General features: G+C 40.5%; 5 protein-coding genes, 7 non-coding genes and 1 pseudogene across 21 annotated transcripts; 2 read left to right on the forward strand and 11 right to left on the reverse strand.

Annotated features, from left to right (window-relative positions):
* Positions 1-3,439: 3,439 nt before the first annotated feature.
* LOC136871687 (uncharacterized) lies at positions 3,440-73,359 on the reverse strand. 3 transcript variants are annotated; one of them, XR_011018039.1, is made up of 6 exons: positions 73,113-73,359; positions 47,770-47,842; positions 34,414-34,565; positions 22,621-22,767; positions 19,539-19,699; positions 3,440-3,911 (listed from the first exon to the last, which is right to left on the reverse strand). XR_011018039.1 is itself a non-coding variant. In XM_067145190.2 (5 exons), the coding sequence occupies exons 1-5, from the start codon at positions 73,207-73,209 to the stop codon at positions 3,874-3,876; spliced, it is 507 nt and encodes a 168-aa protein (XP_067001291.1). In that variant the 5' UTR covers positions 73,210-73,343; the 3' UTR covers positions 3,440-3,873. The 3 variants fall into 3 exon arrangements, 1 of the variants encoding a protein (XP_067001291.1); XR_010859791.2 differs by lacking the exon at positions 3,440-3,911 and adding an exon at positions 17,331-19,339; XM_067145190.2 differs by lacking the exon at positions 19,539-19,699 and having other exon boundaries at positions 73,113-73,343.
* Positions 61,373-61,491, forward strand: LOC136872994 (5S ribosomal RNA; annotated as a pseudogene).
* Positions 73,360-106,054: 32,695 nt separating the features above from the next.
* LOC136871690 (uncharacterized) lies at positions 106,055-147,599 on the reverse strand. The gene is made up of 5 exons (XM_067145199.2): positions 147,482-147,599; positions 138,020-138,092; positions 132,309-132,454; positions 112,545-112,760; positions 106,055-106,502 (listed from the first exon to the last, which is right to left on the reverse strand). The coding sequence occupies exons 1-5, from the start codon at positions 147,558-147,560 to the stop codon at positions 106,432-106,434; spliced, it is 585 nt and encodes a 194-aa protein (XP_067001300.2). The 5' UTR covers positions 147,561-147,599; the 3' UTR covers positions 106,055-106,431.
* Positions 147,600-164,261: 16,662 nt separating this feature from the next.
* Positions 164,262-164,344, reverse strand: TRNAL-CAG (transfer RNA leucine (anticodon CAG)). The gene has a single exon. It is a non-coding gene; the product is annotated as a tRNA-Leu (tRNA).
* Positions 164,345-165,059: 715 nt separating this feature from the next.
* On the reverse strand, positions 165,060-165,142 carry TRNAL-CAG (transfer RNA leucine (anticodon CAG)). Its single transcript has one exon. It is a non-coding gene; the product is annotated as a tRNA-Leu (tRNA).
* A 1,037-nt stretch (positions 165,143-166,179) lies between these two features.
* TRNAL-CAG (transfer RNA leucine (anticodon CAG)) lies at positions 166,180-166,262 on the reverse strand. The gene has a single exon. It is a non-coding gene; the product is annotated as a tRNA-Leu (tRNA).
* A 1,205-nt stretch (positions 166,263-167,467) lies between these two features.
* TRNAL-CAG (transfer RNA leucine (anticodon CAG)) lies at positions 167,468-167,551 on the reverse strand. Its single transcript has one exon. It is a non-coding gene; the product is annotated as a tRNA-Leu (tRNA).
* A 3,119-nt stretch (positions 167,552-170,670) lies between these two features.
* Positions 170,671-170,753, reverse strand: TRNAL-CAG (transfer RNA leucine (anticodon CAG)). Its single transcript has one exon. It is a non-coding gene; the product is annotated as a tRNA-Leu (tRNA).
* Positions 170,754-174,056: 3,303 nt separating this feature from the next.
* On the reverse strand, positions 174,057-174,139 carry TRNAL-CAG (transfer RNA leucine (anticodon CAG)). The gene has a single exon. It is a non-coding gene; the product is annotated as a tRNA-Leu (tRNA).
* Positions 174,140-176,507: 2,368 nt separating this feature from the next.
* TRNAL-CAG (transfer RNA leucine (anticodon CAG)) lies at positions 176,508-176,590 on the reverse strand. The gene has a single exon. It is a non-coding gene; the product is annotated as a tRNA-Leu (tRNA).
* Positions 176,591-215,406: 38,816 nt separating this feature from the next.
* Sf3b2 (splicing factor 3b subunit 2) lies at positions 215,407-322,676 on the reverse strand. Its single transcript, XM_067145197.2, has 14 exons — positions 322,637-322,676; positions 303,236-303,284; positions 300,348-300,437; positions 289,478-289,609; positions 277,247-277,399; positions 272,289-272,523; positions 270,952-271,267; positions 255,077-255,284; positions 254,037-254,243; positions 237,575-237,777; positions 227,791-228,145; positions 225,850-226,091; positions 223,940-224,249; positions 215,407-216,711 (listed from the first exon to the last, which is right to left on the reverse strand). Exons 2-14 carry the CDS (start codon positions 303,260-303,262, stop codon positions 216,640-216,642), a joined length of 2,550 nt encoding a protein of 849 aa, XP_067001298.1. The 5' UTR covers positions 303,263-303,284; positions 322,637-322,676; the 3' UTR covers positions 215,407-216,639.
* An 18,582-nt stretch (positions 322,677-341,258) lies between these two features.
* Positions 341,259-881,928, forward strand: LOC136871688 (centrosomin). 8 transcript variants are annotated; one of them, XM_067145194.2, is made up of 18 exons: positions 341,259-341,364; positions 564,820-564,881; positions 640,344-640,534; positions 658,676-658,849; positions 664,869-664,970; positions 684,617-684,880; positions 690,012-690,272; positions 716,399-717,043; positions 772,412-772,507; positions 777,920-779,933; positions 800,704-800,921; positions 816,776-817,099; positions 825,398-826,168; positions 831,988-832,248; positions 850,284-850,425; positions 863,348-863,652; positions 869,548-869,815; positions 881,034-881,928. In XM_067145194.2, the coding sequence occupies exons 1-18, from the start codon at positions 341,312-341,314 to the stop codon at positions 881,288-881,290; spliced, it is 6,408 nt and encodes a 2,135-aa protein (XP_067001295.2). In that variant the 5' UTR covers positions 341,259-341,311; the 3' UTR covers positions 881,291-881,928. The 8 variants fall into 8 exon arrangements, 5 of the variants coding, with proteins under 5 accessions (XP_067001295.2, XP_067001292.2, XP_067001294.2 ...); XM_067145191.2 differs by lacking the exon at positions 341,259-341,364 and adding an exon at positions 416,442-417,332; XM_067145193.2 differs by lacking the exon at positions 341,259-341,364 and adding an exon at positions 416,442-417,332 and having other exon boundaries at positions 816,779-817,099.
* Positions 881,929-931,692: 49,764 nt separating this feature from the next.
* On the reverse strand, positions 931,693-953,143 carry LOC136872491 (uncharacterized). Its single transcript, XM_067146299.2, has 2 exons — positions 952,337-953,143; positions 931,693-935,564 (listed from the first exon to the last, which is right to left on the reverse strand). The coding sequence occupies exons 1-2, from the start codon at positions 952,829-952,831 to the stop codon at positions 934,812-934,814; spliced, it is 1,248 nt and encodes a 415-aa protein (XP_067002400.1). The 5' UTR covers positions 952,832-953,143; the 3' UTR covers positions 931,693-934,811.
* Between the last annotated feature and the right edge of the window lie 200,290 nt (positions 953,144-1,153,433).

Raw genomic sequence — 1,153,433 nt, forward strand, 5'->3', positions numbered from 1 at the left:
TTTGATTTGGGAGAGGGTGGGTTTGAACCCCACTGTCGGCAGTCCTGAAAATGGTTTTCCGGTGGTTGCCCATTTTCACACCAAGCAAATGCTAGGTCTCTACCTTAAGGCCATGGCCACTTCCTTCCCACTCCTTGCCTTTTCCTATCCCATTATCGCCATAAGACCTGTGTCGGTGCAACATAAAACAATAGCTTCAAAAAGGCAAATTGGCAAAATTTTGCCACAATACCATACTTTCTCGCATAATTTATGCATATTAGGTACAATTTCTTGTTATTATATACAGCTATTCAGTACTTGAAATGTTTATTGTCTCTAAAAGTACATTTACCACAATACAAACATTAAATGGGACATGTTTCACTCGTTATGTCGCGCATCTTCAGGCATTTTTTACAATTATCTCAAGGTTGAGTCCTTATGTTAAACCTTATTTACAATTATTTGTTCATTAAAATGTTATACAATAAAATATCCTTATATAAAAAGTAAACATGAAATAACAATTAAAATTGATCTATAATAAACTAGACGTTAATCACAGGAAGTTGATATCCTGGTCATGGTAATGCATCAATGTGGCGTGTAAATTTTGGTTTTTTCTAACACTGCTTGTGTTAAGCTTATTTATCAAAGTATGAAAGTTCATATAAAGATCAATGAATTAAAAGATCAAACTTGCAATATATTCTCAAACATGAGAATTACACCACTATTAAAATTGGAAAATTGGAGGTTTGTAATCCATTGAATGCATCATACTTGTAGTCTTCACCAATCCCCAAATCAATGTTGAATCGGCTAATTTTTACTGGTCCGTTTGTTTTTAAGCGTAGTTAAAAGGGATACGAATGTTTGTTACATAGATGTTGGTGTGCCGTTTACTGCAACGTTATGGATGAATACGGTATGTCCCTTTTCATGTCACGCTTTAGTGCCTAGTTGTACTTGTTGCAGTACTGACATCACCCCTAAACGCACGGCGAACTTTGAAAAAGTGGGTGCGCCAAATACGGGAAGATGTCTTTTTCTCCACTTTGGACCCAAAAATATTGGGATGTGTAAATTATACAGAAAATACGGTATGTGACACTATGGAAAATATGCTGTATGTACACTGCAAAAAATGCAATATTAATCATACTATAATTGTACAATTTACTCTGAAAATATGGAACTAAGCAAGGAAAAATGAAAATTATTTTACACAAATAACTTGACTTTTTCCTCTAATATTAAAAACTATTCAAAAGTAATATTTCGAAAATAATATTTACACTACAGGCTTACGCTTTAAAAAAGATGTGAAAAATTTATTTTGTGTTAAATTCAAGGTAGGCCTAATTGATGTTCCTGTTCATAGAAGTACCCTACAAAACTAAGAATTAATATTGGAAGATATGTGACACTATGAAAAAGACCTACTGTATATACACGGTAAAAAAGCAATACAAATTATACAAAAATTATTCAGTTTAGAATATACTTTTGAAACCTTTGAGTTCTACTCCCTTGCAGCTCCTTTATTAGCAGACTGACCTCAAAATGAGCTTTCTGTTGATTGAGTTTGTTTACACACTACAGGAACACACTGTAAAAACAAAACTTGAAAAAATTGTAAGTAATTTTTGTGATAAATCGATAGTGTGTTATTTCATCAAAGGTACACAAGTCATACTACGATCTTCATATGACTAATCAAATTTCCTTGGAACCACCTAATTCAAGTGAATAAGCGTCAACTCGTACAGACAGCAGCATAGATTTCACTTAACTTGGACGTACACAGGCTGGACTGTACAACATCACATGAAACTTTACAACGGAATTGCTGGAATTTTAAGAATTTTATACCGCAGCATTTCAATTATACCATAATTTTAACTCGGCCATGTATCATTATAGATGCTAGTAATGTATTTTATAATGTGTTAAAATTTGTTTTAGGTATGTGTATGTAATTGTTCAATTTGCATCTAGGGCTGATGATGGCATATTACTGATGCTGAAACTAGTACTTTTATAACATGTGATTGAATCACAATAAAATGTTATTGAACTGAATAGGTGGACCTTTGAAAACCTTAATTTACTGTAATCCCACTTCAATACAGAACAAATGAAATTTATAAATGAAGAAGACAGCCAAAGGACTAAATCTCTTTATCCAAGAATGGTCCACATAACGTGCCTTGCCCTTACTTTGCATAGGGTGGCCGAAGAGGTTCGGATCTACTACCCTGAAGTAGATAAGTTAATTGCAAATGGCAAGAAAATATTCATGAAGGCTCCGCTTCGAGTTCAAAAGTTGAAAGAAACTGCTGCTACTGTGCCTCTTCCACCACAGCCTGTCCTTACTCGTTGGGGAACTTGGCTCGACGCTGTTCAATATTATTGCAGCAATTATGACTCCTTCAAGATGGTTGTTCTGGAATTTGATCCTTGTGATTCATCACCTGTCAGGATTGTGCAAAATTTGTTTACCTCTGCCAGCTTGGTCAGAAATTTGGCATTCATATCATCAAATTTCGGTTTGATACCAAGAGCAATCACTCTTCTTGAAACTGTGGGGCTTCCACTAAGTGACACATTGGATATTGTAAAGAACATTGTGGTTGAAAGAAAGGAAAGTGTGAAGTGACTGAAAACATTTCTGAAAAACTGCAAAGAGTGCTGTTCTCAAATGAAGTTTATTCTAAGCTTTGTAAGGTAATTGACATTCTTGGTGGACACCATACAATATTTGGGGATTTTCAGCAGCATTTTTCTCTGGAGGACATAACCTTGTTCAAATTTGCCCCCATAACATCGTAGGATGTCAAGCGGACTTTCTCCAGATACAGAAACATTCTGACTACCGAAGAGGGTTCGAGTTCGACAATTTGAAAATGCACGTGATCATCCAGACCAGTTTCACTGCCGGAAAGGAATACCGTACTAAGACCAGATATGGATATTTTCATGGTCATCCGTTGCTAATTATTTCTTGATTTTTCAGGATACGTGTGCTGCCATATCTGAAGATTAAAAAAAAGAACTTTGTGATTAACAGAAATTGAATGTAACAAACAAAACAGGCAGCGGACTGAGTGTGACTGAACATGGCAGAATGGGGGTTAAGTCTCAGCGACAGAGTATGTACAACTATTATTCTGTCGTCCCATTTCACACTTCAATTTACACCACACTCGAATCGCTGCTTTGGGAGACTGTGTGCCGCTACTTGTTTCCTTTTTTCTGTTCCTGCCTGGAGGAAGGCAGGCATAGCATGTAATCAAAAGGGATGGTGAAAAACCTTGGACTTCCCAAACACAACAGTATTTATAAGATTCTTGGATTGTCCAGTTTCTTAATGCAAGAAATGAGGAAAGAGATGTTTTTTAAATATCCTAAAAAAATTTGGAGGGGAAATTATGCAAGTAAATAAATATAGTCATTTGCCAGTGATAGAATGGTGATAGTTGACAGTTTAATGACAATTATTTGTAAAATATACAGTTTTCATTCTTGTAAAAATTATAAAATCCTCCTCCTCACTAATAAGTATTTATATACACACTCAAACAGTGATCAAATTATTTATTAAGATGTGAATACAAATTATATAATCTCTACTTGCAATTAGTTAAGTAGAAAAGATAATGCATTTTGCATTCAAATCCTGGCTATATTAACTTTACAATATTTTGAATTTCATACATTTATTGATTAATTTGTATAGCAAGAAACGTTTGAGATCAATCAGATTCATATTTCAACATTTGCTTCAATGGTACTTTGGCTCCAACTTCATTTTAAACTGGCAATATTGAAATATTTATTTTGATTTGGCGACTCTCCTTTTCTGGCTTCTGATATAAATGGCATCTTCTAGTTATAGTTTGGAGATGAATATGCTGGTGGTAGCTCTGTTAAAAAAGAAGGAAGGTATTAGTCAAAATTAGAAAGATTGAAAATAATCAATGTATTCATTCAGCAAAGTGACTATAGTTATAGATTTATTTTTTTACCATGAAATCCTTTGGGTCTTAAATTTGTAATGTTCACATCATACAAACACATTTGTTTCATCTTGAGATTACATTAATCTTGGAAATACCTATAATATTAAGAATAGTAATAGTGCATTAACGAAATCTTCAGAAAATCATTTTATGAATTGAGCTTGTATAAGAAAGGTCTTCAGAAAGAATTCATTTCATGAAGAACAACCAAGTAAAATTAGCATTTAAAAAAAAAATTGTCACTAATTCAATTTGCTACATTTATAACAGCCCACTTCTGGTGTTCAAAATTGGGTATTGAAGTTAAGCTACAAATAAATAATCTTCATCATCATCATCATCATCATCGTCTGTTTACCCTCCAGGTTCGGCTTTTCCCTCGGACTCAGCGAGGGATCCCACCTCTACCGCCTCAAGGGCAGTGTCCTGGAGCTTCAGACTCTTGGTCGGGGGATACAACTGGGGAGTATGACCAGTACCTCGCCCAGGCGGCCTCACCTGCTATGGTGAACAGGGGCCTTGTAGGGGGATGGGAAGATTGGAAGGGATAGGCAAGGATGAGGGAAGGAAGCGGCCGTGGCCTTAAGTTATGTACCATCCCGACATTCGCCTGGAGGTGAAGTGGGAAACCATGGAAAACCACTTCGAGGATGGCTGAGGTGGGAATCGAACCCACCTCTACTCAGTTGACCTCCCGAGGCTGAGTGGACCCCGTTCCAGCCCTCATACCACTTTTCAAATTTCGTGGCAGAGCCGGGAATCGAACCCGGACCTCCGGGGGTGGCAGCTAATCACGCTAACCACTACACCACAGAGGCAGCCTATAAATAATCTTTCTGAAGAATACATCATTATTTTTGATGCTCAATTCCCCGCATTGAACATGAACTTGTTTGGTTGTAACAATTAGAGCTTACTTCAGATCTGCATCACATAACAAAATTCTTAATACTCATCCTACAGTAAGTTGTATTACTGTATTAGAAAAAAATTCTGTAGAAATAGTTGATAGAATTTCTTTTAAGAAATCTGATATACTCAAAAAAGATATTTGGTCATGTCTTCAGATGTTCCTAACTACACTGTACAAATGCATACATGGAGGGATAGGGATTGGACTGTTATGGCAATAAGGTCCTGTTTACAAAACAGAGGACTCCACTGTCATCCAGATGTTTGGGATGTGTCAGTTGAAAGGTATGAGTATCTCTATTCAAAGTGTGTGTGTGCAGGGGTTTATGTGGAGTATAGTGTTGACGAGTCATGGCTGATCATGCAGACTAAGGTAGGCAGTTGGTTGCTCTTTCATCATTGATGATATGAGTATGAAGATCTTGCTTGCTAGTGTATGCAGTGTGTATACTGCAGAGCTTTACGCCATCTTAGAAGCTCTGCAGTTTGCACTGGGTGATGAAAGAAGCCACTTTCTTATATGTACCGATTCGTTAAACTCTCTGCAGTCTATTGAAACCTATTTCTCACCACACCAACTGGTGCAGCAGATTCGTGACATTCTAGCCAGGTTAAATGATAATAATAATAATAATTTCGTGTGGCTATTTCTAAACGAGTGCAGCCCTTGTAAGGCAAACCCTCTGATGAGGGTGGGCAGCATCTGCCATGTGTAGGTAACTGCGTGTTATTGTGGTGGAAGATAGTGTTATGTGTGGTGTGTGAGTTGCAGAGATGTTGGGGACAGCACAAAAACCCAGCCCCCAGGCCATTGGAATTAACCAATGAAGGTTAAAATCCCCGACCCGGCCGGGAATCAAACCCGGGACCCTCTGAACCGAAGGCCAGTACGCTGACCATTCAGCCAACGAGTCAGACAGGTTAAGTGATGCTGGCACCAGACTCACTTTCACGTGGCTTCCAAGCCATGTTGGGATTGTGGGAAACGAACTTGCGGATGAAGCTACAAGGGAAGCAGTACTTTTACCTTCAAGACCTGTCAATGTACCTGCTAAGGATATTTGTTCTCAGCTACGTCGAACCATCTTGGTGTCCTGGGAATTGGAGTGACTGGCTATCCGAACTCCCAACAAGCTGAGATCAATTAAGAAGGCAACTACCGTGTGGCGGTCCTCTTTCCGACCTTCACGGAGAGAGGCCATAGTTTTGTGTAGGCTGAGGATATGTCATTTACGATCTATGCACTCTTATCTCCTGAAGGGGGAAGACCCCCCCAGTGTGTTCTTGTGGTGCTAACTTCACCGTGGCCCACATCCACACAGAGTGCACCAATTTCTCTGGCCTAAGACGGAGCCTCAGCCTGCAGGAAACACTCAAGCGCACACTAGCCGATGATGCGACTACTGGTGATCTCGTCATCCGCTTTATGTGCGACAGTGCATTAATCAAGGGTATATAAATTACAAGTGTACTGTTACTTAGGGAACACAGATTCCCTTTTGATTTGTTAGTAATTTTTCGGCCTAATTCAATAATTTTTTGTTTTATTTTGTAGTGCATTTCCAAATTCCTTTGTTGAATAAATAATTTTGTTTTTTATTTAAAATTTCTTTTCCACTAATTTGTTCAAGTTTAAAAACTTCATTATATATCCGTATTGAACTGAGAATAAAATAGGAACAAAATAAAGGGTGCACCTATTGACTACAAAACAATGCTATAATATTAATTACAACATTTAATTATTAAATGGAACTGGTTTCAATGTTTATTATGTGTCATCTTTAGCCAAAAAACCTTGAAAACAGACATTGACATATTTAAAATAAACATACAAAACAATGCACAGTACACATGAATACCGGTATATAATAACCTTGTGAATGATTGGACGGGTTGAGATTGAAATGATTAAGCATGATGTGAGATCACTTCTTACAACACTAGTTTAAAATTAATAAAAGTATAACACCATTCCTTAAATCATTTAAAACACAAGACCAAAATGGCCATACTGAGTTGTTCAACGGCTTGAGTTTTAAAATAAGTATGGCCTAATATAATACTGAGTGAAAATAATCTTAAGGAAATTTCACTAAGTAAGAGTTAGGCTCAAAGGACACATGAATCCAGAATTCTTACAAGTTACAGTAAAATTAAAATTCATAGAAGAAAGCCAAATTCATCCAAAGTTTCGTCAATGTGAGTTTTCAATTAGAGAAGACATTTTTCTTACCTTTGAAAATTGACATGTCATCATCTCACACTTTAAAATTGTTAACGCAAAGCAGAACTTGGAATCTCTAAGTTCCTTTTAGGCTTAAAAGTGTTACGTCATGTTTTAAGAAGGAACATAATATATATTTTTAAACTGGTACATGCTCGGTATTTTGAAAGTGAATTTTGAATTTGGACTTAAGTTCCTTACAGTTTTAAAACTTTTACTCGGCTATTCAAGACTTGGTGAAATTTCCTTAAGATTATTTTCATTCAGTATTATATTAGGCCATACTTATTTTAAATCTCAAGCCATCTAACCACTAATGATGATGATGATGATGATGCTTGTTGTTTAAAGGGGCCTAACATCTAGGTCATCAGCCCCTCTAACTACTCAATACGGCCATTTTGGTCTTGTGTTTTGTTTTCATATGTCTCGTCCATAGAAGACGTTTACATGTTCTTTGAACATTAACACAAACTCTTTTTGTACATTGAACTTTGGTGACGCAAATTTGAACCCAGAACATGAAGTGACTCTCAAAATTAAGCAGTGATTTAAGGAATGGTGTTATACTTTTATTAATTTTAAACTAGTGTTGTAAGAAGTGATCTCCCATCACGCTTAATCATTTCAATTTCAACCCATTCAATCATTTACAAGGTTATTATATATTCATGTGTACTGTGCACTGTTTTGTACATTTATTTTAAGTATGTCAATGTCCATTTTCAAAGTTTTTTGGCTGAAGATGACGCGGAATAAGCGTTGAAACCAGTTCCATTTAATAATTAAATGTTGTAATTAATATTATAGCATTGTTTTGTATTGAATAGGTGCACCCATTATTTTATTCCTATTTTACTAATTTGTTCAGAAAATCACCACCACCACTATCAGACTACAAAAGGGCTGGCAGGATCAAATTTTCAGTATGCACCAGGTAACTGAAAAATGCTATGAGAGGAGTAGACAGTTATATTCATGTTTCGTAGATCTAGAGAAAATGGAAGACACTTCTAAAAATGAAGATATCGGCCAAAGGAAGGCAAGGGCCATGGAGGGGTGGGGTGTGAAATGAAAGACTCCCGAGGCCTCGCAACCTATTACCGTTTGGGTCGGAAAAGAACAAGAGCTGACCAAGGGATGTCAGATAAGATAGATGAGAGTGAGGAGCTGGCATAAGTAAGACTCTACAAAAGATCTGGAGAAATTGATAAATGGTACAATACAAGATGAAAATGAATAAGTCCAAAACAAAAGTAATGGAGTGCGGTCGAACAAGGTTGGCTGATGCAGGAAATATTAGATTAGGAAATGAAGTCTTTAAAGAAAGTAGATGCATATTGTTAGTAGTAAAATAACTAATGATGGTAGAAGTAAGGAGGACGTAAAATGCAGGCTTGCACAAGGAAAGAAGGCCTTTCTTAAGAAAAGAAATTTGTTCACCTCGAACATTGATATAGGAATTAGATGTTTTTGAAGACTTTCCTCTGGAGCGTGGCATTGTATGGAAGTGAAACATGGACGATAACTAGCTCAGAAAGAAAGAGAATAGAGGCTTTTATGTGTTACAGAAGAATGCTGAAGGTGAGATGGGTAGATAGAATCACGAATGAAGAGATACTGAATCGAATTGGTGTGAGGAGATCGATTTGGCTAAATTTGACCAGAAGAAGAGACAGAATGATAGGGCACATCTTAAGACACCCAGGACTTGTACAGTTGGTTTTTGAGGGGAGTGTAGGTGGTAAGAACGGTAGGGGTAGACCAAGGTATGAATATGACAAGCAGATTAGAGCAGATGTAGGACGTAGTAGTTATGTAGAAATGAAAAGGTTAGCACAGGATAGAAAGGCATGGACGGCTGTATCAAATCAGTCTATGGCCTGATGACTCAAATAACAACAGAGAAGGCATATGACAGAGTACCCAGGCAGATGTTCGCCGTACCGGGGGACTATAGGATTAATGGTAGATTATTAAAATCAAAGGTATTTATGTGGACAATTCAGCTGCAGTGAGAAATGATGGCAGAATGAGTTCTCGGTTCAAGGTTATTATAGGGGTTAGGCAAGGCTGTAATATTTCACCTCTGTTGTTCATAGTTTACATGGATCATCTGCTGAAGGTATTAAGTGGCAGGGAGGAATTCAGTTAGGTGGAAATGTAATAAGCAGTTTGGCCTATGCTGACGACTTGGTCTTAATGGCAGATTGTGCCGAAAGCCTGCAGTCTAATATCATGGAACTTGATAATAGGTGCAATGAGTTTGGTATGAAAATTAGCCTTTCCAAGACTAAATTGATGCCAATAGGTAAGAAATCCAAGAGAATTTAATATCATATTGGTGATACAAAGCTGGAACAGGTAGATAATTTCAAGTATTTAGGATGTGTGTTCTTCCAGGATGGTAGTATAGTAAGTTTGAATCATGGTGCAGTAAAGCTAATTATGTGATCTCGCAATTGCGATCAGCAGTATTCTGTAAGAAGGAAGTCAGCTCCTGGACAAAACTATCCTTACATTGGTCTGTTTTTAGACCAATTTTACTTTTTGGAAGCAGGGTGTACTCAGGATATCTTATTCGTAAGTTAGAAGTAACAGACATGAAAGTTACAGGTTATAAAATTCATTCCATAGTGACAGTTAAACGTTTACAATAATATAAACATTTATTATATCCTCCTATTCAATACATGTTTTTTTTAGTAGGAGGATGTAATAAATGTTTATATTATCATTGTTCCGGGGATTCTGTGGAATGTGGAGGTGAAAGAAGGCGTGGGCATGAGTGGGTGGATATAGAAGAGTCAGAAGATTAATTTAAAACTTTAAAATTTGAGCTATATTTCTTCCTTATATCTTTGTTTTTCTTTTCAAATTTTGAACTTTACACTTTGCCAAGCTTATAGTACATCAGGTACAAAATCTAGCTCATGAGCTAGGGTAACAATCAGAACAGTCAACTAATAACCAGTTAACAACTTTGAGCTTGAAGCTAGCTAATTACAAATTTTTACATGAGTGCTGTGGCTCCTTTCAACCAACAATCAAGGAGACAGATCTCCCAATTTTTTACATCAGTGAAAGAGCTTCTTTGCTCTGCAAATTTACACTTTCCGGGTCTATCAAAGGCCCAACCTACATTTAACAAAATTAGACAGTATTTACTGTCTTAACTGCTCAACAGTCTGATTTGCCTTAAGATGAAATGAATCAGGTTAACTGTATCAGAGGTAACAAGTACCCATTCTACCTGGCCTTATTTAAAAAACAAAAGGTTAAAGTTATTGGCCAAACCTCAAAATGTTAGGAGGCAAACACTTGCAATCCTTGAAATTTACATGAAAAACTTAAAACCCTATTTGGGCTTATGGCCCGACCTTACAGAGGCTAAGCCTGTATACTACAGAGGTGACTAGATGCAGAAAAATATTTAAATTCCAGAATTTACTAGATAGATTTTAAAGGTTACAAAATCATAGTCACCACAATATCAAGTTGAGAGGGAATACAAGAGGGTACCTTACTCTCTATTCCCTGATTTAAGTTCTTTCGACTAGTTTGAAATTTACATTTAAGGATTGAAATGTACTTTTGAGAAAATAAAACTTACATTACTAAAGATTTGAAACCTTCCTCTCTAGCTAGCTTTGAAAGACTATCACATGTTAATCAGAATCTGCCATTACCTTGAGCTGATGGACCTCCCGAAGATGGACGAGGCAGCCTCCATTACGAACACACTCTAGACTGGAGTGAGCATACAGACCACATGACTCACCAACCCTTGGCTTTTATAGCTGAGAGGAAAGTTCCAGAAAACTCTGGGCCAAGGCCCTGACACACTGAATATTGTATTAATTTTCCTTAGACTGCTCCCTTTGTAAATATGTTAATATTAAACTTAGTACAGTAATTATATTTCCTAACATTCCAAATAATGTAATATTTAAAAAAATTTAAATCTGACCACTGCTTCTAAGCACTGTATATGTTCCTTACACAACTAGTAATCAACAGCCATCGGCTGATATTGTTGTTATACACATTAATACCAAATATTGTATACTTTTCCTTAGACTGTTCCTATAGTAAAAATGTTAATATTAGATCTTAGTAATTATACTTTAATTTTAAATGAGGTGCCTGATTTAACCTTGAGAAAGTACAGTGACTGATGATGCCTTCTATAAAAGGCAAAACATGTCTCACATTCATAAAGTAACAATGATCAATTCCTAATTGTATTAAAATATTAATGTATTGAATAGGTGGTAAAATATAAATTAATTAGCATCCTAAAAGTATAGTATCTTCAGTACGGAACTATAATGATATTCATCACTTGCAAGAGACACTTATTCCGAAGATGTTCTGCAGATCCGCACACATACCGGTAACACTTGCGCGGAGGGAAGGTTCGGTGAGATGATGGCCGCGAACTGTTAGATGACAGAGGGGGCTCCCTACCGACTCTTAAGGTGTCAGCGTACATCACTACCTCGGCTGACATGGCCATTGCCTCGAGTTCAGAGAAGGTTTGAGATCGAGAGGCAAAACATAAGTACGACCTATAAGATGGAGAAATTCCTTCAACAATGGTTTGCACAATTTGATCTTCGGGAACATGGAGATCGAATACCCTCGTATAGAACTTTATGTCTTGGATGAAATCGGCCAAATTCTCGTCCAACATCTGGACTCAGAAGTAGTACTTCTGTATTAGAGATGGCATAAGTCTAGCTGGAATGAAGATAGCCAAAAGACGGGCATGGAAGTCTTCTGTAGAAGATCTGTCAGTTATTGCTTTCACAATTTTGTCTGCAAGTACACCTACAGAATAGGGCTAAATTATTTGGAGAATTTGCAAGCAAGAGAGAGCGAACACCAAAGAATGATCTTGAAATTCAACTAGGAATCTTAAAAAAATCACATCATTAATAGAATTTACCGAGTCCGACTCGTTGGCTGAATGGTCAACATACTGACCTTCGGTTCAGAGGGTCCCGGGTTCGATTCCCGGCCGGGTCGGGGATTTTAATCGCTTCAGATTAATTCCTCTGGCTCGGGGACTGGGTGTTTGTGTCCGTCCCAACACTCTCCTCTTCATATTCACACAACACACTACACTACCAACCACCACAGAAACACGCAATAGTGATTGCATCCCTCCATATAGGGTTGGCGTCAGGAAGGGCATCCGGCCGTAAAACAGGGCCAAATCCACATGTGCGACACAGATCGCACCCGCGACCCCACAGGTGTGGGAAAAGCGGTAGGAAAAGAAGAAGAAGATTAATAGAATTTACCGAGAATTTGGATATTCCCACAAGCAACATGGCTAAGCGGTGGGGCAAGCTGCTAAAACATGGCAAAATAATAGGGGATGGCATTGGAGGTTGAGAGGGTTCAAACACTGCATTACTGATAAAGAAGGGTGGAAGTTGTTTTAAATGATCAGACACTTGTTCCGATGGGGCAGATGTTTGTTATGGAACCACCGATTTCCTACTCTCAACAGACCTACTAGAGTCCTCTTCTGTAATCAAGTTTACAGTTGGAACATGGTCACTTCTAGCAGTAAGAACCACGCTCTGCTACCATTTATTGCACCAGCCATACCGTCCCTTGCTGGCACAAGTCAAACAAGGACAAAGGATACCAAATACAAAAAAACAAAATTTTAAATTTAAACAACAAGATACTCACCAATATGTGGAAGAGCTGGACACAGCCCAGAGAAAGTGAAGATCAAGTAAACATGTTTGGTATGGTAAGAAATATTTCAAAATAAAAGACAAGAGATTTTTCCTTTTGGTAAACAAAATAATTATTTAATTAGTGAAAGGAATAAATTACAATGCATAAATGTGAAGAATGTCCTCAAATAAAATGCTAGTCACAACTCAAAATAACCAATTTAATAATTTAAAAACTAAACGAGGACCAAAGTAGTAACTCAAGTGAAAAGGTACTTCAATTAAAATGCAGGAATAAATTAAAATCAGTAAATTAATGAATTAATAAATTAAATTTATTAAGTACAATAAAGGAAAAGACGTCCTCTAATTTAAAAAGCAAGAATGAATTAAAATCAGTAAATTAATGGATTAATAAGTTAAAGAGCCAATGAGAACTGCCTATAAGAATATAAGGTTTAACAGGACCATGGTCTCGATTCATAAAGCTTGCAGTAAATCTTTTTGGTAAAATTAATACATTTATCTCCCAGTTTAATTAATTGCTTTTGACATTACAATTAAATTCAAGAGTTCACCACTTGCTTCTTGTCATTTTGTTCACATCAGAACATAGTAAAGGAGGCCACAGAGATTTTCCCAAGAGATCGGATCTCAAACACACTTTTCAGAAGTGTAAATCACTTGTCACCAAGACAGCAATGGGTCACCAAGATAAGGAAGATTAATTAAACAGGTCACAATAAGGACGAGAATATTCACAAATCTTCACCAGGAAGCAAGAGCAAAAACAGCTCAAAATAATTAGGGGCACGCCCACTCTAATCAAAATCAATAATCATCACCAAGGTTGCAGTTGCCATGGGGATGACAACATGCACATTAAGCCCAGAAATGACCAATCACAAAACAGTGACAACAGTATGATAAACCCAAAGCAGAAACAAAGAATCACAAGAAAAGGAATGCACAAACAGCAATAAAAGAAAAGAAAAGAATAGCACACAATCCGAAACCAAAATAGAGATTCCGATTCCTGGACAAAATCTCACGTGGTCTTTATAACATAAATGAATTACGCCTAAAGTAGCTCAATACCACCAAAGTTTAAATAGATTTCATGAATACAGTTTTTGCAATATCCAAATTTATAAATAATAATAGTAATGACTAAACATTATTACCCAGTAGAATGTAGCAACTTTAACAGGATACGATTTACCATCAATCTTTAGGAGGTTTTAACAGTATAATTCATAATGAAATTATTACATGTTAGTTACAATTTATGTTTTAGATAATTTAATTAGACTGTAGGTCGAATGAAGGTTGCAATCATTTCCTTTAGATCCAAAAGACAAATCATTTCTAAAGAGAAAATAAAATTCAAAAGTCGTTTTTGACCAGCCCCAGGTGGAAGGATAAACTTGGTATTACAATGACTTACATGATGTGCTTAGATAGATACCAACGCCTTGGCGTTTGTAACACAGTTATCACACAGGCCCAGGAAATTCAGGAAGCATAAATAAAGATGAGGATGTCCTCCGCCAAAATAAAAATCGGTAAATATGAGGGTAGAAAACCCTCATGCCAAATGGATTATCCAGGCATGGTAGAGTAGGCCAAAGCCAGACACCTATGCGTCAACAAAACACAACTGACTCGCATGATGGTGAACAATCAACTCTGCTCGGCAGGCTAGCCCACACCAAGCAGGAGCCACTCCAGGCCCAGTCAAGAGATCTGATTGGCTGGAGAGAAAACGAGCCCCCAGTTAGACTCGCTCCAAAGGTGGCCCGACACGGGACTCCAGAATATAACTCATGGCAAGTAGTTAAATACACAAGACATTAAGGATAGAATATAGCTCCTAGGGTGGAGAGGATACAAATGAAACTTAGTGACATAGAGCCGCACAGAAAATAGTAACTTAGCGGAAAAAAAGTTGGAATTAAATTCCAAAAGACGCAAATTTCTACGGCGATATAGCCAGACCAAAATGTAGTGGGAGAGGCCTAACACACGTCACCTAGGTGACAGTAGCCCTGGATAACAATTGACTAACCCAATTAGACATTAGACATGTCAGAAAGATGTTCCAACAAATTACTAGCTTCCTTTGCATGATCATCCTTCAATTTCAGAGACAATAGGTACCTAGCCCTATTGTAAAAATGGACCAGTCTAGCTTGAATGTGCTTAAGTTGATTGGTAGAAGGGTCCCTTACTTCAAAGAAACTAACAACAGACACTAGCCTGGTGGTATTATCCATGATGGTGGACAGAACCTCATCAATATCTTTCTCTCCAAATACCACAATACAGATGGGAAATTCTAAAGATTCTCTAAGTTTGGCAATATCTGCCGCAACTGTGCCACCAGACTGGACTTTCCTAATTAGAAGTTCATAAATTAATTCCTCCTTGTGCAAGAACCCAGGTGCAAGTACTTCACGAGAACCAGACATTTTGAAAATTCCAGAAACTAAATAATTTTTAGAGTTTGGTTTCAAATTCTATGAGGTGCCGTCAAAAGGGGCTTTATCGAGACTTGTTCAACCACACTCTGCTACCACTTTTCCGGAGATTGTGTGGAACATCCTCAATCTGGTATAATCTGGAATAGGATGGAGGACACAAACCCACACCCAAGATAGCGAGAAGTAAAGTCTTGAATCCAGACAAGGATCGTGTTACAAGCCGCCCAATTATAAGGTCAATGGACATCATAACTTCTTAACATGTCCCAACATTGAGATGCAAGGGCATTCTAAGAATCTACCTTTGGCAATATGAAAAGCAAGTTGATCAGCTTTTTCCACAAGCCTTCAAGCACAAATATCAATGGAACTGAAAAAGAAGATTTTAACTATTCGACTGGAAGCTGACATATGTTTTTATTAATATTTTAGCTAAGAATATGTAATTATACTTTAATAACATCTTAAGTCGTTAGTTGGTGAAAAGTTAATCGGTGTTTTTCAAATACGTTTCCAAGAGGAAGCTAAAAAAGACACTTAAATGTTTTATCTTCTTATTGGAAGAAGAGAATTTAACAGTAATTTAGTTAAGGGCAAGTTATTAATCACTTTATAAACATTCTTCTCCACCCCTCCAACCTACCCCATCACCCCCATCCTCCCCCAATTGACAGAATTTGTTAAGTTTCCCGTGAGAAATTATCAAATCTAATATGAGAACATACAGTATATTGTGCATACTTTTACCTTATTTACACTTAAGCTTATGTGAATGTAGCTGATGATGACTGCAAAGCAGTAAAAACATGTACTATTAATGATTTTATAAAATTGCCAAAGGCAAATAAAAGTATCAATTAGGTGGCTAAATATTTCTTTGATTGCTCTAATACTGTCAGGGTCACAAAAGAACAAGTTGACCATGGGAAGTCAGAATGATAGATGAAACTGAGGAGCCTGGTACAATTAAGTGGAAGCAACACCAGGAATCAGCTAAGGGCCCTGTGGTTGCCAACCCACGCTTCAAAGTTCAGAGCCCTTGGATCCCCTTTTAGTCATCTCTTACGACAGGAAGGGGGTACTGTGTGTGTTATTCTACCGCCCCCACACATAGTGGGATGAACTGTTTCTGTTAGTTTTATATAATGTAAAAGTAAGTAGTTGATATGTGTGTACATTGTAAGTGTGTGTGCAAGTGTCTGTGTGAGATAGAAAAGAGGACTGAATTAATGAGTTGATATGCTAATAAGCTGCATATTGTGTGGGTGTGTAACTTAAGCTTAATTAGGGAATAGTATAAGTAGTATAATTAGTAATAGGCAGCCTTAATATTATTTGTTGTATTGTGGTTAAGTGTAACAGAGGGCCATATGCCCTAACTTTGCCACATGAAAGAAGCCATAATAAATAAAATAAATAAATAAATAAACTGCCTAATTAACAATATTTCATGTCGAAGCAATTTGAGTTGATGTTCATAACACAATGATCACAGTCAAAAGAGTGAAAAGAACACCACTATTTCGTGCCGAAACAAATCTAGTTGAAATTCATAAGCAGGTCTAGTACAATCCTGTTATGCTGCATTCACATATGAAGACGTTAATATTGTTAATTTTTTGTCTGTGAACATTGTGTTAGTTGTTTTTGGATCTTTATGTCTTAATTTTTGCGCTGCTTTACTAATTGGCTGATGATGACACTTCAAATGTGTTGAAACCGGTCCCAAATGAACAGGTTGTAACTTCTATTTGGTTCAACTTAACAACGGAGTATGGAAAAGTGGATCCTTCCTACTATATAATATTGTATAATGATTTTCTTCCATAAATGCTCTGGAAAAGTACTGTACTGTACATTGAAATGTTAAGAGGTCAAGGTTAGTTGAACTGTTAAAAAGTAACATACCGTATTTATAATGATAGCAAGTGAATTTAGACCCATGCTTAGTAAAAGATAGAGTACAAAGTAAGAAAATTTTGCTGTTTGTGCGTACTATATCCATATGGGCTTACATGGTAAGTCACGGATATATCTGTTTCCTATGGAAATACATTATTTTTGTATTCCTTAAAAAGTGCCTCAGATATGCCAAGACAACTATATTACTTGGCAACCATGATCAGGAATGAAAGCATTATCCCTAGAGGAAAAACAGAGAAAAGAAAAAGAGGACATAGAGAATTATGTACAGTATCCACAAAGATGCACATGAAATGCTCTCAGTTGGTACAGTTATTTATTCACATCTATTGACAAATTAACACACACATAACCTTAATCACAGTATCACAAACAAAACCCTTCACTCCGAGAACATTAACAAGGCCACCATTTTAAACTACTGCCTATTGCTTCAACATGGAGACTGCGACCACTGCATGTCACAAGTATATTCTTGCTACACCATAAGTCAACTAAACAATAACTCGTCGTTATCATCAAGATCACCTCCTTATTTATGTGCCTGGCCAGGCTTCTAGAAAGCTACATTACAAAAACATACCTTCTCAAAAATTCTAGAGTGCCTAATACATAGATTATAATGTACTGAATATTCTACCATCATCTAGTGCCTTTCTGGAAGTTACATTGTGTTTCAAAATACTGTAGTGGATTAAAAATTATATATAGAGGTAGGAATAAATTATATAATATTAATTTACAAGTATTGACATTAACTGAACTCATATAAATATTTATGTACAGGACATGTTTCATGACATAACCTCACACACAATATGAACATTCGACTATATAAATAATAATAATACTAATACTAAACTGATGTACATCACAAGTAGTAATAATAATAATAATAATAATAATAATAATAATAATAATAATAATAATAATAATAATAATAATAATAATAATAATAATAATAATAATAATAGAGGTGTACAAACTCCGCATTTAACTTGCCCATGCTTGCCTAGAGAGCAGGCAGGCAAGCTAGCCGCACGTAAACAACAGTACAGGCAGGCTGCTGCACTCCTGGCCAGGTCAAGCTCAGCCCAACTTGGGCAGGCCACAGTTTAGCTTGCTTGCTTGCTTGCTTGCTTTCTTCTTCCTGCTGCGTTAATCTATGTTTGCTCGTTCATTGTGCTGATGTGAGACTCGCGTGAATGCAGACAGGAAAGGGGTTGTTACATGCCAGAATTTATATAGGATTCGTCAACACAAATATTATTTTATATGGTTATTTAGTATTATATTAATCATTACAAAGTTTATTTCGTAATTCAGACATCTTATGTAACTAATTAACAAATAATATTTATTTCTGTCAAAAATAGTTACTTAATAAAACGTAGGTTCTCTGAACAAAAAAATTGAATATTTAAATAAACACAATGACAGTTGATGGAAATATGACCATAAATATAATGTATTATTTATTAATTCGAGAAAATTAGAAGCAAAGATATGCATAATGCAGGCACAGGTCATACATATCTTTAAAATATTAATTTTATAGATAACGTTTTGAAATACATTTAATAATTTAGAAACCCCTTCCCCACAAAACCAAAAGAAATAATTACAAAACTAATCAGTTTAGAAGTGTAATTTTACCACTTGCTCTCTTAGTTTGTGGTCACCTCATACTGTGCATACTGCATACCACTATTTAATACATGGACACATTATCATTTGTGTGTATTACTATGAGGTCATTAAGTCTTTGCGTATCAAGACGGGAACGTTTTTCGCTGATTAAATTTCCGGAGCAGCTGAAGACCCTCTCGCTGGAGGCACTCGTAGCGGGTATGTTAAGCACTCTTTTCGCTACACAAGCAAGTCGGGGCAGCCTGTGTGAATTACTCTTCCACCACCGCAGTATATTTTCATCACTAATAAACCCTTCTTACAAGTACCTACTGACCTCATCATGTATCATTGGCAAATTTTCTGCCCAATCGTCAAATTTCGATTTCTTACGTTGCACTGAATTTTCTTCATTTGAAGAAGATGGGACTTCTTGTCTATTTTGATTGGGTAGCTGCTCTGAAAATATATATGCCCAAGTTATTGATATTTAATGCTAATGTTAGAATATTAAAAAATATCCAATTTTCATAGGTATAATAATAATAATAATAATAATAATAATAATAATAATAATAATAATAATAATAATAATAATAATAATAATAATAATAATAATAATGATGATGATGATGAAGAAATAACCACAGAATCTTACCTTCAGCACACATTTGTCGAGCTGCCTCAAAAACAGACTGCATTTTGTTTCTTTAATGTGCGATATTTAGGCACCAAAAATGTTGCAATTTTGTGTAACATAGTGACTTCCATTTTCTGCTCCAGGACGACACCACCGGTTTGTTTCAAAAGCTTCAAGTACTGAAAATTCATTTAGTATGAAAACATTTTTACATTGATATATCAGGAGACACGTATTAAAATTTAAAAGAAAGGAAATATTACCTGTTCATCATCATCCTGTGGAGTACAATGGGCTTTTAAGGCATAAAACTACGGGAGGACCAGATGTAAAGTCGGCTCCTCATCACCCTCAAGATCAATTGTGGCTTCCTTAAATGGCTTAAGAAATGTTATAAGCAGGCCAGTAATGTCCTGATGATGATAATAATAATAATGTTATTTGCTTTACGTCCCACTAACTACTTTTACGGTCTTCGGAGACACCGAGGTGCCGGAATTGAGTCCCGCAGGAGTTCTTTTATGTGCCAGTAAATCTACCGACACGGGGCTGTCGTATTTGAGCACCTTCAAATACCACCGGACTGAGCCAGGATCGAACCTGCCAAGTTGGGGTTAGAAAGGCAGCGCCTTAACCGTCTGAGCCACTCAGCCTGGCAATGTCCTGATCATAACCGAGCATTTTATCAGAGGCGCCCTCCTTCTCTAAAACAGTTCTCACAGCATCTATCTGGGAGTGAACTGATTGCAGCATGTCAAAATAACTGTTCCACCGAGTAGATACGTACGGTTTCAACGATGATTGTAACCTCACACAAAGGCCTCTTCTCTTAAAGTACGAAACCAGAGATTTCACTGAATGGATAACAGCTGACACATTAGGAACACTTTCTTTCAAAAAGGGTTCGCTCAGATCATGCTTCAAGACCGTATTAATAATATGAGCCATGCATGGAAGATGTTTGTATATGCTGAGGGCCTTAACAATATTGCTTCCCTGGTCTGTTACAAATGTAAATTTGCAAATATCTTCATGAGAAACGCCATGTCCTTTCAAACGATCTTCCAATTCACTGCGAATATTTTCACCAGTTTTTGGACAGTCAGGGAAGGCTGAACACATTAATACATACTTATTGAGAGACCAATCTGCATTTTTATAGTGCATTGTGACAGACATATAGTGTACACCCTTGTAATTATCTGTCCACAGGTCAGTGGTACTCGCACAGATACCAGATTTAATAGCATGTACTGTCGGGAAGCATTTTACTGCGCACTTTGTCCGCAAAAGTTTGTACCTTCCTAGCAACTGTGACTCGAGAGGGTATAATATTTTTAATATCCACTGAGCCACACTTTTTGCCCATTTCTATCAGCGTTTGCCCTAAATTTAAAAATCCTTCACCCTCAATAGTTGGCGCACATTTCCACGCACTTGTCCTTGTCCTATTTCAAAATATTTTTAGACTATGGAACATTTGGGTCAAATTTGCAGACATGTCGCAACATACTTGAGGTCCCTGAATGGGTGCTGAGTAGCTTTTTGCAAAAATTGCATTGCGAGTAACCTACTGGCTAATTTGATACCTGTTCATAAAATGAAAATTTTTCCCATGCTATACTTGAGCCCTGTTTTGTTGCTAGAATAAATTCACCACTTTTTAATTTTTCTTCGATTTCCTTTACGGTTGACTTGTTCATTTTCCTGCTGGTTGCACCTCGAACTACAACAGAGCTGCACTAAACGGATACATAGCTACACTAACATATAACGGCACATTCACGTCACATCGATAGCAAACTTCACGTTCACTCTTCTCAAGTCCGGCTGTCCAAACGGGTCCCAGGCAACCTGTCAGGCTTAGGGAAACCTAGGTTTTGGTTTGCTATGACTAGCGCGCTCAGTACGCGTGCACTCTTGCTTCGCTGACTCTCAAGCTAAGCTGGTTTCCAGTTGCAGCAGAGCAGCTTGGGGCAGGCAAGCCTGAAGTACAATTTGTACACCTTTAAATAATAATTCAAGCTCGATACTTGTATTATTTACCCATGGATGAGAGAACATTGTTTTCAAGTTATATCTGTTTATCACACTTGCGTCAAGAATTCTATTTCAGGTAAATGTTTTGCATAGTTTAAACATGTACATTCCTTGCATGGGTATTGAAAATGAAAATCCACAGCTGTCACCAGTCATTTGACTGGGTCAGGAATGAAATGAATGAAGTTCCCATCTAGCGATGAGGATAGGAATTGTGCCGGCTGCCGAAGCCTGTCGCAACTTTCGAGGGGAATGATTAATGACTGACAGATGAAATGAAATGATATTGGAGAGTGTTGCTGGAATGAAAGATGACAGGGTAAAATGGAGTACCCAGGAGAAAAAACTGTCCTGCCTCTGCTTTGCCCAGCACAAATCTTACACGGAGTGACCGGGATTTGAACCATCGAACCCAGGGGTGAGAGGTTAGTGAGCTGCCATCTGAGCCACAGAGGCTTTTGCATGGGTATTGAAAACTTTTAATTGTATGAAGAATTTTCTCGAGACTAAGATGTACCGAGCAAGTGCCTGTGCAGTTTGGATCACACAGCTGTCAGCTTGCATTCAGGAGATAGTGGGTTCGAACCCCACTCTCGGCAGCCCTGAAGATAGTTTTCCATGGTTTCCCATTTTCACTCCAGGCAAATGCTAGGGCTTGTACCTTAATTTAGACCATGGTCACTTCCTTCCCACTCCTATCCAATCATCACTGTAAGTCCTATCTGTGTCAGTGCCACATAAAGTAAATTGAAAAAGACTAAGATTGTTAGAAACAAGTTACTGTATTTGTTGAAGTAAGAAAACACTTCTATTTTTAATTGGAATATTGCAAAAAAAAATTGGCATTTGTAATTTTTGTATCTAAATTAGAGGTTACATTTGACATTTTAGAACCATGCTATAAACATGGTTGCAAAATATTGTATTTCTGAGCATCGACAATTTTTTGTAATCTGTGTACTCTGTCCCCTGCAAAAATGCAGATAACCAAGTGTTTGCTGTACCATATTTCAAATATGCACACCTAGCTGAAATCATCATGGTGTTGCTCATGACTCACCTCGTAATTGTTGTGGTGGATATTGGTATCCAGAAGGCATCGTGTATGGCAGATGACCTGGTTGTTGACCTGGTGGGACTGTAAACTGCTGCTGATAGTCTGGATACACAACAGTTTGGTTTACTGTTGCCACGTGCGGTGCAGAAGCTGAAGAGACAAAAATATACCATAGTTTATAGTTCCAAATAGGAGAGAAAAACTCATGAAGAAAATTATAAATGTTTAAGAATTACTTTAGGAAAAGTGTCAAATTACACTGGGAAAGGCAAGTAGAAAGAATCTTTAAGGGATTATATTAACCTAACCTAACCCCATGGCACTACAGCCCTGAAGGGCCTTGGCCTACCAAGTGAGCACTGCTCGGCCCGAAGGCCTGCAGATTACGAGGTGTCATGTGGTCAGCACGAAAAATCCTCTCAGCCGTTAGTCTTGGCTTTCTAGGCTGGGGCCACTATCTCACCGTCAGATAGCTCCTCAATTTTAATCATGCAGGCTGAGTGGACTTTGAACCAGTCCTCAAATCCAGGTAAAAATTCCTGACCTGGCTAGGAATCGAACCCAGGGCCTCTGAGTAAGAGGCAGGCATGCTACTGCTACACCGCGAGGTCAGCTAAGGAATTATGTTACCGGTAGTTGTTGTAAATAATGTGCTGATTTCCCAACAAGAGTACTAGACATAATATAGCAAAAATATAAGAAAACTTTGGCATAGATGAGATATGGGATCCTATTTTAAGATTAGGATTTGATAGAGAATTAATATTTATAAGGTCTACTGAGCTGAGTGGTCACGCATGTTAACCCGCTATCATAGAGCTGAGCTCTGCATTCATGAGACGAGTGGGTTCGAAACCCACTGTCAGATGTCCTGAGAATGGTTGCCTGTAGTTTACCATTTTCACTTCCAGGCAAATGTCGGGACAGTTCCTGTTCATAGACTACAGCTGATTTCTTCCATCTACTAAAAATATTGATATGATGAAGATGAAAATTGGCTGCGGTTTCTTTTCTTGTTGATTTCTCAAGTGGATTTTATATTTTAGCATTGTTTATTATTGGGTAAGGCTGTACTGTCCTTCTTGAATTATTATTCTTGTGCTTTAAGATTGACAAATCTCTTGAAAGTCTCAAAGTTTAGTACTGTTGGTGTGGTCAGAAGTGTGGCTCTATGATTTTGCTAGCAGGTCAGTTGTTTAATTTCCAATCAGTTCCATATGAGAGGGTACCTTCTGGAAGACTTATCACCTCTCTTGCTTCATTTACAGTCTGAGTTATAGGTTGTTAACTTGGTGAAATAGCATGAAATGCAGGTTTGCAATCCTCAAGGAAGACAGCCTTCTTGTAAACCAGTGATCATAAAGAGAAGTTGTTTGAGTGTCATTGCTATAGCTTTGATTTTCCTGTCTTGTATAGGCTGACATGTTACAACTTAGTGTGAATTAACTTTCTACCTTTCAAAAATCTGATTGCCTCAGCTAGGTTTAATCCACGATCTGGGGATCTAGAAGTCAACATGCCACAACTGATCCACAGAGTATTGAGGAACAGGAAAGGCCTAGGAATAGGAAGGAAGCGGCCGTGGCCTTAATTAAGGTACAGCCCCAGCATTTGCCTGGTGTGAAAATGGGAAACCACGAAAACCATCTTCATGGCTGCCGACAGTGGGATTCGAACCCACTATCTCCCGGATGTGAGCTCACAGCTGTGCACCCCTAACCGCAGGCCAACTCATCCGGAAATATTGAGGAACTAAAGTAGGAATAATCTACTTGGAGTTAAGTATCTATATAAATAAAATCGTAACGACCGTGTGTCTGTACATTGATTATTTTGGCGTAATTTCCGTACAGTTATCCGTTTCAGGTGTAATAATGACCATCTGCATCATTTTTAGCTTTGGTGTCTGTTTGTCTGTTTGTTTGTTTGTCTGTTTGTCTGTCCCTCTATAACTTGAAAACTACTGGATATATAACCACCAAACTTCATATTTAGAATCCACCTACCCTTGGGTAGGTTTTAGCGCAAATGTCATTTCTAAATCCCTGAACTGAGTGGGGATTTTTATGAAACCGAAACCATGATTTTGCACTCCCTCAAAGTATACACAACCGAACTTAATGGAAATCTACCTGCCTTAATGAAAATTAATTTCTAAACCTTTTTTTCTCATGTGCATCATTTCGATAACAGGATTTAATAAGGGAGATATCATTAATGGACCATTTTTCGGTACAAATCCCGGCGGACTTGACGCAAAAGCGGGTGCGTGTAAAGCGTATTTCTTACAACTTGAAAACCACTGAAGATATTTGAACCAAACTTTATATATAGCATCCATCTGTCCAAGGGTATGTTTCCTAGTTAGTTAGTTAGTTAGTTAGTTAGTTAGTTAGTTAGTCAGTCAGTCGGTCGGTCGGTCGGTCGGTCGGTCGGTCGGTCGGTCGGTTGGTTGGTTGGTTTTTCTATAACTTGAAAACTACTGGATATATTTCCCCCAAACTTCATATTTAGAATCCACCTGTTCTTGGGTAGGTTTTAGGGCAAATATTGTTTCCAAATCCGTGAACTAATTGGGGGTTGATACGAAACCAAAACCGTGATTTTGCACTCCCTCAAAATATACACAACCAAACTTAATGGTAATCTACCTGCCTTAATGGAAATTAATTTCTAAACTTTTTTTTCTCATGTGCATCATTTCGATACCAGGATTAATAATGGAGATATCATTAACGGACCGTTTTTCGGTACAAGTACCACCGGACTTAACGCAAGAGCGGGTGCGCATAAAGCGTATTTCTTACAACTTGAAAACTACTGAGATATTTGAACCAAACTTTATATTTAGCATCCACCCCTCCAAGGGTAGCTTTTAAGGTTTATACCATTTCAAATTCCTGGAATGGACTGGGGTTTTATAGGGGACTGAAATGGTGATTTTTACTCTCCCACAATATATAAAGTACAAGACCAACCTGACTGGAAATCGATCAAACTGTTTGGAAATCCAATTCTAATTCCTTTTTCTCATGTGCATTTTTCAACGGGAGGATTAATATGGGAGATAACATGAAAGGTCGGTTTTCAGGTTAAGTCTAGCGGACATAGCCCAAAAGGTGTTATACGCGGAGCAGATTCCTTATTTATCTAGATAAATCATCGTAACAACCGTGTGTCTGTGCATTGACTATTTTGGCGAAATTTTCGTACAGCTTTCTGTTTAAGGGGTAATAATGACCACCTGCATATTTTTAGCTATAGTTCCCTGGAAGTCCTAAATTTTACCCCCCCCCCCCCCCCCCACGCCCAAAATCAAGATTGCCTCACAATCTGCCACATGAGCTGAAAAATTGAAATAAAGCAAATTTATACGTTTTAGCCGGTAACCTACGGAAAACTTCCAAGCTCTTTAAATATTTCACTTTTTATGCCGAATAATATCGAAATATAGGCAATTTAATGACAGTGCAGACCTTCATTTCGAGGTATTTTGCGGCTAAACGGCAAGTCCTATCACAAAACGGATGGCACGATCTGCGTTCAATTTCGAGTGATCTACAACTTTGGTCCTGTGATATTTTGTCGTATCTCTCTCTCTCCCTTATAGGGTAGATTTGGCTGTATTTTTCGATGGTTCATAAATTTTGTGCTTTTTACACGTATATTACTTAGTTGGACACACTTATAGGAAATGTAGAGTCATCGAATTTGGCACGCACATTGACACAACCAATGACTATATGCGAACCCAATTTCATTATTCTAGCTTCCACGTAAGTATGTGAAAAATAATGTAAAATGATGAAAATGTACCCAAATTTCACCCCATTCAAATATCGTAACTCAATCGAACCCATAAATATGTGAGATACGAGAAAATGTTTTAACACCAAACATGTAGAGTGATAAAAGGGATGTCTGAGGGTGCAAACCGTTTGTTGGTATGATGTACCGTTTAGGAGCAGTAAATCTCGAAATGAAGGTTTGCATATTCAAACGTGCCCATGCTTATCTGTCATCTATATAATTATAATCGCAACAACTGTCTGTCTATACATTGGCTATTTTGGCGGAATTTCCGTACAGTTATTCATTTCAGTTGTAATAATGACCATCTGCATATTTCTTAACTTTGGTGTCTGTTTGTCGGTTTGATTGTATGAGTTTTTATAACTTGAAAACTACTGAATATATTTCTACCAAACTTGATATTTAGAATCCACCTGTCCTTGTGTAGGTTTTAGGGCCAATATTATTTCTGAATACCTAAATTTACTGGGGGTTTATCCGAAACCAGAACGATGATTTTGCACTTCCTCAAAATATGCACATCCGAAATTAATCGAAATCTACAATCCTTAATAGAAATCCATTTCTAAAACTTTTGTTCTCATGTGAATTTTTCAACAGGAGGATTAATAAGTGAGATATCATAAACGGTTGGTTTTGCAGGTTAAGTCCAGCGGACGTAGCCAAAATGTGTTGTACGTGGAGCAGATTCCTTATCTATCTATATAAATAAAATCGTAACGACTGTGTGTGCCTGTACATTGACTATTTTGGTGAAATTTTCGTACAGATACCCGTTTGAGGGGTAATAATTATCTTCTGTATATTTTTTGGTTTAATTTCCTGAAAGTCATATTTTTTACCCCCTCACCCAAAATCCAGATTGCAGCATAATCTGCCAGACAAGCAAGAAAATTGAAATTTGGCAAAATTATACATTTCAGCCTGTAACGAACAAAAAACTTCACAGATCTTTAATTTTTTCATTTTTTATCCCCGAAGAATATCGAAATATGGAAGCAATTTTAATGATGGTGCAGACCTTCGTTTTGAGGTATTTCGTGGGATAAACGGGAAGTCCTATCACATAACGGATGGCACAATCTTCGTTGAATTAGGAGTGATCTTCAACCTTGGTCTTATGGCTTTTTGTCATATCTGTATTGCTTATACATTAGATTCATCTCTATTTCTTGATTTTAAGTAAATTTGGACTCTTTACCTATATAATTCATACTTTCAATCACTTACAGGAAAGATAGTATGATCAAACTCTACACGAACATTGGCCCACCCAGTACCCATATGTGAGCCAAATGCTATGTCACATAATTATCCAAAAAGTAATGCAATGTAAGATAATCTTACACAAATTTCGACCTATTCAACGTTTCTGACTCAATCTGACCCATGAATAGATGAGATGTGAGAAAATATCATAGGACCAGCCATTTAGATCGCTAAATACTGCACCTTACAGTACAATCCTTTGTCAACATGACATACCGTTTAGCAGCAGTTAATCTGTAAATGAAGATCTGCAATATTGTAAACATGCATATACTTTCGTATGTCCATCTATATATATTCATTGATGTTGATTTGTAGCGACTAAGAAAGGGTGTGTCTGCTATTGTAATCAGTACTCCCTACACCGACTTTGACTGCTGGCAGTAGGAATGGGGTCCCTCTCCAATTCCTGTGTAACTGGCATTAGTAAGGAGGGCCTACCATTTTAATGAATAATTCACTTCTCGATTTGTCTTGCAGAAGGCAAGGGATCATGCAGTTTTGTTCGAAAGTCCCCTACCTATTGTGTTTAGCTCTAGGTCAGGGTGCCTGCCATTATAAACAAATGTTCCAATCTAGAATTTGACTTGCATTAGGCATAGTGGCCTGCTATTTTCATGGAAACTCACTAATTCTGTGCGACTGGCAGTAAGCTGGCTGGCAGCAGTAAAAAGGGCCTGTCATTATAATGATAACTGTACAACTCAATTTTGACTGGTGGTAGGGAAGTTGCCTGCTATTATAATAAAAACTCCTCAACTGTAATCTGTCTGAAAGTAGGAAATGGGTCTGCCATTGTAACTAAAACTCCCCAAATTGATTGTGACCGCGCAGTAGGCAATGGGGCCTGCAATTATAATGTAAACTTGCCAACTCGATTGTGAATGGCAGTAGGCAAGTGAGCCTGCCGTTATCATCACAACTCCGCAACCCTCACTTTACATTGGAAACAACGTATGGGGACCTCCCCATGCTATTTCTCGGATAAGGCTAAGAGACATGCAATTTTAAAACAATCTTATTTACCGCATGCACACTATTTACGTCGATATCCGTATACAATGTAGAATACCGTAGCGAAGCACGGGTACATTTGCTAGTATATCCTCAAAATTACTGGCTGCCATGACAAAGCTTTTCCATTTAGAAAGTAAGATATATGAAACAGAAGGAGTTTTATCTGATTTTAAGAAGAAAGCAAATATTGACAAATGCATAAATTATTTACAGAAGAATGAGTAGACATGTTGAAGGTGAATTAGTAGAATATTTTGATTTTTGAATATTTAACCATCAACTTGTGGGGTGTGGTAATTCTGGGACGTACTTTGTGAGGTGAGATCTCAGAAACTGCCAATGTATCTTTGTTGCCTACAGCCGCATGTAATCAAAGCATTGATACTGGTATTCATCTAGCATGGGTTAAAAATACAAATACTGTATTTCCTAAAATCAAATAGTACATCTATTACGCTCATATTCAGTTCTAATAGAGAACTGTTGAATTTTTTTAATGATCATCACTTTTAATTAATTAAAAATCATTTACAATATATCAATATATAACCATTATTTAGGAAGAAAAATATGTGATTGATAAAGTGGAACAGTAAAACAAGACAAATTACATCATTTTGTCAAATATTACAGCTTGTAAATCAGAGATTCTTTTTGGGGCAAAATGTTTGATTTGTTCATTGTATGTTCTTTCACAAATTTTCATGTGCACAAGCATTACACACCTTTTTAGTACACCCAAGACAGACTGGTTTTTTGCATAGGTGGCACAAGTAATTCATCTTCCTCTTCTTCGGAGGATCACAAAGTGAACAGGTTTTCCTTTTCTTGAGTCTTTCATCTTCTGTGTAAGGTATTTCTTCTTTCACTCCAAGCACTCTCCCTATGCACGCTCTTACTTCCCGGTTTATCTGCGGATTTGTGACTCGTCTTTCAAGCTGTGGATTTACAAGTTTACGTACCAGGTTCTTCAGAAAATCCAGCCTGCTTATTTCTGGGTTGTTTTTGTAAGAACTGTACAAGATATATGCATTCACACCACTTATATCCAGTATTCTGTAAAAGACTGCGGCTGAGAATCTCCTTGTCTGGCACCACTGCTATAATTCGCACACTTCCCATCTAGTGAATCGACACCACCTTTGGTGAGATTGTAGTATTCGCTTATTTCTGTCTTACTGGTCTCTTCGTCAAAGAATTTTTCATGATGCTTTGAGAACACTAACAATACTGCTTTGCTCTTTTTTGGCACATGGGAGACTAAATTTAAATCTGTAGTGAAACCGAATAAGGAGGAACCTACTTCTCTTGATTTGTTTGGGAGGAACTCTTTCAGAATTTCTTTCTTAAACTTCCACATAGTTCCCACATACATCAGTTCTCTGTCTCTCTCCCTCTCTCTCTCCTAGTACCTGTACCAGTTTTATGGACATGAACCCGTTATCTCCGGTGGCATTCCAGTTCAATCCCTTAATGTGTCTTGTCAGGCATAAAACAGCTTGAGATGGTTTAGAGAACTTTCTGTCTTCAGCTGAAAGAGTATGTCTATCTGAATTTTTACCAATGTAAATGTAGCCATCAAAGAAATACCCATTCCTAGATCTGTGAGGCACATGAGTTTTATACCGTACTTCGCAGGTTTATTCGGCTTTTACACCTTGAACTTACATCGGCTGCAAAAACACACCAACATCTCATCCACACAGGCAGCAATTCCTATAGTGTATATCCCTCGACAGTTTACCACAAACTTTTCAATCAGTTATGGATAATTTCTTCTACGATCTTCCCTAGTAGCAGGGTTGCCAAATTGTAGCATAGAAAGCAGTATATTAAACATATGCTCACGCATGACACATCTAAATACACTGCTTGACAAAAAATGTTGAGCACCCAGAAGGAGTGGTCCAATATTATCCCATTTTGGTGAACATGCATACCATTGTATGAGTAAATGATTAGATTTACAAGGATCTCTAATGTGTAGAATGCTCATCAGAGTGCATTCTTGGTGGCACCATCCTGTTGTAGATAAGTTGTTACCAGTCAACTGCTGTGAGTGAGACGTGCAGAGAGGACTACGTACAGTATGAAGCACCCGTGATGCCTCACAGATGCGTTAGACAACCTATCCACCAATTGACAGAGGCCACATTGTGAGACTGCATGATTCTGGTTGGTCGTATCGTGCAATTGCCAGGCACGTGGGCCATTCAGATTTTACAGTGGCCCGATGTTGGACTCAATAGGTACATGAGGGCACCCAATCACATCATGCAGGTTCGGGTCGACCAAGAAACACCACCCCAAGGGAGGACGTCATATGGTACTCCAAGCATTGCAGGATCCCATAACTTTGGCACCCGCCATCTGCAAACATGTACTGGAGACTCTACAACATCCTGTGAGTTCCTGCACAGTGTCTCGACGACTCGCATCCACCGAATTGGGGTCCTACTGCCCCATGCGCTGGTTGCCATTGACACCAGAACACCAACGCCTGATAGCATACTGTGTTGTAGAATGGAAAATGTATTGTTGGTAGGTTTTGTGCCAGTAAAATAAGAATTTATATATATTGTTTCTGTGCTGTATGTAATACTTGTAATATTCTACTCTTTGAGCTTTTCTCGTTTATTTACAGAACAAATACGCTGAGTGGCCAAAAGTCATGGAAAGACACTGAACATGCTCCTCCACAAGCCCTCAAAATGGCAGCAATACGGCGAGGCATCGACTTCTACAAGGTGTTGGAATCATTCTGGAGGGATCTGGGCCCACACATCTTGCACTGCTATCCATAATTGGTCTTGTGTAGTTGGTGCGGGGTTAATAGAGCATACACCAGCATTGAAAGTATCCCATAAATACTCAATTGGGTTAAGATTGGGGGATCTGGAGGACCAATCCCTGGTCGTAACTTTACTGGAGTGCTCCTCCAACCACCTGTGTGCCACCACAGAATGGTGACATGGCGCATTGTACTGTTGAAATATGGCATCTCCATCAGGGTACTTTAGAGCCAGAAAGGGAAGCAGATGGTCTGAAAGAATGTCCACATAATGTTCACCTGTCAGCACTCCCTGCAGCCGGACAATGGGGCCTAATTGTGACCATGAGAATGCCGCCCAGACCAGAACTGAGCCACCTCCTGCCTGGTCACAACCTTGTCGACACGCAGGATCTACAGCTTCATGGGGCATACACCATGCTCTAGCGCGCCCATCAGCTCGCATGTAATCTCCCCAATGCTATGACCCATGCGCCGTGCTCTGATGATCATCCCATGCTCAAAGTCACTAACTTATGGTGTGTGGCCATCTTCACGACACTGGTACATGTGATAGACTGCTCAGCTATGCCGCAGTTAGCCGCAACGCTTGGGGGTCATCTATGGCACATTTTCTAATAGGACACCCCTTCCCATGACTTTTGGCCAATCAGTGTAGAATGATTGGCTAAATGTTTAGAGTCGCAATGAATCCTCTTAGTTGATATTCTTTGCTTTCTGAATGGGGGTTGCAATCTCACTGTCAGATAGCTTCTCAATTGTTCTCATGTAGGCTGGGAATACTTTGAACCAGACCTCAGATCCAGATAAAAAACCTGGACCTGGCTGGGAATCAAAAATCCAGTGTCTCCTGGTAAGAGGCATGCTTGCTAACCCTAGACCCCAGGTCTGGATACGATATTGCCAGTCATGGGAAATTACAATCTTGCTTGTCCGCCTTTGTAGCATTACGGTTAGTGTTATTATCTGCCATCCTCGGGGGCCCGGGTTCGATTCCCGGCACTGCCAGAAATTTGAAACTGGCAGGAGGGCTGGTATGTGGTTGAAATGGTACATGCAGCTCACCTCCAATGGGGATGTGACTGAAAAGAGCTGCACTACCTCAGGATGAGGACACGAGTTTACTTACTTACTATCTTGCTTTGTTTTAGGAGTTATTTCTCATTATGCATCCCATATTATTGGTAGCAGAAACAACCAATAGTCATGCTGTACACTTTGACTCCTCCTGGAACTGTTTGACAATAATTGAATTCCTCACTAAATCTGTTGAGAATGCAGAGAGATAGGAATTAAAATGAAACCATGATACCACCAGTCCCGGTGGTTTTTGTGAAAGTGTTAAACTCTACTACCCACCACCATGATAACATCGGAAAGTATATTTCATGTGCAACAACCAGATAATCAGCATTGGGAAGGAAGTAGTTTTGGCTTGTTTGCTACGTACAATTCTGGAATTTTCCTGGAGTCAAAAATGGAAAACTAGGGAAACCATTTCTAGATGGAAGATTATACCAGTCTTAAATTTGTGATAGAGCCATGATTCGAACACAGTTAAGCAGACCAAGAACTACTACCATTTGGTAATTGTTAAATAAGAAGCGCATCAGACAAAGCTTTGAAATAATCAACATACTGAACTCTTTTAGGACCCAGCATGTTTAGTACTTTCAACACTACCATATTTTAACATGGACCCTGGCAGTGAGCTGAGTCTTTTTCCTGAATTTTAATACATTATTGCACAACAGCAACACATAGTACATACCTGATTTTTGTATCATATGAAGGTGTCAGCCATCCAAAATGAAGATATTAATCAGGAAGTACATATCTAATGTAATTTAATAATACTAGTCTTATGAAAAACATTAAAAAATGTACAGAATAAACTTTTACATTTGAGTTATATCAATAAGTCTACTCAAACAATAAAAATTAATCATTTACTCTGGTTACTTAAACCACAAATAAACACAATTGCATTTGAAATACAAAATTTACCTATTTAGGAATAGTTTGTTCTGGTATAGTAGCCCTGAAAACATTGGGCTATTCACAGTCCAACCTTGCACTCCTTGTATCAACATCTGCTTTCTTTTTGTGGTACAGGTGAATCATCGGCCTACATCTCTTCATCTAAATGAAAAAATAAGCCCAAATTTTTGGAGAGGTGAAGTATTCCTATAGTTTGTATTCAGAATAAAATAATGCAGCTAAAAACTTGCATTTGAAAGCGACATAACAAATAAAAATCGTGCCTGAACTAACACTTGATATGCTATCTGGTTCGTAAGCAGTTTCTTCATCACTGAACCCACTTCTCCCAATAAAATATCCAAGATATCACTATCATGTTTGTACAGTAACACAGCTGAGAGTGCGACAGATTCGGTGCGTTCAACACCCGACTCATCGAATGCTTGAGTAGAGGACACAGCAAAGAGAAACTACCCATTTTATTATTTCAGTTTGAACTTCTTGATAACTGCTGCAATCTAGTGGACACTAGATAAAATACTACCCGCAAGCTAGGGACAGGAACTATGTGGGATACATGCAGCTCTCTATAAACACGCATGAAAATCACGTCTGTATGGCATACGGGCGCCGTCCATAACCAAGAAAGCAGTTTGCACATATCCCGTATGGGCATAGTGTTGAAGGTGTTAAGGTGATTGCATATAAACCATTTGGTGTGGTGAAAATGAGGCATGAGAAGTCTCCTTTGAATAAAGGGAATATTTTAAAACTAGTTTTAGATTTATTCTTTCGACAAATTCACCAGCATGTCATTTTAACTAGTGCAGCCACTGGCAATCTATCAACAGTCAGTCTTTTTCGCAAGGGCGGTCATTAGTAGGTTGGTCCTGTAAGGGTTAAACATATGATGTTGTACATACCAGCTGGTGGTGATGTGGCATAAACCTTTCCACCTCTTGATGCCTGTCTCTTCTTGTACAAAAGGCACACAGGCCAGAACATGCACAGTAGTATGATGATGAGAACAATGACAGCCACGACACACACGACTGTGATGATGATCTCACTAGTGCTAGAAATAAGAGAGAAGTAAACTGTAATACTCTTATCTGAATATTTTCTTTCTTGCTATTTGTTTTATGTCACACTAACACAGACAGGTCTTATGGCAACAATGGGATAGGCCTAGGATTGGGAAGGAAACGATTATGGTCTATATTAAGTTACAACCCCAGTACTTGAAAATGGGAAACCACAGAAAGTCATTTTCAGGGCTGCCGACATTGAAGTTCGAACACACCATCTACCCAGTGCAAGCTCACAACTACACGACCGAAACCGCATGGCCAACTTGCTCGGTAAATAAAATATAATTCCTTTATTTACAATCAGGTGAACTTAGGGTAGATTTTCTACAACTATAACACGAGTCTCTATTTCATTATTTTTTCTCATACATACTTACATCTTCATTATAGACTGAATGCCTTTCAACGATCAGTCTGCAAGCCTCTCTGAATTTACTAAATGCCTCCACAATCCTTTGTTTGTAACTAACTCTGTGGCCTCGTTTAGTTCTATACCTCTTATCTTTAAATCATTAGAAACTGAGTCTAACCATTGTCACCTTGGTCTCCCTCCAATTTTCTTAACCTCCATGGCTGAATCCGTTATTCTCCTAGGTGACCTATCCTCCTTCATTTGCCTCACATGATCCCACCACTGAAGTTGGTTAATGCTTACAACTTCATGCATCAAGTTCATTCCTAACTTAGCCTTTATCGCCTGATTCTGAGTACCTTCCTGTCATTGTCCCCAGCTGTTTGTACCAGCAATCATTCTTGCTACTTTAATGTCTGTTACTTCTAACTTATCAATAAGATATCCCAAGTCCACTCAGCTTTCACTCCTGTAAAGCAAAGATGGTCTGGAAAAAGATTGGTGTAAAGATGTTTTGTCTGAGAGCTGACTTTCTTGTTACAGAATACTGTTAATTGCAGCTGCAAACTCACTGCATTAGTTTTGCTGCTTCTTGATTCAGTCTCACTTATAGGGTTGATGCGTAAGTTTCTACGGTATTCTTTTGGGTTGGCAACAATGCAGCATGAAGGGATTGCTTATCGTTATTCCATTGTTTTAACTGAATGTGGAGTTTGTGTGTTGTGAAACACAGGTTTTCTTGATTGTGAACGAATTATTTGTGTATATTTCAAACGGATATGGAATGTCAAGTTGAGAAAAGTGAGCATTTCCGACACATTTTACTCTTTGAGTTTAACCAAGGATCCAGTGCAGCAGGAGCTGCAAGAACAATTTGTGAAGTGTACGGGAATGAAACAATTGCTGAAAGAACAGCACAAAAATTGTTTTCCCGCCTTCGAGCAGGATAGTTTGACTTGTCTGATGATCCACGTTCTGGAAGACCTTGAGATTTTGATGAAATCGCTTGAATGAGTTGCTTCATGAAATCCTTGTCAAACAATGCGGCAAATGGCGCAAGTTTTGAATGTGATCAGTCAACTATTGTACACCATTTGCATTTGATGGGTAAGGTACAGAAACTGGGTATGTGGGTACCACATGTGCTAAGTGACAGTAACAAAAAAATGAGTAAACATCTGTTCATCATTGCTTGCCCGGCACCAGTTGGCTTGTGATAGGCATGAAGCATTTCTTTCGAACATTGTCACCGGTGACGAGAAATGGTGTTTGTATGTCAATATGAAGAAGAGGAAAGAGTGACTCAGCCTATCCAAAAAAGCAACTCCCCATGCCAAGGATAGTGACCATCCACAGAAAACATGTTGTGTGTTTGGTGGAACAAAGATGGCATTCTTCACTATGAACTTCTTCTGAAAAATGCAACGATTATCTCTGATGTGTATAGTGACCAGCTAAGATGGCTTGCCATTGCTATTGACAACAAAAGCCAAAGACAACAACAAGTCTTATTGCTCCATGATAATGCTCGTCCACATACAGCGCAATTGTCTGGAGGTGTGATTGCTGAACTTATCTGGGAACCTCTTCCTCATCTTCCATATTCCCTGACCTTGCCCCCTCAGATTTCCATCTTTTCCACTCCCTTTCTAACCACATTCAGGGGAAAGTGTTTCCTGATGAAGCCTCTCTTGGCCAATGGCTAACAGATTTCTTCCAGTCAAAACCAAAAGAATTCTACAGGCAAGGCATTCAACTGCTACCTCAACGTTGACAGAAGGTTATAGAGAATGGAGGTGAATACATCACTGAGTGATTGTGATTTACAGTGCATGGCAGTGACAGTAAAATAAAATAAAATATAAAGTATAAGAACCACACAAACTTATGCATCGACCCAATACTATACTCCAATCTTTAAAAAACACACATCCTAAATATTTGAAATGATCTACCTGTTCCAGTTCTGTATTCCCAACCTGACATTCAATTCTCTTAGGTTTCTTACCTACTGATGTCATTTTAGTCTTGGAAAGGATGATTTTAATTTTTTTTCTACAATGTCCTTAAAAATGTGAAGTCCGGGCTGAATGGCTCAGATGGTTGAGGCGCTGGCCTTCTGACCGCAACTTGGCAGGTTCGATTCTGGCTCAGTCCGGTGGAATTTGAAGGTGCTAAAATACGTCAGTCTTGTGTCGGTTGATTTACTGGCACATTAAAGAATTCCTGGAGGACAAAATTCCGCACATCAGCATCTTCGAAAACGAAAAAAGTAGTTAGTGAGACGTAAAGCCAATAACATTATTATTATTATTATTATTATTATTATTATTATTATTATTATTATTATTATTATTATTATTATTATTATTATTATTATTATTATTATTATTATTAAAAATGTGAGGATTAAACGTCAGATAGGAAATACAAAACTGGAACAAGTGGATCTTTTCAAGTACTTAGAATGTGGATTCTCCCAGTATGGTAGTATAGCAAGTGAAATAGAATCAAGGAGTAACAAAGCTAATGTAGTGAGCTCGCAGTTGCAATCAACAGCATTCTGTAAGAAAGAAGTGAGTTCTCAGGTAAAATTATTTATATATCACTCCATTTTCAGACTGGCTTTCTTGTATGGGAGTGAAAGGTGGATGGACTTTTGGTATCTTATTCATAAAATGGAAGTAACAGACAGACATGAAAGTATGATGGTAATTGCTGATACAAACAGGTGGGAAAAATTGCAGGAGGGTACACAGAATGAGAAGATTAAGGCTAGGTTAGGAATGAAGCGATGGATAAAGCTGTGCATATCAATCGACTTTGGTGGTGGGGTTATGTGAGGCGAATGGTGAAGGATAGGTTACCTAGGAGAGGAATGGACTCGGCAATTGAGGGTAAGAGAAGTGAAAGGAGACCAAGCTGATGATGGTTAAACTCAGTTTTTAATGATTTAGGGATATGAGCAGTAGAACTAAATGAGGGCACAGAGCTACAAGGTTTTTTAAAACTAAGGTCCGATCAGCTGTAGCTTTGTTAAGTTGGTGCGTCTGTCAAAATGCACACACGCACAGTCTCCCTTGGGCATGAGATGACACCAGTTACAGTCGTAACAACATTGTGTATGGTTCAGTGTGGGCAGTTGAAATGTTTCAGATAACTGAGTACCCCGCCGAGTGTAAGTGAAGTGGCCTATTGTCATCTGGAGTTTTGTTGCTGCATGACAATGCACAACCTCATTCTGCTGCTCAAATTCAAGAGTTAATCCGATCTTTTGGATGGAAGCAAATGGACCACCCACCATGCAGCCCGGACCTTGCCCTGAGTGATCATAATCTGTTCCGTTACCTTAAGCAGCTCCTCACTGGTCAGCGGTTTGACACCGACAAAGAAGTGAGAACAGTAGTTGAAGATTGGCTTCAGTAACAGGCAGCAGAGTTCTATGATGAGGGGATACAAAAATTGTTGGAACGCTATGATAAATGTTTAAACAAACACGGTAACTATGTAGAATGTGGTTTTTTTTTTTTTTTTTTTTTTTTTTTGCTAGTTGCTTTACGTCGCACCGACACAGATAGGTCTTATGGCGACGATGGAATGGGAAAGGCCTAGGAGTTGGAAGGAAGCGGCCGTGGCCTTAATTAAGGTACAGCCCCAGCATTTGCCTGGTGTGAAAATGGAAAACCACGGAAAACCATCTTCAGGGCTGCCGATAGTGGGATTCGAACCTACTATCTCCCGGATGCAAGCTCACAGCCGCGCGCCTCTACGCGCACGGCCAACTCGCCCGGTGTAGAATGTGTAAAGAGGACATAATAAAAAGGTTTTGGCAACATCATTATTACTTTTGTTTCTATTGACAAACTTAAAGATAGCTTTTGTAGTTGCAAATAAATGATAGTGGAAGTGCATAGTTGATTCACTGAGAATTGGAGAAAACTGTAGGGCATGACAATCTGTAATGAAGATGTACGAGGAGATACCAAAAACAAAAATGGAATTATTTTTAAAAAATCTATATATTTTCAATTTTTTTTTTTTTTTTTTTTTTTTTTTTTTTTTTTTTTTTTTTTTTTTTTTTACAAAACAGCCTCATCCCCTTCAAAATACTCTCCATTACAACTACCTACATTTGTCCCACCAGTGTCTCCACTGTTTGAAACATTTTTTGTAGTCATCTTTAGAAATGGCTGACAGCTTCTCCCTCGTTTTTTCTTGACCTCTTCAATGTTGTCAAATCGGTGTCCTTTTATGCCCCATTTCATGTGTGGAAATAAGAAAAAATCGCACAGAGACAAGTCAGGTGAGTAAGGTGCGTGGGGCAGCGGAACCATGCCATTTTTAGCCAAAAACTGTCAAACAGAGATGGTGTGTGCAGGTGCGTTGTAGTAGTGGACGAACCAGTCTCCTGTCTGCCATAAATTGGGTCCTTTTTGGCAAATACTCTTGTGCAAGTTTTTTAACGTTTGGACGTTGTTCACTTAAACTTGCCATCATGAAAAACGAAACAAGAACAAAACAGCGCTAGCAAAAACAATCACTGCAGATGTACAGAACAAGCCTGGTCGACAACACAGGTGGCACTGAACTGTGGTGATTTACGCGAGAGACGCTTGGACTCGCGAGAATCGAGACTGGCGAGTCCGAGCCTCTCTGAGTAACCCATGCGAACTACTCGAGTCTCCATGATGACGACACGCCCCGTAACTGCAACCTATTGCCGAGCAGTTGGAATAAATACTCCAATCATTAAGTACTATTACAACAGCTAAGTAAATGATGACCATAACGTGAAACATGCGAGTGTAAGTCCGTAACATATTTGTTTCAAAATACCATTCGTTTAGTTTGTCACACAATGACAGTTTTCTTTTTCTCCTTCATCTACATTTAGTTGGGCTCTTTCATTACAGTGCCTCTGTAGCATAACGGTTAGTATTATTGCTGCCATCCTTGGTGACCTGAGTTTGATTCCCGGTACTGCCAGAAATTTTAGAATGTCAGGAAGGCTGGTATGTGGTTGAAATGGTACATGCAGCTCATCTGCAATGGGGACTTTCCTGAAAGGAGCTTCGCAACCTCGGGACAAGAACATGAGTTTGCATTTTTGCATTATATCGCCCATTAGGTTAGCCTTCGGTAACTTGAGATACTGAGTGAAGATTAGGAACATAATTTAACTATTCATTGTAGGTACTACATATTTCTTCCAGGGTGGTGGTGGTGGTGATGATTGTTTTAAGAGGAAGTACAACTAGGCAATCATCCTCTATATAACACTAATCAGGGGGAAAAAATGGAAGAGATCCGAAACGTTGAAAAATTAAGGTATTGGCCAAAGGAAGTCAAGAGCGTCTCTGTGGTGTAGTGGTTAGTGTGATTAGCTGCTACCCCTGGAGGCCCAGGTTCGATTCCCGGCTCTGCCACGAAATTTGAAAAGTGGTACGAGGGCTGGAACGGGGTCCACTCAGCCTCGGGAGGTCAAATGAGTAGAGGTGGGGGTGGGATCGATTCCCTCCTCAGCCATCCTCGAAGTGACTTTCCGTGGTTTCCCACGTCTCCTTTAGGCAAATGCCAGGATGGTACCCAACTTAATACCACGGCCGCTTCCTTCCCTCTTCCTTATCTATCCCTTCCAGTCTTCCCATCCCCTCACAAGGCCCCTGTTCAGCATAGCAGGTGAGGCCGCCTGGGCGAGGTACTGGTGCTCCTCATCAGTTGTATCCCCAACCCAAAGTCCCAAGCTCTAAGACACTGCCCTTGAGGCGGTAGAGGTGGGATCCCTCACCGAGTCCGAGGGAAAAACCAACCCTGGAGGGTAAGCAGATTAAGAAAGAATGAAAGAAATTATACTTTTATCTCTAAAATTTCACAATGAAATGGCGTATGGATTTTAGTGCCGGGAGTGTCCGAGGACATGTTCGGCTCACCAGATGCAGGTCTTTCGCTTTGACACCCGTAGGCGATCTGCACGTCGTAATGAGGATGAAATGATGATGAAGACAACACACACACCCAGCCCCCGTCCCAGCAAAATTAACAAATGATGATTAAAATTCGCGACCGTGCCATGTAACGAACCTGGGACCCCTGTGACCAAAGGCCAGCACGCTAATCATTTAGCCATGGAGCCAGACTGTGCCCCGGTGATACTGTGGTACATAAACACCTGTGTCCACATGTTTCTTAGTTTACATTACAATAAGGTTTTGTTGTGTAGGCCTATACATTCATCTAAATATGGCATAATGAACATGTTTGGCTGTATATCTTGTGCAGTAGAACAACGCATGCCCTAGTTTAAGGTCCACAATGTTCAATTGATTGAAAGAATGCTCTGGGCATTTGGTGAGGTATCCAAGAATAACATAATTATATTGTTTCCACCTCCGGTATTTTGTCCTTCCATATAATATCGTACTTACTTTTTTGGTAAGGTACTGTATGTATGCCTCGGGATTAATGACTGTTTCAAAGGGTGACTGTGTACACACTTCTTTAAAGTGATGTTCATTGCTGCATCACAACATTAGTTTGTACATTAGGCCTATATCAATGTACATTATTGGGAAACAGAAGCAATACTTGTCCTTGGCCTACCTACAATATTATGCATCGTGTTGTTTCCACACACAGCTCACAGATAACGCTGCCAGCGTCCTCGGCCTCGAGTCCAGACTCGAGTACTTCGAGTTTTACGGTCCCAGACTAGATTCTTCGCAAGTCCATTCGCAGCCCATCACTACTGAACTGGCAATGAGTTGCGCTATACATGCCTAGTGGCAGAAATGCGTACTACACAAGCCTCTCCCACAGCAATGTTATTCTGGTTATTTTTGGATATCTCTTCAGATGTTTGTCTTTAAAATGTTTTCTTGAATTAATTTCTTAGGCTGGTTCATTTTCATCCATCACATCAGGATTTTACACAGGGTGTGATTAGCTCAATGGCTTAGCTGTTGGCTTCCCACCCGAAAGACTGGGTTTCGAATCCTAGTCAATACTGGTTTGAGATTTTCAGCTTTGAGAATCACATGGTATCGTGAAGGGCATCCATTCTTAAACTCCCGACCAAAACCAAAATGAGCCTGGGTGGCTCCAACAACCCCAGAAATAATCATGATAAGCTGAAGAATGTAGTTTATTAGGCTTTTACACAAAATATATATTTTAAAGATTAATCAATTAAAGCACAAATATTCAAACACTACTTCACATAAGGGCAATTTTTTTAAAAAAATTACATGTTTAAAATTCTCTAAAGTATAATTTTGTGACTACTATGTAAGAAAGCTGAAAGCGTCCCAATAATTTTCGCTTTTTTTACTTCTCTAAAGATCTCCCTTCATCTTTACTGTCCCTCTTCAGTATCCAACAATAGCTGGTTATCATAGTTTCATTTCATCTCGCCTGGTACCTCTTCTCCATCTTCTTCATATCCCAGTGGGTGTGTTCATTTTGCTCTTCAATATAATACCCCAGATTTTCTGGAAACTGTACAGAGTGAACTTTTACACTCATTATTCAACTTAATTTCCCGAAATTGTGGAGGTAAGAGTTGGCAACGGTGCCTTGATAGAATAATTTCTTTGTTTTTAGTAAAAGATAAAGAAGATATTAAATAAGAGAAGAATTGTTGAGTCTTGAATTAAGTCAAGATCTTTTTCTTGTGTATATACGAGGGGCATTCAATATACAATGCAATACATTTTATTTCTCAGCCAGTTTCAGTTTTGCAAAATTGTAATTTTGTTTGGGACATCTTTGAATATTCCTGCTTTGTCTCATAGAGTTTTGTTAATTTCCGACAGGTGGCAGTGCTATAACTAGCCTTCAAAATGGTGTCTGTAACGGAGATGCGTACCCAACAGAGAGCCGTTAATGAGTTTCTTTTGGTGGAAAACAAGAGCATCACAGATATTCATAGGTGCTTGCAGAATGTCTATGGAGATGCAAGTGTGATAAAAAGATATAACTTGAAAACAATATTCTCTCGCCCATGGGTAAATAATGCAAGAGCAAGCTCAAATTATTATTATTATTATTATTACTTGTATGTTTGGCTATGAAGTATTACATCCAGTTAGTATTTGTATTATTATTATGATACAATCATGTTGTTTGTGAGGTTATGTCATGAAACATGTGCTGTACATAAATATTTATATGAGCTCAGTTAATGTAAATACCTGTAAATTAATATTATAATTTATTCTTACCTGTATATATAATTTGTAATCCATAATTATGAAACACACTGTAACTTCCAGAATGGTAACAGTTAAACGAGAATGATTGAGAATATTCTGAACACTATTTCTATGTATTGGGCACTCTAGAGTTTTCGAGAAGGTATTCCTTGTAACGTATCTTTCTGGAAGCCTGACCAGGGAATATATAAGGAGATGACCTTGACGGTGACAGAGAGTTATTAGTTGGAGAGTTATTATTTAGTAAAGTTATGGTGTAGCAAGAGTTTCACATGTGGTAACTGAGATGCCAAGGTAGGCAGTCGGTAGTCATCTGTTTCAACTGTGCTTCAAGGTTGTAATCTCCATGTGCAGCGATTGGCGGTTGTTTACAAAATGGCGGCTTTGTTGACATTCTTGGAGTGATGTGTGTTGTTTGTGATACTGTGATTAAGGTTATGGGTGTGTTCATTTGTAAATAGAAATAAATAATTGTACCAACTGACAGCATCTCGTGTGCGTCTTTGTGGATATGTTACTGGCAGTGGACAAAAGTATGGTGAATCATTGGGTGAGGAGAGTTTCATCTTCACAACAAGGTCAAGCAAACCTGTCTGATCTCCCGCATGCCAGCTGGCCACACACAACTGTGACACCTGCTAAGTTGGATTGTGCGTACACCCTTATTTGAGGTGATCGACAGATCACAGTCAAACACCTTGCTGCTGAACTTGATGTCTCTTTTGGTAGTGTTGACACACTTATCCACCAGTTGGAGTATTCCAAGATTTGTTTCCAGTGGGTTTCTTGGCACCTAATGGAAGACCATAAAGAGCAAAGAAGAAACATCTCTGCAGAATTGCTTGCTCGTTATGAGGCTGAAGGTGACAATTTCTTGTCAAACATTGTCAAGTCTGCCTCCATATCATAACAGTTAGCACTATTAGCTGCCGTCCTTGGGGATCCAGGTTTGATTCCTGGTACTGCCAGGAATTTAAGAATGGCAGGAGCGCTGGTATGTGGTTAAAAATGGTACATGCAGCTCACCTTCAATGGGGGTGTGCCTAAAAAGAGCTGCACCACCTCGGGATGAGGACACAAGTTTACTTTACAGACGATGAAACATGGATTCATCACTTTGAACTGGAAACAAAACAGCAATCCACGGAATGGCGCCACACCAACTCTCCCACAAAGAAAAAGTTCAAAACCGTACACTTAGCTGGTAAAATCATGGCTGCGGTCTTCTGGGACTCTGAAGGGGTTATTCTGTGTGATGTCCTCCCTCGTGGTGAAACGATCAACTCTGAAGTTTATTGTGCTACCCTAAGGAATGTAAAGAAACGACTTCAGCAAATTTGTAGCCGCATAAAATGGAAACAAACTTCTCCTTCTCCATGGCAGCGCAGGACCTCACACAAGTCTGCGCACCCGACAGGAGCTCACAAAACTTCAGTGGACAGTTCTTCCTCATTCACCCTACAGCCTGGATCTTGTGCCTAATGACTTCCATCCATTTGGCCCAATGAAGAATGCACTCTGCAGGAAGCACTACATGCATGATGGGGAAGTTATCGATAGAGCACGAGTTGGCTCTGACGTCAACCAGTCAAGTGGTACCATGCAGGCATACAGGCCCTCACATTACGGTGGCATACAGCCGTAGCATTGAATGGAGATTATGTTGAAAAATAGTGTAATGTAGCAAAAGGATTGGGGAATAACATGGTGTATTTGAATCCTCAATAAAATCAACTTGCTTTTAGAAAAGAAAAAGTATTGCGTTATATATTGAACTCCCTTCGTAGTAGTGGAAATAAATTACAACAATGAGACTAAAAGAGAAAATAAATAAACAAAATATTACATATTATTGTAATTTATTTCCACTACTATTTACCAAAGAAAAAATCTTGTCTTAATTCAAGACTCAACAACTCTCCTCTTATTTACTATCTTTTTTTTTTTTCCGAGGAGAAACTATGTCATATATTCTTTTACTAAAAACAAAGGCTCTGTTCTGTCAAGGCACCACTGTCAACTCTTACCTCTACATTATTCCCTTACCAGTAACTAAGTTATGTTTAGAGAACATTTATATGTAGGGTATGAACAGAAAAATAAACAAATATAAAAAGAAAATCATAATATTGCTTATTTTACATTAGAAAGCACAATGAACAGAACATCAATGACACTAGTTATTCCAATTAAATAAAAAGTACTCGGTGATTATATTTGACATGAAATTTGATCATTCAATCTCTTTGTGAGGTTTTGATTGGTCAATGTCCTTGAAACTCCTTTTCTGGTCTCTGATCAAAGTTTCCTAACATTGTTTCAACACACTTCTTGTGATTCGATCTCTTTTATTTGCTGGAAAGTTTTCAGTAAGTAATCTGAAGGCAGTCTATGCATATTTTTCTCTGACTTTCATTGTTTTCTCAAAATCTTTGTCATTCATCACTTTGTGGATTTGAGAACCAACAAAAATTCAATCTTTCAAATTTTTCTCTTACGATGATGAGAAATTCCATTGGAAGATACTTGAGGTAGGCCCTATCTTGCAGTAGAGCCTTTACAAACTGCCTTATCAAGTCTGATTTTAATGTTTTTGTGTTCTTTTTATTTTTTGCTAGTGTTTTAATGTTGGACTGACAAATTGGAGGTTTTCAATAATGCACCATCTCCTGAATGCATGCAGCCCTAACCACATGGCCAACTTGCTCTGTAGTTTGATGTGTGGTGGTGGAAGCAAGACTTTTTGAAGGTCTACAAGCAGTCCATGCTGGATACTTTTTCGAGAGGGGATCAAATATAAACGGGGTTTTATTTTTTAAATTTAAATTCATTTATTAAAAAACACAAGGCAATTACAATTTACTTTTCCACATACAGTACTTTCCTGCTTTGGAAATGCATTTGTCCCAGCGTATTGGCAGATTTTTATGCCCTCATCGTATAAAGAACAGGGTCGTGTCAGTAGCCAGTTGCGCAAGAAGTCTTCCACACTCTCGTCATCTTCAAACCATTGCCCTCCTAGAACTTCTTTAAGCAGTCCGAACAAATGGAAATCGCAGTGCGATAAGTCCGGGCTGTAAGGAGGATGATCCAGTGTAGTCCAGTGCATTTCCTGTAGCTTGGAGACAGTTAGAGCTGCAGTATGGGGCTGCGCATTGTTGAATTGGTTGGTCTCGTCTTCTGCGGCGATATGCAACTCTCAATTTGTTCAACAGTTTGCAGTAGTAAGCAGCATTGATTGTGCATCACCCATGCAAAAAATCAATCAGCAAAATGCCTCACCGATCAAAAAAGACGGTTGCAAGAACCTTGCCAGCTGACAGTCAAGTCTTGGCTTTTACTGGTGCTGCCTTCCCTTTCCTCCGCTCCTTACACACACGCATCCTTGACAATGTTTGATCACCGAACTGTGTAGTCAATCTCTGCCAAATTTCCGCTGCTGTAACTCCTTCACGAGCAAGAAATTTTATAATTATGCATTGTGCAGTGGAGGGGTATACCTGTTGCCCCAACATCAGGAGTGTTACTGAAGAAACGGCTGCAAATATCTAACAGCATGCTCTCCCCACTCCTAACAGTCCCGCCTAAGCATAGCAGAAGCACAGGCCAGTCCTACCAACTGTTGATGTTCAGGAACAAAAATCCTGTTTATATTTAATCCACCTTCGTATTCTCAGGCACAAAATGTCTCTGTTCCAGCCAAACCCTCACATTCCATTACCTAATGGTCACATTCATATTAAAAGCAAAGCATTTTCAGGTACCCAGTTTGCTGTCCTAATAATATTTCTAAAACTTTGAAGTCCCTACATATAAGCTATATGTATTCCTCATTGAATCCCGGATGCGCTGATGCAGTGGGGTGATACATATACCAGTGCTACGGAGGGCATTTTGAACATTTCATGTAAGAAAGAGTTTCATGTGGTATGTTGGTACATTCTGTGGTGTAGGGGTAGCGTACATGCCTCTTATCCGGAGGTCCCAGGTTCAATTACCAGCCAGGTCAGGAATTTTTACCTGGATCTGAGTGCTGGTTTGAGGTTCACTCAGCCTACGTGATTACAATTGAGGAGCCATCTGACGATGAAATGGCAGTTCCATTCTAGAAAGCCAAGAATAATGGCCGAGAGGATTCATCGTGCCGATCGCACGACACTTCGTCATCTGCAGGCCTTTGGGCTGAGCGGCGGTCGCTTGGTAGGCCATGGCAGTTCGGGGATATTGCATATGGGGTTTGGTTTTTGGTAGAGTTGTAGAAAAGGATAGTTGAGGAAAAGGTCTGTCATTGGCACTGGCTGTGTTAAGTTGTGGCCACATTCTGTCGAGTACAATTCTTTCAATTTGATGATATACATGGAAATAAAGACCTATGTACATATAACATATTTTCTTCTTCTATGTGTGAGGAATGTGTCCTGAAATTTTGGCCAGACCTTATAGTTACAACCTATGTACATAGCTCCATTTAACCTCATGAGACTGAGTTAAACCCTGCACCTCACCATTGTAGCAAGGATAGATCCTTGGTGAAAATAAAACTGGACAAACCAAAGTAAAATTACAAATTCTAACCACTAAATTAGGACGATGATCGAGAGAAAGTATCTATTTTATAACACTTACGTCATTCCTGTATCACAGCAGGGATGATGAGAGTCAAAGTTTTTGCATATATATTCAAAGTCATCACAGTCATCTGAAATAAATTTGATACAGAATAATGTTTAATATTATCACAAAATATTTTCTAATTGGTAGATTGTTATTCCAAATTAAAATAAGTGAGTTAAATCCACCTTTTCAATACAAATTAAATAGTTTTTATTAAATAAACATTTAATGGGTCTAGTTTTGACCTATTTAAAGGTCATCTACAGCCATATCGCGTGCAGAACAACGTATTTGAAATACAGTTGTTTTAAAGGTGGTCTTAAAACACAGAAGTTTGACACTATGAAAAAAATGTTTTTAGAATTTCCTTAAAACACTTTTGTTTACTTAGCTATGGGAATATATGAGAAGAAGAAGAAGTCTTTTAGTATTCTTCGTAGCAGTGGAGGTTCGTGCATGAAGGTCTTTTGGGCGCTGCCCCACCGCCTTTTTAAAAACATTTAACGTTATTTCACTCTGTAATTGATTACATAAAGAGATGGGCAAATGTAGCGAAGTCAAACTTATAGTGGTGTGCTGTTCAGTTATACAATGTTATCTTTATTATTTCGGCTGTAAACATTTTGCTTTTCTATTTTCAAGAAAATGGTTACGGCTTTCACACTGTGGCTGCTGTCCAGCACGCTCGATGTTTTCTCTTTAGGTGTGAGGCATTAATAGTGGCAGCAGAGCCCTGAGCAGGTCCCACACTTTGCAACTTTGCAGGGTGCAGGAGGAGCCTGGAAGAACGACGGAGGCTTGTCAGGGGAAGGAAGAGTGGAGGCGGGTATATGGTCTGTAAGGTTAGTATGGTCTGTCCGGCAGAGCCCTCAGTAGGTTCCTAGAGTTTAGCAAGGGTGCGGAAGCGGGAGGAGCCTGGAAGGATGATATCGGATTGTCAGGGAAAGGAAGAGCGCAGGCGGGTGTAAGTGCTGAATGGCAGAGCCCTTCAGAGATTAATTCCAAAACATTTTACAAAACAATTTATTCCATTATAGTGACTATTTAAACAATTCAGTTCTATAAAGTAAAGAAGCTAAAATAAAGATTCAAAATGTAATCATAAGTGACTCCACTGTTTGTAGTGTGATCAAATTGTTAAATACATTGTCATGCTTTGAAATTTGAGCAAGGAGAGAGAAATTCGGGGGTGCACTCTTTATTTGTTTTCATGAATGTTGTTATTATCACTTGTGATTGTGATCATTGAAACAGTGCAGTTCCATAATAGTCGGGATTGCATTAACTGTTAGCCTATTAATGTGTGTGCATAAATGCTATTGTAGTGTAGTTATTCATCAATTAATATTGTAATGATTATTATTATTATTATTATTATTATTATTATTATTATTATTATTATTATTATTATTATTATTATTATTATTATTATTAATATAAAAGTATCGTGGTGCTGATCAGTGAAAACTCAACCGATTGGGGAGGGGAAAGAGATGGCGGCACAGCCCTGCCAGAGTAAAATGTCACGAACCGCCACTGCTTCGTAGTATTCAAGAATGTTCTTGGCACTGGCTCTGTTAAGTTGTGACCACATTCTGTCTGGAGTACAATTCTTTCAATTTGATGATTTACATGGAAATAAAACAACATTCTTGAATACTATGAAGAATACTAAAAGAGTTCGTCTTCTTCTCATATATTCCCACAGCTAAGTGAACAAAAGTGTTTTAAGGAAATTCTAAAAACATTTTTTTCATAGTGCCAAACTTCAGTGTTTTAAGACCATCTTTAACACAACTGTATTTCAAATACGTTGTTCTACACACAATATGGCTGAAGTTGACCTTTAAATAGGTCGAAACTAGTCCCATTAAATGTTTATTTAATAAACACTACTTAATTTGTATTGAAAAGGTGGATTTAACTCATTTATTTTAATTTGGATTAATCAAAGTTCAATACAGACCCATAAAATGAAATTCATTTCTCTAGATTGTTATTCTCCTAAAATGGAACACCCGATATCTTATTCTTAAAGAACTTTATAATTTGTGTGTTATAAGAATACAAACCTCCGCTTTACCCTTACATAAAACAAACCAACAACACGCATATTTTCAACTGAGGAAAGGGCACGAAGATCGGAGCGTCTGGTGATAGGAGTGGAATCGTGGTTGAGAGAAGGGGTGGGTAATAGAGAAGTATTTGCAGAAGGGTACACAGTCTATCATAGAGACCAAAGAGATAAAATGGGAGGGGGTGTTTATTCTGGTGAAGGAAACTTATTGTTCACATGAATTGTGTACCGATGAAAGGGATGAAATATTAGGGATAAAATTAGTTTGTGATAATATGAAGGAGGTAGGAATTATAGGAACATAAAGGGCCTGGAAGAGAGGAAAGAGACATGAAAATATTTGAGAAAATAATAGATTATACTCATAAAAACAATAATAATGATATGGTAATAATTGGGGGAGATCTAAACTTACCTGAAGTTGAATGGAATGGAGCTGCAAGTGAAGCCCATGAACAGAAACTGGCAAATAAGTTAATTTGGGAGGGAGGATTTACACAAGCAGTACAAGAACCGACTCATCTCAATAACTTGCTAGATGTATTCTTGGTTAAACCATGGGAAATTGTTGATAAAACTGAGGTAATTGAAGGAATAGGTGACCATAAGGCTGTAATAATGGATGTAGGACTCGTACCAAATATACTTAATAAGAGGGTCACACAAGACAAGAAATTATACAGAAAAACTAAAGTTGATGAATTTGGGACTTACCTTAAATCACAATTCAGTTGTTGGATAAGTGAAGGTAGTAATGTGGATACACTTTGGGCTAAATTTAAAGGAATCATTTCGGAAGGAGAGAAGAGATTTGTACCTGTTAAGAAGGGTAAAATGACCTCAGACGCTGTTTATTGCACAAGGGAAATAAGAAAATTAAAAAGAAAATGTAGAATAGTAAACAGGAAAATCAAAGAGGGTAGGGAGAATAGAGAAACTAGAAAACAGCTAATGAGGGAAATGAATAGAGTGAAAAAGGAAGCAAAAGAGAATTATATGAATGGCATACTTCAAGAGGGTAATGACCACAAAGGGAAATGGAAAAAGCTGTATTCATATATCAGGAATCAAAAAGGAAAAGGAATCCAAATTCCTACAATGGTGGGAGAAGGGGGTGGACACTATTTAATAGATAGTGAGAAAGCAAATCTATTTAGTAGGGAATTCAGAGATTCAGTAGAAGATTGTCAGGAGTTGGAAACCATAACAGAAGGTAGAGAGGGAGAGACACATAGGGAAACAAGAAGCTTCTCATTCACAAATGAAGATATTTTCAGAGAAATCCAACTGCTTCAGCAAGGAAAAGCAGCAGGAAATGATCAAATTAGTGGGGAGGTATTAAAGACAATGGGGTGGTACATAGTGCCTTATTTAAAATTTCTCTTTGACTATGTCATAAATAATAGTGTAATACCAAAGGAATGGAAGGAATCTATAACACTACCAATTTATTAAGGAAAGGGTGATAAAAGGAAACCAGAGAACTACAGACCAATCAGCCTGACCAGTATAGTTTGTAAAATACTGGAGAGTTTAATAGCAAAGTACATCAGAGGGATATGTGATGATAAAAATTGGTTCATGAGGAGCCAGTATGGATTTAGAAAGAAATTTTCTTGTGAGGCACAACTGGTGGGATTTCAGCAAGACATATCAGATCAGTTGGATTCAGGAGGCCAGTTAGATTGCATAGCCATAGATCTTTCCAAAGCCTTTGATAGAGTGGAACATGGAATATTATTAAAGAAATTGGAGGGAATAGGATTGGACGTAAGGGTTATATGTTGGATAAAAACATTTCTAAATTCAAGGGTTCAAAAAGTCAAAGTAGGAAATAATATATAACAGGAAGAGAAAGTTTGGAAGGGAATTGCACAGGGTAGTATAATCGGTCCGTTACTTTTCTTAATATACACAAATGATTTAGGGAACAATATAACATCAAAAATAAGATTGTATGCAGATGACATAATTGTTTATCTATATATATAAAATAAGAGTTTTATCTGTACATTGCTCAGAATTTGAAAATAATGGTATTTCTGTATCGGTCATGTCCATAGTAACATGAAAATGCACTTTTTACTTTTCCATAATGTCTGTCTGTCTGTCTGTCCGTCCATCTGTCTGTCTGTCTGTCTGTCTGTCTGTCTGTCTGTCTGTCTGTCTGTCTGTCTGTCTGTCTGTCTGTCTGTCTGTACACGCATCACGAGAAAACGGTTGAAGAGAATTTAATGAAAATCGGTATGTGAAGTCGGGGGATGAGCCTCTACAATCTAGGCTATAAATAATTTTACTCACGTTGAGTGAAATGGTAGTTTAAGGGAAGGCCTAAAATTGAATTCTCAACTATTTATGTTAGTAGTGGTCTAATGAAAATCGGTATGTGAAGTCCGGGGATGAGCCTCTACAATCTAGGCTATAAATCATTTTACTCACGTTGAGTGAAATGGTAGTTTAGGGGAAGGCCTAAAATTGAATTCTCAACTATTTATGTTATTAGTGGTCGTATTTTAAAGAAAATGGGTATGCAAAGTTGGGGAATAAGTTGCTACAATCTAGGCTATCAATAATTGTATTCACGCTGAGAAAAATGGTAGTTCAGGGGAAGGCATAAAATTCAATTCTCAAATATTGTTGTTATTAGTAGTCCTATCTTGATGAAAATCGGTATGCAAAGTTAGGAAATAAGTCACTATAGTCTAGGCTGTAAATTATTTTATTCACGTTGAGTGAAATGGTAGTTTAGGGGAAGGCCTAAAATGTAATTCTCAAGTATTTCTTATTAGAGGTGTAATCGATGAATGCTACATAACTAAGGTTATATAGTATTAAATTTCCTATTATTCATGTCTTATACATTCTTACCGTACTGGCTATGATCACAAAGATATTCATGAATTTGGATTTTTGTTACTAAGTCCATATCAGCGCCAAGTAACGAGAAAATGGGTAAACAGTATTTAATGAAAATTGGTATGTAAAGTCGGAGAATAAGAAACTACAGTGTATGGTATAAAATATTTTACAAATCACAGGGTCGAAAGAAAACTAAATGTGAAGGCCTAGTATATAGAAAGCTCATAACATTGATCAACAATAACATTACATTGACCATTGTTTGTCGTGATGTGCTTTGTGTCTTCTGTTGCCCCTCATATCCGGTAGATAGGATTACTGCTGCGTACAGAGTATTTTTTATTTGATTTACGTTGCACCGACATAGATAGGTTTTATGGCGACGATGGGATAGGAAAGGGCTAGGAGTGCCTTAGGCCTTAATTAAGATCTGGTGTGAAAGTGGGAAACCACGGAATACCATCTTCAGCGCTGCCAACAATGGGGTTCGAATCCACTATCTCTCAGATGCAAGCTCACAGCTGCGCTCCGCTAACCACACGGTCAACTCGCCCAGTCGTACAGTGTGTAACAGCCTGTCTGAATATTGGTGGGAAGTAGCTGGGGAGTTAGATAACTTTCTTCTTTAGCATGCCATTCCCCTGGTTTATAAATTTTCTGATACTACTGGTACGTAACACACTGGATCATCATAACATTCGGGCTATTCAATCCCTACTCTGAGGCACTGATGGGAATGAACAGTGTGCATTTTTAGCGGAATAATGGCAGATTGGCAGATGAGTGTTCATGGCAATCTGCGGCCTGGTCATCCCAGCTCTGGAACTTTGGACTATTAGATTGGCACTGCAATCTAACCGCAGCACTTTTCGTTAAAAGTGATAAAACGTGCGGCTTTCCATTTGATCGAGTATTTTATATGATAGCATTGCTTTTAATCGCTACATTCATACTTATGTTTTTGTAATGATCTATGTTGATTTCAGGTTAGGAAAACCACAAATCAGTCTTTCTGAGAATCCCGTAGCGAAGCACGGGTACATCAACTAGTAGGGAAATAAATAACATTGAGGATTGTTCAGAATTACAAAGGGACCTTGAGAGTATCCAACAATGGGTTGAAGAAAATAATATGAAGGTTAATGGAGGCAAATCAACTGTTACAACATTTACAAACAGGAGCTTTAAAACTGAGTTTTAATATACTTTGGATGAGGTAGTTATCCCAAAAGAAGGCAAGTACAAATACTTAGGTGTGAGATTTGAAAGTAATTTGCACTGGCAGGGTCATGTTGATGACATTGTTGGGAAAGCATACAGATCGCTACCTGTCATAATGAGGCTACTTAAAGGATGCAATAAAGAATTAAAAGAAAAAAGTTACTTAAATATGGTTCGTCCATTATTGGAATATGCAAACAGTGTTTGGGATCCTCACCAAGAATACCTAATAAAAGAAATAGATAGTGTGCAGAGGAAGGCAGCAAAATTTGTAACAGGGGATTTCAGGAGGAAAAGTAGTGTATCAGAAATGTTAGAGGAACTTGGGTGGGAAACTTTAAGTAAGAGAAGGGAGAAAACTAGACTTATAGGATTATATAGAGCCTATACAGGAGAAGAAGCATGGGGAGAAATCCGTGAGAGGCTTCAGTTGGAAAATAATTATATCAGCAGAACTGACCACAAGTATAAAATTAAAAGGAATTTTACCAGAAGCGATTGGGGTAAGTTTTCATTCATTGGGAAGGGCGTGAAGGAGTGGAACAGTTTACCAGGGGTAGTGTTTGATCCTTTTCCAAAATCTGTACAGATGTTCAAGAAGAGAATAAACAGCAACTGAGAAAATAAATGAAATGTTAAGAGGGCATTCGACCAGTGCAGGTTATTGTAAATAAAAAATGTGTGTGAATAAATTAATTCCATCCCCTGGTCTATGGATTTTGGACAGCCGAAGTAGGGGACTGCCTGTAGGGGTGAAGTACAGTGGGGACTTCGAGGGCCCTGGAACTGCTACAGTAGCTGTGAAGGCCCTTCAGGAACTCTGAAAAGTGGTGGCAAAAGGGGCTCTGGTTAAGATGCAGCAGGTTGTTATGCTACTTAGGTTCCAAAATGGGTAAAAAAATAAATAAATAAATAAATGCAATGTAAATTTTAATCTTGTACCAGTTGTGTAGTATTATTTGAAGTAATTCCACATACTGTATATGAGTTGACTATGTTTGTAAGTACAGGAGATATTATAAGTAGAATTTTGTAAACAATATAAATTTATTAAGAATGAGCTGTGTGTTAATAGAAAAAATTGTTAGCATAAATTGTATAATATTGTATTCTAGGAAAATGTTCCTCTTCTCTTGTTAATTTAAAATTTCGTGCTTGACAATAATGTATTTTAGTGTACCATTTGCCACCGAGGTAGACACCTCATTTGCAAATAAAGAGATTTTGATTTGATTTTGATTCAAAGAAGTACTGGGAGGACCGCAAAGCCCGAACAATCCCTTCAAAGAGACCTGAACGATGGACTGACTAAAGTGATCCTATGTGGTCATAAAAGAAGAAGAAGAAGAAGAAGAAGGAGGAGGTTACAATAGACAGGTGAATGAAATCTTCTTACAAAATATTCATAATTAAGGTATTTGTACATGAGTGGTGTTTTACACTTCAAGGATATTATCACTAGGAACACATAATGGGTAGAGGCACCTGTTTTTGGCAAGGTGCAAAATCACAAAATTTTAGCAAAATTTTACATATTCAGCTCAGAACATGGAACTATTTACCTTTAAGTAAAATCGTGAAACAATTGACGAAATGATGTGAAATAACTTTGTAAACCAATGGGCTTTGCAAGGCAGTGTTGCTAAATCTGCACATGGCTTAATACCATCTTGAAGGCCATGCCCAGAAATCAGTGGGCTTCATCCGGTGTCATCGTAGTGTACTTGCTACGGTGCGATCCTGTCAGCTTGGAGGTGGGTGTTTAAATCCTTCCCTTGGAGAACTTTTTATCTTCCATCGGTGTACTCAAACCAGTCTTAAGCCAAGTAAAGATTTGGCAACACCGGGTTGCAAAGGCCATTTTTTCCGCCCGGAAAGTGATCTGATTGGCTAAGTTCAGCAGCTGATAAAGTGACAATGGCGAGAGATATTGAATTATTTCTTTCAAATTACTTGTCAGCATGACCAACCTTCTAATGCCCATATTGTATGTATTCCTCATTGAATCCTGGGTACCAACCTACCACATGAAACTCTTTCTTACATGAAATGTTCAAAATACCCTCCGTAGCACTGGTATATGTATCAACCCGCTGCATCAGCGCATCTAGGATTCAATGAGGAATACATACAATATGGGCGTTGTTGTACGTAACATGTGTTTTCAGCAGAAGCATAACTTTTATGTTTCTTGTACATATGGAAAAATGAAATATGATGTTTTACTGCAAATGTGCTATCAGATACCTTTTGGTTTAGCATTTATTGCTGAAATGTGGAAATTAAAATTTAGTAAAAATTATTGATGAAATAAAAAAATAGCAAAAAAAATGGAAAAACTTAAAAATGTCAAAATTAGGCAAAACTTTTCACCAAAATACAGGTGCCTCTAATAATGGGATAAACAAGATGACCGGACAGTGTTGAAAGAGGGATGAATAGAAAGAGGAGATGAGGGAAAAACTATCACCTTCGCTCTCTCATCATCAGTCCTCCCCCTGACAAGCTTGTTTCTGGTTCCCAGCGACACCAGGGCGGGCATCAACACTTGTTGAGGAACCACTTTGACAGATCTTCAGTCTTGTTGTGGGAAGTGTAAGATGCGGAGGATGCCAGATAAATACAGGAAAAGGAAAGAGGCAAACATAAAGGTGAATACAGGTGATAAAAGACTGCACAATACAAGACAAACACAGAAGGGGAAAAGGAGCCTTACAGGTCAAAGTGAGGAATGGAAAGGAACAAAGAAATGATATATCAAGTCATGTATTTTAGCACATTGACTGCCAGGACACATAGCGAGAAATGTCCCAGTGGCCAAAGCTTCCTTTCTACTGTGCATATGGTAAATTAGAAATAAAACAATACCATATTTACGCGAATAATACCTGCAAATTTTTTTTAAAAAAATTGGGGCACGAAATTGGAGTGTGGGTTTTATTTGCGTCAATGTTGGCATTATTTTTTCAAAATCAGCCTTCCTAAATTCAGGGTGCGGGATTATTCGGTGGCGGGTATTATTCGCGTAAATACGGTGGTGGTGATTATTCACGTAAATACCCGTATTTACGTGAATAATAGCCGCACATTTAAAAAAAAAAATTAAGGCACGAAATTGGGATGCGTTTTTTTGCGTCAAAGTTGGCATTTTTTTTTTTTTCAAAATAAGCCTACCTAAAGTTAGGGTGCGGGAATTATTTGGTGGCGGGTATTATTCGCGTAAGTACGGTATTCCAAGTGACATTTCACTTAAGTGCTCAATATACGTATTAAATACAATAAAAATTCCTAGTTCCCTGAGGTACCGCCACGACCCCACAGGGAAAGTCATATAACCACACCCATCAGTGGTACTTTGCACCCTCATGGACTCACGAGAAACTCCCTCAGCGGTACAATGTACCGCTCTGGTAGCCAGCGTGTTAAGATTATGTAAGATATAAACTCGCAGAAAAGTTCACTGTACGGTTTGGGCTAGATTGCCTGAGCAGTACAGTCTATCAGTACTAGAAGTTTGCGTTGCTTAATAGTACTCATTGTAGCCGACAGACTGTGCCACAATTTGTTTACTAGCGCTTAACACTACCATCCCAATTCACTCATACTTCTACAGTTGGGTGTGTGTGAAATACTCGCAAGATATTTCTATGTTATTATAGAAGTTATCGCCTCCCACAAGGCCAACCTCTCGTCCACGTCGTGGGAAGTGGGCAATGGCATGAAGTAGGGGATTGCCTGTAGGGGTGATGTACAGTAGGGACTGTGTGTGCCCCATGACCACTACGGTAGCTGTGAAGGCCCTACAGGAACCCTGAAAAGTGATGGCTAACAGGGCTCTGGTGAAGACCCCAGCGGTAGCAACGGCGAAGAAGGAGTCCTTTAGAACGGCGAAACTAGCGGTGGAGGCAGCCCTTCTTCTTGGGGATAAACAAAGAAGAATCCACTGCCTTGTAGTAAAGAGGGATCTTTAAAGGCTAAGGGAGATAACCCCTACAGAAAAATCCTGTGGTCTAGCGCAGACAGGAGGCAGCCCCTCCACTGGACTTAGGGTGCTGTGGACTAATAACTCGCACTCCTCAATTAAACTCATTACAGAAACCAGACGAAATTTATGCCGGCTGGATTTTATGGAGACGGCTTTTGCAATGAAATACAGGACACGAATCAGATTTTGGAATGTGAAAACTATGTATGAAACTGGCAGACTGAGAGAAGTAGTGGCAGAAATGAAAAGGCATAAAATGGAGATAATTGGGTTGAGTGAAACAAGATGGACAGGCTACGTAGAGGTGAGGACAGAAGAGGGTGGTGTCTTCGTTTTCTCTGGAAGAGAAGAAAATGATCAGCATTCAAGCGGAGTGGGTGTCTTACTCACAAGGAAAGTAAAAAATAGCATAATGAAATGGACTCCTTTACTGTACGAATAAGAACCAAAATTAGACCTGTGACCACAGTACAGTGCTACGCGCCTACAGAGGTAGCAGAAGAGGAAGAGAAGGAGGAGTTTTATGATAGACTGACATCATCACTGGCAGGGATAAGGAAGGAGGACATTGTGGTATTGATGGGAGATCTAAATACAAAAATTGGTAGTGAAAAAGAAAGGAAGAGAAATCATAGTGGGTAGACATGGAATAGGAGAAGAAAATAATAATGGCCAGATATCCATATACCTATGCAGTAATTTTGGATTGGTTATAGGTTGATCATTGTTTCTACATAAGAACTGCCACAAGATCTCGTGGGTGTCACCTGATCTCCAGACAGATAACCAAATTGATCACCTGGCAATAAGTAAAAGATGGAGACATTCACTCCTGGATGTGAGAAATAAACGTGGAGCAGATGTAGAGAGCGACCATCACCTTATGATTGCTGATATTAGATTGAAGGTGGCAGCATCAGTATAACAGGCAGCAGTACAAATGAAACGTTTCAACTCCGGAAAATTTGGGAAGCTTGAGGTGCAAAATGAATTTAAAATACATTTGAAGAACAGGTTTGAAGCCCTCACCGAACAACCAGATGAAGAGGTAAATACTAAATGGATCACAGCCAAGGAACTCTTTTGTGACACAGTGAAGAGATAGTGGGCTACAGAGAACCATGGAGGAAAGAATGGATATCAGATGACACTTGGGAATCAATCCAAAAGTGAAGAGAGTGCAAGGCACTCGTCAACTCCAGTAGAATAAGAAACCAGAAATCAGTAGCAATGGAAAAATACAGGGAGGCCAACAAGGAGGTTAAGAAGAAAGTGAGTAGAGATAAACAAGTGCTTACAGACCAACTGGCAACACAAGCAGAAGAAGCACCGAGAATCGGCAACAGCAAAGAAGTATATGCCGTTACAAGAAAGCTTTCTAGGAGGAGCTTATCAGGGGAGAAACCAGTCAGAGATGCAAACAGAGTAGCCTCGACATCTGAAACACAACATTGGAAAGATGGAGACATCACTCCATGGAAGTACTCAATAATCTTGGTGAGGAATCAACAACTGAAGAAGTTGAAACCATTTTGGAGGATCCAGACATCTCGGTAGAACCACCAATGCGACAAGAGATTGCACAAGCAGTGGAACAAATGAAGATGGGCAAACCACCAGGTGTAGATAACATTATCATGGAGCCACTTCCTTTTTTTTTTTTTTTTTTTTTTTTGCTAGTTGCTTTACGTCGCACCGACACAGATAGGTCTTATGGTGACGATGGGACAGGGAAGGGCTAGAAGTGGGAAGGAAGTGGCCGTGGCCATAATTAAGGTACAGCCCCAGCATTTGCCTGGTGTGAAAATGGGAAACCACGGAAAACCATTTTCAGGGCTGCCGACAGTGGGGTTCGAAGCTACTATCTCCCGAATACTGGATACTGGCCGCACTTAAGCGACTGCAGCTATCCAGCTCAGTAGGAGCCACTTCTAACACTAATACGAAACAAAGAACATCTTCGTAAGGAATGGAAGAAGGGTGTCCACATCAAGATACTGAAGAAGGGTGACCTATCAGATTGCAATAACTGGAGGGGAATAACATTGCTCTCATATGGGGGAAAAGTGATGTCAAGAGTCATACTGAACAGAATAAGCATAGCTATTAACAGAAGACTACATCAAGAACAGGCAGGTTTCAGAGAAGGTCGGTCTACTGTGGATCAGATTAACACGCTAAGGCTAATCAAACAATTTGCTGAATATCAGACATCTCTGTATCTACTTTTCATTGATTTTGAAAAGACCTTTGATTCTGTCAACCAGAGGAAAATGTGGAAGGCTGTGGAAAAGTTCGATATTCCACAAAAGATAGTCCGTCTTACACAGGCAATGTATAATGGATATACTTGTCAAGTAGAACAGAAAGGGAAGCTGTCTTTACCTTTTGCTGTAAAATCTGGAGTAAGACAAGGATGTCTACTGTTGCCAATCTTGTTTATCATGACACTGGATTGTATGCTGAGAGAGGTAATGAGCGTGGCATTCAGTGGGGATTAAATAACCGATTGGAAATACTGGATTATGCGGATGATCTCTGTCTTGAAGAATGTTTTCGGGACATGGTAATCAAACTGAATGACTTAAAAATAGAAGCTGAAGAAGTAGGCTTAAAGATTAATAACAAAAAGACTAAGGAAATGCACATAAACCATCGTAACAATTCTAGCTTGACTCTAGATGGAATGGATATAGAAAGGGTGGAGGAATTTTGCTCCTTAAGAAGCATGGTAAGCCAGGATGGAGGTGGTTTTGGAGAATGAAGCTAAAGATATTCAACTCAAATGTTAAATCTGTGTTACTGTATGGAAGTGAGACCTGAAAAGTGACCAAAGACATTACCACAAGGTTACAGACTTTTATAAATTGGTATTTGAGGTACATTATGAGAATATGGTGGCCAAAGACCATCTCAAACAAAGACCTTTGGGAGGCAGATGAAAAGAAATTCTATGGACTATAAAATGAGAATGAAAATTCTCAGCCTGTTTCCGGTCATTCAACCGGGTCAGGAATGAAATGGCTGAAGCCCCGATCTAGGGGCAAGGATAGAAATTGTGCCAGCTGTCAAAGTCTATCACACTCCTCTGGAGCAATGATTAATGATTAGGGCTCGGAAGTTGAAGACCTATAAATTACCTAAAAAGGACCTGGAAACTGGCAAAAAGGGCGTAAATATGCAATCCAAAATAATTCAAAATTTTAGTTTTAATTACAAATTAGTGAAGGAATATAATGTTTAAAATGCAAAAATCTGGTGGTATGCAACAAAGGGTGCAAAAATATATGAGTAAAATACTTCTTCTTTCAGACATTATTTATTTTTAGATTAACGTAATTTAAAAAAGGAATTCCGTTGTTGTCAAGAAAGTACTTGCAGAATTTAGAATGAAATATTTTTCCACTTAGAATGAATTCAGCAAACCCACAATAGACACCCTGGAGAAAGAAACTGAAATTAGCGTAATCTTTTCCAATGGCCATACCTTGTTGAACACACCGGTTCTCGTCCGATCACTGCAGTTAAGCAACATTGGGCGTGGTCAGTACTTGGATGGATGACCGCTTGGGAACGCTACGTGCCGTCGGCTCAATTCCCTATTTTGGACCCAGAAATACGTGCGCTTCTGGGAACTCTGGTGAATAAGGTCACCCTTCCCATGAAGGGAATCATAGAAGTGGCCTTAGCAGAAAATGGGGAAGCCAGGACATTGGAGACGAAACTAAACCTGTACATTGCTGGCGTAAAGGCAGGAGCACTTCGACCTCAAAAGAGACCACCAAAAAGAACAGGGTGGTAACAGGGCTAAGGACCCCAACTGAGAGGAAACGCGGAAGACAGGAGAAAATAGTTTTCGTAAGACTCAGAATCTATACTGGAAATCTCCTGGTGCAGTGGCTTCCAAAATACTGGACGACCAAGAAGAGATCACTGATGACATGGTGCCACCCATGGAAGAGTTCAAGAGTGAGTACCGCAAGATACTTGCGCCTGCAGCGAAATGGAGACCAGCGGAGAAGCAAACATCCATAAGCCTATCAAGTACGACTACATCAAGTACTTCCTGAATCAAATCAGGGATAGTGCAGCTGATACAGACGGTATTGAGAGGGAAGACATGTGAAGAGTCCGAATCTCCGATTTGGCAGGACTCTACAATGCCATTTGGGAATGTAAGCGCATTCCATCTACCATGCGTAAATACAGGACTACACTACTGCAGAAGGGGAGGAGAACTGTCTAAGATAGGTAACCGGCGCCCTTTTACCGTCTCGAGACATCTAAACAAGATCATAAATAGCAGACTGGAGAATGTGGTAAAACTGCACAACTCCCAGAAAGGGTTCGCCGGACTGGATGGTACGATGACTAATACCGCCATTCTGGAAACAATCATAAGGGAACATCGTGGGACTGGGACCCTATGATGCTCATCAGCGTAGACCTTGCCAAAGCATTTGGCAAGGTATATCTAGGCTCAATTTTGAACGTGCTCCACGCATTCGACATTGACAAGAACACCATCGAGCTCCGCTTTGTTCAGCACAAATCTCACATCGAGTGACCGGCATTTGAACCACGGAACCCAGCGGCGAGAGGCCGGCATGCTGCTGTGTGGACTGTAAAAACATTAATGTTAAATTCCTACACACCGTATATGTTAATAATTAGTTATGACTCCACGTCAATATTATTTTATTCTATATACATAGTAATAAAGCTTGTAATGTTGAGTTTTCACCCGGAAATATTTCGGTCAAACACTATTCTTCTTCTTCTTGACATTGTTTGCCGTCAGGAGATGGTCCGCATTTCTGTACCCCACTCTGTACTTGATGCGGCTTGCTGCGTCGATGGGTCGGGTCGGACGCCTACCGCTCACGCATAACCTCCCACACAGTTCGCCCGCTGCTTCCTGGGTCTTTCTTCGGGTCGCAGTCCGCCTGGGCTGAGCGCAAGTGTCCTCTTCGCGATCGAATCCAAGTCAAACTACCGACGTCTACTTTCTCTCAACTTGTACGGTGTTGGAGCTACTCGAAGAGTGTTCCGGACACCTTCGGTCTTAACATGGTCCAGCCACGTCACCTTCAGTGACCATCGTACTATACTCATTTCCATCGCGTACGGCGCTTGCTTCAGGCTCTTCGTCGCAGGCCAACATTCGGCTCCATAGAGCGCTACCGGCGGATTATTGTTCGATAGATCTTTGATTTGAAGTGCAGCGGGATCTTAATGATCACAGAGGACACAAATAATCTTACACCACTAATAATAATACTTCTATTGCAGCCAAATAGCCATAAAAAATAGAGGAAGGATACACTAATATTGCGCACTTGCACCTTGTTTTGCATAATCTTTAATTGGTTTTCTTCTTTTGCTGCAGAGTTCTAAGTGGTGCCGTTCACATGTATGTCCACATAATTTACATTCACACGTCTCTGTTGGTTCATGGTAAGATGTGTTTGTACAAATAATATGGTGAAAAACATGTAGATACTACCTTCTTGTAAACACGTGCCTCATCTCACAGTTAGATGTTGTCCACTACGGATCTATCATGGCCCCAGTTGCATAGAATTCTGGAGGTATATCATCTCCTTTTCTTTGTTGAGTGATCTTGGTTGTTTTTCTGAGGCTCAAGTGTTGGATAGAGGCAAAAGTGTCCTGAGGCCTTCAACGAGGAGTAGGTTGACGAGTCGTCACCCTGTAGTCTTTGATACTCCGATTGCTCTTTTGATGTATAGCGCTTTTACTCTTTCTAGTGCCAACAGGTTCTTTTCTATGAGGTATGGCCATATGATTTCTATCCCATACGTTAGTATATGCATCCACTAATAAAGCAGAGAGCATTGAAATGAAATGGCGTATGACTTTTAGTGCCGGGAGTGTCCGAGGATATGTTCGGCTCGCCAGGAGCAGGTCTTTCGATTTGACTCCCGTAGGTGACCTGCGCGTCGTGATGAGGATGAAATGATAATGAAGACGACACATACACCCATCCCCCGTGCCAGAGAAATTAACCAATGATGGTTAAAATTTCCGACCCTGCCGGGAATCGAACCCGGGACCCCTGTGACCAAAGGCCAGCACGCTAACCATTTAGCCATGGAGCCGGACAGCACAGAGCATTGACGTGTAATGATGTGTCACTATCAGCCTTTCTTTCTTTCTTTCTTTCTTTCTTTCTTTCTTTCTTTCTTTCTTTCTTTCTTTCTTTCTTTCTTTCGTTCTTTCTTTCTTTCTTCTTCCTCTTCTTTTCCATCACTTTTCCCGCACCCTGGTGGGATTATGGGTACAAACTGTGCCGCACATAGGGTCTTGGACATGTTTCACAACCGCATGCCCTTCCTGACGCCAACCCTTTATGAAGGGATGTATTATCGCGTGTTTCTGTGGTGGTCTGTTGGTTTGTTGTGTGGTGTGTTATGTGCATGTAAATTGATGTGTATTCAGACAAACAGTGTCTAAGTCAGAGGAATCAACCAAACCCCGACCTGGCAGGAAGTCATACCCAAGACCCCTCTGAATCGAAGACCTTATAACCGACCGTACAACGAAGTTGCCGAACATGTGTCACCATCAGTATTTTGATGGATTTAACTGCCAGAATATCCAAATGATCTTATTTTAATTTAAACTCAATTCATTCTCTCTCTCTCTCTCTCTATATATATATATATATATATATGGAGCCTCCGTGGATCGGACGGCAAGATTTGTGCTGGACAAAGCGCAGGCGGGACAGGTTTTTCTCCGGGTACTCCGGTTTTTCCTGTCATCTTTCATTCCAGCAACAATCTCCATTATCATTTCATAGCGTTTATCATTCATTAATAATCACCTTGGCAGTGGCGACCCCATTGTAATAATAGCCTATACATGGTTCATTCATTACATCCCTGACCCAGACTGGAAAACAGGCTGTTGGTTTTCAGTCATTTTCGTTCTCTACATACAGTACTGTATATTGTAAGTATTATTATCACACACAATTGATCAGAGACAAATGAGTTAGTCCGCCTCTGTGGTGTAGTGGTTAGTGTGATCAGCTGCCACCCCCCCAGAGGTCCGGGTTCTATTCCCGGCTCTGCCACGAAATTTGAAAAGTGGTACGAGGGCTGGAACGGGGTCCACTCAGCCTCGGGAGGTCAACTGAGTAGAGGGGGGTTCGATTCCCTCCTCAGCCATCCTGGAAGTGGTTTTCCGTGGTTTCGCACTTCTTCTTCAGGCAAATGCCTGTATGGTACCTAATTTAAGGTCACGGCCGCTTCCTTCCCTCTTCCTTGTCTATCCCTTCCAAACTTCGCCCCCCCCCCTCCCCCCGCAAGGCCCCTGTTCAGCATAGCAGGTGAGGCCTTCTGAGCGAGGTACTGGTCATCGTCCCCAGTTGTATCCCTCAACTCAGAGTCTGATACTCCAGGGCACTGCCCTTGAGGCGGTAGAGGTGCGATCCCTTGCTGAGTCCGAGGGAAAAACCGACCCTGGAGGGTAATCAGATTACGAACGAACGAACAAATGAGTTAAATTCATTCAGTTACTAATGTATTTCTTTATTCGGATGAACTATAACTTAGATTATAAACCAATTTATACTTGCACGTTTACAGATGTAGATGAGGAAATGCTTACCATCGCAATGGGATGGTCGAAACGACCTGAAATAATGACTTTAATTGTGTCTTAATTGTGTTTTTGAATGTATATTTAATTAATAATAATGCTATTGGCTTTATGTCCCACTAACTACTTTTGCAGTTTTTCGAAGGCGCCAAGGTGCCGGAATTTAGTCCCGCTGGAGTTCTTTTACGTGCCATTAAATCTACCAACACGAGGTTGATGTACTTGAGCACCTTCAAATATATTAGTTAGGAATTTACCAAGCGGAGTGGCCGAGCTCTGTATTCGAGAGGCGAGTGTGTTCGAACCCTACCGTCGGCAGTCCTGAAGATAGTTTTCTGTGGTTTCTCATTTTCACTTCCAGGCAAATGCTGGGACAGTTCCTGTTCATAGGTCACAGCCGATTCCTTCCACCTCCTTACCCAGTTTCATTCATTTCATCTTTATTAGCTCCTCAACCGATCAGGAAGGGTATTCTGCCGTAAAACATGCCATATAATTTCATCTCGCCTTATCTCCAACCAATCGGGCGAGTTGGCCGTGCGGTTAGGGGCGCGCAGCTGTGAGCTTGCATCCGCTAGATAGTAGATTCGAGCCCCACTGTCGGCAGCCCTGAAAACGGTTTTCCGTGGTTTCCCATTTTCGCACCTGGCAAATACTGGGGCAGTACCTTAATTAAGGCCACGGCCGCTTCTTTTCAGTTCCAAGGTCTTTGCTATCCCATCGTCACCATAGGACCTATCTGTGTCGGTTAAAAAGCACGGAAAACCACTTCTAGGATGGCTGAGGTTGGAATCGAACCCTCGTCTTCTCATTTGACCTCCCGAGGCTGAGTGGGCCTCTTCCAGCCTTCGTACCACTTTTCAAATTTTGTGGCAGAGCCGGGAATCGAGCTCGGCCCTCCAGGAGTGGCAGCTAATCACACAACTAATCACTACACCACAGAGGCGGACGGGTTTTTAAAGTTTGCTTTACGACGCAACCGACACATATAGGTTCTCACGGCGATGACGGGATAGGAAAGGGTTAGGAGTGGGAAGGAAGCATATGTGGCCTTAATTAAGGTACAGCCCCATTATTTTCCTGGTGTGGAAATGGGAAACCACAGAAAACCATCTTCAGGGCTTCCGACAGTGGGATTCGAACCCACTATCTCTCGGATGCAAGTTCACTATCCAACATCTTAATTGGAGGTTGGATGAATAGCGTAGTGTCATGTTTGCAGATGTAACACGGATATTGTTTAGGCCAGATACTCGACGTCAAATGGTTTGTAGACGTAAAGGACGCGGTGAAAGAAGGCAGCGTGTTCAAGACGTACATGCATTTGGAGGTGGTGGTGTAATGTAGTGGCGCTAAACTTAATTTGCGGGCGGGCCGAATGGCAGATTTCTAAACGAACCGCGTGGCACATTATCTCTGTAACACCTCCCCCTCCTTCCCTAGCACACAAATACATCTTCACACCCAGGTGCCGCCTTCTTAAATCACCAACCTATTAACCAACCTCTCACATGGCTATTCGACAATACAAACAATAAACTGACACGCAATACAAAAGAAATTGAGAAAAGTAAACAATACTCTGTAACTTTGGGTAAACCTACCAATTAATGAGAGGTCTGCACCTCACGTCATGGCACACTGTACACTTTACTACGTTTGGAAAGGGACATTTTCGTTCACAAATACATTATTAAAACGACTTTAAATACCAGTAGTTCGTAAGAGCGTTAGTTCACACTAAAGTAGTAAACCTCAATGAACCTTCCAAAGCACTTTCCGGCTGTAAACTAGTGATGTGACGAGTCGAATATTTTAACTCGTTTAACTCGAGTCAAGCATGTATTCGAGTCAACTCGAGTGACTTCCTGTTGTAACTCGAGTAAAGAAATCGACGGATGTCCACATGAACCATGGCCGACTGTGGTAAGACCTCACTCGTGACTCGTTGACTCGCTCCCGAGTCGCCCGAGTCAGAGACACGAACTCGCCCGAATCAACCCGAGTGAGATCGAGTGCTTTCTGTTCCTGACTGATCGATTTCTAATATATGCCGGGAAGAATACTCGAATTCAATTTCGAGTAATCATTCAATTATAATCGTAATGGTTGTTTACTTTTACTTGTTGATGTGTTGGTGTGTTTATACTAGTTGAATGTTTTTACGTCATGCCTCGAGAAAATAAGAAATCTGTTACAAAAAGACGGGGGATAATAGACTGAAGTGTGACTTGTGTTCGTGTTCCTATAAGCATTTCGGATACACAACTAACTTAATATCGCATTTGAAAAGGAAGCATCCAATCCAGTTTTTAGAAAGTTCAGATCCTGTAGTGTCTAATACTAACAGTACAAATAAAGCAGTGCAGCCTAGACTAGACGAACAATCCAGAATCGCAGTAAGTAGGCCTACTAGTACTTGTACTACGACTGGGATTCAATTAAATGAAGACTTATTTTCCACATCGCAAGAGTAAAATACATCGCGGCAAGTAATGCAGAACCTCGTCCAAAACGTCAGAGACAAATGCGATTAATTCCTCCTGCAAAAGTGAATCAAAAGGTTATTGACGAAGCGTTATTAGATATGATAGTTTTAGATTATCAGCCCCTACAAACTGTAGAAAATGTGGGTTTCAAAAGGTACACTCAGAAACTCAACCCTGACTATACGCTACCCACTCGAAAAGTATTGTCAGATAAAATGCTCGATGACAGATACAATATATGTTCAGGAGCTCCCAGGCAAAAACTACAAATGGTGGAAAATGTAGCAGTAACAACTGATATTTGGACGTCTGATAGCAACAAATGCTCTATATCCCTAACAGCTTATTTCATCCACGACTGTAAATTGAACTCGTCGGTTCTGTCCACTACGGAGTTGCCTTCACAACACACATCTCTTAACATAGCCGACACTATACGAACAATTGCAGGCGAGTGGCAAATATAGGGTAAAATTGTAGCTATTGTTACAGATAATACCAGCAGCATGAAAAAGGCAGTAAATGACTACTTGCGCAAACGTAACCACTATTGTGTTGCCCATACGTTGAATCTCGCTGTTAAAGATTACATAACAAAAGACAGTGACGAAAATAATCATTTAAAAAATGATCAGTTGATTGAACTTATCACCAAATGTCGGTCTATAGTTTCACATTTCAAGCACAGCAGTAAATCATCTTACAAATTAAAAGAGATTCAAAAGCAAATGGGCCTTGGGGTATGATGCGCAAAGGTATCACCCAAATATCACTATAAAATTTGTCACAAATGGAACATAATAATTGCTTTTACACATATCAAGTGAAAAATTCCTGGAAAATTAAGAAATACCGTCGTTATGTGAGAAATATGAAAACATACTTAAGGCTTGTAGACAGGACTGGTTTATGTCGTACTACGCTGCTGGTGCCGTCTTTTGTTACTTTCTTCAGGTCCAGGGCTAGCACCGTGGAATGGGAGGGCTATGTCTGTGGATTTTCATTATCTTTGTCCAGTTCCATTTGTGACAAATTTTATAGTGATATTTAGGTGATACCAATGCGCACTATACCCGGGCCTTGAAGAACTTAAACTGAAACAGGACGTGCCCACAAGATGGAACGCAACTTTATATATGTTGGAAAGATTGTTAAAAGTAAAGGTTCCTTTGTCAGCAACATTACCACTCATACAGTCACCAGTGTCCAACTTAGATTCTTCCGAATGGCTTATACTCGAAGACATAACTGCTCTCTTAAGTCCTGTGGAAAAGATGACTGTAATCCTAGCTGGAGAATCTTATCCGACTTTATCTTGTGTGATCCCACTAATAGGGGGACTGCAAAACACAGTAAACAAAAAGAAACCTCGAACAGATGCAGGAAGACATTTACAAAAATCGTTAGTTCAGGTGCTCGACAAACGGCTAAATGTCTACGAAAACAACAGAACGGCGTCGAAATCAACCTTCCTTGATCCTCGCTTCAAGAAAAAAGGCTTTGGCTTGGAGTCGAACGCAGATAATGCTCAGAAGTGGGTGATCGAAGAACTTGTGGTAGATAATCAACTCATAGTCTCGCACCCACAGCAGGTGCAATCTATATCAACAGAATCTACACCAACAGAAAACGACGAAGATGATCTTTGGGAAACATTGGACAAAAAGATTAAAGAAATGACAACTCAACAAACTACGGCTTCTTCAGCTACAATAATGGTGAAACAATACTTGGAATTACCATATTTAGACAGGAAAGATAATCCTTTACAGTTTTGGGAGGACAGAAAAAAAAAAACATTTTTCCTTCCCGTTACAAATTGGCCGAAACAGACTGTCACCAAAGAAGTTGGACAAAATTTTATTTCTCAATAGTTGGTGTGCTGCAGCCTACAAATCATAAGTAGGAGAACATATTGTGATTACAACAAAAATATTACGCTTGATTTTTTTAGAAAGTGTGCGTAATGATATTAAATTTCTTCATTTTTCTTAATTATTTATAGTTTTCCTGTAGTCTTAATATTATTAGTGTTATCAATTAGTTTTAAATCAGAGGGTTGAGACTATATTGTGTCTATATTTTAAGAATAATTCAGAGCTTTTCTCCTTGATTTTATCAAATTATTTTTATTCAGCTACTGACCAGTGTTAGTCTAACATGTATATTATCTGTGGTATAAAATACGTTATTACTATTTGAATAAGTTACTGCGAGTTCGATTACTTTAATTTTTCGTACTTCAATTGAGCATCCTATAGTCTATATTCAGAGTTATGACATGGACTCAAGTAAACTCTGTGAATACAAAAAGTATTCGTGTTCCCTTACACGCCTTGCCTAGTTGGAATATCTATGTATGTATGTATGTATGTATGTATGTTGGGTATTCAGCCCGAAGGCTGGTTTGATCCTCTGCAGCTCCGCCAAGAGCCTAGGCGTCACTGAAGAGGCGTACTAGGGAAATGAGGAGTGAGGTAGTTTCCCGTTGCTTTCCTCGTTGAGCCAGCCATTGCTATTACATATCGGTCTGCCAAGCCCACTGAAATGCAGCACCAACTGACCCTATGAGCAATATTTTCACACCATTCATAACAGGTACTGGCTGCATAAGGAATGGTATTACTATATAGCATCACTCATACCTCAGTCACTTTCATATTGTCAAAGCCAAGGATAAGACTGAGACAGATCAATGAAAGTAACAACTTTGATATAGCCCATACCAGAAGACATAGTGCACTGTAAACACTACATCTTGCCAGCAAAGGCATAGAATATCTATAGCACATCCCATCTCATTCACGAGACATGGCGATTGTCGCGAACTCGAGTTGGCAGTGTTTTCGAATAGGAGTTACTTCTGTCACGACCGACGTGCTTCTGTTGACGAGTATTCAACTCTTCATTTGCTACACGAGGTCAAAGATACAATATGTTCCGAATAGCCCCGAGTTCAGACGAGTGCTTTCTGTTCTTTGATCAATTCCTAACCTAAGCAAAAAACCAGATACAGTATTAACGTTATTTTTGCATATGATTAAGCATTTTTCCCTTTAGCGTTGGTATAATTTGTTATATAATTAGTTTTCCTCACAAAGGGTTGAGACTATTATTTGGTTTACGTTTGAGAAGAGCTCAGTATTTCTGTTTCCATATTTATTAAACATTATTTTCTTTAGCTGCCAGACAGTGTTAATTTAACAAGTATGTGCTTTCTGGTAGGAAATGCATTACTCGATTACTATACTATTACGAATACAATTGTCTTCGTTTTCATGCCTGAAATGTGCAACCTGTATATTCACAGTCATAACATAGACTCGAGTAAACTCAGCGCACACAGAAAGCACTCGAGTTTCATAACTCGCGATGGCCTCGGCGTCTTGACTTGTTCTTCCTGCCCGACTCGTCAACTCGAGCTCCCTACTCGCTTCTTTCAGGAGACATTGCGATTGTCTCGCTCTCCCTGTCCTACCCGGTCGACTCGTCAACTCGAGTGGCAGTGTTTCCGAATACGAGTGACTCGAGTTGACGAAGTATTCGACTCGTCACATCGCTACTGTAAACTGACTATTTCTTATGGATGTCCCAAGATAACTATATCTATATAATCCCCCTGTGGAATGCAGCAGGTCCTTCACTCTCTGGGGAAGTCTGCAGCTGTAATTCGAAGAAACGAAAGGATAAAGTCTAATCCTTACCTAATATTAAAGTGGGAATAATTATACATCTTAGAACTTTCCGACAGCCCAGTGTAAGAAACATCACGTCAAGAAGAAAACTACAAATAATTAAGAGATGTTTCTTATTGTTTATCTGCTTTCTCCTAAATTACAAAATAGTTTTTACCAACCATGTTTTTCGATATGCCCAAAAAACACACACAGAAACTTAAGCACGGTGGGCCACATAAAATGACTTCGCGGGCCGTATCTTGGGCACCCCTGGTGTAGTGGTTTCGGCTGGGATTATGCACGGCCGTCGAACAACTTTGATACCAATTAGGAGGACGTTAACTGCCCAGCGATACGCTGAAATAAACCAAACAGCATGTCCCTACGGTCACTGACCACATTAGCAACACACTCTATTACCATTACTTGTATGTGTATTAATAAATATTAGTAGTAAATATGAGAAACTTTTGCAAAGTGTATTACGTCCTCTGAACGAAATTTTACTGGGCAGAGAAACAAAAGGAAACCGATTATAGTCAAAACAGGCTAGTAATCACGAAGCAGTGGAAGTGAAGTTGTTTTACGCCGTAATGTAATCATTTGAGAATTAGATTTTACGAAAATCGGAAAAAAAATTCAGACATATAAAACGATTTTATCCGCACACTGTGGCAATATGACATATTTCTTACAGTTTATTTGGTTGGCACTAAATGTAACAAACCAGTGAGACAGACGTATATAAAGTGTAAAAGTGGAAACTTTATAATCCTGTACAGTATAGTGCACATTGTTTGATGGTACTTGATGTTTCTGTTATGTGCTGGCCACTTCCATTTTTAATATTTTTTTTCAATATGCCTTACGTCGCACTGACGCGGGTAGGTCTTATGACGACGATATGATAATACTAACAATAATATATAATAATAATAATAATAATAATAATATCCTGCGTAACAAAATATGTCCGTGGACATAACACAGTTTGCTCCGATCATTCCAGTGGATAAAATACGATTTGAAACGACAGACATTTTTCAAGCCTCATTTACACTAAGAAAACACATCTTTTGACAAAATTAAATTTCACAGCATGGAAAAGAAAATGAAAAGCTACGGTAAACAAAATCGCATCAAATTCAGTTTTCTCCACGGGTGGACATAATACGTTTTGCAACGATACTCGTCATGTATATATACACGAAACAGATCTTATTGAAGTCATTCTCTTAGATTCACATGTATTTATTTTGACAGCTGAGGGGACTACGATGAGAAACCCATGCTATAATAATAGAAAATGGAATGTGATTTTTTTCTTGACAAAATCAACCACTCACTTGTAACCTACATGTGTGTGGAGAACAGATAAGCAGATTGACCTAAAATGTACTATATAGCATGTATAACTTTACCTGGCCAATGCCTATGCTTGTCATCATGCGAGGCAGAAGTAGATCCCAGGAAGAAGAGAAGTAGACACAAGGAGATCATTATCCTAGCAGCGATCATGTTCAGAAATGACCGGGATGCTTGGCTCGATGGCAACTGTGGCTTGCTTGAGCTTAAATCCCTCTTATCTTATCATCACCTACATAATACGATGTGTGTTTTATACACTTTTCAGAAGTGACACCTCCAACATTCTCGCTAACAATATCTCTAATTAAGAGCAGCTTTTATACGGGACGTCAAACAAATATCGTCATCACCATGATACACTATTCCAACTCCGCCAAACATGACTGGGACTTTCGAAGTTCAGCGTCGTATATTCACTGTCCACATTTTCAAATTATCCACTGTGGGCGGGGGACGCAGACCAATACACCCACGGTATCCGCTGTGTCTCCTAAGAGGCGATTAAAAGGGGCGACCAACGGATGATGAATTTAGAACTATGAAAGTACTTGTGATCAGTACCATTACGTGAGGAACACCATGGGTCGACGTTACTTGCGATTAGTAACACCATGTGAAGAACACCATGGATCTACGTTCTAGAAGTAGTACCCTTATGTAGTCCGGCCCCGCGGACTGACACCCGGCGGCCCCGGGTTCGATTCCCGGCCGGGTCAGGGTTTTTCAATTGCAATGATTAATATCCCCGGCCTGGGGACTGGGTGTTTGTGACGTCCTTAATCCTCCTTTCCTCACACACAACATTCCACATTACCGCCATTCCAATTACACGCAGGTTCATACAATATGGTGCCAGCAGTGGTAAAAGATCCACATGGGTCGACGCCCCGAACAAATAGCATTTACAAAAAAGTACCCTTATGTGAGGAACACGACGGATCTTGGCGTTGCCTGTGGTTAGTACCATCGTGTGTATCCCACCATAGCGGAAAGATGGGGGGGGGGTGCACTCAGCTGCGCAGGTGCCGTACGCTGCGCTGGAATGTGTCGGTTTCCCTGTGTTCAGATTGGGTCCGCGTTACCTATGAGTAGTACCACTAGATATGAAGAACACCACGGGTCTACGTTACCTCTGATTAGTACCACTTTGTGAGGCACACTACGGGTTTGGTTGTTGCCCGTGATTAGTACCACTATGTGAGGAACACCATGGGTCTGCGTTGCCTGAGAGTAGTATCATAATGTGAGGAACACCATGGGCCTGTGTTGCGTGTGGGAGGTATCATAATGTGTGATACGTCGTGGGTTTGCATTACCTATGATTAGTACAACCAGGTGAGCGGCACCAAGGGTATATGTGGCCTGTGATTAGTTCCACTATGTGAGGAATACCGTGGGTTTGCGTTGCTTGCTAGTGGTACCCTTATGTGAGGAACGCCATGGGCCTGTGTTGCCTGCGAGTGGTGCCGTTATGTGTGACATACCATGAGTCTGCATTTTCTGTTAATAGTACCACCATGCGAGGAACACCATGAGTCTACGTTACCTGTGATTAGTGCCATTATAGGACGAACACCATGGTTCTACTTTACCAATGATTAGTACTATTATGAAGGGCCGGTGACCTGAATTTTGGCCCCTCTTTTTATAAGAAGCGTCATCTCAGAAAAGAAGGCATTGCTAATTGAATTCACTGATTGCTTTGGATTCATGGTCATTTTTTCATCATCATTCGTTTTCTATTTTAGTCAGTGGATACATTTTGAAGTTTGAATTATCGTTTCATTTCGTTAAACTTCGTATTTCTAGGGGCAGATTACCTAGCTGTCAGGTTCCTTTAAACAATAATCATCATCATCATGTCCGCCTCCGCAGCGTAACGGTTAGTGTAATTAGCTGCCGTTCTCGGGGGTCCGGGTTCGATTTCCGGTACTGCCAGAAATTTAAGAATGGTAGGAGGGCTGGTATGTGGTTGAAATGGTTCATGCAGCTCACCCCCATTGGGGATGTGCCTGAAAAGAGCTCGGGATGAGGAAACGAGTTTAATTTATCATCACCATCATAATTTTCAAATCACTAGAAATAGGACGACCGGACGGTTGGCCGTGCTGTTAGGAGCGTGCAGCTGTGAGCTCGCATCCGGGAGATAGTGGGTTCGAACCCCATTGTCGGCAGCCCTGAAGATGGTTTTTCGTGGTTTCCCATTTTCACACTAGGAAAATGCTGGGGCTGAGCCTTCATTAAAGCTACGGCCGCTTCCTTCCCATTCCTAGGCTTTTCCTGGCCCATCGTCGCCATGAGACCTATCTGTGTCGGTGCGACGTAAAGGAAATAGCAAGAAATAGGACTAGAATTTGATGTCTTGATATTGATATTTTTTAAAGGCAATACGTTCTTTATATCCATCATCATCATCATCATCCTCCTACCAACTGGTAGTGTCTGTTGTGTAGTTCCACTCTCTCCATTTCATTCGGCCGTGGGGCATGTCTTGGTATTGATTTACACTATTCATGTTTCTATGCAGTGTATCGACTAACGAGCACATGATGATGGAGTCGCCAATGTGGTGCTTGAGTTGAAGCCAGCGGAGGATAATGGATCAGTGTGACTTGAGAAGACGTGCAGGATACCTCGCAGACGTATGCAAGAACCGTACCGTCAAATAACTGAGTTTGAAAGAGGGGGCATTATTGGCATGAGAGAACGTCCGCGCAATAGGGTGCTAAACATTTCTTCAGAACATACTAATACACATGTCCTGTGAATATGAACTTTCTATCTCTAGTCTTTCAAGGTGTTCTGGTTTTTATGAACATGAGTGTATTATTAGTACAGGGAAATTTATCTACGCAGTTAGTGAAGGTGGAGTATCGTCAGAATACAAATTCTTATCAACAAGAACAAACTGAGTCTAGCCTAGGGGCCCAAATTGGATGCATCTCCTCTGCTAAGGATAGAAAATAAGGATTTTCCATACATATTATGCCATAGGAAATAAAAATGGCTCACAAAGTACGTTAGTGTGAAGACAGGCCGGAGGAAAGTATAGAGCCCTTGTTTAGGGTTATACCGAGCTCGATAGCTGCAATCGCTTAATTGCGGACAGTATCCAGTATTCGGGAGATAGTGGGTTCGAGCCCCACTGTCGGCAGCCCTGAAGATGGTTTTCCGTGGTTTCCCATTTTCACACCAGGCAAATGCTGGGGCTGTGCCTAATTAAGGCCACGGCCGCTTCCTTCCCACTCCTAGCTCCTTCCTGTCCCATCGTCGCCATAAGACCTGTCTGTGTCGGTGCGACGTAAAGCAAATAGCAAAAAAAAAGTTTAGGGTTATCACATTACCCGTTTCTAACTGGGACCACCCGTTTTAGAGACAATTCTGGCAACTCCCGTTCACTTTTATTTTATGTTTGTAATGTTAATTTATTTTGATCCCTGGCAGTCACTACATGGGAATACAGCTATCAACGGTCATATAGCCTTCTAGCTAATTCTTCACACATGATATTTCTATAGCCATAACGGTACCATTGCGAGGAAATTTGGATAATTAGAGCAAAATGTACGCAGTGTACAACATATCGTAAATGACCAAATGTTTTGAAACATTCCGTGTTTTGTATGGTTCGGGAAAGTAGTTCGAATACAATTGAACTGAGCTAGCATAACTCTTTTCAGACTTCTGCTTCATAAATGATTACCGCCTCGTTCACGACCGCTCAGTAGTGGGCTGCTATTTGGTACAGTAGCACTACATTTGCTGTCAACATATCGACATTGGTTGTTGTGTTCAACAACGACGAATACAACGACATAGTTTTAGTCAATGAAGAATCCGGTCGCAATGCAGCCGAAGCTCACAGACAGTATGCACAGGAGTTTCCAAATTCAGCTCTCATGTCTGCCCTCTAGCGAGTCTTTGCCGAATTCAGTTTAAAGTTGACAACACTGGAGGCTGCACTTAATTCTTGTTTGAAACAAATTCGAAGCTTTTCATAAAAATATGTCTTATGGTTGGGGGTTATCTGAAAATTTGCGTCACGAAATTAGCTGTACAAAATGTGTGACGCGATGTTACCTAGCAACTGCAGGCTGTGATGTGAAGTACAGATGGATGGCCGTGGTTGGGGGACATACTATCAAAGAGGGGAGTATGGTCGATATGATATTGCAGGCTGTGATGTGAAGTATCTGTTGATTATATTGAATTCTTAAGAGTGGTACAGTACTACTTTGCCATACCTGCACAGAACCCAGCAGTAGGGAGAATATTTTCAGTGAACGGAGGAGCGAAATAACCTCACATTTGTAAATGTAAAATTGTTGTTAATTGAACTGTACAACATGATAAATGTAACATGAATACAATACTACGACAGCATTGTCTCTAAAACGGATGTTCTTAAAAATATCCAAGCCAGTGAAAAAATATGTGAAATAAACTACTGGATATGAATTCCCCCAGTTTTTAAACCTTACAGTATGGTTACCCCTCGGTTTTATTCATTTTCAAGTATGGTAACCCTATGCTTGTGTAATGTATTATCCGCAAGATATCTGGCGGTAGCTCGCCACCTACCGTTTCTCCTTCGACATTTCGTCATGCACTCATAACAGCTAGCGACTGCATCCGGTGGTCTTTTTGAGCATGTCCTACCAGAGTACGAAACATCAGACGCGTTTGAGATTAGTATTGTATTGCGTCACTTGTCCTTGAAGAACGTGTATTTACCAGTAAGTTAAAAGTTATTTTGATATGACGATATCTATAAAATCAGGTTACATACTGTACATTTGAACCGTAATGTAAGAAAATCCTATCTTCACATTCGAGCTTATATCTCCGGAACTAAAGATCTGATCCTAATTGAATGGGAGTATGGGGCATAACAGAAAATATGACACCCGGTGGGCTTCAATTAAAAACGCGGGTCGGGGAGGACTAAAAAAAACTGACGATTTTGATATATATTGGTTTTCAATTAATAATTCCGAAACCAAAAGACATGCTAACGTCTTATATTCGTATAACAAAATGGTACGAATCCCGAATGGGTAATACGGCAAGTGAGGAGCCCAAAATATGAAGTTTGATTTTTTAAATCAGCGTTTTGACCGTCTGTATAACAATTCATACCCCTCATGTGGCACGTCGTTTGAAGGCTCTCTCCGAGTCCGTTATTTATTTATTTATTTATTTATTTATTTATTTATTTATTTATTTATTTAGTTAGTTAGTTAGTTAGTTAGTTAGTTAGTTATTGAACTGCCGGGAGTGTCAGAGGACATCATCGGCTCGCCTGATATAGGTCTTTCTATTTGACGTATATGGGCGACCTGCGCGTCTCAGTATGAGATAATGATGATGACTGAGGTAAACAGAGGGTGAAACCCGTTGTCGGCACGTAGCTTACTCCTGTCAAATGACACCAATGGGGTTGCTCAAGGCTTAACTTCGCCATCCGACGGACGAATCCATATGAATACGGATAGGTATGGAATTGAATCCAGGCTTTTGGCGCGCAATGTAGTGATTACAAATTGTTTACCACCACCTCTTCTACCCAGCCGGCCAGATTCTGATGGTAATTTTTTTGTCACCAACGACACTCAAATCAATGGTGTTAGACCATAAACACTTGACACCTTAACCACCTTGGCTATCAGGCGGGCTAGTCCGGTATGATGTTACCGTCCGACTCTTCAGGGTATAACGTCATGCGAGGTCGAAAATGTGAGAATTTCTCAATTTGTCTCATATTGACTTCTGAATGTAAATTTTGAGACATGACATGTGCACCACAGAATAGAGAATCTTATTCCCGACATAACGGTACCACTGCGAGGAAATTTGCTTAGCGAAAAACTTACATAGTGTACAAAATTTCGCAAATTTCGTAAATTACCAAATGTTTTGAAACATTCCGCGTTTTGTATCGTTCGGGAGAGGTGTTCGAATAGAATTGAACTGTGCTAACATAACTCTTCTCAGACTTCAGCTTCACAAATTATTACCGCACGCCATCATACAACTTACGTAAGCTCACGCGCTGGCTGGTACGAAATAATGCGATTCGCGAATGCTCAGGCTGTACCAGGTGGCCCTCAAGTCCCGTAATGTCTACTAAAAAGTGCCCCGCATGCACGAATGATGAATGGGGTGCCTGACTGCTGATTTACAAAGGAGGAGCGCTACAACGTGTTGTATTTCGGATGTGACACAAATAGTCATTTTAATACACACATTCTGTAACAGGGTGCATTTGTAAATATGCCATAGATACAGAAAAAATAATTTAATAACTAACAAGAGCACCCGTGTTGCTCCGTAGCAGTCGTTATAAATAGGTCAGATAACTCGTCTTGATACGCCTGTCATAGTCATATGAGGTGCCTAATATCAAACACGGACATGCGCCACCTATATCAAAATTGAGTTAAGAATATAAAGTTATAAAGTTATAGTATTTTTAATGCTCTCTCTGAATTAGTGGCCCATGTATTTCATAAACGAATATTTTTACTTTATTTTTAACAAAGAAATATGCCGTTTCTTTCATAATCGGACACCTCCAAACAAAGTTTCTATCAAACACGGACATGACCGTTTCAGCCAATCACATTGCTACAAGTGACATCAAACTGGCATGGCGACCATTTGTTTACATTCTCTTGTCGGTGCGTGCTTGGAAGTTTAGTGCTCATGTTTTTTCAGTGTTTTACTTATACCATAAGTATTTGGGAAAATATTTTCGTTTGATATAGAAGGCAATGTTTCGGAGTGGCCACCTGAAGTGAAATTGCAAGTAAAGGGAGCTTACTTTAGGCACATTTTTAATACCAGGTTAAATTTCGGGTTTTCTTCTCCAGGCACAGATGAGTGCACTACATGCTTGGAACTAGAGCAATGTATTAAGTTTGAAAAGTATGAAGAGGAAAGAACAACCTTAATTTTGAAGAGAACTATCCACAAAAAACAAGCAGGGAATTTTTATCGACAACTGAAGAAAAAAAGAGGAGGACTGTGTTTTAATGTCCTATGATTGCCAAAAGAACCTTGTTTTGCCAAAATTAACTGATCAGTCGGCTTATTATTCCAGACAACTTTACTGTTACAAACTGTCCGTTGTAACAGGCACATCTCAAAGCAAGCTGCGCCCTGACAATGTGTCTGTTTATAAGTGGCTGGCGAATGTGGCAAAGAAATGAGAACTGATATTTCCAATTATTGGAAACTCATATTTGCCGTCAGATAGAACTTTTAGACTCATTGAGAAAAATCTGAAGATGATGACGACCACAATAAGTTCAGATAAATATCATGTTAGTTGTTAACAAAGTATAAGATTAAACTTATTTCTTTCATATTTTCATTACATTTCTTTTAAAACAGAAGTTTACTATCATGCCATCCCGCAATTTTGTTTCAAAATATCGGAATAGTTTGTTTCAAAAGTGGACAATTACATGGATGTTTGTATCAAAATCGGACAAAAGTTAATCTTAGTTTCCAAAATGGACATCGTCATATTTGAACGTGTTTTACATTGCCTTAGAATGGAATTCTTAAGTGTCAACAATGGTTATCTTGCTCATGGGGCTGGCAATATGGCACACAAAAATTTTCACACTCGTATCGGGCTGTTAACATAGAGAAACAAAAATGTGGCTCTACTGAAAAATTAACAATATGGCTTTTGTCCATGTTTGATACTAGGCACCTCATATATGCTCGTTTGCGCTTTTCAATGGTTTTATGAACATTTAATAAGAAGCGCATTATGGTGTCCCGCAGTTCGTAATCAGAATTCATCCATTCTGACGTCATCATGCCATCTGTTTGGTAAAAATCTGTCCATATATTCGCTTTTTATCCTGTAGTTCTTGATGTAAAGCTTGGCATTGTGTCGTAGAAGGCAATGGTATTTCTGTATAGATTGGTTGACTTGCGAGCTCATAGGTTAGAATCGAAGGAGCGTTTTCTTGCCAGGCAGAGAACTTTTTTAAGATACATGGCCTTCACTCTTTCTAGTGTAGCTAAGTTATCCTTCTATAGGTGTTCCTAGATAATGTCTAAGGCGTATGTCGTGATGGGATCTATTTGTACGTAGACTTTTCCCTCGTAGCAATATGTAAGTTATTAGGAACACTCTGCCATCTGTTCAAGGGGGTGACACTTCATAGGGAGCGTCCGAAGCAGTTCCGAGATGGGCTCCTCAATCTCCGCCAACTAGTGAAAACTAAAATTCTCTTATAGAGGGTAAATTTAGAAGGCAGTGGTTGGCATTACACATTCAGTTGCGCGGTACAGCAAATTCAAAACACAATACTGTTATCGTTGCGCGTGAAGGGAACTTGGTCGTACGGTAAGTAATAGTGCTTGTTAGACGAAAATTTGTTGAGATTCTTTCGCATTGAACGAGATTTTTGATCCAGTTTTTTGAGAGTATGGAGTGAAATTACAATTATACGCGTTCTTAGTGTGAAGAAATAGTATTATGATCATGAACGTATTTCACATTGAACTACCTAGCTGTTGCAGGTAAACGTGTGTGTGATTGTGCTTCTTACCTGCTGTTTGCAATAAAATTCAAAATATAAACTGTGTGCATTATGCTGTGTTTTACTTCTTCCTTTCCTTCTCCTGTTTTCCATTCCCATACATAAAAGTCGTGGGAAGGGTTTAACGAACGAGCGAAAGAATGAGGTTACGTTAGATCGTGATTTAGGCAAATATGGGCGTTTTGGGGTTTTATGTGAATTGCATTAACATTTTCAGTAATCAGTGTTGCATTTATTATCTAATAGATGTAAATGTACATTACAATGCGAACGGCGAAACAACTATACAAGCTACCATTATAGCAGTATTGCCAACATACAAATACGGTAATTGCAATTTGCTTTTCAAGTAAAAGACACGAGAGAAGCTTTAGATACAACTTTCCTACCGAAATGCAATCATTATCTCTATCACAATTAAAATTTTAACAAAGTAACAACTGTTATTATCAAGTTTATTACGAGGTATTATCGTGGTATTTATTTCCTTATGTTGGCGGAGATACAGGGGCCACTATAGCTTCTATGACCTGTTTTCTTAGTGAACTATATTATACAGGAGTGACGGATCTATTTCTCTTATATGATCCTTGCATCTGTTTAATATATTTGGACGCTGGGAAAGGTTGGAGATTCAAAGAGTATCTAGCAAAGAATAGTATTCTTCCGTGATCGGAGGAAGTATATACTCTCTGGCTTGACAGGTAGTAATCAGGGTTAGGGTAAATCTTTGTCTGCAATTATAGGAATAATAATTTAATTATTGGATTTTATGATTACTCAAAGTTAGCCTCCGTAGCTCAGGTGGCAGCGCACCTGCCTCTCACCGCTGGGTACCGTGGTTCAAATCCCGGTCAATCCATGTGAGATTCGTGATGGACAAAGCGGAGGTTGGACAGGTTTTTCTCCGGGTACTCCGGTTTCCCCTGTCATATTTAATTCCAGAAACACTCTCCACTATCATTTCATTTCATCTGTCCTTCATTAATAATTGCCCCCAGAGGAGTGTGACAGGCTTCGGCAGCCTACACAATTCCTATCCCCGCCGCTAGATGGGGCATTCATTCATTCAATTCCTGACCCGGTCGGATGACTGGAAACAGGCTGTGGATTTTTATGATTATTCCAAGTTTGCTGAACTTCGAGACCTATCAATGTCTCATGATTCACCGGCAGGAAATTCCGGAGAGAAAAAAACAAAAATGAAGCAGATCGGACCAGTAGAACGGACGGACGGATTTGCCAAAACTGTTTTTGCTAAAGTCTCTTAATATATAGATTAATTTGTGCATGTTATTACAAACATTCCACTCTACCAAAAATTTTCATTATGTTGTATGTGTCTTGAACGATTCATGAGGTCTTAATTGCAACTCTCTTCGGGAAAATACATGTACAGAAGGCAGGGGCTATTTGGAAACTCCTGCGCATACCGTCTGCGAGCTTCGGCTGCATTCCGACTAGATTCTGCATAGATTAAATTATGTCTGTGTATTCGTCGTTGCTGAACACACCAGCCATTGTCGATATGTTGACAGCAACTGTAGTGCTAATCTATCAAATAGCAGCCTACTACTGAGCGTTCGAAAACGAACGCAAGAGGGCGCATTTGACGGGTAGCACTGAGGAACATGCAGCAAGCGGCCGTCCGGTTGTTATCTCTTCGTATTCTGACGTAACTAACCTGCAAGCTAAATGCGCCTGTGAAAATTAGTTATTAGGCAACCCACTTGTCTTTAGTACATGCGGGACACGTATAGGTTGAAATTAAGGCGCCGGCGGTCCACCTGGCATAATGAACGATCCGTGTCGCTAGGTGACTAGCCAGATAACTTAGCTCGCAATAAATGCAGCATAATCTCATTAATCCGGACTAATTGAGGCTCTAGGTTGTCCGGATTAAACAAAATAACTTATGAAATGAGCCAAGGTACATATTTAAACACTCGCTTCAGTAAAAAGAACGTGTACAGTATTTTAAATTTAAGAAATACAAAGGTTATTTAGTATATAAGTAATACAATACAGTATTACGACCTACAAAATACCGAATAACTAGTGCAGTACAGAAATAAAACATGGCAATCAAGGCACACCTTCATTGACCACACCTGACACGCTTACTGGTTTGAAGAAACTACCTGCTGGTGAATCATCAGACATTGACAGGTCTCTAAGTTCAGTCAATTTTGAGTAATCCTAACATCAACTCTTTAAATGATCACTCCAATAATTGCAGGTGAATGCGTACCCTAGCCCGCAATATATTCTATACTTAGCAAGTAGCACGCAGTTAAGGAGCAATATCTTTACCTAAAGACATAGACGAAGCTCTGTCATATAAAAATACTCTAAAGCGACCTATATTAGTGCTGAATCCATAGTTTTGAGGGTCACTGATATGAATAGTGACACTCCGGATGACATTTAAGCCCAAGTTCACCCACCATTGGCATGGGGGGGGGGGATGAAAAGGCCAAAACGACCGAGATCATGTATGTATGTTTCAATATAGATCTCAGCCAATCTTGACATTCTTACTATATGGAGCAAAATACTGTGTGGGTAAGACACCCCTGGCACACCTACGGTTAGGGGTTGGGAGGGATTAGCATTTAAAAACAATTGAAAACGACCAATGTTAGTGTGGAATCCATATTTATCGTGGTCACTGAAATGAACTGTGACACACTGGATGCTGGTTTAGTCCAAGTTCAGCCTCCATCGACATGCGTTCATACGGGGTGAGAATGAAAATGTCAAAAACGACCGACGAGTGCATCGAAAGTAGATGTATCGGCTTTTGTTCCGATGCTCCTCATTTCTAACAGCCAAGCAACGGCCATACTATCTAAAGAGGAGTACTGAACAAACACAGTGTCACAGTACTGATAATATAGTACATTTGAAACACTGGAGTTTGATATACATTGTTATCATTTTGAAGTGCATTGTAGATAAATGACATGGTGACAGTGTTACTAAACCAGTTGTAATAAAATAACTTGAAATTATTTTTATGCTTATTTGTGCGTACAAACTAAATCATATTGTTTGTACTGTCTCTCGTAAAATAGATGAAAATGATTACGCAATGATATACTCGACAGGTAAGTTATTAAATTGCTGCAGTACCTAGTTCTATCTAGTGACGATGAGTGGCGACAGAAGAGATAGATAGAACATATGTCACATAATGAGAGCCACTCGATTAAATGTTATTGTTAATTAGTTTCAGGGGCTTAGGATATTGTGGGCCGTGCACTTGAGTGTGTCGCAGATTATCTGATATAGTTGTCACACCAGTCATAGCTGGTTATTGTGCTGGGTGTTATGTGACAGTACGCCCCAAGTATTACGATTAGGATTTGGGTAGGTATCCCATGATTTGTAATAAGGTAATATTCCAGCATTTTCTTAGATAATGAGGGAATTCTCTGGAGAAACCCACAATCAGTATAGCCACATCATTAAAGATTATTATCAGCAGTTGGATAAGCACAAGATTAGCGAGCCACTGCCTGAAACGTGATAGAATCAGAGAACAGATTTAGTGGCGGTTTCGTTCTCACACTAAAATCTCATATTCTAAAGCTTATCCCTTAAAATATTATATTCAATTAACAGTTAATATATCAATATAAAAACTACCGCCGTCGTAAGAGTATTTTTTAAGAGTGGTAATTTTCTATAACTCAAATGGGGAAGCCTTTTCTCGGTCATTAATAGTTTTTTTTGGAGAGGATTGAGGCCAAGACAGAAGTTCAATTCTTCTATTAACTTTACTAAATTAAATCCATTAAATAAGTAAGGAAAACACAAAAACCTTTTTCAAATTCCAAACAAAAACAAACCGTAACTTTTGGAAAAGAATAGCGACAAAAGAAACCAGACAGAAAGGACACGAACACCATGATAACAATGTTATTATTTGTTTTACGTCCCACTAACTACTTTTACGGTTTTCGGAAACGCCGAGGTGCCAGAATTTTGTCCTGCGAGAGTTTACGTGCCGGTAAATCTAATAACAGAAGGCTGCCATATTTGAGCACCTTCAAATACCACCGGACTGAGCCAGGATCGAACCTGCCAACTTGGGCTCAAAAAGCCAGTGCCTTAACCGCCTGAGCCACTCTTCACGAACAGGGCAGAACGGACAGTCATACAGGTGTTGGGTAGTTTGTTGCTCCCCACAATCGCAGAAGTCTGACTGATCTTCCAAATAACCCCATTTTTTAGGTTATCCTTGGATTTACCTACTCCACTCCTCAAACGATTCAATGCTTTCCAGGTTGTCCTTTGCAAATGATGACCAGGGGGTGGAGATTCAGAAGACACCATCCAATCAGAAAGATGCTCCACTTTTCCTCGCCACATATCACGTTCTTGTTGGTTTATCCAGAGCCTTGGAGGCATTGAGGAAACTTTTCCTGGACTTCAGTCTTCTGGGTGGAGGTCGATGTCCAGATAACGGGTGGTTGCTTCTGAGATCCACTTCGACCTCTCTTGCCTTGCAAACACTTCTCGCCGAATATCAGGAGGAGAAATACCAGCCAAGCAGTAGAGTTTGTCAGTGGGAGTAGGTTTCAGACACCCAGTTACTATTCTACATGTTTCATTAAGGGCTGTATCCACCAGCTTCGTATGGGCTGACCTGAACCAGACAGGACATGCATACTCAGCTGCAGCTGCAGGGTTGGATAGGCTCCCCATTTGCTTGAGCCAAGTTTACGTAGGATGTTATTTCGGGCTGAGACTTTATGTCCAGAGTTAACACAGTGTTTCTTGTATGTTAAATAGTGCAGAACAATATGCATGCGATAGCTATCGAAAATAAAGTCCTTCCGGTTACCAAGACTATGTTTACAATGCCTTAATTAAGGTATAGCCCCAGCATTTGCCTGGTGTGAAAATGTGAAACCACGGGAAACCATTTTCAGGGCTGCCGACAGTGGGGTTCGAACCTACTATCTCCCGAATATTGGATACTGGCCGCGCTTAAGCGACTGCAGCTATCGAGCTCGGTAAGTTTAACGTCTCACCGACATAGATAGGTTTTATGGTGACTATCGGTTAGAATAGGGCTACGAGTGGGAAGAAAGGGACCGGGACCTTAATTAAGGTACAGTCTTTAACATTAGCCCAGTTTGAAAATGTTAAACTACGGAAAACTATCATCAGGGCTTCCCACCAACAATAGGGTTCAAACCCACTCTCTCCCAAATGCAAGCAGTCAGCTACATAACCCAAACCGTATAGTTAACTTGCTCGGTTTGTGATATATAGACTCTGTTGGAATCAAATTATAATTGTAATAAGCTTAAAATAAAGTTAAAGATATTAGACCAATCGTCCATTCCCCACAGAATTTAAAAATAACGCTTTCTCAGTGACTGCGTCTACAGAAGTGAAGAATACATGAAGAATTACTGGTAATGATACTCATACTAACTTTCAAAACGTATGTTGATGTTATCATTCGCTATTTGCTGATTTTTAGTGCCTCCTCCTTTAGAAATTTTCTGCTCTGATTCTTGTAAATTAAGTTAATATGTTCTGTTTTGATGTTAAATATTTGTTTATGAAGTGTTCATTATTGCGCACTGAATATTATATTTTACATTATTATTTGTATTAAGAAATCACTTGACATTTCCTATAGGCCTACTGTATGCATATGCGCTTGTATGTAATTTTACAGTCCATAAGAGCTAAGTGTATGAATGAATGAATGAATGAATGAATGAATGAATGAATGAAGCTAGGGAAAAGTGGCAGTTTTGCCTTGGTAATCGAGAAATGTAATGGAACTTTGAAATACGTTGTTATGTTTATTACACTGCGTCGTACATGTCTCTGGCAGACCTTGAACAGGTGTTATCTGCTTTTCTCTTAATTTGACGTCAACAACATTACTGTCACTGTGTTTTTCCTCGAGAGTGTAATCCTAATGCCAACGTATGGATGGAGCAATTTGTACTTGTGCAAGAAAGTGCACACAACAAATAATCGTCACACTTACCTGGCTAGGTACGAGTTCGGAAAAGTACAGGTCGTCACATCCGCTTCTACTTTAGCCGGGCTGAGTGGCTCAGACGGTTGAGGCGCTGACCTTCTGACCCCAGCTTGGCAGGTTCTATCGTGACTCAGTCTGGTCGTATTTGAAGGTACTCAAATACGTCAGCCTCGTGTCGGTAGATTTACTGGCACGTAAAAGAACTCCTGCGGGACAAATTTCCGGTACCTCGGCGTCTGCGAAAACCGTCAAGAAAGTAGTTAGTGGGACGTAAAGACATCAACATTATCATCATCTTCTATTTTATTATATTTAGAGACTTTTAAAACAATGGTAGTGCACTAACCGTTGGGGGACATTTTTCCCTTTTTCAACTAAGCTGATAACGATTAAAGGAACTACGAAGGTATGGAAGACGTTTCTCGGAGAGAAGCAATGGTATTATGTCGTCTTCGGATCAGCCATGGTATAGTTGGGGACAAATCATGACGACCTCGCCTCACACCACTACTTTCCAGCGGCAGCTCGGTGTCTATTAACGACTTATGGGATTTACTACATCTACTGCAGCCAGAGTTGCCAAATCGGCTACTGTACTCTACACGAAGAAAGGGTAAATACTACAGAGAGTCGGGAAGAAAGTGGTTTGGCAGCCTCTCCAGAACAAACAAGGATCACTTAGAACTCATTAACTCAGCAGGGTGCAGGGTGTGACTAACTACTGGCTTCCAGCTCGCTTCTAGGAACTGAGGCCGTCATGTTTTCTCCCCCACTATATACCGACGCACTCCTACTTGCTAAAGGGAGAAGGCACCCCTGTGTGTCATCTTACAGTGGTGTGCGTGGGTCTGGCCGATCTGCGCCGTAGTCTAAAACTTCCAAGTACCATCTACCTCATTCTACGAGATGACGAGCAGTCAGTAGAGCTCGTCATCCGTTGAGGGATAGTGACCTATTTTTTCGGGTTTAAAAGTGAATTTTCTATTTGCCTGTAATGTTTATTTTATTGTTAACTACCTTTTATTCTAATAAATAATCATAAGAAGAAGAATATTATTGCTTTACGTCCCACTAGCTACTTTTACGGTTTTCTATAAACGCCGAGGTGTCTGAATTTAGTCCCGCAGGAGTTTTTTACGTGCCAGTAAATCTACTGACGCGAGGCTGACGTATTTGAGCACCTTCAAATACCGGTACCATCGGACTGAGCCAGGATCGAACCTGCCAACTTGGGGTCACAAGGCCAGCACCTCAACCGTCCGAGCAACTCAGCCCGACAAGGTTTATTCTATGAACTCTATTTTAGTGTGTCTTTGTGTATTTTTAGTGTTTAATGCTCTGAAAATCGTAAAAGTAGTTAGTGGGACGTAAAGCAAGTAACATTATTCAAAGGCAATGCCTTATTTCATTTTATTACAATTGACTATGTTTAAACCAATTTTATAAAAATTATAAGGCGTTGCGCCTCCTCTGCGAACCATGTGACCTTGCCGCGGTGGGGAGGCTTGCGTGTCCCAATGATGCAGATAGCCGAGCCGCAGGTGCAACCATATCGGACGGGTATCTGTTGAGAGACCAGACTAACGAATGGTTCATCGAAAGGGGGGTAGCAGCCTTTCGGTAGTTGCAAGGGCGGCAGTCTAGATGATTGACTGATACGGCCTTGTAATAATACTCAACATGGCTTAGCTGTGTTGATACTGCTACACGGCTGAAAGCAACGGGAAACTACAGCCGTAACTACCTCCCGAGGACATGCAGCTCTCTCTGTATGACTGATGTACTGATAATGGCTTCCTCCCGGGTAAAATATTCCGGAGGTAAACTAGTCCCCCATTCGGATCTCCGGGTGGGGACTACACGAGAGGGGGCGATCATCAGGAAGATGGATACTGACATTCTGCGAGTCGGAGCGTGGAATGTTAGAAGTTTGAATCGTTGTGGTAAGTTAGAGAATCTGAAAAGGGAGATGGATAGGCTAAAGTTAGATCTAGTTGGTATAAATGAAGTACGTTGGCAGGAAGAACAAGATTTTTGGTCAGGCGACTACCGAATTATCAACACAAAATCAAACAGGGGAAATGCAGGAGTCGGTTTAATAATGAATAAGAAAATAGGACGGCGGCTAAGCTACTACGACCAGCATAGTGAAAGAATTATTGTCGTCAAGATAGACACCAAACCAATGCCCACCACAATAGTGCAGGTATATATGCCTACTAGTTCATCGGATGATGAAATCGAAAGAGTGTATGAGGAGATAGAAGATTTAATACAATATGTAAAAGGTGACGAGAATCTAATTGTGATGGGAGACTGGAATGCAGTGGTGGGCCAAGGAAGAGAAGGTAGTAGCCTACAGTAGGAGAATTTGGATTGGGACAAAGGAACGAAAGAGGAAGTCGGCTGGTTGAATTCTGCACTGATCATAATTTTGTCCTTGCCAATACTTGGTTCAAACACCACAAACGGCGGCTGTATACGTGGACGAGACCTGGAGACACTGGAAGGTATCAAATAGACTTCATTATGATTAGGCAGAGATTCAGAAACCAGGTGCTGGATTGCAAAACTTTCCCAGGAGCAGACGTGGACTCTGACCACAACTTGTTGGTCATGAAATGCCATCTAAAGTTGAAGAAATTGAACAAAGGAAAGAATGCAAAAAAAATGGGATCTAGACAAGTTGAAATAAAAGAGTGTGAGGGATTGTTTCAAAGGAACATGTTGCAGAAGGACTAAATGAAAAGGCTGAAGGAAACGCTATAGAGGAGGAGTGGAGAGTCATGAAAAATGAAGTCAGTAAGGCTGCTGAAGAAATGTTAGGAAGGAAGAAAAGTTCAACTAAGAATCAGTGGATAACTCAGGAGATACTAGACCTGATTGATGAACGACGAAAATACAAGAATGCTAGAAATGAAGAGGGCAGAAAAGAATACAGGCGATTAAAGAATCAAGTGGATAGAAAGTGCAAGGTAGCTAAGGAAGAATGGCTGAAGGAGATGTGCAAGGATGTCGAAGGCTGTATGGCCCTGGGAAAGGTAGGTGCTGCATACAGGAAAATCAAGGAAACCTTTGGAGAAAGGAAGTCTAGGTGTATGAATATTAAGAGCTCAGATGGAAAGCCACTTCTAGGGAAAGAAGACAAAGCAGAAAGATGGCAGGAGCATATCCAACAGTTGTATGAAGGTAAAGACGTAGATAATTTGGTTCTGGAACATGAAGAGGTTGTTGATGCTGATGAAATGGGACACCCAATTTTGAGGTCAGAGTTTGACAGAGCTGTGAGTGACCTAAATAGGAATAAGGCACCTGGAATTGATGACATTCCCTCTGAATTACTGACTGCCTTAGGAGAAACCAGCATGGCAAGGTTATTTCATTTAGTGTGCAAGATGTATGAGACAGGAGAAGTCCCATCCGATTTTCGGCAGAATGTTGTTATACCTATTCCCAAGAAAGCCGGTGCTGACAGGTGTGAAAACTACCGCACCATTAGTTTGGTATCTCATGCCTGCAAAATTTTAACACGTATTATTTACAGAAGAATGGAAAAACAAGTTGAAGCTGAGTTGGGAGAAGATCAATTTGGCTTCAGAAGAAACGTAGGAACACGTGAAGCAATCCTGACTTTACGTCTGATCTTAGAGGATCGAATCAAGAAGGACAAGCCCACGTACATGGCATTCGTAGATCTAGAAAAGGCATTCGATAATGTTGATTGGACCAAGCTATTTATGATTCTGAAGATGATAGGGATCAGATACCGAGAACGAAGAATTATCTACAATCTGTATAAAAATCAGTCTGCAGTGATAAGAATCGAGGGCTTTGAAAAAGAAGCAGCAATCCAGAAAGGCGTGAGGCAAGGCTGCAGTTTGTCTCCTCTCCTTTTCAATGTTTACATAGAACAGGCAGTAAAGGAAATCAAAGATAAATTTGGAAAGGAATCACAGTCCAAGGAGAGGAAATCAAAACCTTGAGATTTGCCGATGATATTGTTATTTTATCTGAGACTGCAGAAGATCTCGGGAAGTTGCTGAATGGTATGGGTGAAGTGTTGGGTAAGGAGTACAAGATGAAAATAAATAAGTCCAAAACAAAAGTAATGGAGTGCAGTCGAACGAAGGCAGGTGATGTAGGAAATATTAGATTAGGAAATGAAGTGTTAAAGGAAGTAGATGAATATTGTTACTTGGGCAGTAAAATAACTAACGATGGCAGAAGTAAGGAGGACATAAAATGCAGACTAGCACAAGCAAGGAAGAGCTTTCTTAAGAAAAGAAATTTGCTCACTTCAAACGTTGATATCGGAATTAGAAAGATGTTTTTGAAGACTTTCGTGTGGAGCGTGGCATTGTATGGAAGTGAAACATGGACGATAACTGGTTCAGAAAGAAAGAGAATAGAAGCTTTTGAAATGTGGTGTTACAGAAGAATGCTGAAGGTGAGATGGATAGATCGAATCACGAATGAAGAGATACTGAATCGAATTGGTGAGAGGAGATCGATTTGGCTAAATTTGACGAGAAGATGAGATAGAATGATAGGACACATCTTAAGACACCCAGGACTTGTTCAGTTGGTTTTTGAAGGAAGTGTAGGTGGTAAGAACGGTAGGGGTAGACCAAGGTATGAATATGACAAGCAGATTAGAGCAGATGTAGGATGCAATCGTTACGTAGAAAGGAAAAGGTTAGCACATGATAGGGTGGCATGGAGAGCTGCATCAAACCAGTCTGTGGACTGATGACTCAAACACACAAGGCGTTGCGAATTAGATCCACTGATTATTCTAAATTCATGATAATTTTTCATTATATTTGTTTTAAATTCAAGTCAATCGATAAATTTTAACATTTTAATTATTATTAATATTATTATATTTCGTTTCATCTCGTACCGTCAAGAGCCGATGACGTGGATGTTAGACCCCTTTAAAGAACAAGCATCAGCATCATCATCATCAACATCATCTTTATCGTTTCTCGTAATCATCATAGAGGTTTCTGCCCACGCCTAGGCAACGTAAGAAACCAATGGCATCATGAGTTGACATGTTCCTACGAAAGACGAACTGAGCGGCATCCAGATACTGCCCGATATTGTACTTCATTCGTTTTTTCACTATGTACAGCAGTATTTTAGATGCATGTGGGATAAGGCTAATGGGCCAGTAATCACTGCAATTAACTCGTACAGTTGTGGAGTAAAAATCTTGTGGCCATTTTCCTTCTTCAAAACATTTTGCTACTAATATGAATATCCATTCAAGTGAAATATCCCCACTAATCTTGATTAATTCACCAGGAACGTTGTGAATCACTGTGCTTTATATGCAGAAATTAACTTCAGCGTAGTTTCAGACTATTCTCTGAGTATTGTTTCTCCTTCAACGAGTGCTGACCAAACGAATTAAGCTGATACTGTGTAGATATCTTCAATATATTTTCTCCAAAGTTCATTCTGGTAATTCTAATGTAATGTTGGTTTCTGTAGAGTGCCTTGAATCAACCTGGTACGGAATCCTGTATATTTTTAGTCGTTTCTCTGACTTTTCTGTAGAAAAAATCTGCTCTTCCTTGGTTTTGTAGAACTATGTTATTATGGGCTAGTGTAAGGGGGCTTTTCGTCCACCCTGCAAAGTTTCTGAGTAAAGAAAACAGAAAAAACAAGTAAATTAACGTTCTCTGGGCACTGAGAGCTATACGAGTGATAAGATGTGTAACGGATAAGTGGATACCTGGGTCTCGCGTCAGCCCTAATACATACCTCTCCGACAGTTAATTCATTGTCCCGACAATGTTTTGTAATGCTTTCATGGCTAAACGCATTTCAATGAGCCATGACAATCCTTCTCATGCATCCCGCTCAGAATTCTGTAGCTGGAGTTTGGACTACAAATACACTCATGTTCATAAAAAACAGAACACTTGGAAAGACTAGAGACAGGAAGTTCATATTCACAGGACTTGTTCATTAGTATGTTCTACAGAAACGATTAGTATTTCAGTCATCTAGGTTCAGCATGTGTCCTGTTACCTAGTAGGCACTGAGTCCTCCATGGGCACTGATAAATTTTCCTGCTGAAATATGGCGTCTTGGGTGTCGTGCAGAAAGGGTATGGCTACGGGTCGCAGGATGTCATTCACTGGTCGCAGTATCCTAGTCATACACCAACTGTGATTTGTTGTTGTACCCAGTAGCAACCCACACCTTAAGGCCTAGAATTGGCGCTGTATGTCTTGTGCGAATGCAGTCAATGTGATGCCTCTGCCCCTGTCTGCGGCGAACCAAAATGCCGCCATCATTTTCAACAAACAGAACCTGGATTCGTCCGAAAACACTAGCTGTTTCCATTCCTGTCCTCAGTGACGTCGTTCCAAATTAATTTTGCTTTACCACAAACTGTTGCCTATGTCCCAAGGCCTGTATTGATTGAATACTTCAACAACCCTCGCTCAAAATACCGTCATGCGTTCACTCGCAGGCGAGTAATAACAATGTCGTGCTAGCGCATCAAGTTCGCCGATTATGGCATCCTAGAAGGCTTATAAGGTATTCCTCCATCATAACATGAACGAGAATCTATTCCAACCAAAACCATCTACAATAGTGTTAGAAAGAAGCTTATAAAGGTGGTTGCCATCAGTGGCATGCGCTGAACATATTCATTACCCCAGCTCCAAAAACGTTTTTTTAAATATAGACAATCGTAGCCTCACTACACTCTCTAAAAGCAACATTACCGTTTTATAAGGCTGCGTTTTTCGTGGAAAGGTCTACCCGAGAAAGATCTTTCAAAAATATTTTCAACCACACTCTCGCACATACTTCCAAATTGATATTCAGGGCAGTGACGACACCATCATAACTTAATCTATAGCAGATTTTAAACAGTGTACTTAGAGTTTCATCCGGTGAAGCTTCGTGATAGTACAATCATGGTTTTCACAAAAATACACTGGGACTGACTATTTGTTTTCTACTTAAAGAGCATAATCTAAACTAATCAACAAAATTGAACTGGTATTTTACCGTCCCTGAAGTTGTATAGTTTCACTCGCACACTGAGTGTACGTGCATCAACGACAAACGAGGGAAAATATTTGTCACGAAGTATAACACACGTTATATTCATGAAGAATGCCACAGAACTCGCGAAACCTTCACCAATAATACAAGAGGAACACTGTAAAAAATCACTATACACTACCATCACAGACAACCAAATACAAACTGTGTGCTCATGCTGGGCAACCTAAATATTTTTCTGCGGCTATCGGAACACATACTCTACCCGCGCCATCAATGAATTGCTCGAAAAAACTGTATACATGCCGAAACCCAAACCTAAAACATATTTCTTCTATATTACAATTGATTTCATATACTGGCTCTATTTCTATCAGCAAGACGATGTGCAAGTGGCTATACTGTTAAGAGGTTGATATTTTTCTTGCAGTCTCTAGTGTGTGGCTCTGAAGACTTCGAGTGTCAAGTATTCAAACTAACATGCCTCACCTAAGCTAACTGGCCTGTTGCCATAAATTGCTGTCGGAGGAGGGCCTACAGCTCCGCCCAGCTCCCAGAACAAGGAAGCTTCAAGTGCATGCGTCACCCAAGCGACCTTAAATTTCGCTGGGTTAGCCGTCTTATATTGCGCCGGCAAGGAAACCTAGCTCGCTGGAAAAGCTGAACTGCGGTAGTGCGAGCGGACTAAATATTAGCAATTTTTTAAACATTATAAAAAGCGTTCTAAAGAATAATTAGAAAATGTTAATACAAAGTTCTTTACCCTAGCAGCGCTGGGGTAATTGGAGTTCAGTGGTTGCCGTGGTTAAAATGGTGTCGGGAAGTTGATGACACTGATTCCGAATAGACCCCCAGTCCTAAACACATCCATGTTAATTTAGTAGATATTGAAACACGCTACCTCTTTGGTTAGTGATTTAAGTTTTAAATATCCTGGATAAACCGCCACAATATGATCTATTATGTGCCTGGTACCCCCACCCTTCTACGTGTAGCAGTGAATAGCCTTATGTTTGAAGAATGAATTCGTAACTACTAATCCCATACTAACAATGAAGTCCAGTAAACGCTTCCCATTCCCACCATCTTAACACCTTCCAAATATTTACCCATCACCTTCTTATAGCCTTCAGTTCTATTTCCAACTCTGGCATTGAAATTACACATTAACAATATCTTAACATTCTGCTGATCCTGACTATGACTCAGTGCTTCATAAAACGTGTCTTTTTCATTTGATTCCTCACATAGTGAATACACAGACGATTCTCGTCTTACAAGGGAACATCGGCAATGGGTTAGTCGCCGATCGCGATGAAACTTGGAAGACACATTGAGGTACACGTAAAAACGATGTCGGCATCAATTTTGGGTGCCAACATTCATTAGGGCGTTAACTACGGGGCCTAAAAGTTGCGACGTTTCAAATTCCGCGCGATCAGCGATGAATACCTGCTGGCCAATGCTAAGCTGGCACGCTGCGTACTTGGAGACACGCCTCTGCACCTCCTCCCCCCCCTCCAATTGGTTCGCCACCGCAGCCGGCAAGCGCGGGGAGAAGGGAAACGTGCGGTGGCGAACCAATTGGAGCGGGGAGGGGAGGAGGTGCAGAGGCGTGTTTCCAGGTGCGCAGTGTGCCAGCTTAGCATTGACCAGCAGGTATTCATCGCTGATCGCGCGGAATTTGAAATGTCGCAACTTTTAGGCCCCGTAGTTAACGCCCTAATGAATGTTGGCACCCAAAATTGATGCCGACATCGTTTTTACGTGTACCTCCATGTGTTTTCCAAGTTTCATCGCTATCGGCGACTTACCCATTGCCGATGTTCCCTTGTTAGTTCGTCCAACCGCTAAGCTGTCCACAGCATTCGTTAATGCATGTGCCTAACTATAACAGTTTTGTATACTACCGCTTTCCTAATGAACAATTTCACTCCACACTCGGCCCTTCCTCTTTTGACACCCGTTATGAATACCTTACTTTCTCCTCTTCCTCCTCATGTCCTCTTCCCCGAACATGACTAACTCCTAACAGATCCAGATGCATCCTATCTGCTGACTCAGCTAGTTCTGCCTTATTTCTTCCATGAGCTGCGTTATCATTGGTAGTTCCACGTCGATCGCCAAGTTGTTTGGAAGGAGTCACTGCCCTGTTCAATGATGGGACTCAGTCACTCTCGTAGGTCCGAGGCTTGTTTCAAACATTCTGAGAAGTAGATTCTACCCTACTTACCCATCGTCCCTGTGAGAAACTGTGATCGAACCCTTGGTGGATTGTATAGCCCTAGCAACCTGAGCACAAGCAGAACTCAGAATATGTCCCAGGTGCCCACTTCTATTGTATACCAACTATCAAGACCACTAACAAGGCCACTCGGCCGTTGCCCATGTTTCACAGACGACGGCTACTACTACTACTACTACTAGATGTTTTCATTCCTCCCCTAAAGGGGGAGGCGGACCTCCTAGACGGAGACGCCGTCTCTCAGGCGAGGAGATTTGTATCGGAGGAGGAGATGTGCGGAGAAGGTGAGAGGGTTGGCGGCCGTGCCCTATTCTAGGAACTGCCTCAGCACTCGCCTTAGTGCAGGAGAACGGAAAACCACAGAAAATCATTCTTAGGACAACCAGCCATCTGTGGGGACCAGTCCTTCTCCGTCTCCCGAATACAGAGGCGTCGAGTCATGGCCAGCCCTCCTCTACTCGGTTGGCCGGTCGGAGTGCAGAGCTATCAGATCACGGACCAGCCATGGCCACTTGTGGACCGACCCCCTCGTGTGTGCTTCTACAATTGTAGGGGGCTAACCCTGGTTACCCTCTTCAATTGAAGATCCTCTTCGTGGTGAGGGGGCTAGTAGCTCCTTTCTTGCTATGCCGAATGGAGCCCCTTTGGGTAACCGTTCGGTATACAAGGAGGAGGAAGCCAAAGCACCGCCCAACCCTAAGGTGTAAGGCGACCCGTGCCGATGGGGTGCATGGCACATGGGAGATATGTCTTGAGCGGAGCCTTCGAGATACTTGGCGCCCTCTCGAAGTAAGTAGCCTTACCCAGGTACGCGGGGCTCTGCCTGAGCGGACATATATTTCCCTAGCTACTCGTGGGATTTGAATGAATACGGTAGCCAGCCATAAACCGGAGAGCTCTTCTGGGGCCTCCGAGAGAAACATTACAACAACAACTGAAGGGGACTCTTCGGAGATACCTTCGGATAGTTCATCTTCGACAGTTAGAGGGCTCACTCAAGAGGTGGGCAATCTAAAGGTCCAGAAGAAGAAGAAGAAGAAGAAGAAACAGCGCTCTGGCGCTGAGAAGAGGAGATATAAGAAGGCCTTAAAGGCCCGGGAGCAGGCCAAAGAGGGCTTAACTCCGGGAGCTGAAGGGCCTTCTAATACCACGACAGTAACAACTGGGGGGAGGGGGGAATCCAATGGGCACAAGAGGCGGGACCCTGAAAAGGGCTCTGCTTCTAGGGCACAGAGGACCCCACCCACCAAGATGCCAGCGGGGAAACGACTTCTGTCGGGGGCAACCCCAGAAGAAGACTTGCAGACCCGCAAAAAACCTAAGGTAGAATATGCTAGGATAGCTAAAGCTGGGATCAGGAAGGCCATAGTACCTGTAGGATATCCTGACCAGCAGCTAACCGAGAAACAGGTGGAAGCTGTGGAAGAGGCTATCACCAATCTGATAGATGAGCTTCCGGAGCAGGGACCCATTAAGCCTCAGTTCCTGGATTGCTATCTGTCGAGAGGTTTGGCCGTCATTATAGCAGAAAACGACGAGACTAGCATGGCTTTCCAGTCTTGTTACAGGTATACAACCGTGGGAAGGAGGCAGGCTCACAATTGTGGGCATGGATAACCTACTTTCCTACAAGAGAGTCATGGTCTGGATACCAGGACAACCAAAGGACAATAATGTCCTTTTGGGAAGAATGGCACGCCAGAACCATGGCTTAAATCCCACCAGCTGGAGGGTCTACGACCGTAAGGAGGAGAAGAGAGGTGTCCGACTTGTGGTCAGCATGGACTCCAGAGACGTGGAGAAAGTGGTGGGGAAGAAGATCTTCTGCGGGGTGCATGTGGCTACCTTCACCTTGGTGGAGGGCAAGCGTGACAAGCAGAGGACCAACCCCACCACAGACAATACCGAGACTAACAGGGGCGAAGAGCGGGAGCCCGGACAGGAACCTGGGCCAGCCAAGCCTCAAGACACATCGCGGGAAACGGAGCAGCACGTTCCGGAGACCGCATAAGGTAAAGTATTGCATGAAGGTAAGAATGATTACTTTCATACAAGCAAATATACAACATTGTATAGCGGCCTCTAGGGTTCTTATTAGAAGTATCCAGAAGGGCAGGTTTTCGGTCGCCCTGATACAAGAACCCTGGCTCAGACAGGGGCATATCATGGGACTAAAATGTGCAGGTTTAACTTTATTCAGTGGAATAGCAGAGGAGAAGCCTAGAGCATGTATATTAGTTAAAGATCACAACGCCTGGGCTATACCAGGCTTCATTACTAGAGACCTGGTAGCAGTCCTAGTGAGATATGAAGAGGACGGACAGCCAAAAGACTTGGTTGTCTGCTCTGCATATTTCCCAGGAGACTCTGAATCTCCACCCCCGCCGGAGGAGTTCAAGAGACTGGTGATATACTGTAGGAAACAAGGATTAAACCTCATAGTAGGATGCGACGCCAATGCTCATCACAGCATTTGGGGAAGTAAATATACAAACCGAAGGGGAGAGCACCTCATAGAATTTCTATGTACAACTGATCTTGAGATCATGAATATTGGTGATACTCCTACCTTCATTAATAATAGGAGTGAGGGGATCATAGATCTTACCCTGGGTTCCATGGGAATCATACAAGAATTTAAAGACTGGAAGGTTTCTTTGGAGCCTTCCTTGTCAGATCATAGACACATTGTGTTTTATATAGAGGGCTCCCTCGAGGTCCCGTCTTATAGAAACCCTAGACGAACCGATTGAACGTCTTTTAGGGAGGATGTGAGGAGGGGACTGGAGGGAGGACCCTCAAATATAATTAAAAATAAAGAGGAGCTGGAGCTCAGTGTGAGTTTTCTCACACGGACACTGGTTATCTCTTATGAATTAAACTGCCCTATTGTTAAGGCAAAAAGAGTAACAGGAAGTTTCAAGTGGAATAGTTATCTTGAACACCTGAGGAGAAATACACGAAGGCTCTGGAATAAATACAGGGAACTTCAGGATCAAGAAAGCCTAGATTCTTAGAAAGAATCACAAAGAAGGTACAAGTCAGAAGTCAAAAAGGCTTCTAGGAAATCTTGGAGACAGTTTTGTGACTCCATTGAAAGTCAACATGAAGCGGCAAGGCTTCATAAATTTTTAACCTTTGATAGAAGGGCAAGGCTGGGCTCACTGGAGTCTCCTTCGGGTGGATATACATCCACAGAGAGGGAGACCCTGAACTTACTGCTTGATGCCCACTTTCCAGGTTCAGTAGTTACGAATAGTGAGGTAGAATCGAGCGGATCCTTCAGACCCAATAAAAGTGGCTGGAAGGAAGCCGCAGAGATTGTTACCCCAAGAAGGGTCAAGTGGGCATTAGAATTATTTGCCCCTTACAAAAGCCCAGGGGTGGATGGGATCTTCCCGGCACTTCTTCAAGAAGCGGGGGGGGGGGTCCTCATACCATACCTGGTCAGAATATGTATAGCCTGTCTCACTATGGGGCACGTGTACTCCTTGTGGCGTCAGGTGAAGGTGGTGTATATACTTAAACCCGGAAGGTCTTCATATACTAGACCTAAGGATTATAGACCCATTACTCTAACGTCTTTTCTACTTAAGACCTTGGAAAGACTGGTGGATAGACACATCAGGGAGAAAGTATTAAGAGACTTTCCCCTGCATTCTCATCAACATGCATATCAACCAGGGAAGTCGGTTGAGACGGCACTACACCAACTAGTTTCTAGGCTGGAGAGTGCCTTGGATCAGCAACAACTTGCTATGGTTGTATTCCTAGATATAGAAGGGGCCTTTAATTATACATCTTTGGGCTCCATAGAACGTAGTCTAGAGAGAAGAGGAGTGAGCAGTATGCTCATAAAATGGATTATGGCCTCACTGCAGGGCCGTCAAGTTCTGTTTACCCTCAACGCTGTAATGTTGAGAGCTAATATAGACAGGGGGTGTCCACAGGGAGGAGTATTATCACCAACATTATGGTGTCTGGTAGTGGATGAACTACTTACCAGGTTAAATGTTGGAGGAATATACGCCCAAGGCTATGCAGACGACATAAGCCTGATGGCGGTAGGAAATTTCCCCAGCACGGTTTCCGAGCTCGTACAGAGCTCTCTACGTAGGGTGGAAAGATGGTGCCACGAGACAGACTTGTCGGTTAACCCCGATAAGACGGAGCTCGTGGTATTTACCAAGAGGAGGAGGCTAGACGGAATATCAAAGCCTTTCCTATTTGGGAAAAAACTAGCTAAGACAACCTCAGTTAAGTACCTAGGGGTAATCCTTGAGGCAAGACTGAGCTGGAAGAAACATATAGATTATAAGGTGGATAAGGCTCGCAAGATTATGTGGGCCTGTCGCAGGGCCGTCGGGAAGACTTGGGTCCTAAAACCTAAGGTGGTCCAGTGGCTCTATATTTCTATTGTACGGCCCACGATCACCTATGCATCTTTAGTTTGGTGGCCAGGTTCGGAAAGTAAAACTGTGACCACCAAGTTAAACAGTGTCCAGAGACTTGCGTGTCTAGGAATAACAGGGGCACTGGATACTACACCATTATGTGCAATGGAGGCCATCCTAGGTTTTCCCCCCTTACATTTGTATGTTAAGGCAATAGCGGGAATGAGTGCCTATCGCCTCTGGTCACTCGGAGGATGGTCCTTCAAAAACCCGAATAGAGGTCATGCCTCTATTCTTACAAGGCTTCACCAGACTTGCCCTATGACAATGATGATCGGGGATCTGATGAAGCCTAGCTTTAATTTGGATTATAAATTTACAGTGGTGATACCCACAAGGGAGGAGTGGGCCGCGGATGCTGGGGCCCGTCTTAAGTCTGGGGGCTGTACATGGTACACAAATGGATCGCGGACGGAGACGGGCACAGGCGCCGGAGTCTGGGGGCCTAAGACAAGGCTCTCCCTTCCTATGGGTAAATATGCTACTGTTTTCCAGGCTGAAGTATACGCAATACTACAGAAGACACATCACTATTTGTAGTGATAGCCAGGCAGCACTAAAAGCACTTTGTGCAGTTAAAACAACATCAAAACTGGTATGGGAATGCCAAAGGATGTTAGATCAGCTGTGTGAATTTAGCTCAGTTACCCTATTATGGGTCCCTGGGCACACAGGTATCAGTGGAAATGAAGAAGCTGACAAACTAGCAAAACAAGGCTCAAAAGGTTCTTTCACAGGACCAGAGCCTTTCCTGGGAGTGTCACTCCGAAGCGTGAGACTGGTAATATCCCAATGGACAAACCAGTCTCACTTAGATATTTGGAAGAGGTTAACTATAGCAAGGCAGGCACGTGAACTTATCAAAGGGCCTAGCCAAAGTTATAAAAAGGTCCTAATGAATTTGAATAGGACCAGAATGAGAATGGTAGTTGGACTGCTAACAGGCCACAACACCTTACAGAGACACCTACACATCATGAAAATCACTCAGGATCCGATGTGTAGAAGATGCGGTAAGGAGGAAGAGACCTCCGCGCATGTGTTATGTCAGTGCGAGGCTCTTGCTAGCACTAGACATCGATACCTTGGCTCACATTTTGTGAGCCTGGAAGACATCAGGAATGCCAATATCCGGACACTGGTATCCTTTATAGGAGTACTAGGGCTGGACTAGGCAAACCTGTTTAAGGGGCACAAAGGGTCTTCATAGACCTACGTGTGGAGCTCTGCGAAGTTAGGGCTCACCCATTTCTTATCTATCTATCTATCTATCTATCTATCTATCTATCTTGTGGACCAAGACCTACTATGCATACGCGGTGGTGGGCGTGACTACAGTAATCCACTGCACAAACCATAACAGCGCAACTAATTCAGGACTAAGACAGTTATTAAATAAGTGTCGCAATTGAAGAAGGCTTTATCGAAGCGATAGACTATCATACCGATAAAGATAATAATAAATAATTGAAGATTAAAGCAGATATTAACAGTTGAACGATTTTTTGTCGAATCATTAATCTTTGAAATCGATCATCGCAATTAATTCAAGATTAAAACAGTTATCTAATTAGTGATGTATTTGAACGAGATGGTTATGGAACTGATTCAAGTCATTACCTCTCTTCCTACATAACCTCAGTGCGCGATTTGACTCCTCTCTAAGAGTCTGCAACCACTCTTCGTAGATTTGCGTTCTTGGAGAACAATTAAGGTGGACTGCCGAAATATCTTGCCGTCGGCAGATACAGAGTTGGTCTTGGTTCGTGGCCACGGCTGGTCCTACAGTTCTGCACTCCGTAGAACCACGGTAGAGCCGTGGCCACCCCACCTCTGCATTCGGGAGTCGGAACAGGGTTGATCTCACGGCTGGCCCCTACCGTCGGCTGTCCTGAGAATAGTTTTCCGTGGTTTTCCATTCTCCTGCACTAAGGCGAATGCCGGGACAATTCCTAGAATAGGCCACGGCCGCCAACCCCATCACCTTCTCCGTGCATTTCCTTCACCGTAACAAATCTCCTGGCCTGAGAGACGGCGTTACCGCCTAAGAGGCCCGCCTTCCCCTTCAGGGGAGGAATGAAAACATTTAGTAGTAGTGGTAATCTCTTGCTGAATGTAAGTGATTTATATGATGAGTGAATGAGTGAGTGAATTCACATATTTCTTAAAAATTAGAAGCATACGGTATTTGCAACCTAATGGTTTGCATTTGAATTTTTTGCTTTTATAATTGCCATTGTTATTTTTATAATTATTATTTTCATTTAACATAACCATGTTGTGGTCTAGAAAACCAAGAATAACAGCCGAGAGGATTCGTCGCACTGACCATGGGTCACCTCATAATCTGCAGGTCTTCGAACTAAGCAGCGGTCACTTGGTAGTTCAAGGCCCGTCAAAATTACCATAGCGTGCATCCTTTCTTTCTTTCTTTCTTTCTTTCTTTCTTTCTTTCTATTGGTTTAACGTCGCCCTAACACAAGGAAGGTTTTCGACGACGTAAGAATGGCAGAATACTAGGATGCAGAAGGGCGAGACCACAGCCTGAATTAAGATACAACTCCAATATTTTCCATGTGCGAGAATGAGAAACCACGGAAGGTCATCTTCGGGGCTACCGACGGTGGTTTCCAAACCCACAGCTACGTGTCCCAAACCGCGCGCACATCTCTCTCAGTATTATTGTTTTTGTTATCAATATCTCAACTTTTTGTGTCCGGCTCCATGGCTAAATGGTTAGCATGTTGACCTTTGGTCGCAGGGGTCCCGGGTTCGATTCCAGGCAGGGTCAGGAATTTTAACCAACATTGGTTAATTTCTCTGGCACGGGGGCTGGGTGTATGTTTCGTCTTCATCATCATTTTATCCCCATCACGACGCGCAGGTCGCCTACAGGAGTCAAATCAAAAGACCTGCACCTAGCAAGCCGAACATGTCTTCGGACACTCCCGACACTAAAAGGCATACGCCATTTCATTTTTTCTACTGTTTGCTATTAGTATTATTACATTATTTTAATTCTCACGTGATACGTTGCAGTTCTTCTTTGTTCCTATCGGCCTATCATTTCAGCTGTCTTCTCTGGGCTTTGATCTTTACCCAGTGCTCCATTCGTTAGCGGTGTTGCTCTTTTCTTTCCTCCATCCACGTCTTTCCTGTCTTCAACTTCTTGTAAACCCTGTTGGTCTTTCAGTTTCCTCCTGAGTGGGTTCCGTTCTGGTATATCTTAATTAGTGATCCCGATCTCCTGTAGGTTCCTTTCCACCTCCTTGAAGCAAGTTGGCTGGGTCTTCTTATCTTTAAAGTAGGTAAAGGTCTGGTTCGATAATAGTGTGGATTTCAGTCTTAGCAAGTGGCCATACAATGCAATTCACCTTCTCCGCATGACATCAGAGATCTTCTAGACATGAATATACAGCTCATATTTATGCCGACCTCTATATTCACGTTTCTCTTTAACTGGGCCAAGAATTTTCCTTAAGATCTTTCTTTCTTTCTTTCTTTCTTTCTTTTCTTTCTTTCTTTCTTTCTTTCTTTCTTTCTTTCTTTCTTTCTTTCTTTCTTTCCTTAATTTCCATCTTTTCTATCAAGCCTTTCTTGTTCATAGCAAGGCATTCCGCTGCATACAAAGCTTCTGGTCTTATGACAGCGCAATAATGTCTGAGTTTTGCGTTCAAGAATCTGGATTTTTTGTTGTAAACGTCTTTGATCAGTTGATAAGCCATTTCCATTTTATTCCTGTGCGACCCGAAAGCTTCTTTTTCCGAAATGTTTGGTTCTATCCACTCGCCAAGATATTTAAACATATCTGTACGTTTGATTGCCCCCTAGTTTACTTTATGCCGGCTTGATGTCAGTTATGAATTGAGTTTTCTCCAAAGAGATCTGGAGGCCTGCTTTATCCGCCTGTGTCTTGAGGTGATTAATTTGCTTCCTAGCCATGTCTAAAGAATCAGAGACAATCATTTTACTATTGCAGTTACTCTATTATTTTACAGTTTTAATGCTATGCACTCAGACGCACAAAAATTGGCCGACAGAGAAATATTTAAATTTTTACATTCTCTAAATGTGAGGAGATTCATAATCTGTGAATGTCCGGTGGCTGAAGAGATGATACGTGCAATCCTATCACTCGCACAATATATTCATCCTATTTCAAGCAAGTGCGTTTTGAAAGAAAGTTATCTTCAGCGATGGCGCTTAGTTACTTCACAGAGTCTTGCAGACTGAACGTTGAAAGGCATAACAGTCAGTAATGAAGATGGGTATTATTAATTGAGGAAGGTGATAAGATCACCGAGCAAGTGACCATGTGGTTAGTGTCGCGCAGCTGTGAGCTTGCGTTCGGGAGATAGTGGGTTCGACCTCCACTGCCAGCATCCCTGAAGATGGTTTTCCGTGGTTTGTAATTTACACACCAGGCAAATGGTGGAGCTGTACCTTAATTAAGGCCACGGCCGCTTCCTTCCCACTCCTACTAGCCCTTTACTATCCCATCGTCGCCATAAGACCTATCTGTGTCGGTGCAACGTGAAGCAAAGAAAGAAAATAAGATCATAAAATGAAGTTGGAATTAAAGAGGACAAATTAGGAAAATATTCGTTTATAGTAGGAAGAGGAGTTAGGGATTGGAATAATTTATCAAGAGAGATGTTTGATAAATTTCTAACTTTTTCGAAATCATTTAAGAACAGATTAGGTAAAAAAACTGTTAGGGAATCTGCCACCTGGGCGACAGTCCTAAATGTAGATCAATCGTGATTGATTGATTGATTGATTGATTGATTGATTGATTGATTGATTGATTGATTGATTGATTGATTGATTGATTGATTGATTGATTGATTGATTGATTGATTGATTGATTGATTGATTGATTGATTGATTGATTGATTGATTGATTGATTGATTGATTGAAAATTTAAATACGCGAAATTCTTTATTTAATTAATATAAGGGACTTTTGATGAGGTAAATGTCGCCATCCTGCTAAACGTCCAGGACTTTCGTATCGTTGAACAGTAAACAGAAGAACCATTCACGTCGTTCATTCATTTATGCGTAGTGTCCTTGTCTTGTCGTCCAAATGTTGTCTGCAACAGATGAATACGGTGGAGGAGGTGGAACTGCAACATACACAAAACAAAGTGAATGAATAACGATGGTTATACGAAAAACATAGAAGTTATAATAATATTTGTACCGGGAGGTACACCTCTACTCCGCTCATTCAAAATCAACGCCTTAAGAAACTTCTCTATCGAACAAAAGTGGACTGATACAACATGAAACTTAGATCTTTAATCAGAAGATGTCACAATTGAAACATTAAGTAATTTTGTTACTGTGTAGTTTCCTAAACTGATTGAATTTATCCTTGTTTTGTTCTGCTATATATCTAGAAGTTTGGACATTTTTTCACAGATGACGCTACCAAAAAACTCTGATCATGCACTCTGGTGCAAGGTGAAAGAACTTATAACTTAAAGAAGTTTTGTATTTCTAGGTTGTCCATAACTGACTCTATGTTCATTTATTTTTGGGTTGGCAATACTTCTCTTTCTTTCCGCCAGTTTTGAATCCAGCCAATCAGGAATTTCTGTAATTAATTTTCAACCTATCACAGGCTTCTTGTTCGACTCTGAGTGTAACTTTTGAGATTAACCAATTAAATTGAGAGGGTGTGGCCGGTTTAGTCTTGAATTCTCTCGAACCTTCCCTGAGGGTATATAAGTTGCGGCTTTTCGAGTTTCCTTGCCAATTGATCGTCGTCTTTCTAAGCGTGTGTGTTAAGGCAGGAGGCGGTGTGCCTCTTTCGTCAGCAACCAGAACATCAATAAGGTAATGGCTGTCTCCACAAATTTATCTAAGGGGAAGGTCCAATACTTTTCTAAAATGTAAATCTTCTTTCGGCTAATGTAAAGATTTCACAAAGTTTTAACTGTAAATCGGGGATAGAGAGTGAGTTACCCTCTCGAGCTCCCTTTCATCTTGGTTTGAGGAGGCTACGTTTTCGCAACCTTTCGTTTCCGTAATGTATTAAAGTTCCATCCGAGCCACCTCAGTAGTGTGGGAATAGCCCCAGTTTCATCGACCAAGAGCCCTGTAGGATTTTATATTTCATTATCTGGAGTGCAGGGTACGCCTCCATTCAGTTTGTGTTCGGGCCGTTTATTTAACCTGTTCTTTTTCGCAAAGGCCCTGTTGGTTGGGTACTAGATACCCCTGTGTAAAAACCAATTAAAATTGTAAATTGTGGCTTGAGAGGCCAGAGATTGTAAATTTTTGTGTAATGTCGCCTGGAATGGGCAGTAAGAAACTGGGAGCCTGTTAGCTCTTTTTCAAAATTTGGTAAGAGTAACGAGTGCCTCTGGAAGACTAGATATTGTATTTTGGGAGCAAGTGCTCTTGAATTAGGGGATTTCTGCCCTTGACTTAATGATTCCTTATTTTTAATTAAAGTTTTGTAAACTGGATCCGGTATATCTGGAATTGTAAAACTAGGGGCTTGAAGCCCAGAATCTGTAAAATTCACTGATCTTGGATTTTCCTAGTCTTGTTTCAAGATTGCTTTTGTACCTGCCATGCTGTTATGTTCACTAAGTAAAAAATTATTAAGTTGTTCTTTTCTGAAGAAATACAATCTTCAGTTCAAGTTTTAAATTAATTTTGACATTGTACATAGACCCATTCACCCCGGCACCTTCTTTAACCTCTTTCTGCTCCACGGGTATCCCCGTAACAATATTTATTGAACAAGCAAATTTATTTATTTATTTATTTATTTATTTATTTATTTATTTATTTATTTATTTATTTATTTATTTATTTATTTATTTATTTATTTATTTATTTATTTATTTATTTATTTATTAAGGCTTCGCATCGCAAACTTCATAGGAAGAGAAGAATAAATAAATAAATAAATAAATAAATAAATAAATAAATAAATAAATAAATAAATAAATAAATAAATAAATAAATAAATAATTTACTGTATTTACTGGCTGGTTCTTCGAATAAGGTTAATTTCAATAATTCATCGGTAACGTATTCATCAAGTTTTAACACATAGGACAGGTTAGTCATGATAGACGGCCTCCAAAATGCCGCCCCGCTCCCAGAAAAAAAAAAAAGAAGTTTTGGTGTTATTAGCTACATCAAATCTTCCTCGACAATGGGTACATGGAAAGAAAAATGTTAATAATAATGTTATTTACTTTACGTCCCACTAACTACTTTTACGGTTTTCGGAGACGTCCAGGTGCCGGAATTTAGTCCCGCAGGAGTTATTTTATGTGCCAGTAAATCTACCGACACGAGACTGACATATTTGAAAACCTTCAGATATCACTGGACTGAGCCAAGTTCGAACCTGCCAAGTTGGGGTCAGCAAGCCAGCGCCTCAACTGTCTGAGCCACTTAGCCCGGCAAGAACAATTTTAAAACGCTTTTCGTGTTTGGGTAGAACTTGTATATTACAGAGAAAATCTGAAATGCAGTTTTCATGAAACAGCGCTTCAAAGTAAGGCAAAATTTGTGCTAAATATGTGACGTCACACGCATACTCTGTCATAAGATGGCGCTGTGTTGACTCAATATCTAGCCTGGCCTGGGGACAGGCAGATACTACTGTAGTATCACTCGCCCAATCCTCCCTGCTATCTCTTTCTTCTTAGAACTAATAGCATGTTGGAGGCGGTGTAGATTAGATTCGATCACCACGCGGGGTTAGCGGGCTTCTGGCCCCCTTTCCCCCCGAAATAAAACTCGCGCGCTCAGTTGGAAGTTAACTGTCGTCGTGAATACATCGTGGTACAGAATAAAAAACTGAATAATGGATAAGAAAGATTTAATTACGATTCCGCAAAAACATGCAAAAGTAAGAGTTGAAACGTGAAAAATGAATGATGAAGGAATAACACAAATTAAACGAAAAGAGCATAACAGGCATTATATGAAAAATTCAAACAGCGAAAACAACTTAATAAGTAAATCTAGGAAACCTTGCGGCCGTTACAAAGTGACAAAAAAAAAGCAAAGCCGACTCCGTGCAGGCCATGAAGGCCCTTGAATGGGTGGAAGGTAAAGGCTTCCACTAAACGTAACCTCGGCACTTGATGGGGTTGAGTTGTTAGCTCTACGCCCGACCGCCTTTCCCCCCAGGAATTAACCTGGTACTCCATTTTGGTGTAGGCTGAGTGAACCTCAGGGCCATGTGTCCCACAATAGTGACAGCCTATTGACAATTGTTTTCATGTGTAACAAGTTTTAAATGAAGAGATGTTGAATCAAGCGTGTGAGGTGAGACCTTTCATCCACACCTGGGGTTTTGAAAGCTTTCAGAGTTATAATATGACTGAGCTTATAATCTATGTAATATGTATTCTGGACATAGTTGCAAGAGGAAGTCTAAGAGCAGAAAAAGATGTGAACGTACTCGTTTAAATAATGAGAAACGAGATGAGGCAGCTAACCTCATTAATCCTAATAGTGATTCAGAAATTAGTGTTATAATAATGGTCAATGGCCTCTGGAGAGGCCTGGTAGAGGACGTTCGAGTTGACGAGTTTGTAAGGACAGCGTTGAAGATGGCATACATACACGATTCTCGAGCCAGAGGGATTAATCAATGAAGGGAGTGGTAGTGGTGGTGATTATTGTTTTAAGAGGAAATACAACTACGCAAAGATACCTCTATATAACACTAATCACAGAGAGAAAATGGAAGGGATCCGACACTTCGAAAAATGAAGATGTCGGCCTTAGGAAGATAAGGGCCACGAAGGGCGTGAAAGCGAAAGACTCTCTAGCCCTCGAAAACATAATAGCGTCGGGGTCGGAAAAGAACAAGAGTTGACCAAGGGAGGTCGGATAGGATAGATGAAAGTGAGTAGCCTGGCAAAAGTAAGTAGAAGCAATGCCAGGACTCAGCTTAGGGCCCCATGTTAGTCAACCCATGCTCCAAAGTTCAGAGCCCCTCGGGCCCCAATGAAGGGATCCCTTGGATCAAAAGCCAGAACGCTAATTAGTTAGTCACGGAGCTGAACGAAGTTCCGACGTGGTGCAGCTCTTTTAAAGCTCAGCATATCAGGTGAGGCCGCCTGGGCGAGGTACTGGTCCTTCTCCCAGTTGTATCCCAGAACAAATGTCTCGCGCTCCGGGACACTGCCCCTGAAGCGGTAGAGGTGGAATCCCTCTCTGAGTCCGAGGAAAAACCAACCGTGGAGGGTAAACTATTAAATAAATAAATAAATAAATAAATAAATAAATAAATAAATAAATAAATAAATAAAGGTGAATCGTGTAGTGAGTAATGGACAGGTGAAGACACCCACATATTGCGAACTGATTCTGGATGATCCCAACAAATCACCAGGAGAATATACGGTTTGATTGTAACACAGAAATGAACAGATTCAATGTCTTCCTTGGCCATCTTACAGCGATATGTAGCAGCTTCGCCAGGAAACCGAATAGATCCTCAGAATATTGAAGATACAAAATGTAGGTCTCAGCTAAAGCAGACTTATCCTAGTGGTGGGCCGAAGCAGTGAGAACATATCCGTACCAACAAACAGCCCGAATATTTGTCACGTGACTTCCCGACTTCCCGCTCTCCTGCTAGCATCCGAGCACAAACAAACAAATCACATGTGGTTTAGGTAAAACCAAACATGTCCATTTTATTGACTTTTTAAAATCTATGTCAATTAACAGAGAGACTTCTTGTGTGGATTTAAAGTTTTTTGAAAAGTTGCATATTCGAACTCTGTTGTCTAGTTGCTAATTTACGTTTTTCTATCCTCCTGAAAGTATCGATCTGACGGACATGTTTGGTTTTGGCTGGACGCTTCTCAAATGATTGTCGCTATTGAGTAGTAGTGATATGAGAATCACTGATTACACAGCGGTTGCGTAACATTCACATCCTACCGCCGGGCAAGAGCCACATTCCAAAGAAGTTTCCAAGGCTCGTTTAAGCCTGCTGGTGAAAATTTTTTTTTTTTTTCAATTGGCTTTGCGTCGCACCGACACAGATAGGTTTTATGGCGACGATGGGACAGGAAAGTGCTAGGAGTGGGAAGGAAGCGGCCGTGGCCTTAATGAAGGCACAGCTCAAGCATTTGGTTGGTCTGAAAATTGGAAACCATGGAAAAACAGTGGGATTCGAACCCACTATCTCCCGAATGCAAGCTCACAGCTGCGCTCCCCTAACCGCACGGCCAACTCGCTCGGTGAAAATGCAATGCGAGGTGAGACATATAAAGACCAGTTTCTTAATCAATTTTAGCTGCCCGTGGAGATTGCTTACATCAGAGCGAGTAAGGATACACCAGTCATTGTGATAACCCTTTCAGAACCGAATGTTCAAATTTTACCAAAAAATGTTATATACTTTCTTTATGCTGGGAGAAAATAACAAATTTGAGGGAAAATATCAATTAACACAATTTTTAACACAAATTTACAACTTACACGTTTTGCTGATCTCGTCATAGGTGTTTATTTGTCTCAATTTCTTTGAAGTTATAATTGGTTATTAACTGTAAACACACAATATTCAATCAAATAATTGCAAATATTACCTAACTCCTTCAGTTTTAAGGTCAACTCAGTTATTTTACAAATGTATGGAGATACTAGTAGAAACAAACGAAAACTTAATCGAATCAATCCTATAAAGGTTACAGGAAATGATAATAAGACAGGAGGGCGGCTCCTTTTTTTTACCTCACCGTGGGGGATGGCACGGCCGGTCAGTAAGGTAGTTATGAGGGTGGCGCTCACATGTGGATTGGTTTCCCTCCCATATGAGCGTCCACATAGTAGATTTAGTTTATTTTTATGTTTTAAGGGTGGCGCTTGCTTGTGGCCCGGTTTTCCGCCCATGTGAGCGTCCACATTGTAGACTTAGTATATTTTTTTGTTTGTTTTGCGTCCACATGGTAGATTTAGTTAATATTTTTAAAATATTTTCTTTGTGTAACAGGAACATGTATTTGGGCCGAAAGCCTGTGATATTCTTCAATAAATACTATACTATATACTAAGTTGCCTGGGTGGAGGACGGGGGGATCAACCCTTTCGTTTAAATCCTTCCCCACAACTGCTCTATATAAGAGACCGATCAAGGGAAAATAATAAATATCTTTAAAATTCGATACCTGAGGGTGTCGTGATATGTGGATAAGGCGGTGGTACATCGTACTGCTGTTGTAGGTGCTGTCGGTGTAGTTCTAGTTGTTGCTGCTGTCGTTGAATTTCTTCTTGTTGTTGCTGCTGAAGTTCAAGTTCTTGCTGTTGCTGGAGTTGCTGCAGTATCCACTGGTCGCACCACTGCGTTTGTACAGATGCCGATGGTGTTATTCCTTCAGATATACCTGGGGAAGATTTACCGAGCAAGTAACAGTATTACAAATAAATATTCTGAGTACAATGATTTTATTTTATTTTATTACTTTTGCTGATGGTGTAAGTGCAAGGTCAATGACCCTTTACACAGTCGAGCTTAAAAAAAAGACACAGCACAACCTATTGAAGGTAACAGATGACATTAGATACGCAATAACAGAACATCAGGTAACATTACTTACTCTTCCTGATTTTAGCAGCGCATTTGACACGGTTAATATAGAAATATAGCTAGCCGAATTAAAATCCATTAATTTGAATCAGACTACTATAAAACTCTTACCTCATCAACCACAGACGAGTAGTTATAAATAAAAAGCCCTCTGATGGGCAATTAAACAAACGATAGTACCATAAGGATCTGTACTTGGACCATTACTGTTAATTTTATACATTAATGACCTAATCTTAATAGTAATATTGTAAATCACTTATTTATATGCTGATGACCATTAAATATGTTATCACAGAAAAATGGAAGATATTATCTTAGAACTGACAGAATAAATGCTGACTTACACAATATATTACCATTTACCTGTGAAAATTCTATAAATCTCTCCAAGACAAAAGCCATTTCCTAGACGGTCAATAAAAATTAATAAATTTGACGATGATTATCGGTATCCCTTCATCCACCATATCTGATACTAAAATACCGCATGAAAGATCAGTAAATATTCTAGGTGTCGTTATAAACGAGAGTCTAAATTAGAATGCATATATCACTCGCATCTGTAACAGAGTATATGTCTCACTCCATCTGCTGAAATATAATCAAAACCTATTAGCATTAAATATGAAAAACAGGCTTATGAAATACGAATTCTTTCAATATTATATTACTTTCATGCTGTAATCATTGATGTAACTAATGAACCAATTAGTAAGTTACAACAACGAATTCTGAAAAAAAATACATTGGCATTCTAATTTACTCTAGTTTTATTATGTTAGTATCAATAGGCATTGTTCCATTTGAAAAATGTACTTTCTAAAATAAACACACATTCTAATAATTATTAAAATCTGTGTAAGGACTACAATTATGAGTCCTGGCTTAATTTCTGTAAAAGCAGCACATCAAGACCGCCTTCCATTTCAGAAATATTTGGGGTGCAAGTTTTTGGTGATTCCCCCTGTATCATCAATTCTAGTTTATTGTTATTTTGACTAATACGTAATTATATGTTTAAAAATTCTAAAGTTGGTTATTTTATTATTCAAATGAGTTTTTACATTTCGGTTTTTATATTTTTTACTGCACAATAATGTGGTTGAGTCCGCCTCTGTGGTGTAGTGGTTAGCGTGATTAAGTGCAACCCTCCGGCGGCCTGAGTTCGATTACCGGCTCTGCCACGAAATTTGAAAAGTGGTATGAGGGCTGGAACGGGTTCCACTCAGCCTCGGGAGGTCAACTGAGTAGAAGAGAGTTCGATTCTTCTCTCAACCATCCAGGAAGTGGTTTTCCGTGGTTTCCCATTTCTCCCCCAAGCAAATGCTGGTATGTTACCAAACTTAAGTCCACGGCCGCTTCCTTCCCTCTTCCTTGTCTGTCCCTTCCAGTCTTCCCATTCCCCTACAGAGCCCCTGTTCAGCATAGCAGGTGAGGCCACCTGGGTGAGCTACTGGTCGTCCTCCCCAGTTGGATCCCCTCGACCCAACGTCTCACGCTCCGGGACACTGCCCTTGAGGCGGTAGAGGTGGAGTCCCTCGCTGAGTCCGAGGGGAAACCAACCCTGGAGGGTAAATGGATTAAGAAAGAAAGTAACGAGAGTACCCTGAGGCCTAACTTCGCCACTACTAAAGATAAATTACTCTCTAATTATTCAAAATGGTGGCTGTTTACTGTCGATATTCATCGTTTCATTCACAGCATTTTAGTCGTGTGTTTAAAGTCACAGATATAAACCTGACCACTTTCAGGTGATTTTAATTTTGCATTACGTTAATATAGGTAATGTGATAGTTTTTTTTTTTCGGATAATTTTTGTCAAAGGAACCTTCATACCCTAGATGCATACTATTCTGGCCAGTTTTTAATCATTGTGTCTAAGATACAAGGATGTAAATCAATCAATAGGGTATGCTACACAGTTTAGAAGACTTAATTTAATGTGACTGTTATTAGCCTGGTGCATCATTTCATTTTCCATACAAAGAGTGTACACGAACAAGGTATTACCTCGTGGAAAATGAAAATCCGCAGCCTTTTTCCAGTCACTCGACGGGTCAGGAATGGAATGAATGAAGCCTCCATCTAGCGGCAAGGCACTGGTCTAGGCAATGATTAATGACCTGTAGATGATATGAAATGATATTCGAGAGCGTTGCTGGAATGAGAAATGACAAAGAAAACCGGAGTACCCGGAGAAAGTTCTATCCGCTTTGTCCAGCACAAATCTCAAGTGGAGTGACCAGGATGTGAACCACGGAACTCAGCGGTGAGAAGCCGGTGCGCTGCCGCCCGAGCCAAGGAGGCTCATTACCTTGTAAACGTACAGCAACTTTCAAACAATAATTATACTGTGAAGGTCGTTAAATGTAAGTATTATCTGATTAAACCTCGTAGATTCTAATCTAATCTTAGGATTGTCATTGTCGTATTCCTCCACGAAAGGCTGCACCTTATCGCTTAAGTGACATTCATCTGTCAAATAAATGTCAGTATAGATTGTTTCAAAAGATGGTACATTCTCAGCCTTGCGTCTGTTTGAAAATTTTTAGGAACACATTTCATTTCGGCCCGGTTTCATGGCTGAGTGGTCAGCGTCTTGACCTTCAGTCCTCCGAGTTCGATTCCCGGCCGGAGATATTTTAAATGGTTCATTTCCTTAGCTCGACCACACTAACGCTTAAATTATTATACACGGCAGCGTTGCACTAAGCCAGAAATAGCCACTTGCAATTATCTCACTTCGAGTTCCAAACAATATCTAGTTCTCATGCGCTATATTAGATGCCAATGAAAAGCCCTTAAGTGTAAAGCCATACGCCTGTTTTCCAAACCTGGATATCCTGGAGCTATGATCACGGTATCCACAGTCATGTAATACTGCAAGTTTGCTTTCTTCCGCTTTGAAGAACGAATATTGAAACACTACGCTAAACAAATACGAGATCGGATCAAAAAGTTCCCAGGACTGACCTTGTTGACGAAAAAATACATTACGCACCTAAGAAGTCTGAACATCATCCCCTTCGAAATGGTTGCTTGTGCAGAAATACACCGGTCCAACCGTTTCCGCCACTGCTACAATGTGACCTCGAGATAATTTTGCGACAGCGAGTCCGGAACCTTCTGCTAGTCCTGCTGAATTTCGACGATAGTGTGAAAACGGTGACCTTTCAGCTGCATCTTCATCTTCGGGAAAAGGAAGACGTTGGCAGGAGATGAGGAGCTATTTCGTAGCGACGATTGTCGCTTTGTCTCAGCGGAGACGCAAGACTCACCACCGATGATGATCCTGGAGGTGAAGGACGGATCATCCACGTCACGCTCATGGAGATCTTAGCATACTGCGGCGCGATGTTCCTTCTCAGGTGTCAGTAATCAGTGGATAATCTCTTGAAAACGACCCGCTGTATATTCAATTCCGAAGTCACGATTGTCTACACCAGGGCCTCTCAAACGCCCAAAATCTCACGCGTGCAAATCGAGGCGCAAGAGCTCCATGCACTGTGCATCGTTCCCGCTCGCCTCGACTCGGACAAACGCTTCGCCTCTGGGCTACTCGGCTAAGCTCGCCTAAGCTCGGCTCTACTCGGCTCAACTTAGCTCGGATTTGGAGCGCGACGTAGGAAGTGTGGAAGAGGGAGACAGGGGGAGCGAGCGAAGTACGCGTGAGGAAAGAGAGAGTAAGCGCTATTGCTCCAAATCGAGGAGTGGGGGGTTTGCACTCTGGTCAACCAAGCCAAGTCGTCTTTTGCACCGTGCACAGTGCATGCACCAGGCGCATGCACTCTGAGAGGCCCTGGTCTACACTGACCCGTACATACATTAAAATTGTCTGCAGTATCGTTGATCGTCCTGCGACTATACTCGCGCACAAGATCCCGAATTTGTTCCACATTTTCGGGGGTGATGCTCGTGGAAAGTCTTCCAGATCACTTCCCGCCTCTAAGGAACATTTTTCCACCTATGACGCGCCTGTGCCACTCGGAACATTGCGTATCTTTCATCGCCTCATGCTTGCCGAAGTATTTTCAATGTCTCTGTGAACGATCTTCCCAGTTTAATGCAAACTTTCACATTGGCTCGTGGTTACGCCTTCCTATCTATCATACAATTGGAGACCGCCCCCCCCCCCCCCCACACACACATGCACACTCCTCTATAACAACTCGTAGGGTGTGATTTCTGAAGCTTTGTAAAGTAAGGCCTTGTGTGAACTTGAAGAGGTACGTACATGGAATCGCTGAAGATGTTAACACTAGACTAATCGAGATGATCGCCATTATTGGATTAGCTCTTCTAGTTTTGGGATCATTATACGATCCACAATGGATCTTAGGCCAACAACGTTCATGTCGATAAAAGTATCACCTGCGTTCCAACAATATCATTTTCTAAGGACAAGTACAAATTTAAAGACACCAGTGTTGTTAGACTGATGGTTGGTGCCAAATGTCCTCTCTGAGGATTGTGCAGGAATAGCCTAATCATAATATTGAACGTTTCTCAGAAATCGCTGCAACAGCAAAATAAATCCACTATACGGATCCTTGTAGGCATTTTCGTTCACTATGTATTCTTGCACCCTGACAAGTTAGGAGATACCTTCCTGCAAACTTGCAGTTTCTTAGGCCTTCTAGTCTTTCAGAAAGTGTTGCACGTTTGTTATCCCCAATTTCTTCCCATCCCCACCCCCATCCACATAGATAATTTGTTATTCCAATCTGCCCAAGTAGATTTTTTCCCATATAATTAACGAATGCTTGATAGGGAGAGAAGATATTCCATTCATTAAATCTCTTTTCTTTCTTTTCATCTTGACATTCCCTTCATTCAAGAAATAAGAGTTGGTTTTTTGCCAGTTGCTTTACGTCGCACCGACACAGATAGGTCTTATGGCGACGATGGAACAGGGAAGGGCTAGGAGTTGGAAGGAAGCGGCCGTGGCCTTAATTAAGGTACAGCCCCAGCATTTGTCTGGTGTGAAAATGGGAAACCACGGAAAACCATTTTCAGGGCTGCCGACAGTGGGGTTCGAACCTACTATCTCCCGAATACTGGATACTGGCCGCATTTAAGCGAATGCAGCTATCGAGCTCGGTATAAGAGTTGGTAATCACAGTCACTGAAATGATGTTCAACATTTAACAAACAATCACATACACTCAAGGATGTGTCATTACCAGGGTTGCAGTGGTAACAAAAATAGGTTTCCGACCCACTCGTGAAATGACAAATTTAAGATGAACGAGCGGGTAACGGTTTACTTAAAAGGACTTTTCACCAAATAAAACAGGAAAATAATTGAATCAAATTATTTGTATTTAAAAGTCTCAATATACCACTTGTGTTACCGTAACTCAAGGGTTGATCAGTTATTTAAATCAGATGGTTTCTGTATCTATATAAATAAAGTTGTAGGAGGTCCGTTGTGTGTAATGTCGTTTATTTTTCCAATATTTCAGATATTTAATCGTTTTAGGTCAACTCTGGACCGTATTCGTGGTTTTTAGCTTTCGTGTCTGTTTGTCCGTCTGTTCCACTATCACGGCTAAATGGCTTGATAGATCTCGCTCAAACTTCATATTTAGAGTATACTCATCCAGCAGCAGGTAGAGATATATATGTGATTTAAAAATCACAGAACAGACTGGGGGTTTATAGGAAGACCAGAACATTTGTTTTCAATTTTCTCTTATAACTTACTATTGATTTTCTGTAAAATCCGTAGACTATATGTGAAACGTACCATCATTTTAAACAACTTTTGTTATGTACATAATTTCGCTTACTCTTCAAATGACGAAGAAAATTACTATTTTCTGCCGGTTTCACGCTCTGCATTGAGTGACCGACAACGAACCTACCGGTCACCATGGCAACGTCTCCGATTGCTTGCCAGCCAGGAAGTGGTTTAATACCGTTTTCGTCGTCATTTCTGTAAACTCGTGCTTGTTCGTTGGGTAGAAGACAAGAGAGACGGCAAGCTGCCATTCTGCGGTGTATTTATCTCTTTATAATGAAAACTCATTACCTTCATTGTGAATGTAATTTGGCAAGTGAGCCTGCAGTTATAGTAGATATTCCCGAACTCGATTGTGAACAGCAATAGGAAACGTGGCCTGCCATTATCATCAAAACGTCCCAATGTGCGCCGTACATCGGAAGCCACGTATACGGTCGTCCCCGTGGTTTTTCTCGGATAACGCTAAGAGACATGCAATTTAATATAATAATCTTTCTCATGTAGAAATCCATATACATTATAGAATACCGGTACCGTAGCGAAAGCACGGGTATATTTGCTTCTCAATTATCTATTTTATGTGTGTGTTATGCTTTAGTTTATATCAATTTAAAATTTACAGTTCTACTACACTTATTCATTCTTATTTTACTGTTAGTTCTATGCAAATGAAATTTTTAGTTTCACGTTAATATTATATCTTTTGATGAATGAACTCATATTTTCTGTCTTTCTTGAGAACACTATAAAAAGCTCATTCAAAAATGTATAAACGCTAAAAAAATGCTAAATTTTAGACTTCAAAACGCAAAAATATTACCCTAGATATAATCTTTCCTGTAGATCTTGAATAGTTGTAGGTCTACCAGCAAAAGAATGGAATAAAAGGGTGAAGATATAAATTACTTTTACGTTCATGTGGTGGTGACTATATTTGTTAAGAGGAAGTACAACTAGGGAACCATCCACAATATAACACTAATCAGAGAGAAAAAATGGAAGGGATCCGACACGCCGAAAAATAAAGGTATCGGCCAAAGAAAGACGAAGGCCACGAAGGGTGTGAAAAATGAGAGACTCTATAGGTCTTGGGAACCTAATACCGTCGGGATCGGAAGTGACCAAGAGTTGCCCAATGGAGGTCGGATAGGATAGATGAAGAGCCTGGCACAAGTAACTGGAAACAATGCCAGAACACAATATGGCTACGAGGTCGCCAACCCACTCTCCCAAGTTATGAGCCCCTAGGGCTTTCATGTACTTGTATAACAATAAGATTCGCAGGTTCTTACCGAAAGGAATGGATTAATTTACGGCTACTGAATGATTATTGAAATTAATAAGCGAGAACTGAAGCATGTACATAATACGTTAAAATTGCGTAAAATTGAACATGTTATTTATGATTGCTTCTGATATAAGGTGAGAGTGGAACATTTTATGTACAGTAGCTATTTATTTATTTATTTTTTGCTAGGGGCTTTACGTCGCACCGACACAGATAGGTCTTATGGCGACGATGGGATAGGAAAGGCCTAGGAGTTGGAAGGAAGCGGCCGTGGCTTTAATTAAGGTACAGCCCCAGCATTTGCCTGGTGTGAAAATGGGAAACCACGGAAAACCATCTTCAGGGCTGCCGATAGTGGGATTCGAACCTACTATCTCCCGGATGCAAGCTCACAGCCGCGCGCCTCTACGCGCACGGCCAACTCGCCCGGTCAGTAGCTATTTAAGGGAGTATTTAGATTTTATGGGACACACATGTGAATGGCTAAATGCAGATAGGGAACATGTCCACTTTTTCACGAAACTCATTTTTAACTGGTAATGGCATCTTTGGACCTAGCTGGTTCGTTCTCTACAGAAAGGAAATCTCTTCCATAAGTAGACATGTATGAAATAAGCATGAGGAGTATGCATTTGATGCAGAAAGGAAACATGTCCTGTAGGGTACATGTTTCCTTTCTGCAGAGAACAGTTTCGTACGATTGGTAGACCTGTCATATATACAGCTCCTTGGCTCCTTCTGATAAAACAAAAGAAGGTTTATTTGATTTATGGAAAATGACTACTTCAAGTGATGATGGCATGTGTAGTCCTCCAGACAGAAAGAGAAAGAAAGGTGTAAGGAATCCCGATACTTATAAGATAAATGTAATTCGCGTTGCTAGGGTGGAGGGTGAGCCTTACGTGAACTGGGCAGGCAAAAAATGTTCCTGGAAGAAAGAAATATATTAGATGTGGGTACGTATAACCTAAAAGTGTTTCTTCACATTATTCCAAGTCCTGTTGTTGTTGGAAATATTGCTGTCGTATGTAAAAGCTGCCTCCTAAGTTACTGAATTCTTTCGACAGATGTCGACGCGGCTGTTTGGTTACGGACGAAGAAATGCTGCAAATCATGGAAACATTCAATGGAATGAACACAAAAGACGAGCATGATATACACCTACAACGACTCATAGAAATGGAAGATGTGAGACGGAAACGTTCTAGGGAAGATACTAAAATAAAAAACCAAGAGCTCTCTCTCTCTCTCTCTCTCTCTCTCTCTCTGCGAAGTATCACGTGCTTTGTGGATCACGCCGTGTTCGAATTTGCAAAACTGCATTTCAGCAAGCTCATAGTTTAACACCTAACAGGGTTTATAATTTTCTGACACTTCTAAAACAGGGAAAATCACCAAGTGATTTAAGTGGTAAATCATCAAGTGCAATGTGGACTCTCGGGTCGATGAAAGCCTCGAACCCCGGGGGTTCTGAACTTTGGACGTGGGTTGGCGACCACGGGGCCCTCAGCTGAGTCCTGGCATTGTTTCCACTTACTTGTGCCAGGCTCCTCACTTTCATCTATCCTATCCGACCTCCCTTGGTCAACACTTGTTCTTTTCCGACCCCTGCGCTATTAGGTTTGCGAGGGCTAGGGAGTCTTTCATTTTCACACCCTTCGTGGCCCTTGTCTTCGTTTGGCCGATACCTTCATTTTTCGAAGTGTCGGACCCCTTCCATACTTTCTCTCTGATTAGCGTTATATAGAGGATGGTTGCCTAGTTGTACTTCCTCTTAAAACAATAATCACCAACAATCACCACCTGAAAGCCTCGATACGGCCTGTATATCACGAAAGAAGTGCTCTGAATAACAGGAAATAATATTACGGTTCAGTTTTTGGAAGCTTGATATGTCGAACTTGTTTCTAAGGAAACGCACAAAATTATTGCCACAAAAACGTATTAATGTATGAGGAAATGGCAGCTTGTAATACATGCGATACATAGTACTCACTGTTCATTGAGTGTGATGCACCATCTACAGGATTGAGGTAGTAACACTACTGCAGTATCTGATATACAAAGAATAGAATGCGAGAGCAAGAGTTTCACAGCCCAATTCAACAATCCTCCGGCAGGAAACAATATAATATACGAGAGAAACTCAGATCTTTTTTTCTTACGACCTTATTCCTTAGTGTAACATAATTTTAAGATCTGGTAGGAAATAATGTGATTGGAAGAAGCCTTCATTCTGCTCTATAGTCACAACACATTCGGTGTAGAGTCAACACCAAGACACGAATGAAACATACTATTGTTGAACAGGTCGCTTACTGTGCAGTCCGTATTCAGTTAATATAAGAAGACTAAGAAAAGTTGTCGCTATTCCCCGTTCACCCAGCACGCGTCCGTAAGGATTCCGGGGGCGATCAAGCGTGCTGACTCTCTGGATGGTTGCCACGGGTGATGGCGGGGAGGGGCCATCACTACGGGGAAGCCTGCTGCGATCGCAGCTGGTACTCCCTCACTCTACTTGTTAATATCGTCGGGGTGACAGCCGAACTCGACACGAGGTCACTGCTCCTAAGAACAGGGTTTTTTTCTGTTTGGGGATTCAGTCCCGAGTGTCGGAAACGACTGAAACTTCGGGGATATTAGCAAACACGTGGGATGAGGTGCGCGTCCGAAAGGATTCCGGGGGCGACAAAGCGCATCGACTTACTGGATGGTCGCCACGGGTGATGGCGGGGAGTACCTCTACGAAAGCTTCCTGCGTTAGGTCAAGGAAGCAAGACACCCTCAACGCATTTGGTGGTGTCCTTGGGATGACAGCCGAACTTCAGACTAGGTCAGGGACTGTTGATCTGTTTTGAGGATCAGTCTGCGACCGAGTGGCGGGGACGACTCAAGCCTCGGAGGCATCAGCAAGTACGTGTTGAGTATGGTGCGCGTCCGAAAGGAGACAAAGAGCACCCGCCCTCCACTCTCTGAATGGTAGCCGCTATTGCTATTAGGTCAAGATTGAGTGAATTCTCCTTGGTTGATTGGTTATGTGTTCATAACCTACTGGCTGCCTCGTGGTGTAAGGGTAGCGTGCCTGCCTCTTACCCGGAGGCCCCGGGTTCGATTCCCGGCCAGGTTAGGGATTTTTACCTGGACTTGAGGACTGGTTCGAGGTCCACTAAGCCTACGTGATTAGAATTGAGCAGCTATCTGACAGTGAGATGGCGGCCCCGGTATAGAAAGCCAAGAATAACGGCCGGGAGGATTCGTCGTGCTGACCACACGACACCTCGTATTCTGCAGTCCTTCAGGATGAGCAGCGGTCGCTTGGTAGGTCAAGGCCCTTCAAGGGCTGTAGTACCATGGGGTTTGGTTTGGGTTTTTCATAACCTACTTCCTTTGGCTGCGAGACCGTTGGTGTCTTCCAGCTTCCTCCTAACTTCCAAATTGGCGTTCGAAAACATTCTGGGGGCAAAAAAGAAAATACAACTCTGAATTTCTAGATCATCTCTACGGATAAGGGCGTAAACCACCTTCACAATTAAGACAGATATCAAAATACCTTTCTTTGATAGCTTCCAGGCAGATCTGCTGAAAGGTGTTGTGTAAAATGTTTCTTCAATATTTTTCTCTACTCTAGTTGTTGTTGCTGCTGTTCTTCGTGGATTTATCATACACTACAGATGCGACAAATGGCCGTAGGAGAAGTTCTACTCACTATCTGACAAGAGAGAAGAAATGTGCGATGAATCGACAAAATGACGCATGCTCAGTTGCTGTGAAGAGCTTCAATTGTAAATTTTGGTATCAATGGATGGTCATAAAAGCTACGTATGGATAATTTTGTATATCCCTATGATATTCGCTAAATAAAATTCAACGTCACATTCATAACCGCAGTATTCTTTATTATTCACATATATAAGGCTATCTGTACTACCCGTTGCTGATGGGTTATAGAAAACTCACAATCATAGTGTTAGCAGGAGATTTAAGATAATACCCATCTCCCATAATCTCAGAAACCATAGATCCGGGAGAGGGTATTGATTATTTTAATCTTAATTCGATCTGCAGTTTATAAAACGGAATATAGCATAACCGAAAAACGTGCAGTAAAAACACAAATAAAGTATAAATTGTCCGTAAAACATCATGAATCACAATTTAACATTTGTACGTGATTTAGAAATTGAACAGAGAAAGAATAGCCTGAAAAGCGTGTTAGAAACATTGTTGTAAGAAATGAAACGTTTGTTCATCAGATACCCAGGAAACATGAGCCCCCAAAGAGGTTACCACAGTAGTCATCCTCAATCCCTCCATTCCATGTCCGACGCCTGAAATGAATATTAATATTGACTTATTCTTCTTTTTCTACCGCTTTTCCCACACCTGTGGGGTCGCGGGTGTGAACCGTGTCGCACATGTAGATTTGGCCCTGTTTTACAGCCCGATGCCCTTCCTGATGCCAACCCTATATGGAGGAATGAAATCACTATTGCGTGATCTGTGGTGGTTGGTAGTGTAGTGTGCTGTTTGAATATGAAGAGGAGATTGTTGGGACAAACACAAACACCCAGTCCCCGGGCCAGAATAATTAATCAGAGGTAATTAAAATCCTCGACCCGGCCAGGAATCGAACTCGGGACCCTCTGAACCGAAGGCCTCAACGCTGACCATTCAGCCAAAGAGTCAGACGAGTGTTAATATTGACTATCTAAAGAAAAACAAAACACATGCAGACTAAAGGTCGATTCACACATCTCCGGGACGTGACGGCGCTCTCCGTGTCCGTATCCGTCCTTTCCGACATGAATATTGTACGTCTGTTCTCACACTTAAGTTCCGTGCAGTTCCGTACAGTTATAAATCGGCAATCAAGTGTGAAGTGTTCCGTGATGAGTTTTTTTTAATTAGTGATGATGAACTGTTAATGATAGCTATAATTTTGAATGAAGAGGAGAAAGTGAGGAAGAAACAGTGGGTTCATCCTAAATTATATGGAAACGCAGGGGTAAGGAAGGAGACTTTTCTACTCTATATAAGTACTTGACGGACGACGAAGTAAAATTTCACGGATACACTACATTTGCTGTCAATTACTTGAAAAATTAAACAATAATCACTTGAAAAATTAAATAATAATTACTTGAAATATTAAATAAATGAAATTGTTTATTAATTTTTAATACCCCTGACTTTGTAGGTTGGGGGCAGAAAGTGCCTTGCCGCGCCAAAGTCGGTGCTTATGTACAGACAGTATGATTTTCTTTACCTTAAAAGCAAAAAAATGTTAGTTACCTACCTTCAGCTTCCATTTACATGCCAATTTCGTCCCATACACGCTTCTTCAAACCACTATCCATATATTTCGAATCAGCTAAATTATATTGAAAAGAGTGTGCCTTCACTAATTCAATCAGCAGTTCGTCCTTCATTTTGGGAGGTAAAGAACAGTTCAAACGTACACAGATAACCTCAGTACTCGAAGAAAGCAGAGAAGCAGGAAGGCGAGAAGAGAGAAATACGGACTGCCGGCACGGATCACGGAGAAGCACTGAAGGTCACGGCGAATAACGTCAACGGAAGTGATGGAACTCATCCCTTCGTTTACATGGCGACGATATTTTATTTTCACGGAAGATGCCGTCACATCACGGAAAGCGCCGTCACGTTCCGGAAATGTGTGAATCGACCTTAATAGAACTACGACGATAAATTAATTATATGCTATTACTATAATCTACGTGCCTAACTGACCTAGATTTCAACGGAGTTATTCGAGGGCGAATCAAAAAGTAAGTTACACTAGCTCGCCGCAAGAGCACTCTGTGTGTCGTGACCGTGGCCAATGCGGAGCAAGCTACAGTAACTGCTGACACGTCCGATAGGAAGGTTGGTGTGGTATCCCGTCGTGTTGTGTGTACAGAGCGGCCTAGGATCAATGGCGCGTCAACTGGATGTACACTCCAAATTGGAGGTGCGTGCAACGATCAGATCTCTATGGGCTAAACGGTTCAGTTGCACGGACATTCATCGTGAACTCACTGCTGTATATGGTGAGCGTGCAATTTCACGCATAGGTATTGTAAAGTGATGTAAGCAATTTGACGCCGGACGCACGGATCTCACGGACGAATATCGCGAAGGCAGGCTCGCAACGTCCAGTACCGTTGCAAATGTTGACTCTGTGGATCGGATCATTAGAGAGAATCGGCGCATAACACTGCAAAAAATTGCCAGCTTGCTGAACATTTTGTATGGCAGTGTGTTCTCAGTTGTTCATCAGCACTTTGAATTTCGTAAAATGTGTCAGAGATGGGTCCCACGTTTGCTCACCAATGTTCACAAGGGACAACGTCTTCAATCGTCACTGGCATTTTTGCAACGGTGTTCTGTGGAGGGCAACGAGTTTTTGCGGTGAATCATCACACAGGGGATGAAACGTGGGTCCACCGCTTCACCCCCAAAACAAAGAGAACATCGATGGAATGAGCGCACACCACATCACCACCATCACGAAAGAAGGCCAAGGTCCAACATTCAGCAGGAAAGGTAATGGCGGCAGTGTTCTTTGACATGGAGGGTGTGGTGCACGTGGAATTTATGCCGAAAAGAACGACAATCAACTCGGCTTTGTATTGCCAAACGTTGAACCGGTTGCGTAAGGCAATTAAAGAAGACGGGCGGGGAAAATTGATCGCCGGTGTGATTTTGTTGCACGACAACGCAACACCTCACACGGCCCGCCAAACGTCCGAACGGCTGCAGCGATTCAAGTGGGAGGTATAGCAACATCCTCCATACAGTCCAGACTTAGCGCCATGCGATTATCATGACTGTATTTGGTAAGCTGAAGAAAGGATCTAGGTGGACAACGATTCCGAAACGATGAGGAGGTGAAAGCAGCTGTCCCCAGGTAGTTGCATAGCGCTGGAGGTGATTTCTACGCATCCAGAATCGAAAATTTGGTTGACCGTTCCGAGAAATGTTTACAGTCTCTTGGGGACTATGTGGAAAAGTGAACTTACATTGTATATTTTAATAGCTGTGTTGCCTATGTGTAGGTGGTTTCAAAAATGGCCATAACTTGGATGTGTAACTTACTTTTTGATTCGCCCTCGTATTTTCTAGGTTGCCTTAGGCACACTTCTGTTTCTACCTAGCATGCATCAATTATTTTCCTTCCACTAATTTACTACTCCACAATTCACTAAAAAAGATTAATAATTTTGCAGTTCTTCCTGGGTCCATCCACTCTCTGTTCAATAAATTTACAATCGTATACAGCTGATTTTCGTTACCATTTTTTCTCTTATCTTCCTCATCTATAAATTTCTCTCTTGTTTCCCTTGTCTCTAAACAATCTTTTATAAAGTGTGCTCTCCCCATTTCTTCAGAACATAGTAAAAATTCATTTTCATCTCTATTTTGTCTGTTTTATTTTTGTGTACCCCCATTAACCACCATATTATGCCCCTCATTTCTTTGTTTGTATATTTATTCTCATTCTCCCAATTGTATTAAAATATTCCTCTAGTGACCTCTTATTTTTTCACTATGAAGCAATTTGTTGCTTTTCAACTTCATTAACGCTTAGAACTTTTTTTTTTTTTGCATATTCTTAGCTGCTCTATGCAATCCGTTTCCCAGTAGTATCCCACTCCTATCGTTTCCAAAATGTTCCGTACCCCATCCACCCAGGATCCTTGGTTTTCGTATTTCCTTTGGTGTTGGTAGGCTATCTGTAACACTTCATCACCTGATATCAACGTAAATCTCAGCCAATATTTGATTATCTTTTTAGCGATATATGCCTGCAGACTTATATCACTGCATATTATTCTCACTTCACAGTTAGCTGTACAACTGGGAAGTCCCATAATTATTTTAGCAAATCTACTCGTAATTTCATGCAGTGAATAAACTTTCCCTTCAACTCACCAGATTTCTGCTCCATACAACACCCTAGATTTAACTAAACCGGGTGAGTTGGCCGTGCGCGTAGAGGCGCGCGGCTGTGAGCTTGCATCCGGGAGATAGTAGGTTCGAATCCCACTATAGGCAGCACTGAAAATGGTTTTCCGTGGCTTCCCATTTTCACACCAGGCAAATGCTGGGGCTGTACCTTAATTAAGGCCACGGCCGCTTCCTTCCAACTCCTAGGCATTTCCTATCCCATCGTCGCCATAAGACCTACCTGTGTCGGCGCAACGTAAAGCCCCTAGCAAAAAAAAATTAACTAATGCATTAAAAACATTTTTATACACTCTGTAGTCAGCGTTGGGCATCTTTTTATCCGAAATATTAATAGCTGTCAGTGAACTCATACCCTTTAGTTTAGCTCTCTTTATTTGTTGTGACCATTTTCCATCTCCACTTAATACAGTATCATACCCAAATACTCTACTTTCTTGACAACTTCTAATCTAGTCCCACCCATCCACTATTTTTCATTCTTTGAAAATGTATACCCTTTCTTGGTATTCCGTACATTCATTTTTAATTCAACTCTTTACAGTAATTTACCACTTCATTTATACTTCCCTGCATGCTAGTGGGAGTCTATCTAAGCAGAAGGATGTCATCCGCAAAAATGAGACCTCGAATATCCTGATTCCTATGACTTGAGTAAACCCCCGACTCGAAGCCTACAAGAGCATCGACAGCATCCCATAAATGCTCGATTGGATTAAGATTGGGGGATCTGGAGGGCCAATCCGTGGTCGTAACTTCTCTGTAGTGTTCCTCCAACCACCTGCGTGATACCACAGAGCGGTGACATGGCGCATTGTCCTATTGAAACATGACATCAGCATCAGAGAACTCTAGGGCCAGGGATGCAGATGGTCTGAAAGAATGGCCACATAATGTGCACCTGTCAGCGCTCCCTGCAACCGGAAAATGGGTCTAATTGCGACCATGAGAACGCCACCCAGACCAGGGGCCTATTCCACAAAAGTATGGTCTTGTACATTACAAGTTACTAGTGTGGGTTCTTGTACTGTATGGAGTTGTACATTTCTGTTCCACAAAAGATTGATAGTCTCTTGTATATTACCAGTGAATTGTTACAAGTTTTACAAGTGACGACATATCAATAAACATACTACGTCATAGCATGAATCAGCTGTTTATCTTCGTATTCCATTCGTTGAATTAGGTTATGCTTGCCTCATTTATCGTAATATCGTATTTTACTGTAACTTATGCAGCAAAGATTGAAAGAACTAATATTCCTGTGATTTTTTTAATGCTACGATGTTATTTTTCAGTTTATTTCTTTGATGATAGGAAATTACTCCGTTATTATCACCCATTCTGTTCTTCCGCGATCCTCGCGTATGTTCTACGAGAGTCTAACATACCTACCTTGGTCTGTCATTAGGAATCAGATGCCGCTAATAACGATATTCGGCTGCCAAACTTAATTGTTACGAAATTGCAAACTCTGCATGAATTGTTAAAATGATGTCAAGAGAAACAAAGTTATTCATTTTGAAGGAAATAGAAGGTAGGAAAGATATTCCTTTCGGTGGATTCAGCGAGAGTCTGAAAAAACAAGACAAAATAAATGGTTGGATGGAAATATTTGACTTGGGAAAAGCTCATGGAGCTTTTGAGGGGAAAAGTTGGACGTACGTAAGAGATATTCTGCTCATTAATGATTCCAGGAATGTCCTTCTTGGAATATGTTTTTTTCAGTATTTTCAGGCCAACAAACAATTTGAGGAAATTTTATATCATTTATTGCAGCTACCACAGACCGAAGATTTTGCCCTCCCAAGCATATCTGCAGTACCATGGTACTGACCACCATTTCCTAGCCAATGTAATGTTGTTAGTAAATGTTGTTTAGCAGAGAGAGATTTATTTCTGTTCGTAGGATATTTTAAGCTATGGCTAATATCTATCAAAAGTTCTTCCACTATATTGTGCTTAACCTAAAACGTTCATTGTATTCAAATACAGTGTTAAACTGGAAGTTTATTCTTTCCCTGTACAGACGATAGTTTTCATTTTCATCACCATCACTATCACTACTGCTAGACCACATATTTATCAAAATGTATCCAAAATAAGCGTATTTAAATAGCACTAGTACATTTATATATTATTGTCCTTTCACTGGTAGAGAATTCTTCTCAGTTCGCTAGTAAGTTACAAGTACTAGTACTTTTGTGGAACACGCCTATAAAAATTCACTAGTAATTTGTAAGTATGGAGTAGTAAAGTACAACTGTAGAAAATTCTTTTGTGGAACAGAAACTTTGGTATTTGTACAAGTTACTAGAGAATTTACTTGTAATGTACAAGACCATACTTTTATGGAACAGGCCCCAGAACTGAGCCACCTCCCGCCTGGACACAACCTTGTTGACACACACAGAATCCATAACTTCATGGGGCATGCACCACACTTCCACCCGCCCATCAGCTCGATACAACTGGAATCGCGATTCATCGGACAATACCACACGCCGCCAATGTCCCATGGTCCATTGCCGATGTTCGTGGGCCCATGCACGTCGTTGAGCTCTGTGTCGAGGTGTCAGCAAAGGGACACGAGTTTGGTTATCGGCTGGTGAAGCCTATGCGGTGCAGTTGCCTCCTTACAGTCCTGGTAGAAATGGGTTCCTGACTCCCAACGTTTAACTGGGTGGTGACCTCACTCACAGTAGCCCGTCGAGCGCCCAGTATGGTTGTGTGAAGGCGACGTGATATCCGTTCTTTGAACAGCCATGCAGCGGTTTACGCGGGTGGTAACATTCTCTCTGCGATATTGAAGATCCACCCTCGACACTGTTGACCTCGGAAACCCGAATTCGCGTGTAATCTCCTCAATGCTATGACTCACGCGCCGTGCGCCGATGATCATCCCACGTTCAAAGTCGGTTAACTCGCGACCTGTTGCCACCTTCACGACACTGGCGTCTGTGACAGACTGCTCAGCTACACCGCAGCTAGCCACAACGCTCACGGGTCATACACGGCACATTTTCTAATGGGACACCCTTTCCTGTGACTTTCGGCCACTCAGTGTACATTACCTGTGATTAGTACCACTACAGGAGAAACACAATGGTTCTGCTTTACCTATGATTGCTATTGTGAAGGGCCGGTGATCTGGATTATGGACCCCTTTGGACAACAAGCATCATCTCTGAAAATAAGGAATTGTGAATCGGATCCACTGACAGATTCAGATTCATGGTTATTTTTTCATCATCACTCGTTTTAGATTCTAGTCACTGGATACATTTTGAAGTTTTAACTATTGTGTCATTTCGTTGCACCACGTACAATTAGATGCCAATGACCTAGCTGTTAGGTCCCTTTAAACAACAGCAACAACAATCATCATTATCATCATATTATAAAATTGGTGGAACGCTATGATAAATGTTGAAACAAACACGGTAACTATGTAGAGTAATAGTTTGATGTGTAAAGAGGACATAATAAAAAGGTTTTGGCAATATCATTATTACTTTTGTTTCTATTGACAAACGGGCCTTATTTAAAAAACAGGCTTCGTACACAAATAACCTGAAAAGAAATCTATTGTTTGTATATTTCGTTGTGTATTTCAAATTTTTAATTTTTTTTAGCCAACATAGAACTACTTAGTCAGGTTTATGGAGGTTTTTCTTCTTTTTGTCAGCCCAGTACTGTTTCATCCTTTCTGAACGTAATTTTCTTTCTGCTTCTGGAATCACTCTTCCTATTCTCTGCTTGTTGATTTTTGTCTGTAGTCTAGTGTGTTTTTCTTTTAATATTTTGAGTGTATTGGTTTTGTATTTTAAATCTTCTATTGTAATATGCAACTCTCTCATGTCTTCGTTAAGTTCTGTGATCCATCTAATATTATTCTTACACATACTCTTCCATAATTTTTCTGTTAATTTTCCTACTGATTCTATTTTCTGGTGACCGTATTAGATGGCGTAAGAATGATATTCGTTTCTTTTTCATTGTGCTAGTCACAGGTTCTATTTCTTTATAAACTGTCTCATTGGAAGCTAGTCTCCAGACTCCGTTTACTTGGTAATGTTTATTTAAACAGGTCCTCACTCTTCTCCTTTCTAACTTGACTACTCTATCTATTGCAACTGTGTTTGTTGGTTTGAATAATGTTTCATTTGCATATGTAATTTGTGGCTGGGTGACTGTTTTGTAGTGTTTATTTTAAATTTATTATTTATATTTCTATTTTAATTTCAAGTTTTAGACTATTTAGTGCGAAAGAAGGCCCCCGACCTGTGCTAATTATCTACACTTTTTCACGAAGTGATACTTATTAAGATTAAACTTACGGTCAGATCTGATGCGAATTTCATTTCGTTTTCGGATTTTGGAGCACTCCTGATAGAGACAGCACGAGGAGCAACAGCAGCAAATCAGTATGACCATCATGATAGCGACAGCCACACCGAAAACCAATCCAATTATGGTTCCAATACTGAAAAGTAAAGAATTAGAGTCTAAGTTACGTGAACTTCAGTAACATTTCCTCAGACTGTAGAAAATATGCCGATCAGTAATAACTGGCAGTGCTAATAATAATAATAATAATAATAATAATAATAATAATAATAATAATAATAATAATAATAATAATAAAAATAATAATAATAATAATAATAATAATAATAATAATAATAATAATAATAATAATAATAATAATAATAATTGTACCGTGAGGTACACCTCTACGCCGCACATTTAAATCTTGCGCCAATTAAAACTCCTCTACAGGAGAATCACTGAACTTGAAACTAGACCTATTTAAACGTTTCCTCTGAAGATGTCACTACCGTAATTTTGTGATTATGAAGTTGCCAGTACTGTGTGAATTTCAACTTGTTTTTGTTTTCCGTTCATCAAGAAATGTGGACATTCTCTCATAGATGCCTCTGCTAAAAAACTATGATCATGCACCCTGGTGCGAGGTGAAGGAACCTGTTTTGAAGAAATTTTGTATTCATAAGTTTGTTCTTTACTAAATTACGTTCATTAATTTTTGGGTTGGCAATATTGACCTTTTCTTTCCGCCAGTTTTGAATTCAGCCAATCCCTAATTTCTGTAATTAATTTTCAGCCTATCACAGGCTTCTTCTTCGTTTTTGAATGTTAACTTTGTATCCTCCAATAAAATTCTGTGGGTGTGTCTTGATTATTCATGAAAGGTCTCGAACTTTTCCCGAGGGTTTATGAACTGCGGATTTTCACGGCTCTTGGCCACTTGATCAACATTTAACTAAGTGTGTGGATGTGAAGCAGGAGGCGGGAAGTGCCTCTTTCATCAGGCAGCTGTTCTTCAGCAAGGTAATGGCCGTTTAACATCTTTAATTCTTGCTAGCTCCGCAGTTTAACCTGAGGGAAGGGTCCGAAACTTTAATATGTAACCAACTTCTCTAAAATGTAAGTTCTGCCGGCTAATGTGAAAATCTCATAAAATCTGTAATTCGGGTATAGAGAGTGATTTACCCCCTCGAGCTCTCCTTCATTTTGGTTTGAGGTGACTACGTTTTGTAACTAATTTTCTCCCTTCCGTAATGTTTTAAATTTCCTCATTATACGAGTCACCTCCATAGTTTTGGAATAGCCCCTGTTTCATCGGCCTAGTGCCCGTTAGGTTTTAAGAAGTCACATCGAGGAGTGCAGGTATTCGCCTCCTTTCATTTTGTGTTCGGGCCAGTTATTTAACTGTTATTTCTTTTACACGAAGGCCCTATAGGTTGGGTACAAGATACCCCTGTTTCAATTTTGTAAGCTGGGCCATGGAAGGCCGAGAAGTGTAAGATATTTTGGTGTTGCCTTGAATAGGCTTGGAAAAACTGAGAGCGTGTCCGCTCTTTTCAAGCGTAGTAAAAGTGCCTCTGGGAGGCTTTATGTTAAAAAATTGGGAGCAAGTGCTCCATGTATTAAGGGGTGTTCTGCCCTTGCATAATATGGTGATCTTTGTAAAGCTAATTGGGTAGCTCAGGAATTGTTAAGCGAGGAATTGAAACCCAAGTTCTGTTTATTCCACCAATCTTGTCTCAACTAGACTTGTCTTCTGCTACTGGTATCTGTGACTTTGTTACTTGTTTTTTAAAAGAGAAAAAAATAACCTTTGTTAAAATTTTAAATTAACTTTGTCTCTGTAGTTAGTCCCATTCATCCCGGCACCTTCCTTCACCTCTGCTGATCCACCAACCACGGTAACAATAATAATAATAATAACAACAATAATAATAATAATAATAATAATAATAATAATAATAATAATAATAATAATAATAATAATAATAATAATATATCCTTTACATAAGAAGGGTAACAAGCAAGATGTCAACAACTATGGAGGTATTTTCCTTTTGCCAGTGGCTTATAAGATATTATCAACAATATTACCGAACAGGGTAGAAGCAACTCTTGACAGTCATTTGGGTGAATATCAGAGTGGGTTTAGAAAGGGCACATCTAGCTCAGAACGGATATTCAACGTGAAGTCCATAATCCGCCACAGATTAATGAACTCCAAAGACATAGTAGTAACATTTATAGACTTTAAAAGCCTTCTTCTTGCTAGGGGCTTTACGTCGCACCGACACAGATAGGTCTTATGGCGACGATGGGATAGGAAAGGCCTAGGAGTTGGAAGGAAGCGGCCGTGGCCTTAATTAAGGTACAGCCCCAGCATTTGCCTTGTGTGAAAATGGGAAACCACGGAAAACCATCTTCAGGGCTGCCGATAGTGGGATTCGAACCTACTATCTCCCGGATGCAAGCTCACAGCCGCGCGCCTCTACGCGCTCGGCCAACTCGCCCGGTAGACTTTAAAAGGGCTTTCGACTCTGTTGATAGGGAAACTCTAGATAAAATAACCCGAGAGTTCGGAGTTAAAACCAAATCGGCATAAATAATCCGTGAAATCCTCACAGACACCATATCAAAAGTAAAAATTTATGGGTGAAGTATCTAAACTATTCAGAATAAATATAGGTGTAAGGTAAGGTGATGGTTTATCTCCACTCCTATTCAATTTCATCCTGGAGAAAGTAGTAAGAATTCGGAATTAAAGAACTGAAAGAACACAAGCTATCACTAATAAGACTGGTAAGAAAGAACAGAGGTATTGAAATAAATTGTCTAGCATACTTTTAGAAAACGTGAAAAATTCAGCAATCCAAGACAATCTCTTGAAAGAAATACCTAACAAAACAGGTTTAAGAATTTCTGAAGAGAAAAAAAATTTGTGACAAATATAAAAAATGCTCCAGGATTTCTAATAACAGAAATTGGTCGAATAAGGAAGGTAAAGAAATTCAATTATTTTGGAAAAACAATTCAAGAAAATGGTTAGGAAAAATACACAGTAGAAAAAAGGATACACAAGATGAAAAGAGCATACTGTATAACTAGGAATATCCATAAAAATAAAATAAAAAGGTTTAACTGAAAACCTCAAAATACAACACTCCAACACAGTAATCAAACCGGAATACCAATACGGGAGTGAATGTCTGTACTGACTTACAAGGTGAATTAATTAGAAGTTCTGGAAAGAAAAATTACCGGATACGAAAAATATTCGTTCCACTAAGAACTACAGAAATCTGGGAATCAGGAAGTAATGATGAAATATACCGGAACATAGAAAACATAACAGATACAATGTGGAAGAGGGATTTATATTTTTTGGAAGTATATACAGAATGGATGACAGCAGGTTAACCAAACAGATCTCTAAATATTTTTGGAACTAGAAGTCAACTACAACCTGGATTCATGAAGTCTAGAAAGATTTGGAAAGAAGCAACATAAGGGAAGAAGGAGCGACAGAGAGAGAGAGAGAGAGAGAGAGAGAGAGATTTAGATAGAAAGTGTTAAAAATGGAAGGATTCCAGGGTCAGGAGGGAAAGAAAACGGGCTCAAAATGGTCCGAGTTGAGGAAAAGGAGGCATAGTGAGCAGATGAAGGAGGAAGAAGAAGGAGCAACAAAGGATGAAGCATTGAAATTGTCACGTGGTCCATAGATGACCCTAACGAAGGAAGGGGGGTGTATACTGCCCGAAGGCAGGTCCGAACCTCCGCAGAGGTGTGCCTGAGCCGGAGTTTACGTACGGTAGGGTGGCCAGTTCCTTTCCACTCCTCCATTCCCTTACCCCTCACAAACAGCGCGTGGCAACCCATCCAAATCTTGACCACGCCCAATGTTGCTTAACTTCGGAGATCTCGCGGGATCCGGTGTTTCAACACGACTACGGCCGTTGGAAACGAAGGAAGAAATAAATAAGAATAATAACTAGTGAACCCGTGCTGTTCCGCAGCATTCCGTACAAATAGGTCAGATAACTCGTCTAGATATGCCTGTCACAATCATATTGTTTTGCATGCCCTTTTCGATGGTTTTATGAACATTTAATACCGGTAGAGTATCTAACAGGAAATAGTATTCTTCCATGATCAGAGGAAGTGTCTACTCTCTGGCTCCACAGTAATCAAGCATGGCTACATGCAATGACATTAGTAAGGATGAAAATCACATAACATTTCTTTCTTTCTTTCTTTCTTTCTTTCTTGACCTGCTTACCCTCCAGGGTTGGAGCGTGAGACATTGGGTCGGGGGATACAACTGGGGAGAATGACCAGTACCTCGCCCAGGCGGCCTCACTTGCTATGCTGAACAGGGGCCTTGGTGGGGGATGGGAATATTGGAAGGGACAGACAAGGAAGAGGGAAGGAAGCGGCCGTGGCCTTAAGTTAGGTACCATCCCGGCATCTGCCTGGAGAAGTGGGAAACCACGGAAAACCACTTTCAGGATAGCTGAGGTGGGAATCGAACCCACCTCTACTCAGTTGACCTCCCGAGGCTGAGTGGACCCCGTTCCAGCCCTCGTACCACTTTTCAAATTTCGTGGCAGAGCCGGGAATCGAACCCTGGCCTCCGGGGGTGGCAGCTAATCACTAAGCAATACACCGCAGAGGCGGACAATGACATTAGTAAGGATCAAAATCACATAACATTTCTTTCTATACAATATTCTCTGTGCTTCGACCATTCAGTCGTATCTGGATCTTCACATTTTCAAACGGTCTTGTCTGATATAATGCAACATACACAATGGGCCGTGGCTGAATAATGGTTTGGGTAAGTAGATACCCACTTTTTTCAAGAGCTTGTCCCTGCGCTTTATTAATGGTCATACAGAAGGCTGGTCAACTTGATACCTTCCCGTATGTACGTACGTAGACTGTTTTCTCTAAGCAACATGTAAGTTATTAGGAACTTCTGCCATCTGTTGAGAATATTTAGAAGATCGGGAAAGTCAGAGAATCAAAGAGTATCTAACAGAAAATAGTATTCTTCCATGATCAGAGGAAGTGTATACTCTCTGGCTTCACAGGTAGTATTCAAACATGGCTACATGCAATGACATTAGTAAAGATGAAAAGCACATGATATCAGAATAGTAATGAAAGTGTTAGTCGCTTAGCAACCTGCTTAATGGAGAATGTATTGCGGGATAGGGTAAGCTTTCGTCTGTAATTATTGGAGTGGTCATGCAATGATCCGATTTTATGATTACCCAAAGTTGGCTGATCTTAGAGACATATCAATGTCTCATGATTTACCGGCCTGCACAAGTAAGTGGATGTAATGTCGGGACCCAGCTAATGGCCCCGCGGTCGCCAACCCACGCTCCCAATTTAAGATTCCGTCGGGCCCCTTTTAGGCGACTCTTACGACAGGCAGAGGATAGTGTGGGTATTATCCTACCATCTCCACCCGCAGGAGAATAGATAGATAGATAGATAGATAGATAGATAGATAGATAGATAGATAGATAGATAGATAGATAGATACCGTACATGGTATGTATGTTTATTCCTAGTCCCCTTTTCTTGTGTGGAATATGAGATGAGATGAAATTATCTGCCAGATTTTTCAGCCCGATGTACTTCCTGACGCCAAGATACCGTACGGTATATGGTAATATTTAAAATATCTAATATTATGTACATATACAGTATATACCTCTGGTCTTCTCTGCAACATCCGATTTCACAGCAATAATACCCTGAAGAACATTTGGTGATTCCATGGCAGTCTGAAACAGAAGTGGCGAATGTCATTAAACACGAGCATGAGAATTATAAAGAAAGAAATGTAATTGTGTAGTATGCAGTAAGAATATTTACAGATCAAACTCAGTTGTAGATTATAAGAGACGCTGAAATGCCATAATGTTGCCCTGAAAATACTTGAAAGTGTGAATAAATCTACCGATACGAGTTTCTCTCATGTAAGCATTCTTTAAAGTCAAGGGAGTGCTCTGTTATTCGATTCCCAACTTTGAGCATAGAAAATGAACGCCTAACTACGTACTCTGTCGCTCTTCAGCTCTCCGGGAACATACCCAGCGACGTACAGATATCGTCAGCGATGGTAGGGCAACGGGAACAAAATATGACCATTGTTGCCAAGTAAGTGGTTTTGTGGCTAAATCTGGCGTTTACAGGACCATGGTGTGCACTCGTTGGCTGAATGGTCAGCGTACTGGCCTTCGGTTCAGAGGGTCCCGGGTTCGATTCCCGGCCGAGTCGGGGATTTTAACCTTCATTGGTTAATTCTGTTGGCCCGGGGGCTGGATGTTTGCGCTGTCCCCAACATCCCTGCAACTCACACCCCACACATAATACTATCCTCCACCACAATAACACGCAGTTACCTACACATACAGATGCCGCCCACCCTCATCGGAGGGTCTGCGTTAAAAGGGCTGCACAAGGCTAGAAATAGCCACACGAAATTAATTAAGGACCATGGTTAGCTACAATATTTTTACGTCAGCGGCTAGCTATTTAGTTGGCTTTTTTTTTCATTATTCTATCTGAGACGACGTCGATACATGAGATTTTAATGCTTGTTTATAACTTCAGTAAAGACGAATCATTATTTTTATATCATTTGTGGACAACGGAAAATTATAAAGCTAAGCTTAGTGCTTTTTTAGAGTGTGACATATGACAGGGGTGTAGCCATAGGGGAGGGACTGGCAGTTAGATACGCCCCACCCCCCAGTGGATTTTTTCTAAAAAATAAACAGAAACTGACAAATGAAAGTCGACTTTTTTGAATATTCATAGAGAGAGAATTGTGAAACCAACAGATCTTGAATCTATTTTCTAAGAAGCCTCGAAAGTTGGATTTTCGATTGTAATAATCTGAACATACCATTCGCCGTAAAACTATTTACTTTGATCATATTGTTCTTGTTCTGTATAGCAATGTAAGGATTTTGTAACGTACCGGTACTGCAATCTGAATATCAACATAATTTACTTGTAGATAGCAATGTCCTTATGGCACTCGTGTATTCGCGCACCTCACTCGCACAAGGACCTTAATTCTGTTCTATAGCTCAGTTTGTAACCATACCCCCACCCCCACACCAATCGGTTGATCCTGGCTACGCTACTGCAGGGTGAGTATTATAATCTGTACCTTTTATGTTAACTTGACTTGGCGCCACCACGTCACTATTCTTTCTGATCCATTCTTGTTTCAAATTCTGCTGCATTAGTAGTTAAAATTTTCTATTGTTTGTATTCATTGCCTTAATACACGCATTTATATATTTAATCATAATAATTAGGGCCCGGGTTATTTTTAAATGCATATGCGCATATGCAAATGAATATTTTGAACGTTAGTGCATATTTTGAGCGTTAGTGCATATACAGACATAATTTTCTCTTATGTGTGATCAATTATCTAAGATTTCTGAACGAAATTAAGAATCTAATGAACTCTGTATGTTGTATATCCCTTGGCAACATAAAAAGCATTCCCTGATCAAGGAAAAAAGTTTCATTCTCGCAATACAAGCAGGTAAGCAACAGCTATTTCCTTCTCTCTGACATTCCTTCCTCCTCCTTACAGTAGCTTCCCAAGGTTTGCTTAACAAGTGCGTTCATCTGTTAACTTGCTCTTCGTCTATTGCAGTGTTTCATCAGAGTAAACTGTAAAAATGCCTAAAGTCTTTGCCAGAATTATGTTGCGAACAGTCAATGCCAGTGTAGAAGTATTGCCCAGTTACGTCCGTCGACGCAGAACGACCAATTTTAGCGTATAAATTAATTCTGGCCAACAACAGAGTGCCATCAACTCCTGAAAACATTGAAAAACTGTTGAAACCTACTGCCATGCATCATTTTGCAAGGAATTGTTTCATGTTTATCAATTTAACAGTGAGTTAAAATTAAATAATACTTCTGGTGACTGCATTTTGTTTTATTTTAGTGCATTTTTGTGCATATTTACAACCTTTTTAGTGCATGCATATTTTCGGAGTTTTTAGTGCATATGAATCCAGGCCCTAATAATAATAAACAACAAGAGAACCTGCTCCGCAGCATTCGTCATAGATAGGTTGCTCCTTGTGCTGCCTGGGTACTTCTTTTGAACGCTTAATTTTAGGATTTGTATTACCTGTTAATTATGCGTGAAGTACATTTTTGTACATGTCTTTCTGGTGACGAACTTTTTGTTTTGTTTTACAATTTGTTTTAGGTCAGTGGCGACGATGGAATAGGAAACGACTAGCAGTGGGAACGAAGCGACCGTGGCCTTAATTAAGGTACAGCCCCAAGCATTTTTGCCTGGTCTGAAAATCGGACCACGGAAAGCCACCTTCAGAGCAGGTGACAGAGGTCCTAGAACCCACTCTCTCCCGAATGCAAGCTGACAATTACCTGACCCAAAGCACGCAGCCAGTCGCTCGGTTTTTACGAAATATTTTGTAGCTTTAGAGTTGTTGTTGTTTGTTTGTTTAAAATAAGTTTTGGATTAATTTGTTTCGCGTGGAACTTTGTCCTTTTGACAGCCCAGATTGTCTGGGAAGTAGTTGTTCCTCTCAAATAATAAAAGTGGTAACTTGTAACTTTTTGATGATAATAATAAATAAAATCATGAATAAAAATATATAAATAAAATTACTCAAAAACTTAATAAAATTAATAAGCATAATTAACCGAAATGTCCGTAGTATGGGCGCCAGAGTTCACCAGAATGGATCCCTCGAATTTAGATAAGAGCATGATAAACTTTATATCCCAGGGTGTGTACATAATGCTGCGTACTGGTACATCTGCTACAGGCCTTACCTAACCTCCTGAAAACGACTAATTAGGTAGGAACTGCACCTAGGTTCATCAATAACACTGATTCTAAAATAGCTAACTATATTCTTAACAAATTCCGTGCACGAGCACCTCATCAACATACAATATTATACATATAACACACACATAAAATATTGCTGGTAGACTCCATATTTACAACAACAATAATAATAATAATTCCACGAACCTGCTACGCAGGCGTAGCAGGGGGAGAGGTGACACTCCCACGTGGCGCGTCCCAGGTGGCGGATAGGGGGGTCCTAACCGGCTTGCCGGCGGACTTGAGGGAAATAAAATACCTCTCGCGGACCAAACACACACCCCCTGTGGGTGGGGGAGGCAGACGAATAATACACCCACGGTATCCCCTGCCTGTCGTGAGAGGCGACTAAAAGGGGCGACCAAGGGTTGATTGTATTAGAACCATGAAACTACTTGTGAATAGTACCACCACGCGGAGAACACCAAGGGTTGCTTTTACTTGTGCGTAGTACCACTACATTGGGTACGAAATTGGTTTGTGATTAGTAGCACACAGGAGCACCGCGCGGTCGGCTTTTGCAGTACCTGTGATTAGTACCACCATATGAGCAGGACCATGGGATGATAGCTACCATGGTTCTGCCTTGCCTATGATTAGTACCCACTATATGAGGAACGCCACGGGATAGGGAGAGGTCCCTGTGGTTAGTACTCTTATGTGATGAACACCATAGGTTTGCGTTGCCTGTAAATGGCGCCGCAAAGTGAGAAAACCATAGGTCTGTATTATATGTCGAATTTCATAAGCTCTGAGTAGTACAATAATGTGTGGAATGCCGCAAGTCTCTGCTACTTTTGATTAGTACCGCAACAGAACAAATACCATGGTTCTATTTTGATAGCAATCAGTACCGTTATGAGGGGCCGATAACTTCGATTTAGGACCCCCTTTTGACTGCACGCATAATCGATTCAGTGTCATGCTATAGCAGTAGTCCCTTGGTCAGTAATACGATATTGTCACGTCTGTTTATGTGAATGTGAGACATTGCGGGTCGCAACCACTGATTGTTTTAAATCCATATCCATCCATTCATTCATTCTTCATTCTCACGTTTTTGAATTCTGGTCAGTGGAGAATTTTAGACTTTTAATATGTAATTCCATTTCGTCTCATTTCGTACCATTAGGGGCCGATGACCTAGATGTTAGGCCCCTTTAAACAACAATCATCAATCATCAATAATAATAATGAAAACAGTGGGAAAACGAAAGCGAGAACTAAGCTACCATTTGTAGATAGTCCGATGAACAATGTACATGTATGAAGATAAATACCCTTCACTGTCTCTATATCAATTCGACTTACCGATTCTCATAATCGGCAGTGATCACATCACACAGATACTGTACCTTGTACTACTGTGTTCACATATTTTTAACACTTGTTGTCAAGATATATACACACGTCTGTCGATCCTCAACATAAATTTATGGAAAGTCTGAGATAGCTTTCACCAGCATATAATGCTAGGCCGCCACAAGTGCTACAATACATAATGCGCAAGCACTCTCCACAATCAGTCACTTTCCACGAACATAACAAGACTACGCTCCACGAACGTTTGAAGTCCAGTCCATTGCTGCCGTGTCACTCCAGTACCGTGTATCAGCACTACTTCCTTCCCGTACAGTGCGTCAGTTGTATTTCTCTTCCTTCTCGTTCCTTTACAATCACCTCTACAATCACCCTTACAATGTTTCTGGTTGCCGCCGTATGATCAACCTTTATAGACATCATCAATCCCCCTCCTCTCAGATGATACGTCTGGATTGGTGCTTGCCAGCCAATCATGAGTGAACCTCTTCTCAAGCCCAAGCCCTGAACTACTTCTTCCTCCCAAGACAATAACAAACTCTGGGGTATATTCCATGATTCACCAAATTTTCCTAATACCACAACAAGCTCATCTCATCAGGCTGGGATATATACATGACTCATGAATTTCCCGACACAAGTACATCACAACAAACACTGGGGTAGCCATATGACTCATTCAAATTACCAGAGTTATTAAAGCAATGTTTTCCCACTCGTGCAAAACAAATTACTCATACCTACATATGTGGATATCTTCCAGCTTACCAATATAAATGGCAAAATATACAAATGAAATAATAATAATAATAATAATAATAATAATAATAATAATAATAATAATAATAATAATAATAAATCGAATACTGACAATAATATCTATAACTTCTACATATAATTCGGGGGTGTGATATATGTACTATCACAAACTGTATGTATTTACACGTCGCGCTATAGATATGATGTACGCGATTCCATCTGCCACTGGGAATATCAACAACCAGCTAAGCGAACCCGAAAACTGTACGTGAAATACTCTCGACAAACCAGGAGTCCACAACTGACCGCTCAGTTATGTAAACCACAGCGAGGAGACGTCAAACCAGACGGCGCATAGAATTCCCGTCGCGCACATGGCCGGCAGTGGACCAAAAGGTGGCCTTGAAGTACTGGCGAGCGCTTTAGCCAATCAGAATGCTACATTTTTCTTTAATAATTTAAAAATATACGGCAAGAAATGTTTATGGTTTTAAACACACTCGGCAAATTTACCGGCTAAGAGCTTTCGTCAGAATGCTTTACGATGCCAATCGGTTCACCCGTTCTTTCAAACCCACGGTAACAAAAATCAGCCTAGTGTTTTAAATACATAGATATCAGACTAAAATACGATACGTTTACATTTTTAATTGTTATATATTATTTAATTATTTATCATTTTGAAATATGGGTCTACCGTTGTATGCTTCGCTTCAGCTGGATGGACAGAATACTCACTGAGGAGGTATTGATCAGGATGTGTAAAGAAAACGAACTGTGTAGAAGCTCTCCTACTTTGGTCATATCTTTAGGCACCCGGAAACTTACACTCACCTCCAAGGGAAGATTGAGGGGAAGAGAGTTCCTGGGAGACCCCGCACGTCTTGGCTGGAGAACCTGTGAAAGTGATTCGGACAAACAACTATTTCGCTATTCCGCGAAGCCACCAACAAAACTAAGATAATAGTGATCGCCAATATCCGATGACGGATACGGCACTACAAGTCGAAGAAAATCGTTTTGTATTATGTGTTTATGAAATCACGCAGACATACTTAAAAACAGACTCGTTGCAGGTAGGTAGACCTACGTGCTCCACTGGATTAGTCCTGTAATATTTCAGTATGCAGTCGGACTTCAAACCGGCTGATATGATATTTGCGAAATGCTCAGGAATGTGTTGAATCAAGTGTAGCGACGTCATTATTTTATTCAGTGTTCCAAAAATTGCAGGCGAGAAAAATCTCGGCGTTTGTTCATTCGAGTTTTTTAAAGTTTTGCAGCGGCAAATGGAATTTTGAGTTGGCAACACTGAGTAAGAGTGGAAAACCACAGAAAACAATCTTCATGGCTGTCGACAGTGGGGTTCGAATCCACTATCTCCCGAATGCAAGGTGATAGGTACGTGACCCAAGCCGCACAGACACTTGCTCGGTCATTATTATTATTATTATTATTATTATTATTATTATTGTCCCCCTCTGTGATGTAGTGGTTAGTATGATTAGCTGCCACCCCCGAAGGCCCGGGTTCCATTCCCGGCTCTGCCACAAAAATTTGAAAAGTGCTACGAGGGATGGAACGAAATCCACTCAGTCTCGGGAGGTCAACTGAGTAGAGGTGGGTTCGATTCCCACCTCAGCCGTCCTCAAAGTGTTTTTCCGTGGTTTCCCACTTCTCCTCCAGGCAAATCCCGGGATGGTACCTAACTTAAGGCCACGGCCCCTTCCTTCCCTCTTCCTTGTCTATCCCCCCACAAGGCCCCTGTTCAACATAGTAGATGAGGCCGCCTGGGCGAAGTACTGGTCATCCTCCCTAGTTGTATCCTCCGACCCAATGTCTCACGCTCCAGGACACTGTCCTTGGGCTGGTAGAGGTGGGATCCCTCGCTCCGTCCGCGGGTAAAACCAACCGTGGGAGGTAAACAGATTAAAAAAGAAATTATTATTATTATGATTATTATTATTATTGTTGTTATTATTATTATTATTATCTTAACTTATAGCCCATGCTGCAAAAATGTTTCAGATATAAAATATGGGGCATTGGATTTTATATCATTTTTATGTACAATCTTTTAGATAGAACTAATATTTGCAGATATATTTGGAAATTGGTGAAAGATGTAATAATCGCGAAAATCTCAATTATCATTTCTCATACATTAAAAACAATACATGAAACGTAAAAGATCGAAATATATTTCGTACATCATTTGGTGTTCTAAACACTGGTACTTCACAGAACGCTTTTCAAATAATATATAGCTTAGTGCACAGCCTGGCTATCCCTGAACTTAAATAATGAGTTTCCAGAAATAATGATCGTATATGACGGTGTTGTAATGTTAAACCAATAGTAAGCTCATCGTATAGGATTGTAAGTTGTGTGTGAATTTGTATATGATGATGTTGGATTTAGAATGTTAAACTAGTAGTATTTCTTGTAATATTTTCCTGGCGTGGAATTGCTTGTAGTAGTAGTAGTAGTAGTAGTAGTAGTAGTAGTAGTAGTAGTAGTAGTAGTAGTAGTAGTAGTAGTAGTAGTAGTTGTTGTTGTTAAACTTTATTATCACACGACTGTAAATGATCATTACCACCGGGATATTTTCCAGTTGCGAGGTGTTTGTTAATAAAAATAATTTTCCCGTGATGTTGCAACAAATAAACAAAAACACACAAGCAAACACAACAATTGAACTGAATCTAATTTCGACATATTTTTGTACCTAATTCGAAATGAAAACATAGTACGATGCAAGATTGTGAAGTGAACAGACAAAAGTATAATTTTATTTGTACAGATAACTAGCTGTAGTAGCCGTCGTTGACGTAATGTTCCTTCACGATTTTTTCTCATTTTGATAGTGAAAATGAAAAAACCTACCACCTGTTTTCCAGTCAGTGACCGGGTCAGGCATGGAATGAATGAAGGCTCCATCTTGCGGGAAGGCTAGAAATTGTGCCGGGTGCCGAAGCCAGTCGCACTCCTCTGGGGCAATGATTAATGACAGACAGATGAAATGAAATGTTAATGGAGAGTGCTAATAATGTTATTTGTTTTACGTCCCACTAACTACTCTTTTACGGTTTTCGGAGACGCCGAGGTGCCAGAATTTTGGCCCGCAGGAGTTCTTTTACGTGCCAGTAAATCTACCGACACGAGGCTGACGTATTTGAGCACCTTCAAATACCACCGGACTGAGCCAGGATCGAACCGCCAAGTTGGCGTCAGAAGGCCAGCGCCTCAACCGTCTGAGCCACTTAGCCTGGCAATGGCGAGTGTTGCTAGAATGAAAGATGGCAGGAAAAACCGGAGCATTCGGAGAAAAACCTGTCCCGTCTGCGATTTGTCCAGCACAAATCTCACATGGAGTGACCAGGATTTGAACCACGGAACCCAGAGATGAGAGGCCGACGCGCTGCCACCTGAGCCACGGGGGCTCTTCATTTTGATAGTAGTCTTTATAATTTTGCTTGCGGATATGGACTGATGAACACGCGGTTTTCACCTTAAGAAAATTACGCCAGTTAACCCAGCTGAACAATATGTCCATGTTAGGGATGCTCGGAGTTGGAATGGATTAAGAAACAAAAGTCGAATGTATGAATGTCTCTGTTATAACCGGTACGGTAAAACTGTATCAGGCATAAATGATCGAAAATGGTATTTTCTATAACTTTTGTTATGTAGTATTTATCACTAGGACCACTAATAACATAGATATTTGAGAATTAAATTTTAAGTCTTTCAATAAACTACCATTTCAATCAGTGTGAATAAAATTACTTATAGCCTAGAATGTACTGCCCTATTCCCCGACTTTACATACCGATTTTCAATACATTCTGTTCAGCCGTTTTGGAAAATTAAAAATTGTATTTCCTTCATACTGTAAACATGAACAATGTAGATATACCCTTCTTTTTCAATTCTGAGCAATGCACAGACAAAACTCTCATTTTGTATGTATATAGAAAAGATAAAGCTACTTCAAACTAACCGAGAATAGATCAGAAATTCTAACTCAAAAAGCAAAAATCTGAAACTTTAGAAACGAAAGTCTGGAATATTTAAATGTATATTTCAGGGAAAGAAATTTTTCTATTGTTGTTTGTTGTTTAAAGGGACCTATCACCTAGGTCATCGGCCCAGTGAAAGAATGATGAGGCTACAGCAAGTTAAGTAAAGTACCTCTGTACGCTGCTGATTGATGAGTCAGACAGACAAGAAGAAGAGCAGCTCCACTGCACACTACACCTATAATCCGCATGGGTACTCAGCACTCTTGTGAGACACTGACATTTCCTTGAAGAATCACCGTTCATCTGTTATCTTATCACAGATCTTCGCACGAGAACTAAATAGGAGAGTCCACTCAACTGACAGGTTAATGACAGCTCGAATCCAGGAAGAGGTAATTTGCAAAGAAAAGAAAAAAGGCAGAGTAATTCAGTGAACTCCTGGGTTGCGTTCACAAAATACTACTCTCCAACTCCGAGTAAACTCGGAGTTCACTCTATCCGTTCACAAAAGCAAAGAGTTAACTCTACAAAGTGTTCAGAAAATCCATTCGAGTTAACTCAGAGTATACTCTTTTTACTCTGTGTAAATAGGTAGGTAGATTTAACTCGACATGCGCAGTCATGCATTCATTGGTGGCGGTGAAAAACTTAAACTTTAAAACACAAGACGTACGAATACTGACTTGGAAATGAATTCCAATTCCAATTATTATCTAGTTGTTGATAAAGAAGGGCGTTATGTACTGAATGAAGAAGGAGATATTTGCGTCCAAAACAGGGAAAGTAGGTACCAATTTCATAATCGGTGGAAATAACATGATTGCATTTTTCATAAGAACACCCATGTTATGAATGATCAGCTGATTTATTAACCTCAAATTCCTAATGTTTATTTTGTAAAGGTATATGTAACTCTGTTTATTTTAGATGTCCTTCTGAATGAGAATTCGTCTGAAGCAACTGAAGACCTTAAAGGAGATCATAGTCGTTCGTCACACAATGCGATCTTATTACTGTTAGATGGATACAGCAATAACATTGAATCGTTCGCATCCTATGCTGTGCGAAATGATGTCTTGTGGAATAAAACTGCCACTCAGTTAATGTCAGAAGGGTTTAATTTCTCACCAAAACAGTGTGAATTTAAATTCAAAAAATTAAAGAAGAGGTACCATGCTAAAGTGGACAATATGAAATCCACGCAGTCTGGAGCTTGAAACTTTAAATTCTATTATTTTGATCAGTTCCACGAATTATTTGGGAAGAAACCCAATGTCGTTCCTGTGGCATTGGCTTCTTCAAGCAGGGGTGCTAACATAAATTTGTCTGGTGATCAAAATGTCGAAGTGTCAGATTCCAGTGGCGAAGATTAAAATATGGATAATAATGACTATCCAATACTCAATAAGGCGTCCAAGCAGCCTCCCAAAAAGAAGGCGAAATTAGATACAGTGCTTTCACACTTTTCACAATTAAGTGCTGAAAGGGAGAAAGAAAAGGAAAGAAGGCACAAGGAATTAATCGAGGTGCAGAAAGATGCCATACGGGTTTTCAGTGAAAAAATGGACAAATTAATCGAAAAGCTTTAATATTTTAATTTAATTTAATTTTAATTTTTGGAAAAAAGTTAATTTACAACAAATTATTTTCTTAGTTATTCATGTTTTTTTCGTGTGTGTGTTTATTTGGCGTCATTTATTAATTGAAGTTCATGTCCGTTAATAAGTAGAGAAGGAAGTAAACTAAAAATTGTAGTGTTCGAACTAGAGTTGAAATATCTTGCCAAATGAAATTCCTCAATTAAAATAAAGCTGCTGGGCTAAATCTCGTCTCTTTTCATTCCCATCTCGTACATCCTGAAGACAACGGTGAACATCTTCAATTTCAATCTCATCATTTCGTTCCTGTCCTTCACGTATGTACTCTTCTACCAAAGGGTCATGGTCAATACAGATGTTATGCAAGACGCAAGCGGCTAGAACTGTTGCAGGAATTAAATCTGTCCTATTCATGTCCAAATACTTTAACCTTCTGAATCTACCTTTCAGCAGGGCGAATGCTCTTTCTATCACTTGCCTAGTTTTGGAAAGTACCAGGTTGAAATTTCGTTCAGTTCTATTGAGGTTACCTCTATCAATATACGGTGGAATGAGCCAATTCAATACAGGGTACGCTTTGTCACCCAATAAGAATTCGCCATTTGGAAAGAATTGATTATTATTCGACACATTATCTGCGTAAATGTTAGAATTTCGAAGAATTCGTACATCACTGACTGAGCTCGGGTATCCCACAAAACAGTCGATGAACTTCAAACTTGAGTCACAGATTCCTTGTAGTTACTGTGTGAAAACATTTCCTATTCGCATAAACTTCAGGATCTTTCTTTGCGGCTTTAATGGGAATGTATGAGCCATCAATAACCCCTATGACATTAGGTATGTTTGATAATTCTTGGAAGGCTTCACATGATTCCTGAATCTCACTACCCTGCGGCCATTTAATTATATTATGTGAAATACTGCACAATGCATTTATAACTCTCACAAAACAGACGGAAAGAGTTGACTTGGCCATGTCAAACTTTTCCCCAACAGAGCTGTACTAAGCAGGCGTTACTAAGATCCAAATTACAGCCAGAAGTTGTTTTCGTGGATCTTGCAATGGTCTTCCTCGTTCCCCGATTTTGGATTTCGAAAGTTTAGGACCAATGACTCTCAGAAGATGTTCGAATGCTGATCTCGGCAATCGAAAATGTTGTTTAAATTCGATTTCATCGTAGCTGTTGACAACATATTCTACATATCCAGTTATTTTAATTGGCTTATCGTTCACTAATGCAGAGCAGATATATTGGTATTCGTCGTCATCATTATCAGATTCTTCCTGCAAGATAAAGAATAATGGATACTGCTTTAGGTCACATTTCGGTGAGGAAAGTAGTAACAACTCGTACAGCACACTGCTATTAATAAACTCACCTGAAAATTATTCATTAAATTCCTCGCAAACGAGGTTATGGTAAAACAAATAACCTTCCTTAATTGATCAGCCATATTCTGTTACTCTGTATTCACTCCAAAGCGTTCACGAAATACCGTTACTCAGAGTTAACCTTACTAGTTACTCCGCGATACTCTAACTCTACTCGGAGTAGTATTTTGTGAACGCAACCCTAACTGGCAGTCAAGGAGAACAAGGAAAAATATTGACCGAAAAGTTATACAATTTACATTTATCACTGGATTAATAATAATAATAATAATATTTTTTTACTATTTATTTTACGTCGCACCGACACAGATAGGTCTTATGGCGACGATGGGATTGGAAAGGCCGAGGAATGGGAAGGAAGTGGCCTTGGCCTTAATGAAGGTACAGCTCCAGCATTTGCCTGGTGTGAAAGTGGGAAACCATGGAAAGCCATCTTCAGGGCTGCAGACAGTGAGGTTCGAACACACTATCTCCCGGATGCAAGCTCACAGCTTCGCGCCCCTAACCGCATGGCCAACTCGCCCGGTGACATGTACTATTATTATTATTATTATTATTATTATTATTATTATTATTATTATTATTTATTATTATTATTATTATTATTGAGTTCGCCTGGAGGCCATGATCGTTAAGGCGTTGAAATCTAAACGGTCTGACACCGTGGTTAACGAGTTCGAGTCCCGTTGATCGAAAAAATTTTCACCGCCCAGAATGTTAGCCGGCAGGGTAGGAGAGGGGGTGGTATACAATTTCTAATAACTATATTGCTTGCCAAAAGCCTGTATTCAATTCCAAACCTCTCCGCAGTGTTCATATGAAGTGAGGGCATATGGCGCTGTTGATGGTGATTCGTCCGTCGGATGGGGACGTTAAGCCTTGAGCAGACCCCTTGGTGCTATTCGACAGGAGTAGGCTACGTGCCGGCTCCGGGTTTCACCCTCTCCCTTCCTAGTGCCATATATCACGTCATTCATTTCATCTCATTAACTCCTTTGATGAGGTTGACGTCAGGAAGGGCATCCGGTCATAAAAACTTGCCACGGCAGATTTATCTCACCTCATACCCGACCCCGTAGAGAAACGGGACAAGGGTTGGACAAACATTATTATTATCGTGTAGTCTTAGCTGCCGTATGTTTTTTTAATTTGCCTGCCTACACCAGATATCAGAAAACCAGAACTCTGTTGGGCGACCTATTGCTGAATTTTAACACTTGGGGTGCTAAATACGATATAATCATATCATTGACTGAACGAGTTGCATAAGCGGTTCGGTTCACGTAGCTTGCATTCGGGAAAGGGTGGGCTCGAACCCCAATATTGGTAACCCTGAAGATCACGGACATGAAAACACTGTTAAGTCGTCATGAGGTAGTGGTAGTTGTTATTGTGTTTGTTGTGACTGTCCTTGTAAGGTGCAGAACCGCGTGAACATCCGTCCCTTTTAAACGGGAAAACAGTGAAAATAACTCTCGAAATGCAAAGAAACGCGTAAATGAACAGTTTTCTAGGCCCCAGATGCTCTAATATCACCGAGCCGGAAACAAAATATGATGGCTTAACACGGGTGTCAAACCCTGCCCGCCGTAAGCGCAGTGCCCGTGCACGCGGATGCAAGTCTCTTCTCCTCAGTCGGCTTGTACTTCCCCACGTTGCTGACTCAGGGATGTGCACATGACGGCCTCTTGGTCTACAAGTAATGGCTGAAACATACAGCTACACAGGCTGTGGCCTAAGGATTGACACAGTCATTTGTTAGTGTGTGCTTGTATTTGTGTACTTTCGTATCAATATAGTTGCTTGAGGAGATGCTAATTTTAACGACGCCTATTTTCCTTTGTTTAAGTTTATACAAATATGACGTTTCGCAACAAAATCGATATAGAAGCAGGATAGTGTTCGTCATTATTCTGCTTCTTAATTGTTCGTAGGAGAGTTGAACCAGTTAAGTCAAAGAAAAAGTTTTATTTTGCACTTCATACCTCATACTTTATGGCAACCTCTAAAGTAAGTATTTATTTTCCTAGTACACAGTGATTACAAAGATTACAAAGGATGCTGTTTCTTTCATTTTGTGCAAATGCCATGTTGAGCACATTTAATTATATGAAAGAATATACAGGGTGGTCCAAAGAAAAAAAACACCCGACAACGCTTAGTATGTTGTGCGGGAAGGAAAACTGATTCGTTTTCAAGAAGGAAACCGTTTCCAGAAACGCACGGCTTGGACGCTGTAGCGCTGTGTGAGATGGGCATGCATTTCGCATGTCGTCCATAAGCCCAACATGAGTAGCATATCGGGCTCATTACAAACGGGGTTAGAACTGTGTACCTCCTACGTCATTGCAGAGCCTACATCGGCGGTGCTGAGTATCACGCACATGACCCGATACGTGCAGTTGCCTTTGAAGAATTTTAGTCGTTCCGTGGACTCGAGCAATAAGGTCCTCCGCTGACGTTGAAAGGGTATCATACACCATACTCTTTGTACTACCTACGTGGAACTGTCCGGCTTCTCTTATAGTCGTCTCTCGATGGCCGCGAACGTGGAATGATGTGGGGTACCTGTTGTATACAAGGAACTTGGTATACAAGGCACAACATAAAAGTTTATTGCTTCAACACATTTATACAATATGTACATAAAATGGAACGAAACTTTTCTTGAAGCTTGTTGAGTTGCACACGTTTAATGTTAATATAAGGTATTAGGCTGAGGGCCTGAGTATTATTTACATACGTAAGAATTGAGATTCCTATATACATTCAATCTTGTGTTGATGAGACAGTCTGTTCAAATGAGAGAATGTTCTTGATCGTCGAAAACTATCGGTCATGTATAATAACAAGTGGAACTTGTAGAGAGAGTTCGTATTAGCAGAATGCTAACAGGAGGCGTATAACTTGCAAGGAACTTGCGTCTAGTGATCATATATAGCAGAAAGCTATGATTGGAGTCGGAGCATTGTAGAGGACTTGAGTGAGTAGCAGAATGCTTGGATGGGTGCTCGACGTGGCTACGGGATGCAGAATGAATGAGGCAATGTCCAGAGGTGAAACCTCACGGCCAGGAATCAGTCCACCTATTCAGAACACATTTTTAAGAGGGTACCTCCGTGTCTGACTTGCGGTGTAGTTTGGTCGTTGGACACTGTAGGAGTCCTGGAGAGGCGAGAAACGTTGCTCCTTTTATAGTGCTGGCTGACGTCACAGACGATAACGTCAGCGCACTGCAGTCTGCCTCGTGGTCTCTGAAAACATCCATGTGTCGGGCGGGCTGCGGAGATTGTAGGCGCGGAGGACACACACACAACAGTACCATTGTGGTTCTACCATTGCAATCTGCTTTTCCGTATGCAAGCACCATGTCGGTCATTTCCGCAGCTGTGTCTGGTACATGTCGCACTGCTGTTAACAACTTTTTTTTTTTTTGCTATTTGTTCGGGGCTTCGACCTGTGAAGAACTTTTTCCTCTACTTGCACCATATGTGAGGAACCTGCGTGTATTATGTAAATGGCGGAAGTGTTCAGTGTTGAATGTGAGGAAAGGAACGTTAAGGACGACGCAAACACCCAGTCCCCAGGCCAGGGATATCAATCATTTACAATTAAAAACCCCTGACTCGGCCGGGAATCGAACCCGGGGTCGCGGGGCCGGACTGTTAACAACGATACTGCAATGGCAGACTACAGTACTCAAGTAATGCAGTAGAATGCGCATCAAGGATTGTGTGGAGGAATGTACCGCATGTACAGGAATGTTATCAGGCTGAAGTCGTCTATCCGCAGTACACAGATGGCTAAAGGTTTGCATACCTTCCGTATTAAGACACCAAATCGGAATAAATTGTCACAACCGTTCTCAGACTTCGACGCTCTCCAGCACTCAACCGGTGCATTTCCGGAAAACCCATCAGTCCGCCATCCAGCACAACATACGAAGCCTTGTCCGTGTTTTTTGTGGACACCCTGTATGTTCATGTGTTGCGGAAGTACCGTAGGTATGAACGTGAAATGTGCCCAGGCGTGCACAATCTAATAACGTCCTGGGATAGCGCTCGTAACAGCTGTTTCTCATGCAGGCAGAGCTGTCAGTCAGCTCGCGACCTTGACATGCCTGGCTTAAGGGCCTCGCACCTTCAGTTTATCGGAACGATTTTCACGTGTGACGTCACGTCTGAGCGGTAAACTGAGCAGATAATAACGCAGGTACTACAACTGAGCAAACGGGTCCTCTTTTCCTCCGAGAACTGCGCAGTTTACACAGATAATCTCACGGATCTGATGATGATGCTTATTATATAAAGTGGCCTAACATCTAGGTCATCGGCTCCTAATGGTACGAAATAAGACGAAATGCAATGGCAATTTGAAAGTCCAAAATTCATCCACTGACTAGAATTTAAAACGTGATGATGAAGAATGAAAGGATAAATATGAGTTTAAAATAATCAGCGGAGCCAACTCAGAATACTGAAAGTTAAAAATAATTCCAAAATCGATCCACTGGCTAGAATTCAAAATGATGACGATGAACAATGATTATGAACTTCAAACAATCAGTGGATTCGACCCGCAATGCCTTACCTGACCAGAAACTATATTAAAAATCAGTATCACTGACCAAGGGACTGCTTACAAAGCACAATTCTGAATCGATGATTCTTGTTGTCCAAAGGGGTCCACAATCCAGGTCAACGGCTCCTCATAAAGGTACTTATCGCTAGTAAAGTAGAACCATGGTATTGTTCATGTTGCGGTACTAATCAAGATTATCGTAGACTCACAGTGTTCCAGACGTTATGGTACTACTCACAAGTATTGCACGTCGTACCGGTACCGCAGACCTATGGTGTTTCTCACATAATGGCGCCACTCATAGGCAGCACAAACCCATGGTGTTCTTCACATAGGTGTACTAATCACAGGCAAAGAAAGCCCGTGGTGTTCCGTATATAGTGATACTCATCACGGGTACTGTAAACCCATAGTGAGCCACACACTATTGCTACTAATCACAAAGCTATTAAGTACCTAACATAGTGGTATTACTCGCAAGTAAAGACGACCTATGGTGTTCCCCGCGTAATGGTACTAATCACAAGTAGTGTCATGGTTTTGATTCAATCACTCCTTGGGCATCCCTTTTAGTCGCCTCTTACGACAAGCAGGGGATACCGTGGTGTATTTTACACCTGCGTCCCCCACAGGGGGTAGATAGAGAGAGAAAGATGAAAAAAGAAGGGATCCGTCAGTTCGAAAGAGGAAGTGCCAGACAAAGAAAGACAAGGGCCACGAAGGGCGTGAAAATTAAAGACTCCCTAGGCCTCGAATGCTATAATATCGTCGGGGCCGTAAAAGAATAAGAGTTGACGAAGAGAGGTCGGACAGGATAGATGAAAGTGAGGAGCCTGGCACAAGTAAGTGGAAGCAATGCCAAAACTCAGGTAAGGACCCCGTGGTCGCCAACTCACGCTCCCAATATGAGAGCCCCTTTGAGTCGCCTCTTATGACAGGCAGTGGATACCGTGGGTGTATTCTTCACCTCCGTTCCCCACTCATAGGGGGTCTCACGGATCTGCCGCTCAGTCAGTTATTGTCTATTCGCCACCATGGAAAGAACCGAACTTACAAAGAAAGAGGCAACTATAATTTTCATAGAGGCTTCGTTGCCCGAGCCGTGGGACACTAAAAATCCGTTTTACTCCTACAGAGTGAAGAAGGCCGAGACGTATGACAGGTATAAAATGGCAGGGAGGGATCCAGTTGTAGGTGGAAATCTTTAAGCAGTTTGGCCTATGCTGACGACTTGGTTTTAATGGCAGATTGTGCCGAAGGCCTGGAGTCTAATATCTTGGATCTGAAAAATAGGTGCAGTGAGTATGGTATGAAAATTAGCCTTTCGAATACTAAATTGATGTCAGTAGGTAAGAAATTCAACATAATTGAATGTCAGATTGGTGATACAAAGCTAGAACAGGTCGATAATTTCAAGTATTTAGGTCGTGTGTTCTCCCAGGATGGTAATATAGTAAGTGAGATTGAATCAAGGTGTAGTAAAGCTAATGCAGTGAGCTCGCAATTGCGAGCAACAGTATTCTGTAAGAAGGAAGTCAGCTCCCAGACGAAACTATCTTTACATCGGTCTGTTTTCAGACCAACTTTGCCTTACGGGAGCGAAAGCTGGGTGGACTCAGGATATCTTATTTATAAGTTAGAAGTAACAGACATGAAAGTAGCGAGAATGATTGCTGGTACAAACAGGTGGGAACAATCTCAGGAGGGTACTCGGAATGAAGAAATAAAGGCTAATTTAGGAATTAACTCGATGGATGAAGCTGGACGCATAAACCAGCTTCGGTGGTGGGGTCATGTGAGGCGAATGGATGAGGATAGGTAACCTAGGAGAATAATGGACTCTGTTATGGGGGGTAAGAGAAGAAGAGGTAGACCAAGACGACGATGGTTAGACTCAGTTTCTAACAATTTAAAGATAAGAGGTATAGAACTAAATGTGGCCACGGGACTAGTTGCAAATCGAGGATTGTGGCGACGTTTAGTATATTCACAGAGGCTTGCAGACTGATCGCTGAAAGGCATAACAGTCTATAATGATGATGTATGTAATGTATCTAGTGAAACATTAAATGCTTACATATTCTGTAAACAGGTGATTATTGACATGAATCTAATTTATTTATTCATTCAATTTACATATTTAAGTACTCATGATGACACAATCATGTTTGCCATTCCACTAGTCCTTCGTTGCTAAAATACGAATAGAAAGCCTCTCGAATTTGTTTAGCGTTGTTAGTAGAAGCAGCATTGCTGTTCCTTAACGGTAGAACAAAGCCCTTGCGTTCATCTCTCACATGCAATGTACCTTCTTGTGATTCTACAGGAACATAGCGTCCTAAATGTTTCTTAAAACATTATGCAAGTAGCAACATGCTAATATGATGATATCCACTTTCTACGGTTGGATCTTGATCGGTTTCTGAAACATCTCAAAGCGTGCTGTCTAAATTCCGAAAAAATTCTCGACCACTCTTCTAGCCCGTTAATGTCTATATTGTAGATCCGCCGCTCTGTATTTAACACAGACAATGAAAATGGCTTCATGAAGTTGTTTTGCAGTTGCAAAGATTCATCTCAAACAAAGACGTAAGGTACTATTTTATCTCTATTGGGAAGCAGCGATGAGGCAGGTATGTTCATCATATTGTTGTTAAAAAGTAGAAATTCGTAATTCGCGTTAACGATTGTCAGCAACACAACACTAAATGTTCCCTTGTAGTTGTAATATCGTGGCGCAGAACCATGCCGTTTTATAATTTGAATATGTTTCCCATCCACAGCTCCAAGACAGTTCGGAAATCGTCCTTTATTACTAGAGATCTGAAAACAAAAATTATGGACTTTATTAGGTTGATAGATGATACATACCAATCAATGAAAACTGACAAAAATAATATAAGGGAAGTCCGTGTAATTTGGGCCACTTAACTCTACACCTCCATAACTATTTTAGCTATTTGCTTTTACGTCGCACCGACACAGATGGGTCTTATGGCGACGATGGGATAGGAAAGGCCTAGGAGTTGGAAGGAAGCGGCCGTGGCCTTGATTAAGGTACAGCCCCAGCATTTGCCTGGTGTGAAAATAGGAAACCACGGAAAACCATCTTCAGGGCTGCTGACAGTGGGGTTCGAACCCACTATCTCCCGGATGCGAGCTCACAGCTGCGCGCCCCTAACCGCACGGCCAACTCTCCCGTTTTTTTTTTCAATATGAACAATAACACTTCACCTAACAAGACGTTAAATGTTGCCTCATCCATTCTCACGTAACTAATGAAATCCTTCACTTCTGATACCGATAATTCTTTCAACAGTAAAGCATTGCATGATCCATGAGCATTTCTCTCCAGATATCACTGCTTGCTCCATTCCTTACGTTTCTTCTTCTTCTCCTTCTCTTTTTCGGACAAAATTAAAGCCGAAGCAGCCAACATACAGCAACCTTCCACCGCATACTGGCTCATTTCCTTAATCACTAACTACAAAACACGTAGCAACCGCATTCACAACGAAATACGCCGAAACTGGCACAAAAACTGAATAAACTGATAGAAAGTATAAAGCTGGCCCACACACACCTTCAATTCAGTTTCTCGTTCAGTTTGTCGCTCAGTTCTTCGGACAGTTTTTCGTTCAGATAAACTGAAGGTGTGTGGGCCCTTTTCAATGTCCAAAGCCCCTGAAAAGATCATACAGCAGCGGCTGGTCCAAATGAGGCGGGAGGGGCTCATAGCAGGAGTTCACAATTATGTACCACTGAAGACGCACATTGCCTTGAGGAAACGCCAACCGATGTATTTAGTTTCACTATTCTCTGTTGCCTTTATTTGCGAGTATAATAATAATATGATAATAATTTCTTGTGGCTATTTCTAACAAGGTGCAGTCCTCTGCCATGTGTAGGTAACTGCGTGTTATTGTCGTGGAGGATAGTGCTGTATGTGGTGTGTGAGTTGCAGGGATGTTGGGGACAGCACAAACACCCAGCCCCCGAGCTAATGGAATTGACCAATGAAGGTTGAAATCCCCGACCCGCCCGGAAATCGAACCCGGGACCCTCTGAACCGAAGGCCAGTACGCCGGCCATTTTCAGCCAACGAGTCCGACATTTGCGAGTAGTACCACTATTTTAGGTACCTACACAATAGGTTTGTGATTAGTAGCAACAGAGGGTGAATCAGTATGTGTTTACAGCACCCGTGATTAGTACTACTATATGCGGAACACCACGGGCTTACGTTGCCTATGATTAGTACCATTGTGAGAAACACCACGGGTCTGCGCGTTGCCCGTGATTAGTACCACTACTGTATATGAGCGTCACCCTAGGTCTGTGTTAGCTGTGATTAGTACTCACTATGTGAGGAACACCACGGGACAGTACGAGTCCGAGCGATTAGTACACCTATGTGAGAAACACCATAGTCTGTGTTACCTGTGCGTATTACATTACCCGTGAATAGTACCACAATGTGTGGAACACCGTTAGTCTACGTTACTTATGATTAGTACCGCTACATGATAAATACCTACCATGGTCCTTACCTTCGTAGCGATAAGTACCATTTGCTAAATGACTTCCCAACTCTGAAAAGAACCAAAGGAAAGCAGCACGATTTGTTCTGAGTGATTTCCGACAAAAGAGTAGTGTTACGAAAAGGTTGCAATCTTTGAGCTGGGAAGACTTGGAAGTAAGGAAACGAGCTACTCGACTAAACGGTATGTTTCGGAGAGTCAGTGCAAAGATGGAATGGAATGGCAAATAAGTCTGAATAGAGTTTTTGAAAGTACGAAAGTTCATAGCATGAAGTTTAATTTGGAATTCAAGAGGACAAATGGGAGCAATTATGCGTTTACAGGAAGAGGAATTAGAGATTGGAAAAGTTAACCAAGGAAGATGGTCGATAAATTTCCAACTTCTTTGACATGATTTAAGACTAGGTAAACAGCTGATAGGGAATCGGCCTCCAGAGAGACAGACTTAAATGCAGATCAGTGGTTATTTATTTATTTATTTATTTATTTATTTATTTATTTATTTATTTATTTATTTATTTATTTATTTATTTATTTATTTATTTATTTATTTATTTATTGGTGTATCCTCTGTATCTTTTACTGCCATTCATCTCTGCGAGATGGCATTCATGTTGCAATTGTACAAAACCTATTTTACGGAAGAGCTAGTGAAATGCTTAGTTCCTTTTGAATTCTCTATTTCTGTATTTCTCGTTATCTGTTACCGTTGGTCAGTCTATTTAAGAATTTCTCATTATCTATAGATAGCTGGTAAAACAGCTCGTGCTTTGGACGATCCTCATATCTGGGAGCAATGCGTCATAATAATACTGAAGATGAGTTGGTGATAAGATTAACACGATCATTACTGCAATATACAGTAAGTGAGAAGTTTCCCTTAACATTACGGTAGGCTACTCAGTACACATAAAAGTGTGAACAAAATATTTAGATGTAATAATCGAGTCATATACCCCCTGTGGGTGGGGGCGGTAGAATAACACCCACGGTATCCCCTGCCTGTCGTAAGAGGCGACTAAAAGGGGCCCCAGGGGCTCTGAACTTTGGAGCGTGGGTTGCGACCACAGGTCCCTTAGCTGAGTCCTGGCATTGCTTCCACTTACTTGTGCCAGGCTCCTCACTTTCATCTGTCCTATTCGACCTCTCTTGGTCAACTCTTGTTCTTTTCCGACCCCAACGCTATTAGGTTTGTGAGGGCTAGGGAGTCTTTCATTTTCACGCCCTTCGTAGCCCTTGTCTTTCTTTGACCGATATCTTCATTTTTCGAAGTGTCGGATCCCTTCCACATTTCCCTCTGATTAGTGTTATGTAGAGGATGGTTGCCTACTTGTATTTCCTCTTAAAACAATAATCACCACCACCACCACCTAATCGAGTCATATGTTAACATTATAACTGTTTTGACCACTGCAAACATCCCCATGGCGTTCCGAATTCCTCTGCATCCGAGTGTGACGAGAAGAATGCCAGGCCAAATAATCTTTCTACCGAGCTCGATAGCTGCAGTCGCTTAAGGGCGACCAGTATCCAGTAATCGGGAGATAGTGGGTTCGAGTCCCACTGTCGGCAGCCCTGAAGATGGTTTTCCGTTGTTCCCCATTTTCACACCAGGCAAATGCCGGGGTTGTACCTTAATTAAGGCCACGGCCAATTCCTTCCACTTCCTAGGCCTTTCCTATCCCATCGTCGCCATAAGACCTATCTGTGTCGGTGCGACGTAAAGCAAATAGCACTTACCTTCAGTAGCAGCAGAGGTCGTGAACGATACCCAATGGCGATATGACGCTGGACATTGATTGCATGCTTGTAACATCGCTCACCACGATCGCCTAATGCAAAGCATATACAACCATCATTGCAGTCTAAGTTAAAGATTCGCATTTCACTAATTAATAAACGACGGTCAGTTCGTTACTATGTAATTAATGTATTTTAAAACCCATTCTCAATAAAAACAGACACACACACACATCAATCGTTAAGTACAGTATAATTATCAACGAATCACAACTGATCTGCGTTTAGATTTACCAGCTCCTTCCAATATATCTGCTTGATGAAATTTCGGCTCTCTCCTCGGATTATGCTTAATAATCCAAATTGCCACCGGTCCTTTCTTAGCTATAGACTATACTGTAAATGTAGATCTAGCTTTTTCTAGTGTAGCTCATATTTGTCGTGATGTCAACTACAGTTGATTATTACGCACCTTACATGCAAATGGAGTATCTTTCTTTTTTATCTACCTGTACCTTCATGTAGGTCGTGGGATATATTATGGTTCGTTCGTAATCTGTTTACCCTCCAGGGTCGGTTTTTCCGTCGGACTCAGCGAGGGATCCCACCTCTACCGCCTCAAGGGCAGTGTCATGGAGCTTCAGACTCTGGGTCTGAGGATACAACTGGGGAGGATTACCAGTACCTCGCCCATGTGGCCTCACCTGCTATGCTGAACAGGGGCCTTGCGGGAGGATGGGAAGATTGGAAAGGATAGACAAGGAAGAGGGAAGGAAGCGACCGTGGCCTTAAGTTAGGTACCATCCCGGCATTTGCCTGGAGGAGAAGTGGGAAACCACGGAAAACCACTGCCAGGATGGCTGAGGAGGGAATCGAACCCCTCTCCCTACTCAGTTGACCTCCCGAGGCTGAGTGGACTCCGTTCCAGCCCTCGTACCACTTTTCAAATTTCGTGGCAAAGCCGGGAATCGAACCCGGGCCTCTGGGGGTGGCAGCTAATCACACTAACCACTACACCACGGAGGCGGACATTATGGTTCGTACAACTACGTACACACTTGATCTACAGGTGTTACAGAATGAGGTTCGGCCTACAGGTGGCCACGGCTGGTCCGTGGTTCGACGGCTCTGCACTCCGATCGACCAACCGAGCAGAGGAGGGGTGGCCGCGGCTCTGCCGTGGATCTACGCCTCTGCATTCGGGAGACGGACAGTGATTGGTCCCACTGTCAGCTGTCCTAAGAATGGTTTTCCGTGGTTTTCCATTTTCCTGAACTATGGCGAAGGCGGGGACAATTTCTAGCATGGGCAACGGCCGGCAAATCCCTCAACTTCTCCAAACATCTCCTTCACCGTATACATCTCCCTGGCCTGAGAGCGTGGTGGTGGTGATTACTGTTTTAAGAGGAAGTACAACTAGGCAACCATCCTCTATACGACACTAATCAGAGAGATAAAATGGAAATGATCCGACACTTCGAAAAATGAAGGTATCAGCCAAAGAAAGACAAGCGCGTGAAAATGAAAGACTCCCTAGCCCTCGGAAACCTAATACCGTCGGGGTCGGAAAAGAACAAGAGCTGACCAAGCGAGGTCGGATAGGATAGATAAAAGTGAGAAGCCTGGCACAAGTAAATGGAAGCATTGCCAGGACTCAACTAAGGGCCCCGTGGTCGCCAAACCACGCTCCAAAGTTCAGAGCCCTTGGGGCCCTTTCAGTAGCCTCTTACGACAGGCAGGGGGTACCGTGTGTATTATTCTACCGCCCCCACCCACAGGGGGTGCCCTGAGAGACGGCGTTACCGTCTAGGTCTATGAGGCCCGTCGTCCCCTTCACGGAATGAAAAGGTTTCAATAGTAGTAGTAGTAGTAGTAGTAGTAGTAGTAGTAGTAGTAGTAGTAGTAGCTCAAGTGGCAGAATCCCTATCAGTTGTTTACCTAGTCTTTTCTTAAATAATGTCAAAGACGTTGGGAAATTTATCGAACATCTGTCTTGGTAGATCACGCCAATCCCGAAAATTCCTCTTCCTATTATTAGTATGCATTGCTTCTTCCTTTCTTTCTTTTTTCTTTCTTAATCTGTTTACACTTCAGGGTTGATTTTTACCTCGGGCTCAGCGAGGGATCCTACCTTTACCGCCTCAAGGGCAATGTCATGGAGCGTTAAACATTTGGTCGGTGATACAACTGGGGAACAGGACCACTACCTCGCCCAGGCGGCCGCACCTGCTATTTTGAACAGGGGCCTTGTGGGGGAGGGGGGAGGGGAGATTGGAAATAATAGACAAGAAAGAGGGAAGGAAGTGGCCGTGGCCTTAAGTTAGGTACCATCCCGGCATTTGCCTGGAGGAAAAGTGGGAAACGACGGAAAACCACTTCGAGGATGGATGAGGTAGGAATCGAACCCCCTCTACTCACTTGACCTCCCGAGGCTGAGTGGATCCCACTCCAGTCCTCGTACCACTTTCCAAATTTCGTGCCATAGCCGGGAATCGAACCCGGGTCTCCGGGATGACAGCTAATCACACAAATCACTACACCACAGAGGCGGACTAAACTATTTTTTAACTTCATAAAAACGACCGCAATGAAAGTAGCTTCTCATTTGACACAGACGCAAGATCTTCTATGTTACAACGCTAAGCATGGGTAGAGGGACTGGCTCCTTGGCCGAATGGTTAGCGGTCAGTTCAGAGGGCCCCGGGTTCGATTGTCGGCCGGGACGGAGGTTTTGTTCGCTCAGGGATTGAGTAGATGAGTTTGCCTTAATACACTTCTCTTCACTACCACTGCTTCACTGCTATTCTGAACAGGGGCCTTGTGAGGTGAGGGGGGGTTGGGGAGATTGGAAGGAATAGACAAGAAAGAGGGAAGGAAGCGGCCGTGGCCCTAAGTTAGGTACCATCGCGGCAGTTGCCTGGAGGAAAAAAGGAAAAGAGCGGAACCACTACCACACACCACAGAGACTCCCAATGGTGAATAAATCCGATCGCAGAGTGTTGGCGTCATTGGAAGCATCTTGATAACAGACGTTTGTTGTCACAAGAACTATTACTACCATTTCATTCAGCAATGCTCTGTAGGAAAATACTTTGTCAGAAGTGGGATTCGAACCCACGCCCACAGAGTGGACTGCGACCTGAACGCAGCGCCTTAGACCGCTCGGCCATCCTGACACGGTAGCTAGTGTTATCAGCACGGCTTAAGATCAGTACGTCGGCCCAGGATTTAATAATGCACCGTAAAACGGAGCCAAATCTGCATCAAGTGCCCACCCCAATAATGTAGGTAAATGAAACACTCCCTAAGCCTTGGAGTTTACAATACCGTCAGGGTCGGAAGATAACAAGAGTTGACCAAAAGAGGTCAGGTATGAAAGGTCACAGAGAGGAGGCGGCATAAGTAAGTGGAAACAATGCCACACTCAGCTAGGGGAGCCGCGGTTGCCAACCAACGCTCCCAATTTGGAAGCCCCTGGTCCCTCTTTTAGTCGTCTCTTCCGACGTGCACGGGATACCGTGGATGCATTCTACTGTTCCCAACCACAAGGGTTCCCCAGTGATAGAGGGAGAACTGTAGTTCCTTCATTCATTCATACTTATAAGATATGTTGTTAGCCAATGTATTTTGGCCACCACCGTGATGACCGGCTGCCGCAACTGAATAGCTCACGTCACACCAGTGGGCCTTTTATGGAAGGGAATCAAAACACGGCCTCGATTATTTCTGTACCTCTGTTCGCGACAGGAGGCGCAGCAAGCAGAGTCCTATTTTTGTTAAGAATGATATGACAGAACATATTCTCATTGGAAGCATCTTGATAACAGACGTTTGTTGTCACAAGAACTATTACTACTATTTCATTCCGCAATGCTCTGTAGGAAAATACTTTGTCAGAAGTGGGATTCGAACCCACGCCCACAGAGTGGACTGCGACCTGAACGCAGCGCCTTAGACCGCTCGGCCATCCTGACACGGTAGCTAGTGTTATCAGCATGGCTTAAGATCAGTACGTCGGCCCAGGATTTAATACTGTAATATTGATATGCGGCAGACGATTAATATCCTATTTAGTGCTTGTGACGAAGAGAACTTCCAGTACCAGCTCGATCTAAATACTACTTGAAATTTAAATAGGAAACATGCCTCGGGTGGTCACCTGAGTAGAGGTGGGTTCGATTCCCACCTCAGACATCCTCGAAGTGGTTTTCTGTGGTTAATCACTTCTCCTCCAAGCAAATGCCGGGATGGTACCTAACGTAAGGCCACGGCCGCTTAATTTCCTCTTCCTTACTATCCCTTCCAATCTTCCCAACCCCAACCTAGGCCCCTGTCAAGCAAAGCAGCTGAGGCCACCTGGGCGAGATACTGGTAATCCTCCCCAGTTGTATCCCACGACCCAATGTCTCACGCTCCAGGACACTGCCTTTGAGGCGGTACAGGTGGAATCCCTCGCTGAGTCCGAGGGAAAAGCCAACCGTGGAGGGTAAACAGATAAAGAAAGAAAGAAAGAAAGAAAGACAGAAAGAAAGAAAGAAAGAAAGAAAGAAAGAAAGAAGTATAGGAAAAATGCTCCATTATAATTCTTTCTTTCCTTCTTTCTTCCTTTCTTAATCCGTTTACCCTCCACGGTTGGTTTCTCTCTCGGACTCAGCGAGGGATCTCCCTCTACCGCCCGAAGGGCAATGTCCTGGAGCGTGAGACTTTGAGTCGGGGAGATGAAAACTACAGAGGATGACCTGTTCCTCGCTCAGGCGGCTTCACCTGCTATGCTGAAAAGGGATCTCATGTGAGGATGGGAAGTTTGAAAGGGATAGACAAGGTAGAAGGAAGGCGGCCGTGGCCTTAAGTTTGGTGTCGTCATGACATTTGCTTGGAGGAGAAGTGAGAAACCAGAGAACCATCGAGAATGGCTGAGGTGGGAATCGAACCCCTCCCTATTCATTTGACCTCCCGAGGTTGAGTTGACTCACTTACTAAGAAATGGAGAAATAAAGCAGATAAAAACTTTTGTCAGAAGTGGGATTCGAACCCACGCCCACAGAGTGGACTGCGACCTGAACGCAGCGCCTTAGACCTCTCGGCCATCCTGACACGGTGGCTAGTGTCGGCCCAGGATTTAATAATGTACTATTGATATGCGGCAGACGATTAATATCCTATGTAGTGCTTGTGACAAAGAGAACTTCCAGTACCAGCTCGATCTAAATCGTAAAGTAATCTGTTTACCCTCCAGGGTCGGTTTTTCCCTCGGACTCCCACCTCTACAGCCTCAAGGGCAGTGTCCTGGAGCGTGAGACTTTGAGTCGCAGAGATGAAAACTAAGGAGGAGGACCAGTTCCACGCTCAGGCGGCTTCACCTGCTATGCTGAACAGAGATCTCGTGTGAGAATAGTAAGTTTGGAAGGGATAGACAAGGAAGAGGAAGTCATAAAGTTACGTACCATCTTGGCATTTGCTTGGAGGAAAAGTGGGAAACCAGAGAAAACCACTTCGAGAATGGCTGAGGTGGGAATCGAACCCCTCTCTACTCATTTGACCTCCCGAGGCAGAGTGGACTCCGTTAACAAGAATTAGTCTTCTTCTTCCTCTTAATGTATTTACCTTCCAGGGTTGCTTTTTCCTCGGACTCAGCGAGGGATTCCACCTCTACCGCCTGAAGGGCAGTCTCCTAGAGCGTGTGACTTGAGTCGTGGAGGTGAAAACTGAGGAGGAGGACCAGTACCTCGCTCAGGCGGCTTCACCTGCTCTGCAGAACAAGGGGTATCGTTTGAGGATGGGAAGATTGCAAGGAATAGACAAGGAAGAGGGAAGGAAATTGTCTTGGTCTTTTTTTTTTTTTTTTGCTTTTGCTTTTGCTTTTCGTCGCACCGACCAATACGATGATGGAACAGGAAAGGGCTAGAAATGGGAAGGAAGCGGCCATGGTACAGCCAGCATTTGCCTGGTGTGAAAATGGGAAAGGACGGAAAACTACCTTCACGGCTGCCGAGAGTGGGGCTCAAACCCAGTATCTCCCGAATACTGGATACTGGCCGCACTTAAGCGACTGCAGCTATCGAGCTCGGAAAACCACTTCCAGGATGGCTGAGGTGGGAATCGAGTCCACCTCTACTCATTTGACCTCCCGAGGCCGAGTGGACCCCATTCCAGCTCTCATACCACTTTTCAAATTTCGTGACAGGGACGGGAATCGAACCCGGGCCTCCGGGACTGTTTCTAGAATCACACTAATATCTAACTGTTACTACTACTTACTTCGGGCAATGCTCTGTAGAAATCAGGCAGATAAAATGTCTTGTTAGAAGTGGGATTCGAACCCACGCCCACAGAGTGCACTGCGACCTGAACGCAGCGCCTTTAGACCGCTCGGCCATCCTGACACAACGAGCCATTCTATCAGTAGGGCTTAAGATGCTTACATAGGCCTAGGATTTATTGAAAATGGAAATCTACAATCTGTTTTCCAGTCTTTGACTGGGTCAGGGATGTAATTGTATGTAGGGTATTCAGCCCAAAGGCTGGTTTGATCCTCTACAACTCCACCAAACAGCTGTCATAGATAGCCTAGGTGTTACTGAAGAGGCATACAAGGGAAATGAGGAGTGATGTAGTTTCTCGTTGCTTTCCTCATTGAGTCAGAAGTTGCCATTACATAACAGTCTGCCATGCCCACTGAAATGCACGCACAAACCGACACTATGAGCGATAATTTCACACCATTCATAACAGAGACTGGCTGCGTAAGGAACGGTGTTTCTAGAATCGCGCATACCTCGGTCACTTTCATATTGTCAAAGACAAGGATGAGACTGAGATAGGGCAATGAAAGTAACAAATGCATTCTAGCCCATACCAGAAGACATAGCGTACTGTAAACACTACATCCTGCCAGCAAAGGCATAGATGTAATTAATGCACCATATACAGGCTATTACTATAATGGGGTCCGCCTCTTTGGTGTAGTGGTTAGTGTGATTAGCTACAACCCCCGGAGGCCCGGGTTCGATTCACGGCTCTGCCACGAAAATTGAACAGTGGTGCGAGGGCTGGAACGGGGTTCACTCAGCCTCGGGAGGTCAACTGAGTAGAAGTGGGTTCGATTCCCACCCTAGCCATCCTTGAAGTGGTTTTCTCTGGTTTCCCACTCCTCCTCCAGGCAAATGACGGGATGGTACCTAACCCAAGGCCGCGGGCGCTTCCTTCCCTCTTCCTTGTCTAGCCCTTCCAATCTTCCCATCCCCCACTAAGGCCCCTAGCAGTTGAGGCCGCCTGGGCGAGGTACTGGTCATTCTCCCCAGTTGTATCCAAAGACCCAATGTCTCACGCTCCAGGACACTGCCCTTGAGGCGGTAGAGGTGGGAACCCTCTCTGCGTCCGAGGGAAAAACCAACCCTGGAGGGTAAGCAGATAAAGAAAGAAAGAATGATGGTGGTTTTAAGAGAAAGTTCCACTAGGTAACCATCCTCTATATATCAGTAATCGGAGAGGAAAAACGGAAGGGTCCCGATACTTTGAAAAATGAAGGTATCGGCCAAAAGAAGACAAGGGCCACGAAGGGCGATAAAATGAAAGACTCGCTAGACCTCGACTGCTCTAATACAGTCGGGGTCGGAAAATAACAAGAGTTGACCAAGGGAGGTCGGATAGGATAGATGAAAGTGAGGCACAAGTAAGTGGAAGCAATGCCAGGACTCGGCTGAGGGCCCAATGGTTGCCAACCCATGCTTCCAAGTTAAGAGCCTTTAGGGCCCCTTTTAGTTGACTCCTATGACAGGCAGGGGATACCGTGAGTGTTATTGTACCGCCTCCACTTACAGGGGGATGATTGTTAACGCGGCAGACTATTCATATCTTATTTAGTGCTTGCGACAAAGAGAGCTTGCAGCACTCGCTCAATCCAGATACTATTAGTAATTTAAATTGGAAACATGCTCCATGTCCGCCTCTTTGGTGAAGTGGTTAGTGTGATTAGCTGCCACCCCCGGAGGCCTTGGATCGATTCCCGGCTCTGCCACGAAATTTGAAAAATGGTGCGAGGGCTGGAACGGGGTCCACTCACCTTCGGGAGGTCAAATGAGTAGAGATGGGTTCAATTAAAATCTCGGCCGTCTTGAAAGTGGTATTCCGTGGTTTCCCACTTCTCTTCCAGGCCACGGGCGCCTCCTTCCCTCTTCCTTTTCTATCCCTTTCAATTTTCCCATCCCCTCACAAGGCAGAGCATAGCAGGTGAGGCCGCCTGGGCGACGTACTTGGCATTCGCCCCAGTTGTATCCCCAGACCCAATGTCTCTCTCCAGGACGCTGCCCTTGAAGCGGTAGAGGTGGGATCCCTCACATATTAATGGAGCATTTCTCCTATACTTTCTTTCTTTCTTTTTTTCTTTCTTTCTTTCTTTCTTTCTTTCCTTCTTTCTTTCTTTCTTTTTTTCTTAATCCGTTTACACTCCATGGTTGGTTTCTCCCTCGGACTCAGCGAGGGATCCCCCTCTACCGCCCGAAGGGCAATGTCCTGGAGTGTGCGACTTGAGTCGGGGAGAAGAAAACTAAGGAGGAGGACCAGTTCCTCGCTCAGGCGGCTTCACCTGCTATGCTGAACAGGAATCTCGTGTGAGAATGGGAAGTTTGGAAGGGATAGACACGGAAGAGGAAGTCCTTAAGTTACGTACCATCTTGGCATTTGCTTGGAGGAAAAGTGGGAAACCAGAGAAAACCACTTCGAGAATGGCTGAGGTGGGAATCGAACCCCTCTCTACGCATTTGACCTCCTGAGGCTGAGTGGACTCCGTTAACAAGAATTAGTCTTCTTTTTCTTAATCTATTTACCTTCCAGGGTTGGTTTTTCCTCGGACTCAGCGAGGGATTCCACCTCTACCGCCTGAAGGGCAGTGTCCTGGAGCGTGAGACTTGAGTCGTGGAGGTGAAAACTGAGAAGAGGACCAGTACCTCTCTCAGGCGGCTTAACCTGCTCTGCAGAACAGGGGTATCGTGTGAGGATGGAAAGATTGGAAAGAATAGATAAGGAAAAGGGAAGGAAGTTGTCTTGGTCTTTTTTCTTTTTGCTTTGCGTCGCTCCGACCAATACGACGATGGGACAGGAGAGGGATAGAAATGGGACGGAAGCGGCCGTGGTACAGCCAGCATTTGCCTGGTATGAAAATGGGAAACCACGGAAAACCATTTTCACGGCTGCCGTGAGTGGAGCTCGAACCCACTATCTCCCGAATACTGGATACCGGTTGCACTTAAGCGACTGCAGCTATCGAGCTCGGAAAAACACTTCCAGGATGGCTGAGGTGGGAATCGAGTCCACCTCTACTCATTTGACCTCCCGAGGCCGAGTGGACCTCATTCCAGCTCTCATACCACTTTTCAAATTTCATGGCAGGACGGGGAATCGAACCCGGGCCCCCGGGGGTGTTTCTAGAATCACACTAATATCTAACCGTTACTGCTACTTACTTCGGGTAATGCTCTGTAGAAATAAGGCAGATAAAATGTCTTGTCAGAAGTGGGATTCGAACCCACGCCCACAGAGTGGACTGCGACCTGAACGCAGCGCCTTAGACCGCTCGGCCATCCTGACACAACGAGCCATTCTATCAGTAGGGATTAAGATGCTTACATCGGCCCAGGATTTATTGAAAATGGAAACCTATAATCTGTTTTCCAGTCTTTGACTGGGTAAGGGTTGTAATTGTATGTAGTGTATTCAGCCCAAAGGCTGCTTTGATCCTCTACAACTCCACCAAACAGCTGTCATAGATAGCTAGGTGTCACTGTAGAGGGGTAAGGTAAGGGTTATTCTGCCCGATGGCAGGTCCGAACCCCCGCAGAGGTGTTCCTGAGCCCGAGTTTACGTGCGGTAGGGTGGCCAGTTCCTTTCCGCTCCTCCATTCCCTTACCCCCCACCAACAGCGCGTGGCAACCCATCCAACTCCTGACCACGCCCAATGTTGCTTAACTTCGGAGATCTCACGGGATGCGGTGTTTCAACACGGCTACGGCCATTGGCTCACTGAAGAGGCATACTAGGGAAATGAGGACCGAACTCGATAGCTGCAGTCGCTTAAGTGCGGCCAGTATCCAGTATTCGCGAGATAGTAGGTTCGAACCCCACTGTCGGTAGCCCTGAAAATGGTTTTCCGTGGTTTCCCATTTTCACACCAGGCAAATGCTGGGGCTGTACCTTAACTAAGGCCACAGACGCTTCCTTCCCACTCCTAGCCCTTTCCTGTCCCATCGTCGCCGTAACACCTATCTGTGTCGGTGCGACGTAAAACAACTAGCAAAAAAAAAGGGAAATGAGGAGTGATGTAGTTTGCCGTTGCTTTCCTCACTGAGTCAGAAGTTGCCGTTACATAACAGTCTGCCATGCCCACTTTAATGCATGCACCAACCGACATTATGAGCGATATTTTAACACCATTCATAACAGGGACTGGCTGCATAAGGAACAGTGTTTCTAGAATCGCTCATACCACGGTCACTTTCATATTGTCAAAGACAAGGATGAGACTAAGATAGGGCAATGAAAGTAACAAATGCATTCTAGCCCATACCAGAAGACATAGTGCACTGTAAATACTACATCCTGCCAGCAAAAGCATAGATGTAATTAATGAACCATATACAGGCTATTATTATAATGGGGTCCGCCTCTGGGGTTTAGTGGTTAGTGTGATTAGCTGCCACTCCCGGAGGCCCGGGTTCGATTCTCGGCTCTGCCACGAAATTTGAAAAGTGGTACGAGGGCTGGAACGGGCTCCACTCAGCCTCAGGAGGTCAACTGAGTAGAGGTGGGTTCGATTCCCACCCCAGCCATCCTGGAAGCGGTTTTCCGTGGTTTCCCACTTCTCCTCCAGGCAAATGCCGGGATGGTACCTAACTTACGGCCACGGGCGCTTCCTTTCCCTCTTCCTTGTCCATCCCTTCCAATCTTCCCATCCCCCACTAAGGCCCCTAGCAGTTGAGGCCGCCTGGGCGAGGTACTGGTCATTCTCCCCAGTTGTATCCCCCGACCCAATGTCTCACGCTGCAGGACACTGTCCTTGAGGCGGTAGAGATGGGATCCCTCGCTGCGTCCGAGGGAAAAACCAACCCTGGAGGGTAAGCAGATTAAGAAAGAAAGAATGATGGAGGTTTTAAGAGAAAATTCAACTAGATAACCATCCTCTATATATCAGTAATGGGAGAGGAAAAAAGGAAGACAAGGGCCACGAAGGGCGATAAAATGAAAAGACACCCTAGACCTCGACTGCTCTAATACAGTCGGGGTCGGAAAAGAACAAGAGTTGACCAAGGGAGGTCGCATAGGGTAGATGAAAGTGAGGCACAAGTAATTGGAAGCAATGCTAGGACTCGGCTGAGGGCCCAGTGGTTGCCAACCCATGCTCCCAAGTTAAGAGCCTTTAGGGCCCCTTTTAGTTGACTCCTACGACAGGCAGGGGATACCGTGAATGTTATTGCACCGCCTCCACCTATAGGGGGATGATTGTTAACGCGGCAGACTATTCATATCTTATTTAGTGCTTGCGACAAAGAGAGCTTGCAGCACTCGCTCAATCCAGATACTATCAGTAATTTAAATTGGAAACATGCTCCATGTCCGCCTTTGTGGTGAAGTGGTTAGTGTGATTAGCTGCCACCCCCGGAGCCTGGGTTCAATTCCCGGCTCTGCCACGAAATTTGAAAAGTGGTACGAGGGCTGGAACGTGGTCCACTCACCCTCGGGAGGTCAAATGAGTAGAGATGGGTTCAATTCCAATCTCGGCCGTCTTGAAAGAGGTTTCACGTGGTTTCCCACTTCTCCTCCAGGCCACGGGCGCTTCCTTCCCTCTTCCTTGTCTATCCCTTTCAAATTCCCATCCCCTCACAAGGCATAGCATAGCATATGAGGCCGGTTGGGGGACTACTGGGCATTCTCCCCAGTTGTATCCCCCGGCCCAATGTCTCTCCCCAGGACACTGCCCTTGAGGCGGTAGGGGTGGAATCACTCGCTGAGTCCGAGGGACAAACCAACCCTGGAGGGTAAACTGATTAAGTAAGTAAGTAATATGCTGGATTATTATTATTATTATTTATTTATTTCTTCAGACTTTGGGGCGGGGATACTACTGGGGAGGTGACCAGTACATCGACCAGGCGGCCTCACCTGCTATGCTAAACAGGGGCCTTGCGAGGGTATGGAATGTTTGGAAAGGACAGACATGGAAGAGGGAAGGAAGCGGCCGTAGCCTTAAGTCAGGTACCATCCCGGCATTTGCCCGGAGGAGAAGTGGGAAATCACAAAAACCACTTCCAGGATGGCTGAGTTGGGAATCGAACACACCTCTACTCAGTTGACCTCCCGAGGCTGAGTGAACCCCGTTCCAGCCCTCATACCACTGTGCACATTTCGTGGCAGAGCCGGGAATCGAGCTTGGGCCTCCGGGGGTAGCGGCTAATCACACTAACCACTACACCACAGAGGCGGACATTAATTAATTATTAATTAATTAATTAATTAACACGTTTACACTCCATGGTTAGCTTTCCCTCGGATTCAACGAGGAATTCCACCCCTACCGCCTGAAGGACTATGTGCTGGAGCGTGAGAAGATGAAAACTGGGCTGGAGGAACAGTACCTCGCCCAGGTGTCCTCACTTGCTATGCTGAAATGGAATCTCTTCAGAGGATGGGAAGATTGGAAGGGGTAGACAAGGTAGAAGGAAGGCGGCCGTGGCCTTAAGTTTGGTGTCTTCTTGACATTTGCTTCGAGGAGAAGTGAGAAACCAGAGTACCACTTCGAGAATGGCTGAGGTGGGAATCGAAATCCCACCCCCACCCCTCGAGGTTGAGTTGACTTAGTTACTAAGAAATAGAGGAAAAAAGCAGATAAAAACTTGTTGTCAGAAGTGGGATTCGAACCCACGCCCACAGAGTGGACTGCGACCTGAACGCAGCGCCTTAGACCGCTCGGCCATCCTGACACTTTAGCTAAGGTTATCAGCACGGCTTAAGATCAGTACGTCGGCCCAGGATTTAATGATGTAATATTGATATGCGGAAGACGATTAATATCCTATTTAGTGCTTGGGACAATGAGAACTTCCAGTACCAGCTCGATCTAAATACTAATTGAAATTTAAATAGGAAACATGCCGCCGCCTCTGTAGTGTAGTGGTTAGCGTGATTAGCTGCCACCCCCGGAGGTCCGGGTTCGATTCCCGGCTCTGCCACGAAATTTGAAAAGTGGTACGAGGGCTGGAACGGGGTCCACTCAGCCTCGGGAGGTCAACTGAGTAGAGGTGGGTTCGATTCCCACCTCAGCCATCCTCGAAGTGGTTTTCCGTGGTTTCCCACTTCACCTCCAGGCGAATGCCGGGATGGTACCTAACTTAAGGCCACGGCCGCTTCCTTCCCTCATCCTTGCCTATCCCTTCCAATCTTCCCATCCCCCTACACGCCTGGGCGAGGTACTGGTCATACTCCCCAGCTGTATCCCCCGACCAAGAGTCTGAAGCTCCAGGACACTGCCCTTGAGGCGGTAGAGGTGGGATCCCTCGCTGAGTCCGAGGGAAAAAGCCGAACCTGGAGGGTAAACAGATGATGATGATGAACATGCCTCGGGAGGTCAACTGTGTAGAGGTGTGTTCGATTCCCACCTGAGGCATCCTCGAAGAGGTTTTCCGTGGTTTCCCACTTCTCCTCCATGCAAATGCCGGGATGATACCTAACTTAAGGCCACGGCCGCTTCCTTCCCTCTTCCTTGCTATCCTTTCCAATCTTCATTTTCCAATCTTCCCAACGTAGGCCCCTGTTCAGCATAGCTGGTGAGGCCACCTGAGCGAGATGCTGGTCATCCTTCCCAGTGTCTTCCCATTAATATTCTTTCTTTACCCTCCACGGTTGGTTTCTCCCTCGGACTCAGCGAGGGATCCCCCTGTGGGTGGCGGTGGTAGAATAACACCCACGGTATTCCCTGAATGTCGTAAGATGCGACTAAAAGGGGCCTCAGGGGCTCTGAACTTTGGAGCGTGGGTTGGCGACCACGGGGCCCTTAGCTGAGTCCTGACATTGATTCCACTTACTTGTGCCAGGCTCCTCGCTTTCATCTATCCTATCCGACCTCCCTTGGTCAACTCTTGTCCTTTTCCGACCCCGACGCTATTAGGTTTGCGAAGGCTAGGGAGTCTTTCATTTTCACGCCCTTCGTGGCCCTTTCTTCCTTTCGCCGATATCTTCATTTTTCGAATTGTTGGACCCCTTCCAATTTTTCTCTCTGATTAGTGTTATATAGAGGATGGTTGCCTAGTTGTACTTCCTTTTAAAACACTAATCACCACCACCACCACCACTCAGCGAGGGATCCCAATCTACCGCCTGAAGGGCAATGTCCTGGAGCGTGCGACTTGAGTCGGGGAGATGAAAACTAAGGAGGAGGACCAGTTCCTCGCTCAGGCGGCTTCACCTGCTATGCTGAACAGGAATCTCGTGTGAGAATGGGAAGTTTGGAAGGGATAGACACGGAAGAGGAAGTCCTTAAGTTACGTACCATCTTGGCATTTGCTTGGAGGAAAAGTGGGAAACCACGGAAAACCACTTCGGGAATGGCTGAGGTGGGAATCGAACACCTCTCTACTCAGTTGACCTCCCGAGGCTGAGTGGACTCCGTTAACAAGAATTAGTCTTCTTCTTCTTAATCTATTTACCTTCCAGGGTTGGTTTTTCCTCGGACTCAGCGAGGGATTCCACCTCTACCGCCTGAAGGGCAGTGTCCTGGAGCGTGTGACTTGAGTCGTGGAGGTGAAAACTGAGGAGGAGGACCAGTACCTCGCTCAGGCGGCTTCAGCTGCTCTGCAGAACAGGGATCTCGTGTGAGGATGGGAAGATTGGAAAGAATAGACAAGGAAGAGGGAAGGAAGTTGTCTTGGTCTTTTTTCTTTTTGCTTTGCGTCGCACCGACCAATACGACGATGGGACAGGAAAGGGCTAGAAATAGGACGGAAGCGGCCGTGGTACAACCAGCATTTGCCTGGTGTGAAAATGGGAAACCACGGAAAACTATCTTCACGGCTGCCGACAGTGGGGCTCGAACCCACTATCTCCCGAATACTGGATACTGGCCGCACTTAAGCAACTGCAGCTATCGAGCTCGAAAAACCACTTCCAGGATGGCTGAGTTGGGAATCGAGTCCACCTCTATACTCATTTGACCTCCCGAAGCTGAGTGGACCCCATTCCAGCTCTCATACCACTTTTCAAATTTCATGGCAGGACGGGGAATCGAACCCGGGCCCCCGTTACTACTACTTACTTCGGGCAATGCTCTGTAGAAATAAGGCAGATAAAATGTCTTGTCAGAAGTGGGATTCGAACCCACGCCCACAGGGTGGACTGCGACCTGAACGCAGCGCCTTAGACCGCTCGGCCATCCTGACACAACGAGCCATTCTATCAGTAGGGCTTAAGATGCTTACATCGGCCCATGATTTATTGAAAATGGAAACCTACAATCTGTTTTCCAGTCTTCGACTGGGTAAGGGATGTAATTGTAAGTTGGGTATTCAGCCCAAAGGCTGGTTTAATCCTCTACAACTCCACCAAACAGCTGTCATAGATAGTCTAGGTGTTACTGAATAGGCATACTAGGGAAATGAGGACCGAGCTCGATAGCTGCAGTTGCGTAAGTGCGGCCAGTATCCAGTATTCGGGAGATAGTAGGTTCGAACCCCACTGTCGGTAGCCCTGTTAATGGTTTTCCGTGGTTTCCCATTTTCACACCAGGCAAATGCTAGAGCTGTACCTTAATTAAGGCTACGGCCTCTTCCTTCCCACTCCTAGCCCTTTCCTGTCCCATCGTCACCGTAAGACCTATCTGTGTTGGTGCGACGTAAAACAACTAGCAAAAAAAAAAAAAAAAAAAGGGGGGAAACGAGAATTGATGTATTTTCCCGTTGCTTTCCTCACTGAGTCATAAGTTTTCATTACATAACAGTCTGCCATGCCCAATGAAATGCATGCATGAGCGATGTTTTCACACCATTCATAACAGAGACTGGCTGCGTAAGGAACGGTGTTTCTAGAATCGCTCATACCACGGTCACTTTCATATTGTCAAAGACAAGGATGAGACCGAGACAGTCAATGAAAGTAACAAATGCATTCTAGCCCATACCAAAAGACATAGTGCACTGTAAATACTACATCCTGCCAGCAATGGCATAGATGTAATTAATGAACCATATACAGGCTATTATTATAATGGGGTCCGCCTCTGGGGTGTAGTGGTTAGAGAGATTAGCTGCCACCCCCGGAGGCCCGAGTTCGATTCCAGGCTCTGCCACGAAATTTGAAAAGTGGTACGAGGGCTGGAACTGCGTCCACTCAGCCTCGGGAGGTCAACTGAGTAGAGGTAGGTTCGATTCAGACCCAAGCTATCCTGGAAGTGTTTTTCCGTGGTTTCCCACTTCTCCTCCAGGCAAATGCCGGGATTGTACCTAACTTAAGGCCACGGGCGCTTCCTTCCCTCTTCCTTGTCTATCCCTTCCAATCTTCCCATCCCCCCGCAAGGCCACTGTTCAGCATAACAGGTGAGGCAGCCTGGGTGAGGTACTGGTCATACTCCCCAGTTTTATCCCCCGGCCGAGATTCTGAAGCTCCAGGACACTGCCCTTGAGGCTGTAGAGGTTGGATCCCTCGCTGAGTCCGAAGGAAAAGCCAACCCTGGAGGCTAAACAAATTAAGAAAGGAAGAAAATTATAATGAGGTCGCCACTCCCACGTGATTTATTAATGACTGATAAATGCAATGAAATGATAATGGAGAGTGTTGCTGAAATGAAAGATGACAGGGAAAACCGGAGTACCCGGAGAAAAACCTGTCCCGCATCCGCGGGACTGTGATTTTAAGCTCGGTATCCAGCGGTGTGACGCCGACGCGCTGCCGCCTGAGCCACGGAGGCTCTTAATAACCTAATATTGATCGTTAATGATGGTGGTCGCCTCTTTGGTGTAGTGGTTAGTGTGAATAGCTGCCACGAAATTTGAAAAGTGGTACGAGGGCTGGAACGGGCTCCACTCAGCCTCGAGAGGTCAGCTGAGTAGAGGTGTATTCGATTCCCACTTCAGCCATCCTGGAAGAGGTTTTCCGTGTATTCCCACTTCTCCTCCAGGCAAATGCAGGGATGATACCTATCTTAAGGCCACGGGCGCTTCCTTCCCTCTTCCTTGTCTATCCCTTCCAATCTTCCCATCCCCCCGCAAGGCCACTGTTCAGCATAACAGGTGAGGCCGCCTGGGCGAGGTACTGGTCATTCTCCCCAGTTGTATCCCCCGACCCAATGTCTCACGCTCCAGGACACTGTCCTTGAGGCGGTAGAGATTAAGAAAGAAAGAATTATGGAGGTTTTAAGAGAAAATTCAACTAGGTAACCATCCTCTATATATCAGTAATGGGAGAGGAAAAAAGGAAGACAAGGGCCACGAAGGGCGATAAAATGAAAGACTCCCTAGACCTCGACTGCTCTAATACAGTCGGGGTCGGAAAAGAACAAGAGTTAACCAAGGGAGGTTGGATAGGATAGATGAAAGTGAGGCACAAGTAATTGGAAGCAATGCTAGGACTCGGCTGAGGGCCCAGTGGTTGCCAACCCATGCTCCCAAGTTAAGAGCCTTTAGGGCCCCTTTTAGTTGACTCCTACGACAGGCAGGGGATACCGTGAATGTTATTGTACCGCCTCCACTTACAGGGGGATGATTGTTAACGCAGCAGACTATTCATATCTTATTTAGTGCTTGCGACAAAGAGAGCTTGCAGCACTCGCTCAATCCAGATACTATCAGTAATTTAAATTGGAAACATGCTCCATGTCCGCCTTTGTGGTGAAGTGGTTAGTGTGATTAGCTGCCACCCCCGGAGCCTGGGTTCGATTCCCGGCTCTGCCACGAAGTTTGAGAAGTGATACGAGGGCTAGAACGGGGTCCACTCACCCTCGGGAGATCAAATAAGTAGAGATGGGTTCAATTCCAATCTCGGCCGTCTTGAAGGTGGTTTTCCGTGGTTTCCCACTTCTCCTCCAGGCCACGGGCGCTTCCTTGTCTATCCCTTTCACATTTCCTATCCCCGCACAAGGCATAGCATAGCAGGTGAGGCCGGCTGGGGGACGTACTGGGCATTCTCCCCAGTTGTATCCTCCGACCCAATGTCTCTCTCCAGGACACTGTCCTTGAGGCGATCGAGGTGGGATCCCTCGCTGAGTCCGAGGGACAAACCAACCCTGGAGGGTAAACTGATTAAGTAAGTAAGTAACATGCTGGATTGTCATTATTATTATTTATTTATTTATTCAGACTTTGGGGCGAGGATACAACTGGCGAGGAGGAACAGTACCTCGCCCAGGCGTCCTCACCTGCTATGCTGAAATGGGATCTCATGTGAGGATGGAAAGTTTGAAAGGGATAGACAAGGCAGAAGGAAGGCGGGCGTTGCCATATGTTTGGTGTCATCATGACATTTGCTTGGAGGAGAAGTGAGAAACCAGAGAACCACTTCGAGAATGGCTGAGGTGGGAATCGAACTCCCTACTCGTGTGACCTCCCGAGGTTGAGTGGAGTTACTAAGAAGTGGAGAAATAAAGCGGATAAAAACTTCTCGTCAGAAGTGGAATTCGAACTCACGCCCACAGAGTGGACTGCGACCTGAACGCAGCGCTTTAGACCGCTCGGCCATCCTGACATAACAGTCCGCTCTATGAGTACGGCTTTCAGATCATTATGTCGGCCCAGGATTTAAAAATGTGCTCGTTCGCACGTCCACGACAGATTACAAAATGGCGCCGACCTAAGGTATGGGCCTAGTAATCTAAAGCAAGCATGGAATAGTCGCCTGCTATGATGTCTCAGAGGGCCATATATTTCACGGAATGGTAGTGTTTTCGAGTAAGATGGACAGTGGACGGTGCACAGTATTGTTTTCAAAAAAATAGAAAAAGTTTATTATTGAAAATCTTCATCTTGAAATTTGCACGGCATCGAGAGCGGACGCAATTACCGTAATCGTAATATTTGATTTGGAGAAGCAAAGGACTGCGCATATAAAAGAAAGGAAAGAATACGGCGATTAAATAAGAATAAAGTATCAGTCTTCACCAAAATTCAAACGGTTAAGACGAAAATAAAAGTACTGAAGTCGATACGTAAGAAATTGCGAAGACGACGAGGAGCTACGAAATAAATTAAAATTTAAGGATAAACGACGTCAATAGTAAAATGGCAACATATCGTAATATTACTAGCTTCGATTTTGAGATTGTCAAGAAGATGATCAAGATGATGCACTGAATTCACATGATGGACCGACCTGGGAACAATTCATCTTACCATACGACCAGGAAATGACGAGGAAGGCGACGGGTAACCATCCGACCGAGCCATGACGAAAAGAAGGCGACGGGTAACCAGATAATACTACCAGAGCGGAGGAGCGGATGACGTTCCAGATGTCTTACCCGTGACCGAACCGAAGACCCATCTACATCCAATGGGAATGGAACAGCTGGACCAGGGACAACTATGAGCGAGCTAAGTCATTCATAACATTATATTGCATAATTTTTGGTTTGCTTACACATGTACCTTAGGTATGTGCTGATGGCTAATTGTAGGCCGATAAGAAGGCAATGCAAGTGATGATTATCATCTAAGTGTGAGATAATTAAGTCATAATTACGAGTTAATAACATAGCAGAAGTTATGCTATATCGACTAGAATACTTGTAGGAAGCGTGAGTTTTGAAGAGAAATATGAAACAGCTGATTGAATTGACATAATGAGAGATTATAGAGATTTCATTGATGTAATGAATTAAGTTGACGTCACGAATGGATGTGCGCGGTGTAGAAAGAAACATGGAATTACGCATTTGTTGGTTCATAGAAAGGGGCATTGAACTCGTCGATAGGTTATGAGGATCTGCGACTTGTGAATTTTATTAAGAAACAGTGTGGTAGTTTTACGTAGTCGTCAAGTTTGGAACGCGATATATTATTATGGAGGCTACGGTGCTGATATTAGATTGATGTTATAATGAGAATATGAATATGATAATTGAGGAAAGTTACGAGTTATGGATAGTGATTTGAGATGTTTGTTACGCGATGCAGGACCATCGTGTACCTGCAAGTTAAGTTGTGCCACACTACTAGTGAAGTATATGTTTTATTTGCGTAAGAGTGCCCACACCGCAGGAGCTACTTAAGCCAAGGTACGAACTGCATGTATTACTATAGATGTATGCTCGTGACGTAATTGCATTTCAGTGTAGATGTTTTATAATGAATATTAGAATACTTCGACTTTGAATAGCTGTAGATAACCAAAAGCATTACGACACCGATATATATATAAGATGATGTTTGCCAAACCTCACAGTTAAGCGCTTCCATGTTATTTGCAAGAGAGTAGTGTAGCTTGCATTGTGGTTAAATGTTATTGAAATATAACTATTTAATGGGACATAGAACCGACAAGGGCATGTGTGGGACAGCCAAAGATTATGCTGAAGTTAGATAGATAGCTAGATCAGTTAATATTCTCCGTTTGAACGTACATTTTTATTTACGAACTTCAACTAGGGAAAGGCAAGAGTAGGAGCCGAATTTAACAGGCACTAGGAAGGAATGCCTTAGTTCATATGTAGTTTCAACGCACAACGAGAGCAGTGCAACAAAATCATGACTTCGGATTTTATTAAGATTTAATTTAAAATATTCAGATTTATTTTCGATTTCCTAAAATTCCATTAGACCTACTTAAACGAATTCCAATTTATTTACACTTCACTTATCAGTGTATTAGAGATTCATTGCAGCTGGATATTGTATCCAGGTGAGAGTGCTTAAATAAGACTAAAGAAAGTGAACTTTCGGAACGAGTATATTGTGTCGATGTTTTACTTATATTTAAAATGCGAAGTGGAACTCGGATAAGGTCCAGTGATCTGTTGTAAATGTGTAATTTTTGAATTTCAACTTCACAAAGGAACTGATCATTTCATTAATTTAAATACTGAATATTATTTTTTATTTATCATACGAGCCAGCGCTGACTCATACATATTTTCATACATATTATCAGTCAATTTGAATACTGCGTTACATAATATGGAAATTAGTAATTTAGTATTTTATTAATAAATATTTGGTTGTTTTTCTACAATTGCTGGTGTCATGAGTTCTTTAATTAAGGTCTAGATTGTAAGTTAATGTATAGTGAAGTAAGGAATCGTATAATTAAGTATTCATTTTACCATGGCAAGTTTCTCGAGGTCAAAACTCTAATAAGGTAGTTGGCGGTGATTATTATAATGTCGTAAATAACGATGGGTGACATCCGTGGCTCGGATTTCTCATGGATCCACGTTAAGCGAATTCTACAGTAGGATTACAGGTCCTACTAGCCATAATTAAACCCTGAGGTATCCGCTGAGCGATTCCATTTCGCCAAACTAGGCTGCCAAGCGTCGAGTTAGAGAATGGAGGTATCGGGCAAAGAATGTTTAACCCGTTGGTTGCATTAATCGGTCGCCCATCGTGGCGCAGCAACATAGATTGAGGCATCGGGATAGGTTGCACTGACCGACGGGTTACATTTAATTGGCGCCCAACGTGGGGCCTAACTGAAGAGAAATACTCCGCGGCCACATTTAATTGCTGCCTAATCGTGAGGCTATTTAAAAGAAAAACACCGCGGGAAAGCACATTAAGTTGTCGCACCAACGTGAGTAGAAGAGAAAGACACCGTGGGAGTATAATGCATTAAATTGGAGTACCAACGGTGACCAGAAGTGAAAGACACCGCGGGATCGTCAAGAAAGAGATTGAATATTAGAATATTTCAGCTAGCTCCTATACTGTGACCGAGAAGAGAAGTCGCCGTGGGAACGTATTGTTATGGAATACAATAAGTTCAGATAATATTGATCAACATAGATAATAATATGTAGAGATATTGTATGGAAAGGATTTATTAGGTTTGTAATGTTTGCAAGATATATGACGAGAGTCTGTGATGGAGAAGGGGGCATAATATATATGAGTATAAAGTCATATTAAATGAAATGATCAATGTTGAGGAGTGAATGAGGTTTGTTAAGTGTTTATTTTCCTCTGGTCATATTAATAATATGAGTTAATTTTAACTGATTTTTATTTTAAAAAAATATTGCACATGTTAAAGGCTATGTAGGCTTGTGTATGTAGAAGGTAGGCTAAATGCCATATAGTAATAATTTATTTTCTTCTATTATGATCAGTTCCGGAGTGAATTCAAAATGACAAAATCCGAATTCATGGTCTAGTTGTTCATGGTCTACCTGGTAAGATGATGCTGTTTCCAGCAAGGTCCATCCATATCATAAGTGATTGGAAACAAGAAACTTTAACCTAGTGCACGATAGTGACATAAGAGACTATTTTAGTATAAGTAGTTTAAGGAGCTGTGAATTGTGTTATATATATGTATGTGTATTTATACCCTGTGAACTTAGAGGATTGCTAGGAAATTTAGAGTACCGTAGGAAAATTGAAGAATTGTTAGGAATTTAATGAAAGCATACTAAATAGAATTTTACTTGACGGAAACATGGCGATGCAAGGAAGAATACAGACCAGAAGGGGTCAGGAAGAAGAAATGAGAGAAATACAGGAAAGACATGAGGGAACCCCGATGTGGTTCTTAGAGTATTTGAAAAAGCAGGAAGAAGAAAAACAGAAGGAGAAAAAAGAACGCGAAGAGAGGGAGAAAAAGCAGGAAGAGGAAAAGGAAAGAAGACGAGCAGAAAAGGAACGAAGATTAATAGAATGGCAACAAAAACAAATTGAGGATAGAGGAAAGGAGATAAAGGAATTATATGAGAAGCAAGTTGAAGAAAGGAGAAAAGAACGCCACGAACTAATACAGGAGTTGGACAAGAAACAGGAAGAGTGGCAACTGAAGCAAAAGGAGACTATGGAGGAAATCGTCAGCAGAATAGAAAGCGAACATAAAGGGATGATCCAAGAATTAAAAGGGAAACAGGAAAAGATGACTGAAGAATTTTTTGGAGTCAGAAATGAAATACAAGGTTTGCGTGCCGAGTTGACCGAAACCATGGAAAATAAAAACCAAGAGATGCGAGAGGAGATAAACAGAATGAGGGCAGAAGTGGTACAGAATCCAAATATCATCACAGCACTGGTGGATGAGGAAATTGCCAAACTAACTGACAAGCTAGAGGAAATCAAAGGCAGTAATGAGAAGAAATGGGAAGAAGTAAATGAAATAAAGAAGAAGATAACTGAAGGACAGGAAACTATCAAGAGATGTGAAGATAAGTGAAATAGCGAAGGGCATGGAAGGACTAAGCCTGAAACAACAAGACTTAGTAGGAAAATTTAACCGAGCTTCAGATCAGGTAGCCGACAAAATAAATGAACTGAAGAAGAAAATGGAAACTGATAAGGCTAATTCAGAGCGGAAGATGGAGAAGACCGATGAGGAAATGAAACAAATAAGGAAAGAACTTCAGGAGATGAGGGTAGAAAACCAATCGGCGAAATCTGTGTTTTCGAACTCAAGTGAACGGCAAAGAGTTATGGAAACACAAGTACAAGAAAGAGAAAACACACCTTCAGTAACAATCGACTCGAACAGGCGAGACTTGGATATGATGAACGGAAGCAACCAGAGTGATAGTACTCCCATTATTAATATCATTAAAAATTATGATGATCGGCCCAAGCACTTCGACGGTTCAGCGAAGATCTCTCCCAAACAATTCCTTAGAGATATCAAAGAATATTTTAGAGGAAGGGAGAATACAGGAAGAAAAGAAATTACGCATAATCGAGAAGCACTTAGATGGGAACCCGAATATATGGTTTCGAGCATTTAAATACACTTTCCACACGTACGATGAATTTAAAGCTGCTTTCTTGAGAAAATTCTGGGACTCAGAAATACAACAGCAGTTGAGATTGGAGCTCTACTCTAGGAAATTTTCTAATGCAGGGCAAACACGGTATTCCGATTTCTTTTCCTACCAGTTTCACCGTTTCCAAGACTTAGATTGCGCACCGAGTGAGTTAGAAGCGATCAAGACTATACAGAGACAACTACCGTTAGAGGTACAGAGGTTGTTAGCGGCCACGGATATACAGACCGCAGTAGACATGGAAAAACGGCTGAGGCAGATTGATATGACATCATCATGCCTGGTGGAAAGAAATCCCAGAAATATTAGGCAAGTAGAAGCGATTAACACTATTAGGCATGAAAGCACAAGCGGTAGAGTGAGCGGATCTGAACAAGACAGGACCGAGAATCATTTTAACACTCAAGATAACACACGAAAAAGACATTGTTGTAGATGCAGCGGAGAACAACCTGCGAGATGGGAACCAAGAGATCATAGAAGTAACCCACAATACAGGAACAATATTCGATATAATAGAAATAGGAGCCAACCCTATCCAAGAAACAGAAGATGGTATAATGAAAAACGACGGCCTAATGAGTATGATAGAAATGAAGAAAATAGAAGGTATATTCAAGAGCTTAGAGAGCAAAGGCAGAATAAGACACGATGGGAGGATGCTATTAGAGACAAAGATATCAATGGAGACCTCGAAGGAGCAGAGAGTCTCGAGCTCCAAGATTATAAGAGGAAAAGAGGAGAGGAGAAATTTAGAGAAAACAATACGCAGAGAGGTACGCCTGATTCCGAACCATCGATTAGAAAAAAAAACGCCGATGGAATAATAACTCAGTTGGAAGAAGAAAATGATCAGGAAAATAGAAACATTGTCAAAATTCGTAGTTGAATAATAACACAATTTGATCACTGGGACATCCGACCAGAAGACTTGGTTCGAGAGGAAACATGCGACGTAAAGGAAGCCAGATCCACAGCAAATAGAGACTATGATAAAGGAAAAGCTACTGGAACAATCACGAAAAAGACTAAAGAGGATGCAAAATAAGAAATTCCATGCACCTTATAAACGAGGTGATCTTGTATTAATTAAGACGGTACCAATATCTAATGCACCGAACAGAGTATGTGCGAAGTTCCTACCATTATACAACGGTCCATATAAAGTAGAGCGTGCGCTAGGAAATAATGCATACGAATTAACAAGCATGAATGGAAAGTACAGAAATGTACACAATGCTTCTAACATCAAGCCTTATTACCAAGAAAATCAGACTAATGAAACCACAGAACTAGTAGAATAAAGGGCCAAGAATGTATAAATTACATACCAATTCAAGTTACCGTCTGCAAGTCATTTGAAATTACGATTTATTATGTTTATTGAAGGAAAGAATCAGCTGATTACATAAACACAGTCGAGGATAGCAATGAGCATCTCTAAATCTGGAGCGATAATCAACGGTCGATATATTAAAATCGATTAGCCAGTCGCAATAGGACAATGAATATATATAAGAAGCGAAGGCACATTTATGTGAGTTTAAGAAAGGAAAATATATTGTGACCAATATATTTTATCCGTGACGGGGGAGAAAATGTGCTCGTTCGCACGTCCACGACAGATTACAAAATGGCGCCGACCTAAGGTATGGGCCTAGTAATCTAAAGCAAGCATGGAATAGTCGCCTGCTATGATGTCTCAGAGGGCCATATATTTCACGGAATGGTAATGTTTTCGAGTAAGATGGACAGTGGACGGTGCACAGTATTGTTTTCAAAAAAATAGAAAAAGTTTATTATTGAAAATCTTCATCTTGAAATTTGCACGGCATCGAGAGCGGACGCAATTACCGTAATCGTAATATTTGATTTGGAGAAGCAAAGGACTGCGCATATAAAAGAAAGGAAAGAATACGGCGATTAAATAAGAATAAAGTATCAGTCTTCACCAAAATTCAAACGGTTAAGACGAAAATAAAAGTACTGAAGTCGATACGTAAGAAATTGCGAAGACGACGAGGAGCTACGAAATAAATTAAAATTTAAGGATAAACGACGTCAATAGTAAAATGGCAACATATCGTAATATTACTAGCTTCGATTTTGAGATTGTCAAAAAGATGATCAAGATGATGCACTGAATTCACATGATGGACCGACCTGGGAACAATTCATCTTACCATACGACCAGGAAATGACGAGGAAGGCGACGGGTAACCATCCGACCGAGCCATGACGAAAAGAAGGCGACGGGTAACCAGATAATACTACCAGAGCGGAGGAGCGGATGACGTTCCAGATGTCTTACCCGTGACCGAACCGAAGACCCATCTACATCCAATGGGAATGGAACAGCTGGACCAGGGACAACTATGAGCGAGCTAAGTCATTCATAACATTATATTGCATAATTTTTGGTTTGCTTACACATGTACCTTAGGTATGTGCTGATGGCTAATTGTAGGCCGATAAGAAGGCAATGCAAGTGATGATTATCATCTAAGTGTGAGATAATTAAGTCATAATTACGAGTTAATAACATAGCAGAAGTTATGCTATATCGACTAGAATACTTGTAGGAAGCGTGAGTTTTGAAGAGAAATATGAAACAGCTGATTGAATTGACATAATGAGAGATTATAGAGATTTCATTGATGTAATGAATTAAGTTGACGTCACGAATGGATGTGCGCGGTGTAGAAAGAAACATGGAATTACGCATTTGTTGGTTCATAGAAAGGGGCATTGAACTCGTCGATAGGTTATGAGGATCTGCGACTTGTGAATTTTATTAAGAAACAGTGTGGTAGTTTTACGTAGTCGTCAAGTTTGGAACGCGATATATTATTATGGAGGCTACGGTGCTGATATTAGATTGATGTTATAATGAGAATATGAATATGATAATTGAGGAAAGTTACGAGTTATGGATAGTGATTTGAGATGTTTGTTACGCGATGCAGGACCATCGTGTACCTGCAAGTTAAGTTGTGCCACACTACTAGTGAAGTATATGTTTTATTTGCGTAAGAGTGCCCACACCGCAGGAGCTACTTAAGCCAAGGTACGAACTGCATGTATTACTATAGATGTATGCTCGTGACGTAATTGCATTTCAGTGTAGATGTTTTATAATGAATATTAGAATACTTCGACTTTGAATAGCTGTAGATAACCAAAAGCATTACGACACCGATATATATATATATAAGATGATGTTTGCCAAACCTCGCAGTTAAGCGCTTCCATGTTATTTGCAAGAGAGTAGTGTAGCTTGCATTGTGGTTAAATGTTATTGAAATATAACTATTTAATGGGACATAGAACCGACAAGGGCATGTGTGGGACAGCCAAAGATTTTGCTGACGTTAGATAGATAGCTAGATCAGTTAATATTCTCCGTTTGAACGTACATTTTTATTTACGAACTTCAACTAGGGAAAGGCAAGAGTAGGAGCCGAATTTAACAGGCACTAGGAAGGAATGCCTTAGTTCATATGTAGTTTCAACGCACAACGAGAGCAGTGCAACAAAATCATGACTTCGGATTTTATTAAGATTTAATTTAAAATATTCAGATTTATTTTCGATTTCCTAAAATTCCATTAGACCTACTTAAACGAATTCCAATTTATTTACACTTCACTTATCAGTGTATTAGAGATTCATTGCAGCTGGATATTGTATCCAGGTGAGAGTGCTTAAATAAGACTAAAGAAAGTGAACTTTCGGAACGAGTATATTGTGTCGATGTTTTACTTATATTTAAAATGCGAAGTGGAACTCGGATAAGGTCCAGTGATCTGTTGTAAATGTGTAATTTTTGAATTTCAACTTCACAAAGGAACTGATCATTTCATTAATTTAAATACTGAATATTATTTTTTATTTATCATACGAGCCAGCGCTGACTCATACATATTTTCATACATATTATCAGTCAATTTGAATACTGCGTTACATAATATGGAAATTAGTAATTTAGTATTTTATTAATAAATATTTGGTTGTTTTTCTACAATTGCTGGTGTCATGAGTTCTTTAATTAAGGTCTAGATTGTAAGTTAATGTATAGTGAAGTAAGGAATCGTATAATTAAGTATTCATTTTACCATGGCAAGTTTCTCGAGGTCAAAACTCTAATAAGGTAGTTGGCGGTGATTATTATAATGTCGTAAATAACGATGGGTGACATCCGTGGCTCGGATTTCTCATGGATCCACGTTAAGCGAATTCTACAGTAGGATTACAGGTCCTACTAGCCATAATTAAACCCTGAGGTATCCGCTGAGCGATTCCATTTCGCCAAACTAGGCTGCCAAGCGTCGAGTTAGAGAATGGAGGTATCGGGCAAAGAATGTTTAACCCGTTGGTTGCATTAATCGGTCGCCCATCGTGGCGCAGCAACATAGATTGAGGCATCGGGATAGGTTGCACTGACCGACGGGTTACAATACTATAACATTCAGTGGCGTATTCTTGGATCAAGACGTGGGCTACCACTAGACTTGATGGTTGGTTTAGTGAACGTCAAACCTTTTAAGCGTTTTGAGCAGCAGTAAATAGCCTAGGATGAGTTTGGCAGGCACAGGGAGAGGACGTACGTACTACACGCGAACCTTTTCTTAATACCTGAGCTCCCTAGTGCTGACTCGGTAGACCTTGGTTATCTTCGAGATTCATACTGGCAACCTCTGAAACGCTTATGCATCGCCGTGAGGCATCTGGCGTACACTTCACGTACTAGTACTTGTGTTGTTTACACAGCAAAGCCAAACTATAGAATGCATGCTAGGAGCAAGATTCGCATCGAAAAATATTATATATATATATATATATATATATATATACTGGTATAATGTTACATAGTGTGTGTGTGACACAGTTGTTGGCTTCAGATAACAAAGGTTTAGAAAATTCCTATCGATCGATCATACTATTGATTCCATTCATATTTCATTTCCATTCAGTTGGCAGTATTACCGGAACCAGGCTAGCTCCCTTCTTACTCCTCACCCTTGTACAAAGAAGTATCACTAAAAGTTTCGCGAGTAACACTTGATAGTACATATTCCAAGAGAGCATTGCCTACTGTGTGTACTTTTAAGTACACACTACGAGCTTTGTCAGGAAGCGCTTTTCAGTGATAGCTCTCTTTCAGGCATGTATTTCAGGAAACAACATGAATGGTGGAGCTGCGAGACGACCTACCAGAGGACTACACGGAAACAGTAGCGGAGATTGTTCAGTGGGTCAACGCCAAGACCAACCCACTGAGACTGATCCTCCCTAAATTGTTAGTGTATTACCGACTGGAATGCGATGGCTCCTGGGAGGCCTACATGATCATGGAATTCCTCACCAGGCTAGAGGGGGCTGAAGGGAAGCACCTTTCAATAGGCGCCATCGAGGACATCCTAGACTGAGCAATAATCATTTGTCCCATGGACCCAGGCCTGATCGGCCACTATGAGAGGAGCTATTCTGCTTACTTTCGGGTGGCTACCAGGAAGGAGAAGCTGCCCAGCCGACACCAGCAGCCAGGAAGCGGCCACTCAGACGTCACAGGAGATGTCTACCACCGAGGCACAGACAGCCAGGAGGCTGAAACACAAGCAGGTGGGCTTCTTGGCTTCACCGGAGCCGAGGACCATGCAGGACGGTGATGCTCCCAAGTGTTGCGAAGACTCCAATCAGGTCGAACCGCTGCACTTCACGAAGTACACACAGACCAATGAGGCCACCAATCAGGATCATCCACCACCTGCCAGGGCCACCCAGGGAAGACCCACCACCCGGGCGCAGACCAGGAAGGCAGCATGGACAGCGGAATGGACACAGACGCCCCTGGGTGTTCAGAGGCTGCTACCCAGGCCTGGCCTGCTAGCACCTCATTCACGGTGCAAACATCGATGTGCACCCCACAGGACAGGGAATGCACAAAGACGCCAACAACAAGCGACGCCGCCGCCACCAGTCAAGAGGTAAAAGCGGGCACTGCAGCGGGGCCACTCGCTACACCACGGTCACCAGGCCGGAAGGAGGGACACCAGGACCAGGTCTCTTCCCCCGCCGAGAATAGACCGCCACCGCCAGGAAACAGACACCGCCCCCCGGACCAAGAGGAAGAAGACGACACCGGCCCACCATGAGAGGGCCAACCAACTGCAGCCCAGGACTGCTGTCAGGAAGTTAGTCGAGCGAGGAGCCAATCAGGAGAGGACCTCAGTGGGTAGCAGCAGTCAGATGAGATCAGAATGTCCCCCTCAGCAGCTCTTGCAGTGTTTCTGCTGTTTGAGGTGGGGCCACCATCAGGTTAGCTGTGGGTTCCAAGTGAGTTGCAACTGCTGTGGTGGTGATCACTATTACACTTAAAGGAGGCGCCGGTGTGCGCCAACTGCATGAGGAGCCACCCGGCCTCTCACCACGGTTACCCTGTATACCGGGCCATGCAGCAGGTCTCCGCCTTGGTGAGCTTGGCCTCATTCTCCGAGATCAGAGACGGGGAACAAGGGGCCCCAAGGGGGTCGAGTGGTGTAACAAGCCCTAATGGTTATTGCCGCATGACTCGGCAACCGGCCAGGCCCGCGGTAGTCACAGTAGTGCACTGAAAGACTCGTCCCCCGATTAACGGAACTGGAGAGGAATAGGCTAATGACTTGTGCATGATTTCTGTTCCCACTAATGCAATTACCTGGACCTCTTCAGGTTTTACATGTAGATATCTTTCTGTTTCCGCCTATGTGATTTTGTGCGGACCCCTCATTACCCAATTACACTGCTATTGATACCCATCACCACATCTGGCCTGCTAGCATGCTGTGCAGTATCACACTCCCAATCCTCCCTGCTATCTCTTTCTTCTTAGAATTAGTAGCATGTCGGAGGTGATGTAGATTAGAGTCGATAGCCGCGCATGGGAGGGGGCTTCGCCCTCCCCCCCCCCCCCCCCACCCTCCAGATAAAAAAGTCAGTAGCCTACAGAGTAGCCTGCTGTGTTGTCAAGACTGCTTCACAAGCTACTGTCCTGGCCTCTGCTACTGTCAATAATCAACACTTGATCAGTGGAGATGATAGCCTAAGGTTTAGCAAAATAAAGTCCTTAGCAAAAGTCCGGCTTTGTGGCTAAATGGATAGAATGCTTGCCTTTGGTCTGATGACCTCGGTTCAATTCTCAAAATCAACCCCCTCATACTTTTAATTCCCCTTGTTTGGGGACTGGGTGTTTATGACGTCTTTGTTATTCATTTCATCCTCATTAAGTCACCACCACCATTATTATTATTATTGTACCGTGTTTTGCTGGCAGCAATTTCGAAGGAAGGTGCGGGCCAGGGTCTGGACTCAAAAACACAGGGGTAAGGTTTAACACATCAATTTTATTTGTATAAGAGGACTCATTTGCTTTACTTCGGTTATTTATACTAAAGACTAGCAAACACTTTGGATTTGTACTAACATATTACATCTGAAGTAAAGGGGGCCTTTGACCCATGTACACACAACATTATTTATACTGATGGCTTAGCAAAACGGGAGTGAAATACCAGCACTCTGTTATTGACGAGTATGAGGTGAGGAAGTACAGTATATAGGATGAAGAACGCATGGCTGTTAGTTAGCAGTGGCGATCTGACGGACCTAAGCCTAGCACAGCTATCCCCCACACCGCTCCCCGCTCCTATCGGTAGCAAGACGCACGTGCTGAGTCGAGGGGAGAGGGATGCAGCACTTGGACTGCAATATCAGTCTCCGATGCCTTGCTCTCAGAAATATGAGCAACGTTATTGCCCATTGCTTTAAGTTTTGAAAATGGAATAAAGTGTCAGATACTTGCATTATAATGTGCTCTAGATTTCCATGTTCTCATTTGTGATTTGGGCTTCAACGATAGCCTTGGTAGCCCTCAATATACACCACTGGTAATACTGATTATTAATGGTGGTGGTGATTATTGTTTTAAGAGGAAGTACAACTAGGTAACCATCCTCTATATAACACTAATCAGAGAGAAAATATGGAAGGGACCCGATACTTCGAAAAATGAAGGTATTGGCCAAAGAAAGACAAGGGACACATGGGCATGAAAATTAAAGACTTCCTAGGATTCGCAAACCTAACGCCGCCAGGATTGGAAAAGAACAAGAGTTAACCAAGGGTGGTGGGATAGGATAGATGAAAGAGAGGAGCCTACCACAAGTAAGTCAAAGCAATGTCAGGACTCACCTAAGGGCTGCCAAGTTGAGAGCCACTGAAACTTCTTTTAGTCACCTCTTACGACAGGCAGGGGATACCGTGGGTGTTATTCTGCCGCCCCACCCACCCACCCACCCACAGGGGGCCGGTGGCATCAAAATCAGGTGTATAAGGCATGATGAGCAGTGTGAGGTTGTTTGTGTTTGCTTTCCTCACTTGACCAGAAAGTGTTATTGGAGCACTACCAGCCCTATGAGCAGCACCTTTCATAACATCCAGAGATCTAGTTGCACTCTGAATGCCACTATTCAGCTGTTTCCATATTGTCGCAGCAATAATTAACAGTGAAACTTCGGAGGAAGCTAAGTTTTGTTCTGGTATGTACCAAGAGACAGGGGCAAGAAAAGTAACAGCCAGAAGGATTGTATATGCCTTTTATATTATTCATGGAGTTTTTATGGCCCGTCGGTTTAGGCTACGCATGGTAGGAAATTTGGTAACAGATAGAAGGGAGGGCAGAGACCAATATGCTACAGTGCTAACCAGAGCCCGGACTTTGTACTATCGTCTGTGCAAGGAAATGTTGACGAAATTTGAAGAAAAAAATAGGTGTATCAAATTAACAGCAAAACTCCCAAAACATTCAAACTTTTTAAGTCTCAACTCGAAAGCATTTCCGAAAAGACTAGGTAAACAATTAATACAGAATCTACCACCTGGGCGACAACCCTAACTGCACATCATTGTTGGTTGATTGATTGACCCAAGTCAGCGATGGCATCTTTTCTTCAAAAATATTTCTAAAAAAATCTCTCTCCGATCAATTAATCAATCAATCAATCAATCAATCAATCAATCAATCAATCAATCAATCAATCAGTCAGTCAGTCAGTCAGTCAGTCATCCATGATCTGCATTTAGGGTGGTCGCCCAGGTGGCAGATTCCCTATCAATGGCTTACCTCATATTTGCATTTATTTATAATTGTCTATCTAGTTTTTATAATCTATCAGCTTCATTGTCGGTATTGATTCTTCATACTTGCATACCTAGTTTTTCCTTAAATATTTTCAACGAAATTTGACATTTATCAAATATTTCCCTTGATAATTTATTCCAATCCCTTACTCCCCATCCTATAAATGAATATTTGCCCAAATCTGTCCTCTTGAATTCCAACTTCATATATTGATCTTTCCTACATTTAAAAGCTCCACACAGTTTATTCTTCTAATTGTGTCATTCCACGCCAACTCACCACTGACAGTTCAAAACATACCACATAATACCAATATAAATAGTCCGTTGTTGGACATTATAAATTTTCCAGCTAACTCACTCCTGGTTGCCAGCATTTCACCCCAGTGTGCTAAGTCGGGCTCACCAGTTGGTAAATTGCACACCCACCGAGATGCATGGCTAGTGCAAACTGTGGAGGCCACTGCGCAGGCTATTTGGAGCCACCGGCAGTGCCAATGCACTATGAGAGACTTTGTCTCATTACCAAAAACTGATGCCTGCTCGGTCATCAAATGATATAGATGTTGATTCCCATAGGGAAGCTGAAATATTTGTCCCGAATGAGTACATTTATAATACCAATATAAATGGTCCGTTATTTAAACATTGTAAATTTTTCAGCTAACTCATTCCTGGTTGCCAACGTTTTGCCCCAGTGTGCTAAGTTGGGCTCACCAGTTGGTAAATAACACACCCACCAAGACACACGGCTAGTGCACACCGTTGAGGTCACTGTGCAGGCTATTTGAACCCACCAGCAGTGCCAATGCACTATGAGAGACTTTGTCTCATTACCGAAAATTGATGCCTGCTCGGCCATCAGATGATTCCTATAGGGAACCTGAAATATTTGTCCCCAATGATTAAATTTTTAACACCAATATAAATGGTCTGTTATTTGATATTATAAATTTTCCAACTAACTCATTCCTGATTGCCAGCGTTTTAACCCAGTGTGCTAAGTCAGGCTCATCATTTGGTAAATAGCACACCCACCAAAATGCTATTTACCAACTGATGAGCCTGACTCATTTGGAGAGTTGTTTAAAATATAATGTGTTTGTTTATACAAAGTGTTACAACAAAAAACACTTGTAGTGACCTGTATATTGTATGTTCAACCCTTGTCCGATTTCTCTACGGGGTTAGATATGAATCCGATTTCTCTACGGGGTTAGATATGAAGCAAGACGAATCTTTGTAGAGAATATTTATGACCGGGCGAGTTGGCCGTGCGCGTAGAGGCGCGCGGCTGTGAGCTTGCATCCGGGAGATAGTAGGTTCGAATCCCACTGTCGGCAGCCCTGAAAATGGTTTTTCCGTGGTTTCCCATTTTCACACCAGGCAACGCTTCCTTCCAACTCCTAAGTCTTTCCTATCCCATCGTTGCCATAAGACCTATCTGTGTCGGTGCGACGTAAACCCTCTAGCAAAAAAAAAAAGAATATTTATGACTGGATGCCCTTCCCGATGTAAATCTCATCAGAGGAGTTAATGAGATGAAATATACGACATGATATGATAGTAAGAAGGGAGAGGGTAAAACCCAGTGCCAGCACATAGCCTACTCCTGTTGAACAGCAAGGCTTTACATCTCCATCCAACAGACGAAACACCATCAACAGTGTCAAACTTCCTCACTCCAAATGAGCACTACGAAAAGGTTTAGAATCGTATCCAGGATTTTGGCAAACAATCTATTGATTATAAATTGTATACCACCACCTCACCTACCCTGCCGGCCAACATTCTGACGGTGAATTTTTTCTTGACCAATGTGACTCAAACTGGCTAATCACAATATCAGACCATATAGACTTCACGGCTTAACGATCATGGCCACCAGGCGGGCTATAGTGGGCTATATATTAAAGATAGACATATATTCTGTCACCAACTTTTTTGTAGAACTTTTTATGCTGAACAATTCTACCTTCAATATTATTTATCTTTAATGGTTTAGACAGCGTAAGCTAAAACGGCACACAGACGGTCGTTTATTCATCGACTTGCTCCACTTAAATTGTTAATGCTCAGCATCCTTTGCTCATAGATTAATTTTAATACATATAAACTTTTCTCGAGAAATGTTTTATAGAATGGTGAAAACCACATCAAAATCCATCCAGTGGTTCACCAAATTAGCCCAGAAAGACAGGATGGGGGGACTTTATTTTATATGATGTGCATTCAGGGTAGTTGGAAACAATGTGAACTGGGTGTATGAGCAGTAAGGGTTGATCATACTGATCAACAATCGGGAAAAAATAATTAAATATCTCATGCCACTGATCTGATTTGTTAACTTCAGCAGTTGATTAAATGACTATGGCATATTGAATTATTTTTTCCCAATTACTATAAGGCTATTCAACACAACAAATGGGACGCTAGGGGTATCAGATCCATATTAGACTACATCTTAACCGACTTCGAATTCAGGAAATCTGTTTGGAATGTACAAGTTTTCCGGAGATTTTTCGATGATACAGACCACTATCTAATCTGTAGTGAACTAAGTATCTCTAGGCCTAGGGTAGAGAAAGTGAAATCCGTCTGCAAACAAATAAGGGTAAAATATCTCCAGGACAAGGAAATTAGACAGAAGTACATGAATATGGTTAGTGAGAAGTTTTGAACAGTAGACAGTAAGCAGGTTCAGGATATAGAAAGAGAATGGGTGGCATACAGGGATGCTGTAGCAGAAACAGCAAGGGAATGCCTAGGAACAACTGTGTGTAAAGATGGGAAAAGGTGAACATCTTGGTGGAATGATGAAGTGAGAGCAGCTTGTAAACGTAAAAAGAAGGCTTATCAGAAATGGCTCCAAACAAGGGCTGAGGTAGACAGGGAATTGTACGTAGATGAAAGAAACATAATAAAATGAACAGTTGTTGAATCCAAAAAGAAGTCGTGGGAAGATTTTGGTAATAACCTGGAAAGGCTAGGTCAAGCAGCAGGGAAACCTTTCTGGACAGTAATAAGGAATCTTAGGAAGGGAGGGAAAAGGTAATGAACAGTGTTTTGAGTAATTCAGCTGAACTCATAATAGATCCCAGGGAATCACTGGAGAGGTGGAGGGAATATTTTGAACATCATCTAAACGTAGAAGGAAATCTTTCTGGTGGTATTGCGAACAGCCGAGCTTATGGGGAGGAGGAAAATGATGTTGGTGAAAAATCTTCCTGGTGGTATTGCGAACAGCCAAGCTCATGGGGAGGAGGAAAATGATGTTGGTGAAATTACGCTGGAGGAAGTGGAAAGGATGGTAAATAAATTTCATTGTCATAAAGCAGCTGGAATAGATGAAATTAGACCTGAAATGGTGAAGTATAGTGTGAAGGCAGGGATGAAATGGCTTCATAGAGTAGTAAGATTAGCATGGAGTGTTGGTAAGGTACCTTCAGATTGGACAAAAGCAGTAATTGCACCTATCTATAAGCAAGGGAACAGGAAGAATTGCAACAACTATCAAGGTATCTCATTGATTAGTATAGCAAGCAAAGTATTCACTGGCATCTTGGAAGGGAGGATGTGATCAGTCGTTGAGAGGAAGTTGGATGAAAACCAGTGTGGTTTCAGACCACAGAAAGGCTGTCAGGATCAGATTTTCAGTATGTGCCAGGTAATTGAAAAATGCTACGAGAGGAATAGGTAGTTGTGTTTATGTTTCGTAGATCTAGAAAAAGCATATGACAGGGTACTGAGGGAAAAGATGTTCGCCACACTGGGGAACTATGGAATTAAAGGTAGATTATTAAAATCAAATAAAGGCATTTATGTTGACAATTGGGTCTTAGTGAGAAATTATGGTAGAATGAGTTCTTGGTTCAGTGTACTTACAGGGGTTAGACAAGGCTGTAATCTTTCACCTTTGCTGTTCGTAGTTTACATGGATCATCTGCTGAAAGGTATAAAGTGGCAGGGAGGGATTCAGTTAGGTGCAAATGTAGTAAGCAGTCTAGCATATGCTGACGACTTGGTCTTAATGGCAGATTGTGCCGAAAGCCTGCAGTCTAATATCTTGGAACTTGAAAATAGGTGCAATGAGTATAGTATGAAAATTAGCCTTTTGAAGACTAAATTGATGTCAGTAAGTAAGAAATTCAACAGAATTGAATGTCAGATTGATGATACATAGCTAGAACAGGTCGATAATTTTAAGTATTTAAGTTGTGTGTTCCCCCAGGATGGTAATACACTAAGTGAGATAGAATCAAGGTGCTGAAAGGTATAAAGTGGCAGGGAGGGATTCATTTAGGTTGAAATGTAGTAAGCAGTCTGGCCTATGCTGACGACTTGGTCTTAATGGCAGATTGTACAGTATTCTGTACGAAGGAAGTCAGCTCTCAGACAAAACTATCTTTATATCGGTCTGTTTTCAGACCAACTTTGCTTTACGGGAGCGACAGCTGGGTGGAATCAGGATATCTTATTCATTAGTTAGAAGTAACAGACATGAAATTAGCGAGAATGATTGCTAGTATAAACAGGTGGGAACAATGACAGGAGGGTACTCAGAATGAGGAGATAAATGCTAATTTAGGAATGAACTTGATGGATGAAGCTGTACGCATAAACCGGCTTCGGTGGTGGGGGTCATGTGAAGCGAATGGAGGAGGATATGTGACCTCGGATAATAATGGACTCCATTATGGAGGGTAAGAAAAGTAGAGATAGACCAAGACGATGATGGTTAGACTCAGTTTCTAATGATTTAAAGATAAAAGGTATAGAACTAAATGAGGCCACAGCACTAGTTGCAAATAGAAGATTGTGGTGACGTTTAGTAAATTCATAGAGGCTTGCAGTCCGAACACTGAAAGGCTTAGCAGTCTATAATGATTATGTATGTATGCACGTATGTATGTACTTATCAATATGACCAATCCTTTATCACTCACATACCCTATTCACATTGTTTCTGACCACCCTACATATTATAATGAGATTAAGAAAACAAAATGATCCAAGCAACTGAACAGACAGATCTCAAGGTAGGGATATTCAGGAATAGTAAACTAAAATAAGCACAGCTTGAAATAACCGTAATCAATTTTTTAGAAATGAAAAAATGAAGGAGAAAGGAGTATAAAAGGCAGCAACTTCCTGTCAAGGTGAAAAAAATATGACACAAATAAGTTACTGTAGAAAATTAATATGTATCAGCCAAATTTTTGGAATAATTTATAAAGATGACAGACTCTCAAAGGCATGATTGGGTCACTGGTTTAGCTGCCGACTTTCCACCCAGATGGCTGAGGTTCAAATCCCAGTCAATTCTAGGTTGGAGTATTCACCTGAAGATTCACATGGCATCAGGAAGGGCATCTGGCCTTAAACCCTCAGCCAAAAACAAAAATGAGCCTGGGTGGATTCGGTGACCCCACAAATATTTGGGATAAGCTAAAGAAATTTAAGCAGATCCTGCCCCTAGGTGGGATAGTTGCTAGGAGGAAGAGGAAGAATGGCAGACTCTCCCTAGGAATGGGCTAAACAAAAACATCACATGGGAATACTGTTCGTGAAAGCAGTATCAGATTAATTTTTACATGTCTGGCTTTTCAGGCCATACCACAAAATATAATTTTCACATTAAATAGAACACAACCACAGTACACTGCAGCAAATGATGTGCTAAAATAAAAACTAGGCAATGAGTAACTAAGATGAATTAGGCCTAGATATTCTTGGGTTCATAATCTATATATTAAAAATTTTTATGAAAAATAAAGTCAGTCAGCGCGGCCATTCCATCCGGTCAATTTCCTTCATATTTTTTTAACGAAAGGTATTCATGCACAGATTTGTCATCAGGTACTATAAATCACTTAACTTCCGCCTTCCTCAAATTATTTGATTTTTCAATTTTTTGTCTCTTTGAAGCAATCATATCTTTGGTTCTAATTGAGGTAGGAGTTCATTTTGGCCTAAGAACACTCAGTGGGTCAAGCTCTTTCATTTCAGCTTTTAACTATTCATATTGGTTGATACTGAGGAAAGTTATGAGTACACATTCAATTTGACATCTCATTTCTTCAACATTTTTTCTCACTGAAGCAATCATATATTTTGTTCTAATTGAGGTACACAGTTCGTTTTGGTCTAAAAACATTCAGTGGATCAAGCGCTTTCTTTTTGAGGTAATAACTACTTAAATTGGTAGATTCTGAGAAAAGTTATGAATACATTTGTCTCCATGACGAAGATCTTTGAAGGACTTTTTAACAGTTCGGCGTGTAGTGTTGTTCCAAGGAACGTTTAATTCAATTTCTTTGTGTGATGTATTTTCAAGTGTTTTGTTGACATAATATTACATTATATTACCACAGCAGATCATGTGCTTTATTTCATTAACTTGAAACTTTGTAAATACATCCGTGAGGATAGTAACGAACAACACCATACTTTGTACATTGTGGGTGGAGCCAGTGGGAAACTGCTAGATCTTATTAAAGAATATTACATAAGCTAGCAGAATATGTGTCTTTTACAGGCAAGACACACCGATACTGTAATACTAGACTGAGAAAAGCATGTGAGGGATTGTAAAGATGTATTCAGGAAACAGAAGAGGACAGTGAACGTATACCTGATGCAGCAATACAGCAATACCTGTACCACAGAGTGAATTACATAAATGATTAGGGACTAGTTTTGACCTAGTACTAGGTCATCGTCAGCCTAAAGCAAAATTAAAACACGAATACTGAAGAAATTAAACAATGTAAAGACACGTAAGGTCTCGTAAAAGTGCATACCACGTGAGACGTCGTGCAGCACTATGTTAAAAAATAACTCTATGAAAAAGATTCATAAGAAGTCCAGTGAACATTAAAAAGATGTTATAGAAAGGACTTCTTGAGTTGCTGGATAAGGAGATTAAAATATGCTGGCACCTTTAAGATGCAGGTATCCAACTGAAGAACCACTGAGCCAAAGTTACGTCGTTTATTTATGAATAAAGTCCAGTGCGCCGTATAGCATGAAAAAGTCCAGTGCGCACTAAAAAGATGTTATAGAAAAGAATCCTTGAGTTGCTGGATAAGGAGATTAGAATATGCTGGCTCCTTTAAGATGCTGGTATCCAACTGAAGAACCACTGAGCCGAAATCACGTCGTTTATTTAAGATTAAAGTCCAGCGCACCGTATAGCATTAAAAAGTTGATAGGGGTGGACATTTTTCAGTTGTGGGTCAAGGAATTCAACATATGCTGGCTTCTTAAATATGCTGCTGTATATTCGAAGAACAAATGAGACGAAGTTACGTCGTTTTTTAAGATATTTGTTGATGTAAAAACACATGGATACTGGAAAGGCTCTTCAGTTTTTTGGAACTTGAAGGAAGGTAATTGTTGCGCGTGGAGGCTTAAGAATCCAGAGATGCGCTACATTATGTTAAAAAATAGAGATCCATAAAAAGGTCCAGTGCGCCGTATAAAAGCAACAAGTTGTAAAAGTAATCCTTAAGTTGTTGGTCATGGAAATCGAAAAAGGTTGGTTTTCAAGCGATGCTGCTGTTTATCCAGAGATCAATTGAAATTACAGTAACATTGTCTTCTCAAGATGTTTATAAACTTGAAATAAATGTTGATGCGAAGTAAGATGCTACAAGAAAGTTCTTCTGTTTCTAGAATCTTGAAGGACGATGGATGTTACGCGAGGAGGATTAACATATATGGAGTTAAATAAAGGTGGATAGAAATTCGCAGTTCAATGCGGACCATACACTTGACTCTGAATAAATTACAGCAAGAAAGAAAGAAAGAAAGAAAGAAAGAAAGAAAGAAAGAAAGAAATTTGGTCAGGTGGAAGAAAATATTTAAATAAAATATGTCATAAGGGAATTAATGCGTGCTGTAGTAGGGAAGAGAAATGGGGGTAGGTGAGGTTCAAAGGAAATCTTGAGGAGATGAAGGGAGAAAAAGAACGGAAGGAGAAAAGGGGGGAGGGGGAGAGGATATTAAGGCGGGGCTGAGGGATGTGGGAATATGGAAGATCGTTTAAGAAAAGTACTATAAATAGAATGAAAAATCGGACCTTTAATATTTGATTTTGACTGTCTGAAAAGCTGAATGAGCAGGTTAAAAAGAATGTTCGATTTTTTGGAAATGTCATTAAGATTAAGTTTGGATTAAAATGTTGGTCTAGATGTATAAAGCAATTCTCTGTTATGTTAAGGAGGGGTCCTTTATTCATAATTTTGAGAATTACCATATCATGTTTAATGTCTGTAAATGTATGGTTATAATCATTCATGTGTGGACCAACTGCTGAAAATTTATTGTGTATAAGGGCATTGACATGTTCCAAGTATCGTATTTTAAAGCTTCTTCCTGTTTGTCCAATATAAGAAAAATTGCAGCTGTTGCATTTTACTCTATATACACTGGACTTTGAAAAGTAATCAGTTCTATTAACAGGTGATGAGTTGTGTAAGACTGTAGCGTTATTATTGTTGGTTCTGAAGGAGATTTTAACATTGTGTTTTTTAAAAACGTTAGTGACCTTATAAATATCTTTATTGAATGTAATGGTAGAAAATAGAGAAACTTTTCTTTTTTCAGAGTGGTTATAGGACGATGTTTGTATTTATTGATAATACCTTCATTGAAAGAACTATTGTATCCATTGAGTTTAGCAATCATATGGATGTTGTTCAATTCTTTTTTAAGATCGCTTTCGGTCATTGGGACAGTATAGGCTCGATGAACCATACTATTACAAGCTGCTCTTTTATGGATTTGTGGACGAGAGGAATCTTGACGAATAGTGGAAGATGTTTGGGTAGGCTTTCTGAAGATGTTGAATTTTAAGGAATATGGTTGCCTAATGATGGTTAAGTCTAAAAAATTTATTTTTTGTTCAGATTCAGATTCGAGCGTAACTTTTATGTGTGGGTCAATATTATTAAGGTTGACAAGAGTGGAAGCAGCATCTGTTGTTGTGCTTTCATCTAGAATTACTAAAGTATCATCCGCATATCTAGCCCAAAAAACAATATTACTGAAATTATCATCAATTTTAGTATGTTCTAAAAAATCCAAGTAGATTTCAGCTAAGATGCCCGAAGCCGGCGATCCCATGGCCAAACCCTCCTGCTGATAGATAATACAGTCGAAAGTGAAATAGTTATTATTTAAAACCAATTTCAGGATAGACATAAAATCTTGTATTTCCAAAGCACTTAGGTGGCTGTATTTAAATTGTCTTTACATTGTTTAATTTCTTTGGTATTTCTGTTTTAATTTTGCTTTAGGCTGACAATGACCTAGTACTAGGTTGAAAATAGTCCCTAATCATTTATAAGTAATTTAAACTCTTTACATTTTGTATTGAAAAGGTGGACCCAAATAATACATTAATTTACTCTATTGTAATCCCAGTTCAAAACGGATCTATCATTATGAAACTTATTTCATTTAATTAAATACCTGTACCAGGAGAGATTTCCTCAAAGATGGTGAATAATGCAAATACCTTTTAAGAATTAATGTAACTTAAAAAGCTTTTTCAATCAGTCAAAAATACTATTTAAAACTATGAAACTGTCTCAATTTGTGAAAATTTAAATTTATAATTCCACCTTTACAATACTGTAATCGTCTTTATTAAAAAGACTACATTAAACTGTATTGATGATACATGTTTCGTTCAGTCACATATAAAATCATTGGAAATATGGTAAGGACACACATTAAAATTAAGAAAAGAATGTCCTTACCTATTTTTGCAATTTTCTGATCAGCACAAACAAAATAGGTGTGCAGATTTTAACACGTTCACGCCTGATGCCGACACACATGCGTCAAGACTCCACTTTCACTCAGTGCCGATGAGAACACACGTGCGTCACACTCCGCGCCAAATATTAAAGCTTGTATTTTTGCCAATTTGTATGTAAACAAACAGATCTCTTACCTGTGCACTGTTAAGGTGTTATTAAACATAGCACCATCAGGGCATCAGAACAATTGTTATTTACAATCTCTGTAGCCATTACAAGTTGGCATACATTTCTGCGATGTCAAGAGAGAACAGTGAAGTTTCAGAACAGGTGATTTGCAATTAATGATGATAGTCTGGAAGCTCTCCTGAACGTTAGTGGCAGTGACAGCACTGATAGTGATGACTAGGGCTCGGATTCGAGCATATTAGCATATTTTTTTTCCTAAATAGTACACACTGAAAGAAGCATTTCGGTGGTATTTTCATCTCTCTGGGACCAACAGAATTTAAATTTATCGAGCATATAAATGCATAAAATCGCGGTTTTCAGAATAGAAGCATATAAATGCATTTTCTTGTGGTTTTTGTCTAAATAGTTTGTTTTTCTTCGAATTCCCCCCTGAATACCAATATAAATGGTCCGTTATTGGACATTATAAATTTTCCAGCTAGCTCATTCTTGGTTGCCAGCGTTTCGCCCTCGTGTGCTAGGGTGGGCTCATCAGTTGGTACCTAGCACACCTACCAATACGCTGGCTAGTGCATACCGTGGAGGCCACTGCGTAGGCTAACTGGAGCCACCGGCAGTGCTAATGCACTAAGAGACTTTGTCTCATCACTAAAAATTGATGCCTGCTTGGCCATCAGATGATATAGATGTTGATTCCCATAGGGAATCTGAAATATTTGTCCTGAATGAGCAAATTTATAATACCAATATAAATGGTCCGTTATTGGACCGGTTTTCAGAATAGAAGCATATAAATGCATTTTCTTGTGGTTTTCGTCTAAATAGTTTGTTTTTCTTCGAATTCCCCCCTGAATACCAATATAAATGGTCCGTTATTGGACATTATAAATTTTCCAGCTAGCTCATTCTTGGTTGCCAGCGTTTCGTCCAATAACGGACCATTTATATTGGTATTATAAATTTGCTCATTCAGGACAAATATTTCAGATTCCCTATGGGAATCAACATCTATATCATCTGATGGCCAAGCAGGCATCAATTTTTAGTGATGAGACAAAGTCTCTTAGTGCATTGGCACTGCCGGTGGCTCCAGTTAGCCTACGCAGTGGCCTTCACGGTATGCACTAGCCAGCGTATTGGTAGGTGTGCTAGGTACCAACTGATGAGCCCACCCTAGCACACGAGGGCGAAACGCTGGCAACCAAGAATGAGCTAGCTGGAAAATTTATAATGTCCAATAACAGACCATTTATATTGGTATTATAAATTTGCTCATTCAGGACAAATATTTCAGATTCCCTATGGGAATCAACATCTATATCATTCCCCCCCTGAATTCGGACCCTGACCATCCTTACGGTTTGAAAACAGAAATAATTATTGAAAAGCCTATCTGATGCGAATAATAGAACCGCAGGTTTTTAACCTTTAGTGAGGTCATTCACACACCTTAATTGGCCTCTGCCGGATTAGAGTGCGACTCGTCAGATAAGCTCTGGAAGCCCCAAGAATCCTTTCACTTTGAAATGTGAGGTATTTTAGTGGTGTACCTGTTTTGGGAACCAGTATTGTTTAGGTGGCTTTTCCCATGAAGTGGTGGAAGATCCGACCCGGTCAAGTGAAGTTTCTGCATTCTACTCTCAGTTCTGAGTTCGTAATCGTATCCGTACGTACCTATCGAGTTCTTGTGATTTCTAAGTATGTGATGCCTAAAGTGTGTTTTACTCCGACGATGTGCAAAGGAAGACCCTGACTCATTTTCTACTGACGGGAAAATTCCTTTCTGCAAAATGTGCGAAAAAAGAGTTAAGTTCTTATTAACATTTTTACTTCTACGTTCTTAAAGATATTACTGGTTAAACAGTTGAAATTTCAAGTAAGCTGTATGTGCAGCATACGGTGCCTACTTACTAGGTAGGTAGAGAGAAGTCTAAGTATTCGGAGTGTAAACCCGTTAGATCGTCGGATTTTACATTTCCGAGGCGAAAATGGACATTTGGATTTGCTGGTTTTTCATGGGATCGCTGAGAGGGTGCTCGTACTTCTACTGCAATATTTGAAAATAATTTCATAGTCCACAATGCTTTATTTTTGTTCATTCAATGTATTTTTTTCTCACTTATGTGTACCTACCTATTTATTTTCAGATCAAGATTTTGAAGGGTTTTCAATTTTCCCAACATAAAGCCACAAGTGGGCACTCAGCAAAAGTTGAAGAATTAAAAAAAGGAAATAGAAGAGACAAGCGCTGATACAACCTTTGTTCAATCAGCAACAGCACTTGGACGAGTTCTCTTCCAGAGTTTGTTGGGCGTTTCTAAGCGCCAACATACCCCACTATGAGTCAACCCTACGTAAAAATTACGTTTCTTCAGAGTATGAAAAGGTATGAATTCATGCATGATTGCCGTATTTCGCATTCTCGTTTAAACAATTTAGAAGTAATTTTAAAATGGATCTGAGTGTGACAAACCATGGTACCATTGTGCGAGCAGTGCAAGCAGCTCTGCGTAAGTATATTTTTGTTAATTTATTTTTCGAGTGTTTTGGCAAAAAAGAATAAGTACAGTCTGACTATAATTTCAATGCATTCTACGTATGCTCAGTGAAGACTGATAGTTCTGATAGTTAAATATCTCTTACAGTCTTACGACATGTCAGAATCCTATTAACTGAATGGTTCACCCTTCATTTTATGCATTCCTGTTTCAGGCTTGCTGTGGCCAAACTTTTCAGATGAGGAGGTAAACAAAGTACTCGCATTGGTGACTGACGCTGCTCCCTCCATGATCGAGGCTGGAAAGAGCCTCAAGCTCCTCTACTCGAAGATGTTACATGTTACTTGTCTTGCCCATGCAATGCACAGAGTTGCTGAGGAGCTGCGCAAAAAATCATCCAGCGTCAACAGCGTCATTTCTTCAGTGAAGAGAATTTTTGTCAAGGCTTCTTCTCTCGTCCGTGCCTTCAAGATGATGCATCCAGAGCTCCCTTTACCTCCCAAGCCCATATTGACGCGATGGGGAACTTGGATCTTGGCTGCCTTGTATTACGCTGAAAATCATAGGGCATTTGAAGAGGTAAGACTATTTGAAATTTTTAAAATCCTCTCATTTTCGAGGTTTTCTCTATCGTTCTTTTCATACCTTTTATGTTTACTCCATCATACGGCGCCTTATTTTGTAATTTTCTCAGTTATTCTCCTCGGCTAATGTTTTTCAATTGTATTTTTTCCATGTGATCAATACATTTGATGAGGCGGACAGCAAGTACATCGCGAAAGCTATGGCTGCTTTTAAAATGAAGGGCTTGATGCCATCCTTGACTTTCATAAAAGCCTACACGAGCGTCATTCATGAGGCCATCCAAAAGTTAGAATCGCGAGGGATGGAGTTGGTTGAAGTGGTCGCTACAATACAAGGAGTCATCCAAGAAGCCGACTCGTGGCCTGGAGAGACTAGGAAAACCATGAAACAAAAGTTGGAGTTTGTGCTGGCTCGAAATCTCGGTTGGAGTGCAGCCTTGGACTTGGAGAGGAAGCTGTGTGGCGAGTCTGCACCGTCAGAGGATTTTCCGAACTACTCTGCACAATGACTCGCCTAATTCTGAACATTTTGTAAATGAACTTTTAAATTGTAACTTTTATAAGAAGACTTCTCATATATATACTTGAAACTTGAATGCGAGTATATCGCAGTGTATCATACATACAATTGGAAAATAAAGCTCATATATAAAGATATGTTATTGGTTTTTCATTTCACTTTCCTTTATATAGTTTTTAACGGTGTTTTTCGAGCATATTCTGCAAGTTTAACCGCATATAATGGTTTTTCGAGCATATCTATGGAGAATATAATGGGTTTTTTGAGCATATAATGCATCGTTTTCGAGCATATCTGGAGATTTTATCGAGCATATCGATCCGAGCCCTAGTGATGACAGTATGAAAAGTGACTGTAAACACCTGAGTGAGAATTTGAATCACGGATGTGTCGACTCCCAATTCTCACATTACAGAATATGAGGAAGATGTAAGTAATATTTCACTCCAAATTTCTCACCAAATAACATGGGCAATATTTCAGGGGTCATTTCTTGGAGTTCAGATTTGTCCTCAATGCAACATATAAACTTTATTGGTCAGCCGGGAATGAAGGCTCCACTGCCAAGTGACGCGAAACCTATTGATTATTTTCGCTTGCTTGCAGATGACAACTTGCTGAATAACATTGTCACTGTATTTGCAGAAGAGTTATTTTTGTGAGATAATGTCACTTAAAAGTCAAGGATTACGGACTGGTACAATGTCACCATGGATGAGTTCCGTGTATTTTTGGGACTTATGTTTCACATGGGTGTAGTGCAAGTGTCTCGTATTAGGGATTACTGGAAAACGCACAGGTTATTCAACATTCCATGTTTCAGGAACTACATGAATAGAAATAGATTTCTACTTCTACTGAAGTGCCTCTATTTTGCAAGAAACCCAACTGAGGGAGATCCAAAACCAACAGGTCGATTGTATAAAATACGACCAATGATCGAGTACTTCAACGATAAAATGAAAGAGGTTTATGAACCTGGTAGGGAGTTGTGTATTGACGAATCCATGATGTTGTGGCATGGTAGGCTGATGTTTCGTCAATACATAAAAAAAATAAGAGACATAAATACAGCACCAATCTCTATATGCTCACGGAACAGGATGGAACGGTTATAAATTTTACCATCTACACTGGGATAACAGACGACTTAGGTGGAAAAGGCCATGCTGCAAATGTAGTGCTCCATTTTATGCAAGGCCGGCTAAATTTGGGACATGCACTCTATATGGACAATTTCTATTTGAGAGCAAACTAAAAGTTGGCAAAGTTGTCTGCTCTTATGCTAACGGCATAGCCGTGGGAAAGTAGCGGGATAAGCGCAAGGTACGATTCATTTCCACAGAATATGAGCTTGACATGGTGGAGGTCAGCAACAAGAGAGGAGCCAAAAAACTGAAGCCTAAAGCAATAGTGGAGTATAATAGACATATATCAGGCACAAATCACCACGACAAAATGATTTTCTACTATCCTTTCATAAGAAAAACAAGAAAGTGGTATCGAAAACTAGGAAATCATGTGGTTGAAATGATATTATACAATTCCTACATGCTGAATAACAAGTTTTCTGTAAAGAAGGTATCACTCTAAGACTTTTGACTGGCAACAATTGACGAGTTATTACCAGCCGACTTCAGGCCACCGTTTCGTAGGCTCCCAAAATCTCTCACACCGCCTATAGGAACTAAGTTTGCCAGTAAATGTGTGGCTAAGGAGAATGGATGTAAACTGAGGAAATGGTGCAAACAGTGTTACGTAGAGGGGCAGCGCAGGGACAGCTTGTTCTACTGTAGCGAGTGTCCAGGTCAGCCAGGGTTGTGCCTTGAGAAATATTTCATGGAGTTCCACAAGAGACAGAAATAAATGACCACAAACAATGGCATGTCTCCCTGTGTTTGTTGCAGCACACTGTAGTTACATTGTACAGCTTATGGAGTAATGTAAGTATACAATGCTCACACAGCAATAATGAGATTCTACTGCATATTATTTTTGTGTGAAATGTTCAAAAACTTATTTTTCTGTTGTAAAGAATTTCTACAATCGAACAAAACATGATTTTCCACTCCATTACCAGTCATGACGCACATGCTGCGTCAAATGGCACCGAAGGCGAAAAGCTCATCGGTATTGACGCTGACGCAGCGTGTGCGTCATGGCTCGTATGCACATAAATAATATTGAAATAATTAAAATAAGAATCTAAAATGCATAAGGACACAGAAATGAACTCCTTTAAAAAATAAGTATTACGGTACCACGGTAATGGTTGCTGATATACGAGCGGCCGCAAACGTGTTAATGTATTGATTACATTTCTAATATTTCTATTCTTGGAGATGGCTTTCGTCCTTTCATTTTCCTTGTTTACCGATAAATAACAGAGACGGGATATGGGATAAAAGTTAATACAGGTGGTAGGAAACAAGAAACAAAGGAAAAAACACAGACGATGATAACAGTGGAGTAGAAAGCTCACATTCGAACAACTAATGCTAGCTGTACTCATCATGTACAGTTGATGAGAGTAAGATTCATACCTTTTTCACTAGTAAACTGCTAAAACTTCACAGAATTTCAAAAGTGTCAAAATATCAAGTTTTCGCAGTTTGGTAATTTTAGTACAAAGAATCACATTCTAACATGAAGAAATATAGTATAACACTTAGCATATCTAGGGACTGTCTAGACGAGACAAGTTTAGGTGGCTCAGTTCACCCAGAAGTATGTACGTTCAATTCCCTATTAAGAAGCCGAAAAATTTAGACATGAGATTTTCACTTCTAGAGAGGAACATCGACTTAGATTCACTCACCCTACACCAAAAATGAGTACCAGATTAATTCCTGGCGGTAAAAGTACCTGGGCATAAAGCTAACCAGTCAATTCCACTTAATGCTGGAGATAGAGATAGTGGAGGCTTTTAATTTCCATTCCTCCAAGGGTCTTTATGGCCTGCACAGAGATAGCACTTACCACATTTGCCAGTGTGTAATACACAAGAACCTCGTTTATCCGGATTAAGTGGGACTGGAACTGATCCAGATTATAAAAAATGCGGATAATCTGGGAAAACAAAAATACAGTACATGTTATATAATCTATTAACATTAGTTGTACAGTAATACCTTTCTTTAATTGTACAAAAAAAAAAAAACACCTTTCTTACATTTACGACTGTTTTATGCACTAAAATAATGTGAGAGTTTTTCTGTTGTATAGCTTTTGCGCGCAGCACAATCATGAAGACGTTTTATAACATCAGTTCTGCCGGTGTTGTTTCAGTCTGAGATTCTAAATAGGCCATCAGTTTGTCCAGCTGCATTGTTGCCTCTCCATGAGTCACTGCTTCTTCTGACGGAGCACCGGTTTCATTTTTGAATTCACCAACACTCTCGTCATTACGTGCTGACGAACAAGAGGCAATAATTTCTTCCTCTGTCATTATACCATAGCCTGAATTACAGCCATTTTACAATCAGTCATTTATGTCGTTCTTATCTAGGTCCGAGCATCCAGGAATGCGTGCAAATCTGTCAAGGAACTGAGAAGAGTCCACAACTTCACAAACCTCGGTGGTAGATGCACAGATAGAAGGCCACAGATGTTCCCAAGACTTTTTAATTAAACATAATCCCATGCAGATGCGTTCATATAAGTAATGTCTTTCATATTTATTGATTTCAATACTGAAATTACACCATATTTCCCCTCCTCTTCAATCAGTTTGCTGAGCAGCTGCCTCCTGTATAACTGCTTGATGTTTTCCAATACACACTGGTCCACTGGTTGCAACAAAGTGATTACATTAGGTGACAGAAATTTAACTCAGATATCACCACTGACTAACTCTTCTACTCCCAGATGTGACGGCACATTGTCAATGAATAAAATGACCGGGCGAGTTGGCCGTGCGCGTAGAGGCGCGCGGCTGTGAGCTTGCATCCGGGAGATAGTTGGTTCGAATCCCACTATCGACAGCCCTGAAAATGGTTTTCCGTGGTTTCCCATTTTCACACCAGGCAAATGCTGGGGCTGTACCTTAATTAAGGCCACGGCCGCTTCCTTCCATCTCCTAGGCCTTTCCTATCCCATCGTCGCCATAAGACCTATTTGTGTCGGTGCGACGTAAAGCCCCTAGCAAAAAAAAAAAAATGAATAAAATGGCCTTCAGTGGCAAACCTTGTTTCATTAAAAACCTTTTTACGTTTGACACAAAGTCTTTTTGGAACCAGTTTTTGAAAGTTCCACTGTCCATCCATGCATTCTTTTGGGATGTGTAAGAAACCACCAAGGCAGATCGATTCACACTTTTAAGAGCAGGGGGATTTTTTATTTCCCTATTAACAGCAGAGGAAATTTATGTCCTCCAGATGCATTGGCGCATGCCATAATTGTAATGTGATCCTTACTTCTTTTATAACTCCTTGCCAATTCATCTAATTTAGACGCTATTTGGTAGCATGCGATAAAACAGCCCAGAATCATCGGCGTTATAAATCTGATCTAGCGTTAAGTTTTCGGAGCAAATAATGTCCTGAAATTCCTTTATGAAACTGTCAGCAGCGACCTCATCCCCTGAAAAACTTTCACCAGTCACTGAGAGCTGGCGTATGCCATGCTGAGCTTTCAACCTTTCCAATCAACCCTGACTACTTGTAAAGTTAGGGTCTCCATTTGCTAGCTTGCTGTTTAAACCAAGCACCTTTTCTTGTAAAATCAGCCCTGAAATCAGAACACCATGCTCTCTTTTTTCATTAAACAACATGAATAATGTGTCATCTAGAGATTCATTTCTAGCTTTCTTTACTGTGGCACGATTCTCTAAACTATCTATCGTCGTCATTTTAAAGCAGAAGTCTTCAATTTATTTTCGATTTTTTCTTACAATCAGACACAGTTGAAGTTCCTACGCCATAGTCTACAGCAATATTTTTCAAAAGTTCTCTTTTGTCCAGCCTGTCCGGCTCCATGGCTAAATGGTTAGCATGCTGGCCTTTGGTCACAGGGGTCCCGGGTTCGATTCCCAGCAGGGTCGGAAATTTTAACCATCATTGGTTAATTTCTCTGACACAGGGGCTGGGTGTATGGGTCGTCTTCATCATCATTTCATCCTCGTCATGACACGCAGGTCGCCTACAGGAATCAAATTGAAAGACCTGCACCTGGCGAGCCAAATATGTCCCCGGGCACTCCCGGCGCTGAAAGCCATACGCCATTTCATTTTTTTGTCCAGCCTGTTTAACTTTATGTCCATGGAAACAAACACTTTCTTCCATTTTGAAGCCGTTTCATGCTCAAACAACACAATACTGCACAAGAAAATACTGTAACTGTACAACGTAGTGTTAACCTTCAGCTACTGATGTGGTCTCTCGCAGACTACTGGATATGATGACTAATTCTCATCCTCTTAAGCAATCACACAGCGGGTCATTATTGATTAACGATGTGAACCCAAGATAACAACGTCTGCAGTAGCGAATGAGTGTCATAGACTCCATGTCAGCAGGATTGTCATTAAAAAACTGATTGATGAAGTAACCAAACAATGTTACCGAGCGGTGTAGCTCTGCGTGCTGAGGCACGTTAGTAGCGCACTGTATTCAGAAGAGCGTGGGTTCGAATTCCACCTCGGCTGTCCTGGGAATGGTTTTCCATGGTTTCCCATTCTCAATTCCATGTGAATGCCAGGATGGTACCTTTGATAGATTGTTGCCGAATTACTTCCAATTCCTGTCCTTGGCGGAAAAGACATTCAAGAAGAGTCGACCCCGTAAAAGAAATACTGTACAAGTAAAAATAAATTTTTATTACTTTCAATCCTGAGAAACCAGAGATCTGGATTAATGAGGGCCGAATAAACGAGGTTCTTGTGTATATACATTTCTTCCTGTGAGCTTTCCTTGAAATTATGGGATTTGTTTTTATGTTGGTAATTCAAACAGTGAGTAATATTTTTTAAAAACCTCCCTACATAAGTTATCTCTCCTTTTTCAATAAATGACTTTATCCAAATGTATTCTTTTCATAAATTTTCAACATTCTGAGAAGTTATAAATTGTATGGTTTCTTGACTGATTCCTACTATACAGTAAATATTTAAACAGTGTGAGGATGTCAATTAAAAGGTACCAAACTCCAGAATTTCCTGGTATTATTACTGTTTTTTATACAAGCCCATGACAGAGAAGAAACAAGAGAAAGCAACAAAAAGAAGATGCAGATACACACCAGAAAATACAAAAGGGCACAGACAAACTTCATCTTTACATACATGGAGTTTGTTCATGTCCTTTATTGTTTTCATGTTGTGCTAGTCTCTAGTTTCCCACACTGCCCTGTCATTGTGTTTAGCCTTGTGTATGTTCCTACCCTCATTCCCAGTGTTCAATATGTACACGTAAATTACTTTCACAAAGGATATGCAGAGATTCTTTTTTTTTTTTCCTACCAAGAATGTTCACAAAATCAGGGAATGGAAGTTGAACGAAGTACAACATAATCTATTAACTTCATGTCCTGTATTGATAATTCCAATGATCACAAGCATAAAGATTCGACTTTCAACCTAATCAATACTATTATTTATTATAAGGCACTTAGAACTTTTTACAGTACACTACAGTAGAGTACAGTAGAAAAGGTTTTGGGTCCATACATGGGCCATCTTCAGCTGCTGAAGAACCTTGATCTTTTTTAAAATAGCATATAATGTTAAAACACTACATATTCTAATTTTAGATGACTAATTCTAAATTACATTAATACATTGTAGTGTTAAAAGGTGCTTGGATGAGAAGTCACTGATCTTGATGTGCGCCTCCCCCCCCCCCCCCCCCCTCTCTCTCTCCTTTGATTTCTGTATTACAATGTTAAATGCTCTTATTTTAAGCTTTAAAAACATCTTATTTTTAATTTAAATGGTACAATGTTTCTGTAAAACTTGCATCAGTATTAAGTCTTATGTTTTCTAAAGTTTAATAATCAAGTATCACATGTCTTGATGTTTTTAACATTAACTTCTACAACGAAACAGGTGCGAGTTGTATTTTGAAGGGGTGAATAAAATAAGCATGTAATTTTCTCGAGGTCAAGTTGTCTAAGTTTAATGCCTCATTATCTGAAGTGGGATGGTCAAAATGTTCCTTCCTTCATATCTGCGATCTATTGGAGAATTGTGCAACCGATCTTGAAAGAACCTCTTTTCATGTGAACAGTTTATGGATCAGTCATCAGTAGTCAACAAACATCTCGTTGCTATTTGCTTTACGTCGCACCGACACAGATACGTCGTATGGCAAAACATCTAGTTGAGAACCCTTCTAAACGTGTAGAAGGATTTGAATTTCCAAGGTGACAGTGGAGAATCATCAATCGGATCAGAACTGGACAAGGCAGATGTGGCTATCTATTGTGCAAATGGGGTTGGACTAGCTCTGCAGATTGTGATTGTGGTGCCCCTTCTCAGTCAATCCACCACATCGCTGCTGACTGCCCAATTCAAGCTTTCAAAGGAAAGCTAATGGACAGTCACCGCACATCGGATGAAGCAGTTGATTGGGTCAAAAAACCAGACCTGTTGTAGTATTGTATGGACTTGTGACTATGCACATTTATCATAAAAATATATATGTACATACATTCATCATATGGTAAAACAATAAAGTACCTTATAATAAATAATAGTATTGATTAGGTGGAAAGTCCAATCTTTATACTTTTGACCACTGAAGGACAACAGGTTTTGGCACATAAATACTTACCGTATACACACGAATAATCCCCAGCACCCTCATTTTAGGTAGGAAAATTTTGAAAATTTTCCTTTCGTACTGGTATTTGTAGAGCTTTGTTATCTATACTGAAAACTTTAATTACAAAATGATGACAACTTGTCGCATCGTAATCTTCAAGATACACGAGCGTCTGGTCTGCATTACCAGTTTTTGAGAGTAAATATGAATTTCTCCAGCACAAATCGACAACAAATCTGTGGAAATCCAAAATCCTTTTTCATAAATGGTTGGGAGATGTCATGCAAAGCTAGTTTTCCTATTAAAATGAAGTAATTTTGTTCAAAAATACACGTGAACCATCCATGGCTAGCATTAAAGCCCATAATTTTTTACTCTCGTGCTATTGGTATAACTTTCCACAGACACATTTCACTCATGACCACATATCATAACTGTCCTTTTCCCATTACATATTCCCATATCATCTTTTTGATTTCTAGAGACTTTGCATTTTTTCCACAAAATGTCCAGCAGTTTCAATTTGTATGTTCAAGACAAGCTTTATTTATCCTCCAATCACATATTGCAGCTTTTGTCCACATCACACTTCCTTCTTGCACTACAATTACTACCTCTTCAATAATTTGGAGCTTAGTTGTGAACAACTTATGATGAAAATTTATGACAGCCATCCAGAACACATGCTACGACTTAAACTGCCACCAAAAAGTGACATAATATGTGTGCTGCACATTTGTCGCTTGGGGCAGGAACAGAGTTGCCAACAGAGTGGACAGAAGAATACCAACTTCCAGATTTCTGTATCTTGGGGACACAGCACCAAACTTTCCGCTGCGAAATTTTGAAAAATAAAAGTATGTGGAGCTAATTTACATATATATGGTACTAAGAGCCCCTGAATCATTTCTCTCACACAAAACATAAAAACATTATTTTTATTGTACTTATATTCTAAATATGATGGTTCACATCAATTATTTGCTCAATTAAATAAAAATCATTAATTTACATATCTTAAAATTTGAACTCTTTGTATTTCTTTGCTTGTTTATTATCTTGATGTTGCTGACGTTGCTTTCGTTTGTTCTGAAACAAAAATTAAAAATTCCAAATTACAGTTAGTCATAATAATTTAAATCTCAACAGGTCACTGGAATGCATATCAGATAGGAGAGTAAATGCATATAACCAAGTTGGAAACAGAAAAACTCAAAGCCAAACAAGTAATACTGTCACTGCACTGTATTAATTTACAGGGTCAGTACAGCATGATCAATAGCCCTATGTACTAAATGAATATGTTTTTCTTTATGTGAGGGTGTTGTACTGGTGTGAGAATAATATTTGGGGCAGAGAGAGGGAAGTAAGCACCATGCTTTTTTTTTTTTTTTTTTTTTTTTTTTTTTTTTTTTTTTTTTTTTTTTTACAATTGGTTTGACACCATGCCGACACATATACAGTAGGTCATATGGCAACGACAGGATAGGAAGGCACTAGGAGTGGGAAGGAAGCGGGCATGGCCTTAATTAAGATATAGCCCCAGCATTTGCCTGATGTGAAAATGGGAAACCACAGAAAACCATCTTCAGGGCTGCCGACAGTGGGGTTCGAACCCATTTTCTCCCGAATGCAAGCTTATGGCTGTGTGCTTTTAACTGCAACCACGTGGCCAACTCGCTTGGTGGCCTGCATGTTAAGAACTATTTGCTTACACCTGAGGAGAGATACGAAGGTCGATCGAATATAAACAGGATTTTTGTTCCTAAACATGAACAACTGGTTGGACTGGCCCCGCGTTTCTGCTATGCTTAGGCGGACCGTTAGGAGTGGGAAAGCGTGCGGTTAGATATTTCCCGCCGTTTCGTCAGTAACGCTCACGATGTCGGAGCAAAAAGTGCACTCCTCTACTGTGCAATGCATAATTATACAAAGGCGTTTTTTTCAACCTCCGATCGCACAGGTAAAGAACCACACAAGCTGTGGGAACTGTTCGCGCATGGAAGGTGACTGCGCAAGTCCTCCCCTCTACCCATGGTTACACCCAATTTCCTAACACCAGTGTGAGCCAAGGTATTGGCACGGAAACACGGCCGCTACTATTGACGCTGATATAGATGTTGATTCCCATAGGGAATCACTATTGACGCTCCCGCCAAATGTGAGGTGTGTAGTGTGATACGTTTCCTTCAAGCAGAAGGGAATAGTGCAGCTGACATTCATGGATGAATGAGTCGAGTATATGGTCCAAACGTTATGAGTGATGGTGTTGTGCGTGAATGGTGCAGGAAGTTCAAAGAAGGCCGGACCAATGTTCACGATGAAGGGGGTCAAGGACGCAAGTCTGTCGCTACAGATGACATTGTTCACGAAATTGACCAAGAGGTTCGCAAGAACCGAAGGTTTACCGTAAGCGAGTTGTGTGAGAAATTTCCTGCAGTTTCAAGGTCATCTGTTTACAAGATCCTAACAGAACACCTGCGCTACAGGAAATTGTGTGCCCGATGGGTTCCGAAGATGTTGTCTGATGACCATAAAAGTCGCCGGATGGCAGCAGCGTTGACGTTTCTAACCCGTTATGAGGCTGAAGGTGGCGATTTGTTGAAGAAAATTGTGACTGGCGATGAGACTTGGGTTTTGTACGTCACCACCGAAACAAAACAACAATCACGTCAATGGATGCACATGCACTCACCAAACAAACCAAAGAAGTTTAAGCAAACTTTCAATGAAAGGAAGATGATGGCTACAGTCCTTTGGAACCAAACAGGTGTGTTGCTTGTTGAATTCATGGAATGGGGGTCTACAATCAGTGTAGCTGTTTATTGCCAGACTTTACGACAAATGCGGAGGACCATACAGAACAAACGATGAGGCATGCTGATGTCTGGAATCCTCTTCATTCATGACAACGCATGCCCTCACAGAGCTCGTGTCACCCAACAACTTCTGCAGGAGGAATTTCGGTGGGACGTTTTTGACCACCCACCGTACAGTCCCGATTTAGTGCCGAGTGACTTCCACCTCTTCCTGGGACTGAAAAAGTGGCTGGGAGGGCAGAGGTTCCAGGAGGATGAAGATCTTCAAACCAACGTTCTGAACTCACTGGCGGCAACATACTGTGCAGAGGGGATTGGAAAGCTTGTCCACAGGTATGACAAATGCCTCAATCTTTATGGTGATTATGTTGAAAAGTAACCACATTTGTACCTAACATTTGGTAATAAATTCATTTGGATACGTACACTTGTCTTTCATTTATGACCCTCCGGAGGTTGAAAAAAAATGCCCTCGTACAATTTCTTGCTCATGAAGGAGTTACAGCAGCGGAAATTTTCCAGAGATTGACTGCACTGTTCGGTGATCAAACACTGTCAAGGACGCATGTGTGTAAGAAGTGCAAGAGGAAAGGGGAGGCAGCACAAGTGAAAGGCAAGACTCAACTGTCAGCTGGCAAGGTTCCTGCAACAGTTTTTTTTTATCTGTGAGGCATTTTGCTGATTGATTTTTTGCATGAGCAACACACAATCAATGATGCTTACTACTGCAAGCTGTTGAACAAGGTGAGGGTTGTATATCGCCGCAAAAGACGAGACCAACCGACTCAAAAATGTGCGGCCCCATACTGCACCTCTAACTGTCTCCAAGCTACAGGAAATGCACTGGACTACACTGGATCATCCTCCTTACCGCCCGGACTTATCGCCCTGTGATTTCCATTTGTTCGGACTGCTTAAAGAAGCTCTAGGAGGGCAACGATTTGAAGATGACGAGAGTCTGGAAGACTTCATGCACAACTGGCTAGTGACACAACCCTGTTCTTTTTATGATGAGGGCATAAAAAAGCTGCCCATATGCTGGGACAAATGCATTTCCAAAGCAGGAAAGTATGTAGAAAAATAAATTGTAATTGCCTTGTGTTTTTCAATAAATGAATTCAAATAAAAAATAAAATCCCGTTTATATTTGATCCCCCCTCATATATCAGAAACACAATTCTATGTCGGCAAAGATGATGATGATGATGATGATGATAATGATGCTTGTTGTTTCAAGGGGCCTAACATCTAGGTCATTGGCCCCTAATGGTACAAAATGAGACAAAATGTAATGACAATTTAAAAGTCCCCAATCCTCCACTGACCAGAATTCAAAACGCGAGGACGAAGAATGAATGGATGCATATGAATTTAATCAGTGGTTCCAACCCGCAATGCCCCACATTCCCAGAAACTAGCGTTAAACAATAGTATTACTGACCAAGGGACAGCTTCTAAAGCACAATACTGAATCGATGATGCTTCTAGTCTTTCAACGTCAAGAATTTCATTATATGGTCCGTATTGAATCGAAATTCACAAAGTAATGAAATGAAATATAAGGATCAATCTATTCAATACTATTTAGTACGCTTATAGTCTAAAGGGGTCCAAAATCAAGGTCATCGGCCTCTCATAATGGTACTTGTCAAAAGTAGCGTAGACTCGCGGTATTCCATACATTATGGCACTACTCACAGGTAATGTAATGAGCACATGTATCACAGACCTATGGTGTTTCTCACACTGCGGCGCCATTTACAAGCAACGCAAACCTATAGTGTTCCCCATATAACTATACTAACCACAGGGACTCGTACTATCCCGAGGTGTTCCTCAATAGTCGGTACTAATCATAAGCAAGGCAGAACCATGGTGTCGCTCATATAGTGGTACTAATCACAGGTACTGTTAAACCCAGCTTGAAGCACACACTGTCGCTACTAATTACAAACCTATTGCGTACCGAACATAGTGGTACTAAGCACAAGTAAAAGCGACCCATGATGTTCCCTGTGTGATGGTACTAATTACAAGTAGTGTCATGGTTCTAATTCGATCATCAATTGGTCACCCCTTTTAGTCGCCACTTATAACGGGCAGGGGAAACCGTGGGAGTATTCTTCGTCTGTGTCCCCCACCCACAGGGGGTTGTTGACAAAGAGAAATCTTTTTTAACCTACTTTCTCCCCAGTCATTCTACAGGAACTGAATACCATGTCAACCAGGCAATTGCCGTCAGCTAACCCCTACATCACAGCAGGAAGGACGTTGCAAATACTTCACACCAGACTCTGAAAAATAAATTAAATATTGATCTTTCTTCTACCACATTACATTTTGATGCTTACTCAGTATGAACAGTGTCCTCGAACAAGTTTAATAATAATGTTACTCATTTTACGTCCCACTAACTATTTTTTGCAGTTTTCGGAGATGCCGAGGTGACTGAATTTCGTCCTGTAGCAGTTCTTTCCATGCCAGTAAATTTATAAACAAGAGGGTGGCATAACTGACTGCCTTCAAATACCGCTGGACTGAGCTGGTATAGAACCTAACAACTTGAACTCAGAAGGCCTGTGCTCTACTGTCAAAGATAGTCAGCCTGGCAAGATGAGGAAGACTCGATTTTATGTCTAATTACTTTTACAGTCTTCGGAGACTGTGAGGTGCCAGAATTGGGTCCCATAGAAGTTCTTTTATGTGTCAGTAAATACACCGTCACAAGGGTGGCATATCTGAACACCTTCAAATACCTGGAATTAGCCGGGATCGAACACAAGGATCGAACATAACAACTTGAGCTCGGGAGGCCAGCCTGAACTCTCAGCTTGGCTAACAAGTAAAGAAATTTGACAAAATCAGTTTGCTACTTGACAAGAATATACACCGAGCCCAGGACATTTAAGAATATGACAGGTATGTATAGATTCATCACTGACTTGACAGGAACCACAGCATGCGACAAAACAATCCTGATTATATGAACATTTATTCTGCAGTAGATGAAACAAATTGAGGCAAATATTCAGCTATGGGACAAGGAGTAAGGAAATGGAATAATTTATCAAACGAAATGTTTGATAAATTTCCAAGTTGTTTAAAAATGTTTAAGAAAAAGCTAGATAAACAATACTGATAAGGCATCTGTCAGCTGGGCGACAGCCTTAGGTAGTTATGATTATTGTATTAAGAGGAAGTACAACTAGGCAACCAATCTCTATATAACACTAATCAGAGAGAAAAATGGAAGGGATCCGACACTTCGAAAAATGAAGATATCGGCCAAAGAAAGATAAGGGCCACGAAGGGCGTGAAAATGAAAGACTCCCTAGCCCTCGCAAACCTAATAGCGTCGGGGTTGGAAAAGAACAAGAGTTGACCAAGGAAGGTCGGATAGGATAGATGAAAGGGATGAGCCTGGCACAAGTAAGTGGAAGCAATGCCAGGACTCAGCTTAGGGCCCCGTGGTCCAACAGCCTTAAATGCAAATCACTGATTGATTGATTGACTGATTGATTGATTGATTGATTGATTGATTGATTGATTGATTGATTGATTGATTGATTGATTAAAAGACTATAATGGCTACATCAGGATTTTCTTCAATATATACTGAAAAACTCCAACATGAATCAAAACAGGCCAATATGAAGATGGTACACCTTCTTCTCTCAGGGGGGGCCGATGACCTTCGATATTAGGCCCTTTTAAACAACAAGCATCATCATCATCATCATCATCTTCTCTCAGGGAGATTTCTGGAGAGCATGTAGAAGCTTTCAGCACTGTAGTAAGAATGAAGGGTGGTAACAATAACACAACTGTTGCACGAACAGAGTATTCATTAACAAAAGAACTATTAAATCAGGACTCATAATTAATTTCCAAGCCACAAATGTGAAGGAGAATGAGAATGATGAATGAACGGTGAAATCTTATTAAATAATGGTGCATTTTGCCACAGACAATGACAGTTACAAAATTGGTCTCCGGATCTTGTAATGGTTTTATTAAATTAACTGAAATTTCTGGATGGCAATTGCCGAAATTAATCTAGAACAGTTTTCCAAATACTCGTTTCTGGGTATTTAGTTCATGTAGTTGATGAGAGGATGAAGTGTGATAACTGTATTCAACGGCACTTATGGAAGCATAGTAATTGTACACGAGGACAGAGGAGGTCTTTGATATCTGACACCGTATTTCGTTACTAAAAAAAATAAGAGCATCTGCAGCAGTTCATTGAAGCCACTGTGTACTAATGCCACAAATCCTGCAAACTTATTAAAACAATTAGAAGTCTTGTAGCAAAATCTCAATCAAAATGTGTTTGGTTCAAGAGCAGCGTTAAAAACGGTCACCAAGCAGTTAGTGAGATTATAATAACAAAGTCTCTTAGACCATGACTCACTAATATTCAAATGAAGGAAACACAAAAAGTTGTTCACCTGACATACCACTCCAACCCTTCTTCCAGGAAAATATTAAAACTATGAGCTGAATGGACTGGTTTTGCCTGATTCAGGTAATATCAGATGTGTTTATAGAACCATTTGAACTCCTTTGTCAAACGAGACTCAAGATTGAAATATTAACTTTCTGCTTCGATGCCAAGTCCCATTCGACATGAACTCAGGTGATGTTTTCAGCACTCCTGTGTTGTTGTATTGTAGAGCCATGTAATATAACCTACGGCACACTTTTCCCGCTATATGGTATTTCATGGGAATTTTAGGGGCTTTGTAACTCTCGATTTTGAGTGCATATATAATTTGTTGTGACAGGATTTGTTCGTGAACATGGCTTCGCCTTCATCTTCTTATGCGTCTTCTCTCATGAATTTATATATAATATGGCAGGTAAAGGGGAGTGAAAGACATTTTGACAAACCAACTGGCGACTTCAATGATTCAACGATACATTAGTGCATAATATAAGTGAAAGTAATGATAGTGGTAACAAAATAGGAAGTGGTGATGCTCTCCAGTGCCCATGACACCAGTAGAAAAACGATGATCCTGATTTGCCTGAACATCCAATTGACAATTCAAACTGTGGATACAAAACAGCACGTAAAAATCATCCTTTTCCACTGCTAAGTTATTCAAACAAATTACAGAAACAGTTTACTACTGTAAAACATGTTCAAGACAAGCAGGCCTTCAATGTGAAAACTGTTTTGAAAAGTATCACATGATGAAAAATTACAAAAATTAACTTGTTGTGTGGTTGTAAATAGTTTTCATGTAATATAATCTGATTTTGTGTAAGACTGTTTGATGGTGTTCACATCCTACAGCTGACTGTCCTCTAGAAATAAAACAGGAAATGAGCATGAAGAATTGGGTAGGAATAATAGAGTTCAAAGGTTATTGTTGTTGTTATTATTATTATTATTATTATTATTATTATTATTATTATTATTATTATTATTATTATTATTATTATTATTATTATTTACAGGAACTCATTCAGAATTAAATAAAAATTCTCACCTTTTGTCTTGCTACATGATCTGCTAGCATGTCTGAGAGATCTTCCTTTTGTAACTGAGATTGTTGCTCTCGTATCTGCTGCTCGTACCGAACAGCCATTGCATCTGTGTCCACAAGATCCAATTCTGAAGGATCTAAAGCCAACTCCACAGTTCCCGGACCTTCAGGTCCACGACGAGGAGGAGCAACTCCCGGAGGGGGTGCTCCAGCACCTGTCATATCGTAAATATGAGTAGACGCCATCATGGCATTGCCAACTCGATCGACTCGTTTCTCAGGCAGTACCTGGTACAACATGGGAGTTTCATTCCTGCAAAAAGAAGATACAGAAAATGAAATTATATGAGAAATTAAGAAAAAAAACCATTAGTAACAAAACACATTTTTACAAGTTGCTTTACATCACATCGGCACCAATAGGTCTTATGGTGACGAGACAGGAAATGGCTAGGAGTGGGAAGGAAGCGGCCGTAGCTTTAATTAAGGTACAGCCCCAGCATTTGCCTGAGTGAAAATGAGAAACCACGGAAATCCATATTCAGGGCTGCCGAAACTGGGGTTCGAACCCACTATCTCCTGAACACTGGATACTGATACCAATATAAATGGTCTGTTATTGGACATTATAAACTCATTTCTGGTTGCCAGCGTTTCACCCCCGTGTGCTAGGCTGGGCTCATCAGCTGGTACCTAGCACACCTAGTGGCTGGTGCATACCGTGGAAGCCACTGCGTAGGCTAATTGTAGCCACTGACAGTGCCAGTGCACTATGAGAGACTTCGTCTCGTTATAAAAAATTGATGCCTGCTTGGCCATCAGATGATATAGATGTTGATATAACGGACCACTTATATTGGTATTATTAATTTACTCATTCGGAACAAATATTTCAGATTCCCTACGGGAATCACCTTCGAATTACGAACTACCCGTGTTTTGAATGAAACAATCTAAATAACATACAAAACCGTACCTCATGTTTCTGGGAAGAAGAGCTTCTTCGAATTAAGCGGGATTTTGAGTTAACAAATTTCAAATTATTGAGGTTCCACTGTAGTGATTTTAATCCAGTTAGCATTTATTTATTTTAAATTAATGTCATGTTTGTTTCATTTTTGATCTAGGAGAAGTTTCACTGTACTACTACGACTATTACTACTACTACACTATTTGTTTTGTATTACTCTATTAGGCATACTATTAAACTTAATGTTATTGTTCTTGGACTATAGCTGCGAATGTTCATACGGAAAATATGTTCCAATATTTATTTTAGATTTTCCTAATAGTGGACACTCCTTAATAATGAATATTTAGGAAAGCATTAATTTATCACCAGAATTTGCTGCCAAAGTAGACCCCAATTCCAATGACTCACAGAAAATTGCTAGAAAACATCACAGATCTATATAAATACTGAAGAAATCAATGTACTGAAGTTTTTTTTTTGCTAGTGGCTTTACGTCACACCGACACAGACAGGTCTTATGGCGACGATGGGATAGGAAAGGGCTAGGAGTGGGAAAGAAGTGGCCATGGCCGTAATTAAGGTACACCCCCCAGCATTTGCCAGGTGTGAAAACGGGGAAACCATGGAAAACCATCTTCAGGACTGCCGACAGTGGGATTCGAACCCACTATCTCCCGGATGCAAGCTCACAGCTATGCACCCCTAACCGCACGGCCAACTCACCAACTGAAGTACAATGAAACGTACTGCACACTTCTTCACAATGACTTGGTGTACTGCACCACACAGGAGAAGGGAATGATCAAAGAGTTGCATTATACGATTAAGCTAAAATGGTTATTCAAAATGGTAATGAATCTGAATGTGTACCTTGACTGAATACATACCACTCCCATTAATCAGTGTCATATTTCAAATGTACTGTAAATATAAACCTTACCCTTCCATTTCGCTTTCGATTTTCCGCTTCCTCAGTTCAATAATCTCGGGAGTTTCCATACCAGCAGGAATTGATGTGATGCCTGATGGGGTAATAAGACCTTCAGCAGGTGTTACAAGACCAGTTTCGTCTTCCTTCTCGCCTTCTTCTTCCTCCTCGTCTTCATCTTCACTCTCTTCTTCTGATTCAGATTCCAATTCTCCCCATGTTGTGCGATCCACTTCTTCTTCTTCGGGAACATTCTAGAGAGAAGGAAGAAAAGAGTTTCATACATACTGTAAATACAGTCAAAAAGCAGGTATGGCATTGTACTTCTTGGACACCTAATGTTACACAATCTACTGACATTTCCACACAGTTAGAACTTCTGCCAGAATCTGGAAATGACTCTATAAAACAAGGACGTGAAGGCCAAAGGGCACCAGCATCAAAGTTTAGCTTGGCTCGAATCATCTGTAAATGCGTTCCAATACAAAATATTAACATTTTCGAATAGATAATGATTCTTCCTCGCATTACATTGCTGAGATGGTGGTAAGTAATTTTTTAAATCCAGGAGATTAATGCATTACACGTTCAAGTCAAGAACACATTCAGTAAACAATATATTCAGCAGTAGTAACATTGGTTTCACGTCCCATGAATTACATTTTTATGGTTTTTGGAGACACGAAGGTGCTGGAATTTTGCCCCGCAGGAGTTCTTTTAAATGCCAGTAAATCTACTGACACAAGACTGATAAATCTGATCACCTTCAAATACCACTTGCCAACGACCATACCATGTTGAATACCACTAGACTGAGCCAGGATTAAACCAGCCTGAGCTACTCAGCCTGGCAATATACTCAGTTCCCAAAATCAAGTCATATAAAGAGAGATAGAAACAACGAAGCATATGATATGTTTCCCATTATCAGCATCTTAACTGCCCAGTGATATCATAGTCTCAGCTAGGCTACGATAAGCTTCCGTAAGCCATACAGCATGCCTGATTCTTACACAGCAGTAATTAATCAGTTTAATGCATATCATGGCTTCTGAATTAAGCGCTGAACAGCATATTTTTGTGTGCTGTCGAGTTTTAAAGCACAAAGCTGAGACAGTGAGAAAGAATTCCGCAAACAGTGGAGTGTAAGTGGCAATGCATTACAGAATGAATAAAATAGTGAATAATCTCACAACTGTGGGTTCAATGCGTAACAAAAAATAAGTTAAACAACTGAACTGATAAAAAAATTCAAGATAATTGTAAAAGACTTGAACGATCCCCCCCAAAATCTTTAAGGAAACAGGCTCAGTAAAGTGAGGTTTCATATTCTTTTGCATGGCGAGAGGTAAGAAAACTGAAATTTCAGCCTTACAAAGTCACGGTAGTGCAAAGTTTAAGCCCAAGATATCCAGCTGCAAGAAAATATTATTATTTACTGTAATTAGCAAGTTTTATTGTTTTTTAATGTTTTATAAGCTGATTATCCACTTCTTTGAAGTTGAAAGATTTTCTATGAGCGTACAGAACCAGCAATGACGCTCACATTTACAGACACGGAACATGCAGGAAGGAACAGCAACCCTTACGGGACTCGCCGTGTGTGTGTGTTTTTTCTTTTCTTTTTTCAATCTGACTACTTATGTGTTTGGTATGATTGATAGTACCATAAGTTTCTATTTTATTATTTTATGAATAGCTAACACTCAAATTACCAGTCCTTTTGCTCAAAAATAAACATGGAATTAATGGTTCTTTAACCTTCCCAAAATGATATTCTAGTAATGGTATAACTAATATAATAATATACTGATAAGCTATCATAAATCAATATTATCACTCAAGAAGAATTCTCAATAACTAGTGAATATTATGAATGCCATTACAGAGTTGGGGAAAATTCAAAAATATATTTTACAGAAACACCAGAGACCATGGCTTAACACAACTTACCTGGAAATCTTGCCCTTGAATTCCAAATACATCTCCATACAATGGTCTTCCTGTCTCATCTACAGGTGGCTTTCCCCAACCACCTGCATGGTAACCAAAGGAACAACCATCAGGTATAGGAGCATTCAAACCAGGTATTTTAAGGTTGGGGTATGATGGAGGTGGTCCATATCGCTGCATTGCAATAAGCCAAGGGGGTGGGACTTTGTGAGCATTGGGGCCTACTGGCATCCCCAATGCAGTTCGCAATTCTTCACTCAGATCTCCTGGTTTCTTCTCTTTAAGTCGGGTTTCAAACTCCTTACCCTCGTAGTAAAGATCTCCATGTATGGACATACGAGGTTTTGTTTGCCACCTAGATAATACAATAAAATATTAATATACAGATGCATCCTACTGAAATAATTGATCACAAGATAAATCTAATCTCTTGTTTGTCCTTTCCATTACTTATATCTTGGAGTTGTGATTTTTTTTGCAATAGTAATTTTACAGGTATGTGAAATATGGTTACAATCTGGTACTTTTCATTTTTCCTGACCATTCATCCAATTTCCAATTTTTAAATATGTGATGAAATGCAAAATGTACTTACTCGAAATGTGAAATTTATACCCACATGCAATATACATGCAAAACCAAACTTTTAAAAAAATATATATATTTTTAAAATATCTTTTACTTTAACTCTGGAAACTTTAACCCAGAAGTTCATGCACTCACAGAACATCATGCAGTATTTTTATTATTCTGCTGTGCATCAATATAAATTTGTTGTTTTTTGTCTGTTATGCTTTAAATAAAGTATGATGAAATTGTGCATTTAATTTTACTATTAGCTCTCTGTAAATGGAATTTCACATTAATATTGCTGTATTTATTCAATTACAAGCCGACAATAATCAATCATCACCATCAGATGATTCAGATTCATCGTCACTTTTCTTTGTCCCTTTCACAGTCTTCGTACAGAGCATCGTCTTCTGTGCCGTCAAGCACATTTGAGATCAAACACTTTTTAAAAGCATTACGGATGATTTTTCATGTAATGTTTGGAGACAATGCAAGAATTTCAAAAGCTTCACTTAGTAGAATTGTTAGTAGAGTTCCTGCAGTGATAACATCCATGAGAAAATCTATATATATAAAATAAGAGTTTTGTCTGTACATTGCTCAGAATTTGAAAAGAATGGTATTTCTGTATCGATCATGTCCACAGTAACAAGAAAATGCAGTTTTTACTTTTCCGTAATTTCTGTCTGTCTGTCTGTCTGTCTGTCTGTCTGTCTGTCCGTCTGTCTGTATGTATGTACACGCATCACGAGAAAACGGCTGAAGAGAATTTAATAAAAATCGGTATGTAGAGTCGGGGGGGGTGAGCCGCTACAATCTAGGCTATAAATTATTTTATTCACGCTGAGTGAAATAGTAGTTTAGGGGAAGGCGTAAAATTCAATTCTCAAATATTTATATTATTAGTGGTCATATCGATAAATACTACGTAACTAAAGTTATATAGAATTAAATTTCTGATCATTTACATCTTATGCATTTTTACCATACCGGCTATGATAACACAGATATTCATGAATTTGGATTTTTGTTGCTAAGTCCATATCAACGCCGAGCCCCGACAAAATGGGTAAACAGAATTTAATGGAAATCGGTATATAGAGTCGGGGAATAACAAACTACAGTTTAAGCTAAAAACAATGTTATTCACCCTGGGTGAAATGGTAGTTTAGGGGAAGGCACCTAAAATTTAATTTTTAAATACCTCTTGGTCCTATGGAAAAGTACTACATAACAAAAGTTATAGAGAATATAATTTCTGATCATTTATGTTTTATTCGGTTTTACCATACCGACTATGATAAGAGTGGTATGTCAGAACCGGAAAACAATTAATAATGTGAAGGCCTAAAATATCGAAAGAGCGTAACATAGATCAACAATAACATTATACTGGCCGATGTTTGTTGTAATGTTCTCTGTCTCTTATGCTGACATTCAACTCCGATAGATGGGATTACTGCTGCATACCGAGTATAACAGCCTAACTGAATACTGGCGGGAAATAGCTGAGGAGTTAGATATATTTCTTCTTTAGCATGCCAATCCTCTGGTTCATACATTTTCTGATACTGCTGGTACGTAACACACTGGTTCATCATAGTATGCCAGCTATTCGATACCTACTCTGACGCGCTGTTTTGAATGAGCAGTGTGCGCACTTAAGTCAGAGGCTCAGTTAGTAGTAGTAGTAGTAGTAGTAGTAGTAGTAGTAGGAGTAGTAGGAGTAGTAGTATGAACTGGTCTGGAATTACAATTTAGCCCTATTCCAAATTATAGTACCACAATTCACTAAACAACTCAAAATTCAACCCTGAAAAGAGCCGTTTCTTAGGAAAAGCTTCTTCCTCTTCACTTTCATTAAATCACATTAATTTAATTCCAAATTAGCAGCGAAGATGTGGTTTCTTCTCTGGCTTGAAGGAAAAATTGCCTCCACGTCAGATAGTTCTTTCCCCCGCCAGTGTAGAGAATTGAGATTTTCCGACTCATCGGGTACTCCCAGGAAACAGATAAGTAAACGGGCATAGCTTTTGCCCTGGGACTATCCACTATTTGAAACCCCCTCCCCCCTGCCAAGAAAAGGACGAACATTGTTCACGGATGTCTGTATCTTGGGCATTCCAGCTCTGTAGTTTTGGACTGTTAGTTCGGCAGCATAGTACTGTTCGTTAAAAGTGAGAAAATGTGTGGTTTTTCATTTGATCGAGTATTTCATATGAAGGCATTGCTTTTAATCGCGCCATTCCTACTGACGTCATTGTAATGACCCATGTTCATTTCAGTTGGGAAAACCACTAAAAGAGTCTTTCTGAGAATCTATAAAGGCAGGCCATTATAATGAAAACTCCCCAACCTGATTTTGACTGGCCTACCATTACAATGAAAATTCCCTAACCCAGTCTTCATATGAGAAAAGACGTTGGTGACTTGCCTGTCGTGCTTCTAGGGCAACTTTAAGAGCTATGAAACTTAATACAATCTTGCTCACGACGTTTACACTACCTAACCTAGAATTCTGTATAAAATTTAGAATTCCGTAGCGAAGCACGGGTACATCAGCTAGTTACTTAATATTTCCTTCACAGGAAGAATGTCAACAGATTATCCACGACTCCTATAAAATATGACGTTTTGCTGGAGGCAATAGAGCTTAAATATGCTGCAATTGGAAGGGATACTTCTGACATAAACATGTCTTATATCTGGGGTCATCTGAAAATTAGTGATACAAAACGCGCGATGCAATGTGACCTAGCAACTCTGTGAAGTACTAATGGATGGCTATTTTTTTTTTGCTAGTTGCTTAACGTCGCACCAACACAGATAGGTCTTATGGCGATGATGGGACAGGGAAGAGCAAGGAGTGGGAAGGAAGCGGCCGTGGCCTTGATTAAGGTACAGCCCCAGCATTTGCCTGGTGTGAAAATGGGAAACCACGGAAAACCATTTTCACGGCTGCCTACAGTGGGGTTCGAACCTACTATCTCCCGAATACTGGATACTGGCTGCACTTAAGCGACTGCAGCTATCGAGCTCGGTCTAATGGATGGCGATGACTGAGACACATAGTGAAATTTCTTTTATCAAAGAGGCCTCATCTCATCATACTCTAGAGAACTAATTATCTCATTCATGGGAGTTTCATATGCCCTTGGCCAGTTTTCCCCTTTTGATGTCGACTCCAAATTCCATACGGATGTCTCTTGAAAATTATTCATTAAATGTAAGTAAATGAATCGTTATCAATTGGAGTTTCATTTATTGAAAGACATATTTATATCATTTGATACTCTCAAAGGGAGATTCAACACTTTTTTTGATCTATTAATGTTCAGATGATTAGCGATACTAACCTCCAAATCAGAGAGTAATTCAGGCCAGATTCTGTAAACAATACAATATTTAATAACTCTCATATCCGAGTATAGTTTTAAGTGGGAATAACTTATAAAGGGATCCTGAATGACAAGGAAAGAATGAGAGACGTCTGTAAAAGACGGTTTCCAGTTCTTAGCTGGGAATGCTATCCAAATTTTAAGACAACCTGTTTATGATAATTTCACACATCACGTTTTACAGGGGGGTATTCATACAAAATCCCACTGGATCATGCTTAAAAACTGCTTGGTTCTGTCACTGCCTTCTAGATTTGCACTATTCATAACTGTCATGAGAGTTAACAACATGTTACCTAAATAACATTTCTCAAGAAAAGGTTGATAATAATTTATTTATTTATTTATTTATTGTGCTTCAGACAGGTACAAACCTAATGACGTGAAACACATATGCATATACTATTACATTAGATAAAAACAAATATTAAATTAAAATTATAATACCTCTTATGAAAGTCCTTGTAAAATAAAGTCATAAATGAAATAAAAAATACACTTTTCTTCAGTAACATAGTATTACAAATATTCAGTTACATATGCACATATTATAACAAGGTATTTAAAATATTACAATTAAAATGATTTACGAAGTGCTTTAAAGCTGCATTAGTACTGTAATTATACATGATGGTAGTGATGTTATCGAAGATAATAATGATGATGAGGTAGATGTATAACTAGAAACTAGAATATTAACTAAATTTATGAGGTTAACAATAGGAATCAGCAAAGTGGGATTTTAACTTGGAACAGAAAACAAATAAGCTATTTGTTTACATTGTTTTACTATGGATGTGTATGTAGTTGCAAATATATCTATTCTATACTCATTGCTATATTTATTAAATATTTAAATTGAGTTTAACACTGGTGAATGACTATGTTGATGGGTTCTTGATCTAGAGCAGTAGAAAGTATTTCGGGCGTGTAGATGGATTAGGGACAGACAAGTTGAATAGAGAGAGCAAGTTAGAGCTACCAATAAGATTGTTAAATAATTTGTAGACAAATAGAAGAACTGCAATTACTCGTCTTTTTGCTAAGGACTTATAGCCAAGTTGTTTCATTAAGTCATCATACAAATCAAATTTAGGATAATTATTAGTTATTGTGTACGTAAGGTATCTAAGAAATTTGTTTTGCACCATTTCAACTTTGTTTTCATATAGTTTAAAGGTGGGATTCCAAATGGTTGGTGCATATTCTAGCCGACTTCTTACAAAGGAGTTGTATAATAGCTTTATTGCCTCGGGATTTGTGAAGTCACGTGTGCATCTCTTAATAAATCCTAATATTCTGTAAGCATCTGCAACTACTTCGTTTATGTGCAGAGAGAACGTCAATTTAGCGTCAAGATGCACGCCAAGATCCTTGATAAAATTCACTGATGACAGATTAGTATTCAAAATATTATACGAGTGACTGATTTTATTTTTATTCCTGGAAAATACCATTACATGACACTTGTTAATGTTAAAATCTAACTTGTTAATAACGCTCCAATGTGATATGCTATCGAGGTCTTTCTGAAGAAATCTACAGCCCACCTGTGAACGAATGGTTTTGAAAATTTTTACATCGTCTGCGAATAGCAATATGTTTGAATACTGTACGCATTTAGGAAGATCATTAATAAGTAGTAAGAAGAGTAATGGTCAAAGATTTGAGCCCTGAGGGACACCAGATCGAGTATTGTAATACTCAAATCCTTTATAAGACACAAATTGTTGTCTATCAGAGAGATATGATGCAAATAATTTTATTAAGGTGTGAGAGAGTCCATAATAAGCTAATTTATTTAAAAGTACATCGTGATCAACTTTATCGAATGCTTTTCTAAAATCTGTGAAAACTACAGCCACTTGGCCTCCTGTATCCATGGCTGCCGACACTTCATGAGTGAACTCCAACAAATTTGTCGTTGTCGATTTTCCCAGTCTGAAGCCATGTTGGGAGTCACTGATGATAATTTCTACATGTTCGAACAGATGCCGATATAGGGTTTGTTCGTAGACTTTTGCTAATGCGGAAGAAATTGCAACGGGTCTGTAGTTATTAATTACTGACCTATCCCCGGATTTGTGAAGCGGACTAACTCGCGTTGTCTTCCACTTTGTAGGAAAAGTTCCAGTTTTTAGAGAAATGTTAAAAATAATTGAGAGAGGGTGTAATAAAATATCTCCACAGCCTTTAATTACATACGGAGGGATTAGATCTGGGCCTGCGGCTTTTTTAGATTTCATCTTGCGTATTGCGTTTTGAATTTCGGTAGTACTAATTTCATTAACATTTAGTACATTCATCAATGGATCTATTTCCGTATTCTCATATTTCGGTAAATCATACCGCGCCCGTTTCTCTGAGTATACAGATGAGAAATAGCCTGCAAAACTGTCAGCAACAGATTTGTCGCTTATTAGTTCTTTTCCATTGTATTTCATTACAATGACATAGGGGTTCCTTTGCTTACTTTTAACGAATGCCCAAAAGTTCTTAGTATCTACGCCTATTTCGTGCTCTACCTGCCCGATATAGGCTTTATACGCAATGCTTATATCTTTCTTAACACTTGTTCTCAATTCTTTGAATTTCAAGAAATGGGAAGTCTGATTTTTCTGCCCTTCGCGCATTTTCCTGTGATGGTATGCTTTCCGCCTAATATTTCTTATTATCTCTTGCGTAAACCAACAAGGGTATCGTTTCTTTTTCTTGGCGGTTGCCGGAACACAGACATTTAAAACAGAATAAAATTTAGAATAAAATATATCTAGTGCCTGGTTAACATCAGTGTAATTTTCCAGAAAGCTCCAATCTATGTGTGAAAGTCATCTATATAACAATTCAAAATCTGCCTTGTTATAATTGTATACAATTTTATTTCCCGCATCATTACATTTCTCTCGCTTTTTTTGGTAACAAAAAGTAATGTTTAAGGCCGGATGAACTCTGGTACGAGAGGATGAAAGTTTTGGTCGACAGTAATGTGAGTGATATTCGACAATACTAGGTCAAGCATTCTGCCATTGTTATTAACAACGCCGTTAACATTTCTTAATCCCATGAATTGTAAGAAATTATTCATGCGTACGGATGTACACGTTATATCGTTTTCTTCAATAATTTGTGGTAAATTAAAGTCTCCTAATATTACTAACTGTTTACTATTTAAAATAGGACTGGCTTCAATACCTTCGTAAAATTCATTATATGCAGCCAGTTTAGTACTAGGCGGAAAGTATACCACACAAATAAAGATACTATCAAGATTTTCCCTCAGAAGTTTAACACATACATGCTCAGCCGAAACATCTATGTCAACCTGTGAGGCCTTATATTTGTTGCTGACAGCCAGTACAACACCTCCGCCAAGTTCTTTACCTGTAGATATTTTATTACGATCGCATCGAAATACGTTATATCTCTGATCAAAGAGCTCATAATTGCTAATAGAAGAATTTAGCCAGCTCTCCGTCAAAGCCAACAGATCAAAGTTCTCACCTAATAAGTTTGTATAAAATAAATCAAGCTTGGTCCTTAGACCTCTACAGTTTTGGTAATACACGTTTAATGACTTACTTAGAGAGAACTCTTCAAGTAATGGAGGTAGGAATGCCGTTAACTTTGAATAGAAGCCCTTGCAAAGTGAAAGTAAAGAAGATTAGGCCCGCTGCTCTCTGAACATACCTGACTCGGAGTACACTCACTTTCCTAATACTACAGACAATACAAAGGGCATGAAACATAACTGAATTCATAGCTGGCATTTCTAATTCAACTTATTCAAGTCTTCAGTTTCATTAATTACACATATCTTTGAACCTTCACTCTTTCTTAGTCGTATGATTCCATTTCTTACCCATAGATACCTGTAGTTGTGCTCCGTCTTGAATCTGCGAGCGAGTGCTAACAGCTTCCTCTTCTCCGGCGCCAGGCTTTCGTTCACATAAATGATGTTGTCGTCCGGAAGTCCTAGGTGTCGTGTTGATAAGTTGTATTTAACTCGCCTTCTCTGCATGAAGTTCTCCTTGTCGGAACGTCGAACAAACTTCACGATGATCCCACTGTGAGACTGGCCGGGTAGTCTAGGTAACCGGTGACAGGCATCAATCATATGTTCTTCTATTTGAAGGTCCAGAGCTCTCCCTATGCCCTATAGAGTTTCCAGCACGTCTTCGTTGGCTTTCTCTGGAACACCAAATACTTCAAGTGTGTTCCTGCGAGAATATTGTTCAGACTCTGTTAATCGAGTACCGAAACTTTTCAACTAAGCTCTGAAATTAGAATTCTCGACCCGGATTGCTTCCACCTGTTCACTAATTTTCCTAATAAGGTCGTCTTGCTCAGCAATAGACTTGGTGTTGCTGTCTGTCTTTTCATGGCAGAGATCTATAGACTTCCCTAGCTCACACTCTCTCTTCATTTGCTCAGTTTTGAGTTCCCTTATTTCACTTTGCAGCTCTAGTAGCAACTTTACCACGTCCTCAATAGAATAGCACTTTTGACTCGTACTTGCCCCACAACACCTGCCATTGTTCATTTCACTACATTTACCGTGAGCCCATTTTTCACATAGTCCACACTGTACTTTCTTCTTCTTGCCCAGCTCCTTGTCACACACAGCGCAGGTTGCCATGTTCTTGTGTTTCGTTGGCTCCACAAAGAAATTATTAATAATAAATGAAACTGCCGTTCTCAACTAGTTCTAGTTACATTTAAACGTTCACGCTTGCAGTATTTCACATTTACACTGGTTGCACAGGACATGTATCTTTATGTTACACACGATATTACACAATGTTCAGGAGCCGATCATCACACCACTCTTACTCTGCCGCCATGTCTTCTGGTGCGCTCTACAGAGCTGAGTTATTTTTAAGTCTCACTAACTACTTTTTCGGTTTTTGGAGTCGCCATGGTGCCGGAATTTTGTCCTGCAGGAGTTCTTTTACATGCCAGTAAATCTACTGACACGAGGCTGATGTATTTGAGCACCTTTAAATAACACCGGACTGATTTCTGGAGTTCTTTTTCAATGTTTCCCTACTGCGCTGATAAAGGGTATTGTCTACCTTACCAGCCATGTTAATGATACCAATTCTAAGCCGAGGGACATTTATTAAACAAAAAAAGTAAAAACTGCTCGGCTTACAATAAGGTAAATACGTATCAAAAGACATCAACTATTTATCAGAAAACTAAAATTCTACATCTTTCTTCAAAGCATTATAAAATGCTAAATTAAAAAAGCATAAATGCTACAAAATGCTATATATGTAAAAATCAAAATGCTAAATTTCTGATTTTAAAATGCTAAAATTCACTATCTCTACTTATATCCCACAATAAACTACATCTTCGTGGTATTCGCAGTCGAAACAATGGGGACATGGTGTCAAGAGGCTAAAGTCTGATTTCAGATATTGGTATACAACTGTCTGCAATTATTGGAGACTCATCTTCAACAGAATTCCTGCGACAGCGGATAGGAATTGCCATCCAGCAAGGAAATGCTGCCAGCGTTATGGGCACGTATCCGGATAACGCTCCACTGGATGAAGTCTTTTATCTTACACCTCAGACTTTTGAGCTGGGGCGAAGCATTAGAAAAATTATAGTTGAAATATTATTTCATAATTATATAAATGTATGTAGTTTAATTTGTTAAAGAACAGAAGAAAGTAACGTTCAAATGCAGTGCTATAGTTCTCTTTGTGAAATATTATTAGGCTATTATTATTTACCCCCAAGAGCTGTAGGCCTAGTTCTCACACAAACAAATGCAATCAAAATTGATCTGTGGACGTACTTACTTGAAGAAAGCATCGTGAAGCTTTTGATAATCAATATCAATCTTCCCAAGTTTGGGTCGAGTTCGTTCTCTCATTTTAGCTTTCAATGTTCGTTGATCTTCCTTCTCTTGTAGAGCAGCCCTCATTTCCATTATACCAGTCTTCTTGATAAACTCAGGTAAATCAAAGGGAGGTTTCTCAATACCTCGTTTACCTTGTAAATACTGAAATTCACAGGCAAAAAACATTAAAAATTAAAGCCGTTCTACAGTAATCTATCTTAGAAGAATTAATGCTTACAGAGAAGTTAAGAAATCACTACTGTTGAATTCTCAGCACTCAAAATATCGCTCACATATAAGGAAACTTAACTATGAGAAAGGTACAATGTTTCTACAATGTTTGTCTCATGTGTTCATAAATTACACATAATAAACTACATGCTTGAGCCCGTATTGTCATAAGAATTAACTTGTGAAATCCTTATGTCCAATATTCCACCTTTACAATACTGTGAAACGTTCTTATTATTAAGACTACATTTAGCTATAATAATGAGACACGTTTCGTCCTGCTTTCGGGACATCTTCAGTCAATTAAGAACAAGACCCATTTAAAAAATAAAGTATGAACAAACTTCAATTATTTGATAAAAGTCTATGCAACCTTGATGCAATGCAGCCTGCTGATGCCTCGTCATAAAACCTTTGTTAATATATAAAGACGTCTTAAAAATAACCTGCACATGAGTATAACACAGAACACAACATCAAAATATTGCTTATATTGTTTTAACTGTATCACTCATGTTTGTCCTTACTTTTTGACATATGGAATTCACAAGCTAAGTTAAATACAAAGGTTGGGGCAGAAGTCATTGCAACTATTTTTTTTTCTTGCAGGTTTGTCAGTGGATCACAAACCACTACTTGTGGTGTGGAAGCTATGCAGGCATAGCGTGTATTCACAACAACAGATGGCTCTGTGATTGCTGGTAGTAGCACAGAGAGCGCTGAGAAATCAGTTGTGTGGTGAGCATCGTGCGAGATGGAAGTAACCCTGTTGAGCTGTTTGCAAACATCAAAATAGCCGTTCTCCGAAGGAGAAATGCGACAGACTATCACAGTGGGTGGAAACCCTTGGGAATAATGCCCTCCCATACCGTACAGTAGCATGTAGGGTAGAAAAGTTTTAGCAAGGACATGTGGCAACCAGTGATCAGCAACGGTCGGGACAACCTGTCAGTGTGCGGACCGATGTGACACATGCTGTCATTGAGCAGCTCCTGGAGGAAGACAGACGATGGATGCTACTGGAGTTAGAGAGGACAAGTGACATTCAATTGTATTACACTGAATTGTATTGATTAGGAGGAAAAACACTAATGCTATATTTGTGAGCAAATGATATCATCAATATGGATCATGAAGCTCATTAATTATGAGAATAGCAGTTTGCGACTCGCTCACATATGTACAAGGAAAAAAAAGTTGCAATGACTTGCCCCAACCCTCATTATAAATGAAAGCATACTCCAAATAATACAGGATTTAAGTATTACAGCCAACGGCCATAGCCGTGTTGAAACACAGGATCCCGTGAGATCTCCAAAGTTAAGCAACATTGGGCGTGGTCAAGATCTGGATGGGTTGCCACGCGCTGTCGGTGGGGGATAAGGGAATGGAGGAGCGGAAAGGAACTGGCCATCCTACCATATGCAAACACCGGCTCAGGCACACCTCTGCGGAGGTTCAGACATAGCTTCGGGCTGAATACACCCTTACCCTTACCTTAAGTATTACACTTCTGCATTTTTGTCCTAAATTACTCTCCTCAATAAAAGTTCAAAATGGACAGGTATTTTCATTGAGTATTTGCCTTCTGAACTTGGGACACAAAATCTACGCCAACATCACAAAAAATAAACTCTCCAGCTATTACCCCAACTTAAATAGGTATACAACAAAATGGATTCCGTAAAGGAAAGTCATACACTGATGGTTATTTCACTCTCGAAATTTTGTTACAGAAGCATACAGAATTCAATACAGACACCCACATAGCATTTGTTCATTATAAAAAGGCATTTGACAGAGTGAACAGAGCAAAACTTAGAAATACTATAAAAAGATGAAATCCCACAACAGGTGAGCCTCATATTATCCAAATTATGCACATACAACTTAATTGCAGTAGGAGTGAACAACACAATATCAGAACGGAAACCAATCAACAAAGATGTCCGATAGGGTTGTGGTCTTTTACCCCTCCACCCCTTTAATAATCTACATTAATGCAGTTATAAAAGAATGGAGACTTCTTCCCCACAGCAGCTGGATATACTGCTGTATGCTGATGACTTACAATTCGCTGTACACAATCTTAATAGAATAGCTGCTGAATATATCAAGCACCTCAACAAAAGCACTTGCTTTCAAAGGTAAAGAACAGTCCCCTGTAAAATAATTCAGTAGAATGAATTAACTCCTTCAGCCATCTAAGCTACTTGCTATAATTTGACAGCAATACCAATTACAAACTATCCACAGCCATCTAGGCTACTTGCTATAATTTGACAGCAATACTAATTACAAACTATCCACTTCATGTCAGCATCGATTTAACAATCTAAGAATCAAAGAATTATTTAGCCACCTAATCGATACCTTTATTTGCCTTTGGCAATTTTATAAAATTATTAATAAAACATGTTTCAACTGCTCTGCAGTCATCATCAGCTACATTCACGTATGCTTAGGTATAAATAAGGTGAAAGTATGCACAATATATGTTCTCATATTACCTTGATATCTTCTCATGGGAAACTTAAAATTTTGTCTATTGGGGGAGGGTGGTGGTAGTGGAGATTGGAGGGGTGGGGAAGAATGCTTAGAAAGTGATTACAGTAATAACGTGTCCTTAACTAAAATATTGTTAAAAAATTCTTCCAATTAAGAAGATAAAAACGCCTTTTAAGTCTCTTTTTTAACTTCGGCTCGGAAGCATATTTTAAAAAACACCAATTAAATTTTTACAAACTAATTACTTGAGATGTAATGAAAGTACAATTAAAACTTATTCTTAACTAAAATACTAATAAGAAAAATACTAATAAGTACATATGTCAGCTTCAAGTTGAGGAAATAAAATCTTCTTTTTTAAGTCCTATTCATGTTTGAGCTCGAAAGCATGTGGATAAAGCAGGTTAACTTGTTATTTTATTGCCGAAGGTGGATTCTTAGAATAGTCTTGCAGTTCAATATTGGAGCATGCTTAGATGTTATTTGTCCATAAACCAGATAATTGGGCAGCTTGTAACATGATCTGCAACTGGTAGAAAATAGGTAAAAACTACTGTAATTTAAAATGTTTTTTCCTGAAAGTGTTGGCATTTAGAATTATCCCTTAAAAAAAAAAGGGGGAGGGTATTTTTGAAAAGTCCTAACTTACCCCTGTCTGTGGATTTCAGTCTTTACTTCCCGCTATCTTGGGTGTGGGTCTGTGCCAGTGTTCTCCATCCTTGATCTGGTACAGTAGCGATATGTTGTAGTTTGCTTGCTAGCACGGTCCGGCGGGTAGGGGGGAGACAAGAGTGTGTCGTCACCTGTTGTCGTTTCTCAGGAGGGAAGTGCTAACTGTGATTTAGAAACATCGAGCTTGTTCGTGTTATTTGCTAAGCTCGTTTGCTTCCTTTCTAATAGTTCCATATATCTGAGTATGCGTTCACATAGAGGATTTCTTTGTTCGTTCGTATTGTTTAAATTCCAATCCTTATTTGTTACCTTATCAAGAAGGACGTTAATGTTTTCTAAATTATTCATGTCTTCCTTTGTTTATCCTGTTAATAATTTCAAGGTCCTGTTTGATGTTGGTGAATTTGTGTCCTGTTTCCTTCATGTGAGCCGCCATTACGCAGAACCTTCTATACTTCTCTGTGTTGACATGCTCCTGATATCTTATTGAAAAATTCCGCCTGGACTGTCTAACATACGAACCGTACAATGGGAGCAAGTCAACTTATAGATTTCTGATATTCCTCTTTTTTGGATTTGTTGACTATGTTGTGGTTTAAAAACCTATGTTTAGTGTCATTGTTCATTGAAAAAGCTACCTTAATACTGAGTTTCTTAAATAAATTTGTAAGTGCATAAATATTAGGATTATTGTATGTAAACTTTATACACTTTTTTGCTTTGTATGATTGTTCTACCAAATTTATCTGTTGTTTTAATCCGCACTTAGTGATTATTTTATTAATGACTTTGAGATTAAAACCATTACACGAGGCCTGTTTTCGGATGTATGCGAGCTCCTTTTTTTCTCATTTTCGGTAAATGGAACTTTGAAGGCTCTGTCAATGAAACTGTAATATGCAGACTTCTGCTGTGTATCGGGATTTAAAGAATTGTTTTTAATCACGGTCGGTGTGAAGGTGGGTTTCCTATGTATTCCGAAATAGAAATGGTTTTCTTTCAGAGTTGTACTGATATCTAGAAAGTTGAGGGAACCTTCTTCTTCTCATTCCACTGTAAACTTTATATTTAGGTCTACAAGTGTTCAAGATATTTAGAACATTCTGACTATTGTTGAATTTCTCATTTATTATAGCGTATCATCAACTATTCGAAGGCAAGCAAACGAGCTTAGCAAATAACACGAACAAGTACGGCGTTTCTAAGTCATGGTTAGCACCTCCCCAGAAACAACAACAGGTGACGACACGCCCTTATCTCCCCTCTCCCGCCGAACCGCTAGCAACAGGGCTACAAATCGCTACTATACCAGATCGAGGACGGAGAACACTGGCACAGACCCACACCCAAGATAGCGGGAAGTAAAAACGGAAATCCACAGACAGGGGTAAGTTAGGACTTTTCAAAACACCCTCCCCTTTTTTCCTAAGAGATAATTCTAAATGCCAACACTTTCATGAAAAAAACATTCTTAATTATTTTTTACCTATTTTCTACCAGTTTCAGATCATGTTACAAGCTGCCCAATTATCTGGTTTATGGACAAATAACATCTAAGCACGTCCCAACACTGAGCTGCAAGAACTCAATTCAGTTATGAAACCATCTATAGTCCAGAGAAATTCAAGACTCTGGCAGTATAGCATGGTCCATCAGGAAGAGAGGAATCCCGAGAGTAAGAATCCACCTTTGGGAATAAAATAACAAGTTAACCAGCTTTTTCCACATGCTTTCGAGCACAAACACAAATGAGACTTAAAAAAGAAGATTTTATTTCCTCAACTGGAAACTGACATATGTTTTTATTAGTATTTTAGTTAAGGATAAGTTTTAATTATACTTTAATTACATCTCAAGTAATTAGTTTGTAAAAAGTTAGTGTATTTTCAAATAAGCTTCCAAGCAGAAGCTAAAAAGGAGACTCAAAAGACATTTTTATCTCCTGAATTGGAAGATTTTTAACAATATTTTAGTTAAGGACAAGTTATTAATCACTTTTTAAGCATACCCTACCCCCCTCCCCCCCATCATCCTTCCCCAATAGACAAAAATTTTAAGTTTGCAAAGAGAAGATACCAAGGATAATACAAGAACATATATTGTGCATACTTTCACCTTATTAATACCCAAGCATATGTGAATGTTGCTGATGATGACTGCAAAGCAGTCAAAACATGTACTATTAATGATTTTATAAAACTGTCAAAGGCAAACAAAGGTATCCATTAGGTGGCTAAATAATTCTTTGATTCTTAGGAATACCAATATTGCTAAGAGCATTGCAAAATTAAATAAATCCACGGGTACTACCAATTCAGTTATGAAACCATCTATAGTCCAGAGAAATTCAAGACCCTGGCAGTATAGCATGGTCCATCAGAAAGAGAGGAATCCCAAATAACTGCTGTTGAGATGAAATTCACGAGACGTACAGCAAAATAGATGCAATGAGACCAAAAGAATGAGAAGGTGTTGAAAGAACTAATATAAAAATTCATAGGAAAAGACCAAAAGAACTGGAAGGACCTTGTGAACAGATTGGGACGGAAAAGAATCCCACAGCAGATTTTACGATACCAGCCCAGAGGAGGACGCTCTATTGGACACCCAGCTAAGAGATGGATAGAGACCATGATGAAATGTAACCATTTTCTCCCCAGCCATCTGATGGGAGAACGCTATCTGTGGTTTCTTCAAGATGAACTAACACCGTTCTTGGAACATGTGTCACTCCTCGACCGCTGCAGGATGTGTTTTCAACATGACAGAGCTTCACCGCATATGGCGGTGATCGTCTAGAACTATCTCCATGCGACGTATCCTGATAAATGGATAGGAAGGGGAGACCTGACCACTGGCCCGCTGGCCAGATCTTACATTCCTGGACTTTTTTCTGTGGGGCCATGTGAAACAACTGGTGTATGCGCAGGAGCCGACCAGTCCTGATCACCTTAGACCGTTAATCACCGAGGCATGCTGATCCGTTTTGCCGGAGATAATGTAACATGCCAGAGAGTCATTACAACATCGCGCACAGCTCTGTAGCCACAACGTCACTTGTTGAATAGCATACGCTCTTCGCCTACCAGCCCGCCCACTTAGACGGAATGCCCAGTGTGAGCACCTCTGCTCTAGATGGATCAAATTTGGAACAAGTACATCAGTTCCGTTATCTTGGTAGTGTAATAACAACAGATAGTCAAAAATCTGCAGAAATCACTAGTAGAGTATAGAATGGAGCACAGTTTTATTATCTAGTGAGAAAACTTCTTTGGGATAAGCAAGTTCCATTAAGATCAAAATTAATACTCTACAGGAAATGTAAATAATACAGTGATTTAGTAAACAAATTTGTATTGATTAGGTGGATAACCCATACCAGTTGTCTATCATCAATACGGAACATGAAACTTATCTCCTTTGATTCTTTGTACCAGTTACCACATACAGCCTAGAAACCTGCATGCAAATCAACAGAAATATCAGCAAACTACAAGCAGTGGAAATGAAATACTTAAAAAATATGATTCAGAAAACAAGGAAAGAAAAAATAAGAAACGAGATACACCATCTTGTCCAAGTGAAAAACACCCTTAGTGAGATCTGTATCAAAACCAGGCTGAAATGGTATGGTCATCTCAAAAGAATGGACCCACAAAGAACAGCTAGAGTGCGGTTTGAGAAGGAACTTGAAGGCAAAAGATCAAGAGGTCGGCCAAGGAAGACGTGATCGATCAGATTAGAAATGATCTAGCTGGACGAGGTCTGGATTTACAGCAGTTTATAGGAGAAGACATCTATATGGACAGAAGTAAACGGAGAACCCTCATTCACCTCACCCGGGAAATTGGAGCTGGTTGAAAATGATGATGATGAGTAAAAGCAGCAGGATGCATACAACTAAATTACAAGGGGCTGGTGAACCACCTGGTATATGTTACATTATGGCAAACCACATCACATACAAATTATTGGTAAACCTAAGATGCTGAACGTATGTTGAACTTTAAAACTTGAAATATTTCTCACCAAATGTGGATATGGGAGTGAAGGTGTTAAAGCATACACCTGGCCTAACATCCAATAATTGCTCCTATTTATTCTTCACTTTACTGTCTCTACCCCTCTAGCAATAACTTGAGAGCCATATTTGTTCTTTATTCCATCAACAAAGGTTATATAGAAAATATCTGACCTTTGTGATAAAGTAGAAGTTTCTAAAAACTCCAAAGAACATCTAAAAATATTAACCATTATTATGAGGATTTTGTCAGCTGGTACAGCCTAAATCAACAAAACCCCACCTATGTTACAGTACAATGTACAATTAGACTACACCAAATCACTAGAATTCTTGTTGTTCCTCAACTTGTCAGTACCAAATATTTATTCTATAGTAAAACTTTACATAATACAAGTCAAAGAATACATTAGAATAAAAGACAAATATAAACAATTGGAAAAATTAACCATTAAAATTCTTGTCTCGATTTAGTATTCCAGAAAATTAACCAATAATAAAAATTCTTGTCTCAAATTAGTATTTCAGTGACAAAGTGCTGGAAAAAAAAATTTGTGATTTTGTTTTCCTTTTCTTCATATATCATGACACAATAAACAAAATCTGCAAGTTCTCCAACTGCTTGAGAAATCTTGTACTTACTTGTGGCTGGATTCAACTTACTTTCTCAGTTTCATTGCAGCTGCTTCAAACTCAGCACACAATGTGCCACATGACAAACCTAAGGATTAGTCTTATTTCTGAAATGAGTATTGAAGTTCAAAGTTAACATTAAGAAGAGATACCTGCATGGACCTGTTCCTCAATGACATAATTTTTCTTCAGCTTATCCCAGGTGTTCCTGGAGTTGCTGGAGCCACTGTGGCTCATTCTGGGTTCTGCTTGGAGATTTAAAGCTGGATGCCCTTTTCAGGTGCAAAGTCCAACCCAGGATCAACCGGTAATTGAACCTTGGTTGTCTGGGTGAAAAGCCAGCAACTAGGCCACAACAATAATCGCACCCTGCTCCTCAATGATAAAATGCAAAGAACTTTCTGACATCATCTTGATTTAGCAAGTAATATGGCTTCCGAAGTGGAAGTTTCTTTCACATCATAATCCTAATTGCTTCCTACTTGTTAAACTCACGTTGAGGCACCACCAGCCTGTGGCTTGTCCCATAGCATCCTGTACACTGCAACACAGAACAAATACTGCATGCGCCCTTCCTGACTTCATCATTTCACTGTAATCTAATTTTATTTATTTTAAACTGTTAATTCCTCCTCCCTAATAAGTTTATTTGATATTCTTAAAATTAAAAAAACAGGCAATTTCACAGACACCATTTTGGTTAACTATAGAAAAAGCATAATGGCATAAAACTGACAAGTTTAAGGTTCAACTTATCCAAATATTTCCTTCTGGAATGATGATGAAGGGGGAGGCATGATTAGTGCAGTGGCTTAACTACTTGCTTTCCGCCTGAATGGCTAAGGTTTGAATCTTAGCTGTATCCAGATGTGGAATGTTCACTTAGAAACTTTACAAGGCTTTAGGAAGGGCAACTGTTCTAAAACACCAAACCAAAACTCAGAATGAGCCAGGGTGGTTCCAGTGACCCTACAAACACCTGGGAGTAGCTGAAGAAAGTCCTCATCCAATGTTATTAATACAAAATAAGATTCAAACTGAAATACAGTAAAACCTCATTAAGACATTTCTGCAGGGGATAAGAAAAAAGAATGTGTAAAGCGAGAAAACGTACTAATGAATACACTAAGAAAAACTATCCAACAGGGATATGCCTGGGGAGTGGCGCCCTTGCCTATGTGAGTCCCAGAGCATACTGACCCGGTGTGTAACATCTGGTAAAGGGTCCCAGCACAGGGTAACGAGTGAAGACCTCAACGGCAGCAAAAGCGGAGAATATGATTCGGTACGGTGGAGCTGGCGGAGGAAGCAACCCATTCCTGTAGGAGTAGTACAGATGGAACCTACTGCCTTGTGGGATGAGAAGGGATCCTCAAAAGCTAAGGGAGAAAACCCCGAAAGAAAATCTCCAATTACGTTAGGCCTAGCAAGCCAGTAAAAAAAAGCTCATTTGTAGTTGCTTTCAAAACACGTAAGAGCCTTGGAACACATTTATCAACTAAATTAAGATACCAGCATGAGCGGACTAATGTCAGGGATAATGGTTTATGGCCTGATGATAGACAGGGTCTTGCAAAAATGCAAAAATCCCAGAGGAGACTAACATGCATTGGGACTATCAACTTACTCAGTCTCACATGAAAATGTGAAGAACTAGAGGACCACATGGAAAGGAGGAAATTAATGATACTGGGGCTGAGTGAAACCAAATGAAGAGGGAAAGGAATGAAGAAATTAAGAAAACAGTATACACTGTACTGGCATGGAAATGACAGAGATGAGGAGTGATGTTGGTTTCATCATGAGTAAAGATCTAGAAGGAGTTGATGACATTCAGTATGTTAGTGAGAGAATAATAAAGGTGACTGTACATTTAGGGAAAGAAAAACTAACTTTGGTACAGATGTATGCACCTCAAATTGGATGTTGTCAGGAGGATAAGAACCAGTTTCTTGATGATTTGTAAAAAGTTATTAGTAAAGAGAGAGTAAACATTATAGGAGATCCGAATGCACAGATTGGGACAGATAGAACGGGATATGAGAACATAATGGGACTTTATAGATATGGTGGGAGAAATATAGAAGGTGAACATCTCCTTGACTTCTGTACGAGGAATGGGTTGGTGGTGAAAAATAGTTGGTTTAAGAAGAGACAGAGCCATACAATAACCCAGCGAGAGTCTTGACAGTGACCACTGCCTATTAGTAGCGGACCTGAAAAACTTCTATGTGCCACGAGTACAGAACAGGAAAGTGCCAAAAATCAAAGTATGGGAACTCCAGAAAACAGATAAGAGAACTGAGTATCAGAACCGGATAAAAACCCTGTTACCAAGAGATGAAAGGAAAAATGGAGAGGCAGAATGGACCAGACTAAGGGACACATTGGTTAAGGAAGCAACTGAAGTTTATGGAAAGACAAGCTTGGTGGAATGAAAGAGTGAGAGCAGCAATAAGGGAAAGAAATCTCCTGCGCAACGAAAGGGATTGGGAGAAAAATAAACTGGATCTTACTAGAGACAAGGCAAAGATCAGAAACATCAACAATCATACCAAAACAAGAAACTGGACGTTAAAAGAACAGTTACAAAAGAAAAGACCAAAGCATGGAATATATTCACTCAGAAACTGGAGGAAGACAACAGAGGCAATAAGAAACTACTGTATAGTGTTATCAGAGATAAAAGGAAATCAATGAATACTATAAAGTCACTTGAAGATGAAAATTGAAATCTGGTTAGGTCAGAAAACGACATGAGAGAAGTCCTGAAGAACCATTTCGACCACCTACTGAACAGACCAGTTCAAGAACAAAATACAGAACCAGAAATCCAAGCCTACACTGAGGAAACTTCCATCACCTGGACAGAAACTGAGACAGCCTTAAAATCTATGCCTAAAGGAAAATCTTCAGGTGCAGATGAAGTGAATGCAGACATGATAAAGGCAGCAGGCATCCAGGGTATACAATGGCTGCACAGAGTAATAAATGCCATATGGACAGACAACAAAATACCTGCAGATTGGAGCAACGGCATTATAATTCCCCATTTAAGAAAGGCAGCAGACGGAAACCCACCAACTATAGAGGAATAACACTGCTGTCTCATGGGCTAAACATTCTAGAGAAGATCATAGAAAGGAGATTGAGAACCATAACTGAACCACAGTTAGAGGAGGAGCATTATGGATTCAGAAGTAACAGAACAACAATGGATCTAATTTTTAGCACCTGCATGCTGATGGAAAAGTATTGGGAGAAGGGCAAGAACCTGGTCATTGTATTCCTGGATATAGACAAGGCCTATGATAGTGTTGTAAGAGATAAGATCTGGGAGTGCCCGCAGAAAAGAAATGTGCCTGAAGGACTGGTAAGGAAAATTCAGATGTTGTACAAAGACTGTACTAGCGGTGTACAAATTGGGGAAGATCGATCATCATGGTTTGAGACCAAGAGTGGAGTTCAGCAAGGAAGTGCACTGTCCCCATTACTGTTCATCACTGTTATGGACAATATAATGAAGAACGTCAAGAGAAAGTTAGGTGAACTGAATGCAGTGGCCTTTGCTGATGATATCATGATTTGGGATGAAACAGAAGAAATACAGACCAGACTCAATGTATGGAAATCCCAGTTCCAGGAATATAATCTCAACATCAGCAAGACCAAGACAGTGGTGATGGCAGACAACAGAGAAGGGCATCCAGCAAGTGTAAAACTAGGAGACCACCAGCTAGAGTGTGGTGATAGTTCTCCTTACCTTGGAAGTGTAATCTCGAGTGAAAATTTGGTCAGAAAGGAAATTACAGAATGCAAAAGGGATCCGAATTTTACCAACAAGTAAGAACACTTTTATGGGATGACATGATTCCAAAACCGGCCAAACTGATGATGTTTAACAGCTATTTCATACCAATTTTGGCCTATGGTATTAAAGCGTGCACCCTCACGAAAAGAGATTCATCAAGACTGCAAGCATCAGAGATGAAATTTCTTAGATCCACCATCCAGAAGACCAAGATGGACAAGTTAAGAAATGAGGAGGTGAGGAAAGAAGCCGGAATAAAGACATCCCTATTAGACAGAATCGGCACATCCAGACTATGGTGGTATGGGCATGTGATGCGGATGGAGCCTACAAGAACAGCCAGAATAAATTTGGAAAGACAGGTGGAGGGGAAAAGACCTGCAGGAAGACCTAAAACCTGATGGATAGATATGATCAAGGTTGATCTAGTTACCAGAGGATGGACAGCGGATGATGTTCTCCATGGCAAGTTGTATATGGACAGGAAGAAGTGGAAGAGGCTCATTAACAGTACCCGGGAAACTGGAACTCTACAATGATAATGATGATGATGATGATGATATACGATTTTTTCGACATAATGGAATTTCACAGTTCAACAATAATAAAGGTGTTTTAATTTGTTCCACCTATTCAATACTTATATTTTCACTTATAGTGGTTACATAAATAGATTCTTAGTTACATGGGACATGTTTCGCCCTCAATTAAGGGCATCTTCAGCCTAAATACAATCATCAAAAATACAACTAAATTAAAAGTGGAAGTTAAAAGTCTAGTCAGTTATTAAAATTCGGAACATAAAAATGTGAAAAGTGATACAATATATAAGGATGCTAATGGAAAACTGTCTTGTGATTAAATTATAATCTTGTCGGAGACTAAAACTTCTTCTATTAAAATTACAGTTACAACACCAGACTCAGAGCCAACAAACGGGCAGCAACCAACACAACAGTAGGTAACAAATAACAACTTCCACTTACATAAAACATTATTCTGCATCTACTGACATTTTCTGGCAAGGTTTCAGCCATTTTTATTACCTACCGGTGCTAAGGGCCACTTACAATTTTTCAACAGATGCTTCTGTCTCACTTGCTGACAAATTTCATCAGCGGCCTTGGAAAGATTGTATTCATGACAATCAAGTTTATGCTTGTGTTCACGCCCTCATGTCGTTGGCTTTGTATTATTACCAATTTGATTTTCCACTAATATTTTTATGAACTGTTTTTAATTAGAATTTTAATAGAAGAAGTTTTAGTCTCCGACAAGATTATAATTTAATCATAAGACAGTTTTCCATTAGCATCCTTATATATTGTATCACTTTTCACATTTTTATGTTCTGAATTTTAATAACTGACTAGACTTTTAACTTCCACTTTTAATTTAGTTGTATTTTTGATGATTGTATTTAGGCTGAAGATGCCCTTAATTGAGGGCGAAACATGTCCCATGTAACTAAGAATCTATTTATGTAACCACTATAAGTGAAAATATAACTATTGAATAGGTGGAACAAATTAAAACACCTTTCTTATTGTTGAACTGTGAAAAAATTTTCAATACGGACCTAAAATGAGGTTTATAACATGTAACAATGGAATTTTACGTTGTATATCCGTGGGTACAGTGATAACTCAATGAGAAGAGAGTATTAAAAGGTTTTACACGAGAGAACAAATATGAAAACTTATTCTGCTGGGGCTTATTAAATAATAGTGCACTGGAAAGTGTTAAAAACACAAACAACAAATATGAAAACATTTGAATGGGTCCCATAAAAATATCAAAGTATTACTGCAGATCACACGCTCTTTCTAAAACGAATGTTAGTAGAAGCCTTTTATTTCGGACCAATTGGTTATTAAACTTTATTTTTCTAGTTGCACACTTAGACAATGAATTGGGGGTTATACATGACCATGTGCGACTGCAGCAGCATGACTTTGGCCACCATTTTGAATCAAACAAAACTTCGACCGATCGAGACCGAATCGAGTGATCGGGTCGAAACAGGAAGGTGCGAGTTTGAACATTCACGCCAACTCCTCCGCTGCCTACGAGATAGACAAGGCCAGGACATAGCTACGAATTTGCCGTTGAAAAGACGGCCCAACCGGGTTCACGGTTTGGCCACTAGATGTCAGGTCTCTGTTCTGTTCTTGGCGGATTTTTAACATACAGATGTGCAGAGTAATGGTGCTGCTGTGTTGATTTTGTGCAATTTATTGTGAGTATTGATTCTGTCGGTGAGTGTCTGTGAGGTTGAGAAAATGGTAAACTGTTGTGTACCTCTATGTACTTCGAATACTGCTAAAAAGCAAGAAAATGTGACGTTTCACAGTTTCCCTTCGGAGTGCACTTTTAGAGAGAAATGGAGGCAAGCTATTTCGAGACAGGTGATAAAAGTAGGATATCTTCGGCTCCCTAACAATTCTTCCCGAGTGTGTGGCTTGCATTTTAAGACATCAAATTTCAATGTAAGGACACAATCAAACGAATTCTTCCCAACAAAGTTCCTTCCGTTTTTAGTATGTATCCCGTTCACAAACATAAAAGTGACAAACGCAGGAAGAATCCAGCTCCCAGCCATCAAAATTTAGTAACATTTCTGACTCAGATAAAGATGGACATGCCATATCTTCAGCAAATAACTGTTCTACGTCAGCCACAAAGGAAAAAGGAATACAAGTCCCGTTTCTGTATCTAGGAAGGACTATGAGTAGCTCTGTTAAATACGTATAAATATAAAATGAGGAGAAAATCAAATACTAAATTAAGGAAAACAATTTTTAAATTGAAAAGTAGGATATGAGTAGGCCTAATGAAATAAGAAAAAAAAGTTTTAGGGTATCTGTCAGGTTGTCTTCAAGAATTTTAGAACGAAACTCCTGCACCCAAAGTGTTGAAATTGTGATAACTTCCTGAAATTCAGGTAATCTAATATTATTTATCGGCATATCATAAAAGATAGATAATATTTCTATGAGAAGAAATGAAGTGGTCCTTGTGAACATTTGAACATCAACGCTGCTGATATATTTGTCTTAATTTATCACAAAGTTTTCATGAATTATTTATTTCGTTTAAGCATACTGTAAGAAATATGTTGTAGAAAGTGAAAGTAAGTCAGACAATTACTCTAGATCTTTTTTTTATCTGATCTCTGTTTTGTGCCTTCTGAAATAACTAGTTTTAATAAATTTTTATAGTTTTTCATATACGAACGTGTTGCAATGAGCGGGCGAGATAGCTCAGTAAAGAGAACTCTAGTGGCAGTAGTCGGAAGTATATCGAGGCCGAGTCTAATGCGGTGTATTACCCGGACTTTAATATCTCACAGGCAATGACTCTGCACGCTTAAAGATGTGGATGCCAGTCGAATTGCTGACAGACTTTAATTTTGTCTTCATTAGTAAGGAATTTCACGACTTTTTCCGTATCCATAATTAGGCTATCACAAGGCAAATATGCACCATGTTGGTCAATTTCACACAATTATGTTCCAGATGTAGGCTACTGCATGACAAATATTCGCTACCCTTCACTGTACAACTAAACACGAAATACATTTCTAACTTCTGAATGGGATGCAAAATACAAGCACAAACAGGCTCATTGTATTGTTCTGCAGTTTCAATGCTAACCAGCAAGCAAAACTGAGCATTTTTGAAGCTAATGGCTTGCTCTCCAAAGGTGCAATTCATCCTGTGAAGTTCAAGAATTCAAGGCTTTTTCCTGTTTTCACGCAACTGCGGCGGGGGCTCTTACCCGAGTTGGAAATCACGTTCCTTCCACAAGGAATGACAAATAACATTTTCAGGCCTAGGAAAAAATGTAATCATATTAAGCAGTAATAGCAAAAATTCGTGACGTTATAAGTGAGGTATTATTATATGCAGTAGATTTAATATGATGAAAATCGGGACTCTGAATTTACGACGTGCTAAGCGGGAAGCCGTGTTAATGAGGAACGCGTTAACGAGGTTTCACTGTACTAAAAACCCTCATGATGTGATCCCAAATTCTTCCTGATTGCTAAGATAGTGCAATGATTATTTATGGTCAAATAACCAGTGCGCAGAAAGCCCCACATTTTGAAAACATAAGAAACTTGATGATGATGCTTGTTGTTTAAAGGGGCCTAATATCTAGGTTATCAACCCTGAAAGCATAAGAAAGGAGGAGGAGTAGACATAACTGCAAATTGGAAATTATCAAGAACTGGAATGATAAAAAATCGATCTATTTATTTACTTTTTATAGAATTTGTTTTTCGTCGCACTGATACAGATAGGTCTTACGGCAACGATGGGATAGGAAAGGCCCAGGAGTGAGAAGGAAGCGGCCATGGCCTTGATTAAGATACAGCCTAAGCATTTGCCTGGTGTGAAAATGAGAAACCACAGAAAACCATCTTCAGGGCTGCCGACAGTGGGGTTCGAACCCTGTATCACCCGAATGCAAGCTCACCAAAAAAAAAATAATCAAGATTGTAGCTCACACTAAGCAAGTTCCTCATGAACAAATACTTACTTTTCTCTTGAAGCACCAATGACGAGGAACTGGAACTGTATTTCGGTGAGCTTTGAGTTGTACTAACAGTTTAGGGTCTCTTGCAGTAACGTCATGCATTTCTACGACATCAGGTCGATTGACCAATTGCTTCAATTCTGCTACACTCAAACGTGTCAACTTCTTTAATTTCCTTTTGGACAATTTAGTTTTCTCCTCTTCTTTTTTCTGAAATCATGCAAGAGTCATTAGTGAAATTTACATAATAATGAACATGGTATCCAAAGTGCTCATGATCCTAGAAATTTCCTTTTGTCATGAAAGTATAAAGAACTTTACTGTCCGATTTTTTCAAAAATCATGTGATTAGTATTGAATGTCTATGCCAAACATGTCAACAGTCCTTGATAAACAATGATTATTCAAACTGGAAGGATTTTTAAAAATTGTCATCAAATGGATATACTTCACTTTATATGAATGCTTTATTTCTGACATTTATATCTTGTGCTTTTAAAATCAGAAAGTTCTAATCAACTTTTAATATTGTGATTAGCTGAGGCTCAATATTTTTGACAGTCCCACCTGATCCATAGTACCATATATAAAAAAGTTTAGTAAGAGAGTAATAACTTAGTACTCATTATATTCATCATTCCTTGGCCCTAAATTGTGTTATTCCTTTCGAGGATAGATGATCTTCACAACAGAAATGTCTATCAAGAAAATAAATTCTACTTACAACAGGAAATGCATAATATTAAATGAATTTCTTAACTTTTTCCCATATTTATTTACTTTTCAATGATTTTTTCAATCTTTGTTATTGGGAACACTGTAAATAAACAGTGCGTTAATTCCCCAAGACATGTTTGCCCTTTTAATGGATGATTCATATAAATTACTACATAGTAGAATAACAGAATTAATAAAGCTCTAGTTTGAAAAGTTTTATCAAGCACCACTGGGTAGAACAGATGATACCTGCAGCATTGAAGATACTGTCCACAGATGAAATGAATTACGTGATTTTTCACAATTATCGCATCACTATTACTTACTCCCTCTTCATCCTCCTCTTCTTCAGGATCATCATCTAATTTTGGCACTTTCTTCAAGTCAATTTCCTTGACAGGTTCTTTCGGCAGCTGTTCCTTATTAGCTTCATCTACCTTCTCTGGTTCAGAAATACGGAATGTTTCAAATATTCTGGCAAACTGCCGATACATTGGTTCCAATTCATTCAATCCTAATGTCTCCTGTACATACCTAAAACAAAAAGATAATGACATTTGAATTAAGTCAAGTCTAAAAAGGAGACATACGACATAGACAAGACAAGCGACACTGGAATTACTACTCATCTGCTGTCCACGTTTCCCTAGCAACAAGGTATTTACTTATTTATTTATTTTTAATTTTTTGATTGAATCAATCAATAATATAATCACAAATAAAACCTTTGAAAAATGGAAGAAAAACTACCCAACTTACTTCAATGAAGAAATGGAAAAAAATAAATGACCTACCAGTATGGAACAAAAACAAAAGCAAGCCGAGGAAAGAAGCAGTGACGATCTTCAGATTGGAAACAAGACATGATTGCTTAGCTGCACATCTAGTTAGAAACAAAATATACTCAACGGAGAAGTGTACCATCTGCAAAATTACTGGATCAGCGATGGGTTCGAAACACCTACTTAAGTGCGCAGGACTCAACCCAACCCAACAAAAACAAGGCAATTCACCAGCTCTATACTGGATAGCCAGAAACAAGATGAAACAAAACTCTGTTCACTAAAACATCTGTACATTATTACTGTTATTTGTATATTTCTGTTGTCCAGAGATATCAATTTTTTATTGGAGTTCCTTCCCAATAAAGCCATAGGTTACAACAATATTTATTTATTTACTGTACATAATAATAAAATTACCACCCTTCTTAAGAATCACAAATTTTCAACTGAAATGATGCAAAGAAGGCCTGTAGAGATTTCAGACAAATTAAGAACACTGCAATCAGAATGAATGAAGAAGTACTGGGCAGATAAGAAGAATCAAACAGTACAACCTTCAAAGAAAAAGTGTACATGGAAGACTCAAGTGGTCCAATGTGGCCAATAAAGTTAATAATAATATAATAATTTGACATAGTGCAAATTCAGTGCTGAGTTGACTTCTGCAATTACAGTTCTCACAACAGAAGAGAAGGCATTTATTATAGAACATTATTTCTGATCATATGGAGCGGGTTGTCAGAACGGGTTATAATTTCAGGCAACGTGGCCAGTCCTCGAGAATGTTGCACAGAATCCAAAAACAGTGGACCAGGTAATCTAGAGAGACCTCATAATGACCCCATTCATGCAGGATTTGGGCTGTTTTTTTTGTCATGCCTGAAACTTACTCCTCCAATGACAATAGTTCAGCAGGATGGAGCTACAGCCTAGGCTGTGGGGGGGGGTAAGAGTCTCTTACCCTTCTACATTGACATTTTGAACACCACCTAATTTCTTCTGGAACTCCATTCCTATATTATTATTATTTAATCTCCAAAGTGCTGTGAACCCTATTTTACCATAAGGTATGTTAGGGTTGTAGTTTATACAAAATATACAATTTCTCTAATAAAATTCAAAATACATAAACAGCAAAATAGACATGAACAGAAGTGGAAAAATAAAAGTATGATATATGATATATGCAATTCTTAATACTAAGAGTACCGTACTAATATATAAAATATCAGACATACAAAATATATACAATATATATACAATATACATACAATATATACAATACATATGTTAAGCAGCTAGTAAGCAGACAGTATCAAATTATATATGTTTAAATACATAGTCAATAAATTCTGAAAACTGAGAAGTGCAGCATTTTTTGTAAAAAAATGAAATTTAGTGGTTTTTCAAAATAGCAACTGCAAGTTAACAAATGCACCTTAAGTTCAAAATGTGCTCTCTCAAAAGCAGGACAGTTGAACAGAATGTGTTCTACAGTTTGAATGTCTTCAGTGCAGAAGCACAGTGAGCCATTTTGTGTTGAAATTTTGAATCGCTCGAAGTAAGCATTGAATTTACCATGACCTGATAGCACTTGAGTTAAATGAAAGTTGCACACTATATATTTACATCCCAACCTACTATATACATTTGGAAAAAACAGGTCTTTGGTTACTGAGCCATTCTTACTTGCTAACCACAGTTCATTCCAGCGAGAGAGCATTTCATCCTTTACGGTTCTTTTGACAAAAGAAATTGGGCATCTAGTATAACTTTCTGACAAGTTAGAATTACAAGCTTCTTTGGCCAATTGGTCAGCTCTTTCGTTCCCTTTTATGGCGGAATGACCTCGCACCCAACCGAAACATATATGTTTATTGTACTTTGATATATTCTCTCTTACATGTACTGCCAAATTGTGTAAGTTGTATTTATCTTTTATGGAGTTCAGCGCCGCCTGTGAGTCACCGAGTATAGTCGCACACGTATTTTTGTTTATGCACCACTCGACTGCTTTCAATATTGCAAGCAGCTTGGCTTGAAACACGGAACAGTATTCCTTTAGTTTTATTCTCTCAGAATGAACTTCGTCTTCACCCTCATATACCACAAAGGCGCAGCCCACTAGTGTTCCGTTGCTGGAAATGTGAGAACCATCTGTGTATATTGAATGGCTGTGATCTCTGGTACATGGCTGGTCAAATACAGTTCTCATATAGTCTGCTGGATGTCCGGCGGCAGTATGATGGGCAGGAAGTTCAAGTTCCACTCCTTCCAAATCCCGCGGATGTATTCTGTTCTTCTTACAATTAACAGAAGTTGACATGCTGAGTCCTGTGAGATGCAAAGGTTCTATACCAGAAATAATAAGGGCAGTGTCTGTCGATATTGTACGGTAAGCGCGCGTGATGCGTAACACGAAACCTCTTTGAATTTGAGACAATTTCTGTTGCGCCCATTTTTTATGCAGAACATGTTCGAAAGCAGTGACACAATAAAGCACCATTGGTTCAACAGCTCCACGATATATAATCTTCAAAATTTCCGAGTTTAGTCCCCAGGTGGGTCGTGCTACCATTGTCAGGCTCCTATACAATTTGGCTGCTTTAGTTTCCAAATGTTGAAAGTGCGGTCTAAATAAAAGTTTGCTATCTAAAATTATTCCTAGGTATGTCATGCTATCTACAATATCTAATTTTTGGCTGTCTAGTTTAACCACCGGTGTCTCAAATTTCCTTTTCTTGGCGACTAGCATAGCAACAGTCTTAGATGCGTTGAATTTCAATTTGTTGTTCTGTCCCCACCTTAGAAGTATGTCGAGTGCTTCATTTGCTGCAGATGTTAATGTATTTGTTGTTCTACCCCTAACTAGTAGTAATGCATCATCTGCGAGAGCAGTTAGCGAACAATTATCGGGAAGCTTCTGTTGAAGAATGTCATCATAGAGTATGTTCCAGAGACCCGGGCTACAAGCAGAGCCTTGTGGGCATCCTCGATCTACGTTTCTTGTCACAGTTGTGCCACAAATGGTCGAGTGCACTTTTCTATTTGTGAAGTAATTTTGCATTAGCCTATAAATGTTTTTTTGGACAACCCTTCACTTTCAGCTGATGCAACACTTTAGGCCACCAAGCAAAGTTGAAAGCACCGGAGATATCTAATGATACTAGTAGTCCGAATTCTTTGCAATCGTAGACAGATTTCATCCATTGTGTCACCTTATGTACTGCATTTTCCATAGATTTTGACGGCATAAACCCAAATTGGTTTTCATGTAAACTGTTCTTCATCGCGAAGTTAAACATCACTCTATTAATTATGAGTTTCTCTAAGACTTTTCCCAACACAGGGAGTAGGCTTATTGGGCGTAGACAATTGGCTGTATATTTATTTTGCTTTCCGTGTTTAGGGATCACTTTTATCGTGGCCTCCTTCCAACAGTCTGGAAAAACACAAAGTTCTAAACATTTATTGAACAGTTTCAGGAGAAAGTCAGGACAGGCACTATGAATATGTTTCACAATATTTGCAGATATCGCATCAATTCCTGGGGCTCTCTTATCATCTAACTTCGAGATCACATGATTAACTTCCTCCATGCTAAAAGGCTTTTCATCTTCCGTTTCTGGTGCAAGCATGGTTTCCTTTCGAAGTGTAACCTGCCTTTCATTATCAGCATCGTCTCTGGGAAAGAATGTCTCTGCTAGAGCATTTGCAGTTTCTAATGGTGTTGTTGTGAATCCACAGCCAGTGTCAATAGTATGCAGAGTAGTGTTGAGGTTACCTGTTTTTCGACATACTTTATAAATTTTCCCCCAGGGGGTTTCTAGTTGATTCCGAGGAGCAGAACTGTTTCCAGCTATTTAATTTAATCTGCATAATTGCCTTTCTATATAGTTCTCTGATACTTTTATATGAGGCTTCATATGCAAGCTTGAGAGTGTCACATGTGCATCTTTTGTATCTTCTCTGAGCTGCTAAGAAGCGATTTCGGAGTGCTGTAAGTTGAGGTGTCCACCAGTAGTTCTTTGGGTGGTTGGGCGACAGTTTGGGAAGACGGGAGTTGCACAGATTTACAATATGTTGTGTGATATCTTGCGTAAAGTTGTTTAACTCTTGTTCAGTCGAGATACCCTCCAATTTCTCAATTCAATTTTGGAGAACTCGTTTGGCAGATAATTCAAAATGGAGCCACTTCACATTTTGAGTTTTGAATTTACGTGTATGATAAACGTTCGCAGAAATAACCAGAGGACATCTTGTATCACTAATTTAGGTTTTAATTAGTCCATGATCAGTCGTTGGGTCTTTCTTAATCCAATCAGAAACAAATGGAAAGAGCCTAGCGCTGCAGGTGGTGATATCAATGAAGCTCTCGGAGTTACCACGGCGATAGGTTGGCCTAGTTCCGTCATTTAGTATATGAAGACGATGTGTACAACAAAAATCATAGAACTTCTTTCCCTTTTCATCTGAAATGGGGCTCCCCCCTGCTTGGTGTTTTGCATTTATATCTCCTAGTAACAGTAACTGACTTCCGTTTAGTGACTTACAGATAAGATCCAATTTACACAAAGCATTGTCAAAGTCACAATCTGGATCGAGGTAAACATTACACACATATAGGGTTGTGCTCTGCCAACTCACACACACTACAACACAGTCATGGCAACAGAACTGTACCAACTTCAAAACATTGGGATAATTTGTAGCTATTACAGCTCTTACGCTGTTCTCCAATGGATCAGCAGAATGAATGTTCAAATTTATGCCTAGTCCCTTAACAGCATTATTTCGAGTGTATGGTTCTTGAATGCACAAGAGTTTGATGTGCTGTGTATCTGATAGATTTCCGGCGTCAATAAGTAGTTCTTGTGTAGGAATAAGAGATCTGTGTAAGTTATACTGATATACTGTTATTTTAGCCATAGTTAATCTTGGATTTAATTATGTTTAAGATTCTAATATAGGCCGGACATTGTGAGGATGTTGCTGTATGATTTGTATCTATGGCTTGAAAAGATGCCCTGTTCCCCATTTTTTGGTTATATGATTTGCAGTTGGCACATTCAGTTCTTGTTCGGGGGCATACATCTACAGTATGTTCCTCTGAACAGATTGGGCATCTTTGCGAATTACAGTCTGCTACAAAATGGCCATAATCGCAACATGAGTGACAACGTATGACAGGGAAATAGTCTTTAACATTGCACCTTTGGTAGCCAATATATAGCTTCTCTTCTTTCATCACGGCATGGTAGATCTTAGGCGTCACTTCTATCACTGCATACTGGCTGTCGCCGCTCCGAACTTTCTTCACAGATCTTTTCTCCAAGACTTGCGTACGATCTAGTAGGCACTGTTTTATGCACGGGTTCTGGTTTTTAATGGCGTCCACAATGTCCTCCCCCAGAAAGTCCAGTTCAATACCATGAATGATGAGTCTAGGATTCTTGTGTTTTGGTATTATAACCGTCAGGTCCGGGGAAGTTTCTTGAATGCGACTGACTAGGTTCGTGCATTCATCATGATTCCTTAATTCGAATAACACTCCATTTCTAGTTCTCTTCACTTTATTTACTCCTACATTTAGAGAACTGGATTTAGTTGTAGCTTGCAATAGGCGTAAAGTTGTTCAGAGTTCTTTATCGTGTCTTTGTTCTTTGGTGAGATGAATACCACATTTCTAGTCTTCTTAATGTTTTGTTTATTTATATGAGTACGAGATACTGTGTCAGAATAAAGCGGCTGTTCGTGTTCGTTGATCTGTTGTTCGTGTTGATCTGTTGTGGAGGTTAAGGTATTCTCTCTAGTTTGATCAATTCCTCATGAAAGTTTGCTAATACTGATTTAACTATACTCACGGAGTTAGTAACATTTTCTTTCCACTTCTTATCCAGTCGTTTGTCACTATTTAGAACTTCAAATATGTTTTTGATTTCTTTTTCAGCTGAGCTATAAAGTTTTGCATGTTCGTTACTCACGGCCATCTTGATCATTTCATCACTCCATTCCTATACCCTTCCTGCTCTCCTGGATCTTATGGCCGCAGATGCTAATATATAGGCATATTGAAGGAGTTTTCAAGACAGATGACTCACCCACAAATATTCCTGTATTACATGAGAAGATAACATCACTTTTGAGTCTATACAGCAACTTTTGCCACTTGATGGTACACATTTTGAACACATACTGTATCAACGCACTTTACAGAACTGTGCGGTAAACACCTGTGGAAGACTATCAGGGAGGAAAAAGAAACTCCTTGGTGGAACAGCAGGGTAAAGGAAGCAGTTAAAGAGAAACAAATGGCCTGGAGAAAGTGGATAGGCAGCAATAGTACAGAGAATTGGCAGAAAAATAAAGAAGCCAAAAAGGTATGTAAGAAAATAGTTCAAGAAGAGGAACGGAAGAGCTGGAAAAGTTTCACCGAAACTTTACAGGAGGATATAAAGGGAAGTAAAAAGGTTTTTGTATGGTTTGGTGAAGAATAGTTTATGAAATAGGGAAGATACAAAATGTGTAAAAACTGAAACAGGACAGATATTGATGCAGAGAGATGACATACTAAAAATATGGGAAGAATACTTCTCAGAATTGATAAATATTAAATACAGTGAACTGGTAGATCAGAAGGAGCAAGAAGAAAGAATGGGAAAAGAAGAACAACAAGAAAAGAAGATATCGATGTTAGAAATAGAGGAAGCCATACAAAAGATGAAAAGCGGTAAAGTAGCAGGAGTGGATGAGGTAACTACGGAAATGATAAAAAGCAGCAGGACCAATAGGGCTACAGTGGCTGTATAGATTATTTAGAATAATCCGGAGGAAGAAAGAGATCCCAGAAGAGTGGGGAAAGGGTTTAATTAACCCAATATTTAAAAAAGGTGATATAAAGGAATGTAATAACTACAGAGGGATCACCCTTATTGCCCATGTAGTTAAGATATTTGACAGAGTATTGGAAGGAAGACTGAGGAGGAAGCTAGAAGGAGAAATGGAAGAACAGTATGGTCTTAGGAAAGACAGATCAACGTTTGACCTGATCTTTACATTAAGACATATGATGGAGAAAAGATGGGAGTTTGGAAAAGACATAGTGATGACATTTACTGACATTGAAAAAGCTTATGACAGTGTGCCCAGACAGTTGGTATGGTACACATTAAGGAAAAAACAAGTTAACAGAGTGGTGGTGGCGGTGGCGGTGGCGGCGGCAGTGTAAAATTGGTCCTCTTTTATTGCTACCACTGTATACTAATCCAAAGATATATAGCCTAGAGCATGGCTGCACAAAATCCAGACACCCGGTCACCACGCCAAGGGAAAAAAAGATGTGTAGGCACCAAACATTTTTGAAAGAATGAGTTTTCTCTGTAAGTAGGGTAGCATCCTTCTTCATGAATTTACCGAGCTCAGAACATTTTAAGCAAGCTTCGGACCTATGGGAGTAAAGGAGTCCCACTCCCATTTGACAGGCGAGGGACTCCTTGGAAACAACTTGGCAAACAAAATGGAATTCGATGGGGAGCTATCAATATTAATGGGGCTTATGGAAGAAAGAAAGTAGAACTGGCTAAGTCAGCAAAGAGGATACATCTGGAAGTGCTAGGAGTAAGTGATATTCAGGTAACAGGAGATAACGAGGAAGATATAGGAGATTATAAAGTGTACTTGACGGGTGTTAGAATGGGAAGGGCAGAGTCTGGAGTAGGGCTGTTTATCAGGAATACCATTGCACGCAACATAGTTTCTGTAAGGCATGTAAATGAGTGAATGATGTAATGATGTGGGTAGATTTGGCAGTTGGAGGAATTAGGACTAGAATTGTCTTGGTGTATTCACCATGTGAGGGTGCCGATGAGGATGAAGTTGACAAGTTTTATGAAACATTGAGTGACATCGTGGTCAGGGTCAACAGCAAGGATAGAATAGTGCTAATGGACGATTTCAATGCGAGAGTTGGAAATAGAACTGAAGGATATGAAAGGGTGATTGGTAAATGTGGAGAAGATATGGAAGTTAATGGGAATGGGAAGCGTTTGCTGGACTTCTGTGCTAGTATGGATTTAGCAGTTACGAATACATTCTTCAAGCATAAGGGTATTCACCGCTACACGTGGGAGGCTAGGGGTACCAGATCCATAATAGACTATACCTTAACCGACTTCGAATTCAGGAAATCTGTTAGGAATGTACGAGTTTTTCGGAGATTTTTCGATGATACAGACCACTATCTGATCTGTAGTGAACTAACTATCTCTAGGCCTAGGGTAGAGAAAGTGAAATCTGTCTGCAAAACAAATAACGGTAGAAAATCTCCCGGACGAGAAAATTAGACAGAAGTACATGGATATGATTAGTGAGAAGTTTTGAACAGTAGACAGTAAGCAGGTTCAGGATATAGAAAGAGAATGGGTGGCATACAGGGATGCTGTAGTAGAAACAGCAAGGGAATGCCTAGGAACAACTGTGGGAAAAGGTGAACATCTTGGTGGAATGATGAAGTGAGAGCAGCTTGTAAACATAAAAAGACGGCTTATCAGAAATGGCTCCTAACAAGGGCCGAGGCAGACAGAGATTTGTACATAGATAAATGGAACAGAGCGAAACAAATAGTTGTTGAATCCAAAAAGAAGTCATGGGAAGATTTTGGTAATAACCTGGAAAGGCTAGGTCAAGCAACAGGGAAACCTTTCTGGACAGTAATAAAGAATCTTAGGAAGGGAGGGGAAAAAGGAAATGAACAGTGTTTTGAGTAAGTCAGGTGAACTCATAATAGATCTCAGGGAATCACTGGAGAGGAGGAGAGAAAATTTTGATCATCATCCCAATGTAAAAGGAAATCTTCCTGGTGGTGTTGCGAACAGCCAAGCTCATGGGGAGGAGGAAAATGATGTTGGTGAAATTACGCTTGAGGAAGTGGAAAGGATGGTAAATAAACTCCATTGTCATAAAGCAGCAGGAATAGATGAAATTAGACCTGAAAGGTGAAGTATAGTGGGAAGGCAGGGATGAAATGGCTTCATAGAGTTGTAAGATTAGCATGGAGTGTAGGTAAGGTACCTTCAGATTGGATACAAGCAGTAATTGCACCTATCTATAAGCAAGGGAACAGGAAGGATTCCAACAACTATCGAGGTATCTCATTGATTAGTATACCAGGCAAAGTATTCACTGGCATCTTGGAAGGGAGGGTGCGATCAGTTGTTGAGAGGGGCTGTCAGGATCAGATTTTCAGTATGCGCCAGGTAATTGAAAAATGCTACGAGAGGAATAGGCAGTTGTGTTTATGTTTCGTAGATCTAGAGAAAGCATATGACAGGGTACCGAGGGAAAAGATGTTCGCCACACTGGGGAACTATGGAATTAAAGGTAGATTATTAAAATCAGTCAAAGGCATTTATGTCGACATATGAGCTTCCGTGAGAATTGATGGTAGAATGGGTTCTTGGTTCAGGGTACTTGCAGGGGTTAGACAAGGCTGTAATCTTTCACCTTTGCTGTTCGTAGTTTACATGGATCATCTGCTGAAAGGTATAAAACGGTAGGGAGGGATTCAGTTAGATTGAAGTGTAGTAAGCAGTCTGGCCTATGCTGACGACTTGGTCTTAATGGCAGATTGTACCGAAAGCCTGCAGCCTAATATCCTGAAACTTGAAAATAGGTCCAATGAGTATGGTATAAAAATTAGCCTTTCGAAGACTAAATTGATGTCAGTAGGTAAAAAATTCAACAAAACTGAATGTCAGATTGGTGATACAAAGCTAGAACAGGTCGATAATTTCAAGTATTTAGGTTGTGTGTTCTCCCAGGATGGTTATATAGTAAGTGAGATTGAATCAAGCTGTAGTAAAGCTAATGCAGTGAGCTCGCAGTTGCAATCAGCAGTATTCTGTAAGAAGGAAGTCAGCTCCCAGATGAAACTATCTTTACATCGGTCTGTTTTCAGACCAACTTTGCTTTACGGGAGCGAAAGCTGGGTGGACTCAGGATATCCTTATTCATAAGTTAGAAGTAACAGACATGAAAGTAGCGAGAATGATTACTGGTACAAATAGGTGGGAACAATGACAGGAGGCTACTCAGAATGAGGAGATAAAGGCTAATTTAGGAATGAACTCGATAGATGATGCTGTACGCATAAACTGGCTTCGATGGTGGGGTCATGTGAGGCGAATGAAGAAGGATAGGTTACCTAGGAGAATAATGGACTCTGTTATGGGGGGTAAGAGAAGTAGAGGGAGACCAAGACGACGATGGTTAGACTCAGTTTCTAACGATTTAAAGATAAGAGGCAGAGAACTAAATGAGGCCACAGCACTAGTTGCAAATAGAGGATTGTGGCGACATTTAGTAAATTCACAGAAGCTTGCAGACTGAACACTGAAAGGCATAACAGTCTACAATGATAATGTATGTATGTATGTATGTGTATGTATGGGGACTAATGAGCATGGTTGTACAGTTGACATCAACAGCTTCATGTGAAAAGGGATTTAATGCTACAAATCTACTCAAAAATAAGTTGAGATTTTCACTGCAAACAGATTGCATGAATCACCTAATGATGAACAATATGAACAGCCCAGGTCTAGAAGATACTGAAACGAAAAAATTAGCAGAGGATTATAGACATGTTAGGAGGAGTGAATAAGAAGGCAGCAGCAATGACTGCTAAGGTGAAAAATGGTTAATACTACAGAGGTAAGCAAGTGAATTAATTTTGATGCCTGGCTCCAAGATTTCTTTCTGATTCATCCAACCCTGGTCTAGAGCACTCTCTGGAAAACCTTGAACTTAACCCTTTAACTGAGCATTAATTTTCCAAGTGTTGCATTTAAAAAAAAAACAAAAATGTTACTTCAGAACATTTTCGTCACTAAGAAAATGTTCAAATATTGTCGATGGTTCGGGATTATCCCCAAAGTTAACATGAATCCCACTATTGTCAGTAAAATCGAATCTGTTGCGTGGCCCTCCAAATGTAACCCAGTCAGTCAGAACGTCTTCAATTTCTTCACATTCGTGTCTGTCGTCGTGTAATTCATCACTCGATTTGGAAGAATAATTGTCACTTTCGTCTTCACTTTCACCTCAAGGCAAGAGCATTCGCTCAATATCACTACTATATTACTTTGTTTATTTACACCCACGGGTTTTAGCGTGGAAGCCATTTTGCTTCGACTGCTGACTGCGTGGAAAACATGTGCACGCCCATATAAATTCTATACTGAACACGATATTCCATGAAATAAAATGTAGTGCTTTGTTGCAAAGTAAGACCAATAGATGTCAGAAGTATCTATAAACTTCTGATGCTTATAAGCGGTTGACGCTATCTGTAATAAACATACGAACTTGGATGACACTTATAAGTGGTTCACACAACTTGCGTTGGGAAGTTGACGCTGGGAAGGGGTTAAATATTGAGTTTCAAGAAATTTTGTAAAGCCATTTTCCTATGATGTTCAGACAAACATCCAGACAGACAGACAAGAACTGAACCAAACCTATTTTCAACTTTTGTACCTCTAATCCAAGATAAATATGAAGTATGAGGCCAAAGTTTGAAGTGTTCAGACAAAATCATCATTTATAATTATACAGATATAACTGATGCTTTAAACTAGTGTTTGTCATGGAGTTACTTACAAAAGTAATTTAAAATTTTTATTATTATGAATATGAATTCTACACTTATTCACTTATGCTATTGGTCTCTGGGGCTGTTACAAATCAAATCTTGATGTTATTTTTCTAATACAGAAACGAGCTATCAGAATTATATTGAGACGTAACAGGTTAGATCATTGCAGACCATTATTTAAGAGACTAAGAATACTCCCAGTACCAAGCATATACATCATGCAATGCATTCTACACGTGAAAAAAAATATTGATCACTTCAGAAAGAATTTTGACAATCACAATTACCAGACGCGAACAAGAAATAATATTTTTATCGAACACAAGAGTAAAACCATTGCCTTGAGACATGTAGACTCTGTTGGAATCAGATTGTATAATAAGCTTCCAAATACGATTAAAGATATTAGTCCCGTCAGTTCATTTACCACAGCTTTAAAAAATCTCCTGCTGAGTAGCTGCTTCTACAGTACAGAAGAATACATGATGAAGTGCTGGTAATGATGCTACTACTTATTAACTTGTAATCTAGTATATAGCCTTAAAAATATGTTAATGTCACATTGACTATGTTCACATTATTAACACCACACCAATATATTTTTATTTTGTCTTGTAAATATTGGTTATTAATATTATTTAAAAAAAATTAAGATGTGCTGTCCTAACATTGAGGTATGTGGTGTTTCTGTTCTTCTTCCTTTTTTAAAATGTTCATTGTTGTGCATATATTATTGTTAGTATTAGGAAATCACTTGACAACTCCTATACTGTTGGCATATTTCAAAATATGTAATTGTACAGCCTATGGAAGCTAAATAAATGAATGAATGAATGAACACGGAATACGATATTCCATGAAATAAAATGTAGTGCTTTGTTGCAAAGTAAGGCCAACAAATGTTAGTAGAAGCCTTTTATTTTGGAGCAGTGGGTTATAAAAATATTGAAGTATAATTTAAGTGCAACAGTTGTATGTATTGAATAGGTGGATTTCCTCATATTAAATTACTTTTGTGATTCTCAGTTCAATGCGGAACGGCTATGAAGTTTTTAACTTTAGATGGAGTTACCTGCACGTTATATTTCTGCACAGTACAGTAAAACCTCGTTAAGAAGTTTCTCCAGGGGACAACAAAAATGAACGTGTTAAGCGAGAAAACGTACTACTGAATATACATATAAAAACTATCCAACAGGGATATGGAAACATTAGATAACAATTTTTTCAGACATAAAGGCATTTTACGTCATGTATCTGTGGGAACAGTGAAAACTATATCTACCACTTCTCAAGATAAGAGGAAAGTATTAAAAGGAGTGAAAAACACGAGAGAACAAATATGAAAACCTTTCCTGTTGGAGCTTATAAAATAGCAAGTGCACTGATCGGTGTGAAAAACACCAAACAATAACTTAAATATGAAAACATATGCACGGGGGCCAATAAATATATTCAAGTATTATTGCAGATCACAATCTTTCTAAAACAAATGTTAGTAGAAGTGTTTTATTTCGGAGCAGTGGGTTATAAAACATTATTTTCTGGTCACACTCATACACAATGAATTGGAGGTTATACTCGGCCATGTGCGACAGTGACAGAATGACTCTGGCCGCCGTTTTGAACAATTTTGACCAATTTGAATCGATTGAGTCAGAACTCGCAGGTGCAAATTCAACATTCACGACATTTTCACACTTAAAGATACGGACGCCAGTCTAGTTTCTGAAAGATTTTAATGCTGTCTTCATTAAAAGGGAATTTCACTTTTTCCGTGTCCATACCTAGGCTATCACAAGCCAAATATGTACCATGCTGGTCAATTTCGTACGATTATGTTCCTAATCCAGATATAGGCTACCGTATCATGCGAAAAAAACTTCACTATACCATTAAACATAAAATAAAATTCTAACTTCTGAATGGAATACAAGCACAAATGAGCTCACTTTTTTCTGTAATGACGCAACTGTGGCGACGGCTCTTACCCGAGTTGTAAATCATGTTTCTTTCACAAGGGATGAAAAATAACATTTTCAGGGCTAGGAAAAATGTGATGGTACTTGTAGTACGCAGTAATAGCGGAAATTTGTGATGTGATTGGTACGTTTATATGTTCCTAATCCAAATATTGACTGCCGTATCACGCGACAAATATTCGCTAAACTTCACTGTACCACTCAACACAAAATAAATTTCTAACTACTGAATGAAACGCGAAATACAAGCACAATTAGACTCACTGTGTTATTCAGCCATCTTGCTGCTAACCAGCAAGCAAAATTGAACATTCCTGAGGCTAACATCTTGCTCCAAACATGCAACTTTTCATGTGAAGTTCAGGAATTTGAGACCTCTTTCTGTAATCACGCAACTGTAGCGACAGATCTTAGCCAAGTTGAAAATCACGTTTGTTTCACAAGGGATGATAAGTAACATTTTCAGGACTAGGGAAAATGTGATTGTACTAAGCGATAATAGCAAAAATTCATCACGCGATAAGCGAGGTATTTTTTATATAGATTTAATACGATGAGAATCGGGACTTCGAATTTATGACATGCTAATCAGGAAAATGTGCTAATGACGAACGCACTAATGAGGTTTCACTGTATTTCCATTTGGATATGTTTGCATAATTTGTTCCTTGTTTCACAACAAAAGTACACAGCTCAATTTGATATGTCTGCACATTAAAATGGTGTCCACTTTTAGGTAGCATTCTGCAGCACAACAAAGGACTGACCCAATGGATAGGTGGTTGGGTAAAAAGATGGAGGATTGAACCTTCCTGTCTCTATATAGTATAGAGCTCTAGATCAACGCAATTTTACACTGAATTCTATTAAAAAGTGTTATTTTACTATTGAAAAACATTGCTTGGACAGCAAAATGTATATGATTCTGAACATAATACAATAATCGACTTGATTTCGAGGCCTTACTATACAAGCCTATTCAATGAATACTACAAGTCAATTCTATAACTGTCGAGTTAAATGGGCATAGAACGATAATACTGATAAGTGTTAAGGCAAAAAATGCACAGTCAAGTGATACGAGTATTCTACCGCTGGTCCTCCTCAAGCAACAAACTCACACGAAAGAAAGATTAGACAGCTGTAAATTACAAAAAATAGACAGAGATTCCTTAAAAAGAATCACTGCAATTGCAAAAGCAAACATACCATGAAGAAGGCTCAAAAATCAACAACTAAAAATGTGGACAGCTGAGTTTTCTAATGAAGATTCTTCACATGTGAAAACTATGAAATATTTGCCAGATAAGAAAGTTTTAAAAGAACTCAACATTCTTGTATTGTAATGATAGTCCATCTTCGTAGTGTAATAGTTAACGTAATTGGCTGCCAATGCCGGAGGTCCAGGGTTGACTCCCGGTACTGCCAGAGATTTAAGAATGGCAGGAGGGCTAATACGTGGTTGAAATGGTATATGCAGCTCACCTTCATTGGTGGTGCACCTGAAAAGAGCTGCACCACTTCGAGACAAAGACACAACTTTTCTTAATTATAGGTATATATAGTTCAACATAGAAGTTCTCTATATTCTTAGAATATCTATTTCTAAATCTGACCAACAGAAACTAACAATAACAGATTTAAGAAAATAAATGCTCTACGCGATGAAAGGACAGAATGAGAATAAGTTCCAGCTACATCTGATGGGATGGTGCCACACTAACTCAAGATAACTTTTGCATCTAATATTGGTTAATAATGACATTAAAATCTATCCTTACTCTATTTCAACCTCTGGTTCTTTCTCTTCCTTCTCACTAGACTCATCCTTCTCCTTCTTTTCGTCAGTCTTCTTTGCTGGTTCTGGTTGTGTGTGTCTAGCTTTCTTCTTGCGTTTGTTCTTGCGCTTCTTTTTACTCTTCTTCTCCTCAACAGGTTGTGTGGACTTCTCAGTTCTTCTTGGTTGCTGCTTTTGTTGTTTACGAATCACTGGAGGTGGTGGAGCTGGCTTCTGATCCTCCTCTTCGTCATCATCGTCATACATGCTATCACGACTAATTATGGGAGCTGGTGGTGCTTCAGGTATACTGGCTGTTTCTGCAATGAAGAAAAATCTTCAAAATGCGCAATAAAAAACTTTAAAATCAATTCCACCAGTAATCATTAAAAAAGAACAAGCAGAACATTAGTATGTTATATTCTCTACCAGATCTCTTTATGTAATGGAAAGGTAAAGGACAGGAATACATACAAAGGGGGTAACAAAAATAGAGAGACAAGGACAAACATGAAAATGCAAATGGACAAGGAAAAACTTCACATCTTCACATGCTGATGACTCAAAATATCATATAGTAGACAACTATCAACAGAGAGAAAACACAGAAGCAAAAAGGGACTTCAAACGTAAGAGATCGTGGGAAGAATTTACTAGATCTTTAAAACTGGATCACATCTTGTCTTCATTAAAACTTTTCATATATTCCTGTTATACACAGAAAGAGTAGTGTAACTGATGATGACTTCAAGGTGTAATTGAAAAACTGAAAAGTTTCCTGGCTGCAAGTAGCTGATGTGATGCCGATCCAGGTTTTTAAACTTTATATGTAGATGAAATTACAAAATGTGCCCAGGAAACATCAGATGTAATGGATAATGAAACAGATTAAGACAGAGGTGATGACGTTGATAAGGGGCAAATGCATACTGAAGGATTTGCAACCTCGAAAATGGTGATGATGTGGTATAAAAGACAACCTGAAAGCTGTTCTATTCATCTTCTTATGCTGAAAATTTTTTGAGATTTTGCAGCAAGAGGACTTTTAAGTACTGCATTCTGTATGACAAGTACAGCACAGTAATAGTAACATTATCTTACAGAAACTTTTCGATTTTAAGCACTCCACAGCTTCTAGGTACAGTTATCTGAACAGTTATACGAACTACAGATGGTCCCAATTAGTTTGGATAATCAACATTAATACTTACGACAATTGTACACGTAATTGGGGAAGAAAAAAGGAAAAGAAAAAAAGGAATAAAAGCAAATGGTTCTGTATGCCAATGATTGGCATTCACCACTAAAGTTGGAGATAATTAGTTTTGGAAACATGTGTACCTATATCATCTATCTGATCCGGCTGTACTCCAACTTGTTTTGCACGTTCAGTCTTGAAAGCTAACGCCTGTTCCAGAGCTACAGGTAACTTGATAACCTCCTTGACTTCTACAGGAGGATCCACTTTAAGAGTCAGCAAGGAAGGTAACTTGCGATCCATACGGGCATCTTCCTCGGGATCAACTCCTGGAGGGCCAATTACTTGCTGATTAATACCTCCACCAATACTCAAAGGCTGTTAAAACAAATAACAAAAAAAAAACATATTATTTATCTAATGAGCAAATATTTGATAAATCTATGTCAAAATCTACCCTGGAATTAAAAAAATATGAAGGTATATAAAAATATAACCGGAAGGACTGTAATGCTGTTCAATGCTCCCACAAATGTGTTTGGTGTTGGCAGTAGTGAAAAGGCCTGACCTTGAATGGCAATGCCATGTGTCATGTGCCTGAAGATGCTCAGTTGGAGGGAAACAGTCAAAGTGAAAGAAGGTGTTACCCAGCATGGATCTTAAGTTGCAGCAGTACTCATCAGTTAGATTTGTGTAAAGTGTGACGAACGACAAACAGAATGTTTACCATGTGATGGCATGCCAACAATGGAAGGGGATGTGAGAACCAGATATTTTGAGCAAAGCCATCACATGCAATGAAACCTATTTCCATTATTATGACCCAGAGACAAAACAGAAAACCGTCCAATGGAAACATTCAAGTCCAAGACCCAAGAAGGCCAAGTTTGAAGCAAGTGCAGGAAAGGGCATGTACCTCGTCCTTTTTGATCAGCAAGGCATTGTATACAACTACATGGTGAAGAAGCAACATACTGTTACTGTTGATTATTCTTGTAAAATACTGAAGAGACGTGAATTCAATTGCTAACATGGCTTTGAGATTGGACCCTATCGGAAGACGACCATGTGGGAGACCTAGGAAGTGCTGGTTTGACATGGTTATGAAAGATATGAAAAAAGCCAATGTTATCTGAAGACACATCTCACCACAACAAAAGGTGGCACATTGCAAATATGTGGACCCTGCAATCATGCGGGAATAATGCAAGGAAAGAGACTGAAGGAACACTCAAGAGGAAAATTTCCTTGCTCAAAAGGGATGGATCCTTCATCAGGACAATGAGCCTGCTCATTGTGCCAGCAAGACTAAAGAAACAATCACTGCATTGGGCAACGAAGTGATGCCACATCCACCTTATTCACCGGACCTAGCGCCATGTGGTTTCCACCTATTTCATACAGTGAAAACAAAGCTTTGGGATAGTCATTTACAGAGTGATCAATAGTTAAACAATACAGGTTCGGGTATACTCAACAGATTATCCAAGAAGGGCTTGCGGCAGTGTGTTGAACAGTGGACTGAACGCTGAAACTGTTGTATTTGCCCGAGGGAGAATACTTTGAAGGTTTGTAAGTGAAAATGAATAAAGGCAGCTGGTATTTATCGATAATAAAATGGTATTTACCGGTAATAAAAAAATTCTGGTTCTTTTAACACCCCCTTGTATTAGAAAAGATAAGTAACAAAAGACTAGCTGAAAAATCACAAAAAAACATGCTGAAAATTCCAACGGCAAAATCACCAAACTAAAAACAAAAAATGTATACATTCCTCAATGAGTACATCAGATTTGACAAGCTTATAAAACAGAAAGAAATTAAAATCTGAGCATCAAATGGTTCACAGGTACAGTATGCTACGATCATAATATTAGTAATAAAGTCTTATACAGAGTAACCCGAGAGGATAAGAAAAAATTTTTAGGAAGTGATAATACTAGTCATTGTGACCAAAGAGTTCAAGTCAATATGAGTCAGTTGTCAAGATAGCCCTTATGGAATGTAAACGTTGATAATCTGGGAAAATAGGTATATTGTTTTAATTGCTTTTATGTTTCTCTTTTTTTCCATAGCAGTAATAACAAGATTACAATACGCAACGTTTTTGTTTTATGTCATACCATTTTGGGGTAGAGTGACAATGTTTTCACAATAAGTTCCCACCACTGACCTCAATGCATTTGCCAACTCGCTAAAGAATATGACGTATTGCCCGTTGAAGATTATCATGATGTTCCTGTATGCCAGCAAAAGCAGCCATTAAGCGAGTAAACAGTTCGTCATGTGTATTAACTTTTCTTTTGTACACTTCACTCTTCAACCAATCCCATAAACACGATTTTTTCCAAATCCTTAACTAGGCTGTCACATTTAAATCTAAGAATTTCATTTTTTGTCCGTATTGAACTGAGAACGTAAGATTGGTAACTTACAGGGTCCACCTTTTCAATACAAATAAATGTTATAATATTTATTTACAACATATTTTTACCTGGAACTAGTTTCAACGCTATTTAGCATCATCTTCAGCCAAAATGTGAGAAATAGGCATGGGCGTATACATGCAGACATGTACATTACACAAAATGTTACAGCTTTATGATTAAATAAGAGTAAAAGAGACATAAAATAGTGAATTACAAGGTCAGAAATTGTCGGTCATCAAAATGGTACATGAAGGGTGAATCAAAACTGTACGAACATGAATTAGGACTCAAAAACACAATCTCCCAAAAAACATACAACACAACAAAACCACGCAGAAGTTCGAGATGAACTTGGCAGATGAAGAATCACATTTTTTCAGACACTCTTCCATTAAATGTTGTCTGCCACGAGTGTAGTATAAACATAACATATAAACATAACTTATGTTTATACTACACTCATGGTAGGCTGTCACAATCGTGAAATTTCGTACTAAAGATGACAAAATTTAAATCTATCAGAAAGTGGACTGGCACCCGCATCTTTAAAAGTACAGAGGTGTCGTGAATATTGAAAATCGCATCTTTGGGTTTCGACTTGATCATTCGAGTGAGTCGAATTGATATTTTGTTGATTCCAAATGGCGGCCAAAGTCACAGTCGCACATGGTCGAGGTTGAGTGTAACCTCCAATTCACTGTCTAAGAGTGTGACCAGAAAATAATATTTAATAACCCATTGGTCCGAAATAAAAGTCTTCTACTACCATTTGTTTTAGAAAAAGTGTGATCTGTAATAATACTTTGATATTTTTATGGGCCCCCATTCAAGTGTTTTCATATTTGTTGTCTGGTGGATTTTTTACACCTTTCAGTGCACTGTTTTTATTTTATAATCCCCAGCGGAAAAGGTTTTCACATTTGTTCTCTCATATTTTTCACATGTTTTAATATTCTCTGCTCATCTTTAGAAACAGGAAATATAGTTATCACTGTACCCACGGATACACAGGGCAAAAGGCCATTATATTGGAAAAATCGTATCTAGTGTTTCCATATCCCTGTTGGATAGTTTTTATTTATGTATTCAGTAGCACGTTTTCTCACTTAACACATTCTTTTTCCTTGTCCCCTGCAGAAACGTCTTAACAATGTTCTACTGAATACTATATAAGCTTTTCATCATTTTACAATTTCATTTGTCCAACACATTATTCATAGTTTTAAGATGTCATCTAAATGTCGTTTTTCATATAAAGTGTCAATAGTATTATTATTTCTGTGTTCATTTGTATCAACATTATTATTTTTGTATTATTAGTATTGTTGTTATTGTTGTTGTTATTATTATTATTTATTTGTGACATATGATTAATAACACAGTAAAGGTTTCCACCTATTCAATACTATACGTATTTACAATATTTTAAATTACATGGAACTAGTTTTGACCCACCTAGGGGTCATCATCAGCCATATTAAAGCATAAACAACTCTTGTCGAATCCTAAAACATGTTATTATTTTTAACGGTAATAATCTTATGGATTTATAAATTATTAAGTGAAGTGTGGTAATGAAATGAGAAATGTTATGTACAAAGTCTGGAGAGTAAAAAGTGATACTCTTTTATGCCGAGTCGGCTTGACACTGATCAGCTTAAGCAGAGAAATTAGGCATTTGGTGTATTAAAGCTGTGTTGACCGGCAGCATTGTTGATTGTTGGACGTGAAGTTATTTTTGAATTTGTTGATGTGTGAAGTATTGAGTAAAACGTTCGTGTTCTTATTGTTGGTTTTGAAGGCTATTTTAACGCCTTGTTTCTTGTAGACATCATTGTTGAACGTGAAGGTGGAAAATGTTAGAGTTTTTTTTTTTTTTTTTTTTTTTTTAGGGCGATGTTTGTGTTTATTAATTATCCTTTCTATAAAATGATTGCTGAAGCCGTTGAATTTTGCCATTCCACGGATTGTGTTAAGTTCATTCTTTAGATCTTTCTTGGACATAGGTATGCTGAAGGCTCGGTGAACTAGGTTATTGTATGTGGCTCGTTTGTGGGACTGGGGGTGCACTGAATCTTGGCGAATGGTGGAGGCTGTTTGAGTAGGTTTTCTGAATATTTTATAACTGAAAGAATCTGAGTTTCTACTGATAGTTAAATCTAGAAAGTTGATTTTTTGATTTGATTCGGATTCTAGTGTGAATTTGATATGAGGATCAATAGTGTTGAGTCTTAAGAGGATGGTGGAGGCGTTAATTGATTTCTCATTCATGATTACGAAGACATCGTCAACATATCTGGCCCAAAAGAGAATGTTTCCAAATTCATTGTCAATTTTGGTGTATTCGAGGAAGTCCAGGTATATTTCTGCCAAGATGCCTGATGCCGTGACCCCATTGCCAAACCATCTTGTTGATATATAACATTGTCGAAAGTGAAGAAGTTATTGTTGACGATTAGTTTTAACACTGTGATAAAGTCTTGTATCTCAGTTCAATACGGACCAACAACATGAAATTCATAACCCTTGATATTTATTTGTGTACGTGCTAGAAAAAAACGCTATAAATATTTTCCCCATGTTCCCAAAATAATTAGATGATTCTATGTGCTATGATACTGGTTCTCTTCTACTTTCATTTCATTTCCACAGCCAGTTCAAGTTGTAGTTACCTCTAGGCCAGGAGGAGGCGGCACAGACATTGAAGGAGGAGGCATTCGCAGTTGTGGTGGTGGAGCCATTGCTGATCCAGGAGGTGGAGCAGTCATGTCAATTCCTGGAGGCATGACACCTCCAGACATTCCAGGTGGTGGGCCACTCATTCTCTGTAATCAATCACACTCATAGACTAAATAAAATCACAGGAGGGCAAGAGAAGCATCTTATAAAATGAGCACTGAACAGGTTAGAAAATGATAAAAGTAGAAATAGTAAATTGTTATTTTAATTTATTTTGCTAAATTTCATTCTGGAATAGTATTTGTAAGTAATTCTCATGTTATACTATTTTGTGAATATAGTTGTATATGTCCATTGAGAAAGGCTAGGGCAAAAAGCGCCTTTTTTTTTTTTTAAATGTCTCGAGTTGAGTAATGCCTAAGATTGTACAGAAGCTGTGATGGTGGTGAAAATTGGAAGTACAACTAAATAATCATTCCTTCAGGAATAAAAATGTAACGACTTGGGTGGTGGATCACCCTTGACAGGTTTCAAACATTCTGAAACCACGTCCAAAGTATCTCCTCTGAATGTCACCAATCCTGATCGCGGGCATACTCTGTAGCCATCAGAGCTGACTTGGAAGGTATTGCCTGAGGTCCGATGTTAAAAAATGCCATTTAGTCATGTACCCCACAGTGTATACAGAAAGGTATCTGCTTGGGCATTCAGCTGTAAGGGTACCTGTGTATTCAGGCAGATACTACCACATGGGTATACAACACTCCCACTGATGGGTGTAGATACCATCGGGGCTTTTGGGTGTAATCATACACTACAGGCTAGTTTACACAATGACATTAGGTTTTGCTACTAAGTTCAGTCAATCACTACTGATCTGTATTTAGGGCAGTCACCCAGGTGGCAGATTCCCTATCTGTTGTTTTCCTAGCCTTTTCTTAAATGATTGCAAAGAAAGTGGAAATTTATTGAACATCTCCCTTGGTAAGTTATTCCAATCCCTAACGCCCCTTCCTATAAACGAATATTTGCCCCAATTTGTCCTCTTGAATTCCAACTTTATCTTCTATTGTGATCTTTCCTACTTTTAAAGACACCACTCAAACTTAACCGTCTACTAATGTCATTCCACGCCATCTCTCCACTGACAGCTCGGAACATACCACTTATACTAAATAACACTAGTATGTTTTTATCGTTTAACCACTTATTCAATACAATACAATCTTAAAAATTAGGATTTTGTCCTTATCGAAATTGTTAACATAAAATTAATACATTGGATGGTACATGTTTCGCCTATCAATAGTAGGCATCATCAGCCATATTTTTACCATACGAATAGATCAGGTACCTGATTGGAAATGACTTATGAATACTGTTAAAAAGTAACTATTTGTTGTAAAATAGATTAGAGATTGTTACACAACTATTACAATATACTGTAAAATGTTGAATACTAATACTTAATAATATTTATGATAATATTTGAGTCTAAAAACATGACAATTATTTGAGAATTATGACATAGGCAGTTGTTTTTTATATTAAAAGATTAAATATTTAAATATTAAATAATATTAAAATAGCATCACATGTAACATACCACTTAGTCAAGCAGCTCGTCTCCTTTCTCCCTAGTCTTCCCAGCCCAAACTTTGCAACATTTTTGTAATGCTACTCTTTTATCGGAAATCACTCAGAACAAATCGAGCTGCTTTTCTTTGGATTTTTTTGCAGTTCTTGAATCAAGTAATCCTGGTGAGGGTCCCATACACCAGAACCATACTCTAGTTAGGGTTTTACCAGAGACTTATATGCCCTCTCCTTTACATCCTTACTACAACCCCTAAATACCCTCATAACCATCTGCAGAGATCTGTACCCTTTATGTTACCACAATGAAGATCTTTCCTTATATTAAGACCTAAGTACTTACAATGATCCCCAAAGGGAACTTACACCTCATCAATGCAGTAATTAAAACTGAGAGGTCTTTTCCTATTTGTGAAACTCACAACCTGACTTTTAACCCCGTTTATCATCATACCATTGAATACTGTCCATCTCACAACATTATCAAGGTCATTTTGTTGTTGCTCACAATCTTGTAACTTATTTATTACTCTATACAGAATAACATCATCTGCAAAAAGCTTTATCTCTGATTCCACTTCTTTACACATATCATCTATATATATAAAGTAACATGTCCTGACTGACTGACTGATTCATCATCACCGAGCCAAAACTACTGGACATATTGAAATGAAATTTTGAGGATACATTTATAGTAAAATGTAGGTACTCGCTAAGAAAGGATTTTTGGATATTCCGTCGCTAAGGGGGTGAAAAGGGGGATGAAATTTAAAAATGAGTGTATCTCTATCTCAAAACTTTAAAAGTTTACAGTTGTAAAAATTGGTATTTACAATCTCCTTTAAAAATAAGGAAACACGTATTGTTTTGTTTTTGGAAAATCCCAATAGGAGGGGTGAAAAAGGGTGAAAAAATGCTTGAATAACTTTAATGAAGATATATCTCAGAAACTGAAGATATTACAGACCTGAAAATTGGTATTTGGGATATCCTTTGAAAATAAAGAAACATGTATTTTTTTATTCTTGGAAAATCCAATTAATAAGGGGGTGAAAAGGGGGGGGATGCATTTTTAAAATGAGTGTATCTATATCTGAAAACTTTTAAAGTTTAGAGATGTAAGAATTGGTATTTAGAATCTCCTTTAAAAATAAAGAAACACGTATTTTTTTGTTTTTGGAAAATCCCTATAGGAGGTGTAAAGGGGGTGAAAAGGGTGTTGAATGCCTTTAATGAGGACACTTATATCTCAGAAACTGAAGATATTACAGACCTGAGAATTGGTATTTGGGACCTTCTTTAAAAATAAGGAAACTTGTACTTTTTTGTTTTCGGAAAATCCAAATAATTGGGAGGGGGTGGGGGGGGTGAATTTATAAAATGAGTGTATCTATATCCAAAAACTTTTAAAGTTTAGAGATGTAAGAATTGGTATTTACAATCTCCTTTAAAAATAAAGAAACACATAATTGTTGTTTTCGAACATCCCAACTGGAAGGGTGAAAAAGGGTGGAAAAGGTGTTGAATGAATTTAATGGGGATACTTACATCTCAGAAACTGAAGATATTACAGACCTGAAAATTGGTATTTTGCATCTCCTTCAAAAATAAAGAAACATGTATTTTTTTTTTTTTTGGAAAATCCAATTAATGGGGGGTTGAATACGGGGGTGAGTTTATAAAATGAGTGTATCTATACCACAAAACTTTTAAAATTTTACAGATGTAAAAATTGGTATTTAGAATACCCTTTTAAAATAAACACAAATTTTTTTGTTTTCAGATAATCCCAATAGGAAGGGTGAAAAATGGGTTGAATGCCTTAAATGAGGAAACTTATGTCTCAGAAACAGAAAATATTACTGACTTGAAAATTGGTATTTGGGATCTCCTTTGAAAATAAAGAAACACTTTTTTTTTTTTTTTTTGGAAAATCCCAATACGAGGAGTGAAAAGGGGTGGAAAATGGGTTGAATGCCTTTGATGAGGACACATATATCTCGGAAACTGAAAATATTGCAGACCTGAAAATTAGTATTTGAGATTTCCTTTAAAAATAAAGATACATGTATTTTTTGTTTTTGGAAAATCCAATTAAAGGGGGGGGGGGGATGAAAAGGGGAGTGAATTTATAAAATGAGTCTATCTATATCTCAAAACTTTTATAGTTTACAGATGGAAGAATTGGTATTTTGAAACCCTTGAAAAATAAAGAAATACATAATTTTTGTTTTCGGAAAATCCAATTAATGAGGGGTGAAAAGGGTGGTGAATTTTGAAAATAAGTGTACCTATATCTCAAACCTTTTAAAGTTTACAGATGTAAAAATTAGTATTTAGAATCCCCTTTAATAGAAACACACATTTTTTGTTTGCTTGCTTGTTGTTTTAAGGGACCTAACATCGAAGGTCATCGGCCCACACATTTTTTAATTTTCGGTGAATCATAATAGGAGGGGTGAAAAAGGGGTTGAATGCCTTAAATGAGGATACTTATATCTCAGAAACAGAAGATATCACAGACCTGAAAAGTGGTATTTCGAATCTCCTTTGAAAATAATGAAACATGCATTTTTTTGTTTTCGAAAAATCCAATTAATGGAGGTTAAACAGGAGTGACAAATTGGGGTGAATTTTTAGAAAGACAAAATCTACAGTATATCTCAGAAATGTAAAATGTTACAGACGTAGAAAATGGTATTTAGGATCTCCTATAAAAGTAAAGAAACACAGGTGATTTGTTTTTGGAAACTCCACTTAAGGGGAACTAAAAAGGGGGTGAAATTTTAAAATGAGCATTTCTACAGTATATCTCAAAAACTTAACATGTTACCGAAGTGAAAAATAATATTTTTATTTCTATTAAAAATAAAGAAACGTATTTTTTGTCTTCTTAAAAAACACTTGGGTGGAGGGGTAAAAGTGACTGATAATGGCGTTGAATTCTATTAATTACGATACTGATATCTCAAAAGCTGAAGATGTTACAGACGTGAAATATGGTATTTGGAATCTCCATTAAAAGTAAAGAAATACAAATTTTTTTTATTTTCGGAAATCCACCTAAATTGGGGGAGGATATTGAAAAAAATTAGTTGAATTATTTGTATGTAATGCAATGTCGTATGGCTTTTAGTGCCGGGATATCCCAGGACGGGTTCGGCTTGCCAGGTGCAGGTCTTTCTATTTGACACCCGTAGGCGACCTGCGCGTCGTGATTAGGAAGAAATGATAATGAAGACAACACATACACCCAGCCCCCCTGCCATTGGAATTAACCAATTATGGTTAAAATCCCCGACCCGACCGGAAATCGAACCCGGGACCCTCTGAACCGAAGGCCAGTACGTTGACCGTTCAGCCAATGAGCCGGACAATTATTCGTATGATGATACTATTATCTCAAAAACGAAATATTTTGCAGACGTGAAAATTGTTATTTGGATTCTGCTTTAAAATTAAAGAGACACGTATTCTTCGAAAATCCAATGATTGGGGGGAGAAGGGGGGAGGTGAAAGAATTGAAAAATTAATTGAATTAATTGTATGAGGATACTTACATCCAATAAAAACTAAAGTTGTTACAGACATGAAAACTGGTATTTGGATCTCCTTTAAAAACAAAGAAAAAAGCGTTTTTGGGGGGAAATCATCTTGGGGGGCGGGGGTGGAAAGGAGTTGAATTCCTTTTATGAGACCACATATCTCATAAACTGGAGATATCAGAGTCGTGATAATTGGTATTTAGAAGTTCTTTTACTATTAAAGAAACAAGTTTTTTTTTTTTTTTTTTGAAAATTCACATAAGGAGGGAGGGGGGGGAGAGTGTGAACGTAAGTGAAACAAAGTGAATTCTTTTTATGGGGATACTTATATCTCAGAACTGAAGGTAACAGACATGAACATTGGTATTTGGAATCTCCTTTAAACATAAAGATACACGCCTCCTTTTTCTGGGTGAGGGGGGTAAATCAAATTAACAGCGTTGGGGTGCAAAAGGAGTTGAGACCAACTGATTTTACTCTTCATAATGTACTTATTCTGATCATAAATTGATCATTTTTAATCTTTCCTGGGTTCATTTTCAAGAGCCATCTTTTCTGTTGGAGAACTTAAAGTTAGATTAGAGTAGATTCTCCTGGCATATAAATAAAAATTTAAACACATTTGAAATAATAAGAATGATATTGACCGTGCAATTGTTCACCTCTATTATAAGGTCAATAATGCACGGAAGTATATCATTCGTGCCACCAGAAATCTCGGGCACTTGCCTACGTGCGACGATGGTGCTGGTCACAATGTCAACAATGACAATGGCAGCAGATGTAATTTACCACCAAGTAGCGGTCTTGCATCTCGCTGTTGGGTCTAGAACAATAATAATAATAATAATAATAATAATAATAATAATAATAATAATAATTGTACCGGGCGGTACACCTCCACGCCGCTAATTTAAAATGTGCGCCAGTTGAAACTCCTCTGCTGGAGGAAGTCTGAACTTTATTGACGGTATTAATTTTCTACTTTCTCAGAAGATGTCACTACCTGTAAATTTTGGAGTTTTAGAACTGTGTCATTTTTGATGTGTTTTTGTTTTGCTTGAAGTAAGAAGTATGAACTTTCTCTTCTAGAGGACACTACTGAAGAACTACAATAGTGCACCCTAGTGCAAAGAAAAAGAACTGTTCTTTGGAGAAAATTTTATTTCAAAAGTTTGTTCTTTGTTAAATTTCTTTCAGTCATTGGTTAAGTTGGCAATATTACCCCTTTCTTTCCCCTTGTTTTAAATCTAGCCAATCCCGAATTTCTGAAATTAATTTTCCACCAATAATGTGTTTCTTCTTCATCTTGTGTAGGGGTTTCTCTTTATTCTCCAATAAAGTGATTGTGGGCGGGTGTTCTCATTCCCCTAACGCCTAGAACCTTCCGCGAGGGTATATAAATTGCTGATTTTAGGGTCTCTGCGCCACTTCTGTTCCATCTTTCAGTGTGTAAAGTACATAGCAGGGGGCGGGAAACGCCTCTTTCTTCGGCAGCGGTCAACAACAAGGTAATGGCCCATTAATAACTTCTTTCTTTGCTAGCTCAGCAGTTTAACTCTCGGGGCGGGTCCGAAGCTGTTTCCATTATGTAACCTTCCTTAAAATGTAAAGAAACTTGTATCTATTTCATCTTTTAAACTGCATATCGGGATAGAGAGTGCTTAACCCTCTCGAGCTCCCAATCATATTGTTTTGAGGTGAACTTATTTTTCTCAACCTATTCTTCGTTAATATAATGTAAATTGTTCTTTTCTGAAGTCACCTCTGTAGTATGGGATTAGCCCTTGCATTAACGGCCTAGTGCCAAGTAGGTTTTAAATAAAGTGTATTAGGAGTGCGGAGAGCCTCCTTTCAAGTTGGTATTTTAGAGGCCATATAATTAACCTTGTCTCACTTAATAGGCCTCAGTAGATTGGGTATTTTACCCCTGGGTTTATGTCCGTTGAGGACAGCTTGAAGGTGGAGTTTGGTGTGGCCTGGGAGAGGCTTAAAGTTGAGAGCGAGTGGCTCTTTTTTGAAAACTGAGTGTTGTATGCCTCGAGGAGGCTTTACTGTGTAATTTGGAGCAAGTGCTCCAGGGTTTGATTGGGGTCTTCTGCCCCGTTGTTGAAATTTGTATATCGTAAAGTTGGGCTAGTTGCTCAAGAATTGTGTTTTCAGGGCTCGAAGCCCAAATCCTGTAAATACTGTAATTGTACTTTGTTGCCTTGCTACTCCGTACCTGCCATTCTTGTTATTTCTGAATTTTGGAAAGAAAATATAACCTTGTTAAATTTTACATTAACTTTAATTCCGTAGTTGGAGACCTATTCACACCCGCACCTTCTTTCACCTCTACCTACCACGGAAATCTCCGTAACAAGAATAATAATAATAATAATAATAATAATAATAATAATAATAATAATAATAATAATAATAATAATAATAATAATAACAACAACAACAACAATAATGTTCTGGACCGCCGTCAAAATGTGCGGACCGCGCTAGAAACGGTTCCTGGCCGGGTAATGACTACGATTGCAGTTCGGCCTTAGGTTCAGTACCACAAAGACTCCCAAGACGACACCACACCGGATCTCCTCAAGGATTTGATCCATATTAAAAATGCTTATAGGAAAAGATTGCAAAGTTTTAGGGACCCAACTGACCGGGTGGAATACCTGGACCTAGCCCGGGAGGTACGAAATCGACTGCTGGAAAGAAAGACTGAAAATGGGAGGAACTTTGCCTTAATCTCTCAGAAAACGAGTCAGATCACGAATTTTGGCGCATTCTCTCAGAAAACGAGTCAGATTGCGAATTTTGGCGGATTATATATTAAAAGTTAAGCATTCAAGTATAATTTTCATTATGATACCGTAGCAAAGCACGGGTATCTTACTAGTTGATATATATAAGAAAACATAAAGGTGCAATAATACTGCCTTGAGGAATTCCCCTCTTTAATTATTACAGGAACATATAAAGCTTCACCTACTCTAATTCTCTGAGTTCTATTTTCTAGAAACATAGCCACCCATTCAGACACTCTTTTGTCAAGTCCAATTGCACTCCTTTTTGCCAGTAGTCTCCCATGATTTACCCTATCAAATGCCTTAGACAGGTCAATTACAATACAGTCCAAATGACCTCCTGAATCCAAAATATCTGCAATATCTTGCTGGAATCCTACAAGTTAAGTTTCAATTTTGCAAGTAGCTTTTATTTGAATGCACAACCATGAATTGCAGTTGCGATACTACATTACGACAATAGCACCTTTCGGCTACTTCTAACTATTTGTGTAAGTAAACTGATAATTTTGAGGTTATAAACCTTATGATCTGTTAATTGGTTTGAAAATGAAGTGGGGATCTGAAGAACTAGTGAAATGTCTCAACCTGTATGCAGTTGACACATCTGGGAGATTTTAATTATATTAAGAATAAATTTGAATACAATACTGGTATTGAATCTATTCTGGAAGGATATACTGACAGGTGATGAACTAAAAACAACATTTGGCCGTGCGCGTAGAGGCGCGCGGCTGTGAGCTTGCATCCGGGAGATAGTGGGTTCGAATCCCACTATCGGCAGCCCTGAAGATGGTTTTCCGTGGTTTCCCATTTTCACACCAGGCAAATGCTGGGGCTGCACCTTAATTAAGGCCACGGCCGCTTCCTTCCAAATCCTAGGCATTTCCTATCCCATCGTCGCCATAAGACCTATCTGTGTCGGTGCGACGTAAAGCCCCTAGCAAAAAAAACACAACATTTATTCTATTAGGAATACCTACATGAATGAACTCTCAATTAGGAAGATAGAGAATATTAAAAAGTCCAGTAGTGGCACAGAATAAATTTATAAGCAGAGAATTCCCTAGTTCAACACAAAAACAGTTTCCAAAAGACAATATTTAAATCTGTTACACGTGATTTATTAACGTTTACAAAATATCACATTAACATATAGATATATTCCTTTTAGGTTCTAAATCTTCTACAATATCTTTTTCTGTAAGGATGCAGGAGGACATCCCACAATACGCTTCGAGTCGCACGTTGGCCAGGCCGAAGATGTGGACGCCGAAAAGAAGTCAATTTACCAGCCAAATGTAAACTACTATAAAGATAAATATCACCTAGACAATATTTCCATCCATGGACTAATGATCGGAGCTGGAGGTACAATCCCTAAATTGCTTGTACAGCTATGGGATTCTCTCGGCCTCAGCCGGACACGACTTCACGACATCGCTATCGCCGCAATACGAGGTTCAGTGACCATACTCCTCAATCATCTATATAACATTTGAACAACAATATTGCAAATTTATTCCTGAGCCTTGTGATTTTTCTACCTGGCACACTAGCAAAGTCAACAGTAACTTAGAAGACAAAATACCGTGTAGTCGACATACTCTGTCCTTGTGGCAGCCTCCGCATGGGGGAAGTTGTAATAATAATAATAATAATAATAATAATAATAATAATAATAATAATAATAAAATAATAATAATGAACAGATCACACGCTTCGACAATGATAAACTTCGGCAAAGGGTCGAGGAGTTCCAGGAGAAGGCTAGACCAAATGACTGTGACTTTAACAACGCCAAAAGTCTCCTTGTTGAGGCCGCCAAAGATGTTGCAGAAATCAAGAGAACCAAAAAGCATGCCTGGTGGAATGGTACCTGCGAATCAGTCCTCCAAGAAAGACTCAATGCGTGGAAACAGTATTACTCTACGAAATCAGAAAATGATTGGGAAACCTACAAAACCCAACGTGCCCAAGCAGCTAGGGTGTTCAGAACTGAGAAACGTAAATACGAAAAATCTCTCATTGAAAAGATAGAACAAAACTCTAGGAAGAATGAAAGCAGAGAGTACTACAGAGCCTTCAATCGCAAACCCACTGGCTATAAACCACCATCTCTATGCTTTGAGCGAAAGGACGGCACACTGGCGACGTCAAATGAAGAAAATTGCAGCATTCTGGGAGATTACTTCAAGAATTTACTTAATTGCTCTAAACTGCAAAGCGCCATTGAGACCAAGGAACCCTTACTCAGGTACCCAGATTCCAGACCACCCGACAGAGATGAAATCAAGCGCCACATTGCCCGTCTCAAAAATAACAAAGCGCTGGGGGAAGACTCAGTAGTAGCAGAACTATGGAAAAATGCCCCAGAGGAATCACTTGATATCTTGCAAAAGCAAATAGAAGAAATTTGGAACAAGGAGACCCTACCCAAAGATTGGAAAATAGCTTTGATCCATCCACTACACAAAAAAGGCAGCATGAAGAACATCAACAACTACAGAGGAATATCTTTGCTACCCGTGGCTTACAAAATTCTATCTCTTGCCATCCTGGAGCGTTTGGAAGCACAAGTCGAACATCAAATAGGTGAATACCAAGGAGGGTTCAGAAAAGGTCGCTCAACAGCTGAACAGATCCAAAATCTCAAAACGATCATCAGATATTGTACACTAAGGTCCAAGCAGTATGTGTCTGTCTTTGTGGACTTTAAGAAAGCGTACGACTCCATTGACCGGGAAGTCCTGCTAAACATCTTAAATGAATTTGGAGTTGATTTGAAACTGCTGGCATTAATTAGAGCCACCCTGACCGATACAAAATCCAAGGTGAAGTTCCACGGATGTCTCTCGCATTCCTTTGACAACAAAACAGGAGTCCGACAAGGTGATGGGCTATCCTGTTACTCTTCAACTGTGTTCTTGAAAAGATCATCAGAACCTGGCGGGTGAGATTACAGGAAACCAACTACAGTCCATTGAGAATAGGAACCAAATCCAAGGGGATCGCAACAGACTGCTTAGCATTTGCCGATGATATTGCTGTTCTCTCAAATGACATAGAAACCGCTAGAGCTCAAGTTGAAATTTTAAAGGAAATTGCCGAACAAACTGGTTTGCAGATATCGTTTGAGAAAACAGAAGTAATGACTAACATCAAAGAGGCTCCACTAAAACTCCATACAAAATACGGGGACATCACCCGAGTAGACAAATTCAAATACCTGGGTGAGATCATCATGAAAAATGGACAGGACAAAGAAGCACTTCAGGAGCGAGTACGCAAACTGGAAATAGCCTACCAAACATCCCGCACAATCTACAACAAAAAATGCCTTTCCCAAAACACCAAGATACGTCACTATGAAACAGTTCTGAAGCCAGTAGTTCTATATGCAGCCGAAACCCTGTCTCTAAATGCTAACAAAGGACTCCTTGAAGAACTGGAGAAAAGAGAACGCAAAATTGTGAGAGGAATCTTGGGATCAAAGTACAGAAATGGAATCCATCAAAAGAGATCCAACAAGGAAGTCTACAGCAAAATAGAGAAAATTACCGATACAATCAGAAAAAGACAGGCACGATTTTATGGTCATCTGAAAAGAATGGACGGAAGAAAGTTAACTAAAGAAATCTTTCACTTTTTTTATTCAAACCCCAAAACCACAATTCCCTGGTTTAGAAATACCAAAGAAGACCTGCAAACGCTACATATCACAGCTGAAGATGCCCTTAACAGAGATCTCTTCCGCAAGAAAATATTGACGAACGGGCTAAACCGAGACGAGCAACCGAAGAGAAGACACGGTACCCCTTGGACAGAGGAACGTAAGCAGGCCCACTCACAAAGAATGAGGGAAATTTGGGCTCTAAATAAGGCTAAGTTCAGTGTCAAATGCAACAAGACTTAACATTGTCCCTGATGGCCCCAGCGAATTATATATATATACATATATAATTATCCATTCTCTTTTCTATATTCATCTGTTTCTTTTCTCACCTTTTAGAGTCACTAACAATATCTCTGCTATGACTGTAGTTGCTTCAAGGAGGTTAAGCATCCACAGTAATCAGTCCATATTTGTCAGTGAAAAATAAGGCACCGAAATTGAGACAAATATGCCTCGTACATATGTTTACATAAATCTGACCATAATGTTCTACTTTTCATATATAGACCACACTGGGCCTTTTGCCCTCAAACTAAAGCCTTTATTTAAAACTCATTTAATATCAGAACAAATTAATTGACAAAGATACACCATACACTTTACCTGCCGCATCATATCGTCTTCTCTTTGTTTCTCCATTAAAGCTTCTTGCTGGAGTCTATATAATTCTTCTTCTTGACGCTGCTGCATCATCTGACGCTCTTGCTCTTCTCGCTGCTTTTCTACAAGAGCAGTCTGGAAAACGAAACAACACACATACATGACTGCACTGACAACAGGAAGTGTAATATATACATCTAAAATATTCACAATGAAAAGTGATGGTATTTCAGGTGGGAATGAGAATCTTAATCTACACTGTTCAAATCAAATCACGAAGAAACATGTAAGTCTAACAATAAAAAATACTCAAAGAGTGATGATAATATCTCCTCTAATTATTTATAGCATACACTGTAGTTCCTTGTTCTCCGACTTTACATACCGATTTTCATTAAATCTTGTTAACCCATTTTCTCATGACTCGGCGTTGATATGGACTTTGTAACAAAAATCCAAATTCATGAATATCTCTCTGATCATAGCCGGTACGGTAACAATGTATACTGTAAGACATAAGTGATTGGAAATTTAATACTATATAACTTTAGTTATGTAGTATTTATTGATACGACAACTAATAACATAATTATTTGGGAATTAAATTTTAGACCTTCCCCTAAACTATCATTTCACATAGTGCGAATAAAATTATTTATGACCTAGATTATAGAGACTTATTCCCCGACTTTGCATACCGATTTTCATTAAGGTAGGGCCACTAATACAAAATATTTGGAAATTCCATTTTAGGCCTTCCTCTAAACTATTTTTTTTTCTCGGTGTGAATACAATTATTTATGGCCTATATTGTAGCATTATTCCCCGACTTCACCTACCGATTTTCGTTAAGGTAAGACCATTAATAACATAAATATTTGAGAATTAAATTTTAGGCCTTCCCCTAAACTACTTTCAATCAAATTACTTATGGCCTAGATCAGGGATGGCGAACCTATGCCACACGTGTCACTAGGTGACACGCGGACACAGTTTCGGTGGCACGCCACATGAACATAATATTTTATATATACGTCTCGTACTACAGACAGTGCATATCTTACAGTGTTTCACGTGTAAGAAATAAATATCGAAAATGTAAATACTAGTTTCATTCGGACGTGCAATATGGCAACACTGCTATACTGATAGGTCCGAAAGTCAAGTGAGATAGTGTCGTTTTCTAGTGGTTTTGTATACGGACATCGCAAATATGTTTTCGGTGCCGAAAAAAAAACAGAAACTGAACAAAGGTGGTGACCGTATTTTTCAAGAACACTGGCCAAGGGAATTCGGACTGTTAAAAATATATGTTGCCTGTGTTCGAAAACAGTTGTATCCCCCATATTTAATGTAAAGCGCAATTTTGAGACTGGTCATTCAAATGTTTGTTCCATTTCAAATGAAGAAAGAGGAGATTTCATTTCACAAAAAATCCAACATTACACAAACAAACTAGTTCTTTTGTATCATCTTTCCGGTCCAGGAATAATATCAGTGCGGCTTTTTCTATCTGTCTCACTGCATAGTACAGCATGCATGGGAAACAGATTTCTGACGGTGAGTTGTTGAAAGAAAATTTCTTATTGACGTCCGACACATCATTTGAAAACTTCCCTAACAAACAACTAATAATTAACAAGATTAAAGGAATCCCAGCCAGCTGAACTACTGTCAAGGATATAGAATAATAAAAATGGGTGAAGAAGTTTCGGAGCAGTTGAAAGCTAATTTGGATAACTCCCACATATATGCAGTATGTTTTGATGAAAGCATGAATGTGACCTTACAAACAAGGATAGCTGTTTTTTTTTTTGTTTTTTTTGTTTTTTTAGATTTCCTTATGGAAATGTGATGAGGGAGAAATTAGTTTAATTGCTGAGCGTACAAACTACAACATGGGAAGATAATGAAGCTAATGGAGGAAGTATTTACAAGATATATTGCACCCGTTTTGCAAATATTTATAATAAATAAATGGCTCAATAAATGAATAAATAAATAAATAAATAAATACATAAATAAATAAGTAAATAACGTATTATGAAACATAATCGGGAAATTGAAAGGAAGTTGCGAGGGGGGGGGGGGGTGTTGTAGGTTGTAGACATCCCGTAATGGAAATGGAAAACAACAAGTGGCACAGTCAGCAGATGAGAATAAAAAACCAGAGTTAAAATGGCACACTAGTTGGAAAAGGTTCGCCATCCCTGGCCTAGATTATAGCGACTTATTCCCTGAGTTCATACCGATTTTCATTAAATTCTCTTCAGCTTTTTTCTCGTGATGCGTGTACATACATACATAAAGACAAACACAAAACAAACCAACAACACGTACATTTTCAACTGAGGAAAGGGCACGAAGATCAGAGCGTCTGAAGAAGTACTGGGAGGACCGCAAAGCCCAAACAATCCCTTCAAAGAGACCTGAACGACGGACTGACTAAAGTGATCCTATGTGGTCACAGAAGAAGAAGAAGAAGAAGAAGAAGAAGAAGAAGAAGAAGAAATACAGATAGACAGACAGAAATTACGGAAACGTAAAAACTGCATTTCCTTCTTACTGTGGACACGACTGATACAGAAATATCACCTTTTTTAAATTCTGAGCAAGGTACAGACAAAACTCTTATTTATGTATAGATGAATGGAAAGCTAAATCATTTTGTGCGTCTCATTCATAGACACAAATATCTATAGCCGTGTGCTTCTTTACAGTTACCTCTATTTCTTTTCCTCTTCATTTACATGTGTAAAATAAACAAGTATGCAAGTGGTAAATAGTGTTCAGACTGAGTTCAATTTATGACTTCCTCATTTGTTTCACTCTCTTTGGTTGGCAGTATTGTGGAAATAAATGGCAAAGTGGCACTCTGTTCCAACTTAAAGCCAGCGCCAACCAATCTGAACATAAAGCAAGTATAAATGTCTTTGGGACATTCAGCAAAATGAATAATTTATCACAGGCCATTTGTCAACAGATGAACCCGTGTTTGTTCAGAAAAATTTAATGTACTGTATGTACACAGCATTCACTGAATCACCTTCATAATATGGCACTTACGATTCTCGATTCTACATTAGCCACAAAAATGCCGAGTCAGTTCTAACATAAACAAAATAAACAAATAGAAATGTTGATCCCAAACAACACTCACAACCTTTACTCAACAACAAACAAGTGCCTCTCCTGCTCCAAAAAGAAATGCTACAAGCCTATTAAATCTCAAAAATCCTACACTCTACAATGCTGAATGTTGGCAATTTGAGAAGCTGAATTTGACAGTCGTGGAACAAAGATGCACAAGTTTTCAACCAACAACACTAGCTTATCAAGTTCTCAACAATGGCACAAGAAAAAGATTAGGTGTTCCACTACTCCACAAGAAACAACCACGATGGATTGGACATGTACTAAGAGCAGAGGTTGATTTGATTGTTATGATGAAGCTACACACTGGAAGCAGCTGGAAAAAGATTGGAAGCATGTCCTAAGCAATGTTGGGCTGATATGCTACTTAATGACATTAAAAACATAAATTTATACCCCAACATGGCCCATGACCAAATAAATTGGAAACAGCAGACCCCCCATCATTAGACAGAACATATGATGATTCCTTCAAATAAATAGTCAGTAAAATGATCTACATGCAAGAAATATGTTTCTGTTGTGGTTTCTAGTGGATGTCTGTGGCTTATTTTGATGTGCTGACCCAGTGTTGGTGTTGTCTAGTAGTTTTACAATCTTTATTTGCTGTTTACTAGGGTTAAATTTATATATATAAATATATATATATATATATTTATATATATTTTATTTACGCCCTTAGTGACAGCCACATTGGATTTCCTACAATCATTCCATAGATAACACTAAACAGTAGAGAAAATGCCATGGAAACCATAATGACGGATGGCAGCAGCTTTATTATTAATGCACGCTGGCACCAGCCAAGGTATCGGCTGATACGCTGATGTGACACACATTTGGAAGCGTAACCATAGTGGTGTAAGCGGTCTCAAAACTGTGCAGGGAAGACAATGGGAAACCACCCCATGTTTAATCCCCAGGAAAATCTTTAGCATGACTGGAAAACACAAAACCAAGGCCCCCAGTCCCCGGCAGCCCTTCAGTAGGCATGGGGTGCTAAGAATCTCCGGGCCAGTCATGAGAAGGATAGCAACGTGGAATGTTCGCAGCTTGTTTCAAAGTGGAAAGACTCATAAGGCCATCAGAGAGATGGAGAGACTCAAGATCGACATTCTTGGCATTAGCAAAATGCGTTGGCCTCATTCAAGAAGAACTGTAGTCAGTGGTTACCAGGTATACTATTCCGGTAATGATGATCCTCACCATCTTAATGGTGTGATGTCGAAGATTTTTACACAAAAATCGAAGCAACCCTCTCATGCACTAACCCATCTGAGATAAACATTGTTATGGGCGATTTCAATGCTGAAGTCGGCCATGGCCGACAGGCTGATGTAGTCGGTGACTATAGATTAAGAGCAAGCAATCCTCGAGGTGACTAACTGGTCCAGATGTGCCAGGAGGAGGGCCTTATTATAGCAAACACATATTTCCAGCAACCTCCACGTCGCCTCTATACGTGAACCTCAAATGCTAACAGCACTATTAGGAACCAGACTGATTTCACCACAATTAACAAGCAGTTCAGAAATTCTATCAAATGTGTGAAAACATACCCCGGTGCCGATATCAACTCAGACCATAGTCTACTGTTTGCTACTATGAATCTCAGGATGAAGAAATGCCATTTAAAGGGGAGTTTTAGTCGGGTTGAGATTCAGAAGCTTCAAGATCAAGCACTGAAGGATGAAGTTCAGTCAGCCCTACGTGTAAAACTTGCAGAAGTTCAAAACAGTGTGAACGTAAATGATGTTGAAGGCACTTGGAATCACATCAAATGTGCAATTTACGACATAAGTCAAGCAAAATTAAGGGATGCTGGAAGAAGGAAAAACAAGCCGTGGATAACAGAAGAAATTCTGAAGCTGATCGATTAGAGAAGGTCTTTTAAGAACAAAGATCCTGTAAAGTACAACAGTTTGCAGAAGTTAATACGACAAAAAAATTCAGAAATGCACAAGAATAACAACTCTCTGAGGAATGCAATGAAATAGAACTACTGAATTCAAAATATAATTTTTTAAACATTGTCGCGAGCACTGATTCGCAACACGTCCTTCGGTGGGAAATTATGGGGCGAGCGCATCGAACGAGATTAGATCCATGACCTCCCAGTCAGAAATCCCTAATACTCATGAGTAATTTAAGTGTAATATATAAAAGGAAGATAACAGCAAGAAACAGTTGGAAGTGAATGAGTAAGTGTAATAGAATATCAGTGCAGTGAATCCCAATAGAGCAAGCTGGGTTCCGCCCCAAGCGAGACTGTAGTGACCAAGTCCTTGCCTTAACATCATATCTGGAGATTGGTTTTGAGAAGAAATTTAAAAATGTTTCTGTCTTCCTTGATCTGTCAGCGGCCTATGATACTGTCTGGAGAGAGGGTCTCCTCCTGAAGCTCATCAAGATTGTACCTTGTCTTAAGGTGATTACTCTCATTGATAATGTATTGAGTAATCGATTATTCCAGGTATTCTCTGAAAATTCCAGGAGTAGATTTCACAAATTGAATAACGGCTTACCACAGGGTTCAGTCCTAGCCCCTATACTGTTCAATTTGTACATCCATGATATCCCAGAAACTACAGCTCGGAAATTCATTTATGCCGACGATATAAACCTAACAGTACAGAGATCTACTTTCAATGAGGCTGAGGATATACTGTCTGAAGATCTACGGGTGATGGATGAATACTTTAGGAAGTGGAGACTTCAGCCAAGTCCTTCGAAGACGGAAGTAGCCGCGTTCCATCTCAACAACTTAGAGGCTACTTATCAACCTAGGATACGGTTCAGGAATCAACTTTTGAAATACAATAGTACACCAAAATACCTAGGTGTAATATTAGACAGATCACTGACATACCGAAGTCACATAGAAAAAACAGCTGCCAAACTTAAGACTCGGAATAACCTGCTGAGCAAGTTAGCTGGAACTTCATGGGGAGCTGACGCCAATACTTTGCGAACTACCGCCTTGGCCATGGTGTATTCTACAGCTGAGTATTGTGCCGGAATATGTTTAAATAGCTCTCACTGCAATCTAATTGATATCCAACTTCGCCAGGCTATGCGTATTGTATCCGGCACGCTGTACTCAACTCCAGTGCAATGGTTACCTGTCCTTTGCAACATCTCTCCCCCTCATATAAGGAGACAACAAGCACTTAATAGCTTATGGTGCAGAATAGTGAAGAATGAGGCCCTTCCTATACACCAGGATATAAAGCAGCACACTACAACTAGGCTGAAATCAAGAAAACCAGCGTGGAAGACAGCTTTGGACCTCTCATGTCTTCGGTTCAATCCCAGGAATGCCTGGAGAGAAGAGTGGAGGATGTCATCACCCAGTGCCTTATGTGATATCTCCGACCCCAGCATGAAACTGGCTGGCTTTAGTCTGCCCCGTGCTGTTTGGTCAACCCTGAACAGGATCCGATGTTGTGTCGGTAGGACTAGCGCAGCCTTACATCTGTGGGGATGGGTAGTTCTCCCTGCTGTGACTGTGGTGCTCAAGTGCAGTCTATCAAGCACATAGTTCAAGAGTGCCCCCTACGTGCATTTCCTGGCTCTGTGGAGGAATTTTTTGAAGTAACACCAGAAGTGATTACATGGATAAAAAATTTGGACATTAAAATATAAAAGTGAAGTTCTGATGCTGTCACCAACTTGTATATCTGTATATTTTGTATTATATTTGTATATTTTGATTGTCATGTACACATCATACGCTAATAATAATAATAAGTGCAGTGAATAAGTGCAGAATTGCAATTATGATTAAAAGCATTTCTTAAAGCTAGTCTCAACTTGGAACATTTCAGTGAGCTGAGAATGAGGCAAACTTGTGCAATCAGAATATTGGTCAGAGAAACAAGTAAACACACTACAAGGTCATAGTTAGAAGCTTTTAGAGGGTGGACCAGGAAAAGCAAACCTGTTGTTGGTCACGTAGCAAGGTGCCCTGTAAAAATAAGAACGCATGCTGTGGTGCAATAATTCTTTCTAGAAAGAATCTCTGGAAGGTCACCAGTCACATGTACATCCATGAGACGGATGGGACCACACTTGAAGTAACCAATAGGAAACTAACAGATCAGGGATGTGAGGGAACATAGTAGTAGGGGATGACTTGTTCCAGAAGCTCAGAGAAATGATAAAGGGGAGTGACAAGGGAGCCTCTTGGTCATTTGGTCATTTGGGCATTCGGCATCATTCTGTCATTCTGGTCATTCTGTTGGTAGTAATCCTGGTGTCATTCAGGTAGTTATTCTATAACATTGGAAAGGAACGTTCTCTTGGGAAGGGACGGACACTAGATTACTTGGCAGAGAAGAGACTCTGTAGAATAAAGTCAGTAAAGATAGCAGTATATGGAGTTAGTCAGATTAGGCAGTAGCTGAGCCTGCCATCAGTTAGTGAAGACAGCAGTATAAGAAGTTATTCAAATTAGGTAGCAATTAAGACTGTCAAGCAGTAGAACTGGTTAGCAGTGTCCCATAGGGTAAAGTACAGAGACAGTACATAGAGAACTCACTGAGTGTTCGAAGGAGACTGTAGCTTCAGTTAGTATTCACCTTAGAGTTCTGTGTTCGAGTCCTGAAACCGTCAGGGAAGATTCAGAGGAACACCACAACGAGGATTCAAGAGAGAAGCAAGAAGAAAGAAGCTTCAAAACCCGAGATAAGTATCAACTAGTTAAGAAACTTTAAAGACTGAAGGGAATTTATAAATGTTGTAAAGTGAATCATAGAAGTGTGTGTATTTTCCAAGGAAGTCAGAGACTGATAAACTGGTTATTTAAAAGTAATATTGAGAAGAGAATAATTACAAGTGTGATGTAGTAATATTATTGGAAGGGTATATTTGATAGCTTGTTTAAATAAATTAGACTAAGAATTTAATGGTGTCAGAAAGTGTCTTATATAAAGGTCAATCTGATATTCGAACCCAAGTCCTCAGCCTGTCCTGTTCATAGAATACGACAACATGTACAAGAAAGTGAAACAAGTAACCGGTGCATACAACAAGAAGGGTAGTAGAGTCCTCCTCAATAAGAATGGTGACATCTTAGCGAGCACATAAGAGAAACTGAAGGAATGGATGGAGTCAGTACAAAATCTCTTCTTGGATCGCAGAAATGAGGATCATGGTGCTTGGGCAAACGATGGTGTGGATATCACACGTGCAGAAGTACAGTATGCCATAAGAACAGCAAAGAATCGGAAGGCTCCAGGCCCTGATGAGATGTATGTTGAGATACTGAAACTGCTTGAGGAAGAAAAATCCCTTTCATTATTAGTTGACCTATTCAACAGTATTCACCGCAATGGGCCCATTCCTCAAGACTGGCTCAAATCAACTTTCGTAATATTGCCTAAGAAAGCCGAAGCAAAATTCTGCAATGGATATAGAACAATTAGTTTGATGAGCCACATTCTGAAAGTATTCCTAAAGGTCTTGCATGCGAGAATTTATCAAAAATGTGAGGAGAATATCGGAACCTCACAGTTTGGCTTCAGACATGGTTTTGGTACCAGAGAGGCATTATTCAATCTGCAGGTATTAGCTCAAAGGTGCCGAATTGTCAATGTCGATGTTTTTGCTTGTTTCATCGATTACGAAAAAGACTTCAATACAGTCCATGATGAACTTATGAACATTCTTCGAGAATTAAGACTTCATGGACATCCGTATTATTGGTAATCTCTACTGGAACCAGAGTGCTGGCATAAGAGTTGATGGTCGTGTCTCGGAAAAAGTCTCAATTATGAAAGGAGTTCACCTAGGCTGTATTCTTTCACCAATGCTTTTCGACATCTATTCAGAAAAGATTTTTCGAGATGTTCTTTACGGAAAGACTCAAGGAGTTGTGGTTAATGGTTTCATCCTAAATAACATCAGGTATGTCAATGACACTGTGCTACTTGCAACCAATCTCCAGGATCTACAGAAACTATTTAATGATGTCAATGAAGCCAGCAGCGCCATGGGCTTAAGAAGAACAAGTGGATGGTTATAAACAGGAAAGAAGATGACATTCAAGGTAATCTCACAGCAGCAAAGGACCAGATCGCAAGAGTGGAAACATTTAAATACCTGGGATGTCACATCAATGATGATTGGAACCTTGCTTATGAGATCCGATGCAGAATTGATTAGGCCAGAACTTCTTTTCAGAGACTTAGAAAACTTTTGACACGCCGTGACCTTTCCATAAAACTACGGACACGACTACTCCGATGCTACGTTTTCAGCATTCTGTTAAACGGCGTTGAGACATGGACACTAACTGAGACCATCTGCAAGAAATTGCAAGCATTTGAAATGTGGACGTACCGAAGGATGCTGTAAGAGACCTTGTACAGCTAAAATGACCAATATAAAAGTTTTGCACTGTATGAACAAAGGATCAGAAATTCTCACTACCATCAAGAGAAGGAAGCTAGAATACTTTGGTCATATAATACGGAACAGTAAATACCACCTTCTGCAAGTAATACTCCAAGAGAAAATTAATGGAAAACATGATCCGGGGAGAAGTAGGACATCGTTGCTCCGCAGCTTGGGCCAGTGGTTTGGGGTGACAAAGCTTACTCTGTTCAGAACAGCTATGAACAAACAGCAGAGCATGCTACTGATAGCCAACATTCTGCGAGGACATGGCACATGAAGAAGAGTACAATGATCCTGTCATTTACATATTCCTCCATATATACCTGTGTACCATCCTGGAGATCATATTTACCCCAAATTTTGACTCAAGTCTTCTGGTGTACGAGACCCTATATCCATCCTTCAGAGCCCAATTTCCTCTTTGACCAGTTCTTTGGTCTTTTTTGTTAGTGTCAAGAAACTGACTGTTGACAGTGTTTCCATTATAATACCACCAATAAATTGTAAAATGTTAATTTATTCTCCATCAACTGCAACCTCTTTCCCAAATATCTCCTTGTCCTCATTTATCATTTTTCTGCATACATATTATAAGGAACTCTGTATCATTCCTTGTTGAGTAGTCATGTCTCTTTCCCACATTTCATTTCACTACAGTTTAATTCTTGTACAGTTTGTAGTTAATACAATGATTCCTCTATATTGGGTCCTTGTCACTTCCAGAACATCTGTCATAAAAAGTCTTTTCATGTTCTGGAACTGCATAAATATGGGATTATTCTACCACCTTTGGTCTTCTACAATCAGAGGTAGGGTCGTTTTCTCACGCATTCAGAGAATTCTCTGGAAATTACACTGATTACTTCCTGATTCAACTTCAACATTTCTCTTCCTTCTACTAGAGATAAGCAGTGTTAACAACATGAAGAGCAAAAATGTATACCCCAACATGGCCAACAATTTTAAAATGTGAAATAACTTTAAGAAAGACTGTAAATGCTCAGGTAAGAAAGTTAACAGGAGTAAAATATGCATATGTATAGGAAGCAGATGGAAAGCAGCACCTTACCATGTAAGCACACGTGGACAGAGTAAAAAAAATAATGAAAAAAGACATGGGGCCAAAATTTTTGGCTGCAACCTTCATCAGTGCAGGATAATCTTCACAGTTGTGAGCAAATGAGTTTTGGTTTTAATGGATTTAATCAAATATTATTAAAAAACAACTTATATTTAAGATGTTCTAAATACACAAATATTGATTAATTTTAATATAGTGTAAGGAGTTGTATCATGTTATCACAACCAAAACTTAACTCACCTGCTGCAGCCTCAAGAGCTCCTCTTGTCTTTGTTGTTCTATCATGAGCTGCTGTTGCTGAATCCTCTGCTGCAGCTGGGGATCAGACATCTGCAATTTAAAAAAAGCAATAATAATGTTAGTTTCACATCCCACCAACTACTTTTATGGTTTTTGGAGATGCTGAAGTGCAAGAATTTTGACCCACAGGAGTTCTTTTACTTGCCAGTAAATCTGTTGACACATGGCTGGTATACCATGGTGGTGATTAGTGTTTTAAGAGAAAGTACAGGATAGATGAAAGTGAAGAGTCTGGCACAAGTAAGTGGAAGCAATGCCACAACTCAGCTAAGGGTCCTGTGGTCGCCAACCCACTCTCCCAAGCTAAGAGCCCCTGGTGCCCCTTTTAGTCACTTCTTACAATAGGCATGGGATACCATGAGTGTTATTCTACTGACACCACCCATAGGGAGATGGTATATCTGAGCCCCTTCAAATATCAACAGACTGTTGGTTAATACCCCAATGACGACAACTCTCTTTACTGAATTGTGACGTCCTCCAGGCTGTGCTATGTTGGATTTCTAACCTATGTTACAGGTAACCACATTAAAATCTTTACAAGTACTGAAGATAGGAACTCAAAACAAATAATGTTATCCATGATTTTGTGTCTACTTCACAATGTGGCAAGGAAAAGGAAAATATATACATTCCCTTTTTTTTTTTTTGCTTTATGATGCACTGACACAGATAGGTTTAATGGCAATGATGGGATAGGAAATGACTAGAGTGGGAAGGAAGTGGCCGTGGCCTTAATTAAGGTACAGCCCCAGCATACATTCCATTTTATATATACGTACATAAAACTTTACTAACAGGGGTGCAAACGAGAGGTTAGGAATACAACAAGGCACGGCTCATAAGATGTCTATAATACACTATACAAGCCTGTCAAGCTCAGGTGCAGCTAGTGGCAAGAACAGGTGCAAGGTACTGACAGAACCATTGGTCAGGTTTTGTTAAAACTATTGGCTAGTGACAAGACCATTGGTCTGGATCATTTAGACCACTGGCTAGTGACAAGACTATTGGTCCAGATCGTTTTGACCATTGGGTAGAGACAAGACCATTAGTGTGGATAGGTTAGACCATTGGTCTGGGGGCAAGCAGAGGGTTCTAGGTGCATAGGTACAAGCCGCAAAGCGGCCCATAGGCCTCTAGAGTCTCCTGCAACAGTATCAGCTAGTGACAACACCACTGGTCTGGACAGGTTAGACCACTGACTAGTGACAAGAACGTGAAACCAACACATTCCATGTTCGACAATGGACAAAACTTCAACTGACGAACATCGTGTTACACACTATGGCGGGGGATACAATGTGATTGCTGGTAGTAGAAATTTGAATTGGAACCAAAACCAAACCCCATGACACAACAGCCTCGAAGGGCCATGGCCTACCAAGTGACCGCTCCTCAGCCCGAAGGCCTGCAGATTATGAGGTGTCGTGTGGTCAGCACGATGAATCCTCTCAACCGTTATTCCTGGCTTCCTAGACCGGGCCGCCATCTCACCGTCAAATAGCTCCTCAACTGTAATTATGTAGGCTGAGTGGACCTCGAACAAGCCCTTAGATCCAGGTAAAAATCCCTGACCTGGCTAGGAATCAAACCTGGGCCCTTCGGGTAAGAGGTAAGCACATTTCTGGCATACAAAAATTAATTTACTTTCCTACACTTTAAATTCAATATCTCTTCTATAAACACCACAACAATTGAACTGCTTTATTAACTTGTGACCAATGAATTTCACTCCTTGTGTACTCAGTATACTGTCATGGATACTGCACTTGCACCTGGCACACGCCATTACACGCATCACTTTCAAAGTTCACAGTTTCATTATTTTCAAGGAATCTGGCAGCTGTGGATCACACATGATGCAAACTCTGAGACAATAGCAAACTGTTCTCCAGCCAAATGAACACAGAAAACGGTCACATTTCATAGATGACAAAAATCTCCATTTTAATTTTTCTATACAAGTACTGTAAGAACACTTCTGGGGGTGGGTTGGTGGTTGTCTGACAAGCATAAGGAAAGGATCTCTCCTCTCTGTTATTTGAGGAATCATTTAACATAATTTTGGCATGATTTTCTCCTTTCTAAATATGCACTCCAGCTAGTAAAATGCAGTTACGGTAAAGAAGCCAACCATTGCCAATTCACTTGTAGGCACTGTGAAATGCTATTAGAAACATTCAATAGGGTACAAGGAACGAGTAGGGGTGCAAAAAAGCTGTTTTTTGTACAAGTACCTGACATATCAACCATTGTACAGGACACTATATGTGACTAGGAGAGCACATAGTGACAATGTTTACTTGGTGACTGAGGGGTTGTGTTAGGTTTCTTACAAAACAATCATTATTATATGATCCCAAGGTCAGTATGTGGTGTACAAGGTGAATAATTGGCACAATAAATTTTATCACAAAATGATAATGTATTAATGTTACACGTTTTACGTCTCACTAACTACTTTTACAGTTTGCGGAGATGCTGAGGTGCCAGAATTTAGTCCCACAGGAGTTCTTTTACATGATGGTAAATCTACCAACAGAGGGCTGATGTATCTGAGTACTTTTAAATGCCATCGGACTGAGCCAGGATTGAACCTGCTCAATTGTACTCAGGGAAAGACTGTGTCATAACTGTCTAAGCCACTGAGCCAGGTATCTAAAAATTATTTCTCATCACAAAACATATTCGAATGTGTACTGTCCTAGCGTGAGACAACTGTGCCATGTAAACCTGACATAACAAAGTGTTCAAGAGTGCAACAAAACAAATTCCAAAAAAGCCATTTGTAAAGGTTTTTACTTACTACCATGATAGCTACTAACCTCTTTATTTTCCTGATTGTCTTCCATTGTAGTACTCTAGTTCAGTGATCTGGAAAAGGAAAGAAAAACAAAACCAGTTCAGTTAACTGTATACATTAATAGAGTTAACATTTCACACTATTAATATTACACACATAAATAACATAATAAGGATATCAAACTCCTAAGTTCAGTGAGTTACTTTCAGAAGAATTCGACCCAAACATGTTGTTAGCATAATCTGATTGAGAGTTTTAGTCTTTTGGTCTTCATATATAGACACACAGTTTTTTTAACAAATAGACAAATTTAAAACCGCGCTGATAATGTTTTAAGACTGACGGATGATCCCATACATCAGATATGAGGTCCCAGAAATGGTCTAGTGCTCATGGAACCTCATCAATCAATCAATCAATCAATCAATCAATCAATCAATCAATCAATCAATCAATCATTACTGATCTGCATTTAAGGCAATCACCCAGGTGGCAGATTCCCTATCTGTTGTTTTCCTAGCCTTTCTTAAATGATTGCAAAGAAAGTGGAAATTGATTAAACATCTCCCTTGGTAAGTTATTCCAATCCTTAATTCCCCTTCCTATAAACAAATATTTGCCCCAATTTGTAATCTTGAATTCCAACTTTATCTTCATATTGTGATCTTTCCAACTTTTAAAGACATCACTCAAACTTATTTGTCTACTGATGTCATTCCACGCCATCTCTCCACTGACAGCTCGGAACAGTCAAGCAGCTCGTCTCCTTTCTCCCAAGTCTTCCCAGCCCAAACTTTGCAACATTTTTGTAATGCTACTCTTTTGTTGGAAATCACCCAAAACAAATCAAGCTGCTTTTCTTTGAATTTCTTCCAGTTCTTGAATCAAGTAATCCTGGTGAGGGTCCCATACACTTGAACCATACTCTAAGATGGGATCTTACCAGAGACTTATATGCCCACTCCTTTACATCCTTACTACAACCCCTAAATATCCTCATAACCATGTGCAAAGATTTGTACCCTTTATTTAAAATCATATTATGTGATTACCCCAATGAAGATCTTTCCTTATATTAACACCTACGAACTTACAACAATCCCCAAGAGGTGTCTGGCTCCGTGGCTAAATGGTTAGCATGCTGGCCTTTGGTCGCAGGGGTCCCGGGTTCAATTCCCAGCAGAGTCAGGAATTTTAACCATCATTGGTTAATTTCCCTGGCACGGGGGCTGGGTGTATGTGTTGTCTTCATCATCATTTCATCCTCATCACGACGTACAGGTCGCCTACGGGCGTCAAATCAAAAGACCTGCACCTGGCGAACCGAACCCATCCTGGGATCTCCTGGCACTAAAAGCCATAAGCCATTTCATTTTTCATCCCCAAAAGGAACGTTCACCCAATCAACGCAGTAATCAAAATTCAGAGAACTTTTCCTATTTGTGAAACAACCTGACTTTTAACCCTGTTTATTATCATAACATTGCCTACTGTCCATCTCAAACATTATTGAGTCATTTTGCAGTTTTTCACAATCTTGTAACTTATTTATTGCTCTGTACAGAATAACACTATCTGCAAAATGCCTTATCTCTGATTCCACTTCTTTACACATATCACTGATATATATATATATATATATAAGAAAACATAGTGGTACAATATTACTGCCTTCAGGAATTCCCCTCTTAATTATTACAGGGACAGATAAAGCTTTACCTACTCTACTTCTCTGAGTTCTGTTTTTTAGAAACATAGCCACTCATTCGGTCACTTTTTTGTCAAGTCCAATTGCACTCATTTTTGCCAGTAGTCTCCCATGATCTACCCTATCAAATGCCTTAGACAGGTCAATCGCGATACATGTGGTATCAGAAGTATTGCAATGCTGATGATCACACCTCCCGATCTAGGAAGCCAAGAATAACGGCAGACAGGATTCGTAGTGCCAACCACACAACACCTCAAAATCTACAGGCTTTTGGGCTGAGCAGTGGTCGCTTGGTAGGCCGAGGTCCTTCGGGGCTGTTGCACCATGTGGAGAGGGGTGTTTGATGCCCACAGCAGTATTCGACCAAAAGCATCTGAACTCCACACACATGTGAAATTTTACTTTTATCAAAATGAACATTGAGTAATCATAACCTTCATAACTTTCTCAGTCAAAATACACTACAGAATGGATGTTGTCACGTGGGAGTGATGTAACTTTACGTCTGACATGCTTTGGTGCATGGACAAGACAGTCAGCTGGTACAGTCCTATTGTTATGGATGTGTTATGTTCTTAGATGAGTTGTTACAGTTTCTGCCAGGTAGGTTTCCTGGTCTGAATGGAATATTAGTGGTGACCATGACAGGACGGATTCAATTCAATGTGAGGAAAGCTGTAAGTAGGTCAAGATGGAGAGACTCGTAAAATTGAGAAAACTCATACATGCAGAATTTAATAACGGAAACACAACTCGACAAGGTAAGATTATATTTAACTAACTTTAGAAAGACTGGCTGTTGAACTGAAAGAAGCTGATGATAACTGATGATAAAGTTTTAGAAGTGTTTCTCTACAGTAACAATGACACGGATTATGAAAGTGAAAACAATAAAGTGCAAGAATACCATGATAAATTAGACGAAGCACGTCAGAGGGTCGAGAACTTTCATGCAGTGAATGTAGCAACTGTCGCAAGTGAAGGTGTCGATGTGTTGAGTGGCAATTCCAGTTCCGTTAAGAAAAAACTGAAGTTGCCTGTAGGTTCGAACTGAGGGAATTACATAAAATAAATTTCATTATAAAGCTTGTACTGTCGTTCGTATACTTAATCAAAGGTGTAGTCAAATGTTCCACCTTTACAACACCATTCGGAACAGAAAAATTATTCGTGGAGTTTTATGTTCGTGAACTGTCAGGGTTAGTTATTCAGAATTTCACAGCATCTGAGAAACTCACTCCTTTGCAACTCTATGACTGATTAGAGTCACATCTTAGGTCGCTGTAATCATTGGGAATGACCAGTGATAAATATGCAGCCTTTTAAATGCTTGCTGTTCAAAGGGGCCTAACATCTAGGTCATCGGCCCCAGCCTTAATAAGTTATTCCCCGTAGTTGAATCATCACTCCCAGAAGACCCGCTAAGAGTGTGGTTAAGAACTGCCATTTCTTTGCCTATCAGTGAAACAGCAGAGAATTTTTACTGTGAGAAATTGTCGCAGGTATAACTTTTCCTGAAGAACGAAGTGGATGGAGAACAAAGAATTTCTCCCACCCAAGCGGGATTCCATGTATCCTCACAGAAACCGAGAAAGCAGAAGAGCAAGTCACCTCAACCTGAACCTATACCTACTGCTAGTAATCTGTTTGCTGGAGAAGCAAGAGGTTCATCATATGGAAGTAATTGTGTCTTCTGTAAGAGAAACCATGATGCAAGAGATTGTTTTAAGACAAAGAATAAGACTCTGATAAGAAGAGTATTTTCATGAAAACAGGGTGATGTTACCAGTGTCTGAAACAAGGTCAGTCGGCCAAGGCTTGTGACAGGTATGTGGGAAGGAACACCATGTTCTTATGTGTCCAAATTTGCCATTGAAGGAGTCGAATGAAGAGCAGAGTATGGAAAAACACAGTGCAACGTTGATCAGTCAAAGCTATGGTCAAGAGGCTCTCTAACGGTGAAGATCCTTTCCAGAGGATAAGAAAGCATCGTCAGGGCTTTGATTGACAGTGGATTGCAGCGATCTCATTTATTGGAAAGAACTGCTGTGTCTGTTGGACTTCAATCCTCAGGTACGGAGACCGTAACTCATGCTTCATTTTCAGGTGCTGACACTGACAGGCAGTTGCATTCGACCTACGAGTTGAAGATCTGCAGTGTGGAGGAAAGTACTGTTGTAAGATCCGTGTGCTCAGTCAGCCTCTGATTTGTGGTGAAATTCCTAGGCTTCAGAGGAGTCTCTTAATGAAGGAACTGAAACAAAAAAAAAAAAAACATTTTTGTTTCTGATTGTGGTCTCAATAGACCTGAAATTGAACTGCTTCTGGGAGCTGACTTGTATGGGTCATTACTGACCGGGAGAATTAAAATTATGAACTGTGGACCAGTAGCAGTAGAAACCCGTTTGGGATAGGTTGTTATGGGAAGTTTGGCGGGTTGTCACTCCTCCTGTAGCACTAACATGTTTGTAACATCCCTGCTGACATTGAATTTTAGTGTGACTGAACTGTGGAAATTAGACACCCTTGGAATCAAAGATCCTGTGGAAAAAAGTCCCAAGAAGGAATGGAAATGGCCACATTTGACTATTTTAAGAATACCGTTTCTATTAAAAGTAAGGGATGCTATGAGGTCAACTTACCTTGGAATGAGAGAGACGAGGATCTGCAAGAAAACATAGAAGTTGCTGAGAAGAGGTGCAGGTCTACTTCTGTGAAACTGATCAGTGAAGGAAAGTATGGTGATTATGACAAAGTACTAATAGAATGGCAACAAGAAGAAGTGATAGAAGAAATACTACTCGAAGAAATGCCACTACTTACCACTTTAAGACAATTCCACTACATCTGTCAGGCCAGTATTCGATGCCTCCAGTAAGAGTAAAGGATTTCTATCTTAGAATGAGTGCCTAGAAAAGGGTCCAAATTTACTGGAGCAAATTCACCGTGGGAGAATAGGTGTAGTTTCTGACATCATGTAGGCCTTTCTTCATATTTCTGTTGCTTCACCCAATAGAGACTTTCTCAGGTTTTTGTGGTGGGAGGATTTTGCCCAAGGGAAATTCAAGAGCTATAGGCATAGACGAGTAGTGGTTGGAATTAACTGTAGGTCCTTTTTGTTTAATGCTGTGCTTAACCTTCTTCTGGAGAAAAGGTCACTCGAATTAAGGAATATATCCGAAATGCTAAGAAGGTCTTTCTATGTTGACAACTGTGTTATGTTCATTGACAATGAAGAGGAATTGATCCAGTTCATTGATGTATCCACAAGTCTTCTTGCAGAAGCAAAGTTTGAACTTCGAGGCTCTGAAAGTAACTGCTTGGAAAGGGCTATAGGAATGAAAAGTGTTAATCCTGTTCTTGGCCTGCTGTGGGATAAAGAGAATGATGAACTGTCCCATGCCGTTCGGATGATAACTGAAGCCGGAACCATCACCAGAAGAAAGTACCTGTCTATGGCCTAAAGGATTTTTGACCCAAATTTCACTGGAGCAAATAGTTTGATAACCTCACTAGACTGGAGCAAGCAAAAGGAGGTTGCAACCATTCAGGGAATCCAGTGGAAATTCATCCCACCCACTGCCGCATGGTGGGGTGGATGGTGAGAGAGGGTGGTGCAGATGATAAAGAAACTATTAAGGAGGACACTTGGAAGGGCTTCTTTGAGCTATGAAGAGATGTCTACAGTCTTGTATGATATGAAGTGTGTAGCTAATGCTAGACCCCTGACTTACCTGTCTGAAGACCCAGATGACTTGGCACCACTGACTCCTGCAATGTTCCTGCAGGACAATCTTTCAATTGGGATAATGGACCTTGACCACTTTGATGCTATAGGTATAAGGAAGAGAGCAAAATATGTCTAACGTCTGCGGGAGCAGCTGAGAAGTTTTCGGGAAGAGTATCTGAGTGTTTTGGTGCAGCAGCAGACTGGGAAGGTATGTAAGGAACCTTGAAGGTTGGTGATATAGGTTTGGTTGGTTCTGATGATATAAGAAGACCGGAATGGCCTGTTACTAGAGTGGTAGAGGTAATCCCAGGACAAGATGGTCATGTGAGAGTCCTAGTGAAAGTTAGAGTAGCAGGAAGAGATATCATCAGACCTATTCAACGAATTTATCCCTTGGAGGTGTCTTCACCGGAGGATGTACCACATGTGGAAGGAGATAATGATGTCAACCTGAGAAATGACTTTCCAGCTGCAGAGCCTTCAGTCTTGAAGACTAGGAGTGGGTGTTTAGTGAAAATACCAGTTTGGTTTAGGGAGAAAACTAATTTTAGTACTGTGAAGAGTTCCTCATTTGTAAAAATGTTGATATTTTTTAGGTGATTGTTTTGATTTTATTGTGTAACAAAAAATCAAGGTTGATAGGTATGTCACGTTCTGCTCTCTTGTGGGATGCTTTGGTGCATGGACAAGACAGTCAGCTGGTACAGTCCTACTGTTATGAATGTGTTCTTAGGTGAGTTGTTACCATTTCCGTAAAAATAAAAAGTGCCTGCATTTTGACAAACCAGTCTGCAAGGTAGGTTTTCTGCTTTGAATAGAATAGATGTGATGTAGTTTACAGATTACGTCCTCGAAACAAAAGATTATTAATTAAATAATTAACCCACCGGCTTACCTAAGCATCGAATCGACGGAATGCGCAAGCCTGTGCCAGGCTTACCTAACCATCGAATCGACGGGGTAATGCAGTGTCCTGCTTTATCGAAGGTAAAGGGAAGGTACCGTGGAGTGGGGTGAAATTGATCATTCTCAATCTGTTATTGACCGTAACTTCTATATTAATGGAGATAATAAAGTCATTAAAATACTCTCTTACTAAGCTCAGATAGTAGAACATCATATGTGGTGCATAATTTTTCATGATATTTTGAGACTGCAAAAAATTAAAACAATATCAGTGATCAATTTCACCCATAGTGTGGTGTCAGATTGATCAGCTTCCATGAGTAGCATTGGTGTAGAGTAGATGCTCTCATATATGACCAATTTCACCCCCAGCCAATTCTACCAAGTAGTTTTCAAGTAATGGTTTGTTGAATTTAAGGGTGTGAGATTGATCGATGGGTTGAGATTGATCAAATTAGATTTTCTTCATCATTATCGTTGTCATCTAAACTACTAGCCCGACTGGATGGGATTTCTTCATCTTTGGACTCATCTGATTGTCCTAAGCAGGTGATACTCCTTCCAGGAGTCACTTTCAGTTGCCTGTTTCTGCACGGGATATTTTCCTTATTCCGCTGTTCTTTCAAAAACTCTGTCAATGAATTGATATTCTCTTCCATGTTAGGGTCAGTACAGTAAGGGAGTTTGCTTATTATCTTCCCAGTATCCAATGGGTACACACTTGTTGCCCTAAAACCAGCCCGTAAGTTATTCTTTATTGCTGACCGGCAAACTTCATAATTCTTTTGATGGTCACTATCCATTTTCTCAAGAGTTTCCCTTAGCTGTGGAAACTGTGGCTTAGGAAGCCCGTTCTGACCTCTGTTCCTAAGCTTCCATACTGTCAGTGTCTTACGCCATGCTTGTTTCATGGGTCGAAAGAAAGCTACATCTAAAGGCTCGCATATATTTGTGGAATTAGGTGGTAAGCAAACAAACAAGATGTTTTTTCACTGCATGACTGTAGAACACCTGGAGAAAAGTTGCAAGACGGGTTATCACCCAGAAGCAGTTTCTTCCCTGGCAAATGCTTTGCATGAGGCAGAAAAATTGTATCAGACCAGTCACAGAATGTCCTGTTGTATCTCGCTCCTCTAGAACAGCAGGGTGCATCACAACACGGTTGGCCTCTTGGTCAATTTGCCACCCAAGTACTGTAAAGCCTTTCAGCCTTATAAATGATGTATGGTGGTAAAAGAACACCTGAAGCTGACCCATAGATCATAATAGAAATTTGACGATTTTAAATGATTGCAGACTTTTTCAGGGTATTTTACTCCTCGTCTAGCAATGATGAGCTTCTTTCCTGGATTGTTGCTCAAATTAGACTCCTCACAGTTAAATAGCCTACGCAGTCTGGAGAAATGTCTGCAAGGGTTTTTTCAAGATTGGCAAAGTAATCTGTAATCACTTCAGGAGACACTTTTGCATGGTTTGCCGAGATGTTTTTTGCAAGTCTTTTGCCTGCTTGGTCCTTGTGTCTGCCAAGCAAACCCCTGATCCAGTCTGGTCCTGGAAGATTGTTTTTAAATTTTGAGGCCTGTCTATCATTCTTATTTAACTGTGGACCACACGACACCTCGTAATCTGCAGGCCTTCGGGCTGAGCAGTGGTCGCTTGGTAGGCCAAGGCCCTTCAAGGGCTGTGGTGCCATGGGGTTTGGTTTGGTTTAGGAAACAGTTTAGCTTAAAAGTGATCAATGTCACCCCATCAAGTCTGAAGGTTAATATCTCCCTCAGGAATGAATATTTAAGAAATAAAAAAACATTAAGTAATAGCCCATAAATAGCAGTAACAAATAATTATGGTGGTAATGCTGTGTTTCTATAACTTTAAGACTCAACTTTCTTATTATTTATAGTACAGAAATAGGTGATTATCAGGAAATATTTTCACATGCTTCTAAACACATTCCACTATTTTGTACACACTCTGTTTTGATAGTTCACCAACTTCAAAATCTGAACTCTTTGCTAACATAAAAATAAGAAAATTCCCTAAAACCACTTAGGCTGCACAGAATGAAATTCAAAGTGAAATGTTTTGATCAATCTCACCCCTTAGGATCAATGTTACCCCACTCCACGGTAGTATATTAAAAACTCAACAGATGGCATTAAAATTATTCTTTATATCTGAAGGAAGTCCTTTCAGCTGTTTGAGTCATGTTTAGGAGATTAACCGCATAAATTGAAGATAGCATTGAACTGATGTCACGAGTGATCAGCGAGTAAAGATGAGCACGCGCGAGGCTATTACCAAGCGAGAAGTCGTGGATATTTTGCTGAATAGTGATTGTGAAGAAGATTATAATATATCTGAAAGTTCTACCTGTGAATCTAGTGATGTGGATACGTTATCTGCGCTCAGTGAAGTTAGTGATAGTAATATGGGTCGAGAAGCAGATGAAAATATTACAAACATAAATGTTCCGACGCACCATAAGAATAACTAAGTGAGTTTAGAGTGCATTGTTCATATTTTTCACTGTAATGCAGCACATTCCATTGAAATGATTATTTTTGAGTGTTTCTATGAAATTTTGACAACATTTAAGCTAACAGCTGCGGTGATATTATAATTTACGCACTGTCTTGCATGGACCTTATAAACACCAGCATTTAAATGGTAATTTAAAAATCCGGAACTAATGTTTATAAGGTAAGCAGATGGGTTAATGTGTAGGTCCAAAAGTATGAAGAAAGTTTTGAACAAAATGTAATTAATTAAATTTGGAAATAGTCTAGCAACCTACCACCTACCATCATAGACTAGTAGTAGTAGTAGTAGTAGTAGCAGCAGCAGCAGCAGCAGCAGTAGTAGTAGTAGTAGTAGTAGTAGTAGTAGTAGTAGTAGTAGTAGTAGTAGTAGTAGTACCGGGAGGTACAACTCATCCCGTGCATTTAAATGAAGCGCCTTGAAGAACGCTACCTATCATATAAACATTGAAACATCTAGTACAAGAAGTTGGGACGTTGATCAAAAGATGTCACTACTAAATGATGGAGTAATATGTTATTTCAAAGTTTCCTAAACTGACTGGATTTCTTTGTTTTGTTTTATCACAGGAAGTTTGCTCTTTTCTCCATAGATGCCTCTGTTAAAGAACTGATGTCATGCTCTCTGATGCAAAGGGGAATAACTAGAGATTTAAAGAAGTTTTGGGTTTATAGGTTTCCTCAACTGAATTGATTTTCATTATTTTTGATACTTCAAGGTTTGCAACACTTCCTTCTCGTCCCACCAGCTTTGGTTTCTGACCAATCAGAAATTTAATGTATTTATTTTTCAGCCAACGAAACGTATCTTGTACCTATTTTATCCGCTAATACAAATGAGAGGGTGTGTCCGGTTTTAGTCTAGAGCCTTCTCAAACCCCCCTCTCGGGTATAAAAGCTGACACCTTTTCAAGTTAACTTATCTTTCTGATCGTCGCCTTGCTGAGTGTGTATGTTAAGACAGGAGGCGGGGGCTTCATTCTTCAGCTGGCAGAACATCAGCTAAGGTAATGGTCAACAGTTTTTCCATCTAAGTAGTCATCTCCACAAGCTGACCCCAGGAGAAGGTTCCAATCTTTAACTATGTAACCGTCAATTTCCTAAAATGTTAACTTTCTTCTTTCTCATGTAAAATTTCATGTAAGTCCTAAGGTCTTTAACTGTAAATCGGGGATAGAGAGTGCGTTACCCTATCGAATTCCCCTTCAATTTATCTTGAGGTGACTACGATTTTTTAACTGTCTTTCTCCTGTAAATCATAAATTAACTTGTCCTTCTAGTCACCTCAGTAGTGTGGGATTAGCCTCTGCATTGTCGGGCTGCAAGCCCAAGTAGCTTTTTAACCTCTATTTCTAGGAGTGCAAGTGTACGCCTCCATACCTTTTTGAGTTTGGGCCAGTAATTTAACCTGTTCTTTTCACGAAGGTCCGGTAGTATGGCTACTCGATACCCCTCTATTGCTTCTTAAATACAACTGCTCCTATCTTGTCAAATGTAGGTTGTGCCTAGAGAGGCCAGAAATTGTAAAGTATTGTGCAAATGTAATAATTAATGGTTGCCTTGAGCAGGCCGTAAGAGTTCAGGAGCACTGTCTTCTTGGTATAATTTGTACAGCATGTAAGCTCTTTAGTGGTAATGTAGTAGATATTTGTGTACTATTGAGTGGTGCCTTTGGAAGGCCATAACTTGTAACTGTTGGAGCCAAGTGCTCTTGAAAATTGTGTTTTGGGAGATTTCACTCCTTGTCTACCTGACTAAACTCAACATGAGCGATGTTGGAACCTTGTAAATTAGGAGCTTGAAGCTCAAAATAGTAAATTACCAATTCTTGATTTTTCTATTTTTGTACCAACTACCTCTGTACCTGAAAGCTTGTCATTTGTTGAAATTTAAGATCTGAAAAGGAATGTAACCTTTATTTTAAAGTTTCACATTAATCTATGACTATCGTAGATAGGCCCATTCCACCAGCACCTTTTTTCACCTCTGCGTTCCACAGATAACCCCGGAACAAGTGGTAGCAGAGCATGGTTGAATGGGTCTAGATAAAGCCCCTTTTGACGGCTAAACATGAAGTGAGTGATCCATCTGCCAACCAACTTAAAAGAGTAGGCCTACACGCTAGGCTGTTTCATTTCTACAAGAGGGCTAGGGACCTATTGTCTCTAAAATTAAAGTATGATCATGCTAAGGAGGCTGCAATTTGGTTGAACATCTATCCAACATGTCTAAAAGAGTTAGTCAATTGTTGACCAGGGCCGCTACCCCTAAGCCCGACCAAGTCCCTATGGTAAATCTATCTCTGGAAGAGGACCCTAGTAAATCTACTGAGAGTTCAAAATCCGTTGCCACTCAACAAACATCTGCCCCACCGGAAACTGAGCCTGGTCATCCAAGACAACTTCCACATTTCTTTTTGACTAATGCAGTGTTTGAGCCTTCTCAACCTCCTATGCCATCACCTATTATGTCACCCGGTGTCCGGCTCCATGGCTACATGGTTAGCGTGCTGGCCTTTGGTCACAGGGGTGCCGGGTTTGATTTCCGGCAGGGTCGGGAATTTAAACCATCATTGGTTAATTTCCCTGGCTCGGGGGCTGGGTGTATGTGTTGTCTTCATAATTTCGTCCTCATCAAAACGCGCAGGTCGCATACGACATTTCATTTCATTTCATTTCATGTCACCTGGTTTCAGTAGTTTGCCTCACCCATTGGCCATGTTGCTTAAGGGCATATCCAAGTTTTCAGTAAATTTTACTAACGAGGTCATTGCTTTCTTAAGATTTTTAGTGGAATTTCAAGACCATGTTTTAGTGTTTGCTCTCTCTCATTTCCAAATACTCCAAATTATGTATCCTTCTTCTGTAGGTGTCTTTTCGGATAAAATTGTTAAAGCAATAGCTGATCGATCTTCTATAGAAGATTTCCACGCCCACCTCCTGGCAAACTTTATTCCGGCTAGAGCCATATCATCGTTAATCCAAAAGTTATATTTTAGAGTACAGCGGTTGGACAAAAACATTGCAGACTATATTCAAGACATTAAGTTTTACACCAAGGTATTCGCTCTTCATTTCTCTGAAGACCAAATAGTGCAAACGATTTAAAGATAAAACTTTCATGATGTTCCGTATTGAACTGTATCACAATTAAATTGAAATAATAAATAACGTAGTTCAACCTATTCGATACAAATAAATAAGAAATGTAGAGTTTAATTTCTATTTAATTATAAGTGGAAGCGGTACCGGTTTCGACCCCAATCTGGGTCATTATCAACCGAATAAAATTTAAAAACAATGCATAGGAAAATAAGAAATTAAAGAATGAGTCTTTAACAAAAACAGTTGAAGAGGCAAAATAAGATGATGAGGATTGGCACTGTGCGAATTTAAATCATAAAATCTAGAAGAAGTAGAAAGTCAGTTATGCATTAAATAGAAATGTAACTCTACATTTCTTATTTATTTGTATTGAATAGGTTGAACTACATTATTTGTTATTTCAATTTAATAGTGGAAACGAAGGTATCTCTCCGCCCTATAGGTCGTATCTATGTTTTGCATCTCGACCTCAAACCTTCTCTGAATTAGAGGCAATGGCTGTATCAGCCGAAGGAGTAAGGTACGCTGACACATTACGGTCACTAAGGAGCCCCCTCATTCTTCTAACAGTTCTCGGCCACCACCTTGCCAAACCTTTCCAACTCGCAAATGGTATGCATGTGGATCAACAGAACATCTTCGAAACAAATGCCCCTTGATAAAATCGAGTGCAAATAGGAACGGAGCTGGTCTCTCTCAAGGTTGCTTTAAATGTGGCTCTTTTACTCACCTAGCTAAGAATTGCACTAATCTTAACAGCACACCACTTTGCTCAACCTTTGGTGCTACCTCCGCTAATCCTGATAACAGGAAATGACTAGTATCATCGGCTGAGCCAGCATGTTCTCCTTCCCGAGGCTCAGCCCCCGTTAAACCAAGTGAAAATTCTGTTAAGGGTAAAATTTGTTCTAATATATCATTTGAAGGTCCCAGAGAATGCCTCAGAATTGCAGCAGAGACCCCTGCATTTGTGCCATTTTTGAAAATTGAAATAAATAACAAACCAGTCATGGCCCCATTAGACTCAGGAAGTGTGAGCTCCATTATTTCTGAAGAATGGTATTCTAAATTAAAAACCTGTTGTAAATTTTCATACTATTGTCCCTCTTCTGTTAAATGTGTTTCGGCTAACTCATCTCCATTAGAAATTTTAGGTTTCAATTGGGCTAAAGTTCGTCCTTCATAATTTACCTGGAAAATTACGTTGTTTGTCGCTAAACAATTGTCTTGCCCTGTAATATTGGGGTCCGATTTCATGTCTAATACTGGTCTTGTGCTCGACATTCAGAGCAAGTCGTGCACCTTCAAATTTGCTAGCAACTGTAATATTCCCCTTTTGAAATGTAATTCTGTGTCATGTTCATCTGTTTCACCTACCGAGGGTGAGATGTTGTTAGATCTTAGGCATCTACCTGAAGAACAGGCTGAAAGTATTAGAAGGTTGTGTCTATCCTTTTCTAATGTATTCTCAGATACACTTGGCGTTACTGACCTTATTGAATATAAGATTGAGTTAACTGATTCTATTCCAGTTAGGTTTCCGCCTTATAGGCTGTCCCCACCTAAAATTAAAGCTCTTAAGGAAATCATTGATCAGATGTTAAAGGATGGTATAATTCGACCTTCTAAGTCGCCCACTTTTCTTATGCCAAAACCCCAAGGTGGCTTCAGGCCTGTGATTGATTACAGGGCTTTGAACCGTAAGGTGGTGTTACAATCTGTGCCCCTCCCTGATCTTCACTTGTGTTTTTCATGGTTTCGAAAGGCCAAATTCTTTACCATCCTTGATCTTAATCAGGCATATAACCAGATACCTCTAGCAGAAGAATCAAAACATCTAACGGCTTTCGCCATGGATTGGAACTTGTATGAGTACAACTGCATGCCTTTCAGGCTCCCCACGGGTGAAGCTGTTCTTACTAGACTGCTAGATAGGGTCTTCTAGGACATCAAATTTGAATATCTGTATCACTACCTTGATGATGATGTCGTGTTTTCTGAGACCTTTGAAGAACACTTAGATCATCTAAAGGAAGTACTCAATTGCCTTCGTAAGGCTCGGTTGAATTATTATCTAGAGTAGCTTTTGTTAAGCCTTTTATGTCATTCTTAGGGCATATTGTATCGCCCAATGGTGTTTCCACTGACCATTCCAGAACACAGGCAATCCGTGATTTCAGATCTCCTAAGGACACCAAAGGCATTGCCAGGTTTATAGGCATGGTGAATTTCTTCCGGAAATTTATTCCTAACTTCACTAACAGAGCGGTGCCCCTAAACTTACTGCGTAGGAAAAAAAACCAAACCCCATGGCACTACAGGAAGGGCCTTGGCCTACCAAGCGACCGCTGCTCAGCCCGAAGGACTGCAGATTACGAGGTGTCGTGTGGTCAGCACGACAAATCCTCTCGGCCGTTATTCTTGGCTTTCTAGACCGGGGTTGCTACCTCACCGTCAGATAGCTCCTCAATTCTAATCATGTAGGCTGAGTGGACCTCGAACCAGCCCTCAGGTCCAGGTAAAAATCCCTGACCTGGCCGGGAATCGAACCCGGGGCCTCCGGGTAAGAGGCAGGCACACTACCCCTATACCACGGGGCTGGCTACTGCGTAGGAAAGGCGTCAAATTTGAATGGAGGCCGTCTCAGCAAGCCGCTTTTGAAGATCTGAAATTAGCTCTTCGTAACGCCCCTGTATTAGATCCAGTGCTGGCTCCTATAATGGAAACCCTTTCTTCTGGGGAACATGTTGTCCCTTATGTATTGAGGAACGGGGTTTTGTGTTGCCCTTCAAGGAACGATCAGAAGATGAAAGTAGTGGTTCCAGCTCTGCTTGTGCCCATGATCTTCAAATACTATCATGAGACCCCAGTACGGGGGCATTTAGGCATCTTCAAAACTCAGGAGAAGATCTGAGAGATGTTTATTTGGAAGGGTATGGATGGTGAAATTATAGAAATGGTGAAAGCTTGTAAATCTTGCTTGCTTAGTAAGCCCACCTTGTCCACTAAGCTAGAGTTATTGTCATCGCATCAAGCATCATGCCCCATGGAATGTCTATACATAGACTACGTCGGACCTTTCCCACAATCAAAGGGGAACGGAAATAAATTCATTCTGACGTGTGTAGACGGCTTCACTAGATTTTCACGGTTGTTTCCGACTAAGCTGGCCACCGCTCAGTCTACAATTTCTTGTCTAAATACTATCTTGCTTCTTTTGGTCCTTGTCAATACATAGTTTCTGATAATCCTAAGGTGTTCACATCTAACTTATTCCAAAAATTCTGCTTTGATCTGTCCATATCACATGTAATGACCTCTGCTTATTACCCTCAACCGTCTCTAGCTGAACGGATCAATGGTAATCTTTGATCTGCTTTAATTGCCTTTCATCAAGAACACATTCCAGGTGGAATACTTCCCTGCATTGGTTAGCGTTTGCTCTAAATTCAGCGGTTCATGAGTCCCACAAGTTCACTCCAGCATCTCTCATGTTTAAGTTTGTTCCCAACACGCCGCTCTCTAATCTTTGGTCACTTAATGACATATTACCAGAGACAATAGATCCCGATAATATTAGAGATCTATGGAAGAAGGCTAACAGTAAACTTATAGCTTCACAAGAAAAACTTAGAGAAAGAAATGATCGTGGACGGAGATCAGGTCATGGTTAGAAATTTTGTACCTGCAGGCAAGCTTGCCCCCAGATTTCATGGGACGTGTATCATTTTGGATTTCCTAATCCTGGTCACTTTATTGGTCAGCAACCCAGCCAAGAAGAGGATATTTAGAGTTCACCTTTCTCAGGTGAAACCAATATAAATTCCTTGTACCAGTATGTAGGCCACTTAAAATTGGCAGTAAAAAAAGAAAGGGGTTACATTCCTTACACATTTGGTCCGTTATCTTAAAATCGATTAGAATGTTTGTAATTTTGAGGTCTTCTGCCCTGATCACAAGAAATGCATATTTGTAAGTAGATTTGTACAACCTTCCCCTCCAATCAGGGTTCCCGTTTGACCATAGCCTGGTGGCCATTACCTAGCCCCCGTCTCCAAATCCTGGCCTACTGACACACTCTCACGCTCAAAAAAAAAAAAACACACACAAAGTACTCTCAATCTCTATCAAACAATCTCTGTCGCTGAGTTAATTATTGTTTCAGTGCCCTCTCAGCCGTCGGCGGCCGTGTCTCAACATCTGGGGAGCGATACCGGCGTGGGGTAAGGGCCCACTTCACTCTAGTCCTATCTCCTTATGAACGGAGCGCCGGAGCTCCATCTTTCCGGCAAATGCTGACGGCGGTAACTCTACCGCCAACCCATCTTGAAACAGTACATCCACATCTGGTCTGCGGCGACAATCACCATGACCACCCCCTTCATAGTAGTGGGAGAGGTGTTTCTGAGGGTACCTGGGGGCTCCGAAGGACACCATCCCCGTATCGGCGGCGACGGCCGATCTTGCCCTCATACTTGAACTAGGCATCACGGACTTAGACTACTGCAGAATATTTTTCTCTAAAATGAACTTCCAACAAGAAATTTTCCATCCGTGAAATTACAACTTTTTTGTGGCACCCCAGGGAATGGCCTTGGGGGGGGGGGGGGGAGGTCTGTACTGGGAGGTACACCACAATCCCATGCATTTAAATGAAGCACCTTGAAGAACGCTATGTATAATATAAACATTGAAACATCTAGTACAAGAAGTTGGGATGTTGATCAAAAGATGTCACTACTAAATGATGGAGTAATATGTTATTTTAAAGTTTCCTAAACTGACTGGATATCTTTGTTTTGTTTTGGTGTATCACAGGAAATTCGCTCTTTTCTCCATAGATGCCTCTATTAAAGAACTGATGTCATGCTCTCTGGTGCAAAGGGGAATAACTAGAGATTTAAAGAAGTTTTGGGTTTATAGGTTTCCTCAACTGAATTGATCTTCCTTATTTTTGATACTTCAAGGTTTGCAACACTTCCTTCTCATCCCGCCAGCTTTGGTTTCTGACCAATCAGAAATTTCATGTATTAATTTTTCAGCCAATCAAACGTTTCTTGTACCTATTTTATCCGCCAATAAAAATGAGAGGGAATGTCCGGTTTTAGTCCAGAGCCTTCTCGAACCCTCCTCTCGGGTATAAAAGCTGACGCCTTTTCAAGTTAACTTGTCTTTCTGATCGTCGTCTTACTGAGTGTGTGTGTTAACACAGGAGGCGGGGGCCTCATTCTTCGGCTGGCAGAACATCAGCTAAGGTAATGATCAACAGTTTTTCCTCTTAGTAGTTATCTCCGCAAGCTGACCCCAGGAGAAGGTTCCAATCTTTAACTATGAAACCATCAATTTCCTAAAATGTTAACTTTCTTCTTTCTCACGTAAAATTTCATGTAAGTCCTAAGGTCTTTAACTGTAAATCGGGGATAGAGAGTGCGTTACCCTCTCGAACTTCCCCTCAATTTATCTTGAGGTGACTACGATTTTTTAACTGTCTTTCTCCTATAAATCATACATTAACTTGTCCTTCTAGTCACCTCAGTAGTGTGGAATTAGCCTCCGCATCGTCGGGCTGCAAGCCCAAGTAGCTTTTTAACCTCTATTTCTAGGAGTGCAAGTGTACGCCTCTATACCTTTTTGAGTTTGGGCCAGTAATTTAACCTGTCCTTTTCACGAAGGCCCGGTAGTATGGCTACTCGATACCCCTCTATTGCTTCTTAAATACAACTGCTCCTATCTTGTCAAATGTAGGTTGTGCCTAGAGGGGCCAGAAATTGTAAAGTATTGTGCAAATGTAATAGTAAATGGTTGCCTTGAATAGGCCGCAAGAGTTCAGGAGCACTGTCTCATTGGTAGAATTTGTAGAGCATGTAAGCTCTTTTGTGGTAATGTAATAGATATTTGTGTACTACTGAGTGGTGCCTTTGGAAGGCCGTAACTTGTAACTGTTGGAGCCAAGTGCTCTTGAAAATTTTGTTTTGGGAGATTTCTCTCCTTGTCTACCTGACTAAACTCAACATTAGCAATGTTGGAAGCTTATAAATTAGGAGCTTGAAGCTCAAAATAGTAAATTACTAATTCTTGGTTTTTCTACTTTTGTACCAACTACCTCTGTATCTGAAAGCTTGTTATTTGTTGAAATTTAAGATCTGAAAAGAAATGTAACCTTTATATTAAAGTTTCACATTAATCTACGACTATCGTAGATAGGCCCATTCCCGCCAGCACCTTCTTTCACCTCTGCGTTCCAGAGATAACCCCTGAACAATAATAATAATAATAATAATAATAATAATAATAATATTAATAATATTAATAATAACAATGTAATTTGTTTAACATCCCTTCAAATGCTACAGATATGAAGGGACACCAATAGGCTACATGTGTTAATTTTGTCCCTAAGGAATTCCTTCTTTTCTTTTTTTTTTTTTTTTTTTTTTTTTTTACATCGCACCGACACAGATATGTCTTATGGCGACGATGGGAGAGGAAAGGCCTAGGAAGTGGAAGGAAGCGGCCGTGGCCTTAATTAAGGTACAGCCCCGGCATTTGCCTGGTGTGAAAATGGGAAACCACGGAAAACCATCTTCAGGGCTGCTGACAGTGGGGCAATCTCCCGATTACTGGATACTGGCCGCACTTAAGCGACTGCAGAATTCCTTCTTATGCCAGAAGCCAACAACATACAACTGTCAGGGTTGTATATGTGTGTGTGTGTGTTTTTTTTTATTTTATGCCATTGGTTAAGGTCTGGTAAAAGACAGATTATTTGTCAGCCAGCAGGATATAGCGTTTATGTGGATAATATTTTCAGCATTATAGTGATTGGCACCTGATGATCTAGTGCGTCTTCAGACTCTACACATGCCAATATGTTGCCTCACTGACGATCACCATCAAGAATTTCATCAATACATGTAGGCCTATCCATAAGTTGAACAGTAAAACTTCAGGAGCCATGCTAAAACGTGTATATCTCATTTAGAATCGACAACAGTTATAACCTAAAAACAACTTTCCTTTTGCAAATACAGCAGTACAATGGCCATTAGAAAAAAAAATTGTTCGTGGAATTGGTTAGGTGCTTGCCTTCTAGGTTTAAGGTTGCGTTATGAAATCTATAAACACTATAAGTGTGCTTATAATCAATATACTGTGGAAAACAGTAAGGAATAGCCAGGTAGGATAAAATACCAGTGCTCAGGAGTCTGGTAAGACCAACATACCTGTAAAGGGCTTTGAACAATAATATCTCTTTCAGAAACGCAAAGTGTTTTCGTAGCACACTATGTCATAGGGGACCTCTTTATGTTATACTTTAAGTCACAAGTCACATTCGAGATTTACACCACAAAAATAATAGTGAAATGGAGAAAAAACAGTGAAGAAAAATGAAAAGATAGTTAGAAAATTAAGAAACATGACTATACATACCTACTACAAATCCGAAAAACCCTCACCAGTTACAAAAACAGATAAAACAACTATTCTAGTTACCTTGGATAAAACATTCACCAAAACAAAACAGACTTTCGTTTGTCATCGCATGCTGATATGCATCTGTTTGTAAATTTCATTTGCTGCCAACGTTGTTTAAGATTCCCTCCCTTCAATTTCTTAAAAATGCCCTCGGAAAAATCGTAGTAGAAAAGGCTACTACTAATATTTTTATTGGTTCTAAATCAGAAAATCACTCGCCAAAATATCGATATTAAAATAATGCGCTGAAACTGAAAATATGTAATTGCTATATAAAACTGATCTAGCCCACTCTTCACTCGAAGCATTGAGTGACGTAAAAAATATTCATCTCACATCTCGTTAAGCTTGGAAATAAAACATACCGTTACCGTATCGCTTATGACAATATAATGAATGAGAAGTGAAAGCACGCAAGCTTGTAGTTAACGTGACTGTTGATATGCAAAGTTTGGGCTGGGAAGACTTGGGAGAAAGGACACGAGCTGCTCGACTAAGTGGTATGTTCCGAGCTGTCAGTAGAGAGATGGCGTGCAATGATATCAGTAGACAAAAAGTTTGAGTGGGGTCATTAGAAGTAGAAAAGATCACAATATGAAGATAAAGTTGGAATTCAAGAGGATAAATTGGGGCAAATATTCGTTTACACGAAGGGGAGTTAGGGATTAGAATAACTTACCAAGGGAGATGTTCAATAAATTTCCAATTTCCAATTTCTTCATTTAAGAAAAGGCTAGGCAAACAACAAATAGGGAATCTGCTACCTAGGCGATCGCCCTAAATGCAGATCAGTAGTGACTGATGATGAATCATAGCCATAAGACCTTCAGTTTTACGTGGAATATGAACCACGTGCATTCTTTGAGACTCGAACTGCGGCCGCCTTGGTGAGATCTTAACCAAATACAATACTGTATTTGATCTTACTAACTATGCTATTCGGCTACCACGCTCCCAAAAAGAAATAAAATTAAATATTGCTGTACACGTCATTTGAACTAGGGAGTATTGCAGTCTTCCGTCTGTGGCTATTTCTTGATGGATGCAGTATTTTTGCATAGCTGTCTCTCGGTACAGGGCAGAGCATATTATGGCTTTAATTTAAGGTTCAATTTCATCTATGGAGCCTCCATGGCTCAGACGGCAGCGCGTCGGCCTCTCACCGCTGGATACCGTGGTTCAAATCCCGGTCACTCCACGTGAGATTTGTGCTGGACAAAGCGGAGGTGGGACAGGTTTTTCCCTGTCATCTTTCATTCCAGCAACACTCTCCATTATCATTTCATTGCATCTATCAGTCATTAATAATCACCTTGGGAGTGGCGACCCCATTGTAATACTAGCCTATATACGTATGTTTCATTCATTATATTCCTGACCCGGTCTAAGACTGGAAAACAGGTTGTAGTTTTTTCATTTCATCTATGGCTGCGACAGTGTGGAAGCTACTGAGTAATGGCTAATGACACTCAGAGCACGACTAGTGCGTCTATACCGAGCGAGTGGCTGCGCGGTTTGGTCACGAAGCCGTCAGTTTACATTCGGGAGATAGTGGGTTCGAACCCCACTGCCGGCAGCCATGAATATGTCATGGTGTCACATTTTCACAGCAGCCAAGTGCTGAACCTAAACCAAGGCCACTCCTAGCCCTTCCCTGTCCCATCGACGCCATAACACCTATCTGTGTCGGTGCAACGTAAAGCAAAATTTAAAAACAAAAAACAAAGACGAACTCGTGCAGTGGTGGTGGTGGTGATTATTGTTTTAAGAGGAAGTACAACTACGCAATCATCGTCTATTAACACTAATCAGAGAGAGAAAATAGAAGGGATCCGACTGCCGACACTTCGAAAACTGAAGATATCGGCCAAAGGAGGATTCGTAAACCTAATAACATCTGGGTCGCAAAGAATTAGAGTTGACCAAGGGAGATCGGATAGGATAGATGAAAGTGAGGAGCCTGGCACAAGTAAGTGTAAGCAATACCAAGACTCAGCTGAGGGTTTAGCGGTCACCAACTTATGCCCCCAAGTTAAGAGCCCCGAGGCCACTTTTAGTCTCCTCTTACGACAGGCAGAGAATATCGTGAGTGTTATTCTACTGTTCCCACCCACAGGGGGTCAAACTAGTGTGTCTGGATGTTGTGAAATGTTGTACTCATAGAGTCGACCCAAAGTCTGAAGCTACAGGACACTGCCCTTGGGGCGGTAGAGGTGGGATCCCTCGCTGAGTCCAAGGGAAAAACCAACTCTGGAGGTTAATAATAATAATAATAATAATAATAATAATAATAATAGTTATTATGACAGTAATAATAATTTTAATAATCGTTAAGTGTTGCTTTTCCAATAAAGGTTCAAATTTTCCTGTGGTTTGTTGGGCATCAGACTGCAAGTTTCCGGGATGTTACAGATCGGTTTGAAATTTTTTGAGCTCTCTACATAGAATTGTCAAACGATTGACTGTGAACATTAGCAATTTATCTCCACAAGTGATCACTTGGCCTACAGAAAATGAGAAAGTAAATATTGAGCAACATTTCAGGGAAAGTAGATTTCCAGGTGTCATTGGTGCCATAGGTGGCTGTCATATTGAAATTGATAAGCCTGCAAATGATCCTGACTCTTACATAAATAGAAAAGGACACTATTCCATACAGTTATACTTTATTTATCAACATATATCTTCATAAAAAAACCACTGTTATTATTAATGAATTGATGAATGCAAGCTGTTTGTGACCACAGGCAAAAAAATTTGGATGTGTATCTGAGTATTTTTTTTAATGTTATTTGTTCGGGGTGTCGACCCATGTCGATCTTTAGGCTCTACTGGCACCATATTGTATGAACCTGCGTGTAATTGGAATGGCGGTATTGTGGAAAGTTTTCTGTGAGGAAAGGGAGATTAAGGACGCCACAAAGGACGTCATTATAATTTTAAAAAACCCTGACCTGGCTGGGAATCGAACTCTGGGCTGGCGGGTGACAGACGGACGCGTTGCCCCCTACACCGCGGGGCCGGACTAGGAGAGCATTTAGAAGTTCCTGTCTTGGCAATAATTTAGAAGAAAAAATGTGATCAGTATTTTCTTTTAGGTGACATGGTTATCATCTAAATAGAACCGTCTACATCATCGGTTTTTACGCTGCCAGTACTCGTGGTAGAATTATAAATTCACGTAATTCTGGAATAAAGTAAAATAAAGTAAAGGATTTTAGAAACAGGCCCATTAGTCTATTATTTTATTAGTTGAGTCATTTTATTGCCAATTACCTTCCACTGAGTAGGCCTAACAAGTTTTTTTTTAGCAGAGATGAACAAGAACAGCTGTTTGTTTATCTCCAAACAGGAATCTTCCGCGTAATTGTGAACGCATGCGCATTGTAGTTTTTCTTGACCGTACACGAACCGTTCCAACCAAGGTTAATAGAGAACAGGTTCCAACCAACGAGCTAGAAAAACATAGAGAGGCGGAAGCGCTGCCTGGGTGAACCTAATAGAACGAACGTCCGCCATGTTTCCTGTTGTCACACAAGCAAGGGGGCATGGCCTTTTAATGACGAAAAGTGTAGAAAATGCGCATTTTAGAATCGCTGGGGGAGAATTAAAATCCGTTGCCGAAAGCTTGAAGCATGAAAGCGAATACCGCCACTTCATCATATTGCGGCACGAGGCCAACATCACGATCAGTTGATTGTAGGCTAGTTCGAAATCATCGCACAGTGACATACGAATAGGCCTCGAAATCGGAACAAGAGCGTTACCCTGCTTGGCTGTTGTGGTTAAGCGTAAATTAGAATAAAAACGATGGACATAAATACTGTATTTATGACAGGAAACCTTAAAATCATAGGGACCTATAATAGGTTACAACCTCATTCTGTTAATATTTTTAAAATTATTGCATCCTCATGAATGCTGTGTTCCTTTCTTAATCTGTTTACCCTCCCGGGTTGGTTTTTCCCACGGACTCGGCGACGGATCCCACCTCTACCACCTCAAGGACAGTGTTCTGGAGCGTGAGATATTGGGTCGGGGGATACAACTGTGAGGGAGGGCTGCACCTGCTATGCTGAACAGGGGCCTTGTGGGGGGGAGAAGGAAGCGGCCGTGGCCTTAAGTTAGGTACCATCCCGGCATTTGCCTGGAGGAGAAGTGGGAAACCACGGAAAATCACTTCAAGGATGGCTGAGGTGGGAGTCGAACCCACTTCTACTCAGTTGACCTCCCCAGGCTGATAGAATCCCGTTACAGCCCTCGTGCCCCTTTTCAAATTTCGTGGCGGAGCTGGGAAACGAACCCGGGCTTCCAGGGGTGGCAGCTGCTCACGCTAACCAGTGCACCACAGAGGCGGCCCATGAATACTTTACCACAATAATCGTTTAGTGTAATTATTTATTATAATATAGGGGGGATATCATGTTTCTCCCATTACATTATCATACTGGGATTACTAGCTTGAAAGTTGTCCATTATGAAGTGTGGCATAGTTTTAAAAACCAAGGCAACAGACATCTACAATAAAGGCTGTATACATTTCAAAAATAGCAGTAAAATGCTGTGTTTATCATACTTGGTGTACGTTTGAACGAAATAAGTGATTTTTTGTGGTTACGTTTTCTTGGTGGTGGGCGTTCCATTTCCTTTATTTCTAAATGTGAATGAAAATTAAATAGGGCTGGAAATGTACAGAGCATAAGCAACTGAATTGAGTGGGATACCATTTATCTCTTTTCTTCCTCACAACGCATTGTTCAGTTAATTCCTTGTTCTTTAAACGAAATATGAAACAAAATTCGACAAATAATTACCGTGGCTATCCGTACTTTCGGTAAGTAAACAATAAAATCGATTTAATTACAAACAGAAATTACAAAAAGGAATCTCGGCTATAATTCAGTAATACTTCCTTAAAGTACGATATATCCTTGGTTTTATTACTCCGATTAGTACAACCATACGCTGAGCTTACGGCTGGCATTCTTGAAAGCGAGAATCTATCTTTTCACTTCTTAAAACTTAGGGAATTAAATTGGCATGCACGATCTCCCTGTCACCTCAACATATGCTCTCGCGCCAATTCGCTTTGTTTTGACAACCGTTAAGATGGCTGCCCCTTATCAACTTACTTCAAGCAGGGAGCGCTGATGTCAGGTATACAGCCACTCTGTGGTATAGGACTATCCTGAACTAGTACCAATAGGTAGCGCGCGTGTACTACTCGGACTACGCCATTCCACCTTCATTTGTTTCAGGGCTTGAAGGTTAGAATATCGCTGTCATTTAATTGACTCATAAGTATTATTGTGGTATCCTGAGATTCAATAAAAATGCCGGATTACTGTTGTGTGCCATTGTGCAATTAACCGAGGCATGCCATTTCCGTTCCATCAGTTTCCGAAGGATGTGAAACTTAGAAAACAGTGGATACATTCTATCAGAAGGAAGAATCTTAAACTGAGCCAGATTACGAAGAATGATAGAGTCTGTTCAGCACATTTTAGGAGCGATGATTATAGAACGACGTTGTTAGGTACGTAGATAAGTATATAAATGATTACTAGTATGCCTATAGTCTATTTAAAATTAAATGTGTTAAAGTGTGTGTAGAGGTACAGCAGAGAGGTACATGCCACTTGCAATTATATTATCGTTCGAATGACTATGAATATTTTGATTTTGTAGGTGAAAGGTCGCGGTTGAAAGTACATGCAGTGCCATCTGTATTTCCATGGACTCCTGACACCGGCTCAGATGTAAAGATGAGAGAGGTTAGGGCACGTAACAGAGGAAAGAAGGAGGATGATCTGATGACAAGGCAAGACACAGCTGTGCTTCTGGACACCAATGACTTACCTATAGCAGCATTTGAAGAGTGTCAGTCATCTAGTGTTAATGAAAATGTGAACCTTCCATTATCAAGCCGTACTGGTAACTTATTTACGAATGTTGCATGCCAAACCAAAGACAGCGAGGGTGTACTTGATATTGAAAGACTTCTAACAATATCTGGTGCAGTGCAACTCTTCACAGGTTTTGACAACAGAGATCATTTTTATTTAGTGTTTCAAGCCCTGGGAAGGGGTAGATTTAGTCTGCAGGTATTTCCAATTTCACCAGAATACTGTTTCTTTTTAACAATGATGAAATTGAGAATGGCCAAAACAGATAAGGAAATTGCTTATGACTTTGGTTTAAATGTAACAACAGTAAGTGTAATTTTTTCTGTATGGATAAATTTTATGTATTGCCAGTTCAAAGAATTAAATACTTGGGTTGATCAGAAGACTGTGAGGGAAAACTCCCCTATGGAATTTAAGAAGCAATATCCTAACACAAGAGTAATTTTAGACTGTACTGAAATTCCAATAATGAAGCCTAAGAGTTCTAGTGCCCAACAGGAAACATTTTCTACGTGCGAAAACTGTAACACTGTGAAGGTACTGATTGAAATAAATCCATCAGGATTTGTGTGTTTTATATCAGATGCATATGGTGGATCAGTTTCAGACGGCAGTTGTTCATAAAATCTAATATTATTGACTTGTTGGAAGAAGGTGACTCAGTAATGGTTGACCGAGGATTTCAAATTCAAGACCTACTTTGCTCAAAGTGAGTAAGTGTAAATATTCCACCCTTCTTGAAAGGGAAAAGGCAGTTCTCCACCATGGAAAATACCATGACAAGGAGAATTGCCTCCAAAAGAATACACATTGAAAGGGCTATAGGCTTAGGGAAAACATACAAAATTCTACAAACAAAGCTTCACATAAGCAAAGTTCCTCTGTCAGGTAGGATTATTTTTGTATGTTACATGTTGTGCAATTTCAGGAGATCAATCATGTGATAGGTAGTATGTATTTATTTACAATAAAATGAAGCCTACTAAAGCAAAATATGGTAGGTAGACTATATTACATTACAAGTGAGCAATTGCTGGAAGCATGATATAATTGTTCATTTAGTGTTCATTTATACCATAGGCTCATGGACCTAGTTCTTCGTTAAAGCTGGAATAAAGTACTCATAGTAACATTTCTCAAACTGTGGTAGCATTCCTTGAATAAACTCCTCATTCCTCTCAATGTTTATGATTACCATATCAACAGCTGTGTAGACAGCAAAACTACAGAACTGTCTATCATTGATAAACAACTGTCCTTGCACTTGAAAATAATAGTTGTGTGACTGCTTTAAATGTATGCCATCTTTGTCCTCAATTAAATAAAGTGCAATGCTGGCAGATACTTTGTCATATTCATGGCTTGGCACACCTTTCAGTTCCAGCACTCTGTCATTCCCAATGAGTCCATCACAACTTGCTGCTAGATAGTTTTTGGTGCGATGAATAATCAACCCACATTTGGATACACTATGATCTGTAATTTCTTCATACCTCCTCCTTGCCAGACATTCCTTATCCAAACCCCACTTCATAAATTTATTTTGGTATTGACTACCTGCAATTATTGTATGGGCCAAAGTTTTGGCATCTTTAGTGTGGCATATTCTACCAAAATAACTTGCCGTTAGCCTGTACTTCCTTTCCTTGTACCATAGTGCACATCTGGATTCCCCTCTTGTTTCCCTTTCTATATCTTTTATGGCATCCTCAGAGACAGACACTAACTCAGATAAATAATTTGAGTTTGTGTCTGTTCCAAAAAAATGATCATGTGCAACAGACAAGATGTTAACATTTGATTTGGGAAGTGATGACAAATAAGACAGTTTCATTCCTGAATTTTCAATTAAATGTCTCACATATGATTCATAACCTTCCTCGTTTCTGAGTGAGGCTGGTCTTGGATCAAAACATAACCGTGAACCTGTTGCTATGGGCAGATTTGACACTTTAACAGGACTTCCATGTACTTTCCTTTTTCGTGCAGGCTGGTGAAATATTTGTAAAACGTCAGTTGGTGTTTCTGAACATTTTATCAAACCAGTTTTGCTGAAGTATTCAAGGGCATAACAAAGGGCAGCAGTATGCTTACAACAGGCTTTGGGTCCAATACCTGCTACACACTCACAACTTGCTGCTAGAATGCCAGAACCACAGCGATCTAGTATCAATTTAACAGTGTACTCTTTGTTTTTGGTGAATTGTGATCTCACAGAAGACAGTACAAATACCCTATCACTCTCAAACACACAATGATTTTAATGAACTTTTCACTAAATAAATTATATCCGGCATCACATAACGACTTGTAATTCTTCACTGGAGCTCCATCGATCTCGGATTTTCTGAAAACGAAGTAGTCCATCAAGTGAATATGTGATAATTTCACATGAGGCAGAAAGGAGACTGATAAATCTTTAAAGTTCATGTCACTTGGAAATATAGGCCTACTGGTAACCCTACTTTCTGTTGGTATCTCCGTTGTCCGATGTATTCCCATTTTCATATAAGCCCGCAATCCAAATAGAACAAACATTCATAAATAATTATGGTGCCACTGTGTACGGTACTGATTACATCCCTGTATTTATTATTTAAAATACTTTCGCACAGACAGCGTGTAAAACATCTCTATCGTACCTTTGACAAAGCTCTTGTTTATTACCACCAACTCTCCCTCCTCGCTTCCTCAACTCTTCTTTTAAAGTGTTCATATTCATTTTATCTATGTTCGGATAAATATTATACGGTACTATTCGCATCATCCATATTCTCATTCATAACTTTACTATGCATAACCTAGGCCTAATCTCATTCTAGTCCGAGTAGTACACTCATGCCATCTAGCGGCAAAAGTTTGCATAGGATAACCCTATTCTAGCTCGTTGGTTCCGACCAACTATATATATATATTCATCAGAGGCGACTACAGCGCTCCAAGCGGCGAGGTAAAGGCAACTTGCTAGCAGACAACAGGGAACGAATTATCACTACAGTCTAAAATGGTCGTAACTTCTGAACCATTCATGCAAATAATGTCCTGACAAGGTTATTGTAATCCTTATGAAGTAGTGTAGGAGATCAAACAATTTATTTCAATGAGGAGTTTGAGGATAATATTGAAATATTTATTTAATCTTAAGGAGTTATTTTTCTTTACCGCGGACTATAACATATCACTTCTAGACGGCAACCGGTTCGAAATAGGTATATACCACCGCAGACTTTTTTTCGTAGAGGTTTCTATGCTCTACAATTCGTATGCTTACACTTTGGGTCTATCGTTGACGGTTCACGCAGCATAAGCGAAGAAAGCAAGTGACCGACCGACATTGAACCTGCCAAGTTGGGCTAAGAAGGCCAGCGGTCTACCATGGTCGTGAATATGGTGCATAAGCAACAGTGAATTTGGCTGGAGTGGAAGAAAACTGTTTGGGTGTCGTAATGTTTAAGCATAAATTCAGCGTAGTCGAAATGAAAGGCCGTTTAGTACGCGGTGCGTTGTGAATGGTAACAATGACGGCTCTATTCAGGATCAGAATTCAGGACAGGCGCCGGTGAGAAATCGGTACGAGTCACTGCAGGTAGAACAACACAGGGGAGATGAGGAACAGGGAACTGTTGCCGAGAAGTGTGGAAGTAGGAAGGGAAGAGGTAGGAAAGGGAAATATGGAGTCGTGAATAGGAAAAGACAGGTGGAACAGGGTCATGGGATGGAGAAGAGGGAGGAGAAAGTAGCTTCTGCTGCTGTCAGGAAAGATAGGACTGACCAAGAGGGGAGAGGATCAAATGAGATTGGTAGGGTTGAGGCTCTGGTCATGGGGGATTCCATCGTGAGACATTCGGGAAAGTGTGTGGAGGAAAGGTTACCAGGGTAGTGTTATCCGGGAATTAGGTTAAGGCAGATGTTGAGGAAAGTAGAAGAGAAGGAGGAGGGAAAGGAGACGGTGATAATGTTTCACGTTGGTACTAACAACGTAAGACAAGCAGGTATAAATACCAACATAGTTGGGGATGTGTGAGACCTGGTAAATGCAGCACGGCTGAAGTTTAAGCAAGCGGAGATTGTTATCAGTGGAATTCTGTGTAGGAGGGATACTTACTGGAAGGTGATTGGGGATTTTAATGTGACCATGGAGTGGGTATGTGGGAAACTGGGAGTGAGATTTCTAGATCCTAATGGGTGGGTAGGAGATAGGGATCTGCGTTCAGATGGCCTTCACATAAACCGCAATGATACATATAAGTTAGGAAATTTGTTTAGAAGGGTTACAGGGAGATACATTCAGGGAAACCAGGGTGGCCTAGGGAGCGGTGTTAAGGGAACAGGGAACTGGAAATCAAGTAGGGATGACATAAAAATGTTGGTGCTCAGCTGTTGAAGTATTGTAATGAAAGGAATAGAATTTAATAGATATATACTTACCAGATATTGTTATAGGAGTTGAATCACGGCTGAGAAATGGTATAATGGATGCAGAAATTTTCTCACGGAACTGGAGGGTATATTGTAGAGATAGGATAGGAATGGTATGAGGGAGAGTATTCATTGTGGTGAAGAAGAATTTGTAAGCTACAAAAAAGTTAAAGACGATAAACACGAAATTCTAGGGGTAAGGCTCATCTCTAAAGATAATAGGCAACTTGATGTTTTTGGAGTGTACAGAGCAGGAAAGGGTAGCGCAGATGCTGGTTCAGAATTATTTGTTAAGATAATCAGCTATGTGGGAAACGATAAGGAAAGGAACGTGATTGTAGCGGGTGATCTCAATGTACCAAATGTCAATTGGGAAGGTAATGCGAACGACAGGAAGCATGACCACCAAATGACAAATAAGTTAATATGGGAAGGGCACCTGATTCAGAAAGTGATGGAACCAACCAGAGGGAAGTATATTTTGGATGTGGTGCTGGTAAAACCAGATGAGCTCTATAGAGAAACCGAAGTAATAGATGGTACTAGTGATCAAGAAGCTGTTTTTGTGGTAATTAAAAATAAATGTGAAAGAAAGGAATATATTAAAATTAGGACTATTAGGCAGTAGTAGTACCATATGGCTGATAAACAGGAATGAAGGAGTTTTTAATAACTATGATCGGTGGAAAATGGTTTAATAAAATGTAAAGATACTCTGGGATGGGTTTAAAGCAATTGCTGAGGAATGTGAAAATAGGTTTAGTACCTTTAACGGTGGTAAGTAATGGTCAAGATCCACTATATTATAACAGAGAAGTAAAGAGTCTAAGAAGGAGGTGCAGGTTGGAAAGAAATAGAGTTAGAAGTGGCTGTGGAAGTAAGGAGAAATTGAAGGAACTTTCTAGGAAATTGAATCTAGCAAAGAAATCAGCTAAGGATAATATGATGGCAAGCATAACTGGCGGCCACACAAATTTTAGTGAAAAATGGAAGCGTAGACTATGTATAGGTACTTTAAGGCAGAAACAGGTTCCAAGAAGGACATTACAGGAATCATAAATGAACAAGGGGAGTGTGTATGCGAGGATCTTCAAAAGGCAGAAGTATTCAGTCAGCAATATGTAAAGATTGTTGGTTACAAGGATAATGTCCAGATAGAGAAGTATTAACATTTACCTATTATAACAATGACCAATAAGATACAAAAGTTGATAACTAGAGAAGCAGCTGGAATTGATAAGGTTTCAGGGGATATACTAAAGTCAATGGGTTGGGATATAGTACCATATCTGAAGTACTTGTTTGATTATTGTTTGCATGACGGAACTTTACCAAATGAATGGAGAGTTGCTATAGTAGCCCCTGTATATAAAGGAAAGGGTGATAGACATAAAGCTGAAAATTACAGGCTAGTCAGTTTGACATGCATTGTATGTAAGCTTTGGGAAAGCATTTTTTCTGATTATATAAGACATGTTTGTGAAATTAATAACTACTTTGATAAAAGGTAGTTTAGGTTTAGGAAAGGTTATTCCACTGAAGTCCAACTTGTAGGATTTCAGCAAGATATAGCAGATATCCTGGATTCAGGAGGTCAACTGGACTGCATTGCGATTGACCTGTCTAAGGCATTTGATAGGGTAGATCATGGGAGACTACTGGCAAAAATGAGTGCAACTGGACTTGAGAAAAGAGTGACTGAATGGGTGGCTATATTTCTAGAAAATAGAACTCAGAGAATTAGAGTAGGCGAAGCTTTATCTGTCCCTGTAATAATTAAGAGGGGAATTTCTCAAGGCAGTATTATTGAGTTTTTATATTTTTCTTATATATATTAGTGATATGTGTAAAGAAGTGGAATCAGAGATAAGGCTTTTTGCAGATGATGTTATTCTGTACAGAGTAATAAATAAGTTACAATATTGTGAGCAACTGCAAAATTACCTCGATAATGTTGTGAGATGGACAGTAAGCAATGGTATGATGATAAACGGGGATAAAAGTCAGGTTGTGAGTTTCACAAATAGGTAAAGTCCTCTCAGTTTTGATTACTGCGTTGATGGGGTGAAAGTTCCCTTTGGGGATCATTGTAAATACCTAGGTATGAATATAAGGAAAGATCTTCATTGTGGTAATCACAAAAATATGATTGTAAATAAAGGGTACAGATCTCTGCACATGGTTGCGAGTGTATTTAGGGGTTGTAATAAGTATGTAAAGGAGAGAGCATATTTGTCTCTGGTGAGACCCCAACTAGGGTATGGTTCCCGTGTATGGGACCCTCACCAGGATTACTTAATTCAGGAACTGGAAAAAATCCAAAGAAAATCAGCTCGATTTGTTCTGGGCGATTTCCGACAAAAGAGTAGCGTTACAAAAATGTTGCGAGGTTTGGGCTGGGAAGACGTGGGAGAAAGGAGACGATTTGCTCGACTAAGTGGTATGTTCCGTGCTGTCAGTGGAGAAATGGCATGGAAGAGCATCAGTAGACGAATAAATTTGAGTGGGGTCTTTAAAAGTAGAAAAGATCACAATATGAAGGTAAAGTTGGAAAGTAGGAAAGATCACAATATGAAGTTAAAGTTGGAATTCAAGAGGACAAATTGGGGCAAATATTCATTCATATGAAGAGGTTAGTTATTGGAATAACTTACCAAGGGGGATGTTCAATAAATTTCCAATTTCTTTGCAATCATTTAAGAAAAGGTTGGGAAAACAACAGATAGGGAATCTGCCACCTGGGCGACTGCCCTTAATGCCGATCAGTAGTGATTGATGGTCAGTTGTACCTGGGTCAATTAGGCAAGCAATGGCAAATTACCTCGCTGGCATCGGTTTGTTAGGCTTAGTTATAACTGCTTAACATTCGAGGGGAGCTATATGTAAGGATCCAAGCAGCCTACGGACTGAAAACCTGAAAAACGAACAGAACTGTTAATACTCCTTTTTTTGTGAGCTATTTGATGGGCCTGCTTCTCATAATAAAAGTACCGATAGCGATATTTTCTTAAATATAAAAGGATGATGATTGCTGTTTTAAACGTGTAGGGATGGCGTCGGAAAGGACATACAGTCGTAAAATTTACCACATTCGCACAAAGTGCCAGAAACGGAGAAAGGCTAGTAAGAAGAAGAAGAAGTTGCGTATTGTGGCGTCTTGCAGAAGTATGGCACTACAGCGTCGAGAAATAGCGGAAATCCTAAATGACAATCAATTGATAATAAAAGAAGTAACGGTACACTCCTTAGCTGAATCGTCAGAGTTGAGACCCTCGGTTCTATTCCCAGCCGGGTCGAAAATTTTAAACCACATCTTATTAATTCTCCTTACTTGGGGTCCGGCTCCATGGCTAAATGGTTAGCGTGCTGGCCTTTGGTCACAGGGGTCCCTGGTTCGATTCCTGGGCCAACTGTGTCATCCTCATCACGACGCGTCAAAGCAAAAGACCTGCACCTGGCGAGCCTCGGACACTTCCGGCACTAAAAGCCATACGCCATTTCATTTAATTTCCTTATTCGAGGACTTCTGTCCCAACACACTCCTCTTCATATTCACACAACATTCTACACTTCGAATCAAGAAATACTGAATACATCCGGTTTTGGCGTCAGGAAGGGCATCCGCCTGTATAACAGAGTCAGATCCACATGCGTGATACATTTCACACCTGAGACCCCACCAATGTGTACCTAGAAAAGGTGAGAGATGCAGGCACTTCGAAAAATTAAGATACCGTATCGGCCAAAAGAAAGAGAAGGGCCACGCAATACCGTCGGGGTCGAAAAAGAAGAAGAGTTGACCAAGGGTGGTCGGATCGGATAGATGAAAGCAAATACAGTAGAGACAATACACGACACTGAGCGAGATATCGAGGGACAGCTATTGGAGCACACTCTAGCGGATAGACCTGAACGGTACTGATTCTGTCATAAGAGCACGTGTATTTTTGTGTGAAGTTTTTGGTGTTATTTATGCGTTTTCAGTGAGTTGACATAATTAAATAGTAGCGTGTCTCATTCCTTGATATCTCCTCTCAACATGAGGGGAAAGGTATGTGCTGTGTTTGGCTGCAGTAATTACGAAGTAGAGAAAAATGCGCGCTCGTTCTTCAGGTACCCTCGTGACAAGAACATGTAAGTAATATTGTGTATGCATATATATTCTTCCAGTGACAGAGATTTTTATAGTACTTCATAATCTTCTGACTTGCTCGACCCATGTTTTAAAGGGCTTAAAATATAATACGCATATTTTATTGTATAGTGCAGCAGTTAACCTTCAATACCGATGTGTTGTTGTAGGTGTGATCTGTGGGTTTTGAAATGTCACAGAAGCGATTTGGATGAAGTGTACAAGAAAGAAGGGACGTTACGCTTGTATAAAAATTATAAGATCTGTTCAGATCATTTCCAGGCCAGGACTTTAAAAATCCTCGACTATACAGCCAAGGGTATGTTAAAGCTAAAAAAGTAATGCATAAATGAAAGATCAAGCCATTTCACAGCAGTCCATTTCACACCTTGTTTATATGTCTAATTTCAGTCTTTGAATAATAACCTTTTAAATAATTCTTCATTCATTTATCCAGAATTGCTTTAGCAACTTTGAAGTTAATATCTCAATACCACTTTCTTTCTTTCTAGACGTAATTTATTTATCCATTTCCGTATATACATTTCCATTGATATTTGAATTTAGCGCGATTTGTTCAGGTCAAGTCACTAGGAGCGCCACCGTCGAATTGTCTCCCATTTTAGCAAGGCGAAATCCGTAAGTGTCGTGTATTGTCTCTACTGTATTTGATGAAAGTAAGGAGCCTGGCACAAGTAAGTGGAAGCAATACCAGGATCAGCTAAGGGCCCGTGGTCCCCAACCCACGCTCCCAAGTTGAGAGCACCTGCGGTCCCTTTCAGTCGCTTCTTACGACAGGCAGGGGATACCGTGGGTGTTAGGTTATGGTTAAGTTAGAAAAATGTTAAAGAGAGGAGACTGTGGTCACTTCAGGCAATAAATGGTTTCGTGATTGTCACACCTTATAGTCCACACGTATCCCTTAGCCGACGTTTCACGCGGTTGTCAGAATGTTTATTTGACATTGTCAAAATAATATCCTCATTCAGCATACTGAAAGAATATCAAATTTCTCTCAGCTGAAGGTGTTGAGTAGTTCTACTACTACTACTACTACTACTACTACTACTACTACTAAACGTTTTCATTCCTCCCGTGAAGGGGGAGGCGGGCCTCTTAGACGCTGACGCCGTCTCTCAGGCCGGGAGATTTGTTACGGTGAAGGAGATGGGCGGAGAAGGTGAGGGAGTGGGCGGCCGTGGCCTATACTACGAACTGTCCCGGCATTCGCCTTAGTGCAGGAGAATGGAAAACCACGGAAAACCATTCTCAGGACAGCCGACGGGTGGGGCCAGGCATGAAGTCCGGCACTGTGCCCCAGGCCTGTCTCCCGAATGCAGAGGCATGTAGCCACGGTAGAGTCGTGGCCAACTTTCCTCTGCTCGGTTGGCCGGTCAGAGTACAGAGCTGTTGAACCACGGACAAGCCGTGGCCTCTTAAGGCACGAAACCCAAAGGCCGAAACCCACTCTGCATCCACCGATGTTGAATATTTCGCAAGGAAAGTACCTATATATATAAGAAAAGATTCTTTGAGGAGGGGATATCCAAAAATAGAAGAGGTTCCGTAGCGTTGTTAGCTTTCTCCTCGCTGGAATACGAATTGGAATTACGTTCGAGCCTAAACTCATAGGAGTCGACTCCTTAATTGAATACGGTACCAATAGACATTCTCCGATTAGGACCTGCACTGTTGTTTAACGTTATTTTCTTTGATATGGCAGTGGCCAAACGGCTAAACTTGCCTACTCACTGCCACCTGCCATGCCTCTTGCCCTTGCGTATTTGTCTCTTGTTTCGTAATAGTACATTTTGTTGTTAGATGGTCCTACGGTATTCTTTTCGTTGGGTGATGGGAGATGATAGGAGCTATATCTTCTTTGGCTGACAGAAGTGTTGGGTTCTTCGGTATTTTAAGAATCTACCCATAGATATTAGTCTCGTCCGCGACATCGTCCTGTGCGGTTCGTTGTGTTCGAGGTTTCGTGTTCGGTGTCTGACATTTCTAGAACTTACTCGTGCGTTCTGGTGCTAGCTTGCGTGTGATTGTGCAGTGGTGGCATGAGTTCTGATAGTGGAGGTACTCGGGACTTTCATCCCGCGTCAAATAGTAATGTTGAACGGGAAGAAGTAGTGAAAATGGATACAACCGTGAATGATACTTCTGCACCTACCCCTTTGTTGCAAACTGCGACTCAATGCAATCCTAACCCTCCCCCTCCTGCTCCACCTCCTAATACTAGTGCATGTAATTTATACCCATTAAACCACCCAGGACCATATCTTGTTTTTGTTTCATCCAAACAAGGTAATAACATTGGCAATCTACACCCTATGGCTATAGGGCGTCTACTCTATGAAAGGAAATCTCCTATTAAATCCATCCAGTATAAAGGCCGTAACCGGATTCAGGTAAACTTTCACTCTCCTCATCATGCTAATGACTTTCTGCAGAATAAGTTCCTTGAGACACAAAAGTGGCATGCCTATATTCCTCACTCAAATATCTTCCGCGTAGGCATTATACGCGGTGTTGAGAAAGATCTTACTGAATCCGATATTCTTACTTTACTTCAGAGTGACGTCAAAGTTCATTCTGTTCATCGCCTACGCCGTAAATCCCTCCAAGATGGTCAGTCAGTATATCTACCTACTGGCTCCATCAAGATTGTTTTTTGCTCCAAAACGTTGCCCAAATATGTTTCAATCTATCATGTAATGTTAGAAGTCCATCCCTTTATATTTTACCCCATTATTTGTTCCAAATGCCAGCGTTATGGACACACCCTACGCAATTGCCAGTCCACTAACTTTCGCTGTCGCAACTGTAGTATGAACCATTCTACCTCAGACTGCCTTGCTAATGTCAAGTTATGTGTACATTGCAATCGGGAACACGAAACGGGTTCCTCGGATTGTGCTGTTCATCAGAAGCAAGTGGAAATCAAAAAACTTATGTGCACTGATAACATTTCCTTCTCAGAAGCTTCTGCTCGACTATTTCCACCTACTTATTCTGAGTATCATAATGTTCAACAATTCCCTCCCCTACCCTCTCAACATCCTTCTCCATTACCAGATGCCCCTCGCAAACGCAAATTCACACAAGTGGTTGTTAAGGATTTGCCACCTAAACCTTCTCCCGGCTATGATAGAGCTGCGTATCTCCAGCTAGTGCAATCCACTACATCCTCTCACCCCTCTCAATCTCTGAGTTATCAATACCCCATTCAACCCAGTCAGCCCACTCCTTCAACATCGAGCCCGTCAATGCCTCTGCAACCCGCACAGCATCCTCAAACAGGTAATACACTTCCTCAGCGAGAACATGTTTATCAGAGTGTTCTCCACATTCTCATGCAGATTACTCAACTAATTGGCGATCACCCCACTATCTTACCAGTTATTAGTCAACTTCGCGAAAGTTTACACCTTATCTTTAATAATGGTAGTACGCATCCTTCACCGGAATGCTCGGAGCCCACAAAATAAACACTATTGATGTTCATATCAACACAATGTCGCCCCTCTTCCTCTTTTGTTTACGATTTCACTGACACTTTGCCCTCCCTACATCCCCCATATACGTTGCTCAGATATTTCTTTCCATCTGTCCAAAGTTCTACACTCTCACATATCTCCACCCCTCCGTCGTTCCCCTGCCCTCTCCTGCTTGACCCTTATATGTTGGCCCGGTGTGTATGTTTTGTAGAAGTCGCTGAGACGGCCACTCTAGCGTGAAGATTAGTATACCTTGTGTCCCTGTGTTTTTCCTATAACTCCTAGTCTTGTATACGTAATTCCTCACTCTTAATTGTCTAGGTGATACGTCTTTTCTTGATCTACCTTCCGTGCTTTGAACCCATTTTGTGAGTCTGCTGCATGGTCTACTTCCCTCCATCTTCAAGTACTTCGTCTTCCGAAAACATTGTCAACTCCATTGGTGTACTACTTTATTGAACTTGTGTGCGTGTGTCGATTTCGTACACATATCGTACGGTATAGTGTCTGGGTGAAATAACGAGCCCAAATAAACTTCACGAACAGAACAGAACAGTACCCATAGATAGCGCTATGTTTACAACGTTTACATTATGGCAGTTATTTTAAATCGGGTACACGGTATCGTAGTTTGTTATTTTAACTTTTGACACTTTTATGCGTATTTTCGGTTAAAAATGGAGTCTTCTGTATTAGATGCATCATCAGCTAGTATGGCTTTCGACGAGACGTAAGTTTATCTCTTATGCATTGTTCTTACATTTGTGAAGAAGAGGAGAGAGAGCATGATATTTCAGGAAGTGCTTCTTTCAAGGAATGTAGAGTTTTAAAGTCTATTTTTGTGGCCTTTATACACTGTCCTTGTGTAATATAGGAATTGTATATTCTGTCTAAAATATTTAAGTCTAGTTCCGTACTATATGCCGATGTCTGAATTTATTGAACTTAATGTGACACTAGTTTCTGCCGAACGTTTGATTGAGTGAGCCAGATTTGGTCGTATAGTTTTCGATAATAAGTAGTACCGTAGTACATTTTTGTTCAGTGTTATTTTACTTTTTGTGTTCGGACATTCGCTGTTGTTTACAAACATGTTTCACTTATTCACTTTCCTAACAGCTGTGTAGATTTTTTATGTAGTTTGCTGTATTGTCATTGACTATCTCAGTAAATTTTAGCCGTTATTTTTTCATCTAAAATGAATGCCAATAATTTAGGCCTACATTAAATGATTATTACATACGAGTTTATATCCACGAGTGTGAGATGTGACAGCACAGAGCAGACAGATTAATTAGATGAGATGTGTAGAAGGAAACTTGGTAGGCTACTGCTCGTTGCACCCAGTCAGTTCCTTATTTTTTTGTTTTAGGCTACCCACGGGTGCTGTACTTGTTTCACACTACCTAACCTAGTAGCAACTAGTTTGTACTGGATTTAGTCTAAACTCATTTTTTTTAAATATTACCTTTCATTCAATCGGATATCTCGGTTGTGCAGCTTCATGACTTTGCTCATCAGTAGTTCAGTTAATAAAATGGTTCACTCTTTTGAACTGTCTGAGCCTTTATTACGATCTACATCTGTCTGTGAATTGCATGTTACAGTTAGTCTGAAAAATAAATTGCCAAAGGTTACTTCAGACTTTAGTATCCTCTTTCTTCCTTTGAGCCAAATTGTACTGTAATGTTAAAACTTCAATTGCCATTATGTAACTTTTGTCAAGTAATGGGATTCAACTCTTTAAATAATTTGTTTTGGTTGAGTAAGTTAAGGTCTAATTTTGTAAACATTTGGCCTGTCTGTCACTGTTGGTGAAGGCCACACGGCATACTTCCCACCACCAACCTTACCACTGACCTCCTGCTTCCCCTTCAGTCTGGCACAGAAGCAGTTTCTCAATTATAAGCACAGATATAACAGACAGACACCATTCACACTGGAAAGAACAGCTACATGATAAAGCACAGAACAGTGTGACCGAGGAGGGCTGTAGTGGAGGCGACAGAGGAGAGGCTGACCCTGAGTAGAAAGACGAGTTTCAACTTTAATCCAGTACTGATGAATTTGTATTAATGATATGCTCTGTTGATGAATGTTGTTTTTACTCGCAACTTATTACATCAATCAATCAATCAATACTGATCTGCATTTAGGGCAGTCGCCCAGGTGGCAGATTCCCTATCTGTTGCTTTCCTAGCCTTTTCCTAAATGATTTCAAAGAAATTGGAAATTTATTGAACACCTCCCTTGGTAAGTTATTCCAATCCCTAACTCCCCTTCCTATAAATTAATATTTGCCCCAGTTTGTCCTCTTGATATAGATGTTGATTCCCATAGGGAATCTGAAATATTTGTTCGGAATGAGCAAAATTTATAATACCAATATAAATGGTCCGTTATTGGACATTATAAATTTTCCAGCTAACTGATTCCTGGTTGCCAGCGTTTTGCCCTCGTGTGCTAGGCTGGGCTCATCAGTTGGTACCTAGCACACCTACCAAGACACTGGCTAGTGCATATCATGGAGGACACTGTGTAGGCTAATTGTAGCCACCGGCAGTGCCAATGCACTATGAGAGACTTTGTCTCATTATCAAAAATTGATGCCTGCTTGGCCATCAGATGATATAGATGTTGATTCCCATATTGAATCTGAAATATTTGTTCCGAATGAGTACATTTATAATACCAATATAAATGGTCAGTTATTGGACGTTATAAATTTTCCAGCTAACTCGTTCCTGGTTGCCAGCGTTTCGCCCTCGTGTGCTAAGCTGGGCTCATCAGTTGGTACCTCGCACACCTACCAAGACACTGGCTAGTGCATACCGTGGAGGCCACTGTGTAAGCAAATTGTAGCCACCGACAGTGCTTATGCACTATGAGAGACTTTGTCTCATTATCAAAAATTGATGCCTGCCTGGCCATCAGATGATATAGATGTTGATTCCCATAGGGAATCTGAAATATTTGTTCCGAATGAGTAAATTTATAATACCAGTATAAATGGTCCGTTGTTGGACATTATAAATTTTCCAGCTAACTCATTCCTGGTTACCGAGCTCCATAGCTGCAGCTGCTTTAGTACGGCCAGTATCCAGTAATCGGGAGATAGTGGGTTCGAGCCCCACTGTCGGCGGCCCTGAAGATGGTTTTCCGTGGTTTCCCATTTTCACACCAGGCAAATGCAGGGGCTGTACCTTAATTAAGGCCACAGCCGATTCCATCCAATTCCTAGGCCTTTCCTATCCCATCGTCGCCATAAGACATATCTGTGTCGGTGCGACGTAAAGCAAAAAAAAAAGCATTCCTGGTTGCCAGCGTTTCGCCCTCGTGTGCTAGGCTGGGCTCATCAGTTGGTACCTAGCACACCTACCAAGACACTGGCTAGTGCATATCATGGAGGACACTGTGTAGGCTAATTGTAGCCACCGGCAGTGCCAATGCACTATGAGAGACTTTGTCTCATTATCAAAAATTGATGCCTGCTTGGCCATCAGATGATATAGATGTTGATTCCCATATTGAATCTGAAATATTTGTTCCGAATGAGTACATTTATAATACCAATATAAATGGTCAGTTATTGGACGTTATAAATTTTCCAGCTAACTCGTTCCTGGTTGCCAGCGTTTCGCCCTCGTGTGCTAAGCTGGGCTCATCAGTTGGTACCTCGCACACCTACCAAGACACTGGCTAGTGCATACCGTGGAGGCCACTGTGTAAGCAAATTGTAGCCACCGACAGTGCTTATGCACTATGAGAGACTTTGTCTCATTATCAAAAATTGATGCCTGCCTGGCCATCAGATGATATAGATGTTGATTCCCATAGGGAATCTGAAATATTTGTTCCGAATGAGTAAATTTATAATACCAGTATAAATGGTCCGTTGTTGGACATTATAAATTTTCCAGCTAACTCATTCCTGGTTACCGAGCTCCATAGCTGCAGCTGCTTTAGTACGGCCAGTATCCAGTAATCGGGAGATAGTGGGTTCGAGCCCCACTGTCGGCGGCCCTGAAGATGGTTTTCCGTGGTTTCCCATTTTCACACCAGGCAAATGCAGGGGCTGTACCTTAATTAAGGCCACAGCCGATTCCATCCAATTCCTAGGCCTTTCCTATCCCATCGTCGCCATAAGACATATCTGTGTCGGTGCGACGTAAAGCAAAAAAAAAAGCATTCCTGGTTGCCAGCGTTTCGCCCTCGTGTGCTAGGCTGGGCTCATCAGTTGGTATCTAGCACACCTACCAAGGCACTGGCTAGTGCATACCGTGGAGGCCACTGTGTAGGCTAATTGTAGCCACCGGCAGTGCCAGTGCACTATGAGAGACTTTTGTCTCATTATCAAAAATTGATGCCTGCTTGGCCATCAGATGATATAGATGTTGATTCCCATAGGGAATCTGAAATATTTGTTCCGAATGAGTAAATTTATAATACCAATATAAATGGTCCATTATTGGACGTATTAAATTTTTCAGGTAACTCGTTCCTGGTTGCCAGCGTTTCGCCCTCGTGTGCTAAGCTGGGCTCATCAGTTGGTACCTCGCACACCTACCAAGACACTGGCTAGTGCATACCGTGGAGGCCACTGTGTAAGCAAATTGTAGCCACCGACAGTGCTTATGCACTATGAGAGACTTTGTCTCATTATCAAAAATTGATGCCTGCCTGGCCATCAGATGATATAGATGTTGATTCCCATATTGAATCTGAAATATTTGTTCCGAATGAGTACATTTATAATACCAATATAAATGGTCAGTTATTGGACGTTATAAATTTTCCAGCTAACTCGTTCCTGGTTGCCAGCGTTTCGCCCTCGTGTGCTAAGCTGGGCTCATCAGTTGGTACCTCGCACACCTACCAAGACACTGGCTAGTGCATACCGTGGAGGCCACTGTGTAAGCAAATTGTAGCCACCGACAGTGCTTATGCACTATGAGAGACTTTGTCTCATTATCAAAAATTGATGCCTGCCTGGCCATCAGATGATATAGATGTTGATTCCCATAGGGAATCTGAAATATTTGTTCCGAATGAGTAAATTTATAATACCAGTATAAATGGTCCGTTGTTGGACATTATAAATTTTCCAGCTAACTCATTCCTGGTTACCGAGCTCCATAGCTGCAGCTGCTTTAGTACGGCCAGTATCCAGTAATCGGGAGATAGTGGGTTCGAGCCCCACTGTCGGCGGCCCTGAAGATGGTTTTCCGTGGTTTCCCATTTTCACACCAGGCAAATGCAGGGGCTGTACCTTAATTAAGGCCACAGCCGATTCCATCCAATTCCTAGGCCTTTCCTATCCCATCGTCGCCATAAGACATATCTGTGTCGGTGCGACGTAAAGCAAAAAAAAAGCATTCCTGGTTGCCAGCATTTCGCCCTCGTGTGCTAGGCTGGGCTCATCAGTTGGTACCTAGCACACCTACCAAGACACTGGCTAGTGCATATCATGGAGGACACTGTGTAGGCTAATTGTAGCCACCGGCAGTGCCAATGCACTATGAGAGACTTTGTCTCATTATCAAAAATTGATGCCTGCTTGGCCATCAGATGATATAGATGTTGATTCCCATATTGAATCTGAAATATTTGTTCCGAATGAGTACATTTATAATACCAATATAAATGGTCAGTTATTGGACGTTATAAATTTTCCAGTTAACTCGTTCCTGGTTGCCAGCGTTTCGCCCTCGTGTGCTAAGCTGGGCTCATCAGTTGGTACCTCGCACACCTACCAAGACACTGGCTAGTGCATACCGTGGAGGCCACTGTGTAAGCAAATTGTAGCCACCGACAGTGCTTATGCACTATGAGAGACTTTGTCTCATTATCAAAAATTGATGCCTGCCTGGCCATCAGATGATATAGATGTTGATTCCCATAGGGAATCTGAAATATTTGTTCCGAATGAGTAAATTTATAATACCAGTATAAATGGTCCGTTGTTGGACATTATAAATTTTCCAGCTAACTCATTCCTGGTTACCGAGCTCCATAGCTGCAGCTGCTTTAGTACGGCCAGTATCCAGTAATCGGGAGATAGTGGGTTCGAGCCCCACTGTCGGCGGCCCTGAAGATGGTTTTCCGTGGTTTCCCATTTTCACACCAGGCAAATGCAGGGGCTGTACCTTAATTAAGGCCACAGCCGATTCCATCCAATTCCTAGGCCTTTCCTATCCCATCGTCGCCATAAGACATATCTGTGTCGGTGCGACGTAAAGCAAAAAAAAAAGCATTCCTGGTTGCCAGCGTTTCGCCCTCGTGTGCTAGGCTGGGCTCATCAGTTGGTATCTAGCACACCTACCAAGGCACTGGCTAGTGCATACCGTGGAGGCCACTGTGTAGGCTAATTGTAGCCACCGGCAGTGCCAGTGCACTATGAGAGACTTTTGTCTCATTATCAAAAATTGATGCCTGCTTGGCCATCAGATGATATAGATGTTGATTCCCATAGGGAATCTGAAATATTTGTTCCGAATGAGTAAATTTATAATACCAATATAAATGGTCCATTATTGGACGTATTAAATTTTTCAGGTAACTCATTCCTGGTTGCCAGCGTTTCGCCCTCGTGTGCTAGGCTGGGCTCATCAGTTGGTACCTAGCACACCTACCAAGACACTGGAGGCCAGTGTGTAGGCTAATTGTTGCCACCGGCAGTGCCAATGCACTATGAGAGACTTTGTCTCATTATCGAAATGTTCAAAATGTCATAATGTCCAATAACGGACCATTTATATTGGTAATACTTATTACATGTGTTTCAACACTGGCTCCTACCGAGTCTGGGGTCGGTTCCACTAACTTATGGTGAGCCCCTGTTTTTCATTACCGCAGACCTTTGCTCAGTCTTTTCTAATGTTATTTGTTTAACGTTCCTTCAAAAGAGACACGTGCTTCGTGGTAGAATTCTACAGTTTATCTAATGGCACTTGCAATTAACCCATATAGCCTACTGCATTATTTTGTTTCTCATTAGTAGTATGCTTGCTTTTACCCATTTGACTCATTGACTATATAATAAATTATACTCTAGTGATATGAAGCTCGCCTGGTGGCCATGATCGTTAAGGCGTTGAAGTCTAAGCGGTCTGACACTGAGGTTAGCCGGTTTGAGTCCCATTGGTCGAAAAAATGTTCACCATCAGAATGTTGGCCTTTAGGGTAGGGGAGGTGGTGGTATACAATTTCTAATCACTAGATTGATTGCCAAAAGCTTGGATTAAATTCCAGACCTCTCCGCAGAGCTCATATGGATTGAGAGCATATGATGCCGTTGATAGTGATTCGTCTGTCAGATGGGGACGTAGCCTACTCCTGTCGAATAGCACAGACCCCTTGATGCTATTATACAGGAGTAGGCTACGTGCCGGCACTGGGTTTCACCCTCTCCTTTCCTAGTATCATATATATCATGTCATTCATTTCATCTCATTAACTCCTCTGATGAGGTTGACGTCAGGAAGGGCATCCAGTCATAAAAACCCGCCATGACAGATTCATCTCACCTCACCCCATACCCGACTCCGTAGAGAAATGGGGCAAGGATTGGACAAACACACACTCGAGTGATTTGAAATCCTGCTCTTCCTGCCAATCTTCAGTCTGCTTATTATAATTTATTTCAGATTCTCTATTCCTTTGTAGAGATTTACTATGACTTGTAAGTTTGGAAATCAACTTTAGTCTAGCTCTGTGACCAACTGGTTAGCATCTTGGCCTTCAGACCTCAGGATTGGATTCCTGGTTGAGTCATGGTATTTCTAATTGTGAATGGTTAATCCACTTGTTTGTGGCATTGAGTGTTTGACCTACAGGTTCAATTGCCACTTGGGTCATGGTGTTTTAGTTATGAATGGTCAATTACCATAGCCCAGAACTTGGGTTTTCGTGTTCTTCCCAACATTTCTACAACTTGCACTAACATACAGTTCCCTCTACTTTTCAGGTGCCACCCATCTTATCAGAAGTTCTTCCTTTTTAAGGACTATACCAGGCTAGTAATAATACAGTAGTGACATGAAGTTATTAACTAAATGACTTTTACCATTTCTTTACTGGTTCTTGCCCCCAAATAGGATGCGTCTTGTACTTACGAATATGCAGTTGTCAGCAATGTCTATATGCCTAAACAATCTGTCACCACTTACCTGCGTTTATGACTGTTCCCTAGGCGATAGATTCCCTGTCAATTGTTTACCTACTGGGCGAGTTGGCCGTGCGGTTAGGGGTGCGCAGCTCTGAGCTTGCATCTGGGAGATAGTGGGTTCAAACCCCACTGTCAGCAGCTGTGAAGATGGTTTTCCATGGTTTCCCATTATCACACCAGACAAATGCTGGGGCTGTACCTTAATTAAAGCCACGGCCGCTTCCTTCCCACTCCCAGGCCATTCCCAATCCATCATCGTCATAAGACCTATATTTAGCTGTGCGACGTAAAGCAAATTGTAACAAAAAAAGTCTGAGTTACCGGTATATGCTTGTGGTTACATGTGCAATACTCGCTGCACTGCTTTATGTATTTTATGATTTCTCTAATTATTGTATAATGGATTCACTTGGTGAACTGATTATTTCCTCTTCCATACCCTTGTCTTCATATACACTTTTTATCCCGTTTTTAGCTGAAATATCCTTCAAATTTAATTCTACCATACAGTTATTTTTTCTTTTCTTTTTCTTCCATCCTGGAAACCATCTCTTCTTCATGTGCAGCTTATCTGGAATGAAGATGTCTTGAGTTCTTTGGATAGCCATCAGTGTATCTAGTTCCGCTGCAGCTGCTGATTCAGCATTCCTTTGGTCGCCTGCCGTGACACTGACTTTTCTCATTGCTGACTCTTCTGATCATTGCTCCATCTCCTGCAGCTGACTAGCAGACCGCTTTCTTCGCCAAGAATCACCTAACACCACAAGCCTGTTTCTGCTGAGAAATGCTTTTAGTCCTGAATTCCGTGCTCTGCCTTAACATGTTGAGTGCCGAGCCGATTGTAGCACACTATTCCACTGGTGCCAGGCAGAATTTCAATAGTATTCCGCTGGCGCCAAAGCAATTGTACGAGTTGTAGGCTGTTTATAGAATCTTGGGATATATTTATATGATGTACTAAGTAAATTTTATCTAATCATATCAAGGTCATGTGTGACGCCATATGGTGTCGCATCAATTTTTACGAAACATGAAGTATACAGTGACACTTTGTGGTGTCACAGAATTTTTTAATGCTTTTGTATGGAATGTACAACACAAATTTCAAATACGTAAAATTTATATGCTAGTTCAAACTAACTGTAATCTATTAGTTTCATGGTCCGTATTGATAGTTCAAGTACAAGTATGAAGGATGAGTGCTCCACCTAATCAATACTTTATTTTACATAGTGTCAATATTATTTACATAAAAAGACAGTACCGGTTTCGACCCGTAAATAGGTCATCTTCAGCTGCTAGAGAACCTACTTAATAGCGACTGTACAGAATAAATACTACTAAAATTAAAATTAAACGAGGATGCCATTAAATAAACATGATACCACTATTCTAAAATTACTTGATGTTAAGATACATACATTTGTTACAGTTTTGGGTTAAGGGGCTATTTTCAAAAATTACATTTACTGAGGTTGGAATTGAATACAGTTCTTAGAGTTTATCAAGAATCACTGACATTCAGGTGTCAAGTGATCTGTGTTAAATGCCACTGTTATGCCCAACGGTTTATGAGATGTTTAAAGTGCATTGTTGTGCCGAAAATATGCGGGGGCGTCGTGTTCCTTGGAGGTTCAGAAACCAATTCACTGACACATAGCTTATACTCAGTCTATATCACTGCTGAAAAATGTTAGTGAGTGCCACTATCCTAAAAAGTACTTAACATTAAGATATGTACATATGGTACAGTTTTGGGGTTGAAGGGTTTTACACTGGCCCCATGATTACCACATATATGCTCTGCTTAGCACTAACGTCTTTAATACTATTCTCAGATCTTATAATTTATCCCTGGAAATGTTGTCACTAAGATTTTAACCCTAGATAGTGCTGCGATCCCTCTCCATTTTGCCCTCTTTATATGATCTTCCCATCCTCCCCTTCTGCTTAGCAGCACTCCTAAATATTCTATCTTATCTACTTCTTCTGTGCTCTCTCCCTGTAACACTCATTTCATTTCTGTTTTCCTCCTCCTATTCGTGTGTACAATTATCACCTTTGACTTAATACTGTTAATTTTTAATGCCCATTTCCTTGCGAATTCTGACATCAAACTCTTTTGTAATCCCCCTCCTGTTAAAGCCATTAGGATGACATCATCTGCAAATATAAATCCTGGGATATCTAGTTTGTGCACTACCGGCACTGCCCATTTTTCACCTCCGTGACCTTCCAAAATATCATTAATGAAAAGCAAAAATAACAATGGCGAAAGTTTATATCCTTGTTTTAGCCCAATCTTGCCGTCTATAGGCTCACTAATTACATTATCTTCTAGCTTAATACAACAATATACCTTTTGGTTTATCGCCTGTACTGCCCGTATCGTCTTCCTCGAGAATCCCAATCTGCCTATTTTTTCTATCAGTGCTTTTCTGCTCAGCGTGTCAAACGGTTTTTCAAAGTCTATTGCCGCTAGGTACACACAGCCTCTTTCCCTACTTAAGTGTTTATCTATTATCATCTTAACTGTCATAATGTTATCTGTTGTTCTCCTTCCTTTTCGCAAACCTCCTTGGAATATTGATGTTATTGAATGCTCTTCGGCAAGTTAGTAACTGTCGGTGCAGAGAAAGCGACCACTGTCTGGATACGGGTCCATAATTTGCATTACAACTTGAGTAGCCATGCTCAGTGGATTCTGATCATTGAATATACCTTTATCAGCATGTATACCATTGTTTTGTAGGTGGAGTCCATGTCGTCGCACAGCTTAAATTGTTTAACACCGTACACGTGTGCCTTACCAGGCATAAATTACCGGAATAATAAACGGCCCCTCCACGGAATCATTGATTCATCAACTATGCTATTTGCATATACAGAAAATTGGCTCCAATAATTTTATAATGAAGGCCGCATTCTTACAAGACCCATCCAGAATCTCAAATCTATGAAAACTGTCGTTTCCTCCTTTGTAGTATCTACCCACTCCTTGAAACGACTAGACTGCTTGCTATGCATAGACGCTAGTGTTTGATTTGCATTGAGTTTATTAGTTTGTAGTACCATCAAATCAAGAACTTTATCTGTTAGGAACAGTCTGTAAAATTCATATATGGTGGCTGAAGAAATATCAGTTTGAAGATTTAGATGCTCCTGGCTTGTAAATGGATTATCTGTCTGTGCCCCTACACAAGGACCCCAGTCATCATTGTTCACATGATTGTGTACACCATTTGCACCAGCATCGTCCCCACCTATAATATCTGTATTGCCATAGTCTTCCACATCACTCGATACATCCCTCATGCTGTCACTGCGCTCATCATCACTAGCGTTGCATTCATTGTTATTAACACTTACATCTTCCTCTCCATCAGAATCCATCAGTCATTCACAAATATCCATTTCACTTATTCTCTGCCTGGTAAGACGCTTACCATTTCCCACCAAGAATGTTACCAATATCTTCCATTTCTTCATATTTTTGCACAACTATACAAACTGAATGATAATTCGCATGTGAACGAGGAATAAATAATGCCTGGCAGGCTTTCATTTGTGAGAATGACCACTGGGCATATCGTGGCACACAGTAGCAATGCATAGCTGCAATAGACTGTAGTTCGCTCTTCACATAGTACTAATTTTACGCGCATAGATGTCGCAACTGATTTTCTATAACGCATCATCCGAAACTCTACTGTGCCGCCATATGGCGTCACACCGTCTCAAATTTGAAGACCAACGAGACACCATATGGTGCCACGTGGCACCCAACATATTAATGGAAACTTAGTTTTTCCATGGTTTTTCATTTCTTCAGGATGAAGTTTTTTCCTAATCCAAATTTTATATCCTTTCAGGTATTTTGTGTTATCCGAAATTTCCCGGATCTAGGCTTGATACCATACATACTTTTACTGGTCATCTTCCTGTATTTTTCCCTATGCTAAAAGCACTATCAATATTGCTGTCATTACACTTAACTTCCATGTTCTCCGTTATTAAGGAAGTTACTTTGTCCAGCATATCAATAAAATTCTCTTCCTAAATAGCAAGTCCATACATGATTATATTTCTCCTATCTTCCCATTCTCGTGTCATTCCATAAGTTCAAGCTTCCTTACCCTTTATACTAAATGCAGAACTTTATTCTTAATTTCATCCAACTCAAGCTTATCTTGAAATGAGCTCTCCTTGATGTCACTTAGTTCTGCTTTTTTAAGTAAATTAAGTGTTCAACTCCTGGAACTCCTTATGTTGGTCCATTAACTCCTTCCCAGCGTCAACTGCTCATAAGCGTCAAGGTACTTATTCGCATGTTGCGTGAACCGCTTATAAGTGTCAGAAGTTTATAGATACTTCTGAAATCTGTTGGCCTTATTTTGCAACAAAGTCTTACATTTTATTTCCTGGAATATCGTATTTCGTGTGGAATTCATGTGACCTTTCACACATGTTTTATGTGTAGTCAGCAGTCGAAGCAATGTGGCTTCTGCGCTTCCCCCCTCCCCCGAGTGTAAACAGAGTAGTTTAGCAAACAGTGATACTGAGCGAATGCTCTTGCTTTCCAATGAAAGTGAAAAGGAAAGTGACAATTATTCTTCCAAATCGAGTGATGAATTTCACATGACAGACACAGTCAGACAGACTGGGTTACGTTTGGTGGGCCACACAACATAGTCAATTTTACCACCAATAGTGGGATTCACGCGGTGATAATCCCGAACCATTGACAGTATTTGAACATTTTCATAGTGACGAAATATTATCTATGCAAGTATGAAGAATGAGATTTCCATTGATTAGGTGGAAATCTCATTCTTCATACTTGCATTCTTAATTCATCAATACGGACAACGAAGCTGATAGATTATGGAAATATTATCTGATGTAAAAAAATAATACGCAACGCATGGAAAAATAATGCTGTTATGGGGTTAATAATTTCCTAGCCTTATCCACTTGACATTCCTCTTTCATAACCTCCTTAAGCTTCTCAATATCCTCCCAAGACAGTCCAGGGTCCGGATTCAATTCAGTATCACCAATCACCAATAGGACCATCACCACGAATGAGGTTACCACCGAGCGAGTTGGCTGTGTGGTTACGGGTGCACAGCTGTGAGCTTGCATTTGGCCGAAAGTGGGTACAAACCCCATTGTCAGCAGCCCTGAAGATTTTTTCCCCATGGTTTTCCACTTTCACACCAGGCAAATGCTGGGGCTGTACCTTAACTTAGGCAAAGGCTGTTTCTTTCCACTCCTATACTCCGAGTCAGCTCAAGTCCTAAGGGGTCCCTTTGATGTTATATTTATGTTATAAACGCTGCGTACTTTACCTATCAGGTTCAGGATGAGAACCAAGATTGAGGGGGGGGGGGAGGGGGGAAGTGTTCACACACGGAAGGATATTTTCCTCAGTTCAGTTGAGTGGTTAAGTGGTCCGCTTAAGATTTGTATTGACACCGACTATAATCCTTTCCTGTGCCATCATTGCCATAAGACCTATCTTTGTCGGTGTGACGTAAACCCAATTGTGAAATATATATGTGTGTTAACACCACTTACATAATATTACAGGGACTTTGACCGTTTGTATGTATTTCACTTTCAATCTGTACTACCATCTCCCTATAGTGCATTGGTTTGTTAAATTGAAACACCCATGTTATATCCACACTTGCAGTTGTACTCTTAGCACACACTCAGCACTTCACGTCCTTTTACCTTGCAGGTTGGATTGCAACTGCTCTGTATCGATAGCTGACACAAATAACATTCAACAACAAGCGAAGGAATGAAACAGTCCGGCCCCACGGTGTAGGGGGCAACACGTCCTCCTGTCACCCGGCGGCCCCAGGTTCGATTCCTGGCCGGGTCAGGGGGTTTTAATTGTAAACGATTAGTGTCCCTGGCCTGGGGACCGGGTGTTTGTGTCGTCCTTAATGTTCCTTTCCTCACATTCAACACTTTACACTTCCGCCATTTCCAAATACACACAGGTTCACAACTTATGGTGCAAAGTAGGGACAAAAGATCTTCTTAGGTCGACGCCCCGAATAAATAGCATTTAAAAAAAAAAGGAATGAAACACTAGTAATAACAGCATACGCTCGGCAAAAACTCCGCTCGTTAACTAAACCTTCATTCCATGTGTTTACTGTTAACCATGTTCGCTGCGCTTCCCGGCTGTGCACTCTATCCTTGCCAGTCCAGAACAATGGCAGAACCGGCTAAAGTGCCAGTGAATTTTTACTGCCTTCCCCTGTACATAAATTAGATAAAGTACATGGATATGATTAGTGAGAAGTGTCAAACAGTGTACAGTAAACAGGTTCAGGAAATAGAGAATTGGTGGCATACAGGGATGCTGTAGTAGAAACAGCAAGGGAATGCCTAGGAACGAATGTGTGTAAAGTTGGGGAAAAAACAAACATCTCAGTGGATGATGAAGTGGGTTACGTGCCAGATGCGACCGTGCCGGATGCGACCCGGCCATTATCGTGCCAATACCGACCGAGCGGAAAAGCATCGTGCCACATGCGACCCATCAATCACTTACAACTGATCTGCGTTAAGGGCTGTCACCAAGTGGCAGATTGCTTATAAGTAGCTAATTGGTATTTTCTAAAATAAAGGTCTGACACCGTTGGTAGCAGGTTCGAGTGCCGTTGGTCGAAAGAAAAATATAATAATGTTGCTGGCTTTTCGTCCTAGTAACTACTTGTATGGTTTAAGGAGACGCCGAGGTGCCGGAATTTAGCCCCGCAGGTTATTTTACGTGCCAGTAAGTCCACCGACACAAGGCTGACGTATTTGAGCACGTTCAAATACCACCGGACTGAGCCAGGATCGAACCTGCCAAGTTGGAGTCGGAAGACCAGCATCTCAATCGTCTGAGCCGTCTGAGACACTTAGCCTGGATGGAAAAAAAAATCACCATCAGGATGTTGGCCGGCAAGGTAGGAAAGTTGGTGGTAGACAGTTTCTAATTACTAGATTGCATGCCAAAAGCCAGGATTCAAATCCAAACCTTTTCGCAGTGTTCAAATGAAGTGAGGGCATATGATGCTGTTGGTGGTGATTGGGCCGTCGGATGGCGACGTAAAGCATTGAGCAGACCCCTTGGTATTATTCGAGAGGAGTAGGCTACGTGCCGAAACCGGGTTTCATCTCTCCCTAGTGCGTTATCATAATCCCACATCCAGACGCGCAGGCCGCCCAAGGGAGTCAGGTAGAAAGACCTGCACCAGGTAAGCTGAACACGTCCTTGGACACTCCTGGTACTAATAGGGCACGATAAGTAAGTAGGCCTAAGTCGTAAATAATTTCAGAGAATTAGGATCTTTTTTATTGCTAGTGGCATTACTTCGCACCGACACAGACAGGTCTTAAGGCGACAATGGGATAGGAATGGGAAGGAAGCGGCCCTGGTCTTAAAGTACAGCCCCAGTATTTGCCTGGTGTGAAAATGGGAAACCACGGAGAGCCATCTTCAGGGCTGCCGGCAGTGGGATTCGAACCCACTATCTTCTGGATGCAAGCTCAGGGCCGCGCGCCTCTAACCGCATGGCCAACTCGCCCGGTGGGAAAAGACGTAAATGTATCACCATGTTTCGTGTTGTAAAACGAGTTTCCCCCAGAAGTGTTATGTAAAGTAGGGGCAGTAGCTGCTTATAGGACTTACTGAAATGACATTGCACTTCGTTTAGCTTACCTTATCTGGGGTGATGACAGAACTTATCAAATGACAATTTGCTTGTCAACGCCGGTCGCATCCGGCACGGTTACAGATTATGCGGTCGCTAGTGGCACGGGTCGCATGCGGCACGGTCGCATCTGGCACGCCACCGATGAAGTGAGAGCAGCTTGTAAACCTAAAAAGAAGGCTTATCAGAAATGGCTCCAAACAAGGGCCAATGCAGACAGGGAATTGTACGTAGATGAAAGAAACAGAGCGAAACAAATAGTTACTGAATCCAAAAAGAAGTTGTGGGAAAATTTTGGTAATAACCTGGAAAGGCTAGGTCAAGCAGCAGGGAAACCTTTCTGGACAGTAATAAAGAATCTTAGGAAGGGAGGGAAAAAGGAAATGAACAGTGTTTTGAGCATTCAGGCGAACGCATACTAGATCCCAGGAAAACACTGGACAGGTGGAGGGGATGTTTTGAAAATCTCAGCGTAAAAAGAAATCTTCATGGTGGTGTCGCGAACAACGGAGTTCGTGGGGAGGAGGAAAATGATGTAGGTAAAATTATGCTTGAGGAATTGGAAAGGATGGTAAATAAACTCTATTGTCATATAGCAGCAGGATTAGATGAAATGGTGAAGTATAGTGGGAAGGCAGGGATGGAATGACTTCATAGAATAGTAGCGTGGAGTGTTGGTAAGGTACCTCCAGATTGGACAAAGGCAGTTGCACCTATCTATAAGCAAGGGAACAGGAAGAATTGCAACTACTATCGCGGTATCTCATTGATTAGTATACCAGGCAAAGTATTCACTGGCATCTTGGAAGGGAGGGTGTGATCAGTGGTTGAGAGGAAGTTGGATGAAAACCAGTGTGGTTTCAGACCACATAGGAGCTGTCAGTATCAGACTTTCTGTATGCGCTAGGTAACTGAAAAATGCTACGAGAGGAATAGACAGTTGTTTGTTTCGTAAATTTAGAGAAAGCATATGACAGGGTACCGAGGTGAAAAGATGTTCACCATACTGGGGGACTATGGCATCAAGGCTATGATTTATTAAAATCAAAGGCATTTATGTTGACAATTGGGCTGCAGTGAGAATTGACGGTAGAATGAGTTCTTGGTTCAGGGTATTTACAGGAGTAAGACAAGGCTTTACCTTTGCTGTTCGTAGTTTTCATGGACCATCTGCTGAAAGGTATAAAGTGGCAAGGAGGGATTCAATTAGGTGGAAATGTAGTAAGCAGTCTGGCCTATGCTGACGACTTGGTCTTAATGGCAGATTATGCCGAAAGCCGTCAGTCTAATATCTTGGAACTTGAAAATAGATGCAATGAGTATGGTATGAAAAAACCTTTCGAAGACTGAATTGATCGGAATAATAACAATAAGTTAATTTATTAATTTGACCTCCTAATCAATGCAATAAGTATTGTCTTAGTTGATTTACATTGGCATGTTAACTAAAATGGTACATGTTTCGCCTTGTATTTAGGCATCATCAGGCATTATCTTAACCTTAAAATAGAATGAAGCACCTGATGTATATATACATGAAATAAAACAAATTTTAAAAAGCCTTGGAGAGACCCGCCCCCGGACTACGTCAAAGAAATTCAAGGCATGCATCATGGAGAATTTATCTCAATCTTCGGATGAGGAGGTGAGTGTAGGTTAGGTTAGGTAGCATTACGCTGCTCCTAACCTAAACATAAGTCCCCCCCCTCAATATGGTACTGTTTGGAATTGTAACGGTTATGATAGGCATATTGGTGAGCTGCGCCAGCTCATTACCAAGTATTCGGCGAGTATAGTCTGTATTCAGGAAACAAATTTCAGACCAGGTCATCATACGGTCTTGAGAAATTTTCGACTATACTGGACAGAACGACATTATTCTCACCGGGCTTTCGGTGGCGTTGGCATTTTTGCCCGTTCTGATACCTACAGCGAAGAGCTTCCATTAAGAACCCCGCCGGAGGCTGGTGCTGTTCGCGTTCCGCTGTCTGTCATAGTAACAGTGTGTAATGTTTATTTTTCACCAGACAAGCCTCTTAATATGAACGATGTCACTGATCTTATAGATCAGCTTCCACCTCCCTTCCTCTTATTGGGGATTTTAGCGCCCATCACCCCATATGGGGCTCTGAGACGCTTTGTCCCCGTTGAAGAGAGCTGGAAACATTAGTAACAGAGCTGGATTTATGTATTTTGAACACAGGGGAACCAACTCACTTTAGTGTACGTTACGGCACATATTCTCGTATAGTCGTAAGTCTATGCAGCCGGACATTGTTTCCGCCGTTTCGGTGGAATACACACGACGATCTTTGTGACAATGACCATTTTCAAATCATCCTTACTTTGATTTTTTAAACATGCTAATTGGCCAACGTTCACATCCCTAGCTGTCTTTAACGCCGATACCACGCTGACCGTAGATGGCGAAAAACTTATATAACACAACTTATCCTTGCCGCTGCTAGGAGTCCATTCCTTCTTTCTCTGCGCCTCCTCGCCGAAAACTCGTTCCTTGGTGGAACGAGGAAATTACAGTAGCTATCAAAGAACGCCGTTGAGCCCATAAACGTTATCGTAGGTAGCCTACTGTGGCCAACTTGGTAACATTTAAGAAACTCCGCGCTAAGGCGCGAGTTCTTATTCACCAACGTGAGAAATCTTCGTGGAAGAGATGTGTGTCGTCTATGACATCACATACTCCATCATCTCAAGTGTGAACTAAACTTTGACGTATTTCGGGTATCCAAGGATCATCTTCTATACCGGGAATTTCCATTGGAGGCAGTGTCGTCACTGAACCCCTCTCGATTGCTAACCATCTAGCTAGTCATTTCGCGGATGTATCTGGCTCCGGGAATTACCATCGTGATTTCCTCGCTCTGAAGCGTGAGGCAGAACGGCATCACCTCAGTTTTGCCACTCAAGCTTCAGAGGACTACAACGTGCCCTTTACGGCGTGGGAACTCCGCTGCACCTCAGCGCTCTGCAAGGAGACGTCTCCTGGACCAGACATCCATAACCAGATGTTGAAACACCTTAGTGATGATTACTATATCTCCTTCGTGTCTTTAACCGAGTCTGGATAGAGGGTGATTTTCCGTCTCAGTGGCGAGTGGGCATCGTCATTCCTGTCCTCAAGCCTGGCAAAGACCCTAAGTTTGCAGGAAGTTACAGACCGATCTCTCTTACAAACTGCCTGTGTAAGCTATTTGAGAGGATGGTAAATCGCCGATTTGCGTGGTGTCTGGAGAAACAAGTGCTCTTCTCCGAGTACCAGTGTGGTTTTCGAGTCACTCGATCGACTACTGACCACTTTGTACGCCTGGAGAGCTCTATCCAGGATGCGTTTCTCCGCAAACAGCATTTGGTAGCTGTTTTCTTTGACTTAAGAGAAGGCCTACGACACCACATGGCGATTTGGTATCCTTTCAGTCCTACATCAGTGGAAATTCCGAGGTAACTTGCCGGTATTTATTGCGAATTTTTTGTCCATCCGTCTATTCCGTGTCCGAATAGGGAGGACATATCCGCAATACCACGTTTAGGAAAATGGAGTTCCACAGGGATAGGTTCTTAGTGTCACTCTGTTTGCGATTGCCATAAACGAGTCCCACAGGATCGGTTCTTAGTGTCACTCTGTTTGCGATTGCCATAAACGAGTCCCACAGGATCGGTTCTTAGTGTCACTCTGTTTGCGATTGCCATAAACGAGTCCCACAGGATCGGTTCTTAGTGTCACTCTGTTCGCGATTGCCATAAACGGTATTGTCGCTGCTGCTGGTTCAGCAGCAATACCGTCGCTATATGTTGACGATTTTGCTATGTACTATAGTTCGCGTAATATGGCAGTCGCAGAGCGACAATTACAGCAAGCTATTAGGAGAGTGGAGCAGTGGACCTTAGAACATGGCTTTCGGCTTTCCACCGCAAAGACCTCTGTTGTCCACTTATGTCGTCAACATAATCTTCACCCTCCTCCTGAACTTTATCTAGGAAATGTCGTTCTTCCTGTAGTTGACACTTCCACGAACCTACTACGCTGGCGTAGCAGGGGGAGAGGTGATACTCCCACGTCGCGCGTCCCAGGTGGCGGATAGGGGGGTCCTAACCGGCTTGCCGGCGGACTTGAGGGAAATAAAATACCTCTCGCGGACTAAACACACTATCCCTTGCGGGTGGGGGACACACATGTAGAATACACCCGCGGTATCCCCTGCCTGTCGTGAGCGGCGACTAAAAGGGGCGACCAAGGGATGCTGGTATTAGAACCATGAAACTACTATTGATCAGTACCATCACGCGGGGAACACCATGGGTCGCCTTTACTTACGAGTAGTACCACTATATATGGTACACAATTGGTTTGAGCTTAGTAGCAGTAGAGAGTGGTTCCCCTGTGGGTTTCCAGTAGCCGTGATAAGTACCATTGTGCCCCACTGTCGGCAGCCCTGAAAATGGTTTTCCGTGGTTTCCCATTTTCACACCAGGCCCTTTCCTGTCCCATCGTCGCCATAAGACCTATCTGTGTCGGTGCGACTTAAAGCAACTAGCAAAAAAAAAGTGCCATTGTGAGAAACACCACGGGTCTGGGCGTTGCCTGTGAGTTGTACCACTATATGAGCGACACCGTGGGTCTGCGTTGCCTGTGATTAGTACCCACTATGTGAGGAACACCACGGTGCCCGTGGGACCGGCACCCGTGACTAGTACACCTAGGTGAGGAAACTCATCGGTTGGCGTTGGCTATGAGTGGCTCCATTGTGTGAGAAACACCATAGGTCTGCGTTACCTGTACGAAGTACAATACTTGTGATTAGTACCATCTTGCGTGGAACACTGTGAGTCTTCGCTACTTTTGATTAGTACCCCAACATGACAAATAGCATGGTTCTACTTTACTTGCGACATGTACCATTCTGTGGGGCCTTAGACGTGGATTTTGCACCCCTTTAGACATCAAGCATCCTCGATTCAGGATTCTGGTTTATGAGTGGTCCCTTGGTCAGTAATAAATTATATATGATCCTTTTTTTGAGTTGAATCCACTAATTTTTTGTTTGCTCGTTTGTTGTTTTTTTCATGTCCATCCATTCCTTCTTCATGACGATCTTTTTCTTTTGGTCAATGGATGATTTTGAATTTTTTGTTGTAATTCCATTTCGTACCATTAGGGGCCGATGACCTCGATGTTTGGCCCCTTTAAACACCAAGCATCATCATCATCTAGTTGACACCGATTTCTTGGGCTCCTTTTTGGTAGTAAATTATCGTGGGAGCCACACGCGCGGCAGTTAAAAGCGCAATGCACTGGGAAGCTTAATATCATGAAGTTTCTTAGCAGCACTAATTGGTGTGGTGACCGCACGATGCTCCTACGATTCTATAGGGCACATATTTTATTCCGGTTAGACTACGGCAGTGCAGCATATGGCCTAGCAAGACCATGCGTCCTTGCGAAGCTGAACATCATCTACTACACCGGGGTTATGTTGGCGACGGGAGCTTTTCGTACAAGCCCCTTTGCTAGCCTGCTCGCTGAGTCTTGTGTGTCGCCATTACACCTGAGACGCCAGCTAATGCTCCTTTCGTAAGCTGTAAATTTGCGACAGATGCCACTTCATCCAAGATATCCTTGCGTATTCAACAATGGCGACATTTAGCTATACGCTGCTTGTCCTCGAGCAACGCGGCCAGTTGGAATACGGTTGGATAGCAGTCACAGATTGTTTCACGTACCTTTGGTTCCTTACCAAGTGGGGTACCTCCGTGGGTAGTACGACGTCCTGAAATAATCCTGGATCTGCACACTAGCCCGAAGGAAGACACGGGCCCTTCGATTTATCGGAGGCTCTTTCTGTCCGTTGTTGGCCGGTATCCAGGTTCCGTCGTCGTTTACACGGATGGCTCGAGAACAGACTCTAAAGTGGGCTGTGCGTTCGTTGTCGACATTCATAGGTTTCTTTTTGCTCTCCCGGAAGCCTGTAGTGTGTACACAGCAGAGCTCTGTTATCTGTGAAGCTCTGCGGTACGCACTGTCCGATGAGCGCCGACACTTTCTTGTGTGTACTGACTCCTTAAGTTCGCTAGTCTATTGATACGTGCTTCCCTCAGCACCCTGTGATGCAGCGGATCCAGGACCTGCTGGACGGGTGTTCGGATGCTGGTACCAGAATCACGTTTCTGTGGCTCCCAAGCTACATGGGCATAGAGGGAAACGAGTTAGAAGATCAGGCTGCCTGCCCCCGTTGCCTTTCAAGGTTCCAGCAAGTGATATTCGCTCTCAGCTGGGACATCTGGTTGTGTCCCATTGGGAGGTGGAGTGGCAGGCCACTCCTCTTCCAAATAAGCTGAGAGCGGTTAAAGGTACTACGAAGATATGGAGGACTTCCCTTCGGGGCTCTCGGAAGGAAGCAGTGGTATTATGTCGTCTTCGGATCGGCCACGGTATCCTGACTCACTCCCATCTATTGAAAGGTGTTTACTTATGGCGATCATCTTACCAGCCGGGCTGAGTGACTCAGACGGTTGAGGCTCTGGCCTTCTGACCCCATCTTTGCAGGTTCGAGCCTGGCTCGGTCCGGTGGTATTTGAAGGTGCTCAAATACGTCAGCCTCGTGTCGGTAGATTTACTGGCACATCAAAAGATCTGCGGGACAAAATTCCGACACCTCGGTGTACCGGGAGGTACACCTCAACGCCGCGCATTCAAATCTAGCGCCTACATGAACTCCTCTATTGGTAAAACAGTGAAACTGAAACTGCACCAACTTGGAACTTTAATCAGAAGAGATCACCACTAAAATATTGAGTAATTTTGTTATTGTACTCTTTCCTAACCTGAGTGAGTTTCTACTTGTTTTGTTTGACATTCATCAAGATGTTTGGACATTCTTCCACAGAGGACACCACTAAAACTACGTTCATGCACCCTGGTTCGAGGTATTAGAAGTTATAATTCAAAGAAGTTTTGTATTCATAAGTTTTTTCTTTCTGATGTTCATTTATTTTTGAATGTAGCAAAGGCTTTTCAGTCTGTCAAACACATAGCAAATACAATGTAAATTAAAACACTAAAAGCATATCTGTAAAACACACACTAACATACAAAGAATGACATGTTTCGTTCTACAAGAACATCCTCAGATTCTATCAAATCACTTAAAATAAGCTTATATATGTACAGTATTGTTTACGTAGCGTAAACTTGTCAATGATAGAGAGATAAGTGATAACATGAAACAGTAATGACAAAAAATAAATTATATACAATTATAATATAGTGAAAAACTTACGTATTTATCTAGACTGCCGAAGTTAAGTCTGTTGTCACCAAACACTATTTCAGGACTGTGGTCATGGAAAGTTTGTGGTGAGCCACGCTGTGCGTGGAGAGGGGAGGGCAGGACAGGGAGGGGCCTAGTAGATCGATGTGGATCTCTCCTATTGGATGATAAAATCGGGTAGACTATAGAGTGGAGAGGGGGGGGGGGAGAGATGTAGGGCGGAGCGGCTGGAGCGCTGTGGAACTTTCCATCAACATTGGAGGGGGGGGGAGAGATGTTATTGACCTATTTCATGTTAATTGTACATGTATGTAATATGGATGAATGTAATTATTATAATTTTTTATTTATAATAGGTGAATGAAGTACGGAACGGTATTATTATTATTATTATATGAAAAAATCAATTCACCTTCCGTCAACATTGGAGAGGGGAGAGAAGTTATTGACCTTTTCCATGCGAATGTACCTTTATGTAATATGGATGAATGCAAATTAATAATTTTTAGTTGAATAAAGTAAGGGACGTTATTATTATTATTATTATTATTATTATTATTATTTACGATAGAAGCAATTTAAGGAGTAGGTGTTGTCAGATATTATGCGAGTAGAGCAAAGAGGGGGGAATTATTTAAATGTGTATTATTATTATTATTATTTACGATAGAAGCAATTTAAGGAGTAGGTGTTGTTAGATATTATGTGAGTAGAGCGAATAGGGGGGATATCAACACTGATCTAAAAATTTTACACTTCAAAAATAAAAGTAAATCTTTGAAAATAAAAGAAGCAATAGAAATTTACGTCGCAAAAAATACTAATGCCAATAACCTGAATGAGCATACACATTTAAATAATTCCCCCCTATTCGCTCTACTTACATAATATCTAACAACACCTACTCCTTAAATTGCTTCTATCGTAAATAATAATAATAATAATAATAATAATAATAATATACATTTAAATAATTCCCCCCTCTTTGCTCTACTCGCATAATATCTGACAACACCTACTCCTTAAATTGCTTCTATCGTAAATAATAATAATAATAATAATAATAATAATAATAATAATAATAACGTCCCTTACTTTATTCAACTAAAAAATTATTAATTTGCATTCATCCATATTACATAAAGGTACATTCGCATGGAAAAGGTCAATAACTTCTCTCCCCTCTCCAATGTTGACGGAAGGTGAATTGCTTTTTTCATATAATAATAATAATAATACCGTTCCGTACTTAATTCACCTATTATAAATAAAAAAATATAATAATTACATTCATCCATATTACATACATGTACAATTAACATGAAATAGGTCAATAACATCTCTCCCCCCCCCCTCCAATGTTGATGGAAAGTTCCACAGCGCTCCAGCCGCTCCGCCCTACATCTCTCCCCCCCCTCTCCACTCTATAGTCTACCCGATTTTATCATCCAATAGGAGAGATCCACATCGATCTCCTAGGCCCCTCCCTGTCCTGCCCTCCCCTCTCCACGCACAGCGTGGCTCACCACAAACTTTCCATGACCACAGTCCTGAAATAGTGTTTGGTGACAACAGACTTAACTTCGGCAGTCTAGATAAATACGTAAGTTTTTCACTATATTATAATTGTATATAATTTATTTTTTGTCATTACTGTTTCATGTTATCACTTATCTCTCTATCATTGACAAGTTTACGCTACGTAAACAATACTGTACATATATAAGCTTATTTTAAGTGATTTGATAGAATCTGAGGATGTTCTTGTAGAACGAAACATGTCATTCTTTTTATGTTAGTGTGTGTTTTACAGATATGCTTTTAGTGTTTTAATTTACATTGTATTTGCTATGTGTTTGACAGACTGAAAAGCCTTTGCTACATTTAACTAAGTCAACACTGGAAAACATGGCTTCATTTTTAACAAACATTTATTTTTGGGTTGGCAATATTTCCTTTTTATTTCCGCCAGGTTTGAATCCAGACAATCCCAAATTTCTGTAATTTATTTTCAACATATCACAGGCTTCTTCTTCTTCTTCTTCTTCTTCTTCTTCTTCTTCGATTTTGAGTGTAACTTTTAAATTGACCAATAAAATTGTGTGGGTGTGGCTGGTTTATTCGTTAAAGATCTCGAACCTTCCCTGAAGGTTTATAAACTGCGGCTTTGCACGTCACTTGTCCAGTTGATCGTCATCTTTGTGTGTGTGTCAAAGCGGAAGGCGGGCGGCCTCTTTCATCGGTCAGCAGTACATCAACAATGTAATGGCCACATAACGTCTTTCTTTCTTGCTAACTCTGCAGTTTAACCCGAGGGAAAGGTGCGAATCGTTAACTATGTAACCTTCTTTTCTAAAAATGTAACTTTCTGCCGGCTAATGTAAAAACCTTCATAAATCTGTAACTGTAAATCGGGGATAGAGTGTGATGTACCCTCTCGAGCTCCCCCTCATCTTGGTTTGAGGTGACTACGTTTCATAACTATTTTTCATTCTGTAATTGGTTAATGCAATTCCTATACGAGTCACCTCAGTAGTTTGGGAATAGTCCCTGTTTCATCGGCCTAGAACCCCTTAGGTTCTTTTAGTGTTCATATCTAGGAGTGCAAGTATACGCCTCCATTCCGTTTGTGTTTTGGGCCATTTACTTAATCTGTTCTTTTCCGCAAAGACCCTGTAGGTTGGGACTAGATACCCCTGTATAACATTACCTTTCAATTTGTAAGTTGTGCCTTGATGGGCGAGTGATTGTAATTTGCTGATACTACCTTGAATAGGCTAGAAGAAACTGAGAGCCTGTTAGCTCTTTTCCAAAATTTTGTAATTATAAAGAGTGACTCTGGAAGGCTGGATATTTAGATTTTGGGAGAGCAAGTGCTATTAAATTAGGGGATTTCTGCCCCTGAATAATTTGCGCTCTTTTGTAAATTTGAGCTCGTAGCTTGTGACTTCCCCGCTCGGAGAACCATCATCAAATGAGAAATGCAACCAAGCAAGCAAAGGGCGCCAATCTTTAAGTTGAGGACTTAAAGATAAAATTTATATTCAAGCTTGGACAGACTCTTATCACAGGGGTGAGGTGATAGTGCACTAATCATTAAGCAGGAGAATTAGAAATCAAAAGGCTAATTACGGCAGATTAATGAAAGTGAACTAGAAAAATACTATTTATTATATTTAATATGAATGACGACGGTTTAACGAGGACTGAATTTAACATCGAAAATGAATTTAACAAAAAAATTGAATGACTCTACTTCGCGAAAACTTGCAATATCTTTAACTCGCTTGCTCACCATGTCGTCTTGTTCTGCTGGTCCTTGGAAAGCTTCCATCCTTGTAGCGGGAACATCAACGGTCGTCTTGGGTATCTCTTCATCTGCAGCTCAGTACCATTCCTGCCTTACAAATTGCACCCACCACTAATTGGAAGATGACTTCAAAACTAACACTCCCTATTATGCTTTATCCCATAGATTGGAGATAAGCCCTATGTCACAGTTAGAAGAACCACCTTGGGTTATATGGAGAGGATACTCAATTAAGAATCCTTCCAACTTTACTGATAATGTTCTCTGAAGTTTCATTTCTATCTAGATTAAAACTATCTATTGACTTAGACTGGTTCAAACCGGTCTTGTAGCCGTGCTGTACGTACTTCCTCATGGGAGTGGCTATACACCCCTCATTCAGAATTTCTAAGTATCGAGACGCAGAATCAAGTAGAAAATCAAGTAGAAGCCTCGTAGAAGATCGTAGAATAATGTAGAGAGACTCGCAGAAGCGAATAAGACGTTGTAGAGAGCTCCCAGGAGCTCCAACACGCCCTCTTATAACCTTCTCTCGCGCTAATTACAGGCCGCTACACGTGGTCCAATCAGATGACACTTCTCTCCCCACTCTAGATTTTAGAGTAGATGGGTCCCACACAAGATATCAACTGTTCTTCTATTCGTCCTTTCAATCAGTATCCATGGCAACATGACGCTCCTTTGAAAATATAGGCGGTGAACAGTTCGAATCATTCTGGTCGAAATACGGTAGCTTACGTTAGGACGCGTGAACACGTGCTCGCTTTTCCCAGAACTTGGTGTCTAAATTTGTCCTCCCTTCCTCCTCGGTGATGTGGCAAGATAACTGAAATCTACTGCAAGTTAATTTTAACCAACTGTCGCAAGAATCTAAGTGAATATTAGGATATTCAGCCCTCGTTTATAAGTCGTAGTTACAAAGTAATGAAATGATAGTGAGCAAATGATTAAACATGAATTATAATACAATTACATACCAAATAAATATCATGACGTTAAATTCCTGAATTAATTACACATAATAAAATTAACATAATTACACTGTAACGTCTGGAACGTTACAAGCTCAGGATATGTAAAGTTAGGGGCTTCAAGCCCAAAGAGTTAAGGTTCTGAATCTTGGATTTTTCCCAATCTTGTTTAATGATTGCTACTTGTACCTGTAATATTGTCATGAAAAAATTGTTTGAAGTTATTTAGATTTTAAGTTTAAGTTTTAAATTGAATTCTTGACATTGTAGTTAGACCCATTCACCCCAGCACCTTCTTTCACTTCTGCGTTCCACGGAAATCCCGGAACACTCGGCGTCCCCGAAAATCGTAAATTTGTTAGTGGGACGTGAAACAAATAACATTAGAAAAAAGTATTATTAGATCATCTTAACGTGGTACACATCTTTACGGAGTGTGTGGACCTGGTCGACCTGCGCCGTAGTCTTAACCTCCCGAGTACAATCTCCCTTACCTTGCGAAATGACGAGCAATCAGCAGACCTCGTCATCCGCTTTATGAGGGATAGTGGTCTGTTTTATCGTGTGTAATGATGTCTATTGTCCCAGTGTTTTTGTGTCAATTGTGCTTTTATCCCATTGACCTCATTTTAGTTTGTGTTGCGTATTTTAACGTGTTATTTTAACGTCTAACGTAAATTATATATATCTGTACTACCAGGCAATGCCTTATTCATTTATTTCCTGTATTTCTCTTATTTTATTAAAAAAAATTAGGCATTGCGAATGAAATCCACTGATTGTTTTAATCTCATACTCTTTTTTCTTCATCACCATTTTTAAACTCTAGTCAGTGGATACATTTTAAAATTTTAACTATAATATATCTTGTCGTCCATCTCGTTCCATTAGGGCCCGATGACCTTCGATGTTAGGCCCCTTAAAACAAGCAACATCCTCATCACTATGCATTATACAACCAACTCTCACTCAGAAGACGAGTACGCGCTGATTTAAAGCCTAAAAACACACACGTAACTAATACATACTCTACATGACTTCACTACAGAAGTGAGCTTCCAGCGGTTCACAGAGTGAGGGACTATAGGAGGCTTGTACCAGAGCAACACAGAAAAAAGAAAATGAAGGAAGGAAACGAAGCGATGACAGTTTCTGCCATTGTGCTTCCTCGCTACGAAATTTATGTAAAATAAAATGTTACTTAGTTATTTTAATTACTCACGGGCAAAAATGTCTCATCCTTTTTATCTGTCTTTCATAATACATTTCAAAGTACAGTATAGTATACCTTAATCACGAGAAATTATGGATGTCTCAGAGGGGGTGTGTTCACTCCTTGTAGGTCCGTAAGAGCAATGTTTTCTTAACGTGGGATGAGCTATACACATGGCAGATGCCGCCCACCCTCATCGGTGGGTCTGCCTTACAAGGGCTGCACTCGGCTGGAAATAGCCACACGAAATTAAAAAAAAAAACCTTACAAGCCCTTAGACCTGCCCTGTATACTGTACCGTGTTACTTTCCTAGCTCGAGGCGCGTTAAATGTTCCTGGCTCGTGGTGGTCATACACGAGCGGCTTATATGTGTATAGGTAAGCACAAAAACCTCTGGGATGGAGTAATATTTATTGTAATCTTCTGCCTACACTTGCAATTAATTTTCCATCTCATTTAAAATTCTATGTATGAGTGTTTTTTGTTTGTTTACAATTAGCTTTACGTCGCAGTGACATCGATAGGTCTTACGCGACGAGTGGGATTGAAGCGGCTGTGTCCTTAATGAGGTACTGTCCCGGCCTGGTGTGAAAATGGGAAACCACGAAAACGATCTTCAGAGCTGCCGACATTGGAGTTCCAACCCACTGTCATAAAGTATGCTTACGTGGTATGTGAGTTAATTACCGGTACTAAATGCAAACTTACAGCTGCGCGTCCCTAACCTCACGGTCGGCCAACTCGCTCGGTATTACTAAAATGAAGAGCGTGCAAGTAAGTAAAATACGAAACTCGAAATACGAAGAAAAACTCGTAGGAATTATCAAAAGAAACATTTTCATTACATAATTTTGCAGCAATAAATTACATAGCGAACACGCAAGTAATCATCGGCATTTAATTTGTAAATTTGAATAACCAGCCAAAATGGACTCAAATTGTGTGAGAACATTCCTCATTAACCGTTTTTCAATAACCTGAGTCGTCAATTGTAGGTGCTATGGTAGCAATATGTGCCCCATATGCTTACATTTGTAAACCAGGTCCTTTTCCATTCTTGTGTCTGGTATATAGTTGTTTTAAAGAATAAAGGTATTTATTGCCTTCTTCCTTTACAAAAATTAGTTGATTCTACCCTTTCTCTCTTGCATTCCAGGCTTCTCTCACTATGAGACTGACATTGGCCTATCTCAGAGTATTAACCTATCCCTCTGTGGACATCTTTTCTTCCCAGTTCCTCGTCCCAGGAATATGGAAACCTGTAAGTCCCTGACCTAATATTTATTTCCTTTGAATGGTGTTTAAAGTGTGTAGATTGAGACTACAGGGCCTCTCGTAACTACTAAAGCCGAATCTCTTAAGATAAGGAGATAGTCTTAAGTAAACTTTTAATTCGATGAAGTAATCTATGTTAATTAAAGGGTTTTAATTAACGCCGTGGCTTAAACGCGTGGCGTCTGGAAGGGTAATCGGCTAAAATTTCCCGGCCAAAGGCCAAAATTAGTCAGAGTGGCTTTATCCACCCTAGAAGGTAGCCGAAGATATTCTTTTACCCTTAATATGTGAGTTAACGTGATGGAAATGAATATTGATCTGTTAACGACTCGATGTTTACCCTGTGTCAACTGACTGGAAATGAAGCATGCGGTTTTATTTCTGACATTTGCTGGCTTACTGTCCTGCGTAGTAGTTATTTCATTTTGACATAAATATGTCTTATGGCCTGGGGTCATCTGAAAATTTGCATTACGGAAGTTAGCGTGATGAAAGTGTAAACCTAGCAACCGTGGAGTCTGTGATGTAAGATACGGATGGATGACCAGGCAATGTTACGTAGCAACCGTGCAGTACAGGCTATGTTTTATGGCTTGGTGGTCATTTGATTAGCATCCATTGATGGATGGCAAAGAAACATACTTATGATCATTTGATCTGCGCAAAGGGAAAATTCTGTTTTATAATAATTATTTTTTTTAAACACATTTCGGTAATTATGGGTTGCCACAAGGCAAAGTGTAGTGAAGACGTCTTTTTCCCTCGCTCTCTCTCTCTCTCTCTCTCTCTCTCTCTCTCTCTCTCTCTCTCTTTCTTTTCTTTCTTCTATTTAAAAGGGCTCCTTGAGGTCGGATACAGACTTCGTTAGTAATAAACATTTTAAAAAGTATCTGAAAGTAAAAGGCAAGTTGAGAATTCATTAATCTGCCACGTTGAATTTTTTTAAAAAATTTATTTGGCTTTAGATCAGTTACAGACCAAACAGCCACCTGGATATTACAGTACGCTGGTTTGAACTTCACAATTCATTACAAGTAATTGTCACAGTGTGAAATATATACATATAAAAGACATAGACGTTGCACATCATTACATTGAAATCACATAATTTCACAAAAAATCAATCAAATTTGTAGACAAGTTGTTGTTAAATAGTTCCCAATAATAGTATACACTTTTCTGTTTTTGGTCGCCAGTAGTGTATTTACACAGGTTGGTAACTGGTGCTTAGCGTGAAGCAGAGCTGTAAGAAACACATTTTGTTGTTGGTGGTAATGAGCACATGCAAAAAAGAGATGGTTTAGGTCCTGAATCGACTGACCATCACAGGAACAGTATGATGTGTCCACTACGTTGATGCGATAAAGGTGACTTCTAAAACTTCCGTGGTTGAAGCGCATTCGGGTGATAGTCGAGATGAATCGTCGTTGAGTGTTCCATTGTGCAAACCAAGGACGTCGCGGGGGATTCTGTTCAATCGTTGAGTAAAATTTACCTTTGTGGCTCTTTGTTTCTTCCCACTTCTGTGACCACTGACTATAGGCTCGTTGGAACATAATCACTGTATAATCCATTAAGTTGCTGGGAGTATTCAGGACCTGTCCACTGACACATGCTTTCTTCGCTAAGTCATCTACATATTCATTTTGTGGTATCCCGATGTGGGCTGGTACCCATACGAAGTTTACCCTTGAACCGCGTCTTTGGAGTTCATATGCTTTTTGAATAATACTGATATGGTAGATATTGGGTTTCTGGAGGATAAGCGGTGTAGATAGTGTGGAAAGGACGCTCAATGAATCTGTAAGGATAGTGATACTCTTACGGTAGAATCGTCTGGCATATTTGAGCGCTTCTATAATGGCAGTAGCTTCTGCTGCATAGAAATATGTTCTGGCAAACGAAAACCTTGAGCTTCATGTTGATCAGGACAATAGAATGCACATCCTACGCCACTTATTGGCATTTTTGAGCCATCAGTATAAATTTTAACAGACGAAGGATACCGGAGAGTCAAATCCTCTTGACATAACTGCGCCAATCTATGATCCTTTTGGAGATATGTTAGTGATCTGTCCACTTCCATAGGGCATATGCAGTGTTCAAATGGAATATCATATACGTCTGCCACACTCTTCTGACAGTTTTGGGTCAGTAGTGAATCTATATATGTGACACTTTGCAGCAGGAGATATCTTTGATTCAAAGAAAGCCGGTCTTGATCGTCTGCTAAATGTTGTAATCTGCGAAGAGGTATTAGAACTGTTGAATTTTTAGTGTGAGTTTGCTTTAGTATGAACTTATCTGAAAGAAACTGTGCACGGATAGTCAAGGGCATCTCTGCGGCTTCCAAGAGTAGAGCATTAGTTGGTGTGGTTTTCATAGCTCCAAGGCAAATGCGAATGCACTGAAATTGAATACTATCTCGTTTATTTAGTAGGCGTTTATTGCCACTGTAATAAAACATGCTTCCATATTCCATCTTCGATCGGATCAGCGTGCGATATAGCACTAAGAGTACAGATGGGTGTGCTCCCCACCAAGTTCGAGTTAATGTGCGTAGGATATTGATCCCTTGTTCCAATTTTGGAATAATCTGTTGCATATGAGCAGTCCACGTGATACGGGAATCATACACAAGTCCGAGGAATTTGGTTTGTGGTTGAACTAAGATGCTATGTGATCCCAGGATGGAGTTGTAAATTGGTGGTTCAATTCTTCTTTTTGTGAATATTACTGCCGAGGATTTACTTGCAGAGAGGTCTAACCCATGTTGATGTAACCACTGATTTACATGCTGCATAGCATCTGCAAGACGACACTTGGCAGCAGGTACTGTCGTCGCTGAGGTAAACATACATACGTCATCAGCATACTGAAGAAGGCTAACTCTAGGAGGCAGAATATTTTCCAAATCTCGGGTATAAATGGTATACAGTAGGGGACTAAGTACTGCACCTTGAGGTAGTCCTTGGGTCGATCGTCGTGGCCCCAGAAGTCTATGGTTATAACGAAAATAAAGCCATCTAACATGTATAAATTGATATATACCAGACACAAAAGTTGGAGGCAATCCAAGAGCAAGCAGTTTGTCCATCAGTATTGGTATTCGAACATTGTCATACGCAGCGGATATGTCCAAAAAGAGAGCACAAAGGTAGTGTTTATTTAGAAAAGCTGTATGAATCGCTGTGGTTAATATGGCGTGGTTATCATACGTGCCACGACCCTTGCGGAATCCATTTTGTGTAGAAGGTAGCAGAGATTGTGATTCTAGCCACCAATCCAAGCGATTTTTAATCATTCTTTCCACCGTTTTACCAGTGCAGGAAGAAAGAACAATAGCTCGATATCCTGCTCAATCTCCTGGGTCTTTTCCTGGCTTGAGGATGGGAACTACAATTTGTGTCTTCCATGACTCAGGTATGCATTTTTGAAACCAAAGTTTATTGACAATTCGGAGGAAAAGCTGCAATGTTTCGTCAGGAAGGTGTTGTAACATGGGGTATCGGATTTCATCGATGCCCGGTGCTGTATTGGCGGAGTTCTTAATGGCCACACGGAGCTTGTTGATTGTAAATGGCGAACAGAGAAAGTGTTCGGAGTGCTCTTCATTAAATGTACACGGTGGATAACTAGGTGATGGTGGCGTAATTCTATCAGCAAAATCCTCTAACCAAGAGGTATCAGGTGACGAATCCTGAGTACTATACTTTCTGTTGCGCAAATGGCGTATGCGATGCCAGATATCTGCTATTGGGGTTTCCTTATTCAATGTGGAGCAGTATTTTTGCCAACTCTGTTTCTTGGTTTGCTTGAGAAATCGCTTGGTTCGAGCAGAAATCTTCTGATATTGTAGGTATGTTTCTTGGGTAGGGTGTGTTGGGAATTCCCGGAGAGCCGTCCGCCGGAGAGCAATGGCACGGGAACAATCAGCGTTCCACCATACTGTTGGAGTGTTTTTCTGACCAGGAGTTTTCTCAGGGGGATAGATATATGAGCAACACGTTCCATCATCTCGACAAAGGTATTATAATTGTCCATGGCGGATGTTTGGGTCCGGAAACAGCGTGTTTCCTCAAGTATTTTAGCCGTAAAAAGCGTCCAGTTGCACCATGCATATTCCACTTGCTTCATGGATATGGTGAGGGGCTACTTGTAGGAGAAATATCAATGTTTATAAGTATTGGATAGTGATTTGAACCAAGCGAGTCTTTAAGTGCATTCCACTGGGTGATTGTGGCAATGGCGGGAGAGCACATTGTTATATCAACTGCCGATGGACGGTGATATAAGGACGGAACTAGTGTTGGTGAGCCGTCATTCAATATAGATAGATTGAAAGTGTCGACTGTCTCTAAAATATTGCAACCCTGTCGGTCGGTGAAGGCACACCCCCAGGTAGTACTGTGTGCGTTGAGGTCGTCGCATATAAGGTACGGTGGTGCCAAAGCAGATACAATTTGATTCCAAACTGCCGGTGTTATAATTCTGCCTGGTTTACAATATATTGAAAGACATGTGAACTCAAGCGCAGGTAAATGGGATACGTGCTGCAACGAGTTGTATACTAGGATCTACCCCCCCACTGCGACAGGCAGTACCTTAAAAGGAACTGCGTTATGTATGAAAAGTGCTGTGCCTCCTTTGCCATCGAACCGATCGTCTCGTAGAATATTATAATTTCGAAATCTTATAAGTTTTGATGCGTTGAACCACGTCTCGGAAATCGCTGCCACCTTGATATCTCTGCAACCAAGTTCGTGCTCTAAACTTTCCTTATTAGCAATGGCAGATCTAGCATTCCACTGCAGGACCTTAAAACCCATTGAATTTATTTATTAAACTAGATATTAAATCCCGGATGACAAGGGGATTTTCTATGGGTGTTGTCTGAGACGAGGTGATTATATGCATGATAAGTTTGACTAATTCTTCTATAATGAAGTTATTTCGATTGATGGAATGATCAGGAATGTTATGTGGACGAGGAGGATATGGGTTTTGTCTAATAGGTGTAATTGGTAATTGTTGAGGAGCAAACACTCGTGGTGTGGAGGAGGGTAAGTTGGGGAGGCAGGGGGAGCTTCTTGGCGGCGAGTGGGACGTTGAGTGGAGAGGGAGGGAAGTTGTCGTTGCATGATGCGGTGAGAGTAGCCCTTGTTCCTGTTGTCCTTGATATTGTGGATGGGATAACTGTTGTGATGATTGCATTGATGGCAATGCTGTATGATACTGAGTGTTTATTATAGATGAATTTTGTAGTGGTTAATTGGTAGAGGAGGAAATTCTTCGCGGCTACTGTATTGTGGTACAGTAGTAACCACCTGAGCGTATCCCTGACTTTGCTGCTCTGTTGCCACGCTGAATGTCTCAGACGGTTGAGCGCTGAATTTCTTACCTCATTTTGGTAGGTTCGATCCCAAATCAGTCCGGTGGTATTTGAAGGTGTTCATATACGCCGATCTCGTCCTCGTATCGGTAAATTTACTAGCACGTAAAAGGAGCTCTTGCGGGACAAACTTCTGGCACCTTGGCGTATTCGGACACCGTAGTGGGACGTAAAACCAGTAACATTAAAAGAAAATTCATCTGAGGAATTTACAGTAGCAATATTTGTGGACGATAGTGTTCGATATCAGTTGGATCGTTTTTAAGTGAAATGCTGTATCACTATTAGCCATGAAAGGAAAAGAGATCAGCATAGGCTTATAGTATTTAGCATATTTCATTTATTATTATTATTATTATTATTATTATTATTATTATTATTATTATTATTATTATTATTATTATTATTATTATGCAAATATTCGTGGAGGAAATGTTTTCTGATGTGATTGAAGACGTGCCTTCACTGCAGCTGTTCTAAACATCTTCGACTATAAACATGATTCTCTCGGTTCGAGTCCAAGAGTTTTCGGCACTTCCAGTTCTTTTCTGTATGGAACTTCTTTTCTTTTTTCTGGAGTTTTATTTCAAAGAATTTCTAACTTTGCTTGGAGACTTTACTCTGCTCAACTCAGTACTGTGTGAACAGTTTGCTTTGTAACCATTTACAGCATCCTTTAAACCGTGACTACGACGGTGTCCTAGTGAAATACTTCTCTCGGTATTGATCTTCCTTGGATCTGGTGGAAGATCCTCGAGTAGACCCTCTCTTCCCTTCGACCTCAGTTGAGACATTATTAGAAGGTAGATAAATAGTCGTGAAACAAGTTGAATGATGTATACGTTTTTATTTCTTTATGCTTTTATGCTATTGTTAAAATTGTGAACAAATACTTAACTATAGCTACACATGGTGATTCATTACGGGCAGGGGACGTTATAGGCGAGTGGCTTAACTACTAGGTTCTTACCCAGGCGGTCACGTTTCGAATTCCCGGCCATTCAGATTCCACGTAAAACTCTATGATCGCGAAATCTAGAGTCACACAAAACTAAGACTTGCTCATTAAAAAATGCCAGTCACTGTTAGGCTATTATATTCGCACAGCGAAGTATAGAAAATTCTGCCTTCGTCTTCATCTTTATTGACATTTATTCCTGAGCATGGTGCTCTTACTCAGAATATGCTTGAGATACAAACTTTTATTCTAGAGAAAGATGGTATCGGTACTCGCTGACCAGTTATTAGACTACTCAGACATCCTCGACGAAAATTTGACCGCGGAAGTACACTCTACGAATCATGTAGATATTTATGATAAATCATTTGAAAGCTAAAATTTTCATTCTGAAAGAACAGAATAGAGCAGAAAAATAGGCAGGCCTACTGTATTTGTTTGCTGATTAGTCTTGCCCTGCGTTATCGCACAACGTGTCTTAACATGTCCCATCGTGAGATGAACGTTAGTACCCTGTTACGAGTCGGTGAAGATCGTTCTACACAGTGAACGTGCGAATGTGAATGTTGAAATTTTGAAAGAAATCAGTTACATTATAGCATATTTATTAGTTTGTTTTGAAGGAGACGGTTTGTTTAGTGGCCCAGTAAATCGAAATATTGTTTATTATACCCTCTGGTTTTCTACATTGACACTTCCAAGCATCGTTGTGTTCAAATATTCAAAAGGAGCTGTTGGGATCCAGGATGAAGCCGAAAATACGAGCTTGTTGCAAGGAGATACGGATCATAATTTCAAGGTATGAATAGCATCATATATCCATTGCAGTCATTTTGATACCTAGAATTATATTCCATTAATCATTTGAGTTCCAGTTACAGCCAGTGGCGGCCGGTCAATACGTGCTACCGGGCTCCAGCACGTAGCTTGGAACTGTAAGGAGTTAATTATTATCAGTACAATTATCCTAGTGCCTTTTCTTTGTTTTGAGTACGGTATGAATTTGTGTTTTATGAAAATCAGGACGAGATCTGACGAACACCTAGCTCTGTTCTCCCAGGGAACTCCTCTCGTGCTCATGTGACATGAGCTCTGGCCTGTAGCCTGGAAGAAGCAATGCGCAGGCGCAGCCAAGCTTGCAACCCTCCCCGTAGCCGGTGGAGTATACCACCAACCGGGATCAACTTTCACTGATCCCGTCTATAGTTACTTGTCCTCCCGCAAGGGGATAGAAGTGCTCGATGCCTCCTGCTACCCTGATGTTGAACGTGATAAGCGATTCTGCCACTAGAGAGCAGCATCGTCTGGGCTCAAATGTATAGCGCAACTGGGGGCAATCTATCGCAAACATAACGTTGTTATTAAGGTAACCAACCAATATCCATCTTCCTTTTGTGTCAAAAATAAGGAATTCGTACATGAGTCGAAGAATCTTGGACTGACCCTAAATGTTATCACGCATTAGAAGGTAAATTATGCTGGTAATAGAGGAGGTCTCAATGATTCAGTTGGTTGGCAGCACTTTCAGTTGCTTTTTGCGGTGTTTGATCTCGCGGTTATATTGTTGGTGCGTGTTTTTCTATCACTATGTTAGTGTTAAAGTTCATATGGAGATTCTTCCAATTATTTGTCCACTACAGTGTATATCAAGTGAAATTAAACTAGTGTTCTTAGTGAGGATCTATATTTCCAAGATCCTGTTTGCGCTGAAGATTGAAACAGCGTATTTAGCGTTTTTTGTAGCACGTAGGACGATTTTTTCACGAGCCGCCACTGGTTACAGCTTTGTAAAAACTTGTCAGACTTCCGGTTCGGTTGTTAAAATTTGGGCTCAAAAGGAAGGCGCATTTGTATTCGTTGTGGTATGCTGCATATCTACCAGGAGTATAGTCAAGAACTGGCAATTTTACAGTTTTTAAAACTCTCCAGAATATTTTTCGTTTCAAGTCATAACATGTAATAACTTGGCCTGACCTAAGCCATGTAGGCCTAGGTGGCAAGGTCGCTTGTCATATATCCCTACTCACCAAAAGTTTGTTTGTTTGAATTTATTGTAAATAACGTTGTAATTTAATAATCGAAAGAAGTGATCCAATAAGTTACATGATGTGTATTTCTTTTTAACACTCGTTTCTATATAGTGCTGTTTATTTACATAAACAGTTCCGTATGTTAGAAGTGTTAGAATTTGATCTTCACTTTTAGGATTCAAAGTTAACACTTAATAGTTGTTGATTTGAATTCTCTTGCATTACCTGCGAGTATCATCTGAATGGCTTGTGACTTAAATCTGTGTATTCTAAATGCAAGTTTTAAAATAATCGGCTGTAAATACATTTGATTGTTTGGTCAACCTTTAACATTCCTATAAATCTTACCGGGCAAGTTGGCCGTGCGGTTAAGGGCGCGCGGCTGTGAGCTTGCATCCGGGAGATAGTGGGTTCGAATCCCACTGTCGGCAGCCCTGAAGATGGTTTTCCGTGGTTTCCCATTTTCACACCAGGCAAATGCTGGGGCTGCACCTTAATTAAGGCCACGGCGGCTTCCTTCCCACTCTTAGCCCTTTCCTATCTCATCGTCGCCATAAGACCTATCTGTGTCGGTGCGACGGAAAGCCACTAGCAAAAAAAAAAAATTCTTAAATGATTGCAAAGGAATTGGAAATTTATTGAAGATCTCTCGTGGTAAGTTACTCCAGTCCCTAACTCCCCTTCCTGTAAACGAATATTTGACCCAATTTGTCCTCTTGAATTCCAACTTTATCTTCTGACACCACTCAAACTTATTCGTCTACTGATGTCATTCCACGCCATCTCTCCACCGAAAGCTCGGAACATATCACTTAAGACAAAGAATGTTACAAGTGTTTATCAATTTCCACCTATTCAATACAAAGTGAGTTCTTGTGATTAAGAATTATATTTTGTCGTATTAATTACAGGGGCATGTTTCGTCCATTATATGGGCATCATCAGACTTAAACTCATACACGCATCCGGGAGATAGTAGGTTCGAATCCCACTATCGGCAGCCCTGAAGATGGTTTTCCGTGGTTTCCCATTTTCACACCAGGCAAATGCTGGGGCTGTACCTTAATTAAGGCCACGGCCGATTTCTTTCAACTCCTAGGCCTTTCCTATCCCATCGTCGCCATAAGACCTATCTGTGTCGGTGCGCCTTAAAGTCCCTAGCAAAAAAAAAAAAACTCATACATGTAGGATAAACTTAGGATCCTCATTGTTCTTAAACAAAGTTCTGAAGTAATTAAAACTGAGAGGACTTTCCCTATTTGTGAAACTCACAACCCGACTTTTAACCCCGTTTATCATCATACCATCGCCTTCTGTCCATCTCTCAACATTATCAAAGTCATTTTGTAGTTGCTCACAATTTTGTAACTTATTTATTACTCTGTACAGAATACCACCATCTGCAAAAAGGCTTATCTCTGATTCCACTTCTTTACACATATCATTGATATATATTAAGAAAACATAAAGGTCCAATAATACTGCCTTGAGAAATTCTCCTCTTAATTATTACAGGGACAGATAAAGCTTTGCCTACTCTAATTCGCTGAGTTCTATTTTCTAAAAACATAGCCACCCATTCAGTCACTCTTTTTTCAAGTCCAATTGCACTCATTTTTTCCATTTTCTCCCATGATCTACCCTATCAAATGCCTTACATAGGTCAATCGCAATGCATTCCATTTGACCTGAATCCAGGATATCGGCTATATCTTGCTGGAATCCTACAAGTTGAGCTACAGTGGAATAACCTTTCCTAAGCCCAAACTGCCTACTATCAAGCCAGTTACTAATTTTGCAAACATGTTGAACATAATCAGAAATAATTCTTTCCCAAAACCTTATATGCAATGCGTGTCAAACTCACTGGCTTGCCATTTTCAGCTTTATGTCCATCACCCTTTCCTTTATACACAGGGGCTACTATAGCAACATCTAATTCATTTGGTACAGCTCCTTCATGCAAACAATAATCAAATAAGTACTTCAGATATGGTACTATATCCCAACCCATTGTCTTTAGTATATCCCCTGAAACCTTATCAATTCCAGCTGCTTTTCTAGTTTTCAACTTTTGTATCTTACTGTAAATGTCATTGTTGTCATAGGTAAATTTTAATACTTCTTTAGTACTAGCCACCTCCTTTATCTGAACATTATCCTTGTAACCAACAATCTTTACATATTGCTGACTGAATACTTCTGCCTTTTGAAGATCGTCGCATGCACACTCCCCTTTTTCATTAATGATTCCTGTAATGTCCTTCTTGAAACCTGTTTCTGCCTTAAAGTACCTGTAGATATTTTTCCATTTTTCACTACAATTTGTATGACCGCCAATAACTGCTTGCCATCATGTTATCCTTAGCTGACTTCTTTGCTAGATTCAATTTCCTAGTAAGTTCCTTCAATGTCTTCTTCACAGCCATTTCTAACACCATTTCTTTCCAACCTACACCTCCTCCTTAATCTTTTTAATTCTTTGTTATAATATAGTGGATCTTTACCATTCCTTGCCACCTTTAAAGGTACAAACCTATTTTCACATTCCTCAACAGTTGCTTTAAACCCATCCCAGAGTCGGTTTACATTTATATACTGTTTTCCATCGATCATAGTTTCTTTTTAAAAACTCCCTCATGCCTGTTTTATCAGCATATGGTACTGCCTAATAGTCCTAATTTTACCGGGTGAGTTGGCCGTGCGCGTAGAGGCGCGCGGCTGTGAGCTTGCATCCGGGAGATAGTAGGTTCGAATCCCACTATCGGCAGCCCTGAAGATGGTTTTCCGTGGTTTCCCATTTTCACACCAGGCAAATGCTGGGGCTGTACCTTAATTAAGACCACGGCCGCTTCCTTCCAACTCCTAGGCCTTTCCTATCCCATCGTCGCCATAAGACCTATCTGTGTCGGTGCGACGTAAAGCCCCTAGCAAAAAAAAAATAGTCCTAATTTTAATACCTTCCTTTCTTACACATTTATTTTTAACTAACACAACAGCTTTGTGATCAATAATACCATCTATTACTTCGGCTTCTCTATAGAGCTAATCTGGTTGTATCAGCACCCCATCCAGAATATTCTTCCCTCTAGTTGGTTCATCACATTCTGAGTCAGCTGCCCTTACCATATTAACTTATTTGCCATTTGGTGGTCATGCTTCCTGTCGTTCGCATTACCTTCCCAATTGACATTTGGTAAATTGAGATCACCCGCTACAATCACGTTCCTTTCGTTATCGTTGCCCGCTGATTATCTTATCAATTAATTCTGAATCTGCGTCAGCGCTACCCTTTCCCGGCCTGTACACTCCAGAGATATCAAGTTGCCTATTATCATTAAAAATGAGCCTTACACCTAGAATTTCATGTTTGTCATCGTTAAGTTTTTCGTAGTTTACAAATTCTTCTTTCACCAGAATGAATACTCTTCCTCCTACCATTGCTATCCTATCTCTACGAAACACACTCCAGTTCCTTGAGAAAATTTCTGCATACATCATATCATTTTTCAGCCATGATTCAACTCCTGTTACAATATCTGGTAAGTATATATCTATTAAATTACTTAATTCAATTCCTTTCTTTACAATACTTCTACAGTTCAGCACTAACATTATTATGTTATCCCTACTTGATTTCCAGTTCCCTGTTCCCTTATCACCGCTCCCTATAACCCTTCTAAACAAATTTCCTAACTTATATGTACCACTGTGGTTTAAGTGAAGGCCATCTGAGCGTAGATCCCTATCTCCTACCCATCCATTAGGATCTAGAAATCTCACTCCCAATTTCCTACATACCCACTCCATAGTCTCATATAAATCCCCAGTCACCTTGCATTCAGTAACCCTCCTACACAGTATTCTACTGATAACAGTCTGTTTCCTTAAACTTCTCCCATGCTGCATTTACCTGATCCCACACATCCCCAACTATGAATTCAGGACAGGTGTTTGTGAGAAACCGGTACGAGTCATTGCAGGTAGACCAACCGAGGGAAGATGAGGAACATGGAACTGTTGCTGGGAAGTGTGGAAGTAGGAGGAAGGGAAAAGGGAAATGTGGAGTAGCGGATAGGAAGACAGGTGGAACAGGGTCATGGGATGGAAAAAAGGGAGGAGGAAGTATCTTCTGTGGCTGTCAGGAAAGATAAGACTGACCAGGAGGTGGGTAAGGTTCAGGCTCTGGCCATGGTGAATTGCACTGTTAGACAAGCGTGGAAAGTGTGTGGAGGAAAGGGAACCAGGGTAGAGTGTTATCCAGGAATTAGATTAAGGCAAATGTTTATCCTGTACATTGTCTGAGGGAGGCTTGCTTTCCTTCCTGTCCTCTGAGAGAATCCTAATTATCTCCCTCGAACGCTCCAACTCCTCCCTCATACTCCATAATGCAGGGCCTCTCAAACGCCCAAAATCTCACGCGTGCAAACAGCGGCGCAGAGTTCCTGTGCACAGTGCATCGGTCCCGCTCGGCTCGGCTCGGACCAACACTTCGTTTCTGGGCTACTCGGCTAAGCTCGACTCAACTCAGCTCGGATTTGGAGCGCTACGAAGCAAGTGAGGAAGAGGGAGACAGGGAGCGAGCGAGACAGGCGTGGGGAAAGAGAGAGACAGCGCTATTGCTCCAAATCGAAGAGTGGGGGGTCTGCACTCTGGTCAACCAAGCGAAGTCGTCTTTTGCACCGTGCACAGTTCATGCACCAGGCGGATGCACCCTGAGAGGCTCTGACTTAATGTCTGACCACACCCACTGTTTCTACACTTGTACTCCTTAGCCATTCTTTTTTTTTTTTTTTTTTTTTTTTTTTGCTAGCGGCTTTACGTCGCGCCGACACAGATAGGAAAGGCCTAGGAGTTGGAAGGAAGGAAGCGGCCGTGGCCTTAATTAAGGTACAGCCCCAGCATTTGCCTGGTGTGAAAATGGGAAACCACGGAGAACCATCTTCAGGGCTGCCGATAGTGGGATTCGAACCTACTATCTCCCGGATGCAAGCTCACAGCCGCGCGCCTCTACACGCACGGCCAACTCGCCCGGTAGCCATTCTTTACTGAATAATGTAAAGGAAAGGAAAAATAAGATATTCTGTGCACAAATAAAAATGAAAGAAAAAATATTGTCTAGGATAGTTCACAAAGATCAAGTGAGAATAAGGTAATTAATATAGGCTACTACTACTACTCTACAATACTACTTAGTTGTACGATTTTTTCCCTACAACACCCTAGCAGGATGAAAATTGCTGTTAATTACTGAAAAGAGAAGGTAATACACAAGAATTTCACAATTCTAAACTGCAGTTAAGTCTACCCTAATTACTACAACAGAATTCTAGCAAGAGAGTTACTACAGATACCACAGATACTATACCACACAAGTATTTCACAGTAATATAATAAACACATTAATTTCTAATAAGATACTATAATAGAATACAATAATTTCAAACTACGTTCAGATACTACAATACCGAGCTCGATAGCTGCAGTCGCGTAAGTGCGGCCAGTATCCGGTATTCGGGAGATAGTGGGTTCGAACCCCACTGTCGGCAGCCCTAAAGATGGTTTTCCGTGGTTTCCCCATTTTCACACCAGGCAAATGCAGGGGCTGTACCTTAATTAAGGCCACGGCCGCTTCCTTCCCAGTTCTAGCCCTTTCCTGTCCCATCGTCGCCATAAGACCTATCTGTGTCCGTGCAATGTAAAGCCAATTGCTATATATACTACAATACACTGCAATAATTTCAAACTACGTTCAGACGTATCCTAATTACAACAGGTTATTACTAAGCACAAACAGGAAAGGAAATTACAAATAAAGTTTGAAAATCGCAACACTACTTAAAATAATAGAATAAGCACTCCAATTTCCAGTAAGTTATTACAATAATTATTAAACTACGTTCAGACGTATCCTAATTACAGTGGGTTATTACTAAGCACTTATAGAAATAAAAATTTCAGTTAGGCCTAAAGTTGTGTAGAAGTTTAATTAATAAGTCTGTTCGACTTTTAAATCCTTACATGATTTAAGATCGGCGTAAGCCAGGTCGGCCGCTTCGTTCCCATTCCTAGCCCTTTTTAGTCTCATCGTCGCCATAAGATCTATTTGTGTCGGTGTGACGTAAAGCAACTTGTAAATATATATATAGTGTTTCATGGTGGAGAATCCAGCTCAGGATTATTTTAATTACTTAGTTTAGCTCAATGTAGTTGTAAAGTAACAACATTGGTTGGTTGGTTTCTTTGTTAAGGAAGTACAATACACTCTAACACAAGGGTTTTCTAACTTTCTCTGTCGCGTCCCCCTTCTGAAACACGAAATATCTAGCGCCCCCGTATTCTTCTTTCCTTTCATAGCACTTCTCATTGGCTACTTGGCACAAAAGCGGCTCACGACGTCTACAGTGTTTGCTTCTGTCTAATTATTGCAACTAGCAGTTATAACAACAACAATAATAATATTAACAATAACGAATAAACCACAATTAATTCAATATTTTCAGAGCACATCAAAGTTGAACAATTTTGCTTTATTTATATATTGTTATTCATGATTTTATTTATTATTTAACAGTAGTCATCAACTTATTACAATTGGCTTCCCAACGTGTGGCTGAATGATTGGTACATCTGTTAGGCTTATAAGCGTAGGTGCACTTGTCAGGTGTGGTTGGAATTCTGCAAACTATGTGAGTGAAGTGTTTTATATGTACGTGATATGTATGTTGGAGTATGAAGAAATGTTGTAGTGAGTCGAGTATTATAAAATTGAGAAGTAGAGAGGTTGTTAAAGTTGTTGGTACTATGAATCAGGATAAGAGAAATCAAAAGAATTCCACCACATCGAGTCTATCGAATTTAAGTGAGAGTAGCGAAATGGCTGATAGTAGGAATGATCTATTGGCAACGATAGGTGAGGAACCGAGTAACCCGTCTCAAACTCAGAATGTAGGGGATCAAGGGGAGGCTTAAGTGCTCAGTATGCTTAAATCGCTACTTGATAGTCAGAGTAAAGAGTTGAAGAGTGAATTGAATTCGATTAACAGTAAAATCGATAATCAGAGTGTTGAATTGTCCAGTAAGATTGATAGTCAAAGTAAGGAGTTAAATTCAGTGAGTGTTGAATTGTCCTGTAAGATTGATGGTCAGAGTAAAGAGATGAAGAGTGAATTGAGTTTTTTAAGCAATGAAATATACAGTATTAATAGTGAATTAAATTCAGTTAGTACGGAGCTGTCCAGTAAGATTGAGAAGCAGAGTGCAGAGTTAAATTTAGCTAGTGTTGAATTGTCTAGTAAAATTGATAGTTTAAGTATTGCTGTGAATGGTAGAATAGACAAATTAAACCAGAAGTTTGACCATCAAAGCAGGGAAATTCAGGAAGTCAACAATAAGGTAGAAGCTCAACGCTTGGAATTGACTGAGAAAATTGAATGCCGATTTAATGTAGTTAGGAAAGAATTTGTTGAAAACAGCAAGGAATGTGATAAAAGAATAAAAATAGTGGAAGATAAAGTCGAAGAAATAGACAGAATGAAAACCAGTCAGAATGTTTCAGTGAAGCGAGTAGATGAGAAGAATGAGAAATTGGAGAAAGACCTTAAGTCGGTAAAAGATGACCTCAAGTCAGTAGAAGGAAATGCCAGAATGGTAGTGGAAGAAGGAATTAAATCATGTCATGTGAAATTAAGGCAGGAGATCAGTCAAATCCAATTAGGTAGCAGCATATGTAATAGGTACGTATCTTGTACGAAGGACTCTGAATTACCCAAGTTTAATGGTCGGCAGTTTAATCCGATGGAATTCTTGAAAACGGTGGAGAAACGGTTTTCCAAGAATCTTGACGATGGTTTGATTGATTGGAGTATGGTTCATGAGATGTTCGATATTGCATTTGTTGGAGAAGCGAGATCCTGGTTTCAAGTTTACAGACAGGGTATTTCGAGTTTGGAGGAATTTAGGGAGAAATTTAGTTCTAAATTTTGGAGTGAAGCTATTCAGGGAAGGGAAAGAGATCGCGTGCTATTTGGCAAGTATAAACCTCAGGAAGGTGTATCTATGACGGAGTATTTCTTAGCGCATGTTCTGATCAGCCAGAATGTTGAAGGTCTAGCATCGGAGAGAGATACAGTCCGCCAGATGTTGAGACATTTTCCTGAGAAGGTCGGATTAGCTGCATGTATGCAGAATATTGTTACGATTAAAGAATTAGAGCAGCTGTTAGAGAGGTTTGATGCTTTGGAAGGGCAGGGGAGGACCAGGCAAAGTGAAGGTAGAAATTACGGAGATAATGGGAGACAAGGTAATCAGGTAGCGGGAGATAGGAATAATCAGAATTTCAGTCATTCTAGGCAAGGGAATCAGGGTGGTAATTCCGGAAGGGGAAACAGACAGTCTAATCAGGGAGTTAATCACCAGGAATATTTTGGCAGAAGACCTAATCAAGGGGAATCAGAAAGTAGGGGGCGTACGGATCAAAGACCGCCAGATCAAGTGCCGAGATATGATAATAGTGAACAGTCCACGTCAAGTAATTTAAACCGGAATCGGACTTCTTAGTTGGGTCAGATAGGCAGTCCGATACGGAAATTCCTATTCACGTGATGAAACAGGTAAGTTACGAGGTAGACGTGAAAGAGGAATTATTGTATGACCATGTGTTTTGTGTTCAGGGAGATTTTGAGAATAGGGGGCGTGATGAAGGTAAGAAAGATGTGTCGGATGTCTTACTTTGTGCTAGTGGTGATGGTAATAGCGGTGTTGCGATTGATAATCTTACAGAAGTTTCGGAAATTGAAAGTGAAGTTTCTTGTGAAGTTGATGAAGGTGGTTTTGTGAGTAAAGGGTGTTCACGGAGTATACATCATGAGGATGTTTTTGTTGATTTAAGTGTACGTGAGGAGAGTAAAGTTAGGTCCATTATGTGTGAAAATGGTGACTTTGAGATTAATGAAACTTCTGATAAGAGAGTCGAAAGTAGCAGTGTTGTTGGCATGAAAGTGGTGCGAGTGGGAGCTGATATGGAATGTGGTGAAGATTGTTTAATTGTTGGGTCATTAAGTAGTAATGACAGCAATTTCGAAGTGTATTATGGTAAGAATTTCTGTAATCGAGTGAGCGTGAGTGAGAATGAAGTGCGTATGTTTGACAAGCGAGTGCGTAATGTTTTATTTAAGTCTGAGAGTTGTGTGAATGATTTGAATGATGTGCTGTGTGATAGTGATGTGGAATGTGTGAAAAAGTATGTGATTTGTTTGCTTGCATTAATTATGAGTTTGTGGAAGAGTAAACATTGTGAGATTCCCGCGCATTTCAGAAAGAGGGATTTCCTTTTTATGAATATTCCGAATGAAAGTTTGTATAATTCTTGTGTGACCGAATGGGATGAATGTTTGTGTGTGAGATAGTGTGGATTCTAGACGTAGTTAGATTTTATTGCGGTACGCATTCCTCGCTTATCGATGCCAATGTTAAGTTTATGTATAGTTTTTCATTTATATCAGGGTCCGTATACTGTGGACAGTAGAATAGGCAAGTGTGCTTATAGGCTCCTAACCGCTGAAAATAAGGTTCTTGGGACATTTAATATCTATAGCCTTCGCAGATATAAGAGATAGGATCTGCACCTTGGATGTATATATTATCAATTATGAGTTATGTGTACTGTAGCAAGAAGGGATTGTGTTCAATGGTATATGAAACAATCGGAGTTGTGTGTATATAGCCATATTATTATTATTATTATTATTGTTTAGACAAATTGTATTTCGTGTGTGCGAATACAATACAGTAGACGCAATGTATATATCATTATTACAGTAAATTATGTGTTCAGTTATGCCATTATAAGGTTATGTATGAAGTTCTGTTTTATGGTGAATCATAATATATGATATCATCGATTCACCAAGGGGGCGTTATGTGATAGTACATATATCACACCCCCGAATTATATGTAGAAGTTAGAGATATTATTGTCAGTATTCGATTTATTATTATTATTACTATTATTATTATTATTATTATTATCAGTATTTCATTTGTATATTTTGCCATTTATATTGGTAAGCTGGAAGATATCCACATATGTAGGTATGAGTAATATGTTTTGCATGAGTGGGAAAACATTGCTTTAATAACTCTGGTAATTTGAATGAGTCATATGGCTGCCCCAGTGCTTGTTGTTGTACCAGGGAAATTCATGAGTCATGTATATATCCCAGCCTGCTGAGATGAGCTTGTTGTTGTAGTAGGAAAGTTTGGTGATTCATGTAAAACTCCCGAGTGTTTGTTTATCTCTTGGGAAAAAGGAGAAGTTCAGGGCATGTCTTGACAAGAGGTTCACTCATGATTGGCTGGCAAGCACCAATCCAGACGTATCATCTGACAGGAGGGGGATGTTGATGTCTATAAAGGTTGATGATACGGCGGCAATCAAGAGATTATGAAAGATGATTGTATGAGAGTTTGTAAGAAACATTGTAAGAGTGATTGTAGAGGTGATTGTAAAGGAACGAGAAGGAAGATAACTACAACTACAACTGACGCACTGTACGGGAAGGAAGTGGTGCTGATACACGGTACTGGAGTGACACGGCTGCAATGGACTGGACTTCAAACGTTCGTGGAGCGTAGTCTTGTTATGTTCGTGGAAAGTGGCTGATTGTGTAGAGGGCTTGCGCATTAAGTATTGTAGCACTTGTGGCGGCCTAGCATTATATGTTGGTGAAAGCTATCTCAGACTTTCCATAAATTTATGTTGAGGATCGACAGACGTGTGTATATATCTTTATAACAAGTGTTAAAATATGTGAACACAGTAGTACAAGGTACAGTATCTGTGTGATGTGATAACTGCCGATTATGAGAATCGGTAAGTCGAATTGATATAGAGACAGTGAAGGGTATTTATCTTCATACATGTACATAGTTCATCGGACTATCTACAAATGGTAGCTTAGTTCTCGCTTTCGTTTTCCCACTGTTTTCATTATTATTATTGTTGTTGTAAATATGGAGTCTTCCAGCAATATTATATGTGTGTATTATATGTATAATGTTGTATGTTGATGAGGTGCTCATGCACGGAATTTGTTAAGAATACAGTTAGCTATTTTAGAATCAGTGTTATTGATGAACCTAGGTGCAGTTCCTACCTAATTAGTCGTTTTCAGGAGGTTAGGTAAGGCCTGCAGCAGATGTACCAGTACGCAGCATTATGTACACGCCCTGGGATATAAAGTTTATCATGCTCTTATCTAAATTCGAGGGATCGATTCTGGTGAACTCTGGCGCCCATACTACGGACATTTCGGTTAATTATGCTTACTAATTTTATTAAGTTTTTGAGTAATTTTATTTATATATTGTTATTCATGATTTTATTTATTATTTATCAGTATTCATCAAAAAAAGTTACATATAATAGAAATATATACATTTTTCAACATATAAATGTGAGTTTGAAAAATGTTATATTGTATTTAAACTCATCTTCAAAAAAATAAAACAGAAGGATAAAGTTTACACTGTTCAGATATCGGTAATTCTGACAGTGATTTAGTGTGATGGATGAGCTTGAATTTGTGATGAAATCAGACACAGTCTTGGTTGGATCTTTGAAACGGCAACCCGCAGATCCCGTTCCAGCTGCAGTGGAGACTGACGCTTCACCTTGATGGATACCATTACAGAAAATGTTGACTCTCACAAGTTGAAACGAGGTGTAATATCACGTCCATTGCTTTTCTTGCTGAATTGGGATATTTATTCCGAGTCTGCACCCAAAACGTTTCGAGTCGGTTTAAATTCATTTCGAAGTGTTCTGTCACTTGAGAGTTCTGTTACCTCCTGTTCTACTTTTCACAAGTGGGCTGTTACGTTCGTATCGAACGGACTGTACATCCAGTCACACTCGCCTGAAGGTTCTGAAAATTTATCCTCGGAATTGTTGACGTAGGTTTTCGAGATGTGCTACGGCAATTCCACTAATTTCACCAATATCTCATTCTTCCTCCAGGAATTAATTCAGACAAGAAGAGATCTCACACTTACCTTTGTCCGTCTCGGTTTTCCAAAGTTTAAGTTTTCTCTTAAACGCAAGCACTTTCTCACTTAGAAAGATAATATTACTATTTCGTCTTTGAAGTGATACGTTAAGATCATTCAGTTTCTCACACACGTCAGCCAAGTAGCACAGCCAGTTTTCATTAAAAAAAAAAACAGAGCTGAGAGTGTAGAACTGCTTAATAGGAAGCCTAAATTCATACTTCAGTTCCACAACGCGACGAAGGGCTGGACCACGAGACAACTAAAACACCATGTGCAATGTAAGCGTATCATGTGTAGATCCTAACTCCTCGCAAAAAATGGAAAAGGTCTACTGTTCAAAGATCTTGCTTTCACAAAATTTACAACAGTGATAGCATCGTTCAGCACTCTATTGACTTACGGTTGTAATAATTCTCAAGGCAATGCCTCCCTGTCTATGATGGAATGTGTGAATTTTACAGAAGGAACAGCACTCACTCTTGCTCTGAACTCATTGTTCCATTCCAGGAATACCTTTTCAGACATAGGCCTGCTTTTTTTTCCCGTGTGTTCTAACGTCGCACCGACTGAGGTTTTTAGCGACGGTAGGATAGGAAAGGGTTAGGAGTGGGAAGAAAGCTGCCCTGGTCTTATTAAGCTACAGCCGCAGCATTAGCCTGGTGTGAAAATGGGAATCCACGGAGAAGAATCATGAGGGCAACCGATGGTGTAGTTCGAACCCACCATATCCCGAATACAACCCAAAAGCTTCACGACCCGAACCGTACAGCCAACTCGCTCGGCTTTTCAGACGAAAATGAAATGAAATGGCGTAAGGCTTTTAGTGCCGGGAGTGTCCGAGGACAAGTTCGGCTCGCCAGATGCAGGTCTTTTGATTTGACACCCGTAGGCGACCTGCGCGTCGTGATGAGGATGAAATGATGATGAAGACGACACATACCCCCAGCCCCCGTGCCAGAGAAATTAACCAATTAAGGTTAAAATTCTCGACCCTGCCGGGAATCGAACCCGGGACCCCTGTGACCAAAGGCCAGCACGCTAATCATTTAGCCTTGGAGGCGGGCGGCTTTTCAGATATTCTGAGGTAGCACAACGTTTTGTAAGAACGAGGGCATCTGGCCGGGTATTTGGCGGTATTGGAGGCACGTGGTCAGCTTGACGACTTTCTCGGCAATATTACCTAATTTCTTAGCTCCCTTTGTGGAATAGTGGTAGTGTGTTCCCATCCGGATTCCAAGATCGTGGGTTCAAACCTGGCAGAGGTAGATGGATTTTTTTGAGGGCGTCCCATGTCATACAATATTGAAAAATCACCAGCTTGAACGTTTGGTGTTTACCCGACAAAATTAATTAAAACTCGTCCATAGGTAGGTCGCCCAACAAAGATCCGGTGTAATCCGCCATCTGGTAGTGCGAAATGGAACTTAGAAAGTAACGCGCAATCAGCGTAGATGGCGTCAAATCAATATGCTTACAGGTGGTCGGTGTGCCCATACGATGATGATGATGATGGTAATAATAATAATAATAATAATAATAATAATAATAATAATAATAATAATAATAATAATTTTGACCCGTTTCGCTGCCTTTCATATCAACAAATCTTCAGTTGACCTAACCAGACTGAATGAGCCGAATTCACCCCCTGTGGGCGGGGGACGCAGATGAAGAATACACCCACGGTATCCCCTGCCTGTCGTAAAAGGCGACTAAAAGGGTGACACCCCCTGCGGGTGGGGGACGTAGAAGTAGAATACACCCCCGCTATCCCCTGCATGTCTTCAATGGCGACTAAAATGGACGACCTTGGTCCGAACATGGATTGCGGCTTGGTATCATGTGTTGGACCCCTTGAGGATGAGAGGGGGTGAATATATTCACAGGTAATCCCTGCCTGTCGTAGAAGGCGGCTAAAAGGTTCATGTGGCTATCGGTCCCCTCTTTTTTTGGGTGGGGGAGGGGTTGGGCTTAGTTGTAGACCGATTCAAAATTCTTGATTTGCGTGCTGCTCGGAGATGGGTCTCTTACGTGTGCGGTTACGCTCGAAAGCCCGCTCGTGACCACCCAGGAAACTTGGGGGTGGGAGCGCCATGTACCTGTGCAGTAGTATCCGCCTGACATTACAGGTCCCCGCACAGCCGAATGCCAGAAGGACATATTATTATTAATTGTTTTGTATTTTTTTTCATATTTATGACCCTGTACACGCTATGGGATACATGCTATTGCGGGTGACTGGAGGAAGGGAATCCTAGTGCTCATTGCCTCAGTCATTCCGTATTAGGCATCGCCCAACATCGGGCCCCAGGCTATACCTGCTACGACCATGTGGGTATTGCCTGGCTGCTTGGTTGGGCTACAGAGACCCCTGATCGGAGTGGGTGGCATTCGGGGAGGATGATTTCGTGCATAGCGTCGAAACCACTTCCCCCTGCCTCTTCGGGTAGTTTGCTACCGAAGTCTTTAACATTTTATTTCCTAAGAGGCGCAACCCCTTGGGAACAAGGGCAGCGTGTTAGTCTGGGTTCCAGCTTCCCTATGTTCCTGGTTGCTACCAGAACCGATGGGCGAGATTTCAAGGCTGGTGAAATCGATCCTCTTCAGTCGACACATGGAAGGTGTATACGGCGAACTTCAGGATCTTAAGAAAATGCACTATGATGGTTTGCTTTTTAAGACGAGCACTGTGCTCCATGCAGATGGGTTGCTTAAGTGCGACCACTTTGGCGAAATCCTCGTCAAAGCGGACGAGCACAGAACCTTGAATGTGGTTTGTGGAGTTATCTTCTACCGTATCTCGTTCTGAACACTGACGATGAATTGATGGAAGACATGAAGCACCGTGGCGTGACAAACGTCCGGCGCATCACTTGCAAAGTCAACGGTGAAGACATTGCCACGGGTGCGTTCATAGTATACTTCAAATTGTCAGTGTTGCCAGAGAAAGTCAAGATAACAATCTATCGTTGCGATGTGATGGCGTACACCCCGCCTCCTATGCGATGTTGTCAATGCCAGAGATTGACACATGGTATCTCGTTGTTCGAATCCATCTATGTGTGGTACGTGTGGAAGAGAAGCTCATGGTGCGGAAGAGTGCACAACTCCATGTAGGTGCGCTAACTGCCCTGATCTTCATTCTCCTCGAGATCGGAACTGTGCGGTATACCTGAGTGAGAAGAAAATCCAGGAGATCAAGACCCTGGATGGTCTTTCCTACCAGGAAGCGCGCCGTAAGTTCAATTCTCTGAATGCACCGGTCAAGACACTAGACTTCAGCATGATAGCACAGTCTTCCCCAGAATCGTCATTTACAACTGGAACACCTTCGCAGAATATCGCTGCGCCCAAGCCGGCAGTGGCTCCTGTGAGCAACGCCGCGGAGAAAAAAAGCTCGAAGGCAGGTTCATCCCAACCTTCGGCCACAAACAAGCCTTTGAAATTTCGTCAATCAGCATGTTTAAGAATCCAATAAAGCTTACGCCTACGCCGGCACAGCGGGGGATGCCTCACGAGGTCGGCGAAAGCCGCACCTAAGCCGGTGGAGGCGGCATCGTTGACCAGGGCCGGGAAATCACTTCCCAGCCCATCTAAACAAGAATTGACGGCGGGCAAGAAGAGCGCTCGTACAAGGCGTTCTTCCATCTCTCCTACAAATGGGGTCTCACGCCCTACACACGAACCTGCTACGCTGGCATAGCAGGGGGAGAGGTGATACTCCCACGTGGCGCGTCCCAGGTGGCGGATAGGGGGGTCCTAACCGGCTTGCCGGCGGACTTGAGGAAAATAAAATACCTCTCGCGGACCAAACACACTACCCCCTGCGGGTGGAGGACTCACATGTAGAATACACCCGCGGTATCCCCTGCCTGCCGTATGAAACGACTAAAAGGGGCGACCTAGGCGCGGATATGGATTGCGGTTTGGTATAATGTGTTGGACCTCCTGCGGGTGGGAGGGATTGAATACGTTCACAGGTAATCCATGCCTGTCGTAGAAGGCGACATAAAGGGTCATGTGGCCATGGTCCCCTCTTTATTTTTTTTATTTTTCCGAGGGTCAGATGTAGACCATTTCCAAATTTTGATGTGCGTGCTGCCCGGAGATGGGCCTTTTACGCGTGCGATTACGCCCAAAAGCCCGCAATTAACGCCTCAGGACTCTTGCGGGTGGGAGCGCCGTGTACCTTGGCAGTAGTATCCGCCTTACAACACAGGTCCCCGCACAGACGAATGCCAGGACATATTATTATTAATTGTTTTTCTCTATATTTAGTGCTCTGTACACGCTATGGGGTACATGCTATTGCGGGTGACTGGAGAAAGGAAGTCCTAGTGCTCATTGCCTCAGTCGTCCCGTATTAGGCATCGTCCAACATCGGACCCCGGGCAGTACCTGCTATGACCAGGTGGGTATTGCCTTGGCTGCTTGGTTCGGCTACAGAGACCCCTGATCGGAGTGGGTGGCATTCGGCGAGGAAGTTTTCGGGCATGGCTTCCAAACGAAGTCTGCTCTCTCAAGGTGGTCCCCCACCTAAGTCTTTAACTTGTGCTTCCCTGAGAGGTTCAACTCCCTGTGAACATACGCAGCGTGAAAGAATGGGATCCAGCTTCCCTAGGTTTCTGGTCGCTACCAGAACGATGGGCATGATTTTAAGCTGGTAAAGTCGATTATGTTTAGTAGACTCATTGAAGGAGTCTATGGCGAACTTGAAGACCTCAAGAAAATGCGCAGCGATAGTTTGCTTATGAAGACTCGTACAGCACTGCAAGTTGATCAGTTGCTTAAGTGCGACCACTTTTGCGAAATCCCTGTCAAAGTGGAGGAGCATAAGTCCTTGAATCTGGTTTGCGGACTCATCTTTCACCGCGACCTTATTTTGAACACTGACGACGAGTTGATGGAAGACACACGTTCGGCACATTACGCGCAAGGTCAACGGTGAAGACGTTGCCACAGGTGCATTCATTCTCTTTCAAGTTGTCAGTGTTACCAGAGAAAGTCAAGGTAACAACTTATCGTTGCGATGTGAGGCCGTACATCCCGCCTCCTATGCGATGCTATCAATGCCAGCGATTCGGACATATGGTATCTCGCTGTTCGAATCAGTCTGTATGTGGTACATGTGGACGAGTAGCTCACGGCGCGGAGGAGTACACAACCCCCTACCAGTGCACTAACTGCTCCGGTTTTCATTCTCCTCGAGATCGTAACTGTCCGACATATCTGAGTGGGAAGAAGATCCAGGAGATCAAGACCCAGGAAGCGCGCCGTAAGTTTAATTCTACGAATACACCTGCCCATACACTCGACTATAGCATGATTGCTCAGAGTCTTCCATGTTCGTCATTTACAACATCGTCACCTGTGCTGATCGCTGCGCCCAAGGTGACTGTTGCAGCTTCCAGCAACGTCGCAAAGAGTAAAAGCTTGAAGGGAGGGACCACCCCACCTTCGACCAACCAGAAGTCTGTGTCGGCTGTTAATTCCCAGCCGGCACAGGAAAAGGGGAAGGCTGTCTCCCCTCCCTAAGAGGTCGGCGAAAGCCGTACCCCAGCCGGCGGAGGCGGCATCGTCGACCAGAGCTGGGAAACCATCTCCCAGCCCGTCTAAACCAGAAAATAAGAAGGCGGCGTAGAAGAGCGCCCTTTCTGGGGGGTATGAGTCTGCGCCGGGAGGTACTCCTGCTCCCAAACCTGCGCGCTCTCCTCGTAGGGGACCTGCTCGCCCCCGAAAGGCGTCGATGTTCTGGACGGCATCCCCACCGTTTGTTGATGACGGGTTGGATGTCGCGCTGTCCTCTACATCTACGGATGTAGATGTGGATAGTGTTTAGGCTTGTGAGCATTTTGTCGCTCATAACCTAACACTCCTTTTATAGTCCACACAATTGGCACTGTTACAGTGGAATTGTAACGGTTATGACAGGCATCTTGCCGAGTTACGTCAGCTCATTAGTGAGTACGCAGCGAGTATAGTATGTATTCAGGAGACCAACTTCAGACCTGGTGTTCATACGGTCTTGAGAAATTCCAGATTATACTCGACAGAACGATACTATGCTCACCGGGCTTCCGGTGGCGTTGGCATTTTTGTACGTTCTGATAACTACAGCGAAGAGGTTCAATTAAGAACCCCGCTTAAGGCTGTAGCTGTTCGCGTTCCGCTGCCTGTCATAGCAACAGTGTGTAATGTTTATTTTCCACCAGGCCAGCATCTTAACATAAATGATGTCGCTGATCTTATAGATCAGCTTCCACCACCCTTCCTCTTATTGGGCAATTTTAACGCCCATCACCCCATATGGGGCTCTTAGACGCCTTGCCCCCGGGGAAGAGAGCTGAAAACATTAGTAACAGCTGGATTTATGTATTTTGAACACAGGGGAACCAACTCACGTTAGTGTACGTTACGGCACATATTCTCGCATAGACCTAAGTCTATGCAGCCGAACGTTGGTTCCAATGTTTTAGTGGAATACACACGATGATATCTATGACAGTGACCATTTTTCCATCATCCTTAATTTGTTGAAACATAAATCCGTCGAGGCTCTCCCTCGATGGATTCCTAAACATGCTGATTGGCGAAAGTACATATCACTGGCTGTCTTCAATGACGATATCAGGCGGACCGTCGGCGAGGAAATAAATTACGTCACCCAAGTTATTCTTGCGGCTGCTGAGGAGGCCATTCCGTTCTTCTCGGGGACTCCTCGCCGAAACCTCGTTCCTTGGTGGAACGATGAAATAGAAGCAGCCATCAAAGAACGCCGTCGTGCTCATAAGCGTTACCGTAGACAGCCTACTGTGGCGAACTTGGTAACATTTAAGAAACTGCGCGCTAAGGCGCGAGTTCTTATTCGACAAAGTAAGAAGGCTTCATGGGAGAGATATCTGTCGTCTATGATGTCACATACTCCATCTCAAGTGTGGACTAAGCTTCGACGTATTTCGGGTATCCAAGGATCATCTCCTGTACCGGGAATTTCCATTGCAGGCTCTATCGCCACTGACCCTCTCGCGATTGCTAACCATCTAGCTAGTCATTTCGCGGATGTATTTGGCTCCGGGAATTACCATCCTGAATTCCTCGTTCTGAAGCGAGAGGCAGAACGTCTGCACCTCAGTTTTGCCACCCAAGCTTCAGAGGACTACAACGTCCCCTTTACGGAGTGGGAACTCCGCAGCGCCTTAGCGCTTTGCAAGGACACGTCTCCTGGACCGAACAACATCCATAATCAGATGTTGAAACACCTTAGTGATGATAGTCTACTATATCTCCTTCGTGTGTTCAACCGAATCTGGATAGAGGGTGATTTTCCGTCTCAGTGGCGAGAGGGCATAGTCATGCCTGTCCTCAGGCCTGACAAAGATCCTAAGTATGCAGGAAGTTACAGACCGATTTGTCTTACAAACTGCCTGTGTAAGCTATTTGAGAGGATGGTAAATCGCCGATTTGTGTGGTGTCTGGAGAAACAAGGACTCTTGTCCGAGTACCAATGTGGTTTTCAAGCCGCTCGATCCACCACTGACCACTTGGTACGCCTGGAAAGCTTTATCCAGGATGCGTTTCTCCACAAACAGCACTTGGTAGCTGTTTTCTTTGACTTAGAGAAGGCCTACGACACCACATGGTGATTTGGTATCCTTTCAGTCCTACATCAGTGGAAATTCCGAGGTAACTTGCCGGTATTTATTGCGAATTTTTTTGTCCATCCGTCTATTCCGTGTCCGACTAGGGAGGACATATTCGCAATACCACGTTCAGGAAATGGAGTCCCACAGGGATCGGTTCTTAGTGTCACTCTGTTCGCGATTGCCATAAACGATATTGTCGCTGCTGCTGGTCCAGCAGTAATACCGTCGCTATATGTGGACGATTTTGCTCTGCACTATAGGTCGTGCAGTATGGCAGTCGCAATGCGACAATTACAGCAAACGATTAGGAAGCTGGAGCAGTGGATCTTAGAACATGGCTTCCGGTTTTCTGTCGCAAAGACCTGCGTTGTCCACTTTTGTCGTCAACGTACTCTTCACTCCCATCCTGAGCTTTAATTGGGAAATGTCGTTCTTCCAGTTGTTGACACTTAGCGATTTCGGACTCCTTTTCGATAGTAAATGATCGTGGGAGCCACACGTGCGGCAGCTAAAAGTGCAATGCACCAAGAGGCTTAATCTCTTGAAGTTTCTTAGCAGCGCTAATTGGGGAGCGGTTCGCACGGTGCTCCTGCGGTTCTATAGGGCACATCTTTTATCCCGGTTTGACTACGGCTGTGCAGCATATGGCTCAGCAAGACCAAGTGTCCTTTCCAAGCTGAACAGCATCCACCACAGCGGGGTGCGGTTGGCGACGGGAGCCTTTCGAACAAGCCCCATAGCTAGCCTGCTCGCTGCGTCTGGCGTGCCGCCTTTATGTCTGAGGCACCAGCAAATGCTCCATACCTATGCTGCTAATTTGCGAGAGATGCCCCTTCATCCAAGCTATCCTTGCATGTTCAACAATGTCAACCGTTTGCTATACGCTGCTTGTCCTCGAGCAACGCGGCCGGTTGGAATACGCTTGGATAGCAGTTACAGATTGTTTGACGTACCTTCGGTTCCTTGCCTTGTCAGACAACCAAGTGGGGTACCTCCGTGGGTCGTTCGACGATCTGAAATAATCCTGGATCTGCACAGTGGCCCGAAGGAAAACACGGACCCTTCGATTTATCGGAGGCTCTTCCTGTCCGTTTTTTGCCGCTATCCAGGTTCAGTCGTCGTCTACACGGATGGTTCAAGGACAGATACGAAGGTAGGCTGTGCGTTCGTTGTCGACAATGCTAGGTTTCTTTATGCTCTCCCGGAAACCTGTAGTGTGTACACAGCAGAGCTTTATGCTACCTGTGGATCTCTGCGGTACCCACTGTACAATGAGCGCCGACACTTTCGTATGTGTACTGATTTCTTGAGTTAGCTCTAGTCTATTGATACCTGTTTCCCTCGGCACCCTCTGGTGCAGCGGATCCAGGACCTGCTGGCCGGGTGTTCGGATGCCGTCACCAGAATCACGTTTCTGTGGCTCCCAAGCCACATGGGCATAGAGGGAAACGAGTTAGCAGATCAGGCTGCCAAGGAGGCAGTTAACACTGCCCCCGTTGCCTTTCAAGTTTCCAGCAAGTGATATTCGCTCTCAGCTGAGGCATCTTGTTTTGTCCCATTGGGAGATGGAGCGGCAGGCCATTCCACTTCCCAATAAGCTGAGAGCGATAAAAGGAACAACGAAGGTATGGAGGACTTCCCTTCGGGCTTCGCGGAGGGAAGCCTTGGTATTATGTCGTCTTCGGATCGGCCACGGTATCGTTACTTTTTTTGATAGTGGCTTTACGTCGCACCGACACAGATAGGTCTTTTGGCGACGGTGGGGCAGGACGGGGCTAGGAGTGGGAGGGAAGCGTCCGTGGCCTTCAGGTACAGCCCCAGCATTTGCCTGGTGTGAAAATGGGAAACCACGGAAAATCATCTTCAGGGCTGCCGACAGTGGGGTTCGAACCTACGGTCTCCCGAATACTGGATACTGGCCGCACTTGATTGCCTGCAGCTATCGAGCTCGGTGTATCGTGACTCACTCGCATCTTTTGAAAGAAGGACCCCCTCCGGTGTGTACCTGCGGCGACCATCTTACTGTGGTACACATCCTTACGGAGTGTATGAACCTGGTCGATCTTCGCCGTAGTTTTAACCTCGCGGGTACCATCTCCCTTATCTTGCAGTCAGCAGACCTCGTCATCCGCTTTGAGGGATAGTGGTTTGTTTTATCCTGTCTAATGATGTCCTTTGTCCTCGTGTATTTATGTCAATTGCGCTTTTATCCCATTGACTTCATTTTAGTTTGTGTTTCGTATCTTAATGGGTTATTTTAACGTTTAATGTAAATTATACCGGGTGGTACAGCTGCCCCTATTCACGCAGTTTTATGCAACCCGCAGATTATAGTCGAACCTAAAAATATTGACCTTGACTAATCATTGCAATGTCTGCTCTTACAACGCTTTCCATAATTCGTTTATTCGTGTCAAGCAAATCAGCATTAATGATAAAATACCGATTGATGGTAAAGAATCGTGAAAATTATGTGTCGCAGAAACGTCCTATACAGAGAATATTATTGGTGAATGACTAGAAGTAGCAGCAACACAACAGCGCTAAACAGCAACCCGTGATAGCCGAGCTTGCTAAAAGTTAGAGGAGAGTACCGGTGTTCGTTAGTAGGCGGTTCGAGTCCTGTGTACGACGAACATTTTTATTGCGTTGTTGATGTTCGTGAGAGTCGTGTTGTTGACGACAAATCTAAATCATGATCAGTTCTCATATTGCAGGTACTCAGCTATGTTTGTTTTTTAAGGAGCTCTTAAAATAGCTATTTGCAATAAAGTGAGATTGTACCGACAGCGGTGCTATGGGATTATGCATGGCCATTCGATTAATGAAGCAAATGTTCAAAATGACCACCTGCTTCGTTAATGCACATCTGAGCACGGTGGAGGAGAGACATTCTTGCTTGCTGCAACATATGTGGTGGAATCTGCCTGCAGGCTTCCGTGATGAGCCGCCGTAAATGATTCGGGCTCTCAGGCTCCTGCTCATAGACTCTTTTCTTTAAATAACCCCAGAGGAAAAAGTCGAGTGGAGTAAGGTCAGGTGATCTAGCCGGCCATGTGACCGGACCCCCTCGTCCAATCCATCGTCCAGGATATGTCCTATGCAAGTGGTTCCGTACTGCCAACGACCAGTGTGGGGGAGCTCCATCCTGCTGGAACCACATCCGTAACCGTGTCATAACGGGCACATCCTCCAATAAGAGTGGGAGGTACTCACGAAGAAACTCTAGATAGCGTCGTCCCGTGAGGTTTACTTCGAAGAAATATGGTCCAATTATCTTGTCACCTAGTATCCCGCACCACACGTTGACGCCCCATTGTACCTGAAATCGAACTCCCCTGATCCAGTGAGGATTTTCAACGCTCCAGTAATGGAAGTTGTGACGATGAACAGTTCCGTTGTTGTGAAATCTGGATTCATCACTAAAGAGAATGTCCATTAAGAAATTCGCATCAGCTTCAACTCTTTGTAATATCCATTGCGAAAATTATATCCGTTTTGGAAAGTCATCTCCGTGAAGTTCCTGGTGCAGCTGTTGATGGAAAGGGTGGAATTTATGGCGGTGCAATATTCGCAGTACAGATACATGACTGATGTTCAGTTCATTTCCTATGGCCCGTGAGCTTGTGTGCGGGTTGTATGCAATTGCATTTTGAACAGCTTCGTCGTTATTTCCAGACGTCACTGGAGCATCCCTAACGAGGGGTAATGTATGAAATGACCCCGTTGCACGCAACCGTCTTTCAACACGTCGAAATGTATCTGCAGTTGGTAGCCTTCGTCCAGGAAATCGTTCTTGATACAAGCGTCTGGCTTCCCGTGCATTTTGCCTTCCTTCTCCATAAAGTAGTACCATATTCACATAATCATCCCGTGAATACATAATGTTTGCTTTCGTGCTAACCGTACAGTGCTGCTAGGATTACGATATGCTGTTTCATGTGCCCTACGTATGAAGTGTAGACCGCTGTTAGTTGGTCTTCGAGTCGAACGTGCGCAGTTGCTTGGTTGAATGGGTGGGTCAGAATGTTGACAACACGTGCACTGCGCTTCATTCCCTGTAGTCGTTTGCCATATGGAAGTCGCATGTTATTATTCCTTTCGTATGTATGCTTTCTTTGTAAAGGTGGCAAATTACTTTTGAGACTTCATCAGCATCATCATCATCATCATCATCATCATCTGTTTACCCTCCAGGTTCGGCTTTTCCCTCGGACTCAGCGAGGGATCCCACCTCTACCGCCTCAGGGGCAGTGTCCTGGAGATTCAGACTCTTGGTCGGGGATACTGATCGTTGATGTTAAAAGTTCTGAAGTCGAATGTGCAAACACCACAGTGAACTAAAGAATCGCGTCTCTCTTACGCCCAGATAGTTGCAACCATTTTCTACGCGTTACTTGGTTGAATGAGTCCAGTACCTCGCCCAGGCGGCCTCACCTGCTATGCTGAACAGGGGCCTTGTGGAGGGATGGGAAGATTGGAAGGGATAGACAAGGAAGAGGGAAGGAAGCGGCCGTGGCCTTAAGTTAGGTACCATCCCGGCATTCGCCTGGAGGAGAAGTGGGAAACCACGGAAAACCACTTCGAGGATGGCTGAGGTGGGAATCGAACCCACCTCTACTCAGTTGACCTCCCGAGGCTGAGTGGACCCCGTTCCAGCCCTCGTACCACTTTTCAAATTTTCGTGGCAGAGCCGGGAATCGAACCCGGACCTCCGGGGGTGGCAGCTAATCACGCTAACCACTACACCACAGAGGCGGCCCTTTTAAGACTTAAGAACGTTAAATATTTATTACGAATGACCTTACAAGTATAATATAAAAACAAAATTGAAAAGCTTGTAACTAGATTCGAACTCTAAACGCCTGCTAACATATCGTATGCTCGCTGCGTTTGGTGCCATGTAGCCACTGCAGGCGACAAAGAATTGGTCTCGTAACTCTGTACTAATGGAATTACCTACGCTATCGCTTCGATACTGATTGTTGATGTTAAAAGTTCTGAACTCGAATGTGCAAACAACCACAGTGAACTAAAGAATCGCGTCTCTCTTACGCCCAGATAGTTGCAACCATTTTCTACGCGTTACTTGGTTGAATGAGTCCAGTGTTATGTTTCAGGTGGTATTCACAATCGGTGCGTATGTGGCGATATTTATGATACCTGTTTATTATAACTTCCGTAGAAGAATATCGGAGACTTCAGAAAGGTCTTCGTAAACGATGCCTAGGCGAATACGAAATGACATTAAAAAATGCATGACTCAAGAATGGCTGGAACCCTTCCTGCTTCAAGTAACCTACCGAGGTACGTCTTCCATACGTAATTCCGCGCAGCTATTTGCAACGTACAAGCGTCATCCTTGTAACTCTGTATTCACGAGGAGAGCGGAAGTTCCCGTTTCGACAAGTTACTGATGAGTTACAGCCTTATGGTCCCGTTTTATGCCTTTTTTGATCGCTCTAATGGTAGTAATTACATGGCGTAAGCTATCACATCTGCTGTACAGCATTTGCGTGCCACAGATTATCAACTACAGTGCAAAATATGTTTCTATCAATTTCGATGTGATGAGACTGTACAAAATGGTGGTGCATTGACATGTCTGTAATTGGTCTTACCCTATCACGTTTTCTATGATACCACGACCGCCCTTTCTATCAAAAGAAAATGGCCTCTTGGACCAATCAGGTGCGCAATTCTCTACCGACAGCTATAGGCGTGTTTATGGTTAGTACAGTATAGTAACATTTCGCAAAAATTAGTAGAGTATTGGACACCGCTCTACATAAAATGGTACAGTGTTTTTGAGATGGACCTCACTTACTGCCTCTTGTACCATTTTTCCATTGTGCGGAGAAGTCTACATCGGGTTAACTGCACATAACATTGCTGTAAGGTGTTGCGCAAGATGGGACTAAGAGGCATTTACGTCCTAGCTGGTTGCATATATTCGGGAAAAAATAGGGGCAGCTGTACCACCCGGTATATATATCTGCACTACCAGGCAATGCCTTATTCCTTTTGTCCCTGTATTTTCTCTTATTTTATTAGAAAATAAGGCATTGCGAATTAGATCCACTGCTGTTTTACTCTCATACTCATTTTCTCATCACCATTTTCATAACTCTTCTCAGTGGATACATTTTAAAATTTTAAATATCATGTATCATGTCCATCTCGTTCCATTAGGGGCCGATGACCTTCGATGTTAGGCCCCTTAAAACAACAAGCATCATCTCCATCATCACGCCCTCCACCCAGAGGGTCTGGGTCTGCGCCAGGAGGTTTTCCTCCGGGAAAACCTGCGCGCTTCCCTCGTAGGAAGATACTCCGCCCCCGGAATACGATGGAGAAATTCAAGGTACATGGAGTATTTATCTCCATCTTGGGATGGGGATGTAAGTGTACGTTAGGTAGCATCTCATTGCTTGTAACCTAAACCTCACAAGTCCACACCCACACTATGGCACTGTTACAATGGAATTGTAACGGTTTTGATAGGCATCTGTTCTTGCTGAGCTGCGCCAGCTCATTAGCGAGTATTCGGCGAGTATAGTTTGCATTCAGGAAATAAATCTCAGACCAGGTCATCATACGATCTTGAGAAATTTTCGACTATACTCGACAGAACGATATTATGCTGGCCGGGCTTACGGTGGCGTTCCGCTGCCTGTCATAGAAACAGTGTGTAATGTTTATTTTCCATCAGGCCAGCCTCTTAATATAAATGATGTCGCTGATCTTATAGATCAGCTTCCTAGATCAGCTTCCACCTGCCTTCCTCTTGTTGAGAGATTTCAACGCCCATCGCCCAATATGGGGCTCTGAAGCGCCTTGCTCCAGGGAGTTGGAAACAGTAGTAAGAGAGCTGGATTCATGCATTTGAAATACAGGAGAACCAACTCATTTCAGTGTACGTTACGGCTCATACACTCGCATAGACGTAAGTCTATGCAATCGAGGGTATGTTCCGCTGTTTCGGTGGAATACACACGTTGATCTCTATGACAGTGACCATTTTCCCATTGTTCTAACTTTATTGAAACAGAAATCCGTCGGGGCTCCTCCTCAGTGGATTCTTAAACATGCTGATTGGCCAAAGTTCTCATCTCCAGCTGTCTTTCACGAAGTGACCAGCGGACCGTAGACGGCGATATAACTTACATTACACAACTTATTCTTGCTGCTGCTGAGGAATCCATTCCATCGTTTTCAGGGACTCTTCGCCGAAAACTCGTTCCTTGGTGGAACGAGGAAATTGGATCAGTTATAAAAGAACGCCGTCGCTCTCATAAACGCTATCGTAGGCAGTCTACTGTGGCCAGTTTTGTAACATTTAAGAAACTCCGTGCTAAGGCGGGAGTTTTTATTCCACAGAGTAAGAAGGCTTCGTTTTGGGGAGAGAGATATGTGTCGTCTATGGCATCACGTACTCCGTCGGAAAACCTCTCAGAAGTGACCATAGGCAGTGCATTGTGAATGTGTTCAATAAACTAAGTGAACAGAATCCAGGTTTAGTCGTTTATTCAGACGTTCAGATCTTTGCACTCTTGTCGTATGCGATGCGCAGCCCTGTACGTCCGAACACGAGACGTTGACGAGGTGGAGGTCGGTACTACACGCTCAGCGAATCACAACTCTTTCTTTGGCGGAGGCGTGGACATACCATGTTTACATCAGGATTAAACTCTCGTGAAAAGACATATAGAGGGAAACGAGTTGGCTGATAAGGCTGCCAAGGAGGTAGTTGCATTGCCCCCGTTGTCTACAAGGTTCAGCAAGTGATATTCGCTCTCAGCGGAGGCATTTGGTTATGGCCCACCGGGACTCCACTTCCAAATAAGCTGGGAGCAATAAAAGGTACGACGATGTTATGGAGGACTTCCCTTCGGGCTTCTCGGAGGGAAGTAGTGGTATTATGTCGTCTTCGGATCGGCCACGGTGTACTAACGCACTCCTATTTATTGAAAGGAGAACTCCCTCCGGTGTGTGCTTGCGGCGATCATCTTACCGTGGTAAACATAGTTACGGAGTGCGAGGACCTAGTCGATCTGCGCCGTAGTCTAAAACTCCCGAGCTTCCTCATCGTGCGAGATGACGAGCAGTCAGCAGACCTCGTCATCCGTTTTATAAGGGATATTGGTTTGTTTTATCGGATATGAATATAGTGTTTCGTACTAGTTTTTGTATTATTGTTCACTACATTTTATTAATTTGATTCTGTTTTAGTGTGTGTTTGTATATTTTAAAGTGGTTTTAAAAATAATAATTTGCATTATATATTTTTGAATTTTAAGGCAATGCCTTATTCTGTCGTAACTATCATCTTTCTTTTTACCGAAAATAAGGCATTGCGAATTAGACCCCCTTATTATTTTAAATTCACCATTATTTACCTTCATTTGTTTTAAATGGTGCCGATGACCTTAGATGTTAGGCCTCTTTAAACAATAGGAATCATCATCATCATCATCATCATCATCATCATCATCATCATCATCATCATTGAGCCCTGTTCCAAACCTCAGACTAGGTATATAATTTTAGGACGATTCGGAAATGTAATCCATAATCTCCGTTAAGACGGACTAACGCCACCACTACACTGACTACTGGGCTGGCGGGTGCCCCTATATACATTATTCAAAGTCATCTCCGTGCAGGCCGTGATGGTCCTTGGGAGGGGGGGAGGAAGGTGAATGCTTCCACTATCAGTAACCTCGGCGCTTGGTGGGGTAGAGTGGTTAGCCCTACGTCCGGCAGCTTTTCCCCTCAGGAATTAAGCTGATATTCATTTTTTGTGTAGGCTGAGTGAACCTCAAGGACATGTGCACCTCCGGAAGTGGAAATTTTGTTTCTTAAATTTTTATACTTTTGACGGGGAATCGAACCCACGTTGTTCCGGGTGAACCAAGCGCGTTTTTACCATCTCGGCCAGGAGGCCCTTAGGTTCATTATTACATATTAGTTTTTTTGCTAGTTTCTTTACGTCACACCGACACAGATAGGTCTTATGGCGACGATGGGACAGGAAAGGGCTAGGAGTGGGAAGGAAGCGGCCGTGGCCTTAATTAAGGTGTGAACATGGGAAACCACGGAAAACCATTTTCAGGGCTGCCGACAGTGTGGTTCGAACCTACTATCTCCCGAATACTGGATACTGGCCGCACTTAAGCGACTGCAGCTATCGAGCTCGGTTTACATATTAGTCGTAATAGTAGTAGTGGTAGTAGTAATAGTAATAGTAGTAATTTTTATATGGCTTGTTTTACTGTTCATTTTATTGCCGACACGGGTTGTGTGTCCTTTATTATATAACATCCAAACAAAGTAATAAAATCGTTTTTGCGGTTCTTAACAGCCGAATTTAAACTTTGACCTGATCAGTGATGACGAGCTGCGTACAGTCCGTACAAATATTGACCCTCAACACGTTTCTGTGGTGTGCTGGAGAATATTTACCCTTAAGGGCATCTGTACATGAAACCTGCATGTTTAAGGGCCATTAGGTTCATATTTAAGAACCTCTGTCCCAAGACTATCAGGTAGCATAGATAGTCTTGGCATCAAGTAAGAGGCGTAATGAGAAAATGAAGAGTGATGTAGTTTCCCGTTGCTTTTCTTCTCAAGTCAGGTGTTGCTGGCCCCCTGTGGATGGGGGCGTTGAATGCCTCCTGCCTGTCGTAAGAGATGACTAAAAGGGTACCAAGAGCTCTCAACTTCTTAGCATGGGTTGGAGACTGCGGTTCCCCTACCTGAGTCTGGCATTGCTTTCACTTGAGCCAGGCTCCTTGCTTTCATCATTCCTCTTCGATCTGTCTTCTTCACTTCTTGTTATCTTCCGACCCAATGGCATTAGGTTTGTGTGGCTGAGGGATTCTTTCGTTTTCAGGCCCTTCGATGCCCTTATTTATCTATTGCCGATACCTTCATTTTTCTAAGTGTGGGACCTCTTCTATTTTCCCTCTGATAAATGTTAAACAGAAGGTAGTTGCTCAGTTGTACTTCCTCTTAAAACCACCACCAGAAGAGCATTGCTTTAGTATCGCTCATATTCAGTCACTTTCGTATTATCAAAGCCAAAGACAGGCAGAAAAATGAAAGTAACAAACTTGATTTAGCACATACCAGGAGACACAATGCACTTTGTACGCTGTATCTCACCAGAGGTAGATCTGGACAATTTGGAAATTATGTTGTTCGTAAATCATTAACTTGGTATTCATCAGCTCCATGGTTGAAGACAGAAGGAAGAATTGCAAGGTAACTTTGTACCATAAGTACAGGGGAAAGGGGATTGTCCTGATGTTAAGCGCTAAAATTACTATCTCAAGTTGATGGCTAAAAAATCGTCAATATTCCTGAATATACGTTTATATCTAGCAAAAAAATCGTCAGTATTCCTGAATATACGTTTCTATCTGAGTAACATCACAAAAGTTCAGTACCTAATTCATCTCACGTCTCAGAAATTTAGTTGAACATACCATCATTGTCGATCTATGTAGTGATTGATTGTGGATCTTTAGTCATAATTATACATTGTAAGTTCACGATCTAAATCCGTTTTTCGTTCTTTTCTTACGCTCTGTGCAGGTGTAAAAGTTATTGTATATTCTAATATGTCTGCAAGAAGGAAAAAATTCCAGTTAAATACATACCGGTACAAGAGAAGCTTTCGGAGTACAAAATGAAATACTGAGTGGGACAAAATGTATTTTGGACACAATCGTATGACGCATGGATATAGCGATAAATCTCAAGATCTCTCTGGATGATTTGGTTGGGAGTCGTCCTCCGAATTCCAATATCGCGGGTTCAAACACGGTAGAGGTAGTCGAGTTTTTAAAGGTCGGGAAAAATTCCATTCGACACTTCATTTCGTACGACGTCGGCATGTAAATATGGTGACACATTTGATTCTTACCCGACAAAATTAATTAAAACTCAACCATTGATCGTCGAACGATGATTTGGAACGGAACTTAATGAACACACTACAACCCAAAATGGCGTCTAATAAAAATATCAGCGTGCAGTAGGTGAGTCCATACGATTATTTATTATTAGGGTTCGGAAGTTCATGACATAAAGCATTACAAAATATGCAAGCAAATCTGCCCTGAAAACTATGACAGAAAACGGTAATATGACTTGCGGAATTTAGTGATAGGTAACAAATATGAGAGTATTACTAACTTTAAACGTCTTAAGTACCAAAAAAGTGATTCCTGATAATACTCGTACATCAGACAAATTAAATCACGCGAACTGACAGAGCTACAGTACGTTAAAACTTCAAAATGCATTCACATTAAAACGTTTTAGTACCTCTAACTTCAGACGCTTTACCAAAGAGAATTGTTCCTTCAGTAGACCTAATGGTGATCTCTTCACCGAACTCTTTCACATATTTCTTAATTTTACATCTTCACTGCACTTCAGTTTAGGCATGTTAAGTGTGACCAATCTGTTGAAATTCGTTGGTGGTGGAAGGGAAAGAGAATGAGCTGGGCTAGAGAAACCATGGAATTTCCTTGTTTGCGAATTGCTTCTCAGCTAATCATATCTACTTTTTTTTAACAATTTGTTTTACGTCGCACCAACACAGCCAAGTCTTATGGCGACGACGGGATAGGAAAGGACTAGGAGAGAGAAGGAAACAGCCGTGGCCCTAATTAAGGTACACCCCCAGCATTTGCCTGGTGTGGAAAGGCAAAACTGTGGAAAACCATCTTCAGGGCTACCGACAGTGGGGTTCGAGCCCACTATTTCCCGAATGCAAGCTACAACTACGCGACCCTAACCGCACGGCCAACTCGCTCAATAAGAAAGCGACATCCTCCTCAGTGAGACGTCCATGCAGCAGCTCTTTCTCGGAATCAGGTCTTTTTCGGGAAAAGAAAGAAAAGAATGTCTACTACAGTATTTGGAAATCCTGTGTTCGAAACAGGACCCAGATAACATGTACTTAGTTAAACCGCCTCAGTTTAAGCAAACACGCCCAAAATATGACCGAAATAATGAAAACGGCCGAAATTTACGAGTACATTTACAAGCAATACAGAATTGGTGTAAAATGGGTCAGGGAACCATCACTGAATTATTTTTCAGATTTCTGGTAAAATGAGCTCAGGAATGTCCGAAACTTTATTATTATTATTATTATTATTATTATTATTATTATTATTATTATTATTATTATACTTAAATAAATTACTTGTTTTGGGTATAAATAATGTTTTCTTATTATTTGCAAGAATACATTTGATTCTAACAATAAAATTGTCTGGTCATTCAAACCATAGTTAGTGACCTAGTTTTTTTAAATTCAGAGTACAACCACCCTAGATATAATAGTTTGTGCTCGAATTAGATAACTTGTTTCGTGCGATAAGGACTTGAATTTCGCATAGATCATGCAATTTGAAATCAAGGTGTGAAGTGTGTGTCATAGCCAAAGGGGGAAAGGGAAACTTACATGAGTCATATTTCTTCTGCAGCAACAGGTGATGATTTGGGTTAGTCAGACGGGTTTTTTAGGGTCAATATTTCTAACAATCCTTAAGTTAGACCAAAGCGGAGAGGTTATCCAGACCAAACCCGACCTTTTTCTATATTAAAAAAAAAGTAATTTCTCGTTTCTTCTGCACAGCTCGGCATTTGTAAACCTCGTTCCCTGCTATCCCTAAATAAGGTAAGTGAACAATAGGATGAAAGGTTGAGGCGCTGGCCTTTTGACGCTAACTTGGCAGGTTTGATCCTGGCTCAAGCAGGTCGTAATAGAAGGTGCTCAGATACGTCAGCCTCGTGCCGGTAGATTTATTGGCACGTAAAAGAACTCCTGCGGGACTAAATTCTGGCACCTCAGCGTCTCCGAAAAACCGTAAAAGCAATTAATGGGACGTAAAGCAATAAAGTTATTATTATTGTTATTATTATTATTATTATTATTATTATTATTATTATTATTATTATTATTATTATTATTATTATTATTATTATTGACTCGCTATTGTTGCGTTTAGAATGCCCAGACTGCAATGCATTTAGCCAGGGTTAAATATTTCCATTCCTTTTCGTTGTAGAGTCAGTGAATTTCACCCGAACCTGACGCCGTGCATTGCGTTTTGTAGTTATTAACTATTTTATGTGATTGGAATTTTATTGTCATTACTCATTATTAAATTTCTTGCTGAAAAATATAATACAAGAACGATGAAATCTGGAGCTTACGGAGTCTTTTTCCAGTATGTCCAACGTTCCATTTTTTCTCGGTGTTAATATTCGATGGAGTGTTTCAGTAAATCGACTGACATGGCTCGTATTGCGCCGGGAATCGTCTCTGCAGCGTTCACTTCATGAGGCGAACTGAGCTACAGCGAACGAGTTGGCCGTGCGGTTAGGCTCGCGCAGCCGTGAACTTGCGTTCGGAAGATAGTGGGTTCGAATTCCGCTGACGGTAGATGGCTTTTTGTGGTTTATCATTTTCGCACCAGGCAAATGGCTGGAGGCTGTACCTTAATTACGGCCACGACCGCTACCTTTCCCATCCGTCCGTCGCCGAAAACCTTCGCTGTGTTTGTGCGACGTTATGCAAGTAGAAAAGAAACTGAGGTACGCAGCCGGTCTCACCATCATGAAATAGCTCCATCCAACTACACTCTGAATGAAACCGATCAAATGAATGCAGAATATTTTCGGAATGAGGAAGGATCTAAACGATCTTAGCTGCAGCATGACTGGTTACTTCCGGTAGCTGTACAGTAGTGATATGATTGAGCTGCATAATTAATAATAATAATAATAATAATAATAATAATAATAATAATAATGATGATAATAATAATAATAATAATGAAATGACGTATGGCTTTTAGTGCCGGGAGTGTCCAAGGACAAGTTCGGCTCGCTAGATGCGGGTATTTTGATTTGACACCCGTAGGCGACCTGCGCGTCGTGATGAGGATGAAATGTTGATGAAGAAGACACATACAACCAGCCCCTTTGCCAGCGGAATTAACCACTTATGGTTAAAATTCCCGACGCTGCCGGGAATCGAACCCGGTACCCCTGTGACCAAAGGCCAGCGCGCTAACCGTTTAACCATGGAGCCGGACATAATAATAATAATAATAATAATAATAATAATAATAATAATAATAATAATAATAATAATAATAATAATAATAATAACCATCATCATTTGCAGTGTTTGGCCTTCGCAGATGATCTAGCTAGTCTTTCTTACAACATACAAGAAGCAGTTCAGGCCCTTGAAAAATGCATGGAACTGCAGCTAAGACTGGCTCCAAGTATCGTATGAAAAAACTCAGTATATGGAAGGATCCGTTCGTTATCTAGATGGGAAGCCTCTAAAAACGAAATTCGGCAAAATTAATCAAGTGAATAAGTTCAGGTAGCTAGGAGAACTGATTCAGTCATTAGGCTTGGATCGTGGAGCGAATAAGGAGAGGATCTCAAAATTACAGAAGGCCTATAGACTCACCTGGAACAGATATAGCAAAAAATCAATATCCAGGAATGCAAAATTAAGACATTACAACTCAGTTATAAAACCTGAAGCACCTGAAGCACTATACACCTCGGAAACCTTAATCATTGGAGGCAGATAACTTATTAAAGACATAGAGAAACAGGGGGAAAAAAATGAATATTGGGAGAAGAAAATATCAACATTAGCTAAATAAGTTGTATCGCGCTCCACAGATGGGCATAACGCTGTAAAATAATAATAATAATAATAATAATAATAATAATAATAATAATAATAATAACTGTATAAAAACAATTTTAAATTCGTCTGTACACTTCAGTTCTTGTCATGTTTTTTATATCAAGGATTTTTTTTTGTTTTTTTTTTTTTTTTGCAAGTTGCTTTACGTCGCACCGACTTATGGCGACGATGGGACAGGAAGGGGCTATGAGTGTGAAGGAAGCGGCCGTGGCCTTAACTAAGGTACAGTCCCAGCATTTGCCTGGTGTGAACATGGGAAACCACGGAAAACCATCTTCAGGGCTGCCGACAGTGGGGTTCGAACCCACTATCTCCCGAATACTGGACACTGGCCGCACTTAAGCGACTGCAGCTATCGAGCTCGGTATATCAAGGATTAGGTGAACCACAAGTCGAAAGTAGGTTTTGAGAGAGAGAGAGAGTTAACATCGCTAGAAAACAGTTTTAAAAAGTATTTTTTTCAAATAGCAGTATTAAGGGAGCCAAAATGGGAAGTGTCACATTTCCTTGTTAATATTTTCTGTATCGAAAAACTACAGTATGTACGAAGGTACTGTAATCCCAAAAATAAGATTTCCTAATTATTATTTTTTAAATAAGTACATAGACCTGTTTATTTCTACAATGGTTTACACCATTTTACAGCTTGAACATTTAGAGAGGGGGATTCGATTCCCACCTCAGCCATCCTCAAAGTGGTTTTCCTTGGTTTCTCCACTTCTCCAGGAAAATGCGATGATGGTACCGAACTTAAGACTAAGGGCCGCTTCCGTCCCTCTTCCTTGTCTATCCGTTCCGATCTTCCCATCCCCCCCACAAGGCCCCTATACAGCATAGCAGACGAGGCAGCCTGGGCGAGGTACTGGTCCTCCCTCAAAGTTGTAACCCCCCCCCCCCCCACTCAGTCCCCAAGAGGTACATTGAAGCTTGTTGAAATCTGTTGGACGTAGGGTCTGGTCTCTCCTTGCATGCCGAGTAAAACTAAATGTGGTGCTTACAATGTTGTAACCGTGTAAAACTGATCTACACTCTGATTACACTGACTTGTTAGTCATGGGGTGCGGTATCTCTTCTGTTGTCATTCATCTCCGCTAGATGTCAGTAAATCAGCCCCCAGTTAATTAGGGAAGGCCAGGAGGATGAGGAAGAATAAAGTGGTTATATTTCTATCTTCATTTGTCTTGGATCACGTGTTTCTACATTATCTCAGATTCTCTTTTGTCAATATTTCGGAATGTGACGCTTGTAACCGTGTAGTTCGTTCTAATAAAGTAGTAGGATCCACTTCTCTGCGCAAACGACTGCTTTTTTTAAAGGACTCTTAGCAGAAAAACACCTACAGATCGAAAACTATCATTGTATCTTTTAATGGAGCTGTACTTCACTGTATATCATGTGTAGTACAGTAATTTAATTTCTGACCTTGTGTGCCTGAGTGGTTGGATTGAAAGCCAAACTTTGCTGGAAATATCGTGTCATTTGTTAAAAACCATCATTCACACAGTTTCCGACAATCTGCTTTTGATTTTTATGTCTTTTAAGTTACTGTTGAGCAAAGTTTATTTGACCTATTTTCATAAAAATAATTATATAATGTTCGTTATTCCATCTTCAGAAAACAAGTAGACTATCTGCTTATGGTCTCGTAGGTGATAGTAGATTGGATGCTATGACAAAAATGCCGGTGATCCAATCTCTACATAGATGTAAACGATCAGAGTTGTTTGAAGTAATAATAATAATAATAATAATAATAATAATAATAATAATAATATGCTCTCGGCTACCGTCTGCAGACATTTTGATTTGATGGCATCTAGACTGCCTATGTGTCAATTTCGACATTCTGTTTTACCTAGTAGATGGCAGAGTAAACCGGATCTCTGTTTGACGATATCAATCTAAACTCTGATATTTACCGATTATATTGCTCTCTGATGTGAGAAATTGCAGTATTGCACGGGCACAGTCCTTGAGGAGGAGTACAAAATATAAATAAGTGAATCAATCCTTAAAGTAAAATCGAATAAAATCAAGTGATGCAGGGAATATGAGATTAGGAAATTGTCTTAATAAAAGAGGTAGATGAATATTGCTACCTGGTAGAAACTGACGATGGCAGAAGTAAAGAGGACGTGAAATACTGACGAGCATTATCAAGGAAGGCCTTTCTTCAGGATATTGGCTCACATCAAACATAGATATGTGAATTAGGCACGTGTTTTAAGATCTTTGTGTGGAGCGTGGCCTTACACGGAAGTGAAACATGGACTGTAACTTGTACAGAAAAAGGGAGTATTAAAATGTGGCGTTACAGAAGTATATTGAAGGTCAAATGGGTGGATCGGATTACAGATGAAGAGGTAATGAATCGGGCTGGTGAGGGGAACGATTAGGCGAAATTTGACTAGAAGAGATATATTAATAGGACACATCTTGAGACACTTGTTCAGTTAGTTTTTAAAGGGAGTGTAGCCAGTAAGAATAGTTGAGTAGACCAAGGCATGAATGTGACAAACGAATTAAAGTGGATGTAGGCGTTATGTAGACATGAAAAGATAAGTACAGGAGAGAGGAGTATGGAGGGAGTGCTGCATTAAACCAGTCTATGGACTGATGACCCAAACAATAGCGTCAGGGTTTGTTGAGTAGTTTTTACTGGCAGACTTCGAACTGGAAGTTAATGACTTACTTGACAATTCCAGTTTAGGCCTTAGACCCCTTGGTTATTTCTCACGTGGCCATCCGCCATAAGCTCTTGGCGGATCAAGCTTTGTGTCTCAAGGAAATGTATCGTTGTCAACTCGGGTTTCTGCGAATGATGTCGATGTAGCTTGAATAAGTCTTATCTTACATCCTGTGTGTATATAGAATGACGCGTCCCTCCTCACTCTAACTACCCTGCCTCTCCCTCTCCGCGCCCAGTGTGTTCCCTTCTCTTCCCCTACCCAGCCCACACCACCCATTGAATCGATCTCCCGTCCCAAAAGAAGCATGCTCCTCGCGCGCAGTAGCGAGCCGGAGCCAGTGCGGAGATGCGTAGTCGAGGATGAGTGTGGTTGCCTGGTAACGCAGCATCCGTTCAGTTTGACCTCCCCTCTTCGTCTGACTCACTGTGTGCAAGCAACGAATTAGGTCATTTATTTTTCCTGTGTAGCCTAGCGAAAATGGTGGTGTCACTTTCAGGATTAGCGACTGGAATTTGTTGTGTTTGAAGAACTGGCCGCAATGGCTATCGACATCTTCGGAAGATGTCATACGATGATCGCTGGACCGAAGAAACTTGGCGGTGGATCGGTATGAAAAGAAACAAACATGAACAGTTTCGACATCGGTTTTCCAATGGTTTTAAGAGAACGCGACGAAAATTTTTTGCCTGTGGCTATTCCCTTGATTGTGTACCCTGTCATTTTCATCCGAGGGCTGAATAGCCATTTTCCCTTGTGCAAAACCCAAAATGCAAAAGAGAAAGAAAAAACACCGGTATGCTACTTTTTATCATTGCCCAGTTTGCAGTGTTTTCAGAAGATAAATACTTTTGGCCACAGATGTTAAAGCGAACTGTGCACATTGTTTTGGAAATTATTAGCGATCATAAGAATTTTTTTCTAACAGTTTGTATATAATCATTTAGTTCGGAACTCCTATAGTATTTCAGAAACTTTCCGGTACCGTTTAATTTACGGTTGAAAATTTATTGAGAAACTCTTAGTTACTTTGGCAACAATCCCTCGAGAATCAATACCATTGTTTTCTGTGATAATTGTTTGCTTGTGCTAGTCTTGTTGGAGTTGTATTATTAGCCAGTTAGTTACCTGTAGTATATCTAGTCAACCACCATGTCAGTATTCAGATTTGGAGCCGCTCAAAGTCCTCCAAGACGACCCATTGTCCAGGGATCAGAGCAAAGTCCATTTTGGTAAGTTTCAAATCTAAAATTATAAATTATTTGCAGGAAGCACAATTTTAAGACTGGTGCCATAGCTTATAATTTGGCAAAGAATTCTTCTGTTTCACTTTAAACATTCCTTTAACTGTAGATTGTTCTTTTAATACAATAATAATCATTGTATTCTTCGCATGAGTAGAAGGGAGGAAGTTGATTGATTTTAAGTTTTTCAAAGCTTTGACCTTTTGACACGTTATAAAATATTCCGTCTCTCTTCTGCCTCCCGCTACACTTACGAAAGGGGAGGGGCTTGATATTTGTGTAATGTGTGGTATGTTAAAAGCATTTCATCCGTTGCCATCATCCAGAAACACGAAACAAAAAGGAAATATAAACCTAACGATATAATCGATGTAATTGTGCCGACCAAACTACGGAATAATCACTGTAAAAAAAATCTATTATTATTATCATTATTATTATTATTATTATTATTATTATTATCATCATCTTCATTATAGAAAAATCTAGTCGGTTACAATGGTATATTTCTCATTTTTTGTTGTCCGTTGAATGACAGCTTATATCGGTATTTAATTAATTTCGTATGGCTATTACTAGCCGAGTGCAGCCCTTGTAAGGCAGACCCTCCGATGAGGGTGGGCGGCATCTGCCATGTGTAGGTAACTGCGTGTTATTGTGGTGGAGGATAGTGTTATGGTGTGTGAGTTGCAGGGATGTTGGGGACAGCACAAACACCCAGCCCCCGGGCCATTGGAATTAACCAATGAAGGTTAAAATCCCCGACCCGGCCGGGAATCGAACCCGGGACCCTCTGAACCGAAGGCCAGTACGCTGACCATTCAGCCAACGAGTCGGACTTATATCGGTATAAAAGTATATAAATAATTCGTGTAGATATATTAGTGGGAATCATTATTTCCCCGATTGCCTGTTTAACCTGATCGAGATAACATTTGATGTTCAGTTGGTTCCACATATTTTTTTTTTTATTTTTTTTTTTTTTTTTTTTTGCTAGGGGCTTTACGTCGCACCGACACAGATAGGTCTTACGGCGACGATGGGATAGGAATGGCCTAGGAGTTGGAAGGAAGCGGCCGTGGCCTTAATTAAGGTACAGCCCCAGCATTTGCCTGGTGTGAAAATGGGAAACCACGGAAAACCATCTTCAGGGCTGCCGACAGTGCGATTCGAACCCCCTATCTCCCGGATGCAAGCTCACAGCCGCGCGCCTCTAAGCGCACGGCCAACTCGCCCGGCAGGTTCCACATATGTTCTGGGAATAATTCCCTCATGGCATCCCTGGGAACCCCACCCTTCAGTACGTTTCCGTGTATGAAACATAACTGGTCAGTTTCGTAAATTATTTTGATGGATTTTTCTTTTTACTTTCATTGATTTGTCTTGTTCTTATCTTGGGCTTTGACAATATGAAAGTGACTGCGGAATGAGCGTTGCTAGAAATGCCATTCCTTGTGCAACCAGTCCCTGCTATGAATGGTGGAACATTTTGTTCAAAGGGTCGGTTATTGTATGCATTTCAGTGGGCGTGGCAGTGATTGTAATAGCAACTTTTGGCTCAGTGAGGAAAGTAACGGGGAAACTACCTCACTTCTAATTTCACGAGTTCGCCTCTTCAGCGATGCCTAGGCCATTTATGACAGCTAATGGCGGAGCTGTTCAAGACCCAACGAGCCTTCGGGCTGAGCACTGTACGTACGTACAAATAACTAGTGCTGCTTTAAAGATTGGTTTCAGAAAGTGTTTCCGAAGATTTGTACAGAGTGCTGTTCTTTTCACATTACCCAGAATGGAATATTTTTCTGAGTTGCGCTTAGACCTTTAAAACGACGTGCAAATTCAGTGACCATGATAGCTCTTTAAAGGAACAGGAAACGATAATCATGTTCTGCATTTCTAAAAATTGTGAGATGTGAGGCATAAAATCAGATATGTAAGTTACCATCGAAAAGTGAGGGCCAAATATATCTTAAGATATGGAGCAAAATACAGCAGGGAGAAAAATGCCACATTATCGGTATGTAAAGAAGAAATCGAGTCCTCAGTCGACCGCTTTAATGTCGACATTGTATAAACTAAACGCAATGTCATTGGGATTTGTTTTTTTTAACAACGGAGCTCATGCTAAAGAAAACGCATTTTTATTAATATATACGTTGTCCCTCCTTTCGTGCTGTGTTTTTGCTGTTGTGCAGCTGATAATCCTCAAAACTCACTGTGGGTATGGTACTTCGGACCGGACCGGAATGGTGTGGTTTTGGCAAGTCCACAGCAGAAACTGGAACAGTTCATGTCGTCGTCGTCTGTCTGGTTGACCTTTCATAGACTTGATGAAAATATTTCTTGCTTTATGGTTCTGTCAATTATAAATGATTGTGAATATTGAGACGAAGTGAAGTGTATCCCATATACCCTTTTCAGTCTAAACAAACCTGAAAGTACGCATCATTTAATTTTTAACTTTTAATGCTTTACTGGATTAATTCCTATAAAGAATTGCAATCTATCACTAACTTTCCTCACAACATAACAGTAGGACGCATATTGATAGAACCACAACAGCATTTTCACTCACGGTCGGTTATTTGATCTAAGTTGAGTGATGACCAGCATGAACGTTAAATACATGTCTCAAGTTAGTCTCTCGTAAAGTTCCCTGGTTGATGGAATTCAGCTTTCCAACCCGCGATATTTTAATAAAAATAATTTCGGAATAGGATTTATTGTCATTAGTTATTATTTTTACAGCAATATTAATATTGAAGTTTGGATTCCTTCTGCTGGGAAGTTTTGTAACAAGCATGCGATTATTACTTGGCTAGAAATATTTTTTCCTTCTGGGGTAGCTGGAGCCACTTGGCTCATTACGGGTTTTGTCCGGGGACGTAAAGCAGGATACTCTTCCCTGACGTATGCGTATTTCAAATGAACATTCCAACTCTTGATCGACCAGAACTCGAACCTCAGCCGTTCGGATGGAAAGCCAGAAGCTTGGCAAGAAAGAATGACTCACTCAGCATAGCAAGTCCTCTGGATCCTCTAATCCAGAAATACAGTCTTGTGATTATGAGCTGTCTGAGTTTTTGTTATCCTATCCCATATTCATTTCTGTGCGCAACCAAGGGTGCTATTTCCCGCAAAAGCTCTGATATTTCTCATAATTCTTGCAACGGTTTGTGTACACGGTCTAGACCTGCCCTTATTGTGAGAATTGCACAGACTAACTTCTTCTTCCATGGCCTTCCCACCTTGTAGTAATGCCATGATCAGTGTTGCCAACCCCATTTTCATTTAATAAGCTAGATCATCATCCAGTATGAGCTAGAAAAAGCTAAATGAAAACTGGAAAAAGTTAAAAAAATAAGTCAGATATTTATAGCACTGCTCATCGGGTAGGGAATGAAATTATTCTTTGCTCTGCTAAATTCATAGCAAACTACTATAACCGCAAACCTTGGAATTTAATTATGTAGACTGAGCTATTCTTGACAGGTGGAGGTCGTGGTGATTATTGTTTTAACAGGAAGTAGAACTGGGAAACCATTCTCCATTAACACTACTCAGAGGGGAAAATTGAAGGGGTCCAACACTTCGAAAAATGAAAGTATCGCCAAAGAAAGACAAGATCCACGAAGGGCGCGAAAGTGAAACACTCTCTAGGCTTCGTGACCTATTACCGGCGGGGTCGGAAAAGAAAACAAGAGTTGACCAAGGGAGGTGGAATGGGGGGGGGGGGGGGAGACAGAGAGAGTAAAGTCTTCGTTCATACTGGGGGATCCACAACGCCACATCACATGAGGCACGTTGGATGAAATAATCTAGATTTAGCGGGAGAAAGCTACATCGGGAATATTGTTCTTTTCCGCTAAACATCGGATTAAATAAGCTAGATTTAGCGGGGAAAAGCTAAGTTGGCAGCACTGGACATGATATGCCTCATGGTGAGAAGACGTAGCACCAGTCCCTATCTTTCATCACTATCAGCTGGCGGAATGGCGAATAACAACTACAACAGCAAAAACTTCCGTCCCCATCTGGGTTCATAGTTTTAACTTTACGATGTTACTCTTGAGCATTGTTGTTGTTTTTGTTGTTTGAGTCATCAGTCCATAGACTGGTTTGATACAGCTCTCCATGCTACCCTATCCTGTGCTAACCTTTTCATTTCTACGTAACTATTGCATCCTACATCTGCTCTAATCTGCTTGTCGTATTCATACCTTGGTCTACCCCTACCGTTCTTACCACCTACACTTCCTTCAAAAACCAACTGAACAAGTCCTGGGTGTCTTAAGATGTGTCCTATCATTCTAACTCTTCTTCTCGTCAAATTTAGCCAAATCGATCTCCTCTCACCAATTCGATTCAGTATCTGTTCATTCGTGATTCGATCTATCCATATCACCTTCAGCATTCTTCTGTAACACCACATTTCAAAAGCTTCAATTCTCTTTCTTTCTGAGCTAGTTATCGTCCATGTTTCACTTCCATACAATGCCACGCTCCACACGAAATCGTCAAAAACATCTTTCTAATTCCGATATCAATGTTTGAAGTGAGCAAATTTCTTTTCTTAAGCAAGCTCTTCCTTGCTTGTGCTAGTCTGCATTTTATGTCCGCCTTACTTCTGCCATCGTTAGTTATTTTACTACCCAAGTAACAATATTCATCTACTTCCTTTAAGACTTCATTTCCTAATCTAATATTTCCTGCATCACCTGCCTTCGTTCGACTGCACTCCATTACTTTTGTTTTAGACTTATTTATTTTCATCTGGTACTCCTTACCCAAGACTTCATCCATACCATTCAGCAACTTCTCGAGATCTTCTGCAGTCTCAGATAAAATAACAATATCATCGGCAAATCTCAAGGTTTTGATTTCCTCTCCTTGGACTGTGATTCCCTTTCCAAATTTCTCTTTGATTTCCTTTACTGCCTGTTCTATGTAAACATTGAAAAGGAGAGGGGACAAACTGCAGCCTTGCCTCACTACTTCCTGGATTGCTGCTTCTTTTTTAAAGCCCTCGATTCTTATCACTGCAGACTGATTTTTATACAGATTGTAGATGATTCTTCGTTCTCGGTATCTGATCCCTATCATCTTCAGAATCATAAATAGCTTGGTCCAATCAACATTATCGAATGCCTTTTCTAGATCTACGAATGCCATGTATGTGGGCTTGTCCTTCGTGATTCGATCCTAAGATCAGACGTAAAGTCAGGATTGCTTCACGTGTTCCTACATTTCTTCTGAAGCCAAATTGATCTTCTCCCAACTGAGCTTCAACTTGTTTTTCCATTCTTCTTGAGCATTACACCAAGGAAAAACGAAATGTTGCTACTTAACCAGCTCTTGATACGAGCTGACACAAGATGCGTCAGTGTAACAACTGTCTTCATCAACAGTGCAGTAATCAATGTGTATATACATCCACCAAGATAGAAAAGAGGGTCAACATGCATTGATTCCTTTCAAAAAAAGATACCACGAACCTACTACGCTGGCGTAGCAGGGGGAGAGGTGATACTCCCACGTGGTGCATCCCAGGTGGCGGATAGGGGATCCTAACCGGCTTGCCGGCAGACTTGAGGGAAATAAAATACCTCTCGCGGACCAAACACACTACCCCCTGCGGGTGGGGGGACCCACATGTAGAATGCACCTGCGGTATATCCCCTGCCGGTCGTAAGAGGCGACTAAAAGGGGCCCAAGGGGCTCTCAACTTGGGAGTGTGGATTGGCGACCACGGGGCCCTTAGCTGAGTCTTGGCATTGCTTCCACTTACTTGTGCCAGGCTTGTCACTTTCGTCTATCCTGTCCGATCTCCCTTTGTCAACTCTTGTTCTTTTTCGACCCCGACGGTATTAGAGCATTCGAGGCCTAGGGAGTCTTATTTTCACGCCCTTCGTGGACCTTGCCTTTCTTCGTCCGTTACTTCATTTATCGAAGTGACGGATGCCTTCTTCTCTTTTTTTCTCTCTCCCTCTGCCCCCTCTGGGTGGGGGACGCAGACAAAAAATACACCCACGGTATCCCCCTTTCTGTCGTGAGAGGCGACTAAAAGGGGCGACCAAGGGATGATTGTATGAGAACCATGACACTACTTTTGATTAGTACCATCGCGCGGGAAAAACCATGGGTCGCCTTTACTTGCGAGTAGTACCACTATGTTAGGTACACAATAGGTTTGTGCTTAGTAGCAGCAGAGAGAGGGTCACTGTGGGTTTCCAGTACCCGTGCGTCGTACCCATGTGAGCAACACCACGGGTCTGGGCGTTGCCTGTGTTTAGTACCACTATATGAGCGACACCGTGGGTCTGCGTTGCCTGTGATTAGTACCCACTATGTGAGGAACACCACGGGAATACCGGCGCCCATGATTAGTACATCTAGGTGAGGAACCCCATCGGTTTGCGTTGGCTATGAGTGGCGCCATGATGTGAGAACACCATAGGTCTGCGTTACCTGTACGGCGTACAATACTTGTGAGTAGTACCATAATGTGTGGAACATCGTGAGTCTTCGCTACTTTTGATCATTACCCCAACATGACAAATACCATGGTTCTATTTTACTAGCGGTAAGTACCATTCTGAGGGGCCTTTGACCAGGATTTTGGACCCTTTTAGACATCAAGCATCCTCCATTCAGGGTTGTGCTTTAGAAGTGGTCCCTTGGTCAGTAATACTATTATTTATGATAGATTTTTTGAGTCGGATCCACTGATATTTTAAATTCATATCCATCCATTCATTCTTCATGACATTTTTTATTTTGGTCAGTGAATGGTTTTGAACTTTTAATTTGTCATTTCATTTCGTACCGTTAGGGACCGATGACCTCGATGTTAGGCTTCTTTAAACCACAAGCATCATCATCATCAAAAAAGATATTTAGTTGGACATCCATACTTAGGACATTTCCATTCATGGCTTTTTGTTTGTCTTTATGGCTGTCCACTGAACGTTAAAGAAAAGCGCTTAGATTTGCACGAGGCAGTTTTCCAAAAAGAAGCTAGAAAATATGTAAATTGGCAACACTGGTTTAATATCATGGCGTCACGGCCCGGTCACCTAGATGTTCAAGGCTTGCTGCCTGCAGCGTAGTGCTGAAGTATGTTCCAGAACAAAGGTCAACTACTTGCAACTTCCACTATCAGCAACAGCATTGCATGAGGGGGCGGTTATCAAGTTGAACCTCCCCTTAAAACAATAATCACAACCTCCTCCAACTTTGCTTCCTGATGGCTTTACAACCGAACAGCTTTAAAAGTGTTATTTGTTTATTGTTCTTTTATGTAATATTCATTTATTTTTGAATGTTTGCGTCATATCTGACTTATTTTAACACTGCAGGATGTCTTTATTATTATAGTGTATAGATGTGTATTAAGATTTTCCTTTAAGCTCCGGAATAATTTTTTAATATGACATTGTGGAAGAAGAAATTGGAGACGAAGGACAGTGCATCCTACTTTCTGTCACGGATGATCTCCATTTACACGGGCGGTGTGTTGAAAGGACTACACTGTTTACGGTATCTATTCTCACTTTTTGTTAATATTGAAGATGCTTATGTGAAAAGAATGATGTACTTTGATTGTGACCCTAAAGAAGATGGCTGCCTAGGCGGGAAAGGTGTGAACAGTTCACCGAGAAGAACGTGGATTCGTTTCGCAGAAGGAAAGTCGAAAAATTTAGAAACGAGACTTCCACTTACGGAGTTCTATGTCGCTAAAGGGCCTACATGACCTTGTCGTCGATAGCTTTTATTTTGCTCTTTAACCATGAGGAAACCAAAGAAAATCCTGTAAACACCCGGTTATTCGAGCTGAGAAAAATACATGTGTGAAAAATCGAAAAACACGTATAATCTAATTTAAAGAATAGTGTATTGTCAACAGCAAGAAGGAGTTTATCCTGTGAAATAAACTTTTATGTTTTACTTTTTGAAGGTGGGTACTGCTATCTCTGTTCTGCACAAAATCCTCCAGCGTGTCTTTGTTTTTCTTAAAATCGCTAACAGTTTGTACTTCTGTTCCATAATATGCCACCAGCTCAGCAGCCAACCCTCCCTTCTCAACATTTTTCATAATCATAACCTATTTTTATTTTATTGTTCAAACAATTTTCGGTTTTTTTCTGTAGTGACGAAACAGAACTGAAGGCCACAATTTTCGGTTTTTTCTGCAGTGACGAAACATAACTGAAGTCCATATACATTAAGAACAGAAAATTGAGACTTAATCCAATTTTCACCGGGACCCAAGGCTGATGACTGATGATACGGTACTACATTGTCACGTGGCGCAGGGTTTATTGCTCTTATAAAAGCTGCATTTCTTTAACAACTCACCGTATAGAAAGCCTGTTTCAAAGACAGGAAAAAACAGTGTGTTCCTTTTTCTATTTTAAACATTATCTTTAGGGTGCACGAATAAGTAATATGGAATTAATTCTAGATTAGCTTGTTTTAATAAGAACTTAATAAATCTTTGGTTTTCGGATGCGGTTTGTATTATTCCGAACTTTTGAATAATCTTGTATTTACTGTACTTTAAACTCTATGTGTAGTTATGAACGAAGTCAGTAAATCAGAGACGCTTTTATTTAAGAAGTGTTCGTAGTCAGTTCCTAAGCTCAGATAAATACGAGGGGCCGATGACCTTCGATGTTAGGCCCCTTTAAACAACAAGCATCAACATCATCGATAAATACGAACGGGAATTATATTAGTTTAATTTCTTTGGAATACGTTTTGCACGTGCAGAAGATTCATTTCTTCTGTTCTGATCAAATTAATGGCGATTGCTGCACGAGTACTTCGGTTATCAGTATGTCGTTTGTCTTTTTTTTTATTCGTCTTTGCAACTTGGCCTCGCATATGTATGACGTCAGACAGCTTAGCAGCATGTTCTTTCTGTTAGGTCAGGGCTGGACTTTCGCTAGTCGATTACAGAGTGAACATGAATGACGGCCATGCTTGAACTGAATAGTGAACCCATGATACGCCCGTATAAAAAGCATCCCTCTCTACGTGGTCATAATATAGGGATAATAATGATAGGTTATAATTTACATAGCAGTGACGAGTACTAATTCTAGGGGAAAATATTTTCATATGTGGCTCAGGAAGAGGAGGATTGAAAGCGGCACCCTTCCAGCACTAACGTTTACACGAAAAACGTCAGTGGTATCTGGAATTCCGAAAGTAGAAAGAAAAGAACTACATACGAACAATGACATAATGTCAAAATTAAGTTCCCAGAAGGAAACCCTATTTTAATTTCATCGATTGCAAATGTAAATAACATTTAAGTTTGAATGTTTTGTAATATTATTATACATGTTTAAATACAATGCGGGGAGTGGAGATTTACGTATTTATCAAAATTTGAACCCTCGTAAGTAGGCCCACGTGGGTCTGACGAAACAGTCGTTTACTTTTTTTTCTGAAAAAACAGCGGCGGAATTTTCTCCAAGCGTCAAGATTTCCAGGCAATATCTCGTTTTATATGCCACGAACCCAAACGATTGTCATACACTTGAAAAAACCTACAACCTGTTTTCCAGTCATTGACCGGGTCAGGAATGGGAATGAATGAAGCAGATGTAGGCTATTAGTACGATGGGGTCGCCACTCCCAAAGTGATTTATTAATGGCTGATAGATGGTATGAAATTTGAATGGAGAGTGTTGCTGGAATGAAAGATGACAGGGAAAACCGGAGTACCCGGAGAAAAACCTGTCTCGCCTCCGCTTTGTCCAACACAAATCTCACATGGAGTGACCGGGATTTGAACCACGACGCGGCCGTCTGAGCCACGGAGGCTTGTCATACACTTGAACGGTAAAATTAATGATAATAAATCAAATTTAAAAAGACCTTTTCTATTAAATGAATATGCCGAGCGAGTTGGCATAGCGGTTTTGGTTACATAGGTGTTGTGAGCTTGCATTCGGGAGGCGAACACCATTGTCTGCAGCCCTGAAGATGATTTTCGTAATTTCCCATTTTCACTTCAGGCAAATGCCGGGGGCGGTTTCTTAATTAAGGCCATAGTTGCTTCCTTTCCTATTCTAGTCCTTTCTTATTCCATCGTCGCCATTAAGACCTGCCTGCCGGGCTGAGTAGTACAGGCGATAGGGCCTTCTGAGCCCAACTTGGCAGGTTCGATCTTAACTCAGTCCGGTGGTATATGAATGTACTCAAATACGTCAGCCTCGTGTCGGTAGATTTACTGGTACGTAAAGTAACTCGCGCGGGACAAAATTTCAGCACGTCGGCGTCTCCGGAAACGGTAAAAGTAATTAGACGTAAAAACCAATAACATTATTTAAGACCTGCTTGTGTCGGTGCGACGTAAAACCCATTACTAGTACGTGAATATAAACATTATTTGTTTTCTACCTGGCATTCGAGATGTAGACTATACAGGTTACATTACGGTAAAATGTAGGCCTCTGTAAAAGAAAAACGTAGAAAAATATAACAGAATGTTAACCATAACTAATCATTAGTGATTTAGTCGAGACTTGGTTATAGAGCCCTCAGTATAGGCTAATTTCTTTTCTGAAAAGAGTTTTTTTTAATTTAAAAATTCTTTACGGAACCTACGTGGTTAGTTAATATATGGACTATTGTATGTTTTACAAGTAATCTAGTAGATTCCATAGCTTTGTTCTAGAACCTCAAGAGACTTGACAGATACAGTATTAATTTCCCAATTAAATCACGAAGTGGCCGGGATTTACTAACTTTCCTCCATTGTTCCAAGTGATCCCAGGTTGACTCAGCCATTGTCTAATTTCGTCAATTGGCGCGGTTTTCGTAGGTGAAAGACCTATCTAAACGCAGTCATTAGCTCTTGCCCCGGAAGCTCAGAAAATAGTTTCACTCTCATTACGCACTGGCATTACATTTTTAGCAAAAAGTTGCGAAGCTCTTTATCGGTCATTTTTTGCTTGGTAATCAAGACTGGAAGAGATTTTTTTGTGCGGCTGAATTTGAGCATTATCATTTCCTTGCAAATTTACTCTCTGAATTAACTCCTGCCAATTAATGAATATATTTCGTTAATATATTGCAGTGAAGAAACTTTGATAATCACGATATCAGCGGCCACTGTTAGGGCTATAATCCACCCATTTTTACTTGTTTTACAGAAATTTCGATATGATCACGATATCAAGAGTCGCGTAAAACTACGAACTTGCTTGGCTTGAACGTTTACTCGTATGTTGAGCGGGGGAACTAAGTGTACATTTAGTTGGATGAAAGTCGGGTTCCTTAATAATAATAATAATAATAATAATAATAATAATAATAATAATAATAATAATAATAATAATAATAATAATAATAATAATAATAATAGTTGTTAACATCAGCTCTTCAATTGCTGTAGATCTGAAGAGGCGCCATAGTGGCAGACTAATATCCTGGGAATGGGATTACTTAAGGTGGCTATGTATCTGTTATTTTAGTATGAATCTCTCCCATTTACACATAATTCAGTGTTAGACTGCGCCAGAATTTGATCCATTAACCTTGGACACAGCAAGGAGGGACTTAACAGGTCGCAGGTGTAGTGGCAGTCATTGCCGCATGGACCTGCCTGGCCCATATTTCTGTTTCTGGATAGGGTAAATGTCATCTGTGATGTTGGTAGGATATCTGATTATTGAACTTTTCCGAATTATGTACTTTGCTGAGAGAGTTATTCAGCGTCACATGATTATGATTGATTTTGGTCTTCATTTTTCTTTTATGTATGGGACAGATTTCTACGGTATATTTTCCATCGAGTTCACCGAGCTTTTCGCATGCTAATATAGTGATGATGATTGCTGTTTTAAGGGGCTAAACATTGAGGTAATTGGCTACAAGATAATGACAATCTTGCACATAATACATGTATCTACATTGAAGAGGTCTACATTTCACTTTAGAAGTTTTCTTATTTTGCGCACATAATACATGTAGCCTATCTGCATTTAAGAGGTCCACATTTCACTTTAGAAGTTTTCTTTTTTGCAAGTGTTTTGTCCATGCTTATTTCAACCATTAATGATTATTTACTACTTAATGTTTTAAAAATCTTCCTTTCTGGATGAACAATTTAAATATTCAAATGAAGATATCGAGCAAGGCTTGCCGTGCATTGTGTTACTTGCTACTGATTAATTGCATTGCAGAATCCTTTAGTCTGTAGGGATAATAGCGAGGTCAGTTTCTTGTTGGTATATTTCTGCTGATATTTAGCTGCACTTGCGAAGATAGATAGTGACCTTAATTCTTGAATTGCAGTGGCCTGTTTGGACCAGTGTAGCTGGACGTAACCTCGACCTGAATAATCCACGTAGGAAGATGCTCCTGGCTCCCTTTGACACTGGCGAGTGTTCCAAGTCATTAACAAGTTCCATTTTTTCATGAATTTGTCCCAAATTGTACTTCATGGTCTGCTGAGGAGTTCGTGATAATAATTAGGGACGGTAGAAATTAACACATCGAGCGAATTGGCCGTGCGGTTAGGGCCGCGCAGCTGTGAGCTTGCATCCGGAAGGTAGTGGGTTTGAACTCCACTGTTGGACCTGAAGGGGGTTTTCCGTGGTTTCCCATTTTCACACTAGGCAAATTCTGGGGCTGTACCTTAATTAAGGCCACGGCCGTTTTCTTCCCACTCGCAGGCCTTTCCTGTCCCATCGTCGTCATAAGACCTATCTGTGTCGGTGCGGCGTAAAGCAAATTGTAAACAAAACAAAAAAATGAATTAACACAGGTCCTCCCGCAGTTACGGACACAGAATAAGAACAAGAACAAGGTAATGGTGAGCTGATCGTTTGTACTAGCATTAATATAAGTAAGCTCTAGTGCCATAAATCATCACCTTTTCAGTAGAAAACTTTTTGTTCTGCAGTTTCAACGGACTTGTACAGAAGCCTCATTCGTGTATTGGTCATTATCCTGTTGAAAATAAAATGTATCACTCAGGTTCACTATTGTTGCACTTAATTTTAATTGATCTCGCAGCACCTCAATATACTTCTTGGCAGTCATTTTTTCATCAATAAACGTCATATTTCCAACTCCATTGTATGCCGTGCATGCCCAAATCATGACGTTGCCACCAATATGTTTCACAGTAGCTTGCAGATTCTTTGAAAATAGTTCAGTATTTGCTTATCGCCACACGAAGCCCTTTCCATCAGACCCGAAAAGAGTGAACTTACTTTCTGCGGAGTTTTCCAAAACTCCATGGGCTTGTTTACATGGATTCTAGCGAATTCTAAGCACGTCTATCCATTAACCTCGCTCATGGTTATTCCTTGGTGTTCTACCGCGCAGTTATGCGCTGTGCAATACATTTCTTTTGGTCTGCGAATTAATACGTTTACCAGATGTATCGATATGTGAAGCTAATGTTTGAGCACTTGTAAAGAGGTTCTTTGTCACTTGCCTTATAATTTGCCGGCGCTCCCTATTACTAAGTGCTCGCGGACTGCCTGATCGATGCGTATTCAGTGTGTCACCGGTTTCTGCATGTCGTTTAATAATGTAACGCACTGTGGAATAGTTGATATTTACAGTGGTCCCTATTTCACGATAGCTTTTGCCTTACTGACGCAACCATACAATTCTATCGCGCAGAGATCTTGAAAGCTCTCCTGTTTTGGGACTCATGTTTACCGAATGTTCACCGTTCAATAGTGATGTGCGCGAGTGACGCTTGGACTCGCGAGAATCGAGTCTGGCGAGTCCAAGCCTCGCCGAGTAACCCGTGCGAAGTACTCGAGTCTCCACTGTGACGTCACGATCCATAACTGCGACCTGTTGCCGAGCAGTCGGAAGAAATGCCCCAATCATTACGTACTATTACAACAGCTACGTAAATGATGACCATAACGTGAAACACGCGAGTGTATGACCGTAACTTATTTGTTTCGAATTGCCATTCGTTTAGTTTGTCACACAATGTTCTTCCTTTTCTCCTTCGTCTATATTTAGTTGGGCGCGTTCATTACAGCACCTCTGTAGCGTAACGGGTAGTGTTACTAACTCCCATCCTTGGAAGCCTGGGTTCGATTCCCGGTACCGCCAGAAATTTTAGAATGTCCGGAAGGCTGGTATGTGATTGAAATGGTACATGCAGCTCACCTGCAATGTGGGTTTTCCCGAAAGGAGCTGCGCCACCTCGGGATGAGGATATGAGTTTGCATATTTGCATTATATCGCCCAGTAGATTAGCCTTTGGTAACTTGAGATACGGAGTAAAGATTAGGAACATGATTTAACTATTAATTGTAGGCTTCCTTCCCTCTTCCTTGTCTATCCCTCCCAATCTTCCCATCCCCCACCAAGGCCCTTGTTAGGCATAGCAGGTGAGGCCGCCTGGGCAAGGTACTGGTCATTCTCCCCAGTTGTATCCCCCGACCCATTGTCTCACGCTCCAGGACACTGCCCTTGAGGCGGTAGAGGTGGGATCCCTGGCTGAATCCGAGGGAAAAACCAACCCTGGAGGGTAAGCAGATTAAGAAAGAAATATAGCAATCTAGCTATTTTGCTATTTTGCTTTATGTCGCACTGATACATATAGGTCTTATGGCGACGATGGGATAGGAAAGGCCTAGGAATGGGAAGAAAGCGGCCGTGGCCTTAAGGTACAGCCCCAGCATTTGCCTGGTGTGAAAATAGGAAACCACGGGAAACCATCTTCAGGGCTGCCGACAGTGGGGTTCGAACCCACTATCTCCCGATTACTGGATACTGGCCGCACTTAAGCGACTGCAGCTATCGAGCTCGGTAGCAATCTAGCTGTATCCCTATTTCTCCTTTTTCTTCTTCTTCTTCTTAATCTGCTTACCCTCCAGGTTCGGTTTTTCCCTCGGACTCAGCGAGGGATCCCACCTCTACCGCCTCAAGGGCAGTGTCCTGGAGCTTCAGACTCTGGGTCGGTGGATACAACTGGGGAGGATGACCAGTACCTCGCCCAGGCAGCCTCACCTGCTATGCTCAACAGGGGCCTATGCGGGGGATGGGAAGATTGGTAGGGAGAGGCAAGGAAGAGGGAAGGAATCGGCCGTGGCCTTAAGTTAGGTACCATCCAGGCACTTGCCTGGAGGAGAAGTGGGGAAACAACGGAAAACCACTTCCAGAATGGCTGAGGTAGGAATCGAACCCACCTCTACTCAGTTGACCTCCCGAGGCAGAGTGGACCCCGTTCCAGCCCTCGTACCACTTTTCAAATTTCGTGGCAGAGCCGGAAATCGAACCCGGACCTCCGGGGGTGGCAGCTAATCATGCTAACAACTACACCACAGAGGCGGACCATCCCTATTTCACATTAAAAATATCTTAACATAGTCGCTAGTTACGTAGATTCATCTGAACACACTCCAGACAATTTACAGTGCGAGATGCAAGGTTCGGTAAGGGGCGCAATGTTCACACAATTGTAGAGATCAGATACACCACACACAGCTTTAAAAGCTTTGCGGTCAGGTATTCTTTGTATAGTCACGAGCGTACAATAATGCCCTTTATAACACAAATAGAAAATGTCGAAAATGTACGTTTGTCCTGCCTGATCTCTACAATTTCACACTGTGTGCCGGTAAAATGAAATGGCGTACCGGTATGGCTTTTAATGCCGGGAGTGTCCGATGACATGTTCGGCTCGCCAGATTCAGGTCTTTCGATTTGGCACCGGTAGGCGCCCTGCTCGTCATAATGAGGATGAAATGATGATGAAGACAACACACACACCCACCCCCCATGTCGGCAAAATTAAGCAATGATGGTTAACATTCGTGACCCTGCCGCGTATCAAACCCGCGACCCCTGTGACCAAAGGCCAGCACGCTAACCATTTAGCCATAGAGCCGGACTGTAGCTCATAAGCACCTGTGTCCACACATTCCTTAGTTTACGTTACAATACGGTTTTGTTGTGTAGGCCTATACATTCATGTAAATACGGCATAATGTACAACAGTTTGAACATTATATCACTGTGCATTATTTGGAAACGGACCCAATATTTGTCCTTGGGCTACCTAAAATATTAAGCATCGTGTTGTTTCCATACACGGCTCGCAGATAACGCTGCCAGCGTCCTCGGCCTCGAGTCCGGAGTAGAGTACCTCGAGTTTTACGATCCCAGACTCGAGTCTTCGCGAGTCCATTCGCAGCCCATCACTACCGTTCTAGGTACAAACGTGCACTGACCGCTGGTGCTTCGACATGCAGTACAGTGGAGTAAAATGAACGTCATATCACCTTCGTGGTAACGTTTTGCTGAATAGAAACTAGTATGCAGATACTTTTTATAATGTTTGTTAGTTACAACGTGCAATTGCGTACTATTTCTTTTCTGGTCATAATCATAAGCTAAGACCGAATATAATTTGTAAAATAAATATTGTATTTTTTTGAAGTTATACATAAAATGCTGGGCGTGCAAATACTTTTTTTGATACACTGTATATGCTATTGAGAAGATTTTGTACTACTTCTTATGGTCTAAACATTTCTATTTTTACATTGTTTACTACGTGTTACTGTGAGCACGTCTCATAAAGAAGACAGAAAGAAAGACATCAGTGTAAACGTTAATCAGTACCGGTAGCTTCGTGTTTGCGTAGAGCTGCCGTAATGATTCCTGTCAAATACAGAAATGCGTTACACTGCATATCAAAATAATAGTAACATTTTCTCTTTGTATTAGACCATTAATATTTAATAAGTGGACTGTTACGACATGAATCGTTATAGGAAATAAGAATTAGAGGGATGAATTGAATGATGTTCAAGTTTAGTAAAATCGGCGTGGTAGCTGATATTATGACTGGTTTCTCGCCGTGGTGGCCAAGGGTTGGAATCCCGAGTAATGCTTTTGGAATTATTAAAATTTAAAGTCATGTCCTTTAGTTCGGATTCTGTGTTAAACTGGATATTACATGGCAGTAATCACGATATCTACAATCACTGTCAATTATAAGTTTGCTTGCGTTGTTTTCTAAAAAAATACGAAAATATGCTTATGAAAGTCTTGATTTATGCTATTAACTGTAGAGACCTTTGATAACAAAGAATATAGTGAGGCACTGCAGTTCTGTACAAAGAGCGTTAATCAAAATACTGGAGTGCTTTTCGGTACTTTATCTTGCGTGGCTAATCGTGATTTTTTTTTAAACCGGGATCTTTTATTTTAAGGAATTTTGTGTAAGTTAACTGCCTTCTATGTGTTCTGAGAATTCACTGTTACGAAACGTCCCTATGATATAAATACGACGATTCTTTGTAATTAGTGAGACTTTTCCAGGGACTGGGCTTTTTTTTTATTTCAGCCCTTGCTCTTTGAACTGTACTTCCCTTTCTCCTTAAACCATAATGATTTGTGATTAAATGTTATAACGGTCTGAATGATCATTAAGCATTTCAGTCCACTTATGCAGTCATGTAGGTAAATCAAAACTATTCCACTAGTGGAGGAGTTTATAATCCCTGTATTTCGTAATAAGAATAATTCTTATTTTGAAGTGCTGAAGTGAATGCGGCTGTGTATTCTTTGCAAGTGAGAAATTTGTTTTACCGATTCTTCCCGAACTATGTAAAGTTCTGAGAGGGGGAGTGCAGCATCATGTGTAACCAATTAATTTTCAGATATAGTATATTTTCTTGATCTTTGTTTTTGCTTTATTGAGTCTCTTGTAGACAAGCTGGACCTTTCCCTTCTACAGTCATAAGTTTTCCTCGTTACTTTTGCTGCATTAACGCTCCTTTTAGCGTATTCCATCTTGCTCTACATTTGATTGAGCCTGAAGTCAAAATCATTTCATTGTTTAATCATTGTCTGATAGTTACATGATAAACGTATGCTTTGAGGTGTGTACAAACAGGGTTTGAAGTTTGTGCTACTACTCGTCAGGGAGAACTATTGGAAATACAATGCACAATAATTCGTGGGAATTGCTAAGGCTAGATGATGTAAGTGGAATGATCTTTTAAGAAAGTCATAATATTCGTGTGATATCTTGATTTTTATCGAGGACATTCAATGAAACATTCACTCAAACTTCAAGTTCTCTGTCAGACGTTATGATTACCTCTCAAAACATTGATCAGTTGGATGTGTTAACATTCCGAAAATCTTCCGTTGCTTTCATAAATGGATACGTTGACCAAAACGTTTTTATTCCATTACTTGGGATACAACACAGGTACGCTAAATTCCAGAATCACTGGCGATTGGTGAAGTTGTATGGATTAAATACTTTCTCTGGCTGACGTAGAGATCGCATTTCTTGTCATACCGGTCCTTCAGAGTTCCGTTCCCTGCAGCGGTCTTGGGAATCTAATTTTTTTTTTTAAATTACACCTCTTTTTTGCATGCGAGTTAGTACCACATGCCTGTTGGACTTACGTTTATGCTTCCCTTCATTCGTAGCATAGCGAGTTATATCACTTCACGGGGCTAAGGACGTATTTAGAGGGTGGGGGGGGGGGGGGATGTTCGGGAGTCCAAAACCTTTCTGAAATGTCTGTATCTTTTACTAATGTTCAATTTTTAATTTTTTTTAATAGATACTTGACGTTGCAAGCTGGATTTATATTGAATGTTGGCCCTAGGACGCTAAAATCGCGGGCTCAAACCCCGGCAGAGGTGGTCTGATTCTTAAAAAGGCAGAGGAAAGTCTGTTCGGCACTCCATGTCGTACGGTATTGGCATGCAAAATATCTCTTGTGACACATTTGGTGTCAATCCGGAAAAGAAAGAAAGAAAGAAAGAAAGAAAGAAAGAAATAACCATTGATCGCTTATGAGTTCGAGTTTATCCACCTCCTAGTAGAGTAAACCGAAGTGTCAAAATTGACGTACAGGCAGCGTACATGACGTCAAATGAAAATGTCTGCAACACGGTAGCTTAGATATTATTATTATTATTATTATTATTATTATTATTATTATTATTATTATCTGATCAACATTCTTTGGTATTGGCGCTGTCTGTGTAATCTTACGACGATGCGTAGTGAACATTTCATTTATAGAGGGATTTAGAAATTTTGCTTGAAATTCGGTTGGGAGGCTGTTGGACTTGAACTAAATGGTGCTTTTTTTTTTTTCTCCGGATGGTAAGGAATGTAGCTCAGTAAGGAGGACCTGATGACTGATAGAGAACATACTACACTGACAACTTTAATTGTACTGCAGTAGCTATTTGCAATGAAGAAATCAAAACTAGATGAGCAATTGCAATTCATTATTTTAAAATCCGTTACGACTATGGAATAATAATAATAATAATAATAATAATAATAATAATAAAAATTGTTTATCGATTGACGATTTGTGTCTTCTCTCTATGACGTACCGGTAAATCCAAATTTTAGAACACAGTATATCAACTCATTGACCAGTGATTCCAGACACCTTCCTGAAACAAGTTTCTGAATGCGTGCCTGCACTGCTTGGAGACCCCCCTTTGGTTGAGGATGGGGACATAAATACATCAACGGTGTCTCCTATCTGACGGGTTCTCAAACTTAAGAGAATGGGTTGGCTTCCTTGGGGTCCCTAGCTGAGTCTATCATTGTTTCCGCTCACTTCTGTCATGCTCCTCACGTTCCGCTTTCCTATCCGACCTGTCTTCTCACTTGGCCAACTCGTGTTCTCTTCAAACATCGACAGTATTAGGTTTCTGAGACATGGGGAGTCTTTTCACGTTCTTCGTGGCTATTGCCTTTCGTTTGCCGATACCCTCATTCTTCGAAGGGTCAAACTTCTTAAGTTTTTTTCTGAAAATGTGTTTAGAAAGTTGGTGGTGGTGATTATTGTTTTAAGAGGAAGTACCACTAGGCAACCATCCTTACACAACCTCTTCATAGAAGCATAACCACCACCATTGGCACTACTATTCGGAGGTCGTAGGTATGACTGCGATTTTCCTTGGCATGTTATAGTAACGAACGGTAGAGATATTCAGACAATGAATTTACACTCCCGAAGTCCATACTAGCGTCGTGGACTAGTTGATTCATACCAAAGTCCTAGGGCATTATTTGCCTATACCTCCGTGTATGGCTATGTAGAGACAGTCTGGTAGCACGTTGCTATGGTCGGTGCGAATTGTGTTAATTGTAAGCATAAATTCTTCGGGACTTGAAATCCAGTTCTACACTTTTTCTTGTAATTAGTGCGGAAAAAAACACGCAACGAAACTCTGCCAGAATAACAATCTGAATTTCACATCTTATAACGATGCTGCTTTTCGCTGTTAACTATGGACAGGTGACTGTAAGCAGTGACGGTGCACGTTTCGGTGCTTTTTAATTTTTGCTAGTTTAGCATCGTTCTAACATACACTAGCGGGAAATGAAATCCCAACACCAAGAATACATTAGTCTAGAGGAATGCAATTTAGGCTAAGCAATTGTCTAGGTAACATATTTAGTAAATTACAATTTCCAGGTCACAGGTTCAAGTGTGCGCGGGAAGACATGTGGCATGGTGGTACGTTAACTGCTGTAGTCGCCGCAATTTTGAATGCAAACATGCATGAATTGTGTCGTACAGATTCCGTATGTCATTTTGTGGGATGGAGTTCCACGTCTGTTGCACTTGATCGGTCAAATCAACAACGGTTAATGCTGGTATCGGATGACACTGGAGTTTCCCCATAATGTCCCATACGTGCTCAATGGACGAAAGCTCTGGTGATCTCGCAGCCTAAGGCAACTGGTCGACACACGGTAGAGCACATTGGGTGACAGCAGCTGTATGAGGACGAGCGTTATCCTGTTGGAAAGGACCCTCTTGAATACTGCGAAGAATGACAGCACAACCGATTCAGTAACCAGTCTGAAATACAAATACTCTTCTTAGTGTTCTTGGGATAACGATGCGAGTGCTCCTACTGTCAAAGGAAATCGCTTCCCAGACCAAAACTCCTGGTGTATGTCATTGTGTAGACGCCGCAGACCGCTTGGTTCCAAGCGCTCACCTGGCCTCCTTACCAACTTACGGCCATCAGTGGCACCAAGACAGAAATGGCTCTCATCTGAGAACACAACAGATCTCCACTGCGCCCTCCAGTGATCTCTGGCTTGAAACATCTGAAGTCGCAGATGGCAGTGATTCGGAGTTAGTGGCATAAACGCTACAGGACATCTGACTTGGAGCTGTCTTTCAAGTAATCGATTTGTCACACTGGTGTCAACAGCTCTAATGTCTGCTGCAGATGCAGTACGTCACACCTCAGCTGTGCGGCGAATATGGCGTCTTCGCTCTCCGCAATGGCCCGTGTGCAGCGGGTCTTCTTGAGACAAAGCCTTGTGACCGTTGTTACCAACAGCGATGCACTATGGATATATACCTGTCGAGTCTTTCTACAGTATCGCAGAAAGAACATCACCTTCTCATAGCACTATTAAACGGCTTCGTTCAAACTCGGTAAGCTGTTGATACTGCCTTCTTCGTCTCTTTAAAGGCGTGTTTGACTCACACCTCCCTCACAACGTCAACACCGGACGATGACTAACGCTCACGCACTACTACTACTACTACTACTACTACTACTACTAGTATTCATTCCGTCTTTGAAGGGAATAGCTGGCCTCCTAGAAGGTAACGCCGTCTCTCCTGCCAGGGAGATTTGATACGGTGAAGGAGATGTTGGCGAAGGTGAGGGGGTTGGTGGCTGTGGCCTATACTAGGAACTGTCCCGGCATTCACATTAGTGGAGGACCACGGAAAACCATTCTCATGACCAGCCCCTCCTCATCTCCCGGATACAGAGGCGCCGAGTGCAGTGCTGTCGGACCACGGGCCAGCCGTGGCCACTTGTACTGTATGCCGAAGCCTACTTCAGTGTACAGTGCGTATTTAAAGCAAACTTGCATTGCAAGGTCATAGTGGCGCTAATAGCACCACCCCACTACAGTGACTCTATGTGTACAGTGTGGCCAAGTCCAATCCAGCCGCTATATTTTAGCCAAGTACTCAACCAGCTGATAGATGGAGAGTGATATTATTATTGTTTCAATAAAGAATAGACTAGTTCGGTGTATTAAGATGTTATTTATTTTATTTGTGCTGTGTGTGTATAGGCCAATCAGTATTTGTTACACTTAAGAAAATGGAAATTGCAACACCATGAAGGCAGTAGTCGTTTGTGTTGATTTTCAAGATATGGAACGATGCCATGTAGGTATGTAAACGATCAAAGTTTCAGACCCATTGGATTGTTGCTACAGGTCTCCCCACGTGATTGGTCGCGGAAGAATCAACTCCAGTATACGGACTCTGGTGTAGCGTAGTTGACTTGCAGTCTGTGCAGTGAAGTGTTCCCCGTCAAACATGCCTCGACGACAGAGAAGAGCACGCTATCAACAACTGTCGCCGTTTGAGAGGGCTCGGATAATTGGGCTGTGTGAGGCTGGATTATCGCTAAGGACTGTCGCTGCACGTGTTGGCCGACAGGCATGTACGGTACAACGTGTATGGCAGCAGTGGTCAAATGAAGGTACCCACACTCGTAGACCTGGCACAGGCCCAGCGCGACAGACAACTGTGAGAGAGGATGGCCCGGATGGAACCCCATGCAACAGCAGCGCAAATTCGAGCAGCTGTGGCACCCCACGTTACATAACAAACAGTTGGTAATCGCCTGCGTGCAGCTGGCTTACGAGCCCGTGTCCCTGCAGAAGGTGTTCCATTGACCCCACAACAGCGACGTGTAAGACTGGGCTAGTGTCGAGAAAGATCGACGTGGGTCGACGAATGGCATAGGGTCGTCTTTAGTGATGAATCGCGCTTCTGTCTTGCCCGCAGTGATCGCCGGAATCGTGTGCGCCGACGTACCGGGGAGAGGGGCCGCCCAGACCTTATTGTCGAGAGTCACACAGGGCCAACACCAAGCATTATGATCTGGGGAGCTATTGGCTTTAATGTGAAATCACAATTAGTGCTTGTTGAGGGCACTATGACTGCTCGACAGTACGTTGATAGGGTACTCAATCCAGTGGTTGTCCCTATGATGGCGAACATTGCTAATGGGATGTTTCAGCAGGACAATGCCCCGGTTCACACTGCACGCATCTCCAGAGAAGCTCTCCACGACATCATAACCTTAGAATGGCCCGCCAGATCCCCGGACCTCAGTCCTATTGAGCATGTGTGGGGCATGATGGGTCGACAACTGGCCAACCGTCCTCAGCCACCCACAACTCTGGACCAACTGACCCGTGCAGTGCAGCAAGCATGGGCCACAATTCCTCAGGAAGCGATCCAGGGCCTTATTGACTCCATATCTCGACGAATTCATCAATGTATTGCAGCTCGTGGTGGGCACATCCTGTATTGATTGTTGTCCAAACTTGCTGTCAGAGGGACCTGAAAGTGTGATCATCGAATCACAACCGAACACTCTTCCTGCATGTTCAATTGCAGCTATGTAGCACCACTCCTTCTGGGTGTTGCAATTTCCATTTTCTTCAGTGTATGTTTAGAGTCTGATGACCTGACGTAAGACTTAAAAATGGAGATTTATACATGGTATTAAAGTCGCAGTTATTTAAAAGGTTAGGAATTATTTGCTGGTAGCTATAATAACATTTATATTATAATAAATGCGGCATAAAATAGTATGGTCATTGTCTTAAATAATGTATGTGATGACTGTAAAGTTAGCCTACATTTAAATGTATAAAAATTAACATTGCCATATTCCAGGTACATGGCTTTACATACTAGAATATACAAGACAGAATCATCAAACTATATATAGAAATGCACTTTTTATATATGAGTTATCGGTATGTAGATAATCTTAATACACGCTGAAGATGTATGTCCAGTCTTCAGCCCTAAGGCTGGTTGGATCCTCAACAGCTCTGCCATCAGCTGTCACAGATGGCCTAGGCATCACTGAAAAGGCGTACTAGGGAAGTGAGGAGTTGTTGCTTTCCTCGCCGGGCCAGAAGTTGCTATTACATACCAGTCTGCCAAGCCCACTGAAATGCATGCACCAACCGACCCTATGAGCAACATTTTCACACTATTCATAGCAGGGACTGGCTGTAGAAGGAATGGCATTGCTAGCATCGCTCATACCGCAGTCACTTTCATATTGTCAAAGCCAGGGATAAGACAGACATATCAATGAAAGTAACAAAATTGCTCTAGCCCGTACCAGAAGACATAGTGCCCTGTAAAGACTAGGTCCTCCCAGAAAAGGCATTAGTTAACCAATGGGTAGACAAAATTGTATTACCTGGCTCCATATTTATATTAACATAATATACTGTACTATTCTCTCCGTGGTACTAATATAAATAATAACGAAAACCTGCTACTCTTTAGTGGTATAATAATTTCGTGTGGCTGTTTCTAGCCGAGTGCAGCCCTTGTAAGGCAGACCCTCCGATGAGAGTGGGTGGCATCTGCCATTTGTAGGCAACTGCGTGTTATTGTGGTGGAGGATAGTGTTATGTGTGAGTTGCAGGGATGTTGAGGACAGTACACACACACACCCAGCCCCCGGGTCATTGGAATTAACCAATGAAGGTTAAAATTCCCGACCCGGCCGGGAATCGAACCCGGGACCCTCTTAACCGAAGGCCAGTACGCTGACCATTCAGCCAACGAGTCGGAGCTCTTTAGTGGTGAAAACAAGCAACTGCCATGGTTCCGGAGTAGTTGTGCATAGTGCTCGGCTGCGGGTTGATTCCTGCAATGAGTAATTATATATTGGTATCACTATACGATATAGTTTGAGACAATACTACTTGTTGCTCGATGAAAACAAGCAGTTATCCTGGTCCCGGAGTACTTGAATCCAGGACTCGGTTACCGAACATCCGCGGTTCGATCTCCGTGTTATGCGACTAATTCTGTGCCCCGGTTCGGTTAGTAATGGTAGATATCCGCTGTATTTTAGACATTCTATTTGCAGCTATCGGTTTGCTAATACATTTTTGTTACTGTTATCATTAATTCTTCTTTTACTACCGCGCTTCCCACAACTGTGGGGTTGTGGGTGCGAATTGCGTCACGCATGTGTGTTTGTCCCTGTTTAACGACCGGATGCCCTTCCTGACGCCAATCCTGTATGGAGGGATGTAATCACCACTGTTTCTGCGGTGGTTTGTAGTGTGGTGTGTTGTCTGAATATGGGGAGGAGAGTGTTGGGACAAACACACGCATCCACTCCCCAAGTCCGAGCTATTAAAATACCCGAACCGGCAGGGAATCGAACCCGGGACCCTCTGAACCGAAGGGCAGTACGCTGACCATTCAGGCATGGAGTCAGACTATTATTGTTGTCATTATAATGTATGAGAAAACTTAACTTGATGCTTGGCGGCACTTACAACCACATCCTTTAGGAGATGGATACCCATGAAAGCTTGAATTAGAATTTATTAATCATGATGATATCTCATACGGTGAAAATGAATGAGACAAATGATAGGGAGTGGCCTCTTCTGTAACTTTTGTTATGTACAGGTTTTAGATAAAACTGATATTTTGGGGGATATTTGGGAATTTGTGAAAAATAATATAATCGTGAAAATCTGTTATTTTTCCTTACACGGTAAAATATTACAAACGCAAAAGATCGGAGATTACATTCTAAACGACTTTCGTTATGTATAGGTTTTCGATACGGCGAATATTAACGGACAAATCTGACATCTACTGCCATGCCCTTCATAAAATTACTAACTCATTTTGTTATTATTGTTACCATTATAATACATGAGACAACTGTACTCGTTGCTGTGAGCGTCTTATAAACGTGCTACTTTCATAGCTGAAAGAAAAAGCAACTGTCCAGTTTCATTTTAAAAACCCTTCCGAATCTTTTTTCTGCATCCATAAGCACAACAGCCTGGCGTGCTGTAATTTTCTTCAAAACTCAGACCTCAGATATACGTGAATTCACACACATTTCGAAACTAATAATACTAAATACGGTAATCCCCCGTGTTTAACTTAAACACATTTTGGGTAGTATTAAAGTTAAAACAGGTAGTCTGTACTTCGCTGAAATTGCGTAATTTTACCCTGTGCGGAATACATACGTTGAAATCAACTGACGGGACATTTGGCTAAAACGTGGGGGAGCCAATCAGAATGAAGTACTCGTTGGCCACACTGTACATGTAGATTCACTGTTCACCCCACTAGTGCGCAAATTTGAATATGCGTCATCATTCAGATGTGCAAACACGCCTTCCGAATTTAGTTTGTCCAGCACAACGCCTTGTTGGTGCTGGGATTTTATTTTCCACCATTGTAGGTTTCCTGTGACACTAGGATAGGTAAGGGCGACTGGGAAAGCAGCCGTGGCCCTGCCATTAAGATACAGTCCTGACATTTGCCTGGTATGAAAGTGTGAAACCACAGAAAATGAACTTCAGGGCTGCTGGTAGTGGATTTCGAACTCGCCATTACCTGTATGTAGTTTGCTGTTGCACGACCCGTAGCCTGTTACCAACTCGCTATTATTTTCAGTATGTGTATGTGATATTTTTCTTCATGTTCAACTAGCATATCTTAAAAATGATCCAACTCCCAGATGATAGTTGCAAGTACGACCTGCGACAAGGACACTGAAATATAGCTGCAAGGAAATGATGCATATCTTTTTTTTTTTTAAATGCTTTAATGTGTCACCTGTGGGTTGATTCGTGGGTGGCTTCCTTCTTTACGTAATGTGCATTATCCCGATTAAATCAGCAGATTATGCAAGATAGAAAAGTTTTCTCTCGCTAAATTGGATTCTTCGGACAATTTTGTATCTTATATAGCTCAGATAGTATTTCATTTTAGGCTTGTGATGAAGTGAGAGGTAATGGTGGTGGTGACTATTGTTTAAAAGAAGTACACTTAGACATCTATCCTCTGTATAACACTAGGCCTAATCAGAGAGAAAAAATGAAAGGAGTCCGACACTTCGAAAAATGAAGGTATCGGCCAAAGGAAGACAAGGGCCACCAGGGCGTAAAACTGAAAGACTCCCTAGGCCTCGAAACCTCTGATACCGTTGGGGTCAGAAAAGAACAAGAGTTGACCAAGGGAGGTCGGATAGGACAGATGAAACTGTGGAGTCCGGCACAAGTAAGTGGAAGCAATATGAGGACTCGGCTAAGGGGCCTGTGGTTGCCAACCCACGCTCCCAAGTTCAGTGAAGTGAGAGGTTCCTTCTTATTGGCGATCTTCCTCTTTTGAGGCGCCGTAGGTTCTTCGATCACTTCTTGGCAAACCAGTCAGCAAAAGCCATAGACAATATTGTGTTCTTACAATAACTTCTGTTCATATACTATAAATAAACAGATTGCAATACTCCGCTGAGACTCGTAACATTGACTTACGTCTCAGATTTGGAGCTGATTAGAACTGCTATATTCGGCGCATTATCTTGAGTGTAGGGATGATGAACGCTTAAAAATATGGAATACATATTTGATTGTTTCAAAAATAAGACTAACACTCTATGATGATTGTTACTTAGCATGTGCGAACACCTTCAAACCAGCCTGTAGTCCCCCATATCAATGAGTACTGTACAGTAACATACATAATGCGCATTATCCCGATTAAATCAGCATATTATGCATTCTGACTCGCACACGACGTGGGATATTGCCTTCAGCATTTATATAGAAATTAGTAGCGTTGCACAGGATAGAAAGGCGTGTAATACTGTTTCAAACAACTCTGTAGACTGATAACTCAAACGACATTTTCTTTTTCTTTCTTTCTTTCTTTCTTGCGAACCGGCCAAACTTAGGACCACGCCAATACCACTTCACTTCCTTCTAATCATCCCTTCTTCCTTCCTCTTTCTCCACAGTGCCTTCATTCTTTCAGAATGTTGTGCTCTTCTCTCTTCAGTCCATCTTCCCCCTCTGCGCTCTTTCTTTTCTTCAACCAGAACTTTTATGTTGGAAAGTCTTTTCCTGAATTGGTCTCTATCACGACATTCTTCATCTGCAATTCCTAACCTCTTGAGTTCTTCCTTCATCTGCTTGGCATATCCCCCCTGGCTCTTCAAGTAGTATATTTTATTAAAAATTTGTTTATTTAACCTTGTTGGATCCATTCTGACCATGTGTCCATAGAATCGCAACCGTCTTTTCCTTATTGTTGTTTCCAGGTCTTCTGTTATTTTGTATATCTCCTTATTTGAGCGTAATCTGTAGTTTCCCTCTACCACCCTTGGGCCGTAAATCATCCTCAATATTCTCCTTTCAATCTTTAGTAGTTTTTCCAGGTTCGTTAGTGTTGCTGTTTCCACCCCATACAGAATCACTGGTTTTACCACAGCATCATAATGTCTTAGTTTCGCATTGATGGAGAGATTCTTTTTGTTGTAAATGGCTTTGGTGGCAATGTTTAGCCTTTCCAACTTAAGTCTTCTATTTTCCATGGCCGCTTTATCCATCCCGTTGCTGCTGATGATTTCTCCCAGGTATTTAAACTGCTTTGTGACCTTCACTTCACCATATTTCGTCTTCATTGTTCTCTTCACATAATTCCTGTCCGTGCTCATCATCTCTGTTTTCGTGAAGGAGATTTTTAAACCTGTTTTCTCGGCTATCTCCTGTAGTTCATTTATCTGTGTTATTGCTTCCTGTTCTGTCTCAGCGAAGAGTGCCAAATCATCAGCAAAGGCCAAACACTTGGGTTTGACATGTTTATTTTTACTACCTATTATAGCACCTGAGTCATTATGTTTCCACAGTGTTTTCATGACCTTATCTAGAACCACGTTGAAGAGTGTTGGGGATAAGCTGTCACCCTGTCTCAGACCTGTTTTTATCTGGAAGGGTTTGCTGATCTCTCCTCGAAATTTCACTTTGGATATGGTGTTTGTTAGTGTTAACCTAAGTAAGTTGAGTGTTTTTTGATCGATACCATATTCTCTCAAAATTTCCATCAATGTGTCTCTATCTATTGAATCGTATGCTTTTTTAAAATCAACGAATGAGATGAAGATGTTCTTTGGCCGCGCATTGTAATATTTGATTATCATTTTTAGACTTAGGATATGGTCCTGACAAGAGCGCCCTCTCCTGAAGCCACCCTGATATTCTCCCAACTTGTGGTCAATTTGCGGTGTCAGTCTGTTCAATAGGAGTTTAGAAAAAATCTTATACGTGACAGATAAAAGTGATATTCCTCGGTAGTTGTTGACGTCTGTTTTCGGTCCCTTTTTATGTAGTGGGTGTATTAATGCCACTAGCCAGTCTTCTGGTATTTTCTCATCTCTCCAAATATTCCGGAACAGTTCTGTCACTTCAGTGATAAAGGCGTCATTGGCTATCTTCCACAGTTCTGCTATTACTCCATCTTCACCAGATGCTTTGTTGTTCTTTAGGGAGTTTATTACTTCCCTTACTTCTTCCTCATCGGGTGGTTCAGAATCTGGGTTCTGGATTGTGTCCTTCTCAATCTCCAATTTTTCTCGTGGTGATTCACAGTTAAGGAGGTCTTCAAAGTACTTTGCAAGGATCTCACAGTTATCTTTATTGTTGAGGGCAAGAGTTCCGTCCGTTTTCTTGAAATGCAGGCTCGGTGCTATATAGCCTTTGATTCTATTTTTAAAGGCCCTATGGAATAATCTGGTATTGTTTTTCTTGAAGTTTTCATCCATTTCTGTGAGTTCTGTCCTAAGGTGTTCTCTTCTGACTCTTCTCAGTGTTTGGTGGGTTCGTTTCCTTATTTCTCGTGATTTTTCCAAATTTGTCACAGTCTTATTCTCATTCCATGATTTCCATGCCTCAAATCTTTCTTTGATTGCATTTTCACATTCTGCATTCCACCATGCATGCTTGCTTCGACGTTTCGTAGACGCTAATTCAACTGCTGGCTCCTGAAGATTTTTTGTCACTTCATTCCAATTTTTTGGCACCTGTAGCTTTTTCCTGTATTCTTCCCTCTTTTCTTGGATGAGCAATTCACGGTCAATTTTTGGCACTCTATTGCCACAGATATGTGTTTTTCGTCCGGGTATGAAATTCATCTTAATCTGTGATAAATAATGGTCTGATGTTACATTAACCGCTTTTCTAACTTTGACATTATGAATTTCCTTGTAATTGTTCTTGGATATCGCTACATGGTCCAGTTGAAATTCGCCTAGCAAGGGGTTTGGTGATACCCATGTTTTCTTTTTGTTGGGGCGTGCTTTGAAATGGGTAGACATGAGTTTGAAGTTGTTCATATTGCATAAATTGATCAGTCTTTCTCCGTTTTTATTCGTCCTGTTGTGTGCCGGATATTCTCCAACTATTTCAATGTACTTCCTTTCCCGCCCCACTTGTGCATTGAAGTCCCCCAGGAGAATTTTGATGTTATTTTTTGGGATCTTTAGTATTTCATCCCCCAGTTTGTCCCAAAACTCTTCAACCATATCGGGATTCTTTTTATTATCCTCATTTATTGGTGCATGAGCATTTATCAGCGTGTATTTCTTATTCGCTGATTTGATCGTCATGAGTGATAGTCTTGAGTTTACACTCTTGAAGTCGACTATAGTGTTTAGAAACTTTTTGTTTACTACAAAGGCTGTTCCCAGTTGCGGGACGTTTTTCATGATCTTTCTTCCGGCATTTCCTTTGAAGATTCTGAACCCATCTGATTCAAAAGGTTCTTCATCCATGTACCGCGTTTCCTGGAGGGCCAATATCGAGATATCGAGTCTATGTAGCTCCGCTGTTAACTGTTTCAGTTTTCCAACCTGAATAAGGGAGTTGATGTTGAATGTTCCAAAATAGTATTTTCTCTTATTCTTGAATTTAGCAATGTTCTTGTGGTGCTCCGATTCACTCACGAGCTTCAAAATGTCAGGCACCCTGGAATCCGAAAGCCTGATTTTGTCTTCAGGGTAATTTAATTCGTAAGAAGCTTGTTCCATGATATTAATGTTCATTTTAGGGGTTGGACATAGTCCAACATTGTACAACTAAGGTTGTTAGCCTTAGAGGGCCTCATGATGTTTTCTGGCGAAAGGCAGGCATTTCCTCCTACCTTAAATACGTATGGTTTTCCCGCCAATACTCGGGTGGCTAACTGCAGTGGTTACCCACTGGGCGATGGGGTCGCCACATCCCTACGCCATTTATTATTATTATTATTATTATTATTATTATTATTATTATTATTATTATTATTATTATTATTCGTCCCACTAACTACTTTTACGGTTCTTCAGAGAATCCGTGGTGTCGAAGTTTTGTCCCGTAGGAGTTTACGTGTCGTTAAACCTACCAAGAAGAGACTAGGGTATTTAATCACCTTCAGTTACAACCAGACTGAGCTGGGATCGAACTCGCCGACAGAGGTCAGAAGACCAGTGCTCTACCGTCTGAGCCACTCAGCCCAACGTAGGAAATAAGTATTTATGTGTATGTAACTGGACGTTAATTTGATATATTCTTGTTTGTTGCAGTCTAAGAATAACATTGTTCTTATTTGTCTGTTTCAGTATGTTTTGAAAAGAACAAATTTATTCGGCAGCTACATGCTTAGAGAAATTAATGTTGAAGTTTGAGATTTTTAATACGATTTTGACTAACTCATCTGCAAGTTGGGACATTTTAAAGCAGAATCCTTCATTGTGTCATATCGTGGTTTTTAAATAAACATGGCACAGAATAAATAAATAAATCGAAAAAATAGAACGGGTGATGTAATAAAATACTTATAAATATTTGAGCTTTGTCCTAGAAACAATATGCAGCTCTGTTTGTATGTTAACAAATATTGGTTAGGGAAACGGAGATAAACTGCCCCGTTGTATTTAAACGTTGGCAGGTTGTTGAAACGTCTTGCAGGGTTCCATGGGCGCCCATATGACAGTTTGTAGTGGAAAGGAGGGGGGGGGGGGGGGGGCTAGACCTGTGGGTATGTAGTATTTTTAATATTTTGGAAGATGAATGGCGATTTGTATTCCGCGCTAGAATAACACCCACGGTATCACCTGCCTGTTGGAGGGGGGCGGTACTACCACTTCTACGTAATACCGACTTTTAAATAATTTTCTTGAAAGAAAAACACTTGACTACATTAGATTTTTGCCTTTCCCTGAGAGCTAGAGTGGGGCCTTGCTGTCGCCACACACACACCCACACCCACCCACACCCACACACACACACACACCCACACCCACACACCCACCCCGGCTCCCGGGCATGGGCGCCCTTGCAAGGTTCACATTTTACAATTTTGGGACTCTAACGAGTCTGACATTTCCTCCAGTTTTGCTTGTAGCAGCGTGGTAGTTCAATGCACCATTCTCGGCCGGAAGCGAGTTCTGCGGGCGATTATATTTCAAAACACTATTCTTTGTTCGTTACAATACCCTTAATACTTCCGGATAGTCATCTTTCTCTGCTCGCCAAATGTTTGGATTTAATCTTCATGACGTAGACTATTTTTAAAGAGGACGACGAATTCAGTATATTCTCTTAAACACACAACTTTACTTAAGATGGAACATAGAAATCTGCTTCACAGACCATCCTTATCAAATACACGTTCACGAAATGATAATATACTTCACAATCAATACTGATTACAGTCTCTTTTTCTAGGCGTCTTTAGCTAGGTATGGGAAGGAACTGCCCGTAACTTGTAAGATAGATAGATAGATAGATAGATGGATAAATAAACTTTATCTCCTACACACGACTACGTAATATAGCGACTCGGACAGTAACAAACGCTCGACTACGCTACGTCCATAACGTTATAAAATTTGACGTACGACCTGCTACTTAAATTTGCACTGAATAAACTCAACAAGGTAAGGCGACCTGAACATTTATCTTGACCCCATCATTTCTTATCCTCGCGTGTACCATTAAACGAAGAAATAAAATAAAATCTTTCGAGTGCAAATTACTACTCCAATTGGTTAGAAAACATATTTTAGAGTGAAAATTAAAGCCGCCATCTCGCGAATTAGAACTAAAGCCACAGGGATAGACAACATTGGGGTAATGTCGTAGAAAATAACCTGGCTGTATCTGGCATATTTTTGACGAATACCGGAATGGATATCGCTGAAGGACATAGACACATTTTTTGTACCAGTGCGAAGAGATTTCTCTTTGCCGAAAAAATGATGCCACAGTTCGTCAGATCCATTTCTTTATAGCGTGCTTCAGTTGCAGAAATTCGATGAATATGAACACAAAATACTATATTTTATGTTTTTAGTAAACACGGTTGCTTTGTAGTAGCTCAGTTTGTAATTCTATCAATGGCTCGTAAATCGTGATAATTGAGCTTGTGGCAGCTAGTGATGTGAGTGGTTTTCTGCATCTGATTGCCTGTGAAAAATGAGTCTTGTTTCGAACTGCTGTAAACGACCAGTGTTACCGCAGACTGCAGTAAGTCATACGTGCTGCTGTTTGGTATCCGTGTGAAGCAAAGTGTGTATGATATCGTAACAGCAGACCGAAAATGAATCTACCTCATACGCCTGTTTTATCTCTGTGTAAGAGTCCCGTACTCAGCTTCCACTGCCGCTCGTGAGCTCGCTGTCGTGACGACTAAGGTCGCACCCATATACATTCTCACATTTTGTTTAAGAAGTAACACTTTTACGGCCATGTATTTCTTCGAAACGAAATACTTTCCAGGCGTGCCGATTGCACAGTTTTTTCTGTTCCTTCGAAGATGACCATCCTGATACCCGTTAAAAGTATTTCAGATGCACCCTGTACAACTTCTCCGTTCAAAATAGTGTATTCCCCGCTGTCTGTAAAATGGCCCAGTGGCATTCCTTACTGAATACTAAATCTAGACTAAATAGTAATTACAGACTCGTCAGCAAACCACCAGTAGTAGCCAAATGATTCTAATCAAATCACAATCTCTCAACAACCACGACGTACTAGACGCACATCACTCCGGTTTTTGACGCTATTACAGTACATCTTCTGTTTTACTAAGCATGGCAAAGAGCATAAAACAGGCTATTGATAAGCGACTATACTAATTAGTGCTAATGGACTTCAGCAAAGCATTTGATTCTGTAGACTATGAGTTGCTCCTTTATTGCCTAGGTTTGTTTTTACGGTACTCTGAGATTGATGTGAGCCGATTCACGCGAACGTCAACGACGCGTCCTCAATCGAGATAACATTTTCATCATGGCAGCATGCTAAAGCAGGTGTCCCACAAGAGTCGACCTTGGCTCGTTTGTTCTTTTGAGTATCAATGACTTAGCCAAATTGACACATTGCTGTAAAAAGCACATTTACTCTGACGGCGTATAATTGTACATTCTCTCAAAATTAACAGACTTTTCGATAGCAATCGAACAAGTCAGTATAGATCTTGAAACCATAAGCAACTGGTCTTCCTAGCATTGACTGCCTTTAACCTCGGATAAATCGCAGAATCTTGCAGTTACTCACCCAAGACTCTTTTCTAATAAATATCGCATCTCCTTCCGTGACGTACAACTTCAAAACCAAGGTTTGCCATTTTACCAGAGCCTAAAAACATGGGAATAACTATTGACTGGACAGTATCCGTGTATAGACAAGCTTTGGCCACGGTACAGACATTAGACAATTTCAAATTGACTTTCCCATTCAGTGTAATGAAGAAACTGTTCAAAACCTCCGTTCTCCCCCAATTATTCGTCTTAAGTGACGTGGTTTACAAAAATGCTAAAATAGAACTCCCGAGATAAACTACAATGCGTTCAGAGAATGCCTGTGTAAGATTCATGTGTAATTTGAAATTCTTTGATAACGCTACCCAATCTTAATTGACTTTTTTGGCTTTGCCTCGAATACGGCGTGCGCTACGGACTACGATTGCAATGCACTGAATCCTTAACCCCACGAACCTGCTACGCAGGGGTAGCAGGGGGAGAGGTGATACTCCCACGTGGCGCGTCCCAGGTGGCGGATAGGGGGGTCCTAACCGGCTTGCCGGCGGACTTGAGGGAAATAAAATACCTCTCGCGGACCAAACACACACCCCCTGTGGGTGGGGGAGGCTGACGAATAATACACCCACGGTATCCCCTGCCTGTCGTGAGAGGCGACTAAAAGGGGCGACCAAGGGTTGATTGTATTAGAACCATGAAATTACTTGTGATTAGTACCACCACGCGGAGAACACCAAGGGTTGCTTTTACTTGTGCGTAGTACCACTACATTAGGTACGAAATTGGTTTGTGATCAGTAGCACACAGGAGCACCGCGCGGTCGGCTTTTGCAGTACCTGTGATTAGTACCACCATATGAGCAGGACCATGGGATGATAGCTACCATGGTTCTGCCTTGCCTATGATTAGTACTCACTATATGAGGAACACCACGGGATAGGAAGAGGTCCCTGTGGTTAGTACTCTTATGTGATGAACACCATAGGTTTGCGTTGCCTGTAAATGGCGCCGCAAAGTGAGAAAAGCATAGGTCTGTATTATGTCGAATTTCATAAGCTCTGAGTAGTACAATAATGTGTGGAATGCCGCAAGTCTCTGCCACTTTTGATTAGTACCGCAACAGAACAAATACCATGGTTCTATTTTGATAGCGATCAGTACCTTTATGAGGGGCGGATAACTGCGATTTAGGACCCCCTTTTGACTGCAGGCATAATCGATTGCGTGTTATGCTATAGCAGTAGTCCCTTGGTCAGTAATACGATATTGTCACGTCTGTTTATGTGAATGTGAGACATTGCGGGTCGCAACCACTGATTGTTTTAAATTCATGTCCATCCATTCATTCTTTGTTCTCACGTTTTTGAATTCTGGTCAGTGGAGAATTTTAGATTTTTAATATGTCATTCCATTTCGTCTCATTTTGTACCATTAGGGGCCGATGACCTAGATGTTAGGCCCCTTTAAACAACAATCATCAATCATCGAATCCTTAACCTACATTTCCCTATGTACCTATACGAACGTTTTCGGAACCTTTCAGAACTCCATGAGAAGAATATCAGCGCTAAACACTGCTGCTTGCTTTTCCGAAGCATAAATCCTCACCTACAAGTCGTTGATTGTTCGCAAGAGGTGAGAGGGATATCAAACCGCGGAAGCTAAATATTCCTTACACCACTGCGGAACATTCACAACGGTGAACGAAATTTGCTCCGACTCAGCGCACGTTGCGATATACGAGAATGGCCTCAATTAAGTGACATTGTTAGAAAATATCCCGTTTTATATTGTGTTATCACATGAGAATTATTGGTCACTAAGAAAGGGTTTGAAAAAAAAAAACCGTAAGAAGATGAAACGGGGGTGTTAGTCTGAAAACCAAAATATTAATTTCTCTGAAACCGTTCGTGAAATTTCATACTGTGATGGTTGCTCGTTTCTGTTCTAGAAGTTATTCAAGAAATATATTTAAATATTAAAAGGGAGTTCACTTCGAAAGGTCTTTCCTTGAAACTGTTTGAAATTCGTGGTTGAAATTTCACATACCGATTTCCCATCTAGTATGTCTTTGACATTAAAGAAGAAATCGCCTTAAAACATTTCACCCCTATGGGGTTTGAATGGGGGATAGAACTGATCAGAAAAATAATTTCTATAAAATCATTTGACATACGAAGTTAAAATTACATTTGATGATCGCTTCTATGCCCTATATTTTAAATAAGATCTCTAATTTTTAAATATCTCACTATGGGGGTTGGCTCAGAAAGCAAAAATAAAGTTCCATCTTCCGAAACCGTTTGAAATACCAAGTCGAAACTTCACACGATGGTTGCTGTCATATAACCTAGGTGTGAAATATGAAATATTAAAAATAATTCAGCCGTAAATGATTCTAGTGGAATTAAGCTTTGGAAACAGAAATATTGTTATTCCGAAGATCTTCCACGTACAAAGTTGAAATTTCGCATGATGGTCGCCTTTTATGTAGTAGATGTCATTAAGGAATGTTTTAGATACTGGCTCGGGAAGGAAAGAAATACAAAAAAGCATTCCTCTGAAACTTTTGAGATACACGTTAAAATGTCATGTATATGTCGCTTCTAATGTTCTAGATGTTAAATAAAACAATATTTGGAATAATTTCACCCTTCAGGGTGTTAAATGGGGGTTTAGCCTTGAAAACAAATATATTCATTTCTCAAAAACTGTGCGACGTATGAAGTTCAAATTTGACATTATGGTTGCTTCTTTATCCTGGATATTAACTAAGAATAGGTTTTAAAATTTCAATTCTACTGGGTTCAAACGAGGGTTTGATGCGGAAATATGATTAATAATTCCTCTAAAAACGGTTGACATACGAACTGGAGGTGTATAATTCTACACGTTCCACCTACAGATTTGAATAAGAAACTTCAGTTTAAAACCAAAGTAATGCACGGCTATCTTGATAGTGACATATACCAATGATAATATAATATCGAGGTCTGAAAAAATTACAAACCTACACTCTTCCTGTTCTAAGGTAGGAAATGAAAAAGCCTTCTTCATCCGATGAGGAGTACATGATGGTGTTCATTTATTTAGCTTATAGCTTTTAGTGCCGAGAATGTCCTAGGGCATGTTCAGCTCACCTGCTGTAGATCCTTGACTCCCATGATGTGGGGAGAGGGTGTAATCTGTTGTCGGCACGTAGGTTACTCCTACCGAATAACACCAAATGGTGTTGAAGAGACTGCAAAATAGAGTTGACGCTTCAGTGTAAATAAACGCGCCACTTTCGTTTGCCAGAGCAGAGGCGAAGGTTTCGTCGCCACCACCGCTGCGAATATTTCACATTGGCGTAGAACTACTGCTGGTGGTCTTCTTCTCTTACTGTTATTATTATCGTCGTTAGTGAGGAAGCAACGGGGTAACTACCTCATTTCACTAGTATGCCTCTTCAGTGACGCCTAGGCCATTGATGACAGCTGATGACGGAGCTGTTGGGGATCAAACCGACCTCCGAGCTGATCACTCAACGTACATCATCGTTACTGTTATTAAAAGTAAAAGTAGAACTAGTAGTAGAAGACCTACTCATCTGTGGTTTCCGTTTAAATAAACCTTATTCCAAGTCCTACTTGGCTTCTTAACTTATGACATGAAACACATAATAGTACGGTAATTATTATTAATCATGTCTACACAGGTATTATTGTATTTAGGATGCAATATTTTCTTTTTCCTATCGTTTTCCCCGCGACACTGCAAGGTCCGCTACTTTGCACGCCATTCTTCATTTGGTCCTGAACGGCATCACCAAGTCTGACACCCTGATATTCAGGTCTTCAGACGATCAAGCCACCGTTTCTTCGGATGGCCGAGGTTGTACTGGACACCTGTTACAGCTTCCCGCATTTCTTGTCCAAAATTGGTGCAAATCCCGTCTGTTGTCTGACACGGTCATTTCTGACGTGTTCGAGTTCCGCAGTCACTAACGACGAAAGGAACGATATGTCCATTTATTTTGTGTACTTGGTCGTATATTAGGTATTTTGAATGTGTAAACAAGGTACTATACGACTGTGATGTCCGAAATGGGACTCTGATCCTCTCCTTTCTTCACTGATCCTCAGAAAATTGGGTACACCCTCTTTTATTTCTTTTAACAGAGCTGAAATCGAACCATTTCCAACTTCTACGTTCACAGTATTGTTTAATCAATCGTGCCATTTATTAACACGTCGGTGTATGGCTGTGTTCCGACGAAGTTCCCTCCTTGGCACTGAATTTCTACAATCTGTTAATTAGATCCTGAATCCGGGATTGCATTAGATTCAGGCGCTTATTTCTTCTCTAGTGTTTCTTGTACTTGAAAACTGTAATAGCAAGAGCACTTCAGACTACAGTGGAGTCATAATTTTTTAGTGTGACGCTCTTGTAGCAGCTGTCGTTCCCCTCTCCCCCTGCTCATCTCTTCAGTTGGGGACCATTTGGTGTGTGAAAGTAAATGTTCCCCCTCTGCTTGGTCTGTCGCAACATTTTCGAGACGTATCGGTTTCCAAGCGTTGGATGATTTCTACTGAAAGCAGAGTGGAACGGATCATTGTAATTCTAATCGCATGGTCAAGAACCTTCCAGAACAGTAAGGTATTAGTATCACAGTAGTTAATGGAAGAAAAACGAAGACATCTTGAAGCGATTTGATACATATAACTGTGGGTGTATTTCAGTCACCAGCATGAACACTGAGTGGATCGTCCACCAGGTTAAAAAAAAAAAAAAAAAACTTAAAAACTTCTCCATATTCCTCATACTCAGCACACAGGAATCCAACAATCCCTTCAAATTCATTTTCCGAACTTCTTTAGGAATATTAACAAGGTGCGCGAGTAAAGGTATATACCAGAGTAGAGTAAATAATCTATTTTTAAAAATCAGTTAATTTGAAGTGGTTTGCTGGTATCTTGACCGACGACGACGTGGATATGAACATAAGACATGCTCAGGGTTTTTGTTTTGGACCGTTATACATACCTGATCTTGTTATTCATTTGTTATGCTTGATAAATATTATTATCAAAGTTTACTTCCGTCTGTGAACAGAGCACGCGAGTGAACAATGCTCATCGTACCTATATCTTACGTTTTGTGAATAAATAAATCCAAAGGTTATGTGGTTACATGGAAACTTCGTAAACCTCACGACAGTGCTATAATAAAATGTATTTGGTAAGATGAAGGTGTTTTTCATTGCTTTCATCACAGAGTGAGAAAATGTGATTTCATCACCATTGGCTCGATGAACACTTTTCACAGTATCGAGTTTATCGTACCCTGTGCTCTGCTACCTATACCTCAGCAGCTTCCAGTCAGCAGCTCTAATGGGACAGAAGGAATGAAACAACAGTTAAAGCAATATTTTCATCATCTTGCGTCGGGAGATAGGTACAAAAGTGGTATCAGGATTGTTATTGAAAAACTGGCTCCAGTGCGAGAAATTATTGAGAATTTTGTGAAAAACTGTCAAAAACATTATAGTGTAAGTGAATACTGTACAATTGATTAAATGCTGTGGGCATTTCGAGGACGTCCATTCAGACAGTATATGAGTGGTAAGCCTGCCAAATACGGGATTAAAGTGTTTTCATTGGTAGATGGTAAAACTTTCTATATTAACATGGGAATTTATGTTGGAAAGCAACCTATGGGTCCCTTTGAGATACAACAAATTCCACCTGAAGTTGTAAAAAGGCAAATTCTTCCTATATCTGGCAGTGGGCGTAATGTAACACATGATAACTGGTTTACAAGCATCCCATTGGCTGCAGAAATCTTACACCACAATCTTACTACAGTGGGGACAGTGAGGAAAAACAAGACGGAACTACCTGCCTGCTTCAAAACTATTAATAGTAAAGGACGAGACGTAAAATATTCTCTACTTGGCTTCGGAAAAAGTTACACAACTATTGTCTCCTATGTTCCAAAGAAAGGGAAAGTAGTTATTCTACTTTCTACAATGAAAATGAAATGGCGTATGGCTTTTAGTGCCGGGAGTGTCCGAAGACATGTTCGGCTCGCCAGGTGCAGGTCTTTTGATTTGACGCCGGTAGGCGACCTGCGCGTCGTAATGAGGATGGAATTAATGAAGACGACACATACACCCAGTCCCCCTGCCGGCGAAATTAACCAATGATGGTTAAAATTCTCGACCCTGCCGGAAATCGAACCCGGGACCCCAGTGGCCAAAGGCCAGCCCGCTAACCATTTAGCCATGGAGCTACAATGCATCATAGTAAAAGCATTGATCCAGAGCCAGAGACTGGTGATAAGAAGCCTGAGATGATTACGTTCTACAACGGAACTAAAGGAGGAGTTGACGTTGTGGACGAGATGTCAGCCAACTACACAGTAGCAAGAAAATCTAATAGATGGCCTCTCACTGTCTTCTTGTCCGACTCGCTGGCTGAATGGTCAGCGTACTGGCCTTCGGTTCAGAGGGTCCCGGGTTCGATTCCAGGTCGGGTCGGGGATTTAAACCTTAATTGGTTAATTCCAATGGCACGGGGGCTGGGTGTATGTGTTGTCTTCATCATCATTTCATCCTCATCACGACGCGCAGGTCGCCTACAGGAGTGAAATAAAAAGACCTGCACCTGGCGAGTCGAACCCGTCCTGGGCTATCCCGGCACTAAAAGCCATACGACATTTCATTTACTGTTTTCTTTTCACCTGTTAGACATTACAGCAATCAATGCTTAAATTATATTAGCCAGCAACGACAATGAGCGTCAGAAGCCACTGCTGAGAAGACAATTCTTGAAAACGCTTGGAAAGGAACTTGTCACAGAATATGAATTCTCGACTAGAAAACCCAGGACTTCCGAGAAAGCTGAATGCTGATATCATTGCAATCTTGAGACAAGAACGCCGCCCACTGGTTCGTGAAGTACCAACCGCGGCTGAAGCTCCAAGAAAACGCCAACTCTGTGAGTAATGTCCACCAAATTCAGGAAACAAGACCTACCATGCCTGCCCGCTGTGTCAGAAGTACATTTGTGGGAATCACGGAAAGCTTACATTCGAGCCGTGTCTTGAAAGTGTTTAAAATCTGTGACATTGATCTATTTACTTATGTCTGTTTTTAGTTACATAATTTGTCTACAAAAGGTTAAGAATCATATATTTTTCATTTCAAACGTATGATGCAGCTTACTGGTGCAATATGTCCTAAACGTGTTAGTATACCGCAAGTTAACGAAAGAAACGTTTACGTCTTGCAAAGGAAGTACATTTTGTGGATAGGTATTGCGTAATTACACTAAGTAAATGTGTACTAGGTAATTAGTTCATAATTCTATTGAAATACGTACATAATAAAGGACATTTTGTTTCATGAACAGAAATTTCAAAAATAAAATAAATAAGCAGGATTAAAATACACAATAAATGAAGGGTCACCATGACCCCGTGCGACCGCATTGAGTTGCACTAAGAGCGCGAGCGCTTCCGGGTTAATTTAAATGTTTGTAAATACAAAGTCCTTTACTGGTTTCCATTTTCTTCCGACTTGCCATCTTTCTTGCTAACTCTTTAAACGACCCTTGCCACTTACCGTTGCCATTCTTGTTAAATTGTTAATGTTGTTAATTTACTGTTGATACTTAATATTGTTATTTCTACCGATTGTTATCGTATTATACTTATTTAAATTTGTTATACTATTAGTGTAAAATGACCCTCCATCGACTGTATCTAATAATTATATAAATAAGTAAATGAATAAAATAAAATAAATATTAAAATGTGCGCCAGTAGCTTTGAATGTTCTATGCATACACAAGGGGTTCGATGTCTTGTCACTCAAGTAATGTTTCGTCACGTATTCTGTCGTAATAATTGTTCCGGGAATATCCGTGGTCAGCAGAGGCAAGGAAGCATGTGGGGTGAATGGTTGGACAGAGCACAAATTAGAGTACAAATTACTCTAATAAGATTCGAGAAATTGTATTTCTTTACTTTCTGATTAATTTTAAAATTTTAAACACCCAACAAAAGAGCATAGGTGCTCAAGAAAATGATAACATTAATACAACTACAGCTCGTTACCTCTGAATAAATGACAGAGACCTCATTAGCTCTGAAGCAGGTACAATAGTGAGCGTATAGTTTCAGACAGGTACAATAATCAGGGAAGGGACTCCCATTTTTCTCTAACATACTAGGTGAGCATATAAGCTCTGTACCGGTACAACCAGCAGAGTACATATTCGTATTGCAAATCGGTTAACCACAAATTAAAGGAAATACTTATTGAAAAAAGAAAGAGCCTGTTTCTTGGTACACTTTTAATTGAAATGTCACCACCCGGTGACATACCGCTAAATGTGCCCATGTTGGGCAATATAAATTTACCTGGGGAAATGTCATAGTGACACAGCTTATTTAATGTCAAGGTTACCCTCCAAAGATAAGTACGTACAGAGGCGTATGGCCCATATTACACGGCCACGAAAAGTGAGCAAAGGAAAAGTTAAAAATGGCTTGAATCTCAAATTCGATTGCAGGCGGAAAAACAAGCACTCTCAAATATTCAAGAAAGAAAAACCTAAGCGGGCTTGAGGAAAAAAAAAAAGGCAAAGAACGAATTTTAAATTTGTAAGGTAATAGATTTTAGTCCATCAATTCTAATAGAAGGGGAGGATACCGAGGGTAACCACCCGTGCCTCCTTACATCTAATTAACTTCCCAGTAGGAAATCAGATTTAAGTCCGATGACTGTGCAGAACTCCCTATATTACTAGAAAAGGGAAAGGCCTAACTATTATATGCTGAATGAAAAAAAAAAAAACCACCGCTGAAGTCTTCCCCTCACTTCACTCGCAGGAACAGTCACTTATTTCATTTTATTCTGCCGTACCTTGGTAGTTTGAAGCTCCTTCAGGCCGTGCCGCCCCCTCCCTCCTCAACCCCTGCCTCCTTAGCTCCCGAGGGAGTGTCTTTCAATCCTCCTTCACTATGATACACACACTACCGCACTAGCCAGATAAGACCCGGAGCCCAAGAATCGCTCCTCTTATAAAGGGAGAATGGGATAAACATTAGAATTTTACAATCCAAGGATATGATTGGACAGCTGCAAGTTACAAAACAGGTCCCACTTTCGAGGCTTGTGATAGGCTGGTAGAATTGGAGGTGGCTTTGACAGCTTTGGAAACACAAAATATAACATAAACATAACAGTAGTTTTACCATCTTCAATATTCTAACTTTCTCACAAGGGCTTTGCCCTCCTGAGTTAATTTCAACATACATTATAGCCATCCAACGATCGGAGGAAATTTTTTTGCAACATTTCCAAAGTTCTTAGTTGCTATCAGAGATGGCTATAGTAGAAAAGGCGCACAAAACAAACAGGATGGGAAGGTGTACCCCTGATGCAGTAATATATAGCATTCCTGGATCTTCAAATTAAATTCTGATAATGTTGAACGTAATTATCATCGGATTCTCCACGATAACCAACAAAATTACAATTAATTACATACACTGAAGAAAATGGAAATTGCAACACCCAGAAGGTGTGGTGCTACATTGCTGCAATTGAACATGCAGGAAGAGTGTTCGGTTGTGTTTCGATGATTACACTTTCAGGTCCCTCTGACAGCTAGTTTGGACAACAATCAATACAGGATGTGCCCACCACGAGCTGCAATACATTGATGAATTCGTCGAGGCATGGAGTCAATAAGGCCCTGGATCGCTTCCTGAGGAATTGTGGCCCATGCTTGCTGCACTGCACGGGTCAGTTGGTCTAGAGTTGTGGGTGGCTGAGGACGGTTGGCCAGTTGTCGACCCATCATGTCCCACACATGCTCAATAGGACTGAGGTCCGGGGATCTGGCGGGCCATTCTAAGGTTGTGATGTCGTGGAGAGCTTCTCTGGAGATGCGTGCAGTGTGGACCGGGGCATTGTCCTGCTGAAATATCCCATTAGCAATGTTCGCCATCATAGGGACAACCACTGGATTGAGTACCCTATCAACGTACTGTCGAGCAGTCATAGTGCCCTCAACAAGCACTAATTGTGATTTCACATTAAAGCCAATAGCTCCCCAGACCATAATGCTTGGTGTTGGCCCTATGTGCCTCTCGACAATAAGATCTGGGCAGCCCCTCTCCCCGGTACGTCGGCGCACACGATTCCGGCGATCACTGCGGGCAAGACAGAAGCGCGATTCATCACTAAAGACGACCCTATGCCATTCGTCGATCCACGTCGATCTTTCTCGACAGCAGGCCAGCCTTACACGTCGCTGTAGTGGGGTCAATCGAACACCTGCAGGGATACGGGCTCGTAAGCCAGCTGCACGCAGACGATTACCAACTGTTTGTTGTGTAACGTGGGATGCTAGAGCTGCTCGAATTTGCGCTGCTGTTGCATGGGGTTCCATCCGGGCCATCCGAATGATGCGGCGATCCTCTCTCACAGTTGTTTGTCGCGCTGGGCTTGTGCCACGTCTGCGACTGCGGGTACCTTCATTTGACCACTGCTGCCATACACGTTGTACCGTAGATGCCTCTCAGCCAACACGTGCAGCGACAGTCCTTAGCGATAATCCAACCTCACACAGCCCAATTATCCGAGCCCTCTCAAACGGCGACAGTTGTTGATAGCGTGCTCTTCTCTGTCGTCGAGGCATGTTTGACGGGGAACACTTCACTGCACAGACTGCAAGTCAACTACGCTACACCAGAGTTCGTATACTGGAGTTGATTCCTCCGCGACCAATCACGTGGGGAGACCTGTAGCAACAATCCAATGGGTCTGAAACTTTGATCGTTTACATACCTACAGTGCATAACAGTCTTATTTGTACACCCCACTTAGCAGATATAATGTCCTCATAATTTCTAAATAGTACATGACCAATGCACGAGACTTGGATAAGTTTTTGCACAAGGTGTTGAAAACTTGATGTTAGTGATAAAAAGTCTCGGTACATCATTCTGAAAGAATAGGAGTGAAATATGTTGTGTAGTGGCCTATTTGCTTGCAACAGTCTTGTTTGTACGCGTTCACTACCTCGTATTTGCTCGGGAACACTTCTAGTTAGCTGGTGTATATCTGTGCTGTGCTAGTAAGTATAGTGTCGCAGTTAGTGCACGAGGCCGTGTGTTACATAATGAGTAAAAGAACAGAGTTAAATGACGAACTAAAAATGTAATTGTATCTTTCAGATTGCAAGGGTATTCTCTGCGTGAAATTGGACGCAAAGTAAATAAACCGCATTCCACTATGTGTTGAACAAATTCAGATATAGAGTAGCCACAAAGAATTTGCCAAGAAAAGCAAAAGAAAATATACTGAATAAGCGAAAGGAAAGTTATATTGTGAAACTAGTAAAACAGAATCCACACTTAAGTGCGCCTAAGATCCGCGTAATGCTGGAAGGAAGTACGAAGAAGAAAATGTCAAGTCAGACAATTCGTAGGGTATAGTGGAAATATGAGTATCACGGTCGACGACCACGGAAAAGGCCGTTTGTCACTAAGGAAAATCGACAAGCTAAAATTAAATTTTGCAGAGAGTATGAAAACAAGGATTGTACGTTATGGAACAAAGTTATTTGGTTAAATGAATCCAAAATATGTCTATACGGCTAGGATAGAAACAGTTATGTATGGAGAAAAGTAAATACAGCCAATAAACCTGCAAATACGCTACCCACCGCAAAACATGGAGGTGGATCAATTATGATTTGGGGGTACATGTCGTCTTGTGGAGTGGAGAATGTCGAAATCATCAATGGCATCATGGACAGATGGGGCTATTTAAACATTTTAAGGACGAATGTCAAACAGAGTGCAGTAAAAATGGTGTTGGGGTCTCGCCACAACTTTCAGAAAGACAATGACCCCACGTACACAGCTGATATTTGCAAGCAGTGGCTGATATGGAACGTACCAACCCAACTGGAACTCCTGCCCAATCCCCTGACTTGAACCCCATAGAACATTTGTGGGTCAATCTAAAAAGAAGGGTTCCTGCAAGGAAACCTCAATCACTAGAGTGGTTAAGAAGTATAGTTAACGAAGAATGTGGTAAAACCTACCCAAAAAGATGTGAGAAACTGGTTCATTCCATGCAGCGAAGGTGCAAGGCCAGAGGATACTTATTGGGGTATTAAAAGCAAGGCAACAAGTGTTTTTGAGTAAAATTTTCGTTTTCTTCTGTTAGTGTACAAACAAGATTGTTGCACGATAAAACGCCCGGATTTCGTGCATTGCTTGTATTTGTGTTAAACTGTAAGATCACAGATCTGTTTTATTATTATTTACATTGTTTATTAGTGTATCTATTACGATATTGGCAATACAATACAACACAATAATTGTATATGAAAATTTAACCGTTACTTCGTTGCAATAAGTTGGTGTACAAACAAGACTGTTATGCACTGTACATTGCATCGTTCCATATCTTGAAAATCAACACAAACGACCAATGCCTTCATGGTGTTGCAATTTCCATTTTCTGAAGTGTATTTCATTTACCGGGAGTATGTTCTGGGCCTCAGAATTGATCTGCAAGTGTGTGTAGCAACAACCGCAGCAAAAGCGAACGGACATGTGAGAGTTGTGACCACAAGTTACGTAAACATGTATCTGTTTTCAAGTGGAATGGGTATCCACAACTTTCTGCTGCATGCCATTTTTGATGTGTATCTGTTCATTAGATGAAAGATGATTTCGCGTGTAACCGCCAAGAGAGCAATTTATTTTAATATTTCAATAACTACTTATGATGTTACTTTCCAGGTTCATCACCGTCACTTTATACAGGGCGTTTATTTCGATTATTTAATAATAAATTAATTTCACTTAAATTATTAACTATGTTCCGAGCTGTCAGTGGAGAGATACAGTGGAATGACATCAGTAGACGAATATGTTTGAGTGATGTCTTTAAAAGTAGAAAAGATCACAATATGAAGATAAAGCTTGAATTCAAGGGGACAAATCAGGGCAAATATTCGTTTATAGGTAGGGGAGTTAGGAATTGTAATAACTTACCAAGGGAGATGTTCAATAAATTTCCAATTTCTTTGCGATCATTTAAGAAACGACTAGGAAAACAACAGATAGGGAATCTGGCACCTGGGCGACTGGCCTAAGTGCAGATCAGTAGTGATTGATTGATTGATTGATTGATTGATTGATTGATTGATTGATTGATTGATATGTGATGATATGTGATGATATGAAATTATTTTTCCAGCACCAGTTTTCATCGTTCCACAACATGTTACATTTCCTGAAGGAACTACCGTGAAGAGTGCGATGTGTGATCTTTCGTTTAGAATACTCTTTCCGACTCCGCCAAATCATTTCGGCTTTCTGTATAAACGTGCTATGTATATGCTGCTAGATTCTTCAGGAAATTCTCAGCATTTTTCTTGCGTAGAATATATTCATCTACTTAAATAAGTCGACTTGAAGCTGGAACACACTCACTTTGTATGTTCGCCCGTTCTGTCTTCTTTTGTTGAATGCCTTGGTTTAATCTCTCCAATGGATCGCTCCCATTCGAACTGATCCTATGGCTGTTTGGAAATGTATCTCATTGCGACGTATGCATTTGAAATTTCACCAGATAAGTCAAGAGCACAACAATCCAATATTGTGGTGATTCGAAAGCCTGAGTCGAGAATCATTTCCAACCTCGATAGTGTTAGATTTTCGAAGCCGTTCGTGGTCCTTCACTACTTCCCCGACCCCCCGGAGACATCTTCATTCTTCGAGGGGTTGGAATTCTTCCTTCTGCCGTCAATCTTATGAGGGGTTATTCTTGTTTTACCCCTTAATGCAACTCCCACCATCATCTTGACAATAATTGTGTTAACAATCAAGGAGACCAGTAAAGTTGCTTGAGACAGCGATTCAGACATATTTCTTGCCATATTCGCTATTTTAGCGAAGACTTGCTAATACGTGTAACTGACTCATTGCAGCAACGTATGTCATGCAGTACTACAGCCCGCGTTGTGTGCACGTGATTGTCCAGAACCTCTTGTGACAACCGTTACTGAAGTCCAGGAACTTGGCTGACCTCTTCAAGTACATCATCTATCCTCGTTCCATGCTTTCGAGAGTCTTTATTCCTTTCTCTTTCTTTATTCATTTATTTAGGGTATGATTTTAGTACCGAGAGTGTCCGAGGACATGTCGACTCGCGTGGTGCAGGTCTTTCTACTTGACACTCACGGGCGACCTGCACACGTGGATGTAAAATGATAGTGAGATAAGGAGGTGAAATCAGTGTCGTGACATAGCCCACTCCTTTCGAATAACACCAAGGGGTCTGCTCGAGGTTTAACGTCTCCATCCGACGAACGATTCACCATCAACAAGGTCATGTCCCCGCTTCATATGATCACTTCGGAGAGGTTTGGAATTGTATCCAGGTTTTTAGCACAGCACGTCATCTAGACCAACATTCTGATAGCGAATTTTTCCACCAACGGGACTCGAACCGGCTAACCACGGTGTCAGACAATAGAGACTAGATGCATTAACGATCGTGGTCACTAGGCGGGGGTATCAAATTTGCAACACTTACCAGCACCTGGACGTGCAAAGTAATCAAAAATCACATTTCGTTCTTTCACTTCTGAATAAAGTAAGGTTTTCCAAACTGAAAAATATATGTGTATGTTCTTGAAAAAAAAAAAAAAGTATATTTTAAATGACTTCAAAAACGGTGACATCACCGCCACTTCCTCTCAGCTGTCCGCTAACATTAAATTCCCGAAAGCGACATTGTTTCACATGTTTATCCAGAACTATAAAAGCAGAAGCAATCACACTCAGTATACATCTTTTATTGCCTTAAATCGACAAGGAATACTTGCAAAAATAATATTTTCCCCTAAAATATAAGTACTGTGGCACCAGCCACTTCCAAATGTTTGAGGGGAAAAGTACCTTTTGATAGCCCATTTTAACAGGATACACTTTGTCTTCCATCGTCGGTACTAGTGTTAATAACTTGCATATCTACATATTATATACAATAAGAGTTTTGTCTGTACATTGCTCAGAAGTTTAAAAAAAAAAAAAAAGAGTAATTCTGTATCGGTCGTTCCCACAGTAACAAGGAAATGTACTTTTTACTTTTCCGTAATTTCTGTCTGTCTGTCTGTCTGTCTGTCTGTCTGTCTGTATGTATGTATGTATGTATGTATGTATATATGTATGTACACGCATCACGAGAAAACGGCCGAAGTGAAGGTAATGAAAATCGGTGTATAAAATCGGGGGGGAAAGAGCCACTACAATCTAGGCTATAAACATTTTATTGAAGTTGAGCGAAATGGTAGTTTAGGGGAAGGCCTCAAATTTAATTCTGAAATATTTGTTATTAGTGATCCTATCGATAAATACTGCATAACTAAAGGTATATAGAATTACATTTCCGATCATTTATGTCTTACACATTTTTACCGTACCGGCTATGATAACAGAGGTATTCATGAATTTGGATTTTTGTTGCTAAGTCCACGCCGAGCCACGAGAAAAATGTTTAACAGAATTTAATGAAAATCTGTATATAGAGTCTGTGAATAAGAAACTACAGTCTAAGCTATACACAGTGCGGCCCCGGGTTCGATTCCGGCCGGGTCAGGGGTTTTAATTGTAAATTATTAATATCGCTGGCCTGGGGACCAGGTGTTTGTGTCGTCCTTAACATTCCTTGCCTCACATTCAACACACTACACTTCAGCAATTCCACTTACACGCAGGTTCCTATCATATGGTAAAAGTAGTGACAAAAGATCTACAGAGGTCGACGCCACGAACAAATATCAATAAATAAAAAAATAAAAAAGAGCTATTAACAATTTTATTCAGGCTGGATGAAATGATAGTTTAGGGGAAGGCGTTTAAAATGTAATTCTTAAATACCTATATTATTGGTCCTCTCGAAAAGTACTACATTACATAATTTATGGAGAATGCAATTTCTGATCATTTATGTTTTATACAGACTATGATTAGAGTCGTATTTGAGAGTCGGAAGAAAACTAAATGTGAAGGCCTCCAATTTGGAAGGCCCATAAAATTGATCAACAATAACATTACGTTGACCATTGTTTGTTGTGATGTTCTTTGTTATGCTGCCACTCATCTCCGATAGATGGGATTGCTGCTGCGTACCGGGTATAATAGCCTGCCTGAATGTTTGCGGGAAATAGCAGGGGAGTTACGTAACTTTCTTCTCTAGCATACTATTCCTCTGGTTCATAAATTTTCTGATACTGCTGGTACGTAACACGCTGGTTCATCATATTTTTCCAGCTATTCGGTCCCTACTCTGACGCGCTGATTCGATTGATCAGTGTGCACAATTAACGGAATAATGGCAGAGGCTGACTTATGACCGGGTCTAGAATTAATTTCGGCCTTTTCCAAATTATAGCACCACAGTTCACTAAATAACTCATAATTCAACTCTGAAAAGAGCCTTTTCTTAAGAAAAGCTTCTTTCTCTTCACTTTTATTAAATTCCACATTGATTTTATTCCCAATCAGCAGCTAAGAGGGGGTTTCTCCTCTGGCTTGGAGGAAACATTTTGCCTCCAAGTCAGATAGATTTTCCCCCCGCCAGTATAGTGAACTGAGATTTTCCAACTCATCGGGTACTCATAGGAAACAGAGAGTAAAAGGGCATAGTTTTTGTCCTGGTACTCTCCACTATTCGCCCCCCCCCCGCGCCGAAAAAAAGACGAAGAGTGTTCAGGGCTCACGGCTGTCTGCGGCCTGGTCATTCCAGCTCTGGAACTTCGGACTGTTGAATCGGCAGCGCACTACTGTTCATCAAAAGTGAGAAAATATGTGGTTTTTCATTTGATCGAGTATTTCATATGATAACATTGGTTTTAATCGCGACTATCCTACTGGCGTCATTGTAATGACCTATGTTGATTTCAGTTAGGAAAACCATTAAGGCAGTCTTTCTGAGGATGTAAGAATGCAGGTGGAGAGTGAGACTCTGCCATTATAATGAAAATTCCCTAACTTTGTGACCGATGGTAGGCAAGAGTGCCTAACATTACAATGAAAATTCCCTAACCCAGTTTTCATACGTGAAAAGACGTTTGGTGGCTTCCCCATCGCGTTTCTAGGGTAACGTTAAGAGCTATGCAATTAAATACAATCTTACTCACAACGTGTACACTACCTAACCTAGAATTCTGTATACAATGTAGCATTCCGTAGCGAAGCACGGGCATCAGCTCAGCTAGTAAATAATTATGATGAAATATCTTCCATTAAATTGTCCCTTAAGCTGTGGTAGAAATTTGAACTTGTAGATGTTATTTGTTGCTATTTGAACCAAGGGAGATAGATTATTGATATTACACGTGCTAGTTTTTGCTAAAAGATGAGCGAAGAAAAATGGTTTCTAAATCTGAACTTCACCCAAATGGCCTTTAGGGTGAATATCCTCGATCATAGCACAGAAACGTGTTGAGTGTCAATTTTGTACGGATTGTACGTTGCTAATTATTACTGATCAGGTCGAAAGTATAATTCGGTTGTTAAAAAACACCATTAATATTTTCATTAAATTGTTTGGATGTTATACAATACAGGCTCTGATTCAAGGGAATGGGTCGTTCTTTCCCAGCGGTAGAACCTTAGAATTCCTCTTTCGAACCTTTGGGCAGATGTGCATGCATGTAAACAATTACATTATACCGTGGCACCATTCACCCTATTGTGTACCAACGTAGGATATTGTCAGGGCTATCTAAATTAATTACTGGTAAAATGGTAAACTAAACCGTGCCTCGTCCTAGGAAAAGGAAGTGAAGGGCCTTTTGTTTCCTGTTTCCAAATAATTCAGTTTAGTGCATCAGATCACATGGCCCCTCTTCTGTGGCCAAGTATGGCTGGGAAGCATATTACATGCTTCTGATACAATCCTTTCTCGTGCTGACTTCTGCAGATAGTAGGTCTATGTCTAGAATATAAGGTATCCCTCTGGCTGATACACGTTTCTTTAAAACACTTTGGCTATTCTTGCCTTTGTTTCGTGACAGGCCAAATGAAAATGAAAACCTACAACCTGTTTTCCAGTCAATGACCGGGTCAGGGATGGTATGAATGAAGTCCCCAACTTGCGGCGAGGATAGGAATTGTGCCGGCTGCCGAGGTGACAGGCCAAATATCAGTCTTAATTTTCCCCCATAGTCTTTATGCCGTCCTTTGTTATAAAGCGGCATCTAGCTATTGAACAACGTACGTGATTGTGTTCAATGTTAGGCACGTAGTCTTTCCGGAACAAGTACTGTCGCATGTAATTATATACAACTCATCGTGTAAGTGCTATAAGTACTAAAAGATTTGACAGAAAAAAGTGTAGTATTTCCAGGGCGCCTAGTTTTCAGAATTACCATTAATGTGTATGCGCTTCTACAAACATTTTATTAATCAGCGTTTATGGCATTTCACGTACCGTGGAACGGGGTGAATAGAAACAAATTTGAATTTTGGAGTAAACATTTACTTATCGTTTATTAAGTTAAAAATACTACCTAAAACTCAGGTCTGTATTGCCCCTATATCAGCTTATGATATTATTAAATTATTGTATTTCAATAAAATTTAAAAAGTATAAACATGGTGTTCCTAATCACCCCGCATATGTGGGTGAATAGAAACAGTGTTATAAAACCATGGTTGTTTCTTTTAAAAACCAAAGAGAGGTGAATAGAAACTATGAAGTATGCATTTTTCTATGAGGAAATAAATAGATAAACATTGATTTCACAACATAATTGTTTATTAATGTAAGAAGTAAGTAAAAATAAAAAAAAATAAAAAAAAAAGGTCACAGGGTTAATGTATTCAAACTTAAGGTAAACAGAACATAACTCTTTACCATGACCCTGGTACTGCATCATTAATAAGTGGTTAATTCAGACATATCATCCTCAAAACATAGCATGTCTTTGGAACGAACACTTGAACTGAGAACTGGCGACGACAGTTTTCGGACGATATCGCTTCTTGAGACAAAAGATTCTTCTTCAGTCAATGTGAACTTTTTAGTTGAGGAACTCTTCTTAAAAAGTGTTCCAACAAAACTATCGTCATTAAGGTAACTAACTTTGCAAACATAACATCTAAAATATGTTTTTTGTTTATCCATACACTTCCATATACGTTGACCACCTTCGCTTATGGAGATAAGTATTTTCATCTTGATCAGAGGAATCTGGAGAGGACAAAATCAGGTCTTAATCGCTGTCCTGAACTGAGTAGGCACCAGAATTGTTATGTTTCTATTCACCCCAAACATTTTAAAAACGTAATCTAAAAAAATATGAAAATACTCAGAGCTGATTTCGTGAAAAGTAAAACAAAACACACCCTTCCTGTTTTATTTTGATGCTATATGTATATGAAGTTTTGTTTCTATTCACCCCGTTTCACGGTAACTAAGGGATATGTCGTGTATCTTTTTATAGTCACTTAATCGCGTAGCAGTAACATACAGCGGTGCCCTTTAGAATAACATTTACTTACCTTTTTGCCATCGGTCTGTTGTAGAACCAAAAGCCAATTCTATCAGTTTTTACAGTCTCATCTCGCAAAGAATTGCCCGGGACTAATACCTTTTCAGTTAACCTCACGAAGCTGAGTCATTCCCGTTCCGAGCTTTGAAACCAATCTTAAATTCGTAAAGCTGGGGATCGAAGCTGGAGCTAAAGGGGCGATTTTAGTCCGCTTCAGTTCTCTATTCCAGTTTTCCTTCAGAATTTACGATTGTTTGGTAGGGTACAGGGTCACCCTCTCGAGGACATTGACAACATGCCTGCTATTGCAATAGGCTATCATCCTCTTCTCAGTGTCTGTGACATCATTAGCAACCTCCCGCTTGTCTCATGTGTCCAGAGAGTAGACAATTCTGCTAACGTGCGTGGCGGAATAGAAGTGTCATTGTCGAGTTAAAATTTATGTATAGAATTATGATATATATATCGTGTTCAAACAAGCTTTGCGTATTGTGATTTCATACGGTATATGTATAAGATTTGAAATGTGGCTGTGGCGAAGGGTGGAGATAATGGACAAATAAGACGAGGAATGAGGACGTTCTCAATAAGTTTAACGAAGAAAGAGACATAGGGTGGCGTGCACCATCTTAGAGTAAATTACTCCGGAAGTAGCGTCTACTAAAGAAGTCCATATTACAGAAGTAAACTACTACGGTAGTTATTTACTCCGGAAGTAACGTCGGAGAGCTGAAGTACAATTTACTCTTTTAGTTACTACTACAGAAGTAGCGCTCGTTACTCGCGGAGTAGTGTTGTGTTTTTTAAAGAAATCGAAATGGATAAGGTTATGTGCGATAGGAAACGGGGGAAAAACGTAAGCGAAAAAGATAAATGCTTGTTAGTAGAGATAATGAGGATGTATGTGAAGGGTGTAGAGTGTAAGAAACACGATGTAAAGATGCTGGATAAAAAAAGAAATGCATGGAAAGCCGTGACAGAAGAATTAAGTGCTTCGAGTGACGGTAAACGCACTGAAGAACAAATTAAAATTCTGTGGAAGGACCTAAAAGCGAAGGCTAAGAAGCAGAAAGCCACGGACACTCGGGAAAAAATTAAAACTGGTGGTGGTCCTCAAACAATGCACGTTGATGATATCAAAAATAATTATTGAAATAATGCCACAGGTTTTCGGTGGTATTAATTCAGTTCATGATGATGATGATGCGATAGCAGGTAATCACATGGAAGACAACAATAATAATAATGACAAGCCTATACACGGAGCTGATGACACTTACGCTGATTATATGTATAATGATAAAGAAGAGGGCCCAAGTCTAGACATTCCGGTGGATCATGACGTTGAAATTTCTATCACTGATACTGCTGGAAGTCCGAAAGTTGGTAACTCTTATTCGATATGAAAATATTGTTGAAATTGTTCATAAACCTCTTAAGTGTACGTGCTGACATTCTTATGGCTATCCTGTGGTAAAGACAAATGCCGTATTTTGTTGTATTACAGATCTTGGAAGTACTGAGAGAATTAGAAGACGCCCTAGCAGACAGGACAGCGAGATACATAAGCGGCATGAAGAGCTACATAAGATGCATCTGGACTTCCTTCGCATAGAACACGAAGAGAAGATGTCAATAATGAAGAGAGAGAGAGAGAAATGCAAGAGGAAGTACACAAAATGAAAATAGACGTTTTAGAAGTATTAAAGAACAAAATATGCTCAATGCCCGCAGAAAACTCAGTCAACTTTGTGACTGACTTAGATCACGCGAGTGAAGTATGTGAAGTATCTGAAACGGCGGATTGAAATTTCGAACAATGTGTAAATATTTTCACCCTATATTGTTTACCAGTTTTGTCAGTAATTTCATATAAAGTATGTTTATTTACAGTTTAAATATTATTATATTATTTAGCTCACATTTTATTTAGTTTAATTTAGAGCAAAATGTTCTCATAATACTGTCTTTATTTACAAGGGAACATGGAAAAATGCACTAGGCCTAACTGGTTTTCACATTCATGAAAAGTAATCATTTACAATAGCTCGCCGAATGGCATTTCCTGCTATATTTTCTTCGTGATTCACAAATTGAATGTTTTCGTTGTTATTGAACAAGTCTCTTTCTTCATACATATCGCCTACATCCAGAGCGAAATTGTGGAGGACTGCCGTAGCTACTATTGCGTTGCCGCATGCTGTAGGCGTGAAGCGCATTTCCTTTTCAAGGATTTGGAATCTTTTTTTTCCACACTCCAAAAGTGCGTTCCACAACATTGGGGTTTTTTGCATGAGCAGTGTTGTACCGGTGTTCAGCGGGTGTATTTGGTTGTAGGAGTGGTGTCATGAGGAATTTCGTACAGGCATAACCCTTATCTCCTACTAGCATTCATTATATAAACCATTCTCAAAGTTCGCTGCAACAGCACTATTGTCCCATATTCGTGCATCGTGCGTAGAACCAGGCCATCGGCAAACAATATTCATGATCTTCATACTTGCATCGCAAATAACTTGTGTGATTATAGAAAAATACCCCTTCCGATTTCTGAAAAGTTCGCCGTTTTCACCGGGAGGGCACAAAATGGGAACATGCGTACAATCAATTGCACCCACGATGTGTGGGAAACCTGCCAACGTGAAGAATTTCCTTTTATTTTGAGAACATTCATCGTCATTTGCAGGCATATGTATGTACCTCCCTCTTAACCTCACTATTGCTCTAACCACGCGATGAAAGATGCGGCCAGCAGCCGTGCGGTGAACGTATATTAGATCACCGGCAACTAACTGAAATGTTCCAGTACGAAACACTCGCAGGGCACACAACAACTGTAATTTGGGAGATACAGCTGAATTTGTCTGAATTTTGTTGTAAATTATCTACAAGTAGATTTAGAAGGAAGGTAAAGGATTCCTTCCTAAGGCCAAAACGTTCCTTAAACTCTCTCTCCGTGTACATATCATACGGATCTCGCCTTTCACGCACTGTACGCACTATTATATTCCCGTCGTTTTCTTCGTTGAGATCGTCAATATAATCCAAGTAATCCATAACCAAGTTTGAAACGTCTTCCTCTCGTATACGATACGGTATTCAATTAGTCAACAAGTCTGATCCTAGCTTACTCCACGCACGACGTGAGAATAAATTCTAACCTATATTCGTGCGTTATTTACTTCTTTAGTAATATACTACAAGATGGTGCTCTTCAACATTTTACTCTTGTAGTAATTTACTCCAGGAATATCTGAAAGGACTAAAATACTTCGGAAGTAATTTACTCTCGTATGGAAGTCGCCGAACGCTGACTTCAGGAGTACTTTACTACAGAAGTAGAACTTACTCTTGGTTGGTGCAGCCACCCATATTGAAGGCAATAAGCAAAATAAAAGCTAGTTGAATATGACCCATACTAATAGTATGTGTACCAAATAAACTATTGTAGAGGGGAAGATAAATAGTAATGGAGATCGAGGATGAAGGTGAATTCGAACAGCAGATTTAAAGAGGGGTTGAATGTCTGTTCAGTTGAAAGAAAACTCTCACTTCCGGTGGTACTTATCTACGGACAGATACCACTGATGTATTCACGATCCTTCAAACATGTTACACAGTATGCACTATGTGTGAGATGACGCTAAATCGAAATCAGGTTCGATATTTGTGCAATTGAAGGAATTTATCGTATCGGTTAGTTTTACGTAATCAGTTCTACTGTAAGGTCAGGGGTATATAGACAGGATGCGGAGAACTGAGGTAAACCTCCATATCTGCTTCTGACCGCATTCGAATTGTGACATTGCTGCAAGAGGAATGGCGGCAAGAGGGTGTCACCGCTCTTGTTGAAATAAACCAAAGTGATGTCTCCAGAGTTCGGAAGTTCAAGGAAACACAAATGGTTGCTGATCGACAACAGACAGGACGCCCACGCAAGCAGTTCGCAGGAAGCAGCGGTATTTGTCGCATTCAGCATGTGGTAAGCCCACTACTGCAGCCACCCCGTTCCGCTAGGATCTTCCGACGGCCACCGTTGTAAATGTGTCAGATGAGACTGCAAAATCGGCTGCGCGGCGAAAGATTGATATCAAGAGCGACTGTGTCCAAAGCTCCCTTTAAACCACACCATAGAGTAGCTCGTGTAAGATGGGCAACAACTCATAGCCCGTGGCGTTATGAATAGTGGATAGGGTATACTCTTTTCTGATTAGCTCACCATAAGCTTGCACCGCATACAACAGGGACATAGGAGTCTGGAGACGATCCGGTGAGATATGGAACGAAACCTTCTTAATCATAGAACGTCGTCAGCAGCAACGGGGTGCCGTCAAATTTTGGGATGGGATCATTTGATCGACGTACGCTTCTTAATTCCTATCCAGGGTAATGATGATGTTGTTTAAAGGGGCCTTACATTTATGCCATCGGCCCCTATCCGGGGTAACATGACTGGTTTGATATACAGAGATAACATCCTCCAGCCTCTAGGTAGATGATATGCTGCCACTGTGGGCGAGGGCTTCCTGTAGTGGATGATAATGCTCGTGCTAATCAAGTCAGAGTGGTCGGTCAATTAAGACGCATGGTATACAGCGAATTGTGTGGCCGGCATTCTTTTCGGGCATGAACTGAAGAGAGCAGTTGCCCACCGTCCTAATCCTCCTGCTAACATTCAGAAACTGACTGAAGTTGTTATCCAAGGGAGGGATAATCTGTCCCAAAACAAGTCTGATTGTGTGTCTTGTCTAGTTCATGCAAGCCTTAGAGCTCGAGGTGGCTATACACTGTACTGCTCTGACACCTAATGAAGGACAAGTTTATATTCAAAATCTCACATTGTGTTTTTATTGCGATTCTGTTGCTTTTACATAGCCGACTGCATGTTCTTTTTCTTTGTACATATCCATCGTAAAGTATAATATAAACGTAAAATAAAATGTGCTTTGAATCAGAATATAATTATGCAAAACCTTTCGAGCACTGTTTTGTCAACATGTAGGAATAATCGTTTTTATGCAGAAATACACACAATACATTATTTTGTAAGTAAACGTTGTACCATCAATATATTATAATATCCTTGCCCCGTTCTTGGGCATTATTTGCAATTTTACTTATTCTTCTTTGCCTTGAACTTGAAATGAACGAATGCATTGATTAATGGATACAATTATTAACTTTAATGTCCGTAATTCACTCAAATGGATCCCTCGAATTTAGATTGAGCATATAATTTTCCTCTTCTCTCACATTGCGTGTAAATGAGGCTGCGCGCTGGTATAACCGCTACGTTCCTTACCTACCCCAATAAAAACGATTAAGTGGATGGGAACTGCACGTCGGGTCTTCAATAACTTTTCCACACTAATCTGAAAATAGCGACAATTCCGATATAACCATAATCCATACATGAGCACTTCATTGACACAGTACATCTAAAATTAAAACACATTGTATAAACATTAACAAATGCTGGAAGATTTCCCCTATATACAACAAAATGGTCCTGCAATAAAAACATTTGGGGAATGCATCGAGAAATTAATTATCGTTTGTATGAAGACGAACGATGAATGAAATTAAGAAAACCATGGTGCCATTAACTTGTTTTGTGTATAAACACAAGTTTCAGAATTTCACCATTGATACATGGTATCCTGAGTTGAAGTAATTCACTTAGCCTAATACAGTACTTTTTCAAGGATGGCTACCTATACTGCTAATAAGAAGAGTTGGCGTCTGGCATTTCTTAGAGGGAGGTCCGTTTACTGCCTGCTGAGGCGGGATAAAGGGAGTGGCTGTGTGGTTGCCATGGAAACGAGGGTGGGGCGACTGCGGTTGCCATGGAGATAACACTTCAGGGCAGCTCGTTTTGCTAGGAGTTGCCAAACCTGTCACTGTCACTGATAAGAACATGATTGTTTGTATAAGAGTGAACGCAAATGGGACGACACCGACTGGCCAGATAGTCTACAACAGATCACAGCGGCCAGAATGAAGGAGGGAACAAGTGAGCCGGAAGCGAGGGGTAAGAGTATGTAGAAAGGAATGCTGGAATGTGGCAACATCGTGAAATGGCACGTGCAGAGCTCCTCCCTCCAACCTTACCTGTCAGATGCCAACTCTTATTATTAGCAGTATAGTTGTACTTCCTCTTAAGGGGCGATGGCCTAGATGTTAGGCCCCTTTAGGCAACTAGCATCATCACCACTTCTTCTTAAAATAATCACAAATGAGATTTTTACTTTTTTATATGCACTGATTTTATCACTTGGTTTAATTATATTTTAAGTTGAGCAAACAACACGCTGTTAATCTATGGCGTGGAACCGTGCCATAAATTATCAATCACTTTTACCCTTGACCACGTAGTTATTGCTATCCATAGGTAAACTGTTGTCTACCTCTGCAAGCCTGCTGTAGAAAGTTCTCGAAGATTGCTCATGATCTTCTACAATAAGATATGTGACGAAATGCAGAGAGAACTAGGCTACCATGTATCAACGATATATCAATGACGGTATTCTTCTGCTAGTAACCCTTAATCAGTAATGGAAATGGAACACTGGACTAGCTCCAAACACACCCTATACAGTATATGCCATGCGCTTAGTCTCCAACGTAGTAGTCCCGCGAAGCCACAATCTTTGAGAACGTTGACGTCCTCCTTCTGGTCGAGTTTAAAAAAATGCTGTTTGTTCGGGGTGTCGACCCATGTGGATCTTTTGCCCCTACTGGCACCAATGTTGTATGAACCTGCGTGTATTTGGAATGGCGGTAGCGTGGAATATTGTGTGTGAGGAAGGGAAGATTGAGGACGTCACAAACACCCAGTCCCCAGGCCAGGGATATTAATCATTACAATTAAGAACCCCTGACCCGGCCAGGAATCGAACCCGGGGCCACCGTGTGACAGGCGGACGCGTAGCCCCCTACACCGCGAGGCCGGACTTGTGGTCGAGTTATTGACGCAGACGTGATTCATACAATTTCCAGTGATATAAATAGATCTACTAATACAGTTTCCAATGATATTTTTGCTCTGTATTTCCCAACCACCGTACAAAATAAATTACATGGAGGTTCCAGTAGCATCTATTGTAACTAACACGTTAATAAATATAATGCGTTGTAATAAATACACTACGGGGGCGTTATATATGTACTGTTACAATGTATTATTATTATTATTATTATTATTATTATTATTATTATTATTATTATTATTATTATTATTATTTATTATTCATTTTTCATTAAATTATATATAGTAAAACAAAAATCTTTATATACTGTAGTTCTTTATAATGTAATATCTTCGGTAAGCATATGCTGCTGAAGATCTTAAGTTTTAATTTTACTATTGCTATGACATTTCTCGAGGTTAGCAAAGCATTCATAGTTGACAAATATTACTTTTTAGCACTGTAATTAGTGTTCACCATCCCCACTCTCTCTGCCTTACACCAAAATTTGTCGATAGTGGAATTTATTTAATCGACGTTCTAAAGTTTGTGCCAATTACTGATGTTTTTGGGACGCTAAAAAAATACACTGAATGTTGAATGCAGGTAATTTTATACATCTATTAGTGATGGAAGAAGGCAATATTGTCACCCGCCTGCGTAGGGCTTTAAGTTATGGGTAGGTGCTCGCCATGCACAAGGGTGCAGGATCTAATTCTGGCGTAGTCGGTTGCCGTTAAAGAGGGTTGTGTCAGATGTACTGGCATTTTATGAGATCTCTTTCATGGCACTATTCTAACATACTGACATCTTTTGAATCCGACAGCAGTTGAAATGACATAAGCACAGCTTCTTTTTCTTCTTGTTTGTATTCTTCTTCTTCTTATTATTATTATTATTATTATTATTAAGTGCTGCAGAACGGGATTGAAATGTTATTTATATACCCGGAACCGGTAAATATAATGAACAAAAATAAAAGTACCACTCGCACATGCTCACCAGTGTTCACTCACTGAATGATCTCAACACACCCAAATGCTCGGGTTGAATGACTAAATATGACCGCAGTTACTAAAATTGATCAACAACAACAACAACAACGTTAATAGTTTCTTCTACTGATAGAACTCTTACGCTTATTTAGCATTTCACGGTACCTCGATACCATATATTTTGCTCTATTAGCTTATTGTAGAAGGTCTGATGCTTTTTACCAATATCAAACAGCACAACGGAGCATTGATGTTCATTTCAAAAGCTGTTTCGTCTTTGCAGATCGTTTAGTTTACGCGATCTTAATCGTTCTGACCGCGAGTAATGTCCTAACCAGTGTTGGCAACAGGCGCTGCAGCTGGCCTGCAAATAATCTCGTCCAATTTAATGACAGTCAGTCTCCGACACGGTCAGAATAATAAGGTCCAGGCTGACTTACTGAATGCTCGAGTACATTAATGGGACTGGATTGGGAGACATCGTCTGACTTTGACCTTGTTTGAAGGGCAGTCTTCTGAACTTTGTCGATGAAAAGAAGCAAGTAAGCTTCTGTCTGTTAGGTCATCAGCCCAGAGGCTGATTGGATCCTCAAACAGCACCACTAAAGGCTATACAGTTATAGAGAAACCACAAAAACCAATGGCAGTACCAAAATGAGGCGTACTAGGCAAGACGAGGCGTGAGGTAGTTTGCCATTGCTTTCCTCATTGGGCCAGACAGCACAACTAACCCTATGAGCAACACCTTTCATGACACTCAGACACACTGGTTGTACTCTGAATGTCTGAATGTCATTACTCAGCACCACCCACACCCCAGCAGCTTCCATATTGTCACAGCCATAGATGAGACTGGGACTTCGGTGGAAACTACACTTTGCTCTAGCCTATGCCAAGTGACGGATACAAAAGTACTGTATCCATCAAGAAATGACAGCAGGCAGCCAAGCAAGCTTGACGGTTGATATCGTGGTCCAAATCACGGGGACTCCAGTTTTACGTGAGAGTCCGGACTACAAGGGCATGACTTTTTATTTCAAAAATCCCACGTGCATTGGATGGAATTAGAACAGCGGCGATCTTGATGAAAAAGCAGAGAAGATAGCACTAGAATAAATGCAGTCACTCGGAAACATACAGTAATGAGGCCACCACTCGGCCTCTAGCCGAGTCTGACTCTCCTTCCTCTTATACCATGCTCCTCATTTTATTCTTTGCCATTTGACCTCCCTCGGTCAGTTCTCGTCTCTTCTGACCGCGACGGTATTAAATTTGCGAGGCGTGAGGAGTATTTCATACTCATGCCCCACGTTGCCTATAAGTTCTTTTGCCTATACATTCATTCTTCGGGAATCAGACGTTCTTTTTCTCTTCAGGAGAGTTTTATCTAGGGATAGCGAGCCTGCCTCTTTCTGGGAGGCCACGGGTTCGATTCCCAGCCAGGTCAGTGATTTGACCTAGATCTGAGGGCTAGTTTGAGGTCCACTCAGCCTATGCGAGAAAAATATTGAGGAGTTATCTGACAACAAGGTAGCGGCCACAGTCTAGAAAGCAAAGAAAAAGAGCGGAGAGGATTCATTGCGCTGACCACACCTCGCCTCAAAATCTGCAGACAATCGGGCTGAGCAACGGACGCTTGGTAAATGAGGACGCATCAGGGCTATTCTGTAGCGCCATGGGATCTGTTTTGTTTTGTTTTGTTTTGGTTATCTAGTCGCATTTCCCCTTAAAACAATAATCACCACCAACACACATTAACCATGGAAATTGAAACGTGGTACTTCGAGTTAACGTTGCCATTGCAAATCAGATTTTAATGAAGCTATAGCTGTTTCGACCGTACACTATTACTTATTTTTTCTTTTTACTCATAAAATCAGTTAATTCAACTAGTGAAGTTGGGATGAATCGTGGCTTATATTTAAACCTCAAGAACTTGAATACAAGGCTAATTAATACATTTTGTCAAACAGCTGTAATATTGTAATGTTGGAAGTACATGGGATGACGACCACAATGTTTTATAGAAGCTAATGATGACAATCACTTCAAGAGTAATGGACGTAGTGTGTTCTGTGGAAAGTAATGCAGTTTGTCACTCTCCTTCAAATGTGTGTCTGGACTGTGACGTCGAGTGTGTGAGTCACATATATCTGTGTATCCGTCGTTCTGGGCTGTGAACAGATAGGATTGTTAGGTTTATTTCTTACGGTGGAGAGCAGTGTTAAATGTTAATGAAATTGTTAATAAAGAAAAACCTCAGTCTGTAAATTTCTTTTCCAACATGTAGCCTATAGAAATTTCAGACCATGGGCACATTTCTGAAACTTGGTGGAATGCGTTGTATTACTGAAAGTCGGTCGGTCGGTCGGCAAGTTGCTGCACTTGACCGTTTGCATGCAAGTTAGTAGTTTCAATGCCACTGCAGCATGCTGTTGCGGCTCTCTGTACAGTCAGACCATGCGTTTTCGTGCTGAGATAAGCTGACCTCGTCTCTAATGTTATTGATATATTCTGTACTCGGGGGCGATGAATGTAAAACATGCATTTTTGGAACGTCAGATTTTGCGTAATAATTTCTAATCTTATAAGAGACTTGTTTAAAAACACTACAAAGAAAACAGCCTGCGTACTTGGAATTCTTCATAACATGGCCGGTGTGTGATAAAAAAACAGACTCATATGCTGAATGGTCAGCGTTTAGGCCTTGGGTTCGTAGAACCCCGCGTTCTATAGCCGATCTGGCCGGGGATTTTAGCCGCGTTAAATTTATTCTTGTAGTTCGCGGGCTTCATTTACATACAGTACGTCACATTACCAATCACCCTAGAAACACGCAATAGTGAATACATCCCTCCACATAGAGCTTACGTGAAGAAGGGCATCCGACGGACGGACGGACGAAGGTTAATGGTTTGTGAAATTTTATGGCTGTGTTTAAATCATTGCTTTGAAACCCGGCTGAGGTAGTCGGATTTTTGAAGGGCGGAAAAAAGTCCAATCGACACTCCATGTCGTACGATGTCGGCATGTAAAAGATCTCTGGTGATACATTCGGTATTTACCCGACAAAATTAATTAAATCTCAGCCATAGACGCCCAAGAGAGATCCGGTTTACTCTAGGTCCACTAGATGGCAGACAGAGTAAACCGGAACGTCGAAATTGACGAGCAGACAGCCAGATGGCGTCAAATCGAAATGTCTGCAAACGGTAGCTGAGGCCATACGATTGTTATTATTATTATTATTATTATTATTATTATTATTATTATTATTATTATTTTACCAAATGAATCCTTCAGCATTCTCCGTGAATCGCGCGAAGTTATTTGGTTTTAGCTGTACTTTGAAGACTTGCTAATAATCTGCGGAGGAACCGGTGCCTTCTCTCACCCTCGCCAATGCTCTTTCTGATTCTCTGCGCACGCGATGTAATTACATGCAAATTGCGGGCAATGAGTTATTTACCATAGGTCAGGTCCGAGGTTCATTCTGCTGTGTTTCATGAGATTGTGTAGAGCTATTTCAAGTTACCCTCTCTTGTTTTTAAATAGTCACAACTTACTCTGTGAAAAATAATGGTTTCTAAGAAATGTGTCTGAATTGTATAGAAATGTTTCTATTTGGCTAAATCACAAATTTAAGTTATCGTGGAGATTTTTAACCACTACGTGACTTTAGGTGGATCTCGGAACTTCTATTTTGACTTGCTTCGTTCATCAAAGACTTTGTATTATTGGAAAAGATAATAGCCTATATGGAGTTTTCTGAAGAGATGTACACTACAACCACAACATTTCGGTATTCACTTCGTTACCGCTGAAAATTTTCTTCAGTTTATCCCAAATATTTCTTGAGCCGCTTTTGCCACTTCGGCTGATTTTGGGTTTTGATTGGGGGTTTAAGACCGGATGGCCTTCGCGACGCCACGTAAATTTTAAGGTGAAAATTCCAACCTGAAGAGTCTTCAGAAAGTAGTTAGTGATGTTAAATAATAATCAGCCAGAGAGAGCGAGTCCGAAACGAGATCAGGAGGACTATTTGAATCGCCAACGTGATGGAGACAGTGGCAGTACTTGTGGCGGTGGGTTGGCCACGTTGCGAACAATTCAAAATGGACCAGGGCAATCCAGAAAAAAAATTGACGAAGGGGAGTTGAGGAGTATTTGCAGACCACCTGCCAGATGGAGAGATGACATCCAACGCTCACGGAGGAAGCAACTGAATACTCACTGCCCAGCAGAGGTCATTATGAAAGGGAAAGGAAAATAATACAATTATTATTACTCTTCAGGGTGGGGTGGTACATCGCCAATAACTTTCCATCAAGTCGTTCGCAGATCGAATCCTGACCTAGATAATTCGGGTTTTTTATAATTAAACAGTCTTATTCATGTTCTTTGGTCTTCAAACTGCAGTTCTTGTTAAATGTGATTAATGAAAACTATAATGTAAAACTGTAAGCTGGCTTGCTTCCCTTACAAAACGGAAAGGGCTTCATCCTTCTGATGTGTGTATGCATACAGTTCGGTAATGTTACCTATTTCTTCACAGAGATACTGTATTTGGACTCCACCAACGGCATACGACTGAGTGCAGGCTCATTCGTGTTGTGAAGACTACTTGTAAAACTAGTTTTCGTGGTTTATTATGAGATTCATGAGTTATACTCAATATTGGAAATGCCGGGCGAAGTGGCTCAGACTGTTAAGGCGTTAGCTTTCTGAGCACAAATTATCAGGTTCGATCCTAGTTCAATTCGGTTGTATATGCAGGTGCTCAAATACTTCAGCTCCGTGTCGGTAGATTTACTGGCATGTAAAATAACTCCTGCGAGAGTAAATTCCGGCACCCCGGCGTCTCCTAAAATCGTAAAAGTAGTTAGTGGAACGTAAAACCAAGAGCAATATTCAATTTTGGCGAATGAACAGCGTATTTGCCTGTATTTCAGAGGACTCCGGATTAGATTTCCGTGTGGGGTTTTGACTTTGGTTAAGTCCTTTAGTTTGGGGACAGGGTGTGTTCTTCTTAATACATATCGCCATTTACATACATCACATCACATTACATTACAAACCACCACAGAAACATGCAATAGTAATTGCATCCCTCCACATAGGGTTGGCTTCAGGAAACCATTGCCGACCCCAGGTGATGGAGAAAGAACAAGAAGAAGAGAGAACTAATTTTCTGTTCTTTCCCTGGCACAGAACTGTCTATGACGGCAGTACGGCGCCTCTTCTTTGCATGGTCTCAGTATTGTTACTGGCACTCTTATTTTAGGAAACGTCCTAATTCGTCTCCAAGGGCGGGGGCTCGAAATCGCCTACGGTACCCCTGATAGGGCAAGTCTTTTGTCGTTGAATAGTCTAGTTAAATCCGTTTAGCCTACTAAATAGGTCTCTTCTATGCGTTACCTAAAGCAGTTTAAAAAACTACCGGGAATGATACTTTCATCTGCTGTCTGTAAACTTATTTTTTTCCTTCCGGATTTTGAAAAACGGAATTATTTAATACATAAGGGTAAATTCCAGTAGACACTTTCATCCTTGCAGACTCCGTGGTAATATTAATTCTCTTCATCCTATTAATGAATCAGTGATATTGGATGATGAATATCCGTTTCCGTAACGTAACGGTTAGCGTTACTGGCTGCCATCCACGGAGGCCCGGGTTCGATTCCCGGTACTGCTAGCGATTTAAGAATAGCAGGAAGGCTTGTATGTGGTTAAAATGGCGCATGCACTTCACCTCCATGGGGAGCGCTGAAAAGTGCTGCAACACCTCGGGGCGATGACACAAGTTTGCTGTAAAATTAATTTGTTTAATCATTTGAGTTTCAAATTTTCCCCGGGTAAGATGATTATGTAGAGAAGTTGGTTAAAATGCAATTCTCGGCTATCTTGGAAGTATGTTTCTGTGTTTTGCTTTTTCAGCTCAAGGAGAATACCGAGTTGGTACCTAGTACACTAGTGTCCAAAGTTAAGCAGTATTCCCGTTACGAGTAAGCAGGTCAACAGGAAATAGACCGCAGATCTCACGACATCACGTGTTCGCTCTGTATAGGAAAGGAGTGTTCCCTGCTTTGACTAGCGGCGTAACCGCAAGGTAAACAAAGACAGTGCCTGCGTCCCGTATTCCCTCATTTGTGTTCGCCCTGTTATAGTGTGCGGACTGTAGCCTCGTGGTGAACGTGACAACATAATGACACAACGACGCCATTTGGACCCCGTTTTGCAGGGTAGAATACTCGGCCGCCGGGAAGCAGGCCAGACACAGACCGAAGTCACCGTATCCTTGAATGTGCCACAAAGTGTCATTTTCAGGCGTTGGAGACGCTTTCGAGACGCAGGAAATGTTAGTCGTAGGCCAGTATCAGGTCGACCAAGGGTAACCACCCCACAGCAGGACCGATATCTGGCCTTAACCGCCCGACGAAATCGGAGTGCACCTGCAAGACAATTGTCGGCGGAGCTTGCAGCCGTCTCAGGGGTTGCCGTTTCCCGGCAAACTGTGTACCGGAGGCTCAGAACAGCAGGGCTGTTTCCCCGACGTCCAGCGGCGTGCGTCCCGCTCACTCCAGCACAGAGACGGAGCCGTTTACTTTGGAGACGTCAACATCGAAATTGGACCGTGGATAAATGGAGGCATGTGCTCTTCACAGATGAATCCCACTTCAGTTTGCAGAACTATTCCCGTCGCACATTAATCTGGAGAGAACCGGGTAGCCGATACAACCACAGGAACATTGTGGAACGGGACCAGTATGGTGGTGTCATGGTGTGGGGCGGCATTATGTTGAATGGCCGTACGGATCTGCATCTGTTAAGGCTCGGAGATACAGGGATGAGGTACTGAGACCACATGTTCGACTCTTCACAGAGGTGCGGTTGGTCCAGACTTCCTCTTAATGGACGATAATGCCCGACCGCACTGTGCTGCTCTGGTGGATGAATTTCTGGCTAGGGAAGACATTCATCGCATGGACCGGCCAGTGAGGTCTTCGGATCTGAATCCTATAGAACAAGCCTGGGATGCATCGTGATGTGAGTATAATTGGTGTGTCAGTAAGAGAGACGAAAACGCGTTGCTTCTGCGCAGGTGACGTCACGCGGGGAGCACAGCGAGAAACTGGCTCCGCGGCTGCATGGCTTGTCGCTGTTGTATTTTTAATGTTTTAAACATGCGTTATGTACTCAATACGTGACGTACATAATTTGAAGCTCTTTTATTCTCCTCATTAATCTGCACGGACTACACTTTTGAAAATGCCGGGCTGTACAGTAACAGGCTCTGTAAGCTACTACAGGAAAACCAAAGGATCATACACAAAGTATTTTTCATTCCTGAAAAATGAAGATCTTGCCAGATTGTGGGAAAACGCTTGTTACTCGCTTTTTTTTCGCTATGACGTGCTTTGAAATCCCTTTAAGAGAACAACTTCTAAATTATCGGAATAAAAGCAGCCGTGAATTAAAATCGGATGAATGAGAATATACCACTAGGAGGAAATATATTAACTCCTAATAGTGGCAAGAGGGTTGAGAGGGAAAAACAGAGAAAACGACATAAGGATGTAGCTGAACTTCTAAGATCGCCGGCTGCTAATTTCAACAGGTGAGTGACGAAACACAATAAATACAAGTTTAAATGTTATATAACATTCCATTTTTTCAAATGAAAGAATAAATAACTTGTCTATGTTAATTTTAGGGAAGATGAAACAGAAGAAAAGGTGGGCTATAACGGAGAAAATGGAACTAACGAGTTGGATGATTTGAGAAGAAAGATCCTACTGTTGGAAAGATAAACTAGTGACTTAAGGAAAAATATGAACAGCTATTGAAGAATGAATGGGAATCACAACAACAACTAAAAAAGGCAAATTACATTTCTGAGATAATTACTTCAATGTTCGGGCTTATTTTTTTTCTCCAGAGCAAATAAAAGTCTGAATTAACCGTGAAAATAAAATCAAGTCCGCCTCTGTGGTGTAGTATTTAGTGTGATTAGCTGCCCGCCACCCCCCGAGGTCCGGGTTGGATTCCCGGCTCTGCCACGAAATTTGCCAAGTGGTACGAGGGCTGGAACGGGGTCCACTCAGTTTCGGGAGGTCAAATGAGTAGAGGTGGGTTCGATTTCCACCTCAGCCATCCTGGAAGTGGTTTTCCGTGGTTTCCCACTTCTCCTCCAGGCTAAATGCCGGGATGGTATCTAACTTAAAGGCCACGGCCGCATCCTTCCCTCTTCCTTGTCTATCGCTTCCAATCTCCCCATTCCCTCACAAGGCCCCTGTTCAGCATAGCAGGTGAGGCCGCCTTGCCGAGTTACTGGTCATTCTCCCCAGTTGTATCCCCGACCCAATGTCTCACGCTCCAGGATAAGGCAATAGAGGTGGGATCCCTCGCTGAGTCCGAGGGAAAAACGAACCCTGGAGAGTAAACAGATTAAGAAAGAAAGAAAGAAAGAAAGAAAGAAAGGTACAACTGTTCGGCAGCCACAAACAAACAAACAAACAAACAAACAAACTGGCTCCAATGTGTCTCAAGGGGTAATTTAATGAGACCCAGTTACGAGTTACTGAAAGTTACAAATATACTGGAGAAAGAATTGAATGATCTTCACGGTAACTACCTTTTCGGGTACCCTAGATATTTGATAAACTAACAGAACGAATACATTTTGAACGATGCGCTCTTTTCACAGAGCGAGAAATGTTACCGCCTTCCTTGCTTTGCTACCAGCGTTACGTCACTGCGGTAGACTCGATGCGCACTGACACCATTATACTTACATCACGGGATGCATTGGGGAGGCGACTTGCATCCCATCAGCCTCCACCAAGGACCCTCCAAGACTTTCGCATTGCCCTTTCGGAGGAATGGGATAGACTGCCACAAGAGCTTCTTGGGTCATCTGATAGAGGGCATGTCACGTCGCTGCGAAGCATGTGTGACCGTTAGGGGTAACCATACACCCTATTAATAGCATATTTTGTTGTGGAAGACATTGCCAAGTTTTGTTACTTGTTGTCAAAGGTGTACCTTAGCTATCAGAACCTTTCTGACGCTGTTTTTTTGAACAAGGTGTGTGACATATGGAGTGTGTCACCTTCCGTTTGTTCAGCAATCCGTCTTGACATTCGTATTAGGCGGTGTGGCCTCTTTTAGTGATTATGCCTAACGTTTGGACACAAGTGTACTATGGGTCTCGGTCATTCCTCCCAATCTTATTTATTTATTTATTTATTTATTTATTTATTTATTTATTTATTTATTTATTTATTTATTTATTTATTTATTTATTTTTCTCTGGAAGGCAGAGGCCTTTTACTAGAGGGTAGCTCGTATTTCTCTAATGCGGTGAGCTGTTAGCTTTAGGGTTGCTTTGAGTGTTAGGTATCTTTTCACTTACTAATTCTTCTATTTTTATAATGTATGGTCTGTAAGTTATTTTCATTACACTTTAAGATCTTCCTTTAGACTTCTTTATACAGAATATAGTCATTAATTCCCCCCCCCCCTTCATATACTTTGAAGTCTACTTTCTATGGTTTTCCACGTGCTTCTGTTTCTTGCAATGCTGGACCACTGCGTACCTACTTGCACTCTGTAGAAGTTTCCCCGTCTTCGTCTTGATCTGTCTGTGACCTGTGTTTCAACATGGCATGATGGTCATGTATGTCTATCTGTCGTCCAGCATCCTCGCGATGTGATCTCCCCGTTTCTACTTCTGACTGATGGCGGCTCTTTGTGTCCTCGGCAAAAAGTTATATTGAAAACTCAAATTTGAAACGCTAAGATACGTGTCTAACCAACACTACGGAAGCCAAACGTGGTCGGCAACAAGATGTACACGTTGAAAATATACCATAGGAAGAAAGGAACGCAAGATACGGTGAGGAACTAATGGAATATAGTTTCCAATAAGACGCTATCCCAAATTTCCCAATCTTTGTTCTATTTAATTACTGTTACGCGCATTTGTACTTCCATATCAACACAAGTTATTCTTCTCCTGTCTTTCCCACAGTTTATTGGGGTCGGCACTGATATGGTCCAATTTTATGACTGCTTGCCCTTTCTGACACCATTCCTATGTGGAGGGATGTATTCACTAGTGAGTGTTTCTGTGGCGATTGATAGTGTGACGTGTTGCATGTAGATGAAGAGAAAGGTATTAAGATGAATGTAAAACGCTAGTCTCCGAGCCAGAGGAATTAACCGTACACAGTTCAAATCTCCGGCCCGGCTGGAAATCGAACCCAGGGCCCTTTGAACCGAAGGAGTATACCTATTATTCAGCCAAGGCTATCGACGCAAGTTATCAGACAAAATTTCGCTCACATTGAATTTACAGAGCGATGCCCCAAGGCTCTTAAATGAAGCAACAGCAGTATCAGCTTCTGGCCCTTCTGCGGCCGTGTTTTGTGATTACTTATACTTCTCTTCTGCGTATAAGTACACAACGAAATGACTTGTTTCCTCATCCATATTATCATTAAGACAGCGGATTCATTCGTCACTGTTGACCCCTGAACTGGATGTAATCTTCTATGTACACTCGTCTGCCTGACCCATGTTGTTAGGGAGGCCTTTGTGTGAACTGCATCTCATCATCCCTGTTCATTGATATACTAACGACACACTGGGAAAATGGATTTAATATTTATGAATTAGAAGGGAAACAGGAGCTCTCTTTGTGCAGATGTGAATAACGTCAAGAAGAGCTGAGCTATTTTTCAAGCTGCTTCGGCTGTCAACTGAAGGAAATTGTGGTGGCAATACAAACGTCTTGTGGTTAGTGGCTGTTGTCTTGCATGCTGTTTAGCATGTAGGAGTCATTTTTACAGTGCAGGAGTGTATACAATTTTTACACGATTAAAAGCGCTTAATTGAGACTGATCTGTCGGTTTTATAGTTCCCTGTGGATGGGGGCAGTAGAACACATCCACGGTATCTCCAGCCTGTCGTAAGAGATGACTAAAGTACCCCCAGAAGATCAGAGCGTGGGTTGGCAACCACGGGGCCCCTAACTGAGGCTGGCGTTGCTTTCACGTACTTGAGCCAGCTTCTCACTTTCACCTTTCCCATCTCGCCTCACTTGGTCAGCTCTTATTTTCTTCCGACATTGATGGTATTAGGTTTACAAGGCCTAGGGAGTCTTTCGATTTCATACCCTCATGGTCCTTCCCTTTCTTTTGTCGATATTTCCATCCTTTGAAACATTGGACCCCTTCATGTTTTCTCTTCTGATTGGTGTTAAGAGAGGATGATTACCCAGTTGTAGTTCCTCTTAAAACAATAATCGCCACGACCCTTTTTCGTTACAGGTTAAGAAATATCTCAAGTACAAACTTTCGACATACGGATCTCTCTGAATCTAGCTATTCCTTTCCTAAACGACTTTGGGTGGATTCTCTGTGTCCCTCTTTTGTTTCTTCCCTTTATTTAGTTTTTAGATCCTCTTCGTACGAGTTTTAAACATACGTCTTTTTCTATGTTTTTATTTTCTTGTTAGTGGTTGAAATGTCGCAAGGGGACGGCGCTCTGTGGGGAAATTGACTTTGTGAACAGGCTTCATGCGGTGGTGGCGGTGGTGTACCCTTAAGGCTTTAATATGTTAAAATATTAAGGGGCACTGCCTAGCCAGTCTCGAAACAAACACTCCGACGTATTCACAGCAGTTTGAAATATGTTTCGAACCTACTATCTCCCGGATGCAAGCTCACAGCCGCGCCCCTTTTTTTCGAGGGGCGCGGCTGTGAGCTTGCATCCGGGAGATAGTAGGTTCGAATCCCACTATCGGCAGCCCTGAAAATGGTTTTCCGTGGTTTCCCATTTTCACACCAGGCAAATGCTGGGGCTGTACCTTAATTAAGGCCACGGCCGCTTCCTTCCAACTCCTAGGCCTTTCCTATCCCATCGTCGCCATAAGACCTATCTGTGTCGGTGCGACGTAAAGCCCCTAGCAAAAAAAAAAAAAAAAAAAAAAGAAATATGTTTTCCACCCAACCCGTCGGGTACTGAGGCAGTAGCGTTCCAGCTTCACGAGCACATTTCAGGTTCGATTATCCATCCATGCATTTTTTACTTTATCCGAATCTTTATTTCACGCATTTTATTCAACATCCACTTCTTAAACATTGTCGAACGCTCTTTTCTGAACTTCCATCAGCATTTCCCCAAAAGAAACATTATTATCCAAATATTTATTTTAAATAATTGAAGTATTTACGTGGTATTTTATTTTGTTGTTGGTATTCACTTGCATTTTGGAATGGAGGATACGATCTGTGATTTGGAGCAAGTTGGATGAAAACCAGTGTAGTTTCAGACCACTAAGTGACTACCAGGATGCGGTTTTCAGAATGCGTCAGGTTATTGAAAAATGTTGTGAGAGGAATAGACAGTTATGTTTCGTAGATCGAGAGAAGCCATGTGACAGAGTACCAAGATAAAATATGGTAGCCGTACTGGGGGATTATAGGATTAAGGGTTGATTATTAAAAGCAATCAAAGGCATGTATGTTGACAATTAGGCTGCAGTGAATATTGATTGCAGAATGAGTTCTTGGTTCAAGGTACTTACAGTGAAAGTACGACTGTAATATTTCACCTTTGTTGTTCATATTTTATTTGCATGGATCATCTGTTGAAAGGTATATATATATATATATATTTTTTTTTTTTGTAGTTGCTTTACGTCGCACCGACACAGATAGGTCTTATGGCGACGATGGAGCAGGGAAGGGCTAGGAGGGGGAAGGAAGCGGCCGTGGCCTTAATTAAGGTACAGCCCCAGCATTTGCCTGGTGTGAAAATGGGAAACCACGGAAAACCATTTTCAGGGCTGCCGACAGTGGGGTTCGAACCTACTATCTCTCGAATACTGGACAGTGGCCGCACTTAAGCGACTGCAGCTATCGAGCTCGGTTTGAAAGGTATAAAATGTCAGGGAGTGATTAAGTAAGTTAGAAAAGTAGTAAGCAGTTTGGCCTATGCCGACGACTTGGTCTTAATGGCAGACTGTGCCGAAAGTCTGCAATCTAATATCTTGGACCTTGAAAAAAAGGTACCATGAGTATGATAGGGAATTTGGCCTTTCCAAGGCTAAAGTGATGTCAGTAAGCGTGGAAACCTAAGAAGACTGAATGCCAGACAGGGAATACAAAACTGGAACAGACTGATTATTTGAAGTACTCAGGATGTGCATTCTCCAAGGATAGTGAAGTAATACTAAGTAATGCAGTAAGCTCGCAATTGCGATTGGCAGTATTCTGTAGGAAAGAAGTCAGTTCTCGGATGACCGGCCGAGTTGGCCGTGCGGTTAGGGTCGCGCAAACTGTGAGCTTGCATTCGGGAGGGGGTGGGTTCAAAACCCACCGTCGGCGGCCCTGAAGATGGCGTGGTTTCTCATTTTCACACTTGCAACTGCTGGGCTGTATCTTAAGGCCACGGCCGCTATCTCCCCAGTCCTAGCCCTATCCAATCCTTCTGTCGCCGAAAACCTTCGAGAGCATATTCAGTTAATGTCGAGTTCAAATTATCTCTACCGGGCGAGTTGGCCGTGCGGTTAGGGGTGCGCTGCTGTGAGCTTGCATCCGGGAGATAGTGGGTTCGAATCCCACTTTCGGCAGCCTTGAAGATGGTTTTCCGTCGTTTCCCATTTTCACACCAGGCAAATGCTGGGGCTGTGCCTTAATTAAGGCCACGGCCGCTTCCTTCCAACTCCTAGGCCTTTCCTATCCCACCGTCGCCATAAGACCTATCTGTGTCTGTGTGACGTAAAGCCACTAGCAAAAAAGAGATATTTTTTCTTTCTTTGCTAGTGGCTTTACGTCGCACCGACACAGATAGGTCTTATGGCGACGATGCGATAGGAAAGGCCTAGGAGTTGGAAGGTATACCCAAGCATGAAGAGGACATCCTGTAGTACTGCCTAGTTCCTCCTGAGCTTTGTAGTTTAGTCTTATTCGTTGTCCTGTTCTCAATACAAGATATTTGATTCCTGCTTTGGTGTTGTTTTCCGACACGTTAAAGAACTCATTTGGGTTGAAATTTCTACACACAACATATGTCAGTACTAAATGAATGGATGTTCAACAAATAACATTATTGCCTAGTTCCTCGTGTGTGGAGGCCGGTTTGAATGCTTGTCATTGAAAGGGAAATTGAATCTGTTCTACAGCCCTTGGAGGCCTTCACTTGCTAATGAAGTGCACAACACTGGATTTGTAGCGAACTTCCACTGGTTTGTACAGGTTTCTAATTACCACCCGGTTAGTCTTCATTTTGACAAGTCAGTTTGTTTTATTACGGAGTTGGCTCATTGCTTCTAATCTTATGGCTACAACAAGGAAATGAATTTGAATTCCCTGTTATGATCAGTCGACCCCTGGAACAAGGTGACTGGCATAACATATAATACTGTATTAGGAAGGATCTAATTTCCTTAACATTCAAATATTGGTTTACGAAACATTCCACAGTTGGAAAAACGAAGCTGCGAACGGCACTGCAGTGTATTTAATCCTGGCTAGAAACATGATAATTCCACGGATTAATATCTTTATTTTAGTTCATATTCTTACTTGATACTGTATTTTCAGTTTCATTGCTCGGTGAAGATAAGGAACATGGTCGTGTTTTCAGGCTGGATAATTATTGTTTACAGTGTTATATATCCTCCTCTGTTCCAACAGCTCTGAACTGACTGCGTAGCAAATGCAGCAGCGCTGTTTTTGTGCTGTATCTCTAAACTTAGCTCCGGCTTGTTTGTTTTCGCAATTGCCACGACAAGAAGTTCTCTCACCACTATTGGCATGTTATTCTGTCAACAGATGATTTTTATTGGAGATTGCTACGGTTATACGACAGAAGGCGAGCATGAACGTCTATACATGCCCTGCTTTTAACGAGCTATAATTTACTATGCGTTAGCCCATTAAGCACAATTTGTATAAAGTCCTTGAAGGATTGCATAGTGGATTTGACCAGCTATTAATAGTTTGCAGTTATTGAAGGCGTGAATTGTAGACTTTCTCTCTTTTTCCCCTATGGGTGGCGTCGGTAGAATAACACCCACAGTATCCCCTGCCTGTCGTAAGAGCCGACTAAATGGGGTCCCAAGAGCTCTTCAGTCCTGGTTGAAACAAAACTATTATAATGTAGACATAGTACAGGGGCAGTGAGGCAGCGTTTTTATATACAGTGGAAGATTTTAGAAATTCCATTCAGGAGACATGAGTTATAGGACGACCTCTATAGATAGTCACGATGTTATTGTATCTATGGACGCAAAACCCCGGGCCTCCGCTAGAAGGCTCAAAAATTTAACGTGTGTGGGTGTTTTAATTTATTGAACACCTCTTCAATAATTGGTTAAGTGTGCAGGAGCTATGAAAGCATCTTATACTACACTGATTTTATATATACCGAGCTCGATAGCTGCAGTCGCTTAAGTGCGGCCAGTATCCAGTAATCGGGAGGTAGTGGGTTCGAGCCCCACTGTCGGCAGCTCTTGAGATTGTTTTCCGTGGTATCCCATTTTCACACCATGCAAATGCCGGGGCTGTACCTTAATTAAGGCCACGGCCGCTTCCTTCCACTTCTTAGGCCTTTCCTCTCCCATCGTCGCTATAAGACATATCTGTGTCGGTGCGACGTAAAGCAAATAGAAAAAAAAAGAGAGAGAGAGTGATTTGATATATTCAATAACATTCCCCGTCGTTTTGAATTTTGGCTGCTAAGTGGCCGCGTTCGGTAAATAAGGGTTGATTTTCGAATGTATAGTATACTGTAAAATTGTAACCGATCTGCACATGGGTGGTCTGTGGTCAACCTGTGAAGGAGCATTCAAAACCAAAGTTGATTTCCTCGATCGTTTAGTAGACCCTGCAATAGACTGCACAGTTCAGGATGTTATAGACTTCAGTTGACTTACGGAGATATTGTGGTTTAGGAACCGGTGAAAGGAAGACTCTGTCCTTCGTGATACTGTAACCACAAATGTGAAGAATGACAAGGGAAAAAAAAAAAAAAAAAAAAAAAATATCGAAGCACGAAACCGTATAACATCCGCCCTTCTGTTATTACTCAGTTCCCACAAATTGTATCCCATTTCTCCTCTCTTTATCATTTCATCTAGAAACATGATAGTCAGCCACGAGGGGCAGAGGTGCATTCCGATCATTTCTTCTGGACTGTTTTAGATCGCTTGTTAATCGCTGTGGAGAGGTGTGTAGCTGTTGACGGTGACTACTTTGATTTAAAAAATACTGAATGCTATGTATTTATGTTTAAATCGAAATCTGCCGGGTTTTTTTTTCAAATTACCCGTTTTGTACTCAAGCATACGGAAAATGATACTTTGCCGTACTCTAATCGCTTTCCGTACTACTTTATTACAGATCGTCTCCGATTGGTTGAACTCCGTTTTACAGTAATGTAAACACGGATAGTCAAGAGAGATCATGAATTAAGGAACACCAAACTTAGCCTTGTTGAATTGTTTGTTCGCCTGATTCTAGCACCGAGGTTCCGTATTCATCTCCACAGTAAAGAGTGTCTCTGCATACCCAGCTCAAGTAATCTGCCACCATCACAATACTGTCTATATAGGAAGTATAACTCGCCGTAAAATCGAGAGGTGAGTTATTTTTCAAAATGTAGAAAGAAATTGAAAATTTGCGCATGTCCTGTTAGGAACTGTATGCTATTCATTGGCTGCAGGCGCACTCTTCATAAAGCAGACTTAGTCCATAGGATTTAACTGTTGGTGCATTCGAGAATTATTTCATGACGAGACGTATGATAATTTGTAACTTTCTGTAATAACTTTTTCATAGCATCTCTACTCTCATTTTTATATATCTCTTTTGCCCCCGTTTTCTTCACCTGACTATCCCAAGATATAAAGTATTATTTTTACTCTTGGAGAGTTGGAACAATGGAGTTATCACCATTTATGCACCTACTTTAAGCGGCACACAATCGTCAGCAGAATGCCAAGTTTTGGTCATAAGATGTTAACTCATACCTAGAGGGATTAGAGAATTGTTCCAAAAACATGTTAGCGAGAGAAGGGGTGAGGTGTTAATCCCATTGATTTCCTCATTAAATAACAATCGCCACCATCGGAGAGAGAAAATCTTAATTTATTGGTTAGAATTTGCCACCGAGCCCTGTTCTGTAGCATCTATATTGAAAATAATACACAGAACAATTATTATTACAGAAAGAGAGAGAGAGAAACATTAAAATATGAAGTTTGAAAATTGAGTAGCATACACATAAACACTATAAACATAAACTACCGTACATAAAATTAATATGCATACAAACGGTGATATTGGAGAGAGAGAGAAATCCGATCGAGGTGGAAGAAGGCAGCAGTATGATGTGAAAGTAATATCCTACGACATTTATTTCTGCATTTTTTTTAATTTATTTATTTTTTTTTTTTTACGATTTTGCTTTACGTCACACCGACACATATAGGTCTTACGGTGACGATGGGATGGGAATGGGAAGGAAGTGACCGTGGCCCTAATTAAGGTACGACCCCAGCCTGGTGTAAAAATGGGGAAACCACGGAAAATCATTTTCAGCGCTGCCGACAGCGAATGCAAGCTCACGACCCTAACCGCACGACCAACTCGCTCGGTGTAAAGATCTCCACTTGCTCTAATATTAATTACACCTCGTTTATGTATGGAATGAGTTTATGATCACGGCCACGGTCGCTTCCCTCCCACGCCTAGCCCTTTCCTATCCAATCCTTGCCATAAGACCTATCTGGTCTGTGCGACGTAAAGCAAATTGAAAAGTTCATGATCGCTATTCATTTAGCCTAATTTTGATCCGCTAGCGTCGCTAGATCGTTGTAAATATGCAAGTTTGTGTATAGTCTCGTATCAGAAAATACCAAGCAATTCAGTTACTCTGCAGTAATGAAATTTGTTCCTCTGAATAACTCACGTTAGTGTAGATATTATCAGGGTGTTGGTGAAGAGAGCTTTCTTATTGTTCATCGGGTTCTGGTCTGCAAGTATAGGCGCCACCCTTCCGGTTGTGAAACTATGCTAATTTAATACACATATTATATTTCTGTTTGCCAGGCTTAGCGCAAAAAATGATGCTCCATCCCTATCATTTCTTAATTGTGTTGATGTAGTGGTAACATTAAATACTTAATGCGAAGGAGTGTCATTCTGTTTGTTAAACATAGTGGTGATCAGCACCAGAGGTGGTCATCTTACCTCCAAGTAAAATGTTAGGAAGACTAACGTATGACCTACACCAGCTTGCGAGAAGACAAATAACTCCTTGTCAAAATCTCTGATTTTGTTTCATTGATTTCCACCTTTCTCTCGGGCTGAGGAGCTCAGACGGTAGAGCGCTGACTTTCTGAGCCCAAGTTGGCGGGTTCGATCACGGGTCAGTCCGGTAGTATTTGAATATTTGAAGATACTCAGAAACGTCTGTCTTGTGTGGGTAGATTTACTGGCACGTAGATAATTCATGCGGGACAAAAATTCCGGCAACTCACGGCTCTGAAAATCGTAACAAGTAGTTCGTGGGACGTAAAACCAATATCATCATTCATTTAGTGGGACGCAAACAAAAAAATTATCCATTCTTCTGCTTGTTAATGCTAAGTAAAACACTGGCAGATGAAATCCCTCCTGCTTCCTTTCGCATAGTGAGGTTCGATTAATGATGACAAATTTTCTTATGAACAAAAAAATCAGGAAATTTATGGTAGCATTTAATTTGTTAGGAACTTCAGTCTTTGTGTTTAACAGTCGTATATACTTCCTGTGTTGTAAATGAGTTTTGTCTGTAACCGGTTGGCGTGATGTTCGATTTTACGAAGGTTATTTGCGTTTTTAAGCGGTGAGGATTGTGAAAGAATGGATTTCTCATCTATTTGAAATAATTAGGGAAAAAAATATTCCAAGGATGGTAAACGCTAGGACATACAAATCCATCTGTTTCCCGAGTCTATCAGTAGTTGTCTCACTGATCAGAGCTAACTATGTGCGTGTCGAAGCACCTGGCTATTATACAAACTACCTCTGCTATTCCCGATTGTTGTAGACCAGAGCCGCTATCTCTTCAGCTAGGCCCTCTTAGATGGGTGAAATTTGAAGATACCTGTCTGGACTCTGGGACAGCTGCGATCAAAATGGTCTACTTCCGAATATTGTATTAATTTCTGTTTTAGTGATGCAATGTAGGGGAGAGAGGGGCAATTGCGCGCATCTAAGGCAAAACATCTGTGTTGGATCCAAAATGTGTACAGTACTTCAGTATGATAGGAAGTTATTTAGGAATGTGGAGCGTGGAATACAAGTATGCAAGTATTTGAGTTCCCGAGCCTTCTATCAAAATATGGAAATTGGTTTTTCGAACCATTACCCATCCATGTGGGGCAATGGCACGCATGTACTTATTTCACCACAGAAGAGTTAAACATCGTTGGTGGCATTCCTCTGTGGCAACTCAGACGCCACTTCTTCCGTGTAATCATCATCTTGACAAAGTTCATCACATATTTCATCTGGCGAACTGTTGTTGTCTTGGAAAAATGCCTTCTTTGTCTTCTTCATTTTCTTGAATTTGCAACTCGAGTCTTCTTGACCATTGTTTACTCGTTTCTCTCTCTTCTTTTCCAACTCCTCTAATATTGATTTTCAGAGTGCTACTTAGGCCTAGATCTTCGTGTATTCTCACAAGATACTGATGCACTGATAGGGATAGGAAAGGAATTGATGCAGCAACAATTCCGTTCTCCTTGCAGAAATTAAAGGAGGAAAGTGGGAATGGTTGTCCATTAAAAGAAGAGCTGGATTCTTCTGTGGATGGTTGCGTGTGTGCAGCAAAATGCTTGGGCTACGTTAGGAACAAGTCTTCATTCATTCATTCATTCATTCATTCATCCATCCTGACTTGGAGCATACGTAAATGCTTCCTGGAGGGCCTTCACGTGTTATTGCAGTGCACGTCCTCATACCAGAATATACAGTATAAAGATGGGTGGTATGTAATTACCCGTAGGACTCGTGGCGCAACATACAGTAATATTTGTTCCTCGTTCTAAGCTGGTCGCTGTCCTTACTTGCTTTTGACATTTGTGGGCAATTATTGGTGGTGGCTTCTCGACGGTCGAAATGCTGGTTTCAACGTTATAAATACGTGACGGACGAAACTTTTCACTGAGTCAGGAGATAATGATAAAAGTCTCAACTTCTGCTTTATTAAGGGATAACATTCTGCTTACGCTAGTTGCTTCGGGTTTCCACAGACTTGAGTTCTGGGTTTCTCTTCAAGAAACCTTGCGCCCAGTCCTTGCCAGCTAATTTAGTAGTTTTGTTAAAATTGTTAAAGATTATTCCTGTCCGCAAATACATAGGCCACACGACGTAGTTCAAATGATCGTCATGCCGTAAAATAGCCTAGCCAACTGAAGAAGGTGAGAACAGAGTTCCTTTTCTTTATGTTCAGTAAAGACAGTTTTCCTCCCCATTTTCGGTCCTCCACATTTCAAACGTTACCTTAAAGTTGCCTCATGAATACCAAACTGACGCCTAACCTCACGCACTTTACGTCCATTTCTAACAGCAGCAACTAACTTTTTTTCAGACCAAGAAGCCTTATCTGTAGCCCTCATATGGTCCCGAACCGTCTGAAATTACAATTCTTAGTTTTAATTACAGTATATGCGCATATACTTAATTTCGCTAGTAGTGTAGGCGTATCATTCACACACATCTCTGGTCAAACAAAATCCATTTTGTTTAGAGGGGGTAATTGTACGCACTGAAGGGGTAATGAGACGCAGAGCGCGTACGATTAACCCTCTAGACACCTTCTGTCCTGTCATTTTATAACCGATGAAGGAAAAATGGAAATCATGTGTGTATCACAAGATATTGCATTTCACATTGAGAAAACTAAAGACTTCCGAGAAAAAAGTGGATAATTTAGTGCGTACTCTAATATAAATTCAACTCTTCTGATGTAAGATGATGTAACAAAACGAATATTTCTGCACAACACAAGAAACATACGCAACTCAGGTTGACACTCGGCTCGCATCAACATTATGGCTTCTCCTCATTAGACTGACGCAGATTACAGAATGCTTGCTACCAGGGAAGGGGATTTAGTGGGGTGCGTCCCATTATCCGACTCGTCCCATTGCCCCTCTCTCCCCTGAGCTAAAGTCAATGCGGTGACCATCTGATTAGACATTCACACGGGGTTATTATTGCGAAGAGATGGTTATCTAGTTGTACTTCGCCATAAAAATAATAATCACCACCACCACCTTGGTTGTCGTGTAGGGATCAGCGTAAGGATATGGACACATTACGTGCGAACTTTGAGATTTGTTATTCGTAGCCTTTCTATGTGGTCCTGGCTCTTGTGTACCCATCATTGATGGAGGTTTTGTATTTGCGGTAGTAATGCTATCTAACGGAGATAAGTGACAGCAGAAGACACGAAGCTCACCTGAATTAACAAAAATACCCCGTGTAATGTTATATTTGATAACTTTAAGAGGGGCCGATGACCTTCGATGTTAGGCCCCTTAAAACAACAAGCATCATCATCATCAGATAACTTTAAGGTTCGGTGTTACTAGGGCTTGTCTTTTCTCTCATGAATCCTTTTCCCCTAAATTTTTCGAGTTGTCGGCAGCCCGGAAGATGGTTTTCCGTAGTTTCCCCATTTTCACACCAGGCAAATGCTGGGGCTGTACTTTAAGGCCACAGCTTCTTCTTTCCTACTGCTAGACCTTTCTTTTGTCATCTGTGTTGGTGCGATGTAAAGCAAACTGATTTTTTTTTTTTTTTTTGAGTGACCGCTTTTCTTCTCATTTCGATAGTCATGTTCATTATTTTCCTGATCATTAGGAGCTGATAACTACATAGTTTTGCAGCTTATAAAAACAGTTACAGCAACCACCCAGTTGTTTCGTAACAATGACGACTGAACAATTTTTCCACATGAGCGATGCTTATCGTTGATAGACTGGCAACAAAAATCAAATTCATGAATATCTGCATTTTTGTACTGTAGCTCGTAGGGTAACAAATGTATGAGGTATAAAGGAATGGAAATGGGTTTTTCGATCATTTTCGTTATGTACACCTAGACAGGGTTAACATTTCCATACATTATTGGAGGATTCTGAAGAGCTTACAAATCGCAAATACCTCCGTCATTATTCATCGTAGGGTAAAAGGCATGCAGCATAACATATCGGAAACTATATTTTCCACAACTTTTGTTATATACTGTTTTTCTGAACAGCTAATATTAACGGATACATTTGAAATTTCTTGTCTTGGTCCCCTTAATACTGCTATACCGCCGTATACTAATCAAATAAACCAGTAGGTCTAGTGCACGCGCTTGCTCTTCCTGTAATTCAATACGTAGTTTCGTTAAATTCTATTTGGCCATGTTCGCGTAATGTTGAAACAAACGGTCAAAAATTGAACTGAGCCTTCTTTAGACTCTGGTATAGCTTGCGTAATCCTAGATAAAAAATAAACATAAGGGGGAAACTTAGAAGTATACAGACACAGTTATAATTTTACTCACATAGATTATCAGCATCATTTAAGAAGTGACTTACCTCACAAGCGTCTTCCGACAAGCAAGAATATCGTAGGCTAAAATCGCTAGCAAAAAGGGCAGTTACAAAAACCCAGTGACACGCTTGGAGCCAATCGAATCTATAAGCTAAAAATTGCACGACACCATTCCACCCAAGATACTGAATAGGCTTGGAATATAAATATACTAGGTGCTGCTCTTCTTAGAAATTGGTTTTATATTAGACTAATATTTACTGCAAATGTTCAACGCACACAATTCTTCTGTGTTTTGCTGGCCGCTTAACGTCTCACTAACGCATTCATGCGTTTTCGGCGACGCTGTGGGAGAAAGAACGAAGCAGTCGTGGCTGTAATTCCGGTACATTCCCTGATTTTCGTTGTATGGAAATGGGAAACACGGAAGCCCATACTCGGGGCTATCTAGAAGACCCTAAAAGTGGTTGTCATTATTTGGTTATTATTTTCAAGTGAATGGTAGCTGGCACACGAAGGTCTCATATTTTCACTCAAGTTGGTTTTGTTGTGATATGTAACGCTGATAGATCGCGCTTGAATTAGTTCATGAAAGTCGCTGCGACTCACGGTATTGACAATTTCACTTTAAAATGCAACTTTCCATGGTAGCCACTAGCGTGGTGCTGTGGCTAGCTCGACTGGCTAGAAATCTGTATATTCAGAATTGAGTTCCAGGAATTGTAATATACGTTCGGAAAAATAACTTAGTATAATCATTCTGTTGTTGAAGAATCTGCAGCTTATGTTTGGTAGCGGATGTGAAAGATCCGGTTGTTACAAGCTTTCTGCTTGTTAATTATCACACGACATGGATGAAGTGGCGTCTTTCTGGTGCACAGCTTGAGACTTTTGATTTTGACTGAACGCCAGTTTAATGTTGGAACGCCACGAGGGCGGCGGGAAGCGCGCCCTCTTTGAACAGTCTGGGCATTGTGCCATTTCTCTACTGTCTTGTACCGAAATAAACTAGTAGCGACCCATGGCCCATGTTTTGATGGTAAATTATGTGTGATTCCTCTTATATCTGGAACGTTCATTTTTCATTCCTTCCCGAGTCGAAGAACCACTGACTGCGATACCCATATCCCAGCCGCCTGTAGTCTTCATCTTGTTAGATCGATGGGGTCCAGAAATGGAACGTATTTCATACTCCAGCTCAGCCGCGTACAAACAGGAGTGAAATAATGCTTTCCCGGAAAGAATAGCTGCGCATATCATTACGTATTTATTTATTTATTTATTTATTTATTTATTTATTTATTTATTTAGCATATGATTTTTAGTGCCGGGAGTGCACGAGACCATGTTCAACTCACCTGGTGCAGGTCTCTGTTTGACGCCCGTGGACAACCTACGTGTCTAGATGTGATATGATGATTATGATATAGAGATAAGGTGAAACCCAGCATAGCAAGTAGCCTACTCCTGCCGGATAACACCATAAAATCTGCTCAAGGCTTAACGCCCCTTCTAACGGACGAATCACCATCAACATTGTAATATGCCCTCACTCCATATGACCTCAGCGGAGAGGTTTGAAATTGAATCCAAGCTTTGGCTCGCGATTTAATGATTAGAAATTGTGTGCCACCACCTCTCCTTCCATGTCGGCCAATTGGAGGGGGGGGGGTGAGGGGGGCAAAGAACAACAAAACCTCTCTGTTTTTGAATTTAGAGAAATCGCGAATAATTTGTTGAGCATCGGGTTTGGAGTGATGGTTTGATGAAGGATCAACGGTTGTAGTTTCAAGTTTATCGTATTTCAGATGAAGACGTGATCAGTTCTACGAAAATTTCAAGTAGAATAGATTATTTATTCGCTCTTCTAGGTAAGCGTTATCGATGATCTGTTAGGTAGGGTACGTTTACAAGAACAACGTTTTTCTCTCTTTTTACATTAAGCATTTTGCTTCCTTCTAGGATTTAATTTTGTGTGGCTATTTCTAGCCGAGTGCAGCCCTTGTAAGGCAGACCCTCCGATGAGGATGGGTGGCATCTGTCATGTGTAGGTAACCGCGTGTTTTTGTGGTGGAGGATAGTGTTATGTGTGGTGTGTGCGTTGCAGGGTCGTTGGGATCAGCACAAACACTCAGCCCCGGGCCATAGGAATTAACCAATGATGGTTAAAATCCTCGACCTGGCCGGGAATCGAACCTGGGACCCTCTGAACCGAAGGCCAGTACGCTGACCATTCAGCCAACGAGTCGGGCTCCTCCTAGGATGAATTTAATAGAGAACGGCAGTGAAATGCCTGCTCAACTTCACCTAGCAGATCTGCACTATGCCCTCCTGATTAATCCGGGCCTCCCTTAACCATCAGTCACCAGTCGTATATTTTTGGCTTCATGGCTAAATGGTTAGCATGCTAGCCTTTGGTCCAAGGGATCCCGGATTTGATTCTCGACCGGATCGGGGATTTTAACTTTAATTAGTTCCTGTGGCTCGGGGCAGTAGCGTAGCTAGGATTTCATTTGGTGGTGGTGGTGGTGGTGTGGTGGTGGTGTTGGTGGTGGGCGATGGGGACATTAAGGTAGTTCTTTATCCAGAATTTTATTTTGATAGGTGTCCAAACTTCCAGAGTTTACTTGGTATAGAATACCTAAAAAGAAAATGAGAAAGTGGTGAATTCGTGCGGATTCCGGAAGCTAATAATACTATACATTATATATAAAAGGCTTAATAAAAATACATTCGTTAAAGCTCCTGGGGTGTATGAACTCTTTGGACGACACCCCCCCCCCTCCACTGGCCAACCTCTGTTATTCCCATCCCAACATAACTGCAGCATTTCATATATTCCGAGTACAAGTGAAACAATTGCAAGATTAAACAGTTTGAGTAAAGATGTAATATTCTGGTTTAGAATAAATACGGTCATTTTATTATAATGGTCGTGTGATAAGCTATAAAGAAGGGACATTTTATACAAATAATGCGATGAAGAAAAACACACACACACACACACACAGAGAGAGAGAGAGAGAGAGAGAGAATGTAAGGGGTATGGGTATAGATATTTTGTTAGTTGGTAAAGAAAAATACACATCACAACGTATGCTAGATAGGGTTTACCTTGTCCTATTAGTTTCCGTTGCAAGCCTGGGATACAGAATATCTATATATATAAAATAAGAGTTTTGTCTGTACATTGCTCAGAATTTGAAAAGAATGGTATTTCTGTATCGGTCATGTAATTTCTGTCTGTCTGTGTCTGTATGTATGTATGTATGTATGTATGTATGTACACGCATCACGAGAAAACGGCAGAAGGGAATTTAATGAAAATCGGTATGTAAAGTCGGGGGATGAACCACTACAATCTAGGCTATAAATTATTTTGTTCCTGCTGAGTGAAATGGTAGTTTAGGGGTAGGCCTGAAATTTAATTCTCAAATATTTATATTATTAGTGGTCCTATCGATAAAGATAACATAACTAACATACACACATTATCATTATAGACTGTTATGCCTTTCAGCGTTCAGTCTGCAAGCCTTTGAGAATTTACTAAACGTCGCCACAATCCTCGATTTGCAACCAGTGTTGTGGCCTCATTTAGTTCTATACCTCTTATCTTTAAATCGTTAGAAACAGAGTCTAACCATCGTCGTCTTGGTCTACCTCTACTTCTCTTACCCTCCATAACAGAGTCCATTATTCTCCTAGGTAACCTATCCTCCTCCATTCGCCTCACATGTCCCCACCACCGAAGCCGGTTTATGCGTACAGCTTCATCCATCGAGTTCATTCCTAAATTAGCCTTTATCTCCTCATTCCGAGTTCCCTCCTGCCATTGTTCCCACCTGTTTGTACCAGCAATCATTCTTGCTACTTTCATGTCTGTTACTTGTAACTTATGAATAAGATATCCTGAGTCCACCCAGCTTTCGCTCCCATAAAGCAAAGTAGGTCTGAAAACAGACCGATATAAAGATAGTTTTGTCTGGGAGCTGACTTCCTTCTTACAGAATACTGCTGATCGCAACTGCGAGCTCACTGCATTAGCTTTACTACACCTTGATTCAATCTCACTTACTATATTACCATCCTGGGAAAACACACAACCTAAATACTTGAAATTATCGACCTGTTCTAGCTTTGTATCACCAATCTGACATTCAATTCTGTTGAATTTCTTACCTACTGACATCAATTTAGTCTTCGAGAGGCTAATTTTCATACCATACTCATTGCACCTATTTTCAAGTTCCAAGATGTTAGACTGTAGGCTTTCGGCACAGTCTGCCATTAAGACCAAGTCGTCAGCATAGGCCAGACTGCTTACTACATTTCCACCTAACTGAATCCCTTCCTGCAATTTTATACCTTTCAGCATATGATCCATCTAAACTACAAACAGCAAAGGTGAAAGATTACAGCCTTGTCTAACTCCTGTAAGTACCCTGAACCAAGAACTCATTCTACCATCAATTCTCACTGAAGCCCAATTGTCAACATAAATGCCTTTGATTGATTTTAATAATCTACCTTTAATTCCATAGTCCCCCAGTATAGCGAACATCTTTTCCCTCGGTACCCTGTCATATGCTTTCTCTAGATCTACGAAACATAAACACAACTGCCTATTCCTCTCGTAGCATTTTTCAATTACCTGGCGCATACTGAAAATCTGATCCTGACAGCCTCTCTGTGGTCTGAAACCACACTGGTTTTCATCCAACTTCCTCTCAACGACTGATCGCACCCTCCCTTCCAAGATGCCTGTGAATACTTTGCCTGGTATACTAATCAATGAGATATCTCGATAGTTGTTGCAATTCTTCCTGTTCCCCTGCTTATAGATAGGTGCAATTACTGCTTTTGTCCAATCTGAAGGTACCTTACCAACACTCCACGCTAATTTGACTACTCTATGAAGCCATGTCATCCCTGCCTTCCCACTATACTTCACCATTTCAGGTCTAATTTCATCTATTCCTGCTGCCTTATGACAATGGAGTTTATTTACTATCCTTTCCAGTTCCTCCAGCATAATTTCACCAACATCATTTTCCTCCTCCCCATGAGCTTGACTGTTTGCAACACCACCATGATGATTTCCTTTTACATTGAGAAGATGTTCAAAATATTCCCTCCACCTCTCCAGTGATTCCCTGGGATCTGTTATGAGTTCACCTGAATTACTCAAAACACTGTTCATTTCCTTTTTCCCTCCCTTCCTAAGATTCTTTATTACTGTCCAGAAAGGTTTCCCTGCTGCTTGACCTAGCCTTTCCAGGTTATTACCAAAATCTTCCCATGACTTCTTTTTGGATTCAACAACTATTTGTTTCGCTCTGTTTCTTTCATCTACGTACAAATCCCTGTCTGCCTCGGCCCTTGTTTGGAGCCATTTCTGGTAAGCCTTCTTTTTACGTTTACAGGCTGCTCTCACTTCATCATTCCACCAAGATGTTCGCCTTTTCCCATCTTTACACACAGTTGTTCCTAGGCATTCCCTTGCTGTTTCTACTACAGCATCCCTGTATGCCACCCATTCAATTTCTATATCCTGAACCTGCTTACTGTCTACTGTTCGAAACTTCTCACTAATCATATCCATGTACTTCTGTCTAATTTTCTCGTCCGGGAGATTTTCTACCGTTATTTGTTTTGCAGACAGATTTCACTTTCTCTACTCTAGGCCTAGAGATACTTAGTTCACTACAGATCAGATAATGGTCTGTATCATCGAAAAATCCCCGAAAAACTCGTACATTCCTAAAAGATTTCCTGAATTCAAAGTCTGTTAAGATATAGTCTATTATGGATCTGGTACCCCTAGCCTCCCATGTGTAGCGGTGAATAGCCTTATGCTTGAAGAATGTATTTGTAACAGCTAAACCCATACTAGCACAGAAGTCCAGCAAACGCTTCCCATTCCCATTAGCTTCCATATCTTCCCCACATTTACCAATCACCCTTTCGTATCCTTCAGTTCTATTCCCAACTCTCGCATTGAAATCGCCCATTAGCACTATTCTATCCTTGCTGTTGACCCTGACCACGATGTCACTCAATGCTTCATAAAACTTGTCAACTTCATCCTCATCTCCACCCTCACATGGTGAATACACGGACACAATTCTTGTCCTAATTCCTCCCACTGACAAATCTACCCACATAATTCGCTCACTTACGTGCCTAACAGAAACTATGTTGCGTGCAATGGTATTCCTGATAAAGAGCCCTACCCCAGACTCTGTCCTTCCCTTTCTAACACCCGTCAAGTACACTTTATAATCTCCTATCTCTTCCTCCTTATCTCCCCTTACCCGAATATCACTTACTCCTAGCACATCCAGATGCATCCTCTTTGCTGACTCAGCAAGTTCTACCTTCTTTCTTCCATAAGCCCCATTAATATTGATAGCTCCCCATCGAATTCCATTTCGTTCGCCAAGTTGTTTCCAAGGAGTCCCTCGCCTGTCAAATGGGAGTGGGACTCCATTACTCCCATAGGTCCGAGGCTTGCTTAAAGTGTTCTGAGCTCGGTAAATTCATGAAGCAGGATGCTGCCCTACTTGCACATAGTCCAAGTGAGGATCTCTCCTCTAACGGGTTATGGACCAGCGGTGAATTGTGTAGTCCTGGCCGCCTGAGCACAAGGAGGGCCACGACTCAGAATATGTCCGAGATGCCCACTCCCATTCCATAGCAACTGGTATCCCGACTCTCAGGACCACTTACTAGGCCACTCAGCCGTTGCCCATGGTTCACGAACTAGGACGTGACTACAGTAACCAAAAAACATGAACCATGAACCATAACTAAAGTTATATAAAATTGAATTTCCGATCATTTATTTCTTATACATTTTTACCGTATCGGCTATGATAACAGAAATATTCATGAATTTGTATATTTGTTGCTAAGTCCATATCAGCGCCAAGCCACGAGAAAATGGGTGAGCAGAACTTAATGAAAATCGGTATATAGAGTCGGGGAATAAGAAACTACTAAGCTATAAACAATGTTATTCACCCAGGATGAAATTGTAGTTTAGGGGAAGGCATCAAATATTTAATTTTTAAGTACCTATATTATTGGTCCTATCGAAAACTACTACATAACAAAAGTTAGAGAGAATACAATTTCCGATCATTTTGTTTCATTTAGTTTTACCGTACCAACTATGATAAGAGTGGTATTTCAGAGTCGCTAGAAAACTAAATGTGAAGGCCTACAATATCGAAAGCTCTTAAAATTATAACATTATATTGACCATTGTTTGTTGTGATGTTCTTTGTCTCTTATGCTGCCACTCAACTCCGATAGATGGGATTACTGCTGTGTACCTACTATAACAGCCTGACTGACTATTTGCAGGAAATAGTTGGGGAGTTAGAAAACTTTCTTCTTTAGCATGCCATTCCTTTGGTTCATACATTTTCTGATACTGCTGGTACGTAACACACTGGTTCATCATAGTATTCCAGCCATTCGATCCCTACTCTGACGCGCTGTTTTGAATGAGCAGTATTATAATTTAGGCCTATTCCAAATTATAGCACCACAATTCACTAAATAACTTAAAATCCAACCCTGAAAAGACCTGCTTCTTAAGAGGGGGTTTCTCCTCTGACTAGGTGGGAGAATTTGCCTCCAAGTCAGACAGTTCTTTCCGCCGCCGTGTAGTGAATTGAGTTTTTCCGATTCATTGGGTACTCTTACGAAACAGATTAGCAAAAGAACATAGTTTTTTGCCTGGGACTCTCCACTATTCGACCCCCGCCGCAGAAGAAAGATGAAGAGTTTTCACGGATCACGGCTGTCTGCTGCTTGGTCATTCCAGCTCTGGAAATTTGGACTGTTAGATCAGCAGCGTAGTACTTTTCTTTCAAAGAGAGAAAATGTGTGGTTTTTCATTTGATCGAGTATTTCATATGAAAGGATTCCTTTTAATCGTGCCATTCCTACTGACGCCATTGTAATGACGTAATGACCTATGTTCATTTCAGTTGGGAAAACTACTAGGAAAGTCTTTGAGGATGCAAAAAAGGCAGGTGGAGGTTGAATGCCTACAAATTATAATGAAAATTCCCCAATTTGATTGTGATTGATAGTAGACAAGCGGGCCTACAGTTACAATGAAAATTTACTAACCCAGTTTTCATATGAGAAGAGACGTTTGGTGACTTTCCCGTCGCGTTTCTAGGGTAATGTTAAGAGCTATGCAATTTAATACAATCTTGCTCACAACGTGTACTCTACCTAACCTAGAATTTTGCATACAATGTAGAATTCCGTAGCGAAGCACGGGTACATCAGCTAGTAGTAGTATAAGGTTACAGTTTTGTGACGCTAATATTCGTATGTATAATTTTTATGAACGTCCCAGAAACCAACGACATGGAGCTGTTGCCATTTCAACACCGTTTTAAGGGCCACCGACCCAAGCCAGGATTTGAACCTGCGAACTCGGACTCAAAAGGTCAGCAACTTAACCAACTGAGCCACATGAAAAGGAGGCGTTTGTGATCATTGTTATGAATAGATGCAGTTAGTATTTTATTTTTACAAAGGTTTTATGAGGAACATTTGTTAAGGCGTACTGTCCTAAATGCACGACACAGGGCGAAGAACTAGCTAAAAAGCCTTTTCCAAACCAAACTCCATGGCGTAATAGCCCCGAAGGGCCATTGCCTGCTAAGCGACCGCTGTACAGCCCGAAGGCCTGCAGATTACGAGGTGTCGTGTGGTCAGCACGACTAATCCAGTCCACCGGTATTCTTTGCTTTCTAGACGGGGGCCGCCATCTCACCGTTAGATAGCTCCTCAATTATAAGCACGTGGGCTGAGTGTACCACGAAATAGCCCTCAGATCCAGGTAAAAAAAACCTGTCCTGGAACCGGGACCTCCGGTAAGGCAGGCACGCTACTCCTACACTGCGGGTCCGGCTGTTTAGTTTCAGGTCTCCTTATTTTAGAATTTGATTTAAAGCATCCTTCATTCGATTCCCAGCACTGACAAGATTTAAGAAAGGCATGGGATGGGGGAAGATACAGCCTTGGTTGTGGGTGCATTAGAGTTGGCCTGAGTCTCGCGCAATCGAAATCTCTACGACCTGGAAGGTAATAACCTTCACAGGGCCTAGTACCAAAGTGGTTATTATTATTATTATTATTATTATTATTATTATTATTATTATTATTATTATTATTATTATTATTATTATTATTATTATTATTATTATTATTTTAAGAAGACTCATCGAAGATTCCACTTCCTCACAAACGAAGAACGATATTATCAATTTTACAAGCAGTTTCAGTAATGCAACCGGTTTATGTTAAGATTTCACAAGCTATGATTTTAATTGTTGGGTATAAGTGCACGGTAACAATCAAAACCATCAATGTGTACTGAAAATCCGTCACCGCACTCGGTAGGACCGGTTTTCTTTTCATATCCACCGGGCGAGTTAACCGTGTGTTAGGGGGCGCACAGCTGTGAGCTTGCATCCGGGAGATAGTGGGTTCGAACCCCACTGTCGGCAGCCTAAAGATGGTTTTCCGTGATTTTCCATTTTCACACCAGGCAAATGCTGGGGCTGTACCAAAAAAAAAATCTTTTCACGAACCCTTCCAAGGAAAAGTTGTATCCACGCTACTGGCTTGGACTTATACCCCACCCACTGACATTATTTTGTGGGTACTCCACTGCATCCACTTGCCATTTAAGGTACAAGGTAAGCCCGATGAATGTTTTGATATTTATAATACACCACCATAAATTATGCGGTTATGGCTCAAAAGTACTAAAGAAATGTAAGTGTTTTAAGTAGAAGTAGAATCCGAATCAATAGAACGTGACTTCCCATTTTAAAAATGTTTCATGCATCGACTGTGATTCAAGCCTCGGCCGTCTTGATGAGAAGATAGAACCATTGGAACTGAGTTATCACGTCCGCTAATTACAAAATAGTTACCCGCACTTTTGATGGTGCCATTTGAGGTTCCAATCGGTTCTCCGAGCATTTGACTAAATATATAGGCCTACCTATAGAACATAGGCTCGTATCCGCGATCTGTCTAGCTACTGTTAGAATTAAAAAAAAAAAAAAAAATTCGTAATTTGCCTAGGATGCACATAGTTTTGACTTCTTTATGACAAAACTGTCCATCTTCAAAAAAATTTACTTATATGGCTCAAAATGAGGAACTAACTTGCAGCTCACAATCCTGTCAGTCTTCTCAACGCTGCAACTTAGGCCGCGTGCACACCGAGCGCGCTTCGCATAGTGTGTCGCGTGTAGCGTGAAATGCTATGCATAGCGCAAGGCGTGCTTGCTGTTCACACCGAAAATACGCCGTGCTCTCAGCTTAGTTTGGTGCGAGGCGTTTTAGGGTGGTCACAAACTAATGCCGTTATCCAAGTACACTAGAAACAGTTTACTGATGGATAACAGTTACCTAAAATTGAAAATTAGAAAAAAAGAATCGAAAGTGGGTTCATGAATTTAATGAAGAACGAATTACGGTACTTTAAGAGAATTCCATCGTTTGCACAGAGATGCAAAACTTTATCGCGATAAATTTTATGATTACTTAAGAATGACAAAAAATAACTTTGACCTTCCAAACCCTGCAACTGAAATGTGGCGTCAAGTAGCAGAGAAGTATTGGGAGAAATTCAATTTTCCGAATTATCTAAGAGCACCGTGCAGCAAACACGTAAAAATTAAATTTCCGGCTAAATCACGCTCTTTATATAATAATTATAAATAGTATTTTGCAATATTGTTACAATTAGCATACACAATTAATCATCGTAACAAAAGTGGAGTAAATGTGTGACAAATGCAATTAATAAACAGAAATATTTACTTCCAAGCCCACTACTAGCCTGTAGAGTGATATTCTTCATGTTATCACCCTCCATTGGCAAAATTATAAACCGATATGACAGAGTCTGGGAGATTCTATGCACTCACAAAGTGTCCAGCTACATGACTAAATGGTTACCGTACTGGCCTTTGGACACAGAGTCCCGGTTTCGATTCCCGGCAGAGTCGGGAATTGTAATCATAATTAGTAAATTGCATTGGCACGGGGACTGGGTGTATGTTTATAATCATTTCATCCTCATCATGATGCAGGTCATCTACGGGCGTCAATTCAAAAGACCTGCACCTGGCAAGCCGAACTTCTCCTCGGACACTTCCGACACTAAAATCCATACCCAATTTCATCCTGTCACAATGTTAAGCCCAGTAAAGTGTGACAGTAGAAGTAATATTACTGTATATGTTTACTGTAGAAATGCGATACAACTGTTGTAGATACTTAAGTCCACTTATTTTTCAAAACAGATACATTTTTATAGTTTTTGTGTCTTGGGTTCCGTATTTCTTCTCTTTGAAACCCTGCACGAATAATTTCTTCTTTCATAGATTCAGAACCAGCTAGGTAACGCTAAGCAATTAACCAACACTGCGCGTTGTCTGGCGCTTCGCTTAGCTGTAAGATAGGCGTTAAGCGCAGCAGAGCGCGGGCGGTGTGAACACCTAGATTACGAACAAAGCACTGGTTATGCTTAGCGTGACGCTTAGCGTTGAGCAACACGCGACACACTATGCGAAGCGCGCTCGGTGTGCACGCGGCCTTAAACACAGCACATCTCTCAACCACGATACAATCACAGGATCCCCAGGCCATTGTTGCTTCCTGGAACCAATGTGCAAAAGCTGACACGATGTTGTAACTGTTTTTGGCTGTGGCCCCCGTTATCTTGGTGGTCACGTTCCGGCCCCCTACCGAGTAATCCCTTGCTAATTTTCTTTTTTCTCATCTCTTGACATTTGTCAGCATACGGTTATATTCCCAACACTGAGGCCTCTACAGGGAAATATACCCGCGCATTGCAATCCTTAAGTGTTTTCCTTTCATTCAAGCAGTACAAATATGGAGAATTATGTATGGCCCTACTGAGCCTTGCTAGTAGATTCATTGTCGCTACGTTAAATTAACAGTTCGGCGTAAGTTTTTAACTTCGTACCGTACGTAAAATAACGCTCTAGTTTCAGGAAACATTTTATGTGGGGGGGGGGGGGGGTCCCTTCCCTCCCTCCGTTGGCTACGCCAGTGGCTTGGGGCTGGGCGTTTGTGCGGTCTTCAGCAATATCTTAGCTAGTTTATTGCCTTTCTTATATGGCGGGGCTCAGGCTATGAAGCCTGCTATTATGCCAAACCATATTATACAACAGCTTTATAAAATCCTCAAAGACGCGCAGGTAGTCTGTTCGGCGTCAATTCGAAAGACCTGCATTAGGCCTCTTCGGACGCTACACATTATTATTATTATTATTATTATTATTATTATTATTATTATTATTATTATTATTATTATTATTATTATACGTTTACGACCATTACAGGCCACAGTGAGGTACATTTACACGTTTTAAGAGCTTTCTTTGCAGCCCAGTATCGTTGCATTCTCTTTCTGGCAGCCTGGCTTCTTTCTGCTGTACACCCCCTGTTTTGCTGTTATTCTTCACGAAGACCCTTACGGTTATTGATCTCGTGTCGGTACTCGGTTTTGTTGACAATGTCTTCACGATTTAGTGCATTGTTTCCAGATTCTTCCTGATCTCTCTGAACCATTTATCACTTGTCGTCGCTCCTGTGCCAAAACCACGAATGTGACAATGCTTTTCCAATCAATTATTTCTCTTAAGACTGGTAACGCCTCCCAGCCACATACGGATATTCAGTCCATCAGAACAGTTTTCGTTGAGTTAATTTTCTTATGTGCGTGTGTGAAGGAAAATGAACCTTAAATACATCATACTGTACAGTGGGTAAATATGGCATGCAAACATACATCCCTATAGTACGATACAGTAAGGTTCAGTTTCCTTTACACAAATGCGTAGGAAAATGAACTCAACGAGTATGTAAACATGTTCTTAGTCAACCGCTTATCATCCATTCTAAATAGGTGGCAATAGAACTTGAGTCGCCGCTTCTTGACCACCTTCAGTGTTTGCGTGCTTGTCATAACGGTGCTATTTCCTTTGCAGTATCAGCTACATTTTTCTAGATTTCCACCCAGGTCCCTATTTTTCTTTCTTTTTTTCTTGTAAAAGTTCTTGAAAACTACATTCATTTTTATTAGCTTTTCATGGTCAAGCTTTGTTATATTCTGTTGGTTTAATCTTCTCCTATTTAATGGAAGACGCCTAAATTGTATGCGAGTTAAGAAGTGGTCCGGGTCAAGGTTGGCTCCTTTCCGTACTTCTGCATTCATAATTTTCCTAATATTCCTCTGCGAGATTGGAATATGATCTAGCTGAAATTCAGAGGTTATTCCGAGGAGAGCGCTATGTTTTCTTTTTCCTGGGAAAATTTTTGAAGTATGTAGACATAAGTTTAAGATCAAAAGTTTCACACCATTTTTGTTTGTTCTATTATGGACAGGATAATAGCCCATTATCTTCCAAAATTGTCGTTCCTTTCCGACTTGAGCATTAAAATCGTCCATTAAAATGTTGACATTGTTATATGGGGTTTAATGCAATTCGTTCCCAAGTTAGTCCTAAAGCAATTCCATCTTTTCAGGTTTTTTTCGGTTGTCTTCATTTATGGGAACACTTGCATTGAATAGTGTGTATTGTTTGTTTGCACTCTTCAGAGTTAGTGTGGATAATCTGTCAGAAGGGGGAGGGGGGACTGAAATATGTTATCGAGTCAGCTATTCGCTTGTTTACACAGAAAGCTGTACCGAGCTGTTGCAGGTTTCGTCCGATTCTCCGCCCATGTTTTCCTTTGAATATTCTACAATTTCTTGAATCAAACGTATCTGAGTCTTGGAAACGTGTCTCTTTTAGTGCAATTATCAAAATGTCCTGCTTCTACATTTCATCTAATGTCCGTTTTAATTTACCTGTCTGGAATAATGTTTGTACCGTATATTGTTTCAAAATAGTGACGCTGTTCAGTTTGTAGGTTACGTTTGGGTAAATACACTATTTGTGGGTCTGAATCTCATTGTGTGTGAGGCTTGTGGATATTTCCGACCCCATCCGACCGCATTAACAATTTCTCAGATTCACCGTAACAGGATGATATGCTTTTCATAGCCTGTGCGAGGCATATAAGTTAAAGAGGAGGAAGGTATGAGAATGGGAAAACATTTCATGTGTGTTATGTTCAGCTGTCGGCTTCAGTACGTAAGGGTGATTTAAACAGTCTTCTGCAGTGCAAACTAGTAGCCATTGAAGATTGATGAGGATAAAACCATCTTTAATACTAAAGACATATGCGAGATAAGTCTACACAGTTCCCAGTTCTCTAATACGAGACTTCCTGTGAGATGGTGCACGCAGTACTTCAAGCGAATCTTCTTCCGAGAAGTTTTCCCGTCGGAAAAAAAAAGAAAAAAAGAAAAAAAAGACATTGAAATTATGTCCAACTGCTATTCACATTTCCCTATCAACGAAGTATTTATTTATTGTGTATAATAGTTCGACATATTGTGAATTCATTTACGGAATCTGTCGTATGTCAACGAAAGGGGACAACCGGACACCCAAGAACCGTCACCACAAACGAGAATCACACGTGTCCTCCAACAGGTGTTCCAGTCTCCAAAGAGTAGTCAACGACAAACATTGCTGAAACTCGGTTTGGGTGATAGGTCTGTTCGGCGGTTGTTTAAAGAGCTAGGTGGATTCGCATACCGCATTAAAGTTGCTTAGCTTCTAACAGAAAGGGATGAGGCAGCCCGATTACAGTAATGCATGACGTATGAGGATGATCCAGATTTCTTCTGCAACATAATATGTAATTTGATTTGCCATGTACGGTACTTCCCAGTATTCGTTTCACAACCATATGAGTTGACGAGGAGTCTCTTCGAAGATAACAGACAAGCTTAAATCTCATGAAGATTCCTTAGATCGAATTTTGAGCACAACATTTAAACCAGTAGATTACAGCAGGCTTATATTAAAAGGTAAATGCTCGATTAAATAGAGATGTACTCTTTCTCTCATCACAGCAAAGCTACTTTCTGACAGGTTTGGATGTATTGTGTTTTGAACATCATAGCATGTATATAATTATCAAACTGTGGAATTGATTGGGAAGATGCGCATATTTAATTTGTGGTAGGTCATTCTAAATTAGGGTTTTTAGTCATCTATTTCACATTATCATCTCATTTATTTGTATTACTGCAATAACGAATTCTGAACGATTTGAGTCTTGAGTAAGGTATTAAGGTATTACATCACCCGTATTAATAGCTTGCAGTAAATTTCCAGTAGCCCGAGGGCAGGCGACCGGACACATCATGATAATTTTAGCCCTTTACCACGAAACGGACATGATAGAGTTTGCAAAAGTTGCTTAGTACCCCTCCATGTTCTGAAGGAAGTTAGAACTTGTTAACTCCTACTTTTCGAACTTTGTTACATGACGCTTTGAAAGCCCGCGATATTTTAACCTATGTAAATGAACGGTACGAAATAAGATTGCTGGATATACAGCGATGGAAAGAAGAAGGGATAGAAAAAGAGATCTTACTGCACCATGCGATATGGTAGATAGAGGGAGATTTTGGAGCCTATATACGTCAGCGAGAAGAGTTGGAAGGAGTACCGATAGCTGAATAGCATAACTGCTGAAGGTCTTAAGCTTCTTAACATTTTAACATCGAGAGCGTATTTACGTCGGAAGGTCTTAATACGAGAACATCTTAACATCTCAGCTTCTGAACGTCTTAGCGTCTGATGGTCATGATGATCGAGGAAGAAGGTCTTTCTCATCCTTCTGATTATACGAGAGAAGACAGGGCAGATAAGAAGAGGAAGTTATCCGTGTAAGTTACAAGTTCTCGTCGCATAAAGTTAACGAGAGACCGGTTTTGACTTACCTAGGATAGGAGCTATTTTGTTATGTATTGAGTTACGCTACATTTCTGTAAAACGGAAGAATACAAATGTATTCTCTCCATGAACGTAACCCAAGGTGGTTTTGAGATTGTATTTAGGGCCCATCACCGTATTATGTAATGAGTATTATAAGAAGTGTTAAGTCATGAAAGTCGTTGTCCAATTAGTGGGCAATGCACTAATCAGAAATAGGACTGGTACTTACGAGAGGTGACAAGCCTGTACGAGAGGACCATCAAATATCAGCTCCTACATCGAACGTGCCCAGATACCAGAATCTACAAATGGTGAGATAATGCATAAATTACTGCATGTCTCCGCGCAACAGTTCATTTTATTAAATTTTATTTAATTCAGTTTTTCTTTTGTTTCCGTAAGTTCAGTTTTCGTAAATACGCCGTCACGTTTATCATCCTAATAAATAGTTATTTTAATTGGCACTTTCATAAATTCGTACTAATGATCCTGAGTTTCCTATTTAGTGTGTTAGTGTCCTGTCACCCCACCTCTGGGAGTATTTAAGAGTCTCATTACGTATTATTGTCATCAACTATCGTCTTCAAGCCATAAGTTTGAAGGCTGGCACCCTAGGGATGTTTTTATGGAGAGGGAAATGAGCGAGTATTTATTTATATTAAAATTAAGGTGACCCGGCTCGTAACATAGAATACATCCGTGGTGCAAGAGCGGATACGTCACAGTATTTATAGGTGATCTGTACATGTACGTTGTATGATGGTGCCAACGATCACGTTGATAAGGAAGGTATGAACTTCCTGAAAGTTGCGCAAATTAAAATTACCTACTGTTAGTTCATATAGATTTTCATGTTCCGAAAGTAATTTCTAGAAAATCAAGCTACGTAACATAGCATGGATTGAAGTTTTGTGAAGAATTTTCTTGAATTGTCTATACGCTAGAATGTTTCAGATTTGTTAAAAATGGACGAGTGGTCGAAATGACCTAGAATGCTCCAGAATTTTTCTAGAATAATCCTAAATATTCCAGAAGTTTCTAGAATCATCTACAGTTTTGCAGAATGGTTTAAACGTTTTTAGAATGATCCAAAATATGTATGCATTCTCTGGGATATTCCACAATGATCATGAATATGCTGGTATTTCAGTGTATCAATAACATTTAGAGAACTATCTTGCCGAGCGGTGGCAGAAGTAAGGAGGACATGAAATGCGAACTAGAACATACAAGGAAGACCGTTCTCAAACATTGATATAGGAATTAAAAAATGTTTTTTAGGACTTTTGTTTGGAGCGTGGCATTGTATGGAAGTGAAATGTAGACGATAACTAGCTCAGACAGAAGGAGAATGGAAGCTTTGAAATGTGGTGTTACAGAAGAATGCTGAAGGTGGGATGGGTAGATCGAATCATGAACGAAAATATACTGAATGCAATTGGTGCGAGGAAATCAATTTGGCTAAATTTGACGAGAAGAGATAACAGAAGAAACATCTTAAGATAGCCAGGACTTGTTCAGTTGGTTTTTGAGGGAAGTTTAGGCGGTAGGAACAGAAGAGTTAGACCAAGGTATGAATATGACAAGCAGATTAGAGCAGATGTAGGATGTAGTAGTACATAGAAATGGAAAGGTTAGCACAGTATACAGTGGCATGGAGAGCTACATCAAACCCCTCTATATACTGATAACTCAAACAACAGCAACATTATTATTATTATTATTATTATTATTATTATTATTATTATTATTATTATTATTATTTCTCCTTGTTTTACATTAGTGGGATATCACTATTATGGGTATTATAATATCACCGCTGTTGCGAAATAATTACCTCCACCATTGGCCCCTTAGTATACTTTCGCCCAGGTCCCGCAAATCTGCAACAGTAGTCCATTGTATGATGCCGAACCTTATCGTATGATATCTCTTAAGCAGTTCTGTTTTTTGCGCTTTCACCAATTACTGTTGCTATTCGAAACAAGTAGTCTTAAAACAACGTTCAGTTGTGGTCATGTGAGTAAGGGTGGAACTTAACACTCAATCTCAAGTCTTGCTATTTTCAGAATGATTTACCGCGTCATATTATGCCTTTACTGTGGCCAAGGCGATGCTGTGGTTTTACCTTGACCCTTTAAACACCGGACCAAATTTATAAATAAGTTCAGGCTCATAGTGTGTGCGTGTACACAGTAAACACGCTCAGGTGTTCGGTAGCTGCTTGCCAAGAACGTCACGAGACTAATGGTGCCTGGTTATTGGTAAACTGCAAATAATGATCTCTAAAACTTTAGGATAAATTTGACTTTGGGACTCAAAATTATGTATATTCACAATAATGCCAAGGTTTATAAACTTAATGTTCTGATAACGTAATACCAATTACAGGCGGTTCAGAATACCATCTTGTCAGTAGTTTCTTGTTTTAAATATTGCCCTAATTGACTGTCTTCTTATGGCGCCTGAGTTTCATTATCTATATCATTCTATTCTATACTGTGTATATAAAGCAAAATGTCTGTCCGTCTGTTCCTGATACAAATCCATACCGTTCCACCAATCTGAGCCATAGTTTGCGTACGTGCCTTTTAGGACCCTGCGAGTAACCCTGTCTGTAAGAAATTTTACAGTCCTCTACGTTCCCTAGATTTAGGCACGTAGGCCCATTAACACAAAGGCGAGATGTCGAATTTGTCGTGCAAGGACGAAACAAAGCTCATTTTATGCCTCACGGCGCGAAGAACAAGGCTCGTTAAGGGACGAAAACCATGTTTTAAGGCCCTAAAACCAACCGTTATGGAGATATATTGGCACCACACTACCCCCGCTCTAGGAATCGAATGAAGAAATGACCGGCCGTAACGTCAGTTCGAGGATTTTATTTTAGAATACAGGCCTGGAGTTCGAAGGAGGCACATGCGTGAATGTAGGCAAGACCAAGGAGAGGTTCTGCTATACATATGGCTTACTGTCTGGGGAAAAAAAAAGCACTGTGGAGGTGGGGAATGGGTGGCATATAAAAATAATCGAAAATAGTGCTGTATCGGATGTGTGTGTGTGTGTGTGTGTGTGTGTGTGTGTGTGTGTGTGTGTGTGTGTGTGTGTGTGTGTGTGTGTGTTTTCCAGCATAGCTCTCAACCAAACTTGGCACACACATGACTTACTATCTGCAAAAACAACTGTGGGGGCAAGGCACTCCCAGCAGCCCTGGGAAGGGGATGAAATGTAAAAAAGTTACTGAAAATGACCGGTGTTAGTGTCGAGTCCATCGTTTTTTGGGGTCGCCGAGATGAACTGTGACAGTCTGGATGCCGTTTAAGTCATAGTTCTGCCCCACTCGGATTGGAGGTCGAGAAGGGGTGAAAGAGAACGTCCAAATTGGCCGAGATTATGGATGGATGTGTGTTTCAGTATACCTCTTAACCGAACTTGGTACACATATTACTATCTTGAAAAAAAAAACAAAAAAAAAACAAAAAAAACCCCATCACCACCTGTAGTGATAATAAGCCCGTAGCATCCCATGCGGTGGGGTGAGGAAGGGGTGACATGTACAAATAATAAAAAACGACCAATATTAGTGTCGAATCCGTAGTTCGTATTTTTCTGGGTTGCTGTGATCAATTGTGGTACTTTGAATGCCGTTTACATATAATTTCAGCCCCCATCAGCATAGCAATTGGGAAGAGATGAAAAAGTATGTCCAAGATGGCAGGAATTATGGATGAATGTGTGTATGTTCCCGCATAGCTCTCAACCGAACTTGTTACACATATGCCTTATTATATGGCAAAGAATACTGTGTGTAGTGGGGGAGCCACTCCTGACCGCCACAGGGTCGTGAGTGGAAAGGAGATGAAATATAAAAATAATTCGAGTAGAAAACGACCCATATTAACGAACAATCCATAGTTTTTGGGGTCGCTGAGAAGAATAATGGGATTCTGTATACCTATATTATAAGTCCAAGTTCAGCCTCCATCCTCATGGGGAGTGGGAAGGGGTAAAAAAGAAAATATCCAAAATAACCGAGATTGTGGATGGATGTTTCAACATAGCTCTCAAACTTGGTACACATATGACTTACTATCCGGAAAAGTACTGGGGGGTAAGACATCCCCAGCACCCCTAGGGGAGGGGATGCAAAAATAATCGAAAACGACCGATATTAGTGTCGGGTCCATAGTTTATGGGGTCGCTGAGATGAATTGTGACACTCTGGGTGCGGTTTAAATCCAAGTTGAGCTTAGGAATTCAGAAGCGATGAAAGAGAAAATGTACAAACTGACCGAGAGGAGTGTTTTTCCATAGTTTTCGTGATCCTTAGGCTGATTGGTGACAGTCTGAGTGACAGTTGGAATCGTGCACATCTTATCAATAGCGCGAGGCATAAACACATATACTGTAGTTAAACTTACTTTTTGTTTGAAAGGACCAGCTACTTCCCAAGCAATTTGGGGTGTCACAAGGAAACCGTTTAACGCGAAAGTTAATTATCTCAGAAATAAAATACACATAATATTTCTAAATCTACAAAATAGTTCGTACTATCAAAAAAATCTACAAAATTTCACTACAAAAAGGTAATGAAATTCCAAAAAGTAAACATTAACAAATTTAAAAAAATACCTGAGCAGAGCCGGGTACTACAGCTAGTTCATAATTATACTGCTGATGGCTAAATTGGAACAGATTTTCTTAAATAATTTGCTCACTAACAAATGAGGACAGTCAAATTCTTCCTTCTTTCACAATGGGTCTTTACTTCAAGACAAATGTCTTCATATTTTCTATATTGGCATACATCTACCGTATATTTAGAGTTGAGTTTCGCTGGTTAGCAGATATAATGCGCTACATTAGTAGAGCCTTTCATTTGTTTAAATATAACCTTTGTTTTGCCCAAAATACGTCCGCCTACTTTTGTGTATAGGTAGGTTGCAATCTGTTTAACCATTTACAAGATGTATTTAAGAAATATAGTAGGCCTACTTCCTGGAATATCATGCACATTGAATTAACTAACTTAGCTCCTCTACATAAATAAATATAAATAAATAAGTATACTTAAAGATAAGCTAGAATTATTTGTTCTATTCTATTCTATTCTATTCTATTCTATTCTGTAAGAAGGCCATTTTGAACCAGTGATCTTGATTTCGTTTTACTAAATTTGTCAGAATAACAAAATCACATCCAGTATTTGATGGATTATGCACTGAAGATACTATTATTACTCTTTCACTTTTAGACCTTAGACCTTAATCCGCCAATGTTGTGATTATGTATTGTTCCTCTCGACAGAACTCTTGCACTCTGGAACCCTATTTATCATTAAAAAACTTAAAAAAATATACTGTATTAGCTAGTACCCGTCGTTGACGGGGCAATTATATAGCATGTGCAAGGTTATCTAACTCCCTGGCTACTTTCCGCCAATATTCAGGTACGCTGTTTTACTCGGGATGCAGCAGTAATCCCATCTATCCGAGATGAGTGGCAGCAGAAGAGACCACATAATAAAAATTGGTCATTGTAATGTTATTGTTGATCTATTTTATGAGCTTTTGGTACTGAGGCCTTCACATTTTTTCTTCCAACTCGGTGATACTAGGGCATGTAATGTTGGTAAAGGGAGTCCTTCCGCCTTTCATGACTCCCTCTTGTCTTATTCTTCAAGCGATCGTTTCTTTACATATTTTCCTAATTTTTCTAAATCATTTTCACAGTTTTCCGTGTCCATATCAACCGATGACCACGAGTTTTTACACCTTAATGCAGTCTCGAGGAAAATCATCCCCATTTAACGTGATTGAACATTATTTCCATGTTTTTTTGTTCAAGTTGCTTTACGTCGCACCGACACCGGCGACGATGGGACAAGAAGGGGCTAGGAGTAGGAAGGAAGCAGCCGTGGCCTTAATTAAGGTACAACCCCAGGGTGTGAAAATGGAAAACCACGGAAAACCATCTTCGGGGCTGCCGGCAGTGGGGTTCGAACCCACTATTTCCCGAATACTGGATACTGGCCACACTTAAGCGACTGCAGCTATCGAGCTCGGTATTTCCATGTTAACAATGTTCGGCGATGATATGGACTAAGCAACTAAAGTATAAATTCATAAGTTCTATTGTCATAGTCGGTATGGTAAAACTGTGTGACGTCAATGATCGGAAATTGAATTCTCTATAACTTTTGTTGTGTAGTACTTTTCTATAGGACCAGTAGCATAACTAATTAGAAAAGTACATTTTAGGCGCCTTCTCCTAAACTACCATTTCATCCAGCGTGAATAAAATTATTTATAGCCTAGGTTGTATTACATTATTCCCAGACTTACATACCGATTTTTGTTAAATTCTCTTCACCCATTTTCTCGTGGCTCGGCTTGAATATTGACTTAGCAATATAAATACAAATTCATGAATATTTATCATAGCCCGTACGGTAAGAATGACATGAATGATCGGAAATATAATTCCATGTAACTTTAGTTATGTAGTACTTATCGATATGACCACTAATAACATAAATATTTAAGAATTAAATTTTAGGCCTTCCCTTAAACTACCATTTCACTCAGCTTAAATAAAATATTATTTATGGCCTGGATTGCAGTGCCTCATTCCCCGACTTGACATGCCGAGTTTCATTAAATTCTCTTCAGCCATTTTTTTCGTGTTGCGCGGACAGAAAGAGATGATTTCTTTTTTTTAAAAAAAGTGTATTTCCTTGTTACTGTGGACACGAACGATACTGAAATATCGTTATTTTTAAATTCCGAGCAATGTACAGACAAAACTCTTTATTTTACATAATTATGTAGATGTATAGCAAGCCTCCGTGGCTCAGGCGGCAGCGCGCCGGCCTCTTACCGCTGGTTCCGCGTTTCAAATCCCGGTCACTCCATGTGAGATATATGCTGAACAAAGCGGAGGCGGGACAGGTTTTTCTCCGGGTACTCCGGTTTTCCCTGTCATAATTTATTCCAGCAACACACTCCAATATCATTTCATTTCATCTATCATTCATTCATTATTGCCCGAGAAGAGTGCGACAGGCTTCGGCAGCCGGCACAATTCCTACCTCGCTGCTAGATGGGGGCTTCATTCATTCCATTCCTGACCCGGAAATGAGGTGGAGCACCAACTCCATTCGCCGATGGTATCAACAGTTCAAAACTACGGGATGTGTGTGCAAGAAAAAATCATCAGGCCGGCCTAGTGTGCCTGAAAGGAACTGTTGAGCGTGTGCCATCTCGAAATTTAAAGTTTACGGTCCCTTCTTCTTCACTGAAAAATCAATTACAGGGCACATCTACCTGAATATGCTGGAGAATTGGCTCATGTCACAGTTGGAGACCGATAGCATGAACTTCATCTACCAACAGGATGGTGCTCCACCTAATTTCAATGTTGATGTTCGTGACTTTCTGAACAACAGACTTCCAGAAAGATGGATCGGTCGTATCGTAAATAAAGATCACGCCCTCATGTCATGGCCACCACGCTCTCCTGATTTCACCCCTTGCGCCTTCTTCGTATGGGGTTATGTGAAAGACGCAGTTTTTACGCCACCATTACCGGCTGATCTAACAGAACTGCGGGCCCGCATCAACAGCGCCTTTGGTCAAATTGACAGCTATATATATATATTAGAGTTGATGTATGTAGAGTCACTCATGGAACAGGTATCGAGCACTTGTAGGCTCATAAAAAACTCCGTGAGTTTTTCTGTCTGTCTATATAATTTTGTAATTTTACAACAAATAATAAACAAACAGGATTTTTTTGAACCCGCTCAAATCATTTGTGCGCACCCTGTATTAATGATGATCGTAGAAAGAGCCTGTCAGAATTAAGTGGTTGGGACGTGGTGTAATCGTGTGTTTAATCAACACCACCTAGATATAAGGCCTGTGCATGGTGTCGAGATTAAAAGGAAAATGGCGGACTGTTGAGGCAATGCCTTGTGAAAGTGATCCGTAATTTTGTCATACAAAATACAATAATGGTCTACAAGTGTTGTGTGCCTAATTGTAGGGGAAACTACAGTGCCAATAGCAAAGTACAGATTTTTAGATTTCCGAAAGATGAAGATCTAAAAAAGAAATGGATATGTGCAATAAAGCGCGAGAATTTCGTTCCAACGAAGTATTCAGTGGTAAGTAACTAGATACTAGGTTATGCATTTTTTATTCGCAAATGTTTTATTTCATAGTGTGTTCATATATTAATATAATCAAGAGATGGTAGTATAATATATCTGAAAAAATGGCTATTAGGTTAGACGGGATCTAACCTCTAACATGTATGGTGAAATTCGTTCAGGTTAGGTTAACTGATTGTCTGTAATTGCAGGTTTGTGAATTACATTTTAATCCGTCCGAAATAAGGAAACATACTGAGTTCCACTGTGAGGATGGACAGCTTATAACTCTACCACTGAAGGTTCCACGACTTATCCCCAGTGCTGTTCCTTCACTTTTGCCAAATTGCCCAGCGTATTTGAGTAGTTCAAAAACATATCGAGAAGGTCCTGAAGAGAAGAGAAGAAGAAGAGAAAATGAAAATATCCAGGCAGCAATCGAGGAGAGTGAAGTAGAATATAATTTACACAAGAATAGAATAACATTTTCTAATTTCACTGACCTGAAAGAGAAGTTAAATAATCTGAATGTAGGTGAATCATGGGACATACTTCACAGAGGTGTAAATATAGTAATAGTTAAAATTGTGTTGAACCCTGAACCTGAAATAATTAGTTCTATAGTTATCAATGAAATTTTGGAGTTAAGTGTATACTATAAGAACATAAAATTAGACAGTATTGGTAACTTTCATTTCCCACAGTCTGTAAAGGACTTGGATGAAATTTCAGTGCTTCTTGAAAAAGTTGACACGTTAAGTTCTGAGGTTCACAGTGCAAACAGCACTAATGACATTTTAGGTTTAGCAGCATACCTTTTGAAACAAGTCAGCATGTTAGAACCGAGACTAAAAGGACAACTTGAATTCATGATTGAACAGATTGCACTTTGGTCACACGAGAGGAGGAGTTATAGTCCATCTTTTCTGATTTTATCTTCAATATTGCAGTCCATTTCACCCCATTGCTATGCATACCTCAGACATCTCAATTTATTGTATCTGCCTCATCCATGTACCATCAGGAGGCTTTCTTCTTCTTTAAAAGTAGATCCTAGAATAGAACAGCACGATAACAATTTCCTGAAGTATATAAGGGATAAATTTTCTGGCAATGATAGTGATAAGTTCATTGTGCTTATGATGGATGAAATTCATGTTAAACCATTAATGGACTATAAAGGTGGTAATGTTGTTGGAAAAGCATTCAATGATGAGCAGTTAGCAACAGGTGCTTATTGTTTTATGGTTTCAAGTTTGTTATCTGATTTTAAGGAAGTAGCTCACATATTACCTGTAAAATCAATTACTGGAGAATATTTGCATGGTGTACTAAGAAAAGTTATTGTAGGATTAGAGGAAATAGGGTTTAAAGTTGTTTGTGTTGTTAGTGATAATAGTTCTGTAAACAGAAAATGCATGCAAATATTTTCACCTGAAAATGAATTGAAATGTGTTTACCCGCACCCTGCTGATGAGAGCAGACCACTTTTCTTTGTGTTTGATAGTGTTCACTTGCTCAAATGTGTTCGCAATAACTGGTTAAATCGAAAGGATGAGAATATGTGCATGAACTTCCCTGATTTTGAAGATAACAGTGCAGTGCAGTGTGCTTCTTTTCTTACAATTAAGAAATTATATGATCTTGAGCATGAAAAGTTCATAAAATATGGTTATGGTCTGTCTCTCAAAGCATTAAGTCCTTCATCATTTGAAAGGCAGAATGTAAAATTAGCTCTGCAAGTTTTCAATGACAATGTTATAGAAGGGCTGAAAGTGTTAGGTGAAAAGTGTAAGCTACCATATTATAAAGAAACAGCCTCATATATCAAAATAATAATAGATTGGTGGGCTGTTGTCAATGTCAAAACACCAGGTAAAGGGGTAAGGCTCAACAACAGCTTAATGTGTCCAGTCTCTTCGAATTCAGGGGAAGGGCTTCAATATTTGAAGAAATTCCTACAATGGCTAGTAAAGTGGAGAGATCTAGGTGTAAAAGGTTCATTATCATCTGAAACAATGGCTGCTTTGATATTGACAACTGAAGGATTGTTGATGTTGATAGAATATTGTTTGTCAAAACTTAATTTTGCATATGTCCTATTAGGAAAATTTCAAACAGACATATTAGAAGACAGGTTTGGGAAATATAGGCAGCTTGCAGGAGGGCAGTACAATATTTCTGTGAGGCAGTTGTTTGAAGTTGAAAAGAAGTTAAGGTTACTGTCATCACTGACTCTAAAGATAAGATCAAACGCATTTGGGGAGATTGAAGTAGATGAGTTCTCTGACCCGCCTCCTGAATCCTCTGCCTTTTTGGATTTTGATAATTCATTGTGTAAGAGCATAGATGTACATATAAGTTTACACGATATTGAAAACTGTAACAATGACATGCCAATTTTAGTCTATTTAGCAGGTTATTGTTGCTATAGTGTCTCAAAATATTTGAAATGTGAACACTGTAAAGGAATTCTTGTTACTGAGGACTTCATTGATGCTGATGATGAGGCATATAATCTAATTAGAAATAAGAGTAGGGGTAGGCTTTTGTTCCCTGAAATGTTTGTTATCAATGTAATAATACATAATTATCTGGTAGTAACAAAATTATGTACAGATTTTGAAACAGAGTTTCTTTTAGTAAATGATCATAGGGAGGTTGCATGTGAGAGTACAATGAAAATTATTCATGATAAAGAACTTTTGTGGGAGCCAGATATGTGCAATAACAGACATACATCAGAATGTGTTTGTAGAAAACCGGTGTGGACTTCAACAAACATTCTTTTGAATAATTATTGTAAGAAAAAAAGTTCCATGTCAAAGAATGTATTGACAAGGAAGAAACGTGTTATTTGTCAACAGGACTGAAATTCATGCAAATCTGCATTTATGTAAATAAGTGTGTTGTTGCTTTCAATTTCTTTTGTGGGTGGGGGGACAAAATAAAACATTTATTATGAATTTCGGTATTCTGCTATTCCCTTAATTCTTGAACCTCACTTGAGTTTCAGCATTATTTAGAAACCTTGTGTATCAACTATCCCTAATTTTTTCAGAAATAGTTTCTTGAAGGTGTAAGTGACTTTTATCTGAAAGAATGAGGGTTTGGGGTAATTATTTTGAGGTTTAAGTAGCCAGATCAATTAAAACATATGGTAAGATGCCATAGTGACATTATGATGATTGCCTCTATTGTCAGCCATCTTGGTTTCGTGCTCAGGCCTTATATCTAGGTGGTGTTGGTTTAATCTGCTTGTTACATGTCCAATTGCGTCCGCTCCCGTAGCGTAACGGTTAGTGAGGCCAGAGTTCGATTCCCAGTACTGCCAGAAATTTAAGAATGGCAGAATGGTTGGTATGTGTTTGAAATGGTACGTGCAGGCCCCGTCCAATGCGGGTGTGCCTGAAAAGAGTTGCATCACCTCAGGATGAGGACACGAGTTCATTCATGTCCAATTGTGAACCATATCAACGACAAACACCTTCGACTTTCAAAATGAAGGTACTTTGGCCTTTATTGATCCTTACATTATAGACAGTATGATGATCTGGAAACAGAGGAGGACCATATTTGGAAGTTGAAGACTGGCTCCAATCAACTACTACTACTGCTAAAATCGTTTACATTCCTCCCCTGAAGGAAAAGACGGGCCGCTTAGACGGTAACGCCGTCTCTCAGGCCGGGAGATTTGTTGCGGTGAAGGAGATGCACGGAGAAGGTGAAGGGGTTGGCGGCCGTTGCCTGTCCCGACATTCGTCTTAGTGCAGGAGAATGGAAAACCACGGAAAACCATTCTCAGGACAGCCGACGGTTGGGGCCAGCCATGAGGTCCAACCCTGTCCCGTCTCACGAATGCAGAGGCGTAGAGCCACAGTAGAGCCGTGGCCACCGTTTCTCTGCTCGGTTGGCCGGGGGGAGTGCAGAGCTGTTGGACCACGGACTAGCCGTTGCCACTCATAGGCCGAGATCTTCTCTGCATCCACCGACGCTAATAAATACCTCTCCAACATTCAACTGCATGACAGTGCCACATCCCTCTCGTCTTACCTTGGCCGCTCGCTACTACACGCCGTGTCTCTGCATGCATTTTCACAACTGTCAACGTAAATAAGTCATTCATTTTTAATCTGGGCACAAACGGTTTTCACTTTTGGAATGCACTCTAGCTCAGCAAAATTTGATCGAAGTGGGAGAGCAACATCTGGGAGACTTCCTTTGTGAGTGATAGACTGTAATGTTAAAGGGACGTTGGTTCATTGTTAATAGACAGTATGGTGAGCATGCATTGAAGTGACTTAATTACTTCAAGGGAAATTAATCATATAGACCTACGACTGTGATGTTGATATTTATAACATATTGGCCTATATTTAGAGAGTGCGAAGAATTGTATTTAAATATTTGCGATATACGCTTGTATGTTTATAATGGCGTCTTTTTGTTTATTGTTTTTTAAGGAACTTCGGATATTTTTCACCTGTGCGTGGTCGTTCACTGCTTGTATTCTGATTATAGCTTCCGCTGAAAGACGTTCCAGACGAATAGACTGTCAGACTTGTCCTCGGTTATAACTGGTGTTAACAAAGCTTTAAGTATGCCTACATGTTTTTTTGAGCTGGAATTATGTTTTAACTCCCAGCTATCGGTTTTCTTCATTTTAGAGAGTATGCTAGTTTTGTTTCGATCTACTGGCTATTTGGTTAAAAGTAAATATGAACTTTGTTATTTTGCAATAATAATATTAATGGTTATAATAATATGATTTTCTGTTTTGATTGAAGACGCATTACTGTTGTTGAAACGAAGTACGGGCAACTATTGTATGAAGAAAACTTGGTGTGAGGGACTTTCCGGTGGAGATGCAGGAAGCTTTCACTTTTTCAGCTACGCTGTTCAGATAAACTCTAGGAGTTATCTTTCTCCTAGATAGTAATTTGGGTCTTGCGGTATATTTATTTATTTATTTATTTATTTATTTATTTATTTATTTATTTATTTATTTATTTATTTATTTATTTATTTATTTTTATTTCGTTAGGGCCATCTATGGACCACGGTGCTTGTGTTTTAGCTGTTTCTTAATGTCATCGTCGTTGTTTGCCACAATTGGTGTTCTTAGCGGTTGGTTTGGCAGCTGCTTTCTTGTTGGTACCTCGAGCTTTTCTGATGGTCCAGTAGTCCTTCATTTTCCGGCTAAATTCAATCTTACGTTCCTCAGACCATTTCCTGGTCTCGTCTTTTGGTCTGTGGGTAACTTCTGTGAGGGATGTTACAAAGGATTTAGTTTTAAGAGTTGTATGATAGTTACTCCGATCAGCTATGTCGTTTTGATTTATATGGAGTTCCGAAAGGTCCTTCTCCACTTGCTTCATCCACACGAATCCAGTAGCTTTGCTCTTGTTAGCAGCCTTGAAGATCCTATGGGATAACCTATTTGAGTCCATTCTGGTTAGGTGTCCGTAAAAAGTCAGTCGCCTTCTTCTGATGGCATCTATGATATTTTCTTAGTGTTTATATAGCTCACGATTTGGTTGATACCGTCGGCTTCCATCTGGTAAAATTCTTGGTCCCACTATCCGTCTCAGGAACTTTCTTTCTTGTACCTCGAGGGCTCTTAGTGGGGTCTTCTTAGTTTGACATTCATTGACAGACTTTTTGAAGCATATAGCTTTCTACAGGCATGGTAAGCCTTATCTAGTTTGAGTCTCCTGTGTTCAAGAGCCATTGTTTCGCTGAGGTCCTCTGAGAACCATTCCCCAAGGTACTTTACACTTTTGACTCTCTTGATGTAGATATTATCACTGACTCATCTTTCCAGGGGCATCTTTGATGTTAGTAACAAACTCTGTCTTTCCTATGTTGATCAAAAGACCCGTTTTAGCCGCTGTTGAGTGCAGTGTTTGGAGCTGAGTAGTAGCCTCCTGTATGTCATTTGCCAATAAAGTCAGATCGTCTACAAAGGCTAGGCATGGTATCCTTAGGTTGTCGGCTTTAATCCCCATCCGTAAACCATTGTTCTCTGGAAGGAATCTCATCCACTCTCTAATTATCTTTACCAGAACGCAATTAAATAATATACATGAGATGCCCTCTCCTTGTCTCACCCCTGTTTTAATGGCGAAACTCTCCGAGAGTTGTCCTCTAAACTTTATTCAGGCTGTGCTATTATGCAAGGTGGCTTGCACCAGCCTATTGATCTTGTCGTTAAGTCCTAGTTCTCTTAATGTCTTATAAAGAGTAATTCTGTCTACTGTGTCGTATGCTTTCTGGAAGTCGACAAATATAGCTACCCATTGTCGGGCTCTTGACTTGCTGTATTGAAGGATGGTCTTCAGATTTTGTATCTGCTCGGTACAGGACCTCGATGTTCCGTACCCTGCTTGATATTCTCCTAACTCTTTATCCAACTGTCTTGTTACGTGGCGTTCCAGAATCTTGGAAAATATCTTATAGGTAACAGCAAGGAGTGATATTCCTCTGTAGTTACTGGGATCTGTTTTGCTTCCCTTCTTGTGGATTGGATGGATAATGGCTGACGTCCAATCATCTGGGAGCCTCGCACTAGTCCATATGTCCAGAATTACTTCATGCATGCTCCTGAAGGTGTGTTCTCCGGCATGTTTTAGCATTTCTGCTACTACAAATCGTCTTCCCCAGAAGCTTTATTATTCTTGAGTAGTTCAATTATATCTCTGACTTCTTCATAGGTTGGAGGAGGGATAAACTCAGTATTAGGGTTAGTTGGTTCTGTAACCTGGAGCCGTTCAGTAGGTTCTTCTGCATTTGACAGTTCTTTGAAGTAGTTAGCTAGGGTCTTGGTACAGTCGCTGTCATTAAGACACAGGGATCCATCTGTTCTCTGGAGATGTAAGGCAGGGGAAGCGAATTGGGTTGTTTGTTGCTTTAGGCCCTTGTATAGATCTCTATTGTTCCTTACAAAATCCTCCTCTGCTTGCTTAATCAGTTCCTCGTTGTGCTTCCTCTTGGCCCCTCTTATGATGCTCGACGTAGTTTTCCTTTGTGCAATAAAGGCTTGTAAATTAGCTTCGTTCTTATGTACATTCCATTTGATCCACGCTAGCCGCCTAGCTTCTATAGCTTTATCACATTCGCTGGACCACCACGGATGCTTGTTCCCTTTTGGTCTATTTGGGATTGTTTCCTGAGCCGCTACTGTTATGGCATCCCTGAGTTGATCCCATTTTGTAGATGTGTTAATCCTGTTGGTATCAGTCTCTCTTCGTAACTAGTGCTGTCTTCTTTGAGTTTGGTGATATCAAACCTAGGGATCTTCGTGGTTTTTGCTAACATACCCGTGCTCTTTATTAGTGGTTTCAGGTTCGTTTTAACCGGAGACAGGTAGTGATCAGAGTCAATGTTGGCTCCTCGTATCACCTTGACATTCATAATATCCCTGTGGTGCAGCTTGTCTATTGCTACGTGGTCGATTTGGAATTCACCCATCATGCTATTTGGGCATCGCTATGTCATTGCCTTTCTGGGAAGGTGTTCGAAAGCTGTAGACATCAAAAGTAATCCATACTTGGTGCAGACACTGATTAAGCGTTCCCCATTGGTGTTGGTTCTCTTATGGGCAGGATATCTTCCGATAATCTTCCGGTATTTCTGTTCTCTACCGATCTGGGCATTGAAATCTAACAATATAGTCGTATGGTGATTTGGTACTTTGTCTAGGGTTTCCTCAAGGGCATCCCAGTACTGGTTTGCCATTTCGGGGTTTTTCCTGTTAGACTCATTGGTAGGAGCGTGGAAGTTAATCATAGAGTATCCCCTATTCTTGCATCTGAAGGAAAGCACCGATGTTCTATCGTTTGGTGATGAAAAGCCAAGTATGCTTTTAACCAGTCGATGGTGTACTGCAAACCCAGTCTCAAGGAATGGTTCATTTTCCATTACTCTATTACCAGGTTTCCCTTTATATATTCTATATCCTTGAGACTCTATGGTTTCTTCATCCGGAAACCTAGCCTCTTGGAGAGCTGCTATACTTATGTTCTTGTCATTCAGTACATCTAGTGTATGCTTAAGCTTTCCGGTCTTGATCAAGGAGTTTATATTGATTGTGGCTAGATACGCAATATTTCGTTTCAAGTTTCGTTTAGATCCGACTGGGTCACATAAAGGTGTAGGTCCCCCAGAATCCATTGACCTACTTGTGGATTGTCTACCACCTGAGGTATTATGTTCATTAAGTTTGTACTTCATGTTTGAAACAGTCTATCACACAAGTGATTAGGTTAGGTCACCCGAAGGTAACGAGTTGTTAACTATCAGGGTTGTAAGCCCTGAAGCCCCCAGCACTGATCGGTTCACTGACGCAGTTTCCGCTGGGATTGGTTATCCAACCTCCACTGGGTTGCTCAGTTTAGCAGGGACACCTCGTGCAGGTTACGTGTTGGAGTTGGAGTGAAAGAGGCTAGTTGGATTCTCTTGCCGAATCCAATATGTTATGTTGCAGATGGCTGGCAACGACTCATATTTATTTATTTATTTATTTATTTATTTTTATTTGTTTATAGCAATCAGATACAGGTACGAATATACTAGAGACTGAAAATTCCGTGAAATACATCGAGTGAAGTCTTGTTTCACGTATTGTGATGTTTTAGTCTCACACGCTCTGTCGGATGAAAAACTGCTTCGGTTGATATTCTTCTTGCGATATGCCCCCAAATAGTAACCTAAGAGAACTATTTTAAAAAAATTGTGAATTGGGATTAAAAGTGAGTTATATGTGATATTTGATAAGCTTAGTGTGTAAAATTCCATGGGGGCAGTCTGTCGAACCACCAAACGCACACACAGTAGATTATGCTTTGTGTATAACACACACACACGCGCGCGCGCGCGCCATATTGACCGGACATTGCTCCGTTCGACTTTCTTTGCCGTTCCGCTGTCTGCAGGATGCCATTCCGTTCCGTTGTCTGCAGAATTCTTTGAACGTTTTTTCAGCGCTTTCAAAAAACATATGAATGATCTATGCGTCTCCAAGTACTTTTCGGACACTTTAAATCTGTCGGAAAAGTCGATTAAAAGTTATGGAAATAAATGTGTGTTTTCCCACATAAATGACGCTGAGAATTTCTTCGGACAACTCTTTTTGGAATAGGATTCGTGTGGTCGCTTTATAGACCGTCTCTTCGAGTATTGTGGATGAAATACTGTGCGTAGGCCTACTCTTAATATCACCGGTGTTCGATAGATATTTTTTATAGTAATCTTTCAGCGGGATATTGTGCCCTGACACACTGCACGAATTGGTTAATGCTCAAATAGAACATGGTGAATTAAAAACAAAAATCTCAATCTAATCAAACGTGCATTGAAGAAAGTCCCCGTCATTTGCAAATCTGAATGTTGGATGTCAAGGATCTGGGAGTCCCGGTTAGTTCATTAGGGATTGTTTGAAATGGCATGTGCCTGTGGTTCGGAGGTCCCGAGGCTAGGATCATATGAACAGTCACATAAAACTACAAGCTTTTTGGACCTGGGAGTAACATATCTTCATCGCAAAGTGGTTAAATCTACTTCAAGGATCGCACACCCCAAGACGGTAGACGAAACCTATATGAGGCAACGCGGTGATTTGAACCTTGGCAGCTACTTCTCAGATATAAAGTGGATTATGGAACTTGCGAAGCTTCATTGTACGAACAGTTGTTATTACAAAAATAATTGAAAGAAAAACGAGATTAGGAAGGAAATTGGTGGAATAACTGCAAGTCGTTCTTCAGGAGGTATAGGCCTGCGAAAGTTCATCTTCGTAGAAATGTCGTCCCTTATATTTGTAATCTCATCGTAGCAGGCAATGGACATTTCATATGTAAGGTTGCTTTTAATCATTAAGTAGCTCAAGAATCAGAGTATATAATTCTCAATCTTCCCTTGCGTTTATTTCGCGGACCCATATGCTGCTTTTGCCGAAGAAAATAAATAGAAGACTACTATATAAAATGCATTTCGGGTTTTACAGTTGGTATTTATTTACCTACACCTTTAGAAGTCATATGGACGGGTTCAGTAGCACAGACGGTAAGAGCGTTGGTCTCATGAGCTCATGTTAGTGGATTCGATCCCTGCGGCTCATTCCGGTGATATTTTTGAAGGTGCTCAAATACTTTAGCCTCGTGTCGGTAGATTTACTGGCGCGTAAAAGGTCTCCTGTGGGACAAAGTACCGGCACGTCGGCGTCTCCGAAGACCGTAAAAGTAGTTTGTGGGACGTAAAACCGATTATATTAACAATCATTGCTATTTGTCATTTTATTTTAGGGTAGTAGTGAGGATAAGTAGGGTAGCATGGTGAGCATTTACCTTCTTTTCTCTATCTTCGTCTCGACCATTCCCAGTAGTAACAGAACTACTTCAGAACACAGTCGAAATGACAGGTGGGACACGCGATCAACTACCGGTATGCAAACAGCGTTAGTGCCGCCGCGGCAAACTATATTGCTGCAATACTCGTTGAGTGTAGCGGTATTGCCGCTCCAGTCTGTACCCCCTTTTATATATTTGTATACAGTACAATATGGGGTAGGGTTCAAGTTTTCATTCCATATCTGGGCAGGGTATGACGGGCATTCTCTCGGTAGACGGTAAAGCCGTCTGTCAGGCCAGGGACATTTTTATCGGTGATGTGATTAGCGGAGAAGATATGGTGGGTGCGGTCGTGGCCTAAAGTAGGAACTTTCCCGGCGTTCGCCTTAGTGTAGGAGAAAGGAAAACTACGGAAAACCATTCTCAGGACAGCCGACGGTGGGGTCTAGCCCTTCCGCCTTGCGAATGTAGACCTGCAGCAACATCAACATCAAAAGTTTACATTCCCCACCCTGAAGGGGTGGGGTGGACCGCCTAGAGGGTTACGCCCTCTCTCTGACCAAGGAGCTGCAAGGCTAGTAAAACTATTTTTTATAGCCGCGGTTAAGCCGAAGTCTACTCTACTCGGTGTACTATGGTCGTCTGACGAGAAGTTGTTCGGATGCGCGGTAAGCGTGCGACGAGTGAGCATGTCTGCGGCGCATGCGCCTGTGTCAAGTCGGAAGGCCTAGCTATAAACATCTATTCCGTCCGTGGTGACTCTTGCGAATTGAGGCGCTGTTGTAAAGTTTCAAATTAGTAGAGCATTTGTGCTTTAGTTACATATTTATGATAAGTACTGCATAACGAACAGTTTAATCATGGCACTGGTTAATTCTTGTAATGAGTATAGTATCTGTTACTCGTGCCGTACCTACAGACTGTCGCGACTTTTTGTCAGACGCATCTAGTACATTATGTCGTACCGCTGTATCGCATCGCTGCTGCGTACCGTGTTGGAGTGAGGGATCTTTTTTTGTGGGACTGAGAACGGCGACGTTCGATTATCCAGGACTCGAATTTGTCAGTATCTTGTGGTTTTCTCCCCTTTTCTCAGCCATTCTAGAGAAATGCCTGAATAGTACCTTTTTCAAGTCCTGGGGTACCTACCCCTAATCCTAGATCTTGATATTTACTGTTTCGCTGCAAGCACATTGTGTTTGATGGTAAGTGTGTTTGATGGTAAGTAATATTGTTTGTTGTGTCTTTTCTTCTTTATCCTTGTGTTATCTGCGTTCTACTTCCGGCTCTGTCGCAAATTTATGTCCCAGAAACATAACCGAGAAGTGAACTGGATTCCTAATCTCATATCAGTTTAAAGATACCTCACTATTACTGCTCTACAGTCTCACAGGTTCTCAGGCTTCACATTAAAACACGATGTCTCTTTACATACTACTACTACTACTACTACTACTACTACTACCAACCTGTGAGCTGGAAGTCTTGAAGCACACAGTTTGGATTGTACATTCCCGATATGTAATCTTGAGTGGTTTATTCCAGAGTCATTTGAATTTCTCTCTCTTTTATCATTTAAATTAATTGGGTATCATTCACAGTTCGTTCCATGATGCATATTTAACCCAAGTAAACTGTAAATATTAATTTAAATATTGCTTGTGACAAGGTTCGAGAGGTAACCTAGAATGCAGAGCGCGGTTATCCATTGCTGAAAACTCTCGACATTGCGGTGGGGAAAGGAGAGAGAAGCGAGCTATTTATGGCTCCTGCCCCGTTTTGCATAGCGGAATTTGTCTACATAATCCAGCTGACTGACGTCTAAACATTCGCTCTCGTGTTACAAGTTCTTGTCTTTGAGTTCATGGTATTGTTTTGAGTAAACCTGAATGTGTGAATAAACAACTCGAGCTATTTCTTGTCTTCAGATAGTTGTCATCGTAATGGTCTGCAGTTTATATCCTGTGAAGCATGCGTAATCACGTAATCCGAGTTGATTCTGGCATTGCTTCCACTTGTACGCGACACCTGTCATCTTATCTGTTGTTTACCTGAGCGTTATTAATTTAGCGATATATAGAGGATAGTTCACTCCCATTCATCGAGGAGCTGAACATTTTCCCTTCTCTCTTTCGGTTAATGTTAGTAAAGGTTGATAATAATAATAATAATAATAATAATAATAATAATAATAATAATAATAATAATAATAATAATAATAATCGTATGGCCTCAGCTACCGTGTGCAGACATTTCAATTTGACGCCATCTGGCTGTCTGCTCGTCAATTTCGACGTTCCGTTTTACTCTAGGCCCCCACTAGATGGCAGACCGAGTAAACCGAAACTCTCTTGGGCGTCTATGGCTGAGATTTAATGAATTTTGTCGGGTAAACACCAAATGTGTCACCAGAGATCTTTTACATGCCGACATTGTACGACATGGAGTGTCGAATGGACTTTTTTCCGCCCTTCAAAAATCCGACTACCTCTGCCGGGTTTGAACCCGCTATCTTGGGATCCGGAGGCCGACACTCTACCGCTGGTCCACAGAGGCAGCTAGTAAAGGTTGATGATCTTATATTACTCCTTAAAATAGGAAATACCACACCATAACCAAGGGTTTTCTCCTAATTCCCCTCGGACTGAGCACTGTTTTGGCAATGAAAGAAATATCTAGCTTACCCGTGACGTTCGATTAATGTTGCTTATAAAATTTGAGTTATTAAAACTCAGGGGAATTTAGGTAGGAGATTCAAGAGAGAACTAGTGACACACAAATGGGGAAGTCAGTTCGCGACTTTCGAAGTCAACCTAGTTTTACGAAATTATGGGACACGTTAATTGTAATGGTTACTATGTATGTATGTATGTATGTATGTATGTATGTATGTATGTATGTATGTATGTATGTATGTATGTATGTATGTATGTATGTATGTATGTATGTATGTATGTTGGGTATTCAGCCCGAAGGCTGCTTTGATCCTCCACAGCTCCGCCAACAGCTGTCATAAATAGCCTAGGCGTCACTGAAGAGGCGTACTAGGGAAATGTGGAGTGAGGTAGTTTCCCGTTGCTTTCCTCACCGAGCCAGAAGTTGCTATTACATATCAGTCTGCCAAACTCACTGAACCACGAACCTGCTACGCAGGCGTAGCAGGGGGAGAGGTGATACTCCCAGGTGGCGGATAGGGGGGTCCTAACCGGCTTGCCGGCGGACTTGAGGGAAATAAAATACCTCTCGCGGACCAAACACACACCCCCTGTGGGTGGGGGAGGCAGACGAGTAATACACCCACGGTATCCCCTGCCTGTCGTGAGAGCCGACTAAAAGGGGCGACCAAGGGATGGTTGTATTCGAACCATGCAACTACATGTGATTAGTACCACCACGCGGAGAACACCAAGGGTCGCTTTTACTTGTGCGTAGTACCACTATATTAGGTACGAAATAGGTTTGTGATTAGTAGCACACAGGAGCACCGCGCGGTCGGCTTTTGCAGTACCTGTGATTAGTACCACCATATGAGCGGGACCATGGGATGATAGCTACCATGGACCTGCCTTACCTGTGATTAGTACCCACTATATGAGGAACACCACGGGATAGGGAGAGGTCCCTGTGGTTAGTACTCTTATGTGATGAACATCATAGGTTTGCGTTGCCTGTGAATGGCGCCGCAGAGTGAGAAAAACATAGGTCTGTATTAATGTCGAATTTCATAAGCTTTGAGTAGTACAATAATGTGTGGAATACCGCAAGTCTCTGCTACCATTGATTAGTACCGCAACAGGACAGATACCATGGTTCTACATTACTAGCGATAAGTACCATTCTGAGGGGCCTTTGACTTGTATTTTGGACCCATTTAGACACCAAGCATCCTCGATTTGCCTTGGAAGTGGTCCCTTGGTCAGTAATACTATTAACTATGATAGTTTTTTGAGTCGGATCCACTGATTGTTTTAAATTCATGTTCATTCATTCATTCATTCGTTCATTCATTCTTCATGGCATTTTTTTATTTTGGTCAGTGGATAATTTTGAACTTTTACTTTGTCGTTTCATTTCGTACCATTAGGGGCCGATGACCTCGATGTTAGGCCCCTTTAAACAACAAGCATCATCATCATCATCATCATCATCAAACTCACTGAAATGCATGCACCAACCGACCCTATGAGGGATATTTTCACACCATTCATAGCAGGGGCTGGCTGCATAAGGAATAGTATTATTAGCATCACTCATTCCTCAGTCACTTTCATATTGTCAAAGCCAAGGATGAGACTGAGACAGGTCAATGAAAGCAACACATTTTTTCTAGCCTATACCAGAAGACATAGTGCACTGTAAACACTACATCTCGCCAGCAAAGGCATATGGTTTAATGTATATTTATTAACTCCGTTGCAAAACGTACTGTAAATAATTATTTTATGGGTTCTTTTATAACTAAATTTTGAAATACTTGACGGTCGAAACCATTAAACCGCCTCCCTCCGCTCCTGACATAGTATTGTTTATGCCCTGTCTAATATGTATTTCTGTTCCAGATGCCCATTACTTCATGTCGCTTATTTCCTGTCTTTACCTTTCGTTATAATTCTTGTCGGTTATTTAAATAATCGTCATTAATGTTTGTTTTTATCAGTCAATTATCACTAATTTGTATGTAGGGCAGACTTCCTATCAGTTGTTTACCTAGTCTTTTCTTAAATGATTTCAAGGAAGTTGGAAATTTATCAGCATCTCCCTTGATAAACTATTCCAGTCCCTAATTCCCTTCCTATAGAGCATTTGTCCCAATTTGTCCTTTTGAATTCCAACTTTATCTTTATGGTATTTTCTACTTTTAAAAAATCCACTCAAGGTTATTCGTCTATTAATATGATTCCAAGCCATCTCTCCTCTGACATCTTGGAACATTCCGCTTAGTTGAACTGTTCTTCTCTCCTTACTCTCAAGTCTTCCCAGCCCAAAGTGTGCAACATTTCCATAACACTACGCGTTTGTATGAAATCGCCCAGAGCGAATCATACTGCTTGTCTTTGGATCTTTTCCAGTTCTTGAATCAAGTAATCCTCATGAGGGTCCCATGTAGGGCCTACTAGAACCATACTCTAATCGGGGTCTTACCAGTGACATACACGCATTTTCCTTTACATCCTTACTACAATCCCTAAATACCCTGATAACCATGTGATGAAATCTGTAACCTTTACTTACTTACACAAGGTGTAGCATATATTTTAGATTCAGGAGGTCAAGTGGACTGTATCGCTATTGACCTATCCAAGGCCTTTGAGTGAGTAGATAATGTAAGATTATTGACGGAAATGATTACCCTAATGAAGATCTTTCCTTATATTCCCACCTTACTGTGATACCCACGAGTTACTGTCATCCAATCAACACAATAATTAAAACCGAGAGCTCTTCTCTTGGTGAAACTTACAACCTGACTTTTCCTGACTTTTCACCGCGTTTACCATCGCACCATTATCTGCTGTCCATCTCACAACTTTGTCAAAGTCTTTTTACAGTCGCTGTCCGGCTCCATGGCGAAATGGTGAGCGTGCTGTCCTGTGGCCACAGTGGTCCCGGGTTCGATTCCCGGCAGGGTCAGGAATTTTAACCATCATTGGTTAATTCCGCTGGCACGGGGGCTGGGTGTATGTGTCGTATTCATAATTTCATCCTCATCACGACGCGCAGGTCGCCTACGGGAGTCAAATCAAAAGATCGGCACCTGGCGAGCCGAACACGTCCTCGGACACTCCCGGCACTAAAAGCCATACGCTTTTTTTTTCTTTTTACAGTCGCTTACAATCATGTAACTTATTTATTACTCCACACAGTATGGCATCATCCGAAAAACGCCTTGTCTTTGATCCCAGTTCTCTACTCGTATCATTTATATAGTCTGTGTAAGAAAACACAGAGGTTTAATAATATTGTCTCGCGAGATTCCTCCTCTTACTCATTACAGGATCAAATAGTGTTTCTCCTCCTCTAATTCTCTGAGTTACATTTTCTAGAAATGTAGCCACCCATTCAGTCACTCTTTTTTCTAGTCCAGTAGCCCATATTTCCGTCAGATAATCTTCCATGATTTACGCTGTCGAAGGCCTTGGATAGGTCAATAGCGATACAGTCCATTTGACCTCCTGAATTTAAAATATCTGCTATATCTTGCTGGAATCCTACAAGTTGAGCCTAACAGGAAGAACCTTTCCTAAGCTCGAACTGCCTTTTATCAAACCAGTTAGTAATTTCGCAAACGTATCTAATATAATCATAGAATGCTTTCCAGAGCTTGCATGCAATTTCTAATTAGTATTTTTACATTGTTCATATTGTTCTCACGTCAAAAGTAAGAAGGAATTCGTATTCTTTGACCGACTGAAAGGTCAAATGATCTAAAACTTAGAGAAATAGGACGGAAATAATAATAATAATAATAATAATAATAATAATAATACCCGAGTGCGTTGGCTACGCTCTCGTGTAGCTCTGAGCTCGCATTAGAGAGATCATGGGTTCAAACTCCACTGTCGGCAGCCATGAGGATGGGTTTCCGTGGTTTCCCATTTTTACTTCAGCCAAGTGCTGGGGCTGTACCTTAATTAAGGTCATGGTCGCTTCCTTCCCTGCCTTAGCTCATCGTTGCCATTTGACCTGTGTCGATGCGATTTGTAGATCTGATTATTCAGAAATAGCACCCAGGACCCAATTCCGGTCCGAGGAATTCTTTTGAGTAACGAATGGCAGATTTTTTATTAGCTTTGTTGGGTAAACACATAACACCAAATGCGTTACCAGAGATCTTTACATTCCGACAATGTATGACCTCTAGTGGTGAATGGGTTTTCTTCCACCCTTCAAGACTTCGACTACCTCTGCTGGGTTTGAATCCTAGATCTTGGGATCCGTATGCCAACATTCTACCACTATTAGTTGAGGGTGTGGGAGGAGCGGGGGGGGGGGGGGTGCTGTTAATTTCATCATTATACAGGGTGTACCAAAACTCGACGGCAAGAATTTAGGAATGGATTCTTCACATAGAGAGAAGAAAAAAAAGTTTATGACAATATGGGTCCGGAAACGTATACTTACAGATTTATTCAAACTTTTGTACATTTACACCGTACGTCTGTAACGGCAGCTGAAACACTTCGAGCATGTATCAGAGGAAATTTTCAGTGACGACCTTTAGATTGAATACAGACCTCCACTCGTCGCATGGAGTTACGCGATCAAAAATGCTTGATGTAGTGCATATTGCCTGACAGGTTGTAACAATGTGCTCACGTAAAGTTGCTTCATCAGGAACAGGAGTCGCATACACGAGAGATTTAACATATCCTCACCGGTAAAAGTCCAGCGAGTTCAAGTCAGGAGAGCGTGGGGGGCGAGCAATCGGTCCTCCTCTGCCTATCCAGTGCTTAGGAAAGTGGGTGTTCAGGTACCTGCGGGAAGATAGACTGAAATGTGCTGGAGCACCATCATGCATGAAAAACATTGTCGACGGGATGCAAGTGGCATATCTTCCAAGTAATCTGGCAATGCAGTACGCAAGAAATTCGTGTAGTTCTGTCCAGTAAACCTATTCGGAAGAACTATGGTCTCAGCAAGGAATCACCAACAATGCCTGCCCAGATGTTAATGGCGAACCTGTGTTGATAAGAATATTGGATGATTGCATGAGGATGTGTATCACTCCACACGTGTTGATTATGGAAATTCTGTATTCCGTCTCTTGGGAATGTCGCTTCATCTGTGAACAACCAGAAGCTGCGAAGTTAGGCGTCATGCCGCATTGTTGTAGGAACCACCGGCAGAACGTTACTCTTGCAGGATAATCCGCAGGAGAGAAGGCTTGTACACGCTCCAGATACGGAAACACCAGGTTTTCTCGTAGCAGTCTCCAAATGTGTGAGAGCTAAGGTATTTTAAGACTCAAATCAGATTCATTCACAACATTATCACTTAAGTGACTATTGTAACCGGTGTCTCGAATTTGTTTGCAGCAAACAGGACATGTAAATTATTACTAGCATTAATTTGTGTCACAAAGTTTGAATAAATCCGTAAGTACACGTTTCCGGACCCATGTTGCCATAACCTTTTTCCCTTCTCTCTATGTGAGGAATCTATTCCAAAATTTTTGCCGTCGAGTTTTGGTACACCTTGTATATTCTGTATTGATATAAATATATAACAGCTATACTTATTTGTAGTAATTAACATATTCAAGTAAACAGTTAAATTAAATATGATATTTGGGGTATATACTGTAATTACGTGCTGAGAGTTCCTACACACGAAGCGAGTTGGCTGCAAGGTTAGGGTTGCGCAGCTGTGAGCTTGCATTCTGGAGATAGTGGGTTCGAACTCCACTGTCGGCAGCTCTGGAGATGGTTTTCCGTGGTTTTCCATTTCCGCATCAGGTAGATGCTGCGATTGTCCCTTAAAAAAGGCCACGGCCGCTTCCTTCCCACTTCTAGCACTTTCCTATCCCATCGTCTCCATAATACCTCTCTGTGTCGAAGTGGCTTAAAGCAAATTGTAAAAAAAAATCCTGCGCAAATATGTATCACCTATTCTATTAGATATCTATCCTGAACTGAACAACTCCTGCATCAAACTACAAACTTCTAGAACATCACGACCGTCTTGACTGCGGAAAGATAGTAACTACTGTAAAGAAACTTCCAGGGCTGGACATCTTGAAGCATGTAATTTGGTCTAAGCTCTTGCTTGATCTCAATACCCGTAGTGTATTCCTTCCAGGATGGAATGATTTCATATATTTCTTGACCTAAAATCCACACTTAAAGTACTATTGTAGAGTCCTAACTTCTTCACACCTTCGACAAAAATTTGGGACGGAATATTATCTAGAATAAACTCAAACTTGTAATTCGGTACACACTGTGCTACTTAGGCAATTGTATTGTTGTGTCTTTCAAAAGTGATCCCTGTACTGACTGCACTTTGTAAACGATCTCAGATAGATGTGGGGTATGTCTTCTTAGGTTATAAGTTTGTTTATTTAAAATAGAGCTGAAAAGAATTGTGAGATGTAAATGGAAAGAAGTGCCTAACTTTATAAGCGCTGTACTTGGAAGGGGCCCCTTCAAGGGAACACGCATAGTGTTCCATATGGCGATAGCGAGAGTGAGTCGCTGTGGTGACGCTGATGAGGATGTCGCTCTAATAGGGAGGACTGACTGTTCGTTTGTTGGCTATACAGACATCGTGTGCTGCTGCACGTAGACATATTCTCTTCGCGTATGGAAACTACCGAAAATGATTTTTCATTGTTGTTGCAGAATTGAATATGTCACTACATATGCGATTTTTAATATTATGTAAATATGGTATTTTTAAAGCTAACACAATTAGTTAGATCCGTCAAGCCACCAGTTTTAAAACCTAAATTCTCGTGTACTAACTTACTCACTTAAGACGGGACGCTCCAAACTTTTTACCTTCACTCAGATTTGACATCACTTACACGGTATAGGGTATAGTCTATCTTGTGGAACATGAAACACCCGCTGTACGCTGCATTGTTGTATGTAAACATAGTCTTTCTAGTGATTCTGCTTGCCTTATAAAATATTGCAGTGAATGAATTGTGTGTCGGAACTCATCTGGGAACGTGATATCCTTGACAATTAGCCAGCGGTTTTGTATTTTGTACAAGCGATAAAAGCATTGTAGTTGAATGCGAGAAAGTGAATCTGGAGTGATTGAACTCGAGCGATTTCAAATAATAGCATCTTCAGTAAATAATAATAATAATAATAATTATTATTATTATTATTATCACGATGAAGTGAAATAGGTTCAAACCGCGCTCTTTGTTATCATAGAAGTGGTTTCTTTGAGTTCCTCCAAGCGAATGCCAGGATGTTACTCTACATGCGGGCCAAGGCTGTTTTAATTACAAATTCTAGTTGCAATTATTAGGTAATTGTATAGGCACAAGTAGAACGGGTTATCTGGCCGACTTCACTAGCACTAAATACAAGTAGCTGTTGACCACCATGTTCCAGGCTATTGAAGTTAAACAGTATTCATATCTTCATAGCGCAACACTTGTCAGAATTTGGCTACATTTTATCTAGAAGGAAGCCAAGGTTAATTCTTAACAGCTGCTGTATAAAGTGCTTGCCAGACTTCAGACAGGGGTCTCGCTCGACGCAGCATACGGACAGCTGTTTATAAAGAACTCCTGGGCAGGTGATCTGCCTTGTTGGGCTAAATCTGGCCGCTTGCTCTTTGACATCCTCGCTGACAACATGCCAGCCAGATTTCCATCTCGATGGTCCTCGTGCCAACTGAGGGACTGCACTTTTTCCCAGCTGAGGTGCAACGCACGAGCGGAGTCTCCAAGTAAACCAGAATAATACAAAATATAATTTGCTATACAGTTTCCGCGAGAGCACAGTCAAGCATTCTGCTTTATTATACTGAGCGGTTCAGTGTACTGGGATTATACAGTAGGCTGCCCGAGACAAATATAGTGTATCTGTCTTCCTGAAACAATGCAGGCTTAATGGGTTCAATTTCCAAAGCTATTTAATAAAACGCAACTTCTTTTCTAGTGATTCGATTATCATGTTTATATGCTAGATTCTTACAACAACACGTCGTAATCCTGAAAGTTTTTTAGGAAGTAGACAGCAAATTATTATTGGATGTCATAATCCTTTCCCAGCTTAGTGAAAATGCCACTCGCTACACTTCGAAGTTTGGTTCAGGTTCCACAGCGGCATTAAAAGCACTCTTGGAGGATTTTTTTTGCTCAATATGCGACTGTCATTTAGAGTGATTCTTGAATGTTATGGGAGAGAAAGAGAATGTGATTGGTTCTCGAAACCAGTCCAGACCGCGTGACGTAAAAGCTGTGACATGTTGATGGAATCAGTCTGTAGTTCCTCTTTCACTTGTTATTGTGTGTTGAGAGGTGGTGGTGATTGTGTTTGAAGCAGTAGCGTTATCAGATCCTGACGCACTGGGAAAAAATTGAACTTAAATAATTCTTCCCAATTAATATGCAAGATATTTTAACCAAAGCGGGTCACATTTTGTGACTTTGTAAGTCATGACTCAGGCCGCCTTATCGGTAAGCCACGTCAGTCCCCTCAGCTGTCTTACATTAGGAGCTGGCTGCGTAGCTCAGTTGGTTAGAAGCTCGTCTTTGTACCTTTTAAGGGTAAAATTTCATCTGACATCTCTTATTGCCGATAGTACTTGATCTCAGAGCATAAACATATCGTAATTAGATGATCTCAAAACCTTATAAAATGAATGTTTATTGGGATGTGGTACTACTGTGAGATTTCTGAAATGAAAAGTCACGTCCCTGTGGTTCGAATTCCACGTAAAACTCTAGGCTTGCTAGCCTCGGCCGAAGTTACCGTCGCACAGGAGTCCATGGGCTAAGCTGAAAGAAGGTACAATCTAACTTTGTGAAGATGTAGGTGGTGGTGATAAAAATGGTGGCATGATTATGCTACAGTTATAATTTTTTTTTGCTAGTGGCTTTACGTCGCACCGACACGGTTAGGTCTTATGGCGACGATAGGATAGGAAAGGCTAGGAGTTGGAAGGAAGCGGCCGTGGCCTTAATTAAGGTACAGTCCCAGCATTTGCCTGGTGTGAAAATGGGGAAACCACGGAAAACCATCTTCAGGGCTGCCGACAGTGGTATTCGAACCCACTATCTCCCAGATGCAAGCTCACAGCCGCGCGCGCCTAACCGCACGGCCAACTCTCCCGGTACAACAGTTATCAATAAATGTGTCATATGTCATGCATCTTAAGCTTAATTATCCTGCTTCTCTAATGGCACTTCAGTTATCTGTACTTGAATATTTTTTGAGCATTTGTGGAACATGATGTTACGACTGGAATTTCTTCACAGACAATGGTTTATGTTCAGTGACTGACATTTGAGTACATAATATAAATGTGAAATGAATTCCACAGGAAGTCATAGGGAGTCTCATTGATGTTTCTTCTTCTTCTTCCTCTTCTTCTGCTTCGACCACACCTATGGGGTCGCGGGTGCGAACTGTGTAGCACATGTGGATTTGGCCCTGTTTCACAGCCGGATGCCCTTCCTGACGCAACCATACGCTATATGGAGGGATGTAATCACTGTTGCGTATTTGTGTAGTGGTTGGTAGTGTGCTGTCTGAATATGAAGCGGAAAGTGTTCGGACAAACACAAACACCCAGAATTAATCAGACGCGATTAAAATCCCCTATCCGGCCGGGAATCGAACTCGGGACCCTCTGAACCAAAGACCTCAATGCTGACCATTCAGCCAAGGAGTCGGACCGGTCTCATTGATGTAACGAAATTGCAAAATAATGTACAGGAACATGATTCCTCGCCCTGTAATCATTGAGCAAATTCAGAGAAATCTCAATTTATCTTTGCATCAATTTCATATATTGAATTTAAGTTACGTCATTTTGACCTTTCTTGATGATGCAGGAGTCTCGTACACCGTGCCCTTGATAATACCCAGACAGCACCGTCTTTGACCATGTGCGCCAGTGTTGGAGGTCGGCGATTTTTATGTAATTTAATACACGTTGTGATGCTCGGATTGGGTTGGTAAAGATTCCTTAACACGATGTAGAGCGCAAGCCCATCACCTCTGTGGGATATTCTATTCATTATATTGAATCAGTTCATTTAATTCCGTTCACGTTACTGAACTGATCCAGTGATCTGATACACGGCACATTAGAAGTCTCCGTTCCGATTACATCCGCATGTACTGGTAGGTAACAACAGCATCATTCAATGCTCATTGCTTCCATCTGATCTTTATTCTGTGTACTGTTTTCCTATGCATTTCATCCAGTCTTCCGGTTCAGGTTTCTCCTGCAGCCACCTCTTCGCATCAAGATTTGATGTTACCAAAGCCTTTCCCCACGGTGATAACTCCATTAAATTATATATAATTCTATGTAGAAATATCTGTCCGCGTGCAACCGGTGATCTCCTCGTTCGATGATTGAAGACTTGTACAATCAGGGGCGAAGCATCAGGGGAGACAGCGTAGACAGCGTGTACCCTTAACATTTTGTGAAATAAATATTGTCTAGTTAATTCAATTACTTTTTAGAACATTAATTATTTCCAGATTCGTGACATTATTGTATTCCCCGCTTTTCTTATTTTCCAACACTAACGCTATCTGTAGGTGCTGACTGTGGAACTATGACTTTCCTATAGCGAGTTGTCTCCGCCCAGTAGACAGACTCACCAGCGTCTCTTCTTGCTCTCATTGGCTAGTATTTGGATCTCTCTGATAAAGGTGCTCTTATTGGCTACCATCTTAGACATGCTTTTAATGTTATTAATTTAAATTTACTTTATTATAAGACACGTCTAAAAATAAATTAATAATATTTAAATACGAAGTAGAGTAAACTTACACGTAATAAATGAATGTTAGCATCAAAACCCTTCAAGTACGTGCATTTTCTTGCCCGCCAATATTAGTTGCGGTATTATAACCCCAACAACTATTGGCTTCCAGTCTTAATAAGCTACTCCAGAGTACGCATACGGAAAAAATTGCTTAACTTGATGCTGTATATTCAGTTAAAGCCAGTTTCTAGTGAACGCGGTATGAGTGCAATCAAATGAATTAAAACGTAGTTAAGGAATTGGATGACCAACCAGAGACTGTCTAACTTGGGAACTCTAGCTATAGAGAAGAAATTTCTGTGGAATTTTAGCAAGACGCCTGACTTCAAGACGAGAGTAATAGATATACAGTATTTGCCGAAATGAAGGACAGGCGGATTAAACTCATTTACAAGAATTTTGTTTAAGGTGACTTGTACGAGCAACTATTTATTTATTTATCTTATTAAATCTACATAACAATGAAATATATTGCTACTTTTATTCTAAAAGTATGTTGTTATTTCACAACCCCCGCGTCCTATTTCGTCTATATTTAAAAATAAAGCAAGTGCACGTAGGGTGATAGGGTTGTTATAGGGTTTGTCTTATTTTCAGAGTCATTAATATAATACTGAATACAGATGTATGCGTCGAAAACAAAATTCCATATAATAATATGATTAAAGTTTAAATAAAAGAAATCTCTGTCTACCCCCTTACTTAGTTCGCGCTTCGCCACTGTGTACAATGATGCGATATGCAAATCGAGGGAATGCTAAGCAGTTCTTCCAAAAAAAAAAAAAAAAAAAATCTGAGTGGTAGTGAGTATGACTCATAGTGTAGGCTAAAGAGTTGAGTTGAATCAATTGTCGAATGTCACCTAAGTGTTAATACAAAGATTCATTAAACTAATAGATAGAACAACCTGTAATTAGCCTATTTACGTACTATATATTTTGGAATTATAATTTAACTACCGCTACTTTTGTAACACTGTAAAAGTATTATTTAAACCTGTTAGTGGAAATGCAAGTGACTGTATTATTTTCAAATGAACTGAAAGCGGAAATCGTAAGAAAGCCACAAGCGTACGATTCTTTCAGTGAGCCATGGTTCTTGATGTCTCGCTCGCAGCAGAAGTTAGGCTCCCCGCCAATGTCTAGGTTCCTTGTGTGCACGCGCCAGTCAGCACTGTCAGCTAACTCGTGCTCCGTGAGCTTGCAGTTGCTATGGTTCATTCAGTTCACTGGGACAGTTCAACCCTTTGAGCGCCGCGTGCTATTAGTTTTCCTACCGCTGAGCGCCAAGGCCAGTTTCCGTTTTTTTTTTTTTTTGCAAGCGTTTGTTTGATCACTCACAGTTCAGCTATTATTGTAGATAGACACTTGAAATTTTCGTTTTGTTTTTTTTTACCAGTATTATTGCCTATACGAATAAAGCCTTACTCAGTTCATTTATGACCATTATTAAACATTTGGCAGCCAAAACTCAAAAGTATCAATTAAAAATAAAACAAAGTTTAGCAATAAAATTTAGGTAGAACTATTTTTAATACATCGCGAGCATATTTATTGAATAGTACAACCTATTATGAAGCTATATTGAAAATTTCATTCATGTTGTATCAATCTGTAGAAAAAAATATTAATATAAATATCCAAATGAGCCAAAAATAAAAGTCTAATTACATTCGTTTAGTTTATATGTCAATACTTGCGAAATACGGTACACACTTCTTTTACATAACACTTACATGACATAATACAGTTAATAATAATAATAATAATAATCACATTCAGTACAAGTATATTTTCCAAGACCTCTCAAACACACTTACGTTTTGTCAAGCACGATGGATATAATCATTTTCACAGCAATAAATGAACAAGTAAAAGATCGAAAGCAACTACACATAGAGCGGGCAAGGTGCACAGCGAGTCTGATAGTGTTGTTGCTGCGCCAATAAATATGCCCGTTGATTGGACTGATATACTGAAACATTGGCCTGGGAAATAAATGAGGCTGTTTATTGCAAAAATAGTAAGTCCTTAACTAACTATATTGGAAAATTCTGAAAGGAAATGCCTGTTACTTTTAATAATAAAAAATAAATACTGAACGTCCTTTTGAAAGGACTTTGGCATTTTTCAGATGAAAACCAAACGGGCTTTCAAAAGGACGTTGGGGCTCAGGGGGGTCAATGAATCGATACACTGCTTCGAAGCATAGACTTAGTAGCCAACACTAATCACTATATCCGAAGCGTTTTCAAACTTCGACGCCCCACCGCCAGTTGCGTGTTTCTGTGGTAGTTGGTAGTGTAGTGTGTTGTGTGAATATGAAGAGGAAAGCGTCGGAACACAGACACAGTCCCCGAGCCAGAAGAGTTAATCAGACGCGATTAAAATCCCCGATCCGCTCGATTATCGAACCCGGGACACTGTGAACCGAAGGCCTCAACGCTGACGATTCAGCGAAGGAGTCGGGCGTTTTCTACTTTAGCAGTATCCTGTGGAAGTTGTTCTCGGTTTTTCTATTTTAAATTTGGCTTACCCTGTTTGTTCGATCACTGCCCTAAGCAGTAAATATAGGGGAAGTGAGTTCATTAGTTGTCGAGTTCCTGCGTCTCCTGTTGTGCTCACGGCATGTACTCTGTATCCTGTCATCTTATGTCTCACTTCTCCCCTTGTTTTCTTCCTTGCCGGTAATTCAGTGATGTCTTGTTTTTCATTTGTTGCTGGTAGGTTTGTCTCGACAGACAGGAAGCCGCCTGAGTGCAGCTTCATCTAATTTTGTAAAAATAGCTCCGACTATTAAAGCAAGAAGCTAACATATTCATTCTTCCGACAGTGTTTGTTTTACGAATTATTTGAGGAGATTGCTTATTTCGTTTCCTAGTAGGCCTACTATCTATAATTTTGTCTTCTACTATCCGTGATTTGTCGATCTCAGAATTATTGTTGATGATAGGGGACAATTAATAAACATATTTTCTTCGGGGCGTCGAAAACCCATGAGCGTTATTTAAGGACCAGACGAACTAGTTTAGAACCAGCCGGGCTAAGTGGCTCAGGCGGTTAAGGCGCTGGCCTTCTGACCCCAACTTGGCAGGTTCGATCCTGGCTCAGTCCGGTGGTATTTGAAGGTGCTCAAATACGTCAGCCTCGTGTCGGTAGATTTACTGACACGTAAAAGAACTCCTGCGGGACTAAATTCCGGCACCTCGGCGTCTCCGAAAACCGTAAAAGAGTAGTTAGTGGGACGTAAAACAAATAACATTATTTTAGAACCATTTCCACCAGATTGGTCCTTGCAGACATGAAAAGTAATACGATTCTGAGTACGACGGCAGATTAATTACGTCCTGTTGACTTAGGCGTGAAGCAAGAAGAGTACATTTTGAGACCAACCTGAATATTATCAAAAGGGAATATGAGTACTCAACCTGAAGCCCGGTTTGATCCCCTACAGCTCGGCTATCTGCTGTCATTGATGGCCCAGGCGTCACTGAAGAGGCATACTAAGGAAATTAAGAGTGGGGTAATTTTCCGTTGTTTTCCTCACAGAGTCAGACGTTTCTCTTGCATGTCAGTCTGCTAAGCCCATTGAGGTGCTCTCACCAACCGAGCATATGAGCGACATTTTCACACAATTCGTAACAGGGACTCGCTGCATAAGTACTTACATTACCAGCATCGCTTATACCTCGGTCACTTGACGTTTTGCGTTGTTGTGGTATGTACGAACTATCCACCCTTCCAACATGTTTGAGAACACCTGTATGTATGGTCCGCCTATACATTTCGTAGAATATTAAATAAATGCCCGAGCGATTTGGCCGTGCGGTTAGGGTCGCACAGATGTAAGCTTGCATTCGGGAGATACGGGTTCGAACCCCACTGTCGTCAGTTCTGAAGATGGTTTTCCGTGGTTTCCCATTTTTGCACCCGGCAAATGTTAAGGCTGTACCTTAATTAAGGCCTTCCCACTCTTAGCCCTTTCCTATCCCATCGTCGCCATAAGACCTATCTATGTCGATGAGACGTAAATAAAATTGTGAAAAATAAATACATTCTGACCGAAAGAATGAAATGATTGAAAATTGATATAGTTTAGCTGTAAGTTTTAAAATGCGATAAGAAGCGCGCGCAAGGTGATACGAGAGTACGGTATTATATTATAACAATAAGCAACCTTGTGGGGAAGCAGTAGTCATCGGGCGGTGGAGCATTAAAAGTGAACAGACTAGAACATACTCGTAGTTATCATTGCATTAGTGTCCCTGACATTTTGCTCAATTAATCACGTTAAAGTGATGAAGGCATACGCCTTTTGTGTAATGTCGAAGGGGATGATCGATGGAGCGCATTAGTGGCGAAGTGTCAACGATATTTCTATATTAGCAGCAATGATTAGCAGAAGAAACCTATTTACATCCATGGTCTTGATTCTGATTCCCCCAGCTCGTACTCTAGACACGACTACCTCATACATAGGCCTATTGCATTAGCAATAGCGTCGCGAACCTTCTCCAACCTTTCTGTTGCAGCTGGGTTTAAGACACGATTGTTTCTGATTCTGTTTGCCAAAGAGTGCAGGCATATATTACTGCTCGGGCGCGGACTTTGTAGCTCAGGCGGTACAGCGCCGGTCCTCTTAGTTTAAATTGACAGGTTCGATCCTTGCTCAGTCCGGTAGTATTTGAAGGTGCTTGAATATGTCGAATATTATTATTATTATTATTATTATTATTATTATTAGCAATAACTAATTACTCGAAGAGATTATGAAATACACATCGATGGACAACCTTTATATCAGTTCTCATTAGTAATTTTTTACGCGCACTTTTTCACTCATGTCTCAAGGACCTTTATGGAGCCGTTTTTGAATGTCCTTCAGTGTTGGTACATTAAGGTAGATTGTTCGGTGAAATTCAATACTGATATCGCAAAGCAAAGCCAAGCCATCTTCCTACAGGCCATGGAAGCCCTTGGAGGAGTGGAAGGTAAAGGCTTCCACTTATCTTAACCATGCACTAAAAGGGATAGTGCGTTTAGCCCTATGCCCATCCCGTGCCCCCAGGAATTAACCTGGCACATCTATGATATAGACTGAATGAACTTCAGGATCAAGTGCTGCTCAAAAGTGGAAATCGCGTTTCTTTTATGTTTCGGCTTCCCATGTCTTTCCGAGTGAACCGAGCGCGCCTTTACTGCCTCGGCTTGGTAGCCACTATACTGATACATAATAATGCTTTTACTGTATACCTTAGAGTTTGTCGCTCTTAGTCACTTAGAGTTATTTAACCTTAGAACACATTATATTCATATTTCTGTGTCAAAACCATTACAAATTATATTATGGTTTATTATCTCCTTATTAAAATCGTTATTGATTTTTGTAAGGAACTTCGACATCGAGGTTACCATTTCCATAACTGAAAATAAGAATGAGAGTTGACATATCGTAGAATGAGGATATCGATCAGAAAAGTGAGTGAATATAAAAACTCCCCCACCCCACCTCCAAGACTTTAACATCATTGGGGTCGAAAAAGAATGACAGTTGGCCTATTGGCCATTGAAATTGGAATCGTTGGTATGTTTGAAATAGAGGCAATTGTGCGCACGTTCTTGGTTCGAATCCCATTTATCGACCAAGGCACCTGTTCTGAAGCCATTACAAAGGACTGGAAACAAACTGCAAACCATCCTTACTCCTTTCTCGAAAGTTGCTCGTCTTTCATATTCCTCTATTTTTATCACTCGAGTTTGATATTTGTACATATTGTTGATAACCATCCTTTCACGGTATTTTCCCCCGATTACCTTGATAATCTCAAAGAGCTTGGACCACCCAGTGTTATCAAGTGCCTTTTCCAGATCTGCAGTGCCACTCGTTACCATACCGGTTGAGCTACATTCTCGTGGCAGCGATACTCGGCATCTTATGAACTCTGCAGTAAAAATCTAAATTTGTGAATGTCCCTGTTATCACAGCTCGTGTTGGATATAAATGATCGGAAATTGTAGTTTATTTTGTTTCTTTGATTGTTAGCCTTATCTATTATCGTATTCGTTTTATACAATTATTTGTTACTAGCTATTGTAACGCGTCATTGACGTGATAATTGTTACTCAATTGAAGTAGTACTAGCGGAGATGGGCGTTAGAAGAAGACTAAGCTCACCTTAACTAACAACAGTCATTGTAATGATGATGGTGTTGATCAGTTTTATGGGTTAAGACATTGTAGGCCATCACATCCTTTTCCGGCTCGGCATCCAAACGTCCAAGGCCATGATTTCTTTTATGTTCCCTCTTCACGTGTTGCATTTCATTTCGACGGTCGTCTTCATTATCTACCGGGTCAATATGGGCTGCTGATCACGTGGTTCGTAATTTATAGAATAATCACAACCATCGGAATACAACTTGACTCAGTTTAAAGCGCTTAGGTCGAAAATCAAACATGATATAAAGATCGCGTTTAATGAATATATTAATCATATTGACGTTGAAATAAATAGCAATGCGAGCAACTTTTGGAATTTCGTAAAAAATAAAAGAAAGCAGAATGTATACAATGTGCAAATGGAATATAATGGGAAAAAGTATATTAAAAATCAAGATATAGCAAATGCCTTTGCATATTATTTTCAGTCAGTATATACAAAAGATGAAGCTTGTTACTCAGTGGATAAAAATAGAGGTACAGAATCAAATATTCAAAATAATTTACAGATCAAATGTGTAAAGGCCGAAGAAATAGATAGAGCTATAAAAAATCTGAAACCTAAAAGGGCTGCGGGACCCGACGGAATACCTCCTTACATATTTAAAGCTTGTAGGGAAATATTAATTGAACCTCTCTAGATATTATTCTATCTTATCTTAACTAGTTCTACTTTCCCCAAACACCGGAAATATGCCAAAGTTACGCCAATTTATAAATCTGGGAAGAAACATTTAATAGATAACTACAGACCAGTTACAGTTCTATCGTCCCCAGCTAAAATATTTGAAAGTATTCTATATGTTCACATTTTTAATCATGTCAAATTAATTATCCCATGCAATCAACATGGTTTTATGCCAAAGAAATCCACAGTAACCAATTTATGTAACTTTGTACAGTATGTATCTAATGAGATTGATAATCGCTCCCAAGTAGATGCTATTTATACCGATTTCCAAAAGGCCTTTGACAAAGTAGATCACGATTGTTTAATCAATAAATTAATGGATTATAATTTAATAATAATGTTATTTGTTTTACGTCTCACTAACTACTCTTTTACGGTTTTCGGAGACGCCGAGGTGCCGGAATTTAGTCCCGCAGGAGTTCTTTTTACGTGCCAGTAAATCTACCGACACGAGGCTGACGTATTTGAGCACCTTCAAATACCACCGGACTGAGCCAGGATCGAACCTGCCTAGTTGGGGTCAGAAGGCCAGCGCCTTAACCGTCTGAGCCACTCAGCCCGGCGGATTATAATTTAGATTAGTCTCTTATGTCTCTTCTAGTTTCATATTTGAAGCATAGAAGTCAGTTTGTAAGTTACAGAAACGTGTTTTCTTACAATTACATTGCAAAATCAGAGTACCACAAGGCTCTAATTTGGGTCCTTTGCTGTTTCTGTTGTTTGTAAACTATATTCCTACCAAAATTCGGTTCTCAAAGGTATTATTATTTGCTGACGATATTAAATTATATAAATCAATATTAAGTGTGCATGATTGTTTAGAACTGCAAGTTGACTTAAATATCTTGTCTGAATGGAGCAAATTTAACAAATTACCCTTCAGTATTAATAAATGCAGGAAGGTCACTTTTTCAATGAAAAAAAAAAAAGATAAATTTTACATACTCGATTAATGATGCCAAATTGCAACAAGTAAATGAAATTAATGACTTAGGAGTAATATTAACTAGTGATTTAAGTTTCACTGCTCATATTGAAAATGTTGTGAATAAGGCATACAGGAGCCTTGGGTTTATAATGAGACATTCGTATAGCCTAAGTAATGAATATTTTGTTTGTATTTTTCATTAGTTCGATCAAATTTGGAATATGCCTCTATTATTTGGAATCAGTCAACAAAAGTTCACACAGATTTGATAGAAAGGATCCAAAAAAAAGTTCTTGAAATATATATACTTCAGGCAAAGCGGAGAATATCCTAAATATTTATCATATCATAAGATGATTGAAATGTTTGATTTTGAAAGGCTAGATATCAGAAGAAAGTATCAGTCGATGATGTTTCTCTATAAGTTGGTTAACAATGAAATAGACAGTACTGATTTAACTTGTCATCTCCTACTGTCTACACCTAGAAAACCAGCAGGTAAATTTAGGAATTTTTTCTTGCCAAGAGTTAACACAAACAAACATGTAAATTCACCCCTATACAGAATGATGTCACTGTATAATAAATTACGTCCTCTGAATATAGATGTATTTCAAAATAAGAAATCAGAATTTTTGAAATCTTGTAAGCATTTATTGCAGATAATTAGCTAGATGAATGATGCCATATTTCCTCTTTTTTTTGTTCTTATTTTTCCTTTTATTGTATTTATCTTTATCACTGCTATTGTACTGTAGTTAGGCAACTCTTTATTTCATACTCTATTTTGTGATTATCTTATTTCTCGTATTTTTAAGTTATATTTTATACGATTAGAACTTATGAGCAAATATTGTAATTGGGCTAACGCCTGTATATTCGCATACAATAAATAAAATAAAAATAAAAATAAAATAAATCACCACAATCTGTAGCGAACTCGTTACTATAACGGTTGAGTTATACTCTCGTGACAGCGACACTCGGCGTCTCATGAACTCTGCAGTAAAAATCTAAATTTGTGAATGTCCCTGTTATCACAGCTCCTGTTGGATATAAATGATCGGAAATTGTAGTTTATACAATGGCGGAAAATATATCCAAGCACCAAGAAGGGGTTGTGTTATATTAACGAACGTTGATTAGTTGTGTTTATGCATCTGAAAGATGACGTTGATTCAAATTTCCCGCAAATCACATTAGCATGGTGCTAGTAGTGGCCCCATGAAGTTGCACATCAGGTTTGCTTTAAATACAGGCTGTACGGTGTGAGAGCGTTAGTTACCTATAAGACTGGACGGAGTGACTGTGAGGTCGGTAGATGGAAAGTGGGTCTCTGTCCATACGTGGCCACGGCTGGTACGTGGTCCAACAGCTCTGCACTCTGACCGGTCAACCGAGCGGAGGAGGGGTGGTGACGGCTGTACGGCTGTGCATTCGGGAGACGGGACAGGGCGGGACCTCACGGCTGGCCCCAACCGTCGGCTGTCCTTAGAGTGGTTTTGCGTGGTTTTCCATTCTCCTGCACTAAGGCGAATGCTTGGACAGCTCCTAGTATAGGCCACGGCTGCGAACCTCCTCACCTTCTACGAGCATCTCCTTCATCGTAACAAATCTCCCGGTCTGAGAGACGGCGTCACCGTCAAACAGACCCCGCCTCCTCCTTCGGGGGAGGAATGGAAACATTTTTAGTAGTAGTAGTGACTGAGTGGGTCATGAATGCCTTTACGACGACGAAGAGGCCAGTATCAACAGCGGTTAAACGAGGCCGTATAATACGGCTACGTGAAGGTGGATTTTCCTTCAGCGCTATTACAGAATGACTTGGCATGAATGTCTGCACTGTGCATGCGTGCTGGTAGTAGTGGTCACGCGAAGGTACGCTCGCAAGCAGACCGGGTTCCAGACGTCCCCGACGCCGTATTCGGCGTATGGCTGTGGCGCAACGGACTGCGTCCGCAGCAGCAATTTGAGCGGCAGTTGGCACCACAGTGACGCAACGATCTGTTGGTAATCGGATACTTGAAGGGCAGATCCGAGCGCGGCACCTTGCGCTGTGCATTCCCCTTACCCCAAACCATCGCCGTCTGCGACTTCAGTGATGTCAAGCGAGAGCTCATTGGAGGATGGATTGGAGGTCCGTTGTGTTTTCCGACGAAAGCCGGTTCTGCCTTGGTGCCAGTGGTGGCCGTGTGTCGGTTAGGAGGAGGTCAGTAGAGCGCCTGCATTCCACCTGTCTGCGGCGTCGACACACTGGACCTACATCGGGAGATCTGGTCTGGGAGTGATTTCCTACGACAGCAGAAGCACTCTCGTTATCCCACGCACCCTGACTGCAGATGTGTATGTCCGTCTGGTGATTCTACCTGTTGTGCTGCCATTCATGAACACCATTCCCGGGGGTGATTTCCAACGAGATAATGCATGCCCCCATGCCGCTGTTGTAACCCAACGTGCTCTACAGAGTGTCGACAATTTGCCTGGGTCTGCTCAATCCCCGATCTATCCCCAATCGAGCACGTATAGGGTATCATTGGACGACAACTCCAGCGTCATCCGCAACCGGCATTAACCGTCCCTGTATTGACCGACCAAGTGCAACAGATATGGGACTCCATCCACAAGCTGACATCCGGCACTTGTACGACACAATGCATACACGTATGCATGTCTGCATTGAACAGTCAGGCGATTACACCTGTTATTAATGGACCAGCATGTCAAATTTGCGATGGCTTTTCTCGCGCGGATGTTAACCTGTAGTCTTGTACCTTTAATCAATTAAATATGTTACCTCGATAAATACCTTGCCAGAATTTCCGTATTCTGCATTCCTTATTTCATGCTTGGATTTTTTCCCGCCAGTATATAGCGTTTGTTACTTTTTTTTTTTTTTTGAGACATTACCAATAATTATGGAAATATTTGAAAATTCCTGAAAAATATAATCATTGCGAATATACCTGTTATTGATTGAAACATAAAATATCGGAAATTATATATTGCACAACTCTGTACTGTTCTTCGATACAGCTAATATTAACGGGTACATTTTGCATTTTGTTTTGCTCTACGCTGACAATATGATGCCTGATGCGATTTGGACGACCAAAGTTGCGGTGGTTGGACACTATCAGTAGTGACCTGAAGCCTATGCCCGGAAGATAACCATCCTTAAAAGAAAGTGGTGTTCATTTATCCATACAGCGGACCCTGTGCCAACGGGATAATGCGTAGAAGAAAAGGAAGATTAAGAAGATTGATACCCCACTAATATATGTATGTACAGGTACTCGAAAAAGTATTCGTACACGTCACATTATGCGAGAACGGAACGTACATGCGCGTAGATTTAGGGGCAAATATCTAAAGGGAATACAAATAAAACACGGATTGCATAGTTTGGAATGTTAGTTATTTATCACCATCAAGAATTGCTTACAATGTGAAGGTACGTCTGAAACGAACAAGACAACCGCATTCCCTCTAAAGAAATACACACGGAAAAAGTATTCGTACAACATATCCAGTCCTAGACGTTTGTTCACTTTTCGATACTTCATCGGGTTCCCCTTTGCCTTTATTGCATGCAGTCGTCGTGCGATGGAAGCAACCAAGTTCTCGGTAATCGATGTCGCAATGTTGTTCCATTCTTCCAGTATTCCTGTTGGAGATTACCCTGGATCGTAATTTTCTGTCCAATATCTCCCATACTTGCTCTATCGGATTGATGTCGGGGGACTGAGGGGGTGTAGGAAGTTGCTTGGGCACATTGTAAAATATCTACATCTTTGTTTTAAAGCGGTGTATTTTGGATAATTGTTCTGCATGAACATGAAATAATGTTCCAAACCAAGTTTCCTAGTACAAATACGTTTTGAGAATATTTATGTAGCATTTGGGTTCCATGGTTCCATCTATAAATCACAAATTTCGAACACCGGCAGCACTCATGACCCCCCCCCCCCCCCAGACAAGAATGGAGCCCTCTCCATGTTTGACTGTAGCAGTGAAACTCTGGGGTCCAGTTTCTGTGTCATTTTCGCCACACCAATCTTCTCCCAACGGAACCAAATACGTTGTATTTACTTTCATCGATGAAAATCACACGCTTCCAAAATTCGCCCGTCTTATCCACGTTTTAAAATAAATTCTGGGCGGTTCTTGCGGTTCCTTGCAATTACAAAAAAATTCTCGTAGACACTCGACCATTATATTCTGCTGATTTCAAGGTATTTCGCACACTATCCGTACATTCCTTAACGCCCCGCTTCTCCAACTTGGCAGCAATCTGAGGGGCACTAGTTTTCGGATCCTTTTTCACAGTTCGAACAATAAACGCCTTATCCCTCTGAGACAGTACGTGGGGGGGGGGGGGGGAGCGATTCTGGGCCTGTTCCGTACACTTTTAGCCACACAGTACCTGTCAATGACGGACTGAACTGTCGACCGAGGTCGATTGATTATTCGTGAAATCTCAGACAGGGACTTCGTTTCGTTGTGAAGTTTGATAATTGTTTTCCGTTCCTCTTGTGTTGTTTCGTGTCCTTTTTGCCCCATTGCGCTTGTTTGGACCTGCCGTCAACTGCAGGCGTACACAGTCATTGTACGTGGACTGCAGTATTCGCGTGCCACTGCATGTACAGTACGCGAACCTTTTCTTGATACCAAGTTTTACGCGGGGGATGAGTAAGGAGGGAGCTCTCCCGGTTCCGGTTATAGTGCCAACTGAATGGATATGAAATCTGAATTGAATCGATAGTATGATCGATCGATATGAATGTTCTAAACCTTTATTATCTTATGCCAACAACTGTGCCACACACACAAATAACATTTCTCGATAAGAATCTTGTTCCTAGCATGAATTCTATAGTTTGGCTTTGCTGTGTAAAGAACAGTACTAGTACGTACAGTGTACGCCAGATGTCCCACGGCAATGCATAAGCGATTCATAGTTTGTGTTTCAAAGGTTGCCAATACGAATCTCGAAGATAACCGAGGTCTACCGATTCAGTACTAGGGAGCTCAGGTATCAAGAAAAGGTTCGCGACAATACACGGGCCTGGGAAGGGCCCTGCATGTGACTACAAAGACCTCTTTCTTGCTGTACGAATACTTTTATCAGGTGCGTAATGTCATACTCAAGCTGTACAATCAAAGATCTAGACCTCTTGATGCAATGAAATGGCGCAAAGGACGTTCGGGCATTAGGTCTCGTTCTGTATTAATCAATACAGTCCCCGCGCATATCAGTATATTTATCCAGAGACTCCATGAATGTATAAATATTCAGCATTTTCAAGTGTACGAATATGCTGGGGCTGTACCTTAATTAAGGCCACGGCCGCTTCCTTCCAACTCCTAGGCCTTTCCTATCCCATCGTCGCCATAAGACCTATCTATGTCGGTGCGACGTAAAGCCCCTAGCAAAAAAAGTGTACGAATACTTTTTCGAGTATCTGTATGTATTTACAGTCCTCAGCTCGAAGGTTGGCTGGATTCTCAACAGCTCCACTATTAGCTGTCACAGATGGCCTAGGCATCGCTGAAGAGGCTTACTAGGGAAATGCGGCGTGAGATAGTTTCCCGTTGCTTTCCTCACTGGACCAGAAGTTGCTATTACATATCAGTCTGTCAAGCCCACTGAAATGCATGCACCAACCGACCCCTTGAGCAACATTTTCATTCCATTCATAGCAGGGACTGGCTGCATAAGGAATGACATTACTAGCATCGCTCATACCTCAGCTACTTTTATATCGACAAAACCAAAGATAAGACTGAGACATATCAATGAAAGTAACAAAATTGTTCTAGCCCATATCAGAAGACATAGTGCACTGTAAACACTAGGTCTCACCAGCAAAGGCATACCCCACAATAATAATCAAATCATATATAGCCTAATGCACACCCCGGCTATTCCTGAACTTAAACACCGAGTTTCCACAAATTCTGTTGAGCCATTTTCCTGCGATATCGATACAAGCAGAGGCATAAAGAATATGATATGGCCCCGCCTGCGAAAATAAAAATTCGGGCCCCTCAAATAAAAGTAAAACCTATGAATAACTTAAAATATAAATTGAATTACAGCATGCATAAAGAATGCATTATACTGTCAAGTTATATGAACAAAAGGAGTATTTGCAATTGTAGGATTATTAAAAGTAATGAGTAACAGGTTTTATTTGACTGCCTCCATGGTTTAACGGCTAAGCTTCTGAACTGTCAATCGTGAGCCATTTAGAATTTCGTAATTAAATTTAATTGGTTTGATTTATCAGGAACTACAGAACAGTACTCTGTAATCGATACCGAAGTCTCGGTTACAATAATTTATTCGTTTACAACACAGAAAAATAAACGAACAAAATTAAATAAAAAACTGTTGAAATAAAAGTTTGAAAAGTATAAAACCGCACATTGACTTCACGCAAAGAGAGCTCGTTGGAAACCGAGTTGACTGATTGTTACTACAATTTCTTCTTGACATAGCCTACACTGTTGTCGAATAAATGTGTGACCAAGTTAAAATGTTCAGCAAAAATTGTGCATAATGCTATCTCAGGTGCATAAATACTATATTAAGAATGTATAATTTCGTAACTAAAATGCAATATTTTGGTATCAAATTTCATTGCTGTAATTATGTTTATATGTTTTGGTGCAGGTCTTTTCTAAAGAGCGTGGCGCGGTGTTGCGAGAGACGGCAATGTCGAGTACATTTTACAGCTGTGCTGTGTTACACTCAACACAATAAACTGCTGCTTGATGCAACCAAGTGGCAATTCCTCTACGTACAAATTGAAAATAAAAAACATCTATTTCGACTTATTTTACAAAACCGCCCAGACAATTTCCTTGTAGAGCGACATTAGGCTAGCGTATATTATTTCTTGCAAGAAGTCTCAGGGGCCCTTATAGCCCCGGGCTCGCCTGCGTTGCAGGCCCTAACATTACGCCCCTGGATACAAGCAAACAAACGTCAAACGAAGTTGATATGAATCTCCTTTCGACTTTTGTATACCTTATCCGAGATGGAAACGAAGTACCGGTATGAGACAAAACTTTGAAGTGTGCAAACTAATGATATTTATAGATTTTTTCTCTATGCCTTACCTGGTGTATAGAATTATTTGTATTTTTTTTCTCGTTTTGTTCCAGCACGAGCCCAAGCCAGCTCCAGGAAGTGACGCTGGACCCCAATATGAACACCACCATCCCTTGTAAGTATTTTAGTACTGTGTGATAGTTTTCACGTTTACATTTGCTATCCTGGACTGGATTAATCAAAATTTAATCATGATGAATACATTTCTCGCTTAAGCATTATGTTGTCTTTTAACAGCCTTTAATATAAAATATGTGATTATTTGATCGCTTCCTACGATATGATCTCCTGGTCATTATGTAAAGGATGGTGAGGAAAAGTGAACTACTCAGGTAATTCCTGTTCTCCATAGTCTATAAATTCTACCATTGGAGACAGTCTGTTAAGGACATACCAAAGGTGCTACTCCTTCTGGCGCGGTAACGGAAAGGAAAATGTGGAATTCATTTTGTCGGTGATAGACATTATTATTATTATTATTATTATTATCATTATTATTATTATTATTATTATTATTATTGCCTTTATTTGTAGTGGCGAAGTTAGGACTCATGGTCTTCTCTTACACTTAACCACACTTCATTAACAGTGTACATCTGAGAATAACATTCAGAATCTTATCTTAAAACTGCCATTACAAACTAGAAACAAAATAACATAAGCACTATAAATATTCTTAGTCATATCTTAAAACTATCGTTACAAATTAAAAGTTGAATGTCACAAAACAACAAGCACAGTAAACGTACATTCTCAGACACATTCATTCATTCATTCATTCATTCATTCATTCATTCATTCATTCATTCATTCAGCCCGGTGGCACACATCGAGGAGATGCTCACGGTAAGATGACTTAAAGGGATTTAAGGATTTTATGGCTCTAATGTTGTAGGGGAGAGAATTCCATATTCTAGTCAATTCTCAAGAAAGGAACGGCTAAATGCTGCTGACCTGCTGAGAGGGATAGCAAGTGTACTGCCGTAGCGTGTGTTATGCTGGTGGAAAGAGGATAGGAAATTGAGTTGTGAAGATAAGTAGTATGGGATATTCTCGTTTAATACTCGAAAGATTAATACTGCCACGTGTAGGTTTAGTTGTTCTTTCGTTGCATCAATTAGTACTACGTCACGGTAGAAAAATACAGGGAGGATAAGAGTATTTATAAGCCTAATTCTCATGTTTAGTGGCAGCATATTTTGATGATATTTTAGTGGGTGAAGGGAGGCGTACACTTTTCTACAGACATTTGTAATGTGCTCTCCCAAGTTAAGATTCTCGTTTATAATTACACCAAGATTTCTTAGTTTTCGTACGGAATAATTTTACCAGTTAAAGTTAGTGGAGGAGTGCCTGGTTATCAGATTGTCATGTTTTAATCATTTCTTTCATTTCTCTTTCGTTGACACCTGAAGTCGTAGAAACGAAACGAAATTGTAGCGCGAGCAAATAGGCGGAAATCCGGTAGTATCACAAACAGGCAGGAAGTGAGATTTCTTTCATGTTGTCGCCGGTTTCCGCGTTGACGATTCACAAATCTCTGGAAGACAGGCACCAGCATCCTCTGCCGAACGTAAACGCAGCATTGGGTTTCGCTCAATTTAGCAGCTAGCGAGGAAAGTATTAGGCTCATCTTAGTGCTTGGCTTTTGTGGTTCACGGTTATTAGAGGCGTATTTATTTTAGAAACATGATGTGAGATTAGAAAGTGTCGTTACTTTCTTAAATTCTGGATATGACGCTGTTTGTTTACCATCTAGCGCTGGAAGTTTTAAAATTGGGTGACATTGTAAAGAGAGAGTGGACAGGTGATTGGCATTGTCACTAGCTTTTCACCTAAACAGTAGCTGTTCGAATCCCAGCCAATGCATATGATATTTTGAAATACCGAGTTTTATCTTCTCTTGGTACCCTTTCAGCCGACCATACTGTCTAGGAGTTACGTGTCAGCTTCTCACTTCATGGCCCATTCCCGGCAAGGTTAGAGATTTTTACCTGGATCTGGGGACTGGTTCGAGTTGCACTCAGCCTCTGACAATGAGATGGTTACGTGCCAGATGCGACCGTGCCGGATGCGACCCGGCCATTATCGTGCCAATAGCGACCGAGCGGATAAGCATCGTGCCGCATGCGACCCATCAATCACTTACAATTGACCTGCATTAAGGGCTGTAACACGTGGCAGATTGCTTATAAGTAGCTAACTTGGTCTTTTCTAAAATAAAGGTCTGACACCATTGTTAGCAGGTTCGAGTGCCGTTGGTCGAAAGAAAAATATAATAATGTTGCTGGCTTTACCAGTAATTACTTTCATGGTTTAAGGAGACGCCGAGGTGCCGGAATTTAGTCCCGAAGGACTTAATTCACGTGCCAGTAAATCCACCGACAGAAAGCTGACGTATTTGAGCGCGTTCAAATACCACCGGACTGAGCCAGGATCGAACCTGCCAAGTTGGAGTCGGAAGACCAGCATCTCAACCGTCTGAGCCACTTAGCCTGGATGAAAAAAAAAATCACCATCAGAATGTTGGCAGGGTAGGAAAGTTGGTGGTAGACAGTTTCTAATCACTAGATTGCATGCCAAAAGCCTGGATTCAAATCCAAACCTTTTCGCATTGTTCAAATGGAGTGAGGGGATATGATGCTGTTGACGGTGATTCGGCCGTCGGATGGCGACGTAAAGCATTAAGCAGACCCCTTGGTATTATTAGAGAGGAGTAGGCTACGTGCCGAAACCAGGTTTCATCTCTCCCTGCTTCATTGTCATAATCCCACATCCAGACGCGCAGGCCGCCCAAGGGGGTCAGGTAGAAAGACCTGCACCAGGCAAGGAATGGGAATGGGAAGGAAGCGGCCCTGGTCTTAATTAAAGTACAGCCCCAGCATTTGCCTGGTGTGAAAATGGGAAACCACGGAAAACCAACTTCAGGGCTGCCGACAGTGGGATTCGAACCCACTATCTCCCGGATGCAAGCTCAGGGCCGCGCGCCTCTAACCGCATGGCCAACTCGCCCGGTGGGAAAAGACGTAAACGCATCACCATGTTTCGTGTTGTAAAACGAGTTTCCCCCAGAAGTGTTATGTAAAGTAGGGGTAGTAGCTGCTTATAGGACTTATTGAAATGGCATTGCACTTCGTTTAGCTTACCTTATCTTGGGTGATGACACAACTTATCAAATGATAATTTGTTTGTCAACGCCGGTCGCATCCGGCACGGTTACAGATTATGCGGTCGCTAGTGGCACGGGTCGCATGCGGCACGGTCGCATCTAGCACGCCACCGATGATGAGATAGCGGGCCCGATCTAGAAAGCTAAAGAGTATTAGGGCTGGTTTACACGGGTAGAGTAGCGAGGCGAGTAGAGTAGATAGTAGAGTAGCCACGTTACTCTACTGTACCACTGTCTGGTAGAGTTGACACTTGTATCGTTCATACGGGAGTAGTCATACAGTAGAGTAGAGTAGTAGCACCATGTCAAGACGCAAGCACATCGTAACGAAGAGTTTAAAGACATTTGCAAACATATTAATGCAAGAGGTTAGTGAAGCATTAGAAGAAGCAAATGAGGGAAGAAGGGAATGGGTAAGAGGCTGGCTTAGGAGAGACACTCTCGGGGCATCAAGATAAAGAAGAATACAGAAAGTGTATGAGATCGAAGCCTGATAACTTCCAGACACTGTTAGATGCTATAACACCGCAAATTCAAAGACACAACACAGTGATGAGAAATGCAATAACACCGAGATTTAAGCTTGAAGTGACTGAAGTTCTTGGCCAATGATAACAGCCATCAGTACACTGTAAATCATGCTGGCGTAGGCCCAATTTGTAGTAGCTTCTTTGCCATAAATACCCCAATTACTGATCTATTTATATAATTCGTTTGTTCGTTGCTTGTACGGTCCAGGTGTAGAGATTAAGTTTCAAGACCTGACATTGTACTGTAAACAATAATTATTTTGGATATTCTAAACAAAATATGAAAATTATTCTGTTTGTTGTGGACATTACTGTTATTGCTTAAAATTAATGGCATTGTCAAGTGATACGAGGTAGAAGATCCCTATGTATGTTATTAATATGATTAAAGTACACAGTCCTGCATCATTGTCTAACTTAAATACGTCGAGACACATGATGAACACGGTGTGTAACACTGAAACTTGAGGAACCTTCATCTAAAGGGACAATCCAGCTGACACTTGTTTATATTTGTTGTTGCATCTTCGAAACTATTATAGGTTTAGGTATTTTTTAAATCCTCCTTCCATCGAAATGAGGGAGGTCTGTTCTCCATTATAGGACAATACACCTGCATTTGTTTGACCTCCAAAGGTGCACCTCCCCTTAATATCACGGAGCTATAATGTTACGTTGTGGCTTTTAATATTCTTCTTTCTTTATTAATCTGCTCACCCTCCAGGGTTGATTTTCCCCTCGGACTCAGCGAGGGACCCACCTCTACCGCCTCAAGGGCAGTGTCCTGGAGCATGAGACATTGGATCGGGGGATACAACTGGTGAGGATGACCAGTACCTCGCCCAGGCGGTGTCATCTGCTATGCTGAGCAGGGGCCCTGGTGGGGGATGGGAAGATTGGAAGGGATAGACAAGGAAGAGGGAAGGAAGAGGCCGTGGCCTTAAGATAGGTACCATCTCGGCATTTGCCTGGAGGAGAAGCGTGAAACCACGGAAAACCACTTCCAGGATGGCTGAGGTGGGAATCGAACCCACCTCTACTGAGTTGACCTCCCGAGGCTGAGTGGACCCCGTTCCAGCCCTCGTACTACTTTTCAAATTTCGTGGCAGAGTCGGAAATCGAACCCGGGCCTCCGGGGGTGGCAGCTAATCACACTAACCACACCACAGAGGCGGACGGCTTTCAGTATTACCTTGCAAATTATACTTTACTAAACCACTTAAGAGAGGGAGTGTATATGTCGGCGGCACCACCTCCAGACTTCTTGAATTTACGAATTTTCGTCAGTTCTTGGTTGTAGGTACACCGTATTTAAAAAAAAAAAAAATGTTTAAGTTCCATAAAACCAAAACCCTCTTTACCCATTTTCGTAATAAAGTCCTCTTTCCCCGCCCGTCTCATATTTTAGTTTCTGTAAATAATGCTGTTTATGTTACATAAACATTCTTTTTTCACTGTCAGTTCTACAAATTTACATGTTTCTTCTTCCGTACACTTGATTTTGCCACCAAATAAACGCACAAAAATGCTCAGTTTACTCAACGGAATACCGTCAGTACACACATGGAATAGGCGAATGACGCGCCAACTGAAAAATCGAGCGTCCTCGGCCTTCTTCGCCAGCTCTCGGAGCTCGGTTCCTCTGGAGGGGGTAGGATAGTGGTAGAGTTACTTTATCACAGCGGAAACCCACTCTACTCTACCGCCTACTACTGTAGTTACTCTACTCTATAGTCCTCTCCGTGTAAGGACGTACCCTAAGGGTGCAACCTTACCCTTTCTCCCCTGTAATATTAAGGTATCGATTTATAGTTACTTTTCTTGCTGTTGGGTATTTTGCAGGTCTTTTTCAGTGTCGGTAACCATACAGTTTAGGGACCCTACTTGCCGATACGACGTCTTACATTAACCGTTAATCTGGCACGTTGGCAACGTTCAATCACTGTTCTAGCATGAATTGCGTGTTGCCACCGCATCGCCGTTAAAGTCACTAGTGATACATTTGCGAGAATATTTAAAGCATATTTTCTTTTTCTGTGGGATTGTAAATCTATTTGGTTAATACCAAGTAAGTAGAATTGTGGCATGTTCGGATAATGCATTTATTAACATTGTTTGCGTGAAATGATTAAAGTGCTCAAGTACGTCAGTCTCATGTTTAGATCTACCGGTACACGAAATAACTCTTGCGGGACGAAATTTTGGCAGTAGAACTTATAACATTATTATTTTCAAATACGCAGTGAACTTGAAACCTGACCTAATTTCCGTTCACGGAGCTTGGCACATTAGTATTCCTATATGTTTCCTGATAAGCTTGAAGATATAACCAGCCTGCAGGCTGAAAATATGCCCAATAATTTCTCTCCTTACTGGTTACCGGTGTTGAAGAGAGAAGGAAATGTTCGCGCAAAAGAAAGGGAAGTCATTGGATGTCTGGAACTTTCGAAAATCACACTGCAAAGACTTATTAAATAAATTGCATCGTTTAACACGCCCCTCTTGTCAAGAATATGGTTATAGTACGCCTAGTGTATATCAAAATAAAGACGGATAATTTGAGTGAGAAAGTGTGTTTATTTCCTTAATTCCTCATTGAGCGTGGAAATCGACGAGATATTCATAATTATCTTGATTTATTTGATCTTATCTTTTATCATTTACTAGGGTAGGGAAACATTGATTATCGGTGTTTCCTACATTGAAGTTAGTTTGTTATGGTTATGTCTGGTGATTTTAATATGTAACCAGGCAGGTTGGCAGCAGTGATCAGCCATTACAAAAAAGAGAAAAGAAGAGCATCGGGTGGCGATATTTACTTTCTGGGGTATTTCCTTACGTGGAAATTACTATACTTGCTCTCTACTGCGTACTACTGTAGCTACTCTGCTCTACTTGTTACTATCCCAATCGTTTACACGATGTTAGAGTAGAACGCAGCCCGGAAAGCGGTTTGAAGAGGGTTGCGCAGTAACATTCGCGCGCTTTGTAGTATGACGTGTTTTCCGCTGAGCCAATAGAATCATTTCAGTAAGAGGTGCCTGTTTGTGCGGGTCACGAGTGAATGTTTCGAGTTTTATGTGTAAATATCATCAACGAGTTTAGGGAACTATTTGCGTGTGTACGATAGATCCAGGAAGAGCAAAAAGACAAGTATTCCGTCGACAGGCGGGGGAAATAGTATTTAAAGTGTGTTTGTATTTGGTAAGCATGAAGCAGCAGGCGTTCATAGGCGGAGAAGGTGAGGAACGCCATGTTGCCACGCTTCAAAAGAAGACAGCACTCGCGTGTGGTATCGGCCTGCAAACAGTACAGAGGATAAAACAAGCTTCGGAAATAAAAATAATGCGGTGTTCAGGTCGCCTTAGAGGAAGAAGCCAGTGACGGTCCTCGATTTCATTAAAAATGTTCTGCGTACAACAATATTTGATATGTATAAAAACGGCGAATACCCTACGGCATTGAAACTGGACTGTCCATTTACCTTCCTTAATATCTCGAAAATTTTCCTCAACACCTTCGCGGGGTTTGATGTTAAAAATTAATTTGGACTTTTAGAAAACGTTTAAGCCCACAAAAATATAGGTCATCGCTTTGGAATTCAAGATATAACTGGAAGAAAAAAAGTTTACACATTCATGTTGTTATGCTCTCTGCCCTTCGCCTTTCATTTCTCTCACCTTACATTTACCTTCCTTAATATCTCGAAAATTTTCCTCAACGCTTTCACGGGATTTGATATCAAAAATTAATTTGGACTTTTAGGAAACTTTTAAGCCCACGAAAAATATAGGTCCTCGCTTTGGAATTCAAGATATAACAGGATGAAAAAATGTTTACACATTCATGCTGTTATGCTCTCTGTACTTCGCCTTCATTTCTCTCAACTTCCATTTAACTTCTTTAATATCTCGATAATTACCCTCAACACTTTCTCGGGGTTTGATGTTAAAATTAATTTGGATTTTCAGGAAACTTTTAAGCCCAAAAAAAAAAAAAAAAAAAAAAAGACATAGGTCATCGCTTTGGAATGAAAGATATAACTGGATGAAAAATTGTTTAGACATACATGCTGTTATGAGTAGCCACATTGGCATCACCGCACCTCATACTGCTGTCTCTCTCTGCGCAACGAAACCGCCTTCCGGGCTGCGTTCTACTCTAGTAGCTCTACTATCCACTCCACTCTACTCGCCTCGCGAGTAAACCGTGTAAACCAGCCCTAACGGCTCTTGTCATCTCGTAATCTCTAGGCCTTCCGATTGAGCAGCGGTCTCTTGGTAGGCAAGGCCCATCAGAGAAATGGATTTGATACCCTTTCAGTAGGAAGTAACTACTATCAACCACATCTCAACATTTTAATGTCTTATAGACATGCAGATTTTGTTGCCTGACTTTGTACTCCAACAACACATTTTCTTTACATTCTTTTTGCAAAACAAACTTGGAAAGCCTGTATTTTTCCACGCGTGATATACATTTTTGCGTGCTTTTTTGTAAAATTAATTTATACGTCTTAGGTACTTCTTTATTTAGATCGGTATTTCTGATTTGATCGATCTGTGGAATCTGTAATACTGTAATTTTGGAGCCGCTATGTATTGAGTTTCTGTATCCTGTTCCACACAGACTTGTATGATAAATATAACTGAGACTAGAATTCTTAAAATAATGAGCGTTTATACGAGCGTTTTAATTACTTTATTCTTTTCATTACTTCGTTGCTAGAGTGTATTAATTTTATATTTTTATCATTGGGCATTGTTTCAGTAATAACTTCCGAATTATCGTGGAGGTTTGTGGAATATTTGCGATTATAACAGCGTTCCGAATGTCAGTTTTCTACAAGAATACGTTTGATGGTTAGCGTGACGTGTTCTGTTTCCATAATCATGCATATTATATCTTAACCTCACAGTTATGGAGAAGCAATGTTCCAGCCAGCACGTCTCGGCCTGTGACATGATATGCATCCAGCGCCCTCATTAGTCGTAATGCTGTAATGTATGCACCATATTTTGCCCGGCGGTCGTGTTGTAGCTTTGTGAAGTTCCTCCGAAGAGGCACTGTCAGTCAAGGCGGTAGCCATAACAATTATTGACTGATTTTGACATGTCCGACCAGTCTTAACTGTCGTCAGACTAAACCGAACTGGTCACCAATGTTTTATTCAACGATCTATTTTTTATGTGGAAAATTTAAAAATGTTAACATCAAGCGTTTTACTGGGGATGGGATTAGATTCCGAAAACCGATAACAAAATATTTTATTTTTTTGCTGATACAAACTGCATTTGTTTATTGTATTGTGAATCCTCAGCACTGTTTTAAATGCGGTTTTTGTCATTTTATGATTGAGAGAACTAATCTAACTTCACTCCTGAATGCATTGTGATTTTCCTCGTATGGTATACTGTAGTTTGTTTTGACTCCACAGTCTTTGAATATTTGGTTTTGCGTTGATATAAACGCAGCAATCACCACCCCCCCTCGACCCACCTTTTACTGCGTAGTGTTGGGTACGGACGAGATTACTTTCATCCAACCACGGTAGAATATTCTGGCCATGGCTGTTACCAATGCGAACTATGGTTCAATTTACCATGCCTTGTGTAGACTAATAAAAATACGAGCGGATATTGTTTCCGTACTCCATTTCTTTACAAGTCATCAAGAATATTGCAACTAAAGTTTGTTATTGCTTCACAGTTGCAATTTTCAAATACAGTGGTGAAATACCGGCAAGTTCCGTACTTTAATTACATTCGGATGAAACTGAATCAGTCCATTTGGAAGTTAGTTTTCAATTTGCTTTACGTCGCACCGATACTGGTAGGTCCCATGGCTGCGATGAGGTAGGAAAGACCTTGGAGTGGGAAGCCACGTAAAACCATCTTCAGAGCTGCCGACAGTGGGGTTCGAACCCACTGTCCCCCGAATGCAAGCCAGTAGCCGCAGTACGTGACGCAAACCATGCAGCCACTTGCTCGGTCGTTAAGAATTTTAATTCATTGCCAAGCTTTTACAATATCCTACTGGGGGCAGTCGACATTTGAATCGGAGTTTTCCCGAAGTTGAGAATAATTAGTCTAGGATATTCCCCTCTTTCTCTTATCTGACTAGACCGTCATGTTCTAAAAGAAGTCCATATCAAATTGAATTTCACTTCGGAGTGAGTGGCTCTTGCTTTATGAGCCCAAGTTGACGGGTTCGATCCTGGATCATACGCTAGCCTCCTACTGGTGGATTTAGCTATAAGTAGGACAACTCATGCGGGACATTATTTCTGGTGTGTAGGCTTCTCCGAAAACTACGAGGTTAGTAGTGGGACGTAAAATTATTATTATTATTATTATTATTATTATTATTATTATTATTATTATTATTATTATTATTATTATTATTATTATTATTATTATTATTATTGGACGTGACATGAGCGGATCGTTTGGCTATAATGGCGCACTAGAAAAGCGTTTGCGAGGTTTCGATTGTTTCTCTCTGCCTCCTTTCCTCAACCTCTGGCCCTAATAGCAGATCGGATTAGGTTATCAGATATGCGGTGAGAACCAAAGACTATGATGTTGCAAGACACAACAATAAAATAACAACATTAAACAACGTCAACTAGATTTTATACGAGAGTTTGTTTAGACATCGTTTGCCAAACATACCGGTATTGTGTATTTATAATAGCGCCTTGGGCTCTTGCTTGCTTGAATCTGCTCGTGGCATGTGAAATCAGAAATAGCACTAGCTAACGTTGTTAGTGTTCTTAAATAAAATTCCGATTTAGGTCAAACTTTAAGACTAAAGTAATCTTCTTCAGAATCGTTGCAACGACAGCTCCAAGTCGATGAGAAATAATATGCCTGCTTTGCATTTGCTGTAACGGGCCCATATTGTTCTTCTTCAAGAGAACTGTTGAGATATGATAGGTGATTCATAGTTTCGGTTCTACCACAGATGTTCCCGCCCGTCGCCAAGTTTTTCCGCCTGCGTCAGCAGCGTGTGTGCCATTGACAGATGCTATGCATATTTCTAGTACTAGGTTCATAGTAAGCCTCTCATATTTTGGTTTAGACCACGCGTCTTTTAGAGCTGTTCTAGACTGTAGGAAGCTGTAACTTGAATTTTTGTTGCTTATTTTCTGGAACCCGTGAAATAAAACTTCTCCATTCTGCACTATATCTCTTGCGTTCTCCCTGTTGGAAGAACTTACGCCTGGGAATAGGCTATATTCCCGTGTTCCTTGCCAACTGCTTCGGGTAGTTTTGTTATTTTGCATCTTGATTAGCCGTGTTGATTTATACAACTCGGGTTTGTGTTAACTGCTGCTCTTGCATTGGTTCAGGATACACTGGTGTGAAATTTTAATACTTAGAAACCTATTAAGTAGTTGTAACTCGCTTACTGTTCTATAAACTTATTGTTGATGACTGATAGCTTCAAGATTCGATGAATATACGACCCCGCTTATCAGATTCTTCGCGAATAAGAGTCTCGTCGAAGACCTTAAGGTCTTACTATATTTGACTACTAATATGATCGTAAGTCATGCGAGTTACAGTTTTAGGTGGAAGGGCTCGACTCTCCTTTTCTAGAATCTTACATTCTTCTGCTTCTTCTCCTAATTTCAGTTTGGATGAATTTCTTTTCGTTGAAATGTCATTCTGAAAGCGTCGGAGAAGAAATACAGATTTGTCAGTATTGTGGAGGAATACCTTTTTAAAAGTTCTTAGTCCATCTGACTCGGCTAGTAGCACCTTGTTAGGGCCTCTTGCCAGGTCTACGGTGAAGTCCTCAAACGGTGGATTTGGCGGAGTCATTACGTACGGCGAACTCTGCGCGGAAGAGTTGACCCAAGTCGTCTTGGAGCTAATGAAGAAATAAGTGCAAATGAAACGAACTGGCGAATTAAATAGTGGTCTCCAAGGAAGTTTATCTTCATCCTGAATGTCGGTAAAGGTGCACCCAACATACGCGTACCTAATGTCACCACTAGCTGGAATGCTTGCTGCAATCTTGGGTCTGCCATCATAGAATATATTCCACTGGATTGGGCGTCAGATCTGTTCGCTACAAGGAGAGGGAGCAAGATCATATTTCGTTAAAATATGGCGCGCTTTACCCGTTGTGTGTCTGCTCCAGCTTACAGTGGAAGCAGCATATGATAGGGCCTATCACCCAACGTGTATGAAGACAGGTAATTTGTACGCAAAATAGGATGAGTTATAGTTCATAACCGAGACATATCAGTGTCACTATCGTAGAGCAAATATGAATACAAGCAGCATTTGCAAAATATGAGATTGCGATATTCTGTTTTTACGTAATTGACAGCACATGTAGAATGGAACACGTAAGGCACGTGTCTTGGGCTTGGGGGCGGGATGAGTACCTATGTTTCTAACAGTCATCAAAGAGGGAGCTCTAGTATACTGGAAACATCATGAGAGACGAACTCATTATCGACGGGAAAAATCGAAGGAAGAAGATCGGTGGGAAGATGGAGGAATTCCTCACTCAAGCACCTGTGCCGTTGATTTGGACTAACATCATCTGAAATTTTTAGAGCTGCTGTTCAGCGAGTAACAATGATAACCAATTGGATCGCCAACCTTCGGCGGGAGACTGCATCAGAAGGAGGAGGAGAATAAGAAGAAGAAGAACTCGTTGACGACAAATAATACCGTTGGATGCGAAGTATTTCTAAAATGGCGAGAGATAAATGGCGACAAATAAATAATTCTATAAGCAGAAGTTGCTTCAAGAGGAAATTAGACGAAGGTCATGTTGAGGAATTCGTTCGTTTATACTTGCTCTATTGTCCATCTAAAATTACAACATTTTCCTTTTTCTCTTTTTCCCGTCAGGCCATTAGTCTGTACTGGAACAGGGAACATGATTGAGCAATAATTGAAAACCTGTAAAAGGGATGAGCATTCATGAAAATACGAACATACGCAGCGTTTCTTTCATAAACGGATTGCAAGGGAAGGAAAAATGTTATGAAATCTTGAGCAGAGTCTTCATTCTGAAAAATCTGCCGGTAAGTTAGGGATGTGCGTGCCTCGATGTTTGAGCTTCCTTAACTGCCGATTCTACAGTCTTCAGCGTTGAAGTGTATGTCCAAATAAGAACACCACACAGCCCGTCATTAACATAGCCTAGAGGTATCAATCCCCTGTGTGTTTTAATGATAGTTGACTGATCAGGAGAGACCAACCCGCATCTGTAACTTTATTGCCAACGATATAATTAATGGCATACATTTCAGAGCCTATTTTTCTTTCTATCCAAGCCGTTGAGCAGCCCCCGACGATTGTTCTCCGAAACTGCACCGTTCAACAATTCGACTCAAATTCCGATCCTGACAGTGATGTGCAGGGAACGGCTCTCCCTATGTAGGGGTAGGATGTGTTTCATACGGCGTAGCGCCCCGAACGTAATCATCGCCTACCAGGTTCGAGTCCGACCTCTTGTTTGAGAATAAAGATGCTTGTTTTGTCTGCCTCTGCTTCATCTTGGACTTCAAGCATGGGCTTTTGAAACTGAATCTTTCTTGTGTTAAGAATAAAATACCACGCAGAATGTACAGGCTTTAGTAGGAGATTATGCTACGCCGAGATAACACGTAATTTACATGGCGCCTTGCTGGTTGAGAAGAGCAGTATAACTCCCGCAAGTTGGTTGACGGCAATATTCTTTATATCTCTCTCATATTCGAGGAAGCATTAACTTTTAGTGTATATCCAACTTTTGTCCCGTTACTCGGGGAGGGGGGAGTCGAGTATGAAGTGAGATGAATCTTCGTAGCGAGTTTTACGACCGGATGCCCTTCCTGACGCCAACTTCAACAGAGGAGTTAAGGAGATGAAATGAATGACGTGATATATGATCGAAGGAAGGGAGAGGTAAAACGCGATGCCGACACATATACTACTCCTTTCGAATTGCATCTAGGGATCTGCTCAAGGCTTTACTTCTCCATCCGCCGGACGAATCGCCATCAACAGCGTCATATGCCCTCACTCCATATGAGTGTAGCGGAGAGGTATGGAATGGAATAAAGGCTTTTGGCACGCAGTCTAGTGATTAGAAATTGTGTACAACCGCAACCTTGCCGACCAACATTCTGATGGTGAATTTTTCCCCACCAACGGGACTCGAACCGGGTAATCGCGGTATCAGACCATATAGACTTGATGCCTTATGGTCTGTGTGAGTTTTCAGGGTATGATTCGTGCATATTAAGAGTCTTCGATTCAGTTGGTTGTGTTTGGTACTACGAATGAATTTAGCCCAGTTTTACGACGGAATGCCTTTCTGACGTCATCCCTACGGAGAGGGCTCTATTCACTATAGCGTGTTTCTGTGATGGTTTGTAGTGTGATTTGTGTTATATTTAAATGAAGATGTGTTACGACTAAGCTGAGGGTAAATGCCTATTTTTTTTCTATATGAGCTAAACGTGCAGGGTAAAGTTAAAAATCCGTTAAAAGTCAAATTAAGACGCTTATGAATGCCTAATTTGACAGCGCATTTCCCCCTTTTCGATAAATGCCTATTTAATGGCCTAAATCAGATTAATTTAAAAATAATAGAGGTTATAATTATTTTTTTAATTTCTGTCCATTTTTTTGTGCTTCGATATAATACTGTGTATTGGTGGGCAGAGATGTACGTTGAGAGGACATTATTTGATTTAGAAATATCCCAACTGAAACGAGGCATACATCTACATCAGAAAGCTTTGCAAAATACACAGTAGTCAATGTAATATAGGTGGAGAGTAAGTTGTTTCAGTACATTTTCACTGACAGAGCGAGTTAGCCGTGCAGTTAGGGTCGCGTAACCGTAAGCTTGCATTTGGACTGGAATCCCATCGTCGGCAACCCTGGAGATGGTTTTTTGTGGTTTCCCATTTTTATGCCGCACCTTAATTAAGGCCATGGCCGCTACCTTCCCAATCCTAGACCTTTTCCATTCTTTCGTCGTCGAAAACCTTCGATGTGTTAGTGCGACCATTAGGAAACGGAAGTTTCGCTGTGTCTTCACAGATTTAAGATCAATAACAAACTAGCACTTCCAAATGCAATAAAAACCCTTTTTTTTGTTTTTTTTTCTATTTGCTTTACGTCGCACCGACACAGATAGGTCTTGTGGCGACGATGGGATAGGAAAGGCCTAGGAATCGGAAGGAAGCGGCCGTGGCCTTAATTAAGGTACAGCCCCGGAATTTGCCTTGTGTGAAAATGGGAAACCACGGAAAACCATCTTCAGGGCTCGAACCCACTATCTCCCTATTTAGCGTTGTTAAGGAGATGACTCAAATTTGTAATAGTTAAGTAATTAATATAATAATATTGGTTTTTACGCCCCACTAATTACTTTTACGGTTTTCGGAGATGCCATGGTGTCGGAATTTAGTCCCACAGTTTTTCTTTTAAGTGCCAGTAAATCTACCGAAACGAGGCTGACGTATTTGAGCACCTTAAAATACCACCGGACTGAGCCAGGATCATACCTGCCAAGTTGGGGTCAGGAGGCCAGCGCCTCAACCGTCTGAGCCACTCAACCCGGAGTAATTAATATAAGCCCGCCCCAGTTCTACGGGCAGCCTCTTACCCGGAGGCACCGGGTTCGATTCTCGGACAGATCAGGTATTTTTTACCTGGACCTGAGGTCCGCTTAGCCTAGTTTATTACAAATGAGGAGCTGTCTGATAGTGAGATGGCGCCCCGATCTAGCAGGCCAAGAATAACAACCGAAAGGATTCGCGCTATCAGGTTAATGCAAGTTCATACAAATTTTGAGTGCCTATTTTCAATACCTTCTTTTCAATGCCTGTTTAGTCTGCCGAAAACAGGATGATTAATATCTAAATATTCTCAGTTTAGTTAAGACGAACACAAAAACCCATCCCCCGAGCTAGAAGAATAACGCTACGGTGAAACTCCCCAGCCCAACCGGGAAATGAAACGGAGACCACTACATTGGTCATTCAACCGACGAGCCAGACATGACTGGTTCTGAATAAATAATGTAAAATTGTACTAGCACCACACTGAAAAGAAAGGAATGGAGGATATACAATGTCCTCTTGTACAGCCGCAAAAGTCATCAGAAAGTCATCAATTCATATAACACTCAAATGAAATGAAATGGCGTATGGCTTTTAGTGCCGGGAGTATCCAGAGACATGTTCGGCTCGCCAGGTGCAGGTCTTTCGATTTGACTCCCTTAGGTGACCTGCGCGTCATGAGGAGGATGAAATTATGATAAAGACGACACATACACCCAGTCCCCGTGCCAGAGAAATTAACCAATGATGGTTAAAATTCCCGATCCTGCCGGGAATCGAACCCGGAACCCCTTTGACCAAAGGTCACCACGCTAACCATTTAGCCATGGAGCCGGACATGTAACACTGAAACGTCAATTCGAACGGGAGCAGTGCTTCATTACGATCTGGTATTGGTTTTCCTGAGGTAATACGTTGTTAATAATACATTTGCTCCATGTGATTTTGGATTTTCAAATGTTTAGACAGAACAAAACCAGAAAGGATATTTCGATAAGCTTCTTCAAAACAATACAGTACGATGGTGAAAATTAAGTACCGTCTTTCAAAGATAAATCTGGAATAAGGGCAACGGAAATGTTTTTTTAAGTGCGAAATTAAAGGTTGCACTAGACTACGTAGGCTACTAAAAAATAAAGACATGCCTCAGACAAAGCCTGAATGCACATGAATTGAAAGATAAAATCCAACATTAGGCGTACGGAATAAAATGGGGAAATCACTTTGAAAGAATAGGATGGCGAACGATAATTGAAGCAGGTTACATATTATAACCCAGAATTATTATTATCACTTAATTTAGTTAAAGAAGAGTTTGCTAAAAGATTCTTGATTAATATTTTCCTTTTTTAGCGCGTATGTGTTTTTCTTCATTGGAGTTGCTAAATAGACGTCGTCTTACGTACTGTAACGGTTCAAATCCCGTTACAAGATGATATCTGTATTTTTATTATTGTATGATTTTATCTGTATATTATTATTATTATTATTATTATTATTATTATTATTATTATTATTATGTCAGTATTCTTATTATGTTATCTGTGATATTGTACTATTATTGTAATTATCCGTTTTATTCAATTTTGCAATTGCCTGTTGCTTGCAAGATTGCACTTAGATGTATGCATATATACGTATGTGTAGTATAACACTCAATACCTGTACAGTGAGAATTGTTGTATATATCAGAGATTGGAAGTGACGTTGTTATATTGCGACACCACTGGCGATTCTGCCAAGTCATCGCCGCGCCTTGGCTATGTCATCGTATTTATTTAGATATGCGCGCATCGACTCAATCGCCGCGGGGCTATTTCACCACTGTATGTAATATCTGTCGCGTAGGTGGGAGTATGTCATTGTTATTTTTGGAGATTACGTAGCTGTGTCAACCAACGTCTATATAAGGTGGGTGCACATTGTAGCGTCAGTCATTACTTATACGGATGCAGTACAGTGAAGTAGTCTACTAGATCAAGAGGCCTTAGGTGGTCAGCCAACGAGTGTGAACGAGAGATGGAGAAGACTCAGTGAGCCATTAATTATTGGTCATTGAGAGAGTGAGACCAAATGGTTGGTCCGTCACTTAGTGGAAGACGCGGACGCAAGGCTTACCAAGGAGTCAGAGAGGGCAACCCTGGACCTGCCAAGAGGTCATACCATATTGACTTACAAAGAAGTCAGATGATATGGAGAAGAAGCAGTCGCAAGGATGTATCACCACGTTAGGCGTGACACATCTACAGTAAACACCAGAGCAATGGATTACGTCGTAATTACACTCAAAGTGTTAAAGGTACAGTCAAGTGAATCAGTGAGGGAAATATTTCGTATAAATTGTTAAATGTCCGGTCAAGAAGAATTCAAATTCATGCCTAGTTTCTTTTAGTTGCAATGTCATAATTTCATATTCTCATCTGTTTTATCGCAACAAAACTCACTATTTTTTTGATATATTATTTAAAGAATATATATTGTTCTATCAAACGAATTTATAGTTTCATTTCATTGACAGTAAAATATCTTAACCTCAAAATTAATGGGGAAACCGAACGCCAATCTCCTTTTCCCAGAACTTATATGGTATGTTGTCAAAAGTAAGCTTATTACCCCACACCTTAGAGATGGTCAAGAGTCTCATTCTATTATTGCTGTACTGAGTGACAGCTGGCGCCCTTCAAATAACGTATGTGTAAGTAAGCAGGTAACAAGTAAGTGTGAGTACAAGGTTCGACGAGTGTGTATTTTATTTAATGAATGTTAATTTTAATAATTTCCTTTTTAAATGCAGATATTCAGATTTTTCAAGTTAAATTCAGATTTATATGTTTCAAAAGTTAGTCAGACAGTTAGGAAACTCTCATTTTGGCCCCGCAACGTGGTGCTCGAATAAATTCAGAATTTGTTCTGAATGACAGCATATCATAGGTTCATTTTGGGAGGAGTATGCGCATTTAAGCCAACGGAAATTATTACCGGTAAATTTCAGGACTATAATTTTGTGATATATATTTGTATTTTGGGGATATGTCAAGGGATTTGAAGAGGGAAATTAATTTGAGATCGCGTACTATCACTAGTGAACCAAAGATGGACAAGGAAGACAATAACAAGTCATGTGACGACGAGGTCATTGCTTCTGCGGACATCCAAGGTGAGATTGAAAATAGGGAGCAGGTGAGCACGATGGAAGGTGCTGAGATAATTCAGGAAAGTGCAGAAATTGAGAAGCATACTGAAACTCAAAAAGAAATCGCGGGGGGAATGAACCAAGATATTCTAAATTTGCTGATGGCCAGACTTACCGAGCTCAGTAATGAAAATAAGAAGCTCAGTGAAAAGATTGATACTAATAGTGAAAAGAGTCAAAAAAGAATGGAGGAAAAGATTGATACTAATAGTGAAAATAATAAGAAAGAGATGAAAGAATTTTTTAGTGGTAGTAGTAGTGAAAATAATAAAGAGATAAAAGAATTAATTAGTACTAATAATGAAAATTGTAATAAACAGATTAACTCTCTAAGTAATAAAATGGAACAAATAATTAGTAGTAACGAAAATAGTAAGGAAGAGATGAAAGAATTAATTAGTACTAATAATGAAAATTGTAATAAACAGATTAACTCTTTAAGTAATAAAATGGAACAAATGATTGATATTAGTAATGAAAATAATAAGAAACAAATGGAAGAAATGATTGGTAGTTGTAAAGAAAATTTTAATATGACCAATGAGAAAATAGATGCTTTAAGTGAATCACTAAATTATAAAATAGATACTAAGATAGTAGAGGTAACTAGTCAAATATCTAAGTTAGAAAATAAGTTAAACAAAGAGTGTGTTGACCGTAGAGAAGGTGAAATGAAGTTGAATCGGAGCAGTCTTCATATTCAGACCGAGCAAGTCAAAGAAATATGTACAGAGGACAGTAACAAGATCGTACCGGTAATTATTAAGTTGTCAGAAATGTCTAGTAATCGGGAAGAAATTCATGAGGTAGTCGAGAAAAGGTTGGACAAGATTTGCAATGTAATTGGGGAAGAGATGGGGGAACAGATTAGTAGAATTAAACAAATTGAAAGCAAACTTGTGGAAGTCAGAGAACTACGGAACGAACAGGAAATGCTATCACAGCAGGTGAGAGAGAGAGAGGAAGAATTGCAGGAAGACGTGAGAATAGTGGAAGAGAATTCTGAGAGAGCAGCGGAAGCAGAAGAAGAAGAAGAAATTTTGAGTTGCCAGGAAGTGATACGGCAAGAAGGTACAGGTGAGATGGCTAGAGAAGTGGTAATAGCGAGTGGGTTGTTCAGTAGGGATCGTGATTTAACCAAGTTTTCTGGAAAACAGTTCAGTTCTGTAGAATTTGTAAAAGTAGTTGAGAAAAGATTTGCAAGTAAGTTGAGGAATAATATTATTGAATGGGAATATGTGTTGGAGATTTTGTCCAATGTTTTTGTCGGCGAAAGTAGAATATGGTTTCGAGTATACTGGGATAATATGTCTAATTTAGGAGAATTGAAAGACAAGTTCATTGACAGGCTTTGGAAAGAATGTGTGCAAGGGCGCGCGAGAGAGAGAGAGCGCATGATAGCTGAGGAAAGTACTATAGTAGAGGGAGAGGGAAAAATGTTAGCCGTGTATCAGAGGAGAGGGGGTGGTCATGATCCGCAGAGGATTAATAGTTGTGTTGATGGTGGTAGGGGTCAGAAGAGTAATCAGAGAGAATCGGAAGATGGGAGGCGTATGAATTTGAGTTATGAGAGAGAAGATCAGAAGAGTAATCAGAGAGAATCGGAAGATGGGAGGCGTATATATTTGAGTTATGTGAGAGAAGGTCAGAAGAGTAATCAGAGAGAATCGGAAGATGGGAGGCGTATGTATTTGAGTTATGAGAGAGAAGGTCAGAGGAGTAATCAGAGAGAATCGGGAGATGGGAGGCGTACGGATTTGAGTTATCAGAGAGACTATGATAGTCTTAATATGAATGTTATCCAGGTGTCGTTATCGAGTCAGAGTATTTCAGATTCACAGGGAATCGGGTAAGTTACCGGTAAGTGGACAGGCTGAAGGTAGAAAATGAACAGGTATTTAGTATAAGTAGTTATGTAGTGAAAGTAAATTTAAGAATAGTGTGATTGTGACCTAAGTAATGTTAAGTGAGATATTTAAGTAATGACGTAGTCGTAGATCAGGCAGTAATTAATGGTAGCAGTAAGTTAGACCTAAGAAGTGTCCTGTCAAGTGATGTAAGTACTTGTAATGCCGAGAATATGACGTAAGTAGTGAGGTAGTAACTCCGATGATGGAAATTGTGATATGAAGAAGGTAAGTGAAGGCACTATTAGATATTATAACAGCTGTTGGGTGAGTCAAAGTGAGTAAATAAAATGACAGCGGTACCGATCATAAGTAAAGATAATTGTAAGTTTCAGCCATGCCGTGTTGTACCAGAACTTGTGTATTCAGTTATTTTAGGGGCTAACTTGGTTGCAAATCATGGAAGTAGAATAGACTTTAATTTAGGTAATGTGTGTTTGTTGTATGAGGAAACTAGAAAAGAAGTGCGTGTTAATTATGATGGTCTGAGGTAAGTGTGTTGGTGACGTGTGTTCTTTGAAATATATGGGAGGTAAGTGAAGTTGTTCCTAGTGAGAGGAAATGTTTTGTTGGGTGTGTTACGTGCCTGTACGACCAGTATCCGAGGGATCGTCGGTATGAGGCAGTGACGTGAGGTAATTTGAGTGAATTACAGGAGGAGTAATTGTGGTCGATGTTAGGTAAGCATCGAGATGTATTTAGTGGTAAGTGAGGAAGAACACGTATATGAACATAAATTTGTAGTACATGACCATAGATCGTTTGTGGGAGGTAAGTACCCCATTCAACTTAAAAATGCTAGTGACGTCTAAGAACAAATAAACATTATGCTGGATTACGGAATAATTGAACCATCTTGTAGCCATAGTATTGATTCTTTAATTATTGTTGCCAGGGAGGATGTGATTTATTGATTTGTAAGTTAATGAGGGCAAAATTGATTCAGTTTGAGTGACAGAGTGCTACTCAGAGTTCCATTTCATCATCTGCAGAGGCGGGAAATATGTTGAAGTTATTATTTTGTATCAGGGGTATTTCACTATTGTGAACCGTATCGGGAAGTGTGCATATTCCTTAAAAGATCAGGAAGGGGATATTGTCGGTATTTGTAGTATTATATATGTAAAGGAGTATTTCACGTGAGATTTGTTGAAATAAGAGTAAGATGATTAAATTTTTGTAAGAAACTGGCAAAATAAAATTAACATACATGAATTAGCGTGTGAACCAAGTGTCGTATTGGTGCATTGGAAGAATAAGTGCTACATTGTCATGTTCTGTGTGACAAAACTGAGAACAGGACATTGGACAGTTATATGCGATAACCATATGCGAGAAAAGTTCTCATATAAGTGATATTTCACAAAATATTTTGATATGTTAAAAAAAAGGAGAAGAATGTTGTATATTGATTGAAAATTATTTGTGTGTGTTAAATCAAGTGCTATACTCTTGTGATTTGTATGAGAGAAAGAGAGAGAATGGGACACTGGACAGTTATCTACGATGGCAATGTGCGAGAAGAATTCTCATATTTGTGATATTTTATAAAATGTATGGATGTTGAAAAAGAAAATTATTGTTGTATACTCATTTAAAGTGTTTATCTGTGTCAGTGTTATATATATAATTTTGTTCATAAATCAATCGATTCTTTGTTCTTCGATTTATTTATGAGGGAGGCGAATTGTAACGGTTCAAATCCCGTTACAAGATGATATCTGTATTTTTATTATTGTATGATTTTATCTGTATATTATTATTATTATTATTATTATTATTATTATTATTATTATTATTATTATTATGTCAGTATTCTTATTATGTTATCTGTGATATTGTACTATTATTGTAATTATCCGTTTTATTCAATTTTGCAATTGCCTGTTGCTTGCAAGATTGCACTTAGATGTATGCATATATACGTATGTGTAGTATAACACTCAATACCTGTACAGTGAGAATTGTTGTATATATCAGAGATTGGAAGTGACGTTGTTATATTGCGACACCACTGGCGATTCTGCCAAGTCATCGCCGCGCCTTGGCTATGTCATCGTATTTATTTAGATATGCGCGCATCGACTCAATCGCCGCGGGGCTATTTCACCACTGTATGTAATATCTGTCGCGTAGGTGGGAGTATGTCATTGTTATTTTTGGAGATTACGTAGCTGTGTCAACCAACGTCTATATAAGGTGGGTGCACATTGTAGCGTCAGTCATTACTTATACGGATGCAGTACAGTGAAGTAGTCTACTAGATCAAGAGGCCTTAGGTGGTCAGCCAACGAGTGTGAACGAGAGATGGAGAAGACTCAGTGAGCCATTAATTATTGGTCATTGAGAGAGTGAGACCAAATGGTTGGTCCGTCACTTAGTGGAAGACGCGGACGCAAGGCTTACCAAGGAGTCAGAGAGGGCAACCCTGGACCTGCCAAGAGGTCATACCATATTGACTTACAAAGAAGTCAGATGATATGGAGAAGAAGCAGTCGCAAGGATGTATCACCACGTTAGGCGTGACACATCTACAGTAAACACCAGAGCAATGGATTACGTCGTAATTACACTCAAAGTGTTAAAGGTACAGTCAAGTGAATCAGTGAGGGAAATATTTCGTATAAATTGTTAAATGTCCGGTCAAGAAGAATTCAAATTCATGCCTAGTTTCTTTTAGTTGCAATGTCATAATTTCATATTCTCATCTGTTTTATCGCAACAAAACTCACTATTTTTTTGATATATTATTTAAAGAATATATATTGTTCTATCAAACGAATTTATAGTTTCATTTCATTGACAGTAAAATATCTTAACCTCAAAATTAATGGGGAAACCGAACGCCAATCTCCTTTTCCCAGAACTTATATGGTATGTTGTCAAAAGTAAGCTTATTACCCCACACCTTAGAGATGGTCAAGAGTCTCATTCTATTATTGCTGTACTGAGTGACAGCTGGCGCCCTTCAAATAACGTATGTGTAAGTAAGCAGGTAACAAGTAAGTGTGAGTACAAGGTTCGACGAGTGTGTATTTTATTTAATGAATGTTAATTTTAATAATTTCCTTTTTAAATGCAGATATTCAGATTTTTCAAGTTAAATTCAGATTTATATGTTTCAAAAGTTAGTCAGACAGTTAGGAAACTCTCAGTACAATGCACACATTTTGCACACCTGCCTGTAGCGTGATCATTAATCAGAATTTAAATATGCCTGTAATTGCACGACTTTTTTATGAGCCTGAATATTCATTTCCAATTTTGTTACTAGATGTGTTTTTGGATTGGCCTTTGTCCGCATTTCCACAGCGTACCTTCTTATGGAAGGTTAGAAAAATAATTGAAAGCCAATTTATTTTTATTTTGATAAATAACTCTCTTCTGGGTGCAATAACATTTGTTTACCTCTAGTTGTACGATTCTGACGCGAACGCTGTGGTGCCACCTTTACAGCAGTCATCGTAATGTACTGTATTTCTTTTTATTTATTCTTTTCACGAATCACCGGGACACTCTCAGGTTATTAATGGAAATGTTGTTCTTTTACATTATTATTATTATTATTATTATTATTATTATTATTATTATTTATCCTTCTGTTGTCTTTTCCATGACCTAACTTCGTAATGGAGCACATGAATTCCCTCTTCAAAGTAATAATTTAACTTGAAAACAGCATCGTTCGGAGATCCAAGGCTCGAATCTTAGCGTCGGCGGCGTCTTATCTTGAATGTATAATAGTTTGCACTTTAACTCCTAAAATTCGGTGTTATACTTCTTACCTTCATTCAAGTTCCGGAGCACCTATTTCAACCTCACCCGCCAGTGGATGGGGCAGTAGAATATATCTACGTTATCTCCCGCCTGTCGTAAGAGGCGACTAGAAGAAGAACCACGGAGCTCGATAGCTGCAGTCGCTTAAGTGCGGCCAGTATCCAGTATTCGGGAGATAGTGGGCTCGAACCCCACTGTCGGCAGCCCTGAAGATGGTTTTCCATGGCTTCCCATTTTCACACCAGGCAAATGCTGGGGCTGTGCCTTAATTGAGGCCACGGCGCTTCCTTCCCATTCCTAGCCCTTTCCTGTCTCTTCGTCGCCATAAGACCTATTATCTGTGTCGGTGGGACGTAAAACAACTTGTAAAAAAAATGAAGGGGAACCAGGGACTCTTCAGCTTCGATGCATGGTTGGCGACCATGGTTCCCTTAGCTGCAACTGGCATTGCCTTCACTTACTTGTGTAAGTCTCCTCGCTTGTATCTTTCTCGTCGGGCCTTCTTTGGTCAGCTCGTATTGTTTTCCGGTCCCAACGGTATTACAGTATCTGCGAGGCCTAGGGACTCTTTCGTTTTCACGTCTTTCATAGCCCTTGTCTTTCCTTTGTCAATACTTTCATTCTTCGATTAAACGGACTTTTTCCATGTTCCTTCCGATTAGTATAAGATAGGATAGTTGCCCAGTTGTACTTCGTCTTAAAACAGTAATTATCACCACTATTGCAACCTCATTTCCGAATATTTACTGATACATACACACGGGTACATAACTGATGTCCGAAGTTGCCCCAAGCTCCTAAAACCAGTCAACAGAAATGACAAACTACGTCTTTTTAATTTTCCATAGACTAGTTTTCAGAGCTCCAAGTCGAGACTGAAGCTGCTGAACGCTGTAATACATGGTATTCGGGCGGTGAGAGCTGCCAAATTGAAGGACGGATTTGGAACCGGGGAACATTGCCAGCGGTTCGGGTACTCCCCGAATACACGCTTCTGTTGTGGCAACGGACCACCCCTTAAATAACTTTTCACAGCCAGTTTTAGTGAATGAGATGGCCTTCGGATAGATACCATAAACATTTTGTAAAATTATTTTACGCAATAACCTGGCGAGTTGGCCGTGCGGTTAGGGGCTCGCGTCTGTGAGCTTGCGTCCGGGAGATAGTGGGTTCGAATCCCACTGTCGGCAGCCCTGCAGGTGGTTTTCCGTGGTTTCCCATTTTCACACCAGGCAAATGCGGGGCTGTACCTTAATTAAGGCCACGGCCGCTTCCTTCCAACTCCTAGGCCTTTCCTATCCCATCGTTGCCATAAGACCTATCTGTCGGTGCGACGTAGAGCCACTAGCAATATATATATATATATATATTTTACGCAATAATATTTTTGCGGTGTCAATTTCCAGTTCCACATTTACACAGCCAATTTTGAGTGCGGCAGTGCTGAAAGCCTGGCTGCTACCCTGCCTGTTAATGAGTTTGTGGAAAATAATACTTTTCACTTCCTGGCAATTATTTCAGACTCACAGCTGTTGAGTATTGTATTGGCTAGGCGGTCCGCTCTACATTCTGTTCCAAGTTCTGAAGTCGTCTGTTCGGATTCATGGGGTTTCTGTGATTTTATTGACGTAGGTCAGTCATTGAGAGTGATCTGCAAACTGGTGGTGATGATTACCGGTAGTTTTAAAAGGAAGTACAACTAAGCAACTATCCTCTGGTCTGTGAAGCGGGGAGGGGGTATTTAGTTCCATACCAGTGTCGTCTTGAATATCCATTTCCGCTTTTGTAAAATAGTAGATGAAACAATATTTTTTGGCCCGAGGTTTTTCTAGCCCTAAATTAAAGAAAATATTGCCTTACCTTTCAGTCACCTCTCGTTGATACAGAATAAGCAGAGATATGTATTGTGTGTGGTATGCTGATAGGAGTTGTATCTTTTTCACAAGTTGCTTTACGTCGCACCGACACAGATAGGTCTTATGGCGACGATGGGGCAGGAAGAGGCTAGGAATGGGAAGGAAGCGGCCGTGGTCTTAATTAAGAAACAGCCCCAGCATTTGCCTAGTGTGAAAAGGAGTTGTATCGAGATGTACTGCTTGTGCAGTAACTCGTCCGGAGGCCTGGTTGAATGCGAGGAGACTGTTGAACATTCCTGCAAACAAACAACTAATTTTACTTTCACGTGACTAAATCTCGTGGTCGTAACCGAAAAGACCTGCCTCTATTTTACAAGCCGGTCAGAGAGGCTCAGACGGAAGAGCACTGGCCTTCAGACCCAAGTTCACGCGTTTGATGCCGGCTCAGTCCGTTGATAACTGAAAGTTGTCGAATACGGCAGCCTTGTGCCGATCGATTTACCGGCATGTAAAATAACTTCTGTGGGAGAAAATTCTGGCACGTCGGCGTCTCCGAAAATCGTAAAAACAGTTAGTGGGACGTAAAACCAATAGCATTATTACTCTGTTTTACAAAGGGTCTAAACCACCGCGAAATTTCGAAAAATGTACATTGGCCATGGTTCGAACTGCATTCGCTTTGAGATAAGCTAATTGAGATGTTACGGTGTATTATAACACGAGCTGCAACGCCGCGATGCATTCGTCAGCACGGCAAGTACAATTTAAAGTGGTCGCAAGGAACGGGAATATCATTTATAAGCTTCTAAACAGCAGGTAGCGAGACATTGAATGCGTTTCTCTGTCAGACCGTCGACCCGACAATAAAAGCGGTGTCCCTTATATTTCTGCAGATGGTCTAAAGCCAGTATGTCAACTACAAATTTCTTTTGAATTCTATTCTATTCTATTCTATTCTATTCTATTCTATTCTATTCTATTCCTAACTGATTTGATTGGGATGGTCTTACTCTCACAGGAAGTCCATACCTTCAGATTTACTGTGTGTTCAGAGCAAACAAATATTTTGTGAATGCCGTTTCTCTGCACGGTTGGTACGGATGATGTAGTTTAGTGTGCGAAGGAAAATTGCTTCGAATTTTGGAGCTGTATTTCCTGATAATTGTGATGAGGATGGAAGAAAAAGGCAGTCTAGAAAGCCAAGAACGATCGACAGGATTTGCCGCACTATGTGTCTCTTAGTAATATACAAGCCTTGCATCTGAACAGCGGTCGTTTGGTAAGCCACGCCTATCAGGCCTTTAGCGCCATGAGGTGTTTGGTTTAAGGCAGAGGTGGTGGCGGTGATTACTGGTTTAAGAAGTAGGCCTACAGCTGGTCGACCATCCTCTCTTAACTCTAATCAGAAGGGGGGATAAAGAAAAAAGAATTAAGGCATCGGGGAAGGGTCACGAAGAGCGTGAAAATGAAAGACTCGCTAATCTTCGCAAACCCAGTACCGTTGAGGTAGGAAAAGAACGAGTTAATAAGGAACGTTAGATATGAAAGGTTAAAGTAATGAGCTTGATGTAAGTGGAAGTGGTGCCAGACTCATTAAGGGAAACCATTGTCGCTGACCCACGCTCCCAAGCTGAGAGCCCGTGGTATCCCTTTCAGTCGCCTCTTACTACTGGCGGGGGATACCGTGGATGTATTTTACCGCCCCCACTCACAGCGGGAGTTTAAGGTAGCTGGTGATAGGTATTTATGCATCTTGGCTATGTGTATACAAAGGTCAGTTGTGAAATAAGAATTTGTGGTTGTCATATTTGCCAGAAATCAATAAAAAATGTTTGTTTTTGTGCACAAGTGAGAAGTGATGTGCAGGCGTATTTACACTGCATTGTCCACTCAGTGTGCAGGCTGTTATCGAAGTGTTATTGAAAGAAATAGATTATAATGGATTGAGAGTTTTTATATGCAGGTCATCCCTCTCCCAAATAAGCTGAGAACGATAAAAGGAACTGCGAAGGTATGGAAGACTTCTGTTCGGGTTTCACGGAGAGAAGCAGTGGGTATTATGTCTTCTTCCGATCGGCCACGGTATAGCAACACACTCCTCTGTTATCTGTTAACGGAGGAATATGGCATTTCATATTTTAACCCCCTTTATATAGCTATACCTTTGTATACTAATTAAATAACTTATAGCCTAGAGCATTCTCTGGATATCCCGAAACTTAAATACCAGAGATTCTGCAGAGTCGTTTTTCCGTTATGTCCAAATATCTAGATATCCAGACAGACAAGAATTAAGAACTGACTTCTGTATACCTGATACGAGACAAATAGGAAATTTGAGACCAACATTTGAAGTGTGCATACATAAGTATAATTTTATTTATATAGGTAAGGTATTTGCGAATCAGATGCACTGATTACTTTAAATTCCTCTACATATCCATCTTTGTCAGTGGGTAAATTTTAAATTATTTCGTTTACTGCTCCACCAGGTGGCAGAGAAAGGAATCTGTTGAAAGGTGTACGAATGAGTTGAAAAACTACGTCGTATAAATACCGTAACTCACCAAAGAACTTTTACACACTGACATCTTACAACGTGGAGATAACGATTTTTAAAATGTTTTTTAAAACTTCTGAATTCTGCTGTCTTTTGAAAGTCTTGTTCAGAAAGCTCATTAAAAAGTATGAAAACGCTACAACCTATGTTATCTTACCTGCTAGCTCCTGTTCCTCCCGGGGTTCCACCTCATTTTACTCTTAAAAAAAACCACTTGGATATACGCAAATACGGAAAAGAGAAATACGGTAATAGGAATAGGATCGTTCCGCCGCAAGTATTTCTACTCTCCTTATTAGTCGCTTCAATTTAGATGGGAATTCCTTAAGGGAACTAATTGCTTACAGTTGAGCTGCACTTCTATGACTTCACATGTTTATAGGAGCACAATGGACCTATTCATGGAGTTTACTTGGTGAGAAATAAAGTCGCCTTCAGATCTCATGTGCTAAATGCCCCAGCGGCCCTTATTCTAGGGAATACAGTAAAATTTCTCGTTACTCTCCAGCTGTTGTGCAAATAGTGCTCGGCTTCATCTGCTTCATCTGCTACATTAGCACAATACTGTATTTGCGAACAAGTAACAAGTTACTCAGTTCCTTTCGCGACGGCTTATCGTGCACATCGCTCTCCATAGGCTTATATTGATGAAGCAATCGAAGACTGCAGGGCTGCATTGGTGCTTCGAACGACTTACGTAAAGGGAAGAATAGAGAATATTGTTTCTTAAATGAATGACGCCTTTTTTTTTTTTTTTTTTTTGCCTAGCAAGACCATATTCGAATAATAGCCTACTGCACCGCCGCAAGGTGATGAAATCTACAGTGCATTTAAGCCTGACAGAAAATTACATCTAGAGGACATCCATGTCGGAGGCTGCCTAGCAGAGGCGGTAAGACGTGCTCGGCTCACCCGGACGCACTTGGGTTCAGTTTTCCGCCTGGAAGTACGAACATTTAAGATAAGATACATATCCACTTCTGGAGCGCCAGATGGCTCTGAGGTTCACTCAGCTTACATCAAACGTGAGTACCAGGTTAATTCCTGAGGGCTTAAAGCTAACCACTCGATCGATGCCGAGGTTACGGATAGTGGACACAAGGCACAACTGTGTATGTATAACGGTGACGTATAAACACATTTAATTCTACATGATAACATATTCTGAGCAACTCAAACTACTTGTACAATCACAATTTCTTCACGGTATTTTATTCGTATCGGAGATACCAACATACACAAGCAAGTCATGAAAATATCTACACTATATATACAATATTTACACAAGTTGTGACCCGTATTTGGCTACATTGATGGCATTGTTTCCAGCCAGTGCCAGTTCCAGCCCTGTACATGAATCTGGGCATAGACGACAGTCAGGAGTTGCCTAGAAGTCTCTTCATCTCCTCATTCTCACAATGAGTCCCCACCATGCACGATGCCCCATTTCATGAGATTGTCCTTAGATCTTGCAACGCCGGTGCGCAGTCTGTTTAAGGACTTCTCTATACACCATCCCTCTTCGTGACCAGGTGGCAACTTTTCTTCAATTTCAACACGTTCCGGATGACTGGATACCTTTGTTTCCATAGCTTAACCCTGGCCTTTTTTTGGGTCAGAATCAAGCGGAGCAGAAGACTGTAGAAAACTCTTCCTGGACTTCAATCGAGATGGTGGTGGCTGATGTTCATAAAGGGGACGGGCTGAGATGCTGCAAACCTTTTGTCTCTCAATATTAGCGGCCACCTCACGTCTAATATCAGGTGGGGCTATACCTGCAAGTGAATACAATTTCTGTGTGGGTGTTGGTTCTAAACAGCCTGTGATTAGCCTGCAGGTTTCATTCAAGGCAATGTCGACTTTCTTTGCGTGAGCTGATTTGTACCACACGGGACTAGCATATTTAGTAGCAGAGTGCTAGGGCAGTTGTCCTTACTGTCTGGGGATGGGCACCCCATCCAGAACCAGTTACCTTGCGCAGTAGGCAGTGTCGTGATGAAACTTTTGCCTTGAGTTTGGTGCAGTGTGGTGAAGGTCAGCGAACGATCCAGGATAACACTAAGGTAAACTGGAGTATTGCTGTATTTCAGCTCCAGTCCTTTCCAATTCACACGCAGGTTCCGCCGGGCTTCTTTGTTCTTTAAATGAAAGGCGCACACATTAGTCTTTGATGGGTTTGGCTTGAGGTGATTTTCCTGATAATAATCTGAGAGCATCTTCAAAGCAGCAGTAAGGTTTTGTTCCACTGGCTTGAAGTTTTTACTCTGAGTTGCCAGGGCCAGGTTATCTGCGTATAGGAAGTTCCTTGTGTGAGGTGGAAGAGGTTGGTCGTCGGTATTAAATAGCATTGGTGCTAGGACACTACCTTGTGGGAGACACTCCTGTATTCTCCATCTACTCCGCTGTCCTTGGAATTCAGCAAAGAAACGTTGGTTCTGCAACAGTGTGGCAGTAATCGTTGTGAGCCTGAAATCCATAGTAAGATGGTAAAATTTCCTTAGAACTATCTGGTGTTGTACAGTGTCATATGCTGAAGAGAGATTAGCAAAGGCCACTCCAGTACTCTCACCACGCTGAAATCCATCTTCTGTGTGCTGCGTACAGCAGTTCCTTCCTGGTCTAAATCCAGCCTGCTCTGGTATTTGAAGAGGTTCGATCACTGGCTTTATCCGGTTCTGAAGCATTCTTTCAAAAAATTTATATACATGGTACAGGAGTGATATTGGTCTATTTTTTTTTTGGATCCGTAGGCTGCTTACCAGGTTCCAGGATTGTAACCACCTTAGTCTTCCTCCAGATTTTTTTTTTTTTTTTTTGCTAGGGGCTTTACGTTGCACCGACACAGATAGGTCTTATGGCGACGATGGGATAGGAAAGGCCTAGGAGTTGGAAGGAAGCGGCCGTGGCCTTAATTAAGGTACAGCCCCAGCATTTGCCTGGTGTGAAAATGGGAAACCACGGAAAACCATCTTCAGGGCTGCCGATAGTGGGATTCGAACCTACTATCTCCCGGATGCAAGCTCACAGCCGCGCGCCTCTACGCGCACGGCCAACTCGCCCGGTCCTCCAGATTTTAGGAATTTGACATCGTTCCTATTGAAAAGCTGTAGGATCCATTGTTTGGTAGCATTTCCAAAGTGTTGAATCTGCTCCATACGCATGTCGTTTAGATCGGCTGCCTTGCCAGTTTTGCTCATTTTTATAGCGTTTTCCAGCTCGTTCATGGCGAAGGGATTGGACAGACTGGATGTTTATTGTTCGATATTTCTTTGAAGGTTTGGTGGTCTTTTTCGCTTGTCTGTTTTGCCATTTATTGGGAGTTGATGAGTAAGTGGGCGGGCTGGCAGGTGATGAGCGTATGCTCAGTGATGTGGTTACGTCACAAGTCGTGAAGGTTGGGCGAAGTTCTCCCAATCACTCTCGATCACTGCGGCGATACACGACTTTGAAGTGGAGGCAGAAAATAATGAAAGAAAGAGAGCAGAATTCCACACCATTTTCAGTTTACATTGTAAGAAATAAGTAATTTATGTTCATTGCAGTTTATGTATTTTGACCGGATACAATGAAGATGTATTTTTGTAATGTAGGTAATGAATTACAATTTTCACTATTACATTTTAAGAGGTGCTTTAGAAGCATTTCTAATATGATACAGAGTTAAGGTGTATAAGCTGTGGCGGCTTGTGGTTGCTTGGGTTTAAATTATCTGATAAACTCACCAACAATCCAATCATGCTTACCAGGAATAACATAAGTTAGGTTATTTATTTGAAGACTTACTCTACATCTATCTTGTAGATACGTACATTGACATTGTTGTTTTTCTTTAATCTTGGATAGTATATATCTCTGCCTGCTGTCATTTCTTGATGGATACAGTACTTTTGCATCCATCTCTTGGCACAGGCCAGAGTAAAGTGTAGCTTCCACCGAAGTCCCAGTCTCATCCATGGCTGTGACAATATGGAAGTTGCTGGGGTATGGGTAGTGCCAAGTAATGACATTCAGAGCATGACTAGTGCATCTGAGTGTTATGAAAGGTGCTGCTCATAGGGTTAGTCGTGCTGAATAGTACTTTCTGACCCAGTGAGGAAAGCAATGGCAAACTACCTCACTCCTCATCTTGCCTAGTATGCCTCATTTTGGTGCTGCCATTGGTTTTTTGGGTTTTCTTATAACCGCATAACCTTTGGTGGTGCTATTTGAGGATCCAACCAGCCTCTGGGCTGATGACCTAACAGACAGACAGACAGTATATATCTATGCCCCCACTGGATATATGAAACTCCCTCGCTTTTTAGAGGCTAGCTGTTATCATCGGGCGCTTAATAAGTTTTAAATACTATTGTCAAATTCAGTGAAAAGGGACATTCAAACAATGCAACTACATTGTGCAAAATGAAAGCAGTACACTAGTTGAATTATGTAAATATATTGCTTCTTGCTGAATGAATAACAGAAATTTTACTTTTTAAGGAATGGAAATACTGTCATTCCCATCCAAGGAATTGTAAATCGTAGCTTGTACGCTTAAACCATGTACCTTTTTTAATTGTAAAACAGAAATTATAACGTTAGTTTTCTTTGAATGTACAAGTATAAGAAAATAAAACTGGCTGTTTACATTCGAGCGCAGTATAAATCAAATAGGAATATCTTGAAAAGGTCGGTTTTCTAGCGGTTATAGCGGTTTTTCAGAAATACTTTACCCCGTTCAGCATTTCGCTGAGTAGTGGAGGAGGGCTTTGTAATTCCAGTGGTAATACCAATCGAACGTCACTGCTCCCTTCGTGCAAAGTGCGTTCGCTCCTTCGCTTCATTGTGACGTATGCTTGCTACGTAAATTGCCCGCATTTACGTCAAACCAGCCCGGCCGCACTGGACTAGCCTCAACGGGCGCCCAGCTGAGCACCTCTGATATAAACCAATGCCTTTGGCGTGACTTCTTAACTAACCGAGCTAGTTGGCCGTGCAGTTAGGGGCGCGCAGCTGTGAGCTTGCATTCGGGAGATAATATCTTCACGTTCAACTTAATGAAATTACTTCAGATGTCCGAAGTGGCCACCATCAGCGGTCGCAGTCGATGCCGCAAACAGTGCCACGAACATCATTCTCTGAAACTTTTTGTTCACAGTGGAATTGTTGTACATGATAATTCAATGTTTTTGCGTATTGCAGGCAGTGTTCGTGGCTTTGCCTGATACACAAAATCTTTTAGAATCCCCCAGAGGTAGAAGTCTAGAGGGGATAGGTCTGCGGACAGTGCTAGAACCTCGACAGCGCCTCTTCATCCTATCCATCGTTCAGGGAAATTTTCGTCAAGGCACTTTTTGACATCTCAGTGGTAATGAGCTGCGGCACCATCTTGTTGCAGATAAAACTTCTCGTCCCCTTACAGCCGTCGGATTGCAGGTAAAATTGATGTCTGCAGCTTATCGAAACCTCACTGGTAACTCTTCTTTCAACGAAGAACGGGCCAGTCAACTCCTGAGAGGACAACTCACACCACACAAGCCCCGGTAAATTGACATGTCTGCGGCTGTGTTAGAAATTCATTTCTCCATTGTCTCTGTACGGCAGAAATGTTTCCAAACTTTGAAGTCCACTTCAAAATTACCTTGCTTTCTCCTAATGATATAGCCTTGCGTCTGCCATTTTGTTTCTGTTCATGTCATCAATAAAACAAGGCCATCTAAAACCAAGACATTAAGCTAAGCTTTCACCAGATTTCAGTCTTGTATCTTAATTTATTACGAAATTATTGATGACTAAACAGCATATACATTTTAATGGAACCATCTGTGTTTATGAAATACAACAGTTAATTGTCCATACTCGTCTTGAACTTTCTAACTATATTTCGTTGGGATTGTTGTTACTTCCAAATCTCTGTGTTGTAGTAAATGGATAACGAAATTCCGGATGGTGTTGGAGTTTATTGAAAAATCATATACCGGTACTTGCTAGCGTGTTTATAAATCTGTATCATTTTGTGAAGGAATAATAAGTTCTTGTGGATAATGCATTTCGTACGGTATAATAAAGCATACTAACACCACAGGCATTTATTTTTAAAGGTAGCTGAAGTACAATAGAATTGTGTAACATTGTAGAACATTTTATGACGGGAAAAAATAAATATTTTATAAATGATTCTAGCATCCGAATTAATATATATTTAGTATCATCATGGAATATATTATAGTAGGCCCTATCTACAACTTCTCCGATAATGATAGTGGTTAGAATGTATTAGACTAGTCTGTCAATTGCCCTTTTGAGCTTTTGTTAAAATTCCATGTAAAATTGTAGGTTCCATGGATTAAGACGGTATGTGCAGAAAACAGTTAATAGTAACTTTTCAAGCTTGTCTTTTTTTTTTTTCTTAAAGACTACTATGTGGGTATATTTTCAACAAATACTTGCTCAGAAAATTACGTACCTCTATTTTCCGTGGGTCTTGTGCACCTTCTTAGGGAAATCAAGAACCCATCACACTTGTAGTTATTATAAGTAAAATACACCAACTGAGTGTCGCTCGCTCGTATGGTCCTTCCTGGCCAATTAAAAGATGGCTGCCCCAGATTCATCTACTATCTTGTTTATTATCTGTGATAAGCTTCAGCATCTTTGACTTTCCGAATTCCTATTATGAGCTTTTGTGAGTATTTTTTTAATAATATTAATATTTACCAAGTATGGTGAAAATGAAGGCAGTTTTAAGGCGCCGTAGGATCGCAGGTAATAACAAATAAGAAATTAGTTAATTATTAACATACGTTTCTGTTTTACTTGTTCACAAATGACACTTGGCTTCGAGCAGAAAAAAAATACGTATAAAACAGGATGCTATAGCTCTTTACTCTTGTAGCAAATATTTAAATAACATTGTTGTAAGACATCTTGTGAGTGTAAACCTCGCTGAATTTTTCTTTTCATAACGCTGGTTATTACTGAAAATAATAGTATTTCCTGTTCTTAATGAGGCTGTTAATCCAAACTTCCTTCTTGTATTAATCTTTTATGGTGTTCCCTGAAAACCAGACTATTGAAAAGATAATTTATTTAATTAGTGGCATGCACCATTTAAGCGACCTTGAATGATGCTTTTTGCGGAGTCCGTATAATGCTAGGAGCAATGAACCATCAGTCAGAAGTTACTTCGGACGTTGTAGCTGCACACATGAATTGCATACTCGGTAGCATTTCGATACTCAGAAGGCACGTTCGAGAATGAGTAGTCTATATAAACGATATGTAACTGTACCTGATGTAGCAAAGAGTTGATCCTTCCGTAATGATCGTCAGGAACCCACCAATGCTCCCCAAGAAGTATTCTTACTTATATAGGAGGGAAAACAAATCTAGGGAAAGAATATCAGATAGACAGATGCGGACACATATCTGACAGTTGTTTTAAGGGAAATAATTAGATTTTAAAAAGTTATAGAAGAAGAAGATGTTGAGGCTAATTAAATTATGGACCCAATTTTGAGATCAGAATTCTATAGAACATTTTGAGGCCTAAAATAGGGACGAGGCACCCGGATCGGTGATAAACCCTTTGAATTATTGACTGTCTTGGGAGAAACCAACAGGGCGAAATTGTTCCTTTTAGTGTTCAATATACACTAGGTTCCAAAAGTTAAGCATGATCACTAAACGAGGCTATACCGCCTGATACGAATGTCAGACGGATTGCTGAACAAACGGAAGCCGAATCACACACCATATGTCACACAGCTTGTCCGAAAAAATCAGTGTCAGAAAGGTTCTGATACCTAAGGTACACCTTTGACAACAACTAACAAAACTTTGCAGTGTCTTCACAACAAAATATGCTATTAATAGCGCGTATGGTTACCCCTGACGGCTACACATACTTCGCAGCGATGTGGCATGCTCTTTATCAGACGGTCCAAGAGCTCTTGTGGCAGTCGATCCCATTCTTCCGGAAGGGCAATACGAAGGTCTTGAAGGGTCTTTGGTGGGAGGCTGACGGGTGCAGTTCGCCTCCCCAATGCATCCCAGGCATGTTCTATAGGATTCAGACCCGCAGACCTCGCTGGCCAGTCCATGCGATGAATGCCTTCCCCAGCCAAAAAATCATCCACCAGAGCAGCGCGGTGCGGTCGGGCATTATCGTCCATTAAGAGGAAGTCTGGACGAACCGCACCTCTGAAGAGTCGAACATATGTGGTCTCAGTATCTCATCCCTGTATCTCCGAGCGTTAAGTGTTCCTCGGACGAGCCCTGAAGATGTGCAGGTTCGTACGGCCATTCAACATGATGCCGCTCCACACCATGACGTCACCACCACCATACTGGTCCCGTTCCACGATGTTCTTGTGGTTGTGTCGGCTACCCGGTTCTCTCCAGATAAATGTGCGATGGGAATCGTTCTGCAAACTGAAGCGGGATTCATCTGTGAAGAGCATATGCTTCCATTCATTCATGGTCCAGTTTCGATGTTGACGACTTCACAGTAAACGGGCCCGCCTCTGTGCAGGAGTGAGAGGGACGCACACCGCTGGACGTCGGGCAGACAGCCCTGCTGTTCTGAGCCTCCGGTATACAGTTTGCCGGGAAACGGTAACTCCTGAGACGGCTGCAACCTCTGCCGACAATTGTCTTGCAGGTGCACTCCGATTTCGTCAGGCGGTTAAGGCCAGATATCGGTCCTGCTGTGGTGTGGTTACGCTTGGTCGACCTGGTACTGGCTTACGGCTAACATCTCCTGTGTCTCGAAATCGTCTCCAAAGCCTGGAAATGACACTTTATGGCACATTCGAGGATACGGTGACTTCGGTCTGTGTCAGGCCTGCTTCCAGGCGGCCTAGTATTCTACCCTGCAAAACGGGGTCCAAATGGCGTTGTGCCATTATGTTGTCACGTTCACCACGAGGCTACAGTCCGCACACTATAACAGGGCAAAAACGATTGAGGGGAATATGGGGCGCGGGCACTGGCTGTGTTTACCTTGCGGTTACGCCGCTAGTCAAAGCAGGGAACCTCCTTTCCCACGGTTACTAGACTAGACGGTAGGATTCACGCGCAGGCTCGCTTTGCCTGGTGGCGTCATGTGGCCTCCACTGCCGAGCTTGCAGTGAACACGACCCATTGTAATTGTGCGTTTCTGTTAATGATTTGCTTGTTTTTATTTAACCACTTGATTAATATTTTTGAATTTTGTCAAATATAATTGCCGGTTGTTATGTGTAGATAATTATGTTGTAATTTATTTCAGTATTTTTCATTATATTACATTATATTATTGTATAAGTAATTATTTATAAATGTGTACTGGCCGGTGGAATGATGGCGAAAAGCCCCTGAAGAAACGTCAACCTCTTCCACCAAGTCACGGGTCGCTCGTTGTTAGGGGAAGAGACTTCCCATGGAGAAAATTAATTCGAATAATTTGTCAAGAGCGTGATTTTGTTGCTCTATACATTTCCCGTAGGCACTTTTTAAGCTGTATGTACCACACACGTGGACACGGCAGTTTAGGACGTCAAATCCATTATTAATTGTGATTATAGTCTCTCCTACATAGCTGAGCTCTGGAAAGTTGTGCCATATTGCTTCACCCACAGTCACTGATAACAGTTCAGCGGCTTTCTATATATTTTGACTCTCCGTTCCAGTCACAAGAATATGCTTCAGTGAAAGAGTATGCACATATTGCTGGTCTTCGCCCTCACTTTGCATTTCAATTAATTTTGTAAATGCTTCTTTCGTAACAGATTGCCCACTTTTCAGTTGATATCCTTCCGCAATAATTCAAGTGCATGGGGCACATAGCAAAAAAAACCACATGTTACGTTCTTTACTTGATGGGTTTTCCAGCGAGGGTTTGTCCAACGAAATACTCAGATCATATAGATGTTGATTCCCATAGGGAATCTGAAATATTTGTCCTGAATGAGCAAATTTATAATACCAATATAAATGGTCCGTTATTGGACATTATAAATTTTCCAGCTAGCTCATTCTTGGTTGCCAGCGTTTCGCCCTCGTGTGCCAGGGTGGGCTCATCAGTTGGTACCTAGCACACACACCAATACGCTGGCTAGTGCATACCGTGGAGGCCACTGCGTAGGCTAACTGGAGCCACCGGCAGTGCCAATGCACTAAGAGACTTTGTCTCATCACTAAAAATTGATGCCTGCTTGGCCATCAGATGATATAGATGTTGATTCCCATAGGGAATCTGAAATATTTGTCCTGAATGAGCAAATTTATAATACCAATATAAATGGTCCGTTATTGGACATTATAAATTTTCCAGCTAGCTCATTCTTGGTTGCCAGCGTTTCGCCCTCGTGTGCCAGGGTATTATAAATTTGCTCATTCAGGACAAATATTTCAGATTCCCTATGGGAATCAACATCTATATCATCTGATGGCCAAGCAGGCATCAATTTTTAGTGATGAGACAACGTCTCTTAGTGCATTGGCACTGCCGGTGGCTCCAGTTAGCCTACGCAGTGGCCTCCACGGTATGCACTAGCCAGCGTATTGGTGTGTGTGCTAGGTACCAACTGATGAGCCCACCCTGGCACACGAGGGCGAAACGCTGGCAACCAAGAATGAGCTAGCTGGAAAATGTATAATGTCCAATAACGGACCATTTATATTGGTATTATACTCAGATCAGTCATACATTTCCTATTTGAAGGTCCCATGTTACATACAACTGCTCTAACTTTAAATGCAGTGGTTTCTACGACTTGAATTACTTTTACTAATAGTTCTTTGGACATCGCTGTATCAAAGTTGTAGTAAATAGGTTGTATTCACTTTTGAGCTAAACTTCCCATTACAATGACTTGGACATTATCATGGGGCCCTCTAATCATTTCTTCATTTTACCGGGCGAGTTGGTGTTGCGGTTAGGGGCGCGTGGCTGTGAGCTTGCATCCGGGAGATAGTGGGTTCGAACCCCACTGTCGGCATTTCTGAAGATGATTTTCCGTGGTTTCCCATTTTCACACCAGGTAGAGCAACACGAGCATTTTCAACAGTAAACGAATCAGTCCGTTTACAGGCATTAATCCAATTTAATTTAATGCCACTGTTCTTTGAAAAAAGGTGACATTTCATGTATAAGTCCTTCTGGTGTCTGTCGTGGTTAAAGCAACCAGCGACAGCACAACACACCATGGCACAGCAGAGAATTAAACTCTTACATTGTTACGAAGGTAAACACCATCAGTAGACTAATGGAGCTCTGCTTAGTTTAGCGAACTTAAGGACCGTGTGATGTCAGGAGGCGGGCTTGCTACTGCCCACCCAACTGATGACCCCTACGTCTAGTCTAGTAACCGTGTCCTTTCCTATACAGAGCGAATACGTAAGGTTGTAGGTGTATATGTCGTGCGATTTGCGGTCTATTTCCTGTTGCCCTGCTTACTCGTAACTTTGCTTAACTTTTGGACACTAGTGTACATGATAGAGAAGTGGCATTCGATTTTAATTTTATTCCCAATGCTATTTAATGCTATTCCCAAGAAATTAGGTGCTAGCAAGTGTGAAAACTTCCGCATCATAAGTTTACTATCTCTCGCTCGCAAAATTTTAACACGTTTTAGTTATAGAAGAACGGAGAAACAAGTTGAATCTGAGTTGAAAGAAGAACAGTTTGGCTTAAGAAGGAATGTAGAAACACGCGAAGGAATATTGACTTTACGTCTAATCTGAGAGGATCGAATTAAGAACAACAAGCCCCCAAGGCTTTCTATAATGTTGGGAGTATCGAGAAGGAAGGATTTTCTACAATCTACAAAGACAGTCGGCCGGGTTAAGAGTTAAGGGCTATGGAAAAGCAGCTGCAATCCACAAAGTAGTGATGCAGGGATGCAGTTGGTCTCCTCTTTTTCAGTATTTATATGGAACAGGCGGTAATGGAAATCAAAGAGGAATTTGGAAAAGGAATCACAATCGAAGGGGAGGAGATCATAACTCTGCCGATGATGATATATTATTTGAGTCTGCGGAAGATCCGGAGAAATTTCTGAATGGTATGGACATAGTCTTGGAGAAGGAGTACAATAAATAAATAAATAAATAAATAAATAAATAAATAAATAAATAAATAAATAAATAAATAAATAAAACCAAATCAGCAAATAATGGATTGCTGCCCAACGAAGTTCGGTGATGCAGGAAATAGTGTAGGAAAGGAAGTAGATGTTGTTTCTTGGGCAGTAGAATAACGAACGATGGCAAAAGTAAGGAAGACATAAAATGCCGATTAGCTGAAGCATGGAAGACCTTTCTTAAGAAAAGAAATTTGCTCACTTGAACCTTGATATACAAATTGGAAATATGTTCATGAAGACTTACGTCTGGAACATGGCAGCATGGCATTGTATGGAACTGAAACATGGACAAAAATTAGCTCCGAAAGGAAGATAATAGATGCTTCTGAAACGTGGTGTTACAGAAAAATTCTGAAGGTGAGATGGGCAGGATGAAATCACGAATAAGGAAATAGTGAATCGAATTGGTGATAAAACAATATGGCAAAATTTGACTTGAAGAGACAGAGTGATAGGACAGTTCTTAAGACATCGAGGACTTGTTCACGTAGGTTTTGAGGGAAGTGTATGCGGTAAGAACGGTAGGCGTGAATATGACAAACATTAGGAGTAGATGTAGGATGTTGTAGTTCGTAGAAATTAAAATGTTATCGGAGACTAGGGTCGCATCGAGAGTTTTAGCAAACTAGTCTATGGACGGATCACCCAAACAGCAGCAGAAAGCCACGAACCTACTAGGTGATACTCCCACGTGGCGCGTCCCAGGTGGCAGATAGGGGTGTCCTAACCGGTTTGCCGGTGGACTTGAGGGAAGTAAAATACCTCTCGCGGACCAAACACAAAACCGCCCTGTGGGTAGGGGATGCAGATGAAAAATATACCCATGGTATCCCCTGCCTGTCGTAAGAGGCGACTAAAAGGGGCCCAAGGGGCTCTCAACTTAGGAGTGTGGGTTGGGGACCATGGGGCCCTTGGCTGAGATCTGGCATTGATTCCACTTGTGCCAGGCTCCTCACTTTCATCTATCCTGTCCGACCTCCCTTGGGAAATTATCTTTTTCTTTTCCGACCCCGACGGTATTAGAGCATTCGAGGCCTAGGGAGTCTTTCATTTTCACGCCCTTCGTGGCCCTTGCCTTTCTTCGTTCGTTACTTCGTTTTTCGAAGTGACGGATCCCTTCTTATTTCTTCCTTTTTCTCTATCTACCCCCCGTGGGTGGGGGATGCAGACGAAGAATGCACCCACGGTATACTCTGCCTGTCGTGAGAGGCGACTAAAAGGGGCGGCCAAGGGATGATTGTATTAGAACCATGAAACTACTTTTGATTAGTACCATCACGCGGGGAACACCATGGGTTGCCTGTACTTACGAGTAGTACCACTATATTAGATACGAAATAGGTTTGTGATTAGTAGCAGCAGAGAGTGGGTCACTGTGGGTTTCCAGTACCCGAGAGTCGTACCCTTGTGAGCAACACCACGGGTGTGGGTGTTGCCTGTGATTGGTACTACTATATGAGCGGCACCGTGGGTCTGCGTTGCCTGTGCTTAGTACCCACTATGTGAGGAACATCACGGGAATACCGGCGCCCGTGATTAGTACACCTAGGTGAGGAACACCATCGGTTTGCGTTGCCTATGTGTGGCGCCATTATGTGAGAAACACCATAGGTCTGCATTACCTTTACGACGTCCAATACTTGTGAGTAAGTACCATCATGTGTGGAACACCGTGAGTCTAGCATACCTGCCAACCCGTCCGATTTACCCGGAAACTTTCCGATTTTTAACTCGTCTTCCGGTTTTCCGATTTATTTTTACTTCTTCCTATTTTTGACCAATATAACCTCCAGTACGGTCAGTACTCTTCCCCTAGGACGAATTCTTATGTCATTGTGTAATTTACTCAACCTCATTTTTAAGCATTTTTACTGGCATTTGATGCTTTATTTGGCGGGCGGATCATCTGTCGCCTTCGTGTATCGTATTTCCCGCTCACTACAGCAGCGTGTGTGCTGTTCAGGTGGGAATTCGGGACGGCAATCGTCCTACGAGTCAGAGAAGGTCATGCGCACTAGCGATCGCTAGGGACTCCGTTGATCGGGACGAAAGAGTGAGTTTGTTATTGTGTGGTTAGCGCGCTCGTTTCTGTGCATAGTTTCGTTGGAGTTTTAGACCACGTGTTTTTTCTTGCGGTTCTGTGCTTTTCCCCCTGTCGAAGTCATATGTTAATAATGTACGAGACATATTGATCTGTTTTGTATGTGGTAGTTTCGCGTATTTCAGTGCTTTTGTGTTGATCACAGAGTTCATAATTTTAATGACTTCAATGTATTTCAGAGAGTTGTGTCGGTGACAGTTTGTGGTATTTTCTCTTCACATGATGACTACAAAACATAACAAACGTTATCTTCAAGTGTTCAGGGATACCTATAAAACTGAATTTCCGTTCATTTTACAGTCTAATAAAGGAAACTATTGTGCATTTTGTTCCGTGTGTCGGTGTAATATTAATATCTCGCATGGAGGGAAAACATATATTGTAGCTCACAGTGTCACACAGAAATACAAAGATAGTGCTAGCTGTTATGATGGGAAGAAAAAACGGTGTTGCTGCTAAACTAAGAGAGCAGAGCGAAAACATTATTATGGGATGCCCATGTCATTTGATTAATTTGGCTGCCATGAAGGGTGCAGACTCCCTTCCTGTCAAAATTGATGAGATGCTAATTGATATTTATTATTATTTAGACAAAAGCTCGAAGAGAAGAGATCATCTCAAAATGTATCAAGCTTTGTACCAAACTGATGTTAGAAAAATATTAAAGCATGTGTGTACACGCTGGTTATCCTTGGGGAAATGTTTGGAAAGATTGATTTCAGAGTGGGAGCCACTTCAGAGTTTTTTTTAAGGATGATGTAAAGCGGTCCAATGGCACAGACACATCTCTGAAGTATTTCCAAATTCCCAAGCTAAAGGCACATGAAGATACAGAAATGGAACGTGGTCCTTGTGTCAGTAGAGTACAAGACCAAGCTTCTGTTATGTCTTCAAACTTTAATAAAGCATTTTGCTCATTTCTGGCATTTATCATCCCTACATTTGAGAAAACTAATAAAGTTCTTCAGTCGCAAGCACCTCACATTCATGTCATGAGATCAATGCTGACGGATATGTTGAAGGACATTCTGTGTATGTTTGTTAAGCCAGTGATTATAAAAAATATCCTACAGTTTTAGAAGTGGTCTATCACACGAGAGAGAATTAGAAAGGTGATGATGATTTAGTAATTGGCTGTTGAACACCTCGTCTTGTAGAAAATCTGGCACCTGAGGAGAAGAAAAACTTTTATTTGCTCGCCAGGAACTATTTTACTGCAGTTTGTGATTATATTATTCATACATTTAATTTGAATAGTGATGTTTTTGTTAATGCTCAAGTAGCTCGGATAAATTCTTTGCAGACTTCTTCCTTCAATGCCATAAAGTATTTTGTTTCAAAGTTTCCTGTTATATTGCCAGTGAAAGATGGTGAAGATGACCAAGAAGCAATGGATGCATTACAGTGCCAGTTCTGTGCTCCCCAAGTGGAGGATTTACCATTGTCTGTTGTGCAAGAAGAAATAGTAGATTGTTCTTGGTCTGCTATAGGGGATATACGAGGTGCAGATGGGTGTTTCAAATATGTTAGAATCGCAAACATAATGCTGTCAATATTGACAATTCCACACAGCAATGCCGAGTGTGAAAGATTGTTTAGTCAGGTAAAAAAGACAAGGACACAATTCCGATCATCTCTGAATGACGAAAATCTCAGTAAACTATTGGTTCAAATCAAGTCTAAATGGAAAGTGTTATGAGCAGCAGTATGACAGTGCAGAGGGCAAAGGGGGCAAAGTTAGCTGCCAGTTCAATGCTAAACAAGTAAACACAGCAGTCTCTATCACCTACATGTGTATATTCTTCACCATTTGGTAAGTTGTCAGTTCTTGACTTGCCTGTCTAAATGTTACTATTCGCATGTATGTGTCATAAATGAGAATGATTATTAGGTACGTTTTCTTGCAATCGTTTTAGTTTTCTTAGTTTAAGATTTTAAATGTAATGGTTAATTCGCATTGTAACTGTAGATATGTGTGCCTTTTATCTTGTCCTCTTTTTCCCGAGACCGTGGCGCAATAGACTTGATGAAATCCAAGAATTAAAAAATCTTCCTATTTTTGATTTCTAAAAGTCGGCAGGTATGGTCTACGCTACTTTTGATTAGTACCCCAACAAGACAAATACCATGATTCTCCTTTACTAGCGATAAGTACATTATGCGGGGCCGTTGACCTGTATTTTGGACCCCTTTAGACAACAAGCATCCTCGATTCAGGATTGTGCTTTAGAAGTGGTCTCTTGGTCAGTAATACTATTTTTTTAATGGTAGTTTCTTGGTAGGATCCACCGATTGTTTTAAATTCATATCCATGCATTAATTCTTCATGCCATTTTTTTATTTTCGTCAGTGGATTATTTAAAACTTCTAATTTGTCATTTCATTTCGTACCATCAGGGGCCGATGACCCTTAAAACAACAAGCATCATCAGGAGCAGGAAGAACGTGATGACTACAGAATGGAGGACTAAGCTATCTGCCTTCCCCAAGGGTCTATTCTTGGACCCCTTTTATTCTTAATCTATATCAGTGACGTTTCTCCTCATCTGAATGACTGCAACTATCACCTTTATGCTGATGATCTTCAGATATACTCACACTTCAAAGTCCCCGACATTGACAAAGCAATCCACCAAATGAATTTCACTTTAAATTCAATTAGCTCGTATGCAAAAGGGAACTGCCTATTAATTAATCCGAAGAAAATGCAAGCAATCATAATAGGACAATCTAGGCTTTTAAATTCGCTAAACATCACACAACAGCGTAATCTCATGCTCGTGGTGAAGCTATACCTTTTCAGAAGTCTGTAAAACACCTAGGCGTTGTCATGAATGACACATTAAACTGGAATGACCATATAACAAGTGTCTGCAGAAAGGTATATGCATCTCTTCACCCTCTAAAAATGAAACAATTCATTCTTCCTCATAACATGAAAATAAAACTTATTCAAACTTCCATTTTTCCAATAATTTATTACTGTGATCTCGTATTAACCGATGCAACTGCAGAACAAACTATGAAACTTCAAAGGGCAATAAACTCTTGCATACGATTTATATATTCTTTGAACTTAAGGACACATATTTCCCCTTATTATGAAAAGCTATCCTGGCTGAAAATCGATCAACTAAGAAATCTACGTACTGCGACACTAATTTTTCGACTTCTGAACGAATCTACACCTGAATACCTATCCTCAAATTTTAACTTCCTCTCATCTATCCATGGACATAATAGCAAATTGACTTCTACCCGTATGATAACGGTTAATCACTCATCTGTATACAGCCACTCATTCCTAGTGTCCGTGGCAAGGCTATGGAACACACTCCCTGTCAGTATACGCAATAGCACTTCAATAGTCTCATTTAAACGGTCTTGTCGAGATTGCATCTTAAATACGTGATCGGCTTGTGTAAGTGTGTACGAGTGCAAGTATGATTTAGAGCTATTTTTAGGTGACGTAGATAGTCTAGATCAGGGATGGCGAACCTATGCCACGCGTGTCACTAGGTGACACGCGAACAGAATTTCGGTGGCACGCCACATGAACATATTAAAGTTTTTATATACGTCTTGTGCTACAGACTATACAATATCACATAGTTCGTATAGTCATAGTGTTTCACGTGTAAGGCATAAATATCGAAAACCTGGCCGTCAGTCAGTCGGTGAGTGAAGTTTGACGTGTGTGTGGTAGCCAGTAGCACGTAATTATTCGTTGTGTGTTACTGTTTACTGAATGTCACAAACATGTTTTCGGTGCCGAAAAAACAGAAACTTAACAAAAGTAGTAACCGGATTCTTCAAGAACAGTGGACAACGGAATTCAGAGTGATAGAAATAAGCAATAACGCTTTGTGTTGCCTGTGACTGAAAACCGTCGTGTCCCGCACATTTAATGTAGGCCAAAAGCACCATTTCCGGACGAATCATTTAAATGTTCATTCCATGTCAAATGAAGAAAGAAGAGAGCTTATTTCATAGAAAATCGAAGAACACACAAAACAAACTATTTGTTTTGTATCATCTTTCAGGCCAAGGAATAATATCAGTGCGGATGTTTCCACCTGTCTCACTGCATATTAAGAGCATGGGAAGCCGATTTTTGACGGTGAGTTCTTGAAAGAGACTTTCTTATCGACGTCCGATACATTAATTGAAGACTTTCCTAACATACAGCAAATAATTAACAGAATTAAAGAAATGCCAGCCAGCCGAAATACTGTCAAGGGTAGAATAATAAGAATGAGTGAAGATGTTTCGGAGCATTTGAAAGCTGATTCGGATAACTCCCAGATGTGTTCAGTATGCCTTGATGAAAACACGTATGTGACCTTACAGGAAAGGATTGCTGGTTTGAATGATTTCCTTGTGAAACTATGATGAGGGTAGGGAGGAATTAGTAAAATTGTTGAGTTTACAAAAAACGACAATAGGTAAGGATATAATGAAGGATGTGAAGCAAGAACCTGTATTAAAAATGGGCTTTGACTTACAGAATAGCCTCAAGTATGGTGCGTATTCATAATGGGTTTGTGCAATTTCTTAAAGGAAACGTTAAACACCCTACAATGAACGTTGTGAAGTCAACAGTCAGAATCCGTCTTGATTCAGACCTATGTGCTTCTTGTGTGTCACTGAAGACAAGAAGTTATGAACCTAATATAAATGACATGGGTACTAAATGTGAGAACGATATTTCACTCGAAGTTCATTAGCAATATTAGTATTTTAATTGCTATATCTAATAATAGTTAATGACGAGGAATGTTACAATGGGAGCTTATTATATATTTTTACAAGTAATGTTAGGTATTCTCAAAATACTTAAAAATGTATTTTTGATGTTTTTGCAAAATGCAACCACGAAACATGCAGTCGAATGTATTTATAAGATGTATATTAAATAAGTAAATAAACCACTAAAAGAATACATAACATATTATGAAACATAATTGGAAATTAAGAAAGGAAGTCGTACGGGGGGGGGGGGGTATAGCCATTCTTTAAAAGAAAATAACAAGTGGCACAGTAAACAGTTGAGAATTATAAAACAGACTTAAAATGGCACACTAGCTGGAAAAGGTTCGCCATCCCTGGTCTAGATAGTATTAATCATTGAAAATAACAATTATAATATGTTATAATATTACTCCATTAATTTAGGTAGTTTCAGAGACTGTTAGTTATTTCTCCAAATTATGTGACTATTTACTGTATGTTGTGGTTAAGTGTAAGAGAGGGCCGTAAGCCCTAACTTCGCCACATACAACGCCATAAAATAAATAAATAACTAAATAAGAACAACATAGAAAGATGAAAACCGAGGCTATGCAAATCTGCAAATGCGACCATTTTCTGTGTTGCTATTGGTCTACTTTCATGAAGACAAGTTTCATAATTATCTCCGATAGAACCTGCATCATGTCTGGCCACAGCGCTGCCACAGTCGGTGAAAATAGGAGTGTCGAGGCCAATCTGTCACGGAAGCCTGTTGGTGCCCATGAACGTTAAGGCATGAAGTCTTCAATGGTCTGACTCCGTCATTAACACGTTTGTGAAAAAACGAAAAAAGAAAGACGCTATCAGGATATTGGTCGTGGGAGAGATGGTGGTATAAAATTTATAATCACTATATTATTTTCCATAAACCTAGACTCGGTTCCAAACCTCTTCGCGGGGTTCATGTGCAGTGAGGGCATATGACACTGTAATGGTGATTCGTCCGTTGGACGGAGACGTTAAGCCTTGGGCAGACTTGTTCATATTATTCGACAGGAGTAGGCTCTGTGCCGATACCTAGTTTCACCATACTTCATTACCATCTAACACCCAGTCGCGCAGGACGTTCGGAGGGCCAAGTAGAAAGACCCACGGTTACTAGACTAGACGGTAGGGGTCATCAGTTGGGTGCGCAATAGCAAGCCACGCCTCCTGACGTCACAAGGCACCCTTGTTCGCTAAACGAAGCAGAGTGCTATTAGTCTAGTGATGGTGTTTACCTTGTCAACAGTGTAAGAATTTAATTTTTCTGTGCTGTGCTGTGCTGTGCTGTGCCATGGTGTGTTGAGCTGTCGCCGGTTGCTCTAACCACGATACACACCAGAAGGATTTCGACATTAAATTTCATCGTTTTCCAAAGAACAGTGACATTAAATTAAAGTGGATTAATGCCTGTAAACGGGCTGACTCCTTTACTATTGAGAATGCTCGTGTATGCTCTGTACACTTCGACAATTCGGACTACAGAAGGGACTTGAAGGGCGAGTTGTTAAACCTTCGAATTAAACGTAATTTAATGACTGACGCAGTACCACATTTAAATTTACCACTGAGTAGTAATAATTTAGCGAGTCAGTCCTGTAAAGATCGTGAAATAAGGGCACAGAAGCGAAATCATCGTAAGGAGATACGACAAATTTTACAATCGCAGGCGCCAATTGAAGCAGAAAATATTAATAATGCAATCTTTAAGAAGGAATTAGATGACAGAAGTGAACATCAGTGTTTCTGTAATGAGAAAATTGCTGAACTGACTGCAGAATTGGAGTTAATTAGACTAGAAAATTGTGACTTAAAACAGCAAAATAAGGATCTTCAGGACCGTCTTAGTGCAGCTAATACCGAGATAATAACATTAAAAAATAATGTTCAAGTTTTTGAGGGTACTTTTTCTAAAAGTCAACAGCAAGCTTTAGTAAAAGGCAGATGCTCAAGTTGGTCATCTGAGGACATTGCTAAGGCGGTAACCTTACGGTCTATATCATATAAAGCGTTATGTTTTGTTAGAGACGTGATTAATTACCCTCTTCCTAGCGAAGTTACAATCAAACGACGGCTAAGACAGTTTTGTATTTCTCCTGGATGCATTGAGTTGAGCATTAATATCTTAAAAACATAATTAAGTCTTTTTACAAATTTTGAAAGAGATGTTGTTCTCAGCTTTGATGAAATGAAGGTTAACAACGACTTGTGCTTTGATCATAATGAAGAAATGATTAGAGGACCTCATGATAATGTCCAAGTCATTGTAATAAGAAGTTTAGTTCAAAAGTGGATGCAACCTATCTACTACAACTTTGATACAGCGATGTCAAGAGAACTGTTAATAGAAGTAATTCATGTCGTAGAAAGCACCGGATTTAAAGTTAGGGCAGTTGTATGTGACATGGGACCTTCAAATAGGAAATGTATGACAGATCTGAATATTTCGTGGCAAAAACCGTCGCTGGAAAACCCATCAAGTAAAGAACGTAACATATGTTTTCTTTGTGATGTGCCTCATGTACTTAAATTACTGCGGAATCACCTTCTTGATGAAGGATATAAACTGGAAAGTGGGCAATGTTTCACAAAAGAAGCATTTACAAAATTAATTGTAATGCAAAGTGAGGGCGAAGACCTACAATATGCACACAAGCTTTCAATGAAGCATATCCTTGTGACTGGAACGGAGAGGCAAAGTATACGGAAAGCCGCTGAACTGTTATCACTGACTGTGGGTAAAGCAATATGCCATAACTTCCCAGAGCTCAGCTATGTAGGAGAGACTGCAATCACGATTAATAATGGATTTGACGTCCTAAACTCCCGTGTCCACGTTTGTAGCACAAACAGCTTAAAAAGTGCCTATGGGAATTGTATAGAGCAACAAAATCATGCTCTTGACAAATTATTCGAATTAATTTTCACCATGAGAATAATTGGCAAAAACAAACTCCTTCCTTTTCAAGAAGGTTTTCCAATGTCTATAAGTAGCCTTCGTGGTCTATATAAGGACTTAAAATCAGAAGGCTATACTTACGTAATGGCGGACAAATGTAACCAGGACATAATTGAGAGCTACTTTTCCCAGATCCGAGGACTTGGTCGCTTTTATGATCATCCTCTCCCTACCATTGTATCGCAGCGAATTAAATCATTGTTTTTAAGCCGGAATGCAGGTGAAGTGATAAACAGCAAAAACTGTCCAGATGAAAAAAATGTCCAATCTCTGAGCGCAGACGTTTTGTCTGCGCAAGATGAGGTGCCTCAATACTTCATACTTGATAATGACGAACATTGCCAAGCAGTGTCCAACCAAAATCGAGAAGCTAGCGACAAAAATTGTAATGATGAGGATGAGGATGGTGATTTCACTTCAGCTGTCAATAGACTTCTGGAACATTTTAAAGATGAAAATAATGCAAACGTGTCTGTCGAAGTAGTTAGAGAGAAGAACGAGCTACTAGAAATGATTGCTGGCTATGTAGCTTATAGGGTGAAGAAAAAGTACCCCCAGAAAGCTAATATGTACGGGATCTAAACCGTGAACATTTCTCCTTCACCTAGGAATTGGCTAGAAACCATTTCGTGAGGGTACTTAATGAAACCCACGGATGAGTGCATTAATTCTATTATTAAAATGGAAAATGAATTTAGTGCCTTCCATGGAAACTACATTATGAAATGTCCAGGAGTTTTTAGATTGTTAAATGAAAAAATTAAGCAAAAATATCCTGATCTTGAAGATTTTGTTGTTTCATGTTTTGGTAGAACTAGAACCTTCATAAGGATGAAAAACATAAACAAACTTGGTCAAAACAAACTGCAAATGACCACATTGAATTCTTACAAGAGGTGTAAACGAACTCCTAATGAAAAAAGGAGAAGTGTGAAAAAAGTTAAGAAAGTTGTTGGATAGACTGATTTTAAATAATGTAAAACAACGAGATAACATCTAGATGTAAATATTTTGTGTGGTACCTATATAATGTAAATATGTATGCAGTTTTAGCACCATCATAAAAATTGGGTGAATTTATTAGGTGCTTTTAAATATTGAACTTTTGATCGCATTTTCTGACTGTGAGGGTTTTCTCCGTACCACAGGTCTATATGGCCTAAGCCTGTGGAAGCCTCTTTCCCCCAAAAAAAAGAGTGAGTGACCCCTGATATGGTGGAAGTGGTTTACGTTTCTTCAGGGGCTCTTTACCAACATTCCATCGGCCAATACACATTTATAAATAGTTACTTATACATAAATATAATATTAGGTGTTTACAACACTACTTAACACCAACAATTCGCCAAAACAACGGTGAAAACATCCCGTGCGATTGGTCATGTTTCTTTAATTTTAGTAACGAGTTTTAGAAATAAATCTATGTATAAAATCGTTCTAAAATCACTGGATGGATAGAAAATACGAAAACCGAACCGTAAATACTTTATTTGCGAGGCGAAATATAATTTAATACTGAGAAAGCTACTGGAATAGTGCGTTAAGCACAGGGTCATTATATTACTTGTAATCTTCTGAAAAATACTCAAATAAATTACAACATAATTATCTACACATAACAACCGGCAATTACATTTGACAAAATTGAAAAATATTAAGCAAATGGTTAAATAAAAACAAGCAAATCATTAACAGAAACGCACAAATACAATGGGTCGCGTTCACTACAAGCCGGCCAGAGGAGACCCGATGACGTCATCAGCCAAAGCCAGCCTGCGCGTGACCCCTACCGTGTAGTCTAGTAACCGTGGTTTAGTGTATTGAGATTTCGTCCGAGCCGCGTCATGTCGGATTTCCAATCCCCTTTACGAGTATCGAAGTTTTACGACGCAGGCCTACTCTTCTTGAGTTGACACTGTCAACATTAGTCGGCTCCATGGCAAAATGGGCAGCGTCTTCTTCTAGGGGCTCCGGGTTCCCTTCCCGTCCGGATCGAGCTGTTTATTTTAAAAAGCTTATTTCCATAGTTTGGGAAATGGGTGTTCCACAGCTGGCTTTAGACTATAAACAGCCATGGTTGTTTCCAACATTCCTGTAACCCGTACACCACGCAAACCACTATCCTGCATAACAATAAAACACGCATCTTCATGTACACTGCAGATGCTGTCCATCATCTCCGGAGGGCCTGTCGTACAAGGACTGAGTACCAGTAGTACAGCGAGAACTTTATGGGTATACATATAATTTATCACTGCAAATGACCACATTGAGATGTTGATCATGGAATGCTACTAGAACGATAGTGACAAGAACGACAGAAACTTCGATCAGAAACTAACGGACCTTCACTTTCCAGACTCTTTGTTGGGTGGGGGCGGTAGAATACACCCACGGTTCTCCATCTTGTCATTCCCCTGTTGGATGGGGGCTGTAGAATAACATCCACGATATCTTCTGCCTGTCGCGTCGTAAGAGGCGATTAAGGGGGATCAGGGGCTCTAAACTTAGAAGGGTGGGTTTTTAAAAAAATATTTGGCTTTTGGTCCATCGACCATACAGCCAGCAAAAAACACTACAAATTCACAAGTTTCACAGTAATATATATACATATGACAGACACAGAAATGAAATGACATAAATGGCAGACAGAAAAATCGCCTGAAAGTCCCTTTCACTTCACAAACTCCTGGATGTTTTGAAATTTACATTTTTTAAAACATGAATAAAATCAATATAAATGTCTGGTAAAATAAGAGCGGTAAAAAGATACAAATTATATATTTAAAACGCTATATTTGAGAAATTGTGCTGAAGTCACTTACATTCTCTGTTTGATAGGAGAAAGAAGAACTGGCACGCTGGTTATAGCCAGTCTCCTTCACACACATATGCCTTGGATATTCTGACACTCACAATTCATGATTTGCACTTTTTTTTCTGAACATGACGAAAATCATTACAAATTTTTGATTAAGAGAGGTAAAAATAAAAATAAAAAGGACACTAATTAGATATTTAGATCACTATTTTTGAGAAATTCGGCTAAAATCGCATATACTCTCTGGTTGGCAGAAGCAAGAAGAGCTGGCACACTGGTTGAAAATGGAGTTCCAATTTTAATCAATTTTGAGTACATTACTGATCGTGCAGTACTGTACTTTGAACAAACAAATACAACGTGATTCAAATCTGCGACACACGGAGGGTCATACTCACACGTGGGAGAGTCCAACACTTTTATACGGTAGAGATGGTCGGCGTAACATCCGTGTCCGAGTCGCATGCGTATGAGGGATGTGATGTGACGTCTGGCCAGTTTGATGCTGTCGAACCATGGTTTGTTAGGGATATTAGCTTGAAGTGCGGCATAATATCGTCCTTTGTGCAGATCCTGTGTATTCCATTCCGTTGACCATTTTCTTTGAGCTTTCATACGGATAATGGGGAGAAAGTCTGTATAAGGGAGTTGAATGGCTCGTAAGTTGGTTGCAGTTGTACTTTGTTTAGCGAGGAGGTCTACTGTTTCATTGTGTTCGATACCAGCATGTCCCTTGATCCATAGAAAGTGAACTGTTATTCCTCGGAGTTCTGCGTTTCTCACTAATTGCAGAATGTCAAGGATGTACTTATTAGTCTTTGTGGTCCAGTCTTTTGTTTTAAACGTTGTAACACGCGGAAGCAGTCTGTTAGGATGGGAATTTTCTGGAATTGTTGTGAGGTACCATAAATTATAGCTGCTTGAATTGCTAGCATTTCCGCTGTGTAGATGGAAGTTGGCTCTGGTAGGGACCTTTGTTCAACAACTGCTGTTAATGGGCAATAGTAAGCATATCCTACTCCTTCTGAAGTTTTGGAGCCGTCTGTGTAGTTGCATGTGAACTCTGACCAAGCTGTTTGTAAGAGTACCTTGACTGAAGTGTTCATATTCGTCCCTGCAATCACTGTATCAGATATAGAGAAAGTGTTCGGTGGTGAGGATATGAGCTCATAGTCGTAGCAAAAGGCAGGTACTGAGGCGCCCTTGAGCACAAAGGGGGAAATATACCGTAGTTCATGGCAGCTCGTCACCAGCAGTTGAGTGCGACAATTTCGTAAGTGCTGATATGAATTTATTAATCTACTGAGAGTAAGTACTTTAGTAGAAAGTGGATGGTTGATCTGGGTAGCTCGGCGTAGGAAGAATATATCTGATAGCATCTGTCGTCTGATTGAAAGTGGCATTTCGATGGCTTCGACTAAGAGAGCGTTCGTGGGTGAAGAGTTCATAGCTCCTAAACAGAGCCTGATCGCCCGATACTGAAGGACATCAAGTTTGCGAAGAACGTATTTTGGTGCGTTGCCGAAGAAAATGCTTCCGTAATCCAGGACCGGTCGAAGAAGGGCACGATAGAGTGTTAACATAGTAGACGGGTCTGCTCCCCACCACGTGCTAGTAACAGCTCGAAGAACATTGAGCACACGTCCGAATTTTGTTGTTACGTGGTTCATATGTCGACTCCAAGTCAGACGCCTGTCTAGATACAGACCCAATAATTTTGCTGTTGTCTGAAGTGGAAATGAATATGGACCGTGTCGAATGAAAGGTGATGCAATTGACTGTTGTTTTCTGGTAAATATTACCACTGAAGATTTAGCTTCCGAGAGACTGAATCCATTTTGAAATGTCCATGTGGAGAGAGCCTTTGCTGCATCGTCAAGCCATAATCGTGTGACCCAGAAGCAGGATGAGGACGCGTAGAGGCAGATATCGTCTGCATACTGGAGGATCTTAATGTTTGGTTGGAATATGGTGTCTAGGTCGGCCGTATAGAGAGCGTATAGTAACGGACTAAGGATGGCACCTTGTGGTAAGCCTTTCGTTACTATTCGTGGTCCGTAGACTGAGTTGTCACGTCGACGGATATATATCGTACGTCGTTGAAATAAGGCATGAATCCCAGGAAGATAAACTTCGGGCAGACCCAGTCTGTGCATTTTGCGAACAAGAATTGGTATAATGACGCTATCGTAGGCTCCTGATATGTCTAAGAATAAAGCTGTAAGGAATCCTTGTTTAAGAAAGGTCATCTCGATATCTGTTGTGAGGAGGCTTAAATTATCTAGTGTGCTTCTTGATTTACGAAATCCATATTGAGAGGTAGATAAGATGTTGTTGTGTTCTAACCACCACTCTAATCTAAATTTTAATAGCCTTTCAAAGGTCTTACAGACGCAAGATGACAAAGCTATCGCTCGATAGGAAGCAGCTTCCTCTGGATCCTTCTCTGGTTTCAAGATCGGTACAATGATCTGTGTAGTCCATTCATTAGGGAAAATACTTTGCGACCAGAACTCCATAAAAAATTGCAATAGAATAATCTTAGCATTTAATGGTAGGTGGGCTATCATGGCGTATTGGATTTGGTCAATTCCTGGAGCAGTATTGGATGTATTTTTAAGGGCTGCTGTAAGTTCTCGAAAGGTGAAAGGCTGCAGGAGAATACGGTGTGGCATTTGTGAAGAGCTTGTAGGTGGGAATTCCGGGTCATCAAATGATGTTGTAGGTGGAGCTATGGAATCGGCGAAGTCATCGATCCAGCAGCGCAGTGGTTTTGGGAAGATTCGTTTCCTCTTAAATCTGTTTATCATGGACCATACCTCGGGGAGCGGTGTTTCTTTATTCATCTTCTCACAATATCCCTTCCAACTATTTCTTTTTTGTCGTTTTAAGAAACGCTTCACTTCGGCGTCCATTTTCCTGTATGCAATATAATTCTCCCACGTTGGGTAGCGTTTATAAGTACTAAATGACCGTCGACGTCTGGCAATCATTTTTGAGCATTCTGAAGTCCACCACGGGGCCGGTACGCGCTTAGAAGGGTCAACTGGCCGTCGTTGTGGGATGGCTAGCGATGCTGCGATATTGATGATGCGTATAAATGCTTCATATTTTTCTAATGGATTTGGAATGTTATGTACTGTATCTAAATTAGCTTCTACACCATTTCTGTATTTAATCCAATCTGCTCTTTGAACATTCCACTTTGAAGTAGGTTGATGTAGGTTGTGTGTGTGGCTGTATAGTGGAAATTTCTATTGGGTAATGGTTGGATCCCATAGTAAATGGTAGAGTTTTCCATTGATAATCTGTAGCTATTGATGAGGAGCAAAATGTAAGATCTATTGCAGATTTTCTTTGGCCTGGGACTGGTACTAGGGTTGGCGGTCCGTCGTTGAGGATAAACAAATTATCTTCAATTAGATCTAAAAGAGTGTTCCCATAGACGTCATTTATTTCGCAACCCCAGAAAGTATTGTGTGCGTTGCAATCGCCGCAAATTAGGTACGGAGCTTCTAGGTGACTAATTATGTAGTTCCATTCTCTTACACTAATTATTGTCCTTGGGGGGGGCAGTAGATTGAAACGACCGTGAGATGTCTCTGAAGCACTTCCACTCGGGCTGCAACTACTTGAAAACTTTTTATGTTTGTATGATCTATTGGGATGTAATTAAATGGTATTGCAGATTGGATAAATATTGCTACGCCTCCTTTAGAAGGGTGGGTTGGCGACCGCGGTTTCCTTAGCTTAGTGTGGCATTTCTTCCAGCTGTGTCAGGCTTCTCATCTTCATCTTCCCTATCCGATGTGCGTTGTCCAACTCTTCTTCTTTTCCGACGGTATTAGGTTTTCGATGCCAGGGGAGTCTTCAATTTTCACGCCGTTCGTGACCCTTGTCTTCCTTTGTCCGATGCCTGTAATTCTGAAAGCGTCGGTCTCCTTCCATTTCCCCTCATCTTGCTCTTGATTAGTGTTAATAGAGGAGGGTTACCCAGTTGTACTTGCTCTTGAAATTATTTTTTTGTATGGCATTTGGTGCCCGGAGTGTTTGAAGACATGTTCGGCGCGTCTTTCTATTTGACATCCATGGGCAACCTCCGCGTCTGCATGTTGGGGGGATGATGTTGATAATAAGGTAGGGGGAGGGTGAACCTGGTGTAAGCACGCCGCTCACTCCTGTCGAATAATACCAAGGGGGTCTGCTCGAAACTTTACGTTCCCCCCGGGTTCGATTCCCGGCCGGGTCAGGGGGTTTTAATTGTAAATGATTATATCCCTGGCCTGGGGACTCGTGTTCGTGTCGTCCTTAACGTTTCTCACATTCAACACTCAACACTTCCGCAATTCCAATTACATGCAGGTTCATATATTGTGCAAGTAGGGCCAAAAGAACTCTATAGGTCGACGCCCCGAAAAATAGCATTTTAACATAAAAAAATTAAAAAGTAGTCTACTCTGTTAATTACAGTATTAAGAGGTAAAGGAGGTTTTTAACCGCAAAGTATTTTATACTAGTTAGAAATATTTTGTAGCTGCGTTATATCGGGTCTACCAATCCTTCTTCACCTCGTTCTTGCCATATTTCTATCCATCTCCAAACTGTCTTAAGACTGCTTGTGAAATTGCTTGGGGGACCGTGTGAGCCTCCCACATGCCAATAATACGGCCTCGATTCACCTGTGCTAGGATAGGAGCCATCTTATTACAATGTTACAGTATAACGCCGGAATACACACACTGTGTATTCAGCACTACCTGTTCACTCCCTTCCCCTCCTTTTCAGTACTGGAGTGGGGCAGTGTTGATTGTTTATGTCGGGACACCATTATGTGCGTGCGTGTACCCTGCGCCAATGCGAGAAGTGAGTGCTTTCAGCATGATATCTTGCATGCATTTCTGTAAGGGGTTGTATTATGTCGAAATGTAAGAGTTGGAGGTCGCCGTATGTATAATGGCATCATGAATGTGTTCGTAATAGTTCGATTTGACACACGACGTCCTTCAGTCGCCGCGAGCACTGAACTGATTTGGGAGTGAAGAAGTTCAGGACTGTATTGCCCGTTCGATTGTTTATTGTGAAGTGGTGAAAGTGGCCTTTGGTCAGAGAGGTCCCAGGTTCAATTACCGGCAGGGTTGGGCATTTTAACCATAATTGGTTAATTTTGCTGTCACGAGGGGCTGGGTGCATGTGTCGTCTTCATCATCATTTCATCCTCATCACGACGCGCAGATCGCCTACGGGCGTCAAATCAAACAGACCTGCATCTGGCGAGTCGAACTTGTCCTCGGACACTCCCGGCACTAAAAGCCACACGCCATTTCATTTCAGTGGTGAAGACTACGCTGATGCAAGTGGTGAATGGAGAATTGGCTGCTTACTTCCTCTGTGTTAGCAATAAACCGAACGACTGGTTTGAAAATTGGATTAAAAGTAATAAATTTGAATGAAAACTGGTGGATGTTTTCTTTGTAATATATTATGCAAAGACTGTATAACAGTCAACGCTATGTTCAGAACTCTATGAAATTTAATTACAATATTTCATTCAATGCATGTTTTTCAAGTACATACTTGACCTTTGTGCTCTAAGAATATTATGCATAAATTGTCGATTTAATAAGAAGTTCGATTCTTGATAGCATGGAATTGACACGTGGCAAGGGGGTGATTACCTTCGGTCCCACGCTCTGGGATACGTGACGTCAGTCACACGTGTCAACGGCGGAAGAATCTTAAGTCATTTTTGTGAACTATTTCAAAGCGCGTGTATATGGCGTGCCCAAGCCAAGTCAAAAATATAGTGCCTTTCAAAGGAGGTCATTTATCCCACAAATCGAACACGTATAAACTTGAAATGTCCATGAACACTACCGCCAGAAATGTAGCGAGTATGTAGTCACCTTCAAAACTCTTGTAATTACAGTTTAGTTAAGTCAGAAAAATTATAGAAATTTTCTTGGCGGCAAAGGGAGATGCCCGAAGAGAGGGGGTAGCTGCTATATATAAGAATTGACGCCATGACGAAGTCTCCTTCTCCTGCATTTTGTGTTACGAAGCGGGCGATAAAGTGTTGAGCTGCTCTGTGAAATGAAACAATAAAAGTAGACTAAGTTCAACAGCAGATTTTAGCCATTGTGGCTGGGGTCTTGACGCCATGTGGAGATAGTTTCTTGAGTGGAAATAATTGTACCAGATAGGACGGTCAAAGTACTGAATAAATTCTCATGGGATAAAGTAATTCGAGTGCAGAAGTAATTACAGTCCATCGTGTGCGCTCAAAAAAAGTGAAAGGCATTTCTTTTTTTATGCTTTATTTCCAGGAAACTTGAAGAAATATAATAATCTGTAAAGCCAGAAATATAAAAATGGCTAAATAAAAATGCCAGGGTCGCTGGTGAGTCCGAGGATGACCGATGGCGTACTACCTATTATATCTTGTTTCATGATCTCTAAAAAATGTGTATTTGAATGGGGATATACGACGCAGTGGTCACCCCTATGTGGTTTTTCTCTAAATGTTAGAATACGACTAAAAAGGAGTCATTTGTTTTATTTTCCACTTGGATAAAATTTTTGAAGTCTTGCGAGTGCCGTATGATGTAAAAAGTTATTGAATAGGGTTTCGAAGTGATATCACGTCCAATGCAGATCGTCATTTCCGTGTGTATACTGCCTATATTTTGTGATGTCAAATTATGATGTTCATTCGACGTAAAATTTTTCGGTCTGAAATTTTGACGTAAATAATATAAGAAATCCATAGTTACCCATTTTCAATCGAGTGGAAGCGCGCTGTCGGGTGAGAGTCTAGTGTGATGAATTTGGTCACGGAGTGAAACGTTTTTCTAGGCCCATTTTAAACTGTGTCTGACTGACAATAAAACGATCTAGTAGAATTTTTCAGTCATTTTTCGTGAAAATCAAATTACTAAAAATACGATATCATTTTATGCGAAGTTATTCATTATTAAAGTATTGAGCGTTATTAGACGTTGTGGATTCCAGTAAGGATTTTATTCCAGTTCTTTGTCGTTGATAGTTGTGAGTTAGGAAACAGAGGTTAGTTGTCGTGTGAGTCGAGATGAAATTCGTGAGTCAGGTTAGAGACCTGTCAATGAAGCCGGGACTTTTGGAAGCCCGAGTAATATTTTATAATGTTGGGAATGGAAAGCAATATACAAGGAATCCGCGCTGGTATTAATTTGCGATGTGTATAATTATTGTGAGCATTTTGAAGTATAATCTACGTGCATTTGTTGGTTAGAATACCGTATTTGTTTAATTATGTCGGCAGAGTTTAAAGATTTAAAGAGAGAGGCCAGTTAGGTAGAACGACAGATGTCTCGTTTAACTGCCAAGCGGACTAGGGTGAAAGGCCTCAGCTGATAGGGGAACACACAGCGGGGATATAACGGGACACGCGTGGAATTGAGAACGTTAAATGTTGGATTTAGTTGAAATTTTCATCCGGTAATAACCTGAGTGTTATTAGATACTGTAAAATTTGTTTAATTGGGGACGTAATGTGCATTTGATACGACGAACTTAGAGTATAGAGTACGATTAGCCAAATTCAGGGTTGTCCAAAATATAGAACGATGGTAGTGATGATTGTTTGTCTGTGCGCAAACTTTATAAAATGTTATGACGAGATATGACATCGTAATTATATGGCGAGTTGCTTTTGGTTTGTACGTAGATTATTAGGGTATCCAAGTGTTAATAATGGCTAGGGTTAGATTAGATTTAAAGTGTGAGGCCATGAATGATGTAATCGTTCTTTTCCAGCACTAGGAAGCAACAGATAAACATCAAAGGATTTAAAAATTGTGAGAACACAATTGCGTAGGAATTTGTGAAGAAACCAGAGTCCGCGGAGATAGAATTTGTCTTTTAAGATTTCATTAAATCATTTAATCTTATTTAATTATTAAATTCAGTAAACCGCTTTTGAAATAACTTTAAATCAAGCGAATAACTTGGAGATGCATTCTGGAAATCTTAGTTTGTTTTCTGGGGAATGTGTAAATGGCAACGTAACGATTAAGGGGACATATCCGAAGGTAATGGATTTTACTGCCACAAAGTTTGTGAGCATTGCTATTGTTGTATTATTTAACTTTGATTGATTGAGCAGTGAATGTGCTGGGGATAGTAAAGTGGAAACTTTGGTCATCAACCGATATAACTTAATTGTGTTTAGCCTTCAGCTTAGAAACTTGGATGTTCAGGGGGTCATCAACCTCAGTGGCTTAGATTAGGGCCATATCCCACTGTAGCATCATTTTCCTTGCGGTCATCATCCACAATGATTTTAAAGTAACTTAGAAGTATAGATGTCGGTCCATGACATAGACGCAGGTCACATCGATTCAATTAAGGGTCCATGTCGTAGAACCACTGTGTGGCACACACCGATTGGACTGCCTTAATTATACCCAGAGTCCAGAGTTCGTGTTACGTGGGCTGGACCATAACGACTCACCATGATGGTACATGTGGTCTCACATGGAAGCCGAATTTAAGGATTTCCAGACTTTCCTCTTTAATAAATAATGAGACAATGGTTTCTAGTAAGAATGCCCATCAGGCAGACACGTCAAAGGCTCACCAGTGTTCTAACCTTCTATGTAATAAAATGATTGTGGTTTAATTTCAATGATACCGTTGACAAATCAGAATGCTTCAGAATTTTATGAATAAATAGGAATCTTTTAAACAGACCTTTCATTTAGTAGATAGATTAGAGTTACTGAACCCTACCTTTACCTCAGCAAGTGACGAAGAACCCGATACGACCCAAGAGACAGATCTCATGAACTTTGCTGATAGGTAAGAAAGGTAGGTATCCCTCAATATGGACCAAAAGGGTTCACCCCCTGTGGGTGGGGGCGGTAGAATAACACCCACGGTATCCCCTGCCTGTCGTAAGAGGCGACTAAAAGGGGCCTCAGGGGCTCTCAACTTTGGAGCGTGGGCTGGCGACCACGGGGCCCTCAGCTGAGTCCTGGCATTGCTTCCACTTACTTGTGCCAGGCTCCTCACTTTAATCTATCCTGCCCGACCTCCCTTGGTCAACTCTTGTTCTTTTCCGACCCCGACGCTATTAGGTTTGCGAGGGCTAGGGAGTCTTTCATTTTCACGCCCTCCGTGGCCCTTGTCTTTCTTTGGCCGATATCTTCATTTTTCGAAGTCTCGGATCCCTTCCATTTTTCCCTCTGATTAGTGTTAAATAGAGGATGGTTGCCCAGTTGTACTTCCTCTTAAAACAATAATCACCACCACCACCAAAAGGGTTCAATACATAATAAAGAAAATTATTAGAGTCCTTTCTTTAACATTTTAGCTTCCCTGACAGCAGCTACGCTGTATGATCATGACAAGTCGATCCAGTCGTCCCGAAAATAAAACGTAGAATGGGATATATTTCCGTATTTTTGGTCGCTGTAGTTTATGGGGTTTGCTCATTAATTTCCCGTCAGGTTGTCCGGACATGATTTATGACTTTCTCGAATCTACAATTAGTTTGAAAGTTTGGAATGGAATGGAACGGGATGAGCACAATCTCACAAGGACAACCCTTTGGAGTAGTGGGTTTGAACCACTCCTTCGTGAATCCTCAAGCGAATCCTTAGTTTCTACTTCAGATGCTGGCAATCGTCGCGGTGATACGTAACATGCCCCCCCCTCCAAAATTAATTACAACTGACTTCACCGTTATACAGTTTGTTAGAGTTGAAACGCATTAAGTAGGTGGGGCTGTTTATTATGATGTCCCAAGCTCCTTATTTTCGAGAAATTATTTAGAATATTGGAAGTGCCATCATCGCCATCTTCTTTCGCAGCTGCCATTCACATTCATAATTTTTTGTTCGTACGAAAGGGAAGAATTCGACAATGTGTGTTTTCAGAGTAAAATATCACTCTGATCTGCGAACAAACGTCATTGATTATTTTGATATTAGATTATGCTGAGCATTCTCTCATTCTATGGCTAGCATGTGGGAATGTCAACATTGTATGAACATGTGCATGTTTCTACTAAGGATTTGGAATTAAGTTATCTCTCCTATTAATACCGTACTTATTACCGCTATTGAACACAGTAAGTTGTCGTTTCGTAACGGCATTTATGGCATTTGCTATCACCGACGTTGATAACCCCTGATTAAGCTCCCGTCTAGATGCCGTGGAACAAGGGCGTTGGCCTACAGTAAATTGCACATGCACCATGTTTTATCAGTGTGGTACACCCCTTGTCTTCCCTCGACCTCATTCTTATCGAACTCCACCTTTCCGTTGTTTGATTGTAAACTAATTACATTTAAGAGACAAAAGATGCCATCATCTTAGTTTGAACACCGCCCGTGTCTCCATCGTTGAAATTCATAATTTGAGGCAATTTAGATGACGTATGTTCGCAATTCCCAACCTATCATAATGTGACTTGCTCTTAATACGGTTATAAGGCCTGCCAGGTTAAAGACTCATCGAAATTAGATTCTGCTTTTGATAGCTTAATAGTCTGGGTACCTAAAATGATGTCTATGTGTAATGTAAGGATGGTTCCTCTGGTAAACTACGGTGCTCCCTTCACAATCCTAACCCCAGACAATTACAAAATACAGTCAAATACGGACACCATAACCAAAGGGTTGTGAAGTTCATACAAATTACACGAGGGCGGTGACCAATATGTCACTAAACCTCTCACATGAAGTAGCAACAATCAAAATAGTTACCTGTTTTCACTTGGTCTCCACTAAGTGGTTTAGACGGTGGAAGTGCTGGTCTTCTGAGCCCGAATTGACAGGTTCGATCCATTGGTATGTGGAGGTGCTCAAGTACGTCAGCCTCGTGTTTGAAAATTCACCAGCACGTAAAATAATTCATGCGGAACAAAATTCCGACACTTGGACGTTTTCGAAAATTACTAAAGCAGATAATAGGACGTAAAACATATGCTATTGATTGACGTCCATAGGAGCTCAGAACCTAGTGAGATGGTGTGCCGACCACTGAAATCTAGTTGGTTTGGACATTGTTGTCTATTTATGCCGGACTTCTCTCTTTTCCCTTCCCTTGATAAGTATTGTTCTTTTTTATATTCCGACGGTAAGAGGTTTGCCTAAATATTCGTTCTCCGCGCCTTCCATGGTCCTTCCCTTTTTAATCGATACCTTAATTCTTCGCGCAGCCGATACCATCTTTCTTTTCCATGAGGCTGTATGTCTAGTCTTCTCAACCCAAAAGGTGGTGGGATTCCCAACAGCTCCACAATCAGCTGTCGTAGATAACCTAGGCTTCTCTGAAGAGACCTACTAGGGAAATGAAGAGTGAGGTCGTTTCCCATTGCTTTCCTCACCAAACCAGAAAGAGCTGCTTACGGAATGCAGTTACTAGCATCACTCATACCTGTCACTCTTATATTGTCGAAGCCAGTGGTGAGACAGATCTATGCAAGCAACAAACTCGTTCTAGCCCATACCTGAAATTAACAGGAAATATCTCACGGATGGATCTGGACTATTTCATAATGTTTTCAAGAACTGATAATCTTATTGTTTGGGCCTTTAATTCAAAAACGTCCTCCGTCACCTCCAGTAGCGTTGACTTGTTTAGAAAAGGAACCTACTTGTCATCTAGCAGTATTAGAGACTTCATAGACAAGTCATTTTAACTGTAGAATTACAAGGTGATCATTCTGGGACACTGACCTACTGCTTGCGTGACTCGCATATGTTGTGTCGATGTTCTGAAACATGAAATGTTGTGAAACAGGGTCAAATCCACATCAAGTGCCGACCCCAATAGATTGATGATGATGATAATGATGATGATAATAATAATAATAATAATAATAATAATTTATTCTGTCAAGTATTACATGTTGTACAACCTCCGTGGATCAGTGGTCGAGTATCGGCCTCTAGATCGCAAGATCACGGATTCAAACTCGACAGAGGCGGTTTGATTGTTGTATCCACTTTTGAGCTAAACTTCCCATTACAATGACTTGGACATTATCATGGGGTCGTCTAATAATTTCTTCATTTTACCGGGGCGAGTTGGTTGTGCGGTTAGGGGCGCGTGGCTGTGAGCTTGCATCCGGGAGATAGTGGGTTCGAACCCCACTGCTGGCAAGCCTGACGATGGTTTTCCTTGATTTCCCATTTTCACACCAGGCAAATGCTGGGGCTGTACCTTAATTAGGGCCACGGCCGCTTCCTTCCAACTCCTAGGTCTTTCCTCTCCCATCGTCGCCATAAGACCTATTTGTGTCGGTGCGACGTAAAGCCACTAGCAAAAAAGTTATTGAGAAAGCTTATGGCAGTGTGCCCAGACAGTGCCCAGGCACATTAAAGAAGAAACAAGTTAACAGAGTGGAAGTACAGATGTACAAAAAATGTGTTAGTAGTGTGAAGACTGCTATAGGAAGAACAAAATGGTTTAAAGTTGAAACTGGTCTCCAACAGGGAAGTGTACTATCCCCCGTACTATTTATCATAGTTATGGATGAAATTCATAAGAACATTAAACAGAGATTCAGATGACAGGCCACAAGAGCCATGTTGGTTGTAGATGATATAGTGATATAGGGTGAGGATGAAAGGGAAGTGCAAAAACAAGTAGTATGGAATCAAGAGATTAAAAAAAAAGGGATGAAAGTAAGCACAGAGAAAAGTAAAATAATAGTGATGACAAGGGGAAGGAAGGAAGGAAGGAAGGAAGGAAGGAAGGAAGGAAGGAAGGAAGGAAGGAAGGAAGGAAGGGGAAAGATAAAACTGAGTGGTAAAATTCTGGAAGTGGTTAAAAGTTTCAAATACTTACGAAGTGTGATCACAGTAGATGGAAAGATAATCGAGGAAATTGAAAAAAGAATACAACAAGCAAACAGCTTCTACCAGAGTGTAAGGGGTACTTTATGGAACCAAGATGTCTGGAAGAAATGTAAGAAAGTATTATATTCAACCTATTATGAACCCATACTAATCTATGCAGCTGGATCGTGGACTACAACAAAATGAGAGTAGAATGCAGGCAGCGGAGATGAAATTCCTAAGAGGTATCGAGGGCAAGACCAGATAGGATGGAATTAGAAATGAAGAGAGAAGGAAAAAGACAAGAATCTTGAAACTTCAAGACAGGATGGAAACAACAAAACTGAAGTGGTATGGGCATATGATGAGAATGGGAGAAGAGAGAGTGCGGGAAAAAAATAAATATATATATATCTTTTTCAGAGAAGTTAACAGGAAAGAGACCACGAGGACGACCCCGAAAGAGGTGGACAGATTCTGTGTGGGAGCGCATAGAGAAGAGGGGAGATGTACCAGAAGATTTACTTAGAAAAGGAGAAGAGTGGTGGAGAGACAGGCAGCGATGGAGGTCCTTGATTCTCAACCCGACCCAGGAAGCTGGTAACGGGAAATGAAGATGGCAAAGAAAGTCTTCTGGTAGATTCAGTCTTAAGTAGCCTCAGTAAACAACATTTCTCTCGAGGTAGGGAAGTCAGACATTAGGAAGAAAACTTTAATCTATATTATTATTGCTTTTTCCTGTAAGTTAACTGTGTGTTTCTATAAATAAATGTTAGTAGTACTGATACTTAACAGATCACATAATACGACGATCGGCCAACGTTATCTTACACTCGCATTATTCCGCCCAGTTGGGGTTGGTTTAACAAGCTTGGTGTAGGGGGTGGTAGCCTATGGCATAAACATTCTCTTCAGTGAAAATGGACCCTAGATCACTTATAGTGAACAGACTGCGGCTGCTGCCGAGAATATCACCAGACGCTGCTGTGGAGCAAAGTAAGGTTCAGATCAAGGAAAATATTTATGTTCAAGACAAGCGGGGATTGTGCCGCGAATTGAAACGGATCCAAGAAGCAAATGTGTTGCAGTTGGGTTTTGGTACGTTTTGCTGATTCTACAAGGACGTGTATAGTTGGGGGAAAAATCATGACGACCTCGCCTCACACCACTACTTTCCAGCGGTAGCTCGGTGTCTATTAGCGACTTATAGGATTTACTACCTTTACTGCAACCAGAGTTGCCAGATCGGCTACTGCACTCTACACGAAGAAAAGGTAAATACTACAGATAGTGAGGAAGAAAGTGGTTTGGCAGCCTCTCCAAAACAAACAAGGATCACTTAGAACTCGTTAACTCAGCAGGGTGTGATTGACTACTGGCTTCCAGCTCCTTTCTAGGAACTGAGGCCGTCATGTTTTGTCCCCAACTATATCTCAAATAGGCTTATGGGAAGAATCAGAAAATGCTCAGGTTACGAGGAATTAAATCTCAATCGGTGCCATTAAAGAGCTGTAATGATCTCAGCTTTAATAACTTTAAATACATCTGGCACCCCAGGTTCTACAATTTTGTTTTCACCAGGCAAATGCTGGGGCTGTACCTTAATTAATGCCATGGTCGCTTCCTTCAAACACCTAGTCCTTTCCTAGCCCATCGTCGCCATAAGACCTATCTGTGCGGTGCGACGTAAAGCCAAAATTTAAAAAAAAAATTAAAAGTAAAAAATAAATAATAAAAATGTACTATGTTGACATGTCAATTATCCCTGGTTACACGTTCGGTGTTTACCTGACAAAATTATTGAAAACTCTCCGTAATAGATCGTCCAATAAAGTTGCTGTTTATCTGCCATCTGGTAGAGCAAAACAAACGTCGAAATTGGCACACAAGTAGTCTAAGATAGAATTCAAATTGTATTTGAAGATGTGCAGTCTCCTGTAATTTTAGATTCACTGAAATTATGGCGTTACCACGAATATGTTTTTGAGAACCTTAATTGATTCTTTCATTTACCTGTCAGTTGATTGTATCAGTAATGAAATTCTGAATGATCTCCCGTAGAACCATTCTGAGCAAGAATGTACATGTACAGGAGTATAATATCATGGTTAGATACAAACTGCAGTAGGTATTGTTGGTTCGTTACAGAAGTTGTGCATAAAAGTTACTCATGTCTCATGTGTAAGTAATCACCAAAAGTGGCTATTTCATTTATGACGAAATCCCTTCTAAAGCTATGAATTTATTTTCCTTTGCCTCTATTTTTATTTTTTTAAAGGAAGTGAAATAGCTAAAGCCTGTTACCACAATACCGCACATATCAGTTGTTCCAAAATTCGTTTCGTCTCCAAGAAAAACTTCGGAATCTATGAAATTCTCACTCCAGTTTCAAGAAAGATGTCATTCTTCTAATCCAAACAGTCTTACGTATGTATTCATATAGTATTGCCTCAGAATCTCATTTTCTGGTTGATGTGGTCCCAGATTACAATAAGAAGGCGGCTTTGGGTGTGTCGCATATTGTTTCATGGTATGAGGAGCTTCTGCTCGCGTAGTCAACCTTAGTCTTCTACTGTATCCTGTTGAGACTGTGTATCTCACGCCATGAACAGGAAAAGTAAAATAGGTATATAATCTGTTTTCTTCTTCGATTAAGTACCGTTTATCATTGCTCACTGCTATAAAAATGTTCTTTAGAAACAGAGAATATTAGTAATCGAAGACCACATTTATGACGTTTTTAAACAGTAAACCTAGTAGTTTGTACCTGGAGGAGTTTTAATTGTCTTGATGACGGAACTGTGGTGTGTACTAGAGAATGCATGCTTTTCTTTAACTTCCAAAGTGCCAGTGAGTGTGGATTATTATGTGAGTGATTCAGTGTCCGTTTGTGAAAGTGTAGTGGACTTCGAAGAAAAGGGAAATATGTTTATCCTGTTTTATTGTGTAATGCTGTACCCCGTTCAGCAAGTGATATACAATAATCATCAAATCGTTTTAAGTAGGCATAGGAGACATTAGTTGAAGACGAATTGCTGCAGGTTGTGCAATCTTTCGCAACCATTTTCATTGCCGCTAAGTGTCCGGTACAGTATCACTCGTAGCTCGTATCGGGGAACAATTTGCTGATCAACCACAGTTGTTTGCTTTCGATGTTCATATCCACTTCTATTTTTAAAATGATTTTTCTCCTTGTAGTGAGCATAATCGAGAACCTAATCGATGAAGGACTCGGGGGCACCTAGTACCTTTAATAAAAGCTCTCCAATCTAACTTGTTCTGATGTCGACATGTCTTACATAAGTATGGAATGTTGCACTATGTAATGAAAGGTTTTTAACTATACTGTGATAAGATTCTATGATGAAATAACTACATGGTATCGCTTGGATGAAATCTTGAGGTTACGTGAAAATCAAAACCATAAACCAATTTTTTCACCTCCTGTTTTCTAAAATATTCAGAAAATAAAAGCGTCTGATTATGAATATTAGGAATGCACAGTTCATGAAGCGGCAGTAGTGAATACACTTCGGGAAGGATATGCATTTCCTGTCACAGTTCATGAAGCGGCAGTTTAGTTAATACACTTCAGGGAGGATATATATTTTCTGACACAACTGAGCGGACTCATGTACGGAAGAATCAGCGTGAAACTTTGTATACCTCCTATATTTCTTGTCTTACTCTTAACATTTGTCTAATGCGCACTTCGCCAATAAACTTGCGTCGTTTTATAACACCGCGTTACGAAGGTGACATGGTACATTTAGGGCAGTTTGTACCAAAAGTTATTATTTAAACTCTATCTAATAGATAGAGGAGTACTATTTTATCGCCAAAGTGCAGATAAACCTCCGTGTATTAACTAGCAGAGAAATCTCTTAGATGATGTGCTCCTTTCGTTCGGTCACTGAAAATATTTCAGCAGATCATTTTTCGGGTCAAGAAGCATATTCTAAATGTTATTCAGACTAAAATGGTCTCGCAAGTGTTTTATCTAAAATAAACTGTAAGGCAGCCTTCTGCACATACGGTAAGAATTTTAGCGTTTACGGCTAAATAGTATCATATCGTAAATTTAAAAGAATAATTAAAATCTGGTTGTTATATTCGTTTAATATTCTTGTATTCAGCCTGAACTAAATATCATACCTTTTTTTTTTTTTAAACATATCGTCAGTTTATAATACCCGTGGCTAGAATATGGCAGTACCGATACTACTTTGGTGTTAGTGTAATATATACGATCGTCCGGCTTCCTTGGCTAGATCAGCGTACGGGTCTTCGGTTCAGAGGGCGGGTTCGACTCCCGGCCGAGTCGAGATTTTAACTGCGTATTGTTAATTCTTCTGGTTCTAGGACAGGGTGTTACTGCTCGTCTTAATACACTGCAAACGCACTACAACCTGCCATAGAAACATGCAGTAGTAAATACACCCCTTCACATAGGATTGGCATCAGGAAAGTCATCCGACCGTAAAACCGGCTCAAATCCACATCAAGTGCTGACCTCAGAAAATTAGCTAAATGCCTTGAATTTTAAAAAAATGTAGTAGTGCAATCCGCTCAATTCATGCTGTTCATCGGAGGACGTTTTTCTGTTAACGCGTTCACGACGGCATATACCGCCGGTGATATGCACGTCGTTTCCTAAGGCCGTCATGTACCACCGATGGTTGTTTATCGTATTTTTTCGACCAACTCGAATCGGCTAATCACTGTGTCAGGTCATTAAAGACTTGACGCCTTATAATAACCATCGTCACCTTGGCCTCACTCTGCTTCTCTTACCCTCTATGTACGAGTCCATTATTCCCACCGGTAACCTATCTTTCCCCATTAGCTTTACATGATTATACCACCGAAACTAGTTTATACGCACAGTTTCATCAGTCGAGTTCATTCCTAACTTAGCCTTTATATCCTCATACCGAGCACTCTCCTGCTATTGTTCCCATCTGTTTTTATCACCAATCTTTCTCGCTGCTTTCACATCTGTTACTTCTTACTTATAAATAAGATATTCTGTTCGCCTCCGAATGTAACAGTTAGCGCTATTGGTTGCCATCCTCGGAGGGCCGGGTTCGATTCCGAAATTTAAGACTGGCAGGAGGGCTGGTATGTGTTGATACAGGTACATTCAGCTTACCTCCATTCGATGATGGTGGTGGTGGTGTTGGTGGTATTTAGGGGAAGTACAACTAGGCAAACATACTCTATTAACACTAATCAGAGGGAAAAACTGGAAGGCGTTGGACACTTCAAAAAATGAAGCTATCGGCCAAAGAAAGACAGGGGTCACGAAGGGTGTGAAAATAAGACTCCGCAGGCCTCGAATGCTCTTAATACTGTCGAGGTCGGAAAAGAACAAGAGTTGACCAAGGGAGGTCTGATAGGATAGACGTGAGGAGCCTGGCACAAATAAGTGGAAGCAACTAGTAATCAGTAACATTACTATTACTTCACCGAACGGTAATCTTTTCGCATGAGGCTGGAATAATACAAAAGTTTACAAGGAAAGGATATTACTTCATTCTGAGTTTTCTTTTAGTATAGGGGCATTAAGTAGGTAACATCACTAGGTGTGACTAAACACGATTGCTTGGATCTTTTGAAATGATCTTTTACTATCATTTTTATTTTAGAGTATGACTCTTTTAGCGTTTTAAATGATATTCCATTTACTTTGCAAGTAAATTAATTTGTTCTTTAAATTCTCATTACCGGTGAGTTGGCCATGCGGTTAGGGGTGCGCAGCTGTGAGCTTGCATCCGGCAGCCCTGAAGATGGCTTACCGTGGTTTCCCATGGTTTCCCATTTTCACATTAGCCAAATGCTGGGGCTGCACCTTAAGGCCACAGCCGCTTCTTTTCCACTCCTAGCCCTTTCCTATTCCATTGTTGCCAGAAGACCTATCTGTGTCGGTGCGACGTAAAGCCAATTGAAAAAAATCTCATCGCTAATTTGCCGTTCTAAGAAAATCATTGGAATGCCTTCGTAAGTACTGGAGAGGTAACAAAGTACCTCATCCAGAACTGGCAAAGTTACAGGTTCTGCTATAGTAGAATCCAGAATTAAAAGAATAATCTTCATTCACCCCTCCCGGTTTCTGCTTTCGTGCGATGTATAACAATTACTAGAATGTAACAATTACAATTTTATTTCGAAAAGCAAATTGCAAGTAAAAATTACATTACTTAAAAAAAGTAATGATTACAGCTAAAAATGACGTAAGAATGTAATCGTTTCAAGTAATTCGATTAGGACTTTTACTCATTTATTTTCCAACTCGTGTTATTCTACCGGCCCCACCCACATCCATTGCGGATGTGCCTGAAAAGACCTTTCACCTCCTCGGGACGAGGACACGAATTTACATAAGATATCCTGAGTCCACCCAGTTTTTACGTCGGTACTGCAAAATCGGTCTGAATGGCCGATACGATAACTCAGAGGACCCTAGTTGAGCTTTATCTGTAATTGTGGCGGTGATGCAGTAATTGTTTTCTGATATGTGCTTGGTAACAGTGTACAGCATTACTTTAATGTCTTTTTACCCAGTTACTCTCTTCAATAATAATAATAATAATAATAATAATAATAATAATAATAATAATAATATGATGGCCGATAGGTCCAATTCCAAACTGTGGCGGTTCGTCAGGTGGTGTGTGGTATCAGTGCTACCTTTCGGTGTTGAAGGATGGGCATTAAAGACTTCTTCAGTGAAATGCCTGCAGGCTTTTGAAATTAGAATGTATCACAGAATGCCCTAGATCCCATGGCTTAGACCGTGCCACCAGCGAGGGGGTACTCCTTGGTGCCGGTAAATCCTGCGATGCCTTAACCCTCGCAAAAAAAAAAAAAAAACCTACTTCGGGGGCACATCTTTAGAAATGACAAATACAGCCTGGTAACTGGTTATAGAGGCAAGATAGAAGGGAAATATGACTCGTGATATGAGAAACATAGGAATAGAAAAAAATCACAGTGTGATGGTTATCAGCCTTCTGTGAGAAGATGGCTTCAGAAGAAGAAGAAGAATACGCCATTAACGTACTCATTATCGTCAATATATTACATTTTTCGTGCTCTACCTCCCTTAGTTTGTGTCCTCATCTGAATCAGATACTTAACAAACATCATTTGTGCACATACTGTAGTACGAAAGAACTGTTTTTATACGATTAGTGGCAGAAATGATTTTGTATAATTCCGAAAAGTATGACGGCTTCGTACTACAGAACTTTATCCTTAGTTTTCTCACTTGGCTGGGGCATAAAATACCTCCACGGTACTCCCCATTCGTCGTAAGGGACGACTGAAAGAGGTGACATCTCATATGCTCTCAACCTTTGAACTATTGTTTTCTTCGAGCCCTGATAGTATTAGGTTTATGAAACCTAGGGAGTATTTCGTTTAGATGCACTTTTCTCTCCCTCTCTGTCGATACTTTCATGCCTCGAAGGGTCGAAACTTTTTTTTTTTTTTCGTTTCCTGATTAGAGTTACGTGAAAATGGCTAACACGTTATTCTTCCCCTTAAAATTATAATCACCACCACTGCCACCACGGGGATGGGAGGACAAGGACAGACTGAGCTTGAGCTCAGTTACTGTTTAAAGCAATGTCCCCGATGGTGCGGACAAATGAGGATTACAGTAGACTATTAGTTATAGACTTGTTTATAAACACATCGTCCCCGTCAATACCAATGCTTGTATACATATGGTTACGTTGCATTTTAATACAATATTACTGATTTTAGTGATAATTAATTTAATAAATGGTAATGTTATTAGCTTTACGTCCCACTAACTATTTTACGGTTTTCGGAGGCGCCTAGGTGCCGGAATTTAGTCCCGCAGGAGTTCTTTTTACGTGCCAGTAAATCTACCGGCACGAGGCTGACGTATTTGAGCACCTTCAACTACCACCGCACTGAACCAGAATCGAACCTGCTATGTAAGTGTCAGTAGGCCAGCGCCTCAACCGTCTGAGCCACTCAGCTCGGCTAATTAATTTAATTCATGGAGATTTAACATCGAGATCCTCCTGCACATCCTCTGCTACTACTTGTTCTTATACTTGGGTATTCTTTGGACTTTGGTAATATTTCATGGAGACTATTTACATAATAATAATAATAATAATAATAATAATATGGACACGCTGGGAAATCTGATAAGATGCTGGAATATCTTCTCTTGTTCTTTCTGGTCTCGTTGTCAACCTATTGCGATTCAGTATTTGATGTGAATTTGCCTTTGCTTTACGGCCGGATGCCTTTCCTGACGCCGAACTTATGCGCGGGGATGTATTCACAGTAGTGGGCGGTATGTGAGGTTTGTGTGTAATTGAAGAGAAATGTTTTAAGACGAATACAAACACCCTCTCCCCGGGTCAGAGGAATATTAACCTTCTGCTGTTAAAATCCCCAAACCGGCCGAGAATCGAAATCAGGACTTTATGAATTGAAGGTCTGACTCTGAAGCTTGCTATTCAGATGATGTTGGCGTATATGATCGTCTCCAGTTTTTACCCTTTGAGTGGGAGCGGCAGAATACATTCACGTATCCCCTACATCTTCCAAGAGGTGACTAAAAGGCGGACCAGGGGCTCTCGACTTAGAGTATGGGTTGGTGACTACAGTTCTCCTAGCTGAGTCTGGCATTACCTTCACTTGTTTGTGCCCGGTTCCTCACTTTCAGTATTTCTATTCAGCCTTTTTGGCCAACTCTTGTTCTCTTCCGACTCTGACAGTGTTAGGTTTGCTAGGTCTTGGGAGTCTTTCATTTTCATGCCCTTCATGGCCCTTGCCTTTTCATTGCTGATACCTTCATTCTTCAAAGTGTTGTACCTCTTTTTCCCCTCTGATTATTGTTAGTACAGGTTGGTTGCCCATTGTGTACTTTCTCGTAAAACAATAACCGCCACTGCCGTCTTCAAATCTAGTGGACAGAGCCGATTTTGAACCTGCCTACATGGCTTACATTGTCGGCCCGGAAAATAACAAAAGTCAAACCAGTCTGGGCAAATTAATGAATTTAGCACACAAAAATGAAAGCAATACCAAACTCAATTGGGATCTCGAGACAGTCTTGTCTGATTAGTGTTATTCCTCTGAGGAATTGAATGTAGATATTCCAGAAAACGTATTTTGTAGAATCACGAACATTTTCAGATTAAACTGTTAATCCTAACATCATATTATCATAGATATTCACTGGTGAGTATAATGTCTTCAGAGTTCATCAGGTTGCTGATTATGGGTTGTTAGACGATTAAATAGGCCGATTTAATCCTGTTGGTGTCTCACTAACGCCCTTAAACACGATGTTAATAAAACATTAATGTCGTCCTTGATACTTTTGATTTTACATTTTTATACTGTATTTTCTTTAATTTCAGTTCCTGGCCGATCACCGGGCAAAACACCACCTTTACGTGGGCATACTTTGAAAGAATACGAAGAGCAGCTAGCTCAGTTGAAGAAGGAAAATTTCAACCTAAAACTTCGAATTTATTTTCTGGAAGAACGAATGGGTCGTATGAATGCTGATGATAAGGAAGATATCATCAAGAAGAACATCGAACTGAGGGTAGGAAATAATTATATTATACTGAGTTTTGTGAAATAATCTTGTAGGAGAGAGTTGCATTTTATAGAAGCTTATATTTGTGCTCAAGCTTACTCTTACAGACCTGTGCAAATAAATTGGAACATCTTCCAGTTATGTATCTATTTCATACCTTTCATCTTTCTTAATAGCTTACATGTCCTCCTTCCTGTTTTATAAGTTGCATTAAATGATTTGGCATGGATTCCTTAAGCTCTGAGCATATATTTTAAGTTCATCATCACAGAGACTCTTATCATGCATATTTCTGTGGACCAGTCAAATTTTGAGAGTCTCCTTTTGCATCTAGCTCACATGTTTACAATGGGATCAATGTCAGGGGTGTTCCCTGGCCAATCTCGCACACAAATGCTGTTCTCACTGCAGAATTCCTTCACTTTCTTTGAAATGTGGCAAGGGACCAAGTCTTGCCAAAAAATTCTGTAACTATTTGGAAACTTTTGCTCGCAAATAATTCTCTTTTCCAGTGTTTCGATGTACTGGTCTCTTTTCACGATACCATAAACTGGCACTAAGGGTTCCGGGCCTTCGTGAATGAAATGCCCTCAAATTATCATCTTCCTGTGAAATTTTTACTGTGTTACTTATGTACTGGATTTGTTGGCTCATTTTCTTCCAGTGCACATACTGAACCCACACTTCAGAGTGACTTTCATCAGAGATGAACTTTATTCCAGTGTTTTGTTGTCCAATTATCATAATTCCATGCCTAGAAAATGTTTCCTGCACTTTATCCTGTTAGAAGGTGTTCTCTATGGAAGTTTGTGGGCTTTCCTTCCACCTGCCAGAAGTCTTAAACATTTGTCATGTGATTCACTCTTCTGTTGCCTTGTTCGCGAATCAGTTTCGAAGTATGAGCCTGGATTTATTTTCTTTCTTTGAGGACAAAGCCGTCATCGGTTTACTTAGTTTTCTTTTTCTTGCGACAATTTCCCTCTTTCTTGGGTGAAATTGAGCCAGTCTGTTTGTGCTGCCTACACCAACACACAATTTAGTAGCGCTCTTTGTGTCATAGAGGTGTACTGCAGTAATGCTACAATTCCACTATACATTCTGGGAGTCGTATTTATTTCAAATCACCGGGCGAGTTGGCCGTGCGGTCAGGGGCGCGCGGCTGTGAACTTGCATCCGGGAGATAGTGGGTTCGAATCCCACTGTCGGCAAGATGGTTTTGTGTTGTTTTCTATTTTCACACCAGGCAAATGCTGGGGCTGAGCCTTAATTAAGATCACGGCTGCTTCCTTCGAGCTCCTAGGCCTTTCCTATCCCATCGTCGCCATAAGAACTATCTGTGTCGGTGCGACGTAAAGCCACTAGCAAAAAAAAAAAAAAAGATTACAAATCACACAAGGTACCCTCAAAATTTGTCAAAAGTGCAACCTAAGATGGTAATCGCACAGAGCAATTGCTATTCAATCAACGAATAAACAACACGTAGGAGGCATGGGATCTAAGAATAAGTATTGTGTTTTGCACACTGTAGCCAACCATAAAAAAACATTGTTTCAATTACTTTGCACAGGACTGTAGAATATAATCTATATATACGAGGGCGAATCAAAAAGTAAGTTACACTTTCAAGTTACGGGCATTTATGAAACGACCTACACATAGGCAACACGGCTATGACAATATCCAGTGCAAGTTCACTTTTCCACATAGTCACCAAGAAAGTAAGAGATTGTAAACATTTCTAGGAACGGTCAACCAACTGTTCGATTCCAAATGTGTAGACATCACCTCCAACGCTATGTAACCACATGGAGACGGCTGCTTTCACCTCCTCATCGTTTCGGAATCGTCGTCCACCGAGATCCTTTTTCATCTTACTGAACACATGATAATTGCATGGCGCTAAGTCTGGACTGTGTGGAGGATGTTGCCATACCTCCCGCTTGAATCGCTGCAGCAGTTCGGTCTTTTGGTAGGCCGTGTGAGGTGTTGCGTAATCGTGCAACAAAATCACACCGGCGATCAATTTTCCCCGCCGCTTTTCTTTAATTGCCTTACGCAACCGGTTCAACGTTTGACGATACGAAGCCGAGTTGATTGTCGTGCCTTTCGGCATAAATTCCACGTGCACCACACCTCCATGTCAAAGAGCACTGTTACCATTACTTTTCCTGCTGAAGGTTGGACCTTGGCCTACTTTCGTGGTGGTGATGTGCACCCATTCCATCGATGTTCTTTTTGTTTCGGTGGTGAAGTAGTGTAACCACGTTTCATACTCTGTAATGATTCGCCGCAGAAACTCGTTGGCCTCCAGAGAATACCATTGCAAAAATGCCAGTGACGATTGGAAACGTTGTCCCTTGTGAACATCGGCGAGCAGACGTGGGATCATTCTTTGACACAGTTTACGAAATCCAAGATGCTGGTGAACAATGGAGAACACTCCGCCATGAGAAATATTCAGCATGCTGGCAATTTCCTTCAATGTTATGCCCCGATTCTGTCTAATGATCCTATCCACACGGTCAACATTTGCAACAGTACTGGACGTTGCGGGCCTGCCTTCGCAATATTCGTCCGTGAGATCCGTGCGTCCGGCGTCACATGGCTTACACCACTTTACAATACCTGGACAAGAAATTGCATTATCACTATGCACAACAGTGAGTTTACGATGAGTGTCCGAGCAATTGAGCCGTTTAGCCCATAGAAATCTGATCGTTGCACGTTCCTCCAATTTGGAGTGAACATCCAGTTGAAATGCCATCGAGCCTAGCCCGTTTTGTACACACAACACGACGGGATACCACACCAACCTTCATATCGGACGTGTCAGCAGTTACTGTAGCTTGTTCCGCATTGGCCACGGTCTCGAGACACAGTGTGCTCTCGCGGCGAGCTGTTGTAACTTACCTTTTGATTCGCCCTCGTATATAATTATATAAATCTTGATTGATTTTGGTTTTTTAGGAACTGTACACGATGGAGGTGTCGGTCACCTGTGCATTGTTTGTTACTGGATGAATCTGCTATTGTGAAATCTGTTCTAGTGTGTGTTTAGTACGGTCGTATTGACCGGCTCCATGGCTAAATGGTTAGCGTGCTGGCCTTTGGTCACAGGGGTCCCGGGTTCGATTCCCAGCAGGGTCGGGAATTTTAACCTTTATTGGTTAATTTCGCCGGGACGGGGGCTGGGTGTATGTGCCGTCTTCATCATCATTTCATCCTCATCACGACGTGCAGGTCGCCTACGGGTGTCAAATCAAAAGACCTGCATCTGGCGAGCCGAACTTGTCCTCGGACACTCCCGGCACTAAAAGCCATACGCCATTTCATTTTTACAGTAATATATAGGGATAGTAGCTTTGGGACTTAAGGTATCACATCATATACCAGGAGGTGGGAGGGGGAGAGAGATAGAGGGGGGGCTAGAGGAAAGTGATGTTCAGGACTGCCATGGATTCGAGTAGTCAAATTGGAATTTGCTGTCCTGTGCCAGTAACATGGTTAATTGTGCATGATTGTGTATATAAAACACAATTCTAGGAACCCATCAAAATTATGTCAGGATACTATAATTTCGGGTGGGGGCAGTAGAATAACGTCCACAATATCACCTGCCTATCATAAGAAGCAGCTAGTCATAAGAAGCAACTAAAAGGGACCCCAGGTGCTCTTAACTTGGGAGCATGGGTTGGTTGGTGACTACAGGGTCCTAAGCTGTATGCTGGCATTGCTTCCACTTACTTGTGCCAGGCTTTTCACTGTCATCTACCCTATCCGACCTTTCTTGGTCAACTCTTGTTATTTCCTTACTGACAGTATTAGGTTGCTGAGGCCTAGGGATTCTTTCATTTTCACGTCCTTCATGACCCTTGCCTTGTTTGGCTGATACCTTCATTTTTTGAAGTGTTGGACCCCTTTCATTATATCCCTCCGATTAGTGTGGTTCCCCAGTTTTACTTCCCCTTAACCACCACCACCTATTGTATTGTCCCTGTGACACACCTTTCATCACTATGGTCGAACCTTGTCACTATTAAATTATCTGAGAGGGCATTTTTTTCCCCTTGTCTTTCATTAAACCCTTTTTGAGGAACCAAGAATTTCTATTATTCATTTTCACAGCCCATGTTGTGGTTTCATATACAACTATTGCATTCCATTCCTGACATTAAAGTGAGTAAAAGGAGAGAAACTTCCTCCTTATCATATTCCCTTATTGCTAGATGGTAAATGGATACAGAAACATGGGGACTGACAAAAATTGGAAGGAAATACCTGATGGGTTTTGAAATGTGGTGCTACAGAAAAATGGAAACAAATAAAAGTGGTGGCAAGTGAAGTCTTAAGAAGAGTTGGTGCGAGGAGAACAATCCCTCACCAAGTTCTTCAGAGTAAAGCCCACTGGTTGATTCATATCCTGAGAAGAAATTGCCTGGTGCATAATGTCATTGAAGGAAAGTTAAGAGGGAACATGGAAGCCTGGGAGAAGAAGAAACCAGTTACATGATGAGAAAAAAAAAAAAAAAAAAAAAAAAAAAAGGAAGTACTGGATGTTGAAGGAGGAGGCTGAGGATAGAGCAAGGTGGAGACCAACTCAAAAGGACCTGCTACTTGGCAGAATACACACACGATGATCATGATTCTCTGCCCAGGTTTCCAGTTTATCTCCATTGGTATCTGAATCTGGGTATCCCCAAGATGTGCTTCGGCAGTTGTAATAGCCAAGGATGAAATTTACGCTCTGGTACTTAAAGTTAGTAGGTTCATCAAACGTGAAGTCAACATTAGGAGGCTTGTATACAGAAGTAACGCTAAAGTGTGGCGTACATACAGAAAGAATCTCAATGTCATCCCTTTCAGTTAGTGAGATTGATGTGATGTTTAGGTTTGGTCTGGTGAAAATGGCACTACCGTATTTATCATGGGGCCTTTCCAGAACAAGCTCCATGCCTGCGATTTTGGGTCGATGGCTGTTGTAGCCCCGGTGAGTCTCTTGCACTAGAAGAATGTCAGATTTACATTCCTTACACAAGTCAGCCAATAAGGTCTCTTTGGCACACGAACAACCCTCAATGTTTATCAAGACTATAACAAGTGGTCTTAAAAAAGACCCTTTAGGAGGATTACTACTTCTGTGTTGATCGGTAGTGGAAGAATCCGCCGCTGCTAATTTGCAACGTTGCCCAGGGTGCGTCCGATTGTACTGATTTTTCATAGCGTAATTTATACAATCTTCGGGGAGGCTTCTTCCGTGCACCCAAAAGAACATTATTATTATTATTATTTCGGCTTGTGCCGGTAACATAATGGGCTGACTCGGCCTAAGCAAGTAGTCGCCCTCTTGATTATGAAACTACAGGTACATATATGTACAAATATTTACAACAGAAATAATTACAGCATATACATTTATACAATAACTACAAACAACTTCAGACTTCTTATGTCCCCGTTTTGGGAATCTGTTCTTCAGTATTACTGGAACTGCGGCCTGGAACTTCATGCTGTTTGGCGTGAGTCAGAGGAAAAGTCGTTCCTAGGAACTTTCGCACAATGTGGCAAGTGCTCAGGAGGGTGGCTTTCTGTAATTCTGCGTATGTGTGATGATGCAGGTTTAATGCGGCCAGAGAGCTGTGCAAGCATTTTGGAATAACACCGGTACATGATATTACTATTGGAACTGTGGTGACTGACTCTAGTTTCCACAGGCGCTGTAGTTCTCTTGCCAGTTCTGTGTATTTTGATATCTTTGTGGCTATTGTTGTTTGCAGATTGGAGGTATTTGGACAAGCAATTTCTATAAGGGATGCGGATCTTTTTGATTTATCGATTAGAATAATATCTGGCCTATTGTTGCTGAGCGTGACATCGGTTATGACTTCTCGGTCCCATAGGAGTTTATATGAAGAGTTTTCGCGAATGGGTGGAGGTGTATATTTCCAATATGCAGTTGATGACTGAAGAAATCCACATTTTACAGAAAGTTTCAGGTGAATGTTATTTGCTACCTGATCATGTCGGTGCTTATAATCGGTGTTGGCCAAGTGTGGGCAACCAGAGGTGACATGCTGTATGCTCTCTGTAATTCTGGAACAGCGGCAGCAGTTGTCTGAGACAACTGTTGGATCCTTCATGATAAATCTACGGTAGTTCCGTGTAACAATTACTTGATCTTGGATGGCCAGAACAAATCCTTCTGTTTCTGGGAAAAGACCGGAGTAGGTCAGCCAAGCGTGCGACGCAGGTTTGTCGATATGAGGCTGATCCAGTTCATGCGGGTATTTCCCGTGAAGAGGTTTTTGCTTCCACATGGCCATATTCATCTTTTTTGTAGGTGGGGTGGAAACAGGCATTTCTGGCGACGACAGATTGAGAGGTGTATAGTTTATATCAGCTCTGCAAACAGCATGATGAAGACACGATGTATCAGCTCTCGAGTGAAAATATTCTCTTAGACTTGATATCAGATTGCTGTGTAAATTGACAATGGATAAGAAGCCCATACCACCTTCTGATCTCGGGAGTGTAAGACGTTCGGTTGCAGATTTAGGATGGTGCATATGGTACCGGGTGAGTGAAACTGCTGTTTTCGTTTGTAACTGCTGAAGTTCTGTTTGGGTCCATTTTATGATACCAAAGGAGTATGTGAGCAGTGGTACGGCGTACGTATTGACTGCTTTGGTAAGATGTTTAGCTGTCAGTTTTGATGATAGTACCATGTTGAGATGTGTTATATATTGCTGCGTGACATTTCTCTTGATGTCGGCATGTTTCATACGAGTGCTCTAATGAAAACCGAGGTATTTGTACATTTCTTCTTCCTCCAGCTGTTGTATGGATTCGTCGCTTAAACTCGAAGGTGTCCCTTGTGCTGAGTAGGATCCTCTGATGACAGTTTGGGTTCTGCATTTGTCCAATCCAAACCGCATGCCTATATCTGAAGAAAACGTCTTGGTAATTGAGAAAAGATGTTGGAGATGGGGTTTGGTAGAGGCATACAGCTTAATGTCATCCATATAGAGTAGGTGGCTGATTTTGAATAGCTCTTCTCGCTTATTCTTAATGCTAAATCCATACCCACTTGTGTTCAGTAGGTAGGATAGTGGATTTAATGCCATGCAGAACCATAATGGACTCAATGAGTCCCCTTGGAAGATCCCTCGTCGTATTGGTATGGGTCTTGTTGCAACACTGCAGTTTCTTAGAGAAACATGAAGTGAGGTGTTCCAGTCTGCCATTACCGTCTTCAGGAAGTGAATGATTGAGGGGTCAACTTTATATAGTTCCAGAACATGTATGAGCCAAGTGTGTGGTACTGAATCAAAGGCCTTTTGGTAGTCAATGGAGCACGTGTATAGGTTCCTGGATTTATGGTGTGCTTGTTCCAGGACCACAGTGTCGATAATCAGTTGCTCCTTGCACCTCTTGGTATTCTTCTTGCAACCCTTTTGCTCCTCGGCAATGATGTGGTTTTCCTCGCAGTGTTTCAGAATTCTGTTGGCTATTATAGATGTAAATATCTTATATAGAGTAGATAGACATGTTATAGGCCGATACTTTGCTGGATTTTGCAGATTTTCATCCTTTGGTTTCAGATATGTGATGCCAGTGCACAGGAAAGCTGGGAATGTTGCCGGGTTGTCTAAAAATTTCTGGAAATGTTGAGTCAGAAGGAAATGCGTACATGTAAATTTCTTGTAGTAATAATTGTGTATACGATCATTGCCTAGGGCCTTCCAGTTCTGCAGTTTCTTGATGCTCTGTTGTATTTCTCCGATCTCAACAGCCTTGGTTGCCATATGCTTTACTTCATTAGTTCTATCTTTCAGTTCACTGATCCAATGGGCTTCCGCATTGTGCTCTATTGGGTTCGACCATACTCCCGACCAATAGCTGTGAATTTTTTCTTCGCTGGGCGTATTTCCATCTTGTGCTGCATCTTGTGTTCTCTCGTTCAGATTGTTGTAGAACTGTTTCTCATTTCTTTCGAACATTGCGTTCTGTGATTTTCTCTCTGTGGTGTTTTGGTATCTTTTGAGGCACTTGGATAATGCGGCCAACTTTTGCTTCATGGTTTCGAGGGTTTCTTGTAGTACTGTGCTTCCAGGTTCCTCCAGACTCTGCCTTGAACTGATTTTCAGAATTCAAATAATTTTGTTATTTAGGCGTTTCCCTCTTACTCCATTCTTGTATTGCTGCAGGCGATTCACGTCCTGGCGGATTTGGATGATGCGTTCTTTCAGGCGTTTTCCCCAAGGTCGTTCTCTCAATTTTTTCTTGACAGACTTCTTGTAAGGCAAAAATGGCTTTCCATTGTTCAGTCGTACTGCGGCAAGTGCTGCACAGTATATAGCAGTATGTACTTCAGGGAACGTCTGATGCTCTTTCAGATATTCTGGCAAGACTTTCAAATTAAGATCAATGATTTTCCCAAACTTTTTGGATGATTGCTGCCTTGGCAATATGGGTCGTTGTGTAGGATCGGTACCAGAATATTCTAGAAGGGCCTTGTAGAATTCAACATGTGTCTTGTCATGGAGGTCAGAGTTATCTGAAAGTATCACTTCGGGAGTACTTGTATGTACTGTTATATCAGTATCAGGTGGACTGTTAACCGTTGAGTCAGACTCGGTGCTTTCAAGATGTGGAAAGAGTTCTTGTGTTACTTCTTGTCTGATTCTACTAAGAACAGGACCCGGGATCAAATTGTTCTTGATGACTGATCTTCGTTGATCTGCAATGCGCTGTTCAGTAACTTTCATTGTTGGGTACTGATTTGTAAAGGCTGTGTATAGTTGTTGCCTATATCCTGCAATTTCAGTTTCAAGACGAGTTATTCGAAGATATGCCCGCATGATAAATTCATTCATATCATTGTTCCATTTAATGCGTTTTTTTGGGCTTACTGATACGAGAGGTTGTACTTAGCACAAAAGCACTCGCACCCGGTGCGGTATGATCGTCTTGAGCTACTGTAGCTTGTTCGGGTGACCCGATGGGAGGCCAGCAGCTTACACTCCCACCACCACCGGCTCGCATGCTGTCATCTCTAGCGGTGGCTCCAGAGATGCCCTGGCGCACCTCGGGCAGCGGCATTTTCCGAGGCACAGTTTTAGAACTCTTCATAGTTGATTTTTGCTTTTTATAACCTACAGCCAGGTGATATGATGTTCAGCCGCTCCATTGGAGAGAGACGCTGACCACTTTGCCGCTTGCTGCAAGTCAGACGCAAAGTGGATTTGTGTCGGTTCTTCCGCCTACTCTGCCATTGGGATATGGCCTCTTCTGCCGTTGAAGCCGTTGATCATTTTTCCTGACACCTCAGTTGATCCGCGGGTGTTTATTTGGCGAAGCCCTATTTGCACCTGTCCTGCATATCTACACGAGCTTCCCCTATCAGCCATTGGGACGCGCCGTGTCGGGGTTGAGGGCCCCCACCCCAGTGTCTTACGCAGGGTTATGCCTAGCTCTTACTAAATTCAGAGCTAAACCCCCACGTAAGCTGACCGGGCACGGTTTTTATTATTATTATTATTATTATTATTATTATTATTATTATTATTATTATTATTATTATTATTATTATTATTATTATAATTATAATATAATTCGCTGGGGGCATCAAGGACCACGTTAAGTCTTGTTGCATTTGACACTGAACTTGGCCTTCTTTAGAGCCCAAATTTCCCTCATTCTTTGTGAGTGAGTCTGCTTATGCTCCTCTGTCCAAGGGGCACCGTTTCTTCTCTTTGGTTGCTCGTCTCGGTTTAGCCCGTTCGTCAATATTTTCTTGTGGAAGACATCTCTGTTAAGGGCGTCTTCAGCTGAGATATGTAGCCTTTGCAGGTCTTCTTTGGTATTTCTAATCCAGGGAATTGTGGTTTTGGGATTTGAATCAAAGAAGTGGAAGATTTATTTCGTTAACTTTCTTCCATCCATTCTTTTCAGATGACTGTAAAATCATGCCCGTCTTTTTCTGATTGTGTCAGTAATTTTCTCTATTTTGCTATAGACTTCCTTGTTGGATCTCTTTTGATGGATTCCATTTCTGTACTTTGATCCCAAGATTCCTCTCACAATTTTGCGCTCTTTTTTCTCCATTTCTTCAAGGAGTCCTTTGTTGGCGTTTAGAGACAGGGTTTCGGCTGCATATAGAAGTACTGGCTTCAGAACTGTTTCATAGTGACGTATCTTGGTGTTTTGGGAAAGGCACTTTTTGTTGTAGATTGTGCAGGATGTTTGGTAGGCTATTTCCAGTTTGTGTACTCGCTCCTGAAGAGCTTCTTTGTCCAGTCCATTTTTCATGATGATCTCACCCAGGTATATGAATTTGTCTACTTGGGTGATGTCCCCGTATTTTGTATGGAGTTTTGGTGGGGCCTCTTTGATGTTAGTCATTACTTCTGTTTTCTCAAACGATATCTGCAAACCAGTTTGTTCGGCAATTTCCTTTAACGTTCCAACTTGAGCCCTAGCGGTTTCTTGGTCGTTTCAGAGAACAGCAACATCATCGGTAAATGCTAAGCAGTCTGTTGTGATCCCCTTGGATTTGGCTGCTATTCTTAATGGACTGTAGTAGTTTTCTTGTAAACTTACCTGCCAGGTTCTGATGATCTTTTCAAAAACGCAGTTGAAGAGTAACAGGATAGCCCATCACCTTGTCAGACGCCTGTTTTGATGTCAAAGGAATGCGAGAGACTTCTGTGGAATTTCACCTTGGATTTTGTATCAGGGTGGCTCTAATTAATGCCAACAGTTTCAAATCAACTCCAAATACATTTAAGATGTTTAGCAGGACTCCCGATCAATGGAGTCGTACTCTTTCTTAAAGTCCACAAAGACAGACACATACTGCTTGGACCTTAGTGTACATTATCTGATGATCATTTTGAGATTTTGGATCTGTTCGGCTGTTGAGCGACTTCTTCTGAACCCTCCTTGGTATTCACCTATTTGATGTTTAACTTGTGTTTCCAAACGCTCCTGGATGGCAAGTGATAGAATTTTGTTAAGTCACGGGTAGCAAAGATATTCCTCTGTAGTTGTTGATGTTCTTCATGCTGCCTTTTTTGTGTAATGGATGGATCAAAGCTATTTTCCAATCTTTGGGTAGGGTCGCCTTGTTCCAAATTTCTTCTGTTTGCTTTTGCAAGATATCAAGTGATTCCTCTGGGGCATATTTCCATGGTTCTGCTACTACTGAGTCTTTCCCCCGGAGCTTTGTTACTTTTGAGACGGGGAATGTGGCGCTTGATTTCATCTCTGTCGGGTGGTCTGGAATCTGGGTACCTGAGTAAGGGTTCCTTGGTCTCGATGGGGCTTTGCGGTTTAGAGCAATTAAGTAAATTCTTGAAGTAGTCTGCCAGAATGCTGCAATTTTCTTCATTTGACGTCGCTAGTGTGCCGTCCTTTCGTTAAAAGCATAGGGATGGTGGTTTATAGCCAGTGAGTTTGTGTTTTAAGGCTCTGTAGTACTCTCTGCCTTCATTCTTCCTAAAGTTTTGTTCTATCTTTTCAATGAGAGATTTTTCGTATTTACATTTCTCAGATCTGAACACCCTAGCTGCTTGGGCACGCTGGGTTTTGTAGGTTTCCCAATCATTTTCTGATTTCGTAGAGTAGTACTGTTTCCACGCATTGAGTCTTTCTTTGAGGACTGTTTTGCAGGTACCATTCCATCAGGCATGCTTTTTGCTTCTCTTGATTTCTGCAACGTCTTTGGTGGCCTCAACAAGGAGACTTTTGGTGTTGTTAAAGTCACAGTCATTTGGTCTAGCCTTCTCCTGGAACTCCTTGACCCTTTGCCGAAGTTTATCATTGTCGAAGCGTGTGAACTGTTTTGTTGTCTTCCTTGTGTTTGCGGGAATTGGTTTGAATTTGATAAGAGACATATAGTGATCTGATGCCACATTGATGCCTTTCTTTACCTTGACATTCATAATCTCAGGGTTGTTTCTCCTGGAGATTGCAACATGATCTATTTGGAACTCTCCGAGAGTTTGGACGGGAGAACGCCAAGTCATTTGGTTTCTGGGTAGATGGTGAAAATGGGTCGACATGACCTGCAGGTTGTGATTTTCGCAAATGGACACCAGTCTTTTGCCGTTATGATTGGTTCTTTTGTGAGCAGGGTAATTTCCTATAACTTTCTTGTACTTCTGTTCACGACCTAGTTGGGCATTGAAGTCACCCAAAAAAGCTTGACATGGTGTTTGGGGATTTTGTTTAATTTTTCATCCAGTAGGTCCCAGAAATTATCAACTTTATCTGGATCAGACTTGTTCTTATCGTTTGTAGGAGCTTGTGCATTAACTAGGGCGTAGGTTTTGGTCGCGCATTTAATTGTGAGTATAGACAATCTGTCATTCACTGGTTCGAAATTTGCAACCCATTTAAGGATCTAGGTTCTAACAGCAAACATGGTTCCAAGCATCACAGCTCCATTGAGGATTCCTCTTTGCGCTTTGCTCTTGAAAAATCTGTAGCCTTCGGATTCAAAATCTCTTCATATGGGTACCTTGTTTCCTGTAGGGCCATTGTGGATATTGATTTTCGTGAAGAGCTTTGGTGAGGGTTTTCAGCTTGCCAGTTTGTGTAAGTGAATTTATGTTGAAAGTTCCTAGAATGGTTTTGGATTTTGGCCTGAGTTTTTGACTCTTCGGGGTACACCGAGATGCTCCGAATTGTCTCTTGCATGATGTCGAGTCTCCCCCAGAATCCGAACGAGACTCGTGCGCTGTGGCGTTCACGACGAGGGATTTATCCGAAGATTTACCCCCCCGGGGTATGTTTCTTGAAACGTTGTGCCATCATAGTTCTTGACTTGACTTTGCTTTGGACGGGTACCAATCCTTTTACAACTAGGGTTGTTAGCCCTAGAGGTCGCCTCAAGATGTTTTCTGGCTTATGGTCATTTACCAATCTTCGCCGTAACCCTGGCAAGGGGCGAGTTTTTTTTTTTCACGGTGGTATTTTAGCTTATGTCTCAAGTGTTATTACAATATTATAAGTCCACCTGTTCAATACAATACAATATGATCCACTATTTCATATGGTCAAATATTTTTTATACATAATACATAAAAGTCAAAGGTACATGTTTCACCCTCCTTAGGGGCATCATCAGCCTATATCAATCTTAAAAAATAATAATAATACATATACTTATAAATTATAGGTTAAAATGTTGAAAATGGTTTCGTAAAACCATTTTAGCTTCCGCAATTCCAATGGGACGCGCCCGATGGAGGTAACTGGTAAATCCCCACACGGGATTATTATCATTCTTCTTCTTCTTCTTCTTCTTATTGTTATTATTATTATTATTATTATTTTGGAAACTGTGAAAAGGACTGCTTGAGGCCATGTACATACCTGTGAAGCCGATCTTTCAACATTTTTCTGTAATCAACAGTTCGCCAAACTGCTGTCGGATAGTGTTATTTTTGAAGTGGTTGAGTTCATATTTCCATGACATGAGGCAGCTTGCCTATGTCTGCTCTAATATACACTGACTGACAGAGCAAATGCAACACCAAGGAGTGGTCAGAACTTTATGCCAATTGCAGGGTAGATTACGTCACTGAGGTATGCTCATGATGTGAAATGCGCCGCTGTGCTGCGTACGTAGCAAACGATAAATGGGACACGGCGTTGGCGAATGGCCCACTTCGTACCGTGATTTCTCAGCCGACAGTCATTGTAGAACGTGTTGTCGTGTGCCACAGGACACGTGTATAGCTAAGAATGCCAGGCCGCCGTCAACGGAGGCATTTCCAGCAGACAGACGACTCTACGAGTGGTATGGTGATCGGGCTGAGAAGGGCAGGTTGGTCGCTTCGTCAAATCGCAGCCGATACCCATAGGGATGTGTCCACGGTGCAGCGCCTGTGGCGAAGATGGTTGGCGCAGGGACATGTGGCACGTGCGTGGGGTCCAGGCGCAGCCCGAGTGACGTCAGCACGCGAGGATCGGCGCATCCGCCGCCAAGCGGTGGCAGCCCCGCACGCCACGTCAACCGCCATTCTTCAGCATGTGCAAGACACCCTGGCTGTTCCAATATCGACCAGAACAATTTCCCGTCGATTGGTTGAAGGAGGCCTGCACTCCCGGCGTCCGCTCAGAAGACTACCATTGACTCCACAGCATAGACGTGCACGCCTGGCATGGTGCCGGGCTAGAGCGACTTGGATGAGGGAATGGCGGAACGTCGTGTTCTCCGATGAGTCACGCTTCTGTTCTGTCAGTGATAGTCACCGCAGACGAGTGTGGCGTCGGGGTGGAGAAAGGTCAAATCCGGCAGTAACTGTGGAGCGCCCTACCGCTAGACAACGCGGCATCATGGTTTGGGGCGCTATTGCGTATGATTCCACGTCACCTCTAGTGCGTATTCAAGGCACGTTAAATGCCCACCGCTACGTGCAGCATGTGCTGCGGCCGGTGGCACTCCCGTACCTTCAGGGGCTGCCCAATGCTCTGTTTCAGCAGGATAATGCCCGCCCACACACTGCTCGCATCTCCCAACAGGCTCTACGAGGTGTACAGATGCTTCCGTGGCCAGCGTACTCTCCGGATCTCTCACCAATCGAACACGTGTGGGATCTCATTGGATGCCGTTTGCAAACTCTGCCCCAGCCTCGTACGGACGACCAACTGTGGCAAATGGTTGACAGAGAATGGAGAACCATCCCTCAGGACACCATCCGCACTCTTATTGACTCTGTACCTCGACGTGTTTCTGCGTGCATCGCCGCTCGCAGTGGTCCTACATCCTACTGAGTCGATGCCGTGCGCATTGTGTAACCTGCATATCGGTTTGAAATAAACATCAATTATTCATCCGTGCCGTCTCTGTTTTTTCCCCAACTTTCATCCCTTTCGAACCACTCCTCCTTGGTGTTGCATTGTCACTGTCAGTCAGTGTATTTTCAACATGTGTTTCATCTTTGTGCGGTGCTTCAACAATTAGAACACAAGCTTGACATTATTAAATAATTCTAGATCTGTACTCCCTAGTAGGGCCAAAATTGCTATTACAAACTACCATCTAAATTGTTTCATTTTATTTTTTCTGTGACCCCACTTGGTAGCATATAGGAAAACCCTTCTTTAAACAGACTGCATTAACCTCAAAACTATCCTGTTACGTCTTGTTACATCTAGGGTTCATAGTTATGGAATGGGGCAATGACGAAAATAGCTCTACAGAAGTTAGGGAGACTGGCTTCAGGTATCTTTGATAACCGTAAGAAGCTGGTCATTATCAGAATCTTCATCAGTCAAACAATCTAGCTTCAGTGAGACTGGGAGTATGTCCGACCACCCTCGTTAAGGCAATCCAAAGTCTATTGGGACACCACAGCTCATAAGTGCCATAATACAGAGAATTTTCCAAAATCATGTGCTTAAAACAAGTAAAGGCAGGAAAGGTGAATGTATCTAGAAGAACATTGTCCAGGATGCTAAGTAGTGATCTTGCTCTGAAAGCACTTTGTTGCAGTTCCAGTTAATTCCTAACAACACAAACAGAGGCTGGTCAAATACAAAGCCTTACTTAATCAGTATGTACAAAATGGTCATCGGAAAATTCTCTTTACTGATATGAAAGTTTTTGCATTTGAAGGGCACTTTTCCCATCAAACTGATGGGATCTCTGATCTCTATGTCCCAGTTGCAGGACCCCAGTTGGAAGCATAGATGGTGACCTCAGGGCCCTTCGCTGAGTTCTCGCATAGCTTCCATTTACTTATGTCAGGCTCCTCTCTGTCATCCATCCTACCTGACCTCCCTTGGTCAACTCTTGTTCTCTTCCGATCCCAATGGTATTAGAGCTTTTGGGGCCTAGGGAGTCTTTCATTTACATTCTCTTCATGACCCTTGTCTTTCTTTCCCCAATGACTTCTTTTTTCGAAGTGTTGGATGCCTTCCATTTTTCCCTCAGATTAGTATTAATAGAGGATGGTTGCCCAGTTGTATTCCCTCTTAAAATAATAATCACCACTCTGCACACAACAGTTTAATCAAAGAACAAAGAGTAAGCTAGCAGTTGTGTTGCTACCTTTTCTGTTTAAGTACGCTATTATCAATTCTTGTCTGTCACGTGTATGTGTTCTAGAATGACTGGTAAACAAAAGTGCTTAGTACCAAGTTTTGACAGTGTGAAACAAGTGTGTGAAGAATTCGGTGTCAGTGAATAAACAGTGAGGAGTTTAGCGTAACGTAAAGCAGAATTTTTTGAAGATTGTCGCATCGGTTGAAATATTGTCAGAAAGGAAAACTATGAAAAAGTTGACACTAGCAGATCTCAAGGAAGCTCTTTATCTTTGGTTTGGACAGAAGCTTGCAGAGGGCTTTTTTTTTTTTATTTTTATTTTTTTTTTATATATATATATATATATCAGATCCAATGTAGAGTTAAAAAGCTTTATGGTTTCATAATCGTCTTAATATTGCTGAGCAGTTTTCTGCTTCCAGTTGTTGACCATCTCGGTTTAAACGTCGGTATGGCATCACGGTAAAAGTCTTAGTGGTTATATGGTGGCTGCAATGCTGTTCAATGACAAGTTTCATTCCTTAATTGAAAGAACAATCTGGTGGCAACAGAACAAATCTGGTCTCTTTTGGAAAATGATGCCTTCAAAAACTTTGGCATGCTAGTTAGAGATTTCTGTCCCCAGTTTTAAGACAAGTAAAGAAATGCTAACGATAATGACATGTTCAAATGCATGAGGTTCACACAAACTTAAGTTGACAGTTATAGGCCGAGTGAAGAAACCACACTCTTACAAGACATGAATATGAAATGCTTTTCTTGCAATTATCACCATCCTAAAGCTGGATGAACCAGTCACATCGTTTTCAGACATTTTGTGCTGTGTATGATAAAAAATGTACACATGGAAGTTAAAGATTTTCCTCCTAAAGCTGTTGCACCCTTGCACCCATCAAAATCAGTTAAGGTATCAGACGATGGCCTTTTTTGTATACTTCTTTCCACCCAATGTAACTTCCCTGATTCAGGCAATGGATTAAGGTGTAATATCTGTAATCAAGTGAAGATACAGAAAAATGTTGATTTGGTTTATCCTTGCAGAAGACTGCGTTGAATCTATCACAGAAACACTGAAACCGTGGATGGTGAGAGATGCATTTTTTTTTCAATCTGGGAAGTTTGGAACAGTGTGTCTCTTATTATCTTGACACATTCATGGTCAAAATTATTGGAACAAATGAATGTTCTGGAAGACAACCTATAAGTAGAGAACGTCTCAGTCTGTTATTGCACACCAGATTTCGGTAGAAACAAATAGCATGGGAGGAGTGGTGTGGTTGTAATGCAAATGATGAAGTGTAAAGCTATTAGAAGACCATAACATCGTCAAACAACTGCGCAATGCATACACTGAGGAAAATGATAGGGAATCCGACGATACCAACAAACTGTTGGTTGAGATAGCACATGCGAAAGTCTCATCATTTACTATGATGGAAGCAGTTGACACTTTGATCAACTTCTCTGAACAGCAGGGCTGTGATTACTATAATTTAGCAAATTTAAGAACAATCAAACCTTGTGTTGGAAAAATGATTACAAACTATAAGAATAAAAAATAAAAACAAAGAAGATTATGTCTGTATTTAATTGAAAATAACAACTTGCTGTACTGTAGTGTAGTATAGTGTAAATGGATACTTGAATGCTTTTAATGCTTGTGCTGCCACTTAATTTTTCAATTAAAATAATGTTCCATTATCTGTGATTTTTTATTTTATTTTCTGTGAAGCCCCCTGACATTCATCAGCCCAGATAATGGAATTTCTTGTATATAGTGAACATATACTTTGTACCATGGACACTGTAAGATGTGGCTCTTCAGTTATGTTTACTCTAATGTACTGTATGAGATCCCCACGTTTCAGAACAGTTGAAGTAACTACGAGTTTTGTAGCACTTAAATGGGTTAGTAATAACTTACCAGCCTGAAGTGGTGGTGTTATTTTAGAGTTAAGGTAGAACCTCAAATTTCTTGTAGGTTGAATTTGAATTTTATTTAATCATTGTCAGTTATCAGTAATCTATATGGCCTACAAGCTGAAATTGATCTGATTCTTCAGTGAATAACTTTTTATGTTCTATGATTGCAGGTAGAAGCAGAATCATTACGTAAAGATGTGTCCGATAAACAAGAGCTGGTCTGTCATGCTTCTAAAGCTCTTGAACTTCTTGAAGAACAACACAAGAATAAATTGAAGGAGATACAGTGTGAACGGGAAGTAGAGAAGGGCATATTTGAATCTCGTATTCAAGAATTAGAGAAGGTATTGTACTTGATCTTTTACTGTCTCATTTAACTCCTTAGTCTTTCAGCATTAAATTTCCCTGATTTTGGTTTTGCTGTTATGTGACGTTTGCTGAATTTATGAACTCTACTTCCGTTTTTTACCCATAATAATGAATACGATTGTGGATGGATAATTACTACCCCCACCATCTTTAAATGCATTAGCAGTGATAACTTGGCATTTTGTTAAGTAATTTCAGTATCTTATTCTTTTTTTTAATTATTAAATCAATGCAGACTGTATAATGATCACATGATCAAAATAATATTTTTATGCATAGTTACATTCACAAGAACTGAATATAGACCAGAATTTACAAGCAAATAAACATAATCAGTTTGTAAAAATGTTTCAGGAGTAATTGGAGTATTACATAGAGATGCTTTACCATTTAATACTTTGAAGTTGGTTTACCACAGTCTTAGCCAGTCATACTTGTCCTGTATGTGTTGGATAGTACTGATTGTGAAACTATAGTTTGAAACCATTGTAGACTTTACAAAATAGAGCTATTGATATTATTTATGGACTACATCCATTGACACTTAGAACAGAAATATACAAATTATTTTAAAAAATCCCTTTGAATATCATTATAAGATGTTCTTCCAACATTTTCGAGGAAATAAATACTTTAAGTGATAGTAATTTCAACGTAAATTTTAACAAACAGACTTATAAATGTAATAACTCAACAAAGATCTATGCTACATTATTCAAGCTCAACTCAACTAAATATTGTACGAAAAGTGTCGCATATTACAATATTTAAAAATTGTAATAATATTCCCAAATCTATCAAACTAACTAAAGTCTGACTGCTTTAAAAACAAAATCATTTTTATGGATGCCTATATTGCAGGTAAATACTGTTTATAAATTAGTATTCAAACTGTATTACTGTTATTATTAGTGGGCTATTCCATGTTTAGTTCCTATTCTGTAATAGGCTATAATTGTGAAATTTGAAAAATACAAAATGTCTGTACTGCCCCTTGATCTGAGCTTCTAGCTCGTTATGGTCCTGATTGATAGGTAAATGAATGAATGAATGAATGAATGAATGAATCAATCAATCAATCAATCAATCAATCAATCAATCCAGCAACTGCTTCACTTTTTGAATCACCAAGGTTTTAGAGTTTTATTGCTGCTGTTAAAATAGTTTCGATTAGTCACATTTAAGGTGAAAGAGGGGCAGGGGTACACCTTTATAGTCAAATAATTTTTGCTTTATAGACACTTTCCTCTTCAATCTGATTGGGGAAAGATGTTTCCCCATTACCTGTAACATGTAATATGTTTCTACATGTCCATGAACACTATGTGATCAAAAGTATCCGGACACCCTCAAAAACATACGTTTTTTATCTTAGGCGCATTGTGCTATCACCTACTGCCTGGTACTCCATAGCAGCGACCTCAGTAGTCATTAGACATTGTGAGAGAGCAGAATGGGGTGCTCCGCGGAACTCACGGACTTCGAACACGGTCAGGTTATTGGGTGTCACTTGTGTCAGAAGTCTGTAGGCGAGATTTCCACACTCCTAAACATCCGTAGGTCCACTGTTTCTGCTGTGATAGTGAAGTGGAAACGTGAAGGGACACGTACAGCACGAAAGCGTACAGGACGACCTCATCTGTTGACTGACAGAGACCGCTGATAGTTGAAGAGGGTCGTAAAGTGTAATAGGTAGGCATCTATCCAGACCATCACACAGGAATTCCAAACTGCATCAGGATCCACTCCAAGTACTATGACAGTTTGGCGGGAGGTGAGAAAACTTGGATTTCATGGTCGAGCGGCTGCCCATAAGCCACACATCACGCAGGTCATTGCCAAACGACGCCTCGCTTGGTGTAAGGAGTGTAAACATTGGACGATTGAACAGTGAAAAAAGTGTGGAGTGAAGAATCACAGTACACAATGTGGTGATCTGATGGCAGGGTGTGGGTATGGTGAATGCCCGGTGAACGTCATCTGTCAGCGTGTGTAGTGCCAACAGTAAAATTCGGAGGAGGTGGTATTATGGTGTGGTCGTGCTTTTCATGGAGGCGGCTTGCACCCCTTGTTGTTTCGCACGGCACTATCACAGCTCAGGTCTACATTGATGTTTTAAACACCTTCTTGCTTCCCACTGTTGAGCACTTCGGGGATGGCGATTGCATCTTTCAACACGATCGAGCACCTGTTCATAATGCATGGCCTGTGGCGGAGTGGTTACACGACAATAACATCCCTGTCATGGACTATACAATGCTTAGTAAAGCTAAAGGTTCCACCTATTCAATACGTTATCGTAATGGTCTATTTAGAACATCACATATTTATTTAACTTATCATAAAATACATCTTTGGTACCGGTTTCGGCAATCCACTATGCCATCATCAGCCATTGAGTTTTTTTAGCAAGGAACATTCAAAAATTTAAAAATATGCAATAGCAAGTCCTATTCTTACATGAAAAACATTAAAAATATAGCTAAATAGCATAGGCCCATTGTACTATACAAATTAACATGTCTTTTTTGAAAAATACAATATTATGTAGTGCATCTAAAATTATTTTATATATAATTAGCAAAGTCTATGATTTGGTATACCTTATGTACAATAGAATCATGTAAAATTGATAAAAGAATCTACTTTTTTGCCATTTAACCAGTTTTTAAAACAACAAGTCCTATTTTACATGGAAAATATTAAAACATAAGTTACTTGTATAACATAAAAAAGGGTTAATACTAACTAGCCAAGTTTTAATATTTTCCATGTAAAATAGGACTTGTTGTTTTAAAAACTGGTTAAATGGCAAAAAAGTAGATTCTTTTATCAATTTTACATGATTCTATTGTACATAAGGTATACCAAATCATAGACTTTGCTAATTATATATAAAATAATTTTAGATGCACTACATAATATTGTATTTTTCAAAAAAGACATGTTAATTTGTATAGTACAATGGGCCTATGCTATTTAGCTATATTTTTAATGTTTTTCATGTAAGAATAGGACTTGCTATTGCATATTTTTAAATTTTTGAATGTTCCTTGCTAAAAAAAAAAAAACTCAATGGCTGATGATGGCATAGTGGATTGCCGAAACCGGTACCAAAGATGTATTTTATGATAAGTTAAATAAATATGTGATGTTCTAAATAGACCATTACGATAACGTATTGAATAGGTGGAACCTTTAGCTTTACTAAGCATTGTAAAATCTTGAGTCAATACGGACAAAAAATGAAGTTTTTAATACTAAATGTCATGGACTAGCCTGCACAGAGTCCCGACCTGAATCCTATAGAACACCTTTGGGATGTTTTGGAACGCCAATTCATGCCAGGCCTCACTGACCGACATCGCTACCTCTTGTCTCGAATATTATTACAATATTTTTTTTTTTTAAGTCCACCTGTTCAATACAATACAATATAAACCACTATTTCATATGGTTAAAATTTATACATAATACATAAAAGTCAATGGTGCATGTTTCACCCTTCTTTATGGGCATCATCAGCCATATCAATCCTAAAAATAATACATATGGAGTCTTTCTAATCTTATGAATTATGAATAATGATTTCGTAAAACATCTAAAACAACGATAATGCACCAAAGTGTTTAAAAAAAAAAAATTACAGTTTTTGAAGATTAAAACGTGGTTAAACATGAATATTTGAGAGTTTAAAACTAGAATGGATCCTTTTGTTATATATCATTAAGACTGTGACGGCCTTGAGTGTAAATACAATCAAAGGGGGATGTTTTTTCAATTCCCATAGTATGAATCCAAGATGGTAAAATCACTGTCAGTTATTTAAAACGGAAGTGTGAACGTAATAAACATGTTAAAATGTGTACACGGTTGATATATCAGAAAGTAGAAAAGAAAATAGAACTTTATTGGAGGCGTTGCTAATGATAACGTATGTCAAAGCTAGCAGGTTTCAGTAATTACTGTATGTTGGTAGTCAATTGGATCCAGACGGTCAAGTTGGTGTTATAACCCTGTTGAAACATTTGTTGGAAGAAATGATAGAGTTATTTTCGTACGGTGCGTATTAAGTACGTCGGGCTGTTCCAGCAACGCTACCTCTTCTCAGTGCAGCGCTCCGTGAAGAATGGGCTGCCATTCCCCAAGCAACTTTCCAGCACCTGATTGGACGTATGCCTGCAAGAGTGGAAACTGTCATCAAGGTTAAGGGTGGGCCAACACCATATTGAATTCCAGCATTACCGATGGAGGGTGCCACGAACTTGTACGTCATGTTCAGCCAGGTGTCCGGATACTTTTGATCACGTAGTGTATGCCACTTGCTACATAAGTTGCTGTCATAAGTTTGTTGTTCATTTTCCATAATTTTAATTTGCAAACATGGTTTTCATAATTCAAACCCCCTGTGGGTAGGAGCAGTAGTAAAACACCCACGCTATCACCTGTCTGTCTTAAGAGGCAACTAAAAGGGGTCCTAGGGGCTCTCAACTTGGGAGCATGGGTTGCTGACTATGGGGCCCTTAGCTGAGTCCTGGCATTGCTGCCAGGCTCCTCACTTTCATCTATTCTTTACAACCTCCCTTGGTCAACTCTTATTCTTTTCTGACTCCGACAGTATTAGAGAATTTAATAACACGTTCTTATTCTTTTCTGACTCCGACAGTATTAGAGAATTTAATAATACGTTTATATATTTCACACTCTTAATCCACCTTGTCAGTATATCTCATTTTATCATCATTAACATCGGTACATGTTTTGAGAAGCTTCAACTACTGCTTCTTCAGCAGTGTAAATTACCAAAATATTCTTGAACTTGCTTCATATTCAGTATATACACCTCAAATACTTAAGCTTGCCTCATTTACATAATTTTAGATGTACATAAAACTGTTGAATTTTATTTATTTAAAGATCTAAAACTGTTCTAGAAAGCCAAGAATAATGGCCAAGAGGATTTGTCGTGCTGACCAGACGAGTCCTCATAATCTGCAGGCCTTCAGGCTGAACAGTAGTCGGTTGGTAGGCCAAGGCCTTTCAAAGGCTGTAGTGCCATGGAGTAGGGTAACGATCTAAAACTTTAACTGTGTCTCCTTATGAGATCAAACATCCAATCAATTCTTGTTTCTCACAAAGTCTAAGTCTAAAGTTAAAAATGTCACCTCCTTCCATTTCCAGAACAATGGCACAAAGATGGGTGCAATTGTACAATTTAAGGAGAGGCTCAAATTCTTTCACGAGCTCTCATACCTTCAGAACAGTATCGTGGGCTGATAGTCCAGGAACAGTGACAGAATTTAGGTATTCTACTGGGTATTGCTTTGCATTGCCTTGGTTGGTGACAATATTCAATGAGCAAAATACCCTCTCTTTACCTTCAAAGAGCATAAGAATTTGACAATTGATGTTCTGCAACCCTAGTCTTCTTCGAAATTTGAATGGGTTGTAAGTGCAGATTTTGAACACCAGGAAAAAATATGTTCAGTAAGGTCTTCCACAGAGTCTATGACAGTGGCAAGCAGTTAAGGTATTGATACCAGGCCTTGGTTATCAGTCTAACATTCCATTGCCAATCTTCGTTAGGAGTTCAGAGAACTCCTGGCCTTTAGTCTGCGCTCCTTAATATACCCTTGTGTTTCTTGCCAATGCAGCCGGGTAGTTGCCAACCATAATTAGGTTCTCTTGAAAGAGGCATTCTGCTCATCAGCCCTAGTAGCTTCGACGACTACTGGAGGGGTTTGTTGAAAATAGAAAATTGCCAGCAGTTCCACTGTTAGGTCTAAATCTGTAGTCATTTTAAACATGACATGTAAATTAGTCAAATGTCAATTGCTTATATAGAGGAGCTTGAAATTACTTTTTTGGGCATGCCTGTACTTCTTATCCAATATTGCAAAGGTAAATTGAAATGAAGTACCTATAATAGAAATAGATATATATATAATTTTGTACAGTTTGCTTTAAGATTGCTCATTTAAAAATCTTTTTCAGGAAATAAAGGAATATGAGGAAAAATATCAATTATGTGCAAGTCATCATACACAGGAGGAAGTGGATCAACTGCAACATACAATTGAAGAACTAGAAATACAGGTAGATCAAACATTACATTTGTTCTAAAATCTAAATACAGTATTTTACTCCTTCTGATTCCATGTGTTGTATCTCAAATACATGATTGACTCAGATCGATTGATCAATCAGTCAATTAATGAGTCAGTCTGAGTTGAATTTGTCATGTTCTAAATTGAGAGTAATTTTGTGATTGTCTTCTGAGTGCAGCAAAGTTGACTGTATTTATAGTTACATGTTTAAAACATGTAATGCATGGTCTCTGGGATTAGCTTCATGGCTGAGATCTGTACCAGAGAAATAGTTCGTGACAACTTTTGAACAAGTACGTTCAGTGATATTACAGCATTTGAGGCCCAGGTTTCCAACCCTTCATTTATGACTACTTCCTTTTCCTTCATTCTTCTAGTTGTTACTTCACATTTTTCTTCTCATCTCGATAGTCAACTTTATCAATCTTCCTGATTTAGTCATGCAGATAAACCCAGACAAAGTTCTATTCACATTACTTTTTATGCTATTTTTATTCTTCTTTCTTCTTCATCATCATCATCATCATCATCATCATCATCATCCTTCTTTTCCTTTATCCATCTCCTGCCAGGTTGGGGCATTTATGGCACTTCTCCATATCCTCTTCCATCATTTTGTCCCAGTCCAGGTTTTTTTCTCTTTCTTGCACTCCTCTTTATTCAATTGATCCACCCTGGTTCTAGGTCTCCCTCTTGCTCTCTTTCTCTTGAACTTCGTCTCCTTTAATTGTTTTGGTATTTTCTCCTCCATCCTCTTTATATGTCCAAACAATCTTAGTTTACTCCTAACAATTCCCTCAGTCAGTTTTCCCATTCTGACCTCCTTTCCTGCATCTTCATTCCTCAATCTGGCTTTCCTTGTCTTTCCTATCATACTTCATAGGTATTCCATTTCACGGTCTTGTATACTCTCCCTCCTACTTGTCATTGTCCAAGTCTCAGCTGCATAAGTTAATGTGAGTGCACAATACACTGAAGAAAATGGAAATTGCAACACCCAGAAGGAGTGGTGCTACATTGCTGCAATTGAACATGCAGGACGAGTGTTCGGTTGTGCTTCGATGATTACACTTTTAGGTCTCTCTGTCCGCAAGTTTGGACAACAATCAATACAGGATATGCCCACCACGAGCTGCAATACATTGATGAATTCCTCGAGGCATGGAGGCAATAAGGCCCTGGATCATTTCCTGAGGAATTGTGGCCCATGCTTGCTGCACTGCACGGGTCAATTGTTCCAGAGTTGTGGTGGCTGAGGACGGTTGGCCAGTTGTCGACCCATTATGTCCCACACATGCTCAATAGGACTGAGGTCCAGGAATCTGGTGGGCCATTCTAAGGTTGTGATGTCTTAGAGAGCTTCTCTGGAGATGCGTGCAGTGTGAACCCGGGCATTGTCCTGCTGAAACATCCCATTAGCAACGTTCGCCATCATAGGGACAACCACTGGATTGAGTACTCTATCAACGTACTGTCGAGCAGTCATAGTGCCCTCAACAAGCACTAATTGTGATTTCACATTAAAGCCAATAGCTCCCCAGACCATAATGCTTGGTGTTGGCCCTGTGTGCCTCTCAACAATAAGATCTGGGCGGCCCTCTCCCCGGTACGTCGGCGCACACGATTCCGGCAATCACTGCAGGCAAGACAGAAGCACGGTTCATCACTAAAGACGACCCTATGCCATTCGTCAACCCACGTCGATCTTTTTCGACACCAGGCCAGCCTTACATGTCGCTGTTGTGGGCTCAATGGAACACCTTCTGCAGGGACACGGGCTCGTAAGCCAGCTGCACGCAGGTGATTACCAATGTTTGTTGTGTAACGTGGGGTGCCACAGCTGCTCGACTTCGCGCTGCTGTTGCATGGGGTTCCATCCGGGCCATCCGAATGATGCGGCGATCCTCTCTCATAGTTGTCTGTCGCGCTGGGCCTGTGCCAGGTCTCTACGAGTGTGGGTACCTTCATTTGACCACTGCTGTCATACACGTTCTACGGTAGATGCCTCTCGGCCAACACGTGCAGCGACAGTCCTTAGCGATAATCCAGCCTCACACAGCCCAGTTATCCGAGCCCTCTCGACAGTTGTTGATAGTGTGCTTTTCTCTGTCATCGAGGCATGTTTGACGGGGAACACTTCACTGCACAGGTTGCAAGTCAAATACGCTACACCAGAGTTCGTATACTGGAGTTGATTCCTCCGCGACCAATCACGTGGGGAGACATGTAGCAACAATCCAATGGGGTCTGAAACTTTGATCGTTTACATACCTACATGGCATCGTTCCATATCTTGAAAATCAACACAAACGACCAATGCCTTCATGGTGTTGCAATTTCCATTTTCTTAAGTGTACATTTTGTACACTATCTCTTTACACTTCCTTATTCCAGCATTATATTCTGCAGTAATTCACTCACTAGGTATTTGAAACTGTCAACAATTTAAAGGCTTCGACCACTTTTTTCACATTGCCTTTCCCATGTCTTTCTCCGCTTGATATCACTTTTCTCTGCACTGATTTTCATACCAGACTTTTCAATTATCTGGTTCAGTGCATCAAGTTGTTCTTGTAGTTCTTTGCTGTTCGTTCCCCAGGCCACGGTATCGTCTGAAAATAGCAATAACTTCCATTTCCCTATTCCCATATGCTTCCTTTGTGTACTTCATAATTTAGTCTATAACCATTAGAAACAAAAGAGGTGACAGCACATTCCTCTGTCTTAGTCGAGTTTCATTTCTAAATCATTCTGTCTTTCCAACCAGAGTCTGTATGCTGCTGACGCAGTTGTTGTACATTGCTTGCACCTTTTCTACAGTTTGTATACCCAGACTCTTTTTGATCATTGTTCCCCAAACCTTCTCCCTGGGAACATTATTCTATGCCTTTGTTATATCTATGAATGTCACAACCAGGTCCTTTCCATATTCCCAGTTCTTTCCCATTAATTGCCTCATGCTGAAGATTGGGTCCACTGTAGATCTTGTAATGCTAAAGCCATATTGTTTCTTGCAACTCTCTTCCTACCTTTCTTCTCATTCTTCTCTCTGATATCCTTTCCAGTACTTTTTGCCACTTGTGAAAAGTGTATGTTGCATCTGTAGTTATCACTAGGCCTCAGATGTTTAAGACCTAAAAATATCCAAAATATGCAGGCAAATACGCTCTTTAAAAAGGCTAAATGTGACCAAACACATGTACTTCCAACGAATGATTTTTTGCCACTAGTTCTTCTATATTAAAGATACAATTCACTATACAGTCTTATTGCACCACTTCGGTAAAACTTTACTTCTCGCAGCCCAACGTTTATAACATTATAGGGAAGTGAAAATAATGTAAATCTTACTTGGAATTCCTTTTAGAGGAGAGATGTGTTCATTGCCATGTCTAGAAACCCACCAGCCCGCCCCGAGAAATATATTTACTTTTATAACCTAATAAAGAGCAGTAGCCGCCATCGTCCATGGCTCAAGTAGTTTCTTGCATTCTCATTGATCATGGTGAACGGAATGTGACGTCATTGCCATCAATGCTGATAAATACATTGCGTTACCAACCCCGGCTGAATAAAAGCACAAACAAAAAAACACCATGTAAAATTACAATGCGGCTTTAACCGTCCGGACCAATGGTCTTGTCCAGGTCTTATCCTAACCGTCCACACGGCAAGAACCAGTCCAGACCAATCGTGTTTCCACATGAAACTAGAGGTGTAGGGCCGCTTCGCGGCTTCTAACTGTCCAGACCAATGGCCTTGTCCACGGCAAGAATCCTAACCATCCAGACCAATCGTCTTGTCCACGGCAAGAATCCTAACCGTCCAGACCAATCCTGTTTCCACATGAAACTAGGGGCCTAAGGCCGCTTCGCGGCTTCTAACCGTCCAGACCAATGGTCTTGTCTTGTCCACGGCAAGAATCCTAACCGTCCAGACCAATCGTGTTTTCACATGAAACTAGGGGCCTAAGGCCGCTTCGCGGCTTCTAACCGTCCAGACCAATGGTCTTGTCCACGGCAAGAATCCTAACCGTCCAGACCAATCGTCTTGTCCACGGCAAGAATCCTAACCGTCCAGACTAATCGTCTTGCCACCAGCTATCGAAGCACCTCACTCATTAGTTCCTCCGTACAGAGGTTGGCAGCTCTGAGCATAGCTTCACAACATCCTCCCCGAGAAGGCCGCGAGCGTGTAAACAAACGACAGTCGTTCCGCGCGCAGCTGAATGTAGCGAGTGCTGGGCTGCGAGAAGTAAAGCATTGATCACCACTTCAGTTAATTTCCTTACTAGTTCTTTTACCGTAATTCCACTAATCTCTATCATGAAATCAATCATCAGTCATTAAAGTGTGATCAGTACGGAAGATATTTTTAATTAATACTGCAGTCTTACCCAATGGTGACAGAAACCACAATGCTGCTTCTGCAAACCAAGAGAACATTGTATTAGTTATCGGAATTAAGAATGCGCCAACAGTCATTGTGGGGTACAAAATAATTGAAGTAAATTATAGAAGAAGAAAACCAACTCTTATTCCCCATTGATCGCAGCATTTTTGTATGTAGCAGTGTCACTAAGCTGCTAGATATTAAAATGCTTTATAGCACTTACTTTAACTTGCACAGTTTGCAGAAGAGGATTTTTCCTTTAGTAGAGGAGCATTCTTCCCCAAACTCTGTAACACAATTTCTCAATTTAATACTTCCAATACACTTTCTTTAGGTATCCTTATGTCAGCTCTATCATGGTTAGTGTACGTAACTATGAAGCCTTGAAAACTGTCAGTGTTGAAATATTTAAGAAAGGTGAGGGGAGAAAGGTAATTTAAGTGCTACCTGAAGAGGTCACGAGCCACAAGTGCTAAGACAGATAAGAAGATAAGGCTCTGTGGTATTTCCTTTTCTGTTAACAAGGGTGATGTTTGAGTGGACATAAATACCTGCACTGGAAGGCTTACTCTAAAGGAAGTTATTCTAAAACTAGTTATGTCAACTCAGACGAGATATAATAAGCGTCAACTAATCAGCTTTGAGGCCTGAGCTTCAAGTTTCGTCACAATGCCACAAACACATTTACACAAGCAACATCACACATCACAGTCAAAGTACAGTACATTTTTCCGTGACCAAAATATGACCGTAAACAACTAAAATGACTGAAATATGACCAAAACAATAAAAATAGTTAAATATGCCTTTATATGCATCCACCTATCCACCTATAAAATAAGGCTAAATATGCTCAGAAATGTCCAATTCATGTTTAATTCCAACAGATAGCCAAAACTTAAGATCAGAAAAAATACAACATTTCCTGAACATCTGGACCTTAGTTATCACACACTTTGCTTAAAGACTGGTATTATTATCCCCTTTCCCAAGTTTTTTGGCACACATTTCTGTTTCTATATGCACATTAACCATCTGTACACCCATTGTAGTCCAGCAGTTCCAGCAGCCTTTATCATTTTCAGACTGATTTCATCTATCTCTGGTGCCTTCCCTCTTTTCATTTTTCGAACTGCTAATTCCACCTGTAACACTGTTATAATTATTATCTTCTACTGTTGAGTCATCATACCATCTCCTCTGCACAATATCTTGCATTTCAGCAGTTTCTGAAAATAGTCATGCCATCTTCTCTTTATTTCTTCTGTGTTATCAACTCTCCACCTTCCTTTTCTATTACTCCGTATAATTCCACACAGCATTCCTTTACTGCCAGCTCCATCTGTTTCCACCTTTTGGGTGAATTCTTCCCAACTTTTCTTCTACCAATTTCTTACATTTCTGTTTATTATCAAGATACTTCCTTTTGCTTTCTTCTGTTTAATCTCTCTATCTCTATTCCATTCTTGCCATGCTATCTTCTTTTCTTTACTGCTTTGCTCACCTTCTCATTCCACCATAGTGTCTCATTTTCTTACCCCCTGTGGCTGGGGATGCAGACGAAGAATACACCCATGGTATTCCCTGCCTGTCACAAGGGGCGACGTATGTGCAGAAATGGATTGTGGCTTTGTTACTATGAATTGTGCCCCCCTGTAGATGGGAGGGGCTGAATACATCCACAGGTAATCCCTCCCTGTCGTAAAAGACAACTAAAAGGGTCATGTGACCATCCGTCCCCTCTTATTTCTTTTTCTTTTTATCTTGAGGATTGGTTATATCTAATTTAAATTTGATGTGCGTGCTGCTGGGGAAGGGGCCTCTTATGTGTGCAACCATGTTCGAAAGCCAAAACGGTATCCCCAGCCCATCAAGCGGGAGCACCCTGTACTCAGCAGTAGTATCACCTGTCAACACAGGTTCCCGCACAGCCGAATGCCAGAAGAACGTATTATTGTCAATGATTTTTTATATTTTTTTATCTATACTTATTTCTCTGTACATGGATGATATGAAGAAGGCGCAGGTGCTCACTGCCTTAGTCAGTCTATAGTAGGCATCATCCACAATCAGACCCCCAGGCAATACCTGCTATGACCAGGTGAGTATTGCCTTGGCTGCTTGGTTGGGCTACAGAGGCCCCTGGGTGGTATTCGGGGAGGATGGTTTTGGGGATGGCTGGAAATAAACTTCCTCAGCCTGTCCTCCAGCCAAGTCTTTAAACTTTTCATTCCCTCAGAGGGTCAATCCCCTGGAAACAAGCGCACTGTGAAAGCATGCGATCCAGCTTTCGTAGGTTCCTAGTTGATACCAGAACTGATGGGCAAGATTTTAAGCTGGTAAAGTCTGTCTTCTTCAGTAGACACATTGAAATTGTCTACGGCAAACTTAAGACTTAAATGCCCAACGGTAGCTTGTTATTGAAAATGTGCACTGCATTTTGGGCGACCACTTTGGCAAAATACCCGTCAAAATGGAAGAGTATTAATAAACTTCACCATTTTCGGTTCCTAATAGATCTGTATTGACTATTAATGATTCATCAACCTGTGAGAAACAGGACTAATAAAGGTCCGCCTGTTAATAAAATTGATTATATAATTAGTGTATACTGCTCACAAACTTAATTCATACCACCATCATACATGTTTTGAGAAATAGATCTTATTCTCTTCTTCGGTGATAATAAAAAACTTGTCAGAATCCCTAAGGAGATGCTTGAATTTACAACACACAAAACCTTAAAATAAAATATCTACTTTAGAAAACACTTTAAAATCTGGACTTTTCTATTTCTTGTCATTGTCTGAAACATATTTTCATTTTGTCTCTTGAGGAAAGTTGTTCGTTAAAATTCTATCTCTTATGCAAATAGAGTACTATTCACTCAGTACAGCATTACAGCTTTTGAGCTGTATTGAATGTTACTGTATAAATTTGTTTTTGAGGCATTCAGACTTTTTTTTGTATCTAAAAACAAGTGGTGATGGTGATTGTTTTAAGAGGAAGTACAACTAGGCAACCATCCTCTATATAACACTAATCAGAGAGAAAACATTGTAAGAGATGCAACACCAATGAAGATATCGGCCAAAGAAAGTCAAGGGCCACAAAGGGCATGAAAATGAGACTCCCTAGCCCTTGAATCCTCTAATAATGTCAGGGTTGGAAAAGAACAAGAGTTGACCAAGGGAGGGTGGATAGGATAGATGGAAGTGAGGAGCCTGGCACAAATATGTGAAAGCAATGCCAGGACTCGGCTAAGGGCTTTTAGTTGCCTCTTACGACAGGCAGAGGATATCGTGGGTATTCAGTTGCCCCCACCTACAGGGTGTTCTAAAACGAGTAAAAAAGTGCCTACGTGTGTGTTTGACATGCGGACCTCTTCTTCTTATTCATTGTGCTGATATGATGCACTGAAAAGATATAAATCATCTTATCCTACAATGGAAGAGACCTTACTATTAGAACTCTACATAAAACCGTGGGCTGGATAGGCTTTGAGTAAAATGATGTCTCGTTTACCAGTGTGGTTAGAACAGCTGAGTGGAGAAAATTGGGAAATAGATGGTGACGGGGGGGGAGAGGATAATAACCTGACGACAATGTCACATAAGGCAACACAGCTACGGGTTCTATGTTCCTTTATGTTTATTCTTTCATCAAATTTTTTCCATTTTTAAAAAAATTTGTTGAGCTACTAATTTAAATTAATCATTTTAATTAAGTTCACTATTATTCCTTTGTGTCAAGTAAATTTCAGTATCGCTGGGCTTAGTGGCTCAGATGATTGAGGTGCTGGCCTTCTGACCCCAACTTCGCAGGTTTGATCCTGGCTCAGTCCAGTGGTATTTGAAGGTACTCAAACACATCAGCCTCATGTCGTAGATGTACTGGCACTTAAAAGAACTCCTGCGAGACAAAATTCCGGCTCCTCGGCATCTCCGAAAACCATCAAAAAGTAGTTAGTGGGACGTAAAAACAATAACATTATTATTTAAATTTCAATATCTTCAGGAACATCATAAATCTACCTTTATGGTTTGAATGAATAAGTTTCATATCATGTTCTATGTCTGTGAATTCATGACTGTTGTCTTTTATATGGTTCCCCCATTGCTGAATACCTTTTGTCTTTAATTGCGTTGACGTGTTCTCTATACCAGACCGCCAAACTCCTCCCTGACTGCCCAACATATTGCTGTTCACATGCTTGGCATGTGAATTTTTATACTCCTGATTTACTGTACTTATTATTGGTCACTATGCTATTAAAAATAAGATTATTTTATTAGTGGTGTTGTTGGTCCTGTGTGCAATCTTCTCTTTTTTAAATAAACTTGTTAGTGTATATGATTGCTTATTTCTAAACGTCAAAACCACATATTTCTTTTTCTCTTTTCATTCTACAGATAAAGTTGTTCTTGGTTAATTATTAATTTTATTCTTGATTTTATTAACAAAATTTTTGGAGTATCCTTTGTTAAATGCAATCTGATAGATTATATTACTTTCCTTATTAAAATTCTCTTTAGGTACAGGAATCATCATAGCTGCTTTTCTTCTGTTATTCTAGATGATTTGAACTATTACTAATTATTGTATCTGTTTGAATGGGTTTCCTGACTTCACACTAGGTAATGGCCTTTTTACGGTGGTATTCAATTTTGTCTTCTAATCTGTTAGTGGATAGATATTTCTGATAGGCAATTCTTGTCTTTGTTGATTTAATGTATTCATTCCATTGCTGCAGCTTTTCTTGCTCCTATGTTTCTTTTTTGGTTGCCAGGCTTTTGAAGGCAGCTTCTTATAATTTCAAAAAAAATCAAAATCAAAATCTCTTTATTTGCAAATGAGGTGTCTACCTCGGTGGCAAATGGTACACTAAAATACATTATTGTCAAGCACTAAATTTTAAATTAACAGGAGACGAAGAAAATTTTCCTAGAATACAATATTATACAATTTACGCTAATATTTTTTTCTATTAAACACACACATCATCCTTAATAAATTTATATTGTTTACAAAATTCTACTTATAATATCTTACAAACATAGTCAACTCATACACAGTACGGTATGTGAAATTACTTCTAATAATACTATACAACTGGTATAAGATTAAAATTAACATTGAATTTATTTACATATTTATATTTTACCCATTTTGGAACCTAAGTAGCATAACGACCTGCTGCGTCTTAACCAGAGCCCCTTTTGCCACCACTTTTCAGAGTTCCTGAAGGGCCTTCACAGCTACCGTAGCGGTCCCAGGGCCCTCGAAGTCCCCACTGTACTTCACCCCTACAGGCAGTCCCCTACTTGGGCTGTCCAAACTCCTTAGACCAGGGGATGGAATTAATTTAATCACACACATTTATTATTTACAATATCCTGCACTGGTCGAATGCCCTCTAACATTTAATTTATTATCTCTGTTGTTGTTTATTCTCTTCTTGAATATCTGTACAGATTTTGGAAAAGGATCAAACACTACCCCTGGTAAACTGTTCCACTCCTTCACGCCCTTCCCAATGAAAGAAAATTTACCCCAATCGCTTCTGCTAAAATTCCTTCTAATTTTGTACCTGTGGTCAGTTCTACCAATATAATTATTTTCCAACCGAAGCCTCTCACGGATATCTCCTCATGCTTCTTCTCCTGTATAGGCTCTATATAATCCTATAAGTCTACTTTTCTCCCTTCTCTTACTTAAGGTTTCCCACCCAAGTTCCTTTAACATTTCTGATACACTACTCTTTCTCCTGAAATCCCCTGTTACAAACCTTGCTGCTTTCCTCTGCACACCATCTAGTTCTTTTATTAGGTATTCTTGGTGAGGATCCCAAACACTGTTTGCATATTCCAATAATGGACGAACCATACTTAAGTAACATTTTTCTTTTAATTCTTTGTTGCATCCTTTAAGTAGCCTCATTATGACATGTAACGATCTGTATGCTTTCCCAACAACGTCATCAACATGACCCTTCCAGTGCAAATTACTTTCAAATCTCACACCTAAGTATTTGCACTTGCCATCTTTTGGGATAACTACCTCATCCAAAGTATATTCAAATTCAGTTTTAAAGCTCCTGTTTGTAAAAGTTGTAACAGTTGATTTGGCTCCATTAATCTTCATATTATTTTCTTCAACCCATTCCTGGATACTGTCAAGGTCCCTTTGTAATTCTGAACAATCCTCAATGTCATTTATTTCCCTATAAACAATTATGTCATCTGCATACAATCTTATTTTCGATGTTATATTGTTCCCTAAATCATTTGCGTATATTAAGAAAAGTAACGGACCGATTATACTACCCTGTGCAATTCCCTTCCAGACTTTCTCTTCCTGTGATATATTATTTCCTACTTTGACTTTCTGAACCCTTGAATTTAGAAATGTTTTTATCCAACGTGTAACCCTTACGTCCAATCCTATTCCCTCCAATTTCTTTAATAATATTCCATGTTCCACTCTATCAAAGGCTTTGGAAAGATCTATGGCTATGCAATCTAACTGGCCTCCTGAATCTAACTGATCTGATATGTCCTGCTGAAATCCCACCAGTTGTGCCTCGCAAGAAAATTTCTTTCTAAATCCATACTGGCTCCTCATGAACCAATTTTTATCATCACATATCCCTCTGATGTACTTTGCTATTAAACTCTCCAGTATTTTACAAACTATACTGGTCAGGCTGATTGGTCTGTAGTTCTCTGGTTTCCTTTTATCACCCTTTCCTTTATAAATTGGTATTATTATAGATTCCTTCCATTCCTTTGGTATCACACTATTATTTATGACATAGTCAAAGAGAAATTTTAAATAAGGCACTATATACCACCCCATTGTCTTTAATACCTCCCCAGTAATTTGATCACTTCCTGCTGCTTTTCCTTGCTGAAGCAGTTGGATTTCTCTGAAAATATCTTCATTTGTGAATGAGAAGCTTCTTGTTTCCCTTTGTGTCTCTCCCTCTCTATCTTCTGTTACGGTTTCCAAGTCCTGACAATCTTCTTCTGAATCTCGGAATTCCCTACTAAAGAGGTTTGCTTTCTCAGTATCTGTTAAATAGTGTTCACCCCCTTCTCCCACCATTTTAGGAATTTGGATTCCTTTTCCTTTTTGATTCCTAATATATGAATACAGCTTTTTCCATTTCCCTTTGTGGTCATTACCCTCTTGAAGCATGCCATTCATATAATTCTCTTTTGCTTCCTTTTTCACTCTATTCAGTTCCCTCATTAGTTGTTTTCTAGAGTCTCTATTCTCCCTACCTTCTTTGATTTTCCTGTTTACTATTCTACATTTTCTTTTTAATTTTCTTATTTCCCTTGTGTAATAAACAGGGTCTGAGGTCATTTTACCCTTCTTAACAGGTACAAATCTCTTCTCTCCTTCCAAATGATTCATTTAAATTTAGCCCAAAGTGTATCCACATTATTCCCTTCACTTATCCAACAACTGAATTGTGATTTAAGGTAAGTCCCAAATTCATCAACTTTAGTTTTTCTGTATAATTTCTTGTCTTTTGTGACCCTCTTATTAAGCATTTTTGGTACGAGTCCTACATCCATTATTACAGCCTTATGGTCACCTATTCCTTCAATTACCTCAGTTTTATCAACAATTTCCCATGGTTTAACCAAGAATATATCTAGCAAGTTATTGAGACGAGTTGGTTCTTGTACTACTTGTGTAAATCCTCCCTCCCAAATTAACTTATTTGCCAGTTTCTGTTCATGGGCTTCACTTGCAGCTCCATTCCATTCAACTTCAGGCAAGTTTAGATCTCCCCCAATTATTACCGTATCATTATTGTTTTTATGGCTTGTGTATTCTTCCACTCATTTTCTGTATCTTCACCTGAAATGATTGATGCAATAATTTCAGAGAGGCAGTGATGATGCAGGCATTTGATGCTTGGATCTCTTCATATTTTGAAGCTGGTACCTTCATTCTTAGGGAGTCTTTCTTCCTGACCCATGTAGGTTTGTATCATAACTTGCTTATTACTAGAAGACGATCTGTTTGTAGTTCTGCACCTTGAAAGACTCTAAAATCTAACATCAGTTATGAAGCTTTCTCATTGCATATGACATAATTAATTGTGGATCTTGGTTCTCTCGCACACCGGGTGTATTTGTGACTATGTTGGAATATTGTATTCATAATTCTTAATTTGTTATACACAATGAAATCAATTCACCTAGTCCCGTTTTTATTCCTAATGCTTTCCTCAAATTTTCCAACATGATTATCCACTGGTGTATTACCAGCTCTCATATTGAGATTGCCCATTTAAAGGACCAAATCAGTTTTCAAATCAAATCAAAATACGTTATTTGCAAATGAGGTTCTCGGTGGCAAATGATATACAAAAATGCATTGTTCTCAACAACTGAATTTTAAATTAAAATGAAAAGAAGACATTTTTCCTAAAATACAGTATTATACAATTTGCTTTAACAATTTTTCTATTAAACACACAGCTCATCCTTAATAAATTTATATTATTTACAAAATTCTACTCATCAGTGACGTGCACTGAACCCCATCTACCCCAGCGCTGCTCGGGTAAGAACTTTATATTAACATTTTCTAATTATTCCTTAGAATGCTTTTTTATAATGTTTAAAAACTGGCAAACATCTAAGCCAAGCCAAGTACAGCTGTCTCAACAATCCGCTCACTCTACCACAGCTCAGCTTCTCCAGCGAGCTGGGTTTCCTTGCCGGCACGATAGAGAGCTACCCCCAGTGAAATTTAAGGTCGCTTGGGTGACTCATGCAATTGAAGCTTCCTTGAGGCGGAGCTGTGGCACCTGCCCTGACAGCAATTTACGGCGACATTTCAGGTGAAGATACAGAAAATGAGTGGAAGAATACACACGTGACTAAATGTACATCATCATCATATAGCATTCCTTTAACAACACAATCTTAATCAAAGCTTCATTATATAAATATGTATGTATGGTTCAGCTGAAGATGACCTTGTATATGAGGTCGAAACCGGTCCTGTAGTTAATTATATGCAATAAATAAGTATTGATTGGTGGAAATCCTCTCCTATTTTTAATTGTGCAATTCGTCAATACGGAAATGAAGATTATAGATTACGACACACTAGAGACTGCAAGAAAAATATCAACATCTTAACAGTATAGGCACTTGCACATCGTCTTGCTAATAAAAATAAAGCCAGTATATGAAATCAATTGTAATACAGAAAATTTTGGCATGTATACAGTTTTTTCGAGCAATTCATTGAGCGGCACATGTAGAGTATGTGTTCCGATAGCCGCAGAAAAATATTTAGGTTGCCCAGCGTGAACAGAGTTGAGCGTGAATGGTTGTTTGTGATGGTGGTATATAGTGAACTTTTGTAGTGTTCCTCTTGGATTATAGGTGGAGGTTTCACGAGTTCTGTGGCATTCTTCATGAATATAAAGTGTGTTATACATCGTGACAAATATTTCCCCTCATTTGCCGTTGATGCACGTACACTCAGTATGCGAGTGAAACTATAAACTTCAACGACGGTAAAATACCAGTTAAATTTTGCTGATTAGTTTAGATTAGGCTTTTTAAGTAAAAAACAAATAGTTCCAGTGTATTTTTGTGAAAACCATGACTGTACTATCACGAAGCATCACCGGATGAAACTGTAAGTACATTGTTTAAAATCTGCTATAGATAAAGGTGTGATGGTGTCGTTACTGCCATGAATATCAGTTTGGAAGTATGTGCGAGCATGTGGTTGAAAATATTCTTGAAAGATCTTTCTCAGGTAGACCTTTCCACGAAAAATGCAGCCTTATAAAATGGCAGTGTTGACTTTAGAGAATGTAGTGGGGCTACAATTGTTTATATTTAAAAAACATTTTTGCAGCTGGGGTAATGAATATATTCACTGCACGCCACTGCTAATCATATCTTCTGTAACTTACACACTAAATCAACTTATATACAGTATGTGGAATTACTTCAAAAGAAATACTATACAATTGCTATAAGATTTAAATGTACAATGCTTTTTTTTTAAAACCCATTTTGGTACCTAACATGCATAACGACCTGCTGCGTCTTAACCAGAACCCCTTTTGCCACTGGTTTTCAGAGTTCCTTAAGGCCTTCACAGCTACCACAGCGGTTCTAGGGTCCTCGAAATCCTCACCATACTTCAGCCCTACAGGCAGTCCCCTGTCCAGTCTCCGTAGACAAGGGGATGGAATTAATTTATTCACAAAATTTCTTTATTTACAATACAATATACAATAATTTATAATGTCAGAGTCCTCCGTGGGGTAGACATTGACTCGGATCATTATATCTCAAAAATAAAAATCAAGTTAACACCAAAAAGGAAACACAAACATAATCATCTCAAAGCAAGGAGAAATTATGATCCCAGTTACTTAATAAATAATAAAATATATTTAGAGAGATCCAAAACACCTTTAAATGACAAATTAGAGACAATGATCAACAAACTTAAAACCATAGCTGAAGAAATTGCCCCAATCAAAAGGAGAAAGAAACATGCGTGGTGGAACGAGGAATGTGACAAAGCAATTCAAGCAAGACACAAGGCATGGATAAATGATCAACAGAGGAAAACGGAAAAATCTCGAGAAGAACTAATTAATGCCAGAAGACAAACAGCTAAAGAAATTAGGACAATTAAAAGGAATTATCAAAAGGAAATGCTTAGCACTATAGAAGAAACATTCAATCAGCATAAAACAAGAGACTATTACAAAACATTCAAGCAATATCAATCTAAATTTACCCCTCCCACACTTATGTTAAGAAATAAAAATGGTAAAATGGCACACAATAATCAGGATAATGCTAACATTCTTGCAGAATACTTTAAAGAGTTACTTAATTGTGAGGATCCTGTGGAACATTTAGAATTTGATCCTAACCCAAAAAATAAAACTCCATTACAAAAGATTATACCACCAGTTTACAATGAAGTGAAAACGGCAATTAATGCACTTAAAAACTACAAAGCAGCAGGAGAGAATCAAATAGTAGCAGAAATATGGAAGAATGCTAATGATCAGACTATTCAAAACCTACATAAATACATCATTGATATTTGGAACACGGAGAAGCTTCCTGAGGAATGGAATACAGCGATAATCCACCCGCTGCACAAGAAAGGTGATCGTTCCGATCCAAATAATTATCGGGGGATATCCTTACTTGATATTACATACAAGATTTTATCCAAGATTATATACACAAGAATCCAAGAACAACTCGACCAAGAACTTGGAGAATATCAGGGAGGATTTCGACCAGGTAGAAGCTGTCCAGATCAAATCATTAGTTTAAAATGGATAATGAAGCACCAAAGAGTTCGAAGTAAGGGTCTGGTCATCACGTTTGTAGATTTTAAAAAAGCATACGACAGTATTCATCGTGACTCATTATTAAAAAGCCTTAAAGAATTTGGCTTACATCAAAAACTTGTTAACCTCATTAATATGACTTTTAAAAATACGAAGGCAAAAGTTAAATTTAGAGGTGAATTATCAGAATCATTCACTATAAGAACTGGACTTCGACAAGGAGACGGACTTTCACCATTGTTATTTAATTGTGCATTGGAGAAGGTTATGCGTGAATGGAACAAGAAATGCCAACCAACTATCAAGATCGGTAGAAATATTAAACTCAACTGCCTTGCTTTTGCGGACGATTTAGCATTACTTGCAAATACAATAGAAGAGGCTAAATTTCAAATTGAACAACTAGAAATTATAGCTAAAAAAATGGGATTACAAATTTCATTTGAAAAAACAGAAATGATGCCAACTTTTAAAGTTGATTTACCAGTTATTCAGCTGAACAGTAATAAAGAGATTAAAATTGTTCAGAAATTCAAATATCTTGGGGAAATAATAACATGGAACACAAATGAAAAAGAAGCAATAGAACACAGAACAACTAAATTTAAACAAGCACAAAGACTTACCTGGCCAACCTATAAAAAAAAATCTCTTTCGATAAACGCTAAGCTGAAACACTATAATTCCATAGTTAAACCAGAGGCAACCTATGCTAGTGAAACTTTATTCAAATTAAATGTAAAATCTACAACAGACAAATTACAGAAAACTGAGAGAAGAATTCTTAGAACAATTATTAATAAAAAACACCAAGTTGATGGACAGTGGAGATTGTTGCCTAACAACATTGTCTATCGTGAATGTGAATCAATAATATCTACAATGCGTAAAAGAAGAATTTCCTTTTTCTGTCACATATCAAGATTAGCAGACACCAGGATATTGAAACAACTATTCGATTACTTTTTGAAGAATAAAATCAATAATAATTGGTTCAAAGAAGTTCAGGACGATTTGGAAGAATTGGGTATAACTCGGCAACAAATCAAAGACAGAAAAGAGAAGAGGATTTTGAAGAACAAAAGCATAAGTCTCAAACTAAAAGCAGTTGAACGGAAACAATATACTATATCGGACACACAAAGGGCTTCCAGGTCGGAGAGGATGAAAAAGTTCTGGGAGAAGAAGAAGAAGAAATTAACTCAAATGTATTGATTTCAGTGCTCCAATGTGGGCGTAAAATATGTAAATAAATAAATAAATAATATACACAGGTTGAATGTCATTTAACATTGCTTTTCCCTGTTGCTGTTTATTCTTTTCTTGAATATCTGTACAGTTTTGTTGACCTTATTGATTACTTTCTGAAGATCTTCATTAAAAAAATTTCACTTTCTACATCCTGATCTTTCAGCAAGGCTATAAACACAGTCCTGTTAAATGTCCACGAGAATATTTAATTCTAAGTTCTGTTATCTTCTCATTCCAATGCACATAAGGGTCATTGTCTTTATGTAATCTTTTACCCAACCATTAACATCACTCTAGATTTAGCTCGTACATTTCAGTCAGCTCCACTGTAGAACTAGAAAATTCATTGTTTCCTTGGATGTGTTCAGCTTTCTTTTGGTTTCTGTTATTGTTGCTATTGAGGTATTTTGCTTGGCTGGAATGTCATATAGCTTACCACCTTTGTAGAATGTACCTTGGACATTCCAGGTTGCTATTGCTCTATATTCTGTTTCTTCAATTTACTATGTCTCATACATCCATCCATCAATCAAAAGTCCTCTCATTGGGGGCTAGCCAATAGAGAGCAAGTCTAGTGATGTGGTTGCCTCCGCCAAGTCTCTAGATGGGCTTCCAGATATTTAACTATGGTTATACTGCCAATAATCTGTTTTAGGGCATGACCATGTAGTATGACTTGCTAGGCATCTGGCCCCTTTTATCTACACACACGTAAAGGAGGTAGTTCCAGAGGTGGACAGCGTTACCCAGCTTGTTCATGTTTTAACACATCTAGCGCCATGCGATCCACGGTGGGCACACCAGTTTGTTGATGTGGGACCACGAGACCCACTGGTGGGTAACTTTAGCACCGCGTATTACAAAGCGAACACACAAAATATATATAATGCTAATTGCAGAGCATTAGAACTTAGCATTACAGATCTCACCACTCTTATGCCACTTAAGTATTCTAATACCACATTTGCTTTGTGTAGTAAGCACAGTTAGTACAAAAATTTGGAAAGCAATTTCAGGAATGTGATACGTGAAAAATTTTTAGGATATATATATTTTTCAGTTGTTAGAAATTATAAGTTAATTTTCACTGAGCTATATGTTCGCTCTGGAAACAGTTGAGGCACATGGGCACGCTGCAAGCTTTCACAGTATGTATTCATTTTTTTGGCGTGGGTTTGAGTGCAACAGCTGTCTTCTTCTTCTTCTCTCTCTCTCTCTCTCTCTCTCTCTCTCTTTTTCCTTTTTATCAAAAGGAAGAACAGCATGTTGCCAAAGTTGTAAAGTATCAAAACATGAGACAATGACATACTGACACCCCTCACAGGTAGTTTAAACCAATATATGACCACCGGTGAGCACGTGGTCCATCAAAGTAATTATACTTCCGGGGACCACGTGCCCTCCGGGGGGCATTTCCAAAATTTTGATAGTACAAGTAAAACTATAAAAAATAATCACAATTCTGAGAACAGAAAACAAGAACAACACTTAAATGTGATTTTAGGGAGTGGTCCCATGCAGTAAACCTTGATTTTCATGGCGGCGCTAGATTTGTTAAATTCATGATATAGATTCAAAAAAGGTTGATTATTTATTAATTAGCTTTTTCTGCATCTTGAAAGAAGAAAATTGAATTTTTAATCTGCTTGGGGAAGAAGTATATGGAGATTGAATGGTCATTAAACCTCTAATGTTTTAAAACATTTTTTAAAAGTAGAAAAATAGCCATGCAAGTAAATCTGCCTTAGCTCATTTTTCTCTCCTGACTTAACTGCTGTCAAATTACATAAGAAGTTCTGGAGTCAACAGTCTAGCATAACAGTGTATATGCGTGCTGCCTGGTAACCTTTGGTAGTGTGGGTTCTGTAAAAGTGCAACTGTAAAATCATGTGGATCTAAGGTTGAATAGGATTCCAGGTACTTGACTGACAGACCACATTCCGAATAACCATTGCAAGTGCTGGGATGAACATCTCAGATATCCGATTTAAAAACTTCGTAGTTCTACTGTGTAGCATGCAGTAATGTGCTAGGTTAGGATTATTTAAAATATATTTTCTACAAGACCCATAGTGAGGGTTTGCAGTACTTTTAATGTGTCATTGGTGAAGGAGAACTTGCTAATCTCTTCCCTCCCTTCCATGACATGAATCTTATTAAACTGTTTCCTCCTGTCTAATTATTCAGTTATCAATCTTACTTAAACATATTCCTCTTCTAATTTAAAATATTGAATATTAAAGAATAATGTCCTGTTAAGACAGTTCTACCGGGCGAGTTGGCCATGCGCGTAGAGGCGCGTGGCTGTGAGCTTGCATCCAGGAGATAGTAGGTTCGAATCCCACTATCGGCAGCCCTGAAAATGGTTTTCTGTGGTTTCCCCATTTTCACACCAGGCAAATGCTGGGGCTGTACCTTAATTAAGGCCACGGCCGCTTCCTTCCAACTCCTAGCCCTTTCCTATCCCATCGTCGCCATAAGACCTATGTGTGTCGGTGCGACGTGAAGCCCCTAGCAAAAAAAAAAAAAAGACAGTTCTGTTCTAGTTAATTTTTTGATAATATTGTTGGAAATTTCTGTCAACTCTTCTCTAATTCTGTTGCATTTTCCCCCACCAGGTGAATCATTTAGGATGTAGTGTACATAATGAAACCGAACGAGCAAATCAATTAGATGTCGACCTGCAAGAAGCTCAGCAGGAGGCGGAACGACTAAGTCTCCGTTGCAGAAAGCTGGACGGTGACCTAGAACAATGCAATGATCAGCTAGAGAATCTACGCCAGGAGCTAGAACAGAAGGCACAGGACTTGGTGAAATGTAATCAAACCATTAAATCTCTGGAAGATGCACTTAGCGCAAAAGAGCCAGAAATACAAATTAAGGTACGTGTTCTTAATAACCAGCTGCAAAGTGTTAAACTGTATATCTGAGAATACCTGGGCAAAACTGATTTCATGTTATATGAATGTCCAGCTCCTTCATGAATTTAATCAATTCATCAGTTTATTTGTCAATGTCTATATGTCCGACTCGTTGACTGAATGATTGACGTACTGGCCTTTGGTTCAGAGGGACCCAGGTTTGATTCCAGGCCGGGTCGGGGATTTTAACCTTCATTGGTTAATTCCAATGGCCTGGGGGCTGGGTGTTTGTGCTGTCCCCAACATCCCTGCAACTCACACACCACACACAACACTATCCTCCACCACAACAACACTCAGTTACCTACCCCTGGCAGATGCCGCCCACCCTCATCGGAGGGTCTGCCGTACAAGGGCTGCACTCGGCTAGAAATAGCCACACAAAATTATTATAATGCCTGTATGTTATCTGTTCCCATTTTAATGGTGTCTCTCTGGGTGAGGTTGATACTGGTAACCCACTAGTTTAAAATTCCCCTGTTACCTAAAGAACTCTGAATTGCACACACTAGACACCGTATCCGAGGTACCCTATTTGCAGTCAGATTTGTTATAGGCTATAATTGTCACAGGTTTGCTACTATCAAAGATATTTACACCTATTACCGGGTTCTGTTTAGACTACTACTTAAGCAGAGACTTCCTTGCATTTTTCCACTTTGTGGGGTCTGCATTCTTGCATAGTTTTCTCATTTCAGACAATTCATAGCATCCTGAGAGTTGAATTTTATGAGGCATATGTAGTATCTCAGCCTCTCCAGCCAACATCATCTTGGTTTTCCTCTGGGCTGGCCAGTGACCCTCCATGTTCAGTTGAATCTGTCTGGAACTGGCAGCAAACATTTTGATGGATGCAGATAAACAAATGAATTATTTTAGTTTTATAACATTTAGTGTGCAAAAATATGTACTAATTCAAATTAGCCACTTCAGCACAGTGACTTTGGTTGAAGATAAATGGACTTAGAAGAATAGTGTGAATAGAAGACGACTTTTTTGCTAATGAGAAGTAATCAAAGCTCTTACCTGAGGTTACCTTTTAGGGTGTTCATAAGACATCTCCAACTGCGTTTAATTAGGAACGTACACTGTAATGGTGACAGTTCCCTAAAGTGTGTGTGAAGCATAACTTCTCTAAACACCGTCCATATTTAATAACTGCAGCCTTTTCACATTTAATACATTGATCTTTCAAATTCTTGAGGCAGGAGTCAGTTGTGTTTTGAAATTTGTCTTGGTTTCTTGCAGCTAATCCAGCTAACATCTATGTGTGTACTTATATTGATACTGAAATTGTGATTAGAGGAACTGTTTATATGCCAAAGAGGATGTTATTTCATTGTTGTAAAGTTTCGGCCAACATTTATTAGAAAACTTGCATATTATGGATTTGAACAAAGCAAACTTCGATACAGGAGTTGAAGCTTATATGTTTTGTTGGAGAGTATTATTTTTATCATCAACATGTGCTTCTTTAAGAACTTGTGTGACACCTGTGCCATAGGAATCTAAATGGAGCTTGTTTTGAGGACCTGAATATGGAAGAAATGCCTCTTTTAAAAGAGGTACTACTTGTCTGTGAGATGCCCCTAAAGTTACAGTTTTCACATTGTGTGCTCCCATGATGTATTTGTGACCAATTTGTAAAATTATGATAAAATGTAAGAAATTTATCTGACATATGAGAATGTTTGCTTGTAAGATGTCGGTGCTGTAAAGTACATGCCCATATCATTGGAGGCATATTTCCAGCATTTTCTATGTGATTGGGGCAACCTTAAATTTTTTACACACATTGCTTAACAACTCAGTATGCCGTGCAGCTGGGATGTCAGGTGCCTTTAAATCAATGTTAGTGTTCATCAGGGATCTCTTTTGCCCCTATTGCTCATCATATTCTGCATGAATGCTATCATGGATGACATCCAGCTGGGACATCTGAGGATGTTATATGTTGCCAATGTTATGTTAGCAAAACTAAATGCATGAGAGCCTTGAACTGCCGAATTAAGAGTGGGAGATTCACCTTGAAAATTTTGGGATGGAATTAAATTTCAAGAGCATGGAGTACATGGAATGCTGCCCACAGAGATTAAATCTCATCAGATCACTGAACTGCTGTGGGACAAGAAAATTCCATTGCATTGAAAGTCTAATGTACATTGATCAGACTGGTGGCTCTTTATGGAACTGAATGCTGGCCTACAATATTAAAACATGAATGGGTACTTTCAGCTGTGGAAATTAACATGCTGCAATGGTTGCTTGGCTTTGACCATGTGAGGAATGACACCTCTAAATTATTTTGTATTTTGTATTACACCAAGCAACAACCACAGTATTTATGAAAAACCGTTGTGTGTTCTCCGTTGATCCGGTTTGGATAGGAAAATTATGTTTTTTAATACAGGGTATGCATGAAACCAGAGTTGCGGTTTGTTTGGTAGTAACCTTGTAGTGATCGTTCAAGGGATAAAATAATTGTTGCTAGATCCTGAAAAATGATGAGGTTTATTGACAAGATATCATAAAATTATCTTTTACAGTAATATGACCACTATGAGGTTTAGATACATGGATTGTTGTTATTATTGTTGTTGTTATTATTATTATTACCATTATTATTATTATTATTATTATTATTATTATTATTATTATTATTATTATTATTATTATTATTACAGGGGTACACCTTCCCTGGCTATTTAAACTGTGGGCCTTTCTCCACTATGACCAGCTCTGATAGTGATTAAAAACTTTTAAGACTTTCTAAAACTTTCTTCTCCGATGGTTAGATGGCTCTGGCATCTATTTTCTAGTGATCTCTGCTGGGCTAAGTCCCAGTTGATCACCAGAGAAATTTAATTTGTTGTGGTTAGTTAAACCTTATTACTGTTGTTTTTTTTTTTTTTTTTATTTTTTTTTTTAGTGTGCCGAAGTTGTCAATACCTCACCTGGTTCCTCCTCTAAAGTAATCTGCCTATCTCATGCCTGTAACCAAGTTCTCTAACCAATTAGTACTCAGGTTAGTGAATGGAAATTTAGCCTATCAGCACTCTGCATTCTAATATTGTCTAGAACTTTCCCCTGCGGATCTATTTAAGGAGAGCGCTTTACGGTCGTCTTGTCTGATTTGCTCCAGTGATTGAGTTCGAGTCTTGACGGAGGCTAGGGGGGCAGGAGGCAGGGGGTGGCCGGCTTGAAGATCCAGCGTTAACAGGTAATGGCAGAATTAACCTCAATATGTGACTGTGCTGGCGTGTGTTTTGAGGGGAAGACGTCAGCCGTTGTCCTTAAAATATAATATGTAAGCTTCATTTTTCTCTGTTATGTAGGAACTTCTGTGCAGTCTTCAGACTCAATTTATATTCCCTATTGGAAAAATATTTAATGTAAGGGAGCACGAGTGGCTACCCTCGGAACTCTCCCCTTCTATTTTTGTGCTGGGTGACTAAGTTTTTCAACCTCTACAGAATTTGGAGATTTGTCTCTTGCTTTTGTCACCCTTTTAGCATGGGATTAGCCTCTGTATTATTGGGCCATAAGCCCACTTAGGTTCTTGTCTTTTTCAGAATATTCTTTTAAGGAGTGCTGGTGTTTTGCCTCCTTGCCTTTAGTTAATGGCCTGTGTTTGGGGTAAACTTTTTCTTTTCTTTCTTGAGGTCTAGTAGGATGGGCAATATGCTCCTGTATACTCATTATGGTTTTGTGGATAACCATGTCTACATTTAGGTTCCCTTGGGGAACAGTACTTCACACGTTCGTGAAATATTGTAATTGATAAGCCCACCCTGGGGCAACTTTAGTATGAACACTATGAAGTAAGGTCGCCCAATTGGTTACTAGTGAAATTGAAAATGTAACAAGTGACAAATTGCTTTATTGAGGCTACCCTCTATGTAATTGGAGTTCAGACTCTTTAATGTTTGTACCTGTTAGGAGCAATCATGCTCTTCCATATGTGGGTCAATGACTGTACTTTAGTTATGGCCATGGCCACTTCCTACACACCCATAGCCTTTTCCTATGTCATCGTCACCATAAGATCTATCTGTTTCGGTGCGACGTACAGCAACTTAGAAAAAACATTGGTTTTCTCACACGACCCATTTCAAATGTTTCAGTCCATTGTAAATGTTTGTCTGTCAATGATCAGCTCTGTACTCCATAAGGCAGGATGGAAAAGATACAACTGACAAGCATGATTTTCAGTTTTAAACTTAAGGTGTTACTACAAAGAACATTTCTCATCTTAAGGAATGCAACTCGGAGCTTTCTTCATCCTTGTGTTTATTTCAATGGTCATGTCCCAGTTCTCTTGTGTATTATAGTCAGGGTTTGTTCACTGTTTAACAGAGTTCTGATTGCTGTTATCCATGGTAATTCTATAAGTTGTTTGCTGACGGCGATCTTTGTTTACGCAGTATTCAGATTTAAGCTGTATTCTTCAGGCACTGTCGTGATTCTGTCAGTGAGCTGTTATAGTTCTTCAGGCCTGCTGGTAATGAGAACGGTGTCATCAGCATATCTCAAGTTCTTCATTGGTACATCATTCACCTTGATGCCAACTTTTGTATTTTCCAGCATCTCCTTGATTTTTTTTTTTGAGAATACATGTGCAATAAGAGAGAACATAAGATGCAACCCTGCCTACACCTCTTTATATTTCAGCATCAATTGAGAACTTTTGACCCATTTTGATATCCACCTGCTGCCAGTACAAGTTCTTTATTACATTTTCTATGACATACCTTGTCAAATGTTCTTTCAGAGTCAATGAAACCCATATAAATTTTGTGATTGATATCTCTATATTGCTGCACGAGTCCTGTATACTGAATAGTCTGTGTGAAATCTGTCTGATAACAGACATGTGGAGCTATGATGTCTGTATGGCCATATTTATAATTGGGGCCATAACAAGGAAGGAAAATACTGTGACCTAAATTGTCTATGCTATTTTGGTGGTTGATTAAAATTTTAATGACGTTATTCTTTGTTGGTAATGCTATAATGTTAATGTTCCCGACCCTGTATTATATCATTGAATTGCAATTTAGAATATCACTAACAAAGAATTTGTGATTTTTAGGTCCAAGAGTTAATTGAACGTGACCGTATAATAGAGGAAAAACAGAACGAAATCGAAAAGCAAACTAAGGTCCTCGTAGAGATCCAGATTACTTTGGATGAGAAGCAGCGTCAAATTGAAGCTTTGCATTCATCGTTAAGTGTGAAGGATGAGACCATTGCAACCTTAGAGAATAGGTTAGAAAAGGCCAAAGCTACTGCTCAGAACTTGGAGACTAAGCTAGAATTTTCATTACAAGAAGTCAACCAGCTTAAGGAAGAGGTAAGATCATTATTCTTGTTTATTTCATACTTTTTTTAAAAGTAGAAAATAATGCAATTTTGGTTTCTTTTGGTACTAGCATGTGTGTTGGAAACTTCCATTTTAAATTTCTTAAGTTCATTTTTGTCTTCTTAAATTAAGTCCACTTCTGTTTCTCAGGTGAATTAAGTGCTCTCTCTGTCTTTCAATTGTATTGGAAATTTGACTAATCTTCTATATCGGAGATCCATTCCATGTGGAGTTTTGAATTTTTTACAATATGCTACATGGTGTGAGTTACTGTAGTCATGTCCTAGGCAACAGCTGAGTGGCCTAGTAACTTGTCCTGATAGTCAGAATGCCTTTTGCTATGGAATATGAGTGGGCGTCTGGAACATAATCTGAGTCATGGCCCTCTTTGTGCTCAGGCGGGTGGGATTATACAATCCACCGATGGTCCCTTGCTCATTTGGGGAGAGATCCTCACTAGAATTGTGTAAGTAGGGTAGCATTTTGCTACACAGAATTTACTGAGCTTAGAATATTTTAAGCAAGCCTCGGATCCATGGGAGTAACCAAGTCTCGCTTCCATTTCACAGGCGAGGGACTCCTTGGAAGACAAACGAAATGGAATTTGATATGGAGATATCAATATTATAATGGGGCTTATAGAAGAAATAAAGTAGAACTGGCTGAGTAAACAAAGAGGATGTGTCTGAATAAGTTAGGAGTTAATGATATTCAGGTAAAGAGAGACAACGAGGAAAACATACAAGATTATAAAGTGCAATTAACAGGTGTCAAAAAAGGGAAGGATAGTTTGTGGGGTAGGACCTTTCATCTGGAATACTATTGCATGCAATATAGTTTCCATTAAGCACATAAATGAACAAATGATGTACAGTAGTTAGATTTAGCAGTTCGAGGAATTAGGACGAGAATTGCAATGTGAGGATGAAGTTGACAATTTTATGAAGCACTGGCTGGTATAGAAGTTGGTGTGAACAGCAAGGATAGGATAGTCTCAAACAATCTAAAAATAATTGACTCTTACAAGAAAATGATTATATTGTGATCGTCTTTTAATATAAAAGTGTTAAAAATCTTTAAAGTATAATTACGATAATGGAAAACATTATTTGTCACTAGTAGATGTTTCACTCTTTCTTTAGAATATTTTCAGTTGGCTAGTAAAAATTGTTTGACTAAGGACATCCTTAAATGCTACTGAAAAGGTAAAATATTATGATACATTAAATGACAATGATGTGTTAACATTAAAAGTCCTCTAAAATACACTGACTGACAGTGACAATGCAACACCAAGGAGGAGTGGTTCGAAAGGGATGAAAGTTGGGGAAAAAACAGAGACGGCACGGACGAATAATTGATGTTTATTTCAAACCGATATGCAGGTTACACAATGCGCATGGCATCGACTCAGTAGGATGTAGGACCACCGCGAGCGGCGATGCACGCAGAAACACGTCGAGGTACAGAGTCAATAAGAGTGCGGATGGTGTCCTGAGGGATGGTTCTCCATTCTCTGTCAACCATTTGCCACAGTTGGTCGTCCGTACGAGGCTGGGGCAGAGTTTGCAAACGGCGTCCAATGAGATCCCACACGTGTTCGATTGGTGAGAGATCCGGAGATTACGCTGGCCACGGAAGCATCTGTACACCTCGTAGAGCCTGTTGGGAGATGCGAGCAGTGTGTGGGCGGGCATTATCCTGCTGAAACAGAGCATTGGGCAGCCCCTGAAGGTACGGGAGTGCCACCGGCCGCAGCACATGCTGCACGTAGCGGTGGGCATTTAACGTGCCTTGAATACGCACTAGAGGTGACGTGGAATCATACGCAATAGCGCCCCAAACCATGATGCCGCGTTGTCTAGCGGTAGGGCGCTCCACAGTTACTGCCGGATTTGACCTTTCTCCACGCCGACGCCACACTCGTCTGCGGTGACTATCACTGACAGAACTGAAGCGTGACTCATCGGAGAACACGACGTTCCGCCATTCCCTCATCCAAGTCGCTCTAGCCCGGCACCATGCCAGGCGTGCACGTCTATGCTGTGGAGTCAATGGTAGTCTCCTCAGCAGACGCCGGGAGTGCAGGCCTCCTTCAACCAATCGACGGGAAATTGTTCTGGTCGATATTGGAACAGCCAGGGTGTCTTGCACATGCTGAAGAATGGCGGTTGACGTGGCGTGCGGGGCTGCCACCGCTTGGCGGCGGATGCGCCGATCCTCGCGTGCTGACGTCACTCGGGCTGCGCCTGGACCCCTCGCACGTGCCACATGTCCCTGCGCCAACCATCTTCGCCACAGGCGCTGCACCGTGGACACATCCCTATGGGTATCGGCTGCGATTTGACGAAGCGACCAACCTGCCCTTTTCAGCCCGATCACCATACCCCTCGTAAAGTCGTCTGTCTGCTGGAAATGCCTCCGTTGACGGCGGCCTGGCATTCTTAGCTATACACGTGTCCTGTGGCACACGACAACACGTTCTACAATGACTGTCGGCTGAGAAATCACGGTACGAAGTGGGCCATTCGCCAACGCCGTGTCCCATTTATCGTTTGCTACGTGCGCAGCACAGCGGCGCATTTCACATCATGAGCATACCTCAGTGATGTCAGTCTACCCTGCAATTGGCATAAAGTTCTGACCACTCCTTCTTGGTGTTGCATTTGCTCTGTCAGTCAGTGGATATAGCTTGATACCCATGTCTTCAAGAACATATTTTCTTGACATCATGCCCTCATTGAAGCATATCACTGCAAGCAGTACACGTATTTAAAGGGTTCTAAAGCCTACAAATTCAGTTTTTGGAATGTGTTGCCAGATACAGTGATTAAAACTTCCATTGACATTCTGTGTGCCACCATGTAAACACTTAGACAACAGTGTGTCATCATTAAGTCCCTTATACACAGGTTTTATGGCATTCAAAACAGCCAATGAAAGTGAGTTCTTGTGGTGGTAATTAGGACCTCCTGGCTGAAAGCCACACCTTCTGGACACAGGTCATTGTATTTGTCTATTGTATTTGTGCGGTTAGAAGATGAATTATTGTCTCGAACTAACATTCAGTGTATTTTTCGTGTATCTGTTGCCTTTATGGTGTTGTTTCTTATTGAAATTCTTAATTCTTGGCATATTTCCATGTTTTAAATACCACACATTCTACGAAAGACATCCTAAGAGTTACAATTCACAACTTTCGGAGTATGTTTACCTCGTGTAAAAAAAAAAAAAAAAACAAAACAAACAAAAACGTTTCTTTCACTGCGTCCGTGTGCAGTCTTTTGTTCACGAGACGCGGGAAGTACCAACTTCGGAAATGAGCCATCTCACAAGATCCTCATGCACTTAGTAAAGAAATTATGATTGATTAACTAAGTATGTCAATAGTGGAGTTTGAAAAGTGGGGCGTGGCAAAAGCAAGGGTTCACATTATTCTTGATTTCTTTGTGAAATCAAATAAAAGTGCATATAAATCATACATATTCTTGTTCAGGAAGGCACGCTTTTCAAGTTAAGAGAAATATTTTTTTCGAAATTTCTGTTCTATTCACATACTTCTGCCCTTAAATACAGTTGTTTGTAACCTACAGTAAATGAATGGCCTATGATGATTTTAGGTTTCATTAACATATTTTCCTAGAGATTTTCTGTGTCAACATATGTCGATAGTGAGCATGGATGGGTATCAATGAAGGTACCTTTCTTCACATTTTAAGCTCATATGAATGTAATAATTAATCATTTAGTAAATATTAGTCACACAAGCATTGAATTAGCATAAAAAATTACCAAATACACAATATAAAACATAAATGAGGAACAGTTTTGTCTTAATGTAGAATGCCCACTCTTTTAAAACAAAAGGAAAGTGTTCATATGTTTGTATTACTTGTTATACATACAGTAGCAAATTTTGAGCAAGTATGCTTATTCTGCAAATAGCAAACAAGGAAAACTATGAATAGAACTTAAGACAGTTTAGTCTGTGTTTTGAGGTTACACTCTGCTTTTCATCATCTATTCTCCGGACCACCTTTTGAACAGACTAAAGCGGAAGTAACGTCATTGCCTCGTCACACTCACCGTGGTTGCCAAATGAACCGGCGCGCGATCAAAGTTGTACTCCAGCACTATAATACAGCACAACTCACGGACTGTATCTCGAGTGCATTTAAAATAATGAATACATTAACGTATGCGTGTTAGAATCCCATACAGTCGTTTAACGGCTTACATCTTTAAACAATTAATTTACTAAAGTGCATTTTAAATGTGAAATGTCTGTTTTCCAGTCACTGACCAGGTCAAGGATGGAATGAATGAAGCCCCATCTTGCGGCGAGGATAGGAATTGAGACGGCTGCCGAAGCCTGTCGCACTCCTCTGGGGCAAAGATTAATAACTGACAGATGAAATGAAATGATATTGTAGAGTGTTGCTGGAATGAAAGATGACAGGGAAAACCGGTGTACCCACAGAAAAACCTGTCCCACCTCCGCTTGGTCCAGCACAAATCTCACGTGGAGTGACCGGGATTTGAACCACAGAACCCAGCGGTGGGAGGCCGACGTGCTGTCGCCTGAGCTACGGAGGCTTTCACATGTTTAATCTACTAACTACAATTTCACGCTTAAAGCATTGCGAACAAATTATTTTGACATACACAGTAAGCATTACATTCATTAAATTGTTATTACTACTACTATTATGTATAAAAAACATCTTATTATATTTTTTCACTATTATTATCTACATATATGGCCTGATTCCTGATTGAAATTAGCTGCTGGAGAGGTCTGTCAAACTACTCACGGGCGATTGATGAATAAGCGAGAGAAGTGATGATTATGTACTCGTACTGGAATTAACTTGAAACTGACAGGGGAAGTTGGGGTTCCAGGCCGAAAACCTGTCCCACCACCGCTTTATCCAGCACAATTTCAATAAATGAACTATTACAAATAAATTTTTATGAAACCCATTATTATTATTATTATTATTATTATTATCATCATCATCATCATCATCATCATCATCATCATCATCATCATCATCATCATCATCATGCAGGAGGTTTCAGTTTACCTTGTGCCGCAGTAATTAATCTGTATCGCTATCGAGTGGCTGCACACCCAATTCGGAATTAGAGTCTGGGTCAGCACACGAGGTAGTCTAATCCCGCCGTCAATAGTATTCGCTCGGAAATGCTTATAAACAGACAAAATCATATCTCTTGCCGGACGTAAAAATCTTGCATTTCTTCTTCACCCGATAGCAGTCTGGTGAATTTTTGTTCGGATCCATTGCACAATAATATCCAATAACGAGTAAGAAGAAACCTACAAACGTACAAGAGACTAGAAGAATTATGAATTAGCACATAATACGCACATACACTGTTTTTGTAAAAGCGAAGCACACTGATAAAATTCTCTCACTGCTGCTTTAAACAGACCATGATTGGAACTGCACCCACGTGTTCAAGATATCCACTGAGTGAGTAAGTATGGCAGCTCCGCATTGACGGCGCCATTGCCAAAACTCTCGCTGAGTAGCGCGCCCCCCTTCACCTACCGTGTAACAACACCGTAGGCGCTGCCCGTCGCCCGCGCCATCCCCTGGTCTATACACTCACTTCCGCTTTAGTCTGCTCAAAAGGTGGTCTGGAGAATAGTCTAGTTTAGCGTGAGTGAAATGCCTTGAAGCAAAGGACATAGCAGCCAATGTTACATTTTCTGCACTGTTTCCTGGCTGCTTCACCACATTGAGTGTACCGCACTTGCTTCTCTCTTGTTTCCAGGTAGTGGGATACCCCATTGAAACACACTTCTGGCAAAATGTGTGAGGATACTTTTGTACTCTGTCTTCCTGCATTAGAATGCGGAGCAACACAAGATAGGATTTATGCCCTAACTATGTACCGTGTGAAGCTGAGAAGGTATAGATTTTCCTTTTTACCCTTAGGGGTCAAATGGTAAAGTTGCCATGCATTGTTCATGGAGACATTCAGAAGGAATGCAGTAGAAGCCAGTACCATTTCTTGTTTTTTATGCTGATGTGGTAACAAGATACATTTTGATCCAACTGATCGACCCCCCCCCCCCCCCCCATGTGTATATTATACAAAATTATACATGCTGGCTGAATTACTGTTATGTATTTTCCCAAATGGGACAAATTTTTTCTGACACTGTCGTAATTAATTTAGCACTGTCACAAAAATGTGAATATCTTGGAATTTCTTCAAACCGATTGTGCGACATTGCTGTGCTTACCCCAACATGATGTACATCTTCAGTGGTTTTCCAGTACATTCTTGCCCTAGCCATAACATTTTGTAATCGAAAAGAAACAATATTGTAAAATACAGCCAAAGTTTAGTTTCTCCAACGAAAAGGATGCATTACTGAACTGTGCTATGAATGATATAATCAATTATTTCATCATCAAAAAACAGCTCAAACAATTGCATTGAATATTCATTGTTTAGAAAGATCAGTTCACCGAGCTCGATAGCTGCAGCTGCTTAAGTGTGGCCAGTATCCAGTAATCGGGAGATAGTGGGTTCGAACCCCCACTGTCAGCAGCCCTGAAGATGGTTTTCCATGATTTCCCATTTTCACGCCAGGTAAATGCTGGGGCTGTACCTTAATTAAGGCTACGGCCGCTTCCTTCCCATTCCTAGGCCTTCCCTATCCCATCATCGCCATAAGACCTATCTGTGTTGGTGCGACGTAAAGCAAATAGTAAAAAATGATCAGTTCAGTAAAATTTGTGCTTGGCTTGTTCACAATGTCACTCTTTTTTCCACACATGTTGCTTTGGTTTTATTTTCACATGATTAGATGTGCTTAGCCCTGATTGCTTGTTAGGTTTTTTTTTTCTCTTTCATTTGGGTTGACCATTATTGGAACAATTTGAAGGCCTACATGGTACCATTTCATCAGTGAATTGACTCGCTTCATGTTCACTCAGTACACCATCTCACACATGGATTGTACCATTTCCACTTTGTTTCGTACACACTAGTTCAGCACATTGCCAAATTGATAGCCAGAGATTCTGTTTATATCTCCACACGACTCATCATCGCTATCCCTGTCACTATGGGAAGCATTTTCAGGTGGTTCTATGTTTATATTACCATCTAGTATGTCTTCTGATTCCTCCAGGATGGCAACGATCTTCTCGACCGTCAATCTGAGAAGAATAAATGATAACTCTATATCAGTACTGAGGCAACCCCTTTTGCACCTACTTTCAACATATGTCGACGTGGAAATTTTGGGCTCTGCTAGACAAAAACAGCTATAAATATGCCATGAATGAAATTAAAATCTGTTACAAGCAGGTTTTGTTATTATGTCTAACACGACAGTCCAATCTTTGTAACAATGTGTTAACAAAATGGTACTCACTGTGACGGAAGTGTCATAATCTTGACTTTATACGGAATAATATTTCGTACACAGTCACTCGATAAGGCACGAAACCGAGTGTTTCTTGTTTTCCTGCTGTGCAGTAATTATCAAACAATGAACTGTAAACAATGCACCTCAAAAATATTCTTCCTCTTTACCAGTATAAGACCAATAATATTCAGATATCCATGTTGACAAATGTCGACAGTGGGCACGTATGAGTTAAATTAGCTATGGTAGACCTTGTTTGACTTGTAGAACGGAGGTTGTTTAATGAAGTGTCATCACAGAAGAAATCACTCAGAGGGACTGAAGGATGGGGAGTGAGTACTCGGCTGTGCCATTTTACATTCTAGTTATCCACTTTTCTATCATGCACTTACGTAGTTTTCTTTTCTAGACTCCGAAAGGAATAAGAATGATACCGGTAGATCTGAACGTAATTTCTTCCATGCTGACACGAGTCAAACAAGGTCCACCATAGCTAATTTAAAAGGAGTTCCCATAGTAATTCCTACATAAATGGTCCATTTTACGACAGTGCAACAAACTTTTTTAAAGTCTTCAAGATGCTATAAGATGATTTAATCGTGTCATACTTATGTTAGAACAGTGTGAGATATATATATATATATATTTAGCATTAAGATAATTATGTGAACAAGAGGACTTTCTAACAGTCAGGCTATACATTTTAGAGGGCTTTTAATTTAACACTTCATTATCATTTCATGTATCATAATTTTTAGCTTTACAGTAGATTTAAGGGTGTCTCTAGTAAAAAATAAATTCTCTTAGCAACTGAAGATGGTCTAGAGAAAGACCGAAACATGTACTGGTGCCAATTAATGTTTTCCATTATTGTAATTACAGTGTAAAGTTTTTTAATACTGTATTGTATTGAAAGGTGGACACAATATAATAATTCTCTTGTAAGAGTCAATTTTTGAGATTTGAAGTTAAATCGGAACCATTGATGAGGTTCATTGTGTGGTGGTGATGATGATGATGATGATGATGACAGGATAGAGCAAATGGGCGATTTCAAAGCAAGGTTTGGAAATAGAACTGAAGGATATGATAAGATGATGTAAATGTGGGGAAAATATTGAAGCTAATAGGAATGTGAAGCATTTACTGGCCTTCTGTGCTAGTATGGGATTAGTATTTACGAATACATTCTTCAAGCATAAGGCTATTCACCACTACACATGGGAGGGTAGGAGCACCAGACCCATAATAGATTACAGTATATCATGACCAGCTTCGAATTTAGGAAATCTGTCGGGAATATGTGGGTATTCCGGAGGTTTTTGATGATTCAGATGACTACCAGTATCTAATCTGAAGTGAACTACTTATCTCTAGGCCTAGGGTACAGAAAGTGAAATGCTTCTGCAGACAAATAAGGGCAGAAAGTCTCCAGGATGAGGAAATTAGAAGTGCATAGGTATGATTAGTGAAAAGTTCCAAACAGTAGGCAATAAGCAGGTGGTGTACAGAGATGCTGTGGTGGGAAGAGCAATGGAATGCCGGGTTATAACTGTGTTTAAAGATAGGAGAAATCTAACATCTTAGTGGAATGATGCCAGGTGAGTTCCTCGTCTCCTCAACCAGGAACAAAAAATTTTATGCCAGGAAGTTTGTCAGAAACTCCTGTGTCGCTACGAGGTGGAAGGAGAGGATTTCTTGCATCGTATTGTGACTTGTGATGAAACTTGGGTGCATCATTACACCCCGGAGTCAAAACAAGCAAGTATGGAGTGGTGGCGAAGAGGCGAAGCAGGTCCAGTCAAGGCCAAAAACCGCCCATCTGCTGGAAAGATGCCTGCAACTGTTTTCTGGGACTCTGTGGGTGTTTTGCTGGTGGATTTTCTTCACGAACAAAGGGCAATTAATGCAGCCTATTACTGTCACCTTTTTGATGAAGAAAAAGCTGCATATCACAATAAGCTATGCTGGCAACCGATCCGATACATCATTCTTCTCCGTGACAATGCAAGGCCGCATACTGCTGCTTAAACACGGGAAAAAAAAGAGGAAATTTACTGGACACCTCTGGAACACACTCCGTGCAGTCCAGATTTATCGCCCTGCGACTACCATTTGTTTGGACCACTCAAATAAGACCTAGGAGGACAGCGGTTTGATGATGGTGATGATGCAAGTATAGAAGAGTTTGTGTGCAACTGGCTCCGCACACATCCCTCTTCTTTCTATCAGGATGATATCAAAAACTTTCCAATCCGATGGAGAAAATGTGTATTGAAGGTAGAACTGTGTGGAAATTTGATCTCTGTGTGTGTAGATTTTTGTTGTTGTTGGTGCAATAAATGTAAAAAAAATTGTTCTGAGGTATTTGTGGAACAGCAGAGGTGAAAGAAGGTGCTGGGATGAATAGGTCTCAACTTACGAAATTAAAGTTAATTTAAAATTTAACAAAGGTTATATTTTCTTTTCAAGATCAAGAAATAACAAGTATGACAGGTACTCAGTAGCATATCAACAAATTAAGAATGTACAATTACAATTTGTTAATGGACTTGGGCTTCGAGCCCCCAGACACACAATCCTTGAGCAATGAGCCCAACTTTACCTACGTATAAGGTTCAACAAAGGGGCAGAAAACCCCAATCATACCAAGGAGCACTAGCTCCCAATTACCCAGTTAAGCCTGCTCGAGGCACACAGAAACCAGATTTAAGAAAGAGCAACCTGCTCTCAAAGTTCAAGCCAATTCAAAGGCCACACCAAACTCCACCTTTAAGCTGCCCTCCAGGCACATAAGAACAGGGGTAAAAATAACCCAACCTACTGAGGCCTATTCAGTAAAGAAACAGGACAATTACATGGCCCCAAAATACCAACTTGAGTGGAGGCGTAACTTGCACTCCTAATACACTTTATTAAAACCTTATTTAGCACTAGGCCGCTTATGCAAGGGCTAATCCCATACTACGGAGGTGACACGATAGGAAAACTTTATTACATTACAAAGAGAAGGGAAACTGTTATGAAAACGTAGTCACCTCAAAACAATATGAGTGCGAGCTCGAGAGGGTTAGGCACTCTCTATCCCAATTTCTAGTTAAAGAGACAGAATTTATACCAAGTGTCTTTTACATTTTAAAGGAAAGTTACATGATAAAAGTTTCGAACCTGCCCCGAGGGTTAAACTGCTGAGCTAGCGAGCAAAGAGGTTATTAAAAGGCCATTACCTGATGGATGAACTGCTGCCCGAAGAAAGAGGCGGTTCCCGCCCCCTGCTACATAATCACACTAGGATAGATGTTACTGAAGTGGCCCCGAGACAAGAAAATCAGCAGTTTATATACCCTCGTGGAACATTCGAGACCTTTCATGAATGATAACAACCCGCCCATAAATTTTTATTGGTCGGCTAATGATTACAAGTCAAAACTGAAGAAGACATCTGGGATTGGTGGAAAATTAATTACAGAAATTACTCATTGGTCAAATTCAAAACTGACGGAAAGAGAAGGGTTATACTGCCAACCCAAAAAATGAATGAAAGAAATTTAACAAAGAACAAACTTATGAATACCTAATTTCTTCGAAAAAAGTTCCTTCACTTCACACTAGGGTGCACAATTGTAGTTCTTAAGTAGTGCCATCTAGAAGAGAATGTTCACACTTCTTACTACAGAGCAAACAAATATAAATCGAAAAAGACACAGTTCAGAACTTTTCAAGATTTACAATAGCGACATCTTCAGAGAAACTTTTGAATTAACATGGTTGTTAAAGTTCAGGCTTCCTCCAGTAGAGGAGTTTCAACTGGCGCAATGTTTGAATTAGCGTTGTGGAGGTGTACCGCCCGGTACAAAAATAATTTCAGTTTATATTTGATCCGCCCTCATATTTGAAGACAGTATATGAAGGTGTGAATATTGCCTTTGTCCTCTTGTGCTTTGTCCTCGTCTGCTTTTTCCGTTGCTCTCTTTTTTGATACTAAACTGTCATTGTGTTAATCTTATTGTGTGTTCCTATTCATATCCTTTTGTTTGCACCCCGCTGTCAGCAGCCCTGGTTATGATTTTCTGTGGTTTCCAATTTTCACACCAGCCAAATGCTGGGGCTGTTTTTTAACTAGAGCCATGGCTATTTCCTTCCACTCCTGTCCCTTTCCAATCTCATTATCGCCATAAGACCTATCTGTGTCGGTGTGACGTAAAGCAACTTGTAAAAAATCCTGTCCTTTTCTTTGTATAAATGGTCAGAATGTGACTTATTTGTTGCTTTCTATTACTTATAAAGGCAAGATATAAACACACCATGTGCCAGGCTAATGTAAACAGAGGGCACCTCAAAAGAGGAAATTAGGACAAACATACACAAAAGGACAAAGACAAACTGCTCATCTTCATATGCCATCTTCATAGTTAGATTCTCTTATCAGCGTTCTTTCATATGTACTGGTATATTTTCTTCTCAGCCCCTGACAATCATTCACCTTCCTTGGTGGAGCCAATCTTTATGTGGAAAGTGTAGGATAAGGGGAAAACTTGGAAAAAATACTACAAAATGAAAAATAGAGAAGTTAATACAGGTAATGAAAGAGAAGAGATTTGGACAAACATTGAAGGATTATCGAATAATTGAATAATTGAATGAGTTTTAATATTGTTCAGTTAGTGATGGGATAATCGAATACTTTTAATAATCAAATAACCTGTAATTTAATAAATAATCATATAAAGTAATTGAATAATGAGTTATGAATGTAATTCAGTTGTATCGCCTTGAAAAATCGGATGTCATGAATAAAGTTTTGGTTTAAGTGTGTCAGATGGATAATCAATTAAAATAAGTGATGAGATGTACTCTTACGAAAAATAGAAATATGTCTTCGAATCAATCTCCAAATGTTGAAACTAAATGAGTGAATGAACTGTCTGAATATTTAATATATCAATATGTAAAATGAAGTTCCTCATTTAAGTAAATGCCGTCTTCTGACCTTACAATGGAAGTAAGCCTCAGTTTACTACCAATTAACAATAGCAGCAGGCAATATACCAACTTTAATTTATCTCAAAGGGAAAAAATAAATGATATTATCTTAATTTACAGCCTGTCTCTTTCATTCACCAACCATTATTTTCTCCTGTAGGCTCCGTGCGCTGATGGGAGAAATGCACCGCTGTGCTGCAAGTGGCGAATGCGATCACCGCACACATATTTACTGTTGACTCGCCACGTGTTGCCATGGCGGACTAAATAATAACAGTAGGATTTCAGAGTATTTTATGCAACAACAATCGGGCAATTTTTTCCAAACTTACAGAAAGTGGTGATGTATTAAATTTATAAGAAAAACCGTTTGTAGAAAATAGCAACAGGGCGAGTAACTGCGAAGAGAAATGTTGGTACACTAAATACCCTACCATTTCACGATAGAGGCAACATAGTAATTTATGTATTATTTGTGGTGATAGCGAGATTAACGTTCATGTACACATTCAACATGGGCTGTCCTCAGAAAAATATCTTCGGCCTATTTCTAATACGATATCATGTTAGCGTAGGTTAATGCTGCTAGGGAGGCCTTGATAAAAAAAATATATCTCCATGAAATGCAAGGTTATTCATGCTGTTGTTTATACAGTTTACTCAGAACATGTCGCCTTGCGTACCGATTAACGCTGTGAATGGTCTCGACTTTGCATCTCAAAAGAGGGGAAAGAGGACAAGGAGAAGAGACTAGAGGTTCCTTTCCTAATAAAAAGGCAGAGGTTTGATGTTCGACCAATTGAAATTCCAGATTTTGAAACCGCATGTAGACTCCCGAAAATTTTGCACAAGGATAAAATAACAGGATCTCTTATTAAAGTTTCCATTAAATAATTGTGTTTTGTATTTATAATATGATCAAGTCCACCTCTGTAATATAATGGTTAGCGCTACTAGTTGCCTTCATTGGGGGCCCAGGCTTGATTCCCTATACTGCCAGAAATTTAGGTTTGACATGAGGGCTAGTATGTGGTTAAAACAGTACACACAACACATTTCCATTAGGGGTGTGCTTGTAAAGAGTTGCACCGCCTCTGGACGAGGACATGAATTTACGTTTGTAAAGTGCCATATTTCTGTGAGCTATTGATTTTGTGTAATGAAGGCCTATTTCTATAATTTACTAGCTGATGTACCCGTGCTTCGCTACGGGATTCTCAGAAAGACTGTCTTTGTGGTTTTTCTACCTGAAGTCGTCAGAAGGAATGTAGTGATTAAAAGCAATGTTATATAAAATACTCGATCAAATTAAATTTCTCACTTCTAACGAACAGTACTATGGTGCCGATCTAACAGTCCAAAGTCCCATTGCTGCAATGACCAGACAGCAGACAGCCGTGAACACTTCTCTGCCATTATTCCGTTAAATATGCACACTGCTCATTCCAATCAGTGCCTCAGAGTAGGAATTGAATAGCTCGAATGCTATGATGAACCAGTTTGTTAGGTATCAGTAGTATCAGAAATTTATCTAACTCCCCAGCTACTTCCCGCCAATTTTCAGGCAGGCTGTTATACTCGGTGCGACAGGGTGAGTTGGCAGTGCGGTTAGGGGTGCATAGCTGTGAGCTTGGATCCGGAAGGTAGTGGGTTCGAACTAAACTGTCGACTGCCCTGAAGATGGTTTTCCATGGTCTCCAATTTTCACACCAGGAAAGTGCTGGGGCTGTAACGTAATTAACGTAGGGGCTGCTTCCTTCCCATTCCTAGCCCTTTCGTATCCCATTGTCGCCATGAGTCCTATGTGTGTCGGCGCGACGTAGAGCAAATTAAAAAAAAACTCGGTATACAGCATCCCATCTATCGGAGATGAATGGCAACAGAGACACAAAGCAAATCACAACAAACAATGGTCAATGTAATATTATTGTTGATCAATGTTATGAGTTTTCTGTATTGTAGCCCTTCACATTCAATTTTCTTTCGACTCTGTAATATAAGGCCGGCTTGTACAATTAATTATAGAGTAGACTGTAGTTCCTTTTTCTCCGACTTTACATACCAATTTTCATTAAAACTCTGTTTACCCATTTTCTTGTGATGGTGCTGATATGATCTTAGCAACAAAAATCCATATTCATGAATATCTCCGTTATCATAGCCGGTACGGTCAAAATGTATAAGACATAAATGATCGGGAATTTAATACTATGTAACTTTATTTATATAGTAATTGTCATTAAGACCACTAATAACACAAATACTCGAGAATTAAATTTTGGGCCTTCCCTTAAACTACCATTTCGCTCAGCGTAAATGAAGTTATTTATGGCTTAGATTGTAGCAACTTATTCCCTGACTTTGCATACCGATTTTATTTACGATGGGACAACTAATAACAAATATTTGAGAATTAAATTTTAGGCCTTCCCCTAAACTACCATTTTTCTCAGCGTGAATAAGACTATTTATGGCGTAGATTGTAGCGACTTATTCTCCGACTTTGCATACCTATTTTAATTAAGATAGGACCACTAATAACAAATATTTGCGAATAAAATTTTAGGCCTTCCCCTAAACTACCATTTTTCTCAGCGTGTATAGCCTATATTGTAGCGACTTATTTCCCATCTTTGTCTAGCGATTTTCATTAAGACACGACCACTAATAACATAAATATTTGAGAATTAAATTTCAGGCCTTCCCCTAAACTACCATTTCACTCGGCGTGATTAAAATAATTTATAGCCTAGATTGTAGCGGTTCATCACCCGACTTTACATTCCGATTTTCATTAAATTCTCTTCAGCCGTTTTCTTGTGATGCGTGTACATACATACATACATACATACAGACAGACAGACAGACAGACAGACAGACAGACAGACAGAAATTATGGAAAAGTAAAAAATGCATTTTCTTGTTACTGTGGACATGACCAATACAGAAATACCATTCTTTTCAAATTCTGAGCAACGTACAGACAAAACTCTTATTTTATATATATAGATTATATTTGTCTACTGCCTTTTCAAGTCCATTTCGTGAAGTTGTGACAGCATGCTATAAAATTTCACACTGTGGTCTGTAGTACAGTACAGTTATTATTATTATTATTATTATTATTATTATTATTATTATTATTATTATTATTATTATATAATACGCTGGGGCCATCAAGGACCACGTTAAGTCTTGTTGCATTTGACACTGAACTTGGCCTTCTTTAGAGCCCAAATTTCCCTCATTCTTTGTGAGTGGGCCTGCTTACGCTCCTCTGTCCAAGGGGCACCATGTCTTCTCTTCGGTTGCTCGTCTCGGTTTAACCCGTTGGTCAATATTTTCTTGCAGAAGCGATCTCTGTTAAAGGCGTCTTCAGCTGAGATATGTGGCATTCTCAGATCTTCTTTGGTATTTCTAAACCAGGGAATTGTGGTTTTGGGGTTTGAATCAAAAAAGTGAAATATCTCTTTAGTTAACTTTCTTCCGTCCATTCTTTTCAGATGACCGTAAAATCGTGCCCGTCTTTTTCTGATTGTGTCGGTAATTTTCTCTATTTTGCTGTAGACTTCCTCATTGGATCTCTTTTGATGGATTCCATTTCTGTACTTTGATCCCAAGATTCGTCTCACAATTTTGCGCTCTTTTTTCTCCATTTCTTCAAGGAGTCCTTTGTTGGCGTTTAGAGACAGGGTTTCGGCTGCATATAGAAGTACTGGCTTCAGAACTGTTTCATAGTGACATATCTTGGTGTTTTGGGAAAGGCACTTTTTGTTGTAGATTGTGCAGGATGTTTGGTAGGCTATTTCCAGTTTGTGTACTCGCTCCTGAAGAGCTTCTTTGTCCAGTCCATTTTTCATGATGATCTCACCCAGGTATTTGAATTTGTCTACTTGGGTGATGTCCCCGTATTTTGTATGGAGTTTTGGTGGGGCCTCTTTGATGTTAGTCATTACTTCTGTTTTCTCAAACGATATCTGCAGACTAGTTTGTTCGGCAATTTCCTTTAACGTTTCAACTTGAGCCCTAGTGGTTTCTTGGTCGTTCGAGAGAACAGCAATATCATCGGCAAATGCTAAGCAGTCTGTTGTGATCCCCTTGGATTTGGCTGCTATTCTTAATGGACTGTAGTTGGTTTTCTGTAAACTTACCTGCCAGGTTCTGATGATCTTTTCAAGAACGCAGTTGAAGAGTAACAGGATAGCCCATCACCTTGTCAGACGTCTGTTTTGATGTCAAAGGAATACAAGAGACATCCGTGGAATTTCACCTTGGATTTTGTATCAGTCAGGGTGGCTCTAATTAATGCCAACAGTTTCAAATCAACTCCAAATTCATTTAAGATGTTTAGCAGGACTTCCCGATCAATGGAGTCGTACTCTTTCTTAAAGTCCACAAAAACAGACACATACTGCTTGGACCTTAGTGTACATTATCTGATGATCGTTTTGAGATTTTGGATCTGTTCAGCTGTTGAGCGACTTTTTCTGAACCCTCCTTGGTATTCACCTATTTGATGTTCGACTTGTGCTTCCAAACGCGCCAGGATGGCAAGTGATAGAATTTTGTTAAGTCACGGGTAGCAAAGATATTCCTCTGTAGTTGTTGATGTTCTTCATGCTGCCTTTTTTGTGTAATGGATGGATCAAAGCTATTTTCCAATCTTTGGATAGGGTCTTCTTAAACCAAATTTCTTCTATAAGGGGGTGAGACGGGGGGTGAAGTGTTTAAATGATTACATCTATATCTCAAAAACTTAACAGTTTATACACATAAAAATTGGTACTTTTTGGGCATATCTTTCAAAAATAAAGAAACTCATATCTTTTTATTTTTGGAAAATCCACTTGGCCAGTGGGGAGGGGGTGGGGGGGAGGACTGATAAAGGGGTTGAATTCTTTCTGATGGGGATACTTATATATCAAAAATTGATAATGTCACAGATGTGGAAATTGGTATTTGGATTCTTCATTAAAAAGAAATTAAGAGAGGGCTGTTTCTCACATAGACAGTTCTATATCGGATGTTCGAGAGTTAGCTCTGCCAGTAGCCTTGCCATCTTAGCCCCAAAAGGCAACACCACAAGGAGGTACTGGGGTAAATGAAATTCGGTGACTTTTCATACTTTAGAAATATTCAGGTAATGTCTTAGTGCAGTATCGAGCAACAATTATTTTGATCAAATTATGAAATCTCTGGAAAGTAGGATAAGGTTGAGGGTTGAGATTCAGATACAGGGAAATTAGTTTGGTTTCAGAAGTGGAAGGTCAACAATAGAGCCCATTTTCATTATGAGACAACTAATGGAAAAGTAATGGGAGTATGGGAATGATATGGTGATGACATTCATTGACATTGAAAAGGCATATGACAGAGTCCCCAGGACTAAAGTTTGGGACAGTCTGATGCAAAAAGGAATTGGACAGGGATTAATAAAAATGATCATGGCAATGTACAAGGAATGTTGTAGTTGCATGCAAACACAAGTTGTCAGGACAAATAGGTTCAAAATAACTAGCGGGCTGAGACAGGGAAGTGTTCTATCACCAATCCTGTTTACAATAGTAATGGATGACATCATGAGAACAGCAAAAGCAACATATGGAGGAAAAGAAATGAACATCATGTTATTTGCAGATGATATTGTGATTTGGGGAGAAGAGGACATGAAGGTTCAAGAACAGTTGGTTGTGGTTAGTGGGAAGATCGATGAATGTGGATTGAAAATAAGTGTAGAAAAGATTAAAACTCTTGTTATGACTGGAGGGGAGAAAGAAGGGAAAGGTCAGATTAGACTTGCAGACAAGCCCCTGGAAGTACTGGAAACGTTCAAATACATGGGGAGTGAATTAATGGAGAATGCTCGACTGGATGCTGAGATTAGTAAGAGGATTCAAACTGGAAGTTGTTTCTATCATAGTGTTAGAAACATGTTATGGGAGAAAGATGTGCCAATGGAAGCAAAGGAAACTACTGTATGTACAAGACTTAGCACGTACCCATAACAACTTATGGAGCAGAAACTTGGACAATGACGAAGAAGGATGAGAGTCAAATACAGGCAGCCGAAATTAAGTTCTTGAGGAATATGATACAGAAGAGTAGAAGAGACAAAATAAGGAATGAGAAAATCCAGGAAGAAATTGGAGTGGGAAAAATGTAGGCTATTATAGATTAGAGAAGAGCCGACTAAGATGGTTTGGGCATATAAAGCGAGTGAGTGACAAAAAAATGCCAAAAAAAGGTGATGGAAATGCAAATGCAAGGAAGGAGAGGTCGTGGACAACCACGATTAAGATGGAAGGACACAATCCAACGCAGTATTATAGAAAAAAACCTGGACTGGGACACAGTGTTCGAGGAGGAGTGGTGGAAAGACCGAAGAAAGTGGAGAGGAACCATATTAGCCATACCCAGCTACAGCTGTGTAAAGGGAAATGATGATGATGATGATTATGATATGAAATATATGCAAGTAAAGCCGCATGTAACAGCTAGTTAGTTATTATTATTACTGTCAGTAAGACTACAGTAATAGAATACAATGTATCTGTTATGATGTGTGTGCTTTAAAAAAGCTGGCCTATTGCAGCTTACCTTACAAATATAACATTGCTGTAGTAATTTGTTGTAATTGTTAACCTATTATTAAAGTGTACAAATTCCAAATTACTTCTTGAGATTTACTGGGAAAATCCAGTCTTTTCAAATCCACTTCGTGAGGTTGAGAAGGAAAGCTAGCTCTCTCTCTCTCTCTCTCTCTCTCTCTCACACACATATAAAATAAGAGTTTTGTTTGTACATTCCTCAGAATTTAAAAATAATTGTATTTCTGTATCGGTCGAGTCCACAGTAACAAAGAAATGCACTTTTTAATTTTCTGTAATTTCTCTCTGCACGTACGCGAATCACGAGAAAACGGCTGAAGAGAATTTATTGAAAATTGGTATGTAAAGTTGGGGAATAAGTCGCTACAATCTAGGGCATAAATAATTTTATTCACATTTAGTGGAATGATAGTTTAGCAGAAGGCCTAAAATTTAATTCTCAAATATTTTATGTTATTAGGGGTCCTATCGATAAATACTACATAACTTAAGTTATATAGTATTAAATTTCCAATTATTTATGTCTTGCATTTTTACTGTACTGCCTATGAAAACAGAGATATTCATTAATTTGTATTTTTTGTTGCTAACTCCATATCAGCGCCGAGTTACGAGAAAATGGATAAACGGATGAAAATCGGTATGCAAAGTCAGGGAATAAAGAAACACAGTCTACGCTATAAATAATTTTATTAGATGCTCTAATGTCACAGAGTCGGAAGAAAACTAAATGTGAAGCCTACAATATAAGAAGCTTATAAAATTGATCAACAAGAACATTACATTGACCATTGTTTGTTGTGATGTGCTTTGTGTTTTCTGCTGCCACATATCCCCGATAGATGGGATTACTGCTGCGTACCAAGTATAACAGCATGCCTGAATATTGGCAGAAGTAGCTGGGGAGTTACATATCTCTTGTTTAGCTTGCCATTCCTTTCCTCTGGTTCATAGATTTTCCGATACTACTGGTATATAACACACTAGTTTATCAGTCAGTCAGTCAGTCAATCAATCAATCAATCAATCCCTACTCTGAGGCACTGATTAGAATGAGCAGTGTGCACATTTAACACAATAATGACAGAGGAATGTTTGCGGCTATCTGCGTTCTGGTCATTCCAGCACTGAAACTTTGGACTGTTGGATTGGCAGCATAGTGCTGTTTGTTAAAAGTGAGAAAATGCTTTTTTTCATTTGATAGAGTATTTTACCATGATAACATTGCCTTTAATCGCCACTTTCATACTGAGGTCATTGTAATGTTCTATGTTGACTTCAGTTAGGAAAACCACAAAGACAGCCTTTCTGAGAATTCCATAGCGAAGCATGGGTAAATCAGCTCGTGGTATCTGCAGCCGACAAGCACATAATTCTGCCGGAACATGGTGGCATTAAACAATAATCCTCTGAAGACAGCACTGTTAAATGATTGAATTAATGCATATAAACGTCACACATACTCTAGCTTCTTATGGAGACATGTTGATGAAGGTGTCTCTAATTAGTTCTCGTAGTTTCACCCGCAGCAGCACATTGCTATATGCATGGAGCCTGTAGGTTGGGGCAATTGAATAACATCCATGATATCTCCTGCCTGTTGTAAGAGGTGACTAAAAGGGGCCCTAGGGGCTATTATATTATTTCAGTAAGTACTAGGTAAACAACTGTTGGGCAACTGCCCTAAATGCATATCAGTGGTGAATGATTGATTGAGGGAATGAGCGAGCATGGGTCTGGGTCCATGGGGTCCATAGGGGACTCCAGACATTGCTTCCACTCAGTTGTGCCAGGCTCCTTACTTTCATCCAAAGAGGATCTTTCACCTATACCATTCGACCTTCTGTAATCAACACTTGTTCTTCTCTGACCCCGATGGTATTAGGTTTCTGAGGCTCAGGGAGTCTTTCATTTTCATGTCCTTCGTGGCCTGTGTATTTCTTAGGCCGATAGCTCCATTTTACGAAGTGTCGGACAACTTCCATTTTCTCCCCTCTTATTAGTATTAATCGAGGACGGTTGCCCAGTCGTTCTTCCTCTTAAAACAGTAATTACCACCACAACTTCTTTCACCATTTTAAACCCTTATTGATTTGTACAGGCCATTTACACATTTTCTTGGTTGGAGAAAGAAGCACCATCACAAAACATAATCATCATCATCATCGTTGTTGCCAACTCTAGTGATCTGGAGTGTTTTTGAAGTCGTTTAGCAACAATTTCAAAGATAGGGACCAGCAACTATGCCATTTAGAGAAAATTCTGGCGAATTTTGATTTGTATGTATGTTCAGTCCTCAGGCTGGTTGGATCCTCAACAGCGCCACCATTAGCTGTCATAGATGGCCTAGGCATCATTGAAGAGGCGTACTAGGGAAATGAGGAGTGGGATAGTTTCCCGTTGCTTTCTTCAGATGTTGATTTATGATCTGATTTTGATTTGTGATCTGATAAATTTGGTGAGCTAAGTAGTCCATTCTAGCATTGCTCTTTGTATAATCGCCGTTTGCGTGGTGCATTTTATTAATCTATGCATTTTAAGTAATGGCATCAGAGTGCATGACTCATTCACACGTGTGGTGCACGAGTTTGTATTATTTTTAGATGGCTTATCAAAGACCGATCGTCTTACCTACACACTTCCCGTAAGGGAATGGAGATAGAAAATTTTGATTTCCCTGTAATGAGGTTGATGAGTTGATGACAAATTTGTATAACTTTTCATTCAGTTATTTTTCTGATTATTCTTTGAAACCCCATTCGAATGAATGAGCCGGGCTGAGTGGCTCAGTTGGTTGAGGCGCTAGACTTCTCACCCCAACTTGGCAGGTTCGATCCTGGCTCAATCTGCTGGTATTTGAGGGTGGTGCTTAAATACGTAGCCTCGTATCGGTAGATTTACTGGCATGTAAAAGAACTCCTGCAGGTCAAAATTCCGGCACCTTGTCTCCAAAAACCATAAAAGTAGTTAGTGTGACGTAAAGCAAATAACATTATTTTCAAATGAATGAGGCAATCAAATAGTGGAATGCTTTTGAATGGAAAAAAATAAATAACCGAATAAAATGAAATAATTAACCAAGCTATTATTTTGTATTCGATTATCATGTTTCGCTGTTGGTTTCAAGTAAAGGTTATTGTTATCGTATGTATTGCTGTGATACTTAAGTGAAACCTTCCAGTATTATTAGAAGAGTTGTGGATATTCTGAGAAAACAAAGAAATGATCTTTATGAAATGTCTATTATCATTTTTAGGTAGTTTTTCTCAGTTCACATGGCGTAAACCAAAATAACTGTCAGGTGTTGACTGTGTCTCTTTCTCCCCCTCCTCTTTTTTTGCATGTTGAGTTCTACCCAATTATCAGGTATTTTAATATGAGTATGCAAGATTTAAGTCTTGAAATCCAGATTAACTTCCTATTGTTGCTTTGTGGTGTACATTCCATGTACGCTTATTTTGTGAATTTCTTGTAAGTTTGTCTCTCAAAGTTTTTGAAAAGTTTGAGTGTTACTGACAAGAAGTTATATATTGAGTGTAGGAAGAAACATGAATATCAGTTTAATCTGAAGGCAAACTGCAACCATTCTCATGAGGAGTAGCGGTGGGTTTTGTGAAAAATACTTGTCTCTGTAAGAACAAAGAGGCTTACATCATAGTAGAAAAGCGAAAGATGATGAAAATAGGTCAAGAAAGAGAAGTGTCTGTATGATTTTGGATCATTGAAGATATTCAAACCTCACGAATAACAATTTACATGAAGTCTAAATTTCAGATATTGTCTTCAGAGACAGTATTGGATTTTATGACCCTTGAAGATAGAATGATTATTGTTCATAATTATTGTATTTACTTGAAGATAGAGATTTCAGTTTCTGTATAAACTAAGCACCTTGTTTGTGACTGTTAACCTTAAGAAATGAAGATAATTATCATATATTTTAGAAGTTTATATATTGGAATTGGTCAGACTACAAAAATAACACGTTTTGAAATTACTCTGTATGAGAGAATTAGTGTGACAAGGAAAATATAACTTCAGCTATATGGAAATTATGCTCTGCTCAGAAATGAACTCGGTGATTGAAAATTGAGAGACTTTGCTTGGAAATCAGCGTGGTTAGTATGTTCCTGTTTGCATGTGTGACTTAATTACATCATAAGGGATGTTTTAATATGTATTGTGAACTAACAGCTGTGTCGGCATACTTTCAGTTTTGAACTTCCATCTCTCTCAACTATTTATTTATTTTTTATATTATTTTTAGTTTATTTATTTATATATTTATTTTTGTATACAGTATTCTTTGCGTAAAACAACCATTTTGTTAGGAAAAACTGTACTAATTAATTTCCAGATTTATTCACAAAATAAATCACTATTGTATTACTTTGCAATTGTAAAGAGACCATTCTGAAAACTTCCTTTTTGGTTTCTGGTTCAGAAAAGAAGAATTTGGAAAGGAGGACATTTTTCCTGCTTATTTGAGTGCATTTATCTAACAAGGGAGTTCACGCAAGTTGCAGTCGCAAGAAAGTTGTGGCTCATGTGAATGTACATGATTCGCAGATAACAAATACAGTATGTAAAAGATAAGTCCCATCGTCACTTACATTGTCTGCTATAAACATTTGATGTTTCACTCAAAAGGGACCATGTCTATCATATCACAATAATTGCAGTCCCCATCATGATTTAAACATGTTTTCATGAACTGTTTCTGAATATAATTACCCCATGTCTTTTTTAGTTGATAATATCACCCAAGGTCACATGACAAAGCTACCAGAATGACATCTAATTGTAATTGTACCAGTACTGTATATTGTACATGTTACGCATGAGCTTCACATCCTATACTTTCTCTGAGCATGACGAATCAACTGGGACAGCTACTGTTTTTTGTTCTACGACAGATTACGCAGCAAGACATTTAATAGACTCGCCCGCTATGAATCCTCCAAATATCATGAGCATAATTTGTCATCACAAATTCAAAAGAACATCTACAAAAATTACGTACAACATAGCAGATAAAAGCAGCTAAATTTGCAATCAACATGATTGAAGATACAATGGTAACAGATTGATGTAACTTGTAAAAAATTCTTTTTCATTTTATAACTGTTAGATTCTTTAGTCTGCCAAAACTACTTTTGAGTAATAAGTGTATAAATTACCTGCAAAAGAAAACATACGGTAACAGTGTTATACCTGGAAATGAAGCAACTTAATTTATTTTAATTAAGTTGGCCCTCAAAATAATGAAAACATGAGGGTAAAATACAAACTTTGCTTGGGGCCAAATATTTGAAAATTCCAAGGTATCATGTTTAGTCTCTCTTGGCGATGATAGCTAAGTAATTCTCTATGTTTTTTTAAAACAAAGTAATAGTTTCTTTCCTTCCAAATTTTGGTATCATTCCATCCCTTTATAAAAAGAAAAGAAATGTCACTGATTGCCTAAAGACTGGCATTCTGTGAAGTAATTGTCATTTTAGTAATTAGCGTACTTGTCTAAAAGCAAATTGTAATAGGGTAAAATATTTCTTAGCTAACTGTAATTCAGCCCAATTACTTTTATGTTGTGCTTTTCCCATCACTGGAAGAATATGATTACACAGACGATGATCTGCCAGAAGAAACCAATAACTTTTCAAGTGCCAATCCAGAATATGACAAAGAGATGTTAGTTATTTTCTGTCATGTCCACACCTGAAGAAGAAGTAAAAGGATTGAGCTTTAATACAGTTCATAAATACTATATTATCATGCAAGATTTGCATCATCTATGTTATCTTCTTCACCTGGTAGAAGTCTGGTGCTCAGAACTTCACATTGTTGATGCTTATAATGCGAGGTCTACTTTAGGTGTAAATGTTCACGACAACAGTCTTCAAACTTGTGGTCCGGAAAAAGCTTGAGGCATTAGACTCACCAGGTTCACTGCATCTATGGATGGGTAGCAAGTTTCAAACAGCAACATAATCTTGGTTCACAAGTAATAACAAAATGTGTTACAACTGACACCTGCGATAAAGAAAGAGATGTGATTAAAAGGTGCAATGAGTTTTGTAATGATGTGATACCCTTCATGAAAGCCATGCAACATAACCAGATATATAATTGATTGGAGTGGTAGTTGAAAAGAGCTTCACTCGTTATGGAATCTGGGAGTGAAATTGGTAAGAAGTTTGTTATAGTAGAAGCCATTCCTTTTCAGTTTCAACTTATTAATCTATAATTGTGAGGTTCTTCAGTCTGTTGAATCTAATTCAGGTTAAATAAAATTAGAAAATACTTGAAAAAGAAAACAATTAATAACAGATTACACCTGCAGTAGATATAATTTAATTAAAAACAGAATTTTAATTAAATGTTATCTTCTTCAAACATTATCTGTTATGAAATTATTAAGGCAGTGCTGAAGCACATGGAAGTTCACATTATTCTGAACAGTATTCAGTTCTCAACATCAATGAGGGATTCACTTTTATTGCTGATGGTGCATTATACACAACCAGTTCTGTTCTGCCATCTTTGCAGACTTCGTTAAATACTTATGGACAATATCTGGATATGATGACTTCAGATCCAGGAGGTTTAAAACACTGCCAGAACAGATGATTGATGTTGAAACACAATGCGTCTTGGAAGATTGTCTGTAGCAGACATTTGTGAAGACTGCGATCGGCAACAGATTAGATTCCACATTTTGCACTCCAGGGACACGTTCATCCTCATATAATCTTTTAGCAAGAACAACGCACAATTTTTTGAACTTGGTACATGATGATGTACGTGGTCGTAAAGTGCAGTGTAAATGTCAATGGCACGCAAATTTTGCATATTTGTTATCTATGCACCATACACACTCACATGAGCCTCAACCCTTGTGCAATCGCGATCACAACTTATGGAAACTCCAATGTAAAGGACAAAAATCTTTGCAAGGTTCTATTTTATTTGCACTAGCTTTAGAGAATGTTACTCACTCATTTATTCTAGCTATGTATGTATAACATTATTCCATGTATGGTTTTATTGTTCTCTGCATGGTATGTATATTTCATTGCTGTGAAAAACTAACATTACACTTTTTTTGAATCTAGGTTGAAACTTTAAAAGCTCATCAAAGGCGCTATAAGATTAAACGTGAACATCAAGAAACGTATCGATTACAACCATTGCTACAGAAAACCAACAATTCATTTGATGAAAATGTTACACCTTCACAAGTGCCCTCCACTGAAGATGACAGCAGGAGAAAACTTGAGAGTGAACTTATTGATAAAGAGAAAAGGCTCCAAATTTTGGAGGAGAAAGAGAAAAATTCATCTCGTGTGCTCTTAAAGATCCGCCAGGAGTTGAATCAGAAAGATCAAGAAGTACAGGCTCTCAAAAGCCATATGAAAACTCAAGGCCCCAAACTAAATGAACTCGAGAAAAGATTGAAAGAAAAAGATGACAAAATGAGTGAATTACAAACTCGTCAAAAGAAATCCCTTCAGACTCTTCAGCACTTCTCAAAGATGTTAAAAGAGGCTAACCATAATCTGGAGCAAGCAAAATTGGAAATCAAGAAGAAGGATCAAGAAATTAAAACTCTCACTTCTCAGTGTAACGAAGTACGGGAAACATTAAGGAAGACCTCTGTTGAAAGGCGGCAGGTACGGACTCGAGGTCATGCAGCAGGAATGGGTGGAATGTCTCCTCCATACAGTGATGTGATAGACATAGCAGGAGAAGAAAATGAGGTACTTGTAATAGAATAGTTATTTCTACTTTCACTGTATGAAAAAGATGCTTTGTGGGATATGCCAGGTTGCTGGTCAGCCAATTATGAGTAGACTGTGCATGTTGCTTTTACTTTTGCTCACTATTAATCATGCATGAACATTGTGTAAGCATTTGCTGTATGCTAAAATGTCATTCATGTAAGCATGTGCTATATGCTAAAATGGTATATGTGAATGTTTTAGTTGTGCATTATATTAATTCTATTCCTCTCATAGGTTATACTGTACATTTTCCAGAGACCTTAAATCATACGTTAATTTTGTGTTATCTAAGAAAAGGTTGTAAAAAGCCAAGGGTTTGTGATGAGAAGAGAGGGAAAAACTCAACTAGGAGTGTGTAGACATAGTAGGGCCCAGATTTTTTGTAATTACATATTCCATTCCTTTTCTTGTAGACAACTGATAAATGAAAATTTTTTGGCGAATTGTGGTTCTGATATGGTTATACCTGTGTTTAGTTTTACATATTTCAACATATTCGTGGTAATATTACATATTTTTTCATATTATGTGAAGAATGTAACATGTTTGTACATATCTAGATACTGTAATTATTAAAAAATAATGGGTCAGTTCATTTAATTTTCAGCAAAATAATTGGCAAATTTCGTTGCTTTTCAGTTACTAAAGTTGACTTCAAAATTCCGTTAAAATTGGGATTTCTAACCCTTTATTTATGAAATACAGTGTGTCTGAGTGCCACAACTGCATGCAACAGCACTAATCGTTTTTTCAGAATCTGGGATGGCTAGGTGCCTTTCATTGATCAGAGTTTCTAACTAACTCCATGCAGTCTTGAAATGAAATCTAGGTTATTCAAGCTCTCTATCACTTTATAAGATCATTACTTACTTACTTTTCTGATTTTCTGTGCAAGGCAACTTCAGGAAAAATGCAGAGAGCAACAGAATCCTCGCTTCTTAGTATTTTATAACCTGGAAAAGGCATTTGACTTTGTTCCAAGACCAGCTATATGGGTGGTACTAAAACACTTTGGCTGTCCTCAGTGTTTTGTTGATCTGATTCAGGCCCTCCTTGATGGCACGACCATACAGGCTTGCCATCAGGATGGGATTTCAGATGAATATCCTATTACTCATGGACTGAAACAGGGTTGTGTGCTTGCTCCAACGCTCTTTGCGCAATATATTTGGCTGCCATTCTATACATGAATCTTCCACGAACAACCCTGGTGTGGAGGTTAGGTTCGTTTCGATGGAGGGCTTTTCAACCTGGCAAGATTTCACTCCAGGAGGCTCACCCAGGTTACAAAAGTAACCAAAATGCTGTTTGCAGATGATTCTGCATCACCTACACTCACACCAGAGGAATTACAACAGTCGGTTAACTGCTGCAGAAGTGCATGTGATCGTTTTGGTCTCACCATTAACGTTCAAAAGAACAAGTCCTGGCACAACGTTTACCAGGCACAACCCTTCCACATTTCATCATCTCCATCTCAGATACTCCACTGGAACAGGTAGACCACTTTTCGTACTTGGTTAGTATCCTGCCTGTGCACTGTAACTGTGAGCAAGATGTGGAAAAGAGAATTGGTGCTGCCTGTGCAGTATTTGGGCGATTATCACATCGGGTGTTCATGAATAAAGACCTGATCATGAAGGCGAAACTCGGTGTACCACACTGTCATCACAACATTGCTGTATGCTTGTGAAACTTGGACCCTTTTACCGACGTGACTTGAAAAAGCTTGAGTGCTTCCACCAACGAAAACTTCGATCCATCCTTAGGATCAAAAGGGAAGACTGTGTCACCAACATTGCTGTTCTTGAAAAAAAAAAAAAAAAAACATCCCAAGAGCATAGAATCACCCATCATCCAGCTTAGATGGATTGGCCATGTCCATCGGATGAGTGATACCAGATTTCCACGCCAAATTCTGTATGGTGAACTTTGTTCTGGTACCAGACCTCGTGAAGCCTCCAGGAGGTGCTACAAGAACCAGCAGCACTATGAAAATGACAGGTCTCAATCCACAAACCTGGGACACGCTTGCTCAAGACCGTTCAGTTTGGTGCCGGACCATCCCTGTTGCTGTTAATCTGTTTGAAGGGGAACGGCACAAATTTAAAGAGGCCAGGAGAGAAGCACAAAAACTTTGTGCAGCACAACCACGCCCTTCTCCAACAATTCCGTGCAATCTGTGTGGACGCTTATTCCAGGCTAGAATTGGTCTGTTCAACCATCAAAAGTACATCCACAGACAGAAGTAAATGTGTTGGAAGAAGTTAATTACTTGGAAATGAGTTAAAGCCGCCGCTGCCGACTTACTCACTCACTCACTTTTTGGCGCTACAGCCCCTGTAGGGCGTTGGCCTCCTGGACAATCTCCACCCACTCTTCTCTGTTGACTGCTTTGGTTCTCTCATCTTCTAACTCCCATCCTTATCAGATCCTAGTGTTCTTACATGCCATGTTGCAAAATACCAGTTCTTTTGCAGTTTCCATTGTCAGGATCGTTTATCCATTACATCCGTTCGGTTTCCTTCATCTTTGGTTCTGTAACAAGTACTTTTCTCCAGAGTAGGGTTGTTGACCCAATGCCCAACTCCCGACCTGGATGACCAGGGTATTGCTCTTAGTCTGGTGCATTGTCTTAGACCTGTCCAGCTTGGGTGGCCCTATCAGGATCCATAGCTCCCGCTGGAACAGCTCGAAGGGTCATTTGAGCACGCAAGCCTCCAAAAACACCTAGCAATGCCATATTGCCTTTGTCAAGGTGCTAGTACCTGCGAGAAGTTGTAGTTTTATCTCTTAAAATATGCACTGGTGACTTCCTGCAATGTCGAACGGTCCATCTCAGCATACAAGAGAATTTTATCAGATGAGCCCCAAAACATCTCAATGGAAAACGTGAGAAGAACTTGATGACACACTGTGCATCAAGATAAAAAATGTTAGCTTACTATTTGTTACTTAATAGGGTTTAAAGGCAGATTCTATACTAACTTTATTTAGTAACATTTATTCGTGAGGGCAACAAGAAATTTGTTACAACAATACATTATGTAATATACTCTGCAATTTACGGTGCATAACATTATTTTTAAATATTTGTATTTTAATTATACCTTCAATTTGATTATTTAATACTGTCAAAATTAGAAAGCAATAGTAGGAAATTATCTAAAGCAACAACGATGACTTTGTCATAAAATATGGAGGTTTTTCAAACAAATTTGTCTCATATCATAATATGAGGAATATAGGAACATTTTTGTAAATTTAGTGCATTAATCATCATCATCTGGGTAACCTTCCAGCGGGCCAGGTAGGACTTTTGTGGGCAATATGCCTCCATCGGTTCCTGTCATTATAGAGTTCCTCTCCTTTCAAAACTTGCAGTGTTGTTCCTTTCTTGATAAGATCTGCATTTATTTGGTCCAGCCACCTTCTTTTAGGATGTCCAACAGGTCTCCTTCCAGGTACTGCCATTTCCAAGTATTGTCTGGGAGTTCTAGTCTCTTCTGTCCTTTGCACATGCCCAAAACATTTCAACCGTTTAATGTGTAGTCTTTCTTTCATCATACAGGTCACTTGCATGTCATTTCTAATGCACTCATTTCTAATTCTGTCTTTTTTTTTGCATAGCAGATGGTAAAAATTTCATTTCACATGCTTGCGGTTTGCTTATGTCTCTTCTCAATAACACACAGGTCTCCAACCTATATGTCATGATTGGTAGGAGGTAAGATTTGAACATTGTTTGGCTTTTACGGGAACTGCTTTGTCCCACACTAGGTTTTGTATCTGATATAAGAACATGGAACCTTTTGTCACTCTGTTCTGGATTTCGAGTTTAGCACTCCCCTGGTTCGATACAGTACTTCCGAGATAGCTGAAGCTTTCTACACATTCAATTCTCTCTCCATAAAGTTTGAGGTCACATTCGCTGGATGTTGTACTCAATTTCATTGCTACTGTTTTTTTCTTACTCACAGTTAACTTATATTCCTTAAAATTGTTGACCCAACAATCTAATTTCCTTAAGATTTCTTGCTGTGTTTTTCCCCAAATGGCAACATCATCTGCAAACACATCATCATTATCATCATTTCCCTTTATCCAACTGTAGCCGGGTAGGGGCAAATATGGTTCCACTCCACTTTCTTCGGTCTTTCCTCCACTCCTCTTCCAACACTGTGTCCCAGTCCAGGTTTCTTTCTATAATACTGCGTTGGATTGTGTCCTTCCATCTCAGTCGTGGTCGTCCATGGCCTTTCCTTCCTTGTATTTGCATTTCCATCACTTTTTTTGGCATTCTTTCATCAACCGGGCTGATTGGCTCAGACGGTTGAGGCGCTGGCCTTCTGGCCCCAATTTGGCAGGTTCGATCCTGGCTCAGTCCGGTGGTATTTGAAGGTGCTCAAATACGTCAGCCTCGTGTCGGTAGATTTACTGGCACGTAAAATAGCATTATTATTATTATTATTATTATTATTATTATTATTATTATTATTATTATTATTATTATTATTATTATTATTCTTTCATCACTCATTTGCTTTATGTGCCCAAACCATCTCAATTGGCTCTTCTCTATTCTATCATTCATTTTTTTCCACTCCAATTTCTTCCTGGATTTTTTCATTCCTTATTTTGTCTCTTCTACTCTTCTGTATCATACTCCACAAGAACTTAATTTCGGCTGCCTGTATTCGACTCTCATCCATCTTTGTCATTGTCCAAATTTCTGCTCCGTAAGTTGTTATGGGTACGTAATAAGTCTTGTACATACAGTAGTTTCCTTTGCTTCCATTGGTACATCTTTGTCCCATAACATGTTTCTAACACTATGATAGAAACAACTTCCAGTTTGAATCCTCTTACTGATCTCAGCATCCAGTCGAGCATTCTCCATTAATTCACTTCCCAAGTATTTGAATGTCTCCACTACTTCCAAGGGCTTGTCTGCAAGTCTGATCTGACCTTTCCCTTCTTTCTCCCCTCTAGTTATAACAAGAGTTTTACTCTTTTCTACACTTATTTTCAATCTACATTCTTCGATCTTCCCATTCACAACATCCAACTGTTCTTGAACCTTCATGTCCTCCTCTTCTCCCCAAATCACAGTATCATCTGCAAATAACATGTTCATTTATCTTCCTCCATGTGTTGCTTTCGTTGTTCTCATGTCAGCCAGTACTATTGTAAACAGAACACTTCCCTGTCTCAACCCACTAGTGATTTTGAACCAACTTGGCCTGCCAACTTGTGTTTGCACGCAACTACAACATTCCTTGTACATTGCCACGATAGTTTTTATTAATCCCTGTCCAATTCCTTTTTGCACCAGACTGTCCCAATCTTTAGTCCTGGGGACACTGTTATATGCCTTTTCAGTGTCAGTGAATGTCATCACCATATCATTCCCATACTCCCATTGCTTTTCCATTAGTTGTCTCATAATGAAAATGGGCTCTATTGTTGACCTTCCACTTCTGAAACCAAACTGATTTTCCTGTATCTGATTTCAACCCTCAACCTTATGCTACTTTCCAGTATCCTCTCCATTATGTTAGCAACATGGGACATCAGAGTAATTCCCCTGTAGTTCTTCAATACTTTATCACCTTTCTTGAAAATTGGGATGCTTATTCCTTTTTGCCAATCCTCAGGGACCTCCTTATTCTCCCAGACAATCCTGAGAACTCGATATGCCCACTGCAAGCCTACAGCTCCAGCTGCCTGTATGATCTCCATTGAAATTTCATCTATTCCGGCAGTTTTTCCATTCTTCATCTTCGTTACTGCCATTTCAATTTCATTTATTGTAATTTCTTTATCCATTTCTTCATCAACTAATTGCTTTTCCTGGTTGTCCAGTGACTAGCTGTCATTAATTCTCATGTTCATCAACTTCTGAAAATACTCTCTCCATCTATTTCTTATTTCTTCTGGCTTTGTTAATATTATGCCGCCTTCATCCTTCACAAATCTGGTGTTAACTTTACTCTTTTTGTTAAGATAACATAACTTACAATAATTTCTTGCTGCCCTGCATATCATCTCTCAATTTCTGTGTGAATAAGGCCCAGCTTTTTCTCTTTTCTTCCTCCACTACTTTCTTGGCCAAATTCTTTGCCTCCACATATTTTCTTCTACTTTCTTCAGTCTTAGATATTTTCCATGCTTTCCATGCCATTTTCTTTTCCTTCACTTTAATCTTTACCCTATCATTCCACCAATGTGTCTCTTTGTCTTTCACATTTCCTGATGATCTACCACATACCTCTTCTGCACATCCAACCAGTGCTTTCTTAAATCTTTTCCATTCATCTTCAACATTCCCCATCTCCGTCCTGGGTACCAAAGGTATTATTTCCCTTTGAAATTCTTCTTGTATGCTTTTCTCGTTCAACTTCCATACTTCAGTTCTTTTCTCTCTTCTTAATGTTTGGTTTTTTTCCCCACATTCAGCTTTCCTATCACAACTCTATGATCTCCACCAAAGGCTTCATCAGGCATGGCTGTAATATCTAAAAGGTTCTTCCGGTGTTCTTTCTCTATGATTATATAATCAATCATGGCCTTATTTGTCTATCTCCCTAACCATACCTTGTAATCTTCTGACTGTTCTTCCTAAACCAGGTGTTTCCAACAATCATTTGGTTCCTCATGCAAAAATCCACCAACAACTTGCCTGCTGGATTTACATTTCCATATCCAAAGGGCCCTACAACATCTTCCTTTCCTTGTCTTTCCATTCCACCTTGTGCATTTAGATCTCCCATCAATAGAACTTCCTTATCTTGTATCTGTCTCTCCACTTCCTCCACTAGATGTTCATCTATGCAACCCGTTTGTGGGGCATACATCTGAAATAGATCTTTTGTGCCATTTTCGAACTGGAGTCTCATCACCATCATCCTATCCCTGTTGCATTTCGTAGATTCCACATATTCTTGGATTTCTTTTCTAAGTATGATGGCCACTTCATTTTTTGCTTCAGGTCCTCTGCTGTAATATAGCTTGTATCCTTCTTTCAGATTAATCTCTCCCGTATCCCTCTTCTTAGTCTCACACAGTCAAAGTATGGCTGTATCTTTTTTCTTTCATGAAGTCGGCCAGTTCTTCTGCCTTTCCCATCAGTGTCAGGAGATTTACTGTTGCAATCTTGATGTAGTTTGTTGCCAGTTACCCACTTCTCACAGGTCCTCTAGCACCCAAAGAACTGCGCGTCACCTGCAGGGGACGCTGTAACCTTTTCCAAGGCACCATATCTGCTTTATCCATATAGGTTATTGTTACAATGGGCTCGCCACACCCCAAAGGCATTTTATACCTACTGCCAGGTTCAAAATTAGGCCGCCGCTAACATGGAGACAGACGCCTTTTGTAGCCGCTCCTCTGGAGTACAGACGCTACGGGTTTGCCCCTTCTGCCATCTCCACCATACCAAAGTCCACCTTCTCCACCGTAGATGCCATTGAGGTCTTCACTCGTAACTCTGAGCTGGGACCCATACCAGATATTACACACCGGGTCAGTGTGCTCTGGGACTCGTATAGGCAGGGGTGCCACTCTCTGGGTAGGGAGTGCTACCTAACTGCAAACACTAATGCATACAAATCTCCAGGTTCTGCAGCTTTAATTTCTTTAATGATTACATCCATGAGTGCAAGGAAAAGTAGTGGAGATAGTGCATTGCCTTGTTGTACACCTCTCTTTGTTTGGAACAGTTCAGATCTACCATTCCCTATTTGTACACTACTTTCACAGTTTTCATATAGCAATTGTATCTTACGAATGAGAGAACTTGGAGCTGTTATTTTATGCAGACATTTCTCATATTTTGCTCCTTGGAACACTGTCATAGGCTTTTTCTATATCTAGGAACACTACTGTCAGATCTTTCCCTTTCTCCCAGTACTTTTCCATTGGTTGTCTAATGGCAAAAACTAAGTCTGTTGTTCCTCTCTTGCTTCTGAAGCCATGTTGTTCTTCTTCAAACTGATGTTCTATCTTTGTTCTTAATCTCTTCACTATTGTCTTTTCTAATATCTTGAGGCAGTGTGGTAGCAGGGTAATTCCTCTGCAGTTTGTACATTTTCTTCTGCTTCCTTTCTTGAATACTGGTATGATCAATCCTTTTTTCCATTCATCTGGTATCTTATTTTCTCTCCAGATTACTCCTAGTGTTTGATGTAGCCACTGAAGACCTTGTATGCCTGCTGCTTTGATTATATTTGCAGATAATCCATCTACTCCTGGTGATATTCCTCCTTTCATAAGCTTCAGGGCATTTTCTGTTTCTGACCACGTAAATGGTCTTTCTTCTTCTCCATGTTTGATAGGTTCATTGTTTTCGTGCTTTTCTTCATTGCCATTTAACAACTTGTCAAAATAGTTTCCAATTTCTTCTCTGATGTTTTCTATATTCCAGATTAGGATTCCATCCTTTGTTTCGATTGCTTTAATATCCTCTTGGTCTGATCTCCCACTCTTCATTATTCCATAAAACTTCTTTTGATTCCCTTTTGTGTCCTCCAGTTTTTGTGTTTACATCTCCCAACTCTTATTCTTCTCTTCCTTCACAATTCTCTTCACTAATTTCTAATATCTATATCTTTGTTTGAGGTCGGCTATTTTTTGGTTATCTTGTGGTAAGACACCTTGCATTTGTTTTTGCTTTTCAACATCTTTGTTTCTTTGCCATATTTAGGTCTTTAATAGCTTCTCTTAGTTTTTCACTCCACCAACTGGTTTCTTTCTTCTTCCTTCCTCGTTTTGCCACGTACTTCTGCTGCTCAACTCACTAATGTTGTTTTAAACAGGTTCCATTCCTCCTGTGTACTTTGTGTTTCATTCTTTGGTACCTTTTCCATTACTAACTCTTGAAAAGCTTTTTTATTTGCCTCATCTTATAATTTCTAATCTTTTATTCTTGGTATTTTCTGGTGTTTGCACAACCTTATAGTTCAAGTCAGCTATTACTAGCCAGTGATCGCTGTCTAAATATTCACTGGGAATAACTTTTACATCTCTCACGCCTTCTCCACTTTTTCTATCTGTTATTACATAATCAGTCACTGTTTTAGTTCTTCCATCCCAGCTGTATTTGGTTATTTTATGGCTGTCTTGTTTCTTGAAGAAGGTGTTTTTTATTATCATGTTATTTCTGGCACAGAAATCTAGGACATTCTCACCTTGAGCATTCCTTCCCCATATCCAAAGGGCCCCATTACCTCTTCATAGCCTGTTCTATCTACTCCAACTTAGGCACTTAGATCCCCTATTATCGTAATAGTATCCTCTTGTACATGCTCCTCAAATTTCTCAAGGAACTCTTGCTTTTCGTCATCATTACATTCTGTCTGCAGAGCATATACTTGGATTATTAAGACTGTTACTGCCAAGTTTTACTCTGGCTTTGATCATTTTCATATATATATATGTGTGTGTGATATCTGATATGGCTTCAATATCTTTATGTAGCACAAATCCAACTCCATTCTTTGTTTCCTTCTTGTTACCATGCCAGTATAGCTTGTAATCTTCCCTCAGTTTCTTTGATTTCATCCCCTTCCATTTGTCTCACTCATTCCTAATATATGTATCTTCCTCCTTTCCATCAGGTCGACTATCTCTTCACACTTGTTGGTCTTTGTAATTATATTCAGGGTTCCTACTCTCACTTTTATTCTTGGTAAGGTCTATTCCAGTTGTTATGTCTTTGATCGGTATATCTTCCAGCATTTTCAGGAGAAGTATTAGCCTTCTTAGGGTCATCATTAGTTCCTGAAGTGCCAGAAGTGGAGTCTTTTTCTGGTATGTTCGATGCAAGGCTTGTCTGTACATTGAAAGCAATCAAACTATTACTTCTTTACTGGCTCGCTGGACCTAACATAAAGAAAGATTTTCCTTTGGAGTTTACTCCCTTAGCCTTTGAGGATCCCTCCTCATCCCACAAGGCAGTGGGTTCCATCTGTACTACCCCAGAGAATGGGTTGCATCTTCTGCCAGCTCTGCTGTACCGAATCATCATCTCTGCCTTCGCTACCGTTGAGGTCTTCACCCGTAACCCTGGGCACGGGTTCCGTCATATACCCCACGGGACTGGGCCCCTGTCTGAACTCAGCCATTCGATTACTCCGGCCTACTGGAGTGTAGGATGTCCACCCCCACGACATGGATGCGCCAGGCAAGAATTACTCAAGTGGAGGACAGGAAAGGTGGCCCTGTCTCCTGTGAGCCGGGTTAATGGCTGTATATGATGCTACAACCAAACGCTTAGTGCATTAATGCTATTACATATTTTATGAAGATTATGTATTTAATTACATACTTCACTGATATTTTCTATATTTTTATGTACATAATTTGCACTTTGATATTACATAAAAATTCAGGCCCTAGACATCAGTAGTGAAAGTTCATTAATATTTGTAGACTGAAAGGAAAATCACAGCCGAGTTGGGTAGCTCAACTATAAGATATCTATTAGATTCAACCTTTTCAGTACTAATTACGTGTTGATGTTACAAATACCTTTTATTCAACTTGGTAACCGGTTTCGACATATATGTCATCATCAGCCATAAAATGAAACACAAATATATAAGCAAAGGCATAATAATCAAAACTATTGTGGATACATATTGAAATATGTTCATTAAAAATCAATAACTGTCTATTCACACCATGTGTTAAAATAAATCGCCATAACAGAAGAGCAACGGCATAATAATTAAATCTGGCGCAGTGACACATTGAAGTAGGCATATAGTCTCTCACCATTCAAAGGATAAAAGAAGGTTCTCCAATATATAGTCTTTGTGCATCCGTTCAGTAGAAGGCTCCGATGGGCTTCCAAAGTAAAGAGGCATTTAAAATACCTACACGTGTTATGTGTCAACCAGAGTGTCGAGAACTTATTTGAATCACTTGGTATGTAATTTATACCTGATCAAATTTTAACACTGATGAATATGAAATCAGTCAGTGGTAAAAGAGATTAGTCTTGTGAGAAGGAGATATAAAATGTTATATGTGGTAAGTCTGGAGGGGAGGAAGATGGGGGGGAAAGAAAAAGATCTTGGTAGGGGATTAGTAGGTTTAAGGTGGGGGTTTGTAACATGATAAGGTACTGTGTATCGCAGTAAATACTGACCTCGTGTTCGGAAGATTAAAATAATTAAATACTTTAATTAAAAAATCAAACAGAATGTTAGTTTTTTCTGAGGTTTCATTCAGATTCGATTTGGAGTTGAAGAACTGGTCTAAGTGAATGAAGCAATTTTTTTTGCGACGTCAAGAATAGGGCCTTTGTCCATATTCATGAGCACCTCTATATCTTGTTGTATGTTACTGAAGCTATGCTTTGAATCTTGAATGTGCTGGCCAACTGCGGAATATCTATTATATTTTGTAGCATTAACATGTTCCATGTATCTGATTTTGAAGTTCCTCCCTGTTTGACCAATGTACGAGGATTGACAGTTTTGACATTGGAATCTGTAGACACCCGATTTTTGATAAATGTTAGTCTTGTTGATTGAGCTGGTATTATATAAGATATCCATATTTCTATTGTTAGTTCGATATGCGATTTTGGAGTTGTGTTTCTTTAGAATATTTGTAACAACATAAATATCTTTGAATAACAGGGTAGCTCAGATGGTAGAGCGCTAACTCAAATTAGCTGATTTGATCCCAACTCAGTCTGGTGGTATTTGAAGGTGCTCAAATACATCAGCCTCAAGTCGGTAGATTACTCGGACAAAATTTTGGCACGTCTGCATCTCTGAAAACCATAAAAGTAGTTAGTGGGATGTATAACTAATAACACTATTAGGAAAATCGCATATATAGTTATAAGAACTTTTACGTATACAAGCTTCAGTCAGTGGATCAAGGGTATTTTCATGAGAAGGACATAGAGTTACTATTAAGAATGGAAGGTGAAATGGGTAGTATCATTGAGATCAGAAATTTAAAAAAGTTATTTTCAGCTCATGTGTGTAATTTGGAGGCAATGAGATAAACTAGAATACATAACGAATTATCAACTTAGCCTACTTAAAGACAAAAGACCTACAGTATTATTTTATTCTCTTATGCATTATAGAGTTTAATATTAATAATTACCAGGTGAGTTGACCGTGCGGTTAGGGTCGCGCAGCTGTGAGCTTCCATCCGGGAGATAGTGGGTTCAAACCCCACTGTCAACAGCCCTGAAGATGGTATTCCGTGGTTTCCCATTTTCACTCCAGGCAAATGCTGGGGCTGTACCTTATTTGAATCGATTATTTCAGAAACCAGTCAAGCGCTAAGTCTGTCATTTTTGGGAATTTAAAAAAAAAAAAAAAAAAAAAAACTGTCTAGCATCAGACAAAATGTTATAAATAGGGGTTTTAATATTTTAGCTTGAAAGTATTCTATCTTTTAATACTTTCTATCTAAGGAAAATTATTTTGTGCTTATTAACTTTGCTGTAAAAAATCCAAAAAAAATTCCACTTAACTGGTTTCTGAAATAAACGAGTGTTGCAAACATATTTTTATGGGATAATTCTTGAATTTTGAAAGGATTTTGACATAAAACCCATATTTGAGGAAATAGAAAATATTTTAATAGGTTTAGACTACAAATATAATTATTGAAAAGATGAAATCAGCAATCCCTGCTCATCATGACAGGAGATAACCAATCCTCATAAATAAACTCCACAGCACATTCTGTCTCTGTAGTAGGCCATTGTAAAATGCTGTCATAAAAGTGTTCATATCCCATCATATCTTCTTGATATTGATGGGCACCTAAAACAAACAGTAACAAAGAATAATGTAGGGCTCAGACCAGGTACTTCCTTGCCTGAGTAAGAAATATAAACTTCTCCTTTTATCCTTGCATTCCGAATAATATTACGCATGTGAGTTTGCTTGTCTACCTCTCCTCGTTTCCTTTTAGATACAGGTTCGTCTTCTGAACTTTCAGACATATCACCATGATTATAAAAACACTACACTAATCAAAAGGAACACTTATTCAATCAGTTGGTCACAAAACTACGAACATGCGATTCCAGAAACACTACAATAACAATAAAAACAGCTGAACAGCTGGCTATTCTGGATTCAGAACAGCAGCGCCAACTGGCAAGATGAGGCACATCACAAAACGTACCAGCAGTTTACTGCAGAAACCAGCCAAGCGGTGTCACTTAACTGGTTTCTGAACTAAATACGAAATTCATTGTAAAGCCTGACCATTATAGGAGAACGTTTCTTGACTGGTTTCAGCAGCAAAATATGCGTATACCCTCTTAGTAACATATTTTGCCATTAACTCATTTTTTCATTTTTTGGCACTTGACTGCTTTCTGAAATAATCGATTCAGTTAAGGCCATGGCTGCTTCCTCTCTAGTCCTAGGCCTTTCCTCTCCTATCGTCGCCATAAGACCCATATATATATTAATAATTTGCTTTACATTTCTCAAGCAGCACTCTAACTCCTTCACAAAAGCCTTTACCTGCATAATTAAATAAAGAATTGAGTGTTATTATGTATTTTAAGTCATAGCATATAAACATTTTACAAAATCCTCCCATTTATTGTCCATGTTATCCTGGATTCATTTATCATTACTAATATCCTGTGACTCCTTTACAACTTGACGATCTTTGCCACTGTTATTTTCTTTTGAACTATTACTTGGCACATGATCATCACCACCACCATGTTGATTTTCCACATATATGGACAATACCAAACCTGAACCTGTCTATCATTACTAAAGTATTCCACATGCTCATGATTGCTCACTAATATCGTGTTGCTGGCCAGAGAATAGAGAGAAATGTTGGTGGGTGGACGACGACATATAAATGTAGGCCAAAATGTCTGCATTATGCTTTGACTTTGTTATTCTTAATACATGACCAAGAACTGCATAAACATGTGCTGCTTTGTTAACACCATTGCAGCGAGCAGTAGCAGGGAAATGTCAAGTCAACTGCCGCAGCATACACTTCATCAAAATAAGTCGACTAAAGTTGACTGGTGTAGTAAGAGTGTTAATCTGCAAGAGTAACTTCAATTCCATTTCTTAGAATTTACATATTATATTTTGATCTTCATGAAAGACTTGATTATTATCTGAAATTTCTCACAAGAACCCTAAATTCCTTATCACCTGGCAAAGTCTATCCTAATGATCCAGCTATCTCATTTGAAGAACAAACTTGCACTATTTTCCTGAAAATGGTAATTTTATTTTCTATTTATTCATCTGTATCCTTCTAGAGTTTAGTTTAGTTTAGTTTAGTAATGTTCTCTAATGGTTGATGATTTCTAAAGGCCCTGTCTTTTCATCATGAGCAAATCAGCACCAGAATTGGGTAGGATTCTGGCACATGTACACCAAAAGTAATGTACACGTTTCATTGGCAGCTTGAAATAACTTGCTATCACTGACAACTCTTACCAAATATATTCTTCCCTACAAGTTTCTTAATGACATCATAGTTGAGATAGAAGCTGATTTCAGAGGTAATAAAACCAGGGAAATGTTCCAAAGGTTGAAGTGATTTAGCAAAGGATACCAGGTTAGAATTGATGAGATCTTATTCTGAAGACACAGAGCTAAGTTCTCTGTGAAACATAAAGAATTCCACCTTGTTTCCTGATATGGCAAAAGCCCAAAAGCTTATTATCATTCCTGCAGGTCATACAGAAGTTTGTCAAAGACTCTGATGATGTAGTTTAGAACAACAATAGTGAAATTGCTGAGAGATGGATGGAAGATTCAATCAACTTCTCAGTTATGATGAACCTTACATGTTGTTCGAGTTCCTGACTCACATTACACCACCACCAACGCTGGATGAGATCAGAACCCAAATCAAATGGTTTAAGAATAATAAGAGCCCAGGTGAAGATGGAATACAGGCAGAGATGATCTAGTGGGGAGGAGAGAAATTTCGACAAAGAATACACTGTCTGACATAAACAATCTGGACCAGTGAAGAACAACCAACACAGTGGAAAATGGCTCTGATGTGTCTAATCCATAAGAAGGGTGGCAAATTGAAATGTGATGACTCTCAAGGAATTGCCTTGCTTAATGTCCGCTACAAGATCCTGTCCATCTGCCTCCTAGATAGAATTCAACCTTTGGCAGAGTCAGTAACAGGTGAATACCAAGGTGGATTCTGGCCAGGATGGTCGACAGTAAATCACATCTTCGTTCTCCGACAGCTAACTAAAAAACTGAGAGAATATAGTAAAGAAATGCATGTGCTGTTTATAGGTTTCAGGAAGGTTTATGATAGCATACACAGTGAGTACCTGTTTGACTCCCTAACAGAGAGTTTGGGAAGGCTAAGAAACTAGTCTACTTTTTTTTGCTAGTTGCTTTATGTCGCACTGACACAGATAGGTCTTATGGCGACGATGGGACAGGAAAGGTCTAGGAATAGGAAGGAAGCGGCCATGGCCTTAATTAAGGTACAGTCCCAGCATTTGTCTGGTGTGAAAATGGGAAACCACGGAAAAACATCTTCAGGGCTGCCGACAGTGGGGTTCGAACCCACTATCTCCCGGATGTGAGCTCACAGCTGCGTGTTCCTAACCGCACAGCCAACTCGCCCGGTTGTTACCTTTTAAGGATCTGCCTGAGCAAAACGCACAGTAATGTGAAGACGTGAAACAATGTAACAGAGGGCTTTGAAATTGTGACGGGTCTCGGACAAGGATACCAGATATCCCCTATCCTGCTCAATTTTCCCCATGAGAAAATTATACATGATACTTTCCGAGAGAACATCGAAGGGATCAGAGTCGAAGGTAAGAACCTGATGCATTTAGCCTTGCGCAAACGATATATATTTACTCACCAGCTCTGAGGAGGAGGGGGAGTTGATACAAATGACCAGAGTGCTGAAGATGGCCACCAGAAGATTTGGGATCGTCATAAACGAAGCTAAGACTAATTATCTCGTTACTCAAGGGCAAGGTCAAGTTGTTCAACAGCTACAGTCATTGTGCGTGGGAGATCGGTCCTACAGGAGAGTCCGTGAATTGAAATGCCTGGCAGCATTTTTCACTGATGATTCCTCATGCGAAGTGGAAATCAATGCCAGGATCCAGGCAGGGAACCAATCTTTCTACAGCTCAGCACAATTGCTCCACTCCAAAAGTCTCTTGAAGCAGTTCGAGATTCGGCTGTACAAAACTCTGATCCAGCGTGTTGTACTATATGGCTGTGAGACATGGAGTATCCGAAAGCAGGACTTTCATAAACCCCTCATTTTTGAGAGAAGAGTTTTGCAAAAGATCTTTGATCCGAAGTTGGACGCAAACATGGGTGAATGGAGGATTAGCCACAATCGTGAGCTAGAGGATCTGTACCAAGACGTTGACATAGCAGGGACCATCAAGGAGCAAGAGACTGGAGTGGGCTGGCGATATGGCAAGGATAGAAGACCATTGATGACCTCTATAAGAACCTGCTACAGTCAGCAGTAGATATACGGTGATTGGCAGTGATGGAGGAGGAGGCGTGTAGCAGCAAGTGGTCCACCTAAAATAAAATAAATTCTTCTCTACTGGTTGTTCAATTCACTTCTGATTGTGGTAACTGACAAAAACCTGCTTTTGGTGCCCGTTAGATGGGCATAGCTCGGTGTATTTCCTTACAGTTCTCATAATGTTAAATCCATTCCCACTTTTAACATTAGTAAACATTTGTAAGGTACTTGAACTGCAGTATAATGAAATTTCTGAGGAGTTCAGTCCTCCACATCATCTACTGCCATACAGCACCTCCTTGCTTCACTCATAATCATAACCTTCAGTGATAAGTGTGTTTTGTCATACGCTTCCATTAAAAGTTCAGCTTTTTGAATTATGCCTTTGGAAGATGCCGTTAACTAAACTGAGATATTTAATTTTTTCTGACTCATAAAACCATAGCCTGCAGCATGGAGTACTTACTCCACATAGAAAATGCTTTCACATTTAGTGTTAAAATAAGTTAACATTATTTCTTCTCTAATTCCTTTTACATTCATTGCAGTTTTCCATTTATAGAATGCATTGAATTCTTCTTCGTAGATATGCTTTGCCTATTCTGACAATAATTTAGATACAGTTCATCCATCCATTTTTAATAGTTATCAGACCTTTACAAACAACAAATTGTTTTAGGGACTTGGCTATGATACCAAAACTCATGACGGTATTGAACCCACTACAGATTTCGCTTCACTTATATTGAAAATTATAATAAATTGCAAATTAGTAATAAATAAAATATAAAGTGCATAAGAGAATTGTAGACATCAAGGGATCAAATTAATCCTTATCCTTTTGGGATTCAACATTTCTCCTCGATACGAAAATAAGATGGATAGCCTCATAGTGATAACAGAGTAGATTTCTTTTCCTGAGCATTTTGCATGCATCTTGGTAACCTCCAGATTGATTAATCTTTCATGTATACTGTTCACTCATATATTTCCATGAAATAATTTGATAATAGGGGTGTAATCATCTGCATAGAAACCTGTTTTTTTAAAATGCTGTTTGCTGCTTGTGTACCTTCCTTTATTACCTTGCTGACGTACAGTACATCTTGAGAGTAAAAGAAAACAAAATGAAATGAATGTGTTAGTTTTATCAATGCTTGCAGTAGTTATCAAAATTTGATCATTTACTTTCATTTACATGCACAATTTATTATTCATGCTAGTATCCACAGACACTGAAATATTTTAGTACAACCTGTTTTTAATATATTGTAGTTACGATATAAAGACTGTCATTTGTTGGATTTGATGTCCTTAACAATCATTAAGTCATCAAAAATTCTGAAGAACTAATATTTTGCAATTTTCATTGTGCAAAATTTGTTTTTAAAACAACCTTTATAGTAAGTCTTCAAATATTATCAACGCCTCCTCTTACTAAAATTCAAGCATAAGAATTAATCAACAGAAAAAAAATATTTTGAATAATTTTACTGCACTGTGTACATCATATTTCAGCCAGAGTAAGCAAATTTGTCTTACTTAGCCTATTCTAGGCTAATTATTATTATTATTATTATTATTATTATTATTATTATTATTTTAAAAATAATATATTCTTTCAGTTTTTTTTTTTGTGTTGTTTTTAGAAAATGGATGGACTGCATAGCACTTATTGACAAATTATGAATATTATTTTGAACCCTGGGTGCTGTGAAGTTCCCATTTCATAAAATTTAGTTGAAGTACTCTTGTTACATAGGTGTTTGAATGTTATAGTTACCTTGGATAGGAGAAATGTTGATGATTTTGTTTCAAATCTTTGTGCAATGTCTACATTTCTCTCTTCATTGATCTCTTAAAATTTGTATTTGCCTGCACTCTTGTAGGACCTTGTCACCTATAATTTGGTTATCTTGATGATCTTTGAATAATGTTTAGAACATGACAGTTTGTTTTGCTTCCTTTCCATTTGTCTTAGGAATTCTGTATTTGAATATTGTGTGTGTGTTGATTCAGTGTTTTGCATTTTATATTAAATGATCTACCTTTTATAAGAAAAAAACAAGTTATTCACTTGGAAAGCATTCATTTTCATTATACTTTTATTCTTTTTTCTTACTAGGAGCTTTAATTTTCAGAAATAATTCTTCCTCCAAAAGAGTTTTGTTGAGTATATGTGTTGTTGCTCAGAAATCATCATTAAAATTTCTCCCTGGAAAGGTATTTTGTATGATTATTTTCAGTACATAGATGAGCATCTGTACAAATTTTAAAGCTCTGAAACAATGTAACCTAGTTTTTGGCTTCAGATTTGTGATTTTGTATAGGCTATTTGTTTCCTGTCCATTTAACATTCATTACAGTGGGATATCCTAGATAAATATGGAAATATTTTGCTTCTGCCGCAAACATCTATTTTCTCTAGTGGGCACTTTATCCATGCTTCTGAAAAGAGATTTTTTACTTTGTTTGGCATTGTACTAAATCCAGTGACTATATAGATTTCATCTATCAATAAAGGTAATTAATGCCTTATCCATTCGAGAGCACTGGTTGAGTGAATGTAAAACTCCAAAGCTCATCTGTGGTACAAACATACAAATTGTAATTTGTTGGCCAGTAGTTCTTTAAGGATAGCCTGCCTGGTGGCCTTGATCATTAAGGCATCAAGTCTCTTATGATTTGACACCATAGTTATCTGTTTTGAATCCCATTGGTGGAAAAAAGAAAGTCACTATCAGAATGTTGGCTGGGTGGCTGGCTGGTGAGGAGAGGTGGTGGTATACAATTTCTAATCACTTGATTCCGTGCCAAATACCTGGATTAAATTCCAAACCTCTCTGCAGTGTTCATATGGAGTGAGGGCATATGGCGCTGTTGATGGTGATTTGTCTGTTGGATGGTGACGGGAAGCCTTGAGCAGACCCCTTGGTGCTACTTGAGAGGAGTACTGTAGGCTATGTCTCCCGGCACCTTATTTCACCCTCTCCCTTCATACAGTCATATATCACACGAGTCATTTAATCTCTTTAACTCTTCTGCTGAGGTTAACGTCAGGAAAGGCACCCGGTCATAAAAGCTCTCTGTGAAGATTTATCTTGCTTCATACGTGACCCCGTAGAGAAACGGCAGACAGAGAGTTCTTAAAGGATGTGCTATATCGTCGTTGCCGGGACAAAACCTCCTATGTGAAATATTTTAGCTAGAACTTTGCTCGGTAAGGTTCTGTCATCTAAGGTGCAATATTGTGTGACAGTTGTCAAGGCATTCTCGCTCTTCATAATGTATATGTTGCGGGTCAGTGTATCTCCAAAAATATTAACACATAGGTTTCGTCCTGGCAACGACGATATGCTGTAAAAAATGCATAGTCATGCAATAATTAAAAAAAGAACAGAAAAGCAGGATAAATGTGAACTTACATCTTTCGTACATCTTTCGTACATTTGCCTGCATATTATTGCAGTACAATATTTTAAAGAAAGGAAAGTACTGGGCGAGTTGGCCGTGCGGTTAGGGTCGCACAGCTGTGAGCTTGCATCCACGAGATAGTGGGTTCGAACCTCACTGTCAGCAGCCCTGAAGATGGTTTTCTGTGGTTTCCCATTTTCACACCAGGCAAATGCTGGGGCTGTACCTTCATTAAGGCCACGGCCGCTTCCTTCCCACTCCTAGGCCTTTCCTTTCCCATCGTTGCCATAAGGCCTATCTTCATCGGTGCGACATAAAGCAAAAAAAGAAGGAAAACTAGCTGTCATAAATCTTTTGTTGAAAGACATTTACAGACTCACCATCTCAGCTTTCCTGGGCACTTTTATTTTGCACTGAAAATGTCAACAAAAAAAAAAGGAAAAATGATACGAGAGGAGGAAAAGGAATCAATTACATTACATTCTTACTTGAAGCAAGAGTCCTGTACAATAATGGTGTTTTACAAGTATATCCATTTTACAAAAGTTTCTGTCCTAGCATCACAATTTTAAAGCACTAATAATCTCTAGATGTTAGGTTCTGTAATTACAAGTGGCAAATGTCATTCTCCACGTCACACCCTTGCTCTTGCTGAATACCCTCTTCTAATTTGGCACCATGGACTAGAGCCCCCATTAACCCACAGAGATTCTGCATATTGTGATACTTTTCTTCAGTCTTATTTTTCACAACTGCACAAATATAATAAAAATTCACAACAACTTGCTAGTCTGATTTGAGCTTTGTGCTGATTTTTTTCTTTGACAATCCATTGATGTCTTCTTTAATATGGGTATTTTACGTAGTGATGCTCTAAATCCTCCTCAAAGTTTGGTTTATATTTGACACATTAACATGTAATCTTTATACCTTTTAATATATACAGTATATATATTTTCTGTATTATTGAATTATTGAATGCTGTAAGTAATATAGCATATGCATATTGTCTGTTAAATATAACCCTCAAACTGGTAGTTGAAATAGCTCTAACCGGTGGGTGTGCACCACACATTTGCACTACTTGATGTATGTCACTCTGACAGATGCATTATTCACCGAATATGCACATGTAATACACTGAAACACTCAGCATGAACTGGACTATTTGAAAAGTGGTTTGCATTTACCCTCAATCTAATATTTAAAAAAAAAAATTCTACCACTTTAAATGCCCCCTCAAAAAAATCAAAAATATTTTTTCCTTACACATAAAATGCAAATGGCTAATCAGTTTTTATGAAACTTTTTTAAATGTATATTTTGTAGATAAATTAATTCTGATGGTAGGCATGCAAATTGTAAGTGAGTAGTGTTAATACTTTAGGATTTATTCAATAAAAAGTACCATAGTTGATAGAGTTCTAACCGGTGGGTGTTCATAACCTACCTCAGGTGGCACAACACTTCTCCATTCTGCTTCAGTAGGCCTTGAATTTACAGATGCATTTAATTCTATTACAATATCTTCATCATTTAAATTCGAAAATGATGCCATCGTGTGTGCATAAAACACAGTAAACAATGAAAGCCAGTTAGAGCAAATCAAACACATGTTTCAAAGCTGTATGATATGCGACCTTCATTTGTTTCAGAGATATCACATATTAATTAATGTATTTAACACCGAAACATTCCACATTCCAAGGAGAAAACATGCCATCTAACAGAAAAAAAAGCACAATTTCTTCTAGCTGTATTTACTGGTAAAGTAGACCTGACCAAGACCAACTACAATATTATAGGTTGTAGTTGGTCTTGACCTTACGATCTATCGTCAGTGGCGGTTGAGATAGGTGCACACCTGCCGATCTACCTACCGGTTCAAGGGTTAACTAATGTCAACAGTATCTATCTAAACCAGTGTTGGTATTAATAATTCCATCTCTTACAAACTGAGGAAAATTCTTCAAAACTGCCTTCAGCAATTTTGTAGGGATTTAAGGAGAGTTGGTTACTCTAGAACAGTGTTTCCCAAACTGTGGATGGCAACCCGTAAGGGAGCCATAGGATGATATTTTAAATGATCATCATCATCTTCATTACCGAGAAACCAGATTGTAAAAACTTGAAAAGTATTTAAAGGATTTCATACTGTTGCAGGTAGAGACAGTAGATTTTTAAAAGAACTTATCCATTATCAAGTCCATTCTTGAATAAAACTAAATAACTAAATGTTTCATTATAATATTTTGACCCGTTGTACAGCATTGCAACAATGGCTAGTGTGATTGAATAAATTGTATTGTCACATTGTTGAAATATGCTCACAAACTGGCAGATTAAAAAAATTAAGCAGTGCAGTGAATAGAGGGGTCGCCAGTAATTTTATTCTGGAACCCAGGGCATTTGGGAACCGCTGCTGTAGAGTCTCCTTACTTTTGAAAGCTGAAGATTCAGGTTTGGATTACTCTAATACTTATCAGAAATAAATGGGTGATAATCACTCATATTTCTAGTATGATAATACATGTGATATGTGTATGCGGGTGTGATAATTCTGTGTTACTTAAAATTTGTCTTCTTGTTTCATGTTCTAATGTTTTGGTAAAGAAATCAGTTTGTGATGTATGTAAATCATCATGATGACTTGTAAATATTGAGTGTTTAGTACTATTTATAACATTCGTTCATAGAAATTGCATGTTTATTTTTATTTTTTTGCTTACATAATTCTTACTTCTTATAAGTTTTATTATAATAATAAAGTACAGTGTTTTCTTCCTGTTATGCAAGAGTTTTTACGATGTATGAAAATGTTGTGCAGATTTATTGTAGTTCTGCAATATAACCATTTTGGCTACATGTGGACTGTATTTTTGTTTGAATCCTTCATTTATCTCCTTGTCTAAAGGTAAGGGTGTATTCTGCCCGAAGGCAGGTCCGAACCTCCGCAGAGGTGTGCCTGAGTTTACGTACAGTAGGGTGGCCACTTTCTTTCCGCTTCTCCATTCCCTTACTCCCCCACCAACAGTACGCGGCAACCCATCCAGATCTTGACCACGCCCAATGTTGCTTAACTTTGGAGATCTCACAGGATCCGGTGTTTCAACACAGCTACGGTCGTTGGCTCTCCTTATCTTGTCTTGTGTAAAATGTTACTTGTAGGTTCAGTGAATATTACCTGTGATGAACTTACTGAGTACCAATAAATTAATTCTTACTAATTGATTATGATTCTGCCTGTCAGTTGACTACCTTAAATATGGTATGGATTCTTGTGTAAATATTCATTTAAGCAGGCATCTCAACATCAATGGAAGCTGTTATCTAAGCAAGTGAACTCTCATATGTAATAAATATGTTCTGAAACTACTTTATTAAAAGTTCTGAGTTTGTAATCATAATTTAATTTCATTGACTGAGAAGATAAATTGACAAAAATTGAAAGTATTTAAGCTCTATAGGCCTTTTCAATAGTGTAATTATGAGTATTTCACCTTAGTGTGGCAGCGGACTTGTCACTTGGATTACCACACCTCTTTTACAATGCTAAGTAAAGCTAAAGGTTCCACCTATTCAATACGTTATCGTAATGGTCTATTTAGAACATCACATATTTATTTAACTTATCATAAAATACATCTTTGGGACCGGTTTTGGCAATCCACTATGCCATCATCAGCCATTGAGTTTTTTATAGCAAGGAACATTCAAAAATTTAAAAATATGCAATAGCAAGTCCTATTCTTACATGAAAAACATTAAAAATATAGCTAAATAGCATAGGCCCATTGTACTATACAAATAACATGTCTTTTTTGAAAAATACAATATTATTTAGTGCATCTAAAATTATTTTTTATATATAATTGGCAAAGTCTATGATTTGGTGTAGCTCATGTACAATAGAATCATGTAAAATTGATTAAAAAAATCTACTTTTTGCCATTTAAACCACAGTTTTAAAACAACAAGTCCTATTTTACATGGAAAATATTAAAACTTGGCAAGTTAGTATTAACCTTTTTTTATGTTATACAAGTAACATATCTTGTTAAAAAATATAGTATTATTCCTGCAGTAATGAGACCCTGAACTTCAGTAAATTTCTTGTTGGTGGCAGCTAATATATCTCTTTACTTGTGCTCATACCAGTTCTGTTGAATTGAAGTGGCAGTGATAAGGAGGTAGGTGTATCCCACGATGTCCGAACATTTTCATCAATTTTGTAAACTGGAAAATGGGATTTATGAATGTGATTAAGTTCCTTCAGCTCTGCTTTCCACAATTTATGTCTGTTATTGTATAGTATTGTGAAGCCTGAATACAGTGATTTTGGAACCAGTTGATCATTTCAGACTTCCGTAAAGTCATAGTACGAGGTTTGTTGTGAACAACAGAATGGTATGGGGCATTGTCCATTACAATAATGGAAGGATCTTTCAAATTAGGAATTATTATTCCTCAAACCATTCCTGGAAATGAGTATTATCCATTTCTTCATTGTAGTCCCCTGTTCATCTCGATCTCAATAATAACAAACAGTTTGGCACAAACTTTAGTGAGTTCCCTGGATGGCACAAAATAAATCTCCCTCATAATTCAGTGTCCATTGATCTTTCAGCATTCTGATTCAACCATCCCTTCTTAAGGCAGTGCCCTGCATTGACAAATTTTTTTGTCTAACCAGATAACTTTTTGCTCTACTTGTCGGATATCTCTCAAAGATCTGCACCTGTGAGTAGCTTTTTTTTTTTTTTTTTTGCCTTCCAATTAAAACCCAAGTTTCATCAATGTGTACATCAGTGAGAAGAACCTTGGAAAAATGTGTCAACTTTAAGGGAATCCCTGAGTTTCTTAACTCTTGGGTACTCCTTACATTTTGTAATAGCCACACATGGCGGTGAATCACGCCCTCCTGAAACATATCTAGATTTGTAACGCGTTTAATAAATATCCTGCGGCTGTGAGCTTGCATCCGGGAGATAGTAGGTTCGAATCCCACTATCGGCAGCCCTGAAGATGGTTTTCCATGGTTTCCCATTTTCACACCAGGCAAATGCTGGGGCTGTACCTTAATTAAGGCCACGGCCGCTTCCTTCCAACTCCTAGGCCTTTCCTATCCCATCGTCGCCATAAGACCTATCTGTGTCGGTGCGACGTAAAGCCCCTAGCAAAAAAAAAAAATTAAAAAAAATTCCTCTTATTTTCCGGTGTCGTCAGTATTGTTGAAGACCATCCCTCCTCTTCTTATACTTTTCTTTACAAATATTGACTGTGGTGTTCTTGATAACATTCAACGCTGTTGATAAACTTAACCATAATATGTATTTGATTTGACCCTGTATTGACTTGTCTAAATCTATTAAAGAAAAGTGTTTTAAATAGTTTAATCAATTTAAACATTCAAAGCTGCAGCCATCCTATCAAGAACTTTACTAACAGGTATAAGCAGTCCACTTTTAGTCATATCTTTTTCAAAATAATTTCTAACACCGCACACTAATTCACTAGCTTGGCACGTTTTTTTTTACTTCTGTTCCTTAAAGAAGACATTTAGTTGAAACAAAGATGCACTCAAACAAAAGAAAATAAAAAGGAAAGCTCAAAGAACACTCATATTCCACAATACAGAGAAATTTACTTAAAACACTCAATGCTGCAAACTTGACTGTAACTGATGGTATTAACACAAGGAAGTAACTTCAACAGTGTTGAGCTGCTTGCATTAGTCACCACATCTCCAAGGTCAGTTCCTATTGGCCAAGAGGGAGGCAAGCCCCTACACTCGTCACCACACAGTGTCAATCACAGGGCATTTCCTCTCATACTGTAGACACTGATTGTTAGTGAATTGTTAAGACGCCACTTCAGGTTTCTTTTCAACACCTTGCTAAGAAGCTGGTGGTTAGTGCACTGTTGGGACAATACTGCCACTGCATTGTGTGTTAAAAGAGGCTTCTGTCCTAGCTGCCAGTGTCCTTGAGAGGTGTGGCATTCCAGCTGATGATCCTGCTGCAATACTGAAATGAAATGCTATTATTTTATGATTGAAAAAGCATAAAGAACTTCATTCCTTGCTTATTTTTTGTATTCATGCTTTCATTACGCTGAATACTAAACATGATAGTGTTTTTGGTTTGTGCCATGTGAAATGAGATATGCTGCTGGAAAACTTAACATTTCACAAAGGTCTTACAAGGCTTCTTTAGTTTCCCCACAGAATGTGTCATTAAATGGCATAAACTTCGAAGATTATGATATCTTGTGAAGCTGACTGCAGTGTATAAAAATGTAATTAATGGATAGTATAGCATTATTCAAAAGTTGTACATTCAAGGCCAAATATGTTAATCTTTAAAATACTGCTTCTGAAACAATTCATCGCTATTAATCCTTTTGTTTACCTTTGACTCGTAGCACCAATAGAATTAGGACGTATGCTTCACCGGGTGTTTGGCAAGTCTTAAAAAGCCAGAAGTATTCTCTTTGTGCACCTAAATAGCTGGCAGCTAAGTGGGTATTTTTTCGAGTAATGCAATATTTAAATATTTCACTCATCTGCCTTCTGACTGACTGTGAACTAGTCTCTTATTCAGAATCAGAAGATTAAAAATATTCCCATTAGTTTAAACACATGCACGATTCTTAATTGAAAATATCTGTTACACTACTACATGCTTAAATGCAAGTAAATGTAGCCTATTTGTATGCCAAAGGTAACTTCAAATATAATATGGAGCTACATAATTACATGATACCCAAAGCCAAGCCAAGACAATAATTTAGTGTAGAAGTGCCTGTTCTTCTGAAAAGTCAAAAGGTTATATCATACTTCATTATGCCAGGTGGGCAAAACAACACTGGCCCAGAAAATATTTATAAGACTGACATGGATTTGACCCTTGATAATGAACAGGTGAACTGCCCATCATAGGAAATGCTGGAAACCGTGATTTCTGTGTACCAGTCGGTTGCTGTCACATCTGTGCGTGCGCATCCTCTTTCCTGAGTACGTTGCTGTATCATGATGTGTGAGTGAATGAGAGGAACAGACATGTTTAGTGACCAGTTGAATGCAACACAAAATGGTGCTCATGATAAAACAGTGCATGTTCACTGTTGGGTGCTATGCGAAGCATGATTCGAGGAAAACCTGTGCGGAAGTGTTTTGGCAAAATCTGCAGTAAAGTCTGCAATGCAAAACTTTGTGGCAAAATGGCACGAAATTGGCTCTGCAGTGAATACAAACTTAACTATCCAAAAAGAGTTTGAACAACAGAAAACATTGCTCGAGTGAAGGAAAGCCTGGAACAAAGTCCAGTGAAATTTCAATGCTGTTTATCTGTGCAAGTGGGAATTAAGAGAACGTCGTGTAGAAACATTATCAAAATAGGACCTGGACTTACAAAGTTACTGTTGTGCATGCATTTAAGTGTCCAGGTGAACATTTATGTGTTGAGTTCTGCCGGTAGTTTCTGAGTGAAATGGAGTCAGGACTTTTGGAACCTCAGTTTTTCATTTCTTCAGATGAGGCCTGGTTCAGCCTGTCAGGGTATGTGAACTCACAGAAAACGCACAATTATGCATCAAAAACTCCCCATCAGTGTGTTGAAAAGCAATAGTATAATCTCAAGATATGTGTGTGGTGCACAATGTCTGGTGTCTGCATTGTAACACGATTCTTTAACCAAACTGTTCATGCTAACCAGTATTTCCAGACACTGTTTAATCCATACGTGGATCAACTCACACAAGATAAATGACTATAAAGATATTTTCAGCAAGACGGAACAACAGCACACACACTGCCTTGTGTGCATGAGGTGTTCGGTGAGGAGAGGACAATCAGCAGAGGCAGTCATCACTATTGTTTTACTTTTCTCTGTGCTTACTTTCATCCCAAATTTTTATATCTCTTGATTCCATACATCTACTTGTTTTTGCACTTCAGTTTCATCCTCACCCCATATCACTGTGTCATTTGCAGACAACATGGCTTTTGTTGCCTGTCTTCCCAATCTCTGTTTATGTTCTTATGTATTTCATCCATGACTATGATGAATAGTATGGGGGATAGTACACTTCCCTGTCGGAGAGCAGTTTCAACTTTAAACCATTTTGTTTTTCCCAACTCCCATCTTTTCTCCATCATATGTCTTAATGTAAAGATCAGGTCAAACGTTGATCTGTCTTTCCTGAAACCATACTGTTCTTCTATTTCTCCTTCTAGCTTCCTCCTCAGTCTTCCTTCCGATACTCTCTCAAATATCTTAGCTACATGGGCAATAAGGGTGATACCTCTGTAGTTATTACGTTCCTTTTAAACTCCTTTTTTAAAAATATCAGGATAATTAAACCCTTTTCCTACTCTTCTGGGATTTCTTTCTTCCTCCAGATTATTCTAAATAATCTATACAGCCACTGTAGCCCTATTGGTCCTGCTGCTTTTATTATTTCTGTAGTTACCTCATCCACTCCTGCTGCTTTACCGCTCTTCATCTTTTGTGTGGCTTCCTCTATTTCTAACATCGATAGCTCTCTCTTTTTTTTTTTGTTCTTCTTTCCCCATTGTTTCTTCTTGCTCCTTCTCATCTACCAGTTCGCTGTATTTAATATTTAGCCATTCTGACAGGTATTCTTCCCATCTTTTTAGTATGTCATCTCTTTGCTTCAATGTCTGCCCTGTTTCAGTTTTTACAAATTTTGTACATTCCCTATTTTGTAAACTATTCTTCATCAAACCATACAAAACCTTTTTTACTTCCCTTTATATCCTCCTGTTTCCCAGCTCTTCTGTTTCTCTTATAATATTTTCTTACATACCTTTTTGGCTTCTTTGTATTTCTGCCAATTCTCTGTGCTATTGCTCCCTATCCACTTCCTCCAAGCCATTTGTTTCTCTTCAACTGCTTCCTTTACCCTGCTGTTCCACCAAGGAGTCTCCTTTTCCTTTGTCCTCCCTGATAGTCTTCCACAGGTGTTTACTGCACACTTTACAAATCCATTTCCTCTTCCACACTGTTCGCGTCATCTTTGGGAATTTATTTCTTCAGATCCTCTTGAAACTTTTCCCTTATTTCTTTCTCTTTTTTTTTTTTGGGGGCCGATGACCTTCGACGTTAGGCCCCTTTAAACAACAAGCATCATCATCATCTTTCTCTTTTAACTTCCATCCCTTTATTTTTCTTTCCCTTTTTTCTATTCACTTCGTTATTTTACCAAGTCTTAATTTGGCTACCACCACTTCATGGTCTCCTTCAAAATCTGCTCTTGGCATTGCTGTCACATCTTCCAGTTGTCTACATTTCTCCTTCTCCACCAGAATAAGATCAACCATTGTCTTTGTCTTTCTATCTCCCCAACCATATCTAGTTATTTTTTGTGAGTTCTTTTTTCTAAACAACATATTGCCAACAATTAATCTATTCCTTCTAAAAAAATCTATTACCAAATCATCTTCATCTTGGTTTCCATAACTGTAGGGGCCAATTGTCTCTTCTTTTCCCTGTCTGTTCCAACATGTGCATTCATGTCTCCCATTATTACAACCTCTTTGTCTTCAATACAACTTTCCAGCTCTTCTAGAAACTCTTCTAAACATTCATCTGCATTTCCCGATTAGGATGCATACTGTAAACCTGTATAAAATCCTTGATTCTACTCTCAAGTCCAAGTCTAACTTTAATTATCTTGTCACTGATCTGATCAATTTTTTCCACATATTGCGCTAGGTCTTCTCCCAATATAACACCAACACCATTTGTTGCCATTTTTCCTCCCCTCCAATATAATCTATACCCTTTCTTCAGTTCTTTTTGACCTTTCCCCTTCCATTTTGTCTCACTTATTCCCATCATTGCTATTTCTTTCTTCTCCATATACTCTTATCAGTTCTTCCACCTTGCCATTCAAAGTCATGACATTGATGATACCGATTCTTGTGATGTCTGGTAGCCCACTTCTCACAGTTACCCCAGAGCACTGTGCGTCACTTCAGGGTGACGCTCTAGCATTTTTTGAGGCCTCGATTCACTCGCACTCATTTTATAGACTGTTTGTACGATGGGTTCGCCACTCCCAAAGGTATTTTATTACCTTCTGCTAGGTTCAAATTAGGCCGCCCCTAACGTGGAGTCAGATGCCTTTTGTAGCCGCTCCTCTGGATTACAGACGCTACGGGTTTGCCCTTTCCGCCATCACCATCGTATCGAAGTCCACCTTCTCTGCCGTAGATGCCGTTGAGGTCTTTACCTGTAACTCTGAGCTGGGACCCATACCAGATATTACACACTGGGTCAATGTGCTCTGGGACTCACATAGGCAGGGGCACCACTCCCGGGTAGGGCTGCCTCTGAAGAGGGTCCCTACCTGCTACCTTGATATACAGGATGTACACAAATGATTTGAGCAGTTTCAAAAAATTCCTGTTTGTTTATTATTTGTTGTAACATTACAAAATTATGGTAGACAGACAGAAAAACTCACATTTTTTTTTTATGAGCCTACAAGTGCTTGGTATGTGCTCCATGAGTGACTCTACACACATCAGCTCTATAGTCAAGTTTGTCGCACACCCGACGTAGCATGTCGCTGTCAATTTGACCAAAGGCGTTGATGATGCGGGCCCGCAGATCTGTTATATCAGCCGGTAATGGTGGCGTAAAAGCTGCATCTTTCACATAACCCCGTACAAAGAAGTCTCAAGGGGTGAGGTCAGGGGAGCGTGGAGGCCATGACATGAGGGCATGATCTTCATTCCCGATACGACCGATCCATCTTTCTGGAAGTCTGCTGTTCAGAAAGTCATGAACATCAACATGGAAATGAGGTGGAGCACCATCTTGTTGGTAGATGAAGTTCATGCTATCGGTCTCCAACTGTGGCATGAGCCGATTCTCCAGCATATCCAGGTAGATGTGCCCTGTAATGGTTTTTTCAGTGAAGAAGAAGGGACCGTAAACTTTAAATTTCGAGATGGCACAGGAAACATTGAGCTTGGGAGAGTCATGAACATGCTGCACACAGGTACAAGGATTTTCAGTCCCCCAAATTCATACATTGTGCCTGTTAACTTTACCACTCAGAAAAAATGCTGCCTCATCACTGAAGCCAAGGTTGTCACAAAATTCATAATCTTCCATAAGCTCCTGAAAATTTGTACAAAACTCAAAACGGTTCACTTTGTCAGCTGGTGACAATGCTTGGAGCAGATACAAACGGTAAGGGCACAACTGCAATCTTTTCCTTACGACTTTTCAAATGGTGAAACGAGACACGTTCATTTTCCTGCTCGCTCGACGAGTTGACTTTTGCGGGCTACGTTCAAAACTGCATCGCACATGCTCAACCATTTCCTCAGGCACACTAGGCTGGCCTGTTGATTTTCCCTTGCACAGACATCCCGTGGTTGTGAACTGTTGATACCATCGGCGAATGGAATTGGCACTGGGTCGATCTTTCTGATACTTTGTTAAAGTTTCGTCGCACAATTGTCACAGACTGGCTGGAATGAAATTCCTGAACAGCAAATGCTTTTTCACTGTTAGTTGCCATCTTTGCACTGTTGGAGTTGGTCCTTATGTAGAGGACACATCATGTCTGCCGGATGTTGCAACTTTGGGCTCTCGCGGGTGTTTGGGGAAGCACATTGTATGGAGGGCTATTCAAACAAAACTTTGAGGGATACTTGCCTTATAACATCAAACACCATCACCATATCTCTAATAATATGGCTAGAAATAATTGACAAAACTGCTCAAATAATTGTGTGTGTTTTTTTATCATTCTGAAGCCCTGTTCCTGGCACAGTGAGCATTTATCCCGTGTATGACTTATTCCCTTCTTTTATTACATTCAGAACAGATAGTTTCTAGAACACATCACCAGAGATACTCAATATTACAGTAGTTATGGCCATGTAGTTTCAACATTTTTCGTCACCACTGAACCCACTGTCATGGGTTCAAAATTTGGGCACTTTACCTCCGACGCTGTGAGGCAGTTTATTAAGGAACATACTTCATTGTAATGTGGCAGTAGTTATCTGCACAATAGGGATGGTAGAAAATGATAAATTGTTAAGAATAAGGTAACCAAATTAGTAAAAATGTTCTGCTTAGATAACTATCAGGCAATACGTTAAATATCCTGCCTTGAAAAATTGGAAGGTGAAATCATGGAAGAAGGTAAAAGAGAAGTCAGAGGTTTCACAGAAAGTTGTCCTTTAAAATATGAGGTTTAAATAGAAGCAGAAAAAAAGGAACACTTTACTTTTGAAGAGCAAAAGGGTTGTGGAATTTGAAAAAAAGGCCCTAGAGTTATTTGCATGAGAGGATAGGTGTGGATTGTCCTTTCCCAATAAGAATCATTTCTGACAAACAACCTTCTTGAACAGACTCAGTCTTCCTGAAGATTTGTATAATTCTATTAAGAGGGGACATGATAAGCATTGGCATTGTCACTGTCTTTTCACCAAGTTGGCACTTGAATCCCAGCCAATGCATGCACGATTTTAAAAATTAAAAGTCGTATCCTTGTGGTTCGGATATCATGTAAAACTGGATGCCCTTTGGCTATGACCCCCAATAGCGATGGACATTCACATAAAACTACCGTACGTGCTTGATGGCATTTTGTTTTCTTCAAGAACCATGGATACTCTCTGGTTTTTTATAGATAGATAATTTATTTATCCTCACAAAGTTAGGGACAGCTGTCCCTGTCTTACACTTAACCAGTATCAAAATTAGTTTTTAACTGACTAATTACAAAGTAACCTATGATAAACTTAAACTATGTAGAACTATTCAACTATAGCTAACTACCTACCTGTACATTAAAATTACAAAAATCAAAGTGAAAGAACACAATAATACAGAATAAGTTTTTAAGATATACATCAGTATAAATAAAATCATAATGACCGTGTGTCTGTACATTGACTATTTTGGCTAAATTTTCATTCAGTTATCCGTTTCAGGTGTAATAATGACCATCTACATATTTTTTTAGCTTTGGGGCCTGTTTGTCTTGAGTTCTTATAACTTGAAAACTACTAGATATATTTCTACCAAACTTCATATTTAGAATCCCTCCTGTCCTTGGGTAGGTGTTAGGGTCAATATTATTTTTAAATCCTGTGTTGGTTTGGGGGTTTATAGGAAGTTGGAACAGTGATTTTACCCTCCCACAAAATATACATGACCAACCTTAATGGAAAACTACCAGTCTTAATGGAAATCAATTTGCAAAATTGTTTTCCTCATGTGCACCTTTTCAGTAGGGTGATTACAAGGGAGTGGTCATTAATGGACTGCTTTACATTTGGGTTAAATAGTTCAAATAAAGAGCCAATTTACTCTTTTTGATAAAGTGGACAATAAGGGAAGTTATCTTCAATGATTGGTTTTGTGAGTCTTCAGCCACAGTGCCACTCCCGGTTTCAGATGAGCAACAATATGTAACTGAGAAATAGGGAGAATTATGCACAGCTTCGGACCAGGAACTGTGTCGTTCAATAACCTCTGTGATCTACTCTGTCTCCACTTTGTTCATCGTACTTTACGTTACTGCTACGTGCTTTCATAGAAGAATATTGGTTTAACATGCCATATTAAACATTTGGATACAGGTATGTAACTTTATAAAAATTCATTAAGGAATCATGAAATCGATTACCAACTCGTGCGAAGAACGGGTACATATGCTAGTACACAATAAAGTTGAAAAAAAAAAAACACTATTACTAAACAAAATAGAATTGTCCGCGAAATATAACTCTTGTCCTGTGAGTTTCTACCCTAGTGAAGCAAGGTACAGGGGAAGGATAAAGTAAACAGGAGGGAGAGGATTTAAAAGAAAAGAGGACGAGGAAGTAGGAAAGTGATTATGCCTAGCTGCCTTGCTATTTGTATCTTTCCATCAGATAATTTGTGCATGCACTTTTAAATTTCTTGGACACTGATATCTCTCTGAGCCGGGCTGAGTGGCTCAGACGGTTGAGACGCTGACGTTCTGACTTCAACTTGGCAGGTGTGATCCTGGCTCAGTCCGGTGGTATTTGAAGGCACTCAGATACCTCGGCCTCATGTTGATAGATATACTGGCATGTAAAATAATTCCTGCGGGACTAAATTCCGGCACCTCGGCGTCTCCGATAACCATAAAAGTAGTTAATGGGACATAAAGCAAATAACATTATTATTTCATATCCCTCTGACATCTTGAGGCAGGTTGTCCCATTCACGAATTGCAGTAACTGTGAAGGAATTGCCATATGCTGAGGACTTGTGACTAGGTATGGTGAGGATATACATGTTCTATGCTCTTGTGTTTTTTCGTGGTGTTATGAGAGATCACAGAAACGTTCTTTAAGATAACCCTTTCACTCCCGACACATATACTGTGAGAATACTGGTGCATAATTGCCATTTCCTAAGTGATTATGGTATAAATAATATCAATTTTTTTTTTAAATTTACAAACACCACTAGGGGTACTTTTTTACCTCTCATAATTGTGAGGGTCAGTAGTAAACCATAACCCTCACAATTTTATCAGATTCAGTAGGGCAATGAGGATCGTTGGGATCTGGCATTTGTTATCCTAGAATATGTTTCATCAATTAAAACAATTTTTGCCATCATATCCTTAATTGAAGTAAATGTTTATTAGACTTTAACCAGAAAAACAACAAATTTTAACAAAATAAATATTGATTACAGTAGCCTAAATGTCACTTAGGATTCGTCTTCATGATCGTTCTACAGTGCATTAGTGCCCTTACTTAACTCTGTGGAAGAAACGGAAACAATTGTTGTGATTATTTTAAAATAGGTAAACATTCCATTTCATGCATTGTATGTGAGATCTCCGTTGGCAGGCATGAAGTCTGCAACGTAGAGGTGTCTTCAAATTATCTAGAACTGGATAATGTTCAAAACCATCAAGTCGTTTGTCTTGTTCGGGCATATCTGCAGGTTTTTTTTCTGTTATATGAGGGAGACATGTTCCCATTCTCTTCATTGAAATCGTCATTCCTTTTTTCAGTCCACCTACTATGTACTCTCCAATGGCCAACCGGAAAGCTAGTAGGTCCATCACCTCTTCTGGTGCCTTCGCATTCAACTTGCAATCCGTAAATTTGACTCAGCGAAACTCATTTTTCTCCTTCTATAGAAATAACTTCAAGACCAGGTTTACATTTAAATGCTTTCTTAGACCATGAGACACTTGTCGAAAGAACTGGGTTCATTGTCACTTCTATTTCAGGTTCTGAACTAGAACCGTCTGCACAAGGTTCTGGTTCCCTTGCTGACTGGTCATCATTGTCATCAAAATCCTGAATACATATGGCACTAGGAAAGTTTTGCAATATGCAAAAATGGTTGGCTGGACATCCCTGTTATGGTGAGGGATGAAAAGAGAGGTGAAAACCTGTATAGAAGACAGCAAGGCGCGACCTTCACACCAGTTGTTACCAAGTAATGGGATTGAAAGCAGGTTAAGATGTCAGTGTGGTCTAAAGGTGAATATCGAGCAATTATCCACTACAATTTTGCGCCTGGATTAACTGTTGACCAGTGCCTGGAGGAAATGACTCCTGTGCTGGGGAAAGACTGTCCGCATCGGACAACAATTTTCCGCTGGTACAAAGAGTTCCAGAGGGGAAATTTTGGGGTTGAAGACGATCCTCGTTCTGGGGACAGTCTGAATCAGTGACTGGAAAACATTGAAGCTGTGAGGAAAATGTTGCAGCAAGAGAGGCGGTTGACATATCGGCAGGTAGAAGAGACCCTCCACATCCCTGCACCAGCTATTCATTCAATTCTACACGACCATCTCCATGTTGGAAAGGTTTGTTCCCTTTGGGTGCCCCATTCACTTTCAGAGGTACAAAGGGCACATCGAGTGAATTGGTGCCGAGAAATTCTAAAAGAGTTTGAAAATGGGACTTCACGTAATGTCAATAGCATCATTACAGGTGACGAAACTTGGCTTTATTATTACGATGTCCCAACAAAATCCCAGAACAAGGTGTGGCTGTTTGAAGATGAGGGTACTCCTGTGACTGTGCGAAAGTCACGGCTCAACACGTGACTCATGTATCACGACAATGCTCCAGCACATCGTGCTAATGTAACTGTTACGGAGTTTTCCGTGGTAGTTAGAGGTAAAAGAAGGTGCGGGGGGTGAACAGGTCTCAGGCTACGAAATTAAAGTGAATTTAAAATTTAACAAGGTTATATTTTCTTAGCAAAAAACAAGAAATAACAATAATGGCAGGTACAGAGTAGCAAAACCACTAATCGAGAATGTACAATTACAGGATTTGGGCTCCGAGAGCCAGACACACAATTCTGAGCAATTAGCCCAACTTTACGATATATGGAATTCAACAAAGGGGCAGAAGACCCCAATCAAGCCCAGGAGCACTTGCTCCAAATTACACAGAAAAGCCTCCTCGAGGCATACAACACTCAATTTTCGAAAAAGAGCCACTCGCTCTCAACTTTAAGCCTATCAAAGGCCACACCAAACTCCACCTTCAAGTTGTCCTCTAAGGACATATACACAGGGGTAACATACCCAACCTACTGAGGTCTATTAAGTGAGAAAAAGGTTAATTACTTGACCTCTAAAATAACAATTGAGAGGAGGCGATCTGCACTCCTAATACACTTGTTTAAAACCTACTTGGCACTAGGCCGTTAATGCAAGGGCTAATCCCATACTAAAGAGGTGACTTAAGAAAGAAACAATTTACATTACTGTTACGGAATCGGTTGAGAAAAATAAGCTCACCTCAGAACAACATGAGTGGGAGATCGAGAGGGTTAAGCACTCTCTATCCCAATATGTAGTTTTGAAAGAGAATAGAGGTTAAGAGTCTTTACATTTTAGGGAAAGTTACATGGTAGAGACGCTTCGGACCCGCCCCGAGAGTTAAACTGCTGAGCTAGCAAGAAAAGAAGTTATTAAAAGGCCATTACCTTGGTGTTGAACTGCTCCCCGAAGAAAGAGGCGCTTCCCGCCCCCTGCTATGTACTTTACACACTGAAAGATGGTACTGAAGTGGCACCGAGACCCGAAAATCAGCAGTTTATATACTCTCGCGGAAAGTTCGAGGCGTTTTTGGAATGAGAACACCCTCCCACAAGGATTTTATTGGTTCACCAAGAAACCCCCTACACAATACGAAGAAGAAACATATTATTGGTTGAAAATTAATTCGAGAAATTTGGGATTGGCTAAATTCAAAACAAGGGGAAAGAAAGGGTTAATATTGCCAACTTAAACAATGACTGAAAGAAATTTAGCAAAGAACAAACTTTTGAAATTAAATTTTCTCAAAAAAAAACAGTTCTTTCACTTCGCACTAGGGTGCACCGTTGTAGTTCTTCAGTAGTGTCCTCTAGAAGAGAATGTTCACACTTCTTACTACAAGCAAAACAAAAATATATCGAAAACAACACAGTTCAGAAACTTCAAAATTTCCAAGTAGTGACATCTTCTGAGAAACTTGAAAATTAACACCTTAAATAAAGTTCAGACTTTCTCCAGCAGAGGAGTTTCAACTGGCGCAATTTTTTAAATTAGCGGTGTGGAGGTGTACCGCCCGGTACAGTAACAATGGATTTTCTTGCCAGATCAGTGTTGACTGCATGATCACCTCCCATACAGTCCTGATTTTGCCCTATGTGACTTCGCACTCTGCCCAGAAGTGAAGACGAAGCTGAAAGGGTGCCGTTTTGCATTCGACAAGGAGCTTCTGGCAGCATGGGATCAAGAATGTGAAAATGTAACCGAAGAAAAGTGGCAGAATTGGTTCAGTGACTGGTTTCGACGTATGGAGAAGTGTATTGAGTGTGGTGGAAATTATTTTGAAAAAGTCTAAAGCGTTCACTTACATTGCAACATTTTCCTAGTGCCCTTTGTATCTGATGTATCTAATAAATCCTGAATAGCGTCTGCATCATCTAGGAGGTTTTCTAGTGCCCGTAGTTTATCTGAAAAGTTATAAAGATGCTGGACTACCTTATATCTGTTCCATATTGAAGATTAAGAAAATTCTTTCAAGAATAAAATGTACTGTGTCCACGTATTCAATACAATTATATTCTGTAGTGATTAAATCCTACATGACTTACATATACTAATTAGGAACATGTTTTGCCCTAGTCTTGGGCATCTTCAACCTAATAATAATCTTAAGGTCAAGCCTTTAAACCAAATAAACATTCAAACTTAAAACTAAATACACTGGTTTTATGCTTAATTTTTTTTTTTTAATACAAAAGTTGTGCTTTAGGTGATATTTACATAGATTTACAATGTGTACATTAATTAAAACCCAGAATTTGTGACAGGGATTAAAATTATCATACAATGACTAGAAATTGTCCAAAGTATAAATTGGAACTTTTCCAACTGGATGGATGAATCATTAGGTTGATAGTTTATACAAATTTGTTCACATTGACTAGAAATTGAGCAAAGCGTAAATTGGAACTTCTCCAATTGTATGGATAAATTATTAGGTTGATAGTTTATACACTTGTGTTCATTCCAACATACATGATTTTAATATTACTATCCAACCATGCTGCGTTCTAATGGGTTATCCAAGCCCAACAAGACTGACATACCACGATTGCAGTTTTTTAGCTGTGTACTTACAACATAGGTGACCATAACCACCGTTGAATGAATGCATTCATTCAAATGTTCTGATATGGATTTAGTACCAGTCCTTTTCCAAGGCCAGAATTTCGATCTCCCCAGTCAACACACTGAAACTAACAGATTCCAACAATGCTTGCAATGTTTTTCAAGTAAAGTCATTCATATTTTGCAGAAAGATTGTTTGCAAAAAGTGTTAAACTAGCTCATTAAATATTGTATATTTGTTCTCCAATGTTTTCTCTACAGTTCAAAAGGAACTTCCATTTTAAATACAGGCAGCTACAATGGACACAGATTCCGTACGAGACGTTATGGCAGGCTTGTCATATTTGAAGTTATATTTCATTTTTTAACATTGAAGACAACAAATGTTTTTGCAAGAATTAAGGTCAATTTGTGTAAATAATGTTTTTATATTTATATGTTTTGCGTATCTCAAAAATGTCCTTAGAAAGGCATTGGGTTCTTCCATTTTTTTCAATTTCTGAATTTTGAGTTTTGTAATCTACCAAATGATTTTATGGCTGATGAATTCTCAAATAGAGATGAAACATGTCCCTAAATATATTGAATATGTTTTTTAGTTAAATAGTTCAATTGTAAAGTGATGTGTATTAATTGGGTGGTCAAAAATCTAACATTGTTCCTTAGTTTTAACTAGCACACTTACCAAGACACGTGGCTAGTGCATACAGTGGAGGCCACTGCATAGGCAATTTGGAGCCACTATATGCGCTAGCCATGCATCTTGCTAGGTGTGCTAGTTACCCGACTGATCAGCCCAAATTCGCACACTGGGGTGAAACGCTGGCAACTAAGAATGAGTTAGCTGGAAAATGTATAATTTCATTTATATTGAAATTGTGGCAGAAATAATCGAGGTGCTTGAGGCTCTAGATTCGCTGGATGTTCTTGGTACTGATGTTTTTTTTGGACCTCCTGAAGGTGAAGGTGGTGGCTTGAGATGAAGACTCGGGCGATGACATTTGTAATGACCCCACATTTGATGAAAGTACAACTGCTACCGATGAACAACAGAAGAACTGGCATCGAGTGTACTTCCTTCCACTGGGAAAATAGTGACCTTTCATTTTTACCACCATCACCTCATCACAATCCGCAGATCAAACATCCTAGTGTATCCCACTTCAATAAATCTTCTCACCTGTCAGCTTTCTTAGAGACATTTTTAATGCCTGAAATAATCCTGTCATTATTTAAAGACAGTGCAATATGCAACACAACAAAATAATCCAGCACTTCAGCTATCATTTGAAGATATATACTCCTTTATAGGCATTCTCTATCTTAGTGGATATGTCCCTCTCCCACGGAGGTGAATGTTTTGGGAGGATGCTGAAGATGTCCAAAATATTCTTGTTCATAATTCAGTGGGAAGATCTAAGATTGAATATATAATGAGGTATTTACACGCATATGGGAATGAAAATATTATTCCAAATGATAAGTTTGCTGAAGTTAGTCCTTTGTTGGTAAAAAACCAATGAATAGTTTGTGTTGAATGCAACAAATGGAAAGAACATTTCCATAGACGAGTCCATGATTCCCTATTTTGGACAACATGGTTGCAGGCAGTTCTTAGAAATCCGATAGGTTTGGCTGTAAAGCATAGGTGAAGTCTCAGAAAAATGTATATTCTTTAAAGGTGATCTCTATTAGGGTAAAGGGCTGAGTGTGGTCAGAGATCCAAAGTTGGGACTAGGGGAATCTGTTGCTCTTACCTTTTGTGATTTTTTGATAGCTTCTTATCTGAATATTGTGTTTCTGTTTTGCTTCAATAGTTTTTTCACCAGTGCCAAATTGATATCTAAACTTGGGAGGAAATAAATAAAAGGAACTGTTACTGTATGGTGTAATTGAGTTTCTAAGTGTTGTCTTCCAGACAAAAACATCGTGAAGAAGTGGAAGAGAGGAGATTGTGTGTTCTATGTTGCCTCTGAACAAAACATTCTTGCTGTATCATGTATGGACAACAATGCAGTTTTCATTTTACCTAATGAATCAGGCATATGTCCTTTTCAACAAGTTACAAGATACTCAGTAGTAGAGAAAAGTAGAATACCTGTACCTCAACCCAAGGTGATAAACAAATACAATGCATACATGGGTGATGTAGATCTAATGGGAAATAATGTAGTCAAATATAGGGTTTCCGTCCACGGAAAGAAGTGGTACATACCGATAATAGTTAGTAATATGATATGTGCGTAAATAATGCACGGTTGTTTGCAAGATCTCACGAAGTATCGCTAGACATTCTTTCTTTTAGGACAATTTGTGCTCAAACATTTCTCCAGAAATACGGCACCCCTCTGAAGAAACCAGGACTAATGCGGTATTCTGATAGGGTAAGAAAACGTGCTCGGGAGACTAATGGAGGTCATCACATAATAATGGGAAAATCAAAGGGAGGATGTGCCCTTTGTTTCAAGGTGAAGACAGCAATGACTTGTGAGGGGTGCCAAGTTCCAATTCACAGGTATTGCTTTGCTGAATATCATTAAACATAAACTTTTGTGTCATATTGCCTGTACAAACATGGTGGAAATATTCAGATTTGTTTGCTTTGAGACTATATTAAAACATTAGTTGAAATAGGTGAAGTGTATTCATGTGTAGGTACTCGCATTTTGAAACACTCCATTCAACAAAGATGTAACGAATAATTTGTAAAATTGTGTCTGTAGTGAAATAAAATAACTATTTAAGAGTAGGAAGTGTAGTTTATCATTATCAACTACATTTATAATCAAAATATCCTTCCAAGGTATGCTTGTAGAACTCTTGACCAATGGGCACTATTGTACCTACTATCGTTTTGCATGGAAATAAACCAAACATATTTGCAAAAATTACTGTAAATATATCTCATTCTGACTAAATAAGATGATTTTCAGTTTAAAAATTGAAAAAAAAAAAAATGTTTGAGGCAAAAATGAGTTAAACCACTAAGGGGAGAAGAAGGCGTCTGGTGCTATTAGTTTTTAACATAACAAATAGAAGCAAGCGAGAGCACTTCGACTCGCTTCTCATTACAGTGGCTATGATGCAGACAGTTGCTACTGCAGCGTAACAATCGCTTTGGATGCATAATTGGCACTGTTTATACTGGGTGCACACGTTTTTACTTGTTGCCACGTGAGTGAATTTTTCAGTATGTTAACTATATTTGAGAATATAGTGAGCATGAAAATGCCGTTGTGCTTTGTGCCGCTATGCCAGCCTGGTTACAGGTCAGATAAAGATAAACAATTCTTCTCATCACCTGAAAATGAGGAGCATTTCTCTAAATGGAATAGAGTAATCCCAAGAAAAGACATGCTGCGTATACGTGGATTTGCGAGTTCACTTTTCGGAAGATTTCATTATAGAGATAGTCTTGCTTATTGTTAAACAAATTGAAATTTTGAGAATAAGGTGAAGCTTAAAGCCAGTAGCTGTCCCACGTTTCCAAATTTGCCGTTCTATTTTAGCAAGGCCCTGAAAATTCTAAGACTGTTGTTGGAACGAGAATTATCTGAACAACATGTTGGCAGTGACAATATTAACAGCAGTAGCTTAGAATGTAATGATCTCAATTTATCCTCTGCATCTAAAGTACCAAACGCAGGCATTTGTTCAAGTGGAGGCACATGCTTCCCCTAGTGCTCCGTCACTGCATTGTCCTACATAAGAGGCTTGCAGTGGTTCTCAACGGCGCACTACCTGTCAGTGTCTTGGAAAGGTGTAGCAATCGAACTGATGAACCCACTGCTACACTGGGGCGAAACGCTTGTAATTTCATGATTGAGAAAACCTAAACAGCTTTATTGGCTTTACACCCCAGTAACTACTTTTTTGCTTTTCAGAGAAGACGTAAAAATAAAAGAACCTGATCTCAGTTTGCCATGTACATCTAAAGTAACTGATAGTGATGTTTATGCTTCTTAGAATTATTTTAAATCCGAGAAGATAACTTAAAAACCTTGTAGAAATTTAATTAGAACCAAAAAGGAAATTAGCTTCATGCAGAGCTAAATTGCAGTTTTAAAACAAGGTCTTTGTGTCAAGTGAAGCTGAAGATAGACTCAAGTTCCTTAGCAAGAAACAAAAAAAATAATGGTGGACACAGTGCTCAAGAAATGTAACACCATCCCCTGAGGTATACGCTATTATATGAAGATTCCACACAGGGCAAAATTAAAGAAAAAATAGTGCTCATGGACTGGAAAATAAACCCTCCTCCTTATGAGGGAAACCTTACAAAAGAGAATTTAGTGTTTCACTTAGCAGGCTACATAATAGGAAAAAGTGACAAAAATGTCAACTGCTTAGATTGTGCTCGCATCCTTCGGAGTGGTCAGCCACCTGAGCCTCCACTGGCAACATTTACCCTCATTAACCCGGCAGTGGTGGCGCAGGGTATTTTCTGACCTGGCGCAAATTTATTTTGTTAGATTGCACTTATTTTTAAACGTAAGAGACTTTGGCTGCCACGTGCCTCTCTCCATATTTCTTGCCTTTTGTCTGAGGTCAGTGGCATTTTAGTGAAGGGTGTTGATTCTTAAAAAGAGGGATTATGATCACGCGGTGTAATAGAGTGACTCGTTACACCCCGCGTCACCAGTCCCATTCATCGGAAGTACAACAGGAACAGTGTTCAGTATACCCAGTGAGTTACTTGTGTAATCATGTTAGGAATTCATTCAGTCAATCCCTTATCGCTGAAGTGATTCATGATGTGTCTGATGCAAGGCGGGTTATCTCTTTTACACACTGTGGAAGATGAAGTTTTGGTGAGAATGAGGATGAATTAGAAGTAGTAGACTCTAAAAGTGATACGGGACAGAGCGCTAATGAAGTAGTAAATATTAGTGATGTTGATTTGCCTTTCTCAATGGTTCTCAACCATAACAGGAAAGCATAGTGTTACAAAATGGGCAAAAATTCCTCCTCCTGAAAGCTCATGTACTCAAACCTACAATATTGTCACTCATTTACTAGCAGTGAAAGTTGTAGCAAGAGGTGCATCATCGCCTGAAGAAGCTTGAGACATTTTTTTCACAAATGATAATATGTTTGAACTCATTGTAGACTATACAAACTTGGAAAATGAACGAGTTGGAGGAAATTATACTCACAAATAAATTATCACAATTTTATGGATTGTCATGAAGAAGATAATTATTTCCAGTAGCATAATTATTTTGGAAGGAAACCCCCCTCCCCCCCAGCACCCTGGGATTTCTGCAGAAATAACATTATGTCTGTAGTTAGCAGAATCTGAGCGTGTCAGCTGAATCAAGATAAGGTGTTTAATAAAGATAATTCCTGTGCATGTCAAGTTTTCACGTTTATAACATTCATATGATGTGAAGCTGATTAGTATTGTATATGTACATTTATTTTTGATAACATATCATTTTGTTGAGTTCATAAAGCTAATACACCATTATCTGATACATAAAAATGATTAATTTTATTATTAAAGCAAGTTCAATCTTAGTGATCATAAAGTACACCATGCCACCTCTCACATTGCATCAACGAGCGCTATCTGTCCAGCGTTAAAGATTATGACATGAAGAAAGGCATCCGATATTTGACATATCCTTCACCACGAGAATAGGTAATCTCAACATATTGTGGTCAGAACAAAATTAATGGCGGAATATATTTTTTATATTATTGAATATGGAATTTTTATGACCGTACTGTAATCAAAATCGACTTTCAGCCTATTAGGTCATGTTACCTACATTTAGTATGTGTTGAAGAGATGTTAAGTACAGAACAAAAATGGCCAACTGGACACCAGTGGGATCCAAACACACAACCTCCTGATTTTGCGTTGGTTGCTCTGCCAATTGGGCTATGGTGGCCTAGGTCATCTTTGTTCTGTTGGAAAAGATCTAAGCTATAGGTCTGGCACTACTGCCATCACACTGCAGAGTGTGTTTTTAAGTCGCCCATTTAGGGCCAAGTCAATGAATATGGAATTTTCACGACTGCATTGTAATCAAAATTGACGAACCCCCTAGTGTCCGATTGGCCATTTTTGTTCTGTACTTAACATAGCTGTGAGGTGCATCTGGGAGATAGTGGGTTTGAACCCCACTGTCGACAGCCCTGAAGATGGTTTTCTCTGGCTTCCCATCTTCATGCCAGGTAAATGCTGGGGCAGTTCCTTAATTAAGGCCGTGGCCGCTTCCTTCCCACTCCTAAGCCTTTCCTATCGCACCGTTGCCATAAGACCTATGTGTGTCGATGCGATGTAGAGCAAATTAAAAAAAAAAAAAGAGTTGCAGACTTCGAGCTATAATCATTATGAAATATCAAAGCCATCGTAGTAAATGATTATTATTAATAATAATAATAATAATAATAATAATAATAATAATAATAATAAAGATTTCAAGCTGCAGGAATGAAGTTCCTGAGGTCAGTGCTACAGAAAACAAGAAGAGATAAGATTCGGAATGAAGAGATCCATCATAATATACGAGTAAAGCAGTCGCTAAGTAAAAATGTACGGACATAAGACTCAAATGGTATGGCCATGTTAAAAGGATGGATTAAATGAGAACAGCAAGAAAATAGTTAGAAAAGAAACTGGAAGTTAAGAGACCTAGAGGCAGACCAAGGAAATGGTGGATCAGTCTTGTAAAGCAGGACTTGGAAGGAAGAGGAGTGGAATGGCACCAAATTGAGAAGGAAGAAATGTACTTGGATAGACGAAGATGGAGAGCGCTATCGTACTGCACCCTTGTGACTGGAGATGGAGGATGATGCTGATGATAGGCTATACTTATTATACATGGCTCTGAAGGTGTAATAATTAAAGTTCTTACATAGAACCTGTTTTCTTCTGCCTTCTATTTGTATTCATTCATGCATACATATACAGAGGTACCAACTATTACAAATTGTCATTATTACAGATTTCGCCTCATGGTTATGGCATTATGGTCAAAGGGAAAATTATTACTGAAAAGCTACATTATCAAGAAGAAATATGTCCAATCCTTTTGAGCATTACTACTCAACCATCCTTGTTTCACTGCTTGTGAGTTGATAATGATACTTGTTCAATAGTTATTTCATTTTACTACCGAACTGATGACTTTAAACTAAAGAATCATCATCAACCGTATATTACATGTGATGTGAAATTGATTGTCAATGAAGGAACTACTCTGCTCTTCTTCACTGTAAAACCTTACGTAATGTTGTATTTGCTGTATTAAGTGTACCTGAAAGCAACTAAGAGTTTTTCAGTTTTGGTAGAAAAATGTCTGGCTCCATGTCTAAATGGTTAGCATGCTGGCCTTTGGTCACAGGGGTCCCGAGTTTGATTCCCGGCATGGTTGGGAATTTTAACCATAATTGGTTATTTCCCCTGGCACAGGGACTGGATGTATGTGTTATCTTCATCATCATTTCATCCTCATCACGACGTGCAGGTCGCCTACGGGAGTCAAATCAAAAGACCTGCACCAGGCCTCTCCGGAGGCCACACACCATTATTATTATTATTATTATTATTATTATTATTATTATTATTATTATTATAGGAAAATCAGACAGTTCATGCCTACATTAAACACAGATACATTGGAATCAGTTATGGTTGAGAAGACGAAAATATCTTCACAGAAGGAAGGATGCTTCAAGAAAACGTACACTGAAAAGCAGTTGCTGGGTGTGAAACAAGATACAAAAAATGTTTACCGAGTAATGTGCAAATGTTGTGTAATATGATATATTTTAAAATGGACTGATGTCAGAAAGAGCAAGGAAAGTGTCATTATGGAGAAGGGACAAGTATGATTTGGATTTGAGTCAAAAATTTTCTGAGGGGGGAGAGAGAGAGAGAGACAGAGATATTGATTTTTTACTGAAATCCAATTCAAAGGTTTGCACCTCTGTATGCATGAATACATATATACCCTGGGCAGATTCTTATATGGAAAAATCAACATCAAAATCTGTATATCTTGACCTGTGTAGTGGTCCTTCATAAAATAAAAATCTTATCTCTCTTTAGTATAAATTTGTCCAGTACACATGTTTCCAACAATCTTTTATTATGGTAGGAAAGTGATAAGCAGTTTTAGAGCAATCATAGCCAATTTAATCTTATAAACTTGTTCTAATATTAAAGTGCATCCTTTTATTGGGTAGAGAGTATATAAACCGCTGTGTGTTAACTAGGCAAGAATGAGATAGTTGGCAGCTTGATTTGGGCCACATAGCTGTCAGCTTGCATTCTGGTTTGAATCCTACTGTTGGCAGCCCATGAGATGGTCTTCCATGGTTTTTCCATTTTCACACCAGCCAAGTGCTGAGGCTGTACCGTACCTCAGTTAAGGCCACAGTTGTTTCCTTCCCAGTCCTATTCCTTTCTTATCTCAGCATTGCCATAGGCTTGTGTCGATGTAACATTAAAAATTTTTTTTAAATCTTAATGATATATTCCTTCCTTTGCCGTGCTTGCAATTAGCCAATTGCTTTTTGTCTTACGCCATTCAAAGTTCAGTCTGCAAGCCTCTGTGATTAAACTAGCACTGGTGTTGTGTCCAGTTCTACACTTCTTACCTTGCAGTTATTAAAAGCGGATGGTCTCTTGTGCTTTTCTTACCCCTTGTGGCCAAGTACAGTATTCTCTTAGGACTCCACCATCGAAGCCAGTTAGGTTAATTACTGACTTAACCTTAAATTCCTCATTACAAATGCTCCTTGTTCTAACAGTCATGTATGCTACTTTTATGCTTATTGTTTTCAGCTTATGAATAAAATATCTTGAGTCCATGCAGCTTTCACTTCTGTACAGGGCAGTTTGGTCTGAAAACAGCATGATGCTAGGTGATTTTCACCTATCAATTCATTTTCTTCTTTCAACATACAATTCATTGCATCTGCACATTGCTGCATTAGCTTTGCTACCCCTTAATTTGATTTCACTCAATACTGTATCATCTCGGGAGAATAAACATCCTGAGTCAATGAAATGATCCTCCTGATCCAGGCATCATGTTTGAAGCCCCAGGGCATTAGATAACACACACCGTCTCCTATTAAGGTCAAGTTGTGAATGATCAAACTGCATTGCATATCCCTCTTGCCCTCCCTCCTCCTGTCTTGGTCTGAAGCCTGATTCAATGTAAATTTCTTCGAGTAGATGCATCCAGTCCGTTTAGCATAACCAACTACTATAGATCTATCTCATTTATTTTGCATGGGCTTTTAGTGCTGGGTGTGTCGAAGGACATTTTTTTTTGCTCGCCTGGTTCAGGTCTTTCTATTTCACGCTCCTGGTGACCTGCACATCTGCTTGTGAGATGAATTTGATAATGAGGTAGGGAGAGGATGAAACCTGGTGTCTGCACATAACCTACTGCTGTCAAATAACACCATTGGGTCTGCTCAAGGCTAAACATCCCCATCTGATGGACAAATGGCCATCAACAGTATCATATGTCTTCAGGCCATATGAACACTCTGGAGAAGTTTGGAATTGAATCCAGGCTTTTGGCTCTCATTTTAGTGATTATTAATTATACACCACAACCTCTTCTACCCTTCCAGACAACATTCTGATGACCGATCAAATTGGTCGTGCGGTTAGGGTCACGCAGCTGTGAACTTGCACCCAGGAGATAGTGAGTTTGAGTCCCACTGTCGGCAGCTCTGAAGATGGTTTTCCATGGTTTCCCATTTTCATAACCATGCAAATGCTGGGGCTGTACCTCAGTTAAGGCCATGGCAGCTTCCTTCCCATTCCTAGGCCTTTCCTATCCCATCGTCGCCATAAAATCTATCTGTGCCGGTGCAACGTAAAGCCAATACTTAAAAAACCCTGCACATTCTGATGGTGAAAAGTTTTTACACCTATGGAACTCAAACCGTGTAACTACGTTGTCAGACCATATAGACTTAATGCTTTAACAATCATGGCTACCAGGCGGGCAACTAGATCTATGAAATAAAAGTATAAGTATGGATTTCTTGTAGTATTTAAATGTTCATCTAGATCTAACTTATTAATACAATATAAGGCTACAGTAGTAATACTTTACATTCATTCTTCAGTGAAATAATAATAATCATCATCATTGTCATCAACGCAGTAGGCTTTTGCCCTCTCCAGTTTTTCTGAAGTACTTGTGTAAGTTTTGGCGGAATTTTGTCGGTGCTTGATACATAGTGTCTCTCTCTCTCTCTCTCTCTCTCTCTCTCTCTCTCTCTCTCTCTCTCTCCACAATTTGTTAAAATGTTTCAGTTTTCTTCCTTTGTTCTTCTTTGTGCATATATTAGTCACTAGCAGTTACCTGCAGCTTCGCTTGCATGGATTTCGTAAAATAATAAAAGTAATTGTTCCTCGGTACTGTACTAAGACATTATCTGAAAATCCCCAAAGTATAAACCTTCACCGACAAATTGAGTTTCATTTACCCCGGAAACTCTTCGTAAACCACGTTGGTGTTACATTGTCTTTTGGGGCTAAGATGACCATGCAACATAGAACTGTACATATGAGAAACAGTCTTCTCTCAAAAAAAAAAAAAAAAAAAATAAATAAATAAATAAATAAATAAAAAAATTAAGAAAAGGTTTATTTTAAAGTAGATTCCAAATATCTATCTCCATGTCATAACATTTTCAGTTTTTGAGATAGGCTGTAAGAATCTTCATAAAAAGAATTTAACCCCTTTAGCAGTCCTTCCAATTTTCCAAAAACAAAAAGAAATGCAAGTTCCTTTACTTTTAAAGGAGATTCCAAATACTAATTTTTGTGTCTGTAACATCATCAGTTTGTGAGATAAAAGCATCCTCATATTCACTTCTTTTTTCAATTCTTTACACCCCCATTAAGTGCCTTTTCTGAAAACAAAAAAGTATATGTTCCTGTATTTTTAAAGGACTTTCCAAGTACCAAGTTTCATGTGTGTAACATGTTAAGTTTTTGACATATACAGAAGATATACCAGTACTCATTTTCAAAATTCAACTACTTTTTCAATTCTTTTCAACCCCTTAAGTGGATTGTCCTAAAACAAAAAATACATGTTTATTTTTAAAGGAGATTCCAAATACCAAGTTTCACGTCTGTAACATCTTTATCTTTCTGAGATATAAGTATCCCCATACAAATAATTCAATGAATATTTCAATTCTCTCACCCCGTAAGTGGATTTCCGAAAACAAAAGAAGACTTGTTTCTTTATTTTTAAAGAAAATTCCAGATACCAATATTCACGTCTGTAACATCTTTTTTTTGAGATATAAGTATCCTCACGAAAGGAATTCAACTCCTTTTTCACCCCACCCCCGTTAAGTTGACACCCCACTAAATGTGTGTTTCTTTATTTTTAAAGGAGATTCCAAACACCAATTTTCACGTCTGTAACCAACAGTTTTTGAGATATAAGTACCCACATAAAAAGAACTCAATTGTTTCACTTCCTTTCACCCTCCCTCCTTAAGTGATTTTTCGAAAAACAAAAAATACGTGTTTATTTATAAAGGAGCTCAGCTTCTAATTATCAATTATCACGACTGTAACATCTTCAGTTTTTGAGATATGTGTCCTCATAAAAGGAATTTGATTCCTTCCTCCACCCCCCCAAAGTTTATTTTCACCCTAAAATGCACGTTTCTTTATTTTAAAGGAGATTCCAAGTACCAATTTTCACGTCTGTATAAACTTTAATTTTCATAAGATGTAAGTTTCCTCATACAAATCTTCTTCTTCTTTTCCTGACGCTTTTCCCACACCTGTGGGGTCGCGGGAGCGAACTGCGTCGCACATGTGGATTTGGCCCTGTTTTACGGTCGGATGCCCTTCCTGACGCCAACCCTCTATGGAGGGATGTAAGCACTATTGCGTGTTTCTGTGGTGGATGGTAGTGTAGTATGTTGTCTGAATATGATGAGGAGAGTGTTGGGACGGACATATACACCCAGTCCCCAAGCCAGAAGAATTAATCAGAAGCAATTAAAATCCCCGACCCGGCCGGGAATCGAACCCGGGACCCTCTGAACCGAAGGCCAGTACGCTGACCATTCAGCCAACGAGTCGGACAAGTATCCTCATACAAATAATTCAATAAAATTTTCAATTCTTTCACCCCCCTGAATTGAATTTTCTGAAATCAAAGGAATATGTGTTACTTTACTTCTCAAGGGGATTCCAGACACCAAGTTAGACTCTCACATATAATTTAACTAATTTTTCAATTTTTTCACCCCCACCTAAGTGAATTTTCCAAAACAAAACAAAAATGCATTTCTTTATGAGATTCCAATCACCAATTTTTACACCTGTAACGTCTTCAGTTTTGGAGATATAAGTATCCTCATAAAAGGTATTCAACCAATTTCCCCCCCTTTTTCACCCCCATTAATGGGATTTTGCAAAAACAAAAAAAAACCCTCATGTATCCTAATTTTTAAAGGAGATTCCAAATACCAAGTATTATGTCTGTAAACTTTTAAGTTTTTGAGATATAGATATCCTCATTTAAAATTTAACTCCCCTGTTTACCCTCTTAGCAGCAAAAAATGTTCCTTTATTTTTAAAGGAGATTATAAATACTAATTTTTACATCTGTAAACTTTTAAAGTTTTGAGATATAGATGCACTAATTGTAAAAATTTCTAAATATTCACCCCATTTGTCACTCATGTTTAACCCCCATTAATTGGATATTCCAAAAAAAAAAAATAAAAAAAAAAATGCATTTCTTTATTTTTAAAGGAGATTCCAAATACCAATTTTCATGTGTGTAACATCTTCAGTTTTTGAGATATAAGTCTGCTCATAAAAGATGTTTTATTTTTATTTCCCCCCTTTTTTCACCCCACTCCCCCTTAATGGGATTTTCTGAAAACAGAAAAATACATGTTTCTTTATCTTCAAAGGAGATTCTAAATATCAAAATTCATTTCTTTAAACTGTTCAATTTTCGAGATATAGATACTCATTTTAAAAAATCACCCCCCCCCCCCTTTTCACCCCCTGCGCAATGGAATATCCAAAAATCCTCCATTAGCAAGCACCTACATTTTAATATGAATGTATTCCCAAAATTTCACTTCTTTATGTCCAGTAGTTTTGGCTCAGCAATGATGAATCAGTCAGTCAGGACAAGTTGAAAGTGAAAACCTACAACCTGTTTTCCAGTCTTTGACTGGGTCAGGGATGTAATGAATGAACCATATAGGCTATTATTACAATGGGGTCGCCACTCCCAAGGTGATATTAATGAGTGATAAATGCTATGAAATGAGAATGTAGAGTGTTGCTGGAATGAAAGATGACAGGGAAAACCAGAGTACCCAGAGAAAAACCTGTCCCGCCTCCGCTTTGTCCAGCACAAATCTCACATGGAGTGACTGGGATTTGAATCACGGTATCCAGCGGTGAGAGGCCGACGCGTTGCCGCCTGAGCCACGGAGGCTCTCAGGACAAGTTATTTTATACATATAGATTTTTACTACTCTTTTCATCGTCAGAACAGTTGTATTCACTTTCATCAGGGTGGAAGACTGGAACATACCTGCGATGACATCACTGCCATTGATTACGCGCATCTTGACTTCAACTACTGCCTATTGGGGGGTGGCAAAAGCAGTTTCCAGTGGTTGGTTGAGGCACCCCTAGAGCACATATAGAGCAATTTTACAGATAAACTCTGTGATGCAAGTACTCCCTTCTTCCATCCAGCTTGTCGATAGCATCGCAGGTGCAACAGGTCATCCAACTTGTCTTACTTTCCATTATGTTTGATATCAGAGACATACTCTGCCAAAGGGATAATTTCTTTTGCCATTTTGTGCAAGCAATACAACATGCTCTGAAGAATAGCCTGTTAGCTACCATGGTTTGTAGGTTAACTGGAGAAAAACATATAGTTTTAACCACCTAATCTATACACAACACTATAATCTGAAAAAATTATTTATGAAAAAATAAGTGGACATATTTCAGCTCTCATCAGCCATCATCAGCACATAAACACTATAAACACTTAAATAAGATAAGGACATAAAAACACAGATGTGAGGAACAATGTCCGGTTGGCCATTTTTGTTCTGTACTTAACATCTCTTCAAAACGTACTAAATTTACGTAGCACGACCTAATATTTAAAGATAAAAATTTCATTGTTCCGTATTGAAATTATTGATGTTAAAAATTAAATAACTGGAAAGGAGGTTCAACCTATTCAATACTCAAAAGAAAGAAACGTAGCAATCACATTTCTATTTAAATGGGACCGGTTTCGACCTTAGTCTAGGTCATCATCAGCCATAAAAAACATGTAAAATGTTTATGAATGTTGGAGGTCAGTTTTTCACTCTGTTAGGCACAAAGACACGACATCACATTCTGTTCTGCACAAAGTCACAACATTAATAATCAACTTGCGAAGATCAAAAAGGCTTGAATTCGCAGACGAACAGATCTGTAGAAGAAAGCCGCCAGCTCCCGGTGACTACGCGGCACACTCAAGGTCACGCGCTGCGGCCAAACACCAAAGTAGAGTGGAGAACGTTTCGAAGGTCCAGAACCTGTCACGGCTGCGGGAAGCCAAGTACGTATATAAAAATATACGATGCCAATTAGTATAACCGAATGAGCACCCGTACTCCAGCTAAGATCTTGGTAAACAGTTGACTTGAACTGCATTTTTATGGCTGATGATGACCTAGACTAAGGTCGAAACCGGTCCCATTTAAATAGAAATGTGATTGCTACGTTTCTTTCTTTTGAGTATTGAATAGGTTGAACCTCCTTTCCAGTTATTTAATTTTTAGCACGACCTAATAGGTTGAAAGTTGATTTTGATTACAATGCGGTCGTGAATATTCAATATTCACAGTATGAATATGATTACTTTAATAGTTTTATTGAACATGTTTGGGAATGGATGGAGCAATACTGTACTCATCTAAGATAGCAAAACTATGCTGAGTGAGAGAGTTTGTCGTGCTGTTAGGAGCGTGCAGCTGTGAGCTTTCATTCAGGAGATAGTGGCTTTGGACCTCACTGTCAGCAGCCCTGAAGATGGTTTTCTGTAGTTTCCCATTTTCACCCTAGGCAAATGCTGGGCGTGTACCTTAATTAAGGCCACGGTTGCTTCCTTCCCACTCCTAGCCCTTTCCTATACCATCGTTGCCGTAAGACCTATCTGTGTCGGTGCATCATAAAGCCAATTGTAAAATAAAATATGTTCTGCTAGTTGTGTTTTGCATCTATGCACTGGCTGATGATTTTATCTTTTTAGATTTAATTTTTGTATTTTACCTCTCTCCAAGTACTTAGGACAAACCTTTCCCAGTTGGCTGCTTATATTGAAAAGGAATGGAATTCTTCACTTTAGCAATATATATCTTGACAGTGTGCACAACAGAATGCAAGCTCAGATTACATCGCAAGTGCCCAGTATTGATGTTTGTCTCAGGTTACAAACAAAGCTCTTTATTAAGCAAATGCAGTGATTTATTACACATTTGGAAATCAGTGAGGTAGATACAATATCAGTATTTTATCTCTCAATTACAACCCGTTTATTACTCTTCTCGAGTATTTTTTCATTTTCCTTCTGTATACTTCCCAATATCTGATTGAAACATAGATGTAATATTATCACTAAAAAGTGATCACGGTTTGAGTTGTTTTTCATTACTTGGAAAGCTTGCTCGACTTAAACGCTAATTTATGTTAATCTAATTTAACAATAATTCAATGACAGACTCAGGGTTTCATCAAATATGAGTTTATAAGGCAAATATTTACTATGAATTGCATTTTTAACTCTTTGAGTACCAGCTGCTCTTCCAATTTTCTTACAGAAATTGCCTTGCTGTTTTACTTACAAATGCATACTCTTGATCTTTTTCAACATCTGAGAACTATTTTATGCAGCTTTCTGTTATTTCCAACCTAAAGATTTGTTATTCATTTATACCTCTTCTCTCCAACAAATGTGTGTTATTTTTGCTTTCATCAGATTCCATCAAATAACTTCATACTTCCACCCCACATTGCTTACCGGTGGATGCCATTGCTTTTTAAACTGGGCATGGATAGTACTTAAGAGAATATTCATTTATCTGATGTCGCAGTCTACAAAGCAGCTAGAAACTGTGCTGGAACATCCCAGTGGGCCATAACACAATTACAGCATTCTCTGACTTCTCAGAGGAGAATGGTGTTACAGACCATTGATCTGATTAGATCATATTTGGCACTTGAAAGGTTTACTTGCCTTTCTTATACAGTTTTTACTAGTTAATTACTCAAGCAGTTTTAATACTGTATGTGAATAGTATGGCCTGCAAACTTTACTTCTATGTAAGTAGTTTGAATTGACATGTAAGATATGCTTGTCATTTATTGTTGAAAACTTTGTGTACATTTCTACAGTATTAACATCAGTTAATATTTTTCCAGTCCCTGTGGCCATTTCTCGTCAGTATAATGAAGAAACCAGGAACCTGACCATCTGATTTAATATTGTCGTGTTAATTTGAAAAGTGTTTGTATTCATTGTATGAAAATAACAAAATTAGAGAATAAATTGTAAATATAAGTATCACACTTTTGTTGTGTTGTTTGCTCTGAATAAAGGTAATGGCACAGACTTGTACTATGACTACATCACCTTGAGAAATAGGGATATGTGTAGTTTTTTTCAACTGGTAATTGCTATTTTGCAGCGGTTATGGGCAGAAGTAGAAGAGAAGAACAAGAAATTACTGAGGCTGACAGAGGAACGTGATCGTCTATCTATTGAAATGGAAAGGCAGGTTCAGGTGAGTACTATAACTTAAATCATCTGAAATGTTCAGATTTTGTTATTGCTTGAAAGAATGAAATGAAGTTTAAACTTCCACAACTTGTACAGAGCAAGTTGATGATCGCAGGAGAGTTTGTATCGAGATTGATTTAAAGAATGAATTCTCGTAGCTACGTATATTAACTCCAAAGCTGCTAATTCCCCACTTCAGTGTGTTTACCCCTGGGGTGCTAGATTTGCATGACTTTTCGTAAAATAGGATTGTTAAGAATTACAATTAATTTCACTTTTGGGGGGGAGGGGCAAGCACCCCTTCAAAAATATTTAGATTTCCCTAGAATCGCAGTTGGGCCAGATTTTACCCACCCTTAGTTATAGCTTTGAGTTCTTTTGTCCTTTTTCATCAAAATTCTCAAACCTCATAGGCTCTGTCCAAGCAGACAACAATGCGCTGACTGCAACATATCTTGTCTGAACAAACAAACATACTGCTTGGAAATGATTCGGTGCAGTACGTTTCAGTGTTATAGTATTGTTGCATAAAAGTGTATAAGGAGTAGATCGTGGCCATGCTTTGCTGAATAATTACTTTAAAAAAAAAGGAAATTATTGACATTCAAAACAACATATCAAAAGAGGAATTTGAAGGGGGAGCCCATGGAAGTTTCACCTGATGAAGTATCATTGACTCATACTTTCAAACGTCAAGTAAAGTGTATCTGCACAGGAAACAAATAGGTTCTGAAGTGTTACGCTTATAACATAACTATCTGTAGCAAGTGCACAGTCAAGTGACATTAGCTAATACATTATAATCTACCATATCCTAAATGCTACTTATTATTTTATATTGTATTTCACATCACAATACTCTGTGTGTATTAAATGTTACATGTAGTATCAGTATTCATAATGGTGTATTTGATAGTTGATAATCACAATAAAGGAGAGGCGGGTCATACGAGCTAGCCACAGTTCTAGGGGATACCCAAATCACAGCGCTTGCATGTATTGATTCATAGTTGCGTCCATTTCTTAAAAATATAAGAGCATTTACAAGAGTACCTCGTATCTGCCGCTGATGTGGCTCAGGCAGCAGCACGCTGGCCTCTCACTGCTGGGTTCTCACAAGAACTACACAATTCCAAACTGCAATTAAGCGTATCCTAATTACAACAACAGTATTTTAGTAAGAGTTTCTACGGATACCTCTACTACACCAGTACTACACAAATATTTTACAATAATAAAATAAGCACACTAAATTCTAATAGGATATTACTCGTATACTACTGTACAGTACACTACAGTAATTTTAAACTATTTTCAGATGTATCCTACTTACATTACCGGTACCGTACCGTATGTCACTACTAAGCACAACAGAAATGAAATTTGCAAGAACTACTGTACTCAAAGATTACCAACTAAGCTAAATGCTTAGACAAATTATTATTAGTATTACGGTCTAATAGATACACACGAAAGATAACACACGAATATAGCAGGCAAGATACGGCACTATCTAAATGTACTGTATCTATACTACAATGTATCTTTACTACCCTACACTGCGTTTGGTTAAATGCTTAAGTATTGAAAGGATTGCCGTACATGAAGAAAAACACGAATATAACTGGCAAGATACTATCTAATATATTATACCTTATCTTCACTACAATTCTACTGAAATGTGGTTATGTAATTATTACAGCTGGTGGATTACTATTATTTTCCCTACTCCACGGGACGGAGAATAAAAGTGTCCTTAATTAGGCCTACTGAAAAATATGAGGTTGTCTACAATCATTTCTCAAATATTTATATCAAAACAACAACTACTACTACTACTACTACTACTACTACTACTACTCCAGGGACTTGAACTGCAATTACTGGGATATATGAACTTTATTATTATTATTATTAGCTAACCGCTCATAAATACTGAAAGATCAAGGGAGCGAAATATAAATTACGGATACTTTAACTACCTACTCAGAAGTACAAATGAATGGAATACAAGGTCAGCTGATTTTTATTTATATTTACTTGACTACACTACACCCTTTGTTCACGACTACCCAACAATGCAATATTTGAATATGAGGAGCGACAATAATCAATAACAATACGACGACTTAACTATTACCGTGTAATCTCTTTAACTTCTTTTTAAATAGAAGTTTACAGGCGTATCGTGTTTTTTAATGTAGTAAATTATTATCTTCGCGATAGTTTGAACGGATATCTATACGAAATACCGGAGAAGTTGCTGCAGAAGTTACGGTACTATTCCTTATGATAATCTGCCTTTGTAAGTATAACCAACGAACCTACAGATATTTACAAATACTTTCACACACATTTATATCAACCAAAATATTGTCAACACATATTTAGAAAACTTGCCAATAGCCAATACGGCAAACAATTTTTGGTCTCTGTCATCTGCAGCCATAGCATTTCCATCTATAATTCTACCTATTCTATAATTCAGTTGCTTCTCTTTGAGGATCGATGAAAAACAGTTTTAATAGCCTGAAAAATGTCCTCCAATTTTTTGAACTGCATGAATCATTTGGAATTCTGTTGAAGTGTGAGATCTGCTTAAAAAAACATGACTGCAAAGCATGGTCTATGGCAGGGGTCTTGGGTTATTTTTCCATGGGGTCCAGATCTAAGTTCCAAAGAGTTGTACAGCATCATGCAGTTCATGTGTCAGTTTTGCTGACCCCAATAAATTAGTGGTAAGATTTTTTATGTGGTAAAATATGTTACCCAAGAAAACAACCTGCTGGACTGATTCTTCATCTAAGATACAATTCTAAAAGAATTTAATTGTGTAAAGTCCCTGTTCAATACAATTTGCCATTTAATAAATGTTCTGTCTAAAAAGCTACATGGGACGTTTTTCGACGTAGCCTAGAGGTCAGTTTAAAATAACTCAAAGATGAAAGACACACAAAAACAGTGATACATAAAAAACTTGAGTTAAAATACAATCAACAAATGGGAAATTTATGTTTAAAATGTTAATGGCTTCAATCCTGTTGTGGACGAATCTAGTTATAACAGGTGTGGATCCAACCATGTTTACCACAACTATTGGTTGCTTGAGGAATACTTTAAAATTATGAAGACTGTCTAATGTTATCTGTTTGTCATGCTTCTGGAACGGAGTGAATTTTTGCAATCCATGAATTTCTTCACGGAGAGTAAAAATATAGCCAGAATCTAAAAATGAAACCAAAAAGCCGAATTTAGATTTGAATGAGATTGATCTTCAACAAGAGAAAAGTGGAAATTGTTGGTGGTAACTAGAATGTTTTCTGTTGAAATGCTGCTTTAAATTCCCTCTCTTAATCAAAGCAAATGTCTGAATGCATATTAAACATGCTGGTTTTGCCTCTATATATTCAAACAAAACAAAGAAAAACTGCATTTCCTCTTCAGGTTTGGAGATGCAATTTTCAGAGTCCACTTTACATCTCTTGTAGTTACTCATAACAAAAAAGTTCACTGAAATAATTGTAAACTTACACTGGCATATAAACAACTAGTTATTTTTAAATTTATGAGCAGAGCAATCCACAGCTAACTACTGAGGCAGGAAACAGAGCTTTTGTTATTATTATTGGTCATGAAAGGGGAATCTCTTCACTTTGAGCTTGAACAATCCACTGATGCATGACTGTGTCCTACTGATCATTTGACATCACTTTAATCGTTCTGCGAGCATTCACTTTACCCCCAGTGGTTTGATTCTTCTAAATGTCTTTAAATTTTGTCTGTATAACATTGATATTATTAACAGTTGTTTGCCGAATACAAAAAATTGGTGCAGTACTCGTAGTACTTCACCTTTCCTCAGGTGTTTAATAATTTGCATTTTCTAAGATTATGCCAATACTGCTTGTTTATGTTTCTGTGCCATTTTTGCATTTCAACTAAAATTGGGTGAAGCACAATGCAAAAAATAACGTTTAAGCAGTAATATGATGAAACAACAGAGGTTATACTATGAACACCCAGACTCACTGCACTACTCGTGAACGGTGATTAAAGTCTTGAGACTGCTGCAGCAGTCACTTTGTTGAATGAGAAAAGGGAAGGACGTAGTTTTAGCAGTGTTACAATTAAAAGGGTGCTGGAAACAAAGATTTTACTGTACATTTATAGATTTAGCAAGAAGATAGTAAATGCATGGATATTTTTCTAAAAGACTGACAAAATTAATATTGAAGTCCACACATTTAAGTTTCTGTAAAATAACTGAAATCTTTAAACTCTCTTCAAAACATGTTGAAGGCACTACATTCTCCTTTCCTACCTTGGTTTGACAACCCTTTCTCATGAATATGATCATCTCGCTTTTTAATGATGGATCATCACATTGTTGGACATAATTTCTATTTGGATATATTGTATAAAATGGCCAAATTTGGTATTCAATCTCATGTATATAATAAACTGTAAACCATGTTTAATTTCCTAAGATAATGAATTGTGTAGTCAATTGACTTTCTAGATAAAAATGGTCTGGTGTTCCCATTGGTTTGCCTTTTGATATAGGTTCTGAAAATATAATATAATTCTGTTGAAGTATAAGAACTGATTAAAAAAACATGACAGCAAACCATGGTCTGAGGCTTTGTCACTGAAGTCACATGATATGGGGCAGCAATGTGATAGATGGATTATAGGGATGCAGTTTGTAATGTTCAGTTTTGTAACAGTTTCTGTCATTGTTATCGTGATCATAGGCACAGGACCACATATTTTAAGTGGAATCTGAACCGGAGTGATGTTACTATTTATTTAAAATATCCTGTATGCTTTGACTGGAATTCAAACCACTGCCACCTTGGTCAGAAGCCAGTGATGATACCACTTGGCTTTCACGCTTGTGAAACAATAATTTGCTACATGATAAAATTCTTACTGAGCTCGATAGCTGCAGTCACTTTATTGCAGCCAGTATCCAGTATTCGGGAGATAGTGGGTTCGAATCCCACTGTCGGCAGCCCTGAAGGTGGTTTTCCATGGTTTCCCATTTTCACACCAGGCAAATGGTGGGGTTGTACCTTAATTAAGGCCACGGCCGCTTCCTTCCCACTCCTAGCCCTTTCCTGTCCATCATCACCGTAAGACCTATCTGTGTTGGTGTGATGTAAAGCAACTTGCAACAACAACAAAAATGATCTTTCTAACATCTTGTAAGCAATAGGTGACTAGTTTGGATAACGTCCAATAACTTCCGAACATATCATTGAAACTATAATATTTCATTTAGATATTTTACAGGCTTGTGAACAGTTATGAAAATATATATTATCTTGTATTTAATTTCAACCAAATTCTGAGTGAATAATATCTCTTATTGTCAAGAAAATTAATATTTATTTTATTTTCTCTTCTTTTGCAGTCACTGCTCAAAAGATTGGCAGAGAAAGAAGGATGTTTAGAAGAATGTGAGAGCAGGTTAAAAGCTGTTGAGAAGGATATTCAGTATCGTGACAACCTGGTTACCGATTTGGAACATGAACTGAATGAATTACGAACTTCCCTTAAGGAAGTACACAGAAAGCGAGATGCAGCCGACTACAAGGAAGAAGGCCAGCAGACAGATGATAGCTTAATATCAAAGATGGAGATGGAGTTAACTCGTGAACTTACTGATAAAAGTTTTGAAATTGAACGCTTAAATAGTGAATTACGAAAGAGAACAACAAATCTTCAAGAACTAGTTAATAAAGAACTCTGGGATAAAAATCGTGAAATTGAAAAACTTCAGGATCGTTTGAACTTATTGTGTGAAAGAAAGGAAGTAGAAATTGTGGCTCTTCGCCAGCAAATTGAGGCTAGGGATTTTCAGCTTAAGGTTGTGCAAGATAGAGTTGCTCAGATGGCTTCTCAGAGTAATTTCCCTTCACCCATGGTTATTAAGGAGGTGCAGCCTATTACCTTGAACAATCATCTCCATATTCAGCAGCCTGATGTTAGTACTCCTTCTTCAGTATCTTCTTCAGTATCTGTTCCTTCTCTTGAAGATGAAGTTACGTCTTTGAGAAAACAACTGCTCTCTAGTATGACAGAAAAGAAGTATCTGTATCAGAGATTAGAGGATCTGAAGGAGCAACTTCATAATGTTGTTCCTCAAGAGTACTGTGATAATTCAAACTCCCCCAAGACGTGTCCACAATGTACAAAAGCTAAACAAGAAGCTAAACGGGCAGAAAATATGCATAAGGAGACAGCAGAAGTTTGTTCAATGCTGACACAACGTCTTGAGGAGTTGGCTAGGTTTCTTAGTTCATTGCTGAAATGCCCCGGTTTCATTGGTGCATTAGGTCAAAGAAGGCAAAAGATTTTGAAGCAGGTAGTGGAAAACAGTATGGAATTATCTCGCAGATTAACAGTGTCATTTTCTGAGATTCAAGTACCAAATATTACTAATGTGCAAATGAGCTCATTATCATTAACTGGTCTTCTTGAATCTGCAAGTGAAATTAATCTATCTCTGTTAAATTTACAAGATGAAGAAGAGGATGAGACTGAGACAGAAATTAGCTGTTACGAAACTGAACTTCAAGGTTCTCAGATTTCTGACAATGATCTCTGCACGAACAATAAATTTGTCAGAAAGAGCAAAGAAGGTCTTCCGAGTGAACAGACTCAGTTGGTAGAAGAACTTCGTTCTCAGGTGGAATTACTCAAAGCAGAAATAAAACGGAGAGATGTTGAAATATCTCAAGCTTATTCAGTAAAAGCTCAAGATGACGGTTGTAGAGAACAAAGTGACAAAATTGATAACTCGGGTATTAGTTTTATACTGAAAGCAAAGGGTGATCATAGTGAGAATAGAGCAGAGAGTGAAAGTTCATTTAGTTCATTAACATTTTACAACAGCCTTCATTGCAGTAATGCAAATGAGAAATGGCCCAAGCCACTCCCATTATCTCTGAGGAAAGAGGATACAAACGTGCATACCAATGAAGAAAAAGAGTGTAAATGTAATTTAGAAGGGCGATTCAAATCGAGTCCTTGCAAACATAGCGGACCTAGACACTCTCAGTCTGCTAATTCAACACCTGTTAAAGCTGATTCTGTTAGATCTAGTGGTACACAGAGGATTAGAAGAAGTTCAAGTGCTAATGCAGTTTCAGGAAGTTTATTACATACCTCAAAACTGCATCGTGAATATGGTGTAGCTAGTTTATCAGAATCAGAAGCGTGGTCAGAGCCTGATCGTAATGTTTCTATGGCGAGGATTGGTCTCAGAGAAGACAATTTAAAGACAAACATTACTCTGATGACTGGCACCTTAAACACAACTTGTTGTTCTATTGGAGGTTCTGGACGAGCGAGAAGAAGTAAGGAAATAGATGATTCCAGTGAATCTTCTGAAGAGACAGCACGTGAGAATTCAAGGACACCAGGTGAGTTTTGTTAGCTTATAGGTATATAAATAAAATTGTCATTTTGTCCATACACTTCAAATTTTAATCTCATACTTCCTTTTCTTCTCTGATTAGGTATTCAAAAGATGAAAGTAGGTTCACTTCAGTTTTTGTACGTCAGCATGTTTGATACAGCTTAAAAGACCATATAGTTGCACAGTAATATTAATGAATATTGATGGCGCCAAAACAGAAAATGTCAAATTTCTCCATTCATATTAACTGTATTGAAAAACTATACATAAAGGTTATGCAAAATATAATTTCCAATTTTTTGTTTTATGCATTTCACTGTGTGAAGAATAATAATGGATATAATCAGGCTCATTACAACTTTCATAATTATTCAATTGTTTCTTCAAATATTAGTTCTGTGTATACATGTACCTAATGAAAATTGCAGAAATTACAATTTCCAATATATTATGTCCCATACATTTTTACTGCATGAACTGTGATAACAGGGATATTAAGGAACTTAGACTACTGCAGTGCATTTGTTGAATTTGTAATTTCAACACAGCAACTTCCCTCAAACGTAGTAAAATTATCATTTGCACAACAAAAACAAATTTCAGTGCTTGGGATAAGAATACGGTGGCTCAACTTTTCTGTTCAGTGAGGTCACGTCTTTGGAAACTATTAACACATGGGTGACGGGCCCCGAGAAATCTCTTAGTACGCTCGCCAGCGGTAGGTGACGAGCTCCGAGAAATCTCGGTTTTATTCACGACATAGTTTTCGGTCTTCCTGTGACATCTCTTGACCATATATTGAACTATTTCGGACTTCCACATTGAGTAGAATAAATCGTAGATGTATATCTGCCACTTTTCTTTTATTCACGGCTCTTTTATTCTTTGATTTAGTTTCGAAACATCTGCTTTCTTTCTGTTGGTTCAGTCAATGACAAGATGGAGCGCCCGCAGAATACGGTGTTAGCCGACGAGGATATTTTAGAAGAATTATATACCGATGATCGTTCAAATGGATATAGTGATAATGAATTAGTGGAAACTGAATGTGAGAGTGATAGTGAAAGTGATATTCAAGCCTTTACACGCCGTAATTTACCTAGTGTGCTTAATTATGCAAGTGACTCTGAGGACGACAACGATGTAAACAATAATGATGTGTTAGGAATTGACGCTGAAGATGGTTTTGTAAAGGAAGATCCACTACTAATAGGGGCATTGGAGAGTACTCAGACCAACTTTAAAGATAAAAGCTTGACTGGTTTAACATTTATTTACATTTTTATTATCAAGTACACCCTAGTATGCTTAGTAGAAAAATGTCCGGTCCACAGGGTATGGGACAAGCTCAAGCATCCGGTCAGCAATGTGTTAACGGACTATAGGCACCGTGCGTGTCACTGTAGCGGCTGGGCGGAGAACAACACGTGAGGCAGACTCCAGACTTCCAGTAGCTGTTCTGTTATTTATGACTGAGCGTGTAGTTACTCCGATGATAATGGCAGAGAAAAGGAGATCAAGTAAACGCAATTGTTGTGTTGTCGGATGTTCCAATACTTACGTAAATACTGGAAGTGAAGTACAATTTTATTGTTTTCCAAAACAAGCGATAGAAGTGGACCGAAGGAGGCAATGGATACAAGCAGTTAACCGAACGAACTAAGTAGGCCCATGGGCGCCCATATGAGAGTTTCTAGAGGGGGGCCCAGACTTGGGCGTACGTAGTAATTTTAATATTTTGGAAGGTAAATGGCGGTTTCTATTCTGTGGTAGAATAACCCACGGTATCCCCTGCCTCTTGGTGGGTGACGGTACTACCGCTTTTACGTAATACTGACTTTTAAGTCATTTTCTTGAAAGGAAAACACGTGACTGCACTAGATTTTTGCCTTTCCCTGAGAGCTAGAGGGGGGCCGCGGCTCCACCTTGCTCTCGGGTATGGGCGCCCTTGAGTAGGCCTACACATACGTACTGCACATGTTTGCAATAAGTTCAATTGAACTGATTTAATTTCATTTTGGTTTTAATTTTTAGCACTGATGCATCACTTTGGCAACCTACAACTTACTCAAGAGGATGTATTGCACATTTCATCGGAAACAGAAGATCTGGATGCCCACTAAGTCCAGCCTATGTTCCGACGATATTTCCGGATGAATACAAGAAGAGGAATGTGCCGCCGGGACCCAGCTTACAGCGCTTTCACAGACAACTCAAGCGATTAAAAAAGGAAGAATGAGACGGAAAATTTTCAAATTTTCCATGGGAACAGATGCATCTGATTTTTATTGTTCAGACTTCATGTTTTCTTGTTCAATAAATGAAAATGACGTAAATAAACAAGCATATATTCCACTTAAAGGAAGAATGAGACGGAAATTTTCAAATTTTCTGTGGGAACAGATACATCTGATTTTCATTGTTCAGACTTCATGTTTTTTTGTTCAATAAATGAAAATGACGTAAATAAACAAGCATGTATTCCACTTAATTTCGATTTGAGAGGGGACATTACAAAACATGATAAAATGTGTGGAACGGAAGACGATCGTGCAGACATCAAGGATCCAGGTTTCCAAGGCAACAGTTCCATACGGAACAATACACAAATATGTGATTGAACAGGTGTTAACTTCAACGTCTTTGCCTTGCTGCTTGCGTTATTAACAAACTGTAACATTTCGAAATTATGTAAAGAAACCAGATTATCGATTTTCCTAGCGAAAATGAAAACCGTACTGTCCTATTCTGCTTTGAGTGTGCTATTCGGAGTTCACAGGACACCAATTTCACGTATTTTTATGACCGTGCTTATGCAACTGGCACTAGTATGCAACTAGCCTAGTAAGGAGCACTGCGTTCGAAACATTTCATGTTCTGGCCTAGTAAGGAAAGTGTTCGAGAAACATTGCCTCCAGCATTTAAGAGAAATTACGATAACTGTCAAGTCATTATTGATTGCACGGAATTCAGGGTTGAACAGCCCCCACGTAGATCAGAGAATGTATTTCTATTCTCAATACAAGGGTTGCCACACTGCAGAAGTTTTAATTCCAATCAGGCCTAGTGGTGTGATCGCCTTTAAACCTAAATGTTACGGTGGAAGAGCTAGCGACTCATTCATAACAACTGACAGTGGTTTATTAACTTTCCTTCAACCAGGCGACGAGGTCATGGCTGATAAAGGATTTCCTGGGATCAGAACTAACTTAACTGGCAGCGGTGTCGTAATCGTGACACCACCGTTCTTACATGACAGGAGATTAACAGCTGAGGAAGTTGAGAGTAGGACAATATTGCGAGTGTTAGAATTCACGTAGAAAGGTGTATTCAAAAAATCAAAATCAATGTATTGCAGAAATTGCCAACAGAACTTTTCCACACGTGGATGACATCGTGCATATGTGTTACGTGTTAACGAATTTGCAACCTCCAATAATTAAAGAACAGTTTCAGAATTGTTCTACCATCAGTTTGTTTTATTTATTCTTTGTATACATTTTGATCTGTTCAACATTCAACAAGCAAGAATTGACAAATAAATAATAATCATTATTAGTAGGAATACCGCTAATTTTTGGCAAGTAATTACTCAAATAGAATTTTGTCGTTTTGGTGAGACATTCCTCGACATACTTATTGTCCTGATAAATAGGTATTGTCAACTGTTGTGCTTTGCTATATACATATAGATCACATTTTCCCAAGCCAGTTACATACATCATTATTTGTATTTGTGTGTAATACGTATGACTTGTCTTTAACTGTATGTTATTTTGCTCGTCAAAGTAAAGATAACGTAGGTACTCGTACATTTCCTGACTCATCTACTATTGGTTTATCTTTACAGGAAGATGGACATTTAACTTCTAACACTCTGTCAGCTACATTTCCTTTGAGAACTATGTCATCTGGATATCCACAAATCCAAGGTTGTTTCTTGTGGATTATTAACCCACATCGAATAACACGAACACTAAATGAACTTCCATAGCATTCTGTTGCTTCACTTTCCATTTCACTTCCGTAAGAAATATTGTTCAAAGTAGCTCCCCCAATTGGAGATTCAGTTACAAATGCGAGAGGTATCAAAGTTACGTCACCTAGTTTTGATCCGATGTGGTTTCGTGCTAGCAGATATTCTTATCTTTCTTTCTTGAAACCATCGAGGGCTTCCTGATAGAGTGTCCAGGGAGATTTTAATTATACAATCTATACCAACCTGCAGTTTGCTGGTAAAAAACATTTCATCACTCACAGTGCGAAAGGTGTATTTGTCTGCCAAGCGCACATCGTTAGAGGCTTGCAAATGTAATAGCTGTGTCACAATTTCCTCACAGTCTTCTCTCTCCACATCATTCTCTACCCTGTCTATGAATGAGGTGACTACGGCCCTGCGCGATTGTTTGATTTCAGTACTTGCTTCTGCTCGAAGCATTGTACGAAGACTGCAGCATGAAGGGATGTGTATTAAAATATCCTCAGTTAATTCGAAGGGGGGGAAGAGATGTCTCCAAAATCTTTTTACCGAACAGTTCTATGCGTTTGCCTTTTCTATATTTTTATGTTGACATTGTTTTCGGGCTCAGTTTTCCCCATTGTTGCGGACGGTCTGTTTTGGAGACAACACTTTAATTATTTATATAATACACTACCGCAGCTACATGTTCGCAAGTTTCTCTGGCACCAGAAGGACAGGAACATTCGCTGGTAGAGACATTACGATTCTGGTCAACCTGAACACACAATAAAAATGCGTACAACTTAGCAAACATGCATTAAGTAGGCCTAATCCTTACTAAATAAACTTTATAAATTGTTACCTAACTACACCTTGCCTGCCTCAAGTTTCACGATATAAGGCGGCAAAGTGACAGACGTTTGTCGGGTGACTTTTCCTGTGATGTATCCGAAACCATTCAACTGTTCACGTGGCCATTGACAAAAAAGTTTCTTCCTTTATTGCATGATGATTCACTTAGATTCCCTAATTGAATCGCTTTAAACCCGCAACTTCTTCGAATGTCCACACATGTTGTACTGAGACTTTCGCAGTACGCCTCACCTCTTGTTTCAGAAGAACTACTATGTAGCGCTAGTAGTAGCATTTCAATTTATCTGCACGGTGCCTATAGAGACCACTTTATTGTTGACTTCGATGAAATTTTGGTAGTTCATGCGATTCTCACGCCAGTGATGTTATTGAAGATTAATCATGTTGAGCTTCTCAACAAAAGAGCTATCATCAGTTATTGTAAAACTAAGGTATTCAAACTTTATCCCTTGCAGCACGTTGTTGCTATCTACTTTGATGGTTCCCATTTCTTGTATATCTGATGTCATGTCCGGTTTTCTTCTTGTTGAAGTGCAGGTTGTACTGCGCCTGTTGGTCAATTCATTCTTGAGTTTGGCGTTGTAAATCCAGTTTGTTCTCTTCAGCCAACATAACATTGTCAGCATAGAGAAGGGTCCAATTTAATGACCGGCGCAGGTCAGCTGTCGCGGTGTCCATCACTACGCTGAACAGTAGCAGTGATAGGACAGAACCTTAGTGTACGCAGACTATGATGGGTAAGACTTTAGGTGGTCCTGCAGTAGTATGAACGTAGCTTCTCGGTTCTACATAGAGCAGCCGCACCCATTTGACATGATATTCTGGGACACCATGTTCTCTTAAGCACTATACCCTATCTCAAATTACCTGGGAGATAAGAATAACAAGTCCGACCACGTGCACGTTCCAGTACTAGTCGCATAAAAACGCCAGTCAAGAAATCGTGAGGTCGGTAAGTAGTTCAAATAATCTGTAACTAACATGTTATAAGAAGAATACAGCATTTATACAATCACCAGAATGAATCAAGATGATATTCAATACAATTCTGTAGGTTAATGTACTCACGAATGTCACCTACTGAAGATAGATAGGTTACTCAATCCCCTCCATATCGTCGTCATCGTCATAACTGTCAAGAGTCGTTCACATTTATCACCATCCGTTCAATGGCATCTTCTACTAACTGGTCTATATCACACATTCTTTCTACTTCTGTCTCGACATGTTTTATACACATTTCCCAACGTTGAAGGGTCACTAGTTCAATCCCTTCCAACAGCAGTTGACTAACTTCCACAAAGGTGAAAGATTTGTTGTTCCTAGCCACATGGTCCTTAACTTGGCTCCACACACTTTCAATTGGATTTAAAGAACAGTGGTATGAAGGTAACCTTAAAACTTGCCTTCTGATTGCAATGCGATATCATCTGCTCTATATGCGCTACATGAGTCCTGAATATGCTGTGGTATGACATTAAGAAGTTCCAACTTGACACTGTTCGAATTTCCTTCCTGTCCAGAAACTTAATTATATCTCCCTTTCTCCATGACTGTGTAGGCAGTTTCTGAATTCTAACCGAATGGTAAGACAATTACATAACACAACTCTGCACAAGGAAACTTAGTATATAAAAGAGTGGTTTCATACCCTGCTGTTGACAAATCTACTGTGTCCTTGGAGGAGCGACAGCTGATGCAGCCTTCCGTCTTGTGAAGTAATGATGTGTGTGTTCCAAAGCTTGCTCCGCCTTCGAGGGAAGCAAGGCTGTGGAGTGGGGAGGATTTAAAACATGCTTTTAAAAAGCTATTCTCCATTTTATTTCATTTCAGATTTCTGGGAAGCTCTTTTAATAATAGTAAGACAGCAATCAGCTTCAGGGATCCTGAATTAATTGAATTCAAGATACACTTTTATAAAAATTAAAACAAACAACATTCGCCTTGGAAGGAGCAAATGAAGAGAACACCCTTGTAAAATATAGATCAGTGACAAAGGAAATTTATTTTTCAAAAACGTTTTATTAGTAGACAAGCAGAATATCATATATCATAGTGAAAAGTGCTGGAAACAAAAACATTTTTTATAACATCTGTTCCAATGAATAGATATAGTTTTAAAATGGGCTAAAATAAGTAAATCCATTTCCCTCTCATTTCACCACCTCATTCCATTCAACCATTCACATTGATTTTAATTTATTTCAATGTTTTAAATTCATATAGATTTTAAGTAAAACGAGGTACTTCTTAAGTTGTTCTTAAGAAGATAAATACTTCGTAATTTCACCTAAGCATTGTAATACAGCTGAAGATGTTCCAAATGGAATGAAACATATACTTTATATGATTGATTGATTTGCTTAATGCAAATATAAGTATCAAAAAGGTGGAAATTTACTGTTATTGATTCATTGTAAACGTCCAGTGTGCCGATAGTGAACCATGTGTGTGTTGTGTCTCACTGATCCATATGTGAGCCATTCAGCATTGTCGCAAGTCAACTGAATCTTGTGCCATGAGCCTGCCGTTCCTGTGAATTGATTCACTCGAACACTTGAATGTATCGATGCACTGCTTCAAATCATACACTCAGTAGCCAACATTAGTGTATGGTACATGTACCTTTGTTGCCTTTCTGCTGCAGCTTTTCCAACAACCAAAAGGATGTAAAATAATTATCGAAGAACAAGTGCCTTCTGGTAGTTGTGAAATTCGTTCCATAACATCTGAGCCACTACTCCTAATTCTGGCATTGTGTTCCCATTAGTTGCTCCTTGGTAAGGTTCTCATTGAACCAAATACCCAAGATGAGTGGTAGAGCCCAGACTTTATACCCAAAATGTATTGGTTTGCCATGAATGTGTTGTGGCACCGTGTCTTATAATGTACGGGACCACTGCCACTCATCCATAGAAAGATGCTTATAACTAGAATAATACCCTAGCCAGCTATTGTTAGACTGTTGACAAACTGAAATTCAGCTATTCGTTGCAATATTGTGCCTTTCCGATTACAGTATGATGACCAGGACAAGAATGTACTGGAAACCACTGAAGATGTACATCATGTTGGTATAGGCACAACAATGTCGTGCAATCAGTTTGAGGAAATTTTCAGATATATATATTTTTGTGACAACGCAAAACTAGACTGCAATAACCGTTTTGGAAAAGGGCTGAAACACGTACCTTATGTTTTAGTTCTTAAAGTATCTTTAAGATGTTGCATATAGACTTAAGATGGAACCTAAATTGTATATTTTCTTCTAAGTTAACAACTGCTATCGGCCATGTTATATTTGCACTTAGTGCAAAAACAAAGTTGGCAAGTCTGTAACTGTAAACAGTCGACCATATATGTTTGCAGGGATTTCTTGTGTTGTTTTAGGGTGCACTAACCATTCTGTGATTATTTCCCACATGTTCGGGAACACCCTGTATGTGATAATATAATCATATACAATCCCCTTTCATTTCTTTTAAGTCATAGCCTATGTTGACAAACAGGTACTCAATGCTGTTGGGTTTCTCGCTTGTTTTTATTGGTTGTCGTTATTGGAATGCATACCGAACAGCCCATAGCGAAGCAAACGAGGTTATAGCCATGACAGACAGTTTGCTGATCTCACCACACAGTCTCATCTAGCTATACCCTATGTCAAATAAATGTGGTGGTACTGTCTATCTTTTCGTAAGGCATTAAAAATACTTCACATGTGTTAAGTAATATTATTATAATAATTATAATAATTATAATTATTATAATAATATTATTATATTATTATTATATTATTTCTGCATAAAAGTTATGTACGTCATGTAAATCCGTTTATCTCCACTTTTCGCTTTTAAAAAGCTGTTAAGTTTCAATTTATAATTGATACTCGTGTATTAAAGTGCCTTTTGAGAGGGGCGATGTGTCAACAGCGGAACAGCCATTGTAGTATTCAGTAGTGGCTCATTTACCTAACGTACGACTCGTGTGCTTTCTGTTTACTGCTGTTTTCTGGGTGTTATTGGCGCGCTAGTGAGATTGCATATTATTACGAGTTTCTTTCGTGCTAATATTAATAATATATCATTACTAGCTGATGTACCCATGCTTTGCTATGGAATTCTGCATTGTATACTGAATTCTAGGTTAGGTAGTGTACACGTTGTGGGTAAGATTATAATAAATTGCATAGCTCTTAATGTTGCCCAAGAAACGCAACGGGGAAGTCACCAAACGTCTTTATTTTATGTGAAGTCTGGATAAGGAAATTTTCATTGTAATGGTAGGTCCTCTTGCCTACCATCGGTCACGATCAAGTTGGGGAATTTTCATTATAATGGCAGACTCTCGCTCTCCACCTGCCTTTTTACATCCTCAGAAGACTGCCTTAGTGGTTTCCCCTACTGAAATCAACATAGATCATTACAATGACGCCAGTAGGAATGTTGCGATTAAAAGCAATGCTATCATATGAAATACTCGATCATATGAAAAACCACACATTTTCTCACTTTTAACGAATAGTAGTACAATGCCAATCTAATAGTTGAAAGTTCCAGAGCTGGAATGACCAGGCCGCAGGCTGCCGTAAACTCTCTTTTATTTTCGGGGGTTAGAGAGGGGCGAAGAGTGGAGATTCCCACAGCAAAAACTATGCCCTTTTACTGTCTTTTCCCCAGGAGTATCCGATGAGTTGGAAAATCCCAATTCACTACACATGCGGGGGGAAAATCTATCTGACTTGGCAAATTTTTCCTCCAAGCCAGAGGAGAAACCCCCCTTGGCTGCTAATTTGAAATAAAATGAATGTAGAATTTAATAAAAGTAAAGAGGAAGAAGCTTTTCTTAAGACAGCTAATTTCAGGGTTGAATTTTGAGTTATTTAGTGAATCGTGGTGCTATAATTTGAAATAGGCCGAAATTGTAATTCTAGACCAAGTCATAAGTGAACCTCTGCCATTATTCCATTAACTGTGCACACTGATCAATCCAATCAGCATTTCAGAGTAGCTGTTGAATAGCTGGAATACTATGAACCAGCGTGTTACTTAGTAGCAATATCAGGAAATGTATGAACCAGAGGAATGGTATGCTAGAGAGGAAACTTATCTAACTCCCCTGCTATTTCCCGCCAATATTTAGGCAGGCTGTTGTACTCGGTATGCAGCAGTAACCCCATCTATCGGAGATTAGTGGCAGCATTAGAAACAAAGAACATCACAACAAACAATAGCCAACGTAATGTTATTGTCGATCAATTTTATGAGCTTTCGATATTGTAGGCCTTCACATTTAATTTTCTTCCGAATCTCAAATACCGTAAATTCTGTTATATGGTACTTTTCAATAGGTATTTAGGTATTAACATTTTAGGTGCCTTCCCCTAAATTACCATTTCATCCAGGGTGAAAGCAATTGTTTATAGCTTAGACTGTAGTTTCTTATTCCCCAATTCTATGTACCGATTTTCATGAAATTCTGTTTACCTATTTTCTCGTAGCTCGGCATTGATATGGACTTGGCAACAAAAATACAAATTCGTGAATATCTCAGTTATAGCCGGTACGTTAAAAATGCATAAGACATAAATAACTGGAAATGGAATTCTATATAACTTTAGTTAGCAGTATTTATTGATAGGACCATCAATAAGATAAATATTCGACAATTAAATTTTAGGCCTTCCCATAAACTACCATTTCTTTCAGCGTGAATAAAATGATTTATAGCCTAGATTTTAGTGGCTCATTCCCTGACTTTACATACTGATTTTCATTAAATTCTCTTCAGCCGTTTTCTATCGATGCTTATACAGACAGACAGACAGACAGACAGACAGACAGACAGACAGACAGACAGACAGACAGACAGACAGACAGACAGACAGAAATTACGGAAAAGGGAAAAGTGCATTTTATTGTTACTGTGGGCACGACCGATACAGATATACCATTCTTTTAAAATTCTGAGCAATGTACAGATAAAACTCTTAATTTATATATAGATTAAGATTGTAGTCTGTCTTTGTCTTGGTGTTCAGGGTTTGGTTACCTGTTTTAATTTACATTTACCTAACCTTTGTGTGTGTAGATGGGTGAGCCCGGCCATTCTCATTTAAAGCATAAGACGGGGAAAGCATTGAGAAGTGAGTTCTCGACGTTTTTAAGAACTTTAGTGATGCAAGTCCTGGTAGTACTCTTGAAAATGTGACGAGGTTAGTAGCCGCTACTACTGGCATTTCTCGGACTAATATTTATTGTGCTAGAAAGAAAGTTAAAACTGTAGGAACAGTCGTTTCACCGAAAAAGTAGTCTGAATAAAACAAAGCTATTGGACAAGTATGATTGTTTCACTAAGGACGCAATTCAGCAAAATGTTTGAGTTTTTTCTTTAGAAGTGAAATACCAACAATCGACAAGATCTTAAGAGTCTGTGAAGAGTTATGAAACCTTGCCTTCGTTTTTGCGTGCAACGCTTCATAGGCTTTTAAAAACTTTAAATTTCAAGTTTATGTCACGTAGTCACCAACTACTACTTATTGAAAGGGAGGAAATATTTATGTGGCGAAGACATTATTTGTGTCAGATAAGAAAGTTTCGGGAGGCGGGAAGATCAGTTTATTACTTGGATGAGACGTGGGTGAATTCAGGACATACTTGTGCGAAAGTACGGAGTGATAACACTATCAAATCCAGTAAGGACGCATTCTTGAAGAGTGATGAAACCGTGCCTTCGTTTTTGCGTGCAACACTTCATAGGCTTTTAAAAACTTTAAATTTCAAGTTTATGCTTGTACAGACAGACAGACAGACAGACAGACAGACAGACAGACAGACAGACAGACAGACAGACAGACAGACAGAAATTATGGAAAAGTAAAAAGTGCATTCTCTTGTTACTGTGGACGCGACTGATACCGATATACCATTCTTTTTCAATTCTGAGCAACGTACAGGCAAAACTCTTATATATAGATTAATTAACGTGGTAGTCAGTCTTTGTCTTAGTGTTTAGGATTTAGTTACCTGTTTTAATCCTGGTAGTACTCTAGAAAATGTGAGGAGGTTAGTAGCTGTTACTACTAGCATTTCTCGGACTGATATTTATCGTGCTTGAAAGAAAGTTAAAACTCTAGGAACAGTTAATGAATATTGACTTTTCACGACCGCATTGTAATCGAAACAGACTTTCAACGTATTAGGTCGTGTTACGTAGATGTAGTACGTGTTGAAGAGATGTTAAGATGTTCTACTACATGTACGTAACACAACCTAATACGTTGAAAGTCTGTTTCGATTACAATGCGGTCGTGAAAATTCAATATTCATTGACATGCCCCACAACGGGCGACTTAAACACACTCTACAGTGTGCTAGCAGCAGTGCCAGACCTGTAGCTCAGATCCTTTCAAACAGAACAAAGATGGTCTAGGCCACCATAGCTCAATTGGTAAAGCAACCGACACGAAATCGGGAGGTTGTGGGTTCGGATCCCACTGGTGTCCGGCTGGCCATTTTTGTTCTGTACTTAACATCTCTTCAACACGTACTACATGTACGTAACACGACCTAATACGTTGAAAGTCTGTTTCGATTGTAGGAACAATTGTTTCACAAAAAAAAAAAAAAGGGGGGGTTAGAATAAAACAAAGTTATTGGACAAGTATGATTGATTCACTAAGAACACAATTCGGCAAAAAGTTCACGAGTTTTTCAAACTAACGAATGAACTAGTGACCCTTCAAGCGTCGCAAAGAATTTTTCAGGAAGGCTTGATAATTACGCATATCGGCAACGAGAAAGGTTTTGTGGAAGGGGTTTTGCTGTGTTTTGAATGTATGTCCACGAAGCGCTATCACGAGGAAATGAATGGAAATGTATTCGAAGAATGGTTTGTGAATGTTCTTACTCGTTTTGAAGCCAATGCGGTAATTGTTATGTTACGTAATTGTCTTACCATTTGGTTAGAATTCAGAAACTGCCCAATCAGTCGTAGAGAAAGGGAGATATAATTAAGTTTCTGGACGGGAAGGGAATCCGAACAGTGTCAAGTTGGAACTTCTTAATGTCATCCCACAGCATATTAAGGACTCGTGTGGTGCATATCAAGTAGATGATATCGCATTGCAATCGGGAAGGCAAGTTTTAAGGTTACCTCCATACCATTGTTCTTTAAATTCTATTGAAAGTGTGTGGAGCCAAGTTAAGGGCCATGTGGCTAGGAACAACAAAAGTTTTACGCTTGCAGAAGTAAGAAAACTGCTGTTGGAAGGGATTGAACTAGTGACCCTTAAATGATGGGAAATGTGTATAAAACATGTCATCGAGACGGAAGAAAAACAAATGAGAGATATAGGCCAATTAGTAGATTATGCCATTGAATGGACAGTGATAAATGTGAACGACTTAATTGTGAATCTATTGAAGTGCGATACGGACCATGGAGCTGATTTTATGTAATCCGACAGTGATGACGAGTATATGGAGGGGACTGAGTAACCTTTCTTCTGCACGCAACATTGGTGAGTACATTAACCTTCACAATAGTATTGAATATCATCATTCCCCATCATAGTTTGCGTACACTAAGGTTCTGTTCTATCACTGCTCCTGCTCAGCTTAGTGATGGACACTGCGACAACTGACCTGCACCGATCATTAACTGGGACCCTTCTCTGTGCTGACAATGTTATGTTGGCTGAAGGGAACAAACTGAATTTACAATGCCAAACTCAAAAATGAATTGACCAACTGGCACAGCACAGCCTGTACTTCAACAAGAAGAAAACCAGACATGACATCAGATACACAAGAAATGGGAACCATCAAAGTAGAGGGCAATGATGTGCTGCTAGGGATAAAATTTGAATACCTTTATTTTATAATAACTGATGATAGCTGTTTTGTTGAGAAGTTCAACACGATTAATCTGTCAATAATGACATCACCGGAGTGAGAATCATATGAACTATAAAAATTTCATCTAAGTCAACGATGAAAAGGTCTCCATAGTCTGTTAATCTGATAACTGGGGAGCGCGACTTAAGTTGCTCGAGGAAATATCCAGCCAGGTGGGGAGAGCGACTTCAGTCGTATGCTGCTGTTTTATTTTTTTCCTCGACTCTAAGCCTAGCCAGAGTTATGAAATTTAATCTGAGTTATCTGTATGCCCCTGTCATCAAGTGGTATTTTTAGTAAGTACTTCCACTTGATAGAAATAGAGTAGACAGAGCAGTATGTCATTCAACAAAATTCGCTTCCGTGCAAAAGTGCGCTATGCGTTCGTCTCACACGGGGTCTAGTCTAATCAGCTGTGTTCTTGCTATGTGCTTACTCGAATGCTTTAGTGTTTTGAGACTGGAAACTGTATAGTATATCAGTGTGAAAGAGTGTAATTACGACAAAGAGTAAATTTGAATTTATTGATGCGTTGCACTTCTGTTGTGTGTTTCCTGAGAGTATTTTTCAGTTATAAACGACAATGAGTTGAAAAATTATGTGATGACAGCTTGCGCTCCCTTGTACACGACTTGTTGGAGTTCAGTGACGAAGACGATGACTTCAGTGACTTCCATTTAGATAGTGAAAATAATTCGTTCCTTGGAGAAGAAGGAGGCATAAGTGATACAGGGCAGCATTCTGGTACTATCATAGCGAACTGTCACGGGTTAGAAACTGGCACTTTGAGTGATGACAGTGACGATAATGGGAGATAGGCAGACTCAAACGGCAGTGATATGTCAGCGCCCATTACGTGGGTAGAAAATGGACAGAAAAGGAGTGGATTTCCAGCAAAATTCATTCCTGGGCCCTGTTTCATAAAGATTTACACATGACTAATAAAATATCTTCACTAATAATATTAGTTCATTAATCAGCTGATACAAATGGAGGTTAGAATCGGTCTGTTGCATATGTTCTTGGTTTGGGTTTGTTCCTCGCAGTAGGCTAATGCTTGACTACAACCGACTATTAATCCACATGTTCAAAAGGCTCACTTGATATTTTCGTTGTTATGAATTAGATACGTGTGAAAATGGATAAAAGAAGTGAAAATAATGTGAGACAAGAAAGTTACTTTGCAGAAAGTGATTGAGTTAAAACGTCAACTATTCGCAGCCTTTTGCACGCTATAACCCTCCTTGTTCCTCTTTACTTTTTTATTTCATGTGCTCTTAAAAATCTCTGAGATGGACTAGCAAAATCTTTGTTTACTATGCCCTATTGGTGGGGGCGGCAGGATAAAAGCCATGGTATCCTCTGCCTGGCGACTAAAAGGGGTCCCAGGGCTCTCAACTTGGGAGCGTGTGTTGGCGAACATGGGGCACTGAGATGTGTTCTGCCATTGCTTTAACTTACTTCTGCCAGGCTCATTTTCATCTACCCTTCTAACCTCCCTTGTTCAACTCTTGTTCTTTTCTGACCCTGACAGTATTAGGTTGCGAGGCCGAGAGAGTCTTTCATTTTCACCCCATCGTGGCCCTTCTCTTTCTTTAGCCGATACCTTCATTTTTCAAAATGTCGGATCCTTTCCATTTTTCTAACTAGTGTTATAGATGATGGTTGCCTAGTTGTAGCCTACTTCCCCTTAAAACAATAATCATCACCAGCATCATCTTGGTTTATTTGTGATATAAGCCAAGATTTTAAAGAATACCTGGAGTGTCCGAGCAGAACTGCACTAGAGAAACACAATGATACTGTGTATCACTACCAACCGGTGGAGTGCAATGCGAAGCTGCTATTTTAAGGTTATGCTTCATTCCTTGCAGTGGAACGTTCTATTACCAATCCTATCAAGCAAATACTCGGTAATTCTGTAATCTAACCTAAATCTCCCATTGTATTCATATGTTTGTTATATTCCAGTACAGGCTGTTTTTGACATAACATTTATTGAACGGTGAATACCTACACTTGTTCCTTATCACTATTTGAATCAGAGTCGACCATTTCAGTGATCTTCATGATTTTATGCCAAAATATTAAAATACCGCTCACTGTGGTTTCACTAATAATATTAATTATGAGTCAAAATACACTCATGGAAATAATCCTAATAATATGAGTAACTTTTATTAGTCATGTTGTCTATGAAACAATTTACTAGTATTATTAGGAACATCTACTAATAATTTCGACTCATAAACTAATAACTAATATTATTAGCTAATAATTTTATGAAACACAATACTAATATTATTAGTTAATATTATTGGTTTCTTACTAATAATATTAGTGAAAGATGTTTATAGGGAGTAAACAGAACGTTCTTGGAAGTAAAGACTCCAGAGGATATTTACAAACTCTTTGTGGATGAAACCATCTGTCAGTAGGTCTATGTTGCTGAGCAAACTAATATTTATGCTTACCAGAAAATTCATGGGGAAACACTGATGAACAAAATGAAATGAAGGAATAGGGAACAATACTAGATTCCAACAAATAGGGATTACAAGATATTACAAGACATTTAATTTTTTTCTTTGTGAAGTAACAAATAGGGATGAAATAAAACTTTCATTTGAGCTTTTGCTTCTTCAAGTGATTATCCATAAACCTACGATGGGGCATTACTTTTCTCGTAAGAATTTATCAGCCATGCCCATATTTTATAAGTTTTTTCTTCTATTGATATTTCTCCATTTTTCTGACAGTGAGGCTTACAATGGGCAGATGCCTCCAAAACTGTACAAGGTAAAGCCAGTGTTTGATCATTTTGTGAAAATGTTTCAGGAAGGTTACATCTCACGTGACCCGCTATCCATAGACGAAAGCCTTCTTCTGTGGAAATGTCGCCTTTGTTGGAAGCTTACATTCCAAAGAAAAGGTCCCTGTTCGGAATAGAATCTTACAAAATTTACGAAGCGAAAACAGGCCACGTGTGGAATATGTTGTGGTACACTGGAAATTCGACATAACTCAACAATGAAGTCCATGGCATTGATGTATCACAGTGTTCCAAGCCAAAGAGAATTGTGTGTACCCTGGGATGTAATCATGCCGGCCCAACAGTGTAGGGGTACCATGCCTACCTCTCACCTGGAGACCCTGAGTTCGATTCCTGGCCAGGTCAGAGAATTTACCTGAATCTGAGGGCTGGTTCATGGTCCACTCAACCGACGTGATTACAATTGAGGAGCTATCTGACGGTGAGATTGCGGCCCCAGTCTAGAAAGTCAAGAATAACGGCCGAGAGGATTCGATGCGCTGACCACAAGACACTTCATAATTTGCAGGCCTTTGGGATGAGCAGCGGTCGCTTGGTAGGCCATGGCCCTTTGGGATTGTTGGGTTATGGGGTTTGGTTTTTTAGGCAAGTAATTTTCGGAAACAGGGATACCTGATAGGAATGGACAACTATTATAGCAGCTGTGTTAAATGACCTCTATACTGATGCAGTCGGCACAGTAAGAACAAACCGGAAAATCTCCCTAAGGAACTTACGAGTGAAAACCTGAAAAAAGGAGAGGTATCAGCTGCTTATCGAAAGAAACTTATGGTTCTAAAACAGAAGGACAAGAGAGGTATTTGCATGCTCAGTAGTATCTACGATGCAGAAATGCGAACTGTCCTTATCAGTGGAAAGGACGAAACTAAAAAGAAACCTTTAAAATGAAATGAAATGGTGTATGGCTTTTAGTGCCGGATGTGTCCGAGGACATGTTCGGCTCACCAGGTGCATGTTTTTCGATTTGACGTCCGTAGGCGACATGCGCGTCGTGATGAGAATGAAATAATGATGAAGACGATACATACACCTAGCCCCCATGCCAGCGAAATTAACCAGTAATGGTTAAAATTCCCAACCCTGCCGGGAATCGAACCCAGGAACCCTGTTACCAAAGGTCAGCTCACTAACCATTTAGCCATGGAGCCAGAAAAAAGAAACCTGTAGTTTGCAACGACTACAATGATTCTATGGAGGGCGGGAGGGAGTCGATCTTTCCGATTAGTACGTCATTATGTACTCCACAGCAAGGAAACAGATCCAGAAATATTACGAGAAAATTTTCCAGCATCTTCTGGATCTCATGGAATTCAATTCATGCATTATTTTCTGACAACGTGGAGGAAAATTCAATCACCTGCAGTTCAGAATTCACCTCATTGATAAAATCTTCACCGAGCTCGATAGCTGCAGTCGCTTAAGTGCGGCCAGTATCCAGCGTTCGGGAGATAGTAGGTTCGAACCCCACTGTCAGCAGCCCTGAAAATGGTTTTCCATGCTTTCCCATTTTCACACCAGGCAAATGCTGGGGCTGTACCTTAATTAAGGCCACGGCCGCTTCCTTCCCACTCCTAGCCCTTCCCTGTCCCATCGTCGCCATAAAACCTATCTGTGTCGGTGCGACGTAAAGCAGAAAAAAAAAAATTCTTCGAGAAGTACACAGGATCATTCCCCTCTGAAATAAGCCTATCCTTTCACTTAGATCACTTCCTGCTACTCCCACAGAAAGATTCAGCGGTGTCTTTCATTTTCACGCCATTCGTGGCCCTTGTCTTCCTTTGGCCGATATCTTCATTTTTCGAAGTGTCGGATCCCTTCCATTTTTTTCCCCCTGATTAGTCTTATATAGAGGATGGTTGCCTAGTTGTATTTCCTCTTAAAACAATAATCACCACCACCTGACAGCAGTGATCAGAAAATCAGACATGAGAGGCTCCGATCAAGAATCTGAGACTGCGATAACATGTGATGACTAATCATAATGTCGATAAAAGACTACAGAGACAATTCGAAGACAACCCAGAAATTGATCGTCTGAATAAAGTAAAGGAAGCAGCCAAATATAAAGGAAAAACAACCGTCTTTTAAAATCAAATCCATAATTTTCGCAAGACAAAATCCGGGCAGTCAGAACAAATCACGCGATACTGTGTGGCGTGGGGAATATTATCCATATTATCTCAAACGGTTACGTATATTGTAGGACTCCTGGTCTAGTGTCAGCTCCGTCACAACGTACTCTGGACAGGTAGCCTAAATGGAAAATGTTGATAGTTTTTGTCAGAATTTCTCAATTAGTGAAGGGAAAACTTAGAGCTGAATGTAAACTCACAGACCAACAGAGAGGAGTGTAACTGTGATCGCCGATTAAATGGCTAATTAGGTACGGCTCCTCTATGACCGAACCAGTGACAAGTTCGTTTGCGTGTTCAATGTTGAAGGTGTATGTGGTACAGATATTGTAAAATCTCCTGCTCTCGTGAATAAACTGTTGTATTTTCTTGTAATCCGACTTTCAAAGAAGTTCTCTAGTCCTGCTGCCTACTTCCTCATGAAAGGCTTGGGAGTCTCCGATCTATCCCTTTTACTTCAGAAATTATTACTGTAATGCCTTTTGGCAAAACAATCCAGATTGTGTGTATTTATATTCAGCAGCTGATAAAATACTTGCAATGGTTGAATGATGATTTCATCGATTACGTTAAAATAATTCGGTTGGAATCAAAACCTGAAACACTGAAGTGTCTGATTAATGAGACAGCAGATGCTGTCTCGCTAACTGTGAAATCTACAGTGGAATGTGTGTCCTATCTGTTGCAAAATCGGTTATTTTATGTTCTCACTAGATGATTTTCTGGAGACGCAATAGAAGCTCTATTTACTTCAGTGAGATTGGGTGGTGGATTTAATGACATGACGAACGCACGCACTGCATTATGTGCTATAAAATGTATGTTGAAATCTGGTCATGAACAAATGGGTCAGCGAAATAGTGATAGGAATTTTTCGCATCCACTGCTGGTAAATAACAGTAAATAATGGACTGAAAAGGTGCTCCATTACTCATGTCAAGAACATTCTGAAATTTGTATGTACCATGCAGCAGTGGGATGATCCTAATATATCTACTGTAACTGGTAAGATTTTATATATTTTACGTTTCTATATCTTAAGCCAAGCTCAAATGTGAAATGTTAATTTCTGTACGTACATTATCTTCTCAATTAGTGACATGTTAAGGATTATTTTTCATTTTATATTGGTGTTACGGACCAACTCTCATTTAACCAACATGTGCTCTGGGTGCGGTAAATGCTGCCATCTGCAATGTCGCTGTAAACGCAATTCTCTCGGCACAGAGCAGGCAGTATATAGAGACTGAGTCACGGTGAGCATGCTATTTGTAGTTATACCACCCATCACTAGAGCGCAGAATATTACCGTTATCACTTGTATCTCTTTGCTGGTGAAAGGATATATCGTTTGTTGAATTTAATTTGAATGTTTCTTTGAGTTACGAAAATTTGTCCCCAGCAGAGTGGAGTTTCTCTCTGGCGTGCTCCCCAGTTACCGAGTTAATCGTTTCCAAGGACTTTACCTCCCTGAACAGTAAAGCTGAACAGCCGTATTCTTATACCAAGCATTGACATTTGTTTTTTTTTGTGCAAATGATAATTTTACTACGTCTGAGGGAAATTGCTGTGTCGAAATTATAAATTTAACAAATGCATTGCAGTAGTCTAGCGAATTAGTTGCAAAGCAAATTACCTGCGTAAGAATTATTGGAGGTTCACTGTTTTGAATATTGATAGCATTTTTTAAAATAGAAAAAAAAATTCCAAGAATTTGCTGCAGTATTTAAAGTATACCACGTTTGAAAGCAACACCAAACTACCTAATCTCTAACAAATAGACCGTTTTGACTGTTTATGACACTGATATGGTGAACTAACCTATTTTATTCATGACTTTTGAGTAATGAATATACCTCTTGCATTATCTCCATATATTATTTTTAAATCGTTTATAGTAGAGGACCATAACTCTTTTAGAAGAGAATTGATTATGTAGTAGTTGCATGGTTAATAATTTTTCTAAAAATTTCTACATTGCTTTTTGTTCTACAGCTCTTCATTTGTTAAATATCGTGTACGTCCCTTTTTATTGATGTTACTTATTTGCATATTTATTAAGATATATATATTTTTAATAGGTAAGAGAATAAGAGGAGATGCTGGAGACACAAGAAAACTGCAGAGTAAAATTAGAGTCTTGGAACAAATGAATGATGCTTTGCGAGCAGAGTTGGATATTCTTCATCAGTTAACACCTACTAGAGGAGGACTGGAGGCCAACAATGACCAGCCTCTCACGAGGGATATCAGTGTAAATACAACTCAGGCAAAGCTCGATAAGTCTACCAGTGTAGAGGTAATATTAATTTTTATTTCTTACTGCATGCTGTGTGCTTTAATTATGAATTTGTGAAACCTGGTTTTATTCAGCACTGTGTGGAACTTTCTATATCCCTGAATAATGTTAAATACTGTTGTTCAACTTCTGTTTACTTAAAGCTGTTACTGATTATATTATATGTTTTGAACCTGTAAGGTAGTCTCTGCTTCTTTTTGACCCATTGTTACTGCACAGTTAATTACAAAGCACACTGTCTCATACTGGAAAGGAGAATGCTTAGTAAACAACGAACCTGTGGCAGATACTTCCCAGTGACTTTATTTCCTAATGTAGGGAAGCATACCAATACCTTCATCCTACTAGTAAACAGTCATATGCATAATAATCTAGTAACTTGTACAGTTTTAGAATATCCTTGTAGACAATTAAGAGTAGGAAAGGAAGAATACAGTTCAAATTCAAACAAGTCAATACATGTCAATCTTTGGCGAATATAATCATGTTTAAAGTCAAAACCATCTCTGTTCCAATACGTCTGTCAGGGATGCTTTCATGACATTGATAGTCATCCCATTATGAATCTGTATTTCCGTTATACTTCTAAAAAAAGAAGGGGAAAATGAAAAATGAAAAAAAAAAAAAAAAAAAGGAAGTGTAATCTGAGAATGGACTACCACTGTGAGGTTATTGAATTCTAGTTAAAACATTTTGTCACCTGTGGACACAAATCATATCATTCCAGAATACTGTATATACGTGATTAATTAATCCCTGGATATTTTTACCTTCAAAATTTGGCTTGTCTTAGGGTATGTTTATGCTGTAACTTCACTGCTGGCACATGGATGCCCGCTCTAGCACCTCGCTGCTGGCTATAGCCAGACTGCTTGCCATGGAGCTTTTACCCTGCAGCAATCTCACGCTCATGCTGCTGGCAGCTCTCAGTTCGGGTAGAAAATTCAAAACAGTAGAACTGATAGTTAAGGCTGTTTGCATTTTGTATAATGTGGTTATAGACATACAGGGATTATGCACACGTACTTCCAAGAGCTACCCTGTCAAGGAGGAACAACGCAGCTCCAGCTAAAGCTTTTGAAGTGCGTAATAAATTCAGAGTGTTTGTTTAACAAGTGAGTCACAGTTTTGTTGATGAGTGTATCCTACAATAACTTGATATATTGAATGTGTAATAAAAATGGTAAAATACCTCGCCTGGGTTTGTCATTGCTTTTCTATTGCGGGAGTTGATTGAAGAATGAAGTTACAAATGCTTAATTTTGTAATTTAATAGTGTACTTTTGGATAATTTAAAATAAAGGGTTATGGAGTATTTCATTTTGACTTTAGTTAGGTCTTGTTCCTCATTCTTTTACCACTGTATTCCATAGTTTGATGATGATGATGATGAGCATGCTTGTTGTTTAAAGCGAGCTAACTTCTATGTCATTGGTCCCTAATGGTACGAGATGAGACGAAATGAATTAAAAGTGATAATTAATCCACTGACTGGGATTAGAAAATGATAATGATCAGAAAAATAATTATGAATTTAATTCACAATGCCTTATTTTCCTCTAAAATTAAAAGGATTAAAATGTAATAACATTGAATAAGGCACTTACATAGAAGTAAGATATATATTGAATTCAAATTAAAAATACACTAAGACAGATAAACACACAGTCAATAGAATAAAAGAGTAGTTAACAATAACAGAAAATTAAAAATATTCACTTTTAAACATGATAAAACAGGTCTACTGGTTGTTCATCATGCCATTCACTCCATTTATCCCAACTGAACCTCTTATAATGATCCGAATGCTGCTGGTTCCAATACATTTCATTAGGAGACAGGTTCAGGTAGCAAGTGATCAGAGAACGTCTGTATAGAGTGTGAAGAGAAGAAGAGTGGGAGAGTGGGTGATCTTGAAGGAACCAATCACAGTCCAAGTTATAGGATAGCCAGCAATGTGCCAGGCTCGAAGAAAAAAAAAAAAAAAAAAAAAAAAAAAGTGATGAGGATAGCACCGAGCAGCGTAGCCATAAGTCGGGCTCCAGGGTAAAAGCACCGATTGAGATCCAATGGTTTGATTCATCATTGCCTAACATCGAGCAGCGAGGGTTGGCAATGTGCCAACAGCGAAGCTGTAGCATAAACATACCCTTAAACAGACGAAAAAGTGAAGTTGTCAGAAACTGAAAACAAGGTATGCAATATATGCGACAGAAAAGATCAGTTTGGATGTGTGGTCATGAGTGAAATATGTTGGTTGGAAGCTATAGCTAGAGCTCTGTGTGGATGTACAAAATATTATCCTCATCTGCACTTCCTTCATCCGCATCTGCGAATGGTTATCCGCGAATATTTAACTACAGTATACTACATCCAAGATATTGAAACAGATAGATCTGTTAACATAATACAATAGGCCTGATACCTGACACCAGATCACCTACAGCCACAGGTTTATGAGGGATTTTCTCTTGTGACAACTACCGACGTATTCGCCTTTGTTGCTTCCTTCCATTAATTGTGAGCATGAGCCAGTTAGGCTTAGGTCAGATTTATGGCTTTATGGTCTCAAGTCTCTTTATATATCACCATTCTCCCATACCACTGTCAAGGGTTGCCTAACCACAAGCAAAAATAAGGACTTACCTGAGTGAAAATCAATAAACTTCATTATTTATAAATTATCCACAATATTATCCACACTGTCATACATTTTTCATCCGCCAAGACTTCGCGGATATCTGCATCCATGCAGGGGTCTAGCTATATCAAAAGCAAGGTTAGCTGTGGATTGCTCACACTTTTTCCTGAACAAAATAAGTTCAGTTTTCATAGAAAAATCAGCACTGCATAATGTCTCCCAACCAGTTATGAATGAAGAAAATATTTTAATTTGCACAGAGTAATTATCAGTTTGTGCTAGGGAAATTCTATTTAATTTGCAAATTGGTAATGCAGATTGTTCCTATTTATTGTACTATAGTATCTATGCTTTTCAGTAAGTTCTAATAATAGAAATAGTAGTAGTAATAGTCCACAATAGCAAGAATGGCATACAGTGAGAACCCTGCGGTAATGACAGTTTCTTTTATGCCACTTTGAAGTTGTTATATTATACCGCTTTTCACGAGAGTTTAATCCAGATTTAAACAAATAGGCAGAGCACCTTGCCTTTGCACGTGGACATAGACGTAGTTGATTGAAGAAGCAACAGTCGCACATACTCGACTGTATGCAAAGTAGTATGTCACATTAATTTTATTTTATTTCAAAATTAAAATATGGTTGTCATATATACCTATATATACATATGCTTTTTTAAAATATAAAATGGTGATTAAATAACGAGAAATGAAGGCACAAGGCGTGGTGTAATAAAGGATGTCTTCTCGTAGTGGGGGAAAGTCCCAAGCTGTACAGCGTGGAGATAAGGTGTTGCGTCTTGCAGCATCAGTCATTGAGTCGGTATTCATAGTGAGGGAAATGGAGCAAGATGTAGGACCATCGTGTGTAGTGAATCACAAAAGAGGAAAACCGCTCAGAAGTGACCATAGGCAGTGCATTGTGAATGTGTTCAATAAACTAAGTGAACAAAATCCAGGTTTAGTTGTTTATTCAGAATTTCAGATCTTCGTACTGTTGTCATATGCGACGTGCAACCCTGTACGTCCGAACATGAGACGTTGACTGGGGGAGGTCGGTACTACACGCTCAGCGAATCACAACTCTTTCTTTGGTGGAGGTGTGGGCATACCATGTTTACGTCAGGATTGAATTCTTGTGAAAAGACATATAAAATGTGTAATACACATTGGTTACAATGAGAACCCTTTCACTGATTCATCCATTACTACAGGTGATTTAGCGTGCGTTGGTGTTTTCATCGTCAATATTTATACACTGCAGGGTAGTCGCTCTTCATTGTAGTGATTATATTGTATACGATCGATCATATTCTGTATTGATTTCTTGTTATGTGCACTAACGAGCTCTTCCCGACATTTGAAGGTGCTTTCTAAGTCGATTAGTAATGCCCGTCGACTCATGACTATGGTTGGTGTAAACAAATATTGAAGTTCGAAACCAAAGGGGAGAGAGATTTTTGTAATAAATGCATATATATAACGTGGTTGATTAAGAGGTTCCACTTTGTTCTGTACACAGCGTGTCTTACAGAACTAAGACATTAAAAGTTACATTTTTTGGTTCTATTGGGCCTTCTGCAGCCTTAAAAACAAATTGCAAAGGTAAAAATAGTCATAAGACATTAATATTAAAACCTAACACTAAAACAAGCGTTTGTAAGAAGTCATTCTGGACGTTCCTATTGTCAGAACATAAAAGCACATAGAAGAAAGGCATGGGAAAGCACTCGGTCTTAAAAACTTTTAGTTAGAAATCATCTTGATGAGTATGTTGGCGTATTACAATGAGTCTCTTATATCAGAAGGTAAGCCATAAATCAGCGGCTCTAGGTATTAGCATTGTAAGTCCAAATTGAGTTGCAATCATCACCAAAGCCATTACTTCAGTATTTTTCACCTGTATAAAAATTGTATCTCCTGCGCCCCAAACTTAGCAGCAATAATAGATCTTAACATTGTCTGCTAGGAGAATGATAGCACAAATAAAATTGTAACTATAGTTACGATATTTGTACAGGGGAAAAGTTACGATGTTATTACTTGGGAGCCGTCAAAATGTAGAAGTTCTTGACTAAACTATTGACGTAACAAGTAGAAAGATGATGGTTTAAATAAATTGTCAACACAGAATAAAAAACGCCGCCTTACATATGCCACGGGGATGCTGACCTTTGTGTGGGACAATGTAGTCTTCAGCAGTGATGTCACATTTTCCTGTTCAGATGTGGGGCAGATTTGTGTATACCGTGAGCAAGGTATGATGCTAAGTACATTGCCACCTCTCACAGAAGTGGTTACTTTACTGTTCTTTGCTGGAGTGCCAGGATGCTGTTGAGCTCTCAGCACTAAGATTTATGAACAGCTTTTGAGTGTCTGTTTAATTATAACATACTGAGCTCGATAGATGCAGTCGCTTAAGTATGGTCAGTATCCAGTATTAGGGAGATAGTGGTTTCGAACCCCACTGTTAGCAGCCCCGAAGATGGTTTTCCGTGGTTTCCCATTTTCACACCAGGCAAATGCTGGGGCTGTACCTTAATTAAGGCCAAGGCCACTTCCTTCCCACTCCTAGCCCTTTCCTGTCCCATCGTTGCCATAAGACCTATCTGTGTCGGTGTGACGTAAAGCAACTCGTAAATTATAGCATTGGACATAATTGATCCTGAAGGACAATGTGTTAGCATCCAGCTGGATAATGAACCAGTTCATACATCAAAGGCAGTTCAGCAATGTTCGTTTCTCGGGCAAGGATTCTTGGCTCCGAATAATCCTGACTTGAATGCCATTGAGAATGTCTGGGGTCTAACGAAGAGGACTCTGCAGGAACATGGCACCTTTTAGTTTTTTCTTTTTGAGTCCTGCAAGGAATGAGTAAAAAAGTACTTGTGATAAATGTGATATTATGGTAAGGTCCACGCCTCTCCTAGCAACGAGGAATTAGTATAATGATGTAGTGGGGGAAAATCCAGCTCATTGGGATAATTTGAACCTATGCCAGCTCGCAGTTGCTACAGTGTCAGTTCAACACAATGCCTTGTACCCATGGAGCTAACATGTGGTTCTTTGACCCACTATGTTTCTTTCTGATGTATTCCCATTTGTCTTTATTTGCAGTTAACTGAAATTAAGTCTCAGGGTATATTCTTTTTTGTTTAGCTCTTGAGCCCAGATCCAAAACTAATAGTGTTAAGAGAATTTTGATTTCTATCCTGTTATGTGTTTGTAGTGGTTGGTATCATGACAGCCCTCCCTTAAGTTTCATTTCAAAACAGATGACAGTCGTGAAGTGCGCAAGGCGTGTGTTTTTATGTTCCAGTGGAAGTGCTTTTGTGTCAATAATGGTGTTAGGAAATATTCCTGTACAATAAATTATTTTCCTTATAGATTAAGCTCCAAATTTATTATTACGGAACATTTTCTGGCGACCGTGACAGGACTTAGTTAAGATGGAGGTGTTTAAACAGTATAATAAGGAAAGATCACAAATATGTAGACTATTTACGAGAGCACATGGTGAGTTTCAAACAAAAATATCTGAAGCAGTCGTAGATGCGGAAGAAATGTTGACATACTTCCGTATTTTAGAAGATAAGGTAATGCGGATGTTATCTTTGGTTGAAAAGATTCAAGCACTTAGGGTTGTCGAAGAAACAACAGAAGAAGACGACGCCAAGGAATTCGACACGGCAGAAACGTACCGAGAGAAGTGGCTACAAGCTAAGGTTAGGTTCGAAAGTAATTTCCAAGTGAATTTATCTGTTGGTGGAGGTGAGACCTTAGCGAGTAAGATCGAGACGACGAAGAAAAGGAATTTCAGTTTACCCAAGCTACAGCTTAAAAAGTTCGACGGAGATATAAAAAACAGGATTGGTTTTTGGGGACAGTTTAAGAAAATAAATGACGATAGTGATATCGACCCGGAAGATAAATTTCAGTATCTACTACAGGCTACTGTTCCAGGTTCCGTGGCCAGGGAGCTAGTTGAGAGTTTCCCTCCGTCCGGAGCGAACTATCAAAAAGCAATAGATCACCTGAAATCCAGGTATGCCAGGGAAGAATTACTTGTAGAAGTATATGTCCGAGAACTTCTAAATCTTGTTCTGCTTCAAGCTACCGAAGGTAGTAGCCTTAGTATTGGAAGCCTCTATGATAAATTAGAAACACAACTGAGAGCTTTGGAATCTTCAGGAGTCACTAGTGATAAGTATGCAGCAATGCTGTATCCTTTGGTGGAGTCTGCATTACCAGAAGAGGTTATGAAGGCATGGGAGAGAGTTCGTGTATCTCATATATCAGAAAATGATCACGATCATCACCTAAGCAAGTTGTTACTGTTTATAAAACAAGAAGTTGAGAGCGAAGAACGTTTGTCACTTGCTCACTCTAGTTTTATTGTGAAGAGGGATGACATGTTATGCAAGCCAGGTAAACAAGAGAGACTTCCCACTGCTGCTTTGTACTCAGGTGAGGGTCAGAAAACTGAAACAGGTTGTATCTGGTGTGACAAGAGTTCCCATAGATCTGCTGATTGTTTTAAAGTGAGGAATCTCCAGAATGGAGAGAAGAAGGATATTTTGAAAAAAAGAGGTGCTTGCTTTTGTTGTTTAAGGAAGGGGCATAACTTGAGCAAATGTAAAGCATTTGTGAAGTGTATGATTTGCTTAAAAAGGGATCATTGTGCTATCTTATGTCCTGATTTAGTTACTAAGAAAGAGGAGAGGGAAAGTTCAAAGGGAAAGGATAATCAAAATAATCAAAACACTGAGACTTTAACTGCCTATCAAAATGCAGAGGCGCTATTACAGACTCTTGTTGTGAAGGTTTCTGGTAGTGAAGGACCGGTCAAGCTTGCACGAATTTTATTAGATTCTGGGTCACAAACGTCTTACATAACCAAAGAAAGCGCTAGGAAGTTAGGACTACAAAAACTGGGAAAGGAAGTGATGTCTCATTGTTTGTTTGGGGGTGTAGAAACTAGCAGAGAGACCCATAATGTTTATGATGTAACACTACAAGCACTAAAAGGGGATTTCAAATGCACAGTCTCGGTGCTTGATAAGAAGAAAATGTGTGGTTATGTTCCAAGGTTAGAAACTCAACATGTTTACCCTGTTCTTGCAACTAGAAACATTCAGTTAACAGATGTTGGGGTCAATGTTCCAGAGGTGCATTTGTTGCTTGGAGCAGATGTTTTGGGGAAGCTGCTTACATGAGTTCTGATTAAGCTGGATGAAAATATGTATGCACTGGAAACCAGGTTAGGTTGGACAGTGATGGGTCAGCGAGATCTGGCTAAGGGCAATCAGTCACTAGTCAGTCTCACTTGTGGTAAAGCAGTGGATATATCAGACTTGTGGAAGTTAGAAACTATTGGCATAAAGGACCCTGCAGAGTCTCAGTCAAAGAAAGAGATGGAAGAGGAAGTCATGAAACACTTCAATGAAACTGTAAGGATGAATGAAGAAAGGAGATGCGAGATTCGTCTCCCCTGGATGATGGCCATTCAGAATTGTTGGATAACAGGAAGTTGGCTGAGAAGAGGTTGGAAGCAGTCACTAGAAGATTGGTAAACTTGGACAAGCTTAAAGATTATGATGATGTGATTCAGGAGTGGATAGAATGTGGAATCGTGGAGACTGTAAATGAGAATGGCGAGGCGTCAGGCCACTATTTACTGCACAGAGCAGTAATTAAGGAATCAAGTTTAACTACCAAAATTAGGCCTTTGTTTGATACCTCGGCAAAGGACAGACATGGCAATTCGCTGAATAAATGCTTGGAGAAGGGACCAAATCTAATCGAGATTATTCCCAAACTTTTGTTGCAGTTTCCAAAGCATGCCATAGGGGTCACGGCTGATATTAAAAAGGCATTCCTGCAGATAAGCCTCTATGAGGATGACAGGGATTTTCTAGGATTTCTCTGGTGAAAAGATTATTCCAAAGGCGAGGTCATCACATTGCGGCATTGCAGAGTAGTGTTTGGGGTTACGTGCATCCCATTCCTATTAGGAGCAACGATAGCGCATCACCTGAGTAAAGTTTCAGCTGAAGATCTGAAAACGGCCAAGAAGCTGCAGAATTCTTTCTACGTGGACAATTGTCACTAGCTGTGAAACCTAAGAAGATATGAGCGAGTTCATTGAAAAATCTACTAAAATGATGAGTTCAGCACATTTTGAATTAAGAGGGTGGATAAGCAATTCACCAGAAAAATCAGAGTCAGAGAACATTGTTTCAATACTTGGTCTTATGTGGGATGCTCGGTCAGATGAGATGTTCTGTATCATTAATACAGTTGAGCTAACCACACTTTCAACTTCTAAGAGAAGCTTACTGTCAATTGTACAACGTATTTTTGATCCACGTGGTTTTCTGTGTCCAGTAACATTAATCCCTAAATTATTGATGCAGAAAGCCTGGAGAGAAAAATGTGGATGGGACGAGGAATTACCAGAACAAATAACAAACAAATTCCATTCTTGGGTGAAACACTTACCTTTGTTGAAACAATGCAGGATTCCAAGAAGACTTGTACCATGGGAATTTGATGGCAGGGGATTAACTATTCATGTATTTGCTGATGCCAGCAAGTTGTCATATGCTACGTGTATATTTCTAAGGGCAGAAAAGGACTCTATTGTGTCATTACAGTTGGTCCAAGCTAAAGCTAGGGTTGCACCTTTAGGACCAATAACTATACCCCGCCTAGAATTGTTAGCTGCGGTCATAGCCACTCGGTTATGCACACAAGTGAAAAGGGCATTAAACCTCCAAGACTGTAAAACATACTTTTGGAGTGACTCTACAGTGGTGCTCACCTGGATCAAGACGAAAGGAAACTGGAGTGTATTCGTAGGAAATCGTTGTGAGGAAATACACAAGTTCAGTAACCCGCAGGATTGGCATCATGTTCCAGGGTTTTTAAACCCTGCTGACCTACTATCCAGAGGCATGAGCGCAAAGTTTCTGGTAGAAAGTAAATGGTGGGAAGGTCCCACATGGCTCAAGGATGACACTGAACGAAGGCCTAAATTGGACATTGTGGCTCCTGAGGATGAAGTCAACAAGGAGAAGAGAAAGATTCTCGTGAATGCAGTATTTGATAAGGAAGAGTTTACATCGAGACTCTGCTATTTTTCTAGTTACCATAGAACGTTATGCATGATTGGCTGGGCACTGAGATTTGTCTACAACCTACGAAACTGAGATGCCAAAAGGAATGGAGAACTATCTGTAGAAGAAGTAGGCGAGGCAGAAAAGTGTCTGATAAGATTTGTTCAAACAGAGAACAGAGAGATCATAGAACAAAAGATGAAAAAGAAAACTCAGATTTTTGAAGATAGTCAGGGAATTCTAAGGCTGCGAACAAAGTTAGCCTACGGTGATTATAAAGAAAACTTCGAGTGCCCCATTGTGCTGCCTTCCGATAACATAGCCGTTGAGAGAATGGTGATGGACAAACATTGCCTGTCTAAGCACGTTGGACTTCAAACTTTATTAACAATGCTTAGAGAAGACTTCTGGATCATAGGAGAAAGAAAGTTGGTTAGGCGAATCATAATGAGCTGTGTCAGATGTAAGAGGTATCGGTCCAAGTCAATGGAGACACAATCTGCCCCACTTCCCAAGGAGCGAGTTAACTGCACTGCAGTATTTCAAGTCACCGGGGTAGATCTTGCTGGACCATTGTATCTGAAGACCGGAGAAAAGGCGTGGCTCGTGTTATTCACCTGCGCCGTCTATCGAGCAATTCATATTGAGCTTCCCAGGTCTCTGTCAACAAACGCATTCCTACAAGCCCTACGAAGATTCATTGCCCGCAGGGGCAGGGTGTCGGTTATCTACTCCGACAATGGCACAAACTTCACAGGGGCTAACCACGCTTTGCAAGGGTTAAACTGGGAAGAAATAGTTTCCAGTTGTGTTGTAGAAAGAATAACTTGGAAATTCAACCCTCCCACTGCTGCATGGTGCGGAGGGTGGTGGGAAAGGCTTATTGGAATGGTGAAAGAGCTACTTCGTCGTAATTTGGGCAAGGATTCGGTTACTTGCGAAGAGTTAAGCACGATACTGTGTGACTGTGAAGCTATTATAAATTCACGGCCATTGACATATGTATCCGATGAGTTACACGATCTGAAACCACCGAAACCAGCTGATTTTCTTCATGAGATACCCAGCACTGATGTGCCAGATTTGGATGCCATTGACAGAAACGGAATAGAATTAAGATGGCGTTATCTACAGAAACTGCGGGACGATCTTCGGCAGAGGTTCTGCAAAGAATACCTGGCTCTTCTTATTCAACAGGGAGGTAGGACATCCAACAAAGTGAACGTTGGAGACGTTGTGCTGATCGGAGCTGATGACATCAAACGAGCCGATTGGCCACTAGGTGTCGTCCAGGAGGTGTACCCTGGTAAGGATGGCGTCATCACGGTTGTCAAACTGAGAACGGCTGCGGGCGAGAGGGTGCGGCCAGTTCAAAGGCTTTATCCCTTAGAAGTCGCCTCATCAGATGAATCTGCAGTAGTGCAGAGCAGTCGGCCAGATTCTACCCTGGAGATACATCCAGAGAAGGCTTCGCACAGATCATCGCATGCAGTGGCAAATCCACAAGTGAAGTCTACAAGAAGTGGTAGAATAGTGAAAACACCAAAACGTTTGGACTTATAAATACTCCAGAAGAGACAAGCATTGTATGAAAATCAGTGTCAAATGAAAGATTGTAATGTTTTGTTGTAGAATGCTGCTGTCTATTTTCATTGTGTTGCAATTTTATCTGTGGATTAGTGTAAACAAAATTGCAAGGTGAGGAGGATGTTAAGAGAATTTTGATTTCTATCCTGTTAGGTGTTCGTAGTGGTTGGTATCATGACAGCCCTCCCTTAAGTTTTGTTTCAAAACAGATGACAGTCTGGAAGTGCGCAAGGCGTGTGTTTTTATGTTCCAGTGGAAGTGCTTTTGTCAATAATGGTGTTAGGAAATATTCCTGTACAATAAATTATTTTCCTTATAGATTAAGCTCCAAATTTATTATTACGGAACAAATAGGATTGGGCAGAGTAATCTTGAGTATACTTATAATCCCTAACACTGCTGTAAAGGTTCACCTGTAAACCTGCCAGTCGGACTTGGCCAAAAAGTTATAAAGGATTCTTCTTCTTCTTCTTCTTCTTCTTCTTCTTCTTCTTCTTCTTCTTCTTCTTCTTCTTCTTCTTCTTCTTCTTCTTCTTCTTCTTCTTCTTCTTCTTCTTCTTCTTCTTCTTCTTCTTCTTCTTCTTCTTCTTCTTCTTCTTCTTCTTCTTCTTCTTCTTCTTCTTCTTCTTCTTCTTCTTCTTCTTCTTCTTCTTCTTCTTAGGATGGAGTCTCCGTATGAAGGTTGGCAATCCAGTTGATTATGATTACTTGCCAAACAGCAGCTCAAAAGATTCTAATAGAAATTTGTCCATACCAACAGTGCAAGTCTTTAAGCCAGGAATTTCTCCATTCCCCCACAGATCGTTGTTCTCTGGTTTTCTCATCGATGATCTGTTGGAGAATTTCATATTGTTCACATCTATTGCTGTGCCCGATGTACCTGAGCTTTCACTCCTTGACTGTTATTAGAAGCTCTCTTTTCTTGTGTAACAAATTGAGGACTTCCTCATTGGTCTTCCTTTCTACTCAGGATATTTGAAGTATTCTTCTGTACAAGTACATTTCAGAAGCTTCAAATCACCTCTCCAGCCAGGAGCTGAGCATCCAGCCTTTGAAACCATATGCAGGAGTACAGGGAAAACATAGCATCATACTCTTTTTTTTTTTTTTTTTTAATTTACTGACTGTGTTTCTACTTCCTGCAACTCTGAACTAGCTTTGTCAGTGCTTCAAAAGTGAGTTGACTCAGTTAGATGCTGACATGTTCACTTGTATCTGGAATAAAATTTTGAGCAGATGGTATACCCACTTATGTGCCATTATGATATGACCACCTACTTAAAACGATGTGGGACCACCTTTTGCCTGCAGAACCCTGGCGACTTGGTGAGGCATCGATTCGACAAGGTTGTGGAAGGTATCCTGAGGTATCTGGTGCAACAAGCATAATAGCAAGTCCACTTGTTGGCATACATTGCTGGGCGGTGGTGATGTAACACGAACTCGCGTTTCTGACTCAAACCACACAAGTTCAGTGGGATTCATATTAGAGCTATTTAGTGGCCATGGCATTAAAGCAAATTCACTATCATGTTCCTTGAACCAATCCTTCACAATTTTGGCAGTGTAACATGGCACATTGTCATGTTAGAAGTGGCCATGATTGCTAGGGAATGCTGTTGACATGGATGGATGGACTTGGTTCCGAATAACATTGAGATACCAGATAGCTTTTTAGGGATTGGTGTACCAGAATAATGGGCCCCAGTGGATCCCATGAAAATATCACCCAGATCTTCACACCTCCTCCATCAGCCTGTCTTTGCATGACGATGCAACTGCATGGCCATGGCCTCGTGTGGAAATCGGTGTATATGCGCTCTGCCACCGACATGGTAAACCAGGAATCTGGATTCATCAGACCAGGGGGCCTTTTTTCTGATCATCCACAGTCCAGTTGCAATAATTTTGTGCCTATCTCGGTAGAACGCAGTCATTATTGGGGTATGACTGAATCGTCAACTCCACAGTCCCATGCACAGTAGTTTTTTTTTTAAATGAACTGTATTCTGGGAAACACTGGCCTAGTCATCACTGTTGTACCTGTTGGCAATTTCTTGAATTGTGGCCCCATGGTCGCTTCAAACAATGTGCTATAGCCTCTGTTGGTCTCTGGCATCAGTGAACCATTGTTGGTACAGGGCTGGATGACAACTTCATCGTCGTTTACCCATCATTCCACCACTTTCAATATGTGCTCACAATAGCGGCACGAGAGCATCCCACAAGCTGTGCCAATTGAGAGATTCTGGTACCAAGGCACTGTGCCATCACAATTTGTCCTATATGAAACATGGAAAGATCTACCGTTTTTCCATCCTGAAGCCGCAGATACGACTAACTGCAAACCTGTAGACTTGCCATATATATATATACCATGCTACCAATAAGTCATGTTACTCTTCCCGCTCTAGGTATGGTGAATATTCCCGGGTTGGGGTGTCATAATGCAATGGCTCATCACTACATATAGAACAACAAGCTACAGTATATTGAAATTTTTTAATAAAATTGATTTTACAAAGGATTTTTTTTTTAAATGTATCCTAATTCAATACAAAACATAATTCCATCATTAGATGGAGCAATAAAATTCAAACATGTTTTGACTTGTTTGAGCCATCTTCAGGGCAGAGGGTTAAAGTATTCTACATAATACAAGCTGGAAATGTACTAAAAACATGATGAAGGAACAAATGAAAAGCAAAGGAGACAAGACGGAAATAAAAACAACAACAATATACAATATTTACATCACTGGAAGGAGCAATAAATAACTCCCTGAGACAAATTTAGTGAAAAAGGGTTGATATAAAACATAATTGAGTCCAAAAATTGTGCTAGCCTAAGAAGAAAAGAAAAGAAAAGAAATGATACAGACGGAAACCAAGAATAAGTGCTTGTAGTGTGGTTGAGGACCTCTTAGTCTAAAAATTTTTAGTTTGATAACAATTCAAAAACAGGACAAAAACACTGTTGAAAATTCAGGCTGTCTTTGTAGAAACACCATCACCACGAATGGCTAGGAGGAGAGTGAAAAAGCTTGAGAAACCAAGTTTGAGAGGAGACAACGTGCCAGGTGAAATGACTCAGTTGTGTTTTATATTAACCTTTTTTCACTGAATTTGTCTCAGCGAGTTATTTATTGCTCCTTCTAGTGATGTACTGAGCTCGATAGCTGCAGTCGCTGAAGTGCGGTCAGTATCCAGTATTCGGGAGATAGTAGGTTCGAACCCCACTGTCAGCAGCCCTGAAAATGGTTTTCCGTGGTTTCCCATTTTCACACCAGGCAAATGCTGGGGCTGTACCTTAATTAAGGCCATGGCTGCTTCCTTCCCACTCCTAGCCATTTCCTGTCCCATCGTCGCCATAAGACCTATCTGTATCGGTGCGACGTAAAGCAACTAGCACCTTCTAGTGATGTAAATATTGTATATTGTTATTATTTTGTCTCCTTTGCCTTTCATTTGTTCCTTTGTTATGTTTTTAACACATTTCTAGCTTGTATTATGTAGTTTACTTTAACCCCCTGCCCTTATTTCACTGAAGATGGTTCAAACGAGTCAATACATGTTTGAATTTTATTGCGCCATCTAATGATGGAATTGTGTTTTGTATTGAATTAGGAGGATACATTTAATTTTTTCCTTTGTAAAGTGAAAACCATCAATACAGAATTATTCAAATATCTTGTAATAATAAAATAAACTTGATGCTCTTCAATTTGTGTGTACTGGAAATAAATTATTTAAAGTCATTTTATGTACTGAATTATTTAATACTAACTTTAGGTGTGAATTTGAATACTGTATCAATCAGATAAAGATCTTCTATAGATGAAGACAGCACCTAAAAATTCAGGATTTGAATGATATTCCCTATCATTTCTGTGTTATCTACTGGATGTGCTTACTTTCTAAGTCAGTGTTCTCTGTTCATTTCCTGTATGTATATATTCTGGAGCATCAGTTATTTACAGTACAGTGTGTTTTATGGGTGACATTTACTAGCTCAAGCTTTTTTAAATTCCTATTTCACTCTTTTCTTCACTCTTCTTTGGAAGAATCAACAGTATGGATATTCTGGATGTATTCCTTAATGGGCCCAACTAGTGGTTCAATTCAAGTTTTAATAATTATGTTATTAGTTGGTGCTTTGAGTGTTTCCACCACTTAATCAGGGGCACTTTTGTAGTGTTCCTTTGCTTTACTGATAGTAACAATCAGAAAATTAGATTGCTATTCATTATGTATTCTAAAATTTTAGATTTGTAAGGTGCATATTTTTTGTTAATCTATTTGTGCAGGAGTTGGCCCTGAGTACCTTATCAAAGTATTCTGCCAGGGATAGTTCCACAATTGATAATTAGTTATCATGAAAACGTGAAGAGAAGAAATGGATTTTAATTTACCTATTGTTCTTTAAAATATGTTTTGAAATTGAAACAAAGCTATGGTGATGGAGGATTGTGAAAATTACTCGCCTAACATGATATTTGCCTTTTCAGCAGTTGCAAGGTGACGATTCATCAGTCACGATTCCTTTAAAACTTTTGGAACAGATTCGTTACCAGAGGGAGAAGCTGGAGTCGTCACTTTTCCACAACGACTTCATTCGGAAGCAGCTGGAACACATCTTCGTAACATTAGCAAGTTCCCAAGGAGGAGACATTGGAAACATATGGCAGAAATTGAAGGAGACCAGCGAGGAACTATGTGTTGCTCGAACTCATGTTCAGGAGCTACAGACCAAAGTACTTGAGCTAGAAACACAGCTAAAGGATAGCAAGATTAAAGTTCAGCACCTAGAGGAGACAATAGAGCAGCTTCAGGTAAGAAGCATTTTGAGAATAGTTTTGTGAAGTTTCAAACTCTGTCAATGATTTTTTTTTTCCATGCACAGGATTTAGTAATATTGTAGGGATACTGTGTTTTTCTCTCGTCTAGAATGGATGGAATTGGCAAAGATGAATTTCAAAGATACCCAGTATTTAAATGGAATTAGACCCATTGCTGACTTTTCGTGGCTGTATTTGGCAAATATTTTCTTTCTTTAATTTAGGCCCGTACCAAATAGAATTTATTTGAAGAGCCACCATAACAAACTTCCCTAGCGATAAATATTGGGAGCTGAAAATAAGACATTTTTATAAGTTTAAAAAAATATTGAAACTCATTCATTCTTAAAACAGGATTCTATATTCAAATAGAAAATTCAGTAAAATTGGTATGATACAGCATTTTTTGCTTCCTGAAGTTGGAAAAGATTACAGTAAACTTCACATATGCTCTTCAGTCTTTAATAAATGCTTAGAACTTTACTTCATTTTCGCTTTTGGATTTTGATGTGTTCATGTGTACCAAATTCCATTTTATTTCAAACTTCAAGACAATATACAGTAAAACTTTGTTTATACATTTTCCAGGGGACCAAAGGATAAAAATGTGCGAGTGTGAAAAATGCTTAAATGAAATTCTTGTCTCTCTTTAATGCTGAGAGAGGCCAAATATCAACTCAACTGTTGTCATTGTTAGAGAGTACTGACAACGCAGGCAAGGGAATTTTCTCTGTTATTAGTAGTGAATTGTCTTCTTTAGCCATTCCATGGGAAAATTGCATTTCGTTTTCATCTGACAATGCATACACAATGATAGGGGCAAATAAAGGTGTTGCCAAAATTGTGAAGGGCAGGCATTCTTCTGTCTAAGTTCTGGGTTGTTCATGTCATCTCATACACATCTGTGCACAAAAAGCAGCTGTCCAGTTACCAGTCAGTGTAGATAACTTTTTGGTTCAGTTATATTTTGATAAGAGTTCTAAAAGCAGGTTGAAAGTATATAAGGCTGCTTGTGTCACAGAGGGTCACAACATTTTGAAATGTGTCAATACCCGTTGGCTTTAGCTTCAGTCTAATAATCGAGTTCTTGAGCAATGGGAAGCTTTGTCACTCATGTTTTGTAGTGAGCCCCATCATAAAAATGAGAGCACCAAACAGTTTGAAAATGTAAAATCTTTCTTACAAGACCCACACGCAAAACGGTTTTGCTACTTTCTTCAGAGTACACTTCCTGTCTTTAACTCATTGAATTTCTTTCTGCAACAAGATGCTCCAGCCATACATCTTCTTAGGAGGAAACTTACTGGTCCTTCAACTGACCTATTGGTCAGATTTGTTCAGCCATGTTCTATTCAGTCAGAATCTACCTCCCTTTTGAATGTTGAATTCAAGAGGAGGAAATACTAGAAAGCCAATGAGGACTTGGTAATAGGAACAAAAGCCAGGGCATACTTGAAAGATAATGACTGTGATGAAGAGATGTTTTATAATTCTGTAATAGAGTTTTATATGGCAGCTTGCAGTTATATTATCAGGAAATTTCCCATTGCCAAAGTTAGTAGACATCTCTCTCAGAATGAAGGTTTCCTATTCATATCCTGAATATTTTGTTGGAAGATTCCCAAGTTTGGTCAAGGAAAGTGAACTTGACAAACTTGAAGAGGAATTTGCAGTTTACCAGTGTTATACTTTCCCTGAATATATTGTACATGGACCTAACATTGATGTGAACTGGGGCAGCATTGTACAGCTTAAAAATGAAAGTCGACAAATTAAGTATAAAATCTTAAGTAATGTTGTATTTACAGTATTATGTGTACCTCACGTAACTCTCTCACAGAAAGAGTTTTCAGTGTTGTTAGGATAAAACAGACAGAATTCAGGCCTACATTAAGTACATCTACACTGGAATCGCTTATGATTTTGAAGACAAAAATGTTATTTCTTACAAGAAAACCTACACTGAAAAGCAGCTGCCAGGTGCAAAACAAGCTACAAAGAATTATTACAGAACTTCCAGGTAATGAGCAAATTTAATTGTGTAATATGATATATTTTTGAATAGATTGCTGTTGGAAAGGGCAAACAGGGTGCTTTGTATTTGATTCGTAAACGTTTTGAGGGAAGGGCAGTGCACGAGTTAAAAATGGGATTACTTCAAAGGTTGGCACCTTTGTAGCTTTATCAGCAGCTTTCAGTGTCCCGGAGGAGGAGCGAGTTGGACCACATAACTCCTTTATTCCTGCATAGAAGTTATGCAGGTCTCCGGCATCAGACATACTTTGCAGTTCCTGAGCTTTCTGCCTGCCACCAGTTGTTCTTTCTCTCTCTTATTAATAGAATGTTATAAAAAGTAGAGGCATTACTATTGCTGGATTTGTAGGCTATTTTATGGTCGTGTTTTCTAAAGATAATAATAATGTTATAATTTTTATGTCCCATTAACTACTTTTACGGTATTCAAAGATGCCAAGGTGCCAGAATTTAATCCCGCAGGAGTTTTTTTACATGCTATTAAATCTAGCCACATGAGGCTGACGTGAGCACCTTCAAATACCTTCGGGCTGAGCCAGGATCAAATGTGCCAAGTTGGGGTTAGAAGGCCAACGCCTCAAACAACTGAGCCACTCAGCCTGGCAAAGATATTAGAGATCTGGTAAATGTTTTCATTATTGAATGTGAAGGTGAAAAGTGTGGTTTTAGGCACCGTATGTCTGCATAAAGTGGTTGAAGGGTGGTGTTTGATTTTGTTTAGTATCTTTTCTATAAACTGTCTATTATAATCATTATTCTTAGTAGCAATATTGCGAACAGTGTCTAGTTCTTCTTTAAGATCTTTATTGGATAAAGGGATACTAAAAACACGTGAAACATAATATAATATTGTGGTGAGTTGGCGTGTAGTAAGGTAGCTTGTATACTAAAATTTATTAACTGCTGCTAATTATCACTTACACCTCAGTACACAGTCAGGATTCTAGACTACACACTTTTCTAGATCTCTCTCTTGACGCAATTCTTGTTTACCATCGACGTTGGTAACCATAGCGGACACGGTAACCATTACACTGCCCCCTCCTTAAGGCTGCTCGTCCCGAGCTGCTCCATGATACTGTGCCAGGTGATCCAGGTGAACAACCATCATCTTCCCTCGGGCAGGCCACCGGATCCAGTAGATAACACCGTTGATCCTAGTGACGATTGTATATGGGCCTTCTCATTGTGGCTGCAGTTTCGGTGACTTCCCTTTTGTCCGCATTGGACGGTACAGCCACACTGTCACCTTCCTGGAAACCCGCAGAAATCGCCAGCATGTTGTAGCGGGCTTTTATTCGGTCGCTGGCTACCCTTAGATGATGTCGGGTATAATCGTGGATGTCGCTGAGCCGATCCACCAACTCCCATACATAGTCCGTTGCTGGCTGCTGCTGGTCTGGTGCCGAATTGAACATTAGATCACATGGCAGAGCTCCCTTCTGAAGACCATGTTGGCAGGTGTCATGCCCGTCTTCTCATGGGTGGACGCTTGATAGGCCATCAAGAAGAATGGGACCCTTTCGTCCCAGTCCCTCTGGTGCACCGAAACCACCTTCCTGAGATGCTCCTTGACGTTTTTTTTCACAAAACGCTCCACCATGCCATCTGACTGAGGGTGAAGAGGTGTCGTACGGGTCATCCGCACTCCTAAGCGCTGCAGAACCTCTTGCATCAGCCTGGACTCAAAGTTTCTGCCTTGGTCGCTATGAAGCTCCCTCGGGACACCGAATCGGCAGAAGTTCTTGACCAAAACGTCGGCCACTGTCGTTGCCTCTTGGTTCGGGATGGCATAGACTTTACAAGTGATAAATATAATTTTTGATCCGTATTGATGATAATTGATTGAAATAATAACAATAAGTTAATTTATTCATTTGTCCACCTAATCATTACAATAAATAAATACAATAAATTTATTGTATTTATGGTGTAGACTTCCGGCCACTTTGTGAAGTGGTCCATGACGAGGAGTAGGTAACGGCTCCAGGCGTCAGATTCGGGAAATGGTCCCGCGACATCAATGGCGATCCTTTCGAAAGGTGCTCCAACGTTCTACTGCATCATCTTTCCCCTACTCCTGGTACGTGGGCCCTGGCTCGCCGTGCAGGTGTCACACAGCTGGCACATTCTCTCAACATCGTTCCTCAGGTGCACCCAGTAGTAACGCTGTCGGGCACGATCTAGGGTCTTATTCACTCCCAAGTGGCCAGCAGTAATGCCCGCATGCAACTCAGCACTTCTTTTCTCAGCTGGGCAATGTGCTTCTTTCTGTCGGTCGATTCCCACACGCGGGTAAGTACCCCGTCACTAACTATGAGAGACGACCGCTGGGCCTAGTACGCCTTATATGTTGGACTGTGGTCGGCGATGTCTTTCCATTCTGGTCTCTGCCCCGACTCTACTTCCCGTAAGATCAGCCTGATGTTGTCATCCTTCAGCTGCTTCCTCCTGAGGGCTTTCCGATCCCATCCTTCAGTGGTGGTGGCCCTCACGGCCACAGTTCTCAAGGCACGGTCTTCTAGATAGAGCCTCGGCGTTGGAGTGCTTCCTTCCTTGTTGGTGTTCGGTGGTGAAGTCGTACTCCTGAAGGCGTTGTACCCAGCGAGCTGTCTGTCCTCCTAGGTTTCTGAAGCCTAGGAGCCAGGTCAATGCGGAGTGGTCAGTGTGTAGATGGAAAGGCTGCCCATACAGATACTTGTGGAAGTGCTCCAAGGTCTTCACGATGGCCAGCAATTCCCTATGCATCACGCAGTAATTTCTCTCAGCTTTTGACAACGTCTTGCTGAAATAGGCCATCACCTTCTCCTGGCCGTCTTGCACTTGGGACAGCACCCCACCAATTCCCACGTCACTGGCTTCGGTGTCTACCATGAACTTCTCCCCAGGCTTGGGATATTCTAGGATGTGTGCCGTACATAGGAACTCCAGCGTCCAGAAGGCATCCTCCGCCTCACTTGGCCATTGGAAAGGCTTCCTTTCTTCGGTGAGCCGCGTAAGCTGCTTTGAGATGTCTGCGTAGCCAGCTATAAATCTGCGGTAGTACATGCAAAGGCCAAGAAAATTCCTCAGTTCTTGCTTGTCCTTCGGTGCCGACCAGTCCCCGACTCTTAACTTTTCTGGATCTGTGACTACTCTCTCCGATGACACCATGTGACCCAGGTAGAGCACCTCCTTCTGGAACATGTGGCATTTTCCGGGATTTAACTTTAGGTGAGCCCCACGTAACCTCTGGAACACACAGAAAATATACACTAGGTATTGTCAGTATTAAAAAAAATAATCTGTATACAATATCTTAGTCATAATGCCTGAGTCATTAGAAAAATTATTTTAGGTACCTATATTAGGTCAGTTTTTGAAATACCACATTCTAGATACTCTTCTACACTATAAAATGCCTTTTTTCTTAAAAGTTATGACAGTACCCTGTTAAATGCACTATTGTCTAATGTTCGAATAGGTAGTGGAAGCTTATTGTACATCTTAAGCTGTTGATAACAGTGGCTGTTTGTGCTTTTACTAAGCCTGGAGTAAGGAGTATCCAGATCATTCTTATCCAAAAACAGCTTTGTGAGTTAGCCCCCTCAATACAGACTCCATCAGTCGCTCGAAGGTTGCTGGCGCGTTGCAGAGACCGAAGGGCATCACGGTGAACTGGTAGAGCCCTTGGCTGGTTGAAAACGCTATCCAACCGTGCTGTAACCATCATCTCACTGTTGGTTGGTATCACTTCGTCGCGGGCCAGTGTTAATCGTGCTACTCGAGTTTGCATCCCTGGCCGTCGGAGCATTATCTCTTGTTTGCCGAGCCACAATACATGTCGTCCCCCGTCGACAGTCGCCTCGTATGCCCATAGCGCGTCTAGGCCCAAGATGACCTCATCCGTGATGGCAGCAACGAAGGCCTAGACTCGTAGGCGTCGTCCCAGCGTCAGTTGAAGTAGCGCCTCCTTCAAGACGGATGGTGTCTTCTGAGGCCGTTCACAGCACGTAGGGGCGGTTGGGTTCCCTCTCTGGCTGTCCCTCAGCGATGTCAGGCCTGGCGATGGTTAATACCGCCCCCGTGTCTATCGTGACCTGGCGCGGCCTGTCTTCGAGCCACCCGTCGGCGATCAAGCTATCATCGCTCGGCTCGGTGACCACATATAGTGTGAAATGAGGGGACGGTAATAACAGTGCCAACAAGCCCCTCTCCTTGTCGGTCCTTACTTGTTTCCCTGATCAGGAGCCATCTCCATCTGGCAGTTCCTCCACAGGTGGCCACACTCGCTGCAGTTCCAACAGGTGATCTCGTTGGTGCGTCAGCATCTCGGCGGTGGCGTGCGTCATTCTCCTGTAACGGGCGGGTCTCCGGTGCGTCCTCGCTTCTTGCGGCTCGTATTCTTGGTGATGGTGCCGCTGTTCCCTTCACCGTCTCCACCCTCAGGGCTAATGTCAGGGCCTCTCTGGGGTTATGCTCCCCGCTGAGCATAAGCTTTTGTCGGATCTCAGCATCGCGGAGCCCATCAATGAAAGTATAGGCTGTCTCCCGCTGAATGTGATCCTGAGGCAGCCCATCCAGAGCCTTGTGGGCTAGCTGCTCCATTTCTTGCGCGAATTCCTGCAGCGTCTCATTAGCGCGCTGGGTCCTCTTTCTCAGCTGGACTCGGTAGGCGGCTGCCAACTGGTGGTCACCGTTTCAGCTGTCGAGCCCTCTAACTATCTCCTCATAGGTGGCACCCGGCTAGAGGCTGTGTAGCACTTCCGCTGCTGTTCCTTGCAGTCCAGCGATTAGGTGCACGGCCCTTTCTTCTGATGTCCAACCGTTGTGCCCGCACACGGTCTCGAATTGGGTCCTGAAGGTCCTCCACGATGTGGTCCCGTCGAAGTGCGGGGGTTTTACCTTCCCGGTGCCGCGGCTGGTGGTACTAGCACAAGTCTCCATGGCTGTCACTCTCGTACGAAGGGTACTTACTTCCTCTTCCAGGTCTCGAACCCCTGACTTCACAACCAAAACCCTACTTTCCGAATTGAACTGTATACTAACATACTATTTTGCCACCTGCATTTTGGGTCTTCACATTCAAATTTAAACTCATGCCTTGCACTTACTTTGACTACTTCAATTACAACCTGAATTTTTATCTTCAAGAAATAGCGCACTGTGCATATACGTTTTTCATTTGTTTCCGGTATTGCGCTTTTTACCATTTTTCTCTTCACAATTGTTTTTTACGTCAACTGTTTTAAAAAATCTACTTGCATATTTCAATTATACTATTAAGCTATTCATCAAGTTCAGTTGGCGTTTGAAAGCACAGTGCATGACGTTGAATATGCCGCGCTGATCTTCGGGAGCTGGCAATTTACTTCAATTGAGCTACTCGTCTTCGGCTTCTGCACGATTTTGGATCTTCAGATTTGTTGGATTGTGTTGTGTCTTCGCAATTGATAGTGTATGCAAGCTGGCTCATTTAACTGTTCTCCGTTTCTCGTAAACATTATGAGACAATGCCGAACTTTGCGTGTGCTATGCTGATGTTCAGAAGATTGCGCTTTGCTTCTTTTAAGTGACTTACCTTGTACTTCTTCTGAATTTTACAGTGCCTATGCCCGTTGTTTTATTTTGCCTCTTCAACTGTTTTTGTGGGGACTTGATCTTTAATTTCTTTCTTACTTATGCGTTGTTTTTTGCATTTTATTTGGCTGATGATGACCCGGATTGGGATCGAAACCGGTACCGCTTCCGCTTATAATTAAATAGGAATGTAACACTACATTTCGTATTTATTTGTATTGAATAGGTTGAACTACGTTATTTATTATTTCAATTTCATTGTGATACATTTCAATACGGAACATTATGAAATTTTTATCTTTAAATGCAAGGAAAATATGCAGAGACTTTTGCACAAATCACATCACAAAACTTTGAGGTGTAACGTGTCCTGTAGGTATGAAGTTTGCCAACTTTGCCATATTGGACATCTAGAGAACTAGGCTGTTTCACAGAACTCTTGTAACCTTTGTATGGAAATGTACTGAGATAAAAAGTTGTACACACATTAGTTTATGTACTACACGTATTTCTTTTCGTGACAAACCAAACAGATCGCCCTGTATAGAAGTCAAAGCTCTTTCTTAACTAATACGTTTGTCTTTCCATGAGTTATAAGTTTTTAACTTTTAGAAAGATTTAATATGCAATTCTGTATATATGACTTCATACAAATATCGTTTGTTCATGTTAGTGAAATGTACATTTTATTAATTACAGAAAACACGAGAGACTGTCTCAGTACTGAAGGAACGCATTGGCAGCCTTGAAACGAAGCTTAAGGAAAAGGACAATGAGATATTGGAACAGCATTGCTTGCTGCTAGAAACTAGGAACAAAGGTGAGGAGCAGCTTATTGAGGCTAGAAAAGCAATTGAGGAAGCCAACAGATCTAAAGAACAACTCCAAAGGCAACTGCAAGAGGTAGATGTGCTCCTGACAGACAGTGAAAGGAGAGTTCATGAGGCAGAAGAACAGCTTAAAGAATGTGAAGCAAAACTACAAGAAGCTGAGAGGCAGAAAGAATGTATGAGGAATGAAACTTCAGAGAAAATTAAGAAGATTGAATTAGAAATATATGAAGCAGAAAAGAGAAGAAACGAAGCTGAAATTCAGGTGATAGAAGCTAAAAAGCAACTTCAATTGGAAGAGTCTAAACGCTATGAAGCTGAATGGAAGATGCAAGAACTAGAAGAAAAATTAAGACTGAGAGAGAGTGAATATGAGAAATATTTCCATGAAGTATTGGATAGGAAGATTAAGGAAATAGAACTCCGAGCCAATCTTCAAATCCGTGAAACAGAAAAGAGATTGGAACAAAAAGAGCTGTTCCATAAGGCAGAGGCAGAGAAGAAGATTCGTGAAGCAGAACGTCTTGGTAATGAGTTTGAGGCTGGCTTGAGACGTCAAATCGAGGAGGCTGAGAGGCAGGGGAAGGCAGTTAAGGCTGAAGGAGACAAGAAAGTGAAAGAGCTGGAAGAGAAATATAAGGTAATTTGTAATACATTCTTTAAATTGGCATGTTAGTTTTCATTTTTAACATATAACATTATTATTATTATTATTATTATTATTATTATTATTATTATTATTATTATTATTATTATTATTATTATTATTATTACTACTACTACTATCAACGTTGTCATCATCATCATCATTATTATTATTAACAAATTAATTGGCCACATTCACTTTCTCTTTGAAGACTATACTATTTGGTCCATATGATCTGCGCAGTACTTTTTCATTCATTTTGATTGTAATTTTCTCAATTCATCTGAAATTGCTGTAGCCCTCCTTTGTGTTATTTCTGCTGAAAATTTGTGAGTCTCGAGGAGAGACAGATAGGTCTTATGGCGACGATGCGAGAGGAAAGGCCTAGGAATGGGAAGGAAGCAGCCGTGGCTTAAGGTACAGCCCCAGCATTTGCCTGGTTTGAAAATGGGAAACCACGGAAAACCATCTTCAGGGCTGCCGACAGTGGGGTTTGAACCCACTATCTCCCAGATACAAGCTCACAGCTGCGCGCCCCTAACCACACGGCCAACTCGCCCAGTCTGATTTATTTTTAATTCTTCCTATTTTATACGAATAAAACCTCCAGTACGGTCAGTACTCGATCTTATTTGCTTGTGTAATTTATGCAACATCATTTTCAAGCGTATGTATTTGATGTTTTATTTCGTGAATGGATCATTCATCGCCTTCGTGTATCGTGTTTCCCGCTGGCTACAGCAGCATGTGTGGTTTACAGAGTAGGGAAGCAAATCCAGTGCAAAACTGCTCTTGTCACCTCCACCCAGTACATTCCTCCCAACCATTCTTATAACTGTCATGAACCCCTTCTTCATCTAATGTATCATGGAAATTAACAGAACCAAATACCACCTCCTGTCTTATTTTCCTCTCATCATTAACCTCTTACCTAGCTACGTATTCTTGATCTTCAGATGACTTTTGAATCTCAAGAACAGTTTATTGACTCCAGTGCAAAAGATGCTCTGCCCTGTAGCATAACATCTCTTTGTTATTATATAAATACCTCTCTAATAATACTTTAAATGGCTACAGTATGTCACTGGGTCTTATAAAAATTTTGTCTAAAAATTTTCCCCATAATAGCTGCACTCCCTATTTTGGGACCTTAAAATTGGGATAAAAAATATGGCCAATATATGAGTAAATACGGTACATAGAATTAAATTCTGTAGCAAATACAAAAATAAAAATCAGGGTCTTTGAAATAGTCTGCAGTACAGATGTAATCATTAATACCAGAACCACTTACCTGGGTGGCAGTTTAGTCTTTCAGTGGAGGATGGGGCTTCTCGCTGAATGTCCTTCCTTTGAAGAGCAACTGCATATATGTAGTTGTACAGATGTAGTTGGCTCATTTTCTGCCGGTGTGGGCATAGTTTGCTCATTTTCTACTGGTACAGGTGTAGTTTGCTCATTTTCTGCTGGTACTCCATCTTCATGATCTCTTACATCATCATCATCATCATCATCATCATCATCATCATTGGGTGCTGAATTAGAGAGTGAGAATGTGAGCACTTATTTGTTATCATCATTGCTGGACATTTCTCCAATGTTACACTCGTCTGGTAGTTCATGAAATTCCTCATATAATTAATAGTAGATTAATACACAAGTAATATTTAATGTTAATAATACAAGGTTTCTCATATAAACTAAGACAGCTGAAGCAGCGTTTTTACTCTCCGTAAGCTACAGTATGGGAGGCGAGCGCCTAGTTCTTAACCTTGCAAGCAGCCTCCACGTGTTCGACCTGGTCTGAATCTCAGCTGTTAACATGGTGAGACAGCTATCATTGCAACACCTTATTTTCGTATGTAAAAGTTCTTGTTTCATCTTAATGGTCGTGCGAACAGTCATAACACTCGCTATTGGTGTGCAGAAAATCCTAATGGTATACAGGGGCGTTTGAAAAGTCTGTGCAGAAATAAAAACTACTTACGTGTTTGGGGTAAACCTTTTTTATTTTTCAACATAGTCTCCTTTTAGGCTTATACACTTCGTCCAATGATGTTCTAGTTTGTTGATCCCTTCCAAATAATAGGATTTGTCAGTCTGCAAATTATCCATTAGTGTTTGCAATCACCTCCTCGTTTGAATAAAATCTTTGTCCCGCCAGCCATTTCTTCAAATTGGGGAACGAATAGTAGTCCGAGAGAGAGCCAAGTCTGGAGAATAGGGGGGATGTGAAATGAGTTGGAATCCTATTTCCGTTAACTTTGCGACCACAATTGCTGAGGTGTGTGCTGGTGTGTTGTCGTGATGGAAAAGTACTTTCTTGTGGGCCAATCGCAGGCATTTTTCTTGCAGCTCAGTTTTCAAACGGTCCAATAACGATGAATAATATGCACCTGTAATAGTTTTACCCTTTTCCAGATAGTCGATGAGGATTATCCCTTGCAAATCCTAAAAGGCAGTCGCCATAACCTTTCCGGCTGAAGGAACAGTCTTCGCTTTTTTTGGTGCAGATTCCCCCTTGGTAATCCATTGTTTAGATTGTTGTTTAAACTCAGAAGTATAGTAATGTATCCATGTTTCATCCACAGTGACTAAACAATGCTTAAAGTCCTCCGGATTCTTCTGGAACAGCTCAAACCATCCTTGCAACACTTCACACGATTCTGTTTTTGGTCAAGCGTGAGCAATCGTGGCACCCATCTTGCGGATAGCTTTCTCATGTCCAAATGTTTATGCAAAATATTATGTACCCATTCAGTCGAGATGCCCACAGCACTAGCAATCTCATGCACCTTAACTCTTCTGTCATCCGTTACCATATCCTGTATTTGATCAATGATTTCTGGATTCGTAACCTCCACAGGCCGTCCAGAACGTTCAGCGTCACTTGTGCCCATATGGCTAGTCTGAAAATTTTGAAACCACTTATAAACTGTTCTAATCGAAGGTTCAGAGTCACCATAATGTTTATCAAGCTTCTCTTTAGTCTCCTGAGGCGTTTTGCCTTTCATAAAGTAATGTTTAATCACCACACAAAATTCTTTTTCGTCCATTTCTTGAAAATCACTCTACTTCCTCAATTCACACGAATGTCAAACACAAAGAAATAGACCAATATGGCTGAAACTTGGTGTGCGTTCATTCAAGAGATGCTACTAACTAAACATGACCTCAATACACGCCTGTGTTGCCATCTCTTGGACTTTGCACGGACTTTTCAAACCACCTTCGTACTTATGAAGTCACTCATTATGATAGGAAGATTGGTGTTTGGTGTGCTGTTAGTGCAAGACGAATAATTGGGCCTATTTGAGATGACAGTAAATGCAGAGAGGTACCAAGATGACATTTTGATGCTGTTCTTCCATTGGTTAACGGAAAAAGAAAAATTGCATGGTTGGTTTCAACAAGATTCAGTCCCTGCTCATACAGCAGAAGATCCCCTTCTTACAGTCTTGGAAGGTTTTGCAGATAGAATGATCAGTGCTGGTCTATTTCCTCCTCGTTCTCCAGATCAAACGGTGTGTGTTTTACTTGTGGGATAAACTGAAAGAAAAAGTGTATCGGAACAAATCCTCACATGTTGGAGGAACTGAAAGAAAATGTTACAAATGAAATCGGAAATATTACAATGGTAGAATTCACTCACGTCAGCCAGAATGTGGTTACCAGATATAATGCCTGTATAACCCAGGAAGAACTACACTTCCAGCATCTTTTATAAGGTAAAATTTCGTATAAGATTGTATACATGCTTAAAGCAGAGCAGCCGCATGTGACATAAGTTTGGCTGGGGCAGCTGCCATAGCGCAGAGTACAAACACCGTGCGTTTGGTCTTAGTTTATACGAGAGACCCTCTACTCCTTTAGAAGTATAATATTAACAGCTGTATTGACAATAGACATTGCGATAACCTTACCTTAGCCCTGACCCACATGATTTGTTACTATAAATTCAAAACAATTGTGAGACCTGTTCTTAATTTAATCAAATTTAAATTGTGCAGTCATGAACCAGGCTTATTTATAAAAGAGAATAAATCTTTCGTGAAAAGTACTAAGAGTATAAGTCAAAATTTACCCATTTCTTGATTGTGGTAACTTTGAATTAATCTTTTCAGCTTTTATAATCTTAGGAGTACAAGTCAGTGTTGTGTGTCATTCCTGAACTATATTATAGTGATATAACAATGTGTGAAGCTGCTTCTGGTGACTAATGAAAGTTTGGCTTTCCTGAAAATCAATTTTTTTGACCTATACTCTTAGTACTTTTCACGAAAGAAATATAAACATACACGGTGCATTATTAAAATACTGTACATGCAAAATATTTTACACTCCAAGCACATGGCTACTTCCCTTGGTAAAAGTTTCACAGATTCTCCTGCCTTCCATTGGCCAAGAAGAGCAATAGAAGCAATTGCAACATGACAAGCAGAACTCGTACAATGAATGGAGTCCATATTGCCACAGAGAATGGAGCTGGTTTTGAAACCCACATGATCATATGGGCTAGGGTGGAAAGGGACAGTAAGAACCATAAAACTAGGCTACAGTACTGATTTTCTTTTCAGACACATTCATTTCCACAAGACTGTGTTCTCCACAGTTCATTGATTACGTATCCACTTGCATCTACTTTATCTACGTACAAAAATTCCAGGATTGCACTCTTGTTCATTCTGGACAGGCTGTTCGGGCTGAATTCAAGGTAGCAGACAGTGCCTTGGCTACCCTGTTCTCTCTTTTAAGGGGCCCATAGACGTGCAATATTATTGCGCAAAATGGATTGTACAATATATTGTTAGCTGCCTATAGACGTACAATATTATTGCACAAAAATCGAGTTTGTGCAATAAATAGAATCGTGTGGAGATAATATTGATAGTTGTGCAATATATTGCGCAAAGCGGTCATAGACGTACAATATGCGTTGCAATGTATAGTCAGTCCATGCCGGTATTTTATTTGGTGATTATATTGAGTGACACTGATCTTTGCTGCGTTTTGATCGCCGTGGGCGTAAGTGCCAAAAAGAAGCAGAAACGGAAAAGAAGCACAAGGGCGAAACAGTGGTTTCTAGACAGAGAAACGTACACTCATGAAAATTTACTCAATGAACTGAGAAAATGGGAACCATTCTGCGCATGAATGGTGAATTGTATGATGAACTCCTCGCTTTGCTCTTAACGTCCCACAGAGCCGGAAGGCCATGGTACACTTTGATAAACTCCAAAATAAACATTTTCTCTTTTTTGTCTGCCATCACGATACCTTCTCCAAGGCTTGTTGATACCAACTGGCGGGAGGAAGGGATATTGCACAATATTACCAACATACGGCACAGTATTTTGCGATTTGCGCAATATATTTCAAACTTTCTTGATTTCGTACAATATATTGCACAACCCTTCAATATTAAATACACACTATCAGTTTTATTGCACAAACCCTGATATTGCGCAATAATATTGCACGTCTATGGGCCCCTTAAATCCATTTCCATACCTATGTATGTCTTTCATACACCGACTTATTTTGTAATCTTCTTTGTTTATCATGCTCATTAAGGCCAAATAATAATTTATGTAATTTTTGTGTTCTTTGTTACTATAAGTTTGTTATTTATGTTCTTGCCTAGGTGAATAACTCTTTCTTTCCATTTTCCTTTCTCACATAAACTTGACAAAAATGTACAGTATTTCTCTAGAAAATGTTAACTGTTTTCTATTAATATATGAGCAGTGTTCAGCTGCAATTTGCTGTTGTTGAAACTAGGATTTAACTAGTAACCTTGACCATATTTTAAGCTGCGTGAGACAGAACTAAAGAAGAGAATTCATGAATCAGAACATAATCTCTGGGAAAAGGAGGCTGAACTTCGACGACAGTTAGATGAAGCAGCTATGAAACATTCACAGACTGCCTTGGAGCGCACCAGACTTGCAAATGAGAAACTTCACTTGGAGCAGGAGTTGCGACGATTTGAGGCCCGGGAAGCAGAGCTGCTTAGAGAGAAGAAGGAAGTAGAGAATCATTTGATGCTTTCTAAAGATAAATTGGATTTAAAGGTAAATTTAGTAGAATATTCTGTAGAGCTAAAAATTAAAAAGTTAATGGTGTTCACCATTCTTCCTGTTTAATTACACAACCCAGCATTTTCAAACTTTTTTTTTTTTTTTTTTTGCAGCAAGAGGTATGATAAGTGATCTTAACTAATTTTGGGTCGGTGAACACGAATCCGTTGTCCGTTTCTACGTATCACGTTACGTTTTCTCACAATAGCTGTATCAAAATAAGAGATAGACCTGAATATTGCATATAAAAAGTAATGAGAAATGTTGATAATTTTGGAAATATTTATAATTTTTTGTATTATTATATATATTTTGAAATAGTTTAATATTGTCTTGAATTATTATATACAATGAATAATTATTGAGTATAAAATTACAATGAAATATTTAGCATTTATTGTAATATAATACTGATTTACACAAAAACACACAAACAACTGTGAGGCAATGAAAGCAATTTATTTTGACAATTAAACATGATTTACAAGCAAGCAATGTAACTTTTATTCAGTATCTTTATTATCAATTCATAAATGTGAACAAAATAAACTTTAACAGTTCTAGATGTCCCCTTGGAATGAATGCTTGGCTGCCCAGCGTCTGACTGCATCAAGTTTGTCTTCTCTTTTCAAACACCAATAGTAGTTGGTCATCATTGGATCATCCCACCTCTGCTGGTATCTTCTTTCTGCCTCCTTGATGTCCTGGTGGAATCTCTCTCCCATCTCTTCACTAACAGCCCCAAGATTTTCCAGAAATTGATCGAGATGAGAATGAAGGAAGTGCAGTTTCGGACTCATTCTACACCCCAACTCTTTCATATCATCCAACATCGCTTTCACTATTGTTTCGTATTGTTCATCCTTTACATTTCCTAGGAACTTTGTTATAACGTCTCTTATTGAATGCCATGCAGCAAGTTCCATGGCATTTATCGTCTGTTCAAAGTTTCTGTCTTTCAGAAGCTTTCTAATTTGTGGTCCATTAAAAATGCCTTCCTTGACTTTTGCATCAGATAAATGTGGAAATTTGCTTGCAATGTACTTGAAACGGGGGCTACTTTTGTCCAAGGCCTTAACGAACTGCTTCATGATTCCCAGTTTGATGTGTAGCGGTGGCAAAATAATTTTTTGTGGGTCAACTAAAGCAGCATTTGTAACATTTATCACACCAGGTGTCAAAACTTGTCTCTTAGGCCAGGAAGGTGTAGACCAGTGTTTGTCCCTAGCTCTGCTGTCCCATTCACATAAACAACAAGGGAATTTAGTGTAGCCTGTTTGTTGTCCTAATAGAATACCACACACCTTCAAGTCACTACACACATTCCACCGGTGCTCATGATATTTGATTTTACCTAAAACAGTTTGCATTGTGATATAATTTTCTTTTAGTGAAACGGAATATGCCACAGGAATCGAAGATAGAATGTTTCCGTTATGAAGTAGTACAGCCTTTAAGCAAACCATGTCCACTCTAACAACCGCCGATTCACTGTTATCACAAAGTGGCACTGTGCCGCAGTGACACATTTTCATATAGTAAACGGCAAATAACACGAAAACTAGATTTGATACAATAGAACCAATGACATTTCTGAAATCAGGAGACCTTATTTATTTAACATTAAGACCTTATTTAGTTAAGATCACATATCAGATGCTTTGCCGCAAAAAACATGCTGGGCCAGATGAGGGAAATACTTCCACCCTTCATTGTGTCTCTCCTGACTTAATTCACCTTTGTTTGAAGTACCATGTGGAAATTTCCCTTAACTTTATAATGTAGGTTGATCCCCTGTGGGTGAGGACAGTAGAATACATCCATGGTATCCCCTGCCTATTGTTTGAGGTGACTAAAAGCGGCTCTCCAGTAACATAGCTAGCTGAATCTGGTGTTCCTTCAACTTACTTGTGTCTGGCTCCTCATTGTCTTCTTTCCTGTGGTCAACTCTACTCTTCTGACTCTGACAGTGTTAAGTTTACGATGCCTAGAATATCTTTCATGTCCTCTGTGGTCCTCCCTTTCTTTTGATAATAGCTTCATTCTTCCCATTTTTGCACTGATCAGTATTAAAAGAGGATGGTTGGCCAGTTCTGTTTCCTCATAATAGTAAACACCACCACCACGACATTCAGTGGTGCTCTTCGGAGATCCTATCCGCTTATGTGCTGATCATTCAACACACTCATCATCATAACCTGTGCTGGAGAATTATTAATAGTACATCAAACTACTGTACTTACAGAGCTGTAGTTTATTATTTGAGCAAATCATATCAAGGTGTTTTTTTTTTTTTTTTACCTGTGCTGGAGATTTATTAATAGTACATCAAACTACTGTACTTACAGAGCTGTAGTTTATTATTTGAGCAAATCATATCAAGGTGGATTTTTTTTTTTTTTAGATATCTTGTTTTAGTGTAGTTCATATGTCATCATATTTATAAAACTTCACATTTGATTGTCTACAGGAATGTGAGCACTACCATTCCCAACAAAGAATTTGCTTAGAATTCATGGTTCCATCTGTGTGTAAAATAGAAATCCTAAAATGAAGAATAGTTGTATTGTTCCAGTAATGTCAGTTAAAACTCTGGGACACTTTTGAAACAGCCTCTCATCAGCCTCAGCCCCAACTCTTGGGCAATAAGCTGTATCTTAGATTACTTCTAGTTTTCCACTCTCTGTTTGATTTTCTGCACTCACTTTCTCTTCTTATTCAACATAGAGCCCAAGGGTCCTATTTTTTTTTATTACCTCAGTGAAGGAAATTTGAATACTATGGGTTGAAAACTTGCAGCGGTGAGAATTGCAGATGTATGGTGGAGTGATGAAGTGTCTGGAAAAATAAATAAATAAATTGATGAGCTAAAGCTGCCATGAAAGGTAATGAAGGCTTCCAGATAATGGGCTACATGAGAAATACAGACTGGAAGAGCTCCATTATAAGGGAATATTCCTTGATCTGCCACCATAAAAAAATTCTATGAAGTAGTAGAAGGGGAACATTTCTATGTATAGATGTTCATCAAGAAGAGAAAGTTGCGAAGAAGGATAAGAGTGCACAAAAAAGGATAGACACAATTACTGGCTAGTTTAGGCAGAGAGCAGACCCCTTGAAAATGCAAGGGACAGTTTCCAGTGAAATATTGGGAACTACAGGCCCAATTTGACCATTCCCTTCTAACCCCAAAAATCATTTGCATTCATTGAGAGTCGTGAAGCGTAAGATGTTATGAGAGAATGAACCTGGTGTAATTTAGTGTTCTTATTTGTTCCTTCCAAACTTTGTTCACCTTCGTGGTATCTGCCCTGGTCATAACCAATTTTTGCATGATCTTGTATGAATTTCTTCATCACAAAACTGGCTATCCACCTTACACTTACGTGAACTTGATGAGATAGGCTAATTACTGCATAGTTGCCTTAATGTGAACATGGAGTGAAAGGATTAAGAGATTGGAGTAAGTAGAGCACTGATTAACAAATTCAGTCTGATCAAGAGGACTAGCTAATCAACTTGGGGCACCATTATTTTTATACAGATTAACAATAAGTGGAGGAAGATCTACTTGCTGATCTTGACTGTAGTAAGAAGACTGGTATGGGGAGGTGGTGAGATACCCAACTTTCAAAAAATATATAGAGCTTATATTTAAGTAAAATATGAAATTACTTGAGGGTTGTAAGCTTAATTGAACCGCTAATATTACAGAAAGAAATATTTTTTGAATAAGTAAAAAAAATGGCTACGGGCGGAGGAGTCCTTGCAGAAAGGAAATGGGCCCTCAGTGGAGGAAATGCCACTGAAACCCCATATAAACTGTAGCATCTGTACTCCAGAGGAATGGCTATAAAAGGCGTCTGTTCTCCATGTTAGGAGTGCCCTACAAGTTTCGGCTGGCAATAGCTCTAAAATTCCTTTGGGAGAGGCGAACTCATTATAATAAAAGCCTATATGATAACAAGTGTACTGAAGCCTTGGAAAATGCTAGGGCATTCCCCACAAGTGACTTGCAAAAGACTAGGGCGTTTCCAACAAGCGATGTGCAGTTCTTGTGATAATGGGAGAAATACGAGAAATAGGTGACCAGCAACCAAATACATCAAGATAGCGACCATCAATGTAGTGACATTAACACATTGTTGTCCGGGTGCCCACTACTCCATTCTTTCCAGTGGACTGGCAACAGTGTGAGAAGTAGGATGAAATATAAATACATGTAACTTTTAATTGACATCAAAATGACCTGTAAATGGTTCTAGGACTCTGTTTTCATCCTTATTTGTCCATCCATCAGCCTCACTGTCCTTACTATCATTGGCATCTTCACTCGTATTATTGACGCCGTCAACAGACTCGTCTGAACTGAATGTCGCACTTTCACTTCCGCATGTATATTTTGATGTTGACAGACACACATCTTCACAATCGCTAATACTTACACTTTTGCAATCACTAGGGACATCAGATAAACTATCAGCATGCAATTCTCCAAATATTTCATAATCATTCAGGCTGTCTTTGCTACGGCGCGCCATGCTAACACCTGACAATACACTGAGTCATGCGGTACTGAATGTTCTGAAACCACACTTCCTGAGCAGAAAGCCTTGTCAAGGAAATAATATATCTATCTAAATTCCAATCAACAAAGACTTTAGTTTGTAAACAACATGAAATATTTCGATTAATCAATGGCGGAGAGGATGAAATCACTCAAACATGAAGCAATGTGAGAAAATTTTAATTTACGTCACCCGCGCACCAATACAAAACTGCGTTAATTAACATAGCCCGTCATTAACGTGTTAACAGGGAAAGTGGAAGAAATGTAGTTTTTATGGTTGACAAGGACATAGCATTGCTAGGAATCAGTGAGACCAAATAGAAATGAAAAGGTGAGAGGAAACTAAAGAAAGGATACACCTTATACTATAGTGGAGGAAGAGAAGCCAAAACTGGTGTAGGTCTCATAATTAGAAAAGACTAAAGGAATACCTAGAATTGGTGGAAAAACATAAATGACTGGTTGATTAAGGTCAGACTGAGACTTGAAACTGGTGTTACAGATGTAATTAAAGGGTATGCTCCACAAACAGGAAATACAGATATGGATCTAGAGGAACACCTTGACTGTCTGGAAGGCCACATACAGAACAAACAAGTTTTGAGCATAGGAGACATGAATGCCCAAGTAGGTCAGGAAAGAAAAGATGAAGAATTTAGGGGACCATTTGGATATGGGAAGAGAAACAAGGCTGGAGATATTTTGGTAGACTTTTGTAGAAGAAATGAGCTGATCATTGTTAACACATTGTTTCGAAAGAAAAACAGTCAGAAGATAACAAGATGTAGCTGAAATAACAAAATCAAACCTCTGATAGATTTTGGTCGAGAAAGGTAACAGGAAAATGTTGGTAGATGTAACAGCCCTCCCAGAATTGTGATAGCTAAGTTAACCCTTACCCCTCGAACTAAAGTTCTCTGTGATGTCTCTACTACTCTTATTTTAAATGTGAATTTTTATCTTATAAGACCTGTATTCATCTTTCACGATTTTGGAGATAGCACTTGCCTTTAAATGACATATTACCCCCTGTGGGTGGGGGATGCAGAGGAAGAATACCCCTACGGTATCCCCTGCCTGTCATAAGAGGCCACTAAAAGGGGCGACCAAGGGATAATCAAATTAGAACCATGAGACTACTTGTAATTAGTGCCATCATGCAGGGAACACCATGGGTCGCATTTACTTGCGCGTAGTACGCGTAGTACGCAATAGGTTTGTGATTAGTAGCGGCAGTGTGTGAATCGGGATGTGGGTCCTACAGTACCTGTAATTCGTACCCCTGTATGAGAGACACCATGGGATTAGTGACACGATGGTTCTGCCTTACCTATGCTCAGTTCCCACTATGTGAGGAGTACCACGGGATAGTACGAGTCCCTGAGGTTAGTCCACTTATATGCAGAACACCATAGGTTTGCGATGCCTGTAAATAGCGCCGCAATGTGTGAAACACCATAGGTCTGTGTTACATGTGCGCATTACACTACCTGTGAATAGTACCATAATGTGTGGAATACCACGAGTCTACGCTACTCTTGATTAGTACTGCAACATGACAAATAGCATGGTTCTACTTTCCTAGCGATAAATACCATTATGAGGGGCCAATGACCTGGATTTTGGACCCATTTCGACTATAAGCATAATCGATTCAGCATCGTGCTATAGAAGCAATCCCTTGGTCAGTAATACTATTGTTTTGTGCAAGCTTCTGTGCATGTGAGGCACTGTGGGTCGGATCCACTGATTGTTTTAAATTCATCTCCATCCATTCATTCTTCGTCCTCACGCTTTGAATTCTGGTCAGTGGGGGATTTTGGACTTATAATTTGTCATTTCATTTCATCTCATTTCGTACCATTAAGGGCTGATGACCTCTTTAAACAACAAACATCAGTCAGTCAATCAATCAATCAATCAATCAATCATAAATGACGTATTTAGGCTTGCACACTTACAGCAATCTATACTGGAGCAAATAAAAGCTATATGTGCAATTTAAGACAAATTATTTTGCATTTTTATTATTATTACTACTATCGTTATCGCATACCGATTGGTTTCGTTAATAATTTCTCTGAACAAATTATCGGTAAAACGCAATTGAAAAACTCTATTCAGTCTCTGGTTTCATACCTCGCGGTAGTTTGTAGGCTGAAACTGCTGTAAACGGCGATTTCTTGAAATTGGGATCTGTTGATTAATGATTGTGCCATCTGTCAGCATCAGGCACATGTTGGGTTACGGTACACAATCCGACCATCGCCAGTTCACTTTTTTTTTTAACGTCGCACCGACATAGATATGTCTTACGGCAACGATGGGATAGGAAAGGCCTAGGAATTGGAAGGAAGAGGCCGTGGCCTTAATTAAGGTACAGCCCCGGCATTTATCTGGTGTGAAAATGGGAAACCACGGAAAACCATCTTCAGGGCTGCCAACAGTGGGGCTCGAACCCACTATCTCCCGATTACTGGATATTGGCCGCACTTAAGCGACTGCAACTATCGAGCTCGGTCAGTTCACTTTTAGGCATCGTCAAATGCTATTAGATAATTCATTAGGGTACAATGAAGGAGTAGAAGTTTGAAAATACTGTGGTTTTTGTGTTACCTGACATATATAACATTGAACAGTAAACTATATATGACTAGAAGAGCACATGGCGAGAATATTTACTATCGCTCGAGCATGAGTGGACAGCTGACGGCTACACTGCCATCTAAATAATAGATTTTTACTGACTGTCAAATAGTATCTGGATTCTACAAAGTTCGATGCCAAACCAAAAGATGGCAGTACAGAATATCATCTTGTATTTTGTTGGCTAAGAGACGTCAGACGAGTGGTGGGCGATACAATGTCATGTTGGGTTAAAGATGGGAAAGATACAAAAGATGACTGAGATTAAGCAGAGAAAGCTAAGGGTGTGGAAATTGCAGGAGAAGGAAATAAATGAAGAGTTCCAGACACACATTAAAACAAGTATACCTAAGGAAGACATCAGAAGGGTCAAAGAAGAATGGGCATACTTAAAAACAGTCATGGTGGAGTCTGCAGAAATGACCTGTGGAAGAGTATGAGTATCAGGAAGGAAGAAGGATCAAGAAACGCCATGGTGGAATGACAGGGTAAAAGATATAGTTAAATGGAAGAAACAAGCTTGGAAAAGATGGCTGAGAAACAGAACAACAGAATGCAAGACAGAATACAGGCACTGCAAGGAGGAGTGCTCCAAGGTGGTTCAAGAAGGGAAAACGAAATGCTGGAAAAAATTCACTGAATCTCTGCAAGAAGAGAAACCGGAAGCAAAAAGATCTTATTCCAGTGGGTAAAAAAGAAGAAAAACCCAGGTGAAGGTGCTAACTTTAAAAATGAACAGGAGGAAGTGATGACACAGAAGCAGGATATATTGCACAGGTGAGGAAAATAATTTGAACAGCTTTACAACGTCCAAAATACCTCAGTCCAAGGAGAAATCGATGAACCAGATTTAATGCAGATGGAAGATGAGCAAAACGAGGTGTCCATGGCAGAGATTGAGTGGGCCACTAAAAGGATGAAACAAGGTAAGGCATCTGGAATTGAGGAGGTCACCATAGAATTGATAATAGCAGCAGGTCTACAGTTGTTGTATAAACTCCAGAGTGATATGGAAAGAAAAGACTGTTCCAAAAGAGTGGACAAAAGGGGCCATTATACCAATTTTCAAGAAAGGAGACAGGAAGCAATGTGAAAATTAAATAGGAATGACATTGATACCTTATACAGCTAAGATCCTTGAAAGAATCTTGGATAAACGAATAAGAGACAGAGTAGAGGGAAAATTGGTAGAACACCAGTGTGGATGCAGAAGAGGCAGGTCCACATTTGATCCAATCCGTGACACAGACTCGGACTTCAAAAGAACCCCGTTCACAGGTATGTCGGGTTTTAAGCCACCGCAAGGAACTGGACCTAACAGTGAACTTTACGTTATCCAGTTATTCATGACTGATGAGTTATTGTTGGAAATTGTGTGCGAGAATAACTGGTATGCCATTGTAAACATTTAACCCTTTCTATCCTGAATTATTTTTCTTAACAAAAAAAAAAATTCACTGTTCTTACTGTGTTATTTGGCTTTCAAATAAGATATTATGACCATTTTTAAAGAAATTCCCATTGTAATTATTGAAGTAATTATTATAGCCATATGGCAACTTTGGGCCATGGTGTCAAAGTAATAGGCACTCACTGAATTTCATATTCTTATTGCACAATTTGTATACATCAGAATAAACACATCAATTAATATAGTAAAACAGTGAAAAATTTACAATTACAGTTGAATACTAAATACGATGTGGGCCTAGTTCTTCTGAATTTTAACTAATGATTTTGAAATGTCAAGAAGCAGTCATTATTCCCATTCAAGCATAAGCCAACCTTGCACTTCTTACACATCACCGTGGCGAAACCCACTTTACAGCTCCTACACTTCTGTTTTTTGGAATATAAACTGGCCAGTGGCACAACCCATCAAACCTCACATCAGAAAGTGGCATGGCTACTTTTGGCCTTCTTTTCACAGCAGGCTGCAACTCTGAGCTCGATCGACCTCTTTTCCTCATTTGTGACTTTCCAGGAGTTGTGAGTGAATTTTCAATCACAGCCTGAAATTTCAACAATGAAAGTGCAAGGAGAATCAAAATCGACTTTTCTCCACTTTGGATAAACTTCAATTTTGTCAATTGATGTTGATGCTGTATCTCTGGAAGTTTGCTGCAGTTGTGTAGGTGAACCGTTGGTATCATAAATGTCTATTACAGCAGAATTATCTACTACAGGAAGATTGGGCCTATGAGTCAGTGCAGTCCTATCTACTGAATTTGATGGTTCATCAGTTGTAACGCTCCTGCGAACAATATGCTGTTCTACTATTTCAGGGTCATCGTCATCTATATCAACATCTGATAAATCCCCATCAGGAATTACTGCCTCATTCAGGATAAAGTCCAAATCTTTATGTGACAGTGGGAGGTTGGGGTTCTACCTAGAAAACATCTCTTGTTAGTTTATGTGACTACGTCAAAAAATAACTCGTAACCTTAGTTTTAATATGAATTACCTATATATACTAGTAAAGAAATAACAATATAGTACAGTACACAGTACATTCATCAAGAAACTTGAATCATATGAGATAACGGTATAAAAATATAGAAGTAAACAAATGTGTACTACCTAACCTCCAATGACTGTAGTTGCCATATGGCAATAATTATTTTAGTAACCAATTACAGTAAAATACATTCGGGATATGACTTCATTCATAGTAAAAATATAATTTAGAGTCTTTTAATGACATGCATCTAATATTATTTAATGACTCGTGCTTCAAATAAACATTTATTCACAGTTGAAAACGAAGCCTGCCGTTCACATTTCATATTTGAAGCACCTGATGCACTCATAGGAAATTATAAAATTTAAAATGAAGTCCTTCATACATTCATTCGCGAAACAATATCAATTTACGTCTCACCGGCATCCCGCACCGATGTTTCCACACATCATTCCAAGCTACAAGAAATCTATGAAGAAAAAGCGAAGGATTCAACCTGCAACACATTCCCAGCAATACGTTTACCTACAAATAACTGCCGTCATTGTCGCCATTCAAACGCACTGTTTACTCAATGACTCCCATTGAGTCTCCGTCCACGCTGACAAGTTCACCGTACCGAACCCGGTGCTTCAACCAGACAACCTTCCGTTTGATGCATATAGAACCTCATTTGGCTATGGAATATTTTCCCTGCCCCCTGTGATTATTAACTAAGATTAAACCACTCTGCATATTCTGATATGACAATGCTACAATCATCTTCCAACTATTAAAGCAACGGGACGCACTTGGTAATTTACTTTTTATATCCTAGCTCACCAAGCTGCTCTCTTGTAAATATGTATATAAACTGTAAATTTCTCAACTGCTCATTTAGATAATGTATATTTACTGTATAGTTACCAACTTGGCAGTAAGTTTTGTTAATAACATTGACGCCGAGCACTATACCCTTCCCCCCGACTGTTATACTGTAAATAATTTTAAAATTTATAATTTCCTATGAGTGCATCCATTATTCTTCAGAGCACCACTGCGGAACTCTGCTATAATTACCCAGTAATTTTAAGCATTGGTGCCGACTTCCTATTCGTTGAACTTATATTGTTTAGCCATCACCATGTACTTGAGTTTCTCATACTTAATTTTGCCCTTGTAATGTATACTAATTTGTACATGTTAAATACTAATCAGGTACCTGATTTTTACCTTGAGGTGATAATTTTTGACTGATGATGCCCTCAATGAAGGGCGAAACATGTCTCAAGCGGAATTAAGAATAAAGTCCTAAATGTAAAATTTATATGTGACAAAATAAACCATTTAGCATCCTACATTCAGTATCTTCAATACGGACAAGAATGATTTTTTATCACTTGCAGTACCCAGTAATCGGGAGATAGTGGGTTCGAGCCCCACTGTCGGCAGCCCTGAAGATGGTTTGCCATGGTTTCCCATTTTCACACCAGGCAAATGCCAGGACTGTACCTTAATTAAGGCCACGGCCGCTTCCTTCCAATTCCTAGGCCTTTCCTATACCATCATCGCCGTAAGACATATCTGTGTCGGTGCGACGTAAAGCAAATAGCAAAAATACTGAGCATTGCACCTGAATGTTGTATTATACTTATTTTAATTTAATGTTTGCTTTATTTTATTATTATAAATATACTGTCCATATGTTTGTGCTGTCTCTTATCCCTCTTCAAGCAGATTCTTAAATGGAGCTGGAGAGGCAGGAGTGTTCAGAAAAAAGTAGGGCTAAGGGTTAACCCTTTTCCATGCCATGCCATGCTACGCCACGCCACACCACACCACACCACACCACGCCACACCCCCTACCCAAGCTAGGTCAATGACATGCTGTACTGTATTTTTAGGTGTTTTTTACTATTATTCTTAGTGCTCCCATTATTATTATTATTATTATTATTATTATTATTATTATTATTATTATTATTATTATTATTATTATTATTGTAGTAGTAGTAGTAGTAGTAGTAGTAGTAGTAGTAGTAGTAGTAGTAGTAGTAGTAGTAGTAGTAGTAGTAGTAGTAGTACCTTTTGAAGGCTGAGTGTCAATTGTATCTAATCCCATTTTTGTGTTCTTTGTATCCAGTGTGGAGATGTAGTTTTATTTGGCCTAAATATGTAGCGTTGCAGTTTATTTCTTGACATTTGAATTCATTTAAATTGTTTTTGAAAATCATTTTGGGGTTGTCTTATGAGTTTTTAATGGGCTGGCTAGTTTCCTTTTAATTTTCCGTTATGTGATTTTTGGTTACTTGAACGCTTTTCGTGGAACTATATTCGTAGTATTATTATTGTGTATTTTGGGATTATATGTATGTTAATGATTTGATTGAGCAAAGTATGAAAGTATGCTGGTAACCAGTAATAAGTTAGGTGGAAAATTTATAATATCCAATAACGAACCATTTATATAGTAATTATGAATTAACTCATTCAGGACAATTATTTTTGGTTCTCTGTAGTCTCTTTGCATATAGCAGTGTGTTGCAATAGGTGGATACTACAAGAATTACTTAGAGGCATGTTCATAAAAAATTGACCGTAAGGAACTGAAGTAGATGCGATGTTTACATGCATTTATTCAATCATTTTATCGTCTATCTTCAGATTATTATTTTTTAATTCCATAATGTTCCGACAGAACTATGTGCTTGCTGTTGGCTGCATTAATCGACATTGTAATACAGTGCTTTTTTCACAATCTAGTGAAATTGATTTCAAAAGACATTGGATCTTAGCAGTAAATCGCAAGAAGTAACTTGTTTTAAATATTTTAATTAATACAAAATAACTCTTTGTGGAATTTGTTTACTTTTTTACAAATAGGTTAACAATTACAGTACAAGCAAATTATTATAGCAATGTTATATTTGCAAAGTAAGCGGTAGTAGGCCATCTTTTTTAAAGTTCATATATCATAATAGTAGATGATACTTGTTTAAAGGGGCCTAACATATAGGTCATTGGCCCATAATAGTAAACACTTTATTGTATTCTATAACCATAGTCTTAATGATGGCTCTTTTTTTTTTTTTACACCCCCATTGGAGCACTTTAATCAGTCATATACATTAATGTCTAATAGTATTAAAAGGCATATGACAGTGTCCACAGGACTAAAGTTTGGGATAGTCTGGTAAAAAAAAAAGGAATTGGACAGGGATTAATAAAAATGATCATGGCATTGTACAAGGAATGTTGTAGTTGTGTGCAAACACAAGTTGGCAGGACAAGTTGGTTCAAAATTACTAGAGGGCTGAGACAGGGAAGTGTTCTATTGCCAATCCTGTTTACAATAATAATGGATGACATCATGAGAACAGCATATGGAGGAAGAGAAATGAACATGTTATTTGCAGATGATATTGTGATTTGGGGAGAAGACGACATGAATGTTCAAGAACAGTTGGATGTGGTGAATAGGAAGATCGAAGAATGTGGATTGAAAATAAGTGTAGAGAAGAGTAAAACTCTTGTTATGACTAGAATGAAGAAAGAAGGGAAAGGTCAGATTAGACTTGCAGACAAGCCCCTGGAAGTAGTAGAGACGTTCAAATACCTGGGGAGTGAATTAATGGAGAATTCTCGGCTGGATGCTGAAATTGGTAAGTGTATTCAAGCTGGAAGCTGTTTCTATAGTGTACGAACCCATAACAATTTACGGAGCAGAAACTTGGACAATGACAAAGAAGGCTGAGAGTCAAATACAGGCAGCTGAAATGAAGTTTTTGAGGAGTACGATACAGAAGAGTAGAAGAGATAAAATAAAAGAATGAGAAAATCTAAGAAGAAATTGGAGTGGAAAAAATGAATGCTAGAACAGAGAAGAGCTGACTGAGATGGTTTGGGCACATAAAGTGAATGAGTGATGAAAGTGTGCCAAAAAAGTGATGGAAATGCAAATCCAACGAAGGAGAGGCTGCGGACAACCATGATTGAAATGGAAGGACACAATCCAATGCAGTATTAGAGAAAGAAATCTGGACTGGGACACACGTGTTGGAGGAGAAGTGGTGGAAAGACTGCAGAAAGTGGAAAGGAACCATATTTGCCCCTACCCGGCTAGGTCTGGATAATGGGAAAAGATGATGATGATGATGATGATGATGATGATGATGATGATGATGATGATGATGAGTATTAAATAGTCAGAATTTCAGCTTCTTCTTCTTCTTCTTCCTCCGCACTCAACACTTCTTCATTTTGTCGAACCTGGCTGTCCTTTGGTTGCCAGTAATGGTGTACATCCTTCATTCAATTGTTATGAGTTTGAATCATAAGTGTTTATGCCTTCTCTTCTCTGCCTTCAATTTGAAGCATTGATAAATTTAATTCTTCTAAATCATCCATGCATGATCTCTGTGAACCAAGTGTTCTTTGTTTTATTTTTCCAGAAGTAACTAAATAACATGTCCGGCCCCGCGGTGTAGGGGGCAATGCGTCCGCCTGTCACCCGGCGGCCCCGGGTTCGATTCCCGGCTGGGTCAGGTGTTTTTAATTGTAAATGATTAACATCCCTGGCCTGGGGACTGGGTGTTCGTGTCATCCTTAACGTTCCTTTCCTCACATTCAACACTTTACACCTCTGCCATTTACATAATACATGCAGGTTCCTAGCATAATTATGGTACAAGTAGGGGCAAAAGATCCGCATAGGTCGACGCCCTGAACAAATAGTATTTAAAAAACAAACAAAAAACAAGAAAACTGAATAGCATAATAATAATAATAATAATAATAATAATAATAATATACTGTATTTCAATACAGAGCAACATGTGAAATTTTATAGTATTTAGTTTTATAAATGAATTTTAAAATGTAGTACACAAATATATAGGCCTACATTACACAATACCAATAGTTCACAGAAACACCATATTTTATAAATGCGTAATCATACATAAATTTGTGTCCTCATCCCGGGGTGATGCAACTCTTTTCAGGCACACCCCTTGTGGAAATGAGCTGCATGTACTGTTTTAACCACAGTCGCCCTACCGAGCTCGCTAGCTGCAGTCGCTTAAGTGCAGCCAGTATCCAGCAATCGGGAGATAATGGGTTCGAACCCCACTGTCGGCAGCCCTGAAGATGGTTTTCCGTGGTTTCCCATTTTCACACCAGGCAAATGCTGCGGGCTGTACCTTAATCAAGGCCATGGCCGCTTCCTTCCCATTCATAGGCCTTTCCTATCCCATCGTCGCCATAAGACATCTGTTTACATAAAAACAATATATATACAATTCTCCACCTTATCAATACGAGTTTATTTTACATTACAAATATTCAAGACTAGTTTCGACCCCTATGGGGTCATCCTCAGTTGACAATTGTAAATTGTTCATAAAAACATCACATAGTAAAAGTTAGACTAGTTTAGGCTGATCATTAATGTTTGGTGTGTCTAGTACATGACTAGTGTGCATTGTTCATAAAGACACATATTACCTTACTGCTACTACTATCCAATTTTAAGTTATATAGTATGGAACACAGATATGTTTGTGTAACTCAACAGTGACAAGTTCAAATATTTACAGAATTGGCTGTTGATTAGTCACATGATATAATAGAACACAGGCTTGAACATTTTTGATTTAAGTATCAGTGCAACATCTTGCTTTTGTACATACTAGAAGCTAAATTCATTTTGTAAAGTCATTACATTCTGATTGAAACTTAGTGTGAGGTTAAAATTTGAATAAAAATATATGCTAATGTGGACATTAAAATATTGTTAAAATGGGCATATAATCAAAAACAGTGGTATGTATGCCACACATGTCTAGTATAAAAACTCATTACACTGGTGCTGTTAGTGTGCAGTACAGCATATACACTGATTTGGAATAAATGGATTTGTATATATATCGTTCCAATAAAGTGGATCCATAAAAATATAAGATGTATAGGTAATTAGTATTATAATGATCCACTGCAAATTAGGTAATACTGTTGTTTATCTGAAGATCTATTGGCAGCTACAGATGTTAAAGTTATTAAAAATGTTAATGGAGCATGTTTTCTTCCGTAGACGCGATGTTTAAGATTGGTGGCATTAGTCAAATATGATGAAAGTTATGCGTCTTGGTGCGCATAACTTTCATCATATTTGACTAATGCCACCAATCTTAAACATCGCGTCTACGGAAGAAAACATGCTCCATTAACATTTTTAATAACTTTAACATCTGTAGCTGCCAATAGATCTTCAGATAAACAACAGTATTACCTAATTTGCAGTGGATCATTATAATACTAATTACCTATACATCTTATATTTTTATGGATCCACTTTATTGGAACGATATATATACAAATCCATTTATTCCAAATCAGTGTATATGCTGTACTGCACACTAACAGCACTAGTGTAATGAGTTTTTATACTAGACATGTGTGGCATACATACCACTGTTTTTGATTATATGCCCATTTTAACAATATTTTAATGTCCACATTAGCATATATTTTTATTCAAATTTTAACCTCACACTAAGTTTCAATCAGAATGTAATGACTTTACAAAATGAATTTAGCTTCTAGTATGTACAAAAGCAAGATGTTGCACTGATACTTAAATCAAAAATGTTCAAGCCTGTGTTCTATTATATCATGTGACTAATCAACAGCCAATTCTGTAAATATTTGAACTTGTCACTGTTGAGTTACACAAACATATCTGTGTTCCATACTATATAACTTAAAATTGGATAGTAGTAGCAGTAAGGTAATATGTGTCTTTATGATCAATGCACACTAGTCATGTACTAGACACACCAAACATTAATGATCAGCCTAAACTAGTCTAACTTTTACTATGTGATGTTTTTATGAACAATTTACAATTGTCAACTGAGGATGACCCCATAGGGGTCGAAACTAGTCTTGAATATTTGTAATGTAAAATAAACTCGTATTGATAAGGTGGAGAATTGTATATATATTGTTTTTATGTAAAGTAATATCCATCAATACGGAAATGAAACTTATAAACAACAACAATAAGACATCTGTGTCGGTGCGACGTAAAATAAATAACAAAAAAAAAAAAATCGCCCTAATGCCAATTTTACATTTCTGGCAGTATTGGGAATTAAACCGGGAACCCGAGGACGGCGGCTAATAGCACTAAGCCATTACATTACAGAGGTGGATTAAGTGATTTTGATTTTTTCTCCTTGTGCAAAGTTTTTTATAATGCGCATACTGTTTCAAAATCTGGAATTTCAATTGGTCCAGTATCAAGCATCAGAAAAAGTTCTTCTAATCTGTTCCCCTTGTTAAATTAAGAATGACATGTTTCATTCTTTATTTAATAGTGTAGTGGGTATTTCTATTCTTTGTTCAATAGTGTTTTTATTTTATTTTATTTTTTTACAGGTATGTTATAGTGTAATACTTTTATTGAACTTGCATGTTCGACAGACTGAAAAGCTTTTAAGTTAAATTTCCTGAGTCAAAACTGGAGAGTATAGCTTCCTTCTTAACATGACATTCACAGGGTTGATTAGTTCAGAGTGAACTGCATAAATAACAGCTGACATTTCTCTGACGGATGGCATTCACGAGAACAATTAATCGCCTCGCTAACAGCATTAACCCATGCTAACATGATATTGTATTAGAAATAGGCCAACACTATTTTTTTCTGGGGATGATAACCTAGATGTTAGGTTCCTTTAAATAACAAACATTATTATATTTTTTCTTCTGAAGACAGCATTGTTGAATGTGTACATGAACATTAATCTCATTATCACCACTACTGATACATAAATCACTACTTATGGTAGGGTATCTAGTGAACCAATGTTTTTCTTGTAAATATAACCACTTTCTGCAAGATTGGAAGAATTAGGCTGATAGCTGCCATATAAAGTCCCACTGTTATTATTTAGTGGCCATTGCAACACGCGGCGAGACTACAGCAGATATTTGTGTGGTGACACACGATGACTTACAATGATCACCGCTCGCAGCTCAGTGGTGCATTTCTGCCATTAATGCAGGGAGCCTATGGGAATCAATATCCATATCATGAAGATTCATCTTGCTTCATACGCGACCCTGTAGAGAAACAGGACAAGGGTTGGACGTACACATGATTCATGTTACACATAGAGCAGGGAACATAATATGGCTGTGTAGGCTCAACTATCTTGCATATTATATGCTCATTATGCAATAATTATTAAGACGAACTGTGTTCCTAAGCTTTTTGTGAACAATTTGTCTTTTATCATTATTTTCTCTATCTTGAGGCAAATCATAAATGGAAACTTTATTATACATAGATTGTTTCTTTTCTAGGTTTTGGAAATGGAAGAGAAGAAGAATGATTTAGAAAGAAGAGTAAGGGAATTGGAATATGTGAATGCAGAACTTGAACAAAGACTCGCTAAAATACACTCCATTGAATACCATTCTCAGCATAATACTAGTCACTTATCAGGTAGGATAGTTTTTAAATTTCATACCTGACATTTTTTATTTCATTTAAATTTTGTGTTTGTATAATTATAAAAATAAGTTACATAATGTGTTTACATATTGAGCATATGATCGTGTAAAAGAATAATACAGAATTTCAAGACACTTTTGGAAAGTAAGCATCATTTGTTCATATCTCATTCAAATATTTGAGATACCTAGGGCCCCTCAGAAAATAGTGAATAAAATTATTTAAAATATGATTAACAAAGTGGTAAAAAAGCAAGACAAATTAGGTGTAAAGCAGTAAATTAAGTCGGTACATAAGCTGAGATGATTTTAATTTTTAATGCATTGTAAAGTACATTTCATGAGCTTACATAGGCCAAAAAGCAATACTAACAATGGGAATACCTAAGAATTCTAGAAAACTCACTCTGCTGCACTAACAAATCTGCTCAGAAGTTAACCTTTTTAGCATAGAATATATGTATGTCAAGTGCTCGGCCCAAGGCTGGTTCGAACCTCAACACCTCCACCATCAGCTATCATAACTAGCCGAGGCATACTAGGGAAATGAATGAGGCAGTTTTCTATTGCTTTCCTCACTGGGCCAGAAGGTGCTGCTGCATATCAGTTTGCCAAGCCAACTGAAATGCATCTACTAACCTACCTCATGAAGAACACTTCACACCTCTCATCTCAGGAATTGGCTGCATAAGGGTACGAACATACCGAAGATGCATCGCAGCTCGCGGTCAAGGTTTACGTCGCAGTTGATGGAGGGTGAACATATCGGGGAGGTTTACCTTTCAGTGTTCTGAGATGTGTTTACAGTGAGTGGACGTAATGTTTAGATCTCCGTGTTCATGTTAAAGATAATTTATCCTCTATTGCTGAGCTTTTACAGGTATAGAGAATATTCAAGTGACAGTGGAGATAGTGATTCATTGGGCATAAGCACACGATGGAGGCTACTTTCATATCAGTCAGCCCGCCAGTGGAATACTCATCCTATAAATCAAAGAAGGCAGGCGCTGGGGGAATATCACAACTTATTTGAAGAACTGAAACACCACCCGGACAGATTCCATTCATACATGAGAATGTCCCTTGAGACGTTCCAATACATATACAACAATGTGGAATCAAAAATTGATACTGTGAAGTACAATAACTACCACACGAATACACACGCGGGCTCTAAACACCTGGATTAAGGACACAGTAGAACGGGGGGATATATCCCGTGATCTCAATCTGGACAAGCCAATCAGGAGCAAGCTACATCGATGCCTCCCGTTCTATAGCGATGGAAACACAAACTTTTTGTCATCACGCTAGACCTCCTGGTAAATCGCGACGGTGAATGGAAGCGAGCATCTTTGACATGAACTGCTCCATTTAAAACTGTGTGTTTGTGTTACCAGGAGGTGACATCGAGGCAACGACCACGATCGTGGTCTTAGTTAAGGTACAGCCCCAGCATTTGCCTGATGTGAAAATGGGAAACCACAGAAAACCATCTTCAGGGCTGTCGACAGTGGAGTTCAAATCCACTATCTCCCAAATACTGGATACTGGCCGCACTTAAGCAGCTGCAGTTATCGAGCTCAGTTTCCTAAGCATTGCTCATACCTCAGTTACTTTCACATTGTCAAAGCAAAGGATGAGACTGAGATAAAGAAATGAAAGTAATAAACTTGATGTAACCCACACCAGAAAATACAGTACACTTTGTATCAGTGGCTTGCGGTAACCCTCTTAGACAGATGAAGCACTGGATTCAAGTAAGAAATTTGAAACTAATGGCGCTTTCTAAAATTTCCTTAATACAGCCTAATCGTATAATATTTTTAAGATATCAGTTAAGGAATGTGAACAAAGTACAAGTAACATAACCAATTGTGCACTGTAATAAGGAAAATTATTAAGTTCAAATCTAAAGAAAACTATAATGTAATAATATAGTATATTCCTATTAACTTTATATATGTGACTATTACTTGATATATTGGTTATTTCACTGTAAGAATGACAGCCTTTTACTGCCTTGTCCCCTCAGTTTTCAGTGCTGGCTTAGCCTCATTGCAACCCAGGTATAAATCAAAAGTTTCTCTTCTTCCTCACTCCCTTCTTTTACGTTCATAACCTGCCACTGTCTGGTGATGGATGAAGGAACTGCAGCATAGAAAGATGATACAGTTTCAATTCAAAACATAGTGTGTATACTGAGTATAAGGAGTGTTTTGCAGTTATAGGTTGTTGTAGGAACAAACTCTTGTATTTTATTGTGCAACCTTTAGCGCAAATGAAGCAGCGATTTTATTCATAATGAGAGGAAACCTGAGCATTCAAACAAGATGTGAATGCTGTTTTGGCTAGCGAAATAATGCTTCATTTGGTTCTGCTCAGTGCAGACCACTGCTCTGAACACTGTACTTCACTAAAGATGGATCTGGACAGATAGAACATATAGAAATATAACATGCATAATGCCTAAATAGTTTGGATTAAATACTACACACAATAAAGGAAATTGTTCCAATCAAAACATTCGTGCAAGAAGCTTATCGAGGAGATTCAAAATATTTAAATACAATATTCTGAACATCATTTTGATATCAGATATTGAAATATATTCTAAGTTACACCCAAATATATTTATACAGGCAAAAATAAAGAACCGATGCACCCATTGCTGCACTGCGGTGGAACGCTGGTCATTTCACAATTGAAAAGACTAATACTTTAATATTGGTTCCTGGCACTGAAAGGTTTAAATGACACCTGCATAAAATAGCTGGATAGTGTAGGAATCAATTTTGATTTCTCAAACTGCAAGATATCAATAATCGTATGTTGTTATCGAAATATATCGACTGTTTCTATGCGATCGATTGGTGGATGGATGTCCTGCTATATAATATGGTTTTCATTGAAAAATTTGCCCTAAAAAATGGTGAAATGCCTATAAATTTGCAAAGAAAAATTGTGAATTATATAAGAATTTGTGGGGCGGAAGGAGAAACACATTGTAAATTAGTAAAATGACTGAAATTCAGATATGCCTTGACTGTAAAAACGTTCATAAATCATGGTATAAATGTTAAAAATCATTTACATTGTATCCACCTTTTGAGAATTCAAGAAAAACCGATTTGCGAAAATAAGGATTCCGTAGGAATATCATTTTGAGCATTTGCATTGACCTTTTCTATTTGAGCGTGCCAGTTTTCAAACTTCTTGTTGACATTGCTTCCAGTTATTTGTGCCAGCTTTCTCACTTTCATCTATGCTATAATAACCCAGCTTGGTTGATCTTGTACTCTTTCATTCTGAATGTATTATATTTGTGTGGTCTAGGGAGTCTTTTATTTTCATGTTCTTCTTGGTCCTTCCCTTTCTTTTGCCGAGTTTTTCATTCTTTGAAGGATCAGACCTAATTCATTTTTCCTCTGATTAGAGTTAAGAAAGAATGATTGCCCTCTTGTACTTCCTCTCAAAACAAAGTTCCTAGCTGGTTAGAGTTTTATTGATAGTAACTTAAAAGATACAGTATAGAGGAAGTTAAGAGGTTAACTCGGTAGTGGCTAAATTGAGAGAGAATTATGTACTAAACTTGTGCTCACCGAGGGTTATTGTATCTGAAAAATAAATTGTAGTTTGAAAATTTGATAAAAAGGATAACTTCTTATAAGAAATATCTCGTTGCTATTCTTTGTTTGAACAAGTTACTTACTTTCTGAATATGTTTCTACAATAATATAGAATTGAAAATCTTACCGTACAATTTTTGTTGTAATGAATATGATGTTATTTTATTATTTATCTTTGAAATTGAATGTAATGTAAAGTGCATTTTGTGGTAGTATTATCAGAAATTTCCATGCTTGTTACACTTTGAAATAATTTCTTTACCTTTTGTGGCTCAAATTCTTTTGAAATTGTACTAATTTAATCCATGTCCCCATTTTCATACTTTTCTCCTCTGTTTTGTTGTATTTTGAACATACTTGTAAAGAAAATGTAGATAGTTTTCATAATCCTGTCCATTACATCAAGTACAAAAGAAACTGTGAACCAGCAGTATTCCTTTAATAACTCACCCACCATTTTTGAAGTTATTAACAAACGTTATATGTAAACAAATATAAGTACGGCCATCAGTGCACTGACCAAGATAAAATAGAATATGGGAAAACAATGCAGTGTCCTAGTTATTTCCCTTGAATCTAAGAAATTCCACATAGAGATGATTTCTCAAAGAACGTAATTTGAAAGTAAATTTTTCTCAGGACTTCCTAGATTAGTTAAGATTTGTCGCTATCCTCTCACTTTCTGCAGCTTGCACTTAGTTCTCTTTTCATGCAAAGAAATTAACTTTGTACAACTTTGTTGGCAGTGGAAGTTCATTAAAGGAAAGCATTACAGACACAAGGGACTAATTGTGCCGGACCAATCGGTCCTCACTATCTCAGGGTTAACCCGTTAACCTATTTAACTGATACAGAGGTAAATGACATGTGAATCACATTATGTCAAGTGAATCATGAAGGAAAGGCTCAAAATACTTATGTACGTAAATCCTGACAGAATTTTAAAAACACACTTTATTCCCAAACTTCAAACTATGCAAGGAAGTGCAATTTTCCCTCAGCTTTTCTCCACAGCAAAGAACTTGCTGGATCAACACAACAGATTTCCAATGTGTAGCCATATTGTCTCAGAGATAGTGTATGTTTACCCACACTTAATTCACTGCAACCAGCTAACTGGTGGTTGAAAATCTTACACATTCATGTAGATAACCTGTCAAGGTTCCTATGTGAAACATTGATAAGTTCATCAAAATCGCCTTCTTCTTTCCTGGCCATATATGTAACCATAAAATGGACACTCCCGGGCTCACTAAGGGTCGTCTGTCTTAGAAAGAGTATGTCCGATGTTCTTGCACTAGATCTAGTGGCACCTCTCTTTTCCTTGAAAGAGCAGTTCGTTTCCATTTTGCCTTAGGATGCCCTCTTCTCTTCAGCTCTTCGATGGCAAGAGCTTTCTGTATTAGATCGTGTTCATCACATCTTCTGATGTGACCGTACCAGCAGAGCTGTTTTTCCTCCATCCTGTCGCTGATGGGCACAACTTCAAAGCACATGCTCATTGTGCACTTTGTTATTTAGTGATGCCCGTCGACGATCACAGCATCTGCATCTCTGTGACATGCATTCAATGATTATGCTTCTTCTGTCGTGCTCAACGTTCGGAATCATACATGAGGGCAGACTGGATAGTAGTTTTGTGCTCTTTGCCCTTCAATTTGACTGGCATCCGCTTATCACACAGAACATCCGCAAGAGACCACCATTTCTTCCACCCAACACTGATGCAGTGCTTGACATCTGTGCCAGTATTACCATCAGTTGTGATGACTGATCCAAGATATTTGAACTTGTTGGTCGTCATCAGTGGTTCTCCACCAAGAAAGATAGTGTTGTGTGGACCGACTTGCCTGGGCTGCACAAAGTTGAAGAACATGTACTCTGTCTTCTTGTGACTTATTCGGAATCCATTTGCCTCTAGCATTGCTCGCCGTCATTCCAAGACCATCTCAACCTCCTCACATCACTTGCCAACCAAAACAATATCATCTGCGTAAAGTATGGTCCACGGCAGGTCTGTTATCGACTGCTCTGTCAGGTAATTGAACAGTGCCCGGCTCAGTGCTGACACCTGATGTATTCCGATATCAACACAAGAACTGCCTGAAACACTTAAGATGTTTTTCATCTTAGTAGATGGATGTAGGTACATATCTTGGATCATATTCACATACACCTCAGGAACTTCCTAATGTTGTAGTGCTGCCCAGACAATATCTCTGTGAACACGATCAAAAGCTTTCTCCAGATCAATGAATACCATATGAAGGTCTTTATGTAGTTCATTGTGTATCTCAGTTAAGATCTGCAGTGTCTGAATTTCATTTACTTATTGACATATCCGATGTGAGGTGGTAGTGGTGATTAATCTTTTAAGAGGAAGTACATCTGAGAGAAAGTACTGAAGGGGTCTGTCAGTTCGAAAAATGAAGATATCAGCCAAAGACAAGGGTCACAAAGGATGGGAAAATGAAAGACTCCCTAGGCCTTGACACCTAACAGTGTCAGGTTGGAAAAAAACAGGTGTTGACCAAGGGAGCTCAGACAGGATGGAAGAAAATGAGGAGGCTGGCACAAGTAAGTGGAAACGATGCCAGGATTGAGATAAAGGCCTTATGATTGTCAACCCACACTCCCAAGTTACGAGCCCCTGGAGCCCCTTTCAGTTGCCTTTTACGACAGGCGGGGATACTGTGGATGTTATTCTACCTTGCCCATCCATAGGGAGATATCCGATTTGAAACTACAGTGGTTCCTATGAATGTTAATCAAACCCTTGATCCAATCTCCAATAACTAGCTTCCAGATTTTGAGTGCGATATTACCTGATATTTGATGATAATAATAATAATAATAATAATAATAATAATAATAATAATAATAATAATAATAATAATAATAATAATATTTTTTAAAGTCTATCTTCTCAGCTTCTGGGCTACAGGTCTTTTGAAATGGTGCCATCTAACAGTGGAGCTGAATTAATTCTGTTGAGTATATGCAGAGTGCATTGCAGAAGAATTTTAAGCCCGCCTGGTGGCCATGATCGTTAAGGCGCTGAAGTCTAAATGGTCTGACACCGAGGTTAGCCGGTTCGAGTCCCGTTGGTCGAAAAAAATTTCACCATCAGAATGTTGGCCGGCAGGGTAGGGAAGGTGGTGATATACAATTTCTAATCACTAGATTGCGTGCCAAAAGCCTGGATTAAATTCCAAACCTCTCCACAGTGCTCATATGGAGTGAGGGCATATGACGCTGTTGATGGTGATTCGTCCGTCGGATGGGGACGTTAAGCCTTGAAGCAGACCCCTTGGTGCTATTCGACAGGAGTAGGCTATGTGCCAGCACTGGGTTTCACCCTCTCCCTACTATCATATATCATGTCATTCATTTCATCTCATTAACTCCTCTGATGAGGTTGACGTCAGGAAGGGCATCCGGTCATAAAAACCCGCCACGACAGATTCATCTCACCTCATACCCGATCCCGATAATAATAATCATCATCATCGTCAATGTATCTTTTCCAGCTCCAGCTGGGTTGGGTCATGAACTACTGAGTTGTGCTTAACACTGCAGAAGAATTTTAACTTGCCAAGAGTTTTGACATTGAATACCAAGGCTTAAAATTTGGTGCTGTCTCTTCCAGGATCAAACCCATGAACTTGGGGTCATGAGTCAGACACACGACCTATGATCTTCCGAGGCAGCTTGCTATTTGATGTTTCTAGGCTATGAGCTGTAAGAAACCTGAAAGTTATGCCATCCTGCCATGGATGTAGTGCATCAGTTACTTGAGTGTTCCTCATTAACATATACATACAAAGAGAATTGAGTTTTAATCTGTCTACCTTGCTGCATTTCCCAAATGACAGCTTTTCATGTGTGTGTGTGGCTTACTAACTGTCCCCTGTTGAAAGTAACAGTGTTTGTTACTCATAAATCTTTGAGACAGAATGTTTTCTGGCAGGCTGTTTCTCTATTAACCTGTTAGCAGTGGGTGCCTTGCAGACGGATGTCTGACGAACACAGTGGGAGCTTCATGTAAGGATGGTGTGTACAACTTTGCTTCACATGGTAAGCACTTGTTTGCTACCCGCTGCTATTAGGTTGAGTACGTTACCTGTCAGTTTACTTTCAGTCAGTTAAAATTTCAGCAATCAGTTGAGAAAAATATTAGTAGAGTTCACAGTTTTTCACATTAAACAAGAAATGAATAAATAATATCTTCATGAATTTTATTGCAAAAAGTATGTTTAACAAATAATAATAATAATAATAATAATAATAATAATAATAATAATCATCATCATCATCATCAGTGTATCTTTTCCAGCTCCAGCTGGGTTGGGTCATGAACTACTATCCGCACACTTTATCTTGGTGCATTTACATCCTAGTGCTGAATCGGTCGACCTCGGCGATCTTCGAGATTCATACTGGCAACCTCTGAAACACAAACTATGAATCGCTTAAGCATCGTTGTGCGACATCTGGCGTAAACTTTACGTACCGGTACTGTTGTTGTTTACACATCAAAGTCAAAGTATAGAATTCATGCTAGGAACAAGATTCGCATCGAGAGATATGTTTTATAATGTTATATAATGTGTATTTGACATAGTTGTTGGCTTAAGATGATAACGGTTTAGAAATTTCATATCGATCGATCATCTTCTCGATTCAATTCAGATTTCATTTTCATTCAGTTGGCAGCACCAGGCAGCACTATCGATACCGGGACAGCTCCCTCCTTACTCCTCACCCCCGTACACAAATGCATCAAGATAAAGTGTGCGGACAGTACTGAGTTGTGCTTAACATTCTCACCAGGTCTGCGCTCTCTAAAAGTCTATAGTTGATTACTAACTTTCGGAGAGAGCTGACCCATCGAGAATGCCAAACACAGTTTCTGGTGAAACGTTGGGATCTATTAACTCAGTTCCACTATAGCTTTCAAGTCAGCAACATAATTTCTTCTATGTTTATTGAGATACCTACCGTGAAAGCCTAAACTGTTAGGATTAGACTTGGTAATATTAAGCTTGCATGCAAGGCCAAGTTTCCAAGTTTGTCTTGCATGACTCAATGGATCATGCTTCACTCCTTTTTCATCCTTTGTTTGTAAGGATACCAACTGTGCTGCATAGTTTGTTAGGGGCGCCTTCTGAGCTTAAGTTTGCGAGATCAAATTCTGGCATAGACATTGGACATTTAACGGTGCTTAAATGTGAAAGACACTTTGATTTTACAATTTGTTTCACGTTGCACCAACACAAATAGGTCTTATGGTGACGATGGGATAGGCAATGGCTAGGAGTGGGATGGAAGCAGCCGCGGCCTTAATTATGGTACAACTACGGAAAACCAGGGCTGCTAATAGTGGGGTTCAAACCCACTATATCCCAAATGCAAGCTCACAGCTGCACGATCCTAACCACACAGCCAACTTGCTCGATAGACTCTTTTCAGTTAAAGAACCCCTCCAACGTGCCTCAAAATCAATCATTAGTTATTGAAAGGACTTTGGATATATTATTATCATAATTAATAAACAACTTCCTCACTTTTCTCAAAAACCTTTGAATTCAACTTTGTAATCATGTGCATTAAATCGGGTTACATGATAGAACTGAGAGGTCAGAACTGAGAACTAATGTCAGTGTGTCGTTCAGTGCTATTCTAAGTATGTGTGTGCCATAATATTTTCCACACATACTTAGCAAAAACCAGGATTGTACCTCATTGTGAATCCCAGAGAACTACACCAGTAATAATAATAATTGATTTGATACTGAAACACTACTCTCATGTCCTGAATTTGCTAAGAAACTAGACTCCCTGAATACCCAAGAACAGGGAAGAGCTACAACAGACCTTGGTTAGAACAGCAAAGGAAATAGTCCCACTGATGAAGTCAAAGAAACATGCTTGGTGGAATGATGAATGTGACTCAGTGGTAAAACAAAGACAACTTGCCTGGCAAAAATGGATTTCAGAAAAGGACCAAGATAACTGGGAAAACTTTGCGAACGAGAGACAGATTGAACGTGACTTTCAGAGGAACAACACACGGGACTTTTACAGAACCTTCGAACGCAATCTAAATGAAAATAATCCAACAAACTTACAGTTAAAAAACTCGATGGGAAACTAGCTTACAATGATATAGATAATTGCCAGATTCTAGCGAAGTACTTTGAATCTCTTCTTAATTGTGAAATTCCAATATTCACTTTCTCATTTGAAGATAACATACATGTCCACCTAGACTCATCACCTCCAATGAAAAAAGAAATCAAACAGATTATCCAATCACTCAGGAATAATAAGCCACCAGGTGAGGACTCGACTGCAGAATTTTGGAAGTATGCTGGTGACAAAATGATTGGGAAATTGACTGATATCATCACTAAGATTTGGGAAACTGAGAAACTTCCACATGACTGGAATTCTGTCTTGATTCACCCCCTGCAAAAGAAAGGGGACAAAACAGATGTTAACAATTATTGTGGCATTTCCCTCCTATTGGTAACTTAAAAAATTCTCTCAAAAGCTCGGCAGATTAGGGCAGAACGACAACTTGATCCACAACGTGGAGAGTACCAAAGAGGGTTCAGGAAAGAGCGCTCATCTGCTGAGCAAGTTATGAATCTGAAATCTATCCTCTCATTTCTGAAACTAAGGAACAAGAAATTTGTGGTGACCATCGTCGACTTCAAGAAGGCCAACGACTTGATTGATAGAATCACTCTTATTCAAGTTCTAAAGGAGTTTGGCTTGGATAACAAAACCAGGGCAATCATCAAACAGACCCTAGCTAACACAACCTCCAAAGTTAAGTTCAGAGGAGAAATTTCAGATTCTTTCAAGATAAAGACAGGAGTTAGGCAGGGAGATGGGCTCTCGCCCCTGCTCTTCAATTGCGTCCTTGAAAAAGTCATCCGCAAGTGGCACAAAGAAATTAACAACAATGGGCTCCAGAATGGTAGAAGATTGGGTTACAAGAACATGAACCTTTCAATTGATTGCCTAGCTTTTGGAGATGATTTAACAACTTTCTCTGATTCTCTAGAAATGGCTAGCAAATTAATCACCTCAAAATACAGGTGGAAAGAGCAGGCCTCCATATATCTCTTTGGAGAAAATGCAATTCATAACTAACGTCAAGCCAGCACCAAGAAAGCTAAAAGTAAACTAAAATATCTTGGCTAGTGGATAGAACCAAACATCTCTGAAAAAGAAGCTTTTGCGTTGCGCATGAATAAAATGGAAATTGCTCATCAACTGACCAAAGACGTTTACAACAAAAAATCTGTATCCTTGAACACAAAACTCAGATGTTATTGCACTGTCATAAGACCAGAGGCGTTGTATGCAGCGGAATGCCTTGCTGTGAACAAGAAAGGCCTGATAGAAAAATTGGAAATTAAAGAAAAAAATATCTTAAGGAAAATTCTTGGCCCAATTAAAAAGACAAAGATGAATGTAGACATTGGCATAACCATGAGCTGTATACTCATGATCAGAAAATCTCTGATGTCATGCGGAGATGGAGAATTGCATTTTATGGCCACTTGCTAAGAATGAAACCCACACGATTAGCGAACCAGATCTTTACACATTTTACAGAAAGAAGACCCAGCCAACATGGTTCAGGGAGGTGGAAAGGGACCTACAGGAGATGGGGATCACTTATTAAGATATACAAGAATGCAATCCACTCAGGAGGAAATTAAAAGACCATCAGGGTTTTCAAGAAAGGCCGAAGTTGAAGACAGGAAAGACGTGGACAGAGGAAAGAAAGGAGCAACACCGGCAACAAATGAAGGAGCGCTGGGCAAAGATCAAAGCCTGAGAATACAACTGAAATAACGTGGTCCTTAGTAGGCCGATACTAACAAATAATAATAATAATAATAATGGCATTGATTACATACACTTCCACTATAACCAATCTAGTGAGTTACCCTTGCATTTACTTGTATTTTCTTAATGATGGGCACATTTCCCCCATTTTTTTTTTTATGTGGCACACCTGTACCTCTCTACACTCAGTATGTGCTGATCACCAGGGCTTTGCATATTTTGTTCCTCATATGACAAATGGTTGGACGTTACAATTTGGGAACTAGTATGCTGTCAATTTCTACAACCACCTCCCTATCCCTACTCTCAGGCATCGAGTCATTAATGGACATCAATTTATCAAATAATCATTATATACTTTTGTTATTGTGTCCCAGATATTGAACAATGATTTAATCCTCTCGTGTATGAGGACCTCATGTGAGGTCGTTATAAAGTTCTTGTGCATTTTTATGCATTCTTTATTATTTTTAATCTCAGTAGTACATTTTTAATATCACCTATTCATTTTCACAGTCACATATATAAGTGATGCTTTGCAGTTTTTTTCACATAACAAACTGCAGAACAGCCCTATATTCAAAGGTACTCCTTCCACCCCGTCAATATCCACGCATACCAACCACCGTTTATTTTCCGTAGACCATTCCCATCCATTTACCACAGACTTCAGGAGTACCTCCGGTGTCAACCTCAAAGGCATTACAGACCTATGGTCGTGCAAGTAAACTAATAAAATAATGTTATTTGCTTTACGTCCCATTAACTACATTTTTGGTTTTCGGAGACGCCGAGGTGCTGGAATTTTGTCCCGCATTAGTTCTTTTACGTGCCAGTAATCTACCGACACGAGGCTGACGTATTTGTGCACCTTTACATACCACCGGACTGAGCCAGGATCGAACCTGCCAAGTTGGGGCCAGAAGGCCAGTGCCTTAACCGTCTGAGCCACTCAGCCCGGCTGCAAGTAAACTTATGCTTTGCAATATATACCCATGGCCAGTAATGATCTATGAGTGTTAAAAGCTTAAAATAATATTCACTGAAAATTGTTTATATATTGCATTATGGTAAGCCACATCAAGTATGAGTGTTTTTTGTCACCAAATGCAAAAGAAAAATAATTCATGCATGAGACTGTTAAAATATCCTCATTATTGTGAATTAGACAAACTCATAAAAAATTATTAGTATGTATGTAACTACATAAATGAATTTATTACATAGTTGCGTAATTTTATTGACATTTAGTGAAAAAACAGTGAACTCTAATTTTAATGTTACAGATGTTTTTGATAATTTAATGTTCATTATAATGCACTTGTATTACATATGGTTTGTTGCTGAATAGAGCATGCATTTCTTTTAATTTTCTTTTAGTTAAGCAATTATGTACATCCTATGATTCTCTTTTAGGCCCTTATTCCTCAACATTTCCATACCGTAAGGCAGATACCATCAGTTCCTCCTCTGGACTGGATACATACTCTGGTGATGGAGGCTCCCTGCCTAGCAGTATTTGGTCTCTTCCTCCAGGGACAGGGGAAGACGGGAAGAGAAAGGACGACAATCTCAAAGGGGGTAGTAGTTCTTTTGGTCTGTCTGCTCTATCCAGTCTGGTGCTACAACAAGGTTTCGGCTTTGGCCGGCAGCGTAGTGAACTGTCAGACTATATGTCAGAGGGGCATCCGGTGGAAGAATATGAGACAGTGTTCCCACAGGTATGTGAATTGAATTAGCATTGCAATCCATTTGCAAAATTAAGACCTTTTTCAAGTATATTTTTAAGATTAATTTTTAAACCGTGTTTGTCCAAAATGAACTCTGAAAGATACCTCCCTCCTGACATAAGGATGTAATTTATTTTAATATAATCTTAATATAATATGATTTCCACTATGCTATATGTTACTATGTTATATATTTTTTTAAGTCTAACTATAGTGTACTAATTCATATAAATTATTATTTGTGTATGCCTTGTGATATTGGTGCTTTTAGTAATCAATATAAAATGCATGTTTTCTGTTGTTGATTAGAAAGAAATTCATTGAGGACTTAATTCTCTTCCCCATATCTCAATGGAAAATGTCTCAGACTCAAGACTACAAAATGATGTTTTAAAATTACTAGTCTTGTCCATATGTGAGAATCAGTGGTGTAGAGGAAGGGCCTGTACTACGACAGTTAGATAAACAGCCAGATGCTTAGGCTGCAGTTTAGCAATCTAGAAGTTAAATATTTTCTTGAGTACTACCAACAGATTTTAACTATGGTACTGTTATGTGGAAGTTGCATAACATTTTTATTGAGTTGGCTATAAGGTTACTGAAAATGTAGTGAAATTTTGCACAGTGATATACCTGTTACCAGATGTTTTCGTTTATTTAGTGCTATTCCTTTTGACATTGTATTACTAGAGTCCAATATCACTCTCTTCATCTTCTTCTTCATCATCATCATCGTCATCATTATCATTTCCCTTTATCCAGCTGTAGCCGTGTAGGGGCAAATATGGTTTCTCCGCACTTTCTTTGGTCTTTGCACCACTCCTCCTCCAACACTGTGTCCCAGTCCAGGTTTCTTTCTATAATATTGCGTTGGATTGTATCCTTCCATCTGAATCATGGTTGTCCACGGCCTCTCCTTGCTTGCATTTGCATTTCCTTTTTGGCATTCTTTCGTCACTCATTTGCTTTATGTGCCCAAACCATCTTAGTCGGCTCTTCTCTGTTCTATCATTCAGTTTTTCCACTCCAATTTCTTCCCGGATTTTCTCATACCTTATTTTATCTCTTCTACTCTTCTGTATCATACTCCACAAGAACTTCATTTCGGCTGCCTGTATTCGACTCTCATCCTTCTTTGTCATTGTCCAAGTTTTTGCTTCGTAAGTTGTTACGGGTACATGATACATCTTGTACATAGTTTCCTTTGCTTCCATTGGCACATCTTTGTCCCTTAAGCTTAATGTGGAAGTCCAGGTCAAAAACAGAATTAGGACTAAATCTACACATATGAAGAAGTGTTAAAATTAATTAACTATGTAACAAAACTCAGAAATTGTTGTAGAAAATAAAAAGACTGAAAATGTAACCTGGACGCAAAAGTTAAGATTCAGATTGTGGATCTTATCAAATAATTCCTACCACACGATATAATTTTGTTTTTTGTCCATTACTATTTACGAGGATGCGTGTTACGGCAAAAGTAATGTTTATATTCTTAATGCCACTGTATGTGGCATAGGATCATTAATTTAATTATTAATTCAATTTATTGCTGCTAATTTAATAAGTAGTTAGTTCCTTTTTTCCAAGATAATCAGACATATGAATAAAAATGTAGAACATTCGACAAGCACAAGCAATAAGTAAAAGCGTATGCTTTTAGCAAATACTGGCAAGTAAAAGCATTTGCTTAAATTGATATGAATAACCTTTTGCTTCTGTTGACTAGAAAGTGCTGCAAGTTTTTCCAGCATAATATGCTGACTTCTTAGAATATACTAATTAGCATTTCCTAGTCGCGCAAAGCATGCTGGTTGCCGATAAGAGGTTAAGTTAGTATAGAAACACGTTTTGACCGCCGTAACCATACGAGTTTTGCATTCGGTGTTACTGGTGTTTACAGCTCGTTCCTATTTCCTGCAGTGCATATTCAGTGTTCTACGATGTCGGAGATATCAGAAACAGATGTAGACATTGATGTGAATTATCACTTCATTCCAATGATCAAACAGTTACTAGTGTTATTAAGTACCTAAATCGCAAACTCCTTCGACAAAACAGCCAAATTACAAGCTGTTGAACAGTTATGCAAGAGTTGTGAGAAGAATCTTGGGTGGCAACTTACAGCAGATCAGGTGAAAAAAAAAAAAGGATCCATTACATGAAGACCGAAGTGAAAAAGAAAAGTGACCGTAACACTACAGGAAACAGGAAGATACAGTTGAAGAAATGGGAGGAAGAACTTCTAAATTTAATGGAAGGACAACAAAATTCAACATGCACTCGTGTACCAGGTATGTTTATTAATTCATTTTTTAAACAATTTGCTTTACGTCGCACCGACACAGGTAGGTCTTATGGCGATGATGGGATAGGAAAGGCCTAGGAGTGGGGACGAAGTGGCTCTAGCCTTAATTAACGTACATCCCCGGTATTTGTTGATGTGAAATGGGAAACAATGGGAAGACCATATTCAGGACTGCCGACAGTGGGGTTCGAACCCACTATCTCCCAGATGCAAGCTCACAGCTGCGCGGCCCTAACCGCACGGCCAGCTCGCCCGGTATTAAACTTTACTAGACTCATTGATGAAATACCGTATCACTCTGCAAGCTGTGTAGTAGTTAGCAAAAAAATCATTAGGCCTAACGTATTTCTTTCTTTTATGAATCATTCATGTTGAGTTCATTTTATTAATCTGTAGATCAAGGTCAGTAATTCTATTTCATCAACATTTCAGGAGGATGTGCTGTAGGAGGAGGTAAGGAACACGCAGCTGATATCAATAATGACAGCATACCGCTACAGAGTACGACCCCACCTCCAAGAAAATACAAGAAAATAAAGTTAGCTGCAGAGAATGAGGGGACGGAAAGACTTTTGATCATGGAACTTCAGAGACTGATGTTATTGGAACAGCTTAAGTAAGCTTGCATGCAACAGCAGGAAGTAGAAGAACGGAAATTACCTTCAAACTTAAACTTGACCTACATACAGTTGGAATGATGTGTGGAATATAAAATCAGAGAGATAAGTGTTTGTATTCAACTGAGGCGAATGATACAGTAGCGTACAAGATGAAGTGAATCACAAATAAATTTATAACGATGTATAAGTTAAATGAAAAATACGAGCCACTCAACTTTTAAATTTTGCTGTCATGTCCAGATCACAGTGCTTTACTACGACCATAGTTAATTTACAGCAACTTGTTGAAACAAAATATTAGCGATTTCATTTCTTCTTTGTACACCACGTCTTCTCATGTCATCATAACCATATTCTTGTTCACCCCCATCACCAGCAACCCCCTGTGGGTGGGGGCGGTAGAATAACACCCACGGTATTCCCTGCCTGTCATAAGAGGCGACTAAAAGGGGCCGCAGGGGCTCTGAACTTTAGAGCGTGGGTTGGCGACCACGGGGCCCTCAGCTGAGTCCTGGCATTGCTTCCACTTACTTGTGCCAGGCTCCTCACTTTCATCTATCCTATCCGATCTTCCTTGGTCAACTCTTGTTCTTTCCCGACCCCGACGCTATTAGGTTTGCGAGGGCTAGGGAGTCTTTCATTTTCACGCCCTTCGTGGCCCTTGTCTCTCTTTGGCCTATGCCTTCATTTTTCGGGGTGTCGGACCCTTTCCATTTTCTCTCTCTGATTAGTATTATTTAGAGGATGGTTGCCTAGTTGTACTTCCTCTTAAAACAATAATCACCACCACCACATCACCAGCACCATCATCATTATTTTCTTCAGTATAAATGTTATCAAAATTGTCCTCATCTCTTAAATGCTTAGAGACATTATGCAGCACAAAGCAACAGATGATACGTGAAATTTTCTGTAGAGAGATTCTGACTTTGTTTGCTAGTAGAGGGAAACATCTCTTCAGCTGACCAAAACATCTTTCAATAATTACTCTGTTTTGAGCATACACGTGATTGTAATTATCTTTTGATTTTTAGGGTTTCGGTAAGGAGTTACGAGCCAAGGTTCAAGCCCGTAACCTGAATCACCCAACAGTATTGCACCTCCTGCATGGTCTCGCAATCCTTCATACACACGTGAATTCAGCTAGCATCAATACTTGTAAAATGTTTGCTTGAATTGCATGTTGCCTGTACATTGATAGAAGCGAAATTTTTGCGGTTGGTGTATTCATCGCCGCGTAACATACATACATACATACATACATACATACATACATACATACATACATACATACCTTATCATTATAGACTGTTATGCCTTTCAGCGTTCAGTCTGCAAGCCTCTGCGAATTTACTAAAAGTCGCCACAATCGTGGCTTTAAAATTGGTACATGTGTACAGTCAAGAGCACCGATCACACAAGGAAAAATAAAACATTGCTGCCATTTGTCCTAGCTATATTGATTTCTTGTGGCCGTGATGGAAATTTTATCCAGTGATGTGCTTTTTGAAAAATTTTCTCACTGACAAAATGAATGGTTCTACTAACAGTACTTTGATGCACTCCCATATCTTCTCCTATCCCAACTTGGAAACCTGGATCGCCAACAAAACGAAGAAATATCTGCATTCGTTCTTTCTATGTTAACACACCACCACGCGTCTCGTCACTTTCTCCCAAGAAAGAGCTTGAAATTAATTCAACATTTTCTTCGTTAAATCTATACAAATGTTTATATGCACGTTCATCACTATGCCGTCTTGGATTATAGAGTTTCCTGCGTCGGATATTCACAATTTGCGCCATTAATCAACCAGAAGGCAACACTAAGTCGTCACAGAACAAACTTCAAGCTAACTGAGACTGGCTTAGTAAATCTTAAGCAAATGGTTGCGTAGTACTAGCACGTGCTAGGTTTTATTCATGTAGATTTCAGCATTTGTTGGAAAATTAAGCAAATGCTTGGTAGCAAGTAAATACCAGTAAGTAAAGCAACTGCTAAATTATTTTATTCATACTTATTCCAGCATATGCTTACAAAGGAGGTAGCAACGGTATTTGCTAGACTATGCATACATCCCATTGTTAGAATAGTTACTGGCAAGCATTTATTTCACTTTAGTGTAAATACTTAGTAGCAAGTTTGTATGAAGTCAAAGATATATAACCTCCGTGACGTCGTATACGGTACCTTTACTCCATATGTGTGTCGCGGATAGATTTGGAATAGAACCCAAGCTTTTGACACATACTCTAATGATTAGGAAATGTATACTATCACCTCTAGTACCCTACTAACATCTAGAAGGTAAAAAATATGTTGGACTATTTGAGACTCGAACCCATAAACAACTGCGTGGCAGCATCAAATGTTGCCATGTAATGACTACAGTTACCTGGTAAGCTTGCTGTTCAATTATTTGCGTGCAGCTCATATAGTCAGTAGCAACACCTTGCCAGTTTCGGAAATCTTTAAAAATTATGATAGCTGGACAGGAAGCATGATATATTTTATAAATATTCACAGATAATTACGTTATAACAACTTACTTTTTGTATAGCATCATGCAGATATAGATTTATCTTGATGTGTAGCCATCTTGATCCTTAGTAGCGTCCCCGATAGGAGCAAAGTCCCAGATAAGAGCGTTAACTGCCTCTCCAACTTCGGCACAGCTAAACTCAGGAATATTCTACCAGATTGCACATAAATGAAAGTTGTAGTATGTGTTTTCAACCGAACTTCCAGATAAATGTGCAAACTGTCACATAAATTTAAACCGCACTTATATCTGGCTGTCGTAGTACATGCCCTTAGTGAAAGGTTTCTTATCCTAAATATGTTTTATATTTCATTGTGTTGGGGAAATCCTATTATGCGTTCTTACCTTTCTATATACAATTTGATTATTCACTTGTTTGTTCCTTTCCATTATTAATTTTCAGTTTGTTTTTCAGAACTCTGGCAGCAACTGGTTTTCTGCGGGTGGTCACAATTTGTCACACACGGGAAATATTCCACCTGATTCCATTGTCCCACGCAACATCAACTCTTCGCCTGATCTTGGAATTGAGAGTGACCAAGGACGTTTCTCAAGTCTGGAAACATCAGCTATGCCCCCTCCAGGAGTTCACCTGGAAGCACCAGAGCCTGAGAGAAATCCAACTGACATGGGCAGTGATGTTGATGTCGACCCTTCTATTTCTGAAACTAGACTCTTGTCAGGTATGTTAACCTGCGAGTGCCACAGTGTCTGTCATGCACCATTGGTGGTGCATATAGATTTTATCTAAGATGGTCTTTTTCTATTTTTTGTTTTTTCATACTTTTAAAAATGCATTAAGGCTCTTCTCTGATTATTTATAACTTTTGCTTTCTTTAACATGCTTTTATTATAAATAACAATATACACATTCTGGAAAAAATTACAAAAAATTTGATAGGATGATCTTTCATTTTAATCATAAAATTAACACATCCTATTCATGAAATAAACTCCCCAGAGTAGTGTAGAAAATCATTCCTTTAAAATCAGATCCCGTGTAGAAACTTCATATTTGATACTTGTGAATTCTTCTCATCAGATCTTAACGCCGCAGAAGAATGTGGAATGTTCTCTCATACACCACAGCAGCAAAAATTCTGGCAGTGTTCCATCTGTAGTCTACATTTCAATAGTGGTGAACACCTAGATGCACATTACTCTGGGAAAAAAATTCTATTAGTATCTGTGGGTACAAAATCCCTTACACAAGTCACTACACTGTATACAGAAAAAACATTGATGCTATAGGTCACTTTGTTTGAAACAGTTTTTAACACAACAATAGTGTGGGCAGTCCAATGGCTAGATGCCATATAACATGTGGGTGGTGTCCACTTCAGAGTATTCTAAAATGTCATGTGCAACCACTACTCCTGAAAATAACAACATGGCATCACTGAGGAAAAAACATTCCAGAGAGATATAACCACTGATATAGGCGTAGACCAGACGTCATCACGTACTTGCTCCAGGGAGCCAGTGTTACTTGCTCCGCTCTGGACGGCTGTCTGTCACGGACAAGAGAGCAGCGGACAGGCGGGTTTCATACAGTGGCTGTACTGTACTTGCTGCTATAGAATGTTACCGTATGAACAACAGCTATAATAATAATAATAATAATAATAATAATAATAATAATAATAATAATAATAATAATAATAATAATAATTTGGAGCATGGACCATGTGACATGAACAGGACACAGATTACAGAGTATAACAGGACAAGAAAATTATTCTCTGACAATGGAATATACAGCAATGTGCAATATGTCCTGAATAAATACATTTTCATGATTAACTTAAGCTTTCGGACACATATACAATTTGTGTGATTTGTACACATTCATTGGACTCTCATTAACATACATTTCAATATTCATATGGCATTTATGACTATGACAACAAATTAAACACATGAACTGAAACATATCACTGGTATACTCCTCCTCCCAGGACTTTTGGGCTCGTTTAGATAGTATTGTATTAGTGTTTGGTACTAATATTTGTGTACTGGGAAGTCGCAAAACACACTTCAAGTTTTCATCTGTGAGCCTACTTCTGTGTCTAGATTTACAAATCTTCATTAATGAAAACATCTGTTCACTTAAATAAGTTGATCCGAATGTTCTTAATATATGTGCTTTAAATTTGTGCAATCTAGGAATTCTCTCCTGCGGAAAACGAACATAAAATTCAGTCAAACTGTTTGTGTTTGCAAACTTGTCTTCCATTTTAGTATCGCACTCTAAGTCAATCAGCTCTAGCTGCAGTTCTGGTCTAACAGTTTGCACATCCACTGAGAAGGGCGTAGCAAACACCTGCAGATCCTTTTCTAATACCTGAATATCTTGAAACCTACTCTCAAATTCGTCGTATAGTGACATTAAAACGTCTTTATATTCTTCTAATGTTTTACCTGAATAGTTTGGAGCTAGACACAACTCTGCAGTCAAAGTGGGAAAATGTGTTGTGTCTTTATTCACGAACTGACTTTCCCACAGTAGTACTTTTTACTTAAAAGCTAGTACTGTAGATTGAAAATCATCCACTTGTTCTGGACACACTGTCTCAGCTGCCAGAAGTATACATTAAGATCATTAAGGTGGCTGGTAAGATCTACTAGAAATGCCAAATCTTGTATCCATTTTCCATTGTTCAGTTCTTCTAGTGGCTCACTGTGCCTTTCCATGAAGAGAGCTATTTCTTTCATCAGAGCATAGAAGCAATGTAAAACATTTCCTCTACTTAACCACCGCACATCCGTATAATATGGAATATCACCATACTCACTTTCAATGTCACAAAGAATTTCTTAAAATTTTCTGTGGTTCAGTCCCCTTGATCTGATAAAGTTAGTCGTTTTATTAACTACATCCATGAGAGTTCCAAGTTGGATCTGCTTTGAACATAGATTTTCTTGGTGTTTAATGCAGTGCATGTTGACTGTTCATTTCTTTTCATCTGTTTTGGAGACGCTACCACTCCTGTATTCTTCACACACATTGCAGCTGCCCCGTCTGTTGCTATGGACACTATTTTTTCCCCATGGAAGGCAGAAACTCTCCACTGACACTTTGAGATTTGCAAATATATCAAAACCGATTGTGGTATGTTTCATTGGCACTATATCTAAAAGTTTCTCCCTTCCCACAAGGTCACTGTTTTGCCTCTGATAGAAATAGTAAGTTGGGAGGTGTCATTTATATCTGTGCTGTCGTCTATCACCAGTGAATATGCTATGAAATTCTTTGTGATGCTACATAAATGCCTATGAACATCATTAGCTAGGTCCTTTATTCATTGTATAATTGTAGAATAGGATAAGGTAGTACTGTAGATTGAAAATCATACACTTTTTCTGGACACACTGTCTCAGCTGCCAGAAGTATACACTCTTTCACAAATGCACCCTCACTGAAGGGTATCAAAGTACGCCCTATCTACAAAGCAATCTTGTAGCTGGCCCAAATAGCAGGTTCACTGGAATGCATATCACCCTGTTAAAAATAATGAAGTACAACATAAATACATAAGTACACAAGTACATATATCAAACTTTATAGTACAAGCGATGAGAGATATTCACTGTATGAAAAGAGTTTAGTAGGATAATATGAAATTTACGTACCTACTCAAGCATGTATTTTTTTTTTCCTAGCAAAGCTGTCCTTTCCCATCCTTCATATTTATCATACTTGTTGGCATGACACAAGGAATAATGGCACTGCAGATTAAATATTTTAATGTGATTCAATATTTTATTACATATTAAACATTTTGCTGTGTAATTTTCGTGAACTATTAAATACTCTTCTTCCCACGAAAGTTTGAAACTTGTTGGCGTCGATGACCTACATTATGCTGAACTATCTTCCATAGTATATGCAACATCCACTGACTAAGCTTGAATGCTGTGTGATGTGAGGATAAAGGTGAATACACACTACTGTCACCTTACATGAGTTCATGCGTATCATGTCGATCTCTAACCTGTCCAGAAAGATATGCTATACCTTTGCACCACTGGCCTTCAGTACGTATTACGTCATGCACTTCCCTTGCTTCTTCCCCTACTTGCTCGCTAGGCTGCTCACGTTCCTTGAAAGCGGGGAGCATACTGGCTCTGAAGACATTTTGCTCTCGATTGACGATGCCTGGTGTAGACAATATGGCAACGGTAAGACTATTGATGTTAGATTTTTCTAACAGCCGGACTGATCCCGGGTTAAGTAAATACGAGGGGGGATCAAATATAAACGGGACTTTATTTTTTATTTAAATTAATTTATTGAAAAATACAAGGCAATTACAATTTATTTTTCCACATAGTTTCCTGCTTTGGAACTGCATCTGTCCCAATGTATAGGCAGCTTTCTGATGCCCTCATCGTAAAAAGAACAGGGTCGTGTCACCAGCCAGTTGCGCACAGAGTCTTCCACACTCTTGTCATCTTCGAATCGTTGTCCTCCTATAGCTTCTTCAAGCAGTCCGAACAAATGGATATCGCAGGATGATAAGTCCGGACTGTAAGGAGGATGATCAAGTGTAGTCCAGTGCATTTCCTGTAGCTTGGAGACAGTTAGAGCTGCGATATGGGGCCACGCATTGCCGTGGCGGAGGATGGCCTGTCGAATCAGTTGGTCTCATCTTTTGCGCAATATGCAACCCCTGCCTTGTTCAACAGCTCGCAGTAGTAAGCAGCATTGATTATGCGTCGCTCATGCCCGTCGATCGTCGTCAATAATGTCTTTAACGGCACAAATGTTTTCATCTGTAATGCTGGTCCGAGAATGGCGATCGTGTTGCTGATTTTCCACACGTTCTCGTCCTTCCTTGAACTTTTTATGCCAGGGGCAAACACACGCGTCCTTGACAATGTTTGATCACTGAACTGTGCAGTCAATCTCTGGCAAATTTCCGCTGCTGTAACTCCTTCACGAGCAAGAAATTTTATAATTATGCATTGCGCAGTGGAGGGGTGCACCTGTTGCTCCGACATCGTAAGCATTACTGACAAAGCGGCGGGAAATATCTAACAGCACACTTTCCCCACTCCTAACAGTCCCACCTAAGCATAGCAGAAGCGCGGGGCCAGTCCTACTAACTGTTGATGTTTATATTTGATCGACCTTCGTATTTGACTGAGTGCTATGTAAGGAATAGGTTTGCACAACATTGAAGTGATGGTGATTGTTGTTTTATGTGACAAAGCAATAGGTTTGCCAGGCTTTCTGCATGACAGTAAAGCTTCTCATATCCATGTAAACAATAATGTGAATATTGGAATCATAAGGTTTAGAAATTCACCAATCATTCCCCTCACAATTGAGATGTACTCTTTGACTGCATTTTCTTTGCTCAAACGGCACCAATCAGAAAAAGTGAAACTCTCATATGCTCAAGAATTCAAGAGAGATGGTAACTTTATGGCTTAAGAACTTGATTCTGTATTGATTCCATGTACTTGTTGAATCTCATACTTCACTTGCGTTTATTTTGTATTTGTCCCAGTGCTGTTGAGAGCTTGAGTAGCATGAAATTTGATCACTTATCTTTCTTCAGTGATACTTTTGTGAAGCTATAATTGCTGCAACCTTAGGAGGAGGAGGAGTTTTTTGTGGCAGGGGAAAATCTTTTAAAGACACCACTCTGTGCCCTCTTCACTCAGCCCATTCTGGAACTGCTTGTCGGCATGACATCAGAATGGAGTGATGTATATTATTAAGTTCTTCCTTTCTCTTCTTTTTCCTTCATCCCCATAATGCTTGTCGCCATTGCCTTTACTGTGTTCCAGGCAAACAGGCTCTCTAACATAATCTGAAACAGATTCCCTGGCGTGAGTCGTCGGCCAAGTTGTTGGCAGGCTTTCCTTCATTCTTCTTCCCATCGAACACAGTAGAAAAAAGTGTGTTCTACTGCATCCCTTTCAGAACAGTACCGACAACCATCTCCCTGCGTCTTTCCCATCTTCATGGCGTATACGCCGAATCTTCCAAGTCCTGCCGATGTTTTCATTTAAGCCAGTCTCCTATATCTGGTATTAGCTTTTTTGTCCATTGGCCAACAACGGTTGTGCCATCCCATCGGTCTTGCCAGTCTAGTAAGAGTTGGTTCCTCAAGGCTTTCTTTTCTTCAGCAGATATAGTCGCACCCCTTTCATGCCAAAGTTTTCTCTCTACAACGAGGAGGTCAATGGGAATACTGGCAGCTACAACTTGTAAAGCTTCTGTCGAAACAATTCGATATGCAGAGGTAACTCTGAGCAGCATTTTCCTGTGTACTCTTTCCATAGCTCTTCGGTGAATCTTCCTCCTGAGTGCATTGTGCCAGGTAGGTGCAGCATAAAGTAAAATGGAATATACTGCAGAGCTTATAATCTGTCTCTTAACTGTTCTTGGTCCACCGATGTTAGGCATAAGTCTGGCTAATGCCGATGCCTTCTTCTCTGCCTTTTGGGTTACTGCCTTCACATGTGCACCAAATGTGCAATTCCTGTCAATAAGGTATCGTACAGACTTCCCTGGGATAATCGCTGTATCATTTAATAAGAAACGGACATTTTTCCAATTCCTGGAACCTTTCAAAATTACAGTCTCAGTCTTATGTGGAGCCAATCTCAATTTATTATTTACCATCCAAAGGTTAACTCGTCTCAGTGATTCATTTACTCGGAAGGTCAGTTCTTCTACATTCTCTGCTATTACCACTATTGCAAGGTCATCTGCATAACCAATAGATGTTGTCCCTTTTGTCAGCTGCAGGCGTAAGACACCATCATATAGAATGTTCCACAAGGTGGGTCTCAGGATGGATCCCTGTGGAACGCCAGCACTCATTTCAAGGTCTTCTAAATCATGAAGTCGTATTCTTCGTCCTTTGAAGTACTTAATGATTATTTGTTGTAGATACCGAGAACGAAGTTCTCTCAAAATAATGCTCCAAGAAGCAGTGTTAAAAGCATTTTTGACATCTAGCGTTATCAAGGCAGCCCATTTCTCACTGCTTTCTGCCTGTATTTGAATCACCCTCTCAATAGCTTGGGTTGTGGTTCTACCCTTTCTAAATCCAAACTGGTTCGAAGAAAGTCTTCCCTGTACGCTGATGGATCTAATGACAGTTTCCCTGCCTTCAATAACAGCACTAGCTTGGCTACTTTCCACTCATCGGGGAATTCACGCTTTTTTAATAAATCATTGAAGATTGATAAGATCCAACCAGGTGCCACCTCAACTGCATACTTGATGGCTTCTGGTGGGATTCCATCTCCACCTGGTGCCTTACCAGTCTTCATATTGCGTGCTACCTCTTGTAACTCAACCACAGTAAACGGTTCTGCAACACAAAAATCTGATTCAGTTTCAAGTCTGTCATTAGTACAAGGGAACAACTCCATTGCTATGGCTTTCCTTCTATCAGCTGGAAGCTGAACTGGTACCCTGTTGATTATTCGACTGGTCACTATCTTTTATCCCGCCCCCCAGTTATCACTGTCTAGATCTTTGCATAGCTTTTGCCAGAGATTTCTCTTAGAATCCTTTATTAGCTTCATTAGTTGCCTCTTTGATGCCTTATATTCAGCTTCTAATTGTATTAAGTTGACCTGGCTGATTTTTTTCCTAGATCTTGTAAGAATTCGTCTCTTGCGATTGCAGTCTTTCCTTTGCATGTCTATTTCATTGTTCCACCAATAAGGGATTCGTGTTTTATATTTTGTTGATCCCCTCAATCGGCTGGTCCTACAAGCATCTTTAAGAACAGCAGTTACATCTTTTAGAGTATGTTGCACTGTATCTACAGTTTGTGACATCCACTCGCTTGCAATTTTAAAAGTTTCCCAATTATAGTTCCACACCGTTTTCGTGATGTCATTAAGCTTCTTCGATCCCTTAACTTGAAAATAAATAAAACGATGGTCGCTGAGAGATTCATCTTCCATAACTTCCCAGTCAACAATGAATAATGCTATACCCTGCATTGAGCAGGTGATGTCAATGAAAGACTCTGAGCTCCCTCTGGAAAAAGTTGGTTATGATTCCAGTGTTATGAACCCCCAATTCTAGGGTCGCTATCCATTCTGCCCAATATTCTCCCCTACGATCTGCAGTTGGTGCCCCCCACAGAGGCGACTTGACATTTAGGTCTCTGAGAATGATAGATTCATTACCTGACGCCATACAGTCCTGAACTATTACATCTACTTCAGCTTTGAAAATATCAAAAGGGATGTTAGGAGAGATATAACAACAATAAATCTGATATTGCTGAAGTTGAATACACAAATATCCTTCTTCTGCCCTTATGCTTAGCACCTCCAACTTATCATTTTAAAAATATGCAGCTACATCACATCTTTTGTCCGTGAACCAACCACCTTCAGCTACTCGCCTTCTGTTTGGCTCGCTAACAAGCACTAAGTCTACTTTCTTTTCCAAGGCTGTCGCATACATAATGTCGACTGTCGGATTTCCTCATGAGATTCGCCTGCAGTATGTCCATTATTTGGTCGTTTAAATTCAACTTCCTTGCCTCTAATATTAGCTTCCTGTAAGTAGGGCATTTCATTTGATCTGAGCCGTGGCCCTCCACTTGGCACATGGTGCAAAACGAAATGTTCCCACAATCCTTCTCCAAATGGCCTTCTTGTCCACAATTTAGACAGCTCCGTGACCGGTCATCCTTAACGTCGCATTGTGGCGCTTTATGTCCAAATCCAAAACACCTTGCAACTGTAACTCTTTCCTTCACCATACAGGTTGCCCATCCCACATTTATTTTCTTTTTCTTTAACAGTATTTTCAATGGTTCCGTTGGCAAGATTTCCAAACCTCTCCGGTCTTATGGACGTAATATTGATCTGAGATTCTTCAACAGCAGCTTCTAAGGAGAGTGCTGCTCTAAGATAGTTTCCACTTAAATCCGGATCCATACCGTACACTTTACTCCTTCCTTTACTGTTTTAAGCAATTCGGCGTACGTTTTGCCCGCAGCTTTGCACATAACTGTTTCCTGAGTATTATCATTTAAGGATTTCTTTTTCAATGTTAATCCCACAGAAACAGCCTGTTTTACCTGTGTTTTACCCAATTCCAATATCACTCTTACGAAACATCCATTCCAAGATTTTCCTTATATATTTCCGATCAAGGGTATCCGGTATAGTTATCAGCACCTTCTTTCTTGCATGAGTCTCAGTTATCTCTCTCCAGTGGGTGAGACATGAATACAGGCTCTGCAGGTCATTTACTCCATCCTGATTAAATGAATATGGTATTACATACACATATCGCAGCTTCTCCCGCTCTCCTCCTCGACTCGTGTAGGTTTGCGTAACAGTGCGCAGGAATTCCGTCTTGCCTTCCTCCAGATTAGAGTTCAGCAAGTCAGAGATTTCTGTATGCATATTCTTCATGCTTCTCATAATTCCATCCTCCTCTGCAAGATGTTTGGGATTTACAACCATTGATATATCCCAATCAGTCAATTTCCCTATATTTCCAGAGATGACGTGCGTGTTACTGTAAACACAGTCAGGCCATTCCTTATCCAATAGCTTCGCAAACTCGTCAAAGCACGTAGCTTCCAAGAGGGTCTGCTCTATATCTAGCACTCTGTCACTGAATTGCGCCTGTATCCCAACATCACGGGTTATTTTCTTACTGGAGGTAGTGCCCTGTTCCAAATCACTCCTAGCCTTTGGATCTTCATTCACATCAAATTGTTCCCATTCCCACGAACGACTACGAATGATTTCTGCCATTTGTCCCATTTCTTTAATACCTTTCTTTATCTCCGCTTTGGTATTAGGAGTCATGTTAACTAATGCTAATAAGTCTTCACTATGCTTGACTAACTTATCAATTTCTAGTCGCATCTCTTCTAATCCTACTCTTTGGTTTGTAGTCTTCGTACTCTGTTGTTCCATGGTTACGTCCAGCTCCTCATCCGACATAGTATCTCTTTGGTTTTCTACATCTATTTCAACCTCTTTGGATTTGACATTGCTATTCTCAGTACCTCTACTCTCTTTTCTCTTTGAGAACATAACCTTAAATCATGTAAAGGAATATAAATGACCTATTTACCTTGTCAGAAAAGGGATTCCTCTTTAGCTCATCAAAGAGAGATAATACCGCATTCTGAAGGGCAGCACTTCCACTTATAATCGCAATATATTTTATCCATACACAGCCTTTAAAACACCACTTAATTAAGCAAATACGCGGAGCACTAAACAATACCAGCCATTCAATAGCAGCATGTCAGTAGTAGTAGTAGTAGTAGTAGTAGTAGTAGTAGTAGTAGTAGTAGTAGTAGTAGTAGTATCCTACATTCACTCTTAATTTGTCAGTCATGCTTGGGTATATCCGTACATTTCTTACCCATTATATTTCCCTCAAAAACTAACAGACAAGTTTCTGGGAGTCTCAAGATGTGTCCTATCAATCTGTCTTTTTCTTAGTCAAATTTTGCTAGTCTTCTCCTCTCATCAACTCAATTCAGAATCTCTTCATTTTTGATCCAATCTTGCCTTCAGAATTCTTCTTTAACACCACATTTCCAAAAAAAAAGCATCTATTTTCTTCCAGTGTCATATTGAGCACAAAAGCTTCAAAAGTATCTTTTTTTAGTATGCACATCTGTGCTTGAAGTGAGCAAATGTATTTTCTTAAGAAAGGTGTTCCTTGCTTTTGCTAGTCTGGCCTCCTTACTCATGCCTCATAATTGAACTAAGTTTTCTGATACACAATTTGAACTACATAAATCATAGAATCTAGCAAACATGTGTCTGGCCACCCATAGATGTTAAATAACCATGACAGCCATTCTGTTTCTGATATGGGCACAAAATTTAATGAATCACATAACTTTTCCGTGATCCATGTTTCAGATCTTATCTCTATGGTGGGTTGATTGAAGGACAGAGAGATTTCTATTTGTGAATGTTGAAGTCAGTATGTTTATTGCTATGTTATTGGTCCTATCGAAAAGTGCTACATAACAAAAGTTATAGAGAATATAATTTCCGACCATGTATGTTTTATTCAGTTTTACCATACGGACTATTATAAGAGTGGTATTTCAGAGTCGGAAGAAAACTAAATGTGAAGGCCTACAATATTGAAAGCCCATAACATTGATCAACAATAACATTACATTGACTATTGTTTGTTGTGATGTTCTTTGTCTCTTATGCTACCGCTCAACTTCGATAGATGGGATGTCTGCAGCGTACCAAGTATAACAGCGACTGAATATTGGCGGGAAATAGCTGGGGAGTTAGAAAACTTTCTTCTTTAGCATGTCATTTTGTGTGGTTCATACATTTTTTGATACCGCACTGCTGGTACGAAATACACTGGTTCATCATAGTATACGTAGTGTATACACTATCATTTAATTTTAAATACTAGCTGTTAATTTCTTGCCTGATTCAGGTTGAGTTCAGAATCCATTGATGTTCAAAGGGAGCCTCGAAGATACTACAACAGTCATATAGAAGTATAAACGAACCTTGATCGGTTAGCATTAAATTTGAGATTTTTTGTTTTATTTTTTTTTATTTTCATTGGCACAACAAGGTATTGACACAAATACCATAGTGAGGAGATTTATAATAAAATTATTTTTAAGACAAACAAAAAATTACAGTTTGTGTTAATGTGCAGAAAGTTCAAAGAAAAGAGATATTTAGGTCAGATTTTGACATACTTTTCCTCTTTCACTTCTGATAGATGACCTCAAAATGATGGGTCTAGTAGTAGTAGTTTTACCTTGAAAATTGCTTATTAGCATCCATGTACATCTGCTCAACCGTTACCTACATAGTTGGTAGGGAATTGATTTTACTGGTACAAAATGTACAAACCATTTATTGTTTTTATTTTTTATTTTTTAGGAGGAGAACTTGAGGATGAAAATGCCAGGCTCTTGAAGGAGAATGCGAATTTGAAGCGGGATTTATTTCGAACACGGCGATCCTTGCAAGCAACTCTTTCCCAGCTAACATCTTCCAATCAGTTGAAAAAACAAATGGAAAAGGCCATATGCAAGCAATTACATAAAACACACCATATCCTGCAACAGGCACGACGAGATAATCTTGAAGGCGATGATGTAAAGTATCTTACCACTACTGTTGAAAGTCCAGAGTGAATCACTGACGAGATCTATGTTTCCTTCTGCCAGAAATTCCATCCATTTGATCCACATCAATGAGAAAACTTCCGTGACATTGTGATTTGGTGTGGGGAACATGAAAAAGCTTTCATGGAATCGGGGTAAAATATTGAAAATCGTTTTCATTGGATTCCTGCCACATACTTAAATAGAGGAAGTATTTTATTCATAAAATGAAATCTTGTTTGTGAAATATAAATGCATTTTTATATATGACAAAGGTACCTATTCTTTAGGAGAAAGGGTCTAAATGAATTGCCCAGACCTACTTTTACAACTGTGCCAATGTTATTTAATATTGCAGTCTATGTAAAAATACAAAAGTCATTTTCTACTTCTATATCTTTATTTTAATGACTGTAAATATGTGTAAAGTTTGATAAAGTATAATTGACTGTACTATGTGTGGTACTAGGAAAGCTAGTTTGATAGTCTACAGTTTTAGAACATTGTTTCCTTTATGTACAGTGACTCTTGACCTTTTAACACCTGTTAATACGTAGAAACTCATTTAGTGTGTACTGTTCATGCAAGTTGTTTTTAGATGTGTATATATATATTTATATATATATTTTGCCCTATTTTTTTCATATTAAAACGATTTTTGAAGTTAACTTTGTTTTGTTATTCAACAGTACTACTTTAACCTTTGTGTTCTTTAGCATACTTCAGAAACATGAAGATGAAATTAAGACTATATTTGTCCTTATGTGATCCTTTCTGAACTCATATTATTCTTGAAAGCAACTTCCTCAGGAATCCCTCTCTTGACTTGCTGAGCTTAACATACAGGGAAATTTTCTTTCATGGTTTTCTCCTTTAGCCTTTGGTGTCCAGTCACCTCAACCTACAAGGCAGCCGGCTGTACTTACATTAGTCCCCGAATACAGGGCTGCCTCTTCCACCATCTCACCGTACTGAAGTCCAGGGAGTCATCATATTGTTGGAAAAAAAAAAGTGATGGGAAGAAATGTACAAACTACAAAGGTAAAACTCTACTGTCACATGGCCTCAAAATCTACGAATCCATCCTTGAGAGCAGGATTAGAAAATATGTTGAACCCAAGGTTACCCACAACGGCTGACTTGTGGTCATTGGCTATTCGAGTGTGATGTCACACAGATACCTGCTCCCTGATCATGGGAGCGCTTTCCAAAGGTATTTAATGATTGTGATATGTTTTAACCGAACAATTATTAACTCGTGTATACCCTACACCTGACTTAGTAAATAGTAGATAACCAACATAATAATGTACAATACAAGAGCTGATCGTGTCACAAGACTGTGGTTATTGCTAATAGAATTTTAGTAGCCACACTATGCTACTGAAATCTAATAAAGTATTCTGAGTTAAACAAAGCTGAGTATTAAGTGTGACTAATTAACAAGCAAGCAAACAAAAGAATGAACAAACAAACAGTTCTATTATGATAAAGTGAATCTTACCTTAACTGGTAAGTTTCTTCATTTTCTACCGGGCGAACTGGCAGTGTGGTTAGGGGCACGTAGCTGTGTGCTTGCATCCGGGAGATAGTGAGTTCGAGCCCCACTGTCGGCAGCCCTGAATATGGTTTTTCGTCGTTTCCCATTTTCACGTCAGGTAAATGCTGGGGCTATATCTTAATTAAGGCCACGGCCGCTTTCTTCCCACTCCTAGGCCTTTCCTATCCCATCATCGCCATAAGACCTATCTGTGCCGGTGCGACGTAAAGCCAGTTTTCTTCATTTTCGTTATCTTCTTGATTTCATGTCCATAACGCTGACACGTTTGCTACCACTTTTTCCTCATGTTTGTTTAAAAATTTTATATGAGCATATGTCCTCATTTTTACAAATGTGGCTACCAGATCACAACTTAATTTAGGATCACTTGCACATTTAAAGATACTAGGTTCTGTATTAATCCCAACCCTCTTTGGACTGTAAGTCCATGATAACAGAAACATTTCTCTATATCTCGTACAGTTTGTGACCACTCAGCTGTCAGCTCTGTATGACCACCGTATGACAGACTTTGAACCCAGGACCCCGAACAATACATACTGTCGTATGTTCCTCCTACGTCTATTTAGGAACCTAAGCGTGGGTGAGTGCTTTTTTGTTTTTTAGCCACCCAACCTGCAATGTAGTTCAAACCTTCGACCTCCATTTTGGTGTCAGTTTCACCGGCAAATGTTAGAACAATATAATATTTGCCTTCTTCAAAATAGCTTTCTGCAGGAGAATATTCTAACTCATGACATGTTATTCCGCACTTCCTCAGCATTTGTGATGAGAGATATTCATCAGGGGTTTCTGTTCACGTGTTCTTTTGTTTTTATATTTTACCGGTATTATTTCCGAGAATAATCATCCGAAGACGATAAAGAGCATTGTAGGGTGGTCGTATAATCCTCCTCGAGAACGGATCTGGGAAAACAAATTCTCGAGTGAATCTTGGTTTAGTCAGTGGGTTAAAATGTACGTCATTCCTAGATTCTGAAGTTCTGATATCAGATATTTCAAGGAGGAGATAGTCACAAGGATAGTTTGCTGGAACACTTGCTTAACTTTTTCTCCTTTGCAGGTCATACTGTTAATAAGGCCACACATTTTATCTAAAATTTTGTCTTGTTTTAACTGAAGACCATACACATTTTTGCTAGGGATTTTTGAAATTGCCAGACTATAGGAATTCGTGAGATCGTACCAATTATTAACAGTTTCAATTAATTCACTCTTGCTTTCAACAACAGTTGCATCATCTCCTAATTTGAAATCCTGTAATGCTGTAGCTACACTGTGTGACATTAATTCTGCAGCTTTTCTTACGTTCATACTTTCTGTGTCCCTACAGTTTAGATGACTGACATCCATTTTGTGGCATGCTATAATTCTGTGGCTGTCATTCTTAACCAGAGCTTCCAAAAGTTCTTCGAGACAGCGTCACCATCAGAAAATTCGAAGCCGGTGTTGAGAAACCAGTTCCTAATTAGTTTTGACAGGTGAGGGGTATCTGCAAGGAAGTACACTTTTTCTGATGTCCGTGGGTTCAAAAACCATGTTTTTGTTTCATTGTTTCCATATGTTTTCCACATGTCACAGACACATGCCATTACTTTGTGCCCTGTTTCCGAAAGACGAGAAACCAAATTGTTTAGTATGTCTTTTACAATAATTGAAATTCCACTTCAATACGGATCATGAAATTTCTAAATATCAATAGTATCTGTTTTGTCATCTTTTTATCAAAATGGGCGTAAATTACTTCCTTCCAATTCTTGAACAGTTCTCTCATCTTCACAGCTTGCAATTGTGAACTGGGGCCTATAATTTCATCCTTCAGGGGATCATATTCAAAAGCACTTTTAACGCGCATTTCGTCAAACTAGAGGACTGCAATTTTCTCGTGGTCTTTATATGAGACAGCAGCAATCTTCATCATACACAGAATATCTTCCAGGATTCCACTTCCGTTTTGCATGTCGGTTTTTGAAGCCCATTTTTCCAGCGTTGAAAGTCCAGGCAGAGGGTAATGCAGTTTTTGTCTCATATAAATGTAAGTTTTCTTCCCTATATACCTTAAAGTGAAAGCGACCAATATGTCTTCATCAGTCCAATTAACGTGTTTTTGCTGGTTAGTGAATATCTTTATTTGATTTTCAGTAAAAATTCCTTTCAAACCGTTTTGAATGGATGCTCTGAACAGAATTTTTTGATGATGATGATACTTGTTTAAAGGGGCCTAACATCTAAGGTCATCGGCCCACATAATTTTTTAACCTCTTACATTTAATTAACTCCTTGCGCAAATTACTTATAGATATGTGGCTTTGATGTAATTTGTTTTTTCGCTGTCTCTAATTTCAGTTTAAGTACATTGTTAGTTTTTCTTTCGTCATCTAGGTGTTTCTTCAATCTTTCAATTTCTTCAATCAGGGCCATAATATTATCACAGACCTGGGTAGGTTGAGTGGCTGGAGGAGGTGATGAATTAGTCGTGTTATGTTCTGAATCTTTTAAAAATTCGTCAGCCATTTTCCTATTGCTCCTCCTTTCCTTCCTTCCTTCCTTCCTTCCTTCCTTCCTTCCTTCCTTCCTAATCTATCATGTGGCACTTGTTCTATGCTACGCAAAACACCCAAATTTCTAGAGGGAACAGCATCTTTGTTAACCCCTCAGCGTCGCAGCCATCTAAATAGGTTCCTACCCCGCGGCCGGATGAGATTTCAACTACGCGCGACTGAAATACATCGATTAACTTAAAGCGTTACTGCAAGTATAAGAGTAGCCCGATTTTCACGAAATTTGGAATTCCTTATGACAGAACTATATACATGTAGATGATTACATAATTGTTTCACATTTCCTTAGTAATTTCGTTCCGTGTGATAGAGTTCGAAGCACTCTTTGAGACAGGGACTCAAGTCACACTCCTGGCAGTCGTACACTGACGTCTTCTTTTCGCCGTGTTTTGAACACAGGATACAATGTCTCTGAGGTTTGGATTTCCAACTCTTGGGTGCTAATTTCCTGATAAAATATCGTTCCTGCAACCTTGGAACTGTATTATCTGATGCGCGCCGGCCTTGAATATTTCGTTCCCCTCCCGAGCGAGCGTATTTTGTAAACAAACCTTTCACCAGCTGAACCCGATAAGGTAATTGCTTAATATTTGTCTCTGTGACCTGTGTGAGTAATATTAGAGAATTTAGCAATCAGAATTCACCATTGAAAACTTCTCTTTGACCTGTATAATTATCTATAGTCTCTTACACGAAATTTCCAAGTACTGTTTCCTCCTCATCGTCACTCTCATCATTTACCACTGGTACATCATTTATTTCATTATCACTGCTGCTTATACTGTCACTACTACTTCCGACTAAACTTTCATCTGAATTATACAATATTTCAAGCACGTTACTGTCAGCCATACCACTGCTCAGCGCGGCGCGTCACACGGACTGATGAAGCTGCAGCGAGACCGAAAGCAACAGGATGAAACTGAATGAGGGGAACAACATTTATGGCGAAACAAACCAACTCGATACATATTTCAGATAAAAGGTCGAGGCAACGTCTTTCAAACGAGATATATACCATGAACAACTGGTTCTCGTATCGTATGACAGAAAGCAGCACTAACTCATGCTTACACAGAGCGCTCGTGGAGAGTTACGAAAATATTACAAGCTGAGAAATAAAGACAAATATAATAAATAAACCGCACTCCCAATGTACAAATAGATCAAAGAACTTCACACGAAAGGACAAACTTCTCAGGTCATCATTTCTTTATTTTATTCTGTGGGAAAGAATGAAGCAAACAGACTTTAAAAAAAGCAGGGATTAGTGCTTAGACTTATTTGACAAATATTTATCCTTGCAAAAACAACTACATTATAACAATTTTTCAATTCTTATTTACAACACTGATAAACCCGAAAATGTCTTCTTGGAAACAAAACAATTTGCATATCCATAACTCCAAAACTCTTCGCGCTATAGCTGTAAATGTGAAACCATGTATGGGTCTATACCACGTATAGAGGTCGGCGGCTACGGAAGAAAAGAGGGTCTATACCACGTGTAGAGGTCGGCGCTGAGGGGTTAAGCACACGTTTGGGAGGAAGCCCTAACAATTCGCTCTTTAGATCCCTTTCAAAATTGCTATCAGAAAAATGTTCGGAACACACCCGGCACAAATCTGCGTTCTACTTTCCACCACGCCTACATCTTTGGATCCTCTTCTTCCTTAGTTCCTCACTTTTTGGGAAATTGAAGTATTTGATATGACTTTTGGAGGGATCTTTCCTGGTTTTCACCCAGCTGTTATTGCACACAGTACCAGGCACGTTTATATGCAACCCAAGACAAATCAATTCAAGTCAAACACAAAATAACACTGGCATAAGAAAGCAGCTATTCACCACAAGGACTAGTCGTAGAAAGCATAGAAACTCTAACATCAAAACTGCAACTCACTTGCATATATTAAAGAAACTCACACACTACTCACATATAGTATTACTGCACAGACTTTTAGCGAGACTGGCGGTCAAGGTTACTAACCTTGGCGGTGGGTAACTGGCTGACGTCATAACCGAGCGTAGCCGAAGCCCTCCGAATGCAGATACCCCTGTTCTGGGAACCTGTTGTATACTAACCCTGTGTTGAACCTACACTTGAGGAACAGTATGGATTTAGACCTCGTAGATCAACTATATTGTAAGCTATAAATTTCATGTTTGTTCCGTATCGAAGTGCAATTATAAGAATAAATTGACAAGAGGGTCCACCTTTTCAATACAATATATCAAGTAAATGATATTACATGAGTCTTGGGACTAGTTTCAGCCACTTAGTGGCCATCTTCAGCCAAATAATTTTAACAGATTATGTGATAACTAAAACATTTATGTATAACAAACAAAGACAATGTTGCAGGAATAATTATAACATAAAATTACATATAATAACAAAATTTATGGTTATGATCTTCTTGTCATGATATGATGTCTTAAAATTCACTTAGGACCTCATGCAAAGAAGTAAATCTGGAAATGACAGCCAGAATTAGGAATGAATAAACATGCAGAAAATAAATTAAAAAAGGAGAAAAATTATTTATGAGACTCACCTCTAATGCCTGATGGAGAACAAGCACTGACTTGCTGGAGGAAGCAGGCAAACCATGTAACAAAGGAATGGGCAGGGAACAAGCACTGACCTGCTGTAGGAAGCAGGCAATGTAAACAAAGGAGTAGGTAGTGGAGGAGGGAAGGGAGGGGTGAAGGGGTGTCTAAGGTGGGGCTGAAGGATGTGGAAAGAAAGACTGCTGCAGAGAGGGGAATTTAAAGAGATTATAAAAGAAAGAATTATTTTTATCTGAGACATGATTTCTAAAGATAGGAATTAAAAGGTCAAATAAAATGTTTGATTTCCCTGAAATTTCATTTAGATTGAAGTTAGGATTGAAAAACAATTTTATGTAATATTGAGCAGGGGGCCATTTTGTATTTTTCATGTCTTGATTGGTATTAGTGAACTTATGGTTAGTATCACCCATATGCTGTCCCATGGCCGAAAATCTGTTATATTTCAGGGCGTTAACATGCTCTGAGTATCTTGTATGGAAGCTCCTACCTGTTGGACTGACATAAGATGCATTACAATTATTACAATTGAGTCTATAAACACGTGACTTGGTGAACTTATTGCTATGATTAATAGAATTGGTATTGTGTAAAATTGTGTTTCTGTTACAAGTTTTGAAGGCTATTTTGACGTCTGGTATTTAAAATATATTTGTGATTTGGTAGATTTGACTATAGACCTCATTTTTGCCACCAGAATGCTCTGTGAGGAGTATTTGGAGAAAGGTAAAATGCTTATAACTGTTTTTCTGGACTTCAAGAAAGCATACAGCCATGTACCATGCAGATATATATGGGGGATGTTTGAGACATAAGAAAGTGCTCGATGACATCATAGCACGAGTACAACAATTATAGGATGAAACCAGTGGCGTATACTTAGGGCTACCAAGGCTATCAGTGAAGCCCAAACCTCAATTGTGAATGTTGGAAGTCTAAAGCACATTATAATGTAAGCATCTACACATTGCTCCATTTACAAAACTTGAAAGCAGTGAGAAAAAACGTCGCACGTATTTCTGAGAGCAAGGCATCTGAGATTGATATTGCAACCCAAACTCTTGCCCCTCTCCCCTCGACTCGTCACACGTTGCTTGCTGCTGTGGATCGGAGCAGGGACCAGGGGAATAGGTATGCTAGGCTTCAGTCTGTCAGATCGCTGCTGCAAACAATCAACCCTGCGTTACTCATTGTATATACTTCCTCACCTCAAACTTCTGACTTAATCGTATAGATAACAGAGCACTGGTATTTCACTCCCGTTTACTTCTATATCTTTGTAGGAAGACACTGCAGGGCTGCTGTTATAGGAGCAATATAGTTTTCTTTTTTTTGGTAGATCTGCTAAAATGAAATGTTATCTTTCAGGTTTACTGTTCTCTTTTGTTGGTTGGAATCGACCCCGTGATCATGGGTCGCACACCACCACTGATCTCCCGAGGAAGCTAATTAACCAGTGAGGGACGGGTACAATCGTTGTAAAATTCAACATTTTAATTTAATAATAATAATAATTGTTACGGGGTTACCCGTGGAACAGCAGAGGTGAAAGAAGGTGCGGGCTGGAATGGGTCTAACTATAAAACCGAGAAATGAATTAAGATTTCATTAAAGGTTATATTTTCAAAACAGCCAAACTTAACAGATTTGGGATAGAATTTCCAACTTGAACCAATAACAACAAGTAAAAACGTACCAGTAACAAAATTTAAGTCTAGGAACGACAAAATTTGGTGGTATAACAGAACTTAGGCTTCAAGCCTTCACTTTACATTTCCTGAGCTCTCAGCTCCCAAACACATATTTACCAAAAGGGCAGAAAACCCCTAATAACATGGAGCACTTGCTCCCACCTTCACATCTCAAGCCTCTCTGAGGCATTTTTACCACAAATAAAAGAGCTAACCCGCTCTCAATTTTCTGAGCCTATCCAAGGCAACAACCAACATTACTATCAACTGCCCTCAAGGCACACCTACAAAGAAACAGGGGTATCTTGTACCCAACCTACTGGGCCTTCGTTGAAAAAGAATAGGATAAGTAAATGGCCCAAAATGCAAAGCAGAATGGAGGCATGTACTTGCACTCCTACATGAACACGTGTTAAAACCTAAGGGGCACTAGGCCAATTAAACAGGGGCTATTCCCACACTAGGGAGGTGACTCGTATAAGAAAATTTTAATACATTAAGAGTAGAAAATCGGTTATGAAAGCGTAGTCACCTCAAATAAAAAATGAAGGGGAGCTCGAGAGGGTAAAGCACTCTCTATCCCCGATTTACAGTTAAAATAATAAGAAAATTTTACATAAGCTGGCACTAAGTTACATTTTTTGACAGGTATTTTACACTGAAAAGGTTTCGGACCTTCCCCGAGGGTTAAACAGCTGAGCTAGCAAGAAATAAAGATGTTAAACGGCCATTACCTTTGTTGAAGAGCTGCTGCCCGAAGGAAGAGGCGCTACCCGCCCCCTGCTATGCTTCCATACACTACGCTAGATGTTGTTGAAGTGGCGAAGAGCCATGAAAATCAGCAGTTTTATACCCTCGTGGAAGATTCGAGACCTTTCATGAATAATTAAGACACACCCACAGGCGTTTATTAGCTGACTAAAATTTACACATCAAAATTGGAGAAGAAAGACACGATTGGCTGAAAATTAATGACAGAAATTATTGATTGGCTAACTTCAAAACTGGCGGAAAGAAAGATTTATATTGCCAACCCACAAATGAAAGAACGAAATTTAGTAAAGAACAAACTTATGAATACAAAATTTCTTCAAATAAAGTTCTACCACTTCGCACCAGGGTGCATGGTCATAGTTTTGTAGAGACATCTATCAGAGAATGTCCACACTTCTTGATAATTAGTAGACAAAAGCAGTTCGAAATTAACACAGCGACATCTTCTGAGAAACTATTGAGATAATTCAGTTTTTAAAGTTCAGTTTCTGCTGTAGGGGAGTACTTTAAGGCAGAAAATTCAAAAGTGTGGCGTAGAGGTGTACCAACCGGTACAATAATAATAATAATAATAATAATAACAATAATGGGGCATGGCATTTGTATAGGGTTGGTGGTGACCTACTGAGGATAAAACGAATGGCGAAGGCGTCATAAACACCCAATCCCCAAGCCAGAGGAATTAAAAGTATGAGGGGGTTGATTGTGAAAATTGAACCGCAGCCATCGGGCCAAAGAAAAGCATTATATTCATTTGGTCTCAAAGCTGGACTTTCATTTGCTAAACCATAGGCTACCATCTCCTCTTATCAAGGGTTGAGCATTGGTAGTAGCAGAGACCAGGGCAGTAGCTTGTGAAGCAGCCTTGACAACATAGCAGGCTTCTCCGTTGGCTATTGGCTGCAGCTCAAAATGCTGAAGGCTTGACGTTCACTAAACCAACCATCGAAAAGGGGAAACCTAAGTCTAGTGGTAGCCCACATCTTGATCCTACCATACGCCACTTGAAGAAATCAAGAGTTGTGTTCAGATCCAGGATGGAAGATCAGGTTGGTATGAAATGAAGAATGGAGTCCAGCAAGGGAGTTGTCTTTCACAACTCCTCCTCATAATTATATTGGATGAAATTTTAAAAGCAGTTAAAAGAAAGAATCCAACAACTAATGACCTGGTTTTTGATGATGATGTAATGGTATGGGGTGAGACAGAAACAAAAGTACAAGCTAGACTAGATCTTTGACGTGAAGCTTTTACAACCTTACGTCTTAAAATAGGCAAAACCAAGACCCTTAGCTTGGTGATGAGTAGAACTCTCAAACTGTTTATCTACGAGCTAGCAGTTACCCGCGGCTTCGCTTGCTTGGATTTCATAATTTGATAACAGTAATTGTTCCTCAGTACTGTACTAAGACATTATCTGAAAATCCCTAAAGTATAAAAACTCACTGAAAAATTGAGTTTCATTTACCCCAAAAACTCTTTGTTAACCATGTTTGTGGTATTGCCTTTTGGGGATAAGATGACCATGTGACATAGAACTGTACATGTGAGAAACAGTCTTCTCTCAAGTCGAAAAATATTTAAAAAAAAAAAAAAAAAAGTTTCTTTATTTTTAAAGGAAATTCCAAATACCTATTTCCATATCTGTAACATCATTAATCAATCAATCCTGATCTGCATTTAGGGCAGTTGCCCAGGTGGCAGATTCCCTATCTGTTGTTTTCCTAGCCTTTTCTTAAATGATTTCAATGACATTGGAAATTTATTGAACATCTCCCATGGTAAGTTATTCCAATCCCTAACTCCCCTTCGTATAAATGAATGTTTGCCCCAATCTGTCCCCTTGAATTCCAACATTACTTTCATATTGTGATCTTTCCTACTCTTAACGACACCACTCCAACTTATTTGTCTACTAATGTCATTCCACGCCATTTCTCCGCTGACAGCTCGGAACATACCACTTACAAGTAAATATTCTCATTTTGGTTCCGTATTGAAGTTGACGTATGTCTCAAATATTATTACAATATTTATAAGTCCACCTGTTCAATACAATACAATATAATCCACTATTGCATATGGTTAAAATTTATACATAATACATAAATTCAGAGCCTCCGTGGCTCAGACGGCAGTGTGTCGGCCTCTCACCGCTGGATACCGTGGTTCAAATCCCGGTTACTCCATGTGAGATTTGTGCTGGACAAAGTGGAGGCGGGACAGGTTTTTCTCCGGGTACTCCGGTTTTCCCTGTCATCTTTCATTCCAGCAACACTCTCCATTCTCATTTCATAGCACTTATCAGTCATTAATATATCACTTTGGGAGTGGCAACCCCATCGTACTAATAGCCTATATCGGCTTCATTCATCACATCCCTGACCCGGTCAATGACTGGAAAACAGGTTGTAGGTTTTCATTTTTCACATAAAAGTCAATGGTACATGTTTCACCCTCCTTTACGGGCATCATCAGCCTATATCAATCTTAAAAATAATACATATGGAGTCTTTCTAATCTTATAAATTATAGGGTAAAATGTTGGACAATGATTTCGTAAAATATTATACAATAACATCTAAAACAACGATATTGCACCAAAGTGTGTTAAAAAATAGGAAATAAAAGAACGTAAAAGAACTCCTGCGGGACTAAATTCCGGCACCTCGGCGTCTCCGAAGACCGTAAAAGTAGTTAGTGGGACGTAAAGCAAATATATTATTATTAAGGAACTTTAACCCCATCAACACAGTAATTAAAACTGACAGAAATCGAGCTGCTTTTGTTTGGATTTTTTCCAGTTCTTGAATCAAGTAATCCTGTTGAGGGTCCCATACACTGGAACCATACTCTAGTTGGGGTCTTACATCCTTACTACAATCTCTAAACACCTTCATAACCATGTGCAGAGATCTGTATCCTTTATTTACAACCCCATTTATGAGATTACCCCAATGAAGATCTTTCCTTGTATTAACACCTAGATACTTACAATGATCCCCAAAAGGAACTTTAGCCGGGCTGAGTGGCTCAGACGGTTTAGGTGCTGGCCTTCTAACCCCAAATTGGCAGGTTCGATCTTGGCTCAGTCCGGTGGTATTTGAAAGTGCTCAAATACGACAGCCTCGTGTCGGTAGATTTACTGGCACGTAAAAGAACTCCTGTGGGACTAAATTCCGGCACCTAGGCATCTCTGAAGACCATAAAAGTAGTTAGTGGGACGTAAAGCAAATAACATTATTATTATTATTATTAAGGAACTTTAACCCCATCAGCAGAGTAATTAAAACTGACAGGACTTTTCCTATTTGTGAAACTCACAACCTGACTTTTAACCCTGTTTATCATCATACCATTTGCCTGCTTTATATCCCGCAACAAAACCTGAAGTCTCTTGTTTCCATCTAGTGAATCGTGCTGCAAACTACAAACCAAGAGTTCTGCTCAATGGATGAAAACTGGGGTACAATCCTTTCCCAAAATATCTTGGAGTCACTTTAGATAGAACCCTGAACTTGAAATGAAGCTGTTAAAGCCTATCACTTGTAATTCAAAGAGCATATCACTAAGCTTTCTCATAAAGTCGTCGCAAGAAACAACATACTGCACAAGCTCTGTGGTACCTCTTTGGGAGCCTCTGGTGATTGTCTATGCTTAACTGGCATCAGCCTTGTCTACTCGGCTGCTGAGTACTGTGCTCCTGTCTGGTTGGAAAGTGTACATGTGAAGAAGATAGACAAAAAATTGAACGATACAATGCGTTGTATTACTGGTACCATCAAATCAACTCCATGTCGCTGGTTACCTGTGCTCAGTCACATCCCTCCACCTCACTTAAGGCGGAAGCAAGCTCTACTAAGGGAAGACAAGAAAATCTTTTCATCGACCTCTTTGCCACTGCACCAAGAATTCTGTCATCCGTCACTGCAGCGACTGCAATCAAGAAGACCAATAAGTGTCACTGCAGGGCAACTCATTGCAGATGGATTTGATCTAAATGAAAGCTGGAAGCATGAGTGGTCAACAAAAACATTGGGAACAAATGTCCACCATCTTGATCCCACAAAAAAGCCAAATGGTATTGACCTACCAAGGAATCTCTGGTGCCGTATCATATATAGTATATAGTATAATATATAGTATAGTACATAATATATAGTATAAAATCACCATACGATTAAGTAAATATATAAATCGAGGTCATTTTGCAGTTGCTCACAATCTTGTAACTTATTTATTACTCTATACAGAATAACATCATCCGCAAAAAGCCTTACCTCTGATTCGACTCCTTTACTCATATCATTTACATATATAAGAAAACATTGAAGGTCCAGTAATACTGCCTTGAGGAATTCCCCTCTTAATTATTACAGCATCAGATAAAGCTTCGTCTACTCTAATTCTCTGAGATCTGTTTTCTAGAAATATAGCAACCCATTCAGTCACTCTTTTGTCTAGTCCAATTGCACTCATTTTTTCCAGTAGTCTCCCATGATCCATCCTATCAAATGCTTTAGACAGGTCAATCACGATACAGTCCATTTGACCTCCTGAATCCAAGATATCTGCTATATCTTGCTGGAATCCTACAAGTTGAGCTTCAGTGGAATAACCTTACTTAAAACCAAACTGCCTTCTATCGAACCAGTTATTAATTTTGCAAACATGTCTTAATATAATCAGGAAGAATGCCTTCCCAAAGCTTACATGCAACGCATGTCGAACTTACTGGCCTGTAATTTTCAGCTTTATGTCTATCACCCTTTCCTTTAAACACAAGGGCTACTATAACAACTCTCCATTCATTTGGTATAGCTCCTTCAACCAAACAATAATCAAATAAGTACCTCAGATACGGTACTATATCCCAACCCATTGTCTTTAGTATATCCCCAGAAATCTTATCAATTCCAGCCACTTTTCTAGTTTTCAACTTTTGTATCTTATCATAAATATCATTGTTATCATATGTAAATTTTAATACTTCTTTAGCATTAGTGACCTCCTCCATCTAGACATTATCCTTGTAACCAACAATCTTTACATACTGTTGACTGAATACTTTTGCCTTTTGAAGATCCTCGCATACACACTCTCCTTGTTCTATTTTTTACTTTTTCGTTTAGGCCTACCGAGGACCACGGGGCTCGTATCTACTCTTCGGTAAAGTTGTTGCTTTCTTCTTCTTCCAATACTCCTTCATTTGCTGACTATGAGCCAGCTTTCTCTCCTCTGTCCACTTAGTTCATGTAATCTTCTTACTTGTAAGGGACATTGGGAAAACACCGTGTCGGATGGCTTGACGGAATAGTATTCGATCATGAGTTTGTCCCAGTGGGATACCTAGTTGTTCCATATCCAACTTAACTGACGTGATCCATTCGTTCTTAGAAGCCTTGCTTCTTCCTGTTACTGTGAATATCCTGGTGAGTCTTTCGGAATCCAGACGGGCCAAGTGTCTGTAAAAGGTCAGGCGCCTTTTCCTTATACACGTGACGATGTCCTCCTGGTGTTCACACAGTTCATCATTATGGCGGATTCTGTAAATTCCTCCTTCCTCTCTCTTGCCCATGTCCTTGGTGCCTGTCCTCATGGGGAGGTATAGAGAAATTCCCGCCATCATACAATTCGACACATGATCGCGACCTCGCTGAGGGATCACGGTTTCACGCTGCACGAAGAGGTTTCTGGCCTAGCTACCAGCGGGAGTAACAGGCGTATTGACATGATAACCTTTCAACCAGCTAGCAAGCAAGGACTAATCTTAGATCCCATAATACGCTTTGAGTCGCACGTTGGCCAGGCCGAAGAGGTGGACGTCAAGAAGAAGTCGATTTACCAGCCTACCGTGAACTACTATAAGGACTTATATCACCTAGACAATATTTCCGTCCATGAACTCATGATCGTAGCTCGAGGCACAATCCCTAAATTTCTTGTACAGGTATAGGATTCTCTTGGTCTCAACCAGACACGACTTCATGACATCACTATCACCCCAATCTGAGGTTCAGTAACCATACTCCGCAACCATCTATATAACACTTGAAGAACTATACATCATGCTACATTCCAAATTCGTTCCAAAGTTATTCCTGAGTCTTGTGATGGGTATTTCTATCTGGCATATTAGCAAACTTTTTTAGAAGACAAAATACTGTGTAGTGGATATACTTTGTCCTTGTGGCAGCCTCCTCATGGGGGAAGTTGTATTAATAAATTAATAATAAAATAACACCATGTAACATTGTGACAGAAATTCATATTGTAAGTCCTTTTATTTCAAGGAAGAAGCTTTCTGTGCCTAGTAATATAAGTGACGGTAATTTTGTAAGCAGTGGTAATTCCATAATAACTGCTTTCAGCTGCTGTGTAAATTTGCAGAAATGAATCCAGATTATCCAGAATATGGGCTAGGAATGCACTGAGGAATCCTTCATCTTTGTTTTACTTCATCTCAAAATACGTATTTTTGAACTATATGTTCCTTTTTCTCCAGAACCATAAGTGTTAGGAACATGAAACTTGCTCCATATTTTCTTCTTTTAATACTTCTCTCTTACATATTTAAAAAATTATGGTAATGCAAAGTAACTTTTTTAATAAAAGCATTTTAAGCTTTTTAGGCTTTTTCAATCGTGAAATTACCAGCGTTTCACCCCACTGTAACAGCGGGCTCATCAGTTGGATTGCTGCACCTTTCCAAGATGCTGGCGGCTAGTGGGCCGTTGAGACACCACTGAAAGTGGAGGCACGTGCTTCCTCTAGTGCACCGTCACTGCATTTTCCTACATAAGAGGCTTGCAGTGGTGTCTCAATGGCGCACTAGCCGCCAGCGTCGTGGAAAGGTGTAGCAATCCAACTGATGAGCCGACTGCTACACTGGGGCGAAACGCTGGTAATTTCATGATTGAAAAGGCCTAAAGAGCTTAAATGTTTTTGACATTTACAACAATGAAAAAAAAAAAATTAATTATGGTTTCCTTCTAGGAACCTTAATTTTTGAAACTCTTTCATTGTTTTAATTGACTTATAAGAAAAAATATTTTTTAAAATTAGTTTTGAGTGAATATTGATAAAAAGTTTGTCAATGAATGCTCAAAGCTTTATTGTTTCAGTGTGCCAAATTTTATTAATTTTTGTGAAGTAGTTTTTGAGAATTAGAAACATGAATTTGGCAAATTTAACATTGTAAAGATAAGGGTGTACCTCCTCCCCAATGCAGGTTTTATAATAAATAGACTATTCCATTATTTTTATGCAAAATTGACATAACTGAAAATGACAGTAGTAAAATAAAGTCTTGTAGATATAAAGCAAAATGATGCTAACACAAAACCTTTGATCGCTCGAAAACTTAAAAATGAGGGTTGGCCTGCCTGTATATACACCACTTCAATTGTTTAACCTTCCAGTTGGTAGTTAATATTGTAGACACCGAGTCATACTTGAGGAATGCCTCTGTAATAAAACTGAAGGGACACGAAAGCTGCACCAGGAAGGTCTTACAAGCGGTACATTGTTTTACTCATGACTGAGCACTGTGACCTCGTACGTCTTTTGTCAATTTGTTCTGGACATGACCTGCTGCTTCCATTGTTGTTGATTTTCTGCCTCTCATATGATCTTCCTTTAAACACATCTGGGTGACACCTTTCCCTGATCAATCCCTCTGCTTGGTGCCCTTCCTCTCGGCCATTTATCTCTGAATCTCCGAGCTATAGCCTTCTCTTAAGTTGTCTCCCTGTCGTCTTGTGCTGTGGCAGAACTGCAATATATTTTGGTAGTATAATACATAGAGAGTTCTTCTCATGCCCAGCTCATTCTTGATACACATTTGTTCTCATTGTCCATGGTGTTCTCATCATTCTTCGTCAGCACCACATTTCAAAGGCATCAATACACTGAAGTTCTCTAGCTTTGATAATCCAGGTTTCACAACCCTACGAGAAGATGAAAACCATGACAATATTGTGACCTCATGCATCTTTTGTCAATTTGTTCTGGACATGACCTGCTGCTTCCATTGTTGTTGATTTTCTGCCTCTCATATGATCTTCCTTTAAACGCATATGGGTGACACCTTTCCCTGATCAACCCCTCTGCTTGGTGCTCTTCCTCTCAGCTGTTTATCCCTGACTCTCCAAGTTATAGCCCTTATTATGGTAATGCAAAGTAACCTTTTTTTATTTTTGGATTGTTGTATTTCTAGATATTCTTCTGTCATGTTAGATGATTTTCAACTTTTCTATTGCACAGTGTATGGGGACTATTTTCTTTTAATTTCCTGTTCACAATAATAGAACAGATTTCTAGGTTACTTAAGTTTATGAAGTTGCCAAAGAAATTTGGAAACAATTTTTATGGAAATACCATGAATATTAGATTTATTTTACTGTACTTTTTGAGGGAAGTGTAGGTGGTAAAAACAGCAGGGGTCTACCAAGGTATGAATACGACAAAAAGATTAGAGTAGATGTAGGATGTAAGAATTATATTGGAATGAATGGAAGTGAAGCGTGGACCCTGAGGAAATGCGATGAGAGAAGAATAACTACAGGTGAAATGAAATACATGCGGTGAACAGTAGGAGTCACTAAGTGGGAACACAAAATAAATACAGATGTGCTGAATGACCTTAAAAGCAGACCTATATTGGAATACATCTATGAATACCAGAGAAATTGGCTAGAACACCTAAATAGGATGGACAGAAGCAGAATCCCCAAAGCAATCATAAACTACTGCCCTGGTGGGAATAGATCTCTGGGGTGCCCCAGGAAGAGATGGCGTGAAGATGCACATCTTTTGTATAGACCGTAACAGTTCTTCTATAGGATTAATACATGAAAGGATGATGATGATGATAATGATGAGGGATGAAACGGTTAGCACAGGCTAGGGTGGCATGGAGAGCTGCATTAAAGCAGTCTACGGACTGATGACCCAAACAACAACATGAATCAACTGTGCCTTCCTGTTGCTGATGGACTGGTTATAAAGTAAGTAGTGTAACGTTCATCATGTCGCTCAAGTGATGTAGCTGCTATAATGGTGATTCTCACTCTGTGATTGGCCAGTTGCACTTGTAACACTAGCTATCTCCCTTAATTGATTTGGTGATGAATTTCTGGAATATTGTTGCAAACATATTTCTGATCAAGCTAAAGTGAATTGGTATTTGCATAATAATTTTTAGTTTGTCTTTTTTCTTCACATAACCCCCTCTTCTCCCCCTCCCCTTCTAGCTTGCTCGCCAGTATGAAAAATGAGCCTTCTAAAATCTACTGTTGGGAATAAGAGCCCAAAATCATCATCTTCCACTGCTTTTCCCACACCTTGGTGGAGTCGTTGGTGTGAACTGTATCGCACACTTGGATTTGCCCTCATTTTATAACCAGATAACCTTCCTGATGCGTGTTTCTGTGTTGGTTGGTAGTGTGATGTGTGTATATGGAGAAGAGTGTATTGGGACAAACACCCAGTCCCTGAGTCAGAGGAATTAACTAGTCTTAGTTAATATCCCCAACCTGGCCGGAAATCAAACCCTGGACCCTCTAAACTGAAGCCTTTGACGTTGACTATTCAGCACGGAGCTGGACAAATAAAGACCTAAATAAATTTTAAAATATTAAATTATGTATCGGTGATAATGACAGAACCATAATCCAAAAATAGAAAAGCTTTATACCATCATTGTTTTATATATATATGTGAATAAGCCCATTAGGACTACACAAAGTATTTAGAGGCATGCATTTGCCTTCCTTTGTACCCATCTTTCTTTCCTTTCTCTCTTCAGACCAGGTTGTTCCAGTCTTCTTCTTTGGTCTTTCCTCTTGTCCATTTCATTGTGTCTGTTTTGGCTTTACTTCTGTTTCTAATGGAAACAAGAGAGGTCCACCTATTCAATACCATATAATGTTATAAGAAAAATTATAACATTTTATTATACTCGGTACCGGTTTTGATGCTGGTTGCATCATCATCAGCCAAAAATAAGAAAAATATACATAGACAAAGTTACAATAAACAATGCATAAAGTACATACAAATTTTACAAAACTGGCAAGACCTAATTAGAAACGGGATCCATAAACATTAACCTATGACCTAAACTTAAAAAATAGCACCAACTGTCTTAAAACTATGAATATATTGCACCCGCTCACTTCCTGAGTCCCAGACTAGCATTTATCTCAGGGGTGATCAGTTTGAAAACGATAAAAAAAAATTATATGAAGAAAATCAAATTATATATCGGCGCATCAAATGAACACAGGGATGAACGGGGCATGCAAATTAAGGTTACGGGGGACGACTCATTCATGGATACAAATTTTTGACTCCACAATAGGACTGGGAGGTGACAACTTAAATTCCATGGGCATACTGGACTAACTACAATAAAAAGATATGGAAACTGTTTCCTATTGAAATTGCAATGAGGAGCAATTTATTCACTTATTTGCATACTACACATGATGACAATTATTACATTGGGACACTTCCATCCTGAAAAATAAATGACATACTACTTGGATTTACCTCACTACTCTGGTAGTGTAAACATCTGGTGAATTCGCCCCAATTGGTTACTGGGGATCGAATTCACATCCGTATGAGTGGACGTTTCACCGCTGGAGATCTTCTTTCGGAGACGAAGGCATGACAGTAACTTTTTACTGTCATCTCCTCATTCCGTTTGGACATGATAAACTTCCGGTATGTACATTCTGATGAACCGGACACCCACCGTGGAAATGTTATCGCCTCGAAAACGGGAATTTATAGTACGGACAAACTCTAGCCTATTATTTCCAGATTCACAAACACGCCAGGTAGAGTTCATTAACTCAAAGCCTATTTCAATATTTACACTTATCAATACGACAAGACGTACGGAAAGGTTCATTACTATGCTCTGACAATGAAGACATGTGCCGTCCATGGGTTAATTACGTATCTACAGCTAACAATCTGCCCCGTGAAAACCCAACATCTGGTTCTGAGCAGTTCGACACAGGATGACTGTCCCTATCATATCCTCCTATGATTATTAAATAATATCATTACCATTCTTTATCTGATCATTATCATATTCTGTGATTACCATCAATTATTTTATTATTATCATTAATTTCAATTATAATCCTGTATTTGATTATTATCATTTGTCATCCGGGATGATTATATGCCAACCCTTGCCGACGTTTCAAACGAAGGGTCGTTCTTCCTCGTAATTTATCCGCACAATTTAATGATCAGGTTCCTAATAAAATATTATTATTATTATTATTATTATTATTATTATTATTATTATTATTATTATTATTATTATGATATTCGTAACAATGAATCATCGCCCTTTAAATATCTTAACTTCCTTTCATCATAATTATTATTCTCAAAATACTATTGCAAGTTCTTCATCTTCTGCTTCTTCAACTTTTTATTATTATTATTATTATTATTATTATTATTATTATTATTATTATTATTATTATTATTATTATTATTATTATTATTATTATTTCACGTTTCCACTACCGTTAGCGATATTTATGGTTAAATGCATAAACCTTTACAATTTCAGTCTACTTTGGCACTACACAATTGATTTAAGACAAGATTCACTTGGAGTATGATTATTATTATTATTATTATTATTATTATTATTATTATTATTATTATTATTATTATTATAATTATTATTATTATTAAAAATGGAAAGATGATATTTTAATTTCCACTCTTTAGAATTTAGTCACATGTTAAATCCCATTATGAACCACTTAGATCTGCTTTATATCGGTCGGGACAACACGGTATTCGGGACCGTACCTTCAGTTTCGTACTGCCGTTAATTTTATATAGGGACACACGTCCTCCCAAGACACATCTCACAACCTATGGCACATCGCGGCTGGGCAAATACCTCCAATGCCGGCGATTGCTAAACTATTCCTTCCAATTTGAAGTCCATTTCCTTTTATCGGAACTCTTCAAATATTTAATTCATAAATTAATCCTCGGTGCGTGGATTCTGCCACTAATAACACCGGAATATGCATTTTATATCATCTTAGGCCTTGAGATTCATCTATTTCATCATTACAAACAATACGGCTCAATTTATTTCACGCCGGATATTCGTCCCTCATGACTTCCAACTCTAAATATGGGCTCAAACCACTCTGGGCTTTTAACATATCGTGACCATTCTAATTCACGTGTCTCTATCGCTTTTAAACAAATTTTAATGGTTAAAATAAAGTCCAAACGTGAAATCAACAATTTACGTAAAATCAAACTGACTACGCGAATTAAAGTCTTTAACGCTGCATGTCATTTCCACATTGATTAATATATTTGCACTGGCTAACTCACGAAGCACTGTAATTATTATTATTATACTTTAACTTGCAAACGCACAAATATTATTATTATTATTATTATTAATAATAATTTACTTTCCTTTGCCAACTCACAAACATTATTATTATTTCTTTTTCGCAAACACACCGAGCATTATTATTATTATATAGAGCTGACAAACGCCCATAGCATATGGAACATTATTATTATTATATAGAACTTACGAATGCCCATAGCAGATGGAACATTATTATTATTATTATATAGAACTTACGAATGCCCATAGCAGATGGAACATTATTATTAATAGTGGAAATCGTGATTATCGTAACCCGTAATCATCCTCGCTATAATACTTCAACTTCTCGCTCTTATTATTCTCATAAAAAATTTTTTTTTTTAAAAAGTAGCTTCCTTTTTATTCTTCTTCTCCTTCTTCAAATATTCTCATTATTATTATTATTATTATTATCAGTTAAAAATCTCAAAATTTTCATTTCAACTCCCAACATCATTATTATCTCCAAAATAAAAAAAAAGTAAATTCTTCTTCTTCTTCAAATATTTTTCAAATTATTATTATTATTTTTATTTTAATGACATTCCGTACGCAACACAAATTTTACATACTCTGGCACTTTCATAATCTGGCTGTCTGGTAGAAAATATTCCTAACTAACATACAATTCGCAGTGATTGAAATCAAATAAATGGGTTAGCACAAAAAGGAATTTAACACTTGAAATGAACTTAAGTCAAAGTATTACAAACAGCATGCATTAATTGAAAGAAATATATCCCATATTTACATTATATACAACAAACAAATACTCAAATTAATTAATCTAACCCATTATTACGTTGATATAAATTAGTTCGTCCGTCTAACAAAAAAAATAAAATCATGGACTCGGGAGGCGGACCATGTTAAGTAATCATAATTAATCTACATTGAACCCCGTTTAGTCACGATAACATCCCCAAATATCAAATTTGTGTACTCATTCCTATGTAGAATTCCATTGTCTTGTAGCGGGAGATAGGCCTCACGGCCCCATGGTGATTTACTCGTCCATCATGTCGCACAATATAAAATTAACACAGCAAAACACTTCTGTGCGATTACCCATGATTAACACCTTAATAAATAATTTACACTATTTTATACAAGAATACTAATTAAAAAAACACTTATAGGTGCGCCTAGACCCCTGACACTCGCACAATATATTCTTCATATAAGCCCGAAACACACGTCGTGACACATTACGACGAAGTGTCGTTCATTTGAACCGGCGCGTATCGCGTCTTCAACCGGCACTTCCTGGTTTATTTCTAAGCCGTCTTGATAATCGCCTAGCTCCTATAGTTCCCTGCTCGGATAGTTATTCACCGTCTATCTTGAGCTATTTACTTCAGGCTCCGCACACTGCCTTCCAAAGGTACTATCGGCGTTCCGTTAATTATTTATTATTTAATCACATGACATTTATTAAATTCAACATACAGTTGTACTGATTATTTACACTCGGTACTATGGATAATCTCACTGTTCGTCTTCATTCTCCTAACAACTCACACACTTTCAGCTCTAAATGACTTCGAATGCGTCCCGAGGTACTGACTTACGGAGTCAACGCGTCAGAGTCTCAACTACTTCATACGACTGACACGACTGGTGACCGATAACAACTGGTGACTGGTAAGAACTGGTTGATGTGAGGTCCCACTACTGGTTATTTATGGACGACATGGTTTCCCGCCGGGGTCATCCGCGGTCATCTCCTAGGGAGGGGGGTTGGTTATCCTAAATTGGCATATGCAGGTAGATTTTGATCCCTTGCTTTATCCTACTTAATAAACTGGCGATACACATTCATGTGTCGTATTCTGAACTCATATCGTTCGGTGATCATGGAAATATCACTTAATTCCTGTCCTCCACCTTTCGCGCGCTAACTCGGCATCCCTGATGGCGTGCTCATCTTGACCAATGGCGAGATAGCGTGGGTCATTTCCACGTACTTTAATTTATTACGATTACAATTAATCAACATGGGAATGATGTCACAAAAATCCCCTCTATTCAATTATGTGGTTGGAATAATTTAATTATTGTTATCGGAGAAGCTAACTGGAGTTCACTCTGAGTTTTTCTTATGTTGGTTTATCTGCGGGCCTATGATAAATTTTTCCATTGGTCAACACCGCATCGGTTAGTTTAAAATCTCTTCCTTGCAACTTGACAACACAAAATGCCTTGAGGCAGTGGAAAATAATGGTACGTCATATTCTCGGTATTGGTGCTGCACCTGCTCGCCATTGTTCCGAAATACCTACTCTTTCACTTTCTTGTAGTCATTATTTCTGTTGTTGTGAGCTCTAGATTTAATCCTCTTAGCTTCTGACCAAGAAACATTCTCCCCATAATGACAAGCTTAACTGTGGCGACGGACAGTAGCGATATGTCCAGCTTATGTTGAAATCCTCCCGTCCACACAAAACTGACACTGTATTCCATTTAATATTCCTATATATCTGTATTTATCTCATAAAAAATCAAATCATGAAACTAGGGCCTATCTCATCGGGGTACAATATGTCCTCTTGATAAAAGTCCTCTGAATTTAAAAACATTAAACCATGTGCGGACAAAAACCAATGTTTCACTATCATAAAAGTCCAAGAGCATAATTTTAATTTTGTAAGAACATACGTGTAAAAGGTTTACTTGCTAAACATTCACTGAGTATTAGAGTAACCAGTGCAAGAATTAAGAAACCATTTATCTATTGGTTAAAAATGGCTGTCATTAAAATAACACAATCAGTCAAAAGACGTACCTTCCTATTTTGCGTGATAAAACATATGTCTTCTCTAACATAGCCGCTTTCTTTAAGTATTAGATAACAAGATCTTTTTAATGAAAAATTTTGGCGGACGCCGTGTTTCCAGGGTACTGTTCTCGGTTCAAACTAGGACTTCTGGGAGCGCATATATTATGTGTTATTAGACACTGGTCTTCACTAACGTCTAATAACACATAATATATACGCTCCCAGAAGTCCTAGTTTGAACCGAGAACAGTACCCTGGAAACACGGCGTCCGCCAAAATTTTTCATTAAAAAGATCTTGTTATCTAATACTTAAAGAAAGCGGCTATGTTAGAGAAGACATATGTTTTATCACGCAAAATAGGAAGTTACGTCTTTTGACTGGTTGTGTTATTTTAATGACAGCCATTTTTAACCAATAGATAAATGGTTTCTTAATTCTTGCACTGGTTACTCTAATACTCAGTGAATGTTTAGCAAGTAAACCTTTTACACATATGTTCTTACAAAATTAAAATTATGCTCTTGGACTTTTATGATAGTGAAACATTGGTTTTTGTCCCCACATGGTTTAATGTTTTTAGATTCAGAGGACTTTTATCAAGAGGACGTATATTCATAGTTTTGAGACAGTTGGTGCTATTTTTTAAGTTTAGGTCATAGGTTAATGTTTATGGATCCCGTTTTTAATTAGGTCTTGCCAGTTTTGTAAAATTTGTATGCACTTTATGCATTGTTTATTGTAACTTTGTCTATGTATATTTTTCTTATTTTTGGCTGATGATGATGCAACCAGCATCAAAACCGGTACTGAGTATAATAAAATGTTATAACTTTTCTTATAACATTATATGGTATTGAATTGGTGGACCTCTCATGTTTCCATTAGATTCTCGGTTCAATACGGAATAAACATGAAGTTTTTAAACTTGAACTTTACTTCTGTTTTCATAGAATTCGACTATTTGTTTGGTAAGTCTGTCTGGATGCATTATTTTAATATGTCCATAGAATCTTAGCCAGCATTTTCTAATGTCACTGTGAATATTTGTGTATTATTATTATTATTATTATTATTATTATGTGCGTATGGACCCAATGGATCACACAAAGCTCTAACAATTCTGTTTTCTGAGTTGCCAAACAGCTCTCATCCTTTCTCCGTGGATCCTTTTTCGTTCTTCTGTCTACTTTGCTCCAGTCTTCTTTTTCACTTCGTTCTCTGGTTGCACTTTCCATCCATTAATTTTTTTCCTGTAGAGGTTTCTGTCCACGGTGTTAGTTGAGTTCATCTGGGATTTTTCCAGATCCTTCTTCACTTCAAGTACCCATGGAATATTTTTTAGATGTTCTATGTAGGTGAGAATCTTGTGTGTCAGTCTACTTGCCGGCAGTCTGCGAACGTGCCCATAAAATTTCAGACATCTTTTGCGGATGTCTGCTGCAATGTTGGAAAGCTCTTCTGACACTTTTGCGTGACCTCAGTCTATATCCATCTTCTGTTTTTTGGGGGCCGAGAATTTTTCTCAGGATTCTTCTTTCTTGTTTTATTATTATTATTATTATTATTATTATTATTATTATTATTATTATTATTATTATTATTATTATTATTATAGAGCTACCTGGTTTAGGGTTTAGTGTCTAAGGACCTTAGTTTTAAATAACACAGATCTTGATGTCCCATCTCTAAACATCCCCCACCTTAGAGTTGACAGGATACCCAATTGTAAACTTATACTGGCTCATAAAACTGACAGGAAATGAGTAATGTCTCTCATACTAGTACTGTTGATGCTCAGCTGATACAATGGAAGGTTTCTCACCATTCATTATGTTTTATCTTGTAACATTCCGCTGGAAATTCTACAAGATTTTATTTCAATTACCTTATTATGGACTGCTCACATCGCCACATCATGCATTGTCAGCCCTCATTCTACTGAATGCTGCAACATCACCAGCAGCCTTCATTCAACTGAACGCCGTAATACTCCATGTTGTTGCTCGCCACATCATTGCTACATTACGTCACTTTCTCGAATGAACTGTATGTTTAAATGCTTCCAGTACCATCCATACACCTTCTATACAGGGCCCGATTTCAAGTAGTTAGCACCCTGGGCAAACAATATTTAGTCGCCCCCCCACCCCAACCCTGCCCCGCTCGTTTTTCTGTTCCTCTAAAAATTAATTGTTTACAAATTAAAGATTACAGTTTTCAAGATTATGAGTTTTAAAACAGCGCATTATGCAAATAAAGTTAATTCTCATAATTAAATTTATCAAACCAAATAAAGGTAACAGCCAAATAAGAATCAGGCTGTTTTTGTTTTTATTTAACACGTTAACGTCGACGCGTACATTTGCTTTTTTCGCGGTAAACTGCGGAAATGTGATATACATATTTCAGGTTGTTGTGGAGTACGGATGAGCGTAATTTCATTCATAGATGATAATCAAAGACATAATTTATGTTCAAAGTTACTATTTTTGTGTCCCCCTATTGGGGTGACATATGGTTGTTAGGTTGGCAATGCAACAGAGAAAGGGATGACGCCATTTTTACCATTGTTGTTGGGGAACACTGTGCTCTGTGTTGTGAACTGTTGGTTTACGAGCCTTTCAACGAGTTCCTTGTAATTTACAGTTGTGTGACAAGAATTTAATTAATGTTATATGTGTTTCTGTGTCGAGTAAACCATGATTACCAATAGAGAGATAGAAGAACAACTTGAAAAGGGTCGGAATTGGACAGTAGTTTTTGTAGTGAGGATACTAGCGAAGATTCAGGTGCTGCATCGTGCAATGATTCAACCATATCACCAGCCAGTGACAATTACTGGGGAACATTCTCAGGTTTGCAGAAACATTTTTTATTCACACGTAGCCCCAGTTTAAAATTTCCTCTGAGTGCTAAATCTCAACCAGTTGATTTCTATCGTGCTATAGTTAATGACGATATCATCAATATGATAGTGCATGAAACCAATGAAAATGCAAGGAATGTGTTGCAAGGGAAACGTGTGAGTAGGCGAAATAGATTCACTCAGTGGACTGATATCAATTGTGCTGACATGAAAAAGTTCTTAGGCTTATTGATCTGGATGGGCTTAGCACAGTTCCCCAAACTTCATAATTATTGGTCAAGAAAGAACAGACTGTATAAAAACTATGTTGGGGGTCATGTAATGAAGCGGGACAAGTTCTTACTGATTTTGTGTTTCTGGCATTTCAACAGTGAAGCAAACCGAGGACATGACAGGTTGTATAAAATCGCACCTCTTGTTCTAAAGCTCAATAAGAATTTCAAAGAACTAAATGAGCCACAGGAAACATTGGTCATTTACAAATCTATGATCCCCTTCAGGGGAAGACTAATATTTCGCCAGTTTATTCCAAATAAGGCTCATAAATACGGGGTGAAGGTATTCAACTATGTGATACAGACGCCTATACCTACACCACAAAAGTGTACTGCGGCAAAGGGACAACTGCTAACCCTGGACTATCACATGCTACAGCTGTTGTGATGGAACTTATGGATCCTTATTTAGACAGTGGATCAACTTTGTTCACAGACAATTTCTACACATCAGTTGATTTGGCGAATAAACTCCTAGCTAGATGCACTCATCTGGTTGGTACCTTGTGGAAGAATAGAGTTGGGCTTCCACCGGGTCTAAAGGAAAGGGTCAAGAAAGGAGAAATGGTTGCTAAGTAATCACATAATGGCATCCTAGCACTGAAATGGATGGACAAGCGAGAGGTTTATATGCTCTCAACTAAGCACCAGTTAGAATTTGTATCTTCAGGAAAACGTGATAAGAGTAACATGGAAATTTTCAAACCATCCGTAGTTATCGACTACAACAAAGCAAAGCCTGGCATTGATGTATCTGATCAGCTATCGTCCTATAATACATCTCTTCGGAAAACTGTCAGATGGTATCACAAGGTAGCGACAGAACTACTAATTGGAACGAGCTTGGTGAATTCATGGATTGCGTACAGAAACTATCAAACAGTGCCAAAGCTGCAGAAAATGTCCATAACTACCTTCAAGGAGAAATGTGCTCTTGAACTAAAGTGCTTGTCGGATGAAGTAGAAACACCTCGTCACAATCGTGGTATCCATCTCCTTGTGGAGACGGAAGAAACTGAAAAGGCTGGAGATTCCATATGGAAAAGAAGGAAATACTGCAGCATATGCTACAAAGAGGCTAACAAAACTGGAGGTTGACAGGCTGCAAGGAAAGCGAAGAAAGTAACAACATATTGTAAACATTGCCCAGACAAAGCATTCTTATGCAAACCTCACTATGAGTTGGTTCACAAGTGATGTGTATCTTGTAAAAACTGTTATCCTTTCATATCATTTATACTTTGCCATAAATTCAATGACTAGCATGATATATCATCATCTGTGTTGTTTTCTTTTGTAATTTTAACTTTCCTTAGAACAATGAAGCTCCATTGATCTAATAATAAACATTTCTTAAGTTATGTAACAATAGTATGTAAGAATAAAGCAATACTAGGCTCCAATCCACATTATTTTACTTGCCATTAATAACTGAATTCTGATGGTTGCGTGCCAGAGAAATTCCACTGTCTGTTGCTCAATGCGCAGCGTGCTGATAAAGGAATGGGCACCGCGCTGCACTCTATGAACACCTTACGTAAACAAGCAATGCAATACAGCAGCAAATGGTAGCGCTAGTTTCGTGCGACAGCCTGAAGTTGAGAGTCCTGGACACACTACCGTGTCACCCCATGAGGGGTGGCATACGATATTTTGTATGAGCGCCCGTGACCCCATGAGGGGTGACATCGTCTTCAAAGTGTTAAAAAGCCGTTGGTTCAGTTTGATAGTTTGTGTGTAAGTAAATAATTTTATAAATAAGATACATACAAATTATCATTAATTCATTATAATTTATTTCGATCACATTTAAAAATACCAATTTTGTTTATAGGCTACTTGTATATAATACTACTTCATATAAAATATTTTTTCTTGATTTTTTCCTAGCAAACTCTAGAACAATTTCATCAAAATTAGTTTCCAAAGTTGAATCTTTTTCAGTGCACATAAGGACTAATGAGCTTAACTTTTCATTAAGAAGAGTTACCCTCATAGCACTTTTTACTCTTCTTAAAACTGAAAAATCCCTTTGTGTAGTACAGTTGGTTATTGGTAAGGAAAAAAACATCCTAATTGCAATTTCAAAGTTGGAAAAAGTACTTGACAAATAGTTTTGCTTAATACACTTAGGCAAGTTTTGGAATCACTCGAGTTCAACTACATTTGAAAGTGTACAAGTAACACTTGAAATCTGGAAGCTACGACTTCACATGCTTCTTTCCTTCTTGCTAAGTTTTCTATAAGTGTGTCCATTATTTTAAGGAATACATAATTTTTGAAATTTGTTCTTGCATCTAGGTCTCCTTCAATCCCACGTGTTTCATCAGCAAATATTTTCCGTTTTCATACTCTTGAGTAGCGTGGAACATCACACCTACCTGTTTTCAAAGCAAATTGCTCATATATGTCAAACTCATCCCTTTTCGCCTTGATGAATCCTTCCAGGGTTTTCAATTGTTTTACTCCTTCCTCAAGATTAAGATTTTCATACTGCAAGTTTTAGAATACTTGTCAACTCTTTCCAAAATGTCATTCCACACAACTAACAGAAAAGTGGTCTCGACATTCTGAAATTTAGTTTCAAGATTTTGCGCTTCAAGTCTACAAGCAGGTTTTACACTGGAGTCTTCAGATAGCTGCCTCAACGATTAACGTATTTCTTCATAACCTTTTACCAAAACACTGACAGCGTCTGCTCTTGCAGACCATCTGGTTTCTGTTAGAGATATTACCACTGGCATACCGTGTCTTTGCCAAGAATTGCTTCAAAATATTCCACCTGTACGTTGACACAGAAAAGTAATTGTACAACTCCTGGACGAAGCCAAAGAAAACTACTGTGGCAGTGCAGCATTCTGCGGCAGCCGAACCAACAAGATTTAAAGTATGTGCTACACACGGTATGTATTCAGCAAGGGGACTTTGCTGCTTTATTCGGGCCTGCAGACCTGAGTAATCTCCTGACATAACAGAATTGGAAGCATTATCATAACTTTGGCCCCTACAATTCTTGATGTTGATTTTGAAATTCTCAAGACAGTCAACTACAGCTTTTTCTAGTCCAGCAGATGTATATGATATTCCAGGCAGAAGCTTAATGAGTCGTTCTGCAGGCTTTGGCTATGTTTGAGTTATATATCGTTAAACAATAGCCAACTGGTCAGTGTGAGAGCGATCGGGCGTCGAATCTACAATGAGAGAGTAGTATCTAGCTTCTTTTACTTCATCATCTACAGTTTTAGGCACACAATTCCCCATAACTTCAATAAATTCATTACATATTTGAGAAAACGGGTATATGGTGTGCCCTTGACCTTTGTTACCATATATTCCGATTTGCTGGGCAAGGAAAGGGTCATATTCACAGATTAATTCGAGGCATCCAAAAAATAAACCATTTGAAGTTGATCCAAAATCCTCATTTGTCTTCTTGGAAAGGTAAACCCCTAACCGCCAAAAATCGTACAACAGAAACTATTCTTGAGATTACACTTCGCCAGTAGTTTACCTCTTCTTCATACTGTGTAAACAGGATTTTATCAATCTGAATTAACTGTTTTTGTCTGGTGATGTACGTAAAAACATTACGCCTGTGGTCATGAGAATGTTCATGATGTTTCATTATTTCGTAGCTGTGCTTCCAACCAGTAAAACTGGTAGAAAAATTAGTTTTTGCATTGTCTGGTTGAAATAAACAGCATTGAATACAGAATACTTTCCCACTTGAATGTGGATACAATAACCAATCTCTTAAGACAACTTCTCCATTAGGAAGAGCACTGTTAAACATGTATTGAGACAATGTTCTTTTACCATCATTGTAACTCCCCAGTGATTTCAAAAAATCCACCATTAGGTTTTGTTTTGGACAATGTTAATAACATTCCCAACTACTGAATTTAACTTTACATTCCAAGTAGCAGGTTCATCTATAGAAAATGAATTAGGTAAGGTTACCTCAGGTTGTGATTGTGAAATATTTCCAAACGGCTGCTGGACAACTTCAGCCTCATCGTTTAATTTAATACTAACACAGGGTTGATCAGTTTGTATATCTAGGTGTTGTAAGTCTTCTTGTGTAAAGTTAAATGGGACGGATGATGATGTTAAGTCATCTTGGCATTCCGATTCTGAGGTTAGAGTTGAACGAGTCAAAGTAAAAAACTTTCCCATTTTAGGCACTTTCTTAAGTAGTTCAAGTTCGTCACTTTTCTTTTTGGCAGCCACGAGCCAGTAACAGACAGGGCAGTGGCTGTCTAGACTAACAAGTTTTCCAAGCCACCAACTACAATTGCCCACCCAGCACCCACATGAGTTAAATAATACCTTTCTTATTGTTTGCAGTTATTAATTTTCTTCATAAAATTTAAATATATAGATTAAATTCAGGTTTTAAAGCTAGAATAGTTTAAAGTGTTTTATATGGGCTAATAAAATAATTGGAATAATTTGTGGAAAATAAAAGTAATTTGAGTGTAATTCAAGTAGGACATAATTACTCGATGCGTAGGCTGCCGCCCCTCGAAAACTGGCGCCCTGGGCAAATGTCCAGTCCGCCTATTTGTAAATCGGGGCCTGCTTCTACATAAACTATAATGTGTGTATGTAGCACAGAGCATCCACCTACTCGCTGTGCTATTGCACGTGATTATTACCATCTTTTTGCCTGGACTCAGATGGGGCACACTTGGTGTGCAAAGACTTTGTTTATTGGGACTTCAGGATTTGACATCTTGTCTCCTTTTTTCTTTTTTCTTCTTTATATGAACCAAAGGTTAGGAAGTTTCTGCAAGTGCCAGGATCAATCGTTCTAAGTTTTGAACTGTAAATATTGGAGACTCGGCGATGGCAGCTGGTTGGAACATTGAGAACATTTCTTTCCATGAATTAGTAAATGACTATTCCAGCTAGTACTGCTAGGTCTTTACCCTTTTGAAGTTTTCTTGGAAGGATGAATCCCTTGCATCACATTCCTACATAGAGTCCCCTCTCCTTTTACCTCATAAGGTTCTATTCTTTTTCACATGTCAATTAGTTGTTCAAATTTGTAAACTGCTTATTTAATTCTTTGCTGTGATCATAATTCTGTGGCTGGCTCAAATCACTGTTGTCTGCTTTTAAATGTGTTTTTCTCAATGGTTCTTGTTGTTATTTTAAATTTTGGTCCCCCTCTTAGTGGCATTGTATTTTGATGGTTCTAAATACATGTTGTTAACTATCTTGTTAAAGATCATGATTTCCATTTACCTTGTATGCCATCTACAAACCTACCATGGAACCTCTAACTTTCCAGTCGCTTCCCGGGCATATTATTATGAGGGGCATACTTTATTTTTTGTACGTCCAAGTATGGTTCACATTTCGCTTTTGAAGGTGGTGACGTGTAACCTTGGTGAGTACACTTGAAACTCAAAACTACAAAGAAACTCCCCACAACTCAGGTCCTGTATTTTCAATGCTTAAGCCTAAAGTAGTAAACAGTTTGTGGATTACCTCTGTAAACTTTCTAAATGAAAGCTACAAACATCAAGATGTGGGAAATGAAGTAGTTGTAAGTCCCCTGCTAATCAGTCATATCTCTAATATATCTGGGAACAAAAAAGAATGACAAGGAAACATACAAATGGTAAATACAAAGTCAAGTCAGTGTCGATAGAAGGAATGGATATGGAGTTTCTCCTTGTCCTCATGTATGTTTAGATTTCCTCTTGTCTCTTCCTTCTCTGCTTCCTCTACATGCATTGACCACAGTGTGTTACTGACCAAGTGACATCATCACTGGCTTCCTACCAGGGTGGTAGCAGTTCAAGTCCTGGCCAAGGTAGGTGTGACTTTTAAAAGTTAGAAGCAGTGTTGCTATGGTTCAAATTCCATAAAAAACTGGAGGTGCTGTGGTTACAGTCACTATGTTAAGTTCAGTAAAGCAAAGTTTGCTGATTTGCTTGTAGAAGAGCTGCAATGGTCAATTTGACATGTGTCAACATTTCTTCTTACCATCTCCACCTGTGTTTCCTCTGCTCCCTCGCCTGACTCATCCTTGAGGTAGCCTGCTGTTTTCCTTTCCCCAACTGAAGACTAGCCGTCACACATTTCCCTTACACCACCCAATGGGCCACAAATCCAATGAGAAAATACATTCATACCTGCTTGTTTTGAGTTCACGTCAACCCCACTCTATTCATGCACACTGCACACAGTTGAAAGCTATCTGCGAATAGGAAAAATAGATGTTTTGGTAGTCTCTGAGTCATGGCTTTGCAACTCTTTACCTTTAACCCTAGTTTCGCTAAGAGAATTCCGATTATGGAAGAACGATAGGGATGGGCAAGGAAGCAGCATAGCTTTTTACATTTGCTATAAGTTTTTCCAGTAAATTTATAAATCTCCTCATTCTGAACATTCTGGACCTGAATTTCTGTTTGTGAAAATAACTACCTGTGCCATTCCACCTTTCTAGGAATAAAACTCAATTGAGTTGGGATGAACGCTATTACCGATAACAAAGTTAAACACAATGCATACATTCAATAAAATGTCAAGGAAGTTCAGTATAGCGCAAAGTCGAAATGTTCAAGATTATAATGGCAGTGGTAAAGACAAAATAAGAATTCAAATTGTTAAAACCAATACTATTAAAAACACACAAATGAAGAAGCAATCATAGGAAGCAGACGCATTATGATCGACGAGCTAATTAAATTTCTTAAAGCTATTGAGAAAGAAGCTAATTCAAGAAGGAAAGAATTTTTATAGTGTTCAGATAACAAGATAACGTATAAATATAGAACGTAATATCAGCAAATGCAAACATAGACCAAAGTCAACATTATCTAAAGAAAGACCGAACCCCACCCTATATGCCACCTTCACCTTCGACGAAAACATACACAATGTAACCAACATCTTTAGGAAACATGATATCAAAATTTCATATTGAACCAACAATAGAAATATGGAAATAGTGCACAATTCCAGGCGCAGCTGTAATCGTGCAAACGAAGAGGAAGGTTCTTGAGTGAGTGAGTGAGTGTTGACATGGGGATTTCAATAGAATTGTACCGGGCGACAATAGGCCGTTGGCACGGTGGAGTCAGGCCCACGAGGCGCAACATGGGTTGCAGAGCCGGACAGCAGGTGAGTTTGATTTCAATTTTGATGGCTGCATCAGTGATGGCAGTGTTGTTGGTCATTGGAGGGGTCAAGATGTACCCCGGACCTGATCATGATAATGCGGTTGGATGGGAAGAGATGGAGAAGATACGGGAAATCGGTAAGGCTCAAGCTCAAGCTGAACAAATGAGAGAGTTACTACAAGAGCAATCAAGTGAACTACGTGAAATAGTGAAAGAGGAGATGGGCAAGGTGACAGAAATGGTGGTCCAAAATAATAAAGAAGTTGTCTAACATGGAAATACAAAGTGGAGAAGAAGAGTGGGACAATTTAAGACAGACATTTGTGGGAGCAGCAATTGAGGTATGCAGGAAAACAAAAGCAAAGGTTAAGGGAAAGGAGACAAGGTGGTGGACAGACAAAATAAAAGAAATAAAAGAAAGGAAAAAGGTGAAGAAAGAAATGGATAAGGAAAAGCAAAAAAACGTATCAGAGGGATGAGAATAAGATAGAAAAGTTACATGTTAAATACAAAATACAAATACAAAAGATTGAAACTACAAGTAAAGAGGAATATCAAGGAAGAAAAGGAGAAATGTTGGGGAGAGTTTACCAACAAAATTTTAATGGCTGACATAAACAATAAACTTACACAGGTTTCACCTGAGAGCAATCAATTGAGGAAATCAGTAACTATTATACAGAGTAATAAAATTGAAAAGAATAAATCAAGAAAAAAATCAAGGCATTAGAGAGGGAAGATGGATCCATAGTACATGACGAAAAGGGTCTTTAGGAGGTGATGGCAAAGTATTTTGAAAAACTTTATAATGAGGATGACTGCTCGGAGGAAGAAGGGGATAGAAAAATGGAACTAATGGATGGAGAAAAAGAAGAGAACCTGATAACATGGTTGGAAATTGAAAGGGCAGTGAAAGCAATGACCAAAGGTAAAGCAAGTGGAAAAGACGAATTCAAGGCTGATATGATTAAGGCAGCAGGAAGCATTGAACTACAGTGGCTATACAGAGCCCTCAATGACATATGGAAGGATGAAAGGATACCTGAAGATTGGCAACAAGGAAGCATTGTACCACTGTTCAAAAAAGGAAATAGGAAGAAATGTAAAAATTATAGAGGTATAACTATTATCACATGGGCTAAAAATAATGGAGAAAGGCATAGACAAAAGACTGAGGTATATAATAGAAACACAGTTAGATGAATAACAATCTTCAAAACTCGAGAAAAGATCCGAGAGATGTTTATCTGGAAAGGTATGGATGGTGAAATTCGAGAATTGGTAAAAGCTTGTAAATCTTGCTTGCTTAGTAAGCGCACCTTGCCCACTAAGCTAGGTCTATTGTCATCTCATCAAGCGTTGTGCCCCATGGAACATCTATATATAGACTACGTCGGACTTTTCCCACAATCAAAGGGGAATGCAAATACATTTATTCTGGTGTTTGTAGATGGTTTCACTAGATTTTCCTGGTTATTTCCGACTAAGCTGGCAACTGCTCAGTCTACTATTTCTTGTTTGAATACCATATTTGCTTCTTTTGGTCGCGGTCAATATATAGTTTCTGATAATGCTAAGGCATTCATGTCTGACTTATTCCATAAATTCTGTTTTGATCTGTCGATATCACATGTAATCATTTCAACGTATTATCCTCAACCTTCTTTGGCTGAGTGGGTCAATTGTAATCTTAGATCTGCTTTAATTGCACTCCATCATGAAGATCACTCCAGGTGGGATACTTCCCTGCATTGGTTGGTTTTTGCTTTAAATTCGGCGGTTCATAAGTTCCATAAGTTCACTCCTGCATCTCTCATGTTTAAATTTGTTCCTAACATGCCACTCTCTAATCTTTGGTCACTTAATGATATCTTATCCGAGACAATAGATCCCGATAATATTAGAGGTCTATGGAAGAAGGCTAAAGTCAATCTTCGAACTTCCCATGAAAAGGTTAGGGTAAGATATGATTGTGAACGGAGGCTCACCAATTTAAAAGTTGGAGATCAAGTCATGGTTAAAAATTTTGTTCCTGCGGGCAAGCTTGCCCCCAGATTCCATGGGCCGTGCTTCATTCTTGATTTCCTAACGCCAGTTACATTATTGGTCAGTAACCCAGCCACGGAAAGGATATTTAGAGTTCACCTCTCTCAGGTGAAACCTGTGTAAGTTTATTGTTTATATTAGCCATTAAAATTTTGTAGGAATTGAAGGTTATGTATCTTTTGAGCAGGGGATAAGATTTTAAAATTAAGTTAATGTTAAAATGGTTCATGTTTGTGGGTTACTGTAGTCACGTCCTAGTTCGTGAACCATGGGCAATGGCTGAGTGGCCTAGTAAGTGGTTCTGAGAGTCGGGATACCATTTGCTATGGAATGGGAGTGGGCATCTCGTACATATTCTGAGTCATGGCCCTCCTTGTGCTCAGGCGGCTAGGACTATAAAATTCACCGGTGGTCCATAACCCGTTAGAGGAGAGATCCTCACTTGGACTATGTGCAAGTAGGGTAGCATCCTGCTTCATGAATTTACCGAGCTCAGAACACTTTAAGCAAGCCTCGGACCTATGGGAGTATCGGAGTCTCAGTCCCATTTGACAGGTGAGGGACTCCTTGGAAACAACTTGGTGAACGAAATGGAATTCGATAGGGAGCTATCAATATTAATGGGGCTTATGGAAGAAAGAAGGTAGAACTGGCTGAGTCAGCAAAGAGGATGCATCTGGATGTGCTAGGAGTAAGAGATATTCGGGTAAGGGGAGATAATGAGGAAGAGATAGGAGATTATAAAGTGTACTTGACGGGTCTTAGAAGGGCAGAGTCTGGGGTAGGGCTCTTTATCAGGAATACCATTGCACGCAACATAGTTTCTGTTAGGCACATAAATGAGCGAATGATGTGGGTAGATTTGTCAGTTGGAGGAATTAGGACAAGAATTGTGTCCGTGTATTCACTATGTGAGGGTGCAGATGAGGATGAAGTTGACAAGTTTTATGAAGCATTGAGTGACATCATGGTCAGGGTCAACAGCAAGGATAGAATAGTGCTAATGGGTGATTTCAATGTGAGAGTTGGAAATAGAACTGAAGGATACAAAAGGGTGATTGGTAAATGTGGGGAAGATATGGAAGGTAATGGGAATGGGAAGCGTTTGCTGGACTTCTGTGCTAGTATGGGTTTAGCTGTTACGAATACATTCTTCAAACATAAGGCTATTCACCGCTACACATGGGAGGCTAGGGGTACCAGATCCAAAATAGACTATATCTTAACAGGCTTTGAATTCAGGAATTCTGTTAGGAATGTACGAGTTTTTCGCGGATTTTTCGATGATACAGACCACTATCTGATCTGTAGTGAACTAAGTATCTCTAGGCCTAGCGTAGAGAAAGTGAAATCTGTCTGCAAACGAATAAGGGTAGAAAATCTCCAGGACGAGGAAATTAGACAGAAGTACATGGATGTGATTAGTGAGAAGTTTCGAACAGTAGACAGTAAGCAGGTTCAGGATATAGAAAGTGAATGGGTGGCATACAGGGATGCTGTAGTAGAAACAGCAAGGGAATGCCTAGGGACAACTGATGATGATGATGCTTGTTGTTTTAAGGGGCCTAACATCAAGGTCATCGACCCCTAATGGTACGAAATGAAATAACAAAAAATTCAAATTCATCCACTGACCAAAAAAAAAAATGTCATGAAGAATTAATGGATGGACATGAATCTAACAGAAACAAGAACAAAAAAAACAAAAAAAAAAACGTGGATCAGAATCACAAAGAAGGTAGTGAATTAGAGTATTACTGACCAAGGGACCATTGATAAAGCACAATGATGATTGATGTCTGAAGGGGTGCTAAATTCACGTCTAAGGCCCCACAGAATGGTACATGTCGCGAGTAAAGTAGGGCATGGTATTTATCATGTTGGGGTACTAATAAAAAGTAGCGAAGACTCACGGTGTTCCACACAAGATGGTAGTACTCACAAGTATTGTACATCGTACAAGTTACACAGACCTATGGTGTTCCTAACACAATGGCGCCACTCATAGCCAACACATAGTGGGGACCCACTATGTTGAGGAACACCACGGGATTGTGTGAGTCCCTGTGGTTAGTACACTCTGTGAGGAACTTTATCGGTCCCAATTTTATTATTTATTTTATTGGTCCCAATCACAGGCAACGCTGACCCACGGTGCCGCTCAAAGCCAACGCAAACCGAGAAGGCTCCTCACCGAGTGTACTAACCACAGGGATGCGCCATATCCCGTGGTGTTCCTCAACATGGTGGGGACCCGTCACAGGCAACGACGACCCACGGCACCGCTAATAGCCAACGTAAACCTAGAAGGCTCCTCACCAAGTGTAATAACCACAGGGACTCGCACTATCCCGTGCTGTTACTCAACATGGTGGGTAGTAATCGCAAGCAACGCTGACCAACGTAGCCGCTCATTTAGCGGTACAACTCACAGGCTACGCCCAGACCCGCGGTGTTGCGCACATGGGCACGACACACGGGTACTGGAAAACCACACTGAACCCCTTCTGTTGCTACTAATCACAAACCTATTATGTACCGAATATAGTGGTACTATGAGTAACAACACAGTAAAGGTTTCCACCTATTCAATACAAAATATATTTTGTATTGAATAGGTGGAAACCTTTACTGTGTTGTTGCTCATATGTTATTCTCAGTTCAATACAGACCAACAACATGAAATGTATAACCCTTAATATAGTGGTACTACTCGCAAGTAAAGGCAACCAATGGTGTTCCCCACGTGTTGGTACGAATCAAAAGTAGTTTCATGGTTCTAATTCAATCTTCCCTTGGTCGCCCCTTTTAGTCGCCTCGCACGACAGGCAGGGGATAACGTGGGTGTATTATTCGTCTGCGTCCCCCACCCACAGGGGGGAAAGAGAGAGAGAAAAGAAGAAGAAGGGATCCGTTACTTCGAAAAATGAAGTAACGGTCGAAGAATGGCAAGGGCCACGAAGGGCGTGAAAATGAAAAACTCCCTAGGCCTCGAATGCTCTAATACCGCCGGGGTCGGAAAAGAACAAGAGTTGACGAAGAAAGGTCGGACAGGATAGACGAAAGTGAGGAGCCCGGCACAAGTAAGTGGAAGCAATGCCAGGACTCAGCTAAGGGCCCCGTGGTCGCCAATCCACACTCCCAAGTTGAGAGCCCCTAGGGACAACTGTGTGTAAAGGTGGGAAAAGGCGAACATCTTGGTGGAATGATGAAGTGAGAGCAGCTTGTAAACGTAAAAAGAAGGCTTATCAGAAATGGCTCCAAACAAGGGCCGAGGCAGACAGGGATTTGCATGTACATGAAAGAAACAGAGCGAAACAAATAGTTGTTGAATCCAAAAAGAAGTCATGGGAAGATTTTGGTAATAACCTGGAAAGGCTAGGTCAAACAGCAGGGAAACCTTTCTGGACAGTAATCAAGAATCTTAGGAAGGGAGGGAAAAAGGAAATGAACAGTGTTTTGAGTAATTCAGGTGAACTCATAATAGATCCCAAGGAATCACTGGAGAGGTGGAGGGAATATTTTGAACATCTTCTCAATGTAAAAGGAAATCATCCTGGTGGTGTTGCAAACAGCCAAGCTCATGGGGAGGAGGAAAATGATGTTGGTGAAATTATGCTTGAGGAAGTGGGAAGGATGGTAAATAAACTCCATTGCCATAAGGCAGCAGGAATACATGAAATTAGACCTGAAAAGGTGAAGTATAGTGGGAAGGCAGGGATGAAATGGCTTCATAGGGTAGTAAAATTAGCGTGGAGTGTTGGTAAGGTACCTTCAGATTGGACAAAAGCAGTAATTGCACCTATCTATAAGCAAGGGAACAGGAAGGATTGCAACAACTATCGAGGTATCTCATTGATTAGTATACCAGGCAAAGTATTCACTGGCATCTTGGAAGGTAGGATGCGATCAGTCGTTGAGAGGAAGTTGGATGAAAACCAGTGTGGTTTCAGACCACAGAGAGGCTGTCAGGATCAGATTTTCAGTATGCGCCAGGTAACTGAAAAATGCTATGAGAGGAATAGGCAGTTGTGTTTATGTTTCATAGATCTAGAGAAAGCATATGACAGGGTACCGAGGGAAAAGATGTTCACTATACTGGGGGACTATGGAATTAAATGTAGATTATTAAAATCAATCAAAGGCATTTATGTTGACAATTGGGCTTCAGTGAGAATTGATGGTAGAATGAGTTCTTGGTTCAGGGTACTTACAGGGGTTAGACAAGGCTGTAATCTTTCACCTTTGCTGTTCATAGTTTACATGGATCATCTGCTGAAAGGTATAAAATGGCAGGGAGGGATTCAGTTAGGTGGAAATGTAGTAAGCAGTCTGGCCTATGCTGACGACTTGGTCTTAATGGCAGACTGTGCCGAAAGCCTACAGTCTAATATCTTGGAACTTGAAAATAGGTGCAATGAGTATGGTATGAAAATTAGCCTCTCGAAGACTAAATTGATGTCAGTAGGTAAGAAATTCTAGAGAAATGAATGTCAGATTGGGGATACAAAGCTAGAACAGGTCGATAATTTCAAGTATTTAGGTTGTTTGTTCTCCCAGGATGGTAATATAGTAAGTGAGATTGGATCAAGGTGTCGTAAAGCTAATACAGTGAGCTCGCAGTTGTGATCAGCAGTGTTCTGTAAGAAGGAAGTCAGCTCCCAGACGAAACTATTTTTACATCGGTCTGTTTTCAGACCAACTTTGCTTTACGGGAGCGAAAGCTGGGTGGACTCAGTATATGTTATTCACAAGTTAGAAGTAACAGACATGAAAGTAGCAAGAATGATTGCTGGTACAAACAGGTGGGAACAATGGCAGGAGGGTACTCAGAATGAGGAGATAAAGGCTCATTTAAGAATGAACTCGATGGATGAAGCTGTACGCATAAACTGGCTTCGGTGGTGGGGTGATGTGAGGCGAATGGAGGAGGATAGGTTAACTAGGAGAATAATGGACTCTGTTATGGAGGGTAAGAGAAGTAGAGGGAGACCAAGACGACGATGGTTAGACCCGGTTTCTAACGATTTAAAGCTAAGAGGTATAGAACTAAATGAGGCCACAACAATAGTTGCAAATCGAGGATTGTGGCGATGTTTAGTAAATTCTCAGAGGCTTGTAGACTGAACGCTGAAAGGCATAACAGTCTATAATGATAATGTATGTATGTATGTATGTATGTATGTATGTATGTATGTATGTATGTATGTTAATGTTAAATTAGTGGCCTTCTGCCCCGCTTTTGGATGGAAATTTGTATATTACTTGGAATGTACGATCTTCCCCTCTGATCATTCCTGGTGTCAATTCCCTGGTGGTCATTACCAAGTCCCGTCTCTTCAATCCTTGCATTGCTCACACACTCTGTCCATCAATGCCACCTACCCTTCTGCCTCCAACAAATGAAATTGTACTCGCATGCTCCAGCAAACATCTCTGTCGCCCGGATATTATTGTTTCAGCACCTCCTCAGCTGGCGGCGGCCGTGGCGAAACATTTAGCGAGCGATACCGGAGTGCAGTATGGGCCCACTCCACTCTAGTGAGACTCCTGGTGGACGGCGCGCTGGAGCTCCAGCCTTCCGGCAAGGGCTGAGTTGCGGTAACCCTACCACCAACCCATCTGGGGACTGATCATGTACATTTAATCTGCGGCAACCATCACCACGACTACCCCTTTCATAGTAGCGGGAGAGGTGTATCTGAGGGTACTTGACGGGTCCGGGCCACCTCACCTGCGTATGAGCAGTGGCGGCAGGTCTTGCCGTCAAATTTAATCAGCATATAATTAACTTCTACGATCACAAGAAGACTTCAAACCTGGTTTTCCAAATTTTCTAAAAATGGACTTTCGGAAAAAATACTTCTCACCTTAAAAAATTCTCAATGAAAAAACTTTTCTTCTTTCTTCTGTCACCCCAAGGAAGGACCTTTGGAGGGGGGGAGGTCTGTACCAGGAGGTACACCTCAACTCCGCTCATTCAAAAGAAGCGCCTTAATGAACTCTATCTATCCAACTAAACGTGAAACTGCTACTGCAGGAAGTTGGGACAGTAATCAGAAGATGTCACTACTGAATAATTGAGAAGTTTGTCATTTCTAAGTTTCCTAAACTGATTGGATTTATTTTGGTTTGGTGTATGTCAAGAAGTTTGGACATTTCTCCATAGATGTCAATACAAAACTGAGGTCATGCACTCTGGTGCATAGTGAAATAATTTGTTATTGAAAAAAGTTTTGTGTTATGTTTCCCAACTAAATTATTGTTCATTTTTTTTGTTTTTTTGTTTTTATGTATTTCAAGGTTTGCAACACTACTTTCTCATTCCACCAGTTTTGAATCTGGCCAATAGGAATTTTCTGTAATTATTTTTCAGCCTATCACAAGCTTCTTGTTGGTTTTTTGGGTGTAACTTTCGTTTCTGCCAAGAAAATCGAGTGGCTGCATCTGGATTAGTCCAGAACCCTCTAGAACTGTCCCCTTGGGTATATAAGCTGCAGCCTTTCTGGCTACCTTGTCTCTTGACCGCCGTGTTTCTGAGAGAGTGTGTGTGTTAAAACAGGAGGTGGGGTGCCTCATTCTTCGCCAGGCAGACCATCAGCCAAGGTAATGACCAGCAGACTTATTTTTCTGCAGCTAACTCCGCAGACTTACATGAGGGGAACGCCCTAATTTCTAACTATGTAACCTATTATCTAAAATGTAAATTTCCTTCCGGCTAATGTAAAATTTCATCAAGTCTTTAACTGCAATTCGGGGATAGAGAGTGCATTTCCCTCTCGAGTTCCCCTTCAACTTGCTTTGAGGTGATTACGATTTTGTAACTGTTTTTTTTTTTTTTCTTTCCTGTAATGTATTAAATTAACTTTCATTCGAGTCACCTTAGTAGCTTGGGATTAGCCTCTGCATCATCGGGCCGAGAGCCCTATTAGGGTTTTATATGTAATGTTGTAGGAGTGCAAGTGTACGCCTCCATTCATTTTGTGTTCGGGCCATTAATTTAACCTGTTTTTCTTTCTGCGAAGGCCCAGTAGTTTGGGTAAATTATACCCCTGTGTAAATATTGTAAAAGTGTAAGATGGACCTAGAGAGGTCGCCTCTGGAAGGCTAGAGATTTTAACTTTTGGAGCAAGTGCTCTTGAATTTGGGAGATTTCTATCTTTGTCTAAATAATACCACTTTTGAAATTGTAAATGTGTAAACTAGGGGCTTGAAGCCCAAAATTGTTAAATTCCCTATTCTGGGATTCTCTATTTTAATCCCCAAATTTGTCATGGTTATTTCACTAAGTGAAAAGTTGTTAAGTTTGTTTTTGAAAAGAAAAATAACCTTTATTTAAAGTTTTAAATTAAATTTTGATATTGTAGTTAGACCCATTCAAGCGCACACCTTTTATCACCTCTCTGCGTTTCACAGATACCCCAGATCAATATTGATGGATGAAATCATAAAACGTGTAAAACAGAGTATCAGTAGTGAAGAAGTGAATGTTTGGTATTTGCAGAGGATGTGGTAATGTGGGGAAAGTGAGAAAAGGAAGTACAAAGGAGACTGGACATTTGAAATGAAAATCTGAAGGAGTTTGGAATAGTAATTACACTTAAGAAAATGGAAATTGCAACACCATGAAGGCATTGGCCGTTTGTGTTGATTTTCAAGACATGCCACGATGCCATGTAGGTATGTAAACGATCAAAGTTTCAGACCCATTGGATTGTTGCTACAGGTCTCCCCACGTGATTGGTCGCGGAGGAATCAACTCCAGTATACGGACTCTGGTGTAGCGTAGTTGACTTGCAGTCTGTGCAATGAAGTGTTCCCCGTCAAACATGCCTCGACGCCACAGAAGAGCATGCTATCAACAACTGTCACCGTTTGAGAGGGCTCGGATAATTGGGCTGTGTGAGGCTGGATTATCACTAAGGACTGTCGCTGCACGTGTTGGCCTACAGGAATCTACGGTACAAGGTGTATGGCAGCAGTGGTCAAATGAAGGTACCCACATTCGTAGACCTGGCACAGGCCCAGCGCGACAGACAACTGTGAGAGAGGATCGCCGCATCATTTGGATGGCCTGGATGGAACCCCATGCAACAGCAGTGTAAATTCGAGCTGTGGCACCCCACGTTACACAACAAACAGTTGGTAATCGTTTGCGTGCAGCTGGCTTACGAGCTAGTGTCCCTGAAGAAGGTGTTCCATTGACCCCACAACAGCGACGTGTAAGGCTGGCCTGGTGTCGAGAAAGATCAACGTGGGTCGACGAATGGCATAGGGTCGTCTTTAATGAGGAATCGCGCTTCTGTCTTGCCCGCAGTGATCGCCGGAATCATGTGCGCAGACGTACCGGGGAGAGGGGCCGCCCAGATCTTATTGGTGAGAGGCACACAGGGCCAACACCAAGCATTATGGTCTGGGGAGCTATTGGCTTTAATGTGAAATCACAATTAGTGCTTGTTGAAGGCACTATGACTGCTCGACAGTACGTTGATAGGGTACTCAATCCAGTGGCTGTCCCTATGATGGCGAACATTGGTAATGGGATGTTTCAGCAGGACAATGCCCGGGTTCACACTGCACGCATCTCCAGAGAAGCTCTCCACGACATCACAACCTTAGAATGGCCCGCCAGATCCCTGGACCTCAGTCCTATGTATGTCTTAAACTATGAATGATAGGCATACAGGTCACAACATAAACATGCAGGCCGAACCTCTCATGAGACAGCCAGGGGCTTACATCAGCCAGAAAGGTTAGGATATAAAAGACCAATGTGGTGAATCACCCTTGTAGTGTGATTGCTGCCTGGGAGACTGATTAGCTCGGATCGAGTAGGGGTATTTCAGCTGCCTTGACAAAGAATACTGCAATGTATTCGAAACGTCGGCAAACTGTATGTAATGTACAGAAAACAACAACAACACGGTTCAACCCAGAAAATAAACTAAATAATTCTACACACCATGGAAGCTTCACCTCTAAGATAACTCATGGATAAGGTTAACTTGTGAAGGAGCAATTGTGATCTCAATGTCTGTCTTCATTGGAAACCTGCTCTTTGGCAGTGTTATAAAAGAAAATGTTGTTTGTAGTTTGTGAAACAAGATGAATGTAAATGGGAATGCCTGGAGAATTAAACCTAGTATGGAAGTATATCCTGTGTTGTGAACTGTGTTTGTACATGTAGATCATACTCTGTTGTTGTTATTGTTGGTGAAAGGATCTACAACACAGGTAGTACATGAGTGTCTAACCCAACATAATTATAGTGAGAGTACTTCATGAACTTGTTCAAGGATAACCAAGTCCCCCTGGGTGGATCTTATGTACGGCTAGCTCCCACTGTCACCAGGGTATTGTTCATTTATTGAATCTTATCGATGTAATTCAATACAGCTTATAAATCTCATATTTTTTCCGTATTGGCTCCGTCATTTGAACACTGACTTGTTGAATTTTTAACCAACATGAATGAACTTTATTTCATCATCATAATTATATATTTTAATCTTCGTGCCATTTTATCATATCTTTTAGCTGAAGATGTTCCATAATCGGAACGAAACATGTACTAGAGATTATATGGTTTATATTATGTAATTAATAAACCTATTATATAGAAATTTATAAGTATTGGAAGGTGGGAACCTACTCATAACTTAACCTTAGTTGTAATTCAATACGCCTTCAATTCTGTCTTTTTTTTTTTTTTTTAGGCTTATGTACTACACGAGTCTTACATGGGGGGAAACTGGCGGGGCAGTTTATGTACTAACATTATCTCAAGAGACATTTCTATGAAAAATTAAGTTGACATCTGTCATTTGTAATGGAACATGGTTTCATGTAAAAATAGTTTTAATGTTACTAGGAAAATACTGTACATGATAGCAATTCACAATAATGATCTGGAACCTTTCTTAAAAATTAGGCTTCAGCTTAAAACTTTTCTAACAATTCCTAAGGTTTCAATTTATCAATTTTTCTTTTCATTGGCGATTTATGGGTGTTCTTACAGTACTTGAGGATTTCTTCTTCTTACCCATGAGTTTGTCCGTGATACCTTTTCTATAATTATTCAATAATATATTACAGTATATTACATTTGTCAACAAAATTTTTAAAACTACTTCCACACTCACTGCATGTTTCAAACATGACAATATAAACTAGACCTAACAAAATGATTTTAGACACAATAAACATCATTTCATTCACCTTCCACAATTTCAAAATGTGAAATTTCTGTAGGTTTGAAGCTTTTTCAATATGAGCTCTTGCAACCCACATACTGGTACTTAATTAATGAAATATCACTAATAGGGATGTCTGTGGGTTTAGCAGAGTATGCATTTATTACCATTAGGGCTTTTAATTTTCATTCTGATTCAAGGACTTGCTTCACGGATATGGTAGCAGGCACCAATCATTTCCCTGTTTGTCCAAAACTTGCTTCTAACTTGTCAGTTTGAAATTTCCCTAACAATACATACCTGAATCCTAAACTTGTTTTCAAGAAATTTACTAACTCCAAATTGTTTTTATAGTGTGAACTAAAAAGTGGCAACATTTTTCTCACTGGACAGCTTAGAACAAAGCTTTACATTTTGTCACTCTAAAGAAGTTGGGTACAAAACTTTTTGGTCCAGGGCAAGAGTAAGCTTAACTACATAATTCTTTCTTCTCCGTGCAGCTGTTTAAGGTGACCTATTGATAAAAACTTTGTCAAAATATAATTTAAATTTCATACTGAAATTACCCATAACGTCGTAGAAGTTCTTGATCCTATCTCCTCTTCCTCAGCTTGCTTTCTTTCTTTCTTCTTCCCGTTTATCAATTTCTTCTTGTCTTTGAATAGGAGTTTTCCTCTGTGTTGGAAGATTTTTAGACAGATAGGCAGGCACATTTTCAAACTTAGTAGAAATAGCATCGTTTGAGAGTTTTAAATGGTTACATTTTAAAGTTAAAACAGACCCATCAGGTCTTTTAACAGAATCCTCCCTAATTATTAAATGTTTGTTGATGTGAACTTGCTGAAGGGACCAATTTGGTTCGATGGATGGCTAAGATCCATTTATGGTTCCGAACCAAGTCAGTAGGAAATTTAAACACTGAAATATTGGGCTGTTTTGAACCACAGTTGCTTCTACAACCAGGTACACAACACAACATGGGCATAATTCACAATGTTCACACAATTTTAAATCATTCAAGACTATTGATAACTTCACTGCTGCGAGGTTCAGCTCAGCATAAAAGTCACCGGCAAGAAGTGAAGCGGCCAGCTACTTGTGTGACATAGCGCCCAAGGTGGAAGGGGAGCCTTATGGCCTGTCAATCTAGTTGCCCTTGAATGGAATTGCTATCTTGCATTCTGAAGATTGAAAAGGGCATCTGTCAACTGAAAACCAGGAAATTACCCCAGATGGATGGCATAACTGTTAAGATAAAGTACTGAAAGTCATGGGTTATGTTGAATCAAACAAAATCCCAGATCTGTGCAATACCATCTGGACTGGGAGATGGACGAATGAACGGTATCACTCAATCTTCATATTTACAAGAAAGATTCACAGACAAATGTTCCAACTACAAAACAGTAGCTCTCATCCCTCACGCGAGTAAGATTCTTCTCCATGTCTTTCACAATAAGCTGAAAAACTTTATACTTCTTGAAACAGCTGAAGAGCAACGGACCTTCATCAAAGAAAGTAAATTCTGAATATCCGGCATATTGTGGAAGGAAAAGGCCACAGAGATCAATGCTGCAACCTTTCTCTTCTTTGTTTACTACACCAAGGCATTTGACTTGGTGAAATGGAAATCTCTCTGGACCATTCTTCTGGAATTGGGGTCCCACAGCACCTGGTGGTATTTGTAAGAATTTCCAGAGCAAAACAGCAGCTATCTGGGTCCACTAAGCAATGCTCAGATATGTCAGAGCAGAAGGTGGTACAAGACAGCGCTGAATTCTCTTATCCATTCTCTTCGATATCTACATTGATCACATAATGAGAAAAATGCTCAGGGATGGGAGGGAGGTATTTTCTATCGGGGATAGGAAGATCAGCAATCTTAGGTACATTGACAACATCCTCATTCTGGCAGATAGAGCACAAGAATTAAAAGTCCTCATGGAGATGCTGATGTTGACTGGCAGGGAACATGGTCTGGAAATCAATAAAAGAAAGACAAAGGTGATGATTGTCGACAGACAGGAACCCAACCAACCCAGCATGAGGGAAACAGCTGGTTTCGAAGTCAAGAAATTTGTCTATATGGGTTCCATGATTTCTAATACAGGAGGATGTTCCAATGAAATCAAGAGAAGAAAAGTCATGGCTAGGGCAGCCACCACAAAGCTGAGCAGGATATGGAAGGACTACACAGTTTCAAAGAACACAAAAATGCAACTGGCTTACTTCCTCATATTCCCCATTGCCACTTTGCACCTAAGACAGACAGATAAGATGAAAGTAGAGAGCTTAGAGATGTGGGTTTACCAATGCATCCCATGAATTTCACTGACTGAACACCGAACCAATACATCTATGCTAGAAGAACTAGGCATCCAGACTAGACTTCTCGACGATATACCACCATGTGTATTGAAGGGTTGTGCTGAAGTACTAATGAAACCTTTATGTATCATCTGTAATTTGATTATAAATACTCAAATTTTTCCAGACATTTGGAAACTAAGCAGGGTTTGTCTGGTCCTCAAGTCAGGAGATAACATTAAAGTGGAGAATTATAGACCTGTTTCTATAATTAACGCTTCAACTAAGGTTTTTGAACAAATAATATTTTGTAGGATTTTCAGACAGGTTAAAAAATACATTTCCCCTCAGCAACATGGATTTTATCCAGGAAGGTCCACTGTAACTAACCTTACAAACTTTACTCAAGACATTTATAAGCACTGGTCTGGCAAAGACTGGTAGATGTGATATACACATATTAAAAGTCTTTAACAGACCGGATCATAATATTTTGTTATGCAATCAAATTATGGGTTATCATATTCTAATTTCTTCTTACATGTCTGGTAGGCAACAGTTTTTAACGTACTTTCAAACCAAATCCTTTGAGAATGTTGTTACTTCTGGTGTACCACAGGGTTTCAATTCAGAACCTCTTTTCTCACATCTTCATTAACAACCTCCCACAGGTTAGTAAACATTAAAATTGTCTCTTATATGATAAAGATATAAAATTATACAAAACTATTACTACTTACAAAGATTCATTTGAACTGCGAAAAGAGATTGACAATATTTATGTTTGGAGCATCAACAATAAAATGCAGTTTAATATTAATAAATGTGTAAATACTGATAATTTATGATTATAAAATGAATAATATAACCCTTCAGAAGACAAATTCAGTAAGGATCCACGGCTCATAATGCTGAGCACAATGTCCTTCAAAATGCACATTGAAAAGGTCGTTAATGAAGGATACAAGTCGTTCGGTTTCATAATAAGAAATTCTAGAGAGCTGAAAAAGTATGTACTTTGACCACACTACATAATACATTTGAAGCAAACTTGAATATGGATGCGTTATGTGGAATCTGTGTTACCAATCTTACAAAAATTATATTGAAAAGGTTCAGAAGAAATTTCTTAGAATTCTCTACCATAAAAGTCATAAAAGTTCAGCTCTAAAGGGAAGAGTCTCTTATAAAGACTTACTCCAGGAATTTAGATTCTCCACTTTTATTAATCGAAGAGAAGTTAATCAGCAAGTATTTTTGTATAAAGTAATAAATTGTATAATAGATGATAGAAATTTACTTGCTAGGGTGAACTTCAGTGTAAAGTTAACTAATTTGACGACACGGCAACCATTCTACTGTGGACGTTCCATGCCCGTCAGTCAAAAAATTCACCGTTGGTTAGAATATGCTAACAGTTTAATAAAATAGCCTTATATGTTAATAATATTAATTTTGCAATGCTAATTTCTGTTTCACATTGGTTTACATATATCTGATTTGTGAAGTTTCTTTATGGTTAGTATTAAACTGTCTTTACTAAATATTTCAATATATCGCTATATACTGTACATCACTTCATTGTAAATTTTGTCTTATCAGTACAGTATTTCCTATTACTGCAATATTTTCTCTGACAATATTAATTAATGCACTTATTAGAATTTAAAAACAAATTATGGTTGTACATGAAGATTCTTTGTTTGTCTGCAAGACAGACTCATTTTGTTTATTTTATTTTGTTCTGTTCTCTTTTCTCAATCTTTTTATGTTACTTTTTAAATGTTCCATATATGTACTATGTACTGCCTTTTGTAATTGGAGGTAACCTCTGTAAAAGGCAATGTCTAAAATAAATGAATTAATTAAATAAGAACAGGCTCTCTGGAGAAGCTTGTGGTTGGAGGGAAAGGTTAATGGCAAGAGACCCCAAGGAAGGCACCCTATCACATAGGTGAACCTGCTGCAGCTCCTGGTGGGGAAATCATTCAATGAGGTTATCAATACAACAACACACCGCCAGACTTGGAGAAAGAAAATCAGGACAGCAAAAACAATGAACGCCGTCATGCGCTGTCAAGGTTAAAAGGACTGAAAAAGAGAATAATATAGATAGGAGATGATTAAGATCCTTTAAATTTAATAATATAATGAAATATTTATACAATAACTGTCCGTGTTTATAGACTGAATTGATATCTTTCTATCTAAAATGTATAAAAAGGACATATTTCTTTTAATATAAATAATACAACTACAGTATTAATATGTAATTTTGTGAGCAAATAACTTGAATACGATATGTTAAACGAATTACCCTACCAGCCAAAATTTTCCAAACAAGCAACTGTTAAAGAAAAGACTGAAATTAAAAGAAAATAACATACCTATGCAAGGAATTGACAAATATATAAACTAAAACTAATTTTTCACAAGAAAATTATGTTTTCTACATTACATCTCAGCAAGAAATTGACAATATGTACCTGTTAACTATTCTTGGCATTCACAGGACAATTTTTTCCAACACTGATACAGATATACTTTGTGAGGCATTATTCAGGACGTCCCACAGCTTTTCTGATGAGGAATGACACTTTTTCAGGTTTGCCAATCCAGCTCCTCTCATAGCAGCTCAATTGGATTTAAGCCTGGCGACTGAGGGGGCCATTCCATGAATTACAATTCCCCAGAGTTTTGATTGCTTTGCAGATAATTCATGCAATGTCTGGCTCCATGGCTAAATGGTTAGCGTGCTGGCCTTTGGTCACAGGGGTCCCGGGTTTGATTCCCAGCAGGGTCGGGAATTTTAACCATCATTGGTTAATTTCGCTGGCACGGGGTCTGGGTGTATATGTCGTCTTCATCATCATTTCATCCTCATCCCCACACGCAGGTCGCCTTCGGACGTCAAATAAAAAGACCTTCATCTGGTGAGCCGAACATGTCTTCGGACACTCCCGGCACTAAAAGCCATACGCCATTTTATTTCATTTCATGCAATAGCAAGATGAGTGTTTAGGGTCATTATCTTGTTAGAAGGCATACCCTTGTCCAACAAGTTGCTGTCCAGACAGAAGAGCATACCGAGATAGGATGGAGTGGTAGCCTTGTTTCTTGAGTGTTCCATGAACGCGGTGCAGTGTACCAACTCTACTGACTGTGAAACAATCACAGATCCCCCTCCACCTTTCATTGTAAGTGTTACATAGTCAGGATGCATTTTTCCGATGCTGAACGTTAAACATAAACTTGTCACTGTTGCCCAAAAACTTTGAACTTGGACTTATCTGTCCACAGCACTCTTTTCCAGTCCTCAACTGTCCAATTTTTGTGGATTTTAGCCCACTTCAGACCCTTCTGCTGATTTACACATTGTAGAAATGGCTTTTTAGTTGCAATTCAGCCTCAAAGATTAGCAGCTCTGAGGTTACTCCCACAATGCACGTTGAATTGCCTTCAGATTTCAGGAGCTGTAATTCTTCTATTTTGTTTATTGACTACAACAGTCTACTTGTCTTCAGCTTTTGACATAACACAGGATCTTCAGTTCAATGTTTGTCTTTGTTAGACCCCATAATATCCAAATGTAAAAATGGTATTGGGGAATTTTGAGTGCTATATTTGATACCGGTAATATAACATACTACTGCAGACAAAAGTATTAATAACATTAACTACATTATAATATAACAATACTCACGGTTGAAGATCAGAATTGAACCAACTCTTCATTCCACTAAAGAAACCGAAAACTTAATTAAACCACACAAAGCACACCAATTGAGCATTAATGTGTTAATGTGACAGCAAGCTGTGAGTGGTAGGACGAGTACTAAATGTGTGACGTTGAATGACCTCCTGTGCGATCATCAGCGCCAACTTACTTGGAGACATGTTACACTTCCACCAACCTTCGAGTCCTGGTTACAACATCATTATCTGTCATTAAACCATCATATTTGTGCGGGTATACATGTTTTGTCTGGAAACTTTTGGCCGGCAGTGTATGATCAATCGTACTGCTACAAATAAAGGGTCAAGGGAAAAGAACACGTAAGTCAACTTCCTTCAGAACTCAGAAAGAAAGGAAGAAAAAAATTAAAACGTTACTTGATAAACAAATAACAAGTTTATATGCTTTAAATAACTGAAGTTTGAAATGTAGCAAACTGAATTGAGCTTGGTCCAAAGCCCAGAATATCAGCACTAACTTGATTACAACATAAAGTTGACTTACCTGTCTTTTTCCCCTGACCCTTTAAATGGGAAATATTTACTCCACATAACTATTTTAACAGGAAACAGTTATGTTTCACACAATTTCTCTATGTGTTTGACATGCTATTTTCCTCTTTTCTCTGGACGAGCTTTCTTCCGGTGAGGACAATAATACACCCGATGTCTTGACAATTCCATAGAGCGTCTGAATGATTCTTGACAGTCAACACACGTAAATGGTTTGTACGGAGTGTGTTTCTCCTTATAGTGCAAGTGAATGTTACTTTTGAATTTAAATGCTCCGTCACAAAATAAGCAAGCAAATGGTTTACCAAGTTCACTCACAGCTGTCACATTAGACAACTGAACACCACAATTTAGTTTTGATCCAAGTCCAAGATGAGGTGGCACTTGGGTTGTTAATATTTCTGGGCGATGACGTGAGTGAACGTGAGCCTTCAAAGTTTCTGCATCAACGAACAGATCTGCACAGTAACAACAATTATACGAAATAATGTTACCTTCGCCTATCCCAGTAATTCCAACTCTAAGTCTTTCACCAGGACCAAGGAAATTTGGATCATCGTCATATATAATTTTGCTTATAGGTAGGTCCTCTTCTTCAAGTACATCTGATAGTGGTACCACTGTTTGTGTTTGTGGTTTACCATCTTCAACCAGCATGTCAGTACCATTCTCAGAATTGGTCCACACTGAACCTGTAGAAACTATCGGTTCACCTACCACTCCAGTGAGTTGACTAGGTCCAGGAAGATCTGGTAAATGCTGGATCTCTGCTTCAAAAGTGGTAATAGGAGACTGCTGCCAATGAAGCATATTATTATCTGGTAGTTTATTCTTCTTTGAATCACCAACCTGAAAATGTAGAGAAAAAAAGTAAACTGCTTGAAGTGCACAATAACACACAAAATCTTAGGAAAAAATAATACAGCAATACTATTAAATAAATTACGGATTGGTCTATAAATGTTATCATTATGAGGACAAGAGACAGCTAAATATTTTTCATGATTCATCATCATCATCATGAATTCTCTCCAGCGAGCCAGGTAGGATGTTTTCGAACAATGTGCCTCTATTTATAACAGTCTTTGTATGTTTCTTTTCTCTCTAGGACATCCCATGTTTCTCTTCTCTAGGTCTTCTTTTATCTGATCGAACTACCTTTTTCTAGGCTGTCCAATACGTCTTTGTCCTGGAACCATCTTTTCAAAATACAAATGTTTTAAAATTGACAAAACAAGATATTTGATCATCAACCAATTGTTTGATTTTCCTATCAAAGACAATCATCTTCTACAAACTGTGTGGAAATCATCAAAAACCGTACAATTATTGATGGAATTGCAGATTGTGTTAAACAAACAAATTAAAGAACAGAATAAAATACTGAGAACCTGGTATACATATTGTGACAACACACAAGATTAATAAAAATAAAATAAAAATAAAATACTTACTCCATGATGGTTGTCAACTTTCTGTAAGGCCAAGGCACAAGAAGAAGAAGAAAAGAAGTAAGGTTACTTTGTAACATAACTGACCTTTTGCCCTCTCTACAAGGCTCAGTCTTAATATTTGAACCAGAGAAATTAAGAAATCCCTAATTCCAGTGAACCAAATTTTATGGGAAAGAGAAAAAAATCTACTCATGTCTTTAACTGGTCCAAAATGTTGTCAATTTATTCATAGTGTGTGAAGTTATTTTCTTTATCAAATAAATACAAGCAAACTGAAGTATCTCCATTAAGTATTACTACACATTTAATCAAACAGTGAGTTCAGGATTTTTGATTTCCAGTACGTACAAGATCACAAAAGTACATTTATGGGATACGTAAAAAATATTACTTTATGAAAAGCAAGATAAATATATGAGATATTTTATTAAGATATTCTTTTAAACAACAAACGAGACAAAACCAGAAATCAGTAATAGGAGCAAATGTTACAGTTTTGATTCACCTAACAGATATTCTGTTCTGTACCGGGCGGTACACCTCCACGCCGCTAATTCAAACTTTGCGCCAGTTGAAACTCCTCTACTGGAGGAAGTCTGAACTTTATCTACTGTGTTAATTTTCAAGTTTCTTAGAAGATGTCACTACTTGTAAATTTTGAAGTTTCTGAACTGGGTCATTTTCGATGTATTTTTGTTTGGCCTGTAGTAAGAAGTGTGGACATTCTCTTCTAGATGGCACTACTTAAGAACTACTATTGTGCACCCTAGTGCGAAGTGAAGGAACTTTTTTTTGAAGAAATTTAGTATGTATAAGTTTGCTCTTTGTTAAATTTCCTTCAGTCATTGTTTGAGTTGGCAATGTTAATCCTTTCGTTCCGCCACGTTTGAATTTAGCCAATCCCGAATTTCTTTAATTAATTTATGACCAATCAGGTGTATCTTCTTCAATTTGGATATGTTGCTTAACCCTAGCCAATAAAGTGAGGGGGGGTGTGGCTTCTCATTCATGAAACGTCTCGAACTTTCCGCGAGGGTATATAAACTGCTGATTTTAGGGTCTCTGCGCCACTTCAGTAACATCTATCAGTATGTAAAGAACGTAGCAGGGGGCGGGAAGCGCCTCTTTCTTCGGGCAGCAGTTCAGCCACCAGGTAATGGCCGTTTAATAACTTCTTTTCTTGCTAGCTCAGCAGTTTAACTCTCGGGGCAGGTCCGAAGCCTTTCTACCATGTAACTTTTCCCCTAAAATGTAAAGACACTTCGTATCAATTCTATCTTTTGAACTACATATTGGGATAGAGAGTGCTTAACCCTCTCGACCTCCCACTCATATTGCGTTGAGGTGAACTTATTTTCTCAACCGTTTCTTCCTTAATGTAATGTAAATTGTCTTCTTCTATAAATCACCTCTCTAGTATGGGATTAGCCCTTGCAGTAACGGCCTAGTGCCAAGTAGGTTTTATATAAAGTGTATTAGGAGTGCAAGAACGCCTCCTCTCAAGTTGGGATTTTAGAGGCCATGTAATTGACCTGTTTCTTTACTTAATAGGCCTCAGTAGGTTGGGTATTTTTACCCCTGTTTTCATGTCCTTGGAGGACAACTTGAAAGTGGAGTTTGGTGTGGCCTTTGATAGGCTTAAATTTTGAGAGCGAGTTGCTCTTTCTTGAAAATTGAGTTGCTGTATGCCTCGAGGAGGCTTTACCGTGTAAAGAGGAGCAAGTGCTCCTAGGCCTGATTGGGGCTTTTCTGCCCCTTTGTTGAACCTTGAATATAAGTAAAGTTGGGCTCATTGCTCAAGAATTATGTGTCTGGCTCTCGGAGCCCAAATCCTGTAATCACTGTAATTGTACATTTTCGAATTGTGTTTCGGCTACTAAGTACCTGTTCTACTTGTTATTTCTTAATCTTGAAAAGAAAATATAACCTTGTTAAATTTTATCTTAACTTTAATTTCGTATTTTGAGACCTGTTCACCCCCGCACCTTCTTTCACCTCTGCTAATCCACCAAACCATGGTAACATGTTCCATTCTCACTGGAAAAAGTAGAAATGAACAAGGAAAACCAGAAAATAACAGTTATAATTTTAAATGTTATTTTTTTAACAATTTGCTTAACTTTTTTAAAATAATTGAGCCATCTCTTTTCAGTTTCAACTCAATTAGTGTACTTTATAACTGTTAGGTTCTTCAATCTGCCATAACTAATTTTGAATAAATACATTTATAAACTCCTTGAAAGAAGAACAACTTAATTAAAATAGAATGACATGTTTCGTTCTTGAAAGAACATCATCAGATTCTATCAAATCGCACTGAAATATTTAGAAATATATAAATATTTTGTTTATTTCTGTTTAAATACATTAAAAACTCAAAATTTGGAAGTACAGTACTTTCTTCTCTCCACTTTAGCATAGAATGTGAGGTGGTTCAAAACTGTTGCTCTGTCAGAGGAGCATGTCCAACTGGCTAGCCAGTCCACCGACCTTCCACCGCGTTACACACCCCACCCTGGCTAGGTCAATGACACACTGTTTTACTTCTGAAGTTTTATTTTTAAGTGCTTCCCTTATTATTATTATTATTATTATTATTGTTATTATTAACTTCATATTAAAATTGTTTTATAAAGTTGACAGCCATTGATGGCAAGGCAAGGCAGTACACGTTCCAAAGGGACCAGCGGGGAAAATCCTATAATATCTTATATAATTCAGGAAATGTGAAAGACAAAGAAACACACTGGTGGAATGATAGGGTAAAGATTAAAGTGAAGGAAAAGAAAATGGCATGGAAAGCATGGAAAACATCTAAGACTGAAGAAAGTAGAAGAAAATATGTGGAGGCAAAGAATTTGGCCAAGAAAGTAGTGGAGGAAGAAAAGAGGAAAAGCTGGGCCTTATTCACACAGAAATTTTAAGATGATACGCAGGGCAGCAAGAAATTACTGTATGGTATCTTAAGAAACAAAAAGAGAGATCAAGTAAACACCAGATTTGTGAAGGATGAAGGTGGCATAATTTTAACAAAGCCAGAAGAAATAAGAAATAGATGGAGAGAGTATTTTCAGAAGCTGCTGAACATAAGAACGGATGACAGTCATTCAATGGACGGCCAAGAAAGGCAATTAGTTGACGAAGAAATGGATAAAGAAATTACAATGAATGAAATTGAAATGGCAGTAAGAAAGATGAAGAATGGAAAAACTGCTGGAAAAGATGAAATTTCAATGGAGATGATAAAGGCAGCTGGAGCTGTAGGCCTGCAGTGGACATATCGGGTTCTCAGGAATGTCTGGGAGAATAAGGAGGTCCCTGAGGATTGGCAAAAAGGAATAATCATCCTAATTTTCAAGAAAGGTGATAAGAAAGTTTTGAAGAACTACAGGGGAATTACTCTAATATCCCATGTTGCTAAGATAATGGAAAGGATACTGGAAAGTAGAATAAGGTTGAGGGTTGAGAATCAGAAACAGGAAAATCAGTTTGGTTTCAGAAGTGGAAGGTCAACAATAGAGCCCATTTTCATTATGAGACAACTAATGGAAAATCATTGGGAGTACGGGAATGATATGGTGATGACATTCATTGATATTGAAAAGGCATATGACAGTGTCCCTAGGACGAAAGTTTGGGACAGTCTGGTGCAAAAAGGAATTGGACAGGGATTAATAAAAATGATCATGGCATTGTATAAGGAATGTTGTAGTTGCATGCAAACAAAAGTTGGCAGGACAAGTTGGTTCAAAATAACTAGTGGGCTGAGACAGGGAAGTGTTCTATCACCAATCCTGTTTAGAATAGTAATGGATGACATCATGAGAACAGCAAAAGCAGCATATGGAGGAAGAGAAATGAACATGATGTTATTTGCAGATGATATTGTGATTTGGGGAGAAGATGACAGGAAGGTTCAAGAACAACTGAATGTGGTGAATGAGAAGATTGAAGAATGTGGATTGAAAATAAGTGTAGAAAAGAGTAAAACTCTTGTTATGACTAGAGGGGAGAAAGAAGGGAAAGGTCAGATTAGACTTGCAGACAAGCCCCTGGAAGTAGTGGAAACGTTTAAATACCTGGGGAGTGAATTAATGGAGAATGCTCGACTGGATGCTGAGATTAGTAAAAGGATTCAAGCTGGAACAACTTACGGAGCAGAAACTTGGACAATGACAAAGAAGGATGAGAGTCGAATACAGGCAGCCGAAATGAAATTCTTGAGAAGTATGATACAGAAGAGTAGACAAGACAAAATAAGGAATGAGAAAATCCGGGAAGAAATTGGAGTGGAAAAAATGAATGATAGAATAGAGAAGAGCCGACTAAGATGGTTTGGGCACATAAAGCGAATGAGCGACGAAAGAATGCCAAAAAAGGTGATGGAAATGCAAATCCAAGGAAGGAGAGGCCGTGGACGACCACGATTGAGATGGAAGGATACCATCCAACGCAGCATTATAGAAAGAAACCTGGACTGGAACACAGTGTTGGAGGAGGAGTGGTGGAAAGACCGAAGAAAGTGCAGAGGAACCATATTTGCCCCTACCCGGCTACAGCTGGATAAAGGGAAATGATGATGATGATGATGATGATGATGATGATGATGATGATGATGATGATGATGAATTCAGGATATTCATATTGGGCTTCAGTTTTCAATCGAGGAGTTTCCCCTGCTTTTTATTTTACTTTTCAACAGTACATCATTGCTTAAGGTTTTAAAGCTATTAACTGCCTGCAAGGACATATAAAGGCATAGAAGAGAACATTCACCACAGAACATTATACGTTTTCACAAACTTTTTATCAACTCATTACATGTGTTTTTAATCAATGTGAATCTTATCATTTATGTGTTATTAAGCTGAAGATGTTTCATAATAAGAAACGAAACATGTCCTTATGATTAAGTGTCATCCATGACAACATTATAAATTATAGCCTATGCATTCAAAGGTGGAAAGTTCTTGACATTAATTAGATAGCATCAATACGGATACTTAATAATGAAGTTTATCAGGTGTCACATGGTTGAGTCGATAATAAAACCTTCTGTCGTGGACTTCCTACAATTGTGTGTTCAGCACTACTGATTTAATGTTATTTTAAAACATAAATATTGGGTGGATTCAAATTGCCTGATTCAGACAGGTATGCAAGGGGTTATCTGCTAGTTATGACTGGTGAGGAAAATGGCAAGCAAGATGGTGCTCTCATTATAGAAGAAATAAATGAGATGGATAAACAATGGCTGGAACTGATGTATATGATATAATTAAATATGCCCATGCATGCGGAAAAATTACATCAACATGGTCATTGAAGTAGTTAAGAATTCCAATACAGGAGGATAGTAGAGTTCAACAGGGTCATGGGGTAGTATGAGAACAGTGAAAGTGTTTACAAGTGGTACGTATTCACCACTGTTATACAAAGGCAGATTAAATATAAACTTTCTTTTTTTTTTTTAATTTATTGCATCAACCAAAAAGAAAATACACATACAGAGATCACTTTTCTACATATTGTCCTGCCTTTGATACACATTTTCTCCATTGGATTGGTAAGTTTTTAATGCCGTCCTTATAGAAGCAAATGCATAGGCTATAATTTATAATGTTGTCATGCATCATCTTCAAACCGCTGTCCTCCTAGGTCTTGTTTGAGTGGTCCAAAGAAATGGTAGTCACAGGGCGATAAATCTGGACTGTATGGTGGGTGTTCCAGAGGTGTCCAGTGAATTTTTTCCAGTTTTTCTAGTGTTAACCCTTTGGAGTCCAATGTCGGATTCAGTCCAACATCATTAATTTTCCATTCCGGTCCCCACAACTTCAAGCTTATATAATTATATTTTGTATGTGGGAGCGAAAATGGCGTTGAGCTTGGCACAGTATTTAGCCTTGACATTTCTCTGTTCTGTGCTGCCATTTATTGTTAATTTGTTTTAACTAAGATGCTTATTCTGTGGAGATAGTTCGTCCCTGTTGTATTTATATTTGTTATGAAGACGGCATCCACCAGTTCAGCATGAAACCTGATGATATTATGGACAGTTGTTTGACAGTGGCGATACTGACATTGGTTTCTTGATCGATTCTGAAAGAGACATTAGTATCTCCGAAACTGAAATTTTTTGAGTAAGGAGTACGAAAATGATGTGGAAGACAGTGGTAAAAACGGTGATGTAGGGGATGAAGAATGAAGAAGGTGACTGCGATTTTTCAAAGTATTCTCATAACAGTAGTACGGGATACATGTCTCTTAATATGGTAAAGAAGCCGGTAGCTATAGTGAACAGTTTTCAAATATATTATATGCATTAAAAGGCAGAGAATAAGCCTGAAGTAAGTGACAAGTCTTTCAGGGATCAAATTATCATGGGACTTATGGGGGGGTGTTAATGTCCACAAGTGCAGCCGATGGAACAGCTGTGATGAAGTTCTTTGTCTGAATGGAAAGCTACACATCATAGATGCTTGTGAGGCAAAAAAAAAAGGACTGTGCCATGTGGTGTTCAGAAAAGAAAGTGAAAGAAGGCAGAAATGTGACATTATTTTATTGTTACACGTGTCCAGGGAACCCAGGACTGTACATAAACAAATGCCTCAGAAAGTACCAAACCTTCACAAAATATTGTTGGTAATTTTCTAAACATGATAGATAATAAAGAAATTTGAAGTTTATATTTTTTATGTAAAAATTCACCATTTTACTTATGTGAGTATTTGCTTCCCATATTTGCCTAATGTTAAATTGGACCTGTGCAAGATGCAGGCGGAAAATCAATTGGACCCCAAAGGGTTAAAGCGACAGTATATGACCTTGCATTGTCATGGAGAAGAATGACGTTTTGGATCGGCTGCTGGTGTCGCTTGTTGCGATACACAGATTTTGATTCATCCAAAAGGTGACAGTAATTGGCTGCATTAATTGTCCTTTGTTTGTAAATGAAATTCACCAGCAAAATGCCAGCGGAGTCCAAGAAAACGGTTGCAAGCACCTTTCCAGCAAATGGGGGGGTTTTGGCCTTGACCAGACCTGTTTTGTCTCTTCGCCACCACTCCATGCTTGCTTGGACTCTGGGGTGTAATGATGCACCCTAGTTTCAGCACAAGTCACAATACAACGCAAGAAATCCTCTCCTTCTTCCTCGTAGTGACGCAGGAGTCTTTGACAAACTTCCTGGTGTAAAGTTTTTGTTCCTGGGTGAGGAGACAAAGAACCCACCTGGCATACAATTTTATGAAATGGAGTTCATCTCAGATGATAGTTTGAACACTTCCGTATCTTATTCCTAAAAATTCACAATTTTACAATTTGCAAAACTTTCATTCGCCCATCTTCACCAATAATGTCACGAACGGCAACAATGTTGTCTGCAGTGATGCTTGTCCGCGGTCTCCTTTCATGAGGTTCATTTTCCACAGCTTCTCTTCCTGCTACAAATTTTTTAGCACACTCATACACTCGAGTCTGCGAAAGTGTTTCTTCCCCAAACTGTGCGCAGAGCCGTCTCAAAATTTTGGAAGGTTTGGTGTCCCTTTTTACAAGAAATTTGATCATTTTTACAAGAAATTTGATAATAATACGTTGTGCAACAGACATGTGCACCTCTTGCTCACTCGTGGCGTACTGAAGCAGCCCAGCTCTCCACCGTCGTTCGCGCATGCTAAACCCTTCTCCAGACACCCGCACCAATATCCTGGCAAAGCCCTGCCTTAGAATGATTACTGACAGCAGCGGTACATTCAAATTCCCGTTTATATCTGATCTGCCTTCGTATGTCACAGACCCTTGATGTCCTGCTACTATTAAATGACATTAAGAGGGGTGGCATGAGGGAAACATTTCATAGTTTCATATTATAGAGAATACATAATGATTTTGATTTCAATTATTCTAAATTTTTTGCTTGATTAAACAAATATTTAGTAAGTGAATGGTCACCATATATTATTTATAATTTAAACTCCTATGATATATCAGAAAGAAAGATTGGAAGATAATAGGATAAAGAGCAGCAGAATTCATTTCAACAAGATCATCAAAACACAGAACATGCCCAAAACTTGGCTTGCAATCATCACTGTACCTGTTTGGAAATGCAAAGGTAATGGTAATTAAGGTGTCAACTACACGCCTATTCATTTACTATGTCATACAAAGAAAATTTTTGAACGTGTCTTGGACGAATGCCTTTGCAGAATTGTTGTGGTAACTAAAAATCAATGTGGCTTTGTGAAGAGCTCTGCAACAGTGGACACCATCCATGCAGTAAGACTGTTTATAAAGAGACATCAAGTGAAGAGAAAATCCATTACATCCAGCATTCGACTTGAAAAAAGTGTTTGACTGAGTGCCCCATGAACTCACATGGTAATCTCTACGAACGCATGGAGTACTAGAAGGTTATATTCAATGTGTACAGCTTCTTTACTAACATATCACAAGTAAAGTGAGGGGTGCACCTGGAACGTCACCTCTTTTCAACATCATAAATGTGTTTACCAAGGTGTCAAACTTTTCCTTTTATTCTATGTATGGACATGGTAACAGCAGATACCCAAACTGAACAAGCTTGGAATCATATGTACACCAATGACATGTTGACGAGTGCAATGCACCAAAGCTTAGAACAGCAAACACAAACATGAAAAGACTTGGTGCACATGGAATGAAACTGAACATTTCTAAATCTGAATTCTGGAGTGCAGTGAACAAACAAATGACTCTATATCTATTAATGGGCAACAACTTAACAAGGTATATGGATTCAAGTACTTAGGCTTATATGTAACGTTAGGAGGAGATGTTCAGAGAAGTGTGAATTGAACACACACAACCTGAGAAAAATGGCCGTGGTTGACAAGGGTTTTATGTAATAGGCAAATTCTTGTATGACTGAAATACCAAATTACTGCACTGTTTTTTTTGCTAATTGTTTAACGTTGCACAAAATACATTGAGGGTTTTTAGCGACGGAAGGATGGAAAAGGCTAAGATTGGGAAAGTAGCGGCCATGGCATTATTTAAAATAGGAAACCACAGAAAACCATCTTCACGGCTGCCGACAATGGGATTCGAACCCATTATCTCCCAAACTCAAGCTCACAGCTGCGTGACCCTAACTGCATAGTCAACTAGCTCAGCCTATTGCACTGCGATCACACCTCTGGCTTTATATGGAGATGAATGTTGGCCAGTAACCAACAGATGTGAACAAACTGCACACTGTAGAGATGAAGATGTTGTGTTGGTCTATTGGCTTAACAAGACTTGACCAAGTCACCAATATCAAAGTACCAGAATGGTAATGAAGAATTTTGGTGTCATACCAACACCTGAAAAAATGCAGGATGCTCATCTGAGATAGTACGATTATGTAGAACAAAATTAGTGAGAACACATTGCCAAAAAGAGCACTGCAATTCAGCATAGCAAGCAAGCGACCGTGAGGGTGACCCACGAAATGATGGCTTGATCAAATCCAGGAAGATGTGCGAGTGGCCAGAATCAACAAGGAAGATGCAGACCAAGCAAAATGGAGGCAAACATGCAGAAGAGCCAATGCTGCTGTGCAGGCTAACACTTAGGTTAGACAACGAAGATATATCAGAAACAATTTGCTAATATCCTTTTTCATCATTGTTATCATTGTCACCGAAATTACCATTCTCAACAATATGAAATTAAATTTTCATCATAGGCCTAATCATTACTCTACAATATTGTAAAAACAGTACACGAATATTATTGTAGTTAACAAAGCTTGTTTGTATTTTTTGTTTTGTTTATTAGCTAGTCATTGTATCTTCTTTTTTTCTAGAATCTACTCTCATTGTAGTCTCTCTCTCTTAAGAAAATAAACAAACAAACAATCATTGGGTTTTTTATATGTAGGATGCTAAATACTATGACTGATGATGCCCTCAAAGAAGGGCAAAACATGTATGATATGGAAATAATGATAAATTCCTAAATGTTTAAAATATCTAATGTATTGAATAGGTAACTAATAAACTATTTAGCACCCTACATATAGTATCTTCAATACGGATCAATAATGATATTTATCACTTGCAAAATCATTGGGTTTGCGAGAAGCAGATTGATCACACAGGCAAACTGCCAATAGACTGGGGTGAGATAGGATAGGATGTGATGGGATGCTAACGCAAAGATTTACACACATAGTGACCAAGTTCACAACTGCCTTGTGCGATTTCAGTACACAAAGACTAACACATTGATTGTACTCATGTAGCAATCTACATTTGGCTACAGCTGGAATCTCTGTCAAATTGTCAGAGGTAAGCTTTTGGTCACATTCCTCGGTATAGACTACTTCTTACCCCCGCGGCCACTGACACCATGCCTACAGAGATGTAGTGTCAACAATGAAAACATTGGAAAGAGTTATGGCAATTTGTGGTACACAGTGATGAAGGCCAATATCGTCTGTGAACGTGAGTGAAGGACACAAGCAGATATAACCTTAAACCTGGAGAGAAGTGTAATCCATCTGGGACACTTGTGGCCCAGCCAGGAATTAGGATGTGGAGAGCTGTGTTATGCAATAATTGAACACATCTTGTCCTCTGTTGGACTCAACCAACCTAACAGGTCATCAAATCTGTCTTGCTCCCCTCCATGCATGCAATTATTCTAGATCAAGAATATCCACCTCCACACTCCAAAAGAAACATAATGTACTCTGAAGAATGTAACGGGTACTATAGACTTCTCTCCGATTAAGTATGTGTCAGATCTGCCTTCAAGCACCTACAATGAATCTCATTCAATTGTCTGTGCAACTTGAAAGGGTACAGTATGAGGTACTGATACATCAAGAGAGATTCAGCATCTCTTTGATACTGGGCTATGCATAACAGCATGATACAAATGTTTGTCTCAGGTCACAAACACAGTTCTCTCTAAGGCAAAAGCAATGACATATTCCATTTATCCTGAAACAATTACATTCCAGTAGTTTCTTTCCCCAAGTTAAGGGAGTCCTTTTCCAAGCGAAGATCCCGCTGTATTTCAAATCAAATATTTATAGAACGGTTGTTCGTCCTGTAGCATTATATAGGTTGGAATGCTGGCCAGTCACAAAAAGACACAAACAACAACTCCTTAACATGGAAATGAGAATGCTTGGACGGCCTCTGGGACTCAGTAAATTGGACCATAAGGAACCAGGATGTCAGAGCGGCTCCAATTACTGACAAAATGCAGGAGACTCATCTGAGATGGTATGGTTAAGTACTGTGCAGCAGTAGTACCTCAGTTGTGAAGGTAGCACAAGACGTGAACCCAAAGGCCATCAATCACAGGGAGGACCAAGGAAGAGATGGCTTGACGCAATGCGGTAGGACATGTGCTGACGCCAAGGATTGTAAGCGATGGAAAGCGGACCCTGCAATTACACGGCATAAATGCTAGGAAGAAGAAGAGGTAGTTTCTTTACCTTACCCTCCTTACCAATTTCAGATCTCTGGCATTATTTCTTGTTAGTATTGCATTCTCAGTTTCCTGCCAGTATACAGTATATGGTTGGCTATGGGCGTAGAGCTAACCACTCTACCCCATCAAGTGCCGAGGTTACGGATAGTGGAAGCCTTTACCTTCCACCCCTCCAAGGGCCTTCATGGCCTGCACGGAGATGACTTTGCTCTTTGCTTTTTATATATGGTTGGCTATATTGATCCAACGGGTTGATCTATTAGCTTGATCATGATGGGCACCAATGGTCCATATTGAATTAGGCCTACTACAGTTAATTGTACCTAAGTTCTGCCTTGTCAATACAATTCAAAATGTATTATATACCTAAACTATCAAATACATATATACACACACAAGTACATGTTTCAAGAAATTTTAAATTCTCTTCTTCAGCTTATGGATAAAATAATACGCATTTGAATACCTTATTTAAAATATTATATGTCCTAACAGAATGTGATTAAAATGTCAATACAACAACATTAAAAATTCAAACATGAAAATCTTCCATGTTATGTCCAAATTCTATAAAACGTCTGTATGTAATGTAGGCCTATTCAAATTTAGCTGGTTGCCTGTTGATCCAATGTATTTATATGTGGTGTTATTTATGGTCTTTCATAGTCCCACTGGATGGTGTTGAGACCGTCTGCTTATCCGTTACAATATCTTTACAGAAAGTAATTCTATTATTTGTAGATCAAGCCTGTCAGGTTAAATTGGAATTTTCATTTGTTTTACATGCAGAGGTCTAGTGGATGTATGAGCACTATGAGCTCAATCAACAGACTTTCCACATTGAAGATGATGGAGATAATGAGCTTTCACACCAACCCTGGACTGGCTCACCAGTGTGTAGTTTGCAGTTCAGATTCCATCAACAGTTATGTGGACCTGTCATTGATAACTTCACGTCTGCTGATTGAGCTCATAGTGCCTACACACCCGCTAGACCTCTGCATCTAAAACAAATGAAAAGTCCGATTTAACCTGGCAGGCTTGATCTACAAATAATAGAATTACTTTCTGTTAAGATATTGTAATGGATAAGTAGATGGTCTCAACACCATGTGGTGGGACTATGCAAGGCCATAAATAACACCACATATAAAATACACTGGATCAACAGTCAACCAGCTGAATTTCAATACATTACATACAGATGTTTTATACATACGTACATACATTATCATTATAGACTGTTATGCCTTTCAGCGTTCAGTCTACAAGCCTCTGTGAATTTACTAAACGTCGCCACAATCCTCGATTTGCAACTAGTGTTGTGGATTCATTTAGTTCTATACCTCTTATCTTTAAATCGTTAGAAACCGAGTCTAACCATCGTCGTCTTGGTCTCCCTCTACTTCTCTTACCCTCCATAGCAGAGTCCATTATTCTCCTAGGTAACCTATCCTCCTCCATTCGCCTCACATGACCCCACCACCGAAGCCAGTTTATGCGTACAGCTTCATCCATCGAGTTCATTCCTAAATTAGCCTTTATCTCCTAATTCTGAGTACCCTCCTGCTATTGTTCCCACCTGTTTGTACCAGCAATCATTCTTGCTACTTTCATGTCTGTAACTTCTAACTTATGAATAAGATATCCTGAGTCCACCCAGCTTTCGCTCCCGTACAGCAAAGTTGGTCTGAAAACAGACCGATGTAAAGATAGTTTCGTCTGGGAACTGACTTCCTTCTTACAGAATACTGTTGATCGCAGCTGCGAGCTCACTGCATTAGCTTTACGACACCTTGATTCAATCTCACTTACTATATTACCATCCTGGGAGAACACACAACCTAAATACTTGAAATTATCGACCTGTTCTAGCTTTGTATCACTAATCTGACATTCAATTCTGTTGAATTTCTTACCTACTGACATCAATTTAGTCTTCGAGAGGCTAATTTTCATACCATACTCATTGCACCTATTTTCAAGTTCCACGATATTAGACTGTAGGCTTTCGACACAATCTGCCATTAAGACCAAGTCGTCAGCATAGGCCAGACTGCTTACTACATTTCCACCTAACTGAATCCCTCCCTGCCATTTTATACCTTTCAGCAGATGATCCATGTAAACTACAAGCAGCAAAGGTGAAAGATTACAGCCTTGTCTAACCCCTGTAAGTACCCTGAACCAAGAACTCATTCTACCATCAATTCTCACTGAAGCCCAATTGTCAACATAAATGCCTTTGATTGCTTTTAATAATCTGCCTTTAATTCCATAGTCCCCCAGTATGGCGAACATCTTTTCCCTCGGTACCCTGTCATATGCTTTCTCTAGATCCATGAAACATAAACACAACTGCCTATTCCTCTCGTAGCATTTTTCAATTACCCGGCGCATACTAAAAATCTGATCCTGACAGCCTCTCTGTGGTCTGAAACCACACTGGTTTCCATCCAGCTTCCTCTCAACGACTGATCGCACCCTCCCTTCCAAGATGCCAGTGAATACTTTGCCTGGTATACTAATCAGTGAGATACCTCGATAGTTGTTGCAATCCTTCCTGTTCCGTTGCTTATAGATAGGTGCGATTACTGCTTTTGCCCAGTCTGAAGGTACCTTACCAACACTCCATGCTAATTTTACTACTCTATGAAGCCATTTCATACCTGCCTTCCTACTATACTTCACCATTTCGGGTCTAATTTCATCTATTCCTGCTGCCTTATGACAACGGAGTTTATTTACCATCCTTTCCACTTCCTCAAGCATAATTTCACCTACATCATTTTCCTCCTCCCCATGAGCTTGGCTGTTTGCAACACCACCAGGATGATTTCCTTTTACATTGAGAAGATGTTCAAAATATTCCCCCCACCTCTCCAGTGATTCCCTGGGATCTATTATGAGTTCACCTGAATTACTCAAAACACTGTTCATTTCCTTTTTTCCTCCCTTCCTAAGATTCTTGATTACTGTCCAGAAAGGTTTCCCTGCTGCTTGACCTAGCCTTTCCAGGTTGTTACCAAAATCTTCCCATGACTTCTTTTTGGATTCAACAACTATTTGTTTCGCTCTGTTTCATTCATCTACATACAACTCCCTGTCTGCCTCAGCCCTTGTTTGGAGCCATTTCTGATAAGCCTTCTCTTTACGTTTACAAGCTGCTCTCACTTCATCATTCCAACAAGATGTTCGCCTTTTCCCATCTTTACACACAGCTGTTCCTAGGCATTTCCTTGCTGTTTCTACTACAACATCCCTGTATGCCACCCATTCACTTTCTATATCCTGAACCTGCTTACTGTCTACTGTTCGAAACTTCTCACTAATCATATCCATGTACTTCCGTCTAATTTCCTCGTCCTGGAGATTTTCTACCCTTATTCGTTTGCAGACAGATTTCACTTTATCTACCTTAGGCCTAAAGATACTTAGTTCACTACAGATCAGATAGTGGTCCGTATCATCGAAAAATCCCCGGAAAACTCGTACATTCCTAACAGATTTCCTGAATTCGAAGTCTGTTAAGATATAGTCTATTATGGATCTGGTACCCCTAGCCTCCCATGTGTAGCGGTGAATAGCCTTATGCTTGAAGAATGTATTCGTACCAGCTAAACCCATACTAGCACAGAAGTCCAGCAAACGCTTCCCATTCGCATTACCTTCCATATCTTCCCCACATTTACCAATCACCCTTTCGTATCCTTCAGTTCTATTCCCAACTCTCGCATTGAAATCGCCCATTAGCACTATTCTATCCTTGCTGTTGACCCTGACCACGATGTCACTCAATGCTTCATAAAACTTGTCAACTTCATCCTCATCTGCACCCTCACATGGTGAATACACGGACACAATTCTAGTCCTAATTCCTCCAACTGACAAATCTACCCACATCATTCGCTCGTTTACGTGCCTAACAGAAACTATGTTGCGTGCAATGGTATTCCTGATAAAGAGCCCTACCCCAGACTCTGCCCTTCCCTTTCCTACACCCGTCAAGTACACTTTATAATCTCCTATCTCTTCCTCGTTATCTCCCCTTACCCGAATATCACTTACTCCTAGCACATCCAGATGCATCCTCTTTGCTGACTCAGCCAGTTCTACTTTCTTTCTTCCATAAGCCCCATTAATATTGATAGCTCCCCATCGAATTCTATTATGTTCGCCAAGTTGTTTCCAAGGAGTCCCTCGCCTGTCAAATGGGAGTGGGACTCCGTTACTCCCATAGGTCCGAGGCTTGCTTAAAATGTTCTGAGCTCAGTCGATTCATGAAGCAAGATGCTACCCTACTTGCACATAGTCCAAGTGAGGATCTCTCCTCTAACGGGTTACGGACCACCGGTGGATTGTATAGTCCTAGCCGCCTGAGCACAAGGAGGGCCAGGACTCAGAATATGTCCGAGATGCCCACTCCCATTCCATAGCAACTGGTATCCCGACTCTCAGGACCACTTACTAGGCCACTCAGCCGTTGCCCATGGTTCACGAATGCAATGATGATTTAGTACCGGTACAACAAAATATGCATGCAATGTGTAAATTATAGGAAGGCTACTGCTAGAGGATACACTCCTACTTGACTTATGTAACAATATAAGCCTACTTACTAATAAATAAGTATTTCTCTTTCCAATGATAGAAATCAGAAATATACCTACAACAACAGGTTTCTAGTAGAATATTTACCTGAACACTCTGAGATTGTTCTTGTTGTACATTATTGTTTTCTGCAGTAGATTTCCTCCTTCTAACAGGTGATTTACGCTTTGGAGTTGTGTTCACACGTTTACCTCTTGTACCTGATGAAAGGCGACCTGGATTGTTTTTTTCAACTCTTATAAAATCTTGATCCAAACCAGGATGCTGAATTCTGTTACCATGACTGCTGATGTATTTCTCACACAAATCATTCTTAATAGCCTTAAGCTGAATTTCCAGGGCATCAAATTGGTCAACTAGCTGAAAACAGGGCAGGCACATAATGAACGATAGGTCAGTTTCAGACGAGATCCAGTGATCACATATTATGTTTTGCAACTTCTCCTTCACTGGGGTATTGCTATGACTTGTTCGTGAAGTTATCAATGACAGGTCCACATAACTGTTGATGGAATCTGAACTGCACACTACACACTGGTGAGCCAGTCCAGGGTTGGTGTGAAAGCTCATTATCTCCATCATCTTCAAAGTGGAAAATTACTTCTTGCATAGATACGACAAAAAATGGTAACACCGCTTGATACAGGACAATCACAGGACGAGATTTCCTGTCTTAGCTGTGCCAAGAGAAAACTGTCACCTGTCAGATTCAAGGTTAGGATGGCTCTATTAGGTTAGGTTGCGTATTATAACTTAAATTGTATTTTCAGAAGGAGGAGAGATAACAACAACATTCATTCACACATTGTACCATAAAGTCAAACTACCATGTAGAACGAAATAGAAAAATATAATATTTCGCTAATAAATTTTCGGTACTGCGACTTAGTTTCGTTTTCTTCTCAGCTCAATATCGATTACTGTGTCCACCGTTTCGATAGACGCAAGTAAACCATTAAGTAAACGATTACTGGGAAGTCGATAATGCTTATTTCACATTTCACTCCAAAACATATTCTCTTTGCTCCAAAATACAAATTCAGATTGGAATGAGATCCAGGCGGTTATGTTATGGAACACAGGAACCAGATTTCGACATCTCAAAGGAACGAAAATCATGGGTTTCATACTCGGACATGTCGCACCTGTCTTTCTTGTCTTTAATTAATCCCTGTTTTAATGTAAGTACCGGTACCTACGTACTGTATATATTGTTTACCCTGAGACTTCATCAGATAATTCCTCTGAAGCTTTCTCAGTTTCGAGGTTATAGTAGATTCTGGCTCTACATGCTGGATTTGTCCTGTATTTTTCACGCTTAGAATCACCTTCTCACATAATCACACAGCCAAAACGTATCCTAGTACAATTAAAGTTAATTCCTACTTGGCCTATGTCAAGTAGGGCACCGGTATTTTCCATCCATCCAACTGATTTTAGATGATCGTGAGAGAATCTTTCGTACCCTGGGACCAGGGGCTCTCAGCTTGGGAGCGTGAGTTGGCGACCACGGATGTTTTTGCTGAGTCTGGCATCACTTTTACTTGCGTCAGGCTCCTCATTTTTATCTTTCGTATCTAACCTCACTTTGTCAACTCTTGTTCTTTTCCGACCCCGACGATATTTGATTTCCTAGGCCTAGGGAGTCTTCTATTTTCATGCTCTTCGAGGCTCTTCGTTTCTTTTGCAGATACCTTCATTTTTCGAAGTGTCAGACCTCTTCCATCCGCCCCCCCCTCCCCCCTCCCCGATTAGTGTTAATAGAGGATGGCAGTTTGTATAATATATAATCACCATCACCACGTCACCACTCTTGGGTACCCATCTGAGGTGAGGTGTACCTAACTATTCATTCAATAATACAGTGTGTTATGTTCTGAACACGCTACTAAATATACTTATCCAGTACTTAACATTACTTTATTAGGAAAATGCATTTGTCACAGCATTGCATAACTGTTCGCTACAAAGAATGTTCCAATGAGAAGAACAGCTGTTCTCTCCAGAGAGTATACATCTCTGTGTTGTTACGCTGTTGTTACTAGCGCACTCACTGTATTATTTTTAAATACACTATAGTCTCCCCCACTTAGAAATGTGTTATACACTGAATTTTAAATAAACACTTTGAAGCTGTGAACTTATCAGATAAGGAATATAGACGAATTAAAAAGAAGGGAAAACCAGATAATCTATTGAATTTTGAAAAAGGTACTTCACTTCTCACAGAACAGTTGAGCTGAGTTGGTTCACAAAACAAAATCACGGAACCGCACAGGCAGTCGAGTATGTCTTGATGATCTACGGACACGTACATTTGTTGGAACATCGGTATTCTGTCGTAGTGTCTCTGTCGTATCTGGGGTTGATGGATTTTCTACTGGAACAGCTGGATCTTGGCGTGGTGATACTGTTAAATCAGAATTAACCGAGACATGGCATTCTGGAGCTCTAGGTACGTCGTATGACTGGGCTGGTTCAAATGTAACTGATTTAGGTTGAATGAGTGTCCCACGCATTTGGTCAATATGGCGTTTCAGTGTCCTTCCTGATTCGTCCAAAATAACTAGGTAGTGTCGCTGACCATACTTCTTTACAACCTTTCCAAATTTCCAAGTGTACTTGTTATTGCAAAAGAAGCGCACCTGGACTCTCTCCCCCACATGAAACGATCGTCCTGGTTTGGCTACCGATAATGAAGGTTGAGGTCGGGTAGGGAAGAAAGCATCAAGGCGAATCCTCATTTTTCGGTTCAGGTATAGCTCTGCTGGTGACTTTCCACATGCAAGGGGTGTAGCACGGTATCGAAACAGAATCTTTTGTATTTTCTCGTATATTGGGACATTATCATCAGAGGCAGTACGGAGACGATTCTTCAATATTTGAACATGTCGTTCTGCTAAGCCGTTAGTGGCTGGGTGACCAGGTGCAATGAATTTTTGAAAAATTCCATTTGTTGAACAATAGGTGCGAAATTCATTGCTTTGAAAAATGGCTGCGTTATCTGAGACAATGCTTGCTGGAAATCCATGAGAAGCAAATATACGGTTTAGCAACATGATTGTGGAGGTACTTGTTGGCGAATCTCGTAAAATTTGCACTTCTGCCCATTTCGATTTGGCGTCCACACAAATCAGAAAGTTGCAGTTCTCAAAAGGTCCTGCATAATCAATATGCACTCTTTCCCAGTTCTCTTTTGGTTCGTCCCATGGATGCACTGGTGATTTTGGTGGATTTGCTCTTGTCAATGCACATGTTTGACATCCTTTTACTAGGCGTTCAATGTCTCGATCAATTCCAGGCCAATAGACGTAGCGACGGGCCAGCTGTTTCATCTTCATGATGCCCAAATGAGTTTCGTGAAGTTCATTTAAAACCTGATCTCTTAGTCTGGAAGGGATAACAACTCTATCTTGTCTAAACAGCACACCATCATTCAGAGTATATTCTGAAACCATCCGTTCATTCTGTAAATCAAAAACAAGTTTACTCAGTTCATGATCTTTACGTGTTTCGTCCTGGATGGTGCGAAATGTGATTCGTTCGCTTGAAATTTGAAAAATTAGGTGCGTAAATAACTGGTTAACTTCATCCCCAATGGAGATATCTGTTGAAGAATGGACTTGCTGTAGGGAAGCCCGCGATAAACAGTCAACATTTTGGTTCTCTGCACCCTTCTTAAATTGAACTGTGTAATCGAATCCCGACAAGAACGAAGCATATCGTAGTAGACGAGCAGATGTCATCTGTGGTAGAGGTTTGTTTTGCTGAAAAATACGAGTTAGCGGTTCATTGTCTGTCACTAGTGTAAAGTGCCTGCCAAAAACATAGGCGTAAAAGTGGTTGACAGCAAACATTATTGCCAAAGCCTCCCTGTCTAGTTGGCTATAGTTCTGTTCTGATACAGTCAGTGATCGTGATGCATACGCAATCGGCCTTTCTTCTCCATCAATTAGATGGCTAAGGACAGCGGCAACACCTGTTGGACTTGCATCTGACGTCAGAACTATTGGTAATTTTGGATCATAGGGCGTTAAGACCCTATCGCTACACAACTCTGCTTTTAACTTGAGGAATGCGGTTTCACATTCCGAAGTCCATATGTAACGTTGGCCTTTGCGGAGCAGGAGCCGTAATGGATATGACATGGTGGAGAAATCTGGTATAAACCTGGAGTAGTAGGTGATTAGTCCCAAAAATCTGCGTAGTTCATCAACGCTTGTAGGATGAGGCATGTCATTAACAGCTCTAACTTTTTCTGGGGACTTACTAATGGTATTATGCTGGATAACATGGCCCAAATATTCAATTCTCTCTTCAAAGAAAGAACACTTAGCTCGGTTGATATGCAGATCAAAATCAGATAATCTCTTCAGACATAACCGCAAATTGTGTGTGCACTCCTCCAGAGTTGATCCATGTACGATTAAGTCGTCAAAATAGGCTTCTGTTTTTGGAAGTCCCCTGAGGATTTGTGAAATGATTCGGTTAAATTCGGATGGCGCTGTTTTAATTCCGAAACTTAGACGATTCATTCTATATGTTCCACGATGTGTAGATATAGTCTGGATTGTAGCACTTTCATCATCAACTACCAAGTGTAAAAATGCTTTGAACAAGTCCAGTTTACAAAAATATTTGGAATCACGTAGGCTGTTCAACACATTATCAATTCGCCTTATGGGGTAATTTGCAGCAACAAGTTTCTCATTTACACCACATTTGTAATCAACACATAATCTAACTCCTCCATCTGGCTTGGGAATGACGACCAACGGTGACCCCCAATCACTTGATGATACAGGAGATATGACACCAGCTGCTTCTAGTGAGTCCAGCTCCCTTTCAACTCGTTCACGAAGTGCATAGGGAACATCCCGTTCTCGTGTAAATACTGGTTTAGCTCCTTCACGTAACTGTAACTTTACTTCAAATTTTGGAACACGTCCAATTCTCTCTTCAAAAACATCAGGAAATTCATTAATTATGTCATCAACTGAAAAAATAGCGTTAACTGGATATGACATGTGTGGAGTTTCCTTGCTAGCATCTATTTCCTTTAATTCAATACCAAGTCTCCTAATCCACAATCTTCCAAGTAATGCCGAGTAGCCCTTAGGGACAATATATATATCATCTTGGATTTCCTTGTCTTTATATACAGCTGAGACTGTAACCTTTCCCATAGGTGTGATAATATTGCCTGAATATGAACGAAAGGCAATTACAGATCGTTGTAAGGGTAAACCTAGATCCAATTCATTAAATGCATCTTCAGGAAGCAAAGTAAAACATGCACCAGAGTCTACTTCAAAACACTGTGTCTTATTGTTTAGTGATACGGTAACCATATATTTTTCAGAGTCGGGAGTAACTTCAAATAATTCTACATGTGACGGAGAGAAAGTAGGTTCTGCTTTACTCACACCGTATGAATGATCCTGGGCATCACATGGGATAACTGAAATTGACTTAGTTGAGCTGGAACTATCTGCTTTTGATTTTGAATTTCGCATTAGGCTGGTGATACACACCTTGGCGAGATGACCTTCTCTTCCACAAGAATCACATCTAATATCATACCTACTAACTCGGCATTCTGACACACGATGATTCGGCTTAGCACATCGGAAACAGAGGTTATCAATTCCTAATCTTCTGAAATCAGGTCTGATTCTTCTACTAGAGAGAGAACGTTGTCCATATCGGATACTTTGATTCGGTGAACGTGTGTTGCATGAATGGTCAGGGCTCAACGAATGGTTACTCTTGCTATAACTGGGGCTCGGTGAACGATAACGAAAACTGTGATCCCGTCGAGATCGGTGATCTGAGCCAGCAGAAACCTTATATGTATCGCTGTTGTCGAATTCAGATGCCGATGAAAAGGCTTGTCTGGTAAATTCCCTACTTTCTATTCTAGACGTTTCCAATAATGTTGCCTTAGCTAGGATTTCATCAAAAGTGGTTAGATTAGATTGAAGTAGCTGTTCGCGTAACCAATTGTCTCGTAAACCTCTTATGAACTGGGCTCTTAGAAATACATCCGAAATTGAAACTGTACGTTGACATTGGCATTTGGCTGTGAATTCGCACTCAGCTAAATTACGTTGAAGAGTTGCGACAAAATCGGCGATAGACTGTCCCTCTTTCTGATAGACATTTAAAAAATAATGCTGAGAAATAATGGCACTTTTCTTGGGAACAAGCATTTGGCTGAACAGTTTAACCAGATCTGTAAATGACTGAGTTCTGATCGATTTTTCTGGGCCTAGAAATGCAGATAGACTATTGTAATGCACAGAACCTATAGAGACGCATAGTAGCTGTGCTTTCTTTTCATCATCTGTGATATTTTTCATTGCTACGTAATTCTCAAACCTCTCCATATAGCATGCAAATTTTTCCTTCCGAGAATCAAAATTTTCAAATGGTTGTATGCTTGAACAGTTACCTGAATGCGAGATTTCTCTTCCTGATTCTCTTTGGAATGTTGTTATAAACTGAGTAAGCAGGGTTTGTTGTTGTCGGTTGAAAGCATCTAATAGTTTAGCAAATTGTTCTGAATCCATTCTTCTGAGTGTAACCTAATTGTGTCAAAACAGCGGTAAATATTTTCGGTGGTCGATTGATAGTACTGTGCAGGATATTAGCAATACTTATTTATACTTTCACCTCGTCGCCAACTGTTATGTTCTGAACACGCTACTAAATATACTTATCCAGTACTTAACATTACTTTATTAGGAAAATGCATTTGTCACAGCATTGCATAACTGTTCGCTACAAAGAATGTTCCAATGAGAAGAACAGCTGTTCTCTCCAGAGAGTATACATCTCTGTGTTGTTACGCTGTTGTTACTAGCGCACTCACTGTATTATTTTTAAATACACTATACAGTGTATCTTGAAACATGCTAACAGCATAATAAGTTTGTTTCAAAAGTTTGCATTCCGTCTTCATTTCTTCCTTCTAATCGTATTTTATAATAATAAAGAGGAAAAGCGCACAATGTGCAGGAAAATCTTCGTATTTTATATGACAGTATTCAGTAAATAAGATTTTGACAAAGTTCAATATTACTAGAAGTTTCATGTCTGTGGAAACGTAAATTAATCTAAAGAAACTCTCGAGTTTTGAGATTAATATCCGATTCGGAAGTGCTGGATTAATAAACGGGCCAGTGGGCTCGGGCCCAGGATGTCATATTTTGGGGCCGCAAAATTCGCCAAGACGTAATAACTAGATAGTGGGGAAATAGTCTATGGGAGTTACAGACTTTCTTTGTCTACAACGAAGTAGCAACGGGTTGAGTCATGGTAGAAATAGAGGTGGTTGTGGTGGTGTTGATTACTGTTTTAAAAGGAAGTACAATAAAAATAGAGGATAGGTTGGAGATGCATGATGCTTTGGACCTTTACATAATCCGCGTTTGCTGACAACTGACACATTGAAAGACGACATACTTTTATTCCATGCAGTAGTGTTTTATAACCTGTTTCACAATCGTATGTAAAATAAATTAAGCACCAGTAGTTTTGAATTATCTACACTTGAATTAATCCACACTTATTTCAATACTTCATGTATTTCTACAAACCTTAAAATGAAGGAAAAAAATAAATAATACATTATCCTGACCTATGCCATTATTATAATATATTGCAGTGCAGAGCGAGTTGGCAACGTAGTTTAGGCCACTTAATTTGTTTGCATGCATTCGGGGAATAGTGGGTTCGACCCCAACTTTTGTCAGTCTTGAAGGAGGTTTTCCGCAGTTTCTCATTTTCACACATTTTCAGGCAATATAGTGGGGCAATAAGGCCACGGTCGCTTCCTTCCCAGTCCCAGCCCGTTCCTATTCCATCGTAACAAAAGCAAAATTGCATTCCAGAACAATATATGCTATTTGTCATAAGTACAATTCCTCTGATTACCAAAACGTTTACATTGTGAAAAACGACTTTCGACGTCGCACGAAGTGGTGAGCGCACATTTTTAAGAGAGCATTTCTTAGAGAACATGTCTTCACATTTCAATAATCAGTCCATGTTCTGCTGTGCGACAGCTTTTCCTCAATTTCTAGAGCTTTCGGCATTTCTAATTTAGATGTTTCCAGGTGTTTTCTGTTTAATTTGGTAAACATTTTCCTGAAAGTGTCCAATAATTTTTTTCAGAATGCCGATATCCTATATTATTTGAGTATGAATCAGACTGGCGATCGCGTGTCTGTTAATTTTATTAGGACCGAGCGAGTTGGCCGTGCGGTTATGAGCGCGCAGATGTGAGCTTGCATTCGGGAGATAGTGGGTTCGAGCCCCACTGTCGGCAGCCCTGAAGATGGTTTCCCGTGGTTTCCCATTTTCACACCAGGGAATTGCTGGGGCTGTACGTTAACGAAGACCATGGCCGCTTCCTTCCCACTCCTAGCACTGTCCCGTCGTCGCCGTAAGACCTATCTGTGTCGGTGCAACGTAAGCCAATTGTGAAAATAAAATTAAAACAATATTTGAACTATTTTGGCAAGCTTTTCTTAGTGTTATCTTTTGGAAAGAAGTATATCTGAAAAAGTCGACTGGCGTTTCTAACCTATTATTAACTTGACTTCTCAGAGAATATATTCATTTCGTGATTAGTCTATTATTTAAATTTATAGATATACTTCTATTGGATTGATTTGTTAACGAATTGCATTGGATACGGCCCAATCCAAAGTATAAAATATCTACCAAAAGTTTGTTTGGTAAGTGAGGAGGATCTTTCCGCAAATTCACTTGAATGGCAGACACGTTATACGCCTGTATAGATGTGGCAACTTTTACTCAAGGCACTTAGCTAAGCATCGAGTAGGCAGCGACTTACAGTCGTTATCGATCTAAGGCTCATGTTAAGCTATACTTCTAACTATATGAATTCGCCAGTTGTCAATTCTTGATGGCCGTAATACTTCCGCATCCATCTCTTGGCACAGGCCAGAGCAAAATGTAGGTTCCACAGAAGTCTCGGCCTCATCCAATGCTGTGACCGTATTGGAAGCTGCTGAAATATGTGTGGTGCCTGAGTAATGACTAGGGATGAGATTTTGCCTATTTTAAGCAGGTATATGCTGGATTATCTGTGGCTATAAATGCCTATTTTAGGGGGTACGTGGCTATTTGGGAATAATTGCGTATTTAATTACTTTTGACATTCTTTTAAAGAAGCCAATTTTTTTCCAGTGCATTATATTTTTCTCGTTTCTCAACATCTGTTTACCCCTGTAACAATAAGGAGAATTCTTGGAAAGTTTCCAGAAATAGTGTTTGGGGAATTAACTTCAGAACAAACAAGGAACAATTTGACCTCGAAGCCTTCCACCCCTACCACCTCCTAAGATGATACGGGAGAACCAGTCAACGTAACACCACTTTGAATAATGTTGTATACACTCATATCCCCTACCACCCTCCCGCTGCAAGTTAATTGAACGCAGTGTCTTGAGATCGACTTTAAAGAAGTGTGTCCGGCAATGCCTAAAGAGGAGATATCTTCCAAGTCCTACCGGCTGAAGTATTGGATCACTGGAGATTCCAGCTCCACTACCAGTGGAAGGGTAGTCAATCAATCAGTACGGATCCGCATTGAGGGCAGTCGCCCGGGTGGCAGATTCCTTCTTCTGCTAAGTAAAGAGGTAAATTAATTTGCCATTTTTATCTTTTTTGCGATTGAGGACTATGATCGTATTTCGTTGTAGCATTTGTAGGCTTATTAATTTATGTACTGTAGCAAATTGGATACAATTAAGGCCATGGACAACGAGGATGCTGCTTGTATAAGAGAAGCCAACAAAGCCATGTCCTGCCCATCTGTTCGATCAGATCTGGCGTTCTTCTCCCCCTGTGGGTAGGGGCGGTAGAATAACATCCACGGCATCCCCTGCCTGTCGTAAGAGGCGACTAAAAGGGGCCCGAGGTGCTCTTAACTTGGTAGTGTGGATTGGCGACCACGGAGCCCTTAGCTGAGTCCTGACATTGCTTCCACTTCCTTGTGCCAGGCTCCTCACTTTCATCCATCCCATCCGACCTCCCTTGGTCAACTCTTGTCCTTTTCCGATCCCAACGGTATTAGAGGATTCTAGGGCTAGGGAATCTTTCATTTTCACACCCTTTGTGGCCCTTGTCTTTCTTTGGCTGATACCTTCAATTTTTGAAGTGTCGGATCCCTTCCACTTTTTCTGTCTGAACTAGTGTTATATAGAGTATGGGTGCCTAGTTATACTTCCTCTTAAATCACTAATCACCACCAACACCACGCCTACATTATTAGTTCAAGAGTTAATATAGATTAAGTTGAAAATTAATGCAGATTTTAACGTTTCATTAAAACAGCTGTCTCTTGTTCTCGATAGAATCGTAACATCGACGTTAACAATTCCGAAACCCTCATTGTATCTCAGACTCTGAAATTCCAGTACCAGTCGTCTGATTTCATTCACCAGGGCGTCAAGAATACGTGGAATGTTTTTGTAAACTTTCTGTTCATAAGCTCCCAAAAAATTAAAATCACAGGCTCATCAATTCCATCTATCCTATCCGACCACTGTTGGTCAACTTTTGTTCTTTTCCGACCCCGAGGCCGACGGTATTACGTTTCCGAATCCTAGGCTAGGGAGTCCTTTATTTTCACGCTCTTTGTAGCCCTCGTCTTTCTTTGACCAATACCTTCATTTTTCGCGGTTTCGCACCCCTTCAGACTTTTTTCTCTCTGATTAGTGTTATATAGTAGATGGTTGCCTGGTTGTACTTCCACTTAAAACAATAATCGCCATCAAATGGCAAATAAGCTAATATGGGAAGGACAGCTGATTCAGAAAGTGACGGAATCAACTAGAGGGGAAAATATCCTGGACGTGGTGCTGATAAAACCAGATGAGCTCTAGAGAGAAACCGAAGTAATAGATGGTATTAGTGATCACGAAGCTGTTTTTGTCGTAGTTAAAAATGAATGTGATAGAAAAGAAGGTTTTAAAAGTAGGACTATTAGGCAGTGCCATATGGCTGATAAAGCAGGCATGAGGCAGTTAAAAAAAGGTAATTATGATCGGTGGAAAACGATAAATAAGAATGTAAACAGACTCTGGGATGGGTTTAAAGCAATTGTAGAGGAATGTGAAAACAGGTTTGTACCTTTAAAAGTGGTAAGGAATGATAAAGACCCAATTCATTATGACAGAGAAATGAAGAGACTAAGAAGGAGGTGCAGATTGGAAAGAAATAGAGTTAGAAATGGCTGTGGAAGTAAGGAGAAATTGAAGGAACTTACTAGGAAATTGAATCTAGCAAAGAAGGCAGCTAAGAATATTATGATGGCAAGCATAATTGGAGGTCATAAAATTTTAGTGAAAAATGGAAGGGTATGTATAGGTATTTTAAGGCAGAAACAGGTTCCAAGGACATTCCAGGAATAATTAATGAACAAGGAGTGTGTGTATGTGAGGACATTCAAAAGGCAGAACTATTCAGTCAGCAGTATGTAAAGATTGTCGGTTACAAGGAAAATGTCCAGATAGAGGAGGTGACTTATGCTAATTAAAATTTACATTATGATAACAATGATATTTACAATAAGATATAAAAGTTGAAAACTAGAAAAGCGGCTGGAATTGATAAGATTTCTTGGGATATACTAAAGATAATGGGTTGGGATATAGTACCATATCTGAAGTACTTATTTGATTAGACTATTGTTTGGTTGAAGGAGCTATACCAAATGAATGGGGAGTTGCTTTAGTAGCCCCTGTATATAAAGGAAAGGGTGATATATATAAAGCTGAAAATTACAGGCCAGTAAGTTTGACATGCGTTGCATGTAAGCTTTGGGAAGGCATTCTTTATGATTACATTATACATGATTGCAATATTAATAACTGGTTCGATAGGAGGCAATTCAGTTTTGGGAAAGGTTATTCCACTGAAGTTCAACTTGTAGGATTCCAGCAAGATATAGCAGATATTTTGGATTCTGGAGATCAAATGGACTGTATCGCAACTGAACCTGTCTAAAGCATTTGATAGGGTGGATCATGGGAAACTACTGGCAAAAATGAGTGCAATTGGACTAAACAAAAGAGTGACTGAATAGGTTGCTATATTTCTTGAAAATAGATCTCAGAGAATTAGAGTAGGTGAAGCTTTATCTGACCCTGTAATAATTAAGAGGGGAATTCCTTAAGGCAGTATTATTGGACCTTTATATTTTCTTATATACTGTATATAAATGATTTGAGTAAAGGAGTGGAATCAGAGGTAAGGCTTTTTGCGGATGATGTTATTCTCTATAGAGTAATAAACAAGTTACAAGTTTGTGAGCAGCTGCAAAATGACCTCGATAATGTTGTGAGATGGACAGTAGGCAATGGTATGATGATAAATGGGGTTAAAAGTCAGGTTGTGAGTTTCAATTACTGCGTTGATGGGGTGAAAGTTCCTTTCGGGGATCATTGTAAGTATCTGGGTGTTAATATAAGGAAAGATCTTCATTGGGGTAATCACATAAATGGGATTGTAAATAAAGGGTACAGATCTCTGCACATGGTTATGAGAGTATTTAGGGGTTGTAGTAAGGATGTAAAGGAGAGGGCTTATAAGTCTCTGGTAAGACCCCAACAAGAGTATGGTTCCAGTGTATGGGACCCCTCACCAGGATTACTTGAATCAAGAACTGGAAAAAAATCCAAAGAAAAGCAGCTTGATTTGTTCTGGGTGATTTCCGCCAAAAGAGTAGCGTTACAAAATGTTGCAAAGTTTGGGCTGGGAAGAACTGGGAGGAAGGAGACGAGCTGCTCGACTGGCTGGTATGTTCCGAGCTGTCAGCGGCGAAATGGCGTGGAATGAAATTAGTAGACGAATAAGTTTGAGTGGCGTCTTTAAAAGTAAGAAAGATCACAATTCGAAGATAAAGTTGGAATACAAGAGGACAAATTGGGGAAAATATTAATTTATAGGAAGGGGAGTTAGGGATTGGATTAACTTACCAAGGGAGATGTTCAATAAATTTCCAACGTCATTTAAATCATTTAAGAAAAGGCTAGGAAAACAACAGATAGGGAATCTGCCGCCTGGGCGACTGCCTTAAATGCAGATCAGTATTGATTGATTGATTGATTGATTGATTGATTGATTGATTGACCACCAGCATGTATTCTTTTCATTATATTCCTTAATTTTTTTTAACGTTTAACGTCAGTCTTAACAGAAGGTTTTTGGCGACGCAAGGATGGGTAGGGGTTAGGATTGGTAAGGCAGCGGCCGTAGACTTGATTACGGTATAAGCCCCCAGAATCTACCTGGTGTGAAAATGGAAAACCGTGGAAAGCCATCATCGAGGCTGCAGACGGTGGGATTCAAACCCACCATCTCCCGAATACAAGCTCACATCTACGCGACCCAATTCGCGCGCTCATCTCGTTCGGTGTGTATTCTTTACGCTTCATACTTTGAATTATTGTACTATTGTAAGATTTCCAGATACTAAACACAAAGTAAACAAGTAAAGCCACTCACGTTGCAAATCAATGAGACTCATGAAGAAGTAGAAGATGAAGGTTTCCACTTTTTATACCGTCAGCTCAAATTGGGACAGAGTAGGTAGCTTGTCTTGTTCTCCAGGAATTAACTTCATTTCTGCCTCGTACGTCTTCAGAAGTAGGAATCTCGTTCGACTTCCTAACTAACTCCTGTAGATGAAGGCCTGTCGACTAAAAGTGAGACCAAGGGTTCTGAACTTGGGAGCGTGGGTTGACGACTACAGCTCCCTTGTCGAGACTGGCACCGCTTCAACTTTTGTGTCAAGATCCTCGCCTTCGCCTTTCCCCTAATACCACCCTTGGTCAACTCCTGTTATTTCCGACCCCGACGGTATTTGGTTTGCGAGGCATAGGGAGTTTTTCATTTTCACGCCCTTCGTGACCCTTCCCTTTCTTTTGCTGTTACCTTCATTTTTCCAAGTGTCGGCCCTCGTCCATTTTTCCTCTGATTGGTGTTAAAGGAGGATTGCTCTGTTGTACTTCCTCTTAAAGCAATAATCACCACCACCACCACTGCGCGAGTTGGCCGTGCGGTTAGGGGTGCGCAGCTGTGAGCTCGCATCCGGGAGATAGTGGGTTCGAATCCCACTGTCGGCAGCTCTGAGGACGGTTTTTCGTGGTTTCCCATTTTCACACCAGGCAAATGCTGGAGCTGTACCTTAATTAAGGCCACGGCCGCTTCCTTCCTATTCCTAGGCCTTTCCTGTCTCATCGTCGCCATAAGACCTATCTGTGTTAGTGTGACGTAAAGCAAATAGCAAAAAATAAATAATAATAATCACCACCACCAAATTGGAAATCTTTCTTCCTGTGAATAGGGGTGGTTGAATACATTCACGTATCCCCTGCCTGCCATAAGAGACCCCAGCAGCTCTTGACTTGGGAGAGTGGGTTGGTGACCACGGGACTCTTAGCTGAGTCTTGGTAGTGCTTCCATTTACTTGCGCCAGAATTCTTACTTTCATCTATCCTATCTGACCTCCCTTGGTCAACTCTTGTTCTTTTTCGACCCCGACGGTATTAGAACACTCGAGGCCTAGGGAGTCTTCCATTTTCACGCCCTTCGTAGCCCTTGACTTTCTTTGGCCGATACCTTCATTTTTCGGAAGTGTTGGATCCCTTCAGTTTTTTCTCTTTGAATAGTGTTATATAGGAATATGACAAGCATATTAGAGACGATGTAGGATGCAGCAGTTACGTAGAAATGAAAAGGTTAGCACAGGTTAGGGTGGCATGGAAACTGCATCAAACCAGTCTATGAACTGATTACTCAAAAACAAGAGGATGGTTGTCTAGTTGTGCTTCATCTTAAAACAATAATCACCACCTAGGCGCACTTCCTCTTGAAACAATAATCACCACCAACACTACCAGTAACTGGAAATCGAAGCCATGTCCTTCCAGGTGAACTATGCGCTAATTTTCCGCCTCGATAGTACTCATCCCCACAAAGAAACATTTTTTGTTACATGTTTTCTGCTTTGTTGGTGCCCGTATTAAAAAGTGCTGTAGCGACAACTTACTTACCATTGCTCTTTGTGTATAGGTACGTCTGTGTTTATTCATTCAGTCAATATTCGTCTACGTCTCTTACCGGTACTTCAGCATTCTAGTTTTCTGTTAATATGAGAATTTGGTCATCTGTAATAAAAGTAGTAAACTTGCATCTGATATTTCTGGATGCCCTTTTCCCATTTCTTTTTTTACCTCGTGATGTGGAAATATTAGATTTGTCTAATCGTGATGTACTTACATTTGGTATCTATGCTGAGAGGAAAATCCGTTCGCTGTGTAATATAATTTTAATCCGCTGTCTCAATTTCCTGTCCATTACGAGACTTGCGCCTGCATTTCCTTTATTAACGGTTTGTGCTGATGCTACAATAATCACCTGGCCAGAGACTCTGTTCTACCGCAAATGTACTCCTCTAAATCCAACACATCCTGTTTGTAGCCTTTCTCCTTCCATTTTCAACTCCGAACTATTACTGCGATTCGCAACCACACAAATGTATAACTGGTGCAATATGCTGACCGAATTAGGGCTCCCGACCTGTTAATTTTTTCCCCTTAATGTCACACTGCCTCTTCCTCTCATGATTATTACACCCTGTGGGTGAGGGTGTCGTAAGAAGTGACTAAAAGGGCCCCCAGGAGCTCTCAACTTGGGAGCGTGGGATGGCGACCAGGGAGCCTTTAGCTGAATCCTGGCATTGCTTCCACTGACTTGTGCCAGGCTCCTCACTTTCATCTCTCCTGTCCGACTTCCTTTGCTCCACTCTTGTTCTTTTCCGACCCCGACGGTATTAGCGCATTCGAGGTGTAGGGAGTCTTTCATTTTCACGCCCTTCGTGGCTCTTGTCTTTCTTTGTCCAGTACGGTACTTCATTTTTCGAAGTGTCGGATCGCTTCTATTTTCCTTTTTCCTCTTTCTACCCCCTATTGGTGGGGAACGCAGATGAAAAATACACGCACAGTATCCCCTGCCTGTCGTAAAAGGCCACTAGTACCACCTTGCGAGGAAAACCATGCGTCTACGTTACATAGGAGCAGTACTATTATCCGAGGTTCTGGGCATTGCTTGTGATAATTGCCATCGTGTGTATTCCACCGGTCGGTTCTACTGTTTTCAGAATGGGTCTGCGTTACCTATGAGTAGTATCACTTAATGAGAAACATTATGGTTCTACGTTGCCTGTGACAACTATGTGAGAAACACCACGGGTTTGGCTGGCGCCCGTGATTAGTACCACTATGTGAGCAATACCAAGAGTATACGTGGCCTGTGATTAGTTCCACTATGTGACGAACACCACGGGAAAACCGGCGCCCGTGATTAGTACCCTTATTTGCGAAACACCATGGATTTGTGTAAACTGTGAGTGGTGTCAACGTGTGTGACATACCACGGGTCTACATTGCCTGTGATTAGTATCACCATGCGAGGAACACCATGATTCTACGTTACCTGTGATTAGTGCCGCTATAGGAGCAACACCATGGTTCTGCTTTACCAGTGATTACTATTACGAGGGACCGGTGACCTGGATTTTGGACCCCTTTTTATGACAAGCACCATCGCAGAAAAGAAGGCATTGTGAATTGGATCCACTGATTGTTTTGGATTCATGGTTATTTTTCCATCATCATTCGTTTTCTATTATAGTTAGTGGATCATTATCAACTTGGGAGCGTGGGTTGATGACCACGGGGCCCTTAGCTGAGTCTTGACATTACTTCCACTTGTGTCAGGCTCCTCACTTTCATCTAACCTATCCGACTTCCCTTGGTTAACGATCGTGCTTTTCCGACCCCGACGGTATTAGGTTTATGATTCTTTCATTTTCACACCCTTACGTCCCTTGTCCCTCTTTGGCCGATACCTTCATTTTTCGAAGTGTCGGATCCTTTCGATTTCTTCTCTGATTAGGCGTAGTGTTATGTAGAGGATGATTGCTCAGTTGTACTTCCTCTTAAAACAATAACCACAACCCAACCATTGAGTTGAATGTTTGCTTGAAAGAAAGGTATCATCTGGAGAAAGTCCTCCCCTGTGGGTGGGGGCAGTAGAATAACAACCAAGGGTATCTCCTGCCTGCCGTAAGAGGCGACTAAAAGGGGCCACAGGGGCTCTGAACTTTGGAGTGTGGGTTGGCGACCACGGGGCCCTAGATGAGTCCTGGCATTGATTCCACTTACTTGTGCCAGGATACTCACTTTCATCTATTCTATCTGACCTCCCTTGGTCAACTCTTGTTCTTTTCAGACCCCGACGGTATTAGGGGAAGGGGGGGCAAGATGGGGACGCTAAGGAACAAGTAGTTCAGGTGCGTTAATATGTTCATAAATAGTTCCATTTTGTTGCGTCGCTATCTGTTTCTCATAGTGCACTAAAATAGTTTTTGAAAAGTTAAACACAAAAACTCCACACACAAAAATTCGTGCATACTACCAATGCCCCGTCTTGCCCCACATATGGGGCAAGACGGCGTGGAGGTTTCTTTGTCTCCATGGTGCTGCCACTGGCCTGGAAACTTGCATTTTTAGTAAAAATTATACTAAAATTTGAATCTATTCCCATAACCTTGAATTACTAATATCAACGTAAAGTATTACACCATAATAAACCATCATAAGGCTCGTAGATGGCATAATGAGCAAGAATACAATTTAAATTCATTTTTATGGTAAAAATGTATGGATTTATAAATGACCGATTTTTTCGTGTGACTTCCTGAGAGGCCGTGTGCAGGTCTTTAAAGTCGACTCCCGTGGGCGACCTGCGCGTCGGGATGAGAGATGGAATGGATGAAGGTGAATGAAACTGGGTAAGGGTGTCGAAGGAAGTGGCCGTGGACTGTCAGAAGGTACCGTCCCAGCACTTGACTGGTGTTGCAAATGGGAAACCACGGAAAACCATTTCAAGGACGGCCGACGGTGAGGCTCGAACCCACGCGTCTACTGAGTCAGCAGAGAGCTTGGTCCCATGACCTATCGCTGCGCTTTAGCCAGCGTAGCCACTGCAGTCGATAATGACTGATTGAGAAATCCACTACCCTTTGCACTCAGTATTTGGTCCCTTGGCCTATACCAGGTGGCATAATTTATAAAAATGAAATATGACTAGAAATTATATAAGTACCTATAGGGGAAATACTATTTATCCTAAAGGGCAAGATTAGGAGTGGGGCAAGATGGGGACTAGGGCAAGATGGGGACTGGGGCAAGACGGGGACGTCCCCATCTTGCCCCAAATGTTATACTGAGACTAACGGAATAAAAATATCTTAATTTATTTATGAATCACCTCCACAAGCTCAATATATATACATTAAGGTACAGTCTAATGGATAGTGTTCAAAAACAAATGTATTGCAATTCCAGCTTACCTCATCAAAGTCCAAAGGATACATATGTATAAGATCACAGGGGTGAGAAACAGTAAAAAGGCCACTCCAAGCATCCAGACAGCTCACATTGACTAGAAGTCGTACAAACTGTGTAACCTTCATCTGCCCTTCAAGCTATTTCCATTTTCAGGCCAGTGGCAGCACCATAGAGACAAGAAAACCCCTACCCCGTCTTGCCCCGTGTCCCCATCTTGCCCCCCCTTCCCCTACGTATGGAGGCCTACGGAGTCTTTCATTTTCACGCCCTTGGTTGCCCTTATCTTCCTTTGGTCGGTATCTTCATTTTTCGAAGTGTTGGATCCCTTCCATTTTTCCCTCTCATTAGTGTTATATAGAGGATGGTTACCTAGTTGTACTTCCTCTTAAAATCCCCCTGTGGGTGGGGGCGGTAGAATAACACCCACGGTATCCCCTTCCTGTCGTAAGAGGCGACTAAAAGGGGCCCCAGGGGCTCTGAACTTTGGAGCGTGGGTTGGCGACCACGGGGCCCTCAGCTGAGTCCTGGCATTGCTTCCACTTACTTGTGCCAGGCTCCTCACTTTCATCTATCCTATCGGACATCCCTTGGTCAACTCTTGTTCTTTTCAGACCCCGACGGTATTACGTATGGAGGCCTAGGGAGTCTTTCATTTTCATGCCCTTTGTGGCCCTTGTCTTCCTTTGGGCGATACCTTCATTTTTCGAAGTGTCGCACTCCTTCCATTTTTTTCTCTCTGCTTAGTGTTATTTAGAAGATGGTTGCCTAGTTGTACTTTGTCTTAAAACAATAATCACCACCACAACCTTCCTCTTAAAACAATTATCACCACCACCACCACCTCTGGAGAAAGTGCACTGGTGCCTACAAGTACTAGGAGGCCTAGAGTCAGGGACGTTCTCCTTGCTCGGGGACAGTGATTCAATAATAAGTCCACTCTGGTGGCTTTAAAAGAAAGGTGGAATACTCAGGCTGACATAAATACTCGTCCATGGTTTCCAACTGTGGCAATGCGGCACGACCTTCTAGCCTCAAGCTTGTAAACAAGATGGAATGAAATTATAATGAGGATACGAAAATCCGTAGGAGTCAATTAATGAGTGGCAGCTTCCCGCTAGTGACAGCTGCCCTGGTGAAAGGATCGACCTCATACTAAAGAGTACACAGGTTTACCGCGAATGTTACGTAAGAGACCAAACGTAAATAAGACCTCTCGGAGGAGTCGAGTCTCACACAACAACGTGACGTAGGTCAGTCATCTCACGATCAAAATATTAAGATAGTATTCTCAATAATAAACCTCCTGTAGGTGGGGGTGGTAGAGCAACATTCACGGTATCTCCTGCCTGTCGTAAGAGGCGACAAAAAGGGGCCCCAGGGGCTCTGAACTTTGGATTGTCCGTTGGCGACCACGGGGCCCTTAGCTGAGTCCTGGCATTGCTTCCTCTTCCTTGTGCCAGGCTCCTCAGTTTCATCTATGCTATCCGACCTACCTTGGTCAACTCATGTTCTTTTCCGACCCCGACGGTATTAGGTTTGCGAGGCCTAGGAAGTATTTCATTTTCACGCCCTTCGTGGTCCTTGTCTTTCTTTGACCGATACCTTCGTTTTTCGAAGTGTCGGATCCCTTCCATGTTTCTCTCTGATTAGAGTTACATAGAGGATAGTTGCCTAGTTGTACTTCCTCTTAAAACAATACTCACCACCACCTCTCAAGAATGATAATGCTATGAGGACGAATCGGAGCGTCCTGGAACAACTAATAACAAGATCAAACATAAACAACGGAACTACTTCTCCACCCTGAATATCAATTCGCTATTCAAGATCGGAAAATTGAAATATTTAACTGACGCTTTGACACGCCACAAAATGCTGCTTACAGCAATACAGGAGACCAGGTATACAGATGAGCATGCTTTTGATTCAAAGGGTTACTGCATTCGTAAAGGAAAGGTGGGACGTAGGAGAATTAAGCATGTTCCACACTCGGGGACTGAGTTTATTACAAGCCGTAAGATACCGGATTCAGTTATAGACTTAAGCTCACCTGAGTGTCACTTCTAACCTTCTGGTGCACAAACAAAGTCTACACTGTAGTAAATGTTCACGCACCCATCAATGAGGACAATTAGCGTGCCCCTGAAAATACAAACGAGTTTTGCGAAGAGCTAGAGGACATAATCAACAAGGTCCCTGAACACCATGCAGTCACCGTAGTTGACGATTTCAACGCCCAGTTATGGAAAGAACGCAAGTTTAAACACATTGTGGGAGAGTACCCGGCCCACTTACGGACCAACAGGAATAGAGAATTCTGTAAGGCCTTCAACTTGGTAATTAAGTCAATGGCCTTCAAGCGACTACCAAGAAAGCAGAAGACTTGGACATCACCCAACAACCTCTTGTGTCCAGATAGACCATGCGGCTATCTCAAGGAAGCCACAAAGAGAGATCCAGAATGTAAGAGTATTATGAGAAGCAAATTTGGATTCAGACCACTATCTCTTCAAAATAAAGCTAAGATTCCTACCTACGAACACTAGGAAAACCAGATCACTCAAGCTAATTTTGATTTAGAGAAACTTTCAACTTACAACCACTTCACAGAGAAATTGGAAGCATTCAAATGTAACAATTGAGATTAATTGAGGGACAACCTAGTGAAAGTTGCCACCGGGACTGTTCCATTGCTAAAACAGAATAAGTATGTCTGATGGAAAAATACCCGCGAGGAAGCGGTGACGCGGAGACAGACAGCCCAGCTCAAGTGGAACTCACAGAAGGCACAGTACAATAGGGATAAGTTCATAGATCAACGGAAGTTAACTGACAGAACCATCAACAAGTAAAACCGTGAGTTCACAAAGGACCAACTGACACAGTTGGATGAAGACTTCAAGAAGAACAACTGCAGGAACTTCTACAGAATCTTTAAACGGAACCTCAGTCACTATAATCCACCCAGCCTCCACTTCAGAGGACCAGATGGGAAGATAGCTTATAATGATTCGGACAACTGTCACCTTTTGGCAAAGTACTTTGAGAATATCCTTAACTGTGAATCGCCTGATACATTCTTCACTTATCAAGACAGCATCAAGCAACCAAACCCTCTACTACCGACTAAAGAAGAAGTGGTAAACATAAATCAGTCTTTGAAACCCAACAAAGCACCGGGAGAAGACTCAATAGCAGCTGAACTATGGAATCAGGCTGGAAATAGGACCGTCAACAATTTGACGGAGGTCTTCCAAAACATTTGGGAGTCTGAAACATTACCTAGTGAATGAACTTCTGCTTTGATTCATCCCTTGCACAAGAAAGAAGACTTGACCGACATGAATAATTATCGAGGAATCTCATTGATACCTGTTGAACCATACAGTTCATGGACCAATAGTATAGATTTTAGTATTAGATATTGGGATTACCTGAGACCACCAAGGAAGTCATCGTCTTATAGTTTATTTCATAAAAGATTCCAGAAGAAGCGTTCTCGTGGGAAGAGAGCTAGAGCATCATTATGACAATTTCCAGAGCCACATTAAAGGGATTTATGGCTCAAGCCAAGCCACTTAATGAAGATTGGGGACGCTCCCCGGATCCCGGCAAACTAACCTTCGGAGGGAAGAAGGAATTAAATTAATATCTCTGGTTACGAAAGAGATGCATTGGATCTGATACAAGTATTGCAACCTGCATAATTTGTGCTTAATTTTGATATGCAATATGGCTGTAATCATAAATGCATTCGTTAAGTAGGGTACTTGACGTGCTTTGTGCGGGAAAACTTCGAGTCGCGGGCGCGCGTATCCTACACGCGATCAAGCGGCGTGGCTACGCCAACCTGATTATAAATGCAGGGCCGCCTGGCACGTCAGCCTCATTCTCTGACCGTAAGGCTGCTTGAACGAAGTCGTCATGCTGCGAGTCGGCACCTAGAACAACGTTTTATCTTCGAGCTGCACATGCAACTAGCACTACTGAATCTTGCAAGAAATTACCCCTGCATCAAGCCAGTACGAGCTTCTACATCATCATTGCGAGGAAGCCACAACGGGAGCTGAAGCCGGCACAACATCGGGAATCGACACAGGAACGTTGGGCATACCTGATTAGCGCGACATCGAAGGGGACATCTTCCAACCATCTAAGGAGCTGCAAGAAGGATTCACGCAAGATAGAATGGCTCCAGCCGTCCACCGGTCTCTGCTGCAAGCGTCGCAGTTTGTCATGATGTGGGAAATTCAGTGGTCCACAGGAAGGGCCACTCCGTCATGTCATCAATCATATAAGGTCAGAGCTTTCCAATTCTGTTTCAAGCATGTCATTTAAATTTAGATAGGAACAGGGGGGCCGTCAGCCAACAGGTTAGTTTATGGTAGGAAAATTCTTGGTAATAAAGAGCTAGGCCTCAAGCTCGAACCCGGTACATTAGTGTAGGTAGTAGGTTGTATATTCCTTGTTGGTGTGATTATATTTCATTTCGATGGTATTATATTAGTGTACGTGTAATCTTCATGGGTCAGGTCTAACTCCCTTGGTCATGTTAGGTAAGTCTGACAGGCAGGCACTGTTTATTGTGTAGCGTTTAGGCATATGTCTCGGCAGACGTAGGTTATGTATTTGAGATCAGGATTTACCCCGTGACTCACCTAGCTTTTCTGACAGGGTATGCGAGTCCGTATGTTTGAGAGATGTGGGCATTATGCATGTAGCTGACTGTATGAATTGATATGAGAGAGCCCCAGCACAGATTGAGAGTGTATTAGACGCATATGAGGTGCCTTATTATGGCTATGTGATAATAGCTTACTGAATTGTGTCTTTGTATTATCAAGGATGAGCCCATTGGAGGCGGAAATGAGATTTGTTGTATTACTTGTGGCATTGAGACGAGGGCGTGTGTATTTGAGAGAGCGCTTTTAGCAGCCAGATTATGTGAGGTACTTTGAAAAGCTAAGTTTCTTAGCACTCAGCTACAAGTCAGTCAGCTGAGCTCATAAATTGTGTGGACCGCTGCCTGTCTAGTGAACCGCTGGTGAGGGCTGTTGTGCCTGACGTCATAGTCTTGAAACTCGGTTATATTGCTGTCTGCAGCTTGTCGAGTGTGTAGAGGGGAAAGGACGACCTTGATGTTTTGACGCAGGGAGAGATTTTAGTTCTGTTTGTTCTGCTTTATTTAACGCTTGCCCGTTTGATCTTGACTCCTGGACAAGTTGGTTGTGTTCCTTTTTATATTGTTTGTATTTGAATATTCAACGCCTTGCTCTTCATGGGACCAGGGATCGATACCGGGTCAGGGCACTGTACATTATGTGTTTATATTTGTTTGCACCGGGGTTCGATGGTACGAGGCTTAGTAGAATTTTATGGAAATTACTGTTAGATGTGTATTTCAGCAGATATCCATTTTCTCTTTATTTCATTACTTACACAATTGTACCATGCTTGTTACAGTAAAGCTGTTTCGTGAAGGCTGTGAACTGGTAGTCATCGGCTCAACATTATCTTTACCCCAGTCACATTTGAAAGCTCTTATATTTGTAAATAGTATTTTTATGTAATAAATCCCTGATTGTAAAACTTTGAATGCAGCGATGTTTTCTATTAGATATTTTTTTGGTAGGATTTTTCTCTTACCCGGCATCATTTCGTATCCACCTAAGTTATCTTTTAGGGCCTCATTTTTCACCCTGATACCCTGATTCATGTTCTACTGAGCTGCGGATTGTGGATACGCCTGTAAGGTAAGACATGTGCCGTACATACATCTTTTCTTGGATGTATGGGTCACTATGATGTTCTTGGTTCGAATTCGGCATTAGCCTGACGGGAACCAAAACATTATAGGGCACACTGTTAGATACAAGATTTTCTCCACGGCCTTATTAAGCAGAGTAGAACCCCAACTAGATCCACAACTAGGAGAATACCAAGGGGGATTCAGAAAAGGGCGTTCTTGTACTGAACAGATACTCAACCTGAAGTCAGTGCTCCGTCAGGTAAAAATGGCTGGTAAGAAATATATCATCGTCTTTGTCGACTTTAAGAAGGTCTATAACTCAGGTGACAGACCTACACTCATGAAAACCCTGCAGGAATTAGGACTGACCAGAATACCCATAACCTTATACAGGAGACTTCAAAATGACACCAGGTGACGAGTGAAGTTCAGAGGAACGCTCTCAGGAAGTTTTGAAATCAAGACAGGGGTAAGGCAAGGAGACGTCCTCTCCCCACCTCTCTTTAACTGTGCACTGGAAAAGAGAATACGAGTGTGGCGGAAGGAGTTAACTAGACGGGGATACTATGTGGTATGAGACACAAGTGCAATGGACTGAATGTTGATTGTCTGGCATTCGCCGACGACCTGGTACTTCTATCTAATTCAGTAGAAACAACAATGTAACAACTCAATGTTCTCAGACAACAAGCAGCAAAGGTAGGGCTACACATTTCACTTGAGAAAACACAATACATAACAAACTCAATGAATCTCCTTGTACATTGCATCTGGAGCAACGAACGATCAAGAAAACTGACAAGTTTAAGTAACTGGAAGATGGCTGGAACCCAGTCTCTCCGAAGGAGTAGAGTTATCAACTCTTAATTAATAAGCTAGAACTGGCATACCAACTGACCAAGAACTCCTACAATAAAAAGTGTCTCTGATGAAATACTAAAATGAAGCACTACCAGATAGCCATCCGCTTTAAAGCCTTATATGCTTCAGAATGTCTAAATTAAGCAGGAAGGGACTCAGGGACAAGCTCAAAATCAGGAGAGAAAAATATTGAGGAAGATATTAGGACGAGTCAAGGAAGGGAATTAATACAAAAGGCGATCCAACCAAGAGCTCTACAAATACTGTGAAAAAATCATGGACCTGGCCAGGAAGAGATGCCTAGCATTTTGTGGAGACGTCTACAGGATGCACCATGCTAGATTGACCAACCAGTTTCTCGTTTGAAATCAAGACAAAGGTAAGGCAAGGCGACGTCCTCTCCCCAACTCTCTTTAATTGTGCACTGGAAAAGATAATACGAGAGTGGCGGAAGGAGTTAACTAGACAGGGGATACCATGTGGTATGAGACACAAGTGCAATGGACTGGTTGATGGAAGTAAACAAAGATCCGCAGGAACTGGGAGGAACAGAAAGAGACTTAAAAGATCGGGCATCTTTCAGGACGATGCTTAAACAAAAGAGGTTCCAGGACAAACCACCAAGAAGGAAGACAGGCAATTATGGACAAAGGAAAGGAAAGAACAACACAGCCAGAGGATGCGCAATTACTGGACAAACATCAAAACCCACCCCAAACGCAATAGTTGAATGTCGCGGTCCTTAGTCGGCCTATACGAAGCAAGACTAATAATAATAATAATAATAATTGTTACGGGGCTACCCGTGGATCAGAAAGAGGTTAAAGAAGGTGCTGGGGTGAATGGGTCTATCTACAATATCAAAATAAATTTAACTTGAACTGAAGGTTATATTTTTTCAGAAAACAACTTAACAATTTTCACTTGGTGAACATAAAATATATCAGGTACAAGGTACTCTTGAAACAAGATTAGGAAAGTCCGAGATTAGTGACTTTTACAGATCCTGGGCTTCAAGCCCGTAATTTTACAATTTCCAGAGCTCCCAGCTCAAATTTACAATAAAAAAAATGAGAACAAATTTAGTTGAGGGCAGAAATCCCCTAATTCAAAGTGCACTAGCTCCTAAAATCAAATACCTAGCCTTCCAGAGACACACTTTACAATTACAAAACTTGAAAAAGAGCTAACAGGCTCTCAGTTTCCCAAGCCTACTCAAGGCAACATTGCATGAAAAAATGGGACAATCTCTGGCCTTACAAAGCACTATTTACAAATAGAAATATTATTACACAGAGGTATCTAGTGCCCAACCTACAGGGCCTTAGTGGAAAAGAACAGGTTAAATAAACGGCCCGAGTACAAATTGAATGGAGGCGAAGACTGTACTCCAAAAAATTAAAACCTATAGGGCTCTTGGCCGATGAAACAGGGGCTATTCCCAAACTACTGAGGTACCACGCATGGAAATAACTTTAATACATTGCAGACACGAAAGGTTACAAACACGTAGGCACTTCAAACCAAGATGAAGGGGAGCGGTGAAATAACACCCACGGTATCCCTTGCCTGTCGTAAGAGGCGACTGAAAGGGGCCTCAGGGGCTCTGAACTTTCGAGCGTGGGCTGGCGACCACGAGGCCCTCAGCTGAGTCCTTGCATTGCTTCCACTTACTTGTGCCAGGTTCCTCACTTTCATCTATCCTATCCGACATCCCTTGGTCAACTCTTGTTCTTTTCCGATCCCGACGCTATTAGGTTTGCGAGGGCTAGGGAGTCTTTCATTTTCACGCCCTTCGTGGTATTTGTCTTTCATTGACCGATACCTTCGTTTTTCGAAGTGTCGGATCCCTTCTATTATTCCCTCTGATTAATGTTATATAGAGGATGGTTGCCTAGTTGTACTTCCTCTTAAAACAATAATCACCACCACCACCACCACCACCTCACATGGAACTTTCCTTTCTGACCTCAATTGTTCGACGTTTGTTCTCCTCCGATCCCCGACGGTATTAGGCTTGTGAGCTTTAGGGAGTCTTTCATTTTCACGCCTTTCGTTGTCTTCTCTCTTTCACCCTCTTTGGGTGGGAGCGGTAAAATAACACCCATGGTATCCCTTGCCTGTCGTAAGAGGTGACTAGAAGGGACACCAGGGGCTCTGAAATTTAAAGCGTGGCTTGGTGACCACGGGGCCCTTAGCTGAATCCTGGCATTGCTTCCACTTAATTCTGCCAGGCACCTCACTTTCATCTATCCTATCCAACCTTCCTTGGTCAACTCTTGTTCTTTTCCTACCCCGACGGTATTAGGTTTGCGAATCCTATGGAGTCTTTCATTTTCACGCCCTTTGTGGCCCTTGTCTCTCTTTGGCCCATACCTTCATTTTTCGAAGTGTCGGATCCCTTCCATTTTCTCTCTCCGATTAGTGCTATATAGAGGATGGTTGCCCGGTTGTACTTCCCCTTAAAACAATAATCTCCACTACCACCACCACCACCTCCCTCTTTCTTTTGCCGATAGTTGCGTTCTTCGAAGTTTCGGACGTCTTCCTTTTTTTCCTTACTGATTAGTATTTAGTGAGGATGATTGTCCAGCTGTACTTCTTTTTAAAACTAATCACCACTTCCTCTTCTTTTTTCGTTTGCGACTAGAATTATGAGAAGATATAGCGCGCGAAGAACGTTGCAGCTAGGCGATATGAGCGCTAATTTCGTCAGCTGGTGTGACAGAGAGAGCAAGGAGAGTATGGGAGAAAAGACTGTGAACTCTCTGTTGCCGGCGTAGCGAAGCATACGCCATAACTCAGTACAGTACAATACTCAGTGTACAACAGCCGGCAGCACTGGTTACCTCAGCCTGGTACAGATCAGCACCCACCTCGATGTTGTCAAGTCGTTTGCAATGAGGCACAAAGTACGGAGCTAGCGCGTTTCCATGCTCCCCCTGTGGGTGGGGGCGGTAGAATAACACCCACGGTATCCCCTGCCTGTCGTAAGAGGCGACTAAAAGGGGCCCCAGGGGCTCTGAACTTTGGAGCGTGGGTTGGCGACCACGGGGCCCTCAGCTGAGTACTGGCATTGCTTCCACTTACTTGTGCCAGTCTCCTCACTTTCATCTATCCTATCCGACCTACCTTGGTCAACTCTTGTTCTTTTCCGACCCCGACGCTATTAGGTTTGCGAGGGCTAGGGAGTCTTTCATTTTCACGCCCTTCGTGGCCCTTGTCTTTCATTGACCGATATCTTAATTTTTCGAAGTGTCGGATCCCTTCCATTTTTCCCTCTGATTAGCGTTATAGGCTATAGAGGATGGTTGCCTAGTTGTACTTCCTCTTAAAACAATAATCACCACCACCGTTTCCATGCTGGTTTTACGGAAACGTCTCCCGTGACAGCTAGGCGAGTACTGACTTGCAGTCACTAGTCGGCAACTTTGTCCGATCACTTCTATTGGCTTGTGACGGGACACACACATGAACATATCTGAAGGCTATTGGTCTTGGATGACCAGGGCCAAAAGGACAGCAGAGAGTTATCCGAATTTTGCACTATGTGCAGGTTTTCAGTTGGAGTTGCAGAGCACTGGTTGCCTAGTTGTATTTCCTCTTGAAACAATACACAATGGAATATTATTATCGTATGTTCACCTGCTAGAAGTGCCATCTGCCGCCCGGAGCCCTTGCCGTGTGCCCCCTGACGTGGGCTGGTGAAGCGGGTATATTAATGCGACCGATTGGCTGTCTATACACATTGCACTTCCTTCTGTCATGGGTAAGGGAAGCGATTGAACAAAGCTGCAACAAGGGGTGATCATAGTCATTCGGGCCAAGGCGAGCAGCGATTCAGAAGCAGTGATGTTTTATGTGAACTGTTTACTTGCCTCTGTGGTAAAGGTGTATCGTGAGTGGACGAATAGCACCATTTAAATAACCGCCGTGGAAACTACGGAGCTCCACACGCCATTGATGTTCAAAGTGAACGTCGACTACGGCTGCGTGAAAGCCAACCGACAGACTACACCGTCCAAATGAACCAGGGAGTATCCAGGCACGTTTCTACAGCAACAGTTCACCGAACTCTTCTCTGAAATTGGGTTCCGGTATAGACGGAGGGTGACTACACCCATGCTAACAGAGGTGCATCGACGGACACGACTGGAATTTGCTCGACAGTGTGGCGGCTGGACAGCAGTTGATTGACGACAGTTAGCCTTCTCCGACGAGTCACGTTTTCAGCAGCATAGAACGGATGTTCCCACGAACCTGCTACGCAGGCGTAGCAGGGGGAGAGGTGATACTCCCACGTGGCGCATCCCAGGTGGCGGATAGGGGGGTCCTAACCGGCTTGCCGGCGGACTTGAGGGAAATAAAATACCTCTCGCGGACCAAACACACACCCCCTGTGGGTGGGGGAGGCTGACGAATAATACACCCACGGTATCCCCTGCCTGTCGTGAGAGGCGACTAAAAGGGGCGACCAAGGGTTGATTGTATTAGAACCATGAAACTACTTGTGATTAGTACCACCACGCGGAGACCACCAAGGGTTGCTTTTACTTGTGCGTAGTACCACTACATTGGGTACGAAATTGGTTTGTGATCAGTAGCACACAGGAGCACCGCGCGGTCGGCTTTTGCAGTACCTGTGATTAGTACCACCATATGAACAGGACCATGGGATGATAGCTACCATGGACCTGCCTTACCTGTGATTAGTACCCACTATATGAGGAACACCACGGGATAGGGAGAGGTCCCTGTGGTTAGTACTCTTATGTGATGAACACCATAGGTTTGCGTTGCCTGTAAATGGCGCCGCAAAGTGAGAAAAGCATAGGACTGTATTATGTCGAATTTCATAAGCTCTGAGTAGTACAATAATGTGTGGAATGCCGCAAGTGTCTGCTACTTTTGATTAGTACCGCAACGGAACAAATACCATGGCTCTATTTTGATAGCGATCAGTACCGTTATGAGGGGCCGATAACTGCGATTTAGGACCCCCTTTTGACTGCACGCATAATCGATTCCGTGTTATGCTATAGCAGTAGTCCCTTGGTCAGAAATACTATATTGTCACGTCTGTTTATGTGAATGTGAGACATTGAGGGTCGCAACCACTGATTGTTTTAAATTCATGTCCATCCATTCATTCTTCGTTGTCACATTTTTGAATTCTGGTCAGTGGAGAATTTTAGACTTTTAATGTCATTCCATTTCGTCTCATTTCGTACCATTAGGGGCCGATGATCTAGATGTTAGGCCCCTTTAAACAACAAGCATCATCATCATCATCATCAGAACGGATGTTCGTCAGCGTGCCCGTAGAGAAACGTACGAGAACCTACACGCTGCAAACATTGCTTGACCCCCTGCGGGTGGGGGATGCACATGTAGAATACACCCGTGGTATCCCCTGCCTGTCGTAAGAGGCGACTACAAGGGGCCCAAGGGGCTCTCAACTTGGGAGTGTGGATTGGCGACCACGGGGCCCTTAGCAGAGTCCTGGCATTGCTTCCACTTACTTGTGCCAGGCTCCTCACTTTCGTCTATTCTGTACGACCTGCCTTGGTCAACTCTTGTTCTTTTCCAACCCCGACGGTATTAGAGCATTCGAGGCCTAGGGAGTCTTTCATTTTCACGCCCTTCGTAGCCCTTGCCTTTCATCGTCCGTTACTCCATATTTCGAAGTGACGTATCCCTTCTTTCTTCTTTTTTCTCTCTCTTTACGCCCTGTAGGTGGGGGACGCAGACGAATAATTCACCCACGGTATCCCCTAAATGTCGTGAGAGGCGACTAAAAGGGGCGACCAAGGGATGATTGAATTAGAACCATGAAACTACTTTTAATTAGTACCATCACGCGGGGAACACCATGGGTTACCTGTACTTGCGAGTAGTACCACTATATTAGGTACGAAATAGGTTTGTGATTAGTAGCAGCAAAGAGGCTGGTCTGTGGGTTTCCAGTACCCGTGCGTCGTATCCATGTGAACAACACCGCGGGTCTGGGCGTTGCCTGTGTGTTGTGCCACTATATGAGCGACACCGTGGGTCTGCGTTGCCTGTGATTAGTACCCACTATGTGAGGAATGCCACTTGAATACCGGCGCCCGTGACTAGTACACCTAGGTGAGGAACCTCATCGGTTTGCGTTGGCTATGAGTGGCGCCATTGTGTGAGAAACACCATAGGTCTGCGTTACCTGTACGAAGTGCAATACTTGCGAGTAGTACCATCTTGTGTGGAACACCGTGAGTCTTTGCTACTTTTGATTAGTACCTCAACATGACCAATACAATGGTTCTACTTTACTCGCGACATGTACCATTCTGTGGGGCCTTAGACACGGATTATGGACCCCTTTAGACATCAAGCATCTTCGATTCAGGATTATGTTTTATAAGTGGTCCCTTGGTCAGTAATACTATTATTAATGATCTTTTTTTGCGTCGGATCCACTGTTGTTTGTTTATTGTATTTTTGTTTTGTCCATCCATTCATTCTTCATGATATTTTTTATTTATTTTGGTCAGTGGATGATTTTGAACTTTTTGTTGCCATTTCATTTTGTACCATTAGAGGCCGATGACCTCGATGTTAGGCCCCTTTAAACTAGAAGCATCATCATCATCATCATCATCATCAACATTGCTTGACGAACACAGATGGTGGGGGTAGTGTTATGCTCTGGGGAATATTCCTGTGGTATTCTCTAGGTCGGGTATCGAAGGGGTAGTATGTGGTCCTGTGGGTTCACTTCTTGCTGGTGGAAGTGTACTAATAAAACACAGGAAATGCAATTTATTCCTACCACATTCGATACATGCACGTTCACGCCGTGGCCCCTGGGTAACGGTACACTGCGTGTACACGGCTAAGTCATGTAAGGGCGAAAAAGCGAGTTCCCGACGCTTCAAAATGCGGACCCACCAGCTAAGGGAGACAACTCCGAAAGAAAACATCGGCCCTCCAGGTTTGCTGGGGGTTGGCGTTGGGCTGACAACCCAATCTGTAAAACACTCTCGTTACGAAATCTGAAGAAGAAATAGCCGGCCTGACCTTTTTACGACGACCTCGCAAACGTGTAAAGGACTTGAGAATTTGTTAGTGGAATGTTTTATTTCTTTACCAAGCTGGAAACCTAAGAAAGTTGCTCGATCAGCTGGATGAGTACCGACTAGATATTACTGCTATTAAAGAAGTGAGGTGGATTGGTGAAGGAGTGATACAGAGAAAGAATCACATGGTATTTTATAGTTGCCACACGAAGGATCATATGCTCGGTACTTGTTTTATTGTCAATAAGCAGATAAAGCATCTTATCATGGATTTTCGGGCAAAATCACATAGATTGTGCAGACTTAGTATTAGAGGGAAGTTCTTCAATTACAGTATTATCTGTGCATATGTTCCAAATGAGGAGAAGAGCGACGAAGATAAAGATTCATTTTACGATGAATTAGATGAAATTTATAATGAGTGCCCAAGAGCAGACTGTAAAATAATCTTTGGGGATTTGAATGCGAAGATAGAAAAGGAAGACGAATACAGACCTTGTGTTGGAAAATACAGCTTGCATGATATTTTGATGATAATAGAATCAGGCTTATTCACTTTGCATTCTCGAGAAATATCACAAGGACATACATAAAATGACATGGAAGTCTCCAGATGGAAGTACTTTTAACCAAATTGACCACCTCCTAATAGATGCAAGACACTTCTCTAACTTGATGGATGGGGGGGGGGGGCAATATTGACTCTGACCTCTACCTTGCGGTAGCAACTATTAGAAGCCGAATATCTAATGCAAGAAAGGTACGTGGATCCAATGCAGGAAAGTTCAACAGCGCTCGGCTGAAGGAGTCCGAAACTGCGCTGAGATATGCTAACTTGCTTAATGAGGCCGTGATAGATTTGCCTAATAGTGAGAGTATTGATGAAATCTGGAAGAATCTTAAATACGCACTATTAAAAACTGCACATGAAGTTTTAGGAAGGGAAGAGAAAGTTTGGCACAACAGTTGGTTTGATGAAGAATGTGCACGAGCAACAACCTTATAAAATGAAGCATACAAGAGAATGCAACAGAGGAACCACACCCGAAAAGCAGTGGAAGAGTATAGAACTTCCAGAAGAGAAAAAACGATATTGCACAAGAAGAAAAATAGACAGTATGATAGGAAAGAATTGGAAGAAATGGAACTGTTGAAAGGGGTGAATGATGTGAGAGCTTTCTATCAGAAGTTAAATAAAAGTCGTAAGGATTTCCAGCCTAGAACAAATTTGTGTAGAGATAAAGATGGCATAATATTAGGCAGTGAAGAAGCAAAGAAGCAATACTAGAAATATTGACCCAATACTTTGATGAATTGTTGAATGAAAGTCCAGCTGAAGACCAAGAAACCTTACCTCCTCTAAATAGAAAAAAAAAATCAGAAATAGAAGTACCGATACCTACTACTGAGGAAGCTGAGCTTGCCATTAAGAAGTTAAATAATAACAAAGCCACGGGAATGGATTAATACAATCAGAGCTAGTAAAAAATGCTGGAAAAGAATTTGTTAAACTCTTTCACAAACTAGTGGCCAAGATATGGGTAACTGAAACAATCTCTGATAAATGGAATGTAGGTATCATCTGCCCGATACATAAGAAAAGTGATATCATGATGTGTTCTTACTATAGAAGTTTCTGCCTATTATCCATTGCTTATAAAATATTTTCCAATATTCTCTTTAGCAGATTGGTGCCTTAAGTGAAAAATGCGGTTGATGACTATCAATGCGTATTTCACCAAGGAAGATCTACTATTGATCAGATCTTCACAATCCGCCAGATACTCGAAAAATGTAAAGAATTTGGAATTGGAATTGATACACATCATCTCTTCATTGATTTCAGATCGGCCTATGACAGCATTGATAGAAGTAATCTGTATGTAGCAATGGAAGAGCTTGAGATCCCTAAGAAATTGATCGGCCTTGTGAAAGCTACTATCGAAAATACTCCGAATCAAATTAAGATCCAGAATATGTTATCAATTGCTGTAACGAGCAAGAACGGAGTCAGGCAAGGAGATTCATTATCATGCCTTTTATTCAATATCGCTTTGGAGAAAGTTGTTAGAGATGCGAGTATCAACACAAGGGGAACAATCTTATATAAATCAGTTCAAATTTTGGCATATGCAGATGATACTGATTTCATCGCAATAACACGAAGATCATTGAGAGAAGCTTTCACAAGCCTCGAAAATGCAACAAGAAAGATGAATTTACAGATTAATGAAGAAGAAACCAAGTACATGCCCGTGACCAAGAAGGACTACTCTAGTGGACCTACATTCATAGAAATTGGCTCGTATAAGTTTGATGTGCGTAGCTTTATCTGCCTTGGATCAGAAGTTAATTGCAAGAATAATATTAGGTCTGAAATTCAAAAACGAATACTGTCTGCTAACAAGTGCTATCATGGCCTCAGAAAACATCTGAAGTCTAGGCTGCTATCCAGGAAAACTAAAGTCCTAGTGTATAAAGTTTTAGTAAAGCCCGTATTAACATATGGTGCTGATACCTGGACACACTCAAAATCTGATGAAAGACAGCTCGGTATATTTGAAAGAAGGAATTGAGGCAAATTTTTGGGCCTGTGGAAGAAAATGGTGTCTGGAGAAGAAGATATAATCATGAACTGTATAATTTATATAACGAACCAAACATTGTTAACTGCATAAAGACCAGAAGGTTGGAGTGGACAGGACATGTGCTGCGTGCTAATGACAGAATGATAAAGAAAATATTCAATGCAGTGCCAGAGGGAATCCGGAAAATTGGAAGACCAAAAATTAAGATGGGAAGAAGGGGTGAGAGAGGATGTAAAGTTAATTGGAATCAAGAATTGGAGGAGCTCTACACTTAACAGGAAAAAATGGGAAAAACTTCTTCAGAAGGCCAAGGCTCACAAAGGGCTGTGGCGCCCATGATGATGATGATGATGATGATGATGATTATTCTCTAGGTCCCATCATCTGTATGGAAGGCACTCTGGTTAATCCACCCTCGGCGATCACATCCACCCGTACATAATGACTGTCGTTCCTCGAGAGGATGGCATTTTCCAGTATGTTAATGCGCCTTGCCGCATAGCTAGAAGTGCTCGCACGAGGCTAGAAGAGTATGATCAAGACTGGCTTCCAAACAGCCCCGATTTCAGTCCAATTGAACGTCTGTTGAACCACCTGGATCGTTGTGTTCGCCAAGTGTCTCCACCACCACGCACTCTTCAACAGTTCTGGGACGCACTGCAGACAGCATGGCTCCAGATACCCGTGAATCAGACTGATTCACTGCCTCCACGTACAGCTGCTGTCCCTGCCTGTGAAGAGCGGTTGCTCTGTATACTACCACGTGGTAATAATAATATGATTTAACTGGGAAGAGGAGAATTCAAGGGGCCTCAGGGGCTCTCGAATTGGGAACGTGGGTTGGCGACCACGTGACCCTTGGCCGAGTCTTGGCATTGCTTCCACTTACTTATGTCAGGCTCCTCACTTTCATCTATCCTATCCGACCTCCCTCGGTCAGCTCTTGTTCATTTCCGGGCCCCGATGGTATTAGGTTATCGAGGCCTAGGAAGTCTCATTTTCACGCTCTTCGAGGCCCTTGTCTTTGTTTGGCCGATACCTTCATTTTTCGAAGTGTCGGATCCCTTCCATTTTTCTCTCTGATTAGTGTTATATAGAGGATGGTTCTGTAGTTGTACTTCCTCTTAAAACAATAATCACCACCGCCACCTCTCTCTCCACGAGTTATTGAACACGATGTTTCGTGCCTGATCAACGTCAACGACAAGAACAGCAACGTGTTAGGTATTATTATTATTGCACCGGGAGGTACACCCCAACACCGCGCATTTAAATCTTGCACATAAAAGAACTCCTCTACAGGAGAAACAGTGAACTTGAAACTAGACCTACTTAAACCTTTACTCAGAAGATGTCACTACAGTAATTTGACGTAATTTTGTTATTGTGAAGTTTCCAGTACTGTGTGAAATTCTACTTGTTTTGTTTGCCCTTCAGCAAGAAGTTTGAACTTTCTTCAACAGATGTCCCAACAAAAACTATGATCATGCACCCTGGTGCGAAGTGGGTGAACTTTGATTTAAAGAAGTTTTGTATTCATAAGTTTAAAAAAAAAAACTAATTAATGTTCCTTATTTTTTGGGTTGGCAATATTTATCTATTCTTTCCGCCAGTTTTGAATTTTGCCAATCACGAATTTCTGTAATTTATTTTCCGCCTATCACAGGCTTCTCCACAAACCTACGTATTACGCAGGCGTAGCAGGGGGAGAGGTGATACTCCCACGTGGCGCGTCCCAGGTGGCGGATAGGGGGGTCCTAACCGGCTTGCCGGCGAACTTGAGGAAAATAAAATACCTCTCGCGGACCAAACACACTACCCCCTGCGGGTGGGGGACGCACATGTAGAATACACCCGCGGTATCCCCTGCCTGTCGTAAGAGGCGACTACAAGGGGCGACCAAGGGATGATTGAATTAGAACCATGAACCTACTCTTGATTCGTACCATTATGCGGGGAACACAATGGGTTGCATGTACTTGCGAGTAGTATCACTAAATTGGTACGAAATAGGTTTGTGATTAGTTGCAGTAAAAAGCCTGGCCTGATGGATTCCAGTACCCGTGCGTTGTACCCATGTGAGCAACACCGCGGTTCTGGGCGTAGCCTGTGAGTTGTACCGCTATATGAGCGGCACCGTGGGTCAGCGTTTCCTGTGATTGGTACCCACTATGTGAGGAACACCACGGGAATACCGGCGCCCGTGACTAGTACACCTAGGTGAGGAACCTTACCGGTTTGCGTTGGCTATGAGTGGCGCCATTGTATGAGAAACACCATAGGTTGCGTTCCCTGTACGAATTGCAATAGTTGTGAGTAGTACCATCTTGTGTGGACCACCGTGAGTCTTCGCTACTTTTGATCAGTACCCCAAAATGACAAATACCATGGTTCTACTTTACTCGCGACATGTACCATTCTGTGGGGCCTTAGACGTGAATTTAGCACCACTTCAGACATCAGGCATCATTGTGCTTTATAAATGGTCCCTTTGTCAGTAATACTCTAATTAACTACCTTCTTTTTGAGTCTGATTCACTGTTTTTGTTTGTTTGTTTTTGTTTTTTGTAGGGTTCATGTCCATCCATTCATTCTTCATGACATTTTTATTTTATTTTGGTCAGTGGATGAATTTGAATTTTTTGTTATTTAATTTCGTACCATTAGGGGCCGATGACCTCGATGTTAGGCCCCATTAAACAACAAGCATCATCTCGTCATCATCACAGGCTTCTTCCTCGATTTTGAGTGTAACTTTTAAATTCACCAATAAAGTGAGAAGGCTTGGCTGGTTTATTCATGAAAGGTCTCGAACTTTCCCCGAGGGTTTATAAACTGCGGATTTTCACGTCTCTTGGCCAATCGATCGTCATCTAACTTAGTGTGTGTGTGTCAAGCAGGAGGCGGGTGGCGCCTCTTTCATCAGGCAGCAGTACACCGACAAAGTAATGGCCAATTAACATCTTTATTTCTTGCTAGCTCTGCAGTTTAACCCGAGGGAGAGGTCCGAAACTTTAACTATGTAACCTACTTTTCTGAAAGTGTAACTTCTGGTGGCTTATGTAATAACTTCATAAAATCTTTCACTGTAAATGGGGGATAGAAAGTGATGTACCCTCTCGAGCTCCTCTTCATATTGGTTTGAGGTGACTACGTTTTGTAACTGGTTTTCTTCCTTTCCATAATGTCTTAAAGTTTTTCTTATACGAGTCACCTCCATAGTTTGGGAATAGCCTCTGTTTCATCGGCCTAGTGTCCTTTAGGTTTTATGAATTCATATCTAGGAGTGCAAGCATTCGCCTCCTTTCATTTTGTGTTCGGGCCATTTATGTAACTGCTATTTCTGTTTACACGAAGGCCCTATAGGTTGGGTACGAGATACCCCTGTTTCAATTTGTAAGCTGGGCCATGGAAGGTCAAAAGATGTAAGATATTTTTGGTGTTGGCTTGAGTAGGCTTGAAAACTGAGAGCCTGTTAGTTTTTTCAACGTAAGATTACTGAATGCCTTTTGAAGGCTGGATATTGCATGTTGGGAGCGAGCGCTCCATGTATTGAGGGATTTCTGCCCTTGTGTAAATTTGTGTCTTTTTTAAATTTGAGCTAGGAGCTCAGGAGTTGTAAAGTGAGGGCTTGAAGCCCAAGATCTGTTTATACCACTAATCTTGTCTTTCCTAGACTTGTTTATTGCTACTGATACCTATTACATTGTTATTTGTTGATTTTTTGAAATTCTAAAGAAATATAACCTTTGTTAAAGTTTTAAATTAATTCGTGACATTGTAGTTAGACCCATTCAGCCTGGCACCTTCTTTCCCCCTCTCTAAGGACACCTTGACCTTGACGTCGGTTGTGGGGGCTTTAGTGCTTGTTGATCCCGAGGGCTGTGCCAGCTCAGGGTTACCCATGCTGGATAGGCCTCGGTGTAGGGCCAGACTAACAAGGTGTCCCCCGAGTTGGTGACAGGGGTCTGTGTTCTTTATTCTTCATCACTATTTCTAGCCTTCTATTCTCACCTTCTTTAATTTCATTACTCCTCCTGTATGGCCACCCTCTCTGCCTCGGGTAGATTAGGTTAGTACGGAGGTTTTATCCTCCCCCAATCACAAGTTTCGGGTCATGGCGAGGTGATGCATGGCTACTGGGAGAGTAGTTCCAAGCGACCCCGTCCAGATATCGGGCGCCCTCTGGAGTAAATAGCCTTGCCTTCGGTACTACTCCTGGGCTCTGCCGAAGGTCGACCTCATATTTCCTGAGTACTCGTGGGACCAAGAAACGGACCCTCTCTCTTCTATTCCTTCATTTTCAAGGCTGGCACCCTTCAAAAAACTGCGTCCAAGATTGGCAAGAAACGCAAGCGGTATACTCCAATTCCAGTGGATTATGTAAGTGACGAACGTCTTCCTCGATTCCTGGTTGCTTCCAGGGTCGATGGTAAGAGTTTTCTTGATGAATGTCCTTTCATGATCAGCAATTTCATCGAAGAAATTGTTGCTGGTGAAGTCGATGAGATGAGCAAGCTCCGCGATGGATCCGTACTTATCAAGACATCTACGGCTGAACAGTCCAGACGGCTACTTAAAGCCAAGTTATTCGGAAAGGTAGAGGTGAAAATCGAGACGCTCCAAACCCTTAACTCCTGCAAGGGAGTTATATTCCACAGGGATTTGGCAAAGTCTTCCGATGATACGATGATCCGGTACCTAGCACGTCGGGGTGTAACCGACGTGAAGAGGTTGAAAAGGCGTGTGGATGATAAGCTACTCGATACGGGTGCTTTCATCCTTACCTTCGATGCCGAGATCGTACCTGAACGGATAAAAGTGGCAATGTATCGTCTGACTGTTCGTCCATATATTCCGGCACCAATGAGGTGCTATAACTGTCAAAAGTTTGGCCACACCTCATTGCGATGTACAGGTTCGACGACCTGCAAAATGTGTGGGAAGTGCGAGCATGCTGGGGTTGAATGCACACCACCACCTATGTGCGTCAACTGCCCGGGTACACATGCTCCAATCTCTAAGGAGTGCCCCACATTCAAGAGGGAGAAGAAGATCCAGGAGATAAAAACGCTGGATAAGCTATCTTATCCAGACGCCCGGAGGAAGTTCAAGTCCATGGCTGCTCCGGAGTTCTCCATTTCCTTCGCTAAAAAGGTCGCAAACGTGCGGATCACTCCACAGAGTTTGGTACAGAACACCAGTACTGAAAATGCATCGAAAAGTCAAAGCCAGCAACAAAATTCAATAACTAAAGAAACTGGAGGTTCAAATCGTGAAGCACCGAAAAGAGCGTTACTGTCGACGTTGCCTGAGAAGGCCCTTCCCAGGAACGTTCGGCTGGGAAGTCCTCCGCTAACAGGGCGGGGGGAAAGACTTCCCAAAATAGGGCTGGAAAGTCCAGCCCTCCTTCCAATGCCCAGATCATAAAGGAGGAGAAGGTGAAGCCACAGAGCTCCCTTAAAAATTGGAGAAGCAGCCTTCTCCAACTCAGTCGGGGTCCACTGGTTCCCCGAAGAAATCCGGCAAGCCATCTGCTGGCTCTCCTCCAAAAAAGAAAGAAACGGTGGGCAAGAGCGAGAGGCCCCGACGTCCTCTTGTTCGATCACTTTCTGGAGAACCTAGTTCTCCCAGGAAGAAGGCCCACTGTTCCCGAACAATGAGATCACCGTTCGCGGTGGGTCCAGTCACCGTGCCTTCTTCTTCTGAGGTGACGATGGAGACTGAACCACTCATTATCGTGGATGATGACGACAGTACCGACAAGAACGGCGGAAAATGGCAGGTAGTTGACAAAAAGAAGGGCAAGCAACTGTCCTAATTTCGCAACACTACAAATTCACACAATGGCACTATTGCAGTGGAACTGCAGTAGTTACCACTGTCGCCTAGCTGAGTTACGTCAATTGAAATCCGTCTATGCGGCCTCCATAGTCTGTCTACAGGAATCTCGTTTGAGACCTGGACACGACACGACTATGAGAGGATACCGTCTTTTTTCCAAAGACAGAGTAGCTATGGATGGCGCGGCAACTGGGGGGCGTTTTTACCCTAGTTCGCTCCGACATCCTCAGCGAAGAAGTACCGCTCCGTACTCAGCTAGATGCAGTTGCAGTTCGCACTCCGTTGCCAGTAATGAAAACGGTTTGCAACGTGTACTTTCCACCGGATTATAACTTTGACATTCGTGCACTACAATATTTGATCAGTCAGCTGCCTCCTCCTTTCCTCATGCTGGGAGACGTGAACGCCCGTTACATACTATGGGGTTCTCCGTCCTCCTGTTCTAGGGGGAGGATGCTCGAGCGAATGATCAACCTATTCGATCTTTACGTGCTTAATACAGGGGATCCGACACATTTCAGCAGCTCACATGGCACATTCTCACACCTGGATGTCACTCTGTGCAGCCGTGCGCTAGTTCCCCTGCTACGGTGGCAAGTACACGACGACCTCTGTGATAGTGACCACTTCCCGATAATTCTGTCTCTCTTGAATCAAAGACAGTCCGAAGTACCCAAGCGCTGGTTACTTCGGCGGGCAACCTGGCCAGAATTTACAAAACGCGCAGTGATGGCTGATGATATGCTGGAGTCTGTTGACGACCACGTTTCTTCCATTACTACTGGAATTTTGGCTGCTGAAGAGGAAACAATTCCTTCCTCATCCGGTATTCGTCGCCGGAAACAGGTCCCATGGTGGACGGACGAAATTGCAGCAGCCATACGTGATCGCCGACGGTCTTTTAAGCATTATCGTCGGAATCCTACGATGGCCAATCATATCACATTTAAGCGTCTGCGTGCGAACGCCCGTTTTTTGATTCGAGACAGTAAGAAATCTACGTGGGAAAAGTATGTGTCATCCATCCTGCACATACTCCGTCATCACAAGTGTGGACAAAACTCCTATTGTCGGAGTACAGAATGTGCCCTCAGTACACGGAATCTCCATTAATGGAGATATAGTTACGATTCCTTCAGTCATTGCCGAAGACATCGCGTCACATTTCGCAGATACGTCCAGCTCTAGGTATACGACCCTGCATTTCTTCTAATTAAGCGCGAAGCAGAGGCACACCATCTCTCTTTTGCCTCTAGTGCTTCGCATCCCTACAACGTGCCCTTCACGGAGTGGGAGTTGCGGAGTGCACTCGCGCTATGCAGAGATACGGCTCCTGGACCGGACAAAATCCATAATCAAATGCTTAAGCATTTGAGTGACAGATGTCTCAAGGATATCCTCACCCTATTCAACAGAATAGCATCATCATCATCCTAATATATAGGGCCTAATATACCTCTATATCTGTTTTAAGGGACCTAGCGGCTAGGTCACTGGCGCTGATAACAGGCAGATTAAAAAAAACATCATGCGCTTCACCCTATGGGAATACCGCAGGTTACTTAAAATCGTATGTACAATGTATGCCTATGATCATGTGGGTGGGAATGGTAGACCTGCCTACCTTTATAGCTGACTTAAAGACGGGCTTTCATCCCACTGTGGGTGGGGGCGGTAGAATATCACTTACGGTAACCCCTGCCTGTTGTAAGTGGCATCTAAAAGGGGCCCGAGGCTCTCTGAACTTGGGAGCGTGGGTTCACAACCACGGGACCCTGAGCTGAATCCTGGCATTGCTCCCACTTACTTTGCCAGGCTCCTCCTCACTTTAATCTCTCCTATCCGACCTTCCTTGGCCAACTCTTGTTCTTTTCCGACCAAGACGGTATTAGAGCACTCGAGGCCTAGGAGTCTTTCATTTTCACGCCCCTTCGTGGCCATTGTCTTTATTTGGCCAATACCTTCATTTTTCGAAGTGTCGGACCCCTTCCATTCTTTCTCTGTGGTTAGTGTCATATAGAGAATGGTTGCCTAGTTGTACTTCCTCTTAAAACACTAATCACCACCACCACCACCACCACCATCTGGCGTTGCTTCGACTTACTTGTGTGAAGTTCCTCACTACCATCTTATCTATCCTACTTGCCTTTGTCAACTCTTGTTATTTTTCGTCCCCGTCGATGCCTAGGGAGTCTTTTTTTTCATGCCTTTCTTTGATCGATACCTTCATTTTCGAAGTGTCGGACTTTTTCCATTTTCCTTCTTATTAGAGTTAAGGGAGTATGGTTGCCAAGTTGCACTTCCTTTTAAAACATTAATCACCACCATCACCACATCATATTCAGTCACGTGGCTTTTCGATATCTTTCGTAGATTGTAAAGGAAAAAATATTATCGTTTTCTTCATATCCTTATTGATCTGCAGTAGTACATTCAATAAAAGGAATTTGACTAAGACCCAACATTTACGAAAATTTGCTGATGGTGAAAATGTTGTTAACTGCTAGTAACGAGGCGTGAATGGCGAATTTTGCCTTTAGACAAGATTCACAGTACTTTTATACAGCCTTTAAAGATTTCATCTGGGGACCTTCAGTTCCGCAATAGGAACAACAGCAGCAGGTATTTAAAATGAGGCAGATATATAGCTGACCCCAGTCCTGTTAACTTGAGTGCGGTGGAGAAAGGAATGTTATGTAACTGCTCATCTCACCCATCCCTAAGGCTACAGCAGTGACCGGAATAATTATTAGCAGTCTTCTATACTCTCATTTCGCTATACAAGTATCGGCTTAATTTTTTTGTTTCATAACCGGAATGTGTTACATCACTTAGATGGACGTCAAATACCCTAAGCCTTTCTCTTCGGAGACGTTGCTTTGTAAATCAAAGACAGTTTAACTGATAAAACACAATAGGTACTGTGAACAGCTTCTCCTCAATCCTGATCTCCTGTAGGAGGTGTGGTGGTCTTTGTGTAATCATAGATCATTTTTCTCCATAATTCCATGTCACTGACTTGCTTTATTAGATCACGCATTTTTTTTCCACACGTACCTGTAATCTGGCTAATCCTCATTGTTGTGACTCTTTGTGCCGTCTGTCCCTTGGGTTTTCCCTGAATGATGAACGTCTCTATATTTTGTGGTCAAGAAGAGTTATTTGAACTCATTCAATTAATTGAAAAGGAAAGCCAATAACTTGGTTTAGAACTGAGCCCACGAAAAGGAAAATAATGATAGCGACAGGCAGAATAACTACCATCCAGAAATAAAGTGGATTGATCGATCTGAAGTTGTCAGTGAATAAATCTATCTTGGAAATCTACCCCCTGTGGGTGAGGGCGGTAGAATAACACCGACGGTATCCCCTGCCTGTCGTAAGAGGCGACTGCAAGGGGCCCCAGTGGCTCTCAACTTGGGAGCGCGGGTTGGCAACCACGCGGCCCTTAGCTGAGTCCTGGTATTTCTTCCACTTGCTTGTGCCAGACTCCTCGCTTTCATCTATTCTGTCCGACCTCCCTTGGTCAACTCTTGTTCTTTTCCGAACCAGAGTCTATTAGTTTTGCGAGGACTAGGGAAACTTTCATTTTCACGCCATTCGTTGCCCTTGTCTTTCTTTGGCCGATACCTTCATTTTTCGGAAGGTCAGATCCCTGCCTTTCTCTCTCTGATTAGTGTTATGTAGAGGATGATTGTCTAGTTGTACTTCCTCTTAAAACAATAATCATCGCCACTCTTGGAAAAGAAAATGAAAATCCACATTCTGTTTTCAGTCATTCAGCCGGGCCAGGAATGCAATGAATGAAGCCCCATCTAGCGCTGGGGATAGAAATTGTGCCAGCTGCCGAAGCCAGTCACACCCCTCTGGGTCAATGATTAATGACTGACATATGAAATGAAATTATATTGGAGAGTGTTGCTGGAAAGATAGATGCCAGAGAATACCGGAGTCTCCGGAAAAAACCTGTCCCGCCTCAGCTTTGTCCAGCACAAATCTCACATGGGGTGACCGCGATTTGAACGGCGGAACCCAGCGGTGAGAGGCCGGTGCGCTGCCGCCTGAGCGAAGTAGCCTCACTCTTGGAAATCTGTTAACAAATTTTGAGTCGTCAGGGGAAGAGATAAAACGAAGGTTCAATCTGGCTGAGGGGGCGTGAGAAAATTAAGAAGGCTGCGGATGGACCAACATACATTGCTGTGCAAAACTTAAGGACGAGATAGGTAAAGCAACATAACATACCAATTATTCGGTAGAAATGAATGAATGCGGTAACGTGTTGCCAGAGGTCTCCCACAGGTGCATAGAAATATGGCGTGAGGTCAGCGCGACTATAGCGCCAAATGGGTCTGGCCCCGCAGTTGAAGGAACGGGACAAGGCAGTGTGAGTCAATCAGCGAGCTGTTACGGTGCACTGTTGGTGGTGTTATTCATCACAACATAGCCTAGAGACAACATTTGGATGACTTCGCACGGGGAAGTTTCATCAGGAAACTGGAAGAAAGACGAAGTGTGACGAGTGTAGCCCAGGAGTTTGGTATCGCTCACAGCATTGTTTCACATACATGGAGAGTATTCCGAACCAGAGGCACTGCTGCCCGAAGGAGAGGACGGCGTCGACCACGGTCAACTACAGCAGCAGATGACCGCTACATTGTGCAACAGGCAGGAAGAGACCCACGTCAAAGAGCGGGTACAATTGCAACCACACCCCCTGCGTGTGGGGGACGCACATGTAGAATACACCCGCGGTATCCCCTGCCTGTCGTAAGAGGCGACTAACAGGGGCCCTAGGGGCTCTCAACTTGGGAGTGTGGATTGGCGACCACGGGGTCCTTAGCTGAGTCTTGGCATTGCTTCCACTTACTTGTGCCAGGCTCCTCACTTTCGGCTATCCTATTCGACCTCCCTTGGTCAACTCTTGTTCTTTTCCGACTCCGACGGTATTAGAGCATTCGAGGCCTAGGGAGTCTTTCATTTTCACGCCCTTCATGGCCCTAGCCTTTCTTCATCCGTCACTTCATTTTTCGAAGTGACGGATACCTTCCTTCTTCTTCTTTTCTCTCTCTTTCCCCCCTGTGGGTGGGGGACGCAGACGAATAATACACCCACGGTATCCCCTGCCTGTCGTGAGAGGCGACTAAAAGGGGCGACCAAGGGAAGATTGAATTAGAACCATGAAACTACTTTTGATTCGTACCAACACGTGGGGAACACCATGGGTTGCCTGTACTTGCGAGTAGTACCACTAAATTCGGTACACAATAGGTTTGTGATTAGTAGCAACAGAGAGGGGTTCACTGTGGTTTTCCAGTACCCGTGCGTCGTACCCATGTGAGCAATACCGCGGGTCTGGGCGTTGCCTGTGAGTTGTACCACTATATGAGTGGGTCTGCGTTGCCTGTGCTTAGTACCCACTATGTGAGGAACACCACGGGATGTGTGGTTAGTACACCTAAGTGAGGAACCTCATCGGTTTGCGTTGGCTACGAGAGGCGCTATTGTGTGAGAAACACCATAGGTTTGCGTTACCTATACGAAGTACAATACTTGTGAGTAGTACCATCTTGTGTGGAACACCGTGAGTCTTCGCTCCTTTTGATTAGTACCCCGACATGACAAATACCATGGTTCTACTTTACTCGCGACATGTACCATTCTGTGGGGCCATTAGACGTAGATTTTGCACCCCTTTAGACAACAAGCATCATTGTGCTTTATATGCGGTCCCTTGGTCATTAATACCATTGTTTACGATCTTTTTTTTCAGTCTGATCCACTGTTTTTCCGTTTCTTTGTTTGGTTTTTTTTTTGTTTTCTGCCCGGTTCATGTCCATCCCATCATTATTCATGACATTTGTTAATTTTATTTTGATCAGTGGATGAATTTGACCTTTTTTGCATTTCGTACCATAGGGGCCGATGGCCTAGATGTTAGGCCCCTCTAAACAAAAAGCATCATCATCATCATCATCATCATCAGTTGCAACCACATTTAATTTGACTGCAAGGCACCCATTCTCACGCTCCACAGTGGCACAGCGACTGCATGGGTGTGGTCTGTTTGCCCGACGACCATTATGTTGTGTTCCGTTGACATCCGCACATCTGCGGCACCGTTTGCAATGGTGCTAAGAGCATCATCAAATTGGACCGACGAGGAGTGGGGTCGTGTGCTCTTCTCAGATGAGAGCAGATTCAGTCTGAGTAGTGATTCTAGACGTACCCTCATCTGGCGAGATGTGGGGACACGTAATGCACCCATAAACGTTGTCGAACGTGATTATTTTGGTGCTGCAAGTGTTATGGTGTGGGGAGGCAAAGTGTTGCATGGGCGTACCGACCTCCAAATCTTTGAACGGAGGTACACTCGCCGATCAACGTTATTGTGACAGTGTACTCCTTCCCTCTGTGCGTCTTTTCAGGGGTGCATTCTACCCAGACTTCATTTTTATGGATGACCATGCACGACCGCATCGAATAGCGCAGGTAGAGGAGCTCTTTGACCGAGATGATATTCGGCAAATGGACTGGCCTGCCCGTTCCCCCGATTTAAATCCCATCGAGCTCGTGTGGGACATCTTGGGCAGATGTATTGCAGCATGCAATGAAATGGCATTGGGGAGTGTTGCTGTAATGATAGATGACAGGTAATACGGGAGTACCCGGAAGAAACCATGTCCCGCCTCCACTTTGTCCAGCAGAAATCTCACATTCACCAACGACCATCCAGCAGTTGTCAACCGCGCTGGTGGAGAAATGGAAGGCCCTACCACAAGAACTCCTTACCAATCTTGTGGTCAGCATTGGAACACGTTGCAGAGCATGTATCGCTGTCCGTGGTGATCACAAACCCTTTTAAGAACCATGTCGCTTCTTTTGTGATGTCCAGAAGACCATCATGAGTCACAGTGACTTACGTGTAACTTATTGTCTCTGTATAAAAGTCTCATTTCTGTTCGTCTTATCGCATATTCCTTTCAGTTGCTTACCGTACCATACTGCAGCAGTTCTTCCTATGAGTGGTTCAAGCTTCATCGAGCTACGTTACTTGTCAGTGACACAACATGCGAAAGTTATTTTCGTCCTCAAGTTTTGCACAGCAGTATATTTCCAAGAACCTGAAAATAAGACAGGTAAACTGTCTAGTATTTCCCATACTAATGTATATTTCCCAAACTAATGTATAGATGTGAGTCGTGGACATTAAGAAAAAAGATGCAAATCGATGCAGATCGATGCAAATGAAATGTTTTGCTGGAGAAAGATGTTAAGAAACATGCAGTCATGAATACATTCGTCCTCATTGTGTTCGTGTCAGAAAAGGCATCTAGTCGTAAAAGTGGGCTAAGTCCATACAAAGACCTGACCACAGATAGCTTCTCTCTGTGGGTGAGGGTGGTAGAATAACACACAAGGTATCCCCGGCCTGTCGTAAGATGCAACGGAAAGGGGCCCCAGGGACTCTAAACTTGAGGGCGTGGGTTGGCGGCTGCGGAGCCTTTAGCTGAGTCCTGGCATTGCTTCTACTTACTTGTACCAGGTTCCTAACTTTTATATATTCTATCCGACCTCCCTTAGTCAACTCTTGTTCTTTTCCGCCCCGTCAGTATTCGAGCATTCGCCCTTCGTGGCATTTGTCTTTCTTTGGCCGATATCTTAATTTTTCGAAGTGTTGGATCCCTTCCATTTTTCTCTGATTAGTATTATATAGCGGATGGTTGCCTAGTTGTACTTGATCTTAAAACAATAATCACCACCACGACCGCCACAGATAACTGGGAAAAGATGGGAAAGAAATGTTAAACTTTTGTTGAATGAATATTCCATTAATGACGAATGAAAAAAAAAAAGAATGTTATTCAAAATTCCACTGAAACTGCTTAAAATCAAATAATGAATTACAAACAAAAAGAATGTGAAAAAGAAACGTAAAAAGAAGATTAAGCTCACGACATGTTGATGTTCTTTTTTATTCCTGCTCTTTGATTACTGTGAAATTAAAGATCTCGTCTTCCATAAATTTCGGCGAATTTATAGTATGGTTTTTGCCTGATATAAAACCCGGGATATAGCGAAATAAGATCAATTCTGCCGCCGTAACTCTGACAAGGAAGTACCGTATTTCTGGATCTTTCCGAACCATTTAACTCTGATGGCTTCACGTGTTTTATCACCGTAGTCGGGCCTAAGAGCGCCTGTTTCTCTTTCTTATCCGAGAACATCATGCGGTAATCACGAATCCCTTTTACTTGGTTGCGTATCTTGATCAAATTGAACGATATCTGGTTTAACGGGAATGATTTTATTTTCCCTTAAGTTAGATATAGTGATTGTTGCCACTTCGACATCCTGATAACAATTTTCCATTCGATATTTCTAGCCTATATATTTAAATGTAATAATATTGTCTGGGTTTTGAACGTATGCCTTTTATCTGCGCATATGTAGTGCTGTGGTTCTTATCTTAGTGAATGAGTTTGTTATTCATTCTGCTAGGATTGGTAAGAAAGTAGCCGTAGACCCTACTTATCCCTGACAGAGAGACGGTTTCTGAGAACAGGATGGATGTTAGTAGAGACAGACAACGAATGTCTGAAGAAATAATAATAATAATAATAATAATAATAATAATAATAATAATAATAATAATAATAATAATAATAGGCAGTGGTAAAGAAGTAGGGGACTGGAAATAATTAATATTGCATTGAAAATTACTCACATGTGTTCAGGACTCCATTTTGAATATTTTCACCTCCCGGAAACGAGGTTTTGAAGGGAATTAATCATTATGTTGGCCATAATATGTCATACACAAACAACTTATCTTTTATCGACGCCATGTTGAAAGCAAATATATTAACGAACAGGCTGTTCATACAACGAAAGCACAGTGCAATTCAATGAAGCATGGAAGATACAAGTCCAAGGAATAAAAGACTTCTCTTCAGTTTGTAGAGAATTCAGTTCAGTTTACGTCATTAAGACAATTGCCAGTTTATATAGAATTCTGTTAAAAATACGTCATTCAGACAATTGAATATCACAACCAACACACGGTATTTAGAAACAAATAACAGTTTCTAGTGAATTCAGTTTACTGAACGTCATGGTCACAATTCAATATAACAAATCATACACGATATCTTTCACAGATATGAGAAATAAGTGTTTTAAACGCTTCCTTTTGATCCCTACAGTATGTTTGCCGCCATAAAAATTCGTCAATATGTTCTGGCAATAGGGCACATTTAATACGTCAGTTCTTCTCAGAAAATTCTTCAAAACATTCCAGTAATTTTCAACATTATTAGTATGCACTCCTGTAACAGGGTCAACGAAATTGCGAGAATGATTTACACGATGATGAACATACCCTAAATTTCCCAGTCCACGAGACGCTCTCCATTCATCAGTGTAAATCGTTGACCCTGGGAGTACATACTGTTGAATAACGGGAATCAAATTAGCTCTATTCCTCCTAACGACGTATATCACTATTCCACGTCGGAGTTGGGTGTCGTAAACACCCAATACCCACCTTTCCTGCACTGTATGACCTCTATGGTATTTCCTTCTAGCAACTAAAGATTCATCAATTTGAACAGTGACACCAGGTCCATCGAACTGAAAATTTTTCACGTCCTGAATTATCTTCCATGAACAAACGTCCCTGAAGAATGTATAATACTGAATAACACTAATCTTCGAAATCCCACTCAAAGACACTGAGGTCGAAACACTTACATTAATGGACCAATAAACATAATTTCAATAATTTTACGCAGAGGTAGATGGGTATTTTCAAAAAATGTCCCTAGAAACAAAGATTTCTTACGTCGGCACTGGGGACAAACACGGGCATACCCGAATTTACTCGTCCCGTTCTTCCATAATTTCATTTGCTTTGGACAACGATTACACTCCCCAAGCCGTGGCAACAAATGCATACGCTGCAATTCTTCAATTATAACCGTATTATCCTTATTGAGGAACGTATGCAGATCACTTGCTGTTGGAATTACCTCCATTGTAGAGCACTGAGTACCTATATTCTTAAATAGAACTGTTCAAATACATCTTAAAACAAAAGAATTCCTATATCCCTCTCAGAACAATAACATCAGCATATAATTCACTAAGATTGCACCCCTAATGGTGTTGCCACAATCCCACCGTAACATATGCACACACATGGTCAAGACACTATCCTCACCTACCCAACTCAGACCATCCCCCTTTCCATACCATCCTAGAGAATTAACACCCCTCCACAGCTCTGAACTGGGGGCTTACGCCCCCAGACCCCTCTTCCCTTCTCCTCGTATAACTCCTCTAATTTAGCAGCTGTAACTTACCTTTACAAACTCCAGGCGAAGGTCTGTAACGAGAACAGTGGCCCCCTTCAGGGGCCACACTCCCATCGAGAGGCTCTTGATTATCGCCGCGGCGCATACTGCCCGCACGGCAAGAAAAAAATATAATTTAGTAGCTGTAACCTATCTTTGAAAAATCCAGGCCAAGCTCTGTCATGACAATAACATCTTTGCATTGTAACTTCCATGCTTTATGTTGCAACATCCATGCTTTGTGTTGTAGCATCCATGCTTTGCATTGTAACTTCCATGCTACCATGCTTTCCAAAGTCAAAGTAACCAGTCTATTCCATAACATCTCTGGAAACAAAGATGGCTATCATGAATACACCCTTATACTTAATATGTGTAATTATTACTCATATTACCCACAAAATCACTAAGAATGAGACATTTCGGGACCTTCGTGAGATAAGAATTACATAGCAAATTAAAAACAATGTTTAGAAAAAATCCAAGATTTTAAATCTTTAACACACTCCGGCTACAAGCCCTTAGTTTTACCATTTTTGAGTTCCTAGCTCAAAACCCAAATTTGTTTCAAGGGCAAAAATCCCCTAATAACATGGAGCACTTACTCCCACCTTGCAATGTCAAGCCCCCCAGAGGCATCCAAACAACAATAGAAAAGAGCAGACACGCTCTCAGTTTTTCAAGCCTATTTAAGGCAATACCATACTTTACAATACATTATCATCAAGGCACAACTTAAAAAAATGAAACAGGGGTATCTCGTACCCAGCCTACAGGGCCTTCGTGTAGAAGAAATAACAGGAAATAAATGGCCCGAAAATGAAAGGAGGCGAACTCTTGCACTCCTCTATGTAGCTTCTTAAAACCTAAAAGGCACTAGGCCGATGAAACGGGGGCTATTTTTGTAGTGACCTCTATGAGAGAATGTCCAAACTTCTTGATAAATAGTAAACAAAAACAAGTCGAAATTCACACAGTGACATCTTCAGAGGAAAGGTTTAAGTAGGTCTAGTTTCAAGTTCACTATTTCTCCTGTAGAGGAGTACTTTAAAGCGGAAGATTTAAATGTGCGGCGTAGAGGTGTACCACCCGGTACAGACCTCCCCCCCCCAAATGTCCTTCCAAGGGGTGACACAGAAAAATATTTGAAAAAAAAATCATTAGTTGAAGAAAATTTCTAATTCCTTGCAAGTAGATTTGTGGAAGAACATGGAAGAGACATTAATAGTTGAAGACGAATTTCCAAAGTCTTTTAACGTTGATTTGTAGGAGAATTTTGAAGAACGTTAATTTAAAAATTTTAAGTCTTTTTTCTTTGAAGTAGATAGGTAGAAATTAGTTAAACTCCAGCTTTAGAGTGTCTTTGTTGCCGTAGAATGCAAAATACATGTTAATAATTTTGACGGCAAGACCAGCCGCCGTTGCCGATGTCCAGTCGAGGTCGCCCGGACCCCTCAAGTACCCTCAGATACACCTCTCCCGCTATTATGAGAGGGGTAGTCGTCGTGAAGGACGCCGCAGATCAGAAGTGTATGTACAGTCCCCAGATGAATTGGCGGTAGTTGCGCCGCACTTCAGCCTTTGCCGGATAATGGACTCCGGCGCGCCGTACACAGTTTGACATCACGGGAGTGGAGTGGGCCCGTACCCCACCTCACTGGAGATACGGCGACGAACGGCTGCGGGGACACTGAAACAGTAATATCTCGGCGACAGCAAAGTATTGTTGGAAACTTGAGAATAGAGGGTATGATCTTTATTGGTGAGGCAGAGGGGCCAGCGGCGTGGAAGACGATTTGCCACTAGTGTGGATTTGCAGGAGGCGGGGGCTTGGTAATGGCCACAAAGGAATGGATAGCAAGAAAACCGGAGGGAAAGATCGTACATTTGTATACAGATCAGATAAGACAACAAAAGTGCAGAAGGCCTAAGATTTAGAGAAAATATAACCTTCAGAGGTCCAGCAAAAGTTTAGTGGCTATGAACAAACAACAAAACGAATTATACAGTTTTTCTGTGAAATATGCACCCTAAAGATCCTCTCGGTGGCTGGATTGCTTACCAACAATGTAACGGGAGTCAAAAAATCCACAATGGTGCACGGCCCATGAAATCTGCGGGGCAAGCTTGCCCGCGGGAACAAAATTTTACCATGCCTTGATCTCCTACTTTTAGATTGGTGGGCCTCCGTCCACGATCATATATTTCCCTAACTTTTACATGAGAAGCCTTAAGATTGGCCTTAGCCTTCTTCCAAAGATCTCTAATATTATCAGGATCTATTGTCTCTGGTAGAATATCACTAAGAGACCAAAGGTTAGAGAGCGGCGTGTTAGGCACAAATTTAAACATCAAAGAAGCTGGAGTGAACTTATGAGATTCATGAACCACCGATTTCAAAGCGAAGGCTAACCAATGCAGGGATGTGTCCCATCTGGAATGATCATCATGATGAAACGCGATAAGCGCCGATCTCATATTACGATTGACCCTTTCAGCCAGAGATGGTTGAGGATAATACGCCCAAGTAGTTACATGAGAGATGGACAGATCAAAACAGAATTTACGAAAGAGATTGGAGGTAAAGGCTTTAGCATTATCAGAAACAATATATTGACATGGACCAAAAGAAGCAAAGATGGTATTTAAACAATGGTGGACTGAGCGGTAGCCAACTTAGTCGAAAATAACAGGAAAATCTGATGAAACCATCTCCACACACAAGAACGAATTTGTTGGCATTCCCCTTTGATTGGGGGAAGGGTCCTACGTAGTCGATGTAGAGGGATTCCATTGGGCGCGACGCTTGATGAGAAGATAGGCCTAGCTTAGTGGACAAGGTGGGCTTACTAAGCAAAGAAGCTTTACAAGCTTTTACCAATTCACGAATTTCACCGCCCATACCTTTCCAAATGAACATCTCTCGGATCTTTTCTCGAGTTTTGAAGATGCCTAAATGCCCCCCCCCTAATGGGGTCTCATGGTAGTACTTGAAGATCATGTGTACGAGAACAGCTGGAACCACAACGTTCATCTTCTTATCATGCCCTGACGGGCAACATAAAACCCCATTCCTCAACACATAAGGGACGACATGTTCCCCAGAAGAAAGGGTTTCCATAATAGGAGCCAGCAGTGGATCTTCCCGTTGATAGTTTTAAATATCCCTAAACAACATGGGGGCATCAGTGAGAATGGCATTTACACCAGGGGGTATAGATTCGGGAAGAGAAGAACTGTCTTCCTGTTCAGAGGTATCCACATCATTAGAAAACATACGGCTTAGTCCGTCCGCCACAACATTTTCAGACCCTCTTATATGCCTAACATCAAACTGGAAGGCAGAAATTCTGATGGCCCAGCGGGCTATACGACCGGTACGACGCGGCCTAGCTAGGACCCAACTTAAGGCTTGGTTATCAGTTTCCAAGTCGAACTTGACGTGTTCCAAAGAGAGGCGGAATTTCTCTACTGCAAATAAGACTGCCAAACCTTCAAGTTGATATATGGAATACTTGGCTTCTTGAGCCGATAATGTCCTAGATGCATAGGCGATGGATGACCTTCCGAGTTCAGTCTCTTGAAGAAGGACTGCCGCCACCGCCGACGACGACGCGTCGGTTTGGACGATGCATTTCTTCGAGAAATCAGGCATAGCAAGGACAGGGACATTACAAAGAGCTAGTTTCAGGTCTTCGAAAGCGGCTTGTTGAGAAAGCCCCCACTCGAATTTGACGCCTTTCCTACGAAGTAAGTTCAAGGGCGCCGCTCTGTTAGCAAAGTTAGGGATAAATTTCCTGAAGAAATTCACCATGCCTATGAATGTGGCAATACCTTTGATGTCCTTAGGAGGTTTGAAATCACGGATGGCCTCTGTTCTAGAATGATCAATGGAAACACCATTGGGTGACACAATATGCCCTAGAAATGACATGGAAGGCTTAGCGAAAGAAACTTTAGATAACTTCACAGTTAACCCTGCCTTACGAAGGCGATTGATGACCTGTTTCAGATGATGTAGGTGTTCTTCAAAGTCTCAGAAAATACGACATCATCAAGATAATGATATAACTACTCGAATTTGATGTCGGACAAGACCCTGTCTAGCGGTCTCGTAATCACAGCTGCTCCCGTGGGGAGCACGAAAGGCACGCGGTTGTACTCATACAAGTTCCAATCCGTGGCAAAAGCTGTCAGGTGTTTGGATTCTTCGGCTAGAGGGATCTGGTCATACGCCTGGTTAAGGTCTAAGATAGTAAAGAACTTAGCTTTTCGAAACCATGAAAAACAAAAGTGAAGGTAAGGAAGGGGCACAGATTGTAACACCACCTTCCGATTTAAAGCCCTATAATCAATCACAGGCCTGAAGCCACCTTGGGGTTTCGGAACTAGGAAAATAGGCGATGAATACGCCGACTTAGATGGCTGAATAATACCATCTTTTAGCATTTGATCAATGATCTCCTTCAGAGCCTTCATTTCAGGTGGAGATAACCTATTAGGTGAAAATCTAACTGGAATCGAATCCGTAACCTCAATCTTGTATTCGATAAGGTCAGTAACACCATGAGTATCGGAAAAAACATCTGGAAACGACTGACACAACTTACGAATACTCTCAGCCTGCTCCTCAGGTAGATGTCTAAGGTCTAACAACATCTCATCCTGGGTAGGCGAAACAGAGGAACATGACACAGAATTACATTTAAGTAAGGGGATTTTGAAATTACTAGCACATTTGAAAGTGCACGACTTGCTCTGAATGTCGAGCACTAGACCAGTAAAAGACATGAAATCCGCTCCCAATATAATGGGGCAAGACAAATGCTTAGCCACAAACAGTTTAACTTTCCAAGTAAATTTAGCAATCCTAATTTTCGCGAAGATAACACCTAAAATTTCTAATGGAGAAGTGTTAACCGAAACGCATTGAACCGAAGACGGACAATAATCAGAAAATTTACAGGCAGACTTTAATTTGGAATACCATTCAGCCGAAATAATGGAACACACACTCCCCGAGTCTAATAGAGCTGTAACGGGTTCATTATTCAACTCAATTTTGAGAAATAGTACAAGTGCGGGTGTGTCCGCTGCAATCTTAAGACATTCTTTGGGACCTTCAAATGATAAATTGGACGAGCTCTGACTTTTTTCCTGAGCTTTTGTCGGGTTTAACAGTGGCTGAGCCTGAAGAAGGTGAGCACACCGACTCAGCCGATGCCACTAGTCACTTTTGATTATTTGGGTTGGTGAAAGTTGCATCAGAAGTTGAGCAGGAGGGGGTGCTATTAGCATTTGGGCAATTCTTGGCAATATGAGAAAACGAGCCACATTTAAAACATCCTTGTGATGACCCTGCTCCGTTCTTTGTCCCACTGGATTTAATCAATGGACACTTGTTCCGAAGATGATCTAGCGACCCACAAGCATAACATTTGCGGGTTGTGAAGGTTCGGCGAGGTGGAGGCCGAAAATTAATCGAGGACGGAGGGGGCTCCTTAGCGACTCGTAATGTGTCAGCACCTAACTCCTTCGGCTGAGACAGCCATAGCCTCTAACTCAGCAAAAGTTTGCGGGCGCGACGCAAAACACAAGTATGACTTTTAGGGTGGGATAATGCTTTCCACAATGGCCTGCACAATCTGATCTTCAGGAAATTAAGAGCAAATATCCTAGTGTAGAACTTAATGTCTTTGATGAAGTCGGCAAGTTTCATCCAGTCGCTGTACTCGGTAATAATACTTTTGAATTTGAGATGACCTAGTTCGAGCCGGAATGAAATTAGGTAGCAGATGGGCGTGGAAGTCTTCTATAGAGGATTGTTCCGCTATGGCTCTGAATATTTTGTCTGAGAGGACACCAATAAAGTAAGGGTAAATAATCTGAAGAATTTGTGAAGGGGAAAGCGAAAACACAAGGGAGTGATCCTGAAACTCAACTAAAAATCGTAAAAATGAAATGACATCGCTAGTAGAATTGACCGAAAATTTAGAAATTCCCCTAAGTAACATAGCGAAAGGATGAAGCGAACTACTAAAGCCCGCTGACATAACAGGTAATGGCCCAGGGGGTGAAGAGGCTTCAGAGACAGCGTTATTAAAAAAGAAAGGTGGAATTGAGGTACGACGATCAGACTCATTTCCTAATGGGGCAGACGTCTGTTGAGTAGCCACAGATTTACTACTTTCTTCGCCTTTGGAAGAATCCTCCTCATTATTTATGTTTACCACAGGGGGCTGGTCGGGTTTGGGAGCCGCTGCCCGAGTTAACAATTGACTCACCTCACTAGACATTTTAGAAAGGTGTTCAACAAGAGCACTAGCCTCCTTCCCTTGAACGTCGTTTAACTTAAGAGACAATAGATCACTCATCCTATTATAAAAATGGTACAATCTAGCCTGTACTCTTTTAAGTTGATTTGGAGATGGATCACTTACTTCAAAAAACTAACTACAGATGCTTGATCAGTATTGTTGTCCGTGATAGTGGAGAGAGCCTCATCAATATCTTGCTCTCCCAAAGTTGGGATACTAATTGGCAATCCAAGGGATTCTTAAAGCTTGGGGGTATCGGCCGCAACCGTGCCTTCAGATTGAACATTTCTGATAGCTAATTCATAAATCAATTCCTCCTTGCGCAGTAGCCGGGATGGAGGACTTCGCGAGGGCCGGACATGATGACAGAAAATTTTACAAATTTAGAGAACTGGAGAGAAAATTCCAGCGACTGAGAAAATTGTTGGAGTACAAGTCAAATCGAATGTTTAGCCGTTAAAAGGGGCTTCATTGAGACACATTCAACCACGCTCTGCTACCACTTGTTACCATGGTTTGTGGATCAGCAGAGCTGAAAGAAGGTGCCGGGCTGAATGGGTCTAACTACTTTATCAAGAAAGAATTTAAACTGAAATGGAAGGTTATATTTTCGAAAAACAAACAAGTTAACAAATTCTCACTTCGTGAGATAACAATTACATAGCAAATTAAAAACAAGGTTTAGAAAAATCCAAGATTTTAAATCTTTAACACACTTCGGCTACAAGCCCATATTTTTACAATTTTTGAGTTCCTAGCTCAAAACCAAAATTTGTTTCAAGGGCAAGAATCCCCTAATAACATGGAGCACTTGCTCCCACCTTGCAATGTCAAGCCTCCCAGAGGCATCCAAACAAAAATAGAAAAGAGCAGACACGCTCTCAGTTTTTCAAGCCTATTCAAGGCAATACCATACTTTACAATACATTACCATCAAGGCACAACTTACAAAAATGAAACAGGGGTATCTCGCACCCAGCCTACAGTTCCTTCGTGTAGAAGAAATAACAGGAAATAAATGGCCCGAAAATGAAAGGAGGCGAACTCTTGCACTCCTCTATGTAGCTTCTTTAAACCCAAAAGGCACTAGGCCGATGAAACAGGGGCTATTCCCAAACTATGGAGGTGACTCGTATAAGAACAATTTAAGACATTACAGAAAGGAAGAAAACCAGTTACAAAACGTAGTCACCTCAAACCAATATGAAGGGGAGCTCAAGAGGGTAAATCACTCTCTATCCCCTAATTACAGTTGCAGATTTTTGAAGTTTTTACATAAGCCGGCAGAAAATTACATTTTTAGAAAGGTAGGTTACATTGTAAAAGTTTCCGACCTTTCCCGCGGGTTAAACTGCTGAGCTAGCAAGAAATAAATATGTTAAACGGCCATTACCTTGCTGAAGACCTGCTGCCTGATGAAAGAGGCGCTTCCCGCCTCCTGCTTTACGTCCACACACTTAGGTAGATGTTGATCGAGTGGCCGAGAGACGAGAAAATCCGCAGTTTATAAACCCTCGGGGAAAGTTCGAGACCTTTCATGAATAATCAAGACCCCCCCCCCAGGTTTTTATTGGCTACATTAAACAGTTACACACAAAATCGAAGAAGGAATACGGGATTGGCTGAAAATTAATTACAGAAATTATTGATTGGTTAACTTCAAAACTGGCGGAAGGAAAAGCTAAATATTGCCAACCCACAAAAGAATGAACGAAATTTAGTAAAGAAAAAACTTATGATTTCAAAATTTCTTCATAAAGGTTCCTTCACTTCGCACCAGGGTGCATGATCATAGTTTTTGTAGTGACCTCTATGAGAGAGTGTTCAAACTTCTTGATAAATAGTAAACAAAAACAAGTCGAAATTCACACAGTGACACCTTCAGAGGAAAGGTTTAAGTAGGTCCAGTTGCAAGTTCACTGTTTCTCCTGTAGAGGAGTACTTTAAGGCGAAAGATTTAAATATGCGGCTTAGAGGTGTACCACCCGGTACAATAATAATTGTCCTTTAATGTTTATTCTCTTTCTATGAAAATTAAACCCCATGTGGGTCGGGAACGCAGATTAAGAATACACCTACTTTATACCCTGCCTGTCGAAATAAGCGACTAAAAGGGGCCCCAGGGGCTCTCAACTTGGGAGCGTGCGGTGGTGACCACGGGGCCCTTAGCTAAGTCCTGGCATTATTTCCACTGAAATGTGCCAGACTCCTCTCTTTCATCTATCCTGTCCGCTCTCCCTTGGTCAACTCTTATTCTTTCCCGACCATGACGGTGTTAGAGCATTCGAGGCCTAAGGAGTTTTCATTTTCACGCCCTTCGTGGCCCTTGCCTTTCTTCGGCCGATGCCTTCATTTTTCGAAGTGTCGGATCCCTTCTATTTTTTCTCTCTGATAAGTGTTATATTAGAGGATGGTTTCCTAGTTGTACCTCCTCTTAAAACAATAATCACCACCATCATTCCAACCTTCCTTGGTCAACTCTTGTTCTTTTCCGACCCCGACGGTATTAAGTATCAAGGCTAGGGAGTCTTTCATTTTAGAGGAAGGTTGCCTAGTTGTACTTCCTCTTAAAAACTATAATCACCACCACCACCACCACTACCATCTTTCATGTTAACGCTCTTCGTGGCCCATGTCTTTTCTCTGGCCGATACATTTGTTTTCCGAAGTGTCGGATCCCTTCCATTTTTCCACTCTGATTATTGTTAGGGCCTAATAGAGGATGGTTGCCTAGCTGGGTTTCCTCAAAACACCACCACCACCACCACCACCACCACCATCACATTGCTTCTACGTGTGTCAGTTCCTCACTTCTACCAATCCTATTCCACCTCCCTTAGTTAACTCTTTTCCTTTTTCAATCCCTACGGTATTAGGTTTTCGAGGCATAGGATTTTTTTTCATTTTCAAGCTCTTTGTGACGCTTCCCTTCCTTTTGCTAATACTTTCATTTTTCGAAGAGTCGGACCTCTTGCATTTTCCCTCTGATTAATATTAATAGAGGAAGGTTGCCCAGCTGTGCTTCCTCTAAAGCAATAATCAGCACCACATCCACCACTGTCCAGATGCAGTTTCTCTTGAAATACGAATAATAATCGTCACCACCACCATTCACAATTCTGTCCTGTTGGCGATGGTTATTGTTAAGGAGCTGTTACTGCCGTCAGTACACAGGTCTGCCTAAGCCCTCTGTAAGCTCAGTCAATAGAGTATCCAATTTCACGAGCACATTACTTCAAATTAGCTATCGAGTCTTGTTGTGCACATGCCATTGAGATGACTCAGTTCAGAGCTATCTTAGCTGGGCACGACCAGAAATAGAATCTCTCGCAAGAAATGCTCTGATCATTGATCCGCTATGTAATGCATCTGTTTCATTTTTTAAATTTAATTATTCTTGTTCAAACACCCCCTGTAGATTGGGGACGCAGATGAAAGTACACACACGGTATCCCCTGCCTGTCGTAAGAGGCGACTACAAGGGGCCCTAGGGACTGGGAGCGTGGGTTAGCGACCACGGGGGCCCTTAGCTGAGTCCTGGTATTGCTTCCACTTGTGCCAGGCTCCTCACTTTCACCTATCCTACCCGACCTCCTTTGGTCATCTCTTGTTCTTTTCAGACCCCGACGGTATTGGAGCAATCGAGGCCAAGGGAGTCTTTCATTTTCACGCACTTTGCGGCCCTTATCTTTCTTCGGCCGATACCTTCATTTTTCGAAGTTTCGGAACCCTTCTATTTTTCTCTCCGATGAGTGTTATATAGAGGAAGGGTTGCCTAGTTGTACTTCCTCTTAAAACAATAATCACCACCAAACACACTACCCCCTGCGGGTGGGGGACGCACATGTAGAATACACCCGCGGTATCCCCTGCCTGTCGTAAGAGGCGACTACAAGGGGCGACCAAGGGGTGATTGAATTAGAACCATGGAACTACTCTTGATTCTTACCATCATGCGGGGAACACCATGGGTTGCATGTACTTGCGAGTAGTATAACTAAATTGGTACGAAATAGGTTTGTGATTAGTTGCAGTAAAAAGTCTGGCCTGGTGGATTCCAGTACCCGTGCGTTGTACCCATGTGGGCAACACAGCGGGTCTGGGCGTAGCCTGTGAGTTGTACCGCTATATGAGCGGCACCGTGGGTCAACGTTGCCTGTGATTGGTACCCACTATGTGAGGAACACTACCGTAATACCGGCGCCCGTGACTAGTGCAGTACACCTAGGTGAAGAACCTTACCGGTTTGCGTTGGCTATGAGTGGCGCCATTGTGTGAGAAACACCATGGGTTGCGTTCCCTGTACGAATTGCAATACTTGTGAGTAGTACCATCTTGTGTGGACCACCGTGAGTCTTCGCTACTTTTGATCAGTACCCCAAAATGACAAATACCATGGTTCTACTTTACTCGCGACATGTACCATTCTGTGGGGCCTGAGACGTGAATTTAGCACCCATTCAGACATGAAGCATCATTGTGCTTTATAAATGGTCCCTTGGCCAGTAATACTCGAATTGTCTACCTTCTTTTTGAGTGTGATCCACTGTTTTTGTTTGTTTGTTTATTTTTTTGTTTTTTTGTAGGGTTCATGTCCATCCATTCATTCTTCATGACATTTTTTTTAAATTTGGTCAGTGGATGAATTTGAATTTTTTGTTATTTCATTTCGTACCATTAGGGGTCGATGATCTCGATGTTAGGCCCTTTAAAAACAAGCATCATCATCTTCAATAATCACCACCTCCACCTCTCCCTACCCCCTGTGAGTGGGGAACGCAGACTGAATAATACACACACGGTATCCACTGCCACTAAAAGGGGCGACCAAGGGATGATGAAATTAGAACCATGAGAATACTTGTGATGATATCATTACGTGCGGGACACCATGGGGCGACGTTACTTGCGACTAGTACCACCTTGCGAATAAAGCGATTGGTATACTTTAGGTTCCATTGTGTTCAGAATGGGTCTGCGTTACCTATGAGTAGTACCACTTTATGAGAAGCACTACTTTGTCCGTGATTAGTGCCACTAAGTGAGGAACACCATGGGTTTGGCTCGCGTCCGTGATTAATACCTCTAGGTCTATGTGAGTAGTAGTACCAGTATGTGAGGAACACCGTGCTTTTGTGTTGCCTGTATGCGTTGTCCTAATGTGTGATTCACCGTCGGTCTACATTGCCTATGATTAGTACCACTATGTGAGCAACACCATGAGTATACGTGGCCTGTGCTTACTTCCACTAAGTGAGGAACACCACGGGTCAGCATTGCTTATGTGTAGTACCCTTATGTGGCAAACACTATAGATTTTTGTTACCTGTGAGTGGTGCCATTGTGTGAGACATACCTTATGTTTGCATTGCCTGCGATTAGTACTAGCATGCGAGGAACACCATGATTAGATTCTAGCCAGTGGATACATTTTGCAGTTTTATTATTCGTTTCGTTCACATAATACCATTAGGGGCCGATGGCCTAGCTGTTAGGCCTCCTTAAACAACAGACATCACCATCATCTTGCACAAACTCTTGAACTTTCCGTAAATGACAAAGAATACCAGTCAAATTCTTTGTGACATTAGGGCCTAGTCTGCTAACGAACAGAAATTCAAATAGGGCCTACAGTAAATACATCATTGATATGGTACAAGAATATGCACCTAATACTTAAAGATAAAATGCATACAGAATAATTGAACTGCTGACAGGTCTTTAGCTGATGAAATACAGGTAATAATTTGACGTGGCTGTTGCTATCCCGGGTCGGCCCTTGTAAGGTAGACCCTGGGCGAGATTGGGCGCATTTGCTATGTACGAGAAACTGCATGTTAATGTGGTGGAGGATAGGGCTGCGTGTGGTGTATGATTTGCAGGAATTTTGGGTACATCACAACTACCCAGTCCTCAAAGAAATTAACAGCTTGAGATAAAATTTCTCTGACCGGGGGAGTTGGCCGTGCGGTTAGGGGCGTATAGCTGTGAGCTTGCATCCGGCAGAGAGTGGGTTCGAACCCGACTGTCGGCAGCGCTGAAGATAATTTTTCGTGGTTTCCCATTTCACACCAGGCAAATGCTGTAGTGTGCCGCAATTAAAGCCATCCACGAACCTACTCCGCTGGCGCAGCAGGGACAGAGGTGATACTCCCACGTGGCGCGTCCCAGGTGGCGGATACGGGGCTCATGACCGGCTTGCCGGCGGACTTGAGGGAGATAAAATACCTCTCGCGGACCAAAAACACTACCCCCTGTGGGTGGCGGACGTAGATGAAGAATACACCCACGGTATCCCCTGCCTGTCGTAAGAGGCGACTAAAAGGAGCCCAAGGGGCTCTCAACTTGGGAGGGTGGATTGGCGACCACGGGGCCCTTAGCTGAGTCTTGGCATTGCTTCCACTTGTGCCAGGCTCTTCACTTTCGTCTATCCTGTCCGGCCTCCCTTGGTCAACTCTTGTTCTTTTCCGACCCCGACGGTATTAGAGCATTCGAGGCCTAGGGAGTCTTTCATTTTCACGCCCTTCGTGGCCATTGCCTTTCTTCGTCCGTTCCTTCATCTTTCGAAGTGACGGATCCCTCCTTTCTTTTTTCTCTCTCTCTTTACCCCCTGTGGGTGGGAGACGCAGACGAAAAATACACCCACGGTATCCCCTGCCTGTCGTGAGTGGCGACTAAAAGGGGCGACCAAGGGATGATTGAATTAGAACCATGAAACTACTTTTAATTAGTACCATCACGCGGGGAACAATATGGGTTGCCTGTACTTGCGAGTAGTACCACTATATTGGGTACGAAATAGGTTTGTGATTAATAGCAGCAAAGTGTAGGATCTCCTGTCGGTTTCTAGTACCCGTGAGTTGTACCACTATATGAGCGACACCGTGGGTCTGCGTTCCCTGTGATTAGTACCCACTATGTGAGGAACACCACGGGAATACCCGCACCCGTGACTAACAGGTGACCTAGGTGAGGAACCTCATCTGTTTGCGTTGGCTGTGAGTGGCGCCTTTGTATGAGAAACACCATAGGTCTGCGTTACCTGTACGAAGTACTATACTTGAGAGTAGTACCATTTTGTGTGGAACACCGTGAGTCTTCGCTACTTTTGATTAGTACCCCGACATGACAAATACCATGGTTCTACTTTATTCGCGACATGTACCAATTTGAGGGGCATTAGACCTGGAATTTGCACCCTTTTAGACATCAAGCATCCTCGATTCAGGATTGTACTTTAGAAGTGGTCTCTTGGTCAGTAATACTATTATTTGTGACCTTTTCTTTGAGTTGGATCTACTGTTTTTTTGGGTTAATTTCCATCCATTCATTCTTCATGACTTTTTTTTAAAATTTTGGTCAGTGGATGATTTTGAACTCTTTTTGTCATTTCATTTCGTACCATTAGGGGCCGATGACCTCGATGTTAGACCCCTTTAAACAACAAGCATCATCATCATCATTAGTAAACGTAGGTGAGGAACGCCATCGGTTTGCGTTGCCTATGAGTGGCGCAATTATGTGAGAAACACCATAGGTCTGCGTTACCTGTGGGACGTACAATACTTGTAGTTGTACCATCTTGTGTGGAACACCGTGAGTCTACGCTACTTTTGATTAGTGCCCCAACATGACAAATACCATGGTTCTACTTTACTAGCGATAAGTACTCTTATGAGAGGCCGTTGACCTGGTTTTTGGACCCCTTTAGCTAACAAGCCTCCTCGATTCAGGATTGTGCATTAGAAGGGGTCCCTTGGTCATTGATACTATTTTTTACGTTAGTTTTAGGGTCGGATCCACTGATTGTTTTAAATTCATATCCCTCCATTCATTATTCATGACATTTTTTATTTTAGTCAGTGGATGATCTTGAACTTTGTGCCGAACCCCTCCCTTACAGATAGCATAAGATGTAAATGAAACAAACGTAACGGGAGAATGAGGTGCGGACCGCGATTAGGGAAGGCAGTAAACGGCCCTGAGCTCAAGATGGCCCTCGTTATTAACCAACGAGGACGATTATACAAGACTACTATAAATGAAACGCTGAATAAACATAAGGACAGGGTTTATTAATAAATTAATAATAGAATCAAAACATGGAAAAAGAAGCCAATCGAATAACAGAGAAAAAATTTTAAGACATAAACATACCTTCACAAGCGTCCCTGCCGAGATCGTGGAGTGAGCTCAACATAAATTATCATAACACACACTAAATATTTCATTATCAGCTCACTGATACAGTAGTGACCTCATTACCATTAGTATTTCGATTAAATTTGCTGTGCGCACGGTAGTACAGGCAATATCCTTTTTTCACTTCAGATTACATTATTCACAGCGCATATATTTCCATTCTCAATTCGCGCGACAACAATAGAAGCCTCCTACTACAAAAACATTTTTAACCCACGTCACCAGAGAGATCAACATAAGACGCAAGGAATAAAGGAAGGAATCAGCCAAAAGCGCTGAGTACAGCATCTTTGGTCCACCAATATAAAACAGGCATGCGCAGAGATACGAAAAATAAGAATACCAACATGGCCGACCGGCGGTTAGGCCGAGCCCAAACAAACACATGGCCAAGTAAATAACAAATCTGTACCAAGAAAAGAAAATGGGGTACCAAAACAAAATCGAAATGAAACTGAAATAAAACATGAATAAACCAATCGATAGCCCATCTTTTACTTGCATCAGACACCAGCATTCACTCGTAACATTCACACGAGGTACAAATACACATCACATGACTCACCTTAACACAGCTCCAGATCTCGTATATCCAACTAATAACGTGCACTATGGGAGCACAATATAAGAGTATATGTATTTTATATAATCGGGCAACCAGGCAGGATCGTGCACCAAATCACATTAAGCTTGAGTTTCGTACGACTTCAAATAAAACTTTGTCGACACGAAAGTCGTTGCTTCGAAGACGGCCAGGTACAACCAAAACAAGTGCACCCGAACAAGTGCACCAAAAATGTGATGGGTTCGAGACCAAATTTCCAAATCAGCAGTAATCATAATATTAACCTCTCACAGTCACACACGCCATTTACACGAACCGAAGTAGAAGTTGCACATCGACCGGCCATCAAGGATCGTAAAAAAAGTTATGCAAACGTAGTAATAATAAAGTGACAACTGAAAACACATACCTGTTAAATCAATACATTACTTACGGCATGAATGGTGGTAAACGCTCATTTAAATAAGGTAAAAATCCACCTAAAGCAAAGGAAGGCGATTTCACATCGTCTAGCCTCCATTGTTAAAAAAAAAAAAAAAAACGAGTGAGGAAGGCAAAGATATGCGTCAAAAGATGAAAACAGTAGTCTCGTACGGCAAAAGATCGTCAATACACATCACGCAGAGTGCTGCGCTCTGTGGCCTGTCAAGGGATATACACAGGTTTTTCCTCGAACTGAGGTCAACAAAACTTGTATGAGTAGTTAAACATAACATATGAGAAACATGCTAAAGGAGCATGGTTCACCATCCAGCAGCCCCACGTTTAAAATGTGTCTTATCTTGGTGATCAAGCAAGTAGACACGTTTTATACGAGGTTTCCCTTAAAATAAATGCGCGCATTTATTACAACTAAGACCTTAAAATTAAATTATGCCTATATACAAACACAACATAAATGATTTTAACCATATGTTTCAACAACATTCAAATAAGTCAGTTCGTTACATATTGACGTGTGTATTTTCTCACAAAGGGTTACGCTGAATCAATCAGTCTATGCCTTATTACATCAACCGATCCACTTCATTCATAAATTCGAGACCGGGCTTGAAAGAGGAATGGTAGAAACAGGTGAACCTCTCCCGTTATGCCAAGGTTTTGGAATTCATTTGGTTCATTTTCATCGAAAAATACCAGCATCCATTCTATCCATTTCATTTTGCGTCGTTATCCCTGAAAAAGGAAGGACTTTAGAATGCAAATAATGGTATGACAGTTCAGTCAAGTATACGATGCTACCAACTACAAGGCAAAAGGATCAAACATTACTGGCCCGTTGACGATAGGGCTTCAACAAACTCACGTGAGCTTTTGATACCCTCTTATCGGCTAAATCCATTAACTCCACTGTAACTGGCCCCAGGAATCTCACGATTTTCTTGGGGCTAGACCATTTCAGACACAATTTACCAGTAATTTGGTCAGCAGCAGAGCTTATTGGAAACATCTTCACCACGACCAAGTCTCCAATTTCAAGAGTGACTCTTTTTCTGCCTTGGTCGAATCTTTTAGCCACTCGGTTCCGGGCTCTGACTAACTGGTCCAAAGCTTCTTTCCATTTCTCCTCCACGCTCCTGTTTCTGGATGCCTCCGACAGATAGTTTACGTCCCATTTCAATTGGAGCGGGTCAGTAAGATTTCTCCCTAGAAACAGAACAGCTGGGGAATTGCGATGAGACTCATGAAGTGCATTATTAAAAGCTAAAACAAAGAAAGACAGGTTATTGTCCCAGCTACGCTGGTCCGCGCTGTGGAAGGCAGACAGACAGGCTTTCAAATTTCTATGGAAACGTTCAACATGGGAAGGCTTGGGGTAGTGGGGACTCAGAAAAACGCGTTTAACACCCCATCCGAAACACAAATGCCGGAATTGGCGGCATCTGAAAGTAGAAGCATTGTCAGACACTAGGACTTTCGGGGGACCATGAACACCAAATACATGTCGGGTTAAAAGCTGAACAGCGTTGCTCGAATTCATTTTACGCACGGGGAACAACCATACGAACTTGGAAAAGGCGTCGACGACGGACAGAATTCCGACGTTGCCATTATTGGATTTTGTGAGAGGACCAAAATAATCGATAAACAGTTTTTCCCCCGGGTATGTCGCAACATCGGCAGAGTGGAAACCGGTTAGAGATGATTGAGCAGGTTTGGACCGCTGACACACATCGCAGCTCCTTACATACTCAAGTACGTCCTTTTTGAGGTTGGGCCAAAAGAAATCACGAGAAACGCGGTGCAAGGTTTTGTACTGGCCAAGGTGAGCGCCTAGGTAGGAATCGTGGTAATAATGCAACATCATGGGCCTTAATTTAACCGGGACATAAACCTTGTCCTTTCCTTTTTTGCGGTTACGATGAACCAACAAACCCCTTTTGACACTGAACGACTTGTCTCTGACAGACCCATCAGCGACTCCTTTTAACAATTCCTGACACTCATAATCATCCTTCTGATGCTCGGAGATGTCCGTGAAGGACCAGGGATAATTCTGAAAGATATTGATACTCTCAATACTATCAGTTTGACAATGGTCTTCCTCCAATTCGGCTTCACTCTCCTTTTCCCGGTCAAACATTCGCGTCAGACAATCGGCCACGATATTTTCCTTACCACGTATATGCACAATTGTAAATTTATAGGCCGACAGCCGGAGAATCCATCTAGCCGTGCGACCGAGCCGCTTGATATTCGCGCTCATCCACGACAGGGCTTGGTTGTCGGTATGGACAAAGAAATGACGGTGTTCCAAGTATGAGCGGAATATTTCAACACCTAATACAACAGCCAGGCATTCCTTCTCGTAAATCGAGTACTTCAATTCAGCTCCACGTAACAGTTTGCTAAAGTATGCAATGGGGACTAGCTTCCCATCCTCATCGGACTGATTAAGCACAGCAGAAACGGCGATTTCACTAGAGTCGCACTGCAGAACAAACTCTCGTGAAAAGTCGGGACTGTGGAGGACCGGGGCTTCACAAAGAGCTTTCTTCAGTAGCTCAAAGGCACGGGTTTGATCTTGCTCCCATACGAAACGACAATTTTTCCTTTCCAAAGGTTAAGGGGGGCCGAAATTTGAGAAAAATCCTTGATGAAACGGCTGTAGAAACCGACCATACCGAGAAATCTCCTGACGCCACGGACATTTTTGGGCTGAGGAAACTCCCTAATACATTTAACTCTGTCAGGGTTAACAGCGATTCCAGAATCGGAGATGATATGACCCAGAAAGTTCAAACGTTTGGAGCAAAGGGACACCTCTTTGGGGTTAATTGTGAATCCGTGCTTTCGCAAGCGAGTCAGAACTTCACGCAGATGAGCCAGGTGCTCGTCGAAAGTGGCAGAGAAAATGAGAAGATCGTCCAGAAAATTAAACACGTAGGAAAATTTTTAATCGCCGAAGATCGTATCCATCACGCGGCTGAGCGCTTGGCCACCAATAGAGATGCCCATCGGGACTTTATTGAACTCAAATAAGCCAAAAGGGGTGGCAAAGGCAGTGCAGGGGCGGCTTTTGGGGTCCAAGGGGATTTGGAAGTAAGCAGAATTGAAGTCGAAAACAGTGAAATATTTGGCCCCATGGAAATGTTGAAACGCACTCTCGATAGTGGGCAACGGGAAGCTGTCGAAGACGACGTTCTTATTTATTTTTCGATAGTCGATCACCAATCTAGGTTTACCGTCCTTTTTGGGGACTAGGAAGGCGGGGCTACTATAGGGCGACTTGGAGGGGGAGATGACCTTCTTCTCCAACAGGTCGTTCACACATTCACGCATGGCGCGTAACTTAGGGGGCGAGCAACTGAACGGAGGAGATCTTACAGGGGTATTATCTTTCAGTTCAGTGGTGTAGGAGAAATCTTTAGCACATCCTAGCTCGACACTTAGAACATTACAAAACTCTTCCAACAGCCCATTTAACATAAGATTTTGATTGTCAGAAAGGTCACATGAGGCATTGGGAAGTTGGCATTTAGTTAGGGTACACACAGAGGCACGTTGGAATGGGGTTTCAAAGGGGTAGCTAACGCCCGATTTAAAACGGAAGGCAAAGGTTCGAGTGATAAAGTCAAGAGACAGGCCAGTAGCTAGCATGAAATCAGTTCCAAGAATCATCGGTACCGACAGGTCGGGAACGACATTGAAAGTCCAATCCCAGGACAAACCATGAATTTTAATGTGACATATGACTCGACCCACCGGACATACCTCACGACCGTCAGCAGACATGAACTTTCCTAAACTTTCACAACCTTGCAGATACGCTAAATTGACAGAAGACACCAAGGATTGATTGACAAACGAAACACACGAACCGGTGTCCAACAGAGCATAAAATATGCGCAATCCTATAAGAATTTTGGCCCAGGGTGTAGACGAAGGAAGGCCCCAGATCCTCTTATTCACACCATCATCAGGCGCCAACGACGGGCCACCACGCCGGCGCGCCTCTAGTTTCCCTGCTGGGAGTTGCACCGAGGGCATACGCGCAGTGTAACACCAGCAAGACTACACTTCGAGCATTTAGCGGGAGACCTTGACCAACAATTTTTAGAAACGTGCCCCATTTTCCCACAATTCCAACAATTTCTCACCGCGGGCACACTTGCACTGGGTTTGTTAGAAGGTTGGATAAAATTTACACAACGCTGAGGGGCAGAAACAAAGTCGGGTCTACGATTTGGGGTACTAAAAGGGGGGAATGCAGAAGGTGCAGTAGCGAAGGAGACGGATTTGGCGGGCGCACGGCAAGCAACATCGGGGAAAGAACAATCAGATGGGGTAGGAGGTGGGCGATACAGTTTATTTTGATTTACGGCAGACTCAAACTCGCGACCAAGGTTTATGATGTCCTCTACACACTCGACCTCAGACCGCTTGATATGCAATTTATAATCAGGGGCTAAATTCCGGTAAAACTGATCGAAAACCTCGGACTCAGGTACCTTCACGCACATCCGATTAAACAAGGTGAGAATTCCAGTAGCATAATCATCAATGCATTCCCCTATCCCTTGCGTTCTTCTAAAGGTTTCCTGCCTCAAACAATAGTCCATGTCGCACAATCCAAAGCGCTGTTTTATTCGAGCAGCAAAGTCCTCCCACGACTGGATGTTACCTTTAATTAATCGGAACCATCGCAACGCCGGGCCTTCCAGCATTCCAGGAATAACAGGGATAAACAAGTCAAGGGGTATTGAGCTACACTGAGCGATATCTTCCACCCGTTCCAAAAACTCAACTACACTGAAGCCGTTCCCTTCCCCCGAGAAGTTTAATTTCCACTTACGTACAACCTCCAACACAGGGTTAACATTAACCTTATAATCGCTAGTGAATCTGGAATTTGGAGAAAAAGGGTCAACACGATTTTCGCCGAGGGCGCGATTACCATATGCAATGGGATGCCTATCGTCAGTACATCTATCACTGTTACTACCAGAAGCAGGCATTTCATTAATTATAGCACTACGATCTCTCTTATCATTCTCAAGATTAGACATATCTGCCGCGAATACCTCGCTATCTTTACTCAACTCTAAATCTTTGGGGTATTCCATGATGCAGATTATTTCTCAGAGATATTAAACAACACACACATATAATGGCAAACAAACACTGAAGGTTAAAATTAAATTATATATATATATATATATATATTGGCTTCATGAACTTAAGGCATGGGAATTTGCACTAGACTAATATGTACATAATCTCCATCTCCAGCTCTATCTCGTCCGAATTTCCTTCTTTTCAGATGAGATACCCTAATCGAGTACGCCTCTGCTACCATTTGTGCCGAACCCCTCCCTTACAGATAGCATAAGATGTAAATGAAACAAACGTAACGGGAGAATGAGGTGCGGACCGCGATTAGGGAAGGCAGTAAACGGCCCTGAGCTCAAGATGGCCCTCGTTATTAACCAACGAGGACGATTATACAAGACTACTATAAATGAAACACTGAATAAAAATAAGGACAGGGTTTATTAATAAATTAATAATAGAATCAAAACATGGAAAAAGAAGCCAATCGAATAACAGAGAAAAAATTTTAAGACATAAACATACTTTCACAAGCGTCCCTGCCGAGATCGTGGAGTGAGCTCAACATAAATTATCATAACACACACTAAATATTTCATTATCAGCTCACTGATTCAGTAGTGACCTCATTACCATTAGTATTTCGATTAAATTTGCTGTGCGCACGGTAGTATAGGCAATATCCTTTTTTCACTTCAGATTACATTATTCACAGCGCATATATTTCCATTCTCAATTCGCGCGACAACAATAGAAGCCTCCTACTACAAAAACATTTTTAACCCACGTCACCAGAGAGATCAACATAAGACGCAAGGAATAAAGGAAGGAATCAGCCAAAAGCGCTGAGTACAGCATCTTTGGTCCACCAATATAAAACAGGCATGCGCAGAGATACGAAAAATAAGAATACCAACATGGCCGACCGGCGGTTAGGCCGAGCCCAAACAAACACATGGCCAAGTAAATAACAAATCTGTACCAAGAAAAGAAAATGGGGTACCAAAACAAAATCGAAATGAAACTGAAATAAAACATGAATAAACCAATCGATAGCCCATCTTTTACTTGCATCAGACACCAGCATTCACTCGTAACATTCACACGAGGTACAAATACACATCACATGACTCACCTTAACACAGCTCCAGATCTCGTATATCCAACTAATAACGTGCACTATGGGAGCACAATATAAGAGTATATGTATTTTATATAATCGGGCAACCAGGCAGGATCGTGCACCAAATCACATTAAGCTTGAGTTTCGTACGACTTCAAATAAAACTTTGTCGACACGAAAGTCGTTGCTTCGAAGACGGCCAGGTACAACCAAAACAAATGCACCCGAACAAGTGCACCAAAAATGTGATGGGTTCGAGACCAAATTTCCAAATCAGCAGTAATCATAATATTAACCTCTCACAGTCACACACGCCATTTACACGAACCGAAGTAGAAGATGCACATCGACCGGCCATCAAGGATCGTAAAAAAAGTTATGCAAACGTAGTAATAATAAAGTGACAACTGAAAACACATACCTGTTAAATCAATACATTACTTACGGCATGAATGGTGGTAAACGCTCATTTAAATAAGGTAAAAATCCACCTAAAGCAAAGGAAGGCGATTTCACATCGTCTAGCCTCCATTGTTAAAAAAAAAAAAACGAGTGAGGAAGGCAAAGATATGCGTCAAAAGATGAAAACAGTAGTCTCGTACGGCAAAAGATCGTCAATACACATCACGCAGAGTGCTGCGCTCTGTGGCCTATCAAGGGATATACACAGGTTTTTCCTCGAACTGAGGTCATCAAAACTTGTATGAGTAGTTAAACATAACATATGAGAAACATGCTAAAGGAGCATGGTTCAACTTTTGGGTAACATTAGGTGCCGATGTCCTAGATGTTAGGCCCCTTTAAGCAACAAGCATCATCATCATCATCACGACCTGAACTAATCCTGGATATGCACGCTGGCCCGAATAGAAACACGGTCCCTTCGATTTATCGGAGGCTCTTTCTGTCCGTTGTTGGCCGGTATCCAGGTTTAGTCGTCGTTTACACGGATGGTTCGAGGACAGAAGCGAAGGTGGGAAGTGCGTTCGTTGTCGACAATGAGAGGTTTCTTTTTGCTCTCCCAGAAGCCTGTAGTGTGTACAGAGCAGAGCTCTATGCTATGTGTGAAGCTCTGCGGTACGCACTGTCCGATGAGCGCGGACACTTTCTGCTGTGTACTGACTCCTTGAGCTCGCTACAGTCTATTGATACCTGTTTCCCTCGGCACCGTCTGGTGCAGCGGATCCAGGACCTGCTGGTCTGGTGTTCGGATGCCGGTACCAGAATCACGTTCATGTGGCTCCCAAGCCACATGGGTGTAGAGGGAAACGAGTTTGCCGATAAGGCTGCCAAGTAGGCAGTTATACTGACGTGGTACATATCCTTACGGAGTGTGTGGACCTGGCGATCTGCGCCGTAGGCTAAAACTCCCGAGTTTAATCTCCTTCATCCTGCGAGATGACGAGGAGTCAGCAGACCTCGTCATCCGTTTTATGAGGGATATTTCTCTTTTTATTATCGTGTGTAATAATGTCCTTTGTCCTAGTGTATTTGTGTTATCTGCGGTTTTATCCCATTGTCTCCATTGTAGTTCGTGTTTGCTTATTTTAGTGTGTTATTTTAACTTCTAACTTGAATTATATATATAGGCTATATATATATATGTGTGTGTGTTTGTACTTCCAGGCAGTTCCTTATTCCATTGCCACCTGTTTTTTCTATGCTTTTATTAGAAAATAAGGCATTGTGAATTAGGTCAACTGATTGTTTTAATCTCATGATCATTTTCCATTACCATTTATTTTAAACTTCACTCAGTGGATACATTTTAAACATTTTAATTATTATATCATACATATGTCGTCCATCTCGTACCATAATTCCGATTACCGTAGATGTTAGGCCTCTTTAAACAACAAGCATCATCATTCACTCTTCTTCATCACGTTTTGAATTTTGGTCAGTGGATGAATTTTGGACATTTAAATTTCCGTTACATATCGTCTCATTTCATACCATTAAGGGCCGATGACTTAGTTGATTGGCCCCTTTAAACAACAAAAATCGTAATCATCATCTAAATTTAAATGACGACTCCACCTCTCTCCTGTCAACAACTAGTGAACAGAATAGACCATTCAACTTTGATGGAACCAAGGATATAAGAGGTTAAATCGTTGAGACGAACAGCGTAGCCAGGATCGACCGATTTGGCGAGGTGTTATAGATACAAAATGATAGAACATAATGAAGGTACTTGTGTGTGTGCTGTGCGCGCATGCGTGAGTTTCATTATAATAACATTGATACACGTAAATTATGTTGATATTTAGATTGTAGTACCGATACACTACAAAATCGTACCTTAAAATACAGAACAATTATAATATGATCATAGCGAATAGTTTTACGGCGAATGGTAAGTTCAGAACTAGAAGGGCAAAGTATGTTATAAAACAATGGGTGCTGTGTCAGTATTTTCCCACGAGGCCATTGACCCCTTGTAGTGTACTTATGGGGATCTTGACCTCTAGTAGTGTACCTATGGGTGTTCGTAGTCGGTTTGAATGACCTCTCGGTGAGGTTAAGACACGGAATATCGCCATAAGCTTGCGTACGAGAGCAAGACGCCATTGGAGGGGCCTGATCGGTTAAGTAATGATTTGGGGGTGCTTTTGAACCATAGGTAAGTTTATGACGTCATACCCATACGTACGAGGGCAATGCTAACCTCACTGGCCAACCTGGAGTGTTTTTGACCGTTAGGTGAGGTTATGACGTCATACCCTTACGTTCGAGGACAATGCTAACATCACGGACCACTTTGAAGGAGCCGCATCGGACGGGCCCGCCTGGGAGGAGCTGAGTCGGAAAGGCCACGGACCCCTTTGGAGGAGCCGAATCGATCGAGCGTCGTTGGAGGAGCCACAAATAGGTCAGGTGACATACAGATGAGGTTAAGACGTCATTATGACGTGTTAACCTAACTTTGTGCACGAACGCTATCCTAACCTCTTACACACAGGCTCCCCTTGCAGGAGTCCAATCGTTTAGGTGACTGGTAGTTGAGGTTGTGACGCCATGATGACGTGTTGACCTAACCTCGCTAAGAGGAAAGCTAACCTAACCTCAGGCAGGCTATTTACCAGTTCCCCTTGGAGGAGCCGAACTAGTGAGGTGACTTGTAGGTGTGGTTAAGAAGTGTGTTAACCTAACCTTGGCTACGAACGGTAATCTAACCTCACACGGGCTCTTTGCCATCTTCCCTTGTAGGAGTGACGGAACTGTGACGTAATAAGCGCGGGCGATTTAAAACGCATGCTTATCCTTACATAACCAAACGCGCAGGCCTCCTCCTGACAGAGCTGTGACGTCACAGCGTGTGCGATAACCTTGGCCACGAACGCTAACCTAACCTCACACAGGCTCGTTGTCGTCTCCCCTTGGATGAGTGACGGAGCTGTGGCGTAATAAGCGCGGGTGACTTAAAATGCATGCTTATCTTTTCCTAACCGAACGCGCGGGCCTTCTCCTGACAGAACTGTGACGTCACAGCGTGGGTGATTTGAAGTGCGGACTGCTGGCTAAGGGTACATGCCGTTATAACCTAACGTGTGTCCAATCCTTATCCCGTTTCTCTACAGTGTCGGGTTTGTGGTGAGATGAATCTGTCAAGATAGATTTTTTTATAACCGGATGCCCTTCCTGATGTCACCTCATAAGGGAAGAGAATAAGATGAAGTCAATGACATGATATATTATAGTAGGAAGGGAGAGGGTAAAACCCGGTAGTGGCACATAGCCTTCTCCTGTCGAATAGCATCGAGAGGTCTGCTCAAGGCTTTACGTCTCCATCCGACGGACAAATCACCATCAACCGCGTTATATGCCCTCACTCCATATGAGCACTGCGGAGAGGATTGGAATTTAATCGAGGCTTTTGTGGCATTGTATACCACCACCTTCCATATGCTGCCAGTCTTAGAGGCTCAGATGTTTGAGACGCTGACCTTCCGTCGCAAACTTTGCAGGTTCTATCAGCTGTTTGGGGGAGGGGAAACATTCAGCGCACTCGCGCGACGTCTTCGTGAGTTACTATAAACAAATATCCCTCTAGAGTCTTAACGGTGTGCTCTTACGACAACTTTCGTGAGTTACTGTAAACAAATTACTATCAGATCCCGCTAGAGACATGTCAGTGCACTCTCGCCGCGACTTCGTTAGTTACTGTAAACAAATAATTATTATTAGATCCGCTAGAGACATAATAGGGGAGAACAGCTAGTGCGCATGTACATCAGCTTGAGGTACACTCTGACGGCGAGTTTGCAAGTTACTGTAAAACGGATTACTCACGCACTCTGTTAGCCTTGGGAGAAAGTAGGATTGCGGGGGCGGGGCGCGCTATCTATCTAAAGAAATGACAAGCAGTTCTCCATCCTTCGGATAGGTGTCGCATGCATGTATGCATAATGGATGACATAGGCGAGAATTTTAAACTTTTGTATGTGTGTTTAGAAGCAAGAGGATATTGTGCGTTCGACATCGAAAAGAATAAGAGATGACTAAGGGAGGTTGGATAGGAGCGTGGTAAGAGACGAACAACGGTTGTGATAAAAAGAGAACTAGAAGTTCTACAGCCTACATTTTCATAAAAATAAAATGGCGACGACTAGGAAAATATCCGATAGATGTGGGGAGGGAAGGGGAATGAAATAAGTAGAAAATTTTTAATTTAACGAAATATTTATTGTGTAATTATTTACAAAATTAAACAAACTTCGTTATGCTGACGACAAGGTACTCTTAACATCTTACTGTGAAGAGTTAGCATGCTTCCAAAATTGAAATGCCTCCTGTAACATTCAAATTAAACAAAATATTTATTGTTTATGAAATTAAGTTTTCAAAATATACTATGCATGTTATACTGCGCAAAGAAGTTGATGTAGTTTTTACCTTGATGTCATCCATGTGTTTAGTTCATTTCAGAATCATTATCATACATTGTAAAGAAGGGGAAAGTTCATGCATACACTGTCTACAGTTTACAATCTTGGATTAGGTCCATCCCAATCGATGCGCTTTTCACCTTGATGCTTGTAATGTCATCGACAGCGTCTGCATGAAGTTACATTGATTGACATCTTGCTGTGGAAAGGTAGGACGTCCCAAAAGCTTTTACGAAAGGAACAACGTACGCAGATAAAAATCCTGGTGGTAAACACTGAATCAGATGTTTTGGCATCTGATATAAGGTTCTATGTTTATAGAACATCTTATAGCCTCACTTACTTGAGGGAGATAAATAAGATGCAGCATATTAGTTTCGCTGGAGGCGAACAGAATGCACATTCGCAGTTTTGTTTGTTATCAAGACGATTGTCTGTAACCGTGTAGTCTTCTTTCCGTTCCATAGTGTGCGGTGTAGAAGCACACACTAATGGTCATGATGAAGGCTATCCTTTTTATAGTCTTGTAAGAATATTCGTTAGTGGATGGTAAGTGACATCACTCATATGAATAATAAGACAATAGGCTGTTGTGTTAGTAGGAATATTTTCAAATTCTAAACGAATATCGACAGGAGATTCTTTTATAGATTCTTCATGGTAAGAGCAGCAACCTATAACTGCAATCAGTGCTTTAATTTTTAAATTCTTCGGGCGAAAATAGCGAATGATCTTCTTTCTGATAATACGATGATTGGAATTTACAGCACATGTCACAGAGCAACCAATATTTATTTTTCTCAAAAGTAATGTCCATGTTTTCGTAGGGATACGCAATTCCGTTGAGATATAGTCTAATATTTCTTAATTTACAGTGATCAAACTTTGAGCTATCTTTTCCCTGGTTGAATCTACGATGGTTTTGAAATTCACAAATAATATACAAAGGCTTTTCAGTAAAACGTGACGTTTTAATAGCCCAGCTATGTTTGTTTGTAGGTGGTAATATAGGATACGGGGCCCTAAGCTGAGTTCTGGCATTGCTTCCACTTACTTCTGCTAGGCTCATCGCTTTCATCTATCCTATCGGACCTCGCATGGTGAACTCTTGTTCTTTTCCGATCCCGACGGTATTAGAGCACTCGAGGCCTAAGGAGTCTTTCATTTTCACGCCGTACGTGGCCCTTGTATTGTTTTTTTTTTGCTTAAACCTTCCCTTTTTCAAAGTTTTGGACCCCTTCCATATTTTCTCTCTGATTAATTTTATGTAGAGGTTGATTGCTTAGTTGTACCTCCCTCTTAAAACAATAATCACCACCACCATCACCACCGTTGGAGAAACGTAGTATAGTATACGTCAATAAATGAATTAATATCGAGTTGTGATAGTGGTGAATTAAGTTTTGTGTTCACTGTGTTTTGAAGCGCTGGACCACGAGACTACTGTGCAGTTCTGTCATATAACCACGGCGGCGAGCTCAGCCGTGCGGTACATCAATTAGTCCAGTGAGGGCCAGTGGGGAGGTGTTGCGTAGCAACAGGCAGCTATGATGCCGTATGTCTGGAGAACGGACAGGCTACTTACCAAGGAGGCGAAGGAAACAAGGAAGGTAATTACATTGCGCTGCTGTATCTGGCTTAGATAGACTGCGAATGTGATGTTCGTTCCGAGTCCGCTTAACCCGCCTCAAATCTCTAGGCTCTCTCTAGCCAAGATCATACCAATCTACTCCCTGTGGGTGTAGGACGCAAACGAAGAATACTCCCAAGGTATCCGCTGCCTGTCGTAAGAGGCGACTAAAAGGGGCCCCAAGAGCTCTGAAATTTGGAGCATGGGTTGGCAACCATGGGGGCCCTCAGCTGAGTCCTGGCATTGCTTCCACTTACTTGTGCTAGGCTCCTCATTTTCATCTATCCTATCCGACCTCTCTTGGTCAACTCTTGTTCTTTTCCGACCCCGACGGTATTACGTATGGGGGCCTAGGGAGTCTTTCATTTTCATGCCCTTCGCGGCCCTTGTCTGCCTTTGGCCGATACCTTCATTTTTCGAAGTGTCGGACCCCATTCCATTTTTCTCTCTCTGATTAATGTTATATAGAGGATGGTTGCCTAGTTGTACTTCCTCTTAAAACAATAATCACCACCACCACCATCACGAGGCTACTTGTGATTAGTACCATTACGTGAGGAACACCATGGATCAACGTTACTTGCGATTAGTATACTGTGTGAGAACACCATGGATCTTTGTTACCTAGGAGCAGTACCCTTATGCGAGGAACACCACGGGTGAGGCTAGCCTGAGGCTAGTACCATGACGTGTATCCCATCGAGGCAGGTGTGGGGGCACTTGGCTGCGTGGACTAATGTCCATGCGAGAAAAAATACCGCACGCTACGCTGGAATTTGTCGGTTCCTCTGTGATCAGAATGGGTCTGCGTTACTTATGAGTAGTACCACTATATGAAGAACACCACGGGTCTACGTTGTCTGTGATTAGTATCACTATGTGAGGAACAACATGGGTTTGCGCTGCTTGAGAGTAGTACCATTATGTAAGGAACACCATGGGTCTATGTTGCTTGAGAGTAGTACCATTATGTAAGGAACACCATGGGTCTATGTTGCTTGAGAGTAGTACCATTATGTAAGGAACACCATGGGTCTATGTTGCTTGAGAGTAGTGCCATTATGTAAGGAACACCATGGGTCTGTGTTGCCAGTGGGTGGTACCATCATGTGTTATACGCCGTGCATTTACATTGCCTATGATTAGTATCACCAGGCGAGCGGCACCGAGAGTATACGTGGCCAGTGATTAGTTCCAATATGTGAGGAATACCATGGGTCTGCTTTGCTTGCGAGTAGTGCCCTTACGTGAGGAACACCGTGGGTCTGTGTTGCCTGTGATTAGTACTACCCTGCGAGGAACACCACTATAGTAGGAACGCAATGGATCTGCTTTACCAGTACTGTTATGAGGGGCCAGTGACCTGGATTTTCGACCCCTTTTTATAACAAGCATCATCTCAGAAAGGAAGGCGTTGTGAATTATATCCACTGATTGTTTTGGATTCATGGTCATTACTCATCATTATTAGTTTTATATTTTAGTCAGTGGATACATTTTGAAGTTTTAATTATCGATTCATTTCGATGCACCTCGTACCATTAGGAGTCGAGGACCTAGCAGTTAGGCTACCTTAAACAACAACAACAACAACAACAATAACAACAACAACAATAATAATTGTTACCGTTTTTTTGTGGTAGGTAGAGGTGAAAGAAGGTGCGGGGGTGAACGGGTCTCAAACTACGAAATTAAAGTTAATGTAAAATTTAACAAGGTTATATTCTCTTTTCAAAATCAAGAAATAACAAGCATGGCAGGTACAGAGTAGCAAGGTAACAAATTACAATTACAGTATTTACAGGATTTGGGCTTCGAGCCCCGAACTCACAATTCTTGGGCAACTAGCCCAACTTTACCCCAAAACAAGATTTAACAGAGGGGCAGAAAACCCCATTCATGCCCAGGAGCACTTGCTCTAAATTACACAGAAAAACCTCCTCGAGGCATACATACTCAATTTTCAAGAAAGAACCACTCGCTCTCAACTTTAAGCCTATCAAAGGCCACACCAAACTCCACCTTCAAGTTGTCCTCTAAGGACATAGACACGGGGGTAAAATACCCAACCTACTGAGGTCTATTAAGTGAGAAAAAGGTTAATTACATGACCTCCAAAATAACAATTTGAGAGGAGGCGATCTGCACTCCTAATACCTATTGTTAAAAACCTAAGCTGGCTCTAGGCCGTTAATGCAAGGGCTAATCCCATACTACGGAGGTGACTTTAGAAAAGAACAATTTACATTACATTAAGGAAGAATCGGTTGTGAGAAATAAGTTCACCTCAAAACAATATGAGTGGGAGCTCGAGAGGGTTAAGCACTCTCTATCCCAATACGTAGCTTAAAAGAGAATAGATACTAAGAGTCTTTACATTTTAGGGAAAGGTTACATGGTGAAAAAGATTCGGACCCGCCCCGAGAGTTAAACTGCTGAGCTAGCAAGAAAAGAAGTTATTATACGGCCATTACCTGGTTGTTGAACTGCTGTCCGAAGAAAGAGGCGCTTCCCGCCCCCTGCTATGTACTTTACACACTGAAAGATGGTAGAGAAGTGGCGCAGAGACCCTAAAATCAGCAGTTTATATACTCTCGCGGAAAGTTCGAGGCGTTTCAGGAAAGAAAACACCCCCCCACAATCATTTATTGGTTAGGGTTAAGCAGCATATCCAATTTGAAGAAGAAACCCCTTATTGGTCGTAAATTAATTAAATAAATTCGGGATTGGCTAAATTCAAAACAAGGGGAAAGAAAGGGGAATACAGCCAACTTAAACAATACCAGAAAGAAATTTAACAAGAAACAAACTTTTGAAATAAAAATTTCTCCAAAAAACAGTTCTTTCACCTTGCACTACGGTGCACTATTGTAGTTCTTCAGTAGTGTCCTCTAGAAGAGAAAGTTCACACTTCTTACTACAAGCAAAACAAAAATACGTCGAAAACGACCCAGTTCAGAAACTTCAAAATTTCCAAGTAGTGACATCTTCTGGGTAACTTGAAAATTAATACATTAGATAAAGTCCGGACTTCCTCCAGCAGAGGATTTTCAACTGGCGCAAGGTTTGAATTAGCGGTGTGGAGGTGTACCGCCCGGTACAATAATAATAATCATCATTTCCGTTGCAAGGGCTTTCAACTTGGGAACTTCGTTTGGTGACTGCAGGTCCCTCTAGCTGATTCTGTCATTGCTTCCTTTACTTGTATCAGGCTCTGAACTTTCAATTTATCTATTCGACTTCTCTTGGTCAAATCTCCTGTGGGTGGGGTACGCAGATGAAGAATACACCCACGGTATCCTCTGCCTGCCGTAGGAGGCGACTAAGAGGGGCCCCAGGGACTCTCAACTTGGGCTTACTTGTGCCAGGCTCCTCACTTTCATCTATCCTATCCGACCATCCTTGGTAAACTTTTGTTCTTTTCCGTCCCCGACGCTATTAGGTTTCCGAGGGCTAGGGATTCTTTCATTGTCACGCCCTTTTTGGCCTTTGTCTTTCTTTGGCCGATACCTTCATTTTTCGAAGTGTTGGCTCCCTTCCTTTCTTTCTCTCTGATTAGCATTATTTGGAGGATAGTTGCCTAGTTGTACTTCCTCTTAAAACAATAATCACCACCACCACCTGACACTTCGCATTTTTTGGCCTTGCAGTCTGTAATGTGATTATTATTCCATGGGCCAGGCTATGGTTTTCCCTTTCATGATATGTACAGCAGAGACTATCATTCCACGAACCTGCTACGCAGGCGTAGCAGGGGGAGAGGTGATACTCCCACGTGGCGCGTCCCAGGTGGCGGATACTGGGTCCTAACCGGCTTGCCGGCGGATTTGGGGGAAATAAAATACCCCTCGCGGACCAAACACACACCCCCTGTGGGTGGGGGAGGCAGACGAAGAATTCACCCACGATATCCCCTGCCTGTCGTAAGAGGCTACTAAAAGGGGCGACCAAGGGAGGATCCAATTAGAACCATGAAACTACTTGTAATTAGTACCATCACGCAGGGAACACCATGGGTTGCATTTACTTGCGCGTAGTACCACTATGTTAGGTACGCAGTAGGTTTGTGATTAGTAGCGACAGTGTGTGAATCAGGAGGTGGGTCCTACAGTACCTGTGATTCGTACGTCTATATGAGTGACAACATGGGATGAGCGACACCATGGTTCTGCCTTACCTATGCTCCGTCCCCACTGTGTGAGGAATTCCACGGGATAGTACGGGTCCCTGTGGTTAGTCCACTTGTGTGAGGAACGCCATAGGTTTGCGTTGCCTGCAAATAGCGCCGCAATGTGCTAAACACCATAGGGCTGTGTTGCATGTGCGAATTTCATTACCTGTGAAGAGTACCATAATGTGTGGAATACCGCGAGTCTCCGTTCCTATTGATTATTACCGCAACATTACGCATAGCATGGTTCTGCTTTTTTAGCGATAAATATCATTATGTGGAGCTGATGACCTGGATTTTGGACCCATTTCGACTATGGGCATAATCGATTCAGCATCAAGCAGTCCCTTGGTCGGTAACACGATTGTTTTGTGCCAACTTCTGTGCGTGTGAGGCACTGAGGGTCGGATCCACTGATCGTTTTAAATTCATACCCGTCCATCCATTCATTCTTCGTCCTCATGTTTTGAATTTTGGTCAGTGGAGGATTTTGGAATTTTAAGTTGTCATTTCATTTCGTCTCATTTCGTAACATTAGGGGCCGATTACCTCGATGTTAGGCCCCTTTAAACAACAGACGAGACTATCATTATAAACCATGTTCTCCAGCAAATAACGCCCTGTGGGTGGGGAAGATCGAAACACCTACGGTATCTCCAGGCTGTCGTAAGAGGTGACTAAAACGGGCGACCAAGGGATGCTTGAATTAGATCCGTGAGACTACTTGTGATTAGTACCATCACGCGAGGAACACCATGGGTCGTCTTTACTTGCGACTAGTACCACTGTATTGGGTACACAGTACGTTTGTGATTAGTAGCAACAGTGGGTGGATCACTGTGGGTTTACAGTACCCGTGATAATACCACTATATGTGGAACACCACAGGCTTAATTTGCTTGTGTTTAGTATCATTTTGTGAGAAACACTACGCGCCTGGGCTTTGCCTGTAATTATTACCACTATATAGGCGACACCGTGGGTCTGCGTTGCCTGTGATTAGTACCTACTATATGAGGAACACCACGGGATATTTCGGGTCCCTGTGATTAGTACACCTATATGAGAAACACCACGCGCCTGGGCTTTGCCTGTGATTACCACTATATAGGCGACACCGTGGGTCTGCGTTGCCTGTGATTAGTCTAGTACCTACTATATGAGGAACAACACGGGATATTTCGGGTCCCTGTGATTAGGACACCTATATGAGGAACACCATGGGTTTGCATTGTCTATGAGTGGCGCCATTACGTGAGAAACACCACAGGTTTGCGTTACCTGTGTGTAGACCAGAAGATGTGGAACAACGTGAGTCTACGTTACGTGTGATTAGTACCGCTACATGAGAAATACCACGGTTCTACTTCACTAACTATAAGTACCATTATGAGGGGCCGTTCACATGGATTTTGACTCCTTTAGACAACGAGCATCATCGATTAAGAATCGTGCTTTGGAAGCTGCCCTTTGGTCAGTACATACTATTGTTTTAAGATAGTTTCTGGGAAGTTGGGGCATTGCGGCTCGGATCCACTGATTGGTTTAAGTTCATAATCATTGTTCATTTTCATCTTTTTGAATTCCAGTCAGTGAATTGATTTTGGAATTAATTTTAATTTATGAGTTGATCCTCTGATTATTTTAAATTCATATTCATCCATTCATTCTTCATCATCACGTTTTGAATTCTGGTCAGGGGATAAATTTTGGACTTTTAAATTGTCATTACATTTCGTCTCATTTCGTACCATTAGGGGCCGATGACGTAGATGTTAGGCCCCTTTAAACAACAAGCATCATCAACATATCATCAACTCTTAAAGTGGTAGCGTGGGCCCCCTCTGGGTGGGGACGGTAGAATAACACCTACGGTATCCCCTGCCTGCCGTAAGAGACGACTAAATGGGTCCGCAGCAGCTCTTAATTTGGGACCGCGAGTTGGTGACCACGGGACTCTAGTTGTACTTCCTCTTAAAACAATAGTCACCACCACCACCACCACCACCACCACCACCACCACCACCACTACGGGGCCCTTAGCTGTATCCCTGTGGGCGGGGGCAGTAGAATAACACCCACGGTCTCCTATGCCTGTCGTATGAGGCGGCTAAAGGGGCCCCAGTGCCTCTGAACTTGGGAGCGTGGATTGGCGATCACGGGGCCCTTAGCTGAGTCCTGGCATTCCTTCCACTTACTTGTGTAAGGCTCCCCACTTTCATCTATTTTATCCGACCTCCCTCGGTCAACTCTTGTTCTTTTCCGACGCCGACGGTATGAAGTTCCCGTGGCGTCGTGAGTCATTCATTTTCACACTCCTCATAGCCCTTACCCTTTCTTTTTCCCTTAGCTTATATTTTAGAAAGACCGGGCTGCTTCCTTTACTCCCTCTGATTAAAATTAATAAAGAATGGTTGCCTAGTTGTCCCTCCCCTTAGAATAGTAATCACCACCACTAATTTGTCAGTGAATTGTTGATCTTTTTATTTCTAGTTGCTTTACGTCGCACCGACACAGATAGGTCTTATGGTGATGATGGGACAGGGAAGGGCTGGGAGTGGGAAGGAAGCGGCCGTGGCCTTAATTAAGGTACAGCCCCAGCATTTGCCTGGTGTGAAAATGGGAAACCACGGACAACCATTTTCAGGGCTGCCGGCAGTGGGGTTCGAACCTACTATCTCCCGAATACTGGATACTGGCTGCACATAAGCGACTGCAGCTATCGAGCTCGGTAATTGTTGATCTTAATGGCATAATTGTTTAAAGGTAGTTCTTTTACTCCTAAGATAGCTTAGGTGAGTTACGTCAGTTGATATCCGTCTCCATAGTCCGTCTACAGGAATCTCGTTTGAGACCTGGAAACGACAATATCATGATACCGTCTGTATTCTCTAAATACAGAGTTGCTGTGGATGGCGCGGCGACTGGGGGAGTTTGTACGCTAGTCCGCTCCGACATCTTCAGCGACGAATTTCGCACTCTGTACTCAGCTATCCCCCTTTAGGGGCACTGTGAGTTTGACGTCGGTGTGGGGGCTTGTGTGCTTGTTGATTCCGAGGGCTTTGCGAGCTCAGGGTTACCCATTGTGGATTGGCCTCGGTGTAGGTCCAGACTAACAAGGTGTCCTCCGAGTTGCCTGAGAGGTGTCTGTGCTCTTTATTCTTCATTACTGTTTCTACCCTTCCTTTCTAACCTTAAATTTCATTTCTCTTCCTGTCTAGCCAACCTCTCTCAATTGATATCCGTCTCCATAGTTCGTGTACAGGAATCTCATTTCAAACCTGAGTGACAGGCCATTCTACTTTCCAATAAGCTGAGAGCGATAAAAGGAACAACGAAGGTATGGAGGACTTACCTTCGGGCTTCGCGGAGGGAAGCCGTGGTATTATGTCGTCTACGGATCGGCCACGGTATCTTGACTCACTCGCATCTTTTGAAAGGAGAACCCCCTTCGGTGTGTACCTGCGGTGACCATCTTACCGTGGTACACATCCTTACGGAGTGTATGGACCTGGTCGATCTGCGCCGTAGTCTTAACCTTCCGAGTACAATCTCCATTATCTTGCGAGATGACGAGCAGTCAGCAGACCTCGTCATCCGCTTTATGAGGGATAGTGATCTCTTTTATCGTGTGTGATGATGTCCTTTGTCCTAGTGGTTTTTTTTGTCAATTGCGCTTTTATCCCATTGGCTTCATTTTAGTTTGTGTTGCGTATTTTAGTGTGTTATTTTATCGTCTAACGTAATTTATGTGTATATATCTCTACTACCAGGCAATGCCTTATTCCTTTGTTTCCTGTATTTTCTCTTATTTTATTAGAAAATAAGGAATTGCCTATTAGATCCACTGATTGTTTTAATCTCACCCTCATTTTTCTTCATTTCATTTTTTAACTCTTAGTCAGTGGATACGTTTTAAAATTTTAACTTCATATTTCATGTCGTCTATCTCGTTCCATTAGGGGCCGATGACCTTCGATGTTAGGCCCCTTAAAACAACAAGCATCATCATCATCTATTAAGTTCCATCTGAAATTGCCGTACTAGTGGAGAACTTCAAAAGTTTAATGTATTCATCACCACCAGGTCCCAGCATATCACGGCATTGTGACGTATTATTATTATTATTATTATTATTATTATTATTATTATTATTATTATTATTATTATTATTATTATTAACAAGCTGTTTTACGTTGCACCGTCACACATTATTAATATTATTTATTATTTTGGTATTACGTTCCACTTCCTACTTTCACGTTTTCTGGAGAGGTTGAGGTGACGGAATTTTCTCCTGCAGGAATTCTGTAACATGCCGGTAAATTTACCGACACGAGGCTGGAGAATTTGAGCTCCGTGCCAGAGCATGGATCGAACCTATCAACTGCGGATCGTATGGCTAGAGTTCCTACCATCTGTGCTATTCAGCCTCGCTGTGCTACCTTGCAGCATGGGAATATTTCCAACATATTCTGCTGTAAACGAAGTCTAGATCCCAGTACCCTGATGACCATCTCGAAAACCTGTTTGGGTTCCCCTAATTGAAACCTCACCTCTTAAAGCAGTGAAAGTTTGAGAAAATTCTCGAACTTTACATTATTTTACAAAGACGAAACCAAGCCCATTGTTATGTTGATAAAATTAGTGTTACATTGTTCGTTCGTGTACTTTTTAGAGTTTGCAAATGAGTTACTTATTAACTCTATCGTTTGCTCGCAGACATCAGCAGGATCTCCAATTAGTTTCAACTATTAGATGTACAGTATTATAGTAGCATAATAGTAGCATATTATAGTAGTAGAAGAACCAACAGAAATGGGCAAAGACTTATAGAGTTCTGTAGGAACTTTAATTTGAAACTGATGTCCACTCATTTCAAGAAGCTTCCTAGGAAACAAACGACGTGGGCATCACCAAACAAACTATTAGGAGAATATCAAATTGATCACGTTGCAATCTCCCATAGAAGTCAAAAAGAAATCATGAATGTTAAAGTTAAGAAAGGAGCCAACATAGAAACAGATCACTATTTAACAATCATCAAGATAAAGTTTATTCCCAGCAGCAAGAAGAAACGCACAAACAACAGAGTACTAAGATTCGACACTCAAAAGCTGAAACAGAACAGCAACAAGTACCAAGAACTGACGAACATTGAAACAACTGAATGGAAGCAAATGCAGCAGACCATGATAGGAGCAGCCAAAGAAACAGCATTACTCAAGAAAACACGAAAACATCCATGGTGGAATGAAAGATGTGAACAGGCAATATCACTCAGACTACAAAGATGGAAGAAGTGGTACTCATCAAAGAAAGAGGAAGATTACAACAGCTTCAAAGAACAAAGAAAATCAACAGCAAAAATCATAAGAGGAGAAAAAAAGAAAATTTGAGAAAGAACAACTGGCTGCAATAGAACAAAACTTCCAAAAGAATAACACGAGGGACTTTTACAAGACATTTAAGAGGAGTCTTTCTAAATACCAACCACCGAGCTTGTGTCTCAAGAAAGAGGATGGCACCATCGCAACAAACAATGAAGAAAATTGCCAACTGTTAGCAGAATACTTTAAACAGCTACTTAACTGCCCAGTTCCAGAGGAGAAGCTCGCCACAGAACATACTCAACAGAACCCAGACTCCACACCGCCAGATGAAACAGAAATCACAAATCTAATGAAGAAGCTTAAGAACAACAAAGCAGCTGGTGAAGACTCAATAACGAGTGAACTATGGAAGCATGTGAGCCCCCAAATGATCAAGAACCTATGCCAGTTAATGCAAGAAATCTGGAACACTTGTAAGATTCCTGATGATTGGAAATTAGCCTTAATACACCCACTACACAAGAAAGGGGACAGAACAGATGTCAGCAATTACAGAGGCATCTCACTCCTTCAAGAGACATACAAGATACTATCTATGGCATTGCTATCAAGATTAGAACAACAAGTTGAACACAAAATCGGCGAATACCAGGGAGGCTTTCGGAAGGGACGATCATGTGTGGAACAAATTTGGAACCTTAAGACAATACTGAAGGACAGAGTTTCCAGGGGCAAGAAGTATGTAGCAGTTTTTGTTGACTTTCGAAAAGCATATGATTCAGTTGATAGGAGCACATTGTTTAACATCCTTAGAGAAATGGGTACAGATAACAAGACATTACAACTAATAAAGGAGACCTTAACAAACACATACTCAAAGGTTAAGTTTATGGGAGAGATATCTGAACCCTTTGAAATCAAGACAGGTGTAAGGCAAGGAGATTGCCTATCCCCACTGCTGTTCAATTGTGTCCTGGATAAAGTCATCAAAGAATGGGAAAAAGAACTCGCAGAAAAGGCATTAAAGACCAAATAAGGATAGGATACAAGAAAGAGAACATCACTATCAACTGCTTAGCATTTGCTGACGATCTTGTACTGTTATCAGAAAATATTGAATCGGCGATAATACAAGTTAACACTTTAAAAGAGGTAGCAATGAAAACTGGCCTGCAGATATCATTTGAAAAGACACATTTCATGACCAACATTAAAGAAGCCCCAAGATACATAGTAACAACAAACAATGATAAGATAGATAAAGTTGTTAAATTCAAATACCTTGGTGAGATTATACAACCTAATGGGCTTGATAAAGAAGCAAACCGCGAGAGAGCCAGAAAAATGGAGCTTGCATTCCACCTTACAAAAAACATATATAACAAGAAAGCGATCTCTATTAGGACAAAACTACGCCACTATCAGGCAGTAATTCAACCAGAGTGCTTATATGCTTCAGAATGCCTGGGATTAACAACCAGGAAAGACACTGAAGAAATCGAGAAGAAGGAAAGAAAGATTCTAAGAAAAATCCTCGGTCCAAAGAAATGTACGGACACATATCGATTACGCAGTAACAAAGAAATATATAAAACATGCAGTAGGATTTCAGATGTCATTCGAAAGCGAAGAGTTAAATTTTTTGGACATATTTCAAGAATGCCTGATAACAGACTTGCCAAGAAAATCTTTAACCACTTCAATAAGCCCAATAGGAAAGGCAGCTCTTATGAAAAATAGTTTGTTAACACGAAGAAGGATTTGCAAGAAATGAACATCACACATCAAGACATCCACAATAGAACCACCTTCAGAAACAAGTTACAGACATTTAAGGGTTTCCTAGAGCCAGAAACAGCGACCAAGAAGAAACAACAATGGACGGCTGAAAGAAAAGAAGCAGCAAGCAGGAGGATGAAGGAGTACTGGCGCCAAAGAAAGTTTAAATCATGAGGAGTTATTTGCGTGGTCCACAGCTGGCCAAAATCGATAGAAGAAGAAGTAGCATAATGATAATCCTTAAATGGAGGGCGCTCATTATTCACTAAAAATACTAAAAATAGTATTTCATGACCTTCTTAACAGTGTGCAATTTCGAACTAAAACTATCACCTCTTCGTTCTGAATTCCTATTCATTCCTTTGTAACTTGTGTATTCCTTGGTGTACGCCATTAGTGTTATAACTTTTGTTCTTGGTATTTTCTTTCTTTTCTTTCCGAGGATCTTGTGTTCAGAGATGTATTTAGCTTTTTTTTTCGTAGTATGTGACCATCAAGTAATATTTATTCCCTTTCTGAAATTGTTTTCCATCACGCATTTGTGTACTTTTATTTTAGTTTTGTCGTATTTCTACTTCTTTCTGTTCACTGAGTCTGTCATCTTAGAGTTGAAGCTTCTAAGGCCTTTAAACTCTGTTCATCTTGATCGGACCGTCCTCTTAGCTTTTTATACCTCTTGTATTTTCGAGGACATTACAGCCTTTCTTTTAATCAAAGTAACTAAGTAAACTCTTGTCCTTATCTCGAGGTGGTGCAGCTCTTTTCAGGCACACTCCCATTGGAGGTGAGCTGCATGTACCATTTCAACCCCTCACCAGCCCTCCTGCCATTCTTAAATTTCTGGCAGTACTGGGAATCGAACCCGGGCCCCCGAGGACGGCAGCTAATAACACTAACCGTCACGCTGCGGAGGCGGACATCAAAGTAACGGATGTGCCGTTAAGTGATGCGAGGTAATCATTTTCCTCAGACAAAATCAACTTAGCTCCTCAGTTGAATGCAACTGAACCAAACTCGTATAAATGAACTCATTCATTTCGAACATGCCAAGAAGTATATTATTTAAATCATATGTAGTTTTCCGATTATTAACTTGACTGTAGATTATTTCACTTGAAAAAGTCTCCAGAAATATGATTATTTCTTTGTACTTTAAGTTATTTATACCGGGCGAGTTGGCCGTGCGGTTAGGGCCGCGCAGCTGTGAGCTTGCATCCGGGAGATAGTGCGTTCGAACCCCACTGTCGGCAGCCCTGAATGATGGTTTTCCGCGGTTTCTCATTTTCACACCAGGAAAATGCTGAGGCTGTACCTTACTGAAGGCCACGGCCGCTTCCTACCCATTCTTCCCCCTGTGGGTGGGGGCGGTAGAATAACACCCACGGTATCCCCTGCCTGTCGTAAGAGACAACTAAAAGGGCCCTAGGGTCTCTCAACTTAGGAGCGTGCGTTGGTGACCACGGGGCCATTAGGTGAGTCCTGGAATTACTTCCAATAACTTGTGCCAGGCTCCTCACTTTCATCTATCCTATCCCAACTCCCTTGGTCAACTCTTGTTCTTAGAGCATTAGAGCATTCGAGGCCTAGGGACATTTGACTTTCACGCCCTTCGCGGCCCTTGTCTTTCTTTGGCCGATATCTTCATTTTTCGAAGTGTCGGATCCTTTACTCCCCTGTGAGTGGGGGAGGTAGAACAACACCCACGGTATGCCCTGCCTGTCGTAAGAGGCGACTAAAAAGAGCTCCAAGGGCTCTTAACGTGTGAGCATGGGTTGGCGAGCACAGGGCCCTTAAGTGAGTTTTGGCATTGCTTACACTTACTTGTGCCAGGCTGCTCACTTTCATCTATCCTATCCCACCTCCCTTGGTCAACTCTTGTTATTTTCCGACCCCGACGGTATTTGAGCACTCGTGGCCTAGGGATTCTTTCATTTTCACGCCCTTTGTGGCCCTCATCTTTCTTTGACCGATACCTTCATTTTCGAAGTGTCGGGTACCTTCCATTTTTTCTCTCTGATTAGTGTTATATGTAGAGGTTGGTTGCCTAGTTGTACTTCCTCTTAAAACAACAATCGCCACCACCACCACCACCACCACCACCACCACCACCACCACCACCACCACCACCACCACCACCACCACCACCAAATAGTTATCATCATTACCGCCATCAAGCACACCATCAGCAGCAAGAACAACAACGTTCTCTGAAATTCAGCTTTGACGATCTTGTTGAAGAAGAGAGCGGTAGAACTATGTGAAATTGACTTTTTATAAGACTCTTCCTGGAAGAGCAAGAAAGCGACCTTGATGGTCGAGTGATTTCTTCCTTCGTGTTTATGCAGTAGACCGACTTTCGTGCTTATATCGTGTGATCTAAAAGAAACGAAAGGAGAACGAATTACCTCACTGCAAATAACCGTGAAGAACTACTGATGATCCAAGAAATGACACGCTTGAAGAGTTTCCCTGCAAAGTCATTCATTACGTGTAGAATTGGAACACTGTTCTCCCCTAGATTCGGATTCCAGATTTTTGACGGGTATACGAAAAAAAAAAAAAACGGGAGGTGGGGAGATGTCATCTGACATGACAAGTGTCAGCGTAAGAAGGTGGAATGCCATGAAGTGTATGTTTGCAGAACGTGAAGGGTTTAACAGTCAAATTGGCCCAGAAACCATATTCAGGATCAAGCCATTGGTCTACTGAACCTCATATAAAGTACGGTATTTTTAGGGTAGACAGAGCTAAGACACTCTCCACGATTCACACGAATTATCTTTGTTAGGGAGTCTTAGGGGTTAAGAAAATGCATCCCCATTTCGATGTAATTTAAAAGCACCATAAACATATTCTGTAATAAGTTTGACATCAGTTATGAATATTTACGCAGGGATGCGTGAAGTACTTGTGATTAAACGTAGAACTAAGAAATTAGAGCCACTTAATATTGAGTATGCATTTCTAAGCATACTGAAACTAATTTGCATAAATTAGGTAGTGATAATAGATGTCTTTTTTCGTAAGAGGTGACTAAAAGAGTCCCCAAGGGCTCTTAACTTGGAAACGTGGGTTGGCGACCATGGGGCCCTTAGCTGAGCCCTGACCTTGCTTCAAAGTACTTGTGACAGACTCCCCGCCTTCATCTATCCTACGGACCTCCCTTGGTCAACTCTTGTTCTTTTCCGACCCCGATGGCATTAGAGCATTCGACGGCTAGGGAGTCTTTCATTTTCACGCCCTTCGTGGCCCTTGTCTTTCTTTAGATACCTTCATTTTTCGAAGTGTCAGACCCCCTTTTTTTTTTACCTCCGATTAGTGTTAATAGAAGATAGTTGCCCAGTTGTACTTCCTCTTAAAACAATAATCACCACTACGACCACCACTGCCACCACCTGTAACAGAGCGTGCTTTGAATATCAGCTGCCACTGACATTTTCGTGACGAGTGCGTTGTTATATTAATTTATACTTTTGATCTTTACTTAATAGAATTTTTCAGTTCCTCTGCATTACGTAGGTGAAATTACAATTTATTAGGGTAAACAGTACATATATAGCTGTTGTTGTAAATTACGATATAAATTATGATAGGTGTACATTTGCATTCCATTCTTCTAAGAGTGGAAAATTTGACATTCCCCCTACTTCTTTGATGTTAATAATGGCGTGTGGCCAAGGAAAGGTCTGGCGCAAGTCTTTTCATTTAACGCCTTATAGGGGACCTGTGCGTCTGTAACGATGGGACGCTACCTATGCTGAATGATAATGTTGAAGACGGCACACGCACCCAATGCACGAGGCTTCGGAATTAATCAATAAATGTTAAAATCCATGACCTGGCCGGGAATCGAATCCGGGATTCGTTGGATCAAATCTTACTTGTGCCAGGCTCCTCACTTTCATCTTAACTATCCGACCTCCCTCGGTCAACTCTTGTTCTTTTCCGACCGCGACAGTATTATTATTCAGCGTATTACATAAAAACTAAAAACACACAGTCGCAAATTAAATATACAATACACTATGTAGGTTACAATATTTCACCTTCAGGCTCTGCAAATTGTCTATACAAGAAGGATTTGGGTCAAGAAAGTATTTTGGTTTACCCTGATAAGCACTGTTCTACTATATGACGAACTGTTTGCTTAGGGGCACCGCAACTACATTCCGGGGAGGGAAGTTTGCCCCATTTATAGAGGAAGTCAGCGCACTTTTCATGGCCCGTACTGATACAATTGAGGGTTGTCCAGGTTTTGCGAGGTAGGTCGAATCCTTTTGGTATTCTTGTAATGCAGGGGACGTCCTGATACTCAGCTGGAGCCATGGAAGTCCATTCTTGAATCCAATACTCCTGCAGGGTGAATTTGTCAACCAGGATTTTGGCAGTCGTTATTGGCGAATTTCTAGACCGAAGTCTGTTGTTCAAGGCGTTGGGTATATCTCCATGAATTGGCAGATTGGAATTCCTCGACAGCTTCTGGTACTCACGCAGCAAGGCATTCTTTCTCCGTAAGTGAAGTGGAGGAATATGGCTCATATCCTCTTTTACAGCACCAGACAGGGCTTTTCTGGTCACCCAGGTGGGCGTACAACGTTGACGTCAAAAGTGGAATCAGATAAAAAATATTCAAAATGTTTAGTAGTTCACATTTCACCGCAAAACGGCCCTTATTTAAAAATATTCCTCGTATTGTATTAATTATAATAGTTACCTTGTCATAAGAAGTGCAATTCAGTGACATTTAGGCATTTAACTTATCTAAATAAAGACGAATAAAACGATGGAATGCAGTCGAATGAAGTTAGGTGATGTAGACATATTGGATGTCGAAACGAAGTAAATGAATATTGTTACTTGGGTAGTAGAGTGACTAAGGATAACAGAAGTAAGGAGGACGTAACATGCAGGTTAATACGAACAAGAAGGGTCTTTCTCAAGATTAGTTATTCACGCAACAGTCACGGAACATAATGTTTTACCTTGCGAGCGAGAGGCGAGGACGGAATTTCGAAAGGAGTAAGGTAAACTTTTCACTTTAATGGATGTTGCGTACAATATTTTATTCCATGCTGTATCAAATGTACTTATTTCAGATTAAATATATTATGGCAAAGTTAAGAGGGAATCATGGCCGTATACGTTAGATGCCCTAATATAGAGTCAAAAGAAAACTAATTTAAAGGCCTACAATATCGAAAGCCCATAAAATTGATCAACAATAACATTACATAGGCCATTGTTTGTTGCGATGGGCTTTGTCCCTTTTGCTGCCACACATTTCCGATAGATAAGAATACTGCTGCGTCCCGAGCAAAACAGCCTGCCTGAATAATGGTGGGAAGTAGCTACGGAGTTAGATAACTTACTTTCTTAGCGTGCCATTCCTCTGGTTCGCACATCTTTTGACAACCACTGGCACGTAACACATTGGTTCATCATAGTATTCCAGCTCTTCGATCCCTGCTCTCTGGCACTGATTTGGATGAGTAGCGTGCACACTTAACGGAAAACGGCAGAGGAGTGTTCACGGCTATCCAGCTCTGGAGCTTGGCACTGTTAGAAAGCCAGCGTAGTATTGTTCGTGAAAAGTGAGAATCTGTGCCGTTCTTCATTTGATCGAGCATTTCGTACGTCAGCATTGCTTTTAACTGCGACATTCCAGTCGGTTAATATTGTATTCTGACAAAAATACCGACGTCATTGTAATGACCTGCCGGTATCTGTTCTTCAGTTGGGGAATTTTAATTAAACATGACATTTCATTTTAAAAAACGGTCGAGTAGGATCTTAGCTTTTAATTGTCCAAAAAATCTCCAGGAGGGAGTGCATGGGCGCAGAATCTGGGGAACATAATGAGGGTATGACAAAATTGTAAACATGCACATGTTAACTGACTGACCCATCAACGGTGGATACTACAGCTAGTTTTAAAACAAAAGTCTACGGAAAGTAGCCACTGAAACGCGAAGTGTAATTTTCCGTACACTTTTGAATGTAGAAAGAAGTGAAATTCTTCATAGTATGGAACAAAATACGATTGTTCACTTCAAGTGTGTATCAGAAACATATTTTTGAAGACTTTTGTGTGGAGTGTGTCATTGTGGAAGCATATAATTTCGTGACTCTTTCAGACTGGTGGGCAGCATCTGCCGTGTATGGGAAATTCAGTGTTACTGTGAGTTGTATGTAGTTTGTGAGTAGCAGGAATGTTAGGGACAACACAAACACCCAATCCCCGAGACAAGGGAATTAACTATTTACGATTAGAATTCCACGACCTCGAAAGCCAAAACACTGACCACTCAGCTGTTGAACTGGACAATCGTATGAAAGTGAAACATGACGCAGAAAGAAAGTAAAACATTTTGGAATTTGGCATTACAGAAAAAAGCTGAATATAAGATGCGTAGATCAGATCCCTACTGAAAAGATGCTGAATCGACTTGGAGTGATCAGAATGATTTGTCGACATGTGACTAGAAGGGCTAGATTGATTGGAAACATCTTGAGAGACACAGTATTTTTAAGGGAATTGTAGGGGTTCAGAACGGTTAGGGTAGACAAAGATTGATTATGATAAACATATTAGAGTGCACTGTAAGTAGGATGCAGTAGTAACGTAGAAATTAAAAGTTTAGCACAATTCAAGGCGTGTGGAGATTGCATTTAACCATTCTATGAGCTGATGCCCCAAGCAATAAATAAACAGTATTAAATATCCGTATTTTCGTCTTTATATATGATACCAAAATTTATCGTTACGTCTTTCAAGCAAGGTGCACAAAATTTACTTTGCGTAGAATTTTTTTTTAAAAAAATTTCTTAAATTATTAATATCAAACTACTTTAATGATAATATGTAAACGTCAATTTTATACACATTTCGGCATTAAAACATTTTCTAAAGATATTTTATACAGCTTCGTATTAACAGATTAAAAATCGAATACAAGGTCTTTAAAAAAGAGAAACCTGCCCTACAACCTATATTATTCTTCTTCTCCTCCTTCTACTTCTTCTACTACCACCGTTTCATTCACGCCTGTGAGGTCGTTGGCGCGAACTTAGTTACCCATGTGTATTTCACCTAATGTTTTGGCCGGATGCCCTTCCTGACGCCAACCGTGTGTGGCGGGACGTAATTATTAGTGGATGTTTCCATGGTGGCTGGTAGTGTGACGTGTTTCTGGATAAGAAGAGGGGAATGTTGGGGCAAACACATCACGCTATGGGTGGGGGTGGTAGAATAACACCCACCCTATCCCGTGCCTGTCGCAAGAGGCGACTAAAAGGAGCCCCGGGGGCTCTTAACGTGCGGTCGTGGGTTTGTGACCACGGGACCCTCAGCTGAGTCCCGGCATTGCCTCCACTTTCTTGTGTCAGGCTCCTCACTTTCATCTCTCCTATCTAACCTCCCTTGGCCAACTGTCGTTCTTTTCCAACCCCGACGGTATTAGGTTGCCAGGCCTAGGGAGTCTTTAATTTTCATGCCCTTCGTGGCCCTTGCTTTTCGTTGCCCGATATCTAGATTTTTTGAAGTGTCGGACGTCTTTCATTTTTTCCCTCTGATTAGTGTTGTATAGAGGATGGTTGTCTAATTGTACTTCCTCGTAAAACAATAATCACCACCACCAGCACTGTGACCAACACACACAGTCCCCAAGCCAGAAGAATTAATCAGACACGTTTAAAATAACCGAAACGGCCGGGAATCGAAGTCGGCACTCTCTGAACCGAAAGTCTTAACGCTGACGTTTCAGCCAAGGATGACCTAGAACCTATCAAAACGACAATGTTGTCGTATCCTATGAACGGGACAGGCTAGGTACTCTGGGTTCGAAAGCAAGACCAGTAACAACAATTAAATACACCAGTCAGTTGGCCTATTGTTGAGTTAACTCATGTTGAAACACCCAAAACGAATTATACAAGTTTATACAATATGCACAATTAGGCCTATACACAAATATACACGCTTCTCAATGGAGGGAGCGTCCTACCTCTACTACACATCAATGAGTTAACTAAAGAGTCTTTATTTATTTATTTATTTATTTATTTATTTATTTATTTATTTCATGCCTTCATTTGTGGCGAAGTTAAGGCTCACGGCCCTCTCTTACACTTAACTTTATAAAACAGAATAATGAAATAATTTAACAAAATATAAATCCTAACCTCATTCATTCTTCCATTCATACTGCCATTCATACAAGCTGGTTATACATTTAATAGGTAATCTCGGCAAGACCGCTTGAAAGAAGCTAAGGAAGTGCAATTCCTAACACTAACTGGAAGGGAATTCCATAGCCTTGCACCAGACACTTGAAAGGAGCGGTTAAATGAAGATGAGCGATGCACAGGAATTGAGAGTGTCGTAGTCGATCGTGTGTTGTGTTCATGAGAGGAAGAGAGTAAATTAAACTTTGAGGATAAATACTGGGGTATAGATTCATTCAGCAGACGAAATACGAGAGTAGCAACGTGAAGATGTCGTAGTTTATCGATTTTTAACCAGGAGAGAAGTTCATAATAGGGGGAGATATGAGTTGAAAATTTAATTGAAAATATAAACCTAATGCATGAGTTCATTGCCCTCTGTAATTTTAGTGTCTGTTCCATGGTGGCATCTATCATTACAATATCACAATAATTAAGTATGGGAAATATGAGGGTCTGGATAAGTTTAATTTTCAAGCTTAGTGGAAGAAGTGATTGGCGAGTTTTGAGAGGGTGAAGTGACGAGTGAATTTTCCTACAGATGCTTGTTATGTGCTCACTCCAATCTAGTGTGTCACTTATGATAATTCCAAGATTGTTTACCGACTTCTGAAATGGTATAGCTACACCACAAAGCAAAAGTGAAGGCAATAATTTCTTATTAAGGATATTTAACTGCCTTTGTTGCCCTATTATAATAGCTTGTGTCTTTTTAGGATTAATTAATAAACAATTCTTATTAGAATAGGAGCTAATCAGATTTAAAATGGAATTCATCTGATGAATTCCAAACTCAATATCAATAGCTTTACAGTGATAATATATTTGTAGATCATCTGCATATAAATGATACTTACAGTTACTGAACTGAGAAGATACATCATTGATATATAGAGTAAACAGAAGAGGTCCAAGCACGGATCCCTGTGGGACACCTGTTTGCTTCGTCTTCCAGTCTGTGGTAGTGCCGTTTATGACAACACGTTGTCGCCGATTGGAGAGGTACGAAGCAAAGAGCTGAATAGCAGAGGGACTCAGATTAAATCTTTGTAGTTTCGCTAATAATATGTCAATATTTACTGTGTCAAACGCACTACTGAAGTCAAGTAGAATAAGTATAGTCACTTTCCGCTCATCTATAGCTTGTCTAATGTCGTCTGTAATTCTTAGCAGTGCCGTCCCTGTGCTATGTCCTTTCTTGAAACCAGATTGGAAGGGGTCACGCAGAGAATATTTTTCCAGATATTGTTCAAGTTGGCTATAGATCAATTTTTCTAGAGCTTTAGACAGTGCTGAAAGAATGCATACAGGACGAAAGTCGGATGCTACATTAGCTGGCGACCTTTTTGGAACTGGGACAACTTGTGTATCTTTCCATTTTGTCGGAAAATAACTACGGGAGAGGCATGCATTAAATAAGTCAGTAATAACCGGCAATATTATATCCATAATGTTAGTAATAAAGAAAATAGGGATTTCATCAGCCCCTGTTGCATGAGATTTAATTGAAATCAGTACTCGTCTCACTTCAGACTCTGAAACAGTTCGAAATTCGAAATATGGACGATCAGATGATTGTTGTCGTATTATAGACTTGATGGTGGCCTGCACTATATCGTGTTCAGGAGTAAAAACATCTGTTGAAAAGTGTCTATTAATATCGTCAACCGGTATTTCTGGTTTAGCATGGTTCACAGGAGGCCTTCCAATACCTAATGAACGAAGTTGTCGCCAAGTACTACCAGCGTTTATATTATTGGATAGACGCCGGAAGTAATCGAATTTCTTATTGCGGATAATTTGTTTAATTCGATTACGCAGTACACGGTATTGTTCAAATGTGTCAGCTGATAAATTTCGTTTGTAACGTCTATATAACGAATCACGCTGAGCCATCAAAGATTTAATTTCAGTTGTCAGCCACGGACAGGGCGGCCGTGTTACTTTCACACAGCGCTTAGGAGCATGCTTATTGTAAAGTCCATGAATATGAGAATTAATATTTTCCAGTTTTTCATCTATGTCATTCATTAGTATTATGTCACCCCAAGGACATTTGCATGCATCTTCTTTTAGGTGATTGAAATCTATATTTTTAAAGTCTCTAAAAGTCACGTATTTCGACCTATATTTAGGAACTCTTAGCGAATACGCTAAGTATATAAGGTCATGAGTTGATATTTCAGGAATAGGTATTTGACCGTGTTTAAGAACCTTGTGTGGATTATTGGTTATCATGAGATCAATCAGTGAATCGGAAGAGACGGTGGAAGTATGAACGTGGTTAGTTGGTTCCAAGGGCAATATTGTCATGTCACAGGAGAGAAAAATATTTCGAAAACGTATTGTTTCACTAGTTCCAGTTAACAAATTTGTATTAAAGTCGCCTAGTATAATCACGTGTTCATAAGATGGTAAAAGTCTCATTAAATCGTCCTCTAACTCACCAATGCCCCCTGCCTTTGGAGGCCTGTATACAACCCCAATGAGTACTTTAACAGTGTCTATAATAATTTCAACAAACATAAATTCAGGAACAGGATTTGTAGTAGTGGTAGAAGGTTTTACCACTGTACTCCTGAGATTAAGCTTACAAAACAATGCAACACCACCTCCACGCCTGCTCATCCTATCAAATCGATGAATACGATACCCTTGTATTTCAACCATACTGGAAGGAATTGAACTACATAGCCAACTCTCACTTACAGCAATTATATGAAATAAACTGTTTTCAAATATAGCTTTCAGTTCATCATGGTGAGCTACAACAGATTGGCTGTTAACATGAGCACACAACAAAGCGCGTGGAAATGCTTTCACTTCCGTTTCTAAAATACTACGAACAGATAGATCTGAAGAGAGAATCTGGGAAGAAAGAGGGGTAAGAGGAGTAAAACTAGAAGTCGGTGCCAAAGAGAAAGGAGGGGTGGTGTCTGTGTCCAAGTCTATGCTCGCAATAGAAGTGAATGACATTGTTATACTTAAATCCTCAGGCAGAAGTTTTGAATAAACAGATAGCGGCTTACCTCGACATAGCATAAAATATAACTTCCAGCTGATTCACACAAACACACACACTTACTAACCATAACTAACCTAAAACATAGAATTGGCCTAGTATACATTAGCAATAACAAGAACACAATCATAATTATTTCCTAGTGCTTTCGCCTAACCGTCTAATCAAAGAATTTAATTCTGCAGGAGTGTTTAAGTGCATCTTCTTTCCATCGGCTGTGAGGACGATAATCGTGCCATTTTGCGTATAGGTGTTACGCATTCCAAATATATCACGTGCCTTGCGGAACATCTCCTTCCTTGTAGCTTTCAGAGATTCAGTAATGAGAACTTTAGTGCCTTTTAGCAGCCGCTTAGCGCGCCACACTCTATCTCGTTGCTGATATCTAAGAAATTTTATGATAATTGGCCTGGTTCCTGAAGTCACCACATCAGCAGTCGATCTCTGTTGTCGCCCTAATCTGTGACATCGATCAATGCACTCAATATTCAGGTCAATCTGCAGTTTATCTCTGATGGTATCCAAGGCCTTGCTGTACACATCTTCATCAGCAGTCTCCTTCACACCATGCAACAGGAGACAATTGCGTCTGCTGTATTGGGCCCCTTCATCTGACAATGCTGCTTGTATCTCAAGACGCTGTTCAATTTCACTTATACTTCTCTTCAAATCGGATATTTCCGCTGAAATCGATTCTCGAAAGTCACGGAAGTCACTTTCAAGCACACGTAACAACTCTTTGGGATTAGTGGCATTGTTAGTAGTAGCAGTTAGAGCTTCCTCCAGGCGCCCTTGGAATTGAGACATACGTCTTTCAAATTCACTAATCTTCTCATTCACAGCTTTGAGGGTCATGTTTGATGCACTAAAAATGATATATATATACTTAATAAATGTAGTGGATCCCACTCACGGTAAATATGTGTGATATATTTTGATATTCGGTAGGCGAATTACGGAGCACTTTCACACACGTTTAACTACATGCGCCATCTTGGCGTTATTTTGGTTCCCTTCTTTTAAGATTGTCTATTACGGTAAATAGCTTCAGGAAGCGTTGACTTCTCTCATCTCTCTTCTTGCTTGTTTCTTGTTAAGTTGGTACTTGAGCGCCTTCAGCACTTCCCGTCTCACCAACCTATCAAAGAAATGCAGTTCTACTTAAAACTTCTCAACCTGCCTCGCGAACCACCTTCCCATACGACGTCGCTCTTCGCTGTACTAGGCTGTCTTCGCCTTCCCATATTGGAAACTCTTGGGCTGGCTTCTGAATAACTTCGTTGAACTAGACGGCTTAGTAGTCCTCTTAAGTAGCCCCAATCGAACTTCTGTTTGAACAGAACTTCAGGCTATTATATTAAAGGTATACTTCCGCTAACTTCGTCCTTTGCGCCTCTATTCTAGGCTTTCTCCTAAGTCGAACTGACACAGCTACTCTTCACAATAAACTCTCTGGATTAACTCGTTAGAGCCACACTTCGCTCCCTTTCTCACTAGCCTGAGTCCCAATGAAGCTAGACTTCCATCCTAGACTTCTGCTGCCAATAAGTTAAACATGCCCTTTCCGTGGTTTCGCAAATTCAACTCCCGCGACTACTTCTGACAAATTCCCTTGTCCTCTCTCCGGACTCTGTGACTTCTTTAGACCAACTTCCTCGAGTTCGCCCTCTACACCTCCTTAACTACTTATTTTCCAGAACCATCTACTTGATACTCTGAGTTGGTCTTTCCTGATTAGCTGGCCATTTCCCTTACCAGGGAAGGATGTCACCACGAGCATGTTCTAGAATCATTAAGATCAACGGATATTATCCTTGCCTACATACATCTTTGAAGCTCCCAACACCCCTGCGGGTGAGGGACGCAGACGAAGAATACACCCACCGTATCCCCTTCCTGTCGTAAGAGGCGACCCAGGGATGATTGTATTAGAACCCCACGAACCTGCTACGCTGGCGTAACAGGGGGAGAGGCGGTACTCCCACGTGGCGCGTCCCAGGTGGCGGATAGGGGGGTCCTAACCGGTTTGCCGGCGGACTTGAGGGAAATAAAATACCTCTCTCGGACTAAACACACAACCCCCTGTGGGTGGGGGACGCAGACGAAGAATACACCTACGGTATCCCCTGCCTGTCGTAAGAGACGACTAAAAGGGGCGACCAACGGACGATTATATTAGAACCATGAAACTACTTGTGATTAGTACCACCACGCGGGGAACACCATGGGTCGCTTCTACTTGCGCGTAGTACCGCTATGTTAGGTACCAAATAGGTATGTGATTAGTAGCATACGAGTGCGCGACGCCCTTTACAGTACCTGTGATTAGTAGCACTATATGAGCCACACCATGGGATGAGGGAACCCAACGAAACACCACGGGATAGTATGAGTACCTGTGGTTAGTACACTTATGTGGTGAACACCATAGGTTTGCGTTGCCTGTAAATGGCGCCGTAACGTAAGAAACACCGTAGGTCTGTAATACATGTGCGAATTTCATTACCTGTAAGTAGTACCATAATGTGTCGAATACCGCGAGTCTACGTTACTTTTGATTAGTATCGCAACATGACAAATACCATGGTTCTACTTTTCTAACGATAAGTACCATTATGAGGGGCCGCTGACTTGGATTTTGGACCTCTTTCGACTACAAGTATGATCGATTCAGTAACGTGCTACAGAAGCAGTCCCTTGGTCGGTAATACTATTGTTTAACGCTAGTTTCTGTGCATGTGGGGCACTGTGGGTCGGTTCCACTGATCGTTTGAAATTCATATCCATCCATCCATTCATTCCTCGTCCTCGCGTTTTGAATTCTGGTCAGTGGAGCATTTTGGGCTTTTAATTTGTCGTTTCATTTCGTCTCATTTCGTACCATTAGGGCCATATGACCTAGATGTTAGGCCCCTTTAAACAACAAACATCATCATGTATTAGAACCATTAAACTACTTGTGATTAGTACCATCACGCGGGGAACACCAATGGTCGCCTTTACTTGCGAGTAGTACCACTATGTTAGGTACACAATAGGTTTGTGATTAGTAGCAGCAGAGAATGGTTCACTGTGGGTTTCCAGTGCCCGTGATAAACTCCACGGCGCCCGTGATTAGTACACCTAGGTGAGGAACACCATAGGTCTGCGTTATCTGCGCGACGTACGATGCTTGTGAGTAGTACCCTAACGTTTGGAACACCGTGAGTCTACGCTACTTTTGAATAGTACCGCAACTTGAGAAATACCGTGGTTCTACTTTTCTAGCAATAAGAACCATTATGAGGGGTCGATGATCTTAATTTTGGACCCTTTGGACAACAAGAATAATCGATTCTGAATTTTGCTTTGTAAGCAGTCCCTTGGTCAGCAATACTAATTTTGCAATATATTTTCTGGAAAGGTGAGGCATTGCGGGTTGGATCCACTGATTGTTTGAAGTTCATAATCATTGTTTACCGTCATCTTTCTGAATTCTATCCTGTGGATCGATTTTGGAAATATGTTTAACTTTCAATATTGTGAGTTGGCTCCGCTGATTATTTTAAATCCATATACTTTCATTCTTCATCATCACGTTTTAAATTCTAGTCATTGGATGAATTTTGGACTTATAAATTGTCAATGCATTTCGTCTCATTTCATACCATTAGGGGCCGATGACCTAGGTGTTAGGCTTCTTTAAACAACAAGCATCATCATCATCATCATCATCATCATCATCATCATCGAAGCTCCCAACTCCCGATATTGGGATATTTACATACCGGTGATAAGCTGGCACAAACAGCTATGATGTTTCCTAATACTTCGTCGTGTCTTGGCTCCACTCGAAGCCATCAGCGAACTGCATTACCTTTTCAGGCTTTCGTATATTTATTAAATTATTCTCACTTTACTTTTTCTTATTACACTGAACACTGAACACTGTCACTTCACTGATGTTTCGTTTCACTATGGTACCACTGTAATTCTTGTAGTTAAGTTTTTCTTCCTTAAATCTAATACATCTTCTTTTGCATCTCTCTTGTACTGGGAGGTCGCGGTTTGAACCTGGAACCGTTCACTCTTTGTGCGCGAATGGAGGAACGCGCCACTTTATTTGGGTGGTATTTCAAAGTTTTAGTAACGCTACCAATTTCTTCACTATATTTTTGTAAGTATGTGACTCTAAAAGAAACAAGTTGATTGTTGAACATTATACCGAAAAGAAAACTGCTATTTCAACAGAATATTTAAATACTTCCTTTTAAAGGATAAATTCGCTTCCACCACTGAAATTATCACTGGCAATTTCGTCCGTAAGGCGATCGGGGTTAAAACTGTGACCCCTCTCGGAATTCGAGGTTAAAACTGTGATCCCTCTCAGAATTCGAACGTGGATTCTCATCTCCCAGGACCAATATCAGACATTTTATTATATAACACTTAAGACATCGGTAAAAGGTAGAGAGTTAAAGTGTAAAGTAACATTTCCGGTTTTTAAAATGAAATATGGTACTGTTACAGTATATCAATGGGTTAGATCTCATGTTCTTTTCTAATTTTTATGTTTGTTTCTAGTTTTTACGTACATTTTAAGTATTCTGACGTAGTTTCTGAACCGTACTTGGGTCATGAGCGTAACATATATTTTAATTTTTTTAAAACTGTTAGGTTCTTCAGTGTGCTGAAACTAACTTTGAATAAATACATTTATAAACTACCTGAAACTACCGTGGTGGTTGGTACATAATGATAACATAATCATCCTGAAAAAGAAACAACCTAATTAAAATAGAATGACATGTTTCGTTCTTGAAAAAACATCGTCAGATATTTAGAATAATGTATATACATTTATGTTTATTTCTGTTTAAATCCTTAAAAACTTGAAATTTGGAACTTATCGTAAGGAAGTTCTAACTTCTCTCCACTCTAGCGTAGAATGAAGAAAATGCAGGAACATGCAAGTTTTAAAAACGAAATAATTTATAGACAATTCGTGCAACGACAGTGTTCATTCAATATCTGATATCAAAGAGGAAGAGCCATTGTAAATAGCACCGTGTCTGTTCTTGGAATGACGTCAACATTTGAGAGAATTCGGTGCAAATAAGGTCCCGGGGGCTCTGAACTTGGGAGCGTGGGTTGGCGACCATGATGCCCTTAGCTGAGTCCTGGCATTGCTTCGAATTACTTGTGCCAGGCTCCTCACTTTCATCTAACCTATCCGACCTCCCTTGGTCAACTCTTGTTCTTTTCCGGCCCCGACGCTATTAGGTTTGCAAGGGCTATGGGAGTCTTTCATTTTTACGCCCTTCGTGGCCCTTGTCTTCCTTTGGCCGATGCCTTCAGTTTTCGAAGAGTCGGATCCCTTCCATTTTTTCTCTCTGATTAGTGTTATATAGAGGTTGCCTAGTAGTACTTCCTCTTAAAATTATAATCACCACCGCCGGTGCAAATAACGTATTTGTTTTGCAAAATGTTGCGAAAACATGGACGATAAATGGCTTCAAAACATATCGAAAACGCATTCCAGAGATTAAGGCGGTGAGGTGAAAGTCAGCAAATAATTTCTAAACCTATATTGACTAGATATTTTGTTTCGACAATATCTGACGCACGTAGGGTTGCCAGGTGTCCCGTACTATACGGGATATCCCGTATTTGAAGGTCTGAAATACTGTCTCGTTTTTACAGCATACGGGATGCTCTTTTTGCTCATATTTAAGCAGCTCACTTCTGTTATGGTTAAAATGATCTATTTACAGTAGCTTTTAATGAAGCAATATTTGAGCTTAAAAATATAAACTTACCTATTTGAGTTTGAAAAAAATTTACCAGTGTTGAAACTTATGATACAATGTCAAAATTGACGTCCAAGTTAATTTGTAGGAAAGATGATAATTTTGTCGGTGGGGAAGTTAAGTCATTAATAGATCAACTTCGTCAATACCTTCGGAATGAATGAAGTGAGATCTAACCTAAAGAGCTTTAACATTGCTGCAGTAAATTAACTGGAAAAAAGTTTGACTTCAGTGATGTTAATATTTTTAAGAAACTAGAGACATTACGTTTAAAACATATTACCTTTTCTGATTTTGAAAAAATGATGAATTCTTTGAAATTTAATGTAATATTGGTCCAGATTTTAATCTGGATAGCTTTCATGAATAATTTTCTGTACTGATACTGATAGTAATCAGAGTGGTAATGTGAACTCAAAATGGGTGATTTTTTCTTTAAATTCAGTTTAGATGCTATTCCAAATATACTAATTCTGGTATCTTATGTTCTAAGTCCACCTGGTTCGAATGCATTATGTTGAAAGAGAAATTGAGGTCTCATTTAATTTTGATCATAATCGTCAGAAATGTCATGATTTGATTGAGGGAGATTCAGCATTATTGAAAAAGGCTAAAAGTGAAGAAAAATACGGGTTTTAAACTTTGTATGTAGAATAGGAAACAACAAAATACTGTTATAATATTTGTGCCTACAATGTAATTATATCTTTTTTTTTTTGGAGGAAATGTTGTTACGTCGTGTCGACATGACCTGTCCCTTATTGACATTTTCAAGAACCTGGCAACCCTAGTCACACGGCTCGTATTCGACGTCAAAACGTGTGGCCTTGACCGCGAAAAAACCCTGTTTGAATTTGTAAAACGTATTTTATTTGTATTTTACTCGTAATTTATGTCACTTTACAGTGGCCATTTTTAAACATATTTTCACGACGCTGCCTGCCATAGCGGAGGGATAACGCCGGGAAGAAGGAAAATCTTCAACTTTGACTGACGCAGTGCCGCTACCGTGGTGTTACTGTATTAGGGGGCTTGTAAACTCTCTCTCTCTCTCTCTCTCTCTCTCTCTCTCTCTCTCTCTCTCTCCCTTGTACTTTCTCCTGTTTGCTGGCTCATCATCGTTCATTATCGAGCTTAAAACATTATCCTCACTTTTACTAGCAATTACAAGTTCATAGACCTTTACCTCCTCCACTCCATGTATGTAATACATTGTGCCATGGCTAACATGCCGTGCAATAAACTTCAAGGCTTACCGTTATGAGGATATTCAAGGTGAAAGAAACGACCGTGAAATTTCAAGTTGAATGTCACTGTTCATCAGCCGAGGGATTTTCTCGTTTGTAAATGGCATTCGTGAATATTGCTTGCATGCTGGTTATCACAGTGAGAGTACAGTTTACTGAAAGTTCTAGAAATTCTTATAGAAAAAATCCAGCTCTGAAACCCTTGGTTGAAAATACAACAAAAATATTAATATTTGCCGTATGTTCATCTTCAACTTTGCATTGTTACAACATGGTTAAATTTTCAATCTATTATTTCCCTCCATCTTACCTGATAGAAGAAATTAGGATTAAGATCCATGACAGTCAGCGAGCTTACTACGCGGTATGCTCGTGCAGATGAAAGCTGCGAGGACACATACACATCGTCCGGAGGACAATACATGATCCGTTTTTGCATGCAATCCCACGAACCTACTACGCTGGCGTAGCACGGGGAGAGGTGATACTCCCACGTGGCGCGTCCCACGTGGCGGATAGGGGTGTCCTAACCGGCTTGCCGGCGAACTTGAGGGAAATAAAATACCTCCCGCGGACCAAACACACTACCCCTGTGGGTGGGGGACGCAGATGAATACACCCACGGTATCCCCTGCCTGTCGTAAGAGGCGACTAAAAGGGGCCCAAGGGGTTCTCAACTTGGGAGTGAGGATTGGCGACCACGGGGCCCTTAGCCGAGTCCTGGCATTGCTTCCACTTACTTGTGCCAGGCTCCTCACTTCCGTCTATCCTGTCCGACCTCCCTTGGTCAACTCTTGTTCTTTTCCGACCCCGACGGTATTAGAGCATTCGAGGCCTAGGGAGTCTTTCATTTTCATGCCCTTCACGGCCCTTGCCTTTCTTCGTCCGTTACTTCATATTTCGAAGTGACGGATCCCTTCTTTCTTCTTCTTTTCTCTCTCTCTTTACCCCCTGTGGATGGGGGACGCAGACGAATAATACACCCACGGTATACCCTGCCTGTTGTGAGAGGCGACTAAAAGGGGCGACCAAGGGATGATTGAATTAGAACCATGAAACTACTTTTGATTCGTACCATCACGCGGGGAACACCATAGGTTGCCTGTACTTACGAGTAGTACCACTATGTTAGGTACGAAATAGGTTTGTGATTAGTAACAGCCAAGAGCCTGGCCTGGGGTTCTCCAGTACCCGTGCGTCGTACCCATGTGAGCGACACCGTGGGTCTGGGCGTTGCCTGTGAGTTGTACCACTATATGAGCGACACCGTGGGTCTGCGTTGCCTGTGATTAGTATCCACTATGTGAGGAACACCACGATATAGTGCGAGTCCTTGTGGTTAGTACACCTAGGTGAGGAACCTCATCGGTTTGCTTTGGCTATGAGTGGCGCCATTGTGTGAGAAACACCATAGGTCTGCGTTACCTGTACGAAGTACAATACTTGTGAGTAGTACCATCTTTTGTGGAACACCGTGAGTCTTCGCTACTTTTGATTAGTACCCCAACATGACAAATACCATGGTTCTACTTTACTCGCGACATGTACCATTCTGTGAGGCCTTAGACGTAGATTTTGCACCCCCTTCGACATCAAGCATCATTGTGCTTTATAAGTGGTCCCTTGGTCAGCAATACTATTATTTACGATCTTTTTTTTCTGATCCACTGTTTTTGTTTGTTTGTTTGTTTGTTTGTTTGCTTGTTTTGTTTTTTGTTGGGTTCATGTCCATCCATTCATTCTTCATAACATTTTTTATTTTATTTTGGTCAGTGGATGAATTTGAACTTTTTGTTCTTTCATTTCGTACCATTAGGGGCCGATGACCTCGATGTTAGGCCCCTTTAAACAACAAGTATCATCATCATCATCTTGCATGCAATCTACGTTAGGATACATACACGTCTCCCGGAGGATAATACTGGTTCCGTATTGCATGCAGTCTATGTTAGGACATGTACACATCGTCCGGAGGACAATACTTGTTCGTTTTTGCATGCAATGCATGTTAGGACACGTAAACATCGCCAGGAGTAGGCCTACAATACGGATTCATTATTCCATGTGATTTACGTAGTCAACGTAGAAATATTTCTGAACACAGTAAATGACTCTTTACTGAATGCAGTGTATGTTAGGACACCTCGAAATGGTCCTTATTGAATGCAATTTTCTTTAGTCCGCTTATAGTCTGCTTTGAAATGGTCGTGAGGGCAATAAATGATTATTTATTGAATGCAGCCTATATTAGAAGTGGTCCTGGAGACAATAAATTATTCATTACTGTATGCCATTTACGGTAGATCATATATAAATGGTCTTGAGGACAGTACTAATTCGTTACTGCATGTAATTTTAGGTAGTTCACGCAGAAATGATCCTAAGGACAATGGTTGATGCGTTATTTAATTGTTATCGTATGGTTCGTTATTGAATGTAATCTACGTTAGGACACGCAGAGATCAGCACACGAACAAACGACAGTAAAGACAAAATGCTAAGGAAAAATGAATTGTAATATATACTCATTAAAAAATGTAATTTCCCTACAGGCAATGAAGGCCCTTGTAGGGGTAGAAGATAAAGGCTTCAACTAACCTTCACATCGGTACTTGGTGGAGTAAAATTGTTAGCTCTGCGCGCGGCCGCCGTTGCTCCCAGGAATTAATTTGGCACTCATTTTTGGTTTAGGCTGAGTGAACCTTAGGGCCTTGTGCACCTCCGGAAGTGGAAATCTCGTTTAATAATACTTTGACTTACAGATGGGGAATCGAACCCTCGTTCTTCTGGGCGTGTCGAGCACGCCTTTGCCGTCTCGGGTAAATAAAAATAAAAATGGAAAGGGCAGCAGGGTGATATTTTGTCTGAATAATGTGGTCTTGTACAGGGTATATACAGTAAGTTACGGTCAAATTTTCAGGACACATTCTTTTACATCAATAATGGAAAACACCGGCCCGAAGGAGAATACGGAACCATCCATTTATCGGAGACGCTTCCTGTCCATTGTTGGCCGGTATTCCGATTCGGTCGTTGTTTTCACGGATGATTCGAGGGCAGAAGCGGGAGTAGGTTGTGCATTCGTTGTTGACAACAACATGTTTCTTTTTTCTCTACCGAAAATCTGTAGTGTGTACACAGCAGAGGTCTATGCTATTTGTGAAGCCCTGCGGTACACACTGTCCGATAGCGCCGGCAATTTCTGCTTTGTATCGACTCCTTGAGCGCGCTACAATCTATAGATTCCCTCGACACCCTCTGGTGCTACGGGTCCAGGACCTGCTGGCCGGGTGTTCGGATGTCGGTGCCAGAATTACGTTTATGTGGCTCCCAAGCCACATGGGTGTAGAGGGAAACGAGTTAGCTGACAAGGCTACCAGGGAGGCTGTTACCTTGCCCTCGTTGCCTTGCCGGGTTCCTGCTAGTGACATTCGCTCTTAGGAGAGAAATCTGGTTATATCCCATTGGAAAATGGAGTGGCAGGCCACCCCTCTCCCAAATAAGCTGAGAGCGATAAAAGGAACTACGAAGGTACGGAAGACTTCGCTTCGGGCTTCTCGGAGAGAAGCTGTAGTATTATGTCGTCTGCGGGTCGGTCATGACATACACTGCTACCTACTGAAGGGTGAACGCCCCCCGGTGTGTACTTGCGGCGGTCGTCCAACCGTTGGTCACATCCTTACGGAGTGCGTGGACCTGGTCGATCTGCGCCGTAGTCTAAAACTCCTTACTACCATTTCCCTCATCCTACGAGTTGACGAGCAGTCAGCATACCTCGTCATCCGTTTTATGATGGATTATGACCTTTTTTTGTCGTGTGTAGAAGTGTATCTTGTATTAGTGTAATTTTGATAACTGCGCTTTTATCCCTTTGACTCTATTTTAGTTCGTGGTTGTGTATTTTAATGTGTTATTTTATCTTTTAACTTGAATGATACATATCTCTATACTTCAAGGTAATGGTTATTCTATTAGAATCAAAATTTTCTATATTTATGAGAAAATAATGCATTGCGAATTAGATATACTGATTACTTTAATCTCATAATCATTTTTCATCATAATTTATTCTAAATTCTAGTCACTGAATATATTTTAAAATTTTAATAATCATGGCTTTTCGTTACATCTCGTACCATTAGGTGCCGATGACTAACTGTTGGGCGACTTTAAACAACAAGCATCATCATCATCAATAATGGGAAACAGATTGTAATAGAACGTACCAGCATACCACTGAAAACTCTTTCTTACATGAAATGTTCAAAATGCCGTTCATTAGTATTGACTCATGCATCAACCCTCGTCGCATTGAATCCCGGATTCACTAATGGCGCAAAGATGGACATACAGTAACACAGACAGAGTAGTATTGGCACCATGTCGACACAGATCATCTGATATCACATGCCCTAAGTACACGGGGGTGATGAAACACTACTCCAAACCTTCTGTATGAAACAGCAACAATACGGTACGTTCTTACAGAGGTTGAATATTGCTCATCCCTGGGTTAGAGGTAAATTTATTGACCAGTCTGTGCAAACATTCAACAGAATATATTAATATTTTAATGCTACTTTCTCCTTGTGTCCATATTCTAACAAAAGTTGTCTGTCATCCTTACGACTCGCATGAAAAAAATAATAAGCCACCTTTCTTGACGAGTGAATTACGTCATGTTTCAGGATAGGAATAGCTAATGCATTTTTAGTAGTTCCATTCTTTGATATCCAACACAGACAGCTGCAGTCCTGAGTGGTGTTCAATCTCTTATACATGGTGAAACTCTGGTAGAACGCAGGGAGGTAACTGGGGCTCTGAAAGGAGGGTAACAAGACGCTCTCCCCCTGTGGGTGGGGGCGGTAGAATAACACCCACGCTACCCCCTGCCTGTCGTAAGAGGCGATTAAAAGGGGCTGCAGGGGCTCTGAACTTTGGAGTGTGGATTTGGCGATCACGGGGCCCTTAGCTGGCTGAGTCCTGGCATTGCTTTCACTTACTTGTGCCAGGCTCCTCACTTTCACCTACCCTATCCGACCTTCCTTGGCCAACTCTTGTTTTTTTCGATCCTGAAGCTATTAGGTTTCCGAGGACTAGGGAGTCTTTATTTTTCACGTCCTTCGTGGCCCTTGTCTTTCTTTGGCCGGTACCGTCATGTTACGAAGTGTCGGATCCCTTCCATTTTTTCTCTCTGATTAGTGGGGATGGTTGCCTAGTTGTACTTACTCTTAAAAGAATAATCATCATCATCATCACCACCACCACCACCAGCACCACCACCACGGTAACAAGATAAGAAGTATAGCCCAATACGTCTACCTTCCATACAGTATATATAAGATGCATATTCTGTCTGTCATTCACAGGAATATTGAGAAAATATCAAAGTTTCAGCAGCTGAAATTTACTCCAGAAATCGATTTATATCTCTCCTTTACAGGAAAAATACAATGAAACTCTCGCAGCCACGAATGTTCTACTTTTTAAATAACATCAGGACGAACAGAAATTCGTCCTGATAACATTACGTTGCTTAGAGTGAAGTCATTTTGCCATTTTGACGTGCACATTCACCTATTGGCATGAGGTCGAACTATGTCCATTCACAGCTTATTAAACATGGTATTCTCTTTGATGTTCGTAGAGAGGACGACACATACTGCAATGAATTCGCTCGCTGAAGCCAAGTTTTGTGTCCGTCCATGGCCAGACTACACTAAGGCCGTGACACTGAAACTTGGCAACACTGTACTGTTACTCATTGGAGTCTTACTTGTAACATATGGGACGTTAACCTTCAATTATGTTTTATCAAATAAAACGTTGATGGAAGAGCAGTTTTCATTGGATACATATAAAATAAGGTGAAAATTAAAATAAATACGTCAATGTAAATATGAGAATAAACAAGCATATGGCTAAAACTAGAAAAGCAATGCAATCGTATGTCCATCAAAATACAATTTTAACATTGGGAATCAGCTTACAACATATTCACTCCGAACTTTTAACAATAGCATCAGGATCATAAACACGTTTTTTGTAGTTGTTGATTAAAATATTTGCAAAATAGGCCAAGGATAGGCAAGGATATTCGTATAGAGGTTTTTCACAATATGAACAGCACTCCCTTGTATCAGTTACACTTTGCCTTGCAAGCTGAATCAATACACACTTCTGATTCTTACTCCGAAAGAATGTTACTTCATATTCCTCAGAGATTAAAATCTGCGTGATCTTATATACACCTGTACATATATTTAAGAGCAATTATGATGGGTCCGAATACCCACCTCTGGTTAAACTATTAAACATGTCATTTTCCACTGTTTCATTTGATATGTTTGAGATATAGTATCTGCAATTAAGTTTACTGGCTAGCTTAAGAGCTACATAACCTGAAATGTAAATGACAGGAAACATGTTATCGAAGTCTGCTCCTATTTCATTTACTTTAATTATCACACAGGAAAATTCACTGCATATATTTGTTTCATCACTTATGTTCAATAAAACGGAATCTAATTCAAGCATGTCTATATTTAAAGATATTTCGTTATATTTTGAAGACTTTAATCCTAGCAAACACTGCATTGCTTTCGTCTTCTCAGCTTCAAAAACTTGCAAAACATCAATGCCTTGGCATCTGAAACTAGTATAGTTTTAGTTGGTGGTTGTCATACTTGTGCAACGTAAAATAAAATAACACAATCATGCTGCACTTTTAAACTAATGAAATTAGAAAAGTGCAAACACAGAATGGCTTTAAAAACGATGTGGATTGTCACCATTATACATTCTGTAACATGAGAAAGCTCACCTTTGCCGTGAATTAATGTCGTTCCAGGATACCACATAGCGTGTAGGTTAATTTTTAAAACTAAAATAATACATAAAATATCTTCAGTATACTCTGAATTTAAAACAATGTCATCAAGTTCATTAACGCCCAACACAAAATGTAATGGTACACCACGTTAGACTTGTTTACAAATTAAGAACACAGAAAGTCACATGCTTGACTCCAAGCGACGTTGTCGGATCTCCAGTGTCACGGCCTTATAGTGTAATCCGGCCATGGTCCGTCACCATATCAGCAATAGAATACATCACCAGTGTGCTGCCATAGTTGAAACAAACGCACACGTGCTGCCGCCATATTGCTTGAGCCGAAACATTATAACCGTTTTTCTTTTCTTGATCAATTTCTATGACGTTTAAAGCAAAAACGAAAATTTCGTGCTATGATTTGAGTTTATTGAGGTGTTGAAAGGAGCTGGCATGCACTTAGGAAAGAAAATCAGAAATTTACAATCAACGTAGGTGCAGATATTTTGAACGACTTCAAACGACTTAAAATGTCAGAGCCAGCAGGATTTTATATCGTCGCTGTTTCCGAGCGCTGTTCAGTCAGCCTTAAAATATTGTATCATCTGGTTCGAAACGTTTTTAAAACTAAAAATAGTGTAAATGGCTGGAGAGTCCAACTATAGAAAAAGGTTCTACAACTCAGCATGGGAGAACTAGGCCTAAATGGTTTTCGAAGTGGTATTACTGAGATTTCATAAAACCAGATTTCACAACATATTTTTCAATATTTGTTTGGGTTTTCTTCACATCGTAATGAGAATTCAATGCTTCTTCCGAAAGAAGCAGACCAAGTTAACTTCATTAACCAAGAGGTTCTGAACATTTCGAAAGGTGATAAAATAACGTACATTCGCTCAAAAAAAATGAGTGCATGGTATTGTTTAAACTCATTGCAGTTAACGCTTTTCTCAGAAATGATTGAAAGTTTTCGGTATCCACATGGTTTGTATCTACGCGAGAGGTGAGTTTGATAATAGTTAAAATTAAGTCTGATAAAATACACAGTTCAAAAATTAGGGGAACATGTTTTGTAACGTCTGGTATGTGAACGTTAATTTGGTAGATGGGGTCCGAATGGTCTTACAGGACACCTTGAGACCTTAGCTTCTCAGGGGATCACAATGCTAAAAAGAGAGATGTTCCACCCATTCAATACAACGATAAACGGTTGCACATATTAATGTCACAACATGTTTAATATGGTTTGGGACCGGTTTCGACACATCTGTGTCATCATCAGCCGATAGAAAAAACATGGCTACGCGCCGTATGGGCCGTTGCACTATCCTGCTGGAAATAGCCGTACCTCTTCTCTTCCTCAGTCAATTCAGCAAAAAATGGTTCCAGAACGTTGTGAATATAACGGTCAGAAGTAATTGTGCCCTGAAAAAAATTCGCACCGATAATTCGTCGGGCACTGATAGCGCACCACACACCCACCTTCACATCGTTCAGAGGTCTCGGCTGTAAAATGTGCGGGTTGTCTGTATCCCAGATTCTATTGTTCTGTGAATTGACATATCCACTCAAATGAAACCAGGCTTCGTCGCTCATAAAAAGAAAATTCGGATCCACAGTACCGTCGTGGACACTATTCATTAGCCAATTGCAAAATCGTATTCTTGCATTGAAATCTGTAGGCAGTATGTTATGGACTGAATGAGTCCGATAAGATCGTAAATGTAACAATTTTGTTGCATTAAGTGCTGAAAAAGGTGAAATACCACTTTCCTGAGCTACTCTCCGAAGCGACTTATGTGGACTGACCTGGGGTCTTGCCTGTATATCTTCTAACCTCTCCCGTGTGAGAGCTGTTCTCCTCCGCTTCTTTTTCTAATTTATTACGGAACCAGTACTACGCCACTCAAACGAGCTGATGCACGTAACGTTTTGATGGTCCTGTCGCACCGGGAAATTGTCTACGGAATTTTCGAAGGCACCTTTTAACTGGTTTCTTCTTCTTGTGCAAATAACACTCGACCAAAAAATTCTTTGCTCTACAGTGTATTTAACCATCGTGATAATAACCTCACAACACACCTTAAAAGTCCAATAGTTTCTAGCGACCTGAGGGACAGAGTGCTAAACAGCTGCGCGCTGGCAGTGAACACTTCTTATCTCTTCAGTGTTGACACAAGCCATATGGCGCTCGGTCGTGAATTCCCTCAGCATGCGAGCAGAGGTCTGAACTCTTAAATTATTCTCCCTGTACAAATGTAGACGAAGGCAACCTTGTCAGTGCCCACTGACCAATGAACATGATCAACAGATATTAAATGCGTGTTTTAGGTGTAAAAAAACCTTTAACTGATATGAATAACACAAGAAGATATCCAAAATTGGGAGATCTTTAAGCAAAATATTCATGCCTGCGGTCCAAATTGTTAGGTCGTTTTCTTACTTTGCCTTTTACCATGTGTGAATATTGGATCTAAAGATCTCCCTGTTTTGGGCGTCTCCTGTTTCTTTTTTTTCCCAACTTGTTTAACGTCACACTAACATATCGAAGGTTTTCGGCGACGGAGGGATGGGAAAGGGCTAGGATTGAGAAGGTAGCGACCGTGGCCTTAATTAAGGTGTGAAAATGGGAAACTACGGAAAACCATCTTCAGGGCTGTTGACGGTGGGATTCCAACCCACTATCTCCGGAATGCAAGCTCACGTCTGCGCGACGCTAACTGCACGACCAAATCGTCGGTGTAAGGTTTATTATTATTATCATTTTTATTATTATTATTATTAATCGATACAGCCACCTAATGACCACGCTTACACAATCTTCCTTCTGTCACGCAGACCGATACTCTTCTCTTTACACTCTCGCCAAAGATTCTTGAACCCCATGTGGGTGTGGGACGCAGATGAAGAATACACCCACGGTATCCCCTGCCTGTCGTGAGAGGCGGCTAAAAGGGGCGACCAAGGGATGATTGAATTAGAACCATGAAACTACTTTTGATTCGTACCATTACGCGAGGAACACCATAGGTTGCCTGTACTTGCGAGTAGTACCACTATATTAGGTATGAAATAGGTTTGTGATTAGTAGCAGTATAGAGCCTGGTCGGGGGGTTGTACCACTATATGAGCGACACCGTGGGTCTGCGTTGCCTGTGATTAGTACCCAGTATGTGAGGAACACCACGGGGCCCGTGGGACCGGCACCCGTGACTAGTACACCTAGGTGAGGAAACTCATCGGTTTGCGTTGGCTATGAGTGGCGCCATTGTGTGAGAAACACCATAGGTCTGCGTTACCTGTACGAAGTACAATACTTGTGAGTAGTACCATCATGAGTGGAACACCGTGAGTCTTTGCTACTTTTGATTAGTACCCCAACATGACAAATACCATGGTTCTACTTTACTTGCGACATGTACCATTCTGTGGGGCCCTAGACACAGATTTTGGACCCCTTTAGACATCAAGCATCCTCGATTCAGGATTATGCTTTATGAGTGGTCCCTTGGTCGGTAATACTATTAATTATGGCTGTTTTTGCGTCGGATCCACTGCTTTTTTTGTTTTTTTGGGGTTCATGTCCATCCATTCATTTTTTATGACATTTCCTTATTTTTGGTCAGTGGATGATTTTGATTTTTGTTGGCATTTCATTTCGTACCATTAGGGGCCGATGACCTCGATGTTAGGCCCCTTTAAACTACAAGCATCATCATCAAAGATTCTGGAGTCTTTGACTTCTTCTTGCTTCCACCGAGATGTTCCGTGGCTTCGCATGTTGCTCTTCAGACGCATCCCTCATTCCCGCAACCTTCTTCCTAAATGATAATATCCTCCTCCTTGATACCTATTTCTTCCAAGTCATTGTGCACCTGTGTAAGCCATCCCGGTTGTTTTTTCAACTTTTCCTGCAGAAGAAGTATCCTGGTGGCCAATCTCTAGGGTTCGTTCTTTTGATATGCCCATAAAACTCAGTCTCCTTTTCCTCATCATACCACGAACCTGCTGCGCAGGCGTAGCTGGGGTAGAGGTGATACTCCCACGTGGCGCGTCCCAGGTGACGGATAGGGGGGTCCTAACCGGCTTGCCGGCGGACTTGAGGGAAATAAAATACCTCTCGCGGACCAAACACACTACCCCCTGCGGGTGGGGGACGCACGTGTAGAATACACCCGCGGTATCCCCTGCCTGTCGTAAGAGGCGACTACAAGGGGCGACCAAGCGATGATTGAATTAGAACCATGAAACTACTCTTGATTCGTACCATCATGCGGGGAACACCATGGGTTGCATGTACTTGCGAGTAGTATCACTAACTTGGTACGAAATAGGTTTGTGATTAGTTGCAGTAAAAAGCCTGGCCTGGTGGATTCCAGTGCCCGTGCGTTGTACCCATGTGGCCAACACCGCGGGTCTGGGCGTAGCCTGTGAGTTGTACCACTATATGAGCGGCACCGTGGGTCAGCGTTGCCTGTGATTAGTACCCATTATGTGCGGAACACCACGGGGCCCTTGGGACCGGCACCCGTGACTAGTACACCTAGGTGAGGAAACATCGGTTTGCGTTGGCTATGAGTGGCGCCATTGTGTGCGATACACCATAGATCCGCGTTACCTGTACGAAGTACAATACTTGTGAGTAGTACCATCTTGTGTGGAACACCGTGAGTCTTCGCTACTTTTGATTAGTACCCCAAAATGACAGATACCGTGGTTTTACTTTACTCGCGACATGTACCATTCTGTGGGGCCTTAGTCGTGGAGTTTGCACCCCTATAGACATCAAGCATCATTGTGCTTTGTAAGTGGTCCCTTGGTCAGTAATACTATTATTCACCCCTATAGACATCAAGCATCATTGTGCTTTGTAAGTGGTCCCTTGGTCAGTAATACTATTATTCACGATCTTTTTTTTTGTGTCTGATCCACTGTTTTGTTTGTTTGTTTTTGTTTTTTGTAGGGTTCATGTCCATCCATTCATTCTTCATTACTTTTTACTTTATTTTGGTCAGTGGATGAATCTGATTTTTAAAATTTCATTTTGTACCATTCGGGGCCGATGACCTCGATGTTAGGCCCCTTTAAACAACAAGCATCATCATCATTTCCTCATCACAGTCGTGATTCTTTCTACTGTCTTGTAGAGCTCCAAATCCGATCTTAACCGAAATGTAAACAATCGACTTTCTTGGGCCTAAGATTTTTCGCAAGAATCTTCTTTCTCTTTTTTCAAGGACTGGGTCAGCCATCCTCGTCAAGGTTTCTGCTCCGTAAAGGCTTTCCGTTCTAACCACTGTGCAGTAATGTTTTAACTTGGCCTGAATTGAGACGGACTTGGACTTATAGGTGTCATGACATAGTCTGAATGCCAACTCCATCCTTCTCACCCTCTCCTTTAATCCCTTTTTCGTCTCCATTGGGGGTGAGTATTTCTCCCAGGTGTTTAAATTTTTGCACACGCTGAATATCCCCATACAGTGTAACAAGTCTGTCCGTGTCGCCTTTTTTTAATATAGAATCCATGAATGCTGTTTTTTCGAAGGAGATTCTTAACCCTGTTTTGACTGCAACATTTTGTAGTTCTTCATCTTGGTTCTTGGCTGTTTAACTGCTGTCTATAATAAGAACGACGTCATCTGCGAAGGCAAGGCAGTCCGAGATAATCGCATTTTTTCCACAACCTATCTTGACTCCATTCTTCGTTCCATTTTCAGTCATTCTCAACCTCCATTCTCTAATAACTTTTTCTAAAATGCACTTAAAGAGTAGTGGAGAAAGGCTGTCTCTTTGCCTCAAACCCGTTTTTAACTCAAACGGATTTGAGAGTTCACCCATAAATTTGACTTGAGAAAAGGTGTTTGTAAGAGATTGTCGAATTATGGCCAGAAATTTCTCATCCACTCCAAACTCCTGCAGAACGTTCATGAGCACTCCACGGTCTGTGGAATCATATGCCTTTTTTGAAATCAACGAAGGTTATGATTGTCCTCTTCTGATTTCTCATTGGCCTTTTTTTTAATAAGTGATTTTAGAATATAAATATGCTCAGCACATGAACGCCCTTTCCTGAACCCGGCCTGGTATTCACCAATTTGTTTATCTATATGTGTTTCAAGCCTCCGCTGCAATGCTTTGGATAGGATTTTGTATGCTATAGGAAGAAAGGAGATACCTCTGTAGTTGTTGACATTAGTTTGGTCCCTTTTTTGTGTGTAAAGGATGAATGAGTGAATTGTTCCAGTCACTTGGTATTTCTTCTTTTTCCTAAATAAAAGCGAATAATTCCTCTAGTTTTTCCACTATGTTTTCACCTGCAAATTTGAATAACTCTGTAGTAATTGAATGTTTCCCAGGAGCTTTGTTGTTTTTAGTTGCTTAATGATGTCCCTAATTTCTTCCTTATTTGGTGGTAATGAATCCTTCAACTCGAATGGAGGCTCTCCAGACAGCAATCCATCGTCAGGAGGTTCACAGTTCAGAAGTTTCTGGAAATAGTTGGCCAGATACTCACAATTCTTATTTTCACAATACTGAGTTTCCCTTGTTCACTTTTAAAACAGATTACCAGGAGAGAATTCTTTTATTTTGTTTTTAAACCTTCTATAGCAATCTCTTGTGTTGTTTCTTTTGAAATCTTCTTCTATGTTGTGCAGCTGTTCTTTCTCGTACTTTCTCTTCGCATTCCGAAGAATTTTTGCTGTGTGTTTCCGTTGTTCCTTGAAGTCTTCGAAATTCCGGTGATTAGTACACCATTTATTCCACGCTTTAGACCTTTCCCGTAAGGCTACTTCACAATCGTCATTCCACCATGGGTGTTTCTTCCTTTTGGCGATCATTATAGTCTTTTCAGCTGCTTCTTGAATCCTCCTTGCCATTTCGTCCCAATGCGAAGATTCCAAGACCTCAAGCTCTCGTTGATAGTTCTCGACAATCTCTTGGTTTATCTTGAGTTCATCAGTTCGATATTTCTTGATTGTGGGTCAAGGTCTCTTGAAGGACTTGGGAATAAACCTTATATTGACTCTAACAAGGCAGTGTACAGAATCTATGTTTGCACCTTTTTGCACTTTAACGTTCAAAATCTTTGCCGGCTTCGATGTGGCTACATGGTCTATTTGGAAAAACCCTAACGTGGGATTTGGTGAACGCCATGTCATTAATTTCTTCCTTTCTTTCTTGAATTGGGTGGATATTAACTTGAGATTGAATGCTTCGCGCACTTAAATAAGCCTTTCCCCATTTCTATTGGTTCTTAAATGCCCAGGATAACTGCCAACTATTTTCCTGCAGTTTTTCTCCTTGCCAACTTGAGCATTAAAATCACCCATTAATATTTTAATCATATGTTCCGGAGTTTCTAACAACTCTTTTTCCAGGAGAGACCAGAATTCCTCGACTTTATCTGGATTTTTCTTGTTGTCCTCATTAATAGGTGCATGCCCATTAAATATTGCATATGATTTGTTTACACTCTTCAAGGTTAAGATGGAAAGCCTAGGGGAAGGTGAACGAAAATCAATGATTGCATCTATAATTGAACTGTGAACAAAAAATGCTGTTCCTAGAATTGAAGGTGATTTTCTTTTATTACCCATTTTATATTCCCTGATCGCTGGTTGTCCCTTTATTATCTTGTACTCGCCCATCATAGATACTTCATTTGATGGGAATCTTGTTTCCTGTACAGCGAGTAGCTTGATCTGATATCTCTTCAGTTCTTTGATGAGTTCCATCTGTTTACCGACTCTTAGGAGGGTATTGACATTCATTGTACCAAGGAAATGTTTTTTCTTGGTCCTGATCTTGCGGGGTGAGGGATCCTCCGACTGATCCCAACATGATAGTGCAGGGCCCCCAGAATCCAATGCCCTGTTTAGACCAGACCGGATTTTACCGGCTGGGGTAGTTTCCGATGTGCGTTTTACCATCATGGTAGATTGTGTGAATTATTATTATTATTATTATTATTATTATTATTATTATTATTATTATTATTATTATTATTATTATTATTTACTAGTTCCATGACTAATGAGTAAAGCACGCTGTGCCTTCCAGAATGGGCTAGAACAACTTTCATCGATTTGTCTCAGTCTCACTCTCCTCCCCCTGTGGGTGGGGGCAAGAGAATAACACCCACGCTAATCCCTGCCTGTCGCAAGAGGTAACTAAAGGGGTCGTAGGGGCGTGGGTTGGCGCCCGTGGGGCCCTTAGCTGAGTCCTGGAATTGCTTCCACTTACTTGTGCCAGGCTCCTCACTTTCATCTATCCTATCCGGCCTTCCTTGGTCAACTCTTGTTCTTTTTCGACCCCGACACTATTATGTTTCCGAGGGCTTAGGGATTCTTTCACTTTCGCGCCCTTCGTGGCGCTTGTCTTTCTTTGACCGATACCTTCATTTTTCGAAGTGTCGGATCCCTTCCATTTTTCTTTCTCTGATTAGTGTTATATGGAGGATGGTTGCCTAGTTGTGCTTCCTCTTAAAACAATAAACACCACCACCTGTCTCAGTCTCGTGTTTGACTTTGTTGGTACGAAAGTGGCACAAATACGATGGTGTTGTGGACAACCATCCTCTATTAACACTAAACAGAGGAGAAAAAGGAAGTGTTCCATCGAAGAATGAAGAGAAGGACCAGGAAGGTCGTCGAACTGAACTACAACCTAATACCGCCAAGGTCGGAAGAGAATACGAATTGACAAAAGGAGGTCGATCTATACTCGAAAGTTCAGTCTGTGGACACCCCCCCCCCATTCTCTTCGTTGTTTACAGCAGATAGAGGATACCGTGAATGCACTCTACCTCCCCCACCCACAGAAGTTTGACGGAGGTATGAGAGATGCTGTGATGAATTTTGTGATCGTATGCTTTCTAGGATCGTTTAGTGCATACATATCAGTGAGCTTGAAGGGATATGTGACGTACCTTTTAGTTCAGAACGGAAAGCAACGGGAAACAATCCGAGTTCTCATTACCCTTGAACACAATTTCAGGGACACCCAGGTGATGGCGGAGTTGTTAGGGATCCGACCAGTTTTCAGACAGGAGACTGAACCAAGACCAACTACAATTACATCAGACCGTAATCCAGAAAATATACGGCGGACATCGGTGTGCGATATGAGAGGTTTAAGGAAAGGTTATGCATGTTTATTCCGAGTCACCTAAAGAAAATATCACAATTCGAACGTCATGAAATGCAAGTCACTAACTCAAAATATGAATAATCAAACACCAAAAGTAGCTTATCGCGTATTGTAAGTCTAAATGAAATTTCAGAGGGGAAAATAACGAAAAGAGAATAATTATTGTATCAACGTCAGATTGAAACAGAGTATAAAAATATTTCACATATGAATCTCCGGTCAGCAAATACGATGTCAACAAAGAACATTATTAACCTTACATGAAATACTATGTAACACCACTATTAACCACAGCCCACTATGTTTAATTTCGTGTGGCTATTTCTAGCCGAGTGAAGCCCTTGTAAGGCAGACCCTCCGATGAGGGTGGGCGGCATCTGCCATGTGTAGGTAACTGCGTGTGATTGTGGTGGAGGATAGTGTTATGTGTGGTGTGCGAGTTGCAGGGATGTTGGGGACAGCACAAACACCCAGCCCCCGACCCGACCGGGAATCGAACCCGGGACCCTCTGGACCGAAGGCCAGTACGCTGACCATTCAGACAACGAGTCGGACGGCCCACTATGTAAAAGACACAAACAAATTTCTCCAACAAAATGTCAACCCTCCAAAATCCACCTGTATTGTTGAGTAGGTACAAGCGATATTTGTATGATACACTTGACCATCTAAAGAACTCGTCACTTTAAAACTCACCAGAATTGATGGCATAATTGTATTTTTTATAAAGAAATAATATAATCCTCATGTTCACTCACGGGAAATGGGGTTAGGTTTAGTTTACACATGTTCATTGTAAAACGTTGAAAATTAATTACATCATTCTTGCACCACCGTTTAAGATTAATTTAGTCTCTAAATCATAAATGTTGGTCATGATTTTACGGATCTTTCTGGGACTGATCTAATTTTCTTTGTAGTAAGATACGTTGCCTGATAGGGCAAATGCTAGGATAGGCATCATTAGTTTTAACTTCGGAAGTTTGCGCGGCACTCGCATTAGATCACCACCTTCTATGGATATATATAGTGCCTTCCCTAGCAATACATTTGATTTCAAAAATGATAAAATGATTAATGTACACAACATTATTAGTTCTATGATTCGGTTCGAAGTTTTCCTCACGAATGCTCGTAACCCAATTTTGCCTTAATACTAGGTCTTTTGGAAACGGGAACACTGAAGCTCTTACTTACATCCAGGCACACAGCACATTAAACTATAAATATATTGAATGGGTAACGAAAAATGAAGAAAATACTTTCAGAGAAGAACACGAGAATCAACATTAACCTAATCACCACCGATATTGTTGGAATAAATAAGCTCTTTGAGAACAAACAGCTTCTTACGGCACTGAAAGAGGATCTATAACCTTCTTAAGACCATAAATAAATATAATGTACGATTAATAATTTTCAAATTTCCGTAAATATTTGGTAAGAACACGGCTTACACAAATCAAAACAAACGCAGCTAGCACTCCAGCTGCCACCATTATGGACAGTTTCGATTGGTCGGTTCCGTATGAACAAAGAACCAGAAATTCTCACTACCATCAAGAGAAGGAAACTAGAATACTTTGGTCATATGATGCGGAACTCTAAATACCAAGTAATACTCCAAGGGAAAATTAATGGAAAACGTGGTCCGGGGAGAAGTAGGACATCATGGCTCGGCAACTTGAGCCAGTGGTTTGGGGTGACAAAGCTTACTCTGTTCAGAACAGCTATGAACAAACAACAGATCATGCTACTGATCGCCAACGTTCTGCGAGGACATGGCACATGAAGAAGAAGATTGGTCGGTTAAGGTATGAGATATTGTAGTTGGTCTTGACTGAACATAATTACAGTCGAACCTCGATTACAGTCAAACCTCGATATCTCGAATCACTTTGAGAGCTAAATTTAATTTCGAGTTATCGAAATTTCGAGATATAGGGAACATGCATAATTTTCAAAAATATTTTTTTTTGAAAAGTACACCAATGAAATAGTACGTAAATGTATTACAATGTGGTAAGTTGCCTTGTTTTCTACCATTTAAAAAATGTTTAAAAGTCCCACTTCGCAAGGCGAGTGAAACGGCCTCTGACGTAAGCGGCGCGCTGTGACGTTACCATCCAGTACCGCATGCAGCTCTACCAGCCATTGTGCATCAGCCGTTACTAAAAGCCGATTGTTTATTATACGTGATCGCGAATAACTTCAAAATGACAGAAGAAAGATTCAAAACAGCACAGTCAGACAATCTACCATGTGTAGATGTCATCATTCTTGAAAAATAGTGACTCTTGTGGCCGCAGAAATTCGCGAATAAAAAGCAAGTTTGTAAGTGGCATCTTTTATATACGTGCAATGTACTGTAACTTATAGTATTAGGATAACAACGAACCTGGATAGAAATCACATCACTTTCAACATTTCCTTCTGGACTGATTCTCATATAACCCAGAATAACATTGCATTTTCGGACTTTCAGCATTAGTAAAGTAAGAAATCGGATTTCAACTCTAACATAAACATATAGGTAGCATTATAGTACTAGTCCGCCTCTGTGGTGTAGTGGTTAATGTGATTAGCTGCCATCCCGAAGGCCCGGTTTCGATTCCCGGCTCTGCCATGAAAGTTGAAAACAAAAAGTACGAGGGCTGGAACGGGGTCAACTGAGTAGAGGGGTTTCGAATCCCACCTCAGCCATCCTCGATATGGTTTCTCGTATTTTCCCACTTCTACTCCAGGCACCTAAGGCCACGACCGTTTCCTTCCCTCTTCCTTGTCTATCCCTTCCGATCTTCCCATCCTCCAACAAGGCCCCTGTTGAGGATAGCAGGCGAGACCACCGCCTGGGGAGATAATGGCCCTCCTCACCAGATGTATCATCATACCCAAAGTCTCACGCTCCAGGACACTGCCCTTGAAGCCACTGAGTCCGAGAGAAAAACCAAACCTGAAGAAGGAAAGAAAGATCATAGTACTATAGGTCTACAACCTATCATTTCCGAAAGAAAAAAAAAAAAATATTTATGGTTGGGGCAACTGGCCTACCCACTTCCGGGGCCCATGAAAGAGAAACATTAAATGTCTTGGTGGAGGGAAAAAGTTAAACATGATAAAGATAAATATGACCTCATCTAGTTTTCACAAGTCGGGCTGAGTGGTTCAGACGGTTGAGGTGCTGGCCTTCTGAACCCAACTTGGCAGGCTCGATCCTGGTTCAGTCCGGTGGTAGTTGAAAGTACTCAAATACGTCAGCCTCGTGTCGGTAGATTTACTGGCCGGTAAAAGAACTCCTGCAGGAATAAATTCCTGCACATCGGCGTCTCCGAAAACCGGGGCGTAAAGCCAATAGCATTAATTACATTTGGCTTTTAACAAGCTGAGCATATCACGCAAGAAAAGTGTCTTGGTGACATTTTAGTCGTTCAATACAGGAATGTCTTTCGGTACTGTGATTTTTACTTTTTCTTTGGCTTTACGTCGCACCGTCACAGATAGGTCTTATGGCGACGATGGGACAGGAAAGGCCTAGGAATGGGAAGGAAGCGGCCGTGGCCTTAAGTAAGGTACAACCTCAGCATCTGCCTGGTGTGAAAATTGGAAACCACGGAAAACCATCTTCAGGGCTGCCGACAGTGGGGTTCGAACCCACTATCTCACAGTTGCGAGCTCATAGCTGCGCGCTCCTAACCGCACGGCCAACTCGCCCGGTATTTTTACCCTTCGGTTTATTGACTTGGCTTGTATAACCTAAAACTTAGGCTAAGTTGGATAATATTTTAAACACCAACATCACTATTTTCACCTGTGTGCAATTATATTATTTATTTTATTATTATAATTCATTGTTATAATTCATTATTATAATTTAGCATTGTTAACTGATAAGACCTCAACAGACAAGCATTAGTTTTGTGTAGAGATATATATTTGTTAAATTCACGTTGTTTTCTTTCATGATGTACACGCCTATTTTTTGTTATATTATAGAGTATTTAGCTATAGCCTAAATTTCTTTACAAATGTAAGCTCTTCAAATAAAGACATAATTAACTGTCGCATGCCAAAATAAATTGGTATACTTAGAGCTGCCAATATGGTTTATAATCCCTTTGATTTATTACCTTGACATGGATCTCCCAAAACATAGGTTAGGTTTGGAGAATACTTTAATAATCAGCATTAATTAATGCACTGTTTATTACTTTCATATTCCAAGGTGTAATTGAAGCATTTAGTTAAAGCACCATACATTAAAATTTAAAGTTTTACCACTAGAACTGCTGACATGGAAACGTGATTGAAAATTCAAACAAATTCAACTTACGTTAAAATGATCTTCTAAAAAATAAACTGTAGACTTTTCCGACATATCACCAGCATTTCTCCGGCTCGCCAAAATCCATTTCTCCCTAGTTTTAGCGTCTTTGGAACATTTATAAACAATTTGTTTGGGATGGTATGCGATGTGCTATTGCACATCGGAACTATACACCATTTTTAAGTTTTCTGCCTCACTGTCTGCGCAGGATTCGTTTTAAGTCTAAAATATACCACTCAGATTATTATCCAATGTATAGACCTCGAATTTAACTATACCAGACACTAACATAAAGTAGAAATACTCAAAGTGTATCCTGCTTCTCACAGCACACTATGTGTTATTTCGTCTGCTAATTCAGTCAACCTGTACGATGACGTCAGACCAATGAGATCGCGTATTTGCGTCATGTGACATTTTCGTACTTTAATTTAGATTTTTATCATGTTTGGAGTTATTATTTGTACATTCTGATCACATTTTTGAATTCTGCATGAAATTTTGAATCAGATTAGCATATAATTTGAACCCCGGATCATGCATGTTTCCTATTCCCTCCTTTGAGGATTGTGTGTAATCGAATCACGTGTAACTACGGCTTGATACTGTCATAAGTTTTATTTAAGCATATGAAAGCCAACTCGAAGTATTTTGTAATTTTAATTAAAACACCTATTATAGCAAGTCGTTGAAGATAGAATGTACACAGTAGAGGAACATGTTTTTCACTCTGAAGCTTCTTTTCTTCCACACAGTTTCCAACAACAGTTATTGCTGTAAAAACAGTTTTATTTAAACCTACATTCGACTGACTCTGTGTGTAGGATCGAAGAAATAGTCAGTGCATTAAACATCTGGTCTAGTGACGATCCAGGACGGGGTTCATACAGATCCAGTTACCAATGGTCAACCTACCAGGGGTGGACAGATAAGATTTGCTGTAGTGTGTTAGGGAACAATAACACACAAAACTTAAAATGCCGTACTGCAAAGTTAATGTTGAACAAAATTAGAGTTACAGGGTATTTTCAGCAGCTATGGAGGAAGCGTTTGCTTCGAGAAATGGAAAAATTCGTGTAATCGAATTTCGAGTAATACAGAAATAAATACACATGATAAATAGAACAAACGGGAGGGAAATTGAAATTACTTTGAGATACTGAAAATTCGAGTAATGGAGGCTCGAGATATCGAGGTTCGACTGTATGTTACTTGCCCACTATTGCCTTTTCTCGCCTGTCCACCCCCTGCGGCTGGGGTATACACCCGCGGTATCCCCTGCCTGTCGTAAGAGGTGACTAAAAAGGGCCCAAGGGGCTCTCAACTTGGGAGTGTTTATTGGCGACTACAGGGCCCTTAGCTGAGTCTTGGCATTGCTTCCACTTACTTGTGCCAGGCTACTCACTTTCGTCTATCCTGTCCGACCTCCCTTGGCCAACTCTTGTTCTTTTCCGACCCCGACGGTATTAGAGCATTCGAGGCCTAGGGAGTCTTTCATTTTCACGCCCTTCATGGCCCTTGCCTTTCTTCGTCCGTTACTTCATCTTTCGAAGTGACGGATCCCTTCTTTCTTATTCTTTTCTCTCTCTCTTTACCCCCTGTGGGTGGGGGACGCAGACGAATAATACACCCACGGTATCCCCTGCCTGTTGTGAGAGGCAACTAAAAGGGGCGACCAAGGGATGATTGAATTAGTACCATGAAACTACTTTTGATTCGTACCATCACGCGGGGAACACCATAGGTTGCCTGTACTTGCGAGTAGTACCACTATATTAGGTACGAAATAGGTTTGTGATTAGTAGCAGAAGAGGGGATTCTCCTGTCGGTTTCCAGTACCCCTGCGTCGTACCCATGTGAGCAACACCGCGGGTCTGGGTGTTGCCTGTGAGTTGTACCTCTATTTGAGCGACACCGTGGGTCTGCGTTGCCTGTGATTAGTACCCACTGTGTGAGGAACACCGCGGGATAGCGCGAGTGCCTGTGGTTAGTACACCTAGGTGAGAAACCTCATCGGTTTGCGTTGGCTATGAGTGGCGCCATTGTGTGAGAAACACCATAGATCTGCGTTACCTGTACGAAGTACAATACTTGTGAGTAGTACCATCTTTTGTGGAACACCGTGAGTCTTCGCTTACTTTTGATTAATACCCCAACATGACAAATACCATGGTTCTACTTTACTCGTGACATGTACCATTCTGTGGGGCCTTAGACATGGATTTTGGACACCCTTCGACATCAAACATCCTCGATTCAGGATTATGCTTTAAAAGTGGTCCCTTGGTGATTAATAGTATTATTTATGATTTTGATGTGTCGGATCCACTGTTTTTATTTTTTTTATTTTTTGGAGTTCGTGTCCATCTATTCTTTCTTCATGACATTTTCTTATTTTGGTCAGTGGATGGTTTTGAATTTTTTGTAGCCATTTCATTTTGTACCATTAGGGCCCGATGACCTCGATGTTAGACCCCTTTAAACTACAAGCATCATCATTATCATCACTCGCCTGTTCACCAATACTTCCACGTCTAAATTTCAGTGAATATACTGTTTGTGACGGCCACCTGTTGCACCGGCTTGTCTGCGACTTATATTCTCATTATCCTTGAGTTAATGGCTCGATCATGCTACTAATACATCATTTCTTAAAGCGGTTCTCTTCCACCTCGTTCGTGACTTCCGGGACTTTCTTGAAATATTCATCATTTTAATTTGTTGCACTTTCAATTCAAGGAAAACTATAATAAAGCTACCTTAACCTCTTGATGAGAACATTCTAATTGCTTGGAAGGGTGATTCATATTGTTGAAAGTCAGTTCAATGGAATGCTTGGTCACTTGCTCGTAAGGTATAGTGTTAATATTCACCATTCTACGTAAAGATAATGCATTCTTCCACCTTGGAATTGGAATTTACTTGCAGTCTAGAGAACCATACATACTGTAATAAGATAGCAATTTACATTCTTGAAGACATTTTTGAACGGATATCCGAAATACTTTTAAAACCGCGTTATACCGTGGACAGTTACTAATCTCGACGTTCCGTCTATTGTATGACACAGTCTCTTCAAAGTACTTGCTTTGTTAAGTACACATATGCGTAAATAAATTTAAAACATATGAACAGATATGTCTTATAAAGTCCGGCTCCATGGCTAATTGCTTAGCGTGCTGGCCTTTAGTTCGATTCACTTTTGGTGCATAGGATGCTTATTCTCCCAGGGTGGTAGTAGAGTAAGGAAGTCGAAGCAAGATGTAGAAACAATAAAGTAGTGAGCTAAACATCGCCATCAACGGTATTCTGTAAGGTAGCCAAGAGGTGTAAAGTAGCGTGCATGCTTCTTACTCGGCAACCCAGGGTTCAATTCCCGATCAGGCTGGAATGGGGTCACTCAGCCTCATGAAACCAATTTTACAATTTGCTTTCCTTCGCACCGACACAGATATGCCGTATGGCGATAAAGTCCGGCTCCATGGCTAAATGGTTAGCGTGCTGGCCTTTAGTCACAGGGGTCCCGGGTTCGATTCCCGACAGGATCTGGAATTTTCACCATCATTGGTTAATTTCCCTGGCACGGGGGCTGGGCGTATGTGTTGTCTTCTTCATCATTTCATACTCATCACGACGCGCAGGTCGCCTACGGGAGTCAAATCAAAAGACCTGCACCTGGCGAGCCGAACCCGTCCTGGGATCTCCCGGCACTAAAAGCCATACGCCATTTCATTTTATTCATGGCGATAAAGAGCCAGGAGTGGGAAGGAAGCGGCTGTGGCCTTAATTCACCTTCTGTGGGTGGAGGACGCAGATGAAGAATACATCCACGGTATCCCCTGCCTGTCGTAAGAGGCGACTAAATGGGGTGACCAAGGGATGATTGAATTAGAACCATGAGACTACTTGTGATTAGTACGCGGGGAACAGCATGGCTCGCCTTTACTAGCGAATAGTACCACTATGTTAGGTATAGTAGCAGCAGAGAGTGGTTCACTGTGGGTTTCCAGTACCCGTATTTAGTACTATTATATGAGAAACACCACGATTCTGGGCGTTGTCTGTGATAATTACCACTATATGAGCGACACCATGGATCTGCGTTGCCTGTGATTAGTACCCACTATGTGAGGAACGCCACGGGAATACCAGCGCCTGTGATGTGAGGAACACAATGGGTTTGCGTTGCCGATGAGTGGTGTCATTATCTGAGACACACCATAGGTCTGCGTTACCTGGGTGACGGACATTACTTGTGAGTTGTACCACAATGTGTGGAACACCGTGAGTTACGCTACTTGTGATTAGTACCGTTACATGACAAATACCATGGTTCTACTTTACTAGCGATAAGTACCATTATGAGGGGCTGTTGACGTGGATTTTGGACACCTTTAGAAAACAAGTATTCATCTATTCAAGACTGTGCTCAGGAAGCAGCCCCTTGGTTAGCATATAATATACCGGGCGAGTTGGCCGTGCGGTCAGGGGCACGTGGCTATGAGCTTGCATCCGGGAGATAGCGGGTTCGAATCCCACTGTCGGCAGCCCTGAAGATGGTTTTCCGTGGTTTCCCCATTTTCACACCAGGCAAATGTTGGGGCTGTACCTTAATTAAGACCATGGCCGCCTCCTTCCAATTCCTAGGCCTTTTCTGTCTCATCGTCGCCATAAGATCTATCTGTGTCGGTGCGACGTAAAGCAACTAGCAAAAAGTATATAATATTTTTTAAAGATAATTTCTCTGAAGGTTGGGCATTGCGGATCGGTTCAACTGATTGTTTAAGTTCATAATCATGATTTATCGTCGTGTTTTTGAATCCTGGTCAGTGGATTGATTTTGTAATTTATCTTTCAATATTGTAAGTTGGGTCCGCTGATTATTTTAAATTCATATTCATCCATTCATTCATCATCACGTTTTGAATTCTGGTCAGTGGATGAATTTTGGACTTTTAAATTGTAATTACATTTGTCTCATTGTGTACCAATAGGGGCCGAGGACCTGGACGTTAGGCCACTTTAAACAACAAGCATTATCTTCATCGATTTGTAGCAACGTAGGTGGATCACTGTGTGTTTACAGTACTCGTGATTAGTACCACTTTATGGGGAACACGATGGGCTTACGTTGCGTGTGATTAGTACCACTATATGAGCGACACCGTGGTCATCGTTGCCTGTGGTTTGTACCATTATGTAATGTAATGTAATGTAATACATATCTTAATTGCCCATCCTTGTATACACCATCGGCTTACAGGTAATAAAGACAGAGCGAAACAGAAACAAACAAGCAATAGCTACTACATCTCTCTTAAAACTACTTAACTAAATGAACTACCACTACATTTACTCAGTATCATCCCACACGTACGCGGATATCCAGCACACTTCAGGTCGCCACCGCACTACCAACTACCCTAAACACCTACCCCTACCTACCACCTAAAAAAGTAAGTAGACTGGTTACTGCGTCAGCCCTGGTATGGAACACAAACCCACCAACCCGTTGACAGCAGCCACCAGCCTTGCCACATGAGAACTGATATCATATCTCACTGACACTCGCTGACACTGTGTTCCTTTCCTACCATGTGTGACAAGCCACCTTGGCAAAAATGAGACCCAACACGTGGCCTGCCACACACTTCCGCTATGTACGTCACACCTACTCTGGTCCATTGTCACCGCACTACCTTCCCTCTCCTTTTTCTTCCCGAGCAGACATGCTCAAGCCTAACTTCTTTGGCGTGGGTCAAGTCCCCACCCCTCCCTCTTCCCTTGATACGTCACCCTCTCCTCTCTCGCACTACTCCCGCTCACTACAGCTCATCTTATTAAACTTAAGACTTAAACATCAACTAACAACAATTTTACACTCCTCATCAACGCACCTAAAAAATTTAACATTTTTTTCCCTCACCTCACTTACGCACAGACAAACAGTTTTCATTCCAAGTCCATTAGTTCACTCAGCCTTCTCAATCTACAGCACCACACTTACACACATCAAACCGTTAGACTTATCCCAGTTCTTCCATCTTATTAAACTTAGGACACCCCCTGTGGGTGGGGGCGGTAGAATAACACCCACGGTATCCCCTGCCTGTCGTAAGAGGCGACTAAAAGGGGCCCCAGGGGCTCTGAACTTTGGAGCGCGGGTTGGCGACCACAGGGCCCTCAGCTGAGTCCTGGCATTGCTTCCACTTACTTGTGCCAGGCTCCTCACTTTCATCTATCCTATCCGACCTCCCTTGGTCAACTCTTGTTCCTTTCCGACCCCGACGCTATTAGGTTTGCGAGGGCTAGGGAGTCTTTCATTTTCACGCCCTTCGTGGCCCTTGTCTTTCTTTGACCGATATCTTCATTCTTCGAAGTGTCGGATCCCTTCCTTTATTCCCTCTAATTAGTGTTATATAGAGGATGGTTGCCTAGTTGTACTTCCTCTTAAAACATTAATCACCACCACCAAACTTAGGACATAAACATCAACAATCCATCATTTTACAACCCTCATCAAGACACCTAAAACAATTTAACTTTTTTTTTTACTATGACCTACTTTCATAGTTTCCATACTGCCAACATTTTCTCCTTAACTACAGTCCCACTTAATCTACCTGAATTACTGTTACATACAGCTTCTTTATCCTCCCTCCTCACACAAATACACTTGAACCATCCACATTTTTTCCCTCACCTCATTTACACACAAGCAGACAGTTCTCCATTCCAAGTCCATTAGTTCACTCAGTCTTCTCACTACCTTTTTTTTACTAGCTTCCAACTAAGCGTCATTTCAACCATATACCAACTTAAATTTACACTACCCTCAGAGCCTACTCAGCCTCCCCTTTTCTTAACTCCTACCTAATTTTCTCAGGCTTTCCCTTGTTACCAACTCTTCTCATAAACACATCTACTCTCGTATTCCTTAAGTCTTGAATCTACTACCCCTCCCATTCTACTACTCCTCGATCTACTTCCCAACAACTTGCCCCGGGCGGATCACCTTTCCACAGGGCAAAGTGCTCTCCCCTCTTCCCCTAACACTACAGCCCCCTCTTCTGATATCATGGTCATCATGATACCCTTCCCGCATCTGCTCAGGGCGGATATCCATTCCTCTGAGCAGAATGCCGTGTCCCTTCCTCCATCGATATGAACCACATTCTCTGCACAACCCCTGTTATTCCCTCAGTTTCTTTATAAATCTAGCGTTGGCCACATTTAAGGATTTTGCTCTATTCGTTCCTTTCTCCCACTCTCTATAAAACCAAGATGTCATCTTATAGCTTTCCCCTACCTTATCCAGCTCCTTCTTACTGAGTAGTTTAAACTTCATCTCCTCCAAAGCTCGGCATTGATTGAAAATATGGAGGTTCTCCCACCTCTCTTCACATAACACACACCTATCATTATTCTCACTACCTACCCATCCCCTATTCCTCGGAACTCCCAATACCCACCAATACAAACCTCTCTTATCCCTTCTACCCTCAAACTCAGTTTTCGGGTTTATTACTTCCACCATTTTATTTAATACTGATAAAGAGACTCTCTCTCTACATTCCCTTATTAAACTCTGTCTTTCGATATCTAGTAGTCTTCCCTTTATCCTTTCCCATGCCCATTTATTCCTATATCCCCACAAAACATCTCCATATACCCCCAATCCAATCTATTGTAACAATTTTTTGCACTTATTCATCCAGTTACCTTCATTCGTAATACCTTTCTGAAAACGAAGCGTTTCTTGTACTAATACCCCACCCTTCCCTTCCTCAAATCTAATCCAATACTTGAACACCCTCTTAACTATTTCAACCTCTATCGATTCTTTACAGACTAATCTGGCGCCGGCAGTTAGTACCATTATGTGAGAAAGACCATATGTCTCTGTTACCTGTGCGTAGTACCACAACGTGTGGAACACCGTGAGTCTACGTTACTTTTGATTAGTATTATTACATGAGAAATACCATGGTTCCAATTTACTATTGTCGCGGCCACCAAATTAGGCGGGTGAGGAAAATTGCGCTGTCGTCAGATATGGGAACGGCGAAGCGACAGATGGTCGAGAGTCGCTTACCCCTGGGCACAGATTGGCAACGCTGATCGTGCAGTGCTGTCAAACTGAAGCTCATCCGCTCCAGGCCACCTTACCCGAGTCATTCCCTGTCAAGCAGCTGTTGAGCTCGCATCGTAAAGGCAGTTAAAGATGGATAGTGAATGTGAATTGATTTGGGCTTAAGTCAAGAGAGAAGTGGCAGAGAGGAACAAGACATTCAAAATGAAGGGCGTAGAAAAAACTCACGTCAGAAGCCATCGACCGTGCGACTGCTGCAGATTGGGAGAAGTGCTTCAATCGCGCGGAAGATGTTCAAACAGACGATTGGGCCAAGGAAATAGTAAGGGACGAAAGAAAGGAGCCATTCATCATCAGTGTAAAAGACGACTCGACAGATAGTGAGATGAGTGAAGACAGTGACTAAGACTGTCTTGAAGCCAGAAACCGATTCTTACTTCATTGTAAATTAATGTAAACCTATTCTTTAAAGTAGTTCTTTTCCTATATTACTCGGTACAATATACAGTATTCAAATGTAATAAAACTGATACGGATTAATATGTAATCCGAAAGTATTCACGAGGTCCTGCAGCCTGTGCTGGTGCGCGCGCCCCGAACTGCCTCAGCTAGCGACATTTACATGATCGCTTTCCGGGCCATTTTCCAGGAAAATTACAAGACTCACGGAAATATGTTTCAGATAAAAAATAGAAGTCAGGCGATTTTTTACATTTTTCCCGCAGACAAAATTTATTGGCTGAAGAATTAAAAACATGGCCGCTTACTGAAATTTTCAATACATGATTCTACGGATTTAAACTTACTCGTTCAAGATTTTATTTTTCATAATTATTTTAAGTGGTTTATATGGAAAATAGTTATACCACTGGAATCAGCAGTCTTTTCTGAAGCTTGTAGTATAATTTGTCTCGAAACATTGTATGAAGTAACATCAGAAGCTTGAGAGAGAACAACTTGCCTCGCGCTCCGAAATAATGTGTTCAGTTAGACATTTCTTCGCCAGTTGCTACATAACATTGGCAACAGCGTAATTTCTCTGACCTGCCTAATTTCGTGGCCGCGACAATAGCGATAAGTACCACACACCCTGTGGGTGGGGGACGCAGATGAAGAATACACCCACGGTATCCCCTGCCTGTCGTAAGAGGCGACTAAAAGGGCCCAAGGGGCTTTCAATTTGGTAGTGTGGGTTGGCGACCACGAGGCCCTTACCTGAGATCTGGCACTGCTTTCACTTACTTGTGCCAGGCTCCTCACTTTAGTCTATCCTGTCCGACCTCCCTTGGTCAACTCTTGTTCTTTGCCGATCCCGACGGTATTAGAGCATTCGAGGCCTAGGGAGTCTTTCATTTTCACGCCCTTCGTGGCCCTTGTCTTTCTTCAGTTTTCGAAGTGGGTTGCATGTACTTGCGAGTAGTATCACTAACATGGTACGAAATATGTTTGTGATTCGTTGCAGTAAAAAGCCTGGCCTGGTGGATTTCAGTACTCGTGCGTTGTACCCATGTGGGCAACACCGCGGGTCTGGGCGTAGCCTGTGAGTTGTACCACTATATGAGCGACACCGTGGGTCTGCGTTGCCTGTGATTAGTACTCACTATGTGTGGAACACCACGGGACCCTTGGGACCGGCACCCGTGACTAGTACCCTAGGTGAGGAAACTCATCGGTTTGCGTTGGCTGTAAGTGGCGCCATTGTGTGCGAAACACCATAGGTCTGCGTTACCTGTACGAAGTACAGTACTTGTGAGTAGTACCATCTTTTGTGGAACACCGTGAGTCTTCGCTACTTCTGATTAATACCCCAACATGACACATACCATGGTTCTATTTTACTCGCGACATGTACCATTCTGTGGGGCCTCAGACGTGGATTTTGCACCCCCTTTAGACACCAAGCATCTTTGTGCTTTATAAGTGGTTCCTTGGTCGGTAATAATGTTATTTTCGTTCTCTATTGAATCCGATCCACTGGTTTTTGTTTTTGTTTGTTTGTCTTGTGTTTTGTTGGGTTCCTGTCCATTCATTCATTCTTCATGACATTTTTTATTTTTATTTTGGTCAGTGGATGCCTTTGTAATTTTTGTTCTCTCATTTCGTACCATTAGGGGCCGATGACCTTCGATGTTAGGCCCCTTAAAACAACAAGCATCATCATCATCATCATGATTAGTATCATTGTGAGAAAGACCACGGCTCTGGGCGTTGCCCGTGATTAGTACCACCATATGAGCGACATCGTGGGTGTCGGTTGCCTGTGATTAGTACCCGTAGGTGAGGAATACCATCTGTTGAGTTGCCTATGAATGGCGCCATTATGTGAGAACCACCATAGGTCTGCGTTACCTGGGCGACGTACAATACTTGTGAGTAGTATCATCATGTGTGCAACACCGTGAGTCTACGCTACTTTTGATTAGTACCCCAACATGACAAATACCGTGGTTCTACTTTACTAGCGATAAGTACTATTATGGGGGTCAGTTTACCTGGATTTTGGACCCCTTTAGCCAACAAGCCGCCTCGATTCAGGATTGTGCATTAGAAGTGGTCCCTTGGACAGTAATACTATTTTATGTTAGTTTTTTGGTCGGATCCACTGATTGTTTTAAATTTATATCCCTCCATTCATACTTCATGACATTTTTATTTTAGTTAGTGGATGATTTTGAACTTTTAATTCGTATTACATTTCGTACCATTAGGGACCGATCACCTAGATGTTAGGCCCCTTTAAACAACAAGCATCATCGTCCTCATCATAAATACCATTATGCGGGGTCGTTGACCTGGATTTTGGACCCATTTAGACAACAAGCATCATCGATGCAGGATTGTGCTTTGGAGGCAGCCCCCCTGATCAGTATATAGCCTACCTTTGTTTTAAATTAGTTCCTGGGAAGGTGGGGCATTGTAGGTCGGATCCACTGATTGTTTCAAGTTCATACGTATTGTTCATCGTCTTTTTTTTTTTTTTTTTTTTGAATTCTAGTCAGTGGATTAATTTTGGAATTATTTTTAAATTTCAATGTTGTGAGTTGCGTCCACGATTATTTTAAATTCATATTCATCCATGACCTCAATAATATTGTGAGATGGACAGTAGGCAATGGTATGGTGATAAACGGGGTTAAAAGTCAGATTATGAGTTTCACAAATAAGAAAAGTCCTCTCAGTTTTAATTACTGCGTTGATGGGGTGAATGATCCTTTTGGGGATCATTATAAGTATCTAGGTGTTAATATAGGGAGAAATCTTCATTGGGGTAATCACATAAATATGATTGTAAATAAAGGGTACAGATCTCTGCATATGGTTATGAGGGTGTTTAGGGGTTGGTGTAAGTATGTAAAGGAGAGGGCATATACGTCTGTGGTAAGGCGCCAACTAGGGTATGGTTCCAGTGTATGGGACCCTCACCAGGATTACTTGATTCAAGAACTGGAAAAATTCAAAGAAAAGCAGCTCGATTTGTTCTGGGTGATTTCCGACAAAAGAGTAGCGTTACAAAAATGTTGCAAAGTTTGAGCTGGGAAGAACTGGGAGATAGAAGACGAGCTGCTCGACTAAGTGGTATGTTCCGAGCTGTCTGCGGCCAGATGGCGTGGAATGACATTAGTAGACGAATTAGTTTGAGTGGCGTCCTTAAAAGTAGGAAAGATCTCAGTGTGAAGATAAAGTTGGAATTCAAGAGGACAAATTTGGGCAAATATTCCTTTACAGGAAGTGGAGTTAGGGATTGGAATAACTTACAAAGGGAAAAGTTCAATAAATAAATAAATAAATAAATAAATAAATAAATAAATAAATAAATAAATAAATAAATAAATAAATAAATAAATAAATAAATAAATGTCCAATTTCTTTGCAATCATTTAAGAAAAGGCTAGGAAAACAACAGATAGGGAATCTTCCAACTGGGCGACTGCCCTAAATGCAGATTAGTATTGATTGATTGATTGATTGATTGATTGATTGATTGATTGATTGATTGATTGATTGATTGCTTGGTCCATTCATTCATCATCATTATCCAGTTCTGAATTCTGGTCAGTGGATGAAATTTGGACTTCTAAATTGTCATTACATTTCGTCTCATTTCGTAACAATAGGGGTCTGTGACCTTGATGTTAGGCCCCTTTACACAACAAGCATCATCATCATCATCATCATCATCATCATCATCATCAACAATAACAATTAGTAGCGCATGTCTTTGTAGAGCAGCACTGGAACACATCTAGTCCGGTGAACTCTCTTTCATTGTGGAGGGTTAGTCATTGTTGAAGACGGATATCAGAGAAACATTTCGTTGTCATGGAAGTGGTCCTTGTTCCGATGAAAAAATGACGGCAACCGCAAATATAATTATTTTGACGCTTGTACAGATTGCAATATTTTCTTGGTGTTTGGAATATCAAGATACAGGCGGAAATCCTCCGCGTATAGTATCTGCGGAAGAAGAAATGTTTTTCACTACTGTCAATGTTGATGGCTCTGGGTCACCCCACAAACAGTTTGGTATTGTTCGGTAAGGCATCTAACAAATACACTACCAAGATTTCCTTAACGCGCTATCCTCTGCGGGTGGGGGACGCACATGTAGAATACACCCGCGGTATCCCCTGCCTGTCGTAAGAGGCGACTAAAAGGGGCGACTTAGGCGCGGATATGGATTGCGGTTTGTATAATGTGTTGGACCTCCTGTGGATGGGAGAGGCTGAATACATCCACAGGTAATCCCTGCCTGTCGTAGAAGGCGACTAAAAGGGTCATGTGCCCATGGTCCCCTCTTTACTTTTTATTGTTTTTCCGAAGGTCAGTAGTAGACCATTTCAATGTTTTTGATTTGCGTGCTGCTCGGAGATGGACCTCCTACGTGTGCAACTACGCTCGAAAGACAGTGTCAGCAACCACCCAAGGAGCGGCGGGTGGGAGTGTCATGTAGCCCCCTGTGGGTGGGGGCGGTAGAATAACACCCACGGTATCCCCTGCCTGTCGTAAGAGGCGACTAAAAGGGGCCCAGGGGCTCTAAACTTTGGAGCGTGGGTTGGCGACCACGGGGCCCTTAGCTGAGTCCTAGCATTGCTTCCACTTACTTGTGCCAGGCTCCTAACTTTCATCTATCCTATCCGACCTCTCTTGGTCAATTCTTGTTCTTTTCCGACCCCGACGCTATTAGGTTTGCGAGGGCTAGGGAGTCTTTCCTTTTCACGTCCTTCGTGGCCCTTGTCTTCCTATGGCCGATATCTTCATTTCTCGAAGTGTCGGATCCCTTCCACTTTTTCTCTCTGATTAGTGTTACATAGAGGATGGTTGCCTAGTTGTACTTCCTCTTGAAAGAATAATCACTACCACCACCTGTCATGTAGCCGGGCAGTAGTATCCGCCTGACAACACAGGTCCCCGCACAGCCGAATGCCAGAAGGACATATTATTAATTATTTTTATTTATTTTACCTATATTTAGTGCTCTGTACACGCTATGGGTACATGCTATTGACTGGAGGAAGGGAGTCCTTGTACACATTGCCTAAGTCTTCGGGTATTAGGCATCGTCCAACATCGGACCCCGGGCAGTACCGGCTATGACCAGGTGGGTATTGCCTTGGCTGCTTGTTTTGGCTACAGAGACCCCTGATCGGAGTGGGTGGCATTCGGCGAGGATGATTTCGGGCATGGCGTCGAAAACAACTACCGCCTGCCTCCTCGGGTGTTCGCTACCCAAGTCTTTAACTTTTGATTCCCTAAGTGGGCCAACCCCTTAGGAACATGCGCAGCGTATTAGTCTGGGTTCCAGCTTCGCTAGGTTCCTGGTTGATACCACAACCGATGGGCAGGATTTCAAGCTGGTTAAATCGATGCTTTTTAGCCGTCACATCGAAGGTGTATACGGTGAACCTCTGGATCTGAAGAAGATGCGCAATGGTGGTTTGCTTCTGAAGACGAGCACTGCGCTCCAAGCAGGTCGGTTGCTTAAGTGCAAACACTTTGGCGACATCCCTGTCAAAGTGGAAGAGCACAAAACCTCGAACCTGGTTCGTGGATTTATTTTCCACCGTGATCTCGTTTTGAACACTGACGATGAATTGGTGGAAGACATGAAGCACCGTGGCGTGACCCAAGTCCGGCGTATCACACGCAGTCAACGGTGAAGACGTTGCCACGGGTGCCTTCATAGTCTCCTTCAAATTGTTAATGTTGCCAGAGAAAGTCAAGGTAACAATCTATCGTTGCGATGTGAGGCCGTACATCTCGCCTCCTATGCGATGCTATCGAATCAGTCTGTGTGTGGTACATGTGGAAAAGTAGCTTACGACTCGAAGGAGTGCACAACTCCGTACAAGTGCACTAACTGCTCTGGTCTTCATTCTCCTTGAGATCAGAACTCTCCGACCTATCTGAGTGAGAAGAAGATCCAGGAAATCAAGACCCTGGATGGTCTTTCCTACCAGGAAGCGCGCCGTAGGTTTAATTCTCTTAATGCACCGGCCAAGACATTATACTTCAGCATGATAGCACAGTCTCTCCCACGTACCTCATTTTCAACTGGAACACCTTTCCAGAAGATCGCTGCGCCCAAGACGGCAGTTGCTCCTGTGAGCAACGCCGCAAAGAGAACGAGCTCGAAGGCGAGTCCATCCCGGCCTTCGACCACTAATAATCCTGTGCCGGCTAAGAAACCTACGCCGGCACAGAAGGGGAAGAAGACAACGTCTGGCGAAAGCCGCATCTAAGCCGGCGGAAGAGGCATCCCCGACCAGGGCTGGAAAATCGCCTCCCAGCCCGTCTAAAATGGAATCCACGGCGGGGAAGAAGAGCGCCCTTACCAGGCGTTCTTCAACATCTTCTACAAACGGGGCCTTACGCCCTCCACCCGGAGGGTCTGATTCTGCGCCAGCGGGTTTTCCTTATGGAAAACCGGCGCGCTCCCCACGCAGGAAGAAACCCCGCCCCCGGACTACGTCGAAGAAATTCAAGACCTCCATCACCTCGTCTGGGGAAGAAAGTATGGAGGACTTCCCTTCGGGCTTCGCGGAGGGAAGCAGTGGTATTATGTTGTCTTCGGATCGGCCACGGTATTTTGACTCATTCCCATCTATTGAAAGGAGAACACCCTCCGGTGTGTACTTGTGGCGATCATCTTACCGTAGTACACATCCTTACGGAGGGTGTCGACCTGGTCGATCTGCGCCGTAGTTTTAACCTTCCGAGTACAATTTCCCTTATCTTGCGAGATGACGAGCAGTCAGCAGACCTCGTCATCCGCTTTTTGAGGGGTAGTGGTATTTTTTTTCGTGTGTGATGATGTCCTTTGTCCTAGTGTATTTGTGTTAATTGCGCTTTTATCCCATTGACTTCATTTTAGTTTGTATTGCGTATTTTAATATGTTATTTTAACGTCTAACGTAAATTATATATACAGTATATCTGTACTTCCGGGCAATGTCTTATTCCGTTTTTTTCCTGTATTTTCTCTTATTTTATTAGAAAATAAGGCATTGCGAATTAGATCCACTGATTGTTTTAATCTTATACTCATTTTTCTTCATCACCATTTTTTTAAAAATCTAGTAATGGATACATTTTAAAATTTTAACGATCATATATCATGTCGTCCATCTCATTCCATTAGGCGCCGATGACCTTTGATGTTAGGCCCCTTAAAACAACAAGCATCATCATCATCATCATCATCACCCAACCCCACTGTGATTGGGGACGCAGACGAAGAATACACCCACGGTATCCCCTGCATGTCGTCCCCCTGTGAGTGGGGGCGGTGGAATAACACCCACGGTATCCCCTGCCTGTCGTAAGAGGCGACTAAAAGGGGCCCCAGGGGCTCTGAACTTTGGAGCGTGGGTTGGCGACCACGGGGCCCTCAGCTGAGTCCTGGCATTGCTTCCACTTAATTGTACCAGGCTCCTCACTTTCATCTATCCTATCCGACCTCCCTTGGTCAACTCTTGTTCTTTTCCGACCCCGACGCTATTAGGTTTGCGGGGACTAGGGAGTCTTTCTTTTTCACGCCCTTCGTGGCCCTTGTCTCCCTTTGGCCGATACCTTCATTTTTCGAAGTGTCGGACCCCTTCCGTTTTTCCCTCTGATTAGTGTTATATAGAATATGGTTGCCTAGTTGTACTTCCTCTTAAAACAATAATCAGCACCACCACCACCCCTGCATGTCTTAAGAGGCGACTAAAAGGGCGACCAAAGGATGGCTGTATTAGAATCATAAAACTACTTGTGATTAATACCACCACACGGGGAATACCATTGGTCGCTTTTACTAGCGCGTAGTACCACTATTTTAGGTACCAAATGGGTTTGTGGTTAGTAGCAAAAGAGCGCGACGGCTTTTACAGTACCTGTGATTAGTAGCACTATGTGAGCGACACCATGGGATGAGGGAACCCATGGTTATGGCTTGGCTATGATTAGTACCCACTATATGAGGAACACAACGGGATAGCGTAAGCCCCTGCGGTTAGTACTCTTATGTGATACATTTGCCTGTAAATGGCGCCGCAATGTGCGACACACCGTAGGTCTGTATTGCATGTGCGAATTTCCTCACCTATGAGTAGTGCCATAATGTGTGGAATACCGCGAGTCTACGCTACTTTTGAAAAACACCGCAACATGACAAATACCATGGTTCTACTTTTCTAGAGATACAAAAATGAGGGGCCGATAACTTGGATTTTTGACACCCTCTCGACTACAAGCATCATCGATTCAGTATCGTGCTATAGAAGCAGTCCCTTGGTCAGTAATACTGTTGTGTTAGGCCAGCTTCTGTGCATGTGAGGCACTGTGGGTCGGTTCCACTGATTGTTTTAAATTCATATCCATCCATTCATTCTTCGTCCTCACGTTTTGAATATTATGGTCTGTGGATGATTTTGGACTTTAAATTTGTCATTTCATTTCGTCTCATTTCGTACCATTAGGGGCCGATGACCTAGATGTTAGGTCCCTCCAAACAACAAGCATCATCATCATCAACATCATCATCTCTTCGTCAAGTCTTGTCTCCCCCATTCGGTGAGGGCGGGGGAAATAAAGAAATATCAGTAAGTGTCTCGATGATTTTTTTGATGAAAGCATTATTAGGGTCGCGCTTGATGTGGATTTGACCCAGTTGTACAGTCGGATGCCCTTTCTTTCGCAACCCTGTGTGAGGGATGTGTTCACTACAGCGCGTTTCTCTGGTGGTTGGTAGTGTGGTGTAGTGTGTGTATATGAAGATAAGTGTATTATGACGAACGCAAACAGCCAGTTCCCAAGCTGGAGGAATTAAGCATATGCAGTTAAAATCCTCAGCCCGGTCGGGAATCGTCCAGGGCCCTCTGAACCGAAGGTCAGTACACTGACCATTCAGCCAAAGGATCTAGGCAGAAAATAATAAGCAAATAAGGTTTTATTGAATATTTACATTTTACATATTGTATGTCAATGTTATTGATTGATTGATTGATTGATTGTTGATCGATTGATTGATTGACAGATATATAGATAGATAGATGGATTGATTGATTGATTGATTCGATTGATTGATTGATTGATTGATTGATTGATTGATTGATTGATTGATTGATTGATTGATTGATTGATTGATTGATTTTTTTATATGGAAAGAAGAGGGTGGCAGTCACTGGTCCGTATTTGGTTTTCCTCTGGTGGCTTCGAAGTTGTTGAATGTCGTTTAAAGAGGTAGAGGGAAAGTTGGTACGTTCATGAATGTCAAAGTTTGCGTATAATGACATCTATTTTGACGAAAATGAACCCCTGTGAATGGGGGGGGGGGTGCGACGGTAGCAGACCCTGCAGCGTGGGGTAGCGTGCCTACCCCTTACTCGGTGGCCCCGGGTTCAATTATCGGCCAGGTCAGAGATTTTTAACTGGACATGAGGGCTTCTTCGAGGTCCACTCAGCCTACGTGATTACAGTTGAGGAGCTATCTGCCAGTGAGATGGCGACCCGATCTAGAAAGCCAAGAATAACGGCCGTGCCTAGTCGTACTTCCTCTTAGAACAATAATGACCATCACCACCTCACCGAAAGGATTCGTCACGCTGACCACACGATGCCTCGTAATTTCCAGGCCTTCGGGCTGAACAGCGGTCGCTTGGTAGGCAATTACCCTTCAAGGTTGTTGCGTCATGTGGTTTTGTTTGGCTTGATAGAGGCGATATGACAACCACGGTAACCCATGCTTGTTGTAGTAGGCGACTAAAAGGCGCCTCAAGAACTCTTAATTTGGGAGTGTAGGTTGGCGAACACGGGGCCCTTAGTTGAATCCTGGCATTGTCTTACTTGTGCTAGGTTCCTCACTTTCATCTATCCTATCCGACCTCGTTTGTTCAAATCTTGTTCGTTTCCGACCCCGGCGATATTACGTGTGGAGGCCTAGAGAGCCTCTCATTTTCACGCCCTTCGTGGCTCTTGTCTTTCTTTGCCTGATACAGTCATTTTTGGAAGTGTCGGAGCCCTTCCATTTTCTCCCCTCTGGTAAGTATTAATAGAGGATGGATACCTATTTAAACCTCCTCTTAAGCCAAAAATCACCACCACCGCCTTGACGTAAATATGTCTTATGGGTCGGGGCCATCTGAAAATTTGTGTCACAACATTGGTGATACAAAACGTGTGACGTGATGTTGCGTAGCAACCATGCAGGCTGTGATGTGAAGTACTGAAGGATGGCCATGACTGAGAGACATATAGGCCCTAGAAGGCTCTTTTATTAAAATAAGTCTCATCTCATTGCAGTATAGATGTCTCAGAAAATATTCGTTAGTTGCAAATGGTGGTGGTGGTGTTTATTGTTTTAAGAGGAAGTACAACTAGGCAACCATTCTCTACGTAACACTAATTAGAGAAAAGAAAAATGGAAGAGATTCGGCACTTCAAAAAATGAAGATATCGACCAAAGAAAGATAAGGGCCAAGAAGGGTTTGAAAATGAAAGGCTTCCTAGGCCTCGAGTGCTCTAATACCATTACTTGCAAATAATTTAATTTGAGTTTTATTCATTGAAAGACATATTTACGATCATTTTATTTTCCCAAAAGGAAATCGGACACTTTTTTTTAATCATGTATGCATGATGCTCCACATTCTTGCTTCCTTTTGTTAGATTTTTACAATTTACAATTTGTTTTACGTCTCACTGACTCCGATAGGTCCTATGGTGACGATGAGATAGGAAAGACCTGGGAATGAGAAAGAAGCGGCCGTGGCCTTACTTAAGGTACAGCCTCAGCATTTGCTTGGTGTGAAAATGAGAAACGAAGGAAAACCATCTTCAGGGCAGTGGACAGAGGGGCTCGAACCCATTATCTCCCGGATGCAATCTTATAGCTGCGCGCCCCTAACCGCACGGCCAACTCGCCCGCTTTTGTTAGATTTAAGGGTAGTATAATATAACCTACACATTTATTTCTATACTTGTTGCACATCACCCCCTCTAGGACTCTTGCAGACAACGTGAAGTTGCAACTTGTATCGTAGCACGGTCCATTATACGCACTGTAATGTAATGTCTTGACCCAAATGTTCATCTCTCGACTTTTCATGACTGTTGCAAATTACACGGGCTTTCACAATAATTCTTACTCCATGTTTTGGTCACGGATATCTGTTTTATTAATATAAGCATCTAAAGCTAAGAAGTGCTGTTGAATTCAGTGAGCCTATTGTTAACTTTTCGTTGTAACTTTATACGTCTTCGTTCTTTTACAGTAATTTAATTAGGTAACAGTTATCATCATGTATTCCATTCTTGCTCCTGGTTTGTCCCTATTATGAGTCTTCTTTTTCTCTTCTTCATTCGGGATCAGACATCGGCATTACCCTTCCTGTGAGTGTGGGTGAGGGGAGTTCAGAATATATCCATCCCATATCAGTCGTAAGAACCCTCTGTGAGTGGGGGTGGTAGAATAACACCTACGGTATCCCCTGCCTGTCTTAAAAGACGAATAAGAGGGCCCGATGGGCTCTTAAATTAGGAGCGTGGGTTGGCCACCACGCGGCCCTTAGCTGAGTCCGGATATTGCTGCCATTTACTTGTGCCAGGCTCCCCATTTGCATCTATCCTATCTGACCTCCATTGTTCAAATTTTGTTCTTTTCCGACTCCGACGGTTAGGTTTGTGAATTCTAGGGAGGCCTTCCTGGCCCTTGTCTTGTTTTTGGTCGATACCTTCATTTTTCGAAGGGTTGGACACCTTCCATTTTCTCTGATTAGTGTTATAGAGAATGGTTGCCCAGTTGTACTTCCTCTTAACACAATAATCGACCTGGAGCCCGGGTTGTAGAATACATCCACGGTAACCCCTGCCTGTTGTAATAGGTGGTTAAAAGGACTAAACCCAAGGAGTTCTCAAATTAGGAGCGTGGGTTGGAGTCCACCGGCCATTTGGTGAGTCTATCATTGCTTTCATGTATTTGTCTTAGGTTCCTCTTTCCATCTGCCCAGTTCGACCTTCCTCGGTCAACTCGGTTCTCTTCCGAGCTCAACGACACTAGATTTGTGCGATCTTGGGAGCCTTTCATTTTCACGCTCTTCGTGGTCCTTCCGTTTCTTTTACCATTACTCTCATTCTTTCGGTGCTCTTATATTTTTCTTTTTATTGATGTTAAGAGGAGATGGTTAGGCCTACTTTGTTGTACTTCTCCTTGGAAGGTAAACTTTTGTCTCCACTTATTTTCATCTTATGTGAACAAAGTGGCACATTTTGTCGCCTTGTGCAACAGAACATGATCCGACCTCCTAACATATACATATGACTTTGTGGGGATCACTACACTTAACTTGTTAGCTACAGTACGCTCACCATTAAATACATCACATTTATTTTATACGGCACGTTACACATGCACGGACAAGCAAATTATACGTGTGACGAGGTCCACTAACTTTCACTCACTGTCTGGGGTTGGAATGGCGCGGCTATGTACTTCCACGAACCTACTACGCTGGCGTAGCAGGGGGAGAGGTGATTCTCCCACGTGGCGCATCCCAGGTGACGGATAGGGGGGTCCTAACCGGCTTGCCGGCGGACTTGAGGGAAATAAAATACCTCTTGCGGACCAAACACACTACCCCCTGCAGGTGGGGGACGCACATATAGAATACTACCGCGGTATCCCCTGCCTGTCGTAAGAGGTGACTAAGAGGAGCCCAAGGGACTCTCAACTTGGGAGTGTGGATTGGCGACCATGGGGCCCTTATATGAGTCTTGGCATTGCTTCCACTTACTTGTGCCAGGCTCCTAACTTTCATCCATCCTGTCCGACCTCCCTTGGTCAACTCTCGTTCTTTTCCGACCCCGACGGTATTAGAACATTCGAGGTCTGAGGAGTCTTTCATTTTCACGCCCTTCGTGGCCCCTGCCATTCTTCGTCCGTTACTTCACTTTTCGAAGTAACGGATCCCTCTTTTTCTTCTTTTTTCTCTCTCTCTACCCCCTGTGGGTGGGGGACGCAGAAGGAAAATACACCCATTGTATCCCCTGCCTGCCGTGAGAGGCGACGAAATGGTGCGACCAAAGGATGTTTGTCTTAGAACCATGAAACTACTTTTGATTAGTACCATCACGCTGGGAACACCATTGGTCGTCTTTAGTTGCGAGTAGTACCACTATATTAGGTACGAACCAGGTTTGTGATTAGTAGCACCAAGAGCCTGGTCTGTGGGTTTCCAGTACCCGTGAGTCGTACCCACGTGAGCAACACCACGGGTTTGGGCGTAGCCTGTGAGTTGTACCACTATATGAGCGACACCGTGGTCTGCGTACCCACTATGTGAGGAACACCACGGGAATACCGGCGTCCGTGATTAGTACACCTAGGTGAGGAACCTCATCGGTTTGCGTTGGCTATGAGTGGCGCCATTGTGTGAGAACACCATAGGTCCGCGTTACCTGTACGACGTACGATAATTGTGAGTAGTACCATAATGTTTGGAACATCGTGAGTTTACGCTACCTTTGATTTGTACTGCAACTTGAGAAATACCATGGTTCTCCTTTACTAGCGATAAGTGCCATTATGCGGGATCGTTGACATAGAGATTGACCCATTCACACAAGCATCATCGATTCAGGATTGGGCTTTGGAAGCAGTCCCTTGGTCAGTAATATTGTTTCTGGGAATGTGAGGCATTGCGCGTCTTATCCACTGATAGTTTTAAATTCACATTCATCAAATCATTCCTCATCATCACGTTTTGATTTCTGGTCAGTGGATGAATTTTATACTTTAAATTGTAATTGCATTTCGTCTCATTTCGCACCATAGGGGCCTTTGATCTAGATGTTAGGCCCCTCTAAACAATAAGCATCATCATCATCATCATCATCATCATCAGTTGCTACACCCTGCTGCTTTCGGATGGAGGGATGTCGTTTCACCACCCAGCATGGTTCTCTTTCCATCCTCATGGCCGTTGACTGGGAGCTGCTGCCTTCTAGGTTTCTGCGGCGAAGAGATGACGTGGTTTTGCCACACCACCTCTCTATGGAGTGGAGGTAGTCATCGGTAGTCATGGTTTCAGGTAGTCTGGGAACCCAACTCTTCGACCGGAACAAGTTGTAGGTCCCATGTCGCAGGATGATGGAGCTTTTTTTGGTGTTGCTGATGTTGGGACTGTGTCATCATGGAGAGTGTGTTCTGAGCTGTTGCGATTATTCAGAGTGGCATTTTGTCCAGGTAAGGATATGTTATCGGCCAGGAGCAAGGAAGGTTTTATCCTATCAACGCTGACGCGACCGGGCTTGTCTCGTATCTGCACTGTCAGTATCCTATCACTTGGGTCTAACACTCGATATGGGCCGATGTATGGCGGTTGTAGGGCGCTGCGGAGTGTGTCAACGCGTAGATGGACGTGGGCACAAACGTTCAAGCGTCTGAAGATGAAGGTGGAGCGTTGATCATGTCGTGATGCTGGCAAAAGACGGAGTTGACTCATTTGTTGGCGGGGTCTTACTCTGAAGTTGGAAGTGTCCTTGAGAGGATTGTCTGTTGCAGCATATAGAATTTCTTCCTTAAGTCGAATTTGTTCTCTGTAGATTAGCTCTGCCGAAGAAGCGCCAACATCATCTTTATGTGCACTTCGGATACGAAGCAAGACAAATGGTACGGCTTCCAGCATAATGTATGATGGCTGCTTTGAGTTGACGGTGCAAATGTTTTACGATGGCATTGGTGCACGGATATCAGATGGTTGTTGGGGATCTTGAGGTTCCGGTGAGGATCCCCAGGTTTCGGAACAACTGGGATTCGAACTACCTGCCTTGGTCGGTCGAGATATTGTGTGGTGATCCAAAGCGAGAGATGAGCATGGCACAAAAGATTCAGTGACGTCTTCTGCTGTTATGCATTCCAGACGTCTGGCCAGTGGGTGAATCGGTTCACTGCTGTGGGACAGCATCGGAAGTCTCTATCATGAGGCAGTGGACCAATGGTGTCCAGATGGATGTGTTGGAAACGAGCAGACGGTGAGGTAGAATTGCCAATTAGAGCGTTGATATATCGCAGAACAAAGTGATGTTTGTTCCTGGGATTCGAACTTGCTGTAGTCTAAGTGCCGATTCGCGGTTAAGCAGCAAACAGTTTTGCACCGCTGCCTGAGAACGTGCCAAAGCACAGAAGTTGCCCAAGTTGCTACTGGCATTCCGTTGTGGCGAGACTATGCATCTGCGACTACGTTGGAGGAGCCTTCAGTGTGCTGAATGTCCATTGTGAACTGATCGATGGACGTTAATTGGTTCAGTTGTACAGGTGGAAGTTTGCCACGACATTTCTGTAATGCGTAAGTCACAGACGAGTGTCCTGTATAAAATGTGAATTGCTGGCTTTCAAAATGTATCTCAAGTGCTGCACTGAATCATAAATTGCAGGTAACTTTCGGAAGTAGGCTGGCCTTTCGGTTTGCTTCGGAGATATTTTCTTAGAGAAGAAGGCTGGGGGGGTGCGGGCGTCGTCCACATATTGCTGGAGGCTAGCTCAAATAGCGTTGTTGGATGCATCTGTAAACAATCCCATGGTTCTTGCGAACCAGGATGCGTTAGGAGATTGGCATGAGCGAGACTTGCTTTGCAGGTGGCGAAATTGCTTCCCATTTCTGGTGACCAGGGTGCCGGTTGAGAGCTGCGTAAACTGGATACAGCTGTGTGGAGTGGGGCCTGGTACTGCGATGCAGAAGGAAGGAACCGACGGTAGATTGATCATTTCCTAGAAACGTCTGAGATCACGCCCAGTTTTTTAGGGAAAGGAAATTTCTACAGAGCTGTGATGCATTTCGGGAGTGGTCGTGTCCCTGCGGCGGAGATTCATTATGCGAGAAATGTCACGCTCGGAGATTCTACGAATCTCTTGGTTTCGTTGATCAGGATACCATACTCAGAGAGGCGGTGGAAGAGACCTCGCAGTTGCCGCCGGTGTTCTTCGGGACTCTCAGAGAAGACCCCCTCTAGGGATACCATGACCATGATGTCGGTGCGGGGGCTTGTGTGCTTGTTGATCCCGAGGGTTGTGCCAGCTCATGGTTACCCATGCTGCATTGACCTCGGTGTAGAGCCAAACTAACAAGGTGTCCCCCCAGTTGCCTGAGAAGTGTCTGTGCTCTTTATTCTTCATCACTGTTTCTACCCTTCAATTCTCACCTTCTTAAATTTAATTTTTCTTCCTGTCTAGCCACATTCTCTGCCTCGGGTAGAATAAGTTAGTACGGAGATTTTATCCTCCCTCAATCACAAGTTTTGGGTCGTGGCGAGGTGATGCATGGCTACTGGGAGAGTAGTTGATAGCGACACCCTACAGTCACCGGGTGTTCTCTGGAGAATATAGCCTTGCATTCAATACTACTCCTGGGCTCTGCCGAAGGTCAACTTCATATTTCTGGTGTACTCGTGGGGCCAAAATCGGAAAACTCTGTTCTCTTTCTTATTTCTCAAAGGGTGACACCCTTAGAAAAACTTCGTCTAAGATTGGCAAGATACACAAGGGGTATACTCCATTTTCAGAGGATTATATAAGTGACGAATGCCTTCCTCGATACCTGGTTGCTTCTGGGGTCGACGGTAAACGTTTTCTTGATGAACATCCTTTCATGATCAGCAATTCCATCGAAGGAATTGTTGCTGGTGAAGTCAACGAGATGCGCAAGCTCCGTGATGGATCCGTAATTGTACAGGCATCTACGGCTGACCAATTCAGACGGCTACTTAAAGCTTAGTTATTCGGAAAGGTAGAGGTGAAAATCGAGAAGCACCAAACCTTTAACTCCTGCAAGGAAGTTATATTCAACAGGGATTTGGTTAAGTCTTCCGATGGTACTATGATCTGGGGTGTAGCCGACGTGAAGAGGTTGAAGAGGCGTGTGGGTGATAAGCTACTCGATACGGGTGCTTTCATCCTTACCTTCAACGCCGAGATCGTACCTGAACGGATAAAAGTAGCAATGTATCGTCTGACTGCTCGTCCGTATATTCCTGCACCGATGAGGTGTTATAACTGTCAAACGTTTGGTCACATCTCACTGCGATGTACAGGTATGACGACCTGTAAAATGTGTGGGAAGTGCGAGCACGCTGGGACTGGCTGCACATCACCACCTGTGTGTGTCAACTGCCCGGGTGCGCATGCTCCAATCTCCAAGGAGTGTCCCACATTCAAGCAGGAGAAGAAGATCCAGGAGATAAAAACGCTGGATGTGCTATCTTATACATATGCCCGGAAGAGTTTCAAGTTCTCCAACTCCTTCACTGAAAAGGTCGCAAACGTGAGGATCACTCCACAGAGTTTTATACAGAACACCGGTGCTGAAAATGCATCGAAAAGTCAAAGCCAGCACCAAAAAGTAATCGTTAAAAAAGTGGAGTTTCACCAGCTGAAAAATCGAAACGTGCGTTATTGTCGACGTTGCCTGGGAAGGGTCCTTTCCAGAAACGTCCGTCCTCCTCCAACAGGGTGGGGGAAAGGCTTAATTGGAAAATAAACCTTCTCCAACTCAATGGGGTCACAGGATCCCCGAAGAAGTCCACCAGCCATCTGCCGATTCTCCTCCAAGAAAGACAGAAACGGCGGACAAGAGCAAATGTCCCGACGCTCTCTTGCTCGATCACTTTCTGGAGAACCTAATTCTCCCAGGAAGAATACCCACTGCTTCCAATCAATGAGATCACCGTCTGCGGAGTGCCCAGTCACCGCGTCTCCTTCTTCTGAGGAGACAATGGAGACTGAACCACTCATTGTAGTGGATGGTGATGATGGTAAGAAAGATACCGACAAAGACTGCGGAAACTGGCAGGTAATGGACTGAACGAAGGGTAAGAAATAGCTCTAAATTGTTACCAGTCCTCACAATGGCCTATCGCAGTGGAACTGCAATAGTTATCACAGTCGTTTAGCTGATTTACGTCAGTTGATATCAGTCTATGCGGCCTCCATAGTCTGCCTACAGAAATCTCGTTTGAGACCTGGACACGACACGATTATGAGAGGATGTCGTCTTTATTCCAAGGACAGAGTAGCTGTGGATGGCGCGGCAACTTGAGGCGTTTGTACCCTAGTTCGCTCCGACATCTACAGAAAATCAAAAAACGGGCCTTCGCGCGCAGACGCTTAAATGTGGTATGATTGGCCATCGTAGGCTAGCGACGATAATGCTTAAAAGCCCGTCGGCGATCACGTATGGCTGCTGCAATTTCGTCCGTCCACCATGGGACCTGTTTCCGGCGACGAATACCGGACGAGGAAGGAATTGTTTCCTGTGCAGCAGCCAAAATTCCAGTAGTAATGGAAGAAACGTGGTCGTCAACAGATTCCAGCATATCATCGGCCATCACTGTGCATTTGGAAAATTCTGGCCAATGTACGAAAACGGTGGACAAGAGTGGGGAAACACGATGTCCCTCTACTCGATCACTTTCGGGGAACGAAGTTGTCCCAGGAAGAATGTCCACCGTTCGCGATCAATGAGTGGAGTGCCCAGCCACGGCGTCTCCCTCTTCTAAGGTGACGATGGAGACTGAACAACTCATTGTCTTGGACGGTGACGACAATATCAACAATAACGGCAGAAACTGGCAGGTAGTGGACAGAACTAAGGGCAAGCGAAAAGTTTCCAAATTTCGATGAGATGTCGGAGTGAACTAGGGTGCAAACGCCCCCAGTTGTCGCGCCGTCCACAGGTACTCTGTCTTTGGAATAAAGACGATATCCTCTCATAGTCGTGTCGTGTCCAGGTCTCAAACGAGATTCCTCTAGGCAGACTATGGAGGTCGCATAGACGGATATCAACTGACGTAAATCAGCTAAGCGATAGTGATAACTACTTCAGTTCCACTGCAATAGTGCCCTTGTGTCGATAGGTAGCGCAACAAAATTCGAGAAAGTAAGAAAGCTACGTGGGAAAAGTATGTGTCTTCCATGACAGCACATACTCGGTCATCACATGTGTGGACAATTTCCGCCGTATTGTCGGAGTACAGAATGTGCGCTCAGTCCCCCGTATCGCCATTAATGGAGATATTGTTACGATTCCTTCAGTCATTGCAGACCACACTGCTTCACATTTCGCAGATACGTCCAGCTCTGGAAGATACGACCCTGCACTTCTACCAATTAAGCGTGAACCACAGGCATACCACCAGGGCCGTATTCTCCTTGAATGCAAGGCATTCATTGCATGCGTTATGATAACACAAAGAACTGTCTGATGTACGATTTTAGGTTGTTTCAAGTCAAATATTAACGATTTCATCTCTCAGAAGTTTAAAAGGTCCGCGCAACTGTACTGGTTCCGTTGCTTGACTACGTGTGGTGCTGGTGTAGTCTCGCCGTCTACACCACTCTAGGAAGAAAGAGACAGCGAATGGAGGAGTTAAGGATGTAAGGCATTCAATCTTAAAATTGCATTCGGTGGCAGACGTAGTTCTGAAACCCTCCGAACGATATCGCTGCAATTGAAACTTAGTCGGAATTTGTCACCCCACACCCGTGCTACCCTCTGCCATCTGTTAGCAACTTGGAGAAAGTCGGCATCTTTACAGCGAACGGGACCCACAGACTACCCCCCCCCCCCCAGCGAGAACCCAACGTGACGAAACTGACCAATGCCACTGGGGTGACTTACCTCCAGTGCTTGAGTTGTGGCTAACTAGTGAGTTAATTCATTGTGTTTTCGGTGTTTTATTATATTTTGCGCACATGTGGTATTAACGATGGATGAGTCTAAAACGGATATAATTGTAAATCAGTTTGAAAAGCCATTTACTGGCCGTTCGTTTTATGAAAAGATTCAAATACTGTAGTTAAAGCCGGGAGACCTCTACCTTCCCTCGAAAATTTCTTCTTCTTCTTAATCTGCTTACCCTCCAGGGTTGGCTTTTCCCTCGGACTCAGCGAGGGATCCCTCCTCTACCGCCACAAGGGCAGTGTACTGGAGCTTCAGACTCTGGGTCGGGGGATACAACTGGGGAGGATGGCCAGTACCTCGCCCAGGCTGCCTCATCTGCTATGCTGAACAGGGGCCTTGCGGGGGATGGGAAGATTGGAAGGGATAGACAAGGAAGAGGGAAGGAAGCGGCCGTGACCTGAAGTTAGGTACCATCCCGGCATTTGCCTGGAGGAGAAGTGGGAAACCACGGAAAACCACTTCGAGGATGGCTGAGGTGGGAATCGAACCCACCTCTACTCAGTTGACCTCCCGAGGCTGAGTGGACCCCGTTCCAGCCCTCGTACCACTTTTCAAATTTCGTGGCAGAGCCGGGAATCGAAGCCGGGCCTCCGGGGGTGGCAGCTAATCACACTAACCACTACACCACAGAGGCGGACCCCCGTAAATTTTAAAAACAGAAAACAAGAATTGTGTACGCACGTTCAATCCAGAAACTTACAGTAAAACTGTTTGGCTCGAGTTCACCTACATGTAATTAGTGTGAGTAGAATTGAAATTTACTTAATACATTGTGTTAACTGCATGGTTACTAGTTGCATGCCTCAGTGGAAATTCCAGGATACGCCACTGCATACCACCTCTCTTTCGCTTCTAGTTCTTCGCATCCCTACAACGTCCCTTTCACGGAGTGGGAGTTGCCAGGTAAGGATCCAAAAGTCCTGGATAGTTATAGGGCAATTGCCTTACAAATGGCCTTTGTAAGCTATTTGAAAGGTTGGTTGTGTTGTGTGGACCATGGAAAAGGAAGGTCTTTTGTCTAACTACCAGTGTGGTCTTCTCTCTCATCGGTCTGCCATTCATCATCTGGTCAGACTGGAGAGCGCCATTGATGTGGCCTTTCTCCGGAAGGATCCCCCTAGTGGCCGTGTTTTTTGAACTGGAGAAAGCTTACGATACTACCTGGCGATATGGGATTCTCTCCACATTACACCAGTGGGGATTTCGGGGAAATTTGCCTACGTTTATTGATAACTTCATATCTCTCCGGCTCTTTCGAGTCCGAGTAGGGAATGCTTTTTCTCAATATTACGTACAGGAAAATGGAGTCCCTTAGGGATCGGTACTGAGTGTCACGCTGTTCGCAATCGCCATCAACGGCATAGTTGCCACTGCTGGGCCCGCAGTCGTTCCATCGCTGTTACGTAGACGATTTACCTCTACATTACAGATCTGGAAGGGTGGCGTTTGCTGAGAGACAGCTACAGCAAGTTATTAACGGAGTCGACAGATGGGTCCTGTAACATGGTTTTGGATTTTCAGCAGCTAAAACCTTTATACACTTCTGTCGACGTTGGCTTGTGCGTCCTGAACCAGAGCTCCGCTTGCGGAACAGTGTCGTACCGGTGGTAGACACCTGCAGATTCCTGAGTCACCATTTCGATAAGAGACTAACGTGGCAGCCCCACATCTGTCAGTTAAAGTTTGCCTGCATGAAGAGACTTAACATGCTTAAGTTTCTTAGCGGTACTTCGTGGGGGGATGAGCGTGCGGTGCTGCTACGTTTTTACACGGCAACGGTCCTCTCCCGAATTGACTATGGAAGTGCGGCTTATGGCTCAGCATCAAAATGTACGCTGAGCCCTTTAGGCGGTATTCACCATAGTGGAGTTATGCTGGCAACGGGAGCTTTTTGTACTAGCCCAATCCCCAGCCTGCTCGTTGAAGCAGGAGTTCCATCTTCACGAAAAAGGAGACAGCAGTTACTGCTCACGTACGCTGCCAAAATTCATTACAAGCCGCTACATCCAAGATATCAATGCATATTTAGTACCCAATACCACCAGAGTTATCAAGACCGGCCGAATGCTACACGGCCGGTTGGGTTTCGAATTATTAGCTTGTGTCGTGATTTGAGTATAGATATCGGTTTCTGCCTCGAACAAACTTTTAATGAGGTACCTCCGTGGTTACTTCCGCGACCGTATATATGTCTAGATTTACTCCGTGGATCCAAGGTGAACACGGATTCCTCCATTTATCAGAAGTATTTCCAGGACTTCGTTCACCAATATCCGGCCGTGAAACTTATCTTCAGCGATGGGTCTAAAATCGGAGAAAATGTTGCTTGCTCCTTCGTCACCGATGATATGAGCACAAAGATCTCGCTCACTAGTGTATGTAGCGTGTATACTGCGGAGCTTTACGCAGTATTAGACGCTATGCAGTTTGCATTGTGTGACGGAAGGAACCACTTTCTTATGCGTACTGACTCGTTAATTTCTCTGCAGTCCATTGAAACCTGTTTCTCGCAACACCCACTGGTACAGTAGATTCATGACCTTCTAGCCAGGTTAAGTGATGCTGGCACCAGAATCGCTTTCGCGTGGTTTCCAAGACAGGTTGGGATTGCATGAAACGAACTTGCAGATGAAGCTGCAAAGGAAGCGGTACTTTTACCTCCAAGTCGTATTAATGTACCTGCTAAAGTTATTTGTTCTCTGCTACGTCGAACAGTCTTGGCGTCCAGGGAATCGGAGTGACTAGCTATCCGAACTACCAACAAGCCGAGAGCAATTAAGAAGACAACTACCGTGTGGCGGTCCTCTTTCCGGCCTTCACGGAGAGAGGCCATAGTATTGTGCAGGCTGAGGATAGGTCATTTACGATCTACGCACTCTTATCTTCTAAAGAGGGAAGACCCCCAAGTATGTTCTTGTGGTGCCGACTTCACCGTAGCCCACTTCCTCACAGAGTGCGCCGATCTCTCTGGCCTAAGACGGAGCCTCGGCCTGCAGGAAACACTCGAACGCATACTAGCCGATGACGCGACTATTGCTGATCTCGTCGTCCACTTTATTTGCGACAGTAGATTAATCAAGGGTAGGGCCTATGTAAATTACAAGTGTACTGGTACTCATGGAACGTAGGTTCCTTTTGATTCGTTGGTAAATTTTCGGCCTAATTCAATATTTTTTGTTTTATTTTGTACTGCGTCCCCAAATTTCTTTGCTGAATATATAATTTTGTTTTATTTTAAATTTCTTTTCCACTATTTTGTTCAGAGATGATGATTACCCATTTGTACTTCCTCTTAAAACAAAAATTACCACCACAACCATCGGAGAAGACCAAGATGACGTCGGTGTTCCCAAATGCGAAATCCAGACCCGATAGTGCTGCTTCTATGAATTTTTGAAAGGTTTGACCAACATTGCGCTGTCCGAATTTCAGGAAAGGAAACTCAGAATCCGAAGGGCGTTATGATTGCGGTCTTTGGAATGTCCCTTGCGTTCACGGGAATTAGGGTGTAGGCCTTCATTAGGACGATAATGGAGAAAGTAGTGCATCCACCGATCTGATGACTGAAATCATGGAGATGCCGAGGTGGGTATCTGTTAGGAATGGTCCGTGAGTTTAAGGCGCAATAAACTCCGCATTCCACGAACCTAATACACTGGCGTAACAGGGGGGAGTGGTGATACTCCCACGTGATGAGTCCCAGATGGCGGATAGAGGGTCGTAACCGGCTTGCCGGCAGACTTGAGCGAAATAGCTCTCGCGGACCGAACACACAACCCCCTGTGGGTGGGGGACGCAGACGAAGAATACACCCAATGCATCCCCTGCCTCTCGTAAGAGGAGACTAAAAGGGGCGACCAAGAGATAATCAAATTAAAACCACGAGACTACTTGTAATTAGTGCCATATTTCAGGGAACACCATGGGTCGCTTTTACTTGTGCGTAGTACCACTAAGTTAGGTACACAATAGGTTTGTGATTTGAAGCGACAGTGTGTGAATCAGGGTGCGTTTTACAGTACCTGTGATTAGTACCACTATATGAATGAGCAACACCATGGGTGAGCGACACCATGCACCCACTATGAGAGGAACACCTCGGGATAGTTCCAGTTCCTGTGATTAGTACACCTATGTGAGGAACACCATTGGTTTGCGTTGTCTGTAAATGGCGTCGCAATGTGCGAAACACCATAGGACTGTGTTACATGTGCGCATTACATTACCTGTGAGTAGTACCATAATGTGTGGAATACCGCGAGTCTACCCTAAGTTTGGTTAGTACCGCAACATGACAAGTACCATGGTTCTACTTTCCTAGCGATAAGTACCATGACCTGGAGTTTGGACCTCTTTAGACTACAAGCATCATCGATTCAGTATTGTGCTTTAGAAGCAGTGCCTTGGTCTGTAATACTGTGGCGGCCAGTGATTGATTTATGAACTATTAAGCTCCTTGACTAGTGTTGTTTGTTCCATATTTTCTCCAAGTTTTATATTCTAGTATTCTTTGGTTCTAACCTAGCCAACATCTGGCAGGTTCTCAAGTAATCGACGATTCTTTAAATTTTATTTTACAGCGACTTCTCACCAATGCACGATCTATTCTATCTGCTAGCCAAGATGTAAGTCTCGATGCAATTGCCTCCATGGCCGACAACATTATAGAAATAACACCACCTAGCCAGATCATGTATAGCACTGAATTAGTTGCTCAACCATCACATGTTGAAAGATTTTCACGTCTTGAGAAGTTACTTTCTGAGGTAACAAGTTATATCCAAGAGCTCTGAGCCCGATCACCATCACAGAAGAGATCCAAATCACCTCGGCGTACCCCAAAGTATTCCTTCTGCTGATAACACCACAAGTTCAAGCAGAATGCTAAGAAGTGCACTCTACCATGCTCGTCTGTTCGTCAAACACATTGCCGGAAAACATTTAGGGCCATCACTTGGCGCGGCACAAAGTGAGGAGGCTGAATTATCCCGCCGCCTGTTCATAACAGATCGCAACACAGGGCTAATATTTTTAGTGGATTCTGGAGCCGATGTCTCAGTTCTACCCGCAACAGCACTGGAATGTAAAAGCATTTAGAAGCGGCAACTCTATGCAGCAAATGGTTCTACAGCACCCACATATGGCGAACGCCTACTTAACCTTGAAATAGGCCTTCGGAGAACATTTCCATGGCCATTTCTTCTAGTTGATGTACGCCAGCCTATTATAGGAGCTGATTTTTTGGGTTATTTTGGCCTCTTGTTAGATGTTAAGTCAAAGCGGTTGATTGACAGACAAACTCAACTCTCAAGCACATGGTTTATAAATACGCCAAGTCCCAAATCAGTCCTCTTGATAGATCCACAACTCAAGTATCGGGATTTATTGAAGACATTTCCTAACCTCCTCATTAAGAAGCCTAATTTCAACTCCCCTGAAGTTACTGTTTATCACAAAATCATCACCACGGGACCTCCACTGCATGCACGAGCCACGAACCTACTACGCTGGCGCAGCAGGGGGAGAGATGATACTCCCACGTGGCGCGTCCCAGGTGGCGGAAAGGGGGGAGGTCCTAACCGTCTTGCCGGCGGACTTGAGGGAAATAAATACCTCTCGCGGACCAAACACACAAAACCCTGTGGCTAGGGGACGTAGACGAAGAATACACCCACGTTATCCCCTGCCTGTCGTAACTGGCGACTAAAAGGGGCGACCAAGGGATGATTATATTAGAACCATCAAACTCCTTGTGATTAGTACCACCACGCGGGGAACACCATGGGTCGCTTTTCCTTGCGCGTAGTACCACTATGTTAGGTACCAAATAGGTTTGTGATTAGTAACAAACGAGAGCGAGACGGCTTTTACAGTACCTGTGATTAGTAGCACTATCTGAGCAACACCATGGGATGAGGAAACCCATGGTTCTAGCTTGCCTATGATTAGTACTCACTGTATGAGGGACACCACGGAATAGTACGAGTCCCTGAGGTTAGTACACTTAGGGTATGAACACCATAGGTTTGCGTTGCCTGTCAATGGAGCCGCAATGTGCGAAACACAGTATGTCTGAAATACATGTGGGAATTCCATTACCTGTGAGTAGTACCATAATGTGTGAATACCGCGAGTCTACGCTACTCTTGATTAGTACCGCAGCATGACAAATACCATGGTTCTACTTTTCTAGCGATAAATTCCATTTTGAGGGGCCGATGACTTGGATTTTGGACTCCTTTCGACTACAGATATCATCGATTCAGCATTGTGCTTTAGAAGCAGTTCCTTGGTCAGCAATGCTATTGTTTTTTTTCTAGTTGTTTTACGTCGCACTGACACAGATAGGTCTTATGACGACGATGGGATAGGAAAGGGATAGGAGTGGGAAGGAAGCGGCCGTGGCCTTAATAGAAGTACAGCCCCAGCATTTGCCTGGTGTGAAAATGGGAAACCACGGAAAACCATCTTCAGGGCTGCCGACAGTGGGGTTCGAACCTACTATCTCCCGAATACTGGATACTGGCCGCACTTAAGCGACTGCAGCTATCGAGCTCGGTACTATTGTTTTACGCCAGCTTCTGTGCATGTGAGACACTGTGGGTCGGTTCCACTGATCGTTTTAAATTCATATCGATCCATCCATTCATTCTTCGTCCTCACGTTTTGAATTGTGGTCAGTGGAGGATTTTGGTCTCATTTCGTACCATTGGGGCCGATGACCTAGATGTTAGTCCCCTTTAAATAACAAGCATCAATCAATCATCAAGCAGGCCCGAACCAGGTGGCTACCACCAGTTAAAATGGCACAAGCAAAACTAGAATTCCAAGATATGATCAATCTCGGTATATGTCAACCTTCTAAAAGCTGCTGGTCCAGTCTTCTCCATCTAGTCCCTAAAAGAGATGGAACTTGGCGCCCTTGTGGTGATTATCGTGCACTCAATGCCATCACAGTACCCGATCGGTAACCAGTTCCTCGACTGCAGGACTTCAACAGTCAACTCTCCAACAAAACCGTATTCTCCAAAGTCGATCTCATTAGAGCTTATCATCACATCCCTGTTGCACCAGAAGACATCCTAAAGGCAGCCGGCATTACTCCATTTTTGAATTTGCCATTTGGACTACGCAACGCAGCACAAACATTTCAGCGTTAGGTATATTAATGGTATTCTGTCGGACTTGCCTTTTCCTTATTCTTATCTTGACATCCTGATAGCATCATCACCAGAGGATGGACATATGGTCCATCTATAACAACTTTTCGAACGCCTAGATGAACATCACCTTAATATCAACGCAGGAAAGTGCATTTTTGGTGAAAATGAAATTTCATTTCTGGGTCACCATGTGTCAAACAAAGGAGTTTCACCACAAGCGGACAGAGTACAGGTCGTCAAAGATTTCTCACGTCCTACAACAGTAGAGGAACTTCGACGATTTTTGGGACTTGTGAATTTCTACCGATGCTCTTTACCACACACTGCAGAAACTCAACAACTATTATTTGACCTTTGCAGAAACAGGAAGAAGAAGGATAACCGTCCAATTGCGTCGAATCAATTAGCAGATGCATAGGTCACCAAGTTGAAAGAAGAAATGGCTAATGCAGCCCTGCTTGCTCACCCATCGCCTGATATGCCCATAATCATAATGGTTGATGCTCCGGACTATGTTATAAGAGCCTCACTACAGTAGCAAAAGCGGGAAACGCCAGAACCACTCGCATTCTTTCCAAGTCTCTCACAAACACGCAACGCAATTATAGCACCTACGATCATGAATTGTTAGCTGCCTATTCTGCTGTAAAACGTTTCAGAAATCTGCTAGAGGTCAGACAGTTCACAACATTTTCTGACCACAAACCATTATCGTTTGCTTTCAAACAACGCTTGGACAAAGCACCAACCAGACAACAGCGATACCTTGATTTTCTTTCACAGTTTACTACGGTTATTATATATCTCCCAGGTGGAGGAAATATCCCTGCTGACACATGCTCTAGGATTGCAGATATTACATTGCCAACAAGTATTTCATACGAAGATATAGCTATGTCCCAACAGGACGATACGGAATTGGAAAGTCTTAAAACAACAGAAAAAAGTACATTGAAATTCAACACCATGGTTTTATCTGATGGATCTAAGTTGGTTTGTGATCATTCTACAGAGAAACTCAGACCTTACATCCCCCCATCCTACAGAAAAAAGGTTTTCCACGCATTGCATGACTTAGCTCACCCCGGCATCAAAGGGACAGTGGAGTTAATACGAAAGCGCTTTCTTTGGCTTTCAGTGAAACAAGATGTAAAACTGTGGTCAAAAACGTACATTCCTTGTCAAAGAGCAAAAGTTTTCAAACACACAAATAATATTATCTAAACTTTCAGTCAAGTAAGTGATCGCTTCTCTCACATTCATGTTATTATATTTTGTTCCTTGCGAGTAACGACCGTTTACAAGTTATAAACAAATCCCTTTATTATTGTTACTAAGTACAAACTGTCTGGTTTTACAGATAGACAACTCCCTGATAGTCTCTGCCATAGAATGACACACCGATAGAGGACACAGTGGGCGTCTCAATCCCTGACATCCTCCCCACCCTGGTCTATCTCCAGGGGGATGACCAGCTGCACTGGACGAGTTATCACAGTCCCCTTTGAATCCTTAAGAATCTCGGTTATGATCACTCCGTCTTTTCCAGCTCGGATTTCTACTATGCGGGCCTTCTTCCACATGTGTCGTGGTTGGTTGTCTTCTTGAAGGAGTGCTACGTCTACAACTCTCAGATGTGGTCTGTTACCTCGAGGACGTCGAACTTCGTGAAAGCTCCTCAGCTCCATGAGGTATTCCTTAGTCCAGCGCTTCCAGAAGTCTTCTGAGATCTTTTGTCGTACTGCTAACTCCTTTGTCAGGTTCGTCCTTAATGTTGGTTCTGGTCCAGTTGGTATGGCCGTTAATCTTTGTCCGGTCAGGAAATGGGCGGGAGTCAGAGCTTCTGTTTCATCATTCTGAGAGATGGGTCGTGAGTTCATGGCGGCTTCAATATTTACTAGGATGGTGTTAAGCCTTTCCTCGGTTATCAATGCATTGCCTAACACCTTCCTCAGGCATCGTTTTGTAGTGCCAACCATCCTCTCCCACCATCCTCCCCACCAAGCCGCCCGTGGAGGAATGAACCTCCATTTGATAGAATGATGTGCTAGGTATTGGTGGACGGAAGATGCGGTGAGGTATTGTCAGATTGAAGACAATTCTGTGTTTGTAGCGTGGAAAGTCTTAGCGTTGTCCGTGTAGATTACTCGTACATGCGGTAACCCTCGTCTTCCTGCAAATCTTTGTAATGCGAGGATGAATGTTTCAGTGGTCATGTCTGAACATAATTCTAGGTGTAAGGCCCTCGTTGATGCACACGTGAAGAGAGCAATATAACATTTCTTCGACTCATTCCCCACCTTGATATACAAGGGGCCTGCAAAGTCAATGCCAGTCACTTCGAATGGTCGTAAGGGCTTTACACGGTCAGGTGGCAAGGGTGCTTCAATAGCTTCACCAAATTTGTTGTGCGCCATTTTACAGGACAGACAAGTGCGCAGAACTTTCTTTATGGCTTGCCTGGCGCGAAGAATCCAATATTCTGATCTAGCTCTGACAGCACTATTCGTACACCTAAGTGATGAAGCCTGATGTGTGTCTGCCTTATCAGAAGTCTGGTGAAAGTGTGGGATCCATCCAAAGGTATTGGATGCCTTTCTCTATGCGTCAGATCTGCGTATTTAAGTCGTCCACCAAGTCGAATGATGTCGTCTTGGATGTATGGATTGAATCTTGCAATCTTGGACTTATCTGGAAGCGGAATGTTTCGCCTCAAAGCGATGAGTTCCATTCCGAAACATTCTTCTTGAGTCTGACGTATCCAGTAAAGTCGAGCGTTATTTATTTCTATTTCTGTGAGATACTTGGGGTATCGTACTCTTTCCTTCATCACTCTGATAAAACGTAGAACCCAACAAGTAACATGTATCAGTTTCCAGTACGAACTGAATTGTGATGTGTCTAGCAGTGATTCATGCGAAGTGATTAGTAGAATTTGCTTAGTTGGTTTCTTCACATCTGGTAGAGATGTTATGTCTGACGGGTTTTCCAATGGCCATGATGTGTGTTCACCAACGAGCCAAGAAGGACCATGCCACCAAGTATCATTTGAGCGTAAGTCATTTGTCGAGAGTCCCCGCGAGAGGTAGTCTGCGGGATTAGTGTCGCCGGGGCAATGTCGCCATTGACTAGGGGCTGTGTAGCTTAGAATTTCATTAACCCTGTTAGCAACGAAAGGTTTCCACCTATTTGGGTCACTGCGAATCCAACCAAGCGTTATCTTACTGTCGCTCCATAGCGTGGCCTTGTTTATGCTGAGATCGATCTCCATGCAGATGTAGTAGAGGAGGCGTGTACCAATTAGAGCAGCAAGTAATTCTAATCTGGGAATCGTTACTTTCCTCACAGGAGCTAGTCGTGCCTTGCTGCAAACAAGGCATACGGAACACAACATATCAGACTCTGACCTTAAATATAGTGCAGCACCATATGCCTTCTCACTTGCGTCACAAAATACATGCATCTCAGTGTTCCCTTTGCCTTTTGAAATGCCAATCCATCGGGAAACGTATATTTGTGATAAGTGAATTAGTTCTGACAACCAACATTGCCATCTTTGCGCCAGATCTGGTGGGAGAATTTCTTCCCATGTGAGTCCTCGACGCCAAGTGTCTTGAAAGATGATCTTCACCGTGATGAGTACAGGTGCAAGTAAACCTAAGGGATCATAGAATTTTGCTGTTCCCTTTAAAACGCTACGTTTGGTTCCAGGCTCTTCTGCCAGATATTCTAGGATGTGCTTGAAATCGAATGTCAGGGAATCTTTGTCTGTATCCCAACTAACTCTAAGTACAGTAGTTTCGTTTTTTGTTTCCCTGCCCTCTGCCTTCCATATCTCCTTAAGTGGTATTGAGTTCGTAGCCCATTTTGAAAGGGGGAGTTTTATTAGTTTCAGAAGACTATTCAACTCGTAGTAGGTTGTGATCACTTCGTTGTTATCTTCTAGGCTGCTTGTGAAATCATCCTTGAAGGTTGATTTGTCAATAAGAGCTGTCGCTAATGGGTACGTTTCCTTATGAAGTGAAGCTCGTTCCCTTAAAGTGGCAGATAATAGGAATGGGCTGCTTGGGAGACCGAAGGGAAGGCGTGTGAAGCGATATGAAATTATCTCTTCCGTCACCTGATAGTCTCCAGAGCCATCTGAATTTATGCGATACCACAGAAATCTAGTTAAGTTGCTGTCTTTCTCATTTAGATAAAGTTGGAGAAATGCTTGGCTTCCATCTGAAACGATTGCATTACAATACTGCCGAAAACGTAATAAGGTAGCAAGAATTTCGGGCAGTAAGTTTGGTCCAGTTTCTAGGGTATCATTTAAGGACGGCGATCCCTTTTCATGTGATGACGCATCAAATACAATCCTGAACTTATTAACATTACCAGTTTTCTTCTTCACGGCATGATGTGGCAAGTAGAACACATTTTCAGATGAATCGTTTGCAGGCACGCTCTCTATCTGGTCTTTAGCAAAGTAGTCTAGCATATGCTTGTGATACATGTCGCGAAAATCTCCATCTCTCTTCAGTCTCATCTTTAGGGCTTGAAACCGTTTTGTTGCTGTGGGGAGATTACTTGAAAACTGAACATCCTTCTTCCTAGGAAGTGACACTACTCTCCTTCCACCTTTAATGCAGTAACTGTCATGAAACTCTTGGAGGATAAGCTTTTCTTTCGCCAGGGATTTCCTGGTGGCCTTCTCTTGTATCCCGATAGACTCTAACTCCCAGAACTGTCTAACGACGTTGTCCAATATCACGTCTTCGTGCAATGAAATGTGATGTACTGTGGTTTGTTTGACTGTAGTACTTGATCTGTTCCCAAAAGTATGTGTCCGAAAATTGTGGAAATCAGGACCAGTGAAGGTGACACTCTAATTGGCTGTTTTGAAGTCACGATCTTCCAATAGTAATCCGCACCTACAGTATAAGAACTTCTATAGGTAGGTCTTCGTTAGATTCGTCTCGTGGATCAGCTAGTTTTACTTTCCTGACCGAAGCCAGAACTCCGATGTCTTGCGGCGGTGTTGGTTGCGCTGAATATGTGTTATTACTTTCGAAAGCCTTAACGGTAATCAAAGCCTTTGTTGAGTATCCCATGATGTCAAAGCTGACTTCTTTTCTTTTTTCTGCAGTGCTAGAGGGCGATTCAAAAGCAGTGATTTCTAGACTCGTGTTACCGGTGACATTAAGTTCCAGTGAATGTATTAAGGAACTATGTATGAAGCTCGACTGGCTTCCCGAATCCAGTATGCAGCGCGTTAGTTTATTTCTCCCTGTTGGGTCTTTGATCCATATGCGGGCTGTTTGTAAGTACGTGAAGTTTGGAGTCGTAACTGAAATCTTGCCAACTGATGTCTGCAAGCTGTCGTTTCTATTGCAGATAGAGACATGGTGTTGCTCTTTACATTTAGTGCAAAATGCCTTCCCGCGTTTGAAACATTGACCTTTGTTGTGGCCTCGCCTTAAGCATAGAAAACAACGATTCGTAGCTCTCAGTTTTTCGGTTCTTGACCGGATATCTTTCATTTGATGACAGTCTTGACCCCAATGTCCGGTATTCCTTTCACAATACACGCAGAAAGGCTGTAGTTTGGAATTGACCCCTTTCTTACTCTTCTTGGTCTTCGTATTTACTTGAAGAGCGGCTGCCGTTGGCATGTAGTTCAGTGGTTGAGTAGCATCACCACGTATCTTTTGAGCGGCTAGAGCTCCTTGAATTTCTTCATTTAGAAATTCCATTAAACGTGTAAGGTTGCCTTCCTGTAAGCCATTTCTTTTTGCATGAATTAGCCAGTGGCGGCAAAGGTCTTCTGGGAATGCTCTCAGCAGTTTGGGTGCTAATATCCGTCCGAACGCGTCTATGTTTTTCCCTAGTGCTCTTAGTGCTTCTAATCGTCGATGACACTCAATGTAGGTAGTATTTAGCATCGCTGGGCTATCCGAGGTGGCGGGTTCTAAATTTTCCAAGAAATCTAAGTGGCTTTGTATGATTCGGTCCGTGTCGCCGTATCTTGAGTGAAGAATCCGCTTCGTTCGGTCGTAGTTATCTGCCGTGACCGCTATTCCGTAAACCAGAAGTTTAGGTTCACCCTCTAGGTAACCTCGGAGAAACACGTGTTTATTTATGGTTGAAAGACCTGCGTTGTTGTCTACAGAAGACTGGAATTGATCCCAGAACCTGGGCCATGTCTCGATATTGCCTGTGAAAGGTTCAAGTCTGATAGTAGGTAGTTTAACGTCTTGAGTGATTGGAGGTTGTGTAATTGAATTAACGGTGGCTTGAGTGGTGTTCTCACTCTTCTTTTTAATGAGATTAGTTGCCTTCCGTATTGCACGCTTGGAGCGGTCAATATATTGTTCGCAATCCTGTGCGTTCGTCTCGTACTCATCATCATTCAACAAATCGTGTACTTGTTCGTCCAGGATTAATAGTTTTTGTAGAGTATCTTGTAAGCGGTCAAGAGCGTGAGCTATTTCATCCTGTTCGTCGAGTCGTTAACTTCATTCAGGTACGTGGAGAAACGTGTAACATTCGACCGGTGGGTCTTTCGTGTCCTTTTAAGTTTTTTAAGATGCTGTTCATTTTCCATCATCGTGAAACTCAAGGGAAAGTTGATCTGAAGTGGGCTAGTATGGCAGTGATGGAGAAGTGTGTGAGTGTGCGCTGATATATGTTTATGAATATTATGTAATTGTATTGGGTAAAACTTCAGACCTTGTCACGCAAGTTTGTATCATAGTAATCATGGCTGACGGTGGGCGAATGGACACTGCCATTGGTTGAAGGCTAGTCCAGTGAAATGTCGTTCCCATAATTCAATACAGACAGAAGTTATGACCAACTTACGCGATGAAAAGACCTAAGAGTGAAGCAATGTCAAAGAATAACCAAATGAAACAAATAAGACTAAGAATATCTGGCTATGTTGAACTATGGTAGTGACATTTCATAGGGCAAATCTTCAGGCGATGCAGAGTCCATTCGTGCCAACGCCACCCACGATTATATAACAACGTGATGAAATAGTTGAGACGTTTCGATGCAGTAATTACGATTCTAAACACTTGAAACCATAGATAGCGCTAGTTATGCTTAAATATGTATACGAAATAGAGGCTTAAATCCGCGCGACTTGTGATTGAATATAAAAAAGAAATAGAGGTCTAATTATTAGTAGTACGTAGCGTTCCCGACACCGGAAGAAAAAATCACAAGGAAATATAACCTGAATGATAAACAATGTATAATAGAGAAGAAGAATGTATGTAAATGGAACCAACCTTAATGTAGTGGAGGTTAGGCGACGACACGAAAAAACAACACGATTGAACTTCTCATTCACTAATAATTTGACGTGACGGCCACACCATTCACATACTCTGCTATTTGAAATCAAATTGTGACGTACATAGAATTGAAGTAAATCATTGAAGTTGTTCTTGTAATTCGCTGAAAAACTTGTTGCATTAATAACACATCCATCGCACGATGCCATGTCAATATAATTAGGTATGTTTTCTGTATCAACAATGGCCAGATGCACTGGATGCGCTATGTACGAAGAAAGAAGTAGTAGGCTTTGCTTATATCAATCCTATCATTTCGTGACCAGTAAGCGACATAGAATGCCGTGGTGTATTAATGTGAAGAGAAACGTCATTGTGGTCCAGGGCTAAGTCGTGCGAGTCATCTGCGAGAAAAATAAACATAGTCCAGGGCTAACCTAACCTAACCTAACCGCGAGTCGTCTGCGAGAAAAATAACCTAACCTGCGATAAAATTAAACATAGTCCTAACCTAACCTAACCTAACCTAACCTATGTGAAAACAAATGTAATTGTGGTCCAGGGCTCAACAAATGTAATTGTAGTCCAGGGCTCAGTACCATTTAGTTCCTAAGTACAGTGGTTGGCAGCATCGGCGAGTCGTGCAAGTCGTCTGCGAGAAAAATAAACATAGGACAGTCATACCACGCGTAGATATTGCCGATGCAAGCGGTAACCATGGTACTAATGTTGCGTGACATAGACTGAAGTTCTAATTTGTATTGCTTTCCGACAGATGGCAGCACCTGTACCTTACTAATTCGTGGATGACCTTCGTATACCAGCAGATTACGTATGTATTAATATTCAAGATGGCTGCTCTCGGCTTCTAAGATATCATGCGCTTATAACCTTCTATTGCGATGTAAGCTTGACCATTTCTCACTAGGCATGCTTCCCTTTACTACAACCCTCTTCATTCAACAATCTTTCTTTTACAACAACTTTCCTAATCAACTATTACAGAATAAATAGAATGCGATCTACTCATCTGCCGTCTGTCGTGATGTTGATTCTCTTGTGATATTAATAATCGCGGCGTAAAGGAAAGGGAAACCTCTTGCAGATATCCGTTCAGTGTAGACTTCTTTAATGTTAGTGTTGATGGTTCTTCGTTTCCAGGGTGTTAGGCACCAGTATTATATTTTGTTCCTCGCGAGTAACGACCGTTTACAAGTTATAAACAAATCCCTTCATTATTGTTAGTAAGTACAAACTCTCTGGTTTTACAGATAGACAACTCCCTGATAGTCCGATAGAGGACACAGAGGGCTTCTCAAACCCTGACACATGTGGACATAGTAGGACCACTACCTTGTTCTCATGGTTCCACATACCTACTTGCGATGATAGATTCACACTTTGGCCAGAAGCAGTACCACTAAAGGACATTACTGTAGAATCTGTTGCTATTACTCTCTTATCATCATCGATTGCAGGTTTCGGTGTCCCTAAATTCATCACCACCGACAGAGAACGACAGTTCGATTGCCAGCTGTTTACTCACCTCACAAGAGCTTTGGAAATACACCACATAAAAACTACTGCTCATCATCCCGCTTCCAATCGGAAAGTCGAACGCTGGTATCGCAATCTCAAGGCTGCTTTAAGAGCTCGCCCCTGAGATGACTGGGTCAACAACTTACCTACCATCTTAATGGGCCTCCGTGCATATATGATTCCAGAATACAATGTCACTCCAGCAGAAATGACTCTCGGCGTTACAATCAAACTTCCAGCTGATTTCTTCGATTCAACACCATTGGCATGCGACATTCATTCTTTTGTCTTCAATCTGAGGCAGCACATGGCCTCACTGAAGCCAATTAACATTCGAAATCACTCTGCAAAATCTATCTTCATCCACCCAGAACGTATGAAAACTTCTCATATATTCATCAGACAAGATGAAATTAGAAAACCTCTCCAACCGATGTACAATGGACCGTATCTTGTAATCAAACGTTATGAAAACGACTTAACTCTAGAAACGCCCCATAGTCAACAGACAGTCGCAATCGACAGACCTAAACCAGGATTTCTACTGCATAACGTGGAACCTACACTACTCAACTCCTCAACTCCAGTGAAACCCAACTCTATGATCAACCGTGCTGATAGCCATCAGTCCAGGAAGCTGATCACACGTTCTCGTCGCACAGTGCGTATCCTAAGTAGATTTATCCACGTTGTCACTGGGGAGGGAGTAGTATGCGGCAGCCACTGATTGATACATTAACTATTAAACTACTTGACTAGTGTTGTTTTTTCCACGTTTTCTCCGAGTTTTATATTCTAGTATTCTTTGGTTCTAACCTAGCCAACATCTGATATCTTTATATTATGCAGTTCTAGTAATAAATAGTGTTTATTTAAAAACGAAAAACTTTAAAACTATTGTTTAACGCCAGTTTCTGGAAATGTGGGGCATTGCGGGTCGGATCCACTGATTGTTTTAAATTCATATCCATCCATTCGTAATCACGTTTTAAATTCTGGTCAGTGGATGATTTTGGACTTTGCCATTACATTTCGTCTCATTTCGTACTTTTAGGGGCCAATGACCTAGATTTTAGGCTCCTTTAAACGACAAGCATCATCATCACCATCGTCAAACTCCGCAGGGACGCCAGACCTTCTTCTTCGATACCAAATGGAGTGGTGACGACCAAGGATCCTCAGAGCGTAGTGCTGTATCTTCCATAAGCATGCAATCAGACTCCTTCTTTGCGATCCGGAGGCGATCCCGGGCGAGAGGACGAGCTGGGCAGGAGACAGGAGGTCGTGGTGTAGTGTGGATGAAATGTACTGTAGAATGGCGTACTTCTCGAGGGGCTCCGGATGAACGAGTGAGGTCAGGGAATTCCTTTAAGATTTCGTGAAATGCAATCGGTACGTTGAGAGCCCTTACACTGACCTGTAGAGGGTTCACAGGTTGGGCGTTCACTTATAAGCCTGTGATGCTGTCGACTAAGCGTTTTAGTTTTGTGACAGTCTGGCCGTAGATTGTAATAGGCGAGGAAGTCTGACCCTATGATTGGGACCACGAGGTGATACTCGCACGTGGCGCGCACCAGGTGGCGGATAGGGGTTCCTAACCAGCTTGCCGGCGGACTTGAGGGAAATAAAATACCTCTCGCGGACCGAACACACAACCCTCTGAGGGTGGGGGACGCAGACGAAGAATTCATCCACGGTATCCCCTGCCTGTCGTAAGAGGCGACAAAAAGGGGCGACCAAGGGATGATCAAATTAGAACCATGAAACTATTTGTGATTAGTACCACCACGCGGGGAACACCATGGGTCGCTTTTACTTGCGCGTAGTACCACTATGTTGGGTACCAAATAGGTTTGTGATTAGTAGCAAACGAGAGCGAGACGGCTTTTACAGTACCTGTGATTAGTAGCACTATCTGAGCGACACCATGGGATGAGGGAACCCATGGTTCTGGCTTGTGTATGGTTAGTGCTCACTATCTGAGTAACACCACGGGATAGTAAGAGTCCCTGTGGGTAGTACCCTAATGTGATGAATACCATAGGTTTGCGTTTCCTGTAAATGGCACCGCAATGTGCGCAACATCGTAGGTCTGTAATACATGTGCGAATTTCATTACCTGTGAGTAGTACCATAATGTGTGAATACCACGAGTCTATGCTAATCTTGAATAGTCCCGCAACATGACAAATACCATGGTTCTACTTTCCTAGCGGTAACTCCCATTGTGAGGGGCCACTGACTTGGATTTTGGACCCCTTTCAACTACAAATATCATCGATTCAGTATTGTGTTATAGAAGCAGTCCCTTACTATTGTTCTTCGTCAGCTTCTGTGCATGTGAGGCATTGTGGGTTGGTTCCACTGATCGTTTTAAATTCGCATCCATCCATCCATCCATCCATCCATCCATCCATCCATCCATCCATCCATCCATCCATCCATCCATCCATCCATCCATCCATCCATCCGTCCGTCCGTCCGTCCGTCCGTCCGTCCATCCATCGTCCTCACGTTTTGAATTGTGATCAGTGGATGTGTTTGGGCTTTTAATTTGACATTTCATTTCGTCTCATTTTGCACCATTAGGGGCCGATGCCCTCGATGTTAGGTCCCTTTAAGCAACAAGCATCTTCATCATCATCATCATCATCATCATCATTATCATCACCTATAATGGGAAGGTGTGACGTCTGAAACGACAAATTTCCGTGAATGTTCTCGTCGAAGTCTGATTTTCAGTTTCAAACGCAGAGTCCTGTATGCGTGGATTGTGGAATTCTTGGCGGTGGCGAGTTCATAACTGGTTTGATGGCGACGCCCCTTCAGAATTTTATGCGGGATGCTATACAAATCTAACCCCATGTCGATCAGAAATTCATGTTTGCTGTTATCTGTGATAAAGGGGGTGATTTCCATCTGTTGGGCAGCAGTTTACCGCCTTCACTGGTAGCCATTGGATGACTGAAATCTACAAGGTGATTCACATGTCTGGTCCTTTTCGCGGAAGCGGCGATGGTGCCAGCAGACACCTTGTCATCGGCTGTCGGAGAAGACCTACGGCTATTTCTAGGACGGCTTGGCCGATCTCGAGAACGAGAGCGAGTGCGAAAGGAAGTTTGTTGTGCTGCCATCTGGTGTGATAGTTCACCTACCCACTTCGCGAACTGGCTCTCCTCACTAACTGGTGGATCGGGCGAGTTTGCCATGCGGGTAGTGTTGGCTACTAAATGCATGATTCGAAGCAGTGTATCGATTCATTCAAGTGTCCGAGTGAATCGATTCACAGGAACGGCGAACTCACGGCACACGATTCAGCTTATTCCCAGCGGACTGTGCTGAGTGGCGCACTCACTGGACGCTGACGGGGAGCCGAGCTTCCGCTGCAGCGAGACAGTGAATCATGGCACATCGAAAGAATCGTGAACGAGCACGGCTCAGTGAGACACAAGATACACACGGCTCCTTATCGGCTCACTAGACACTGGCGGAGAGCCGAACTTCCGCTGCAGCGAGACATACAGTGAGCCATGGTACACTGAAAAAATCGTATGCTATAATGGACTCTCGAGCTCAGCTCATTTGAAAATAGTACCAATTCGCATTCACTGTCCTTTTCTTACAGTGAGGTTTAAATAATAGATGGATTTATTTGCAGTGTTACAAAGGTAGTCAAAACATAATTCTGAAGTAGCTAGTAAGTAGGTAGGCTATTAGGTTATACTATTTATTAGTTTAATGAATCTTAGTATTATAACTTAATTGACATTTGACAATTAAACTCGACTCTAGCCTGCCCTATGACTATGAGTCATGCTCATGACCACTCAAATATACCTGTTTTATATTGGGTAGAACGGCTCAGTATTCTCTCAGTTCATATGCCACATCGTTGCACAAGACTTCAATCATATGTGGACAGTAAGTGAGCCGACTGACGCAATAACTTAACCAACAGTACGTTGAATCAGAAAACCAGCGGGCTACTGTACATCTCGGGTAGCCTATACAAAATATGACGATTTAAAAAATCCTCAGCTGATAGAAAAATACATATTTTCAAAAATGACTGACCGAGTTGGACGTGCGGTTAGTATCGCGTAGCTATGCGCTTGCATTCGGGGGATGGTGGGTTCGAATCCCACCATCGGCAGCCGTTAAGATGGTTTTCCGTAGTTTCCCCATTTTCACACCAGGAAATGCTGGGACTGTACCTTAATTAAGGCCATGACTGCTACCTTCCTAATCCTAACCTTTCCCACCCTGCGTCGCCGAAAACCTTCGATGTATCAGAGTGACTAGCATTTTTTTCTAAGAAGGGAGTTCATAGTATGAAGACCAGATGGCAGCTGCGAGCACTGAATGCAGTTGTTGCTGTCTTACCAGCGCACACTACACAGATGGAGTAGGAGCGGTGACTAATGTGCCGTGAATCGGATCACTTTACCGATTCAGTAACGTGAACGGAATCAAATGAATCGATTCAGTAAAATGAATCGAATGTCCCATCAGTACATGTGGCGTGGGGGCGCGCAGCTGTGAGCTTGCGGGTGATAGTGGGATCGAATTTCATTGTCGCCAGTCCTGAATATGGTCTTCCGTGGTTTCCCATTTTCACACCAGGCAAATGCTGGGGCTATATCGTAATTAAGGCTACTACCTCTTCCTTCCCATCCATCGTCGCCATAAGTCCTATCCGTGTCGGTGCGACGTAAAGCAAATGGCAAAAGATAAATGGTGATGTGTTTACATTGTGAACAGCGATGGAGGGACTGGGTGAAACATGAAGAATTTTGTCGGCCTGGACGGCAACATTGTCTAATGGAATTTCACTTTGTAAAATGGCCTATACTTGTGTGCTGCCCACGAGAGACGTAATGTGTCGTAAGACTTGGGATGACTTCGGTCACCGAGCTCTTCCTCCGTCAACAGTTGAAGAACGCGTTACTCTTCTTACAGGGAAAGACGTTGAATGAGTTCGGTACGCAAGTACGCGTATGCATTTTGTGCCGGGGGTTTTGTAATAGCACTCTTCAACTTCCGACTGTGCAGCTGGGAAACAACATGTGCGTTTTTTGTTGCGTCTTGTTTGATACCGGATACATTGAACTGGACTTCCACTTGAGTGCAGACTTCTTTAGCGATAAAACAAGTAAACTAACTCTTACATGGACGACTGGGGCTACGGTTATTTCTGGAATATATTTTCCAGATGCTGAAAGATGTGCCTCACCACATAATATACTGCTTTTTCTCACATGTCTTTGCCATTTTTCGTCATCTCTTGTTGTTTTATTACCTCTAACAGTCGAAGTCTCAATACTCGTTTCCTATAATGAATGATGAAATACATAAGCCTTCACTTTAAAAGAAAAAGAACTGTAAAGTATAAACAAGGATCGAAACATGCCAGTTAGTAACAAAAGTATTTCATAACAATATACTGAAAAAAATAACTTAGGCTTATATAAATACAAATTAGAACGTTGTCTTATCTCTGTATTAATATGTGAAATAGACCCAGCAACAGTTCCTTCTTGCCTCCCTGCCATCTTGCACAAGTCTTGAGTGCAAGCAATTCATAATTCAGATCATTGCCTCTGTCTTCCACTCAAAATGAAGAAAATTAACTAAGGATAACTTCTAGTGCCAAAAAATTCAGAACTGACTTTGGAAAATTGCAATGCTATCCAATAGAGGAAATTCGTGGCTACATATATAACAGAAAAACTTATTTTCCCAAACAAAAATGGTCATTATCTGGTTTTGCAATCCTTCGGAATCATTTTAGTTTGCCGTATTTCTGTTAGGACTGCATGAGTATTCCTCTTATGAGGTCATCTCCTCCTATTTTCAACATTTGCGCAGTTATACCATCCTCTCCAGAAGCTTTGCTATTTTAAGCGCTTGGATTCTCCCATTTATTTCTTGTGATGTTGGTATTATTATTATTATTATTATTATTATTATTATTATTATTATTATTATTATTATTATTATTATTATTATTATTATTTGTTTTCCCAGGAACTTAATACAGATGAACGAAGCACCATCAGCCAGGAAACCAAGCTTCGAAGCATCAAACAAAAAACCAGGCATCAGCTCACCGGAAGATGATGAGATTCCGTATTACTACACTGAGTTAGTGAATGAGGCACCCTGGTATAGGCTGAAATCGAACAATATCAGTAGAAGAAACACATTGCGCGAGAGTGGCTTAAGAAGTACTAACGAAGAGCAGCCACTCCATGGGTTGAACAAACGTTACCGTACTTACAGCAACAATTTCCCTATGATCGGGAAATTAATTGCAACGAATCGTAGTCACCAATTTAATCCATCAGAATTCGAAAACGCTAGGGCTCTACAACCGAATCGGAATTCAGCAGCTTTTAGTGATGGTCTGTACTATCCACCAGGTAATGGTAGGATGAGTTCTAAACAAGGTGATGCTTTTGAGATGACAAATGCTAACCCGTTGAGAGATTTGATGAAGTTACCAGCGTCAGGTGATGCTAGATACCGCGAGGAGGTGCCGAAACTACTCGTGGAGAAATGGATGTCGCATAAGTTTAATATGGATAATACGGATAATACGGAAGCTTATCCTATTACAGAGAAGGAAAAATTCATCGATAAACTTGTGCATGATAATGTGAATAAGTTCCAATCATTGGTGCGTAAAGCGGTGGTCCACGAACAAAAAGATCGGGCGCCTTCCTTACATTTATGGCCTCCTCTACCGAACTATATGGATGAAAACACAGAAGATCAGAGATATCATAAACAGTTATATATGAGGAACTAAATAACTGTGATCCATCGTAAATACCTTCTTATATGGAAAGACTACCCATTTTCCGATGGACTGTTTTACACTACTAGCCGGTTAATAGGAGGGTAAAGGATCAGAGAAGGTAATCTAAAGAACAATTTCAGTCTGTATTCTAAAGGAATTTGAAACATGTACCGCCTAATAAATAAATAAATTTAAAAAAAGGAAATAATTCATGTTAAGTGTACCTGTTAAGTTTAAAATACACCGCAAGTCAGTTCTGTGATCGTTAATTTAAGGTAAAAAGCGGTTTCCAGGTCCGAACATTGTTATAAATATTAACAAAATAGGTTTCCAGCAGGGAACCAACATATGCAGATAAAAGTTCTTGATCTGGCCGGGAATCAAATCCGTGGCCTCCAGGTAAGAGGGGGGACTTGGTACCCCTACACATATCATAGCATTAGAACTCAATAAATGCCTGTCGGGAGAATAGTGACGTCGTTCTTAAGTTCTGCGGTGCTGTTTGTTTCACGAATAATTTCAATGTTTGTTAAATTGTTATAACCTCCGCCTCGACCAGCTGATTAGTGCAGTTGGGTAATAGCATACCTTTCACACTGGAGGTTGTAGGTTGTAGGAGTGAATCCTAGTTGGTTGGATTTAAATGTGAGAAATCCGCGTGAATAGTTTGACCGGCTGTAAAGGAACCCTTTTATAACGCAAACATCCGGCGCTTCGATGCCTCTTAGGATCGATAGTAGTCGAAGGGACATTCAAACCCATGTCATAGTATTAAAACTCAATAAATATTATTTGACTGAATAGTGACATCGTTCGTAGGTGCTTCCATTCTTATATTATTTGACTGCGGAATGCATTTCGGATCCTACAAACGTAGCCTATATTAATCCATATCTCACAGTTTCATTCTTCCATTCGGCCACATGGGTGTAGAGGGAAACGAGTTAGCTGACAGCGCTGACAAGGAGGCTGTTACATTGCCCCCGTTGCCTAACAGTGTACTCGCTCTCACCAGAAAGATTTGGTTATGTTCCATTGTGAGATGGAAATAAGCTGAGAGCGATAAAAGGAACTACGAAGGTATGGAGGACTTCCCTTTGGGCTTCTCGGAGGGAAGCAGTGGTATTATGTCGCCTTCGGATCGACTACGGTATAATAACGCACTCCTGTTTACTGAAGGGAGAACCCCCTCCGGTCTCTACTTGCGGCGGTCATCTTAACGTGCTACACATCCTTACGCAGTGCGTGGACCAGATCGATCTGCGCCGTAGGTTAAAACGCGCGAGTACCATCTCCCTCATCCTACGAGATGACGAGCAGTCAGCAGACCACGTCACCCGTTTTATGATGGATAGTGGGCTGTTTTATCGTATATTAACGTAGTGTTTGTCCGGCCCGCCGGTGTAGGGTGCAACGCGTCCGCCTGTCACCCGGCGGCCCCGGGTACGATTCCCGGCCGGGTCGGGTTGTTTAATTGTAATGATTAATATCCCTGGCCTCGGGTGAATTTTTAAAATTAGTACAACTCAAAAACGTAACACGTTACAGACGAGAAAGTTAGGGTTTTTAATCTCTTTTAATTATAAAGTAACACATACTTTTTCGGAAAAATTCACTTGGGGGGGGGGGGGTAAAGGGGACTGAAAGAGGGATTGAATTATTTTTATTAACTCAAAATAACTCAAATGTGAAGATGTTACAGACGTGAAAACTGGTGTGTGGAATACCATTTAAAAATAAAAGAACATGCACTTCTCTTTCTCGTAAAATCCACTTAAAAAGGGAGTAAAAAGGACTGAAATGGGGTTGAATTCTTTTTATGACTCACGTTTTGAGTTCGGGTCAGTGGATGGGTTTTGTACTATTAAATTGTAATTCCATTTCGTCTCATTTCGTACCATAAGGGCCATAACCTAGATGTTAGGCCCCTCTTAACAACAAGCATCATCATCATCATCACTTTCCAAGCGATAAGTACCATTAAGAGAGGCCGATAACCTATATATTGGACCCCTTTAGCTTGCAAGTATCACCGATTCAGTATTGAGTTATAGAAGCAGTCCCTTGGTCACTATTACTATTGTTCTCCGTCAGTTTCTGAGACTGAGGCATTGCGGGTCGGCTCCACAGATTGTTTTAACTTCATATCCATCCGTTCATTTTTCGCTCTCACGCTTTGAATTCAGGTCAGTGGAGGATTTTGGATTTTTATTTTGTCACTGCATTTCGTTTTACTTTACAAAGGTGAAAAATTCGTACTAAAATTTCGTACTATCAGGGGCCGACGACCTAGATGTTAGGCCCCTTAAAACAACAAGCATCATCATCATCATCTTTTTATGACGAAAGGTAGGTTACATTGAAAAGGATTCGGACCTTCCCCGAGGGCTAAACTGCTGAGCTAGCAAGAAACAAAGACGTTAAAAGGCCATTACCTTGTAGAAGAACTGCTGGCGGAAGAAAGAGGCGCTTCCCGCCTCCTGCTATATTTCCATACACTAAGCTAGATGTTGTACGAGTGGCCGAGAGCCAGGAAAATCAGCAGTTTTTATACTCTCGGGGAAGATTCGAGACCTTTCATGAATGATTAAGACACACCCACAGTCGATTATTGGATAACTAAAATTTACACATCAAAAATTGGGGAAGAAAGATACCATTGGCTGAAAATTAATGACAGAAATTATTGATTGGCTAACTTCAAAACTGGCGGAAAGAAAAGCTTTATATTGCCAACCCACAAATGAAAGAACGAAATTTAGTTATAGGAAAACTTATGAGTAGAAAATATCTTCAAGAAAAGTTCCATCACTTCGCACCAGGGTGGATGATCATAGTTTTTTAGTAGAGACATCTGTGAGAGAATGCCCACACTTCTTGGTAATAGTAAACAAAAACAATTCGAAATTAACACAGTGACATCTTCTGATAAACGGTTGAATTAATTCCGTTTCAAAGTTCAGAGTTTCAGCTGTAGAGGAGTACTTTAAGGCGGAAAATTCGAATGTGCGGCCTATAGGTGTACCAACCGGTACACTTATATCTCAAAAACTGAAGAGGTTACAGGCATGAAAGTTTATATTTGGAATGTTCTTTAAAAGTAAAGAAACTCGCATTCTTTTGTGTTCGGAAAAAACAATTAAGGGTGGGGAAATGAACTGAAAAATGAGTTTAATTCTTTGTATGGGGATACTTATATCACCAAAGCGAAGGATGTTACGGACGTGAAAATTGGTATTTGGAATATCTTTTAAAAATGAACGCGCATTTTTTATTGGGGAGGAGGGAAACAACTGAAGGGGGGGTTTAAAAGGAGTTGAATTGTTTTTGTGAGGATACAAATAAGAAGTGGACTTAAAACAATAAGCCCCTACGGGTTTTTGACTGGTGGATGAGGAATGATAACAAAAATATACGTTTATAACAAACAGTTTGAATTACGAAGTTAAAATGTCAAATGATATCCTAGGTATCAGAAGGTGTGAAATAAATTTAACCCCTCAGAGATTTAAATCTGGGCTAAGATCCGAAAAAAAAAATTTCTTCCTCCGAAATGGTTTAAAGTCAAAAGACAAAGACAAAGTCACCTCCGTACAGGCCTTGAAGGCCCTTGGAGAAGTGGAAGGTAAAGGCTTCCACCATTGTTAACCGCGGCACCTGATGGGGTAGAGTGGTTAGCTCTACGCCCGGCCGCCTATGCCCCCAGAAATTAACCTGGTACTCATTTTCTGTGTAGGCTGAGTGATGTCGTGTACCGACCTCCCCAGGGCCTCGAACCGGCGGACTGCCAGGTGGACGGCAGCCGGGGTTCACAGCCGAGACTCGAACTCAAGTTGTCCAAGGAAATAAATTAGTATTGGAATGATAGTCATCGACATGAGACACCTTGTAGTGATGGAATAATAATTATAGTTAGATATAATATTTTAGAAGGCAAAAGTAACTTTCAAGAAGCTACATGCATTGGAGAGCAGTTTGTGAAACGCGCTCGCTTACAAAAGTTGTTGACCAAGAGCGGAGACTTGTTGATCACAACAGGATATTTACTATGTATCAACAAACAAAGTTAGTATACGAGCTGGGTGGTTCGCCGACGTTCCGACAAAGGAACAAAGCAGAGTACAAGGCCAGTCAGGGCCAGTACAGATGCACTTTAGGAAAACAAGGAAAGATGAGGACAAAGTAAGACAGAAGACAGTAGTGCCTAGGTGGCAGCACTTACTGTGACAACTATTGAGAATAGTTACTTGAGGGCGCCACGGACTGGATGAACAGTTTGGTAATGCCCGTAAGACCCAACCACTTGGTAGTGGGTGGGGAGCGAACTTTGAGTTCAGGAGCGGAGATATAACCCCTGGCCAAGATGGCGCGGGGCCTTCTTCCAGCCAGTAGTTCGTACTTGTCAGAACGAGATTCTTTTCGAGCATAGCCCAAGTGCCGCAGGGCAAGATTTAGAGATACGCGTAGTAGAAAAGTAGGCGCGTGGAACAAGCTCGCTCTCTCTATAGATCATCACATTCACACTTGTAAATATACTGTACATAGTAGTTTTAGTTGTCCTCAGTAATAAAGGACAGGGAAATAATTTCATCTTTTATTTCGGGAGTTGCGGGACGAGTCATACCTACAAATTACCTCCCTACATTCCGCTCGGCAGGACAGGTAATACTTCAACATCCAACGGCCTGGTGACCAACCTACGAGATCGTCTCACTGGACAGGTAGGTCACGACAGTGAACCTCAGGGCCATATGCACCTCCGGAAGTGGAAATCTCGTTTCTTAAATTTTACGACTTCCTGACGGGGATTCGAACCCACGTCCTTGCGGGCGAACCGAGCACGCCTTTGCCGCCTCGGCCAGGCAGCCCCTAATGGTTTAAAGTACGAAGACAAAATTCCAAATAGCGGTATGTATTTTAAAATGTAGGCGTGAAATAGGAAATATTTTTAAACGCTTCACCGCCAAAGCGTCAAATGAGCTTAGCTCCGTAAAATAAATTATTCATCCCTCCAGACCCATTTGGCGTACAAAGTTGTAATTTTACGAGAAGGGTCTTCTTTTGGTTCTGTATGAGTTGCGCCGAGTAAAATTTGCGCCGTGGAGATTCCCCGCCAGGAGTAGAAGTCTTAAGCATCTGCTATCTGGGCTGCACCGCAGGGGGTTATCTCCAAGTTCAAGGAATATCTGTGAATATCTGTATTGCTGAGATTTTGAAATTAATATATAAAAAATATTTTTCACTCTATTTTTTTGCTAGTTGTTTTACGTCGCTCCGACACAGATGCTCTTACGGCGATGATGGGACAGGAAAGAGCTAGGAGTGGGAACGAAGCGGCCGTGGCCTTAATTAAGGTACAGCCCCAGCATTTGCCTGGTGTGAAAATGAGAAACCACGGAAAACCATTTTCAGGGCTGCCGACAGTGAGGTTCAAACCTACTATCTCCCGAATACTGGATACTGGCCGCACTTAAGCGACTGCAGCTATCGAGCTCGGTATTCACTCTATCAATGTTGGTTTCTTGCACATTTAGAAAACCTGCATCGTATTTATATCAGTGGGTGAAATGTGTATAACTACGTAGTTTGACTAAATTTGCAGACCAAGTGTGGAAACATGGAATCAGTCTTTCAGTCTTATGAAGAATATCCACAGCCTGTTTGTAGGTAACTGACAGGGTCAGGAATAGAATGAATGAAGAACGAAATACGGCTAAAGGAAGAAAATACTGCCGAATGCGAGATATGACGTGCTTTTGCGGACAAAGATTAATGGATGGCAAATGAAATTTAGCGAATTTGTTGAATAAAGAATGACCAGTGAAAACAGAAAAAAAACTGTCTCACCCTACGTTTCCCCGACATGTACCCCTTATGAAGTTATAGGGCTCAAGAATGAACCATAGCTACTGTCAAAGAAAGGAAATTGTGTGCCCTGGCGAGGCCTGTCGCATTCCCCTGGGTATAAAAGGTTAATAAATGACAAATGAAATTATTATTACATGTAATAAATATCATTTTTGGTCCGTATTGATGATATTTGATTGAAATAATAACATTAAGTTATTTATTAGACCACCTAATCAATACAAAATCGTCTTGGATGATTTACATAAATTTGTTAACTAATAGTGGTACATGTTTCACCTTCCCTGAAGGCATCATCAGCCATAGTCTTAACCTTAAATTAAAAATAAGCGTCTAAATAACATGTAGTAATGAAATGAATTTTAAAATCTTGAAAGATTTGAAGTAAAATAACATTAAAAATAACAATGATGCTTTGAAAATACAATGTGATGAGATATAATAGTGGAAGTATTAACAAAATTTAACATTAGAAGGCTGCTAAAATAAGTGCAATGGATAAAACAACAGATTGTTATACAACAAGTAGTAAGATTGCATAAAAGTAAATTTGATAGTCTGGCGGTTATAATTAGACGATGGCGAAAAATCGTATATAATCAAAGTGAAGAAGAGAGAATAAAAGTGCCGGGCTGAGTGGCTCAGACGGTTAAGGCGCTGGCCTTCTAACCCCAACTTGGCAGGTTCGATCCTGGCTCAGTCCGGTGGTATTTGAAGGTGCTCAAATACGACAGCCCCGTGTCGGTAGATTTACTGGCACGTTAAAGAACTCCTGCGGGACTAAATTCCGGCACCTCGGCGTCTCCGAAGGCCTTAAAAGTAGTTAGTGGGACGTAAAACAAATAACATTATTATTATTATTATTATTATTATTATTATTATTATTATTATTATTATTATTATTATTATTCCGAAAAATAGTGGGTGGTTATCCAGCTCACACCAGAACAAATACGAATGGGAAGAGACTTATTGACTTGTGTGAGACATTCGATCTTAAATTAATGTCCACGTACTTCAAAAGACTGCCAAGGAAAAAGAAAACGTGGTGCGCTCCACGGAAAGACCTAGGTGAATATCAACTGGACCATGTTGCAATTTCAAGGAGAAACACTAAAGAAATTATGAATGTGGTAGTACGGAAAGGAGCCAATCTTGACTCTGATCACTTCTTGACCCGCATAAAATTCAAGCCGTTACCGCTAAACAAGAAGAGACTCTCTCCGAATGCGTCAATAAAAGTAAACCATGAAAAACTTCAAGAAAACAGAAACGACTTTCAAAGACGTATGCGGGAGAAGAAAATGGAGACTTGTGAGGATATTCGAGAGAATATGGCTAATATAGCTAAGGATGTTGCACCATTGCGACGAACTCGCAGACACCGATGGTGGACTACAGACTGTGATGTAGCAATTGATAGGAGAGCTGCAGCCTATAAAGCATGGTACGCAGATAAAACAGAAGATAAATTTGAGACATACAAGGAGGTACGCAAACAGACAGCAAAGATCCTCCGGCAAGCCAAAAGGAATCAAATATCTGAAGAAATTCGAAGTATTGACACAGAATTTAAGAAGAACAATACTAGAATCTTTTATAGGACCTTTAAAGAGCACATACATGGATATCAACCATCTACCATGGGATTTCGAAGGGAAGATGGAAAATTGGCAGTGAATAAGAATGAAAATTGTGAGATATTAGCTAAATATTTTGAGAAATTGTTGAACTGTGAAAAACCTAAAAATAAATGGCCAAAAGAGGATCCAAAGCAACGGAATGAAAACTCAATACCCCCTGACGAAAAAGAACTCCGTGAAATAATTACAGACTTAAAGAACAACAAAGCTGCAGGGGAAGACTCTGTCACAGCAGAGATGCTGAAAAGTGGTGGAGAAATCGCAATAACAATTTTAAGGCGAGAAATGGAAAAAATATGGGAAATGGAGGTAATCCCTGAAGATTGGAAAAATGCTATCATTCATCCTCTACACAAAAAAGGAGATAGAGCAGATCCTAACAACTACCGCGGCATTTCCATCACATCTGTAACTTATAAGACACTCTCTAAAGCACTACAGAGGAGACTTGTGGAACAAGTGGATCATCAACTAGGCGAGTATCAAGCGGGATTTAGGAAGGGAAGATCGTGCGTTGATCAAATCTGGAGTCTGAAACGTGTACTAGAGAATCATCTCTCAAAGGATCTGGTAGTCGTTTTTGTAGACTTTAAAAAGGCGTATGATTCAGTCGACAGGGAAGTGCTATTCAATATATTAGTGGAATTTGGAATTGACGCCAAAACAACAGCAATTATTAAGCAGACTTTAACTGGGACACATTCGAAAGTTAAGTTCATGGGAGAGAACTCCAAACAGTTCGAAATTAAAACAGGAGTCAGGCAGGGTGATGGATTGTCACCAATTCTTTTCAACTGTGTGTTGGAGAAGATTATCCGGGAGTGGGAAAAAGAACTGGACAGAAAAGGATTACTTAACCAAGTATACATTGGAGGGTCAAAAAGTGGTGTCATGATTAATTGCCTTGCCTTTGCTGATGACGTTGCGATGCTATCTAGGAATACTGACACAGCAATAGAACAGCTGAATGTACTAAAACTACAAGCAGAAAAAGCAGGACTACAGATTTCTTTCGAAAAAACTAAATATATAACAAACATCAAAACAGCCCCTCGGTACCTGAAGACAGAACACGGTAAAATAGAAAGAGTTGATAGCTTTAAGTATTTGGGTGAAATAGTGCAATTGAAAACAAATGAAAGAGAAGCAAACAACACCAGACGGGAGAAAATGGCTGCGGCTTTTCGTAGGACATATCCTATATACAAGAAGAAAACCATCTCCAGACGAGCTAAACTAAGGCACTACAATACAGTGATTAAAACGGAATGTCTGTATGCTAGTGAGTGCCTCCAAATGACAGGAAAAGCGGGACTGAGAGAAGCTGAGAAATTTGAAAGAAAGATCCTTCGCAAAATAATGGGTCCAAAGATTGTGGATGGACAGTATAGGCTGCGAGGAAGGGAAGAACTTTACCGAGACAATGAAAGGCTAACTGAGTGCATGAGAAAACGGAGACTTAAATTCTATGGGCATTTATTTAGAATGGATGAGAAGAGACTAACGAAAAGGATTTTCACAATACTAGACAGCAGACCTAAAGTGTCGGACAAATGGTTCAGGGAGGTGAGAAAGGATCTCAGACAGGTAGGACTAAATTCGGAAGACATCTCAAACCGAACAAAGTTTAGGTCAGTGATCGACAGATTTCAGGGATTCCATGACGAACCAAAACTTAACCGTGGGTGGACGGACGAAAGAAGACAGGCTGCCAGAGAGAGGATGCTGAAGTTCTGGGCTGTGAGGAAGGCTTCCAGAAACATGTAATTGTTATCTAACGTGGTCTCTAATGGCCGTAAACGAATATATATATATTAGAGAATAAAAGTCAAAGTTAGTCGAGAGATCCGAAGTTAATCATGATCTTGAAGATAAAAGACGAAAGTCAGATGCATATGGTGAAGTTGTAGAACACGTTGAGGATATGAAGTTGGTGAATAGAAGTTGAAGAACAGTTTCAAATAGGATCACTATGGACCATCTCAAAATTTGAAGTGATGTTCAAATGTTGTAAATTGTGAGTTTGTAGATATTCTAGTTGAAAAAGCATATAAAAGTGGAATCATTTGACGGTGACAAAGATAGCTTGTAACGTTATGAGTTAGAAGTATTTGCAACAGTAGACTTCTTGCTACGTGTGTTATAACACAACTATTTTTAATTTTATTTTACTTCAAATCTCTCCAAGATTTTAAAATTCATTTCATTACTACATGTTATTTAGACGCTTATTTTTAATTTAAGGTTAAGACTATGGGTGATGATGCCTTCAGGGAAGGCGAAACATGTACCACTATTAGTTAACAAATTTATGTAAATCATCCAAGACGATTTTGTATTGATTAGGTGGTCTAATAAATAACTTAATGTTATTATTTCAATCAAATGAAATTATTTCAAACATTGATGCTGATATAAATATGAAGGAATCAGAAATAATATTTTGAACACCAGCTTTGTCCAGCATAAACGCTATCTAAAGTGATCGTAGATTTAACCCCCAGGGAAGGGATGGGAAGCCTACGTTCCATCAGCGTCATGGGGAAGCTTTTTTAATCTTAACAGTAACTGAAATTTACAGTTTTCCGTCGTAAATGTTCATTCTAGTTTTGCTAGTTGTTTTACGCCGCACCGACACAGATAGGTCTTACGGTGACGATGGGACAGGAAAGGGTTAGGAGTGGGAAGGAAGCGGCCGTGGCCTTAATTAAGGTATAGGCCCAGCATTTGCCTGATGTGAAAATGGGAAACCACGGAAAACCATTTTAAGGGCTGCGGACAGTGGGGTTCGAACCTACTTTCTTCCAAATACTGGATACTGGCCGCACTTAAGGGACTGTCGAGCTCGGTAGTTTACATATATAAGAAAACAAAGTTCCAATAATACTGTCTTGAGGAACGCCCCTCTTAATTATTACAGGGTCAGATAAAACTTCGCCTACTCTAATTCTCTGAGATCTGTTTTATAGAAATATAGCAACCCATTCCGTAACTCTTTTGTCTAGTCCAATTGCACTCATTTTTGCCAGTAGTCTCCCATGATCCACCCTATCAAATGCCTTCGACAGGTCAATCGCGATACATTATATTTGACCTCCTGAATCCAAGATATCTGCTATACCTTGCTGGAATCCTACAAGTTGAGCTTCAGTGGAATAACCTGTACTAAACCAGAACTACCTTCTATCGAACCAGTTATTAATTTCACAAACATGTCTAATGTAATCAGTAAGAATGCTTTCCCAAAACTTAGACACAGTGCATGTCAAGCTGACTGGCCTGTAATTTTCAGCTATCACCTTTCCTTTATACACAGGGGCTAATACAGCAACTCTCCATTATTCTGGTATAGCTTCTTCATGCAGACAATAATCAAATAAGTACTTCAGATATGGTACTACTGTATATCCCACCTCATTGTCTTAAGTATATCCCCAGAAATCTTATCAATTCAAGCCGCTTTTCTACTTTTAAACGTTTTACTGAGCTCGATAGCTGCAGTCGCTTCAGTGCGGCCAGTATCCAGTAATCGGGAGATAGTGGGTTCGAATCCCACTGTCGGCAGCCCTGAAGGTGGTTTTCCGTGGTTTACCATTTTCACACCAGGCAAATGCTGGGAATGTACGTTAATTAAGACCACGGACGCTTCCTTGCCCCGTCCTATCCCATCGTCGCCATAAGACCTATCTGTGTCGGTGTTAAGTAAGGCAAAATTGTAAAAAATACCGGTAGTTTTCAATTTTTGAATCTTATTGTAAATGTCGTTGTTTTCATACGTAAATGTTATTACTTCTTTAGTATTAGTCACCTCGTCTATTTGGACATTATCCTTGTAACCAACAATCTTTACATACTGCTGACTGAATACTTCTGCCTTTTAAAGATCCTCACACACACAATCCTCTTGTTCGATAATGGTTCTTGGAACCTGTTTCTGTCTTAAAGTACCTATACATACCCATCCGTTTTTCACTAAAATTTGTATGACTGCCAATTATGCTTGCCATCATGTTATCCTTAGCTGCCTTTTTTGCTAGATTCAAATTCCTAGTAGGTTCCTTCAATTTCTCCTTACTTCCACAGCCATTTCAAACTCTATTTCTTTCCAATCTGCACCTTCTTCTTAGTCTCTTCATTTCTCTGTCATAATGAAGTGGGTCTTTACCATTCCTTACCACTTTTAAAGGTACAAACCTGTTTTCACATTCCTCTACAATTGCTTTAAACCCGTCCCAGAGTCTGTTTACATTTTTATTTACCGTTTTCCACCGATCATACTTTTTATAAACTCCCTCAGACCTGCTTTATCAGCCAAATGGTACTGTATTATAGCCCTGTTTTAAAGACCTTCCTTTCCATCGCATTTATTTTTAACTACGAAAGAAAGCAGCTTCGCGACCACTAATACTATCTATTATTTCGGTTTCTCTATAGAGCTTATCTGTTTTTTCCAGCACCACGTCCAGAACATTCTTCCCTCTAGTTGGTTCCATCACATTCTGAATTAGCTCTCCTTCCCATATTAACTTTTTTGCCATATGTTGGTCATACCTCCTGTCGTTCGGATTTCCTTCGCAAATTGACATTTGGGTAAATTGAGATCTCCCGCTACAATCACATTCCTTTCCATATCGTTTTCCACATAGCTAATTATCGTATCAAATAATTCAGAATCGGCGTCAGCCCTACAATTTTCTGGTCTGTACACTCCAAAGGCATCAAGTTGCCTATTATCTTTAGATATGAGCCTTACACCTAGAATTTCATGTTTGTCATCTTTAACATTTTCGTAGCTTACAAATTCTTCTTTCACCAGAATGAATACTCCCCTTCCTACCATTCCTATCCTATCTCTACGACACTCACTCCAGTTCCGTGAGAAAATTTCTGCATCCATTAGATGATTCAACTCATATTACAATATCTGGTACGGTAAGTATATATATCTGTTAATTTACTTAATTCTATTCCTTTCTTTACAATACTTCCATAGTTCAACACTAATATGTTTATGTCATCCATACTTGACTTCCAGATCCCTTTACCCTTATCACCGCTCCCTATGCCACACCGTTTCCCTGAATGTACCTCCCTACTCTACTTTTGTACCGCAACATGACAAATACCATGGTTCTACTTTAGTAGCGATAAGTACCATTATGAGGGGTCGTTGACCTGGATTTTGGACCCCTTTAAACAACAAGCATCATCGATTCAGGATTGTGCTTTAGAAGCGGTCCCTTGGTCAGTAATGCTACTGTTTTACGATAGTTTCTGGGAATATGCGGCACTGCGGGTTGGACCCACCGATTGTTTTAAATTCGTATCCATCCATTCATTCTTCATCATCAGGTGTTTTATTCTAGTCAGTGGATGGCTTTGAACTTTTAAATTGCCATTACACTTCGCACCATTAGGGGCCGATGACCTAGATGTTAGGCCTCTTTAAACAATAAGCATCATCATCTCATCACCTTATCACCGCTCCCTAGACCACCCCGTTTTCCTGAATGTACCTCCCTATACCCTTCTAAACAAATTTTCTATCTTATACGTACCACTGCGGTTTAAGTGAAGGCCATCTGAGTGCAGATCCATGTTTCCTACCCACCCATTAGGATCTATAAATCTCACTCCCAGTTTCCCCAGCCTTCCAGTGAGTATCCCTCCTACACAGTATTCCAATGATAACAACCTCCGTTTCCTTAAACTTTACCCGTGATGCATTTACCAGATCCCACACATATGCTACTATGTTGGTACTTATACCTGCTTGCCTTACGTTGTTCGTACCTACGTGAAACCTTCTTTTTTCCCTCCTCCTTCTCTTCTACTTTTCTCAACATCTGCCTCAACCTAATTCCTGGATAACACTCTAACCTGGTTCCCTTTCCTCCATACACACTTTCCCCACATGTCTGACAATGGAATCCTCCATGATCAGAGCCTCAACCCTACCCACCTCATTTGATTCCCCCACCCTCCTGGTCAGTCTTATCTTTCCTGATAGCTGCAGAAGCTAATTCTTCCTCTCTTTTCTCCCTCCCATGACCCTGTTTCCTTTGTCTTTTCCCATCTTATACCCTACATTTCCCTTTCCTACTTTTTCCTTTCTTCTTACTTCCACACTTCTCAGCAACAGTTCCCTGTTCCTGATCTTTCCTCTGTTGTTCTACCTGCACTGACTCGTACCGATTTCTTACAGACACCTGCCCTGCATTCTGATCCTTTAGCCTACAATCTCCTTCCCCTTAAATCATTAGATCGCCTGTATTCTAAAATTCCCCCGTTTCCTCCCCGTTCCTCTTTTACACCTATTGTATCCTGTACATTGTTTGAGGGGCCTACCTTCTTTCCTGTCTTCTGAGATAATCCTAATTATCTCCCTCAAACTCTCCAACTCCCCCCTCATACTCCTTAACGCCTGCCCAAACCCACATCTCCTACACTTGCACTCTTTAGCCATTCTTTACCGAAAAATGAGAAAAAGGAAGAAGAAAGATCTTAATATGTGCAAAAAAATTGAAAAGGATATTGTCTAGTATAGTACACAAAGATCACACGACAATAAGGTAAGTAATAAACTACTACACCACAATACTACTTAGTCGTACTATATTTTATATGACAACACCGTAAACAGGATAAAAACTGCCGTTAATTTCTACTGGCAGTGACCTGCCTTTCAAATTTAAGATGAGGCAGTTCCCGTTTCGTCTTGCTTTCGCAATGACCATTAACAAAGCACACGTTCAGTTTTGACAAAATAGGTATTTATCTCGTGCCTTTTCAGCCATGGTCAGTTATATGTGGCATTTAATAGTGTTAAAGCTGCGAGGGATGTCAAAATTAAAATTATGACTACACTTTATCAAAGTCACTTCCCTGAAACTGAAGGATACTCCACAAAATAAAGTTTACGATGAAATACTAAAAACAGTCAATGAATAGGACAGTCAAATGCAATCATTTGTAGTGAACTGTAGCCTACTATATTAAAGTGATTAAAACATGACTGTTACAAGCATACACAAGATTATGAAAAGGCAATTGCAAAAATTTGAAAGAAAAAAGAATATTGTCTATTATAGTTCAAAAATGCCATATGTATAGTCATAACGGAAGCGTAAGTTTAAAGGCAAATAAATAAGGGTTCAGTATATTTTTCTGTTACTTATCTCACGCTTCCTTTATCATCAGTTTAATGTTTAGTCCTTGATAGCATCTTTTGCTGCGACAGACCACTAGTTTGTATACAGTGCGAACAAAAAATGCAGTGCACAACCATAACTGGTCCTGTTAAGTGAATGTAGGGTGGCTTCAGGGCCGGAATTTGGAGATTTGTCAGGGGGTGCAAAGATCATTTTGCCGCCTCCATCCCCCGATTCCCCTCCCTCCCCCTACCACTAAAATATAATACCTCCGTAAACTATTCTTTTTTAGATGCGGCAGTTGAAATTACACACCATATGTATATTATTAAGAAGTTTTATTTATGAAAAACACTTATATTAATACACTTATACATGACTAATATAAATAATTTGTTTGTAGTGTAACTCAATTGTAACTACGCAAAAATTTGTTGCGTATTGTACCTCAAAATTGAATTCTTCGAGCCTTCTTAGCTGCAAATGTACTGATTATATCGTCAAAGTTGATAAAGGATGCTCGTTTGTGTTTTGATATTATACTTAGATTAGAGAGTCTCTCCTGTCCCATTGTACGTCTCATGTAGTTTTTGATGATTTTGAATTTGCTAAAACTTCGTTCTCCAGATGTCACTGTAACTGATAACGTGAGAAACATTCTCAGTGCAGTAGTAATGTTAGGGTAGCCTTCCTCTAGTTTATTTTTGTAAATAAGACTTAACATTTCTCTTGATTTGGCTTCCTTTACATTTTCGTCAACTGATAAAGCCTGGTGCTAGAAACTATTTCAAATTTAAATTCTTCAGTGTTGAGATCAGCAGTGTAGATATTTGCCAATTCTTCTGCTTCCATTTTTAAATGTTTTGTTTGCATTTCTTTAATTCGAACTCCATTAAAAAAATCCAAACTTGCTGTTTATGTTGTCCAAAGCCTTAAACCTGTCACTGAGTTCCTTAATCATCTGATCAATAACCTCTAACATAGCTACTTGGTACACATTCTCAGTACTTGTCGGAGATTCATCGCTACACATCTCATCACACATTTTTCTTTTTTCTTTGTCTTTTTTTCTGAGAACTTAAGATAGTAGATCACTCATGCTTGCTAAGAATTTACCCTCAGTAATGGCCTCAGACGGAGCAAACTCTCTACAAGACTTCAAGAGCATTGAAAGTCCTTGAAGGTTCCGGGCAGCCAAATCTACTCTAACATATTTTCTTTGCAAAAACTCATTGACATTATAGTTTTTCTAAAAAAGCATGCCAAAAACATGTGAAAACTATGAATTGAAGTTTCCCAATATTTTTCAAAAGGGATCTGGCCTCACTCTTAGTTTGAGGTGTTGAGAGATCATGGTTTTTAAGATCCTCTCGAGCCTGCACAACTTTACCGCAACATTTATACACAGCTTCGACCGCATCTAATCTTGCAGACAATCTTGTATTACTTTCAGGTTTCTATGTCAGTGGCACATATTTTCGGAGAACTTCCCAGCGTGAAGTTGAAACCGCAAAGAAAGAATACATACTGTTCAAAGTTCCCAAAAAATTCTGAGCCTCAATAGTAGCACTGGCCGCATTAGCACCAACTAAATTGAGCAGCACATGGGACAAACTATGCTAGCTCGTTCTCCTGAAGTAGTCTGGACTGAACGCTTTTATACTTCTCGGCCATATTTGCCCCATTGTCGTAGGATTGGCCTCTACAGTCCATCTTTGTCTTGGTCTAATTTGTCTATTTTTTTAGAATTTCTTGGCTGAGACCTTCACCTGATTTGTCACTAACTGAGAAAAATCAATAAAACTTTCCTCTACCTCCGATGTATTTGTTTTGACGTAACGAACTACTTGAGTCATTTGCTCACTGTGGGTGATATCCGGAGTGCAGTCAAATATTAATGAATAATATTTCGCACCCAAAATGTCTTGTATTATCTTTTGCCTTACGTTATTGGCAATAATTTCAAGGAACTCATCTTATACTTTTTGTGAGAAATACGCGATTTGCCCTTTCTTATGCCGCTTAATATGTTGCAGAAGAGAGACATTGTAATCCGATATAAGTTGTACTGTGCTCAAGAACTTCCCCATTGGATGGGTCGCTGAAATCACAGTCTTCTTTAGTTCCTCGGAATGGACTCCCTTGCTTTGCTAGGAATAGAATAGCATCGATAATGCAGCGCAATACCGCCTTCAAGTGAGACTCTTCTTGATGGATCTGGTTTTGGAGTTCTGCATCAATACCTCAATTTCCTAAACAAGATTCTAAAGCTTTCCACGAAGAAAAGCAAAGTTTGTGGTTGGATGAATTGTCATGTTCAGGCAATTTTTCACTGAGTTTTCTCCAATTAGTAAGTCCTTTTTCTTTAGCTAAGGAAGGCACTTGACGTGATGCTAAGTGTGAAAACAGCCCGCAGGGAACACAATATAGAGCTTTCTTACTTTCACCATAGCCTAACCGTGATCTCTTTACTTTTTCTCCATTTTTGAGAACTTTATAAAACCAATCTTTGGTTAAGTTACGTCCTTCTCTGTTGCTATTACTTACATTTGGCTCAATCAGATTTTCAAAGGCCATTTTTGTTATGTAACAACTTACAGAATCTGAAAAATTCTGTGGCAATGAACCAGGATTCCTAAAATCAAAGGAAAACTTTGACGTTTCTTGAAGACCAGTTGTAGGGTCTGGACGAGATAATAATTCATCTTCATTCGCTTCACCAGTAGGACTCTGTTTCTTGCAAAGTTCGACATGTTGCGTGCCTTTCTCTCCAGCTTCAACGTCATCTAAAATATTAAACGCCGGGATTAATATTCAATCAGTAATATAATATATTACAAAATTAAGTATTAAAAATGTCGTAAAATCCGATATGGCACAATTAATTCATCTTTTCCCTACTGTGCGATAATTTAATTATTGATATAAAATTAATATTTATTTACCTGATTTTTTCTTTTGAGCCTTCATCTTCATTAACATTAGTTTTTTTAAATGCTTCTAATTTTGGTGTTTGTGATAGCATATCGCTTTCTTTCTTCATTTTTTCTCTGGCAAGAGTAGTATAATAGGACAGTTCGGCGGCCGCCTCCGCCTCCGGGTTCCCAGGGGCCTACTCCTCCTCCTCCTCCCGAGGGACCTTCCCAGGGGCCCACTCCTCCTCCTCCTCCCAAGGGGCCTTCCCAGGGGCCCGTGCCTCCTCCTCCTCCTCCTCCCGGGAGCCTTCCCAGGAGCCTGCTCCTCCTCAAGCGGGAAATTTGAATTGGTAAACAAATCCTTGTTCTTTTTGACAGCCACGTGCTTTTTGACAGACAACAACGTATCGCAAACCTCAGTGCTGCCATCTTGACGGGCCTAAACCTTAGTGCTACCAACTTAACCTCACTAGCGCGAGATTTGAATCGGTAAACAAATCCACGTGCTTTTTGACAGCTGTCATCCGCCATCTTTAAACTACAGAGCACCATGCTGCCCTCTTTATCGCAGTAGCTGCAAATTCGTCACCTGTCCTCCGCAGTGCTGCCATCTTAACGGGCCTAAACCTTAGTGCTACCAACTTAACCTCACTAGCGCGAGATTTGAATCGGTAAACAAATCCACGTGCTTTTTTGACAGCTGTCATCCGCCATCTTTAATCCATAGAGCACAGTGCTGCCCTCCTTAGCTAAATACCTTTGACATGTGGTGGCGGATAATTTGAAAAACGATTTTTGACAGCAGCCATCTTTAATCCAGAGAGCACCGTGCTGCCTCTTTGTGGCGGTGGCAAATTCTACGTGCTCTTGTTTGGAAACAAACTCACGTGCTTTTTTCTGACAGCTGTCATCCGCCATCTTGCATCACAAACTTCAGTGCTGCTCTCTTTCGCTAGATACCTTTGAAATGTGGTGGCGGCATATTCTACGTGCTCTTGTTTGGAAACAAAGCCACGTGCTTTTCTGACAGCTGTCATCCGCCATCTTTAATCAACAGAGCACCGTGCTGCTATCATGCGGGCAATTTCGTCAGCTGTCATCCGCCATCTTTAATCCACAGAACACAGTGCTGCCCTCTTTATGACATGTAGTAGCGGGCAATTTGAAAAGTTCTGTTAGCTATCATCCGCCATATTTAATCAAGAGAGCACCGTGCTGCCATCTTTAGCTAGATACTTTTGAAATGTGGTGGCGGCAAATTGAAAAATTCCACGTGCTCTTGTTTGGTAACAAACTCACGTGCTTTTTGACAGCTGTCACCCGCCATCTTACATCGCAAACCTCAGTGCTACACTCTTTAGGTACATACCTTTAAAATATGGTGGCGGATAATTTAAAAAGAAAATTCTACAGCAGCCATCTCTCGACGCTAATTGCACAAGATGGTGGCTATACATAAGTCTTTAAAGGTGCTTATGCAAGATGCCCGCTATACATAGGTTCTTATGAGACACCCTTGGGATGCTTGCGCAAGATGGCGGTTATACAAGGCTCCTTATGAGACGCCCTAGGGATGCTTGCCCAAGATGGCTGCCGCTCTTATGAAGAAAGCTAGCTTAGAGGCTAACGTGTCGTGCTAGTTCGATTCATTAAATTTAGGGCTTAAATGCAAAATGTTAAATATCTCGAAAACGGTGCACCGTAGAGCACAACGGACAAAGTTTTTCTGCCTAATACTTGCGTTCGCAGTATGAGGAACATGATAGCATAAGAAAAACATAGTCTAATGATGGGATCAACGGTTCGGTTCCTACCTAGGCCCTTTGGCATTTGCTGTTTTAGATTGTATTGAAGCGAGTCTTCGTAACATGATCAGGTCTAGCTATGGTAGAGAGTAGAACGTACCATGCTGGTTCGATTCATTAAATTTGCGGCTTAAATACAAAATGTTAAATATCTCGAAAACGGTGCACCGTAGAGCAAAACGGACAAAATGTTTCTGCCCAATACCCAGGTTCGCAGTATGAGGAACATGATAGCATAAGAAAAACATAGTCTAATGATGGGATCAACCGTTCGGTTCCTACTTAGGCCCATTGGCATTTGCTCTGTTTTAGCTTGTATTGAAGCGAGTCTTCGTAACATGATCAGGTCTAGCTATGGTAGAGGGTATAACGTATCGTGCTGATTCGATTCATTAAATTTGGGGCTTAAATGCAAAATGTTAAATATCTCGAAAACGGTGCATCGTAGAGCAAAACGGACAAAGATTTTCCGCCTAATACTTAGGTTCGCAGTATCAGGAACAAGAAGAACATAGTCTAATGATGAGATCAACGGTTCGATTCCTACTTAAGCCCTTGGGCATTGGCAGCTATCTAATTCTACAAGATGGTGGCTGCTCTTATGAGACACAAGATGGCTTGAGACGTCCTAGGGATGCTTACGTAAGATGGCGGACACAAAATGGTGACTATACATAGCTCCTTATGAGACAGCCTAGGGGTGCTCGCACAAGATGGCGGCTACTCTTATGAAGAAAGCTACCTTAGAGGCTACTGCGCAAGATAACGGCTGCTGTTATGCATGCGGTGGAGGGCAATTTGAAATTCTATGTGCTTAATCAAAAGAGCACCCTGCTGCCCTCTTAAGCTGAAATGTGGTGGCGGATAATTTGAAAAATTATTTTGACAGCTGTCATCTTTAGACAATGGCGACTATACATAGGCTGTTAAGGCCTTATCATTCTCCTCCTCCTACTCCTTCTCTACCTCCTCCTCCTCCGCCTCTTATGACAAGGCATAGCTTTATATCGAATATGTTTAAACCTGCATCCCGAAGGCAAGCGTGTGCAGCGATAACATTATTGTGCATGTTTAGACTTGCGAAACATAAGAAGAGTAGAATCAAACGCTGCACTCGATACAACATGTGATCAGAAAATTGATTGGTGTGTTCAGAACACAAAATAAGTGATCAAGACTAGAATTGAACACTGTACTCGATACAACATGTGATCAGAACATTGATAGATGTGTTCAGAACACAAAATAAGTGATCAAGACTAGAATCGAACACTGTACTCAATACAACATGTGTTTAGAACATGTTAGGGGGTACCCTTGTTCTAAGATCAGAATGAAACATAACAAAACTAGAATCGAACACTGTACTCGATGTCGTTAACTTCAACATGTGATCAGAACGTTGATTGATGTGTTCAGAACACAGAATAAGTGATCAAGACTAGAATCGACACTGTACTCAATACAACATGTGTTTAGAACATGTTAGGGGGTACCCTTGTTCTGAGAAGATCATGATGAAACATAACAAGACTAGAATAGAACACAGTAATCGATGTTGTTAACTTCAGCATATGATCAGAACATTGTTTAATGTGTTTAGAGCAAAAGTGGCAATTTTAATTTTTTGCTTAGTGTAAAATCAAAAACTA

The sequence above is a fragment of the Anabrus simplex genome, chromosome 4 (assembly GCF_040414725.1).
Source record: "Anabrus simplex isolate iqAnaSimp1 chromosome 4, ASM4041472v1, whole genome shotgun sequence".
NCBI lineage: Eukaryota > Metazoa > Arthropoda > Insecta > Orthoptera > Tettigoniidae > Anabrus > Anabrus simplex.

What these genes read in the sequence shown, in the direction of transcription:
- LOC136871690 (XM_067145199.2), bottom strand. Translation starts at nt 147,560, where the DNA reads ATGCGGATTATAGGTGTAGTGTGCAGTGGAGCTGCTCTTCTTCTTGTC. An exon ending in TCAATCAGCAGCGTACAGAG is followed by an intron (nt 138,093 to 147,481) that starts GTACTTTACTTA and finishes CTTCTGTTTCAG; the next exon opens with ACTGCCATGGAATCACCAAA. An exon ending in AATTCGCATCAGATCTGACC is followed by an intron (nt 112,761 to 132,308) that starts GTAAGTTTAATC and finishes AATCTTCCCCAG; the next exon opens with GTATATCTGAAGGAATAACA.
- LOC136871687 (XM_067145190.2), bottom strand. Translation starts at nt 73,209, where the DNA reads ATGATCGCTGCTAGGATAATGATCTCCTTGTGTCTACTTCTCTTCTTC. An exon ending in CAAGCATAGGCATTGGCCAG is followed by an intron (nt 47,843 to 73,112) that starts GTAAAGTTATAC and finishes AATTTATTTCAG; the next exon opens with ATGACTGTGATGACTTTGAA. An exon ending in TCCACCACAACAATTACGAG is followed by an intron (nt 3,912 to 22,620) that starts GTGAGTCATGAG and finishes CTTTTTTAACAG; the next exon opens with AGCTACCACCAGCATATTCA.
- LOC136872491 (XM_067146299.2), bottom strand. Translation starts at nt 952,831, where the DNA reads ATGATGGAGATAATGAGCTTTCACACCAACCCTGGACTGGCTCACCAG. An exon ending in AACAATCTCAGAGTGTTCAG is followed by an intron (nt 935,565 to 952,336) that starts GTAAATATTCTA and finishes CTACATTTTCAG; the next exon opens with GTTGGTGATTCAAAGAAGAA.
- LOC136871688 (XM_067145191.2), top strand. Translation starts at nt 417,253, where the DNA reads ATGTCAGTATTCAGATTTGGAGCCGCTCAAAGTCCTCCAAGACGACCC. An exon ending in GTATTCAAGAATTAGAGAAG is followed by an intron (nt 658,850 to 664,868) that starts GTATTGTACTTG and finishes AATCTTTTTCAG; the next exon opens with GAAATAAAGGAATATGAGGA. An exon ending in AGACAATAGAGCAGCTTCAG is followed by an intron (nt 817,100 to 825,397) that starts GTAAGAAGCATT and finishes TATTAATTACAG; the next exon opens with AAAACACGAGAGACTGTCTC.
- Sf3b2 (XM_067145197.2), bottom strand. Translation starts at nt 303,262, where the DNA reads ATGGAAGACAATCAGGAAAATAAAGAG. An exon ending in GAACCAGAGGTTGAAATAGA is followed by an intron (nt 255,285 to 270,951) that starts GTAAGGATAGAT and finishes TTTTTGTTTTAG; the next exon opens with GTATGTACAGGAGACATTAG. An exon ending in AAGAGGAGGATGAAGAGGGA is followed by an intron (nt 254,244 to 255,076) that starts GTAAGTAATAGT and finishes GCATGATTTCAG; the next exon opens with AAAAAAGAAGAGGAGAAAAC.